Below are 1,128,648 nucleotides of genomic sequence, written 5' to 3'. Positions count from 1 at the left end.
TTAATTTTATTTTTTAAAGTGTTGCAAAGTGCAATTGTTTCTAGGTTTACATTACTTTGAATTCCAACACTGCATTTGGTCCTGTAGTGCGTAATGATAAAAGTGTTGTAAGTAATAAACCCCTTTTATTGACCAATGGAACACTTGCTTAGGTGTGTTATTTGAAAATGTATTTTTTCTTCAATATTTTCCTTCCTAATGTCTTCAGTCATGCAGGATAACTTTGGGTTTTTTTCCACACACACACATAGGTGGTCACAGCATTGCATCATCTTTTGCATCTTATTTTACAGATCTGAACAAGATTATGGTGAAACGTGCTGGGTAGTTAGTGCTGTGACAGATCAAGGCTAAAACTTACTTTCTCCCTATTGTTGAGAGTCATGGTAGTTTTAAAGTTCTATAGTTATCAAATTATGGAGTGATATAATAGAAGTTTATTTTTAACTACACAAGGATGAAACAGGTTAGATAAAAGTATCCTAGTTCCAGTAGTGGAAGGGTCAAGAATGAGGGGCCACAACTCCAATGTTAAATATAAACGATTTAGAATAGAGGGCAGGGAAAACTTCTTCACAGAGAATTGTGATACTGTGGAATTCACTTCCAGGATTAGTGATTGAGACAGAAACTGTGTCAATATTAAAAATTAAGTGGATGAAGGAAAAGAGTTTGATGGGACATGGGACCAGTGCAGGTAAAGTATAATTACAACTATGGGCTGGATTTTAAGGAGCCCTTGACGTTGGAATCTGTGTTGGGGGGACCTGAAGATGGACCTGGATGAGGCCCGCCATGGACCTCGATGCCGGCAGAGCCCGGCCCGATCCTCCTGATGGCAGCAAGGCACTGTGGTGGCCTCCCCACCACTGGGCGATGGGATCACATTTTGAATATTTAAATCAATTAAATTAGTTAAATTTACTTATGCCTCCTTTTGATGGCACGCTGCGATCTTCAGCCTGGTCACTGGTACTCTCGTGCCTTCAGATCCCCGTCCGGGGAAATGAGGCACAACGCTGGTGTGGAGGGAGGAGGAGGTAGGTTTATCAGTGCAGGTGGGGGAGGAGCGGGGTCAGATTTATGTCATGGGTGTAGGGGATGGTGGGTAGGGTTGTAGTTTAAAGTTTGTGCAGTTGGGAGGGGGAAGGTCAAATGGTAAAGGGAAGTGTTTTGGGGCGGGGGGGTAGAGCAAATAATTAATTTAATTGTTGGGGGGCTGGGAGAGGGGCAAAAGAAATGTATTTATGTAATTTTATTGAATATTTCTTTAAATATTAAAATAAGCTGGTTGGGCTGACTGCCCTTTAAAAAGGGTGTCAGCGCCTGCGCACAGATAACTGACACCATTGCTCATCCCCTCCATGTGATCGGGGGGGGGGGTGGGGGCGGGTGGGCGGCCCACTCCGGCTATATAAATGAACCGCCACATTTGAGATTGCGGCAGCTCTTTTGTGTGCGGCCCATGCAGCCAGGCCGCCATTTTTGAAGCTCGCTGCTGAGATCGGCAGCGAGCTTATAAAATCCAGCCCTACGTTCTCATGTGCAGAGTAAATGTGAACACGAATTGGTTGAGATGAAAGGTCTGTTTGTATAAATTCCTTTCAGTACACAAAAACAATTCTGCTCATTGATGGAAGAGAATTCAAATGTTGAAGCATTGAAGATAAAGAAAGACTTGAATTTATATAGTGCCTTTCTTGGCCTTAAGATGTCTCAAAATGTTTTCCAGCCAATTCAGTACTTTTTTTGAGCTGTAGTCACTGTTGTACAAAAAGCAGCAGTCAATTTGCACACAAGGGCCTGAATTTTATTCGGGTGCCATGCTCCGCGGCGGTGCCCTATGAACTCGGCAGCATGCCCACATTCAGCAGCCACTGCTGAACCCCCGTGATATTACACAGCGTCGAGCCCCTCCCCCCCCCCAATATTACGTGGGGAGAGGCGGGACATCCATCGCAGTGAGGAACCTTTTGTCAGTTGTGTAGCAGCTGATGGGGCCCTATTTAAAGCGCTCCAGCACCTGCTTCTTGACAGCTGTCAAAGAAATACTTAACTCACTGTTGTAGAGTGGGGCTGCTGTCAATCTGGCAGCAAAGCAGAAAGTGCTGGAGAGACTCAGCAGGTCAGGCTGCATCTGTGGAGAGAGAAGCAGAGTTAGCTTTCAGGTCTGTGAAAGTTAACCCTGTTTCTATCTCCACAGATGCTGCCTGACCTGCTGAGTTTCCTCAGCACTTTCCACTTTGCTGCCATATACTTACCCTGTGCCAGTGTCCTGTGAAGTTGCGATCCACTTCTTCCACTCAAGTGTTACATTGCTTCTTGTAGGCGTGTCACTCCTAGGTGAATAATGCTAATTTCACACATTCCAGGACGTGAGTCTTAAATGTACCATAAAAGGCAAATGCACAACAGAAATAAAACCATAATTGAAGAATATTTACATACTAAGGGCTTCTAATCATCTGACTGAAAAGCTACAGACTAATATGCAATTGGAATCTGTATTAATTTCTCTGCTAACTGGTATGTGAAAAGACATGTAACTGCAATTAAATGATCCTTGTTAGAAAACAGGAAAATATGTTCTTATTCTAGCTGCATTTCCAGCTAGAAATATTACACTAATAACTATGATCAACTGCTGCAGAAGCAAAGGGCTGAATTTTATGAGTGCGTCGCAGTTCGCGGCGGTGCACTCTAAAAACGGCATGCATCCCATGCGATGCGCCATCCCTGAGCCTCCCTGATAATACGCGTGGGGGCTCATTTAAATAGAGGGCGTGGAGCGGCCGCCCCCGATGATATAAAAGGGACGGCCTCTGCATCCCCCAGAAATGGCATCCGGTGCAACTGCGCAGGCACTGGCACCATTTTTAAAGGGCTTTAAGCCCTGACAAATAAGTATAATTTTTAAAGGGTAAATATAAATGATTTTTAATACATATAAAAATAAGTGATGGAACTCCTTCCCCATTAACCCCCGCCCCCCCCAATTGATCAATAATTTGTTCAAATACCCAAACTTCCCCCCCCAACCTTCAATCTTTTGCCCTTCAACCCGTTCCCACCATTCCCACATCCAATAAAAATTGATTTCCCTGCTCCTCCATCCCTCCTGCCCTGAAAATTTTATTCCTCCCCCTTCCCCATCAGGTTCTCGACTGGAACTCCATACAGAGTTCCGAAGGTGCACAAAGGCCAAACGGAGGCCGTAAAATTGGCGTGGGATGGCCGCTGCCTGCAGGTAAGTTTATTTACATATTTTAAATGTTCATTTAAATATGCTGATGAGGGGCCCGCCGCAAGGCAGTGGGGGCACTGCACCGAGGTCCAGCCACCCCGTCGGTAATATGTGGCGGGCCCTTCTCGACCTCACGGGTCGAGGCGGGCCTCTCCCCACAGGCTCCTGCACCACGACCCGCGGCGTCGAGGGGGTGGTAAAATTCAGTCCAAAGTATTTGTGAACATGTGTCGATGAGTAATAGATGAAAAACCATGACAACAGCACAGATTCTCTCACTAGTCCTGCATTGGTTTTCAAACATGTGCAAGACAAAGCTTTCAGTCAGAGGTTACAGCAGTTACATGGTGGAGTCACCTTTGCATTTAAAGGACCACACCAAAAGTCGAGAATGGCAGAGGGGTAATCTAGGGTGGCCCCACAGTTCAGCAAAGCCTCCCTGCTCACTCTCCTCCAGGCTGTGAGGGCAAGGTGGGCGGTCCTTTTCACCAGCGATGGTAAGAGGCTCTCAGCCTTATAAAGAAAGCCTGGCTGGAGATGGCAGAGGAGGTGAGTAGTCATGGGGATATCCAGCATCAAAGGGTCCAATGCCGGAAGGGGATGAACGAGCACTCCCCAGCCAACTGGCGCCCTCTAGGCCTCGTGTGCACAGGGTACAACTGCCAAAGTCATCCACAGCCAAAGGGCCATCATATCAGCAGCCTTCCTACAGTCAGGCTGCTAGCGCAGAAGTGGCACCATGTAGGAGAATCTGCAAGCATTTCCAAAAAGCATCCAGACACAAATAGGTCTGCATGGGTGACACAACAATGTAGAAAGGCCAGAAACAAATTTGTTTTCACTAACATGTGCGTTGCTTTTGCTGTGTGCATGAAGTGTGCCAGCATATACTGATTATGGCTCCTCCCATTACATCATTGGCCTTTCAGAATTGCCAATGTATGGAATCACATCACTGCCACACCAGTATCACTCATGTGCGTCTCCACGGATGAAATAACATGGACAATGGCTCAATATTCTGCTGCCAGTAATGGTGGACGCAAAGATGTTGCAGATGCGGACTGCTGCACAACAGGTGAATGAGGGTGCTGTGTGGCATGCAGAGCCCACGGTGGTTCCTATGGCATGGAGAACCTTTGAACAATGAGGTGCTGCCGTGCATCCCTAGCTCGCTGCCTGCTCTGCATGCGATGCCTGGATGCTCTCTGTCCTCCCATGTGCCTTTCCTGCTGTAAGTCCTCAGCATCCTCATCATCTGAGGATGAGAGCTGCTCATGTCTCTCCTCATCCTGCAAGGACTCCCCCCTATTGAGTGTGTAGTTGTGCGGAGCACAGCAGACAGCAAAAATGTGAGCTAGCCTTTCCGGCTCGTACTGCAGGGCACCACCCGATCTATCCAGGCAACGGAATCGCATTTTCAGCATGCTGATCGCCTGCTCAGTGATGGCTCTTGTAGCTCTGTGGCTGGCGTTGTATCACTCTTCTGCAGTAGTGCTGGGGTGTCTCACCAGTGTCAGGAGCCATGTCTGCAAGGGGTAGCCCTTGTCTCCAAGAAGCCACCCCTCCATCTGAGCCATTTCAGTGAACAGTAATGGCAACGGCGACTAGGGCAAGATGAAGTCCCCATGGCAAGTGCCTGGATTTGGCACAGATTTGCATGAATCGTTTCCGGTGATCACATACGAGCTGCACATTGATTTAGTGGAAGCCCTTACAGTTTACGCATTCGGCTGGTCGCCCGGCGGGAGCCTTGATGGCCACATGGGTGCAATCTATGACCCCTTGCACCTGTGGATATCCCACGATGGAGCTGAAATGGTGGCCCTCTGGGCTTGGCTTTCAGGGTCCGTCGCGAAGCGGATATAGTCACCAGCCCTCCAGAACAGGGCAGCAGTGACCTCCCTGATGCAGTGGTGCACTGCTGACTGTGTGATCCCACAAAGATCTCCGGTGGGTCCCTGAAATGATACAGAGGCGTAAAAATTGAGAGCTGCTGTCACTTTGAGGGCCACAGGCACAGGATGTCCCCCAAAATCCCTGGGTCATCATTCAACAGGGCACATAGATATGTCACTGCCTCTCTTGACATCCACAGTTGCCTCTGACACTGGCGTTCTGACATCTGCAGGTATGTCATGCGGATCCTGTAGATGCGCGGTGATCTATAGTGGCAAGCTCTCCTTGGGTGCTGCTGCTGACGACCGGGAGCCTCTATTTGTGCTGCAACTGCCTTTTGGTTTTGCCTGCAGCGCAAATGGATCCTCTCAAGAAGCGCACCAATGAGTATAGCGTGAACCATCCCCATCTTCAAGTTGCAATTCAACTCGGTGCCTTCAATGCTTCAAAGGTTCCTAACAGGACAGAAATTGATGCTGAGTGGTACATCAGGTGCTTTCATTCAGCAGCTATGTGGCATGGCATCGCCTGCCTTAGCTCTCACTAAGAGTGGCACCGTATGACCACATAAAGATTGTACAAGCTGCATCCATTGGCCCACAAGACATATAGGTTTCACACGCCTACCATCTCTGGTACTCTCCCCACATACAGGGTGACTCAAGTGCCCTTGCTCCTTCAATGACAGAGGCAGTCAACGGCACAGAGCTGCCAACCATTATGGAGGGTGGAATCGCAGTGGCTCCCTAACCGTCTGCAGATTGAGACCCCTGAATATCCCCCCTCCCTCCTCCCTTCCAGAATGCAGAGTAAAACCCCTGAATTTCCCCCTTCCCTCCTCCCTTCCAGAATGCATAGACCCCTGAATATCCCCCCTCCCTCCTCCATTCCAGACCAGAATACAGAGTGAGGCCCCTGAATATCTGAACTTAATTTCGGTAGAGAAAACTTCTGCCTCTGATGACCCACCAGCTTTTCAGTTCGGGAACAGGATGGCACATGACGGCCGTCCGTTCAATGTAAAATCCGGAAGTGTGCGTTCGAGAGGCAGTGGGCTGCATAATCTGCAGAGGTAAGTACCGTTTTGAATATGGTAATTGGGGTGTCACTACTGAGCGGTAGGGGGGCCGCACCGAGGTTCCCCTGCTGCCGTTAATACGTGGTGGGCCCTGTTCGACGTCGGGGGTCGAGGAAGGCCCCTCCCCGCAGAATTTTACCGGCCACCGCGCCGTCGAGGGGCTGGTAAAATTCAGCCCAAGGTCTCACAAACAGCAATGAAACAATAAACAGATAACCTGTTTTGATAATGTTGGTTGATGGATAAATATAGGCCTGAATTGCTATCGTGCGCCATGCTCCACAGCGATGCGCTTTCAATTCAGCGGCCTTCGACACGGTAGCGCCACTGAGGAGCTGCCGCGATATTACCGCAGGCCTCATTTAAATGGAGTGGGCAGAGCGGCCGTCTCCGATGACGTAGAGGGGGCGGCCGCCACATCCCCAGCAACAGCGTTCGGCTCCACTGCGCAGGCGCCAGTGCCATTTTTAAAGGGTTATAAGCCCTTAGATGAAGTTTTAATTTTTAAAGGCAAAGTAATCGGCCTTTTTATTAAACAGGTAATAAAGATATGGAGGCCCTTCGCCAACCCCCACAATGGTAACTTCAATTCCCCAAAATGACCAACAGATGCCTTTTTCCCTACCCGAACTTTACCCCCAAACTTCTAACATTTGGCTGATAACTCCATCCCACCATCCCCACATCCAATAAAAATTGATTTTCCCGATCTGCCACCCCTCCCGCCCTGAAAATTTTATTCCTCCTCCCTCCCCGCCAGGTTCTCGCCTCGGCGAGACCTCGGGGTGGCTCCCCCTGCTGCTCGGCAAAAAAAATGTATTAACATATTTAAATACATGATAATAAAGGAATAATCACCTACATTTCCAAGATGGCCATTCCACGCTGATATTCCGGCCGATGGCCGAAAGTCCTGCACCTTCGGATCTCTGTTTGGAAATCTGAGGTGGAACACTGGTGGGGAGGGAAGCAGAGTGAAATTTTCAGGGCGGTGTGGAGCGGGAAAAACTGTTTCAATTGGCTGAGGGTGTGGTGGGAAGGGACTGAAGAGCAAAGATCTGTATGCTTGGGGGTGAAAGGTCAGGACAAGCGAAACGGTGTTTTCGGGGGAGGCAGGGGAGAGGGAAATTGAAACCTTGTTATGTCATGGGGGGGTGCGGAAGAGGGGCTTCACTCATTTTTTGATTGTGAAAATTGACAACACATTTGCATCTCATTTTAAAAATTTAAATGTCTTCCTAGAACTTGAAGTCCTTTAAAAATGGCACCGGCGCCTGCATGGTGGCGCCAGATGCTGTTGCCAGGGACGGAGTGCCCACCTCCTTCAACAGCATCGTCCAAAACCGTGACCTCTACCACTTAGAAGAACAAGGACAGCAGATGCATGGGAACACCACCATCTGCAGGTTCCTGTTCAAGTCACACACTATCCTGAGTTGGAACTATATCACAGTTCATTCACTTTCACTGGGTCAGAATCCTGGAACTTCCTTTTTAACAGCACTGTGGGTGTACCTACATCGCATGGACTGCAGCGGTTCAAGGCGGCAGCTCACTTCACCACCACCTTCTCAAAGGCAATTAGGGATGGGCAACAAATGCTGGCGTTGCCAGCGGCTCTTGCAGCCCCTGAACGAATCAAAAAACTTGAGTATTGATGAAAATAGAGAGATGTTGTCGAAGCTTTTTGTGTTGCACCCATCAGGACAATCCACAAGAATACCAATGTAAGGGAAAACATGAAAAAAAGCTGACCTCAAATGTGACAAATAAATACTGTGGGTGCTGATAATCTGAAATAAAAACAGAAAATGCTGGAAATACTCAGCAGGTGTGGCAGCATCTGTGGAGAAACAGAAAATGTTTCAGGTCGATGACCTTTTATCCAATCAAATTCTGTTCACAACACGTCGACCTTAAATGTTAACTCCTTCTTTCTCCACAGATGCTGCCAGACCTGCTGAGTATTTCCAGCGTTTTCTGCTCTATTAAGCATTGATTTATAGAAATGTAAAGATATATCAGTTTCTCACCACTGTTTTTGTATGTGAAACTTTGGTCTGTAGTTAAGTTGGCAGTTATCTACTGTGAGATGTGGTACTTGTTTCTTGCAGAGTTTATGATGCACTGGAGAAGGGTCTAAGATAATTTTCAATAATCAGGATTCTGGATTGCAAATATCAAGTAGTAGATTATAGGGAGGTATTTGGTATAAATTAATTCATGTTTCTTGCTTGAGACTTTCTTCATTTGGATACCTCATCGAAAAGTTGCAAATAGGAAAAGCAATAGCTAATTTGTGTTGAAAAGCTAAAAACCAAAAATTCAGTTAGGTGGGAAAGATAGGGGGCTGAATTTTATGAGCATGTCGCAGATTGCGGCAGCACACTTTGAAGTCGGCAGCCTTCAGGCGCAGATTCGCCATCGCTGAGCCCCCGCGATAGTTCACACAAGGGCTCATTTAAATGCAGGAGGCGGAGAGGCTGCCCCCGATGACATAGAGGGGGTGGCTGTTCCGTCCCCAGCAACGGCGTCCGGTGCCACCATGTAGGCACCAGTGCCATTTCTAAAGGGCTTCAAGCCCTTAGGAACAAAACAAATTTTTAATGTTCCAGTTATGTGCATTCTCTTTATAAAAATAATTAAAAGATGGAGGCCCTTTCCCAAACCCCCAATGTTTTTTTATTGGCCTATATATCGAAATTTTATTTTATTCCCAACCTGAACAACCCCCCACAACCTCGTCACATTTGCCCTTTAACCCCTTTCCACCATTCCCACAGTCAATAAAAAGTGCTTTTCCTGCTTCCCCACCACCCATCCTGCCCTAATAATTTCAGTGCTCCCCCCTCCCCACCAGTGTTTTGCCTTGAATCTCCAAACGAGGATCGGAAGGCGCAGAACTTCTGGCCACTGGCTGGAATATTGGCGTGGGACAGCTGCCTGGTCTCCAGGTAGGTTAATTAACATTTTTCTGCATAGGTTTTAGTCGGCAAATGAAGGCCCCGCCACTTGGCAGCGGGAGGCCGCAGCAAGGTCGCGCCGCCGCCAGTAAAAGGCGGCAGGGTCTTCTCGGCATGGAGGCCATGGCGGGCCTCTCCCGCAAGTATTTTATGGGCCACCCCCGCCACGACCCCTGACATCGAGGGGCTGGTAAAATTCAGTCCAGGGAATTGCATTGATCAACCTATTCAAATAATTCTGTTTATGGTCTATCTGTCTATCAGCTGTTTAAACAAGATAATGGGCTGAATTTTACCGGCCGCTTGACACCTCGAGTCCACATCTCACAGTAGAAAACTACCAACTTTACAGCAGACCAAAGTTTCATGTACAAAAACAGTTTAAGTGGTGAGAAAGTGACATAACTTTACATTTCTATAAATCAATGCTTGACAGAGCAGAAAATGTTGGAAATCTCAGCAGGTCTGGCAGCATCTGTGGAGAAAGAAGGAGTTAACATTTAAGGTCGTTGTGTTGTGAACAGAATTTGATCGGATGAAAGGTCATCGAACTGAAACATTTTCTGTTTTTCCAGTTAAAGAGGCATATGGGATCCAAGACCGTAATAATAGAGGTATAGTGGGCAAAAGCAAAGAAGGTATAAAAAACTGGTTTGGCCACAGCTGGAGTATTGCGTACAATTCTGGTCACCACATTACAGGAAGGACATAATTGCTCTGGAGAGAGTACAGAGGAGATTTAAAAGAATGTTGCCAGGGCTTGAAAACTGTAGCTATGAGAAAAGATTGGATAGGTTAGGGTTGCTTTCCTTAAAACAGAGGAGGTTGAGGAGTGACTTAATTGAGGTGTGCAAAATTATGAGGGGTCTAGATAGAGCAGACAGAAAGGACCTGTTTCCCCTAGCGGAGAGGTCAATTACAAGGGAGCACAGATTTAAGGTGATTTGTAGAAGGATTAGAGAGGGCATGAGGAAAAACCTTTTCACCCAAAGGGTGGTGGGTGTCTGGAATTCACTGCCCAGATCGGTGGTGGAGGCAGAAGCCCTCAACTCATTTACCTGGACCTGCATCTGAAGTGCTGTAACCTGCAAAGCTATTCTGGGCACCACACTTTAGGAAGGATCTGAAGACCTTAGAGAGGATGTAGAAAAGATTTCCTAGGATGGTTCCAGGAATAAGGGACTTCAGTTATGTGGATAGATTTGAGAAGTTGGGGTTGTTCTCTTTAGAGCAGCGTAGGTTGAAAGATTTGATAGAAGCTTTCAAAATCATGAGGGGTCCAGACAGAGTAAATAAGAGAGAAAGCGTTCCCATTGGCAGAAGTGTCTAGAACCAGAGGGCACAGATTTAACTTGATTGGCAAAAGAAGCCAAGGCAACATGAGGAAAAACTGCAGCGAGTGTTTACCAACTGGAATGCACTGCTGGAAAGGGTGGAGGCAGATTCAATTTCAAAAGGGAATTTTTTTTAAATTCATTCATGGGATGTGGGCGTCGTTGGCCAGGCCAGCATTTATTGCCCATCCCTAATTGCCCTTGAGTAGGTGGTGGTGAGCTGCCTTCTTGAACCGCTGCAGTCCATGTGGGGTAGGTACACCCACAGTGCTATTAGGAAGGGAGTTCAAGGAATTTGACCCAGCGACAGTGAAGGAACGGCGATATAGTTCCAAGTCAGGATGGTGTGTGACTTGGAGGGGAACTTGCAGGTGGTGGTGTTCCCATGCATTTGCTGCCCTTGTCCTTCTAGTTGGTAGAGGTCGCGGGTTTGGAAGGTGCTGTCTAAAGAGCCTTGGTGCATTGCTGCAGTGCATCTTATAGATGGGACACACTGCTGCCACTGTGCATCGGTGGTGGAGGGAATGAATGTTTGTAGATGGGGTGCCAATCAAGCGGGCTGCTTTGTCCTGGAGGGTCGGCTTCTTGAGTGTTGTTGGAGCTGCACCCATCCAGGCAAGTGGACAGTATTCCATCACACTCCTGACTTGGACAGGCTTTGGGGAGTCAGGATGTGAGTTACTCGCCGCAGGATTCCTAACCTCTGACCTGCTCTTGTAGCCACGGTATTTATATGGCTACTCCAGTTCAGCTTTTGGTCAATGGTAGCCCATAGGATGTTGATAGTGGGGGATTCAGCGATCGTAATGTCATTGATTGGCAAGGGGAGATGGTTAGATTCTCTCTTGTTGGAGATGGTCATTGCTTGGCACTTGTGTGGCGCGAATGTTACTTGCCACTTATCAGCCCAAGCTTAGATATTGTCCAAGTCTTGCTGCATTTCTACACGGACTGCTTCAGTATCTGAGGAGTCACGAATGGTGCTGAACATTGTGCAATCATCAGCGAACATCCCCACTTCTGACCTTATGATTGAAGGAAGGTCATTGATGAAGCAGCTGAAGAAGGTTGGGCCTCGGACACTACCCTGAGGAACTCCTGCAGTGATGTCCTGGAGCTCAGATGATTGACCGCCAACAACCAAAACCATCTTCCTTTGCGTTAGGTATGACTCCAGCCAGTGGAGGGTTTTCCCCCTGATTCCCATTGACCTCAGTTTTGCTAGGGCTCCTTGATGCCATACTCAGTCAAATGCTGCCTTGATGTCAAGGGCAGTCACTCTCACCTCACCTCTTGAGTTCAGCTCTTTTGTCCATGTTTGAACCAAGGCTGTAATGAAGTCAGGAGCTGAGTGGCCCTGGCGGAACCCAAACTGAGCGTCACTGAGCAGGTTATTGCTAAGCTAGTGCCGCTTGATGGCACTGTTGATGACACCTTCCATCACTTTACTGATGACTGAGAGTAGGCTGATGGGGCGGTAATTGGCCAGGTTGGACTTGTCCTGCTTTTTGTGTACAGGACATACCTGGGCAATTTTCCACATTGCTGGGTAGATGCCAGTGTTGTAGCTGTACTGGAACAGCTTGGCTAGGGGCGCGGCAAGTTCTGGAGCACAGGTCTTCGGCACTATTGCCGGAATATTGTCAGGGCCCAAAGCCTTTGCAGTATCCAGTGCCTTCAGTCGTTTCTTGATATCACGCGGAGTGAATCGAATTGGCTGAAGTCTGGCATCTGTGATGCTGGGGACTTCAGGAGGAGGCCGAGATGGGTCATCAACTCAGCACTTCCGGCTGAAGATTGTTGCAAATGCTTCAGCCTTATCTTTCGCACTGATGTGCTGGGCTCCCCCATCATTGAGGATGGGGATATTTGTGGAGACACCTCCTCCAGTTAGTTGTTTAATTGTCCACCACCATTCACGGCTGGATGTGGCAGGACTGCAGAGCTTAGATCTGATCCGTTGGTTATGGGATCGCATGCTGCTTATGCAGTTTGGCACGCAGATAGTCCTGTGTTGTAGCTTTACCAGGTTTTTTTTAATTTATTTTTTTATTTTATTTATTTAGAGATACAGCACTGAAACAGGGCCTTCGGCCCACCGCGTCTGTGCCGACCGACAACCACCCATTTATACTAACCCTACAGTAATCCCATATGCCCTACCACCTACCTACACTCGGGGCAATTTTTATAACAGCCAATTTACCTACCACCTGCAAGTCTTTTGGTTGACACCTCAATTTGAGGTATGCCTGGTGCTGCTCCTGGCATGCCCTCCTGCACTCTTCATTGAACCAGGGTTGGTCCCCTGGCTTGATGGAAATGGTAGAGTGGGGGATGTTGGGCCATGAGGTTACAGATCATGGTTGAGTACAATTCTGCTGCTGTTGATGGCCCACAGCGCCTCATGGATGCCCAGTTTTTCATTGCTAGATCTGTTCGAAATCTAGCCCATTTAGCATGGTGGTAGTGCCACACAACACGAAGGAGGGTATCCTCAATGTGAAGGCGGGACTTCGTCTCCACAATGACTGTGCGGTGGTCACTCCTACCAATACTGTCATAGACAGATGCATCTGCGGCAGGCAGATTGGTGAGGACGAGGTCAAGTATGTTTTCCCCTCTTATTGGTTCCCTCACCACCTGCCTCATACCCAGTCTAGCAGATATATCCTTGAGGACTCGGCCAGCTCGGTCAGTTGTGGTGCTATCGAGCCATTCTTGGTGATGGGCATTGAAGTCCCCCACCCAGAGTACATTCTGTGCCCTTGCCACCCTCAGTGCTTCCTCCAAGTGCTGTTCAACATGGAGGAGTATTGACTCATCAGCTGAGGGAGGGCGGTAGGTGGTAACCAGCAGGAAGTTTCCTTGCCCATGTTTGACCTGATACTATGAGACTTCATGGGGTCCAGAGTCGATGTTGAGGACTCCCAGGGCAACTCCCTCCCTACTGTATACCACTGTGCCACCACCGCTGCTGGGTCTGTCCTGCCGGTGGGCGGCACTGTGGCGCAGTGGTTAGCACCGCAGCCTCACAGCTCCAGGGACCCGGGTTCGATTCTGGGTACTGCCTGTGTGGAGTTTGCAAGTTCTCCCTGTGTCTGCGTGGGTTTTCGCCGGGTGCTCCAGTTTCTTCCCACAGCCAAAGACTTGCAGGTTGGTCGGTAAATTGGCCATTATAAAAATTGCCCCTAGTATAGGTAGGTGGTAGGGAAATATAGGGACAGGTGGGGATGTGGTAGGAATATGGAATTAGTGTAGGATTAGTATAAATGGGTGGTTGATGGTCGGCACAGAGTCGGTGGGCCGAAGGGCCTGTTTCAGTGCTGTATCTCTAAACTAAACTAAACTAAACTAAAGGGCCTGTTTCAGTGTCGTATCTCTAAATAAAAAATAAAATGGTGATGGCAAAGTCCGGGACATTGTCTGTTAGGTATGATTCCGTGAGTATGACTATGTCAGGCTGTTGCTTGACTAGTCTGTGGGACAGCTCTCCCAACTTTGGCACAAGCCCCCAGATGTTAGTAAGGAGGACTTTGCAGGGTCGACAGGGCTGGGTTTGCCATTGTCGTTTCCAATGCCGAGTGGTCCGTCTGATTTCATTCCTTTTTATTGACTTCGTAGCGGTTAGACACACCTGAGTGGCTTGCTCGGCCATTTCAGAGGGCATGTAAGAGTTAACCACATTGCTGTGGGTCTGGAGTCACATGTAGGCCAGACCAGGTAAGGACAGCAGATTTCCATCCCTAAAGAGCATTCGTGAACCAGATGGGTTTTTACAACAATCGACAATGGTTTCATGGCCATCATTAGACTAGCTTTTTAATTCCAGATTTAATTAATTGAATTCAAATTCCACCTTCTGCTGTGGTGGGATTTGAACCCATGTCCCTAGAGCAATATCCTGGGTCTCTGGGTTACTAGTCCAGTGACAATACCACTGCGCCACTGCCCTCCCCATTCAATTGGATAAGTACTTAAAGGAAAACAAATCGCAGGACTATGGGGAAAGGATTTGGGAGTGGGACTAGTTGGATTGCTCTTGCAGAGAGCGGGCACATACTCAACGGGCTAAATGGCCACCTTCTGTGCTGTAGCCATTCTACAATTTCTATATGATTTCAGATCCACAGCAATGTGGTTGACTCTTAACCTCCCTCTGAAATGGCCTGGCATGTTACTCAGTTGTATCGCAGGGGCAATTCAGTATGGACAATAAATGCTCTCATTGCCAGCGATGCCCACATCCTGTGAATTAATTAAAAATGCTGCCCACCTGTATGTAGCTTGTGCACAGGAGCCAAGAGCAATACTGTTAAAAGATTTCCCTTGTATGCCAGTAGCTGTCCTCTGGTTTGTTATGGTGGTTCAAATGCAGATGGAACAGTGGACGTTCAGACTGGAGAAAGGCTGGACTTTCAGGGAATGAGATCCCTTTTGGTTGCAGTACAACTCAGTGATGGTATGTGGGGCCTACAAAACGGCATGTGTGCAGTAAATGGCACCTTGCACCATGGGGAAGACTGTAGTCCTCACAAAGCTGCATGTTCGCTCTGCCTGCTTCTCCCTAGCAAAGGAAAATGAATTGTGTTACGAATAGGTGGTAAGTGGTGTGGGTGGCTTCAACTTCTCACCTCCCAAATGACCACAACCGTGTTTTGTTAAAAATCCAGTGTTAGTCCCTGAATGTTTTGATGGTCAAATGAACAGACAAATGACAGTTTTCTCATAGGTTAAAAAAAAATAACTATTTAGTTTTTGAAAAAAATCCTGAAATGGTCACAACCTTCACCCACTTACTCATACATTCACACACATGCATACACAAGAATAGAAAGAAAAGGGTAGGATGCAATTTAAAGTCAAAGGTGACATACGAGTTCGTGGTTTACAGAATATTATTGAATCTTCTCAGGGGGAAGTCTGTTTAAAGGTGAAGGCCTGGATGTTTGCAGTCTTGAACTTGCTGAGGTTTTTAGAGTTCTAGTGGTTAGAACTTAGCCGGGGTTGGTGGTGTGAATTTGGTTTAACTTCACAGATGAAGAGTTTCAAAGCCGCTTTGTATGTTCTCTGCTGTAGTGATTGTTCAGTTCTTGTTCAGCAGGGTTCTTTTATTTAGTTGGATGTCTCTCACAGCCTTTGTCTCGAAACTGGTTTTCTGTGGTCTTGGCTTGATCGCCCTCGCTCTCTAGGGTTACCTTTTAAAGGTGAAGATCGATCGCATTTGAGTTTCTGTTAGGTGACACATGGCCTCTCCCCGGCGAGACCACACAATGGACCACGATATGGAAATCATGGCTATCAATTGATGGCTGAATGGGGTCCATTCTGTTATAATGGTGCTACTTCATACTATTCAATTGGTTTGGGCTGTGAGTCAGTCTGTCTCCGAAACCTTTTGTTAGTTCATACATGTAGACAGGAGTCATCAATATGCACAGAATCACAGAATTGTTACAGTGCAGAAGGAGGCTATTCGGCCCATTGTGTCCGCACCAGCTCTCCGAAAGAGCAATTTACACAGTTCCATTCCCCCGCCTTCTCCCCATAACCTTGCACATTCTTCCTTTTCCTATAACGGTGTAATTCCCTTTTGAATGCTCCAATTGAACCTACCTCCACCACACTCTCAGGCAGTGTATTCCAGACCTTAACCACTCTCGGCATGAAAAAGCTTTTCCTCGTGTCACTTTTGCTTCTCTTACCAAATACTTTAAATCTGTGCCCTCTCGTTCTTGATCCTTTCACGAGTGGGAACAGTTTCTCTCTATCTACTTTGTCTAGACCCCTCATGATTTTGAATACCTCTATCAAATCACCTCTTAGCCTTCTCTTCTCCAAGGAAAACAGCCCTAACTTCTCCAATCTATCTTCATAACTGAAGGTCCTTATCCCTGGAACCATTCTCGTGAATCTTTTCTGTACTGTCTTCAATATTCTCATGTCTTTCCTAAAGTGCGTCCCCCAGAATTGAATGCAATACTCCAGCTGAGGCCGAACTAGTGTCTTTTCAAGTTCAACACAACTTCCTTGCTCTTGTACTCTATGCCTCTATTAATAAAGCCAGGATACTGTATGCTTTATTAACCACTCTCTTAAAATGCCCTGCCACCTTCAATGACATATGCACATATACACCTAGATCCCTCTACTCCTGCACTCCCTTTAGAATTGTACCCTTTATTTTATATTGGCTTTCCACATTCTTCCTATCGAAATGAATAACTTCACATTTCTCTGCATTGAACTTCATCTGCCACCTGTCTGCCCATTCCACCAACTTGTCTATGTATCTTTGGAGTTCTACACGATCCTCCTCGCAGTTCACCATGCTTCCAAGTTTCATACCATCTGAAAACTTTGAAATTATGTCCTGTACACCAAGGTCTAGGTCATTAATATAGATCAGGAAAAGCAGGAAAAACACTGACCCCTGGGGAACTCCACTACAAACCTTCCTCCAGCCTGAAAAACATCCATTAACCACTACTCTTTGTTTCCTGTCACTCAGCCAATTACATATCCATGTTGCTACCGTCCCCTTTATTCCATGAGCTATAAGTTTGCTCACAAGTCTGCTGTGTGGCACTGTATCAAATGCCTTTTGAAAGTCCATGCACACCACATCAACAGCATCGCCATCATTAACCCTCTCTGTTACCTCCGCAAAAAACCTCCAGCAAGTTAGATAAACATAATTTTCCCTTAAGAAATCCATGATGGCTTTCCTTAATTAACCTGCATGTGGCTATTAATTTTTGTCCTGAATTATTTTTTCTAGAGGTTTCCCCACCACTGAAGTTAAACTGACTGGCCTGTAATTGCTAGGCTTATCTTTATGCCCCTTTTTGAATAAAGGTATAACGTTTGCAATTCTCCAGTCCTCTGGCACTACCCCCTCGTCTAAGGAAGACTGAAAAATTATGGCCAGTGCCTCCATGATTTCCAGCCTCACTTCCCTCAGTATCTTTGGATACATCTCATCCGGTCCTGGTGTTTTATCCATTTTAAGTACAGACAGCCTATCTAATACACCCTCTTTATCAATTTTAAACCCTTCTAGTGTCTGAATTACCTCCTCTTTCAACATTGCCTGGGTTGCATCTTCTTCCTAGGTAAAGACAGGTGCAAAGTATTCATTTAATACCTCAGCTATGCCCTCCCACTCCTGCTTTTACCACTCTTTTACTATTTATATGTCTATAAAAAACTTTGGGATTTCCTTTAATGCTAGCTGCCAGTCTCTTTTCATGCTCTCTCTTTGCTTCTCTTATTTGTTTTTTCACTTCCCTTCTGGACCTTCTATATTCAGACTGGTTCTCAATAGTATTTTCTGCCTGGCATCTATCATAAGAACACTTTTTCTTCTTTATCTTAATCTCTACTTCTTTCATCATCCAGAGGGCTCTGGATTTGTTTACTCTACCTTCCCCCTTCGAGGGAACATACCTTGACTGTGCCCGAACTATCTCTTCTTTGAAGGTAGCTCATTGTTCATCTACCGGTTTTCCTGCCAACATTTGACTCCAAATTATTTACCTCAGCTCCATTCTTACCCCATTGAGGTTGGCTTTCCCCCAGTTAATTATTCTTACTCTGGATTGTTCTTTTTCCATTTCCATAGTCAGCCTAAACCTTATGATACAATGATCACTGTCCCCTAAAAGCTCTTCTACTGATACTTGATCCACTTGGCCCACCTCATTCCCAGAAACCAGGTCTAGCAGTGCCTCCTTTCTCATTGGACTAGAAACATACCGCTGTAGAAACTTTTCCTAAACACACTCTAAGAACTCTCGCCCCTCACTGCTTTTTACACAACTATTATCCCAGTCTATGTTTGGATAATTAAAGTCCCCCATTACAACTACTCTATAATTTTTGCACCTCTCTAATTTCCTTGCAACTTTGTTGCTCCATGCCCTTCCCCTTAGTTGGTGGCCTATGGACAACACCAAGCAATGTAACTGCACCTTTTTAGTTCCTTAGCTCTAGCCAAATGGATTCTTCCCTCAAATCCCCAGGACATCTTTTTTCTCCAGCACTCCAATGGTCTCCTTAAATCATTACCACCACCCCTCCCCCTTTTTCCCCTTCCCTATCTTTCCTGAACACTTTGTATGCAGGAATATTTAACATCCAGTACTGCCCTTCTTTGAGCCAGGTCTCTGTTATAGCCTCAACATCATTTCCACATGGCAATCTGCCCCTGTACCTCACCAGTCTTACTAATCACACTCTGTGCATTCATTCAGTTCTGAAGAAGGGTCACTGACCTGAAATGTTAACTCTGCTTCTCTCTCCACAGATGCTGCCAGACCTGCTGAGTTTTTCCAGCACTTTCTGTTTTTATTTTTCATGCACATTAACCCTGATTTAGGCTTTATTACTTTCTGCTTTACTTTGACCCCACCTAATAACTTACTATTGCCTACTCTAGTGCTATCTCCCCCCAGTATTCGGTGCACCTTGGTATTCCTCTCTGACATTTGCTCCTGGTTCCCACACCCCTGACAAGTTACCAGTTTTGCTTCCCTCTGATCTGAGCTCCCTCTCAGATTTCCATCCCCCTGCCAATCTAGTTTAAACCCTCCCCAACAGCATTTGCAAATCTCCCTGCAAGGATATTAGCCCCAGCCCTGCTAAGATGCAACCCGTCCATCTTGTACAGGTCCCACCTGCCCCAGAACCATTCCTAACGCCTCAGAAATCTGATGCCCTCCCTCCTACACCAGTTCTCCAGCCATGTGTTCAATCGTTCAGTTCTCCTATTCCTATGCTCACTTGCACATGGGACTGGGAGTAATCCTGAGATTACTGCTTTTGAGGTCCTGCTTTTTAATCTGCTTCCTAGCTCCCTAAGATCTACTTTCAGGACCTCATCCCCCTTCCTACCTATGTCATTGGTTCCAACGTGGACCATGACCTCTGGTTGTTCACCCTTCCCCAGAAGAAGGTCCTGTAGCCATTCCATGACATCCTTGACCCTGGCACCAGGGAAGCAACACACCATCCTGGAGTCTTGTCTACGGCTGCAGAAATGCCTGTCTGTTCCCCTAACGAATCCCCTATCACTACTGCTCTTCCACTCTTCTTCCTCCCCTCCTGTGCAGTTCAGCCACCTGTGGTGCCACAAACTTGCCTTTGACTGCAGTCCTCTGATGAACCATCACCTTGCAGGTTGATAGGTAAATTGGCCATTGTAAATTGCCCCTAGTGTAGGTAGGTGACAGGGAATATGGGATTACTGCAGGGTTAGTATAAATGGGTGGTTGTTGGTTGGCACAGACTCGGTGGGCCGAAGGGCCTGTTTCAGTGCTGTATCTCTAAATAAAAAATAAAGTATCCAAAATGGAAAACTGCTTAGCAAGTGAGATCGTCTCAGGGGACTCCTGCACTACCTACCTCATTCTCTTAGACTGCCTGGCAGTCACCTATTTGCTATCTGTATGCATGTTTCTAACCTGTGGTGTGACCACCTCCCTCAACATGCTAGCCACGTAGCTCTCTGCCTCGTGGATGCACCACAGTGATTCCAGCCGCCGCTCCAGTTCCAAAACCCGGAGCTCAAGCTTCTGCAGCTGGTGACGCTTCCTGCAGAGGGGTTTGTCTAGGACACATGGTGCGTCCATGACTTTCCACATGCCACAGGCTGTACATTCCTCTTGGCCGAGTTGCCCTGCTATACCTTAACTTTACAGACTATTTATTATAAGTCGAATAGCTTACCAGTTATTTACCAACCAGCTCCTTCCACTGCACCGAAGCAAGAACCAAATACTGGACGGTGAAAAAAGTAGAGAGAAGGAGCACCTCCTCCCCCCCCCCCACTTCACCGAATTCGCCCCTCACCAAACTCATATCTCCACACTCAGCTTGCAATCTGCATGCCATTTGTAGGCTGTTCGCAGACCTCTGTATTTATACTATTTGAAGCTGAAACTGCAGTAACTAGATTGGACTGGTCAGCACTTGACTAATCAGCTGCTCTGCAGTAGAGCCTGTTAATCCCTGCATAAGACTGGAAGAAACTTACTTTACTTTCTTAACCTTACTTTATCTCGAGGGTAAATCCCAGTTAAATGCTAACTGCAGACCAGATTTTTAGAAAGATAACGACACTTAAAATCTGAATGCCATGGTGCTCCTTTCAATTTCAATTGGTTCTCCCCAGAGCTATTTCAGACAAGGTTAACGAATTTCATCCTCAACAGACTGAGGTATTTCCATTACAGGAGGGGTCATGTGACCACAACTCCATTTTGTCTGTGGTACAAGTGTCCATGTTCTTGTGGTTCAGTTTAACAGTTGACTTTTTATTTTCATAATTCCCATTGTTATTTCATCACGGCTCCTTCTGAGCATGATAGCTCCCCACACAAGGGAAAAAATGAAATTCCTTGGTATTTCAATTTTTGTAGTTTTTTTTAAGAAAGCAGGAAAGATATAGGATAGCAAACATTTGTGCACATCCATCCTATGCACTCCTCAGGCTTTCAGATATGATATCTTTTCAGGCTTTTTGGTTGTATGAGTGTTACATTCTAGACAAGGCATCTGCTATTATGTAGCTATAAGTATAATTTTTAGGTTGAATGGCTGGAGAAGTAAGTTCCATTGAAACAGTCCAGCATTTTTAACTTTGAATTTTTCCAGGAATGTTAAAGAGGGTTGTAGTCGGTGTAAATTTGAATTTCTCGGTGTCCGCTATTGGCATAGACTTCGAAATGTTGAAGGGCTAGTCGGAACCCTAATGCCTCCTTTTCTATTGTGGAATATTTTCTTTGATGTCAGTTTAATTTTTCTGAGAAATAGACAATTGGCCCTTCTAGACCTGAATCGTCATCTTGGAGTCAGACTGCTCCTACTCCGACATCACTGCCAACAATGGTCATCTTAAAGGGCTTGTTGAAATTTGGGGCTACCAATACTGGGTGATTTGTTAGGATTGCTTTCAACTTTTCGAAAACTAGCCGGAACCTCTCTGACCACACCACTTTTATACTTATCTTCAACAAGTCAGTTAAAGGTGCAGCTAGGGTGCTGAAATTTGGAACAAATTTTCGGTAAACCCTACACTTTCCCAGGAAATGCATTATTTCTCTCTTTGTTTTGGGAATGGGGAAAATACCAAGGCTTGCCTTTTGCTGCTCTTGACAACACCCGACCTTGGCCTACGATGTGACCGAAATAGGTTACTTTGCCTTAGCGAACTTGCTCTTTGCTGGATTGGCCACTAAGTGAGCTTTCTGTAAACCCATAAAGAGTTCATTTAATGGTTCAAGTAGTCTTCCCACTGTAAACTAACAAGTCATCCAGGTAGACAACACAGTTGTTAAAACCAGCAACCACCTGGTTCATGAGTCTTTGGAAAGTGGCTGGGGTATTCTTTAAACCAAATGGCATTACTTTACAATGGTATAAGCCATTGTGGATGACAAATGCTGAAATTTCTTTTGCTTGGTGGTCATGGGAACTTACCAACATCCTTTCAATAAGTCAATTTTACTAATGCAGGTGGAGCTTTCTACTCGGTCAATGCAGTCCTCAATATGGGGGATTAGATATAAGTCTGTTCGGGTTACTGCATTAATTTTGCAGTAATCAATGCAAAGTCTGGTTGATCCTTCAAGTTTGGGTATTAGTACGATAGGGGGAACTCCAGCTGCTTTGGATGGGTTCAATTAAATCGTTGTCCAGCAATTTGTCAAGGCACAGTCCGCATGGGTTCTGTTTTATTGGTGGAGTCTCTCCTACATTTACATTGTGTATTGCTAACGATGTATAACCCAGTTTTTCACTGCAAATTTCCTCAAACTCCCTTTGCAGTGTTGCTAGGTCCTGTCTCTGCTGGTCAGATAGCTGAATATGGTGTCTAGTCTCTTTAATATTGCTGTGTTTCCCAATGCTATGGTGTGTGTGTGTGGACAGGTGGGGGGGTTGTCAATTTGAGTTTTGTGGGTTCTCTTCCTCGCCTAGTTTATCTTTACTAGAACTGTCTTCCTCTACTGCTTTTACTGTCTGGCATACACTTACTGGTCCATCTGGTTCCCAGCTGTGATATTGTTTTAGCATATTGATGTGGCACAATCTTTGTTTTTTTGCCAGTCTGAGATATTAATTAAGTAGTTCACGTCACTGACCTTTTTCCCTATACTGTATGGGCCACTGAATCTAGCTTTTAGAGGTTTGCCTTGCAATGATAACAGTACCAGAACCTGATACCCTGGCTTAAATTCTCGGGCTGCAGCCTTTTTGTCTGCCTGCCTTTTCACGGTCTGTTGAGATGCTTTCAGGTGTTCTTTTGCTACTGTGCTGGATTTTAAAAGTCTCTCTCAAAAAATGGATACATAATTTAGTAGTGAGGTTTCCTCCCTTTGATCCAGGAATTTTTTTTAACCAGTTTCAGGGGGCCTCTCACCTCATGTCCAAATACCAATTCAAATGCACTGAAGTCTGTGGATTCATTTGGTGAATCTTTAGTAGCAAACAGCAAGAAAGCTATTCATTTATCCCAGTCATGGGGGTAATCACAGCAATATGCCCTGATCATGGTTTGCAGGGTTTTATGGTATCAGTTTAGAGCCCCTTGAAACTGTGGGTGGTATGCCGAAGATTTCAGCTGGTTAGTACCTACTTCTTGGAATGTGCAGGACATGAAATTAGTTCTTTGATTGGACTGGTGATGGTTACAAGGTCATAGAGTTATACAGCACAGAAAGGCCCTTCTGTCCATCGTGTCTGTGCCGGCCATCAAGCACCTAAATATTCTAATCCCATTTTCCAGCACTTGGCCCGTAGCCTTGTATGCTATGGCGTTTCAAGTGCTTATCTAAATACTTCTTAAATGTTGCGAGGGTTCCTGCCTCTACCACCCCTTCAGGCAGTGTGTTCCAGATTCCAACCACCCTCTGCGTGAAAAAATGTTTCCTCAAATTCCCTCTAATCCTCCTGCCCCTTACCTTAAATCTATGCCCCCTGGTTATTGACCCCTCCGCTAAGGGAAAAAGTTTCTTCCTATCTAACCAATCAATGCCCCTCATAATTTTGTATACCTCAATCATGTCCCCCCCACACCCCCCCCCCCCCCCCCCCCTCAGCCTTTTCTGCTCTAAGAAAAACAACCCTAGCATTTTCAGTCTCTCTTCATAGCTGAAATGCTCCAGCCGAGGCAACATCCTGGTGAATCTGCACTGCACCTTCTCCAGGGCAATCACATCTTTCCTATAGTGTGGTGCCCAGAACTGTACACAGTACTCCAGCTATGGCCTAAACTAGCATTTTATACAGCTCCATCATAACCTCCCTGCTTTATATTCTACGCCTCGGCTAATAAAGGCAAGTATCCCATATGCCTTCCTAACCACCTTATCTACCCCAAGATCCCTCTGACCCTCTGTACTTCCTAGGGTCCTACCATCCATTGCATATTCCTTTGCTTTATTAGTCTTCCCAAAATGCAACACTTCTCAGGATTAAATTCCATTTGCCACTGCTCTGCCTATCTTACTAGCCCATCTATATCGTCCTGTAATCTATGGCTTTCCTCCTATTTACGACACCACCAATTTTTGTGTCATCTGCAAACTTACTGATTATACCACCTACATTCACATCTAAATAATTAACCTACATGACAAACAGCAAGGGTCCTAGCACCAATCCCTGTGGTACACCACTGGTCACAGGCTTCCACTTGTGAAAACAACCCTCGACCATCACCCTCTGCCTCTTGCCCCTAAGCCAATTTTGGATCCAATTTGCCCTGGATCCCAAGGGCTCTTACCTTCTTAACCAATCTCCCATGCGGGACCTTATCAAAAGGTATTGTTATTTGTCCTAGTTCTAAGCAGTGGTCCCATGCAATCGACCAGAACTCTGGTGAATGGTTCCTTGAAAGTAGGGATAGGGATTAATGGAGCAGGTTTGATTGAGGGTTGTGGTTTCTCAACAACCCGGCAGGTCTTGCAAATGTTAACCACATCCTTGTCGATTTGAGGCCAGTAGAAGTGTCAGCTTATCTGGGCCTGGATCATTGATACGCCTGTGCCCAGCCATAGGGATTTCACGGGCAATCTTAAAAATCGCCCTATGCTATTTAGGGGGGACTACAATTTGGTGGACCACTGTCCACTCCTCCTCTGCAGGTCACTGCAGAGAACTCCATTTTCTTATTACTACTCTATTTTTGAAGTAATAACATTCAGGCATTTTCTCTGCCTCTGCCACAGAACAGGTGGTCTGCTCTATTCTTTTTAACTCAGGGTCTGCCTGCTGGGTTTCAATTAAAGATGATTTGACTGTATACTTCCTTCTCTTCCCCTAAATCTCCAAAAAATGTTTCAGCCAGCTAGACCTCGGGGTAATCTGGCTGAATTACTGGCTCAGCTGGCTCTGGTGGAGCTTACTTAGCCATGGACCTAGTTACCACACAGTCAGCGAATATTCCAGGGACGCCTCCGGTACTTGTTCTGTCTCCTTGGCCTCATTTGGCTGGTCTCAGACCACTGGGGCTGCTGCTCCGTGATTACAACAAACCACTATGGGTACAGGTATATGTTGGCAGATTTATTAAGTAGTTTATATTCAGTGCAAAGAAGTAATACTTAACAAAGACAATAGTCACAGTCTGTTTCTCAGAACCTCGGCAGTAGTCCTCCGAGTGACAGTGGCGTGGTCTCTCCTTCTCTTACTGTTTTCTGTTGACTGCAGATTCTCTTCTTTCTTCCTCTGGATTTTTCATGCTGCTTCTCATGTTTCATTGGCTGTTCTTTTATACCCTTTTTGGCCATCAGACCACCTTGCAGTTAATCCTATGGTTGGTCCAGGCCCTGTGATGTCAGATACTACCCTACTCTAATTGGGGCTTAATCAATAAAACATTGTGTCAATAATTGAGATAAAAACCTATGATGAGTTCTATTCATTACAGTTGTTATCTCCTTGGACAGTATGAATTTGTACAGGAATTGATTCCTTTTTAGCCAAGCTACTGAATGTTATCAGTACATATTCTGCTGACTTTGTGTTACAGTGACTTACAAAATCCTACTGACACCGAGCTTCCTTAAAAGTTTAAGACTTTGTTTTTAAATTTAATACTTTTAAATTAAAGCCCATTCATTTTAGCATGATTCTTAATTCATTAATTACAACTCAATCTAGGTCCATTGCTTTGTAATCATTGTTCCTCGACGGGTTACTACTTAATACATTAATCTGATTAATACTGTTGCTGATACAAGACACAAAAATGACTTCTTTGGTCATGTGCAAGTATTAAGATGGCTTACTTGACAGTGTTAGTTATTAGAGGATACAGTGTGAAAATGGTCAAGTTAAGCTAAAATCTAGCTTCCCAAACCTACTTACACTGCTACCACCCTATCTCCAGCCAAATCACTGCCTAGCAGCAAATCTATTCTGACTACAAGCAGACTATGAACAATCCCTATTGTAACTGGTCCAGATACAAGGTCACGCTGCAGGTGGACCCAATATGAGCGAGCTCTCTGGTGGAAAGGTCATACCTTACCTAGCATTAAGGGTTGAGTGGCCCCTGTATCTCAGAGCAGCACAATGGATTTGCCTGTCTCATTAGAGGGGTATGGGGACACCTTTGCCTTTAAAACAAAATCCTGATTAAGTTCAGGAATCCTTTCTACTTCTGTCACATCTGGTGGTTTTCTTTGAGGGGTCCTTACTGTGGTTAAGGTCAGCCTTGCTGCCTGCTTGGGCACTCTTTTTCAGGCTAGCTCTGTGAACTCCTACAAAATTTACTGGCTTCCCATTTAACTACCAGCAGTAAGCTTTCACATGCCCTGTTTTAATACAATGGGAATACACAGGACTGCGGAAAACATTCCTGCCCTCCACACTTTCGTTCCTTATTGGTGGAGGGCTTCTTGCATTCTCACCTTTGGTTCCCTTTTCACTAGCAACCCATATTTTATTATCCCACTTTCCATCCTTCCCAAACCTCTGAAAATTATTATGGAAGGGTTTTCCCTGAAAAAAGGATTTATGAGTGAGCACATAATCGACTGCCATTGCAGCAGCTACTCTTACCCTTGTAATTCTTTGCTCCTCAATACAAGTCCTTTTTTTAAACGATTCATGGGACGTGGGTGTCAGCGGCAAGGCCAGCATTTGTTGTCCATCCCTAATTGCCCTTGAGAATATGGTGGCGAACTGCATTCTTGAACCGCAACCACAGTGCTGTTAGGGAGGGAGTTCCAGGATTTTGATCCAGCAACAGTGAAGGAACGATAATGTATTTCCAAGTTACAATGGTGTGTGACTTGAAGGGGAATTTGCAGGTTGCGGTGGTCCAAAGCGGCTGCTGTCCTTGTTCTTCTAGTTGGTAGAGGTCGTGGGTTTGGAAGGTGCTGTCAAAGGAGCCTTGCTAAGTTGCTGCAGTGCATCCTGTAGATGGTACACAATGCTGCACTGCGCGTTGGTGGTGCAGAGTGAATATTGAAGGTGGTGGATGGGGTGCTGATCAAGCGGGCTGCTTTGTCCTGGATGGTGTCAGGCTTCTTGAGTGTTGTTGGAGCCGCACTCATCCAAGCAAGTGGAGAGTATTCCACAACACTCCTGACTTGTGCCTATAGATGGTGGACAGGTTTTGGGAAGTCAGGAGGTGGGTTATTTACCACAGAATTCCCAGTCTCTGACCTGCTTTGGTAGCCACAGTATTTATGTGCCTGCTCCAGTTCAGTTTCTGGTCAATGGTACCCCCCAGGATGTTGACAGTGGGAAATTCAACTATGGTAATGCCGTTGAATGTCAAGGGGAGATGATTAGGTTCTCTCTTATTGGAGATGATCATTGTCTGGCACTTGTGTGGCACCTATGTTACTTGCCACTTATCAGCCAAGCCTGAATATTGTCCAGGTCTTGCTGCATATGGACAGGGACTGCTTCAGTATCTGAAGAGTAGCAAAACATCATACAATCATCAGTGAACATCCCCAATTTTGACCTTATGATGGAAGGAAGGTCATTGATGAAGCAGCTGAAGATGGTTGGGCACAGGACACTACCCTGACGAACTCCTGCAGCAGTGCCCCTGGGCTGAGATGATTGGCCTCCAACAACCACAACCATCTTCCTTTGTGCTAGGTATGACTCCAACCAGTGGAGAATTTACCCCTTGATTCAGATTGACATTAATTTGGCTAGGGCTCCTTGATGCTACACTTGGTCAAATGTGTCCTTGATAACCAGGGCAATCACTCTCAAATCACTTATTGAGCTCAATTCTTTTGTCCATGAGGTCAGGAGCCAAGTGGCCGTAGCAGAACTCAAACGGAGCATTAGTGAGCAGATTATTGCTATTTAAGTGGTACTGGAAAGGACTGTGGCCGACACCTTCTATCACTTTGCTCATGATCGAAGGTTGGTTGATAGGACGGTAATTGGACGGATTGGGTTTATCCTGCTTTTTCTGGACAGAACATAACTGGGCAATTTTCCACATTGTTGAGTATATGCCAGCGTTGTAGCTGAACTGGAACAGCTTGGCTAGGGGTGCAGCTCGTCTGCAGCACTACAGCCAGGATGTTGTCAGGTCCCACAGCCTATGCCGTTGCCAGTGCCTTCAGTTGTCTCTTGATATTATGTGGAATGCATCGGATCGGCTGCCAACTGGTATCCTGTGATGCTGGGGACCTCAGGAGGAGGCTGAGATGGATCATCCACTCAGCATTTCTGGCTGAAGACGGTTGCGAATGTTTCGGCCTTTTCTTTTGCACTGATGTACTGGGCTCCTCCATCATTGAGGATAGGGATATCTGTGGAGCCTCCTCCTCCTGTCAGTTGTTTAAACGTCCACCACCATTCACGACTGGATGTGGCTGGACAGTAGAACTTTGATCTGATCCGTTGGTTGTGGAGTTGCTTAGCACTGTCTACTGCACGCTGCTTATAGAGTCATAGAGAGATACAGCACTGAAACAGGCCCTTTGGCCCACCGAGTCTGTGCCGACCATCGACCACCCATTTCTACTAATCCTACATTAATCCCATTTCCTTCTCACATCCCCACCTTCCCTCAATTCTTCTACCAGCTACCTACACTAGAGACAATTTACAATGGCCAATTTACCTATCAACCCGCAAGTCTTTGGTATGTGGGAGGAAACCAGAGCTCCTGGAGGAAACCCACGCGGTCACAGGGAGAACTTGCAAACTCCGCACAGGCAGTACCCAGAACCGAACCCGGGTCACTGGAGCCGTGAGGCTGTGGTGCTAACCACTGCGCCACTGTGCTTCTGCTGTTTGGCACACAAGTAGGCCTGCATAGTAGCTTCACTGGGTTGATAATATTATTAGGCATACCTAAAAATGAGTTAAGGGAGATTCTATTTTTATATTCTTCGCGTAAAATGACTTTTCTCAAATCTTCATATGATTGGTCTAACTTGAGAGATCAGATCCAGTGATTGAAAGCTATAAGTTTAACTCTTTCAAATTCAATAAAGATTTGAGCAGGTCTTTTCCTAGCATTTCAAAGCTGTTGCCTATAGGTTTCAGGGACCAACTCATATGCATTTAAGATAGCAGTTTTAGTCTGGTTGTAAGCAGAAGAAAGCACTTCTGCTAACGCGCAATGAGCTTCACGAGCTCTACCCACCAATTTTCCTTGTAAGAGAAGGGTCCAACATTCATTTGGCAATCTTAGTCTGGTAGCTAATTTTTCGAAGGCGATAAAATAGGACTCGACCTCATCATTAAATTTTGGCACTAATCACGAATGTCTCAAAACACCAAAGTTTTGTTCCGAATTGAGTATAAGGTTTGAGTGGCCGGTGCTATTGCTGTCTGCTCAGTTTTCCACAGTTTCGATGTCAATTTTCTTCCTGTTTCTAAATCTCTCATTCAATCTGATTGTTCAGAATCCCAGCTTTAAACCCCCAATTTGTTACGGATAGGTGGTAAGTGGTGTGGGCAGCTTCCACTTTTCACCTCCCAACTGACCACAATCGTTCCCTGAATGCTTTTAGGATCAAATAAATAGACAAATAACAGGTTTTCTTGTAGGATAAAAAAAACCTCTTTTTAAAACAACTCCTGAAATGGTCTCAAACTTTACCCACTCATACATTCACACACATACATACATACACAAGAATAGATACAGGGAAAAGATGTAATTTAAAGTACAATGTGATATAAGAGTTCGTGGTTTACAGAATATTGTTGAGTCTTCGTGGGAGGAAAGTCTGTTTAAAGGTGCAGGCCTGGTTGTTTGCAGTCTTAAACTTGGTGAGGTGTTGCAGACTTCTGGTGGTTAAAACTCAATCCAAAGTTGGTGGTGTGAATTTGGTTTACCTTCACAGATGGAGAGTCTCAAAGTCACTTCATAATTTCGCTGCTGTAGTGGTTGTTCAGTTCTTGTTCAGCAGAGTTCTTCTGTTTAGCTGGGTCTGTGGTCTTGGCTTGATCTCCCTCTCTCTCTCTCCAGAGGGTTACCTTTTAACATCAAAATCCATCACATTTGAGTTTCTGTTAGGTGACACATGGCCCTCTCCCCTGGTGTGGTCACACAATGGTCCACAATATGGAAATCATGGCTATCTATTGATGTCTGAATGGGGATCATTCTGTGATTATTGTGCGACTTCACCCCTATTCAATTTGGTTTGAGCTGCATGTCAGTCTGTCTCCAGAACCTTTTGTTAGTTCATTCATGTAGATAGGAGTCATCAATATGCAATGGTGCTCCTTTTAATGTCAATGGGTTCTCCCCAGAGCTATTTGAGACGAGGTTAAGGAGTTTCATCCTCAACAGACTGAGGTATTTCCAGTACAGAAGGGGTATGTGACCGCTACTCCATTTTGTCTGTGGTACAAGTGTCCAAGTTCCTGTTGTTCACTTTAATAGTTGATGTTGTATTTTCATAATTCCTCCAATTCATTATTTTCTCATGGCAGCTTCCAAGCATGACCAATATATTCAGCTCTCAGAATACAGAGCCTCAGTAACCACCCTTATGCAACAGTGGATGGCAAACTGGGAGATGCTGCAAATATTACTGCTCCACACGAAGCATGAAATTTCATGGCTATGGTCACCTTCACAGGCATTGGAAATGCTGTGCTTGCCTTGCTGAGGCTGCAGTAGTTGGCAGATTTCAGTGAGGATCTCCTTAGTGCAGCAGAGACATCTGACATACTAACTTGCTGAGGTTCAGATAGGAGAATTGCTTCCTAGAATTGGGCAGATATGGCCTCCTGTTGAGAGCTCTTCTCCTCCTCCCTCTTCCAGGAGCTTGTCCTGCTCTGTGCCACCTCTACTCATTCTCCCTGTCATGCTGTAGCCCAAGGGGAACGCATACTATTGCATCCATGTTCAATCCTTGAAGTCAGGACAAAGTCCTTCAGCACATGCCACGCCACTTTAACAACTTTTCTACACTTCTACAATTGCAGCAACAGCCAGTAGGCATCAATCAGCAATGAACATTAAAGTAGTTGATGATCCCTTTAAATAGGGCTGGTGGCGGGACTCTTCCTACTGCTGAACGCATGTTTACCTGTGCAAGGTTCAGAGAGGGTGTTAGCTGAAGCAGTGAGCTCCAGAATAGCAGCACTGGCATTAAACCAGTTTCCAGTTCCTTGTATATTAACGCACTCACCAAAATGGCGCTTGGTGTGGCTGGCGGCAGAAGCGTGCGTAGGTACACTACAGATACCATTTTGGAGCCAGAACGGTGCACACAGTGCCGAAAAATATGAAAGGCAATATGAAGCTAAATTTTGCGACTGCAGTTACTGTAATGAACAGATCAGACAGCCAACCTGGTGTCTGCCTACATCAAAAACAGAAAATGCTAGAAATACTCAGCAGGTCAGGCAGCATCTGTGGAGAGAAAAGTAGAGTTAACGATTAATCAGAACTGGCAACGGTTAGAAATATAATAGGTTTTCAGCCAGTGAAAGGGTGGGGCGAGAGGCAGGAAGGAGAACAAAAAGGAAGGTCTGTGAGAGGGTGGAAGTCAGGAGACATTAAATGACAAAACGTTTCATGGTACAAAGACAATTCAAGAAACAAACGATGTGTCTGGATGAGGTGTAGGTGACAGTACATCAACCATGTGGACACAAATTAAAGCGATTATGAAAGAAGGTGGGATCCGGAGTGGGGACACAAACCAGCAAAAAGTGAGAAACAGAAAAAATGGGGGCAGAGATTATGATCTAAAATTATTGAACTCAATGTTAAGTCCAGAAGGCTGTAATGTCGAAGCTGAGTATTTCCAGTATTTTCTGTTTTTGTTTCAGATTTCCAGCATCCGCAATATTTTGTTTTTGTGTTGGTGTATGCCTATGTCAATTGCTAGAAAATACTGATGGTGTCTGACTTTTTCTTATGAGCAATTGCCTTCTCACAACATACAACAGAAATCATTACCTCAGTGGAGTCAATGGAATATAAATGTTTTTCCTATTCTCTAGCTCCATCTGGTGGCATCTACCGTTGACCTGTAGTATCACGCAAGTATATTTTAGTGCATTAATAAGAGTTGGATTCAATCCAAGCACAGATGTAAGTACAGGATGCTAAGTTCTCTGTTACCTAGTTTTGAAAAATTATTCATTCCTGGGATATGAACGTCATTGGCAAGGTTAGCATTTATTGCTGGTTCCTAGTTGTCCTTCAGAAGGTGGTGGTGTGCCTTCTTCTTGGACGACTGTTGTCCATGTGAGTTCCAAAATTTTGACCCAGCAACGATGAAGAAATTATGATATACGTCCAGTTTGAATGGTGTGTGACATGGAAGGGAATTTGAAGGTGATGGTGTTCCCATGCACCTACTGCCCTTATCATTCAAGATAGTGGAGGTCACCTGTTTGGCGAGTTGCTGCAGTACATCCTTTAGATAGTACACACTCCAGCCACAATGTGCCAGTGGTGGAATGGGAAGCTTTGGCCTGCATGGTGTTGAATTTCTTGAGTGTTGAGGTGCTGCACCCACTTCAGCAAGTGGACAGTATTCCATCACACTTCTGACTTGTGCCTTGCAGGTTGTGGAGGAGCTTTGGGGGCCCACATGTGTGGCATATGTGAGTCATCCTCCATTACATTTTCATGCTAAAAACTGCCAAAGTAAAAGATTATTTACACCATTAAATAAGACATTTATTAGAATGAAACTGACAATAATCAAAATGAACTTAAACACAAACTGTTTTGCCCCATTATAATTCAGGACGAATTTATGCAAATGATCTGTAATCTGCAGAAATTTGACAAGAAAACATAAAACTATTGATAGAATGATTCCACATAAACTGATACATAAAATAATTCATATTTATTGGCATAAAAATAGCTTAAATGTTTTGCTAGGCACTTTTAAGATAATGTAGTACCAGTGATCAAAATGCTGAATTTTGTCTGGCTTCAATTTAAAAAAGCAAATGTACATTTTAGTTTTGCAATAATATGAGCTTTGTTTCAAAGTCTGCTCATCCCCCTGTCAGTTATTCAGATCTTCGCCCATCTTTTGAAAGAGTCCACAACAAACCAGGTTTAATCTATTGCAGCAGCATCCTTATAACTTAATATGAACATACAAAATTGACAGACAGGTAAAGACCAGATGGCCCATTAAGTCTGCCCCACACTCATGATGGCCAGAGTACCATGATTATAATCTGCAGTGAGGGAAGCTGAACAGCTTTATCCTCAAAAGTGACAGATAAAAAGATTTTGCGAGGTTCCACTGAACCTCTCTCACAATCAGAAGCAGGCACTGAATGAGCAGACTTGTACAATTCCCAGCCAAAGAACATGGATCCAGTTCACTCTTCAAAGCTGATGTCTTGTTAGAAATATGTACTCACTTATACTATATTTGATAATGATGTCCTGCTATGAACCTAACAGCCTACATAACATAGCATCACTGATACAAAATAACAGCGTCAAGTTAACTCTTAAACAAAGTTTCAAGCTGGGATTAAAAAAAAGAGACCAGGAGAGTTAAAAAATAACTCGCTCTGTATTTTAATTTAATATGGATGTTGCTTTCCTTACTTTTAAAGATCATGTTTAACTTTTAACCATGTCTGATAGGTCTACTGATCCTCAAGGAGTTGGAAGAGGATCTTGTCCAAAACAATAAAACTGGTTTGGTAGTTCCAGACTTTTCTCTAACTGTTATTTAGTTACTGACATGTTTTCCAGTGTGATTCAGGTTAAGTGTTTCGCATTAAACAAAAACCTGCAGTATCTCTGGAAGCAACACTAGCTCAAGGACTGCCATTGCCTGTGCTTGGATGATTATACTGAAAAAATATCCAGAATTAATCAAGCCAGGGACTCCTATAAAAGGTGCAATTAATTATTCAGAAAACTACTCATTCACCCAAGACCAGCTGTGTTTTTTGTTCTGATGCAGACATCTCCAAACAATAGACATAGTTATTTCTACAACCTACAATAAGTGTTTTTTTCCATAAGACTGGTGAAGAGAACACCTCGCCTGGAAAGGAATATGAAGTAACCAATTCTCCTGTTGCAGCAGCCAAGATCCATAAGTTTCCATCTGTGGAGATCACAGCCACTAATGTTTCATTAAGATCACAGTTAGTAAAAACAAATGGAACTGCATATACTTGTTTGCTGGTTTCAAACTTCCATACTAGATCTCCATCTTCATCCAAGCAGTACACAAAACAGTCATAAGATCCACATATTATTTTCTGATTTGTTGCAGAAAAACTGCAGATGCATGGTGAAGAAAAGATTGGGCCCCCAGTTGCGAACTGCCAAAGCTAAAAATCAACAACCATATTAAATAAAAGAACAAACTTGCATTTATATAACACATATTACATCCTCAGGACATCTCAGGTTGCTTCACAAAGTATCAACTAAATTTGGAGTGTAGTCAATATTGCTTTGTAGTCAAATGCAGCACAAGGCAAAGTTTTTCAAACACCAATGAGACAAATGTTTTAGTAAGGTTGGTTGAGGGATAAATGCTGGTCAGGACACAAGCAGACCTTTCCTGCTTCACTTTGATAACTGCCATTAGATCTTATGTCCATCTGAGAGGACAAGCGGGTGCCGCACTTCCTCAGTACTGCACTGAAGTGTCAGCTTAGATTATGGGCTCAAGTCTTTGTAGTGGAGCTTGAATTCACAGCCTTCCAACTCAGGGTTGAGAGTGCTACTACTGAGTCAAAGCTGACATCTAAGTAAGCTAATTTAGCATGCTCTACAAATTCACCCATGCATTATTTCTAATAATGTAAACTAATTTTCTTTAGAATTGTTGTACAAATTAAATACATCTAGAATAAAATAATCTGACACCTTTTAGATATTAGTTTTAAAATGTGACAAAGTTTAGACAGATACTAAGTCAAAATACTTAAGTACATAAATGTCAGTTCAAATTGTACCTGATCACCATTATGGCTAAAACATTGCAGATTCCCATCAACACAACCAATGTACACAGACTGAGAAGTACACTGTGGTGAAGAAAATAAAGGCTTGCCACAGGAACGTTTCCAAACTACACTCCCAGTGTCCTGCAATAATTAAAAAAGTCTAAATGCAGCTGTTGTTCCTTCCATGTTCATTAAACTGCTGTAAAATAATCAGTTATATCTAAATCCATTTCCATTTTTAAAAATGTGAACATCTGTAATATCTTTGATCCTTAGTATATGTTCCTTTTCCATGCTTCTTACGGATCCAAGGGTAGTTATTGAAGTTTAATGGATTTGGTTATTTCCGTTCAATCTCCTTCCTTTGCAACATTCAATGTAAACAATATAAATTCATATAGTTTATCTTGCCATACTGTGCGTGACTTGAATTCTTTACAATGTCTTTAAGATAACATAATTTGCATTTACATACTATGTATTTTATAGAATTTGTACTATTTGACAACTAATTAGGATGCTCTCCCAGAGGATGCTGTTATATAGAGCACACACTTCATTTATTACTTATTAGCCACTTACTGGATTGACAGCTACCAATGATTCTCCAAGGGTTGCTATATAGAGTATTCGTGGTGATTTGTTTAAACAAGGAGTTGAGAACACAGCACCTCCTCCACAGTGCAATCTCCAGACACACACTTTATCCTATTTGCAGAAAAATACAAGTCATTATGAAGGTAAAGAATTTTGGTTATGATAGTTAAAAATACTTGATTTTGCAACTTTTGGGTAACAATTAATAATCTGTTTATAAATTATTACATAAATCATGTAACAGTTCAGCTTGAGAATTTTGATAAGGTTATCCACTTGAATAATATCTCAGGGAGTGGATCATGCTCCAATTTAGCAGACAAAATGTCTTGGGTCTTGCTAATTGCAATCTAGTCGCAGGATTTAGATTTATGCTTTATGCAATCCTGCTCAGAGTACAGATAATAGGGAAGTTTCATTATTTAACGGAGTAATGCCTTCCATGCTGTATGTAGTTTCACCTCTGTAGTACTGCCCATCGCCACCCATGCCTCAGCCCATCTAATACTGAAACCCTCATTCATGATTTTGTTACCTTCAGACTCAACAGGCTGAATTTTGTTCTGAAGAACGGGGGTCCCGGCGGTTGGCCAGAAGGTGGGGGGGAAGACCCTGTCTTGGCCATCCGACGGACCCCTGTTGCAATTCCACAACAGGCAGACAATTAACTGCCCGCCGTCCAGAATGCTGCCCTTTTAAGGGAAGAGCTCCCACCTCCAAGATCTGCCGGCCAAGTAGAAGACCAAGTTGGTAAGGGTTGGAGGGGTGTCTTCCCAGAAGGTGGGAGGCGGCAATTGCCACCGGGGGTCCCTGGATTGCCCACAAAGGAGGAACAACTCCCCCCCCGCCCCACCCCTCCCCTCCCCTCCCCTCCCCCCCCGCCCAATGACCCTCACTAGGAGGCAGTCAGGTTTTACCTGGCAGCGGGCCTCTCTACCTTCTAGTAAATTGAGGTGGAGGTGGGAAGAGACCCATAAGTGGCCATTAATCGGCCGCTGAAGGGCCTCAATCGGCCTGGGCGGGAAGGCTGTCCTCAGCCTTCATCGCCCTGGACTAAACTGGAAGGCGCGGGCATTCTGCCTCCCCCCATTCTGTGCAATTTTATGGGCCCCCACGCCTCTGTCCCCATAAAATTCAGCCTAAAGGCTCCAATGCTCTCCTGGCTGGCCTCCCACCTTCTTGCCATGCAAAAAGATTTAAAGGGGCTGTAAATATAAACAAACTGTCCTCAAACTCCAAAAGTAGTTCGAGGGAATGTTGTCTGAACCCTCAGAGAATGCTTGAGTTTCTCCAATTTTGACCTCTATTGTCTCTCCATTTGCAGCTGTCCTTTCAGCTGTCCAGGCCGTTAGCTCTGGAATTTCCTCGCTAAACCTATCCTCCTCTCTCTAATCCTTTAAAACCTATTTCTTTGATCAAATTTTAATTACCTGTCCTAATATTTCCTTATGTGGCTTGGTGTCAAATTTTGTTTGATAATGCTCCTGCGAAGTGCTTTGGGACGCTTTACTATGTTAAAGGCACTATAAGTTGTTGCTGTGTAGGGAACATGGGAGAGTACATTACAGTTGATTTGTACTGTAATGAACTGGGGAACATTTTTGACTAAAAAAAAATGCAATTTCTAATGTATGCATGTTTCTCAAAATAAGTTGTTCAAAAAGAAAACAGATCTTTAAACAGCAAACAAAGCAGAACTGCTGAAATTCTTACAAGAATGTCCAAAGCATACACGTGATGGTCATGTGATCCAACAAAGACCAGTCCTAGGTCAGGATCCACAATAGGAGAACTTTTTACTGAATTCCCAGTGTAAAAAATCCAATATGTTTCCCCGTCACTGTCTCTTAGTACATAGATGGAACCATCATAACAACCTGGATAAATAAATCACACAGTATAATTACCACTAAGACCATAAGAAGAATTTATATAGGAAGAACTGTAAATGGAAATAAGTGTTGTGTTGTGACGAGGTTCTGAATCCCTAGATACAGTGGAGTAGAAACATAGAAAATAGGAGTAGGCCATTCTGCCCTTCGAGCCTGCTCCCCTATTCATTATGATCATGGCTGATCATCCAACTCAGTAACCTGTTCCCGCTTTCGCCCCATATCCTTTGATCCCTTTAAACCCAAGAGCTATATCTAACTCCTTCTTGAAAACATACAACGTTTTGGCCTCAACTGCTTTCTGTGGTAGCGAATTTCAAAGGTACACCACTCTTCTGGGTGAAGACATTTCTCCTGATCTCAGTCCTGAATGGTTTACTCTGTATCCTTAGACTATGACCCCTGGTTCTGGACTCCCCCACCATCAGGAACATCCTTCCTGAATCTACCCTGTCAAGTCTTGTTAGAATTTTATAGGTTTCTATGAGATCCCCCATCACTCTTCTGAACTTCAGGTAATTATAGACCGGTGAGCCTGACGTCAGTGGTAGGGAAGCTGCTGGAGAAGATACTGAGGGATAGGATCTATTCCCATCTGGAAGAAAATGGGCTTATCAGTGATAGGCAACATGGTTTTGTGCAGGGAAGGTCATGTCTTACCAACTTAATAGAATTCTTTGAGGAAGTGACAAAGTTGATTGATGAGGGAAGGGCTGTAGATGTCGTATACATGGACTTCAGTAAGGCATTTGATAAGGTTCCCCATGGTAGGCTGATGGAGAAAGTGAAGGCGCATGGGGTCCAAGGTGTACGAGCTAGATGGATAAAGAACTGGCTGGGCAACAGGAGACAGAGAGTAGCAGTGGAAGGGAGTTTCTCAAAATGGAGACGTGTGACCAGTGGTGTTCCACAGGGATCCGTGCTGGGACCACTGTTGTTTGTGATATACATAAATGATTTGGAGGAAAGTATAGGTGGTCTGATTAGCAAATTTGCAGACGACACTAAGATTGGTGGAGTAGCAGATAGTGAAGGGGACTGTCAGAGAATACAGCAGAATATAGATAGACTGGAGAGTTGGGCAGAGAAATGGCAGATGGAGTTCAATCAGGGCAAATGCGAGGTGATGCATTTTGGAAGATCCAATTCAAGAGTGAACTATACAGTAAATGGAAAAGTCCTGGGGAAAATTGATGTACAGAGAGATTTGGGTGTTCAGGTCCATTGTTCCCTGAAGGTGGCAACGCAGGTCAATAGAGTGGTCAAGAAGGCATACGGCATGCTTTCCTTCATCGGACGGGGTATTGAGTACAAGAATTGGCAGGTCATGTTACAGTTGTATAAGACTTTGGTTCGGCCACATTTGGAATACTGATTGCAGTTCTGGTCGCCACATTACCAAAAGGATGTGGATGCTTTGGAGAGGGTGCAGAGGAGGTTCACCAGGATGTTGCCTGGTATGGAGGGCACTAGCTATGAAGAGAGGTTGAGTAGATTAGGATTATTTTCATTAGAAAGACGGAGGTTGAGGGGGGACCTGATTGAGGTGTACAAAATCATGAGAGGTATAGACAGGGTGGATAGCAAGAAGCTTTTTCCCCCAGAGTGGGGGATTCAATTACAAGGGGACATGAGTTCAAAGTGAAAGGGGAAAAGGTTAGGGGGGGATATGTGTGGAAAGTTCTTTACGCAGAGGGTGGTGGGTGCATGGAACGCATTGCCAGCGGAGGTGGTAGACGCGGGCACGATAAGATGTATCTAGACAGATACATGAATGGGCAGGAAGTAAAGAGATACAGACCCTTAGAAAATAGGCGACAGGTTTAGATAGAGGATTTGGATCGGCGTAGGCTTGGAGGGCCGAAGGGCCTGTTGCTGTGCTGTAATTTTCTTTGTTCTTTGACTCCAGCGAATATAATCCTAACCGACTCAATCTCTCCTCATACGTCAGTCCCGCCATCCCAGGAATCAGTCTGGTAAACCTTCGCTGCACTCCCTCTATAGCAAGAACATCCTTCCTCAGATAAGGAAACCAAAACTGCACACAATATTCCAGGTGTGGCCTCACCAAGGCCCTGTATAACTGCAGCAAGACATCCCTGCTCCTGTACTCGAATCCTCTCACTATGAAGGCCAACATACCATTTGCCTTTTTTACCACCTGTTGAACCTGCATGCTTACCTTCAGCGATTTGTGTCTGAGAACACCCAGGTCTCGTTGCATATTCCCCTCTCTCAGTTTATAGCCAGATAATGATCTGCCTTCCTGTTTTTGCTACCAAAGTGGATAACCTCACATTTATCCACATTATATTGCATCTGCCATGCATTAGCCCACTCACTCAACTTGTCCAAATCACCCTGAAGCCTCTCTGCATCCTCCTCACAACTCACCCTCCCACCCAGTTTTGCGTCATCTGCAAATTTGGAGATTAGTTTCCTCATCTAAATCATTAATATATATTGTGAATAGCTGGGGTCCTAGCACAGATCCCTGCGGTACTCCACTAATCACTGCTTGGCATTCGGAAAAAGACCCATTTATCCCTACGCTTTGTTTCCTGTCTGCCAACCAATTTTCTATCCATCGCAACACACCACCCCCAATCCCACGCACTTTAATTTTACACGCTAATCTCTTATGTGGGACTTTGTCAAAAGCCTTCTGAAAGTCCAAATAAACCACATCCACTGGCTCCCCCTCATCAACTCTACTAGTTACATCCTCGAAGTGTTTTACATCAACTTGCATTTGCAGTTCTTTTAATGTTGTAAATCATCTGAAGGTGCTCTACAAGAGTGTTAAATAAAAATTTAACACTGGGCCATATAGGGAGATTTTAGAATGTTCTGAGGATGTGAAAGGCGATATACAAATGCAATTTTCTTTGTTATGAGATAATTTGTTGATATCCTGTGGTGTTGCACATGGGGTGTCAAGGTCACAGTTTGCAGATCAAGTAGGCTTAGTGGTTGGGAGGGAAACTGAACCAAGATGGGAAAGGTGAAAGAAGATGGAAGGGGGAGGAGAGGAGGGCAGATGAGAGAGAAGAGGAAAGGGGAGTAGAGAGCTGAGAAAGGGGAGAGACGAGAAAAGGGGAAGGGGAGAAGGTGGAGAAAAAAAGGAGAGAAGGCTCATTGGTGGTTTAATATATTTTGACACCCTAAAACCTCCCTTGTTTTCATATTTAAAACTAGCTTTAAAAACAAAAAGCTGGAGAAGTCGGTTGGGTAGCACCGGTATTTCTGGTGCTACAGGTACCTGTTTCGGGTACAAAATGATGTCCATGCCGCATGCATACTTCTGGTGTGTCTGTGCCAGGCACCGTTTTGGGTAGGTCGTTAGCGCAAGCACTAGAAGCATGCGCAGGAAATATGCAGAGTAAGCAGACTGTGACATCCGTCAGGGCATAATCTGACTTGACTCTAGTGGTGCCATTTTTGACTTCATGCCCCAGCTAACATCTTCTTTTAACCTCACATAGGCCAACATGCGTTCAGCAGTAGGAAGGAACCCCCCCACCAGTGCTATGTAAAGGGATCATCTACTACTTTTAGGTTTGTTGCTGATTGATTTCCACTGACTCTTGCTGAGTTGGCAGAAGTGTTTGGAGTTCTGTACTGCTCCTTAAAGTTGAAGAAGTGTACAGGAAGTGGCATTGCACGTGGTGAAGGTCTCGGTTCGCAATTTTAGGGTCCTGCTCAGACCATATGCTCCCAGTTAGGGGTGGTGTAGTTTTGATCCCCCTTGACATGGGGGAGAAGGATTGTCAGCTGGAGGCCATATCCACCCAGGTCTTCAGGAAGCAATTAGTCTGTCTCAACCTCAGCAAAGAGCAGTGTGCACGATGTTTATGTTTCACTGAGGAAGTGCTGATTGCAATCTGCCACCTGCTGCAGGAAGACAATCAGCCATAGAGCTGAGAGGACAGCATTGCCAGTGGCTGTTAAGGTGATAGAGCCATGAAACTCTTTGCGTCAGGCTCGTTCCTGGTTGAGGCAGGTGACATCTCCAACATCTCTCAGGTTGCCAACTACTCTTGTTTAAGGGAGGTCACAGACACTATATGTAAAGAGAGGAGAATACATTGCATCCTCCCTTTCCAGAGAAGCAAGCGGGGTGAGCACATGGCTTTACTAGGATTACAAACTTCTTCATGGTGCAGGCTACCATTGACTGCACACAGGCCACTTTGCGGGTGCTGCATGCCAACTCAGATGTAGTGCAACTGCAAAGGCTTCCACTGAGTGCATTATGCAGTAATCTGGTATTCTGGCAGAGGTCTTGATGCCTTTATTCTGCACCAGTCCACTATACCAGCAGCTTTTCAGCCACTATGAGAAACCAGACAGTGGTTACTGGGTGACAAGGACCATCCACTGACCACATAACTCATGATTCCAGTGCGCAACCTACAGACACATGGGCAGCATATGCATAACTAGAGCTATGCAGCCACACAAAATGTCATCAAGCATACCACTGATGTGCTTAAGCAACACTTCTGCTGCTTGGACCGCATTGCCGGGAGTCCTGCAGTACTTGCCACAACCTGCTGTCACAATTTGTTGTAGTCTGCCGTATCCTGCACAACCTCGCCAACATGAGGTATATGGTATATGGCAACCAGCTGAGGAGGAGGAAGAAGAAAGGAGCCAAACATGTTTGATCAGCTCAATCGGGGCAGTATCAGTGAACGCAACGATAATTCCCACACCTTGGGCTGCATTTTATAAGCATACTGGGCAAAAAAAATGGGCGGGCTGCACGCCAAAGAGCAGCCACAATTCCAAGCACAGCAGTTCATTTAAACAGCTGGGGCAGACCACCCCCCCACCCAGATCACTTGGATGGGGTGGGCTGTCTGTACCCGGCAATGGCGTCAGTTGCCTGCGTGCAGATACTGATGCCATTTTTAAAGGGCTGACAGTCCTACCGAGACATTTAAATATTTAAAGTGAAACTGAATTTAAATAAATAAATGCATTTCTTTTGCCCCTCTCCCAACCCCTAATATTAATTATTTGCCCTCCCCCCACCTCGGCAAAAACACTTACCTTCACAATCTGACCTTGATCCCCCCAAACCAAACTGCATAATCTTTAAACTATAACCCTTCCCACCATCTCCTATATCTGTGATGTTCATTTGAACCATCTCCCCCACCAAACCAAGAAACTTACCTCCTCCCCCCTCCCCACCAGTGTTTCCCCTGATGCGGATCCGAAGACGTGGCAGTGCCGGCCGCCAGAGTGAAGATTGTGGCTGGACTTCAGGAGGCGATGGGAGACTCATTAATTCAGGTCATTTATTTAAATATATAAATGGCGCTCCCTTCACCAAGCAACGTGGGGGCTGCCATGAGGCCTCGCCGGTGACGGCAATATCAGGCTGGGCCCTGCCGGCATCGAGGTTGTGGCGGGCCTCATCCCGAGCCATCTTTATGCCCCCACCTCCGCCACGGATCCCGACATCGGGGCCTCTATAGAACCCAGCCCCTTACCTTCCCTCTGTTACTGACCATAACAGTGCCCTCTTGATCACAATGCTGAAATAAAAGCCACCACAAAACAAACATTCCAAACCAACTCTATCAATCGAACCATTCAATATTCCTTTCAAAAGTCAACTAATCACCCTTGTGCATTCCTTTAGTGCTCGTCTTCTGTGTGCCTTTGCTTCTCTAGTGCTCCTATGCAATGCTACTGCTGTGGCTGCAGCATGACTGGCCTCCAAGCTCCTTGACAGTGACCGCATGCTTTCTGGCAGGCCTGCCAATGCACCAAGCAGTTCAGTGTGCATACTCATTAGATTTTTCCTGTAGACCACTCTATCTGCAGCAGAACTTGCGTGCATCCTTGTCTTCTGACAAGCTGGCACATGCTTGACCCATTCCTTCTGCTCTGGCTGCAGGTCACTCGTGCCTGGTACTGCACCACCTTACACCATCTGCTGCTTGTATATCAGGGGAAATGTTGGGTTGAGGTGGAAGTGGGATGTGAGAAGGAGGATTAGCTATGAGCATGCTGTCATATTCAAAGCTTTCAATCCTGCCACTGGCCACGTCCTCAGTCATGCTACTCAAATATGGCCAACGTCTCCTCCTCGGCAGGACATGCAGCCATGCCTATCCCCCACTGGTTAGTTGCTGCTGCCTGTGACTGTGTGCCACCTTGTCCTACAAGAGAGGTAAATGTGTAATTGAGTGTGGTACAATGTGTTTGGGTGATGTGGTTGTCACGGCTGAAGAACTAACAGTGTGTGCATGCTGTGAAGTACAGGTGTGAAACTTGCACCAATACCAAGTGTGCGAGGGAGCACACTTCTCTGCCATGTTGCACCATTTTTCAGTGCTCTCCCTGCTTGTACACTCTTCCCCAGCCACTTCCATCTCCTGCTCTGCTCAAAATGCAGCTTTCCTTCAAGAGGTGCAGGCTGATTTTAAGTTGTGCTAGCCTCCCACAATTTTGCATCACGTGCAACTACTCAACAGCGTGCTTAGTGCTGACTGCACACTACAATCATGGCAATGAGCAGACTGAGTGCATCTTGCAGGTCACTGCTACCTACATCAGAAGGAAAGGATGAAGGTTAATTACACTTTGTGATGCCCGTGCCAGTTTTCAGACCACATTGAATTTCGCAACCACTTAGTATTCGGAGTATCCTAACAGGGAAGTAGTACTTTGTTAGTCCCTCAGGTATATTAGAAACAGTTCACTGCTATTTGTTGGTTCTGCTGCTTCTCCTGTTTTCAAGCAGCAGAGTAGAGAAGCAACACAAACTGTCTGAGATGTACACTAAAGTAATATTTCCATCTGTCTGTAATGTGCCTTGCAGTCATTAACATAAATGAGTTTTCTTGCAGCTTCTTTTAGTTGGTGTAAATATCACATTTGAGATTTTGGAATTCTAGTTTGTAAGCAGAATAATTCAGCTAGATTCTAGACCCAACAGTCAAATAATTATGTTTCTTGCTCCAGTTATTTAGCCAAGTTATTACAATATAGCCTAAACAGTAAAAGTATGGTTTCATACCTACAATAATAAAGTTTCCACATCTGGACATGCATGCAGATGATTCAATTCGATCTCCAAGAATCCTCTCCCATTTTATCTTTCCAGAAAGCACATCAATTGCCTGCATCCTGTGCGAGTGAGATCCAATGTACACAGTTTCATCTGAGCCATTATTCCCTGATATTACCAGCAGAGGAGATGCATCAACACATTTTGCAGTGTCAGATTTCCACCTAATCTTCAATGATACTGTTCTGCAATTAACAAGATCATCTTCTGGAATGAACTTTTCATCGTTTCGTGGCAGCTTTACTACTTTGTTTACAAAGGATTCCCAGGAGTTATTCTTAACTGGCATTTTCTCTTCATTTAATGATATATTTGCATTCACATTTTCCGACACAATAGAAGAATCATTTTCTTTTCTTTCTTCTCTATTTAATTCAGCATCCACCAGCTCTTTTCCTTCTTGTGTATCAGGTCTATTTTCACAATTTTCATAACTTATGTAAGTGTTTAGATTTGTGATCTGACTCCCTCTACTTATAGTAGAAATGTTACCAGTCGTGGTTGTTGATTTCCACTGTTTAATATGCTTTGACTGAGACCCATCTTTCATCCTTTTTCTTTTCATTTTTCTGTCAGTTTGATCATGAAGTTCATCCTTGTTCTTAGCTTCAAAGAATATGGTATTGGTAATATGGTTGTAAATATCCAGAATAGAATTATTTAAAATAACTTCAGTAAGTCCAAATACTGTTTTTCCTAAAAGTGTCTCAATTTCTTTTGTAAGCCTCAAAGCTTTCAGGGAGTCCCCTCCACTGTATAGGAACATACAATTTTCAGAGACATCTGGTAGATCCTCTGGAAGATTGAGCACAACCTGCAAACATACAACTGCAGAAAGTAACTGTATGGGCCACCTATTAAATCTACTTATTTCTATCAGTCATACCAGAAAGCAAAAATCAGACAGTTTCATTACATATCATGACATGAATTCTGTAATGCTTCATCTAGCCTTATAGAATTCTTTGAAGAAATAATAGCGAAGATAAAGGAATATAATTTTTGAAACAATTTTTTTCTGACTTGAAATTTTTTTTTATGTACATATGTTTTGTTTTGTATGTCCCCAAATGTTCATTATGACTTCTATTAAATTAAACAGATTCTAAAAGAGGGAATAGAGTTTTTTTTAGATCATGATAGGCAACTGCGGTCTGTTGCTTGCAATTACTGCGCCATATGGGAACTCCAGAACCCTTCACGTGTCTTGGGCGACCAAATGTGTAGGAGGTTTTTCCAGCTGCTTCAGCTCGAGCTCAGGATTTCCAAGCTTGAGGGGCAGCTGGGAGCAGGAGAGTTTCTTGGATTGTACTTTCCAGGAGGTGATCACCGCACAGGCAGGAGGAGTTCAGGATACTAGGTGGGTGGCCATCCAGAAGACTAGGAAGCAGCAGGAGGTGTAGGAGTCTTCGGGGTGTGTGCCACTCTTAAATAGGAACTCAGCAATGGAGATTGCTGGGAGTGAAGATACCCTGAAGGAGAGTAGTCTAGCAACCAGTGGGCAAGGGACTGTACAGGAGGGAGCAGCAAAGTGTAGACATGCAGTTGGTTCAGGAGATTCCATAGTCAGGGGGGCAGACAGGCATTTCTGTAACCATCATCGTGAGTCCCATATGGTATGTTGCCTCCCTGGTGCCTGGGTAAAGGACATCTCAGAATATTCTGCAGGGTGAAGGAAATGAGCCAGAAGTTGGAGTACACATTGGTACCAACAACATAGCAAGGGTAGGTATTGAGGTACTACAGTCAGGTTTTCAGGAGCTAGGGAGGAAGTTATAAAGCAGGACTTCAAAGGTAGTAATCTTTCCTCCCAGTGTCATGTACTGGCTTGAAGCATGGTACAGGAGGGAGGGTTTCAGGTTCTTGGGGGATTGGGGCCAGTTCTGTGGCAGAAGGCACTTATTCAAAAGGGACGGGTTGCTCCTCAACAGGACTGGGACCAAATTCCTCGCGGGGAGGGCACCAGCATATAAAAGTAGGAAGGAGGAATAAGGTGTACAATGTGAGAGTGTTGAATAATACTAGAGAAAGAAGTAATTCCATATTAGATAGCAGCAGACTGAGAAGGGCTATGAGGAATGCAAAAACAGGATTATAATGCATGTATGTGAACGCACAAAGTGTAGCGAATAAGGTTGGTGAACTACAAGCACAAATAGCAGTATGGAATATGATATAGTGGCAATAAGGGAAACATGGCTTAAAAATGGTGAGGACTGGGTGCTTACTATAACAAGGATATAAAGTGTTCAGAAAAGATAGAGAAGGAGAACAGGCAGGTGGGGTGGCACTACTGATTAGCGAAGACACTGTAGTGTTGGAAAGAGGTGATATCCTTCGGGTTGGGGGAACGATAGAATCCGTCTGGTTAGAGTTGAGAAGCAAAAAGGTAATGATCATGCTACTAGGGGTATTCTATAGGCCTCCAAATAGTGAGAGAGATACACAGGAGCAAATCTGCAGAGAAATCACGGTGATGTGCAAGAACTATAGAGTGGTGATATTGGGGGACTTTAATTACCCAAACATCGACAGGGATAATTTTAAGAGTAAAGGGAAAGGACGAGGAGGAATTTCTGGATTGTGTTCAGAAGAACTTCCTTGATCGGTATGCTGTTGGTCCAACTAGAAAGGATGCATTGTTGGATCTGGTGCTGCGAAATGAGGTGAACCAAGTGTCTGTTGGGGCGCACTTGGGTAAGAGTGATCATTGTATCCTAAAGCTTAGACTCGTAATGCAAGAAAGGAAGGAACAATATAAGGTAGAATGGCTTGATTGGAAGAGGGCTAATTTCAATGCAACGAGAAAGGAACTAGTCAGGATAAGATGGAACCAAAGACTGACCAACAAAACTGTAACGGAACAATGGGTTGTCTTTAAGGAAGAGATGCTTCAGGTACAGGCTAGGTATATTCCAACAAGGGCGAAAGGGAGGGGAATCAGAAACAGGGCTCCCTGGATGACGAGGGAGATAGAGATTATGATGAAACAAAAAAAAAAGAGGGTGTATGATGCATGTCAGGTGAATTCTTCAAGTGACAACCAGGCTGTATACAATAAGTTGAGAGGGGAGGTGAAGAGGAAAATAAGACTGGCAAAGAGAGGATATGAGGATAGAATGGCAGTCAACATAAAAGGGAACCCAAAAGTCTTCTACCGGCATGCAAATAGTAAGCGGGTAGTAAGAAGTGGAGTGGGGCCTATTAGGGACAAAGAGGGTAATATCTGCTTAGAGGCACAGGGAAAGGTTAGAATACTAAATGAGTACTTTGTATTGGTGTTTAATAAGGAAGAGGAATCTAACAAAAGAACGGTAGAAGCGGAGAGAGTGGAGGCAATGGATAGGGTACAAATTGAGATTGAGCAGCTACTAGAAAGACTGGCTATGCTTAGGGTAAATAAGTCACCTGGTCTGGATGGCTGACATCCCAGGTTGCTAAAGGAAGTGGGGGTGCAGTTAGCGGAAGGGCTTGCCATAATCTTCCCTAGATAAGAGGGAGGTGCCAGAGAACTGGAGAATGACAAATGTGACACCCTTATTCAAGAAAAGGTGTAAGGACAGTCCTAGAAACTACAGGTCAGTTAGTTTAGCATCAGTGCTGGTTAAGGCTTTAGAAACAATAAAGATAGCCAGCACAGATTTGTAAAAGGGAGATCATGCTTGACTAATCTAATTGAGCTTTTTGATGAAGTAACAGAGAAGGTTGATGAAATTACTCTATGACTCCAAGGGAATGCAGTGGATGTTGTCTACATGGGTTTTAAGAAAGCATTTGATAAAGTACCACATAAAAGGATGGTTCACAAAATTGAGGCTCATGGAATAGGAGGGCCAGTGACCAACAGGATAAAAAAATTGGCAGAAGGACAGAAAAGAGAGAGTCAAATGGCTGTTTTTCAGACGGGAGAATGATGGATAGTGGTATTCCTCAAGGGTCAGTCCTGGGACCACTGCTTTTATTGCTATATATAAATGACTTGGATCTTGGAATACAGACTAGAATTTTAAATTTGCCTGCGATGAGGAGTTGCAAAGAGTGAGGAAGATACGAACCACCTGCAACATAACATAGATAAGGTAGCAGAATGGGCAGACAAGTGGCAGCTGGAATTTAATACTGATGAGTGTGAGGTGATGCATTTTGGCAGAAGGGATAGGGAGAGGCAATACAGACTTAATGGCACAGTTCTAAAGAGTGTGGAGGAACAGAAGGACCTGGGGTGCATGCGCATTGATCTTTGAAGGTGGCAGGACCAATCGAGAGAGTGGTTAGCAAAGCAAAGGGGATCTTGGGCTTCATAAATCGAGGTATAGAGTACAAAAGCAGGCAAGTTATGCTGAACCTTTATAAAAGCTCTGGTTAGGCCACAACTAGAGTTCCGGTCATCACGCTTTAGGAAAGATGTGAGGGTCCTTCAGAGGTGCATAGGAGATTTACGATAATGGTTCCAGGGATGGGGAATTTTAGTTACAAGGTTAGGTTGGAAAAGCTAGGGTTGTTCTCCTTGAAGCACAGGAGATTGAATATGATAGAGGTACAAAAGGGTATGACAAGCTTAGATAAGTTAGACAAGGAAAAACTGTTCCCATTAACTGACGGTACAAGGACTAGGGGACACAGATTGAAGGTTTTGGGCAAGAGATGCAGCAGGAGTGTGAGGAAGAGCATTTTTACGCAGCGAGTGATAATGACCAGGAACACGCTGCCACGAGGGTGGTGGAAACGGAAGTGATTTCAAAAGGAAATTGGATGAGCACTTGAAAGAAATAAACTTGCAGGGCTATGGGGATTGAGCGGGAGAGTAAGACTGACTGGATTGCTCTGTAGAGAGCCAGCATGAACTCGCTTGGCCAAATGGCTCTGTGACTCTAAACATGAATGGATTTGTAATATCTATCGATCACAAGATAAATATCGAACCACAGAAGTTTAGAGTGGTGACAAAGGCTAATTAGCTCATCATGTCTATGCTGGCTCTTTATAAACATAGATAAACATGGATAGTGGTAAAAAAAAAAGTGATAAAAGTATAAAGGTTTCTATAGGTATGTGAAGAGAAAAAGATTGGTGTGGACAAATGTAGGTCCCTTACAGTCAGAAACAGGGGAATTTATTATGGGGAACAAATAAATGGCTGACCAACTAAATGCATACTTTGGTTCTGTCTTCACAAAGGAGGACACAAATATCATACCAGAAATGTTGGGGAACACAGGGTTTAGTGAGAGGGAGGAACTGAACGAAATCAGTATTGGTAGAGAAATGGTGTTGGGGAAATTGATGGGATTGAAGGCCGATAAATCCCCAGGGCCTGATGGTCTGCATTCCAGAGTACTTGAGGAAGTGGCCCTAGAAATAGTGGATGCATTGGTGGTCATCTTCTAAGATTCTATAGACTCTGGAACAGTTCCTATAGATTGGAGGGCAGCTACTGTAACCCCACTATTTAAAAAGGGAGGTAGAGAAAAAACAGAAAATTATAGACCAGTCAGCCTGACGTCGGTAGTGGGGAAAATTCTACAGTCCATTATCGAAGGTTTAATAGCAGAGCACTTAGAGAACAGTGGTAGAATCGGACAGAAACAGCATGGATTTACGAAAGGGAATCATGCTGGACAAATCTACTAGAATTCTTTGAGGATGTAACTAGTGGAGTTGATGACGGGGAGCCAGTGGATGTGGTTTATTTGGACTTTCAGAAGGCTTTCGACAAAGTCCCACATAAGAGATTAGCGTGTAAAATTAAAAGCGCATGGGATTGGGGGTATTGTATTGCGATGGATAGAAAATTGGTTGGCAGACAGGAAACAAAGTGTAGGAATAAACAGGTCTTTTTCTGAATGGCAGGCAGTGACTACTGGGATACCACAGGGATCGGTGCTAGGACCCCAGCTATTCACAATATATATTAATGATTTAGATGAGGGAACTAAATGTAATATCTCCAAATTTGCAGATGACACAAAACTGGGTGGGAGGGTGAGTTGTGAGGAGGATGAAGAGAGGCTTCAGGGTGATTTGGACAAGTTGAGTGAGTGGGTTAATGCATGGCAGATGCAGTATAATGTGGATAAATGTGAGGTTATCCACTTTGGTAGCAAAAACAGGAAGGAAGATTATTATCTGAACGGCTATAAACAGAGAGGGGAATATGCATGGAGACCTGGGTGTTCTCATACACCAGTCACTGAAGGTAAGCATGCAGGTTCAACAGGTGGTAAAAAAAGGCTAATGGTATGTTGGCCTTCATAGTGAGAGGATTAGAGTACAGGAGCAGGGATGTCTTGCTGCAATTATACAGAGCCTTGGTGAGGCCATACCTGGAATATTGTGTGCAGTTTTGGTCTCCTTATCTGAGGAAGGATGTTCTTGCTATAGAGGGAGTGCAGCGAAGGTTTACCAGACTGATTCCTGGTATGGCTGGACTGACGTATGAGGAGAGATTGAGTCGGTTAGGATTATATTCGCTGGAGTTCAGAAGAGTGAGGGGGGATCTCATAGAAACCTGTAAAATTCTAAGAGGACTTGACAGGGTAGATGCAGGAAGGATGTTCCTGATGGTGGGGGAGTCCAGAACCAGGGGTCATAGTCTAAGAATACGGGGTAAATCTTTCAGGACTGAGATGAGGAGAAATTACTTCACCCAGACAGTGGTGAGCCTGTGGAATTTGCTACCACAGAAAGCAGTTGAGGCCAAAACATTGTATGTTTTCAAGGAGTTAGATATAGCTCTTGGGGCGAAAGGGATCAAAGGATATGGGGGGAAGTGTGAACAGCTTACTAAGTTGGATGATCAGTGATGATTATAATAAATGGCGGAGCAGGCTCGAAGGGCCGAATGGCCTACTCCTGCTCCTATTTTCTATGTTTCTATGATACTGAATACTATTGTTAAATGTTTCCAATAAAGATCAATTCAGTATATTTTTCATAACATACATGAACTTCAAGAGGCGGAACTAGAGAAACCTTCTAATAATTCGAATGATCAATTAGTATATACAATAGATGTGTGGGACATTCTTAGTCTGGCTACAGGTTTGTGGTTATGTCTACGTGTGTTTCTGTTTGAACAAAATGGTTCTTTTGTTTAGCAAACTTGTGACCAAGTTTGTAATTCTAATTCTCGTATCTTAATTCTAAAGATACATTATATCATAATTCCTGAACCAAATAAAAATAAGTTTTCTACTATGGAACAGTTTTCAATTGCTTATTCAAATCTCCTCAATCCCAACTGAGACACATTTTCTATACTTTCTGAAGACATATCTAAGTAAAACATTGAATTGCTTTTCAGGTGATTTTGTAATATTCTCTGGACGATCAATGAACTGTTATCAATATACTTGCATTATACTTAATGGCCGCATTTCTATTTGCATATCACTTGAATATTTTCACTAATAATTGCTGACTTTATTTTGGTTTTACATTTAATTTTAATGGGCTGAATTTTTAAAGTTCGCTGCTGATGATGTAGAGGGGGCGGCTGCTCCGTCACCAGCAACGGTGTCCGGCACCACCGCACAGGCCCCAGTTTTAAAGGGCTTCAAACCCTTTGGTTACATTTAAATTTTTAAAGGTCCCGGTCTCTGGGAAATAAAATTAAAATGTTAATGCAACTTTGAATCCCCTCCCCCCGCTACAATGAGTAATCTATATATAAATTGCCCTCTCCCTCCAAAAAGAATATTTAGTCAGATTCCGAACTTTATATAATAAAAGCAAAATACTGCGGATGCTGGAAATCTGAAACAAAAACAAGAAATGCTGGATTCACCCAGCAGGTCTGGCAGCATCTGTAGAAAGAGAAGCAGAGTTAACGTTTCGGGTCAGTGACCCTTCTTCGGTTCCGAAGAAGGGTCACTGACCCGAAACGTTAACTCTGCTTCTCTTTCTACAGATGCTGCCAGACCTGCTGGGTGAATCCAGCATTTCTTGTTTTTGTTTCCGAACTTTATATCCTTTGACCCTCAACCCCTTCCCAACATCCCCGCAACCAATACGATGGGTTTTCCCCGTCTTCACTCCCGCCCTGAATACTTCACTCCTCCCCCCTCCCCACCAGTGTTACACTTCGGATCTCCTGTATGGGAGTGTGGGAGCTCCAGCCATCGGCCGGAACATCGATGTGGGACGGCTGTTGTAACAAGATCATTGTGTATGCATTTGTTATAATTTATTTAAATATTTATGTTCCGGCCGGGCGGGGCCACCCCGAGGCTTCACCACCGCCGGTAAAATAGGGTGGGGCCTTCCCGGCATCAAGGTGCGTGGTGGGCCTCTGCCGGAAATATTTTCCAGGACACCCCCGGCACGACCCCCGACGTCAGGGGAGTGGTAAAATTCAACCCAGTGTGTCAAATACTTTTCAACATAGCAATGCTGTTGTGTAGTTGCATATGGAGAACACTAGATGTTACTGCATTGTACCAGAGAAATTAGGACAGGCAGTCATCAAATTCTTTAATCCTCTGTTATCCTTAATTCGCTGGTATATTGTTTAAGAGAAAGAGTCTGATACAGTGTAGACTGCTCTTTAATATATGACATTAATATATGGTGCACATAGACGTTTGCTGGCTAAGGCCATGAAGAGATATGGAGCCAAGGCAGCTTGATGAAGTTACGATAGAAATGAGCCATAATTTCACTGTATGGCAGAACAGGCTCAAGAGGCTGAATGGCCTATTCCTGCTCCTATGATAACAGATGATTAAAGAATCTGATGACTGTCTACCCTCTTGCTCTGGTACAGTACAGCTTTTCATCATTAATTTATATATAAAGAAATAATCTAGCCAATGATAAAACCATAAAAGCTTACCTTCCAAAGCTGATGAATGCCTTCCCAAAGTTCTTTTTTCCCTAGCATGCTGTTTGAATTCTTTGTCTTTGTCTGTTCTTGGTATGTTTGAATCAAAGCAGTTCGATCTATTTTGCCTAGTTATAACAGGTAATACAAATGTACTTTTTTAAAAATCAAATCAGTATCAACATAATGGTCCACATAAAGAAGTTCTAAAGAAAAATGCTATTGTAGTGTGATAGTTGTGCATTACTTTGAAATAATCTCATTTGGACAAATTAAGGATAAGTGGAATAAATAAAATAGATGCACTGTTATCACATTTTTATGCAAAACCAAGATAGAAAACCAGGTGACACAATCATAAAAGAAAGCCACAAACTAAATTCAGCAAAAGGAATAATCGCATGCTTGCCTTAATTAACTTGGAAGAAAATGATACAATAGTACATTAAATACTGAATTCACTGAAGCATTCAAACAGAATTACATTAGTTTCCGATTGAGCGGAGCGTAGAAAATTTGGAGAGGGCATATGCTAAATCAGGTTCCAGATAAAAAGATTGGATTTTAGAAAGGCTTCAATGAGAAATTTTTACTGGCACAAAAGTTAATAATACTTGAGGCTTTTCTGTGGCATTTCTTACAGACAGAGCAGGAAATTGAGCTGACTGGCTGGTTGGACTAGGTGACCAAGCTATCAAAATGGAGGCCAACACCAAGGATTAGGCATGGGTGGGTGCCAAATTGAGGTCTGAGGTGTATGGATAGCAAGGTTGTGTGTTGGGAGGTCATGTGACTTACGAAAGAAAGAAAATTAAACCTGGAGATGGAACATAGGTGACTCAGAAGGGGAGCAAATTAATGCCCAGCAGAAGAATACAGATGGATCGGAGTTCCTTAAATTGAGCTTGGTGCTTGTGGAAGCTCAACTGACACCATCAACATGCTGTAAATGGTAATCTGTCACCTTATTCCTAATGGTACATACATAATCCTATCACCTGAAATTTCACAATATTTAAAGCAACACTTATCAAAAGTGCTCCCATTAGTCTGAGCCGAGGTAGGAAATATCATGTGTCAAGGATGCAGCCAACTTTTTTTGCTGCAGGAATGCAAGTTGAGACAAAATTGAAATTGCAAAGCAACCTTTTTCAAGTTTTTGCAAAAGTACAAAATATTCAAGAAGGAAACAGACTTAAACACAGGGAAGAAAAGGGGTCAATGGTTTGACTATCATGAAGTAGGCAAGATGCAATAGATACAAAAAGAGACAAGAAATTTTATTGCAAGGAAGACAGAATTTTTTTTCCCCCTGTAAACATTTATAAATTTCCTTTTAACAAGGCGCCTTGGGGCTGGATTTTTAAGGAGCCCTCAACGTTAGGATCGGTGGCGGGGGGGGGGGGACCTGAAGATGGCCCCAGATGAGGCCCACTACAGACCTTGACGTCGGCAGGGCCCGGCCCGATCCTCCCAGTGGCAATGAGGCACCGTGGGGGCCTCCCCGTTGCTGGGAAACGGGACCATAATTTGAATATGCAAATAAATTAATTAATTTAAATAAACTTACCTTGCTTCGGGATGTCCTACTGCAATCTTCGGCCCAGCAGCTGGCACTCTTGCAAATTTGGATCCCTGTCTGGGGAAACAAGGTGCAACACTGGTGGGGAGTGGGGAGAAGGTAAATTTGTCAGTGCGGGGGTGGGGGCCAAATTAACATCATGGGAGTAGAGGATGGTGGGAAGGGTTATAGTTTAAAGTTTGTGCAGTTGATTTTGGGGGGAGAGGTCAAATGGTAAAGGTAAGTGTTTGGGGGGGGGGGGGGGGGAGGGCAAATAATTAATTTAATTGATATTGGGGGTGGCAGAGGGGCAAAAGAAATGCATTTATTTTATTTCAGTAAATTTATCTTTAAATATTTAAATTTCCCAGTAGGGCTGACCACCCTTTATAAATGGTGTCAGCACCTGTGCACAGCCTGCCCCTTCACGTGACCAGGGGTGGGAGAAGGGTGGCCAGCCCCGGCGATTTAAATGAGCCACTGCGCTTGGAATCGCAGTGGTTCTTTGCCCATTTTTGAAGCTCACTGCCGAGATCGGTGGTGAGCTTATAAAATCCAGCTCTTGGAATGGGAATATAATGCAATGGAAAGACACGAATGAACAGAGAAACCTAGGAGTTCAAATACATAGGAAAGATGTGAAAGCACAGGAGAGAGTGCAGAAAAGATTCACGAGAATGGTCCCAGGGATGAGGAACTTCAGTTATGAAGATAGAATGGAGAAGTTGGGACTGTTTTCCCTAGAGAAGGCTGAGAGGTGATTTGAGAGGTATTCAAAATCATTAGGGCTCTGTACAGAGTAGTAGGGAGAAACTGTTCCCACTTGTGAAAGGATCAAGAACAGGAGGGCACCAATCTTAAATAACAGGCAAAAGAAGCAAAAGCGACATGAAGAAAAACTCTCACGCAGCGAGTGGTTAAGGTCTGGAAGGCAATGCCTGAGAATGTGGTGCAGGCAGGTTCAATAAAGGCATTCAAAAAGGAGTTATACTGTTATCTGAAAAGAATGTGCAGGGTTACGGGGAGAAGGCGAGGGAATGGCACTAGACGAATTGCTTATTCGGAGAGCCGGTGCAGGCATGATGGGCAAATTGCCTCTTTCGGTGCTGTAGCAATTCTGTGGTTCTGTGACATAATTACTTGAAAAGGAAACTGCAAGCGCAGATAGATAAAGTCATGTAACAGCCCCAGCCCCATAGCATTTTGGATTTTACAGACGAAGCATAGAAGACAAAAGCAAAGAGTCTATAATAAATATGAACAAGACAATGGTAAATAAGTACAATGCCTGAATGAGAGTATAGTGCATACTTTAGGGCAAACCCATTATAGAAAGACAGGTTGTGGTTGCTTCGTGTGAGGGAAAACTGGATAAATATTTGAAGCTAAGAAAGCTCCATAGCTAAAGGGAGAGGAGAGCAGGGCAGAAGAATTAATTTTAGAAGGTTCAAGCACAGTTACGATGGACCGATTAATCTCATTTGCTGGTATAAACTTGTGTGTGTTATTCTTGAAACACTCTGCATTTTCCAGACCTGTTCTGCATGTTCCAAAGAGCTGGGCTCAATTTTCTCAGTCAGAATTATGATAGACTATAATATCAATGCAACCTAAAATGTCTGTCATATTTAAGTAAGCAAATACAGAAGTACAACATATGATTTAGAATGTTTAATTGAAATTTAGGGTTTATTTACCATGAGCTGTAAACGGTACTGAATTGATCAGGACAACATCATCTGGAATAGCATAGGAAGCGAGGTGTTTTCCAAGGTCAAGGAGGATATCTCTGCGGAAATTAGCGGTACTTCCTTTATGCAGTTCAGAAATGCCTCTGGGCACTACAAACAGAACTAGCTTATCTTGATCATATTTGGTCACTGCACAGGCTTCCACTTCCTTCAAACCTTCAGCCACCTAGAAATATTCATAATTCATTTTTCAGCATTAAGAAAATTCAACGCATCTTGTCACTATTGCCAAATCACAACAAAAGCAATGAGTTAATTAAAGGGGGATAAAATGATGATGTGATCATAGCATTATTCTTTTTCATTATGTTACGTATTAGCAATTCTGACTCCCATAATTCCATGTATTTCTCCTTTAAAACAAATCAAATCATTACTGTTTTACGGAGACATTATTTTTTATTATCTTTTATCCTAATAACAGAAACTTGATTACACCAGGACAGAGACCAGATGATTACAATAGCAGACCATTGAAGAAGACATCCTAGACATCAGCAGAAAATATTCTGTCCAGTCTGTTAATAAATGTTAGGGCTCACAATGCATCTCCTTGGTTCTTGCTCTCTTGATCCTGCAAAGTATACTCCTGGCCATCTCCCATCATCTAGCACACATACTCCCAGATGCCTCAGATAATTGCACTCCTTCGGAGCTGTTAAGTGTGAATCTGCTCCTTATCCAGTGATGCATGTGCTCAGTTGCTGGAAGCATTACATTCTATTGGGTCCCCTGTCTATTGAGAGCAATTATATAACTCCCCTTTCCTTGCTGAGACCAGCGACCAGCTGACCAGCCTCCATAACCTCTACTATTCCTCCTCCACCATACTGTCAACATTTATAACCTTTCTCCCCAACAAAGAGCATTTAGCAGCCTTCTCCCTTTCATTCCCAATGAGACAATTCATCATCCAATTTTTGCGCACAGCACTTACCAGCCTCTTCCACAACCTCTTGCACCCCAAGTAATATATATTTGGATTTTCAGAAAGCTTCTGACAAAGTTTATATTTTCCTCATGTCCACATGCAGTAAGACCTGGACAACATTCAGGCTTAGGCTGATAAGTGGCAAGTAACATACGTGCTGCACAAGTGCAAGGCGATGGCCATCTCCAACAAGAAAGAATCTAACCATCTCCTGTTGGCATTCAACAGCATTACCCTACCATTGCTGAATTCCCCATCATCAACATCCTGGGGGTGACCATTGACAAGAAACTTAACTGGGCCAGCCACATGGCTACAGGTGCAGGTCAGAGGTTGGGAATTCTGCGGCAAGTAGCACACCTCCTGATTTCCCCAAAGCCGGTCCACTGTCTACAAGGCACAAGTCAGGAGCGTGATGGAATACACCCCACTTGCCTGGATGAGTACAGCTCCAACAACACTCAAGAAGATCAACACCATCCAGAACAAAGCAGCCTGCTTGATTGTTTGGCACCCCATCCATTACCTTAAACTTTCACTCCCTCTACACTGGCGCACTGCAGCAACTCACCAAGGCTCTTTCGAGAGCACCTTCCAAACACGCAACCTCTACCACCTAGAAGAACAGGGGCAGCAGGGGCATGGGAACATCACAACCCGCAAGTTTCTCTGCAAGCTACACACAATATTGACTTGGCAATATATCTCCATTCCTTCACTGTCGCTGGGTCAAAAACCTGGAACTGCCTCCCTAACAACACTCTAGTTGTACCTGCACCACAAGTACTGCAGCAGGTCAAGGCGGCGGCTCACCACCACCTTCTCAAGGGCAATTAGGAAAAGGCAATAAATGTCGGCCTTTCCAGCAATGCCCACATCCCAAGAGAGAATAAATAAAAGAAATTGATAAGTAATGGCTAAAGTAAGCAGCCATGGAATAGGAAGTAACATGGATAAAAATTAGCATAAAAACGAGATAAAGAGTACCAATAAATGATAAATTTTCAGGGTGGAAATATGTCATAAGCAGAGCACCTCAGAACTAACTCTTGGCACCCTTTCTATTTATATAATGAAAAGCCTTGCATTTAGTACAGGTCACATATTCCGGGTGGCAGATTTTCTATCATACTGCTTTGATTGGTTTAAATAAGGAATGAGAAAGCTACATAAAATCAACCAATACAATCACTTATTTTTTTCTAAAGATAGTAGGCTGGTAGTGTGTACCATACATAAAACACACAATGCTCATTTTTTTTTTAAATTGGCATCTTTATCTTAATTTCTGACCCAGCTGAATGTATTGCCATAAGAGACATTTATAACAAATTAAATATTGTTGCGAATACGTGCTGTGCCGAATGATGATTTGTTTTAATCCATTGGCTGGAAACTGGAATTAAATTTTAAAAAAGGGAAAAGGAGCAGACAAAAGGCGACTGCTAGCAGCTAAATTGGCCATCAAAACTGGTATTAAAATCCCTTGCATTCCACTGCATTGAGTGGAAGTCGAATTGTCTGCCAGTCCCCTCCAGAACAATGACTTGAGAAATATGAACATACGAATTAGGAACAGGAGCAGGACACCCAGCCCCTCAAGCCTGTTCTGCCATTCAATAAGATCATGGCTGATCTGATTGTAACCTCAACTCCACATTCTCACCTACCCCCAATAACTTTTCATCCCCCTTGCTCATCAAGAATCTATTTACCGCTCCATTAAAATTATTCAAAGACTCTGCTTCCACCGCCTTTTGAGGAAGAAAGTTCCAAAAACTCACGACCCTCAGAGAAAAAATTTCTCATCTCTGTCTTAATGAGCGACCCCTTATTTTAAACAGTGACCCCCACCGCCCCCCCAGATCTAGATTCTCCCACAAGAGGAAACAACATTTCCACACCCATCCCTCAGAACCTTAGGTTTCAACCAACTCTTCTAAACTCCAGCGGATACAAGCCAAGCTTGTCCAACCTTTCCTCATAAGACAACCCACCCATTCCAGACATTAGTCGAGTAAACCTTCTCTGAACTGCCTCCAATGCATTTACATCCTTCCTTAAATAAGGAGACTAATACTGTACACAGTACTCCAGATGTGGTCTCACCAAGGCCCTGTATAACTGAAGTATAACCTTGCTACTTTTGTATTCAATTCCCCTCGCAATAAATGGTAACATTCTATTAGCTTTCTTAATTACTTGCTGTACCTTTTGCGATTGCACTAGGACACCCAGATCCCTCTACATCTCAAAGCTCTGCAATCTCTCACTATTTAGATAATATGCTTATTTTTATTCTTCCTGCCAAAATGGACAATTTCACATTTTCCCACATTAAACTCCATTTGCCAGACCTTTGTCCACTCACTTAACCTATCTATATCCCTTTGTAGCCTCTTTATGTCCTCTTCACAACTTACTTTCCTACCCAACTTTGTGTCATCAGCAAATTTAACAACCATACCTTCAGTCCCTTCATCCAAGTCATTTACATAAACTGTAAAAAGTTGAGGCTCCAGCACTGATCCCTGTGGCACACCACTTGTTACATCTTGCGAACCAGAAAATGACTCATTTATGTCTACTCTCTGTTTCCTGTTAGCTAGCCAATCTTCTATCCATGCCAAAATGTTACCCTACACCATGAGCTTTTATTTTCCACAATAACCTTTGATGTGGCGCCTTATCAAATGCCTTCTGAAAATCTAAGTACAGTACCTCCACCGGTTCCCCTTTATCCACAGCACATGTTACTTCTTCAAAGAATTCCAATAAATTGGTTAAACATGATTTCCCTTTCACAAAACCATGTTGACTCTGTCTGACTACCTTGATTTTTTTTCTAAGTGCCCATCTATAACGCCTTTAATAACAGCTTCTAACATTTTCCCTCAGACAGATGTTAAGCTCACTGGCTTTCGGTCTCCCTCCCTTTTTGAATAAAGGAGTTACATTGGCTATTTTCCAATCTTAATAGAACCTTCCCCGAATCTAGGGAATTTTGGAAAATCAAAACCAACATATTAACTATCTTACTAGCCACTTCTTTTAACACCCTAGGATGAAGTCCATCAGGATCCGGGGACTTGTCTGCCCGCAGCTCCAACAATTTGCTCAGTACCACTTCCCTGATGATTGTAATTTTTTGAGTTCCTCCCTCCCTTCCATTTCCTGATTTACAGCTATTTCTGGGATGTTACTTGAATCCTCCATGCAAAATACCTGTTCAATTCATCTGCCATCTCCTTATTTTCCCTTATTAATTCCCCAACTCACTTTCTATAGGACCAATGCTCACTTTGGTAACTTTTCTTTTTTTAATATCTACAGAAACTCTTACTATCTGTCTTTATATTTCTCGCCAGCTTTCTCTCATACTCTAATTTTTCCCTCCTTATTAATCTTTTAATCATTCTTTGCTGTTTATATTCTGTCCAATCTTCTGACCTGCCACCCATCTTTGCAATTATATGCTTTTCCTTTAAGTTTGATACTATCTTTAACTCTTTTAGTTAACCATGGATGATGGGTCCTCCCTTTGGAATTTTTCTTTCTCATTGGAAAGTATGTATTCTGAAATATCCCCTTGAATGTCTGCCAATGCATCTCTATTGACCTATCCCTTAACCTACTTTGGCATTTCACTTTTGCTAGTTCGGCTTTCATGCCCTCATAATTGCCCTTATTTAAGTTTAAAATACTAGTCTTATACTCACGCTTCTCTCCCTCAAACTTTGGAGTGCCTCACCTGGCCAGTCTCCATTAACAAGATATTAAAGGCAATCTTTGGACATTAAACTGGTGGAGACAGACCACTCAAAGGTAATCCCTTGAACAATGGGACCCTGATGGAGAGAAGGGATGTTCTAGACATGAACTAATTAAGTTGCAAGAGGAAATACACATTGATCCATCATGTGACAGGCCCACCATCTGTGTATTTTAAGCTGGCTTTTTTTCTCTCTACAGCAGACAAGGAACTGACATTGATCAATAGAAACCAAGTGCGGGTCCCTCTCTCTCTCTCCCCAGTCCACCTGGCAAGCTTCAAACTCTGCCTGCTGGCCATAATCACCTAAGTATCACTGCGGCAGACAGAGACCTGATGAAGGACCTCATCCGCATCGCTGTTTTCCAGGGGGACCACCGAATCTGCTGGCCACATCTACATGCCAGAAGCCTCAGAACCACTGAGTTCAGCCAGAAGACAACCAAGTCACCAAACTCCACAGACTGTATACCCCTTTTTATTTCTCCGGACTCTAATCTGACCAATCTATCCTTCCACACTCTAACTTAATTGTGTGTGCCGTTACGACCACTTACAATTGCATGTTTTCGGCTTTGGGTTATTCCAGATGAGTCCCCAATTATATGTTACAACTGAGGCAGGAGAAATGCACTGATTTTTCTAGTTCCACTTCTCCACAGGTCACAAGAGATATTTTAAATGTTTACCCAGTTACAATACCAATCATATACTCTACTCTGTATCCCAAAATAAAATGCACTAACCAGCTTTCTTTAACAAACAACAAAATTACCAGTTTATTATCAAACAAGACTTTGGGCGGCACAGTGGTTAGCACCACAGCCTCACAGCTCCAGGGACCCGGGTTCAATTCTGGGTACTGCCTGTGCGGAGTTTGCAAGTTCTCCCTGTGACCGTGTGGGTTTTCGCCGGATGCTCCGGTTTCCTCCCACAGCCAAAGACTTGCAGGTGATAGGTAAATTGGCCATTATAAATTGCCCCTAGTGTAGGTAGGTGGTAAGGAATATGGAATGACTGTAGGGTTAGTATAAATGGGTGGTTGTTGGTCGGCACAGACTCGGTGGGCCGAAGGGCCTGTTTCAGTGCTGTATCTCTAAATAAAGAAAATAAAGACTTATCCAGTCACAAAGCAAAGTTTTAACTCACAGACGGAAATATGAAAGTTCCCTTTTTACATACTCACACACACACTGGGGGAAAAAATAAAGCAATTCTCTCTGCAGAGGTCTCTTACAAAAAAATAAGATAAAGAAAGGAATACTTCGCCAAATACTTGCTAATGCTTAAAGAAAAAAAGACAAGATATGGAAGGATGTCAGTAGTCCCTTTAGATCTGGTGTCCGGGTATACAGAGATGGGTCACTGGGATCCTTTCAGAAGCAGTTCATTCTGGAGATGTCGAGCAATAGTCTGGTAGGCTTTCCAGGAGAAATGTGGCATCAGGGGTTTCAGTCATCACACTCGGAATTCGCAGGGTTTTTTCCAAAGAGGTGAGAAAGAGGAGCTGATGCACTGGATTTCTCGGGGTCTCTTAAGAGGTGCAGGAAAGATGAGCTGGGGGTTTCTTTTTCAGCAGGCTACAAAACCAACTGCATTTCAACACTGTCCACACCCCAACTGAACTAAAACAATATCTCAGAAGCCAAACCAACTCCTGACCATCATAAATCTTGACATGTCACTTCTCTGTAAACATCTCCCCAAGTCAGCAAGGTTTCTGTTGCTTATTTATCTTAAGGCATGTGATATCCAGTAAAGGTTGTTTTCAAACACAACATCTTGAGTGTCCTTTCATTGAACTTGCAACGAAAAAAAGTCCAGCATCTATGAAATCTTCAACCTTCCAAAATGAAACTATTTCCACAATTTAAATATGAATCCTCAAAAAATATTGAACAAAAAAATGGAAACACTTACATAACAGTGCGTGTGACCCTCGAGTGTGTGAAAACTGGAGCATAGTTTATCATTTTAATTGTTTTTTTTATGATCACATAAATAGCGAAACACTCACTGAATTGGCAAATACATTCACTCTCAAAGAAATAAACCCTGTTGCAGTCAAACGAGGAGGGAAAAGGGGAGCACTTCGATCCTCCCTCATCTGATCCCAACAATACATTATTAAATTATATTATTCTGCAAAAGACCCATTAAACTCACCCTTAATGTCAGCAACAATATGTTAGATATACCTCCAAGATGTTTCCCCCTCACATAGGTCTGCCTCTCTTTCTGGTGTATGGGCTTGGGTTTCATTGTATTTCCCACCTTTCTTCCCTGAATGAAGAAGCTCAACCAATTAGTGACTTCTACTGTCACTGCACAGATCACTCCATTGGACTGCAACTCTCAAAATGCATTTTAAGGTTGCTATCTTCTATTGAGTTCAATAGAGTACCAGACAGGGAGGGCAGGATTTAAAATGTTCTGTGAATGACCAGTCTTGCAATCAGTCAAGGAAAAACATTTTTCTTCGTTCATGGGATGTGGGTGTCACTGGCTAGACCAGCATTTATTGCCCATCCCTAATTGTCCTTGAGAATGCGGTGATGAGCGAAGATGGTGCTTGTGATTGAAAGATATGGCCTGATTTTCCAATCAGACAAAAAAAATCTCTCTCTCTAGATTCAGCCCTTTGATTGAAAAATCAGATCCAGGATAAAATTTGAAAAAATTTAATAGGTGCTATCACATTTTGTCACATCCCTAAAGCTGTATGATAGAATCCTCCTACTTCTCTTGTGGTCCATTGATTTTAATTTTAAAATTCCATACCCTGCTCCCAACTCAATCCCACTGCTGTGCTCAATGAAAAACAGACAGACCTGTTCGGGTCTCATGGCTTTTTCATATTCCTACAGAATTTGTACCTAATTTGTACACTCACAATTTCAGAATTATTATTGCAGTTATCTGTATCACATTTGATACAAGTGGAATTAACCACAGAATTACCTGCTGTACACTTTCAAGATTCACACGTTGCCCATGGCGCTTAATCTGGTTGTCTTGACGACCTACATAATACATATGTCCATCTTTTACGATTACCCAATCCCCAGTGGCTCTCATTGTTCCAGGACATACAGTTATTTCATCATCAAGAAAACATACACGCTCTTCACCACCTGTCAAAGAATAAAATACAATGAAAATATCTGTGTACTGTAATTGAAATGGATGCCAAGTGAATGGGTGAGTTGAATCTGCTCTACCCATTTTTGCCACTGTCCACCTGAACCAAAATTGTGGGTCTGAAACTGTATCCTGTGGTCTCCAGGGGTGTACTAGAGATTATAGGCATTGAAACACCCTATCCTTTGTGAGAAAGAAGAAAGCCTTCTGCCTGTAGTAACACCAACACAAAAGCATCAATTCAAAGAGCTTTGTGATATACTGTTGATCTTATATTCAAGAACTGAGAGTGCTATTTGCTGACATTTGTTCTAGCTTTGGTGTTTGCAAAGGTACTGCCAACCTAAGCAAAAACCAGAAAACCCTGCACATTCACACTGCAGGAGGGCATGTCCTTACAACGTGCACAGGTCTGCTGGTGCACAGAGCCATGCAATTTTATGACATTCTGCAGCCTTGTTCCAGAGTTGAAGCGAGACCCTCACAGGTTCCTTCATTTTGTTACCCAAACTCCTACAACTATAGAAAAAGTATCCATGTGAACTGACTACACTGTTCATGATCTCACTTATGGAAATTTGAAATTTAGTTCATGCCCCACAACAGGTGGCACTTGCTGCATTTCAAAATCTCAAGCTGCCGAGCACCCTTCTTGCTGCTCTGAAAAGAGATACTTACCTTTTCAGGACTATAGCTAAAATTTACGATTACATGTTGAAATATAATGGCTACAGAATTGCGCTTTCTGCAGCTGGCTTAACCTCACTAACCATTACCTATAATAGTTTGGTGGCTGTTTCTTCAGAAATATAAAACCAGCATTGTCAAAAGTTGGAATTGAATGAACTTCCAGTGCTAATTCTAAAACCAACGCAGTGAAAGACAGATCTCAGTGGAAAATATGGGATTTCTTATGGAAAATGCTAGCATTTGATAAACTTGAATAGGGATATTAATAGAGTCAATAACCTGAGGCTAAAAATCTTTTCATAGATGTTTCCTGCAAGATTTTAAAAAAAAATTTACTTCTCATTCACCTTAAAAAATCTCAGACATGATCAAACAGAACGATTACTGAGCTAATATCCTCATCAAAATGTTATTTTAAAACTCCAGCCTCCAGCAAGGAAAAAGTCAGGAACAAACAAATTAATTATTTTGTAATGCAACTACACAAGGAAAAATCCTTACCTATGAAAACTTGGCCCTTGCCTTCTTGGATTTTGTGGCCAGAGTTATCTACAACATCCAAAGTGGTTCCCAAAAGAGGGACTCCCAAAGGTACATGCTCTTCATGTCTAAAATGCAAATCATGTAACAATTAATTCTCAAAACACAGTTAAGATATCAGCTATTTACAGAACTTACTAACAGTACTGACCCTTGTTAAAAAAAAAACTAGATTCTGGGCTGACACTTTGTTTACTCCAAAGTACAACTGATGTCTGTAGTCACATGGTGACGTAACTACTGAAGCTTTACAAAGATTAAGTACTGCACCAAAGCATTAACATGGTCAGAATTACTTACTTCTTAGAGAATAACACAATTACAATCAACATTTGTATGTTCTTAAAATAATTAAGAAGTCCATCTTCTAAGAGGCACAACATCTCATTACACAGAAAAATAAAACTGACCGCCACACAGTTGAGCAATACGATCTCAATATTTTAATTCACCACCAGGGCACATTCAGGACCCCGGAACCAGTAAAGGATGGAAACGGAATGCTCTAACTCAGCAGAAAATTTGGGTTCGTAGTTTTGCCAGAAAAAATTGTCCCTGATTGTGAAGTAAAACTAATGGTTTCACACCTACCTGATTAGAGCTAGCCTCCAGCTGCAATTTTCCTTCTTCCAAAAAATTTTATCAAAATCCTCAACAGAATATTCCATAATCAAAATATTCAGTTGTTCTAACATTACATCAAACCAACAAAATAACATTCAAACATACATCATAAACTCTCTCTTATTGTCAAATCAATATTAAACACTGCCAGTCAGCAAATATTTGGCTAGACAATTCAAGGATATTACACCAATTTCTGGATTCAACAAAAATACAATGAGTTACAAAAGTACAAAAAAATTACCAGTTTAGAAAGCAAACATAACTTTGATGATAAAATGAATTGGATGGCTAAATGGCCATTTCTCTTTCTACGTTAAGCTTATGAGTCATTTTAGCTCAGTTGATAGCACACCCACCTCTAATTCAGATAGTCATGGGTTCAAGCCACAATATAGGATTTGAGCACATAATCTGAGACTTCAGTGCAGTACTGAATGAATGTTGCATTGCTGGAAATGCTGGCTTTTCAATCAGACATTAAATCAAGGGCCCACATGTCTGCTTAAGTGGCCATAAAGATCCCACGACAATTCAAAAAAGAGCAAACATTTAACTCTCAACCAACACCATTAGAACAAATCAAAAGGTTATTCTGTTCTGATAAAAGGTCACAGAACTGAAACATTAACTCTGCTTCTCTTTCCACAGATACTACCTGACCTGCTGAGTAATTCCAGCATTTTCTGTTTTTATTCAGCTCGTTGAACTTTAGTTAGGCCACACTTAGAATACTGCATGCAATTCTGGTCGCCACACTACCAGAAGGACGTGGAGGCTTTGGAGAGGGTACAGAAGAGGTTTACCAGGATGTTGCCTGGTCTGGAGGGCATTAGCTATGAGGAGAGGTTGGATAAACTCGGATTGTTTTCACTGGAACGACGGAGGTGGAGGGGCGACATGATAGAGGTTTACAAAGTTATAAGCGGCATGGACAGAGTGGATAGTCAGAAGCTTTTTCCCAGGGTGGAAGAGTCAGTTACTAGGGGACATAGGTTTAAGGCGAGAGGGGCAAAGTTTAGACGGGATGTGCGAGGCAAGTTCTTTACACAGAGGGTGCGAATGCCTGGAACTTGCTGCCGGGGGAGGTGGTGGAAGCAGGTACGATAATGACGTTTAAGAGGCATCTTGACAAATACATGAATAGGATGGGAATAGAGGGATACGGCCCCCGGAAGTGCAGAAGGTTTTAGTTTAGGCAGGCATCAAGATCGGCGCAGGCTTGGAGAGCCAAATGGCCTGTTCCTGTGCTGTACTGTTCTTTGTTCTCTTTATTGCTATTTGTGGGACCTTGCTTGCACAAATTGGTGCCAGATATAAAAGAAGTGACGACACCTCGAAATAAATTCTTTCACTGAGAAGTGCTCTTGGACATAGAGTCATTATGGCACAGAAGGCGGCTATTCCGCCCATTGAGTCCACACCAGCTCTCTGTACAGCAATCAAATCAGTCCCATTGCCCCGCTCGATCCACATAGCCCTGCAGGTGTATTTCCCTCAAGTGCCCATCGAATTTCCTTTTGAAATCACTCATCACCTCCGCTTCCACCACCCACATATGCAGCGAGTTCATTACCACTAGCTGCATAAAAAAGTTCTTCCTCACATCCTTCCCACATCTCTTGCCCAAAACCTTAAATCTGTGTCCTCTAGTCCTTACACCATCAGCTAATAGGAACATCTATTCTTTGTCTATCTTATCTAAACCTTTCATAATCTTATACAGCTCTACCAAATCTCCCCTCAATCTCCTTGGCTCCAAGGAAAACAAACCCAGCTTCTCCAACCTAACAATGTAGCTAAAATCCCTCATCCTGGAACCATTCTGGGGACATGGATTCGAATCCCACCACAGCAGATAGTGGAATTTGAATTCAATTAATAAAAATCTGGAATTAAAAACTAGTCTAGTGGTGACTCACTGTTTTCTGTCCTTAACCAATTTTTTATTCAAGCTGACACTGACTCTCATATTTTATGAGCCTCAATTTTGTTAACCAGCCTTTAATGTGGTATTTGCCAAAAGCATTTTAAAATCCATATAGACAATGTCCATTGCTTTCCCTTCATCAACCTTCTCTATTACAACATTAAAAATTATTAAATTAGTCAAGCATGATCTGCCTTTTAAAAACCCGTGCTGGCTTTCTTGAATTAAACCTCTCCAAGCACCTGTTGATTTTTTTTCCCTGATTGTTTCCAAAACCTTACTGACCACTGATGTTAAACTGGCCAGCCTGTAGCTACCAGGAATGTCTTTACACCCTTTCTGAAAAAAGGGCATCATATTTGCCTCTCCAATCTTCTGGCACCTTCCCCATATCTAGGGAAGATTATGGCTATCTCAAAGCCTACTTCCTTTAGCAAGTTGGGATGCAAGCCATCCAGACCAGCAACTTATCCACTCTATGCATAGCTAGCTTTTCCAGTACTTCCTTCCTATCAATTTTCACCCCATCTATTACCTCTACTATCTCCACTTCTGTGAAGCTCTTTTTTCATATAAGAAATTAAACAAGACTTACAACTGAGTGGCACTACTCAAGGTTTCTTCAGGAATTTTGTAGTATGTAGCCCAACTTGACACTTCTGTAATCCCATAAAGATTGAAAATTTGGGTTTTGTTTCCTTTTCCTCGCCAGCCTCTGAGGACATGCAGTGAAGGAAATGCTTCTCCCCCTAGTGCTAACACACGTAGTGAAGTATCACCTGAAAGTACAACTGATGTCAAGAGTTCTGATCCAAACCGTTTTATCAATGTTGGGGTGGCCTGGAGGAAAAGAAGGAAATTAAACTGTCATAATATTTCAAGACTGACAATAAACAGATCTTTATCTGTATATATTGCTGCCTCTTTACTGCTATTTATTCCGATTCCCAATTTGCTCCCCTCCTTTCCCCAAACTGCAGTCTCATGTTGAGCTCCAGTAACTCTCGAACATACAAGTGATCATTCCTCTTATGGGATCTTTTGCCTTACCAGCGTGCTATTTGACTGGAGTGGGCATCACAGCTAAGCCCAATCATGTCCTCACACCAACACCAGTGGCAAATATTATTTAACATGGATTAACAGAGTAATTAGATTCCAAAAAGGGATTAGTAGTGGGAATATAAGCTAAATGATTGAAGTCTACAGTATACAACACAGAAGATACGGGTCAATGGATCACTGAAACCATCTATGTGTTGTGCAAAAATAGCAATGAGGGTAAACAATATCTTGGAATATATAGTCAGAAGATAGACTATAGGTCCCAGGTAATGATTCTGAGATTGTACAAAGAAATAGTAGAGAAATCTTGGCTTTGGAGAGAGTACAGGGAAAGGCAATTAATACATTAACAAACAAGTGGCCTCTTTCTATACCATAAACTTTCTATGATTCTATGAGACTAGGCATCTGATCAACCAGGAAAGACTCTGAAAACTGGGAACTGGAAACAAGAAAAATCTCAAAGAATGGCTTCTTGAATTGTGCAAAATATCAAGATGTAGGGACAAACTGAAACGTAATGTGCTTGACAGTCAATCTCTGAAACAAAGAGTAGGGCATGCAAGGTCAAAAGAGCAAAGATAGCCAGACAATTTAGATTCAAATTACTTTACTTACAGTTTGGTGAATATGTGGGTTGTAATACTCAGAGATAATGAAAGCTGATAACATTGATAAAGTCGAGGGAACGAAATGGATATTTGGCAAAGAAAGCAATTGACAGATACGAGAAAAAAAAAGAGATATTTTCAGACTTTTGAGCCTGATGGAATGTCATGGTCTTATGACCACATATAAGCACACTGTTGTGCAGGGCTTTTGGGACAGCAATCTTGATCGATTGTTTTCCCTCTCCTTCCTTAACTTAGAAGCATGAAAGCTCTTATGTCCACCCTCAGCATTCACTGGGGATCAAACCAGAATCAAACTGAACTCTACGACTCAGTTTCACACTGGGCATGTTCATTTACCAACTGAGCTATTGGTTAACATTTTGCTGCCCTTTCTTATCTGAACAGCTATAAAGCTTCAGCTGGTTGGAAAGACACCATATAATTTTTATGAACAAATGAATTGTTAGCTAATGTTCTATGAAGTATAGAATGACAAAGTTCTAACTTCTAAGTCAACCTATATCACCATACCTGCATAACAGAAACTTTATGATGGTTAAAAAGCACCCTGGCTAGTTTTTTTGGCATCATTTTAATAACTGGTGGAACAATGAGCAGTGTAGCTCCACTGCACAATGAAACAAATATTTCAACAATCGAAGGGTCAAAAGTCAGAGCAGAAGCCATAAAAATTACATCGTCTGATGAAACCTCAAAGATAGACCTGCAGAACAAAAAAAAGCTTTAAATGGCCCAAAAAACATAAAATAACAAAAGTAAAGTATCGTTAAGTCTGACATCTCTCAAGATATTTTATAATGCACTGAAGTCAATAAGATCAGAATGAATGTTGCCAGTGAAAAGTATGATCAGAACAGTGATCGGAAAAGGATAGAATACTTTCAGTATAAATCAATAATAGAACATTGTGAATAAATCAAACTCTTGTTCCAAACTTGTCTCACTTTGTGCCCACTGGTCCATCAAACCATTAACTATTAAACCATGGCTGGCCATAAAGTAAAGGTCCAGCTAAAGGATGAAACCATTTAAAGTTAGCAGTCTTATGAATGATATAGTTACAAGGTCACAAAATATGGCACATGGAAAAGACCATTCAACTCATTGGTGTTCATTCTTCCAGATTACTAAGCCTACCATCTCCCCATTACAACATCTAGCTGTTCCTTAAATAAATCCAGTGCGTTAGAGTCAACCCACCCTTCCTAGCAATCCATTCCCCCTGCTGATCATCCTCTGTGCAAAGAATTATATCAGTCAGTCCTGATGTCAGTCCTAGCTTTTTCCTTTACAACCCTGATCCTGTACCCTTTTGCCCTACTCTCTTTACAGAACTGAAACTATTGCTTGGGGTTACTTTCTCTATCCTATTAAATATTATTATATACAGTTATAAGATATCTTCCGGTCTGGAGACTGAAAAGCCCTGCTATGCTAAATTGTTCTTCTTGGGTCTTCACTCCAACAGTGGAGGGCTGTGAGGAAAAGAACAGCCCTCTCTCCTCCACACTGACTCTAGGCCCTAACTGGTCCTCAGGTTGCACCATCCAAAACTGTATGCAGTCCTCCTGGTGTAACTAACCAGAACATTATACAGCTACCAAATGATCTCTGGAGGAAACTGTATCATCTTTTACGTCATTTTAAGACAATGTCCTTTTTTTGCCAACTCAGATTTCTTAGGCATAGTAAATGGCAAGTCAACTGACATGCCTAGGCCTCTGAACTCTCCCCTTCGCAAGTTCTAGCCTGCACTATGCTTCCCATTTTTGCTTTCAATATGCAGGTGAACTCAGCCAAAATGCAAACCCAGTCTTATCTTAAAAGAATTTGACAAATTCACAACCAACTGAACCAGATGTTCAAATGCACATTCTCCAAAGGTAATGAATTCTATCTGTATCCAACAGTAGACTGTGATCTTTCATGATGAAATGGCCACTCATATTATGCATCACATATAACGTATGTCATGTGGTAACTGTCTGACAGCACCTTTTCTTTCATTGCACCATTCTGCATAACAAAATTTAACGTGAGCGAAGTTTGTTATAACTGTAAGAAACATTAACAAGCATGATATATTGACATCAACAAACATGTAATGTTCAGGAGTTGGTAATAATCAATTGTGATTAAACTTACTTGAGATGCTTTACATTAGGAACAATACACTGATGAGGTACCCGAACAATTTTTGGAGTTCCTGTAGTACCCGATGTCTGCAAAATATATGCCATAAACCCATGCCTCTGGCCGTCTGCATATTTACACACAGGGTTTTTTTTATGCTCTTCAGCAGTTTCCAACATGCAGTCTTTTAAACCTCCTATTTTACTGCAAATTACATTTTCTTCATTTCTGGGGCCTGAAGTTAAGGAATCCACATTAGTCACCTGCCACTGAATCTTCACAAGTACTATGTTTAGCATTGGTATATCATATTCAACTTCAATGTACAACCAGGTTGACAGATGGTCCCTGAATTTCTGAAATATAAAAAATACACCATTATTTTTTAACTTGTAAAAATTAGTTTCCTTCAAAAATTAAAAGTTGATAATTTTTACACCAACGCAGGGTTGGTTACAGTAAAACAAAGACTGGAAAAAGTTAACAAAAAATAAGAAGCCACCTGATGTGTGCGTGAGAACGGCTACCAAGATCCTCTCCAGTTGGATTGATATTTAGAACTTGATTTTTAGTCAAAGCTCTTGATGGAAGACTTCCTTATGCTACATATGAAATGAAAATTATGTTTCTATTGAAATCAACTTAAACTGGTCTAATTGGGACTTGTGGGGTGGGAGATGGGTTAAAAAAATCTGCCCAACCATATAATCACTGATGTTGATTGATGAGAACATATCAATAACTCTTTTCTTATCGGGAATTGATCTTTCAGTTGATTATCAATGGACAGAAATTGAATTTATAAAGTGCCTTTAATGCAGAACAGTCCCAAGGCACACCTAGATATTTAAATTAGAGTTTGCCACTTTCATTTAGAATAGCATTTTAATATGCACTGAAGGATTTTCCATTCTATAAAGAGAAAAAGACTTGCATTTATGTAGTGTCTTTCACAACTTCAGGACGTCCCAAAGCGTTTTACAGCCAATTAAGTACTTTTGAAGTTTAGGAAATACGGCAGCCAATTTTTGCACAGCAAGCTCCCACAAACAGCAAGTGATAATAACCAGATGAACTACTTTCGTGATGTTGTTTGAGGGATAAATATTGGCCTGGACACTGGGTATAACTCCCCTGCTCTTCTCTCAAATAGTGCCATGGGATCTTTTACGTTCACCTGAGAAAGCAGACAGGTCCACAGTTTAATGTCTCATCCGAAAGATGGATCACAATATTCACTTCTACTTAAAAAAAAATTCAGATACTGGAAAATCGAGGAGGTAGATTCTCAAAAGTAGCTTTATTTGTAGGACCTTTGAGACTATAAGGGAAGTTGTAAAATTGTATGCCTAGCAGGGAACCTTACCCACAGGATCTCATATTAGGATATTACAGGTGCTCATGGAAAATTATGGGAAGTGCACCTGCAATTTCCTGACATGCACTCCTAGGGCAGCACACTTGTAAAATCAGCCCTTGTATGCAATTCTTAGATTGAGATCGTTGCACAGAATGGAGCAGAGGGGCATGGGCCAAATGGTATTGCGACAAGACAGAAACAGAAATTCTATTTGGTTTGGTTTAACGATACTTTCCGACTGATACTTCACAACAGGAGCGCACAATCCTTTGTCTCCACATAGGCTGCTGAGGTTCATTTCATGGAGCTTTGTGATTCTCATGTAAAGTTTAAATTGATGCTCCTAACAATTTGCAAGTATGCCAATCCGTGGATACTAGCAAATCTACATGTTCTAACCTAGGGTTTATTCACCAGTGAGGTAAAAGCATAGGAACAACCTTTTCCAAATCTTTGAGCTCACAAAATTTGAACAGGAAAAACCAAACAGAAGAAAAACGCAAAAACAGAACTGGATTGCCTCGGCTTCACAAAGCAAAGACTCCCCATTTGCTATTGCCGTACCTCTCATGCCTTACAGCAATTTACTTTTGATTTATGTGGAAAATCCCAAATGTAATATGCAAGAGCTCTTCAATGGCTTAGCTGGTTAAATGAGTGAGTAGCTGAACCATGCAGACAAAGGTGGCTGTTGGAAAGTTCATGTATAACACAAAATGGTTCTGTTTTAAGATAGGCTGCAAGGGAATGTGCGGTTGGACAAGGTCCAACTCTATCGATAGTTACTACTACATTGCCAAAACCACTACATTTACATGTTGGGTTGGACCATCCAAACTAGTAATTCTGAAAATACAACTTACACAGTACCTTTAATATAAAAAAAAACTTTGCAAGGTAATTTACAGCTGGGCATAAGAAAAACACATGTCTGTTTAGGAGAGATGGGCAAAGGTTTGGTTGGACATTAGAGTTGAGCCAGTGGTGGGGCAAAGGATTGAGAGCAGTAATGGCCAAAATGCTGGAGACAAAGGAACAAAATGTTTAGTGGGCGACACAGGACTGAGGAAAGTTGGAGAAATAAAAATGAAAAAAAAGTATTTAAAATAACATGAAAGCTTTCCTCTAAAAGGGCAAAACCACCCAATTCCAAAACCATTCAATTCCACCCAAACTAGTTTTCAAATTAAACAAACTAATAGTAACTAAAGTAACAAAATTATAATATTAAGAGTTCTGAACACTGGAAAGTGAAGATTCCTTTGGTGAGTGCAGCCATAGCCAAGATCACAGCACCATGGCTATCTCAGCTGTACAGGGGGGGTAGAAGATTGGTAAAGCAATAGTAATGGGGGAATTCTACAATTAGGGGAACAGACTCGGTTTCTGTGGCCAAAGATGTGAATCCAGGATTGCATGTTATCTCCCTGGTGCCAGGATCAAGGATGTCAGAGTGGCTGCAGAGCACTCTGTGGGGGAGAGTGAATCCCCAGTAGTTGTGGGCCATACTGGTACCAATGACATAGGCAGAAAGAGGGATGAGGTCCTGAAGACAGATTTTAGGAAGCTAGGAAAATTACTTGCTGTGCCATGCACTAGTGGGTACAGAAATAGGAGGATAGAGATGATGAATGCATGGCTAGACAGTGCAGGAGGGAGCGCTTTAGATTCCTGGGACGTTGGGACCGTTCTAGGAGTGACAGAACCTGTACAGGCCACATGAGTACACCAGATAGAGTAGTTATAATGGTGGACTTTAGTTATGCTACAGGAGCCGCATGGAAGATGGCAGGATCCCCAAAGACACATTGTACAGCGAGCTCGCCACTGGTATCAGACCCACCGGCCGTCCATGTCTCCGTTATAAAGACGTCTGCAAACGCGACATGAAATCGTGTGACATTGATCACAAGTCGTGGGAGTCAGTTGCCAGCATTCGCCAGAGCTGGCGGGCAGCCATAAAGACAGGGCTAAATTGTGGCGAGTCGAAGAGACTTAGTAGTTGGCAGGAAGAAAGACAGAGGCGCAAGGGGAGAGCCAACTGTGCAACAGCCCCAACAAACAAATTTCTCTGCAGCACCTGTGGAAGAGCCTGTCACTCCAGAATTGGCCTTTATAGCCACTCCAGGCGCTGCTTCACAAACCACTGACCACCTCCAGGCGCGTATCCATTGTCTCTCGAGATAAGGAGGCCCAAAAGAAATATAGACTGGGATTGTAAGAACGTAAAAAGCATGGAGGGGTAAGAGTTTCTAAAGTGTGTTCAGGAGAATTTTCTACATCGGTATGTTTCCAGTCCAATGAACAAGAAGGATTGCTGGATCTGGTTCTGGGGATGGGGTGGGACAAGTGGATCAAGTGTCAGTAGGGGAACATTTAGAGGACAGTTTGTCAGGTTGATAATACAAGAACCAGGCTGAATATACAAAGTTCAGAGGGCATGTGAACGAAGAAATAAGAGAAGCAAAGACAGAGTATGAGAAGAGAATGGCAGCCAACATAAAAGAGAATCCAAAAGGCTTCTATAGGCATATAAATAGTAAAAGAGTAGTAAAAGAGGAGTAGGGTCAATTAGAGACCAAAAAGGGGGTTTAGCATGGAAGCAGAGGATATGGCTGGGGTACTAAATGAGTATTTTACATCTGTCGTTACCAAGGACGAAGATGCTGCCAAAGCCGTAGTGAAACAGGAGGTAGTTGAGATAAAGAGATATTGGAATGGTTGGCTGTACTTAAAGTTGACAAGTCACCAGGACCGGATCAAATAAATTCAAGGATACTGAGGAAAGTAAGGTTGGAAATTGTGGAGGCATTGGCCATAATTTTCTAATCCTCCTTAGATACAGTGGCGATGCCAGAGGACTTGAGAATTGCAAATGTTACACCCTTGTTCAAAAAACTATAGGCCAGTCAGTTTAACTTCAGTGGTGGGAAATCTTTTAGAAGCGATAATCCGACACAAAATTAACAGCTACTTGGACAAATGTGGATTAAGGAAAGTCAGCACAGATTTCTTGACTGAATTTTTTGGTAAGGTAACAAGAGAGGGTTGATGAGGTATATATGAACTTCAGAAAGGCATTTGATAAAGTACCACATAACAGGCCTGTCAGCAAAGATGAAGCCCATGGAATAAAAGGGACAGTGGCAGCAAGGATATGAAGTTGGCTGAGTGGCAGGAAACAGAGAACGGTTGTTTTTCAGATTGAAGAAAGGTATATAGTGAAGCTCCCCAGGGCTCAGTATTAGGACTACTGCTTTTCTTGATTGATATTAGACTTGGGTGTGCATGGCAAAATTTCAAAATTTGCAGATGACACAAAACTTGGAAGTGTTGTGAACTGTGAGGAGGATAGTGATAGACTTCAAGAGGACACAGACTGGTTGGTGGAAAGGGTGGCCGTGTAGCAGATGAAATTTAACGAGAAGTATCAAGCGATACATTTTGATAGAAAGAATGAAGAAATGCATTATAAAATAAAGGATACCATACTAAAGGGGGTGCAAGAGCAGAGGGGTCTGCAGGTATATGTGCACAAAATGTTGAAAGTGGCTGGGTAGGTTGAGAAAGTGGATAAGAAGTCATAACGGATCCTGGGCTATATAAATAAAGGCATAGAGTACAAAAGCAAGGAAGCTATGGTGAATCTTTATAGAATACTTGTTCAGCCTCAACTGGAGTACTGTGTCCAATTCTGGGCACCACACTTAAAGAAGGATGCGAAGGCATTGGAGAGAGTGCGGAAAGGATTATGAGAATGGTTCCGGGGACGGGAGACTTCAGTTACATGAATAGGTTGCAGAAGGTGGGGCTGTTCTCTTTGGAGATGAGAAGGTTGAGAGAAGATTTGATAGAGGTGTTCAAAATCATGAGCAGTCTACAGAGTAGAAAGGGAGAAACCGTTCCCATTGGCAGAAGGGTCGAGAACCAGAGAACGCCGATTTAAGGTGATTGGCACAAGAACCAGAGGCGACATAAGGAAAAATCTTTTTATGCAGTGAGTGGTCAGGATCTGGAAGGCACTGCCTGAGTGAGAGTGTCATGGTGGTAGATTCAATTGTGGCTTTCACAAGAGAATTGGATAATTATTTGAATAGAAAAAAAAAATGCAAGGCTGGGGAAAAGGCAGGGAGTGGGACTGAGTTGCTCTTAGAGAGAGCTGGCACAGACATGACAGGCTGAATGATCTCCTTCTGTGCTGTAACAATTTTATGATTCTATAAAGAGTACTCTACTGACAGGGGGTTTAAAAGTTAAAGGTTTTGAGTGACCATTGAGCAGGGATACAGTAGACTAGTAATCCAAGGGCCTGGATGAATGATCTAGAGACAGGAGTTCAAATCCCAACGTAGCAGCTTGGGAAATTAAATTAAATTAGTTAAACAAATCTAATACTAAGTTAATATCAGTAATGGTGACCATGAAACTACTGCATTATCAGAAAGCACATCTGGCTCACTAATGCCCTTTACCTGGTCTGGCATATATGTGACTCCAAGCCCACAGCTATGTGGCTGCCCTCTGAAATGGCCTAGCAAGCCACTCAATAGTTTTCAAGGTGAGTCACCACGACCTTCTGAAAGGCAACTGGGGATGAGCAATAAATGCTGCCCTTGCCAGCAATGTGCATAGCCCGTGAATGAATTAAAAAAGTCGATCACAGCCTTCAATAAATATGGTCAGTGTGCAGTATGCATCAATAAGCCAAAATCAGTTTACAGCATAGAAGGCAGCCACTTGGTCCATCTTTGTGGGTTCCTTCCTAGATCAATCCAAGATCATCCCCCTACAGAATTGTACTTTACTCTGCTTGAAACATTTATCCCATTTTTCCTTGAAAAATGCAATGTCTCAACATATTCTGTAGCAAAATATTCCATGCTTCAACAACCCTCTGTATAAAGACATTTCTTCAAATCTCTCTCCTTACTCTCAGTGAGGATTTTAAATAAATAACCCATTGTTCGTCTCTTCAACCAGAGGAAACCTCTCAATTTTTTTTTTTAAACTTGAACTAAATCCCCTCTTGGACTTCTCCAACAGAAGATACCTGGTTCAGGGTCAACTGCCACTTTCAAAAGAAAACTGCATCAATATCTGTGGTGGTTAATTGGCGATATTATCATTGTTTGATTTTTCAGGGGTGTAAGGATCAACAGGTGGAAGGGAAGGGGAAGTCTATGATAAAATAATTATCCATAGACTCTAATGAAGGGGGTTTGATAGGCTGTAAATAAAAATCAAAGTGTCATGAACTTAATTCACTATCCAAACATAGTTGCATTTAAATAATTAAAACATTTTAATTAATACAATTTTAAACTGAAAAATGAGCATCAGTGGAATATCACCTATTAATTTATTTGTTCATATCTGTTTTTAGCACAGTAACTCACCTGTATCATATCTTTCTGAATAAGGATATACTTCAACTTACACCTTTGAATAAAATATGCTGATAAGCGAGGTGAACTTTCTGGATTAATTGGGCAAAAGGCTGCCCCAATTTGAAGAATTCTGAAAGTACACAGAAATAGTAATACTAAATATAATTTCTGAAATAGGAATCATCACTCACGTTCCTAATGTAATAAACAGAAGGCGGAAAACAGAAATTGCCTAATCTTCCCGTGATTCTTACTCATTGTTTAAATGTGGTTTTTCCTCCACATAAGATATTGAAACCCATGGGATTAATGCGACAGTGGCAGCATGGATACAAAATTGCCTAAGGGCCAGAGAGAGCAAAGATGAATGGTGAATGGCTGTTTATCAGACTGGAAGGGAGTATACAGTGTTGTCTCCCAGGCATTGGTATTGGTGCCACTGCTCTTTTTGATTTATATCAATGATATGGACTTGGGCATAAAAGGCATAATTTCAAAGTTGGCAGATGTCACAAAACTTAAAAAGGTATTATACAGTGAGGAGTATAGCAGCAGACTTCAGGAGAACACGGCCAGACAGCTGAAATGGGCAAACACATGACAAATCAATTTTAGTGCAGAGAAGTGTGGTGATGCATTTTGGAAGGAAAAATGAAGAGAGACAATATAAAATTAAATGGTGCAAATTTAAAGGGCATACAGAAATAGAAAGATCTCAGGGTTCACATATATAAATCTTGAAGATAAAAGCACAAGTTGATGAAGCTGTTGAAAAAGCATACTAAATCCTTGGCTTTATAAATAGAAACATGGGAGTACTAAAGCAAGGAAATTATAGTAAATCTTAATAAATCATTAGTTTTGCCTCAGCTAGAGTACTGCGCCCAATTCTGGACACCATACTTCAGGAAGGATATCAAGGGCTTGGAGAGAGTGCAGAGGAGATTTACCAGAACAGTACCAGGGATGAGGGACTTCAGACTAGACACTCCCCCACCAGAAGAAATGTCTCCCTCTGTATAAAGACATTTCTTCTAATCTCCTTCCTTATTCTCAGGTGAGGATTTTAAATAAATGAACCATTATTTGTCTCTCCAACCAGAGGAAAAACCTCTCAATTTAAAAAAAAACTTGAACTAAATTCCCTCTTGGACGACTTCTTTTCTGTATCTACTCTATTAAATCTTATTATTTTAAGCACTTAAATTAAATCACCCTCAATCTCCTAAACTAAAGGGAACACAACCCTAGTTTATAGAACCTGTCCTCATAATTTAATACTTTAAGCCCCAATATAATTTGGCAAATCTAAGCTGCAGACCTTCTAAGGCCAATATATCTTTCTTCACATACGGTGACGAGGACAGAACACAGTACTCCAAATGAATTCTGTCCAAAACTCTTTGCAACTAAAGCATCACTCCCTCCCCTTTGTATTGCAGCCCTTAAGATAAAGGTCAACAATGCATTAAATTTTATGACTTGTAGTATCTGTGCAGCAGCTTTTAGTAATGTGTACCTAGAAACCCAATTCTCCTCCAATTTCTAGTCTCTTGCGATTTAAAAGGGTCGATTTAAAATAACAACCCATTCTTATTGAATGCAGGGTTAAAAGTTTTTACTATTCGCACAGCCTATTAAAAATTGACACATCAGGGTAAAAATCTGTTTCTCATCTGACACAATTTGGCAGGTGTGCACCAAAAATTAAGACAGAGGTCAGATATGCTGGATTTGAGCTGATCAGAATTTCTCTGGGGTCTTGTAAGGGATGGGCACTCTTAAAAAAGGACAGAGCAAGACCGGTCATAGGTTTTACAGCAATGCACATGGTGAGTAAGGCATTCCAATGCTTGTCCATTTCAAACCCAATCCCTTTAAAGGGCTGTTGTGGGGAAATATCCCTTACCCCAGATCCATCAAGTTGCTCTGTACTTTCCAGTATGTTGGGGTACACACACACCCTAAAACAACAAAAGCAAAATACAACAGATGCTGGAATTCAGAAATAAAAACAGAAAATGCTGGAAATACTCAACAGCTCTGGGAGGATCTGTGGAAAGAGAACAGTTAACATTTCAGGTTGATACCCTTCAACAGGGTCAGGGAGTTCTGATGAAGAGTGATCGACTTGAAACGTTAACTCGATTTCTCTCCTGTTGCTTGATCTGCTGAGCAATTCCAGCATTTTCTATTTTTATCTACCCTAGAACAGAGGACTGCTTCTTTCTTCCCCCTCTCCAATCCACTTGGATTTTTACAACCAATGGAAATGTTGTGCACAGAATAGCTTCATGTCCCTGCTGTAAAAATATTATAAGTACATATGACATGCGCGATACCAGTGCACTATTAATGGTGATTACTCGGGCTACTCATTTACAACGACTACATGGATTCCAGGATTCTTCCTGGACTGCATCCACGAAAATCGCATTTTGATGATGGGTAAATGTCTGGGGTGGTAGAGGAGAGGGGCAGCGACAAAATAAAATTAAGCAGGGTTACCCTAAAATGCAGCTGGGCAAGTTTACAGTAGGCTGGCCATATAACCCAATCACATAACCGTGGCTAAAATCGCAGTGTAAATGCAGCAGCTCCTGGAGTGCATTCCCCAGGCAAGTAACTTGACTGTAGGTGTAACACAATGAGCCTCCGTCCTCCTCGCTCTCGTAACACACCGCGGTCCTGGTGCCCTGCAGCGCAGCTGCGCACAACACCAGCTCGTGCAAGCGGCGCGCACCCGCGCCCTCCTCCTCCTCCTCCTCCTCCTCCATCGCCTCCACCGGTACCACCCGAACGCAGGATCCAACTCCGGCCTCTTCTTCCGGTATATCCGCCGCTGCTTTCGACATCACTAAAGGCGCGTCTGGATCACAGCGAGTCACAAACACGCGCCTGCACTTCCGCAAACACAAACTTATTGACAACCGCTACCATTGCCCCAACTCGCCGACTGACGCTTGATGGAGGCAGCGTCATGAAGAAGGGTCACTGACCCGAAACGTTAACTCTGCTTCTCTTTCTACAGATGCTGCCAGACCTGCTGAGTGAATCCAGCATTTCTTGTTTTTGTTAGCGTCATGACGTTACTCGCTCCGTCTTGCGGGACATGCGCATTAATAGGTGCGCGTGCCCGAGTTCCATGCTGCATGGACTGGAGTGGGTGGTTGTGAATGGAAAGTGTTAATCCCGAGGGTTGCCCTTTGGGTTGATGGCAAAACGCAAAATCCACCCAATATCGAGTGTATTCAATAGGCCACCAACTAGTTTAAATAAAAACAGAAAGTGCTGGAAATATTCAGCAGGTATGGCAGCATCTGTGGAGAGTCATAGAGTCATACAGCATAGAAACAGGCCCTTGGGGTCCATCGTGTCTTTGCCAGCCATCAAGCACCTACCTATTATAATCCCATTGTCCAGCACTTGGCCCGTAGCCTTCTATGCTATGGCGTTTCAAGTGCTCATCTGAATACTCTTTGAGAGAAATATGAGAGAAGCAGAGTTAACGTTTCAAGTCTGTGACCTTTCATCAGAACTGGCAAAGGTTAGAAAAGAATTAGGTTGTAAGCAATGAAGTGGGGTAGGGGGAGTTGATGGTGAAGAGAACAAAAGGGCAGGTGAGTGATAGGGCAGAAAGCAGGAGAGATTAAATAACAAAGCTGTGATGGAACAAAGGCAAAGAGCGTGTTAATGCTTGTATTGAAAGGCAAAGTATTACTCCCGCCGGAGTGCTAATGGCCAAATAATGAGCTGCTCTGTCCACGTGAAAATCAGGCACATGGTTAAAATAAAATAATCAAAAAAAATGTAAAAAAGGAGGCATGCTCTGAAATTGTTGAACCTAAGGTTGAGTCCATAAGGCTGTAGAGTGCATAATCGAAAGATCAGGTGCTGCTCCTCGAGCTTGCGTTGATGTTCACTGGAAGACTGCAGCAGGCGAAGGACAGAAATGTGGGTATGTTAGCAGGGGGGTATGTTGAAATGGCAAGCAACCGGAAGCTTTTGGACAGAACGGAGGTGAAATATGAAAATTCCTTTTTAAATTCCACCCCCCCCCCCCACCCGCCCAACACACTAACAAATAGAGAAATGCTCTATTACAAAAAAAAGACAAAAAAGAATACTTTGGCCAAATACTTGCTAATTCTTGAAAAAAAAAGAGATTTGGAAGGAAGTCAGTTGTCCCTTTTGGTCTGGCATGAGTACACAGTGAAGGGTCACTGGGATCTTTCTAAAGCAGTTCTTTTCAAGTGGCATTGGGAATTAAAGTGGCAGGTCTTTCCAGATTCTTAGGAGAGAGGCAACACCAGGGATTTTAGCTTCCCACATTATACTCCATCTGCCAGATCCTTGCCCACTCACTTAACCTATCTATATACCTCTGTAGCCTCCTTACGTCCCTTTTACAATGATGTACAGCTACTGGGATTGGAATCCGGGAGCCGAGCCGGAGTTGTGGGGAAAGTTTGTGTGGAAACAGCGCAGAGTCGCCGAGTGAGTGGGAGCCGCTGCCGGGACCATGTGGCCGCTCTTCCTCCTGATCGCCGCTGTGGACGGGCTCCCCAAACACAGCCATGTGGCCTTCCTGTCCAGTTGGCCAAGCTTGGCAACCACTGGCAGGGTCTTCATCAGCATTCCTTTCCCGGATTGCCAGCCGTTCACCCTCTCTCTGCGGTGAATTCCTCTCCCAGTCTTACGCGTCCATCGCCCTGGACACCGCCATGGCAGTAAGAGCTGAAGAAGCTGAACAAGAAGCTGAGCACAGCATGGTGGGAGCTGATGAAATGTTTTATTACCTGCACCCCCTCTCCACCCCCCCGCTCCCAGCTCACCCCCCTCGCACCCCCTTCCCCCCAACCCCCTCACACCCCCTTCCCAGCTCCCCCCTTGCACCATCTTCCTCCCGCACCCCCTTCCCCTTCACCCTCTCCCCTACCCCCTGCAGCACCCTTCCCAGCTCCCCCTCGCACACCCTTCCATCCACCCCTTCCCCCCGCACTTCTCCTCCTCGCACCCCTCCCCCCCCGCACCCCCTTCCCCCCACCTCCTCCCACTGGCATCCCCCTACCCTTGTGTAGGGGCCCTAACAACCCCACTGCCTTGTGGGCATCTCAGGAGAGACCAAGGCTAAGGGAGTAAACTCTAACAGAAAATCCGGAGCGGAACCCCAAAGGCGGTCATGTGTCACCTTTGGCATGTTTCCGGCAGTTCCTGCAGCCATACCAGTGCCAAACGTCGTGCTCTGCACTCCTTTGGACCCCACCAGGAAGGCCGAGAGGGGGGTTTTGACGTTTGGGCAACTCACAACCTCCATACATCCGCCCAGGCATGCGCCATGGAGAGGTCACTCCACAGTCGCCTCACAGTGACCAAATCAACACGGAAGGCAGCAGTTACGAGTTATAAATCCAGCTCAATTGGTGTAGAGATTGTGCGCGACGGATTGCCTTTGTCGGTGGGAGAGGTCATCACGTCTCACTGGACAGCTACCGCCTGCCTCAAATCGGGCAGTCCCCCGTCAGTAAGGTTCTGTCCCGCCACAGTCCACCTGCTGCAATGGGTGCTTGGAGCTCAGGGTCATTGCCCGACAAGTGGACTGTAACACCACACCAAACAGCACGACCAAAAAAGGAAAGAAGGTACCAGCCCTTCGTTTTGCAAGCTGGAACATCAGAACTATGTGTCCTGGCCTGTCGGAAGACCTTACACAAATCAACGATTCTCGGAAGACCGCCATCATTAACAACGAGCTCAGCGGACTCAATGTGGACATTGCAGCACTTCAGGAGACACGCCACCCTGCAAGCGGATCTCTAAGAGAGCAAGACTACACCTTCTTCTGGCAGGTAGGGATCCTGAAGAACCAAGACAGCATAGAGTGGGCTTCGCCATCAGAAACCCTTTGCTCAGCATGATAGAGCCACCCTCAAATGGCTCGGAACGCAGACTGTCCATCCGACTGTTCATCGCCTCTGGTCTAGTACACCTACTCAGCATCTATGCTCCAACACTCTGCTCCCCACCTGAAGCTAAAGACCAGTTTTACAAGGAACTCCATAATATCATTAGTAGCATCCCCAACACCGAACACCTGTTCCTGCTGGTGGACTTTAATGCCAGGGTTGAGGCCGACCATGACACATGGCCCTCCTGCCTTGGGTGCTATGGCATTGGAAGGATGAATGAGAATAGACAGAGACTGCTTGAGTTGTGTACCTATCATAACCTCTGCATCACCAACTCATTCTTTCACACTAAACCCTGTCACCAGGTTTCTTGGAGGCACCCAAGATCACGTCGTTGGCAGCAGCTGGACCTCATCGTCACAAGGCGAGCCTCTATAAACAGCGTTCAAACCACACGCAGCTTCCACAGTGCAGACTGCGACACCAACCACTCCCTGGTGTGCAGCAAGGTTAGACTCAAACCAAAGAAGCTGCATCACTCCAAGCAGAAGGACCGCCCGCGCATCAACACAAGCAGAATTTCTCATCCACAGCTGTTACATAAGTTTCTAAATTCACTTGAAAAAGCCCTTCAAAACACTCCCACAGGAGATGCAGAGACCAAGTGGGCCCACATCAGAGACGCAATCTATGACTCAGCAATGACCACCTATGGCAAACGTGTGAAGCGGAATGCAGACTGGTTTCAATCTCACATTGAAGAGCTGGAACCTGTCATAGCTGCTAAGCGTATTGCACTGCTGAACTACAAGAAAGCCCCCAGCGAGTTAACATCCGTAGCACTTAAAGCAGCCAGAAGCACTGCACAAAGAACAGCCAGGCGCTGCGCAAATGACTACTGGCAACACCGATGCAGTCATATTCAGCTGGCCCCTGACACCGGAAATATCAGAGGAATGTATGATGGCATTAAGAGAGCTTTTGGGCCAACCATCAAATCTAAATCGGGACACAATCACTGACCAATGCAAGCAAATGGACCGCTGGGTAGAACACTACCTAGAACTGTGCTCCAGGGAAAATGTTGTCACTGAGACCGCCCTCAATGCAGCCCAGCCTCTGCCAGTCATGGATGAGCTGGACGTAGAGCCAACAAAATCGGAACTCAGTGAATCCATTGATTCTCTAGCCAGCGGAAAAGCCCCTGGGAAGGTTGGCATTACCCCTGAAATCATCAAGAGTGCCAAGCCTGCTATACTTTCAGCACTGTACGAACTGCTTTGCCTGTGCTGGGACGAGGGTGCAGTACCACAGGACATGTGCGATGCCAATATCATCACCCTCTATAAGAACAAGAGTGACCGTGTTGACTGCAACAACTACCGTGGAATCTCCCTGCTCAGCATAGTGGGGAAAGTCTTCGCTCGAGTCGCTTTAAACAGACTCCAGAAGCTGGCTGTGCATGTCTACCCTGAGGCACAGTGTGGCTTTCGAGCAGAGAGATCCACCATTGACATGCTGTTCTCCCTTCGCCGGCTACAGGAGAAATGCCGTGAACAACAGATGCCCCTCTACGTTGCTTTCATAGATCTCACCAAAGCATTTGACCTCATCCGCAGACGTGGTCTCTTCAGACTACTAGAAAAGATTGGATGCCCACCAAAGCTACTAAGGGCGGCACAATGGCGCAGTGGTTAGCACCGCAGCCTCACAGCTCCAGCGACCCGGGTTCAATTCTGGGTACTGCCTGTGTGGAGTTTGCAAGTTCTCCCTGTGTCTGCGTGGGTTTTCTCCGGGTGCTCCGGTTTCCTCCCACAAGCCAAACCACTTGCAGGTTGGTAGGTAAATTGGCCATTATAAATTGCCCCTAGTATAGGTAGGTGGTAGGGAAATATAGGGACAGGTGGGGATGTAGTAGGAATATGGGATTAGTGTAGCATTAGTATAAATGGGTGGTTGATGGTCGGCACAGACTCGGTGGGCCGAAGGGCCTGTTTCAGTGCTGTATCTCTGAACTAAGTATCATCACCTCATTCCATGACAATATGAAAGGCACAATTCAGCATAGCAGCGCCTCACCGGACCCCTTTCCAATCCTGAGTGGCGCGAAACAGGGCTGTGTTTATCGCACCTACACTGTTTGGGATCTTCTTCTCCCTGCTGCTCTCACATGCGTTCAAGTCTTCAGAAGAAGGAATTTTCCTCCACACAAGATCAGGTGGCAGGTTGTTCAACCTTGCCCGTCTAAGAGCGAAGACCAAAGTACGGAAAGTCCTCATCAGGGAACTCCTCTTTGCTGACGATGCTGCATTAACATCTCACACTGAAGAGTGTCTGCAGAGACTCATCGACAGGTTTGCGGCTGCCTGCAATGAATTTGGCCTAACCATCAGCCTCAAGAAAACGAACATCATGGGACAGGACGTCAGAAATGCTCCATCCATCAATATTAGTGACCATGCTCTGGAAGTGTTTCAAGAGGTCACCTACCTAGGCTCAACTATCACCAGTAACGTGTCTCTCGATGCAGAATTCAACAAGCGCATGGGAAAGGCTTCCTCTGCTATGTCCAGACTGGCCAAGAGAGTGTGGGAAAATGGCGCACTGACACGGAACACAAAAGTTCAAGTGTATCAAGCCTGTGTCCTCAGTACCTTGCTCTACGTCAGCGAGGCCTGGACAACGTACGTCAGCCAAGAGCGACGTCTAAATTCATTCCATCTTCACTGCCTCCGGAGAATCCTTGGCATCAGGTGGCAGGACCGTATCTCCAATGCAGAAGTCCTCGAGGCGGCCAACATCTCCAGCATATACACCCTACTAAGTCAGCGGCGCCTGAGATGGCTTGGCCATGTGAACGCATGGAAGATGGCAGGATCCCCAAGGACACATTGTACAGTGTGCTCGTCACTGGTATCAGACCCACCGGCCGTCCATGTCTCCGCTTTAAAGACGTCTGCAAACGGGACATGAAGTCCTGTGACATTGATCACAAGTCATGGGAGTCGGTTGCCAGCGATCGCCAGAGCTGGCGGGCATCCATAAAAGCGGGGCTAAAGCGTGGCGAGTCAAAGAGACTTAGCAGTTGGCAGGAAAAAAGACAGAAGTGCAAGGAGAGAGCCAACTGTGTAACAGCCCCGAAAACCAATTCTGTCTGCAGCACCTGTGGAAGAGTCTGTCACTCTAGAATTGGCCTTTATAGCCACTCCAGGCGCTGCTTCACAAACCACTGACCACCTCTAGGGGCTTACCAATTGTTTCTCGAGACAAGGAGGCCAAAGAAGAAGAAGAAGCCTCCTTACGTCCTCTTCACAACCTACTTTCCTACGTATCTTTGTGTCATCAGCAAATTTAACAACCATACCTTAAGGAAAAAAACCAGAGATTTTACCTCTCCCACACTAGCTCTTTGCAGGGTTTCTTCAAAGAGGTGGAGAGAGAGGTGAGCTGAGTGGTTTCTTTTTCCTTGGCAGGCAAAACACAAACTGTCTCCAAAACAGCTTGCACCCCAACTGAACTGAAAACAATATCCCCTAACCCCAAACAGAAAGTCAACCTCCTGACCTCCATAAACCTTGACAAGTGGCTTCGCTATAAATATCTTCTCCAGGTCACCAAGGTTTCTGTTGTTTATTGAGCTTAAAGCACATGATTTCCAGCACACATTGTCCTTTCAGTGAACTTGGTAAAAAAAAAAACACATCCATGGAATCTTTTCAGTTGAAACAAAAGTCCTCAAAAAAAACATGGAAGCACTTTTTGTAATTCATTCATGGGATGTTGGCATCGCTGACTAGGCCAGCATTTATTGCCCATCCCTAATTGCCCTTGAGAAGGCGGTGGTGAGCTGCCTTCTTGAACCGCTTCAGTCCATGTAAGGTAGGTACACCCACAGTGCAGTTAAGAAGGAAGTTCCAGGATTTTGACCCAGCGACAGTGAAGGAACAGTGATATAGTTCCAAGTCAGGATGGTGTGTGACTTGGAGGGGAACTTGCAGGTGGTGGTGTTCCCATGCATTTGCTGCCTTTGTCCTTCTAATTGGTAGAGGTTGTGGGTTGGGAAGGTGCTGTCGAAGGAACCTTGGTGCATTGCTGCAGTGCATCTTGTAGATGGTACGCACTGCTGCCACTGTGCGTCGGTGGTGAAGCGAGTGAATGTTTGTGGATGGGGTGCCAATCAAGCTGGTTGCTTTGTCCTGGATGGTGTTGAGCTTCTTGAGTGTTGTTGGAGCTGCACCCATCCAGGCAAGTGGAGAGTATTCCATCGCACTCCTGACACGTGCCTTGTAGATGGTGGACAGGTTTTGGGGAGTCAGGAGGTGAGTTACTCGCCGCAGGACTCCTAGCCTCTGACCTGCTCTTTAGCCATGGTATTTATATGTCTACTCCAGTTCAGTTTCTGGTCAATGGCAGCCCCTAGGATGTTGATAGTGAGGGATTTGGCAATGATAATGCCATTGAATGTCAAGGGGAGATGGTTAGATTCTCTCTTGTTGGAGATGGTCATTGCCTGGCACTGTGTGGCACGAATTTTACTTGCCACTTATCAGCCCAAGCCTGGATATTGTCCAGGTCTTGCTGCATTTCTACACAGACTGCTTCAGTATCTGAGGAATTGCGAATGGTGCTGAACATTGTGCAATCATCAGCGAACATCCCCACTTCCGACCCTATGATGGAGGGAAGATCATAGATGAAGCAGCTGAAGATGATTGGACCTAGGACACTACCCTGAGGAACTCCTGCAGTGATGTCCTGGGACTGAGATGATTTCCTCCCACAACCACAACCATCTTTGTTTGTGCTAGGTAGGACTCCAACCAGCAGAGTTTATCCCACTGATTCCCATTGACTCCACCTTTGCTAGGGCTCCTTGATGCCATACTCGGTCAAATGCTGCCATGATGTCAAGGGCAGTAACTCTCACCTCACCTCTGAGGTTCAGCTCTTTTGTCCATGTTTGGACCAAGGCTGTAATGAGGTCAGGATCTGAGTGGCCCTGGCAGAAATCAAACTGAGCATCAGTGAGCTGGTTATTGCTGAGCAAGTGCCACTTGCTAGCACTGTCGATGATCCTTTCCATCACTTTGCTGATGATTGAGAGCAGACTGATAGGGCAAAAATTGGCAGATTGGATTTGTCCTTTTTTGTACATTACATTCCTGGGTAATTTGCCACTTTGTCGGGCAGATGCCAGTGCTGTCGCTGTACTGGAACAGCTTGGCCAGGGGTGCAGCTAGTTCTGGAGTACAAGTCTTCAGTACTATTGCTGGAATGTTGTCAGGGCCCAGAGCCTTTGCAGTATTCAGTGACTTCAGCCATCTCTTAATATCATGTTGAGTGAATCAGATTGGCTGAAGACTGGCATCTGTGATGCTGGAGACCTCAGGAGAAGCAGAAATGGATCATCCACTCGGCACTTCTGGCTGAAGATGGATGCAAATGCTTCAGTCTTGTCTTTGGCACTGATTTGCTGGGCACCCCCATCATAGAGAATGGGGAACAAAAACAAGAAATGCTGGATTCACTCAGCAGGTCTGGCAGCATCTGTGGAAAGAGAAGCAGAGTTAACGTTTCGGGTCAGTGACCCTTCTTCGGAGAATGGGGATATTTGTTGAGCCTCCTCCTCCTGTCACTTGTTTAATTGTCCACCACCATTCACGACTGGATGTGGCAGGACTGCAGAGCTTAGATCTGATCCATTGGTTGTCGATCACTTAGCCTTGTCTATTGCATGCTGCTTTCACTGTTTGGCATACAAGTGTTTCTCTGTTGTTGCTTTACCAGGTTGACACCTCATTTTTATGTATGCCTGGTACTGCTCCTGGCATGCCCTGCTGCACTCTTTATTGAACCAGGTTGGCTCCCCAGTTTGATGGTAATGGTAGAGTGGGGGATATGCCAGGCCATGAGGTTACAGATTGTGGTTGAATACAATTCTGCTATTGCCCAATTTTGAGTTGCTAGAACTGTTTGAAACCTATCCCATTTAGCACGGTGGTTGTGCCACACAACTCGATGGTGGGTCCTCTTTCTGCCTAACTCTTTTGTCATCCAGGGAGCTCTGGCTTTGTTTGTCCTACCTTTCCTCCTTGTGGGAATGTACCTCGATCGTACCTGAGCTATCTCCTCTTTAAAAGAAGCCCATTGTTCCATTACAGTTTTGTCTGCCAATCTTGGATTCTTATTTACTTGAGCCAGTTCCGTTCTCATCCCACTGAAAGTGGCCCTCCCCCAAATTATTTTTACACTGGATTGCTCCTTGTCCTTTTCCACAGCTAACCGAAGCCTTTATCATACTATGATCCCTGTCCCCAAATGTTCCCCTACTGACACTTGATCTACTTGACCTACCTCATTCCCCAGAATCAAATCCAGCGATGCATCTTATGTCTTGTGATTCCAGAGCTCCAAAATAATCACGCTTTTTAACACATACTGAGCTTACATCTCTTATATTTTACACATCTCTGCACATGTGACGAATGATATAATGTGTGTTCGGTACACAAACTGTAGTGCAGGAATGGTTGATGTGGTATTATGATATGCATGCCTACATATGCATGAACAATATAGATCCTAAATCATTTAGGGATAATATAGTATAACATCCCTCTTTCTTTAAAAAAATTGCAATGCCTTTTACTATTAGCACAATTTTTCCAAACATTTTTTTCCTCTGGCTTTTAAAGAAAATTTACAATCTACTTTTACAATTCAACTTGTAATTCTGAACATCTTCAAACTCTTCTATGGCTCATTTTCTTTCAATGCATTATTCACAATTTCATTCTGGTAAGATGTTCTGCCTCCATCTCATGGATTTGGTTGTTGTCAACCCTCTCTGCGGTGTTTTGCGTGTTTCTCCTAGTGTTGTAGAATTTGTGCTTGATGTTGGTGATGTGTCACTCACTGGTGATGTTGCTAATGTTGCACTGCTTGTTAGTGATGTTGCTGATGACCTCTGTTTTACCAGTTCTAGTATAGGCCGAATATGGACTCTGATCCTTCTCATCTGCTTACCGGTTTCAGTCCCGATGATGTATGATCTTGGAGTCTCAATTTTACCAATATTTGCTGAGTGGCAGGTTTTCAGGATTGTGTCCTGTACATGCAGAAGTTTTCCCATCAACAGCTCAGGCAATGATTTGGCATGTTTGTTGAAGTGCTGATTTCCTTCTACCTGTGCAGCAATGATTTGTCTTCTTACTTCCTCATGGTCATTGGAGGATGTATCGTGCTTGGCAGAGTTGTCTTGTATTTTCTGCCATTCAGTAGCTCTACAGACAATTTCATGTTGGCTTTGAGCGGTTAGCTTAGAGTAACAATAAGGCAAGGTTTAAGTCTTCCTTTGTTTCTTGGCATTTTATGAAGGTCTACTTGACCGTCTGGACATGTCTTTCTACAAAACTGTGTCCCCTTGGGTAATGGTAACTCTCCAGAGGTGAATTGGGTTCCAGTATCACATATTACCCATTCTGGAACTGCATGCTCAACAAACAGGACTTGTACTGCTATGGTGATAGTTGTAGCTCTCAAATGTTTTATCTTTCTGATGAATGGGGACTTTGAGTAATAGTCTGCTATTGTAAAGGTACCATTCTTGGTTCTTGGTCAGAGAGCCAGTGCAGACATGACGGGCCGAATGGCCTCCTCCTGCACTATAACAATTCTGTGTGAATAAGTCAGTTCCCACAGTATGCCATGGACTGAGTGTCAGAGCTATGTATTTAGGGCACAGAAAGAGGCCATTTGGCCCATTGAGTCCATGCCAGCTTTCCACGGAGCTATCCAGTCAGTCCCCCTATCCCACTCGATCCCCGTAGTCCTACAACTTTATTTCTTTCAAGTGATCATCCAATTTCCTTTTGAAGTCACCGATTGTCTCTGCTTAATCACCCTTATGGGCAGTGAGTCCCAGGTCATTACCAACCACGGCGTAAAAAAACTTCTTCCTCATATTCCCCCTGCACCTCTTGCTCAAAACCTTCAATCTGTGTCCCCTAATCCTTGTACCATTTGTTAATGGAAAAAGCTTTTCCTTGTCTAACTTATCTAAATCTGATAGACTGATTTTTAATTGGTGAAAGGTTATGGAGAACGGGCAGGAAAGTGGAGTTGAGGCCGAGATGAGATCAGCCATGATCGTATTGAATGGCGGAGTAGGCTTGAGGGACTGAATTGCCTACTCCTGCTCCTAGTTCTTATGTAAGCCTGCCATAATCTTGTACACTTCTATTAAATCTCCCCTCAATTTCCTTTGTTCTAAGGAGAACAATCCCAGCTTTTCCAACCTAACCTTGTAACTAAAATCCCCCATCCTTGGGACCATTCTGGTAAATCTCCTCTGCGCCATCTCAAGGATCCTCGCATCCTTCCTAAAGTGTGGTGACCAGAATTGGATGCAATGCTCCAGTTAGGGCCTAACCAGAGCTTTATAAAGGTACAGCATAATGTCCCTGATTTTTGTACTCAATGCCTCTATTTCTGAAGCACTCACTCAATATGTCCTGCCACCTTCAAAGATTGATGCACATGCACCCCAGGTCCTTCTGTTCCTGCATATACTTCAAAGCTGTGTCATTAAGTATATATTGCTTCTCCCTATTCCTTCTGCCAAAATGCATCACCTCGCACTTGTCAGTATTAAATTCCATCTGCCATTGGTCTGCCCATTCTGCTAGCCTATCTATGTCCTGTTTCAGGCGGTTCATATGATCCTCACTGTTTGCCACTGTAATGATCAGGTGAGGAGAGGTCAAAAGGCTCCCCTCTTGTCCCTCAGAGATAGCTGTGAGTTTTTCAGGACTTGGCTTGACTCCATCAGGTGTGTACACCATTCCGACGTACTGGCATTCTGTCACTTTTACAATGCATTGTCTGTGTTGTTACATAGGGGAGGTGGTGGCGTAGTGGTATTGTCACTGGACTAGTAACCCAGAGACCTAGGGTATTGCTCTGGGGACATGGGTTCGAATCCCACCGCAGAAGGAAGGAAATCTGCTGTTTTAGGGAAGGAAATCTGCTGTCCTTACCTGGTCTGGCCAGGTCCACAACAATGTGGTTGACTCTTACATGCCTTCTGAAATGGCCTAGCAAGCCACTCAGTTGTATCTAACCGCTACGCAGTCAATAAAAAAGAATGAAACCGAACCGATCACGTGGCATCGTCCTAGGCACTGGAGCGACAACGGCAAACCCAGCCCTGTTGACCCTGCAAAGTCCTCCTTACCAACATCTGGGGGCTTGTGCCAAAGTTGGGAGAGCAAAGCTGGGAGAGCTGTCCCACAGACTAGTCAAGCAACAGCCTGACATAGTCATACTCACAGTAACATACCTGACATTGCCAAACACTGCCATCACCATCCCTGGGTATGTCCTGTCCCACTGGCAGGACAGACCCAGCAGAGGTGGCAGCACAGGGGTATACAGGCGGGAGGGAGTTGCCCTTGGAGTCCTAAACATCGACTCCAGACCCCATGAAGTCTCATGGCATCAGGTCAAACATGGGCAAGGAAATCTCCTGCTGGTTAGCATCTACTGCCCTCCCTCAGCTGATGAGACATTACTCCTCCATGTTGAGGAAGCACTGAGGGTGGCAAGGGTGCAGAATGTAGTCTGGGTGGGGGACTTCAATGTCCATCACCAAGAGTGGCTCAGTAGCACCACCACTGACCGAGCTGGCTGAGTCCTGAAGGAGATATCTGCTAGACTGGGTACGCGGCAGATGGTGAGGGAACCAACAAGAGAGAAAAACATACTTGACCTCATCCTCACCAATCTGCCTGCCGCTGATGCATCTGTCCATGACAGTATTGGTAGGAGTGACCACCGCACAGTCCTTGTGGAGATGAAGTCCTGCCTTCACATTGAGGATACCCTGCATTGTGTTGTGTGGCACTACCACTGTGCTAAATGGGATAGATTTTGAATAGATTTAGCAATGCAAAACTGGACATCCATGAGGCGCTGTGGACCAACAGCAGCAGCAGAATTGTACTCAACCACAATTTATAACCTCATGGCCCAGCATATCCCCCCACTCTACCATTAACATCAAGCTGGGGGACCAACCCTGTCTCAATGAAGAGTGCAGGAGGGCATGCCAGGAGCAGCACCAGGCATACCTCAAAATGAGGTGTCAACCTAGTGAAGCTACAACACAGGACTATCTGCGTGCCAAACTGCGTAAGCAGCATGCGATAGACAGAGCTAAGCATTCCCATAGCCAACGGATCAGATCTAAACTCTGCAGTCCTGCCACATCCAGCCTTGAATGGTGGTGGACAATTAAACAACTAACTGAAGGAGGTGGCTCCACAAATATCCCCATCCTCAATGATGGGGAAGCCCAGCACATCAGTGCGAAAGATAAGGCTGAAGCATTTGTAACAATCTTCAGCCAGAAGTGCTGAGTTGATAATGCATCTCGGCCTCCTCCTGAAATCCCCAGCATCACAGATGCCAGACCTCAGCCAATCCAATTCACTCTGCGTGATATCAAGAAACGGTTGAAGGCACTGGATACTGCAAAGGCTATGGGCCCTGAAAATATTTTGTCAATAGTACTGAGGATCTGTGCTCCAGAACTTGCCGCGCCCCTAGCCAAGCTGTTCCAGTACAGCTACAACACTGGCATCTACCCGGCAATGTGGAAAATTGCCCAGGTATGTCCTATCCACAAAAAGCAGGACAAATCCAACCTGGCCAATTACCGCCCAATCAGTCTACTCTCAATCATCAGTAAAGTGATGGAAGGTGTCATCAACAGTGCCATCAAGCGGCACTTGCTTAGCAATAACCTGCTCAGTGATGCTCCGTTTAGGTTCTGCCAGGGCCACTCAGCTCCTGACCTCATTACAGCCTTGGTTTAAACACGGACAAAAGAACTGAACTCCAGAGGTGAGGTGAGAGTGACTGCCCTTGACATCATGGCAGCATTTTTTAAAAATTCATTCATGGGATGTAGGCGTCACTGGCCAGGCCAGCATTTATTGCCCATCCCTAATTGCCCTTGAGAAGGTGGTGCTGAGCTGCCTTCTTGATCCGCTGCAGTCCATTTGGGGTAGGTATACCCACTGTTAGGAAGGGAGTTCCAGGATTTGGACCCAGCGACAGTGAAGGAACAGTGATATAGTTCCAAGTCAGGATGGTGTGTGACTTGGAGGGGAACTTGCAGGTGGTGGTGTTCCATGTATTTGCTGCCCTTGGCCTTCTAGTTGGTAGAGGCCGCGGGTTTGAAAGGTGCTCTCTAAGGAGCCTTGGTGCACTGCTGCCACTGTGTGTCGGTGGTGGAGGGAATGAATGTTTGTAGATGGGGTGCCAATCAAGCGGGCTGCTTTGTCCTGGATGGTGTCGAGCTTCTTGAGTGTTGTTGGAGCTGCAACCATCCAGGCAAGTGGAGAGTATTCCATCACACTCCTGACTTGTGCCTTGTAGTTGGTGGGCAGGCTTTGGGGAGTCAGGAGGTGAGTTACTCACCTCAGGATTCCTCGCCTTTGACCTGCTCTTGTAGCCATGGTATTTATATGGCTACTCCAGTTCAGTTTCTGGTCAATGGTAGTCCCCAGGATGTTGATAGTGGGGGATTCAGCGATGGTAATGCCGTTGAATGTCAAGGGGAGATGGTTAGATTCTCTTTTGTTGGAGATGGTCATTGCCTGGCACTTGTGTGGCGCAAATGTTACTTGCCACTTATCAGCCCAAGCCTGGATATTGTCCAAGACAGGCAGAGGAGGGTGGTGGTGGATGGGGACTGACCCGAAACGTTAACTCTGCTTCTCTTTCCACAGATGCTGCCAGACCTGCTGAGTGGTTCCAGCATTTCTTGTTTTTATTTCAGATTTCCAGCATCTGCAGTATTTTGCTTTTATTTAACTTGATTGAGTTGTTTGATAAGGTAACAGAGAGGGTTGATGAGGATAATGCAGTTGAAGTGTACATGGACTGCCAAAAGGTGTTTGATAAAGTGCCATGTAACAGGCTTGCCAGCAAAGTTAAAGCCCATGGAATAAAAGGGACAGTGGACATGAATATGAAGTTGGCTGAGTGACAGGAAGCAGAGAGTAGTGGTGAATGGTTGTTTTTCAGACTGGAGGAAGGTATACAGTGGGGTTCCCCAGGGATCAGTACTATGACCACTTCTTTTCTTGATCTATTTTAATGACCTAGACTTGAGTGTGCAAGGCACAATTTCAAAATTTGCAGATGATACAAAACTTGTAAATATTGTGAATTGTAAGGAAGGTAGACTTCAAGGGGACATACACAGGCTGGAGGAATGGGCAGACAAGTGGCAGATGAAATTTAATGCAGATTAGTGTGAAGTGATGCCTCTTCTTCCTACCAAAATGTATTACAAAATAAAGGATACAATTCTAAAAGGGGTGTAGAAGCAGAGGGATTTGGGGGTGTATGTGTGCAAATTGTTGAAGGTGGCAGGACAGTTTGAGAAAGTGATAAATAAGGCTTACAGGATCCTGCGCTTTATAAATAGAGGCATGGAGAACGAAAGCAAGGAAGTGATGGCAAATTTTTATACAACACTGGTTTGGCCACAACTGCAGTATTGTGTCCAAATCTGGACACTACACATTAGGAAGGATGTGAAGGCATCAGTGGTTGAAAAGATTATGACAGTGGTTCCAGGGATGAGGGACATCAGTTAGGTGAATAGATTGGATAAATCGGGGCTGTTATTCTTAAGAAAAATTTGATACAGGTGTTTGAAATCATGAGCGGGCTGGACAGAGTAGATAAGGAGAAATTGTTCCCACTGGCAGAAAGGTCATGCACCAGAGGACACCGATTTAAGGTAAATGTTGAAAAAACCCAAGGCAACATGAGGGAAAACATTTTTCTGCAGCGTACAGTTAGGATCTAGAATACACTTCCTGGCAGTATGGTGGAGACTAATTCAATTGTGGCCTTCAAAAGGGAATTGAATAATTATATGAAGAGGAAACATTTGCAGGGCTAGAGAAAAGACAGGGGAGTTGGACTTTTACACTATTAATCTTACTGTAAAAAAAAACTCTCCAAAAGAGCTATGATGTTATATCAGGTGTAACTCTTTTTTTAATGGAAAACTACTGAACAACCTCTCTGCCCCTAAAGAACTAATTTAATATAAAAACCTATTTATGGAATGTCAAATATCTCCATTATGTTACGACCAGGTGCAAAAGATGTCTCGGGGCCTGTTGCTATCTTCACCTGGTCTTATTGTAACAGGGTGTAATTTTAAAGAGTGTTTTGAGCTCCCCCTTTGTGAATCCTTGTACACAACTTTCCAATTATAAGGCAAAGAAATGAGCACAAACAGGCTTTCTGTGGTTTAAAGATGATGACATTTATTAAACCTTAAACTTAAACTCTAATGCGCTTAACGCCTATTGATACACGACGCGCCCACGCTAGCATGCACGTGATACACATATGCAAATAGGGACAGAAAAGATAAGTAGAACAGTTTGAGGCCATATCCTGTTACTGTTTCTCAAACTCGCTGTAGTCTTGATTGAAGATATGGTCTTGCGTTTCATTGGGACCCAGTATTCATCTTAAACCTTGTTCACGTAGGAGACTGTTCTCTCTTTGAGTTTACGTGTCTTCACAAGATTCAGTTCCGTGGGAAAGAGATGGAGGCAGGCAGACAGGAGAGGAGATATTCTCAGTCCATGAGCACACGGTGTTCCGATTTCAAAATCTGCTTTTCCAGTTTAAAACTCCCCTAGTTGGCCAGCAGGTGGTCATGTGACCAACTGCTTTGACCAAGTCTCGTCTGTGTATTGGGGGCAGGGACTGGTTCCCTTTGTTTCCACATTGTCTGGTACTATGCAAATGTCTTTCTAGTCAAGGGCTTGTAATTTTTAAGTTTTTAATGGTCATGTGGTGAAATAATGTGTGCCGCAGTCTTGGCAGGTGGTGTTGGGGGGTGGGGTTTGCCAGACACCTCCACACCCAGGGGAACGAAATGCGATTTCAAGACAAATGGCACATTTCATTACAGAGTTTGAGAGAAATATAAGATATAGAAAGAAATACCATGCATTTCTCATTCATTCACCAATCTTAAACTGATTAAAACTGGTCTGCTCTGGGTGCCAGGGCTGCTTTACCAAGACTTTTGACTTCAGGGGATGTGTGGTTCCCTGTCCTCTGACTGTGGGGGAGGAGTCTTTGTTACTCTCCCCTTTGTTCTCTGGGACACTCCTACCAGCAGGTATTTGTGCAGACTTAACTGCATTCTCCTGTGACACTTTGACTAGGAGAGGCATCACGCTCATGGTTTTGTTGCCCCCTAGAGGTCTCTTTGTCTCTACAGCTTCCTGTAAATGCTGTTAGCAACTCTGGTGGGGTGCTTCTAGAGTCTGCATTCACATAGGAGGATGTGGGGGTCTAACTTTTCACATTTTCCAGGGTTGGTTGACTAGACAGTAGGGGTTTTCATCCGAGATTTTTCCCAGACTTCCTTTAACCTGCCCTCTTGGTCACTTTTTCCCCTTCTCTTTCTAAACTTTTGCCAGCCATGTGCTACCTGTCCCCTTTTGTTCTCGGTGGAGGTCCCTTATGGTTCACCAGTCCTTTGCTGGAGGACCCTCCTAACACCAGTACAAGACTTAGGGGGGTGCAGTTGGTTGGGGTTTTCCCTCAACCTGGCACATGTGGCAATCCCTGCAGTACTCCACCACATCTTTGTGGAATTTTGGACAATCAAACTGCTGCCTTATGCAGGTTTTGGTATTTCGTATATCGGCATGTATAGCCACTGTAGACTCATGGGCCCTTTTCTCCCCAGTACCTCTGTGGTGCCACTAACTGGTGAACTACTGTCCACTCCTTGTCCTCAGGTCTGTGAGGAGAACTCCATTTCCTCATCAGTACCTCACTCTTTAAATAGCAGTAATCAGGAGCTCCCTCTGCTTCGTGGGCGGCATGGACATAATGGGCCAAAGGGCCTGTTTCTATGCTGTATAACTCTATGATTCTAGTTGCAGACATGTTCATATACAATCACACAAAGCCACAAGGAAACCTGTATTGATTTGCTCTTTTTGATTGGGAACAATTTGGCTCCCCACTTCAAATTTCACTCGTTTGTCTATGGGTAACAATCCGGATGCTAGCACCCAATTTCTGTTACGACCAGATGCGAAAGGTGTTTAGGGCTCTGTTACAATTAAACCAGGTGAAGATAGGAACAGGGTTTAATTTTAAACACACGGTATTCGTCTAAAACCTTGTTCACGTAGGAGACTGTTCTCTCTTTGAGTTTACGTGTCTTCACAAGATTCAGTTCCATGGGAAAGAGATGGAGGCAAGCAGACAGGAGAGATGTTCTCAGTCCATGAGCACACGGTGTTCCGATTTCAAAATCTGCTTTTCCAGTTTAAAACTCCCCTAGTTGGCCAGCAGGTGGTCACGTGACCGACTGCTTTGACCAAGTCTCTTCTGTGTATTGGGGGGCAGGACTGGTTCCCTTTGTTTCTACATTGACTAGAAAGACATTTGCAAAGTACCAGACAAGGACTTGCAATTTTTACCTTCTGAATGCTCATGTGGCGAAATAATGTGTGCCGCAGTCTTGGCAGGTGGGCGTTGGCCTGGCATTTGATAAAAATCTGCATTTTTTTCAAGTTTATGTTATTTCAGTTTTTACCTGAATGCCATGTATGTCCTAATCGCTATACTGAGCTTTTTGATCATTTTAGAGTGAAATAGTCAGTAAATTTTACTTTCTGTTTGCTGTCTGGGAGATTTCATCACTGTAATCTTTGCCTGCTTAATGACATCACTGTTGCAGGAAGCCAGAGATCTCCCTGAGCTGACACCTGAATCAAAGTAACATCAGGAAAGGGGAAATCTATATCAGATATTTTTGTGGGCTGCTTTCTTCAAGGTCAATGGCAAGCACTGTGGCTTCACTGCTGACTGCAAAATCCAGGCCATAACTTTAATTTCCATACAAGGCTAGTTAGAGCCAAAACCTGAAGATTGACAAAAACAAAATTATACAGTAACCTGGCCACTTACCACCCCATCAGCAGTGATGGAAGGAGTCATCAACTGTGCTAGCAAGTAGCAACAAGACAAAGACCACGCAACTTGACCAATTTTCTTTTCATCCTTCTTGTATCTGAATGCTCACCAATCACATCAGGAGTTATGATAGAATACTCTTCAGTTGCCTTGACTTATCAGTACGTAGCACTCTTGCTTCTGAGTCAGAAGGTTACTGGTTCAAGTTCCGCTCCAGGACAGGCTGACACTCCAGTGCAGTACTCACGGAGTGCTGCACTGTTGGAGGTTCTGTCTTTTGAATGAGTTATCAAAGCAAGGGCCTCTCTGCCCTTTCAGGTGGACGTAAAAGGTCCCACGACAATATTTTTTAGATTAGGGAGTTATCCCTGGTGTCCTGGCAAATATTTGTCCCTCAGTCATCACAAAGAAAAGATTATCCAATCATTATCATTACTGCAGATGCTGGAAATCTGAAATAAAAACAATGTGCTGGAAACACTCAGCAGGTCTGGCAGCATCTGTGGAGAGAGAAACAGAGTTAATGTTTCAGGTCTGTGACCTTTCCTCAGAACCTTTCATCTGATGAAAGGTCACAGACCTGAAACACTAACTCTGTTTCTTTCTCCACAGATGCTTCCAGACCTGCTATTTCCAGCACTTTCTGTTTTTATCACATGGCTGTTTGTGAGCACTTGCTGTGCACAAATGGGCTGCTGTCTTTCCTACACTACAACAATGACTACAATTCAAAAGTATTTCACTGGCTGTAAAGCACTTTTCGAAGTCCTGTGGTTGTGAAAGGTGCTATATAAATGCAAGTCTTTTTTTGTATGGGTGCAGTTCCACCAACACTAGAAATTTAAGAATACCCAGGACAAAGCAATCCACCTGATTGGCTGCACATACACCAGCTTAAACATCCACTCTCTCCAGCACTGGCAGACAGTATTTGCTGTGTACTACTATCTAAAGGTTGTACTGAATCAAGTCGCCTAGGCTTCTTTGGCAGCACCTCCCAAACCTGCAATCTCCACTCCATACAAAAACAAGGGAAGATGCATTGGAACACTATCACTTCCAAGTCACATACCATCCTGACTTGGCCATATAATCACCATTGGGTCAAAACCCTTGAATTCTCGACCCAATAGTGTTGTGGGAGCACCTTCACAATACAGATTGCAGTAGTTCAAGAGACGGCTCATCACTTCTCAAGGGTAACTAGAATTTTTTAAAAATTATTTAAATTTGCAGCTGACTATTTGGTGCTTAAGACCACAGGTGTCCCAAAGCTGCAACTTTAGAGTCTTCTCATGCAAATACCAGATGGTGAACTCTGCATTTCAACTTCAGCATACAATTCAAGGGAATGACAGGCTGTGGTTGATGGCAAAGATTAGCTGGGGACATGCCATTAAATATAGTACATAGAGTGTAAACAAGGCACGTTTTCATGATAAATGGTTGATACTGCTTAGTAGATTTAGACTTTCATTGGTGATGGGTCTAGAAACATAGTTTAATATAAAATTTCAAGATACATTGATACGCCTGAATACACATTACAGAAAAATCAATTATACTTTAACAGAACCTAGAAACCCAAGTTGTTTTGTGATTTTATATTCCCACTATACTGTAGAATATTTGCCTAGTGAAACAACATATGTTTGTATTAATTAGAGGATTGATAGAGGATCTGGATCAGCGCAGGCTTGGAGGGCCGAAGGGCCTGTTCCTGTGCTGTCATTTTCTTTAGCATGTCTTTACACAAAATTACACAAGGATGTCTTACACAGATTACCTTTAAAATAAACAGCTAAGAGAAAATATTGAAACCTGATGCATTATGCATGGTAATGAAATGTTTTATTAAATATAATGTAATAAAGGCAATATCATGAATTAGAACACCAATAGTTCTACCATAGAACCTGGCATCACACTGAATTTAAATCTCTAATGACCAAAACAGATCTCACATGGTAAAATAAAAAGAATCTTGCATTTACACAAAAACCTTTCACAATCTCAGAATATCTCAAAGCACTTCACAGCCAATGGGTTACTTTGAATTGTGGCATCATCATGTAAGCAAATGTGGCACCTAATTTAGCCACAGCAATTCCCCACAAACAGAAAGAGAGATAAATGATCAGTCAATTTTTTGTGTTATTGGTTGAGGAACAAAGCAGAAGCGCCAACCTAGACAATAAAAAAATACAAATGATTCAAATCTTAAAATGTTACACACCCCAGATGTCAATGAACTGTCTTTTTCCTTCACTGATGACTGACCTGTATATTTCAATCATATTGGCTGGGATTTTGTGCTAATAATTATCAGCATCACTGCCATTACTCCTCTGAAACTGACAACAACTTCTGGAGTCCGCACATGCACAGTTAAACAGGGAAATCCAGAAGTTGCTGTCAGTGATTCTACGCTTCTCCATAGTTGTGCAGTTGAAGTACCCACAGACTGTGTCAATTATACATCAATGAATTGACAAGGACTTCTGCTTTTATGCTAGTAGTCTTGTGGTAAAACCACTGAAAAAGTTACACCTTGTTGAATGACGTGTAACTGGGTTTTTAAATAGCTTCCTAAGTTCATAATTACTGAACACATTCTTTGGCCATGAAAAACTAATTTCATATTTTGGAATGGCAGATTTCTCCATTAAGATAATTTCACATTAACATAATAAACAATGCATATTTTTAAAGTTTGATATTTCAGCTTCCACCTTAATCCAATGTGTATGTCCTGTCATGCAGGCCCTCACCTGCCAAGAATGAGGTATATTAATGTCGCCACATGGACATTAAATTTCAAGTTGTTGCTGGGAAGAAGAGAAGGTCTGTTACAAGGACTGCCAGACCTTGGCTGGAAATTTTTTTTTTTTACATACTAACAGACAGTGAAGGCAGGGAAGCGCATTCAATTCCCTGCTAAGATGATACGATACACAAAGCCAAGACGTGGTCAGACCAGTTAGTCACATGACTAACCTGCTTGGCAACCTGGCAGTTTCTGAATTGTAGTTTGAACAGAGAGCCTGCAGAAAGCAGAATGCTCCTGGACTGAAGCAGACCTCCTCTCCTGTCAGTCTGCTCCCTCCTCTTTCTCACAGAACTCCAAAACCCACTGAAGACACATGAACCAAGACAGAAAAATCTCCTACACTGAACAAGGTTTAAGAAGAATACTGGGCCCCAACAAAAAGTAAGACCTACAATCAAGGACTCTACAGCGAGCTCGAAGCACAGTAATAAAAAACAAATCTTCAGAGATTGCCTCAAACTTTGCCACTTTATTTTTCTTTTGCTCTTTTCTGTCCCTATTTGCAAGTGTGTATTGTGTACGCATGCTAGCATAGGGGCGTCGTGTATCCGTAAACCAAATTAGAGTTTAATAAATTTCAATCTTTCTTCTTTAAACCTAAGAAAACTTGTGTGTGTGCTGGTTTCTTTGCCTTATAATTGGAAAGTGGTGAACAAGGATTCAAACAAGGGGGAGCTAAAAGCACAGTGTGTTTACAAAGAACAAAGAAAATTACAGCACAGGAACAGGCCCTTTGGCCCTCCAAGCCTGCGCCGATCCAGATCCTCTATCTAAACCTGTCACCTATTTTCCAAGGGTCTGTATCTCTTTACTTCCTGCCCATTCATGGATCTGTCTCGATACATCTTAAAAGACGCTATCGTGCCCGCGTCTACCACCTCCGCTGGCAACGTGTTCCAGGCACCCACCACCCTCTGCGTAAAGAACTTTCCACGCATATCCCCCCTAAACTTTTCCCCTCTCACTTTGAACTCGAGTCCCCTAGTAATTGAATCCCCCACTCTAGGAAAAAGCTTCTTGCTATCCACCCTGTCTATACCTCTCATGATTTTGTACACCTCAATCAGGTCCCCCTCAACCTCCGTCTTTCTAATGAAAATAATCCTAATCTACTCAACCTCTCTTCATAGCTAGCGCCCTCCATACCAGGCAACATCCTGGTGAACCTCCTTTGCACCCACATCCTTTTGGTAATGTGGCGACCAGAACTGCACGCAGTATTCCAAATGTGGCCAAACCAAAGTCTTATACAACTGTAACATGACCTGCCAACTCTTGTACTCAATACCCCGTCCGATGAAGGAAAGCATGCCGTATGCCTTCTTGACCACTCTATTGACCTGCGTTGCCACCTTCAGGGAACAATGGACCTGAACACCCAAATCTCTCTGTACATCAATTTTCCCCAGGACTTTTCCATTTATTGTATAGTTCACTCTTGAATTGGATCTTCCAAAATGCATCACCTCACATTTGCCCTGATTGAACTCCATCTGCCATTTCTCTGCCCAACTCTCCAATCTATCTATATTCTGCTGTATTCTCTGACAGTCCCCTTCACTATCTGCTACTGCACCAATCTTAGTGTCGTCTGCAAACTTGCTAATCAGACCACCTATACTTTCTTCCAAATCATTTATGTATATCACAAACAACAGTGGTCCCAGCACGGATCCCTGTGGAACACCACTGGTCACACGTCTCCATTTTGAAAAACTCCCTTCCACTGCTACTCTCGGTCTCCTGCTGCCCAGCCAGTTCTTTATCCATCTAGCTAGTACACCCTGGACCCCATGCGACTTCACTTTCTCCATCAACCTACCATGGGGAACCTTATCAAACGCCTTACTGAAGTCCATGTATATGACATCTACAGCCCTTCCCTCATCAATCAACTTTGTCACTTCCTCAAAGAATTCTATTAAGTTGGTAAGACATGACCTTCCCTGCACAAAACCATGTTGCCTATCACTGATAAGCCCACTGATAAGTTTAAAATTAAACCCTGTTACAGTAAGACCAGGTGCAGGTTGAAAGGGAACCCGAGACCTCTTTCTCACCTGGTCGAAACAGTCCCAATAAACAAAAATAGAAAATGCTGGAAATATTCAGCAGGTCAGGCAGAACCTGTGCAGAGCAAAACAGAGCTAATGTTTCAGGTCTATGTCAGCTTTCATCAGACCCAATTTATTTAGCTCTCTGTAAAATGATATTAAAAAGTGAAGGATAAACAGTGCTTTTAACTTCCTGGTTTGTTGTCTGTGACAATTCTTCACTAGCCGACTTGACATCACTGTTGCTGAATGCCTGGAGATTCACTTGACTTGGTGTCAGATTCAAAGTAATGTCAGCAAAGGTGAAATCCACACCACAGAGATCACTAGATCTTTGTAGGCAGCTTTCTTAGTGGTCAGTGGCAGGTCCCATCTGTTCACCATTTACCGGAAAATCTGGGCCTTAATGTTTTTTTATTTAAGATCCCAAGTGGAACTGAAGAGCATTATTACTCATCCCACAGGTCACAAATTTGCAAACATAAAAGTTACTCAACTTCAAACTCATTCAAAACAAAGTGAACAGAAACATCACACTGGCACAACTAACAACGGTCTTTTGTCAATTTGGGTCAGAGGTAACTATTAAAGCAATGGATATAGAGCTAAACATTTTATTTAGCCTGATATGTAGGGCAAAATTAAAACATGTTCAACTTTTCCAAGAGAACTGGTTTTATTTTCTCTAACAATATAGTCAATTTTCCAAAAGGTGGCAATCATACAAGTCAGATAAATTGTTAGGTTACAAAGTATTAAAACAAAATGATACACTAGTAGAAGTGCCAATGGTACAAATGATTTATTATGTTAATTCATCTCATGAGTTCAGTGATCAAAGGGGAAAAGTTAACTTTGTTTTTTTTTTAAACTTGATTTTGACCAGAAGGGAATTAATGGACTCAATGATTCCTTCATGTACATCTCTCAAAGTTGTTCTGGTAAGACAAAGACAGTTTTGTATTCTCAGTGTGCTGTGCATAATTTCATTAATTAGTATTCTAAAATCAGAAATACAAGAGTCTGAAAGCTCCATTTCACCTTGAAAAGAAAATTCTTGTATTGGAGAATGAAAGGCACCTTACGTAACAGAACTACAGAATATCCAGCAGGATATTAAAGTTAGAAGGACACTTCTGAACCAGAACAACTGATGGGTTTTCCCATTTAAACTTTTGCTAATTTAAGTAATGGGCTAGGACAGTCAGCCAAGAATATTTAGACACCCAAAAACTCTAAAATGTACTGTAAACACAATTATATTTAATTGTAACTCAATAGATTGAAGTAACATACCTATTAAACAAAAAATATAATTTAGCTGTAAAGTCCTGTAAACTGACTGCATTATAACCTTGATTGAGTGCCATATTACAAAGCATCATGCCCTTTGTTACTCATGTGACAGGAAGCTACACTGCAAAATTCACCAGCCTTAAAGCTGGTTAAAGACATAAAATTCAAGTGAAACTTCAAAAAGATAAAAAAAATACACAGAGTATGGTATGTTTAAGGAAACACACCCTTGTAATTTATAAATCAGATTGTTTAAAACATATCTTGCATAGTCGAGTTTCCCCACAATAAGCCACTGCATCAGGAAGTAAATCTGTTTTAATTCAATCATTTCCAACCAAAGTATTTCTGACAAGTTGAAAATATGTTTGTTCTTTGCAGTTAGAATGGTTTACAATAATTGTAATTCATTTGACAGTCCGCAAGAAAAAAAAAAGATCTGTCCAATCTTTACAATTGAGGAACACATTCTTACTTGCAATGTACCATGAAGTTCAAAGAGAATGTAATTGAAGATGTTGATTTGTGCGCGCAAAGTGCAAATAACAGTGGTATGACTTATTTAAAAAAAAAGACGTCATGGAAATACCTAGAGGAAGACTGAAAATACTCAAAAACCAACAAGAAAATACTTAATAACGGATGCTGACTAAAAAATAACAGAGCAACAACATATGGTGTATTCAAAACTGCAAAAAAAAAAAACTCACTGATCACTCAAGAACTATACAATCAAAGTAACTTCACCATTCAAGCTCCACAGGGTATTTTCCTGTGAGACAAGCTATGCAGTGACCTGTTGTTTGTCTCGAAGACTTTTTGTCATTATTAGTCTTATTTAGAATGGAACTTTCTCGCAGACTCTTAATGCCCTCTTGTACAGCAGATAACAATCCGTCAACGGAGAGATAAACCACACTATTTGCTCCTACAAAATACAGGAAAACAAGATTTTAAGTTTAGTATAGTTAGCAAATAAGTGAGTCATTCAGCCTTTGATATTATCACAACAGTCTAAATACAAGCAGCAGCTCTTTTCAGAAAATAAAAATTGTCATACACTACAATAACTAGAGAAAGGTGACAGTTTCCACTCACAGTATTATAAAGATTTCAATCAATTATTCAGACAAAATGAAACTCAGATCTAATGCCACAGATGGCAGTTATTGTACTCAGAAAAAGACAAAGTTAAAAAGACAACTACACTTAATAGAAACATTCATTATAGACATTAGCCAGTTCAATAAATACTACTCTCAAGAGACATAAATTAAATTTGAGTAACAATTATCAAATGGTCCAGTAAAGGTGCATTTTTGAGGAAACAACACTGGAAAAATTGTACGGTGACTTTAAGAGAATACAATTCCTCTATTTCCCTTATCCAGGCAGCTTTTACAAGCAATGCAACTGGTTGCTATCATGCATGTTGATACTGAGCAGTGAGCTAAACCGCATTAAAATAAAGACACAAAGATGGATTACGACAGCAGCCAACGTTACTGAACCCAAGAAATTATTCATGGTAGACGCAAATTTTAAAACCTCACAACCGCTGCAATTAGATAGATTATAAATACAAACATACATACATATATACTGGCTGAGCAAAGTACACTTATTGTTGTAAATGAGACAGTAGGAATTACATTTCCCTCAAATGCCACCATCTCATGGTATTTTTATGCACTTACAAAGATTGGAATGGGAAGCAAGCCCTAGAAGGTTCATTCAGTGCTCCCAATAAGAAGCAGCATTCACAGGGAGACTTTGGTGGAAAACAATGTAAGTGCAGTCTGTAAAGTTCCTCTGATTAATTTTAATGGATAGAAAGTCAGGGATTTCACGCTGATGATCTCCCACCATGGTTTTGCTGAAAGTGCCGCTCCCAAGTGGGAGCATGGAATTCAGTTGTGGATGTACAGGCATTAATGTGGTAAAATGGTAGAAAAAGAATTTAAAATGAACAAGGTAGTAAAGAAATAAATCAGAATATGGGAAAGCAATAAAATGAAAAATTGCCAAACTAATGAAGTTCAAACTAAAAATGTATACACATATACACAACAAAATTGGGAATTAGTGATTAAAATAGAAAATCATGACATAAAAGCAGTAACTGAAATGTGGCTGCAGCTAAACAGGGAATGGCAATTAGATATAACTAGGTATAAAACTTTCAGAAGGGACACGGAAAGAAGAACAGGAGAAAGCATAGCAATATTAGAAACATTATCACAGCGCTAGAGTGTTAAGGATTTAAATTGAGAAGTGGTCCAAATAGAATTCCTTTGGATTCAGCTGAATTGCAGCAAGAGACTTTTTCCAACCTTCTACCACACTACTGGGATTAGCAGTGGAAAAGAACTGGAGGATGAAATTTGTGCAGATTGAGAGGCTCATATTAAAAACTAACTTATAACTGAAGAACTATTTACATTATCTAAAAGTAAAGTGGGATAGGGAACATGGTGTTAGAGTGAGAAAAGGGATGATATTTTTGAAATATGTTCAAGACTCAGCCAGAAGTGTCGAGTGGATGATCCATCTCGGCCTCCTGCTGAAGTCCCCAGCATCACAGAGGCCAGTCTTCAGCTAATTCGATTCACTCCGAGTGATATCAAGAAACAACTGAAGGCACTGGATACTGCAAAGGCTATGGGCCCTGACAACATTCCGGCAATAGTACTGATGACCTGTGCTCCAAAACTCGCCACGCTCCTAGCCAAGCTGCTCCAGTACAGCTAAAACACTAGCATCTACCCTGCAATGTGGAAAATTGCCCAGGTATGTCCTGTACCTAAAATGCAGGACAAATCCAACCTGGCCAATTACTGCCCCATCAGTCTACTCTCAATATTCAGTAAAGTAATGGAAGATGTCATGGACAGTACTATCAAGCAACACTTGCTTAGCAATAACCAGCTCACTGACGCTCAGTTTGGGTTCCGCCAGGGCCACTCAGATCCTGACCTCATTACAGCCTTGGTTCAAACATGGATAAAAGAGCTGAACTCAAGAGGTGAGTTGAGAGTGACTGCCCTTGATAACAAGGCAGCATTTGACCAGGTATGGCATCAAGGAGCCCTAGCAAAACTGGAGTCATTGGGAATCAGGGGAAAACTCTCCGCTGGTTGCAGTCATACCTAGTACAAAGGAAGATGGTTGTGGTTGTTGGATGTCAAACATCTCAGCTCCAGGACATCACTGCGGGAGTTCCTCAGTATAGTGTCCTAGGCCCAACCATCTTCAACTGCTTCATCAATGACCTTCCTGCAATCATAAGGTCAGAAGTGGGGATGTTCGCTGATGATTGCACAATGTTCAGCACCATTCGTGATTCCTCAGATACTGAAGCAGTCCATGCAGAAATGCAGCAAGACCTGGACAATATCCAGGCTTGGGCTGATAAGTGGCAAGTTACATTCGTGCCATACAAGTGCCAGGCAAGGACCATCTCCAACAAGAGAGAATCTAGCCATCTCCCCTTCACATTCAATGGCATTACCATCGCTAAATCCCCCACTATCAACCTCATGGGGGATACCATTGACCAGAAACTGAACTGGAGTAGCCATATAAATACTGTGGCTACAAGAGCAGGTCAGAGGCTAGGAATCCTGCGGCGAGTAACTCACCTCCTGACTCCCCAAAGCCAGTCCACCATCTACAAGGCACAAGTCAGGCGTGTGATGGAATACTCTCCACTTGCCTGGATGGATGCAGCTCCAACAACACTGAAGAAGCTGGACACCATCCAGGAGAAAGCAGCCCGCTTGATTGGCAGCTCATCCACAAACATTGACTCCCTCCAACACCGTGCACAGTGGCAGCAGCATGTACCATCTGCAAGATATGTTGCAGCAACACACCAAGGCTCCTTAGACAGCACCTTCCAAACCCATGACCTCAACCACCTAGAAGGACAAGGACAGTAGATGCATGGGAACACCACCACCTGCAAGTTCCCCTCCAAGCTACACACCATCCTAACTTGGAACTATATCACCGTTCCTTCACTGTTACTGGGTCAAAATCCTGGAATTCCCTTCCTAACAGCACTGTGGATGCACCTACTCCATATGGACTGCAGTGGTTCAAGAAGACAGCTCACCACCACCTTCTCAAGGGCAATTAGGGATGGGCAATAAATGCTGGCCTAGCCAGCGATGCCCACATCCCATGAACGCATAAAAAAAAGTCTCAATAAATAGATTGCTGCTCTAATGGGAAAGGAGGCAGTACATGGACTGGTTCTCAGTAGTGAAATAGACCAAGAAGGCAAACTATGGCAGCATTTGGGAAATAGTGACCACTAGAGCGGCACAGTGGCAAGCACCGCAGCCTCACAGCTTCAGCGACCCGGGTTCGGTTCTGGGTACTGCCTCTGTGGAGTGTGCAAGTTCTCCCTGTGACTGCGTGGGTTTCCTCCAGGTGCTCCAGCTTTTTCCCCACACGCCAAAGACTTGCGGGTTGATAGGTAAATTGGCCATTGTAAAAATTGCCCCTAGTGTAGATAGTAAACTTAAGCATAGGAAAGCTATAAAATGAATGATAAGAACAGTTAAGGAGTCTGAGGGAAAATCAGCAAAAAAAGGATAAGACAGACTTTTTATAGGTAATTAGTAATAAAAGTATATATCAGATTTGGGTTAAAACAGATATGAAGGAAATAGACAAAGTTTAGTTATTGTTCAAAATTAGATGCTATTCTACAGTTCTTCTGGAAGAGAAATTCTTCTGGAGGACTGGAAGATTATGAATGTCATAGAAAACATGTCCAGAAGTAAATTACAAAACACTTGGAGAAATGAACTCAATCACTACCAGTCAGGGAGAATTTCCTGAAGGTTAGTGTGCTTGACCATCCTTAGCGAATTCTCTTTAGAGAAAAAGTACATAGGAAATGCAGTGGATATGGTCTATTTAGATTTTCAAAAAAAGATATACATTCATGACAAAGGAATAATAAATGTGTGCTGTAATGCCTTTGTAGAGCTGTTAAAAGTAATCAATCTAATGTCTATGGCACATGCATCAATGTAGCAAGGATGAAACTATGCATTCAGATACTTTGCTAATGAACAATGGTCCACCATGAATGAATCAAACAGAAAAAAAATTCCAATACTATTTCACTTTCCCTACCTCAGGAGCCACGCTGAAATCATAAACGATCCATTACTTTACCCTCAACAACTATCAGATTAACAATAAATTCTACTTCGCATGGCAGAACAGAAATCTCAACAAACCTAAATAGCCTGCAAGGTCTTCAAATTCTGGTTTGTTGGCAATCAACTCTTCTTTTGTTGGAATGTTAATTCCCATGTAACAAGGAAATCTTATTGGAGGTGAAGCCACACGGATGTGTACCTATAAAACCAATTTTATAAAGATAAGAAACCCAAAACATATTCTATGCTTCTCAGTTGAAGAAAAACAGCTAATTAAAACCCATATTTGGATGATCATTTAAAGATCTCCGTCATTTAAAAAACATGAAATGTCTCGAGTAAGCAAAATGCAGAAGAGCACCCTATGTACAAGAACAATTTTTTAAAAAATCAATTACTTACATTTAACTAAACACTGAATTTCATGTTAATGCACATAATATCATGGTCTTTGTAAATTGTAAGAAATGACAACTTTGGAGACCCCCTTTATTAATACCTCTTTGGCACCTGCTTCCTTCAGCACTTTAATGATTGGAGAAATAGTATTTCCACGCACAATCGAATCATCTATTAGCACAATCCGCTTTCCAGCAAAATTATCACTTAAGGCTCCAAATTTTTGTGCCACTCCAAGCTGCCGCAGTCTTGTATTTGGTTCAATGAATGTTCTGCCCACATAACGGTTTTTGCAGAGTACTTCTACATAAGGAAGTCCTGCCTGTAACAATGATACAGAAAGAGAATCATTTGTCAATTCCTAAAGAATTTAGATTAAAAGTTAACTTCTTCCACTTTTTTTTAAAAAAACTTCACCCATGGCAATCATCTGTTCTTAAAGCATCTGAATTAGCTACTTGGACAGGGCTAAGCATTCGTTCCCTCAAGATTGTCTATCGCTTGTTACTCAGAATCTTTGTCACCATTTACACTATTAATAGTGCAACATGCATAAATACTGCAGTGTTACGGAGTCAAACAAATCCAAATGAGTTAAATCACTTGATTAAGTAATGGAGAGGGTTAATGAGGGTAGTGCGGGTGATACGTAGGTAGATTGTAGGGGAGAACGGCGAGGCTGGGAGCAAGCGGTGGAGGCGGGGTACTGTTTGGGGGGGAATGGAGTCATTGAGGGGCGAGGCAAAGCTCAGACGTCATTACATGGTGATGTCGGTGCGTGCATGCTCAGATTCACACTGGCAAGCTGACAAATGTTCAGATGCACTGATGACGTCGGCGATCACTCTGCGCATGCTATGCGTTGTCAGGAGACACTCATTTCTTCTAGATTCCAGAGTGTACAGGCCCAATCTACTCAAGCTCTCATCATAGAACAACACTCTCATTCCAGCAATCAATCTCACAAGCCTTTGTAGCACTGTGTCCCCAAGGCAAGTGTATCCTTCCTTATGTAAACAACAGTGCACAGTACTCCTGCATGGTCTCATCAAAGCCTTGTACAATTGTAGCAAGGCTTGTACTACTGCCCCCTTGCAAAAAAGGGCAACAGCTATATGCCATCCTAATTGCTGGTGAGCATAGGAATAGGAGGATTAAGCTGAACACGTGGCTGGAGATTTAGTGCAGGAGGGAGGGCTTCAGATTTCTGAGGTATTGGGACCTGTTCTGGGATAGGCGGGACCTGTATAAGATCGATGGCTTGTACCTTAGCAGAACTGGGACGAACATCCTTGCAGGGAGAGTTGTTAGTGCTGTTGGGGAGGGTTTAAACTAAATTGGAATAGTGTTGGGAACCTAAGAGGGAGTACAGATTGGAGGGAAGCAAAACTGGTAACAGGAAGTAGAAAAGTAGTAAGCGAAATTAGAAGGCTGACATCAAATAGGAACGGAATGAGAAATAATGTTAAAACAAAGTTAAGGTCATTCTATCTGAATGCACATAGCATTCGTAACAAGGTGGATGATGTGAAGACACAAATAGAGGTAAATGGGTATGATTTAATTGCCATTATGGGTGACCAGGACTGGGAACTGAATGTTCAGGGATATTCGCCATTTAGGAAGGGTAGGCACAGGGGAAAAGGAGGTGGGGCAGCAGTTAATAAGAGACGGGATCAATACATTAGTGAGAGAGGATCTTAGATCGATGGAGCAAGGAGTAGAATCAGCTTGGATGGAGCTAAGAAACAGCATGGGGCAGCAAACATTGATGGGCGTTGTTTATAGCCCCCCAAACTGTAATGGTAATGGTGGGCATGGTATAAAACAGGAAATTAGAGCTGCATGTAACATGGGCAATAAAGTAATAATGGGCAAGTTAAATTTACAGATAGATTGGGTAAACCTAATTAGCACTAATTCTGTGGACAATGAATTCCTGGAGTGTGTATGAGATGGGTTTCTGGAGCAATACGTTGAAGAACTAACTAAGGATCAGGCTATTTTAGATTTAGTATTATGTAATGAGAAAGGGCTAATTAATAACCTTGCTATAAAGGAGCCATTAGGAAATAGAGACCACAATATGATAGAATCTTACATGAAGTTTGAAAGGGATATAGTTCATGCTGAAACCAGGGTCTTAAATCTGAACAAAGGAAACTATGAAGATACAAGGGGCAAGTAGAATGGTGGATTGGGAAAATACATTAAAGGATTTGATAGCAGTCAGGCAATGGCTAGTATTTAAAAAAGCACAGTGGCGCAGTGGTTAGCACCGCAGCCTCACAGTTCCAGCGACCCAGGTTCAATTCTGGGTACTGCCTGTGTGGAGTTTGCAAGTTCTCCCTGTGTCTGCGTGGGTTTCCTCTGGGTGCTCCGGTTTCCTCCCACATGCCAAAGACTTGCAGGTTGATAGGCTAATTGGCCATTATAAATTGCCCCTAGTATAGGTAGGTGGTAGGGAAATATAGGGACAGGTGAGGATGTGGTAGGAATATGGGATTAGCGTAGGATTAGTATAAATGGGTGGTTAATGGTCGGCACACACTCGGTGGACCGAAGGGCCTGTTTCAGTGCTGTATCTCTGAATCTAAATAAAAATCTAAAGTATTATACAGTTACAAAAATATATACATTCCTCTAAGACACAAAAACCCAACAGGAAAGGTGAATCAATTCTGGCTAACAAAAGAAGTTAAAGATTGCATTAGGTCAAAGGAAATAGCTTATAAGGTTGCCAGAAAAAGTGGTAAGCCCGAGGATTGGGAACAATTTAGAATTCAACACAGAAGGACCAAGAGATTGATAAAGAAAGGGAAAAGAGATTATGAATGCAAGCTAGCTAGAAACAAAGGCGGACTGTAAAAGCTTCTTTAGGAAAGGAAAGGATTAGCAACAACGAATGTGGGTCCACTGCAGGCTGAGATGGGAGAGTTTGAGGTAGAGAATAAGGAAATGGCGGAGAGACTAAACAATTACTTTGTAACTGTCTTCATGGAGGAAGACACAGAAAATCTCTCAAATACTAGGGAACCAAGGGCGGCACAGTGGCGCAGTGGTTAGCACCGCAGCCTCACAGCTCCAGGGACCCGGGTTCAATTCTGGGTACTGCCTGTGTGGAGTTTGCAAGTTCTCCCTGTGTCTGCATGGGTTTTCGCCGTGTACTCCGGTTTCCTCCCACCACCAAAAGACTTGCAGGTTGATAGGTAAATTGGCCATTATAAATTGCCCCTAGTATAGGTAGGTGGTAGGAGAATATAGGGACAGGTGGGGATGTGATAGGAATATGGGATTCGTGTCGGATTAGTATAAATGGGTGGTTGATGGTCGGCACAGATACGGTGGGCCGAAGGGCCTGTTTCAGTGCTGTATCTCTAAATATATAAATAAAGGGACTTGTAAAAATGAGGAAATGAAAGAAATTAGTATCAATAGAGGTAGTACTTGAAAAATTAATTGGATTGAAAGTTAATGAGTCCGCTGGACCAGATGAGCTAAAGGCCTGTTCGGGTTTGGAAAAAAACCTGACCCGAACCAGAGAGAATCGCATCGGACCCGAGCCCGGCCCGGCCCCAGTCCTTCCATTTTTTCCTGCGCCTGACCCGAATCAACCATAGTGCACTCACCGTACTTACCACTTTTGGATGGATGGAATGGAAGGAAGCTGCACTGCTGCAGCATGAGCGCAATGATGTCATAGAGATACTCACTCACACACTGTGCAGATTCAGAGTCTGTGGAGTAGCGTTTGTGTCCGACCTGGACCCGGCCCGAGCCCGAAAGCACGACCTCACCTGAACCAGACACGTAGCGTTGGGTCCTGTCGGGTTCGAGTCGGGTAGCAGGCCTTTAAAATGAGCTACATCCCAGAGTTTTGAAGGATGTGGCTATAGAGATAGTGGATGCATTCGTGGCTATCTTTCAAAATTCTATAGATTCTGGAAGGGTTCCTGCAGACTGGAAAGTAGCAAATGTAACTCAACTACTTAAGAAAGGAGTGAGAGAGAAAACAGAGGACTTTAGACCTGTTAATTTGACGTCAGTAGCAGGGAAAATGTTAGAATCGATTATAAGGGATAATCGACAACTGGACAGTTGGAAAATAATATGATTGGGCAGTGTCAAGATGGAATTATGAAAGGGAAATCATGTTTGACTAACCTGTTGGGAGTTTTTTTTTGATGATGTTACTTGTAGCATAGATAAAAGGATAACAAGTGGATGTGGTGTATTTGGATTTTCAGAAGGCTTTTGATAAGGTTTCACACAGGAGATTAGTAAACAACATTAGAGCACATGGGAGTGGGGATAATATACTTACGGATTGAGAACTAGTTAACAGACAGAAAGCAGAGAGTAGGATTAAATGGGTCACTCTCAGGCTGTTACTAGTTGGGTACCGCAAGGATCAGTGCTTGGTCCAACAGCTGTGCATAATTTATATAAATGATTTGGATGTGGGGACCAAATGTAATATTTCCAAATTTGCTGATGACACAAAACTAGCAGGGAATGTAAGTTATGAGGAGGATACAAGGAGGCTTCAAGGGGATTTGGACAGGCTAATTGAATGGGTAAGAACATGGCAGATGGAATATAATGTGAATAAGTGTGAAGTGATCTACTTTGGTAGAAAAAACAGAAAGGCAGAGTATGTCCTAAATGGTGAGAGGCTGGGAAGTGTTGATGTCCAAAAGGGACCTGGGTGAGGTTCATGAGTCACTAAAAACTAGTATACAGCTGATACAGCAAGCAATTGGGAAGGCAAATGGTATGTTGGCCTTCATTGCAAGCAGATAGGAGTACAGGAGTAAAGATGCCTTGCTGCAATTGTATAAGGCCTTGGTGAGACCGCACCTGGAGTATTGTGTGCAGTTTTGGTCACCTTATCTAAAGAAGGATATACTTGCCATAGAGGGAGTGCAACGGAGGTTCATCAGACTAATCCCTGGGATGACAGGATTGTCTTATGAGGAGAGATTGCAGAAACTGGGCCTGTATTCTCTAGAGTTTCGAAGAACGAGAGGCGATTGCATTGAAACTTACAAAATTCTTACAGGGCGTGACAGGGTGGATGTGGATAGGACATTTCGTCTGGCTAGAGAGTCGAGATCCAGGGGACAGTCTCAGAATAAGGGTCAGGCCATTTAAGACTGAGATGAGGAGGAATTTCTTTATTCAGAGGGTGGTGAATCCGTGGAACTCTCTACCCCAGAGGGCTATAAAAGCTCAACCATTGAGCATGTTCAAGACATAAATCGATAGATTTCTGGATACTAATGACATCAAGGGATATGGGGGTCATGGGGAAATATGGCAGAGGTAGATGATCAGCCGCAATCTGTTTGAATGGCAAAGCAGGCTCGATGAGCCAAATGGCCTTCTTCTGCTCTTATTTCGTATGATTTAATGATAATTGCTTGCTGTACCTGCACGGTAACTTTCTTGTACGAGGACACCCAAATCTCTCTGTTCATCAACATTTAAAAGTTTCTCATCATTTAAAAAACATTCTGCGATTATAACAATTTAGTAAGGATTTAATAAGTATTTATTTATTTTAAATTAATTTATTAATTAGTGCTAGAAATGTCAGTTAGAGGGGTGAAGTGCTTCACCCGTGAGATGTGGGAGGTCCGTGACGCTTGCAGTGTTCCTGACGACTACATCTGCAGGAAGCGTACGCAGTTGCAGCTCCTCACAGACCGCATGGATCGGTTGGAGCGGCAACTGGATGCACTTAGGAGCATGCAGGTGGCAGAAAGCGTCATAGACAGGAGTTTTAGAGAAGTGGTTACACCCAAGGTGCAGGCAGATAGATGGGTGACCTCTAGAAGGGGCAGGCAGTCAGTGCAAGAATCCCCTGTGGCTATCCACCTCTCTAACAAGTATACAGATTTGGATACTGTTGGGGGGGGATGGTCGATCAGGGGAAAACAGCAGCAGCCAGAGCAGTGGCACCACGGCTGGCACTGTTGTTCAGCAGGGAGGGACAAAGCACAGAACAGCAATAGTTATAGGGGACTCTACAGTCAGGGGCACAGATAGACGCTTCTCTGGACGTGAAAGAGACTCCAGGATGGTATGTTGCCTCCCTGATGCCAGGGTCAAGGATGTCTCTGAACCGACAGGGGGCATTCTGAAGGGGGAGGGTGAACAGCCAGAGGTTGTGGTACACATCGGTACCAACGACATAGGCAGGAAGAGTGACGAGGTCCTGCAGGGGGGGTTTAGGGAGTTAGGTGGAAAGTTAAAAGACAGGACCTCTAGGGTTGTAATCCCGGGATTATTCCCTGTGCCACGTGCCAGTGAGGCTAGAAATAGGAAGATAGTGCAGCTAAACACATGGCTGAACAGCTGGTGTAGAAGGGAGGGTTTCAGATATCTGGACCATTGGGATCTCTTCAGGGACAGATGGGACCTGCACAAGAAGGATGGGTTGAACTAAACTGGAGGGGCACAAATATCCTGGCTGCGAGGTTTGCTAGCGTCACTCGGGAGGGTTTAAACTAGTGTGGCAGGGGGGTGGGAACCAGAGCAGTAGGACAGCAAGTGAAATAAATGAGGGGGAACTAGTAAATAAGGCCAGTAAGACTAAGAGGAAGAGCAGGCAGGGAGATGTTGCGGAGCACAGCGGGACTGGTGGTCTGAAGTGCATTTATTTCAATGCGAGAAGTATAACAGGTAAGGCAGATGAACTGAGAGCTTGGATTAGTACTTGGAACTATGATGTTGCTATTACAGAGACTTGGTTGAGGCAAGGACAGGATTGGAAGCTAAATGTTCCAGGATTTAGAAGCTTCAGGCGGGATAGAGGGGGATGTAAAAGGGGTAGGGGAGTTGCATTACTGGTTAAGGAGAATATCACAGCTGTACTGCGGGAGGACACCTCGGAGGGGTCCTGCAGCGAGGCAATATGGGTGGAGCTCAGGAATAGGAAGGGTGCAGTCACGATGTTGGGGGTTTTCTACAGGCCTCCCAACAGCCAGCGGGAGGTAGAGGAGCAGATATGTAGACAGATTTTGGAAAGATGTAAAGGTAACAGGGTTGTAGTGGTGGGTGATTTTAACTTCCCCGATATTGACTGGGACTCACTTAGTGCTAGGGGCTTGGATGGGTCAGAATGTATAAGGAGCATCCAGGAGGGCTTCTTGAAACAATATGTAGATAGTCCAACTGGGGATGGGGCCATACTGGACCTGGTATTGGGGAATGAGCCCGGCCAGATGGTCGAAGTTTCAGTAGGGGAGCATTTCGGGAACAGTGACCATAATTCCATAAGTTTTAAGGTACTTGTGGATAAGGATAAGAGTCCTTGGGTGAAGGTGCTAAATTGGGGGAAGGCTAATTACAACAATATTAGCAAGGAACTGAAGAATTTAGATTGGGGGCGGCTGTTTGAGGGTAAATCAACATCTGACATGCGGGAGTCTTTCAAACATCAGTTGATTTAGAATTCAGGACCGACATGTTCCTGTGAGGAAGAAGGATGGGTTTGGCAAGTTTCGGGAACCTTGGATGACGCGGGACATTGTGAGCCTAGTCAAAAAGAAAAAGGAAGCATTCGTAAGGGCCTGATGGGATATACCGCAGAATACTAAGGGAGGCAAGGGAAGAAATTGCTGGGGCCTTGACAGAAATCTTCACATCCTCATTGGCTACAGGTGAGGTCCCAGAGGACTGCAGAATAGCCAATGTAGTTCCTTTGTTTAAGAAGGGAAGCAAGGATAATCCAGGAAATTATAGGCCGGTGAGCCTTACGTCAGTGGTAGGGAAATTATTGGAGAGGATTCTTCGGGACAGGATTTACTCCCATTTGGAAACAAACGATCTTATTAACGAGAGGCAGCATGGTTTTGTGAAGGGGAGGTCGTGTCTCACTAATTTGATTGAGTTTTTTGAGGAAGTGACAAAGATGATTGATGAAGGAAGGGCAGTGGATGTTATCTATATGGACTTCAGTAAAGCCGTTGACAAGGTCCCTCATGGCAGACTGGTACAAAAGGTGAAGTCACACGGGATCAGAGGTGAGCTGGCAAGATGGATACAGAACTGGCTCAGTCACAGAAGACAGAGGGTAGCAGTGGAAGGGTGCTTTTCTGAATGGAGGGATGTGACTAGTGGTGTTCCGCAGGGATCAGTGCTGGGACCTTTGCTGTTTGTAGTATATATCAATGATCTGGAGGAAAATGTAGCTGGTCTGATCAGTAAGTTTGCGGACGACACAAAGGTTGGAGGAGTTGCGGACAGTGATGAGGATTGTCAGAGGATACAGCAGGATATAGATCGGTTGGAAATTTGGGCGGAGAAATGGCAGATGGTGTTTAATCCGGACAAATGTGAGGTAATGCATTTTGGAAGGTCTAATGCAGGTGGGAAGTATACAGTAAATGGCAGAACCCTTCGGAGTATTGACAGGCAGAGAGATCTGGGCGTACAGGTCCACAGGTCACTGAAAGTGGCAACACAGGTGGATAAGGTAGTCAAGAAGGCATACGGCATGCTTGCCTTCATCGGTCGGAGCACAGAGTATAAAAATTGGCAAGTCATGCTGCTGCTGTACAGAACTTTAGATAGGCCACACTTAGAATATTGCGTGCAATTCTGGTCGCCACACTACCAGAAGGACGTGGAGGCTTTGGAGAGGGTACAGAAGAGGCTTACCAGGATGTTGCCTGGTCTGGAGGGCATTAGCTATGAGGAGATGTTGGATAAACTCGGATCGTTTTCACTGGAATGACGGAGGTGGAGGGGCGACATGATAGAGGTTTACAAAGTTATGAGCGGCATGGAGAGAGTGGATAGTCAGAAGCTTTTCCTCAGGGTGGAAGAGTCAGTTACTAGGGAACATAGGTTTAAGGTGAGGGGGGCAAAGTTTAGAGGGGATGTGCGAGGCAAGTTCTTTACACAGAGGGTGGTGAGTGCCTGGAACTTGCTGCCAGGGGATGTGGTGGAAGCAGGTACCAGAGACGTTTAAGAGACATCTTGACAAATACATGAATAGGATGGGAATAGAAGAATACGGTCCCCGGAAGTGCAGAAGGTTTTAGTTTAGGCAGGCATGGAGGGCCGCATGGCCTGTTCCTGTGCTGTACTGTTCTTTGTTTCTTTTCTTCCCAGCAGTGAATAACTTCACATTTCCCTACATTATACTCCATCTGCCACTTCATTACCTGCTCAACCTGACAATATCCCTTTGCTATCTCTTTTGTGTCCTCCTCACAGCTTACTATCCCACCTAACTTTGTATTGTCAGCAAACTTGGATACATTACTCTTGGTAGCTTCACGCAAGTCACTAATATAGATTGTAAATAGCTGAGGCCCCAGCACTGATCCTTGCGACCTCCCACTAGTTACAGCCTGCCAACTTGAAAATGCCTCATTTATCCCTAGTCTCTGTCCATTAGCCAACCTTTTATCCATGCTAATATATTATCCCCAATCCCATGAGCCCTTATCTTGTTTGCATATGACACAAAATATTAATGTGGCACATTGTCAAATGCCTTTTGGAAATTGGAAGATACTACATCCACTGACTCCCCTTTATCTACGGTAGTTACAGCCCCAAAAAACTACAATATATTGGTCAGACATGAATGCCCTTTCATAAAACCATGCTGATCATGTGATTTTTTAATAGCTCCTAAATAATAGATTCCAGCATTTTCCCAGTGACTAACTGTAATCAGACTAACTGGCCCATAGTTCCATGTTTTCCCTCTTCTTCCTTTCTTAAATAGTGATGTTACAATTGCTGCCTTCCAATCCTTTGGGACCATTCTAGAATCTTGGGAATTTTCGAACTTCACAACCAATGCATCCACTATCTCTGTAGTTATCTCTTTTAAAACCATAGGATATAGGGCATCAGGTCCAAGGGATTTGTCAGCTTTTAGTCCCATCAGTTTCTCTAGTACTTTTCCTCTGCTGATAGTAATTACTTTAAGTTCCTAATTCTCATTACTAGCCACTTGGTTCCTCATTATTTTTGATATGATTTCTGCGTCTTCTACGGAGAGGACAGATACAAATTATTTGTTTAACGTCTCTGCTATTTCCTTATTCCCCATTATAATTTTTCCTGTCTCAGCCTCTAAGGGAACAACATTGACTTTTGCTACTCTTTTCCTTTTTACATACAGGTAGAAGCTCAGGCTATCCGTTTTTATATTTCTTGCTGGTTCACTCTCAGACTATTTTTTCCCCAAATTCGTTTCACTGATCTTTTTGATGTTTATTAAAAGCCTGAATTTGGGTAATCAGGGCATAATTTCAAAGACATGACACAAAACTCAAATATAGTAAACAATGAAAAGAATAGTGACAGACTTCAGGAGATGTCAATAAATGGATAAAATTTAACACAGATGTAGAATCGGTTTGGGTGGAGTTGAGGAATAGTAGGGGAAAGTAGTCACTAGCGGGAGTGGGCTACAGGCCCCCTAACAATAACCACGATGTAGGACAAAGTATACAAGAAGAAATATTGGGTGCTTGTGATAAAGGGACAGCAATAATCATGGGTGATTTTAATCTACATATAAACTGGAAAAATCAGATTGGCAATAGTAGCCTTGATGAGGAGTTCACAGAATGCTTTCGAGATAGTTTCTTAGAGCAGCATGTTCTGGAATCAACCAGAGAGCAGGTTATATTAGACTTGGTATTGTGTAATGTGAAAGGATTAATTAATGACCTCAGAGTAAAGGCACCCCTAGGTAGCAGCGACCACAATATAATTCAATTTTACATCCAGTTTGAAAGAGAGAAGATTGGGTCTAAGACTAGTATTTTAAACTTAAATTAGGGAAACTATGTGGGCATAAAAGCTGACCTAGACGGCGTGAACTGGGTTACTAGTCTAGGAGATAGATCAATAGAGAAGCAGTGGCAGACGTTTAAGGGGATATTTCAGAATATTCAGCATAAGTATATTCCTACTATTATTATTATTAACAGATACAGCACTGAAACAGGCCCTTCGGCCCACCGAGTCTGTGCTGACCATCAACCACCCATTTATACTAATCCTACATTAATCCCATTGTCCTACCACATCCCCACTTTCCCTCAATTCCCCTACTACCTACACTAGGGGCAATTTATAATGGCCAATTTACCTATCAAACTGCAAGTCTTTGTACTATAAAGGAAAATTCTCAGGGGAGGACCCACCATCCATGGTTCACTAAAGATGTTAAGGAAAGTATCAGACTTAAGGAAAAAGCATATAATTGCGCAAAGACGAGTGGCAGGTCAGAATATAAAGAACGGCAGAGAAGGACTAAAGGTTAATCAGGTGAAAGAAATCAGAGTATGAGAGGGGCGGCACAGTGGTTAGCACCGCAGCCTCACAGCTCCAGTGACCTGGGTTTGATTCTGGGTACTGCCTGTGCGGAGTTTGCAAGTTCTCCCTGTGACTGCGTGGGTTTTCGCCGGGTGCTCTGGTTTCCTCCCACAGCCAAAGACATGCAGGTTGATAGGTAAATTGGCCATTATAAATTGCCCCCAAGTATAGGTAGGTGGTAGGAGAATTGAGAGGGTAATGGGATTAATGTAGGATTAGTATAAATGGGTGGTTGATGGTCGGCACAGACTCGGTGGGCCGAAGGGCCTGTTTCAGTGCTGTATCTCTAAATAAAATAAAATAAAGCTGGCTAGAAATGTAAAAATGGATAGTGAGTGTTTCTCCGGGTATTTAAAAAGGAAAAAAGTAAAGTGAGTGTTGGTCCTCTAGAGAGTGAGAATGGGGAGTTAATAGTAGATAAAAAAGGAAATGGCGAATGAAATGAACAAATATTTTGTTTCTGTCTTCACTATAGAGGATACAAAAAACATTCCAGTAATAGCTGTAAATCAGGAGGTGGAAGGAAGAAAGGAACTTAGTGAAATTGCAATCACCAGCAAAGCAGTACTGAGCAAACTGATGGAGCTGGGGGTTGACAAATCCCCAGGTCCTAATGGACTTCATCGTAGGGTCTTAAAAGAGGTGGCTAATGAGGTAGTAGATGCGTTGGTGTTAACTTTTCAAAATTTGCTGGATTCTGGAAAGGTTCCATCAGACTGTAAAGTAGCAAATATAACTCTATTCAAGAAGTGGGGGGCGGGGGAAGGCAGAAAACAGATAAGTATAGGTCAGTTAGCTTGTCGTCTGTCATGGGAAAGGTGTTAGAATCGCTCATTAAAGGAGGATGTAGCTGGGCTCTTGGAAAAACTCAAGGTAAATCTGGAATAGTCAGCATGGTTTTGTGAAAGGGAAATCATGTTTAACCAATTTACTGGAGTTCCTTGAAGGAATAACATGCACTGTTGATAAAGGGGAGCCTGCTGATGGACTGTACTTGGATTTCCAGAAGGCATTTGGCAAGGTGCTACATAAAAGGTAATTGTGCAAAGTAGGAGCTCACGGTTTAGGGGGTAACATATTAGCATGGATAGAAGATTGACTAGCTGGCAGAAAACAGAGTTATGCATAAATGGGTCCTTTTCTGATTGGCAGGTTGTGACAAGTGAAGTCCTGTAGGGGTCTGTGCTGGGGCCTCAACTTTTTCAATTTATATCAATGACTTAGATGAGGGGAGCGATGGCATGGTAGGTAAATTTGCAGATGACAAAGATAGGTAGGAAAGTATGTTGTGAAGAGAACATAGGGAGGTTGCAGACTGATTTAGATAGGTTGAGTGAGTTGGCAAAAATCTGGCAGATGGAGTATAATGTGGGAAAATGTGAAGTTGTTCACTTTGGCAGGAAGAATAAAAAAAGCAGAGTTATTACTTAAATGGAGAGCGACTGCAGAATTCCGAGGTGCAGAGGGATTTAGGTGCTCTAGTGCATGAGTCACAAAAGGTTAGTATGCAGGTACAGCAAGGTGGCTAATGGAATGCTATCCTTTATTACGAGAGAATTGAAAATAAAAGTAAGGATGTTATGCTTCAGTTATACAGGGCATTGGTGAGACCACATCCCGAATACGGTGTGCAGTTTTAGTCTCCTTATTTAAGGAAAGATGTAAATGCGTTGGAGGCGGTTCAGAGGAGGTTTACTAGATTGATACTTGGAATGAGCAGTTGTTTTATGAGGAAAGATTGGACAGACTGGGCTTGTTTTCACTGGAGTTTAGAAGAGTGAGGGGAGACTTGATTGAAGCATATAAGATCCTGAAAGGTCTCGACCAGGTGGATGTGGAAAGGATGTTTCCTCTTGTGGGTGAGTCCAGAACTAGGGGACACTGTTTTAAAAGTAGGGGTCACCCTTTTAGGACAGAGATGAGGAGAATTTTTTTCTCAGTGTTGTGCAACTTTGGAACTCTCAGCCTCAGAAGGCAGTGGAGGCGGAGTCATTGAATCTTTTTAAGGTGGAGGTAGATAGATCCTTGTTAGGCAAGGGAATCAAAGGTTATCGGGGGTAGATGGGAGTGTGGAATTCAAGACACAAAAAACAGATCAGCCATGATCTTATTGAATGGCAGAGCAGGCTTGAGGAGCTGAATAGCCTACTTCTGCTCTTAATTCGTATGTTTATAAAGTGATACATTTGATAGGAAGAATGAGGAGAGACAATATAAACAAAATTATACAATTTTAAAGTGAGTGCAGGGAGAGAGACACCTGGGGATGTACATACACAAATTGTTTGAAGGTGGCAAAATAAGTTGAGAAGGCTGTTAAAAAAAGCATATGGGATCCATGACTTTATTCATAGCAAGGAAGTTACAATAATCCTTTATAAAATTAGGGGTCACCCTTTTAGGACAGAGAGGAGGAGAAATCTTTTCTCAGAGGGTTGTGCGACTTTGGAACTCTCTGCTTCAGAAGGTAGTTAGGCCTCAGCTGGAGTATTGTGTTAATTCTAGGCACCACACTTTAGGAAGGATGTCAAGGCCTTGTACAGGATAGATAAAATTAACTAGAATGGTATGAGGGATGGGGGACTTCAGCTATGCAGAGACTGGAGAAGCTGGGGTTGCTCTCCTGAGAGCAGAGAAGGTTAATATTTGATTTGATAGAGGTGTTCAATATGATGAACTGGTTTAACAGTAAATAAGGAGAGGGCACATGAGGAAACTACCTTCTTTTTAAACTGAGTGGGTTGTTGAGATCTCAAATGCACTGGCTAAAAGAGTGGTGGAAGTGGACTCAGTAGTAACTTTCAAAAGAGAATTGGATAAATACCGGAAGGGAAAAAAATCTACAGGGCTGTGGGAATAGAGCAGGGGAGTGCTAATTGGATAGCTCTACCAAAAAGCCAGCACAGACATGGTGGGCTAAGTGGCCTCCTTTTATTATGTATCATTCTACGATTCCAGGTAATTGCACTTCTGTTCACCACTGGGCCCTTTACATACCTCTTGTGCATAACCAAGTGCTGCTGGAGTTGCAGATTCTGGAACTGTGCTGACCAAGTCTGCATCGACAGGTGCCTCAATGGCAAGCTGCCGCCCGCAGCGTTGCCTGACTGTATATACCATCTGTCCTTATGAATTAAAGGAAAATGATATACAAGTGAATACAGTCTAGCTACAGTGAAAAGTACAGATTCATATGACATGAAATGGAAATCTGGGATAACATTTCTTTTTTTACTTAACTACACAAGTGCAGTTTTTTTTTTGTATGAAGCCGGAGTTTTAGTAAGCTTGAGTGTATCAGCTAGGTATCATGACAAGAATGAAAGATTTTATTCACTGATATTTTTTGCCATTCTTGACAACCTAGCTCTATAGTTAGAGCGAATATAAATTCACTACAGCAGACAAATGTATTCCTGATTGCATTTTTGAATCCTTCACGAGTTTACTAGTAATGGTACAAATTGCCCTATGTTACAAAGATTTATAAACAACTTGTTTTATTATTAAATCTGCTGCTGAAAGATTTACTGTAAGAGCAAAACAAGTTATAATATATAACAGGATCCATCTGAACAAAATGATGAGAAGCATCCTGTTGAAAATTCAGAATTACCTTCAAATATGGAATCAGGTCTGGCAAAATAAACATACTCAAAAATACAGAATGCAGGTGGATCTCCTCCAGCCCTTGGTACACGGTCAAGTGTTTGGATTCCATTCTTAGAGATCTGTACGATTTCTCCTGGTAATATTTCACGATAATACCTTGGAAAACAGTAGAGTAATAATGCTTAAAAAGTTCTACCAAACAGTAACTGCCTCTCACTCAAAATTCCCTGGTTCCTTACTTGGTCAATATCTTGGAATTCCCCATCTGACACCATTATGATAGCGCCATCATCACAAGGACTGCAATTATTCAAAATGATGGCCCACCATCACCTTCTCAATAAAACAAAGGGCAGTAACTGCAGTTTTGATAGCATTAATCACTTACTGGGAATATATTAGTATAAATGCACTAAATAAGCCTGATGGGTTCAAGTCTACACCAGGATTTCAGCACATCGTGTAGGCTGACATTTCAGTATCGTACTAAGGGAGCAGTATATTGTCAGAAGCACGGTTTAAGGATGAGGCAATAAACCAAGGCCCCAATGGCTTGCTAAGGTGAATGTAAAAATCGCATGATACTATTCAAAGAGCAGGGAAATTCTGTCCAATATTCATTATACAACAAACACTACCAAAACAAGTTAACATGTCATTCATCTAATTGCCATTTGTGGAATCTTGCTGTGTGCAAAGTGACTGTTGTGTTTGCCTGCATAATAACAATTACTGCACTTCGAAAATCCTTAGTTTTGAAAAATACTTTGGGACAGCCTGAAGATGTGAAACATGCTAGATAAGTGCAAGACTGTCTTTTTTTTGTTCCAGTGACAGCATTTATCAGATTCATTTTTTATTGGGATGCATGGAAGTGGGAAAATTGATATTATAATGTGTACCATGCACTGTAACCTTGACGTTCTATATGTTAGGCTTACTGTCACCCTACATATGTCTCAACCTGAAACAAAACATTTCTTAAAATGCATACATTTATTTTAAAACGCACTTGCCACCCTTTGTAAAGTTAACCATCTGCCTGACCTGGCTCCAATAGATTGGAAACTGCATGATTCAGAAGAAACGACCCATCCTTCAGTTTCCGTTTCAGTATATGGTTCTCCTATGTTCAAAAGAAAAAGCACAAAAACATCCAAATAAAAATGCACTTCGTTTCTGTAATTAGCAGAAACTATATTTTATTTCCAACTTAGAACTTTTTGACCCAAATTAAAAGCATTGTTTCTTTAGAAGACTGTTAAGTTACGATTACATTTCGAATGGAAAATTTGTTAAAATGATTATGTCACCTCCCTGTACAAGAAGCATGTTCCCCATCCTAGACCAAAGGAGAGACAAAATAGTCCCTTTACCCTTCAAAACTGCTATTGTCACACCCTCCTTAAAAAAAAAAACCCTGACTCATCTGTCCTCCCCAAGTACTGCCTCATTTCTGACTTCCCAATCTTCTCTTAGGCTATCGAACATGTTCACTTTCCAGCTCTGTACTCATCTGTCCTGAAATTTTCCTGTTTGAATCCCTCCAGTCTGGCTTCATCCATTATCACAATGAGAAATAACGAGTGAAAATCATGAATAACATCACTTGTTACTACAAATGTGGTATCTTACCCCTCCTCATCTTTCAGCAAGGATATGTTCTAGTCCCCCCTTGGCACAGGGTCAATTTTCTATACTTGATACTGCTATCACTATCGCGATGGTTGAGAACATGGCAGGTTGGGAGAAGAAATCACCATTTCTGCCATTTTAACCCTTTCCCGACCATCAGAAGGGATCATTTAAAAGCAAGGCCCAAGTCTTTTCTTATACACACACACACACAACATATTTAAAATATATATATATATAGGCGCTGCTTCACAAAGCACTGACCACCTCCAGGCGCGTATCCATTGTCTCTCGAGATAAGGAGGCCCAAAAGAAAGAAAAAGAATATATATATATATATATATATTTATTTAAATGTTTATACCAAGTTAAAAAAACAAGAAAAAAATGTGACTGCGCTCTTGATCGTATATTTTTATAGAATGTGCCTTAGACTCTCACTTCCATTTAAGTTTTATGTTAAAAAATTGTTATTGCTTACCTGAACTGTGAAATTTGGAAACTGGTACAAGGCAGCCAAGGCATAGGGGACGATTCCCATAAGGGTCACGGACAGCATAAATTGCATCTTTGTACATAAGTAGTATTGAATAAGAGGTAGGCGTTGCAGTCATCAAATTTCTAATCCTAGAAATTAAAATCAAAACTGATGACTTAAATATCCCTTTTAGAAACCAATCATCATCATAAAGCATTATTTACCAAAAGCACCTTGCCAGAAGATTACATAACTAGCTTTATTGAACGGTTTACAAATTCTTTGTAATTTAGTGTCGTTAATAGGACACTATCTTTGTGACAAAGTGTCTATAAAGTTTTTCTCAATGTGGAAGAGGATCCATGCAAGAGTTCATCTGGATAATGTACAAATGACAATGCATTGGAACTTTTTTCATCTAGCTGTGTACTCCAATTTGGGGGATTTACAATGCCATGATACCTAGTCAATCAATGATATTGTTTCGGCGCTAACCTAACATGGGCACTAGATTTATTTTTTTTATTATTTCCTTTTGTAATCATAACATCTTGGCCAAAATTTTACCTTAGACGGACGGGAGCTGGCCACCGACTGAACAGTCGGCGGCAAACCCGCATCCGCCTCACCAGGGGATCCGACCCATATTTTGCGGGTCCCCGGGCTTCAATTGGTGTGAGGCAGGACTTCCACCCGCTTGAGGTAGGAAGTCCCGCCTAATAGAGCTGCCGGCCAACCAGCAGTGGCCACTGCTGGGACTGCAGCCCAGCATGAAGACAAGATGCCTGGGACCCGGGAAGGAAGGCAAGTTCTGGTTGCCTTGCTGGGGGTAATCGGTTGGACCCCAGCGAGGCAAGGGTGCTCAATTGGTGGGGGTGGGGGGGGGGGGCGGTAGAAAGGGGGGGGCGTCTTGGGGGTAGCGGGGGGCGGCCCTCCATCGGGCATAGGGTGCCTGACCATGCGGGCCACCCCAGGACGCTCGGAAGCCGCCTGTTTTCATTAGGCAGCTTCTCCCGGCTCCAGGATGCCAGCTTGCCATGCGTTAAATCCACGTGGAGGCGGGCAAAGGCCCTTAAGTGGCCACTGAAGGGCCTTGATTGGCCTGGACAGGTGGCCGTTTTTCACTGCCGCCGCCCTGCATAAAGTGGTGGCAGAGGCGGGAACAGGTCAGGAAGGCCTCCTGGTGCCTCCCGCTCCATTTTACGCCACCATCCTGCTCATCGGAGTGGTGTAAAATTCCAGCCCATGAAGCAAGCACATTCTAAAGGAATCCCTATCACTTATGTTACTTAGTACCGATTTACTGTTTGTCAGCTAAAATGAAACATATGTATGCACTCAAGTCAGTGCTGATTTCAGTTGGTTCATGTACCTTCCGATCAGCACCCAGAACTGGTCCAGGTGCTGATCCATAGGGATCTCCATAGAATTATTTGCTGTTGCTCCAAAGCAGAGAGAGAAGTAGTCTAAAATGATGATTCTCCACATGACTAAGCAGATGAAACTAGAGCCCACAGGTGTTCTTCTATTAATTCTGAACATTGTTTACAATTGTTGGTTAGGATAGAAGTACTTTTTTATATTGTAATTTCTGCCCCCTAATTTTTCTTGTGCCTTGAAGCCATAAATAGGAATAAAGTAGAAGGAATTCTGGCATTTAATTCATGGCATAAAACTTCCTTGGGAATATTTGATGTGACCGTAGATATTGAATTTTCTGATTAGGCATAAACGTGAACAGCTGTAGGGTAGTACAAGAGAAACATTCACATGTCCTCACTTGCTATTCATGGATGAGCATCATTTGCATAATCTCAGGGAGCCATCAGCATTAAAAAAGCTTGTGATCATGTACCACTGCAAAATTTCTACATGATTGAAATTTAAAGGACTATAGTAATTTAACGGGGCAGGGATAGTGATTTGGAGGGCAGTACCCTTGGGTTTTGAAATATGTCTACAAGCAGTTCCACAGAGCACAGAATACCCAGCTTTTTATAAATGGGACATTACAAATCCCAATGGAAGTAGTGAGTCACAGTGGAGATATCTCTTCAGGATAAGTATAGCAGGACCATTGGAAAAGCTGCCCAAGAATGGCAATGAGCATGAATGCCATGAGGCAACATAGGAAGTATTGTGACCTTATCAGTTCAGACAAACCATTGTTGCCATCAATTAATTCACTGTTCTATGTACCCGTGTCATTTATAATTACGTCTCCCCTCTTCTTCTTTGGCCTCCTTGTCTCAGGAGACAATGGGTAAGCGTCTGGAGGTGGTCAGTGGTTTGTGGAGCAGCGCCTGGAGTGGCTATAAAGGCCAATACTAGAGTGACAGGCTCTTCCACATGTGCTGCAGATAAAATTGGTCGTCAGGGCTGTTTCGCAGTTGGCTCTCCCCTTGCGCTTGTCTTTTTTCCTGCCAACTGCTAAGTCTCTTCGACTCACCACACTTTAGCCCTGCCTTTATGGCTGCCTGCCAGCTCTGGCGATCGCTGGCAACTGACTCCCACGACTTGTGATCAATGTCACAGGACTTCACGTCGCGTTTGCAGATGTCTTTAAAGCGGAGACATGGACGGCCGGTGGGTCTGATACCAGTGGCTAGCTCGCTGTACAATGTGTCTTTGGGGATCCTGCCATCTTCCATGTGGCACACATGGCCAAGCCATCTCAAGCGCCGCTGACTCAGTAAGGTGTATATGCTGGGGATGTTGGCCACCTCGAGGACTTCTGTGTTGGGGATGCGGTTCTGCCACCTGATGCCAACGATTCTCCGGAGGCAGCGAAGATGGAATGAATTGAGACGTCGCTCTTGGCTGACGTACGTTGTCCAGGCCTCGCTGCCATAGAGCAAGGGACTGAGGACACAGGCATGATACACGCGGACTTTTGTGTTCCGTGTAGTGCGCCATTTTCCCACACTCTCTTGGCCAGTCTGGACATAGCAGTGGAAGCCTTTCCCATGCGTTTGTTGATTTCTGCATCGAGAGACAGGTTACTGGTGATAGTTGAGCCTAGGTAGGTGAACTCTTGAACCACTTCCGGAGCGTGGTCGCCGATATTGATGGATGGGGCATTTCTGACGTCCTGTCCCATGATGTTCGTTTTCTTGAGGCTGATGGTTAGGCCAAATTCGTTGCAGGCAGCCGCAAACCTGTCGATGAGATTCTGCAGACACTCTTCAGTGTGAGATGTTAATGCAGCATCGTCAGCAAAGAGAAGTTCCCTGATGAGGACTTTCCGTACTTTGGTCTTCGCTCTTAGACGGGCAAGGTTGAACAACCTGCCACCTGATCTTGTGTGGAGGAAAATTCCTTCTTCTGATGACTTGAACACATGTGAGAGCAGCAGGGAGAAGAAAATCCCAAACAGTGTAGGTGCGAGAACACAGCCCTGTTTCACGCCACTCAGGATAGGAAAGGGGTCTGATGAGGCGCCGCTATGTTGAATTGTGCCTTTCATATTGTCATGGAATGAGGTGATGATACTTAGTAGCTTTGGTGGACATCCGATCTTTTCTAGTAGTCTGAAGAGACCACGTCTGCTGACGAGGTCAAAGGCTTTGGTGAGATCAATGAAAGGTTGGGGCCGACCATGACTCATGGCCCTCCTGCCTTGGGCGCTATGGCGTTGGAAGGATGAATGAGAACGGGCAGAAACTGCTTGAGTTGTGTACCTATCATAACCTCTGCATCACCAACTCGTTCTTTCACAATAAACCCTGTCACCAGATTTCTTGGAGGCACCCAAGATCACGTCGTTGGCACCAGCTGGACCTCATCGTCACAAGGCGAGCCTCTTTAAACAGCGTTCAAACCACACGCAGCTTCCACAGTGCGGACTGCGACACTGACCACTCCCTGGTGTGCAGCAAGGTTAGACTTAAACCAAAGAAGCTGCATCACTCCAAGCAGAAGGGCCACCCACGCATCAACACGAGCAGAATTTCTTATCCACAGCTGTTACAAAAATTTCTTACTTCACTTGAAAAAGCCCTTCAAAACACTCCCACAGGGGATGCAGAGACCAAGTGGGCCCACATCAGGGACGCCATCTATGAGTCAGCTAGGACCTACTATGGCAAACGCGTGAAGCGGAATGCAGACTGGTTTCAATCTCACTTTGAAGAGTTGGAACCTGTCATAGCCGCTAAGCGCATTGCACTGCTGAACTATAAGAAAGACCCCAGCGAGTTATCAGTAGCACTCAGTAGCGCTTAAAACAGCCAGAAGCTGCGCAAATGACTACTGGCATCACTTATGCAGTCATATTCAGCTGGCCTCAGACACCGGAAACATCAGAAGAATGTATGATGGCATTAAGAGAGCTTTTGAGCCAACCATCAAGAAGATTGCCCCCCTCAAATCTAAATCGGGACACAATCACTGACCAACGCAAGCAAATGGACCACTGGGTTGAGCACTACCTAGAACTGTACTCCAAGGAGAATGTTGTCACTGAGACCGCCCTCAATGCAGCCCAGCCTCTGCCAGTCATGGATGAGCTGGACATACAGCTAACAAAATCGGAACTCAGTAATGCCATTGATTCTCGAGCCAGCGGAAAAGCCCCTGGGAAGGACGGCATTACCCCTGAAATAATTAACAGTGCTAAGCCTGCTATATTCTCGGCACTCTACGAACTGCTTTGCCTGTGCTGGGATGAGGGAGCAGTACCACAGGACATGCACGATGCCAATATCATCACCCTCTATAAAAACAAAAGTGACCACGGTGACTGCAACAACTACCGTGGAATCTCCCTGCTCAGCATAGTGGGGAAAGTCTTTGCTCGAGTCGCTTTAAACAGGCTCCAGAAGCTGGTAGAGCGTGTCTACCCTGAGGCACAGTGTGGCTTTCGACCAGAGAGATCGACCATTGACATGCTGTTCTCCCTTCGTAAGCTACAGGAAAAATGCCGTGAACAACAGATGCCCCTCTATGTTGCTTTCTCCCCTCACCTTGTCTTAAATTATGTTCAATACTTTCTGTGAATTATTACTCAGTACACGATTCACTTAGCAGCACAAGCCACCTCTTGGAAGTGCTCCTTCATATATATCTTTGCACGCATTCAGGTCAAAGTTATCATTCCCATCTAATGTAGCTGCATGATGAATATACATGTCATCACATCCACTGTGTTTACATGTTGGCACCTTGGTATCATCACATATCAAGACAGGTGCTGATCCTGAAACCTCTCACTTCTACTCTACTTGCAGAAGACAGCCCATAACAGAAAACTAAGAAAGCACACACAGGAGGATAGTGCCCTAACTGTTGCAGATACTGGGACAAGAGAACATATGAGAGCTGGGAAAGAGGTTCATGGTTTCTGATAACCATTCTCTCCTGCTCTTTCCTTTCATCCTATTCTCATTCATTGGCTGCCAAAAGACATATATTGAAGCATTTTTCCATGCCACTCCTATTATGGGAAGCTACATAGGAAGGCTTCTCATAAGTACACTATTGTAATGCATCTTCCTCGTCTCTTTCTGTGTGCCAGGCAAAGTCAACCCAAGGCTTCAAGACACAGGGCCCAGTAGCACTGCAGATCATACATGTTCATTCACCATATCACTCCCAAGCAGCAGCTCAATACATCCACCCAAGGGAATTTAGATATCGAGGTAGAAAGGGTGGCAATAATTGAGACACAGAACATGAGCTGCTGGTAAAAGGAGGATGGGTGAAGCCTGCTGTTGAGGGTGCCAGCTCATCAGCTCATGTCACTCCTCAGCTGGCTCGCCTTTGCATCTGGATCGAGACTATACCAAGTAGCATGCTGGAAATGGTGGCTTGCATGGAAGAGTTCACTAGAAGCACAGCCTTCCTTGCACGATGGTTTCACAACACTGCAGTCCACCAGTGAGTGTGTGCCAACTCCTGGCATTTCTGCAGCACAAACCCCAAGAAGAGAGCCTATAAGGATAGCGACATGATTCTTCTGCAAGTGCTAATTGCTGCAATAAGAGGTCAGGGTTGCATGGCGGAACTAGCTTCCGCAGGCTTAGAGGTTGACTACAGAGAACCATTCTTGACACAGTTTAAGCATACTGTTTTTGATTATGCTCACGAAACATTGGCACAAATGATTAATTCACAATTTGTCTGTATGGCATCCTATGACATTTTTTAACCACTTTGCTTGAATCTTTCCAAATTTCACATAAAATAAATTTTATGTTTCATTCTTCACCTGTGCACGTGTGACTAGCACGATATGAAATATAAACGTAAATAAATCAAGAGGACAATATATCTCGCTCCACAATCTTAGAGATCCAAAGCAATAAATTCTATTTCAGGTTAGGGGTGTCAGAAGATAAGTGATCTTAGTTTGAAAAGGAGTTTGGCCAGATTATGTATCTAGGGTAAATGTCAAAATCATGGTACACATATATTCTGAAATCTATCAGAATCTTATATTCAAACTTTTTACTGCTACTTGCCTAATTTAATCAACAACTATTAAGGAACTTTTTACATCCATGTTAATAAATGTAGATTGAAAAATCTAAGCTTGAAAGTGAAGACGAAAGCTGTAGACTGCTGGAAGATATCAGTGGACTGATCAGATGGGCGGAACATTGGCAAATGGAATACAATCCGGAGAATTGTGAGGAATTTGAGGAAGGCTAACAAAGCATGGGAATACACACTAAACGGTAAGGTACTAAAGTGAAGAAAAGAGGGACCTTAGAGTGCATGTCTACAGATCCCCGAATGTGGCTGGACAGGTAGATAAAGTGGTCACGAAGGCGTACGGGAAACTTGCCTTTATTAGCCAAGGTATAAAGAGTGTGGAGGTTATGCTGGAACTGTATAAAACACTAGTTAGGCGACAGTTGGAGTACTGCGTGCAGTTTGGATCACTGCACTATAGGAAAGATGTGATTGCACTTGAGGGTACAGAGGAGATTTGCAAGAATGTTGCTTGGACTGGAGAATTTTAGTTATGAGGAAAGACTGGATAGGCTAAGGTTGTTTTCTTTGGTACAAAGAGGCTGAAGGAAGTCCCAATTGAAGTGTATAAAATTATGCAGGGTCTAGATAGAGTGGATAGGAAGGCGTTATTCCCCTTGGTTGAGGGGTCCATACCCAGGGGCACAGACTTAGGCTAAGAGGCAAGAGGTTTAAGAGAGGATTCGTGGGGAAATTTTTTCACCCACTGCCTGAAAGGGTGGTAGAAGCAGAAACCCTCATAACATTTTAAGAGTACTTGGATATGCACGTGAAGTGCCATAACTTACAAGGCTGTGGACCAACAGCTGGATGGCTACTAGTCACACAGTGCAGACACAATGGGCCAAATGGCCTCCTTCCATGCTGTAAATTTATGCCTATCCATTTTTTCATCTGCACTCATTAAATAACAAACATCTGCTAATGGATGTTTTATGGCAAAATAAAGCACCATTTGAAAAATAGACCAAGTTCCATGAATTCTCTGTTTGGATAATGTGAGTCATATGCATTTGGAGGGTGAACAAATGATAAGATTTAAAAAGGAGCTTACAAGTTATGTGAATATGCAAGCTAAACATTTATTTTATTGCATATGTAGAAAACAAGGAGTTAAGGCAAAGAGAACAAGTTCAATTACGAAATTGGTTTACTCTAAAAGCACATTTACACTACATTGAATGTCAATGTGAAGCAGTTTTTCCTAATTGCAGGGAGTCTCACTCAGCCTTGTGCTAGTATCAGACCAGGCCCTGAATCACACTACACTTTAACTTGTAACTGTACTTGTAACTAAGCCTGCTCTGTTCTACTTAGACCTACTGTACTCTCCCAGAATGGAACTGGTAGTTTCAGCAGTTTCCCCTACCTGGCCACCCAGTCAGGTGTATCAGCCTCCTCCTTTGGTGGAGTCAAAGCCAGAAGTTGGATGATAAGCTCACTGTCGGAGCTGGTTGATAAGCCAACACCATGTCGTAGTACCTATATAAATGGAAAAGCTATCGTTTTCAACTTGAAAAATATATAGCTGTCACATCTAACTCCTCTATACAAATTGAATTCATCATTTTGTATCAAGCGTCAAAATTATTACAGCTTATATAACAAAATGCATACAAATATTTGGCACAGCACTAAAACATATCTGCTTAAAAGGCATATTAAGGAGGAAATGGCAGCAGTCTCCAAATAGCATTTTCATCAAAAGACCAAGGTTGAAACAAAGGAAAGGGGTAGCAGGTGGGTTGGAACAGAAAGGCACCCTCTTTTTAGGATTTTCCAACCCTCAGCAAGAAGAGTTGCTAACCCTAACGTGAAGTCTTGATCAGCCAGACAGAGTATATATTCAGTTGTACAGTGGATTTATGACTAACACATCAGATTTGATTAGCACATTTACCAGAAAACTGAACCCTGGCTCTGACCTCAATTATCCATCCCTAATTGTGCTTCCCATTAGTATGTACCATTTACTGGGGATGAATTAACGTTTCAAAATACGATACTTTCCTTTACCATTAACGCATTAAATGTAACAACACTAGCGGTAATGCCATACTGCACCTTCATTTTTAATTTTTTTGCATTAACTAATTCTCCATTGTGAGCTACAGCGATCTTTCCATGAAGAGTTTCCACTACAAACGGCTGACAATTCTGTAATTCCGAAATACCCGATGTAGAATATCGCGTGTGTCCTATTCCCAGGTTTCCACTGCGAAGTTTTTGTATTTGTTCTTCACGAAAAGTACTATTTATGAGGCCCATTCCCTATAAAAATAAATAATTTTTTTTAAACCCATGATCACCATAACTTTTAAGCTAAAAATTAAGATCATAATTCTGACAGGAAACTAAAAGAACTTAATGCTTTTAGTTAAAATTAATAATTTCTTTAACTACAACTTTTGGAGAACTTATATCAAACTAAAAAGTAACTTGTTACATTTTATGCACTTTTACTACAAAGCTGCAGTTCTATTCCCAAAAGTAATACTCCAGGACTTGAAAATATCAAGTCCATAGTCAGAGACTTATTTTATTCAGGCTGTACTTAAAAAGAGAAAAGAAGTAATAAATGGTAATGTTATAATCTACTCTTCTAATGCCATGACCTGTGACCATCTCATAGGATGTTCTTTGGGGAAGCATCAAGGATTAATTTTATAACAAATGCAGAATTTAGGTCCTGCGCCTACATTACTTATGTTTTGATTTAAAGGACACGATAAGTCATTACAGTTTTAAAACCAAAGAGCCACAGCACGAAGTACATATTGGAGTATCTTTATCTTGGCTTTTGAAATTACAGCATCAGGACTTAAAATATCTACTTAGATCCAGTACCAAGCTCCAAAGAACAGTTGCACATGTTTTTGGCCTAATAAGGCCTCTGAACTGCAACATTGTCTATAATTTGTTTATTCTTTTCTTTCTTTCTTTTGGGCCTCCTTATCTCGAGAGACAATGGATACGCGCCTGGAGGTGGTCAGTGGTTTGTGAAGCAGCGCCTGGAGTGGCTATAAAGGCCAATTCTGGAGTGACAGGCTCTTCCACAGGTGCTGCAGAGAAATTTGTTTGTTGGGGCTGTTGCACAGTTGGCTCTCCCCTTGCGCCTCTGTCTTTTTTCCTGCCAACTACTAAGTCTCTTCGACTCGCCACAATTTAGCCCTGTCTTTATGGCTGCCCGCCAGCTCTGGCGAATGCTGGCAACTGACTCCCACGACTTGTGATCAATGTCACACGATTTCATGTCGCGTTTGCAGACGTCTTTATAACGGAGACATGGACGGCCGGTGGGTCTGATACCAGTGGCGAGCTGAAAATTTGTTTATTAGGATGGTATAAACATGCATGATAATCAATACTAATCAGCAAAATAAAGAGCTCCAACAAAATTATAATTTAAATCTTCTCAGAATTTGTAAGATGGAAAATAATTTGAAGTAATCACTTTTCCCACCTGTAACTGAATTATGCTTAGTTAAAAAGTAAAACAATGTTTTTATAAACAATGATGTTTTATTAACAGAATCTCTGAACAATACTATAAATAATTACAAAGCTACTTCAGCTAATTTTCAGCTTTTTATCTAGAATAGTTGAGCATAACTTTGGTTTATACCTATTTTCAACAACAACTTGCATTTATAGAGTGTCTCTATCTACAGCACTTCACGAAGTATAATCAGATTAAAACCGATACTAAACCAAAGGTGGCGATATTATACGGGGTTTCCTTCATTTATTTTTTAAAACTACTCAGTTAGCACACAACTTCCACTACTGGGTGCTGCATTCAAAAGCAACCAATGATAACTGTATATTAATTGTGTTTAATTGTATATAGGCGGTGGGCATTAATTGGGGTTTCACAAGCACATATAAAAAGACACTTATTGAAATTGTCATGAGGTTGAGTTAGGAGTTGTAGGCTTGTAATGTTTCACTCTGTAAATAAATGGAAGACCTGGTAAAGACAGTACTATCCTTCACCAACTGGTTTTTCAGATTATAACAGCTAACACCAAGGTGATTAAAGCATTTTCAGCTTCAACATGAAATTAGTTTTGACAGTCTGTACTCAATTCCCAGTTGGTCCATCTGTTCAGCATAGTTATACATTAGCGTCTACTTCTATCACTGAATGTTGGCTGTAGCTGAAAAAAAGCGAATTATCTAGTAGTTTGAATTAAGCAATTTAAACAGTCCAAAGTGTTTTACATAATTTCAATTTGAATTTGGCAATTTCTAATGAAGAATAGACGATAATGGCTTGTGTGGAAATTCATACTGGTGCACTCCTCTGACACTGGGACGGAGTAAAATTGTACTCGGCAACAGGCTGCACTAATCACAGACACCGGACACATCATCAATATTCCCTGCTTTAATGAGCACAAAATTTACTGAAACAATAAAGAACTTCATAAGTTATCTTCCAATATTGTTATGACAGTGCTTCCATATTTTGTTTTTAAGTATTTTGTTTTTGAGTACTTGTATTTTGGAATTATGAACATTGTTTTATTTGGGAAAACTGAAAAAGATTCCATGTTTTTTTTTTCACTGGGGTCACTGAAAGGACACTGAGGTCTTGATTGAAAATATTTACTGGAAGTCTTCAGATAAATATCTAGTAGCGGCTTTTTGACTTGGGAGAAATGTTTACAGAGAAGTGACAGGTCAAGATTTATAGTGGTCAGTAGGCTTGAAACTTGAAATATTGATTTTGGTTTCGCTCTGGATAGTTAGTTGGGGTGTGGAGTGTTTCGAAAGAGGTTTTAAATCAACCTGCCAAAGACAAAATCCAGCTCAGCCTTTTCCATCTCTTAGAAAAGCTGGTAGGCTTTTCAATCTCTTTGAGAAGCTCTTAGAAGCAAATGTAAGAAATAGAGAAACTGATGCTGAATTTCTCCTGAAAAACCTGCCAGAAACCCCTGCTGCTGCATTTCTCCTCAAAAGCCTGCCAAACTGATCTTCAACGTTGCCTGAAAAGAACTGTTTTAGAAAGATCCCAGTGGCGGCCGTCTACGTATATTTGGGACGCCAAACCAAAAATGGACAACTGACAACTTTTCATATCTTCTCTTTTTTCCTTCAAGAATTAGCAAGTATTTGGGCAAAGTATTATTTTTTTGTCTTTTTTTTGTAAGAGCATTAAAGAGAAAATCTCTACTTTTTCGGTTAACCGATGTGCGTGTATATGTGCTTGTGAGGGGCTAAGGTAAAAGGGAACTTTCATATTTCACTCTGTGTGTTAATGCTTTGTTTCACTACTGGCAATGTCTTGTTTTATAATAAACTGATCATTTTGTTGTTTATTGTTTTATTTTATTCTGGGATAAAGAGTAAAGTCTATGGTTCAGTAACTGGGTAAACATTTAAAGATATATTGTGACCTGTAGAGAAGTGAATCTAGAAAAGGTAGTGCACTCCTCCGACCTTGGTCGTAACAATATACTTGACAAAAGATATATTCTATCAATATACAGTCTTATTTTGGCAGAATCAATTGCCTATCATTAAATTACAGCAAAGTCCTTGATCTAGGAAATTCAAATTTTATCGAATGTTGCAGGAGTAACTAGAAGACAGTAATTCAGGTTTTCTTAAAAACAAAGATGGTGTAACACAATAAGAGGGAGAAGAGTACAAAAGAAAACTGAATCCGACTCTGTAAAGTTCAATACATGACATAACACTCCATTGTAAAATAAAAGACATACCTTGTGCATCATATATAATGGGGGGGAACTTCCATTACTTGTCACAATTCCTGCACTTTCCTGACCTCTGTAAAAACATTTTTCAGAAGTTTCAAAAATAATTACTGATAAGTACATGGTTTAGAAATAATGTCCATTGTTTTCTCAAACTTTTAAGTCCTGTATCAGAGAAGCTCGTTTTCCTGTTAGTCTGTTATGCCACTTTTGGAACTTGAATCTGATAATAAAGCAGCATGCAAATAATACATGGGATAACATTAATTCTGACAGAGGAAGATCTCATATCACAGAGATAAAAGTATTACTCATGTGGGATAAATAGTATTTTATTGATCTCATAACAGAGTACCGTGAAGGACTGCTTTCATATCTATTCACAATAGCAGAGCAAATTCCCACACTAAATACATGTTTCTGGTTTGTTTCGAAATACCTGCAAGTTTGAAATTCTACAACACAGAATAGGTACAACCAAGTGAAATGAACAAGCATATGGATCTTGTGCTCTACATTTTTTTTTAAAAACTACCATGGCAAAATAGTATGCATTTCTCTCATTGGACAATTCCATTACTTGCTGCTGGGAGATATGTTTTCAAGCATACTATAACACTAGAAACATTTTAGACCTTTCACCTTGCTGTGGACTGTAGATTTAGTCTATATGTAACATTATGAAATTTACTTCAGGTTAATTACAAACTGAAACACAAACCAATATTACTTCTTATTCGAACTGAAGCAATACAAAATATCTTTTTGAGTTGCCAATACCTCAGAGATTGGAGGATTCTAAACTTAGATTGAATTGAAGAGATATGCCCATATTTGCATATTGAGATCTGTGTCACCTTAGTTGTTGACCTATTGTGTTAATTGCACAATTTAAATATTTTTATATAAATATAAATCTTGAAATATAATGAACCTTCAGGACAGAGGCCAGTGAAACACATTATACATACACAATCTGTCAAAAGGATGAAATTTCTAAATTCCTTTCACTGTGTAACAAATAACGCTGACATAAACTAGATAACAGAGCTTTTAAAGATTTTAAACAAGAGACCCCGCTAGATCAGAGCCCAGTCAACTTCTATCTTAATAATAAGGGAAAAAAATCACTGTGAATTTACTTAAAATAAAAATGAACAGTACTTCAGTTATCAAGATGACAGTGTTTTCCATGCTTACGTAATATCTTGCATGCCCAATTTTAAATAAATTATAAACAAGCAGCGGAGTCGTTCATAAAATTTAAGTAATCTTCATCTTTTTGATATCTGAGGCAGCTAAATTAGTCTTTATATTTGGACAAACTTTTATACTGAGGCAGGGAGGGAGAAGAATTACATTTTTGTTGAAGATATCAATTTTCTTACATTAAGTCATAAACTAAATACATAAAAGTATATTACTTAGCAAAAAAGAAAGCTCCGTGCATGTAACACAATGGGCTTTGTAGCACTACCATCAGAATGCTAGATAAAAACCCATTGATCAGTAAAGAATAAACAGCATTGCTACACAACAAATGTTTCCGGATGACCATCAGACTACTGACTCTCCAGGCCAATAACCCCTTTGCCCTATAGTATATCCAATATAATTTCAAAGGTTCTAGATTGTAGCAAATTAGCAACAACAAAAAAATTGCTACTCAGCTCAACAAAAAAAAACAGATCTATCCTGGATTTTCCACACTTTCAGAAGTGTGAAAATTATGGAATTATGCTTGTAGGCTTTCAGCTAAGCACAACAGTGACTCACCTATCACTTTTATGCACCAAACTTCCTGAAACAATGCATCAGATGACTGACTAGAGACAAATATTACACTTCTGAAAGCAAAATCCAGAATAGATCTGTGGTTTTGTTGGGCTGAGTAGCATGCTTTTTTTGTTATTGTAGCTAATTTGTTACAATCTAGAATCTTTGAAATTAAATTGGATATGTTGTTCTGATGAAGGGTCACTGACCTGAAACGTCAACTCTGCTTCTCTCTCCACAGATGCTGCCGGACCTGAGTATTTCCAGCATTTCTTGTTTTTGTTTTAGATTTCCAGCATCTTCAGTATTTTGCTTTTATTATACAAATATTACATACTTTTCTGATACTAAAAGATACACATTTTGCAGATATCAGTTGTAGTAATTCGTTCATGGGATGTGGGCATCATTGAGGATGGAGATATTTGTGGACCCTCCTCCTCCATTTAATTGCCCACCACCATTCATGACTGGATGCGGCAGGACTGCAAATCTTTGATTGGGTCCGTTAGTTGTGGGATCACTTAGCACTGTCTATTGCATGCTGCTTGGCATGCAATTATTCCTGTGTTGTAACTTCACCAGGTTGGCACCTCATTTTAGGTATGCCTGGTGCTGCTCTTGGCATGCTGTCCTGCACTCTTTATTAAACCAGGGTTGATCCCTTGGCTTGTTGATAATGGTAGAGTGAGGGTTATGCCAGGTGATGAGGTTACAGATTGTTGTTGAATACAATTCTGCTACTGCTGATGGTCCACAGTGCCTCATGGATGCCCAGTTTTGAGCTGCCAGTTCTGTTCTGAATCTATCCCCTAGCACACAGCACAATGGAGGGTATCCTCAGTATGAAGACAGGATTCTACAAACATGCTCAAGATACAAATAAATTTGTTCTTTTTATCCCCAATCACATACATTTTTTGCTCTACTTCCCACTGCAGATTTGAATTGCTTATTTTCCCCCCTCCCTCCCCAACCCCTGTCACTTTTTGCTTACTTGCATGACTGAAATGTTTTCTCTCCCTGATTTCCTACAGTAGATTGGCAATTCTTGGTAAGCGGTAATTGGTATAGCACTAGCCCAGAAGACTTTCTATTGTCAAGTACCTGAATGAGTGATCATTCATCATAGTTTGATTGTTCGACTGACTCCAGATAAACATAAATAACTCCACTGGCCTTGGTGCAAAAATCAGTTTCCTTAGTGACAAGAAAACTCATCTCACGCACCATTAAGTCCAATCGTTTATTTAATGACTCTAGGTAAACATAAATAAACATTCCTCTGGCCCTGGTATAAATATCAGTTTCCTTAGTGACAAGAAATCTCATCGCACACACCATTAGCTCTACTTGTTTATTTAATGCTGAAAATAACAATATGCATATATAATATAATCCTCAGTTCGTTAACACCCTATCTGTACTAATGCTTTGTCTTTCAACACACCATGAACATATTGTTTGCCTTTGCTCCATGACCTCTTGGTCAGCTATGTGGCCTTGTCCAATCTACACCTTCTCTTTTGTTATCTCTTGCCCCAACCCCGGCTCACTTGCTTATAACCTTTAACATTTCTAATATTAGCTAGTTCTGAAGAAGGGTCACTGACCCGAAACGTTAACTCTGCTTCTCTTTCCACAGATGCTGCCAGACCTGCTGAGTGGTTCCAGCATTTCTTGCATCCACAGTATTTTGCTTTTATAATATGCATATATAGTCCCTTTGCTTGAAGATTTTTAAATGTCCTGAAAAAATGTAATCTTCATCTTTTGGCATTTCATTTCCAACTGATGTCCTATATTGTTACAAATATTCTGCAAGGTATTCACTGTGCACATGGGTAACAGACTTGTAGAACAGCAGGGTGAAAACTGCAACACCCATAATGCATCTCAAAGAAAAATTGCTCACGTGCGCACAGACCTTTTTTTTAATCTGCAACAACACACGTGCAAATACTGCAGATGCTGAAAATTGGAAATAAACAGAAAATAATGGAAATATTCAGCAGGTCCAGCAACATCTGTGGAGAGGGAAACAAAGTTAATGTTTCAGGTCGATGACGTTGCGTCAAAACTTTCTGATTGTGATGACCTGGTTTGCCATAAGGCACTCAGATTATTGTAGTTCTGACAATAAATGGCAAATTCCCATGATGGATCATATAAATAATGTGTACAAATGGGCTGGTAACCTCCAACATACAAGATCTAGGTCAGAAATAAACTCAAATTTATATTGTACCTTTAACACCCTCAGGACATCCAAAAAGCACAAATAGCAGTATGGGAATATGCTGTAAAGGCAATAACGGAAACATGGCTTAATAATGGCGAGTACTGGGCACTTAATATACAAGGATATGAAGTGTTCAGAAAAGATAGAGAAGGGAAAAAAGGAGGTGGGAGTTTTAGTCCTGATTAGGGAAGACATTGTAGTGTTGGAAAGAGAGGATGTCCTTGAAGGTGCAAGGACAGAATCCATTTGGTTAGAATTGAGAAGCAAAAAGGGTATGATCACATTACTAGGGGTATTCTATAGGCCTCCAAATAGCAAGAGAGAGATAGAGGAGCAAATCTACACAGAAATCACAGAGATGTGCAAGAACTATAGTGTAGTGATATTGGGGGAATTTGCCCAAATATCGATTGGGATAAATTTAAAATAAAGGGTCAGGAGGGGGAAGAATTTCTGAATATAGTTCTTTTTTGGGCCTCCTTATCTCGAGAGACAATGGAAACGCGCCTGGAGGTGGTCAGTGGTTTGTGAAGCAGCGCCTGGAGAGGCTATAAAGGCCAATTCTAGAGTGACAGGCTCTTCCACAGGTGCTGCAGAGGAGCCTGTCTTGGCCTGAGGACTTTGCCCAAATATCGATTGGGATAAATTTAAAATAAAGGGTCAGGAGGGGGAAGAATTTCTGAATATAGTATAGTGACCATAACTCTGTAAGGTTTAGGGTTTTATGGAAAAGGACATAGAGGGTCCAGAAACAAGAGTACTGAATTGGGGGAAGGCAAATTTCAAAATGATAAAACAGGATCTGGCCAAAGTGAACTGGGAGCAGCTTATTATAGGGAAGTCCACATCAGACCAGTGGGAATCGTTTAGAAGGGAAATTATGAGGGTTCAGGTGCAGCATGTTCCTGTAAAGGTGAAGAGTAGGACCAACAGGTCAAGGGAACCCTGGATGTCAAGGGATATAGAGGCAAAAACAAGAAATGCTGGATTCACTCAGCAGGTCTGGCAGCATCTGTGGAAAGAGAAGCAGAGTTAACGTTTCGGGTCAGTGACCCTTCTTCGGAACTGACAAATATTAGAAAAGTCACAGATTATAAACAAGTGAGGTGGGGGTTGGGCAAGAGATAACAAAGGAGAAGGTGCAGATTGGACCAGGCCACATAGCTGACCAAAAGGTCACAGAGCAAAGGCAAACAATATGTTAATGGTGTTTTGAAAGACAAAGCATTAGTACAGATTAGGTGTGAATATACTGAATATAGAACATCAGCAAGTGCAAACCTGAAGAAAAACAACCTGAAAAAAACAGTGGGTAAGCAAACTGAACAAACTAAGATGAAATGAAATAAATGCAAAAAATGTAAAAAGGAATGCAAAAAAAAGGAAGAAAAAATAACGAAAAATGACTAGAAATGAAAGTAAAGTGGGGGGCTGTCATGCTCTGAAATTATTGAACTCAATGTTCAGTCCGGCAGGCTGTAGTGTGCCTAATCGGTAGATGAGATGCTGTTCCTCGAGCTTGCGTTGATGTTCACTGGAACACTGCAGCAATCCCAGGACAGAGATGTGAGCATGAGAGCAGGGGGGAGTGTTGAAATGGCAAGCAACCGGAAGCTCAGGGTCCTGCTTGCGGACTGAGCGGAGATGTTCCGCAAAGCGGTCACCCAGTCTGCGCTTGGTCTCCCCAATGTAGAGGAGACCACACTGTGAGCAGCGAATACAGTATACTACATTGAAAGAAGTACAAGTAAATCGCTGCTTCACCTGAAAGGAGTGTTTGGGGCCTGGGATAGTGAGGAGAGAGGAGGTAAATGGGCAGGTATTACACCTCCTGCGATTGCAAGGGAAGGTGCCCTGGGACGGGGACGAGGTGGTGGGGGTAATGGAGGAGTGGACCAGGGTGTCGCGGAGGGAACGATCCCTTCGGAATGCTGACGGGAAGGGAGGGGAAGATGCGACTGGTAGTGTCAGTTCCGAAGAAGGGTCACTGACCCGAAACGTTAACTCTGCTTCTCTTTCCACAGATGCTGCCAGACCTGCTGAGTGAATCCAGCATTTCTTGTTTTTGTCACAGCCACTTACTTGTTTTTAGAGATAAATGCAACAGCCAATGTGAACAGCAAGATCCCAAAAACAAGATAAATGATCACTTAATCTGTTTTAGTAGTGTTGGTTGAGGAATGAATGTTGGCTAGAACACTGGGAAAGCTCCTTGCTTTTCTTTTGTGTATGGTGGACTATTTTGACTACTAGGACAGATGACATCTCAATTTAATGACTCACCCAAATGATAACATATCTGATAATGCAGCATTCTCTCAATACCATGCTGAAATATTAACCTACATTTTGTGCTCAAAGTCTAGAGTGGTGTTTGAACTCAACCACTGCCTCAACAGTAAGTGTACCTCCAACTCATAGTTAGGAAAGAAACTTTGCAACCACTTCGAACTTTGAAGAAAAATAGCAGCCAAAAACAGTGGGGAAGAAATTATTTGAATAACAGTTTGTAGGACTTGCTGGTTTATGAATGGCAGTTCTGAAAAAAGTTGGAGCTCCTTGGCTTTTTGATGATTACTTATTCCCCGTCAGTACAGTTTTGCTACTTTTGATTTAGTTAGCTGGATATTTGCTTGTCAACTTAACAGATAAATTGCTATTTGAGCCAATCATGATTTTTTTCTTTCTTTCGTGGGATATGGTCATCACTGGCAAGGCCAGCATTTGTTGCCCATCCCTAATTGCCCTGGAGAACTGACTGGCTTGCTAGGCCATTTCAGAAGGCAGTTAAGAGTCAACCACATTGCTGTGGGTCTGGAATTACATATAGGCCAGACCTGGTAAGGACAGCAGATTTTCTTCCCTAAAGGACATTAGTGAACCAGATGGGTTTTTATGACAATCGATGGTAGTTTCATGGCACCATTACCGAGACTAGCTTTCAATTCCAGATTTTTTTTTGTTAATTGAATTTAAATTCCATCAGCTGCCACGGGATTTGAACCAGTGTGTGCAGAGCATTAGCCTGGGTCTCTAGATTATTAGTTCAGTGACATTACCATCACTCCACAGGCTTTATTTGCCTTACAAATGTGTCATTTTGGAATTGGAGCACGTTTGAACAGTGTGATGCTATAAATGTGCGCTCGACACAACTTATTACACAAAACTTTTATCTAATTTATAGTATCTATTTTAGAGACAGATCTATACCAATTCCCCACCCTGTGGAGTCGCACCATTTCAGGGTTCCTCTTGCAGATGGGAACTACTTCAATAACAGTTACATCAGGTAGAAGCTCGGTCATGTCAAATAATTTATCTATGATAATATAGTCCATTTTTTCATATGAATTTTCTGACTTGGGTCCGAAAAAACTCCAAAATGCACCTACAACAAAGTTTTTTAAAACATTAATGGTGAATAGGAGTTTTGGATCCGGAAAAAAAAGTTACAACAGCATTTTTTTAAGATGCAAGTTGTAGAGTTAAAAAAAGGGCAGTTACATAAATCACAGCTGATAAAAGTTGCACTCAGCAACCATAACTGCTAATAAGTGTATAAAATAGTTGTTCAAAAGATGTTTATCTAAATTCTTTCCAGTGATAAAATAATCAGCCAACATTTGGACACATCGGAAGTAATTCTAACCCCCAAAACCAGACGGGTAAGTAAAAATGGTAAAATTCTAACACTCCACCCCAACCCACCCACTTCTGGACTTAACAGAGGCACAGTTGGTTGCCTGTGAGGAACCGATTGCCATAGGTGGGTCAATCGTTATCACAGGCTAATTAGGCAAATTTCAAATAATTTCAATACAGATTTTGAATTTAAACGTCGCCAGCATGGGTTTCCCGGGGCTTGGTAACTCACCAGCTCCGCTTTAAAGAAGTCTGCAAACGCGACATGAAGTCCTGTGACATTGATCACAAGTCATGGGAGTCAGTTGCCAGTGATCGCCAGAGCTGGCAGGCAGCCATAAAGGCGGGGCTAAAGCATGGCGAGTCGAAGAGACTTAGCAGTTGGCAGGAAAAAAGACAGAAGTGCAAGGAGAGAGCCAATTGTGTAACAGCCCCGACAACCAATTTTATCTGCAACACCTGTGGAAGAGTCTGTCACTCTAGAATTGGCCTTTATAGCCACTCCAGGCGCTGCTGCAAAACCACTGACCACCTCCAGGCGCTTACCCATTGTCTCTCGAGATAAGGAGGCCAAAGAAGAAGAAGGTGGTAACTCGCCAGTGAAACAGATGAGAGATTGAGAAGAACTTCATGGAGCGATTAAAGTTCTAATTGCCCAATATGAATAAAGGCTCAGTGCCAATAGCTGCTTTCCCTCTGCTATATATTTCAGTTCTTGTCATAGTCATAGAGTCAGAGAGATACAGCACTGAAACAGGCCCTTCGGCCCACCGAGTATGTGCCGACCAACAACCACCCATTTATACTAATCCTACATTAATCCCATATTCCCTACCACATCCCCACCATTCTCCTACCACCTACCTACACTAGGGGCAATTTACAATGGCCAATTTACCTATCAACCTGCAAGTCTTTGGCTGTGGGAGGAAACCGGAGCACCCGGCGGAAACCCACGCGGTCACAGGGAGAACTTACAAACTCCGCACAGGCAGTACCCAAAACCGAACCCGGGTCGCTGGAGCTGTGAGGCTGCAGTGCTAACGACTGCACCACTGTGCTGCCCACTTGTGGTCATGTTTTTCAGAAGTTTGGAGGCCTTCAAACAGACATCAGGATAGGGGAAGGGTCACCATGGATATTTTTCTTAGGATATTTGGGAATGAAAGTTTGCTGAACATAAAGTATCCTTTCTAGTATTTCATTCCCACCAAGACTCCTATGTATATGTATAACTAAAATTACTGCCCAGTTTTTCAAATTAGGTGTATAATAGAGCATGCTATACAAACGCGCTGAATTAAATATATCTAGTCAACAAAAGCCTTGAGATATATTTTCTTCTTACTGCTAATAATGCTGTTCCCACATAACATGCAGTGTAAAGTGTTCACTGGAGGAACATTTCGAAGAACCTTTTTAATGAGATCCCATATCACGTCATAAATAGGGAAACTAGCAAGTCACTGCTGTTTGTTATATCCTATAAATACGCTTTTTAAATGATTCAATTTATGCAGGATATAACAGAATACATTACTCGCGATGCAATTGGTATAATGTAGGCCATGCAGAATTACACCCAGCATACATCTCTTTAATTGTATTAATATTAGTAGCAAAGAACAAAGAACAGTACAGCACAGGAACAGGCCATTCAGCCCTCCAAGCCTGTGCTGATCTTGATGCCTGCCTAAACTAACACCTTCTGCACTTCCGTGGTCCGTATCACTCCATTCCCATCCTATTCATGTATTTGTCAAGATGCCTCTTAAAAGTCTCTATGGTACCTACTTCCACCACCTCCCCCGGCAGCAAGCTTCAGGCACTCACCACCCTCTGTGTAAAGAACTTGCCTCGCACATCCCCTCTAAACTTTGCCCCTCTCACCTTAAACCTATGTCCCCTAGTAACTGACTTTTCCACCCCGGGAAAAAGCTTCTGACTATCCACTCTCTCCATGCCGCTCATAACTTTGTAAACCTCTATCATGTCACCCCTCCACCTCTGTCGTTCCAGTGAAAACAATCCGAGTTTTTCCAACCTCTCCTCATAGCTAATGCTCTCCAGACTGGGCAACATCCTGGTAAACCTCCTCTGTACCCTCTCCAAAGCCTCCACGTCCTTCTGGTAGTGTGGCGACCAGAATTGCACGCAATATTCTAAGTGTGGCCTAACTAAAGTTCTGTACAGCTGCAACATAACTTGCCAATTTTAATACTCTATGCTCCGACCAATGAAGGCAAGCATGCCATATGCCTTCTTGACTACCTTATCCACCTGCGTTGCCACTTTCAGTGACCTGTGGACCTGTACGCCCAGATCTCTCTGCCTGTCAATACGCCTAAGGGTTCTGCCATTTACTGTATACCTCCCACCTGCATTGGACCTTGCAAAATGCATTACCTCACATTTGTCCGGATTAAACTCCATCTGCCATTTCACCACCCAAGTCTCCAACCGATCTATATCCTGCTGTATCCTCTGACAATCCTCATCACTGTCCGCAACTCCACCAACCTTTGTGTCACCCGCAAAATTACTAATCAGACCAGCTACACTTTCCTCCAAATCATTGATATATACTACAAACAGCAAAGGTCCCAGCACTGATCCCTGCAGAACACCACTAGTCACATCCCTCCATTCAGAGAAACACCCTTCCACTGCTACCCTCTGTCTTCTATGACCAAGCCAGTTCTGTATCCATCTTGCCAGCTCACCTCTGATCCCGTGTGACTTCACCTTTTGTACCAGTCTGCCATGAGGGACCTTGTCAAAGGCTTTACTGAAGTCCATATAGATAACATCCACTGCCCTTCCTTCATCAATCATCTTCGTCACTTCCTCAAAAAACTCAATCAAATTAGTGAGACATGACCTCCCCTTCACAAAACCATGCTGCCTCTCGCTAATAAGTTTGTTTGTTTCCAAATGGGAGTAAATCCTGTCCCGAAGAATCCTCTCTAATAATTTCCCTACCATTGACATAAGGCTCACCGGCCTATAATTTCCTGGATTATCCTTGCTACCCTTCTTAAACAAAGGAACAACATTGGCTATTCTCCAGTCCTCTGGGACCTCACCTGTAGCCAATGAGGATGTGAAGATTTCTGTCAAGGTCCCAGCAATTTTTTCCCTTGACTCCCTCAGTACTCCAGGGTAGAACCCATCAGGCCCTGGGGACTTATCTACCTTAATGCTTTGCAAGACACCCAACACCTCCTCCTTTTTGATAATGAGATGAAAGAGACTATCTACACTCCCTTCCCTAGGCTCATCATCCAAGTCCTTCTCCTTGGTGAATACTGATGCAACGTACTCATTTAGTACCTCGCCCATTTCCTCTGGCTCCACACATAGATTCCCTTCTCTGTCCTTGAGTGGGCCAACCCTTTCCCTGGTTACCCTCTTGCTCTTTATATACGTATAAAAAGCCTTGGGATTTTCCTTAATCCTGTTTGCCAATGACTTTTCATAACCCCTTTTAGCCCTTCTGACTCCTTGCTTAAGTTCCTTCCTACTGTCTTTATATTCCTAGCCTTCCAGTCCTTACGAATGCATTCCAACTGTCCACTGATTTTATAGAAAGCTTCACTAAAAGTGAAAAAATACTTAACTGATCAGTTTTAATTTAAATATTTTCATCATTTGTGTGTTACATTTGAGTTTTAAAAGGAAGTCACAAATGGTATATCTTGCATCACAGTCACAGTATGAAAGATTCTGCTCCTGCATCAGCTTGTTCACAGCATCAACTGTTCGATCAAATTTGTTCCTATTTGGCATATATTGTCAAATTCTATTGAGAACAGAACTATGTAAAGAATGCAGAAGAAATTCTTTACCTAGAGAGTATGAATGTGGAACTTACAAGTAATTGAGGCAAACAGTATAGATATATTTAAGGGGAAGCTAGATAAGCATAAGGGAGAAAGGAATAGAAGGATGTATTGATGGGATTAGATGAAGTGGGGTGGGAGGAGGCTCATATGGAACAAACACTGGCATGGACAAATTGCACTGTACAGTCTATAATGGTTGGGGGATTTCAACAGGTGTGGTCAGAATATTGTTCTGGAGGATAAGGATAACAAAAAATTAGTCAGTTATAAATGCACATCAAAGTACAGAATTCCAAAACCAACTTTTCATTCCTTTGTATACAACTCACTGACAGCATACTAAAATACAAAGTACTAATCAGATAAAATGCTCCCAAATGTATTTTAGCATTTAATGTTGAATATAAGCAATACACAATGGTTGATAAAGGTTACACTTTTGGGTTGATTATTTTAGTTAAGTATCTTTTATGTAAAGGGAATCACTCAATACAATGGTAGCACTAAACTGTGGGACAGCTTTTGTTTGTTTTCTGGAGGGAGAACAAGCAGAAAAACCGAGCAGCACTTTGTCTTGATAAATCTAGTACAATAAAACAAGTTTTCTGATAAATGGTCCTCAATCTGAAACGTTAACCCTACCTCCCTCTCTCCACAGAAGCTGCCTGTTCTGCTGAGTGTTTCCAGCACCTTGTTTGCAATCCCAGATTTCCAGCATCCTTTGCTTTTGTTTTACACAATTAAACAGCGAGTTTGTAATCAATCACTGCAACACCTTCCTCCCTCGCCCAACTGAGATTTATTTCTTTGTACCAAACATATCTAAACTGAAATAAAAACAAGAAATGCTGGAACCACTCAGCAGGTCTGGCAGCATCTGTGGAAAGAGCAGAGTTAACGTTTCGGGTCAGTGACCCTTCTTCGGAACTAGCTAATATTAGAAATGTAAAGGTTATAAGCAAGTGAGCCGGGGTTGGGGCATAAGATAACAAAAGTGAAGTGTAGATATCTAAACTGTCTCCCCAACTACCAAGAAAAACAAGATCAGTTTGTAGAAATGCTGCAACAAAACTTTCTTCTCCAACGATTATCACAATGCCACTGTATCTGGGAAGGGATTCTATACTGCTTATGCTGTAGGAGATCCTCCTCCTCCTTCTTTCCTATTACCTGTGCTGCAGTGCCACCAGTCCCAGCGTGATAACATGAGGCACATCCAAACGAGTCGGCCACTCGCCAGTGGCAACGCAACCGAACACGCCGCACTCCTCCCCGATCCCCGACTCTTCAAACTCCATGACTCCTCTGGAAACCTTCACCGGACCCCTCCCCCGCCGCTTTCAACCCCAGCTGCTTCAATGATAACTAATGGGGGGAATGGGAAATAAACTCTCGGCCCGCCACCTCGGTCAATATATTAAAAAGAACTCCCCCAAGCCAGCCTGTCTCTAATTCCAACACCCGGCCTCAGCATAAACCACCCAAGCACCACCGCCATGCGCACGTGCTTCCCCTCCCCCCCCCCCCCCCCCAGCATGGACCGCACCAAAACCTCAAAGGGGTGCACAAAGCGAAGCAATTCAACATCAAATTTGTTACTGAGATATCACTGCATCATTTAACTTTATTATTGATTGAAGAATATAAAATATTATTAAAATGAGAATATATGCATTTACACCTTTCCCCCTTTATGCCAAAAGGTTACTTTTTTTTATGAACCTCCCCATCCCAACTTAGTTTATCTCATTTTAAATTCTGACCGTTCTATAACTAAAAGTGCGGCGGTTGGAAGCGTGAATCCCGGGAGTAGTGGAGAAGAAGAAGGTGAAGTACAGAACCTGAGTACTGGGCCTGGCAGTGGACCCTGGGGAGGTGGGGGCCGGGTACGACGAGGAGAGGGGGGGGGAGGGGGCGTTTTTGTGCGGGGGAGGGGGCGTTTTTGTGCGGGGGAGGAGAGGGGGGGGCGTTTTTGTGCGGGGGAGGAGAGGGGTGGGCGTTTTTGTGCGGGGGAGGAGAGGGGGGGGCGTTTTTGTGCGGGGGAGGAGAGGGGGGGGCGTTTTTGTGCGGGGGAGGAGAGGGGGGGGCGTTTTTGTGCGGGGGAGGAGAGGGGGGGGCGTTTTTGTGCGGGGGAGGAGAGGGGGGGGGGCGTTTTTGTGCGGGGGAGGAGAGGGGGGGGCGTTTTTGTGCGGGGGAGGAGAGGGGGGGGCGTTTTTGTGCGGGGGAGGAGAGGGGGGGGCGTTTTTGTGCGGGGGAGGAGAGGGGGGGGCGTTTTTGTGCGGGGGAGGAGAGGGGGGGGCGTTTTTGTGCGGGGGAGGAGAGGGGGGGGCGTTTTTGTGCGGGGGAGGAGAGGGGGGGGCGTTTTTGTGCGGGGGAGGAGAGGGGGGGGCGTTTTTGTGCGGGGGAGGAGAGGGGGGGGCGTTTTTGTGCGGGGGAGGAGAGGGGGGGGCGTTTTTGTGCGGGGGAGGAGAGGGGGGGGCGTTTTTGTGCGGGGGAGGAGAGGGGGGGGGCGTTTTTGTGCGGGGGAGGAGGGGGGGGCGTTTTTGTGCGGGGGAGGAGAGGGGGGGCGTTTTTGTGCGGGGGAGGAGGGGGGGGCGTTTTTGTGCGGGGGAGGAGGGGGGGGCGTTTTTGTGCGGGGGAGGAGGGGGGGCGTTTTTGTGCGGGGGAGGAGAGGGGGGGGCGTTTTTGTGCGGGGGAGGAGGGGGGGGCGTTTTTGTGCGGGGGAGGAGGGGGGGGCGTTTTTGTGCGGGGGAGGAGAGGGGGGGGCGTTTTTGTGCGGGGGAGGAGAGGGGGGGGTGTTTTTGTGCGGGGGAGGAAGGGGAAGAGAGGGGGCGTTTTTGTGCGCGGGAGGAGAGGGGGGCGTTGGGGGCGTGTTTCTGTGCGGGGGAGGAGAGGGGGGGTGTTGGGTTGGGTGGGAAGGGGGTTGGGATGGGTGGGAGAGGGGGGGTGTTGGGTTGGGTGGGAGGGGAAGGGGGTTGGGATGGGTGGGAGAGGAGGGCTGGGTGTGTGGGGAGGGGAGGGCTGGGTGTGTGGGGCCAGGTTGGGTTGGGAGGATTGGGTGGGAGGGAGAGGGTTAGGTGGGTGGTGGGGGGTTGGGTTGGGAGGGTCGGGTGGGTGGTTGGGAGGCGGGGGGGAGTTTGGTGGGTGGGATGTCTGTGTGGGTGGGAGGGGAGGGGGGTTTGGGTTTGGAGGGGGTTGGGTTGGGTTGGGAGGGGAGGGGAGGGGAGGGCCAGGAGGGTGCGGAAGGGTTGGGTGGGTGGGAAGTGGGGTGTGGGGTGGGTTGGAGGGGAGGGGATGGTGCTGGCAGGTACCTTGGCTGTGGGGGGGGGAGCAGGAAGAGAGAAGTGGAACGGAGGGAGGTGGTGCTGCCAGGTATCCTGGGGGAGGGTTTGCTGCTCAACCAGGAGGAATGCTGGTGCAGGGCACCCTGGGGAGGTGTGGGGGGAAAGTAAGCGTTTCGGGCTGGCTATCCTGGGGAGGGGAGGTGGGGCTGGGTACTCGTGGTGGGGGAGGGTGGGGGGGAGAGGAGGTAGGTAACATAGGAGGTGAGGTGGGCAGAGCGGTGCTAGGTATCTGGGAGGGCTGGATAAGGGCCCCTGGGAACCGCATAGTGCGTCCCCTGTTTGATGCCTGTGAATTGCAGTTCTGTGACTCTGCCTGCGTTTTACTGTCCCTGAAGCCCATACATCTGCTGCTTTAATAAAACTGCTAACCTGTTCATTGTGAATAACGTTAGGTGTCACTGTTATTTCAGTACAAACCCAGTGCCAGGGCTGGAATTGGTTTTTAAAATGTATAAAGATAGTGAGTGAAGTGAAAGATGTTTTATATGGAAAGCTTGTGGCTGCATAGATTGTAAGGTGCATAGTTTTAATTTCAGTGTCTTTTTTTTAAATCTAAGACTTTTTCAAAAATGTTTCAGGTTTGCAAAAGTTTCTGCAAGATGGAGAAGGTCGGAGGTGAGTGAAATTAAAAGTTCTCTCTTTGGATTAATCGGTAGTAACTCATGTCATTCAACTGTCACCGTTTGGAAGAGTTTCCCAGATTATTTTCACTGTTAAAAATCCATAAGGAGTGTAACTACTTGCTGAACAGTTGTGTGGTGCGAGACTGCTCACTATTACATAACTGCTGATGGTATAAAATAAAATGACCAACACTCACCCTCAACTGCTGCTGTAGAATATGGCGCCGCCTGCGCATCCAGTCTCTGCTTCCCAGATGAATTCCTTGTAGTTAATTCCAATAATGTGGTATTTAGCCTGATTTTAAAAACATGATTTTTTTTTGTATCAATTCACTCTTAAGCATTCAATTTTCATCCAGTGAATGTTTTTAATACCTTTTTATTATCAAACATTTCTTCAGAACTGAAAATTGGCAAAAAACTGAATGAAGGAAAGACCAAGGAAGTGTATGAACTGCTGGATTGTCCAGGACAAGTATTGATTCAGTCCAAGGACCAGATTACAGCTGGAAATGCGGTTAGGAAAGATCAGATGGTGGGCAAGGCTGCGATATCTACCAAAACCACTGTTTCTGTCTTCAAATTGCTGCAGGATGCCGGTAAGACTTTGCCATGGAAGCTTTTTTGGAGGGGTGGAACTTCTTGGGCATTCATATGATTATTTTTTTTTTTAAAGGCATAAAAACTGCATTTGAGAAGCAGCATGGCGAAACCACATTTGTGGCGGCAAATTGTCAAATGATTCCTATTGAGTGGGTCTGTAGAAGAATTGCCACTGGCTCTTTTCTGAAGAGAAATCCTGGGGTAAAAGAAGGATACAAGTTCTGCCCTCCAAAGATGGAGATGTTCTTTAAGGTAGCTGTAACATTTAGTCTATCAATTTGATGTGATTGAGGTATTTTTATAGACTTTGTTTCTTCATGCAACTCAAAAAATTATAAAACTTTCTCTGCGTGGTATAGCATAGGATCTGATCCCATCACTTAAGCGACTCTTTAGGAACATATACATTGTTGGGGGGGGGAAACAACCTTTTTGATTTTGAATTGTAAAACCTTTTTTTTGATTTGTTGCTTTGTAATGAATGTTGAAGTTTATAATTCTACGTAGGAGTGATGTAAACAGAATTATTTTATGATTAAATGGTGTACTTTGGTATTCTTTGCACAGCTGGGCAACCAGAACATGGTCACAATGGAGTTAAAAGGCTGGCACAGACATAGCAGGCCAAATGGCTGCCTTGTGTGTTATAAGGTTCTAATGTGGTTGTGAGAAAGGTATGGGTGAAGCTAGTACAAAAAAAAACTTTTTTTTTCTCTCCCAATGACCACCTCCCCGCAATAAACTTGTATTTCTTTCAACCCACTACAGATTTACCTAGCTCCTGTGAGGAATATACCTCTAATCAAATAACACTTTCTCAGCAGATCACCTCTGATCTAGAGGCAACTGGCTGGCTGGGTGCTGATGATAACGATGAACTGGCTGTACTTGAATCCAGTTTTTCATTGTTTATTGACCAGTATCAAAGTTCTGTGATAGTTTGCCCCCTAATTCTCAATAAAGTGGATTTCTAGTTTGCTTTGGAGTTGATAGAGTAAATCCCAATTTCATAGTTTTCGTGATCTAATGAAGATAGTGAACAAAAGATGGGTTTTCAGCTACAATTGGGAAGTTGTATTATTTGATGAGACTGGAGTAAAAGTTGTAAATTGGGCATATAGCCTTGTGAAAAGTAACAACTACTGCTTTTTTCCTGCAAATGGTTGTAAAATAAATTTTAAGCTTATCAATGTTGTACATGACCAACTTAAGTCATTTGAAAGAAAGAAATATAGAGCCTTTCACAGCTTCGGGATGTCCCAAAGCACTTTACAGCCAATGAAATACTTTTGAAGTGTAGTCATTATTGTACTGTAGGAAATGCAGCAGCCAATTGCACACAACAGGTCCCACAGACAGCAATGAGATAATTACCAGGATGTTGGTTGAGGAGCAAATATTGCCCAGGGTTCTGGGGAGAACTCCCCTGCTTTTAAATACTGCCATGGAATCTTTTGCAGCCAACTGAGGGCAGACAGGGCCTCAGTTTAACATCTCATGAAAGATGGCACCTCTGCAGAACTGAGGGAATCATAGAGTGATTGCAGCACAGAAGGAGGCCATTCAGCCCATTAAGTCTATGCCAGCTCTCCATAGAGCAATATAGTCAATCCCATTCCTCCACACTATCCCTGTCGCCCTGCAAGTTGATTTCCATCAATTGCCAATCCAATTTCCTTCTTTAATCATCATTGATCCTCTATACTTTTACTACCCTTGTAGGCAGTGCATTCCAGGTCATTACCCCCTCGTTGTGTTTATAAAAAAACTTCCCCACATTCCTCCTTTCTTTTTCCTTTCCCTGCTCCCCCCCCCCGGGTTGTCTTTCCTGCCCAAAACCCTAAATCTGTGACCTCCCTCACCCCGCCAGTCCCTGTACCATCAACTAATGGGAAAACTTTTCTACGTCTACCTTATCTAAACCTATCATAATCTTGAACACCTATCAAATCTCCTTCGCTCCAAGGAGAACTACCCCAACTTCTCCAACCTAACCTTGTAGCTAAAATCCTTCATGCCTGGAACCGTTCTGATATATCTCCCCACCCCCATCACAAGGACCCTCCCATCCTTCCTAAAATGTAATCAGAACTGGATGCAATACTCTAGTTATGGCCCAACAGAGCTTTATAAAGATTCATTATAACTTCCCTGCTTTGGTACCTCAATACCTTCCATTTATGAAGCTCAAGATCCTATTTTTGCTAACTACTCTCTCAATATGTCCTGCCATCTGGAAAGATCTGTGCACAAGACCCTCCCCTGCCCCCGGTCCCTCTTTCCCTGTACCCTCATTAGAACTGTGCTATTAAGTATATATTGCCTCTTCCTATTCTTTTTGCCAAAATGTATCACCTCCCACTTTATTTATTTATTTTTTTTATTTAGAGATACAGCACTGAAACAGGCCCTTCGGCCCACCGAGTCTGTGCCGACCAACAACCACCCATTTATACTAACCCTACTGTAATCCCATATTCCCTATCACCTCCCTACACTAGGGGCAATTTACAACGGCCAATTTACCCATCACCTGCAAGTCTTTTGGATGTGGGAGGAAACCGGAGCACCCGGCGAAAACCCACGCAGACACAGGGAGAACTTGCAAACTCCACACAGGCAGTACCCAGAATCGAACCCGGGTCCTTGGAGCTGTGAGGCTGCGATGCTAACCACTTCTATTGCACTATCAGCTTAGATTTTATGCTTGAAGGCTGTGGGCTAAAACTTGAACCCGTGAGCTGAGTTGGGTGAGAGTGCTACCAACTGATTCACAGGTGACACTAAGTTTCTGAGCAACTGAGTAAGAATGATTTTGTTAAATTCTTTGTATTTATTTGCAGAATATTATCTATCAAATGACTAAATCACAAGAATTTGTCTTTTAGGATGATGCTAACAATGACCCACAGTGGTCTGAAGAACAAGTGATTCAGGCTCAGTTTAACTGTGGGGGACTGCAGATTGAACAGTGTGAAGTAGACATCATGAATCATACCACTTTGGCTGTGTTTGAGATATTAGAGAAGGCCTGGGCAACTCAAGACTGTACACTTGTGGATATGAAAGTAAGTAGTTACCTTGCTGCCTTGCAATTAAATCATATTATTGGTTTCCTGTGAACTAATATAGTGTTGATTTTTGCCAGGTGGAGTTTGGAGTTTGTGCCTGTACCAAGGAGATTTTACTTGCTGATGTCATCGACAATGACTCATGGAGACTGTGGCCTTTGGGGGATCGAAACCTGCAAAAAGACAAACAGGTTTGTGTTTAAGCACCTGATTTCACTTCAAGGTCAAGTTTTAATTCTAGGTGGGAGGGCAACCCCAAGAAAGAGTTAAGTGTGAGGCCTGGATCTCAGTACTGTATGGCAGAGCTTTCTTATCTCCAAAACCAGGGGGATTGTTAATTTGGTTAGGAGTTCAGGACATACTGCTCCCAAGGAACGAAACCCAGTATAATAAAAGCAAAATACTGCAGATGCTGGAAATCTGAAATAAAAACAAGAAACGCTGGAAATACTCAGCAGGTCTGGCAGCATCTGTGGAGAGAGAAGCAGAGTTAATGTTTCAGGTCAGTGACCCTTCTTCAGAACTGGCAGATTTAAAGGTTGCATTTGCTGACAATGCTACCACTAGGTAGCGCTGCTGTGGCACATGCGCAAATGCAGCGGGACGGGGAGGAGGGTGGCGGAGCGGACCGGGGGGGGTGGGGAAGAGGAGCGGGACGGGGAGGAGGGTGGCGGAGCGGACCGGGAAGGGGTGGGGGGGGGGGAAGTGGAACGGGCTGGGGAGGAGGAGGTGGGGGGAGTGGAGCGGGCCGGGGAGGAGTGGGGGTGGGGGGGGGAGCGGAGCGGGCCGGGGAGGAGTGGGGGTGGGGGGGGGAGTGGGGGTGGGGGGGGGAGCGGAGCGGGCCGGGGAGGAGTGGGGGTGGGGGTGGGGGGGGGAGCGGAGCGGGCCGGGGAGGAGTGGGGGGGGGAGCGGAGCGGGCCGGGAAGGAGTGGGGGTGGGGGTGGGGGGGGGAGCGGAGCGGGCAGGGGAGGAGTGGGGGTGGGGGGGGGGGGAGTGGAGCGGGCAGGGGAGGAGTGGTGGAGGGGGGGGGCGGAGCGGGCAGGGGAGGAGTGGTGGAGGGGGGGGGAGCGGAGCGGGCAGGGGAGGAGTGGTGGAGGGGGGGGGAGCGGAGAAGGCAGGGGAGGAGTGGTGGAGGGGGGGGGAGCGGAGCAGGCAGGGGAGGAGTGGTGGAGGGGGGGGGAGCGGAGCGGAGAAGGCAGGGGAGGAGTGGTGGAGGGGGGGGGAGCGGAGCGGAGCAGGCAGGGGAGGAGTGGTGGAGGGGGGGGGCGCGGAGCGGAGCAGGCAGGGGAGGAGTGGTGGAGGGGGGGGGGAGCGGAGCGGAGCAGGCAGGGGAGGAGTGGTGGAGGGGGGGGGAGCGGAGCAGGCAGGGGAGGAGTGGTGGAGGGGGGGGGAGCGGAGCAGGCAGGGGAGGAGTGGGGGGGGGAGCGGAGCGGGCAGGGGAGGAGTGGGGGTGGGGGTGAGCGGAGCGGGCAGGGGAGGAGTGGGGGTGGGGGTGAGCGGAGCGGGCAGGGGAGGAGTGGGGGTGGGGGGGAGCGGAGCGGGCAGGGGAGGAGTGGGGGTGGGGGGGAGCGGAGCGGGCAGGGGTGGGGGGGTGGGGGGGGGCAGCGGAGCGGGCAGGGGAGGAGTGGAGGGGGGCCAGCGGAGCGGAGTGGGCTGGAGGGAGCGGGGGAGGAGTGCGTTTTTCTGCGCATGCGCCATAAACCTCCAACAGCAAAAGACGTACCGGCCGGTCCCCGCACCCAGCGACACCAAGGTCCTCAGCTGCTTGCTCCCTGCGGATCTGTACGGCCACTCGCATCCGGCCCCCTCCATCCAGCTGTTCCCTCCAGCTGCAGATCCCCCATCCAGCCGCTTTCTCCCCTATGTCTCAAATGTACTTCAGGCATTGCAACTGTCTGGTCCCTGTCTTTTGCATGCCCCTCTTCAGGCACTTCTGAATTTAACTCCCTCCCACTACACCCCCACCTCCCCCTCTTTCCCCCCCCCCCCCCCCTCAGTTGAATATCTGAAGTGCAGTTGCAAAGTCGGGAAAATATCTTCAAAAACCTCAACAATTCCGGGTTTAGTTGTTGAGAAATTTTATTAAGTGCATTAAACATTCGAGGCACTGCTTTGCATGGATACATGAGTGTTGTGTCGCCAGCATTCCTGTGAGACAGACAGGCCGAGTCTCTGCTATACAGAACTAAAGAGATTGTTCCCGGAGAGCCTTGTGGTGAATGAACGCTTGGCTCTCTATTCCACTACTGTATTGCCCAGGTGAAGAAGGCAAAGTCACAAGAGTCTGAGCTCAGTCTATTCTTGGTGAACGTTCCCCAAGCGCATCCCAATGTGCGCTCCCACTTCATCCATAAATGCAAGGTTCCTTTCCACATCGTGACAAGCTCCACAGCATGATCCAGTTGCCTTCGTTGCTTGAATGCTGACCTTAAGTCTCAAGGATTGTTTTCTCGACGGCATGTTTTACATGAAAAGAAATAAAGCAAATCAGTGTCAGAGCTTGCCTCCCTCCATCCACTGAAATTACTGTTGTGCACACCTTTTTAAGTTCTGCAGTGAAGGCACCAATTGATAACATCGCCAATGAAGCACTTATTACCCACCTCAGATGCAGGAATCGACACATCCTTGCATCCTCTCCTGCACTGCCTCCGTTGCTTGAATGCCGTCCTTAAGTCTCAAGGATTGTTTTCTCAAGGGCACGTTTTACATGAAAAGAAATAAGGAAAGAACATCAGTGTCAGAGCTTCCCCCCCCCAATGAAATTACTGTTGAGCATGCTTTATGTTCTGCAGTAAAGGCATGTACTGATAACACTTAGTACCCACCTCCGTTGTAGGAGTCAGGATGATATTGCCCCTATCTCGTGATGGTTCAATGCTGCTCTCAGGGAAAACATGAATGATGCGAGGGTGCTGGAAAAAGAAGCACATTTCTTTTGGCCTATGAACATAAAGCAGGCCATTTAGCCCAGCTGTTCCCTGCTAGTGGTTATGCTGCTCCTGCGCCTTCCCATCCACTCCCATTTAATCCTGCCTACTGCTATCAGCATCACCTTCCATTTCTTTCGCTCTTATCTACCTTTGCCTTAAAGCAACACTGAGGATGGAGAACGGTGTGTATGTAGCAAGAGCATTCACATTCGTGCTACCACTGGACATGGCATGTTTGTTTCTTTTAGTGCTCAGTCTCTTCTTGCTGAATGTTCCCCAACGCTTGACCCCTTTGGACGCCCTCTCTGCTTGACAGGCAGCAGCTGGCAATTGCGGAGTCTCACAAGGCTGTTGTTTCAAGGGTGGATGGGGAAACAGGTGGCTGTGTGTCCATGTGCACTGCTCTGATGCTTGGAGGAACAGGTGGCCGAATATCAGTGTCCATCGGTACGGTGATTGGCTCTGCCAGTGTGACTGAACAGCAAGGAGAGGGTATCGCAGGTGGGGGAAGTGGAGCTGTGAACAGGCAGGCGTATGTATGGTCCATCAGCTCTTTAGGCCAGGGGGTGAAACGCCCAGGATCCATGGACTGTGGCACATGACGTGACTCCATCTCACCCCAGTAGAACGGACATGTGGCTGCCCGTAGTGTACACAGCACAGCCTCACCGAAGCATACTTAAAGCGGATGGGAATTTTAATTTGCCGTCTCTTGTTCTCCCCCTCAAGCGTATGGGTGCTCACTTTTTTAAATAGACTCCCCATTGCCTGTAAGCACAACAGCAAATCGCATTTAAACAGCATTGTGAACACAGTAAAACATAAGGCACATCACAGTACTGCCTGCACACAGCCCCAGACAATGGAAAGGATTTTAGTGCAGTGCAGTGGACTGGAGCACATGCAGTGCCCCAGACAATGGAAATGTTTTCAGAGCAACTTACCTTGGAGCAATCTCCTCTTTGTAATAAAAATGAAGCAAACTGAAATCTCCAAAAAGACTAAATAATTGCGATAAAATGCGACAAAATGCCCAACAAAACCTCTCCTTCCACTTTCCGAAACTCGCGCCGAAGCTTGACGCTTGCGTGAATATCTGAAGGTTGACGCGTGCGTGAATACCCGTTGGCGTTGCGTAAAGCGCATGCGCAGAGGCTGACCAGGCGCGTTGCCCAAAGAGGCACACGTCACACGATGACGTCATCAGCGCATGCGCTAATCAGTCCTGGCAAGCCAGAACGCAGCACGTGCGCAGAGAGCAGGAGCCCGTCTGCGCATGTGTGCACCGCGGCGCAGCCTGATGATGTCAGTGGGGGGCCAGTGTTGTCAGGAATCACTTTGTATAAGAAATGTAAAAGATTTTAAGCAAGTAAAGTGGGGGTGGGGCAAGAGATAACAAAAGAGAAGGTGTTGATAGGACAAGGTCACAGAATAGCTGACTAGAAGGTCATGGAGCAAAGGCAAACAATATGTTAACGGTGTGCTGAAAGACAAAGCATTAGTACAGATAGGGTGTTAACGGACTGAAAACGGAACAGCCACAAGCACCAACATGAAAAAAAACAGTGGGTAGGCACAGTAGAAACAAACTGAACAAACTAAAATAAAATAAACGCAAAAAAAAACTAAAAGTAAAATGGGGGGACCGTCATGATCTGAAATTATCGCTCTACACCTCCATCCCCCACCAGGATGGTTTAAGGGCTCTCCGCTTCTTCCTTGAGCAGAGGCCCAACCAGTCCCCATCCACCACCACCCTCCTCCACCTGGCTGAACTTGTTCTCACATTGAACAACTTCTCCTTCAACTCCACTCACTTCCTTCAAGTAAAAGGTGTTGCTATGGGTACCCGCATGGGTCAAAGTTATGCCTGTCTTTTTGTGGGATATGTCGAGCATTATTTGTTCCGGTCCTACTCGGGGCCCCTCCCACAACTCTTTGTCCCGTACATTGATGACTGTATCGGTGCCGTTTCCTGCTCCCCCCCCCGAACTGGAAAACTTTATCAACTTTGCTTCCAATTTCCACCCTTCTCTCACCTTTACATGGTCCATCTCTGACACTTCCCTTCCCTTCCTCGACTTCTCTGTCTCCATCTCTGGGGATAGGTTGTCTACTAAATATCCATTATAAGCCCACCGACTCCCACAGCTACCTGGACTACACTTCTTCACACCTACCTCCTGTAAGAACTCCATTCCAGTTTCCCAGTTTCTCCGTCTCCGACGCATCTGCTCTGATGATGCTACCTTCCATGACGGTGCTTCTGATATGACCTCCTTTTTCCTCAACTGAGGATTCCCCCCCACTGTTGTTGACAGGGCCCTCAACCGTGTCCGGCCCATTTCCTGCACCTCTACCCTCACCTCTTCCCCTCCCTCCCAGAACCGTGATAGAGTTCCCCTTGTCCTCACTTTCCATCCCATCAGCCTCCATATCCAAAGGATCATCCTCTGCCATTTCCGCCACCTCCAGCGTGATGCCACTACCAAATGCATCTTCCCCTCCCTTCCCCTGTCAACATTCCGAAGGGATCGTTCCCTCCGCGGCACCCTGGTCCACTCCTCCATTACCCCCACCACCTCGTCCCCGCCCCATGGCACCTTCCCCTGCAATCGCAGGAAGTGTAATACCTGCCCATTTACCTCCTCTCTCCTCACTATCCCAGGCCCCAAACACTCCTTTCAGGTGAAGCAGCGATTTACTTGTATTTCTTTCAGTGTAGTATACTGTATTCGCTGCTTACAATGTGGTCTCCTCTACATTGGGGAGACCAAACGCAGACTGGGTGACCGCTTTGCGGAACACCTCCGCTCAGTCCGCAAGCAGGACCCTGAGCTTCCGGTTGCTGGCCATTTCAACACTCCCCCTGCTCTCATGCTCACATCTCTATCCTGGGCTTGCTGCAGTGTTCCAGTGAACATCAACGCAAGCTCGAAGAACAGCATCTCATTTACCGATTAGGCACACTACAGCCTGCCAGACTGAACATTGAGTTCAATAATTTCAGAGCATGACAGGGCCCCCCATTTTACTTTTATTTTTAGTTATTTTTTCTTTTTTTCGTTTTTACATTTTTTTAAAATTTCATTTCATCTTAGTTTGTTCAGTTTGCTTACCCACTTTTTTTTTCATGTTTGTGCTTGCTGCTGTTCAATCTTCAGTCTGTTAACACCCTATCTGTACTAATGCTTTGTCTTTCAGCACACCATTAGCACGTTGTTTGCCTTTGCTCCATGACCTTCTGGTCAGCTATTCTGTGACCTTGTCCTGTCAACACCACTTTTGTTATCTCTTGTCCCACCCCCGCTTTACTTGCTTAAAATCTCTTACATTCCTTATATCTGCCAGTTCTGACGAAGGGTCACTGACCTAAAACGTTAACTCTGCTTCTCTTTCCACAGATGATGCCAGACCTGCTGAGTATTTCCAGCATTTCTTGTTTTAGACCCAGTTTAATGTTAGTGCCAGGGGAGGGTTTGAAGGGAGATCTTGAGCTGGGAGGGGAGGGTTACAGTTGGGATGGCCTGAGGCAGTTTTCTGACCTAGGAAGGAAGCCTTAAAAGCGAGATAAACATACTTACCTTGGCCTCTTCTGGCCAGTTTGCTGAATCCTGTCATGATCTGGTTGTCTTCTTTTAGCCCTAATTTCCTGAGTTAAAATTACGGTACATGTCGGTGAACTCTTCGGGCAGTGGCGTTTGATGTAAAGAAAGCTGTTGTCTTCCTAGGATGCAGTACAAATCTTTATCTGCCATTTTGACAACTCTTGCCCCATTCGTGCAAGGTGGCCCGCGTTTAAAATCTTCCCCGAGTGTTTGGGAAAACTAGGATTAGAATGTATATGCTTTTCTGATGGTCACTGTTGGATTAAGCAATTGTTGCTGTCATGTTTTCCTGTGACTAGTTGGAATGTTTTTTTTTTTGAGTGAAGAAGCCAGCTTGCTTTATGGGTCAGCTTCAGGCTTGTTATCTTGCTGAACAAGATCAGAATTTTCCTTTATTCTAGATGTGTTTAAACACTAAGACTGGCATCCAGAGCTAGGAAGGGTGCGAATACTGCCTGGAGATGGAGCCCACTACTGGTGTTTCTATTATTTTTTTTTTAAATTCAATTTAAAATATTTTTCCTGCATGGAGAGTATCTGGTAACTTGCTGTCAGACAGCTTGTGTACAGGGTTTGTCCTTTTTATATGCTTACAGGTAATAGTTCTGCCCCATAATTATTTTTGAAACTCAAATGTATTTAACTCAAGTGACACAGATTTACCTGATAAAATTGGTTTTTATTCGTTCCTGGGATGTGGGCGTCGCTGGCTAGGCCAGCATTTATTGCCCATCCTTAATTAACCTTGAGAAGGTGGTGGGGAGCCCTTCTTCAACTGCTGTGTAGGTACCCCTACAGTGCTGGTAGGAAGGGAGTTCCAGGATTTTGACCCAGCAACATTGAAGGAACAGCAATATAGTTCCAAATCAGGATGGCGTGTGGCTTGGAGGGGAACTTGCAGGTGGTGGTGTTCCCATGCATCTACTGTCCTTGTCCTAGATGGTAGCGGTCGCGGGTTTGGAAGGTGCTGTCTAAGGAGCCTTGGTGCTTTGCTGCAGTGCATCTTTTAGATGGTACACACTCCTGCCGCTGTGCGTCAGTGGTGGAGGGAGTGAATGTTCGTGGATGGGGTGCCAATCAAGCAGACTGCTTTGCCTGGATGGTGTCGTGCTTCTTGAGTGTCAGAGCTGCACCCATCCAGGTAAGTGGAGAGTATTCCATCACACTTCTGACTTGTGCCTTGTAGATGGTGCACAGGCTTTGAGGAGACAGGAGGTGAGCTACTTGCTGCAGGATTCCGAGCCTCTCACCTGCTCTTGTAGCCACATAAATACTGTGGCTACATCTAGTTCAGTTTCTGGTCAATGGTAACCCTCAGGATGTTGTTAGTGGGGGATTCAGTGGTCATAATACCTTTGAATGTCAAGGGGAGATGGTTAGATTCTCTCTTGTTGAAGATGGTCATTGCCTGGCACTTGTGTGGCGCGAATGTTACTTGCCACTTATCAGCCCAAGCCTGGATATTGTCCAGATCTTGCTGCATTTCTGCACTGACTGCTTCAGTATCTGAGGAGGTTTGAATGGTGCTGAACATTATGCAAACATCAGCGAGCATCCCCACTTCTGACCTTATGATTGAAGGAAGGTCATTGATGAAGCAACTGAAGATGGTTGGGCCTAGGATACTACCCTGAGGCACTCCTGGAGCTGAGCTAATTGACCAACAACCACAACCATCTCCCTTCGCGCTAGGTTCGATTCCAACTAGCCTAGAGTTTTCCCCCTGATTCCCATTGACTCCAGTTTTGCTAGGGCTACTTGATGCCATACTCGGTCAAATGCTGTCTTGATGTCAAGGGAAGTCACTCTCACCTGACCTTGAGTTCAGCTCTTTTGTCCATGTTTGAACCAAGGCTGTAATGAGGTCAGAAGCTGAGTGGCCGTGGCAGAACCCAAACTGAGCATCAGTGAGCAAGTTATTGTTAAGCAAGTGTCACTTGATAGCATGTCGATGACACCTTCCATCACTTTTTACTGATGATTGAGAGTAGACTGATGGGGCGGTAATTGGCCGGGTTGGACTTGTCCTGCTTTCTGTGTACAGGACATATCTGGGCAATTTTCCACATTGCAGGGTAGATGCCAGTGTTGTAGCTGTACTGGAACAGCTTGGCTGGGGGCGCGGCAAGTTCTGTAGCACAGATCTTCAGCACTATTGCCGGAATATTGTCAGGACCCATAGCTTTTGCCGGGTTGGACTTGTCCTGCTTTTTATATAGAGGACATACCTGGGCAACTTTCCACGATGCCGGTGTTGTAGCTGTATTATAACAGCTTGCTAGTGGTGCGGCACGTTCTGGAGCACAGGTCTTTAGTACTATTGCTAGCATGTTGTCAGGGCCCATAGCCTTTGCAGTATCCAGTGCCTTCAGTCATTTCTTGATATCACACGGTGAATCGAATTGGCTGAAGACTGGCATTTGTGATGCTAGGGACTACAGGAGGAGGCCGAGATGGATCATCAACTCGGCACTTCTGGCTGAAGATTGTTGCAAATGCTCTGCTGGGCTCCCCCATCATTTAGGATGGGGAAATCTGTGGATCTACCTCCTCCAGTTAGTTGTTTAATTCCATTCGCGACTGGATGTGGCAGGACTGCAGAGCATAGATCTGATCGGTTGGTGAGATCGCTTAGCTCTGTCCATCGCTTGCTGCTTGCGCTGTTTGGCACGCAAGTAGTCCTGGGTTGTAACTTTATCAGATTGACACCTCATTTTGAAGCATGCCTGGTGTTGCTCCTGGCATGCCCTCCTGTACTCTTCTTTGAAACTGGGTTGGTCCCCCGGCTTGATGGTGATGGTAGAGTGGGGAATATGCCAGGCCATGCGGTTACAGGTTGTGGTTGAGTACAATTCTGCTGCTGCTGATGGCCCACAGCGCCTCATGGATGCCCAGTTTTGCATTGCTAGATCTGTTTGAAATCTATCCCATTTAACACGGTGGTAGTGCCACACAACACGATGGAGGGTATCCTCAATGTGAAGACTGGACTTCGTCTCCACAAGAACTGTGTGGTGGTCACTCCTGCCAATACTGTCATGGACAAATGCATCTGCGGCAGGCAGATTGGTGAGGACAAGGCTAAGTATATTTTTCCCTGTTGGTTCCTTCACCACCTACCGCAGACCCAGTCTAGCAGCTATGTCCTTTAGGACTCAGCCAGCTCGGTCAGTGGTGGTGCTATCGAGCCACCTTTGGTGATGAACATTGAAGTCCCCCACCCAGAGTTAATTCATAAAACCAATGTTTGAAATATATGGCTCTCACTATTTTTGCCAACACTATGTAACGCTAGTTGTTTCCTTATTGAAGCTGTATTTTGTTTTACTACTAGGCATTACCATTTTTTTTAAAAGGCTGTTAATTTCAGCAGCACAACTGATAAACAATAGAATCTGTCCTTTTTGTGGTTTATGGAACTGCTGTCTTCAGTTTTTTTTTTCCTTCAGGTTTATCGTGATCTCAAAGAAGTGACTCCTGAAGCTATGCAAATGGTCAAGAGAAACTTTGAGTGGGTGGCAGAAAGAGTACAGGTATTATTAAAAAGTCAAACTATTACGTCACTTGGTATATCTATACTGCTGTCCTTTCGTATAGGTCTGCATGCATATTGGTATCTGTCAACCTGAGGCTTCACATTTTTTACTTTGGCAAGACTGAAGCCATCATCTTTGGAACCTGCTGCAAACTTGTAACCTCCAGCAATTCCATCCTGCTCCTATCCTCGTCACTATCACAGAGTGGACCAAACTGTTCTCCACTTCGGCTTAATACTTGACACTGAGCTTCCAATCCATCTCCAGTTCATTACAAAGATTGCCTACTACCATCTCCATAACATTGCTACTCTCTGCTCTTGCCTTAGTTCATCTGCTGCTGAAACCCCCATCGTGCATTTTTCATCTCTGGTCTCTAATCATTACTCTCCTGATCAACCTGCCATCCTTCACCTTCCATAAACTTCAGCTCCTCTAAAACTTTGTCTTTCCTTTGTTCCTTGATCTACATTGGCTCCCAGTCCAGCAACATCTCAAATTTAAAATTCTCAACCTCCTGTTTAAATCCCGTTTAAGGGATCACCCCTCCTTATCCAGCCCTACAACCTTTGGAGAACTCTGTTTTTTAACTCTGAACTCTTGTGTGTTCCCTCCCAACTACCCCCTTTTCCTCACCATTGGTGGCTGTTCACTCAGCCATCTAAGACCTACACTCTGAAATTCCCTCCCAATTCCTCCTTTTAAGATTATCTTGAAACACACCTCTTTGGCTAATCTTTTAGTCACCCTTCGTAATACCTCCTCTTGTGGATGTTTTCTCTTTGCATGACTTTCAAGAAATATGAAAATACGACAAAGTCGCACCAAGCAAAGCACATGCTGAGATGGGAGAACTCACCATTTGAGCATCTCAAAACTTTTAAAGTACAAGTGTTAGTATGTCAATTAAGTTATGTAAAATTGTGATAGTTACATTTTCCTTTTGTATTCCCACCCAGAAGCTTCCCCTTGGTTCCTATTTGGAAACAGATTTTTATTTATAATGGTGCAGATCTTCAGATATTTTAAAAATAAATTTCCATGTGTAATAAAACTGGACATTTTTGACTATTAGTTATAGTTGTATCTTGCCCTATCCATGTAGTTCAGCAAAGCACACCCTTGTGTAGAATGTATAATGAATTGGTTATGTCTGGACTGTGTCATAATATATTGTCCATATTGAAACAGTAAGATAGCTTTGGTGCATGTGCCTAAAATCATCTGTTGGTAACTTTTAAACAGAAACTTGACTTTTTTTTTTAATAGGTATGGTATTCACCTTTTTGTCAATTGTATTGACTTTGTTGTTTGTTTAAATACCTGTCCAGGATTTGCTGGTGGCAAAGAGCTCCAGAAGAGTTGTAGTGATTATGGGATCAGGCAGTGATCTTGGCCATAGCCAAAAAATAAAACAAGCATGCGCAAATTATGGTATACCATGTGAACTGCGTATTTCATCTGCTCACAAAGGTACAGATGAAACACTAAAGATTAAAGCAGAATATGAAGGTAAGCAGAGAATTATACATATCTCCAGTATTGCTGAAAATAGAGAGATCGAAGCTTTTCGGCTTGCACTCATCAGGACAATCCGCAAGAATATCAATGTAAGGGAAAACAACAACTTTATACTATATGCGAGTGCTGATTGGTTGGCACTTGAACTGTGATTATGTTATCTATATGGACTTCAGTAAAGCCTTTGACAAGGTCCCTCATGGCAGACTGGTACAAAAGGTGAAGTCACACGGGATCAGAGGTGAGCTGGCAAGATGGATACAGAACTGGCTCGGTCATAGAAGACAGAGGGTAGCAGTGGAAGGGTGTTTTTCTGAATGGAGGGATGTGACTAGTGGTGTTCCGCAGGGATCAGTGCTGGGACCTTTGCTGTTTGTAGTATATATAAATGATTTGGAGGAAAATGTTGCTGGTCTGATAAGTTTGCGGACGACACAAAGGTTGGTGGAGTTGCGAATAATGATGAGGATTGTCAGAGGATACAGCAGGATATAGATCGGTTGGAGACTTGGGCGGAGAAATGGCAGATGGAGTTTAATCCGGACAAATGTGAGGTAATGCATTTTGGACGGTCTAATGCAGGTGGGAGGTATACAGTAAATGGCAGAACCCTTAGGAGTATTGACAGGCAGAGAAATCTGGGCGTACAGGTCCACAGGTCATTGAAAATGGCAACGCAGGTGGATAAGGTAGTCAAGAAGGCATACGGCATGCTTGCCTTCATCGGTCGGGGCATAGAGTATAAAAATTGGCAAGTCATGTTGCAGCTGTACAGAACTTTAGTTAGGCCACACTTAGAATATTGCATGCAGTTTTGGTCGCCACACTACCAGAAGGACGTGGAGGCTTTGGAGAGGGTACAGAGGAGGTTTACCAGGATGTTGCCTGGTCTGGAGGGCATTAGCTTTGAGTAGAGGTTGGAAAAACTCGGATTGTTTTCACTGGAACGACTGAGGTGGAGGGGCGACATGATAGAGGTTTACAAAGTTATGAGCGGCATGGAGAGAGTGGATAGTCAGAAGCTTTTTCCTAGGGTGGAAGAGTCAGTTACTAGGGGACATAGGTTTAAGGTGCGAGGGGCAAAGTTTAGAGGGGATGTGCGAGGCAAATTTTTTTACACAGAGTGCCTGGAACTTGCTGCCAGGGGAAGTGGTGGAAGCAGATACGATAGCGACGTTTAAGAGACATCTTGACAAATACATGAATAGGAAGGGAATAGAGGGATATGGGCCCTGGAAGTGCAGAAGGTGTTAGTTTAGGCAGGCATCAAGATCGGCGCAGGCTTGGAGGGCCAAATGGCCTGTTCCTGTGCTGTACTGTTCTTTGTTCTTGTTCTTTGATTGATAGAGGCGCTGCCATGGAGAATGCACCAGTTTACTTTGACTGACAGTTAACTGCTAAGCTTTGTTTGAAATTTTAAACCAGGCGGCTTGACTCTGGTCAAGGCATTGCCCTGAGGAATGAACCAGCGAATAGCTGTCACTTATTTTGTTTAGCTGAAACAGGTGCAATGTTTGTACCTGTTCTTTCTGTCTGCAAAGATCAGTACCCTGTGTATTAATATATGTAGCTTCCAATAAACGCAAATGTGCCACACTGCAAGTCCTGCTGACAATCTTTAATTGGTTGTCAGTGTAACAGTGTAATTCTTAGCACACTGAAGATTATTTAGCAAATGATGTCCAGTCGTGGAATCACATCTAATGTTGGACACTCTGTTTTGAGTTTTGCAAGCACGGGTTTGTTGGGTACAGCCTGTACCTTGCCCATTGCAAACAGCGGAAGGGACGTGTTATTTGATATTATCCGCCAATCTTTGGGACGTACGGCCTATATACCTAGCATCGCACTAGCATTGAAATTCGTCTATCGCATTACTCTTTTGTGTGATAGTCAGGATGTCTTTTTGGCTTGACGACAGCATCCTATTAGTGATGAACACCATACATGTTGCTACTGCATTGTAGCAGCGTGAAACAGCTAGCCTCACCTGTTGCTAAAACTTTTGGGATACATTACTCTTCCAGGGTAATTTGAGGTAGACTGGGCACTTTTCAGGGCTGAAAATGACGGCCTTAGGCCCGTTGATAAAACAGAATACCAGCGAAACAAGTTTGAAAGTGTGCACTGGGCCCCAACAAGAACTGCAAGGTTTAACTGCAATCAGAGACTCTATATCCAACTCAAAACGAATAACTGAACTCCATATTACTTCAAACAGCTTCGCCTTACTTTTTCCTTTTCTGTCTCTCTTTGCACGTGTGTTTATTGCATGCTAGCGTGGTCACGTCCCATACTTCGTCGTTTTAACCGAATTAGAGTTTTAAGGTTAATAAACTTGCACCTTTCGTGGTTAAAGCTGAGAAAGCCTGTCTGATTTCTTTGCTATTACAACAAGGAGTCACTGAGGGGAAGCTTAAAACACGGTGTTTTAAAAATTAAACCCTGTTACTGTCAAACCGGGCAAAAGCTAAGAGGGAAACCCAAGACCCTTTCTCATCTGGTCGTAACATACAGTATAAAGTTGTTGTTTTCCCTTGCATTGATATTCTTGCGGATTGTTCTGATGAGTGCAAGACGATAAGCTTCAACAACATGTCTCTATTTGCAGCAATACTCAAAAGTTTTGTACTACCAAATGACTAATTATACATATACAGGCTTAATCTTTAGTGGGGAGATAAAAGAGTTCTAATTATCATGAATAATTATGTTGCTTGTAATAGTGCGGTCTCTAACAAAGTACAAAAATGACTGTCAAAACTACATTAACAATTACAAGGCCTAATGTGTTGATTCCTGTATCTTTAGGAAATGTGAATGAAACAACATTGGATGCTGTAGGAAGAAGGGGAATATTTTAAATTGCTTTCGGGATGCATGAATCCTCAGGAAAATAAACAATCTTCAGGCTAACCACCTGAACCATCACTTTGAATTAGTTGACAGACCACACAAAGGCATTTTTCTGTGAAGCTTCTTGGCTAGGCCTATTTTTTTTGAGTAAATTTGAAATTGCTCTCTGTTATGGTACTCAGATTTTGAAAAATCACAAGTTTGTTTTTCTTTTTTAGTTTCTCTTCAGTGTCCCTTAGGACAAGAAATCTGCAACCTTGACCTTAATACCATGATCTAAAAAAAGCTGTAGACTCACCAACTCTCTGCTTCTGTGCAGTGTTTTTCCCCTTCCCGTGTTTTAACTATTGTATGAAACCAGCTAAAGAAGATGGTTCTGTGTACAGTTTCATGCATTGCAGTGATGGTCACCTTGTTGAACTTCTGATACAGGGCGTTATCTCTGCTTTCCTTTAATTCATTTGTTTGCATATTTTTTCCTCATTGTTTTTGGTCTGTTCTTTCAATTGAATATCTCTCAGCCTTTTATACATGTTCCTTTAGTGATATAATCAAGTCTGTCTCCTGGTTGGCTTCTTTTAGTTCTATTTTCCCTTTTGCGTTTATTCCACCTCTTTGTTCTACCTTCACCATCCAGTCTCTCACTCTTACTCTACACCCTTCTCCCCCACAGGAGGAAGAGAAGGGGTTACCTGGTAAAGTGGGGGGATAGGGATGCAAGGGTTTGGAATCCTGGGTGAGCACACATGCTGTATGTCTCCATCAAATTTTGCTTCAGGTATTTATCCAACTTTTGAATATTCAAATCAGCCCTCATTGCCTCCCTTGTCAGTCCATTCCTTGTATTCACCATTTCAACTGTCATTTCATCCTCTTCTAACTTTTTTAAGATGTGGGCCTGGAATTTCCTTGCAATTCACCCAAAATATGCCAAACCAGTGCAAAAGATGGTGAATTTTGAGTGTAAATTATGTCCAACACAAACTGGGATTTTGTGATCTTTGGCATTTGGTTGAAAAAAAATTTGCACTGGAGGCTGGCCATGCCCCCAGATCGAATTTAGGTGCCAGCCATGCCTCAATGAGTCAGAAGGCTTCAAGTTCCACTACAAGCAGTTGAGTACAAAAATCTAGGCTGACACTCCAGTGCAGTACTGAGGAAGCGTTGCACTGTTAGAGGTGCATTCTTTTTGGATGAGATGTTAAACTGGGGCTCCATCTGCCCCCTCAGATGGATATAAATGTTCCCATGACACTATTTTGAAGGAGAACAGGGTAGCTATCCCCAGTGCCCTGGCCAATATTTGTGTCTCAATCAACATCACAAAAAACAGATTATCTGGTCGTTATCACATTATGTCTCAGAGCAAAGTAATTTTCAAGTTTAAAATTGGGTTACTCAGTAGTGGACTAGACACTCCTAATTAAAAATGCCTTTTTTGTGATAATTCCACTTCCAGCTGCATTAAAATTACACCATGTTACCACTTTTAAATATATCAAGGAAAATCTTTTAATGCTGAGAAATTGTTCTAAAACGCTGCCTGTTCTGGTTCATGGACAATTCTCAGCTTGCTGATGTGCAAATTAATTTGACTGACAACTTAAGTAAAACAATTCATTTCAGAAAACTTGCACAGGTTGTGCCTGCAGCCTAAAATCTACTTTGTGCATTCTAGCAAAATCTGACTTTGACTTCTATCTTATCATGGCTTTAGAATTGAATCTTGAATATTTTGTTAACTTCAGCCTTCTGCAGCCCTCAACTTGGGTGTGTAATTCCAGTTATCAGTTTAGTTGCCCTTCATTGCATATTTCCAGTGTCTCAATACAGTGACTGCTGATTTTGGACTATTTTTTGGTCTTAACTTTTATATGTAGTGCTTACCTTTTTTTTAGTTGCAGTTTGTTCATAAAGCAAATCAAGTATAAGTATGTATAATATGCATATAGTAAAGCATAGTTCCTGAAATATGGACAGAATGAATGTTGGATTTCTCAATCAGAGCTGAAATACTTAAAGAAAAGGCAACTTGTCTAGTTCTTTTTTTAAAAAATCACATGCAGTAAACAAGTTTTCTTCTGTTAAGACCTTGCCATCCTCGTGATTAGTTTAGTGCCCATAATTGATTAAATTAAAGTAGTATAAAGAGGAATATTATTTCCAAAATGCAACTTCCACTGAAGGCATTTTCTACTAGCAGTGATCAGCAAAGTTCATTAAGTTGATTTTTTTTTTTTAAAGCCTTGTCTGGCTTAATTTTATGATAGTAACGAGGAAACTTCTCCCCTTAAGAGCTTACTAGTTGATTTATTACTTGCATCCCTGCAAGAAGCACTTGGCCACCATTAGTACCCCACTTCCTGTCCAAGTAGCATTGCTGAGATGCAGAATAGCGAGCTGGTGCTCAAACTGCATTCCTCTACACAATGGTGCTGTTGTGACCATCTGTGCTATCTAACTTCCTTGGCTTCACAATCTATACTGTGTTTAATGCCCTTTTCTGGACTAGCATCTGTTAAGTGAAGTGTTCAAACAGGGCATACCTTTAAACACCTCATTCCATCCTTGTACTAATACAGCCATTCAACACAGTTGCTGCCCACCTGCTAGTAGTTGTCAGTTTCTATCTTCAAGACTTGATTTTGAAATCGTTTCGTGCCACAATACCAATTCATGTTGCCCTGGGAATGTGGTGGCCAGCTCTGTGTGCACATGAAATTATCTCCTATTTGTGTATTTGGATAATGCTGCATTTGAAACTGGAATCCCAAGTGGATCTTTAATGGTTGTGGATCCTTTTTGCTTGGATCACAATTAAGACTCTATGTTGCTCTTTGAACTTTAGGCGATGGTGTCCGTACTGTATTTATCGCAGTCGCTGGAAGAAGTAATGGTTTAGGACCAGTGCTGTCTGGAAACTCGACTTGTCCTGTCATAAACTGTCCTCCTATCTCTGCTGATTGGGGTGCTGAAGATGTTTGGTCATCACTGCGAATGCCTAGTGGTAAGTGTTAGAATTCCCCAACACAGCTACTGCCAATGAAGTAATGCACTAGTCTGATCTCTATCTGTGATTTTACTTTAGTATACTGAGAAAGTAATCTATTTGACCTTGTATTTCTGAACCGAAATGTCAGACTTGTCTATGATAGTCTTGGCAAGAGTGACTACCATGCAAACCTTGAAGACAAAGTTTTGTCTTCAAACTGACTGCATGCTCCATCATGTAGTGTGGCATTGCCACCATGCTAAATAGGATAGACTAAAGGCAGTTCTAGCAGTCCAACACTGGATATTTTGAGGTGTTGCAGGCTGTTCACAGCAGAATTGTATACCACTAATTTCCCTCGAATTTCCGTTTGCTGTACGCGTTCCCTGTGTGGCACATTTCCGATTGCCGCATGAATGCGCAGCTGTGTATACCACCACAATCTAGTCTCGTGGCCGGGCATGTCTGTCACTCCTTGGTCACCTATCGAGTCAGGGAGGACCAAGCCTGGTTCAAATGAGAAGTGAAGATGAATGTGCCAAGCACAGTACCAGGCGTATCTTAAATTGAGGCACCCACCTTGTGAAGCTTCAGCTCAAGGCTACCTGCTTGCTAAACATCTAAAGCAGCTGTTAGTAAAACAAGCTAAGTGGTCCCGCAACCAGTGGGTCAGAGCAAAGTCCTACTACATCCAGTTGAATTGTGACATAACTAATCAGGGAGCAGCAGATGGCTGCTTAAACATCCCCATCCTTGACTATGGTTGAGCTGAACATTTACGTGGGAGGCTACAATAACAACTTGCATTTTATAGTGCCTTGGACGTAAGAAAATATGGCAAAGTGTTCTGCTGAGGTATAATCAAACAATTAATACAAAGCTCAAAGAATGAGATTTTAGGAGGGGTGACTAAAATCTTAGTGTTGGGATTTAAGAAAGGCCTTAAGGGAGGAGAGGGATCTGCAAAGTGATTTAAGGAGTGAATTAAAGTGTGGAGCCTGGACACCTGAAGGCATAACTGACAAAAGGGGGAAAAAGTCAGGGTTGGAGGAGATTAGAATTTGGGAGGGACAGGATTTAAGTACAAGGATGAGAATTTTAAATTTCATTGCTTGATTGAGAGCTAGTGCAGGTTGATGATGACCGGCTGTTGCATGAATGCAACTTGATACAGGCAACTGAGTTTTAGATGGGCTTAAGTTCATGGTGGGTGGTTAGCTGGCAAGGAGAGCTTTGTAATAGTGTAGTCTAGCGATAACGAATGGATAAAGGTTTTAGCAGTAGATGGGCTGGGAGTAGGGATGGAGGTAGGTACTGTTGCAGAGGTGGAGGTTGGTGGGCTTTGTGATAGACGATATGAGGTTTGAGTGCAAGCATAATCAGTCAAAAATGGAACTGAGACTCCCCACATTCATAAAGGCTCATCTTGAGTGACCCAATGTGCCATTAATAAGTGGCTGGGTGTGAAAGCTTTGTCACTTGTCCAACACCCTTGTTATAATGCTGAAGACTTGTGTGTTTCACACTAGCTGCTCCCTGCCAAATTATTCCCATACAGATATGATTTCTTGCCTCTACCTGGCAAAATGGAAAATTCCCCAGATATATTATAACTGCAAAGTGGGATAAATTAAACCTGTAAATTACTGATGATTGGAGGGCTTGACAGGACTGTAAAATGGTCAAAGAAATCAGCAATAGAATCATAGAAAGTTTAAGGCCCAGAAAGACCCTACTTGGCCCATCGTGTCTGTGCCAGCCGAGAAACAAACCACCCATTCTAATCCCACCTTCCAGCATTTGGTCCGTAGCCCTGCAGATTACAGCACTTGAGGTGCATATCCAGACTCCTTTTGAATGAGTTGAGCGTTTCTGCCTCAACTACCCTTTCAGGCAGTGAGCTCCAGAACCCCACCACCCTCTAGGTGAAAACATTTTTCCTCCACTCCCCTCTAATCTTTTTACCAATCACTTTAAATCTATGCCTTCTAGTCACTGACCTCTCTGCTAAGGTAAATAGGCCCTTCACCTCCACTGTGTCCAGGCCCCTCAAAATTTTGTACATTTCAATCAGATCTCCCCTCCGCCTTCTCTGTTCCAAGGAGAACAACCCCAGCCTACCCAGTCTTTCCTCATAGCTGCATTTTTCCAGTCCTGGCAACATCCTAGTAAATCTCCTCTGCACCCTCTCTAGTGCAATTTCATCCTTTCTGTAATGAGGTGACCAGAACTGCACAGTACACCAGTTGTGGCCTAACCGATGAGTTATACAGCTCCAGCATAACCTCCCTACTCTTTTATATTCTATACCTCGGCTAATAAAGGAAAGGATTCCATATGCCGCCTTATCGACCTGTCCTGCTACCTTCAGGGATCTGTGGACATTCACTCCAAGGTCCCTCACTTCCTCTACACTTCTCAGTATTTTCCCATTAATCGTGAATTCCTTTGCCTTGTTTGACCTCCCCAATTGCATCACCTCACACTTCTCCGGGTTGAATTCCATTTGCCACTTTTTCTGCCCATCTGGCCAGACCATCAATATTTTCCTGCAGCTGACACCTATCCTCCTCTCTGTCTACCATATGGCCAATCTTTGTGTTGTCTGCAAAGTTCTTGATCATGCCCCCTACCTTTATGTCCAAATCGTTAATAAATACCACAGAAAGCAGGGGACCCAGTACTGAGCCCTGCGGAATGTCACTGGAAACCCCTCTAGTCGCAGAAACACCTGTCAACAATTACCCTTTGTTTCCTGCCACTGAACCAATTTTGTATCCACCTTGCTGCATTTCCCTGGATCCCATAATAGCATAATCAGGTGATACCTGCCCACCAACGCTCTATTTGGATTCTCCCAGAATTCTTGGCTCTGGACCTTAATGGACTTGGCATGGGCATGAGCTGAATGCCAGAGAAGTGACAGCTGCCTTTAATATCAAGGTAATATTTGACTATGATACCAAGGAGTCCTTTACAAAAAAAAAAGGTGGTGGTTGTGATGAATTGGGGTGGGATGGTGGAAACCTGCTAGTAGCTAGAGTCATGCCTAATGCAAAGGAAGCTGGTTTTGGTTGTTGGAGGCCAATGATCGCAACCTGATACATTGTTGCAGGAGCCCTTTCCAGCAGTGGAACTGTTCTTTTGCTAGTGTTCAGCTCTTCACCATTCCAATAATTGAGCCTACAGCAACCCTGGACAACATCCAGGCTTGGCTGACAAATGGCAGGTAACATCACACCATACAAGGGCCAAACTATGATCAACACAAAAGGCAACCACCTGTACCTGACCTTTAACTAGACCAGTCTATGCACTGACCAGAAGGCTTATTGGCAGGAGTGTGGTAGAATATTGACCACTCTCCTAGAGACAGGTGGAGCTGCAACAACACTCAAAATTTTGACATATCCAAGCCAGAACAGGTGTGTTATGTGAAAAGTGTTCACTAAACTTATTAGCTATCAGTTATCTGGTGATATTTCCCCACCCCCACCCCAAGTTGAATTGAGGTTCATTCTATTTTCATCATAGCCACAACATGAATCAAACATCTGTAAATCAGAGTATTTGTGTGCTTTTATTCAGCATTATTAATCCAATTATTTCAAGTAGATTGTTGCTGTATTGTCATGCTGCTCAATTATTTTGTGCCCTTCAGAATTGTGCAGAAGCTATCATTTGTTCCTGGTGTTCAAGCAGGTTGGGCTACTTGGCTTTTTCTTTCTTTTACGTGGAAAACATCCTGTGCCCCTTGTGGAAAAGGAGGAAAGTTCAAATGTTTTTTCTGATAGATACTATGTTGGTTCCTTTTTCTAGGTCTTGGCTGCTCTACTGTTCTGTTTCCTGAAGCAGCTGCCCTTTTTGCTGCTCAGATCTTTGGTCAGTCTGATCACTTAGTGTGGGCAAAGCTGCGGGCAAACATGTTGAGCACTTGGATCTCCTTGAAACAAGCTGACAAGCAGTTGAGAAACCTGTGATCAAAAAATTGTACTACCTGAGAAGATTCCGCTCTACTCTATGTACCATTTTTGGAAGAATGAAGATGGTAATTTTTGAATTAAAAATGTTTGTGTTCATTTGTCTAACTTCAATCATGTCATTCTATTATTGAATAACACGCAAAATTGTGACGTTAACCCAGAGATTAAGCTATCAGTGCTATAGAATTGGCAAATGACCTTGTTTGGCTCCTTTTTAAAAAAAAAAAATTAAGAATTTCTAAACCTTTTGAACAGAAGAATTTAAGTAGGAGGAGCTACTTTTCATGGCTGAACTTTTACACCAACTTCACTTTCCTAACCTATCCCCATATCCCTTGGAGACCGACAGATTTTTGGACTCTGTCTTGAATATACTTGACGATTCAGCATTCACAGTCATCTGGAATAGAGAATTCCAAAAGGTTCACAACACTCTTAAATGAAGAAATTTCTCCTCATCTCAATCCTCTATCTCCGACCCCTCAGCCTGAGCCTATGAATTCTAGTTCTAGAGTCTCAATCCAGGGGAAACAGCCTCTCTGCATTTAACAGGTCTAGCAGCATCTGTGGAAAGAGAAGCAGAGTTAACGTTTCGGGTCAGTGACCCTTCTTTGGAACTAGCAAATATTAGAAATGTCAAAGGTTATAAGCAAGTGAGGCGGGGGTGGGGCAAGAGATAACAAAGGAGAAGGTGTAGATTGGACAAGGCCACATAGCTGACCAAAAGGTCATGTTTGCCTTTGCTCCAATATGTTAATGGTGTGTTAAAAGACAGCAGCAAGTACAAACATGAAAAAAACAGTGGGTAAGGAAACTGAACAAACTAAGATGAAATGAAATAAACAAAACAAAAAAGAAAAAATAACTAAAAATAAAAGTAAAATGGGGGCCCCGTCATGCTCTGAAATTATTGAACTCAATGTTCAGTCCGGCAGGCTGTAGTGTGCCTAATCGGTAAATGAGATGCTGTTCCTCGAGCTTGCGTTAATGTTCACTGGAACACTGCAGCAAGCCCAGGATAGAGATGTGAGTATGAGAGCAGGGGGAGTGTTGAAATGGAAAGCAACCGGAAGCTCAGGGTCCTGCTTGCGGACTGAGCGGAGGTGTTCCGCAAAGCGGTCACCCAGTCTGCATTTGGTCTCCCCAATGTAGAGGAGACCACATTGTGAGCAGCGAATACAGTATACTACACTGAAAGAAGTACAAGTAAATCGCTGCTTCACCTGAAAGGAGTGTTTGGGGCCTGGGATAGTGAGGAGAGAGGAGGTAAATGGGCAGGTATTACACCTCCTGCAATTGCAGGGGAAGGTGCCATGGGACGGGGACGAGGTGGTGGGGGTAATGGAGGAGTGGACCAGGGTGTCGCGGAGGGAACGATCCCTTCGGAATGCTGACGGGAAGGGAGGGGAAGATGCGTTTGGTACTGGCATCACGCTGGAGGTGGCGGAGGTTGATCCTTTGGATATGGAGGCTGATGGGGTGGAAAGTGGGAACAAGTGGTTCCAGCATTTCTTGTTTTTATTTCAGATTTCCAGTATCTGCAGTATTTTGCTTTTACTCTCTGCATTTAACCTTGTCAAGCCCTCTCAGAAATTAATATTTCAATGCGATCACTTCTCATTACTTCTAAACTTCAGAGAATACAAGACCATTCTACTCAGTCATCAGGACAATTTTCCTCATCCCAGGAATCAATCTAGTGAACCTTTTATTGCACTAAAGGCAAGTATATTCTTCCTTCGGTAAGGGGACCAAAACTCTACATAATACTCCTGATGTCTTGCCAAAGCTGTCTAACAGCCTTCCTTAAACTGTAACCCCCCCTTGCAACACTGACAATTTATGGACTGCTGTTACAAAATCTGTCCTATTTCACTTGTTTATTCTAGAATCCATTGTAATTTTTGTTTAGATTATTTCAACTGCAATGAGCTTGCTTGATATTTGCATAATAAAGCACATGTTCAAAGTTCTTTCTTTTGGGCCTCCTTATCTCGAGAGACAATGGATACGCGCCTGGCGGTGGTCAGTGGTTTGTGAAGCAGCGCCTGGAGTGGCTATAAAGGCCTATTCTAGAGTGACAGGCTTTTCCACAGGTTCTGCAGAGAAATTTGTTTGTCGGGGCTGTTGCACAGTTGGCTCTCCCCTTGCGCCTCTGTCTTTTTTCCTGCCAACTACTAAGTCTCTTCGACTCGCCACATTTTAGCCCCGTCTTTATGGCTGTCCGCCAGCTCTGGCGAACGCTGGCAACTGACTCCCACGACTTGTGATCAATGTCACAGGATTTCATGTCGTGTTTGCAGATGTCTTTATAGCGAAGACATGGACGGCCGGTGGGTCTGATACCAATGGCGAGCTCGCTGTACAATGTGTCTTTGGGGATCCTGCCATCTTCCACATGGCCAAGCCATCTCAAGCGCCGCTGACTCAGCAGTGTGTACAAGCTGGGGATGTTGGTCGCCTCGAGGACTTCTGTGTTGGAGATACGGTCCTGCCACCTGATGCCAAGTATTCTCCAGAGGCAGCGAAGATGGAATGAATTGAGACGTCGCTCTTGGCTGACATACGTTGTCCAGGCCTCGCTGCCATAGAGCAAGGTACTGAGGACACAGGCCTGATACACTCGGACCTTTGTGTTCCGTGTCAGTGCGCCATTTTCCCACACTCTCTTGGCCAGTCTGGACGTGGCAGTGGAAGCCTTTCCCATGCGCTTGTTGATTTCTGCATCTAGAGACAGGTTACTGGTGATAGTTGAGCCTAGGTAGGTGAACTCTTGAACCACTTCCAGAGCGTGGTTGCCAATATTGATGGATGGAGCATTTCTGACGTCGTGCCCCATGATGTTTGTTTTCTTGAGGCTGATGGTTAGGCCAAATTCATTGCAGGCAACCGCAAACCTGTCGATGAGACTCTGCAGGCACTCTTCAGTGTGAGATGTTAAAGCAGCATCGTCAGCAAAGAGGAGTTCCCTGATGAGGACTTTCCGTACTTTGGTCTTCGCTCTTAGACGGGCAAGGTTGAACAACCTGCCCCCTGATCTTGTGTGGAGGAAAATTCCTTCTTCAGAGGACTTGAACGCATGTGAAAGCAGCAGGGAGAAGAAAATCCCAAACAGTGTGGGTACGAGAACACAGCCCTGTTTCACGCCACTCAGGATCGGAAAGGGCTCTGAGGAAGAGCCACCATGTTGAATTGTGCCTTTTATATTGTCATGGAATGAGGTGATGATACTTAGTAGCTTTGGTGGGCATCCAATCTTTTCTAGTAGTCTGAAGAGACCACGTCTGAAGATATTTGCATAATAAAGCACATGTTCAAAGTCTTAATGTTTTAATTGGGTAAGAAAATTAGTTTTTATATGCACCTACCCACATTAATATTAAAGTTGAGCATCTGAGTAGAAGGGGCTTATCTCTGCACCTGGTGTTTTGTTCTTGACCATTAGTATAAAAATACCAATTGTTCTTCATTCCCAGTTTTCAACATGCTGATGGCTGGCCCTTTTCTGCACGTTTCCTGAGAGTTGTGTTGGTCCACAAATCTCTGGCTTGTCTTTGAATATTGTTAAATGATGCATTGTGCAAAGAAAGTTCTTTCCAGATCATTCTTGTTAATTGCTGAATATATACTGAAACACTATAGGAATAAATTATACTTGCCACAATGACCCTGTGAAAATGAAACCTTTAAAAGGTCTCAAAACGCAAAAGAAAATTTGAGGGAAAAGTTTCAATTTTTGTTTTGTTTAAATTGCAAGTCGGTCTCTTTTGGGCAAGATGCAATCTCTTGCATTTAGTAACCTTAAAAACAATGAATGGTTGATTTGATCACAACTAATTGCTATTAAATGTACAGATTATAGTCACATGCTGCATTCTAATCACAACAATTACAGTTTTGAATAATAGAGCCCATTTGTACTATCCTTAATCATATTTAACTGTAAGCATCTGTTGAATAGTGTATTACCTGCTTTGTGTCAGATAATAGCAGAATGCAAACTCTTGCATAGCTGTAAGTTTGGCTGGTTTATGAACAACTCTAGGATTGGAGGGAGGGCTTTCTTGCAGTGGAAAAACTTTTGTTTTTCAGTGCAAAAGGAGTAGACTTCCGGCATAGAGATATTGCTATCTGGTGCCAGCCTCCGAAAGAAGGAAAGGACTTGCATTTATATAGCACCTTGATGATCTTGGGACAATTCAAAGTGCTTTTGACTCAATGAAGTACATTTGAAATGTAGTTACTATTTTAATGTAAGTAACGTCTCAGATAACTTGCAGACTGCAGCCTCTCTCAAATAGCAATGAGATAATAACCAGATAATCTGTGATATTGGTTGAGGGATATATATGGGCCAGGGTACTTGAGAGAAATCCCTCGTTCTTCAGAATAGTGTTATGGGATCTTTTACATCCACCGTAGAGGGCAGTCGGGGCCTTGATTTAATGTCTCATCCAAAAAATGGAGCCTCCATAAGCACTCCCTTTGTACTGCATTGGATTGTTCATCTAGATTATTCCACTAATGAACCCACCTTAAGTAAGGCAATGAGTAAGGCATTTGGCAGATGACTGATTGAGAGGAGATATGAGGCTGGGAAATAATGGTAGGTGCTGAAATTGACAGAGGCCCAGTTATCTAATGGGCATACAGACAAATTTTCAATTTTAAAAAAATATTAGCTCTAATCTTGAATTACAGTGTCATCGTTGGTGGAGAAAGATGTCAGAGGTCTCAAATGTGCCATCTACTTTCAAAACTAAGTATTGCTATTCTTAAGATAAAAACATGACAGAAAAGCATAGTCAGATATTGTGACAGCCTGATACATGTGACTGATAGAAAAACATGAAGTATTCCAAGAAGAAAGTGTTACATGAGAAAATTTGTATGGATGCAATATATTCTAGTCTAGTTCCTCTTTTGTGTAAGATGAAGGGATGACTTTTATATCACTACCTCCTCATTTACATTTCAAATCGGTGGTAGACACACTCAAATAGCTTATCTGGCTGAGTGTTGACATGCTGTTTGGTTGCTATTTGTTCAGATTTTTCAGGCAAACCTCAACTTAGACAGCAAGTTGCCATTGGAACTGGTGGAATCTCAGTTTATGCAAATTGTAGTAAAATGACTTCATTATGAACCCCACTTCCACTTTAATTTCTGTCTGCATTGTTCTGTGGCGCCAGTTCATGCTCATGGACAGGACAATTCAGGAGCCAGCATTTCCAGTGACATTTAAATGGATCCTCAGTGTTCTGTATGATGGTAGTTTGCTTTATGCTGTATGACTTTGGTCTGCAAAAAGGAAACACTTGGAGCTGCTACTGAAGGAGGACATTCAGCACAAGAGGGAGAGAGCACTGGTGACACAGGATGGCAAGGAAGTGGGAGATGTCCAACAGCCAGAGATCAACAGCAGCTCATTGAAGAGCATTTGAGCTCAGCAATGGCTGGAGTCATAGCTAGCACAAAGGAAGATGTTGGAGGCCAATCATCACAGCCCCAGGACATTGTTACAGGAGTTCCTCGGTGTCCTAGGCCCAACCATCTTCAAATGCTATATAAATGACCTTCCCTGCATCATAAGGTCAGAAGTGGGATGTTCTCTGATGGTTCCACAATGTTCAGTTCCATTCACAACTCCTCAGATAATGAAACAGGTTTTGTCATATGCAGCCAGACCTGGACAATATTGCCTGGCACTTGTGTGGCATGAATGACCATCTCTAACAAGAGAGTCTAACCATCTCCCCTTGACATTCCATGGCATTACTTTTGCTGAATCCCTCATCATCAACATCCTGGGGCCAGTATTAACCAGAAACGCAACGGGACACCCACATAAATACTAGGCTACAAGAACATGTCAGAAAGTGGGTATTCTGTAGCGAGTAACTCACCTAGTTAATCCCCAAAGCCTTTCCACTGTCGACAAGGCACAAGTCAGCAGTGTGTATAGAATACTATCCATTTGTCTGGATGAGTACAGCTCCAACAACACTCAAGAAGCTTGACATTTTGCAGGATAAAGCAGCACCACCACCTGCAAGTTATCCTCCGCAATTCACGCTTCATCCTGACTTGAAAATATATTGCTATTTCTTCATCGTCTCTGAGTCAAAATCCTGGAACTCCCTACCTAACAGCACGATGGGTGTATCTTCATCATATGGAGTGCAGCAGTTCAAGAAGCTGTCTCACCTTCTCAACGGCAATTAGGGTGAGCAATAAATTCTGGCCTTGCCGGTGACACCCATATCCCATGAACAAATAAAAAAAACCCTGCTCCTTTAACAGACATGCCCAAAATCTCTCCCAGTTTTTACACCCTCAAATAAAGTGTGTGTCAACATTGCAAGGTCACCAGAACAGAACACCCTCTACATACAAATATTTCAAAGAAGAATTGTCATTTTACTGCTGACAGATACATTAACACACTATCACCCTGGTGTGAGACTCGAGTATCTGTCTAATATATTCTCGTGCTTCTATGAGATGCTTCCCCAGTGCCTGTAGTGTGGCTGTTGGAAGGCTGTTGTGGCTCATGCGATGCTTGTGGGTGGTGCCTCAAGGAGCTGGGGCCTGACAAGAAATGATTGCAGCAAATCAGGGCACAGCAAGATTTCAGGCACCAGGGTGCTCAATGGTTCAGGGGGCCATATGTACTTTCATCATGAGAGAGCAACATATTCCATTCTCACTACATGAATACTCTTGCTACTGGGTTATTCAATACATTCAGTAATTGCAGGTGCCTAGAAATTACCTTTCCTTTATAAGTTGGGTTCATAAAATCTGCCACCAACTATCTCCAGGGGGCTTCTGTTACCTGCTACTAGAACATTGGCATTAGATCAGTGGAAACCTTGGAGAAACACCTTGCAGTGTAGCTAATATCCCAGATTGCAACAGTAACAGTGATGGGAAATATATTAATTTCCAGCAGTTTCTGCTCCAGTTTTTAATTTCAAAAGCTTCATTCGTGTCTCTAAAACAAAGTTTGTGTATGGGAGGAAAAGCTATGTATTGTAATTTCTGTGTTCTATAAATTTCAGAAAGCATATTAAATAGTCTCTTCCTGTCAATGTTTGTTCAATTTCCATAAAATGTAATTCTGAAGCCAGCTGTCCGCTTTTAGAAAAGTTGTGTTCCAGTTGCTTGTACCAGAGACAAGAGATTCTCATTATTAACAGGGCGAGTGCATGCAGGGGTGAGAAGCAGAGAAGGAGGAAGACAGAATTCCTGTAATTTGAGTGATTGTGGGAATGGCGGTGGACATTTTCTCTGCAATCCCCAGCTAAAATGCTCCTTTTCCCATTACCTGAAAGAAAGAGAAGCAGAAGACAAAAAGAAAAACACTGAGAGGTACATAAAGAGTAGCTGAAATGAGAGCCAGAAACAAAAAAGCATACCAACAGTAATGTGAAGACAACAGACAGTTGAGAGACCTGTGCTTGCTGACCTACATTATTTCCAGATCCAGCATAGCTGTAAACTTAATGTTCTCATCCTTGTGTTCAAATCCCTCCATGGCCTCGCCCTCTTTCCTATGTCTGTTATGCCCTCCAGCCTACAACCCTTTGAGAACCTTGTGCTCCTACAATTCTGGCCTCTGTGCATCCCCAACTTCTTTTACCCCACTATTGGCGGCTGTGCCTTCAGCTGTCTAGGACCTAAGCAATTCCCCCCACATAAACCTCTCCACCTCTCGGTTCTTCAGCACAATCCTGAAAACCTATCCTCTTTAGCCAATCTTTTGGTTACCTGTCCGAATAGCTCCTTATATGGCTCAGTGTCAAATTTTGTCTGATAACACTCCTGCAAAGCACCTTGGGATATTTTACTGTGGGGTTAAAGGTGCTATATAAATACAAATTGTTGTATTCTGACTTGCCATAATAAATTAACTAGTAAAATCTTAATACAAAATATAATTTCTTCATATAAAATCTAAATGAATTATACAAGTTAAAACATTTAAAGTTCAGAATGGACATGCAGAGAGCAAAGTAAAAAGGAGGAAAATGGTTTTAAATGAAGTGCTAGAAGTTTGTCACTGGAGGCCAAATTGAAAAATTACAGTTTACACATGCAATTTCAGTGACAAGAATTTGCATTTATATAGCAGCTTTAACATAGCAAAATGTCGCGAGGCACGTCACAGGAGCGTAATCAGACAAAAATTGACACGAACCAAAGGAGGAGACATTAGGATTCATGACCAAAAGATTGGTCAGAGGTGGGTTTTAAGGAGAAAACTTTTAAAGGAGGAGAGGCCAAGAGGTTTGGTGAATGAATTCCAGAGCTTAGGGCCTAGACAGCTGAAGGCATAACTGGTAATAGTAGGGCAAAGGAAGTGGGGTATGCATTAGAGGACAACTGGAGGAATGCAGAGTTTTCAGAGGGTTTTAGGGCTGGAGGAGATTATGAAGGTAGGTGGGGCTATGCAGGGAGTTGAACAGTAGGAGCAGAATTTTAAAATCACTGCTGCCCATATCCTAATTCACGCCAAGTTCAATTCACCCATCATTCCCTGTGCTTGCTAACCTTTATTGGCTCTGTTCTGCCATCCTATTAGTTCATATCTAATCTGTACCTCAGTTCCATTTATCACACCCTCTCCCCATTGCTCCATGTCCTTTGATAACTGTACCAAACAAAACTCTGTCAATTCCAGTCTCTAAAATTTCAATTCACCCAGCATCCAGTGCCTTTTGAGGCAGCAAGTTCCACATTTTCACTAGCTATTTGTTAAAAAGTGCTTCCTGATTTCACTCCCGGAAGGTCAAGCTCTAACTTTATGACTAAGCTACTTTGTTCTGGAATGTGGACATAACAAATGTAAGGAAAAAAGATGCTTTTATGTTATTCTAATACAGAACAAAAACAGAACAGTAATGTAGACAGAGTTAGTTTAAACCATGTTTTCAAAAATACTGTCTTTTTCCTTCAATGATGTTGATAATACTGGCGAAAGATGAATTTCAGGATCGAAGACATTGTACAGTAAAGGTAGGCACATATAGATCATTAAATAAGTAAGTTAGGTGGATAATATTGAGCTTAAAAAGTTGTTAAGATTAAAACACATGGTCGCAAAATTTGATAAGCTCTGAAAACGGGCTTGGGGATTGCGATGCACTATGAACTGGCGCCCATTGCTTCTGATACAAGCAGCACGCAAACTTTAAGCTACCTGATAATGTAAATGATTGCAGTATGCAGCCAGTGCCAAGCACGCTGTTGAATGTCAGTGCACCTCAGCGGGGGCCTTAAAATCGTGAGAGGCTAGTGAAAGTTCAAACTAACCTGCACTACTTAAAGCCAACCTACATCTCTTAGAGGGGTGGTGCATTTTGGTTGCAGCAGATGCTGGAAGTCATACTAAAAGTGATTTTGTCATGGGAAAGAAACAAGAATGGCAAAGAACAGACTCCCAAGATTTTCCGATGGTGCACTGGAGGCCTTAGTGCAGGAGATGGGCAGGAAGAGAGACATCTATCCACTGGGAGCCAGAAGACCCCTCCAGGCCAATTTTATGAAGGCAGATATCCATGATGGTCAATGCTGGTACTCTAGCCCCGAGGACCTGAATGCAATGCTGCTAGAAGTTTAATGATCTCACACATGCAGTCAAGGTCATTGAATGTTTCTTCAAATGCTAGATCCCATCAACTGCACCACCCGCCCCGGACACTGTTCAATGCACAGCACCCTACCAACAATCTCTATCTATCACAACTCGTACCTAAATTCACAGCTTCATCGCATCCTCACATACTTACCACTGCATCAAGCCTCACACCCACATCTCATAGCTTGCACACTGCCAGCTAATCAACCACGATAGCCATATCACCCAAACACATTGCACCACACTCACTGATACAGTTCCCTCTCTCTTGCAGGACAAGGTGGCACACAATTGGAGGTGGCAGGAGCGAACGGAAGGGGACAGGCATGGCTGGATATCCTGACCCCTATGGAGGAGCTGGTGCTCGCCATCATTGGAGCAACCATAACTGAAGTCAGGGCCAGTGGCAGGACTGAAACGATTAAAGATGATGGTATGCTCATACATAATCTTCCTACTCACATCCCACTACCCTCTCCTGATTCCCAAGCTGAACATGGTGAAAGAATGTACATCTTGCTTTCTCCCTACCACCGCTCGTCACCCTTGTGCCTTTTTTCTTCCAGATAGACAAGAACTGCAACTTGGCCAGGCAGTGGTGGAGTAGCAAGGGGTAGAAGAACAAGAAGACAGTGGCGAAAAAGAAAACTGGGCTGAATTTTGCTCTGACAACGGGAATCCCGGCAGTGGGCCAAAAGGTGGGGGAAGGTCATGCCTCAGCCGTCTGTTGGAACCCTGTTACAATTCCACAGCGGGCAGGCAATTAACTGCCTAACGTCAGGGACGCTGTCCCTTTAAGGGACGAGCTCCCGCCTCCAAGACCTGCTGGCCAATCAAAGGACCAACAGCTCTGCAGTACTGGCATTGCCCCTGGGAGCAGTGGCCACAGCTGGTATAGCAGGAGGCCCTGCAGTACCAAAGAGTCCAGAGACCCTGGGAGAGTTAAGTGAGGTTGGGGTTACTGAGGCCAGCCATTGAGGTAGGCCCCAGGGACAGAGCGAGGGGAGTGGTTAGTGAGGGTGAGGTGTCTTCCTAAGGGGGACTCCGGAGGACTCTCTGGGGGCCCTGGATTGGCCCCAAAGGAAGGAACCCCCCCCCCCCCCACCGACCCTGCTAGGAGGCTGCCAGGTTTTACCTGGCAGCATCTCCCCACTGCAGCAGGCCCCTCCACCTTTTATTAAGTTGAAGCAGAGGGGGGAAAAGACCCTTAAGTGACCTTCCCTGGGAAGGCATCGGGAAGGCAACAGGCACTCCACCCCCATTTTCCGACACGATTCTATGGGCCCCCCCCCACCTCTGTTCCCGTCATGAGGGGCCCATAAAATTCACCCCACTGCCCCTCACTCTGACACTTACTCTGACACTCACAGCCACCAGCTCAGATGCTGGCATTGTGTGTACTTTAGAGGAGAGCTCGGATGTGGGGTCTGCCATGGTGAGACACTGACCACATGCGGACTGCAGCCAGGGCTGGGGACAAGGGTAGTGCAGTTATCAACTCACCAGAGGGCAAGGTCGCACATGGGTTCTGCTGCAGAGGATTCAGATGAGGACTGATGGGTATGCACAATTAAATGCTTGTGTACTGATAGGCCTTCCAGAAAGCCTGTGGTTAATGTCAAGGCGCATGGAGGAGTCTTGGCACAGAGCTTTGTGTAGAGCTTCAAGCCCATGCTCTCCAGCATTGCAGTAGTGGCCTACTCCACAAGTACACAAGGAGTAGGAGTAGGCCGTTTGGCCCCTTGTGCCTGCTCTGCCATTCGATAAAATCATGGCTGATCTGATTGTGGCCTCAACTCCACTTTCCTGTCTGCCCCCATAGCCCTTGACTCCCTTGTTGCTCAAAAATCTATCTAACTCAGCCTTAATTATATTCAATGACCCTGCCTCCACTGTTCTCTGGAGAAGAGAATTCCAGAGACTAACAACCCTCTGAGAGAAAAAATTTCTCCTCATCTCAGTCTTAAATGGGAGAACCCTAATTTTTAAACTGTGTCCCCTAGTTCTAAACTCCCCCACAAGGGGAAACATCCTCTCAGCATCCACTCTGTCAAGTCCCCTCAGGATCTTATATGTTTCAATAAAACCAAAAGAATTGAACCCACCGACTGACCCCAATTTAGGAAACCAAAAACCAAATGGACAAGATTCCACTTTTATAAATTTTACTTTAACACGCAAAGCAAAACAATCATAAATTAAACATGAACGAACAGTTAAATCATGGTCAATATTTATATATCTTAAAGATTACACACATTAATTAGCAGATGTAACAAAGGTAGTCATTACTAATCCTCTGAACAGACTTATCAGCAAGGTGGCATCAGACATTCCCACAGTACAACAAAATAAGGATCTTCCTGAGGTAGTTTGCCAAGTTCTGTCCTCCATGATGCAGATATGGAAGTAATGAGGTCCTGTCGATAGCGAGCAATGCAATCTTCAACTCTTTCAGTCACCAAAGACGGCTGCTGTCAGGCATTCACCAATGGTCAGCCCTCAGTCCAGGCTCCTTTGCTTGCAGTCAAACTGCTTCAACCAGCTGGTTTGTAGCCTGAATCTATTCTAAGCAGTCTCTTGAGAAGCCCAAACACTTGCAGCTCTCAGCCTGTCTCTTTAAAACAACTGGCTAAGTTTTCTATCCACTGCAGAGTTCTTCACAACTTCCCAAAAGTCTTCTTTTTACAAAACACACTGAGCCTTTCAGCTAGCTTCCACCTTTTCCAAAAGCCTTCTGGTCAAACTAAAATCTAAATTCCCTGTCACATGTCCTTAGTAAAAAAAAAATGCTGCTTTGTTCTTAGCACAGGACTGTTTGTTTGTCTAACCTGAGTTTGGCTTCCCAAAAACCTGGAAGCCTCCAGTTTCAAGTTCAAATCAGGGACTGTCTCAAAAAAAAACAAACACAAGCTGGAGAACTCAGTCTACATACTTATTAGACTGCATCACACTTATCTCTTGGGAAAAAGTCCTCACCATACCATGGTAAGGTTTACTTTAAAATAATTCAAAAAATACAATACATTTTTAATATCATAAACATTTTTAACAAATAGCTTATTGCATACTGTCCAGGTAATATTTTCACATTTCAGAGCATTCCTTCACTCTTACACCTCTTAAACTGTGGACAGAGCAACAGCTGTTACATTGCTTTTCCCTGCAACATGTACAATTTTCACTGTAAGTGGCTGGAACATTAAGCTCCAGTGAAACAAGCTCAGGTTCTTTGTTCTAAACTTTTCCAGAAACACAAGTGGGTTGTAATCTATATAAACCAATATTTCTCCCTAACTATTAGTTACATACACCTCAAACTGTTGCGAAGCCAGTACAAGACTTTAAGCTTCCTTTTTGATGGTTAAGTACTTTGATGTTTATTGAGCTTTCTAGAGAAGTAACGAACAGGTCGTTTCATACCAGCATCAACATCTTGGAGCACTACTGCTCCTACCCGTACATCACTGGTGTCAATTGCCACTTTGAATGGTTTATTAAAATCTAGGGCAGCAAGAACTAGTTCTTCTTTTAAAGTGGCCTTTAACTTCTCAAATGCTGTTTGGCATGACTCTGAGCGGTCGAACTTCACATTATTCTTTAACAGATTTGTCAATGGGGTGACTACTATGCTGAAATTAGGGACATATTTCCTGTGGAATCCACACATACCCAGAAACCATAGCACTCCTTTCTTTGTCTTGTGTACAAAAAAATCTATTATTGCCTGAACCCTGGCATCTCATGATAATACTTAACCTTGACCCATGATATGTTCTAAATAAGCAACTCTGGCCTTGGCAAACACGCTCTTTGCCAGGTTTATGACAAAGTTAACCTTGGCCAGCCTGTCAAATAGAGCTCTCAAATGTCGGACATGATCACTCCACGTGTTGCATCACACTTACCCCCTGGAAAAAAGACTTTACCGTGGTACGGTTTTCTTTAAATTAGGGACAAAATAAAATAAAAAATGCGGCCGGTGCATTTTTGATGCCAAATGAATGACTTTATACTGGAGCAGACCATCTGGTGTCACAAAAGCAGATATTTCTTTAACTTAAAAGCAAAATACTGCAGATGCTGGAAATCTGAAATAAAAACAAGAAATGCTGGAAATATTCAGCAGGTTTGGCAGCATCCGTGGAGAGAGAAGCAGAGTTAATGTTTCAGGTCTCTGTCCCCCACCACCCCGCCCCCATCTCTCTCTCTCTCTCTGTTCCTCTCTGTCCTCCCTTCTCTCTCTCTGTTCCCCCTTCTCTCTCCCTCTGTTCTGCCCTCTCTCTCTCTGTTCCCCCCACCCCCTCTCTCTCTGACAGTTGCAGAGAGTGGGAACGCTCAGCAGATGCTTGCTCAGTTTTTGTTAAAGATCGCAAGTCAGTTGCACAGCTGACAGCTATTGACATCGGGAGCAGTGGTTTCCCAACTTCAGTCAAATTTGGGATTTTCCGGCAGCTTTTTAAAAAAAGTCAACCCGTCGAAAAACCCCGAATCTGTCCGAAGTTGGGAAACCGCTGTCCCTGATGTCAGCAGCTGTCAGCTGTGAAACTAACTTGCGATCTTTTTTAAAAGCCTGTCTGACAATGGGAAATTTCTCATCTGCAGTCACGGACCCTTGGCAAGAATAAGAAATGACCTGGTACAGTTTACATCCGCAAGCCGGATGGAAACCTTTGGTGGGCTGGATCCTGGCCTGCGGGCCGAATGTTGGAAAACCCAACTTTAAGCAAATCAATTTTGCTAGCAAAGGCCAAGTTCCCCACCCTATCAGTGCAATCCTCAAGCCTTGGGATCAGATTGGAGTCCGTCTTAGTTACCACATTAACCTTTCAGGAATCTATGCAGAATCCTTGATAACCATCTAGTTTTGGTATCAAAACAACAGGAGAACTCCAACTACTTTGATAGGTTGAATTATATCATTACTTAACATGTATTGAACCTCCTCTCTGATTTTAGCCTGTGAAGAAAACACAATATGCCAAATGAGGAATTTTAATTCTTCGGTTGGAAACTTACATTAAACTTTTAGTGGAAAAATCCTACAGTTAACTTTAAAAACGGGCAGCCAAGATGGGCACTGCAATTTGCATCTGAAACACCCTTCACATTCCAAGGCCTCCAATAGGAGACACCTGATGAACCTGGACCCAAAACAATGGCTTGCTCTAGTGATTGAATTATCTAAGATTGCTTTCATTCGCACAGTATTCAAGACCATCCTGGCACATTGACCTTGAAAGAGCACACCCCTCCAAGTGTAAATATTGGAATCTTGAGGCCTGAGGAGATGGAAATTCCTAACCTTGAATCTCATTAGAAGGTTCTAGAGAATACACTGAGGCAGTCATGTCTGTCCATCTCTGTGAAAGCTGAAAGTTTCCCTTGGACAAAAAGAGACAAGCAGCTATTGAAACAATGAAGAAGTAGAAGAGCTGTGTCCTCCACCCCCTCTCTCTCCAGATAACATTGCAAGTTTGAAAACCGTCTGCGATTGTGGACTTTCCAAGCCTACAGATTGCTACAGACAGAGACACCAGAGGAAACATAGAAACTAGGAGCAGGAATAGGCCATTCGGCCCTTCGGGCCTGCTCTGCCATACATTGTGATCATGGCTGATCATCCAACTCCATAGCCTGTTCCTGCTTTCGCCCCATACCCTTTGATCCCTTTAGACACAAGAGCTATATCTAACTCCTTCTTGAAAACATGCAATGTTTTGTCCTCAACTGCTTTCTGTGATAGCGAATTCCACAGGCTCACCACTCTCTGGGTGAAGAAATTTCTCATCTAAGTCCCGAAAGGTTTTCCCCATATCCTTAGACTATGACCCCTGGTTCTGGACTCCCCCACCATCCTTCCTGCATCTACCCTGTCAAGTCCTGTTAGAATTTTATAAGTTTCTATGAGATCCCCCCTCACTCTTCTGAACTCCAGCTAATATAATCCTAACCGACTCAATTTCTCCTCATACGTCAGTCCCACCATCCCAGGAATCAGTCTGGTAAACCTTCGCTGCACTCCCTCTATAGCAAGAACATCCTTCCTCAGATAAGGGGACCAAAACTGCACACAATATTCCAGGTGTGGCCTCACCAAGGCCCTGTACAATTGCAGCAAGACATCCCTGCTCCTGTACTCGAATCCTGTCGCTATGAAGGCAAACATACCATTTGCCGTTTTTACCGCCTGTTGCACATGCATGCTTACCCTCAGCGACTGGTGTATGAGAACACCCAGGTCTCGTTGCGTATTCCCCTCTCTCAGTTTATAGCCGTTCAGATAATAATCTGCCTTCCTGTTTTTGCTACCAAAGTGGATAACCTCACATTTATCGACATTATACTGCATCTGCCATGCATTAGCCCACTCACTCAACTTGTCCAAATCACCCTGAAGCTTCTCTGCATCCTCCTCACAACTCACCCTTCCACCCAGTTTTGTGTCATCTGCAAATTTGGAGATATTACATTTAGTTCCCTCATCTAAATCATTAATATATATTGTGAATAGCTGGGGTCCTAGCACCGATCCCTGCGGTACCCACAAGTCACTGCCTGCCATTCAGAAAAAGACCCATTTATCCCTACTCTTTGTTTCCTGTCTGCCAACCAATTTTCTGTCCATCACAATACACTACGCCCAATCCCATGTGCTTTAATTTTACATGCTAATCTCTTATATGGGACTTTGTCGAAAGCCTTCTGAAAGTCCAAACAAACCACATCCACTGGCTCCCCCTCATCAACTCTACTAGTTACATCCTCGAAGAATTCTAGTAGATTTGTCAAGCATGATTTCCCTTTAGTAAATCCGTGCTGACTCTGCTTGATTCTACCACTGTTCTCTAAGTGCTCTGCTATAAAATCTTTGATAATGGACTCTAGAATTTTCCCCACTACCGACGTCGGGCTGACTGTTCTATAATTCCCTGCTTTCTCTCTACCTCCCTTTTTAAATAGTGGGGTTACATTAGCTACCCTCCAATCTGTAGGAATTGTTCCAGAGTCTATAGAATCTTGGAAGATGACCTCCAATGCATCCACTATTTCTCGGGACACTTCTTTAAGTACTCTGAGATGCATATCATCAGGCCCTGGGGATTTATCGGCCTTCAATCCCATCAATTTCCCCAACACTATTTCTCTACTAATACTGATTTCTTTCAGTTCCTCTCCCTCACTAAGCCCTGTGTTCCCCAACATTTCTGGTATGATATTTGTGTCCTCCTTTGTGAAGACAGAACCAAAGTATGCATTTAGTTGGTCAGCCATTTCTTTATTCCCCATAATAAATTCCCCTGTTTCTGACTGTAAGAGACCTACATTTGTCTTCACCCATCTTTTTCTCTTCACATACCTATAGAAACTTTTACAGTCAGTTTTTATGTTGCCTGCAAGTATGCTCTCGTACTCTATTTTCCCCTTCTTAATCAATCCCTTGGTCCTCCTTTGCTGAATTCTAAACTGCTCCCAATCCTCAGGTCTGTTGTTTTTCCTGGCAAATCTATATGCCTCTTCCTTGGATCAAATGCTATCTCTAATTTCCCTTGTAAGCCATGGTTTGGCTACCTTTCCCATTTTACTTTTGCACCAGACAGGGATAAACACTTGTTGCAATTCATCCATGCGCTCTTTAAATGTTTGCCATTGCCTATCCACCGTCATCCCTTTAAGTAACGTTTCCCAACCCATCATGGCCAACTCGCACCTCATACCTTCGTAGTTTCCTTTATTAAGATTCAGGACCCTTGTCTCAGAATCAACTACATCACTCTCCATCTTGATGAAGAATTCTATCATATTGTGGTCACTCGTCCCCAAGGGGTCTTGCACCACTAGATTGTCAATTATTCCTCTCTCAGAAGAGAGCCACCTACAATCTGCCTGCAAGAAGACCCTAAAGCAAGTGGGCCAACCACAAAATGTACTTCGACAAGCCACATACTTCAAGAATACAACTTCATCTAGAAGACCATGGAATCATCCAACCTCACAGAATGTGTATTAAATTTTTTATTTATTCCGAACTCTAAACCAACCACAAATCTACTTCTCGCTCTGTAATCTATTTGTGTATGTGTGATTCTCGTGTGAGCGTGTGTGTGAATGTATAGCCTATTTTTTATTATTTTATTTAGATCGGGTTTAGATTGTTAAGTATAATAAACTCACCTCTTTCTTGTTTAAACTCAGAAAAACCTGTCCGATGGTTCTTTCATGATCACATCAAAGATAAAAGGTAAAATACTCACTGAGGTGGTAAGCACATCTACTGTTTACAAAGAACAAGAACAAAGAACAGTACAGCACAGGAACAGGCCGTTCGGCCCTCCAAGCCTGCGCCGATCTTGATGCCTGCCAAAACTTAAAACCTTCTGCACCTCCGGGGTCCGTATCCCTCTATTCCAATCCCATTCATGTATTTGTCAAGATGCCTTTTAAACGTCTCTATGGTACCTGCTTCCACCACCTCCTGCGGCAACAAGTTCCAGGCACTCACCACCCTCTGTGTAAAGAACTTGCCTCGCACATCCCCTCTAAACTCTGCCCCTCTCACCTTAAACCTATGTCCCCTAGTAACTGACTCTTCCACCCTGGGAAAAAGCTTCTGACTATCCACTCTGTCCATGCTGCTTATAACTTTGTAAACCTCTATCATGTCGCCCCTCCACCTCAGTCGTTCCAGTGAAAACAATCTGAGTTTATCCAACCTCTCCTCATAGCTAATGCCCTCCAGACCAGGCAACATCCTGGTAAACCTCTTCTGTACCCTCTCCAAAGCCTCCACATCCTTCTGGTAGTGTGGCGACCAGAATTGCACGCAATATTCTAAGTGTGGCCTATCTAAAGTTCAGTACAGCTGCAGCATGACTTGCCTATTTTTATATTCTATGCCCCAACCGATGAAGGCAAGCATGCCGTATGCCTTATTGACTACCTTATCCACCTGCGTTGCCACTTTCAGTGACCTGTGGACCTGTACGCCCAGATCTCTCTGCCTGTCAATACTCCGAAGGGTTCTGCCATTTACTGTATATTTCCCACCTGCATTAGACCTTCCAAAATGCATTACCTCACATTTGTCTGAATTAAACACCATCTGCCATTTCTCCACCCAAGTCTCCAACCGATCTATATCCTGCTGTATCCTCCGACAATCCTCAACACTATCTGCAACTCTACCAACCTTTGTGTCGTCCACAAACTTACTAATCAGACCAGCTACATTTTCCTCCAGATCATTTATATATACTACAAACAGCAAAGGTCCCAGCACTGATCCCTGCGGAACACCACTAGTCACATCCCTCCATTCAGAAAAGCACCCTTCCACTGCTACCCTCTGTCTTCTATGACCGAGCCAGTTCTGTATCCATCTTGCCAGCTCCCCTCTGATCCCGTGTGACTTCGCCTTTTGTATCAGTCTGCAATGAGGGACCTTGTCCATATAGATAACATCCACTGCCCTTCCTTCATCAATCATCTTCGTCACTTCCTCAAAAAACTCAATCAAATTAGTGAGACACGACCGCCCCTTCACAAAACCTTTCATAAAGGAATAAACACTGTTGGAGTCAAATAAGAGGAAGGACAAGAGGGGAGCCTATGACCACCCCCTCACCCCGCCCCCCCACCCCCCTCACCGAGCTGTAACAAGCCAATTTGCTAGGATTGAATCGGTAGGGGTTTCGTTTAATTGGTTTAGCTTCTCCTACATCAACCTCAGTATGACCTGGCTTATTTGCGCATACAGGTTTATACTCCCTCAATAGGTCAGCTATGTCTTTCCTCTGGTGCTCAGGTGAATGTTGTAGCACTTCATCTCGACCCTCTAACACCTCTGTGTTTGCCAGTTTCATCGCAGGAGATTCAATCTGGGAACACTCAGGCTCAGACTCATCATCTGGTTTATCACGTGCACCAGTGTCACCATCTACATTCTCTACCCACTATTTCAATTTCAAATCAGGGACTGTCTCAAAAAAAACAAACACAAGCTGTATAGAACTCAGTCTTCACACGAAGACTGCATCACACTACTATCATGCAGGGTCAGCTTGTTGCCATACAAGCTCAGTCTGCTGCCACCATGGATGTGGATAGTAATGCTCAAAGAAACTTGTAGGGTGACTCAGCAGTCCAGCAATCTGTCCTCCAACATATTACTAGGATGTTCAGGCAAGGCTACAGGGAGGTGGCAGTGGTTCCATGGAGCATGAACCTGCTGACCCCTCTCAGGATGACAACATTCATGCTCCCATCACTGCCACTCCACCAAAGTTCTTGCTGTTGCTATCAGCCAGCCAGCCCAGTTTGCTGACGCACAAGCCAAGATGGTGCAGTCTGAAGCCGGGCCTTCTAGGGCCAGAGCTGTTCAAAATCACCCTGCAAGACCATCTGCAGTCACCCCCAATGGAAGTCAGCAGCCTTCAACCAGCCATGCTGCAGCTACTGGGGTAGCTGTGTGTAGGAGTACCAGGTCAGGCAAAAGCGCATGGAAGACAGGCACAAAGGGTATGCGCAAAGGTGATTACATGTAATATGGCATGGTTTGATTTCTAAATTTAGTCTGGAATGTTTATTTCTTGAGGATTTCTTATTTTTGCATTGTGATGGTCAATTACAGAGGGAGGTAAAGTGTGGGGTTGTTGTTGAATGGGGAATTGGGGTAGCGGTTACCTTGTATTGCAGTCTGATGAGTCAAGCATGGCCAGAAAGGAGCTGTGTTGGTTGCTTCCTCCTTCTCCTTCTGCTCGCTGTATAGCTGGTGGAAAGGGCTGTGCCCTCATGATGGCAAAGTTGTAATTCATGGTACCACCATTAATCTTGATACACACTCTGCCAAGTACTACAGGGCTCCTCCAGAGCGATCAAGGCAAAGGAAGCATTGTTTAAACATGCCAATGGCCTGCTCTATCACATTTTGTGTGGCAGCATGGCTTTCGTTATATGCATGCTGCATACATCTGCATGGCACCAGAGTCATGAGACATGTCGCCATTGGATAGCCCTTGTCACCCACTAGCCACCCTCTGGACAAATGCAGATGGCACAGCAGACTGCTTCAGAATGAAGGCATCATGACTACTACCAGGATATTGACCTGCATGATACGCCTCATATGGTTGCACACCAGTTGGATGTTGAGGAAGTATAATCCCTTTCGTCCCTGTCCCATGGCACCTTCCCCTGCAATCGCAGGAGGTGTAATACCTGCCCATTCACCTCCTCTCTCCTCACTATCCCAGGCCCCAAACACTCCTTTCAGGTGAAGCAGCGATTTACTTGTACTTCTTTCAGTGTAGTATACTGTATTCGCTGCTCACAATGTGGTCTCCTCTACATTGGGGAGACGAAACGCAGACTGGGTGACCGCATTGCGGAACACCTCCGCTCAATCCGCAAGCAGGACCCTGAGCTTCCAGTTGCTTGCCATTTCAACACTCCCCCCTGCTCTCATGCTCACATCTCTATGGGCTTGCTGCAGTGTTCCAGTGAACATCAACGCAAGCTCGAGGAACAGCATCTCATTTACCAATTAGGCACACTACAGCCTGCCGGACTGAACATTGAGTTCAATAATTTCAGAGCATGACGGGCCCCCCATTTTACTTTTATTTTTGGTTATTTTTTCTTTTTTATATTTTTTACAATTCTTTTAAATGTTTATGTCATTTCATCTTAGTTTGTTCAGTTTGCTTACCCACTGTTTTTTTTTCATGTTTGTACTTGCTGCTGTTCAATCTTCAGTCCGTTAACACCCTATCTGTATGAATGCTTTGTCTTTCAACACACCATTAACATATTGTTTGCCTTTGCTCCATGACCTTTTGGTCAGCTCTGTGGCCTTATCCAATCTACATCTTCTCCTTTGTTATCTCTTGCCCCACCCCCGCCTCACTTGCTTATAACCTTTGACATTTCTAATATTTGCTAGTTCCAAAGAAAGGTCACTGACCCGAAACGTTAACTCTGCTTCTCTTTCCACAGATGCTGCCAGACCTGCTGAGTGGTTCCAGCATTTCTTGTTTTTATTATAATCCCTTTTGGTTGTGGTAAATCTTAAGGTTGACATGTGGTGCTCGCAAAACGAATTGTGTAGAGTTAATGGTACCCTGCACCACTGGGATACGTGCAATCCTCATGAAGCCTCGTGTTCTTTCCACCTGTTTCTCTCTGGCAAGAGATAATGTAATATATTGTATTCAGCTCTCTTGGAATAGAGAGCTTCAGTGACTTCCCTTATGCAACAGTGGATGGCAAACTGGGAAATGTTGCAAATATTGCCTGCTCCAACCTGGAAGGAGCCAGATGCTTACAAGTTCAACGCCACCATCACCTTCACAGCCATTGGTAATGCTGTCTTTTCAGCAGGTGGCAGATTTAGTGATGACCTCCTTAGTTTTTTTTTATTCATTCATGGGATGTGGGCGTCGCTGGCCAGGCCAGCATTTATTGCCCATCCCTAATTGCCCTTGAGAAGGTGGTGCTGAGCTGCCTTCTTGAACCGCTGCAGTCCATTTGGGGTAGGTATACCCACAGTGCTGTTAGGAAGGGAGTTCCAGGATTTTGACCCAGCGACAGTGAAGGAACGGCGATATAGTTCCAAGTCAGGATGGTATGTGACTTGGAGGGGAACTTGCAGGTGGTGATGTTCCCATGTATTTGCTGCCCTTGTCCTTCTAGTTGGTAGAGGTCACGGGTTTGGAAGGTGCTATCTAAGGAGTCTTGGTGCATTGCTGCAATGCATCTTGTAGATGGTACACACTGCTGCCACTGTGTGTTGGTGGTGGAGGGAGTGAATCTTTGTCGATGGGGTGCCAATCAAGCGGGCTGCTTTGTCCTGGATGGTGTCGAGCTTCTTGAGTGTTGTTGGAGCTGCACCCATCCAGGCAGGTGGAGAGTATTCCATCACACTCCTGACTTGTGCCTTGTAGATGGTGGACAGGCTTTGGGGAGTCAGGAGGTGAGTTACTCGCCGCAGGATTCCTAGCCTCTGACCTGCTCTTGTAGCCACGGTATTTATATGGCTACTCCAGTTCAGTTTTTGGTCAATGGTACCCCCTAGGATGTTGATAGTGGGGGATTCAGCGATGGTAATGCTGTTGAATGTCATGGGGAGATGGTTAGATTCTCTTTTGTTGGAGATGGTCATTACCTGGCACTTGTGTGGCGCGAATGTTACTTGCCACTTATCAGCCCAAGCCTGGATATTGTCCAGATCTTGCTGCATTTCTACACGGACTGCTTCAGTATCTGAGGAGTCACGAATGGTGCTGAACATTGTGCAATCATCCGCGAACATCCCCACTTCTGACCTTATGATTGAAGGAAGGTCATTGATGAAGCAGCTGAAGATGGTTGGGCCCGGGACACTACCTCGAGGAACTCCTGCAGTGATGTCCTGGAGCTCAGATGATTGACCTCCAACAACCACAACCATCTTCCTTTGCGCTAGGTATGACTCCAGCCAGCGGAGGGTTTTCCCCCTGATTCCCATTGACCTCAGTTTTGTTCGGGCTCCCTGATGCCATACTCGGTCAAATGCTGCCTTGATGTCAAGGGCAGTCACTCTCACCTCACCTCTTGAGTTCAGCCCTTTTGTCCATGTTTGAACCAAGGCTGTAATGAGGTCAGGAGCTGAGAGGCCCTGGCGGAACCCAAACTGAGTGTCACTGAGCAGGATATTGCTAAGCAAGTGCCGCTTGATGGCACTGTTGATGACACCTTCCATCACTTTACTGATGATTGAGAGTCGGCTAGACTGGCCAAGAGAGTGTGCGAAAATGGCGCACTGACACGGAACACAAAAGTCCGAGTGTATCAAGCCTGTGTCCTCAGTACCTTGCTCTATGGCAGCGAGGCCTGGACAACGTATGTCAGCCAAGAGCGACGTCTCAATTCATTCCATCTTCGCTGCCTCCGGAGAATACTTGGCATCAGGTGGCAGGACCGTATCTCCAACACAGAAGTCCTCGAGGCGGCCAACATCCCCAGCTTATACACACTGCTGAGTCAGCGGTGCTTGAGATGGCTTGGCCATGTGAGCCGCATGGAAGATGGTAGGATCCCCAAAGACACATTGTACAGCGAGCTCGCCACTGGTATCAGACCCACCGGCCGATCATGTCTCCGCTTTAAAGATGTCTGCAAACGCGACATGAAGTCCTGTGACATTGATCACAAGTCATGGGAGTCAGTTGCCAGCGTTCGCCAGAGCTGGCGGGCAGCCATAAAGGCGGGGCTAAAGTGTGGCAAGTCGAAGAGACGTAGCAGTTGGCAGGAAAAAAGACAGAGGCGCAAGGGGAGAGCCAACTGTGTAACAGCCCCGACAAACAAATTTTTCTGCAGCACCTGTGGAAGAGCCTGTCACTCTAGAATTGGCCTTTATAGCCACTCCAGGCACTGCTCCACACACCACTGACCACCTCCAGGCGCTTACCCATTGTCTCTCGAGATAAGGAGGCCAAAGAAGAAGAAGAGAGTAGGCTGATGGGGCGGTAATTGGCCGGGTTGGATTTGTCCTGCTTTTTGTGTACTGGACATACCTGGGCAATTTTCCACATTGCAGGATAAATGCCAGTGTTGTAGCTGTACTGGAACAGCTTGACTCGGGGCGCGGCAAGTTCTGGAGCACAGGTCTTCAGTACTATTGCCGGAATATTGTCAGGGCCCATAGCTTTTGCAGTATCCAGTGCCTTCAGTCGTTTCTTGATATCACGTGGAGTGAATAGAATTGGCTGAAGTCTGGCATCTGTGATGCTGGGGACTTCAGGAGGAGGCCAAGATGGGTCATCAACTCGGCACTTCTGGCTGAAGATTGTTGCAAATGCTTCAGCGTTATCTTTTGCACTGATGTGCTGGGCTCCCCCATCATTGCGGATGGGGATATTTGTGGAGCCACCTCCTCTAGTTAGTTGTTTAATTGTCCACCACCTTTCACGGCTGGATGTGGCAGGACTGCAGAGTTTAGATCTGATCCGTTGGTTATGGGATCGCTTAGCTCTGTCTATCACATGCTGCTTACGCAGTTTGGCATGTAAATAGTCCTGTGTTATAGCTTCACCAGGTTGACATCTCATTTTGAGGTATGCCTGGTGCTGCTCCTGGCATGCCCTCCTACACTCTTCATTGAACAAGGGTTGGTCTCCTGGCTTGATGGTAATGGTAGAGTGGGGGATATGTCGGGCCATGAGGTTCCAGATTGTGGTTGAGTACAATTCTGCTGCTGCTGATGGCCCACAGCGCCTCATGGATGCCCAGTTTTGCATTGCTAGATCTGTTCGAAATCTATCCCATTTAGCACGGTGATAGTGCTGCACAACACAATGGACGGTATCCTCAATGTGAAGGCGGGACTTCGTCTCCACAAGGACTGTGCGGTGGTCACTCCTACCAATATAGTCATGGACTGTAGCATCTGCAGCAGGCAGATTGGTGAGAATGAGGTCAAGTATGTTTTTCCCTCGTGTTGGTTCCCCCACCACCTGCCGCAGACCCAGTCTAGCAGCTATGTCCTTTAGGACTCAGCCAACTCGGTCAGTAGTGGTGCTACCGAGCCACTCTTGGTGATGAACATTGAAGTCCCCCACCCAGAGTACATTTTGTGCCCTTGCGACCCTCAGTGCTTCCTCCAAGTGGTGTTCAACATGGTAGAGTACTGAGTCATGAGCTGAGGGAGGGTGGTAGGTGGTAATCAGTAGGAGGTTACCTTGCCCATGTTTGACCTGATGCCATGAGACTTCATGGGGTCCGGAGTTGATGTTGAGGACTCCCAGGGCAACTCCCTCCCTACTGTATACCACTGTGCCTCCACCTCTGCTGGGTCTGTCCTGCCGGTGGGACAGGACATCCCCAGGGATAGTGATTGCAGTGTCTGGGACATTGTCTGTAAGGTATGATTCCGTGAGTATGACTATGTCAGGCTGTTGCATGACTAGTCTGTGGGACAACTTTGGCACAAGCCCCCAGATGTTAGTAAGGAAGACTTTGCAGGGTCGACAGGGCTGGGTTTGCCGTTGTCGTTTCCGGTGCCTCGGTTGATGCAGGGTGGTCCGTCCGGTTTCATTCCTCTTTATTGACTTTGTAGCGGTTAGATACAACTTAGTGGCTTGCTAGGCCATTTCAGAGGGCATGTAAGAGTTAAGCACATTGCTGTGGGTCTGGAGTCACATGTAGGCCAGACCAGGTAAGGACAGCAAATTTCCTTCCCTAAAGGACATTAGTGAACCAGATGGGTTTTTACAACAATCGACAATGGTTTGATGGCCATCATTAGACTAGCTTTTAATTCCAGATTTATTAATTCAATTCAAATTCCACCTTCTGCTGTGGTGGGATTTGAACCCATGTCCCCAGAGCAATACCCTGGGTCTCTGGGTTACTAGTCCAGTGACAATACCACTACGCCACCGCCTCCCCGTGAAGCGGAGATGTCTAAGACACTGTTTCTCACTGAGTTTGAGGTAGGAGAATTGCTCCCTGAACACCCTGGGTGTATATGGCTTCCTGCTGAGAGCCCTTCTCCTCCTCTTCCTCTTCTAGGAAACTTATCCTGCTCTGTGTCATACATGCTAATTGCCCTGTCATGCTGTAGGCCAAGGGAATGCATACTAATACACCCCATGTCTGGGAGCAAGTGGTTTCTGCAAATACCTTTAAGTCAGAACGAAGTCTTACAGCATGTACCACATCACTGTAGACCTCAGCAACTTTAAATAATTCTGGAAACCACCAAACACTTCTTTAATTGCAGCATGAGCCAATAAAAATCAATCAGAAACTAACCTGAAAGTAGTTGATGATTCCTTTAAAGAGCATCGGTGGTTGTGTGTGGCGGAGGCCCTTTCTATTGCTGAAATCATGTACAGTCGTGCGTGTTTAGGAGAGGGCATGAGCTGTCACGAGTTCCAAAAGGGCAGCGCTGACACCAATTCAGTGTGATACTCTTAACTGACATTATGATCTGCCTCATCTGCATATTCCTTCTGGACACTCCCTGTATACATGTGCTAAAGCCCATATTGAAATGGCACTAGAAGCATGTGCATGCACTGTGAATGAAATTTAAGGCAAAACAGCACTCATAGCACCAAAAAAACAGGTGCAATGGAGCAGAGTTCCACAGCCATAGGTTTTCAAATCAGGTTTTCAATATTGCAGGGTGTGATGTTCTTGGGACTCTAGTGAGGTTCAGCCAAGTTTAGTATAAGGTATGAGGGAAAGACAGACACAGCATGCTGCTGAACACATGGACTTCTTTATTCTGTTTAACGTTCACTTTCCCTTTGCTAGCATGTGTGTTCTACACTACAACACTACATCCCACTCCTTCTTAGTAAATGAGAGACATAGCATGTTTCTATGGTTTATTTCCAAAAATGTAAATAATAAACTTAAACATAATAGTTCACTTCGTAGCATCGTCACCTAAGTATGGTGGCCGTTTTCTCTCATGAGTAGGATATCGTCTGACATCGGCTGCAGATTCATTTTACTCATGTTCTTCATCTGAGGTGTTGATGTCCGAATCGGATTCAATGCTTACAAGTGGTGTTTTCAGAACTTTGAAGAATCACGCATTTCTTGTGATGATTAGTGAACCATGCTTAGCAGTGATCATTGATCCTTTTGTGTTGGTCACGACAAATGATTGGATGTCATAAGGGGTTGTTTGTTTTCCAACATGACCATCACGTTTCGCAAGTACTTTATCTCCTGGCTTATGCGGTGTAGCTCTAAATTTCATATTTCACTCTGCATTTTCTTTCATTTGATCCTTCTGTTCTCGATTGCATTCATGTACATGTTGATGATTAGCTCCGCAGGGTAGCTCAGGTAGACATTGTGCACAGGATATGCAAAGATGAGTGTTGCTGGAGGTTTTCCAATACTTGAGTGAGGAGACGCTCTGTAATTACAAAGAAAATGATATAGTTCTTGCTTCCATGACTTTTTCTCAGCTGTAGCAGTAGGTATCATCTTTTTCAAGGTTCGCATAAATCTCTCGACTTCTCCATTAGCTCTTGGCCAACGGGATGTAATATTCCTATGAGTGAACCCTAGGTAGTTTGTGAATTTACTGAACTTGTTGCTGTTGAATGGGGTCCATTGTCACTTCTTACTGTTTGAAGGATTCCAAACAAGGCAAAGATCTGGTCAGTAAAAGCAAAATACTGTAGATGTTGGAAATCTGAAATAAAAACAGATTTCAGAATCTGGAAATACTCAGCAGTATTTCTGCTGGAAATACTCAGCAGGTCTGGCAGCATCTGTGGAGAGAGAAGCAGAGTTAGTGTTTCAGGTCAGTGACCTTTCATCAGTTCTGATGAAAGATCTGGTCAAGCTTTGGGATGACTGTTTTCGTTAAAGTTGGCATAATTAATTCCACGATTGAAAACTGCTCTAGTCGTCAGTGACAATAAGTAGGTGTTCAGCTGTGGGCAAATCTGCGAAGTCTACACTAACTTCAATCCATGGTCCTGGAGGTAGTTCAGACATCTTGAGAGAATCATTAAGATTTGACATTGTGGATACTTGACATTGAAAACACTGATTGATTTTGTGCTCTACCATGTGCTCAGTTTCTGGGAATCATACCTTTTCCTTAAGGAGTTGTTTGGTTTTGACTATTCCCTGGTGTTCTTCATGTGCTATTTCGACAATACATTCCCTCAATGAGCATGGAATGACAATACGGTTGTTGAGTAATAAGAGATCTGATGTGGTTGTAACTGTGAGCTCATTTCGAACATTGTGAAGGCCTTGTAGTGTTAGAGCAATTTTGTTTGTAGACGCTTTCTCGATCATGTCTTTCCAGTTTCATGATTCTATAGCCTTCAAATATAGTCACAAAGCCTCACCTTGCTTTGTTGCTGCTTTGATGTCAGCTAGTTTTAGCGACTTTGGCACAGTATTTATGCTTATATAGTTAAGATGCTCAGCAGCCTTTTCCTCAAGGCTAGTAGGACCGACTGTCGGCAAGGATGTTGTGAAAGATAGTCCGCTGGGTTAAGCTTGCCTGGCTGTTAGTCAACATGAAATTCGTACTCTTGTAATTTAAGTATCCAACGTTCTAGTCAAGTGGGTGCTTTGCTGTGGGGGTTGTTGAACAAGCTCACTAGTGGTCTATGATTGGTTTTACTTTAAATCCGCTTCCATATAGGTAGAGATGAAAGTGTAAGATACCCCATGTGATTGAGAGCGCTTCTCTCTCTTTGCGAATAACATTGTTCTACGGGTCAATGGTCTGCTTGCCATTGCAATGATTCATGGATTACCTCTTGTCTTTCTGTATGAGAACTGCACCTAAGTCAACTGGGCAACTAGTTGGGTGGTTTTCTCAGGGTCAAAATTGACATTTGTGCAACTTGCTGACAAATGTCATTTGATTTGGTGTACCGCCTGTTTGTGTGATTTACTCTTTCCATTGGGTGGTCTCTTTTGTCAGATTGCGTAGGTGGGGCAAATAACGTAGTGAGGTCAGGAATGAAACAACTACAGTACATGATGAGTTCTAGCATACTCCGGATGTCTTCCATGTTTGTAGGATCTGCAGCATTTGTAATAGCTTCAACTTTCCATGGATTTGGTGATACTCCTTCACCACTGAACACATGACCAAAGAATTCAATTCTGCTTTCATTGAACAAGCACTTGTCTTTGTTCAAGGTGAGATTACATTCTCTGAGACGTTGTAGGCATGTATGTAAATGTGTATCAAGTTCCTTTTTGGTGCGCCCACAGATAAGAATGTCATCACTGATGTTCAGTGTGCCTTCAAGTCCTTGAACTGCAGATTGAATCAAGCATTGAAGTACCTCAGCTGCTGAATTGACTCCAAAGTTGAGCCTCTTGTATCAGAAAAGTCCGATGTGAGTAGGGAATACAGTGATATCTGGATTCTTCTGAAAAGTTGATTTGATGATAGCCTGCATTGAGCTTAAGTTTAGTGAAGTGATTAGCACCATTCACTTTCGTTATGATGTCAACGATTCAGTGTCAAGTGTCTTTCTTGTATGGCTTGGATTGGTGATAGCTTATTAATGCAGATTCTAATCTGGTTCTCGCACTTGGGTTTCTTGATGAGTTGTATGGGTGAGACCCTAGGGGTAGGCTTATCCTCAATTTTCTCAATAATATCAACGTCAAGTAGGCATTGAAGTTCCTTCTCTGACTGTTTCCTGACATGAAATGGTATTCGTTGCCATTGTTGCACAACCGGGGGTTACATTAGTAACTATATGCAGCTTGCATACAACACTTTCAGTTTTCCGATGCCAGTGAAGCGATCGGCATACAGTTCGAGAAAGTTTTTGTTATGCGAAGGAATATGTAACTGCAATCTTGTGCAGATCTGTTGCTCTGTGGAAACTGATAAGCATGTCACATCCTCCAGATATGACATAGAATAGAGCATTTGCTGTAGTGTCTTTGAATGAGACTGGTGTTTCAAAAGTTCCAAGAATTTTCAGTGGTTTGTCACTGTTGTAAGGGAAAATTTTCATATTCCCTGATTTTCAGAGAATGGGGCAAAAATGAAGTTGGTTGAATGTTTTGTCTTCCATGACATTACCAGATGCTCCTATGTCTTTGAGAGCATCTCCTTCTGAGCAGCCAATGGTCACTGTCACACGTGGCTGTTTGGTGTGTCTGCGAGAGAGCTCAAAAGTATGTTCAGGGTCATCCACCTCTACATTAGCTACAGTCTCTCCCCTTCTTGCTGTGGTATGCATAGGTGGTACCCTTTTGTTGGTATTGGACTTTAGTAGTGCATTTTGCTGATGAGTGACAAATACGAGCAAAGTGGTTGGGTTTTCCACAAGCTTTACACTGTTTACCAGTAAACACTGTCTGGTGTGGGTAAGCACCACCACAGTGGAAGCATTCTTTGGCAAAGTTGCACTCTATTTGTGAGATGGCTGTTGTTGCTTTGCAGGTGGTTTCTTGGCACGTGCTAGTTGCCTCAATCACACGCAATATTGGTTAATTGTCTTATTTGCTTCTTGCTTTGCGCATCAGAAGACAATGGTTTGTGTATGGTATTTTTCTTGGGTGCAAAGTATGTCATCAGTGCAGATTTTGCTGAGTCACAGTCATTTTGTTCTGGCATATGTGTCTCTAAGACGTCTTCTAATTCTTCACCTCCATAGTGTAGAAGTAAGGCCTTTTTCCTTGTGTTGGCTATGATCACAAAACCTGCCATTGCGCTTTCAAAATGTCACAGTCACTTTTGCCAATGTGGGGATAAGAATGATGGCTCTGAATGTACATCAAAAGGTGGTAGGTTGGGCATAAACAATGCCATGTTGATCAGCAATGTAGTGATCATGTGCTGTCAAGAAAACCCCATATGCCAAATCAGAACTATTAATTTCATCGGTTGGAAACTTACATTAGACTTTTAATAGAAAAATGTTCTACAGTAACTCTTAAAAAACTAGCAGCCAAGATGGCCACTGCAATTTGCATCTGAAATAACAAGAGATTGAACTTGACACAAAAGTCTAACAAGAAGCCCAGCCAGGACAATGGCTTGCTCTAAGTGATTGAATTACCTAAAATGACTTCAATAGCACGGCAGTCAAAGCAACCCTGACATGTGGACTTTGAAAAAGCAAACCCCCTCCAAGTGTAAATTGGCATCCTGGGGCATGTGCAGCCAATTCCTAACCTTGAATTTCATTAGAAGGTTCCAAAAAACCTGAAGCAGCCATGTGACCATCTGTCCATCTTGTGGGGAGCTGGTTTTGTTTCCTTCGGACAAAGAGACAAGCAGAAACTGAGACTTCAGCAGCAGAGAAAGCTGTGGGCTTCCCTTTTTTTCTCCCCCTCCCCAGAAAACATCAAGTTTGAAAACCATCTGCGATTGTGGACCCTCCAAGCCTACAGACAGCTACAGCCAGCGACCAGGGGAAGAGAGCCAACTATAATTCTGCCTTCAAGAAAACCCTGAGCAAAGCAGGCCAACCAAAAAGTACACTTTGACCAGCGAGGACTTCAAGAATACAGCTTCAGCCGGGGACTACCGGATCACCTACTTCACAGACTGTGTACTTAAGTTCCATTTATTCTGGACTTTAATCCAACCACCAAATCTATTTTTCCCTCTGTAATCTATTTGTGTGCGTATGATTCTCGTGTGAATGTGTGCATAAATGTGTAGCATAGTTTTTATTATTTTAAATCGGGGTTAGAATGTTAAGTATAATAAGCTTACCTCTTTCTTGTTTAAACTCAAGAAAACCTGTCCGAATGGTTCTTTCACAATCACAGTAAAGGAAAAGGGTAGAACACTCACAGAGATGATAAGCACAAAGACTGTTTAAAAGGAATAAACCCTCTTGCGGTCAAACAAGAGGAAGGGCAAGAGGGGAGCCTGAGACCCTCCCTTCCTCACCTGGCCATAACCGTGTGATCAGGGATCCGAGATCGTGTTCCTCTTCAGAGGAAACTTCTCTGTAATGATCTGAGATAATGTATTTTGTCTTTGATTGGATGGTTATTTTGGAGAGATCAGTGTGTAGGTATACACTGTGCAAGCTTCCTGTGTGCAACTTAAAATGCTGTCAGTAAAAGCAGACAAAAACCTTCCAAACATCTCATACCTGAAAGCAATGTTTCCAGTTTTTCACTATCCTTTCCATTTACCACATTGCCATTGTGATGTTCTTGGGACTGGAGTGATGTTCAGCCGTGTTCAGTATAAGGCATAAGGCAAAGACAGATACAACATTTTCACTTTCCCTTTGCTAGCATATGTGTTCTACAGCAGCTCTAAGTGTACACAATGCAATTGCAATTAAAGGCCTGCTCAGGTCGGGAAAAAGAACCCGACCCGAACCCGACCGAACCACAGCGGATCCGAGCCCAACCCAGCCTAAGTCCCTCCGACTTTGCCCCGCGCCCGACCCGACCCAGGCCCAACCCCGCCTCGACCTGACCCGACCATCCCTTTACTTAACTTGCTGACACCGAACTTGCAGGAAGCTGCAGTGCATGCATGATGATGTCATAGTGATGTCACTCGCTCACTACACAGACTCAGTTTCGTCCTGGACTCCCAGCTCAGGTAAGTTTTTTAATTTCAATACTTACCAGCAGAGCACTTACCATGTGCGTTGGCCCAACCCAGACCCGGCCCGACCCTAGCCCGAAAGCTGGACCCGGAAGAGGTGCCCGACTCGACCCGAGCCCAACACATGTCGTCGGGTCCCATCGGGTTTGGGTTGGGTAGCAGGCCTTTAATTGCAATTTCAAAGTAGTAGTTTCAAAGGAGATTGGTGCAATATAAAAGGCAATATGTTACTATAACACCTATATCAAATGCTTTTGTACAACAACTTGTATTTATGCAGCACCTTTAACATAATAAAATGTCCCAAATGAAGGTCCATCGCAGACCACTAATCCAATCAGACAAGACTTAAACAATTAAGGCAACAGCACACTTGATTAATAAGTCCAGAAAGTTTGTTGAAAGCAAATAATACCTAACAATTGGAAGCAGAATTGGACACTTAACAAACTTGGGAATGCAACTTTACAGCTCTCGCAGTTGCGCTTCCTGGTCAAGTTTGGTTGCAGAGTGCCACGGTCTTCTCTTTTCGGTCTTGATCCCTTGTCAGGCGGAGAACTTGGCTGTTGGTCTGTTCTTCTACCTCCGAGGTCTTCTGTTGTTTCTACAAAACAAAGCATTGTGGACCCTAGTTTTGATCCCTTTTTGGCCATCAGACCACCTTGTAGTTTGCCTGATGGTTGGTCCAGGGCCTGTGATGTCGGTTACTACCCTACACTAATTGGTGCTTAATCAATAAAATACTTGCCAATAATTGTGATGAAAACCTATGAAGAGTTCTTTTCATTGCAGTTATATCCTTAGACAGTATGAAATTTGTAAAGAAATTGATTCTTTGTTAGCCAAGCTATTGTTTATCAGGGTTCACAGTGCTTTTCTGCTGACTTTGTATTACAGTGAGTTAAAGAATTCAACCGATTCCGAACGTTCTTGCAAGCTTAAGACTTAATAAACTTTAATAAATTTTAAACTAAAAACCACTCTTTCTAGCATGATTATTAACACATTAATTACAATTTAATCACGGTTCATTGCTTTGCAAACATCTGTTTCATGGTGGGTACTTAAAGTGGATAAAGTACCAGGACCGGATGAGATGCATCCAAGGGTACTGAGGAAGGTGAGGGTGGAAATTGTGGAGGCACTGGCCATAATTTTTCAGTCTTCCTTAGACTCACGGGTGGTGTCAGAAGACTGGAGAACTGCAGACAGGGTTCAGTGTTGGGACCCTTGCTTTTTCTGATGTATATTAATGGCCTAGACCTTGGTGTACAGGGCACAATTTCAAAGTTTGTGGATGATACAAAATTTGGAAGCATTGTGAAATGTGAGGATTGTGTAGAACTCAAAAAGGACACAGACAAGTTGGTGGAATGGGCTGAGGGGTAGCAGATGAATAAAAGCAAAATACTGCGGATGCTGGAAATCTGAAATAACAACAGAAAGTGCAGGAAATACTCAGCAGGTCAGGCTACATCTGTGGAGAGGGGTCTGGTGAAAGGTCACCAACCTGAAACGTTAACTCTGCTTCTTTCATTATAGGTAGGAGATGAGGTTCAATGCGAAGAAATGTGAAGTGATCCATTTTAGAAGAACATGGAGAGACAATATAACATAAAGGGTACAATTCTAAAGGGAATGCAGCAGAGGGACCTGGGTATTCATAAATCATTGAAGGTGTCAGGACAGGTTGAGAGAGCAGTTACTAAAGCATACAGTATCCTGAGCTTTATTAATAGGGGCATAGATTACAAGAGCAAGGAAGTTATGTTGAACTTATATAAGACACTAGTTCAGTCTCAGCTGGAGCATTGCTAATAGTTCTGGACTCGGCACTTTAGGAAAGATGTGAGGGCATTGGAGAGAGTACAGAAAAGATTCAGCATTGCTCCAGGGATGAGGAACTTCAGTTATGAAGATACAGAAAGCTGATAGGAGTGAAGGGGTGAAATCAAAAAGGAAATTAGGAAAGCAAAGAGAGGGCATAAAGAATATTGGCAAGCAAAATCCAAGGTGAACCCAAAGATGTTTTATCAATACATTAAGAGTAAGAGGATAAATAAGGAGAGAATAGGGCCCATTAAAGGCCAAAAAGGTAAAAGGAGCAGAAAATGTTGGTATGGTTCTTAATGAATACTTTGCGTCTATCTTTACAAAAGAGGAGGATGATGCAGATATTGTAGTTAAAGAAGAGGGGTGTGAAGTATTGGATGTGATAAACAGAGGGAGAGAGGAAGTATTAATGGGATTAGCATCCTTGAAAGTTGATACATCACCAGGGCCGGATGAAATGTACCCCAAGCTGTTCAAAGAAGAAAGAGAGGAAATAGCGCAAGGTCTGACTATCATTTTCCAGTCCTCACTGGATACCGGTGTACTGCCGGCGGATTGGAGAACTGCTAACATTGTACCTCTGTTTAAAAAGGGAGCAAGGGATAGATTGAATAATTACAGGCCAGTCAGTCTAACCTCTGTAGTGGGCAAATTATTGGAATTTGTTCTGAGACACAGGATAAACTGTCACTTAGAAAGGCACAGGTTAATCAAGGATAGTCAGCATGGATTTGTTCAGGGAAGATTTTGTTTGACCAATTTTTTTAAAATTTATTTTATTTTTTTAAATTTAGAGATACAGCACTGAAACAGGCCCTTCAGCCCACTGAGTCTGTGCTGACCATCAACCACCCATTTATACTAATCCTACATTAATCCCATATTCCTACCACATCCCCACCTTCCCTCAATTCCCCTCCCACCTACCTATACTAGGGGCAATTTATAATGGCCAATTTACCTATCAACCTACAAGTCTTGCAAGAATTAAACCTGGGTCGCTGGAGCTGTGAGGCTGCGATGCTAACCACTGCGCCGCCCATTATCGATTTTTTTGAAAAAGTAACAAGGAAGAAAGATGAGGGTAGTGCAGTTGATGTGGTGTACATGGAGTTTAGCAAGACTTTTGACAAGGTACCACATGGCAGACTGGTCAAAAAAATAAAATCCCATGGGATCCAGAGAAATGCAGCAAGATGGATACAAAATTGGCTCAATGGCAGGAAACAAAGGATAATTGTTGACGGGTGTTTTTGCAACTGGAGGGCTGTTTCAAGTGGCGTTCCGCAGGGCTCAGTACTGGATCCCCTGCTTTTTGTGGTATATATTAACGATTTGGACATAAACCTAGGGGACATGATCAAGAAGTTTGCAGATGATACAAAGATTAGCCGTGTGGTAGATAGTGAGATGAATAGCTGTAGTCTGCAGGAAGATATTGATGGTCTGGTCAGATGGGCAGAAAAGTGTCAAATGGATTTCAACCCGGAGAAGTGTGAGGTGATGCATTTGGGGAGGTCAAACAAGGCAAATACACGATTAATGGGAAAATACCGAGAAGTGTAGAGGAAGCGAGGGACCTTGGAGTGAATGTCCACAGATCCCTGAAGGTAGCAGGACAGGTCGATAAGGTGGTTAAGGCGGCATATGGAATCCTTTCCTTTATTAGCCGAGGTATAGAATATAAGAACAGGGAGGTTATGCTGGAACTGTATAAGTCATTGGTCAGGTCACAACTTGAGTACTGTGTGCAGTTCTGGTCATCCTCATTACAGAAAGGATGTAATTGCATTAGAGAGGGTACAGAGATTTACTGGGATGTTGCCAGGACTGGAAAAATTGAATAGGCTGGGGTTGTTCTCCTTGGAACAGAGAAGGCCGAGAGTTGATCTGATTGAAATGTACAAAATGTTGAGGGGCCTGAATAGAGTGGAGTTGAAGGGCCTATTTACCTTAGCAAAGAGGTCAGTGACTAGGGAGCATAGATTTAAAGTGATTGGTAGAAAAAGTAGAGGAGAGATGAGGAAAAATGTTTTCACCCAGAGGGTGGTGGGGGTTTGGAACTCACTTCCTGAAAAAGTAGTTGAGGCAGAAACCCTCAACTCGTTCAAAAGGATATGCACCTTAAGTACCGTAATCTGCAGGGCTACAGACCAAATGCTGGAAGATGGGATTAGAATGGGTGGATCGTTTCTTGGCCGGCAAAGACACGATGGGAGATGTAGCCTCTTTCTGTGCCTTAAACTTTCTGTGATTCTTAGGACTGTTTTCCCTGAAGAGAAGGCTGAGAGGTGATTTGATAGAGGTTTTCAAAATCATGAGGGGTCTGGACAGAGTAGATAGAAAGAAACTGTTCCCACTCGTAGGATAGAGAACAAGGGGGCACAGATTTAAAGTATTTGGTAAGAGAAGCAAAAGTGACATGAGGAAAAACTTTTTCACACAGCGAGTGGTTAAGGTCTAGAATGCACTGCCTGAGAGTGTGGGAGAGGCAACTTCAATTGAAGCATTCAAAAGGGAATTAGATTGTTATATGAAAAGGAAGAATGTACAGGGTTACGGGGAGAAGGTGGGGCATGGAACGGAGTGAATTGCTCTTTCGGAGAGTCAGGGCAGACACGATGGGCAGAATGGCCTCCTTCTGCACTGTAACAATTCTGTGATACTATTTAGTACATTAGTTTGATTAATACAGGATACAAAATAGCTTCATTGGTCACGTTAGTATTAAAATGGTTTTATTGACCTGGTTAGTTATTATGGGAATACAGTGTTAAAATGATCAAGTTGAACCAAAATCTAACTACCCAAGCCTACTTATACAAGGCACTTCATAGCAGCATTATAAAACAAAATGACACGGAACCACATAAGGTGATGTTCGGGCAGATGACCAAAAATGTTGTCAAAGAGGTAGATTTCAGGGATTGTCTAAAATGAGAATGAGTGGAAAGCAGAGAAATTTAGGGAGTTAATTCCAGAACTTAGGGCCCAGGCAGCTGAAGACACATTCACCAAAGGTGGAAGAGTTAAAAATCGAGGCCACAATGTGAGGAGTGCAGATATCTGAAGGTTGTAGGGCAGGAAGAGATTGCAGCGATAGGGAGGAGCAAGGCCATGGAGGGATTTGTAAACAAGGATGAGAATTTTAAAATCAAGCTGTAGATTAACCAGGAGTCAATGTACATAAGCGAGTATAAGGGTAATGCGTTAATAGGACTTGGTGAGAGTTCAGACACAGACAGCAGTTTTGGATGACCTCAAGCTTACAGAGGGTCAAACTGGAAGCAGTTGAGCTGAGGCAGGGATGATGTTACAGAAGTAGGAATAGGCAGGCTTAGGTGATGGCATGGATATGTGGTTAGAAGCTCATCTTCGGGTCAAATATGACCCCAAAGTTGCAGTCAGGGTGGAATCTTCCCAGTCTTACCAAGGGAGCCTTGACTGGGAGAAAAGGAGGATGGCAGGGAGTCAGTTCAGCAGACTGACAAGTTCCATCCTCCAGCCAATCTTGCAGGAGGCAGGGTGGAAGCACCAATAGCTACCTGCCCAGTAGCAGCAGGTAGCCAATTTGAATATATATGTGCCTACTTATGGGCAGATTGTGGACACTGGTAGTATCTTCCCAGCAGGGGACTGGACCCCAGAGGCCAAAGCCTAGAGAAGGCTGGACGACGGCTGGCCTGTAAGGCCTCCTATATTCCACCAGAGCCGCAGGTATCAATGGGTCACAGCTACGATGGCAAGGCATCCTGTGGAGGGGCTTTCCTTTCACAGTGGTGGCCTGGCAGCTATGGCCAGTTTATTTTTTTTGAAAAAGGGAACAGCTTCAGAGGGCACCTCAAAATGATGATGCCCTTGCAGTCACCCTCCTACACTGCAGTAGCACTCACATTTGCAGTTTGGGCTGCCATCTTTCCAAGGCTGCAGCAGCCTCAGGAGCCAGCTCGCCATCCTTAATTGGACAACGGACGTGGAGAAGGCCAATTAGGAGGCCTCCTCCTGGAAGATTGCGCCAGTGCATGGTTGGGACCTGGAAATGATCCCAACCAGCAATTATTTTTAAAGTGGGTAAGATTCCGCCTTCTGGTTCAGCCTTAGACAATTGCCTGGGAGAGGGATGGAGTCAGTGGCATGGGGAAATCAATGATATGCCTTTTCAGAATGTTACTGCCTGGAGGCAGTCAATCCATTTCAGCAATTGGATTGTTATAAAAGATCAGATACTGTTGCAGGAAGACCATAAGGTAAACAGTAAAGAGATACAATATTTTTATTCATTTAGGAAGACCTCTTACTACCTTCAAGACTGGGCGAACAGGCTTGGAGAAGTCATTTTCATGGTTCACCAACAAATCCTACACACAAATTAGTGCAACGTGTGTTGCTCTGTACAGGATTTTAAGATTAATTTTGCAACAAGTTGTGAATTAATCAGACACATTACTATAGTTTTTTTGCATGTTAAATGGGTAAGAAAGCAATTATCCAACAAAAAGTTGGAATGGGAAAAATGAGACAAGAATTTGTATACAGTACAGTATACAGATGTATACAGTAAAGGATAGGCCCATTCAAGATCTATCCTAGACTGGGTATTAAACATGAATTGAAGTCTGTAGAAATGTATAACATTAAGCTGTCAGTGCAGTGAGTGAAATGAGACTCGATTTTATTCAAACTACATGGGACCACAAAATTTTCATTTCTGATCTTTATTTTATTCAAAAAATAAATTAAATATACAAGCCAATGCTGCAATATTGTAGAAACATTTTACAAATTTACAGATGAAGTCAATACCTGGCATATTTACACAATACCAGCACTTAATCAGGAAAAAAAATTACAAATTCATGGAGCAAAAATACAAACCATGACACTAAATGTATCGAATTTTGCTTTTTAAAACAAAAACAGAAGAGCTTACAGTTCACTTTTCAGCAATGAAATATATTAGCCAAACGTAAACTGTTCTTGAGTGGATATAGATTCAAGTCTCAAAACATCTGGTGGTTTTAAGGCTGGCCTAATTTATTGGAATTAGAAAGTGGTTATGATACACGATTACTGCACAGCGTAGTGATACCATTCTGCAGAATTGAAAAATTAGAATATAGCATTAAAAGAATCTGGAATCCTATCTTGTCTGATGGATTGGAGAGTATATTCAGCATTCGCATGGTGTGATAAGCCATATAGACTAGAAAGTCCTAGGTTTGATACCTGGTTGTGTGTTGAGTTGGCCATTTTTGACCAGGGTCACGAGTGGGATGTTAAGGAAGGAGAAAACTGCTCTTAACTACTATCCAGCTACTCTTACTAGAAAGTGAGCATGTGGTGCCAATGAGTCAGGGCAGATGATGTGCAGCTGTGATAGCTTCCATAGTCAAATAGCCTGCTGCACATCAGTCTCACATTTTGGCAAAGTACTGGAGGGTTGCCAGAACCCATACCCCAGCAAGATTCAGTCAGTTCAGCGTAGATGGTGACAAATCTGAAATATCTATGCAAATGACAGTTTTCAAATTTCAAATAATTATAGCTTTCAAAGGCCAGAGCATATCTGTAGTGCTCTGAACTCATTGCATCTGTTCAAATAATCAGTACATCAAAAATAAGTACAAAAAAAAAATCATGGAATTCCTGCTATTCAAAATTTCACAAATAACCTAGAGTGGAATAATGGTCTATCACAGCCACTCTTCACGGGACGAAATAAATAAAGGTCAGGTTTTTTTCTGTTTACAGCATATTTTGCAATTCCTTTTATGACCATACCTGCTTCTTAGATCTCTGTGAAATCAGCAGTGCATATAAAAAATAGCAATTAATCCGATCATGATTGGAAAGAGGATTGGATGGTCCTTGAAGCAAGTCCAGGCAGATTGTCACTTGGATTGATCTCTTGCACTGGAGAAGTAAGTCAAAATCTTCTGAATTTTGATTAAGCGGTTCTTCAAGGATGTCATGGACAAGACAGAGAGCTGATATTTGGGATCCACAGGAAGAACAGCAAGAAGCCACCAACACCAAGCAGGTCCATTTGGAGGGCCCTAAATACAAATATAACTTAAGGAAACGCACTTGCTTTTATATTTCTCCTTTCACCACCTCAAGACATGCCAATTAAGTACTTTTAAAGTGTAGCTACTGTTGTAATATAGGACAACACAACAACCAATTTGTACAGTGTAAGGTTCTGCAAACACCAATGATATATATGGCCAAATCATAGTTTTAGTTGTGTTGATTAGGGGATAAAACTGCATTGTATGTATGGTCATTCACACTAACTGATCGACTAAGACAGAAGCTTGCACAGGCCTCACTATTTCCAAAAATCAAGGTGACTTTGCACTTAAAACTGAACTTACACTAAAAATGTTATTATGACGACAACTAGAATGTCAAAAAAAGCATAGATCTTCCACTCTAAACTGGAATACTGTGTATCCCCCTCTCCTGCTTCACCCACCTGTGGCACAGCTTTTAGCTATCACAGCCCTGTCCTCTAGGATTTTCTTCCTAAACTCCTCCACCTTGCTTCATCTGGCCTACATCTTCCAAAAGTCTTAAGAACAAAGAAAATTACAGCACAGGAACAGGCCCTTCGGCCCTCCAAGCCTGCGCCGATCCAGATCCTCTATCTAAACATGTCACCTATTTTCTGAGGGTCTGTATCACTTTGCTTCCTGCCCATTCATGTATCTGTCTAGATACATCTTAAGACGCTATCGTGCCTGCGTCTACCACCTCCGCTGGCAACGCATTCCAGGCACCCACCACCCTCTGCGTAAAGAACTTTCCACGCATATCCCCCCCTAAACTTTTCCCCTCTCACTTTGAACTCGTGACCCCTAGTAATTGAATCCCCCACTCTGGGAAAAAGCTTGTTGCTATCCAGCCTGTCTATACCTCTCATGATTTTGTACACCTCAATCAGGTCCCCCCTCAACCTCCGTCTTTCTAATGAAAATAATCCTAATCTACTCAACCTCTCTTCATAGCTAGCGCCCTCCATACCAGGCAACATCCTGGTGAACCTCCTCTGCACCCTCTCCAAAGCATCTACATCCTTTTGGTAATGTGGCGACCAGAACTGCACGCAGTATTCCAAATGTGGCTGAACCAAAGTCCTATACAACTGTAACATGACCTGCCAACTCTTGTACTCAATACCCCGTCTGATGAAGGAAAGCATGCCGTATGCCTTCTTGACCATTCTACTGACCTGCGTTGCCACCTTCAGGGAACAATGGACCTGAACACCCAAATCTCTCTACATCAATTTTCCCCAGGACTTTTCCATTTATTGTATAGTTCACTCTTGAATTGGATCTTCCAAAATGCATCACCTCGCATTTGCCCTGATTGAACTCCATCTGCCATTTCTCTGTCCAACTCTCCAATCTATCTATATTCTGCTGTATTCTCTGACAGTCTCCTTCACTATCTGCTACTTCACCAATCTTAGTGTCGTCTGCAAACTTGCTAATCAGACCACCTATACTTTCCTCCAAATCATTTATGTATATCACAAACAACAGTGGTCCCAGCACGCATCCCTGTGGAACACCACTGGTCACACGTCTCCATTTTGAGAAATTCCCTTCCACTGCTACTCTCTGTCTCCTGTTGCCCAGCCAGTTCTTTATCCATCTAGCTAGTACACCCTGGACCCCATGCAACTTCACTTTCTCCATCAGCCTATCATGGGGAACCTTATCAAACGCCTTACTGAAGTCCATGTATATGACATCTACAGCCCTTCCCTCATCAATCAACTTTGTCACTTCGTCAAAGAATTCTATTAAGTTGGTAAGACATGACCTTCCCTGCACAAAACCATGTTGTCTATCACTGATGAGCTCATTTTCTTCCAAATGGGAATAGATCCTATCCCTCAGTATCTTCTCCAGCAGCTTCCCTACCACTGACGTCAGACTCACCGGTCTATAATTACCTGGATTTTCCCTGCTACCCTTCTTAAACAAGGGGACAACATTAGCAATTCTCCAGTCCTCCGGGACCTCACCCGTGTTTAAGGATGCTGCAAAGATATCTGTTAAGGCCCCAGCTATTTCCTCTCTCGCTTCCCTCAGTAACCTAGGATAGATCCCATCCGGACCTGGGGACTTGTCCACCTTAATGCCTTTTAGAATACCCAACACTTCCTCCCTCCTTATGCCGACTTGACCTAGAGTAATCAAACATCTGTCCCTAACCTCAACATCCGTCATGTCCCTCTCCTCGGTGAATACCGATGCAAAGTACTTGTTTAAAATCTCACCCATTTTCTCTGACTCCACGCATAACTTTCCTCCTTTGTCCTTGAGTGGGCCAATCCTTTCTCTAGTTACCCTCTTGCTCCTTATGTATGAATAAAAGGCTTTGGGATTTTCCTTAACCCTGTTTACTAAAGATATTTCATGACCCCTTTTAGCCCTCTTAATTCCGCGTTTCGGATTGGTCCTACATTCCCGATATTCTTTCAAAGCTTCGTCTTTCTTCAGTCTCCAGTCTCCTAGACCTTATGTATGCTTCCTTTTTCCTCTTAGCTAGTCTCACAATTTCACCTGTCATCCATGGTTCCCTAATCTTGCCATTTCTATCCCTCATTTTCACAGGAACATGTCTCTCCTGCACGCTAATCAACCTCTCTTTAAAAGCCTCCCACATATCAAATGTGGATTTACCTTCAAACAGCTGCTCCCAATCTACATTCCCCAGCTCCTGCCGAATTTTGGTATAGTTGGCCTTCCCTTAAGGTTACATGTTCAACTTCCCTTGTCTCACCCAAGATCTCTCCCAATTCCTGCTCAGTGTTTGAACTTCCCACCTCTTGCAAAGTGCTGTGGTGCATCACATTTGGGTACTATTTTTACTGTGACTTGTAGCAGTGTGCAAAGATAAGAATTTGAAGAGCCCACATTCATTGTGACTTACTGAATTAGAGTTGTGGACAACACTGAAGTACAATATTATTCATCTTGGCATCCACATACCTGTATATTTGTATCCCTTTCTGGCATTGGTCCAAAATGCTGAAGGATTTGACTATGGAATCTACTCTTCAAGTTTTGAAACCACTTGCAAGCTTGTGCATATACTTCGTCATGAAGATCCACAAGTTTAACCAACTCCTCCCCTGCAACCTGAAAAAATATGGATTTATATTTAAAAGCTGACCTTTAAAGTGGAAACAGTGACAAACTGCTTCTTTTGTTAAATAGTCTGTTATATCCAATATGCTACAGTGGAAAATATGAAATCTGAAAATTGCTAAGATACAGCAAGTTACATCAATAACCACTTGAGCTGAACTATATAGCGGCATTAATATAGTATATCGTAACTGTAGGTAAGATAACCAAAACCAAATTCAAACCACTACACCATCAAGTTTTTAAAAAAAATAGAAACAAAGACATGTAAAAACATGACAATTTGATATGATAGTAAAGGGGGAAATTTACACATCTGTGCTCCCAGTGTTTGCTCTCATTGGGCAAAACTTTCCATCAAAAATTTGAGTGGAGAGCTGTGGGCCTATTGGATATGCTGTCCATTGAAATTAATGGAGATCCACTACAATTTGCATTACATTTAAGTGCTGCAAATGATCTTTACCTTAACATCTTTCAAGTATTCAATATTGGCAATGTAATATCCATCCTTTTGCCCTCTTTCCAAAACCTTGAAACAATTTCCTCCAACAGTGTCCACAATAGATCGCCCATCAGGAAGGAAGTGAATGTTTCGTATATGCAGCATACAGCCAAAATCTGTAAATCTGTAAATAATGGATATCGCTTTCATGAAATCAAAGAATAGGACTTAAGAAATAGGAACAGGAGTAGGCCATTTGGCCCAAGCCTGCTCCTCCATTCAATAAGGCTGATCATCTACATCGGCTACACTTTTCTGCACTATTCCCATATCCCTCAATTCCCTTAGTATCAAAAGATCTGTCAATCTCAGACTTGAATATACTCAACCACAGCTCTCTGTGATAAGAGAATTCAGAGGATCACAACCCTTCACGTGAAGAAAATTCTCCTGATCTCAGTCCTAAATAGCTGACCCTTTGCTCTAAGATTGTAACCCCGAGTTCTAGACCCCAGCCAGGGGAAATATTCCCTGTGCATCTACCCTGTGAAGCCCTTTAAGAATTATACATGTTTCAATGAGATCTTATTTTTCTAAACTCGAGAATATAGGCTGGATCTACTCAAATCTATCCTCTAAAAAGGTAAATATAACCTTCCTTATTGGAAACCAGAACTCTATAGTACTCCAGGTGTGGTCTCACGAAGGCTGTAAACAATTGCAGTTAAGACTTTTTTTTTTACTCCAACCCCTTTGTAAAGGCAAACATACCATGTGCTTTCCTAATAGCTTGCTGTACCTGCAAGCTAACAATGTGATTTTTGTATAAATACACCCAATTCCCTCTGCATACTTACATTTCCCAGTTTCTCACCATTTAAAAAAAATTCTGTTTTTCTTTTTTTTTTCCAAAGTGGGTATCACATTTCACCACATTATATCCTATCTGTCACATTCTTGCCCACTCACAATCTGTCCAAATCCTTTTTCAGCCTCTTTGCATCCTCCTTACAATTCTCTTTCCCACCTAACTTTGTATCGTCAGCAAACTTGGATATATTACTCTCAGTCCCTTCATCCGTGTCATTGATAAAGATCGTAAATAGCCAAATCCCAAGCACTGATCCTTGAAGTACCCCACTAGTTACAACCTGAAAATGACCAGTTTACTCCTACTCCAATGTTTTCTGTCTGTTAACTATACCCCCATACCATCAGCCCCAATTCTGGGCAATAACCTTGTGTGGCACCTTATTGAATGCTTTTTGAAATTACAAATACAATACAGCCACTAGTTTCCCCTTATCCATCTTATTGGCTCGATTTCCCTTTCATAAATCCTTGTTGGCTCTGCCCAATCACAATTTATATGTTCCAATCATGTCCCTAATAGATTCCAGCATTTTCTCTCCTATGAATACCAGGCTAACTGGCCTATAGTTACTCTTTTTCTCTAGATCTCCTTTCTTGAATATGGGGTTATGCTTGTCACCTACCAAACCATGGGGACCATTCTAGAATCCAGGAAATTCGAGAAGATCAAAACCAAAACATCCACATCTCAGTAGCCACCTCTTAAACCCTAGGGTATAGGGTTCTAGTCCCATTGATTCCTCCTGTATTCTTTACTAATACCAATATCCTGAAGTCCCTCATTTTCACTAGACCCTGTGCTCATTAGTTCCAGAATGTTGTGTCTTCTATTGTGAAGACAAGTGCAAAACCATTGTTTAATGTCTATCATTTCCTTATTCCATTATAATTTCTCTTGACTCTGCTTTTAAAAGGACCCATGTTTAATCTCCCTTTACACATACCTATAGAAGCTTTTACAATCTATTTTTATGTCTCTAGCTAATTTACTTTCATATCCTATTTTTGCTTTCTTAATCAATTTCTTGGTCATCCTTTGCTGAATTTTAAAAGACTCCTAATTCACAGGCTCACTACTCTTGTTGGCAATATTATAAGTCTCTTCCTTTAATCTATTACTATCTTTAACTCCTCATTAGCCACAGTTGGACTTTTCCTGTGAGATTTTATTCCTTAGGGGAATGTATATTTGTTGCAAATTATGAAATCATATTTGCCATTGCCTATCCACCATCATATCTTTTAATCTAGTTTTCCAATCTACCTCAGCCAACTCACCCCTCATATAGACATAGTTTGCTTTGTTCAGATTTAAGACCCTTGTGTCAGACTTAACGAAATCACTCTCAAACGCAATATAAAATTCTATCATATTATGGTCCCCCTTCCCAAGAGGCCATTTATTTCAAGATTAACCCCATCTCATTGCACAAAACTAGATCTAAAATAGCCTGATCTCTAGATTGTTTCTTGATCTTCTGATGCATTCCATGAACTCGTCCATACTATTACTGAAAATTTGGTTTACCCAGTCAATATGAAGTTTAAACTCCCCCATGATTACTGTCTACTCTTGCTATATGCATCCCTAATTTCCTGATTTATACTCTGCCTGACATAACAACTACTGTCAGGGGGCCTATAAACCATTGTTTTCTATGCCTGGGCCCGGGGCAACACAGTGGCGCAGTGGTTAGCACTGCAACCTCACAGCTCCAGGGACCCGGGTTCGATTCTGGGTACTGCCTGTACGGAGTTTGCAAGTTCTCCCTATGACTGCGTGGGTTTTCGCCGGGTGCTCCGGTTTCCTCTCTCAGCCAAAGACTTGCAGGTTGATAGGTAAATTGGCCATTGTAAATTGCCCCTAGTGTAGATAGGTGATAGGGAATATGGGATTACTGCAGGGTTAGTATAATTGGGTGGTTGTTGGTCGGCACAGACTCGGTGGGCCGAAGGGCCTGTTTCAGTGCTGTATCTCTAAATAAATTTCTTAGTTCCACCCAAACTGATTCTACATCTTTATTTGCCCAGCCAAGATTGTTTCTACTATCTTTATTCCATCCTTTATAATCAGGGCAACCCGCCTCCTTTTTCATTTTGCCTCTCTCTTTTTTAGGTCAAATATCCTGAAATATTTAATTCCCAACCTTGGCCATGCCTCTACAATGGCTAGTAGATCAACCCATTAAAGTTTCTATGCGATTAATTCATCTATTTTGTCACAAATGATGGACGGACGGATATATATATATATATATATATTGCCTTTAGCTTTATTTTTCTCCTAGTGTCACCCTAGTCACTAATGCCCCATTACCTTGATTAAACTCTCCAGTCCTTCCTGACCCACTGATTTTTACCCAAATTGCTACTCTGCTCTATAGCCTTGACACTTCCCTTATTGCTTCTGAATTTATTGAAAATAGATAATCGCATGTTCCATCTTTTACTCTTTCCCCATTAACTCAGAACATACTGGAGATTGTGTTACTGAAAGCAAATGAAGTCTGCTAGTCTCGAGTATCACAGGCACAAGAAGCTATGAAGGTTTATAAACACATTACCATAGTTTATAAATATATAATTATCTGTTGCGATTTGCTGATTCTGCAATGCTGCTGAACTCTAGGTTTTAAACCTTCTGAAAATACTGTGTGGGCTAATGGATGATGAACATGTCAACTAAGCTAGAACTTGATGGTATTATGGAACTTCAGGCACATTTTGCTGTGGTACAAACAGCACATTTGGGTCTCAAGACTACCGTAAATTTGGACAAACAGCTTGGGCCTTTGTACTCACTTATTTGTCAGACTATAAGCCAATTTCAGGACTGGACTTTTCACGTACAATGGGTGGGTATTCTGTCTGCAAATTTCCATCCATTGATATTAATGGGAGGAAAATTGCAGACAACACATCCTTGATCTTCTATTAAGCCACCCTTTCTCATTGCAGAATATCAGAACCAGTAAAGGTCTTATTCTCGGGATTTCTTTTTCAATCTTGATAGCTAGAATTCTATATCTTTTCCTAAAAAAAGATATCAACCCAAGTTTCTACTTTAAATGTTCTGTGAACCTATATTCCAAAACCCTTCACTTACCCATGACATTGAGCCTACTTCTATTCAGAGTATAACTTCCATTTTTCTTCACCAAAATGTGCCACATCACACTTGCTAACATTGAATTCCATTTGCCACGTTTTAGCCCAATCCCTCAGCTGATCAAGATCCCTTTGCTCCATTTTTAGCCTTCTAAAGCATTAATACCTCATTTTGGTATCATCTGTCAAAATTTGCAGACCTGTGAGGCCTTTCCTCTAAGAAGCATTCTTCATCCAATCCTTGAATGGACTGGCTATGTTCACTGAAGGATGTTTTGTAATGTCATGATGTTACAATATTGGTGATATCCTCTGCTCAAGCACATTATTTTAGAATTGGAATGCAAATTTGTTCTTTCCAGCTCAATAATATCTATTTATGGTTATGAAAGTACTTAACTTATTTTTCAGAGCTAAAAGTTGTTGCAAATCCAGCTCCTTTAAGCCTTTATTTTATCTAGTTATTCCTATACAATTCTTCAAAATTCAAAAAATTCCAGTGCCATTCCACTTGTAAAATTGTGCATTTCTAAGCTTCAATTTCATTATTGGCTGGTATTTTTACTGTTGAAAATAACTTATTTGGTGATTATGTACCCCTCATTTTCAGCCTTGCTGGATTGGCTAATTGCAAATAACTTGAAAACACGAGCTGTAATTGGTCTACAACATACCCATTATGTGGATCACTGATGCACATTCCAAATCGCTTTGTACCCGTCTCAATACATCTTCGAATCATAAGCCTATACCGTGGCTCAAAAACATGAAGAGGACAAGGCACTGTAGGATACGCCATAGTGCACACAAAAATAGGAACATTCCTGGTTAAACTGGAAAAGAAAAAGCAATAAAATGGGATTAATATTTCATAAAATGTTATTTCAAATCCTTGGTTTAAAACCTGCTTTCCCAATGAAATAATTGGGTTTTGCCACTCCGCTGTATGGCATAAGAGGAAGTTGAAAGTACATAAATCAAAATGGAGGCAAATTCCAGGAAGAAACATTGCAGGATCATTACATGAATATCAGTACTAAGGCATTCATATTCCATCTGCCATGTTCTTGCTGCCTCATCCAACTGTCTAATTCCCTCTGCAGTCTCCTTGCATCCTCCTCACCACTTACTTTCCCACCTAACTTTGTATCATCAGCAAACTTGGATACATTGTGCTTGGTCCCCTCATCTAAATCATTATATGTGGCAAGTGTGAAGCGATCCATTTTGGCAGGAAAAATAAAAGATTTTTTTTTGAATGGGGAGACTGGAAAATGTTTGGAGGGGGATCTGGGCGTCCTTGTATATGAATCACAGAAAGCCAACATGCTGGTACAGCAAGCAATCAGGAAAGTAGATAGTATGTTAGCCTTTATTGGAAAGGGATTGGCAAATAAGAGTACAGACGTCTTACTGCAGTTGTATAGAGTCTTGGCGAGACCACACCTGGAGTACCATATAATTTTCATCTTATCCAGGGAAGAACATACTTGCCCAGGAGGGAGTGCAATGAAGGTTCACTAGATTGATTTTTGGGATGAGGGGATTGTCCTATGAGGAGAGTGAGTAGACTAGGCCCTGTAAATTTCCCTTGAGTTTAGATGAATGAGTGGTGATATAATTAAACCATATAAAATTCTTATAGGCTGGACAGAATAGATGCTGAGAAAATGTTTCTCCCGGCTGGGGAATCTGGAACATGGGGTCACAGTCTCAGAATAAGGGGTTGGCCATTTAGGACTGAGATGAGAAATTTCTTCACGCAAAGGGTTGTGAATCCTTGGAATTCTCTACTCCAGAACTGTGCAATCTCAGTTGTTGAGTATATACAAGACAGCGGTCAATATATTTTTCGATACTAAGGGAATTAAGGATTTGGGGATGGTGCAGGAAGGTGCATAGATCAGCCATGCTCTTGTTGAATGGAGGAGCAGGCCTGAAGTGCCAAATGGCCTATACCTGCTCCTATTATGTTCTTATGTCACCATTTCCCAATAGTTCCCTATCTATATTTGCTCTGCTTCATTAGCCAAAACCAGGTCAAGAGCATCTCCTTTATTGTATTAACTGAGAAAACCACCTCTCTCACCACATATTCCCTAATCCATCCTGTTTTTGAATAATTAAAATCTCCTATAATAATGACACGAATATCAATAATCCCTCTCTAATTTCTCAATAAACATTGTTCTCAATTTTTCTTAAATACAGTTTGGCAGTCCATAATACTCAGTAATATCAATCCCTTGCTATTCTTTACCTCAATTCAAAAGGGATTCTGTTTGGACCACTTATTTAAATTCTTAACTCTAGCAGTGTGAAGTATTTTGTGATTAACAGAAACTTACTTTGAAAGTTCTGCAGTTTCTTCATTGTGAACCCTTTGCCTTTCACGCAGTTCTTCAGAAAGGTACCTTGCAATCACTTCTTCCAATAAGTAGGTGACAGCATACTTCCTATTTTCGAGATACTAAACAGAAAGATACTTTTGATTGCCTGGTTTCTTATTTTATGCAATACATCCATCATTAAGGCAGAGGTAAGTAAAAGCAAAGTGCTGCAGATGCTGGAAATCAGAAATAAAAACAGAACATGCTAGAAATACTCAGCGGGTCTGGCCGCATCTGTCGAGCGAGAGAGTGTGTTAACGTTTCAGCTCGGTGACCTTTCACCAAGGCAGAGATGTCAGGACCAAGAGAATACACACAATTTAAATTCAACACTAGCTGTTAATTTCACTACAGTTACACTACGGTGTTAGGATTTTGAGCGGGGAAGGAAATGATGGGCAATAAATTTAAAAAAACTTGTTCGATTATATAAAAGGGCCAATTTAATCATTTGCCATTTTAAAAATACATTCCATATTGTAGTTAGAATAACCAATCCTCTGGTCATTTTAAAGGAGATGCCTAGCATTGTGGCCAGCCTGGGTCGTCTTCCACCGCTGTAGGAATGGAACATGACACACCAAATAGAGGGAGTCACTGAGCTGCCAAACTCTCCATAACTCTCAAGATTAGTAGTTTTGCTGACTAATCAGAATGCAAATGATATCCTGTAATATCCCCAGTGCTTAGGTAATAGGATTCCCAGTGAATCCAAATGAGAACACTGATTGCAGTGGCCATTTTAACCATGGACAGTAGTTTCCTCACAACTGGAACCAGGAGAGTACCCCAGACTGGTTCATTTTACAGTTGCAACAGACTGGAAGGAACAGTAGCACAAGTTCATTATCAAATGCCAATACAGATTTCAGGCTAATTTGCTTGAGCTTCTTAAAATGCAAACTGAAAAGGATTACTCTTATTCTTTAGAACGGCTGGAAAAAAAAAGCTATAGGCAGAAAACTGAGTGTATTGGATGACAATGGAGAACAATTGGCTTTACACCTAGGTTCAAATCCAGCCAAGACAAGACAGCATGAAGGCACTCTTACAACAGACAGAGCCTTTGTGAAATAAGTTTGAGCAGACCCAAGTCAACTTCTAGTGCATTACAAGTTTACAGCATAACACTGCCCCAGATACAATACAGCACAATAATGCCAATCTCATTGGGATGCTAGCGTGGGAAACAAAAATATACTGGCGCAACAGGGGTTGCTCTTCAATTGTTAGCCGATGAATAGTAGAGGGAGGTTTACTCTGCATCAGACAATTAGACCTGACCTAGGAGTGCTTGATGCTACAAGGATATGTTCCATCCTACATGAGGATCCGTCTGCTTGAAAAGCACAGGAAAAAAGTTAAAGGTATGGACAGCAACACTTCATGACTTTTCAAATTCAGCAGTTTGACAGCTCTGGTCCAGAGCATGAAGTTCAAAATCATCTAATGAAGAAAGCAAAGATGACTTTTGTTGACTAGGAGATAAATCTTAAAATGGCAGTCTTCTACTGTCATTAAAGGATTCATCAAACTGGTGAAAATTAATTTGGGGGGTGGGGGGCGGCCTGTAATATTTATCAAGCATTTCATGTTACACTCCAAATTAAATTTGCGTGTTGTCTAGAAATATTAAATTTTTAAAATGAAATTCTTCTGTTAATGTCAAACAATGACCATTATAAAATTAAGACATAATGCAACCTACTTCTTTCAGACTGTCTTTACATAGTGGACAGAGAGGACTGTGGTCCAAACTTCGTTCCAAACAACCTTTACAGAAGGTGTGGCCACACAGTGTAGTGATGGGCTCCAAGAACAATCTACAATAGAAAATCAGAAAATTAGATTTAGTACCTTAATATATTATATGGGGAGCTGCAATAAGTCAAAGTATTAAAAACACAACCACAAGTGCTGACTGAAATCATAATATATAAAAGGCAAATTCTTTCAAAAAAAAGCAGCTCCATATGAACGTCGTAAGTTGAAAATCAAGTGAGACATTATCAGGAGAAAAGGAAAGAAGGCACCAAGAAATAAACATCTGAGGAGAGCTACTGGAATTATGAAAAATTAAAAAGAGAGCAAAAGACAATGTTTCAAAGAAAACTGGAGTCAGGATTGAGTGGTATGCATGTGAATGCACAAGCTTTCAAAACTGGATATTTGATAACTATAGAAGAATAGAACTATGATGTGGCTCAAGTTTGGACAGGGCTGAAACGTAACATTCCTGGTTCTAACAATAGAAAAGCTACAGGAAAAAAATAGTTATGGGAGGGAAAAGTCACTGAAGGATTACATCACATCAGTAGAATGAAAGGATATTCTGGGTTGCGTTAAGACCGAATCCATATGGATAGAATTGAAAAGGGCTATGGTATAATTCTCCTCAAGCATTACAGGTCAAACAGTGAAACAGAGGTGGAGATCTACTGAGAGTTCAGAGATGTGCAGCAGGGCAACAATGTTGGGTGATTTAACTGTACTAACAGGGACACAGTGGTGCAGTGGTAATGTCACTGGACTAGTAATCTAGAGGCCCAGGCTAAAATCTCACCACGGTAGCTGGTGGAATTTAAAATTAATACATTCAATTAATTAATAATCTGGAATTGAAAGCTAGTTTCATGCACCACTATTGAGACTGTCAACTGTCATAAAAGCCCAACAGGTTCATTAATGTCCTTCAGGGAAGGAAATCTGCTGTCTTTACACAAGAACACAAGAAATAGGAGCAGCAGCAGATGATATGGCTCATCGAGCCTGCTCCACCATTCAAAACCATCATGGCTGATCTTAGGATTCAACTCCACTTTCCCGCCTGCTCGTCATATCCCTTGATCCTGAGACACCAAAAATCTGTTTATCCAGGCCTTAAATGTATTCAACAATGGAGCATCCACTACCCTCTGGGGTAGAGAATTCCAAAGATTCACAACCCTTTGAGTGACGTAATTTCTCCTCATCTCAGTCCTAAATGATTGGTCCCTTATCCTGAGACTGTGCCCCCGTGTTTTAGATTCCCAGACCAGCAGAAATAATCTCTGTGATTACCCTATCCAGCCCCTTCAGAATCTTGTATGCTTCAATGAGATCGCCTAGCATCCTTCTAAACTCCAGAGAATATAGCCCCAATTTACTTAGTCTCTCATAGGACAAGCCCCTCATTCCAGGGACCAATCTTGTGAACCTTTGCTGCACTGCTTCCAATGCAAGAACATCCTTTCTTAAATGTGGAGACTGAAACTTCCCATAGTATTCCAGATGTGGTCTCACCAAAACCCTGTACGATTGTAGCAACGCTTCCTTAGTCCTGTACTCCAATCCCCTTGCAATAAAGGCCGACATTCCATTTGACTTCCTAATTGCTTGCTGTAGCTGCATGTTAACTTTCTGCATTCCATGTACAAGCACACCCAAGTCTCTCTGAACATGGACCAGTTTCACACTTTTCAAAAAATATTCTGCTTTTCTATTCTTACGACCAAAGTGCATAACTTCACACTTCCCTACATTATACTCCATCTGCAATCTTGTTGCCCACTCTCTTAACCTGTCTTTGCAGACTGTGCCCTTCCCACAGCTTATCTTTCCACCTACCTTTGTATCATCAGCAAACTTAGATACATTACTCTGTCTCTTCATCTAAGTGATTAATATAAATTGTAAATAACTGTGGCCCCAGCACAGATCCTTATGGCACTCTACTATTTAGTGCCTGCCAACTGGCCTACATGTGACTCCAGACCCACAGCAATGAAGTTGACTCTTAACTGCCCTCTGAAATGGCCAAGCAAGCCATTCAGTTGTCAAGGGCAATTAGGGATGGGCAACAAATGCTGGCCTTGCCAGCAATGCCCACATCCCATGAAAGAATAAATAAAGGCTTGAGTGAATACATAATGTATGTGGTTAAAGACAGAATGCTTTTTAGAATGCATCCAGGGCTCCTTCTCAGATCAGCAAGTTTCCAGTCCAAAGAAACAAGAATTGTTGAAGTACTGGGAAATGAAATACAACAAATATTTGGCATGAGTGTTAGAGAATAATTGCAAAAGCACAAATAATGCAGTCAAAAATAAGGGTGCTGAATGGAAAAATGGCAAAGTTCAGAGAGATAAGAAAGAATCTGGTCCAAATAACTGAGCAAAAAGGTTAGCCAACGGGTTGACCCATCAGGAATAGGAAATCTTCAAACAGGAGATGAATTGTGCACAAAGGTATATTTTAATGCAAAAAAGCATGCAATGCATAGAGTTTCATGATAAACAGATTATTATTAATATAGAAAATATAGCAGGGATGCGAAAAAGTAAACTGGAGGGGCTGAAAGGGAATGTGAAAAGGCTAGCAGGTAATAAAAAAGGAAACAAGGGGGTTTTAAAGAAATAAAATGAAAGTGAAAACAGGGGGGGGGGGGGGGGGGGGAGAGGAAAAAAAAAAAGAGAATAGGTCAAACTTCTAAAACAATTTTCAACTAAAGCCAAGAAGTACAAGCCACCTTGTAATTGCAACCCAGAAAACCTACCTGAACAAGTTAAATTAGACCAGGTGAAAGGGATTTTTTTTAACATTAAGTTATCCAAGTATTTTAGTTTAGTGTGGTTGCTATTACTGTAATAAAGCTACCCCTTTATTTGAACCCATTTAGTATTGATGCAGGAGCTGAAAACTTAGAACAACCAGCACAGGGAGAGATATTTCTCAGGGTTAATTCTGGTGCATATTTGCATTCCAACAGAATGTTTTCTTACCTCATACAAAGAGAACACTCAAAATCTGATGCATCTACTAGATCCTTAGTTATTGTTTTCTCAGAACTTGACGAATGGAACAGTTGTTCAGTATCTGAATAAAGGTGCATTTTAAGAAAGAAACTTTATAAAATGAAAAATAAAATGCTCATTACCCACAGAGAAATATTCCCAATTTGGTCACAGGAGTAGATCACTTTTGTTACTTAAAAGGACCGTTTTGTGACAATACAGAGTGGAATTAAATAGTGCAAACCACTTTTTTTTTTAATAAAACATTTACTTAAGTCTTCATTTCAGAGAACCGTCTTTATAGCAGCACAATTCAATTATCCCAGATTAGGAGTGCTAGGCTTGACATTGAGAGCACAAACACTCAGCACTTCTCCATAATAAATCCTCATAGTAATAAAATAGAATCTATTTTTTAAAAAATATCCTGTAAATACAAAAAGGAGAACCCCCCCCCCACCTTAATGATGTTAGTCAATAGTTACCTGAAGCACAAGAAATATTAAAATCACTTCCATTAAGCAGCAATAATTCTGGTATGGGAAAAGTAGTGTATAAATTACTTTTACTCATTTTTCTTAAATAGTTGAGCTTTGGGTTTAGAGTTAACTAAAACAGTGTAACAGTTTTGCAAACTAGCATTACAAGGTTCAATTAGTAACTGACCCTGCTTTTGGTGTTTCTTCTTTCCATTACCAGTCTCTTTTATTTCTTGATCACTGAAAGACAGCTTTCTTTTCATTAGAACTGCCTTCTCTTGACGTGAAAGCAGTGGAGCCGAAGAAACCCTTTTCAAACCAACAAGGTTCTCCACCCTAGGTAGCAACTGAATCGACTGGGTCCGACTCAGGCATGCTAATTCTCCCTCTGCAGTTTTTGGCACATTTGACATCTGCTGATTCACAACAAGATTTCGTTAGTATTAAATAGCTGAGAGGAATTGAATGTATTAGCACAAAATCAATATTGGCAAAAACGTTGGAAAGATTGAATCCTGAAGATCACGTTAAACCGTGAAAACTGATCACTGAATATTGCAGCATACACAATCACAATGGAATAGAAAGCTCAGACTCACTTTTAGTTTTGCTGTTATCTCATTCACCACACAGCACAAAATGCTTAGGTATATTAATTTAGGTTTTACTTGAACTTTTTAATAGCTTGTACTTGGAATGTGGGCATTACTGGCAGCCAGTAATTATCCATAACTAGTTCCCTCAGGGCAGTAAAAGCCAACCACAACATGTAGCCCAGACTAGCTAAGGATGGCAGGTTCCCTCTCTGGAAGAACATTAGTCTTTTTTAAAAAATGACAACTCAATAGTTTTCATAGTAATTTTCTGCTGCAAGACCAAGAACTACAAATTCAATTTCACAATATGAGCTCAATTTCTGGGTTAGTCCAGAAATGGGAGTGCATTTTTAAATAAGCCTCATGCTACTCATATAAAACGTTTTCTTCCTTTTCCACGACACCAAACCCCTCCCCCCACCACCAAAACTTTTTTTTTTCATCTGTTGTCTGCCTGGTGAAACAAGAGGTAATCTATTGCCAAGCCTTTCTAAATGCCTTAGGAGGTACACAAGTGTAGGATATGAGGAATCACATATGTTCATTTTTTTTCCTTGCAGAGATGCCTGGCCTTTGGATGGTCCCTTTCCCTGACACTGCAGCGAAGGTCAGGAACTTGCAAGACTCATGCCTCTGAACCCAGATCCTATCTGCCACAGTATGCTTCCACTCCAATTCAGTCACCATGTAATATTTTTCTAATGTTTATTGGATTATTTTGCCCCTATTTGAATTTGAACAATCTACATATGGGCATAAATGTTACAGTATCAACACATGGAAAATTTGTGCCATTATAAACAGTATCTTTAAAAAGTTACATGGATATTAAAATTAATTTTTAATCTATGAAGTATTTATCTAAATCAAGTATAAATATTAGGAAGGTGGCTGGAAGGAATTTAGTGCCTAGATACCTGAAGCAACAAACTAGAAAACAAATAGTGGGGTAAATGATCAACTCAACTGCTTTACATCATGACTTCAATAAATCCTCCCAGTGCCACTCAAGTCATAAACATTCCATTTAAATTGAGACAAAAAAAAATGGAAGGAGAAACCTGTTCAGTTCTTAAAGGTTGAATGGATATTAAGATCCTTTCTTTAAACAGACAGCATATTTGTCCCCTTAATTTACCATCACATAATAATCTTTCAATACACAGCATTGAACCCCATCCACAATTTGAGTTTGAGTCATAACTGAATTACCATCACTGGTCTTGTTTTTAGCATTTGCAGACTAATTAAATCATGCATTAGCTAACTTCTTTACATGAAGAAAATGTGACCAACTGAATCATGAAACCTAATGGGGATATGAGATTTAAGGAAAAACTGTGGTTAGACTTTTAGCAACAATCCTTGGCATGGTAAAACCCAGAGAGTCATGCATTTAACTGCCCGTCACCCAAAAAGAATTAAAAAGTCAAATGTGTTAGTTTTTTAAACTCTTTCATGGATTGAGTGTGTCACTGGCAAGGCCAGCATTTGTTGCCCATCTGTAATTGCCCTCGAGGTGGTGGTGAGTGCTTTCTTGAACCGCTGCACTCCATGTGGTGTAGGGACACCCACAGTGCTGTTAGGAAGGGAGTTCCAGGATTTTGACCCAGCGACAGTGATGGAATGGCAATATAGTTCCAAGTCAGGATGGTGTGTGGCTTTGGGGGATTGGCAGTTGATATGTCTCCATACATCTACTGCCCTTGTCCTTCTAGGTGGTAAAGGTCATGGATTTGAAAGGTGCAGTTGAAGGAGGCTGGGCAAGTTTCTGCAGTGCATCTTGTAGATGATACATACTTCTGCCACTCTGCGCCAGTGTGGTGGAGGCAATGAATGTTTAGGGTGGTGAATCGGGGTGCTGATTAAACAAACCACTTTGTTCTGGATGGTGTGAACCCTCCACACAATTGGAGAGGCTTCCTAGTACTTTCCCTGCCGTCCCCGCTTCCAAACCCATCTCCAAGGGGCTGGGAAAATTCAGCCCCAGGTAATTTCAAGAGCATATCAGTGCACAAACATAGGGTGAATGGCCTGCTTCTGTGCTGTAAATTTCTATAAATTACCATCACATTCCTGACTTTTGCCTTCTAGATGGTGGACAAGCTTTGGGGAGTCAGGAAGTGAGTTACTTTTCTGATCTCTGACCTGCTCTTGCAGCCACAGTATTTATAGGGCTGGACCAGTTAGGTTTTGGTCAATGGTAACCCCCAGGATGTTGATGGTGGGAGAATTCAGCGATTATAATGCTGTTGAATTTCATGGGGAGACGGTTAGATTCTCTCTTGTTGGATATGGTCATTGCCTGGCAATTGTGTGGTGCGAATGTTATTTGCCACTTATCAGCCCAAGCCTGAATGTTGTCCAGGTCTTGCTGCATGTGGACATGGACTGTTTCAGTATCTGAGGAGTCACGAAAGGTACTGAACACTGTGCAATCATCAGCAAACACCCCCACTTCTGACTGAAGGAAGGCCATTGATGCAGCAGCTGAAGATGTTTGGGCTTAGTACACTACCCTGAGGAACTCCTACAGCGATGTCCTAGGGCTTAGATGTTTGGCCTCCAAAAACCAAAACTACCTTCCTTTGTGGATGTATGACTCCAGTCAGTGACTTCCTATGTATGACTCCAGTCAGTGGAGTTTCCCCCCTGATTTCAATTTTGCTAGGACTCCTTTTTGCCACACTCACTCAAATGCTGCCTTGATATCAAGGGCAGTAACTCTCACCTCACCGCGTTGTATCAATTATGAATGAAAACTTCCCATCATCCTAGGGGGTGAATTAACATGGACACAGTTGTTTTAAATGCAGTACAAGACACATTTACATGTGAACTTGAACAAATGATCAGCTTTATGGTAACTTTGCCCAGATTACAATTTCAACTTAACCATGCAATCCTGAAATAAAAACAGAAAATGCTGGAAATACTCAGCAGGTCTGGCAGCATCTGTGGAAAAAGAGTTAACATTTCAGGTCTGTGACCTTTCATCAGAATTGGGAAAAGTTAGAAATGTAATAGAATCAGAATGGTTACAACACAGGAGGCCATGTGGCCCAATGCGTCTGTGCCAACTCTCTACAAGAACAATTCACCTAGTCCCATTCCCATGCCTTTGTCCTGTAGCCCTGCAATTTTTTCTTCAGAAATTATACAGTTCTCTTCTGTAGGCCTCGATTGAATCTTCCTCCACCACACTTCTCAGACAGTGCAATCTAGATTCTAATCACTCACTACTGCATAAAAAAGTTTTGCCTCATATCAGTTACTTTTTTTTCCAACCACCTTAAAAATCAGTGCCCTTTGCAGTGGAAGAACCAAAAAATGTAAAGACAACCACACTTGGCGGTGGGGGGGGTGCGGGCAAACAGACTGGATGACCACTTTTCATATCAACATTCAGTGCGTAAGCTTGACCCTGAGCTTCAAGTCGCCATTCATTTTAATTCTCCAACTTGCTGCCACTGACCTTTCTGTCCTTGGACTGCTAGTGTTCCAGTGAAGCTCAACACAAGCCCCTCATCTTTGAACTGGGCACTTTACAGACTTCCAGACTCAACATTTGAGTTCAATAATTTTGTTTTGTGTTTCTTTGCTGGTTTGATTTTCCTCTCATTTCCTTTATTGTGCATTTGGACAGGAGCCATCCTGTCAGTCAGTCACACCTCCTGTGGACGCATCTTTTGCTTTTTGTCCCATTACGACCCCGCTTGGCCTAGCACCATGAAACTTGTCAATTAATCTGTCCTGCCCTTCACCCTATCACAGACCTTCCCTTTTGTTCTTTTTTCTCAACTCCCCCCCTTTAATTTGCTCAAAACCTATTTCTAACTTTTCCCCAGTTCGGATGAAAAGGTCAAAGACCTGAAACATTAACTCTGCTTTTCTCTCCACAGATGCTACCAGACCTGCTATGTAATTCCAGCATTTTCTGTTTTTATTTCAGATTTCCAGCATGCACAGTACTTTGCTTTTGTATTCGCATGCAACCCTGACGCTACCTTTTAAGGCAATCCAAATAGTTTTTTTTTTAATTACGTTATAAAAATAGTTGTTCCAGAACGGCTCTTACCCATCTGCTGTGCACAGTGAAAACACAATTCTTAAATTACTTGTGAAACAAATGCAAAGAATTTTATAGCACTAGCAAGCATATTAACATCGAATGTGATGCTTTTTTTTTGCACTTTAAAACAGGGATCAGGCTAATGCAGATTCAATGGAGTTTAAAATTGGGCTTTACTAATGCCTAAAGATTAAAGGTTTTTTTGTATTCAATGAGGACAGGGATATTAGCACTGAAAAACAAAAACCTTTCCAATTTGGACACAGTAGGTACACGAGGGAGATGGAGAAACAAAGTACTTGCATTTTACTTATGTTTCAAATGTTCCAAATGAACCACTTTGAATTGGAGTTACTTCTGTTACATGGGTAAAAGCAAACATCAATATGTGCATAGGACACTAGGAGAACAAACTTTCCACTCTTCCTTCAATATTACCATGTCCACCTAAACTACCAGAATAGGCAGAAACATAGGGACATAGGAACAGTAGGCCATTCAGCCCATCGAGCCTTCTCCGCCATTCAGTATGATCATGGCTGATCATCCAACTCAATGCCTTTTTCCCACATTATCCCCATATCCCTTCATGTCATTTGTATTTAGAATAGGTCAATCTCTACTTAAACACACTCAATGACTGAGCTTCCACAGCCCTCTGGGGTAGAATACTCAAGATTCCCAACACTCTGAGTAAAGAAATTTCTCCTCACCTCAGTCCTAAGTGGCTTGCCCTTATTTTGAAATGGTGTCCCCTGGTTCTAGACTCCTGAACCAGGGGAAACTTAGCTGCATCTACCCGGTCTATCTCAGTATTTTGTAGGTTTCAATGAGATCACCTCACAATCTTCGAAACGCTAGAGAATACAGGCCCTGTTTCCCCAGTCTCTCTTCATACGACAGTCCCACCATCCCGGGAACAAGTCTGGTGAACCTCCATTGGACTCCCTCTACAGCAATAATATCCTTCCTAAGGGGGACAAAACAGCACACAGTACTTCAGGTGCAGTCTAACCAAGGTTCTATACAACTGAAGCAAAACTTCGCTACTCCTGTACTCTCATCCTCTTGTGGTAAAGGCTAACATACCATTAGCCTTCCTAATTGCTTGCTGCACCTGCATGTTAGCTTTCAGTGACTTATTGACGAGGACACCCGGGTCCCTTTATTCATCTACATTTTCTAATCTCTTACCATTTTAGAAATATTCTGCACATCTATTCCTCCTACCAAAGTGGATAACCTCACATTTTTCCATATTATATTCCATCTGCCATGTTCTTGCCCACTCACTAAGTCTGTCTGAATCCCTTTGAAGCCACAGATGGGATTTTGTTCAATGGCTCACAAAAGAAAGGAACTGAAGAAGTACTGCATTAAGTGTCCTTGTAAAATTTCGATTTATAAGAAATGTAGATTAAGGGTCAAAGTACAGGATTCAACTATGATAAGATTGTGGATAAGGAGAGATGATGGAAAAAATTAGTTTGATCACTAAATTAATTAGGATTGGGCAAGACTGCAGTTTCCCCTTAACTATGAAATACACAATCTTGCCTACCTCTGGCCAAGCAGGCCTTCTTGAACACCCTGCTTCCATATCTTCAATAGCTTCTCTGAAGAGTTGAAGACCTGCATATGAATCAGCCCTGTAGCTCTGTAGGGCGTCACTGGGTTCTAAAAAAAAAAGGTCAGACACTCAAAATACAAATTGACTATCAGCATTCTGTACCAAGAAGTTTCAGCAGAGAACACCAGTGACAAGGCTTCTCGCACTGCTTGCGCGTTGTGTGGAACTCTCCCTTCTATGTAAAAGTTTAAATATATTAATGATCATAATTTATTGACTCAGAGGTTGGATTAAGCTATGGGAAACCTTACTTGGCCATTGAAGTCCTGGTACAACTTTTCTCATATCTATGTGCTTCTAGCAACCATATGGTAAAATTTGAGATCCATACTCTACAGTTGCACTTACTCATCACTGTTAAGCTAGTGCATTTGCAGTATAGGAAGATGCATGCATGTTCAGGACAGGTTAAAACACTACTTCAGATGGCAAGCGATCAACATAGGAATTGCTAGACTAGAAAAGACCAGAGTCCATTGACCATCCTGAAAGTTGCACAATATAACAAAATTGTGGAAATCAATCGCTATCAATTAAATCTACAATAGAACTAGACATGAGGCAAGAAAAGCCTCCAGTGGTAGAAAACTTTGGTAACTACAGGTCCAAAGTCACCTATACCTCCTAGGAATGCTACTCTTGCCACATACATGTTGTATCGCACATTGCATTAATCAACAATATCCATTTCCACCATCTTCCTATGGAGCCTGTCCAATAGAATTACCGCTTGCTTACTGAACTAATGTTTCTGCAGAATTTGAATTTACCCCCCTTCAAGTGTAGCTAGTGTCCTCAAGTTCAACTGCTCTGGACAAGATGAAACAGCTGGTCATTCTGTACATAATTTTATCCCTTTAGAATCCTAAAAACAGCAGTCCTATCACCTCAACCTTTTCTTTTCCAGTGAGTTCCTCTAACTCTGACCTCTTGAGCATCTGCAATTTTAATTGCTCCACCACTGACGGCCTTGCCTTCAGCTGCCTAGGCCACAAGTTCTGGAATACCCTCCTGACACCTCTCCATTTCTCTACCTCATTTTCCTCCTTTAAGACACTTCTTAAAACCTTACTCCTTGGGCATCTGTCCTAATATTTCCTTGTGGTTTGGTGTCTTTTCTAAAAGATAATGTTCCTAACAAATGCTTTGGGATGATTTATTACATCAAAGATGCTACATAAATACAAGCTGGTGTTGAGAACATGCCCAGTTTGCATAATCACTTTATAATTCAGCCCCTCCTTAATCCTGGTTATCCTCTTCCTTATCCTTTCAATAGCTGCAATATCCATCCTTTACTGCAGCAACCATAGCTATATACAGTATTCTAAGTACAAGCGCATGGGAAAGGCTTCCACTGCTATGTCCAGACTGGCCAAGTGTGGGAAAATGGCGCACTGACACGGAACACAAAAGTCCGAGTGTATCAAGCCTGTGTCCTCAGTACCTTGCTCTATGGCAGCAAGGCCTGGACAACGTATGTCAGCCAAGAGCGACGTCTCAATTCATTCCATCTTCGCTGCCTCCGGAGAATACTTGGCATCAGGTGGCAGGACCGTATCTCCAACACAGAAGTCCTCGAGGCGGCCAACATCCCCAGCTTATACACACTACTGAGTCAGCGGCGCTTGAGATGACTTGGCCATGTGAGCCACATGGAAGATGGTAGGATCCCCAAAGACACATTGTACAGCGAGCTCGCCACTGGTATCAGCCCCATCGGCCGTCAATGTCTCCGCTTTAAAGACGTCTGCAAACGTGACATGAAATCCTGTGACATTGATCACAAGTCGTGGGAGTCAGTTGCCAGCGTTCGCCAGAGCTGGCGGACAGCCATAAAGGCGGGGCTAAAGTGTGGCGAGTCGAAGAGACTTAGCAGTTGGCAGGAAAAAAGACAGAGGCGCAAGGGAAGAGTCAACTGTGTAACAGCCCCGACAAACAAATTTTTCTGCAGCACCTGTGCAAGAGCCTGTCACTCTAGAATTGGCCTTTATAGCCACTCCAGGCGCTGCTCCACACACCAATGACCACCTCCAGGCGCTTACACATTGTCTCTCGAGATAAGGAGGCCAAAGAAGTAGTACAGTCACAACAGTTACAAAGTGACAGAACTGACATAGGACCAACGCTCACTTCGTTAACACTTTTCTTTTTAAAATATCTATAGAAACTCATGTTTTTATATTTCTAGCTAGCTTTCTCTCATACTATAATTTTTCCCTCCATATTAATCTTTTAATCATTCTTCACTGCTTTTTTAAAAAATATTCTGTCCAATCTTCTGACCTGCCACACATCTTTGTGCAATTATTTGCTTTTTCTTTAATTTTCATGCTTCCTTTAACTTTTAGTTAAATAATTAGATCTCCCCATATACTTTTTAGGATCTGGTGATTGATCAATATGCTTGCTCCTTCAGATCAGCTCAAGCTGACATTTTGATTGTCTCCAATAAGTAGGAAAATGCCAGTATTTAGCTAGTGGGTTACAGGGATAGGGAGGGGTGAGGTCAGGGCTGATGAGTAAATGGAATTGCCAGGCCAAATCACTTCCTGTATAATGAGCAGCCAACAATAATAACTACAACAGCTAAAAGACACTTTAATTTCTTATCATTTAGAAACTTGTATTGCCCCAGTACTTGTGGCAGCATGGGATCAAGCTTGGTAATATTGACCTAAACAGCTCAAATTATTTGCAGTCTATTGAATATTTTTTAAATCTAAGTGCTATGTGAGTTTGTATGTTTAGGTGGTCTACAGTTATAACAGGTTATTACTGCAAGATGTAACAAGTGGTGTGCCACACGGATCTGTGCTGGGGCCTCAACTTTTTACAATTTATATAAATGACTTGTATGAAGGGACCGAAGGTATGGTTGCTAAATTTGCTGACGACACAAAGATAGGTAGGAAAGCAAGTTGTAAGGAGGACATAAGGAGGCTACAAAAGGGATATAGATAGGTTAAGTGAGTGGGCAAAGATCTGGCAAATGGAGTATAATGTGGGAAAATGTGAAATTGTCCATTTTGGCAGGAAGAATAAAAATAAGCATATTATTTAAATAATGAGAGATTGCAGAAGATCTGGGTGTTCTAGTGCATGAATCACAAAAGATTAGTATGCAGGTACAGCAAGAAATTAGGAAAGCTAATAGAATGTTTTCATTTATTGCGAGGGGAATTGAATACAAAAGTAGCGAGGTTATGTTTTAGTTATACAGGGCATTGGCGAGACCACATCTGAAGTACTGAGTACAATACTGGTCTCCTTATTTAAAGAAGGATGTAAATGCATTGGAAGCAGTTCAGAGAAGGTTTACTCGGCTTAATACCTGGAATGGGTGGGCTGTCTTATGAGGAAAGGTTGGACAGGCTAGGCTGGAATTTAGAAGAGTTTGTTGAAACCTATAAGATTCTGAGGGATGGGTGTGGAAAGTTTGTTTCCTCTTGTGGGAGAATCTGGAACTAGGGGGTCACTGTTTAAAATGAGGGGTCGTCCATTTACAACAGATGAGAAATTTTTTCTCTGAGGGTCGTGAGTTTTTGGAACTCTCTTCCTCAAAAGGCAGTGGAAGCAGAGTTTTTGAATAATTTTAATGCAGAGGTAATAGATTCTTGATAAGCAAAGGGGGTGAAAAGTTATTGTGGGTAGGTGGGAATGTGGAGTTGAGGTTACAATCAGATCAGCCATGATCTTAACGAACAGCGGTGCAGGTTCGAGGGACCTACTCCTGCTCCGTGTCTACTGATTTTGAAAACATACACTACATATTTAATACTTTAATTAACACAATTATATTTGATGCCTATCCGCTACAAGATCCACTCTGCCCTATTTAATCACACATCTATCTTGTAAAATGAAAGGGCTGCAAGAAACGTCGTGGCAAATAAACAGGACTCTGTAGAAGACAGAACTGCAGCGACAGCTTCTGAAAGCGACTATGAATAAAACTTCGCACAAAAAAACTAGAAGTGCTTGCATAACAAAGACAGTTGCAGTCTGGGAGGACTGTAAGCTCATGGGTAACAAAGCTGATACGGTTGCAGTATAACCATCTAAGACCTGAATAAAACCAAAATGTAAACACTTAAAAAAAACCCGTCACTAATCAATCCCCTAAAGAGGCTGAATCATTGCTCAGACACGTGCCCCTCCCAGTCTTATACAACCCTGTGTATGTAGCGCTTCGTTACACAACAGAACTCGTCAAACCCAGGGAAGGGAGTGAAATCTCTGAATCTCAAACAGAAAAGCAGCTCCCACCCCCCCCCCTCCTCCTCCTCTCCCGTCCCGACACTTACTCAATTCCAGTTGCTCGAGCAGGGTTAACGCCTCCGGGAAGCGACACTCGGCCAGAAGCTCCTCCAGTTTCACTTTGTTCCGAATACGTCGCGCCTCGGCCGGGAACCACTTGGGCAACAGGTGGCTGAGGACGACATTGGAGCGCAGAGACTGAGTGCCGGCGGCCGCCTCCCCGCAACCCGGGCATCGGGGACTCCGCCGGAGGCAGCGCCGGCACCAAGTGTGACCGCACCGCAAGGTGACGGGCTCAGACAGCAGCTCTCGGCAGCCGCCACAGTCCAGGAGGCCTCCTCCCCTGAGCGGGCTGTCGGCCTCGGGCAGCCGGGTGCCGGGGCCCTCCCCCGGCTGCCCGCCGCCTCGCCTATTGATGCGGTGCAGGAGACACTGTACTAGGCTCCCCAGCTGCTCGGGCTGCAGAGCCCCGCAGCTCCCGACCAGCCAGCACTGCTCCAGCGCCGCCGCCGGTTGTGGGGACAGGCGGTGCCGGCCCATCAGCGGCAGCCCTGGGCTGTCCCGAGGTTTGTTGCCCGCCGCTTCAGCGCCGCCGTCAGTCATTCCGTCCGGATCAGCCGACATGTTCGACTGGCAGGCGCATGCGCACTCACAGCCGCCGGCTGCAGACAAACCAGCCGCCACTCGCACGTGACCGCAGATCGCAGCGACCATTGGATGAGAGCGGGAAGGGGGGCGGGCCGAGTGCAACCGTTACAAAACAACTGCGGCAAAGTTTCATAACATCCGAGAGCCGGACAGCCTGGCTTGTGTGTGGGCTCTGTCTGTTTGTCTGTCTCCTTCCCCCTGTCTGAGCTGTCTATTGATTATTCCTTTCTAACACATTAGATTGTCCCAGTGCCACCACCTGAAAACTCACAACTAATAAAGGAAACTTACAAAACTTAAAGAATAATGGTGTTACTATTTACCATTATACACGCCAGCCCTTGCAGATATACGGTGCCTGAGAAATATACATTGGTGTTGTACATGAGGATTCAGGATCGAGCGTTCAGGTCAAGTAGGGTTAGAGGGTAGAATATAGTGCAGGGAAATTGGAATCACTTTAGAAAGAAAGAGCAGTTGGAGGGAAAGGCGAGCTGTGGGGTGGAGCAGGTGAATATGTAACTCAATAAGTGGGAGAGGAGGGAAAGGGAAATAGGAAGAAAAGGGGCGAAACAAGCTGAAAGCCTCAGCTGGAAGGGAAGAGGAATTGAGGTTAGAGAGGGAATGGGTGAAGTTTGGAGAGATTTCTCTCCCCACCTTCAGGTAGTGTAAATTGACAGAGGCAATTGCACTGAGATGAGGCAATTACACTTCTTCTTAGGCAGTCCCTCGGGATTCAGGATGACTTGCTTCCATTTTGGTTCGAAAGCTTCTGAGGTGGCTATTATGTCCAATGCGTGATCTACAGATTCTGCCATGGTGAGGGCAGGTGGTGTTTGAATGGCCAGGTAGATGAGGTTTGTGCGCTCCCTCCGATGCCTCGACTTCACCTCTGCATGTTCCCGATGAAGTCCCTCGAAGTGTACGATGCCTTCCCAAATGAGCTTTTTCCATCTAGGACAGTTACAAGCCAGGGACTCCCACGAGTTGATGGGGATGTTTGGTCTTTTCAGGGATACTTTGAGGACATCTCTAAAGTGTTTATGCTGTACTCCTGGGAGAATCTCCTGCCATGACCAAGTTCTGAGTAGAACAGCTGCTTCGGGAGTCTGGTGACAGGCATGTGGATGGTATGTCCTGACCAGTGGAGCTCGTTTTGGATGATTAGCACCCCGATGCTGGGCAGGTTGACCTGGGAAAGGACGCTGCTTGTGGACCATCTTTCTTGCCAATGGATTTGGAGGATCTTGCGGCGGCCTTTCTGGTGGTACTTCTCTAGTGCATTGAGGTGCCTGCTGTAGATTCTGCAAGTCTTCAAAGTGTACAGGAGCGCAGGGATCACTACTGCCCGGTAAACCATGATCTTGGTCTCAGGTTTGAGATTCTGATCCTCAAATACTCTTTTCCTCAGTTGGCCGAAGGCTGAGCTGACACATTTAAGGTGATGATAAACCTTGTCGTCTGTGTCTGCCTTCAATGAGAGGATATGGTTGAGGGAAGGGCAGGACTGGCAGCTCAATATTCCAGGGTATAGAATCTTCAAGCATGACAGGGGAAGGTGTAAAAGAGGATATGGCATTGCACTGTTGATCAAGGAGTCAAATACTGCAGTAAGGAGGGATGATATCTTAGAATGAGGCCATACGGGTAGAACTTAAAAACAGAAAGGGGGCAATCACTTGGCTGGGAGTGTACTACAGGCCTTCAAACAGTCAGGGAAAGATAGAGGATATGTAGGCAAATCTCAGAGAGGTGTAAAAATAATAGGGTAATAATAGTAGGGGTTTTCAACTTCCCCAATATCACCTGGGATTGTCTTAGTGCAAAAGGCTTAAAGGGGGCGGAATTCTTAAACTGCATACAGGACAGCTTTTTGAGCCAGTATGTAGAAAGTCCTACAAGAGAAGGGGCAGTACTGGACCTAATCCTAGGGAATGAAGCCGGACAAGTGGTAGAGATGTCAGTGGGGGTGCATTTCGGGGATAGTGACCATAACTCTGTAAGATTTAAGGTAGTTATGGAAAAGGACAAGATGGACCAGAAATAAAGGTACTGAATTGGGGGAAGGCTGATTTCAATATGATAAAACAGGATCTGGCCAAAGTGGACTGGGAGCAGCTACTTGTAGGAAAGTCTACATCAGACCAGTGTGAGTCATTCAAAAAGGAAATAGTGAGAGTTCAGGGCCAACATGTACCCATTAAGGTGAAGGGTAGGACCAACAAGTCCAGGGAACTCTGGATGTCAAGGGATATAGAGGATTGGATAAGGAAAAAAAAGGAGGCTTATGGCTGATTCAAAGTGCCTAAAAGTGTAGGGGGCTTTTAAGAAAGTAATTAGGAGAGCGAAGAGGGGACATGAAAAAAATACTGGCGGGCAAGATAAAGGAAAATCCCAAGACGTTTTATAAGTATATTAAGGGCAAGAGGATAACCAGGGAAAGAGTAGTGCCCATTAGGGACCAGAGTGGTAGTCTGTGTGTGGAGCTGGAGGACATAGGTGAGGTTTTAAATGATTACTTTTCATCTGTGTTCACTATGGAGAAGGACGATGTGGGTATAGAGATCAGGGAGGGGGATTGTGATATACTTGAACAAATTAGCATTGAAAGGGAGGCAGTATTAGCTGTTTTAGCGGGCTTAAAATTGGATAAATCCCCAGGCCCAGATGAGATGTATCCCAGACAGTTATGTGAGGCAAGGGAGGAGATAGCAGGGGCTCTGACACAAATTTTCAAATCCTCTCTGGCCACAGGAGAGGTACCAGAGGACTGGAGGACAGTGAATGTGGGACCATTATTCAAGAAGGGTAGCAGGAATAAACCAGGTAATTACAGGCCAGTGAATCTAACATCAGTGATAGGGAAACTATTGGAAAAAATTCTGAGTAACAGGATTAATCTCCACTTGGAGAGGTAGGGATTAATCAGGGATAGTCAGCATGGCTTTGTCAGGGAGAGATCATGTCTAACTAACTTGACTGAATTTTTCGAGGAGGTGTCTAGATGTATAGATGAGGGTAAGGCAGTTGATGTAGTCTACATGGACTTCAATAAGGCTTTTGTTAAGGTCCCGCATGGGAGATTGGTTAAGAAGGCAAAAGCCCATGGGATCCAGGGCAATTTGGCAAATTGGATCCAAAATTGGCTTAGTGGCAGGAGGCAGAGGGTGATGGTCTAGGGTTGTTTTTTGCGAGTGGAAGACTGTGACCAGTGGTGTACTGTATTGATCGGTGCTGGGACCCTTGCTGTTTATAGTGTACATTAATGATTTAGGCATGAATATAGAAGGTATGATCAATAAGTTCGCAGAAGACATGAAAATTGGTGGTGTCATAAATAGTGAGGAGGAAAGCCTTAGATTACAGGACGTTTTAGATGGGCTGGTAAGATGGGCAGAGTAGTGGCAAATGGAATTTAATCCTGAGAAGTGTGAGGTGATGCATTTTGGGAGGACTAACAAGGCAAGGGAATAAACAATGGTGGGTGGTGGGACCCAAGGAATTACAGAGGGTCAGAGGGATCTTGGTGTACTTGTCCCTAGATCACTGAAGGTAGCAGCACAGGTAGATAAAGTGGTTAGGAAGGCGTATGGGATACTTGCCTTTATTAGCCAAGGCATAGAATATAAGAGCAGGTAGGTTATGATAAAGCTGTATAACACGCTAGTTAGGCCACAGCCTAGCTGTGTACAGTTCTGGTCACCACACTATAGGAAGGATGTGATTTCACTGGAGAGGGTGCAGAGGAGATTCACCAGGATGTTACCTGGGCTGGAGCATTTCAGCTATGAAGAGAGATTGGATAGGCTAGGATTGTTTTCCTTAAAGCAGAGAAGGCTGAGGGGGGACCTGATTGAGGTATACAAAATTATGAGGGGCATTGATGGGATAGATAGGAAGAAACATTTTCCCTTAGCGGAGGGATCAATAACCAAGGGGCATAGATTTAAGGTAAGGGGCAGGAGGTTTAGAGGGGATTTGAGGAAAGATTTTTTCACCCAGAGGTTGGTTGGAATCTGGAACACACTGCCTGAACGGGTGGTAGAGGCAGGAACCCTCACAACATTTAAGAAGTATTTAGATGTGCACTTGAAATGCCATAGCATACAAGGCTATGGGCCAAGTGCTGGAAAATGGGATTAGAATAGATAGGTGCTTGATGGCTGGCACAGACACGATGTGCCAAAAGGCCTGTTTCTGTGCTGTATAATTCTATGACTCTATGAGGCTCCCAAGATATGGAAAATGGTCAACACTTTCCAGGATCTCGCCATTGATCTTGATTGACGGGGAGAGAGTGTTGTGCTGTGGGAGCTGGTTGGAAATGGTCGAGTGTTTAGTGAAAGACCCATTTTCTCATATGCTTTGGAGAAGGAGTCGACAATGATCTGGAGCTCAGTTTCAGAGTGAGTGCATATGCAAGCATCATCTGCATACTGAAGCTCGATGACTGAGGGACTGCCTAAGAAGAACAGAGTAATTGCCTTATCTCAGGGCAATTGCCTCTGTCACATTGAGACAGCAAGCCATAGATACCAAGCAACGCAGAGGATGTGTAACTTAGAGCTTTGGATTCTTCCTATTGCTCCATTTGTTATAGAGATCAGGAGTACACAATAGTACCCCATAATATTTCCACTGTGTAACTCAGTAGTGTAAAGATTTATTTCTTGTCCTTTAGCACAAATAATTGATATATGTTACAAGCAAAATGAAGTTTTAATTCATAAGTAACAGCAGCATTACCTGTGAAGGTGACATTTGCATTTAGTTCATGAGGGGATTGTTACAAAATCAGTGCATATGTTTCATAAAATCCTGGTAGAAGGGAGAGGGAGAAAAATTACCTACATTGACAAACCTAGCATCCATCCTGTTTTAATTTATAAGCATTTTTATATTATATTTTTCTTTTCCATTTGCAAAGCACTGTAGCAATTTAAAATTGCCTCTGCTTTCTAGAAGAGATTTCTGTGTGTGGGAGGTTTCAGCAACAACAACAACTTGTATTTATAATGAACCTTTGATATAATGAAAAGTTCCGAGGCACCAACATGAGGTGAGAGTGACTGCCCCATCAAGGCAGCATTTGACCGAGCATGGCATCAAGGAGCCCTCGCAAAACTGGAGTTAATGGGAATTAGGGGGAAAGCTCTCCACTGGTTGGAGTCATACCTAACACAAAGGAAGATGGTTGTGGTTGTTGGAGATCAATAATCTCAGTCCCAGGACATCACTGCAGGAGTTCCTCAGAGTAGTGTCCTAGGCCCAATCATCTTCAGCTGCTTCATTAATAACCATCCTTCAATCATCTCAGTCCGAAGTGGGGATGTTCGCTGATGATTGCACGATGTTCATTAACATTTGCAACTCCCCAGTTACTGAATCAGCCCATGTCCATATGCAGCAAGACTAGGACAACATACAGGCTTGGGTTGATAAGTGGCAAGTAACTGCCAGTCACTGTAAACTGGCGCATTCTTCATGGCAACGCCTCTACCAATCAGAGTTCACTTGCCAACCAATCAGCGCTCTCTTCTCATGCAGTATAAGTTGTTGTTTTCCCTTACATTGGTTATTCTTGCATATTGTCCTGATGAGTGCAAGATGAAAAGCTTCGACAACATGTTTCTATTTTCAGCAATTCTCAGGTTCTGTACTACCAAATGACTAAATATCATATCCTACAATTCCACTCATGCACCTCTGATGCAAATTTTCAGATTTTGAACTAGTTATCTTTCAAGCTCTGTCATCATTAACTCCCATAAATAGACTCCATTTTCAAGCAGATTCAATAGTAACTTTCAAAAGACAATTGTATATATAGTTGAAAAGGAAAGATTTGTGGGACAGTGGTGGAAGGAGCAGGGGACTAATTAGATAACTCTTACAAAAAACTGGCACATACAGGCATTAAGGGCGAATGGCCGCCTTCTGTGCTTTATGATTCTATGATTATTTTTCTCTAATTTCCCCTACAATCCAGTGTCTAGTTACATATTAGTGTAACCTAGGGATTGTAACATACAACCCTTGTGTTGATTGGTTACTGTAATCTTGCACGTGTCATAACTTACATATGCATCCTCCTGTGTTTACCAAAGGTAGACTTAAAAGTATTCTCTTGTGACAGGTCATGATTGAAAACTAACAAACTTGTTGATTTTCTGTGTAATACATGAATAAACAGTTTTCATAGTGAGATCCAACAATTTCCTACCACTCCTCATTCCAAGAAAATAATTATAAGAAAATCAATAGAACAATGATCAGGCAGGTTCCAGAATGGGTGAGAGATCCTCTCTGCCAGATTACTCGCCAGCCAGTGAAGATGGAAATTTACTCCATTATATTAATTTAAGTTTGGTGCAAGAATTTCAACTGCAGTCACTTTTAAACCATCTTAGGTACAATGGCTGGATTTAAAGAGACATCCATTGAACTAAAAATAGACAAATTTACTTCATTTTTGTTACTTTAACACTCTGAAAAAGCACAGAAATTAGTTAGGTAGGATGTTGTCATTCTGAAACCATGATTATCACCATTTACTTTCATACTGGTGATCCTCTGGTCTGTTCTTGGATGTTCAACAGAACTAATGGACAAGGGGCTTCAAAAATCCACAGCCTTTCCAATGCACCCCCAGCACAATCAGCAGGAGACCGTTGGAAGGCTGCAGATTAAGCGGGACCCTTTGGGCCCTGACTTTGAACTGGAATTTCCCTGATGATCAATTGGTGATGGAGCGTCCCCCATCCTAAACAAAGTCATCAACATCAAAGGGGCTGGGATCAGGGCAGGGCCAAGGATGGGACTCACTATGTTGGGAGTTTCTGCTTTTTCAGCCTCATAGGGACCAAGTATACAGCCCACTGCAGATCCAGGCCAAGATCCTGCCAATTTAAAGAAAAACACATTTGGAAGCAACCTCATAAAGGAAGCAGAGGTGATGCTTGTTTCATCTTTCCAGAAAGGGGAGGGAGATTTGTAGCCCCTAGACATGACTTTCTGGCCTTACTAACATAACGGATGACAGAGATGCGCACAGGCACCTGTTTTGCCATGAACCCCGCACATTTTGGCAGCATCAACATTTGAGGTCCCAAGTGGGCACACTTCAACACTTCTGATGGGATGCACACAGATGTTTGAGATACCAAATTCAGGATTAGACCTTTTACCACTTTTATCTCATTCTTTGCTATAACTCAATGTTCACTGTGAACTGTGGGCTAGAAATTTGTAGCATCTGTCCAAGTAAAGTTACAGTCATCTGGAGGGCTGGGGAGGAATTTAACATGAGTCTTGGTTACATTGGTTCTTCCCTTGTTTTTGCCTCAGTGCACATTTTGATAGGAGGGGGTGGGAATTTCTTGTGTCCACTTTGTTTCATGCTGAAATCACTGAAATAAATTAGATCGGTAGGATGACATCAGTCACTCTAATTTCTCCAGTTCTACCTCAGTCAGCCCCAGCACACTGTATGCCTGAATGAAGCAGACACAGGGCTGAATTTTACTGGCCCCTGGAGACAGGCTAGGAGGCTGGTGTGGGGGAGCCCACAGAATTGCGAGGTGGGGCAGAGGGCCGGTCGCCTTCCCATCTGACCGCAATTTTGTCGAGGGCAGGACAGGCTGAAGAGGGTCTTCCGGTCCAGAGGCCACTGAAGTCCTTAAGAGGCCTATTAATAGTCAATTAAGGGCCTTGCCCCCTCCCTCCCCACTGGCTTTAAGCCAGCAGCAGGGGGTGGGGGGGGGGGGGGGGGTCGTCCACCATGCGGGGAGGTCTCCCAGTAAAACAAGGCAACATTCCTGCTGGCTTGAGGGGTGGGGAGTGCCCTCCCACATGGGGAATTTGTGCCCCACAGAGGGCGTCTGCCTGCAATTAAGTCAACACCTCCTTGGACCTGCCCCTCCCCTGTACTCAATGCCCATCCTCCCTTACCCATCGCCGGGCCCTGCCGGACTGGGCCCAGCAACCCCGCCTCACTTACCTGAGGTCTCGGTCTCCATCGCTGGGCCTTGGTCCAAGGCCTCTGCAGTATAAGCAGTGGCCACCGCTCCCAGTGGTCTGCCAATACTATTGAGCTGCCGATCCTCTGATTGGTTGGCAGTTCTTGGAGGTGGGATCCCCGTCTTTAGAGTGACGAGGATCCTGGCACTGAGTTGCTAATTGCCCAAATGCCATACAATCATGCCGGGGAGGGGACTCCAAATGGCTGAGGCAGGGCTCCCCCTGTCTTTTTGGCCCATTGCTAGGAGCCCCTCTGGCGACACACAATTCAGCCCATAGAGTGTGTGCCAGGACTAAATCCAGGGGCCCAGCAACTTTTAAAATTGTTGTTTTCTTTGTGCCATCTTTGAATTTTGGGCCTTTCAACCCTTCTTCCTTTTGCTTTGCCTGACTTGGCCTGCTTGAGCCTGCTGAGGCAAGATGCCAAAGTGAAATTCCTGTCCTCTGCTCCACTGTTGGGAAAAATGCCCCAGTTGCACTGAAATGGCATGGGTACTTACCCAAAATATGTAGATTTGCCTAATCTCAGTATTTCACTTCAGCCCCCTAATACTAATTCCCCACGAGGGGTAACATCCTTTCAGCATCTACCCTGTAAAGCCCCCTGAGAATCTTATGTTGCAATAAGGTCACCTCTCATTCTTCTAAACTCCAATGAATATATGCCCAACCTTCTCAACCTTTCCTCATAAGGAACCCCTTCTACCTTGCAATCTAACTAGTGATCAACTAGTATGCATGGCAGCAGTTTCAGCATTCACAAGGGATTTTTTTTAATTTTATTTTTATTATTTTTTATTTAGAGATACAGCACTGAAACAGGCCCTTCGGCCCACCGAGTCTGTGCCGACCATCAACCACCCATTTATACTTTTCTTTTGGGCCTCCTTATCTCGAGAGACAATGCGTAAGCGCCTGGAGGTGGTGAGTGGTGTGTGGAGCAGCGCCTGGAGTGGCTATAAAGGCCAATTCTAGAGTGACAGGCTCTTCCACAGGTGCTGCAGAAAAATTTGATTGTCGGGGCTGTTACACAGTTGGCTCTTCCCTTGCGCCTCTGTCTTTTTTCCTGCCAACTGCTAAGTCTCTTCGACTCGCCACACTTTAGCCCCGCCTTTATGGCTGTCCGCCAGCTCTGGCGAACGCTGGCAACTGACTCCCACGACTTGTGATCAATGTCTCAGGATTTCATGTCGCGTTTGCAGACGTCTTTAAAGTGGAGACATGGACGGCCGATGGGTCTGATACCAGTGGCGAGCTCGCTGTACAATGTGTCTTTGGGGATCCTGCCATCTTCCATGCGGCTCACATGGCCAAGCCATCTCAAGCGCCGCTGACTCAGTAGTGTGTATAAGCTGGGGATGTTGGCCGCCTCAAATACCATTTATACTAACCCTACACTAATCCCATATTCCTACCACATCCCCACTTTCCCCTACCACCTACCTATACTAGGGGCAATTTATAATAGCCAATTTACCTATCAACCTATCAAGGATGGTAAAATTGGCTTTAGGGCCTCCAGATGGCGGACTCCACTGTAGATGTCCATGCTATGTGTTGCACAATATAATTTCTATTTTCCACATCAGCACATCATATATGCAGGCTGTGCACTCCTCCACACTATCTGCTGCGCACAGGCAGTTGCTCCAATGACTGCAGTAATCTTTGATGCTAAGAAAGTATAACTCTTTTAAAAATAGGGACCCTGAGGTCTAGATCTTCAACACCTCAGAATGGATAAACTGACTTTTGGGCCAGATGTTTACAGCTTCTCCTGTGCTAGCTCCATTTGCTTCTGATCACCCAATGCATTCTGCTCAATCTGTGTAAACATCCGACTGCTGACTTTTGCTGGGGCATGCAGTGGAGCAAACTCATCTCCCAATAGTTAAATTACATTAACCTCACTGGCTCCTAAGCATAGAAGGACTATGAGACAATGATCCCTGGGGTGTCCCCATTTCCATTCAAACCACTGGTTTTACTGTGCATTGTTCTGAGTTAAAGAGCAGCAAATTATTTTTCTTTTCAGTTGCTAAACATGTTGGCACTGGGTGGATATCAGCTTTATAAAGCACTAAAACTGCAAACAACTTTCTTCTGTTTGATTTGGAACAAACCTGTTCATTAAAAAAAGATGTTCAATGTGGAGTTTATAAGTGACAATTGAAGTAATTTGAATAAGGATTCATTAAAGATTGTGATTGTGGTCCACAGTGGTGATTTAACCATGTGTTATTAACCAGAACAGTAATTTAATTTCCAGCAGAGCCCAGGCCAATGCTCTGGGGACATGGGTTCAAATCCCACAGGGCAGATGGTGAAATTTGAATTCAATTAATAAATCTGGAATTAGAAACGCTAGTCTAATAACGACCATGAAACCATTGCCGATTGTTGAACCAATCTGGTTCACTAATTTCCTTTAGAGAAGGAAATCTGCTGTTCTTACCTGGTCTGGCCTATGTGTGACTCCAGACCCATAGCAATGTGGTTGGCTCTTAAAATGCCCTCTGAAATGGCCTAGCAAGCCACTCAGTTCAAGGTCAATTAGGGATGGGCACTAAATGCTGGCCTAGCCAGCGACACCCACATCCCACAAACGAATAATAAATAAAAGTATTTTTCTCATTTAAACCATCATTTGTACTATATTGTAAGAGAAAGTAAAATAATTACAGCCAGGAGGGATGTAGAGAGAAAATGTACAAGACTGCATTAGTAGTCACAACATGGATCAACTGCTTGAATGTATTTCAAAAACACTTAAAATCCTCAGAGGAGTTGCATAATCTAGCTGTAAGCTAAACAGTACTATTTATAGCTTCTTGCCTGACCTCATTTAAAGGACTAATTTAACGAGGAAGAAGGATTACATAAAATATTTGGAACAAAACTTGCTACCTTGGGGAAAATTAGTGTGCAGGACTAATTTTAGTCCAGTCTATAAGCAGACACAGTTGGACCATTTCTCCTTGCTGTACAGTTCATGTAACATAAAATTTATTTATGCCTATAAAGATCTTAAAGATTTGAGGTCACAGGCCTAAATGCTGGATTAACACTTTTAACTGCCTGGATTTTGCAATGAGTTTTGGATAGACATGAGAAACGTATATAAGTGGCTCTTTGACAGTCCTAACTCCAAGTTGAATGGTTCAGTTGAAGTCCCATCCAGAGCACAAAATCCAGTCTGACATCAGTGCAGTACTGAGGAAGTACTGCATTATTGGAGACGCTGTCTTTCAAATAAAATGTTAAACTGCCTGATTGGGTGGTCAAGACAGTACTTCAATATGAGCAGGAGAGTACTTTGGAATACAGTACAATTTATCTTGTATTCACTTGCAAAACTGGAATATTACAAAAAAAATTATGAATGATTCTGCTTTTGCCATTTACAGCTATTCTAGACCCATTTTTTGTTGCTTTACTTGTCTCATTACCACCCCCTTATGCCTTACACTATCATCCCCTTTGCCATTTAAGTCATTACAGCTTTCCACCATATCACAGACATTTTCTTTTATTTTCTCCTTCCTGCCCCCGCACCCCCCCTCACCCCATTTCCTTGCCCCTGTGCTTGCTTAAAATCTGTTACATCTCTAACTTTTTCCAGTTCTGACTGTAGGTCACAGACATGAAACATGAAGGACTAAAAATTCATTAAGGCCCATTTTCAGATATGGGGGGTCATGGTTGCAACGTGTCTATGCCCTGTTCCCATTGAGGGAACATTTACCTGATTGTAGCATTAATCAAGTAGGGCCAGTGCTGCTGGCTGCCTGGGTACTCAGCAAGCAGCTGAGCTGCGTGTGCTGATAGCACAAACTGACCCTCTTAAAGGGGAGCTGCACTCATGGAAGGGAGCTGCTGCTGACTGCCTGTATTAACACTGACTGCAAGTAGGAGCTGCAGAAATGGAGCACCAGGGAAGAGACCGGGCTCCAAAGATCACAAATGCAGTGCTGGAGGCCTCAGTGATGGAGATTGACAGGAGGAGAGAGGTCATGTTCCTGCAGGGGACCAGGAGGCCCTCAAGGCAAGCCTTCGAAGGGAATGGGAACAGGTGGCCAGGGAAGTCAATGCCTGGAACACAAACAAAAAATGCTGGAAATATTCAGCAGGTCTGGCGGCATCTGTGGAGAGAGAAGCAGTGTTAACGTTTCAGGTCAGTGACCTTTCATCAGAACTGACCTGAAACGTTAACTCTGCTTCTCTCTCCACAGATGCTGCCAGACCTGCTGAGTATTTCCGGCATTTCTTGTTGGTGTTTCAGATTTCCAGCATCTGCAGTATTTTGCTTTTAAGTCAATGCCTGGAGTCTGGGCTTGAGGACCTGGCAGTGATACCACAAGAAGTTCAGTGAATTCATGCAATAATTAAGGTCAGTGAATGCATCTTCAAAACACAACTCCTACCCACTCCAACATCAACCTCTCACACTGCTCAATGCATCACACCCTCATCACTCAGCCATCAACAGTCCCTGACACTTAGGCCTAACATCTAGATACTCCACCTCAGTCTCACACACATTCCAATGATGCCAGACTCACACACGCCTCTTGCTGCCTCCACATCCCTCCAGCTATTCATCCATGGAAGGCACATTACCAAACCCAGTGCAACACAATCACTGACATTCCTCCCTTTCTCTTGCAGTATAAGGTGGCTTACAACAGGAGGGAGTAGAGCAGAACCGGTGAGGGACAAAGATAGCCACATCTCCTGAGCCCTACAGAGGAAATTATTCTCCTTATCATGGGACTAGCTGAGACTGAACCCATGGCATCTGGTATCACTGAGAACCATATGATGATATGTTCGGCATGATATGCTCCTGCCTTATACACTTTCGCAACTCCCACCACACCCTCATCCTGCTATCTGACATGTTGTGCAAACAGCTGATGGTGCGACCATGGACCTCTTGCTTTCCATTCCCACCCCCCCTCCCCTTCCCTCACAAGAACTTTTCCTTTCTCTTTTACTTTTCCCCATCCAAGAGCTACCAGCTCTCCAGCTACAGTAGCCCTAGGGAGCTGCATCAGATCGCTGATGAAGATGCCCTGTCACATGATCTGACATACAGAGCCGCCAGCTCAGACACTGGCACTGCACCTACCTTAGAAGCTAGTATCGAGTCGAGATCAACACCTGGTGAGTCACTGGACAGGGGTGGGCTGCGGCCAGGCCAGGGGGAATGATAGTTTGTGTCAGCTCATGAAAGGGTGAGGTTGCAAATGAGCTCTGCTATAGATGAGGACTTCAATGGAGTGGCATATGGAAGAATGCTGATGAGGATGCACACCGAGATGCTGGGTGCATTGACTGGCCTGCCAGATAGCTTCCTGTCTCTGTCAAGGAGCATGGAGGAGTCTGATCCAAGTCGGCAGAGGGCATCACCTAGAGCTTTCCCTCTCTGCAGCCTGTACTCCATCTTCTTGTCATGCTGCAGACCCTGAGGCACTGCAGCTGCAGCTCCTATACCTGATGTAGCCTTTGTGTGGACTGGTCACCAAATCCTTTGCCCTCCCTGAATGGATGTTACAACACTCCCTGCCAAATCCAGCAACTCACCACAGCAACTCCAAAAACACTCCACAGTACTCCAGAAACGTCGTAATTTTCCAGTAGCAGAAGTTAGTCTAAATCACCTACCTGCAAGTTAGGTGCCTGAGTATTTAAATAAAGAAAGTGTTGGGACACTCTTGTAGCTGTAAGCCTGCTCTTTTGTGAGTGACACACAAATGCATGGAGTGGAGCCACAAGCTCCAAGTTTGTAATTTGTAAACCAACGGTTTGATGTCACAATCTGGCCAGTTGGGAAGCTTCCGGTGCATATATGGCCTGTCCGTGTGAATGCCCTTCCCAGCATGGGGCACCCTGCGGCTGCACTAGAAGTGGCTGGAAGCGCTGCATGTCCCAGACAAAGGGCATCCGGTGTCTGCAGTACCATTGACACTGGTGCTATGTGGCCGAATTTCTATCTCTAACTGTGTCCCTCTGCACAGATGCTGCCTGCCCGGCTGTGTATTACTAGCATTTTCAGTTTATGTTACAGTATTTGCCTGAATATTTGATCAGTCTGCTCTAATGTTCAACTGGCACACATTGCCAGCTAACACATGATAGTGTGACATCATAGTTCACTAATCAGCTGGGGCTGCAGTGCTGAAAATTGCCGTAGTGGTGTAAAACCTCAAAGGTAACAGAAGCAATGGGAAAATTCTTCAGGACAATAGTCTGAATAAGTGAATAGGTTTTGATGGCAATGACCTTCCGCAAGGTTGATTTTATGAAATTGTAGTTGAGATACTGGATGGACAGAAAATTGATAAAGTGGAGGTATTAGAAAAGGTGGCTGTACTTTAAGTAGATAATGCACCAGGACTGGATGGGATGCATCTGAGGATGCTGATGGAAGTAAGGATGGAAATTGCTGGCCACAACCTTTCAATCCTCCTTAGATACAGGGTTGGTGCTAAAAACCTGGAAAATTGCAAATCTTGGCCCTTGGTCAAAAAAGTGTGTAAAGATAAATCCAGCAACTACAGGTGAGTCAGTTCAACTTCAGTGGTGGGAAAACTTTTAGAAACGATAATTTGGGATGACATTAACAGTCACTTGGAAAATTGTGGATTAATTAAGGAAACCAGCACTGAGTTATTAAGGGAAAATTGTGTTTAATCAACTTGCCTGAATTTTTTGATGAGCTAACAGAGAGGGTTGATGAGGGCAATGCAGTTGATGTCCTGAACATGGACTTCCAAAAGGCATTTGATAAAAGTGGCACAAAAGAGGCTTATCAGCAAAGTTGAAGCCCCTGGATTAAAAGGGACAGTGGCAGCATGGATACGAAGTTGGCTGAGTGACAGGAAGTGGTGAAGGACTGGATGAAGGTATACTGTGGGGTTCCCCAGGGGCTGGTAATATGACCACTGCTTTTCTTGATGTATATTGATGACTTAGACTCGGGTGTACAGGGCACAATATCAAAATTTGTGGATGACACAAAACTTGGAGGTATTGTGACCTGTGAGGAAGATAGTGATTGACTTCAAGAGGACATATTCAGACTGGTGGAATGGGTGCACACATGGAAGATGAAATTTAATGCAGAAAAGTGTGATGTGATTCATTTTGGTAGCAAGAATGAGAGAGGCAATTTAAAATAAAGATTGCAATTTTAAAGGGATGGCAGAAGCAGAGGGTATATATGTACGAATTATTAAAGGTGGCAGGGCAGGTTGCGAAAGTGGTTAAAAGGGCATACTGGATCCTGGGCTTTATAAATAGAGGCTTAGAACATAAAAACAAAGAAGCTCTGGTGAACCTTTATAAAATACTGGTTTGGCCTCAACTGGAGTATTGTGTTGAATTCTTTGCACCGCACTTTAGGAAGGATGTGAAGGCATTGGAGAGGGTGCAGAGAAGATTTCCGAGAATGGTTCTGGGGATAAGAGACTTCAGTTACATGGATAGATTGGAAAATCTGGGGTTGTTCTCTTTAGAGAAGAGAAGGTTGAGAGAAGATTTGATAGAGATGTTCAAAATCATGAGGGGTTGGACAGGGTAGATAGGGAGAAACTGTCCCATTGCCAGAAGAATCAAGAACGGGAGGATGCCAATTTAAGGTGATTGGCAAAAGAACCAATGGCGACATGAGAAAAATCTTCTTTTATGCAACGGGTGGTTAGAATTGGGAATGCACAACATGAGAGTGTGGAGGAGGCAGATTCAATCGCAGGGCTATGGGGAAGGGTAGGATAGTAGGTCTAGGTGAGTTGCTCTTGTAGAGAGCAGGCAAAGACAAGAAGGACTGAATGGCCTCCTTCTGCACTGTGATTCTATGATTCCATGGATGGGACATGCTCTCACAACTTTCTGCCACCGGTATGATTTAAATTTAAGGTATTTTTAATGAACTGTTACCTTCACAATGGTTTCGCTGGTTAGAAAACTTCATAACCCTTATGAACCAAAAGCTAAAGCCTCTTGATTTTCTACCTATTTAGACAACTAATGCTCTTTAGGACTCCTTTAATTCTACATCGCTAGTGCCCACTACACTTTGTTTCTATCCAAGACATTCCAGAAGATGATGCAGTACTATCAATGTATTAATATATCGGACAAGAAGGATACATACAGAATAGCACAAGCTTAAGTTCAATGACAGCACAATTCAATTAAATCCAGGTTGGCCAGTAGATTAGTCATGCTCCTCGTTTAGAGCAGCCTCACCTGCAAGATTTGTGGATTCCTTCAAGCTCACCTGACACTCACAGTGGAGCGGTGGGATGCTGAATCAATGACTCTCAATCTCTCTTCATCATCATTATGGAAAATCCATCTGGCTAATTGAATCAGGGAGGCACTCCCATTTTCTTCTTCATGCAACTGTCTTTTAGAATGCAAATGTGCAGCCATGTTTTCAGCCACTTTTGTGGTCTTTTTAAACAAGTTATTTCAAGTCCAGTAACAGTTCAAAAATAATGTTCTTATGATGAAATTAATATGCCTCATTTTGGAAGGTGTGGTTTCTGTCACACCTCCACATCCAGCAGAATGAAATGCACTATTAGGAGAGCATTTCATGATAAAAATAGAAAGAAGAGAAGGTACAGGAAAACAGACATGTATTTCTCTCATTCACTCTCATTCATTCAGAAATCCTAAAAATTGTTACAGCCTGTATTTCCTTTGTAGCAGTGCTGTTTTAAACTGCCCCTTTTCCCTTGAGGTGGGTCTGAGATAGTTATGTGTTGCCTAAAGGGGTTTGAAATTTCTTCACTACCAGCCTGCAATATGTTGGGAATGGGCATCTAAGTAAACATGTGATTTTTGGGGAGGTTTGCAGTTTGCGCATTTCCATGACTGCCTAGCGCGCCTTTGTTCCTGTTGAGATCTGCGGGAGGTGGGAAGGGGGGGTGGTGGGTAAGGGTGAGATTTAATAACCCTGGTTTGGAGTTCTGTTTATGGGAGTCAGCATGGGTGGATCCACTCTGATCTCTCTTTCAGTGCCCTGATGAGTCAGGCAAGTGGTTTTCACTTTAGAGCATGGTTGGTTCCTTTTTTTCCAGACTGTGGGGGTGGATTCTTTGCTAATCTACGCTTTGTCCTCTGGAACATTCCTGCATGCAGGTATTTGTCCAGATTCTACTGCACTCCCCTGAAGCACTTCGACTAGATGAGGCATCACCCTCACAGTTTCTCTGCCTTCCTGAGGACTCTCTTTGCCCCTGCAGGTTTCTGTAAATGCTGTTAGCAACTCCGGTGGGGTGCTTCTAGTGTCAGCATTTACATAGAGGATGTGTGTCTAATTTTCCCAACATTTTGGGGTTGGCTGACCAGACAGTAGGGGTTTCCATTTGGGAAACCTCCCGGATCTCCTTTAACCTGTCCTTTTTGTCCCTTTTTCCCCTTTCCTCTTTAACCTCTTGCCAGCCTTGTGCCTGTCTGTCACCTTTTGTTCTCATCAGGGGTCCCTTACAGTCGACAGTCCTCTGCTAGAGGGTCCTCCAAACGCTGGTACAGGACTTAGGGGTGCAGATTTCACTGTAGGTTGGGGTTTCCCCTTAACTGGGCACATGTGGCAACTCCTACGGTACTCCACCATATCTTTGTGGAGTTTTGGCCCGTCAAACTGCTGTCTTATGCGGACTTTGGCTTTTTGTATACCAACATGTACAGCCACTGTAATCTTAACATTCTTAATATTTCTCTCCAGTACCTCTGCGGCAACATTAACTGGTGAACTACTGTCCACTCCTTGCTCTCAGGTCTGTGAGGAGAACTCCATTTCCTCATCAGTGCCTCATTCTTTAAATAGTAGCAATCAGGGACTCCCTCTGCTTCAATTTCAGACTGGGCAGCCTGTGCTAACTCTCTCAGTACTGGGTCAGTTCACTGAGCCTTAGCTGGGGAAGATTTATTTAATTCATTCCCTGGGTCCTTTAACTTTCCAGAGAAAGTCTCAGACAGACAGACCTCATTGTCATCTGTCTGCAGTGCCAATTCAGTCTCCTCTGGGGGCAGCTGGTTTGATCATGGCCCGATTCACTAGACATGTAGGGAAACAGGAGGGGACCATTTCCTGCCACGACACTGTCTCTTACCTCCTGCGGTCTCTCTATCACTACTGGGGAGGCTACCACCTTCGCGCCCGCCAGATCATTACCTAGGAGCAGGTCAACGCTGTCCACAGGTAAACTAGGAACAATCCCTACGGTCACCGGTCCCGAAACTAGGTCACCACTCCAAGTGCACCCGATGTAAAGGTACAGGTGTACACTGCCCTCCAATACCATTTACCACCATTCTGTTATTTACTACACTCTCTGGGGGAAATATCAGGCCTTTTCCCAGTAAAAGGGATCTGGTGGCCTCTGTGTCCCTGAGGATTACTGTGGGCTTGCTTGCCCCACTCGAGGGGTATAGGGTTACACTCCCTTCAGACACAAAATCCTGATAACCTTCAGGAACCCTATTAAATGTACCTGCACCTATAGCAGTATGTTTTCTGGCCTTACAACTGCTGCAGTTAAAGCCACAGCTTGTTCAGCTGTGCTTTCCATCAGGGTCCTTTCTCCTGCACTAGGCGGATGTGCCCTGATTAATTCTACAGGTTTTCCCCATAGTTTCCAGCAGTCAGCTCTTAGATGACCTGACTTATTATAACGGAAGCACACAGGTCTCCAGGTCTCACTCATACTTACAGCACCTTCCTTTTGGGCTGGAGGAGGGCCCCCAGTGTCTCCGGCTTTTCTTTCTCTCCCAGGAATGCTTGGGCTTCTATCACCTTCCCACCCTTTGTCCTTTTCAGATTTGTGGAGATGACTAGGAAAGTTTTTCCCCTGGGAAACCGACTTGTATATTAGAGCAAACTCATCAGCCAGAACTGTGGCTTGCTTCACTCGATGAACTTTTTGTTCCTCCACATGTGTCTTGATGGAGAGTGGGAGAGAGTTTTTAAATTCCTCTAGCAAAATTACCTTTCTGAGGTTTTCATAACTGGGCTGCACTTTAAGACCCCTCAACCACTGGTCAAAAGCCAGCTGCTTACTCCCCTCAAACTCCAAGTAAGTTTGATCAGCTTGCTTTTTGAGGTTTCTAAACTTCTGGCGGTAGGCTTCTGGTACTAACTCATATATACCGAGGATAGCATTTTTTGTCAGTTCATAATTGCATGAACTCTCATCTGGCAACATGGAATAAACCTCATGGGCTTTTCCCGTTAGTTTACTTTGCAACAGACGAGTCCAAATCTCAGTTGGCCACTTTTTCAAACTTGTTTCGCTGGTCTTCTGTATTGAGGCTTGAGTTACTTCTGTGGGTCCCTGGAACTTTACGTGTGAGAGAGAAAGATGCTCGCTTCTTCAAGTTCAGTTGCAGTCTCTTTTTTTTTAATTCATTCATGGGATGTGGGCGTCACCAGCTATGCCAGCATTTATTGCCCATCCCTAATTGCCCTTGAGAAGGTGGTGGTGAGCTGCCTTCATGAACCGCTGCAGTCCATTTGGGGTAGGTAGACCCACAGTGCTGTTAGGAAGGGAGTTCCAGGATTTTGACCCAGCGACAGTGAAGGAACGACGATATAGTTCCAAGCCAGGATCGTGTGTGACTTGGAGGGGAACTTGTAGGTGGTGGTATTCCCATGTATTTGCTGCCCTTGTCCTTCTAGTTGGTAGAGGTCGCAGGTTTGGAAGGTGCTGTCTAAGGAGCCTTGTTGCATTGCTGCAGTGCATCTTGTAGATGGTACACACTGCTGCTACTGTGCGTCGGTGGTGGAGGGAGTGAATGTTAGTAGATGGTGTGCCAATCAAGCGGGCTGCTTTGTCCTGGATGGTGTCGAGCTTCTTGAGTGTTGTTGGAGCTGCACCCATCCAGGCAAGTGGAGAGTATTCCTGACTTGTGCCTTGTAGATGGTGGACAGGCTTTGGGGAGCCAGGAGGTGAGTTACTCGCCTCAGGATTCCTAGCCTCTGACCTGCTCTTGTAGCCACAGTATTTATATGGCTACTCCAGTTCAGTTTCTGGTCAATGGTAGCCCCTAGGATGTTGATAGTGGGGGATTCAGCAATGGTAATGCCGTTGAATGTCAAGGGGTGATGGTTAGATTCTCTTTTGTTGGAGATGGTCATTGCCTGGCACTTGTGTGGTGCGAATGTTACTTGCCACTTATCAGCCCAAGCCTGGATATCGTCCAGGTCTTGCTGCATTTCTACACGGACTGCTTCAGTATCTGAGGAGTCACCAATGGTGCTGAACATTGTGCAATCATCAGCGAACATCCCCACTTCTGACCTTATGATTGAAGGATGGTTATTGATGAAGCAGCTGAAGATGGTTGGGCCCGGGACACTACCCCAAGGAACTCCTGCAGTGATGTCCTGGAGCTGAGATGATTGACCTCCAACAATCACAACCATCTTCCTTTGCGCTAGGTACGACTCCAGCCAGTGGAGGGTTTTCCCCCTGATTCCCATTGACCTCGGTTTTGCTTGGGCTCCTTGATGCCATACTCGGTCAAATGCTGCCTTTATGTCAAGGGCAGTCACTCTCACCTCAGCTCTTGAGTTCAGCTCTTTTGTCCATGTTTGAACCAAGGCTGTAATGAGGTCAGAGGCTGAGTGGCCCTGGCGGAACCCAAACTGAGCGTCACTGAGCAGGTTATTGCTAGGCAAATACTGCTTGATGGCACTGTTGATGACACCTTCCATCACTTTACTGATGATTGAGAGTAGGCTGATGGGGCGGTAATTGGCCGGGTTGGACTTGTCCTGCTTTTTGTGTACAGGACATACCTGGGCAATTTTCCACATTGCCGGGTAGATGCCAGTGTTGTAGCTGTACTGGAACAGCTTGGCTGGGGGCGCGGCAAGTTCTGGAACACAGGTCTTCAGTACTATTGCCGGAATATTGTCAGGGCCCATAGCTTTTGCAGTATCCAGTGCCTTCAGTCGTTTCTTGATATCACGTGGAGTGAATCGAATTGGTTGACGTCTGGCATCTGTGATGCTGGGGATTTCAGGAGGAGGCAGAGATGGATCATCAACTCGGCACTTCTGGCTGAAGATTGTTGCAAATGCTTCAGCCTTATCTTTTGCACTGATGTGCTGGGCTCCCCCATCATTGAGGATGGGGATATTTGTGGAGCCACCTCCTCCAGTTAGTTGTTTAATTGTCCACCACCATTTACGGCTGGATGTGGCAGGACTGCAGAGTTTAGATCTGTTCCGTTGGTTATGGGATCACTTAGCTCTGTCTATCGCATGCTGCTTACACAGTTTGGCATGCAAGTAGTCCTGGGTTGTAGCTTCACCAGGTTGACACCTCATTTTGAGGTATGCCTGGTGCTGCTCCTGGCATACCCTCCTGCACTCTTCATTGAACCAGGGTTGGTCTCCTGGCTTGATGGTAATGGTAGAGTGGGGGATATGCGGACCATGAGGTTACAGATTGTGGATGAGTACAATTCTGCTGCTGCTGATGGCCCACAGCACCTCATGGATGCCCAGTTTTGCATTGCTAGATCTGTTCGAAATCTATTCCATTTAGCACGGTGATAGTGCCACACAACACGATGGACGGTATCCTCAATGTGAAGGTGGGACTTCGTCTCCACAAGTACTGTGCGGCGGTCATTCCTACCAATACTGTCATGGACAGAAGCATCTGCGGCAGGCAGATTGGTGAGGATGAGGTCAAGTATGTTTTTCCCTCGTGTTAGTTCCCCCACCACCTGCCGCAGACCCAGTCTAGCAGCTATGTCCTTTAGGACTCGGCCAGCTCGGTCAGTAGTGGTGCTACTGAGCCACTCTTGGTGATGGACATTGAAGTCCCCCACCCAGAGCGCATTTTGTGCCCTTGCCACCCTCAGTGCTTCCTCCAAGTGGTGTTCAACATGGAGGAGTATTGAGTCATCAGCTGAGGGAGGGCAGTAGGTGGTAATCAGTAGGAGGTTACCTTGCCTATGTTTGACCTGATGCCATGAGACTTCATGGGGTCCGGAGTTGATGCTGAGGACTCCCAGGGGAACTCCCTCCCTACTGTATAGCACTGTGCCACCACCTTTGGTGGGTCTGTCCTGCCGGTGGGAGAGGACATACCCAGGGATGGTGATGGTAGTGTCTGGGACATTATCTGCAAGGTATGATTCTTGAGTATGACTACGTCAGGCTGTTGCTTGACTAGTCTGTGGGACAGCTCTCCCAACTTTGGCACAAGCCCCCAGATGTTAGTAAGGAGGACTTTGCAGGGTCGACAGGGCTGGGTTTGCCGTTGTCGTTTCCGGTGCCTCGGTCGATGCCGGATGGTCCATCCAATTTCATTGCTTTTTATAGACTTGCTAGTGGTTAGATACAACTGAGTGGCTTGATAGGCCATTTCAGAGGGCATGTAAGAGTTAACCACATTGCTGTGGGTCTGGAGTCACATGTAGGCCAGACCAGGTAAGGACAGCAGATTTCCTTCCTTCAAGGACATTAGTGAACCAGATGGGTTTTTACAACAATCGACAATGGTTTCATGGCCATCATTAGACTCGCTTTTTTTAATTCCAGATTTATTAATTAAATATCAAATTCCACCTTCTGCTGTGGTGGGATTTGAACCCATGTCCCCAGAGAAATACCCTGGGTCTCTGGGTTACTAGTCCAGTGATAATACCACTACACCACCGCCTACCCAAACTGTTCTGTGAGCTCAATTCAATTAACTCCAGGTTGGCCAGTAGTCACATGACCAACGCCTTGTTTACAGCAGCCTTGCCTGTGAGATTTGTGGATTACTTCAAGCTCACCAGACACTCACAGGGGGCTTTGGGATGCTGACTCAATTACTCTCAATGTCTCTTGATCATCACTGTGGATAAAATCCATCTGGCTAATTGAATCAGGGAATACTCCCATTGTCTTCTTCATGCAACTGTCTTTTAGAATGTAAATGTGCAGCCATGTTTTCAGCCACAGTTGTGGTCTTTTTAAACAAGTTATTTTAAGTCCAGTAACAGTTCAAAAATAATGTTCCATATGACGAAATTAATATGTCTCATTTTGGAAGGTGTGATTTCCGTCACAAATGTGAAGTGATTCAGTTTGGTAGGAATAACAGTATAAAATAAAGGGTACAACACCCAGGAGCAGAGTGACCTGGGTGTATGTTCATAAGTTAGTGAAGGTGGCAAAACAGGTTGAGAGAGCAGTTAATAAAGCATACAGTATGCTGGGTTTTATTAATAGGGGCAGAGAGTACAATAGAAAAGAGGTTATGTTAAACTTGTATAAGACACTAATTCGGCCTCAGCTGGAGTGTTGCGTCCAGTTCTGGGAGCTGGAGTGTTGCGTCCAGTTCTGGGCACTGCAGTTTAGGAAAGATGTCAAAGCATTGGAGAGGGTACAAAAAAGATTCACAAGTATGGTTCCAGGGAGGAGGAATTTCAGTTATGAGATAGATTGGAGAAGTTGGGACTGTTTTCCTTGGAGAACAGAAGGCTGAGAGGTGATTTGATAGGGGTATTCAAGATCGTGAGGGGTCTGAACAGAGTAGATAGAGAGAAACTGCTCCAATTCATGAAAGGATTGAGTATGAGAGGGCACAGATTTAAAGAAATTGGCTAATAAAGCAAAAGTGACATGAGGAAAAGCTTCACGCAGAGACTGGTTAAGCTCTGGAATGCACTCCTTGAAAGTGTGGTGCAGGCAAGTTCAATTGAGGCATTCAAAAGGGAATTAGGCTGTTATCTGAAAAGGAAGAATGTGCAGGGTTGTGGAGAGAAGACTGGAAGAATGGAACTGAGTGAATTGCTCATTCGGAGAGCTGGTGCAGCCACGATGGGCTGAATGGCCTCTTTCTGCGCTGTGACAGTTATGATTCTGTGATAAGATTCTTTTTTTTTTCTTTTGGGCCTCCTTATCTCGAGAGACAATGGATACGCTCCTGGAGGTGGTCAGTGGTTTGTGAAGCAGCGCCTGGAGTGGCTATAAAGGCCAATTCTGGAGTGACAGGCTCTTCCACAGGTGCTGCAGAGAAATTTGTTTGTCCGGGCTGTTGCACAGTTGGCTCTCCCCTTGCGCCTCTGTCTTTTTTCCTGCCAACTACTAAGTCTCTTCGACTCGCCACAATTTAGCCCTGTCTTTATGGCTGCCCGCCAGCTCTGGCGAATGCTGGCAACTGACTCCCACGACTTGTGATCAATGTCACACGATTTCATGTCGCGTTTGCAGACGTCTTTATAGCGGAGACATGGACGGCCGGTGGGTCTGATACCAGTGGCGAGCTCGCTGTACAATGTGTCTTTGGGGATCCTGCCATCTTCCATGCGGCTCACATGGCCAAGCCGTCTCAAGCGCCGCTGACTCAGTAGTGTGTATAAGCTGGGGGTGTTGGCCGCTTCAAGGACTTCTGTGTTGGAGATATAGTCCTGCCACCTGATGCCAAGTATTCTCCGAAGGCAGCGAAGATGGAATGAATTGAGACGTCGCTCTTGGCTGGCATACGTTGTCCAGGCCTCGCTGCCGTAGAGCAAGGTACTGAGGACACAGGCCTGATACACTCGGACTTTTGTGTTCCGTGTCAGTGCGCCATTTTCCCACACTCTCTTGGCCAGTCTGGACATAGCAGTGGAAGCCTTTCCCATGCGCTTGTTGATTTCTGCATCTAGAGACAGGTTACTGGTGATAGTTGAGCCTAGGTAGGTGAACTCTTGAACCACTTCCAGAGCGTGGTCGCCAATATTGATGGATGGAGCATTTCTGACGTCCTGCCCCATGATGTTCGTTTTCTTGAGGCTGATGGTTAGGCCAAATTCATTGCAGGCAGCCGCAAACCTGTCGATGAGACTCTGCAGGCACTCTTCAGTGTGAGATGTTAAAGCAGCATCGTCAGCAAAGAGGAGTTCTCTGATGAGGACTTTCCGTACTTTGGACTTCGCTCTTAGACGGGCAAGGTTGAACAACCTGCCCCCTGATCTTGTGTGGAGGAAAATTCCTTCTTCAGAGGATTTGAACGCATGTGAAAGCAGCAGGGAGAAGAAAATCCCAAAAAGTGTGGGTGCGAGAACACAGCCCTGTTTCACACCACTCAGGATAGGAAAGGGCTCTGATGAGGAGCCACCATGTTGAATTGTGCCTTTCATATTGTCATGGAATGAGGTGATGATACTTAGTAGCTTTGGTGGACATCCGATCGTTTCTAGTAGTCTGAAGAGACCACGTCTGCTGACGAGGTCAAAAGCTTTGGTGAGATCAATGAAAGCAATGTAGAGGGGCATCTGTTGTTCACGGCATTTCTCCTGTATCTGACGAAGGGAGAACAGCATGTCAATGGTCGATCTCTCTGCACGAAAACCACACTGTGCCTCAGGGTAGACGCGCTCGGCCAGCTTCTGGAGCCTGTTCAGAGCGACTCGAGCAAAGACTTTCCCCACTATGCTGAGCAGGGAGATTCCACGGTAGTTGTTGCAGTCACCGCGGTCACCTTTGTTTTTATAGAGGGTGATGATATTGGCATTGCGCATGTCCTGGGGTACTGCTCCCTCGTCCCAGCCCAGGCATAGCAGTTCATGTAGTGCTGAGAGTATAGCAGGCTTGGCACTCTTGATTATTTCAGGGGTAATTTCAGGGGCTTTTCCGCTGGCTAGAGAATCAATGGCATCACTGAGTTCCGATTTGGTTGGCTGTATGTCCAGCTCATCCATGACTGGTAGAGGCTGGGCTGCATTGAGGGCAGTCTCAGTGACAGCATTCTCCCTGTGATAAGATAGTCACTGATAAATCCAATGAGGATTTCAGGCAAGAGAGAGTGGTTAAATTTGGAACTTACTACCACATGGAACAGTTGAAACAAGTAGCATAGATACACTTAAGGGGAAGCTAAATGAATACCTGAAGACAGGAGCGGCGGCAGCTGGCAGACCTGGGCGGAAGCTGATCCGGAGAGGGAGCTGTAAAAGAGAGCACGGGGCTCAAGGCCTTCACTTACCTGAAGACGAACGGCGGTGGCTGGCGGACCTGCTCCCTCTCTCGACGTGCGCTGAGACTCGAAAAAAAAAACTTACAGTGACATCATGGGAAATCTGCAAGATGATTGGTTGGGTGAGTACCAGCTGTTAATGCAATTAAATAGCTTAAAAAAAAGGGGAAAGATTTTTTGTTGAAAGAAAGCCTCTGGTGATAAGGTGAGTACTACTAAAGTGTTTTTTTTTAATTCAGTGTAACTTATTAAGGACTTTAGATTGTAGTGGGTAGAACAAGGCCCCTAGTGTAATTAGTATTTTTTAATTAAGGGAGTAACTAATTAATCTAAGGGTAAGTCATGGCAGGAGACAGCCCTGTGATATGCTCCTCCTGCGCTATGTGGAAAATCAGGAATGCTTCCAGCGTCCCTGACGACCATGTGTGCAGGAAATGTATCCATTTGCAGCTACTGACTACCAGCAATATGGAGCTGGAGCTGCGGGTGGATTCACTGTGGAGTGTCCGCGATGCTGAGGACGTCGTGGATAGCACGCTTAGTGAGGTGGTCACACCACAGGTAATGGCAGCACAGACAGAAAAGGGATGGGTGTAAACCAGACGGAGTAGTAGGCGCAGGCAGGTACTGCAGGAGTCCCCTGTGGCCATTCCGCTTTCAAACAGATATACCGCTTTGGATACTGTTGGGGGAGCTGACCTCCCAGGGGAAAGCAGCAACAGCCAGGTCCGTGGCACCATGGAGGGTTCTGCTGCACAGCAGGAGAGGAAAAGGGGTGGAAGAGCTATAGTGATAGGGGATTCTATCATAAGGGGTGCAGATAGGCGTTTCTGTAGCCGCGAACGAGGCTCCAGGATGGTATGTTGCCTCCCTGGTGCTTAGGTCAAGAATGTTACAGAGTGGCTGCAGGACATTCTGAAGGGGGAGGGTGAACAGTCAGAGGTCGTGATACACATTGGTACCAATGACATAGGTAGAAAGAGGGATGAGGTCCTGCAACAAGAATTTAAGGAGCTAGGTAGCAGATTAAAAAGCAGGACCTCTAAGGTTGTACTATCTGGATTACTCCCTGTGCCACGTGCTAGTGAGTATAGGAATAGGAGGATAGAGCAGATGAATGCGTGGCTGAGGAGATGACGCAGGAGGGAGAGCTTTAGGTTCCTGGATCACTGGGTCTGTTTCTGGCAAAGGTGGGACCTGTACAAGTTGGACGGGTTGCACCTGAATCAGAACAGGACCAACATCCTTGCTGGGAGGTTTGCTAGTGCTGTTGTGGGGGGGGGGGCGGGGTTTAAACTAATTTGGCAGGGGGGTGGGATACAGAGTGGAGGTATAGTAGGGGGTGAGGCACAGTCAAATATAGAAGAGAAACTGAGTTTGGCTGGAAGGCAGAGCAAATATAGACCTGTTAAAGCACAAGTGAAAAATGCAAGGTTGGATTGCATATACTTTAATGCAAGGAGTCTTACTAATAAGGCAGATGAATTGAGGGCATTGATTAGCACATGGGATTATGATATTATTGCTATCACAGAGACAGGTCTGAGGGAGGGGCAGGACTGGCAACTCAATATTCCAGGGTATAGAATCTCCAGGCGTGATAGGGGAGGGGATAAAAGAGGAGGTGGTATTGCACTGTTGATCAAGGAGTCAATTATTGTAGTAAGGAGGGATGATATCTTAGAAGGTTCCTCAAATGAGGCCATATGGGTAGAACTCAAGAACAAAAGGGGGCAATCACTTGGCTGGGCGTGTACTACAGGCCTCCAAACAGTCAGGAAGAGATAGAGGAACAGATATGTAGGCAAATCTCAGATAGGTGTAAAGATAATAGGGTAATAATAGTAGGGGATTTCAACATCTAATATCTTGGTGCAAAAGGCTTAAAAGGGGAGGAATTCTTAAAATGCATACAGGAGAGCTTTTTGAGCCAGTACGTAGAAAGTCCTACAAGGGGCAGTACTGGACCTAATCCTAGGGAATGAAGCTGGACAAGTGGTAGAAGTATCAGTGGGAGAGCATTTCGGGGATAGTGACCATAACTCCGTAAGATTTAAGGTAGTTATGGAAAAGGACAAAGAAGGGCCAGAAATAAAGGTACTGAATTGGGGGAAAGCAGATTTCAATTTGATAAAACAGGATCTGGCCAAAGTGGACTGGGAGCAGCTACTTGTAGAAAAGTCTACATCAGGCCAGTGGGAGGCATTCGAGGAGGAAATAGTGAGAGTTCAGAGTCAACATGTACCCATTAAGGTGAAGGGTAGGACCAACAAGTCCAGGGAATCCTGGATGTCAAGGGATATAGAGTATTGCATCAGGAAAAAAAAGGAGGATTATGGCAGATTCAGAGCGCTGAAAACAATGGAGGCATTAGAGGAGTATAGAAAGTGTAGGGGGTACTTAAAAAAATAATTAGGAGAGGGAAGAGGGGACATGAAAAAACATTGGCGGTCAATATAAAGGAAAATCCTAAGGCGTTTTATAAGTATATTAAGGGCAAGAGGATAACCAGGGAAAGAGTAGGGCCCATTAGGGACCAAAGTGACAATCTGTGTGTGGAGCCGGAGAACATAGGTGGCAATATACTTGAACATATTAACATTGAAAGGGAGGAAGTATTAGATGTTTTAGCGGGCTTAAAAGTGGATAAATCCCCAGACCCAGATGAGATGTATCCCAGGCTGTTGTGTGAGGCAAGGGAAGTGATAGTAGGGGCACTGATACAAATTTTCAGATCCTCTCTGGCCACGGGAGAGGTGCCAGAGGACTGGAGGACAATGCATGTGGTACCATTATTCAAGAAGGGTAGCAGGGATAAACCAGGTAATTACAGGCAAGTGAGTCTAACATCAGTGGTAGGGAAACTATTGGAAAAAGTTCTGAGCGACAGGATTAATCTCCATTTGGAGAGGCAGGGAATAATCAGGGATAGTCAGCATGGCTTTGTCAGGGAGAGATCGTGTCTAACTAACTTGATTGAATTTTTCGAGCAGGTGACTCAATGTGTAGATAAGGGTACAGCAGGTGATGTAGTCTTCAGTAAGGCTTTTGATAAGGTCCCGCATGCGAGATTGTTAAGAAGGTAAGAGCCCATGGGATCCAGGGAAATATGGCAAATTGGATCCAAAATTGCCTTAGTGGCAGAAGGCAGAGGGTGATGGTCAAGGGTTGTTTTTGCGAGTGGAAGCCTGTGACCAGTGATGTACCGCAGGGATCGGTGCTGGGACCCTTGCTGTTTGTAGTGTACATTAATGATTTAGACATGAATATAGGAGGCATGATAAGTAAGTTTGCAGATGATGCGAAAATTGGTAGTGTTGTAAATAGTGAGGAGGAAAGCCTTAGATTACAGGATGATATAGATGGGCTGGTAAGACGGGCAGAGCAGTGGCAAATGGAATTTAATCCTGAGAAGTGTGAGATGATGCATTTTGGGAGGACTAACAAGGCAAGGGAATATACAATGGATGGTATGGCCCTAGGAAGTACAGAGGACCAGAGGGACCTTGGAGTACTTGTCCATAGATCACTGAAGGCAGCAGCACAGGTAGATAAGGTGGTTAGGAAGGCATATGGGATACTTGCCTTTATTAGCCGAGGCATAGAATATAAGAGCAGGGAGGTTATGATGGAGCTGTATAAAATGCTTGTTAGGCAACAGCTGGAGTATTGTGTACAGTTCTGGGCACCACACTATAGAAGGATGTGATTTCACTGGAGAGGGTGCACAGGAGATTCACCAGGATGTTGCCTGGGCTGGAGCATTTCAGCTATGAAGAGAGACCGAAAAGGCTAGGGTTGTTTTCCTTAGAACAGAGAAGGCTGAGGGGGGACATGACTGAGGTATACAAAATTATCAGGGGCTTTGATAGGTTAGATAGGAAGAGACTTTAGCGGAGGGGGTCAATAACCAGGGGGCATAGATTTAAGGTAAGGGGCAGAAGGTTTAGAGGGGGTTTGAGGAAAAATCTTTTCACTCAGAGGGTGGTTGGAATCTGGATTACACTGTCTGAAGAAGTGGTAGAGGCAGGAACCCTCATAACATTTAAGACGTATTAAGATGAGCACTTGAAATGCCATAGCATACAAAGCTACGGGCCAAATGATGGAAAATGGGACTAGAATATTTAGGCACTTGATGGCCGGCACAGGCACGATGGGCCGAAGGGCCTGTTTCTGTGCTGTATGACTCAATCACTCGATGATATATTGGGGTGAGATGAAGCAGGGTGGGAGGAGGTCCTATGCAGCACATAAACACCAGTATAGACCTGTTGGGTCAAATGGCCTGTTTCCGTGCTGTCAAATCTACACAATTCTATGTAATGTGGGTTGTCATATATGCAAGTGTGTAAGGTATATTTTCAAAACTTATATTTCAAAATTTTAATAGCCTCTTGACATGAGCGTGGCTCCCAATACAGTAAAACAATTACTCTTATCATTAGAATTATAAATCCATAATTCTGGGCTAGTCTGAGAAAATAAAATCCCCAAATGTATTATCAAAGATATTTTAGATATCTACGCATTGTACTTAATCTTCAAAAAGTTTTTCAGCTATTGCTGGAATTCCATAAACTACAAAATACTCCTGTTTCATTTAAATTGCTTAGTATTCATTATATTGCATTGAATAATTCAGGTTTTAGAAATCAAATGCAATGCGACAAGCATTACTAAGTAACCAGCAATATTCAGAAATCAACTTGAGATTCGCCATGTTTCATTTTTTAATACCTACTGCCACCTACTGTTGAAGTAACGACACCGACCAAGCAGTTTTTATCCACAGGATAAATTAAAGCGTGGCAACCCGACCAGACCCGACGACAAGTGTCGGGTTCGGGTTGGGTCGGTTCTCTCTTCCGGGTCCAGCATTTGGGCTGATGTTGCGTCGGGCTGGACGTGGACAGTGCTGCCTTGCTCCGGGAAGTAATCTTCAAATGAACATTCAGGACGTCAAGGTGGGAAACGTGCAGTCCGGACTCTGCACTCTGCAGTCAAGCCTGGCAACCCGATCAAACCCAACTACATGTGTCGTGTTCAGGTCGGGTCGGGCATTTAAAAAAATTAAAGGATTCGGGCCCGGGTCGGGTTGGCAGTTGTCAGGTTGGGCCCGGGTCGGGTTTTAATTTTATACCTGAGCCAGGCTTTAGGAACTCTTCCAACGTTTGGAAACTTTTAAGCTTTTACTGGAAAATCTACACCTCTGTGAGGTGAAACAAGGGTTTAAGTAATAATGCGCAAAAAATGTTGCTCAACATGATTCATTTGTTTTGACAAAATCTGTCCCCTCAGTTGTAGTGTTGTAAGGTCCCTTGGCTCATACGAAGCAAGCAATTTAGGTCTTCTGTTTGCACCTGAAATTAACTGGAAGTAAATAGAGGTGTGAATTAATGCTAGGACAGCCGCCTTCAATCACAAATGTACTTTTATTCGTTCGGGGGATGTGGGCATCGCTGGCTATGCCAGCATTTATTACCAATCCCTAATTGCCCTTGAGAAGGTGGTAGTGAGTTGCCTTCTTGAACCGCTGCATCCTTGGGGTGTAGGTGCACCAACAGTGCTGTTAGGAAGGGAGTTCCAGGATTTTGACCAGCAACAGTGAAGGAATGGTGATAAAGTTCCAAGTCAGGATGGTGTGTGACTTAGAGGGGAACTTGCAGGTGGTGGTGTTCCCATGCATCTTCTGCCCTTGTCCTTCTAGGTGGTAGAGGTTGTGGGTTTGGAAGGTGCTGTCAAAGGAGCCTTGGTGCGTTGCTGCAGTGTATCTTGTAGATGGTACACACTGCTGCCACTGTGCATCGGTGGTGGAGGGATTGAATGTTGAAGATGATGAATGGGGTGCCAATCAAGTGGACTGCTTTGTCCTGGATGGTGTTGTTGGAGCTGTACCCATCCAGACAAGTGGAGAGTATTCTATCACACTCCTGACTTGTGCCTTGTAGATGGTGGACAGGCATTGGAGAGTCAGGAGGTGAGTTACACGCTGCAGAATTCCCAACCTCTGACCTGCTCTTGAAGGCACAGTATTTATGTAGCTAGTCCAGTTCAGTTTCTGGTCAATGGTAACCCCCAGGATGTTGGTAGTGGGGGATTCATCGATGGTATTGCCATTGAATGTCAAGGGGAGATGGTTAGATTCTCTCTTGTTGGAGATGGTCATTGCCGAGCACTTGTGTGGCGTATATGTTACTTGCCACCTAACAACCAGAGCCTGGATGTTGTCCAAGTCTTTCTGCATATGGACATGGGCTGCTTCAGTATCTGAGGAGCCGCTAATGGTGCTGAACATTGTGCAATCATCAGCGAACATCCCCACTTTTGACCTTATGATTGAAGGATGGTTATTAATGAAGCAGCTGAAAATGGTTGGGCCTAGGACACTACCCTGAGGAACTCCTGCAATGATGTCCTGGGACTGAGATGATTGACCTCCAACAACCACAACCATTTGCCTTTGTGCTAGGTAGAGTTTTCCCCCTGATTCCCATTGACACCAGTTTTGCAAGGGTTCCTTGATGCCATACTTAGTCAAATGCTACCTTGATGTCAAGGGCAGTCACTCTCACTTCACCTCTGGAGTTCAGCTCTTTTATCTGTGTTTGGACCAAGGCTGTAATGAGGTCAGGAGCTGAGTGGCCCTGGTGGAACCCAAACTGAGTGTCAGTGAGCAGGTTATTGTTCAGCAAGTGCTGCTTGATAGCACTATCATTGACCCTTTCCATCACTTTACTGATAGGGCGGTAATTGGCCGGGTCGGATTTGTCCTGGACAATTTACCACATAGCCTTTGCAGTATCCAGTGCCTTCAGCCTTTTCTTGATACTATGTGGAGTGAATCGGATTGGCTGAAGACTGGCATCTGTGTTGCTGGGGACCTCAGGAGGAGGTTGAGATGGATCATCAACTCGGCACTTCTGGCTGAAAATGGTTGCAAATGCTTTGGCCTTGTCTTTTGCATTGATGTGCTGGGCTCCCCCATCATTGAGGATGGCGATGTTTGTGGAGCTTCCTCCTCCTGTCAGTTTTTTAATTGTCCACCACCATTCACAGCTGGATGTGGCAGGACTGCAGAGCTTAGATCTGATTTGTTGGTTGTGGGATTGTTAGCCCCGTCCACTGTTTGGCATGCAAGTTGTCCTGTGTTGTAGCTTCACCAGGCTGACACCTCATTTTTAGTATGCTTGGTGCTGCACCTGGCATGTCCTCCTGCACTCTTTATTGAACCAGGGTTGGTCTCCTGGCTTGATGGTAATGGTAGGTTGGGGAATCTGCCGGGCCATGAGGTTACAGATTGTGGTTGAATATAATTCTGCTGCTGCTGATTGCCCACACCACCTCATGGATGCCCAGTTTTGAGATGCTAGATCTGTTCGAAACCTTTCCCATTTAGCACGGTCTCGCACAACACAATGGTGGGTACCCTCACTGTGAAGACAAGACTTCGTCTCCACAAAGACTGTGCAACGGTCACTCCTGCCAATACTGTCATGGACAGATGCATTTGCGACAGGTAGATTGGTGAGGAGAAGGTCAAGTAGGTTTTTCCCTCTTGTTGGTTCCCTCACCACCTGCTGCAGACCCAGTCTAGAAGCTATGTCCTTTAAGACTCGGCCTGCTCAGTCAGTAGTAGTGCTATCGAGCTACTCTTGATGATGGACATTGAAGTCCCCCACCCAGAGTACATTGTCACGAAAACTACAACTGCCAAAGTGACACATGTTGATTTTGTCAAATGGAATATTTAATTTTAAACTGTTACTGGACTGAACAAAATAGCTTGGTTTAAAATCACAGTGGCTGGAAACATGACTGCTTGTTTTGCATTCTAAAAGACAGTTGATAAAAAAGAGAGTCAATGGGAACTGCTCACTGATTCAATTAGCAGAGATTGGTCTGGGCAACCGTGATCCACATCTTGTCTGTGTAAGAGACGGAACTGCACCCTACCCCCGCCCCTACCGAGAGCTTTGAAATTCACAAACTGCTGGAAAGGTTGTCCAGATAGGGAGTTGGTTTTATGATTAACCTGCTGGCCAACTTGGAGTGTTGAATTGTGCTCGCAGAACAGTTTGAAAACAGACTGCAACTGAACTTGAAAAGAGAGCATCTCTCCCTGTCTCTCTCTCACATGAATTTCCAGGGACCCCAGCACGGAAGTAACTCAAGCGTCAAGAGAGAAGACTCCTACAGCAAAACACGTTTGAAAGTGTGCACTGGGCCCCAACGAGAACTGCAAGATTGAATTGCAATCAAAGACTCTACATCCAACTCGAAACAAGTAATTGAACTCCAGCTATTACTTTAAACCTTTCCCCTTCTTTCTCCTCCTCTATCTCTGCTTGCGTGTGTGTTTATCACGTATGCATGCTTGCGTAGTTGCATTGCATGTTTTTAGTAGTTTTAACCGAGTTAGAGTTTTAAGGTTAATAAACATATACCTTTCTTGTTTAGATTTAAGAAAACCTGTCTGATTGATTTCTTTGCCATTATAATTGGAGAGCAGTGAACAAGGATTCACTGAGGGGAAGCTAAATACAGGGTGTTTTCAAAATTAAACCCTGTTATGGCTTAACTAGGAAAAGGCCGAGAGGGAAGTCCTAAACCCATGCCTCACCTGGTCATAGCAGAAATGTAGGGGTTACTGTCCCGGATCGAACTCACAGACAAACGAGAAATTGGAAGTGGGAAGTCAAATTGATCCCAGTTAAAATGAGAAAAGATTTCAATACAGGTTTTCTTGTGGTTGTGTGTGCTAGAATACAAACATGTCTGCAACTGAAGCCAGTAACTCCCCAAGCCAGGGTGAAGTAACTTGGGATAAGTTAAAAGCACTGTCTATTGAGGAGTTGAGAAATATGGCTGAGCAGTGTGGGATCATTGTCCGTGCTAAGGTTAGAAAGTCCAAACTCCTAGGACTAGTGGCCAACCATTTGTCCCTTGAATCTGAAGAAGCAGAGACAGAGTTAGAAATAGACTCCGACGAGGTATTGCCAGCAAAGATACAATTGGAACAGAGGAAACTTGAATTAGAAGACAGGGAAAGAGAGACAGAAAGAGAGAGACAGAAGAAAGAAAAAGAGAGAAAGGCGAGAGAGAAAGAAAGACAGGAGAGAGAGAAAGAAAGACACGAGAGAGAGAAAGAAAGAAGGAACGTGAGGAAACAGAGCTGAGGCGGCTTGAGTTAACTAGGGGGCAACAGAGTAACCCCAGTGAAAACATGGCCAATATGGAGAATAAAGATTCAGGGCTGTGTACTGAATTGTTTAAATTCTCCCAACTGATCCCAAAAATCAGTGAGGGAGACGTGGAAGGATTTTTTGTATCTTTTGAAAAACTTGCAAGGCAGATAAAGTGGCCAGCTGAGACTTGGTCTCTTCTGTTACAAAGTAAGCTAACAGGAAAAACCCATGAGGTTTACTCGCTGTTGCCAGATAAGAGTTCATGCAATTATGAACTGACAAAAAATGCTATCCTTGGGACATATGATTTAGTACCGGAAGCCTACAACCAAAAGTTTTGAAACCTCAAGAAGCAAGCTGATCAAACTTATTTGGAGTTTGAGAGAAGTAAGCAGCTGGCTTTTGACCAGTGGTTGAGGGTGCTTAAAGAGCAGCCCAGCTCTGAAAACCTCAGAGAGGTAATTTTGCTCGAGGAATTTAAAAACTCTCTCCCATTCTCCCTAAAGACACAGGTAGAGGATCAAAATGTTCATAGAGCCAGGTAAACTGCAGTTCTGGCTGATGAGTTTGCTCTCACATATAAGTTGGTTCTCCAGGGGAAAACCTTTCCTAGTCACCTCCAGAAATCTGAAAAGGACAAGGGTGGGAAGGTGATAGAAACCCAAGCGGTCCTGGAAGAGAAAGAGAGGCAGGAGACACCGGGGCCTTCCTCCAGCCAAAAAGGAAGCTGCTGTAAGTAGGAGTGAGACCCGGAGACTTGTGTGCTTCCATTGTAACAAAGCAGGTCATCTAAGAGCTGACTGCTGGAAACTACAGGGTTAATCAGGGCACATCCGCTCAGTGAAGGAGAAAGGACCCCGATGGAAAGCACAGCTGAACAAGCTGTGGCTGTAACTGCAGCTGCAGGAAGGCCCAGGAAACATACTGCTATAGGTGCAGGAAAGTTTAATAGGATTTCTGAAGGTTATCAGGATTTTGTGTCTGAAGGGAGAGTGACCCCATTCCCCTCGAGTGGGACAAGCATGCACACAGTAATCCTCAGGGGCCTCCACATCCCTTTTACTGGGAAAAGGCCTGACATTTCCCCCAGAGAGTGCAGTTAATACCAGAATGGTGGTAAATGGTCTTGGAGGGCAGTGTACACCTGTACCTTTACACCGGGTGCACTTGGAGTGCGACCTAGTTTAGGGACTGGTGACCGTAGGGATTGTCCCTAGTTTGCCTGTGGATGGGGTTGACCTGCTCCTAGGTTATGATCTGGCTGGGGCGAAGGTGGTAGCTTCCCCAGTAGTGAAAGAAAGACCGCAGGAGGTCAGAGAAGGGCAGTGGCAGGAGAAGGTCCCCTGCTGTTCCCCTGCATGTCTAGTGAATTGGGCCATGATCAAACCAGCTGCCCCCAGAGGAGACTGAATTGGCACTGCAGGCAGATGACCATTAGGTCTGTCTGTCTGAGACTTTCTTTGGAAAGTGAGAAGACTCAGGGAATGAATGAAATGAATCTTCCCCAGCTAAGGTTCAGTGAGCTGACCCAGTACTGAGAGAGTTAGCACAGGCTGCCCAGTCTGAAATTGAAGCAGAGAGAGTCCCTGATTGCTGCTATTAAAGAATGAGGTACTGATGAGGAAGTGGAGTTCTCCTCACAGACCTGAGAACAAGGAGTGGACAGTGGTTCACCAGTTAGTGGTGCCGCAGAGGTACTGGAGAAAAACATTAAGAATGGCCCGTGAGATTACAGTGGCTGTACATGTTAGTATACGAAAAACCAAAGTCCGCATAAGACAGCAGTTTGACGGGCCAAAACTCCACAAAGATGTGGTGGAGTACTGTAGGAGTTGCCACATGTGCCAGATTGCGTGGAAACCCCAACCTACAGTGAAATCTGCACCCCTAAGTCCTGTATCGGCATTTGGAGGACCCTCCAGCAGAGGACTGGTGAACTGTAAGGGGCACCTGTTGAGAACAAAAGGGGACAGACAGGCAGAAGGCTGGCAAAAGGTCAAAGAGGAAAGGAAAAAAGGGACAAAGAGGACAGGTTACAGAGGATCCGAGAGGATTCCCAGATGAAAACCCCTACTGTCTGGTCAGCCAACCCCGAAATGTTGGAAAACCTAGACCCACATCCTCCTATGTAAATGCAGACACCAGAAGCACCCCACCAGATTTGCTAACAGCATTTACAGAAACCTGCAGAGACAAAGAAAGTCCTCAAGAGGGCAGAGAAACTGTAAGGGTGATGCCTCATCTAGTCGAAGTGCCACAGGGGAGTGCAGTAGAATCTGGACAAATACCTACAAGCAGGAGTGTCCCACAGGACAGAGGGTAGATTAGCAAAGCATCTGCCCCCACAGTCAGGAGAAAAGGGAAACAACCATCCCCTTAGGTGAAAAGCCCTTGCATGACTCACCAAAGCACCGAGAGAGAGTTCAGAGTGGATCCACCCACTGCCGACTCCAATGAGCAGAACTCCACACCAGGGCTAATTAAATCTAACTCTCCCCCTGCAGACCTCAACAGGAACAAAGACACCCTAGGCGGTCATGAAAATGTGCAAACTGAAAAGCTTCTCCAAAAATCACATGTTTATTGGGATGCCAAAAAGGCCATTTTAAAGCAGCACTGCTACCAAGAAAAGACAGGATGTAACAATCTTCAAGATTTCTGAATGAATGACAATGAATGTTTTCCTGTACTTTCCTTCCTTTCTATTTTTTTAATGAAATGTTCTTCTAAAATCACATTTCATTCTGCTGGATGTGGAGGTGTGACGAAAACCACACCTGCCAAAGTGTGACATGTTGATTTCGTCATATGGAACATTGTTTTTAAACTGTTACTGGACTGAAAAAAATAGCTTGGTTTAAAATCACAGTGGCTGGAAACATGACTGCTCATTTTGCATTCTAAAAGTAGTGAATATCAGCAATTCCGGCACTGATAACAGCATATTCCACAGGGTTTTCCATAAAGCGTGGATAGGGGTGATTTGATCACGGTTTATAACATAATGAAGGAACTAGTTTGTGTTGATGTAGACCAAATATTTCAACTAAATAGGCTAGGGAGGAACAGGAGCCACAATTTCAAGTTATGTAAGGCTGAAACTTAGTTCATGAAAATCATCAAAATCATTTGGGTCTGCACAGAGTAGATAGAAAGAAACTGTTCTCTTTGGTGGAAGGGTCAAAATCCAGAGGACATCAATTTAAGGTGATTGGTAAAAGAACCAACATGAGGAAAAACGTTTTTAATGCAATGAGTGATTATAATCTGGAATGCACTGTCTGAGAGTGTGCTGGAGGCAGGTACAATCGGGCTTTCAAAAAGGAATTGAATAAGTATCTGAAGAGAAAAAATTTGCATGGCTGTGGGGAAAGGACAGTGGAGTGGAACTAGCTGAGTTGCTCTTGTAGAGAGCCAGCAGGGACACGAGGCCGAACGGCCTCCTTCTGTGCTATAACCGTTTTAAGATTCTATGATAGGTAGCTCCTCTTTCCACAGAGAGTAGGGAACCTATGGAACAGGTTCAAAAACAAGAAATGCTGGAATCACTCAGCAGGTCTGGCAGCATCTGTGGAAAGAGAAGCAGAGTTAACGTTTCGGGTCAGTGACCCTTCTTCGGAACTGACAAATATTAGAAAAGTCACAGATTATAAACAAGTGAGGTGGGGGTGGGGCAAGAGATAACAAAGGAGAAGGTGCAGATTGGACAAGGCCACATAGCTGACCAAAAGGTCACGGAGCAAAGGCAAACAATATGTTAATGGTGTGTTGAAAGACAAAGCATTAGTACAGATTAGGTGTGAATACACTGAATATTGAACAGCAGCCAGTGCAAACCTGAAGAAAAACAACCTGAAAAAAACAGTTGGTATGCAAACTGAACAAACTGAGATGAAATGAAATAAATGCAAAAAAAGATTGTAAAAAATGTAAAAAGGAATGTAAAAAAAAAGGAAGAAAAAATAACTAAAAATGAAAGTAAAATGGGGGGCTGTCATGCTCTGAAATTATTGAACTCAATGTTCAGTCCGGCAGGCTGTAGTGTGCCTAATCGGTAGATGAGATGCTGTTCCTCGAGCTTGCGTTGATGTTCACTGGAACACTGCAGCAATCCCAGGACAGAGATGTGAGCATGAGAGCAGTCGCATCTTCCCCTCCCTTCCCCTGTCAGCATTCCGAAGGGATCGTTCCCTCCGCGACACCCTGGTCCACTCCTCCATTACCCCCACCACCTCGTCCCCGTCCCAGGGCACCTTCCCCTGCAATCGCAGGAGGTGTAATACCTGCCCATTTACCTCCTCTCTCCTCACTATCCCAGGCCCCAAACACTCCTTTCAGGTGAAGCAGCGATTTACTTGTACTTCTTTCAATGTAGTATACTGTATTCGCTGCTCACAGTGTGGTCTCCTCTACATTGGGGAGACCAAGCGCAGACTGGGTGACCGCTTTGTTGAACATCTCCGCTCAGTCCGCAAGCAGGACCCTGAGCTTCCGGTTGCTTGCCATTTCAACACTCCCCCCTGCTCTCATGCTCACATCTCTGTCCTGGGATTGCTGCAGTGTTCCAGTGAACATCAACGCAAGCTCGAGGAACAGCATCTCATCTACCGATTAGGCACACTACAGCCTGCCGGACTGAACTTTGAGTTCAATAATTTCAGAGCATGACAGCCCCCCATTTTACTTTCATTTCTAGTTATTTTTTCTTCCTTTTTTTTTACATTCCTTTTTACATTTTTTACAATCTTTTTTTGCATTTATTTCATTTCATCTCAGTTTGTTCAGTTTGCTTACCCACTGTTTTTTTCAGGTTGTTTTTCTTCAGGTTTGCACTTGCTGCTGTTCAATATTCAGTGTATTCACACCTAATCTGTACTAATGCTTTGTCTTTCAACACACCATTAACATATTGTTTGCCTTTGCTCCGTGACCTTTTGGTCAGCTATGTGGCCTGGTCCAATCTGCACCTTCTCCTTTGTTATCTCTTGCCCCACCCCCACCTCACTTGTTTATAATCTGTGACTTTTCTAATATTTGTCAATTCCGAAGAAGGGTCACTGACCCGAAACGTTAACTCTGCTTCTCTTTCCACAGATGCTGCCAGACCTGCTGAGTGATTCCAGCATTTCTTGTTTTTGTTTCAGATTTCCAGCATCCGCAGTATTTTGCTTTTACTATGGAACAGGTTTCTGGCTTGTGTGGTGAGTACTGATTGACTGTACTCCTTCAAGTGAGAATCATTTTTCTGGCAGGGGTGGTGATCACCTTGTACCTTGTAGGTTACCTGTACTAAATTTCCTGGACTAGGTTTGATTGTCTAAGGGGATCAGAGAGAAATTCTCCAGATTTTTTCCCCCCTAATTGGCCTGGGATTTTTTTGGTTTTCTGCCTCTCCCAGGAGATCACATGGCTCTGGGTGGATGGGGAGTATATGTATTCTGATGTGGGATAGGCTGAATAGACTAATGGGTCTTTTCTCTGTCTGTCATTTTCATATGCTCATACATGAACTCCAGTTCTATAATTCCCCTCCCTAACTCCATCATCTATTAAAAAATTAAAACATTGGGCCTTTGCTCCACTCAGAGCCTTGAACACTGTTCTCCTCCATTCTGTTGGCCATAGATTTAGGCCATTGCCTGCTCCAGACTAGCCTCAAAAATATTTCCAGGCTTTGGGCTCAAAGTCTCACTGTCCATCCACACCCTAGTTCATACTGTCTCGTGCTCACAAAAAATTGTGTTTAGCACGTTTGACCTTTAGCCCTGTTTGGCTTTGCTGTCCCCTCCCAAAGGTCTCTGCTCAAAATTATTTTTAAAAAGGTGGGTTTGCAGCTCCACTCACCAGCCCTAGTTCCTGTTCCCTGACCCTAGCTGCTTCGGGAGGCTGCCTCTCTGAGGAAGGAGAGATGCTGGTGATAAGGGGCATAGTCGGGCACACGATACAAGTGGATAGTATCAGAAACCCCCTTACCATCTTACTTTCAGGGTGTGGTGTCGTCAGTTCACTCACAGTTACGGTTATACAGCCTTATTTGGGAAATAGAATGTGACAAACCTACTTGCAAGAGAGGTAACAACGCCATATGTAAAAAAAATAGTTATGCAGCTTAGAAACAGTATAAATATTGGAACCACACAGTGGATCTTTAGAATCGTTGGTTGCACTCCAGCGTTTCTCACGGTAAAGGTACGAGCTACTGTGGTGTGGCGATGATAGTTCTCCCCATAATTGGGATAGAGGTATCTTGCTAAACTCTGTAGCTTTCTGCTTGGGATTTAAGGTAAATGCTATTGGATACCTTAAATATTTTACTGCAACTATATTTAGACTTAAAAAACTTGGATTCTCTGCTAGAAACGAGGTATACTATCGTTCTTTTCATGGAACTATTAACATTGCAATTGACTTCCCATCAAATGTGAATTGCATGTTTGGTTTTAGTTTAGTTTAGAGATACAGCACTGAAACAGGCCCTTCAGCCCACCGAGTCTGTGCCGACCATCAACCACCCATTTATACTAATCCTACACTAATCCCATATTCCTACCACATCCCCACCTGTCCCTATGTTTCCCTACCACCTACCTATACTAGGGGCAATTTATAATGGCCAATTTACCTACCAACCTGCAAGTCTTTTGGCTTGTGGGAGGAAACCGGAGCACCCGGAGGAAACCCACGCAGACACAGGGAGAACTTGCAAACTCCGCACAGGCAGTACCCAGAATTGAACCCAGGTCCTTAGAACTGTGAGGCTGCAGTGCTAACCACTGCGCCACTGTTCTTTAATAAACTTTTATATAATTTAGAAAATATATTGTTTCATATAGTCTTCTGTATTTCAAACTCGAGAACCCATCTCCGTACACTCTTCAGTGGGGATGTACATTATTGAGGAGAGATGCCCAGACTCTTATATCAGGGTTGTTATTATCTAGCTAAACCTTGTTAAAAAGTCTATCTGGAGGACAGTAATATTCTCAGCTGGCTTCTTTTCATTAGGGAGAGTTAGATCAGTTCTTCAGACCCATTGAAGTGTCTGTGAGATCTGTCTTTCTCAACCTTAAGTGAAAGTGATCATCTGGGGAGTACGCCTGATCTGGGATGGTCCCAAAAAGGGGTTGAGATTACAATCCACTTCAAGCAAACCTCACTTTAGCAGATGTTACTGGTGGAGGCTTCTCTCCCGAATGATGCTGCACAAGTAGATTTCCCAGCGGCAACAATATAGTGCACTATATGCACCTATATAGTGCCTTTAACGTAGTAAAATGTACAAAGCTTCTTCACAGGTATGCAGTAAACAGAATTTTACACTAAGCCACCTAAGGAGATATTAGGACAGATGACAAAACATTTGGTGAAAGAATTAAGTTTTAGAGAGTGGCTTAAAGGAGGAGAGAGAGGTAAAGAGGTGGAGAAGTTTATGGAGGGAATTCCAGAGCTTAGACTCTAGGCAGCTGAAGGCATGGCTGTCAAAAATCAGGGCTGTGAAAGGGACCAGAATTGGAGGAGCACAGAGATCTCAGAGGATTGTCAGGCTGAAGGAAGTTACAGAGATAGGGAGGAGTGAGACCCTGAAAACAAGGGTGAGAATTTTAAAATTGAGGCGTTGCTGGAATGAGGGGCAATGTAGGTCAACAAGCACAGATGGAATGAGTGAAAGGGATTTTGTGTGAGTTAGGTCATGAGTAGCAGCGGTTTGGATGAGCTTAAGTTTATGGAAAATGCAAGGTGGGAAGTCGGCAATGAGAGCATTGGAGGTAGCAAAGACTTGGAGAAGGTGGCAGCAGGTGAGCTGAGGCAGGGCATAGACAGAGAAGTCGTGGAGGTAGAGGCAGTCATCTTGGTGATGGAGTGGATATGTATTCGGAAGCTCAGCTCAGTGTCAAGTAGGATGCCAAGGTTGCGAACAGCCTGGTTCAGCCCCGGACAATGACCAAGGGGAGGAATGAAGTCGGTGGCTAGGGAATTGGGATTACGTGGAGACATCACAATGAGATGTGAAGGCCTGTCTATCCGCAAGCTGGAAGCTTCTTCCGAAGCCTCCAAATAACAGAATATCATGCTTTACATGGCATTGTATGAAAGAAGGCATGGCGGGTTGATTAGGAGCCAGCACCTGCCAATACACCATCACCCATTCCTGCAGACCCTGGAAATATCTAGCAGAGATTGACTGTGCCAACCTCTCCTCAGTGTCTGTATGAAAAGTGGCACAGGATAGAACTTGTTCATGTGCAGGGTCAGCAACATATAGTCTGAAACTTGAGCATACTGTGCAAAGTTATGAAATGTCCACAGACAACGACAAATTTAGAGACTCGATCCGGGCTGTTCTGCAGAACTCTTCTGGAATGTTTGAGGCAGCAGATGGTCTGTTAACTAAGAGCTCTGGTGTACTTACAGCTCTGATTATAGCCTTGCTCAGGTGCTATCTCAGTCCCTGACAGGAGACATGAGCACTACACTTAGGGCATACTTGCATCACCTAGCAACCAGCCTGATACCTAATGGTCTGGGTGGAAAAGAGGAGGTATTGAGAACTGGCATAGAATGAAGGTGTCATGAGTACTGCCAGGAAACTGGGCACAGACCTGTGTGATGCACAGCCTGTCCATGCACACCACCTGCGCATTGAGGGAGGAATTGATTTCTGTTGACATTCTTGCTTGGACCTTGATGCAGAAAATGCAAGGCAATGTGGGTTCAGTCAATTAATGCTTGCACCCGTGGGAAGCCTGCAATCCTGGCAAAGCCCCTAGATGTCTTGTGCTCCTTCACTGACTCCATAGTGAAGCAAATGAAATTGCTCCTCCTGGAGTAGTGAGTCTCGATAGGAGATCCTGATGGAGTGATGTCACCTGTTGCAGCCTAGAATGACCCTGTGGCATTGAAATTGGGCAGTTCTGTCTGAATGTTGGTTTGGGACTCGGGTTAGTGCTACAGCTGGTGACATAGTTCTGTGATTGCTTCCCTTCTCTTTGACAGAGTGCTGTTCAGTGATGTTGATGTATAAAACTTGGTTTCACATGTGGTGTAGGGCCTCCTCTGCATCCCACCCCCTTTTCTTGCAGCAGCTGCTGCAGCTCTGTGGACTCTCCCTCGTTGGTGCCACTCCTTGTCTGCAAGTCCCATTGGGAGACCCAGCAGAACACTCGTGACAGTAGCAACTATGCAGAATTGTAAAGATAATATAGCTGCTCTGAATCCAAAAAGTAGATTAAAGACATTTTAAAGCATTGTAATTGTAGCCAACTTGCATCCTAGCAACCTGAATTGACTAATCAGGGACCCACCAAATGGAGGTAAGGATTCCTTTAATCAGCAGTTCTTGATTCTTCCTGCCATTATTTACTGAGCAGACTTAAGAAGTCAAGTATCAGGTGTTGGCACAAACCAGTTTCCCAAATGCATCCTAAATCAATGTAAGGAACCTCATTATTATGTTTTAATTGACTGAGGCAGACACCTGAGACCCCCAAGGGACTCCCACACCAATATAGCGACTGACGCACTTCTTGTGTGATCTACGTGACAAATTGGAATTTTGTGGATCCATTTTGTGTCCAAAAAAACAAGCAAAGTAAGTTTCAGCTTTGCCCCTTTGAGATCGTTTTACCTTTTGGACATCAACTGGCAGAACATGCTGCTCAGCCACTCATTCCAAGGGCGATGAGGCCCTGCAATTCTGGGTTCCTGACCGTATTTAAATTTTACAGGCAAGCGGCAGGGCACCAAAAGGACGACTTGATGCAGCTCCCTGGATTGAGGCCTCAAAATGGGGTCAGGACAGCTACCAACAAGGCAGGTCAGGAGTCGTGATCACAGGGATGGGCAACAAATGCGGGCCTTGCCAGCGATGCCCACATCCCATGAAGGAATAAAAAAAAGTAGCGGTCCTGGAGCGGCAGCAGCCCACAATATGATTTTGGGCCTCCTGCTCCTCCGGGGCTCACAAAGTTAATTCAGTAATTACCATTGGTGGCCCGTTTGGTTCCATCAGCTGTGGAACTGCTTGGAGTGTGCATTGCACAGGTTCTGAACAGTTCTGACCTAAAATGGCAATTGGATTCCTACTTACGGCACAGGACCCCAATTTCTATATTAAGAAGGGTATATTGCCTGAAACAGATTGGAAGTTTGGACACCCAGCAGTAGGCCTCTTTCAAAATGGAACAAGCCGCATGACTGTTGTTAACAGTGTGGTAAGGCTACCGATCTCACGTGGAAGCCATTGCTGCCTCGCTAATGCCAACTGAAGGTACTTGAAATCGACTCCTTTTAAGTTTACCCTGGGTTAAGTTCCACCTTAAGAGGTCACCATACCACTGAACTGTAGAAAATAAATGTCATGAAGCAAACAAGTAATTGGAAAGAACCCAGAAACATGCCATCATTTATGAGCATCAGCGCCATCTGCCAGGTGCTGAGAATGCCCTGCAGCGTGCTAGTGTTTGGATGCTGCTTGATGTTATTACTAGAAACAGCCTGAATGTTCCAGATTTTGTACATTTGCCCCAAGTCTCGATGGAATGACATTCTAATATCTTAAAGTAATCGATAGCAGCTGCCAGGACAATATCTGTCGCTAGCAGAACAAACAAAGCAGACAAAAAGTACTAGTCTGTTTCTTAATGGATTCAAATTTATTGGTGTTGGACTATTTAAATAGGTTTTATATTTTACATTTACTTTTAAACTTCATTTCAATTTTAATAAAGGCTCTACCATAGGTTTATTGGACCATATTCCATAGTGCCATCTAGTACCAATAGTTTTCCATTACAACAGGAAGCAGAGACAGAAGACTGGTCATCGCTGACTTTGAAATGTTAACCTTCCTCTCTCCACAGATGCTGCCTGATCTACTGAGAGCTTCCAATATTTTCTGTTTCTATTACCGATGCTAGTTATGCTGTTTCATATTCACCTTTGCAATGTAACAGGAGCTTGGGAGTGGATGAGTGCCCAGATTTTGGACATTGAAATAAACACATTTTTCAGTGTTTGGCTGAAACTTAGGACACAAATCAACCTAATCTCCAGTCAGCTAACAACTTGAGCAGTACATCAACAACATTAATGCATTTTTGAAAACTTGAGTTGTTTGCAATAGTTTTTAATTTCATTGCAAGAAAATGAATCTTCTTGAAAGGGTCAAGGGAGCAATATGGCCTGATCATTACAGACAAATGCTAAATATAACATTTTGGCTTAGTTGGTAATGCACTAGACTCTGAGGCAGAAAGTAATAGGTTCAAGCCCTACTCAGGACATGAGGGCATAATCTAGGCTGACACTCGAGACCAGCAAAAACGGAACTGCTGCCGTGAGGAGAAGATGTTAAACAGAAGCCCGATTTGCTGGTTCAGGGCAGTAAAGATCCCATGATGCTTGATGACGAAGAGTAGTGAGTTCTCCTGCTTGTCATGGCCAGTGTTCCTCCTTTAAGTAACACCACCAGAAAAAGATCAATGAGTCATTCATAACAAAGAACAAAGAACAAAGAACAGTACAGCACAGGAACAGGCCATTCGGCCCTCCAAGCCTGCGCCGATCTTGATGCCTGCCTAAACGAACACCTTCTGCACTTCCAGGGACCGTATCCCTCTATTCCCATCCTATTCATGTATTTGTCAAGATGCCTCTTAAACGTCGCTATCGTACCTGCTTCCACCACCTCCCCCGGCAGCAAGTTCCAGCACTCACCACCCTCTGTGTAAAGAACTTGCCTCGCACATCCCTTCTAAACTTTGCCCCTCGCACCTTAAACCTATGTCCCCTAGTAACTGACTCTTCCACCCTGGGAAAAAGCTTCTGACTATCCACTCTGTCCATGCCGCTCATAACTTTGTAAACCTCTATCATGTCGCCCCTCCACCTCCGTCGTTCCAGTGAAAACAATCCGAGTTTATCCAACCTCTCCTCAAAGCTAATGCCCTCCAGACCAGGCAACATCCTGGTAAACCGCTTCTGTACCCTCTCCAAAGCCTCCACGTCCTTCTGGTAGTGTGGCGACCAGAATTGCACGCAATATTCTAAGTGTGGCCTAACTAAAGTTCTGTACAGCTGCAGCATGATTTGCCAATTTTTATACTCTATGCCCCAACCGATGAAGGCAAGCATGCCGTATGCCTTCTTGACTACCTTATCCACCTGCGTTGCCACTTTCAGTGACCTGTGGACCTGGACGCCCAGCTCTCTCTGCCTGTCAATACTCCGAAGGGTTCTGCCATTTACTGTATACTTCCCACCTGCATTAGACCTTCCAAAATTCATTACCTCACATTTGTCCGGATTAAACTCCATCTGCCATTTCTCCGCCCAAGTCTCCAACCGATCTATATCCTGCTGTATCCTCTGACAATCCTCATCACTATCCGCAACTCCACCAACCTTTGTGTTGTCTGCAAACTTACTAATCAGACCAGCTACATTTTCCTCAAATCATTTATACATACTACAAAGAGCAAAGGTCCCAGCACTGATCCCTGCGGAACACCACTAGTCACATCCCTCCATTCAGAAAAGCACCCTTCCACTGCTACCCTCTGTCTTCTATGACCGAGCCAGTTCTGTATCCATCTTGCCAGCTCACCTCTGATCCCGTGTGGCTTCACCTTTTGTACCAGTCTGCCATTTTGGGACCTTGTCAAAGGCTTTACTGAAGTCCAAATAGATAACATCCACTGCCCTTCCTTCATCAATCATCTTTGTCACTTCCTCAAAAAACTCAATCAAATTAGTGAGACACGACCTCCCCTTCACAAAACCATGCTGCCTCTCGCTAATAAGTTTGTTTGTTTCCAAATGGGAGTAAATCCTGTCCCGAAGAATCCTCTCCAATAATTTCCCTGCCACTGACATAAGGCTCACCGGCCTATAATTTCCTGGATTATCCTTGCTACCCTTCTTAAACAAAGGAATAACATTGGCTATTCTCCAGTCCTCTGGGACCTCACCTGTAGCCAATGAGGATGCAAAGATTTCTGTCAAGGCCCCAGCAATTTCTTCCCTTGCCTCCCTTAGTATTCTGGGGTAGATCCCATCAGGCCCTGGGGACTTATCTACCTTAATGCTTTGCAAGACACCCAACACCTCCTCCTTTTTGATAATGAGATGACTGAGACTATCTACACTTCCTTCCCTGGGCTCATCATCCACCAAGTCCTTCTCTCTGGTGAATACTGATGCAAAGTACTCATTTAGTAGCTCGCCCATTTCCTCTGGCTCCACACATAGATTCCCTTCTCTGTCCTTGAGTGGGCCAACCCTTTCCCTAGTTACCCTCTTGCTCTTTATATACGTAGAAAAAGCCTTGGGATTATCCTTAATCCTGTTTGCCAATGACTTTTCATGACCCCTTTTAGCCCTCCTGACTCCTTGCTTAAGTTCCTTCCTACTGTCTTTATATTCCTCAAGGGATTCGTCTGTTCCTAGCCTTCCAGCCCTTATGAATGCTTCCTTTTTCTTTTTGACTAGGCTCACAATATCCCGCGTTATCCAAGGTTCCCGAAACTTGCCAAACTTATCCTTCTTCCTCACAGGAACATGCTGGTCCTGGATTCTAATCAACTGACATTTGAAAGACTCCCACATGTCAGATTTTGATTTACCCTCAAACAGCCGCCCCCAATCTAAATTCTTCAGTTCCTGCCTAATATTGTTATAATTAGCTGTCCCCTAATTTAGCACCTTCACCCGAGGACTACTCTTATCCTTATCCACAAGCACCTTAAAACTTATGGAATTATGGTCACTGTTCCCGAAATGCGCCCCTACTGAAACTTCGACCACCTGGCCGGGCTCATTCCCCAATACCAGGTCCAGTATGGCCCCATCCCTAGTTGGACTATCTACATATTGTTTCAAGAAGCCCTCCTGGATGCTCCTTACAAATTCTGCCCCATCCAAGCCCCTAGCACGAAGTGAGTCCCAGTCAATATCGGGGAAGTTAAAATCACCCACCACTACAACCCTGTTACCTTTACATCTTTCCAAAATCTGTCCACATATCTGCTCCTCTACCTCCCGCTGGCTGTTGGGAGGCCTGTAGAAAACCCCCAACATCGTGACTGCACCCTTTCTATTCCTGAGCTCCACCCATATTGCCTCGCTGCACGACCCCTCCGAGGTGTCCTCCCGCAGTACAGCTGTGATATTCTCCTTAACAGGGAATGCAACTCCCCCAGCCCTTTTACATCCCGCTCTATCCCGCCTGAAGCTTCTAAATCCTGGAATATTTAGCTGCCAATCCTGTCCTTCCCTCAACCAAGTCTCTGTAATAGCAACAACATCATAGTTCCAAGTACTAATCCAAGCTCTAAGTTCATCTGCCTTACCTGTTCTACTTCTCGCATTGAAACAAATGCACTTCAGACCACCAGTCCCGCTGTGCTCCGCAACATCTCCCTGCCTGCTCTTCCTCTTAGTCTTACTGGCCTTATTTACTAGTTCCCCCTCATTATTTCACTTGCTGTCCTACTGCTCTGGTTCCCACCCCCCTGCCACACTAGTTTAAACCCTGCCGAGTGACGCCAGCAAACCTCACAGCCAGGATATTTGTGCCCCTCCAGTTTAGTTCAACCCATCCTTCTTGTACAGGTCCCATCTGTCCCTGAAGAGATCCCAATGGTCCAGATATCTGAAACCCTCCCTTCTACACCAGCTGTTCGGCCACGTGTTTAGCTGCACTATCTTCCTATTTCTAGCCTCACTGGCACGTGGCACAGGGAGTAATCCAGAGATTACAATCCTGGAGGTCCTGTCTTTTAACTTTCTACCTAACTCCCTAAACTCCCCCTGCAGGACCTCGTCACTCTTCCTGCCTATGTCGTTGGTACCGATGTGTACCACAACCTCTGGCTGTTCACCCTCCCCCTTCAGAATGCCCCCTGTCAGTTCAGAGACATCCTTGACCCTGGCACCAGGGAGGCAACATACCATCCTGGAGTCTCTTTCACGTCCACAGAAGCGCCTATCTGTGCCCCTGACTATAGAGTCCCCGATAACTATTGCTCTTCTGCGCTTTGTCCCTCCCTGCTGAACAACAGTGCCAGCCGTGGTGCCACTGCTCTGGCTGCTGCTGTTTTCCCCTGATAGGCCATCCCCCCCAACAGTATCCAAAACGGTATACTTGTTCGAGAGGGGGATAGCCACAGGGGATTCCTGCACTGACTGCCTGCCCCTTCTAGTGGTCACCCGTCTATCTGCCTGCACCTTGGGTGTAACCACTTCTCTAAAACTCCTGTCTATGACGCTTTATGCCACCTGCATGCTCCTAAGTGCATCCAGTTGCCGCTCCAACCGATCCATGCTGTCTGTGAGGAGCTGCAACTGGGTACACTTCCTGCAGATGTAGTCATCCAGAACGCTGGAAGTGTCACAGACCTCCCACATCTCACAGGTGAAGCACTTCACCCCTCAAACTGACATTTCTCGCACTAATTAATAAATTAATTTAAGATAAATAAATACTTATTAAATCCTTACTAAATTGTTATAATAACTATATGGTCAACAACAATACAAGAAACACCTTGCACGACCTAATGGCATTCCAAAGCACTTTGCAGCCGATAAATTATTTATGACTTTTTTTATGCGTTCATGGGATGTGGGCGTCGCTGGATAGGCCAGCATTTATTGCCCATCCCTAATAGCCCTTGAGAAGGTGGTGGTGAGCTGCCTTCTTGAACTGCTGCAGTCCTTGGGGTGTAGGTACACCCACAGTGCTGTTAGGGAGGGAGTTCCAGATTTTGACCCAACGACAGTGAAGGAAGGTGATGTAGTTCCAAATCAGGATAGTGTGTGGCTTGGAAGGGAACATGCAGGTGGTGGTGTTCCCATGCAGAATTCCCAGCCTCTGACCTGCTCTTGTAGCCACATTGGCTGGTCCAGTTCAGTTTCTGATCAATGGTCACCCCCAAGATGTTGATAGTGGGGGATTCAGCAATGGTAATGCCATTGAATGTCAAGGGGTATATGGTTAGATACTCACTTGTTTGAGATGGTCATTGCCTGGCACTTGTGTGGCGTGAATGTTACTTGCCACTTATCAGCCCAAGCCTGGATGTTGTCCAGGTCTTGCTGCATATGGACACGGACTGCTTCAGTATCTGAGGAGTCATGAACGGTAATAAACATTGTGCAATCATCAGCGAACATCCCCACTTCTGACCCTATGATGGAGGGAAGGTCATTGATGAAGCAGCTGAAGATGGTTGGGCCTAGGACACTACACTGAGGAACTCCTGCAGTGGTTTCCTGGGACTGAAATGATTGACCTCCAACAACCACAACCATCTTCCTTTGTGCTGGCTATGATTCCAACCAGCAGAGAGTTTTCCCTGATTCCCATTGACTTCAGTTTTGCTCGAGCTCCTTGATGCCATACTCAGTCAAATACTGCCTTGATGTCAAGGGCAGTCACTCTCACATCATCTCACCTCTGGAGTTCAGCTCTTTTGTCCATGTTTGGACCAAGGCTGTAATGAGACCAGGAGCTGAGTGGTCCTGGTGGAACCCAAACTGAGTGTCAGTGAACAGGTTACTGCTGAGCAAGTGCAGCTTGATAGCACTGTCGGCGACCCTTTCCATCACTTTGCTGATGATCGAGAGTAGACTGTTAGGTTGGTTCGGTTGGATTTGTCCTGCTTTCTATGAAGTGCAGGAATGAGAACAATTTGGGTGAGAAATTGGGATCATTATCCCATTCCTTGGTTGCTACGTTTGTTCTTCGAGCTCCAAAATGGTGCCTGTTGTGTGCGCGCACGCACACACATTTGGGGCGAATTATGCCGGTCGCTGTATTGGTGACGGTGTTAGCACGCACGCAGTGAATGTCTGGCAGAAGTATGCAGAACAGGTAGATCATGACATCAACCAACAAGCAATGAATGCTCTTCTTCCAATAGTGTCATGGGATCTTTAATGTCCACCTTGACAGTCAGATGGGGTATAATGTCTTATTTTAAATAAGGAAGACGAGGGGTTTAAGGCAGGAATTCTAAAATGTGGGGCCAAGTTTGCTGGGATGGTTTGTGCAGAAGGTCGTTAATAGAAGGACTGAGGGCTGAGGGAAGGGACATAAGAGTGATAGAGGTTGTAAAGGTATTGGGGCAGGACCTTGGAGGGATTTGAAGATTTTAAATTCATCTGTGGGACAAGGTGCCAGAATAGGGCAGGGGACAAGGACACTGGTCAAATGCAAAGTCATGTGGGGCAGGGCGTAGGCAGCTGAGTTTTGTGCAAGTTGGGGTTTGTGAAGGAATGAGAGAGGTAGACCTTCAAGATTTTCATTGGTAGTTGTAGTGAGTTGGGACATAGGCAGACAATCCTGCAGAGATAAAAGTATGTAGTTTTGAGGAGACATAAGAATTGAAGCTCAACTCTGTGCCTCACTGAAGTTTTTGCAAGACTTAGTCACCATAAACAAGTGGTCAGAAACAGGAATAGAATCAAGGACAAGGTAATGGAGTTTATGGCGGGGCTCATAAACAATGTCTTCTGTTTTCCCATCACTCAGTTGGAAGAAATTTTCAGTCAATCAGGACTTATTTACAGTTAGACAGCCTGACAGCACGTAATTGGTCCTGGGTTGAAGGAATCACTGGAGAGGTAGAGGTGACGAATGAAAATCTTGAAGGTCTACCACTCTCCTTCCTTCACAATGTCCCTGTGGGGAGATTCACTAGTGTAGTTGGTAGGGTTTAAACTAAATTGACAGAGGGATGGGCACCTATATATAGAAGTAGAAAAGAGAAATAAGGTGCATAATGTGAGAGTGTTGGTACTAGAGAATGGCATAGTTCTGTAGTAGACCACCTCTAGGCGCTTACCCATTGTCTCTCGAGACAAGGAGGCCAAAGAAGAAGAAGAAGAAGATGGGTGCAGACTACGAGGAATGCAAAGACAGGATTACAATGTATATGTGTAAATGCACAAAGTGTGGTGAATAAGGTTGGTGAGTTACAAGCACAAATAGCAGTATGGGAATATGCTGTAAAGGCAATAACGGAAACATGGCTTAATAATGGCGAGTACTGGGCACTTAATATACAAGGATATGAAGTGTTCAGAAAAGATAGAGAAGGGAAAAAAGGAGGTGGGAGTTTTAGTCCTGATTAGGGAAGACATTGTAGTGTTGGAAAGAGAGGATGTCCTTGAAGGTGCAAGGACAGAATCCATTTGGTTAGAATTGAGAAGCAAAAAGGGTATGATCACATTACTAGGGGTATTCTATAGGCCTCCAAATAGCAAGAGAGAGATAGAGGAGCAAATCTACACAGAAATCACAGAGATGCGCAAGAACTATAGTGTAGTGATATTGGGGGAATTTGCCCAAATATCGATTGGGATAAATTTAAAATAAAGGGTCAGGAGGGGGAAGAATTTCTGAATATAGTTCTTTTTTGGGCCTCCTTATCTCGAGAGACAATGGATACGCGCCTGGAGGTGGTCAGTGGTTTGTGAAGCAGCGCCTGGAGAGGCTATAAAGGCCAATTCTAGAGTGACAGGCTCTTCCACAGGTGCTGCAGAGGAGCCTGTCTTGGCCTGAGGACTTTGCCCAAATATCGATTGGGATAAATTTAAAATAAAGGGTCAGGAGGGGGAAGAATTTCTGAATATAGTATAGTGACCATAACTCTGTAAGGTTTAGGGTTTTATGGAAAAGGACATAGAGGGTCCAGAAACAAGAGTACTGAATTGGGGGAAGGCAAATTTCAAAATGATAAAACAGGATCTGGCCAAAGTGAACTGGGAGCAGCTTATTATAGGGAAGTCCACATCAGACCAGTGGGAATCGTTTAGAAGGGAAATTATGAGGGTTCAGGTGCAGCATGTTCCTGTAAAGGTGAAGAGTAGGACCAACAGGTCAAGGGAACCCTGGATGTCAAGGGATATAGAGGCAAAAACAAGAAATGCTGGATTCACTCAGCAGGTCTGGCAGCATCTGTGGAAAGAGAAGCAGAGTTAACGTTTCGGGTCAGTGACCCTTCTTCGGAACTGACAAATATTAGAAAAGTCACAGATTATAAACAAGTGAGGTGGGGGTTGGGCAAGAGATAACAAAGGAGAAGGTGCAGATTGGACCAGGCCACATAGCTGACCAAAAGGTCACAGAGCAAAGGCAAACAATATGTTAATGGTGTTTTGAAAGACAAAGCATTAGTACAGATTAGGTGTGAATATACTGAATATAGAACATCAGCAAGTGCAAACCTGAAGAAAAACAACCTGAAAAAAACAGTGGGTAAGCAAACTGAACAAACTAAGATGAAATGAAATAAATGCAAAAAATGTAAAAAGGAATGCAAAAAAAAGGAAGAAAAAATAACTAAAAATGACTAAAAATGAAAGTAAAGTGGGGGGCTGTCATGCTCTGAAATTATTGAACTCAATGTTCAGTCCGGCAGGCTGTAGTGTGCCTAATCGGTAGATGAGATGCTGTTCCTCGAGCTTGCGTTGATGTTCACTGGAACACTGCAGCAATCCCAGGACAGAGATGTGAGCATGAGAGCAGGGGGGAGTGTTGAAATGGCAAGCAACCGGAAGCTCAGGGTCCTGCTTGCGGACTGAGCGGAGATGTTCCGCAAAGCGGTCACCCAGTCTGCGCTTGGTCTCCCCAATGTAGAGGAGACCACACTGTGAGCAGCGAATACAGTATACTACATTGAAAGAAGTACAAGTAAATCGCTGCTTCACCTGAAAGGAGTGTTTGGGGCCTGGGATAGTGAGGAGAGAGGAGGTAAATGGGCAGGTATTACACCTCCTGCGATTGCAAGGGAAGGTGCCCTGGGACGGGGACGAGGTGGTGGGGGTAATGGAGGAGTGGACCAGGGTGTCGCGGAGGGAACGATCCCTTCGGAATGCTGACAGGGGAAGGGAGGGGAAGATGCGACTGGTAGTGTCAGTTCCGAAGAAGGGTCACTGACCCGAAACGTTAACTCTGCTTCTCTTTCCACAGATGCTGCCAGACCTGCTGAGTGAATCCAGCATTTCTTGTTTTTGTTTCAGATTTCCAGCATCCGCAGTATTTTGCTTTTATTTAAGGGATATAGAGGATTGGATAAGGAAAAAAAAGGAGGCGATGGCAGATTCAGAGTGCTGAAAACAGCGGAGGCCCTAGAGGAGTATAGAAAGTGTAGGGGAGTACTTAAAAAAGTAATTAGGAGAGCGAAGAGGGGGCATGAAAGATCACTGGTACTCAAGATAAAGGAAAATCCTAAGGTGTTTTATAAGTATGTTTGGGGCAAGAGGATAATCAGAGAAAAAGTGGGGCCCATAAGGGATCAAAGAGGCAATCTGTGTGTGTAACTGGAGGACATAGGTGAGGTTTTGAACGATTACTTTTCATCTGTGTTCACTATGGAGAGGGACGATGTTGGTGTCGTGATCAGGGAGGGGGATTGTGATATACTTGATCAAATTAGCATTGAAAAGGAGGAAGTATTAGCTGTATTAGCAGGCTTAAAAGTAGGTAAATCCCCAGGCCCAGATGTGATGTATCCCAGGCTGTTATGTGAGGCAAGAGGAGAGATAGCAGGGGCACTGACACAAATTTTCAGATCCTCTCTGGCCACAGGAGAGGTACCAGAGGACTGGAGGACAGTGAATGTGGGACCATTATTCAAGAAGGGTAGCAGGGATAAACCAGGTAATTATAGGCCAGTGAGTCTAACATCAGTGGAAGGGAAATTATTGGAAACAATTCAGAGAGATAGGATTAATCTTCACTTGGAGAGGCAGGGATTAATCAGGGATAGTCAGCATGGCTTTGTCAGGGGGAGATCGTGTCTAACTATCTTGATTGAATTTTCCGAGGAGGTGACTAGAGGTGTAGATGAGGGTAAAGCAGTTGATGTCGTCTACATGGACTTCAGTAAGGCTTTTGATAAGATCCCGCATGGGAGATTGGTTAAGAAAGTAAAGGCCTATGGGATCCAGGGTAATTTGGCAAATTGGATTCAAATTAAATCTGGACAATTAAACAACTAACTGGAGGAGGTGGCTCCACAAATATCCCCATCCTCAATGATGGGGGAGCCCAGCACATCAGTGTAAAAGATAAGGCTGAAGCATTTGCAACAATCTTCAGCCAGAAGTGCCGAGTTGATGATCCATCTCGGCCTCCTCCTGAAATCCCCAGCATCACAGATGCCAGACTTCAGCCAATTCGATTCACTCCGCGTGATACCAAGAAACGACTGAAGGCACTGGATACTGCAAAAGCTATGGGCCCTGATAATATTCCGGCAATAGTACTGAAGACCTGTGCTCCAGAACTTGCCGCGCCCCTAGCCAAGCTGTTCCAGTACAGCTACAACACTGGCATCGACCCTGCAATGTGGAAAATTGCCCAGGTATGTCCTGTACACAAAAAGCAGGACAAGTCCAACCCGGCCAATTACCGCCCCATCAGTCTACTCTCAATCATCAGTAAAGTGATGGAAGGTGTCATCAACAGTGCCATCATGCGGCACTTGCTGAGCAATAACCTGCTCAGTGACGCTCAGTTTGGGTTCCGCCAAGGCCACTCACCTCCTGACCTCATTACAGCCTTGGTTCAAACATGGACAAAAGAGCTGAACTCAAGAGGTGAGGTGAGAGTGACTGCCCTTGACATCAAGGCAGCATTTGACTGAGTATGGCATCAAGGAACTCGAGCAAAACTGAAGTCAATGGGAATCAGGGGAAAAACCCTCCGCTGGCTGGAGTCATACCTAACGCAAAGGAAGATGGTTGTGGTTGTTGGAGGTCAATCATCTCAGCTCCAGGACATCACTGCAGGAGTTCCTCAGGGTAGTGTCCTAGGCCCAACCATCTTCAGCTGCTTCATCAATGACCTTCCTTCGATCATAAGGTCAGAAGTGGGGATGTTCGCTGATGATTGCACAATGTTCAGCACCATTCATGACTCCTCAGATACTGAAGCAGTCCGTGTAGAAATGCAGCAAGACCTGGACAATATCCAGGCTTGGGCTAAGAAGTGGCAAGTAACATTTGCACCACAGAAGTGCCAGGCAATGACCATCTCCAACAAGAGAGAATCTAACCATCTCCCCTTGACATTCAACGGCATTACCATTGCTGAATCCCCCACTATCAACATCCTAGGGGCTACCATTGAGCAGAAACTGAACTGGAGTAGCCATATAAATACCGTGGCTACAAGAGCAGGTCAGAGGCTAGGAATCCTGGGGCGAGAAACTCACCTCCTGACTCCCCAAAGCCTGTCCACCATCTACAAGGCACAAGTCAGGAGTGTGATGGAATACTCTCCACTTGCCTGGCTGGGTGCAGCTCCAACAACACTCAAGAAGCTCGACATCATCCAGGACAAAGCAGCCCGCTTGATTGGCACCCCATCTACAAACATTCACTCCCTCCACCACCGACGCACAGTAGCAGCAGTGTGTACCATCTACAAGATGCACTGCAGCAATGTGCCAAGGCTCCTTAGACAGCACCTTCCAAAGCCGTGACCTCTACCAACTAGAAGGACAAGGGCAGCAAATACATGGGAACATCACCACATGCAAGTTCCCGTCCAAGTCACACACCATCCTGGCTTGGAACTATATCGCCGTTCCTTCACTGTCGCTGGGTCAAGATCCTGGAACTCCCTTCTTAACAGCACTGTGGGTATACGAAACCCAAATGGACTGCAGCGTTCAAGAAGGCAGCTCACCACCACCTCCTCAAGGGCAATTAGGGATTGGCAATAAATGCTGGCCTAGCCAGTGACGCCTACATCCCATGAATGAATAAAAGAAAAAAATTGGCTTAGTGGCAGGAGGCAGAAGGTGAGGGTAGACGGTTGTTTCTGCGAGTGGAAGCCTGTGACCACTGGTTTACCGCAGGGATCGGTGCTGGGACCCTTACTGTTTGTCATATACATTAATGATTTAGACGTGAATATAGGAGGTATCATCAGTAAGTTCGCAGACAACACAAAAATTGGTGGTGTCGTAAATAGTGAGGAGGAAAGCCTTAGATTACAGGATGATGTAGATGAGCTGGTAAGATGGGCGGAGTAGTGGCAAATGGAGTTTAATCCTGAGAAGTGTGAGGTGATGCACTTTGGGAGGTCGAACAAGGCAATGGAATATACAATGGATGGTAGGACCCTAGGGAGTACAGAGGGTCAGAGGGACCTTGGGGTGCTTGTCCATAGATCACTGAAGGCAGCAGCACAGGTAGATAAGGTGGTTAGGAAGGCATGCGGGATACTTGCCTTTATTAGCATTGAATATAAGAGCAGGGAGGTTATGATGGAGCTTTATAAAACGCTGGTTAGGCCACAGCTGGAGTACTGTGTACAGTTCTGGTCGCCACATATTAGGAAGGATGTGATTGCAATGGAGAGGGTGCAGAGGAGATTCACCAGGATGTTACCTGGGCTGGAGCATTTCAGTTATGAAGAGATACTGGATAGGCTGGGGTTGTTTTCCTTGGAGCGGAGAAGGCTGAGGGAGACCTGATTGAGGTATACAAAATTATGAGGGGCATTGATAGGAGAGATAGGGAGAAACTTTTTCCCTTAGCGGAGAAGTCAATAACTAGGGGGCATAGATTAAAGGTAAGGGGCAGGAGGTTTAGAGGGGAGTTGAGGAGGAATGTTTTCACCCAGAGGGTGGTTGGAATCTGGAACACACTGCTTGAAGGGGTGGTAGAGGCAGGAACACTCACGACATTCAAGAAATATTTTGATGAGCACTTGAAACGCCATAGCATACAAGGCTACGGGCCAAGTGCGGAGAAATGGGATTAGTTGGGATGGGTGCTTGATGGTCGGCGCAGGCGCGTTGGGCTGAAGGGCCTGTTTCTGTGCCGTAAAACTCTATGATTCTATGACTCTATGAAATGTGTTCAGGAGAACTTCCTTAATTAGTATGCTCTCAGCCTAACTATAAAGGAAGCATTGCTGGATTTGGTGCTGGGAATGAGGTGGGCCAAGTGGACCAAGTGTTTGTGGAGGAACACTTGGGTAAGAGTGATCATTGTATCATAAGGTTTGGACTAGTAATGCAGGAAAGGAACAAAATAAGGTAGAACATCTAGATTGTAAGAGGGCTCATTTCAACGTAATTAGAAGGGATCTAGCCAGGATAAAATGGAACCAAAGACTGTCAGGAAGAGCTGTATCGGAACAATGGGTTATCTTTAAGGAAGAGATGTTTCAGGTACAGGATAGGAACATTCCAACAAGGGTCAAAGGTAAAGAACTGAAAACAGGGCTCCTTGGCTGACAAGTGAGATAGAGATTATGATGAAACAAAAAAGGAGGGTGTATGATGCATGTCAAATGAATTCTTCAAGTGAGAAACCAGCCATACACACTAAGTTGAGAGGGAAGGTGAAGAGCTAAATAAGATTGGCAAAGAGAGAACATGAGAATAGAATGGCAGCCTACATAAAAGGGAACTCAAAAGTCTACCGGCATGTAAATAGTAGGCGGGTAGTAAGAGGTAGAGTGCGGCCTATTTGGGACAAAGAGGGTAATATCTGCTTAGAGGCACAGGGCAAGGCTAATATTCTTAATGAGTACTTAGTATCAGTGTTCATTAAGAAAGTAGAATCTGACAAAATATTGGTATAAGTGGAGAGGTAGAGGAAATGCATGGAGTAAAAATTGAGAGGGGGAGGTACCAAAAAGACTGGCTACACTTAGGGTAGATAGGTCACCTGGTCTGGATGTCTTGCATCTCAGGTTGATAAAGGATGTGGGGGTGGAAATAGCTGAAGAGTGTACCTTTATCTTCCAATCCTCCCCGGATACAGGGCAGGTGCCAGAGGATTGGAGAGTAGCAAATGTGACACCCTTATTCAAGAAAGGGTGTAAGGAAAGTCCTAGCAACTACAGGCCAGTTAGTTTAACATCAGTGGTGGGTAGGGTTTTAGAAACAATAATCAGAGAAAAAATCAACAGACACTTGGAGAGGTTCAAGTCAATTAAGGAGAGCCAGCATGGATTTGTAAAAGGGAGATCATACTTGACTAATTTAATTGATCTTTTATGATGAAGTAACAGAGAAGGTTGATGAAGTGAATGTAATGGATGTTGTTTATATGGATTTTAAGAAAGCATTTGATAAAGTACACACAAAATGCTGGTTAACAAAATTGAGGCTCTTGGAATTGGGGGGGTCAGTGTCCAATTGGAAAATTGACATAAGGACAGAAAACAGCAATTCGTAGTAAATGGTTGTTTTTTTAGAGTGGAGGATGGTAAACAGTGGTGTTCCCCAAGGGTCAATGCTAGGATCATTGCTTTTTTGCTATATATAAATGATGTGGATCTTGGCATACTGAACATAGAATGTCAAAATTTGCCAATGACAACAAACTTGGAGGTGTGACAAACAGTGAGGATGATTTGACTTACCTGCAACAGGACATAGATAGGCTAGCAAAATGGGCAGACAGGTGTCAGATGGAATTTAAGACTGACAAGTGTGAAGTGATACATTTTTGCAGAAGGAATAGGGAGAGGCAATATATACTTAATGACACAGTTGTAAAGATTGTGCAGGAACAGAGGGACCTGGGGGTGCATGTGCATTGATCTTTGAAGGTGGCAGGACATATTGAGATAGCAGTTTAAAGTCTGGTATCTGTGATCATAGAGAGATACAGCACTGAAACAGGCCCTTCAGCCCACCAAGTCTGTGCTGACCATCAACCACCCATTTATACTAATCCTACATTAATCCCATATTCCCTACCACATCCCCACAATTCTCTTTCCACCTATCTACACTAGGGGCAATTTACAATGGCCAATTTACCTATCAACCTGCAAGTCTTTGGTTGTGGGAGGAAACCAGAGCATCTGGCAGAAACCCACACAGTCACAGGGAGAACTTGCAAATTCCACACAGACAGTACCCAGAACTGAATCCAGGTCGTTGGAGTTGTGAGGCTGCAGTGCTAACCACTGTGCCACTGTGCCGTTACTAAAGTTTATGGGATCTTGGGCTTCATAAATAGAGGCAATGTGTACAAAAGCAGTGAAATTATACTGAATCTTTATAAAGCTCTGGTTAGGCCCCAACTGGAGTATTGCATCCATTTCTGGTCACCACACTTTAGGAAGGATGTGAGGGTACAGAAGAGATTTACCAGAATGGTTCCAGGGATGAGGGATTTTAATTACAAGATTAGGTTGGAAAAGCAAGGGTTGTTCTCCTTAGAGCAAAGGAGATTGAGGGGAGCATTAAAAGAAGTATACAAGATTATGACAAGCTTAGCTAAGTTAGACAAGATGGCATAATGGTAATGTAACTGGACAAGTAATCCAGAGGCCCAGGTTAATTTGAACATGGGTTCAAACCCCACCACAGTAGCTGGTGAAATTTCAATTCAATTAATTAATAAAATATCTGGAGTTGAAAGCTAGCCTCAGTAATGGTGCCATGAAACTATCATTGATTGTCGTGAAAATCTATCTGGTTTACTAATATCTTTTAATATCTGCCGTCCTTACCTGGTCTGGCCTATGTGTGACTTCAGAACCACAGCAATGTGGTTGATGCTTAACTGCCCTCGGAAATGGCCTAACAAGCCATTCAGTTGCCAAGAGCAATTAGGGATGGGCAACAAATGCTGGCCTTCCCAGTGACACCCACATCCCATGAAAGAATGAAAAAAAGGAAAAGCTTCCCATTAACTAATGGTACAAGGAGTAGGGGGCACAGGTTGAAGGTTTTGGACAAGAAATGCAGGGGGACTAAAACCTGGAATTCGCCAACCACAAGGGTGGTGGAAGCGGACACAATGATTTCAAAAGGAAACTGGATGGCCACTAGAAGGAAGTAAACTTGCAGGGCTATGGGGATCGAGCGGGGAGTGGGACTGACTGGATAGCTCTGTGGAGAGCCAGCATGGACTTGATGGGCTGAATTGCCTCCTTTCATGCCGCAAATGAGTCTATGGCCTAATGGAATCTCTGTCACTAAAAGGGAGGTTGGCACTGCATGCGAGAAACAGGTCACCACTGTTAAAGGGGTAGAGCTTTTTTCACTTTGACACAGCTCTCCATGAGAAGAATGACCTATAAAACAATTTGTATTTATATAATGTCTTTAACATAATAAAACTGCCCAGGGCACTTTAAATAGGGAAAAAAGGGATTTAAGACAACTACGTTTGTCTGAGCAGGATTACTGCCGTTGTTCCTCTCCAGCTGTTCCCTCGCATTGATGCTGGCAGCGGTGGTAGGGAGAGAGATTGGATGGATAGCCAGGTCCCACCTCCCAATCGTTACTTATGTGCAGTGGTGTGGTCTGGGTTTGGGCAGCCTACTTCCTTGTGGTGGGGGAGGGACGGAAATACAGATCACTGGTGAGAAGAGTGGGGATGCATTGCCAGGCCTGCCTTCCTGATTTTCTATGCACAAGCAGAAAAGACTAAAACCTAGAAATTCTTGGATCCTCACTCTGCTGCTGAAAGTGCAGGGCATTGGGACTTCTGCCCGACTCACTGCACTGTTTGCACTATTTTTCCAAGATTTCCTCAGGCATTTCCAACAAAGTTATAGTGTCTGAGCATATTGTGGAAATAAAGTCACATGAAGACCTGACTGGGTGGAGCTATTAGGTTCCCTTCCCTAAACGGCATAAGTTGAGTTTTAATGACAAGGCAGAATCTTTACTAGTCATTATTCCTGGTGCTAATCCTTAAATTGCCAGATTTATTAAATTCAATTTTATAACCTGCCATGGCCTACTTACTGTTGTCTGTACGCTTGGCAAAACTGGTGGAATTTCTGGGGGATCCTGGCATCCCACCAGTCTCACCTCCAATTTCTATGTCACAATAGGGGTGGGGAGGAGCCTGAGATGGAAGAAATGTTAGTTTTCCCTTCATTGGCATTCTTTAAGAAGTTGAAAGGGGGAGAAAATTGATGAGAACAGTCTCCTTCCAAATTCCTCCTCCCCCACCAAGATTTTACAGATTCTGAGCCAAGAATTGGCCAGAAATCTTAAACCTAAGTTTCAGGTTTCTGAATCAGGATCCATTTGGCCAACAAAAGAGTGGACACAAATGACAATGACCCAGAAATTGCTAGGAAAATAACTGTGAGTTTTCAGCACCCGCCAGTATTAGTGCATAAAGAAACCCATCAATTTGTGATGAAGCAGAAATGGACCACCAGTTCTGATCTCCTACAATTTTGACCACTCTGCCATGACCCTCACCAAAATCGAAAGAAGTACGATCTCACCATGAGTCTCCATACGTTTGGTGTGAAATTGCCAGATTTGTGGAAACTAATCTTGCTGCATCCATTTAGGGCTGGTAATTCATGTCATAAGAACCCAGTTAATTATAGTCTTGATATGCCATTCAATCTTGAATGCCCAGAAAGGGAACAATGAAAGTAAGTACTCGCACTCCTGCAGGTAGTAAATTGCTCCTAGGGGATTAAAATTTTTTTTTTAATGTTTTAATTTTTTTCTTACTTTTCCGTTCTGTTTCTTTTTTCTCTCTCTTGATCAACTGTCCTTCTTTCCCTCTCTTTATTTTTCTTTCTGTAGCTAGTTTGACTCTAATTCACCCTATTTTCTTCTCCATAGTTTGCTCTGCTGCTTTCTCTATACTTAAACTCCATTGGTTAAGGAGATAAACCATTGGACCCGATGTTCATGAGATTCCCAATGCACTATTGATGCTAACATGACATTATCAATTTGCATTTCCAGCAATTTGCAGCACAAAAATTGTAATGTCTGAAGAGTGAGGTAAAAAAAAATCAATTTATGGCAGTGTCTATGAGATGCCACATTCCAGCAATTTCTGTGTCCATGTAAATATGGGAAAAAAGGTGCAGGAAAGCTGTTTTAGTGATACTCTCTTGGAGCTTGATATATACGAGCTATAGAGCTTCCTGTTGCTGAATCATTTTAAATTGTTCTTTTGTAAATTTCCTGTAATGCATTAACATCCCTTTGAAGGCAGCACACCTAAAATTGGACACAATGGGGTAAATTTTATGAGTTTGCATTCTCAACTCAGAGCAACATTGGACATTTGGACATGGAGGCCAGTGGCTTTTCTGGATTTTTCTGCCTCTACCTCACCCCTACTGCCAGTGAAAACCCTTACTCATTTTTTTCTCAGCTCTAGATTTGAGTTCTTAAATGCCCTCCTTGCTGGCCTCGCAGACTACATAAACTCGAAGTTGTTCAAAATTCAGTTGCCTGCTCGCTCATCATTCCTGTTCTCCCTAATACAGTGTGGCTTCCTGTCTCCTGGTGCAATTAATGTAAACTTCTCATCTTCAAATTCTTCATGACCTCTGTAACCTCTCCACCTCTCTATTTCTCACTCCACTTTTAAACATTTTTTGAAACCCATCTTGTTCACCAGGCTTTTGATTATCTCTCCTACCTTTCTGTTCATTCTCTTGGAACATTTTGTATATAATGCATAATCAAGTAGAATTTCTTTTCTTTAAGAGGTCTGCTGAACTTCTACCAAAGTTATAGCAGAGGATCAGGAGGACCCCTGTGGAAATTTTACCCCAATATATAAATATTATGTGCTGTTGATCTCCGCACCTGAATTCCCAACATGTCCTTCTTGCAGGCAAAGCTTCACATCAGGTTTGCAAAATTGTAAAAAGGTGAATTGATGAATGCACTATACATGTTTAAAATAAACCGAAGTAAGCTCCCCTGAGGCGATTGCCATTGCTGACATATGCTATAGCATAACAGCTGCACACTGATGGGATACTTTCAGAACAAAAACCACACCCAAATGTTTATATTGCTCCACCTTACCCTCAACCTGTATTCCAATGTCAAGACTTTTTCAAGAAGTTAGATTATGCGGCAGAGTTCCTGTTTAAAATATTTTTCATCCAATTTTAATTGATTTGCAAGAGTGCTTTATATACCCTGTAGTATCAGTAACATTTTTACAACCTTAATATATTTAATTACGTTTAACTAGATCAGGAATATTTTCACACATACAGTATTTTTATGGAATTACACAGCCAAGGCTGGCCAGTAGCATATTAATAAGCACATTTATTATCAAAATATTAATCTCTAATTAATCATTAATTTACTGCAGATGTATGTTCACTGTTGAATGATCATAATGATTTCAGTCACCATACAAATGTATCAATCATTGCACTCCCACTGAGTGTTTTTTTAAAAATGTTATTTACACTACATTCATTTCTTATTTAATATACAAGCATGTTTCAAAAATTTTATTATTTTTTGTGTCAGCTTGAATGTATTATAAACAAGCAAAACCTGCCTGTAGTAACACTATTGTCATTCATTTCAGCTCTAGATAATCTTCCTACAAATCTTCACTATACAGTGACTATAATTATTATTCACTGTAAAGGAAAGTAATGCTTCAGGCTATTGAAGTGATATTGATTTCAGGCTATTTAGAAAGAAAGAGAAAAATCCGCATTGTTTGGGTGCCGCTGTGAAAATGCAAGGAACACTTTAAATTGCAGTAAAGGTGGCTTTTTGATTGCTTCAAATTCAGTATCCATCTTGCTGTCTAACAATACTCACCAGACAGCGTACAATACTGTTTTACAATTCAGTGCTCCAGCCTGCTTTTTCATACGTGAATCACTAGGCACTGCTTATGCATGGGTGACTTGTGAATTGTTCCCTAGAGGTTGAATGAGCTTTTGTTTTGTGAGACAAAAGATCATTGCAATCCTTTCTAATTTTGAAGAGGATGGTAAACTGCACAGCACTGGAAGGAAAGCATGAGGTAAACGATTTTGTTTTATATACAGATATAGAGATGCTGTATTATGTAGATATAAGATTATATTTCGGTTTATTCCTTTTCTCATCTCTTGTCATGACTGTCACTGCCCTCTATCACTCATTTATTCCTTCAATTGCTATCTTTACTAGTCTTCTGTCTTTCTGCTTATCCATGTGTCTTTGATCTTTTTTTATTTCTTCTTCCTTTTCATGCTTGAGTGTCAAGCTCTCAAGTATTTGCATAAGTCATACTATTTTGGTGTACATTTGCAGCAAATTTAATATAATTTTTGATGACTCCCCAGTACAATGTTGAAGTAGTTGATATTTGAACTATGACTGGGAAATAATTACTGCGGTAAGTATGTTGTCACGAATTAAGAAAGGAATTAGGACAGAATATATATATAATCAAAGTTGGAGACTTACAGGGATACTACAGCACAAGCCAAAGGTGACAGAATGCAAAAATCACAGTGCTAGGTGATGCTAGGTCAATTATCATATGGAGCTGCAGGTACTGAAAAATATAGGGAGCTAAATTTGATAGCCCCTAAAAGTGGGTGTAGGGATTATGATGTGCAATTAACTCACGCCTGTTGATTACAATCCAGGCAATCCAAAAACTTTATTCTGTGTACTAATTTCAATGATTTCCAGTCAGTCCTAACTGTGCAGTTGAGTGGCAGGACATTATTATCATTTAAAGCTAGCGTGTGTCCTAACTTGTCAATGTGCTATTAGTATCAAATGAGGAAAGCAGACTCTGGGTCAAAGTAACAGGAGTTTATTTATAGGAGTCTTCTCACTAGGGTATCTACATGAACACTCAGTAGCATGAGGTACAGACTCATGACATCACATCCTGTACATCTATGTAAGATTTATGTACCTAATCTACCCAGCAACTGCTTATGTACATTATATTACAGCCTGCACCTCTTAAAGGGGGAGGTGCATTGTGTCTGAAGCTGGTGCTGACTGAGTGACTCTGACCTGAGATACATTGAAGAATACAGAATTCAACCACAATATGTAGCCTCATGGCCTGGCATATCCCCCACTATACCATTAACACCAAGCCGGGGCGCCAACCCCTGGTTCAATGAAGAGTGCAGGAGGGCATGCCAGGAGCAGCACCAGGCATAGCCAAAAATAAGGTGCCAGCCTGGTGAAGCTACAACCCAGGGCTACTTGCAAGCCAAACAGTGGAAGCAGCATGCGATAGGGATAAGCGATCCCACAATGGACATATCAGATCGAAGCTCTGCAGTCCTGCCATATCCAGTCATGAAAGTTGGTGGACAATTAAACAATTAACAGGAGGAGGAGGCTCCACAAATATTCTCAATGATGGGGGAGCCCAGCACATCAGTGCAAACGACAAGGCCAAAGCATTTGCATTCATCTTCAGCCATAAGTGCCTAGTGGATGATCCATCCGAGATCCCCAGCATCACATATGCCAGTCTTCAGATAATTCGATTCACTCCACATGATATCAAGAAATGGCTGAAGGCACTGGATATTGCAAAGGCTACGGGCCCTGACAACATTCTGGCAATAGTACTGAAGACCTGTGCTCCAGAACTGGCCACGCCCCTAGTCAAACTGTTCCAGTACAGCTGCAACACTGGCATCTACCCAACAATGTGATAAATTGCCCAGGTATGTCCTGTACACAAAAAACAGGACAAATCCAACCCGGCCAATTCCCATCCCATCAGCCTACTCTCCATCATGAGCAAAGTGATGGAAGGTGTCACCGCCAGTGCTATCAAGTGGCACTTACTCAGCAATAATCTGCTCACTGATGCAAATCCCTACTTGTCGATGTTTGAAATTCAGTTGTGAAATCTAGTTCAGTATCTGAATGATCAAGCAGAGAAATCTAATCGCAGCTAGTTAAGGAAATGAGTAGGTTACTGAATATTAGTGGGAACAATGTATTCACCGCCTCTGCCAACTCAGGCTTAGTGACAATCTCACACAGCTCGCAGATGGCAGCCAGTGATACAGCCGTCGAATACTGTTTTCTGGTCCCACTAATGCGGCAGGTTCTTTTCCCAAGTGTTTACACCAGCTCCTTCATAGTGCTGACTGCACATTTTGTGTCTTTAGCCACTGATCTCCACACATCTCTGACATATTTCTCCAAAGGGGTGGGGTATGTGAGGAGACAGGACACAATTGCTGCTGTATTGAGCGAGGCCAAAATGGTGATATTATGTGGAACCAAATGTTTTACGTCTTAGAGAGATACAGCACTGAAACAGGCCCTTCAGCCCACCGAGTCTGTGCCGACCAACAACCACGCATTTATACTAATCCTACATTAATCCCATATTCCTTACCACATCCCCACCATTCTCCTACTACCTACCTACCTACACTAGGGGCAATTTACAATGGCCAATTTACCTATCAACCTGCAAGTCTTTGGCTGTGGGAGGAAGCCAGAGCACCCGGTGGAAACCCACACGGTCACAGGGAGAACTTGCAAACTCCGCACAGGCAATACCCAGAACCAAACCCGGGTCGCTGGAGCTGTAGTGCTAACCACTGCGCCACTGTGCCACCCACTCTCAGTCTTCATAACGAACTGACTCCAATTGAACAAGTATCTCTGTTATGAAAGTGCTTCCATTTTTTGTTAAATACTTTTTGAGTACAGATATTTAGAGTGTGGAAATGGGTTCATTTTGGAAGACTGAAGATTTCATAGATGCTGGACTTTGTTTTTTTGTTGAAAGTTCACTGAAAGGACACTGAGAAGTCTTGTTTGAAAACAACCTTTAGTGGATATCACATGCCTTAAGCTTAATAAACAACAGAAACCTTGGTGACTTGGGGCAGAAGTGACAAGTCAAGATTTATGAGGGTCTGGAGTTGGTTTCGCTTCTGAGATATTGTTTTGGTTCAGTTGGGGTGTGGACAGTGTTGAAAAGCAGTTGGTTTTGTAGCCTGCTGAAAATAAACCCCCAGCTTATCTTTCCTGCATCTCTCTAAGAGCCTCTGAGAAATCCAGTGTGTCAGCTCCTGTTACAACCAGGTGAGGAAGGGGTCTCAGGCTTCCCTCTTGCTCCTTCTCTGATATGTCAGTAACAGGGTTTATCTTTTAAAACATAGTGATTTTTAGCGTACCACCTCAGTGAGCCTTGCTCACTGCACTCTCATTACAATTGAAACTGAACCAATCAGCCAGGTTTTCTTAGGTTTAAACAAGAAAGATGTAGGTTTATTAGCCTTGTCACTCTAACCCGGTTAAAATTACTGAAATACGCGACGTAACCACGCTCACATGCATACGTGAGGTACACACACACAAACAGATATAGAGGGGGAGAAAGAATTGTGGGGGGAGTTGAAGTAGAGTTGGCAATAAATGGAATACAGGTACAGCCCTTTATCATTGATGTAATGTCATTGATTGAAGTTAAGGCCTGGGAGCCCTTGCTGGGGTCACATGCACAATTCTAAACTTGTTTCCCTGGTATCAGAAGGCCGAAGAAGTGCTTTGTCTATAGTCTTGATGTCTAAGATGCCACCGTGGGTTCCTTGGGACTTTGCTGGAGAGAGAGACAGAGAGAGAGATCTTCTCCCTGGTGTTCAAATTGCAGTTTTTTTCCTTTCTGTGAGGCACAATTCAAAAAACCCCAGTCTGACCAGCAGGTAGGTCACGTGACCATCTCTTTGCACAGCAGCTTCTTGCAGGGATTATTGGATTTCAAAGCTTGCCAGACACTCAGTGGGGGGTGGAGTTCTGACTCTTACAACGTCAAAGGTTGTTGATCATTGCTATTGCCCAGACCAATCTTGCTAATTGAATCACAGAGCACCCCCATTGTCCCTCCATTCATGTCTCTCAGCCAGTTCCTTTCCTCTCAGAATGCAAATGTGCAAACATGTTTTCAGCTGCTCAGCTCTGCTTTTTTAAACAGATTATTTCCAATGTGCAATAAAAAGGTTTCAAGCAGTGTCCCATATGACGAAATTAATATGTTTCCATTTGGCAGGTGTGATTTCCATCACACCTCTTCTTTCTCTACTGCTTTGAAAAATCCCTGCGAATCCAGAGTGTGATAACTGAAACCCTTGATGCCACTTTTCTCCTGGGAAGCCTACCGGACTATTTCTTGACATCTCCAGAACAAACTGCTTCTGAAAAGATCCCTTTGACCCGTCTCCGTCTACCCAGACCCCAGTCCAAAAGGGACAACTGACTACTTTCCATATCTTCTGTTTCTTTCTTCAGGGATTAGCAAATATTTGGCCAAAGTATTCCTTATTTTGTCTTTCATTTTGTAAAAGACCTCTGTAGAGAAAATTTCTTTCCCGTGTGTTTGTGGGTGTGTGGGGAGGGGGGGGGGGGGTGGTATTCAAAAAGGCAACTTTCATATTTCAATCTGTGTGTTAATGCTTTCCTTCATTACTGGATAAGTCTTGTTTTATAATAAATTGATAATATTGTTGTTTATTAAAGAAACCCGGTTGGTGTATTTTACTCTGGGATAAAGAGTAGAGTATATGATTGACCATATCAATAGCTGGGTAAACATTTAAAATATATGTTGTGACCTGTGCAGAAGTGGAAATAGAAAAGACAGTGCACTCCTCCTACCTCAGTCATAACATCTCTAAGACCTGGTCCTGAAGTTCACTGCCTCGCCTTGTAATGATGATTTTTAGGAGCATAGCGGCTGCAAAGGTACAGCTGGGGTGTTGGTTGGACAGTCCTTTGAAGACCATAAGGTGCAGGTTGCGCAGCTGGTCATGGGGCAAATACTTAGAAATGACCTCTGCAATCAGACGGCATTTTTGCAACAGGACTGAAACATCAACGTTACCTAAGTGTATTCAGAACCTCTAGCTGCTCCTGTTGCTGATCCAGATTGGCGCCTTCACATGATAGCTTAATGGACAGGAAGTGAATTGTCTGTGCAGCGTGGCATCAGTAATCTCTACAATATTTCCAGACACACCCTTACTGACAGTGAGCTTCTGCAAGTAAACTTTCAGAAGCTCTAAGGTGGTCTGCAAGGTTCTCTATCGTTGACGGTCTTCACTTTAAATAATCCCCTCTTCTACATGATGGATTGTATTTGATATTTTCTGCAGAGAATTTTCATCTATCTCAGCAATCTCTTCAAGGACAGCTGCGAACCCCTGTGAGGAAATGGGTGATGCGTTAAAAACTTTAAAAAATGGGAACCCTGACCCCAATCCACCTCCAACATGCCCACTTCTAGTTTTAACAGAAGCAGGTTGGTGGGTGAGGGGTGTGGGTGACTAACCCATGCTCCAGAAGTAGTCCAGTCAATATGTTGCATGCTTAAGATTTTATCTTTGTTCCAGATTTAACATGGGTCAGCCGGGCTTCCCAGGTCTCAGGAAACCTGGCAGCTGCAGGGAGGTCAGAACAACTGGATGGGACAAGGATGTGCCTTTCCACTATGACTACTTGTGACCAAGAGGAGCAGGAATGCTTCACTGTGGACCACCAAGTTTACCGGTTTCCAGCCCTGTAATCGGACACCTCAACAGGACCCAGGGATCGGTGCCCACATGTTGCACCATGGACATTGAACAATATTATTGGACTCAGCCACAGACACGGGGGCAATTAATCTGTAAATAAAGTGTAATTTCCACACTGGAAAAAGCGATTAGCTAGCTGTCCTAGTTAGCTAGCAAGCTAACAGTAATGATAAATTCAACTCACTTTAATGTTTTTGAACATACCTTGCCGCCGCAACTTCATCAAAGTCTTTTGTGCTTGTTGTTGCAGTTGTAATACATAGACAAGCATCAAACCAACAGCTCTCAAGATAATTCCTTGTGGATGCTTTGATTGTGTTCAAGTAGCTGAACGCTTGTTCGCAGCAACGTGTCAGGGTTCAGTGTCAGTAAAAGAAGTGATAATCTTGCCAGTTCACTGTATTCATCCTCTCTTGACTTAAACAAAAGACACTACAATTTGGTAACATCACTGCCACAGTGGTCTGAGTTGAAAAGTGTCTTGATAGCCTCATCTTCGCAGTGCAATGAATATTGCATTTCAGCTTTGCTGGAGTCAATGTGCTTTGCAAATCTTGCAGCAAGTTTTTGAATTTCTGAGTCTGGTGGCTTTTAGTTGCAGGGGTCCAGGTAAAGCATACATTTCACCAACTCTTCCTGAGGAAACCAGGCCTTGAATGCCTGGTTCAGGTTTCCTTGCATATTCAGTGAATGTTGCTTTTACCTGGGCAGTTTCTGGCAAGTAGTGCTGTTCTTTACACTCCCTCAGCATCTCTGTGACCTTGGCACTGGGGATAAATGGTAGCTTGGAGATACGAAAGATTCCAGCATAGAATCTTCATTTGAAGGTTATATAAATGGCTTGAAAATGACCTTAAAGTACTTCTCCAGAGAATAGTATGCGTTGTACAGATCAGAATTCGCTTTCTGCAGTGCCAAATTCACTGGCCGGAAATTTACCTGGCAGGGGAAGAAATCAGTGGTCTTTGATCCTGTTCCAGGTAGGTTTTGAGTAAAATGGCTGTAACCAATTCTAGAGCTTCAGGCCAGGGAGTGCGTAACACCGTTCGGGTGGTGGTGAAGGATAAGGAAGGAGATGCACCTGTTGACCGTACCTTCTTCATTAATAAAATCCTTACTGATTGCTGTGCATTCCAAGCTGCAGACATCTTCGGCCTGCAGGACTTCCCCAGCAGTGGATATTTCAACGTGATGTTCAAGAATGTGGTGGGATGCATCAAGTTCCTGACGGTGTTCAAGGAGAAGGGAAATCAGGCGCCGCTGTCCATCCTCACTGTGGAGCCACTCTTCATGCTGCCGTTGCAACGTAACTGAGTGGTGACAATTCGCTTCTATAACCCCCATATTCCTGTCCTGGATGTACTCATCTTCCTAGCCAGGTATGTCGAGGTGGCCGGCAGCAGCACTGATGTCAAGGGCCTATTTGGGATTTGGACCAGCAAGCAGGTCAAGGTCAAGGTGACCTTGAAGGTTGACACCAATGGAGCCATCATCCATCCTCCCTCCAGCTTCGCTTTCAGGGGAAGTTGAGGCTTCTTGGTCTTTGCGGGGCAGCCCAGAGTTTGTTGCACCTGTGACAAATCTGGTCACGCGGCAGCCAACTGCAGCACAGTCGTCTGCAAGAACTGCAAGAAGGAAGGCCATCAGACCAAGGACTGTAAGCAGAGTAAGTGCTGCAACCTGTGGGGTGAGGCAGGCCACCTCTACAAAACCTGCCCCAAACGCTGCCTCAGTTATGCTTAGGTGGCAAGGTCCAAGGAAAGGCCGGGAGAAGGAACGGTGAATGCGTCTGGTGCTGGGAAGGAGACAAGCAACCCTCTCAGCAGTGAGGAAAGTCTACCTGAGAAGGAGAAGAAAGGGGGGGCAGCTGCAACCAGCGACCCAACACCTACCCCGTGCCCGGAAACCCCTCCTCTATATAGGGCGGCACAGTGGCGAAGTGGTTAGCACCGCATCCTCACAGCTCCAGCGACCCGGGTTCAATTCTGGGTACTGCCAGTGTGGAGTTTGCAAGTTCTCCCTGTGTCTGCGTGGGTTTCCTCCGGGTGCTCCGGTTTCCTCCCACATGCCAAAGACTTGCAGGTTGATAGGTAAATTGGCCATTATAAATTGCCCCGAGTATAGGTAGGTGGTAGGGAAATATAGGGACAGGTGGGAATGTGGTAGGAATATGGAATTAGTGCAGGATTAGTATAAATGGGTGGTTGATGGTCGGCACAGACTCGGTGGGCCTAAGGGCCTGTTTCAGTGCTGTATCTCGAAACTAAACTAAACTACAGACAGAATCAATGGAGGAGGAGGCTGCAGATGGACAAACTGGTCAGTGGCAAGTGGTACAAAGGAAAATCACAAAGAAAAAACCTCCAAAAAAGGAACAGGCCACCACCCAAACCAGTGGCAAAAGGAGGCTACCGTCTGAGACAGGCTATGGCACCTCCTCCTCATTGGACGAGGAAGGGCCGGAACAACAGCACCTGCAAAAGAAGCGGCAGAATTTAAAGCAGCTGGAAGATAAAGCCCCCAGCTCTGGGGCACTGGAAGTTGTGATGGGCCCAGCACACCCCAAAGCCAAAGCATCGAACCCAGCGACATGCCCAGCACACCCCAGTTCCAGGACACCGAGAGCAAAGAAGCGTCTGGCGCACTCCAGCTTCGGGAAGCCGGCAGCAGTGACATCTTTGAGGAGGAATAGAGGGGAAAGACACCAACAACAGAGGACAGTCCAAGCCTTGCTGCCTACAAGACCGCACCCTCCCCCACCGATGTCATCCCAGCGAACAAACCCCCCATGAGAAACGAGGAGGGGTTTGTGAGTCCAACGAATGTGAAACAGCTTGCGTACACTATGGGTATGCAGGAACATACTCAAGGACTGGGACTAGCAAGGACAAGTGGTGTGGGAAGCAACACCTAACTTTAAAATAGGTATAAAGAGTGCTTCGATTAACGTGCGTGGCATTAAATCCACTACGCGCCAAGGTCAAAGCCGACCTGCTGTTTCTGCAGGAGTGTGGAATACCATACCTCAGCACCTCTAGGCAATGGTCACGATGGTGGTCCCACCGGCCATCGATCTGGTCAGGGGGTAATGATTCCCATTCCTCCGGCCTGGATATTCTGCTGCGGGGAGGCAACCTCATCATCTCCAAAGTTAAGGAGGTGGTAGGTGGCTGCATCCTCGTAGCAGATGTAATGTACAACAATGCTCCGCTCCGGTTGATCAACGTGTACGCCCTGGTTCAATGCAGTAATCAGCTGACGGTCCTCCAGCAGCTCCCACTGCTGCGGGCAACATCCAGACCGGTCATTCTAGGCGGTGACTTCAACTGCATCATTAACGTAGCTGGACGATCCGGCAGGGATGACAGCAGACTGGACACTACGCCCAGATTCCTAATTGAAACAGTAAAAGATGCCAAACTGCACGACGTCTTCAGCAAACCTGCAGACGGAGCGCAGCTTGGATACACCTGGTCAAGACCAGACAGTTCTGCCCGTTCCAGGATTGACTTCCTGTTTGTGTCCTGTGCTTTCACAGTCAGATCCACTGATGTCACTGATGTCTGACCACTGCCTCTTACTGGCCAATGTCACTTACAGGATGACCAGCGGGTTGGCAGGGGGACAGGGTAGCTCAATGCTACACTGATAATCCCAGAGAACGTTGAGGAATTCAAAAGGGATTAAAAAGGTTGGAGAACCATGAAACCCCTCTTTGAGTCTCCAGTTCACTGGTGGGAAACGATCAAGGAGAACATTAAGAGGTTCTTCATCTTCAAAGGTGTTCAGAGGGTGAGAGAGAGACAGAGGGAAATGTCCCGTCTCCAGAAAAGTATGCAAAATCTGCTCTGGCTGCAGTCGATCGGGGTCGAGGTCAAGGTGGATCTCCAAGAGGTGAAGAGCCAGCAGGCCTTGCTCTTTGCCACGGAAGCTTCCAAGATCATCTTCTGGTCCAGAGTCCGCTCCGTTGAGCAGGATGAGATGAGCTTGCATTACTTCGTCGAAAAGGTACACAGTGAGAGGTACACAGCCTGAAGGAAGAGGATGGCTTCGTAACGTCTTCACGGGTTGCATCGAAACTGGAGGGGCACAAATATCCTGGCTGCGAGGTTTGCTAGCGTCACGCGGGAGGGTTTAAACTAGTGTGGCAGGGGGGTGGGAACCAGAGCAGTAGGACAGCAAGTGAAATAAATGAGGGAGAACTAATAAATAAGGGCAGTAAGACTGAGAGGAAGAGCAGGCAGGGAGATGTTGCGGAGCACAGCAGGACTGGTGGTCTGAAGTGCATTTGTTTCAATGCGAGAAGTATAACAGGTAAGGCAGATGAACTTAGAGCTTGGATTAGTACTTGGAACTATGATGTTGTTGCTATTACAGAGACTTGGTTGAGGGAAGGACAGGATTGGCAGCTAAATGTTCCAGGATTTAGAAGCTTCAGGCGGGATAGAGGGGGATGTAAAAGGGGTGGGGGAGTTGCATTACCTGTTAAGGAGAATATCACAGCTGTACTGCGGGAGGACACCTCGGAGGGGTTGTGTAGCGAGGCAATTTGGGAGCTCAGGAATAGGAAGTGTGCAGTCACAATGTTGGGGGTTTTCTACAGGCCTCCCAACAGCCAGCAGGAGGTAGAGGAGCAGATATGTGGACAGATTTTGGAAAGATGTAAAGGTAACAGGGTTGTAGTGGTGGGTGATTTTAACTTCCCCTATAGTGACTGGGACTCACTTAGTGCTAGGGGCTTGGATGGGGCAGAATTTGTAAGGAGCATCCAGGAGGGCTTCTTGAAACAATATGTAGATAGTCCAACTAGGGATGGGGCTGTACTGGACCTGGTATTGGGGAATGAGCCCGGCCAGGTGGTCGAAGTTTCAGTAGGGGCGCATTTCGGGAACAGTGACCATAATTCCATAAGTTTTAAGGTACTTGTGGGTAAGGATAAGAGTAGTCCCCGGGTGAAGGTGCTAAATTGGGGGAAGGCTAATTATAACAATATTAGGCAGGAATTAAAGAATTTAGATTGGGGGCGGCTGTTTGAGGGTAAATCAACATCTGACATGTGGGAGTCTTTCAAACGTCAGTTGATTAGAATCCAGGACCAGCATGTTCCTGTGAGGAAGAAGGATAAGTTTGGCAAGTTTCGGGAACCTTGGATAACGCGGGATATTGTGAGCCTAGTCAAAAAGAAAAAGGAAGCATTTGTAAGGGCTGGAAGGCTAGGAACAGACGAATCCCTTGAGGAATATAAAGACAGTAGGAAGGAGTCAGGAAGGCTAAGAGGGGTCATGAAAAGTCATTGGCAAACAGGATTAAGGATAATCCCAAGGCTTTTTATACGTATATAAAGAGCAAGAGGGTAACTAGGGAAAGGGTTGGCCCACTCAAGGACAGAGAAGGGAATCTACGTCTGGAGCCAGAGGAAATGGGTGAGGTACTAAATGAGTACTTTGCATCAGTATTTACCAAAGAGAAGGACTTGGTGGATGATGAGCTGAGGGAAGGGAGTGTAGATAGTCTCAGTCATCTCATTATCAAAAAAGAGGAGGTGTTGGGTGTCTTGCAAAGCATTAAGGTAGATAAGTCCCCAGGGCCTGATGGGATCTACCCCAGAATACTAAGGGAGGCAAGGGAAGAAATTGCTGGGGCCTTGACAGAAATCTTTGCATCCTCATTGGCTACAGGTGAGGTCCCAGAGGACTGGAGAATAGCCAATGTTGTTCCTTTGTTTAAGAAGGGTAGCAAGGATAATCCAGGAAATTATAGGCCGTTGAGCCTTACGTCAGTGGTAGGGAAATTATTGGAGAGGATTCTTCGGGACAGGATTTACTCCCATTTGGAAACAAACAAACTTATTCGTGAGAGGCAGCATGGTTTTGTGAAGGGAAGGTCATGTCTCACTAATTTGATCGAGTTTTTTGAGGAAGTGACAAAGATGATTGATGAAGGAAGGGCAATGGATGTTATCTATACGGACTTCAGTAAAGCCTTTGACAAGGTCCCTCATGGCAGACTGGTACAAAAGGTGAAGTCACATGGGATCGAAGGTGAGCTGGCAAGATGGATACAGAACTGGCTCAGTCATAGAAGACAGAGGGTAGCAGTGGAAGGGTGCTTTTCTGAATGGAGGGATGTGACTAGTGGTGTTCCGCAGGGATCAGTGCTGGGACCTTTGCTGTTTGTAGTATATATAAATGATTTGGAGCAAAATGTAGCTGATCTGATTAGTAAGTTTGCGGATGACACAAAGGTTGGTGGAGTTGCGGATAGTGTTGAGGATTGTCAGAGGATACAGCAGGATATAGATCGGTTGGAGACTTGGGCGGAGAAATGGCAGATGGAGTTTAATCCAGACAAATGTGAGGTAATGAATTTTGGAAGGTCTAATGCAGGTGGGAAGTATACAGTAAATGGCAGAACCCTTAGGAGTATTGACAGGCAGAGAGATCTGGGCGTACAGGTCCACAGGTCACTGAAAGTAGCAATGCAGGTGGATATGGTAGTCAAGAAGGCATACGGCATGCTTGCCTTCATCGGTTGGGGCATAGAGTATAAAAATTGGCAAGTCATGCTGCAGCTGTACAGAACTTTAGATAGGCCACACTTAGAATATTGCGTGCAATTCTGGTCGCAACACTACCAGAAGGATGTGGAGGTTTTGGAGAGGGCACAGAACAGGCTTACCAGGATGTTGCCTGGTCTGGAGGGCATTAGCTATGAGGAGAGTTTGGAAAAACTCGGATTGTTTTCACTGGAACGACGGAGGTGGAGGGGCGACATGATAGAGGTTTACAAAGTTATGAGCAGCATGGACAGAGTGGATAGTCAGAAGCTTTTTCCCAGGGTGGAAGAGTCAGTTACTAGGGGACATAGGTTTAAGGTGAGAGGGGCAAAGTTTAGAGGGGATGCGCGAGGCAAGTTCTTTACACAGAGGGTGGTGAGTGCCTGGAACCTGCTGCTGGGGGAGGTGGTGAAAGCAGGTGCAATAGCGACGTTTAAAAGGCATCTTGACAAATACATGAATAGGATGGGAATAGAGGAATACGGTCCCCGGAAGTGCAGAACGTTTTAGTTTCGGCAGGCATCAAGATCAGCGCAGGCTAGGAGGGCCGAATGGCCTGTATCTGTGCTGTACTGTTCTTTGTTCTTTGTTCAGTCCGACATACTAAGGATCAGCAAATCCTTTTATGCTGGGCAGTAAGACGTGAAGCCCAGGGACAGCACGGCTTCCCAGTCTTTCCTATCATCTATCATGGAGGTCTTAGATGACAGCACGAGGGAGAGACTGGATGAACTGCTAACTCTGGATGAGCTGACAAAAGCCGTCAGGTCCTTCAAGGCGAGTAAAACTCCCAGAAGTGACGGCTTATCGGTTGAGCTGTACTCGGCTCTGTGGGACTGGATCATCCCAGAGCTGCTGGAAGTATATGAGAGTATGCTTCTGGCCAGCAGCATGTCAGAATCCATGAGGAAAGGCATCATCACCCTCATCTACAAGCGGAAGTGGGAGTGGGCAGAAATCAGATATTGGCAGCCCATCTCACTGCTTAATATTGACGACAAGATTCTGTCCAAAGTCATCTCCAGTTGGGTCAAGTCTGCTCTGGAGTTGGTGATTCACCCTGACCAGACATGCACTGTACTGGCAGGACGATCTCAGATAGACGCGTGCTACTCAGGGATATGATCGCCTCTGTACAGGACAGGAGGGTGGACACCTGCCTCATCAGCTTGGACCAGGAGAAGGCTTTTGACAGGATATCGCATACCTACATGATGGACATGCTCTCCAAAATGGGGTTTGCAATCAGCAATTGGATCAAACTGCTCTACACAATCAGTTGCGCAGTCTCAATCAATGGGTGGGAATCAGAAAGTTTCCTGATCCAATCTGGAGTCAGACAGGGCTGTCCTCTCTCCCCTGTCTTGTTTGTTGGCTGTATCGAACCTTTTGCTGAGTTCATTAGGAAGGATGTGGGCATAAGAGGGGTGACAATCCCAGGCAGCGGAGGCACTCAGGTTAAAACCTCCCTGTACATGGATGACGTCGCCGTCTTCTGCTCGGATCCGCTGTCCGTGCGCAGACTGATGAGCATCTGCGACCAGTTCGAACTGGCCTCGGGAGCCAAAGTTAACCACGGCAAGAGTGAGGCCATGTTCTTTGGGAACTGGGCCGACTGATCCTTTGTCCCCTTCACCGTCAGGTCAGACTATGAAGGTGCTGGGGATATGGTTCGGAAGGGCCGGGGCGTGCGCCAAAACCTGGAAGTAGCGAGTAGCCAGGGTACACCATAAACGAAGCATGTGGGAGCAGTGATCTCTCTCCATTATAGGTAAGAACCTGGTCATCAGGTGCGAGGCGCTCACGTTGTTGCTGCATGTGGCGCAGGTCTGGCCCATACCCCACTCCTGCGCCATGGCGGTCACCCAAGCCATTTTCACCTTTATCTGGAGATCCAAAATGGATCAGGTCCAGAGGGATACGATGTTCAAACCTCTGGATAAGGGCAGGAAAAATGTACCCAACTTCACCCTCATCCTGATGACCACCTTCGAGTGCGGCTGTATCAAGCTGTGCGTAGAGCCCCAGTATGCAAACACCAAGTGTCACTATGTGCTGAGGTTCTATTTGCCCCCAGTGTTGTGAAGGATGGGCCTGGTCACATTGCCGCAGAACGCTCCATCCAGTTGGACCGTGCTGTACCACCTATCCTTCGTGGGAAAGTTTCTGCGGGAAAACACCTTTGACCACCAATCCATCAGGCAGTGATTTCCACGGAATGTCCTCAAGGCCCTACGGGAAAAGGAGATGGTGGATCCTGTTGGATGATTCCCCGAGCAGACTGCCAAAGTCATTTGGCAGGATGCCTCATCACCAGAACTTTCAAACAAGCACCAGGACGTAGCTTGGCTGGTGGTGAGAACAGCCCTCCCCGTTAGATCCTTCCAGCACGCCTGGAGTCTCGCCCCCTCTGCACGCTGCCCTTGAGGTGGCTGTGATGGGGAAGAGACGGTTGTCCACCTCCTTCTGGAATGTGTCTTTGCAAAGCAGGTGTGGAAAGAGATGTAGTGGTTTTCGTCGAGGTTCATCCCAAGCTGCTCTGTAACACAGGAGTCTGTGCTCTACGGAGTGCTCCCAGGCATGCACACCGAGATAAACATCAACTGCTGCTGGAGGACCAGCAATTCAGTGAAAGACGCTCTTTGGTCTGCCCGAAACTTGCTGGTCTTCCAGTGAAAAGAGTTGTCCATGACTGAGTGTTGCAGACTGGCACATTCCAAGGTCCAGGACTACGTGCTGAGGGACGCGCTACAGCTTGGGACAGTTGCTGCAAAGGCTAAATGTGGAAAGACCAGTGTATAAGGTTCCCCCACCAAAGTGAACTGAGGGGCTGGACCCATGGTAAACCCCTCAGGCTGTATACACCAAATATGGTTTTGCTGTAATATGTACATGACATTGAAAATGGAATGGAAGGGTTGTGAGGCAACTCACTCCTGTATTGAAGAAAACTGATGTCCTTTGCACTTTTTGGAATGTCAACGTGGTGCTGTTTTGAACTGTGTTGTAATGTATTTTTCACAGATCTTTATGAATAAAGTATATTTTTGGAAAGAAAAGTCAGGGCAGAAGTCCCGCCCACTGGCTTAAAAGTTGTGGGCAAGCCGGCCTCCGTCGGGCCTGGGAGCCACGCAGAGCTTTTACGTGGCCCAGGCCTGAAATTGGCCTGGGGCAGGACTTCTGCCCCTCTGAGGTAGCAGGTCCCGCCTTCAGCTGCTATTGGCCAATCAGTAGGTTGGCAGCTCCTCAGCACCAGCAGCGCCACCAGGAGCAGTGGCCACTGCTGGGGCTGCACCCAACTTCAGGAGGATTGTGGATGCTGGCGCCGAAAATGGTAAGTGGGGTTTCAGGCCTTGCCAGGGCAAAAATCGGCTGGGCCCTGGTGAGGGTAGTGGGGGTCGAACATGAGGGCAGGAGGAGATGCACCAGTGGGGATGGCAGGAGATGCTAGAGGGTCCTTCTGTCGGCACAGGGTGCCCGATCAGGCAGGCCTCCCCCTCAGGCCTGTAAGGAGGCTGCCAGGTATTATTGGGCTGCCTCCACAGCTGACCAAGTGCCTGTCTACTGCAATTAATTGGCCACTTAAAGGCCTCAACTGGCCTGGGGCAGACGGGACATTTGTCACCTCTCCTGCCACTCGTAAAATTGTAGCCTGGGCGGGAAGGTGAAGGGAACGGCACCCCCCACCTCCCACACAATTTAACGCCACCACCCCCCCCACCACCCCCACCTCCAGCCCGTTACTGCGTGGGGGGTAAAATTCTGGCCATTGATGCGAGAAGTGGCAAAACCCAGTTCAAGAAACTAAGATGCCGAAAGAATTCTGGCAATTATTTTTGTAATTTGGCTACCCATTCTCAAATGCTTCTCTCTCAAAGACTCCCACAGTAGCTCGGGCCTCTCAACACAGGCAGCCAAACGTAACCAGAGAATTTTTTTTTGTAGCCAACCAGGTTTGATTATTCCTCATTCAGCTCACAGCTGAATTCCTTTTTAAATTCCTTTTTTTTCTCACATCTCCACTGAAATGTCTAAGTGTTGCTTTGATTGTGTCTCCCACAAAATGAGGTATGACTGATTCAGCGTCTTGAGTCATTAAGGCTTGGTGAGGCTCTTACAGCGCTGAACGAATAAATCTCCATAACGAATTTTCAGTTACTTTGCAATACTTTCACGTTGGACAAACATTACAGATGATCTGTCCAATGTAAATCCCCTAATTTTCTCTACAGATTACTTGCTTTGGTCATTTCCCAAACAACCAATGATGGCGGCACTCAGATTTTCTGCATTCTAGCACAGCTATTTAAGCTGAAACACCCAAAGAGAATTTCCCCTTTGTCAACATTCACAAAACAAAGGTAAATAATAAGCTGAATCTTGTCACGAGGGTCATTGCTCTTGTCGCACATTAAGTTTAAAAATGGCTCATCTACTGATGCTTGAACAGTTTCACTGTAAAGGTAGTCAACTAAATCCTTGGTGTTTCTTGCCACAATTCTTGCACTGCAATGCAGTCTTTGAAAAGGAGCAGAGTTTGGGTCAATTTCTCGGCCTTTCGAGGTCAAGGAGGACCTCCAAGAGGTGAAGAGCCAGCAGGCCTCGCTCTTTGCCAAGGAGGCCTCCAAGATCATCTACTGGTCCAGAGTCTGCTCCATCGAGCAGGATGAGACGTGCTCGAGTTACTTCTTCCAAAAGGTACACAGAGAGAGCTCTGTTATCAGCAGCCTGAAGGAAGAAGATGGCTCGGTAACATCTTCGCAGTCCGACATACTAAGGATCAGCAAATCCTTTTATGCTGGGCTGTATGACGCGAAGCCCACAGACAGCAGAGCCTCCCAGTCCTTCCTGTCATCTATCACAGAGGTCTTAGATGACAGCAGGAGGGAGAGACTGGACAAGCCGCTAACTCTGGATGAGCTGACAAAGGCCGTCGAGTCCTTCGAGACGAGTAGAACACCCGGAAGCGACGGCTTACCGGTCGAGTTGGACTCGGCCCTGTGGGACTGGGTCGGCCCGGACCTGCTGGAAGTATATGAGAGTATGCTCCTGGCCGGCAGCATGTCAGAATCCATGAGGAAAGGCATCATCACCCTCATTTACAAGCGGAAGGAGGAGAGGGCAGAAATCAGAAATTGGCGGCCCATCTCACTGCTTAATGTTGACTACAAGATTCTGTCCAAAGTCATAGCCAGTCGAGTCAAGTCTGCTCTGGAGTTGGTGATTCACCCCGATCAGACCTGTACTGTACCCAGCAGGAAGATCTCTGATAGTCTCGCGCTACTCAGGGATACGATCGCCTACGTACGGGACAGGAGGGTGGACACCTGCCTCATCAGCCTGGACCAGGAGAAGGCTTTTGACAGGATATCGCACACCTACATGATGGACGTGCTTTCCAAAATGGGGTTTGGGGAGGGAATCTGCAATTGGATCCAACTGCTCTACGCAAACATCAGTAGCGCAGTCTCAATCAATGGGTGGGAATTGGAAAGTTTCCCGAACAAATCTGGAGTCAGACAGGGCTGTCCTCTCTCCCCGGTCTTGTTTGTTTGCTGTATTGAACCCTTTGCTGAGTCTATTAGGAAGGATGCGAGCATAAGAGGGGTGACAATCCCAGGCAGCGGAGGCACTGAAGTTAAAACCTCCCTGTACATGGATGACGTCGCCGTCTTCTGCTCGGATCCGCTGTCCGTGCGCAGACTGATGAGCATCTGCGACCAGTTCGAACTGGCCTCGGGAGCCAAAGTTAACCACGGCAAGAGCGAGGCCATGTTCTTTGGGAACTGGGCTGACCGATCCTTTGTCCCCTTCACCGTCAGGTCAGACTACCTGAAGGTGCTGGGGATATGGTTCGGAAGGGCCGGGGCGTGCACCAAAACCTGGGAGGAGCGAGTAGCCACGGTACAACAAAAGTGGAGCATGTGGGGGCAGCGATCTCTCTCCATTGTGGGTAAGAACCTGGTCATCAGGTGCGAGGCGCTCACGTTGTTGCTGTACGTGGCGCAGGTCTGGCCCATACCCCACTCCTGCGCTGTGGCAGTCACCCGAGCCATTTTCCGCTTCATCTGGGGATCTAAAATGGACCGGGTCCGGAGGGACACGATGTTCAAATATCTGGATAAGGGCGGGTAAAATGTACCCAACGTGGCCCTCATCCTGATGACCACCTTCGTGTGCGGCTGCATCAAGCTGTGTGTAGACCTCCAGTACGCAAACTCCAAGTGTCAGTACGTGCTGATGTAGCTTGGCTGGTGGTGAGAAGGGCCCTCCCTGTCAGATCCTTCATGCACGCCCGAAGTCTCGCCCGCTCTGCACAATGCCCCCGCGGTGGCTGTGGTGGGGAAGAGACGGTTTCCCACCTCCTCCTGGAATGTGTCTTTGCAAAGCAGGTGTGGAAAGAGATGCAGTGGTTTTTGTCGAGGTTCATCCCAAGCAGCTCTGTAACACAGGACTCTGTGCTCTACGGGCTGTTCCCAGGGACGCACACCGAGACAAACATCAACTGCTGCTGGAGGACTATCAATTCGGTGAAAGACGCCCTTTGGTCTGCCCGAAACTTGCTGGTCTTCCAGCGCAAAGAGTTGTCCACCACCGAATGTTGCAGACTGGCACATTCCAAGGTCCAGGACTACGTGCTGAGGGACGCACTAAAGCTTGGGGCAGCCGCAGCAAAGGCTCAATGGGGAAAGACCACAGTGTAAGGTCCCCCCACCAAGCCGAACCGAGGGGCTGGATCCATGGGAAACCCCTCGAACTGTATCGGGAAAATTTTGTGTGCTGTAAATGTAAGAATGTATATGGCATGACAATGAAATGGAAGGGTTGTGAGGCAACTCATGATTGTATAGAAGGAAACTGATCATCTTTGTACTGTTTGTATTTTTTGACTTGATGCTGTTTTAAACTGTTTGAGAATGTATTTTTCACAGATTTTTATGAATAAAGTATATTTTGGAAATTTAAAAAAAAAATTATTTAGCAATTTCTTTGAAGATGACGCTTGCTGAAAATGGCAGTTTGACTTTTGCTAAACTATAGGCAAGGCAAAGATCATTCTGTGCATCTTTGAGATCCTGGTTAAGAAAGCCAGCCATTAACTTTACCTGGCCTTCGCTTTTGGCTTTGGCCTCCTTGATGAATCTATCCTTCTCTATACTCGGCATGTTTGAAGTCTTAGACATTTCTTGGCACCATTTCTCAGCACGGTCACGAGTTATGGTTGACTAGAGCTGTTTTATTACTTGGCTTCATCTTGCGCATTCCATAAAACAATCTGTAGGTCTTTCGAAAATGAAATATTCTCATTCCCAAGCTGGGTAGCTGGGTTGATTGATCTTTTTTTCTGAATTCCACGCCATGCTTTTTTTCCACCGGTAAGAAAAAAAACCGTTTTGTCTGATTGAACCAATGAAGCTTTGTCATCTGGTATCAAGATTCTAGAGTAGCTACCATTTTCTCAAGGGCAATTGGGGATGGGCAATAAATGCTGGCCTAGCCAGTGACGCCCACATCCCATGAATGAATTAAAAAAAAGGAGGACCATCAACTCTGTGAAAGATGCTCTTTTGTCTGCCCCAAAATTTTGATTTTCCAGTACAAAGAGCTCTCCACGACCGAGTATTGCAGACTGGCACATTCCAAAGTCCAGGACGATGTGCTGAGGGACGCACTAAAGCTTGGGGCAGCTGCTGCAAAGGCTCAATGCGGAAAGGCTACTGTGTAAGGCCCTCCTGCCATTGTGCATTGATGGGCTAGAATCTGTGTAAAATCCCTCAGGCTGTAAGCGCCAGAGAAGGTTTGATATGAAATGTAAATACACATTGTAAATATACATATAACCTGTAATGGCAAGTGTAGTGAGGAACCTCATTAACTGTATTGAAAGAAACTCATCTGTATCACACTTTATATAATGTCAAATTTGAACTATTATGTAATACATTTTAACAAATTTTATGAATAAAGTATGTTTTTGGAATAAAAGTGACATCAGATAATCATCAATTAAATAATGCATTACTGTTCCAAATGAAAAATAGATTGGACTTAATGAAGTTAGTTGTTTTTCTACTGCCTTTTTCATTATGGCAGTGAAAGTTGGATCAGGATGGAAAAATCTACGCCCTCGGCAGAAAGCAGCTGAGTTAAGGATTTTTGAAAAGATTTATGGTCAGTATATGTAGGAACAGTAGTAAAATAGTATGTGTTAGCAGTAAAAACATCAGAAAACCATTATTGCATCCATCTTCAGCCAGAAGTGCAGGGTGGTGATCCATCTCAGCCTCCTCCTGAGGTCCGCAGCATCACAGATGCCAGTCGATTCACAGCACATGATACCAAGAAATGGCTGAAGGCACTGAATACTGCAAAGGCATTGGCCCCTGACAACATTCCTGCAACAGTACTGAATACTTGTACTCCAGATCTAGCTGTGCCCCTAGCCAAGCTGTTCCAGTACAGCTACAACACTGGCATCTACCTGTCAATGTAGAAAATTGCCCAAGTATGGCTTGTACACAAAAAGCAGGACAAATCCTACGTGGCCAATTACCGCCCTATCAGTCTACTCCTGATCATCAGCAAAGTGATGGAACGGGTCGTTGACAGTGCTATCAAGCCGCACTTACTCAGCAATAACCTGCTCACTGACGCTCAGTTTAGGTTCTGCCAGGGTCTCTCAGGTCCTGACCTCATTACAGCCTTGGTCCAAACATGGACAAAAGAGCTAAACTTCAGCAGTGAGGTGAGAGTGACTGCCCTTGACATCAAGGCACCATTTGATCGAGTATGGGATCAAGGAGCCCTAGCAAACTGGAGTCAATGGGAATCAGGGGGAAAACTCTCTACTGGTTGAAGTCATACCTAGTACAAAGGAAGATGGTTGTGGTTGTTGGAGGTCAATCATCTCAGTCCCAGGACATCACTGCAGGAGTTCCTCAGGGTAGTGTCCACGCCCAACCATCTTCAGCTGCTTCATCAATGACCTTCCCTCCATCAGAAGGTCAGAAATGGGAATGTTTGCTGATGACAGCATAATGTTCAGCGCCATTCGTGACTCCTCAGATACTGAAACAGTCCGTGACTGCGTGCAGCAAGACCTGGGCAACGTCCAGGCTTGGGCTGATAAGTTGCAAGTTACATTCGTGCCATACAAGTGCCAGGCAATGACCATCGCAGACAAGAATCGAACCATTTCGCCTTCATGTTCAATGGCATTACCATCACTGAATCCCCCACTATCAACATCCTGATGGTTACCATTGACCAGAAACTGAACTGCACCAGCCACATAAATACTATGGCCAGAGGAGCAGGTCAGAGGCTGGGAATTCTGCAGCGAGTAACTCATCTCCTGTCTCCCCAATGTCTGTCCACCATCTACAAGGCACAAGTCAGGAGTGTGATGGACTACTCCCCACTTGCCTAGATGAGTACAGCTGCAACAAAGCTCAAGAAATTCAACCTCATCCAGGGCAAAGCAGCCTGCTTTATTGGCAGCACCTTCAATATTCACTCCATCCACCACAGACGCACAGTGGCAGCAGTGTGTACCATCTACAAGATGCACTGCAGCAACTCACCAAGGCTCCTTCGACAGCACCTTCCAAACCCCGCTACCTGTTCCACCTAGAAGGAAAAAGGCAGCAGATGCACGGGAACACCACCACCTACAAGTTTCCCTCCAAGTTACACACCATCCTGACTTGGAACAATATTGCCGTTCCTTCACTGTTGTTGGGTAAAAATCCAGGAACACCCTTCCTAATAGCACTGCTAATGTACCTACACCCCAAGGACTGCAGCGGTTCAAGAAGGCAGTTCATCACCATCTTTTCAAGGGCAATTAGGAATGGGCAATAAATGCTGTCCTAGCCAGCAACGCCCACATCCCATGAATGAATAAAACAAAATGGGAGAAAGGGGGCTTCAAAGTTTTTGGGCACTGCACTGGAGACCTTGGTGAAGGAGTTGGAAAGGAGAAGATTTGTATTTTATCCGCAGGGTCCCAGGAGGCCCTCCAGACACAGTGGGAGCAGATAGCCGTGGAGGTCAATGCCAAGAATGTAGCCTATAGGACCTGGATGGAGTGTCACAAGAAGAGCAATGAGCTCACATGAGTGGTTAAAGCCAATGAATGCATCTTTAAATGCCATATCCTACCACTTGAAGCACTTTATACTGTTCAATGCACCTATCACTCACCTACCAACAATCAGGAATCATAACCTGACATTCATATGCTTCATTGCATCCTCACACATATAACACTGTTACAGCCTCACACCCACATCTCTCATCTTGTAAACCCTACCAGCTATTCAACCATAACGGGCACATCACTCAATCAGATTACATCACAGTCACTGACACACTTTCCTCTCTTTTGCAGGACAAAGTGGTGTACAACCAGAGGCAGCAGGAGCTAACTGATGGGGGACAAGTGCACTTGCATGTCCTAACCCCAAAGGAGGATACGGTGCTGACCATTATTGGAATGGCCATTGCTGTGGCTGCGGGGAGCAGTGCGGCTGAAAGCACTGAAAATGATGGTATCATCATACCTAATCCTCCTTCTCACATCCCACCTCCCCCTCATCCCACACTCTCTTTTGCTTTACAAGCTGCAGATGGTCGAAGCATACACCTCTTATTTCCCCTACCTCTGTGCACTACTACCTTATCCTTGTGCCTTTCTCCTTTTAATGCAACCTGGCCAGTAAGTGGAGGAACACCAAGAAGAGAATGATAATGAAGATGCATTGTCATTTGATTTCACACTTGCAGTCATCAGCTCTTATACTAACACTGCATGTGATTTACAGGATAGCATAGAGGCAGGATCTGCATATGGTGAGACACTGGGCATGAGTGTCCTGCAGCCGGGATAGGGGTTGAGGATAACACAGGTATCAGTTTGCCAGAGATCTGCTGCAGAGGACTCAGATGAGACAGCATACAAAATATCTGCACAGCAAAATGCATGGTGCATTGTTACCCTACCAGAAAGTCTGAGATCAATGTCAAGGAGCATGGAGAAGTCTAGCACCAATTTAGCACAGGGCTTTGTGCAGAGTTTGAGGTAATCTTTTCCAGCATGGAAGTGGTGGTTAACTCTGTTCGTTCACCTGTGGACCCAACTACAATGCAGCGTCTGCTGGCCGATGTCTTAGCTTTCATTCCAGCTCAAGCAGCAGCCACCCAATGTCTGAGTGGTCTAGTGGAAGCTCAGTCTGCTGTCAGGCAAGGTCAGCTTGCTACCATGCAAACTCAGACTGCTGCCATCATGGCTGTGAATTACAGTGTGCAAAGGGGCTTGAAGGGTCTTACAGCAGTACAGCACTTTATCCTTCAACAGATTACTAGGATCGCTGAGGCCCCGCCCCAGACAAGTAGCAGTGGCTCCAAGGAGCATGAACCTGCTGTCCTCTTCGGAAGACAGTATTTGTCCTCCTACCCCTGCCATTCTGCCAGAGCCCTTGCTTTTGCTTGTTGGCCAGTTCAGACTGCCATGCTGCGATGCAGCAACCTGAAGCTGGGCCTTCTAGGCCCAGAGCTGTTCGGGGTTTCCTGCTGCTGAATGTGTGGTCAGCTGTGCGAGGTTGAGAAAGGGCATTAGATGGAGCATTGAGCTCCAAAATTACACCGCTGGCATCAAATCAGTGCTGCATGCTGACTGACATCATGATCTTCCTGCTCTGCATATTTATGGTGCCAGTTCACTGTGAATGCACTAACGTCCTCAACAATATGGCATTCAGCACGATTCATCCCAAAAGTGCACACAGGGACTTCAAACATTATTTTGATGCTCTAAGGGCACTCGTGGCACCCGACGATGGGCTCAAGTGGTCCCAAATTTTCTCACCCCTAAGTTTAGGTAAAATAAATGTTTATTTTAATAATTTAGTGTCTGGTCTCAGGACATTTGATACATATATTTCTTCTTTTTGCCTCCCATGCCCTGAGCTTTAATTGATTATAAAGGCATTTTAAGTATAACTCAATGTTATTCTTCTATCCTGTTCAGGTGTGTAAAAATAACTTGCTCTGCTGTTCTCTAAAAGAAAAGCCTTCCATTCATCTAGAAGAGATATTCCAAGTGCTTGGCACTAGGTCTATTCCTGCAGAGTTTGGGCAGCAGGGAGTCCAAATCTTAGCAGGATTTAAAAAAATAAGTACATACATAATATTGATCTCCCATGATGTCAGGACCAAGGGCAATTTTCAGGTCAAGCAGGGTTGGAGGGTGGGGGTATAATTGCATCAAGGAGGCTGAAGGCAAATGGCATGCAGAGGGAGAGGACAGGAAAGGGGGACTTGGGATGGGGAGGATAGAGAAATGAGGAGGACAAATGGAGCGGAGGGGAGGGACAACACAGAGGGAGATGAGGGGAAGAGGGAAGAGGAATAGTGGAGAGAAAGGGAGGTGGTGGGGCAAATAGAGATGGAGAGGGTAGAAGAGGAGAAAGGAGAGGAGGAGAGAAGATGAGGAGGGGTAATTGAAGTAGGAAGATGACAGAGAAGCAGAAGGAGGAGGAGGGGGGGCTTAAATATTGGGAAGACTGAAGCCATTGTTTTCAATCCCCGCTCCAAACTTTGTTCCCTAGCTACTGACTCCATCCCGCTCCCTGGAAACAGTCTGAGATTAAGCCAGTCTGTTCGCAACCTTGGTGTCACATTTGACCCTGAGATGAGCTTCTGATCTCATATTTATGCAATCACTAATACGCCCTATTTCCACCTCTAACATCGCCCGACCTTGCCCCTGTCTCAGCTCATCTGCTGCTGAATCCCTCATTCATGCCTTCATTACCTCTAGACTTGACTATTCCAATGCACTCCTGGCTGGTCTCTCACATTCTACTCTCTGTAAACTTGCGCTCATTCAAAACTCTGCTGCCCATGTCTTAATTGATACCAAGTCCAGTTCCACTATCATCCTGTGCTCACTAACCTATAGTGGCTCCCGGTCAAGCAACATATTGATTTTAAAATTCTTATTCTTGTTTTCAAATCCCTCCATGGCTTTGCCCTTCCCTATCTCTCTAATCTCCTCCAGCCCCACAACCCTCCGAGATATCTGCAGTCCTCTAATTCTGGCCTCTCGTGCATCCCTGATTTTGATCGCTCCACCATTGGTGGCAGTGCCTTCAGTTGCCTCGGCCCCAAACTCTGGAATTCCTTCCCTACAACTCTCTGCCTCACTTTCCTCCTTTAAGGCACTCCTTAAAACCTACCTCTTGGCCAAGTTTTTACTCATCTGACCTAATATTTCCTTTTGTGGCTCGGTGTCGTACCTTGTTTTATAATGCTCCTGTGAAACATCTTGGGACGTTTTATAACATTAAAGGTGCTACACAAATGCATGTAGTTGTTGTTGTTGGGGGAGCAGGACAAAGAAGTTGAGGAGATGATGTGCAGAGAGTGAGGTGAGGAGAAAGGAGAGAGCTGGGTAGACTAGGAGAATGGGGAATGAGAGAAGTGGTGAAAAGCATTGCAGTCAACAGAAGAATTCTTGAATAATTTTGCGATTAGCGGAGAAGATTCCGGGGTTAATTTTTCTCCTCATCTGGGGAGGGGGTGGGCTAGATGCTAGCAGGCCATTTTCTCCTCCATTAAGGTGGTGGGGCTCGGATATTTGCTCCTGAGGTTTATCATTATTTTGAAGGGATACTGTTTCTGAAAAAAACAGACATCAGTTGGGATTTTATCCTGGTGATGGAGGGGAGGGCCTTGACGCCGGAAAAAGTGACATTGAAAACTCCGCGTCACCTCTTCTGTGGGAGGCCCACCAAATCTAGTGTCAATTAGGCACTTAGGTGGACAGCAGCTAGCCTTCCACGGATCAAGGACCCCAGCGACGGAAGTCCCGCCCTCTGTGAACTGCCAGCAAATCAGAGGCTAGCAGCTCTTTAACTGAGCAGTGCCACCGCAGAGGCAGTGACTCTGCCGGTGGACCACCCACCCGAGGCCCAGGCGTGGCGCTGGACCCAGTCCACATGTAGGCCAGGGTGGGAGGGGTCTTGCAGGGTGGGGGTTGCGGGGGACGGGTGTCAGCAGCAATTGCAGGGGAGTGGCTTTCAGCAGGACCTTCCCTTCCCGATGCCAGGTCCCTCGTACAGGCGAAGCCGGAGCCGGAAAGCAGCCTGCACAGTTTTTCGTGCCATGCTTCCGGTGTGACGACGGTGGGATGAAGCCCTCAATTGTGCATAAATTGGTCAGTTAAGAGCCTCAATTGGCAGCAGGGTGGGAAGGCCGTTCGCAGGCCTTAATCTTGGTGGAAGTGGGAAGCCATCTCACCCGATTTTATGCTCTCCCTACTTCCAAACCCGCATTGGGGGACAGCATAAAATTCCCTCCATCGTGTACCTACTGTGTGGCCTAGGTCACCATTCCCTGCTAGGACAGCTCTTTGCATTGCTCAATGCTGTTGAGAGATTTTTAATTTTTCATAGCCCTGCTGTCTTATTTCCCTCATTTCCTTCTCCTTTAGCATCTTTTAAGGTCCCTTCTTATCGTGCATTCATTGTCATTTTTTTTTCTGAGCAACTTCTGCAGCAATGCAATTTATATTAAATTGAGGGTCTTCTCAACATTCTGAGGTCCTTGCACCAGCAGATGGGGCTGTCAACATAATGCTGCTTGATAGCTTGGCAATTTCTCGATAAGTAAGATTATGGCCCTGATATTAATGCAAAGGCAGGCTCTGAGCAGATGTTAATGGAGAGTGGAAGGGTGCGCAAAATCTAGAAGCAAATATATCGAGTTGGATTCTCTGATTGACCCATTAAAATTTTCCTTCCGGGTTGCGCCTCTCCTAACTGCTCAACTTCCCACCCACAAACACAAGCAAATGCTCACTTGCATGGCCTTGTCTGTGTAGTCGGCTCCGATTCACATGCGAGACAATGGCAGTTAATTTCTTCTGTGAGTAAAAGCATCAGAGCTCATGCATATTAATGAAACATGGGTCCCACGTTGCCTGGCAAGAGCATAACATTGCAGAAGCTAACTTTCAATGGCATGTTCCCTTCTTTGGAAGCCAGGGTACCTGTATCATTGCATTCCTGCAATGCCGCTTCTATATTGCAGTTTGGATGGGATTCAGGAGACATAGCTTTGCATTGTCTTACAGGTGAATTGGAACCGACTCACATAACAACTTAAAGTAAGTGAGCATCTGCCTCTGTTAGTGGGTGGGAAGGTGACAGCAGGTGGGCACAGTCCCTGTTTGCTGAACTGTCAGCAGTCTGTCATCACTCCACCACTTCACTTTTTCTTACTCCTGAAAGGATCAAAATTGCAGGATTTCTATAGGGTGTTGTTCACACATCCAAAACTAATGTAAAATATGGCAGTGGATGAATCAGCAACTAAGTGATTACAAAAACAAAAACAGAACAAAAGTGCAGAAGTACTAATGATTGCTTCTAAACTTCCACTTTGCAGTTCTTTGGTTCCTTAAGTTTTAAAATCTTTCTTCAGATGCTGTCTAGCACTTTTTGTGCTCGGGTGCAATTACGAATGCATTTGAAATCAACACAAGTGGCCTAAAATTATGGTGAAATCAACATTATGCTATTTATCCCCCATTAACGCCTAATAATGAAGCTCCCACGTGGTTCCAGAAGAAGCTTCATACATATGTTGAATGCAAAGTAGGTGAAATCTAGGTGCATCGGAACATCTGGGGGCAGGGAATATTGGACAACTGGGAGAGTCAGAGCACACATCTATAAAGGAACATGCCCAAATTTCCTTCCATTTAAATTAATGGAAAGCATCTTAGCCAAAAGGTGCAGAACAACTTGCTGGATGGTTACTGCTAGATGGAGTTTGTGTTCAAGCACAGCTAAGTGACCACATAACAACAATAATGACTTGTAATGCTTTCAACGTAGTAAAATGTCCCAAGGAGACTGAAAGGAGCATTATCAAATGAAATTTGATAAACTCCACAGTGGAATGCATAATTCATGTGAACTACAACATCGCAATGCAGAGAATACATAAGATTTCTATGGTCTCCTAAAATACCTAACTGAAATTGGTAGATTGTCCACTTCAAATTAATTTATTCCAAATGCTTCAAAATCCATTATTATACGGGAAACCAAGTAACTTTAATAATCACTTTGTAAAACCAAGTTGATACTTAGTTGACAAGTTGCTACTATGTAATTTATATGTTGATTATTTTGCCAATGTGTGACAGTGACTGTATTTGTATGTCTTATACCTCAGAGTAGATTAAAATTCTGCATTAAAAATCTTTACCCTGTTAATTGCACATTTTTAGAGTTGCAATAGGAGTCCAAAGTTTAAATCCTTCTAATTTTTCTTCTGTGAGTAAAAGCATCAGAGCTCATGCATATTAATGAAACATGGGTCCCACGTAGCCTGGCAAGAGCATAACATTGCAGAAGCTAACTTTCAATGGCATGTTCCCATCTTTGGAATCCAGGGTACATGTATCATTGCATTCCTGCAATGCCGCTTCTATATTGCAGTTTGGATGGGATTCAGGAGACGTAGCTTTGCATTGTCTTAAAGGTGAAATTTTCAGCCTGAATTCATGGAAACTTGTGCCCTCAATCACTGGATTTACCATTGTTAAGTCTCAATCAAAGGTATCCTAAACAGGTCTGTACAGGCTGTTTGGGTCCTCTTGGTTGTGCATCATATTAAAACATGATTGCTCATTGTAATTTTGCAATGATGAAGGTTAGGTTTAATATAGATTTATATATTATTATGGAGCAAAAATGTACGCAATTGAGTCATGGACTGTTGTGCAAGAAATCTCGGGGAGTTAAATTGGATAACCCCCCAGAACAGGCAAAGGAATCATGATGTATAACTAACCTGTGACTGTTGATTGCACTGCAGGCAGGATGCCAACTTCGTGCTGCTTGCTCATTTCCATGACTGCTGCATGGAGCCAGTGTTCCCTGTGTGGTTGATTTGTTGCATGCATTAGCATGGGACCCAATACAGTGAGTGCCTAACACCACTTAAAGCTAGGCTGTACCTCTTAAAGGGAAGGTGCATTGTGGCAGCTGGTGGTGCTGAGATCATTTTGAATATTGTGCTATGGAAGATTCAACAATGGCTGACTATAAGATAGAGTGTGCACCAAAGTTTTTGGATGCTCCACTGGAAATTTTGGTGGAAGAGGTGGAAATAAGAATAGATGTCCTGCATCCTCATGGGACACACGCTCAGAAGGCAGTGGCAAGAGTTAGTGATGAAAGTTAATGACAGGACTGTAGCCCCAAGGACATGGATACAGTGCAGGAGGAAGTTTAATGATCTCACATGAGGTGTCAAAGTCAAGAGTGTAATTTCAAATGTCATATCCGACCGACTGCACCACTAACCTCATCCACTGCTCAATTCACTGCACCCGCATCACTCACCTACCAGAAATCTCTGTCAATCAGGATCCATAGCTAATATTTATAATCTTCACTTCACCCTTATACACTCAGCACTGATGCAAACTTTGCAAACACAACTCACAGCTTCCAGACACTGCCAGCTATTCAAACATGACAGCCACAGCAACCAAATATTGCATGACATTCAGCAACACACTTCCCTCTTTCTTGGAGGAAAAAACGATGCACAACAGGAGGTAGCAGGAATAAATTTGTTGGATTTTAGTCCCTTAAGTTTCTCCAATATTTTTTCTCTGCTGATTTTAATTACCTTAATTTCCTCAATCTTATTAGCCCCTTGGCTACTATCTAGAAGGACACAAAATGTGCTCTATGTGGGAGACTTCAATGTATATCACCAAGAGGGACTCAGTAACACCACTACTGGCCATGCTGGCTGAGTCCTGAAGGACAAATCTGCCAGATTGGGCTTGTGGCAGGTTGTAAGAGAACCAACAAGAGGGAAAATCCTACTTGAACTTGTCCCCATCAATATACTTTTGCAGATGCATCTGTCCATGACAGTATAGGTAGGAGTGACCGATCCTTGTGGCGACAAAGTCCTGTCTTCATACTGAGGATACCACCCATCGTGTTGTGTAGTACTACCACTGTGCTAAATGGATAGATTCAGAACAAATCTAGCAACTCAAAACTGGGCATCCATGAGGCGCTGTGGGTCATCAGAAGCAGCAGAATTGTATTTAACCAATCTGTAACCTCATGGCCTGGCATATCCCTCTCTCTACCATTACCATCAAGCCAGGGGATCAACCCTGATTCAATGAGGAATGTAGAAGAGCATGCCAGAAGCAGTACCAGGCGTACCTGAAGATGAAGTGCCAACCTGATGAAGCTTCAACATGGGACTACATGCATGCCAAACAGCAGAAGCAGCATGCTATAGACAGAACTAAGTGATCCCACAACCAATGAATGGAGAAACAAGAGGTGAGTTAATCACCACAGAATTCTTAGCCTCTGACCTGCTCTTGTAGCCACAGTGTTTATGTGGCTGGTCCAGTTCAGTTTCTGGTCAATGGTGACCCCCAGGATGTTGATAGTGGGGGATTCAGTGATGGTAATGCCATTGAACATCAAGGGGAAATGGTTATTTTCCCTCTTGTTTGTGATGATCATTGCCTGGCACCTGTGTGGCACGAATGTAACTTGCCACTTAACAGCCCAAGTCTGGATGTTGTCCAGGTCTTGCTGCAGATGGACATGGGCTGTTTCAGTATTTGAGGAGTCATAAATGGTGCTGAACATTGTGCAAAAAATCATTAGTGAACATCCCCACTTCTGACCTTATGATGGAGGGAAGGTCACTGATGAAGCAGCTGAAGATGGTTGGGCCTAGGACAGTATTCTGAGGAACTCCTATAGTGATGTCCTGGGACTGAGATGATTGACCTCCAACAACCACAACCATCTTCCTTTGTGCTAGGTATGACTCCATCCAGTGGAGTATTTTCCCCCTGATTCCCATTGACTCCAATTTTGCGAGGGCTCCTTGATGCCATACACAGTCAAATGCTGTCTTGATGTCAAAGGCAGTCACTATCACCTCACTTCTGAAGTTCAGATGTTTTGTCAATGTTTAGAGCAAGGCTGTAATGAGGTCAGGAGCTGAGTGGCCCTGGTGGAACCCAAACTGTGCATCAGTGAGCAAATTATTGCTGAGCAAGTGCTGCTTGATAGCATTGTCGATGACCCTTTCCATCACTTTGCTGAGGATCGAGAGTAGACTGATAGGGCGGTAATTGCCAGGTTGGATTTGTCCTGCTTTTTGTGTTCAGAACATTCCTGGGCAATTTTCCACATTGCCGGGTAGATGCCAGTGTTGTAACTGTACTGGAACAGCTTGGCTAGGGGTGCAGCTAGTTCTGGAGCACAGGTCTTCAGTTCTGTTGCCAGAATGTTGTTAGGGCCTTTGCTGTATCCAGTGCCTTCTCTTTATATCACGTGGAGTGAATCGGATTGGCTGAAGACTGGCATCTGTGATGCTGGGGACCTCAGGAGGAGGCAGAGATGGCTCATCCACTCGACACTTCTGGCTGAAGATTGATGCAAATGTTTCAGCCTTGTCTTTTGCACTGATCTGCTGGGGTCCCCCATCATTGAGGATGGGGATATTTGAGAAGCTTCCGCCTCCTGTCAGTTGTTTAATTGTCCACCACCATTCACGACTGGATGTGGCAGGACTGCAGAGCTTAGATCTGATCCGTTGGTTGTGGGATCACTTAGCCCTGTCTATCGCATGCTGCTTCTGCTGTTTAGCATGCAAGTAGTCCTGTGTTGTAGCTTCACCAGGCTGACACCTCATTTTTAGGTATGCCTGGTGCTGCTTCTGGCATGCCCACATGCATTCTTCATTGAACCAGGGTTGATCGCCCACTTGATGTTAATGATAAAGTGGGGGATATGCCGGGCCATGAAGTTACTGATTGTGGTTGAATACAATTCTGCTGCTGCTGATGGTCCACAGCACCTCATGGATGCCTAGTTTTGAGTTGCTAGATCTGTTAGAAATTCAATCCATTTAGCAAGGTGGTAGTGCCACACAACAAGATGGAAGGTATCCTCAATGTGAGGATAGGATTTTGTCTCCACAAGGACTGTGCGGTGGTCACTCCTACCAATACTGTCATCGACAGATGCATTTACGACAGGTAGATTGGTGAGGATGAGGTCAAGTAAGTTTTTCCCTCTTGTTGGCTCCTTCACCACCTGCTGCAGACCCAGTCTAGCAGCTATGTCCTTTAGGAATTGGCCAGCTCGGTCAGTAGTCGTGCTACTGAGCCACTCTTGGTGATGGATATTGAAGTTCCCCACCCAGAGTACATTCTGTGCCTTTGCCACCCTCAGTGCTACTTCCAGTTGCTGTTCAACATGGAGGAGTACTGATTCATCAGCTGAGGGAGGGCAGTAGGTGGTAATCAGCAGGAGGTTTTCTTGCCCATGTTTGACCTGATGCCATGAGACTACATGGGGTCTGGAGTCAATGTTGAGGACTCCCAGGGCAACTCTCTCCCGACTATATACCACTGTGTCACCACCTCTGCTGGGTCTTCTGCTGGTGGGACAGGAGATACAAAGGGATGATGATGGTAGTGTCTGGGACATTATAAGGTATGATTCTGTGAGTATGACTATATCAGGCTGTTGTGTACTAGTCTGTGGGACAGCTCTCCCAGCTTTGGCACAAGCCCCAGATGTTTGTAAGGAGGACTTTGCAAGTCGCGCCGGGTGGTCTGTCTGGTTTTATTCCTTTTCTTAAACTTCATAGTGGTTTCATATAACTGAGATGTTTACTAGGTGATTTCAGAGGAGATCTAAAAGTCATCCACAATGCTGTGGCTCTGGAGTCACATGTAGGCCAGACCAGGTAATGACAGTAGTTTTCCTTCTCTAAAGGAGATTCTTGAACCAGATGGGTTTTTATGACAATCGCCGATAGTTTCATGGTCACCATTAGACTAGATTTTTATTCCTGATTTTTTTTTATTAATTGAATTCAAATTTCACCATCTGCTGTGGTGGGATTTAAACCCATGTCCCCATGGCATTAGCCTGAGTCTCTGGATTACTAATCCACTGATATTCCCACTAAGCCACTGCCTCCCCCTAACAAAACAAGTCTGCCCACACACTTGATGTCACAATGCAGAGTATTCCAGATAGATACCCATATGTCAGGAGTGATCATGATTGCTCTCTCTCTCTCCCCTTCTGTGTCTGTCTGTCTCTCTCTCTCTCTCCCTCTCTGTGTCTCCTTCTCTCTCTCTCCCCCTCTCTGTGTCTGTCTCCTTCTCTCTCTGTGTGTCTGCCTCCCTCGCCCTCTCTGTCTGTCACCTTCTCTCCCTCTCTCTGTGTCTGTCTGTCTCTCTCTCCTCTTTCTCTGTGTTTCTCTCTGTGTGTCTCTCCCTCTCTCTGTGTTTGTCTGTCTCTCTCTCTCCCTCTTTGTGTCTGGCTCTCTCCCCCTTTCCCTGGCCAGGATTTTGTGAGGCCCCATGAGGCGGGGTCGGAGGCTGGGGGGGTGCACAAAGTATCGCAATGGGCGGCAGGGCGGAGGGTCTGTCACACAGTGATCTTCCCGGGGGTAGGATAGGCCGATGATGGCTTTCCCACCCAGAGGCGAATTGAGGCCCTTAAGTGGCCTATAAACAGCCAATTAAGGGCATCTTCCAACCGCCGCTGAGATCTTACCAGCGACCGGCGGCACCTCCGCCACGCGGGGAGGATGCCTTGTAAAACGAGGCACCCTCCCTGTGGGCTTGAGGGGGTGGGCCCCTCCTTCATGGGCAATTTGTGGCCCAGGAAGGACCCCCACTGGGAACAACATTATCGCACGCACCCCCCCTGCCTCCTCCACTGGGACTGCGTGACCACCACCCCACCTCCCTCTCGCTGGCATTTTCCGGACTGGCCCGGCGACCCTGCTTCATCTACCTCTGTTCTGGGCTTCCACCACTGGGCCTGGGTTCAAGGCTTCTGTAATACTGGGAGTGGTCATTGCTCCCGGTGGTGCTGCCGATACTACTGAGCTGCCAGCCCTGTGATTGGCCGGCAGCTCTTGGAGGCAGGTTCACCTTCCCTTTAAAGTCTTTAGAGGGACACAGGTCCCGACTCCTAAAACTTTGATTAGAAAGACCAGAGGATCGCTCCGGGGAGGGCACGAAAAGGCAGAGGTGGGGAAGCCCCCGCCTTTTTGGCCTGGTGCCGGAAGCCCCGTCTCCAGGTCAAAATCTAGCCCTCTGTATCTGGCTCTCTCTCTCTCTCTCCCTCCCTTTCTGTGTGCCTGTCTCTCTTCCTCCTGCCGGGCCTAGGCTGCAAGCCTCAGGCTCACGTTCACTTTAATCAGCATGCTATCGGTTCCCCAGGCTGAACGCAAATACTGTCGCCGTCGTGACCCGCTCTGCTCATTAACCTCCGGGGTCACACCACCAGGCTACCGCCAATTGCCATGCAGCCATGTGATGCTCTCTGGGAGTTGCTATCCCAAATTATGGTTCTATCCATAGGGAGTAGGCAGACTACATTTCCCAACAGGCGCTTGTTGTATGTTTGCCTTTAAGAGTGATGTCTCTTTAAGATCTCAGTATGCTAATAAGTTAAGTACCAGGACACCGTCATGTGACTTGGAGCCAGAGTCACTCTGCAACTGTAAGACCTAGAGGCAAGTTCTGTAAAGAGTTAGCTCTGTACTATATAGTAGTAAGCTGTAATAAACCTGTTTTGAGATCTTCAACCAACTGGACTTCACACATCTCTTTTATGTTGCATCAGACAACATAAAATAACTCATTACATGTTCAACAAGCAGTTCACAGTGGAAATTGACCACAGACCACTGGAGATGATCTGGCGCAAACCATTGACAAGTGCACCACCTTGACTACAGTGGCCTTTAGTGAAGATACAGGGATACGACTTCACTGTCTGACACAAGCCAGGTACCAAAATGGTCACCTCAGATACGCTGAACAGGTAGCCAAACCCGAGCAAGAATGAAGAAGTTCCACTGGATCTACAAGTAGATAGCATAGACTTCGAGATTGAAGCTGTGCTCAAAATTGACTTATTGCATTTTGGTCAGCACAAATGTGACCAACTACAATCAGAAACAGCAAATGACCTGCAACTGAAGGCATGGTGGAGAGTCATCATAGAAGACTGGCCTGACATGATAAAAGAGGTTCCAGAAATCCTCAGATGCTTTTGGCCATGATAGAGATGAACTTGGTATCTCGAGAGGCGTCACGTTCAAGGGAAAACAAGTGATTGTGTCCAAAGCTCTCCGACAGGACATCTTGTCCCAACTTCACCAAGGCCATATGGGCATAGAGCAAACAAGACGACTGGCATGGTCAGGGATCAATAATGACATCGAAAGGTTAGTGAGGATGTGCGAGGCATGCCAGAGCCACCAATCACAGCAACGTAAAGAACTTCTACACCCTCACGAGATTCCGTTAATTCCTTGGTCCAAAATCGCCACTGATCTATTTACCGTGGATGGAGAAGACTTTATCTCAGTCATTGATTATTTCTCCAAATTTCCAGTTGTCAGATAGGTAAAAGACACTTCAAGTGCGGTTGTCACAGACACAGTGAGTACTATATTCAGGTGCACCTGAAGATATCATTTCAGACAATGGGCCACATTGGACAAATCTTTCAGTGATATGTGCGTCAAATGGGGCATAAACCATGTGACGTCCTCGCCACATTACCCGAGATCTAATGGTCTTGCCGAGCGAATGGTCTGCACAGTCAAATCACTTATCCTGAAGTGTAGGACAGTGAAACAAGATTTTCATGTTGCCATGCTCTACCTCAAAGCTACACCTATGGATATGGGCTTACCGTCACCAGCACAGATCATATTTGGCAGCAAGTGCAGACAACTCTGTCAAGCCATCATCTGTCCAAATTCTCCGTGATGCTGGAGACACTGCTTGAAAAACAAGGGAAAATGAAGATGATGCATGACCGACATGCAGGGGCAGAACTACCTCAGCTACATGTAGGACAAAAGGTCAGAGTCATACACCCCACAATGAGAACATGGCTACCCACAGAGGTATCCAAAATTTGCAGTGACCTTGGTCCTACGAGATTACAACACCTAATGGAGCACTCCGATGATGAGGGTGTGACGGAACAACAGGACAACAACCAACACAGTGACAACATACATGCAAACCAGAAACAGCCAAGGATGACATCCCCAGAAGGTTATGCCATAACCAGATCTGGAGTTGTCAAACCACTGAAACAATATGTGGACTATTAAGCTTCTGCATATGTAAGTTCATAATCTCTATACCTGTGTAAATAATTTTGATGTTATCTCGTTATGTGTTTTTACTTTTAGCATATGAGACTTATTTTTGGAAAGAAGGAGGATGTTGTATGATTGCCTTTAAGAGTGATGTCCCTTTAAGATCTTAGTATGCTAGTTAGCTAAGTACCAGGACACAGCCATGTGAGCCAGAGTCACTCTGCAACTGTAGCAACTAGAGGCAGGTTCTGTAAATAGCTAGCTCTGTACTATATAATAGTTTAGCTGTAATAAACCTGTTTTGAGATCTTCAACCAACTGTACTCCACGCATCTCATTTATGCTGCATCAGACAACATAAAAGAACTCATTACAGCGCTCACTTACTGAAAACAGCAGGGGCGGCTGATTGTAATTGAAACCTTTGGCGGGCTGGAAGAAATTTCACATCCCTGAAGCTGAAAGCAAATGGCCGAGGGCAAAAACAGAGCAGCAAAGAAGAGGAACGGTCAAGTACAGTTTTTATCTGCGGTCCGGATGGAAAACTTTGTCAGGACAGACTCGGGCCAACGGGTGTAATTTTGACAGCCCTGATCTATACCGATCTGCTTGTAAAATTTGAATAACAAATCTAAATCCTGCTCTGTAGAATTAGTAGCAGATTTTAAATTAACGTGTAAATTGTACGGCACTTCTGAGGTTAGATTGGCCCCCAGATTGGATGTCTGCATTCAAATGGGTCAGTTTATGTATTCTGAATTGTTGTGAAGAAGACACACTTTAGGGATTAGATTTACACAGTTATTAGTTCAGGCTCATACCAGTGTAATTTGGTAGCAGGCTTGAAGCTTTATGCTTTCCTACTGCAACTCCATATTTGTCCACCATCTCTGGTGTTGCATATCAAATATGCACCTACTTCTTTCTTTGTGATTTATACATAAAGGGAAAAAATGTCTGCGTTATGTGGGTAAACAAAGCATATGCATTAAATCTGTATTGTGAAACAGCCCTGTTGAGACCATGCAGTAACTGCACCAGTTCAATCTGATTAGATTCTAACATACGGAGCCTGAATAGTGCCTCTGGATCTAGGTATAACTATGAAAGTAGTCACAATTTTCAGATTTTTCCATGTTGAATTTTAAATTGGCTACAGAAATTGTGCATGTATGTGAAAAAACACAGCAATATGAGATATAGGAATGGTAATGAACAGTATGAACATAGGAAATAGGAGCAAGAGTAGGCCATTCGGCCCCTTGAGCTGCTCCCCCATTCAACTAGATCATGGCTGATCTTCTACCTCAATGCCATTTTCCCACACTATCCCCTTGATATCTTTGTTATCTAGAAATCTATCGATCGCTATCTTGAACATACTCAATGACTGAGCCTCCACAGCCCTCTGGGGTAGAGAATTCCACAGATTCACCAACCTCTAAGAGAAGAAATTCCTCCTCATCTCAGTCATAAATGGCTTACCCCTTATTCTGAGACTGTGTCCCCTGGTTCTAGACTCACCAGCTGGAGGAACATCCTATCTATATCCACCCTGTTACACCCTGTAAGAATTTCCTAAGTTTCAATGAGATGAACATGCTCAGCTTCCATAGCCCTCTGTGGTAGAGAATTCCAAAAATTCACCACCCTCAGTCATAAATGGCCTACCCCTTATTCCGAGATTATGCCTCAGTTCTAGATTCGCCAGCCTGGAGAAACATCCTATCTACATCCACTCTGTCATGCTTTGTAAGAATTTTGTAAGTTTCAATAAGATCACCTCTCATTCTTCGAAACATTAGAGCAGGGTTGTCCAACATACGGCCCGTGGGCCAGAAACCGGCCTGCCAAACGTTCCCATCTGGCCCATGGATGTAAAGTGTTCCCGGAGCCGTTCCTCATCCTCACCACGACTGGAGATGAGAAATTTCCCTTTGTCAGTCCGGCTTTTAAACTATTGAGCTTTTTTTAAAAAGCCAGCTGGAAAGCGCCAAGTCTGCTGGGAAACGACTGTTCCCGATGTCAGCAGCTGTCACCTGTGAAACTGACAGCGAGCTTTTTTAAAAGAACTAACCAACCATCTGTTGAGCGTTCCACTCTCTGCAACTGTGTGAGAGAGAATGGGAGAGAGAGAGGGTGCAGAGACAGAGAGAGAGAAAGGGGGAAAGACATAGAGAGATAGGGGAACAGAGAAAGAGAGGGGGAACAGAGAGAGAGAGAAAGAAAGAGAGATGAAAATGGGAACACAGAGAGAGGGGGTAGAGAAGGGGGGACAGCGAGTGAGTGGGGAGAGAGAGGGGGACTGAGAGAGAGAGGTTGACAGAAAGAGAGAGAGAGGTGCGGACAGAGAGAGCGGGAGAGAGAGAGAGGGAACAGAGAGAGAGACAGGTGGGGACAGAGACAGAGAGGGCAGAGAGACAGAGAGGGGGGAACAGAGAGAGAGAGAAAGGGGGAGAGGGGGGAGAGATGGGGACAGAGAGATGGGGGGACAGAGAGAGCGGGGAGCACTGAGCAGGGAGCAGTGAACACTGGAGACACAGGGGGTGGAGAGAGAGGGGGGAGAGATACGGGGGCATGGTGAGGGACAGAGAGAGGGGGGAGAAGGAGACAGAAAGAGGGGGAGAGGGAGAGAGACAGACAGACAGCAAGAGATAGAGCAAGAGAGAGACACACAGACGGGGGGGAAGAGAAAGTCAAAGAGTCATTTACTTACAGCACAGAAGGAGGCCATTCTGTCCATCAAGCCCATGTGGGCTATCCACAGAGCTATGCAGTCAGTCCCACTCCCTGGCTTGATCCCCGTAGCCCTGCAAGTCTATTTCTCTCAGGTGGCCATCCAACTTCCTTTTGAAGTCATTGATCGTCTCCACTTCCACTACCCTTGTGGGCAGCCAGTTCCAGGTCATTACCACCCGCTGCATAAATAAGTGCTTCCTCATATTGCCCTTGCATCTTTTGCACAAAACTTTCAATCTGTGTCCCCTAGTCCTAAAAGGGAGTGGGAAGGGAAGAGAGAACCATACACACACACACACATAGAGTGGGGAGAGAAGGGAGAGAGATCAAGGTCTCTCCTGAAAGGTTGACATCTATCCAGAATACTCTGCGTCGCTACATCAAGTGTGTGGGTAAAGATTGAATACTTATGCAAGCAAAAATAATGCCAGGTCTGTCACTAAATCAGTTTTCAATATATTGACGAGAAAGTAAGTCAATAAATTAGTCTTCTCATTTAAAGCTTCTTCAAAAAATGCACATTGTTGTTGCTTTTATTAGTAAGATTAATTTATAATGCTGTTATCTTTCGAAATTTGCTCACCGGCCCCCCAGGCTGAGCAAAAATCACAATGTGACCCTCCGCCTGAACAGGTTGGACAACCTGCTCTGGAGAATACAGACCAGTTTCCTCAATCTCTCTTCTGAGACAATCCTGCCAACCCAGAGATTAGTTTGGTGAACCTCCAGTGCACTCCCTCTATGGCAAATATATCCTTCTTTAGGTAAGGAGACCAAAACTGTACACAATACTCCAAGTGTAGTCTCACCAAGGCTATACATTTGCAGCAGGACATCTTTACTTCTGTATTCAAATCCCCTTGCGATGAAGGCCAACATACCATTTGCCTTCCTGATTGCTTGGTGCACCTGCATACTAGTTTTTAGTGATTCATGAACAAGGACACCCAGGTCCCTTTGGATACCAACACTTCCAATCTCTCACCATTTAAGAAATATTCTGTCTTTCTGTTTGTTCTACCAAAGCGGATAACTTCACACTTATTCACATTATATTCCATCTGCCATGTTCTTGCCCATTCACTTAGCCTATCCAAGTCCACTTGAAACCTCCTTGCATCTTCCTCACGACTTACATTCCCAATTAGTTTTGTGTCATCAGCAAATTTGGGAATATTACAATCGGTCCCCACATCCAAATCATTTATATAGATTGTGAACAGCTGTGGCCCAGCACTGATCCTTGTGGTACCCCACTAGTAACAGCCTGCCATCCTGAGAATGATCCGTTTATTCCTACTCTCTGCTTCTTGTCTGTTAACCAATTTTCAATCCATAGCAGTATATTACCCCTAATCCCATATGCTCTAATTTTGTTTACTAACCTCCTGTGTGGGACCTTATCAATAGCCTTCTGAAAATCCAAATAAACCACATCCACTGGTTCTCCTTTATCTATGTTACAAGCAACATTCTCAAAAATTTCCAACAGTTTGTCAAACATGATTTCCCTTTCATAAATCCATGTTGACTCTGCCCAATTTTACCATTATTTTCTAGGTGTCTAGTTATCATATCCTTTTCCTGATATATATTAGTTACCTAGTCCTTGGTGTACAGGGCACAATTTCAAAGTTTGCAGATGATACAAAACTTGGAAACATTGTGAACTGTGAGGAGGATAGTGTAGAACTTCAAAAGGACATAGACAAGTTGGTGGAATGGGCAGACAGGTGACAGATGAAGTTCAATGCAGAGAAATGTGAAGTGATTCATTTTGCTAGGAAGAACAATATAAAATAAAGAGTACGATTCTAAAGAAGTTGCAGGAGCAGAGGGACCTGGTTGTATATGTGCATAAGTCATTGAAGGTGACAGGAAAGGTTGAGAGAGCGGTTAATAAAGTATAGAGTATCCTGGGATTTATTAATAAGGGCATAGAGTACAAGAGGAGGGAAGTTATGCTGAACTTGTATGAGACACTAGTTTGGCCTCAGCTGGAGTATTGCGTCCAGTACTGGGCACCGCGCTTTAGGAAGGATGTGAAGGCGTTAGAGAGGGTGCAGACAAAATTCACGAGAATGGTTCCAGGGACGAGGAACTTCAGTTATGAAGATAGATTGGAGAAGTTAAGACTGTTCGCCTTGGAGAAGAAAAGGATGAGAGGTGATTTGATAGAAGTATTCAAAATCATGAGGGGTCTGTCAGAGTAGATAGAGAGAAACTGTTCCTACTCATGAAAGGATCGAGAATGAGAGGGCACAGATTTAAAGTATTTGGTAAGCGAAGCAAAACTGACAATGAGGAAAATCTTTTTCAGGCAGAGAGTGGTTAAGGTCTAGAATGCACTGCCTGAGAGTGTGGTGGTGGCAGGTTTAATTGAAGCATTCAAAAGGAAATTAGACCGTTATATGAAAAGGGTTACGGGGAGAAGGCAGGGGAATGGAATTGAGTAAATTGCTCTTTTGGAGAGCTGTGCAGACATGATGGGCCGAATGGACTCCTTCTGCACTGTAACAATTCTGTGATTCTGTGATTTATAATAGATTCTAACATTTTTGCTTCTACTGAGGTCAAAGTAACAGGTCTGCAGTTCTCCATTCTCCCTCTCCCTCCCTTCTTAAATAGTGGGATAACATTAGCATGCTGGAGTGTTGAACTGCAAAACAATTCAGTCCACTGTATAGATCGAATGATATTCATCTCTGCAGTTATTGACCTCAAAAAGTAGTAATTGAATATATTTTATAGTAAATTGATCTCATAGATAAATGTATCAGTACCAATGATCTAAGTACTTATTCAATAGACAATTCAAAGCCTCTCATACTGGATTCGAAACCACCTATTGCCTTGGCTCTTAGCTGATGAATAATGCATGTTTTTGTGCAACTCTGTAAGTAAATGCTTATAATAGTGTGTCTAGATTGTTTCCAGTTCTATTCTTCACCAATTGCCTTCCTGGAGTATAACACTTAGCTTCCTGATTCACTATCCAATGGAAATAATTTTTTTCTGATTTATTTTCAAAGCATCTCATTATGGTTACATTCAATCAGATTTTCTCTGTATCTTCTTTCTTCTAATGAAGAGTCCCTCAGTTTCTCCAGTCTCTCCTCATAATGAAAGCCTCATAATAAACCTTGTTTGCATTCTCTCCATGGCCTTGACATCTTGCTCAAATAAAGGGCCAGTTTCTGTGCTGTATAACTCTATGACTCCAATACTCTTCTCTACTCCCTTTTTAAAAGTTGACATTTAGTGTATATGTCTTCTTCTTATTCGCCCTCCCAAGATGTATATCATATTTCTCTGCTTTAAATTTCATCTTACATCTATCGGCCAAATCTACTAACTTGTCTATGTCTTTTTGAAATTGTTTACAGATATTTTCACAGTAAACATTATTCCAGATTTTTGTGCAAATATGTCTATAAAGTTTGATATTTTGCTCCCTATACCTAAGTCCAGATCCTGCATGCTCCCATGTGTTTATATCCCTCCAGTCCAAAATAAAATTAATGACTACTCTTTTTGTGTCTGGTAACCAACTTCCCATCCGTATTGTCACATTCCTTTTAATATCATTTACCTGAGTTTTATCAACAAGCTTCATATGCAGAACCTAAGCAAACATCCTTTGAAAATCCAGAAACAAATAACTCACTGCTTCTTCTTTATCAATACAATACAATATTTCCTCTGAGAATTCCATTAAATTTGTCAGTCATGATTTACTAGTTAAAATGCAATCAGGATCCTTTTGATGTAATAGGATTCGAATTTGCATAAAGTCATAAAACTCCTGCCTGCCTCTTTTGGGCACCTCAGCCACTTAAATGCAATGAGCAGCTAAAACGTCTATTAGCAGGAACTGAGCAGTAAGCAAAAACATGATTTTAAAGGAATGACATTCCTTCCTGTCAAGCACAATGGGTTAAAAGTGACGCCTTGCTATTTTTCTTTCACTGTTTTCTCTCTTCAATTTTATATCAAAGCAAATTATGTTATGGCTGTTGTTTCCTAGATGTTTCCCTACCCTTAAATTATCTATTTTTCAATTTTCATTTTCCAGAATTTGATGTAGCACTGCCTCTTTTCTTATTGGATTAAAAAGATACTGATCCAGAAAGCAATCTTAGACACTGTGGAGTGATTCCCTTCCTACTCCCCTATTCTTTCTGAATATTTTGTAACCAGGATTGTTCAGCTCTCAGTTCTGCACATCTGTAAGCTTTGTCTCTGTTAGTGCTATTATATTATATTTTATTCATAATGCTTTGTGTATTTACATATATACCTACCCCGCACGGACTGCAACAGTTCAACAAGGCAGGTCACCACCTTCTCATGGGCAATTAGGGATGGGCAATAAATGCTGGTCCGGCCAGCGACGCCCACATCCCATGAAACTAATAAATTAAAATAAATGCAACTCAAAGCTTGCTCTGATGAAAGGTCACAGACCTGAAACGTTAACTTTGCTTCTCTCTCCACAGATTGATTTGATTTGATTTAGAGATGCAGCACTGAAACAAGCCCTTCGGCCCACCGAGTCTGTGCCGACCTTTAACCACCCATTTATACTAATCCTACACTAATCCCATATTCCTACCACATCTCCACCTGTCCCTATACTCCCCTATCACCTACCTATACTAGGGGCAATTTTTATAATGGCCAATTTACCTATCAACCTGCAAGTCTTTTGGCTGTGGGAGGAAACCGGAGCACCCGGAGGAAACCCATGCAGACACAGGGAGAACTTGCAAACTCCACACAGGCAGTACCCAGAATTGAACCCGGGTCGCTGGAGCTGTGAGGCTGCGGTGCTAACCACTGCGCCACTGTGCCGCAGATTCTGCCAGACTTGCTGAGCATTTCCAGCACTTTTTGTTTTTGTTTCAAAGCTCCTTCTGTCTATTTGGCAATCATGATCCTCTTTTTGAATTGTTTTGCTGTTTTATCTTTCCCTTTACTGCAGTCATATGAATTTAAACCCCTTTCACAACACTAGTTACTTTCTTAGCAAGGACATTCATCTCATCTCATTCAGGTGAAGTTCATCTATACTGTACAGGCCACTCTTGTCTTAGAACTGGTCCAAATATTCCAGGAATCTAAACATTTTCATCTTTTACCATCTCTACACCATGTATTTAAATCTTATTTTATTCCTCTGCTTACTAGCAGGTGGCAGATCCTAGAATGGAATCATAGAATTATTACAGCACAAAGGGAAGCCATTCGGCGGCTCAAGTCTGTGCCAGCTCTCGCCAAGAGCATTTTAGTAATTCCCATTCCCAGGTCCTTTCTCCATAGCCCTGCAAATTCCTTTCCCTTCAGGTGTTTATCTAATTCTCTATTGAAAGCCATAATTCAATCTGCTTCCACCGCCTGTCCAGGCAGTGCATATAGATCGTAACCAGTTGCTTCGTAAAAAAAGATTTTCCTCATATCTTCTTTGGTTCTTTTGCCAATCACTTTAAATCTGTGACCTCTGGCCCGTGACCCTTTTGCCAATGGGAATAGTTTCTCTCTGTCTACTCTGTCTAGATGCCTCATGATTTTGAACGTCTATAGCAAATCTCAACCTTCTCTTAAAGGAGAACAACCCCAGCTTCTCGAGTCTATCCAGGTAACTCAAGTCTCTCATCTCCAGAACCATTCTCGTAACTCTTTTCTGCACCCTCTCCAATGCCTTTATATCCTTCCTGAAGTGTGGTGCCCAGAATTTGACAAAATACTCCGGTTGAGGCCAACCAGTGTTTTATAAAAGGTTCATCATAACATCCTTGCTTTTGCTCTCTATGCCTCTATTTATAAAGCTCCTGATCCTGCATGCCTTTTAACCACTTTCTCATACTGCCCTGCCACCTTCAATGATTTGTGCACATATGCCCCCAGGTAAAGGTCTGCTACCCGACCCGAACTTGACAGGACCTGACGACATGTGTCAGGCTCGGGTTGGGTCCGGTCACTCTTCCGGGTCCGGCTTTCGGGCTTGGGGTTGGGTCAGGCTGGGTCTGGGTTAGGCCAAGTCCGGGTCAGACACACACAGTATTAATTGGACTTGAAAGGTTGTTTAAAAAGATGAAGATTGGAGCCACAAAGTCAGTGTTTGTTTGGTCACAAGTTAAACAGAAACCCATGGAGTTGTGCCCAGACAGGTTGTGCCACACTGTATCGGTAGCTGTATTGCTTTAAATAAACACAGCAATTGCCCAAGGGTTCAGAAAATATCATTATACATTACCTAGACTCCTGCTTTACAGGTTGAAATACTTGCTGCAAGTTTATCCAGTGAGCAGCTGAGATGCAGAGACCAGGAAGGTCCTCACCACCTCCTGCAGACCCAGTCTAGCAGCCATGTCCTTTAGGACTCAGCCAGTAGTCGCGCTACCGAGCCATTCTTGGTGATGGACATTTAAATTCCCCACCCAGAGTATATTCTGCACCCTTGAAACTCTCAGTGATTCCTGCAAGTGGTGTTCAACATGGAGGAGGACTGATTCATCAGCTGAGGGAAGGGCAGTAGCTGGTAACCAGCAGGAGGCTTCCTTGCCCATGTTTGACCTGATGCTACGAGACTTCATGGAGGCCGGAGTCAATGTTGAAGACTCTCAGGGCGACTCCCTCCCAACTGTATACCACAGTGACGCCACCTCTGCCCTGTCGGTGGGACAGGACATACCTGGGGATGGTGATGGCAGTGTCTGGGACATTGTCTGTCAGGTATGATTCTGTGAGTATGACTGTTGCTTGACAGCTCTCCCAACTTTGGCACAAGCCTCCAGATGTTAGTAAGGAGGACCTTGCAGGGTCAACAGGGCTGGGTTTGCCATTCTCATTTCCGGTTTTATTCCTTTTTATTGACTTTGTAGTAGTTAGATACAACTGAGTGGCTTGCTAGGCCATTTCAGAGGGCATGTAAGAGTTAACCACATTGCTGTGGGTCTGGAGTCACATGTAGGCCAGACCAGGCAAGGACAGCAGATTTCCTTCCCTAAAGGACATTAGTGAACCAGATGGGTTTTTACAACAATCAACAATGGTTTAATGGCCATCATTAGACTAGCTTTTAATTCCAGATTTATTAATTAAATTCAAATTCCACTGTGGTGGGATTCGAACCCATGTCCCCAGTGCAATACCCTGGGTCTCTAGTCCAGTGATAATACCACTATGCCACCGCCTCCCTTCTTCTTTTAAGTGGTGTTCAACATGAAAGAGTACTGATTCACCAGCTTGGGGTTTGGGGGGGTGTGTTTGGTGGTTTTCGTGCCCATGTTTGACCCGATGCCATGAGACTTCATGGGGTCTGGAGTCAATGTTGAGGATTCCCAGGGCAACTCCCTCGCAACTGTATATCACTGTGCTGCCACCTCTGGTGGGTCTGTCCTGCTGGTGGGACAGGACATACAAAGGGATGGTGATAGTGGTGTCTGGGACATTGTCTGTAAGGTATGATTCCGTGAGTATGATTATGTCAGGCTGTTGCTTGACTAGTCTGTGGGACAGCTCTCCGAATTTTGGCACAACCTGCCAGATGTTAGTAAGGAGAACTTTGCAGGGTTGACAGGGCTTGGTGTGCCATTGCCATTTTCGGTGCCTGGGTCGATGCTGGGTGGTCCATCTGGTTTCATTCCTTTTAGACTATTCTGGCTTGCTAGGTCATTTCAGAGGGCATTTAAGAGTCAACCACATTGCTGTGGGTCTGGAGTCGCATGTAGGCCAGACCAGGTAAGGATGGCAGATTTCCTTCCCGAAAGGGAAAGCATCTAAGTTATTTGCCTCAACCATTTCCTGTGGTAGTGAGTTTCACATTGTGAAGAAATTTCTCCTTATTTCCTGTTGGATTTATTAGTAACTGTCTTGTATTTATGGCCCCTGGTCTTGGAATCTCCCACAAGTGGAACCATTCTCTCCACAACTCCCATGCCCAATCCATTCATAATTTTAAAGACCTATATCAGGCCACCCCTAAGTCTTTTTTCAAAAGACAAAAGCCCAACCTGTTCAGTTTTTCCTAATAGCTATAATTCCAGTTCTGGTACCATCCTTGTAAATCTTTTAGTACTTTCTCCAATGTTTCCACGTACTTTTTATTGTATGGGGACCAGAACTATGCACAATTGCTGATACTTCTTTTGCAAGACCCCAATTCTACTTCTTCCTATGTCATTTGCTCAACTTGAACTACAATTTCTGGCTATTCATTTTCCATTTTCAAAATATTTGTGCCTATTCCATAATATCCTTTACCAAGGCACAGTGTTTGGGCTCTTACGTTATACTGCAAAATCATTTGTTTATTTCCCTGACTACGGAGCCTCCGATTGCTACTGTGTTTTTCCTTTCTCCTTTTTTGGCAACTGCTTGCTCCATGGTGTTGCAGTTTTGCTTGTGATTTACTGCCCTTGAGTTGCAGTTATTGTCACAGATATTCAGTGCTCATTACCTGTTTGTCAGTTCTCTTGAGATTCCTGCACTGCCTCCTGTCTATATTTAAACTTACAGCCACTTAGCAACCTCAGAAAGACAAGTGGTACTGTGAAATAGGTTTGAAAAATATTTTTGGTCTGGAATTACTTATATCCTTTGTAAATCCTTTCACAGAGCTCTGTGTAAAGGAGTACTTGTTACTCTTTGTTTGTTGAGTTCACTGGGAGACTGAATTAATATTCCCCTTGATAAATTGTTATTTGCTGGCAAATGAGTGAACAGCTGTCTGCATTAGAGTCATAGAGTCATTTATGGCACAGAAAGAGGCTATTCGGTCCATCGATTCCATGCCAGCTCTCCACAGAGCTATTCTGTCTGTCCCACTCCCCCGCTTCATTCCCATAGCCCTGCAAGTTTATTTCCTTCAAGCACCCATCCAATTTCCTTTTGATGTCATTGATTGCCTCCATTTCCACCACCCTCACAGGCAGCGAGTTCCAGGTCATTACCACCCACTGCGTAAAAAAGTCCTTCCTCATATTCCCCCTGCATCTCTTGCCCAAAATCTTCAATCTGTGTCCCTTAGGCCTTGTATCATTAGTTAATGGGAAAAGCTTTCCTTGCCTAACTTGTCACAATCCTGTACACCTCTACTAAATTTCCCCTCAATCTCCTTTGTTCTAAGGAGAACAACCCCAGCCTTTCCAACCTAACTTTGTAATTAAAATCCCCCATCCCTGGAACCATTCTGGTAATCTGCTCTGCACCCTTTCAAGGACCCTCACATCCTTCCTGAAACGTGGTGACCAGAACTGGATGTAATACTCCAGTTGGGGCCGAACCACAGCTTTATAAAGGTTCAGCATAACCTCCCTGCTTTTGTACTCTATGCCTCTATTTATGAAGCCAAAGATCACATATGCTTTACTAACCACTCTCCGAATATGTCCTGTCACCTTTAAAGATCGATGGAAATGCACCCCCAGGTCCTTCTGTTACTGCACAATCTTTAGAACTGTGCCATTAAGCATATATTGCCTCTCCCTATTCCTTCTGTCAAAATGCATCACCTCACATTTTTCTGTATTCAATTCCATCTCCCACCTCTCTGCCCTTTCTGCTGGTCTATGTATGTCCTGTTATAGATGGTTCATATCATCCTCATTGTTTGCCACACCTCCAAGCTTGGTGTCATCAGCAAATTTTGAAATCCTACACTGTATTCCAAGATCCAAATCATTTATATATAGCAAAAAAAAACAGTGGTCCTAGCACTGACCTTTGGGGAACACCACTGTCTACCATCCTCCAGTCTGGAAAACAACCATTTACCATGACTCACTGTTTTCTGTCCTTAAGCTAAATTTTTTATCCAATTGGCACTGACCCTCCTATTCTATGAGCCTCAGTTTTGTTAACCAGCCTTTTATGTGGTACCTTATCAAACGCTTTCTGAAAATCTATATAAAGAACCTCCATCGCATTCACTTCATCAACCTTCTCTGTTACTTCATCAAAAAATTCAATTAGATCAGTCGAGCATGATCTATCTTCAACAAATCCACGCTGGCTATCCTTAACTAACACGAACCTCTCCCAGTGTCTGTTGATTTTTTTCCCTGATTATTGTTTCTAAAACCTTACCCACCACTTGTATTAAACTAACTGGCCTATAGTTGCTAGGACTGTCCTTACACCCTTCTTTGAATAAGGGTGTCACATTTGCCTGTCTCCAAACCTCTGGCACCTCCCCCGTATCCAGGTGCAATTGGAAGATTATGGCAAGCCCTTCCACTATCTCCATCCCCAGTTCCTTTAACAACTTGGAATGCAAGACATCCAGACCAGGTGATTTATCTACCCTATGCATAGCCAGCCTTTTTAGTACCTCCCTGCTCTCAATTTTTACCCTATCCATTGCCTCTACTCTCTCCGTTTCTACCAATATTTTGTCAGATTCCACTTCCTTAGTGAACAGCGATGTGGTGTTCTCGGGACTGGAATGAGGTTTGGCCGAGTTTAGTAAGACATATGACACAGAGACAGCATGCTGTTGAAACACAATAGGTTCTTCTTCATTCTCTTTTTTTACTTTCACTTTCCCTTGGCTCTCAAGAGTGTGTGTGTGTGTGTGTGTTAGCCTCAAGTGAAGAAAATACTTAATACAATTTTCAAAACACTACATCCTTTCCCTTCTTAGTAAATGAGAGTCATAACATGTTTCAATGGTTTGTTTCCTAAAGTGTAAACAATAAACTTCACATAATAGTTCACTTTGTAATGTGGCTGGACAGGTTGAGAGAGGAGTTAATAAAGCATACAGTATCCTGGGCTTTATTAATAGGGGCATAGAGTGCAAGAGCAAGGAGGTTATGTTGAACTTGTATAAGACCCTAGTTCGGCCTCAGCTGGAGTATTGCGTCCAGTACTGGGAGCCGCACTTTAGGAAAGATGTGAGGGCATTGGAGAGAGCACAGAAAAGATTCACAAGAATCATTCCAGGGATGAAAAACTTCAGTTATGAAGATAGATTGGAGAAGTTAGGACTGTTTTCCTTGGAGATCAGAAAGCTGAGAGGTGATTTGATAGAGGTATTCAAAATCATGAGGGGTCTGGACAGAGTAGACAGAGAGAAACTGTTCTCACTCATGAAAGGATCGAGAACGAGAGGGCACAGATTTAAAGTATTTGGTAAGAGAAGCAAAAGTGACATGAGGAAAAACTTTTTCACACAGTGAGTGGCTAAAGTCTGGAATGCTCTGCCTGAGAATGTGGTAGAGGTTGGTTCAATTGAAGCATTCAAAAAGGAATTAGACTGTTATATGAAAAGGAAGAATGTGCAGGGTTACGGGGAGAAGGCGGGGGAATGGAACTGAGGGAATTGCTCTTTCGGAGAGCTGGTGCGGACACGATGGTCCAAATGGCCTCCTTCTGCGCTGTAACAATTCTGTGATTCTGTGATTCTGAGTCACTTAACTACAGTGGGCGTTTTCTTTCACAAGTAGAATATTGTTTGATATCAGGTGTAGTCTAATTTGATTCATGTTCTTCATCTGAGGTGTCGATGTCCGAATCAGATTCAATGCTTGCAAATGGTGTTTTCAGTGCTTTGACGAATGACACGTTTCTTGCGATGTGAACCATGCTTAGCAGTGATCATTGATCCGTTTATGTTGGTCACAACAAATGATTGGATGTCAAAAGGGGTTTTTGTTTTCCAACATGACCACCATGTTTCACAAGTACTTTATCTCCTGGCTTAAGCGATTTAGGTCTAAATTTCATGTGTCACTCTGCATTTACCTTCATTCCATCCTGCTGTTGTCAATCAGGTTCAGTACATGTTGATGATTAGCTCTGCAGGGTAGTTCAGCTGGACGTGTGTGCATAGGATATGCAAGACGAGTGTAACTGGAGGTTTCTAGTCTTCAAGTGAGGAGTCGCTCTGTAATTGCAAAGAAAGTGATATAGCTCTTGCTTCCATGACTTGCTCTCAGCTGGACAAACAGACGAACATACGAATTGGGAGCAGGAGTAGGCCATTTGGCCTCTCGAGCCTGCTCCACCATTTGATAAGATCATGGCTGATCTGATTGCAGCCTCAACTCCACTTTCCTGTCTACCTGCTATAATCTTTACTCCCTTGTCAATCAACAATCTATTCAACTCAGCCTTCAAAAAAAGGCCAAAAAAGGATACTTTGGCCAAATACTTGCTAATTCTTGAAGAAAAAAAAGATATGGAAAGATGTCACTTATCCCTTTTTGGTTTGGCATCCCAAATAGGCGTAGATGGCTGTCACTGGGATCTTTCTAGAACTGTTCTTTACAGGATACATTGAAGATCAGTTTGGCAGGCTTTCCAGGAGAAATGTGGCAATAGGGGTTTCTGGCAGACCTTTCAGGAGAAATGCAGCATCAATTTCTCTATTTCTTACACCCGATTCTCAAAGAGATGGAAGTGGGTGCTGATGGTGACTGCTCTCTTGGCTGTTTTTCTCCAAGGCTGCGTTTGCTGACAACGCAACCACTAGGTGGCGCTGTAGTGGCACATGCGCAAATGCAGCATGTGCCACTAAGATCATAAGAACTAGGAGTAGGAGTAGGCCGTCCGGCCCCTCGAGCCTGCTCCGCCATTCAATAAGATCATGGCTGATCTTGTCGTGGACTCAGATCCACTTACCCGCGCTCCCACCGTATCCCTTAATTCCTTTATTGTTCAAAAAGATATCTACCTTAGCTTTAAAGACGTTTACTGAAGAAGCGTCAACTACTTCACTGGGCAAGGAATTCCATAGATTAACAACCCTCTGGGTGAAGAAGTTCCTTCTTAATTCAGTCCTAAATCTGCTCCCTCTAATCTTGAGGCTATGCCCTCTTGTCCTAGCTTCACCTGCCAGTGGAAACATCCTCTCTACTTGTATCTTATCTATTCCCTTCATGATTTTATATGTTTCCATAAGATCCCCCCTCATTCTTCTGAACTCCAATGAATATAATCCCAATCTACTCAGTCTCTCCACATAAGCCAACCCCCTCAACTCCGGAATCAACCTAGTGAACCTTCTCTGCACCCTCTCCAGTGCCAGTATATCCTTTCTCAAGTGAGGAGACCAAAACTGCACACAGTACTCCAGGTGCGGCCTCACCAGTACCTTATACAGCTGCAACATAACCTCTCTGCTTTTAAACTCAATCCCTTTAGCAATGAAGGACAAAATTCCATTTGCCTTCCTAATTACTTGCTGTACCTGCAGACCAACCTTCTGCGATTCATGCACAAGGACACCTAGGTCCCTCTGCATAGCAGCATGCTGCAACTTTTTACCATTCAAGTAATAATCCTTTTTACTGTTACTCCTACCGAAATGAATGACTTCACATTTATTAACATTGTATTCCATCTGCCAGACCTTTGCCCACTCACTCAATGTATCTATGTTCCTCTGCAAAGTTTCACAGTCACCTGCACACTTTGCTCTGCCACTCATCTTAGTGTCATCTGCAAACTTTGACACCCTACACGTGGTTCCCAACTCCAAATCATCTATATAAATTGTAAATAATTGCGGTCCCAACACCGATCCCTGAGGCACACCACTAGTGACTGATTGCCAACCAGAATAGCACTCATTTATCCCCACTCTGTGCTTCCTGTTCGTCAACCAATCCTCTATCCATGCTAATACTTTACCCCTAACGCCATGCATCCTTATCTTATGCAGCAGCCTCTTGTGCGGCACCTTGTCGAAGGCCTTTTGGAAATCTAGGTACACCACATCCACTGGGTCCCCATTGTCCACCTTGCTTGTAATGTCATCATAGAATTCCAAAAGATTTGTCAAGCATGACCTGCCCTTCATGAACCCATGCTGCGTCTGCCCAACGGGACAATTTCTATCGAGATGCACTGCTATTTCTTCCTTGATGATAGACTCAAGCATCTTCCCCACTACAGAGGTTAAGCTAATTGGTCTATAATTCCCCATCTTTTGTCTACCTCCCTTTTTAAACAGTGGCGTCACATCTGCTGTTTTCCAATCTGCTGGGACTACCCCAGAGTCCAGTGAATTTTGGAAAATTACCGTCAGTGCACCTGCTATTTCTCCCGCCATCTCTTTTAGAACCCTGGGATGCATTCCATCAGGGCCAGGAGACTTATCAATCCTTAGCTCCATTAGCTTGCCCAACACTACCTCTTCCGTAATAATGATTGTTCCCAGGTCCTCACCTACGTTCGTCTCTTTGTCAATTACTGGCATGTTATTAATGTCCTCCACTGAGAAGACCGATACAAAATACCTGTTCAATGCCTCGGCCATTTCATCATATCCCATAACTAAATTCCCCTTCTCATCCTCTAAAGGACCAATGTTTACTTTAGCCACTCTTTTTCGTTTTATATATTTATAGAAACTTTTGCTATCTGTCTTTATATTCTGTGCTAGCTTTTTCTCATGTTCCATCTTACTTTTCTTTATAGCTCTTTTTGTAGCTTTCTGCTGACCTTTAAAGTTTTCCCAATCTTCTAGTTTCATGCTGCTTTTGGTCACTTTGTATGCCTTCTTTTTCAATTTGATAGCCTTCCTTATTTCCTTTGACACCCATGGCAGATTACCCCTTTTCTTCCAGTCCTTCCTTTTCACTGGAATATACTTTTGCTGAGCACTTTGAAAAATTGCTTTGAAAGTTCTCCACTGCTCGTCAACTGTCTTACCGTAAAATCTTTGTTTCCAGTCCACTTTAGCCAAGCCCTCCCTCATTCTATTGTAGTCCCCCTTGTTCAAGCACAGGACCCTGGTATTGGATTTTATCTTCACACTCTCCATCTGTATTCTAAATTCAACCATACTGTGATCACTCCTTCCAAGAGGATCCCTAACCATGAGGTCATTAATTATTCCTGTCTCATTACACAGGACTAGATCTAGGATAGCTTGCTCCCTCGTCAGTTCCATTACATACTGTTCAAGAAAACTATCACGGATACACTCAACGAATTCCTCCTCAAGGCTACCCTGACTGAGCTGGTTCGACCAATCTACATGTAGATTAAAATCCCCCATGATAATTGCCTAAAACATCACAGTCTGCGACTTCAGGCAGCTGCCAGGACTAAAGATGGCGCTGCTCAAATAATCACACAAAGGCAACCTAACCTAAACACATGGCAGCACACAATGGCGGGAGGGAGGGAGCGAGTGAGCGGGCTGGGGACGGGGGAGAGCGGGCCGGGGATGGAGGGGAGCAGAGCAGGCTGCGGACAGGGGGGAGCGGAGCGGGCCGGGGACGGGGGTGGGGGGGGAGCGGAGCGGGCCGCGGACGGGAGGGAGTGGAGTGGCCGAAAGAGTGGAGCGGCCGGAGAGAGCAGCGAGGGTGGGGGAGCAGAGCAGCTGAGAGAGCAGCGAGGGGGGGTGAGCGGAGCGGCTGAGAAAGCAGCGAGGTGGGGGAGCGGAGCAGCCGAGAGAACAGCGAGGGTGGGGGAGTGGAGCGGCCGAAAGAGTGGAGCGGTCAGAGAGAGCAGCGAGGGGGGGAGCGGAGCGGCCGGAGAGAGCAGCGAGGTGGGGCGGGGAGGGAGTGGAGCTTGATGCATGCGTGAATACCCGTTGGTGTTGCATTGCTGTACATGTAAAGCGCATGCGCAGAGGTCGACCAGGCGCGTCGCCCAAAGATGCACACGTCACGCGATGACGTCATTGGCGCATGCGCTAACCAGTGCTGGCAAGTCGGAACGCAGTGCATGCGCAGAGAGCTGGAGCCCGTCTGCGCATGTGCACACCTTGGCACAGCCTGATGACGTCAGTGGCTGCCTGCGTTGTCAGGAATCACTTTGTTGTTTATAAACCAAGTCCAAAACTCCTTCCAATTACCTCTTTTAATGACGCCAGTGAAAAAGAAAAATTCATTGGATCCTTTTCAGTTTTCCAAAATAAAACAGTGTCCATAATTCTAAAATACATGAGTCCTCAAAAACAAACTTAACAAAAAATATAGAAACGCCATCATAACATTGCAAATAACATTGCTCGACGGGCGTTAATGATCTGCTTGCCATTGCAACGACTGATGGGTTACCTGTCTTGTCTGTCTGTATGAGAACTGCAGCTAAGCCAACCAGGCTTATATTCACACCTAGCTGGGTGGTTTTTTCTGGATCGAAATAGGCATGATCTGGTCTACCGCCTGTTTGTGTGATTTAGTCCATTCCCACTTGGTGGTCTCTTTTAGCAGATTCCATAGCGGGACAGATAGCGTAGCGAGGTCAGGAATGAAATGACTGCAGTACAAGATGAGACCTAGCAGACTCCAGACTTCTTACACGTTTGTAGGACCTGCAGCATTTGCAATGGCTTCAACTTTCCCTGGAAATGGTGATACACCTTCACTGCTGAATGCATGACCAAAGAATTCAATTCTGCTTTCATTGAACAAGCACTTGTCTTTGTTCAAGGTGAGGTAACATTCTCTGAGACATTGTAGGCATGCATGTAAGCGTGTCTCAAGCTCACTTTCACTGCGGCCATAGATGAAAATGTCATCACTGATGTTTAGCGTGCCTTCAAATCCTTGAAGTTGTCAAGAAAATACAATATGTCAAATGAGGGATTATTAATTCATCGGTTGGAAACTTACATTAAACTTTTAATGGAAATAAATCCTGCACTTAACTTTTAAAAAAACTAGCAGCCAAGATGGCCACTGCAATTTGCATCTGAAACACCTCTTCATATTTCAAAGACCCACCTGGAGACAGAGGTCTGGGCAGTAAGGACACAGAACAATGGCTTGCTCTAAGCTATTGAATTACCTAAGATTGCTTCATTAGCACGGCATTCAAGGCAATCCTAACACTTTGACTTTGAAAGAGAAAGTCCCACTCCAAGTGTAAATATTGGCATCCTGGGGACTGGGGAAACAATTCTGAACCTTGAATATCATTAGAAGGTTCCAGTGAATATACAGAGGCTGTCATGTGACCTTCTGTCCATCTCTGTGAAATCCAAAAGTTTCCTTGAACAAAGACAGACATGCAATAACTCAGACTATGCAGCAGGAGAAAGCCTGTGCACCTCCCTCCCTCTCCCTCTCTCTCCAGATTACACAAGTTTGAACCCCAATTGTGACTGTGGACCCTCCAAACCTACAGATTGTTACAGACAGAGAATAGGAGAAGAGAGCCACCTACAAGTCTGCCTCCAAGAAAGCCTTGAGTTAAGTGGGCCAGCCACAATGTGCACTTTGACCAGCCAAGGACTTCAACAATACAACTTCAGCTGGAAGACCACTGAATCATCCAACTTCATGGACTGTGTATTTAATTTCCATTTATTCTGAACTCTAATCCAGCCACAAAATCTACTTTTCCCTCTGTAATCCGTGTGTGGATGAGTCTTGTGTGAATGTGTTCATGAATGTGTAGCATAAATTTATTATTTTTTCTAGATCGGTTTTAGATTGTTAAAGTCCAATAAACTCACCTCCTTCTTGTTTAAACTCAAGAAAACCTGCCCGATTTGTTCTTTCACAATCACATTAAAGGAAAATGGTAAAACACTCACTGAATTGGACAAGAGGGAAATCTGGGACCCCCTCCTCACCTGGCCGTAACAGTAATTTGGGGGCTTGAATCTCTGATCATAACCCAATGATAAATGAGAAATTGACCACATTGATCCCTATCAAAATTTTAAAAAACTTTTTCATGGTCCTGTAGCTTTTTTTGGGGGAATATGCGGTTTTCCTTTAAGGCTTGCAAAGGATCAGTATTACTTTAAGAACCAGCAAGCCTCAGGAGTTATAGGCAGGTGCATTTTCGTTGCCTTAGAAACAGCCATTTGGAGACTGCGATTCAAAGGGTGCATTCTTGTTACCATAGATACAGCCACTGGGAGCGAGTATTAAGTGATACATTTGTTACAATTCAGTTTTGAACTGGCTTTTTAGTTGACGACAATTTGTTCCAACAGAACACAGACACAGAGGACATACAGACAGATAGCTGTGGTAACAGCACCTGGAAAAAGAGCTCTCAACCATTTAAACTGAAGGAAGAGGATTTTAGTCTGTTTAAGTATCATTTTCAAAATTCTAAAAAAGTCAAGCCAAATACAGAGATCTCTGGTCATTTGAACTGAAGGAAGGGAAGTGAGACTGTGGCAATCTTTTATCCCTCAAAAACTCTAAAGTCAGATTGATTCTATTGAAAATGTTTGCAAGTCGCTAATTGTTGAAATTTGCTGGAGAAGGAAAGCATCATCTGCTGCTGGAGTTAGACTGCGGACTGTTCTACTGTGGAAAAACCTTTTTTCGCATTGGACAACTGTGAGGTCTTCAAGCAACATTCTGTGTGCACTTCAAGCAACATTGGACTGTAAATTTGCAAGGACTCTAATTTTTTCTATTTTAAATGTTGTTTATATCTTCATAGTGCTTAAGAATTTAGTTCTTCTAATTAAAGAGTTAATTTGTTGATTTAAAGACACCTGGTTTGGTTAGCCTCATTCAGGGGTTAATAGATGGTACAATTTGGCTGGGTTTTCCTTTAATTTGAAAAGTTTAAAATGATATGTTAGGCAATCTGTAGAGTGACGGGATTGAATTAATAGTGCGTTTCTCCCACCACAATCAGAATCGTATATTTTGATTGGGGGCTTTGACTGGAGCGGTCGGTCGTATCAACTTCAATACAGGTTTTCTTGTGGTTTTCACTGCTAGACTACTAATATGTCTACATTCGAGGCCAGTACCTTCCTAAGCCAGAGTGAAGTAACTTGGGACAGGTTAGAGGCCCTATCTATTCAAGAGTTGAGGAATGTAGCTGGGCATTTAGGGATTAGTCTCCATTCAAGCTAGGAAATCCAAAATCCTAAGGCTTGTGGCCAACCATTTTTCACGTGAATCTGAAGATTCAGAAACAGGATTAGAGTCAGAAACTGATAGAGTAAGGTTAGCAAAAATACAATTAGAACAGAGGAGACTAGAATTAGAATTCCAGAGAAATAGTGGAGAGAGTATCAAGAAAGGAAAAATGAAAGGGAAGAAAGGGAAGAAGAGAGAGCTTTCCAGAAGGAGGAGGATGAAAGAGAGTTAAGGCGGCTTGAATTAACTAGGGGAAGACCCAGTACACCCACTGAAGGCACGGCTAGTGAGGAAGCTACCCCTAGCTCAGGATCATGTGCTGAGTTCTTAAATTTCTCCCAGTTGATTCCAAAGTTCATTGAGGGGGATGTGAAAACATTTCTCGTTATTTTTGAAAAGCTTGCAAAACAGCTGAAATGGCCGGCCGAGCGCTGGATGCTGTTGTTACAAAGCAAGCTAACAGGAAAAGCCCATGAGGTTGCCAGATGAAAGTCCATCAGATTATGAGATGACTAAAAATGCTATCCTGGGGGCATATGAGCTAGTACTGGAAGCGTATTGCCAGAAACTCCGACCCCTCCAGAGGCAGCCAGATCAAACTTAACTCGAGTTTGAAAGGATTAAGCAGCTTGCTTTTGACCAGTGGATATGGCACTTAAGATACAGCCCACATATGAAAACTTCAGAGAGGTGACCCTTCTCAAGGAGTTTAAAAACTCACTTCCCCTTTTTATTAAAACCCACAGAGAGGAACAAAAGGTTCAAAGAGCCAGGCAGGCCGCAATCTGGCTCATGAATTCAGGCTTGTACACAAGCCTTGACCCAAGGGTAACCCTTCGCTAGTCACCCCCACAAACCCAAAAAGGATAAAAGCTGGGAAGGTGATAGGAGCCTGAACAGCTATGGGCGAGAAGGGAAAGCTGGACACACAGGAGGCCCTCCTCAGGCCAAGAAGGATGGTGCTGAGAGCAGGAGTGACGCCCATGACCCTGTGTGTTTCTATTATAACAAGGCAGTTCACCTTCGAGCTGAGTGCTGGAAATTATGGTGAATACCTGTGGGATTAATCGGGGCACACCAGACTAGTGTCGGAGAAGGGGCCCTGATGGAAAACACAGCAGAGCAGGCTGTGGCTTTAACTGTGGCAGTAAGACCCAGTAAACCTAATGCTGTGAATGCGAGAAAATTTGGCAAGATCCATAAGGGTTACCAGGATTTTCTATTGCAAGGAAAAGTGACCCCATACACCTCAAGTGAGGCAAGCAAGCCCACAGTCATACTCAGGGATACAAGGGCCACCAAATCCCTTCTGCTGGGAAAAGGCATGACCTTTTCCCCGGAGAGTGCAGTGAATGCAAGTGCTAGTGAATGGTATCGGATGACGGTGTATGCCCATACCTTTATATCGGGTTCACCTGGAGTGTGACCTGGTTTCGGGACTGGTGACCGTGGGGATTACCACTAGTCTACCAGTGGATGAGGTTGACCTGCTCCTGGGAATGATCTGGCTGGGGCAAAGGTGGTAGCTTCCCCAGTGGTTTTAGAGAGACCGAAAGAAGTCAGGGAGACAGAGCTGTTGCAGGAGAAGGTCCCAACATTTTCCCTGACTGTGTGGTGACTTGGTCCATGGCCAAACAAGCTCCATCAGAGGAGGCTGAACTGGCACTTCAGACAGATAACTCTACTGTCAGGTTATCTGAAACATCCTTCGGGAAGTTGGCGGACCCAAAGGATGGGTTAAACAGAACTTCCTTGGTTGAATCTCAGCAAGCCGACCCAGTATTAAAAAAGTTAGCACAGACTCCCCAAACTGCAGCTGAAGCAGACGGAGTCCCACAGTGCTACTATTTAAAGAAAGAGGTGTTGATGAGGACGAAGAGTGGTTCACCAGATAGTGGTGCCACCAAGGTACTGTAAGGAAATACTAAGAATAGCCCACGAACTTCCAATGGCTGGACATGTTGGTGCACGAAAAACACAAGCCTGCAAAAGACAGCATTTTGTCTGGCCAAAACCACAAAGATGTGGTGAAATTTTGTAAAATTTTTCACATGTGCCAGGTTTTGGGAAAGCCCCAACCTGCAATAAAACCTGCATCCCTAATACCCATACCGGCTTTTGGGGAACCCTTCAGCAGAGTCGTGGTGGATTGTGTGGGACCCCTGTCGAAAACGAAATGGGGCTACCAGATTCTTCTCACCATTATGGATGTGGCTACTCGATTCCCAGTGGCCATTCCTCTAAGAACTATTTCTGCCAAGGTAGTGGTGGAGGGACTAACCCAATTCTTCACCCGATATGGGCTGCCTGCCGAGATCTAGTCAGGGCAGGGCATGAATTTCATGTCTGGGATCTTTGAAAAGGCCATGGGTAATCTGGGCAAAACCCAGCTAAAGTCTTCAACCCACCACCCACAGTATAAGGGGCTTTGGAACTGTACCACCAGACCCTAAAGACAATGATCAGGGCATACTGCAATGAGTACCCCCATGACTGGGACATAGTGCTGGGATTTCTCCTGTTTGCCACTAGAGACTTGCCCAATGAGTCCAACAGCTTAAGTCCCTTTACATTAGTTTATGGGCATGAGGTGAGAGGTCCTCTTAAACCGATCAAGGAGAGGTTTTTGGGACACAGGGATGAGTCTTCCACTTTAGACTACATTTCCATGTTCAGGGAGCAGCTCATGAGAGTCTGTGCAGTGCTCAGGATCATCTAAAGACCTCCTAGGCAAGCTATGAAAAGACAAGCAGACAAACATGCCAAGGCCAGAACATTCCAGCCTGGAGACCCTGTATTACTATTACTCCCATATCAAGGTGAACCCCTGAAAGCCCGGTTCAGTGGCTCATACTGAGTGGCAGAAAGGATTAGCCAGGTAAATTATTTGATTAACATCCCAGACCAAGGGAAAACACAAAAGCTGTGCTACATTAACATGTTAAAATAATATCACAGCTGGTAAGGGGACAGACAAGCACAGGTGTGTCAGACGGTCTGGCAGGAAAGGGACGAAAAGGACAGTGAGGACAGGTTAGAGGAGGGCCGGAGGATTGCTAGATGTAACCCCCCTACTTCCCGATTAGCCAATACTAAAATGTTAGAAAAATTAGTCCCCACACTCTCCTACATAAATGTAGGACAAAGAGGCACCCGATCAAGGCTGCTAACAGCATTTACAGAAACCTGCAGGGATAAGGAAAGTTCCCAATAAGGCAAGCCAACAGTGAAGGAGATGCTCACTTAGTTGAATTGATGCAGGGAGTGCAGTGAGAGCTGGAAAGACACTTGTGAGTGGTAATGTCCCAGAGGACATGGGGCAGATTAGCAAAGAGACCATCCCCACAGTAAAGGGAAAAGGGAAGGTAAAATGCCCTAAATTAAACAGCACATTTATGACTCACCAGAAAACTAAAAGTGTGGATCTAGCCACTGAAGAACCCATGATCAGGTCCCAAACCCAAAACGAATCAAACTCAACAATTTAAATGCAGAATTCAGCAGGAACAAGGGCCCAGAGGAAATCTCAGATACCTCACAGGGGCTAAAAAAACAATTTATTACCCACTGCCACTATATGCATTGTCCAGGGTCTCACCCAACACATAACCATCCCAGACAACTCCAAAAAAAAGAAAATTAAATCAGTGTCGCTGTTGCAGACACAGCCAGCTGCAGAAATTCTACGATTAATGAATGAATTTTGAGGAGTGAGTGTTGAAAATGAATGTGTGTTTTCCTCTTTTTCTTTTCCACACCTTTAATGAAATGTTCCTATCATCACATGCCATTCCTTTTTGTGCAGAGGTGTCAAGAAAAGACAATTTACCAAATGATGCATTGTTACTTCATTGGTTGGAAACTTACATTAAAGGTGTAATGGAAAAAATACTACAGCTATCTTTTAAAAAGCTAGCAGCCAAGATAGCCACCACAATTTGAATCTGAAACACCTCTTCACATTCCAAAGACCCGCCCGGAGACAGAGATCTGGGCAGTAAGGACCCAGAAAGAACAATGGGTTTCTCTAAGTGATTGAATTACCTAAGATTGCTTCATTAGCATGGCATTCAAGCAATCCTAACACCTTGACTTTGAAGGAGAAACCCCCCTCCAAGAGTAAATAATGGCATCCTGGGGACTGGGGAGCCAATTCCAAACCTTGAATGTCATTACAAGGTTCCAGTGAATACACAGAGGCTGTCATGTGACCATCTGTCCATCACTGTGAAATCCAAACGTTTCCTTGAACAAAGACAGATGGGCAATAACTTAGACTGTGCAGCAGGAGAAAGGCTGTGCTCTTCCTCCCCCCCTCTCTCTTTTCAAGTTTGAAGCCTGTCTGCAACTGTGGACCCTCCAGACCTACAGTTTGCTACAGACAGAGACTAGGAGAAGAGAGCCATCTACAAGTCTGCCTCCAGAGAAAGCCTTAAGCCAAGCGGGCCAGCCACAAGGTGCACTTTGACCAGCTAAGGACTTCAACAATACAACTTCAGCTGGAAGACCACTGAATCATCCAAGTTCACAGACTGTGTATTTAATTGCCATTTATTCTGGACCCTAATCCAACCTCAAAATCTACTTTTCCCTCTGTAATCTATTTGTGTGGTTGTGAGTCTCATGTGAATGTGTGCATGAATGTATAGCGTAAATTTATTATTTTTTCTAGATTGGTTTTAGATTGCTAAGTGTAACATCTTTCTTGTTTAAACTCAAGAAAACCCGTCCGATTGGTTCTTTCATGATCACATTAAAGGAAAATGGTAAAACACTCACTGAGGTGGTAAGCACAACCACTGTTTAAAAAAAGGAATAAACACTGTTGCGGTCAAATAAGAGGAAGGACAAGAGGGGAGCCTAGGATCCCCTCCTCACCTGGCCATAACAAAGTGCAGACTGAATCAAGTGTTGAAATACCTCAGCTGCTGAGCTGACTCCAAAATTGTGCCTCTTGTATCGGAAAAGACTGATATGAGTGGAGAATACAGTAAGATATCTCAATTCTTTTGCAAGTTCGATTTGATGGTAGCCTGCATTGAGGTCAAGTTTAGTGAAGCATTTAGCACCACTCATTTTCTCTATGATGTCATTGATTGTCAGTGTCAAGTGTCTTTCTTGTTGTATGGCTTGGTTTGGTGATTGCATATTAATACAGATGCTAATCTGGTTCTCGCTCTGGGTTTCTTGATAACTTGTATAGGTGAGATCCAAGGGGTAGGCTCATCCCCAATTTTCTCAGTAAGGTCAAGGTCAAGTAGGCATTGAAGTTCCTTCTCTGTCTGTTTCCTGACATGAAATAGTGTTCGTCGCCATTGATGCGCAACTGGGGGCACATTAGGGTCTACATGCAGCTTGTATGTAACACCTGTCAGCTTTCCAATACCAGTGAAGCGATCAGCATACAGTTCGAGAATGTTTTTGTTATGCGAAGGAATTGCATATGTGACTGCGATCATGTGCAGATCTGTTGCTGTGTGGAAACTGATAAGCATGTCACATTCTCTCAATATGACATAGAATACAGCTTTCGTTCTCGTGTCTTTGAATAAGACTGGCATTTCAAAAGTCCCGAGTATTTTCAGTGGTTTGTCACTGTTGTAAGGAAAACTTTTTGTATTTCCTGGTTTGCAGAGAATGAGGCAGTCCTGAGGTTTGTTGAATGGTTTGTCTCTCATGACATTGACAGATGCTCCTGTGTTTATGAGAGCATCTACATCCGAGCAGCCAATTGTCAATGTCACATGTGGTTGTTTGCTGTGTCTGAGAGAGAGCGCAAAAGTATGTTCAGCGTCATCTGCCTCTACATTGGCTACATTTTCGTGCCTTTTTGCTGTAGTACACATACGTTGCACCCTTCTGTTGGTATTGGTCTTAATAGTTGATTTTGCTGATGAGCAACAAACACAAGCAAAGTGGTTGGGTTTTCTACAAGCTTTGCACTGTTTACCAGTAGCAGGACTCTGTCTGGTATGGGTAAGTACCGCCACAGTGGAAACATTCTTTGGACAAGTCGCAACTCTGTTTGTGAGATGGCCGTTATTGCTTTGCAAGTGGTTTCCTGGCATGTGAGCAATAAATAGTGTTCACAGGAGTGTGGTAGTTACTGTTAGCAGCCTTAACTTCAGTAGCTCTGGACTCTGAGAGCGATAATGATCTTGCTAACTTCAACAGCTCTGACAGTTCTCTGTCTTTCTTGAGTGCTTTTTGGCATAGTTGACTAGAGAGAGAGCCTTCGAATATTTGTGTTTTGATTTCCTGTTTGACATGTTCAACATCACCGAAGTCACACTGCGTTGCTGGTTGCCTCAATCACATGCATTATTAGTCAAGTGTCCTATTTGCTTCTTGCTGAGTGCGTTGTTACGATCAGGTGAGGAGGGGTCGAAAGGCTGCCCTCTTAAAATAAATAAATAAATAAACAGGGTTTATTTCTTTTAAACAGTGGATAAGCTTACCAATTCAGTGAGTGTTTAACCCTTTACGTGCTATCATAAAAAAACCAATCAGACAGGTTTTCTTGAGTTTAAACAAGAGGTTAGTTTATTGTACTTAAAACCAAAACCCGATCTAAGTAAAATAATAAGCTATGCTCCAACTTTCACACACACGCACTCACATGAGAATTACAGACACACACAAATAGGTTACAGAGTTGAGAAGACTTGATTGGTTGGGTTAGAGTCTAGAACAATAAAAAAGAGTACACAGTCTGTGGAGTCTGGTAAGCCAGTTGTCTTCTGGCTGAACTCAGTAGTTCTGAAGTTTCTGGCTGGTAAGAGTGGCCAACTTGTTCAGAGTTTTCTTGGAGTCAGTAATGCAAATGGTTTTATTCCTGAGGTCTCTGCCTGCAACAATAATAGGCTTGGATGTTTGCAGTCAGCAGGCAGGGTTCAAACTTGCAAAATCGCCTGAAGAGAGAGAGAGAGAGAGAGAGAGAGAATTTATTCATTCATGGGATGTGGGCGTCACTGCAGTATATAGAAACAATCTGTAGATTGGTGAAGGAGGTAGAGCTAGTCATCATACTTGTAGAAGCTGATTCTTTTTTATTCATTCATGGGATGTGGGCGTCACTGGCTAGGCCAGCATTTATTGCCCATCCCTAAATACCCTTGAGAAGGTGGCGGTGAGCTTCCTTCTTGAACATCTCCACCTCAATACATTGGTATGTAGGGTATTTAGATGCAAATTGCTCTGGCCATTTTAGCTGCTAGTAGTGGTCTTTTATCAGGTTTCTTGTCTTCTGTTTCTTTTTGAAGTTTAATTCAGGTTTCCAACCGATGGATTACAAATAAATCATCATTCAGTATAGCATGTGTTATGCAGGCAATAGTTTCACATATGGTATTTTTAATGGGTGTAAAGAACATAAGAATATAAGAACTAGGAGCAGGAGTAGGCCATTCAGCCCCGCAAGCCAGCCCCGCCATTCAATAAGATCATGGCTGATCTGCCCCTCAACTCCTCTTTCGTGTCATCTCCTCATAGCCTCCAACTCCCCAATATTTCAAAAACTACATACCTCCTCTTTAAATACTTTCAGTGATCTAGCCTCCACAACTCTCTGGGTTAGAGAATTCCAGACATTCACTACCCTCTGAGAGAAGAAATTCCTTCGCATCTCAGTTTTAAATGAATGTCCCCTTATTCTGTAACTATGTCCCCTAGTTCGAGATCCACCCTCCCCCACCCCCCCCCCCCACCCCCAGTGGAAACATCTTCTCAACATCTACCCTGTCAAGCCCTCTTAGAATCTTGTACGTTTCAATGAGATCACCCCTCATACTTCTAAACTCTAATGAATAAAGGCCTAACCTGTTTAGCCATTCTTGATAAGACAACCCCTTCATCCCAGGAATCAGCCTAGTGAATCGCTTTTGAACTGCCTCCAATGCCAGTATATCCTTCCTTAAATATGGAGACCAAAACTGTACGCAGTACTCCAGGTGTGGCCTCACCAACACACTGCACAGTTGTAACAAGACTTCCCTATTCTTAAATTCTAACCGCCCCCCCACCAATAAAGGCCAAAATTCCAATTGCCTTCCTAATTACTTGCTGCACCTGCATGCTAACTTTTTGTGTTTCATGTACAATAACACCCAGATCCCTCTGTACTGCAGTATTTTGTAGTCTTTCTCCATCTAAATAATAATATGCCTTTTTATTCTTCCTACCAAAGTGAATGACCTCACACTTTCCCACAGTGAACTCCATCTGCCAGGTTTTTGCCCACTCACTTAGCCTATTGGGTGGCACAGTGGTGCAGTGGTTAGCACCGCAGCCTCATTGCTCCAGTGACCCAGGTTCAGTTCTGGGTACTGCCTGTGTGGAGTTTGCAAGTTCTCCCTGTGACTGTGTGGGGTTTCTGCCGGGTGCTCTGGTTTCCTCCCACAGCTAAAGACTTGCAGGTTGATAGGTAAATTGCCCCTAGTGTAGGTAGTTGGTAGGAGAATTGAGGGGATGTGGTAGGGAATATGGGATTAATGTAGGATTAGTATGAATGGGTGGTTGATGGTCAGCACAGACTCAAAGGGCCTGTTTCAGTGCTGTATCTATCTGTATCCCTTTGTAGATTCTTTGTGTCCTCATCACAACATGCCTTCTCACCTATTTTTGTATTGTCAGCAAATTTGGATACACTACGCTCTGTCCCTTCCTCCAAGTCATTAATATAGATAGGAAATAGTTCAGGCCCTAGGACCGATCCTTGTGGCACCCCACTAGTTTCGGCTTTCCAACCTGAAAAAGGCCCTTTAATCCCGACTCTCCGTCTTCTGTGAGTTAACCAATCCTCAATCCATGCTAATACATTACCCCTAATACCATGAGCTCCTATCTTGTGCAATAATCATTTATGTAGCACCTTATCGAATGCCTTCTGGAAATCTAAATACACTACATCTACCAGTTCCCCTTTATCAACTCTGCTTGTTATATCCTCAAAGAACACTAGCAAATTTGTCAAACATGATTTCCCTTTCACAAAACCATGTTGACTTTGTTTGATTGCATTAAACTTTTCTAAATGTCCTGCTATTTCTTCCTTAATAATGGACTCTGGCATTTTCCCAACGGCTGATGTTAGTCCGACTGGCCTATAATTTCCTGCTTTTTGTCTCCCTTGCTTCTTGAACTGGGGCATCACATTTGTGGTTTTCCAATCTGCTGGGGCGTTCCCAGAATCCAGTGAGTTCTAGAATATTTCGACCAATGCCTCTACTATCTCTGCAGCCACTTCCTTTAAAACCCTTGAATGTAGGCCATCAGGTCCTGGCAACCTGTCTGCCTTTAGTCCCATTAGTTTGTCAAATACTTTGTCCCTCGCGATAGCGACTGTTACAAGATCTTTCCTCTCATTAGCTCCTTGGTTATCTGATATCTGTGGGATGTTTATAGTGTCCTCCACCATGAAGACCGATGCAAAATATTGGCTTAAATTATCTGCCATTTCCCTGTTTCCTGTTATTAATTTTCCAGTTGCATCCTCCAAGGGTCCCACACTCACGTTAGCTACTCTCTTTCTTTTTGTATACCCTTAGAAGCTCTTGCTGTTTGTTTTTATATTTCTTGCCAATTTACTTTCGGAATCAATTTTCTCCCTCTTTATTAGTTTTTTATTCATCCGCTGCTGGTTCCTAAAAAATTCTCAATCCTCTGGCCTACCACTAGTTTATGCTGCTTTGTATGCCTTAGTTTTTGATTGGATACTCTCCTTCACTACCTTTGTCAATCACGGGTGGTTCATCCTTCTCATCGAGTAGGTTGTCAGCACATTTTTTGCTGAGTTGTAGTCATTTTGCTCAGGCGTAAATGTCTCGAAGATATCTTCTAATTTTTCACTTCCATAGTGGAGAAGTAGGGCCTTTTTCCTTGGTTATGTGTGATTTCAAAACCTGCCATTGTGCCTTCGAACTGTCGCAGCCACTTTTACCAATGTGGGGATCAAGATGATGGCTCTGAATGTACATAAAAAGGTGGTAGGTTGGGCAAAGACAACACCATATTGATCAGCAATGCAGTGATAATATGTGATCAAGGATCCGGGATCGTGTTCCTTTTCAGAGGAAACTTTGCTGCAATGATCCGAGATTATATAATTTTTTTTTGATTGGATGTTTATTTTGGAGAGATCACTGTGTGTGTGTGTATACACTGTACAAGTTTGCTGTGTGTCACTGACACAGTCTGCAACTTAAAATGCTGTCTATAAAAGTAGACAAGAACCTTCCAAAAAGTTTCATACCTGAAAGCAATGTTCTTTCTTTGTCACCATCCCTTTTCTATTTACCTCGTCGTCATTATGGTGCTCTTGGGATTGGTGTGAGCTTTGGCCGAGTTTAATAAGAGGTGTGAGACAGAGACAGTCATGTTGAAACACCATGGATTCTTCTTTATTCTCTTCTTTACTTTCCCTTTCCCTGTGCTGGTTCTCATGTGTGTATGGTAGCCTCAAGTGACCAAAATATACAATGCAATTTTCAAAACGCTACGACTGATACAAAGTACTCATGAAGTATATTAGTCTTGCCCTGCTCTCTAAACATATATTCCCCTCTTTGTCCTTAACAGACTCCACTCCTCCTCTAACTACCCACTTACTATTTACATGGCAGTAGAAGATTTTTGGGTTCCCTTTTATGCTAAACTGCCATTCTTTTCCCATATGCCAGTCTTATTTTCCTCTTCACCTCCCCTCTCAACTTATTGTATATGGCTTGGTTCTCACTTGAAGAATTCACCTGACATGCATCATAGACCCTCTTTTTTTGTTTCATCATAATCTTTATCTCGCTCATCATCCGGGGAGCCCTGTTTTTGGTTCCCCTACCTTTTGCCCTTGTTGGAATGTACCTAGCCTGTACCTTTTTTTTTAGATTAGATTCGAGATACAACACTGAAACAGGCCCTTCGGCCCACCGAGTCTGTGCCGAACATCAACCACCCATTTATACTAATCCTACACTAATCCCATATTCCTACCAAACATCCCCACCTGTCCCTATATTTCCCTACCACCTACCTATACTAGTGACAATTTATAATGGCCAATTTACCTATCAACCTGCAAGTCTTTTGGCTTGTGGGAGGAAACCGGAGCACCCTGAGAAAACCCACGCAGACACAGGGAGAACCCGGAATCGAACCCGGGTCCCTGGAGCTGTGAGGCTGCTAACCACTGCGCCACTGTGCCGCCCCAATACCTGAAGCATCTCTTCCTTAAAGATAACCCACTGTTCCAATACAGCTCTTCCTGTCAGTCTTTAGTTCCATTTTACCCTGGATAGATTCTTTCTCTTCGCATTGAAATTAGCCCTCTTCCAATCTAAGCATTTGACCTTATTTTGTTCCTTGCATTAACGCTAAGATAAATGTTATGATTGGTTGTGAGCGTAACAGATCATACAATTTGGTGATGATTAAAAGCATGGTATATTTCCCCCTTTTCTATCCCATACAATATTGATTTGAACTTTGATGACTCTGGGAAGTAGCTATTCATTTGTGGCCGATGTATGTAAATTGATGTATCATGATGTAATTCATGTGATTTTCCATAAGTTTTGCCTATCAACACTTTATTTTACTTGCCCACATAAATTGTACATTCAAGGTTGTAGATGCTGAGCTCCACATGGAAATCTGTTAAAGGAGATGAGTCATTAGATTACAACATTGCCAGGCCAATTCTGAAGTTTTGTTTCCCTCCTGTTGTTACTGAGGTCATTGATGAACCTTTTGTGGCAATTGCTGTGGGGATATCTTTTTTTTAACTCCTTGTACTAACATTTGCAAACTAATGATTGCAACTCTTTTGCTCCAAGGATTGAAACCCCAGGATATTGACCCAGATGGCTTTTTCATTCCATGATATATTTTGTTCTCTTGTTAAAAATCAAGGCTTTGAATTTCTGTGGCGGTTGTCCTGACCTCTTGCCATAAATTTGGCAGGAGATTTATAGAGATTTATTTAAAATAAATAAAAAATAAAATAATAAATAAATAAAGAGCATGCAGAGAAATGTGTAAATGGCTGAAAACGATACCACCAAAACAGGTAAACCAGTCATTTGTCTTATTGTTACATACAAACACATGAATTAGGAGCAAGAGTAGGCCACTTGGCCCCTCGCACCTGCTCCGCCATTCAATAAGATCATGCCTGAACTGATTGTAACCTCGACTCCACATTCCCGCCTACCCCTGATAACCTTTCACCCCCTTGCTTGTCAGGAATCTATCTACCACTGCCTTAAAAATATTTAAAGACTCTGCTTCCACTGCCTTTTGAGGAAGAGAGTTCCAAAGACTCATAACCCTCTGAGAGAAAAAATTTCTCCTCATGTCTGTCTTAAATGGGTGACCCCTTACTTTTAAATAGTGAACGCTAGTTCTAGATTCTCTCACAAGGAGAAACACCCTTTCCACATTCAACCTGCCAAGACCTGTCAGGATCTTACATGTTTCAATCAAGTCGGCTCTGACTCTCCTAAACTCCAATGGATACAAGCCTAGTCTGCCCAACCTTTCCTCATAAGACAAGCTGCCATTCCAGGTATTAGTCTAGTAAACCGTCTTTAAACTGCTTACAACGCATTTACATCCTTCCTTAAATAAAGCGACAAATACCGTACACAGTACTCCAGATGTGGTCTCACCAATGCCCTGTATAACTGAAGCATAACCTCCCTGCTTTTGTATTCAATTCCCCTTGCAGTAAACAATAACTTTCTATTAGCTTTCCTAATTACTTGCTGAACCTTGTTACAAATGCTTCCATTTTTTTTTGTTATATTTTGAAGATTTCTGTTTTAAAACTGAAAAGGAGTCCATGGATATTTTATTTCAAGGATCACTGAGAGGTCAGGATTGTAAACAGTTACTGCAAGGCACCTGTCTTCAAATAATTACCCAGCAGGCGTTGTTTTTGACTTGAAGAAAGATGTTTTCAAACAAGTGACAGGTCAAGATTTATAGGGGTCAGGAGGCTTGACTCTTGTGACATTTATTTTGGTTTCACTTTAGACAGTGGTTTAGGATATGGACAATGGTTTGAAAAGACAGCTGGAGAAAACTTACCAAGGGAGCAACACCCAACGCAGTCTGTTCCAGCTCTTTGAAAAAGCCTGCCATTTTTCCATCTCTTCAGAAGCTGAGAAGCAAGTGTAAGAAACTTCCTGAAACCCCTGCTACTGCATTTTCCCATGTAGACAGCCGTCTATATGTATTTGGGACGCCAAACCAGAAAAGGTCTTCTGACATCTTTTCATATCTTCTCTTTTTTTCTTCAAGACTTAGCAAGAATTTTTATCCAACATATTCTTTTTTGTTTTTTTTGGACTAGAGCTTTAAAGAGTAAGTCTCTACTTTTTCAGTTAACCAGTGTATTTGTGTGTGAGGGGCGAAGTAAAAAGGGAACTTTTATATTTTGAGCTGTATGTTTATGCTTTGCTTCATTACTGGTTAAGATTTGGTTTTATAATGTGGGGAGGTGGTGGCGTAGTGGTATTGTCAATGGACAAGTAACCTAGAGACCCAGGGTATTGCTTTGGGGACATGGGTTCAAATCCCACCACAGCAGAAGGTGGAATTTGAATTCAATTAATAAATCTGGAATTAAAAAGCTAGTCTAATGATGGCTATGCAACCATCTGGTTCACTAATGTCCTTTACAGACTAATTTTCCTTCCTTTAGGGAAGGAAATCTGCTGTCCTTACCTGGTCTGGCCTACATGTGACTCTAGACTCTTACATGCCCTCTGAAATGACCTAGCAAGTCACACAGTTGTATCTAACCACTACGAAGTCAATAAAAAGGAACTCCCTTCCTAACAGCACTGTGGGTGTACCTACCCCACATGGACTGCAGTGGTTCAAGAAGGCAGCTCACCACCACCTTCTCAAGGGCAATTAGGGATGGGCAATAAATACTAGCCTGGCCAGCGACGCCCACATCCCATGAATGAATAAAAAAAAATAAACTGATCATTTTGTTGTTTATTAAAGAAACCTGGTTGGTGTGTTTTATTCTGGGATAAAAATAGAGTCTATGATTGACCGTATTGGTATGTGGGACAAAATTTAAATATCTGTTGTGACCTGTGGAGAAGTAGAATAAACAGTGCATTCCTCCCGCCTCGGTCATAACAATCTGCATGCTAACCCTTTGCGATTCATGCACTAGAACACCCAGATCCCTCTGCATCTCAGAGCTCTGCAATCTCTCACAATTTAGATAATATTCTTCTTTTTTTATTCTTCCTGGCAAAATGGACAATTTCACATTTTCTCACATTGTACTCCATTTGCCAGATCTTTGCCCACTCACTTAACCTATCTAATATCCCTTTGCAGCCCCCTTATGTCCTCTTCACAACTTACTTTCCTACCTATCTTTGTGTCATCAGCAAATTTCACAACCATACCTTCAGTCCCTTCATCCAAGTCATTTATATAAATAGTAAAAAGTTGATCCCTGTGTCACACCACTCGTTACATCTTGCCAACCAGAAAATGACCCACCGATGCCTACTCTCTGTTTCCTGTTAGCTGACTAATCTTCTATCCATGCCAGTGTTGTTGTGGGACCTTACTGTGTGCAAATTGGCCATCATGTTTGCCTATGTGATTGCACTTACAAAGTAATTAGTTGACTGTGAAGCACATTGGGATGTCCTGAGTATGTGAAAGGCCTGTACAAAGTTGTTTTTCTGTTTTTGCCAGAAACATTCATCCTATAAATGCCAAGCAATTCTGTTATATAGATTGTGCTAAAGAATTCTAGAAATTATGACAATTCCTTGCCTCCTATGGGATGCTTTTGAACATCATTTTCTGTTTTCTGTTCTCAAACATAAATGACTTGTGACTTTCTTTGATTCAATTTATTTATTTTCATCAAGACAACATCACAGCTTTATCATTAAATACTGAACTGCAGCCAACAATGATAATATTTTAACCCGTTTACAGTTCCATGTAAAACACAGCTTTAAAGATGATAGTGTTTGACATTTGCAATGCAGTCATTCTATTTTTTAAAAACTTTGAAAATTATGGCATAAACTGTGGAGAAAATATTGCAATTCTGTTAATCCTGATCCAATGATACAATGCAGTATCATAAGGAATAAGCCTTATCAAAGCATAGGCACAAATTTCTTTCAGGGGAAATTACAAATCCATCACATGAAAGTGGTAAGTGTTCTACTTCCCATGACGTTTTAAAAGTTTGTGAATGAGAATCCATACAGCTTTTTGTATTCAAGCATAAATGATTTGCTGACAGCTAGATCCAAAATCGGTCCCCTATAATAAATCCTGTTAATTCTCTGATGAGAAAAGAACATCAGAGAAAACTGAACTATTGAATGGAAAAAAAGTACACTTGGCAAAGTTCGTCACTTGTTCTATGGCAACAGGCTGTAGATACGCTTAAAGGACTTTGGCGGGGTTAGGGTGGGGTGGTTACTGTGATTTTAGTACTTTCAAGGTCTCCAGTTGTAGAGGAATTGCACTGAATGAAATGATGCATGATCTAACACACTTTGAAATTCTTACACAAAATGAAGTTAATCTTTACTACAGATGCTGATTTTTCAGATGTAAAAAATCATTGAGCCACACCAAGATATATCAGCTGGGATAGAAATCATTTCCAGTTTTTCAGCACCCTTAAATACACTGTACAGACCTTAACAACTCGCTTGAGTTTTGCTATGATAAAAATGAAAGACATTGACATGGATTTTTATTTATTTATATGAGCGGCATGTGAGTAGTTAATATTTCAAAGTTATCTAGTACTTTGCAGTTTGAACACTTTACAGAATTGCCATCCATCCTGGAGAAATGGCACTTCCAGTGTCCTCTTAACACAGGATTCTCTTGAGAATGCCATATTTGACACTGTGGGCTAAAAATTAATTTGCCCCATATTTATTGTGTAGGGGTTGCGATTCACAACCTGTTCATGTTGGTTGTGTTGGAGGTGGACAGTAGACAAACTTGGTGCTCCCATCTTATTTACCTAACTGTAGTGTAGAATCAAGTGGGTTCCTCACTGCTGTCATCCTCTTTACGCTGCCAGCTGCCCCTGCGCTCAGCGTTGTGCTGAGAGCACACGGTACAGTCAGTACTCTCTTCTTAAAGGCATTCTATCTCTCCTAAAAAGAAGCTGCACTGAATAATGTTATTGGAATTTAAAACATGGAAAATGGAACACCAGTGCAGAGAGAGGATTCCAGGGTGACGGAGGTGGTACTGGAGACATTAGTGGTGGAGATGGGCAGAAGGAAAGATGCACTGAGGACCTGGCAGCAGTGCCACAAGAAGTCTACTACCTCACGTGGGTGGTCAAGGTCAGTGAATGTATCCTCACATGACACCTTCTACTCATCACACCAGCAAACTCTCACTCTTCTCAATGCACCACACCCCCATCATTCACCCTGGCATGCAGCACTCATGCTTAACATCCAGATATTCCAACTCACCCTCACACACCTACCAATGCTGCCAGCCTTGCACCCATCTTTTGCTGCCTCTATATACCTCCACCTATTCAGCTGTGGTAGGCACATCACCCAAACACAGCATCACCAGTCACTGACATTCTGCCCTCTCTCTTTCAGGACAAGGTGAGACACAATAGAAGGGAGCAGGGCAGAACCAGTGGCGACAGGAAGCCTGCATCTCCTGAGCCCTATGGAGGAGATGGCTCTCAGTATCAAGCCCTTGGCATCTGGGGCATCCCTGAGAACATTGAGGATGATGGCATGTTCCTGTCTTATGCCCCTTCTCAACTCCCAGCTCACCCTCATCCTGCTATCTAGCATGATTAGCAGGCAGCTGATGGTGTGACCATGGACCTTTTGCTTCCTATACCACCCCACCTCCCCTTCTGATTTCCTGCTTTCAGAAAAGAACTGCTGTCTGCCCAGTGACAGCAGCCCAATGGGGAAGAGAGAGAATAACAACACAGCATTAATGAAGAGGCCCCATCACTTGATCTGACACTTGTAGTCACTAGCTCAGATACTGGAACTGCACTTACTTTGGAGGCAAGTATAGAGTTGGGATTAGCATGTGGTGAGACATGTAGGCTGCAGCCAGGCCAGGTGGAAAGGATGGGTGAGGTTACAGATGAGTACTGTTGCAGAGGACTCAGATGAGGACTTCAATGGGACAGCATACATGAGAAAGTTGATGGGCATGCAGATTGAGATGCTGGGTGCATTGGCTGGCCTGCCAGACAGTCTCCTGTCACTGACAAAGAGCATAGAAGCACTAGGACAGGCAGGGGCACTAAGATGATTCCTCAATCTACCATCAACCCTGGTGTAATGAGGAGCGTAGGAGAGCATGCCAGGAGCAGCACCAGGCGCACCTGAAAATGGTTGCCAACCTGGTGAAGCTGCAACACAGGACTACTTGCATACTAAATAACAGAAGCAGCATGCAATAGGTAGAGCTAAGCAATTCCATAACTAATGGATTAGATCAAAGCTCTGCAGTCCTGCCCCATCCAGTCATAAATGGTTGTGAACAATTAAACAACTAACAGGAGGGCGAAGCTCCACAAATATTCCCATCCTCAATGATGGGGGAACCTAGCACATTATTGCAAAAGACAAGGATGAAGCATTTGCAACCATCTTCAGCCTCCATCTTGGCCTCCTCTTGAGCTCCCCACCTAAATAGATGCCAGCCTTCAGACAATTTGATTCCAGACACTGGATATAGCAAAGGCTATGGGTCCTGACAACATCCTGTCTGTAATACTGAAGACTTGTGCTCCAGAACTAGATGCACCCTTAGCCAAGCTGTTCCAGTACATCTACAACACTGGCATCTACCTAATAATATGGAAAATTACCCAGGTATGTGCAGACCACAAAAAGCAGGACAAATAGAATACGGCCAATTATTGCCCCATCAGTCTACTGTCAACCATCAGCAAAGTGATGTAAGTGGTCATTGACAATGCTATTAAGCGACGCTTACACAGCAATAACCTACTCACCGATGCTCAGTTTGGGTTATGCCAGGGGCACTCAGCTCCAGACCTCATTACAGACCTGGGCCAAACATGAACAAAACAGCAGAATTCCAGGGATGAGGTGAAAGTGATTGCCCTTGAGATCAAGGCAGCATTTGACCGAGTGTAACATCAAGAAGTCCTAGGAAAACTTAAGTCAATCGGCATCAGAGAGAAAACTCTCCATTGGTTGGAGTCATACCTAGTACAAAGGAAGATGGTTGTGGTTGTTGGAGGCCAATCATCTCAGCCTCAGGACATTGTTGCAGGAGTTCCTCTGGGTAGTGTCCTAGATACAACCATTTTCAGCTGCTTCATCAATGACCTTCCCTCCAACATAAGGTAGAAGTGGGAATTTTGCTGCCAGTGTTCAGTACCATTCGCGACTCCTCAAATACTGAAGCAATCAATGCCCACATGCAGCAAGGCCTGGACAACATTTGCATCATACAAGTGCGAGGCAATGACCATCTCCAGCAAGAGAGAAGCTAACCATCTCCCCTTGACATTGAAGAGCATTACCATTGCTAAATCCCACACCATTAACATCCTGGGGATTACCATTGACCAGAAACTGAATTGGATTAGCCATATAAATACTGTGGTTGCAAGAACAGGTCAGAGCCTAGGAATTCTGCGGTGAGTAACTTACCTACTGACTCCCGAAAGCCTGTCCACCGTCTACAAGGCACAAATTAGGAGTGTGATGAACTTGAATATGAACACTTGCTTGAATGAGTGCAGTTCCAACAACACTCAAGAAACTCACACCATCGAGGACAAAGCAGCTCGCTTGATTGACACACCTCATCCACCACCTTCAACATTCACTCCCTCTACCACTGGTGCACAATGGCATGGCAGTAGTGTGCACCACTCACCAAGTCTCCTTCAACAGCATCTTCCAAACCCACGACCTCTACCAACTGAATGAACAAGGGTAGCAGATGCATGGAAACACAACCATCTTCAAGTTCCCTTCTAAATCACACACCATCCTGACTTGGTCACATATCACCATTCCTTCATAGTCGTTGGGTCAAAATCCTGGAAGTCCCTTCCTAACAGCACTGTGGGTGTACCTACACCACATGGACTACAGCAGTTCAAGAAGGCAGCTCACTACCACCTTCTTAAGGGCAATTCGGAATGGGCAATTAATGATGGCTTTGCCAGAAACGCTCACATCCCACAAAAGAATGAAACAAACTAGGGTGATTTGTATTATTGATGCGTTGCTGGTTAAAGTTGTTGAGTGAAAGCTTTTGCTATTGACCTTTATTGAATGATATTGGCCAAGGGGACTTTTTGATGGAGAATCTGAAATGGATGTTCTGTTTGGGTGTTGTGGGTCCATGTTAGGGGTAGTGGAATTCATTTGAACTGAAGTGAAGCCTCACAATGTGGTCCCTCTTGCTCCATCCAGTTGTATGTGCCGGATGTGTTCTCCTCCTTACCTCCTCCTCCTCCTCTTCCTCCTCCTTCTGAGATGGCCTCTGGATCCCAGGAGGTAGTGGCTGAGCCCTCAGAATGGCTAAGTTGTTGAGGATGCAGCATACCACCGCAAATATGAACACCCTCTTGGGCATGTACTGCAAAGATCCACCCATGCAATTTAAGCAACAAAACCTTTGCTTTAGGAGGCTGATTGTTTGCTCCACGGTACTGGGGTGGTTCCATGGTTTTCATTGAAAGCCCTCTGACCTCGATTGTGATAGTGGAAGGGGGTTATGAGCCATGTGTGGAGATGGTAGCCTTTGTCAATGAGTAGCTATCCTTTGCTTGGATGCTTGAAGACAGTCGGATTGTTGCAGGATAAAAGTATCGTGGTTGTTGCCAGGATAGCAGGCATTCACTGAGATGAACACACACCAACTGCACATTGAAAGAATGGTAGCCCTTGCGGTTGCAGTATTGCTGCCTGTTGTGTTGAGGGGGGGGGGGGTGCACAGAGCCAAATTGGTCTAGCAACTCATCACAGTGCTTCCACAAACTGTGCTGCAGCACAAGTAAGTCAATAGCACCTCAGCTGCAACTGAGGTGGCCCTTTAAATAATCCCAGAACAGGGCCCATCTTGCTTCATAGCACCCTGCACTATCGGGAAGCCCACTATCCTGGCAAATCCTTGTGCTCTTTCAACCTGGTGCTCCCTCCTCAGGGAAAAGAGGATGAAGTCTCCTCTCCATCTTTGGAACACCTTTGTGGCATCCCTGATGGTTCTATGCACAGCAAACTGAGGCACATTTCTGATGTCCCACCTGGAAGGAATCTGTGGTGTAGAAAGAAAGGGGGTGGTAATCTTCACAGCCACTGTAAGGGCAGTTCTCGTCCTGGTTTGAGGCTCCAGGTCATCACGAAGGAGGTAGCACAACATTGTCACTACTTCCTTTGTGAAGGGTAGCTTCCTCAGGCCTGGCTCCTGGCTTATTGCTATTTAGAAGTCATGATTCCTTTGTGGGTAGGGCCTTCTCTGCAGAGCCCTCCTTCTTCTTGCAGAGGTTCCCCTCTCTGTCACCTCCCTACATTCCTGGCTCACATTGCTGAGCAAGCGGCACTGTAACTACTGCCCACATGCCTATGCAAGACAATGATATTTTCTGCTTTCCTGTGGTCAGCAAAGTACTTCAAATTAGTCTAGCAACTCACCATAGTGCTTCCACATTTTAAAAAAGAATTCTTTCATGGGATGTGGCCGTCACTGGCAAGGTCAACATTTGTTACCCATTCCTAATTGCCCTTGGCAATTGAGTGGTTTGCTAGGCAATTTCAGAGGGCGGTTACGAGTCAACCACATTGCTATGGGTCTGGAGTCACGTGTAGACCAGGCCAGGTAGGGACAGCAGATTTCCTTACCTAAAGGACATTAGTGAACCAGATGGGTTTTATGACAATTTATGATAGTTTCATGGCACCATTACTGAGACTAGCTTTCAATTCCTGATTTTTGTTAATTAATTGAATTTAAATTCCACCAGCTGCTATGGTGTGATTTCAACCCATGTCCCCTGGGCATCAGCCGGGGCCTGTGGATTACTAGTTCAGTGACGGTATGACTACGCCACCATCTCAGCGCAAGTAAGTCAAAGACACCTCAGCTGCAACTGAGGTGGCCCTTTAAAGTAGCCCACCTTGCTTCATTTTTTTTTTATTCATTCATGGGATGTGGGCATCACTGGCCAGACCAGCATTTATTGCCCATCCCTAATTGCCCTTGAGAAGGTGGTGGTGAGCTGCCTTCTTGAACCGCTGCAGTCCATTTGGGATAGGTATACCCACAGTGCTGTTAGGAAGGGAGTTCCTTTTTATTGACTTCATAGCGGTTAACTACAACTGAGTGGCTTGCTAGGCCATTTCAGAGGGCATGTAAGAGTTAACCACATTGCTGTGGGTCAGGAGTCACATGTAGGCCAGACCAGGTAAGGACAGCAGATTTCCTTCCCTAAAGGGCATTAGTGAACCAGATGGGTTTTTACAACAATCGACAATGGTTTCATGGCCATCATTAGACTAGCTTTTAATTCCAGATTTATTAATTAAATTCAAATTCCACCTTCTGCTGTGGTGGGATTTGAACCCATGTCCCCAGAGAAATACCCTGGGTCTTTCGATTACTAGTCCAGTGATGATACCACTATGCCACCGCCTTCCCTATATAAATAATGCTTGTTGTTTCAGGAGTGAATAAGGAAGATGTTGCCTGCACATGCATTGACCAATTTTGGTCATCTTGCATTGCATCATGTCAATTCGTGTCAATGACATCATGATCTCACTCTTTCAATGTCGTTGGTCACAGGCAAGGGATGCACTTGTGTGTGCTACTCCAATTCACGAACACCATGTGGGCCACGCAGGAAGTGGCCAGCAGCGCCTCGTGGGCAAGAAAACATCAGGCAGGCCTTCGCAGCACTGCTATTAGTGGTGTTACACAAATGAATTTTATGCTTCCTATGTTTCAGCTTTCCCTTCCAACTTTGGCCTTTTGTGTGTTTGCACACCCTCCTCCCCAACTCCACTCATTGGTGACAGAGCCTTTAGTCATCATGTCCCAGCACCCACATCTAGTACTCCCTTCCCACTTCTCCCCACTTTTAAAAGCTTCCTCAAAACCTACCTCTTCAAACATGCTTTCAACATCCTTCCCTAAACCTCATTCCAAACTCAAACTCAAAGTTAGTATGCAGGTACAGCAAGTGATTAGGAAGGCAAATGGAATGTTGTGTTTATTGCAAGGGGAATTGAGTATAAAAGTAAGGAAGTGTTGCTACAGCTGTACAGGGCCTTAGTTAGACTGCAGCTGGAGTACTGTATACAGTTTTGGTCTCTTTACTTAAGAAAGGATATAATTGCATTAGAAGCAGTTCAGAGAAGGTTCACTCAACTGATTCCTGGGATGAAGGGGTTATCTTATGAAGAAAGGTTGGGCCGAGACCCATTGGCGTTTATAAGAATGAGAGATAATCCTATAAAATCCTGAGGGGGCTTGACAGGGTGGATTCTGAAAGGATATTTCCCCTTGTGGGGTAGTCGAGAACTAGGGGACACAGTTTAAAAATTAGGAGTCTTCCATTTAAGATGGAGATGAGGGGAATTTCTTTTTCTCTCAGAGAGTCGTGAGTCTGTGGAATTCTCTTCCCCAGAAAGCAGTGGAGGTAGGGTCATTGAATATATTCAAGGCTGAGTTAGATAGATTTTTGATAGACAAAGGTTATGGGGGAGCAGACAGGAAAGTGGAGTTGAGGCCACAATCGGATCAGCCATGATCTTATCGAACGGCGAAGGGGCCGAATGGCCTACTCCTACTCCTAATTCTTGTTGTCTTGTACTTGGTATTTAGTCTTCAGATACTTTGCGACATTAAAGATGATGGGTAAAGTTTCTGCTTTGTGTGCTGTCAACAATCCAGGCACAAACTGCGCTCAAAATTGCGCTAGTTTCCTGTTGAATTTTTTGCTCAAGTTTCCGCTCAAACTTATTTGTATATCACCGACCGTAAAGTCATCCATGAACCTGTCCACTATGGCAGTGCTTCAGAACATAATTTTGTTTTCCTTGCATTAAAAAGTATTTCTTGATATATTTAAGAGTGGTAACCTGGAGTAGTTTTATTAATACCGTTTATCACAGAAAAAAAATATTTTCAGTAAGAATGTCTAAACCAAGACTTGTGAGTGATACAAAACGAGACAGAACCAATTACAAATTTCATTGGTGTATGGCAGTCAGTTTCATCGTAAATTAAATATTTTTAAATATTTAAAACCTTTTTAAAGGTGCCTATTAGAGTCCTTGCACCCACTAAAAGCTTAATTTTAAAAACCTCCTCAAAGCGATGTAACCGAGCGCAATTAGTGAAAACTTGACAGGGTGATTTATTTGATCTGGGGGCGTGGCCAGTTTTTTTGGCTTCCAGTGCAATGATTGTTTTAAGCCAATGTAAAAAGATTGCTGAAACTTGATTTACACTGGATATAATCTGTGCTTGAAATTCCTCGACCTTTTGGGCTGGTTTGGCTGATTTTGGGTCTTCTTTTTTTTCTTTGGCCTCCTTGTCTCGAGAGACAATGGGTAAGCGCCTGGAGGTGGTCAGTGGTTTGTGGAGCAGCGCCTGGAGTGGCTATAAAGGCAAATTTTAGAGTGACAGACTCTTCCACAGGTGCAGCAGATAAAATTGGTTGTCGGGGCTGTTACACAGTTGGCTCTCCCCTTGCACTTCTGTCTTTTTTCCTGCCAACTGCTAAGTCTCTTTGACTCGCCACACTTTAGCCCCGCCTTTATGGTTGCCCGCCAGCTCTGGCGATCACTGGCAACTGACTCCCACGACTTGTGATCAATGTCACAGGATTTCATGTCACGTTTGCAGAAGTCTTTAAAGCGGAGACGGCCGGTGGGTCTGATACCAGTGACGAGCTCGCTGTACAATGTGTCCTTGGGGATCCTGCCATCTTCCATGTGGCTCACATGGCCAAGCCATCTCAAGCGCTGCTGGTTCAGTAGGGTGTATATGCTGGGGCTGTTGGCTGCCTTGAGGACTTCTGCGTTGGAGATACGGTCCTGTCACCTGATGCCAAGGATTCTCCGGAAGCAGCGAAGTTGGAATGAATTGAGACGTCGCTCTTGGCTGACATACGTTGTTCAGGCCTCGCTGCGGTAGAGCAAGGTACTGAGGACACAGGCTTGATACACTCGGACTTTTGTGTTCTGTGGCAGTGTGCCATTTTCCCACACTCTCTTGGCCCGTCTGGACATAGCAGTGGAAGCCTTTCCCATGTGCTTGTTGATTTCTGCATCGAGAGACAGGTTACAGGTGATAGTTGAGCCTAGGTAGATGAACTCTTGAACCACTTCCAGAGCGTGGTCGCCGATATTGATGGATGGAGCATTTCTGATGTCCTGTCCCATGATGTTCGTTTCCCTGAGGCTGATAGCTAGGCCAAATTCGCTGCAGGCAGCCGCAATCCTGTCGATGAGTATCTGCGGACACGCTTCAGTGTGAGATGTTAATGCAGCATCGTCCGCAAAGAGGAGTTCCCTGATGAAGACTTTCCGTACTTTGGTCTTCGCTCTTAGACGGGCAAGGTTGAACAACCTGCCACCTGATCTTGTGTGGAGGAAATTCCTTCTTTTGAAGACTTGAACGCATGTGAGAGCAGCAGTGAGAAGAAGATCCCAAACATTGGAGGTGTGAGAACACAGCCCTGTTTCACGCCACTCAGGATTGGAAAGGGGTCTGATGAGGCGCCGCTATGCTGAATTGTGCCTTTCATATTGTCATGGAATGAGGTGATGATACTTAGTAGCTTTGGTGGACATCCGATCTTTGCTAGTAGTCTGAAGAGACCACGTCTGCTGACGAGGTCAAAGGCTTTGGTGAGATCAATGAAAGCAATGTAGAGGGGCATCTGTTGTTCACGGCATTTCTCCTGTAGCTGGCGAAGGGAGAACAGCATGTCAATGGTGGATCTCTCTGCTCGAAAGCCACACTGTGCCTCAGGGTAGACACGCTCAGCCAGCTTCTGGAGCCTGTTTAAAGCGACTCGAGCGAAGACTTTCCCCACTATGCTGAGCAGGGAGTTTCCACAGTAGTTGTTGCAGTCACCGCGGTCACCCTTGTTCTTATCGAGGGTGATGATATTGGCATCGCGCATGTCCTGTGGTACTGCTCCCTCGTCCCAGCATAGGCAAAGTAGTTCGTAGAGTGCTGAAAGTATAGCAGGCTTGGCACTCATGATTATTTCAGGGGTAATGCTGTCCTTCCCAGGGGCTTTTCCGCTGGCTAGAGAATCAATGGCATCACTGAGTTCCGATTTTGTTGCTGTACGTCCAGCTCATCTATGACTGGCAGAGACTGGGCTGCATTGAGGGCGGTCTCAGTGACAACATTTTCCATGGAGTACAGTTCTAGGTAGTGCTCCACCCAGTGATCCATTTGCTTGCGTTGGTCAGTGATTGTGTCCCCTGATTTAAATTTGAGGGGGGGCGATCTTCTTGATGGTTGGCTCAAAAGCTCTCTTAATGCCATCGTACATTCCTCTGATGTTTCCGGTGTCGGAGGCCAGCTGAATATGACTGCCTAGGTGTTTCCAGTAGTCATTTGCGCAGCGCCTGGCTGTTCTTTGTGCAGCACTTCTGGCTGCTTTAAGTGCTACGGATGTTAACTCGCTGGGGGCTTTCTTGTAGTTCAACAGTGCAATGCACTTAGAGGCTATGACAGGTTCCAGCTCTTCAAAGTGAGATTGAAACCAATCTGCATTCTGCTTCACACGTTTACCATAGGTGGTCATTGCTGAGTCATAGATGGCGTCTCTGATGTGGGCCCATTTGGGTGATTTTGGGTGAGTTGCACTGATAAAACCAAGGTAGGAACTCAAGGCTGATATGTCAAGCATAAGTTGTTGCTATTGGTTTGTGTTAAATTAGCCAAATTATGCCAGGAAAAATGCATGTCTCGGGGATGCAGGTAATAGAACTGACCTTATCAGTCCCAGGCTAGGCATGGGAAAAATTGGGCCGGTTTCCACTGCTCATCATTACCCAGTAATCCCTATTGGATAGTACATTATTCAGACCTCAGTGGAAACTGTTAACTTTAAAACAAGAGATATGAACTCCCCAGACCGAATAAAGAATTACACAAGATTTCATATTTTAAGACTTTTACGATAACAACTAAACTAAAAATCAACATTAACTAAACAGTACTTAGTAGGTAACTAAATTACAGAGAAAGGTGTTTCCCATTAACTCATGAAAACACGTGAAACTCTCACACCACATTTATAGACAGCACCTTCCAAACCCGCGACCTCTACCAACTAGAAGGACAAGGGCAGCAAATGCATGGGAACACCACCACCTGCAATTTCCCCTCCAGGTCACACACCATCCTGACTTGGAACTATATTGCCGTCCCTTCACTGTTGCTGGGTCAAAATCCTGGAACTTCCTTCCTAGTAGAGACAGCCCTGGTAATTATAGACCTGTGAGCCTTACTTCGGTTGTGGGTAAAATGTTGGAAAAGGCTATAAGAGATAGGATTTATAATCATCTTGAAAAGAATAAGTTCGTTAGAGATAGTCAGCACGGTTTTGTGAAGGGTAGGTCGTGCCTCACAAACCTTATTGAGTTTTTTGACAAGGTGACCAAACAGGTGGATGAGGGTAAAGCCGTGGATGTGGTGTATATGGATTTCAGTAAGGCGTTTGATAAAGTTCCCCACGGTAGGCTATTGCAGAAAATACAGAAGTATGGGATTGAAGGTGAATTAGTGCTTTGGATCAGAAATTGGCTAGCTGAAAGAAGACAGAGGGTGGTGGTTGATGGTAAATGTTCATCCTGGAGTATAGTTTCTAGTGGTGTACCGCAAGGATCTGTTTTGGGGCCACTGCTGTTTGTCATTTTTATAAATGACCTGGATGAGGGTGTAGAAGGGTGGGTTAGTAAATTTGCGGATGACACGAAGGTCGGTGGAGTTGTGGATAGTGCCGAAGGATGTTGTAGGTTACAGAGGGACATAGATAGGCTGCAGAGCTGGGCTGAGAGATGGCAAATGGAGTTTAATGCGGAAAAGTGTGAGGTGATTCACTTCGGAAGGAGTAACAGGATTGCAGAATACTGGGCTAATGGGAAGATTCTTGGTAGTATAGATGAGCCGAGAGATCTTGGTGTCCAGGTACATAAATCCCTGAAAGTTGCCACCCAGGTTAATAGAGCTGTTAAGAAGGCATATGGTGTGTTAGCTTTTATTAGTAGGGGGATCGAGTTTAGGAGCCACGAGGTCATGCTGCAGCTGTACAGAACTCTGGTGCGGCCGCACCTGGAGTATTGCGTGCAGTTCTGGTCACCGCATTATAGGAAGGATGTGGAAGCTTTGGAAAAGGTGCAGAGGAGATTTACTAGGATGTTGCCTGGTATGGAGGGAAGGTCTTACGAGGAAAGGCTGTGGGACTTGAGGTTGTTTTCGTTAGAGAGAAGGATGAGAAGAGGTGACTTAATAGAGACATATAAGATAATCAGAGGGTTGGACAGGGTGGATAGTGAGAGCCTTTTTCCTCGGATGGTGATGGCAAACACGAGGGGACATAGCTTTAAGTTGAGGGGTGATAGATATAGGACAGATGTCAGAGGTAGTTTCTTTACACAGAGAGTAGTAGGGGCGTGGAACGCCCTGCCTGCAACAGTAGTAGACTCGCCAACTTTAAGGGCATTTAAGTGGTCATTGGATAGACATATGGATGAAAATGGAATAGTGTAGGTCAGATGGTTTCACAGGTCGGCGCAACATCGAGGGCTGAAGGGCCTGTACTGTGCTGTAATGTTCTATGTTCTATGTTCTATGTTCTAACAGCACTGTGGGTGTACCTACCCCAAATGGACTGCTGCGGTTCAAGAAGGCAGCTCACCACTACCTTCTCAAGGGCAATTAGGGATGGGCAATAATGCTGGCCTAGCCAGCGACGCCCACATCCCTGAATGAATAAAATAAAATACATTGCACAGTGTTCTCATCGAAAAGGTAACCTTGCAGCTAAAAGTCCCAAACTCCTCCCAGTTGCAATGGGTTGGATCTCCCAGCATCCTTCTCAAAAGCCAATGACACCTTTGTTCACTTCTTCCAAGCACATTCAACTGATCTTTCATTAATATGATTCCTGATGACCCCATTGATCTTTTCTCCTCCACAAGCCCCAACTTTCAAATTGAGTTCATTTCTTAGCACCCTTCTGTTGTATCTGTGCTGTGCGAGCAGTTGTTTTCTCTCTCTCGCTCTTCTGAGGCTTTCGCTACTGGTCTTTGTTTCTTCCTTTCAGCCTGCCAGACTCAGGAAAGCCTGTTGAATTTATCCAGAACAAAACGTCGCTAGTTGTTTGCCTAACCATAAGTCTAACCATAGCAAAACCACCTGGGCCCTTCCTTTGTTTCCAGGTGTTAAAGATTGCAACTTGACTTTGCATTATTAGAACACACTTTTGGTGTGGCTTGTGCTGAATGCCATCTTGGTGAGGGTGTTAGCACAGTCTCTTGGAGTATGCACTGGAAGTATGCAGAGAAAGCAGATTTTGACATCAGTCAGTGTCAATATTCCCACTAAGCTGTGCCGGTGCATAGCCATGCAATAATTGGGAATGTGCCAGGCAGGGAACAAATCGACCACGTACAAGCGATGGTCCCTTTAAGATTGACGCGCAGCCACACATACGCACATCACAGTGCAACATGCCGGCCGTGCAAAGCAAAGAGTAGTTAAAGGGAACATTGGTCAGCAGCTAAAGCTGAATTGATGCCAGAGCTGCCATTTTTGACTTTGCTGGCCTAACTGAAGCCCCCTCTTAAACAGGCACAGCTGAAGATGCAGTCAATAGCAGAAGGACCTCTCCCTACCAGTGTTATTTAAAGGGATCATCGAAAACTTTTAGGCCAACCCATCAAAGTCCTAATCTGAGTCCTCTGCAGCCGAACTCATCTGCGAACTTGCCCTGCAGGGAGCTGACACTCCTGCTATCCTTTCCCTCTGGCCTGGCTGTGGGCCACTCATGCCCAGTAACTTACCAAGTGCTGATCCTGACACTATACTATCTTCTAAAGGGCATACAGTGCCAGTATCTAAATTGGCAGTTGCGAGTGTGAGATCAAGTGATGGTCTTTCTTCATTGTAAGTGTCCTGCTCCCCTTGGCCTTCATGCTTCTGCACCACTGCCTGTCCAGTTGTCAGTTCTTGGATAACTGAAAGGAGAAAGTCGCAGAGGTAGGGTTGTGGTGAGGTAAGGGGTGAGGAAGTAAGAGGTGCATGTAGACACCATCTGCAGTTTACATACCAGAGGAGATTGTGGGATGAGGGGGAAGTGGGATGTGAGAAGTCGAATTAGGTAGGAACGTATCATCTCCTATGGTCTCTGCCCCGCCGCTGGCCACATCCTCAGCAATGGCTGCTCCAATTGTAGTGACCACTGTCTCCTCTTTTGGGGTGAGGATGCACAACTGTGCCTGTCCCTTGCCGGTTAACTCCTGCTGTCTCCGATTGTGCTCCACCTTGTCCTGCAAGAGAGATTGAAGTGCGTCAGTGAATGTGGTGCAATGTGTTTGTGTGATGTGGCTCTCATGGTTGAATAGTTGTCAGTGTGTTCAAGTTGTGAGATTTGGGTGTGAGGCTTGCAGCAATGCTAAGTGTATGAGGGTGAGGTGAAGCTATGAAGGTTGATAAAGAATGTTGGTTGGTGAGTGATGAGGATGGGGTGCATTGAGCAGTGTGTGAGGCTAGTGGTGCAGTTGAAAGGATATGCCGCTTAAAGATGAGTTCACTGACATTGAGCACTTGGGTAAGGTCATTAAAATCCTTGTGACACTGCATCCAAGACCTCAGGGTGACACTGACCTCCGTGGCAATCTACCCCCACTCCCTTCTAAGCACTTGTCTGGAGGGTCTCCTGGTCGCTTGTGGGAAGAGGACCTTTCTTATCCTGTGCACCACCTGCACCAGGGTCTCCAGTGCTGCATCAGAAAATCTGGGAGGGCAACCTCTGTCACATTGCACCATCTTCACTCTTCCTGTAGGTCAGACACTCTTCTACATTGACTTGCAACCCCATGCTACAGTAGAATGCACCTCCCCTTTAAGCAATGCAGGCTGGCTTTAAATGGTGCTAACCTCAAACAAACGTGGACCACCTGCTGAGGCATGCAGTTACTCAGCAGCACATTTAGTGTTGGGCTGCATGCCACTATTATTTAAATTAGCTGGCAGCACAAGTTTGCTTGCTGCCTGCATTACTTTGAACAGGCGTGGGTTCATCGTACATTACAATCCCTGTGCCCGTTTTCGAATTTGTGTTTTGGCTGACCTGTGCAGGTCCATTGAACACATATGGTAATTACACTCTCTCTTGGATAGAGCCAGTCCTCTATCCAAGCTAATAAGTTCAGCTGCATGAGGAACCATGCTGCCCCACACCAATGTTATTTAAAGGGCCAGCTACCAACTTGCAGGTGAGGTACTTTTGACTTACTGCTGCTTAGGCAAAGTAGTGTCGATTGTGTTTGGAGGTGTTTTGGACAGCAGCTGCATACATTCAGGATTTGGTGACCCAACTCTGCACAAGGTATGGCGGCTGTGATCACTATGCCTCTGGGTCTGCAACATGATCAGCATGGAGCAAAGGCTGCAGAGAGGGGAAGCTCTCAAAGAGGGAGGAGGGGGAGGAGGGCTTTCCAGAGAAATCCCTATCCACCACAAGTTTCGTGAGAGTACTTCTCCTCCCTTCAGCTCACCCAGGAGGAATGCCTGAGATGACTCAGGGTCAACAAGAAGGTGATCACAGAACTGTGCCACCTCCTTCAATATGATCTGGAGCCTCACATCAGGGTGAGGATAGCACTGCCAGAGGTTGCAATGGGCATAGTGGCATTGAAACCCTATGCAACTGGATCTTTCCTAAAGGGTGCCAGTGACATATCCAATATCTCACAGTCCACCAATGCATCTAGGCAGTAATGGCGGCTGTATTTGCCAAGAGTGGCGATTACATCCTATTTCTTCTCAGGAGGGAGAAGCAGGATGAGCAGGCATGTGGATTTTGCCAGGCTAGTGGGATTCTTGTTGGTGCAGGAAGCTACCAAGCTGTACACATGTGGCTCTGCGGGCCCTATCTGTCAAGAACATAAGAACTAGGAGCAGGAGCAGGAGCAGGCAATTCAATCCCTCGAGCCTGCTCTGCCATTCAATACGATCATGGCTGATCTCATCTCGGCCTCAACTCCACTTTCCTGCCCGTTCTCCGTAACGTTTCAACCCATTACTAGTTAAAAATCTGTCTATCTCCTCCTTACATTTACTCAATGTCCCGGCATCCACCGCACTCTGGGGTAGTGAATTCCACTGACTCATGACACTTTGAGAGAAGTAATTTCTCCTCATCTCTGTTTTAAATCTGCTACTGCTTATCCTAAAAATATGACCTCTCGTTCTAGATAGCCCCACCAGAGGAAACATCCTCTCTACGTCTACTTAGTCAATCCCCTTAATCATCTTATATACCTCAATTAGATCTCCTCTCATTCTTCAAAACTCTAGAGAGTAAAGGCCTAAACTGCTCAATCTCTCTTCATAAGATAAACCCCTGATCTCTGGAATCAATCTAGTGAACCTCCTCTGAACTGCCTCCAATGCAACTACATCGCTCCTAAAGTAAGGGGACCAAAACTGTATGCAATACTCCAGGTGCTGTCTCACTAATGCCTTGTACTGTTGCAGCAATACTTCCCTACTTTTATACTCTATTCCTTTAGCAATAAATGCCAAAATTCCATTTGCCTCCTTATTACCTGCTGCACCTGCATTCTAGTTTTCTGAGATTCATGCACGAGGTCACCCAGATTCCTCTGCACCGAAGCACTCTGAAGTTTCTCTCCATTTAGATAATAATTTGCCTTTCTATTCTTCTGACCAAAATGGATAACTTCACACTTATCCACGTTAAACTCTATCTGCCAAATTTTGGTCCATTCACCTAACCTATCCATATCCATTTGTAAATTTCTTATTTCTTTATTGCAACTTACTATCCCACCTAGTTTAGTGTCATCTGCAAATTTGGCTATAGTACCTTCTATCCCTGCATCCAAGTCATTAATATAGATTATAAATAGTTGGGGCCCGAGGACCGAACCCTGTGGCACCCCACTAGTTACATCTTGCCAACCAGAAAAGGACCCATTTATCCTGACTCTCTGTTTTCTGTTGGTTAGCCAATCCTCTATCCAAGCTAATAAATTGCCCCTAACCCCATGTGATCTTACCTTCTGTATTAACCTTTTGTGTCGCACCTTATCAAATGCCTTCTGGAAGTCCAGATATACTACATCTACAGGATCCCCATTATCCACTTTACTTATTACATCTTCGAAGAACTCTGGCAAATTAGTCAAACATGATTTACCCTTCATAACACCATGCTGACTCTGATGGATAGTGTTTTGACTTTCTAAATGTCCTGTTATTATTTCCTTAATAATGGATTCTAACAATTTCCCAATGACAGATGTTAAACTAACTGGTCTATAGTTTCCTACTTTCTGCCTCCCTCCCTTTTTGAATAAGGGCGTTATATTAGCATTTTTCCAATTCACTGGAACCTTTCCCGCATCCAGGGAATTTTGGAATATTATAACCAATAGATCCACTATCTCCGCTGCTGCTTCCTTTAAGACCCTAGGCTGTAGGCCATCAGGCCCTTGGGACTTGTCTGCCTTCAATCCCAATAGTCTGCTCAGTACTTTTTTCCTAGTGATGATGATTGTTCTCAGTTCCTCCCTTTCTATAACCTCTGCATTACCTGTTACTATTGGAATGATACTGGTGTCCTCCACCGTGAAAACTGAGGCAAAATATTGATTTAGTGTCTCCGCCATTTCTGTGTTGCCCACTATTAACTCCCCAGGCACATCCTCCAAGGGACCAGCATTCACTTTAGCTACTCTCTTCCCTTTTATATATTTATAGAAGCTTTTGCTATCTGTTTTTATATAGCAAAGAAGAGGAGGTACAGGAACCCCAAGGGCTACCATTCCATCAATATACCTTGGTGTGAGATCAAACACAAACCGTCATGTTAGTGAATGTCCACTATCCTGCCTTCATTCTGAGGTTAAATGTCATTCCTGCCATCTTTGCACCTCCTAGAGCAACCTATGGGTGGCTGCTCGGGGACAAAGGTTACCCCCCTGTGCACATGGCTGCTGACCCCCTCTGCCTCTGACAATGTGACAACAGCAGTTGTATAACAAGAACTATCAAGATATTGCTATGCTGAAGTAACACGTCTGAGGCCTGGACTGCTTGGGGGTGGGGGCGAGGTGGTGGTGGGGGGTGGGGGGAGGTATGTACTGACAGTACACACTGTCTCCAAGTTTGTGGTGTCTGCTACATCTTCCACAATATCGCCATCATGAAGGCACAGCCAGTGCATGGGGTATCCGGAGGTCCCATTAGAAGAGCAGGAGGAGGAAAAAGAAGAGGAGGGTCCGGACCAGCTGTCTGAGAATGCCTGCTGAGACTTTGCTTCTCAAAGGACATCTTCCCTTTACCACAATGGCTCCACCATTCCCCACCTGACCATCCATCTGCGAGGCCCCATCACAGCATCCATTTGGTCAAGATCCTACAATAAAGGCCACCAAGAATAACCTTTCTGTAAATGCAGGAAAAAGCACACTGAACACGTGAAGATTCCATGTCAGTGTCTCTTTCTTCCATTGGTGCCAAACATGAAAGTACACTCATGAAGAAGAAAACTTACTTTTAAGAAACAAATTCATTACAGTGGGCAACCATTGCTCATCACCCCGAAGCAGGATAATCATTGAGAGTTTAACTCTTTTCACACACACTGGAAGTGCAATGATACAACAATCGTGGACTAACTCTGAAGAGTTATGAAAAACTGACTTTGTTTTTAAAAAATGAACCTTTATTTAAAAAGTGAACAATGTCCAAAATGGCCACTGAAGAAAAGGGATTGGCCTTTTGTGCATTCAAATTGTCTGACGAAGACAAAGGACAAATCTTTAAAGCTAAGAGGTGTCAATTGAACCCATCCAACACCTATCCTAAAACATTTCAGAATTTCTTCTGAAACAAAGAAGGTGTGAAGTAGCCACATCCTGGGCCATTGTGCAATCGCCATGGGGAAGAGACCAGAGCAGCTCCAAACAGGAGGTGAGAGATAACAGTTTTACATTAAAAAAGACAGCCAGAGTTGAGAGAGAAAGAGAGAGAGAAGCAACATCCCAACAGCTTGTGTTCTGGCCAAGCCAGAAGGCATGTGCCCTGCTGCAGAATCTTACATCTACATTATACAGCAGTGAGAGCTAGAAGTGACATACCATCTTAAACTGAACCTTCAAGAGAGAAATCTACAATCATCTCAGGCCTGCATCCATCGCGAAATTGATTTCCAAGAGAATTCAACAGGTTTATTGTAACCTTCCTCCCCCTCCCTCCACTAAAAGTCACCTTCCTTTTTCCCTTCTCTATCTTATTCTTCTTGTTTGTGTGTGGCGCGAATGCAAGAGTGGATGCGGTTACGACAATTTTGGGATACGGCATATTAATCAATAAACAATTTGATTTTATGTTTTTTAAAATGTACAGGAAAACCTGTCGCTGTCAGTTTGAAAAATAAAACACCAAGGGGCTAAATTTGAATACAAATACACTTGTTGCAGTCAGGTGGGGAGTTGAACAGTGGAAACCACCCACGTTACACCACGTGGTCGTAACACTCTTTGTTTTGAATCAGCAGTGTTGCAGACCTGTTTGTTAAACAATGGGACACAGGATTGCCTCACTTCAGCAGGAGTGCATGCTTGATCCTGAACCTCTCTCTCTCAATCTCTTATTCCCACTCTTTGCAAGAGAGTTTTAGACTTAAATACGGCACTTGATGCACTGCAAGAACAAAGTTGAGAACAGGCACACTCATGGTCCTCCTGTTGCTAGTTCCATTTGAACCCACGAGCTACAGATTACACTGATATCCAGATCACGAGAGAGCTCTTCAGCATCTCAGGACTTCTTGATCTCTGGGGCTTCTGTGCTCCCTAGCTAGTCCTCAATGGCCCTTGGTAGCAGGATTCAGACCCCAATTCCCCCTTGCCGGCACCATTTCCCAATGGCCAATACAGACCTTAAGCTGCTCCCTTCGGCTCTTTCTTCTCCTGCCCATGCTTCTGCCTGCTGCCCATGGCTCTCTGGCTCCACCAAGCCCATCAAAGACACTGTTCCAGTCACTGAAGGGACTTCCAGGTGCCGAAAACTGCCTCAACTCAGCACTCTCCACTACCTACTGGCTTGGAGGTGCATACCCTAAGGAGAATGTTCAATGAAGCAGAATCTGCTCCAAACTCGGTGGAAATGCTTGTTCATTGGTTCACAGCAGCTGATGAGGAGACAGGTTGATCCTCCCGCTACATTTCCATCCCATCTTTATCCAAAAACACATTCACTTATACACACAGAAATGAACTATTCATTCTTCAAGCAAGGCAGGTGGAAGGCTAATGATATTCGGTGGGGGACACTACAGATGGCCGTGGAGGATGAGCAACTCTGGACCTTGAGGGCCTGGCTTTGGACTGCACCACCTTAGTGTGGGTGGCAGCAGTCTGGGCTGGCTGGCTGAGAGGCAAAAGCAAGGGCACTGGCAGAGCGGCAGCAGTCGAAACACGATCACAATCATCCTGAGAGAGGACAGCAGGTTCATCCTTCACAATGCAATTGTCAACTCCCACAGGGCGAGACTTCAGCAATCCTAGTAATCTGTTGGAGCACAGATTGCTGGGCTGCTATGAAAGCCTGCATGCCCCTTTGAACACCAAGAGCAGTCTGAATCTGCATGGCAACAAGCATGGATCTCATAACCTCTGTCTGAGCTTCCACTGTAGCACTGAGACGTTGGGAGGATCCTATCAGTGCTGCAGTGGAATCCGAGATTGTGGCCACCAGCCACTGCATCATGACTAGGTCTGCAAGTGCTGCCATGGAGTTGGCCATCACTTACACGCTGGAAAGCTCTGTGTGATGCCCTATGCCGCATTGGAGCTGGACTCCTCCATGCTTCTTATCAGTGACAGCTGCACCAAGCATCTCTGTGTGCATGTTCCTCAGTGTTCTCCTGTATGACGCCTCATTGAAGTCCTCATCTGAATCCGCTGTAACAGAACTCATCTATGACTTTGCCCTCTGGTGAGCTGACAGACAAGCTACCCTTTCCCCCTGGTCTGGCTGCAGCCCACTCATGCCCAGTGACTCACCACATGCAGATCCTGATTCTAAACTAGCCTCTAAAGTTTGTGCATTGCCAATATCTGAGCTGGTGGCTGCATGTGTCAGATCAAAGGATGGTGCTTCTTGGTCAGTGGTGTGCTATTGCCTTCTCTCTTCCTCCTGAGGCTGCTGTGGCTGTGGTATCTGAAAGCATAAAGTCAGAAGGGGAGGGTTGGAGTGGGTGGGTGAGTGGGCTGTAAAGCAAGAGGTCCATGGTCACACCATCAGCAGCTTGTACTTCATGCCAGTTAGAAGGTTGAGGGCGAGTTGGGAGTTGAGAAGACACATAAGGCAGCAATATACTGTCATCATGAAAGCTCTTGGCTACACCAGATGTTACAGCCTCTATCGAGCCAGCCTCATGATGTGCAGCTCCATCTCGATCAGGGGATGAAGGTGTGCCTGTCCCCTGCTGGCTTTGCTCTGCTCTCTTCTATTGTGGGCAACCTTTTCCTGCAAAATCGAGGGCCGAATGTCGGTGAGTGTGTTGCAATGTGCCTGCCATAGCTGAAGGTTTGTGGAGGCAAAGAAAGGTGTGTGTGAGGCTGACAGCATTGGTAGGTGTGCGAGGGTGAGGGGGAGTATCTGGATGTTAGGCATGAGTGTCAGGGAGTGCTAATGGGTGACTGAGGGGGATGTGGTGCATTGAACAGTGTGAGAGGTTTTTTTTATTCTTTCATGGCAGCACTTGCAAGGCCAGCATTTGTTGCCTATCCTCTAATTGTCCTTGAACTGAGTGACTTGCTAGGCCATTTCAGAGGGCAGTCAGAGTCAACCACTTTGCTGTGGGTCTGGAATCACATGGAGGCCAGACCAGCAGATTTCCTTCCTTAAAGGAATTTAACAAACTAGCCGGTTTCTATGACAATTGATGATAGTTTCATGGCACCATTACTGAGACTAACTTTCCAGATTTCTATTAATTAAATTTTAATGAATTAATTGAATTTAAATTCCACCAGCTGCCGTGGTGGGATTTGAACCCTTGTCGCCAAGACATTTACGCAGGTCTCTGGATTACTAGTCCAGTGACATTAACACAACACCATCATCTACCCAGACAGGTACATTGGGTAGGAGATGTCCTTTGAGGATGCATTCACTGACCTTGACCACCCATGTAAAGTTACTACACTTCTTGCAGTACTGTTGCCAGGTCCTTGGGGATAGACTCCTGGTGTTCACTTCCTTGGCCATCTGCTCCCATTTCCTTCAGAGCGATCCTTGAGGGTCTCTTGGAAACATAGCGGGCTGAATTTTTTGATGATGTCCAAGATCCTGGCGCCAGGATCGGAAGTGGGAGCAGCTGCCGCTTGGGCGGAGGAAGGGCTTGGAAGTGGTATTCATTGGCAGCTGGCTAATGAACTGCCAGCAGGCAGAGGTGGCATCCTGTAAGGCAGCAGTGGCGGTGTGAGGTTACATTGCTGGAAGTGCCAGCGCCATACTTAAAGGTCTGCCAGCACTCTTTTATATCGATCTAGCCCTAAAGAAGCCTGAGTGGAACAGCTGCTACAGAGGGCCTATCAAAGAATGGCAGAGGGAAGATCCCAGGTGGCCCCATGGTTTAGCGATGCCTCCCTGCATGTTCTCCCCCAGGCTGCTTGGGCAAGGCGACAGGTCCTCTTCGCTGGGTAGGGAGGAGGAGATGCTGCCCACCAGACCAAGCAAGCCTGGAGGAGATCTCAGAGGAGGTCAATAGCCTTAGCTCGTCCCCAGAACCTGGCTGCATTGTCTCAAGCAGGTAAATGACCTCATGTGATCAGCTATGGTGAGTGCACCACACATTGCTTTTCTCAAGAGCTGACACATGACTATGTGTGAGGGTGAGCTTGCTAGGAAACGATTGCCAACCCAGTCCCTGGCAATGGTGTGAGGCAGCAGCATTGCCTGCTACAGGCAGGGCAGCATCTTGGCAAATGGCCCCAGTCTGTCAGAGCTGGCTCCTGCACTACTGCTTCTGAGTGACCACATGCAGGGGGCATTCCTGTGCACTATCATGGTCGGTAAGGTGACCGCCAGCATAGGCATTGGGGATGTCTTTGTCGGGCAACTAAAAATAGCCAATTATGTGCTTGCTGGAGATGACAGTTCACAATGCAAAAAAAAGGGTGAAGACCGGTGGTGGCGTCCCATTCTTTACAATTGTTATGGCCAGGTGAGGAGGGGGTCGCAGTCGCCCTTTCCTCTATTTGACCGCAACATGGTTTATTCCTTTTTAAACAGTGGTTGTGCTTACTACCTCAATGAGTGTTTTACCTATTACCTTTAATGTGATCATGAAAGAACAAATCAGACAGGTTTTCTTGAGTTTAAACAAGAGGTGAGTTTATTATACTCGCAAGCTAAACCCTATCTAAAAAAAAATGTAAAAAATATGCTACACATTTCCACACACGAGAATCACACACACACAAATAGATTACAGAGTAAAAAGTGGATTTTGTGGTTGGATTATAGTCCAGAATAAATGGAAATTAAATACACAGTCTGTGAGGTTTGATGATTCAGTAGTCTTCAGGATGAAGTTGTACTGTTGAAGTCTTTGGTTGGTCAAAGTGCAGTTTATGGCTGATCTGCTGGATTCAGGGCTTTCTTGGAGGCAGACTTGTAGGTGGCTCTCTTCCCCTGGTCTCTGTCTGTAGCAATCTGTAGGCTTGGAGGGTCCACAGTCGCAGACGGTTTTCAAACTTATGGTGTTATCTGGGGGAACAGAGAGAGAGAGACACACAGCTTTTCTGCTGCTGCACAGTCTGAGTTACTGGCTTGACTCTCTTTTTTCCATTAAAGGTTTACGTAAGTTTCCAACCGATTAATTAATATTCCTTACTTGGCATGTCGTCTCTCTTGACATCTCCGTATAACACGGAATGAAATGTGTCCTTCGCACAGGATGTTGGTTGCATGCCTCTCTGTGTCCTTCTCCTCTGTCCCCCCCCCCCTCCCCCCGGAACTGAGACTGGCACTCCTGTTGCCCCTCTGATTGCTGCTGCCCCGCTGCCTGTGGCTGCAGCTCTTTCCCTCTCTGAAGCTCCTCCTCACTGGAGGAACCGAAAGCCTGAGTGAATGAGGCCTATGGCATGAATATTTACTCAGTCTCCAGGGCCTTTTACCTCCCCTGCTTTACCCTACACAGGTGCCAGCTTCAATATGCCACTCTGGTGTTCTTCCCCAACAGTTATGACAACTTTTCCGCTTCTGACTGACATTACCAATGCCCGCGCTGTTCCACCTTCCCTGCCAAGGCACACGAGGATTCACAATGGCTGCCATCTGAAGCCAGTACTGACCTCCCACTAGCACACCACCTCCTTATACCTAGTGAGGCTCTGAAGTCCCATGTTTGCCATACACTCTTGGAAAAATCTGAAAACTCTCTAAAACTAAAGTTAATTTCCTGTTTAGCAGTCTTAATTACCTTCTCCGCCGCACGTAAGCGCAAGGTCCTCCAGCCATGTCCGCTGCCCTTGGGAATATCTGCTTGCGACGTGAAGATGTCGAGATTGCATCCTGGCGTCTTTTTTCCTGATATTCCAAACCTGCCTGCCTCCCAGCCTGACCCCAATGGGCCGGAAAAATTCAGCCCAGCATCTCTCCTCCTGTCGACCTCCATGACTAAGGGCTCCAGCACCTCATCTATGAAACACAGAGCTCTCATTCTGCCCTGGTACTCCATTTCCATTCTCTTCTTTTGTAGTAGTGCCAGTCAGCAGCAGCCTGCTTTCATTCAGTACAGCTTCTCTTTAAGAGGGGCAGACTGCCTTTAAGACCTGGAGGCTAGCTGGAGCATATGCTAGTCTCGCACTCTGTTTTGCACCTTGTTAAGCATGCAACCAGTCAGCAGTGTGGCTCCTGCTGGGCTGTAAACCACCATCAGGCAAATGAGTCGGCAGCATGAAGTTTGTATGCTGCCTACCTCAATGGGAATGGGCATGGCAGATCGCAAATCCCATTGCCTGCACCCATAAATGGGCCTTAAACAAATTTTTAGCCCAAGATGTCTTTACAACAATGGGTCGCACCTATATATGACTCTGATGATGAAAGGGATGCATTGGGCTGGATTTTCTTTTGACCCTGCTGTAGCTCTCCCTTATTTTCTTGGGCCAGGGCTTAAAGGCAAAGAAGGTTGTGTGCTCCAGGTGGATTCCTGTCGCTCAGAGGGAGCCTACCAGGAAAGTGGAAACTGAAACAAGCTGCAGTGGGAATGCCACTGCGGTGCCACAAAAAGTGGGTAGGGTTCATAAGGGCAGTGATAACTGAGCCCTATGAGGATTGTCACATGAGGGAATGTTTGGATACAGCGAATATCTTTCCTAAGCCCTCGCCCTCCGTTTCTGTACATCAGAGTCATTACTGGCACTGCCTTAAACTCACTGCCACCTTCCGACAAGACTGGTGGTAACAGGAGAAGCTGGGAAAAAATAGGATGGGAGTATTAACCTTTCCCCCATCAGCATTTCTGTGTGATGGGTAAGACAAGGGACAGCCAGTGGTGGCCCCAATGGGTACAGGTGGAGGGAAATCAAGGTTGGGGTGACAAAGTGGTGGTAGGTTTCACCATTCCATTTTCCAGCTGTTACTGCTGCAATCCCACCGGATTTTCAGAAAGCTTAACCAGTGTGTGGAACACTACTTCATTGTGGGGTAGAAATTCTGCTTTGGGTGCAATCGGAAAATTGCGGCCAAAACTCCCTCAAAATTGTGCTGATTCAGTTAAGCTTCAAGTTTCTGCTAAAATTCATTTGCTTAATCCCAAATGTAAAATCTCTCCTGAACCAGCACGATTGGGCTGCATAAAAGAATGTAATTATTTCTTCTTTCTTGCATATTCATTTAAGTATTCCTTGATGTATTTAGCAATGGTAACTTGGTGCAGTTCTATAAATACATCTGGAAATGGGTTTATCAGCAAAAATAAACATTTCTAATAAGGGTGTACTGCCCTGCATCTGTGAGTAACCTGATTGAAAAATCACTGAAAATGACTTAAAAAATCTATCCTGAATCATTTAATAGTTTCATCCAGGTACATTAATCTGGTTCTTAGCTAATTCAATATTTTTTGACATGAAAACTTTGAAAATATGTCTAAGTGTGCCTGTGCACCTAAGAAAATGAACACAATTTGAAGTGCCTTCCTGCACTAGTGCTACTTTGACCTGGGGGTGTGGGCAGTTTTGTGGGCAGTTCTTGATTCAGGCAAATTGAATCCTGAACCAGCGTAAAAGCTCACAGTAAACATGAGTGTTTTTTGGGCATAACTCACGTACATTCGGCCGATTCTGCCTGGATTGTGCTAGCAGAAACTCAACCCCTGGGTCGTTAAAGTATAGTGTCTAACTGTGAATTGTTTCATTTGTAACATAGGTTTCAAACTTTGGACCTTGGACCCTAGGGAATCACGAAAGTCATTTGATTCCTCTTCATTGTAATCTGATTTCTTTAATTTCCTGCACTGTTCAATCACTGGCACATTCTTTCTGCAATTGTCTAAAATGCAAATAAAATTGACTTTTGCACCATTTTGGCCTGGGAGTGCACAGAAAGGCAGATATTCTGCAGAAGGATACACATTTAGAGTTTTAGAAGTGCCAAACCCTTTGGGCCCTGAAACAAGGTTATATTTATCTAATTAGCATCAATGCTAACTTACATCTAAAAACAGTTCAAGCATCAGAGTCCAATAAAAATGTACCTTACTCACTGAAACAGAGTAGAGTTCTAAACTGTGTATGCTATCTGTGTACGGCTAAATTTTATTAGCAATTTCATTCGCATCACAAGTTGTGGCACCCACGCAATTTAGTAGTAGCATATCTGTGCTAAAATGCTGCTATTAGTCATTATAGAATGAAGGAAATCTTCTCCAATTTTTCCCTGTCACTTCTGATTGTGCTGACTCACATTGGGTAGAGTGCCAAGCATGCTAGCCACTCTCCATCAAATCAGGCACATTTCCATTCTTTATGTGTGGACCTATACAGTGAGTGTCGACGGAAGGCACCATAGGTAAGCCCGGTTTTGTCATCACCTGACGTCCACACATCCCCTTTCTAGGCAGGAGTCACTGTTTGATATCAGGGCAAAAATCTGGCTAACTCTTGAATGCTGTTGCTAATAGTAGCACCTGTTACTGCTACCATGGCTGAGATCATGGCTGAAGATGTTTTAATATTTTAATACCCAATTGTAATTCACTCCACCATTGGTGTCTTCAGCTGTCTAGGCCCTAAAGTCAGGAGTTCCCTCCCTAAACATCTCCACCTCTCTATCTCTCTTTCCCCCTTTAAGACATTCCTTAAAACCTACCTCTTTGACCAAGCTTTTGATCATCTGTCCTAATATCTCCTTATGTGGCCCGATGTCAAATTTTGTTTGGTAATCACTTTGCGAAGCTCCTTGTAAGTTTCGCTATGTTAAAGGTGTTATATAAATACAAGTTGTTATTGTTGTTTTCCTGTTTAAACTGTACAGTTCCGTTCTCCATTTATATGAGCATCAAAGGTGAATATTTTACTGAAAAATTACATAGTACTGTGATTTCTCATAATTCATATTACAGACAAAGATAAAAGGTTACAGAGTGAAAGTTACATAACATACAAACAGCATTATATAGTCTGAATGTTATTAGCAATCTGTAGCCAATGTCTTTTCTATATATTGTTATTCTGGAATTGTGAAACCTCACTGCCACTTTAAGAGATACATAGCAAGCACATTGTTTCCCTGATTTAGCTCCAACGACACCGTTTAACTGGATACATGAGAAAAATAAAACTGTGCCAAATTTAGATACCATAGTGCCATTCATTTAAATAATAATTCTTAAATCAAGAAATGATTCTGAGCTGAGGGACTTTCATGGTCACTGAGATCAAGTTGGATTACCTTGAAAGTCAGTGGAGAATTTGCTTTCCATCGACTGTGAGCCTCCTAGCAATGCCATACACGCAAAAGCCAGGCTGCTCTGAATGGAAAATGTTTTCCCAGAAGACACTGAGAGCCTGTCAGCACAGGGTTTTACTACATCACCTGAATTACAAAGCTTCAATTGATATGTGGGATCTATCTCCTTGCTGTATGTTTCCAGCACTGTGACTTGCTTGGAATATGGCTGGAAGAGTCTGCTCTGCACTTCATGGCCTACTCAATACAAGCTAATGCAATAGACAGACACTATCAAACTAGGTTATGCAGGCTCTCTGGAGCCTTTACTGAAGCTGCTGTGAAAAAAATGGAGAGCTTAGCTGATTCAATTTATGCTCATTTCGGTACAGGTCTCAATCGTCATGGCTTTACCAAGAACTGAAGAGACATCAGGGACATCTTTACTAACAGGTAAAGAGGCTTTGTAATTGATTCAATCAGATTATTTTGTCAGAACTCATCTTGTAATTTACATTATTTTAATTGTGCTGCACCTTTCAAGCAGAACAGTTTTTTGTAACAGATTTTCACTTCATTTGAAGTGATGACACCATTTCCTTTTACAAATAATAAACTTCCGATTCTCGTTGATTTTACATTGACAGAGATCATGCAAGTTAAATATTCTTTTCTACTATGTGGCCATGTTCCTAGCTGCTAGTGAAATCCTTGGTACAAATATTGTCTAATTTGCACTGTTCCGATGCTGGGGACAACATACATTCTTTCTTCACACGAGTCAATTTTAATCATGATATTTAAAAGGGCACTGTTTTTACAATGAAGTGTTTTGTAATCCTTTTTGTGGTTGCTTGTCAATGTGCAAAATAGCAACACAGTGTGTAAAAATGCTTCATTGTATGAATTGTGTGTGCTGTCATTGTGGCATAGATGATGTACAGCTGAATTTGTTCATCTCCCTTTGGAAACAACAAAAGGTTTGCTTTCTAATTTTCATGAAGATGCCCCTGTAAATTTGGTATTCGTAGGTGCACAGGCAGTAAGCTGTGATCTGGTGACCATTTCATTGAAAAAGAAACGGGGTGGGGGGGAATTGCAAAATACGCTCAATTTTGATTTCAGTAAAAGATATAGGCTGAACTTTCTGCCCATCTGGCCAAAAGGTCAGGGGCAAGCCTGCTTCTGCTGGGCCTGGGGAGCCAGACCAGGATTTTATGCCCCCACAGGCCCTTAATTGGCCTGGGGCGGGAGTTCCGCTCCTCTGAGGCAGGATGTCCCGCCTCCAAGAGCTGGCGGCCAATCAGCAGGCTGGCAGCTCTTAGTCCCAGCAGCACTACTGGGAGCAGTGGCCACTGCTGGGACTGCACCCAGCTTCAGCAGCAAGAGGGACGCCGGCCCCAGAAAAAAGGTAAGTTTGGAGGGACAATTGACCGGGTCCCGGCGAGGCAAGGGGGATCGGTTGGGGGGCAGGGGGTGGGGAGAGTTGTGTAGTCGCAGTGATGGGCTGTGGGGGGTGGGGCCTCTCCATGGGGCATGGGGTGCCCGATCAGGAGGCCTCCCCCCCAGCCTGCACGGCGGCCTCCTGGAAGACCTTAGCCACCAGTCCGCTGCTGGTAAAATACTAGTGGCAGCGGGAGGAGGCCCTTAAGTGGCAGTAAATTGGCCCCTTAAGGGCCTTGATTGGCCTGGGGTGGACGAGCCATTTCTCGCCACGGCCCCTCAAAATTTGCAGTGGGGGCGGGAAGACGCCAGGAATGGCACCCCCTGCCTCCCACTCAATTTTACAACCAATGCCTTACGGGGGGAGGGGCTTAAAATTCCGGCCATATTTGCAAACTAGGTAGTAAAGGAAGATTGTTGGAGTATCTTTTTGATGACAACATTTATACTATTGAAAGATGTTAAGTTCGAACAATTTGAGGTGATTGTGTTAGACGTTAGGGACAGTGGCAGCATGGATATGAAGGGAGCTGAGTGACTGGAAACAGAGAATAGAGGTGGGCGGTTGTTTTTCAGACTGGAGGAAGGTATACAGTGGGGTTCCCTATCGCACAGTAATAGGACCACTGCTTTTCCTGATGTATATTAATAATCTAGACTTGGGTGTGCAGGGCACAATTTAAAAATTTGCAAATGATACAAAACATGGAAGTATTGTGAACTGTGAGGAGGATAGTGATAGACTTGAAGAGGACCTAATAGCGGAATGGGTGGACACAATGAAATTTAACACAGAAAAGTGTGAAGTGGTACAATTTGGTAGGAAGAACAAGGAGAGGCAATATAAAATAAAGGGCACAATTCTAAAGGGGGTGCAGGAATAGGGAAACCTGGGATTATATGTGCACAAATGGTTGAAGGTGGCAGAGCTGGTTGAGAAAGTGGTTAATAAGGCACACAGAATCATGGGCTTTGTAAAAAGAAACATAGAGTACATAAGCATGGAAGTTATGATAAACATTTATAAAACCCTGGTTTGGCCTCAGCTGGAGTATTCTATCCGATTCTGGGCACTGCACTTCAGGAAGGATGTGAAGGCTTTAGAGAGGGTGCAGAAAAGATTTACGAGAATGGTTCCAGGGATGAGGGACTTCAGTTACATGGATAGATTGGAGAAGCTGGGGTTGTTCTCCTTGGCGAGAGAAGGTTGAGAGGAGATTTGCTAGAGACTTGCAAAATCATGAGGGTTCTAGACAGAGTAGATAGAGAGAAACTGTTCCCATTGGTGGAGGTGCCGAGAACCAGAGGACACCGATTTAAGGTAATTGGCAGAAGAACCAGAGGCGACATGAGGAAAAACGTTTTTGTGCAGTGAATGGTTAGGATCTGGAATGCACTGCCTGATATTGTGGTGGAGGCAGATTCAATTGTGACTTTCAAAAGGGATTTGGATAAGCACCTGAAGAGAGAAAAAATTTGCAGGGCTCTGGGGAAAGGGCTGAGGAGTGGGACTAGCTGAGTTCTTCTTGCAGAGAGTTGGCATGGACACAACAGGTTGAATAGCCTCCTTCTTCACTGTAACCATTCTGTGATTTGATGATTCTATGTCAGCATTGGCTCAGTGGTAGCACCCTTGCCTTTGTGTCAGAAGCTTATGGGTTCAAAATTTGTCTCTATTGACATAAGCACGTAATCTAAGTTAACATTTCAGCTCCACTCAGTCCGAAAGCATGAACCCGAGCTTCCGGTTGCTTGCCATTTCAACACACAACCCTGCTCTCATGCCCACATCTCTGTCCTGGGCTTGCTGCAGTGTTCCAGTGAACATCAACGCAAGCTCGAGGAACAGCATCTCATTTACCGATTAGACACTCTACAGCCTTCTGGACTGAACATTGAGTTCAATAATTTCAGAGTATGACGGTAAAGGCCTGGTACCCGACCAGAACCTGACAGGACCCGATGTCATGTGTTGGGTTCGAGTCGGGCTGGGTTGCACTTCTGGGTCTGGCATTCGGGCTCAGGTTGGGCCGGGTTGGACACGCTCTACCTCAGGTAAGTGGCTCGAATGTTAATTTAATTTTTTGACTAGAAAGGTGGCTTTGATACAGTTATTTTAAGCTTGTGCAGATCAGCAATGAAGTGAAAAACAGAAGGTAGGTTAACTGATGTTGGGTCGGGTCGGGTAGGGCGCGGGAAAAAATGGAAGAACTCGGGCTGGGTTGGGGTCGGGTTGGATGTGGTTCTGTCGGGCTCGGGTCAGATTTTTTTTCGCAGACCCGAGCAGGCCTTTACATGATGGGCCCCCCTTTTTATGTTTAGTTCTTTTTTCTTTTTTCTTTGTTTATTTTATTTGTTTGTTCATCGTTCATTTTTTTTACCATGTGCCTACCCACTGTTTTTTTCATGTTTGTGCTTTGGGCCAGGGTTAGAAACATAGAAACATAAAAAATAGGAGTAGGAGTAGGCCATTCGGCCCTTTGGGCCTGCTCCGCCATTCAAAAAAGATCATGGCTGATCGTCTAATTCAGTACCCTGTTCCTGCTTTCTCCCCATATCCCTTGATCCCTTTGGCATTAAGAAATATATCTATCTCCTTCGTGAATATATTTAATGACTTGGCCTCCACTGCCTTCTGCGGTAGAGAATTCCACAGGTTCACCACCCTCTGAGTGAAGAAATTTCTCCTCATCTCGGTTCTAAATGGCATACCCTGTACCCTGAGACTGTGACCCCTGGTTCTTGACTCCCCAGCCATCGGGAACAGCCTCCCTGCATTTAGCCCTTCTAGTCCTATTAGAATTTTATAGGTTTCTATGGGATCCTCTCTCATTCTTCTAAACTCTAGTGAATATAGGCCTAGTTGACCCAATCTCTCCTCATACGTCAATGCTGCCATCCCAGGAATCAGCCTCATAAATCTTCTTTACACTCCCTCCATGGGAAGAACATCCTTCCTATTCATTTTTCTGTCAATTAACAACCTCTCTGCACTAACGCTTTGTCTTTCAGCACATCATTAACATTAACATACCGTTTGCCTTTGCTCCATGACCTTCTGGTTTGTTAATCTCTGAGACCCTCTGTCCTATCAACACCTTGCCTTTTGTTGTCTCTTGCTCCACCTCTGCTTTATTTGCTTAAGACCTATTACATCATTTCTAACATTTGCCAGTTCTGATGAAGGGTCACTGACCTGAAACATTAACTCTGCTTCTCTCTCCACAGATGTTGCCAGACCTGTTGAGTATTTCCAGCGTTTCTTGTTTTTATTTGGATTTCCAGCATCTGCAGTATTTTGCTTTTATACTATTGACATTTCAGTGTGGTATTGAGGGAGTGCTGCATTGTCAGAGGTGCCATCTTTCAGATGAGATGTTAAGCTGAGAACCTGTATCTCCTCTTAGGTGGATAGAAAAGACCCAGTGGCAATATTGATCGAAGAGCAGGGATTTCCCCCCGTCTCAGTGCCAATATTTACCTTCAGACATCATCACTAAAGTCTAATCAATTATTTCATTGCTGCTTGTGGGACCTTGCTACATGGAAATTGGCTCCTGTGTTTCCTTACATCACAACAGTGATTATAATTCAAAAGTATTTCATTGGCTGTTTGGGTGTTATGAAAGGTGTGTTACGACCAGGTGAGAAAGGTGTCTACGGTTCCCTTTCAGCCTTCACCTGGTCTTACTGTAACCGGGTTTTATTTTTTAACACATTGTGCTTTTAGCTCCTGCTTGGTGAATCCTTGATCACGGCTTGCTAATTATAAGGCAAAGAAACTAGCACAAACACACAGGTTTTCTCAGGTTTAAAGAAGAAGGATTGAAATTTATTAAACTTAAATTTAAACTCTAATTCAGTTGACGCCTACGGATATACGACACGCCCACGCTAGCATGCATATGCAATGCACACATGCAAATAGAGACAAAAAAGAGCAGAAGAAATAAAGTGGAAAAGTTTGAGGCAATATCTGAAGAGTTTTTGTTACGGGTCTTCGAGCTCACTGTAGTGTCCTTGATTGTAGGTAGATTCTTGCTTTTCTTTGGGGCCCAGTATTCTTCTTAAACCTTGTTCACAGTAGGAGATGTTTCTCTCTTGGGATTCATGTGTCTTCAGTTGGTTTTTGGAGTTCCGTGAGAAAGAGATGGGAGCAGGCAGGAGAGGCTGTGGAGAGCCAGCCAGGAGAGGTCTTTTCAATCAGGAGCAAAGAGCTTTCTTACAGGCTCTCAGTTCAAAACAGTATAATTCAGAAAAAAAAAACACAGACAGCCAAGCAGGTTAGTCATGTGACTAACTGGTTTGACCTGGTCTGTATGTGGATTGTATTGGAGCAAGGTTAGAGGAAAATCAGATGACAGGACATAAAAATGGTTGCTCTTCCTCTTTCTGTGTAGCTGAAAGGTTGACATCTATCCCAGTGACGTGAGGATACAAGAGGTTTTGAGGTTAGGAAATTCTTTGAATAGTACATCAAAATCTGATAGTACTGGCTGAAGCAGCATTTCCATGTGCTTTATTGTAGCTGTGAATGTATTTTCTATGCTTCATTTCAGATATCCTTCCACTTTTGAATGCATATTTTGATACCGTAGCTCAAATCCTAGATATTGCTGCCTTTCTCCTCTCCTTTCCTCTCCTCTCTTGAAGATGATGACTCATAAAGCTATGCCCTCTTGGTTACTGTCCACCCTCTAGTACCTTGGCTAAGTTACTCTTCTTCATGTGAAGGCTTGTTAGTGAATATCAGTAGGCTATTTCAAAGTGGAGAGACTGTTCCTGTGCTTAACCAACATCTTCCTATGTTCACTTTCCAGCAGGCATCACTGGATAGAGATCAGCAACTAGCTCAGAAGCTCTTTGACTGATCATAGCATCACTATTGTCACTTGGCTAAAATCAATGGCCCAGACCTTGTGGAGCATTTTAAAAAATTTTAACCAGTAGTTATCACTTAGGCTGGTCGATACCGATACAGAACAAGCTTCCATTGAGGCTATCGGTTGGTTGTCTGTTTTTCTTTGCTTGTTGTTTCACAGATAACTCTTTCATTAAGTGTTTAAGATTCCACTGCATTGCATTTCCTGACTGCCAGACAGATGTCAAATTGCATGGACTGCACAAGGAGGCAGCTGGCAATGAAAACAGACATCCAGGTTAATTCCACTGCAGGAAACGTTTCATTCAGACCAAAGAGGAGATTTGTACTCATGAAGAGATTACCCTTAAATAGCAGCTGAACAATTTATTGTTACATTTTTAGTTCACTTTCCATTTAATTAGGTAATTACACAGTTCACTAGGTTGTGCTCCTTCTCAGAAGCAGTGACATTGTTAAATTAATAGAGCAAACCAGCACAGGGCAACTTAATAAATTGTTTTGTACAAAATATTTTTGTAAAAATGCTCCATATTACATGATTTTATCTGGCTTATTTTAAAGTTTGACAAAGAAAATCATAAACAATTAGAAATATCCTTAAGCGCTTCAGAGGTTTATTTTGGATTTGATGTGTTTAAGATTTGGACATCAAAAACTAGTCTCGAGAGCTCACCAGCATTTTAATGAGGTAAATGTACCACATGATTATGCAAACTGGGAGCATCAAAGATTTCATACCTTGTCTGTGCTGAGGTAACCGATCACAGCCACAGCAGGATGATAAATCTCCATGTCCTAAGATCGAGAGGAAAAATCAGCTAAAGTTCCGACTTCTGATCATTAACCAGTATTCCAAGCCTGAAAGTGGATTTGAAGTGAGACTTGTCAGTGATTTCCACCCTCCCAATAGCCTGATGATACTCTCAGCCACAGTTAATGAATGGTTACTTTGATGATATTGACATCTGTGCACCTATAACAAAATCACTGTCTGGGCACTGCATGTTGGACAAAATTGTTGTCAGTGGATTTGTAACAAGGCAACGTCATGTGCAAAATTATGCCCTTCAAACGTTCTGGGAGATAATCAGGGAGGCAGATAACTGGAACATGGCTAATGTAAGATCTATTACTTAAATAGGCAATCACATTATCAGAACCTCTTTCTGAATTTAAATGGCTTCAAGTAACAGTGGCGCAGTGGTTAGCACCGCAACCTCACAGCTCCAGCGACCCGGGTTCAATTCTGGGTACTGCCTGTGTGGAGTTTGCAAGTTCTCCCTGTGTCTGCGTGGGTTTTCTCCGGGTGCTCCGGTTTCCTCCCACAAGCCAAAAGAATTGCAGGTTGGTAGGTAAATTGGCCATTATAAATTGCCCCTAATATAGGTAGGTGGTAGGGAAATATAGAGACAGGTGGGGATGTGGTAGGAATATGGGATTAGTGTAGGATTAGTATAAATGGTTGATGGTCGGCACAGACTTGGTGGGCCGAAGGGCCTGTTTCAGTGCTGTATCTCTAAACTAAACAATGGTTCACACTCATACGTTTCTTTTAATTAATTTTGTTGACTTTTTAAAAGTTTTTTTTGTTTAAACTGTACGTACCAAGTTTATCACGATGAACTGTATAACAGTAGGTAGTAAGCCTGAGACATTGGACCTCTGATGTTAATTTTAACTTTTGGGCAATGGCATAAAATAGGATGATATCAGATTGGCTGTCCATTATTCAGCCCACCCGATTTTCCTTCCTCTTGACCTTAATGGAAATGAGAATAGGATAGGGTGTACAATGCAGCTGCTCCAATATCACCATTTTATGCTATCTCTGAAAGTTAAAATTATCCGCCTGGAATTTAACACCTATAGAGATACAATTCCATTGTTGCAGGGATTTTGATAATTGTGTTTAGTAACAGCAACACATTAATTCAGATTTTTACACTGTCAAGCACAATAACTCCTCCCAGCCATATGCTATTGATGCTCTTTTTTAATCAAAATTTCACAAATCGAAGAGAAATAGTAAAACAAAATATTGGGAGTGATCATAAAATGCTAATGGAAAAATTATCTCTCTAAAATGAACTAATAATGGGGAAAAAACTTAAGTTCATTTTATCCCTGTTTCCTTATACAACATAAATATTTTATTTCAGATTTCCAGTACTCATGGGTTTTCCGATTACTAGATTTACACATTTTTCCACACAACAAACATTATTTTAAAACAAGAAACATACATTATATAACAACCATTTCAAATTAATGAGCTGTGTGTGAAGCGTTTCATTTTTACCCTCTCGCTGTTCTTTGTTGCAACTCTATATTTTAATTCTATGTTTCATGCTCCTCTGAAATTTCTTATTCAAAGTGACTCCTGACAGTGCAATGGCATGCTGACGCCATCAGAATGCTCCAAACAGCGCACATGTGCAAACGGTCCCCTGCGCTCAGTGAGATGCTGCGCATACGCAGCCTATGTCTTGCCAGGACTAATTGGCACATGCACGGGAAAACGTCATCAGGTACTTGCTTCACCACCTCCCCCCGCACTCAGCTACTGTCTCCTGCCTCACTGGTCACTCTCCCCCCCCACTTGGCCACTCGCTCCAGGCCTTGACGCTTTCTCCACCTCCCCTCTCCTCCCCACCGGCTGCTTTGCTCCGCTCTCCGGCCGCTTGCTCCCCCCTTCCCCCCCCCCCACCCCGTTTTCCAGCTGCTCACACCCCGCACCTCGCTTCCCCCCAACCCCGTTCGTCAGCTGCTAACTCGAGGCTGCGCCACGTTTCCTCCTCTCCACCACTTGTTCTTACATTGCCCTGTCAGCCCTCATGGCCTGCCTTGCTTCTTCGGGGGGCGTGGTGGGGACAATCGAACATGTGAGCGAGTGGCCATGAGGAGGGAAGTGGCATGGCCTGGAGCTGGCGTCTGGAGGGGGCGGGGAAGCGGGGAGCGAGTGGCTGGAGAGCAGCGTGGCGGAGGGGGAAGCGGGGAGCGAGTGGCCGGAGAGTGGGGTGACGGAGGGGGAAGCGGCGAGTGAGTGGCTGGAGAGTGGGGTGGCGGAGGGGGAAGTGGGGAGCGAGTGGCTGGAGAGTGGGGTGGCAGAGGGGGAAGTGGCGAGCGAGTGGCCTGAGAGCGGGGTGGCAGAGGGGGAAGCGGGGAGCTAGCGGCCTGAGAGCGGGGTGGCAGAGGGGGAAGTGGCGAGCGAGTGGCCGGAGAGTGGGGTGGCGGAGGGGGAAGTGGGGAGCGAGTGGCTGGAGAGTGGGGCGGCAGAGGGGGAAGCGGGGAGCTAGCGGCCGGAAGTGGGGTGGCAGAGGGGGAAGTGGGGAGCGAGTGGCTGGAGAGTGGGGCGGTGGAGGGGGAAGCGGGGAGTGAGTGGCCGTAGAATGGGGTGAATGAGGGGGAAGCGGGGAGCGAGTGGCCGGAGAGCGGGGTGGCAGAGGGGTAAGCGGGGAGCGAGTGGCCGGAGAGCGGGGCGGTGGAGGGGGAAGCAGGGAGTGAGTGGCCGTAGAATGGGATGGATGAGGGGGAAGCGGGGCCTGGAGCTGGCGTCTGGAGGGGGCGGGGAAGCGGGGAGTGAGTGGCTGGAGAGTGGGGTGGCGGAGGGGGAAACGGGGAGCGAGTGGCCGGAGAGCGGGGTGGCAGAGGGGGAAGCAGGGAGCGAGTGGCCGGAGAGTGGGGTGGCAGAGGGGGAAGCGGGGAGCGAGTGGCCGGAAGTGGGGTGGCGGACGGGGAAGCGGGGGGCGAGTAGCCGGAGAGCGGGGTGGCAGAGGGGGAAGCGGGGCCTGGAGCTGGCGTCTGGAGGGGGCGGGGAAGCGGGGAGTGAGTGGCTGGAGAGCGGGGTGGCGGAGGGGGAAGCGGGGAGCGAGTGGCCGGAGTGTGGGGTGGCAGAGGGGGAAGCAGGGAGTGAGTGGCCGGAGAGTGGGCTGGCAGAGGGGGAAGCGGGGAGCTTGCGGCCGGAGAGTGGGGTGGTGGAGGGGGAAGCGGGGAGCGAGTGGCCGGAGAGCTGGGTGGCAGAGGGGGAAGCGGGGAGCGAGTGGCCGGAGAGCTGGGTGGCAGAGGGGGAAGCGGGGAGCCAGCAGCCTGAGAGCAGGGTGGCAGAGGGGGAAGCGGGAATGAGTGGCCGGAGAGCTGGGTGGCAGAGGGGGAAGCGGGGAGCCAGCAGCCTGAGAGCGGGGTGGCAGAGGGGGAAGAAGGGAGCGAGTGGCCGGAGAGCGGGGTGGCAGAGGGGGAAGCAGGGAGCGAGTGGCCGGAGAGTGGGGTGGCAGAGGGGGAAGCGGGGATTGAGTGGCTGGAGAGTGGGGCAGCGGAGGGGGAAGCAGGGAGTGAGTGGCCGTAGAATGGGATGGATGAGGGGGAAGCGGGGCCTGGAGCTGGCGTCTGGAGGGGGCAGGGAAGCGGGGAGTGAGTGGCTGGAGAGTGGGGTGGCGGAGGGGGAAGCGGGGAGCGAGTGGCCGGAAGTGGGGTGGCGGAGGGGCAAGCAGGGAGTGAGTGGCCGTAGAGTGGGGTGGCAGAGGGGGAAGCGGGGCCTGGAGCTGGCGTCTGGAGGGGGCGGGGAAGCGGGGAGTGAGTGGCTGGAGAGCGGGGTGGCGGAGGGGGAAGCGGGGAGTGAGTGGCCGGAGAGTGGGGTGGCAGAGGGGGAAGCGGGGAGCCAGCAGCCTGAGAGCAGGGTGGCAGAGGGGGAAGCGGGAATGAGTGGCCGGAGAGCTGGGTGGCAGAGGGGGAAGCGGGGAGCCAGCAGCCTGAGAGCGGGGTGGCAGAGGGGGAAGAAGGGAGCGAGTGGCCGGAGAGTGGGGTGGTGGAGGGGGAAGCGGGGAGCGAGTGGCTGGAGAGCGGGGTGGCAGAGGGGGAAGCAGGGAGCGAGTGGCCGGAGAGCGGGGTGGCAGAGGGGGAAGCAGGGAGCGAGTGGCCGGAGAGCGGGGTGGCAGACGGGGAAGCGGGGTGCGAGTGGCCGGAGAGCTGGGTGGCAGAGGGGGTAGCGGGGAGCGAGTGGCCGGAGAGCTGGGTGGCAGAGGGGGAAGCGGGGAGCCAGCAGCCTGAGAGCGGGGTGGCAGAGGGGGAAGCGGGAATGAGTGGCCGGAGAGCTGGGTGGCAGAGGGGGAAGCGGGGAGCGAGTGGCCGGAGAGTGGGGTGGCGGAGGGGGAAGAAGGGAGCGAGTGGCCGGAGAGTGGGGTGGCAGAGGGGGAAACGGGGAGCGAATGGTCGGAGAGTGGGGTGGTGGAGGGGGAAGCGGGGAGCGAGTGGCTGGAGAGCGGGGTGGCAGAGGGGGAAGCAGGGAGCGAGTGGCCGGAGAGCGGGGTGGCAGAGGGGGAAGCAGGGAGCGAGTGGCTGGAGAGTGGGGCGGTGGAGGGGGAAGCGGGGAGTGAGTGGCCGTAGAATGGGGTGGATGAGGGGGAAGCGGGGAGCGAGTGGCCGGAGAGTGGGTTGGCGGAGGGGCAAGCAGGGAGTGAGTGGCCTTAGAATGGGATGGATGAGGGGGAAGCGGGGCCTGGAGCTGGCGTCTGGAGGGGGCGGGGAAGCGGGGAGTGAGTGGCTGGAGAGTGGGGTGGCGGAGGGGGAAGCGGGGTGCTTGCGGCCGAAGAGTGGGGTGGCAGAGGGGGAAGCGGGGAGCGAGTGGCCGGAAGTGGAGTGGCGGAGGGGGAAGCGGGGGGCGAGTGGCCGGAGAGCGGGGTGGCGGAGGGGCAAGCAGGGAGTGAGTGGCCGTAGAGTGGGGTGGCAGAGGGGGAAGCGGGGCCTGGAGCTGGCGTCTGGAGGGGGCGGGGAAGCGGGGAGCGAGTGGCCGGAAGTGGGGTGGCGGAGGGGGAAGCGGGGAGCTAGCGGCCGGAGAGTGGGGTGGCGGAGGGGGAAGCGGGGAGCGAGTGGCCGGAGAGCGGGGTGGCAGACGGGGAAACGGGGAGCGAGTGGCCGGAGAGCTGGGTGGCAGAGGGGGAAACGGGGAGCGAGTGGCCGGAGAGCTGGGTGGCAGAGGGGGAAACGGGGAGCGAGTGGCCGGAGAGCTGGGTGGCAGAGGGGGAAGCGGGGAGCCAGCAGCCTGAGAGCGGGGTGGCAGAGGCGGAAGCGGGGAGCGAGTGGCCGAAGAGTGGGGTGGCGGAGGGGGAATCGGGGTGCTTGCGGCCGGAGAGTGGGATGGCAGAGGGGGAAGCGGGGAGCGAGTGGCCAGAGAGCGGGATGGCAGAGGGGGAAGAAGGGAGCGAGTGGCCGGAGAGTGGGGTGGCAGAGGGGGAAACGGGGAGCTAATGGTCGGAGAGTGGGGTGGTGGAGGGGGAAGCGGGGAGCGAGTGGCTGGAGAGCGGGGTGGCGGAGGGGGAAGCAGGGAGTGAGTGGCCGGAGAATGGGATGGATGAGGGGGAAGCGGGGCCTGGAGCTGGCGTCTGGAGGGGGCGGGGAAGCGGGGAGTGAGTGGCTGGAGAGTGGGGTGGCGGAGGGGGAAGCGGGGAGCGAGTGGCCGGAAGTGGGGTGGCGGAGGGGGAAGCGGGGGGCGAGTGGCCGGAGAGCGGGGTGGCAGAGGGGGAAGCGGGGAGCGAGTGGCCGGAAGTGGGGTGGCGGAGGGGGAAGCGGGGGGCGAGTGGCCGGAGAGCGGGGTGGCAGAGGGGGAAGCGGGGCCTGGAGCTGGCGTCTGGAGGGGGCGGGGAAGCGGGGAGCGAGTGGCCGGAGAGTGGGCTGGCAGAGGGGGAAGCGGGGAGCTAGCGGCCGGAGAGTGGGGTGGCGGAGGGGGAAGCGGGGAGTGAGTGGCCGGAGAGTGGGCTGGCAGAGGGGGAAGCGGGGAGCTAGCGGCCGGAGAGTGGGGTGGCGGAGGGGGAAGTGGGGAGCGAGTGGCCGGAGAGCTGGGTGGCAGAGGGGGAAGCGGGGAGCCAGCAGCCTGAGAGCGGGGTGGCAGAGGGGGAAGCGGGAATGAGTGGCCGGAGAGCTGGGTGGCAGAGGGGGAAGCGGGGAGCCAGCAGCCTGAGAGCGGGGTGGCAGAGGCGGAAGCGGGGAGCGAGTGGCCGGAGAGTGGGGTGGCGGAGGGGGAATCGGGGTGCTTGCGGCCGGAGAGTGGGGTGGCGGAGGGGGAAGCGGGGAGCGAGTGGCCTGAGAGCGGGATGGCAGAGGGGGAAGCGGGGAGCGAGTGGCCGGAGAGTGGGCTGGCAGAGGGGGAAGCGGGGTGCTTGCGGCCGGAGAGTGGGGTGGCGGAGGGGGAAGCGGGGAGCGAGTGGCCTGAGAGCGGGATGGCAGAGGGGGAAGCGGGGAGCGAGTGGCCGGAGAGTGGGCTGGCAGAGGGGGAAGCGGGGAGCGAGTGGCCGGAGAGTGGGGTGGCAGAGGGGGAAACGGGGAGCGAATGGTCGGAGAGTGGGGTGGTGGAGGGAGAAGCGGGGAGCGAGTGGCTGGAGAGCGGGGTGGCAGAGGGGGAAGCAGGGAGCGAGTGGCCGGAGAGTGGGGTGGCAGAGGGGGAAGCAGGGAGCGAGTGGCCGGAGAGTGGGGTGGCAGAGGGGGAAGCAGGGAGCGAGTGGCCGGAAGTGGGGTGGCGGAGGGGGAAGCGGGGGGCGAGTGGCCGGAGAGCGGGGTGGCAGAGGGGGAAGCGGGGAGCGAGTGGCTGGAGAGCGGGGTGGTGGAGGGGGAAGCGGGGAGCGAGTGGCCGGAAGTGGGGTGGCGGAGGGGCAAGCCGGGAGTGAGTGGCCGTAGAGTGGGGTGGCAGAGGGGGAAGCGGGGCCTGGAGCTGGCGTCTGGAGGGGGCGGGGAAGCGGGGAGTGAGTGGCTGGAGAGCGGGGTGGTGGAGGGGGAAGCGGGGAGCGAGTGGCCGGAGTGTGGGGTGGCAGAGGGGGAAGCGGGGAGTGAGTGGCCGGAGAGTGGGCTGACAGAGGGGGAAGCGGGGAGCTAGCCGCCGGAGAGTGGGGTGGCGGAGGGGGAAGTGGGGAGCCAGCAGCCTGAGAGCTGGGTGGCAGAGGGGGAAGCGGGAATGAGTGGCCGGAGAGCTGGGTGGCAGAGGGGGAAGCGGGAATGAGTGGCCGGAGAGCTGGGTGGCAGAGGGGGAAGCGGGAATGAGTGGCCGGAGAGCTGGGTGGCAGAGGGGGAAGCGGGGAGCCAGCAGCCTGAGAGCGGGGTGGCAGAGGGGGAAGCGGGGAGCGAGTGGCCGGAGAGTGGGGTGGCGGAGGGGGAATCGGGGTGCTTGCGGCCGGAGAGTGGGCTGGCAGAGGGGGAAGCGGGGAGCGAGTGGCCAGAGAGCGGGATGGCAGAGGGGGAAGCAGGGAGCGAGTGGCCGGAGAGTGGGGTGGCGGAGGGGGAAGCGGGGAGCTAGCGGCCTGAGAGCGGGATGGCAGAGGGGGAAGCAGGGAGCGAGTGGCCGGAGAGCGGGGTGGCAGAGGGGGAAGCAGGGAGCGAGTGGCCGGAGAGTGGGGTGGCAGAGGGGGAAGCGGGGAGCGAGTGGCCGGAGAGTGGGGTGGCAGAGGGGGAAGCAGGGAGCGAGTGGCCGGAGAGTGGGGTGGCAGAGGGGGAAATGGGGAGCGAATGGTTGGAGAGTGGGGTGGCGGAGGGGGAAGCGGGGAGCGAGTGGCTGGAGAGCGGGGTGGCAGAGGGGTAAGCAGGGAGCGAGTGGCCGGAGAGCGGGGTGGCAGAGGGGGAAGCAGGGAGCGAGTGGCCGGAGAGTGGGGTGGCAGAGGGGGAAGCGGGGATTGAGTGGCTGGAGAGTGGGGCGGCGGAGGGGGAAGCGGCGAGCTTGCGGCCGGAGAGTGGGGTGGCGGAGGGGAAAGCAGGGAGCGAGTGGCCGGAGACAGTGACATTTCAGTGGAAGAGGTTGCATTTGCACATGTGCTAATACTGCGCCACCTAGTGGTTGCATTGTCAGCAAACACAGTCTTTCTTATTTTGCTCCTACTCATCTTCAAAAATGTCTTCCTTTTCCTTTCTACATCATCTTTCTATCGAAGTTCTAATCTGAGCCCCCTGTTGCTGAATCCGTCTGCAACTCGTCCTTTTCTGCTGGCATAGCTGCAGCTCACATTTGCCCGGTGACTCACTGCATTCAGATGTCGACTTCTACTGCAGCACAGGCAGAAATCATCCAACATCTCAGTGCTGCAGTGGAAACTCAGACTGAGGTCATGAGATCGAGGCTTGTTGCCATGTAGGCTCAGACTGCTGCCATCATGACTGTGGATCTTAGTACTCAAAAGGGCATGCAGGCTCTCACAGCAGGCCAGCAATCTGTCCTCCAACAGATTACTCGGATTGCTGAGGTTCTGCCACATGAGATGGCAGTGGCACCATGAAGCACAAACCTGCTGCCCTCTCTCAGGATGACAGCATTCATCTTCCCATCAATGCCACTCTGCCACTGCCGTTGCTGTTGCCTCTCAGCCAGCTAGCCCAGACTGCTGCCACCCATCCTGCGGTGGTTCAGTTCAAAGCCAGGCCCTCAAAGCCCAGAGCTCCTCAAGGTCATCTTGCAAGGCCATCTGCAGTCTCCCCTAGTGAAAGTCAGCAGTGTTCCACCAAAAACACTGCAGCCACTGTGGTAGCACTGTGTAGGAATACTAGGACAGGCAAAAGCACCCACTAGACATGCACTAAGATGAAAAGCTCATTTTTGTTTTTTGGTCTGATGTGTTGTTGGATAAAGATGTTATGTGAAGTTTTAGTTGGTGCCTTTTATTGTTGGATGGTGGCCAAAGGGACACTATGTTGAGGCATCTGAGATTGATGTAACTTAAGTGAATGCTGGGCCCTTGGTGGTAAAGGGAAATAGTTTCATAGAAACCAGAGTCTGAGCAGGTGTTCTTGGACAGTACATCCAGAGCAAAGGGGTCCAGGATGCATCCTGTCTGCCTCCTCCTCTTCTTCTTCCTTCTTTTCCTCCTCCTCCTGCTCTTCCCAAGATGGATTCTGGATTTCTGGTGGTACTGGCTGTGCCACCAAGTCACCCTCTGGTTGTTCCAGGTGGCTCGAAGATGGTGGGAATGGCAGACTGCCTCAGAATGAAGGCATCGTGACAGCTGCGAGGATAGCGGGCTTTCACCGACGTGATGTTTGGGTCATGGCAACTGCACATTGATGGAATGATAGCTCTTACGCTTCCAGTACCTCTCCCCATTGACATGTGGGGCCTGCAGACACACATGTGTGCAGTCGATGGCCCCCTGCACTGTCAGGTATCCTGCTATCCTGGCAAAGCCACATGCCCTCTCATCCTGCTTCTCCCTGCTGAAGGAGAAAATGATGTATTTAGCTTTCCTGGCATAAATGGTCTCCTTTACCTCTCAGGTGCGTTTTTTTTATTCACTCATGGGATGTGGGCATCACTGGCCAGGCCAGCATTTATTGCCCATCCCTAATTGCCCTTGAGAAGGTGCTAGTGAGCTGCCTTCTTGGACCACTGCAGTCCATATGAGGTAGGTACACCCACAGTGCTGTTAGGAAGGGAGTTCCAGGAACTTGATCCAGCGACAGTGACGGAATGGTGATATAGCTCCAAGTCAGGATGGTGTGTGACTTGGAGAGGAACTTGCAGGTGGTGGTGTTCCCGTGCATTTGCTGCCCTTGTCCTTCTAGTTGGTACAGGTTGCGGGTTTGGAAGGAGCCTTGGTGCGTTGCTGATAGTGTTTGTGCATTGATGAAGGACATACTTGATAAGATGGAAATGCCGCCTACTCCTGCTTAGAAAGTTCCGTATCCACAAAAGTTCAATGCCATTGTGACCTTTATGGCCACTCCAGTGCTGTTCGTGCCCTGGTGTGAGTTGACCACCTCCTTGCTGAACCTGAGTCACCTCAGGCATTGCTCCTGGGTGAAGTGGATGTAGCTCTCGAGAAACCTGTGGTGGGTATGGCTTCTGTGGAGAGTCCTCATTCTCCTCCCTCTTCAACAGAGATTCCCCTCTCTAAAGCCTTTGCTCCATTTGTTGGGCTGTTGCAGACCTAAAAGGCACTGCAACAATAGCCCCCACAACTCAGAGTTGGGTCACCAAATCCTGTTGCCTCTCTCAATTTAGTAGGCAGATCTCCAAAACATTTCCAAAAATACAGCACAGCGCTTCCACCAACTTTGCCGAAGCAGAATAAGTCAAAACAACCTCACCTGCAAGTTGGTGACTGGCCTTTTAAATGACACTCATGTGGGGGTCCCTCATGCTGCTGAACTCATGTTCAGTTGTGAGTGATTAGCACAGATATTCAGCTTGGGGCTTTGGATGAGTCGCGCCACTTTAGGTCCCTCGGGGCTTCTGTAGCACTGGCACCGATGGCGCCATGGAGGCCAATTTCATGACCATTATCTCACACTTCAATTGTCCTCAAATCCCAGACTCCTTGTCTCCTGTTTTTCTTTGTTCTTATAACCTTCAGGCCATTAAAGCCCCTGCATGACATCATCTAATCACTTCTTCCTAATTTATTTCATCCCTTTATACTCTTCTTAACCTTGATGGTGTCCTGCACTAAGGGCTTTGAACCTTTAGACAGGCTGGTGTCGGAAATGTGAAAAGGCCAGGATAGTGCAGGAGGGGATGTTCTTCTAGGTGGGTAGGCATAGTGCTCGTGCAATGTCAAAGGAGCTTCACTCTGCATCTAATCATACTGCATCAGGCGTGGTAGTATTGGATACCTGGAATATTCCATTCCCCAGAATTAACATCCCTCACCTTGATAAGAATGAAAAAGTCATAATAAAAATTAAATTATTGAATCATAGTAATAAATCATTTATTAATTATGCATCGTGTCTGTTCATAAAGAAGCAGCACCTCAAATACAGCTCCAACTAATCTTTTCTCACATCCACATTTCAAATCAAGCTGATTTCTTGAATACATGTTTTTCTGACACTCAAAAATTCTGACCTTTTAATTTCAATTTTGTTTAATATCTTCTTTCAACTGGAGACAAGGAGTTACAATTCTTAATATGTAAATCCTAATGAAACAAAATAAGCTGAAAACTAAGACCTAGAAATGGTGTCTCACTTATGCCCTTTCTAACTAAACTTATTTACGAATTTCTTAAGTCCTGTCTGGGAATTTAGGAAAATTCATCTTCACTAAATATTTGGTTTAGTTGTTAGCAGTTTTGCTGATTTTAGACTACAGTCAATAATAACCAACTCAGATACTATTTCAGTTCCCTTTTGCTTGCAAAATATGAACCATTCCAGTTTTCAATGTAAATGTAATCAATATTTTGAAAGCATAATGCTCTCAGATCCATCAAATAATTTGCCATTTACTCCCTAGATATTGAAAAATAATACTTTGGCATAGAATTCCCATTACAAGATCCTATAAAATTTCATAACAAAATATAAACCATTGGTCTCATCTGAATTCATCCATCTAGAAAAAACAGTTAGTAATTCCATGATTAAACAATCCAGTGGGAAGCGGCACTTGCAGGAAATGCATCTCAGGAAACCATGGGCCTGCAGCCTGCAATTTTCCACTCGTTAAATAGTGGACAGTTGCTTACCCACAATTTCCTATGATGCAATTCCTGTGAGTGATGATTCCCACTGGGAGCTCTGGATCACAGACTCATCCTAAGATTACAAAATAAATGAATGAGACCATGTTGGATACAGCCCATATGTACATGTGCACATGCATCCCTCGTTTTTTGATCCTGCTTTAAGTTTTCCTTTGGTCATTGCACATGGTCGGCAAAGTGATTACCCTTTCTAGCTGGCACCAACGACACGAGTTTATTAAATTTAAGCAGTAGACTTTTCATGATGGTTGGCCAATCTCCTGCTGTCACCTCAGCAGAAACTCCAGAGAAATTACATAAGCTGGAGTTTCTGCTGATCATCCGCCAAAACTACCATGGGAGATCTAGCGAAGCCCTGTGGCAATTACTGGCGTAGGTGTTTAAAATCTAGGGGAAGGCGGCTTCAAATCCCCACATCATTTTGAAAACCTTGGCTTCTCTACTCCCTCCTCTTACCAAAATGGTTTAGTTGTGAGGAGATACTAAATGGTATAGGCCAGCTTTCATTAGAACAAAGACAATTAAGAGATTTAATAGAGATGTTCAAAATTATGAGAGGCTTCATCAAAGTAAATCGAGAAAACTATTTTCATTGGTCAGTGAGTCAGTAACTATTGGACATTAATTTAAGATCATTTATTAAGAAGCAGAATCTGTAATAGCTTTCAAAAGAAGTAGATAAGAATTTAAAAGAGCATGGAAAAGGTCAAGGAAATGGGACCAAGTGGACAGCTCTTTCAGGGAGACATCACAGATCTGATGGACTGCATGGCCTCCTTCTGTGCTATAAACATCTATGATTCTTTTCTATGGTTTGTGATACGATTGCTAATTTATATAAATTGATGTCTTTTGTTTAGGAATAGGGAGAGTGAGGAGTTGAACACGTGGCTGCAGGGATGGTGCAGGAGGGAGGGTTTTGGTTTCCTGGACAATTGGGGCTCTTTCTGGGGTAGGTGGGACCTCTACAAACAGGATGGTCTTCACCTGAACCAGAGGGGTACCAATATCCTGGGGGGGAGATTTGCTAGTGCTCTTCGGGGGGGTTTAAACTAATTCAGCAGGGGAATGGGAACCTAAATTGTAGTTCCAGTGAACAGGATGTTGAGAGTAGCGAGGTCAGGGATAAGGTTACAAGGACGCAAGAGGGCACTGGCAAGCAAGAACTTGGTTTAAAGTGTGTCTACTTCAATGCCAGGAGCATCCGGAATAAGGTGGGTGAGCTTGCAGCATGGGTTGGTACCTGGGATCTCGATGTAGTGGCCATTTCGGAGACATGGGTAGAGCAGGGGCAGGAATGGATGTTGCAGGTTCCGGGATTTAGATGTTTCAGTAAGAACAGAGAAGATGGTAAAAGAGAGGGGGGGTGTGGCATTGTTAATCAAGGAGAGTATTACAGCGACAGAAAGGACGTTTGAGGACTCGTCTACTGAGGTAGTATGGGCCGAGGTTAGAAACAGGAGAGGAGAGGTCACCCTGTTGGGAGTCTTCTATAGACCTCCGAATAGTTCCAGAGATGTAGAGGAAAGGATAGCGAAGATGATTCTCGACAGGGGCGAGAGTAACAGGGTAGTTGTTATGGGGGACTTTAACTTTCCAAATATCAACTGGAAATACTATAGTTCGAGTACTTTAGATGGGTCAGTTTTTGTCCAGTGTGTGCAGGAGGGTTTTCTGACACAGTATGTAGACAGGCCAACCAGGGGCGATGCCACATTGGATTTGGTACTGGGTAATGAACCCGGCCAGGTGTTAGATTTAGATGTAGGTGAGCACTTTGGTGATAGTGATCACAATTCGGTTAGGTTTACCTTAGCGATGGGCAGGGACAGGTATATACCGCAGGGCAAAAATTATAGCTGGGGGAAAGGAAATTATGATGCGATTAGGCAAGATTTAGGATGCGTAGGATGGGGAAGGAAACTGCAGGGGATGGGAACAATCGAAATGTGGAGCTTATTCAAGGAGCAGCTACTGCGTGTCCTTGATAAGTATGTACCTGTGAGGCAGGGAGGAAGTTGTCGAGCAAGGGAGCCGTGGTTTACTAAAGAAGTTGAAGCGCTTGTCAAGAGGAAGAAGAAGGCTTATGTTCGGATGAGACGTGAAAGCTCAGTTTAGGGCGCTTGAGAGTTACAAGCTAGCCAGGAAGGATCTAAAGGGAGAGCTAAGAAGAGCAAGGAGAGGACACGAGAAGTCATTGGCGGATAGGATCAGGGAAAACCCGAAGGCTTTCTATAGGTATATCAGGAATAAAAGAATGACTAGAGTTAGATTAGGGCCAATCAAGGATAGTAGTGGGAAGTTGTGTGTGGAATCAGAGGAGATAGGGGAAGCGTTAAATGAATATTTTTCGTCAGTATTTACAGTAGAGAAAGAAAATGTTGTCGAGGAGAATACTGAGATTCAGGCTACTAGGCTAGATGGGATTGAGGTTCACAAGGAGGAGGTGTTATCAATTTTGGAAAGTGTGAAAATAGATAAGTCCCCTGGGCCAGATGGGATTTATCCTAGGATTCTCTGGGAAGCTAGGGAGGAGATTGCAGAGCCTTTGTCCTTGATCTTTATGTCGTCATTGTCGACAGGAATAGTGCCGGAAGACTGGAGGATAGCAAATGTTGTCCCCTTGTTCAAGAAGGGGAGTAGAGACAGCCCTGGTAATTATAGACCTGTGAGCCTTACTTCGGTTGTGGGTAAAATGTTGGAAAAGGTTATAAGAGACAGGATTTGTAATCATCTTGAAAAGAATAAGTTCATTAGCGATAGTCAGCACGGTTTTGTGAAAGGTAGGTCGTGCCTCACAAACCTTATTGAGTTTTTCGAGAAGGTGACAAACAGGTGGATGAGGGTAAAGCAGTGGATGTGGTGTATATGGATTTCAGTAAGGCATTTGATAAGGTTCCCCACGGTAGGCTATTGCAGAAAATACGGAAGTATGGGGTTGAAGGTGATTTAGAGCTTTGGATCAGAAATTGGCTAGCTGAAAGAAGACAGAGGGTGGTGGTTGATGGCAAATGTTCATCCTGGAGTTTAGTTACTAGTGGTTACCGCAAGGATCTGTTTTGGGGCCACTGCTGTTTGTCATTTTTATAAATGACCTGGATGAGGGTGTAGAAGGGTGGGTTAGTAAATCTGTGGATGACACTAAGGTTGGTGGAGTTGTGGATAGTGCCGAAGGATGTTGTAGGGTACAGAGGGACATAGATAGGCTGCAGAGCTGGGCTGAGAGATGGCAAATGGAGTTTAATGCGGAAAAGTGTGAGGTGATTCACTTTGGAAGGAGTAACAGGAATGCAGAGTACTGGGCTAATGGGAAGATTCTTGGTAGTGTAGATGAACAGAGAGATCTTGGTGTCCAGGTACATAAATCCCTGAAAGTTGCTACCCAGGTTAATAGGGCTGTTAAGAAGGCATATGGTGTGTTAGCTTTTATTAGTAGGGGGATCGAGTTTCGGAGCCACGAGGTCATGCTGCAGCTGTACAAAACTCTGGTGAGACCGCACCTGGAGTATTGCGTGCAGTTCTGGTCACCGCATTATAGGAAGGATGTGGAAGCTTTGGAAAGGGTGCAGAGGAGATTTACTAGGATGTTGCCTGGTCTGGAGGGAAGGTCTTACGAGGAAAGGCTGAGGGACTTGAGGTTGTTTTCGTTGGAGAGAAGGAGGAGGAGAGGTGACTTAATAGAGACATATAAGATAATCAGAGGGTTAGATAGGGTGGATAGTGAGAGTCTTTTTCCTCGGATGGTGATGGCAAACACGAGGGGACATAGCTTTAAGTTGAGGGGTGATAGATATAGGACAGATGTTAGAGGTAGTTTCTTTACTCAGAGAGTAGTAGGGGCGTGGAACGCCCTGCCTGCAACAGTAGTAGACTCGCCAACTTTAAGGGCATTTAAGTGGTCATTGGATAGACATATGGATGAAAATGGAATAGTGTAGGTCAGATGGTTTCACAGGTCGGCGCAACATCGAGGGCCGAAGGGCCTGTACTGCGCTGTAATGTTCTAATAAAAAATAGACATCGGGCTGAGTTTTCTCGGCCCATGGAGATGGGTTTGGAGGTGGGCTGGAGCCGGAAAAGTAGTGGGAAACCACTTTTAAACAGCTCCCTGCCAAGTGAATTGGCAGCTCGCTCCACAGACATGGCCAGGACATGAAGACAATTAAGGTCCCAATCAAGTGTCATTTTCCCCCAGCACTGCAACATTCTTGGTGTCGCGTGGGTCCCTCACTATTTTGGGATCCCGGCACAAATGCAGAGGCCTCTTGCCAGGAGGTCGTCTGAATTAATTGACAGCCTCAGGGCACCACAATGCTCATATTGGTCCAGGAGCAGCCACAGATACTCTTCTGGAGGGGTCGACCCACCAGCCTGAGGTCCCTCACAGTACTTGGTCATCTTTTTCACACTGAAGAGGGAGGCCTTCGTAAGTGCCTCTATTTTGAGGCGCCCCTTAGACCTCCCTCTTCCCCAGCAGCACTCACCTCTCCCAGTGGGGCTACCTTCACGACTTCACTGTGGGTCTTTCTATTGCGTCTCCCATTTCCCTGGTCTCCCCACTGTCCTTAATGGGACAGCAAACATGGAGACAACCAATTAGGAGACTGCCTCTATTGTGATAGTACATTGGTTAATATGTTACAATAATATGTTTGATAGAATAAGTATAAGCATTTGAATATGTGTTTATGCAAATATACATCATCACAGGAAGTGATGTAATATCACGTGTTGCAGCCATATTGCTCAGTCATTAGCACGTGTAAACAGAAGCAAGAAGAAGCTTCCCAGTAAAGCTCTGTGTTCAATCTGCATGCCAGCCTTTCGACTGTGTTTGTGTTTGTCTAAAGCCCCAGATAATACAACAGCCTCATGTAAAGTTGCTTCAGCAGGGCAACTAATCAGCATCACCTATGAGCATGCGTGTTCATTTTTCAGAGGAAGAGGCAACAAGCAATGCACCCAGCACACCGACAACTGAGGACAGTAAATCCGAACACAATCTTCAGGATGAAAGAACAGACAACTCGAAACCATATCCTCATGTAGTTGTTACAAGGTCTGGTCAAGTCAGCTGACGACTAATATGTTGCCAAACGTAGACAATACCTTGAGGAGTAGCATTCCAAGTGTTCATGTTACAGTTGAATGTTCCATGTAAATAGTGATTATTGTTGTCATTTTTTCTATTCCACAAGGGATACCTATCCATGTAAATATTAGCGTTGAACTATAGGGATTTCTTTTATTTATGAGAAGGGGGTGTTGTGATAGCACATTGGTTAGTATGTTAAGATAATATGTTTGACAGAATATTTATGATCATTTGAATATGTACATGTGCAAATATATACGTCATCACAGGAAGTGATGTAATATCACCTGTTGCAGCTATATTGCTCAGTCAGTAGCACGTGCAAACAGAAGCAAGAAGAAGCTTCCCAGTAAAGCTCTGTGTTCAATCTGCATGCCAGCCTTTCAACTGTGTTTGTATTAGTCTAAAGCCCCAAATAATACAACAGCCTCATGTAAATTTGCCCTGGTGTGTGCGCTGCCATGCACGGCTCAGGACCCACAAGTGGTCCCGACACTGGGGTCCTGATGCCTGTGGGAAAATTCAGACCATCATCTTTAATCTCCATTTTTCAAGGAGGGGGAGAGGAAGGGAGTATATGATGAGGTATGATGCCTTTATTCAAGAGATTGTATACAAATCAAAAATGGCAGGGTTTATGACCATGATTCTTTGTGAAACTACTTACAGAGTAGTGGTGCCACTTGCTGTGTAAGAGCAATATAAGAAACAATAGAATTTTGTGACTTGTGCACTGTAGAATTAAAATGCAGACTTTGGGTCTGATATGAAGTTAGGAAATTAAAATCGGAATCAGTATCTTGTCTAGACATGAGCTTAGAGGAAATAGATCCTGTTATTTCTGCCAACAGCAATTTCCACCTTCATGTATTTTAAGATTGTAAAAACAGGAAATAGTTGAAATGCCCAGAATGTTGATCAACAGGTAAATGAAAACTAAACAACTTCTATATTAGCAGTTGATCTGCTCCACCAGATTACTGCCTAGGTGGTAAAGACAAAAATTTGCCGCTGCATGTGTGTGAACACTGCACAGGGTATGATAGGGCTTGGCTATAACTGCCTCCTGACTAATATTCACTGGTCAGTCTCACACATCGGCGTCATTTTAACCTCCCAAAATGGGTGGGTTTGGGTTGAGTGAGATGGTAAAATTTAAAAAATCTCAAACCTGAACGTAATTCGCCTCAAACCCACCCAACTCTCATTTTAATGGAGGCAGGACAGGGGTGGGTGACCAATAGAGTCTCAGGAGGGGTGTTGCTTATTTAAATATTTTAATGAAGCTGTGTGCCTCAGATTTTCTCTCTCTTTTATCTTTAACACTAGCCGAATAAGTTTCCTGGGCAGTGAGGACTGTTGCATGGAACAGACGAGGGCTTTTCTAGCACTGCTTGAGGACCAAATGGAGCAGGAGTGCTTCCTTCCCCCACCAGCCTACCAACCTAACCTGCTTCCCTTCTCTCTACCTCAGCATGAGCCACCAGTCAGGAGAGAGGCAGGGGAGAAATTGTGTTGGAAGAAGGCAGGGAGTAGGGAGTAGATTTTCAGCTTATCCCTGGGTGTAAAACAATTATTCTGGATTGGTCACCTGTTAGAGAAATTCAATTCCACTGCCTACTGTAAGGAATGACTAATCTGCAACATCTGTTTTATGCACAGGCGGCAAGTTGAAAATTTACTTCTACATCCCAGTATTCCTTGTACCTGGTGGTGGCTTACCCCTGATGGACAAATCAATGCCAGAAGTGCCTTTTAAATTCTTGCTTAGCTTAGTTTAGTATGTTTGTGTTGATACATTGTGTAGTGATATACCAGGGCTTAGAGATGAGACAGGTTGCATAAACTTGGCTTGTATTTGCTTGAGTATGGAAGATTGACGGGTGACCTGATTGAGGTGTTTAAAAAGTTTAAAAGATTTGATAATTTCTCTGTGTATAGTTTATTTCTTCTGATGGAGGAACTAAGAATCGGGGAACATAATCTTACAATTAGTTTAGTTTAGTTTAGTTTAGAGATACAACACTGAAACAGGCCCTTCGGCCCACCGAGTCTGTGCCGACCATTAACCACCCATTTATACTAATCCTACACTAATCCCATATTCCTACCACATCCCCACATGTCCCTATATTTCTCTACCACCTACCTATACTAGGGGCAATTTATAATGGCCAATTTACCTACCAACCTGCAAGTCTTTTGGCTTGTGGGAGGAAACCGGAGCACCCGGAGAAAACCCACGCAGACACGGGGAGAACTTGCAAACTCCACACAGGCAGTACCCAGAATTGAACCCGGGTCACTGGAGCTGTGAGGCTGCGGTGCTAACCACTGCGCCACTGTGCCGCCCCACGGCAGGCCATTTAGGAGTGAATACAGGAAACACTTATTCACATAAAAGATTGTAGAAATTTGGAACTCTGCGCTTAAAGATCGTGATTGTTGAGACAATTGGAGCTTTCAAGATGGAGCTTGATAGATTTTTTTGTTAGGTAAGTGTATCAACACATGTGGAGCTAAGGCAGGTAAGTGGAGTTGAGGTACAGAACAGCCATGATCTAATAGAATGGCAGAGCAGGATCGAAGGGCAGAATGTCCCACTCCTGTTTCTAACATAACCCTCATATTTACTCACCAAAACTTGATTTCATCACTCAGTGACTGTTCAAGCATTTCAACACATATTTCCTTCTTGTTTAGTTAAGTTGGCCTGCTGTGTCACAATCCTGATACTTGGGAGAAAATAGCTCCTTCTACTCATTTACCTCATAATTTCAAGGCTCAAATGTACCTTCTGTCTCATGTTGTTTTGCTGAAGAGAGTTATCTGAGTTCTTGGAGGCCTTGAAATTATACTGGGTGAATATTAGCACATAAACTCACTCAATCTAACCCTGGTCCCGATGGGGCTGCAAATGTTTGTGCTGTTCACTCACATTCCTTGTCGGCTCCAACTGTGGGTCCTGAAGTTTTGTGTGCAAGCAATGGAGATCCAATTCATATTGACACATGTATGAGACGATGGAGCTGTGCATGCAAGCTGTACCGAATGCTTTGAGCCAATCTTACAGTGACTGCTTTTATACCGCAGCTCATATGATACCATGAGACCGTGGCGCAATATTAATGGGGAGAAGTGGGGGGGGTGCAAAAACTGAAGAACCCAGCAGGGTTGGGAATGTGGAGGCCCTTAACAGCGTGGCCTCATTAACGCATTGTAGGGCCGCCTCCCACCCAGCAGCTTGCCAAATGGACAGCCAGGCTGGCAGGTTGAAGAGACAACAAACAGCCAAGGATGCTTGTGAACGGTCCTTGGCACTGGCAAGAAAGCTCTGATCAGCAATCGGGGGTGGAGCAGGAATGGGGTTGAGGAGATTGCTGAAAAGATCAGCGACAGGGAGGGGAAATCAGGAAGGGAGGTGTAAATGAGTTATGTTGTCTGATACTACATAAATAAGATATGCGGAGTCCAGTTATGTTGAAGATCTTAAACTGGTTTATTACAGCTAACTGTTATATACAGTACAGAGCAAACTATTTACAGAACCTTACTCTGGGTGTAACATTTGCAGAGTGACTCTGGCTCTGAGTCACATGAATGCGTCCTGGTACTTGGCTCATTAGCATACTAAGATCTTAAAGGCAACCATACAACATCCCCGTTTTTTCCAAAGCTAAGTCTCGTATGCTAAAAGTAAAAATACATTAAAATCACATAACATCAAAATTAGTTATGCGGGATATCGCTCATAAAATTTACAATTATGGGGATAAGGATTGTGAAATTTACAAGCTCAATGGCTTAAAAGTCGTTTCAGTGGTTTGACAACTCTTGCTCAGAGTATTTGTATCTCATCTGTTGCTGTTTTTTTCTGAAGTTTCTCCCTTTCTGCGTTCAGTTTCTGTTGCTCTGCCTCCAGTCTGCTAATATACTCTGTTGCTTTTCTCAAGATGACCGCTTTTGTGGCCTTGTCATTCTTGGGAAGTTCTGGCACCTCATCTTGAAGATGCAACAGATTGCTTCAAATCATTCCTCCTCTGCCTCTTCTGTGTGTCCTTCGCCTCTCCTCATCCTCCTCATCTGAAGGCCTGGGACTCAAGGTTGAGGACTTGTTGGAGGAGGAGTACTTGGCCTCATGGAGGTATTTGTCCGTTCTGGCTCACTGTGGTGCTGGTGCTTCTCTAACGAGCAGAAGTGAAGGTGCGGCATAGTTGTGTTGTTGCTGGGTTTCCAAACTGCACCGTTTGATGCTGGCCAGAGTCTGCGAGCGGGTTCCAGTCCTTGGATATTTCCCCTTGGTAATGCTGTTGTGGATAGTTGTGATGTTGAGGTCTTTACACGCTGGTAGTGCTGCCACTGCTGGTCCGCTCGTGTTTACCAGGTAGAATACTTGTGTTTTCCATGCCGACTTGCCATAGCTGCATTGCATTGTTAATGTGCCACTGCAAGGAAAGGGTGACCCGTTGATGCAGATGACTTGGCAGTTGTCACTGGTATCATTGATTTCCAATGGCTCCAGTACATATCCTTCAGGATTCAGATATTTGCACTAGTCCTGGTGTCAATCTTAACCCTGAACATATATTTGCCAGCTTTCTTTGGGCACATGATGTCTAAAGTAGCGAAAGCTTCCAGTTGTTTGACTTAATCAACATGATGGGCTGAATTTTACCGGGTTCCCCCGACGTCAGGGGTCATGGTGGTGGGCCCGGAAAATGCCTCTGGGAGAGGCCCACCATGGGCCTTGATGCTGGGTAGGCCCCACCCCATATTACCGGTGGCAGTGACGTCTTGTGGCGGCGCCCCCCCCTCCCCGGCTCGGCAACAGGAGCAGGATTTAAATATGTAAATGAATGTAAATTAATTAATTACTGACCTACCTGCTCCTGTCGGCCGTCCTACTGTGATATTCCGGTTGGTTACTGGAACTCCTGAGCCTTCGGATCTTCATCCAGAGATCCGAGGAGGGACACTGGTGGGGAGGGGGGAGGAGGTATGTTTTCAGGGCGAAGGGTGGTGGGAGCAGGGTGAAACTTTTTTGATTGGTCTATGGGTGGTGGGAAGGGGTAAAGTTCATGTTTCATAAACTTTGGGGGGGAAAGATTGGGATCGCAAGGTCATTTTTTTGTGGGGGGACAGGGCAAGTAATAAATTGTTTAGTCATGAGGGGGTGGGAAAGAGGCTTGCAACCTTTATTGAAGTTTCTATGTTAAATTTATAATGCCATTCACTTTAAAAATTCAAATTCAATGGAAGGGCTTGAAGCCCTTTAAAAATAGCGCCGGCACCTGTGCATAGGCGCCGGGGCCGGGGACGGAGTACCTGCCCCCTCTCACATCATCGGCTGGGTTGGTGGGGGGGTGGGGGGGTGCGGTCCGCCCCAGCCATGTAAATGAGCTGCTGCGTATAATATCACGGCGGCTGCACAGAGTAAAAGCTGTGTATGCGGGCTGCCATCTTTGAAGCGCACCACTGAGATCGGCGGCGAGCTAGTAAAATTCAGCCCGATGTGTCAGGTTCACAATGTGAAATGCCTGTTTATCTTCTGACTGAGAATTACTCTTCTCAGAGTCTTGTCTCAGGTTTGTTTTTCTGATGACTTTGTGTATCAGCTTGTGTTTATGCAGGTCTCTGGTGCTTTCCTTGCTGCAATTGCCCTGTTGCTGTGCCTGTCATCTGTTTGTCTGTGTCCTGCTGCGGCTTCTGGCCATGTCTTTGGAGCCAGATTTCTTGCATAGATAGGCCCAGTGTCCTTTTGTACTGCACACCTTGCTCAAGTCTTGAAATGCAGGGCATTTGAGCAGTGGGACAGACCGTACATGGATCACACAGCTTACTTGCTCTTTTCAACCTGGTTATGGTACTGATACTGTTGGTTGCACCTAGTGCTTGCAGGTGCTGTTGTCCAGCTACAATGGCTTCATATTTCCTGCCATTTTCCAGCAGTGCATCAATGCTGTGACCTTTCTTTTTCCCCAAGAGGTCTTTCTGGAATGTTTCAATGGGTGTCGATACAATCACTAGTTCAATTATTTGGAATGACAGCTCAGCTTCTGAGAAGTCGCATTCATTGCCCTTACTATGGCATCTACTGATGAACTGGTCTATTGATTCCTGTGGCTGTTGCCTGTAGGGCATCAATTCCAGGTGGTGAATTTGTAAATTCACTTGTAATCGGAGTTGATCTTCCAGCACTTTCCATATCTTTGTGGGATATTTCTAGTCCTTGTCAGATAATCCAGAGGTGTTGATTCTGTGTAATCCCTCATTTCCAATTGCTATTAGTATTTTTACAGCCTGTTTTTCTGGTTCGACAATTATTTGGTTTGTGAAGAATAACTGCATTATTTGTTTGAGCAGTTGGAACTCGGATAGGAGACCCAAGGCCTTCCAGTTCATGCTGGAAAATTTGGTATCCATATTTATGCTGTTCTTCAGCTTTAAAACTTGCTTTAAGACGTGTTTCTCCTTTAAGAGACTCTCTGTTATTTATACTAGCTGCTTTGATTGATGGGAGCAGGTGTTTGCTAGTGCTGTATGTTTTTCTTGCTTCCAGCACTTAAGCCTGTTCTGTTTACACAGCTGTTCAATAGGCAGTTCAGTGTTTTTTTTTAGAGTTTTTTATGTTCTTCATACTCGAGTAGTTTGAATTTTTTTACTGTGGCTTTGTGAATGGAAGCTCTTATTCACGCTCGAGTAGTTTAATGTGATTTTTAAACTTTAGCTGCATGGGTGAAAGCTCTGCAGTGATCTGGGTTTTCCCGCATTTTTTCTAATGGACACTCCTGTAATGGTGCTGACCTCGATCAGCTCGGAAAAGGAGTTGGGTCTTTCTCTTTTTTTTCTACACAGAGCTGTTGAAAAAAAACGATCTTATGAAGAACTTCAAAGCTTTTTTTTAAAGCAGTATCCCTCGCCCATCAGCACAATGACTCATCGATTTACTTGCAGCCTGTCGTTCTGTGCTCTGTCTTCTATAGTTTGAGGTAAGTTCTTTTTTCTCTTTTGAGCCAGTATTTTTCTTGAACTTTCTCTCTACTGACTGTAGGAAAGGTCCTTCTCAGAGCTGTTTTAAACATGGTCTTCAACCTCAGACTTCGTCTTCTCACCACTGCTGCCACCATATAATGAGTCCTTTTATGTTGTCTGATGCAACATAAATGAGATGCGTGGATTCCAGTTATGTTGAAGATCTCAAACAGGTTTATTACAGATAACTATGACATACAGTACAGAGCAAACTAATTACAGACTAAAATAAAAGCAAAATACTGCGGATGCTGGAACAAGAAATGCTGGAACCACTCAGCAGGTCTGGCAGCATCTGTGGAAAGAGAAGCAGAGTTAAGGTTTCGGGTCAGTGACCCTTCTTCGGAACTGACAAATATTAAAAATGTCACAGGTTATAAGCAAGTGAGCCAGGGGTGGGGCAAGGGATAACAAAGGAGAAGGTGTAGATTGGACAAGGTCACATAGCTGACCAAAAGGTCATGGAGCAAAGGCAAACACTATGTTAATGGTATGTTGAAAGACAAAGAATTAGTACAGAAAAGGTGTGAACGGACTGAATATTGAACAGCAGCAAGTGCCTGACTTGTGCCTTGTAGATGGTGGACAGGCTTTGGGGAGTCAGGAGGTGAGTTACTCGCCTCAGGATTCCCAGCCTCTGATCTGCTCTTGTGGCCACGGTATTTATATGGCTATTCCAGTTCAGTTTCTGGTCAATGGTAGCCCCTAGGATGTTGATAGTGCGGGATTCAGCGTTGGTAATGCCGTTGAATGTCAAGGGGAGATGGTTAGATTCACTCTTGTTGGAGATGGTCATTGCCTGGCACTTATGTGGCGCGAATGTTCCTTGCCACTTATCAGCCCAAGCTTGGATATTGTCCAGGTCTTGCTGCATTTCTACACGGACTGCTTCAGTATCTGAGGAGTCACGAATGGTGCTGAACATTGTGCAATCATCAGCAAACATCCCCACTTCTGACCTTATGATTGAAGGAAGGTCATTGATGAAGCAGCTGAAGATGGTTGGGCCTAGGACACTACCCTGAGGAACTCCTGCAGTGATGTCCTGGAGCTCAGATGATTGACCTCCAACAACCACAACCATCTTCCTTTGTGCTAGGTATGACTCCAACCAGCGGACGGTTTTCCCCTTGATTCCCATTGACCTCAGTTTTGCTAGGACTCCTTGATGCCATACTCGGTCAAATGCTGCCTTGATGTCAACGGCAGTCACTCTCACCTCACCTCTTGAGTTCAGCTCTTTTGTCCATGTTTGAACCAAGGCTGTAATGAGGTCAGGAGCTGAGTGGCCCTGGCAGAACCAAAACTGAGCGTCACTGAGCAGGTTATTGCAAAGCAAGTGCCGCTTGATGGGACTGTTGATGACACCTTCCATCACTTTACTGATGATTGAGAGTAGGCTGATGGGGCGGTAGTTGGCCGGGTTGGACCTGTCCTGATTTTTGTGTACAGGACATACCTGGGCAATTTTCCACATTGCAGGGTAGATGCCAGTGTTGTAGCTGTACTGAAACAGCTTGGCTAGGGGCGCGGCAATTTCTGGAGCACAGGTCTTCAGTATTATTGCCGGAATATTGTCAGGGCCCATAGCTTTTGCAGTATCCAGTACCTTCAGTCGTTTCTTGATATCACGCGGAGTGAATCGAATTGGCCAAAGTCTGGCATCTGTGATGCTGGGGACTTCAGGAGGAGGCCGAGATGGATCATCAACTCGGCACTTCTGGCTGAAGATTGTTGCAAATGCTTCAGCCTTATCTTTCGCACTGATGTGCTGGGCTCCCCCATCATTGAGGATGGGGATATTTGCGGAGCCACCTCCTCCAGTTAGTTGTTTAATTGTCCACCACCATTCTCGGCTGGATGTGGCAGGATTGCAGAGCTTAGATCTGATCCTTTGGTTATGGGATCGCCTAGCTCTGTCTATCGCATGCTGCTTACGAAGTTTGGCATGCAAATAGTCCTGGGTTGTAGCTTCACCAGGTTGATGCCTGGTGCTGCTCCTGGCATGCCCTCCTGCACTCTTCATTGAACCAGGGTTGGTCTCCTGGCTTGATGGTAATTGATGGTTGTTGGAGGTCAATCATCTCAGTCCCGTGATATCACTACAGGAGTTCCTCAGGGTAGTGTCCTCGGCCCAACCATCTTAGCTGCTTCATTAATGACCTCCCCTCAATCATCAGGTCAGAAGTGGCGATGTCCGCTGATGATTGCGCAATGTTCAGCACTATTAGTGACTCCTCAGATACTGAAGCAGTCCATGTAGCAATGCAGCTGGACCTGGACAATATCCAGTCTTGGGCTGATAAGTGGCAAGTAACATTTGCGCCACACAAGTGCCAGGCAATGACTATCCCAAACAGGAGAGAATCTAACCATCTCCCCTTGACTTTCAATGGCATTACATCCACTGAATTCCCCACTTTTAAACTTGCTGGGGGTTACCATTGACCAGAAACTGAACTGGAGTAGCCATATCAATACCTTGGCTCTAAGAGCAGGTCAGAGGCTAGGAATCCTGCAGCAAGTAACTCACCTCCTGACTCCCCAAAGCCTGTCCACCATCTACAAGGCACAAGTCAGGAACGTGATGGAACACTCTCCACTTGCTTGGATATCTGCAGCTCCAGCAACACTCAAGATGCTCGACACCATCCAGGACAAAGCAGCCTGCTTGATTGACACCCCATCCACCACCTTCAACACTCACACCCTCCAGTGGCAGCAGTGTGTACCATCTACAAGATCCACTGCATCAACGCACCAAGGCTCCTTAGTCAGTACCTTCCAAACCCGTCACCTCTACCACCTAGAAGGACAAGGGCAGCAGTTGCATGGGAACACCACCACCTGCGTTCCCCTCCAAACCACACACCATCCTGACTTGGAACTATATCGCCGTTCCTTCACTGTTGCTGGGTCAAAATCCTGGAATACCCTTCCTAACAGCACTTTGGATGGACCTACCCCACACAGACTGCAGTGGTTCAAGAAGGCAGCTCACCACCACCTTCTCAAGGACAATTAGGGATGGGCAACAAATGTCTGAGCCAGCGATGCCCACATCCCATGAACAAATTTTAAAATAATCAGGCCGTGACTTTGGTATATTAATTAGGTTTCTGGTTGTCTTTTGCGTCACCCTTATCCTTGGCCTGATTCCTTCACTTTAAAATTTAAAAGAGCAGGAATGGCGTCGGAGTGCCAGATCCTAATATTTTATCCCTGCCACCGACCCTCTCTCACCTGTCTGGGTGGTGGGGTTGGTGGGGGGGGGGGGGGGCGGGGGGTGGGGTGGTTTAAAGCAAGGACCATATTTTTCAATTTACTGGACTTTTACCATGTTTATACATATCTTGCTATCAATTTTGTGCCCATGAGAACAAGTCATCAATGCAAACTGTACATTAAATCTATCAAGTTTTCAAGCATGCTCACAAAATATCACATTGTGTGATACCAGCTCTGATCAACCTACCTAATCATTCAATTTTCTGTTCCTAATCCTGCCATTATGAGAACCAGTAGTACAGAATTCCACCATCTGTTGAAGTATACAGTTGGGAGCAGGATTTCCAATCATGTGATGCTCCTATTAACTGTATGCTGCTTCCCTCCCGGGTCTATTCCACACTCCCCTGAAATTGTAAATGAAAACAATAGTCCATTCAATGGTACGGTTACAAGTTGTAACCTATTATGACGTTACAGGCTAACAGGGAAGGAGTAAAAAGTATGGGAATGCAATAATTATAGGGGATTCAATTGTAAGGGGAATAGATAGGCGCTTCTGTGGTCGCAAAAGAGACTCAAGGATCCTCCGCCATTTCCGCCACATCCAGCGTGATGCCACTACCAGTCGCATCTTCCCCTCCCTTCCCCTGTCAGCATTCCGAAGGGATCGTTCCCTCCGCGACACCCTGGTCCACTACTCCATTACCCCCACCACCTCGTCCCCGTCCCATGGCACCTTCCCCTGCAATCGCAGGAGGTGCAATACCTGCCCATTTACCTCCTCTCTCCTTACTATCCCAGGCCCCAAACACTCCTTTCAGGTGAAGCAGCGATTGTACTTCTTTCAATGTAATATACTGTATTCGCTGCTCACAGTATGGTCTCCTCTACACTGGGGAGACCAAGCGCAGACTGGGTGACCGCTTTGCGGAACATCTCCACTCAGTCCGCAAGCAGGACCATGAGCTTGCCAATTCAACACTCCCCCCTGCTCTCATGCTCACATCTCTGTCCTGGGATTGCTGCAGTGTTCCAGTGAACATCAACCCAAGCTCGCGGAACAGCATCTCATCTACGGATTAGGCACACTACAGCCTGCCGGACTGAACATTGAGTTCAATAATTTCAGAGCATGACAGCCCCCCATTTTACTTTCATTTTTAGTTATTTCTTCTTCCTTGTTTTTACATTCTTTTTTACATTTTTTACAATCTTTTTTTGCATTTATTTCATTTCATCTTAGGTTGTTCAGTTTGCTTACCCACTGTTTTTTTTCAGGTTTGCACTTGCTGTTGTTCAATATTCAGTGTATTAACACCTAATCTGTACTAGTGCTTTGTCTTTCAACACTCCATTAACATATTGTTTGCCTTTGCTCCGTGACCTTTTGGTCAGCTATGTGGCCTGGTCCAATCTAGACCTCCTTTGTTATCTCTTGCCCCAACCCCACCTCACTTGCTTATAACCTGTGACTTTTCTAATATTTGTCAGTTCCAAAGAAGGGTCACTGACCCGAAACGTTAACTCTGCTTCTTTTTTCATAGATGCTGCCAGACCTGCTGAGTGGTTCCAGCATTTCTTGTTTTATTTCAAGGATGGTATGTTGCCTCCCTGTGCGAGGGTCAAGGATGTCTCAGAGCGGTTACAAGACATTCTGAAGGGGGAGGGTGAACAGCCAGTGGTCGTGGTACACATTGGTACAAACAACATAGGTAAAAAAAAGGATGAGGTCCTAAAAGCAGAATATGGGGAGTTAGGAAGTAAGTTGAAAAGTAGGACCTCAAAGGTAGTGATCTCAGGATTACTACCAGTGCCATGTGCTAGTCAGAGTAGAAATAGCAGGATATATCGGATGAATACGTAGCTGAAGAGATGGTGTGAAGGGGAGGGTTTTAGATTCCTGGGACAATGGAACTTGTTCTGGGGGAGGTGGGACCGGTACAAACTGGACGGGTTACACCTGGACAGGACCGGGACTGATGTCCTAGGGGGAGTATTTGCTAGAGTGGTTGGGGAGGGTTTAAACTAAAATGACAGGGGGATGGGAACCTTTGCAAGGAGTCAGAGGAGGGGGGATCAAAGACAAGAACAAAAGAATGTAAGGGGAATAAGAAAAGTGATAGGCAGAGAAATCAAGGGCCAGAATCAAACAGGGCCACAGTGAAAAATAGTGGGAAGAGGGCAAGTAATGTCTACTTTGGTTCTGTCTTTACAAAGGAGGACACAAATATCATACCAGAAATGTTGGGGAACACATGGCTTAGTGAGAGAGAGGAACTGAAGGAAATCAGTATTAGTAGAGAAATGATGTTGGGGAAATTGATGGGATTGAAGGCCGATAAATCCCTAGGGTCTGATGGTATGCATCCCAGAGTACTTAAGGAAGTGGCCCTAGAAAAAGTGGATGCATTGGTGGTCATCTTCCAAGATTCTATAGACTCTGGAACAGTTCCTACAGATTGGAGGGTAGCTAATGTAACCCCACTATTTAAAAAGGGAGGTAGAGAGAAAGCAGGGAATTATAGACCAGTCAGCCTGACGTCGGTAGTGGGGAAAATTCTAGAGTCCATTATCAAAGATTTCATAGCAAAGCACTTAGAGAACAGTGATAGAATCGGGCAGAGTCAGCATGGATTTACGAAAGGGAAATCATGCTTGACAAATCTACTAGAATTCTTCGAGGATGTAACTAGTAGAGTTGATGAGGGGGAAACAGTGGATGTGGTTTATTTGGACTTTCAGAAGGCTTTTGACAAAGTCCCACATAAGAGATTAGTGTGTAAAATGAAATCGCATGGGATTGGGGTAGTGTATTGCGATGGATAGAAAATTGGTTGGCAGACAGGAAACAAAGGGTCGGGATAAATGTGTCTTTTTCCGAATTGCAGGCAGTTGCTAGTGGGGTACCGCAGGGATCGGTGCTAGGACCCCAGCTATTCACAATATATATTAATGATTTAGATGAGGGAACCAAATGTAATAATTCCAAATTTGCAGATGACACAATACTGGGTGGGAGGGTGAGTTGTGAGGAGGATGCAGAGAGGCTTCAGGGTGATTTGGACAAATTGAGTGAGTGGGCTAATGCATGGCAGATACAGTATAGTGTGGATAAATGTGAGGTTATACACTTTGGTAGCAAAAACAGGAAGACAGTCTATTATCTGAACGGCTATAAACTGAGAGAGCGGAATATGCAACGAGACCTGGGTGTTCTCGTACACCAGTCGCTGAAGGTAAGCATGCATGTGCAACAGGCGGTAAAAAAAGACAAATGGTATGTTGGCCTTCATAGCGAGAGGATTCAAGTACAGGAGCAGGGATGTCTTGCTGCAATTGTACAGGGCCTTGGGTGAGGCCACACCTGGAATATTGTGTGCAGTTTTGGTCTCCTTACCTGAGGAAGGATGTTCTTGCTATAGAGGGAGTGCAGCGAAGGTTTACCAGACTGATCTCTTGGGATGGCAGGTCTGACGTATGAGGAGAGATTGAGTCGGTTGGGCATACATTCATTAGAGTTCAGAAGAGTGAGGGTGGATCTCATAGAAACCTATAAAATTCTAATAGGACTTGACAGGGTAGATGCAGGAAGGATGTTCCCGATGGTGGGGGAGTGCAGAACGAGGGGTCATAGTCCAAGGATATGGGGTAAACCTTTCAGGACTGAAATGAGGAGAAATTTCTTCACCCAGAGAGTGGTGAGCCTGTGGAATTCGCTACCACAGAAAGCAGTTGAGGCCAAAACATTGTCTGTTTTCAAGAAGAAATTCGATATAGCTCTTGGATCTAAAGGGATCAAAGGTTGTGGGGTGAAAGTGGGAACATGTTACTGAGTTGGATGATCAGCCATGATCATAATGAATGGTGGAGCAGGCTCGAAGGGCTGAATGGCCTACTCCTGCTCCTATTTCCTATGTTTCTATGTTTCTATTTCTTTCTGTGGAACATTAACTTTTTTATCCATCACTATTACTGGCAATGTATAATTTTCAGTTTAATCTAGCAGTAATCCTCTGTATTAAACACTCCTCTGTGGTGTTGTGCATTTCTCCAATTCTGCTTTATGAAAGCTAGCAATGCATCTTGCCTTATATCAAAAGTGTGACAGAAATTGTAAATATTTCAAAAGCTGTCAATCTACATTTGGCTCTCAAAGGGATAAAACATGTTCTGGAAAAGCAGACACGAAGTATGGAATATAAATGTTAAAAGGCAGCTCTATCCGATGTAAAACTGACGTAGAACTGTGGGTAAGCTGTAGGATCAGTTGCTATTTTAGGTCTGTTTACATAGAAGTAAACAAAGCTGCTGATGTCAGAAGATGCATTTAGCTCAATAGGGCTACACTGAGGCCCAAAGCTCCCTGTAATTGGAAGAGTCTTTCATCTCCAATCTATAATTAGGATTGAATATTTCATTTCACTGCTTGAGTGAATTAACAGTTGGTAAAGCACATTTTTCAAACAGCTTTTTCTAATTTTAATTAGGAAGATAGGAAATAGGAGCAGGAGTAGGTCATTCGACCCCTCGAGCCTACTCTGCCATTCAACTAGATCATGGCTGATCTTCTGCCTCAGTGTCATTTTCCCACACTATCCCCATATCCCTTGATATCTTTAATATCTAGAAATCTATTGATCTCAGTTTTGAACAAACTCAATAACTGAGCCTCCACAGCCCTCTTGGATAGAGAATTCCAAAGATTCACCAGCTCTGAGTAAAGAAATTCCTTCTCACCTCAGTCCGAAATGGCCTACCACTTATTCTGAGACAGTGTCCCCTGTTTCTAGAGACCTAGCCAGGGGAAACATCCTTCCTGCATCTACCCTGTCGAGCCCTGTAAAAATGTTGTATGCTTCAATGAGATCACCTCTCATTCTTCTAAACTCTAGAGAATACAGGCCCAGCCTCCTCAGTCTCTCCTCATATGACAATCCCGCCATCCCAGAAATCAGTCTGGTGAACCTTCGCTGCACTCCCTCTATGGCAAGTATATCCTTCCTTAAATAAGGAGACAATACTCCAGGTGTGGTCTCACCAAGGATTTATACAATTGCAGCAGACTTCTTTACTCCTGTACACAAATCCTCTTGTAATAAAGGCCAACGTATTGTTACGGTCAAGGGAGGAGGGGGTCTAAGGGCTTCCCTCTTTTCCCTCCCCTGTTAGACCACAACAGGTTTAATTCTTTTTTAAAGTGGATGCACTGGCCAATTCAGTGGGTGTTTCAGTAAGTGATCCATCACCAAGAGTGGCTCGGTAGCACCACTACTAAACCGAGCTGGCTGAATCTTAAAGGACGTAGCTGCTAGACTGGGTCTGCGACAGGTGGTGAGGGAACCAACAAGAGGGAGAAACATACTTGACCTCATCCTCACCAATCTGCCTACCACAGATGCATCTGTCCATGACAGTATCGGTCGGGGTGACCACCGCACAGTCCTTGTGGAGACGAAGTCTGCACTGAGGATACCCTCCATCGCGTTGTGTGGCACTACCACTGTGCTAAATAGGATAGATTTTGAACAGATCTAGCAATGCAAAACTAGGCATCCATGAGGCGCTGTGGACCATCAGCAGCAGCAGAATTGTACTCAACCACAATCTGTAACCTCATGGCCCGACATATCCCCCACTCTACCATTACCATCAAGCCGGGGGATCAACCTTGGTTCAAGAAGAGTGCAAGAGGGCATGCCAGGAGCAGCACCAGGTATACCTCAAAATGAGGTGTCAACCTGGTGAAGTTACAACCCAGGAGTACTTGCGTGCCAAACGGCATAAGCAGCAAGCGATCGACAGAGCTAAGTGATCCCATAACCAATGGATCAGATCTAAGCTCTACAGTCCTGCCACATCCTGTCGTGAATGGCGCTGGACAATTAAACAACTAACAGGAGGAGGTGGCTCCACAAATATCCCCATCCTCAAAGATGGGATGGGGATATTTGTGGAGCCACCTCCTCCTGTTAGTTGTTTAAGTGTCCACCATCATTCACGACTGGATGTGACAGGACTGTGGAGCTTAGGTCTGATCCATTGGTTATGGGATCACTTAGCTCTGTCAATCACTCAAACCTTCAGGAGTGGAGAGCAGTCGGATCGCTTCTAGCAAGCCGGAGTTTTGAAAAAAAAGAGAAAAAAAAGTCAACAATGACGTCACAGGAAAGCTGCAAGGGGAATAGCTCTAAATAGCTGGGTAAGTATCTAAAGTAAGAAAGCTTTACAGTTTATTTTCACATATAGTAAGTAGTGTTTTTTAGGGAGTTCTGTAGTAACGAGGACCAGGGAAGAAGGGCCCTAGTGTAATTGATATTATTTGATATTAAGATCTTCCAAAAGGTTTAATTTAAAGGGTTAAGTCATGGCAGAAGAGCTCAAAGCCGTGATGTGCTCCTCGTGCTCTATGTGGGAAGCTGGGAATAATTCCAGTCCCCAGGACCAGCATGTGTGCAGGAAGTTCTCCAGCTGCAGCTCCTGGAAGCCCGGGTTTCGGAGCTGGAGCGGCAGCTGGGGACACTGTGGAGTATCCACGAGGCAGAGAGTATCGTGGATAGCATGTATAGAGAGGTGGTCACACTGCAGGCTCAGACCCCACAGGCAGGAGGGGAATGGGTGACCACCAGGCAGAGCAAGAGGACTAGGTAGGCAGTCCAGGAATATCCTGTGGCTATAAACCTGCAAAACAGATATACTGCTTTGGATACTGTTGGGGGGAATGGCCTCTCAGGGGAAGGCAGCAACAGCCCAATTCATTGCACCACGGTCGGCTCTGTTGCACAGGGGAGGAGTAAAAATTGTGGGAATGCAATAGTTATAGGGGATTCAATTGTAAGGGGACTAGATAGGCGTTTCTGTGGTCGCAAAAGAGATTCCAGGATGGTATATTGCCTCCCTGGTGCTAGGGTCAAGAGCGGTTACAGGACATTCTGAAGGGGGAGGGTGAACAGACAATGGTCGTGGTACACATTGGTACAAACGATGTAGGTAAAAAAAAAGGGTGAGGTCCTAAAAGCAGAATATAGGGAGTTAGGAAGTAAGTTGAAAAGTAGGACCTCAAAGGTAGTGATCTCAGGATTACTACCAGTGCCATGTGCTAGTCAGAGTAGAAATAGCAGGATATATCGGATGAATACGTACGTGGCTGAAGAGATGGTGTGAGGGGGAGAGTTTTAGATTCCTGGGACATTGGAACCGGTTCTGGGGGAGGTGGGACCAGTACAAACTGGACGGGTTACACCTGGGCAGGACCGGGACTGATGGCCTAGGGGGAGTATTTGCTAGAGTGGTTGGGAAGGGTTTAAACTAAAATGACAGGGGATGGGAACCTTTGCAAGGAGTCAGAGGAGGGGGGATCAAAGACAAGAACAAAAGACAGTAAGGGGAATAAGAAAAGTGATAGGCAGAGAAATCAAGGGCCAGAATCAAACAGGGCCACAGTGAAAAATAGTGGGAAGGGGACAAGTAATGTCAAAAAGACAAGCCTTAAGTCTTTGTGCATTAATGCGCGGAGCGTTCGCAATAAAGTGGATGAATTAATTGCGCAAATAGATGTAAACGAGTATGATATAGTTGGGATTATAGAGGCATGGCTGCAAGGTGACCAGGACTGGGAAATGAACATCCAGGGGTATTCAGTATTTAGGAAAGACAGACAAAAAGCAAAAGGCGGTGGAGTTGCAATGCTGGTTAAAGAGGAAATTAACGCAATAGAGAGGAAAGATATTAGCTCTGACGATGTGGAAGCTGTATGGGTAGAGCTCAGAAACACTAAGGGGCAAAAAATGTTAGTGGAGGTTGTACATACACCCCCAAACTGTAGTGGTGATGTTGGGAATGGCAGTAAACAGGAAATTAGAGCTGCATGAGATAAAGGAACATCTGTAATTATAGGTGACTTTAATCTGCATATAGATTGGGCAAATAAGTCACAATACTGTAGAGGAGGAATTTTTGGAGTGTATACGGGATGGTTTTCTGGACCAATAAGTTGAGGAACCAACTAGAGAACAGGCCATCCGAGACTGGGTATTGTGTAATGAGAGAGGAATAATTGACAATCTAGTTGTGTGAGACCCTTTGGGGATGAGCGACCATAATATGATAGAATTCTCCATCAAGATGGAGAGTGATGTAGTTGATTCTGAGACTAGGGTCCTGAATCTTAGTAAAGGAAGCTATGAAGGTATGAGGCGCGAGTTGGCTATGATGGATTGGGAAACGTTACTTAAAGGGATGACGGTGGAAAGGCAATGGCAAACATTCAAAGAGCGCATGGATGAACTGCAACAATTCTTTTTCCTGTCTGACGCAAAAGTAAAACGGGAAAGGCAGACAAACCATGGCTTACAAGGGAAATTAGAGATAACATTAGATCCAAGGAAGAGACCTATAAATTTGCCAGAAGAAACAACAGACCTGAGGATTGGGAGCAGTTTCGAATTCAGCAAAGGAGGACCAAGGGATTGATTAAGACGGGGAAAATAGAGTACGAGAGCAAGCTTGCGGGGAATATAAAAACTGACTGTAAATGTTTCTATAGGTATGTGAAGAGAAAAATATTGGTGAAGACAAATGTAGGTCCCTTACAGTCAGAAACTGGGGAATTTATTATGGGGAACAAAAAAATGATCAACTAAATGCATACTTTGGTTCTGTCTTCACAAAGGAGGACACAAATATCATACCAGAAATGTTGGGGAACACATGGCTTAGTGAGAGAGAGGAACTGAAGGAAATCAGTATTAGTAGAGAAATGGTATTGGGGAAATTGATGGGATTGAAGGCCGATAAATTCCCAGGGCCTGATGGTATGCATCCCAGAGTACTTAAGGAAGTGGCCCGAGAAATAGTGGATGCATTGGTGGTCATCTTCCAAGATTCTATAGAGTCTGGAATAGTTCCTACAGATTGGAGGGTAGCTAATGTAACCCCACTATTTAAAAAGGGAGGTAGAGAGAAAGCAGGGAATTATAGACCAGTCAGCCTGACGTCGGTAGTGGGGAAAATTCTAGAGTCCATTATCAAAGATTTTATCGCAGAGCACTTGGAGAACAGTGGTAGAATCAGAGAGAGTCAGCAGGGATTTACGAAAGGGAAATCATTCTTGACAAATCTACTAGAATTCTTCGGGGATTAAGTGGCAGAGTTGACAAGTGGGAGCCAGTGGTTGTGGTTTATTTGGACTTTCAGAAGGCTTTCGACAAAGTCCCACATAAGAGATTAGCATGTAAAATTAAAGCGCATGGGATTGGGGGTAGTGTATTGCGATGGATAGAAAATTGGTTGGCAGACAGGAAACAAAGAGTAGGGATAAATGGGTCTTTTTCCAAAAGGCAGGCAGTGACTAGTGGGGTACCGCAGGGATCGGTGCTAGGAACCCAGCTATTCACAATATATATTAATGATTTAGATGGGGGAACTAAATGTAATATCTCCAAATTTGCAGATGACACAAAACTGGGTGGAAGGGTGAGTTGTGAGGAGGATGCAGAGAGGCTTCAGGCTGATTTGGACAAGTTGAGTGAGTGGGCTAATGCATGGCAGATGCAGTATAATGTGGATAAATGCAAGGTTATCCACTTTGGTAACAAAAACAGGAAGGCAGATTATTATCTGCATGGTTATAAACTGAGAGAGGGAAATATGCAACGAGACCTGGGTGTTCTTGTACACCAGTCGCTGAAGGTAAGCATGCAGGTGCAACAGGCAAATGGTATGTTGGCCGTCATAGTGAAAGGATTCGAGTACAGGAACAGGGATGTCTTGGTGAGGCCACACCTGGAATATTGTGTACAGTTTTGGTCTCCTTATCCGAGGAAAGATGTTTTTGCTATAGAGGGGGTGCAGTGAAGGTTTACCAGACTGATTCCTGGGATGGCATAACTGCGTATGAAGAGAGATTGAGTCGGTTAGGATTATACTAGCTGGAGTTCAGAAGAGTGAAGGGGGAATCTAATAGAAACCTATAAAATTCTAACAGGACTTGACAGGGTAGATGCAGGAAGGATGTTCCCGATGGTAGGGGCGTCCAGAACCAGGGGTCATAGTCTAAGGATACGGGGTAAACATTCAGGACTGAAATGAGGAGAAACAGAGAGTGGTGAACCTGTCGAATTCGCAGAATGCAGAACCACAGAATGCAGTTGAGGCCAAAACATTGTCTGTTTTCAAGAAGGAGTTAGATATAGCTCTTGGGTTTAAAGGGATCAAAGGATATGGGGGGAAAGCGGGAACAGGTTACTGATTTGGATGATCAGCCGTGATCATAATGAATGGCGAAGCAGCCTCAAGGGGCCGAATGGCCTACTCCTGCTCCTATTTTCTATGTTTCCATGGGGGAGCCCCGCACACCAGTGCGAAAGATAAGGCTGAAGGATTTGCAACAATCTTCAGCCAGAAGTGTCGAGTGGATGATCCATCTCGGCCTCCTCCTGATGTCCCCAGCATCACTGATGCCAGACTTCAGCCAATTCAATTCACTCCGCAAGATATCAAGAAACAACTGAAGGCACTGAATACTGCAAAGACTATGGGCTCTGACAACATTCCGGCAATAGTACTGAAGACATGTGCTCCAGAACTTGCCGCGCGCCTAGCCAAGCTGTTCCAGTCCTGCTACAACACTGGCGTCTACCTGGCAATGTGGAAAATTGCCCAAGTATGTCCTGTACACAAAAAGCAGGACAAATCCAACCCGACCAGTTACCACCCTATCAGTTTACTCTCAATCATCAGTAAAGTAATGGAGGGTGTAATTAACAGTGCTATCAAGCGGCACTTGCTTAGCAGTAACCTGTTCAGTGATGCTCAGTTTGGGTTCCGCCAGGGCCATTCAGCTCCTGACCCCATAACAGCCTTGGTTCAAACATGGACAAAAGGGCTGAACTCAATAGGTGAGGTGAGAGTGACTGTCCTTGACATCAAGGCAGCATTTGACCAAGTATGGCATCAAGGAGCCCTAGCAAAATTGGAGTTAATGGGAATCGGGGGGGGCGGGGGGTGCGGGGGGGGAACTCTCCGCTAGTTGGACATACCTAGCACAAAGGAAGATGGTTGTGGTTGTTGGAGATCAATCCTCTCAGTGCCAGGATATCACTGCAGGAGGTCCTCAGGGTAGTGTCCGAGGCCCAACTATCTTCAGCTGCTCCTTTAATGACCTTCCTTCAATCATAAGGTCAGAAGTGGGGATGCTGACTGATGATTGCACAATGTTCAGCACCATTCGTGACTCCTCAGATACTGAAGCAGTCCGTGTAGAAATTCAGCAAGACCTGGACAAGTGGCAAGTAACATTCATGCCACACACGTGCCAGGCAATGACCATCTCCAGCAAGAGAGGATCTAACCATCTCCCCTTGACATTCAACAGCATTACGATTGCTGAATCCCCCACTATCAACATCCTGGGGGTTACCATTGACCAGAAACTGAACTGGAGTAGCCATATAAACACCCTGGCTACAAGAGCAGGTCAGAGGCTAGGTATCCTGCATTGAATAACTCACCTCCTGACTCCCCAAAGCCTGTCCACCATCTAGAAAGCACAAGTCAGGAGTGTGATGGAATACTCTCCACTCGCTGTGGTAGCGAATTCCACAGGCTCACCACTCTCTAGGTGAAGAAATTTCTCCTCATCTCAGTCCTGAAAGGTTTACCCCGTATCCTTAGACTATGACTCCTGGTTCTGGACTCCCCCACCATTGGGAACATCCTTTCTGCATCTACCCTGTCAAGTCCTGTTAGAATTTTATAGGTTTCTATGAGAGCCCCCCTCACTCTTCTGAACTCCAGGGAACCGTCCACAAACATTCACTCCCTCCACCACCGATGCACAGTGGCAGCAATGTGTACCATCTACAAGATGCACTGCAGCAACGCACTAAGGCTACTCAGGCAGCACCTTCCAAAACCACGACCTCTACCAACTAGGAGGACAAGGGAAGCAGTTGTGTGGGAACACCACCACCTGCAAGTTCCCTTCCAAGCCACACACTATCCTGACTTGGAACTATATCACTGTTCCTTCACTGTTGCTGGGTCAAAATCCTGGAACTCCCTTCCCAATAGGACTGTGGGTGTATCTACCCCACAAGGACTGCAGCGGTTCAAGAACGCAACTCACCACTATCTTCTCAAGGGCGATTAGGGATGATCAATAAATGCTGGCCTGGCCAGCAACGCCCACATCCCATGAAACGAATAAAAAAAAACACTTACTTGCTATGATCATAACAAGAACCAATCGGACAGGTTTTCTTGAGTTAACAAAGAAAGAGGTTAACTTTGTTGTACTTAAACTGAGCTAATAAAATAATAAACAACGTGGCAGCTTTCACGCACACACACACACACTAGAGGTTTACACACATCCAAATAGGTTACAAAGTGGGGAAAGGTAGATTGGTTGAGTTAGGGTCCATAAAAAAGGTATACAGTCTGTGGATTTTCATGATTTGGCTGGCTTCTAGCTGACTTCAGTGGTCCTGAGGCTTTTAGTTTGAAGAGGTAGATGACTGGTTCGGTGAGTCTGTTGGAGATAGCGATGCGGATGATTTCTTCCAACAGGGCTTTTGATTGTAGCTGGAGTATGCAAAGGTGGCCAGTCAGCAAGCAGGATTTGAAAGCTTTCATGCTGGAATGGAGAGAGTGACGGAGGAACCCCCCCCTTAGGGTCTGCTTATGTCAGAGTCCAGTTGCTTCTCCTCTGCTGCAGAGAAAAATACCAGCTTATAACCACAGATCGGAAGCGGCTTGTCACATGAAAGTCACTCAGTCTTTCAAACATAGCAGTTCGCATTATTTCTCTGCTTGCTGAGAGAACAGGTAGTTCCTTTAAACTTCCTGGGTCTTCATTCTTCCTGGGAAATTAGCAGACATTTTGTCTCTTTGCTCATAAGCATTGCAGTGTCAGATGCAGTGTTGCAAATCAGGTGATCATCTTAACCTGAAAGGATGACTTTGCTGACAGCTTGTCTTTTAAAAAAACATAAATTCAGATCTCCAGTCAGTGAATTAAAGAAAATTATTATTCAACAAAACACATTGGTGTAACAATATCATTTTCTTCCTATGGCTGAATTTTATAAGCCTGCTGCAGAAAGCAGCGGCGGGCGAAAAAAATGGTGGCCTGCACGCCAAAGAGCTGCCATGATTACAAACGCGGCAGCTCATTTAAATAGCTGGGGAAGGTTGCCCCCCGCCACCCCACCCCCGATTGTTTGGAGGGGGCGGGCTGTCCATCCCCGGTAATGGTGTCAGCTGCCTGTGCGAAGGCGCTGACACTATTTTTAAAGGGCTGTCAGTCCTAGCGGCATATTTAAATATTTAACGAAACATTTAATTTAATTAAATAACCACATCTTTTTTGCCCCTCTCCCACCCGCCCATAGCAATCAAATTAATTATTTGTCTTTCTGCCAAAAAAACACTTACCTTTCCCATTTGACCCACAACTGCACAAACTTTAAACCACAATCCTTCCCACCATCCTCTACACCCATGAGGTTAATTTGATCCAGCTCCCGCACTGAAAGATCTGCCTCCTCCCCCATTCCCCACCAGCCTTGCACTTCGTTTCCCCGGACAGGGATCCGAAGGCACAGGAGTGCCGGCCGCCGGGTCGAAAATCGCAGCGGGACATTGGGAGGCGAGGTAAGTTTATTTAAACTAGTTATTTTGATTGATTTAAATATTCAAATTATGGTCCTGTTGCCAAGCGGTGGTGGGGGCTGCCATGAGGATCGCCACCGCCGGTAATATCGGGCCGGGCCCTGCCGGCATCAAGGTCCATGGCGGGCCTCATCCGGGGCCACCTTCAGGCCCCACCTGCCACAGACCCTGACATCGAGGCCTCGAAAGAATCCAGCCCCTAATTGCTTGCTGCACCTGTATGTTAGCTTTCGGTGACTTATGAACAAGAACACCCAGGTCCCTTTGGACAGCAACACTTCCCAATCTTTCACATTTAAGAAATACTCTGCATTTCTGTTTGTCCTACCAAAATGGATAACTTCACATTTTTTCACATTATATTCCATTATATTACTTGATTTCTTGAACATTTGCTTGGTTGTATTGTCAGCCAGAAGTCGACAACAATGACAACAACAACTTATACAGTGTCCTTAATGTAATAATACATTCCAAGGTGCTTCACAGGAGCATTATAAAACAAAATATGACACTGAGCCACAGAGGAGTTATTAGTTCAGATGACCAAAAAGGAGGTAGGTTTAAGAAGTGTCTTAAAGGAGGAAAGCAAGGTGGAGAGCTGGAGAGGTGTAGGAGGGGAATTCCAGAGTTTAGCACCCAGGCAACTCTTATGCCCGCATCCATCCTAATGGACTCAGCAAAGGGTTCAATACAGCAAACAAACAAGACAGGGGAGAGAGGGCAGCCTTGTCTGACTCCAGATTGGATCGGGATACTTTCTGATTCCCACCCATTGATTGAGACTGTGCCAATGATGTTTGTGTAGAGCAGTTTGATCCAATTGCAGATTCCCTCCCCAAACCCATTTTGGAAAGCATCTCCATCATGTAGGTGTGCGATATCCTGTCAAAAGCCTTCTCCTGGTCCAAGTTAATGAGGCAGATGTTCACCCTCCTGTCCTGTACATAGGCGATCGTATCCCTGAGTAGCGCGAAGCTATCAGAGATCTTCCTGCCGGGTACAGTACACGTCTGATTGGGATGAATCACCAACTCCAGAGCAGACTTGACCCGACTGGTGATGACTTTGGACACAATCTTGTAGTCCACATTAAGCAATGAGATGGGCCGCCAATTTCTGATTTCTGCCCTCTCCCCCTTCGGCTTGTAGATGAGAGTGACGATGGCTTTCCTCATGGATTCTGACATGCTGCTGGCCAGAAGCATACTCTTGTACACTTCCAGCAGGTCAGGGCCGATCCAGTCCCACAGAGCTGAATACAACTCAACTGGTAAGCCGTCGCTTCCGGGAGTTTTACTCGTCTAGAAGGATCTGACGGCCTTTGTCAGCTCGTCCAGAGTTAGCAGTTTGCCCAGACTCTCCCACATACTGTCATCTAAGACCTCAATTATAGATGACAGGAAGGGAAGCTGTGCTGTCTATGGGCTTCATGTCCTATAGCCCAGCACAAAAGGATTTACTGATCCTTAGTATGTCAGATTGCAATAATGTTGCTGATCTGTACTCTTCCTTCAGACTGCTGATCACAGAGCTCTCTCTGTGTACCTTTTGGAAGAAGAAACGCGACCACGTCCTATCCTGCTCAATGGAGCGGACTCTGGATCGGAAGATGATCTTGGAGGCCTCCATGGCAAAGAGCGAGGCCTCTGGCTCTTCACCTCTTGGAGATCCTCCATGACATCAACCCCCATTGGCTGCAGCCAGAGCAGATTCTGCATTCTTTTCTGGAGTCAGGACATTTACCTCTATCTCACTCCTGCCCTCTGAACACCTTTGAGGATGAAGAACCTCTTGATGTTTGCCTTGATCACTTCCCACCAGTGCACTGGAGACGCAAAGAGGGGTTTCACGGTTCTCCAACCTTTGTAATCCCTTTTCAGTTCCTCAATGTTCTCTGGGGTCAGCGGTTTTACGTTCAGCTTCCATGTCCCCCCGCCAACCTGCTGGTCATCCTGTAAGTGACAGTGGGCCAGTAGGAGGCAGTTGGCACAGAAGAACACCGGCTTGACATTGGTAGATCTGACCGTGAATGCATGGGACATTAACAGGAAGTCAATCCTGGAACAGGCAGACCTGTTCAGTCTTGACCAGGTGTATCTACGCTGCGCTCCATCTGCAGGGTTGCTGAAGACATCATGCAGTTTGGCATCTTTTACTGTTTTCAAAGAACAACAAAGAACAGTACAGCACAGGAACAGGCCATTCGGCCCTCCAAGCCAGCGCCGATCTTGATGCCTGTCTAAACTAGGAATTTTCATTAGGAATCTGGACGTAGCGTCCAGTTTGCTGTCATCACTGCCAAATCGTCCAGCTGCATCAATGATGCAGTTGAAGTCACCACCGAGAATGACCAGCCTGGACGTCGCCAGCAGCATTGGGAACTGCTGAAGGACGGTCAGCTGTTCGCTGTATTGGACCAGGGCATACACGTTGATTAACCGGAGCAGAGCATTTTTGTACATTATGTCTGCCACGAGGAGGCGATCGTCCACCACCTCCTTCACTTCGAAGATGGTGAAGTTGCCTCCCCATAGCAGAATACCCAGGCCAGAGGAACGGCAATCATTTCCCCCTGACCAGATTGGTGGCCCATGGGACTGCCACCTTGACCATTGATTGTAAATGCTAAGGTGCGGTATTGCACACCCCTACAGAAACAGCAAGTCAGCCTTGACATTGGTAACGTAAGGTTGAAACACATCGCATAATGGACTTAACGCTACGCACGTTAATAGAGGCAATTTTTAAACCCATTTTTAAGATATTAAATTATACATCCAAAAGTCTATACAAGTTTCAGCTCCTGGGTGTGCTCCTGCATACCTGAAGACACGGTCACCAATGATGGAGCGGTTAAAATCGGGGATGCTCAAGAGATCAGAATTAGAGAAGCGCGGATATCCTGGAGGGTTGTGGGGCTGGAGGAGATTACAAAGCTAGGGAGGGGTGAGGCCATGGAGGGATTCGAAAACAGGAGTGAAAATTTTAAAATCAAGATGTTGCTGTAAATAAAATTAACTAAGCTTTTAGAATTATGACATTGTACTGTATTTAGGTCAAATCATTTTTTCCAAGAATTTAATGATGTATTATCAATACATTACAGAAAATTACAATGGACACAACCACAGTTCTCAGTGACTACGGAGTAATTGGCAGCCTTGGAATATCTCAGATTTAAAACAAGATTTGCTTCTACATAATTGTTTTTATTTTCCATGGTGTGGGTGATATTTTATTCTTTGATTTTCGCAATATATGTAAACTGTAGTGCAATGTGAGTAGAACATTCGAAGAGTTATTATCTGTGGTTGGCACTCCTGAAGATTGCTCCTACTTAGACATAGGTTCAGAAACATTAGCAGGAAATCAATAGCAGAGTTGAGGAAAAATTATTTTATGCAGTAAGTTGTTATGATCTGGAAAGCACTGCAGGAGAGGGTGGGGAAAGCAGATTCAATGGTAACTTTTAGAAGAGAATTAGATAAATTTGCATGGCTTTGAGGAATGAGTAGGGGAGTGGGACTAATAAATAGTTCTTTCAAAGAGTCGACATAGGCTAGATGGCTGAATGGTTTCCTGCGTGCTGTATGATTCTATGACACTATAATATGCTTAGGTGAAAAGAGAGTTTCCAGATTGTGATCCTTCCGACTCCACATTCAAGTAAGTATGTTTTAAACACTTAACCTTGTTAGTTGCAGCTCACAGGAGTCCCTTTAAGGACCACTTGTCAGGCTGCACGTAGGCTTCAGTTTTCAGGCAACCCAATATTGGAGGAGGCATCAAGTAAGCCTCTGATTAGAATATAAAGGAGCGTAACACCTGTTTCAGGTGTGGGCTCTGAACACAGTTATTTGGGCTTGGAAGAAGTGGTACGTGGAGTTGATGAGTTGTAGGAAGTGGCGTAAAGGCCTATTACCTAGGATGCAGTTATGGGAGCTGGGTCATGGAATACTCATGGGCAAAGGACTCCTGGAGATAGGGGACTTGAGAGTGCTTAGTGAGACTGGATGATGGAAGAGAAAAATCGAAAGACTTGCATTGATATAGCACCTTTCATGATCCCAGGGTGCCGCAAAGCACTTCACAGCCAATTAATAACTTTTGAAGTGTAGTCACTGTTATAATGTAGGCAATGTGGCAGCCTATTTTGGACACAGCAAGGAACTACAAACAGCAATAACCGGATAATCTGCCTCAGTAATGTTGTTGGAGGCTTAACTATCAGCCAGGACACCTCGAGAACTCTGCTCTTCTTCGAAATAGTGCCATGGGATTTTTTTAGGTTCACCTGAGAGAGCAGATGGGGCCTCAGTTTAATGTCTCATCTGAAAGATAAGGGGAGACATGGGTTCGGAAATTCTTGTCAGGGGAGGGTTAAGAGCACTCAAGAGGTCTTGCAGCAAGAATGGGTGAGCTGGGATCCTTAGTGTTGGTGAGGATCGGTAAATGTTCACAAGTTTGTTGGTTTGGGTGTACCTCTTTTTAAAAAACTTTGACCTGAAAAGTCTGTGCTGTTGGTAGTTTGCTTCATGGGTCCTTCAGATCTTACAGTGTTAAAATTAATGTGATCTCCACGGGTTACCTCCGTTTCACATCAGTTGGTGTTAAGTTGGAGGCGACTGTTCTGTGAATGCTGCCTTTGACCCTCATGAGGACAATATTTTCTGTTTAGCTGCATTATCCATACGACTTTCATCTTTGAATGGAGACAAAAATTTTGGTTACCCACTTTTACTAAATGTGGCATTGAATTTCCATGGGTATTCTTCCCAATCTCTTGCTGTAACTTCAGCAGCAGATCAGCATAAGCCCCCAAAGTATAGTGTAAATAATTGTTTAGACTGTTTCTCCAGGAGGTCCATAATCCCCTGCCAAAATTACAGCAGAATTAAGGATCACCCCTTCAGAAATTTAGGACCCATATCTTTATTTTCTATGAAAATTCAGGCTACAGCTACTTCAACCATTAAATGCAACAGTTTTGTGCAGAAATAGCAGTGGAAATAAAAATCTAATTTCCGCTAGGATGTTAGCACAAAAGCATTTATTTTTCCCTCTTTTCTTCCCTTCTTTCCTGAAGGCACTGGCCCGTACTAACCCATAAGTACTGGAGTCCTCTGGTGTTTTTCCCAAGTGGCCATTTTTCATGTGGGAATTCAGACAGGAATATTAGCAGCCTGTTGAGCTATAAAAGCCAATACAGCTGGGTCCGATTTTTTTTCCTCAACCTACTCATGCACATCATTCCAGCAAGGGCCCTGGAATATAATCTGCAACTGGGCAACTTTTCTCTTTCATAGCTTGACTTTGTTAGTAGCACTTTCATCACTGGTTCACAAGGTTGTGTGTTTGGGGCCCATACCAGTAGCCTAACCTGAGACTCCAGTGCAATACTAAACGGGAGCTACATTTTCAGAGGTTCGGTTCTACAGAAGAAACATGAAGATGAGACCTCACCTGTCTTGGTTCAATATTTACTTCGCTGAAAACACACTCATATTCTCTTCTCTCTTTGGCCTCCTTGTCTTGAGAGACAATGGGTAAGTACCTAGAGGTGATCAGTGGTTTGTGGAGCAGCGCCTGGAGTGGCTATAAAGGCCAATTCTAGAGTGACAGACTCTTCCACAGGCGCTGCAGATAAAATTGGATTTCGGGGCTGTTACACAGTTGGTTCTCTCCTTGCACTTCTGTCTTTTTTCCTGCCAACTGCTAAGTCTCTTCGACTCGCCACACTTTAGCCCTGCCTTTAAGGCTGTCCGCCAGCCCTGGCGATCACTGGCAACTGACTCCCACGACTTGTGATCAATGCCACAGGACTTCATGTCGTGTTTGCAGACGTCTTTAAAGCGGAGACATGGACGACCAGTGGGTCTGATACCAGTGACGAGCTCGCTGTACAATGCGTCCTTGGGGATCTTCCATACGACTCACATGGCCAAGCCATCTCAAGCGCCACTGGCTCAGTAGGGTGTATATGCTGGGGATGTTGGCCGCCCTGAGGACTTACTATGGCTGTTATAATTAGAGTTAGCTATGTGAAGCAGGGGTGTGATAAACATCTCTAAACTGATGCTGATCATAGCCCACTTATGACTTGGAGAATTATTCAGACTGTCTCCTGAGATAAGGCCTGTTATCACATTGCTGCAAATAACATACTTTTTAACCTAGATTTTGCAATATTGGGATAATTTAGACTGGAATGGTTAGTGGTGGAAACACTGCAATAGGACGAACCAGGCAGAGTTCTGGCAGGACAGAACTGCTGCTCTGTTTACACTGCTGCTATGGCCACTCAACCAGACTTTACGTCTATTACCATCCTCTCCACAAAATCTGGGAAAAATTGACAATCCCAATGCCAGCCCAAACTTGTATGTTGATGTCCTTGGTATATAAAGATAAACTGGGGACTATTAATTACTAGCTCTTAATTAACTTTTGGAATATAAAAAAATGTTCTACCAATTTGGATCTTTGTTTTACTCTAAACATGCAGCAGTATGAGAAGTATTTTAAAGTGCAGCAAATTATGACGAATTGTTGAGATAAAGCTTCAGGTATTTAATTTGAATAAACATTCTTGAGCGAATATGCCTTTGAAGTAATTGGATTACAAATGGAGACAATTGAGCACTGATTACCATCAAGGTACAGGAGGCACTACTCATATAGTTAGAAGAGTGGAATCTGATTGAAAGAGTAACAGGAAGTGCACTTATATATAGTATTATTCAGAACTCCCGTCTTTTTGCCACAGGATGGAATTAGAAGCCATTCAGTTGGAAGAAGCACATGTTCATAATGTATATGAGCAAACAGCCCCATACTTCATCGAGCTCCCTAGCAAGGCCTGGCCTAGTGTCCGACAGTTCCTTCTGGACCAAGAACCAGGCAGCCTCATTGCTGATGTTGGTAAGAGATTACAATAATCTTAATGTTCACCAATGTATTAGTAAGTCGGAATTTTGCGAAGCACTGTTTAATTCTCTTGCTTTATATATATTGCTCTTGTGAAGCATCTTGGAGCATATCAATGCAAGTTATTGTTTATATCATGTCTTCTGTTCAAGAACCAGAAATTGTTAGCAAAATTAATAACTATAAGGCCTTCTATGAGTTTCATGGATGTCATATAGGTTGGATAATCTCTATGATTCCTATATTTGTCATAATCAATTACAATTACACAACTACAATTGTTATTGTTATAAGTCACTGGGGAATCCATTCAGGCAAGTCTTGAACAAAAGAAACAGATCTCCAAAAACACCAAAAAGGCCTGCTCATACTATGGAATTGACTTACCAAAGGGGATTCCCTTTGAAAATGATCCCACTCTACAACAATTGACAGAAGTAGATGTTTGCAGAACTCAAGAATGAGTCCAGTAAATGAACATCATTCAGAAAGAAAACATATCATAGACCTTGTAGGAACTTAGCAAAGCTGTTTTTCATTTAAGTATTTTCCGCTTTTGAAAACTATTTTTGTTTTCCAAGGTCGCAATATGCTTTTATTAGTATTACTATGGAAATACATTGTCCTCCAGCATTTACTTTCAAATTAAATGATTTTATGAGCCCCTAAAATGGGCTGCAAATAGTGACACCATTATTCTCAGCCAGAATGGAGATGATTGGTCAATACCCCCTCTCAATCACACTTGGAGACTGCACTGCTGTAATTGACTGTGATAGATTTTATGCACATAATTTGTATGTAACTATCCTCCAGTAACTGCATTTTGGTGAAGAAATAATCAATTTATATTCTGTAATAATCCTCCACTCACTGCATTTTCCTTGAGAACTCACCCTGCTATTATCAGAGACATTGTTGCAGTTTCGATCATGAGCTCTGCTGTAGTTCACAGAAACTTTTTTTTAAATAGACTGTGTATACTATTTGCTGTTGTGAGTTGTTGAAACAGACCCTGTTTGGTGAGTAAATAGACTTTGTTCGCTATGAGTTCTGCCCTAAGTCCCGCTCTGTCTCCAACTCATTGGCTGACACAGTGGTCTCAGCCTAAAATGGATTTCACACAGTAACTATTTAAATTTGTCGCAAATGTGTGAACCCTTCCCTCCTGCATCAGTCCTGCAGCCATGCATTGCCCTTCATAAACATCCTGTCTTCATTTTGTCCAGTGTGGGACACATAGAAACAATCTGGAATTTGCAACCCTTGAGGTCTTGTTTTTTGTAAATCTGGTTGCTAACTTGTTAACCTTCCTCGGGAAGACCTGAAATATACTTCTTTACATGCAATTGCAGTTCCAACATGGACCATGACATTTGGTTGCTCTTTTTCACATTCTCACAATTCTCACTGATTCTGTATGCTCTTCTCTCTGACACTAGGGAGGCAGCGCACTATGCGGAACTCCTGGTCATGACTGCAACAACTGTCCATACCTCTGACTATAGAATCCTTCATGACCATCACCACTATTCTTGTGGTCTACCTGCCTGTCATTCTCTACTGGAGATTCCCTTACTCCATAGTCCCACACTATTGCTCAGCATCAGTCCCCTCTGAGTCACTGCCATTGTCCACTTTTCGTTGAAGCACCGGCAGCTGTTTGTGAGCTGTTCCCCAAACTCACCACTCTTGCAACATTTTATGAGCAATGCACTAGCAGTAACATTCAATATTCTAATGAGGTGACCTTTCAATATCATGTAAGGGCAGCTCATTTGTGGTCAAATGCACAGACAGAAAATAATGGGTTGCTTGTTTAAAATTTTCCAAAATACAATCCCTGCCACCACGCTCCCTGCTGGGTGCACTGGATTGTGGAATTCCCCCTTTATATCATATTTAGAATTAATTCTTCTAAGTGTCGTTGTAAGAAGCAATGAGCTGGCATTAACTGCGGTCTTTCTCTACTGCAGGTTGTGGAATTGGAAAATATCTTAGTGTAAACAGTCAGGCCTATAAACTGGGCAGTGATTACTGCAGCCCCTTGGTGGAGATTGCCAAAAGGCATGGACATGAAGTCATGGTGTGTGACAACCTAGTTCTTCCCTACAAGGATCAGTGTTTTAATGCTGTCATCTCTATTGGAGGTAAGAGAAGAGATCACATGCTAGAAGATAGGACAGATTATTACAAGCCTGCATTCTGTACAATGGCATGTGTTCTGATTATTTCTGCCAGTATAATAAACCCCATACTTACTTTGGATATTACTTGTAGTCCTGTGAGTCTTACAATAGACCACACACCAAAGGAACAAGTAATAATATATGGTGGCAGCAGTGGGATATATTTTTCCTGAAGGCCACCAAATATTACATGGTGGCAATGCTTGGTATTTTTTTTCCAAAGTAATTATGGATTTTATTATAATGTAACTGAAACATATATATGCAAACAGTTACTGCACAAGCTACATCAAAACCTGGCTTGGTCTGTCGGGCTCCACCCATGACTACCTGGTCATGTGTAACATGACATCACTTCCTCCGGTGATCTTCACTGACAGTTCCTTAAGGTGGTCCGCTCTTAAGGTCGTCCCACAACAACAGGTACTCCACCCTGTCTTCCAATGAAATTTTATGGGCCCCGCTGCCTCCGTTCCCATCCTGAGGGGGCCCATAAAATTCAGCCCATCGTGTCTCTGATGGCTCTTTGAAAAACTATCCAATTAGTCCCATTCCCCTGCTCCTTTCCCATAGTGCTGAAAGTGTTTTCCTATAGTGATAATCATTATAAATGAACCCTATCATTTCTTATTGTAGTGATTCACCATTTTTCGACAAAAGGCAGACGTATCCAAGCAATAAGAGAAATGACAAGGACTTTGCACCGTGGTGGACAAATGATGATTTACGTATGGGCGATGGAACAAAAATACCGTCGCTTTGAGAAACAGGACATCTTTGTCCCTTGGAACCGATCCTTATGTTCTCGACCATCATCAGAGTCTGGTCAAAGAAACAACAAATCCATAGTTGGGAGCACAGACAAAGCACAAGATAAAGACCTAATGAAAACAGCTCCAAGCGAGGCCAGTACAATGTTGTCACTCAGGCAGGATCAACGCACAATACATTCATACAGAGCCGAGAATTGCTCCTTGTTAGAAAACTGCTGCTCCAGGATATCTGAAGATCAAGAGTACCGCTTTTACAAGAATCTGGGCAAATCGCTTCGTTCGTGGTTCTTCTCCAAATCACTCGACGATGCTGCAATGCAGACACACATTGACCACCTTAAGTCAATGAGGAATTCACCAGAGCTAATGCACACATGGAAAAACAACACAGTTTCCACGCCAGCAGTGGGGAAGTTGAGGATATCTTCTCGGCACTGCAGTTTGGATGCGGACTGTCCACCGTTAATTAAGGGAGACAGTTTTGAAGATGATGAAGTATTTGCTGAAAATCCAAAGCACAGAGAAGAGCTGTGGTTAGAGGCCAGAAGTACATTAAAAGAAAAACAAGGAAGAGATCAAAGTGAAACCTACGGACATGGGGGCCTAAATCCTTATCAGGCTAACTCCATGGAAGACAGCCAGATTTTTCAGAAAATTGAAGAAGCACAGAAGTCCGAGGGAAGTGTGGATAGGACTTTTAAAAGGACATCCACAACAGAGTCAACAGACTCTGTGGTTGACAGTGCCAGATCTGTGGCTTTGGATGATAAGCAGGAGGAAATTGCAGATGCTACAGAATTCATGAGATATTATCATGTCTTCAGGGAAGGAGAATTGGCTCAGCTAATTGAAGAGAATGTACAAGAACTTCACATCCTCAGCTCCTGTTATGATCATGGCAATTGGTGTATTATAGCAGAAAAAGAATGATATGCAGAGATTATTAACTGATGTATACATTTTAATATAATTTTAATAAGCAAAGGTAACAACTCTTTAAGCCACTAGTCACGCCTTGCAGCAAAACTGTTTGCAACAGCAATTGTGCCAGTGGTAAGCACAATATTGAATACTGTAACGCTAAAATTCTACTACATCACCCATATGTTTGTGCAGTTGAATATTACAGATATAATTGGACAGCATTTCCAGCATATTTTTTCATTGGTGGTCCCACACATTGCTGTAGCAGTGTGTTGCACTATCATATTGTATTTTTTGTGTCATTTCCAGAAAGTGAGTGGCAGCTTGGTGTTTTTGGGGCCAAAAACCTTTTTAAATGCCAATATGTACCCATTGGTGACCTCTGACTCTGAATCCACTGAGGTTTGCAGGAGTAGTGGGAGGTTAGCTTCGTGGATCAAGTGACACTGGGGAGGCATTGTGGACTCTCTCACTTGCCTCAAGCTGCCAGGAAATCTGGCAACCTCTGCCAGATCCAGTAAGGGTGCCAGATGCTCTCCTAAAAAGAGTATTGACCTCTTTTCAGTAGCTCCCTTTATCAAGCTATAAAGGTAGTTGCTTTCTGTGAGGCCAAACCTTGATTGTGGCCTGAATCACCAAGTGGGTTCCAGTACCAGCAAAGTTCATCTTAAGGAACCAAGTTCATTAGGATACCAAAATTAGGGGCCATAAGTAAGAGATAGTCACCAATAAATCCCATAGAAAATTCAATTGAAATTTCTTTCATTAAGAGTGTTTAGGCTGTGGAATTCATGAGATAGGTAAGGCAAATAGCACGCATGCATTTAAGGCGAAGCTGGATAAGTACGAGGGATAAAAAAGGTTATGCTGACAGGGTTAGAGTATAAACACTAGTATGGACAAATTGAGCCAAATGGCCTCTTTCTGTGCTGTGCATATGTAAGATCTTCGGCATTTCCCGCCATTTTGTTACTTTGTAGCCTTCCACAGTCGTCTTTTTGGGTAAGAGATTTTCAGAGGCAAAGACTTTCTGGACTACAGCCTCTTGGATAGTGATTTATATCTATGAAGTGGGCGTCCAGGATTATGCACCTGTTTTTGTCTCTCCTTTTGACTGAAGGTCTCCACCTCACCTTTGGTGGTGCAAACCCCCTGAGCCAGTATAGCAGCAATGTGGGAGTCAGTTTCAAAGCCCTGGTGATGATCCTACTGGTTTTATTGAGTTCAGTATCAAATTTGTGTGCAGGGCTCGAGCATGACCCTGCTGGAGCATAGTACTCTGGAATTGAGTAACACAGGGTGAGACTGATCGTTAGGAGTGTTTTGGGGCCAGCTCCATATTTTGAGTTGGCCCGTTTTGGGAGCACACAGTTTCTGAATTTTGCTTTTGTTTTCAGCTTCTTGATGTGCCCTTTGAATATCAGCTTTTGGTCTAATGTAATATCAAGGTAGATCGAATACATATAGTTCTTGAGGACTGTACCATCAATGTTGCATCGAGAGGCTTTTTTCTTGCCCCCCCCCCCCGCCCCCCACCTCCACAAACAACATTGGGCTGGATCTTGTTCTCCCCCAGGTGTTGGATTTCTGGGGGTGGGGCCTCGATGCTGTGAGAGTCCAGCCCGATCCTGCCAGCGGCGGTGGAGATGCTCCGTGGCGGCCCCCCTGCTGCTGGGCGATGGGACCACAATTAAAATATTCAAATCAATAAAATGAACACATTTAAATAGACTTACCTGCAATCTTGAGGGCCCGCTGCAATCCCGGGCGTGGCGGCCGGCGCTCCCACGCCTTCAAATCCTCATCCGGGGAAATGCAGTGCCACACTAGTAGGGAGGGGGAAGGAGGTAAGATTTTCAGTGTGGCGGGGGTGGGGGTGTGGCGATGAGGCTAAATGCACGTGTGGGTGTAGGAGTTGGTCGGAAGGGTTGAACTTTAAACTTTGTGCAGTTTGGGGGGAGAAGGGCAAATAGTTAATGTAATTTTTATTGGGGGGTGGGAAAGGGCCGTTAGAAATTTATCCAATTAATTTTGGGGAGGGTCTGTCTTTAAAAACTTAAATTAGATGGCAGGGCTGGCTGCCCTTTAAAAATTGCCATTGCTGGGGACGGACAGCCTGCGCTCTCCACGAGATTGGGGGGTGGGGCCAGCCGCCCCGGCTATTTAAATGAGTCATTGCGCTTAAGCTTGCAGCGGCTATTTGGTGGGCGGGCTGCCATTTTTCGAGCTCGCCGCCGAGATCATAGGAACATAAGAACATAGGAGCAGGAGTAGACCAATTCAGCCCATCAAGCCTGCTCTGCCATTCAATACAATCATGGCTGATCATCCACTTTAATGCTTTTTAAAATTCATTCATGGGATGTGGGCATCGTTGGCAAGGCCTGCATTTTATTGCCCATCCCTAATTGTCCTTGAGAAGATAGTGGTGAGCTGCCTTCTTGAACCGCTGCAGTCCATGTGGGGTAGGTACACCCACAGTGCTGTTAGAAAGGGAGTTCCAGGATTTTGACCCAGTGACAGTGAAGGAACGGCGATATAGTTCCAAGTCAGGATGGTGTGTGACTTGGAGGGGAACTTGGTGGTGGTCCCATGCATTTGCTGCCCTTGTCCTTCTAGGTGCTAAAGGTTGCGGGTTTGGAAGGTGCTGTCTAAGGAGCCTTGGTGCGTTGCTGCAGTGCATCTTGTAGATGGTACACACTGCTGCCACTGTGCGTTGGTGGTGGAGTGAGTGAATGTTTGTAGATGGGGTGCCAATCAAGCAGGCTGCTTTGTCCTGGATGGTGTCGAGCATCTTGAGTGTTGTTGGAACTGCACCCATCCAGGCAAGTGGAGAGTATTCCATCACACTCCTGACTTGTGCTTTGTAGATTGTGGACAGGCTTTGGGGAATCAGGAGGTGCATTACTCGCCGCAGGATTCCTAGCCTCTGACCGGCTCTTGTAGCCATGGTATTTATATGGCTACTCCAGTTCAGTTTCTGGTGAATGGTAAATGTTGATAATGGGTGATTCAGCGATCGTAATATCATTGAATGTTAAGGGGAGATGGTTAGATTCTCTCTTGTTGGAGATGGTCATTGCCTGGCACTTGTGTGGTGTGAATGTTACTTGACACTTATCAGCCCAAGCCTGGATATTGTCCAGGATATTCCCACACTATCCCCATATCCCTTTATGTCATTAATATTTAGAAATCTGTCAATCTTTGCTTTAAACATACTCAATGACTGAGCTTCCACAGCCCTCTGCGGTAGAGAATTCCAGAGATTCACAACCCTCTGAGTAAAGAAGTTTCTCCTCATCTCTGTCCTAAGTGGCTACCCCCTTATTTTGAAAATGTGACCCCTGGTTCGAGACTCGCCAACCAGGGGAAACATCTTAGCTGCATCTACCCTGTCTAACCCTTGAAGTATTTTGTAGGATTTAATGAGATCACCTCTCATTCTTCGAAACTCTAGAGAATACAGGCCCAGTTTCCCCAATCTCTCTTCATATGACATTCCCGCCATCCCGGGAACAAGTCTGGTGAACCTTTGTGGCACTCCCTCTATGGCAATAATATCCTTCCTAAAGTAAGGGGACCAAAACTCCACGTACAGTCTAACCAAGGTTCTATACAATTAAAGCAAAACTTCACTACTCCTGTACGCAAATCCTCTTGCGATAAAGGCTAACATACCATTAGCCTTCCTAATTGCTTGTTGCACCTGCATGTTAGCTTTCAGTGACTTATTGACGAGGACACCCTGCACTTTCTAATCTCTTACCATTTAAGAAATACTCTGCAGATCTTTTCCTCCGAGCAAAGTGGAAAACCTCACATTTTTCCACATTTATTCCATCTGCCATATTCTTGCCCACTCACTAAGTCTGTCCAAATCCCTTCGAAGCTGCTTTGCACATTCCTCACAGCACACATTCCCACCTAGTTTTGAGTCATCCGTGAACTTGGATCGGCAGCAGGCTCTTAACATCCAGCCCATTGTGTGGAATTCTTGTACCACCACTGATGAGGAAGGATTAAGATGCCATATGATTTTTATTTTTGGACTTAGAAATCATGGCCGCACCATCATTGTGATACCAATACAATTTAGCAGCTGCACTACTTTAATAAAATCCATGTCGATGTTTCCACATGTGGGGCAATGCAAAACTAGGGGCCAGAAATAGGAGATAGTCACCCATAAATTTAATAGGGAATTCAGGACGAATGTCTTTACCCAGAGAGTGGTTAGAATGTGGAATAGACTACCACAAGTAGCAGTTGAGACGAATAGCATAGATGTATCCAAGGGAAAACTGGATAACTATATGAGGGAGAACAGAATAGAAGGTTATGCCAATCGAGTTAGGTGAAGAGGGATGGGAAGAGGTTTGTGTGGAGTACACCAGCATGGACCAGTTGGACTGTATGGCCTGTTTTTGTGCTGTAAATTCTACATGATTAATCTTGTAACAAATGTACAAACAGAAGCCTGGAAATCACTGAAAACAATCCTACTATACAAATATATTTAGTGGGTTAACACCTACATTAAAAACAATGATACAAAAAGTTTCAAAGTATTCCTACAATGACATCTCTTTCAGCCATTTCCAAGGAACAATTTTGAATATAAAATTTTAACAGGCAACATACTGGTTTACTTAATGATTAAAATTAATGATAAAGATGCACTGTATGGAGCCAACAGCAGGATACATTCTGCTTTGAAATATTCCTACTGGTCCTTTTATTTAAGCAATATAACATTTCTTTACAGAAGTGGTGTTTCCTTATAAATTTTGTAAGAGTGATTAATAAAGATTGATCAATGTTGTTTCCCTGTAACCTGCTTACGAAAGGTTAATGTTTCCAGGAACCACATGATCGCGTTCCAATAATTTATGCTGTTTTAGTAAATAAGTAACAAGTATTTTATCATTGATGTAGTATTAATTTAGTTTGTAGTTAGCCCACACAGGGATAATATTTTAAGTAACAGTATACAACAAGTGTTTTATAAACCTTTTTCAGTTCAGTACAGTTTAAAGATAGAAGATCTAACTTTAATGTTTTTCCTAATATATCATTCTTACTTGAGTTTAAAGAAAACATCCTTACATTAGTTATTACAAAATAATTAATGGCATATAAGTTATTATAAAACTGCTGGAACTACATATTGATTTTGGAGGGGATACAATGCAGGTTCACCAGAATGATATAAGGGCTTCCAGGTTAAATTAAGGGGCCATGTTACGTGAACCTGTTTTGTATTGCCCTGAGTTCAGAAGGTTGAGGGGTGATCTAATTGTGGTGTTCAAAATGTAAAGGAATTTGATAGGCTAAGGCAAGTAAATGGAGTTGAGGCAAAGATTTGTCATGATCTAATTGGCTGAATGCCCTAATCCTGTTCCTATGTTCTTAAACACGGTGCATTGTTAAATCTTATCAGAGAGACATGATACAATTGATGTGATTGAAATGCCTCATTTACCTTCCAGTGATCAACAGCCCTCACTTGGGCACCAGTGCTCCAAAAGGAATGAAGTTGCACTGCTGCTGATGGAGGGATGAGATTCATTTAAAGAGCAGACATTTGTTGGTGCCCTCATGAGCATATTTGTTTCTTATTAGGAATATAATCACTTCCACAATAAGTAAAGGTCCAAATATGTTCTGGTCACTGGCAAGCTGAGAAGCCTCAGCTGACTGTACAGGCCAGAACAGCAGTTTTGCGCTCGCTGGTCTGTTTGGTTTTTTTACCAGCTATTATTGTAGCAGCCAAAATACAAAGTGGCAACAGTTTTCAGGTTTTTCCAATGCTGTGGAACTGCCCTTTTAAAGTATTTGGGACAGATTTCACAATACTAATGCCAATAATTTCTGCAGACATTTTCCTGATCTCCTGCTGTAACTTCAATGGAAGATTGATGGAAATTCCTTGGAAGTTCTTCCCAGCAAGAGTTTATGGTACTACTGTTTCTAGAAACTGCTTTTCAACACAAATAGGCCTTGAAGGTAATTTGACATCTGCCGCCTGTACTATTTCATCTGGTTGTACAATTTTTCAAAATGACCTCTCATAGGTAATCAATGCTCTGGACAATTTTCTCTGCCCTTTAATTCTACATCTTTATCACATTATGATATATTTTTATGCTTTCTGTTTGTTTCTTAAGTATATAAATAACACAATCGTAACATCTAATATTTTGGTTGCCTCAGTATTTAATATAAAAGCACAATCTAAATATTCCAGCACTTCAATTGCACAAACCTGAACTTGCAAACAGGGGACTGTGTAATAAATTTGTTAACCTACAGACCACCTTCTTTCTTAGGATTCATTATCTACAATGAAAATGTAAAATCTTCAGCAATTTTCAAAATCTCATTCTAGTGAATTTCAAATCTTTAGCAGTTTCAAAATCGTATTCTGATGCATCCTCCTCCAACATATCTCCATTGTCCTGGTGGGTGCGACTGAACACACCTGGTTCCATTCTTATCTATCCAATTGTAGCTGGAGAATTACTTGCAATGGCTTTGCTTCCCGCTTATGTACCATTGCCTCTGATATCCGGAAGGCTCTATGCTATGTCTCATACATGCTGCCATCGGTGACATCATTCAAAAGCACTGCGTTAGTTTCCATGTGCATGCTGACGACACCCAACTCTACCTCACCACCACCTCTCTTGACCCCTCCACTGTCTGTAAATTCAGACTGCTTGTCTGAGATCCAGAATTGGATGAGCAGAAATTTCCTCCAACTGAATATTGGGAAGACTGAAGCCATTGTTTTTGGTCCCCATCACAAACTCTGTTCCCCAGTCACTAAGTCCATCTCTCTCTCCCTGACAACTGTCTGAGGCTGAACAAGACTGTTTGCAACCTTGGCATCATATTTGGCCCTGAGATGAGCTTCTGACCACAAATCCATGTCATCACTAAGCCCACCTATTTCCAACTCCATAACATCACCCAACTCAACCCTTACCTCAGCTCATCTGCTGCTGAAACATCACCCATGCCTTTGTTACCTCCAGACTTAACTATTCCAACTCACTCCTGGCTGACCTACAATGTTCTACCCTCTGTAAACTTGAGGCTATCCAAAACTCTACTACCCATGTCCTAACTCGTACCCAGTCTTGTTCATCCATCACCCCTGTGTTCACTGACCTTCATCGGCTCCCGGTCCAACAGTGCCTCAATTTTAAAATTCTCATCGTTGTTTTCAAAATCCTCCATGGTCTTGTCCCTCTCTATCCCTGTAATCTCCTCCAGCCCCACAATCCTTCAAGATATCTGCACTCCTCCAATTCCGGTCTCTTTAGCATCCCCGATTTTAATCTCTCCACCATTGGCAGCCAGGTTGTCAGCTGCCAAGACCCTAAGCTCTGGAATTTCCTTCCAGCCCAAACCTCTCCCCTCTCTTCCTCTTTCTTCCTTTAAATGCTCCTTAAAACCTACCTTTTTCAAAAACATTTTGTTCTACTATCTCCTTGTGTGGTTTGATGTCAAATTTTGTTTGATTATGCTCCTGTGAAGCACCTTGGGATATTTTACTACTTTAAAGACGTTATTTAAGTACAGTTTGTAGTTGTTGTTGAAGTATATAATTTCTGATATCTTTTTTCTGCTGTCCTGTCTAAAAGTCAAGATTCTCTGATTAAACACTGCAATAATACAAATTTCCCTGCGTTTTTGATGTAATATCTTGTTCGACCTCTGGTTTCACGATATCTTTCTCTTGATTTATAAACTTGTAGCTGATGCATTATCATCTCATTGCATATTTAAGTAACATTAAACATAAGAGAGTTAACAATATTTTGTTCTTTATCTTTCTGATTCAATTCTTGATTTGTTTATACTGTGATATTTACTGATTTCTTCCCTTCCCTTTTAGTCACCATGTACTGAACTACTACCCAAGAAGGTAGGCATGTGACCAAGCCTCAGGTATCTGCCTGTGGCATTTTTTAATCAGCTGTTTGTGGGATTGATTGCCATTACCTGTTTAACTTTGAGGTCTTCACTAGGCCCATAACAGAACATATGTCTGTTCTCAGCAGATCTGGGCTCTCCAAGTCCATTCTGGTGGGATTCTTGGGATAGACCAGGACATACTGTGCCCTTGGATTGGGACTTTCAGCTCAGTGTAAGTGGAATGGAAATCAGTAGTTAGGTTGCACCATAAATCTCAACTCTATCAGAATTCTTCACACTCCTCACTCACACTTGGGGGCAGATTTTTAAACTCATCTCTACTCAAAAACCTCTCATCTCTACTCAATAACCTATATTTTCTCACTCTCCCTAGCTTGTGTTTCCCACCCCCCCCCCAGACTATTTGATATTTCTCTCTATCTCTTCCCTCAGTTTGCGTTTCTCTCGCCCTCCCTAGTTTGATGTTTCTTTTCTCTCTTGCTCCCTCATTTGCTTTTCTCTCTCTCTTTCCTCCAGTGTGCTTCTCTCTCTCTCTTTTTCCCCCAGTTTGTGCTTCTGTTTCTTTCCCTCCCCAGTTCGATGTTTCTCTCTGTCCCTCTCCAGGTTTTGTTTCTCTCTCTCACTCTCTCAGTTTGTGTTTTTCTCTTTTCTTCCATTTCTTCCGAGTCTCAAGCAACAGCCCTCAGGAGAGAAACCACTCAATTCACTGGACAGGTGGGAACTCTAATGCTGCATAAGATGGGTATGTAGTGGGTTGCTCTGTTTCATACTTCAGTCACCCACCCTAGAGCAGGGGTCTCACCCAGGGGTCTGTGACCCCCTAAGGGGTCTGTGAGAAAGTCTCAAGGGGTCTGCCAAAAATAATATATTCCTTTGGCTGCTTTAGGAACATAAGTGAAAGACATCTGGGTCTGCTGCGGAAATCGCTGCTTGGCCCCAGAGGCTCAAGGTCATTGGTCCACCGTGTTGTCAAGGAGATGGTGTCCAGTCTCAGTCGGTGTGCTCTACTTGGCTTATTAGTAACAGACAAGAGGAGAAATGAGAACTGGTACGGCTGTTAACACCATCAGTCTCATCAGCTCCAGTGACAATTTACCAAACTTAATGACAATCTATTAACTTCAGTATAACTCTACCAACCTCAGTAAAAGTTTACTACCCTCAGTATAACTCCACCAACCTCAGTAAAAGTTTACTACCCTCAGTATAACTCTACCAACCTCAGTAAAAGTTTACTACCCTCAGTATAACTCTACCAACCTCAGTAAAAGTTTACTATCCTCAGTATAACTCTACCAACCTCAGTAAAAGGTTACTACCCTCAGTATAACTCTACCAACCTCAGTAAAAGTTTACTACCCTCAGTATAACTCTATCAACCTCAGTAAAAGGTTACTACCCTCAGTATAACTCTACTAACCTCAGCACAGTCTACTAACTTAAGTAGAATGCTATTAACCTTGGAGACAGTCTGAATTTCATAACTCTAGCAACCTCAGAGCCAACCTACCAACTTCAGTAACATGCTATTATCTTCAGCAGAACTCTACCAAACTCAGCCACAGTTTACTAACTACAGTGACAGTCTACAAACTTCAATAACATTCTACTAACCTCACCAAAAAAACTCAAGGTAACAAGGTAAATTACAAAGAACAGGAAAATTGTGGTAAACACACACAATAAATACCAGATATGGAAGCATTTTTAATTCATTAACTTCATGTCTTGGATAAAGTGGTTGCACAGCACCAGCAACAAGTTTCACGTTAAGTAAATAGAACAAAAATAATAAATATGTGTGTTTAATTGTATAACTAATTTTTATACAGAAAAACTGTTGTGTTGTGTTACAGGGGGTCCATGCAATTTTAATAACATGAGAAGGGGGTTTCAGAAGCAAAAAGGCTGAGAATCTCTGCCCTGGATGTTAGCAGGCTCAATCCTATGTACATTGCCTGCAGGATGGAAACTGATTCTGAAGAAGATGGCGCATTTTAAGAAATGTGAGAGCAACTTCCTGCTGGGAACATGGGATGACAGAGTTAATTAACTCCAATGAGTTTCCTTAAAGGTGAGTTCACTTGTTTTGGGAATGACATTTTTTTTTTGTCCTTTGCATTATTTTGCATTTTTAGTTTTTCCCCTACTACCATTGTGTGCACTTTGATACTCTATTTCAGCACCCTGAACGAGGGGGGATTCCTCTGGGGATTCCTCTTTACCTCAGGCAGCTGAAAGGTGAGGTGCTCAGCAGAAGCAGATTTTCCTCCATCTGAGGTGGGGCTGCCTGAGCTGCCATTACCTAAGTTATGTAGCTTCAGCAACCCTACCAGAGGGTATGCCAAAGAATATCCGATCTTACCACCTACACTTCACAAGGATGGCCTTTCTCCAGATCATGATTGTGCCATCTTGTTGTACAAGCAGAAAAGATATGTACACAACCTCCATGCAAACCTGGTGTCAGTCAGTGACTCCACATAATGCAGCTAGGTTGTATTACAGTAACTTCAGGTGTTAGAACCATAGAAAAGTTATGGCACAGAAAGAAGCCATTCAGCCTATCTTGTCTGCACCGGCTGAAAAATCTAGCTGCCCAATCTAATCCCACCTTCCAGCACCTGGTCTGTAGCCTTGCAGGTTACAGCACTTCAGGTGCAGGTGCAGGTACCTTTTAAATGAGTTGAAGGTTTCTGCCTCCACCACCAATCCAGGCAGTGAATTCCAGACACCCAACACCCTCTGGGTGAAAAAGTTTTTTGGAGGATATGAGGGTGGCAAGACTTTTAATTAAGGATGTGCCCAATGAGGTATGAGTCTACAGGAGAGAGGTGTTAGTTTGAGTAAAGGCTTAGAGCTGGAATTGATACATGGCGTTGTTGAATAGACTCCTCTTGCCAGATTCCTTAACATGTGCCATCTTCTTTTGCATCTGTTCCTGGGTTCAGCTGATAGTGTACACTGTGCTGAGGCTTACTATTGCCTGCTGCCGGGGGGATATACTGATGTCCTCTGGGGAAGGTGTCCTGAAGTATCAAACAGGACAACTCTCCTTACAGCCATCTCATTCAGCAGCACATCCATTCTCCTACCATTCTGGTAAGGTTGATCCTTGTTTGTTGACCATCTGGGAACCTGGGACTTCAAGGTCCTGAAACAAGTTGAGAAGGACATTCTATATTAATGAGACTACAAGGCTAACACCCAGTGGCAAACATGTGACAGTTTTACCACTTTCCAGGGAACTTCTGTGTACTGAGTGAAGCAGTAGAATCTAAATCAAAAGATTTGAATGCCTTGGGCATTATTTTGTCTGGACTTTAAGTTGTTTCTCTATTCTGATGTTACTGAGTTGTGCCACAGTAATGTGACACAAAAAAACTACAGCTGCTCTTGTTTGGTTGATCAGATGTTTTATAATTCATTAAGTACAAACAGGTTTAGTTACACAAAGAACAAGGAAAACAATAGCGCAGAACACTTAACTGTGAGTGGAGCTAGATAAAGTCATAAAAAGACCATTGGAATTTTGTATTTGAGAAATAGGACTATAGAATGGAAATAAAAATTGGGTGAAATATAAAACATGCTACCTATTTGCAATCACCTCCTTTTACACTGTCACACTAAGTCAAGCTGTATCTCAATTTCAAGTTTTTGCTCGAGTCACTCTGAACAGGCTCCAGACGCTGGCCGAGCGCGTCTACCCTGAGGCACAGTGTGGCTTTCGTGCAGAGAGATCGACCATTGACATGCTGTTCTCCCTTCGTCAGATACAGGAGAAATGCTGTGAACAACAGATGCCCCTCTACATTGCTTTCATTGATCTCACCAAAGCCTTTGACCTCGTCAGCAGACATGGTCTCTTCAGACTACTAGAAAAGATTGGATGTCCACCAAAGCTACTAAGTATCATCACCTCATTCCATGACAATATGAAAGGCACAATTCAACATGGTGGCTCCTCATCAGAGCCCTTTCCTATCCTGAGTGGTGTGAAACAGGGCTGTGTTCTCGCACCCACACTTTTTGGGATTTTCTTCTCCCTGCTGCTTTCACATGCGTTCAAATCCTCTGAAGAAGGAATTTTCTTCCACACAAGATCAGGGGGCAGGTTGTTCAACCTTGCCCGTCTAAGAGCGAAGTCCAAAGTACGGAAAGTCCTCATCAGAGAACTCCTCTTTGCTGACGATGCTGCTTTAACATCTCACACTGAAGAGTGCCTGCAGAGTCTCATCGACAGGTTTGCGGCTGCCTGCAATGAATTTGGCCTAACCATCAGCCTCAAGAAAACGAACATCATGGGGCAGGACGTCAGAAATGCTCCATCCATCAATATTGGCGACCACGCTCTGGAAGTGGTTCAAGAGTTCACCTACCTAGGCTCAACTATCACCAGTAACCTGTCTCTAGATGCAGAAATCAACAAGTGCATGGGTAAGGCTTCCACTGCTATGTTCAGACTGGCCAAGAGAGTGTGGGAAAATGGCGCACTGATACGGAACACAAAAGTCCGAGTGTATCAAGCCTGTGTCCTCAGTACCTTGCTCTATGGCAGCAACACCTGGACGACGTATGCCAGCCAAGAGCGATGTCTCAATTCATTCCATCTTCGCTGCTTCCGGAGAATACTTGGCATCAGGTGGCAGGACTATATCTCCAACACAGAAGTCCTTGAAGCGGCCAACACCCCCAGCTTATACACACTACTCAAGCGGTGCTTGAGATGGCTTGGCCATGTGAGCCGCATGAAGATGGCAGGATCCCCAAAGACACATTGTACAGCGAGCTCGCTACTGGTATCAGACCCACTGGCCGTCCATGTCTCCGCTATAAAGATGTCTGCAAACGCGACATGAAATCGTGTGACATTGATCACAAGTCGTGGGAGTCAGTTGCCAGCATTCGCCAGAGCTGGCGGGCAGCCATAAAGACAGGGCTAAAATGTGGCGAGTCGAAGAGACTTAGTAGTTGGCAGGAAAAAAGACAGAGGCGCAAGGGGAGAGCCAACTATGCAACAGCCCCGACAAACAAATTTCTCTGCTGCACCTGTGGAAGAGCCTGTCACTCCAGAATTGGCCTTTATAGCCACTCCAGGCGCTGCTTCACAAACCACTGACCACCTCCAGGCGCGTATCCATTGTCTCTCGAGATAAGGAGGCCCAAAAGATCTCAATTTACTTCGTGGAAATATTCATTGGTGGCTGTGTAGAGCAAGAGTTTGTGTAGAATTTGATTCCTTGTGTTAATGCTGTCATCTGGTGGTCATTCTGGGACTTACAGACTAACTCTAATTGCAGTGAATCTGTGACTACAAATGTTGAGATTGTTACAGAGAGGCCAAGGAACACAAAAAGGGTATTATTTATCACACAAAATATTTCTTTGGATTTAGTGTCATTGGCCACTCTTTGTAGTGTATCTTGCATTCTCTATAAGCCAGAATGTACCCTTACTGCCAAGAATCAAGATACATGTAGTGAGACTCAGGATGAACAGAGAACCCTTGTTAATGTACGGCACCTTACTGGAGGATACCCTGTGCCACCACTTGTTTGGTAGGCAGACGAATATATGCTCTTTCAGACCATGGTTCAGGCTATAAACAGTAGTCGGTACACGCAGTAGAGCAGAAATTCAACTTATGCTGAAAATGGGCACAAAATGAGCATAGCAACTGCCAAATGACTTCAGTGAAAGGTGACTCAAATTGGTGCTCATGCCTTATTTATGATTGGCGAGCTGTCAGCACTATATAAGCTGTTTATTGGCAAATGACCAATGATGGGGGAGGGAGCTTGGTGAATTGGGTAGCAATGACACCATTTCAAAACAGCCTACATTTCTTAAAGGGGAGGTCCCCTTTAAAGTGAAGGTGATGGTTAGAACAAGTTCTACATGGTGCTCTGATTCTCAGACACCACTCTGGAGGTTCTCATGGAGGAGTTGAGCAGGGGGAGGGAGTTGATCTTTCCAGAGTGGTCCGAGGTGGGAGAGCAGGATATTGCAAACAGTATTACACCCAGTACCAAGGTGCAGATAAGAAAGAGACCTACCATCTCTATATTAGCAGGGGCTGCTCTGGAATGAGATCAGCAGAGGCTACAGCTAGAACATTGCAACTGGCAAGGCTGGAGAATATACTCTGCAGGGTTGTTGACCACCTTTCCCTTCTTTCCTCTTCTCACTGAACTCTCTCTCTCTCTCTCGCACACGCATATTTCATGACAAAGTGATGCTGCTATAAGATTTTTCTCATCTGTCTCTGCTAAACCTATACATCTCTTTTCTCTCTGGACCCATCAGAAGTATAGGCCCAGTTACTGGTGAACAGGAGGAGACCATTCAGCCCCTCAACCAGTTCAATCATTCGATTGGATCATGGCTGATCTGTACCTCTACTCCATTTGGATGTCTTTGTTCTATATCCCTGGATAACCATACCTAACAAAAATCTATTGATCATAGTCCTAAAAATGTTAGCTGATTCAGCATTCATAGTCTTTACCACCCCTAGATGAAAGAGTGCTTCCTCATTTCACTCCTGAATAGCCTGATCTAATTTTCGATAAAAAAGTGCTGAAAATACTCACCAAGTCTGGCAGTATCTGTGAAGAGTGAAACAGATTTAACGGGCTGGATTTTGTTCTCCCCCAGGTGTCGGGTTTCTTGGCAGGAGCAGCCTGAAGATGCCTCCCAGGAGAGTGGCGCCGTGTACCCCGACACCAGGAGGGCCCGGCCCGATATTACCGGCAGCGGCGAGTCTCACGGCGGACTCCCCCGCTTGATGACGGGACCCCAATTTGAATATTTAAATAAATTAAGATGAATGAATTAATGAACCTCACATCACCTCCTGATGCCCCTCTGCGATCTTCGGCCCGGTGACTGGCACTCCTGCACCTTCGGATTCCGGTCTGGGGAAACGAGGTGCCACACTGGTGGGGAGGGGGGAGGAGGTAAGTTTCTCAGTACGGGGAGAGGAATGGGGCCAAATTAATCTCATGGGTGCAGGGGATGGTGGAAAGGGTTGTAGTTGAAAGTTTGTGCAATTTGGGGGCAAGGTCAGATGGCAAATGTAAGTGTTTTGGGGGGGTTGCGCACATAATTAATTTAATTGTTATGGGGGGGTGGGGTAGGAGAGGGGCAAAAGAAATGTATTTATTTTGTTTTTAATTCACTTTTCCCTTAAATATTTTAAGTAGCCGGTAGAGCTAGCAGCCCTTTAAAAATGGTGTCAGCGCCTGCGCACAGGTAGCTGACACCATTGCCAGGGACGGACAGCCCGCCCCCTCCATGTGATCGGGGGCGAGGGGGTGGGCGGGGCAGCCTGCCCCGGCTATTTAACTGAGCCGCCGCACAGAAGATTGTGGCGGCACCACGTGGGCCGCCGTCTTTTTCGTCTGCCATCAATGACTTGACTCGAACAGGAAGGTCATCAACCTGAAACATTAAGTCTGTGTTTCTCTCCACAGATACTGCCAAACCTGCTGAGTATTTCCAGTATCTTCTGCTCAGTATTTTCTGATTTTATTAAGATTTCCAACATCTGCAGTATTTTGCTTTTCTTATTTTATTATGCCCCATTGTTCTGGATTCCCTCATCAGTGAAAATACTCTTTCTGCATCTCTGCTATCAAATCCGTTTATCATTTTAAGTACCGCAATTTAGATTGCTGCTCAACCTTCTGAACTCAAAGGAATGCAAATCAAGTTTATGCAATATGTCCTCAAAATTTAGCTCTTTAAGGCCTGGTATAATTCTGATAAATCTGTGCTGTACCCCTTCCAAGGCAAAATATATTTTTCCAGAGCTTCATGCTGAGTACTCCAGATGTGGTCTGACCAAGTCTCTGTACAACTGAATCATCACTTCCTGTATTCCAACACCCTTCAGATAAAGGCCAACATTCCTGTAAACTTTTTGATTTTTTTTGCACCTGCACACGAGCTTTTAGTGAACCCCTTTGCTCTTTCATAGCTTTCATCATTTCATCAATAAAAAAATTTAATTTGTCTTTCTTAGATTCAAAGTGGATGATCTTGTACTTCCCCACATTGAACTCCATCTGCCATAGTTTTGTTCACTCACTTAATCTGTCGATGTCCCTTTGTAACTTTCTGCTCCTGTCTACATAACTTTATGTGCCTCCTAACTAAATGGCATCAACAAACTTGGATATATAACTATCTATTTCTTCGTCTAAGTCATTAATATACATGGTGAAAACTCAGATCCTTGGGGAACCACTTGTCACATCCCATCAATAAGAACATTCCCTTTATCTTTATTCTATCTCCTAACTCTCAACCAATGACCAAACCATGTCACAAGGTAACTTTCAATTCATTGCACTTTCTTTTTTACTAATAATCTCTTGGGCTGGATTTTATGGGCCGCACTGAGGCGGGGCCGGAGGTGGGGAGGAGGGAGGTGGGGCATGGAGAATCGCGATAGGTGGTAGGGTGGGAGGGGCGCGGAGGGCCCGTCGCCAAGCAATCTTACAAGGGGCGGGATAGGCCAAAGATGGCCTTCTCACCCAGAGGCCAATTGAAACCTTTAAGTAGCCTATTAACAGCCACGGAAGGGCCTCTTCCCGCCACTGTTGGGATCTTACCAGCAGCGAGGGGGGCAGGTTGGTGGGGGTGCCTCCGCCATGTGAGGAGGGCATCTTGTAAAATGAGGTGCTCTCCCTGCAGGTTTGTGAGGGGGGTGCGGGGGCGGGTGGTCCCTCCTCCATGGGCAATCTGTGACCCATGGAGGGTCCCCACCGGGAACCACTTCACTGACCCCGATCAGCCCCACCCCTCCCTGGGGCCTCCTCTCCCTGGACCCTGGTCTGCATGATCACTCCCTCGCCCCCCTCCCTCTCCTGGGCCAGTCCACCTACCTCTGGTCCAGGGTTCCAGTACTGGGCTTGGGTCCAAGAACTCTGCAACAGCGGAAGTGGCCACTGCTCCAGATGGCGCTGCTGATATTACTAAGCTGCCAGCCCTGTGATTGGCCAGCAGCTCATGGAGGCAGGATCCCCATCTTTAAAGGGACAGGATCCCAGCTCGTGATCACTCCAGGGGGCAGGAAAAGGCTGAGGCAGTGTCTCCCCACCCCCGCTTTTTCGGCCCGGTGTGGAGAGCCCCATCTTCTACACAAAATCCAGCCCCTTGAGTGGGACCTTATCAATTTATTTTTGTAAGTCCACATGAACATCACCCAATGACTCCCCTATCCACCATGCTAGCGACCACCTCAAAACCTTCAACTGGATTCGTCAGATATGACTTACCCTTCACAAATCTATGCTGATTCACTGATCAGCCCATACTTGTCCAAGTGCTCAGTCACTCTGTCCTTGATGATAGATTCCAGTAACTTCTCCATATTTGATAAACTGACAGATCTGTGCATACCTGGTTTCTATCTCCCTCTCTTAAATATTGGAATGATATTTACAATTTACCAGCCTAAAAGCACGATTCCTGAATCTAGAGCTTTGGAAAATTATGACTAACACATCTGCAATTTCCTTACTTACCTCATTTAATACTCAGGGATGGAAATCATCATATCTTCTAGATTTGTCTGTCTTACATCCCATTATTTTCTCCACAACAATTTGTTTACTTATATTAAATCTACTACATTTCTCCCATTGACTTATTTTTAGGTCCTCTTCCTCCACTGTAAAAATGGATAGTGCATTGTCATGCAGGCACCCACCTGCCAAGAATGAGGCATATTAATTTCACCACATTGACATTAAATTTCAAATTGTTGCTGGGAAGAAGAGAAGGCCTGATACAAGGAGTTGCCACGCCCCTGGCTGGAAAGACATTTTTGCATATTAACAGGCAGTGTTTGTAGACATAGGACCATTCCCTGACCCACCCAATACACAAAGCCAGAAGTGGTTATACCAGTCACGTGACTACCCTGCTGGCCAACCTGGGGAGTTTTAAATTGTATAGACAGTGTTTGAACTGGCAGAAAACTCTTGGCTCCTGGATTGAATAGACCCTCTTCTGTCTGTTCCCATCTCTTTCTCACGGAACTCCAAGACCCATTGAAGATACATGCACCCCAAGAGAGAAAAGTCTCCTACAGTGAACAAGGTTTAAGAAGTTTACTGGGCCCCAGTGAAAAGCAAGACCACACCTTCAATCAAGGACTCTACAGCGAGCTGGAAGTGCAGTAACAAAAATCCCCCTCACAGATTGCTTCAAACTTTTCCACTTTATCTTTTCTTCTGCTCTTTTCTGTCCCTATCTGCATGTGTGTATCGCGTATGCATGCTAGCGTGGACGCGTCATGTATCTGTAGCCTTAACCGAATTAGAGTTTAAGTTTAATAAATTTCACTTTTCTTTTTTAAACCAAAGAAAGCCTGTTTGAGCTGCTTTCTTTGCCTTTTATTTGGAAAGTGATGAACAAGGATTCACCAAGGGGGAGCTAATACACAGTGTGTTTAAAAATAAAACCCTGTTACAATAAGACCAGGTGAAGACTGAAAGGGAACCCTAGACCTCTTTCTGACCTGGTTGTAACAGCACTGATTTAATAAGAGGAGGACCAGGTGCTTGAGACATGTGGTAAGTCAATTTTAATCTTGCAGACACCAGCTCTGATATTGGCACACCAGATAGTTTTGACGGTCAGTTAGAGGGACCTGCATTGGGAAATTCACTCAAGAAGTGCAGGAGCAAGAGCAGGGAGAAATGAAGGGTGCGGAAGTAGGTCGCCAGAAGGAAAGTTCACATCCTAGCCCTGCTGCAGATGGCACAGATATTGATTTCACTTCAAGGGGATTGAGACTAGCATTGGCTCTATGGGTGAGCACTGCTGTCTTCTCTCGGGATGCCAGCATTCCTTCTCCCATGCCTTCCCTGTGTTGGTGCCAGCCAGTCCACACTGTCCTGGCTGTCACTGAGATGCAGCAGTCTGCATCTGGGCCTTCTGTGGTCAGAATATCGAGAGGTCGTCAAACCAGGGTTATGCGAAGTGCCCTCAGTGAATGATCAGCAACCTTACAGATGGCCATGGTGGGCCCACTGCCTGATACAGGTGGGCAGCCCCTTTGAAAATGTCATTGACCTCTTCATTGGTGTTAATGAGGCTTCCATCCCTATTTTGAGGCTGTCACTTCCCATTAATACTGGACAATAGAAATTAAAATTAATCCCACTGTCTTCAAACTTTGGCCACTCCAGAGCTACTTTATGACATTTTCGGCCATATTTTTCAATGCCTGGCCTCCAATTCCCCCTTCCCAAACTCCACATATAACCCCCCACCACACCATTGCTCTCTCCAATTACTGCTCAGTCTTTGTTTGTCTTCGCTGGCTGGCTGTTCGTGCCATGCTGGTTTGATGTTAATGAGGCCTGAGCTCCAATATAGAGATGCCTAAAGCATACCATTTAGGTACAGGAACTCTTACCCTTTGCTCCCATCTGCCCCGCCCCACCTGAATTTCTACCCTGTAATTTTTAATTCTTTTTTAAAGCTGGCAAGAAATTGAGTGGCCAAATGCCCCTGCTTTCTTTATTTACATTAAAAATTTACTGATATCTTAATGCCATTGGGTAGGTAGTTAGTAGGATCTCCTGTGCCTTGTGGCACACGTACATGAGGCAATCCATTTCTTCCACTGCTGTCTGTCCAGAGCAAGGCATTTGCAGTTAGAGTATCATGTCTTACATTCAGCAGATCATAATTCTCCACAGTTAATGTTTATATTTGCAAGCCTGAAACTGATTTATCACTGGGTTGTTTCTGTAACCAAAAGACATTTCATGTAGGCAGGTTGTTAGCCTGAGTCACAATTCCTACCAGGACCACTTTAGTCTGGCTCCTACCTTTCAACTTGCCAAGATTGCATGGCCATTCCAGAAGTTATACCTCTGCCAGCATTGCTCTCAGGTGATAGGAGCATCAAGCACATCAAGATCCAGTGCCTAGGGAAGACAGAGCTGTTCCTCCTGGCCAGAGAACAATAAGGAATTGTCTCTGCATCACTCTAACTAGGTACTGAGAACAAATCCATATCTGGAGTACAATGGTGGCTGCACTTGCAGATCTGTAAATGAGTGGAAATAACAATGGGCATTTTGGAGAATAGCAGTTTCTTCTAACAGCACTGGTCTCATCCTGAAGCATGGAAGTGTCCAAGCTTTTTGTTTTTGTAGGTGGAGGGTTGCAAGACACATTCAAAATTGAAATCAAATCTCCCATTGACTTGCAATAATCTTAAACTATTGACACAATCAGATCTTGTTTTTCTGATTTAGGATTTATCCATTAAAGTGGCAGTAAGTCCTTTCCAAATCTCCAGCCCAACAAAGTTCAAACAGGACGGACCAACAACTACCAAGATGTAATTGAACAGAGTTGCCTAAATTGCCAGGATGTGGCCATGGTTTGTGGTTTGGATACTCCTGTTGTAGCATGCAAAGAACAATGTCCAGAAGCACAGAATGATTATTCTCTTTTAACACATTTAATAGTGCACTTGTCGGTTATAACTGTACAGACATACAAAGATATAAACACTTTCTTGGTTCTTTACGTCTTAGCATTTAGAGAGTAAAATATTTACAATTTAAAAAAAGGTACAAAAAAGTATAATTGAGGTATAAATATGTGAATATTTAAATAATTAATAACATGCGTTATCCCTATTTGGCAGACATGTATACGCGTTTACAATACAATGGTATATACAGTGACCTCAAATTCTACAAATACCAATTAAATTCTTGTAATGAACTCACAGAAAGATAAGCTAGCATTTTAAAGTGAAGGGATAACACTGAAATAATTACTGATAAAATTGATCTCATTGCCACAAATTTCACTAAAAGCTCTTCACATAACACTGAATGGTAAATATTTTAAACAATATTAGATAAATCCTTCTTTTAATTTCTGCTCATTAAGGGCTCCAGCACCCACATATTAAAAAGGGTAATTGAATTCTCAATCGCAGTTTTGTATCAACTACATTCCATTTAAAGCCTCAAACAAACAGTAATGTTACAGTAAAACCTGTATGTAAGACCACCTTCTGTGAGAGGACCACTCGGCAACTAGCATCCTGGTGATTGTTAACAAAATCCCATGATAGTCAAATGAAGATGAAAAACAAAACAGAAGCAAAAAAAAAAGACCTTAAAGTGATTTTTAACATGTCAGAATTATTTCAAACAGAGTTCGGGATCTTAGGTTGCATACTCCTACAAATATTATCTTATACCATGAACAGTAAATACTAGATGGGAATTGAGGAATGTTTTATTCTACCAAGAGAAGTTCTTTAGATCCAATAAACCACATGTTAAAAATCTTGAGTGTGTTATTTAGAGGTCTGTCACACATGTGCGATATAGCCGTAACTCAGCCCCTACTGTCGTGTCATTTACACCGTAGCTACATGCTCAGGAACAGTTTTGAAGTGGACAAGATGTATGTGTAATGCCATCATTTTGAAAGTACAAAAAAGACAGCATCCATACCATACCTCACTGATCTTACATCCACAAGTGTGATGAATATAGAAAAATATTAATATGCCTAATTAATACAGGAGCCCTGAAAATCAGAGCCATTCTGGCAGACTTCCCACTGTAACGTTAGCAAGAATGTGAGGTTCCTCCAAAAGCCTAAATTTCTGAGAGGACATTGTGGGAGTGGAGCCTCTTCTTTCCCCTTACCTGATCATCATTGTAAATGGGGATTCTGAACAATGGAGCTCCTGTGCCCCTAGCCTTCTTTGGGATCTGCTATGTAGTTAATAGGCATACTGGCTTAAGTAGTGGTGGTTGTGGGGCCCATCTGGGAATCCAGACCAGACTCTTAGCCTGGACTGCAAAAGATTTGGCAGACAGTTTTCAGTAATTGTTAAATCTATTTCCTCTCAGGACATGGGAAATGATGGCAAGGTTATTGCCAATCCCAATTGTGTTGAGATGGTGGTGATTGAATTCTTGAATAGGGATTGTTTGTTGGCCATTTGAGTGAAACATGCAGGGCAGGATTTCAGGATTTGAAATCAGCAACGGGGTTCCAGAAGGCGGGGGTGGGGGTTGGGGAGGGGCGATCCCGTCTCGGCCCTCTATCGGACCCCCAGCTGAATTCAACAGTGGGCAGGCAATTAACTGCCTGCCATTGTGGACACTGTCCCTTTAAGGGACAAAATCCCACCTCTAAGAACTGCCAGCCAATCAGAGGGTCGGCAGCTCAGCAGTGCACCAGGAGCGGTGAACACAGCCAGTACTGCAGGAGGCCTGGAGTAGCACCACTGGAGGAGGCTTCAGGATATAGGAGAGTGGGGTCGGGGACGCTGGGGCCAGTCAGGCGGGTGGTGGGTTGGTTGGTGAAGTCGGGTTGTGGGTGAGGGGGGGGGCGGGGTCTTGCCAGGGGGGCCTCAGATTGCTCTTAGTGGAGGGACCCCATCCCCGAGCTCACTAGGAGGTCACCAGGTATCTTCATGTGGTGGCGGCCCCCTCCGATTTTGGCTAAATACCAGCAGAGTGTTGTGGCAGCCCTTAATTTTAATGGGCCACTTAAGTGGCTTTATTGGCCTCCCAGTGGACTTCCCATCTGCCAAGGTGCCCACTGTGATCAAAATGGCATGGGGGCAGGGTAACATCAGGCATGCCGCCTGAGGCCACCGCACACCTCCCCTGCCTCCCAACCCGTCTCCAAGGGTTGGATAAAATCCAGCCTGTAATGTCAGACTGGAGGCGCATGTAGGCCAGACTGGGTACAGGTGGCAAGTTCACTTCCCTAAAGGCCATTTAGTGGACCAAGTGGGTTTTTAGACAATCGGTAGCTTTCATGGTCATTTTGCTCCTTGTGCTAGCCTGAGTATTACTAGATTTATTAAATTAAATTTCCACAACTTGCCTTGGTGGGATCTGAACTCTCAGGATTGCTGGTTCAGTACAATAACCACTATGTTACCTCACCCTTTTATAAAATGGTTCCCTCCCAATGAGGGCCACCAATAACATATTTCCAGGGAGAATCTGGCACTCCCCACCTATGGCCTGATGCCAATTGCAGGTGCCCTAGATATGCCACTAAAGGCACGGATGTCCACTATGAGGATCTCAAGAATCTCCCCTGAACCCATGAACTTTAATGGGGTCAGCTCTAGATGGGGACAGATGCATTTCAGGACTTTAGCTATGAATTCTTGTGATTTTCAGAGTCAAGCAGTTTTTCAGCAAAAGCTGATCTATTGGAACATAGATGGTAAAACACCCAACTTGACACAATTTTCTGCTTCAGAGGGAGATACAGAATAAAGAAGGGCTGCATCTGACTTTAAAACTATTGTAGTATGACACGTGCAAGCAGCATGCCAACACAAAAAAAAGGCTGACATTGCCAGAATATATAACAAGTATGATTTATTAAAAATCAGCAGCACCAGGTCCCCTATAACTTTCTTCACATAGGCCCAGAAATTTCTGTTTTGCAACAGTTTCTGTTATTGCTTTTAAAGATTTTTTGCAATGTTGTGCCCTGCCTTGGATAGAACAAACTCCATACTGATTGTTAAAATTGTAGCACAGTATGGTTGTATATATTAATGTTCTGTAGCATTAAATACCATTAAATGTATTTTTGCCCTATAAGCTTTCAGGACCACATAAGGCCCTCACCTAGTGGGAAATACAAAGGATATGGGTATTGTTCATCCAAGAAAAAGCCCTTCTACTTTTAAGATATAGCTAAAATCCAGCTGTGTTTTCAAGCAACATTTTGAGGGATCATCAAAGTTGTTACATTGTTCCAGCCAAACCCTCTCCTTATCCCTGGCGGTAGAAAATGGACTGTGTTGTTGGTAGACAGAACTGACATCGGCAGTAATCTGTTAGAATCCGCCATGAGGAAAAAAACAAGTTCTGGTAGGTAAAAAGTGGCCCTAAAGTGATCTCCATTGCCTTTCACTTAAATACTAGAGCAACAGGTTTACTGTACTGGACACTTATTGATTGACGGACATCATTCTGCCATGCCAGTGCCTTCTGAGCAAGCAGTGTACCAGACACCGTCCCTTACCCAATCTCTCACATTTCAGTTCCTCAGAAACATACTCTCAGCCACACACTCCTCCAGATGCACCATGTAAATGGCTAATTGAACCAAGCAAGCACAATAGAAATGCACAACTCTGGAAAATATAACAACGGTTCATAAACTATGAAGATATAGAATGAAATATAAAAAATAGCAAATCACATGAACACACCAGGATATTCTTTTACATAGACATGAATTATATTACAAAAAATGCTTGATGCTTCATAGAAGCAAATGTGGCCCCGAAACAAGCAAGTGCAATACACTTTTGCACTTCACGTTTTCAAAGGACCAATCGTCCCATCCAACTATTCCAGTAAAGGCCTATATAACAGCCCTCATGTATGAATTAAGCAGCTTTTTAAAAGTATATCGCTACAATCATAATTAAGAATTCTATTAAAAATAAAATAATTCATTCAAAAGGTCTGAATGTGCAGGACTCCATTATAAATGTGTTAATTTGGGTCCACCACAGTTTCCTTACAAGTATACATGGTTGTTCTTTGAAGCCCTGTGCTTCAGAGTTAACATACTAGCTCATTGGATGTAGTCTCCTAATGCTTGGTTTCTTGGCTGTCAGAGCCGGGAATATTAAAAGATTCTCGTATTCTACCAAGTTCTGCTGCACACAAGTGTCCAAACACTTTATTGTACCATTCTGGCATCCGTCCCCTGAAAAAAAGGATAGGAAATGTTACGTAGAATTTGCTACACTGATTTAAAAATCTAACTGTCATGTTTGATTTAAAAAATTACATTGTGCTGGCAAAACTCTACAGTAGAAGTCAGAAAACTGTTCCAGGGCCTTATCTTTGTAACTTAAGGCAGTCCAGACTCTGATGGCAGAGTCATTATGTAAATGAGGTTGCACTAATGCCTTAATGGACGTCCAGCTCAATAGCGATTCCCCCTTTCCCTGTTGCAGACGCACCACTACTGCTGACAAATATAAGCACACAGCTGAATGCTACGAGGTGCAGATTTGTGCTGGCTCTGGGTGAGTTGAGTTTGCCGGGATAGGCCAGCAATGCAGCTTTGCAACAGGGTTTACTTGGTTGAGTTAATACATTATTATTACTGTCAGTCACCCTTGGAATTTTTTGCTTCTCTTGATGTCACCATAAGCAATATGCATAGTCCTCTGGGTCCTTTGAATAGATTCTTCTTCTACTTAAATCATATTGGGCTTATTGAAAATTGTTCTTGTAAAAATGCTTAATGCGCTTAGATCTGTACGATCAAATAAATTTGGGACATTTAAGCATGTAAATCATTTAAATTTTGCACAGTGTGCCATAACATTTTTGAATTCATATAGGGGCATCTTTTCCAACCAGTGTGGCACCTGTATGAATGTTTAGCTAGCTAACATTAAATTCCTAGTTGCTTTTTAATGTCGGAGGAAATCTGTTTCAAAAACTGTGTTAAAGAAAGTGCACAGAGAGATTTAGTATGATCGCCTAAAGAGTTCATACAGCAATGGTCGAAAATATACCTCCATATTACTAATTAATACAGAAAAAGACCCCTGTCAATACCTTGTGTCTACCCTGCACAAGTACGTGAGCTTGGATTTTCCCGACCCGCAGGGTTCTATTAGATATCGTGAGGTAAGAGCATTAGCTCGGACTCCTCCAACCACAGGCGTCCCATTATGCTCCACTGAGGTGGCCACCAACGCACAGCTCCCCTTGGGCAAGTTTGTCCTCCAAGTCCTGAAAAAAACATAAAACATGTTTAAAATGTAGATCATAACCAAAAAATCAAATATTCAAGAAAACTGCATTTCTATACACTATAGATATATTATTTTGACAAATGATTTTCCAATTTTCTCTTCTCTCCTGAAAGAACAGACTTATACTGCAGCACAGCAGCTCACCAGTAATCCACACAAATACCCATTCCTTGGGGGGAGTTTTATGTTCTCCCCCGCATTGGCTTTGGAGGCAGGCAGAGCATATAATGGGGTGGCATGGTGGCATAGTGGGGGAGGGGGGGGGGGTCCCGCCACCTTCCTGCCTCCGCCCAAATTATGTCCGTGAAGGGGCTTGTGAACAGCCTTCCTGCCCCACTGTCAATTGAGGCCCTTCATAGAATCACTGAATTATTACAGCACAGAAGGAGGCCATTCAGCCCATTGTGTCTACACCTACTCTCTGAATGAGCAATTTCCCTAGTGCCATTCCCCCACCTTCTCCCCGTAACCCTGCACATTCAATTAATCCCCAATTAAGGGCCTCATCCCACTGCCACTAGAATTAGCCCAGCAGCGGGTGGGCCTGTCGCTGCATGGGCAGCATGTCAAGCAAACCTGCGTGGGTTGCTTGCTGGCTCTGGGAGTGGGGAGGTTCCTTGTTAAAAGGCACTTGGTGCCTGACCGAGGGTCCCGGCATCGGGAAGTGAGGGGGTGGGTCTGCCTGAGAGCCACACACCCGGCCTTGCAGCCAGCCCCCCTACACCTTCCTCCTCCGTGACACCCATCCCACAAAACCCTTCCCACCCTGACTTACCTGTGGCCTTGTCCCGTGGCGATTCACGGCTACTGGTGGGCCCACTGCCGGCAGCAGCCACCGCCTCCATGGTGGAATTGCTCAGTTAAAGAGCTGCCGGCCTCTGATTGGCCGGCAGCTCTCAGCAGTCTGGACATCTGCCGCCGGCTCCCTGATCCCAGGAAGGCCCTCCGCTGTCCACTTTAGTGCCTAATTGGCACTTGATCTGGCAGGCCTTCTCGAGAGGAGATGACATAGGGCTCTCACTGGCGCTTTTGCTGGTGATCGAGACCCCCTTTGCCCAGAATAAATCCCAGCCTTCATGTGTGGATGTCGTAGCTGATTCTAATATTCTCCTTCGCCTAATGGCCGATTGTCTTCCTATTCCCTAGCCCAGAGAAAGAAGAGTTCAATTGTCATACACCTCCTGCCACTGAGCTGGGACCAGTGAACTCTTACATATCAGGCTTCAAATGTGGCATCTTCCTGCTATGTATGGGCTTTTGCAATCGGTCAGTGCAAGGCATTGCTGGCTAAACTAAATCTTTTTTTTTACCCACAGATGATACTTAAAGTTTAAAAATGTTTACCTTATGAGCACATAATCTCTGGTTGGGTGTGGGGCCATGCTGCTTTGCACATAATGATAGATATCCGTTTGGCTATTCAAACTTTCAATGACCTTTGAACTAAGAAGGTCATCATCCCAGAGATGACGGTCCCGTAGTATCCGCCAGAGAACATCCTCCGGTGCAACAGGAACCTCAATGCAAGCCTTCCATAGTTTCAGAGGTGGTCCATCACAAACCTGGTCAAAAGAAACTGCACTTTAAAATTCAGTAGAAGACTAAATCTCTGCTGGCATGTGTCAAACACGCCTGTTCTATGCAAATAAGGTGTCCTCTTATTGGGTCTGATTTTAATTCTGTGCAAGTGGATGGATTTTATGGATTAAAATTGGACCCATTGACTCCGCAAACTCCAGGGAGGGTCAGTATTGAAAGGCTACAAGTGCAATCCTGGCATAACCATCAGGACAGTTCCCTGTGGAAAGCCATCTTCCATTCCAAGATGAAAATGACTAATGCTCCTCAAGGGGGGAATTTTATGGAGGTGATAGGGGTCTTGGTATCAGCTGGAGAGCCAGTGAGAGACCTGCATTGTCTCCTTTGGGGAAGGCCCACCGAATGATGAGCGAATTAGGGACTTGAGATGCCACCAGCAGGCCTTTCCCAGGATCAGGACACAGAGGCATGAGGTCCGCCTGCTGAGAGCTGTTGGCCAATCAGAGGCTGTCAGCTCTTTTGCTTGGCAGCATCCCAGAGAGGAGATGGCTGCTACTGGAATGCTACAGGCCCAGGATGGCGGAGCGATCCAGGCCAGAGGTAAGTAATGGCTGGAGGGGTTTTGCGGGGTGGGGGTCACGGAGAAGTGGGTGTAAGGGGGTCGGACTTAACCTTCTGGAGTTGGGAAGGTGGCGGGGTCCTCACCTGCCACCATCCCGCCCAATTAAATGTCCTCTCCACCTCCAAACTCGCCATGGTGGAGAGCATAAAATACTGCCCTATATGTGCATTTATATTGCCAGCACTCTCCATCTTTGAAATGATTTTCACTATCCATCCACCTTTTCTTTGTAAACAAAGCTCTGACACACACACCGTACTTGCACACATAGTTCATGCTTCAAAGGTCTATTGCTATTGCAGCCTATTGCTGCATTTCCCTTTAAACAGCAGTAAGTACCTTTTTGTAGGCCAGCTCTGCTGACTCTGATGTTGAACAATTGACCCAGCCTTTAAACTTGTCTTTGGCCTCCTTCAGCAGAGTATCGATGTAGTTTTGCAGATGAGCCCAGAAGTCAGAGGATTCACCCTTGCTGGTTTTGCCCAGCTCCTCCAAACTGACTGGCTGCAAATCCTGTTCCATGTAGGAGTTACGGCAATGGCTCATCATTTCCTCTGGAATCTAAGGAATAAAAATATGGCAACACTTATTATACTGTCAACAAATATAGCTGCTTTGTTATCACTGTTTAGTTTGGTTCTGGACTATCAGTATTTATGAGTTGGCTCCCAGTGTTCACACTGATTAATCTGGCTCCCTTCTCCTGGTAGCAGACTCAAATTAGAAGACATCAAAAACTGGGTCCCCAAATCTGCTGTTAGGAAAAGGGGGGTGGATTCAACAGCGAGTCAGCTCCTGAAATCCAATTTAAGGATCACCAAATAAAAGCAGCTTTCCTATGTACAACAGGCATATTACTCCTATTTCCTTCCAGTGTGCATTTACACTATTAACTTAGTGTTAGCCTTGACCCAGCGGTAGCACCCTAGCCTTGAGTCAGAAGGTTGAAAGTTTAAGCCACAATTCAGGGCCTTGAGCACATAATCCAGGTTGTGACTTTAGTGCAGTACTGAACATATGAACATAAGAAATTAGGAGCAGGAATAGGCCATTCAGCCCCTTGAGCCTGCTCTGCCATTTTGATCTGGTTTGTGGCCTCAACTCTACTTTCCTGTTTACTCACTATAACATTTGACTCCCTGGTGAATCAAGAATCTATCTAACTCAGCCTTAAAAATATTCAATGACCCTGCGTCCACTGCTTTCTGGGGAAGAGAATTCCACAGACTAACAACCCTCTAAGAGAAAAAAAAAATTCTCCTAATCTCCATCTTAAATGGGGGACTCTTATTTTTAAACTGTGTCCCCTAGTTCTAGTCTCTTCCACAAGTCGAAACATACTTCCATTATCTACCCTGTAAAGTTCCCTCAGGATCCTTTTTGTTTCAATAGATCATCTCTCATTCTTCTGAACTCCAATGGATACAGGCCCAACCTGTTCAACCTTTCCTCATAAAATAATTCCTTCATCCCAGGAATCAGTCAAGTGAACCTTCTCTGAACTGCTTCTAATGCAATTATATCCTTTCTTAAGTAAGGAGACCAAAACTGTACAAAGGAGTGCTGCACTGTCAGAGGTGTTGTTTGTCAGGTGAGATGTTAAACTGAGGTCCTGTCTGCCCTCAGGTGGATGTAAAAGATCATTCACCACTATTTAAAGAGAAGGGTAGTTAGGGGAGTTTTCTGGTGCCCTGGCCAACATTTATCTCATAACCAACACCAAAACAGATTATTTGGTCATTCATCTCATTCTTATTTGTGGAACCTTGCTGTGAACAAATTGGTGACTGGATTGTGTAAATTACAGCAGCGACAAATTCATTATCTGTGAAGAGCTTTGGGACATCCTGTACACTATACTGGATACAATATAAATGCAAGCTTTTTTTTCTTCTTAATAAATTCAAAATAATACATTTAGGTAGATTTGGAGATGTATATTGAACAATTCTAGATGAAATATTTACTCAGGAATCTCTGTACAATTTTTGTTAATTCCTGTATACGCTCTTACCTTAAAAATATTTATCGCAGTCTAAAGTAAGTTTCGGAGAGATTAGTGTGGCCTTGTACGGCATCAGGGAACAAGGAGGCCTGTATCTGTGTTCCTGGCCACTGGCATGGGACTTTAAGACTGCTGTTGGAGTACCATGGGAGCTGGGCACGGTTAAAATATTTAAAAGTCCTATTATTTCTGGAAATCTTTGGGATGTTCCTGGATCCCTGCAACTCCATGCCAGCTTTTGGGAGTACCTCTCAGTTTGGGAAAGCCATGGTGATATGAGGTAGCAGCATCCTGTCACATAATGCATGGTTACACTGAGAATGCACCTACTGCTCCCCACCGCCACCCCCCCACCCGCCCCGCCCCCTCCAGTCCATTGCATTATGGAAAACCCCCAGGCAGCATAGATAGGAGAGGCCAGACTCAACGGTCATTGCCTGCATCTCCTCTTTGCTGTGCCTAGAGATTCAGGCACAGTGAAGAGCAAAATTTAACATGCTGTGTTTGCAAACACTTGCCTAAGTTTTGCTGGATATGAAATAAAAACGAACAATCACAAACAAAGCACACCTTGAAAAGCTTCTTGCACTCGGCGATCATGTGGGCCAGACCTTGGGTAGCAGCTAAGTTTTCATTCAGATCCTTCTGGTCGGGTTTGCCCAAACTTTGTTTCCTCTGTATCACTCTAGATTAAAAAGGGACAAGGACCTCATTAATATGTAATGACCAATAAACAACAGTACAGACATCTAGGTGCCAGCATAGATATTTGTTGAGCTGGACAAGAGGATCATTAAACAACAGCAAACCCTGTAAACTTGCACAAGGATCAATGGTAAGGGCACACGATTTATGGCACACGTTATTTGCACAGGAGTAAACATTCTTTCACTCTAATAACCTGACAGCAATTTGTCTCTGCATTAGGAGCCGTCCTGCATTGGGAATTGTCTTTAATTTAAATTTGTTAGTGGACTGCACAGCAAGGTCAAGTTTTATTTTAATGAAGGTCTTTGAGGCAGTGGTGCAGCGTGGCAACAGTGCTTAAACTGTTATATCGGAACAGGCCCTTATCAGATTTACCCATTGATAGATGATAATTTTACACAATAGATCAACAAAACAAATAATTATGAAGGGCAGCATAAAAAAGGCACTTTCATACTGGCGCTCTTTTAGTTTAGGAGTCTGACAGCTGCTTCGTGGTGTTTACATAATGGAATTTTCTCCCTTATCTTGATGGTAGAATTGAAAAACTAAGCAGTGAATTTCTCACATTTATGCTGCTTTCTGAGTTCTCGACAACTCTTCTGCTGAAGTTATGGTGTCAAGTGGGAGAACTCCTGCAATTCTCCTGCAATCATTACTGATCTGCCCCTGTATATGTGGATGCGTTTCACTGGTCCCCCTGTGCATCTGTTTGTGTATTACCATTCTCCCTATGTAAATGTGTGGGTGTGTTTATTACTGGTCTTGCCAGCCAGTTTTATCTCTCATGATTTTCATTTTCATTGAAGTCACCCATTTTACACCATTGCACAAAGTCAAGATCTATCCCGATGTGTGTAACTGGTATCCTTGTGTATGTATCTTTATGCAACAGATCTCCATGTATAATTATGTGGACGTGTGTTATTGTTTTCCTATCCTTGTGTCCAGAAAACCTGCTAATCTATAAACAGAAATAAAATCCCCAGAAAACAATCAGTACCTGGGAGAAGAGTTTTCTCTCTTGAGAGTATTGAGGTGGAACAGCGAAGGGGCCAGGCACACTGCGAGGTTTGTAGGTGTCATCTGGTTTTCTTCTACGACAGCTGCAACATCACTAAGGAAATAGAGGAGAGTCTGCAGAGCCTCGCGATTCTCATCAGGCAGTAGCATGATGCCAGCTTGGATTGCTTGGAGACGTTGATCCTTTGGGACATCTGCAACACAGCATTTTTTTGTGTAAAACAACATTTACTTTTCAAACTTGAAAGAAAAAAATTGAAGATGCCTGAATGTTTAAAGGAAGAAAAACTTGCATTTTATAAAGCACCTTATTGGAATATCTCAAAGGGCTTCACGTACAATGAATTATTTTGAGATACAATGAGAGCTTTCAGTGCACATTTACTAGTCGGCACGAGCACAAAGGTGTCCGAAGCTACTAACTGAGAAGTGTCACTCACAGACTCCAAAAGGAGGGCTGGTGAGAGAAATGAAAACAAAAATGGAAACTGATGCATTCTTCTCAAGCTGCAACCAAACCACTTTCAGTTTAAGATGGTAAATGCCTGGTTGGGAACTGAATCATAGAGAGTAGGAAGCTTCGGCTTTAGCAATAACAACTTGAATATAGATAGTACCTTTAACAGGTTGCCCACCTCCTTCTAGAATGTGTCTTTGCAAAGCAGGTGTGGAAAGAGATGCAGTGGTTTTCGTCAAGGTTCATCCCAAGCAGCTCTGTAACACAGGAGTCTGAGCTCTACGGGCTGTTCCCAGGGATGCACATCGAGACAAACATCAACTGCTGCTGGAGGGCCATCAATTCGGTAAAAGACACTCTTTGGTTGGCCCGAAACCTGCTGGTCTTCCAGCGCAAAGAGTTGTCCATGACCAAGTGTTGCAGACTGGCACATTCCAAAGCCCAGGACTATGTGCTGTGGGACGCACTAAAGCTTGGGGCAGCCGCTGAAAAGTCTCAATGGAGAAAGACCACTGTGTAAGGTCCTCCCGCCATAGTGAACTGAGGGGCTGGACCCATGGGAAACCCCTTGGGCTGTATACACCAAATATGGGTTTGATGTAAAATGTACACAGCATGTAAAATGGAATGGAAGGGTCATGTGGCAACTCACTCCTGTATTGAAGAAAACTGATTTCCTTTGCACTTTTTGGAATGTCAACCTGGTGCTGTTTTGAACTGTTTTGCAATGTATTTGTTTTACAGATTTTTATGAATAAATAGGCTTTTAAGGTAGAAAAACATTCAATTTCTGGGCCATTCTAAATTAGCTGATCTCAGCCAGGCCAACAGTCCACTATGGGTGATACAACTGGCATTCAATCTTTCAGAACAGAGATTGGAGGAAAAAAGTCAACTACTTTACTGCTGTTGATTTCAGGAAAGGAGAGAACATTAGAGAAGAAAATAAGAAGTATTTCTACAATTTGAGTCCATTTTCAAGAGTTATCACATTCCTTGGGCCTTTTTTCACCCTGTGTTTTTAATGTGATGCTTTTATTTTGTGCAGAATGGGAAGCCACAGTACGCTGCTACCACAGAGCACAGAATAATCTTGACAGAAATTCAACTCACATTAATTTATCCCAAACAGAATGAAGCAAGTTCCTCTTTGGTTCTTAAATGCATGGTTAGTTTATGTTTTAATTAGGAGACCAAGGGTGCTGAAACACATAATGATTGATGCGCCCATGTAGGGTTACTTTGTTTTCCTTGCGCGGTGAGCTGAGCTGAAAATACATGCAAACTGTTGCAGGCAAATCCTGATACTGAGGGCAAATACATTTTCAAAATATACATTATTGCAAAATATAAAAAATCTTCAAAATGTTCAAATTAGAACACCCTCAGAATATTTACACAGGAATTTCAAGAAATGAGTTTGTGGAGACATTTGGAGTGACCTCTAAAACCTTTACGCTCATAAATTGTTTACAAAATCACAGTGCCCTCAACACTGAGAAACCAGTCTCATGGTCATAGACCTGTGAGACAGAACTTGCCAAATGATGATGTGGCATTATTAAACCTTTGCCACTTCTATGAATTTCAGAAACACCAAAATAAATTTTATTTGGTAGTTTACAATTGCAAAACATGATTAAAAAAAAAATTATGTTCAAATGTATCATTTCATCACTTGCTCAGGAAATGACTGTTGGAAATGAAACATGGCCTTCCACTTCCCCAAAGAAAACACCTATTCCCAAAGACAGTGGCCCCAGACTTCCGCTGGAGCTGGGCAACGTTTGCATAGTCAGTTGGAGGGCCCATGATTTAAATGCCTTTGGCAGGCTGGAGTTGCATCTGGGACGCCTTCTACCAAAGAATCCTAGACCATGGAGGGTAGGGGATTTGTGTCCTCAACATGGAAACATCTTCCAGTTTCTCCCGTGACCCTCTTGCTAAAAGGGAAAATGACATAAAAGCATAATATACAAAAACAAATTACTTTTCAGAGGTCCAGGCTCTCAGATAGAGGTGGGGGAAACTATACAACATGCTGTTGAACTATGACCCGGCCCCCAGGCCCTTTGTATCGAAGGCCTTGTAAAGGTCAGGCAGCAGTCCACAAGAATAGCCATTGGTTTACAGAGCCAGTGTCCCTCTAATGTTAATATCTCCTGGTTTAAAATGTGCTTTGAGCCACTAATCAAAGACAATCCAGCATATTTAGAACTGGAAACTTCTGCCTGGCTGCAAAATTTTCTCTTCAGTAATTACTTACACTGGTAGATCTGAAGAAATGTTTCTGAGAGTTTGCTGGTCATTAGCGGCTCTGGCAGATCTCTGAAATACTGTTTCAGCATGTCTGCTACATCAAATGCAGACTGGCCTTCATAGTTTACGTTGTCCATACAAGTTTCATTCATCTGCCGCAAGGCTTGGATTCGGGACTTGACTCCAGACTTCCGGAATAATCCAACCTGTTCATTAAAAACGTTAAAAGTATTCTTAAAAGTTTTTTGTGAAGACGGTCAACAGCGACGCCAAAAAAAGAGATGTGCAATCTATCGGTAAGGCCTTTTGGTCAGACTTAAGTGTAGCTTGCAGATCGCAACAAAAAAATTCCCTCTGATTAAATGAAACGATAACTACCACATGTTAATCTTTTACTATATATAGTTGTAAAAATACATAAAGTAATCCACTTTTATCAACATTAAGAACAATGTTTCAAAAGATTAGTGAGCACACAAGAATTCTGATTAAATGTCATTGTGTCCGCTTTTCACAATCTGTGCAGTAAGACTCTGACCTGGTCAAGACACTGGTTACGAAGGTAACGCATGGCCTGCTGAATGCTCTGAGGGAGAGGGTGCCCTGAGCGCTGGACATTCACCAGCAAAGGGACACCAAAAACGTTCCGGTCCTTGTAGTCTGGAACCTTGAGCCTCTTCATAAACTTGGGCACGGCCCTGGAAAACAGTAAACATGGACCAGTATGAATATCAGTGCATCTCGCATACACTTGGAATGGAGCTTGACTGATGGGGAATAGAGTTTTATTTATTCAAGCAATAGCCTGCTGATGTCTAGGCTCAAATGGTCACCTAGGGAAGTATAAGATGACCCTAAGAGGAGGAAGGCAGAAAGTGTGCAGAAAAGGATTTTTGACCATTAGATGTTGACCTTGGCAGTCTAATGAAAAATGCATGCTTGGCCTACGATTCCACGAGTTCTGATTTGTAGCTGTGCTGCCAGCTGGAGGAGGTTCAGTGAAGACAAGGTACATCACCACAGTGAAGTGGACACCTGAAGAGCAGTGTCAACACATATTTTTGGCCTTGCCTGTTTTCTCCCTTCCTCACTTTAAAAAGCAGACTCTTTACTAGGTTATGGTTTCATAAGTACTAGATACACCCTGAAATCTCACATTAGTGAATATTATTCATCGGAGAGCCTTGACACAGGGGGCTGAATTTAACAGCCCTTCCCAATGTCGGGAGTTGTCCAGGTGGAATATGCCTCCGGGAGAGGCCCGCCATGGGCCTCGTTGCTGGCAAGGCCCGGCCCGATATTGCTGGCAGCGGCAAGGCCTCGTGGCGGCACCACCACCGCATTAATTAATTAAATTGTCCGCTCCAGTGCGATATTGCTGCCGGTGGCCGGCACTCCTGCGCCTTTGGATACCCATTCAGGGATCCGATGTGGGACACTGATGGGGAGGGGGGAGCAGGTATGTATTTCAGTGCAGGAGGGGGGGATTGGGGTCATACTCATCCGATTGGTGTAGGGGATGGTGGGAGGGGGTAAACTGCATGGTTTATGAACTTTGTTGAGGGGGGGGGGGGAAGGTCAGGTGCACAAAGTCGGTATTTTAGAGGCGGGGAGAGGGAAAGGAATTAATTATTTGGCTATTAGTGAGGGGATGGGAGAGGGGCTAGAAACATTTATTTAATTTTTAAAAATATATTTTAAAGCACTATTCCTTTAAATAAGTAAATTGAGATGTAGGGCTTGAAGCCCTTTAAAAATGGCGTCGGCACCTGCGCAATGGCACATGACGTCATTGCCGGGGATGGACAGCCCACCCCCTCCACGTCATCGGGGAGGGCGGTCCGCCCAGTCTTTTAAATGAGACGCTGTGCTGAATATCACGGCAGCCCCACGACGTGCGCCATTTTTGAAGCTTGGCATCGAGCTTATAAAATCCAGCCTAGAATGTTGACAGGTCATTTAATTATGTGAGCAATCACAACTGAGACTGGTGCTGTCCAGGTTCAGTTCTGGGTACTGCCTGTGCGGAGTTTGCAAGTTCTCCCTGTGACTACGTGGGTTTTCACTGGGTGCTCCGTTTTCCTCCCACAGCCAAAGACTTGCAGGTGGATAGGTAAATTGGCCATTGTAAATTGTCCCTAGTATAGGTAGGTGGTAGGGGAATTGTGGGGATGTGGTAGGAATACGGGATTAATGTAGGATTAGTATAAATGGGTGGTTGATGGTCGGCACAGACTCGGTGGGCCGAAGGGCCTGTTTTAGTGCTGTATCTCTAAATAAAATAGATAAATTACTTAAATGTTCTTATTTTGATGCAAAGTTTAGGCAGCGTTTAGCTTTTAGTGGGGGCTGAGAACGGGCAGTAGCACTGAAGTCAGTGAAATGGAAAACTGCAGGGTGTATAATTCACAACTGCCTGTCTGCATGCCCTGCCAGTACTTAAAATCTATCCCATTGTGTAGTTTAGGGTTAATATAGTAGATTAATAAAACTGTCCCTGATGTTTGAGTAGCTTTATTACTATAATATCAAGGTTTATTTCATCATCATAGTGCATAAACTGCAAATAAACATGAGTTGATCCAGGGAGACAGGAATTTCCCCTAATTTATCAGCAGACCAAGAGTTAATTGTAATTTTTCATTTACTATTTGAAATGGCCTGGCATGCCTTCCTTTCATTATACCATTGCCAGGATCATATTCTTTTTGGCATCCTCTATGAAGTGCCAATATCCGCTTTGATTCTCTAATTGTCTGTAATCCAATCTGATACTGATTTTCAAAAAATCTGAAACATCAAACAAGGACTAGGGCCTGTTGGCCACACTACTGACATGTTCTTCTATCAATGATAACATTGAGCTCTGGGCAAAAAGCAAAAGTGAGCTCTGGTTGATTTTTATCCAAGGCAAAATGAAACCTAATATTCCACTGCACTCAATGATGGCACTTCTTGTAACCCTAGATTGAACAGCTAAGCTGACAATGTGGGTTTTGTCTAACCAGAGCTCAGTTCCATTAAACGTTAAGGCAGCTAGAGTGTCCACTGTCATTTACCACAGTGTGAGACAGATGTGAAAGTTCAGAAATTGCCAGTGGGATACACCGTTTGACAAGTAACACTGCTGAAAAGAAGCAAACATCCACAGCTTGTGCAGTTCACTTATTTCTTTAAATGGCAAATATACAAAAATACCCCATGAACTGAGGACACATTGCTGTGTTTAACTTGCAGCATTGAATCACATGTAGGCTAAAAAAGAAACACACTGGGCATCTTTCTGTTAGATATACAAAGTCCTACTGTTAGAGGAAGAAGGATGGCACCATACTTGGAAGTCATAAATATTTCTTAGAATAGGCTAGACAACGAGAGTATTGTTGAATGTTGTGAAAAAATACACCATTATTTCTAAAGAAATTGGAAACAAGGTGACCATTTGTTATTATGGTTCATGGAGAACTGGCCAAGTAATTCACTGCAATCAAATTGCTGAAACCACCTATTTTTAAAGGGGTAGTGCACAATACTGAAGCGGGTGGGGAGGACAGCAAACAAGTGGAATTGAGGGCAGCCAGGTCCCCAATTTTTTTTAGTATGGCTATTTCCCTGTTCTGAACCCTAGTTTTGCCTGCAATATTCTGCCCCCTCCCTCCACTTTTTATTCACAGATGTGCCTATGGAATGAATAGATGAAGCATTGACATTGCAGCCTGGAAGACTATTAATCAGCCTATGAATACATCCACTAATTCACACTATTCTCCAAGGGAAGAGACTGAACAATAATCCCCAGTATTAATCTGGGTTTTCACATGTAAACAATCTAAGTACAAAAGATATTGGGACTAAATTTATGCAGAAGTACTCCCACTATTTTACTGCAACTTCAGTGGAAGAGCTGCTGAAAGATCAGAAAAATAACCTGTTGTTTATGCAATTTTCCCAGGATTTCTGTGGCTCTTCTGCTGAAGTTTTAGCAACAGAGCAGGAGAACCACTGCAAAAACTTACCCTGAGGTCTTAACAGTGAGTATGATAACCAAGCAGACATCCGTCAAGTCTCAACAGATATTGAGGATAGCGAGAACATGACAACATGATCCTGCAACCTCTTTTGATCCTGATCACTAAACATAATGATTCCATAAAATTAGGCTTGACCTCAGAGTGCAGCAGATACAACTGGTTTACTGTGGGAAGGAATTTGATATTTTAACATTGGTCTGTTACATATTAGACCAGTGTTTGCAAACAATAAAGTGCTATATATTTACCTTTTTTTTAACAAATAGGATCAGGAAATATTTGTGGGAGATATTTGCTACAGGCCCAAGGCCCTTCCATCTGCCCCTATGTTTCTTTCACATGTAAGACAAGATGCCACCGATTGATGATGCATACATTCCAAAGATACTGTACAGTTCACAATTTGGATAACATTATATGACAATGGATTATCACCTAGGGTCCACATACATTACTAATTTCTTTTCTTTTTGCTATACTCTGGCACCTACCAGTTAAATCCATGCTTGTTAGAGGGTGAATATTTCTCCATCAGGGCAGTAAGCTTTAGCAGTGAGAATTTCTGCAGTAGATTCATCTGTGCTACAGATTGGCTGTTGATTTGCAGAGAGGCTGAATTTAAACTTGGCCTATGAGAGATCTGGAAACTGCCCCATCGTAATCTCTGTCGCCTGTTTAATTAAATAACAATAATAATTAAATCAATAGTCTGGTTACTTTTGGCTTGTATTCTAGCAGGTAGGTCCCATTTATGTAATTACTCAAAGAGGATTAGGAGGATTACTGACACAATACATGAAACTTTAAGCCAAATATTCTTGTTGTATTATAACAGCTACAAAATCTGTTCATTGTTCTAGACATTGTGAAAAGCAGAGTCGATTACTTCAGATTTCTTAGAAGTGGTAGTGCTCTGAGACTAAACCCATAAAATGTAATTTGGCTATATTTTTAATATGGCCTTAAAATTCTCTGCTACTACTTAATCATTTTAGCCATAGTGAATTCTGGACCCAGAATTAAAATTCCTTTTTCAGTTTATGCGGTAATATATGGTCGGTACACTGAGCTATACAATGAGGAGATAAAGGAATGGATAGCACCAGAAAAGATAATTTGGTCAGTTCCAAAGTTAAAAATACCAACAATACACAAAAGTCTTATAATCCTCAATTGCTGTTTTCCAAAAAAAACTATCCAGCACCCTTTTGAATGTATCTGCCTCCATTGTTTGTTCCAAATATTCACCAGCGTCTGTGAAGTTAAAACTAAACTGTTCCTCTTCTGATCTTGTTTTATTTCTTTACTGCTATGGAGATTCCATGCTGAAGGTTTCAATTATCTATGCATCAGCACCTCAAGCTCCTCCTGTCATGTTGTGTCCTTGTAGTCCAGTACTGTCCATCATATATATTCACTCTTCTCAAGTCTCATCACCTTGCCTTTGTCAACATTCCCACTGCTAATATCTGCCATATGTCTGCCCAGTCCTAACCATTACAGAACATTATTCTTGTTGCTGCTAAGCAAGGAGATAAAACTGCAAGTATATAAGGCTGAAGTCCAACCTAGCATGCAACATAGAGAAATGAGTGAATGAGTGCATTAGTGTAGTGATTATGTTACTAGACTAGTAACCCAGAGAAAATGACTTCATATCTCACAATGGCAGTTTGAGAATTTGAATTTGGTTAAAATTAGAACATTACAGCGCAGTACTGGCCCTTCGGCCCTCGATGTTGCGCCGACCTGTGAAACCATCTGACCTACACTATTCCATTTTCATCCATAATTAGAACATTAGAACATTAGAAAATAGTCTGGAAATATCAGTAAAAATGTTATCATGAAGCTACTGTAAAAAAAAACTGGCTCACTAGTGTCCTTTTGGGTAAGAAACCTTCAGTCCTTAATTTGGTTTATCTGTCCCACAAGAACTTGGTTGATTCTTAACTGCCCTCTGAAGTGTCCAAGCAAGTCTCTCAGTTGCATCAAACTGCTACAAAGTTTTCATGGAAACTCAGGATGGGCAATAAATGCCAGCTTTGCCAGTGATGTCAAGAATGAATTAAAAAAAAGGTCAGCAGTGCAAGATTCCAGGGGTCAGGGAATTCCAAGCCAGCAAAAGAGGGATACACAGAAGTGAAGGCTGGAAATGGTAGCGATATGAATGAAAGTTCATTTATAAGCAGTAGGGACTGACTGGCAGAAGTATCTGAGATGATGATAGGGCTGGGAGGAATATGATACTTAAGGGTGAATGGGTGGAATGATCTTTGGTTTAATGTGCTTCAGCATCATTGGTGGGAAAGGCTGGAAGCAAGAGTTCCCTCTACTTATAGAAAACTGGGTTTTACTGATTGGGTTTAACAGATGTGGCAGATTACCACTAAAATTATAAATTAAAAAAAAAATAATAATTTTCAGCTTTTCTATTAAAGATACAAATATTTACTGTGAAAGGACTATTCAATATTTGGCTAACTAAAGGATTTAGCAATTGTGAAAAGGTGTAAGGCTTGTTCCTTAGTGTTGAGGTACCTGGACATATTCTAAGAAATAGCACAAAAGAAGCAGGTTTACTTTGTTTTATTTCTTTGCCAAAAGGAAAGCTGTTATTTGTCCATGCATGCTCCAAAGCTAAGTGAGTTTATATCGTACAATGTAACTTACTACCTGTGAAACTGCAAGTACAAGTGATTTTACTGACCTGTTAGTTCTTGTTAGTGATGCACCAACACCCGAGTCCCTCCTTTCTCGGATTACTGATTGATCCTCTGTCTCATTGATGGAGTTCCCAGTGCTGTCAGCATCACTAGGTGAGGCCCTGCCATTTTCAATATCCAGGTGTATTTGTTTGGGGGAAGATGGGCAGGGAGAAACAGAATCCATTGCTGAATCTGAGTCTCCCTCATCAGACAGCTTTTCTGACCACTGGTTTACAATTCTTTGCAGTCCATTGACATGATGCAGAATGTCATCCAGTTCTGGGAAAATGTCCTCCTCATTCCCGAGATCTGCCAGATCACCAGTGCTGGAGTAAAGGTGGGATCCTGGAACATTGTCATAGATACTAAGGCGGCTGCCTGAAGAGCTGCACGAGTTTCGTCTCCGTCCAAAACTAGACTCCTTTGAGCTGTCTGCACTACTCTCCCTGGTCAAGCTACGGTGTCTGTGTCCATGAAAACTTCCATTTCGCCAGTTTACAGAAGTGCTGTCTGAGGGGGAAGAGTTGCCATTAGAAAGTGCTTTAGGAAAGGTGCCTGGCTTGTGATCTTCTGGTATATAGAAGAAGATGTCCTCTTCCATACCCTTCACATTCTTTAAATTCTGCTCCCTGGTGTCATTCAGCATTGACTGACTGAAAGGGTCAAAGCCTTCTAAATACATTCCACTTCGCTTATTGCAAGTGCTATGGCTGCGAGTTCTGGTGATAGGGCTGGGTGTGCTGACTGCGCTACTCGTCTCTGACTGACTGCTGCTGCTACTTGTTTGCGTAGAATAAGAAACACTTTGGTTTCGTAACGTGGATGCATTAATATGGTTGCCATTGAGTGCAGTTATCTCAATGCAGTTCAGGCGTTTCAATTTTTCTTCATCAATGCCTTCCTGGAGTACGGGTCCACTGATGACGAGGTTATTTTTTGAAGGGAGTTTCTTTTTGCTGTGAGAACTTTTGATGCGCAGGCTTTCCATCCTCTTCAAGAAGCTCTTGGCCTTGGATTTTGTGTTCCTTTCAGTTTTCACACTGAAGGTAAAACTGGAGAGGTCCTTTGGTGAAGGGAGGCTACTGAATGATTCAATGTTTGTAACAGAGTTCCCCGAGGAAATCATGCTGATCTCAGAATTTGTCCTTTTGGTTTCTATGTCCTTTTGCAAGTTTGCCCCATTACTCTCTGTGCTGCTAGCACTGTGAATTGACACAACTTCTTGCCGTTCACTTAGATCAGTCAGCACACTCTCATGACTCACTGCGTTCTTTAGCAAAGCTTCATCAGCAGAGATGGCATTTGTAACCTCTGCTGGCAAAAAAACATCAAATTCCTCTAACCGTGACCATCGTTTGCTGTCCCGCTGGAAGGTCCATCTCCCACTGATAGCACAAGGCTCATCTTCATCTGAATCTTCACTCTGAAAGGAAACGTAAGCTATTAGGGAGAGTTTGCAGCAGATACCTAATGCACACAAGTGCTGAGATAAACTTCAAATCATGCCTTTAATATTCAGCCTTATTGTTAGGCAAACAAATTAAAGCCAATTTAGTGAATAGTGACAAATACTTCCTCTTGCTGAAGAAACAAAATAGAGTGAATCGCTTATACTTCTTACCACTACACCTTATTTTAAGTATTATTTTCGGACACCTAAACTGGGAATATCCTTGGTTTGTCACTGTAACTTCAGTGGAAACCTGGTTTACTTCACGAAGAAGTTACAGCTGTCCGAGAAAATTCCTGTCCCTAGAGAACTGTGGAGATAAATTCAACATCTAGGTCTGAATTTTATCTGCCCCTTGGAGACGGTCTGGGAAGTGAGGGGCAGGGGTTGGCGCACACAAAATGGCGTGAGGTGGTCAGGTGGCATGCCTGACGTTGCCCTGTCCCCATGCCATTCTGTCCGCGGTGGACGCTGGGGCGGATGGGAAGTCTGCTGGGAGGCCAATTAAGCCACATAAGTGGACCATTAAGGGCCACTTAAGAGCTGCCTCCTGCCTCTGCTGGCATTTAGTCAATGTTAGAGGGGCCTGCTGCCATGTGGAGACAATGCCAGATGAGACCTGGTGGTCTCCTAGTGAGATTGAGGGTGTGAGCACCTCCTCTGGGGGCAATCCATGGCCCATGGAAGGCGCCCTCAGCGGTGATGGCTGCCCAGCACAAGAACCCCCTCCCGCCCTCAGCAACACTAACCCCCACTCCCTCAATGGGGCCTTCCTGACTGACCCCCCCCCCCCCCCCCAACCCCCAACCTTGGTCCCAGGATCTCTTCCATCTTCGTTGTGCCGGGCCTCTGATTGACCGGCTGCTTTTGGGGATGGGATCTTGTTTCTTAAATGACAGCCTCCCTAATGGTGGGCAGTTAATTGCCTGCCTGCTGTTGAATTTCCCCGGGGATCCAATCGAGGGCCAAGGTGGGGTCGCCCCCTGCCTTCCGGCCCGTCACCGGGACCCCTGTCGCTAAAGAAAAATTCAGCCCCTAGTAACTGGTTTTGATGAAAAGTTCCTATATAAAATTGCTAACTTATTTTTGAGATTCTAACCAGCAATGCATTTGCAGAATTCTCTTTTTATTTCAGATTTCCACTGAATTTCAGTTTGTACCTGTGCCTGGTACTGGGGTTGTGTTTCTCAGAGTTGATGCTGTTTGTGCCATAGATAGCCAACATTTTAACAGTGTATTTGTCATGAGCCACACTCCCCAGCTCAGAGAGAAAGTATTTTTCATTCCCTAGCACTAATAAATGCCAGTAAGAGAACAAAGTATGGGATGAAGTTTCACAAAATACCCAAACTCGTTCTAACAGCTAGCTTGTTTTGTATAATATATTTTAGCTTGTTTTATAATGCCCTTAATGGTAATTACATACGTACCTCAAAGCCTGATCTAATTTTGACTATTACAGTGCTTGTCTCCGGACTTCTGTATCTCCCAACTGTGACTAATGAGATGGCGACACATGGCCATTAAATCTCCACAGTTAGTGCCCCAGGGTCCTTCCCTGTCGCCTGTTACAGATGACACTGTAAAGCCAACCTGGGGAGTTTCAGATCTGTCTCAGTGCTCTGTAATTTAACACCATGCCTAATTACCATGCTCAGACATCAAGCACCAATGATTATGAAGCCAGGCTTCTATAAATTGTATTGCTACTTACTGGCATTAAGTGTCTTCTAATTAAATATATATTTTGCTTGAGGTGTTAAAGTAGTTTAATATCAACTGTCTTTCTAACTTCTAGTGATTACAAGTTTCTTGTCAAGAGACTGAGGCTGATGCTTCAGACTAAATTGGGGAGCCCCAGTTTTCTACAACTTTATGTTCGTGTCACTCACAGCCAAAGCTCAGACGTGAATAATGGCCACTTCAGCAAGGGAGTGGAGGGCAATCTGTGCCTTTGGAACCAAACCCCAAAAAAATCAATGCCTTCAGGAATGGAGAAGTGAGAAGAAAGTTGATGAGAAAAGAGGAAAAAAAAAACTCTTTCCAAATATTGTTTAGGGCTAAAAGATAAATGCTTAATTCATTTGTAGGACATTCCTCTTAAAATGAGTGAATGAATTCTTCTGTTACAATAGTGGACAGAAAACAAATATGAATTTGTCAAGCATCCATGTACTATTATCACCAGAATAATGTCTAAATTACAGTTTCTGAGTAAAAATGGATGCATTTTACCCCAAGAACCAAAATACTTATTAATCTGCAGATATATAAATCATTATGTTTTGTAACATTGATTTAATTGTCTTTTTTAAATTGCCATTGTTTATATAATTATAGACTATGTTTGACAATCTTATCTATTTCTTGATTTATTTATTCTGCTAAAAAAAGTTATGGTTTGATATTAAATTCAGGAATATTTCAAAGCTGCTAATTGCAAGACACTTAGAAGCACAACAATGTGCACGCATTTCTCCAGTAAAGTTTTAAATGCACACTGAAGGTTTTTTTTAAAAGACACATGCTACAAGGTATTTGAATAATGTCACGTCCAGCAAACAGAACCGCAATAAGCTACACATTCTTTTTTTCAAAACCATCCTTTATTGATGTTTACATTGCGTAACAAGTAATGAGGACCTTAAACTGAGATAGAGCTTTGATCTCAGAATCCGTATGTACTAAAGCAAGATGGTATTTGAGATTACACTATGTAGTACACTTGTTTTACAAAACTATATTTACAAAAGCAAATACCTATGTGATCTTTTATCTACCCCAATCTTAAATCACAGTAGCTTGCAACTGACTAAATACCATAATCTGACAAGAGAAAGACAGAAGGGTAAGAACTTTCAAGCATGGTCCTAACAGGCTGACATACATTCCTATTTGAGGCAGGGCGGCACCAAAAGGAATGAGCAAGTAATCACTTGCATTCACCCCTTTTCAGGTCAACAAGGATCTTTGGCCCACTGAGCACCAGCTTCATTAGTATGTAGTCAAAGTCATAGATTGACAAAAGCAGCAACTCAAATTAAATGTTCAAAATGGTAGACTTTATCCCAGATTCCGATCTTCCACTCTCCATAAATTTGAGGTCATCCAAAACTCTGCTGCTCATATCCTAACTTGCACCAAGTCCCATTCAATCATCTTCCCTGTGTTCACTGAGCTACCGGATAAGCAACACCTCAATTTTAAAATTCTCATCCTTGTTTTTAAATCCCTCCATGACCTTGCCCCTTCCTACCTCTATCAACCTCCACCTCGACAACCCTCTGAGGTGCTCCTCCAATTCAGGCCTCTTGTGCATCCTCAATTTTAATTGTTCCACCATTGCCGGACGTGCCTTTAGCTGCTTCACCTTAGGCTCTGGAATTCTCTCCCTAAATCTCTCCACCTCTTCTTCCTCCTTTAAGAAGCTCCTTAAAACCTACCTCTTTGATCAGGTTTTTGGTTATGTGCCCAAATAACTCCTTATGTGAAATTTTCCAATGCCAAATTTTGTTTATAATACTTCGGTGAAGTGCCTGGGATGTTTTACTATGTTAAAGGTGCTATATAAATGCAAGTTGCTGCTGTTGCAAAGCATTACAAGACAATTTGCAGAGGCACTCACTGCTTTTGAAGAGCTGATCAGAGGGCAGTCATTTCCAACAATGCAATCTTGGTACATGTTTTTGGGAAATGCCACTTTGGTCCATGAAACCTGACATGAAATTTGGGAGCTACAACTGTGGTCTACAGCCCGAATGATAAGAACTACAAAGGGGAATGTAGTATTCCCTAAAACACTAGCTAAATCCTAATAAATACACTTTTCCAAAAATAAATGACAGTATTTAGATTGGGATTATTTTTACAGTAGTCTTTCTAACATTGGTGATTACGTTCACTGGAACTCTGCTCTGGAATCAGTAATACACTTATTCAGACTCTGCTATGTACTCGCAACTTCTCTAATTTTATTGTGCTTTTATTAATTATATTGTTCCCTTTCTTTAGGCTCCCCAATTCATGCCCGAGGTGAGTGGGCTAGTGACTACTTCCAACCCAGTACCCTACCAATGCTGTGGCGAGGTGTTTGATATTTGTCCACAGGGCCATGCCCTTTGACTTACTGACCTGTGGGGAAAAGCCTGAACAATGCCACACCCAAACAATACAGCCACATTTGAAAATTAATGAACTCTTGTCAGGGCACCAAACCATTAATAGATTATGTCACTGTGCCTTCTATTGGCACCTTAAATAATTTCTTGATAAACAGGAACTCTGTTAGCTTTACATAGTGACTGCTGTGACTCACGTCTTAAGGGGTCATAATGGAAATCTAAACATACTTGGACGATCTAATGTGTCATCAACAGTTCTTCAGAAAGAGCTCCATATAAGGTTGAACTTACTCTTTTTCTCTGTGGGCTGATTTCTAGTTTCATCACAGCACACTTATTAAGGGTGTTCAATCGTCTAAAAAGAAAAATAGAATAATATTGATGAACTGCACCAAGTAACACATCCGTCCCACCCCCACATCCATTCCCTGCTTCGTGAATATGCACTACACAGTTCCTTGTGGAGCTCATCTACATAAAAATATGAATGTGAAAGGCTCCAATTAGTATCCATTATACTCAATGGATAATCACTGTGCTGTAGGGAAACTGCAGAACAAAAGGACAAATGCACAACCCGGATTACAGCACAGCCTTCACACGTTCCCCTGGTAACTTTGTGATATGTGTACATACATCCCTTTTGTTTTGAAAGGAGTGAAAAAACTCAATTTCATCCAGAATCAACGTATTGTTAAAATACAATAGAATCCAGTTAACTTATTCCACGATTGCAGTGATGGTATCACCAATGCAACTTGCTTACAAAATATTAATAAAAATTATAATCTTTATAAATTATGAAGCACATATCCATGTATCTTCACTTTTCTACACGTGTTGAAATTGAGACTCGCAGCACAATTTTTCACTCTAGCTCATTCCTTCCCACCAACTCTCAAAACTGGAATGCCTTTCTCTCCCTCAGTTTTCCTCCCACAATTTTCAGATATTTTAAAACCAAGCTCAATGACATCCTATGGATACTTCCTGATTTGCTTTATCTTGTGTCTTACTCTTTTCAGCCTTGGTGATGTCCTGCACTGAGTCTGTGGCCCTTTGCCCAGGTTTCTCAATAACCATCTCCATTGTATAAGTCAACAGATCCAACTGTTGTATCAATCTAGCTCTTTGTACTGTCCTTGTGCATGGTTTTCTTTCCATTGTACCACTGCTCTATGTCATCTCATGTCAGAGTGAACGAATTACATATTAACTGCTTCCAGATGTACAAACTTGTTGTGGGTCACCTCACTTTCACGTGAGTGTACCCCTTCAGTTTTCACATATGATTTTTGGCTGCATGTACTTCTTAGACTTGCTCTTATTTCAGGTGAGGAGCAGGATATTAAACATTCACCACTACTGGGAATTTTTAAGCAAGAACTAAGATCAATTTTTACGTAATAAGAACAAGAAGCTGCTCCTTTTTCCTGACTTGCATTGTGCAATCACGTCCCTTTGGAACCCCAGTTACTTTGATGTGGGAAACAAAAAATGAACAGCCTGCCTGATAAGAATGCCTTTGATAATTCAAACATTTTGTTGTGCATTGACATTTGCACAAACCTCCTGTCAGCTGCAACAGATAAGCCAAGTGTCTATAGCGATGGAGGTAGGCAGCTGGAAGGTAAACAAAACAAAAGGCACAGTGCAGATGAGGCACATTCCTCTAATATCCAGGTGAGCAACACACATAAAAATTTATTCCCTTATCACTGCATCACTTTTTCTTATAAAATGTTACAATGTATCTAAGTGCTTTATCATTGGATCTGCTTGACCAATCTTTTAACAGAACCATTAATGCAAAAGCATTTCAGTTAATTTCTAACATTTGTCAGCAAGACAAATTTTATCATTATCTGATATTCTGAAAATAACCCAGACTGTTAATAAAGAAGGTGTGTGTCTGTGTGTGTTGGGGTGGGGAGGTTTTCAATGTAAATTATTCCTCCATCTTGCTTAGAATCTCGTATTTGGTACATTAAATATTATTTTAATCTCTTGCCACAACTCAAGAGATCCACCACGTTTTGTTCCTGAAATTCAAGGGTTGGATTTGATAGGCCAATAGGTCTTTGCATATGCCTGAAATTTGTGTTCTCACCAGACAGCCATTCTACTAACATCAGCTATCAGTTCTGTTGGATAGTGGCTCCATATAATCACCAGAGATGAACAATCTTTTTGGTCCTGGCTGCAGATCAAGAAACATCAATAGTTTAACTATCAGAATTGGCTGAGTACACAACAGTCGCTTGGAGGAGGGGGCAAGATTTAATGTTAGATTTCACATATCAGGTGGAAATCTAACTAGGTGGGTGGTGGTAATGGAGATGCGGGGGAGGGGCAGGTATCTTCCATTCAAAATGCTTCTCCAAACCGACCTTCTCCATTTAAACCTTAATGTGTAATTATATTGGTAAATTAGCTTTACTTTATTACAGAAACTCCTATTGATGACATGGAAAAGATGCTTAAAATAAACATTTTCATAATTATAAATCTTAAACCATATATTGTTTATAGGCTGGGACATGTAACATGTAGAATCCAGGCCTGATTGTGAATACAGAGTCAGATATACACTTTTATGGTTAATGCACCACGAAGGCACACAGCACATAGTTACAGCACCTACTTCACAAAGCACTTAGAAACCTTTCACCCTACCAATTTTCCCAGAATACAGACATTTGAATATACTGATTGTTCCATTCAGCAGCTTTGATTAGTGCAGTTATATATTAGAACATTTCTGAAGATCAAAATATGTTTACAGAGATTTTGGAAGTCTTCATTAATGAACTGCCACAGCTAAATAATCTGATGGCCTGGTATGGGGTGGAGAGGCATGAGGGTGGGGGGTGTGGAGATGGTGCCTACCTGCAAAGTGATTCAATTGCATCTCGATCCAAAAAGTCATGGTCCCTCTTCACTGAAGAAATGTCAATGGGGAACAGCAAATCTGTGTGCAATCAAGACAGATCAATGTATATTAAAAAAAAGTTCCTAATAATGAGATAGCTTTCTATAATAATACTAGTTGTCCCTTGGTGTGCATTCTACAAAATAGGAAAAAGAGCTTCCCAGATGAGTAGAATACCTTGTAGTAAAACATCTGCAGAATACGTCTTATAAGAAAGCATTTGAGTGAACATATGACAACGTTTGCATTTTAAATGTGAGGAATGCAACAGGAAAAAGGGTAAAATGCTGAGATAAACAAATACAATTATCATAAGAAATTTTTTCCCCCAAAAATATACTTTATTCATAAAAATCTGTAAAAAAAAATACATTACAAACAGTTCAAAACAGTTCCAAGTTGACATTTCAGAAAGTGCAAAAGAAATCAGTTTTCTTCAATACAGAATGTGAGTTGCCTCACAAACCCCATTTTACATGCAATGTACATTTACATTACACAGCAAAATCATATTTTGGTGTATGCAACCCGAGGGGTTTTACAAAGGTTCCAGCCCCTCAGTTCACTATGGCAGGAGGACCTTACACAGTGCTCTTTCTCCATTGAGCCTTTTCGGCGTCTGCCCCAAGCTTTAGTGCGTCCCTCAGCACGTTGTCCTGGACCTTGGAATGTGCCAGTCTGCAACACTCGGTCGTGGACAACTCTTTGCACTGGAAGACCAGCAGGTTTCGGGCCGACCAAAGATGGTCCTCCAGCAGCAGTTGATTGTTATTGCGGTGTGCGTCCCTCTGTGCATCCCGTAGCACACTGACTCCTGTATTACAGAGCTGCTTGGGATGAACCTCGACAAAAACCACTGAATCTCTTTCCACACCTGCTTTGCAAAGGCACATTCCAGAAGGAGGTGGGCAACTGTCTCTTCCCCACCACAGCCACCTCAAGGGCAGCGTGCAGAGGCGGTGAGACTCTGGGCAGGCAGGAAGGATCTGACGGGGAGGGGGAGGGCCCTTCTCACCGCCAGCCAAGCTACATCTTGGTGCTAGTTTGAAAGTTCTGGTGATGAGGCATTCTGCCAAATGACTTTGGCAGTTTGCTCGGTGAACCATCCAACAGGATCCACCATTTCCTTTTCCCGTAGGGCCTTCAGGACATTCCGTGCAGACCACTGAATGACGGATTGGTGGTCAAAGCTGTTTTTCTGCACGGCATGGTCCAACTGGATGGAACGTTCTGTGGCAATGAGGCCAGACCCATCCTTCGCAACACTGGGGACAGATAGAACCTCAGCATGCAGTGACACTTGGAGTTTGTGTACTGGGGTTCTATGCACAGCTTGATGCAGCCACACACAAAGGTGGCCATCAGGATGAGGGTGACGGCGGGTAAGTTTTTCCCCCTTTATCTAGCGGTTTGTACATTGTGACCCTCCAGACACGGTCCATTTTGGATCTCCAGATAAAGTGGAAATAGCTCAGGTGACCGCCACGGTGCAGGAGTAGGGTATGGGCCAGACCTGCACCACATACAGCAACAACGTGAGCGCTTTGCACCTGATGACCAGGTTCTTACTCGCAATGGAGAGAGAGCGCTGCTCCCACATGCTCAGTTTATGGTATACCCTGCCACTCGCTCCTTCCAGGTTTTGGCGCACGCCCAAGCCCCTCCGAACCATATCCCCAGCACCCTCAGGTAATCTAACCTGACGGTGAAGGGGACAAAGGATCGGTTGGCCCAGTTCCCAAAGAACATGGCCTCACTCTTGCCACAATTTACTTTGGCTCCCAAGGCCAGTTCGAACTAGTCGCAGATGCTCATCAATCTGCGAACGGACGGTGGATCCGAGGAGAAGACGGCGACGTTGTCCATGTACAGGGAGCTTTGATCTGAGTGCCTCCACTGCCTGGGATTGTCACCCCTCTTATGCCCACATCCTTCCTAATAGACTCAGCAAAAGGTCTGATACAGCAAACAAACAAGACCGGGGAGAGAGGACAGCCCTGTCTGACTCCAGATTGGATCGGGAAACTTTCTGATTCCCACTCATTGATTGAGACTGCGCTACTGATGTTTGTGTAGAGCAGTTTGATCCAATTGCAGATTCCCTCCCAAACCCCATTTTGGAGAGCATGTCCATCATGCATGCGTGCGATATCCTGTCAAAACCCTTCTCCTGGTCCAAGCTGATGAGGCAGGTGTCCACCCTCTTGTCCCATACAGAGACGATCGTATCCCTGAGTAACACGAGGCGATCAGAGATCTTCCTGCCGGGTACAGTACAGGTTTGATCAGGGTGAATCACCAACTTCAGAGCAGACTTGACCTGACTGGCGATGACTTTGGACAGAATCTTGCAGTCTACATTAAGCAGTGAGATGGGCTGTCAATTTCTGATTTCCGCCCTCTCTTCCTTCCGCTTTTAGATGAGGGTGATGATGCCTTTCCTCATGAATTTTGACATGCTGCTGGCCAGTAGCATACTCTCGTATACTTCCAGCAGGTCTGGGTCAATCCAGTCCCACAGAGTCGAATACAACTCAACCGGTAAGCCGTTGCTTTTGGGAGTTTTACTCGTCTCCAAGGACCTGACAGCCTTTGTCAGCTCGTCCAGAGTTAACGGTTTGTCCAGACTCTCCCATTACTGTCATCTAAGGCCTCAATGATAGATGACAGGAAAGACTGGGAGGCCATGCTGTCCGTGGGTTTCATGTCGTACAGCCCAGCATAAAAGGATTTGCTGATCCTTAGTGTGTCGGACTGCGATGACGTTACCGAGCCGCCCTCTTCCTTCAGGCTGCTGATCACACAGCTCTCTCTCTGTATCTTTTGGAAGAAGAAATGCGAGCACATCACATCCTGCTCATGGAGCGGACTCTGGACCAGAAGATGATCTTGGAGGCCTCCGTGGCAAAGAACGAGGCCTGCTGACTCTTCACCTCTTGGAGATCCTCCTTGACCTCGGGCCCCGTCAACTGCAGCCAGAGCAAAATTTGCATTCTTTTCTGGAGTTGGGACATTTCCTTCTGTCTCTCTCTCACCTTCTGAACACCCTTGAGGATAAAGCACCTCTTGATGTTTGCCTTGATCGCTTCCCACCAGTGCACCGGAGACTCACAGAGAGGTTTCACGGTTCTCCAACCTTTGTAATCCCTTTTCAGTTCCTCAATGTTCTCTGGGGTCAGCAGTGTTATGTTCAGCTTCCATGTCCCCCTGCCAACCTGCTGGTCATCCTGTAAGTAACAGTCGATCAGTAAGAGGCAGTGGTCAGAGAAGAACACCGGTTTGGCGTCGATGGATCTGACTGTGAAAGCACAGGACACAAACAGGAAGTCAATCCTGGAATGTAGCGTCCAGTTTGCTGTCGTCACTACCGGATCGTCCAGCTGCATTAATGATGCAGTTGAAGTCAACGCCTAGAATGACTGGCCTGAACGTCGCCAGCAGCAGTGGGAGCTGCTGGAGGATGGTCAGCCGCTCGCTGTATTGAACCGGGGTGTACATGTTGATCAACCGGAGTGGAGCATTGTTGTACAGTACGTCTGCTACGAGGAGCCAACCGCCCACCACCTCCTTACCTTCAGAGATGGTGAAGTTGCCTCCTCGCAGCAGATACCCAGGCTAGAGGAACAGGAATCATTTCCCCCTGACCAGATCGATGGCTCGTGGGACCACCATCGCGACCATTGCCTGTAAGTGCTGAGGTGCAGTATCCCACACTCTTGCAGAAACAGTAGGTTGGCTTTGATCTTGGTGAAGTAACCCAAGGTCGAAACACATCATGTAGTGGATTTAATGCTACGCATGTTAATAGAAGCAATCTTTATACCAATTTAAAACTGGATGTTGCTTACCACACCAGGTGTCCTTACTAGTCCCAGTCCTTGGGTATTTTCCTGCATACCCATAGTGTGTACAAGCTGTTGCACATGTGTTGGGTTCAGAAACCCCCTCTGGTCACTCACGGGGGATTTGCTCCGCTGAGATGACATCGGAGGGGAGTTGTAGGCAGCAAAGTTTGGACTGTCCTCTGCTGGTGGTGTCCTTCCCCTCTGATCATCCTCGAGGACGTTTCTGCTTCCGGCTTCCTGGAGCTGGAGTGCGCAGGGTGCTTCGCTGCTCTCGGTCTTCCAGAGCTGGGGTGTGCTGGGCATCTCGTTGGGTTCAGCGCTTTGGGGTTGGAGTGCACTGGGCCCATTGCTGCTACCAGTGCCACGGAGCTGGGGGGTTTCTCTTCCAGCTCCTTTGCGTTCTGCCACTTCTTTTGCATGTGCCGTCTTTCCGGCTCTTCCTCGTCTAATGAGAAGCAGCTGCAGTAGTCCGTCTCAGATGATAGCCTCCTCTTGCCACTGGTTTGGGTGGTGACCTGTTCCTTTTTTTTGGGGCTTCTTCTTTGTGGTTTTCCTTTTGAGCACTTGCCACTCATCCGATTGTCCCACTGCTGCCTCCTCCTCCATGGATTCTGTGTGTTGAGGAGGAGTTTCCAGGCATGGAGTAAGTGTTGGGTCGCTGGTTGCAGCTGCCTCCCCTTCCCGCTCCTTCTCAGATGGATTTTCCTCGCTGCGGGGAAGGTTGCTGGTCTCCTTCACAGCATGAGGCACATTCACCGTTCCTTCATCCAGCCTTTCCTTGGACCTTGCCACCTGTGCGTAACTGAGGCAGCGCTTGGGGCAGGTCTTGTAGAGGTGGCCTGCCCCACCACACAAGTTGCAGCACTTAACTCTGCTTACAGTCCTTGGTCTGATGGCCTTCCTGCTTGCAGTTCTTGCAGATGACTATGCTGCAGTTAGCCGCCACATGACCAGATTGGCCACAGATCTGACAAAGTCTGGGCTGCCCCGCATAGACCAAGAAGCCTCGACTTCCCCCGATAGCAAAGCTGGAGGGAGGATGGATGGTGGCTCCATTGGCGTCGACCTTCAAGGTGACCTTGACCTGCCGCTTGCTGTTCCAAATCCCAAAGGGGTCCTTGACCATGGTGCTGCTGCCGGCCATCCCGACGTACGTAGCGAGGAAAGTGAGCACAGGAACATGGGGGTTGTAGAGGTGGATTGTCACCATCCAGTTGCATTGCGATGGCAGCGTGAAGAGTGGCTCCACCGTGAGGATGGACAGCAGCGCCTGGTTTCCCTTCTCCTTGAACACTTCCAGCAACTTGATGCATCCCACCACATTCTTGAACGTTACGTCAAAATATCCACTGCTGGGGAAGTCCTGCAGGCAGAAGATGTCTGCAGCTTGGAATCCACAGCATTCAATCAGGATTTTCTTAATGAAGAAGGCGCGGGTGATGGGCGCACCTCTTTCGCTATCTTTCACTGCCACCCTAACGGTGTTACGCACGCCCTGGCCTGGAGCTCTGGTGTTGGTTGCAGCCATTTTTTGCTTTAAGTTTTCCTGGGACAGGTACTAAAACTCCAACCAACAGGAAAACAACAACCATGGTAGATCTCCAATCCCAAAGGGCGAAATGCTGTAAAAACGGTGCTGAAACCCCCCAGGAAACCCCCCCAAAAAACACAAAAACAGCACTTGCAGGATCAATTCATTGATCATGGTCTCTCCCCTGCCAGGTAAGTACAATTAGAATAAGCAATCTTAAAGTCATCAGTGGGGCAAACCTGATTCAGGTGTAAGCAAAGGGGCTGAAAATCCTCAGTCTTTCTGGTTCTCCCACTTCATGGTCATTCCACGGTGATACCAGCCCACAATTACCAGACTTATTCGATTTAATTTCACAGATTATCATGGCAAGATTTGAACTCAAAGCCTTGCGTTACTCGTCCAGTGCCATAAATGAGATACCACCTTACACCATTGATCAAGCATCAGTGCGATGCTGTATGTGCTTACCTCAGAGTGGTGTGAGGAAAGAGTTATCATTAAGTGAAAAACTATTCCCAGTGGTGTTTATTTGCCTGTTGTTTTCATAATTGCACAGGATAAATTTACACTTATTCTGGGATCACTTTCCATACAGTAAGGTTCTTTTAGGCTCAGTTAGAAAAACTGAAGAGTACAACAGACACAAGGAACAAATCATACAAAAAAAAACAGAAATTAGGGTTTTCTGTCAAGAGGAATATTCTGATGCAGCAAAACTAATTATTGTTTTCATAACAACCACATTACCTTTCAGAATGATTCAATTCTGTGCTTTTCATAGATACAGAAATGGCTTCTGAGGCTACTGCACAAGTGACAGTGACTACCTCAAAAACTGACTGGCATTTGTTGAATTCTGCTGAGCTTTCTTATTTCTTCAGCCAGTTACATAAACACACATTATAAACCTATACAAATAGGTTTTCTGTCAAACTATTTCCCCTCAAGCGCGTTTTTCCCATAATCAGTCAACAAATCTCTTAATTCCTGAGGAAAATGTGTATGAAAAATGTTTTTGCCAATTTTCCGTCTTGTCCTCTCCTGGGGTATGGTTTCTCTGGCACATTCTTAATATGTAATTTGAGATGAGAGTTGTGAGGCTATTTAGCTGTGGGGGTCATCATAAGTGAGCCTGATCTGTCTCACCCCTTTTTTAAAATTCTTTCATGGGATGTGGGCATCACTGGCAAGGCCAACATTTGTTGCCCATCCCTAATTGCCCTTGAACTGAATGGCTTGTTAGACCAATTCAGAGGGCAGTTAAGAGTCAACCACATTGCTGAGGATCTGGAGTCACATGTAGGCCAGGCCAGGTAAAGACAGCAGATTTCATTCCCTAAAGGACATTAGTGAACCAGATGTGTTTTTACAACATTCGATGATGGTTTCATGGCACCATTACTGAGATTAGCTTTCAATTCCAGATTTTTATGAATTAATTGAATGTATTAATTTATTATCTGGATTACTAGTCCAGTGACATTACCACTATGTCACCATCTCCCCTCTTCAACTCCTTCCTTCCCATAACTGGTCAAGAGTATACTTTACAGGTGCAAAGCTCAATTTAAACCATAACATTTTTAACATTTATACTTCTATCATTTTGTAAAGCTTTAAACATCTGGAATACCACAATTTAAAGTACAATCTTTTGATGGGCTAGTCTGTTAAAAAACATACTCAAAAGCAAACTTCAGAAATTTCCTTCAGGCAATTGCTTTCAATGTGTAGTAATAGTTGTGGTTTTGAGTGAATTAAAATAGAAGAGCCGTGTTTGGTGCAAAATGTGAAACTTCAGTTACCTTTAAGGCATAAATGCCAAAAGTTACCACAATTTCTTTCATGCAAGTTTTCATCTGATGATGCACATCAGTTTCAATAACAACTATGGTATATGTTGCCTCACCTTCATACAGCTGGGCGTATTGAGGGAACCCTGCTGCTCGCAACCAATCACATGCCTCCTTGGCCTCAATCTCTAAAAGGAAAGAAACAATATTCCATAATTAGCTAGTTAGCTGTACAACAACACTTGCATTTATATAGCGTCTTTAAAATAGTAAAATGTCCCAAAGCACTTCACAGAAGTGCTATCAGATAAAAAAACTGACAGCGAGCTACTTTAGACGATATGAGGTCAGATGATCAAAAGGCTTTAAGGAGGAGGTGTCGCAATTGCGTGAGACAGACTGGATAGACTAGAAGGTCTTCACCTGCCTGTTATTATTCATATGTTTGCATTAACTTAACTGTCACTATGATATTTTGAATAACTCTAATTTGGAGGTGATAATAGCTACTCCACTGTAAATAAATGTATTTTAATGTGTTAATGCATTAACCTGGGACATGTGGGTTAGGTTTCATCTGATAAGGAGGCAGCTGTTCCAGCCAATAGTAACTGTGGTGGGAGGGTGTATCCTCCTTTAACACATGTGCAGGTAACAGGAGGATTTTTAAAAAGTTTTTTTGTAAAGCATTTTCAGCTGCAGTAATTTAGTTTTTATAAAGAGCTCTAATGAGATTTATGAACCAACTGACAATCTATATTGGTGTATGTTTGAAAAAACAGAGCAAATCATGATTTTTAGACCAAATCTCTTGATTTTTAAAGAGTTTGCCTCTTGATTTATCAGATGGTCAGGTTGGCATGTCTAGGTGCCTGAAATAGAGCAATCACCAACACCCATCATCTTGCTAAGTACAAAAAGCTCAAACAGAAAAAGGTGTATCCGACTGTTTTAAGTGCTCAGAGGGTTACAATATTGTGCTGATGTCCAATACTGCTATTGCGTATCAACACAATATCATGATTGGAGATTTGTAATCTTTTAATACATTACTATTGTGAAACCCCAATAGTCCTTTCACAGATTAGAGAAACTTCCTTCTTGAGGCAGTAACCAGCACTGACAGTCAGCATGCAGGGACTTAAATCATTAAATCTTACAATCCCTTGGCAGTGCTAGTCTCCTCAAATGGAATGTCTAGTAAGCGTAATACTCTTGCAGTATAAGGCCACCAAGAGCCAGGACATTGAGATACCATCAAATCTCTGCACTGGGGATTATTCCAATATATCTTTCACTCAAGTATGTCACCAATGCCAAGTTAAGTTACATTTATGATTTAATATAGTCAACATTCCTATATTGAGGAATAATGTGATAATAATACAATTGTATAACTGTTCAAACTATTTCAAATTTTTTCCGAAATAATGAAAGCTGTAAGTCTTCAATTTTATTCCCTCATTTCTGTAACGAGTTCCCCATCTCAAATTGTTGGTACAATCCTTACAGTATGAAAGGAAAAAATAAGAACACTGGAATTTATTTTGTAAAATAGTGTTGCACTAATGTGTTACAGTCTGAGTATTCTCCCGACCTCCTCCTGACCATTTCAGTAGTGTGACATTTTGGCTTCATTCTGCTTTGACTTAAGCTGTTTAAACAACAATTAGAGGCTACAACATCAATTCAACACTTTTAAGTAAAATTTCCAGCAGTTAATAGTTCACTGGTGAATGTAGCGATTTCACAGAATAAACTGAGCTCAAGGAATGAGTTCGCAATGGATTACCTCAAACAGATTTGCAGTGTGCTGCTAAATGATTGTAGCTCACTCTTTCACACATTGTCAAATCAAGATTACAGGTGGCAAGCAACTATGAATTCCCAGTATTTAACCAGCCTTAACCACATTTAGTCCTCCCAGTGGAGCAAAACACACAGCTTCATTAGACACAAGCAAGTGAAGCATTTTGCCACCTACTTCAACCATATCTCCTGCTTCACAGCCCCTGCGTTCTTCAAAGCACTGCTCTGGAGATAATACTACTTGTCAACCAGTTGACCAACTGCAACATTTTTAGCATTCATTTTCTGCCTTATTGATACTGTCAAATCTGAAGAACCATTCAGTGCTTTGCGTAAAGGGGCCGCTATACCCCATTGGCAAGTTTTCAGGCATTGAGTTCCAAGAAAAACCATGACAGCTTACTCTGGAAAGCTTGCCAAGTTAGCAGGTACTATTTTTGCTGTAGTTTAAACTCTGACAATGTGGTTTTCCTTCCTAATTATGATTCTAGTTTTTATTTTCTCTCACCTAGCCTGGTATTTCTTCTCCTCTCCTGAAGATGGTTTCTCATGCTGGGGTACTACTCCATTACCATGAGCAGCCCTCTGGTTCCTTGCTCAAGTGCTGATTCAGCTGGTGAGTGCCAGCAAGTTTTTTGATTATGAGGAGGGAGGAATCAGAGTTGTCCTCAATCTTGTCCTCAACTGATATGTGTCCATGTCCATTTCCTGACAGGACTCACTAGATAGCTATCAGCAGCTGGAATCTGGGCTGATTTTACCCCTCCCAAGCCCAGGGGTGCTGAGGCCAATTGCAAAAGTCACTAGCTAGTGATAATCAGATGGATTGGCAGCCGATTTTCCCTTCCCAAGCCCAGGGGCATGCAAGCTAATCGTATCCACAGCTGACTCAGCACACACTAGAGATTGTACCCAAGATTTCTTTCTGGACAGAGTTGTATACATGGGTATCTGGTGGGGACAGATTTGAGTTTGGCTGTGATTTCCCAAGTTAAATAGCCCACCAACTCTCACTGGCCAAACTTAGATTTGATGAACAGCCATTTGGGCAAGATACCAGGGGTTAAACAGCACCTCTGGAACAATGGGCTGGATTTTTTGACCCTGATGAGGGTGAGCACAGAAGCAGGCAGGCGGAGGCAGAATTTCATGCTGCCAGCTGGTGTGCCAGTTTCCTGGCACCATCCCACCCCTGGGCCATTTTCCCAGTGTCAGGATTGGGGGGCAGCAGGGCTACCCGCCTGTAAGCAGCGGGTAACCAATTAAAGCTGTTGAAAGGCCTATTGTCAGAAGCCGACTGGAGTTGTGATGGAAATGCCCCAGAAAGGCCCTGAGTTTCCACTTCAACAAACATACCATCAAAAAGAAAAGGGGGAAATTTACTTTCAAAAGGAAGCAAATCTCACCAAGTTAATTCCTATATTATTATATGGTGCATGGAGTTTTTTTAAACAGTGAAAAGTAAAATAATTTTTATCAAGAAAATAAGCAAGATTTCAGCAAGTGCACATTAAGAAATGACTTTTCGGTCAACTGTTCTCCTTCACCCTCTTCAAAACTGAAACCGCTTATGTCCGCTGAAAGCAAGTTTAATTTTTTTCCTTTCAGTTGTATGTTTGCAGAGGGGAGCCACCCACTTCTTACTCATGTGCTACAGGTATAAATACAGGACTAAGGTTCTGCTGAAACATCTTAGCAACTGCACCCAAATATTCAATTGTCACAAATGACAAGGTCTGCTTTTGTTTGGCCACAAGTCAAAAGTTGCAATGGCTCCGTTAACAAAAGTACTGAACTGCATTATAACAACATGCTAAACAAATGGTTTACAACGTAGCCAAAGTCAGCTGTTCTCACAGGGTCTCCCTGGCTGTTCAGAACAACAGAGAATATCTACTTCTCACAATGCAGAGCGCTACTGAGGTGACAGTAATTACGGCAGCTGTTGAGAGTCAACAGAATCAATGAGTGCTGTTTAGCATCAGAAGACATTATCATCTAGCCTCTACATGATTTAAACTACAGTAGATTATACTGGAGTCCCACTAACAGAGCAATGCAAGACCTTTTCCCAGCAAAAGAATACATCACAAAGTAGATACTTATGCACATATCATAATGGCCTGCAATGTCTTCAGTTTAGCCACAGTTCTCCGGATTGATTTTACTGGGACTTGTGCACTGTAGATAAATGTCAAAATGCCTACCATTGACTCACATTCAGCTTTCCAGAATCTATTTATCCACAATGTTTCCATCTGGATTTTATCAACCCTCTGGGGACAGGCTGGGAGACCAGGGTGGGGAGGGCGGGGTGTAGAGAGGCCAAAAATGGCGAGGGGAGGCAGGGGGTGAAATGCCCTCCCGTCGCCATGATGCTTTATCAGCAGTGGGGAAAGTGGAAGACAGCCCTCCCGCCTAGAGTCCAATTGAGCCAAAAAAGTGGCTAATTAATGGCCTCTTCCCACCACCACTGGAGGGCTTTCCACTGTATGGGATGACACCTGGTGAACCCTGCAGCCTTCCTGCAGGCTCGGAGATGGGGGGAGTCCTATTTGGACACTCTGTGGCGCGTGGAGGACCCTCCCCCACCCCCAGTAGCAATGGCCGTCCCCGCAGCAATTGGCCTGGCAGCTCCTGGGGGTGCGCGCCCATCCATTGAAGGGGTGGGAGCCCCAATGGCAACTAATGAACTGCCGGACAGCCACAAGGTGCAGCTGCGGGTCCCACAAACAGCCGAGGTAGTGTTGCCCCTGGCTTTAGGGTCTATCATCGGACCCCTGCCACGCTGAAAAAATTTCAGCCTGAATCTCACAGTAACCTCAACTTTTTTGTTTGTGAATCCTTCAAAAACCATAGTGTCATCCAGTTTACGTCCATTAACCCATGTATTCAGCAAGTGCAGGCACATCTTGCAGGGCTATGGGAATCGAGCGGGGGAGTGGGACTGACTGGATTGTTCTATGGAGAGCCGGCATGGACTCGATGGGTTGAATGGCCTCCTTCCATGCCATAAGTGACTCTGACAAGATCGTTATTACCTGCAGTGGAAACATTCCTAAAATCGAACCAACCACGTTACTTTCATAAATTGCTAGCAGTTGAAAGACAGCCTATTGCATTCTTTTGATTTTCACTGTTTTGCAATATTGTGGATGATTTTGTTAGCAAACAACCATTCTTTAAAGACCAGAAGTTTCAGAAACACTTTGAGGTTGGCACAAACAGAGGAATCCAGGGGAAACATTCATTTTGAGTGGACATGCATGAGTTATATGACTCAAAGCCTGTACCAGCCCTTGTTAAATTAATGCTGACCTTATCTACTGCTATTCTATTTTAGTTTCTGAAACTAGGATGCTCACTGGAAACATTTTGATTCCTTTGGGCACCTTTAACCCAAGGATCACTGACCCGAAACGTTAACTCTGCTTCTCTTTTCACAGATGCTGCCAGACCTGCTGAGTGGTTCCAGCATTTCTTGTTTTTATTTCAGATTTCCAGCATCCACAGTATTTTGCTTTTATTTAACCCAAGTGTGGTCATTTGTGTGTTCAAGAACTTTATTTTTAAAATTGTGGAGCACATGACTGGGTCTTTTGGCAGATTCACTGTACAATGCATTAATGTGTGATTTCCTTATTATAGTTGAAGTAAATATATGCCTTTATCTAAATAGATGTTTATTACAAGTAGGCTTTTTTTAACAAGTAGTCTCACTGCAACAGCCCCAACAAACAAATTTCTCTGCAGCACCTGTGGAAGAGCCTGTCACTCCAGAATTGGCCTTTATAGCCACTCCAGGCGCTGCTTCACAAACCACTGACCACCTCCAGGCGCGTATCCATTGTCTCTCGAGATAAGGAGGCCCAAAAGAAGAGTCTCAGTGTATATGATGACTATCTGATATTGGCAGAGAGTAACACATCAATGTGCAAAGTTGACCTTAAATCATATAATCATAATTGTTTTACCATAAATACTGCACTTAACAATAGGTAGTTCCAAAAACTCATTGTGTCCTTGTACAGTGCCAGACAAAAGGCATCAGGTCATTACAAATTAACAGACGTTTCAGGCTAAAATGTGGTTTGTCAAGAATGTCTGCTATTGTTTAAACCACAACATCCTCAAGTTAAGCTGCTATGTATCTATGGGAAAAGAGTAACATTTCTGAGATTTAGCACTATCCTGTCAACTCTACAATAATAGAGTATAAGGCATTTGGAAAAATTGCGCTAATGCAATTTAATGAATCCCAAAAAACCTGCAGCCTTTACACTCCTACATGTGAAAAGACTAACTTTAGGCAAACATAATAAATACATGCCAATTTGGATGTTTAACACTACAAAGTGTAATACTCAACAGTTAGGATACAGAACTGGTTTGAGGTGTAACAAGTCAGGAACCATTAAATATGACTGAAAATTATCACTCACTTCAAGTTCCTCTTTCAACAACTGATTTTTTTTTAAAAGTGTTATTTTGAATAACTAAACATATCTTAAAGCAATAGAGTCAAGAGGAAAATAAAATTAAGTACAAAGCAAACTGAGGTACATAGGCCAATTATCAAAAAGTTCTTTTAAGTAATTTGATATGACAGGCAAACAAAATACAAACAATTAAATTTTTTGCTTAATACTTTACAATTATTATGCTTTACATTTTTGTCCATGTGCAGAAGATCAACTTGAACGTAATTTGAAAAATGTTCTTCAATGTCACTGGTACTATGGTTTAAAAAATGTTATTGTTTGTGATGACAAGCAGCACCTGACAATGTAGCAATATAACAAACTAGCATTAAGGTTAATGGCAGCTCTGAAATGTGACAACTGTCATCTGCAACGTTATCAGCAGCACAACACGATTTGGGGAGCTGGTGTGTGTACTCCCTCTATATTAGGTGTGGTGCAACCTACTCCAATTCAATACAAGCTGGGTCCCTGCCACAGTCCAGTAAACCATCTAGGTCTAATGTGAGTCTAATTACATGTATTAACACAGAAGAAAAACAATGAGACATTTGACAGTTACAGTCCTTATTTTGCTCCATGTTATTTATAGACATGATGAGTCTGGCATATTGTATAGTGAGTTTAATATTGTCTGGAGCCATTCAGGATCTTTGCTCTACCTCCTTTCCTGTGCTCTCTTCCTGTTGCTAAGGGGCAAAATAAAGCATGAGACTCCTGTTTACAATGCTGGACCATCCTGTAGAAAAAAACCCTCTATTGCAAGCAGATGCATCCTGAACAAACACAAGTGATAGGCACTGACATTGAACCACATCTGCTGGGCTATCTTGCGCGTGCGCAGGACGTTAATCTGTCTCAAAATTCTTTTTATCATGGACGCAGGTCAGGAGACTACAGGAGGCCACGGCCATCTGCTACATCCTGAAAGAAGACACTGAAAACACAAACTTAAGAGAAATAATGTAGATAGCTTTTGCCAATTATCCATACTATGGAATAACGATGGCTGCAGGCAATGGAGCTTTTCTGTGCTAGTGACAGATTTATACACACCAGCTTCTGACTAATCTGCTTGCCTGTTATCTTTACTCTAATTTTTACCTGAAGGTACTTACTGCCACTAAATAAAAAAGAGCCAAGCATCCAACCACATTGACAGAAAGCATGTTCACAGACTGTTTTAGGATTGTCCTATTAGCAGATACATAATGTCCACCACTATTCTGTAAAGCAATATCATACTGTGCATTTATACTCAGAACGTCAAAACAGTCTATAAATTATAAAAGCATAATTATATATTATTAAAACCCCCTGCTATCCTGTAGACATAGCCAATGTAGTAGAATCATCATTATCTGCCATAATGGCCAGGCCAGCACATAATGGCAATTGGCAGATAATCAAAATTCTCCAAATTTTGGTCTTACACATATGATACAGCAATTCCCAAAGCACAGGGATTGAGACAAATAACAAAATAAACATTGTACATCAGTTTTGCCAAAAAAGATTAAATACAAATTCCAAAAAAAGCTATGCGATGAGGTGAAATCTCACGCAAGGCTTTGCCCTGTGAAAACACCAACAGTGATGTGGACAATGCAGGTGATATTTTCAGTGATATTTTCAACTAATGTATTAATATTAGTCATGAACCAATTCACAAATGGCAATTTCAACAAAAATCGTTATTGAGATGGAACAAAATCAAATATGTATGCCTTTTGGTACCTGTTGGCTCCCATTGCACTGTATAGAATTGGCACATGAGACCAATTATCAGTAGCCACAGCCTGAATTTGATGAATATTCCATGGCAGAACTATTGGGATATGCTAGGTTTCCCTCCCTCCTGGATAAGATTTCCATATTTCCCAATACATGTCCCAGCAAATCAGGTACTTAACTGAGAGTTGCAACAATATTTAACACCAAAAATACAATTTTTTAGTTTATTATATTACCAATTAAGAAATGCTATTTGGTACGGAAGTTAACTGGTACAGTGTATCGTCATGTCTTTCACAAGAATACCCACATATTATTATCAAGGTTCCCAAAGGTTTCTCTAAATATGCAAAAGAACTACCTATTACCAATCAGATTAGTGAACTCTGAAAATGTTTCTTGTCTAGCAACTCATTTTCTTCCCCACATAGTTTGAGTATAGCAAAAGTAATGAAATCCCTACTAAAGGAGAGAATAGAAGAACATCTAGAAAAGAAAAGTATTAGAATGAATAGTCAGCATGGATTTCAATACGGAAAATATTCCTTGACCAATCTGATTTTATTTTTTGAGGAGATAACAGATAAAGTAGACAATGGCAATGCAGTAGATATAGAGGCACTGAAGAGGGTGCAGAAAAGATGATACCAGAAATGTGTGGATATACACATCAGGAAAGGATGAGCATGCTGGGTCTCTTTTCTCTTGAAAAAAGGCTGAGGGGTGACCTAATAGAGGTCTTTAAGATTATGAAAGGTTTTGATAGAGTGGATACAGAGAGAATGTTTCCACTTGTGAGGAACAGCATAAGTTGAGACCATCAATATAAGATAGTCACCAAGAAATCCAATAGGAAATTCAGAAGAAACATCTGTACCCAAAGAGTGGTGAGAATGTGGCACCTGTTACCACAGGGAGTGTTTGAAGTGAATAGTATAGATACATTTAAGGGGAAGCTAGACAAATATATGAGGGAGAAGGGAATAGAGGGTTATGCTGATCGAGTTAGATATGGAAAGATGGGAGGAGGCTCAAGTGGAGCATTTACGCTGGCATGGACTGGTGGGGCAGAATGGCCTATTCCACTGTGTATATCCTATGTAATCCTATGTTATTGATGTTAATGGTTTGATTAGTGCAGATTTATTTGGAGAGCAAAAACTGTTCCATATCAAAGCATGCATATGGATGTTCTGTTTGATAGGTGACTCAGATAAGGGTACATACAGTTTGATCTGATTGGCTGATGCTTCTTACTTCTATAATAAATCATTGAAATTTTACAGAAATGAACTTGTGCAGTTAGCCAAAGATGTGAGTAATTTTAAAAAGGTACAGCTTTTGGGGACATAAAAGCTTATAGGAGTTGACTGATTTTATCACAATAGCTTCATGTACAAGCAATGTGATGTTGAACACTGATGCCAATTTTAATGACAGGTGAATGATGTAGTTTTGCCACCTAAGTACAAATATTGAGGAAATGCTTGACTGACATTTTTACAGGGTAAGAATCCCACTTTAATAGCTAAGTTATGTTGCACCAATGGATATGGTGTCAGGTATGTGTTTCATAACAATGCATGTCTCCTACAAAGGTAAATGGATGTTGTTGTTAGAGGCCAACGATCTCAGTCCCAGGACGTTGCTGCAGGAGTTCCTCAGGGTAGTGTCCCAGGCCCAACCATTATCAGCTGCTTCATCAATGACCTTCCCTCCAACAAAAGGTTAGAAGTGGGATGTTCGCTGATGATTGCACAAATGTTCAGCACCATTTATGACTCCTCAGATATTGAAGCTGTCTATACATGCAGCAAGACCAGGACAACATTCAGGCTTGAGCTGAGAAGTGGCAAGTAATATTCATGCCACACAACGGCCAGGCAATGACCATCTGCAACAAGAGAGTTTCTAATCATCTTGCCTTGACATTTAACAGTATTACCATTGCTAAATCCCCCACTGTTAACATTCTAGGGGATATCATTGACCAGAAACTGAGCTTGAGCAGCCATATAAACACTGTGGCTACAAAAGCAGGTCAAAGGCTGGGAATTCAGTGGCAAGTAACTCACCTCCTGACTCCCCAAAGTCTGTTCACCATCTACAAGGCACAAGTGAGGAGTGTGATGGAATAGTCCGCACTTGCCTGGATGAGTGCAGCTCTAACATCTTCCAAACACATGACCTTTACCAACTAGAAGGACAAGGGCAACAGATGCATGGGAACACCACCACCTGCAAGTTCCCCTCCAAGTCACACACCATCCTGACTTGGAACTATATCGCCGTTCCTTCATTGTCACTGGGTCCAAATTCTGTAACTTCCTCCCTAACATCATTGTGGGTGTACCTACCTCACATGGGCTGCAGCTGTGTTTCTGATTGTCAGTGGAATTTCTGATGGGAAAAAAGAACTAATGGGAGTCAGCTCTTTCCGAACACATTTGAAAGTTGACACATTGCACCAGCTTTTTAAAATATACAACTGATGTTGCAAGAGCACCTTTATCAATTGGACGAATTACCATCACTAAACTGTAATTTCCTAGACTTTCTTTTTTTTTGTTGTTTTTCGGCCAATTTTCTCCCCTCCTCTCCTGAAAGCCTCACCTCCTTGCTCTGCACAGTTCCACAGGCACCTGGACCAAATGTGCACCATTCTAGGAACAGAATGGTGCAGGCTATTCAACCACAGGAGAGAAGCAGTCAAATGCCATCTTGTCCTGACACAAATTGGGTTCATCTGTACTTTCCAGCTAATAAGACAACCCCGAACAATTTTCCTCTCTTGAAATCAGGGTGCAAGGACTAACGGTTGTGGTTCTACCATCATTCCAGATGAGATGGTTCGAGCCTGGAGTTTTGCTAGTGCAGAGAGTGGCAAGCTGCCAATTTCTATAAAATCAACAGCAGTACGTTTGGACTCAGTATGGTATTGAATATTATCCTGTGCCAATCCCAAAGGTGCAGTATGAATTGGGGCAATTAAGCTAAAAATGTCTTTATTAGTCATAAGTGCAAATGACGAGAACTGTCAAATTTGCAATATTAGTATAGAGACATATTTTTCGGAAAGGTGAAAAGAGGCCACGAGTTTGCGCTCAGATATTGATTAAACCTCCCCCGCCCCCCCCCCCCCCCAGGTTGTGGTTCAGATCCTGAGCACCCCCCCCCCCCCCCCCCGCCACCCCCCTCACGGTACCTGTGTGAATGGGGGCAGGAAGGCTGGCTGGAGCCTACGGGACAATGCTGGAAGCGGCCAGCTTGTTTGTTTTTTTGGCCTCTTTCTCTCCCTCTGCCAGTGATGCCGCAGCTGCCGGTAGGAGACAGGCGGGGGAGTGACGGCGGTCGGACGCCCTGGGATCAAAGGGGCCGCCACTGACCTCAGCGCTGCTGCTGCCCATCAAGAGGATTCCGCGAGGTCCTAACCCCGCCTCTCACTCTACCCCTGTGCAACATCCTGCTCCTACTGGCAACTGCACCGAAATATAATGCAAGATCGATTGACAGAGATCCCAGGTTCGGAAATTTTTAAAAATGCAAAAGAACTTTACTCCCTTATTTTGCAAGTAGAGAAGAACTAAGATTCCCGTTTGCAAGCAGTCTATTCGCATGTTAAACTACACATTTATCATCTTCGCTGTTTCAATAAAACATTCAATGGTTGGTTTTTCCAGAGTGAGTGACAACCCAGAGGAGAGAAACCAGACACGGATGGACCAGAAAGAAGCTGCCTCTGAGGCCGGGACCCTGATGGGAGACCTGGGGTCATTGAGACGAGGGATACATGCAGCCCAGCTCCTTCTTATCTGACATCTTTCACCGCAGGTAGAGTTTACTGAGGATTCACCCACACCCCAAACAGAGCTGTCTGCTCGCATTCAACTCCACCAGCCCCATAACCAAATCAAGCAAGAAAATAAACTTCGAATCTCAAACAAATGTCTCAAATAGGAAACACTAACTCCTGTCTGCCTAGTTTCTCCATTTCACTGGGATGCTAAGTATATACTGCAAGCAGGAATGCGTTTGAAGTGATTATCTTGGTTAAAAAAAAAGTAACGCTGGAGCTCGGAGCAATTCTTTTAAGAAATCGAAAGAAAATCGAGATTAAGAGGCCTGTTTTCGATTATGTTTCCCCATTCGCAATGACCCTAACTGCATTTTCTAAGCATCACAGTAAAGATCAAACCCCCTCTGTCGCACAGCCCAAGCCAATCATAAAGATTTAGCTCACTGCACAATCTCTGTTTGTCAATTCACCATCTACAATTCATGAAACAGTTACGTGGGGAAATCCCCAAGGAAATCATTTCATGCTTACGTGTTAAAATCATCGTTTCCAGCATTCACATCAATGCACAGTTAGAGCGGCTTCAACCCTGGACAAGGACAAGCTTGTTCTTCCCTAATAACCGACCAAAACAACTGCTCGGCCAAATGGGGGGAAAAGTCCTTGAAACTTTCAATGTTCTTGACTTTTCAGAGTTGGTTAAACATTCCCAGTTATCACGACATGATGCAAATCCATTTTCTCAGTCTCAGGATGCGGTACTGTGTGCACCGAGAAAGGCTTGAGTTCGCCCCCGTTCCAGCACTGGTTAAATAAAGCTCCGTGTAAATCTCGCTTTTGCACAGCGCCTTCGAAGCGCTCACATCGTCTCTGATCCGCAATGAGCACAGTGCTGGATCCCAGCAGAATAGCCACTCCTTCCCTGCGCTCCAACCACCTCCCACACATATCCAACCACTGGACGGCCTTCCAAACCACAGGCAGCACCACTCAGTTTAACCACTGTTCTGTATTAATGTTATGGCAAAAACAACGGCAAATATAATCCTCGACATTAAATGTCCGCATCCCACATAGCTTACCATCTGCTTTCTCAGGGCTCTGAGAACTGCCGGTTTTTCTCTTTCTGAGTTCAGAAAAGAGCACAAAATGATGTTTGCTTTACTTGACGATAGGTTCCATTATTACTGTTTACGACTGAACTGAGGGAGTGCCACACTGTCGGGGGGTACCGTCTTTCGGATGAGATGTTAAAAGGAAACCCGGACTGCTTGCTCAGATGGATGGAAAAGATCCCATGGAAGTATTCGAGGAGGAACAGGGGTCATCTTCCCAGGCTCGTCGGCAATATTTGTCCCTTAATTAACATCGCTTAAACAGACTATCTTACATTAATCTGATTATTGTTTGTGGGACCTTGTGCACAAGTTGGCTATTTCCTTTGACAACAGTGACCACACTTCAAAAGTATCCTATTGGCTGTAAAGGTGGCAAAAACACTAAAAGGGGGAAAGGCATTGGAAGGAGAACCCAGAGTTCTGATGAAGGGTCACTGACCTGAAACTTAACTCTGCTTCTCTCTCCACTCATGCTGCCAGACCTGCTGGGTATTTCCAGAATTTCTTGTTTTTATTTCAGAGTTTAATGAGGTTGACTGACAGACACTCCTGGATGAAACACAGTAAATGAGAGGGAGACTGCTGGGTGCCTATGGGAGGAAACCTGAAATTGGTGTCTCGCCATGTGGTGTGAGATGGCACCTAAAGGCGACCACTTTCAACCCAGAACTGCAAGAAGAATGGCAGGGAGAGTTCAATGGCCTGATGAGGGCAGGCAAAATAAAATAATGGCCACCGTCCCTTTTCTTTTGTGGGCACCATGAACACCATCCATAATGTGTCAAAGTACTTCACAACCAAGGAAGCACAGGGAGAAATCTTCCCATTCTACGGAGGTGGGTTTGAAGGCGGGACCAGGAGCAAATTTGCAGATTAGAGCATCGAGTCGGTGGCCCGATGCATTCCCGCCTCCTGGAGATTTTGCTGGAGGCGGGTGAACAATGGAAGTGGCTACCTACCCGACAGCAGCGGTAGCCAATAATTAGCAATGAGGCCTCTATTGAGGGGGATGGGGAGGATTCTGCCGGGGATCTTCCTGGTGTCAGAGAGGCCTCCTGATGAGTGCCAAGTCAAGCAGCTCCGTGGAGGCAGCCTCCATGTCCTAATGACAGGGCTGTGGGCAGAAAAGGCTGCACCCACAGCCCAAACAAACACACCGAGGGGATTCCTCTCTGCTCCAAGGAGGCTACTGGCTTTGGTCCCTATCATTTTTGAATTTGCTGCATGCCTGTAAGGGCGCATTCATTTTGAGGGGCCCTCGCACACTCCTGTCAGCCTGAGCAGCCCCCACCTCTCTCGGTGAAGCTGCTGGCCTTCCTCTGATTGGGCCTGCAGCCTCAGCAATCTGCCTGCCATTCTTAATTGGAAGAGGCTCCTGGCGGCAGCCTCGTAATGAGTCGCCTCTGGAAAGATTGCGCAGGTGGGTGGGACTCACAGACCATCAGCTTCGGGACGTGCATTTGTCCCCAATGCAAGAATATTTTCAAAGGTGCTATGATTCCACCCACAGTCTATTCTTATATGGGCAAATACAGCAGCCAATTTGTGCATGGCAAATTTCAGTAAATTTTATGTGCCACAGTAATGGCGAACTGATGTTGCATACAAGCTGCAACTGGACGATTGTAAACATCAGATGCTGCACTCAAGATCCCCATATCCATCAGCATTATAACAAGAGATCTACATATGTTATATATGTCTTTTATAAGAAGAGGGGTCAAGAGCATTGGGTATGGATAGAAATTTTAATCCATCAGCCTCTGTAAAGAGAAGACAGGATCATGTTTTGGGTGAAAACCTTCATCATATCTAGCACAACACAATTAGATTAGTAGGCATGGGTATGGGATGGAACATTAATCCTCTGTTTCCGTTACTCTTGCCAAAAATGATCACACAAAAGTCTTCTGTATTTTATGCTTTAGCAATGTTCCTTGAGGCTGATAGTGCAGTGTCAATCTCAGACATGTAAATATATCACAAGTCTGAGGTCCAGCTAACAAATCTGGATCTAATGGAAAAACATGTAAACATTTGTTGGACCATACAGTCCCATCCCCCCTTTCCTTCATAATTTAATGTTAAACCAAAACGGATTGTCTATTTTTTTTTCACAAGGATAGCAGAAATCTGTTCCAGAAAGTAATCACAGAAGCCATCTGAAAAGTGCTACAATACTAGCCATAGCTACACAATCCAATTATTAAAACCTGCAACAGGAGATATCCAATAGTCCATCATAGTCCTGACCCTCCAATATCCAGTGGCCCTCTTTTGAAAGTCCCTGTGTATGGCCATCATGTGAAAAAAGATTTGGCTCAGCTGAATGTAATTCATTCCATGGTCAAACAAACTCGCAATAGTCACTGTTCAAAGATGTCAATCAAAACATACCCGATCTTATGTCAACACCTCCTGGAAAAGTAATATCAATTCTCTCAAATTATTCATCTACATAAGAACAGTGACTGCACTTTAAAGTAATTTATTGTCAGCAGTATAAAGCACTTTGGGATATTTATGATACTTAAAGAATTATATAAGTACAATGATCACATGATCACATCACTCCCAAGCACAACCTTTGGTCTCCAGCACTAAATGAGAAATTATATGTCATGGTTCTCACCACCTCCTTTGGAACATCTCAATGTAAAGGTCTAATAAATTCTCTAACTATATTTAATTAAAAATGTCATTTTTTCATAAATTACAATCATATTTCACTATTTACCTTGCGGCATAATTCTAACACATGACTTTTAATCTGAATCATGCTCTCCTGCACCCTAAAGTCTAAAAAAAAGTCTTGATTTGTTAATTAAATGATTATCATCTGATAGTTTATATTCAGCTGATAACACATTTTTAACCTAACTACTTTTGAGGCCGACAGAGATTATATTCAATTTGAATGTGGATGTCTGGAACTGAATCTGATATGGACACATTCAGAGCTGCCCATATTCAGTTCAGTCACTATAGCCTGATGTAAAGCTCTCCTTTCATTTCTCACAGGAGAGACAGGAGATTTGTATCAGCTGTTTGTACCAGCATTATGCCAATCTTCTGCTCCTCAACCCAAGCCATCTCCAAGGTCAAGATGTGGGAGCCTTTACTCTTTGTTGCAAGTAGAGTAGATAACTGCATTAGTTCAGACTTGACCATTTATTGAAATTCCCCATTATGGTAAGTTTGCTGCTGTAGTATAAAGCAGACTTCATGGTACTAATAAATACACTGCATTGGTATTCCATTACTGTACCTGTTCTGTTCGTTCAAAATGCTGCTGGCTGGAGATTCCTAATGTACTAATGGTAAAGTTGTTTTTTTATCAGCCTACAGGCCTTGCAAGATCCAAAATTGTTTAATGACATCGGAATACTCAGGACCCACTTTACTTCCTCACTTCATTGGTTCCATTGGTGGAACATGAGGTTTGCTTAGATTGGATATGTAGATGCGTGAAAAAGCTCAGAGCTAAATAATCAACACGTAACAAAACCTTGCATTTTTGTAGCTCCTTGTGTATATCTGATTATTGATTGACACCCCTGAAGCCAGAAACTGCCTCAATCTGGGAATAAATAAATAAACAGTTTACATGCTGTTATTATGTAGTTAATGAATTGAGGCAGGTCTCAGTGCAGAAAGAGGCATGCCTTTTTTACTTTTTAACTTACCTTAATGTAGAGCCAGGAAGAGCATTACTGTGGATAACTCCTGGCCCATGCTTGTCCCCTTCGTTCGTCTGTTGTATGCCCAGGACCTACACAAACATTGCAGACTTGAGTGCCATCTTTTGGATGAGATCTTAAACCAAGGTCTCATCTTTCTCAGGTGGACGCAAAAGATCCAATGGCTCTATTTTTAATAAGAGCAAGGGAGTTCTCCCCAGTCTCCAGGCCAATGTTTACCCCTCAACCAACAGCACTAAAAAACAGATGATCTGTTCAATATCACATTGCTGTTTTTGGGACCTTGCTGTGCACAAATTGGCTGCTGCACTTCCGACATTACAACAGAGATTATACTTCAAAAAGTACTTCATAAAGCACTGTGGGATAGAACCATAGAAAAATTACAGCACAGAAGGAGGCCATTCAGCCCGTCGTGTCCATGCTGGCTGAGAAAACTAGCCGCCCAATCTAATCCCACCTTCCAGAACCTGGTCCATAGCCGTGCCGATTACAGCACTTCAGGTGCATGTCCAGCTACCTTTTAAAAGAATTGAGGGTTTCTGCCTCCACCACCATTCCTGGCAGCGAATTCCAGTCACCCACCATTCTCTGGGTGAAAAAATGTTTCCTCATGTCCCCTCTAATCCTTCTACCAATCACCTTAAATCTGTGTCCCCTGGTAACTGACCTCTCCGCTGGGGGAAACAGGTCCTTCCTGTCTACTCTATCTAGGCCCCTCATAATTTTGTACACCTCAATTAAGTCACCCCTCAGCCTCCTGCTCTAAGGAAAATAACCCTAGTTTATCTAATCTTTCTTCATAGCTGCAACTTTCAAGCCCTGGCAACATTCTTGTAAATCTCCTCTTTACTCTTTCCAGAGCAATTATGTCCTTTTTGTAATGTGGTGACCAGAACTGTATGCAATACTCCAACTGTGGCCTAACCAGCGTTTTATACAGTTCCAGCACTACATCCCTGCTTTTGAATTCTATACCTTGGCCAGTAAAGCAAAGCATTCCATATGCCTTCTTCACCACTCTATCCACCTGTCCAGCCACCTTCAGGGACCTGTAGACATGCAATCCAAGGTCTCTCACTTCTTCTACCCCTCTCAACATCCTCCCGTTTATTGTGTATTCCCTCACTTTCTTTGCCTTCCCCAAATGCATTACCTTACACTTATCTGGACTGAATTCCATTTGCCACTTTTCCACCCACTCAACCAAACCATTGATAGCTTTCTGGAGTCTACGGCTATCCTCTTCACTATCAACTACATGGCCAATTTTTATGTTATCAGCAAATTTCCCAATCATGTCTCCCACATTTAAGTCCAAATCATTAATATATACCACAAACAGCAAGGGTCCCAACACTGAGCCCTTGGAACGCCACGGAAACAGCTTTCCATTCACAAAAACATCCGTCAGCTACTACCCTTTGTTTCCTGGCTGTGAGCCAATTCTGGATCCAACCTGCCACATTCCCCTGTATCCAATGGGCTTTCATTTTACTGACTGGTCTGCCATGTGGGACCTTGTTAAATGCCTTACTAAAATCCATGTAGACCACATCCATTGCACTACCCTTGTCAATTCTTCTTGTTACTTGCTCAAAAAATTCAATTAAGTTAGTAAGACACGACCTTCCCTTAACAAATCCATGCTGACTATCCCTGATTAATCTGTGCCTTTCTAAATGGCAGTTTATCCTGTCCCTCAGAGTAGATTCTAACAATTTACTCACTACCGAGGTCAGACTGACCAGTCTATAATTATTTGGCCTATTCCTTGCACCCGTTCGCAGACTTCCAATCGTCTGGTACCTCTCCTGTATCTAGTGAGGATTTGAAGATGATCGTCAGCGCATCCGCTATTTCCTCCCTGGCTTCCTTTAACAACTTAGGATGCAATCCATCTAGCCCTGGCGATTTATCCACTTTCAAGGATGTCAAACCCTGTAGTACTTCCTCTCTCATTATTCTTATCGTATCTAATATTTCACACTCCTCCTCTTTAACTACAATGTCTGCATTAACCCTCTCCTTTGTGAAGATAGAGACAAAAAACTCATTAAGAACCCTGCCCACATCTTCTGCATCCACGTATAAGTTCCGTTGTACATCTCTGATAGGCCCTACCCTTTCCTTAATTATCCTCTTGCTCTTAATGTACTGATAAAATATCTATGGGTTTTCCTTGATTTTACCTGCCATTAATTTTTTATGTCCTCTCTTTGCTTTTCTAATTTTCTTTTTTACTTCACCACTGCACTTTCTATACTCCTCTAGGTTTTCTAAAGTATTAAGATTTTTGTGATCGTCATAAGCTTTCTTTTTCTGCTTTATCTTACCCTGTAAGCTTCTAGATAACCGGGGGCTCTAGATTTGTCAGTACCACCCTTTATCTTTGTGGGAACATACCTACACTGTGCCTGTAGTATCTCGTTTTTGAATGCCTTCCACTGGTTTGCCACTGATTTTCCTTCAAGTAGCTGTATCCAGTCCACTTTCGTCAAGTCACCTCTCAGTTTCTTAAAAAAATACCTCCCCCCAATTTAGAACTTTATTCCTGTTTTATCTTTGTCCTTTTCCATGATTATGCTAAAACTTACTGCATTCTGGTCACTATCTCCAAAATGGTCACCCACTGTTACTTCCTCCACTTGCCCAGCTTCATTAATGAAGACTAAATGTAGAATTGTGCCCTCTCAATGGGCTTGTTACGTGCTGGTTAAAAAAGTTCTCTTGAACGCAGTTCAAGAATTTTGTCCCCTCTGTGCCCTTCACACTGTTTGTATCCCAGTTGATATTCAAGTAGTTGAAATCCCCAACTATTATTGTCCTATAGTATTTGCACTCAGAAATTTGCCTACATATTTGTTCTTCTACCTCCCTCTCACTATTTGGGGGTCTATAGTAAACTCCTAGTAGTGTGGCTGCCCCTTTTTTATTTCTGAGCTCCACCCATATGACCTCATTGGATGATTCATTTAGCATAACATCCCTCCTCAAAGCTGTTATTGATTCCTTAACTAATAATGCTACACCCCCTCCTTTTTTATCTCCCTCTCTATCCCACCTGAAATCTCTATATCCACCCCTTCTTAAGCCAAGTTTCCGTTATAGCTACGATATCATGTTGCCATGTGTCTATCTGTGCCCTCAGCTCATTGGCTTTATTTACTATACTCCTTGCATTTAAATAAATACCCTTTAACACTGCCAAATTCCTGTGCTGCACACTTTTTAACCTTTTCTTCTTCTGTCTTTCAGAGTCACTCGCTAATTTTCTGTCTCCTGTTCCCTGTCCTGAAATTGCCCTATCTAAGACTGCGCTCAAGTTCCCATCCCCCTGCCAAGCTAGTTTAAACCATCCCCAACAGCAGTAGCAAATCTTCCTGCAAGGATATTTGTCCCAGTCCTGTTCAGGTGCAGATTGTCCGGCTTGTACAGGTCCCACCTTCCCCAGAATCGGTCCCAATGCCCCAGAAATCTGAAGCCCTCCCTCCTGCACCATCTCTCCAGCCACACATTCATCTGATGCATTTTCCTATTTCTATACTCACTAGCACGTGGCCTTGGGAGTAATCTGGAGATTACTACCTTTGAGGTCCTGCTTGCTAATCTCGTTCCTAACTCCCTAAACTCAGCCTACAGGACCTCATCCCTCTTCCTATATTGTTGGTACCAATGTGGACCATGACCTCTGGCTGCGCACCCTCACCCTCCAGAATGCCCTGTCGCCATGGTGATATCCATGACCCTTGCACCAGGGAGGCAATATACCATCCTGGAATCACGTCTGCGGCCTCAGAAACACCTATCTGTTCCCCTAACTATAGAATCCTCTATCACTATTGCTCTCTTGTCCTTTCTCCTCCTTCCTGAGGAGGATGTCCTGAGGTTGTGAAAGGTGCTATATCAATGAAGTCTGTTTTCTGCCAATGTTGCAGCTGGCCCAAGTTGGTTCAGAGGCCTGACAGGCACAGTTTACTGAAATTATTCAGATGAGACCCGAGGCCGATATTTGGAGAAGCTCGGGCTTCGGGCTTCTGGCATACACTCTGAGCGTGCTGAACATTTCAGGCCCCAAAACAAGCTTAAACAAATCTATTCCCCAATGAGTACATTCAATGGAACTACCATGACAACTTGCATCAGTGTAACTGCTTTTTTGTCATTCATTTCCCATTGACTCGATATCCTGGATCTGATGCAATTAGTGGGCAAATGAAGCTAAAACTGGCAGATTTTGGTAGACAAATGGCTAAAAACATTTAGTAGTTGCTACTAGTCCAATTGTACCTAGTAAAAGCACAGCACTGTGTCATTCTGATCTAGGCACCCCCTCCCCATCCCTCTTGCTGACATCATCATGTATATTCTCCTGTCTTATATTAGTTTTGTGTATTGTAATGGTCATGACAATATATATTGCATGTACACAGTGGCTTGTTTATCACAACTGCTGTAAAATGTGCTTCTCCTTTGCCATCGGTTCACAGAGTGACAATTCAAAAGTAAATAAGGGACAGCGGCAGTCTCAGGCTGCAAGACTTGGGCTGTAATGTAAAATACTCTTTCAAAACTGCAGAGAGGCTTCTGGAAGGCAGTGGACAAAAAACAGACACTGAACAAGAAGAGGAAAGAGAGAATTAGAATTAGAATTAGAACATTACAGCGCAGTACAGGCCCTTCGGCCCTCGATGTTGCGCCGATCATCTGACCTACACTATTCCATTTTCATCCATATGTCTATCCAATGACCACTTAAATGCCCTTAAAGTTGGCGAGTCTACTACTGTTGCAGGCAGGGCGTTCCACGCCCCTACTACTCTCTGCGTAAAGAAACTACCTCTGACATCTGTCCTATATCTTTCACCCCTCAACTTAAAGCTATGTCCCCTCGTGTTTGCCATCATCGTCCGAGGAAAAAGACTCTCACTATCCACCCTATCTAACCCTCTGATTATCTTGTATGTCTCTATTAAGTCACCTCTCCTCCTCCTTCTCTCTAACGAAAACAACCCCAAGTCCCTCAGCCTTTCCTCGTAAGACCTTCCTTCCATACCAGGCAACATCCTAGTAAATCTCCTGTGCACCCTTTCCAAAGCTTCCACATCCTTCCTATAATGCAGTGACCAGAACTGCACGCAATACTCCAGGTGCGGCCTCACCAGAGTTTTGTACAGCTGCATCATGACCTCGTGGCTCCGAAACTCGATCCCCCTACTAATAAAAGCTAACACACCATATGCCTTCTTAACAGCCCTATTAACCTGGGTAGCAACTTTCAGGGATTTATGTACCTGGACACCAAGATCTCTCTGCTCATCTACACTACCAAGAATCTTCCCATTAGCCCAGTACTCTGCATTGCTGTTACTCCTTCCAAAGTGAATCACCTCACACTTCTCCGCATTAAACTCCATTTGCCATCTCTCAGCCCAGCTCTGCAGCCTATCTATGTCCCTCTGTACCCTACAACACCCTTCGACACTATCCACAACTCCACCGACCTTCGTGTCATCCGCAAATTTACTAACCCACCCTTCTACACCCTCATCCAGGTCATTTATAAAAATGACAAACAGCAGTGGCCCCAAAACAGATCCTTGCGGTACACCACTAGTAACTAAACTCCAGGATGAACATTTGCCATCAACCACCACCCTCTGTCTTCTTTCAGCTAGCCAATTTCTGATCCAAAGCTCTAAATCACCTTCAACCCCATACTTCCGTATTTTCTGCAATAGCCTACCGTGGGGAACCTTATCAAACGCCTTACTGAAATCCATATACACCACATCCACGGCTTTACCCTCATCCACCTGTTTGGTCACCTTCTCGAAAAACTCAATAAGGTTTGTGAGGCACGACCTACCTTTCACAAAACCGTGCTGACTATCGCAAATGAACTTATTCTTTTCAAGATGATTATAAATCCTATCTCCTATAACCCTTTCCAACATTTTACCCACAACTGAAGTAAGGCTCACAGGTCTATAATTACCAGGGCTGTCTCTACTCCCCTTCTTGAACAAGGGGACAACATTTGCTATCCTCCAGTCCTCCGGCACTACTCCTGTCGACAATGACGACATAAAGATCAACAACAACGGCTCTGCAATCTCCTCCCTGGCTTCCCAGAGAATCCTAGGATAAATCCCATCTGGCCCAGGGGACTTATCTATTTTCACACTTTCCAAAATTGATAACACCTCCTCCTTGTGAACCTCAATCCCATCTAGCCTAGTAGGCTGTATCTCAGTAATCTCCTCGGCAACATTTTCTTTCTCTACTGTAAATACTGACGAAAAATATTCATTTAACGCTTCCCCTATCTCCTCTGATTCCGCACACAACTTCCCACTACTATCCTTGATTGGCCCTGTTCTAACTCTTATCATTCTTTTATTCCTGATATACCTATAGAAAGCCTTAGGGTTTTCTTTGATCCTATCTGCCAATGACTTCTCGTGTCCTCTCCTTGCTCTTCTTAGCCCTCCCTTTAGATCCTTCCTGGCTAGCTTGTAACTCTCAAGCGCCCTAACTGAGCCTTCACGTCTCATCCTAACATAAGCCGCCCTCTTCCTCTTGACAAGCGCTTCAACTTCTTGAGTAAACCACGGCTCCCTCGCTCGACAACTTCCTCTCTGCCTGACAGGTACATACTTATCAAGGACACGCATTAGCTGCTCCTTGAATAAGCTCCACATTTCGTTTGTGCCATCCCCTGCAGTTTCCTTCCCCATCCTACACATCCTAAATCTTGCCTAATCGCGTCATAATTTCCTTTCCCCCAGCTATAATTCTTGCCCTGCGGTATATACCTGTCCCTGCCCATCGCTAAGGTAAACCTAACCGAATTGTGATCACTATCGCCAAAGTGCTCACCTACATCTAAATCGAGCACCTGGCCGGGTTCATTACCCAGTACCAAATCCAATGTGGCATCGCCCCTGGTTGGCCTGTCCACATACTGTGTCAGAAAACCCTCCTGCACACACTGGACAAAAACAGACCCATCTAAAGTACTCGAACTATAGTATTTCCAGTCAATATTTGGAAAGTTAAAGTCCCCCATAACCACTACCCTGTTACTCTCGCTCCTGTCGAGAATCATCTTCGCTATCCTTTCCTCTACAGCTCTGGAACTATTCGGAGGTCTATAGAAAACTCCCAACAGGGTGACCTCTCCTCTCCTGTTTCTAACCTCGGCCCATACTACCTCAGTAGACGAGTCCTCAAACGTCCTTTCTGTCGCTGTAATACTCTCCTTGATTAACAATGCCACACCGCCCCCCTCTTTTACCCTCTTCTCTGTTCTTACTGAAACATCTAAATCCCGGAACCTGCAACATCCATTCCTGCCCCTGCTCTACCCATGTCTCTGAAATGGCCACAACATCAGGATCCCAGGTACCAAACCATGCTGCAAGCTCACCCACCTTATTCCGGATGCTCCTGGCGTTGAAGTAGACACACTTTAAACCAAGTTCTTGCTTGCCAGTGCCCTCTTGCGTCCCTGTAACCTTATCCCCTACCTCACTACTCTCAACAGCCTGTACACTGGAACTACAATTTAGGTTCCCATTCCCCTGCTGATTTAGTTTAAACCCCCCCGAAGAGCACTAACAAATCTACCCCCCAGGATATTGGTACCCCTCTGGTTCAGGTGAAGACCATCCTGTTTGTAGAGGTCCCACCTACCCCAGAAAGAGCCCCAATTATCCAGGAAATGGGAGGCCTGAAAGCGCAATCAAAGAAAAGAATTTGAAGGATGCTTTTGAAGACCGGGATGGAGATAACAAGATGGAGGAGCTGGGGGCAAGAGTTCCAGAAGGTGGAGGCTGCACTGGCTGAGGGAATAGCCACTGATGGGAGAATATGAGTGACTGAGAAACAAGAAATAGGCTGGTGTCAGAGCAGCTGAGTTTGCATACAAGAATATATATCTGTAGGAGCTGACTGAGGTAGGGCAGTGCAAGGTCATGAAGGGATTTGACTCCAAATTGTTAATGAGAAGTAAAGTTCCGTAATTAGTACCTACAGTTCAAGCATAGAGACTAAAACAATGTAAAAAATTAAAAATGTATAATCATTCATAAATCTAATACAGAATCAAATGCATAGCCATCCTTAAATTTCTAATAAATCAACAGGATATCTATCTGTTAACTGCTGGGGAGTTGGACGTCCCTCCCCTTGGATCCCCTCTGATATCAGGGGCTAAATTTACAGTGGACAGATATTCTTCCCACCCAGGCCTTAACTGCATTTGCAGCCAGTGGAAATCTGACCAGAGACCCAACATTTACAGGTCCATCCAGATTTTCCACCACTGCTTGGTCTTCTGCCATTGGGTGAGAGATTTTTTGGCCTGAATTGCTTCGGGCATTGACACTGACCTAACCCCGTGCAGCAGTATCACTGGGTAATAAATCACACCATGAAACATCAGCATATTCTGGACAGATGGGAATCTTAGTTAACTGGAATAAGAGTAGTGGCATGAAAACTATTTCAGACAGTGGATTTACTTTTCATTTTACTGCTGATTGATAGAGTTTGGTAGACAAGGATATATTATGTGGTAAAGGCTGGCTACCCGACCCGAACCAGACGGGACCCGATGACATGTGTCAGGTTTGGGTTGGGTTGGGTTGCACTTCCGTTTCCGGCATTCGGGCTCGGGTTGGGCCGGGTCGGACACGCTCTATCACAGGTAAGTGGCTCCAATGCTAATTTAATTTTTGGATTGGAAAGGTAGTTTTGTTACAGTTATTTTAAGCTTGTGCAGATCAGCAACAAAGTGAAAAACGGAAGGTAAGTTAACCGACGGTCGGGCTGGGTCGGGTCAGGATGTGTCGGGCACGGGAGAAAATGGAAGGACTCGGGCCGGGTCGGATGTGGTTCTGTCGGGCTTGGGTCAGTTTTTTTTTTGCATACCCGAGCAGGCCTTTATTATGAGGTACAGTGATAGGACTCCAATTCACTGAGATGAGTTGCAGAGTGTCATGCACTGGAAGTAGGTGTATACAACTTTAAAGTAGATAGACTTGTATTTTACATTTAACTGATTTTGAAATAAATACTTCCAGCAGGATTAACAAACAGGTAGCAATTGCGTGAAACCTATAAATTTGTGGGGATGGAAAAGCAAATTACCAGGAATAATAACAGGTTCTACTCCCAAACCCATGCTACAATCTGAATTAACATGTTCCAATCAAATGTGAAAAATGGAAACATTATTCCTGTAAACAGTCATGTTACAAATCTCTGAATGAGTGCAGAACCACTCTAAAGCTTCTGGAATGAAAACTTGTTTCAACTTTATTTTCCTTCCCACAAATAAGTGCTTTGTTATTTGTCATGTAATACCAATTTTTGCTGTCAAGTGCATACATGATGCACACTTGATCCAGATATATGATCCCTAGAACATCACTTCATGCCTGCCATGATAGTTTTATAATAGTAGGTTTCACTATTTAAAGTGAAGTGGTACTATCCTGGGGAAGCTAATCTCACACACCTGAGAAAAGTGATGGCCAAAGGCTGAACAATCAATTTCCACAGACTGTCAGCTCTCTTCACACCATCAATTATATACAGTCTATATGACTCCTATCTGAATTGAATCCCCTGAGTATTTACACAGTAACTGCTCTGCAAGTGCTCTTGCATTGATGCTATTCCATGTGTATTGCAGGAGAGCAGCATTGCACATTTTCTCTCTATGTTATTGCTGCTAAATTCATCTCCTTCATCCTGGTGGCAGAATTCTGCGGCTGGATTTTCAAAGTGGAGTCGGGAATCCAACACCCTGAGGAATTCTGAGTCCTGACCCTGTGCTTCAACTGCGTCACTCACACCCAATGCCCTAATTGGGCAGGAGGCGAGCTTGGCGCCCAATTGGAGGCACCGAGCACTTCCAGGAGGCATGAGCTGCCTGCCTGGTGCCAGCAACAAAGGCAGTCAACAGCCATGTTAGGGGCTGCCGCTCCCTTGTCGAGGAGAGCAGGCAGCTCAGGAAAAGGCCAGGTCAGTAATGACAGCAGAAAGTGGTCATGGGTGTCATGGAGGTACAGCGTTTGATATGGCGCTAGTTGGCCCCTCAAATTTAATCTCACCACAATTAGAAACAAACTTGCTTTTTCTCTGCGACGACCTTGACTAACGTGCAGCAGACTGGTTGGGATCGCTGAAATCTAATTTAAAAATTGCCTTCCTGAGTGCCCTGACCCCTTAACAAGCCCCTAAAGGGGCTTAAAGGGCTGTTAATTGGCAGCGTTCATGTTCCCTATTCCCTTCCCACCGCCAGCACTTTAAAATTCAAAACTGTCTGTAGGTGTCGGGCTCCTGACACCACCTCCGAGACTGCGATTTTCAAATGGCGCCTGCACCGGGTCCTGTCCCCGCAGCCCTTTGAAAATCCAGCCCCTGGACTCAGTTTTTTATGGCCTAAGATTTTGCAGTTGTGATAAGGCAGCTGACTTTAAGAGTGCAAATATGGGGAGCCATGGCAGAAACACTGCTCCCTCCTAATCCAAACTAAACAAGTGCCTTACACTTGAGTCCAGCTATTAACTTGCTTTAAAGTTCTGTCCAAGGTCTCAGGCCAGATCCTGGTCTGTTCTGATCTTATTCGAGTCAGTGGTCAGTGATAGGATTGCTATAGTTGGTCTCAGCATGTTTGGCCTAGGGAGAGAACAAAAATGAGCCAGAATTCCACTCCTTGAAAGTTTACATGTGTGGTAATTAGGGGTAATTTTTACGACTTTGCATTCCCAGTGGGCAGCCTCACCTGTAGAGAGCAAATATTCAAAATTGCAGTGTGCACCATGTGATTTTCCAACTATTTAAAGTAATGGTGGAAAATCATGTGCAGTTGGTGTTGAAATTTCTGACGTGATCTTGGGGACGAAGGGCTGGAGGCTGCCACTAGAAGTGCAAAGTCGGAAGATTACTCTTGTTTGAGGATTGGATCAGCCTTAATAGTGATGCCCCTCACTGTCAAATAGCCTCACTAACTAGGCTGATGCATTCTGATTGACCGATTAGGTGAGATACAAGATATGTGTTCCTTCAGGAGAAAGAAATCTGCACATAAAAAACAAAAGTCTGGTACTCGAGCATTGCAATTCAGAACTGATAATTGATTCAGCTGCTCTATCCTGATTCAAATACATTTCCTGGTTTGAAACCAGTATGACAACCTCAAAATTTTTACACTGAAGTAACAGCAGAGTCAATTAGTTCATGGTATTTTAATTTGAATCTAGAGTTACGTTTGGATCTGCCCTGAGTCGAGATCTCGTACATGGCACATCAGGACTATCGAAGATACTACACAGATGCCACGGCTGCCCTCTCTGTGCATTGCGTTAATGTTCTCCAAGCAGCAACAGGATGACATGGGATTCTCAACAGACTCGGTTTAAAGAGGCTTCTGTGGGACAGATTCCTTCAGGAACTCTGTGTTCGAGATCCATCTAAAGAACTGATAAAGAAAGCCCAACTTGTCAGCTGCACATAGCAGGGTCACAGCTGGTTTATGGTTGCTGTGGCCTGCAGGGGTCACAGCAAGGGCCTGCTTTAATCAGCCATTCAATCTGCTGCCTTCAACTTTGTTCCACGAAAAATAAACACTCACCAAGCTCATGCACCATTAGTATATCGTGACATTTTAATCAATATTTGTAGTGTACCTTTACATGTGTAGTAATGCCTAATAATTTGGCTTCATAAGGGCATTATTTCCATTTCAACTTGGTTAGAGATATATTCACTGTTGGTCAGTTTTTAAAAAAAATACTTTGTGACATGAAATTTGAATGTGTAAAATAAAAGGACACTGGTACACTTTTGGTGGTCCTTCACTTTATTTATAAAGCTTTGAAGAAGCTCTAAATATGGGTTGCGTCAATTTACTACAGAATTCAGTAAGGTTTCTCCAAATATATACCAGTGAAAAAACTTTTGCAGATCCACAAGAGCTTTATCAGTAGGAGTTTCATGTTTTCAATACTGTATGCGCATCTGATTAAAACAATCTTTGCCTTTGCTGACCTCGTGACCAAGAAAACCTAAAATAGTTGTCATCCTTCAAACAGCTGCTTCTTCGAAATAAGAGACTGCGAAAATTAAAAGAAAAGTCAAATTGTTTTCATACATACGTATTTGTGAAATTGGTTGCAGACAGACCATGAATGGTCTCTTCTGTTCATACTTACAAATGTGGAGAAATTGTTCTTAAAAGGCCCGTACTACCTGAAGAATGATGAACTACTTCTGGGGAGTCGCCCTGTACCTAATCTCAGTCGATGAAAAGTTAATGAAAGAGCATCAGGGACTGTGCGGCTCTGAGCTCCCTCTATCACTGTGAAAAATCAGATAACAAGCATGCAGCAGCCGTCCTCGTTCTCAATGAAGAAGGAACTATAGCCTAAGGCGGTGACCTTCATAGAGCTAAACATGTGTTCATTATCGCAACCGTGCCATTTTAGAAAGTATTAGGTGCTGAATAATGTTCTGGAACTAAAAATAATGAATGTTTTCAGAACTGGACCTGGACCCCTTGAAATCAAGGGCCATCCTAAGCATCGATTTCTGGTATATATCCCAAATGACGCTGTTCCTGAAAAAATCCAAACCTGCTCGCTACTAGGTTAATTCCCGTTTTTAAAAAATGCACACCGGGTTTCAGTATAGGAGCAGTACCAGTTGGAAAGTAGAACAAGCAAAGCGTTAATCATTTTACTTTCTTCTGTCCTTCCTCCTGTTTGAAGGAATGAAACTCATCCTTTAAATTAGCTCCAGAATCAGCTAGCAAAATTAGTTCCACATTCATTTAAAGCTGCTTCCTGTGGCTAGAACTGGTCAGCTCCAGTCACCTGAGCGAACTGACCAAAAGTCATCAGGCTACTCCCATTATTATACCTCAGAGGACACTAGTGTTGACAGGAAATTATCTTGCACCAAGTCAGTTGAGAAAGCATGCAAATAATATAAGCTGCAGGATGGCTCTCAGTGGATTATACCACGTCAGCACAATAAAACTTGTGACTTGGAGGCAATTTGTTTGGGTGGGGGAGGGGGAATTTGTTCTCGACAAACAAGTCAACATTTGTGTTCAACAATAAGGGACAAGTATTCATCTCAATTTACAGCGGAACCTGACCTTTAGCGCCACATCTATACCAGCTCCAAGAAAAAGGTTTTGACAAACCCATGTCAGTTTGTTTCCAAACATGCAAATTACTGACGTAGATCATGTGAAACATACCACTGAATTACTTGTAAGTGAATATCATCAGGATGAAAAATCATACACAGTTCTTCTGATTGCCAACAAAAAAAATGCCAATATCTTTTTTAATGAAGATGGTGGCCCTTTAATGCAGAGCTGTACCACTTCACAGTATTTTGTGAACAACAACGTAAAAGAAAAATTCTTGCATTTAAAAGCATATCTCAGCCCTAGACAAGCCAGTATTCAGTGGTGAACCCTAGACAGGCCTGTTGTTGGCGGTGAGCTCTGGACAGGCCTGTTGTTGGCGGTGAGCCCTAGACAGGCCTGTTGTCGCTGATGAGCCCTAGACAGGCCTGTTGTCACTGATGAGCCCGAGACACGCTTGTTGTTGCCGGTGAGCCCTAGACAGGCCTGTTGTCGGCAGTGAGCCCTAGACAGGACTATTGTCGGCAGTGAGCCCTAGACAGGCCTATTGTCGGCAGTGAGCCCTCGATAGGCCTGTTGTCACTGATGGGCCCTAGACAGGCCTGTTGTCACTGATGCGCCCTAGACAGACCTATTGTCACTGATGAGCCCTAGACAGGCCTATTGTTACTGATAAGTCCGAGACAGGCCTGTGTCGGCGGTGAGTCCGAGACAGGCCTGTTGTCACTGATGTGCCCCAGAAAGGCCTGTTGTCACTGATGTGCCCCAGACAGACCTATTGTCACTGATGAGCCCTAGACAGACCTATTGTCACTGATGAGCCCTAGACAGGCCTGTTGTCACTGATGTGCCCCAGACAGGCCTGTTGTCACTGATGTGCCCTAGACAGGCCTGTTGTCGGCGGTGAGCCCTGGACAGGCTTGTTGCCACTGATGAGCCCTAGACAGACCTATTGTCACTGATGAGCCCTAGACAGGCCTATTGTCACTGATGAGCCCCAGACAGACCTGTTGTCACTGACGTGCCCTAGACAGACCTACTGTCACTGATGAGCCCTAGACAGGCCTGTTGTCACTGATGGGCCCTAGACAGACCTATTGTCACTGATGAGCCCTAGACAGACCTGTTGTCACTGATGTGCCCTAGACAGGCCTGTTGTCACTGATGGGCCCTAGACAGACCTGTTGTCACTGATGAGCCCTAGACAGGCCTGTTGTCACTGATGTGCCCTAGACAGGCCTGTTGTCACTGATGAGCCCTAGACAGGTCAGTTGTCAGTGATGTGCCCTAGACAGGCCTGTTGTCACCGATGGGCCCTAGACAGGCCTATTGTCACTGATGAGCCCGAGACAGACTAGTTGTCACTGATGTGCCCTAGACAGACCTGTTGTCACTGATGAGCCCTAGACAGGCCTGTGTCAGCGGTGAGCCCTAGACAGGCCTATTGTCACTGATGAGCCCTAGACAGACCTGTTGTCACTGATGAGCCCTAGACAGGCCTATTGTCACTGATGAGCCCGAGACAGGCCTGTGTCAGCGGTGAGCCCTAGACAGGCCTGTTGTTGCTGATGAGCCCTAGACAGGCCTGTTGTCACTGATGAGCCCTAGACAGACCTGTTGACACTGATGAGCCCTAGACAGGCCTATTGTCACTGATGAGCCCGAGACAGGCCTGTGTCAGCGGTGAGCCCTAGACAGGCCTGTTGTCACTGATGAGCCCTAGACAGGCCTATTGTCAATGATGAGCCCGAGACAGGCCTGTGTCAGCAGTGAGCCCTAGACAGGGCTGTTGTCACTGATGAGCCCGAGACAGGCCTGTTGTCACTGATGAGCCCTAGACAGGCCTGTTGTCGCTGATGAGCCCTAGACAGGCCTGTTGTCACTGATGAGCCCTAGATAGGCCTGTTGTTGGCGGTGAGCCCTAGACAGGCCTGTTGTCACTGATGAGCCCGAGACAGGCCTGTGTTGGCGGTGAGCCTGAACAGGCTTGTTGTCGCTGATGAGCCCGAGACAGGCCTGTTGTCGGCAGTGAGCCCTAGACAGGCCTGTTGTCACTGATGTGCCCTAGTCAGACCTGTTGTCACTGATGAGCCCGAGACAGGCCTGTTGTCACTGATGAGCCCTAGACAGGCCTGTTGTCACTGATGAGCCCCAGACAGGCCTGTTGTCGGCGGTGAGCCCTCCACAGGCCTGTTGTCGCTGATGAGCCCCAGACAGGCCTGTTGTCGGCGGTGAGCCCTCGACAGGCCTGTTGTTGGCGGTGAGCTCCAGGCAGGCTTGATATCGATGGTGATCACTCGGCAGCCTGTAGTTGACAGTGAATCCTAGACAGGCCTGTTATTGGCAGGGAGCCCTAGGCCGGCCTGTTGATGGCGATAAGCCCTAGACAGGCCTGTTGTCGACAGTGAGCCCATGCCAGGCCTGTTGTCGGCAGTGAGCCCTCGGCAGGCTTGTTATTGGCAGTGAGCCTAGACAGACCCAATTTTGCCGTTGACTCTAGGGTGGGCTTGATAATAGCAGTGATCCCTAAACTGGCCTGATGCCAACCATAAGGCTAAGATAGACCCAATTATGCTGGTGAGCCCAAGGTGGTCTTGATATCAGCGATGAGCCCAAGGCCAGCCTGAAATCGGCAGTGAGCCCAAGGTGGGAGGAGTGAGGTGAGGTAACTGGGAGGGGCATGTGGTTTACAAGGGCTTTCAGCATTAGTTTTCAAATGTACACTGACAACGCCCTGACAACAACCTCACCACCATCGCTCTTGACTCCTTCACAGTTGCTAAATTATCAGACTGCTTACCTAAAATACAGCGCTGGATGAGCAGAAATTTCCTCCAATTAAATATTGGGAAGACTGAAGTCATTGTCTTTGGTCCCTGCTCCAAACTCTGTTCCCTCGCCACTGACTCCATCTCTCTGCCTGGTAACAGTCTGAGACTAAACCAGGCTTTTCACAACCTTGGTGTCATAGTTGACCCCACATGTCTGTGCCAAAACTAAGACCGCCCATTTCTACCTCTGCAACATGCCCAGCTTCACCCTCGTCTCAGCAAATCTGCTGCTGAAACCCTTGTTCATGCATTTGTTATCTCTACACTTGACTATTCTAATGCACTTTTGGCTGGTCTCCCACATTCTACTCTCTGTAAACTTAAGGTCACCCAAAGCCCGTGTCCTTCCTCCCAACAAAACCCTTTCCCCCATCACCCCTGTGCTTGCCGACCTATATTGGCTTCCAGTCAAGCAGCGCCTCAATTTTAAAATTCTCATCCTTGTTTTCAAATCCCTCCATGACCTTGACCTTCCTTATCTCTGTAATCTCCTCCAGTCCCACAACCCTCCAGGATATCTGTGCTCCTCTAATTCTGGCCTCTTGAGCATCCCTGATTTTAATCGCTCCACCATTGGTGTTTGTGCCTTCAATTGCCTAGGCCTTAAGTTCTAGAATTCCTTCTGTACACCTCTCCCTATCGACCTCACTTTCCTCCTTTAAGGTGATCCTTAAAACCTATCTCCTTGACCAAGATTTTGGTCATCTGACCTAATGGCCGGCATTTTACTAGCCCTTTGGAGACGGTCTGGGATGCGGGAAACGTAGTAAAATGGCGGTGGAAGGTGTTGGGAGGGAAGCTCGACGTGTTCCCGCTGCCGGAGATATTACCAAAGGCGGGAATGGTAGTGGCTCGGGGTGGCTTTACCAGGCCACCTATCTGGCCCTGGCACATCCATGACTCACATAGTGATCCTTCAAGAGCGTTTCAACATGGAGCTGCCCTCCCTTTCTCCTTGCAGCCTCAGCACCGGCCTTCTCTATCAGTGGCACTGCCGAGGCTGCAGAGCTGCTGGTCCTCTGATTCAGCTTGCATCTCAGAGAGGGCAGGCACGGTGGTCCCAGCGGCTGCCTTTTAACTGGCTGCTGCTGGTAAAATTGACCCTACTGTCTGCGTTTGCCTGTGCGTGATTGAGAGCTGCATTTGGTCCTGACATCGGGACCCAGGGCATGCTGGTAAGATTTTGATCAATATCTCCAAATGTGGCTCTGTGTCATTTTTTTATAATGCTCCTGTGAAGCACCGTGGGAAATTTTATTATGTTAAAGGCGCTATATAAATATAAAATCTTGTTTTTGGGTGATAGGAGGTGCAGAAATACACCAGAAAATGTTTTGGGGGCCAAAAGGAGCCTGAATGCCTGCCTCACAGAAATAGAAAAACTTACTTTAAGGACCACTATATAGCCCACTCAATACTCCCCACTTTCCTCTATAAAATTTGCACATGGAGTTCTAGACCTGCTATAGGAATCCAATTGGCATACTTGAACAACCTCCCGCATGCTTTGGCTGCGAGCACTGGGCACCCATTTAAAGGCTTGCTGGAGGATTGTATCAGGCAGGCAAATAGGCACACAAGGTCCCCACCTGATTTTCCTTGGTCAGTCAAGTGAATAATAGATAACTGGCAGTTAAAGAACTCTCCACCACCCCATGGTCTCCATTAGATGGAAATCATTTCCATGCAAAATATATTATGTTATTTGTAAACAAGATTTGTTTATCAGTTGTTTTAACTATGTGTAAATGGGTTGATATTCAGTGCTTTTTTCACTGTTTACTGCATTCATTGATTAAAGTGATGACTAATTATTTATTAGAGTTCCTAAATTCTTGGGCTACCTATGGTATTTCATTCCTCTATCACCATCCTATATCACTGTTCTGTATGTAATCTCCAGGCAATAGTTTTTTGCTGCATAACTCTTTCAACACACATATACAAGAGGAGAATTGCATCATGTTTGGCTTGTCCCATAAGCTTGTTTGAACTTGAAATGCATTTTGGAATGCTTCCTGTCATTTTCAGTGCTAATTGAAACATGGATTGATCTCTAGTATTTAAGAGCTTTGAACAAACCTTAGTGTTTGAGCAACTATTAGGGTGAAAAATCATACATAGGTCTTCTGCTTTCTGGGCACGAATGGACTCCTTCTGTGCTGGAAGATACTATGATGCTAACTATCCATTTGAATCATTCAACTGGGGCTATTCATGGTGCCCAGTGTGTTAGTCCCTAGTGGAGTTACTTTAAAACTTAACACATTTGCCATGAATGAATTTAGACATTTATGTGCCCCATGGCTACCTATTAAATTCCTTCCTTTCTCTTTATCAGATTTCACTCTTGTCAATCCAGAAACAGACAGTGTGGGCCACATGCTTCTCTAAGTTTGCTACCAACACTGTGTCTTGCAAATGTGGCAGGAAGTGTGCTAAAGTAGGATCAGCCCTATCCCTTTCTCAGCTCCTCACTAGGTAAATTGATCTGTTCATGGCTAGGCAGACCTTGTCAAACTTGCCCAATGAGAGTAATGGAACGTTTGAATATCCTTAAAGGCTGAGCTTTCAGTTCATGCCCTCTGAGTGCAAAATGCTAGAGCTACTGTACTGATGGAGCACATGCTGCATGTATTAGAAGACTCAACAGTGTTTCTGCTATTAAACTTTTGAATTTGGCTCTCAGTATTTTCAAGCTACATTTGACACTACATTATTTTGCTGCAGTTTACATGGTATAAAATTCACTCTAATCTGTGCAAAATGTTTGGTTCCTGAGCTACGTGGTTTTCTCTCTCAACTTTTTCTCCTTATCTCCTGAAAGCACTGACTAATGTAGGGGTACAGGCAGTGGCTGTCTACTGGTTACTCCCCAAAATGATCATTCTTCTTCAGCGAATCTGAACAGTGAGTACTAAGCTATTCAATTGCTGGGAGCATTAGAGCTGAACCTGATTCTTTGCCCATCCAATACCTACACACATGCATTTTCTAAAGAATAGTGATTAAAAGCACTGTCTCAGAAATGTTTCCCTTCCTTAAACCATGTACAAGGAGACCAATTATTACATTCCCTGAAGTCATCCTGGCAGAGATCAGCTAACTCAATACTGTCTGGAGTCGGAAGCTGGGATTTTCCTGAAATGTAGGGCTGTAGGGCTCAGCAGCATACCACATATTGCACAAACTCACTGAGCCATCAAAGGAGTAAAGTTGGTATTATAGTAACAGTAAGAGTGAACGCAAGCAACAAGTTAAGCCACTTGACATCGGACAGAAAAAGGCAATCAGTGGGGCAGCTGGTTCACTGATACCTGACCTTTCTAACATGATGCACACAGAAGCCAGTTCAGCAACATTTTGTTGTAAGCAATCAGAAGTACAGAAAATATTACTGCCATTGAGATCGAAGCATGTTGGTGAATATTTCAGGAATGAATTACATTTCAAATGAAAGGTTCTGGTGATTTACTTTTAAACAGTAAAATCATGATACCATTGCAAGAATGTAAGGAAGGGGAGGGGAGGGGAAAAGAGCAAACAGCTGAAGCTCAAGGGAAAAGACAGGACACAGCGCCTCTTGTTTTCTGTTCCTGGATGAAAATAACTGTCTCCAGACTGATGACCATTTCTTTTTATCTTTGTTTTCCTGAGTGAGGTTGAGACCCATTTACAGCAGTGCCTTCAATACACATTAAAGATAAATTAATTTGACTTGAAATCAGTGGAGATTCCTCAGTTAATCTCATTTGAAAGAGACGTGAATGTGAAGAATTTAAAGAAATTACAGTCATGCTATTGTTAAAGTACTTGTAGATTTATTCTCTCAATTTTCCTGTGAAATTGTCTTCAATCAAATCCACAATAAAGCGTAAACGGAAGTTGTGCATTATTCACACTTATCTTCTGTAATATTCTAGGAAGCCACACAATTCACAATTTGATCTCAACGAGAAAGATTCTAGTGTAAAAAAAGTTATACTATTTGGGGCTCAGTGCAAAATATGTAAAAAAAAACAGCTTGGGGAATTTACCACTCCAATAAACATTTAGAAAATTACTTGTTTTGTTCACACCTGCTGTCTAGATACGAATTACAGTTTGCAAAATAAAATTAATATGTTGCAATCTTACAATACTAATACTTGAAATATTTCACAAACACTAAAAATGTAAAAAAAACTTAGGAAAAATCTTTCTATAAATGGCCTTGGGAAGTTGCATGCACTTCAAACTCTTTGAACTTCAAACTCTTTCAAATGCAGACTTACTGGTGACCCAACACTGACTAAATTGCTCCAACTCTGTACATAGTTCATTCTGTGTCGATGTGGAGCTATAACTCTATTGCAATATAATCTCCTGGTTTCAGTGCACATTCTCCTTAACTCCCAATATTCTGTGAAATATGATCTCCAGGATACCTTACAAATCATCCAGTAGGATCCAGAATCATTTGTATGGGACTCACTGCCAGCTCTCAATGAGAACAACACCGATAATGGGCTGATATAATAGAAGTTTTGAAAATTATGAAAGGCACAGGGTAGAATGAAACAGACTGTTTCCAGCAGCTGAGGGGTCTAGACTGGGGGTCCATAAATATAAGAATAAATGTAAGAGATTTAGAACAGAGAGCAAGAGAAATTTTGTTATACAGAGCATTGTGAGCCTGATAGTGGTTGAGGCTGAAACTGTCAATATTCAAGATTAGACTGGATAGGTGGGTGTAGAAAAAGGGGATAAAGGAATATAGGTAAATGTGATTAGAACTATTTGCTTGTTTGGTGGGGAAATGCTGATACAGACTGGTGGGGACAAGTGACCTGTTTCTGTGTTACATCTTCAATGCATTTCTATTTTTAAAAATTTCTGACTGGACAGTGCAGTTGGAAGGTGTGAAAAATTGAGAAACTCTGTGCCAGAAGTGCTAAAGATGAAAATTTAACTCATGGGGGGAACAGGAAAAATTTTGAGTTCGGGGAACAGTGTAAAGCAGACAATTTCCGCAATCAATGGAAATTAAAATTGAGAGAGAAGTATCAAGGGAAACTGATCTGTTATCGTCCATTTTGCACGAATCACCCAAAGCCAAAATTAGCCCATGGAGTTGTGTATTCTAAATCATAAAACCCATTTCAGGAATTGTTCTGATCTGCACACACACCAATATACCCGAGCATGTAAGTATATAAGGAAACATGGAATGAGAAAATGTTATTCAGTGTATCAGTGTGACTCCCTTCACAGACTATGTACACCTGCTTAAATGGTGGGCAGGTCCAACTAACCACTACTGTATTGAACATAATGCAAGCACATGCAAAGCCATCTTGTAACCTAATAAAGGAGATAGACTTGCATCCCCAGAAGCATACACTGATATCCAATAGCTAGCCACTTGATTTATTGCTCCAACTGAAAATGTGAAATTGTCCATTTTGGCAGGAAGAAGAAAATAGAAGCATATTATCTAAATGGTGAGAGGTTACGGAGCTCTGAGATGCAGAGGGATCTGGCTGTCCTAGTGCATGAACCACAAAAGGTTAATATGCAGGTGCAGCATGTAATTAGGAAAGCTACTAGAATGTTATCATTTATTGCGAGGGGAATTGAATTCAAAAGTAGAGAGGTTATGCTTCAGTTATACAAGGCATTGGTGAGACCACATCTGGAGTACTATGTACAGTAGAGGCCTGCTATAAGTCTGGAAAAAGAACCCGACCCGCACCCGGCTGAACTACGGCGGGCCCAAGCCTGACCCGGCCAGAGTCCTACCGATTTTGCCCTGAGCCCGACCCAACCCGAACCTGCCACTATTCGGCCCGACCTGAGCCACCCGACCATCCGTTTACTTACCTTGCTGACATCGAACCTACAAGAAGCTGCAGCGCATGCGCGAGATGTCATAGTGACATCACTCACTGCGCTGACTCAGTTTCGTCCCAGACTCCCAGATCGGGTGAGTTTTTAAAATTTTAATATTACCAGCAGAGCAGTTACAGTGTGTGTCCGGCCCGACCCGACCTGACCCGACTTGACCTGGACTCAGCCCGACCCAACCCAAGCTCGAAAGCCGGCCCCAGAAGATGGGCACGACCTGACCTGGACCCGACACATGTTGTCGGGTCCTGTTGGGTTTGGGTCAGGTAGCAGGCCTCTAGTGTACAGTATTGGTCTCCTTATTTAAGGAAGGATGTGAATGCGTTGGAAGCAGTTCAGAGAAGGTTTACTAGACTAACATTTCAGCTATGAAGAGAGACTGAAAAGGCTAGGGCTGTTTTCCTTAGAGCAGAGAAGGCTGAGGGTAGACCTGATTGAGCTATACAAAATTATGACGGGCATTGATAGGTTAGATAGGAATAAACTTTTTCCCTTAGCGGGGATGTCAATAACCAAGGGGTATTGATTTAAGTTAAGGGGCAGGAGGTTTAGAGGAGATTTGAGGAAAAGGTTTTTCACTCAGCGGGTAGTTGGAATCTGGAACGCACTGCCTGAAGCGGTGGTAGAGGCAGGAACCCTCACAACATTTAAGAAGTATTTAGATGAGCACTTGAAACGTCAAAGCATACAAGGCTATGGGCCAAGTGCTGGAAAATGAGATTAGAATAGTTAGGTGTTTTATGGCCGGCACAGACACGTTGGGCCGAAGGGCCTGTTTCTGTGCTGTATAACTCTATGACTCTATGACTAGTACCTGGAATGGGTGGGTTGTCTTATGAGGAAAGGTTGGACAGGTTAGGCTTGTATCTACTGGGGTTTAGAAAAGTAAGGTGACTTGATTGAAACATGTAAGATCCTGAGGGGTCTTGAGTGTGTGGATGTAGAAAGGATTTTTTCTGTTGTGGGAGAATCTAGAACAAGAGATCTTCTTCTTCTTTGGCCTCCTTGTCTCGAGAGACAATGGGTAAGCATCTGGAGGTGGTCAGTGATGTGTGGAGCTGCGCCTGGAGTGGCTATAAAGGCCAATTCTAGAGTGACAGACTCTTCCACAGGTGCTGCAGATAAAATTGGTTGTCGGGGCTGTTACACAGTTGGCTCTCTCCTTGCGCTTCTGTCTTTTTTCCTGCCAACTGCTAAGTCTCTTCGACTCGCCACGCTTTAGCCCCGCCTTTATGGTTGCCCGCCAGCTCTGGCGATCGCTGGCAACTGATTCCCATGACTTGTGATCAATGTCACAGGACTTCATGTCGCGTTTGCAGACGTCTTTAAAGCGGAGCCATGGACGGCCGGTGAGTCTGGTACCAGTGATGTGCTCGCTGTACAATGTGTTCTTGGAGATCCTGCCATCTTCCATTCGGCTCACATGGCCAAGCCATCTCAGGCGCCGCTGGCTTAGTAGGGTGTATATGCTGGGGATGTTGGCCGCCTCGAGGACTTCTGTGTTGGAGATACGGTCCTGCCACCTGATGCCAAGGATTCTCCGGAGGCAGCGAAGATGGAATGAATTGAGACGTGGCTCTTGGCTGATGTACGTTGTCCAGGCCTCGCTGCCGTAGAGCAAGGTACTGAGGAAACAGGCTTGATACACTTGGACTTTTGTGTTCTGTGTCAGTGCGCCATTTTCCCATACTCTCTTGGCCAGTCTGGACATAGCAGAGGAAGCCTTTCCCATGCGCTTGTTTAATTCTGCATCGAGAGACAGGTTACTGGTGATAGTTGAGCCTAGGTAGGTGAACTCTTGAACCACTTCCAGAGTGTGATCGCCGATATTGATAGATTGGGCATTCCTGACGTTCTGCCCCATGATGTTCATTTTCTTGAGGCTGATGGTTAAGCCAAATTCATTGCAGGCAGCCGCAAACCTGTCGATGAGTCTCTGCAGACACTCTTCAGTGTGAGATGTTAATGCAGCATCGTCAGCAAAGAGGAGTTCCCTGATCAGGACTTTTCGTACTTTGGTCTTCGCTTTTAGACGGGCAAGGTTGAACAACCTGCCACCTGATCTTGAGTGGAGGAAAATTCCTTCTTCTGAGGACTTGAATGCATGTGAGAGCAGCAGGGAGAAGAAGATCCCAACAACAAGAACAAGAGATCACTATTTAAAAATAAGGGGTCGCCCATTTAAGACAGAGATGAGGAGAAAGTTTTCCCTCAGAGAGTCATGAGTCTTTGGAACTCTCTTTCTCAAAAAGCAGTGGAAACAGTGTCTTTGAATATGTTTAAGGCAGAGATAGATAGATTCTTGATAAGCAAGGGGGTGAAAGATTATTGGGGGTAGGCAGGAATGTGGAGTAGAGGTTACAATAAGAACAGGCATGATCTTGTTGAATAGCAGAGCAGCTCGAGGGGCTGAGTGGCCTACTCCAGCTCCTAATTCGTATGGTCGTATGTTCTTATGTTCATATGTCCAACTGGAACATCATGTCAAAGGAGGAGCATTAGGCTAGGATCTAGAAGACACACACAAAAACTGTGACCAAGGGAAAACACTAGGGAGAAACATCAACGGAAATAAATTGGTTATACTTAATGTCAACATTGTCCACTTTAGTTGGGCTGGAAGAAAGTATCAGCAGATTAAAGAATGAGTGCTGATGATAATTAACTAGTGCAGAGGACAATGGTAATAGTGTACTAGACCAATTCATTATATACACCGATAGGACAATTTGTGCACAGGGCAAATCAGCCACTTAGCTGAATGCACTGAGTATTCGAGCGATATTGGAGTCAAACTCTTCCTGGTAATAAATGCAGGTTATTTTCTAGCTCATTCTCAGTGTCATTGCTCTGCCACTGGTTGTTAATGGGCTGCTTTATTCACCTTCTCCATGTTAATGCCTCTTGCTATAGTAAAGTTGGGCAATGTGCAGCATACCACGATCATCTTTGAGACCTCAGCAGGCTATAATGCAAAACCCCAATCTATCCACTCATCAAAGGGTAGATTTTATGAATTAGCACCCCTGGCATACAGCTTCATACTACAGGAGTGCACACTGTGAGTTTAAATGTAGAGGTCGGCGTGAACTTTCAGAAACCTGGATTATATGCAGGAATTCATGGATCGAGAATGAACTAATAGCATGATGTGCTCCATGATTAAAGATCAACCTTCAACAAATTGAACACTTGCTCTTCTCATTCAGTCACTTCATCTTTGTACCTCATATACAATTCAGCTTTCTTGCATTTGGCTAGGACAGCAGTAACATAAATTTTGAATCAATTGGCTACCAGTTAAAATGAAAGCCAATATTTTGCAGAACTGGCTGTTTAAATGATTAATAATAAAATTAGCTGTGTGATAAATATGACGCTGAGGATGTATCAGAGTGTGTCAGGGAGTTTCAGGATGTATCAGAGAGCGTAAGGCACAGACAAATTTATCATAGATAGGACCATTATTTATATATTATTTCATATGTTATGCCACGATTCTGCAAATGGTTTTACAGTGGGATGATGCTGGGAGATATAATTCAGGCAGTACAATGGCAGATGATGTGACATATAAGTCTGTTGTGGTTAGCCAAATCTGTCTTACACCTGTAGATTTAGCAAACACTGAAGTTAGCATATTAATAACATGTTATTTAGTTTTACTGCACTTTTTGTTTTTGCCAAGTATCAGTAGCACTGCATAAAGATTATTATTACTACACAAATTAAGAACAGCATGTTTTGATCAACAATATCCCACATTTGCAGATTCACTTCTCTGCTATGGTTAATGGGACTACAGTTGTGATATGTAACAAATACTCCATAGGTCTTGGTATCTGAAATGTTTGGTTACAATATTTTAGACATAAAATGCTTGATTAAGAAAATCTATGCATAAATATTGCCTGATGGCAGTTGGTTTTAGAACAACTGAGCTATGACAAAGTGTTTTCTCCATAAAACGCTCCTCATTTTTATTTGCTTTTTGCATGACTCCCTTTCTAAGGATCTACATTACACTCAGCAAGCTGATGCCAACATTAATTTCATTCAAGCAAGACTACTTATTTGCTTCAGTTAATATTACAGTTATGCACCATATAACACTTTTTACACCTTCACATAAAGCATGCAGTCTACACTGTGAAGTCCTCTATCAGGATTAGTCATGGCATATTTCAGAGGTGGGCATGCCAAGGTGCATCACCAGCATCACTAAATAATGTCTAATCCTGCACACCGTGTTACTAACACTGCTGGAATGCTCAGTTGGAACACCAGATTTTCATATAATGTTCATAAGAGACCTGTGAACTACACCACATTTCAATGGATTCACTGATCTAATCATGTTCGTCTCATCTCAGACTTACACTTGGATCATATCCAACATTTTTGCACGTGGTGCTGAGAGTGTGTCTCAACACACCACTTCACAGTGCACCTGAAGTGCTCAGAGGGTTGACATCAAATGTTGGCAAGCCAAAAGAAAAATCAATTTGTAAGAAAGCCAGCAAAAGGCTTCATTCCAGCAGCATGCTGGAAAAACACTCTGACAGCCCCTTTCATGAACACATCTGGAAAACACTGAAGAAAGCTGTACGCTTTATTTAACTTCAGAAAACAACTTGTATACATGCTTTTCTTATTAGTCTATCACAAAACAGTTTAAAATTATGACAATAGAGCAAAACTACTACTCGGATAATTAAAGACTATAATCATTTTTCAGGAGTAATGACCAAATTCTGATGAAAACTTAATATATGGCCTGACAATTTAACTAAATAAAGTTTAATATACAATAGCTTTGGATAAGGATTACTCAGAATTTGAGCTCCAACACAGGTTTGATATGCCCATTTTGCACATCAACTAACCTACTCATTCTTGCCATTCTCCCCACATCCTCAAAATGGTCTTATTGGCTATGAGTTAACAATCAGTACCTCATGAAAGTGGCCATTATTTGTTAGTTTTGATAGTAAAGAGCACCCCAGCTAAATCCAGTTCTGTCTTCACCTGATGTCCACGCACACACTCAAATTTACATTCAATTGGAACCCTGACTGATTTACCCAACAGTGCTGGGCACAATTGCAATATCTTTGCTGCTACCCCCAGCTGAGATCAGTCAACTCAGCACAGGCCAAGACCAAAACTGCTGCCTTTCTGGTCTGTATGGCTCAGTTGCTCGGCAAACCTTTCAGAGCAAAATAAAAAAAATAATTTAGTGGGGGGGGGGGGGGGGGGGGGTGGGTGGTGGGTGGTGGGTGGAGTTCAGGAAATATAGAAAGACAAAATAAAAAATATTTAAAGCCTTTCTATGTTCTTAGTGAATATTTATAGGGAATGAATAATTTTTGGTTTAATCATGCTAATTTTGAACAAGACTCACTGAAAAGTCATTTCTTATTGCAAATCTTTATTTGATATCATCTTTATTTTAGGAGAAGAAATGCTGTAAAAGAAAGCTGATAAATCAAGACAAGTATAAATGTTTTGTTTGCACCAGTTTGTTATGAGGTCTTGTCTTCCTCCTCCTCAGAATTACATATGTCTTACTTTATATGGAAAAAGAACACTGTTCTAACTTCCAAACAGGAATGCTGCTTCATTTCATACAGGTCATTTAGTCTGCTTACACAAAGTAGATGCATTGGCTGACTTCCCACACTGACATCTTACTGCAATAAAAATCAAGTAAATACTCTTTTTGGCTTGGTACAATTTCAATGCATTTGGTCGACGTGGAGTAAATCCTATGCTGCTAAGTGAATTAAGTAATATTCTACCTTATTAGAGATAAAAGGAGGAATTTTAACCTGCACAGGGGATGGTGGAATATCATGGGATGGGGGTGGGGGGGGGGGGGGGTGGGGGGGGTGTCAGGTGTTACTGCGCATGGGGATTAAAGAAGCAAAGAAATAGCAGTATGTTGGAAACCTAGCAGGAACCCACCAACTACCGCATTTCACTGGGGTGCACTTCTAAGCACATGCGAACCCCCTCATGGAACTGGCAGGTCTCAGATTAAACATTTAAAAAGCCAGTTGATGGCAGCTTTAACTCTGGATTCTTGCTTTAACTGCCAGCGCACGGGTTTCCCGGGCTGTCTGAAACTCGCCAGGTTCAAAAAGGTAAGGGTGGGGATTGATGGGTTTGAGTAATTGACAGGTTGGAGAGCCTTTACATACCAAGCTGCTTCTTTGCTTAAGTGAAAGGTTTTTGTTCACAGGACTTGTTGAATGAGTTTTCACTGCTTTATTGGCTATCCTAGGCAGAGTCTGTGGGAAGGATCCCAGCATTTTGAGACCTAACAATGACAAAATGAAGAGGAAAAGCAAGAGCGGCGAAATGAACAAGCCATGACCCGAACTCATAATACACACCTAGGCATCCCACTTGGCAACAAATGCCCTAGGTATCATAAAGTCTGCAAATCCCTAATCGGCCTCATGAGCCATCTTCAGACTCACGGACGGCAATCATTCTCGCCTGTGAGGGATAGCCAATAAAGCAGTGAAAGCTCATTCTCAGAACAAGTCCTATGAACAAAAGCCTTTCACTTAAGCAAAGAAGCAGTTGTCATAGGTCTGTACGTAAAGGCAGAGGATCAGCTTTCTGACCGTGACTGAGCAACAGACTGTCAGGGAGGCTCGTACTTCCAAGGCAGGTCCTTGCTGACGTCTGCAGCCTCCTGGAACAAGATCTCCTTCCCAGGTGGACACGCAATGCCAATATTCATCAGGGTCACCACAGCTCTGAATTTATTCACTTCTGGCTCCTTCTAGGGATCAGATAATGACATCTCCAGGATATCACAGTCACTGCTCTCAAATGCATCTCCCAGGTGATGAATGCCATGTTTGCTAAGGCTGCCAATTATGTCCACTTTGTTACTAATGAGACCAGTCAGAATCAAAAGGGAATCCATTCCTTCAATGTTCAGCTGGTACGTAACCACCAGAAGATTATCATGCATGTCTCGGCAAAATATCATGGAAGCTGCCGCAATGCCTTGCTTCTGCACCAGTCAAATCTACCATAGATCTTTACACCTCCAAGCACAGTCAATGGGTGGCTCCTTGGAAATGAGGGTTACCCTCTAATGATGTGGCTAATGACACCAGTGAGGAACCCTACCCCTGATGCATAGCAAAGGTATAACCACTGAAGTTGTGATTCAGGTGCCTGGACAGATCTGGACCGCCCTTCAATATACAAAAGTAAGGGTTTCCAGAATGATAATGGTCTCTGCTATGCCTCATACAACATAGTGCTGTAGAGAGGACTGGAGCTGCAGGAGGAGGAAGGTAAGGACCACTCTGCATCTTCAAGAAGGAGGAGGAAGAGGAGAAGCAACAGGGGGAAGAGGAGGATGTGGTCAGGGTCCCTGCAGCCGCTCACCTAGCTGTAGAGATGCCTGAGACGGACTCATGCACGCATGATTCAGTTAAGCTGAGGCTGTGCAGCCACGTGGCTTACCAATGCTGAACACACTGTGCCACAACCCTCCCACAAACACAAAGCATTCCAATGATCTCAATAATCAATAATTGTTCCATCTCACTGAGACCCACTGTTCAACCTCTACTCTTGTCGTATCATTTCCCACAAGGCTGAAGACCATTTGGCAGGCGAGAGGCTAGAATCGAGATGGAGATTTGAAATAAAGTTTATGGTGCATAAACATTGATAATAAAAGTAACAATTTAACAAACTTACAAACACCCAAATGATTTCCCTTTTGAAAATACACCAAGTCTTTCTTATCCTTTTCCTAATACGTCTTCATAATACAACCCTTGTGGCTTCAGCAGAGCTAGAGGCAGGCTGCTCAATCCCCTGCTCCGACTGCTCAGATGCTCATAGCTGGGTTTTCGAGCCTGTGAAGTTCCTGCCAAAGACTGTCCCACCTGCACCTGTACAGGGGCAGACTTGGAGATCAGGAAAGCATGTGGGGCTCTGACTTAGGCGGGGTAAGGGAGGGGGGTGGGGTGGGGGTTGGCGGTGGTGGCAGGAGGGGAAGTGCTTTGAGCAGAGTCACCACTTCCAGGTGCCCCTTCTCCATTTCCCTTTCATGGCCCACCCATGCTTTGCTGCTATTCAGGAGCTGGGCAGCACATTGCTGCATATCATTGAAGCGTTGACTTGCCAGGGTGAGGTTTTCCTCCATCCTATTGAAAGTGGCAACTGAACGTGCAGGTCACTGGTCTGGGCCAACATGCATACATTTGTCTGCCACGTCTGATGCTCCATGCAATGACCACTCTTTCCATGGTGGTGGCCATCAGTGCAAAGGCCTGAGACATTATGGCACTCGTGCTAGAGACAGACTCCTCCAATCTGTCTCCAGCGGAGTGCAGTGTTTCTGGAAATGCTGACAGAGCCTCACACATTTTTTGTTGCTGCTCCAGGACTCTCTTCCTTGCTGATGACCCCCGAGCTCAGTATCTGCATCTGGCTGAGCAGAGCTTGGAGAGTCCTGTGCCCTTCAAAGGGGACTCTCCACTACTGTCACTGTCTCCAACACCTCCTGCTCACTTGTGATGTCTGGCTCAGCGTGTGACAACCCAACTACCTGTATTAGAGGCTCCACCGAGGTGTGAGTATCTGAGTTGGTGAAGGGTGCACATGAGTCATGCGATGGTACTTCCTCAGAGTGTGTGACCTCCTCTGAGAAGGTTTTCTCCTCCTCATGCACCAGCTCCTGTGTGATGCTTGAAGGATCTGTGGGAGATGAAACATGAATTAGAACTGACAAGGTGAAATGCTTTAAAGTCATCAATGTGCAGATGGTCATATTTCAATGGCTGCTGACATCAAGCCAATGAGTCTGTTGCTGCCATGTGATCATGCGATATTTAATTCTGTCACCACATATCTAGAAGACCCCAATCTCTCCATCACTAATGGCCATGTATTCCGAGACTCGACTTCTGTCCAGTGTGCTGTCTGTCACATTGGCCAGGGTGATGATGATTAGAGGGCCAACCACGGTTCTCTGCCTTTCTCTGGCATTCTTCACTCTCTTCTGCAAGGAGAGAGAGAGAAGAGAGTTCTGAGTGTGAGAAATGGAAGGACAACATCTGTGGAGAGTGACTGTGAGGGATAGTGTGAGATGTCAATAAGATGAGGGTGAGTGTCAGTGGTGGTTGGTCAGATAGGGATATGAGGAGGTGCCTCAAGAGAGAGGAATAGATGGACCTGCAAGGTGTGTTGATCTGGGGAGTGTTGTGCAGGAGAAGGCTGAGGAAGGCAGAATGAGGGGGCTGGCACTTGAATGTGGCATGCCACTCACCTTTCCTGCTCTGATGAAGTCATTGAATATTGTGCGGCACTGAATCCATGAGCAAGGCACCACGCTCCTGCTGCTCACTGCCTTGGTGACTTCCAACCACACCTGCTTGGTTTCAGAGGCTGACCTCTTCCTCTCGTTGGCAGGGAACAGTATTTCTCTGCTGGCCCTTATAGTCCACAGCATGATCTCGAGGGATGCCTCCGAGGAGAACCACGGTGAGATTCCATTCGTACAGTTGCTGTCTCGCTCATGACAATTGTGGAAGGATCCAATTAGATGTGGGTTGACAGCCAGCACCCTGCACCCCCCCCCCCCCCCCCCCACCCCAACCTCTGATTGGTTGGGAAAGCCAGAAACAGGATGCAAAGACCATGGCTAAGTTAAAGAGCCAAGGCAAAACCTGCTCCATGATCTTTCATGTTCGCAAACTGCTGCTAGCCTCCCCTGTTGTGAGCAGGTCCAAAAGTTAAAATTTAGCCCAAAAGCATTTTGTTTTAGCGGCCTAAATCTCTTAGCTGGTTTAAGAGGGCTACGTATGAAATGTGGTGGTTGATTTTATCTCCTGGGTAGAAACACCGCCTAGTTAATGCCCAGGGAACCTTAGCCAAGTTTAACATGTGCCTGCTGACTTCTAATCACCAGCCATTAGTAAAAGTAGGCATCAAAAGCCAGTTTTACCCTACTAATGTGCCAATGGCAGGTGCTTGGTATTTCTGCTGCCAATGGCACATGAAATATAAAGGAAAAATCTTTATGTTTTAGGCAATTGGAAGGAGCCAGATTTTCATGAGTGTTGCAAACTGCTGCCTGAGATAACACAAATATGTTGTCACAAACACTGGTGCTTTGAGCATGTGGGGTTTAAAGAATTTCTGAGCAATGACTAGTAGGTTTCATTGAATTAAAGTAGAAGCCTCATTCCCTTTATATATTGAGGATGTGAACTTTTTAACTTTCTCCAGAAGACCTCAAAACAAACTGGAGATTGATTTTTCAAAACTTTATTTTGGGCAGGTTTTACATTTAAAATATTAACAGCCACACCATTATTCTTTTGGACAATTTCATTTTTACCTTAATGACTGATGGACAACGGCAATGATTAACTGGATATGTGGTTGCTTTTGTTGACATTTGAACTCTGATTTTGGGTTGCGTTGGGTTTGCGCAGGATTCCCATTTTACATCTCTCCCAATTTTACACTCAGTTGGTATCATTGAACTGTTCTCAGCAGGCAGATTAAAAACCAGGCTCCCAAAAGCAAAGTATAAAAAGAATGTATTTCCTATTATCAATGAAAAAGTCAAATAGTATTTCAGGTTCTTTTTTCTAAGTGATTTAAACCTAGCTGGAAAATAGATTGGATTTATTGGGCTCCTCCTGATTGGCTTACTTATGTCAATAACAGCAAGCCCCTTCACTCTTTATTTTGACTTCACACTCATGTTACACTCGTAAGAAATGCAGCAATGGAAATACAGAAACAAACTGAAAAGTTATAAAAATTAGAACAATTTTAAAAGATTGGTACATTGACTATCAACAAAATGAAGGACAAGTCACATGACTCATACCTTCCCCTGCACTGTAATTCATATCCATTGTCTACTAAGACTGAAAATGAATCAACCCCGTCTGCATGGAAATAAGGCAGATAATCAAACATGGATGTGAGCTATATTCAAACAAACTAATACAAAGTCCTTCCTCAGACTTTTCGTCTCTAACTAGCCTTCACTACAATGGAGTATTCTTCTTCTTTCTTTCTTTTGGGCCTCCTTGTATGAACAGCCCTTATATCCTCAAAATGTGGCCATCAAAAGGCCATACTGCAGCCCAGCAAGAACTGAAACCCAAAGACACATGGGCAAAGCTAACACTTGTAAGTTCACCTTAAAAGGTAATCGTTTGAGGAACAAAGGCGGACTTGCCAGTACAGAACTTCAGATTTCAAGATCAGTCGGGTCTCTCCTCATCCACATGAAAAGCATCTAAATACATTTTGAATTCCAGCAAGGCTGAGAGAGAGGCAGAGAGAGATCAGTTCCAGCCAAGACAGTTGAACCCTGCTGAAGCAAATTGGAAGCCAGCTACAACAGAGACAAGAGAGTGCCTTTGTAAAAACTACTACCAGTGAGATTTGAACTAAGCCATTAGTACTATCTTTAACCCAAAGTGGGCTGTCAGAAGACTACAGCAGCCCAACAATTACAAGATAACCAGAAATTAGAAGACAACCAGCAACCAGGCCTGCAACTGTAAAATTTGCATTCCAAGAGGATCCCATAAGATTTCCCTGAAACAGACTTTTATACCTTGACCTCTTACCCTTTACCTTCTATCTGTCTTCACTTGAGAGTGTATGCGAGAGTGGATGTGTGCGTGAGTGGTGTTGTGAACATTTTGGGGACGGAATATTGTTAAATAGATAGTTAATCTTTTTTTACATTCATTCAAGGATGTGGATGTGAGCAGATATTGCTCATCCCTAATTGCCCTTGAGAAGGTGGTGGTGAGCTGCCTTCTTGAAATGCTGCAGACCTTGGGGTGTAGGTACACCCACAGTGCTGTTTGGAAGGGAGTTCCAGGATTTTGATCCAGCAACAGTGAAGGAACGGCGATATAGTTCCAAGTCAGAATGGTGTGTGGCTTGGAGGGGAATTTGCAGCTGGTGGTGTTCTCATGCATCTGCTGTCCTTGTCCTTCTAGGTGGCAGAGGTCGCGGGTTTGGAAGGTGCTGTTGAAGGAGCCTTGGTGAGTTGCTGCAGTGCATCTTGTAGATGGTACACACTGCTGCCACTGTGCATCAGTGGTGGAGGGAGTGAATGTTGAAGGTGGTGGATGGTTGCCAATCAAGTGGGCAACTTTGTTCTGGATGATGTCGAGCTTCTTGAGTGTTGTTGGAGCTGCACCCATCCAGGCAATTGGAAACTATTCTATCACTCCTGACTTGTGCCTTGTAGATGATGGACAGGCATTGGGGAGACAGGAGGTGAGTTATTCGCCACAGAATTCTCAGTCTCTGACCTGCTCTTGCAGCCACAGCACTTATGTGGCTGGTCCAGTTCAGTTTCTGGTCATCGGTGACCCCCAGGATGTTGATAGTGGAGGATTCAGCGATGGTAATGCCATTGAATGTCAAGGGCAGACAGTTAAATTCTCTCTTGTTGGAGATGGTCATTGCCTGGCACGTGTGTGGAGAAAATGTTACTTGCCACATCAGCCCAAGCCTGGATATTGTCCAAGTCTGGCTGCATTTCTACACAGACTGCTTCAGTATCTGAGGAGTTGTGCAATCATCAGCGAACATCCCCACTTCTGACCTTATGATTGAAGGAAGATCATTGATGAAGCAGCTGAAGATGGTTGAGCCTAGGCCTGAGGAACTCCTGCAGTGATGTCCTGGAGCTGAGTTGATTAACCTCCAACAACCACAACATCTTCCTTTGCACTAGATATGACTCCAACCAGTGGAGACTTTTACCCCCATTCCCGTTGACTCCAGTTTTGCTCGGGCTCCTTGACGCCATACTCAGGCAACTGCTGCCTTGATGTCAAGGGCAGTCACTCTTACCTCACCTCTTCAGTTCAGCCCTTTTGTCCATGTTTGAACCAAGGCTGTAATGAGGTCAGGAGCTGAGTGGCCCTGGCGGAACCCAAACTGAGCGTCACTGAGCAGGTTATTGCTAAGCAAGTGTCGCTTGATGGCACTGTTGATGACACATTCCATCACTTTACTGATGATTGAGAGCAGACTGATGGGGTGGTAGTTGGCTGGGTTGGACTTGTCCTGCTTTTCGTGTACAAGACATGCCTGCACAATTTTCCACATTGCCAGGTAGATGCCAGTGTTGTAGCTATACTGGAATGGCTTGGCTAGGGGCGTAGCAAGTTCTGGAGCACAGGTCTTCAGTACTATTGCTGGAATGTTGTCAGGGCCCATAGCCTTTGCAGTATCCAGTGCCTTCAGTCGTTTCTTGATATCATGTGGAGTGAATCGAACTGGCTGAAGACTGGCATCTGTGATGCTGGGGACTTCAGGAGGAGGCCGAGATGGATCATCCACTCAGCACTTCTGGCTGAAGATTGTTGCAAATGCTTCAGCCTTATCTTTCGCACTGATGTGCTGGGCTCCCCCATCACTGAGGATGAGGATGTTTGTGGAGCCACCTCCTCCAGTTAGTTGTTTCATTGTCCACCTCCATTCACGATTGGATGTGGGAGGACTGCAGAGCTTAGCTCTGATCCGTTGGTTATGTTATTGCTTAGCTCTATCGCTACACTAGTTAACATTAAAATTATTAGCATCTCTCAAAGACTACTGATACTTTTATCCCAAAGCAAGAATTACCTTTAAGTAACTCTATTCCTTTAAATGTATGATCTCCTCTTATAAGCAGCAGAAAGGGCTGCTTGCATGTGATTTCTGGTGTGCTTCCAAGGCCAGACCCAATATGGGCTGGGAGCTGACTACACCTCGTAAATGATTCTGACCCCACAAAGGGCCAGTAGTCTGGTGGGGTGAGTGCCAATAATACACTACCCAATTAATATCTGATGGAATGCCTATCCTGAAGGTCATGTATAATGGATGCAAGTGGCCTTGAATGTGAGTGATGTCCATGGATCCCCACCGGCAAAAAGTCAATGCCTTCAGGGAAGAAGGAAGAGGGGGAGAAAACTAACGAGGAAAAAAAATTAGATGTTATGGCCTAGCTTTTTTAGTTTTGGTCATGATTTCTTCTGTCAAAGCATATTGCATGACGTATTAGTAGAAAAACTTTGAAATATGAAAGGTTGAAGTTAAATGTGTTTCAGTTAAAATGGGGTTGTTTCCCTTCCAACACCATTGGAAAAAATCTGCTTCTGTTGGGTTTATAGAACTTGACATCTATAATAATACAGTTTTTGTCTGTCTGGACTTTTCTGATTGGTCGGTGCATTGATTGGGTGGGGTGGGGGGGGGGGGGTCCCTACCTGTGGGATGACAGTTGATTAATTAGATATTTTAAAACTTGATTCGGATACTGAGTGTACTGAGACAGTTATGAAGGTCAGGTTTTTTTTCAAAAAGCTGGGGTGGAAATCAGTGGGAAGCGTCAGGATATGTCCTTTCCTTTCACCTCCCTCCGGTGGTGTTAAGGGGGAATGAGAGGGATGGCATTGGAAGGATGGAATGGCATGGGATAGGGATGGCACGGGAGGGATGGATAAAATAATGGAATTGGCTAAAGTATACGAATTTGATTACAAATGTTTTGCGGGTCTCTGCCAGTTTGCAACCAATTCCTGGCTATTTGAGCATCGGCTGGAATTTAACAATAAAGTTTGTCAGAATCAGGCTCTTAATTGGCCACTTAAGGGTCTCAATTAGCCTAAGGGCGGGCGGGCCACCTGGTGAAATAGCAGTGGGGGCAGGTAACCGATGTTTATGGTACACCCACCATCCCACCGGAGTTTACGTCCCCCGCCTCCTTGCCTGCTCCCAGGAGGGTGTAAAATTCCAGCCATGGTTACGCGGGCTGGATTTTCGTTATGGAGGTGCGAAACAGGAACAGGGACTGGTTTTGGGTCAGAAACCTGCCTCTGGTGCGAAACTGATTCAGATTGAGATTTTCAAATGGGTGAGCCCTTAATTGATATGCAGACAGGTTTCATGTCCACTTAGAGCCAGTAGGGCCGGGAATGGAGGTGAGCCAGATCAAGTGTGGGGCTCATGTAGACTCCTGTGGCAGCCATCATTCAGGCTGCTTGTTGTCCTGAGGGAGAGATCTGCTTTCCACAGCACCAGCGGGAAGCGAAAGGTCACAGAGGAGCTGGAGGCCTGGCACTAGGGAAGGGATGCTGACCTAGATCTAATGCTGGAGGCTGTGAGGGATAAGAGGGAGGTCCTCTTCCCAGAGGGTGGCAGGAGGAGGCCACCTCATTGTGCAGCAGGGTCACCTCTCTGTTCAGTGTTACCCCTCTCCACCTCCACTTCTACCTGCTTTCTTCCCTCCCCTTCTCCATCGATGAGCTGTCTCCATCTATGGCCCCACTGTCCTTTAGGTCCACACCCCTCTCGCAGGGCATATTATGGAGAGTGCAGCAGTTCACCACAATTCATTATAAAGGATACAAGTAACATCCCAGAAATAGCTGTAAATCAGGAAATGGAAGGGAGGGATGGGCGACACAGTGGCGCAGTTGTTAGCAGCGCAGCCTCACAGCTCCAGTGACCTGGGTTCGACTCTGGGTACTGCCTGCACGGAGTTTGCAAGTTCTCCCTGTGACCGCGTGGGTTTTTGCCGGGTGCTCCGGTTTCCTCCCACAGCCAAAGACTTACAGGTTGATAGGTAAATTGGCCATTATAAATTGCCCCTAGTATAGGTAGGTGGTAGGGGAATTGAGGGAAGGTGGGGATGTGAGAGGGTAATGGGATTAATGTAGGATTAGTACAAATGGGTGGTTGATGGTCAGCACAGACTCGGTGGGCCAAAGGGCCTGTTTCAGTGCTGTATCTCTAAATAAAAATAAATTTAAAAAAAAGATGAACTCAAGAAAATTATAATCACCAGGGAAGTGGTACTGAGCACGTTGTTGGAGCTGCAGGATGACAAGTCCCTGGTTGCTGATGAATTTCACCGTATGGTCTTAAAAAAAGTGGCTAGTGAGATAGTTGATGCATTGGTTTTTGTTTGTCAAAATTCCTTAGATTCGGGGAAGGTTCCATTAGATTAGAAAATAGCGAATGTAACTCCTGGTGCATGAATCGCAAAAGGTTAGTATGCAGGTACAGCAAGTAATTAGGAAAGCTAATAGAATGTTATTGTTTATTACGAGGGGAATTGAATGCAAAAGTAGGGAGGTCATGCTTCAGTTATATAGGGCATTGGTGGGACCACATCTGGAGTACTGTGTACAGTATTGGTCTCCTTATTTAAGGAAGGATGTAAATGCATTGGACGTAGTTCAGAGAAGGTTTACTAGACTACTAACTGGAATGGGCGGTTGTCTTATGAAGAAAGATTTGACAGGCTAGGCTTGTATCTGCTGGAGTTTAGAAGAGTAATAAATGACTTGATTGAAGCATGTAAGATCCTGAAGGGTTTTGACAGGGTGGATGTGGAAAGGATGTTTCCTCTTGTGGGACAATCTAGATCTAGGGGTCACTGATTAAAAATAAGTGGTCACCCATTTAAGACGGAGATGAGGAGAATTTTTTTCTCTCAGAGGGTCGTGAGTCTTTGGAACTCTCTTCCTCAAAAGGCGGTGGAAGCAGAGTCTTTGAATATTTTTAAGGCTGAGGTAGATAGATTCTTCATAAGCAAGGGGGTGAAAGGTTACCGAGGGTAGGCAGGAATGTGGAGTTGAGGTTACAATCAGATCAGCCATGATCTTGTTGAACGACGGAGCAGGCTCGAGTAACTGAGTGGCCTACTCCTGCTCCTAATTCAAATGTTCGTATGTTTGTAAGAGCAGATCAGAGGCTGGGAATTCTGTGGCGAGTAACTCACCTCCTGACTCCCCAAAGCTTGCCCGCCATTTACAAGGCACAATTCAGGAGTGTAATGGAATACTCTCCACTTGCCCTGGTTGTGTGCGGCTCCAACAACACTCAAGAAACTTGACACCATCCAGGACAAAGTAGTCCATTTGATAGGCACGCCATCCACCACCTTCAACATTCACTGTCTCCACCAATGATGCACAGTTTCAGCACTGTGTACCATCTACAGAATGCACTGCACCAACTTATCACGCTGCCTTCGACAGCACCTTCCAAACCCGTGACCTCTACCACCTGGAAGGACAAGGGCAGCAAATGCATGGGAACACCACCACCTGCAAGCTCCCCTCCAAGTCACACACCATCCTGACTTGGAAATATATTGTCATTCCTTCACTGTCGCTGGATCAAAATCCTGGAACTCCCTCCTTAACCGCACTGTGGGTGTAGCTGCACCGGATGGACTGCAGAGCTTCAAGATGGCAGCTCACCACCAACTTCTCAAGGGCAATTAGGGATGGGCAACAAATGCTGGCCTAGCCAGCGACATCCACATCCCATGAAATGAATTTTTAAAAACTCAGCAATGTATAGGAGGGTACAATATGTTAGGAGTGTACAATAATGCATTAAATAACTATCAGTGTACTGGAGAATACAGTAACATATGGAGTAAACATTACATAGCACTATATTGTACCAAGTGAAGTTTTTCCACAAATTTTGAAACAATGCTGTTTCTTTTTATGTTACTGAAAATGGCTAAAACATATCTAAAAATCATGACACAAATGTAAATAAATATTCATTGGATTCAGTTTTAGAAAGAGAAGTGTGGATTTTGATTGCAAATTTACTGTGGAGTTCAATACAACCCCGACTTTGATATTATATAAACGGATCTGGAATATTCCCTCAGAAGCTTTTTAATTAGTCCACTCTGGTTATACTTCCTAATTAAGAATCAGTCCCAGTAAGAGCTAGAACAGTGCAGATATTAAACTGAATTTACAGAGGACTGGAATGGTCATGCCATCAATGTTTGTTAAGTAAAAGTGATAAGTAAAGTGATAAAGAAATGTAGTATATTTTCTAGATTTTGTTCAAAGTCTTTCTGCCACAAACTTCCTAAACAGTACAAGTTTAAACAGTCTGTAAGGTTAAGCTTATCTGCATTTGACCTTTAGAAACTGCATTAAAGTCACATTTGCTGATTTGCATTGAGAGGGTCACTCAAAAGTCATTGAATATCTAAGATCCTTCATGTTTTTCTGTAATAAATCAAGTGTTTGTAATTTATGAAGCTAAAAGGGAGGATGAATTTAAACGTTTTGTTCAAAGACCGATTATTACCTTGTCAGTCATGTCAGAATTTCACAATGGTGATCTATGATCAGTTTGAGATATGTGGATTGATGCCCTCTCTCCTAAGCTAATTTGATCATTGCTCAATTGTTTAGTCATTTATCTTTGAGCACTCTGAATACAAGGAAGGACTAATAATGTTGCTCAACACTCAGGAGATTGGGTAAATGGTCTATTTGGAATTGTTCCAGCATAGAGGTAAAAAAATGTGCAACTTGTAGAAATTCTCATTTAGAAGATCAAAGTTATTATTTTTTAATCAAATAAAGATGTTTATCCACTTCTGGTGTGCAGCTGTCTTTGCCATTTCTGACGTAATTTAAATGAGGGATCTGTTACGCTATTGTGTTTTGTTGAATGATAATTTTCTTTGGTCCACTGACGGGAGATCTGAATTTATATTTTTTTTAAAAAGACATTTTAAGAAGATGAACTGCTAGCAAGGTAATCCTTTCAGCTTAAGATGATCACCTAGTTCGCTACACTGTATCCTATACTGCAATGCTTGTGAGGAGAGAGAGGAAATGTCTGCTAATATCCCAGCAGGAACTAAGACCCAGGAAGTTAAAAGGAACTACCTGTTCTCTCAGCAAGCAAAGAAATACTGCAAACTGCTATGTTTGAAAGACTGAGTGACTGTCATGTGACAAGCCCCTCCCCAGCTGTGGTTTTAAGCTGGTGTTTTTCTCTGCAGCAGAGGAGAAGCAACTGGACTCTGACATGAGAAGACCGTAAGTGGGGGTCCCGCTCTCGCTCCATTCCAGCTTGAAAGCTTTCAAATCCTGCTTGTTGACTGACCATCTTTGCATTCTCCAGCTACAATCAGAAATCCCGTTGGAGGAAATCATCCACATCGCAGTCTCCAAGAGACACACCGAACCAATCATCTACCTCTTCAAACTAAAAGACCACCAAATTCAGCTAGAAGCCAGCCGAATCACCAGACCCCACAGACTGCATACTTTTTTTATGGACTCTAACTCAACCAATCTATCATTCCCCACTCTGTAGCCTATGTGTGTGCATGAGTGAAAGTTGGCGCATTGTTTATTATTTTATTAGCTCGGTTTAGGTACAATAAAGTTCTCCTCTTTCTTTGTTAACTTAAGAAAACCTGTCCAATTGGTTCTCGTTATGGTCATAGCAAATAAGTAATCAAACACCTGCTGAACTGGCCAGTACATCCACTTTGAGAAAGAATTAAAACTGTTGTGGTCTAACAAGGAGAGGGAAAAGAAGGAAGCCCTTCAAACCCTCCTCACTTGACTGTAACAGATCTCTATCCAGATTTGCATGTGTTATAAGTCTCCTGATCAACCTGGGAGAATATAGTCACTGGGCTGGATTTTACCAAGCCCCTGATGTTGGGCTCTGTGCCGGGGCAGGGGGCCGGAACATCGTTCTGGCAGAATCCCGCCACGGCGCTCGATGCTGGGAGGGCCTTGCCCGATCCTCCCAGTGGTGGCGAGGCTCCGTGCTGGCCCTCGCCCACCACTGGGCAATAGGGCCTGGATCTGCATTTTTAAATCAATAAAATGAATACATTAACATAAACTAGTGTTCCATCTTCCGGGCCTGCCGCGATCTTCAGTGCGGTAGCCAGCACTCCCATGCCTTCACTTCCCCGTCTGGGAAAAGCAGACATGACATTTGTGTGGTGGGTGGGGGGAGGCAGCGGAAACGGGGTCAAATAAACGTAATGAATGTAGGGGATGGTGATAAGGGGTGAACTTTAAACTTTTTACAGTCTGGAGGGGGGGAAGGTCAGATTTCAAAGGTGTGTTTTGGTGGGGTAGGGCAAATACTTAATGTAATTGTTATTGGGGATTGGAAAAGGGTGTTGTAATTTTATTTGGTACATTTTGGCAGGGGTGTGTCTTTAAAAATTTGAATTTGCCCTTTCAAAATGGCACCAGTGCCTGCGCACAGGCAGCTGATGCCATTGCCGACATTGGACAGCCGCCCCCTCCACTTGATTGTGGAAAATGGGCCACCTCAGTTATTTAAATGAGCTGCCCCACAGGAGATCAAGGCGGCTCTACGGTGTGTGGCCCGCCATTTTTTTGTCCAATGCTGCTCTCGGCTACAGGCTCATAAAATCCAGCCCCCTGTGTGGCTTTTGCCATCTCTCAGTTCTTGGCATTGCAGCATAGCCTCCTGACTACATTGCTTTATTATCCCTGCAGAAGGCTTGGAGTCAAGAGGTTTGCTTGCACCATTGGGAACTGGGAACCAGTGTCGGCCATTTGAGTTCCTCCTGGATGACATGCAAGATATATTGTTGGAATGTGTGCAATAACATGCAGCTGATTAGAATGTGCAGGTAGCTGGCAACCTTGGGGGCAATCAAAGCTGTTGAAAACTAGTAATCAGTAGATACAGTGCAAAATTACCAATATTATTCATCTTATTTGTTTTCTGTACAAAATAAATATAAAATAAAGCACAGTGGGTAAAGGCAATTTGGTCTACTGAGCCTGCTCCTTCCTACCAACTATAGAGAATTTACCCTCTTGTGGACTCCAGACCATTTATTTAACAGGCAAGACAAGAGTACACAGGTAAATGTTCCAAGAAGACAAAACTGAAATTTTATATTGACCTCAGGGTATCAGTCTAACATTACAACCTACATTCTTCAACCCTGACTGATTGCATTCCATAAATGTCATTCCCATAGCCCCAACAGAACTAGAACTCACAGTATTCACTTATATCTGTCCTTATCCTTATAACCTTCAATCCCTTTCTTAACCAGATATTCATTCAGCTCCTTATTAAAGGAGTAAACCCATATGATAGTAATTGCTTTTGATGGAAAGATGATACCTTAAACTTACAACCATACATTGTGATATTTAAACAGGAATGCAATTGCTGCCTCTTTAGTTGTTACTTCCATTTCAATTGACCTTTTCCCTTTAGTTCATATTTCTTAAATGATTGTTAATTTTAACAGTCAATTCCTATCTGTTGTAACTTGACATACTTTTCACATTAGATATGTACTTAACAGTGAATTTGTAACGTTCATATTGCATCTAGGCGTTCAAAGTCTTGTGTGTATAGAAGGACAAAAAAAATCAATGTTATGCAACAATACAATGAGGCTCCTTCTCTGCTTGCATAGAAGCTGAGTTCCAAATTCAAATCCACATTCAGTGGAATAAACGTCTTTCAATTTTAAGGAGCAGTTTTCCGAAACAGGTCAAATGCTATGAAATGCAGTCATTAAGCAGTTCTAATTCCTGGAATAGTGACTTCTCTATATTGCAGAACCACTTTTATTTAAAAAGGTTCTGAGAAGTGCTGGGGATTCGAGTGTTGTTGAATCCATCCTATTTCTATTGAGGGGTGGATTCCAGAGTACTAGCAGCAACTAAGAAACAATTGCTTCTGTTTGTTTCCAGTTCTTTAAAAGTCATGAGGGAGATTTCCATTTTCTAGCTGCCTGTCTTCCCCAATGTAAAATAAAAGAAGCATTTAATAGGCACTATGAGGTATGTCAAGACCATTACTGGGTAAATATACCATTCTTCTTCTTCTTTGGCCTCCTTGTCTCGAGAGACAATGGGTAAGCGCCTAGAGGTGGTCAGTGGTTTGTGGAGCAGCGCCTGGAGTGGCTATAAAGGCCAATTCTACAGTGACAGACTCTTCCACAGGTGCCGCAGATAAAATTGGTTGTTGGGGCTGTTACACAGTTGGCTCTCTCCTTGCTCTTCTGTCTTTTTTCCTGCTAAGTCACTTCAACTCGACACTCTTTAACCCCGCCTTCATGGCTGTCTGCCAGCTCTGGCGATCACTGGCAACTGACTCCCACGACGTGTGGTCAATGTCACAGGACTTCATGTCGCATTTGCAGAAGTCTTTAAAGCAGAGACATGGACGGCTGGTGGGTCTGATACCAGTGACGAGCTCGCTGTACAATGCGTCCTTGGGATCCTGCCATCTTCCATGCGGCTCACATGGCCAAACCATCTCAAGCGCTGCTGGCTCAGTAGGGTGTATATGCTGGGGATGTTGGCCGCCTCGAGGACTTCTGCGTTGGAGATATGGTCCTGCCACCTGATGCCAAGGATTCTTCAGAGGCAGTGAAGATGGAATGAATTGAGACGTCACTCTTGGCTGACAAAAGTTGTCCAGGCCTCGCTGCCGTAGAGCAAGGTACTGAGGACACAGGCTTGATACACTCGGACATTTGTGTTCCATGTCAATGCGCCATTTTCCCACACCCTCTTGGCCAGTCTGGACATAGCAGCAGACGCCTTTCCCATGCGCTTGTTGGTTTCTGCATTGAGAGACAGGTTACTGGTGATAGTTGAGCCTTGGTAGGTGAACACTTGAACCACTTCCCGAGCGTGGTCGCCCATATTGATGGATGGAGCATTTCTGACATCCTGTCCCATTATGTTCATTTTCTTGAGGCTGATGGTTAGGCCAAATTAGGCCATTACTAGGTATCAAAAGCATCAAGTCTGGTAAACTAGTCTCGTTAGACAAATTTTTCCAATTTGCCTTCTGACGGGGAGCTTCACATTGCTAGGAGTGCTTCTTGGGTATTTGAAAATGGGAGTCTGCAGGCCGCATAGGATTTTCAGTCCATTAAAATTAAGGGATGGAAGATTCAACAGGGCTTTGCTGATAGCTGCGCCTACATTACAGATACCTGCTTTTCACATGCAGAGCTCCACAGTGGACATATGAATTCATAAAATCTACCCAGTTACATGCAAATCTGTCTACATATATGTTTGTTTATGGGCTAACTCTGACCTGTACCGTGAAATGGAGGGAAGCCTGATGCAAATACCACTATTTCTACGACTACTATTGCTTCACCTTCCGAAGGACGTGGATGAGCTTTCCGGACGTCGATGGTGGGCACTGAGGAAATGGCTTATTATCTGCACCTGCTTTTCCCCCCCTTTCCCCTCCACTTTCCCCCCCTTCCCCTCCCCTTCCCCCCCTTCCACCCCCCCGTCCCCTTCCCTGCTCCACCCTCTCAGCTCACCCCCTCACAACCCCGTCCCAGCACCCCCCTCGCACCATCTTCCCCCCGCACCCCCTTCCCCTGCACCCCCCCCACCCCCTTGCAGCCCCCTTCCCCGCTCCCCCTCGCATCCCCTCCTCCCACCGGCATCATCCTACACCTGTGTAGGGGCCCTACCAACCCCACTGCCTTGTAGGCGTCTCGGGAGAGACCAAGGCTAAGGGAGTAAACCCTAACAGATAATCCGGAGCGGAACCCCTCGGGCGGTCATGTGTCACCTTTGGCATGTTTCCAAAAGTTCCTGCAGCCATACTGGTGCCAAACGTCGTGCTCTGCACTCCTTTGGACCCCACCAGAAAGGCCGAGAGGGGGGTTTTGACGACTGGGCAACTCTCAACCTCCATAAATTCGCCCATACATGCGCCATGGAGAGGTCACTCCATAGTTGCCTCACAGCGACTGAAACAACACAGAAGGCAGCAGTTACGAGTTATAAGTCCAGATAAATTGGCGTAGAAACTGGGTGCCACGGGTTGCCTTTGTCGGTGGGAGAGGTCATTGCACCTCACTGGACAGCTACCGCCCACCTCAAACCGGGCAGCCCCCAGTCAATAAGGTTCTGTCCCGCCACAGTCTACCTGCTTCAATGGGTGCTTGGAGCTCAGGGTCATTGCCCGAAAGGTGGACTGATACACTGCACCAAACAACACGAAAAAAGGAAAGAAGATACCAGCCCTTCGCTTTGCAAGCTGGAACGTCAGAACTATGTGTCCTGGCCTGTCGGAAGACCTTACACAAATCAACGATTCTCGGAAGACCGCCATCATTAACAATGAGCTCAGTAGACTCAATGTAGACATTGCAGCACTTCAGGAGACTCGCCTCCCCGCGAGTGGATCTCTAGCAGAGCAAGACTACACCTCCTTCTGGCAGGGCAGGGATCCTGAAGAACCAAGACAGCATGGAGTGGGCTTCGCCATCAGAAACTCCTTGCTTAGCATGATAGAGCCTCCCTCAAATGGCTCGGAACGCATACTGTCCATCCGACTGCTCACCACCTCTGGTCCAGTACACCTACTCAGCATCTATGCTCCAACACTCTGCTCCCCACCTGATGCTAAAGATCAGTTCTACGAGGAACTCCATAACATCATTAGCAGCATCCCCAACACCGAACACCTGTTCCTGCTGGGGGACTTTAATGCCAGGGTTGGGGCCGACCATGACTCATGGCCCTCCTGCCTTGGGCGCTATGGCGTTGGAAGGATGAATGAGAACGGGCAGAGACTGCTTGAGTTGTGTACCTATCATAACCTCTGCATCACCAACTCATTCTTTCACACTAAACCCTGTCATCAGGTTTCATGGAGGCACCCAAGATCGCGTCATTGGCACCAGCTAGACCTCATTGTCACAAGGCAAGCTGCCTTAAACAGTGTTCAAATCACACGCAGCTTCCACAGTGCGGACTGCGACACCGACCACTCCCTGGTGTGCAGCAAGGTTAGACTCAGACCAAAGAAGTTGCATCATTCCAAGCAGAAGGGCCACCCGCGCATCAACACGAGCAGAATTTCTCACCCACAGCTGTTACAAAAATTTCTAAATTCACTTGTAACAGCCCTTCAAAACACTCCCACAGGGGATGCTGAGACCAAGTGGGCCCACATCAGAGATGCCACCTATGAGTCAGCTTTGACCACCGACGGCAAAAGTGCGAAGAGAAATGCAGACTGGTTTCAATCTCATAATGAAGAGCTGGAACCTGTCATAGCCGCTAAGCACATTGCACTGTTGAACTGCAAGAAAGCCCCCAGCGATTTAACATCCGCAGCACTTAAAGCAGCCAGAAGCACTGCACAAAGAACAGCCAGGCGCTGCGCAAACGACTACTGGCAACACCTATGCAGTCATATTCAGCTGGCCTCAGACACCGGAAACATCAGAGGAATGTATGATGGCATTAAGAGAGCTCTTGGGCCAACCATCAAGAAGATCGCCCCCTTCAAATCTAAATCAGGGGACAGAATCACTGACCAACGCAAACAAATAGACCGCTGGGTTGAGCACTACCTAGAACTGTACTCCAGGGAGAATGTTGTCACTGAGACTGCCCTCAATGCAGCCCAGCCTCTACCAGTCATGGATGAGCTGGACATACAGCCAACCAAATCGGAACTCAGTGATGCCATTGATTCTCTAGCCAGCGGAAAAGCCCCTGGGAAGGACAGCATTACCCCTGAAATAATCAAGAGTGCCAAGCCTGCTATACTCTCAGCACTACATGAACTGCTATGCCTGTGCTGGGACGAGGGAGCAGTACCCCAGGATATGCGCGATGCCAATATCATCACCTTCTATAGAAACAAAGGTGACCGCGGTGACTGCAACAACTACCGTGGAATCTCCCTGCTCAGCATTGTGGGGAAAGTCTTTGCTCGAGTCGCTCTAAATAGGCTCCAGAAGCAGGCCGAGCGCGTCTACCCTGAGGCACAGTGTGGCTTTCGTGCAGAGAGATCGACCGTTGACATGCTGTTCTCCCTTCGTCAGATACAGGAGAAATGCCGTGAACAACAGATGCCCCTCTACATTGCTTTCATTGATCTCACCAAAGCCTTTGACCTCGTCAGCAGACGTGGTCTCGTCAGACTACTAGAAAAGATTGGATGCCCACCAAAGCTACTAAGTATCATCACCTCATTCCATGACAATATGAAAGGCACAATTCAACATGGTGGCTCCTCATCAGAGCCCTTTCCTATCCTGAGTGGCGTGAAATAGGGCTGTGTTCTTGTACCCACACTTTTTGGGATTTTCTTCTCCCTGCTGCTTTCACATGCGTTCAAGTCCTCTGAAGAAGGAATTTTCCTCCACACAAGATCATGGGGCAGGTTGTTCAACCTTGCCCGTCTAAGAGCGAAGTCCAAAGTACGGAAAGTCCTCATCACGGAACTCCTCTTTGCTGACGATGCTGCTTTAACATCTCACACTGAAGAGTGCCTGCAGAGTCTCATCGACAGGTTTGCGGTTGCCTGCAATGAATTTGGCCTAACCATCAGCCTCAAGAAAACGGAGGACATCATGGGGCAGGACGTCAGAAATGCTCCATCCATCAATATTGGCGACCACGCTCTGGAAGTGGTTCAAGAGTTCACCTACCTAGGCTCAACTATCACCAGTAACCTGTCTCTAGATGAAGAAATCAACAAGCGCATGGGAAAGGCGTCCACTGCTATGTCCAGACTGGCCAAGAGAGTGTGGGAAAATGGTGCACTGACACGGAACACAATAGTCCGAGTGTATCAGGCCTGTGTCCTCAGTACCTTGCTCTATGGCAGCGAGGCCTGGACAACGGATGTCAGCCAAGAGCGACGTCTCAATTCATTCCATCTTCGCTGCCTCCGGAGAATACTTGGCATCAGGTGGCAGGACCGTATCTCCAACACAGAAGTCCTCGAGGCGGCCAACATCCCCAGCTTATACACACTACTGAGTCAGCGGCGCTTGAGATGGCTTGGCCATGTGAGCCGCATGGAAGAAGGCAGGATCCCCAAAGACACATTGTACAGCGAGCTCGTCACTGGTATCAGACCCACCTGCCGTCCATGTCTCCGCTTTAAAGACGTCTGCAAACGCGACATGAAATCGTGTGACATTGATCACAAGTCGTGTGAGTCAGTTGCCAGCGTTCGCCAGAGCTGGCGGGCAGCCATAAAGATGGGGCTAAAGTGTGGCGAGTCGAAGAGACTTCGTAGTTGGCAGGAAAAAAGACAGAGGCGCAAGGGGAGAGGCAACTGTGTAACAGCCCCGACAAACAAATTTCTCTGCAGCACCTGTGGAAGAGCCTGTTGCTCTTGAATTGGCCTTTATAGCCACTCCAGGCGCTGCTTCACAAACCACTGACCACCTCCAGGCGCTTATCCATTGTCTCTCGAGATAAAGAGGCCAAAGAAGAAGAAGAAGAAGAAGACTACTATGGCAACTACATCTATATCTGTATTTATATACTGTCTATAATATAGAAAAACATCCTAAAGGGTGTCACAGAGGCTTAATTAAAAATGAATGCTGAGGTAAAGGAGATATTGAGAGAGGTGATTAAAAGCTTGGTCAAAGAAGTGGACCTTAGGGAGAATCTTTCAAGTAGGATTGCAAGATGGAGGGGTTTAGGGATGGAATTCCGGATCTTAGGGCTAGCCAACTGAAGACATGACCATCAAAGATGGGACAAGAAAGGGGAAATGCACAAGAGGCCAGAGTTAGAGAAGTGCAGTGTTTGGGTATGGGGTTGATGGAGATTATCGAAATAGAGAGGGCCAAGGACCTGAAATATACAATACGTAGGTTTAATTTTGATTAAATTTTACAATTCTTAGTGTAACATGACTTCATTTAGCATAGACTACTTCGGAATGTTGGAATGTCAGCGTGACATTGGATTTACAAAAGAAGTATATTTTCTTTATTATTTTGGGCTCATCATATGACAAGCTGGATGATGGATGCTTGAGTAAGATGTGAAGACATTGCTTATTTCTTCAAGAAAGCATTGTTATTTAATTAAAGGAGCTTTGTCATACACAGAAATATTTTGGAATATATTTTCACATGTCTGTAAGCCACAGTGTGAGCAACAACTGTACTTCTACTGGACCACTCATATAACAAAAGTCTCAGAACATTTTACAGGGGTAAAGGAGGAGATGGAGATGGAAAATTATAGCAGAAGCAAACTGAAAGCCAAGTTTAAAAGTGTTTTAGAAATTTTTTAACAAGGCTTTTAATGGAAGGGAGAGAGGTTGCAAGTAAGACGATATGGAAAGCATAGTGACTGAAAGGTTTACTTCGTGACCTGATGTCATTTTTATACCAATTGTGATTAGGAAAATGTAATGCTGAACTGAAAGCTAATAAAGGATGTCTTGAAAAAAAATGATGCTTTGTATAATAACAGAGGTGGTGTCTGCCACAACTCTACTCAAGAGGCCAATGTGATGAGCATTTATTGTGGGGTTGCAAATATTTCAGTCCAAAGCTAACCTTGGACAGGAAATGTAAGTCAGGTTATTGAAGCAAGTTATATTTATTTTCTCAGAATTTGGACTAATTTGGTGATAATATTCCTTTAAGTTGTATGCCAAGCAGTGGCAAAGGGCTTTTCTTCGGAAGGGACAATGCAGAGACAAACATGCCATTCATTCTAAGCACAACTGAACAAAAGTTCTGGCTTTTCAGAAATGGTTGAATTTTAGTTCAGATTACTGCTTCCTGGAATTATGGTTGAACCACTTAAGGGAGCAATTCTGCAAAGCTGACTGCAGGCACAGGTACATTCAGTTTCTATCGTGGGATGCAGCCTAAGATCTACATTTATTTAAATAACAGTCCATTGATTTTTCACAAGATCATTATGGATGAGGATGTAATTTAGCCCATCTTATTTCGTTCATTCTGAACAACAACAGCTTGTAGTTAGAGATCCACAAGTCTCACCATTTCAATATCCAATTGTTTTTGAAAAGATACCTTGGATTTGCCCCCAGTACTTTTCCTGGAAGTCTATACCACATGTTAAACACTCTTTGGGCAAGATTTTAACTCATTCAAATCCCTTCCACATGCACAGAGTTAACAATGGCCCCTTTGTGTGAGAAGAATTCCCTGATATCTGTCATAATTTTCAATTTTACTAATTTGAACATCTGTCCCTTGTCCTATTTTCACAATTTCATTTAAAGTTATTGTTTTCTACTGTTAGTGACTCATTGCTGGGAATTGCCACCTTCCTCAATGGCTGGGGATGGTCCATACAGACTAGTGTAAGCCAAACTGCTTCTCTTGGCTGAATGGCCGAAAATTATGGCTACTCTGCATCCAATGGCAAGTGCTTACGTGATTGTTGGGGTCATTGGTGTGGGCCAACACAACCTCTTTCAGTGATGTGCATTGCCTCAGACAGCACTAATATTGCTTTATTTATTTTTGGTGAAGTGAACTAAGGTGCTGTTGATGCCCAAGAAGCAAAATAATTGGGCGATTATCAACATGTCTGCAGGCTTGAAGACAACTGAACTACAACCTAGTTCTTTATCAACCTAATCGTGAACATTAGTTCTATCTACATTAAATTTTTGAGTATCGTTGCCAACTAGTTTCAAGTTAGTCAGCAAAATAAGATAAAGTTCTCTCCTCATTACATGCAGCAGATGTTTTGTTTGCTATTTTTGTGTTGATTGTGGTTGTATTGACCTTCTGTGGTTTTATCCAACAGTCTTGACCATTTCCTGACAACAGATGTGCACATGAAGCCAGAAAATAAAATGTTTAATGCTTTCTGCAAATACAAACAAATGCTGACAATTAATTTAACAGCAGCTCTCATGACTTGTTGGCACTGTAAACAATAGAAGTCATTTTCTGTGGGCAAGCCTGAATATCTAGTTTAATAATTAGTTTCCTCTCTGATAAATAGGGACAAGATACTAATTGTGTCAGCTCGGCTAAGTCAGTAGCTCCCTTGCCCATGCCAAAAATTGATTTCCTGTACAAGAACTGTCCTTGCATATTGGGCTGGATTTTGTGGAAGAGGTGAGACTACTGGTAGAGGGCAGAAAAGGCAGGGAGATCCCTGCCTTGGCCTTTTCGTGCCCCCCCTCCCCCAACCCAGAGCAATCCTCCATTGTTTGGCTACCTAAGTGTTCCGTGCTGGGATCACCGTACCTTTAAAGACGGGATCCCGCCTCCAAGAGCTACCGGCCAATCACAGGGCCAGCAGCTCAGCACTAACGGCAGCGTCACTGCTAGCAGTGGCCACTGCCGGTACTGCAGAGGCCTTGGAACCAAGCCCAGCGCTGGAACTTCGGGCCTCAGGTAACTGAGGTGGAGTCGCCGAGGCCAATATGGAAGGCCACTGGGAGGGAGGGGTGTGGGTGATGTCCGGAGGGCAGGGGGATGCCATAGAGGGGGAGATTTTGCCGGTGGGGGTCCTCCATGGGCCACAGATTTCCAACGGAGGAGGGATCACTCCCCCAAACCTACAGCAAGTGCACCTCATTTTACAAGGCCCTCCCCACATGGCAGAGGCACCCCCACTGCTGGTTAGATCCCAGTGGAGGTGGAAAGAGGATCCTGAAGTGGCCATTAATAGGCCAATTAAGGGCCTCAATTGGTCTCTGGGCAGGAAGGCCGTTGTCGGCCTATCCCGCCCCCGGCAAAATCGCTTGGCGATGAGGCGGTGACTGGCCCTCTGACTTCCCCCTGGCCCCACCGTCACGATTCTATGGGCTTCCCCATCTCCGATCTCGCCTCGGGGAGCTCATAAAATCCAGCCCAACAAATTTATTGTATGAATTGCTTTGAGACATTTCAATAAGATGCTGTATAAATGCAAGTACGTTTTCCTATCCGATAGGGGAAATATTTTCCGAATAGCAGCAAATGCGAGTAAAGTAATAAGATTTGTGATTTAATAGTTACATTTATATATAACTTTATCACATTTAAATTGCTAAAGCACATCAAGCAATTAATTATTTTTGAAGTCCAGTGACTGTTACATGGGCAAAATCGGATTCCTGGGTGCTGTTGGAGCAAAGTGAACTTAGACTATTCAGTATAAAAGAAACCCATCAGAAAGTTTTGTTTACACTGAATTTTCGGAAGTCTTATGAGTGGTGATTCCAAATACTGGCGGGATCAGACTATTTTTGCCGTCACTGCCGTCTTTTTCTCCCTCTTGTTATAATAGTATTAAGGGACAATGAAGGAGAAGCTCCAGAAATTCAGGCCAGAATTTAATGTTGGGCGGGAGGCCCCGCCCACTGGCCAAAAAGTTGGGGGTGCGTCTGTCTCCGCCAGGCCTGGGCAGCCACGCCGGGATTTCTCACTCCACGGGCCCTTAATTAGTCTTGGGCGGGACTGCCACCTCCTTTGAGGCAGGAAGTTCTGCCTAATGGAGATGCTGGCCAATCAGCAGGCCGGCAGCTCTTAGTCCCAGTAGTGCCACCAGGAGCGGGACTACACCCAGCCATCGCAAGCAAGGGGTACAGAGTGCCCGATCTGAACGGCCCCCTCAACCTGCAAGTAGGCTGCCTGGTTTCACCTGGCTGTGTTCTTGGGGCCCTTGCCATCCGGTTTCCGAGCGTAAAGTACCTGCAGAGGCAGAAGGAGGCCCTTAAGTGGCAGTTAATTGGCTATTTAAGGGCCTTGATTGGCCTGGGGCGGGCAGGCCGTTTGTCACTGCCGCCGCCCTGCGTAAAATTGCAGCAGGGGCAGGAGGTGGTTGGGAGCTGCCCACCTCTGCATCCCACTCAATTTTACGCCCCTCACCCCACCCTCCACCCCGCCACCAGCCCGCTCCGGCCTCAGAGTCACTGACTAATTCAGCTCTGCAGCATGAACCTAGCATCACAAACGTTACCATATTCACTTGATCCTTACTTTCATGGGAAATATTTCCAACTGTACTTCTCTAAGATTCTGAAAATCATTCTCATATCAAACTGCCTTTTTCTTTTGTGCATCTGGTACATATTCTACACAGCAAAGTTTCCCAGAGTTGTTGGCCCTGTGATATACAGCCTGCCATGGACAAGTTCAGTATTTTGGCTATAAGAGTTCAACAATGCAGAGTAGCTCTGTGGGAGGGTATGGTCGCTCCCGATGCAGAGTACATATCAGCATTCCATTGTAACATCTTGACTGAAATCAACTACTGTACATATAACACTGCATGGTTGCAGTGGCGTGTGCTGTCAACATGACCTATGGGTCAAGTAAGAGGGTAACAGCAATGGGTAAAGAAATACAAGGGTGTCAAACAAATAGGAACTACTTGTCTGTTACTGGAAGAAAGTAATATAAAGCCAGTGGGATCGAAATGATAAGAATTGTATAATCTAAAGTATCTTGTTGATTACTTGTGGGTACTTTTATTTTTTGCAGGTTCCTGTTGCTCACTAAAGGAATATTCCTGAATAATGTTCTATGTTGGATTTCTCCAAAACTTAATATTGTTCAATGCCATTTTAAATTTTATGTCATTTATTAAAATCAACATTTTAAATGTGCAATGAACCATCCAATCAGTTCAAGTCCCCTGACACCTGACACTCCATGGGTGGGTGAGATGCCCTGGAGTGAGATCTCTCTGCTTCGCAGAGGGCCCTTCCTGCTGCTGCTCTTGTCCACTTTCTGCATAGAGCTTTCAAACTCAGTGAGAACACAATGGCCCAGATTTTGTAGTGCTAATAATTGCGAAACTGTCAGTGTTCACTGTCATTTCTACACAGACCTTGAAAACAACCTCTGGAGTTTGCAAATGCACAGACTAATGTGGAAATCCAGAAGTTGTTGTCAGTGATTCTACGATTCTTCAGAGGGTGTGCTGTTGAAGAACTACCCCCCCACCCCACAAGACTGCAATCAATGGAAATCAATGGAATTGATGAGAACTTTCACTCTTACACTGTTAGTTTTGCTGTAAAAACCCTTGAAAATGTTACACATTGTTGAATGAGATTTAACTGAGTTAATGCTAAATACCCTCACTGGTGGATTGTAGGAAATAGGAGCAGGAGTAGGCTACCAATAGGCCTCTACACCATTTTCCCCCACTCTCCCCATATCCCTTGATGTCATTCGTATTCAGAAATCTATTGATTTCTGTCTTGAACATGCTCAAAGATTGAGCTTCCACAGCCTCTGGGGCAGAGAATTCCACAGATTCACCATCCTCTGAGTAAAGAAATTCTTCCTCATCTCAGTCTTACATGGCCTGACCCTTATTCTGAGACTGTTGTTCCCCTGGTTCTAGACTCACCAGCCAGAGGAAACATCCTATCCACATCCACCCTGTCACGTCCTGCAAGAATTTTGTAAGTTTCAACGAGATCACCTCTCATTCTTTGAAACTCTAGAGAATACAGGCCCAGTTTCTGCAAAATCTCCTCATAAGACAATCCTGCCATCCCAGGGATTAGTCTGGTGGACCTCCATTGCACTCCCTCCATGACAAGTATATCCTTCCTTAAATAAGGAGACCAAAACTGTACACAATACTCCAGGCGCGGTCTCACCAAGGCTTTATACAATTGAAGCAAGACATCTTTACTCCTGTACTCAAATCCCCTTGCACTGAAGGCCAACATACTGTTGACTTTCTCAGTTGCTTGCTGCATGTGCATACCACAGAATGTCAAATTTCACCATAATGATGAGAAAAGTCCGCATATTTTAAAAAAAAAATTTATTTAGAAGTTTGTTTTTCTTTATTTTAGCTTCTATCTATCATTTATTTCGCTATCTGAAAATTTAGAGATTAAATAACAAACATAGAAACATAGAAAATAGGAGCAGGAGTAGGTCATTCGGCCCTTCGAGCTTGCTCCACCATTCATTATGATCATGGCTGATCATCCAACTCGGTAGCCTGTTCCGGCTTTCGCCCCATACCCTTTGATCCCTTTAGACCCAAGAGCTATATCTAACTCCTTTTTGAAAATATACAATGTTTTGGCCTCACTGCTTTCTGTGGTAGCGAATTCTACAGGCTCACTCTCTGGGTGAAGAAATTTCTCCTCACCTCAGTCCTGAAAGGTTTACCCCGTATCTTTAGAGTTGTCATGGGACAAGTTGTCATGGGACAAAAGCAAAGAGCACGTTAATGCTTGTGGTGAAAGACAAAGCATTAGTGCAGAGAAAGTGTTAATGGCAGAGTAATGAGCAACTCTGTCCACATGAAAAAACAGGCACATGGTTAAAAAAAAAATCTCTCCTGCCCTATCGCACACTTTCCCTTTTGTTCTCTTCCCCACCTCTTTCACTTGCTTAAAACGTAATTCTTTTCTAACCTTTGCCAGTTCTGATGAAAGGTCACAGACCTGAAACATTAACTCTGCTTCTCTCTCCACAGATGCTGCCAGACCTGCTGAGTATTTCCAGCACTTTCTGTTTTTATTTCAGATTTCCAGCATCTGCAGTATTTTGCTTTTATTTGTGTGTTTTTGTATCTGTATAGATATGCAGATGTCTGCGGGTGCATATAGGAGTTTGTAAAGCAAAGATCCAAGGATAATTTTTTTTTTGTCTTCACTGCCTGGGCAGTAATCTGTTGGAACAGATCCCCTGCCCATTGGTTTCAATTTTTTTTTTAGATTAGAGATATAGCACTGAAACAGGCCCTTCGGCCCACCGAGTCTGTGCCGAACATCAACCACCCATTTATACTAATCCTACACTAATCCCATATTCCTACCAAACATCCCCACCTGTCCCTATATTTCCCTACCACCTACCTATACTAGTGACAATTTATAATGGCCAATTTACCTATCAACCTGCAAGTCTTTTGGCTTGTGGGAGGAAACCGGAGCACCCTGAGAAAACCCACGCAGACACAGGGAGAACTTGCAAACTCCACACAGGCAGTACCCGGAATCGAACCCGGGTCCCTGGAGCTGTGAGGCTGCGGTGCTAACCACTGCGCCACTGTGCTGCCCCAATGGATTAGAAATTATGTGGGCTTTATATTGCTGATTCATTCTGTCACATCACTGCCGAGGTGGTGAAGACAAAAATTTACTCCATTCTAGCTCAGATGGCATTCAAATAATTTCATCTGAAGCCCACACATATCTCTAAGCATCTGTAAACGTTGCCACATAGATGCCAACTTAGAAAAAACAAAAAAGCTGATGAAGGCCTCCAAAAAAGAAGACAATTCACATACGACCATTCATTTAACAACAGCCTTGAATATAGGCCTTTGACCAATCTTCTTCTTCTTTGGCCTCTTTGTCTCGAGAGACAATGGGTAAGTGCCTGGAGGTGGGGGGTCAGTGGTTTGTGAAGCAGCGCCTGGAGTGGCTATAAAGGCCAATTCTAGAGTGACAGACTCTTCCACAGGCACTGCAGATAAAATTGGTTGTCGGGGCTGTTACACAGTTGGTTCTCTCCTTGTGCTTCTGTCTTTTTTCCTGCCAACTGCTAAGTCTTTTCGACTTGCCACTCTTTAGCCCCGCCTTTATGGCTGTCTGCCAGCTCTGGCGATTACTGGCAACTGACTCCCACGACTTGTGGTCAATGTCACAGGACTGCATGTCGCGTTTGCAAATGTCTTTAAAGTGGAGACATGGACGGCTGGTAGGTCTGATACCAGTGACGAGCTCATTGTACAATGTATCCTTGGGGATCCTGCCATCTTCCATGCGGCTCACATGGCCAAGCCATCTCAAGTGCTGCTGGCTCAGTAGGGTGTATATGCTGGGGATGTTGGTGGCCTCAAGGACTTCTGCATTGGAGAAATGGTCCTGCCACCTGATGCCAAGGATTCTCTGGAGGCAGCGAAGATGGAATGAATTGAGATGTCGCTCCTGGCTGACATACATTGTCTAGGCCTCGCTGCCGTAGAGCAAGGTACTGAGGACACAGGCTTGATACACTCGGACTTTTGTGTTGCCTGTCAGTGCGGCCATTTTCCCACACCCTCTTGGCCAGTCTGGACATAGCAGCAGATGCCTTTCCCATGCCCTTGTTGATTTCTGCATCAAGAGACAGGTTACTGGTGATAGTTGAGCCTAGGTAGGTGAACTCTTGAACCACTTCCAGAGCGTGGTCGCCGATATTGATGGATGGAGCATTTCTCACGTCCTGTCCCATGATGTTTGTTTTCTTGAGGCTGATGATTAGGTCAAATGCCAGTACTTTATTGCGACAGAATTAGTTAGATTCAGTATGATTATCTTCAGTGCTTTTAGCCCAAGCTGGCTGCAAAATGGGGCTTACTGCTCTGGGGGCTGCTAAGAGCTCCCCCTCACCCCGAAGGAGGTTAAGAAAATTTTACAAATCTTCAGGCCTCAGGTGGGGTCCACTTGTGCCACTGCAGTGACTGGTACACTAATTTTCACTTGGTATATTGGTTGCTGCTGATTCATCAGGCTCGGGCTAAGGAAACCCTAGGCCTGAGTGACCATTCATCCCAGCCACACCTCTTGGGGTGGAGAAGGCTGGGGCCTGGTGTATCTGTGTCCCAGCCTAATTCCTGGGTCTTTCCCTGCAGAAAAATGGTGGGAGTTCATCAGAAAGCTTGTGGAAATTCAGAACGTCTTATATTAAGGCAGCTGTGTGAAGACACAAAAACCTATTAATGTCATTGAGCTGGAAAAACAGCAAAGTTATAATCATATAAAATGATCATTGAAATAAGGTTGCAGAGCTATCAGTTATGACAACTATTCTCCCATGGCACATAGTTAAAATGTTGGTATCCACTGGCAGTTATCTTTAACCATTACTCTTTTTGTAAATCTCTGTTCATGTTCACTGATCCACTGTATAGACAATATTTGGAAGCTTTATCCTTAACTAAAACAGTTAGACTTGTTTATTTACACAAGCAGTAATAAATGAGTGACACTGGATGTAATGCAGTAAACTGACATTGTTTATGTGAAGTGTGGCTTAAGCCAAGCCTGCTGTATTACCTGGATTTGCCAGCTGCGGTCCTTATATAGCAAGTGTGCCAGGCACATACTGTTCAAACTATGCTTTCTTTACCAGGTCTAAATATGCTTTCTTCACAAAAGTATAACAAAATCAGTATGCAGAAAGGGGGAACAGGTTACGGGGGGAAAGCGGGAACAGGTTATTGAGTTGGATTATCAGCCATGGTCATAATGAATGGCGGAGCAGGCTCAAAGGGCCGAATGGCCTACTCCTGCTCCTATTTTCTATGTTTCAATATTTGTATGAAATATTAATTAGAAAATGTTCTTTTCACTCAATAATAACTCTGCCTTTTCTAGATCCAAAGTTTAAAATGTTCAATGAGATTCAGGGCCATATGCAACAATGAGTAAATGTGCATATAGGAGGAATGTAAATTTAATGCCAAACCAAAAATAACCAGGCTTAAATATAGTCTGTTGTAATACTTGGTCTCTGCTGAATTAACTGATCTTAGCCAGGGCAATAATTGAGATGTCACAATTTGGCCAGTGCTTCCGCGCAAGCAATAGAAAAATACCACCCCAGCAATGTTTGGTGCAGGGAAGACAGTTTTTCTAAGAGTATAAATGGAGGAATTAATGTTGGCTGATGGAATTCCTGCATTTGCATCTGGCCGCCCATTTGCACGTGGGAGTATTATATGCTCACTCAAAAATTGGCTAGAAATTCCAAGGGTTGAAAAAAGGAATGAGGACACACATCATTGGAGTTCCATTCCAACTGTGGCCCTGCTGCCTTGAGTACAATATCAAAGAACACAAGAAGGTTTGTGATCAAGAGCTCTTTCTTGTACCCTGGGCTGGGGCAGAGGTTCAGACTGCTCCATGCACTTCAGGTCAAACAGAGGAAGTTTGCATCCAGACATTCTAGATTAAATTTGAACACAGGGATCCTGGGTAAAAGAATAATATTGTTTGGAACCTCCTTAGTGCAAATAGTTTGGATGGAGCAGTTTTTGTCAGGTGTGTCCAGGAAGGTTTCCTGACTCAATATGTAGATAGGCCGACTAGAGGGGAGGCTATGTTGGACTTGGTGCTTGGCAACGAACCAGGCCAGGTGGCAGATCTCTCGGTGGGAGAGCATTTCGGTGATAGTGATCACAACTCCCTGACCTTTACTATAGTCATGGAGATGGACAGAAGCAGACGGGATGGGAAAATATTTAATTGGGGGAGGGGGAATTACAATGCTATTAGGCAGGAACTGGGGAGCATAAATTGGGAACAGATGTTCTCAGGGAAATGCACGACAGAAATGTGGAGGTTGTTGAGGGAGCACTTGCTGCGACTGCTGGATAGGTTTGTCCCGATGAGGCAGGGAAGGGATGGTAGGGTGAAGGAACCTTGGATGACAAGAGATGTGGAACAGCTTGTCAAGAGGAAGAAGGAAGCTGACTTAAGGTTGAGGAAGCAAGGATCAGACAGGGCTCTAGAGGATTACAAGGTAGCCAGGAAGGAACTGAAGAATGGACTTCGGAGAGCTAGAAGGGGACATGAAAAAGTCTTGGCGGGTAGAATTAAGGAAAATCCCAAGGCGTTCTACACTTATGTGAGGAACAAGAGGATGGCCAGAGTGAGGTTAGGGCCGATCAGGGATAGTGGAGGGAACTTGTGCCTGGAGTCGGAGGAGGTAGAGGAGGTCCTAAATGAATACTTTGCTTCAGTATTCACTAGTGAGAGGGACCTCGTCGTTTGTGAGGACAGCGTGGAACAGGCTGATATGCTCGAACAGGTTGAGGTTAAGAGGGAGGATGTGCTGGAAATTTTGAATGATATGAGGACAGATAAGTCCCCGGGGCCAGACGGGATATACCCAAGGATATTACGGGAAGCGAGGGAAGAGACTGCTGCGCCTTTGGCGATGATCTTTGCATCTTCACTGTCCACTGGAGTAGTGCCGGATGATTGGAGGGTGGCAAATGTTGTTCCCTTGTTCAAGAAAGGGAATAGGGATAACCCTGGGAATTATAGACCAGTCAGTCTTACGTCGGTAGTGGGCAAATTATTGGAGAGGATTCTGAGAGACAGGATTTATGATTATTTGGAAAAGCATGGTTTGATTAGAGACAGTCAGCATGGCTTTGTAAGGGGCAGGTCATGCCTCACAAGCCTTATTGAATTTTTTGAAGATGTGACAAAACACATTGATGAAGGAAGAGCAGTGGATGTGGTGTATATGGATTTTAGCAAGGCGTTTGATAAGGTTCCCCATGGTAGGCTCATTCAGAAAGTAAGGAGGCATGGGATTCAGGGAAAGTTGGCTGTCTGGATACAAAATTGGCTGGCCCATAGAAGACAGAGGGTGGTAGTAGATGGAAAGATTTTAGCCTGGAGCTCGGTGACCAGTGGTGTTCCACAAGGATCTGTTCTGGGACCTCCGCTCTTTGTGATTTTTATAAATGACTTGGATGAGGAAGTGGAAGGCTGGGTTAGCAAGTTTGCCGATGACACGAAGGTTGCTGGAATTGTGGATAGTGTGTAGGTTGCAACGGGACATGGACAGGATGCAGAGCTGGGCTGAGAAGTGGCAGATGGAGTTCAACCTGGAAAAGTGTGAAGTGATTCCTTTTGGAAGGTCGAATTTGAATGTGGCATACAGGCTTAAAGACAGGATTTTTGGTAGTGTGGAGGAACAGAGGGATCTTGGGGTCCATGTCCATAGATCGCTCAAAGTTGCCACCCAAGTTGATCGGGTTGTTAAGAAGGCGTATGGTGTGTTGGCTTTCATTAACAGGGGGATTGAGTTTAAGAGCCGTGAGGTTATGCTGCAGCTCTATAAGGCCCTGGTTCGGCCACACTTGGAATATTGTGTTCAGTTCTGGTCGCCTCATTATAGGAAGGATGTGGAAGCTTTAGAGAGGGTGCAGAGGAGATTTACCAGGATGCTGCCTGGACTGGAGGGCATGTCTTACGAAGAAAGGTTGAGGGAGCTAGGGCTTTTCTCATTGGAGCGAAGAAGGATGAGAGGTGACTTGATAGAGGGGTACAAGATGATGAGAGGCATAGATAGAGTGGATAGCCAGAGACTTTCTCCCAGGGTGGAAAGGGCTATCACCAGGGGGCATAATTTTAAGGTGATTGGAGGAAGGTTTCGGGGAGATGTCAGAGGTAAGTTCTTTACACAGAGAGTGGTGGGTGCGTGGAATGCACTGCCAGCGGTGGTAGTAGAAGCAGATACATTAGGGACATTTAAGCGACTCTTGGATAGGTACATGGATGATAGTGGTATGAAGGGTATGTAGGTAGTTTGATCCTAGAGTAGGTTAAAGGTTCGGCACAACATCGTGGGCCGAAGGGCTTGTACTGTGCTGTACTGTTCTATGTTCTATGTTCTGTGTTCTATGATAGTGGCAGGAGGATTATATGCTTCAATAATAGTGCTTTATAGCTAAGGTACATTGTGGTAGGGTGGGGAAAAGCTCTTTGATTTTTCAAATTGAAGAAAGGCAAATTTGTTCTGATTACCAGTGTGCAATATCCTGATGATGTAATTCCTTTTGCTTTTAGCTTCTCAGTTGCACAATCACTTGCCTTTGCCTCTGCATCACTGTAATAAGCATAGCGCAGTGTCAGTCAACAATGCATCAGTTCTGCTATAATATTTATATAAATATGACTAGTGATTGAGTTATTAGTCACTGTGCAATCAATGGTTGTGAATGAAACATTCCGTTAGCAGCTGTAAGCTGCAATCATCCTGAAAATGTTCTGTTAGGACAGAAAAACTGAGTCCACCCTGGTATTACAGATTAGTCACACACTGAAATTCTACATGCAAGACTACATTTTTCCATTTGTCACAGGTGGATCAAATACCGAGGCAACCCAGGTGCAAATGATAATGCTACATAGTTCTGTGCATTTTTATAACTTTCTCTCTTATGTACTGTGCTCTGATATGCAAGACTCTGCATGGTAATTTAACAGGTCTGTGTGGAGATGAAAACAAAGCAACACAATTAATCATTTCTTCGGATCATTGTATAATACCACACAGAAGGTGGCCACTTGGCCCCTCATGCCTGGGCTGGTTCTTTCCCCAAAGCCCTGCAATTTTTTTCCCTTTTCAAGTATTTATCCAATTCCAATTTGAAAGTTACTATTGAATCTTCAGGCGTTGTATTCCAGATCGTAACAATTTGATGCCATTATTGCATCATGGACTGCCTCCACTGCTAAAATGATAGCCAAGGATTGAATGTGACCAAAAAGTCACATTGCAACAGTTTGCACTGAAGAGTTTGTGACATCTCCAGTGGAATCTTTTCTTACCACTAGTATGGTGAATAGTGGAATGCCTGCTTTGCAGGTAAGGATGCAAATAGGTTACTGCAAGATAAAGTGCCATTCTGTCTACTTCACTTTTCTTTTTGGTTTTTAAAACAGAAAAGGCTTTGTTGCACATAGATGTACTTATTTCATACAAGTTGTACCAAGGAGCCTGCTTCTGGTCATCAAACAGGCCAAAATGCCCTGCTATTAACTTTCAGTCCTGTGAAGTATCACTATTTAGGCACCTTTATCTCAATGTTATGCCCTGACAGCAGACACATCCACTTCTCCCACTGTTGCTGAGATTCCCAAATATAAATAATGACATTTGGAGAAGAGAAAACATCACAGACCCACATTTTCCTCCTCCCGGGGCCTGCTAAATTCATTTTGTGTATCTGCATCACAGTGCAAAACTAACCATGCTTCAATTCCCAGGCTTGCTGCCTGCATTATAATATACAATTGCCTTATGATGTGATGATCTCAAGCCTCCCTTGCTCTGCACTTGATTGATGTGGGCCAGCATGACAGCAGGATGTTCTGCACATGCATTGAAGAACAGGTCTATGTTTTTCAAAGCAGCATCTAATAAGCCTGTAATACAGTCACTCGGATTAACTCTGCTGTCTGTATTCTAACTTGCACCAAGCCCTGTTCATCCATAAGCTTTGTGCTTACTGACGTATCCTGGCTCCCGGTTTGGCAACGCGTCAATTTTAAAATTAGCATTCTAGTTTTCAGATCCCTCCATGGCCCACCCCCTCCCCATCTCTGTAACCTCCTCCAGCTCGACAACCCTCTGAGATCTCTGCACTCCTCCATTTCTGGACTCTTGTGCATTGTTGCAAGGCAGACTTGCCTTCAGCTTTAATCTTTGGATTTTCCTCCCTAAACCTCCCCACCTCTCTAACTTCCTCCTTTAAGATGTTCTTTAAAACATACCTTCTTGACTAAACTTTTGGTTACCTGTCCTAATATCTTCTTATGAGGGTTGGTGTCAGGTTTTGTTTGATAACGTTGCTGCGAAGCTCCTTTAACATACATGTTATTATGTTAAAGGCGCTGTTTAAATGCAAGTTGTTGTTACTCTCCAGGACCTGATGATAATAGAAGGAGGCCTCTTCAATTGAAACAGTCACCCATTTTGGTTTAAAATTTAACCCAACAATGTACACCACTCCTAAAATTAAACACAGCTCCCTGGAATTAAATGGGTTTGTAATTTGTGCCATCTTGCAAGTCAAAGCTGAAATACAGCACTTGTTTATTGCCAAACAAGTAGTGAGCTATATCTCAAGATACGGTAATATTAAACCTAATGTCAATTGTGCGCTTTACTTATTAACTTTAATTAATATGTTTTCCTTTTGTAGGAAAAGGAGAGGTCTAGAGCTTTCCAAGGTTTTGACAGACTACACGAACAGCTTAGTTTCAGGTCGATGATGCTGGGAAACTAATCTCCTTACATCCATGGAAAGGAAGCCTTTTTCATAAAAAGGATTACAGTATAATTCTGCTAATCTGTTATGGAGCTATCGGGCGTGAGACTCACAAATGTATTCAGATCCACCACATTTGAAAATACTCTTGATGTGTTCTTCTCCAGGCAGGGTACTGAGTGTGTGGCACTAAGTGGAGCTGTGCTGCGGTTCAGAAAAATGCTCTGTTCGGCTCACCACAAGATGCTTGCTGAGAACTTTTATTTGTTCTTTGTACGTGATGACACTGGCAAGGCAATATTTATTGCACATCTCCAGTTGAACTGAATGTATTATGAGCCAACCACTTATTGTGAGACTGGAGTCACATATAAGTCAAACCAGATCGAGGTGGCAGGTCCTCTGTCCTGAAGGACATTTTTACAACAATCCAGCAGCTTTCATGTGGATTTCACATGTGCTAGTCCACAGATTTCCAGATGTATTGAATTCTTTGAAGATGTGACAAAACACGTTGATGAAGGAAGAGCAGTGGATGTGGTGTATATGGATTTTAGCAAGGCGTTTGATAAGGTTCCCCATGGTAGGCTCATTCAGAAAGTAAGGAGGCATGGGATACAGGGAAAGTTGGCTGTCTGGATACAGAATTGGCTGGCCCATAGAAGACAGAGGGTGGTAGTAGATGGAAAGTATTCAGCCTGGAGCTCGGTGACCAGTGGTGTTCTGCAGGGATCTGTTCTGGGACCTCTGCTCTTTGTGATTTTTATAAATGACTTGGATGAGGAAGTGGAAGGCTGGGTTAGCAAGTTTGCCGATGACACGAAGGTTGCTGGAGTTGTGGATAGTGTGGAAGGCTGTTGTAGGTTGCAACGGGACATTGACAGGATGCAGAGCTGGGCTGAGAAGTGGCAGATGGAGTTCAACCTGGAAAAGTGTGAAGTGATTCATTTTGGAAGGTCGAATTTGAATGCAGAATACAGGCTTAAAGACAGGATTCTTGGTAGTGTGGAGGAACAGAGGGATCTTGGGGTCCATGTCCATAGATCGCTCAAAGTTGCCACCCAAGTTGATAGGGTTGTTAAGAAAGCGTATGGTGTGTTGGCTTTCATTAACAGGGGGATTGAGTTTAAGTGCCGCGAGGTTATGCTGCAGCTCTATAAAGCCCTGGTTAGACCACACTTGGAATATTGTGTTCAGTTCTGGTCGCCTCATTATAGGAAGGATGTGGAAGCTTTAGAGAGGGTGCAGAGGAGATTTACCAGGATGCTGCCTGGACTGGAGGGCATGTCTTACGAAGAAAGGTTGAGGGAGCTAGGGCTTTTCTCATTGGAGCGAAGAAGGATGAGAGGTGACTTGATAGAGGGGTACAAGATGATGAGAGGCATAGATAGAGTGGATAGCCAGAGACTTTCTCCCAGGGTGGAAAGGGCTATCACCAGGGGGCATAATTTTAAGGTGATTGGAGGAAGGTTTCGGGGAGATGTCAGAGGTAAGTTCTTTACACAGAGAGTGGTGGGTGCGTGGAATGCACTGCCAGCGGTGGTAGTAGAAGCAGATACATTAGGGACATTTAAGCGACTCTTGGATAGGTACATGGATGATAGTGGTATGAAGGGTATGTAGGTAGTTTGATCCTAGAGTAGGTTAAAGGTTCGGCACAACATCGTGGGCCGAAGGGCCTGTACTGTGCTGTACTGTTCTATGTTCAATCTCATAACCTGCCATGATGGGATTTGCACTCGCAACATTTGAGTTGCAAATTCCAGTATCATAAATACAAGACTACTGTATTAATGGTTAACTTGAATTGTGTTTTTACAGTGCCTTTGTATGTCAAGAAGCAGTTCTCCAATACCATCTCAGTGCTGTAGAGATTGCTGCAGTAGTATTGTAGACCATTTTTCATAGCAGTCATAGTAAAATCAACTACCTTCCTCAATCACCAGGGAAAGGCCGTACAGATGTATGAATGAAGGGAAAAATAAACCCCTGAATGATTGAAACTTTTAGCACCATCACTGGCCGGAACACATGGCTGCTTCCATGTTGAACAGTGTCATTAGCATTAATATTGGTGCTGCCTCAACAAAAGCCACAAAAACCACTTCTTTTGTGAATTTTGGATTTTCTAGAGGCTGTCTTGTTTCTTTAACCAGTTTCAGAAGGGTAGCAGGGTCATTTGAGACCTCTGGGGGTGGTGGACCCTGCACTTTTGTGAGTGGCCCCAGGTAAGGGTCCCATGCTCAGGACTACGAGCCGTGGCCAATGGGCAAGTCAGTGAATTTTTGGTGGTGATGGCAGAAGGGCTGGAACAGGGTTGTGCAACATATGGCCCATGCACCAGGATCCGGCCTGCTTAAGGTTTCCATCTGGCCTGTGGAGGTATTTCAGAAATGAGAAATTTTCCAATGTTTTCTTCTTTCAGACTGTTTTTAAAAAAAAAAATCGCAAGTCAGTTTCACAGCTGACCGGTGCTGACGTCGGGAATAGCAATTTCCCAACTTCGGACAGATTTCGGCGTTTTCTCGTTCCAACTTTATTTTGAACACCCGCCGGAAAACCCCAAATCTGTCAAAAGTTGGGAAATCATTGTTCCCAATGTCAGCACCTGTCAGCTTGAAACTGGCAGTGCGATTGCTTTAAAAACTGACTAACCACAAAGCTGCTCTGCTGAGCAATTCCACTCCCTGCAACTGTCAGAGAGAGAGAGAGAGAAATAGAAAGAAAGAGAGAGAGGGGCAGAGAGGGGGGGAATAGAGAGAGAGAGAGGAGGACAGAGAGGGGGGAACAGAGAGAGAGGGGAACAGAGAGAGAGAGGGGAACAGAGGGGGGGGAACAGACAGAGAGAGAGAGGGGCAGACATTGAGAGAGAGAGGGGACAGAGAGAGAGAGGGGGGGCAGAGAGGGACAGAGAGAGAGGGGGAACAGAGAGGGGGGAACAGAGAGAGAGAGGGGCAGACATAGAGAGAGGGTAACAGAGAGAGAGGGTAACAGAGAGAGAGCAGAACAGAGATGGGGGAACAGAGAGAGAGTGAGAGGGGCAGACATAGAGAGAGTAACGGAGAGAGAGGGTAACAGAGAGAGGAGGGAACGGGGGGGGGGGGGAACAGAGAATGAGAGGGGAGAACAGAGAGAGAGGGGGGAAGAGAGAGAGGGGGAACAGAGAGAGGGGGGAGCAGAGAGAGAGGGGGGTGCAGACAGAGAGAGAAAGAGAGAGAGATCAAGATCATTCCCGACAGATGGACATCTATCTGGAATACTCAGTATCGCTACAAGTGTATGGGCAAACATTGACTACTTGTGCAAGCAAAGAAATTCCAGATATCTGACAAATCAGTGTCAAAGATAGTGATGAGAAAGTAAGTCAATAAATTAATCTTCTCATTGAAAGCTTCTTCACAAAAATGCACATTTGCTGTTTTGATTAATAGTAAGATAAATTTTTAATGCCTTTATCTTTCCGAAATTGTCTCCCTATCTAAGACAAAAATTGTAATGTGGCTCCCCCACGCGAAAAGGTTGGACAACCCTGGGCTAGAACTTTGAGGGTTAATGGCTGCTTACAGGCAGAGGATCCTTCGGGAAGAGGACTTGTGTTTCCTTTAAAGCATACACAAGACAGGCAATGGGAACATACTTCATGTACTTTTTCCCTAGTCATATTGCCCATTTCTCAGGCAAGTTGAAGAGAAAAGCACAGGACTGTGAGGCATGGAGAAATGAGAAGAGAACCTGCCCTTGGGCAGATCACCACAACGACTTCAGAAATACTGCTGACACCACTATATGCAACATCAGAGTTGCAAGTTCCTGAAGTGAATTTAAGTAGATTTGTGAGGTGAACTTGACAATCTCCTCATCCTTCTCACATCAGTACACTATGTAAGGGATTAGTTTCCAACATCAACTGGTTTGAACCCCTTTCTTGGCCCGAGATAGTCAAAACACTTGAAGTGTATGCCAGACACTGCAGGCCCAAAGCTAATCTCAAATTGGGCCTTGAGCATCAGAATAATTTTGGTGAACTGTGAGCACTAATTGAGTATCCAGTGGTAGCTTGCTGATTTGCAGGGTACCAATTTGGGCCAGCTGTGGACCCTCGGGTAGATCCTAGTAGGGCAGCAAGAGGGGAATGCAGGGAGGAGACGGGATGAACAGGGTGAGCACCCACAGGTAGCGGCTTGCTGTATTGCTGTGGAGCCTCTGGCACCTCCTGGCTCCACTTCCAGATAAATAAAAACTGAAAACTCACCCTGTGGTTGGCAGTCTCCCATTCAGGATCCGTTGGTTAGGCGCAGGCCAACTTGGAAAAAGGAACGGAGCATGTCCGGCACCCTCCATTCCGCCAAAGGTCAGAGCACGTGCACCCTCCAGAGACACATAAATCTTGCCTAACTAAACATAATGCTGGACCGAGCCCTTATGTTGTTTGGGCGCAGGACATAGTCCCATGAAATGGTGCTTTTTATTTCTATTCTCTGCCCAAGAAACAGTTGCCACAGAGTCCAATTTTACCCACAATGTTTGCATACTTGGGGATGATATAGCAAGGAATGTGTTGAATTGTACAAGCTTTTGCTTGTGACAACGTACAGAAAATTGTACATTCTAACATTAGGCTATGCTTTCAAATCAAAAAATAATGCATAGCTAATAGTTCTAATGCATAGCTAATGGTTTTAATCCATAGCTAATGCACCCCTGGCCAGCCTCCCACGTTTTACCCTGCATAAACTTGAGATCATCCAAAATTCTGCTGCCTGTGTCCTAACTCCCACCAAATGCTATTCACCCATCACCCCTGTGCTCGCTGACCTACACTGGCTCCCAGTTAAGCAATGGATTGATTTTAAAATTCTTATCCTTGTTTTCAAATCCTTCCAAGATCTCACCATTCCACCATTTCTGTAACCTTCTCCAGCCTCACAACACTCTGAGATACCTTTAATAATTCTGGCCTCTTGAGCATCCCTGATTTTAATCGCTGAACCATAGATGGCCATGCTTCAACTGCCTAGGCTCTAAACTCTGGAATTCCCTCCCTAAACCTCTCCTCCTCTCTATCTTGCTTTCCTCCTTTCAGACAGTCTTTTTTTAAAACGGAACTTTTGATCATCTGCCCTAACATTACCTTATGAGGCTTGGCTTCATATTTTGTTTTATAATGCCCCTGTGAAGAACCTTGGGACGTTCTATTACATTAAAGATGCTATATAAATACAAGTTGTTGTTGTTGATTTCTTTGTGGCTGTTATATTTTCTGTTAGAATCCGAGACTCAGCAGAAATTAGTAAGACTAGACACGTTGAATATCTTCAGCACTTTGGGGCCAGGTATCAGGGTTAGCCAGCCCACACTATTGATGAAAAAGGTCCTCCAGACAAAGAAACAGAGGAATATATTTGGAGTGATAGATCTCTTCTGTTTGCAATTAATTACAATAGCTAGCTAATGTTACTGGTCCATCAGGGGAAGAAGAAAGGTAAGGGTGGCCTGACACTGCTGAGCACTTAATTGACTTTAAAATGGTACATCACATTCGGTTTTAATGTGTTATTCCAGTTTAATGGAGCTGCTTACTGGTTACAAATTGACCCTGCTAAATACTCAAAGCACAGTTTGCAAAAGTGCCCATACAATTGCTATTCAGTGGGAGCATCACAAGAGAACAGGAAGCTCAGGAAGGCTGACTTCCTTTCAACTCATCATTCAAATGTGATGCTGTTTCTGCCCTGAGATTCACTTGATGCAACTTTAGGTTATGACTTGAACTGACTTGCCTCCATTTTCTCTTGCACTGAATGAAGAGAGAATAGTATTGCTCACTTCATTCTTTATGTTGTTCTGTACAATGTTCCAGTTCCAAATTGGCGACACAAATTCAAACTATAATTGTCAATGGAGCAGGACTCCTGGAATTTCAGCTCCACTCTTGTCCAGATGAAAATTTAAAAAAAATTATAAACATATTTAGGGAATTCATTGTATTTATGCATAATCTGTGGAATCAATATACAATTTGCATGTTGCCAGTGGAAAAATACATTGGGACCTACCTGTGCATATGCTGGGTGTGGTGCATGACTGAGGGCCAGGGGAGTTTGGTTGTGTCTCCTGTGGTCTAGTTAGGCAATGAGAGTTTGGGGAGTCCTACTATATATGTTGGTTGCCTCACCTGGATAAGGCACTGTTCTGGTTGGCTTTTCTGTAAATCCTTGGGGGAACTTCTATGCTCTTACTCTGGTCCATATAGAAACATAAAGATTTGCTGCACAGAAGGAGGCCATTCGGCCCATGGTGCCCATGCCAGCTATCTTTTGCCTGGCATCCCTCAACTGCAGGTAGGGATCACATATCATGTGTCTTGATGACGTGGCTCTTATAGCTACTTCACTTCCATACTGGCTGTGGGAGAGATTATATTCCGTCAGAACCTAGCACTGAGAGTGTGCTAACTTGTGTAGTGCTGGGGAGAGGTCCGATCTGCTGTAAATATCAAGCACAGTGCTGGGTCTGAAAAGATTTCAGTGACTTTCAAAGTCTTTATAGTCTACAGGATAGTGGTCTAGAATAGCTGAATGTGGAGGGACAATGAAAATATGTGCAGCAACAACAACTTGCTTTTATATAGCAGTTTTAATGAAGTAAAACATCCTAAGGTGCTTCACAGGACCAATTATTAAACAAAATTTGACATTGAGCCACATAAGGAGATATTACCATGATAGGGACCACAAACATGGCCAAAGAGATAGGTCTCAAGGAGCATCCTAAAGGAGGAGAAAAAGGTAGAGAGGCACAGACGTTTAGAGAGGGAATTCTAAAGCTTAGGGCCTAGGCAACTGAAGGGATGGCCACCAATGGTGGAGCGATGAAAATTGGGGAATTGTTCAAGGGGCCGGAATTGAAGTAGAGCAGAGATCTTGCAGGGTTGTAGGGCTGGAGCAGCTTAGATAGATAGGGAAGGGCGAGTCCATGGAAAGATTTGAAAACAAGCAAATTGCTAGCGTGGCCACAATCCCTCCTGCAGACATCTGATAGTGAGGGTTGAAACTTAAGGAGTTTGTCTTGTATATGGGATATACAGTGAAAATTTTTCAGTTAACTTGTTCCACCTCTGTGCCCACCTCTCTCTCCACGAGCTGAAATGACACTTCTCAGGGAGTTATCAAACCCTTAACAAATAATCCTTTGCTTTGCTCACTAGGTCTGGTAGCATTTTGCTTTCCAGCTATAGCTTTTAGAGAGAGTAATATGCTTTCATTTGAACCGCCATTGTTAGGCAGCTGCCAAATAGAATACAAAAACATCCTTTTGCATCCTACGAATCCTAACCTGTTGTCATGTAGGCCCCCAACGGCCAAGAATGCGGCACATTAATTTCACCACATGGCCATTAAATTTCAAACAGTTGCTGGGAAGAAGAGAAGGCCTGTTACAAGGGGTTACCAGGCCCCTGGCTGGAAAGACATTTTTGCATATTAACAGACAGTGCTTGAAAGGACAAGACAATCCACAAAGCCAGAAGTGGTTATATCAGTCGGTCACGTGACCACCCTGCTGGCCAACTTGGGGAGTTTTAAATTGTAGAGACAGTGTTTGAACTGGCAGAAAGCTCTTTGCTCCGGGATTGAAAAGACATCTCCTGGCTGGCTCGCCACAGCCGCTCCTGTCTGCTCCCATCTCTTTCTCAGGGAACTCCAAAAACCCGACTGAAGACACATGAACCCCGAGAGAAAAGAGTCTCCTACAGTGAACAAGGTTTACGAAGAAGAAGACTGGGCCCCAACAAAAAGCAAGATCTACCTACAAACAAGGACTCTACAGTGCGCTCGAAAACCTGTAACAAAAACTCTTCAGATATTTCCTGAAACCTTTCCACTTTATTTTTCTTCTGTTCTTTTCTGTCTCTATTTGCATGTGTGTATTGCATATGCATGCTAGTGTGGGCGGGTTGTGTATCCATAAGCATCAACCGCATTAGAGTTTAAGTTTAATAAAATTTCACCTTTCTTCTTTAAACCTAAGAAAGCCTGTTTGTGCTGGTTTCTTTGCCTTATAATTGGAAAGCAGTGAACAAGGATTCAGCAAGTAGGAGCTAAAAACAGTGTGTTTAAAAAATAAAACCCTGTTACAGTAAGACCAGGTGAAGGCTGAAAGGGAACCCTAGACCTCTTTCTCACCTGGTCGTAATGCTGTAATTAGGTAAAACGTCACATTAATTTACATATTCTCACTTTTAAGGAAAAGTTGTTTTCTAATAATTCTGGGAGTCTTAAGTGAATATAGTTATTACACAGAAAAAAAAATGATGGCTCGGAGCATGTTGCAATTATATATGTCATGAGACAGACTGGATTGCAACAAAGTGGGAAGGCTACAAGCACTGAACACTACAGATTCAGAGATGTGAGACACATAGGTTAAAACAGAGTCAGCCAAGGGGAGATTTAGAGATTGTAATATTCTCTGGGTTATATTCTATTGATAGATGATTAATGGGACAAGTTATATCACAGAACAGTTCAGTGCTTTTATAGATGAAAGACAACTATGCTGGAAATACAGAAAAAAGCTTATTTCAAAACAGCTTGTTGTTAAGGAATTAGATGCCATAGAAACAAATAAGAATTAGTAATTATGTGGAGGAAACATATTGTTAGCCTGAGCTGTCCGTATTAAATATCACATTAGAAACCTAGGTAGGTGTGTCATACCTTTAGCTGTGACTGTTGCATTTATATCTAACAATGTTTTGTTTATAATAAGGAAATGTCTGGACAGGACCAAGGGAAAAATGCCAGGCCCTTTCAGTTATAGTGATTCAGGGCTAAGGCCAGCAAAATGCATAAGGGAAAAATGCACTAATGTGCACATATTTTTTTTTAAAGCGAGTCGAACTAACATATCAAACGGATGAATACTATTCCTTATCTCAACTTTAGCCAAATGCTGAAGAATCCACTATTGAGAAATCCACCACCTCCCTCCACATTTTTTACTGTTTGGACAATTGTCCAGTTATTTCAGGATTGCAGATTTTTTGCTTCTGTTAAAAACAAGTACTTTAGAATGCACAGAAAGGGCAATTCTCTTTAGGAGAATTTATTTCAAAGTCCAGAACAAATGTTTTGTCATCAAACAGTAAAATAAAAGAATAGGCCAACAGTAAATTAGACAATTTTAATTAATCTGCAGAGCTTGAAATCAGGTGACATCAACTCTTGCAGCAAAACAAATAGTGGGTTTGAGAAAATCCATGTGTTCGTTTGTGAAAGCTTTGTTAGCATAAATTCTTGGAAACGAGACGTACTTTTTGAATTGATCAAAATTTTCTCAGACCCGCTCCTGCTCCATCACCATAACTTTGCCTGAGGTTTCTGCCGCACTCATGCAAAGCTTTGCTGGTAGATTTGAAGCAATGGTGAGGAAAACCCTGACCATTAAGGGTGAAGGCAACTGAAGAGCTAAGGATTGGGAGGAGGAGGTACGAGCAGTTGGATACATAAAAAAGCATGGAATGAGAAAACACTACTTAACAAATTAAGCCTGCTCCTTCCTTGGATCATGCAGCTGCTCATGAACACTACCACATTCATTTAATCTACTGAGTCCCAGGTAGATTGATTTTAAAAAAAAACCACAATGGTCCTTTTCATGGGATAATCTTGAATGAACATTCACTATAATATTTGGTCTTTTTTCAGATGTATTGTATAATATTTGTGTTTGCTGTCTCCTGGCTGAATTTCAACTGAAATTATAAGAAGTTGGATCCTACTAACACTAGTGTTAAGGCTGGATACATACTGTTGGAGCTCGCTTGTCTGGTGTAACTCCATTGTGTCCAATTCCTCATTTATCTGATTAAATTGAGACTATTGGTTCCACAGATGAGCTGGAATTGGGATTACTTCAAAACTAACTGCTGGAGCAAGATATTTGTCTCCGATCACAGTGTCAGGTCCTACATCCAGCAGAACATGGCTTTTCACAGTTGATGTTTATGTTTGCAAGTCTGTAGCAGACTCAACTTGTCTCTGGGTTGTTTCCAGAATGAAAGGCATTTTACGTGGACAGGCCATTAGCCTGACCCACAACCCCATCTCCTACCTTTTGACCTGCCTGACTTGGGTGGCCCTACCAGAAGTTATACTCCCAGCAGCATTGCTCTCAGGTCATAGGAGCATGTAAGCCTTCCTACCATGCCAAGGTGCAGTTCCTAGAGAAACCAAGCTACGTAAACATTAATTTGACATATTAATTCCCCGTTTTACTGTAGGTGTAATAGTAAAAGTATGTGGCTTTTCAGATCACTATGACAATATATATTAATACCTTGGACTTGGGTGCACAAAACACAATTTCAAAATTTGCATATGACACAAAACTTGAAAGTATTGTGAACTGTGAAAGGATAGTAATAGATTTCAAGAGGATATAGACAGGCTGGTGGAATGGATGGATACGTGACAGATGAAATTTAATGCAGAGAAGTGTGAAATTATACATTTTAGTAGAAAGAACGAGGAGAGGCAATATAAAATAAAGGATACAATTCTAAAGGAGCTGCAAGAGCAGAGGGACCTGGGGGTATACCTGCACAAATCATTGAAGGTGGCAGGGCAAGTTGAGAAAGCAGTTAATAAGGCAGATAGGATTCTGGGCTTTACAAATAGAGGCATAGGGTACAAAAGCAAGGAAGTTATGATGAACCTTTATAAAACACTGCTTCGGCCTCAACTGGAGCATTGTGTCTAATTGTGGGCACTGCACACTAGGAAGGATGTGAAGGTTTTAGAGAGGGTGCAGAAAAGATTTCTGAGAATGTTTCAGGGATGAGGAACTTCAGTTATGTGGATAGATTAGAGAAACTGGGGTTGTTCTCCTTAGAGAAAAGAAGGTTGAGAAGAGATTTGATAGAGATGTTCAAAATCATGAACTAGACAGAGAAGATAGAAAAAAACTGTTCCCATTAGCAGACAGGCCGAGAGCCAAAGAACACAGAATTAAGGTGATTAGCAAAAGAACCAAAAGTGACATGAGGAAAATCTTCTTTACATAGTGAGTGGTTATGATCTGGAATGCACTGCCTGAGAGTATGGTGGAGACAGATTCAATTTTGGCTTTCAGAAAGGAATTGGATAAGCACCTGAAGGGAAAGAACTTGCAGGGCTATGGGGAAAGGACAGGGGAGTGGGACTAGCTAAATTGCTCTTGCAGAGAGCCAGCACAGACTCAATGGGAATGCCCTCCTTTTGTGTTGTAACCATTCTATAAATATCTGTTACATAACTCTGCAAATGTAGAGCTACTGCAATGGCTGCACAGTAACAGACTACACTGTAGCCTGAATTTTATCCAGGTGATGGGGGTCTCAACATCCGGCAAAAGTGACACCGAGAACCCCATGTTGCCCATTCTGTGTGAGGTCCACCGAATCAAGTGCCAATTGGACACCTAACTGGACAACGGCGGACCTTCCACGGGATCAAGGACCCTGGCAATGGAAGTCCAGCCCTCTGAGAGCTGCCGGCCAATTAGAGGACAGCAGTTCTTTAACTGAGCAGCGTCACCGCAGAGGCGGTGGCTGCTGTTTGTGGAGCACCCACCCGAGGCCCAGGTGTGGCATTGGACCCAGGCCACAGGTAGGTCAGGGCAGGAGGGGTCTTGCAGGTTGGGGGTCTTCAGGGGATAGGAGTGTAGGGGGGTCGGCAGCAAGGGCAGGGGTGGCTATCAGCGAGATCCCCCCACCCCCTCCACCCCGCTTTCCGATGCCAAGATTCTTGTTCAGGCACTGTGTCTTTTTACAAGGGAACCCAACCCCTCGCCCCTCCAACCCGCACAGCCCCCCACCCCCCGCACAGATCCCCGGAGCCAGCAAGCAACCTGTACATTTTTTCCTGCCATGCTTACCATGTGGCGACAGGGCCGCCCGCCACTTGGGTAATTGCAGCGGTGGGATGAGGCCCTTAATTAGACATTAATTACCCGCGTAAGGACATCAATTTGTGGTGGGGCAGGAAGGCTGTTCACAGGTCTTTCCTCTCTGGATTTAATTTTGGCAGAGGCAGGAAGGTGGCGGGGCCCCTGCCCACCCCCAAACCTGCCATGGGGGAGCGTATAAAATTCCCCTCTGATGGTACACATTGTGTTTTGAGCATTACATTTTAAAGTGCCTGGAAACTGGGCCAGATAATGCACATTTTCTGAGTTTCCAAAATGGCAGCCGTCTGAATGTCCATCACTTGCCTTCGTGGCCTCCTCCTGCAGTACTGTTATTATGGCAATGATGTCCAAGGCCCATTATACAGGGTTCCTCAGACGTACCATTCACGCACAGGGTAAGTATCCTGTGCGGGGGCTGGGTGGAGGAGGGAGAATTTCTAGGCCATTGTCTTTCATTTTGCTTCTTTTCCAGAATTGTTCTGTCAGCCTTTTTGCAGCCATGAGAAATCTTACTGTGGCAGGAGTCTGTGTTTTCTGTTAATTTTACATGCATGGACTGTTCTTTCTCTCAATCAATGGAAACCAATAGGTTTGGTTTTTGGCTTGCAGTGTGACTGGAGCTTTTCAGGCAACAGAGAGCTTTGAAAGTGACTATCTGCAGCATATGCTATCAAGCTATGTGGTTGTTTTATTGAGTTACAAGTGTAGGACAGGATGGTTACCCTCTATTCATTAACCGCTGGTACTGAAAAATGTGCAGTTGTAAAGACTATTACCTTACTAGCTACTGTCAGTAGATCTATAAAGGAAATGAATGGTTATTAACACCTTGGGCTTCCCTGACATCAACACTCACATTCCACACAAAGGATGTTCTGAAGTTGTCAGTGGATTCTGCCATTGTAATGAATTGGTTGACTGTGTTAATAACGACCATTTATTGTCCAGCCATTTTGACATACAAAGACTGGTTGCTTCCAATGAACAGCATCAACTGTGAATGCTGAGCAGCTATAATGATGCAGTGGACAATACAGTGGCATTATCACGTCACAGATTCCACTCAAAAATACAGATTTATCATTTTTATTTTAAGCTTAATCAAACATAATGTCAGAAGTATATAGGTAGATTTTACATTAGGTAGAATCCATCTTTGAAAAGGAAAACAAAGACTAGCATTTATGTAGCACCTGTCACAACCAGCAGACGTCTCACCGCACATAAAAACCAATGAAGTACTGTTGTTATGTAGGAAATGTGCACAGCAAGCTCCCACAAACAGCAATGTGATAATGACCAGATGATTTTTGTGATGGTGATTGCGGGATAAATATTGGCCAGAACACCAGTGATAACTCCCCTGTTCTTCTTCAAAATAATGCCACGGGATCTTTTACATCCACCTGACAGGGCAGACTGGCCCTTGGTTTACCATCTCATCCAAAAGACATCTAATATAATGGCCCTTCCAATTCCCACATGCTATACTAGCTCTTTAACTGCTGTTTTTTAATGTTAGGTCAAGAGCTGTGCTATTGGCCACTGGCTTCCAGCACACAGGCCTTGTGTAGATAACTGCCATCCCAAGGTAAATTTACTGGATTGGCAACGGCCACCTCCTGGAAAAACCAAGAAAAAAGAAGTCGCCCTGGTTTCTGGCCTTGGCAAATCTGGCAAATTTACTCATGAGACTTTTGGGTTGAGAGCCAGCAGCACCAGCTTGGATCTTGTACAGTATAAAAGTAGCTTAGTGAACATAGATTTTGATAGAAAAATGTGCCTGGAAAGTATTCTAAAAATAATACATTTGTCTGGGGAAGGAGACAGGGAGCTGATATGATAACAGTATCAACATCACTGAGTGGCTTGAAGTTTGGTATAAATTATGGCTCACGCACAATGGTATTCAGCATAATATCCTCTCCAATCTTCTGTGAGGTGAACTACAAAGTCATCTGTTTCACTTCAAATTAATTAATAATAATAATTCCATTCATTAAGTACTTTATCACATCGAACCATGTCAGAAGTGCTTCAGACAGTCAGGGCTGGTATTAGCGTCCCAGTTTATTCTCAACAGATTCATTTTACTTCAGAATTCTACTGTTTCGAGCCTGGGCTACAAAAGCCAGGGGTGACAACCACATCTGAGAAACTTTAGCGGAAGTGAAAGTATCATTAACACTTGTGGAATTAGCATTTATGTAATATTTCTATTTTTTTTCTGGAAGACACTGGCACATACTGGAACTATTCTGTCAACACCAGCAATCCCCAGGTGCCTTGATCAATGCATGAGCACAGACTTCGATGCCATGACTTTCTGACCCCAGTCTGCCAGTTTTCAGGTGGACTTGGGGTGGACCTGGCTGAACTTAATGTTCACAGGCATGTGCTGTTGTGTCCCCACCTCCACTCCTTATGCAGAGGCAGTCCTGGTGGAACAAAATTACATTGCCACTAACATGAAATTGAAGAAAACAGGCCCCTACCATGTTTCCTGTCATTTGCTAAGTTCAAAGGCTAGGTGCAGGGCTGCTTGTTAGGCTCTGGTGTCCTGTGTTCAGAAGGCCCCATCCCCCAAAACACAAAAGACCTAAGCCCCTCCACTCCCATAAAAACTGAAGCCCACCATCCACAAGACTGTCCGAGCCCACAGACAAAAAATGGTTGAGCCCCACTAGACAAAAAATACAAGCAACCATAAACTTTCAGAACATTCAGAAATGAATTTAAAAGCAAAATGGTCATGATAACTCAGTATAAAACATAGAAGGCCACATCTTGAATGCTGTACGAACATACGAACATACGAATTAGGAGCAGGAATAGGCCACTCGGCCCTTCAAGTTTGCTCCGCCATTCAATAAGTTCATGGCTGAACTGATTACTCCACCTTTCCACCTACCCCCGATAATCTTTCACCCCCTTGCTTATCAAGAATCTATCCACCTCTGCCTTAAAAATATTCAAAGACTTTGCTTCCACCGCCTTTTGAGGAAGGGAATTCCAAAGACTCACGACCCTCTGTGAGAAAAAACTTCGCCTCATCTCTGTCTTAAATGGGCGACCCTTTATTTTTAAACAGTGACCCCTAGTTCTAGATTCTCCCACAAGGGGAAACGTCCTTTCCACAGCCACCTTGTCAAGACCCCTCAGGTTCTTATATGTTTCAATCAAGTCGCCTCTTACTCTTCTAAATTCCAGCAGATACAAGCCTAGCCAGTCCAATCTTTTCTTGTAAGACAGCCTGCCCATTCCAGGTATTAGTCTAGTAAGCCTTCTCTGTACTACCTCCAACGCATTTACACTCTTCCTTAAATAAGGAGACCAGCACTGTGTGCAGTTTTGGGCTCCTTAACATGGAAGGGAATAGGATGGATAGATTTATTTACATGATATCAAGCATGAATCTAAGTTAAATGAAAAAGGGAAGGAACTGGAAAGAGCTTCACATCTGATTAAATATTTTTGAAGTGCAAGCTATGAAGAATGGCTAGAGCAACTTGAGCTGCATTCCCTCGAACTGAAAAGATTGAAGGGGTACTACACTGATGAAAGGTACAGACAAGGAAATCACAGATGTAAGATTGGAATTGGCAGGTAAACCAAAAACAGAAAACCCTGATCTCAAAATAAGCACTAGATACACAAAAGGAGATTAGAAAAAACTTTCTCATGCAAAGAGTTTTTGGAACGTGGAATGCTTTGCTGCAAATGTGATCACTAGTACAACACAAAAACAAGAACAAAAGACGGTAGATGCTGGAAATCTGAAATAAAGACAGAATATGCTCTAAATACTCAGCAGGTCTGGCAGCATCTATGGAGACAGAAACAGAGTTAACATTTGAGGTCTGTGACCTTTCATCAGAATTGGGAAAAGTTAGAAATGTAGTATGTTTTGAGCAAGTGAAAGGGAGGAGGGTGGGAAGGAGAACATAAGAGAGGGCCAAAGATACAGTTGGGGGCAGGAGAGATTAAATGACAAAAGCCCCATTTTGTTTAGTTTTTCTTTGTTGGTTTGGTTTCTCTCTTATTTCCTTTGCTTTCAGATGGCAGCTTTTCAGGATCCTGTCATTCACACTTCCTCTAGACATATCTTTTGTTTCTTTATTGTCCCGCGATCACTGCTAAAGTGATTACAGTATTCAAAAAGATTCTGATAATTTCTTTAAAAAATATAAAAGGAAAAATGGAACTGTGTAGATTAAAAGACCTGGATAGGGGGCAAGATATTAATACAAGGGTGGCACAGTGGCGCAGTGGTGAACACTGCAGCCTCACAGCTCCAGCGACCCGGGTTCAATTCTGGATACTGCCTGTGTGGAGTTTGCAAGTTCTCCCTGTGACCGTGTGGGTTTTCACCGGGTGCTCCGGTTTCCTCCCACAGCCAAAGGCTTGAAGGTTGATAGGTAAATTGGCCATTATAAATTGCCCCTAGTATTGGTAGGGGGAAGGTGGGGATGTGGTAGGAATGTAGGATTAGTATAAATGGGTGGTTGATGGTTGGCACAGACTTGGTGGGCCGAAGGGCCTGTTTCAGTGCTGCATCAATAAAAAAAACAAGCATGAAGGCTGAATGGCCTCATGCTGTGATAGAAATGTTCTGTTTCTACAGTGGCACTGTTGCTCCATCTCAGTATTTGAAACAGTGCAGATGAAAGCACCATTGCAATGGTACTGTGTCAGTACCTGCCTAAACTTTTATAATTAATTTCTCCCTTATTTTTATCTTAGTTTTATTAACCAACCCCCGAGGACTTTGACTAGGAAGGTGCCAGCTTCGATCATTTAGTCTGTGCTGAGTTATCTGATCTCAGTCAGGACAGCACCGAGTGTGTTACATCTACTGTCAGCATCTTGGGCAAGGGATGAGACAAATCAGCCAGGAATCCCACTTGTGAGGCTAGGATAGGGTTCATCTATGATGTCTCAGTGTTCTTGCACAACTGGTAACAACAACTTGCATTTATATAACCTCTTTAACCAAGGTGCTTCATAGGAGAATTATCGAACAATATTTAACACTGAGACACATAGGAGATCTTAGGACAGGGGACAAAAAGCTTGGTCAAAGAGGTAGGTTTTATGGAGCATCTTAAAGGAACAAAGAGAGGTAGAGAGATTTCAAGAGGGAATTCCAGAGCTTGGGGCCTAGACAGCTGTAGGCATGGCTGCCAATGGTGGAGCAATGAAAATCAGGGATGCACAACAGGCTGGTAACACTTACTGCCTAGTTTTACACATGAAGGATGGTGACTTGGTAAATGAATTGGAGGTCTGCATTTAAGGAAAAGAAAAAAATTGAAGGGAGGAGAGAAATAATCTGCTTGCTTAATAATAACACTTTGGTTTCTGCGAATACCCAAATATGCAAATTCCAAATCTGATGGATTTTTTGTAATGATTAACAGACAAGCAGGTGACTGTGCTGGACCTTCACGTTGTGTTTAAATAAATCACAGCTGTAAAATCTTTGAAGTCACTAAACAACAAGAAAATAACATGTTGGTTTGAGAAACAGATGGACAGACAATACTGACACAGCAAGAACTCCTTTGATCCCATCTGTTGTTGCTGCTCAGACTTTTCACGAGCAGCAGCTAATTTGACTACTACTACCAGCGTCTCCCGTAATAATTTTGAGATTCAGCGGCAACCTGCACAATGCAGAAAACACTACATTACTTTAACTCTTCTTTGATCAGTTTTCTTCTTGTTGAGCTCACACATTTGTTTCTATACAAACATCTTCCTTAATATTTCACTCCTTGTAACGAGCAGTTTATAGCCTACCTACCTGCAGCATTGCCAGATGTGGGTTAATGAGCTTGGCTGCATTGGCTGGGTACAAAAATATTTTTTCCCCTTTTCAATGTGGAAATGCTGGCTGCTATTTATGAGCAGTAACTGTTAATCTCAATGACACCGATAAAGCATGCATAATTATAAATGCACCCACTATTAATCTACTGTTGGAGACAGTTTACTCTATGGAAGGCAGTTGACTCTATAGACCTATGATCCACAAGGATTTGCTTAAAGGAAATTCAGGCTAGTATGCTTTAATTATTTGGCTTATCTGATGTTAATTTGCATTGTTTTATGAAAGAAAAATCAGCTATTTCTTTGAGGTAGAAATAAATTATATGCTTGTATGTGACCTGACATCAATAATGTACAAGGCATGGGACACGGGCTGAACCTGGCCCGCAAGTGCCTTCAACCAGGTCCACAGTTTCTTTTCCCGTTTGTGCCAGACCAAGCCCTTCAAACTCCCTGGGCTTCAGGTTTTAGAATAGTGTTTCCTGAATGGTGCATTAAGACCAACGAAGGAGCTGCATTTTTTGCACCAATGAGGAAGCTGCTCCTAGGCCCAAATAAGGCTGAATCAGCCTTGAAGAAGTTCCACCACCAGGATTGAAAGCAGAAGCTGATTCTGCACCGACGGACAGCAGGACCCGTGGGCAGCATTTTACCGGCAGCAGCCAATTAACAGGCCGCCACTGGGGCAACTATCCAATTGAGAATGGACATCCACCACCCACACACCTCCCCTCCCAGAGCTGCCGGCTCAATCAGAGGGCTGGCAGCTCAGCAGCCTTGGCAGCGCCACCGCTAGCGCCAGGCAGGCAGGCCCTGGCGATTGGTGGGGGAGTCTCCTTCAAGCTGCAGCACTGTAGCCACAGGGGCAGTCATTATCGCCAGGGGTCCCCTCTGGGGGCCTCTCTGTGGCCATGGGGCAGCCTTTAAAGAGGTATTAGAGAGCGTGCAGAAAAGATTTATGAGAACGGTTTGAGGGATGAGAAACTTTAGTTATGTGGATAGTTTGGAGAAACTGGAGCTGCTGTCCATGGAAAAGAGGAGATTTGATAGAGGTTTTAAAAATCATGAGGGGTTTGGGTAGAGCAGATAGGGAGAAACTGTTCCCATTGGCAGAAGAGTCAAGGACACCGATTTAAGGTGATTAGCAAAGGAAGCAACAACATTATGTAGAACAACCTTTTCACACAGCGACTGGTTAGGATCTGGAATGCTCTACCTGAGAGTGTGGTGGAGGCAGATTCAATCGAGGCCTTCAAAAGAGAATTGGATAATTATCTGAAGGGAAAACATTTGCCGGGCTACAGGGAAAAGGCGGGGGAGTGAGATTGGAAGAGTTGTTCTTGAAGAGAACACAATGGGCTGAATGATATCCTTCTGTGCTGTAACCAATCCATGATTATATAATTCTATAAAAGGAGATCAAGGGGAGATTTGATAGAGGTGTACAAGATTATGACAGGTTTAGATAGTGTGGACAAAGAAAAGCTGTTCCCATTAGCAGATGGTACAAGGACAAGGGGACACAGATTTAAGCAGAGATGCAGGGGGGATTGCAAGGAAGAATTTTTTTTTTACTCAGCAAGTGGTAATGGCCAGGAACTCGCTGCTTATGAGGGTCATGGATGAATGATTTCAAAAGGAAATTGAATGGGCCATAAATATAAGATAGTCACTCATAAATCTAATAAGGAATTCAGTAGAAACTCCTTTACCCTAAGAGTGGTGAGAACACAGAACTCAGTACCACATGAAGTGGTTGAGGCAATGAGTATAAATGCATTTAAGGGAAGGCTGGGATAAACACATGATTGGGAAAGGATAGAAGAACATGTTGATTGGATGAGATGAAGTAAGGTGGGAGAAGACTGGTGTGGAGCATTGACTTGTTGGGCTGAATAGTCTATTTCTGCGTTGTAAATTCTGTGTAATATTAAGTTCTTCATAAAAACTGATAAATACATGGACTGGGCTTCCAAATAGGGCAGTGGTAACAAAAGAGCCTGGAATAATTTAGCTATCAGTGCATGCTACAGTGATAGAACCTTTGGGTCTTTCTACGTGGATAAATTAAAATGGGCCAAATGACCTTCCCCATCCATAACCTTGTAATCCTAGCTCGATCTTGGTCTCACCTAATGTATTTTCTAGGAAAAACATGGGCTGATTTTTGCCCGCCTTAATCTAGAGACAGTGAAATAAATTGTAGCATCCCTGCTATTAAAGCCTGGTTCGGGTATAAAATTAAAACCCGACCCAGGCCCAACCCGAGCTCGACCCGGGCCCGAATCCTTCAATTTCTTTTCATGCCCGACCTAACCCAAAAATATGAAACACCGACCTGAAAATATCAAACATGTTATTAGCACAGAAATAAAATCGCGTCAAAATGTAGATTAAAAAGAAAACAATACAAAACAAAACACGATCACAGCCGATCCCGACTTGACCCGAGCCCGAATGCTGGACACAGAATTTAGACCGACCCGACCCGAACCCGACACGTAGTCGGGTTTGGTCGGAATCGGGTCAGATAGACAGACTTGACCTGCTATTACCCAGGCTAAGATCAACTAACTCAATAGATAACAGGAATCAAACATAGGACTGCCCTGGTCTGTGTAGACAGTATCTCATCCAGCTCTCCATGCCTTTGTGAGTACCTTTACGGATCTGGTTATGTAGATAAAGTTTTATTAATGTGCTCATGATGGCAGAACAATCTTCTCAATAATTATTTTAGGTGATATTTATGAGTGATACCAATTGAGCTAAGCAGCAGCTTGGTTCAGTTGATGGCATTCTCACCTCTGAGCCAGATGGTATGGGTTCAATCCCACTATGTACACAATATGTAGGCTGAAACTTTAGTGTAGTGCTGAAGGATTGCTACAATCTGGAGGTGATTTTCAACTGCTGCCTGCCCTGTTTAGGAGGCTTCCGGAGGTTGAAAATGGCAGGGAAACAGCAGCTGTTCCTTGGATGTCCAAGGCCCGCCTAATGCAATCATGCAATCTTTGAAACAGGCAGGAGGCTTCTTGCATGTGCAAATTGGGGTCCTCTGCTAATTGTAGTATCCTGTTTGAAATTTTCAAGTTAAAAGTTGAGGGTGGTGAGTTTGTACCATGCAGTCTCTGCTCATTTGTACCAGGCTGTGTGTGGTACACTACAGAGCAGTGTGTGGAGAATCAGGAGCAGCAGGAATTCTCCTCCTATCCCCACAAAAATACTGCAGTCTTCTGCCAGCTGTTAGGTAGCCATCCCCTGGCACCCCCCCGGACTGCCCCGCTCGACTTGGGTACACCACTTGCTGTGCAACTTACCCATGGGGCAGGAGGCCATTCAGGCCCTAGAGCCTGCTCTGTCATTCAATAAGATCATAACTGATCCGATTGTGGCCTTAACTCCACTTTCCCTCTTGCCCCCCCCATAACTCTTGACTCCCTTGTTAATCAAAAATCTGTCAAACCTGCTATATTTTCTAAAATAAAAGCAAAATACTGTGGATGCTGGAAATCTGAAATAAAAACAAGAAATGCTGGAACCACTCAGCAGGTCTGGCAGCATCTGTGGAAAGAGAAGCAGAGTTAACATTTTGGGTCCGTGACCCTTCTTCGGAACTAACAAATATTAGAAATGTCAAAGGTTATAAGCAAGTGAGCCGGGGGTGGGGCAAGAGATAACAAAGGAGAAGGTGTAGATTGGACAAGGCCACATAGCTGACCAAGAGGTCATGGAGCAAAGGCAAACAATATGTTAATGGTGTGTTGAAAGACAAAGTATTAGTACAGATAGGGTGTTAACGAACTGAAGATTGAGCAGCAGCAAGTACAAACATGAAAAAAAACAGTGGTAAGCAAACTGAACAAACTACAATGAAATGAAATAAACAAAAGAAAAAAGATTGTAAAGAATGTAAAAAAGAAAAAAGAAAAAAGAACTAAAAATAAAAGTAAAATGGGGGGCCCGTCATGCTCACCACCACCTGTCAAGGTTAATTAGGGATGGGTAATAAATGCTGGCCTTGCCAGCAATGCTCACATCCTATGAACGAATTAAAAAAAAATTTAAATCCATGTACACACACTTTCTAGCAGAACAGGGTCACTTTACTAGGGGTCTAGAATAGAAATCTGCCATATTTATTTTCTCCTCCTTAGCCCGTGCTGAAACCGACTGGTCCTCTGCTAGCTACACATAGACCAAGCATCAAAGATGCAGTCTTCTGATCTGTATGTTCGACTCCCAAACTGGTTAATACTTTTTTCACCCAAACCATTGAGGGTATATTTAGTGCAATGCTAACTAATCCTTTCACCAAAAAAAAATCTGGAAACAGGATTGAAGATTTGCAGATGAGTGCTGACATAAGTGATCAAATATTCCATCGAGTTCTTTGGTTCCAGTCTGGCTTGAATGTTATCTGTGGAGAGCAGCTGACCAGAACTCTGAATGATCTGATGATAGGTTATCAACCTGAAACATTAACTCTGGTTCTCTCTTCACAGATGCTACCTGACCTCTGAGTATTTCCAGTATTTTCTGTTTTTTTTAAAAAAGCAACACACACACACACATACACACACCCCTCTGTTCTCCCCATTCAGTGAAATTAACTACTCAGTTTTCTCTCAATTTACTTGTAGATTCTTTTTAAACCTGACATCTTTTTCCCCGAGCGACTCAAAATTCTGGAAGAAGTTTGAAAGGCTTTTCAGAAGTTTTCACGAACGGGTTCTTTTCTCTCTCTCTGTTGAACTGCTGGGGCCAGTGTGTGCAATCGTCGAGCCAGAGGGTTTTTTTTAAGTAAAGAGGCTGAAATCTTTTAGAAAATGAGAAGATTGTGGCTTCTATCATTTTGTTTGTGGCTTGAGACCTTGTCCCAGTTCCCAGGGCCTAGAGGTCCAGCATGTGGGAGTCCAGTATCTTCCCTCTCTGGCACTAGCTGAGAGAGACAGTCAGTGGCTGGTGCTTGGGCTTGTGACCACTCATGGTACTGCTGGTCACATTAAAACTCTGTCAGGAAGTAACAGAGCCAGCACTAAACACACTGACACTAAAAAAAATGAAAGAGGCTCGGACCAACACACACAGTCTGTATTTGCAATCTTTACTTGAACACTGACCTAATTTCACCAACATATCTTGGACTCCATCATTGCGATTCATCCGGGGTAGGAGTAGGACATAGTAGCATCCAACACTGCATCTGTCAGTCTGGATCTCTCTGTCTGTCCTGCTGTTCAGTTTGCAAGAATTTCCATTGCAGCAATCTTTTTGTATGGCTTCCCTTTTAGAGGCAGCCTGCTTTTACCACGTGGTCTGCAGCAACACTGCTCAGGTCTCCTACTGTGTACAGAGTTCGCTAGCAGCATTCAAAGGGAGAGAGCGGTGTGGGGAGGCATAAGAATATGTGCCAAAATCATTCAGATAAGGTAGCTAGATGAATTCTGTCCAGAATTTTACGGCCCCTCAACAGGTGGGCTGGTGGTGGGGGGTGTAAAATTGAGTGGGAGATGGGATGGGGTAGGGTGGGGGCTGTTCCTGACCTCCTCCTGCCCCTGCTGCAATTTTACATGGGGCGGTGGCGAGAAATGGCCCGGCCTCCCCAGGTCAAGCAAGGCCCTTAAGTGACCAAATAACTGCCACTTAAGGGCCTCCTCTTGCTGTCGTGGGTATTTTACCCTTAGTGTCCGGATGGCAAAGCCCCCAAAAATCCCGCCTGCTAAAACCAAGCAGCCTTCTTGTGGGCAGGGGTATCCCTCCTCATTGGGCACCCTGTGCCCCATGGAGTGCCACCCCCAAAGTCCCAACCACATCCAATGCACAACAAACCCCACCCCCCCCACTCCCCCACCCCTACAACTGACTCCAATTGCCTTCCCAGAGCCTGGCCGATTGTCCCTGGCGAGGCCCTAAAAAAACTTACCTGAGTTCCAGGCCATCCTTCCTGTTGCCTCCGATGACTGGGTGTAGTCCCAGCAGTGGCCACCGCTCCCGGTGGCGCTGCTGGGACTAAGAGCTGCCAGCCCGCTGATTGGTCGGCTGCTCCATTACACGGGATTTCCTGCCTCAAGGAGGTGGAAGTCCCGTCCAATACCAATTAAGGACCTGGGGAGTGAAAAATCCCAGCCTGGCTCCCCTGACCCGGCGGAGATGGGCTCACCCCCAACTTTTCGGCTGATGGGTGGGACCTCCCGCCCAACATAAAATTCTGGCCTTTATGTCTTACGCACCTCGATTTGAAGGGTAGCCTTCATGTGGGGTGGGGCACCAAAGGCCAGAGTCTGAGGAAAGAAGGGAAACAAGCCTGCCACTTCTTAAATGTCAGGTGATGTTTTCGGTGTTATAGTCAATGGAAATAACAATTGGAAGAGAATTTTTCTATCGCTATCTCCATTTTACACTATTGCACAAAGTCAAGATTCACCCCGTGTCTTTATTTTCCTAGCCTCCTATTTGTTCTCCCGCTTTCAAAACTATTTGAAGGAAAACAAATCAAACAAGTATTGTTAGATTCAGGAAATGCATTGTATCAGTTGAGTTGACTCATCAACACTAATGTATCCTGGAAGAGCACAATTGCAACAGGATCTGCGTTCAGCTGGAAGAGTCATAAACTTGAGAAAAAATATAGGCTTCGCAGTTAGATGGTGCTGTGCCCGTTCTCTGCTGTTAATCGGGCACCTAAGCCTCTAATATGGCAGGTAGGAAGCGCATGGTTATTACAGGCCGAAGCACAATCTCACACGTATTTGTGTAGGCAAAAAGGTGGCATCCAGGGCCCATGCCTGAAACAGGTGTTATCCCCTTTCCATATTCAAATAAGGGGTTTAACACATATTTAAAGCCCCTTTCTGCAATATTGGGTGTTCTGAAAACTAGATTGACACGTGACCTAACAGACGGTACTTATTGGAGAAGTTCCATATCAATGAAACAGTACATTGTAATATGTTCAAATTTATTAAGCAGCACAAGCAGAATGAGTCAATTACTCCTTTTCAAATATGTTCAATTCAGAAGTTAGTTTTTTTTTTCCCAGACAGTATTTCAGATTGTTATTGCTGCCTTTTTTATAGTACAAATTGGATAAAAAAAAACTAGTTTCTGCCTTTGTTCATTACAATGAACAGTCTTCCCCCTGCCCCCCATCCCCAGTCCAGTTAATGAGAGGAAACAGAAGTTTGGCATGTGCAGACAGCTTCACAGGCCTGTGTGACCACATCTGTGAACTACCTAGGGTTTATGTTGCCATGCCGGCACCACACTGGCACCACAGCACTGTTTTGGAGACGGTCTATGTTCCTTCTGTTGGAAACAAACTCTGTTCTGCTTCAATCCCTTGCCAATTCAAACATTTTCTAAAGTGCTTACTTTGTTTATCGAGTGTTTAACACGGTCAGTCAAGTGAACACCGTCTTTAGTTAGTCTGGTAGTGAAAGGGTAAATAGAGAGATCTGTCCATGTCAATGTGCATACACTCTCCAGGCCTCTTTTGAGCAATCTAAGTAAATGGCACTATTCAGTAACACAGCTCAGTACAAGAGAATGGGGGAAATGAGACTAACTCAACTTTACAAAAATGGGGAAAAAAACACTAACACTTTGGCTGGACCAGCTGTAATAATAGTTTAATTCAAGTCTTAAAACATTTCCTAGCTTCAGAGTAACTTGATCTTTCCTTTGTCCTTAACTATATTTTGACAGCTTTCGGACGACTAAAATAAACGTGTGATTCCAATTACAGTAATTCAAAAATCAGCTAAAAGTAAAATAAATGTGGCGTTGCACTTATTATGTTTTAATGCATTTCGAAACATTTAGAACAATCAGCCCAGTGACTAACACAGCACCAATAACTTCCTTCACTAAATAAAGAAGATTTACAACCTTTAATTTCAGGTCCATTTTCAGATTTCTGGGCACACAGTCATTTTGTTTGGCATATGTGCCAACATGAAAAACAGCTGAAGCTGACCAGCAGTTTGAAAAAGTTTTTACAGTCCCATAAAAGCTGACAACCCAAAGATGGCCAGGAATACAAGAATATTACTTGCGAAATCATATAATTATATTCAAGGAACTTGATTTAAATTAGTTATACCTAACTATCCTTCACTCATATTGGGAGGCAAAAAAACTATGGGTTGAAATTTCCCAGCCCTGGATGGCAGCCTGGGAGGCGGGGGCTGGTAATATAGCAGGGAGCCATGTTGGGACACCTCCCCAAGGCATTGCCGCTGGCGGGCAAGTTTCTCAGCAGCAGGCTGGGAGCCGGATTGGACGGCCGCCACATGGAGGTGGGCAGCCAATATGGATAATGAATTTTACTGCGGCCGTCCGAAGGCCAATGGTCAGGAACCGGACTCTGCATGCCCCAAAAAGCATGCCACAGGGAGGAAAGTCATTCCCCTGCTGTCCCGGTGCTCCATCTGCAGGGGCTTCTCCTCCTTCCCGCGAGGCATTTCCCCTCAGTCATCCGAAATATCAAATTAAAATTTCCCCTCCAAGGCCATCTCCATGTTCAGGCACCCTCACATTTTCTGAGCTGCCTGAGCAATGCTCACCTCTCCCGATGGGGCTACTGAGGCTTCAGAGCTGCCTACCCTCTGATCTACATCCTACATGCCGTCCTTAATTAGACAGAGGCCTGCAGTTAGGGGGCTGCATCAGGGAATATTGCTGAACCGGTTTCACTCCTGGCATGTGCAGGCTTGGGAACCCCATTTGTTCCCAACATCGAGGTTCCAAAGCCCGTGGTAAAATCAAGCTTGCATTACAATTCAACCCATAGGTACAAAAAAGCCAGAATGGGCAAGATATGGGAAATCCTACCAGTGGGAAATACACAAACACACACACACTCACATTATATAATATATTATCTCCACTTTATCTGGTCAGTTTCCAATATTTTGGAGTTTATCAAAGGTCAGTTGATCCATTACATTTACATCTTCCTCCTTCATAATAGAGTTTCACAATTCTCCAAGGTAGGCATATCACCTGGAGGCTCAAAGTCTCAAATACCCTCCTTCCCAGTTCCTGGTTACATCCTACATGTCACCGGGAATTTGTTTTTAAAAAAAAGCTCCAATTGCCCACATTCTATCCCATCCTATGTCCCAAGCCCCTGTCCTTAACCACCTCAACTCAGACAGCACTTTGAGGGTGATTTTTAATCCCACCTATCCAGTGGGAACTGAGAGGGTGGGCAGTTAAAATCTCCCAAGTCGGTTACCCACCCTGGTTTCACCAGGGGCTGAGATTTTCACTGCAGGTGGCAAAGGCACACACACGCCTGAAGCCAGTGAAGTCCTTTTTAACGTATGTATGTCAGAGTTTGATTACTAGAATTTTACTATTGGCCTGAGTGGGAAACAGCAGAGAGGTTCAGACCAGGTAAGACTGAGGGGCATGGCAGCGTAAGTGAGGAACCAGATTGAAGTCAGAAGAGGTCCTGAAAGGTAAGTTTAAATTGCCTCGTAAGGAAATATTAGATCTTCACTGTTGCAATCACACTCCCCTCTTAATCTGGGACCCCCGCGGGATGTCTTGGCAGTTGATCCTGTGGACTTATCTGCTCTTGTCAAGTAGCCTCTGGGCTGCATGAATTTGCATCTCCTTCCGCTCTGAATAGGTGGGAAGTTGTTGGCGGCATTTAAATAAGGTCTGGGAGTTAAAATATCCTGAGTCTCTCTTTTGCTGCAATGGTTGAGTTTTGAACTAATATCAAAATTCAACCATCGAAAAATGGGCCCCAGTTGAAATCAGGGCCTTTGTCTTCTATTGTTCGTATCGTGTAAATAATTTACACAGCTAAATATTTACTTCAAATAAGAAGAAATTGCCATCTGTTGCAACTGGACTGTCCTTCACTGTGACTGGACAACTAGTCTCGATACCCAGTCTCGAAGCCAGTTGCTGTAGGGGGTGGGTGTCAGGTCATGGTGGGGGAACCCATTACAGTGAGGAGTCCACTCACGTAGGGGCAGGAATGGTGGAGAATGGATTATTGAAAATGGTTCATCCAGCCATCAACTAAGTAAACCTGTAAATATTTTAAATAAATACTCAGCTGCTGTGGAAATCCTTTTAAGAGATACCCATGACTATCCGTACCGAACCAACCTGTTTTAGCTGTCCATTACACATCAAGCACTTGTGGCGCTGGATTTTCGAAATGGAGGCTGGAAACAGGAACTGGGTCTGGTTTTGCGTCAGAAATCCGCCTCCGGTGGGAACCTGATGCAGGTTCAGATTTTTAAATAGCTGAGCCCTTAATTGATACAGAGATGGATTTCCTGTCCACTTAGTGGTGCTTGGAATGGCGGTAGGTCAGATCAAGTATGCGGCTCATGTAGACACCACATGGCAGCCATCACTGAAGCTGCTGATTATCCTGAGGGAGAGATCTGCAGTTTGTGCCAAAGCCTTCCACTACATCAGATGGAAGTGAGATGTCACAGGGTGCCGGAGGTCTGGCACTCGGCGCAGGGAAAACCCTTGCCTCATCGATGCCAACCTGGATCTAATGCTGGAGGCCATGAGGGAGAGGAGGGAGGTCCTCTTCCTGGAGAGTGGTAGGAGGAGGCTTCCTCATTGTGCAGCAGGTGCATCTCTCTGTTAATAGTCTCTCAATCTGCCTCCTCTCCCAATGAGCTGTCTCCTTCTAGGGCCTCACTGTCCTTAAGATCCACACCTCTCTGACGGGCCATGTTATTGAGAGTGCAGCAGACCACCACAATGACCAAGACCCTTGCAGGAGGGTATTGGAGCCAGTCCGGGCACTGGAATCGCTTCTTCAGAAGCCCGATGGCCTGCTCAATGGTTGGCCTAGTAAGCAGGTGGCATTATTGCATCGACTCTGTGCCTTTGTCTGGGGCTTCTGTAGAGGGGTCAGTAGCCATCTCTTCAAGGGATTTCCCTTGTCCCCTTGGGTCCATCCAGGCACTTTGGGAGATGGAGTGAAGTACCGAGACAGATTGGACTGCTGGAGGATGAAGGAGTGATGGCAGCTGCCAGTAAATCGATTGCACACATGGAGGAAGCTCTTGCTGTGGTCACAGACCAGTTGGATGTTGAGGGTGTGGATGTCCTTCCTGTTGATGGATTTCACTGGGTGGTTGCTGGGTGTCCTGATGGCTACATGGGTGCAAGTGATTATGGCCTGCACCTGGGGGAATCCAGCGATAGAGGCTGAACCCAATGCCCTCTGTGCCTGTGCAAGCCCATCTATGTCAAAGTGGATGTAATCCCCCACCCTCCTGGATATGACATCCCTGACCTGCCTTGTTGCCTGCCGACTGACAGATGCCACCTAGGTCCAGAGCTGATCCCTGGAATGACCCGGTTGCATAGAAATTCACGGTGACAGTGACCTTGATGGCTGCAGGTAAGGGACAGCCATGGGTGAGGCCTCATGACCTTGTGGATCAGCGCACACAGGTCAGAGACCATCTGCCTGGATAGGTGCAGCCTCCCATGGCACTGGCACTCTCATTTGCAGGCAGTTGACTCTTGGGTGGCAGACCTTTGCAGCGTCCCCGTGTGCTCCTCTGACCTCCTGCTTTCCAGGAGGTTGCATCTGCTGAAGCTCATCCTGGCTGCTGCAGTGTCCAATATCAGAGTAGCCTGTTCCCATCCAACCTCCCTTAGCTGGGCATTGTGCCTTCACCAGGCAATCCCAGCTGTCCCAGTGTTGCCGGTCCGCCTCATGTCCCTCTTCAGATTGCTACCAAATACTACTGAGAAAAGCAAATCTTACAGCTCCAGTGGCCAACTGTGGCACTTTTGAAGAAGCTGAGCTTTATTTTGGGCCTCTGCATCATATTAATGAGCCCTTCCCATTGTCCTTCTGGCCCCCCTCATTATTTGTTTTTTTTATTCTTTCATGGGATGTGGGCATCGCTGGCAAGGCCAGCATTTGTTGCCCATCCCTAATTGCCCTTGAACTGAGTGGCTTACTAGGCAATTTCAGAGGGCATTTAAGAGTCAACCACATTGTTGTGGGTCTGGAGTCACATATAGGCCAGACCAAGTAAGGATGGCAGATTTCTTTCCCTCAGGGACTTTAGTGTGATGGGTTTTTACAACAATTGACAATAGTTCCATGACACCATTACTAAGATGTGCTTTCAATTCCAGATTTTTATTAATTAATTGAATTTAAATTCCACCAGCTGCCATGGTGGGATTTGAACCCGTGTGCCCAGAGTATTAGCCTGGGATTCTGGATTACTAGCACAGTGACATTACCACTACATCATCATCTTCCCATATTGCTTACATCTTCTAAACCCTGTCATGTTGAGACATGGTGTTCTTCCCATGCCTTTCTTTTGAATATCTAAAACTGCTGCTATCAAGCCTGTTAATGAGCTCAACAGGCACTTAATTCGAGGTATGCAAGGTTGCCGTTTCCTCCCTCCCAGCGTTCCTTTAAAAATGGCTTTACGTTCCAGATGCGGTGGGACCCGGTGCCGACCTCCAAGGACATGATTTTCAACCTGCACAAAATATCAAGCGCACCTGCTCCTGTCCCCAGCGGGCTTTAAAAATCCGGCCCATGGTTTCGCCACTGCTGACCCATCACCAAGAAAATCCCTACAACCACAATTGTCAGCAGCACCATTCAATCCCTCCCTCTGTCCTCTCTCACTAAAATGCAATCGCCTAAAACCACTCTCCTACTCCTATCAGGCCCTGTACTCATTGCTTCCAAACATTGCAATGGTGTCCAGTGCTCCCAAGACTTGCAGGTTGATAGGTAAATTGGTTATTGTAAATTGCCCCTAGTGTAGGTAGGTGGTAGGAGAATGGTGGGGATGTGGTAGAGAATATGGGGTTAATGTAGGATTAGTATAAATGGGTGGTTGTTGGTCATCACAGACTTGGTGGTGGGCCGAAGGGCCTGTTTCAGTGCTGTATCTCTAAATAAAAAAAAGAAAAAGATGTGCAACTCTCTCTGTTCTCCTAGACCCTTGTATCTCAACCAATGTTGCCACACCTCATGACTTTGGTGCCAAACTCCATGATCTCTCAACTCTACCAGCACACAAATAACCCACCAGCCCGGATTGCCTCCTATTAGTTTATATAGGGATATATTTTTGTCTGCTGAGACTGGGTTGCAACTGGAGGAGCAGATTGCTCGACAATTATGGAAATCGCTTGGTTTTCATTCTGTTGAAAGAGAGAGTGACCAACCCACTCAGACAGATTACTGCCCAAGTGGTGAAGACACAAATCCACCCCATAGTTCCTACAGTTTACCTCCTACCTAACTGCTATTTAGAACATCTTCCCACAATTGTCCTCTCTATCTAGGCTTTAAAAACCAAAAAGTTAAATGTTTAAATTAAATATTAATGATCAAAGCCATTGGATTGCTTTTCCACATGAGAGTGCATTTAATCATAGAAACAAAATCTAAAAATATCATCACTAACACTCCTACAACGTTTTGTAATAAAAACAATTGGACTTAACCTGCACAAAATATCACAGCACACCTGATAATATATCAGGTATGTTACACTGCGTAAAATAACTTGTGAATTCAATACTTATAGTTCACATTTGTAAGTGTAACACTTACTTCTTGCCACTTGTTTTCTGTCATACTTGGTTGTTAAATGAAATAGCAGGAATTTAGAACTGAAGAGATAAGGATCACACGAAACAAAAGCAAGAATAATGCCTAGAAAACTATGAGAAACTACTACAACTTTTGAAAACAACCAAGCCTGAATAACCAAGTCAGGAGAACCCACCAATAGAAGATAAAAGTTGAATGAAGTAAATTGTTCAAAAATCTCAAGTTTTACTGTCTGCCATTTTTTTCTTGGTAACGGAAGTTTATAACGTATAAAACAAAGATTTTAACAGTAAAAAATGTACACATTTTCCAATATATCTAAATTTACATATATGTGTCTTTTTAACACTAGCATGAAAAGTTTCACTACTTCCAAGGCTTCAGCCGTTTGAGAAGGATGAATTCCCATTGGAAACATTTTCCCAACAACAATAACTTGCTTTTATAAACCACCTTTAAAGTAGTAAAATTAGTAAAATGTCCCAAGGCACTTCGCAGGAGCATGATCAACCAAAATTGAATACTGAACCACATAAAGAGATATTAGGACAGATGACCAAAAGTTTGGTCAAAGAGGCAGGATTTAAAGAGCATCATAAAGGAAAAGAGAGAGAGAGAGAGTTAGGGAGTGGAGAAGTTTAGGGAGAGAATTCCAGAGCTTAGGGCCAATGCAGCTGAAGGCACAGCCACTAATCTTGGGGCAATTAAAATTGAAGATGCACAAGAGGTCAGAATTGGAGGAATCTGAGAGGATTGTCACAATGAAGGATATTGAAGAGACAGGGAGGGCAAATTCAAGGGGGGATTTGGAAATACCTTATGAGAATTTTAGAATAGAAGCATTGCTGGAGCAGGAGCCAATGCAGGCCAGCAAGTACACGGGTGATGAGACTTGATGTGAGTTAAGTGGGTGAATGGGAACAGTTGAGAAGTAAGTTATAAACTACACCATTGCAATCTAAGCATGTGCCAATGGCGGAATTTCCCAGCATGTACCTGTAAGTATTGATCTGAATTTTCTAAGCTTCATCTCCTTGCTGTGTGACACAATATCTATGTTCTTTTCATTAGAAATGATTTGGAAATCACCTGGTGATATTTAAAACACTAAACATGGCAATCCTTGACATTTAAATGCATAACAAATGCATATTATTATTATCTTACAACATTTAAGTTTTTTCCTTAAAAGACAAATAAACTGAGTTTTGAAAATGTCTCAGTTAACCAGGAAAGGCTACTTATTTCATTAAAATTTTATCTTTCATTTTTGAGAAGCTAACTATTTCACTGGTATTATCGAATATTAGGCATTGTGCGCTATTCTCCAGCTAACCCAGTTGTAATGGATTATAGTCAACAAGGGATTAAAGCACACTTAAATAGGGCCCACTGCAGCACAACTCTGAACCAAAGCAATGCGATGCCCAATGGCTTGAAGCAGTCAGGACATGCATCAGCCAAGGTTCTCCTGTGCCTTCTGTCCTCTCAATGTTGCCAGATTCTAGTACCACTTCAATGTTCCTAGACTCCAGAGGCTGGATTTCCTGGTCCAGTAGAGTTGGGGTTGGAGTCGTTGGGAGTTTCTGGGAAAATAGTGGTGAGCCAAATCAGGACAGCTCCCCGATGCACTCCCGCCTTCGGGGCCATTCCCATGATGTGCTGGGAACTGGGTTGGCTGCCGGCTGCACAGAGGTGGGCAGCCAATTAGTTCAATTAAGGCTCCACTTAGGGGCCATTTTGTGCTGGTAACAGTACTTTACTGATGTTGGAGTGGGCCCCCTCCACGGCCTACACCGCCAGTTGAATCAAGGCAGCTCCTGATGGCAGTCCAGGGGGGTCTTCGGAGCCAGAGGTTCCATGCCCCAATGAAAGGGCTGCAGGGATGAAAGGCCACAGCCCTGTCCATGAATAGCCCTGTATAGGGGTTTCCCCTCCAACCTGATAGCAGTACCAGTTTTGGGCCTTTTACTTTCTAACATAAATGCAGGCAGCCGAGGGTGCATCCATGTTGAGGTGCCCTCACGCTCGTCTGCCTGCCTTGGCATCTCTTGATGGGGATGCCAACCTGACATCGCTGCGGACCTACTGATTGTGCTTGCAGCATCGGGAGCCCATCTGCCATCCTTAATAGGACAGTGAGCACGGGGGCAGCCCATTAGGAGGCGGCCTCCCGGAAAGTTGCACTGGACGGCACACTGATGACATGGGTGGGCTTGGGACCCCCATATGGGCCCGACTTTGGTGTCCCGACATCTGTTGAAAATCCAGCCCCAGCTTTCTACTCACTAATACCCAAATCCTGGGATTCCCCTCAAAGCTGCCAGATTTCAGTCCCATTCAATGTTATCAGATCATTATTCCCTCTAAATCCTGCTGGACCCTGGAATCCTACTCTCATGTTCTCCTGGACTCTGGCATCTTATTCCCCAGTGCTTAACGCAATCATAATGTGATAGAACTTCATGTTCAGTTTGAGAGTGAGAAGTGTGCGTCTAAGACTAGTGTCTGAAACTTAAAATAAGGCAATTACAAGGCTATGAGGGCAGAGTTAGCCAAAGTGATTTGGGAAAATAGATTAAAAGGTAAGACGGTAGAAGCATTGGTTGACATTTAAGGAAATATTTCATAACTCTCAGCAAAATATGTTCCTCTGAGAAAGAAAGACCCTGAGAAGGATACACTATCCGTGGCTAACTAAGGAAGTTAAGGATAGTATTAAATTGAGAAAAGAGTGTACAATACTGCAAAGATTAGTGGTAGATCAGAAGATTGGACAGATTTTAGAAACCAGTAAAGAATGACTAAAAAGAGGGAGAAATTAGAGTATGAGACTAAGCTAGCGAGAAATATAGAAACAGATAGTAACAGTTTCTATAAGCATTTAAAAAGGAAAAGAGCAACTAAAGTGAGTGTTGGTCCCTTAGAGGGTGAAACTGGGGAATTAATAAAGGGAAACAAGGAAATGGCAGAGAATTTGAACAAATGTTGTGTGTCTGTCTTCACAGTAGAAGACACAAAAAACAACCCAAGAATACTTGAAAATCAAGAGGTAAAAAGGAGGGAGGAACTTAAAACAATCACAATTACTTGGGAAAAGGTATTGGGAAAACTATTAGAACTAAAGGTTGACAAGTTCCCCGGACCTGATGACTTGCATCCTAGAGTCTTAAAAGAAGTGGCTGCAGAGATAGTAGATGCATTGGTTGTGCTCTTCCAAAATTCCATAGATTCTGGAAAGGTCCCAATGGATTGGAAAATCACAAATGTAACACCTCTATTCAAGAAGGGCGGCACAGTGGCGCAGTGGTTAGCACCGCAGCCTCACAGCTCCAGTGACCCGGGTTCAATTCTGGGTACTGCCTGTGTGGAGTTTACAAGTTCTCCCTGTGTCTGCGTGGGTTTTCTCCGGGTGCTCCGGTTTCCTCCCACAAGCCAAAAGACTTGCAGGTTGATAGGTAAATTGGCCATTATAAATTGCCCCTAGTATAGGTAGGTGGTAGGGAAATATAGGGACAGGTGGAGATGTGGTAGGAATATGGGATTAGTGTAGGATTAGTATAAATGGGTGGTTGATGGTTGGCACAGACTCGGTGGGCCGAAGGGCCTGTTTCAGTGCTGTATCTCTAAACTAAAAACTAAATGAGGAAGACAGAAAGCAGGAAAGAAAGAGTAGGCCAGTTAGCCTAACATCTATCATAGGGAAAATGCTAGAATCCATTATGAGGAGGTAATAGTAAGACATTTAGAAAATCGTAATACAATCAGGCAGAGCCAACATGGTTTTGTGAAAGGGAAATCATGTTTGACTAATTTATTAGAGTTCTTTGAGGAAGTAACAAGCATGGTGGATAAAGGGGAGCCTGTAGATATGGTGTACTTGAATTTCCAAAAGGCATTTGATAAGGTGCCACATCAAAGGTTACTACACAAAATAAGAGTTCATGGTGTAAGGGGTAACATATTAGTGTGGAATGGAGGATTGGTTAGTTAACAGGAAGCAGAGAGTAGGGATAAATGGGTCATTTTTGGGTTGGCAAGCCATTATTTATGGAGTGTCACAGAGATCAGTGCTGGGACTTCAACTATTTATAATCTATATCAATGACTTGGATGATGGGACCGAACGTATGCTTGCTAAATTTGCTGATGACACAAAGGTGGGTAGGAAAGTAAGCTCTCAAGAGGACATAAAGAGTTTACAAAGGGATTTAGATAGTTTAAGTGAGTGGGCAAAAATTTGGCAGATGGAGTATAATGTGGGAAAATATGAACTTGTCCACTTTGGCAGCAAGAATAGAAAAGCAGTGTACTATTTGAATGGCGAAAGACTGCAGAACTCTATGGTACAGAGGGATCTGGGTGCCCTGGGACATGAATCACACAATGTTGGTATGCAGGTAAAGCAAGTGATGAGAAAGGCAAATAGAATGTTGGTGTTTATTGCTAGGGGAATTGAATATAAAAGTAGGGAAGTGTTGCTACAGTCGTACAGTGTCTTAGTTAACCGCATCTGGAGTACTATGTACAGTTTTGGTCTCCTTACTTAAGAAATGATATAATTGCATTGGAAGCAGTTCAAAGAAGATTCACTCGACTGATTCCTGGGATGAAGGGGTTATCTTATGAGGAAAGGTTGGGCCATTACCCATTGGAGGTTAGAAGAATGAGTGGTGATCTTATTAAAACATATAAGATCCAAAGGGGACATGACAGGATGGATGTTGAGGGGATGTTTCCCCTTGTTGGGGAGTCAGAAACTCGGGGACACTGTTTAAAAATTAGGGATCTCCTATTTAAGACTAAGGTGAGGAGAATTTCTTTCTCTCAGAGAGTCATTAGTCTGTGGAATTCTATTCCCTGGAGATCAGTGGAGGCAAAGACATTGAATATATTCAAGGCTGAATTAGATAGATTTTTGATCGACAAGGGAGTCAAGGGTTATGGGAGGGCAGACAGGAAAGTGGAGTTGAGGCCACAATCAGATCAGCCATGATCTTATCAAATGGCGGAGCAGGCTCGGGGGCCAAATGGCCTGCTCCTGCTCCTAACTCTTGCGTTCTTGTGTTCTTGTAATGACCACAGGAATCCCTTCAAATACTTACAACCTCGGGATCCTAGAAGAACTCTGAAACTCCAAAACCCAACATCCAGTGCTCCTAAACCTCAGGGACTCCTTCCCTGTGCTTGCAATCATTAGGACGCCCTTCTTCATGCCCTCAGATTATGGCTGCAAGACCCTCTCCCTTCCCAATGCTTCCAGTCCCTAGGACCTCTGCCCCTGTGCTCCAGATACAAGAAGTTTCTCCTTGCCAATATTACCAGACTTTGATTTCCTCTAGAAAATTTCCTCCACACAAGATCGAATGGCAGGTTGTTCAACCTTGCCCATCTTAGAGCGAAGACCAAAGTACGGAACGTCCTCATCAGGGAACTCCTCTTTGTTGATGATGCTGCATTAACATCACACACAGAAGTGTGTCTGCAGAGACTCATCGACAGGATTGCGGCTGCCTACAACAAATTTGGCCTAACCATCAGCCTCAAGAAAACAAACATCATGGGACAGGACATCAGAAATGCTCCATCCATCATTATCGGCGACCACGCTCTGGAAGTGGTTCAAGAGTTCACCTACCTAAGCTCAACTATCACCAGTAACCTGTCTCTCGATGCAGAAATCAACAAGCATATGGGAAAGATGTCCGCTGCTATGTCCAGACTGGCCAAGAGGGTGTGGGAAAATGCTGCACAGATACGGAACACAAAAATCCGAGTATTTCAAGCCTGTGTCTTCAGTACCTTGCTCTATGGCAGCGAGGCCTGGACAACGTATGTCAGCCAAGAGTGACGTCTCAACTCATTCCATCTTCGCTGCCTCCGGAGAATCCTTGGCATCAGGTGGCAGGACCGTATCTCCATTGCAGAAGTCCTCGAGGTGGCCAACACCCCCAGCATATACACCTTATTGAGCCAGCGGCACTTGAGATAGCTTGGCCATGTGAGCCGCATGGAAGATGGCAGGAACCCCTAGGACACATTGTACAGTGAGCTCGTCGCTGGTATCAGACCCACTGGGCGTCCATGTCTCCGCTTTAAAGACATCTGCAATTGCGACATGAAGCCCTGTGACATTGACCACAAGTCGTGGGAGTCAGTTGCCAGTGATCGCCAGAGAACAAAGAACAAAGAAAATTACAGCACAGGAACAGGCCCTTCGGCCCTCCAAGCCTACGCCGATCCAAATCCTCTATCTAAACCTGTCGCCTATTTTCTAATGGTCTGTATCTCTTTACTTCCTGCCCATTCATGTATCTGTCTAGATACATCTTAAAAGATGCTATTGTGCCCGCGTCTACCACCTCCACTGGCAATGCGTTCCAGGCACCCACCACCCTCTGCGTAAAGAACTTTCCACGCATATCCCCCCTAAACTTTTCCCCTCTCACTTTGAACTCGTGTTCCCTTGTAATTGAATCCCCCACTCTGGGAAAAAGCTTCTTGCTATCCACCCTGTCTATACCTCTCATGATTTTGTACACCTCAATCAGGTCCCCCCTCAACCTCCGTCTTTCTAATGAAAATAATCCTAATCTACTCAACCTCTCTTCATAGCTAGCGCCCTCCATACCAGGCAACATCCTGGTGAAACTCCTCTGCACCCTCTCCAAAGCATCCACATCCTTTTGGTAATGTGGCGACCAGAACTGCACGCAGTATTCCAAATGTGACCGAACCAAAGTCCTATACAACTGTAACTACCAACTCTTGTACTCAATACCCCGTCCGATGAAGGAAAGCATGCCGTATGCCTTCTTGACCACTCTATTGACCTGTGTTGCCACCTTCAGGGAACAATGGACCTGAACACCCAAATCTCTCTGTACATCAATTTTCCCCAGGACTTTTCCATTTACTGTATAGTTCACTCTTGAATTGGATCTTCCAAAATGCATCACCTCGCATTTGCCCTGATTGAACTCCATCTGCCATTTCTCTGCCCAACTCTCCAGTCTATCTATATTCTGCTGTATTCTCTGACAGTCCCCTTCAGTATCTGCTACTCCACCAATCTTAGTGTCGTCTGCAAACTTGCTAATCAGACCACCTATACTTTCCTCCAAATCATTTATGTATATCACAAACAACAGTGGTCCCAGCACGGATCCCTGTGGAACACCACTGGTCACACGTCTCCAGTTTGAGAAACTCCCTTCCACTGCTACTCTCTGTCTCCTGTTGCCCAGCCAGTTCTTTATCCATCTAGCTAGTACAGCTTGGACCCCATGCGCCTTCACTTTCTCCATCAGCCTACCATGGGGAACCTTATCAAACGCAAGCTGGTGGACAGCCATAAATGTGGGGCTAAAGAGTGGCGAGTCGAAGATACGTAGTAGTTGGCAGGAAAAAAGACAGAAGTGCAAGGAGAGAGCCAACTGTGTAACAGCCCTGACAACCAATTTTATCTGCAGTACCTGTGGAAGAGTCAGTCACTCTAGAATTGACCTTCATAGCCATTCCAGGCGCTGCTTCACAAACCACTGACCAACTCTAGGCACTTACCCATTGTCTCTTGAGACAAGGAGGCCAAAGAAGAAGAAGATACTTCAATAGCTGGAACTCCCTCCCTTGTGCTGTCAGTGTTTGGGACACTGCTGCTCCCCATACCTGAACACTCCAGGAAGCTCTTCCTGTAACTCTGACACACCCTAGCCTTTCTCAGTGGTCCAGCACTGCCACCAGACTTTTCCACTTCTGCCATTCAGGAACCTGCTCCTCCAAAGTGATAAATCTCAGTACCTGGCTCAGTGGTTCAAGACCATGGGACCTCCCCTCCTTCAGCAATGCCATACCCCAAGATCCTGTTACTGTCGCTGACTGTGCACCCCCCCACCCCCGCCCCCCAGCCCCCGCCGTACCCCCGGTGCTCCCAGATTGGAGGACACCTTTCCAACACTGCTAGACCTCAAAATGTTTCTCTCACGTTGTCAGACCTCCTGCAATGTACTTACATAGCTATACTCCCCAGTATTACTTGATCCCATGCTCCCTCACTGTTCCAACAAACCGAAGATTCTCCCCGTGTTTCCCACCACAATATCCTTCCCAGTGCTGCCACCTTGTCTGACTTCCTGTCACCAGGTCTGACAGAATTAACTTAGAAATCTTTCAAGGCCTAAAAAACCCCCAATAAGTTAACTATTTATAAACCAAAGCAAAGATAACAACTCCAATATTAGGTTTAGCTGCTGAAACGGAGTTTGGTTACCAGGGGGATGTTTGCCTGTGGATCAGGATGGAGAATGACCACAACAGCCTCAGAGGCCTGTCATTATTCAGCTAGTTGTATCAGCCAAAGAGAAGGGGAGGTTTTTTGAAGATCGTTTTGAAAATGATAGGATAGGTGAATTGAATCAATTCATTTCCGTTCGGGGGAATTAATATTTACATTCACCCTGGTTGCACCAGGGATAAATAGGCACTCCTTGCACTGAGTGTTGTTAAGGCATAAATGACAGGAGATATGTTGAATGATATATCCCTATCATCTGTTTCTCACTATAATGTGTGAGTGGACATATTATATGCCTGATGTCATTTTCAGTGGAAAATGCCAAAAGTAGTGGTGAGCAGGGAGCAGGTGAAGTGCCTCCAAAAGAATTTTCTGCCACATTCCAGTTAAATTGCTCAAGTTGCTCAAAGTTTTCTGGGCCAGCGCCTAAACTTGAGCAGGAAATTCTGCCCAATGTTTGCTGCTGCCTGCTTTTGTTTGAAATAAATAATGTAATTAATACAAACATACGAACTTGGAGCAGAAATAGGCCATTCGGCCCCTCTAGCATTGCTCCATCATTCAATAAGATCTTTGGCTGATTTGTTTGTGTCTCGAATTCCACACTCCCATCTACTCCCAATATTCTTTGATTCCCTTGCCTAACAAGAATCTATCTAATATAAAAGCAAAATACTGCGGATGCTGGAAATCTGAAACAAAAACAAGAAATGCTGGATTCACTCAGCAGGTCTGGCAGCATCTGTGGAAAGAGAAGCAGAGTTAACGTTTCGGGTCAGTGACCCTTCTTCGGAACTGACAGATATTAGAAAAGTCACAGATTATAAACAAGTGAGGTGGGGGTTGGGCAAGAGATAACAAAGGAGAAGGTGCAGATTGGACCAGGCCACATAGCTGACCAAAAGGTCACGGAGCAAAGGCAAACAATATGTTAATGGTGTGTTGAAAGACAAAGCATTAGTACAGATTAGGTGTGAATATACTGAATATTGAACATCAGCAAGTGCAAACCTGAAGAAAAACAACCTGAAAAAAACAGTGGGTAAGCAAACTGAACAAACTAAGATGAAATGAAATAAATGCAAAAAAAGATTGTAAAAAATGTAAAAAGGAATGCAAAAAAAAAAGGAAGAAAAAATAACTAAAAATGAAAGTAAAGTGGGGGGCTGTCATGCTCTGAAATTATTGAACTCAATGTTCAGTCCGGCAGGCTGTAGTGTGCCTAATCGGTAGATGAGATGCTGTTCCTCGAGCATGCGTTGATGTTCACTGGAACACTGCAGCAATCCCAGGACAGAGATGTGAGCATGAGAGCAGGGGGGAGTGTTGAAATGGCAAGCAACCGGAAGCTCAGGGTCCTGCTTGCGGACTGAGCGGAGATGTTCCGCAAAGCGGTCACCCAGTCTGCGCTTGGTCTCCCCAATGTAGAGGAGACCACACTGTGAGCAGCGAATACAGTATACTACATTGAAAGAAGTACAAGTAAATCGCTGCTTCACCTGAAAGGAGTGTTTGGGGCCTGGGATAGTGAGGAGAGAGGAGGTAAATGGGCAGGTATTACACCTCCTGCGATTGGCCAGATTGGTTTGTCCTGTTTTTTGTGCACAGGAAAAATCTTGGCAACTTTCCACATTGGTAGATGTCAGTGTTGAAACAGCTTGGCTAGATGCCTGGCTAGTTCTGGGACACAAGTCTTCAGTGCTACATCTAGGATGTTGTCAAGGCCCATAGTCTTTGGAGTATCCAGTGCCTTCAATCTATCTAACTCCACTTTAAAAATATTCAATGACCCTGCCTCCACCACTTTCTGATGCAGAGAGTTCCAAAGTCACACAACCCTCAGAGAAAAAAATTCTCCTCATCTCTGTCCTAAAAGGGTATCCTCTAATTTTAAAACGGTGCCTCCTAGTTCTGGACTCACCCACAAGAGGAAACATCCTTTCCACAGCCACCTTGTCAAGATCATTCAGGATCTTATAAACTTCAATCAAGTCTCCCCTCACGCTTCTAAACTCCAGCAAAAACAAGCCCAGTCTGTCCAACCTTTCCTCATAAGACAACCTGCTCATTCCAGGTATCAATCTAGTAAACCGCCTCTGAACCGCCTCCAATGTATTTACATCCTTCCTTAACTAAGGAGACCAAAACTGCACACAGTATTCAAGATGTGGTTTCACCAATGCCCTGTATAACTGAAGCATAATATCCTTACTTTTATTTTAAACTACTCTTGTAATAATGTCCATGAAATCTTCTCTGATATGTACGCTACAGTGCTTTTAGTAAAGAAAGCGCTTACATTTATACAACACTTTTCATGACCACAGGACATATCAAAGCATTTCACAGTCAAAGTAGTTTTGAAGTATAGTCACTCTTGTAACGTGTAGAAACAATTATGCATGTCAAGGTTTCACAAACGGTAATGATCTAACAGATCAAAACTGGGCAGCCATGAGGCACTGTGGGCCATCAGCAGCAGCAGAATTGTATTCCACCACAATCTGTAACCTCATGGCCCGGCATATCGCCCACTCGACCATTACCATCAAGCCGGGGGACCAACCCTGGACTGTAGGAGAGTATGTCAGGAGCAGGACCAGGCATACCTAAAAATGAGATGCCAACCTGGTGAAGCTACAAAACATACTAAACAACGGAAGCAGCATATTATAGACAGAGCTAATCAATCCCACAACCAACAGATCAGATAAAAAACTCTGCAGTCCTGCCACATCCAGTCATGAATGGTAGTGGACAATTAAACAAATAACTGGAGGAGGAGGCTCCAAAAACATCCCCATTCTCAATGATGAGGGAGCCCAGCACATCCGTGCAAAAGATTAGTCTGTATCTTTTGCAACCATCGTCAGCCAGAAGTGCCAAGTGTATGATCCAAACAGGCCTCCTGAGGTCCCCACCATCACAGATGCCAGTCTCCAGCCAATTCAATTCACTCCACAGGATATCAAGAAACGATTGAAGGCACTGGATACTCCAAAGACTATGGGCCTTGACAACATCCTAGATGTAGCACTGAAGACTTGTGTCCCAGAACTAGCCAGGCATCTAGCCAAGCTGTTTCAACACTGACATCTACCAATGTGGAAAGTTGCCAAGATTTTTCCTGTGCACAAAAAACAGGACAAACCAATCTGGCCAATTACCATCCCATCAGTGAGCGAAGGTGTCATTGACAGTGCTATTAAGTGGAATTTAGTCAGCAATAGCCTGCTCACTCACTGGTGTTCAATTTGGGTTCCGCCACTAGGGCAACTCAGCTCCAGATCTCATTATAGCTTTGGTCTGAATTCCAGAGGTGAGATGATGGTGACTACCCTTGAATTCAGGGCAGCATTTGGCTGAGTGTGCAATAAAGGAGCCGAGCAAAATTGAAGCCAATTGAAATCAGGCAGAAAACTCTCCACTGGTTGGAGTCATACCTAGCACAATGGAATATAGTTGTGGTTGTTGGAGGTCAAACATCTCAGTCCCAGGACATCACTGCAGGAGTCCCTCAAGGTAGTGTCCTAGGCCCAACCATCTTCAGCTGCTTCATCAATGACCTTCCCTCCAACATAAGGTCAAAAGTGGGGTGTTGGTGAGGCCACACCTGGAGTATTGTGTACAGTTTTGATTCCTGTATTTAAGAAGAAGGGACACTGACCTGAAACGTTAACTCTGCTTCTCTCTCCACAAATGCTGTCAGACCTGCTGAGTATTTCCAGCATTTCTTGTTTTTATTTCAGATTTCCAGCATCCGCAGTATTTTGCTTTTATTTAAAAAAGGATATACTGGCATTGGAGACAGTTCAAAAGAGATTCACTAGGCTGATTCCTGGGATGAAGGGGTTGACATATCAAGAACAGCTAATCAGGTTAGGCCTTTATTCGTTAGAGTTTAGAAGAATGAGGGGTGAAACATACAAGATTCTGAGGGGGCTTGACAGGGTAGATGTCGAAAAGATGTTTCCACTACTGGGGGAATCTCGAACTGGGGGACATAGTTACAGAATAAGGGGACATTTAAAACTGAGATGAAAAGGAATTTCTTCTCTCAGAGGGTAGTGAATGTCTGGAATTCTCTACCCCAGAGAGTTGCGGAGGCTAGATCACTGAAAGCATTTAAAGAAGAGGTAAATAGATTTTTGAAATATTGGGGTGTTGAGGGCTATGGAGAGCCAGAATGAAAGAGGAGTTGAGGTCTGGGGCAGATCAGCCATGATCTTATTAATCTACTACCTAGAAGGACAAGGGCATCAGATGCATGGGAACACCACCACCTGCAAGTTCCCCTCCAAGTCACACACCATCCTGACTTGAAACTATATCACCATTCCTTCACTGTCACTGGATCAAAATCTTGGAACTCTCTTCCGAACAGCACTGTAGTTGTACCTACCCCAAATGGACTGCAGCGGTTCAGGAAGGCGGTTCACCACCAGCTTCTCAAGGGCATTTGGGGATGGTCAATAAATGCTGGCCTAGCCAGTGGCGCCCACGTCCCATGAACAAATAAAAAAAAAGACGAACTGTGGCGGTTCAAGAAAGCGCTCACCATCATCTTCTCGAGGGCAATTCGGAATGAACAACAGATGCTGGCCTTGCCAGTGACACTTGCATTACATGAAACAAATAAAACAAATGGCAAGATAATCTATTTTTGCTGGTGTTGGCTGACAGGCAAATGTCAGCCAGGACACCAGGCAAACACCCTGCTCTTCTTCGAGTTCTTGTATGTCATTCTGCCCCTCAAACCTGTTCTGCCATTCAATTAAATCCAAATTGATCTGTACATCAATAACATCGACCTATCTTTGCTCTCCTTTCTTGATCCCCTTGCCTAATAAAAGTCTAGCAACCACAGTCTTGAAAATGTTAGCTGACCCAGCATCCACAGCCATCTGGGGGAAGAGTTTCACATTTTCACTATGCTCTATCTCAGAAACATGGCATGGACCATTTTGAGTAGCATTATGTCATGAAAAAAGTTCTGCCTAGCCAAATAAGAATTAAGAACTTCAAAGAATACAGCACAGAACAAAGAGATGTATAAATCTTTTGAAGTCAAATTTATGACTATCAAATCAGTAGCTGGTTTAACACGTTCCATCAATATTAAGTTAATTTATATAGATAACAAGGTCTCTTTTGTGGTAACTAAACACACCTCCTAGTTTGTTGCCTATTTAAACAGTAATCTTGGGTGTGCCATTTGCGGATTTAGGCATTGGCCCAGAAAATTTAGGTGAAAGGTTAGTCCTTAGCAAATTCAGTGCTCTTTGGGCCCATGAAGAGTGTTCCTTTTGATACTGTGTGAGCTTTATTCAAGTGTTATGCAGTCCATAAAAAGTCAAAACACATCATGAATTTTTCATTCAAAAGGAGACATCTACATTGTGGTCTCAAAAAGTGCAATGACAATTTATAATTGTGAATTCCCAAGAGTTTGCCAGCATGATGTAAGAAAATGATTTGCTCAGAAATGCTTTGACCTACCATAAGAATATGGAAGTTCACAAAACATATGAAATAGATTTAAATGTATTCCTGTACTGTTTGGTCTGTTCTACTGCTCTTACTCTTGAACTTTGAAACTTTTGTATTCTCAAGGAAGTGCCCTACTGACTACTTGGCACAAATACAACCTCGGTTAGATCTTAACAGTAACATTCACTAATTGGAAGGCCCCTTCCCAGCCAGACTTTGTTTCCCAATGCTAGTCAGGACTGGGATTTAATCTTTGATCTCAAAAATGTTGGATTTGAAAAAGTGTCTTCAACAGTCTTTTGTCAAATGTTCCAAATTTTATGTCTGGAGGTATTAACCTTAGCTCTATTCCAAAGTTCTGACATAACAGCAGACACAAATATAAGTTTAAGTGAATTAAAATTCTGAACCAGGAGATTAAGGGCAAAAAAATTCATTTGCATAATGCTGTTCCTTGCAGCGCAGATTTATGTCGATGCCCAAGGTCAGGTAGTGCTGTGGGCAGCTACCTGTGCAATCCTTGCAGTAATCCTCGTTGATAACATTGAAGGCTGCAGAGGTAGTAGCATATGGTGCTGCCTGTCCACGTGGAGTCTGTGCAGTGTTGCGCGTAGCATTTGCTAACATATTTCTCTCCCTAGATTATGAAAACTAGTGGATATCAATAATATAAAAAAAATCATGGTTTGTTAATGTTAATCTGATTAACAATTATTCGTTGGTTACTGATTATTGAGCATTTATTGTATCAATAATGGCTGTAATTACTTTGGTACACTGCATTCAAAAATAATACAACATAGAGCATTCCACTCCAAAAAAAGACTTGCAATGATAAAGCACTTTTCTTGGCCACCTGAAATCTCAAAGTGCTTTACAGCTAATGACTGACTTTTTTGAAATGTAGCCCCTGTTATAATTTAGGAAGCACAGCAGTCAATTTGTGCACAGAAAACTCCCACAAACAGCAATGTGGTAATGACCAGATAATCTGTTTTTGCGGTGATGATCGAGGAACAAATATTGGCTGGGACACCAGGGAGAACTCGCTGCTCATCTTTAAAATAGTGCCCTGGTATCTTTTACGTTCACCTGCATGGGCAGATGGGCCTCAGTTTACCATCTCATCTGAAAGACAGGACCTCCAACAGTGTATCACTCCCTTGGCACTGCACTGGATTGTCAGTTTAGATTTTCGTGTTCAAATCCTGGAGTGGGACTTGAACCTGAAACCTTCAGATTCAGGTGGAAGAATGCACCCAAATGAGCCACAGCAAATGTTAAATTAACAGAGGACAAGTTTAAAGTATCTTCTGCATTATTACCTGACATTTGTTAAACACGATTCGCATTGAAACTACTTTTTGGTAAATTGACCCAACAACTACAAAGTCAAGTGAAAAGCATTTAGCTAAACAAGTCCAATGTAATTTTAATAACGTAGGTACATACAGCATATTCCAGTCTTTAAATTATTATATTATTCTGATTCTTCTTCTTCTTGGCCTCCTTGTCTCGAGAGACAATGGGTAAGCACCTGGAGGTGGTCAGTGGTTTGTGAAGCAGCGCCTGGAGTGGCTATAAAGGCCAATTCTAGAGTGACGGACTCTTCCACAGGTGCTGCAGATAAAATTGGTTGTCAGGTCTGTTTCACAGTTGGCTCTCCCCTTGCACTTCTGTCATTTTTCCTGCCAACAGCTAAGTCTCTTCGACTCACCACACTTTAGCCCATCTTTATGGCTGTCCGCCAGCTCTGGCGATCACTGGCAACTGCTTCCCACGACTTGTGATCAATGTCACAGGACTTCATATCGCGTTTGTAGACGTCTTTAAAGCGGAGACATGGACGGCCGCTGGGCCTGATACCAGTGACGAGCTCTCTGTACAATGTGTCCTTGGGGATCCTGCCATCTTCCATGTGGCTCACATGGCCAAGCCAGCTCAAGCGCCGTTGGCTCAGTAGGGTGTATATGCTGGGGATGTTGGCCGCCTCAAGGACTTCTGCGTTGGAGATACGGTCCTGCCACCTGATGCCAAGGATTCTCCGGAGGCAGCGAAGATGGAATGAATTGAGACGTCGCTCTTGGCTGACATACATTGTTTAGGCATCACTGCCGTACAGCAAGGTACTGAGGACACAGGCTTGAAACACTTGGACTTTTGTGTTCCGGATTCTGATTACAGGTAAATCAAATCATCCAATATATAATTGAAAGATAACTTCCAAGGAGTGTCTGTCTCTTTTAAGAATTATTCTGTATCACATATCTTCCCCTTCCCACTTTTTAGAGCACTAGATAATAAAAAGGGCAGGTTAGAAAATAGATGCAAGTACTATTCTCAATTTTTATTACAACTTGAAGTAAGCAACAGATTACAATGATAGTAACACACTGGGTTAGATTTCCACCTTCGCTGCCTGGGCAGTAAGTTGACCGAGTGGATTGCCTGCCCATGGGCGGATAGGGGGTGGTCAAGAGAGCAGGTGGTGGCTTTATGGATAACAAAAGTTTGTAGATGGAGCTTTGGAATAAGTGTGGGGTGGAGCACATGGTAGAAGAGGGAAGGAACAAAAGTCAAGGCACTGGCACTGCACCCTCAATTTTGAACATGAAGAAGTCCATTTAGAATACAAATGAAGGTGATGGCTGATCATAGAAATAGAAGTTAAAGTTGACCCAAAGTAACTTTATAGCAGACAAATTTAGCTGGGGAGAGAAAACAATGTCAAACTTGAGATGTTCAAGCCACAGCCAGGGCAGCTGCATGACAGGTATCACTGAGCTCACAGTTGGTATATTTGAGATCACAAATGTGGCTATTTTAGCAGGAAGAGCAAAGAAAGATAATGCACATGTGACTTAGATGGACAATAGCCGAACAGAATTCTGAAGAAGTGGACCGGGTGGTAAAAAGGTACAATGTTCAGAAAGGAGGAAGCGCCATCAGTAGATCTTGCAGTTACTGACTGTTAAGCCATGATATTTCTCCCATTCTTCTCCATATTTCTTGGCCCTTAATCCATGACGTTATGTGTGGAAACAAAGCAATTCTTTTACAAGAATGAAAAATAATACGCTAGAAAATGGGTTGTGCATATATTCGTATGTTTATGATATACTTTTCCAGAATCTTTCTGATCACCATTATGTGGGCTGTGGCAGAGTAAGTTGTTAACGAGACTAGTGAAACCAATACCATTTCATTCACTAATAATGTTACCATTTACATAGCACCTTATCATGTTGAAACAACTCCAAGCACTTCACATAATGAATTACATCTAAAGTGGAGTGACTGTTGCTATTTAGGCAACCCCTTACTAAAATGTGTAAAGTGGACCGTAAGCTGTTCTAAACAGTTAGTGATTGAATACTAATCAGTGTTTGCTAAACTCAGGAGTCAGAGCTCTGCATTTACTCCATGGTATGTTCACTCTGAATGTTTGTAGGCTTCTCCCACAACTGACAAAAGAAAACATTGACAATATTGTTTCTGGCATTTCAGAAACCATTACTACAACTTTATCTGTAGAAATATTTGAGTGGGTAAGAAAGCTGAGGCCAACCAGCAGCAACCCTCTTTGAAGTACATACTGTATTAACACTCAAAAATGAATGTAGTTTTTAATCATTGACAAGAACATTTTAATCTCATTAAAATGACCAATTTTGTCACCAAACAGACAAAAGAGTAATTGCCCTTAAACATTAATCTCTCTTATCCTAATATAAATATTAGCTCAGGAGGATAGCTTTGATCCTTCAAATGGTAACTTATTTTGCCATTTTCTTTTACTTCAGATGGGATGGCGTTGAAGAATTCTACTACTTTTCCCTTATTCAAATGCTACTAGCAGCCATGTCATCTTTGAGGGGCTTATTGGTGCATAGTTTTGTGTATTGTGTGCTTTAATAGAGGCACAAATCGAACATTATTTGACTCAATTTAGGCTGATAAATTTTAAATCAGATTTCTAATAGCTACAATAGATTACTGTTATATATCTCTGTACACAACCTCTTTGTATTTATAGCTTTGCAGCCATACTCAAAAGAAACATTTTTTTGCCTCCACATTTCCTCTGTTCTTGTCTCTATCCTTCCTCTCGGCAAGAGGGCAGCATGGTGGAGACTAAATAAAGAAACACAGCTGGCTTGCAGCTAGTTCTTAAGGAGACCAATGCTTTGGAGAGGATAAAGCCCAAAAAGAGACCTCAATGTTCTAGATCAATCTACTGCACACTCTGGTGCAATAAATTCATAGGATTGCATGGAGGTGCCTTGCAATTGGAAATTTCAAAGCTAAGGCCCCAAAAATCAAAATCTTTTTGTTGAATGAGGGAAGCATTTTTGCAGGATGGGGTGTCTACCAGGGTAGGGCCCAGTTATGACAGTTCTCCAGTATCTTTGTGCAGAAAAGATGTTTCTTGGTAGGTGGAAGAGGGGCAGAAGAAAAGCTGTTGCAGTGTCTAACCATTTTGAACATCATAGGAGGAGGTGGGACTGACAGACTGACATCACCTGCCAGAATTCCTATGTCTAGCCCCATGAAGTAAGCTGTGCAGTACTTTCAAGATGGTAGAAGTATTTTTATATTCATTTCATGGGATGTGGACATCACTGGCAAGGCCAACATTTGTTGTCCATCCCTAATTGCCCTTGAGAAGGTGGTGGTGAGCTGCCTTCTTAAACTACTGCTGTCCATCTGGTGCGGGTACTCCCAAGGTGCTGTTCGGGAGGGAGTTCCAGGATTTTAATCCAGTGACAGTGAAGGATCGGTGATATATTTCCAAGTCAGGATGGTGTGTGGCTTGGGAGGGAGCTTGCAGATGGTGGTGTTCATACGTGTCTGCTGTCCTTGTTCTTCTGGGTGGTAGATGTGGCAGGTTTGGAAAAAGCTGTCAAAGGAAGCTGTAGTGCATCTTTTATATGGCACACACTGCTGCCACTGTGAGTCAGTGGTGGAGGGAATGGATGTTTAGGGTGGTGGATAGGTTGCTGATCAAGTGGGGGACTTGCTTTCTCCTGGATGGTGTCGAGTTTCTTATGTGTTGGAGCTGCACCCATCCAGGCAAGTGGAGAGTATTCCATCACACTCCTGACTTGTGCCTTTTAGATGGTGGACAGGCTTTGGGGAGTCAGGAGATGAGTTACTCACCGCAGGATTCCTAGCCTCTGACCTGCTGTTGTAGCCACAGTATTTATATAGTTGATCCAGTTCAGTTTCTGGCCAATGGTAACCCCCAGGATGTTGGTAGTGGGGGAAGCAGTGATGATAATGCCATTGAGTGTCAAGGCAAGATGGTTAGATTCTCCTTTGTAGGAGATGGCCATTGCCTGGCACTTGTGTGGCGCTAATGTCACTTGCCACTTATCAGCCCAAGCCTGAATGTTGTCTGGGTCTTGCTGCATATGGACACAGACCACTTCAGTATCTGAGGAATTGCGAATGGTACTGAACATCATACAATCATCAGCGAACACCCCACTTCTGACCTAATGATGGAGGGAAGGCCATTGATGAAACAACTGAAGATGGTTGGGCTTAGGGCACTACCCTGAGGAACTCCTGCAGTGATGTCCTGGGACTGAGACGATTGGCCTCCAACTACCACAACAAACTTCCTTTGTTCTAGGTATGACTCCAACCAGTGGAGAGTTTTCCCCCTGATTTCTGCTGACTTCAATTTGGTAGGGCTCCTTGATGCCACACTCGGTTAAATGCTGCCTTGATATCAAGGGCAATCACTTTCACCTCACCTCTTGAATTCAGCTTTTTTTTTCATGTTTGGACCAAGGCTGTAAAGAGGTCAGGAGCCGAGGGGCCCTGGTGGAACCCAAACTGAGCAGTAGTGAGCAGGTTGTTTCTGTTTTAGTGGTGCCCGATCGCACTGTCAATGATACCTTCAATCACTTTGCTAATGATTGAGAGGAGGTGATGGGATGGCAATTGAATGGATTGGATTTGTCCTACTTTTTGTAGATAGGATATACCTGGGCAATTTTCCACTTTGTTGGGTAGATGCCAGTGTTGTAGCTGTACTGGAACAGCCTGGTTGGGGGTGAAGATCTATCAAATTTAGAAAGTGATCAACTGCTGCAAGGAAATCAACTTTACTGGAAAACTGCCATCTTTGAAAGTTACTTCATTATTTGGTGGGACCTGCCTGCAATTTCTACTTCAGTGGTTGGCCATTGAACATTTTCCACCCACCATCACCTGTGCTGCCTTTGAAACAGATGCTTGCCCACTTTATTTTAAATTACCTGATTCTGAGAATTTTAATGAGCTCAGTTTTGCAAACAGCCATTGGAGGGGGGATTTTATGCTCTTCCCCTGTGGTGAGTTTGGAGGTGGGGAGAGAGCATTTAATCAAGAGGGATGGTGGCGGAGGGTCCCCGCCACCTTCTCGCCTCCACTCCAGTTAAGTCTGTGACGGGGAGGCCCATGGACGGTCTTCCTGCCCAGTTACCAAATGAGGCCCTTAAGTGGGCAATTAATACCCAAATAAGGGCCTCATTCTGCCAGCGCGGGTATTAGCCCAGCGGTGGGTGGGCCTATCGCTACGCAGGGAACACACCAAGCAAACTTGTGTGGGTTGCTTGCTGGCTCCAGGGAGGGGGGCCCTTGTTAAAGGGCACAGTGCCTGGTTGAGGGACCCTGCATCGGGAACGGGCCACCCCCATCTTTGCTGCCAACCCCCTTACACCCACCCATGACACCCACCCCACGAAACCGCTCCCTCCATGACTCACCTGTGGCCTGGGTCCCTTGACGATCCCAAGTCTCCTGTGGGAGCATTACCAGCACCAGCCACCACCTCCGCAGTGGCGCCATTCAGTAAAAAGATCTGCCAGCCTCTGATTGGCTGGCAGCTCTCAGCAAACAAGACCTCCGTCGCTGGGGTCTGAAATCCGGAGCAAGTCCCGCCGCTGTCCACTTAAGTGTCTAATTGGCACGTAATGTGATAGGCGTTCCCCAGAGGAGGCTACGCAGGGCTCTTGCTGGCTCTTCAGCCGGTGGCTGAGACCCCTGCCGCCTACATAAAATTCCCCCACCGGGAGTATGAGTTTTGGGGCCATATTTTAAGAATAAAAAAAACTGGGGCCATTGAGTTGTGGTTTCCTTCAGAGATATTCCCACAATACTTCTATAACATTGAATAGAGTCTCACCCTCTCACGGGTACTCAATGAGTAACTGTGCATCACAGAGTATGGCTAAATTTCGACATTATTCCAATGCCTTCCTACTGAACAGGTATTGCTCAAGAACATAAGGAAAATGATCTGAATTGACGAACTGAGAGGAACTAAGGAGACTTCAGGAGAAAATATTCTAGATTTAAGTAGATCGTTGCCTGTGAATCAAGGGTAGATTTTCCAAGTCATCACCTTTTGTGAGACTGTTCGTTGCAAGAATGAACTGGCTAAATCTACGTAGAAACAGATTTTTGTCTTGATCAAAAGCTGTCAATTCCCTGTGTCACCTGAGACCATGCAAGATTGTTGAGATTAAGAGGAGACATGACTGAGAGTTTATCTGGGTGACGGGGGTCTCGACCATTAGCAAACGTACCGGCGAGAGCCCCACGTTACCTCCTCTGGGGAAGTCCCGCCAGATCCTATAGCCTGGCCACAGGTAGGTCAGGGCGGGAGGGGTTTCGCGGTGTGGGAGTCGTGGGGATGGGAGTGTCGGGGGATTGGCAGCTAGGGCAGGGAGGTGGCTCTCAACAGGCACCCCCCTTCCTGAATGCTGGGGGTCCCTTGTTCAGACACTAAGTGCCTTTTAATGAGGGAGCACCCTCTAAGCAGGCAAGCAACCTGCATCGGTTTTCTTGATATGCTCCCCGTGTTGCGACAGGCCTGCCTGCTGCTGGGTTAATCCTGGCGGCGGCAGGATGAGGCCCTTAATTGAGCATTATATGCCCACTTAAGGGCCACAATTGGCAGGCGGTGGGAAGGCCATTCATAGGCCTCCCTGCCCCAGATTTGGATTGAGGTGAGAAGGTGGTGGTGGTCACCCCCACCACCATCCTGCCTAAAGATATGCTCTCCCCACCTCCAGACGTGACGTGGGAAGAGCGTAAGATATCCCCCCACCCCATCAGTTACGATTGTGTCTATTTCACATTTCAGGGTTAGCTTTCACACCAGTTAAGTAAAAATTTCATGATCATTTCCTGCTTAGATGGCAGGATGGCCATTAAAAAAAAAATCAGCTCGGGCTCCCTTTACTTAATGTTATTTAATCAGCCAGCTGGAAACACGCATCAATGGCTGTCAGATACATAGGGACATAGGACAAAGGAACAGGAGTAGGCCATTCAGCCCCTTGAGCCTGTTTCACCATTCAATGAAATCATGGCTGATCTGTGACCTAACTCCAGGATGAGGACAAAATCAGGCTTGGTTACAATGCCTTTCCCTTCATTGTCCAATGTTTTCTGTTGCCACGCACTGTTTAGGTTCAAGGAAGAAGAAACAGATTCTGCCAGAGATGCAAGCGAGTGATTGGAGCCCATGGAACTGTACTTCTGCATGTGTTGGCACCTTCAGGTTAGAAGAAATGGTGTTTGTCTGAACGCACGTGTCCAATTTCTATAGGAGATGTCATCACTTAGTTTTTGGACAGGCGTAAGTCATTATCCAGGTATGACTCACAAAGCCTGTTCTTAATTAATGTGGAAAAGTACACCGATCCCTCATTTTTCCATCTCTAAATCCGTTAGCGATGCTATAAGGTTCTGCAACATGATGAAACACAGAAATTAACTTCAGCTGTAAGACTTTCCCATTACATTAATGATTTTCTCACAGCTCTGCTTTCTGTATGACTGTTTTCATTCACATCATTCTTGGCATTTGTTATCAATAACCTTTCCCCTTCACAGCTGCATTGGTTTTCCTATACAACCCCACAGTCCTTTACTGCATTTAACACCTCTGCTAAACATTGGCAAAATATTATGGGAAAAAGTTAAGTTCTAATTGATTTCAGTTCTTTTTTTGTTGCAGCAACTCTTCAGCAGCCCAACTGCCAAATGTGATGTGTAAAATTGAGCTGGGCCTGTATATTTATGACTTTTAAATCCTCAGATTAGATGTTAAATGTTTGGAGATTTTAAGTACTACCTGCTATTGGGGGCTCAGAGGATAATGTTTCAGCATGTGGGTCACAGGCATATAATTGTTCTTCAGAAACAGTTAAAGCTTAAACTGTTTCCATTTTTTTTTACCTGAGCTGGGCTATTGGATCTCATTGCTCAGAATGAACCACATTTTGGACATGGAATGAAAGTCTTCAGTTGGAAAAGCACTAGCTTCTGCCAACATCACTATGACTTATTTTCCAAGAGTTTTATAGATGCATAAAGAAGCCAATAAAATACCATAAATCTCATAAGGCTTACAGGGAATTGTAACATTTTGTCACAAAACATGTAACCAAGTGTTTTTAAAAAATGATCTTTATTGGTTAAAAGTGTTAAAAGTCAAGCTATTCATCACAAGTGCTTCACCTTCCAAATTCTGATTGTTACTCTTCTTCATAGTATCTTTTTATTTCAACATTTGATTATCAAAGTTAAAAAAATGTCAGAACAGCCTTCAAAATACTTGCTCTGAAAACTGTTCAAAGATTACTCTGTTGATGGCTTCAGGTAAGTTATGCCACCATTATGAACTCAGTCACAAAGGTAGGCTCCATTGCCAAGGAAGAGGACTCACCCTGGTAAGCCACCTTTTTCCCCCAAAAAATATCCTTTATTCATAAAAATCTGTAAAAAAATACATTACAAAACAGTTCAAAACAGCACCAAGTTGATATTTCACCTTACCAGGATAAATGTTGCTCTCAGTGTAATTCACTAGGGTAAGTTCTGCTACCAGGATAAGCCTCATCATCATGATAAGCATTATCTTCACAGTAAACCTTACCACCAGGTTGAGCTGTGTTTCTATATCTTGTTCCTGGGGTAAGCTCTGTTATTAAAGTAAACATCAGTAATCAGGTTGGCCTGGATATAGGTGGCCATATGATATTTCGCGTGGTCTCAGCATGCTATCATGGGGAATGCATGCATCTGCATCTGGTATGGGTTGGGTTCAGGTAAGTGGGTTTCTTGGAGGGCATGACATTTGATAATGTAGAACACAAATGCCAAGTTCCCTTGACAAGATCTCTCACTTTGCTCTAGATAGACCTTCAATGTTGAGTTGATAAATAATGAGTGCTGGACCAATTATCTTGGTTGGTTGGTTGGTCCTGAAAGAGACCTTTGATTGACATGTTTAAAGCTTTCATGCTTTTTATACTGGGAGTCCACTTTCAGGCGTTACGTTGTCTTCTTGATGACGTTAACTGGCAAGTACTTGATGAACTGGCACACATGGAGACCAAATATAGGTTGTCATCAACTTGTCATCGGTATATGACACTGTCTGTCATGAGGGCCTGCTACTGAAGATTTCAACAATCATTCTATGTCGCAAAACTCTTATGCTCATCAACAACTTAATAAGCTCTGCATTTGTCTTGGTGACAAGACCAGCCAAACATGGATGTTCAACAATGACCTGCCACAGGGGTTGGAGCTTGCACCAGCCTTTTTCAATATCTATACAGCGGACATGTCCTGCCCTCAATCCCGGATGTTCCTCTATGTCGATGACATAGGACTGCTGATGCAGGAATCAACGCTAGAGAAAGCAAGTAGGACACTCACTAGCAACCTGGAACTACTGGAATGCTGCTTCTGGACCTGACGCCTCTGCCCCAATCCAGAGAAGACAGCTGTGTCAGTGTTCCATCAAGAAAAAATTCAACATTTCCTTCTGCGGAAGGTGACTTACTAATAACCCTAATCCAAAATACCTAGATGTCACCCAGGACTGGACTCTCACCCATCAGCCTCACTTCATCAACACAAGACAAAAAGTAAAAAAAACCAGGGTGAACCTAGTCTGGAAACTCACTGGATCGTCATGGGGGAGCACAGCCAGCACATGTTGCACATGTCATTGTGCTCCATGAGATGGAAAAATGAGGAGCACTGAACTTCCCAGTCATGAAGACTGGAAAAATCTACCAAGAAAGTGCTTAAAAACTCATACCACTGTTCTGGGAAACATCAGCTAATATTCATGAAGCTGATATCAACCCACCATCCAGATGAATGGAATCATGGGAAGCATAAAGAACCAACACCTCATCGCTGAGCCAACAGCAGAGTTCCTTACTTCAACCCCGCTCCAAGACAGTGCTCAACCGAATCCACACAGGGCACGGATAAGGGACGGCCTGAAGTTCAATTGTGGCCATGAGTCCCAGACCATGAAATAGATCACATCAACCTGCTCACTAAGATCTGTTGTGGGAGGCACCTCATTTTTCCACTTGGCATCTCAGAAAGTCTCAAATGGATTGCCAGACTAGACATCCCATTTTAAACTTTTTCTGTCAAACGAAAGTAGTAGTAGTACTAAAGTAAATGTTGACATCGAGGTAAGCCTTGTCAATAGGTATGCCTTGCTGTCAGTGCAAGTTATCTGTCCAAGGTATTCCCCACCATCAACATAAGCCTTGGTTCTTGGGGAAACGCCATGCTGACAATTATACTGCAGATATTATTTTGCAATGATTTTTGGGGTGGTTTAATTTTCATGTTCAACTAAAGATACATCATTTTAAAGGAGCTGGCATGATAATTGATGCAATGACATCACCATGGCACCAATCTTCTCACTCCATACACCTGTAAGGGATAGCAATGATCAACTAACAATTCAGCTTGAATTTCATGGGATTCAATATGCACTTATTTCACTAAAAAGTGAGATGTAGAATCCCGAGGTAGTCTCAAGTTTACTTTGGCTTGGGATATGCGTTGACGTTAAACGTCATTTGATTACAGAGCCAAACGTTTGGGCAATATACCTCTATGTATTTGCATACCCTTCATGAGAAATAAAAACAGGAATCAAGGCTGACCTCCCCCATATAGACTGCACATTCTGTACGATCACACCATTTTCACTGCTGATGATAAATATTAGAGATCAGTTACACTGGCATCAGGCCAGGAAGAAATTTCTCCTTAGCTGTTTTAATAACACTCATTTATTAAGAACGTCCAGTTCACAAACAAAGAGGAATGACAACAGCACTGAGAACTCAACTAAAACAGAGATCCAGCAACATCTGGAAATCATCATTCCTGTGAAATGCCTTCCACTGACGCAATGAAGTTCTCCAGATGTTAACAAAACCATAGCTGTTTTAATTACTGGAAAATAGCCGAAAACACAGCAATGAAGGGTGAACTGCCTTTTATAATGTGGTTCCATGAGAAAGCAATTCTTTTGCTTTTAAAATTTAGGCCTTTTTAACACAGACAGAAATGAAATGTTTCATTGTTTTCTTGTAAGATCTCGATAAAAGAAAAAACTTTTTATGGCGTCATTCATGTCTTTCAGAAGCATCCCAAAGTGTTTCACTTCAATGTGGCTGTTGTTATGTGGGGAAACAGCAGCCATTTGCACATATCAAATTCCCATGAACAGCAATGGGATAAATGACTACCTACCTAATCTATTTTTGGTGATGGTGGTTGAGGGAGGAGTGTTAGCTGGGACACCATGTGAACTCTGCTCATCTTTAAATAGTGCGTGGGTAAACCCATTAGACCTCACCTCATCCAAAGGACAGCAATTCCAACATTGCAGCCCTCCCTCAGTGCTGCGCTAGAATATCAGTGTAGAATATGTACTTAAGACATGGAATGGATTTCAACCCTCATTCTTCTCACCCACAGATAAGAGTGTTATCAACTGAGCCAGGCAAACAGTGAAACTATGATAGACACCTATGTCTACGTAATGACTATAACTACATGTTTGGGACACTTCTGGAATATGATAAATGCAATTTTTTTTTTTTGCCTTTCCCAGGAGATTACATGGTTGCAGGGGAATCACCAGAGTGTGGAGGGAAGAAGTGTTTAGTTATGATGTTCCAGCTATCATGGGAGATCGTGGTGCAAACTGGACAGACCAGTTTATCTTTTCCTAACCATCATTATCTATAACCAAAGGAAATGATTAATTCAAGAATGACCATGTCTGCCACTCAGGAATTTTGTGGAGGATGATCGTGTTGAACTCCAGATGCCCCAATTGTTGCACAGTGTTTGGTACCGAACAGATTAATTACTGTGCCAACACTCTACCTGGCCCATACAATTGTGAAGGTCAGGGTTGGGGGAGACGCGTGATGCCAAAATCATCACACTGGATGAACTGACCACAGCTGTCCTAAAGTCACAGTATCCCATAATCAAACAATATGTTAAAAAAAGAAAGAATGCAAATGCTGGAAATACACAGTAGGCCAGACAGCATCTGTTGAGAAGAGATAGGTTATAATGTTTTAGACGTGCACCCTTTATAAAATAGAGCCAATAGACCTCAAACATTACGGGGTCCTGAATATCTGTCAGGTTGTTCTGATCTCCACCCACCTCAATTTTGGTTGGAGATAAGCAGAACTTTGAAAATATGCCATAAATTACTGAAAAAGGATGTTCATGTTAGTTTTCTGGGAGTTCCACCAATCTGTTGCTGAAGCTGTGGCAGAATTTTGGGCCAACCCCCAAGTAAATTCAGAACAAACCTGCCTTTCTTCTTCACAGATGCTGGTTGACTTGATGTGGATTTTCAGCATTTGCAGTTTTCCTTTTTTTTTATAAAAAGCTGAAGATTGATAAATATTTTGCTTCTCACAATCTCTATCAATTTTGAAGATTAGCAGTAACTGCCCATCATAGCTTATATGCTAAAAGGGTTAGAAGTAGGCCAGTCAGCAATTGCACCGCTGCCATAAAGATTAATATAATAACTTCTAAAAGAAAGCAATTGAATTGAAATACTGTCAGGAATTCAAATACAAACATACTCTCCTCTATTGGTATCTACTTAGGAATGCCTACAAAAACTGAGTCTGCAGAGCAAAGTCACCTCCAGACCAATTGAGACCATTTGAAACAAAACTATATTTCATAAGTTGGCTGGTGACCCCACTTCATTTTATCACATTTCTCAGAGCTGCAGGATTAGGTTTTTATATCTTAAATTCCACTAAAGTGCTTGGTTGTCACATACCATGTGTAATCTATGCCCTGCCACTCCTGGTGTGCTGGTTACATAGTTCTCGAATTTCATCTATTTGTCAAAATCTCTACACCGTCCAAAAGAAACTCTAGTTTTGTGAAAATGTCACGTACGACCACACACTCCATGGGACATCTGTCTTTATATATCAGGTGATTTCAGTCTCATGCTGGTTTTGCAAATAAGTTGTGCCACATGTTTCTGAATGAAATTTTGCAAGTGCTTTACAGGAACATTTGGTCAGCCAGTAATAGTAAAGAGCAATTCTTTTGTTAGTCGTTGTGCTGAATTAGCCAAAGCATCATTGTTTACCTAGAATTCCCTCAGTCTGAGCTGCTGCAATAATACAAAGCATTTTGGGACTGTCAAAATGGTCAGCACCAGCAACTAATTTCATAGTGATATTTGTGTGACATTTTGCACAATCAGTATAAACAGCACATTGTATGGTGCCAACAGATGTGGATTTTAATTTATAATTATCACTGTTATTTGTTCACAATCTTGGTGTCCTGTTTGAATCTGAGCTGCGCTTTAAATTCCACATTCTATCATATCCAGTTCCAAGTCTGCTTACTTCCACCTCCACAAAGATGGCAATTTGAGGTACGCCGCATGCCATCTATTACAGAGTTACAGTGAATGTTGTCTATTCCTGATGTTGGATTTTCCTTCCATCTGCTGTTTGATTCGACAGTTGAATGTTGAATGGGCTATACTCAAATGTCTAATTTGTAAATCTGATCTCAAGTCTGGCTTTTAAAATGAGAACAAAACAGAGATCATTTCTTCTATTTAAATTTGTGTCTTCTGGTGTGGATATAATACTTTAATGTTCATGTAATATGAAAGCAACCCAAATGCTATGCTTTCAAAAATTAAATTGGAAAAATCCAGTAACTTGTGTACTGTCACTAGAAAAAATGACCATGAAAACTGTTGGATTGTTGTAAAAATCCAACTTGTTTATGAGCATCCTTGAGGGAAGGTGATCTGTCACCTCTGCCTTGTCTGGACCTACATGTGACACCAGTCCCACATTCTTAATGCCCTCTGTCATGGGCAATAAATGGCCACATTTCATGAACAAAAATGTATGAATTGTTGAGGCTTCCGGTGAGTTTTCATCATCAATAAAGCAGATCTCAGAACTTGAGTCTCACGCCAGGCTGCTTACCCCCAGCTTATTCAGAAAGATGACGACCCTAAATGAACATAACTGCTCACAGTATCTAGAAGTGATAAAAATAAAATTCTAATTATGATAAATAGATGCAGACCAGTCTGCTGAAGAGATCCAGCATACCATTAAATAATATTATGCAAAACACTTTCTACCAGACATGACTGCTTTAGATTGGGTATATTTACAATGTGCATTGTAATCAGAAAGTTACACTTCTAAATGAAGAACCATCACTGGAGCTCGAGAAGGCCATTGACCGCCTAATAAACCAAAGGGCACCCAGCAAGGATGGAATCCCAGCCGAAATGCTCAAGCACAGAAAGTGCCGTCTATTGCCACACCTTTATGACCTTTTCCTTCTCTGCTGGAAAGTAGGCTCTGCTCCACAGGAGACGCGTGATGCCAAAATCATCACACTATACAAAAACAAAGGTGACAGAGGAGACTGCAACAACTACAGGGGCATCTCACTCCTTAGCGTCTCAGGGAAGGCCTTTGCTAGGGTCATACATAAAAGACTCCATTTACTTGCAAACTAAGTGTACCCAGAAACACAGTTTCCGTGAGGGCAGACTTACTGTGGACATGATCTTCTCCATACTCCAGCTACAAGAGAACGGAGGGGAACAGAGTATACTCCTTTACCTTACTTTCATAGATCTCACTAAGGCATTCGACACCGTCAGCAGAGTAGGGCTCTACAAGATTTTTGGGAAAAATTGGCTGTCCACTGGCGCTCCTCAGTCTCATCTGCTCCTTCCATGACAACATTCACTGCACTGTACAGTTTGATGGCACCACTTCAGACAGTTTCAGAGTGAAGAATGGAGTGAAACAGAGTTGTGCCCTAGCCCCCCAGTCAGTTTGGCATCTTCTTCTCCATGCTCCTGACCCTCACCTTCCCTGCAGTTTTGGAAAGAGGATATTTGCATACTAGATCAGACGGCAAGCTCTATAATCAAGCAAGCTGAAAGAGAAGACAAAAACACATCGCGTCCTGATTAGAGAACTCCTCCACACTGATGATGCTATGCTAGTAGCTCACATGGAAACTCAACTACAAAGACTCATGGACTGTGTCCCCCATGCCTGTAACTTGTTCTCCTTGACTATAAGCATCAAGAAAACTGCAGTCATGGGCATCTCCACCCCTGATCACACTAAATAACACCCCACTGGAAGTGGTTAGCAAATTCTGCCACCTTGGGTCCACAGTGACAGACAATCTGTCCCATGATGCAGAACTCAATACATGCATATAGAAAGCAGCTACCACCTTTAGCCAACTTGCCAACCGTGCATGACATAACACCAAGCTGACCCTTAGGACCAAGCTGGTGGTTTATAAGTCCTGCGTTCTCGCCACCTTGCTGTATGGCTCTGAAACATGGGCGACTTACAGCTACCAGGAAAAGAAGTTTAGTAATTTCCATCTTCGCTGTCTGCGGTACATTTTGGGTATATCCTGGCAGGACAAAATCACAAATGTGGCAGTCCTCCCTAAGGCAAAGCTCCCAAGTGTATTGACACAAATCAAACAGAGGTGGCTTCGGTGGATCGGACATGTCCGCAGGATGGAAGATCGTTGCACACACAAGGACCTTCTGTATGGTGAGGTAGCCGGGCCAGAAGACCAATGGGGCGCCCAAAGCTCAGCTTCAATAATGCTTGCAAGTGTGACATGAAGGCCCTAGATGTCGACTTTCGGACCTGGGAGTCACTAGCTGGTGAAAAAGGGAAATGGTGACACATCCTGTGGACTGGTGTGCACTACCATGATGACCCGTTGCTACAGCAGCCTGGCAACAGGTGCCAACACCAAAAACAACAACTGACAGTGTCACTTTGCAGCTTCACATGCAGCACTTGTGGCAGAACCTGCCTATCAAGGATTGGCCTTCACAGCCATCAACAAAGGTGCACCAAGAGAACTCCCCCCCCCCCCCCCCCACCCACCTAAATGGATTGTTTGCCGCGTGTACATCATCTTTCATAGGTGGAAGGATGCCAACCAACCAACCATACTTGGTAGCTGTGTGTTGATTGTAACTGAGCCTCAGGCACCTTGGGTAAATCACTGGTGTGACCAAAATATAGATGTCAAATCTCATTACAATTGTGCAGTGTAAATCTGTTGTATTTGGTTACTGATTCGGATCAAGACAAGCAAATGGTCACTGTAGCAAGATCTAACCTGGCGGAGGTGTCAGATTTGTCAGGCAACTGGCCTTAGTACTTAGTCTTTGGCTATTTTTCCTTATTTTTTCGCGAATGTTCTCCTTTCCTCTCCTTCCCACCTGGTTTCATTCTTCCCACTCACAAACCTCTGGCTGGCAAGAAGGGTTGCAATCAGCAACTTGCAGCACAGTCTTTAAAAACATGTTTTTCCCTTTTAACCCCAGTTTTTTTAAACAGTCAATCAATATCCATAATATTATCCTCTAAGGATATTATATTAACTGGAAATTTTCTATTCAAAGCTTGCCATTCAATTTCTTTTGAAATAGTAAAGCCATGTGTTCGCAAACTTTATTAGGTAAGTATCCTTGACCTGTCAGTGAAGACTTGAAAGCACTAGCAATGCAAATTTTAAAAGGAGCCTGGGTATAGGGAGCACGAGGAGAGTGAGGAGAGAGGTTGGGAAAAACTTCTTTACACAGGGAGCTGTTGGAGCATGAAATGCTTGGCCACAAGGGATTGTTGCTGCAGACACTATTGCTACTTTTAAGGAAAAAGTGAATAAATATTTGAAGCAGAGGAAGATGCAAAGCAATGGAAAAGCAGGGTAATGCTCTTTGAATGCTTTTTTATGGCATCAGTATAAGTACATTATAATTGAAGTTTCCATGATTTCATATTCTTAATCATACTGTGCCTAATATGCATGAATGATAGTTAGACGGCTTGAATTTTCATAATTAAAGAAGGAATATGTGGCTTGGCCATGTGAGCCGCATGGAAGATGGCAGGATCCCCAAGGACAAATTGTACAGCGAGCTTGTCACTGGTATCAGACCCACCGGCCGTCCATGTCTCTGCTTTAAAGATGTCTGCAAACGCGATATGAAGTCCTGTGACATTGATCACAAGTCGTGGGAAGCAGTTGCCAGTGATCGCCAGAGCTGGCGGACAGCCATAAAGGCGGGGCTAAAGTGTGGCGAGTCGAAGAGACTTAGCAGTTGGCAGGAAAAAAGACAGAAGTGCAAGGGGAGAGCCAACTGTGAAACAGCCCTGACAACCAATTTTATCTGCAGCACCTGTGGAACAGTCTGTCACTCTAGTATTGGCCTTTATAGCCACTCCAGGCGCTGCTCCACAAACCACTGACCACCTCCAGGTGCTTACCCATTGTCTCTCGAGACAAGGAGGCCAAAGAAGAAGAAGAAGAAGATGTGGTCTGAGTTCTACGCTTTCCTTGGGCCCTGATTGTTTATGCTATTTTTAAAATTCTGGTTCATACTAAAGAGATTGGCAGGAAATTTAGGCGTAAATGGAAATTGGTAAAATGGGTGCATGAATGAATGTAATTACATAAGAACATAGGGTATAGGAGCAGGAGTAGACTACATGGCCCGTCAAGCTTGCTCCACCATCCAATATGATAATGGCTGTTCTTGGGCTTCAACTTCGCTTTCCCGCTGCTCACCAAGTCCCTTAATTCCCTGAGAGACCAAAAATCTTTCTATCTCAGCCTTAAATATATTCAACGATGGAGTATCCACAACCCTCTGGAGTAGAGAATTCCAAAGATTCACAACCCTTAGAGTGAAGAAACTTCTCATCTCAGTCCTAAATAATGATTGTCACCTTATCCTGAGACTGTGCCCCCGTGTTTTAGATTCCCCAGCCAATGGAAACAACCTCTCAGTGTCTACCCTGTCAAGCCCCTTCAGAATTTTGTAAGTTTCGATAAGATCACCTTTCATGCTTCTAAACTGCAGAGAATATAGAGCCAATTTACTCAGCCTCTCATCATAGGGCGGCACAGTGGCGCAGTGGTTAGCACTACCGCCTCACAGCTCCAGGGACCTGGGTTCGATTCTGGGTACTGCCTGTGTGGAGTTTGCAAGTTCTCCCTGTGTCTGCGTGGGTTTTCTCCGGGTGCTCCGGTTTCCTCCCACAAGCCAAAAGACTTGCAGGTTGGTAGGTAAATTGGCCATTATAAATTGTCACTAGAAGAGGTAGGTGGTAGGGAAATATAGGGACAGGTGGGGATGTTTGGTAGGAATATGGGATTAGTGTAGGATTAGTATAAATGGGTGGTTGATGGTCGGCACAGACTCGGTGGGCTGAAGGGCCTGTTTCAGTGCTGTATCTCTAATCTAAATAGGACAACTCTCGTCCCAGGGACCAATCTAGTGAACCTTCACTGCACTGCCACCAATGCAACTATATCCTTCCTTAAATATAGAGACCAAAATTGCACACAGTATTCCAAATTTCAAATGTAACTTCCTGAGTATACCCCTGCAGGGGTATATTCATTCAGGGGAAGTGAGCATCGTTGGCAAGACTAGTATTGCCCTTGAGAAGGTGGTGGTGAGCCACCTTCTTGAACTGGGGCAGTCCATGTGGTGTAGGGTTACCCACATTGCTGTTTGGAAGGAAGTTCCAGGATTTTGACCCAGTGACAGGAAGGAACAGTGATATAGTTCCAAGTCAGGATGGTGTGTGTTTTGGGGGCGGGAGGACGTGCAGGTGATGATGATCCCATGCATCTGCTGCCCTTGTCCTTCAACATGGTAGAGGTCACAGATTTGGAAGGTGCTGTTGAAGGAAGCTTTGTGAATTGCAGCAGTGCATCTTGTAGATGATACACACTGTTGCCACTGTGTGCTGGTGATGGAAGGAGTGAATATTTAAGGTGGCTGCTTTGTCCTGGATAGTGTTGAGCTTATTGAGTGTAGCTGGAGCTGCGCCCATCCAGGCAAATGGAAAGTATTCCATCACACTCCTGACCTGTGCCTTGTAGATGGTGGACTGGCTTTGGGGAGTCAGGAGATGAGTTCCTTGCTGCAGAATTCTCAGCCTTTGACCTGCTTTTGTAGCCGCAGTATTTATATGGCTGGTCCAGTTCAGTTTTTGGTCAATGGTAGTCCCTAGGAAGTTGATGGTTGGGGATTCAGCGATGGTAACGCTGTTGAACATCAAGCAGAGATGGTTAGATTCTCTCTTGTTGGAGATGGTCATTGCCTGACACTTGTGTGGTGCGAATGGTAAATGTGTCAACTGGCCTCCCTCTGGGCTGTAAACTACTGTGCTTCTCTAGCAAAAATGTACACAGAAGTTACAGTTACAAATTTTTTGTTTACAGAAAATTAGGTCATATTTGTGTCTACTTTTTTATTTCATAACAAGTTCCTGCTAGCTGTGAAGATACTATTAGCAGCATTGCCTTCCTGGATCATGTCACACTGAATTTAACAGCTGTGATGAGGATAACATGGGAGCACCGAATTATTGGTGTGTTAAATGTCAAAATGAATTAAGAGGGAAGAAAATAGTCAGCAACATTTTGGAGGTGAGGAAGAAAGAAATCAAAGGAAGGTGTGCCAGCTACTGTTAAAATATTGATCATTTTCTGTGCAAATTGCTCAATGCGTTTATCCAGTGATTTTTGAACTACACAGACCAGGAAAATCCCTGGTTCAATCTTTGGATCTGTGCTGAGTTAGCTGGTCTGGCCAGCATGGTGGTAGAACTGCTACGATGAGCCTGAATGTCCTTGGGTTAAAGAGAGAAAACTCAGGTTGGGTACTTGTTCCGGTCATTATCTAGTAATCCCTGCTGGAAGTGCACATGTGTGAACAAATTCTGGCTCAACTGTGATACTGTCCACTGTCAAATTGCCTGCAAACACTCACAATCAAGACATGCACGTAAATAAAGGGCAAAGTAACAGAGGTCTTTTGTACCTGTGGAATTGCACCCCAGTAAAGATAAATGATATCAAATAAACCCTAATGCTTGTTCTGGAGAAAAGGAAAGCATGTCAAAATGAAAAGGAAAACAAATGATCAAATCGGTCTTTGTAAATTAAGAACTGCAACAGGACAGACAATGAAGCGTTGAAGTACAACGGGGCACTCAGTTACATCCATTGCATAACTGTAAAAAGACAAAACTATAAAGTGGAACAGTAAACAGAAGTACTATTTCATAAAATAAAAGTTGAGCATTACATAGTAAGTTCCACACAAGAAAAGCTAAAAAAAAAATACAAATAATGCAAACAACAGAAAGCAAATAATTAAAAGCAAAAAGCTGACTGCAAGGAAGTGGAAACAAGCAAATATAAGCAGGTATTGGCATTTTCCAAAAAAAAAACTCTGATAAAGACCTGACTATAAGGAGGATCAGGGAATCCCAACATCAGAAGTTTCCATGTTCTTGCCCCTCAAAGGAACCCAGCATAGACTATGGAATTGGAGCCACTGGGAGCCCAAGACAGGATTGTGGCCTGGATCTCAGAAGACACGATTGAAATGTATTTCAGTAAAAGTTCCCAATGTGGCCACTTACAATGGGGCCAACTTAAAGGTGATTCTGGGTGAGGACCCAACATCTCACCCCATCCTGGACTGCCTTTCCTCCATCAGGCTCTTTGATGAGTGAGCATTCTGAATGTGCCCTAATAAGCACTGCCTGCCATTGCCATAGTAATGAAGGGGTCAGCTTCTGACTCTGTGGACTTTGATAGAGTCAGTGGCAGAGGTCCTGGACTCGGGCACCTTGGCACTTACATTAGGGTGCAGGCCGCCATCCATGGAATTTGAAAGTCAATAATGTGAAACCATAAAAACAGATGAAAATCCTAAACTTTGTTAGAGCCACACTGAATGTTAACAATGTTGTGTCATATTATGAATTTTGGAATGTAATTAATAATGCAATATATTATATTGGTAGTTTTTCTTCTTAGCTATTAGTAGCCAATCAAGCTTTGTAGTCATCAAAACCTAGAAATTTCTGTCAGTTTACAGCATTAGGTTGGCAGCAATTGTGGGTGAGGATGTGTGGAAAATGGCTGCCAAAGATGTCAGATGAAAACAGAGGCCCTCAGTCCACAGTCAATGGGAACTCTCCTTCCAATGTCATCTTTGTCTGCCCTCTCAGGTGGACATAAAAGATCCCTTGGAAATATTTTGAAAAGAAGGGGAGTTCTCCCAGTGTCCTGGTCAATATTTATCCCTCAACCAATATAAATGAAACAGATGATCTGGTCATTATCTCATTGCTGTTTGTGGGACCTTGCTGTGCTCAATTGGCTGCTGTGTTTCATGCGTCATAACTTCAAATGGATTTCATTAGCTGTAAAGTGCTTGGAGGCATCCTGAGATCATGAAAAGCATTATATAAGTGGTATAGACCTTACTATTAGTTGGCCACACCTGTTAGTGTACTGGCTAACTAGTGTTACCAGCTGTAAGTTAATTCCTGCTGCGACTGTTCTAGCAATGTGCTGTCGAGAAAGTGGAAAGGTGGCCATTACGCACTTTACGGGGGTGCCTTCTTTCTCACAGCCCTTGGCAAAGAGTTTATAGCTCTCGGATGATCAAACTGTCTTTTTTAAAACTCAATAACATCAAATCTGGTGTAATTTAATGAATGTTCCGCTCATGTTGCCATCCCAGAAGCCTAAATGACTCTAACTTGCATCTCAGCTGATTAAAAGGATTAGTTCTGTTCCCTTCCCACTGTCTGGTCCACTGTGTGGGACCAAATTCCCACATTTTACCTCAAGATTGAAAACAGAAAATAATTATGTGCAAACCACCAGATGTGAGTTTTCCCGAAAATATTTAGTAATCCACAGTTAGCCCACAAACAGTGATTTCCTGGATTTTATATTGAATGCATGAAAATTGTTTATCCCCAACTTTTGAAATATGGGTTATTGTGTTCCTGGAATTTTCCAAAACAAAGCCACTGCATTTCCTGACAATTTTCACTTGTTCCAGGTAGGAAGTACAGGAGAAGGACAGATTACATGTGCCGCGATTTTGTTGACTCTGACATGTTGGTTCTGAAAAGATTCCAGAAACCCAGACATGGAGGTCAAGAGTACAGCCTGCAGGGTTTTCACAGCACAAGGGCAGGACTAGATCCAGAATTTTCCCAACAAATAACCTTTCAGGGCAAGGAGTAATAAATGACAATTATAGGTTGTTACTTGGGATGCACCAGTAGGTTACTATTGGTCCTATAGTTCGGAAATTACTGTTAATGCCTCTGCTAAACTAGCAAACCAAGGAATATCACTAAACCTGTATGTGTTAATCTACTAATATTGTCAACCATAATTTTTGGATTTACATTCTATGTTTTCCTTAAAATGTCCTTCAAATGAGCAGGTTTTGTGTTTATTCCTGACTGAAATTTGTTACATATTTAATGGAAAATGACTTTATGCTGCATCTAGGCAAACTGTTGGAACACTGTTGTTCTGGATCTGGCTAGAGTTCACATGGCCAAAGAGGAAAGGTAGGTTGTGATTGCAACGTACCTTCCGGGAAGCCATACACTTTATAGATATGATAATTAAACAAAACTAACTAGTCAGATAGTTAAACTTTAATGTAAAATATTGGTGCATTTTCATTTGACAATCAGGGTAATGGAAGATAAATTCTACTTGAAGTAATTTGAAATAAATAAATCTTTTTACTTCTAGTTGAAGCAGTTCTGCAATGTGCTGCAGCTTCTGGTACTGTAAATTCTGCTGCATTTAAGGCATAGACATTACAATATGGAAACAGGTTGTTTGGCCTAAACAGTCCATGTTGATACTTTCTCTCTACATGAGTAGTAGCTCCAATCCCATATGCATGCCCAGTTCCTTTCATCTCCTTTTCCTTCAACCTGCAAATAATATAAATATTCATAATTCAGGGTACATTGCACAGCATAAGCAGCAATGGAGAAACAACAGTGTGGAAAATACACAGTTGTACAGTAAGTATGGCTTTCATTTTCTAGGCATGGACCTTCCCTGATGTCAAGGTATGGTCAGTGTACGCCAATAGTGTGAAACCCCATTGCTGCCTTGCACAGGTAGGTTGAGCATGTCCAGAAGAAAAGGTGACTATAACACCTGCCGCAGCAATTTACATGTGGTGTCAGTGGTGCTACCGCCTCTGGAGGACCCTCAGAAAACCAACTCCTCATGTTGTTCTTGGGTTCCCTGATGCCACTTGCAACATCATAGAAATTTATATCATCGAAATTTACAGCACTGAAGGAGGCCATTCGGTTTTCTTGCAGTGTCCCTTTAAGAGCAAACATCTGCTGTGGTTATACAAAACCCAAAGCCAGTACCTGAAAAGTGCTGCATTTCATTATGTTGGCCTCTGTTCTAACTATTGTCTGTTGCAGTTGGGAATCAATGCACTTGTAAAGAATGGTGCAGAAAGGAGAATTGAACCATGGCTCAACATACTGCATGTGCCATAGAAATAACATCTGGTTTACTCATTATTTAAACAAATGAAATATGTATAAATATCTTACAGAATAATGTCACACATAACTCAGTACTTTGCAGCAACATTACTGCACCCAAAGGGAGCCTGTTGGCCACAGATTACAATCTGAATTCCTGGTATCTCCAGGAGTATCCGTACGTTCTTTAAAAAAAAATCACATTTTCCTGGGTTGAGGAAAGGGGGAGAAAAAACAAACAAAAAGTTCCTGCTCCTGATCATTATCTTGCTACAGAGTACATATAGAAATACATACAAGTTACAACACAGAAATAGGACATTTGGCCCAACCAGTCTGTCAGCATGTAACTTCCAAGCAAACAAATAGTCTTAATCACATTTACCCACCCTGTTCCTATATCCCTTCACCCACTTATCCAATCTAATCTTAAATGTTGACATAGTTTCTGTCTCAACCACTAACCCTGGAAGTGAGTTCCATGTATGGATGTTGGAATCGGACAGGATTGGGCTTGCTTGCAATGACTCTTCACGCTCAATGTGTAGGTTCATAGAGTAGTGACTTGGGTAAGATATCAACAAACTGCCAGGGGCCTTGGAACTGCACATGGGTACAAGTCATCACCTGCAGAGAAAATTGCCGGTGGGGGTGGACGGGTGTGGAATTGTGCAGGGGATGTGGAATAAAGTCACCATGTTGCTAATTTACCTTTTTCTGTTTACTATCTTGAAGTGTCTTGGAAACAGAGAGGGCTGGTTTTTGAGCCCCTGCCAGGGCTGGGAACAGAGATGGGCGCAAAAAATAGTACTGCCTACCTGTGTGCTGGTTCCCCGGTTCCATCCCGCCCCCGAGCCATTTTCTTGGTGGGGGGGGGGGGGGGGGGTAACTGATTAAGCTTGTTAATCGTCACTGAAGGCCAACTGAAGAAGGCCAACTGGGATTTGCCAGTGGGCCTCCAGGTTTCCGGAGGTGGTGGGGGATAGTTTAACTGCCTGGAGGCAGCCTCCTGGCAGCAGATTGGGGGCCTAGTGCTCCAGACAGACTAAGAGGCCCTCCCTGCCTGCCCGGCTGGCTGCTGCAGCAGGCTGGGTTGTAGAGGGGCTCTCCCGCCAAAGTGGTGGCCCAGTTGCAAAGGTCATTTTTAATTTAAATTTTGAAAAGGTTGGAAAGAGAAAGTGCCCTCTCTGAGCTTCAGTGGCTGGGTTGCCAAATCTTAGTGGCTGCATCAGGCCTTAAAGCCGCAAGTTGAACATCCCTTTACTGCAACCACCCTGGCCGTCTAACAAACACATTACAACAACAGTAATAAATTGCAGTTATGTAGTGCCTCTACCATAGGAGCACATTCCAAAGGTCTTCATAGAGGAGGGAAATAGACACTGAGCATAAGTAGAGGAAATAAGAGGTGATGCAAGGCACAATCGAATAGGGAGGTTTTGAGAAGGCATTTAATGGTGGGGGTGCAGAGAAAGGTTTAGGGAGGCAATCCTAGAGAGTAAAGGCAGTTTTGTGGTTGATGTAATTTGTCATGTCAAGCAGCTGCTCAATAATGTTGTTAAAAAAAATCCACCTGGAAAATCACAAAATCACTTGCGACTCAGTTCTTATTTGGGACTGTGTTGAATGCTGCTGATAGCCAGCTATTGATTTCAACACTTTCATTTCTTGCTTGAGCCATAAAGCGAAGGGCCCATTACAAATGTTTACAGTCTCACCAGAATGGAAAATATGAAAACAAATACTATCAGCAACAATTCTGCTTCAATGCATCCCTACAAATCAGTGTTTTACCATTGCCCCGATCTTCCTCAGTGGGACATATCAGTAACATTGTGGATCATTTGGGACTTCTGTTCACTATACTTAAAACAATTAGCGAACACAAACTCACTCCGACTATCAATGACTGCATCAGCAGAATTTTCCAATTATGAGGAAATGAGGTGTAATTATGGAGGTCTGGTGGCACAGGGGAAAGTTGAGTCAAAAGAAGGAAGGAAGTCATTAAACTTTTCATTCGATTCCATTAGGCCAGCTGATGTGCCAAGCTGTAGCAGTGCATAAAGCATATAAAATTACCTGTTAAAATGTAATAAACCTTGCGAGAAACAGGATTATCAGCAGATTGAGGCAAGTACCTTTATCTGTGATGATGCTGAGCCATCTGTTATTGGACCTAAATATAGACACTTGAGCAAGTGCAGTGGAGAGGATAGGGAGGTCTGCAAGAGACATCTGCCATGGTTATACATAACCCGAGGGCAGGAGCTGTAAAACGGCTGCAAGTCATTCCGTTGGCTTGTGTATTCTGATTCCAGATCCATTGGGAAATATATGTTGTGAAAACTGCGCTGAGTGAAAGTCAGATTCACTGCCTGCGCTTTGGAGATCACACCTCTTCTGGTGATGTTTTGACTTCATCAGCATGATCAGGAACAGAAATAATTAGAAAAGAAAAACTATCCCATTTGGTGAAAACTTTTTAATACCTTCACAACACCTTCTGAATATGAGCAGTGGAAACGTGGTGAGGGGGTTGGGGTGGAGTGGTGTTTGGTGGGCAAGAACATCCAACGTTCAGATATTATCAAAAACAAAGTATTGAAAATAGCTGCATTTACAAATAATTCAGAAGTTTTAGAACATTATGAAATGTATGCTTGCCGCCGTCTATTGAAATTAGCTGAAAATGCAATTCTATTTTTATACTCTTCAATTTTTCTTGTTTGCACACATGGCAAAGTGCTTCAGAAAGTAGCAAAGCATTCAGCTGCCATCTGCCAGAATATAGTGAAAAATGCTCTTCATTACTGAGTGTCATTTCTTTCACTGAATACCGCCTTAAACATTCACTCCCACCACCACTGGTGCACAGTGGCAGCTACAGAATGCACTGCAGCAATTTGCTAAGGCTTCTTCTACAGCGCCTTTCCATGACCTCTACTGGCTAAACATTAAAGGCAGCAAGCGCATGGGAATACTACCACCTGCACATTCCCCTCCAAATCACACCCCATCCTGACTTGGAGATAGACCAGAGTTCCTGCAATGTCGCTGCGTCAAAATCCTGGAACTCCCTCCCTAACAGCACTGTGGGCGTACCTACCCTATATGGACTGCAATGGTTTAAGGCGGCAGCTCACTACCACCTTCTCAAGGGAAATTAGGGATGGACAACAAATGCTGTCATTGCCAGTGGTGGCCACATCTCATGAATGAATAAAAACATTTAGTGCAGCTTCTATTTTCATAACTTTTTTTTTTAAACTACAGTTGGAATCCCCCAGAAGGATCAGAAATTAGGCCAGAAACTTGTTATACTGAGTTCTGACGTTTTCTTGAACCTTCTAAGACGGTATGTCAGGGGACACACCCTCTAAACGTGACCACTGGCATTGAAAGAGATAGGACGAGGGCCGGGGACTCCCTGCAACAGGCATCCCCGTGCCCAGGCCCTCAGTTGGATCTGTCATAGTATCTATCAGTAGAGGTACATTTGGTCAAATCAAGCATACCTCCCCAACAACCACAATGGAAAGGAAAATTGGCTAAGGCATAAAAGGGGCTGCCAATTTGCTGTCATTTGTATTGCGCTATAGCTGTCCAATTGCACCCTCATTATCTTTCTGTCGGTATGGCACAACATTCTATTGACTTACCATGAGCAATGCCATGGAAGATCTGCTAATATTTATAATAACTGTTGCCCAGAACCCCTCTATCAAATATCAGCTGGTTTGACCATAAAAGTCTAGCTTTGCTTCATGCTTGTAATGTCTACTTAAAGTGCTGTTGAACTTGAAAGGGAGATAACAATTGAAAGCTAACTACAAATCAAGAAAACATTAAAGAACTTCAGTATAAAACATCATCTTAATGGCTCTGGTTGCAGAAGTTTGGATCAAAAAGGTCACTGCTGTCTTCTATAAATATAACTGAACTTTAGACAGCGGTTTGTTGTGTTTTTCTAGCTAGTCCAAACCTTCTCAATTTATACAGTTCCTCTTCATATGCAACCCAGACAGTGAGTGTTGTAGAAAGGTTTGACTGTTGCTCTGATGATTGATCTCATGCTTTTTGTAACAGGGAAAATAACATGACGGTCTTAATTGAATATACAAAACCTGATAACGGATTTGGAAGTCTCAACTGCATTCATGATACAGTGTGAGGGAAGCCCCAGTGCTGCAGTAGAAGTGTCAGTGCTTCTGGGGGAAAGTAAAACCATTGAAAAGTATTTTTTCACTGTGTTATCTCACAGATATAATGCTTTTCTCTCACTAGCCATTCTGTGGCCTCTCTGAGTAAGATTGGAGTTTATTTCCAAATTAAGGTAAGTATATATGCTTTGAATTGAAGCTGCCCAAACCTATCCCATGTAGAGTCATAGAGCACTGAAACAGGCCCTTCAGCCCATGAGTTTGTGCCAACCAGCAACCACCCATTTATACTAACCCTGCATTAATCTCATTTTCCCTCTCACATCCCCACCTTCCCTCAATTCTCCTACCACCTACCTATACTAGGGGCAATTTTTACAATGGCCAATTTACCTATCAACCCACAAGTCTTCAGCATGTGGGAGGAAACCAGAGCACCCAGAGCAAACCCACACAGTCACAGGGAGAACTTACAAACTCAACACAGGCGCTACGCAGAATCGAACCTGGGTCACTGGAGCTGTGAGACTGCCGCTGCGTCACTGTGCCACCCAGGTAGAGCCTTTATAACCAGCTGATGAGCAGACTTTCATCTCATCAGTCTGGAGAATATTTGAACCTGTTTCCATGGTGACTGAATGCCTTTTTTTTTTAGGGATACAGCACTGAAACAGGCCCTTTGGCCCACCGAGTCTGTGCCGACCATTAACCACCCATTTATACTAATCCTACACTAGTCCCATATTCCTACCACATCCCCACCTGTCCCTATATTTCCCTACCACCTACCTATACTAGGGGCAATTTATAATGGCCAATTTACCTACCAACCTGCAAGTCTTTTGGCTTGTGGGAGGAAACCGGAGCACCCGGAGAAAACCCACGCAGACACAGGGAGAACTTGCAAACTCCACACAGGCAGTACCCAGAATTGAACCCGGGTCGCTGGAGCTGTGAGGCTGCGGTGCTAACCACTGCGCCACTGTGCCGCCACTGTTAGCTCAACCACATGATCCGTTTTATGTGTGAGCCTAGAAAACCAAACCATGCCCAATCCTGTCCTCATCCAATGTTGATAAAGGTGCACTTTCTAGTAAAGGTCATGGGATGGAAATTACAAAGGAAAAATTTAAAAAATAAAAAAATCGACATGCTGGAATTCTGAAATAAATACAGGAAAATGTAACAGGTCAGACAGCATTTGTAAAACCTAACAGTTTAGGGATGTATCCTTCACCAGACTGATGCTGATCGACTCACTGTGTGCTTCTCACATTTTCAGTTTTTATTAGGTGTGGGAACTCGGGTGATTTTTTTTCACTTCCTTAGCCCAAGAGACACTTCTGCCAATTGTAGCACTTCTAGAGCCACTACAGGAGAGAGCTGCTAATTCAACAAAGACTTTGGAGTCTGTAGGTCTCAGTTTGCACAAATTGGCTGCTGCGCTTCCTACAACAGTGACTACACTTCAAAGTACTCCATTGACTGTAAAGTATTTTAGAACATCCTGAGGTCATGAAAGATGCTCTATAAATGTAAGTTCTTCCTTTCTGTATGTATTACCTTTAACAAGTCGGCCAAAGAAACTCTGATGTATCACTTTTTATATCCAGTCATAATACCCCACTGCCTCTGGAGGTAGCTTTCCTTTTGAGATAATCCTTGTAAAATAAATAATTCATAGTACGTGCCTACAGGAAACATCCCGCTGAAGTGGTTTCATTGCCTGTCTTCAGGGCTAAGTACTTAAGACAGAAAAGGTAAATGACCATCACTGATGTTGCTTGACATTGGAGCCACCATTTTGTTCCGGCTGCAGGCAGCCTGAGCTCTCAGCTCACTTTTGATACTCTTGACTGAAGCAAACTTTCTCCTCAAATCAGGGAGGATTCCCTGCCCAGACTTGTGAACTTGCATCAGTAACCTCCAGGCAACTGCATATGCACAGTTTTTCTGGTGTACCCTGCAGTATATAAAATGAGTGAAGCTCAGAACACAAACAACCGGATCATATTGCAGAATTGGTGGATGCTTTCCCAGAATATAAATGGGGCATTAGTAAAACTCTCTCCCTTTCAGTCATTGATACTTGAAGGAAGATTTTCTGCTTCAGTGCTCCTAGCACACACCAGGAGTCCATATCAGGAAATTGCATACCCTCAGCCCATGATTTTCCACTCATTAATTTTCCGGGCAGAGAATCATGGGCTTGGTGTACAAAATTTCCTAAATATGAATTCCTGGTGTGTGCCAGGACCACTGAAGCAGTAAATCTTCCTTTTACTATCCTGCTGTAACCTTGTAATCTTGTAAAATTAATTTTAACTGTTGCATTTAGTTTGTATCACAACGCTTGCCACTGTCATTTCTGTCATGTAAGATCAGCATAAGTTTGATTTAAATTTAAATTCTTAAAGAACAAAATAGCATACATCATAGAATGGCCTCAGATTGCATTATAGCTAGTTCTAAGAGTTTGCATTTAGACCAATGTCAGATGTCCCTTCCCTCCCCCACTACTATTACTTATATCCCCGATATATTACGCAAATAGTGTTGGGAAGCAGACCTTGTATGGATTCTTATGATTGCTATGTGCCACTCAGTTGTAATTACTTTCCCTTTCTCCTAGTCAATCCTAGATATACACAACTCCCATTGTTAACAAGGTTGGGAATCCAGCGCCATGCTTCCAGCTGCTGAGAAACCACAACGCCATATATATTAAAGAGTGCAGGCTGCATGCAGTCAGTCAGTGAGATCCCATTAAGATAAAACACATTATTTTCTGTTTTTTGCACATCAGTGATAGAAATGGAGCATGCTCTGCACTAATAAGTGAGGTGCTAGGTTTACTTAAAATGTGTGAATAAAATCACAATCGATTGATAAAGTAAGTAATCAAGTTATGCTTGCCAGCTATAAACTGTACCCTACTCATCAGTGTGTACGGTTCTGTTTAGATATCAAGAGTCAGCCTCCTTTGACCGCACCTTCCAAACCTGCGAGCTGTGCCACCTAGAAGGACAAAGGCAGCAGATGCATTGGAACAATACCACATGTAATTTCCCCTCCAAGCCACATATCATCCTGACTTAAAAATATTTCGCCATTCCTTCATTGTCCTTGGGTCAAAATCCTGGAACTCCCTCCGTGACAGCATCGTGGGTGTAGCTGCACCACATGGACTGCAACAGTTCAAGAAGGTGGCTCACCACCACCTTCTCAAGGGCAATTGAGGATGGGGAACAAATGTTGGTCTTGCCAGTGACACTCACATCCCATGAACGAATATAAAAAAACTTAATAAAATCTGCACTTCATTATGTAATAAATATGGATTTTTAAATAAATCTAGAACATTCTGAGAAATGATTACTGTCTTACAGACACGTGAATCGTTGAGGTAAGAAAGCACTGCATATGATACTAGTTTCTGGATAGACAGATCTCTCTGATTCTGGATTTGGAACAAGCCTCCTCTACATCTTCAAAATCCAAGGAGTTCTCAACAAATCAGGGAGATTGAAAAAATAAGTAACATTTAATTGGGCTTGAATGAACTAGACTTTCACTTTATCGCCTAATTGAAGTCATTAGTCCACTTTATTCGAGCTATAATTTTAATAATAAATATTTGTCACCGTGCATTCTGTGAAAGTTTAAAATACTGTTAATACCAATACAAGTAAAGAATGTTTGAATACCATCACTGCAGAATATTGACACAATTGACAGGGGGTTAATAAGAGAATTAGTTGACATTGCTGGTTGGCATTGATCTACAGAATTGTAAGGGAATAATATGTAGTTGGTATAACTTATAAACTGATGATTAAAGAACACATTTTCCAGTGCGTGGTATTGTATAATGAAGGTTTATAAGTTGGCTTTTATTCCAACAGAAACACTGTGAATGAACAAATTAGATTTCATTATTGTACTTAAAAAGGGATAATGGAACACCATTTCCTGACATAAATTTGGCTGAGAGTGATATTTCCAGGAGTGTGCCAAATGTCTACCATGCTCACTCCCAGGGAGATTGTTTTAAATTTTCCAGGCAGTTCTTTACGTTCCATCAGAGACACATTATCACACATTTACTAAGCTGATTGTTGTGCTGATCTACAAGTTTGTATTTGTTTACAAATGTGTAATAAAACATAGCGAAGGCGACCTGAACAAGACAGGTTAAAGAAGTATCTTTATACAGTTCTGCTGGAAATCGATATTTATCAAAAGTGAAAATAACGGACCAGTGTCAAAATCCACTTGCTGAGATGACATACACGCAGATTTTCCAATTGGTGTTATTTGAAGTGGGTTATTGCCAACATCAAAGTAACACTAGTTGTGAAAATCCAGGCTTGTGTGTCCAGTGGGACTCAGACAAGTTTTATGATTATACCAAGGCTCAGTTTTTCCCCTGTGTTCTCTATGATGTACTGGTCTGGATTGAGCCTTAGCATGTCTTTATTTCATTCATTCATGGGATGTGGGCATCATTGGTAAGGCCAGTATTTATTGTCCATCCCTAATTCCCCTTGAGAAGATGGTGGTGAGCCACCTTCTTGAACCATTGCAGGCTGTGTGGTGTAGGTACACCTACAGTGCTGTTAGGTAGGATTTTGATCCAACACTAATAAAGGAAGGGCAATATATTGCCAAGTCAGGATGGTGTACAACTTAGAGGGGAACTTGCAGAAGTTGGTGTTGACATGCGCCTACTGCCCTTGTCATTCTAGGTGGAAGAGGTCACAGGATTGGAAGGTGCTGATGAAGAGACCTTGACGAGTTGCTGCAGTACATCCTGTAGATCTTGTGGAGGGGGCGCCAGTATAAGGTGGTGGATGGGGTGTCGATCAAGCAGGCTACTTTGTCCTGGTTGGTGTTGATCTTCTTGAGTGTTCTTGGAGCTGCACCCCTCAAGGCAATTGGAGAGTATTCCACCACACTCCTGGCTTGTGCCTTGTAGATGATGGACAGACTTTGGGGAGTCAGGAGGTGAGTTACTCACTGCAGAATTCCCAACCTTTGACCAGCCCTTGTAGCCACAGTATTCATGCGATTGATCCAGTTAATTTTCTGGTCAATGGTGACTCCCAGGATGTTGATGGTGAGGGATTCGACAATGGTAACTCATTTGAATGTCAAGGGTAGACTTTCTCTTGTTGGAGATGTTCATTGCCTGGCACTTGTGTGGCGTGAATGTTACTAGCCACTTATCAACCCAAGCCTCAATGTTGTCCAGATCTCACTGCATGTGGGCTCAGACAGCTTAATTATCTGAGGAGTTGTAACTGGAACTAAATATTGTGCATTCATCAGCGAATATCCCTACTTCTGACCTTATGTTGAAGTGAAGGTCATTGGTGAAGCAGCTGAAGATGGTTGGGCGTAGGACACTGTCCTGAGAAACTCTCTGAACCCCGAGGGAAGCAATGTCCTGAGACTGATATGATTGGCCTCCAACAAACACAACCATCTTTCTTTGTACTAGACATGGGGCGGCACAGTGGCGCAGTGGTTAGCACCGCAGCCTCACAGCTCCAGCGACCCGGGTTCAATTCTGGGTACTGCCTGTGTGGAGTTTGAAAGTTCTCCCTGTGTCTGCGTGGGTTTCCTCCGGGTGCTCCGGTTTCCTCCCACAGACCTGCAAGTTAATAGGCAAATTGGCCATTATAAATTGCCCCTAGTATAGGTAGGTGGTAGGGGAATATAGGGACAGGTGAGGATGTGGTAGGAATATGGGATTAGTGTAGGATTAGTATAAATGGGTGGTTAATGGTCGGCACAGACTCGGTGGGCCGAAGGGCCTGTTTCAGTGCTGTATCTCTCAATCTAAAAAAAAAATCTAAATGACTCCAACCAGTAGAGAGGTTACCCTCTAATTCCCATTGACTTCAATTTTGCTCGGGCTCCTTGATGCCACACTCAGTCAAATGCTAGCTTGACGTCAAGGGCAGTCACTCTCACTTCACCTCTGGAATTCAGCTCTTTTGTCTATGTTTGAAAAAAAGTGCAGAACCCAAACTCATCTTTGGTGAGCAGGTTATTTGTGAGTAAATGAGCTGGATGAACTGCCAACAAAATTGGAACTCAGGGATGCCATTGATTTGGTAGCCAGTGGAAAAGCCCCTGGAAAGGACAGCATTACCCCCGAAATTATCAAGAGTGCCAAGCCTGCTAGACTCTCAGCACTCCATGAACTGCTTTGCCTGTGCTGGGACAAGGGAGCAGTACCACAGGACATGCGCGATGCCAATATCATCACCATCTATAAGAACAAGGGTGACCGCGGTGACTGCAACAACTACCGTGGAATGTCCCTGCTCAGCATAGTGGGGAAAGTCTTTGCTCGTGTCGTTTTAAACAGAATCCAGAAGCTGGCTGAGCATGTCTACCCTGAGGCACAGTGCGGGTTTCGAGCAGAGAGGTCCACCATAGACATGCTGTTCTCCCTTCGCCAGCTACAGGAGAAATGCCGCAAACAACAGATGCCCCTCTACGTTGCTTTCATAGATCTCACCAAAGCCTTTGACCTCGTCAGCAGACGTGGTCACTTCAGACTACTAGCAAAGATCGGATGTCCACCAAAGCTACAAAGTATCATCACCTCATTCCATGACAATATGAAAGGCACAATTCAGTATAGCGGTGCATCATCAGACACCTGTCCTATCCTGAGTGGCATGAAACAGGGCTGTGTTCTCGCACCTACATTGTTTGGGATCTTCTTCTCACTGCTGCTGTCACATGCGTTCAAGTCTTCAGAAGAAGGAACTTTCCTCCACACAAAATCAGATGGCAGGTTGTTCAACCTTGCCCGTCTAAGAGCGAAGACCAAAGTACGGAACATCCTCATCAGGGAACTCCTCTTTGCTGACGATGCTGCATTAACATCCCACACTGAAGAGTGTCTGCAGAGACTCATTGACAGGATTGTAGCTGCCTGCAACGAATTTGGCCTAATCATCAGCCTCAAGAAAATGAACATCATGGGACAGGACATCAGAAATGCTCCATCCATCAATATCGGTGACCATGCTCTGGAAGTGGTTCAAGAGTTCACCTACCTAGGCTCAACTATTACCATTAACCTGTCTCTTGATGCAGAAATCAACAAGCTCATGGGAAGCTCATGCCATGTCCAGACTGGCCAAGAGAGTGTGGGGAAATGGCGCACTGACACGGAACACAAAAGTCCGAGTGTTTCAAGCCTGTGTCCTCAGTACCTTGCTCTATGGCAGCGATGCCTGGACAACATATGTCAGCCAAGAGCGACATCTCAACTCATTCCATCGTTGCTGCCTCCGGAGAATCCTTGGCATCAGGTGGCAGGACCGTATTTCCAATGCAGAAGTCCTCGAGGTGGCCAACATCCCCAGCATATACACCCTACTGAGCCAACACCACTTGAGATGGCTTGGCCATGTGTGCCGCATGGAAGATGGCAGGATCCCCAAGGATGCATTGTACAGCGAGCTTATCACTGGTATCAGACCCACCGGCCGTCCATGCCTCCACATTAAAGGCGTCTGCAAATGCGACATGAAGTCTTGTGACATTGACCACAATTCGTGAGAGTCAGTTGCCAGTGATCGCCAGAGCTGGCGGACGGCCATAAAGGCGGGGCTAAAGAGTGGCAAGTCGAAGAGACTTAGCAGTTGGCAGGAGAAAAGACAGAAGTGCAAGGAGAGAGCCAACTGTGTAACAGCCCCCACAACCAATTTTATCTACAGCACTGTCACTCTAGAATTGGCCTTTATAGCCATTCCAGGTGCTGCTCCACAAACCACTGACCACCTCTTGGCGCTTACCCATTGTCTCTCGAGACAAGGAGGCCAAAAGAGAAATGCCACTTGATAGCATTGTTGATGACACCTATTACTTTGCTGATAATTGAGAGCAGACTGATGACGTGCTAATTAGCAGGATTGGATTTATCCTGCTTTTTGTGGACAGCCTATATCTGGGTAATTTTGCTCTTTGTCAGGGAGATTTCAGTATTGTAGCAGTACTGGAACAGCTTGCACAGCTAGTTCTGGGGCACAAGTCGTTAGCACTGTAACTGGGATGTTGTCAGGGCAAATAGCCTTTGCTGTATCCAGTGCACTCAGCTGTTTCTTGATATCATGTGGAATGCATCAAATTGCGTGAAGACTGGCATCTGTGATTCTGGGGACCTTAGGAGGAGGCCGAAGTAAATCATCCACTTGGGACTTCTGACTGAAGATGGTGGCAAATGCTACCTACAGTGACCTTCTGTGCCTTGTTGTTTACGCTCATGCGCTGAACTTCACCATCATTGAGGATGGGGATGTTCCAGGAGACTCCTCTCTCATTAGTTGCTTAATTGTTCACCGCCATTCATGATTGGATGTGACAGGACTGCAGAGCTTTGATCTGATTTGTTAGTTGTGGCATGACTTAGCTCTGTCTAAAACATTCTGCTTCTGCTGTTTCGCATGTATTTAGTCCTATGTAGCTTCACCAGGTTGGTATCGCATTTGTAGGTGTGCCAGGTGTTCCTCTTGACATGCTGTTCTGTACTCCTTGTTGAACCAGCATTGATCCTCTATCCCAATGCTAATGGTAGAGTGAGGGATATGCCGGCTCATGAGGTTACAGATTATGGTGGAATACAGTTCTGCTGCTGCTGATGGCCTACAGTGTCTCATGGATGCCTCATTTTGAGCTGCTAGATCTTCTTTTTCTTCTTTGGCCTCCTTATCTCGAGAGACAATGGGTAAGCACCTGGAGGTGGTCAGTGGTTTGTGCAGCAGCGCTGGAGTGACTATAAAGGCCAATTCTAGAGTGACAGGCTCTTCCACAGGTGCTGCAGAAAAATTTGTTTGTCGGGGCTATTACACAGTTGGCTCTCCCCTTGTGCTTTTGTCTTTTTTCCTGCCAACTGCTAAGTCTCTTCGACTCGCCACACTTTAGCCACGCCTTTATGGCTGCCCGCCAGCTCTGGCGAACGCTGGCAACTGACTCACACGACTTGTGATCAATGTCACAGGACTTCATGTCACGTTTGTAGATGTCTTTAAAGCGGAGACATGGACGGCCGGTGGGTCTGATACCAGCGGCGAGCTCACTGTACAATGCGTCTTTGGGGATCCTGCCATCTTCCATGCGGCTCACATGGCCAAGCCATCTCAAGCGCCGCTGACTCAGTAGTGTGTATAAGCTGGGGATGTTGGCCGCCTCGAGGACTTCTGTAGTGGAGATACGGTCCTGCCACCTGATGCCAAGTATTCTCCGGAGGCAGCGAAGATGGAATGAATTGAGACGTCGCTCTTGGCTGGCATACGTTGTCCAGGCCTCGCTGCCATAGAGCAAGGTACTGAGGACACAGGTTTGATACACTCGGACTTTTGTGTTCCGTGTAAGTGCGCCATTTTCCCACACTCTCTTGGCCAGTCTGGACATAGCAGTGGAAGCCTTTCCCAAGCGCTTGTTGATTTCTGCATCTAGAGACAGGTTACTGGTGATAGTTGAGCCTTGGTAGGTGAACTCTTGAACCACTTCCAGAGCGTGGTCGCCAATATTGATGGATGGAGCATTTCTGATGTCCTGCCCCATGATGTTCGTTTTCTTGAGGCTGATGGTTAGGCCAAATTCATTGCAGGCAGCCGCAAACCTGTCGATGAGACTCTGCAGGCACTCTTCAGTGTGAGATGTTAATGCAGCATCGTCAGCAAAGAGGAGTTCCCTGATGAGGACTTTCCGTACTTTGGACTTCGCTCTTAGACGGGCAAGGTTGAACAACCTGCCCCCTGATCTTGTGTGGAGGAAAATTCTTTCTTCAGAAGACTTGAACGCATGTGAAAGCAGCAGGGAGAAGAAAATCCCAAAAAGTGTGGGTGCAAGAACACAGCCCTGTTTCACGCCACTCAGGATAGGACTATTCTGAATCGATCCCATTTAGCACAGTGGAGGATGTCCTCAGTTTGAAATGGGACTTTCCCTCCAAAGGACTGTGTGTCACTCCTATCAATGCTGTCATGGACAGATGCATCTGCAACTGGTGGATTGGTGAGAATGAGGTCAAGTAGATTTTTCCATCATGTTTGTTCTCTCACCACCTGTTGCAGGCCCAGTCCTTCAGGACCAGTTGGTCAGTAGTGGTGCAACTGAGCCACTCTTGGTGATGGACATTCAACTCCCCCATCCAGAGGACATTCTGTGCCCTTGCTACCCTCAGTCCTTCTTCCAAGCAATATTCAACAGGAAGGAGCACTGATTCACCAAGCTGGGTGGTATGTGATAGTCAGCAGGACGCTTTCTTGCCTATGTGTTCTGATGAAAGGTTACAGACCTGAAATGTCAACTCTGTTTCTCTCTCCATAAGTGCTGCCAGACCTGCTGAGTATTTCCAGCACTTTCTGTTTTTATTTCAGATTTCCAGCATCCATAGTATTTAGCTTTTATTTTAGCGCTTTCTTGCCTATATTTGATCTGATGCCATAAAACTGTCAGTTAGTCAATTGAAAAGAACAATGGGCTGGATTTTTCAGCCCCCCCGAGGTCGGGGGTCATGGTGGGGTCGGGGGGGGGGGGCCTGATAATGCCTCCGGGAGAGGCCCACCACAGGCCTTGATGCCAGGAACGACCGGTCCGATACTGCCAGCGGCGGTGAGGCCTCATGGCGGACCACCCCCCCACCCCAGCCGCTTGGTGACGGCACCAGAATTTACATAAGCAAATTTACTTAAATATCTGTATTCATGAGTATCTCGCTCCCGACGTCCGTGCCATACCTATATTAGTGCCGGTGGCCAGCACTCCTGCGCCTTTGGTCCTCCATTTGGAGATCTGAGGTATAACACTGGTGGGGAGGGGGGAGCAGGTAAGTTTCCGTGGGGGGGGCAGGAGCGGGGTAAACCTACTCTGATTGGTCTGGGGATAGTGGGAAGGGGTTGAAGGTAAAAATTTTTGAAGGTAAAAGTTTATAAACTTTGTGGGGTGGGGGAAGGTCAGGTACACGAGGTAAGTATTTTGGGGGGGGGGAAGAGGAATGAATTGTATTGGTATTGGGCGGGTGGGAGAGGGGCTCGGAACATTAATTTAATTTTTCTAATTAAATGTAACATTGCTATATCTTTAAATATTTAAATTAAGCTGAAGAGCTTGGAGCCCTTTAAAAATGGCGTCAGCGCCTGCACAGTGGCGTCAGATGCCATTGCTGGGGACGAACCGCTCACCCCCTCCACATCATCAGGGTGGGTGGTCCGCCCCGGTCATTCAAATGAGCCGTCGCGTTTACTATCGTGACAGTTACGCAACGAGCAGTCCGCGCGTGCGGACCACCATAATTTACGGCCGTCACCAAAATAGGTGGCAGCAGTGTAAAATCCAGGCCCATATCTTCATGTAAAGTGTTTTAGAAACTTTTAATCCTTCTGGGGAGTGAAAGGTGACAGAAGAATTATGTAGCTTTGACAACTTGCACATGTGAAGCAACTTGCGACTTTTATGCCTTCATATTTGTTTGTACATCATCAACACCCAGCTCTATTTCTTTGCCACTACAATTGACTAGTGTGGCAATGTACGATCTGAATGTCTAACTTCAAGTTCTGGTGGATGACATGACTGGCATCTTGTCAGTATCTATTTGCCTGTCTAGCAGAAGGTCATCTGTTTCTCTCTCCACAGATGTAGCCAGACCTGTTTTTATTTCAGATTTTCAGCATCTGCAGTATTTTGCTTTTATTTATGTACCTCTGGCTCTGTCAGCAGTTTTGCCTGATCTCAATGGTGCATGATCTTAGTCTTCCGTTTGGTAGCTGGGCATCAATCTGCACATCACCAAGACTGCCTTCTTCCACCTCCAGAATATTGCCAATTTACTTCAGCTCCTTCTGACTCCACATTAAGGCAACTTAAAATTGGAGCACTAACCTTTTTGTTTGGAGCTCCCAGCCATCCCTTTAAGGACAGTTCAATCGCAGCAAGAATCTGAAATAATGTCCAGAAACAGGCATTGGGCCCCTGATTAGCACACGCACGCACCCTAACGGATTTTCAGGCGGTTGCCAGGGGGTGCCAGAATATCACTTGAGCGGATACAATATTGGATGTATTGTAGGCACCCTTTGGCACAGCAATTGGTTGTTTTTGCCCCTATTATGCACCTAAAAAACGGTGAAGCGGGACACAATTTATCGGTTAAGTTTTTTTTGTTCTCGTTCTATTTATATGGATTTCCCAGTATGTTGGTATGAAGACTCTTGAGGAACAGAGATGGATTTTTGTGCATGTCAGGTATTCGGCTACTCAAAAAGGATAAAGGGAAGAGTGGAGCTTAAACTAAGCAACCTGCTGATAATAGCTTCAACATCAGACGGCATAAAGGTAACCAAATAATTAACAGCAAATTCATATAGGCTAATGTGATCCAATTAGAACTGCAGATTGTGTTGTGGGTGAATGAGTACGTGCCATTCATTGCAGCTGCAGTGGGGTTAATAGTGAATGGAACATGGGCTACAGATCATTAACATGAAATTAGTGAGGAAGTGCTGAAAGGCCAAAGTGTGAAGCAGGGAGGAAGAAGGCAATTATTTTCTGTATGCTAATTATTACTCTGATTGGCTTGGAGCAACCATGAATAGGCCAGCTGCAGTAGTCAATAAGAAGTATTTAGGGAGCAAACTGGTAGGTGGAGGGAGAAAGAAAATAGGTTTACAAGAAAATAATGAGTGTTTTCCATTTCGGAGGAAATAAGAGCAGAAAGAAAGAGATGTAAAGACTCAGTCAAGAGCAGCTTTGACTTCAACAAGTATTATTTCTCCCCCAAAAATATAGATACAGATAACCCACAGATCAGGATTTGTGGTGTGTTTTTATGTTCTAATTGTCTTCCTTATGCTCCCATCCTAAAAACATTGATCCTAGCCGGATGTGCTTCCATGGTAATCCTCCATTACCTCACCTATGCGATGCTTCTTGACATATCAGCTAACATAACAAGCATTGGCAGAAGCTGGTTTTACCAACTGAATGGGCGGGGTGGGGAATGGGCAGCAGGGGGAGGGGGTGTTCCCATAACTCAGCAGCAATTTCCAACTGTTATGAAAAGCTGTTTTATGTTGTCTGATGCAACATAAATGAAATGTGTGGGGTTCAGTTGATTGACGATCTCAAACAGGTTTATTAACAACTGACAAGTATATACAGTGCAGAGCTATCTAATTTACAGGACTTGCCTCTTGGTGTTACAATTACAGAGTGAGTCTGGCAAGTAGTCACATGACAGCATCCTGACACATAGCTCATTAGCATACTAAGATCTGAAAGGAACATCACGCTTAAAGGCAATCAGACAACACCAATTGGCTCATCAGAAATTCACAAACAGATTTTGCAGTGGGTCGCGCTGGACAAAAAAAACTAAGGATGGTGAATAAATGATAGTCCAGCCAACAATACCCAGATCCTGAGAATGAATATCAGAAAAAAAATAATGAAAAGCAGTAGAAACCTTCTCTAATTTTCATTCCATCAGGATGGTACTACAACCAATTATGTGGTCCCTCACTGAGTTGCTATTTAAAGGGGTGCTGTAATTGTATGATGGATGACGTCACCATTGCGGAGGTCAATCTGCAACTCTTGTGATTCCTTTCTGCCTCTGGACTATGGTCCCACTATCAAATGTCAAGCCATTATTTCCATAACTGTGACCAATCTCATCTCTTCTGGAGATCTTCCCCCTACAACCACCAACCTCATAGTTCCCCTCCGGGACACATAAGGAGACATTAGGCCAGGTGATCAAAAACTTGGTCAAAAAGGTAGGTTTTAAGGAGGGTCTTCAAGGAGGACTGAGAGGTAGAGAGGCAGAGAGGTTTGGGGAGGGAATTTCAGAGACTGGGGCATGGCTGCCAATGGTGGAGCAATTAAAATCGGGAATGCACAAGAGGCCAGAATTGGAGGATTGGAGCGATCTCAGAGTTGTAGGGGCTGGAGGAGGTTACAGTGATAGGGAGGTCTGAGGCTATGGAGGGATTTGAAAATAAAGGATGAGAATTTTTAAATCAAGGCGTTGCCTGATTGGGAGCCACTCACTGTAGGTCAGTGAGCTCAGGGGTGATGGGTGAACGGGTCGTGGTGCAATTTAGGATGTGGATTGCAGAGTTTTGGATGGGATCAAGTTTACAGAGGGTGCAAGGTGGGAGGCCGGCCAGGAGAAAATGGAAATAACCTTTTAAACCCCAGTATTACCCTTGTGAATCTGTAACCCCTTTAAGGCCAATATATCCTTCCTGAGCCGTGGTACGCAAAATAGAACACAATGCTCCAGGCAGAGTCTGACCAAGGCTCTGTATAACTGAAGCATCACTTCCTCACTTTTGTATTCCCAACCATCTTGGAGATAAAGGCTAATGTTTCATGTGCTTTTTTGATTATTTGTTGTACCTGTGCGCTAGCTTTTCGTGATCTATACACAGGAACAACCAAATCCCTTTGTTCATCCACAGGCCCATATCTCTCATCATTAAGAAAATATTCCATTTCTCTTTCCCAGATCCATTGTGGATGATCTTACACTTCCCACATTGAACTCTGTCTGCCATTGTTTTGCCCATTCACTTAATCTGTCTATATTCATTTGTAATTTCCTGTTCCCATCTACCTACTGGGCAGTATTTAATGGAGGTGACGGCTGTCTTGCTGCAGGCTCAAGAGCTGGCGAGAGCCCAGCATCACCTCTTTTCAGGAAGGCCTGCCGCACAGTGGCGCAGTGGTTAGCACCGCAGCCTCACAGCTCCAGCGACCCGGGTTCAATTCTGGGTACTGTCTGTGCAAAGTTTGCAAGTTCTCCTGTGACCGCGTGGGTTTTCGCTGGGTGCTCCGGTTTCCTCCCACAGCCAAAGACTTGAAGGTTGATAGGTAAATTGGCCAATGTAAATTGCCCCTAGTGTAGGTAGGTGTTAGGAGAATGGTGGGGATGTGGTAGGGAATATGGGATTAATGTAGGATTAGTATAAATGGGTGGTTGATGGTCGGCACAGACTCGGTGGGCCGAAGGGCCTGTTTCAGTGCTGTATCTCTAAATAAAAATAAATAAATATTGCTTGTATTCGCTAGATTTAGAAGAATGAGAGGGGATCTCATAGAAACCTTCAAAATTCTGCCAGGACTGGACAGACTAGACACAGGAAGGATGTTCCTGATGGCGGTGGAGTCCAGGACCAGGGGTCACAGTCTAATGATAAGGGGTAAGCCATTTAAGACTGAGATGAGGAGGGATTTCTTCACCCAGAGAGTGGGGAACCTGTGGAATTCTCTACCACAGAAAGCAGCTGAGGCCAAATCATTAAATATATTCAAGAAAGAGTTAGATATAGTTAGATTAGATTAGATTAGAGATACAGCACTGAAACAGGCCCTTCGGCCCACCGAGTCCACGCCGAACATCAACTTCCCATTTATACTAATCCTACACTAATCCCATATTCCTACCAAACATCCCCACCTGTCCCTACACTTCCCTACCACCTACCTATACTAGTGACAATTTATAATGGCCAATTTACCTATCAACCTGCAAGTCTTTTGGCTTGTGGGAGGAAACCGGAGCACCCGGAGAAAACCCACGCAGACACAGGGAGAACTTGCAAACTCCACACAGGCAGTACCCGGAATCGAACCCGGGTCCCTGGAGCTGTGAGGTTGCAGTGCTAACCACTGCGCCACTGTGCCGCCCTCCTAAGTTCTTAGGGCTAAAGGGATCACGGGATATGGGGAGAAAGCGGGAACAGGTTACTGAGTTTGGATGATAAGCCATGATCATATTGAATGGCAGTGCAGGCTCGAAGGGCCGAATGGCCTACTCTTGCTCCTATTTTTCTATGTTTCTATTATGTGCCAATCAGGCACTTAACTGGACAGCAGCAGATCTTTCCCAGGATTAAGGACCCCGGGGATCGAAGACATGACTGCTGAGAGCAGCCAGCCAATCAGAGGTCAGCAGCATTTTTACTCACAGCACCAATGGGGAGGCAGTGGCTTCTGACGGTATTGCACCCAACTGAGGCCCAGGATCATCGATGGACCCAGGCCACAGGTGAGTGATGACAGGAGGGGTTTCAGGGGGTGGGGATGGTGGGGGAAGGGGGTGTAGGGAGGGGAATTGGCAGCAAGGGCAGTAGGGTGGCTCTCAGTGGGCCCCTACCCTCTTCCTGATGCCGGGTCCCTCGTTCAGGCACTGAGTGTCTTTGAACAAGGGACCCCACCCCCACCCCAGGAGCCAGCAAGCAACCTGCTCAGGTTTGTTAGTCATGCTCCCCACATGGCAATAGGCCTGCCCGCCACTGGGCTAATACTGGCGGCAGTGGGAAGAGGCCCTTAATTGGGCAGTAACTGCCCACTTAAGGGCCTCAATTGCTGGCAGGGTGGGAAATCCCCACCTACCACCATCCCACCCGATTAAATGTTCTCCCCCTCTCCATTCTCACCAGAGCATAAAATCCAGCCCACTCTGTCTCTCAGCTTAGCATTGTCTGCAAACTTGAACATATAACTTTCTATTCCTTCATGGAGGTTATAATTATATGCATACATGTGTGTACATACACATATTTTATATAACATCTACATAACATCTTCCATGTGAGCCGCATGGAAGATGGCAGGATCCCCAAGGACACATTGTACAGTGAGCTCGCCACTGGTTTCAGCCACCGGCCGTCCACGTCTCCGCTTTAAAGACGTCTGCAAACGCGACATGACATCCTGTGACATTGATCACATGTCGTGGGAGTCAGTTGCCAGCGTTCACCAGAGCTGGCGGGCAGCCATAAAGACAGGGCTAAAATGTGGCGAGTCGAAGAGACTTAGTAGTTGGCAGGAAAAAAGACAGAGGCGCAAGGGGAGAGCCAACTGTGCAACAGCCCCGACAAACAAATTTCTCTCCAGCACCTGTGGAAGAGCCTGTCACTGTAGAATTGGCCTTTATAGCCACTCCAGGCGCTGCTTCACAAACCACTGACCACCTCCAGGCGCGTATCCATTGTCTCTCGAGATAAGGAGGCCCAAAATAAAAAGAAAGAAACATATAATAACAAAAATAGGAAAGATGAGATCCCAGTACAGATTCATTTGTCACATTGTGACAATCAGAAAGGACTCCGTTTATCCCTACTCTCTGTCTGCTATCACCCAAACAATTACCGACCTATGTCACAAGATTATTTTCAATTCAGCACACATTCATCTTTACTAATAATCTCTTGTATGGAATCTTATCAAATGCCTTCTGGAAGTCTGTATATACAACATCCAAAGACACTGCCCTATTCACTATGTGAGAGATCTTAAAAAATTCAACTAGATTAGGCAGATGTGACCTACTCGTCACAAATCTATGCTTACTTTCTTTGATCAGCTCAAACTTCTCTAAGTGGTCTGTCTCTGATAATAGATTCCAATTACTTCCCCAGAACTGTTAAACTGACAGGTCTTTAGTTATTTCCCTCATGACTGTGTTACGATCAGGTGAGGAGGGGTCGAAAGGCTCCCCTCTTTTCACTCTCCTTGTTTGACCACAACAGGTTTATTTCTTTTTGAAGTGGGATATACTTGCCAATTCAGTGAGTGTTTAACTGTTTACATGCCATGATCATAAAAAGACCCAATTGGACAGGTTCTCTTGGGTTTAACAAAGGAAGAGATTAGCTTTATCGTACTTAAACCGATCTAACTAAAATAAGCTTCAACTTTCACACACACTCACACGCACACATGAGGAAGGAGAAATTGGTTGAATTAGAGTCCAGAGAAACAAAAGGGGTATACAGTCTGTGGAGGTTGGTGACTCGGCTGGCTTCAGGCTGAATTTGGTGGTCATGTGACTTTCCTTTGGTGGTCTTGAGGCTTCTGATTTGAAGATGTGGGTGGCTGATTCGATAGTTTTCCTGGAAGTAGCAATGTGGCTGATTTCCTTCAAGGAGTCTCTGTCTGCAGCAGGGATAGGCCTAGGTGATCACAGTCAGCAGGCAGAGTTTGAAGCTTCCAAGGTGCATGGGAGAGAGAAAAAGGAAGGAAGGACCCCACTTAGGTCCTCTCTTGTCAGTGTCTAGCTGCTTGTCTTGGTTGTTGCAGAGAAAACACCAGCTGAAGCACACAGATGGTGGGCCTGTCACATGACTGTCACCCAGTGATTCAAGCATGGTGGTTACCGATGTGTATTCCCTCTTGCAACTTAATCAGTCCATGTCGAGGAATTTCCTTCTCACAACCAGGGTCCCATTGTTCAAGTGATTAGGTTTGAGTGGTTTGTCTCCACCAGTTTAATATTCAGGTGATGGCCTTGATACCTTGCGAATGGGAACAGTATAGATAGTTCAGTCAGATTCCCCAGTCATTGTTCTTGATGGGTTTCTGCAGACAATGTGTCTCCACCTCAATGCATTGGAATGTGGATTACAATGCAAATTGGGGTGGCCATCTTTAGCTGCCAACACAGAGTCACCTTTTATCTGTTTCATTTGAAAAAAAATTCAGGTTTCCAGCTGGTGGATTTAAAATGCGCATCAACATAGCACATTTTTGTGACAACTGCATGGGTGCTGCTTCTTGTTCTTATCTTGAGAATTTTTAAAAACTATGCCTGTATCCTCCATTCCTCCATTACTTTCACACAGTTCATCTCCACTCTGGCAATGGATTTGCCACTATTAGAAGCCCACTGACTTCCACAACTGGCCACAGTATGCTTCTTCTGATCCCACTTCTGAAACAACTCCATTTCAATCTCTCAGTTTCTCCCTCTCTGTCATATCTGGCCTGACAACTCTACCATCCCCATGCGAGCTTTTGAAATGTCCACCTTTTCCCCCCTCAGCTGGGGATTCCCCAGGTTAACAGGCCACTGAACTGGATCAGTCGCATTTTCTGTGCTCTGGTCTTCTCACAACCATAACAAAGGCAACCTCATCCCCAACTACCAACCCACCAATCTCCACATTTGCTAAATAATCTTCCACATTTCTGTCACCTATAACAAGCTTCCATCACCAAAAGCATCTTCCCTCTTCACTTTCCAGAGATACAGTTCTCAATGACACCTGGGTTCACTCTTCCACTACACCTATTTTCAAATGACCTTCCATTTACTTATGTTTCCAACCGCCACATTGGTTGAGCTCAGCTGAGTCAGCAGGGACTGAACTCAGGACTTTCTAGTTCGGGGTGTCCAACTTTTTCGCGTGAGTTTTTGTCCTGCATAGGGGGCCGGTGAGTACATTTTGGAAGGATAAAGACATTAAAAGTCTATTTTAATATTAATCAAAACAACAAAAAATGATCATTTTTGCGAACAAGCTTTCAAGGAAAAGATTAATTTATTCATTTACCATGCTGAGCACTGATTTAGTGAGATAGGTGGGATTGTTTTTGCTTGCACAAGTATACAATGTCTGCTCACACACTTGATGTAGTGTCATAAAAGTTTTGTTTTTTTTTTAAAACTGGGAGGTCTGTGTGCCTTTAAGACCTGTTGTTATTTTCTGTGAACAGTGACTGAATGTTGACATTTGGTGTTTGGAGTGCAGGCTGCAAGGCAATTTGTATCCCAACAACAAGAAGATTTTACAACAGTCTTATGACTTCTGTGGAAAGAATTTAGTTTCAGTTCTGCAGAGGGAAACAGAACAGCTAGCAATGGCTGGAGCTGTGATTTGCTGATAGACCAGAGAAAATAAGCTCTACATTTTAAGGGAAAAAGTGCTACATTTAAGATGAGGTTTTGACCTACCTGAAGAGAGAGGAAGAGACCCAGAGAAAAGAGGAATTGCTGCACTCTGTGGAGAAAAACTGCCTTGGAGAAAGGAAGGTGTGGCAGGTTGCTGTTGCCTCCAGTCAAGGATCCCTCCCTCAAGAGTGAGTTCTGTAGTTGCTGTGCTCTGCAGAGAAGGCTCCTTTGCTGTGAGTAAGTCCTGTCAACTTTTGTGTTTTGGAAGTTCTTGAACCCTCAAGAACATTTCTACTGTTAGACTGCTACTTTAAAATTTAAATAGACCAGTTGCTACAAGCTGTTGCTGAAAGATCTGTGTGACGCCTGCTGCAGACAAACTACCTTGAATGCCTACCCACCACAGACTGTTCATTAATTTCGCCTGGAGACTTTGACTGGCATCTGACTATTCAACTCTGGGACACCTCACCGATCTGGAAACAACCTACCAGGAGTTACAACCCAGTTATTTTATTATCCCTAAGAAATAGTTATAAAATCAATATCACCATTTTCCCTGGTTAACTGTTGGTAATTGAATGTATATGTGTGCAAGAGGGTTAGGAAGAATAAGGAGTTATAAAATCTTTTCATACATATAGATTCATCTCATTATCATTTAAAACTTGGTTTATTAATAGTTAATTTTGTTATTGTTTAAAGAAACCTGGTTTGGCGTGCTTTATTCTGGGGATAAATAAGGTGAGTAATTTGACTATTTTTCCGGTAGGTGGGAAACTTTACTAATATGCTGTGACCTGTGGAATAGTGAGACTGAATTAACAGTGCAATACTCCCACCTTGGTCATAACAGTAGTGATGCAGAGTATTCCAGATAGATGCCCATCTGTCAGGACTGATCGTGATCAATCTCTCTCCCACTCTGTGTCTGTCTCTGTCTCTGTCTCTCTCTCCTCCCTCCCCCTCTGTGCCTACCTCTTTCTCTCTCTCCCCCTCTGTGCCTGTCTCCCTGTCTCTCCCTCTTTCTTTGTCTGTCTCCCTCTTTCTCTGTGTGTCTGTCTATCTCTCTCCCTTTCTCTGTGATTGTCTGTCTGTCTGTCTCTCCCTCTGTGTGTGTGTGTGTCTCTCTGTCTGTGTCTCTCTCCCTCTCCCTCTCTCTCTGTCCCTCTCTGTGTCTGACTCTCTCTCTCTCTCTCTATGTCTCTCTCCCTCTCTCTTTCTCTTCCTCCCTCCCTTTCTCCGTGCCTATGTTATGAACACATGCTATGCTGAATGATGATTTTTTAAATCCTCCACCTGGAAACCTGAATTAAATTTTTAATAAAGGAAAAAAAAAGGAACAGATAAAAGGTGACTGCTAACTGTTAAGATGGCCACCGCAATGTGCAAAACTATATCCTACATTCCAATGCACCGAGGTGGAGATGTATTGTCTGGCCAGTGTCCTCCAGAATAATGACTTGGGGGATTTTGAGTGAATTATCTGTCCTGCTCCTATTAACAAGACATGAAGGCATCACTTGGGACATTAAACTGGTGGAGACAAACCACTCAAACCTAATCACTTGAACAATGAGACCCTGATTGAGAGAAGGGAATTCCTAGCCATGAATTGATTAAGTTGCAAGAGAGAATACACACTGATAGCCATCATATTGAATTACTGGGTGATATATGACAGGCCCACCATTTGTGTGTTTATACTAGTGTTTTCTTTGCAGCAACTGAGACTAGCAACTAGACACGGACAAGAAAAGACCCAAATGGGGCCCCTCCTCCCTCTCTCTCTCTCTCCCAGTCCATCTCACAAGCTTTGAACCCTGCCTGCTGGCTGTAACCACCTAGGCCTATTGCTGCTGTAGACAAAGACCCCATGAAGGAAATCCTCCACAATGCTATGTCCAGGAAAACCCCAAATCAGCTGGCCACATCTGCAAGCCAGAAGCCTCAGGACTACCGAGTTCAGCTGTAAGACAGCTGAGTCACCCAACTCCACAGACTGTACACCCCTTTTTTATTGCCCTGCACTCTAATCTGACAAATTTATCCTTCCCCACTCTGTAACCTATTTGTGTGTGTATGTGTGTGAGCCTAGAGTGTGTGTTTGTGTATGTCTGAAAGTTGGATCATAGTTTATTATTTCATTTAGATCTGTTTAAGTACAATAAAGCTAATCTGTTTCTTTGCTAAATTCAAGAAAACCTGTCCAATTGTTTTTTTTTATGATCATAGCTCATAAAGATTTAAACACTCACTGAAATGGCAAGTACATCCACTTTGAAAAAGAAATAAACCTGTTGTGGTCAAACAAGGAAAGGGACAAGAGGGGAGCCCTTCAACCCCTCCTCACCTGATCTTAACAGCCTGACTCTCTCTCTCCCTCCTGCCGGACCTGGGCTGCAAGCCTCAGGCTCAACTTCACTTTAATCAGCATGCTGTCAGTTCCCCAGGCTGACCACAACTACTGTCTCCGTTGTGACCCACTCCGCTCATTAACCTCCGGGGTTGCGCCACCGGGCTACAGCCAATTGCCACGCCGGCATATGGTGCTCTCTGGGAGTTGCTGTCCCGGATTACATAGGGGCCAGGGAGCAGGGGGATTACTTTTCCTAGCAGGCACTCACTTACTGAAAACAGTAGGGGTGGCTGATTGTAATTGAAACCTTTGGCGGGCCGGAAGAAATTTCACATCCCTGAAGCTGAAAACAAATGGCCGAGGGCAAAAACAGTGCAGCAAGGAGGAGGAACAGCCGAGTGCTGTTTTCATCCATGGGGCAAGTGGAAAACTTTGATGGACTGGACTCTGGCCCGCAGGCTGTATATTGGACAACCTTGTTCTAGTCAGTACAGCTCAGTTACTGACAGTTAGTAAAGTAACGTGTGTATGTTTTTTTTCTCAATTACTTGTAATCAACCAAGATATTTGTTACAATTTGTTTGATGTGAAGTTCATATCAATCAATCAGTATTGTTGCTTCTCAGTGATGTTACAATTTAGTGGCAATGACTGTTGAATTATGGCAAATTGTTTTTTGTACTTGTGTTTACTATGTACTGACTGTGGCAGTATCCTAATTTCTAGAACCTACAGGAACAAAACATTGCTGCCAGGCTGGGTAAATGTCTCCTATTGGAGCTCCTTGCTGTAAGATTAACAACTGGTAATGAACCAGAGGAAAGATTAGGTGATTTGTCTTTAAAATGCAGTGAGCTGTTACGATCACGACCTGTGAGGGTGGTGAAAGCATGCTCAATAGTATTTGGATATATACTTGATAGCCACTTTATAGTTTATACTTTATAATTTATACTTTATAGCCACTCCAGGCGCTGCTCCACAAACCACTGACCACCTGCAGGCGCTTACCCATTGTCTCCCGAGACAAGGAGGCCAAAGAAGAAGAAGAAGATATACTTGACGAGGAAAACTTTGCAGGTCTCTGGGAAAAAATCGGCAGAGTGGGACTGATTGGATAGCTCTTTCAATCAGCTAGCACAGGCACATTTGGCCAAATGGACTCTTTCTGTTCCACCTCTGTAATATTGGTTGTCTCTGTCCCTGCCTCAGCTCATTTGCTGCTGAAACCCTCATCCATGCCTTTGTCTCCTAACTTGCACTAGGTCCCGTTCACCCATTGCCCCTGTCCTCACTAACTTACATTGGCTCCTGGTTGAGCAATACCTCTTTTAAAATTCTTAACCTTGTTCACATATCTCTCCAAGGCCTTGTCCCTCCCTATCTCCAAAATTTCCTCCAGCCCCACAACCCTCTGAGATATCTGCGCTCCTCTAATTCTGGCTCTTGAGCATCCCTGATTTTAAAATTGCTCTGCCATTGGTGACTGTGCCTTCAGCTAACTAGGATTTAAGCTATGAAATCTCTACCTCTTTCTTTCTATCTCTCTCTCCTCTTTTATGATGCTCCTTAAAATCTACCTTTTTGACAAAGCTTTTGGTCTTCTGCCCCAATATCTCCATAAGTGGCTTGTTTTCAAATTTTGCTTAATGGCATTCATGTGAAGCACCTGAGGACATTTTATTAAAAGTGCTATATAAAAATACAAGTTGTTGTTGTCAGATTTGATGATTCTATGATTCTCATACTCTTTAAACTGTGAAGTATGTACAGGCCAACAATGGTATGTTTCTGCTGCCTGCATATATACCTTCCCTTGCCATCAATGTCTGAATCTGCCTTGCAGTGTAACAGAGTGAATTTAGATCATGGGAGCGGGGTTATATTGTAGAGCCGCTTCCATTGGAAATAATTCCAGAATATAAATTACAGCTATGCTGTGTGAGATGCAGATTCCTACAAAGCAATAAGTAATTTGGTAAGATGTCTCCAATTAATGTTAAGCATTAACTGCTTCCACTCTATCCTCAGTGAAGCAGTGTATCACTCCACAAAACTGAGATAATTTAAAATACTTTATGTAGTAATTATGTTCATGGCATTTTAAAAAACTGTTAATATTCATACATATTCTGCAGGAATAAATCAGTAAGCAAAGATGGCATAAAGCCAATTACTATGAACAACTTGCAAATCCAAACAGGAAAACAGTCACACCTTTAACAATTGACCCTAGGAGAATGAAGAACACTGGAGCACAGCAGGAATAGGAAAGGATCTGAAAGAGAAAGCAGAAACAGAGCAGCCAAAATAAGGAGAATAATCCTATCATCACAAGGAAAGCATAGACAACTGCAACCAAAATAATCCGAGTATGAGGTCATAGAGTGGGAAGCCCTCCCGAAAAAAATGTTTAGAAAACCCATAAGTTTGGTTCAGAAGTGAGATGAGCAAATTAATCAAAGTTATATCACATGCAAATCATATTATGACAAGCTTTGAAGCAATTTACATTGTCACATTGTGCATTTGTTCACACATGTGTATTAATGACTGCTAAAGTCGCTGTCATTGAATCCACAAGCACATATCAGGTAAGTTCCTCTCTTTAATGAGATGACTTAATGATGTGCAATCTTAACAGGAAGATCAATGGAAGAAAAGCAACACTGAATTTATTTTCACATGTTTTGCTTTAGACTAAAAATGGCCAGCTCTCTAAAACCAACAACAGACAATTGACTGGAGCCAGTGAGGCTGAAGATTTCTTTAGAGCCTTGATATACTTCTAATAATAGGCTGACCCTCAATGATCTTCTTGAAAATTGTTGTAGTCATGTGAAAGTGAGGACAGAGGTAAGAAAGAGGCCTGGGAATGAATGCTGAATTAATCATGGCGTGTAAAAGTTACAGCTGTAATAAAGATGTTCCAGATGTGAAAACCTTTTGAGAAATCAGCAGAGTCAACCAGCTCCATTGATGTTGACAATGTTATTGCAGCTTATACTCCAAGTGGAAATAAAAGACTCTTTTTTTCCCAACATATTAAATCTCCCAAAATGTCCTAAGGATGCGAGGAAATATTTGTGTTCTTCTGGTCTCAAGCACAAAAGCGGAGTCTCCTAGTGTGTTTATTTCCAATTTTGAAGTTTTGCTGTGGAAGGGTACGGAGGCAGTGGGCGTGAATATTAGCACCACTGGCCGCTATGCTGATTTTACATTGCTATTCCTGCTGCCGGCGATTCTCCTCAGGAAGGGGGAAGGCGGGACCCAGAAACCCCCCTAATTTGGAAATGAGCCCAATGAAGCTTGTTAATGAGCTCATTGTCAGCTGGTGACGGGCCAGTTTGGAATTTTGGTGGGATACACTAGTTGCATGCTGGATCAGGGACAGCCCAGGTGCATGGAGGTGGCAACACAGCAGGGAGCCAGTCGTGGCTCCCCCATCAAATTGAGTGGGCCCATAAAAGGAAGCATGGCTGAGAGGGGGACTCAGCCATTGGCACACAGGTGCCATTAGATCTGCATAGGTTGTGGGGAGAATGGTCCGTAAGCAGTCAGGTGGTGGAAGGGGTTGTCACCCTCATGGTCTCGCAGAGAAGTAAGAGAAGGAGTTCAGGGTTCCAGATATTATTGCATGTCCAGCTAAGCGCAAGTAAGCCAAAAGCTGGTATGGGATTCTCAGATATTGGGTCCTGTGGTGATGAGGATTAGAAACCCCAGGCATGAGGGGGGTGGAGGAGAGGGATGAGGGGCAGGAAGGCAAAGGAGGCCATACCCTCAGCATAGGGTGTACCACCAAAGATGGAGCTACCTGGACATGCTGGAGAAGTAGTGCTGCAGGAGCCTGCACCTATCCAGGCAGATGGTCACGAGATTTGTCCCCTCATGGTGGGAGACCTTGCACCTCACAGCACTGTTCACCATGTCCTGGCAGCAGCCATCAAAATCACTATGGCCTTGAACTGCTTCGCCTCTGGCTTCTTCCAAGGATCAGCTGCAGACCTTGGTGATGTCTCCAAGTGGCAACACACCACTGCATCTCACCGGCCACAGATTTGCGAGAGCTGGGCAGTACAATTACAACAAATTGGGCCTCACAGGCATAAAGGGCAGTGGGATTCGCCTCCTGCATTGAATTCCTGCAGCTGCAGGACATTGATTGCACCTACGTAGCCATCAAGGCACTGAGTGACTGACCAGTGAGGTTCATCAACAGGAAGGGTTTGCACTCCTGCAACAGTTAGCTGGTCGGTGACCACAACAATTTCATACATTTGTGCACTCGCTTTCCTGGGAGCTGCCATGACCCCTTCATCCTCTGGCAGTCCTGGCTATCACAGCTCTTCATTCCATCCCCCAAACTACATAGACGGATTCCAGGGGTCAAGGGTTATTCCTTGAAGAGATGGCTATTCAACCTTTTATGTGACCTCAAGACAGAACCTCAGAGGCGCTACAACCGAAGCCATTTATTCATAAGGACCACCATTGAGCAGGCCTTCTGAAGATGTGGTTCCAGTGCCTGGACCAGTCGGGTGGTGCTGCAGTATGCTGCTGCCTGGGTCTTGCTCAGTGTGGTGGTCTGCTGCGCTCTCCACAACATGGCCCTCCAGAGAGGTGTATAGACCTTGGAGAGAGTGAAGCCCTGGAATGATACAGCTTATTGGAGGAAGAGGAGAAGGAAGATGCAGAACAGAGAGGTGCCTCGTCTGTGCAGGGAGACTATTGGTGGCTGCACCTTCAGCAGCCTTGGCCCTATGCTCTGGAATACCTTCCCTTCACCTCTCCATCTCGCTTTCCTCCTTTAAGAGATTCCTAAAACCTACCTCTTTGACCAAGCTTTAGGTCATCTGACCTAATACTTCCTTATGTGGCTTGGTGTCATATTTTGTATTATAATGCTCCCGTGAAGAACCTTGGGACATTTTATTACATTAAAGGTGCTATTTAAATAAGTTGTTGTTTATTTTTCCAGACAGCAAATCAATTATCAGTTGTAAACAAAACTTATTTATTCCCCTTTGCTTCCTGTACATAAAGAAAATAATTAACTCAGTTTTCACACTTTCACTCATATTTTCATAACCAGTTTACTTTCTGCACAACTACTCCAATAAAAACTGAATCCCTGCATTTTGTGGCGAGGCTGGAACCTCCTCTCACTAGTTTTCTCTACAGCTCACCTGACTCCAGCGTCAGCTTTTAGTCAAGCTGACTCTCATTACTCAGAGCAATCCACCAGTCTAATTTAACAATGACCCTGACTGTGCTCAAGTGGATAAAGTTGACACAACAGCAATGAGAGTGAACAATTAGCAGAATACTAAAGTATCTTTCATTGTTTTCAGCACACTGTTTCAGGAACCCTGACGGAATGCTAATCGACACCTCCCAGCCCTGCTATCCTGTAAGTTGAAGTGCCCTGTTTAACTCAGCATTTATAACATCTATTTATTACACCTATGTTGATGTAGTTAGGAATCCTGAAATATGACAGTAACATTCTCAATCCCTCTTTCAATCCTCTTAATACCTTTTTCTGCAATGTTATCTTTCTATCTCATAAGTTTTCAGCCTTTCTGACTCATATTTGCTCCAACTGCATCAAATGTGTGGGAGCAAGTTGAAGACCACGGTTGTAGCCATCCCTTAACCTACCATTCCATTTTCTTTGCAAATGCTCTTTAATTCCTATTGCAGTCTTGTCAGATCTTTCACTAAAGGAACAAGCAATCAACCCTCTTTTTCTAGCGTCCGGACTTTCATGTCCAGTTCCATTATGCTACTGCCCTAAACTAGTTTCTACATTAAATCGAACAGTTTTTAGTGTTTTGAGATAGACAGTTACACTAGGCCCTGAATATCCTAACCATGTGGTTATATTTTTTTCAGTTCTTCTGGGAAAATCTCACATACCTTGAAAACTGTAAATAATCTGGTGCACAATTGACTAAAATCACAGCTGGGAATGTCATGTTTGAAATGGAATGAGATACAAGGGGAATGTAACCGTCACTGGTATCTGCTTGTTCTTCTACCTTACTATTTGCGTGCTAGTTAATGTCCCGATAGATTGATTTTGATAAATTTCTCCATTTGATTTTGTTATACTTTTCTTAAAGTGTTTTGCATGTGAATCACTGTATCTTTTAGTTTCCGTCCCGAAGATCTCCCCATCTTATCTGAAGATGGTGTTAGGTTACACAGTACCAAAAGATCTCTTGTACCTCATGCACATAGCCATTCTATGGGCTGAATTTTACTAGCTCACCGCCAATCTCGGCGGCAAGCTTCTAAGATGGTGGCTCGCACATGCGGCATTTACTCCATGGAGCCGCCACGATATTAGATGCGGCGGCTCAGTTATGTGGCCGGGGCAGACCGCTCACCCCTCCCCCGAAGAAGTGGAGGGAGCGGGTGCTCCGTCCCCGGCATTGGCGTCTGGCGCCACTGTGCAGGTGCCGACACCATTTTTAAAGGGCTTCAAGCACTCCGATTCAATTTTAATTTTTAAAGTTACAGGTGGTATAAATTTAATTTTAAAAAGTAATAAAAAATTCAAGCCTCTCTCCCACCCCCAATGACTAAACATTTTATTACCTGCCTTCTCCTCCCAAAACAAACTTACTTTGTGATCCCGACCTTCCCCCCCGCAAAATTCATAAACTATGAACTTTATCCCTTCCCACCACCCCTTAGACCAATCGAAAATGTTTAATCCCACCTCCCCACTTTCTGCCCTGGAAACTTACCTGCTCCCCCCTTCCAACCAGTGTTCTGCCTCAGATCTCCGAATGGAGATCCGAAGGCGTGGGAGTCCCAGCAACCTACCTGAATATCGCAGCTGAACGGCCGATGGGGGCAGGTAGGTGATTAATTTACATTCATTTAAATATTTAAATTCTGCTCCCATTGCCGAGTGGCGTGGGAGTGGGGGGAGCCGCCACGAGGCCTTGCTGCCGCCGGTAATATGGGGCGGGGCCTTCCTGGCGACGAGGCCCATGGCGAGTCTCTCCCAGAGACAATTTCCAGGACCCCCCCCACCCCTTGCCATGACCCCTCACATCGGGGGCCTGTAAAATCTAGTCCTATATGTGAGCCTCGACTGATGGATAAATATTCAGAATTTGCATTTATATAGCACCTTTCATTACCTCAGGACCTCCCAAATCGCTTTACAGACAATGAAATACTTTTGAAGTGTAGCCACTGTTGTAATGTAGGAGATAATGGAGACAAAATATATTAGTAGACTATTTGAACGGGGGTGAGTGGGGGGGGGGGGGTGGCATCACAGCCGTGCCAATTCCTGTTCTTATCTAATGAACATGTTCCAGCATGGTTACAGTGAACAGGAGAGGGATTACCATCTGATATTTCATTTTATAATTCTACCTTCTTCCCCTAGACATATTGAAAGCAACTCTAGTATCTTGCTTGCCATTCTGACTGAGATCACTTGGCACAGTCAGGGATCGAACCTGGTATGTGACTCAGCTAACTACATACTAAATACTGAACGTGCAAAGTTCAGGAAATTTTACATTTAAAAACATTGGGCTTTTTTTTATAAGCTCGCTGCTGATCTTGGCGGCGAGTTTCAAAAATGGCGGCCCGCCCATGTCGGCCGCACGCCTAAGAGCCGCCGCAATTTCAAACGCGGTGGCTCATTTAAATAGCTGGGGCGGGCCACCCCCGAACACGTGGAGGGGGTGTGCTGTCCGTCCCCGGCAACGGCGTCAGCTGCCTGTGTACAGGCGTTGACGCCATTTTTAAAGGACTATCAGCCCTACCACGAAATTTAAATATTTAAAGTGGAATTGAATTTTTAAAAATACATCTCTTTTGCCCCTCTCCTACTCCCCCCAATAGCAATTAAATTATTTTTCCTTTCCCCCCAAAACATTTACTTTTACTATCTGACCTTGCCCTCTCCAACTGCACAAACCTTAAACTATAACCCTTCCCACCATCTCCTACACCCATGACACTAATTTGACCCCATTCCCCCCACCCCCACACACAGAGAAACATACCTTCTCCCCCCTCCCCACCAGTGTTGTGCCTCGTTTCCCCGGACAGGGATCCGAAGGCAAGGCAGTGCCGACCGCCGGGGTGAAGTTCGGAGCAGGACCTCAGAAGGCGATGGGAGAGTAATTAATTCAGGTATTTTAATTTATTTAAATCCCATCGCCGAGTGGTGGGTTGCTGCCATGAGGCCTTGCCGCTGCCGGTAATAACCAGCCGGGCCCTGTCGGCGTTGAGGTCCGTGGTGGGCTTCATCTGGGGCCATCTTCAGGCACCCCAGTCATGGATCCCGATGTCGAGGGTTCTATAGAATCCAGCCCATTACTTTTTTAAACTTTTCGAAGCATATTAGTGTCTTAAGAACTAAGAAAATATTTGTTGCAGCAAATTCTATGCTTTCTCCTGAGTGAAATAAAAAAACTATATCAATCATTTATTATAATTAGGCATTTGGCTGCAAATCACCAGTGGTCCTTGTCCATGATGCTTAATGCCAGGTTAACCAGGCAACGTTTACATCACCATTTGGATTCCAGCAGATTGACTACCTATGAATGCCACCCAGCTCTTTTTACTGCACTTTTATGCTGTCAGCTCCTATTTAAGCAGCAAAAGAAAGAGGAAGTTATTTTCCATATCTCTGTTCTCTACTCTTGAAGCTCACAAAAATTCAGGTCCCGTGGGGCCATTTAAGATGAAGTTTTCCCATTGTTTATACTTTGGGGTACCACACTCCTGTCACTGAAGATACTTCTGCCAATATCTTGACAGACAACCAAACAGCAAGTACATTTCCAGCAGTAAGCGAGAGGGCACTTTGCTGGAGAGGTTGTCAGCAAGGCCCATATTGAATCAAAAGGTATGTGAACAAGTGTGTACAGGCATTACTAATCAAATATCAAATGAAATCCTCTATTTAAAAAGATCCACAAAATGAGGAAGAGTGTACTCCAACCACAGGAGCCTTTCAGAGCAACATCGGTATGTTTATAAGCATAACACAAGGAGCCAACAATTAGGCTTCTGCCTTTTGTCAACCCCTCAGCAACAATCAACGACATTATTTATGCCAAAATGCTTTTGATGTCATCACTATTGAGGTGGATTAGAAAGTGAAAATAGTTCCATTGCTCAAACTCAGTGAGATGCTACATATCTAGCCAGCACCATATATTTCTGGGATTGGATGAAATCATGGTTCCCAATCCAATCTATAGAGCAGTTTTGGGTGACATAAGGATTCTTTCCCATTATCAGTGTCAGGGAGAAGTCTAGCCTAAGTAGACCTGACATGGCAGTACACTTTTAGGGTAAAATAGGTTCAATTAAAAAAATGCTATGATTAAAAAGTATTTCATATTTTTTACAGTAGACAATGGCACAGAATGCTAAATAAAAGTACTTTCCTAGATTTTCCTTCCCTTTTAATAGATATGTTATGCCATGATTCTTTTGTCACCAAGTCTGCACCCAGTGACAATGGACATGGCACAGATGAGTGCTGGAAATAGGGAAACCATTCATCACAAAGTAAAAATTCTAATGAGAATTAAAATATACAAGACACTCTATTTTTTATATAAGGATTGATAAAGTTATTGCAGGGTCATATTTCTGGATAGCTCTTTAACTTAGATCATTTTGTTTCCGTAGTGTGAATTAATTCTGCTCTGTCACATAAGGCTTATTCCATGATTATTTTTAAATGAACACTAATGACCTAATCAAAAACAAAATGGACAACTGATCAAGCAACTTTCTAAATGCCAAAAGCTAATAACAAAATAGATTATTTTAAAATGTTCAAAACATTGTTATTTTGAAAGTGAAAAATGAGCATATTGGCTGCTCCCATTTCCATTGCTTTCAAACTAGCCACTTATATATAAATGATGTTTTAGCTTAACAATCACATATTTCTGGCAACAATGTCCTTGAATTTATTATGTCAAGAAATCCAAACTGCATGTGACAAAGGAAATCTACGAGCAATGTAGGAAGGAATCAAGAGGGCGCTTGGTTCTGCTATCACCAAAGTTGCTCCCCTGAAGTTGGCAGATGTGAAGTAATTACTGACAGAAGTAAATCGATGTCCCACTGGGCTGAACACTACTGTAAGCTGTACTCCTGAGAGTCGGACATCTCCCAGTCTGCGCTTGGTGCTCTACCGCAACTTCCTGTCATCAGATAAAGAACCCTCATCACTGGAGCTTGAGAAGGCCATCGAGTGCCGAACAAACAGAAGGGCACCAGGCAAGGACAGAATCCCAGCTGAACTGCTCAAGCACGCAAAGTCCCATCTATTGCCACACCTTTATGACCTTTTCATTCTCTGCTAGAAAGTAGGCTCTGTTCCATAAGAGATGTGTGACGATAAAATCATCACACTATACAAAAACAAGGGTGACAGAGGAGACTGCAACAACTACAGGGGCATCTCACCCCTTAGCATCACAGGGAAGGCCTTTGCTAGGGTCACACTTAAAAGATTCCATTTACTTGTAGACTGAGTGTACCTGGAAGCACGGCGTAGCTTCCGTGCCGGCAGATCTACTGTAGACATGATCTTCTCCATATGCCAGATACTAGATAAGTGTAAGAACAGAGTATATCCCTTTACCTTACTTTCATAGATCATCAACACTGTCAGCAGAGCAAGGCTCTACAAGATTTTGGGAAAAATTGGCTGTTCACGAAGCTCCTCAGTCTCACCCACTCCTTCCATGACAACATGCACTGCACTGTACAGTCTGATGGCTCCATTTCTGACAGTTTCAGAGTGAAGACTGAAATAAAATAGGGTTGTGTCCTAGCCCTCACTCTGTTTGGCATCTTCGTCTCCATGCTTCTGACCTTCGCCTTTCCTACAGATATGGAAGGAGTCTACTTGCACACTGGGTAAAACTATCATGTCAGCTGTGCGAGAGCCACATGTCAGGAACCAGCAACCAATAAACTTAGTACAGCACCAAATCCAATATAGGGGAGCTTGCACAAGTAGAAGGAGCTCATACAGGAATGATGGTCTGTACCAAACTACGTACAGAATCAAGTTGTTGACATAAATTGTGCAAATAATAACTGGAGCCCATTTAAAGCAGACTTAACAGAAGAGAACATGATCTGATGCTTTTAAAAACATCAATGAACAAATAACTAGTGCTCAGCACAAGGTCCAAAGAAGTAATACAGTTCTGGATAAGGAAAGAAATGTAAATATAATTAAAGATTCTAATAAAATAAGGCATCAATGAATAAACTTAGTGCTTTTACTCTAATGCAAGGAGCTTTAGATACAAGCTATTGGAATTAGAGTTATTTGCGCAGCTTGTGAAAATATTGACATTATTTGCATTACAATAAACATGGATGTGAGCAGCAAGTGGACAAAATTTGGGGCTGAGATGGTGGTGCAAACATAAATCAGTAGTGGAGCAGTGAGAGGTGATATAACAGTTATCAATAGGGTATAAATATCAGGACAAGGTAAAACAGAAAAAAATGTGTAAAAATTAATAATGAAATCAGCAACCATCCCCCCACCCCCCCCCCAAAAATTGGAAAATGTTATGGTCACCTGTTAATAGTAAACCTCAAGTTAATGTAGATGGTGAACTGTTCATAGAAATAAAGAATGCTGAAATTAATTAATCTCATCATTTTTGGAAATTTCAACACTCCAAAGGTAAAGTATACAGATTAGGGACAAGTGGAAAATAGTGGGTGAAAGCACAAACAATTGTGAAGTGGTCATCAACGACTGTTTCTGAACACAACATGTGAAGCAGAGTACTAAGTGATGTACTTGATTTAGGCCCTGAATTTCTGGAGGACTTCTCCTGATCTACCACAGTGACTTTGGTGAAAGATTGGTGGAAGCCCCGGAGAATTGTGTAAACAGTTGAATAACAGCCATTTCTGTAGGCATTCTGCCGATCTCCTGCTAAAGTTAGAATGGGAGAGCTCCCATGGAAATTCTGGGCCTTGGTATTTAGCAGTTAACCAGATTTGATTAATAACTTGTTTAATAAGTGGGTGAACACTTATTCTTGTGATTAATCTATAGTTTGATTTAATATTGTGTTTGAGGGTAGGGTCATAACCAATAATTCAGATTTACAAGACTTTTTTTTAAAAATGAGGGTTCCAAACATTTTTTTTAAAGATACATGAAATAAAAAGTAGCAAAGACTGGGAGTCATAGTAATGGAAATAAATCAAACAAGAATTTAGTTACCTCCAGGTGGAATCTAAAGAAAGGTTTTGCTATATGCAAAGTAGGTGAGCAGTTCTCAGGTAACTAACTGGCTTTTAAAGCATAAACTAAACATAAATACAATGAAGAATAGGAAATGCTACGTGAGACACATCTTCACATTAATCTTCATAAAGGAAAAAAGGAAATCCAAGGAAGTCAGTAAGGCCAGAAAATCCAGGAAGTCCACTTGGCTGACAGAAGTTTAATGGAGATGAAGACCCAGATTTAAGATACTTCATCCTAATATTCAGAGGCAGGGGTGAGATTTTAACTCACTTAAAACCCATCCACTTGCATAGAGTTAAAATTGGGCCCAGGATCATTTGTATAGTTGGGGTGGGCTGCAGAGCCTGCAAAAAGCACTAAGCAGCACCCACTATGATGAGCCCTTGTATGGCAGAACAGCTCACAGCTTTTCCACCTGAACTCCTCCCCAGGTCAAAGATAAATCCACTTTTTTCATCTCCAAAGGGAACATTTGCCTGCAGGGCAAAGGTAATCAATTGCAGCCATCTGGGATTGATTACCTTAGCTTGAGCAATGAATTTGGGCCTTTCAAAAAGTCTCAATGGTAATTATGCCAGCATTCAGCTAACATGGGGGATGGGCAGGTGGAGGAATAAAAGAAATGGGGAAAAGTCCTAACAAAACCAAGTTCTGTCCGTGGGAAATTCACATGCTCTCCATCTTTTGTCCCTGCATGGAATTTTGGGTCCACCACATCAAAGGACATTCAGACCAGATGGAATAGAAGGTGGAATCCTTGAGGAAATGATTGAGGAGAAAGGTGACGTTCTGGTTAATAGTTTTAAGAACTCTGGAAATGTAGGAGCTGTGACTGATGACTGAGGGATTGCAAACAAAACCCTTATAGCCAAAAAGGACAGATACATGAATGAGGGAATTAATTAGAGGTTAGTTACCATTGGTAATAGGGAACGTGTTTGACAGCATTCTGCAAAACATTGGGAATTTCTTGCTTTTTAGATGAAAATTAATAACATGGTTTCTTTGTATTATGTCAAGCTTCATGATTCTTCTGGAATTCTTTGAGAGGGTATCTAAATTAGTTATTACTTTGATCTGGAGGAATGTTTGATATCAGAGGTTTTTAAGAAAGATAATGTTCCATGGATTGATGGAAGATTAAGCAATGAGATTGAATATTGGCTTTGCATTAGGAAGCAGAAAATGGGGAAGCTTCATTGAGGGTCTGTTCCAAGTCCCCTCCTGTTATTTGATTGCTGCTACGGAGGATGGCATTTCTAGTTCTACTAGAAACCTTGCTGATGACACCAGCCTCTACGGCCAGGTGAAGGGGAGATTGATAATACATAAAGGGAATGAAATTTAATATTGGTAAATATAAGTTAATGAACATTGGTAAAGGACATGCAAACTATGTATACACAATGGATTAGTGAAGATAGGGAAGGAGAACATTTGGGAGTCATCCATCAGCACACTGAAAGTATGAATTCACTGTGAAGTGGTTTCAACTGGACAAATCAAGAAATGGGATTCATGTTGAGGTATTTATTATATTGAAACAAATTATTTAACCCTATATAATACAATGTTAAGTCTAAGTATACAATATTGTGTAAAAGTTTGGGCACTCTACATTCACAAAGATTTTGATGCACTCGAGAGGGTTCAGTGAACAGTGAAACAAGTAAATCTGAAATAAAATTATATGGCAAGAAATGAAAGTTGAGGAAAATATGGCTTTAAATTGTAAAGAACTTTGATGCCTGGTTAGTGTTGAGTTAGTTGATCTCAAATGAGGAGGCTGTAAAGGTTCCATAATTGGCCTCAGCATCTGTAGGCTACAAAGTGGAAAAATGTTTTTAGCAAGTGTCCCTGCTCCCGATTGTTATGCAGCAACCTTTGCTGGAAAGTGCCATGTGTATGGACATCACATGTGGATAGGATCAGTTACAATGTAACTCCCAATGTTGCGTCTCTCAGCACCTATATGAGGAATGGTCACTTAATTGCAGTACTAGAGGAGAGCCAATGCCTGTGGAATTGTACTCCAGCATGAGTAAGCACCTTCAGGAGTGAAGCCACAAATTTATCAAATGTTAATCTGCTGTGCCCAAATCAAGTGAAGTATTTTACAAAGGACTATGGGGTAAAATTGGTTTAGGCCCATTTCTGGATGCAAGATGGATGATGCGATTGATACACGGGTCAGAAGCTTATCCAAAATTGGGCCTTGGGCTTCATCATCATAATGCCAGCAAATTGTAAATGCCAGTTGTGCTACCAGAGGTAGCTCGCTACTGTGCTCTAAACCAATTTGGGTCAACTTTGACACAGGTAGCAGGCCTTAGGTAAGTCCATGGGGATGCTGGGGGATAAAAACAGAGTCTGGCAGTTTGCTGTTCTTAGCTCCATATTAAGTCTTTTTTAAAATCTGTTCTTGGGATGTGGGCATCGCTGGCTAGGCCAGCATTTATTGCCCATCCCTAATTGCCTTTGGGAAGGTGGTGGTGAGCCACCTGAGGACCGGAGGGGCGGCAGGCTCTCTCTCTCTCTCTCAAGCTGTGCCGGTGCAGGCTGAGGATCAGAAGAGGAAAAAAAGACTTACAGTGACATCACGGGAAATCTGTAGGCTGATTGGTTGGGTAAGTAACAGCTGTCAGCGCCTGTAAATAGTTTAACAAAATCAGGGGAAAGTTCTTATTTTTTGAAAAAAATCTCAAAACCTACGGTATGTGATAAGGTTAGTACTACTAAAGTGTGTTTTTTTTAAATTAGTGTAATTTATTAAGGACTTTAGATTGTAGTGGGTAGTGTTTGAGGTAGAACAAGGCCCCTAGCGTAGTTAGTATTTTTTAATTAGAGGGAGTAACTAAGTAATCTAAAAGTAAGTCATGGCAGGAGATCCCGCACCCGTGATAAGCTCCTCCTGCGCTATGTGGGAAATCAGGGACGCTTTCAGTGTCCTTGACGACCATGTATGCAGGAAGTATATCCATCTGCAGCTACTGGCTACCTGCATTACGGATCTGGAGCTGCGGGTGGATTCACTGTGGAGCATCCGCGATGCTGAGATCATTGTGGATAGCACGTTTAATGAGGTGGTCACACCACAGGCAAATGCAGCAAAGGAAGAAAGGGAATGGGTGACCACCAGGCAGAGTAGAGGAAGGCAGGTAGTGCAGGAGTCCCCTATGGCCATCCCCCTCTCTAACAGATATACTGCTTTGGATATTGTTGGGGGAGATGGCTCAGGGGAAAGCAGCAACAGCCAAGTTCATGGCACCATGGTTGGCTTTGCGGCAGAGAAGGGAAGGAAGAAGAGTGGCAGGGCTATAGTGATAGTGGATTCGATCTTAAGGGGAACAGACAGGCATTTCTGCAACCACAAAAGAGACTCCAGGATGGTATGTTGCCTCCCTGATGCTAGGGTCAGGGATGTATCTGAGCAGCTGCAGGGCATTCTGAGGGGGGAGGGCAAGCAGCCAGTTGTCATGGTACATATCGGTACCAACGACATAGGCAAAAAAAAGGGATGAGGTCCTACAAGCTGAATATAGGGAGTTAGGATGAAAATTAAAAAGTAGGACCTCAAAGGTTGTAATCTCAAGATTACTACCAGTGCCATGTGCTAGCGAGAGCAGAAATAGCAGGATATATCAGATGAATACGTGGCTGGAGAAATGGTGTAGTGGGGAGGGATTCAGATTCCTGGGACATTGGGACCGGTTCTGGGGAAGGTGGGACCAGTACAAGCTGAATGGGCTGCATCTGGGCAGGACTGGGACCAATTTCTTTGGAGGGGTGTTTTCCAGTGCTTTTGGGAAGGGTTTAAACTAGAATGGCAGAGGGATGGGAATCTGAGCAGGGAGACAGAGGAGAGGGAAACAAGGATAGAAATGAAACAAAGAAAGGTAAGAACCAAAAGTCGAAGGCAGAGAAAACAAGGGCGAGAAACAAATGGGGCCGTAGTGCAAAATAAAGCTGAGATGATTAACAATGTTAAAAAGACAAGTGTAAAGGCATTGTGTCAACGCGCGGAGCATTCGCAGTAAGGTAGATGAATTAACAGCGCAAATAGATATAAACGGTTATGATATAGTTGCGATTACGGAGACATGGCTGCAGGATGACCAAGGATGGAAACTGAACATCCAGGGGTATTCAATATTTAGGAAGGACAGGCAAAAAGGGAAAGGAAGTGGGGTAGCGTTGTTAGTAAAGGAGGAAATCAATGCAATAGTGAGGAAGGATACTGGCTCAGAAAATCATGATGTGGAATCTGTAAGGGTGGAGCTAAGAAATACCAAAGGGCAGAAAACGTTGGTGGGGGTTGTCTATAGGCCCCCAAACAGTAGTGGAGATGCAAGGGATGGCAGTAAACAGGAAATTAGATATGCATGCAATAAGGGTACAACTGTAATCATGGGTGAATTTAATCTACATATAGATTGGTCAAACCAAAGTAGCAATAATACTGTGGAGAAGGATTTCCTGGAGTGTGTATGTGACAGTTTTTTTAGACCAATATGTTGAGAAACCAACTGGAGAACAGGCTATCCGAGACTGGGTATTGTGCAATGAGAAAGGATTAATTAACAATCTTGTTGTGCAGGGTCCCTTGGTGAGGAGCAACCATAACATGATAGAATTCTTCATTAAGATGGAGAGTGAAGTAGTTGAATCCGAAACTAGGGTCCTGAATCTAAATAAACTACGAAGGTATGAGGCATGAGTTGGCTATGGTAGATTGGGGAACTTTACTTAAAAGGCTGAAGGTGGATAGGCAATGGATAATATTTAAAGAACGTGTGCATGAATTACAACAATTATTCATTCTTGTCTGGCGCAAAAATAAAACCAGAAAGGTGGCTCAACCGTGGCTTACAAAAGAAATTAGGGATAATGTTAGATCCAAAGAGGAGGCATATAAAATTACCAGAAAAAGCAGCAAGTCTGAGAATTGGGAGCAGTTTAGAATTCAGCAAAGGAGGACAAAGAGGTTGATTAAGCGGGGGAAAATAGAGTATGAGAGTAAACTTGTGAGGAACATAAAAACTGACCATAAAAGCTTCTATAAATATGTGAAGAGAAAAAGATTAGTGAAGACAAATGTAGTCAGAAACGGGAAATTATAATGGGGAACAACAAAATGACAGAACAATTAAACAAATACTTTGGTTCTGTCTTCACAAAGGAGGACAAATAACCTCACAGAAATGTTAGGGAACCAAAGGTCTCATGAAAGGGAGGAGCTGAAGGAAATTAGTATTAGTAAAAAAAATAGTGTTAGGAAAATTAATGGGGTTAAAGGGTGACAATCCCCAGGGCCTGATAATCTACATCCCAGAGTACTAAAGGAAGTGACCCTGGAAATAATGGATGCATTGGTGGTTATCTTCCAAAATTCTATAGACTCTGGAGCAGTTCCTACAGATTGGAGGGTGGCAAATGTGACCCCACTAATTAAAAAAGGAGGGAGAGAAAAAACAGGGAACTACAGACCAGTTAGCCTTACATCAGTAGTGGGGAAAATGCTAGAGTCTATTATAAAGGATGTGATAGCAGAACACCTGGAACGCTTAAACAGGATTGGGCAACGTCAGCATGGATTTATGAAAGGGAAGTCATGCTTAACAAATTTACTGGAGTTTTTTGAGGATGTAACTAGTAGAATAGATAAGGGAGAACCAGTGGATGTGGTGTATTTGGATTTTCAGAAGGTTTTTGATAAGGTCCCACATACGAGGTTAGTGTGCAAAATTAAAGCACATGGGATTGGGGGTAATATACTGGCATGGATTGGGAATTGGTTGACAAGCAGGAAACAGAGAGTAGGAATAAACGGGTCTTTTTCCAGGTGGCAGGCAGTGACTAGTGGGGTACCGCAGGGATCAGTGCTTGGGCCCCAGCTATTCACAATATATATTAATGAGTTGGGTGAGGGAACTAAATGTAACATTTCCAAGCTTGCAGATGACACAAAGCTGGGGGGGAATGTGAGCTGTGAGGAGGATGCAAAGAGGCTCCAATGTGATTTGGACAAGTTGGGTGAGTGGGCAAATGCATGGCAGATACAGTATAACATGGATAAATGTGAGGTTATCCACTTTGGTGGCAAAAACAGAAAGGCAGATTATTATCTGACTAGTGATAGATTGGGAAAGGGGGAGGTGCAACGAGACCTGGGTGTCCTTGTACATTAGCCGCTGAAAGCAAACATTCAGGTGCAGCAAGCAATTAGGAAGGTGAATGGTATGTTGGCCTTCATTGAAGGACGATTTGAGTACAGAAGCAAGGATGTCCTACTACAGTTATACAGGGCCTTGGTGAGACCACATCTGGAATATTGTGTGCAGTTTTGGTCTCCTTATCTGAGGAAAGATGTTCTTGCCTTGGAGGGAGTGCAAAGAAGATTTACTAGGCTTATTCCTGGGATGGCAGGATTGACGTATGAGGACAGATTGGGTTGACTAGGCCTATATTCACTAGAGTTTAAAAGAATGAGAGGGGATCTCATAGAACCCTATAAAATTCTAACAGGACTAGACAGGCTAGATGCAGGGAGGATGTTCCTGATGGCTGGGGAGTCCTGAACCAGGGGTCACAGTCTCAGGATATGGGATATGCCATTTAGAACTGAGATGAGGAGAAATTTCTTCACTCAGAGGCTGGTGAACCTGTGGAATTCTCTACCGCAGAAGGCAGTGGAGGCCAAGTCATTAAATATATTCAAGAAGGAGATAGATATATTTCTTAATGCCAAGGGGATCAACGGATATGGGGGGAAAGCAGGAACAGGGTACTGAATTAGACAATCAGCCATGATCTTTTATGAATGGCGGAGCAGGCCCGAAGGGCCAAATGGTCTACTCTTGCTCCTATTTTCTATGTTTTGAACTGCTGCAGTCTGCATGGTGTAGGTACATTCACAATGCTGTTAGGGAGGGAGTTCCAGGATTTTGACCCAGCGACAATGAAGCAGCAGTGATACAGTTCCAACTCAGATGATTTGAGACTTGCAGGAGAACTTATAGGTGATGATGTTCCCATGCTCCTGCTGCCCTTGTCCTTCTAGGTGGTAGAGGTTGCAGGTTTGGAAGTTGCTGTTGAAGCAGCCTTGACGAGTTGTTGCAGTGCATCTTGTAGATGGTACACACTGCTGCCATTGTGCGCTGGTGGTCAAGGCAGACTCCAGTGGTTTCTTTGAGGGCCACTGGTTGGGCTGCAGAATAACCTGAAAAACTGAGCAAAGCATGCCCAGTGCTGCCAAATTTCAGTGTAGGATAGTCAAACAAGCATTAGACCCCTCATTAGCAGATACAAGGAGCCCTCCATCTGTTTGAGGTGATCAAACTTAAATATTAATCGGCCCAATATAGCATAATCTGTATATCTAGCACTATTTGGGAGCAGGACATAGGTAACATAATTGTTGCTTTTTGCCCATTTTTGTTCCTAAAGAAAGGGCAAAATGGGTCCAATTTCACTTCTTTTACTTTGAAAATCAAATTGGTTAAAAATATTCTGCCCAGCTCCCCCAATAAATTAGTTGGCACGACAATTTTTAACTAAGCTGTACAGAGCAGAAGCTCCCCACATTTTGATTCTTGGACTGTATTCAGTTAGTTAAAATCAGCCAAGCTGGTAACAGGGATGCTAAACTTAGGCTAGAGAGCACACAAAATAAGACAGAGTTCCTCTTTCTGATTGCTATCTCGGGATTCCTGCTGAATATTTGTTGAAATTGACTGTGATAGCCCCAGAGTTGAATAGATTAGCAATACTCAAAATTTAGACACACATGAAGAATGTTACCACCAGGTAACTTGTCCCCAACATGAATAAGCACCTTCTGAAGAGGAATAGGGAGAAACATTAATGGGGGAGGGATGATATTATGGTGGGTTTTTCCCCAGAGCCATATCCAGGTGGCTGGCCAGTGGAATGTACTGTAGTCCTGCTGGGAGGCCTGGTCCATTTTGAGGACTGGGCCTCATTTGTAACAGGTTGCTGCATTGTGGTCAGAAAGCAAGCATTCCCAGTAGCCAGTTGGCTTTGGGCCATCACAGTATCAGGATGCCAGTCCGGCCTCCATAAAAATGAAGCAGCTCTCATTTATCGAATGCTCTAGGGCTCAGCCACCGATTGATAATGGCTGAAATGTGTGCAGTACTCAACCAAGTTAAGACCAAAAACAGCACGGGATGCCGACTTAAAATCTTTAAATCAGTAGGGTGTTCTCTTCAAGTGGGTGCTCAGTTCAGCAAAATGGTGGGTACCACCACAATTGCAGCAGCAGGGCTAAGTTTGAACGCTCCATTTTCCAGTTGCTGCAGCTCCGTTTTCGTCGGGCTGGAGTCTTGAAAGTTCATCCCATTGCATCCAATCTGATTGTTACAGCGTAGACAGCATTTTATCAGTTACATTTTGTTACAGAAATTTCCAAACTTCAGCTCATTCTTTATGTCTTCCTTCCTCCCAAACAGATCCACCCATCCAAACACAGATCTTGACATTTCTTTCAGAGTTAGACCGTTACTAATTAACAGTGCAATATAAAACAATCTTTCCAAAATAAATCATTAGCATATTATAAAAATAGAACTTCAAACTCTTTGCCATCTCTTTGTTGTTAGAGCCTGTATTACAACACAGATTAAACACATTCTATTGAATATAGTGACCAGCTGGGCTTTGATGTCTCAGAGCCACTGATGCATCAACCTGCTGCTAAAGGTCATTGTGTTGTGATCTCTGTCCTATAGGAGTGTACAATGCTGTACCTTCCCCATCCTGTGCTCTGGCCCTTAGATCTTCCCACCGTGTCGTAAAGAAATGAAAACCCTTTACTGTAGAATATGGTGTGAAATGGAAATGTCCTGTCATTTAGATTTCTTATTTTTGGTGTTGTAGTCATTAAAATCTATAAAGGGACAGTTTACCCCCACAGCAAAATACTCCAAATGCTTTTTTGAAGTAATAATGTTGCTTTGGTTCTTTACTTCCAGCCTGACTGTAAATACTGTTGGCATGTTGAGGCATTGGTTCTTTAAATCAATTGTTTTGTGCATTGAATGATCAAATATACACAAATGTTCTATTTTTCACAAAATAAAAATGAAGCCCATAGGTTGGATTTTCGTTATGGAGGTGGGAAACAGGAACCGGGTCGAGCTTTGGGCAGAAACCCACCTCTTGTGGAAAACTGATTCAGGTTGCAATTTTCAAATGGGTGAGCCCTTTTAATTAGAGCCTGTGGGATTGAAAATGGTGGTGGGTCAGATCAAGTGTGGGGCTCATGTAAACTCTTACAGCTGCCATCATGGAGGCCACTGGTTGTCCTGAGGAAGAGACCTGCCTTCCACAGCACCTGAGGGAAGTGAGATGTAATAGGGGAGCAGGAAGCCTGGCACTAAGGGCAGGGCAGACCCTCACTTCATTGATGCTGATTTGGATCTAATGTTGGAGGCTATGAGGGAGAGGAATGAGGTCCTCTTCCCAGAGAATGGCAGGAGACAGATACCTCGTCATGCACCAGGGGAACTGCTTTGTGTTATCTCCCTCTTCTCCCTCCTCTGTTACCTCTTGCTCCTCCCCTGGTGAACTGTCTCCTTCCAGGGCCTCAATGTCCTTAAGATCCACACCTCTCGGGACAGCCATGTTATGGAAAGTGCAGCAGACCACCATAATGTCCAAGATCCTTGCAGAAAGGTATGGGCTGAAAGGTCCCCTTCTGTGCTGTAACTTTTCTATGGTTCGAACTAACCTTTCTATGGAGGGCACCACTTGACCGATCCAGGCATCGGAATTGCTTCTTCTGAAGCCCAATAGCTTGCTCAATGGTTGGCCTGCTTAGCAGATGGCATTGGTTGTTCCATCTCTGTGCCTCTGTCTGAGGCTCCCACAGAGGGGTCAGTAGCCATCTCTTCCCCTTGGAGCCAGCCATGCACTTCAGGGGATGAAGTGAAGTACTGAGACAGATTGGACTGCTGGAGGATGAAGGAGTCATGGCAGCTGCCAGAAAAACAAGCGCACACAACGCAGAAGGTCTTGCTTTGCTTGGACACCAGTTCGATATTGAGGGAATGGAAGCCCTTCCTGTTGATAGATCTCACTGGCTGGTCATTGAGAGCCTTGATGGCCACATGGGTGCAATTGATGATACCCTGTGCTGAGGAATCCAGTAATGGAGGCTGAACCCAATGCCCTCGGAAACTGTGCAGGCCCATCTGTGTCAAAATGGATGTATTACCCCACCTTCCTGAATATGGCATCCGACTGCAGGATGCTACCTGGGTCCACAGCTGATCCCTGGAATTTATTTATTTAGAGATACAGCACTAAAACAGGCCCTTTGGCTCACCGAGTCTGTGCCGACCAACAACCACCCATTTATACTAATCCTACATTAATCCCATATTCCCTACTACATCCCCACAATTCTCCTACCACCTACCTACACTAGGGGTAATTTACAATGGCCAATTTACATATCAACCCACAAGTCTTTGGCTGTGGGAGGAAACCGGAGCACCTGGCGGAAACCCACGCGGTTACAGGAAGAACTTGCAAACTCCGCACAGGCAGTACCCAGAACTGAACGCAGGTCACTGGAGCTGTGAGGCTGCGGTGCTAACCACTGCGCCACTGTGCCGCCTTACTGAATGACCAGGTTGCATAGAAATTCAAGGTGATGGTGACCTTGATGGCTGAAGGTCGAGGACTGCCAAGGGGGACGTGAGGCCTCAGGGCATTGTGGATCAGAGCACACAGGTCCGAGATCATCTACCTGGATCAGCACAGACTCCTACGGCACTGACGCCCTGTCATTTGCAGGTAGCTGATTCTTGGGCGGTAGACCCAATGTCTTTGGTAGTGCCTTCTTCCCCTTGATACCCACCGGTGTGCTCAGCTGGCCTCCTGCTATCCAGAAAGTTGCATGTGCTGAAGTTCATCCTGGCTACTCTGTCCAATGTCAGAATAGCCTCTTTCTATCTGAACTCCCTCAGCTGGGCTTCTGGTGAAACATGGACAAATAAATCTCCTGTTGATTACCACCTTCTGATGAATTAGTACTCCTCCATGTTGAACACTATTTGGAGAAACCACCGAGGGTAAGGTTCAGTAGGTTGGTTCCTGGGATGAGAGGGCTGTCCTATGATGAGAGACTAAGTAAATTGGGTCAATATTCTCTGGAGTTTAGAAGAATGAGAGGTGATCTCATTGAAACATACAAAGATTCTGAAGGGGCTGGATAGGGTAGACACTGAGGTTATTTCCCCTGGCTGGGGAATCTAGAACAGGGGGCCACAGTCTCAGGATGAGAGGTTGATTGTTTAGGACTGAGATGAAGAGAAACTTCTTCACTGGGAGGGTTGTGAATCTTTGGAATTCTCTACCCCAGAGGGTATGGGATGCTCAGTCATTAAATATATTTAAGTCCGGGATAGACAGATTTTTGGTCTCTCAGGGAATGAAGGGATAAGGGGAATGAGTGGGAAAGTGGAGTTGAGGCAGAAGATCAGTGGGGCAAGCTAGAGTGGCTGTATGGTCTACTCCTATTTCTTATATTCTGTGCTAGCACAGAATGTGCTTTGAGTGGGGAACTTCAATGTCTATCTCCAAGAGTAGCTCAGTAACACCACGACTGACTGTGTCCCCAAGGACAGGTGTGAAAAACAGCATGAGGAAATAATCTACTTGGGCCTGTCCCCACCAATCTGTCACAGATGCATCTGTCCACGACAACACTGATAGGCAAGATCACCACGCAATCCTCATGGATGCCAAGCCCTGGCTTCACACTGAGGACACCCCACCACTGTGCTAAGTGGGATAGATTAACAGATATAGCAACTCAAAACTAGACATCCATTAGGAATTGTGGGCTAATCAGGAGCAGCAGGTTTGCATACCACTATAGTTTGTAACCATCATCTCCAAGTCACACACCAACGTGATGTGGACATATTAAGTTTTTCCTATATAGTTGCTGGCTCAATCCTGGAACCTACCTATTGACTCCCTATCCAACAGCATTGTGGGAGTATACTGACACTTCTCAATGGCACCTTGGGATGGGTATTGAATGCTGGGCATGCCAGCAACACTCACATCCCAAGAACTGAATATTACTTTTTAAAAGAAAAACTTTGGCAGTGCAGCAGTTCCTCACGACTGCACTGAAGTATTAGCCTGGATTACTTGCTAAAGTCTCTGGAGTGGGACTTGAACATGACCTACTGACCTTCTGAGGCGAGTGCTGCCAATCAGACAGGTTTGATACCAAATGCTAGTGATGGGCAATGGAACTCATTCAATTTAAGTATTATACATATAGCTGCTAAATTGTTGTTCATAAATTGTCCACTGTTTTCTGCAATTTCCCTCAGTCCTATATGCCTTCCCAAATACTCTGTTGTCTGTCTTAAGTCCACTGTGCACACTTTCTCCTTTGCCCCACTATTGGAGACTTTAGTCACCTCAGTATTACTCTTTGAAACCCCCTCTGTAAATCTCCATGTCTGCACCTTTTAAAACTCCTACTTAGGCCAAGATTTTCATTAACCTTCCTAATTTCATCCTTCAAGGATCACTGTCCATTTGCATTGCACCTATTGGTGAAGCACCTTAGGAGCTTTTTTTTGATGCTTCAATTTCTCTCAGTGATTTATGAAATATAGAACTTTATTTGTCCATGTTGCTACAGCTGTGCTAGTGGTTAATTCATCTACTGTACATTTAAAAAAAAAAGATGTTCAAAGAGGTGCAGAATTTTATTAAACATTATGTGGCATGATTGTTTTACATTGTAAAAGATTGCATGTGTTAAAATAAATGCGATGTTGCTTCATGCCTGCCGTAGCAGTGCAGCTAAAGGTAAAATGTCTCCAAAGGGTGTGTTAGCTGTGCTCAGTTGGTAGCACTCTTGTCTCTGAATTACAAGATTCTAGGTACAGAGAAACATAGAAACATAGAAAATAGGAGCAGGAGTAGGCCATTCGGCCCTTCGAGCCTGCTCCGTCATTCACCATGATCACGGCTGATTATCCAACTCAGTAACCTGTTCCCACTTTCGCCCCTTATCCTTTGATCCCTTTCGCCCCAAGAGCTATATCTAACTCTTTCTTGAAAACATGCAATATTTTGGCCTCAACTGCTTTCTGTGGTAGCGAATTCCACAGGCTCACCACTCTCTGGGTGAAGAAATTTCTCCTCAACTCAGTCCTGAATGGTTTACCCAGTATCCTTAGACTATGACCCCTGGTTCTGGACTCCCCCACCATCGGGAACATCCTTCCTGCATCTACCCTGTCAAGTCCTGCTAGAATTTTATAGGTTTCTATGAGATCCCCCCCACACTCTTCTGAGCTCCAGCGAATATAATCCTAACCGACTCAATCTCTCCTCATACGTCAGTCCTGCCATCCCAGGAATCAGTCTGGTAAACCTTCGCTGCACTCCCTCTATAGCAAGAACATCCTTCCTCAGATAAGGAGACCAAAACTGCACACAATATTCCAGGTGTGGCCTCACCAAGGCCCTATATAATTGCAGCAAGACATCCCTGCTCCTGTACTCGAACCCTCTTGTTATGAAGGCCAACATACCATTTGCCTTTTTTACTGCCTGTTGGACCTGCATGCTTACCGTCAGCGACTGGTGTACGAGAACACCCAGGTCTCGTTGCATATTCCCCTCTCTCAGTTTATAGCTGTTCAGATAATAGACTGTCTTCCTGTTTTTGCGACCAAAGTGTATAACCTCACATTTATCCACACTATACTGTATCTGCCATGCATTAGCCCACTCACTCAATTTGTCCAAATCACCCTGAAGGCTCTCTGCATCCTCCTCACAACTCACCCTCCCATCCAGTTTTGTGTCATCTGCAAATTTGGAAATATTACATTTAGTTCCCTCATCTAAATCATTAATATATATTGTGAATAGCTGGGGTCCTAGCACCGATCCCTGCGGTACCCCACTAGTCACTGCCTGCCATTCGGAAAAAGACCCATTTATCCCTACTCTTTGTTTCCTGTCTGCCAACCAATTTTCTATCCATCGCAATACACTACCCCAGTCCCATGTGCGTTAACTTTACATGCTAATCTCTTATGTGGGACTTTGTCGAAAGCCTTCTGAAAGTCTAAATAAACCACATCCACTGGTTTCCCCTCATCAACTCTACTAGTTACATCCTCAAAGAATTCTAGTAGATTTGCCAAGCATGATTTCCCTTTCGTAAATCCATGCTGACTCTGTCCGTTCTACTACTGTTCTCCAAGTGCTCCGATATAAAATCTTTGATAATGGACTCCAGAGTTTTCCCTGACATCAGGCTGACTGTTCTATAATTCCCTGTTTTCTCTCTACCTTCCTTTTTAAATAGTGGGGTTACAGTAGCTACCCTCCAATCTGTAGGAACTGTTCAAGTTCCAGTGCAGGACTTGAGCACAAAAAACAAGGCTGACACCCCAGTGCTTTATGAGTGAGGTTGTGAAACAATTGGTGGTTGTCAAAAGTGCTATATAAATGCAGGTTTTTCATCTTTTTTACAACCTTTGACTTTTTTAAAATCCTATTTCTATAACAGGATTTATGTCATCATATAATGAAATGGCATGAGGGTTTAATCTGAATCAGGCATGTGATTCTCTTGTAATAACTAATTTTAAGCTATAATTTTACTGTTGAAGTACTGCCTCTGAGTATTGATGTGATTCAATGATGTTTTGTGTTAAAACACTGCCTTTTCACCTCCAAGACAGAGATCAAACCCATCTCAGCAGTGGAAGGTAGGATCTTCAATTTTTTATGTCACTTACATGAAAAATACAGATCAAATGACTTATTTAATTTTAATTGTTGCTACTCAAGATGGGAAGTGCCAGCTTTGGAGAATGGGACACTTTTGTATTTTCTCTACCACTTTCAAGAATGCCTTGCATTTATGTAGCACCTTTCACAACATCAGGATGCCCAAAAGTACTTTACAGCTGATGAAGTATTTTTGAAATATAGTCACTGTAGTAATGTAGCAGCTATTTCATGCACAGCAAGCTCCCACAAACAGCAATGAATTAATAACCAGATAATTTCTTTTCGTGATGCTGGTCGAGGGATAAATATTGGGCAGGACAGCAGGGAGAACTCTGCTGCTCTTCTTCAAAAATTGCCTTGGAATCTTTTACGTCCAGTTGAGAGGGCAGACAGGATTGCGCTTTAATGAAAGACCGCATCTCCAACAGTGCAGCACTCCTTCAGTCCTAGACTGAAGTGTCAGTAAAGATTTTGTACTGAAGTCTCTGGAGTGGGACTTGAATCCAGAACCTTCTGACACAAAGGCACAAGTGCTAACACTGAACAGAGGCTGACACCTTGCATCAAACACTCTCAAATTAGATACAGCACAAGTTAAACTAGTTGCTTTCCAAAATTTTAGGAATTAACCTCAACAATGTGGTGTGACCACATCCTCAGAGGAGCACTCCTCAATCTGCACCAGTGTGACAATTCAATTTTCCACAGCAGTCGTCCTTATAACCTTTGAGTGACACTCTCAAGTTAGTGCAGAGCTATGGGAAAATTAGCCAGGGCTCAATTCACACAATAATCGTATAATTATAATCAGCTGCTCTCTTCCCATGATCTCTAGATCTCTACATCGTTACAGTGGTACATCCAAGATCAGGAATTGGAATGTGAATGTGCACTATTAAAGAACTAATTCATTATCCTGAATAGAGAATTCAATAAAGTGATTTCTATACAAGTAAACATGAAGTAGAATGCATAGGAAGATAAAACTCAACAAGAAATGAAAATCCAAAATATTACCACAGACACACATTCATTCAGTCAGTTGCCAATGGGAGTCTTTCAGTTCTTAATCAGTTTTGAGCTAATTAAGGAACCAGGAGATGTTTTGCTATTCTTGTTTATTCAACTGAAAGCAAAAGGATAAAGTTATTTTTGTCATCGCTTTGTGTCCTGAACTTCCCACCAACTGATTAAATGGAAAGAAATGGCAGGGGAGGGAATGATCCTAAACAGATTATTAACTGATGAAACACAGTCTGTACAGAATGTCTTTTGCAATTTGCACTGAAATATTTTTCCCTTAGTGAGATGAATGCTTTTTTGACGAGTGCATACTGTTCCATATAATAAAACTGAAGACAAAACTATTACAGAGCACCTTGAAATTGCTGTTTCTAAACTCTCCAGAACATTTTGTCCAAAAAATGTTCATAATTCCTAATATTTTGGGCAGGCTAGTTTATAATTGGGCTCAATAAAAGCAAGTGTCCAACTTAAAAAAGTGAAAAGATATATGAAGCATTTTCCCTAACTATTAGACACAGGATTTCCACTGTTTGTGCTTTCTTACAAAGCTACCTGTTGGTCAATATTTCTGTCTGAATTAGTTCATAATTCTGCAGAAAATTTTTAATAGTTGCTCTATGATTCTAATTAAAAATGTAGCACTAATTTGAGATTCTAGGAAAGGGAACACTTCCCATTGCTGACATTCAGTACTAGCTTTAAGCAGTACAATGTCAACACAACATGGTTAGATGCCCAGCAATACTCCCTCTACTATGCCCCAACAATGTGCCGCAGTCCCAAGCATTGAAGAGCACCGAGTGCTTTTTCTTTGGTTCACCAAATTTTTTTACATCAGTGTGGCACTTTTTTTTATTTCTTGCAACTGAGTGAGATAGCATGCTGAATTAGAAGCAGTTTTTTACTTTGGGCCCCACTAGGAACTGACTTGAGCACGCTCAAAATCATTACAATTCCGATCTGAGAGCCAGAAGTCAGAAGAGACTAGGTTTGATCTGAGTGCAGGTCCTAGGGATAGGATTAGGGAGTTTGTAATGGATACTACTATAATAGGTTCTCTACAGAAACTCCAGAGTGAGTTAAAATGAATGGAACTGCACAGAGGGAGGAAAAATTCACGTTTTGTTGCTTTGTTTATGTTCTTGTTTTCTCTGGTTCCACACATGGCCAAATCTCATACCTTTATTCCTTTAAAGTTTGAAGAAGCACTATCACACTTTTGATAAATTCTCTGCTTAAGCTGGGTGCAAATCTAGAATGGTTTAGTACCAAATGGGCAAAGAGTTTAAATCACTATGTTACCTGGAGAACTGCTGCTGAAGGTTTCAAAACAGGTTGTCCTGTTTTTACAGGAAATATTCCAATATATCGGGAATCTGAAATATTCCCAATTCCAGCATCTGCAGTATTTCACTTCTGTATTGGGAATCTTACTTTTTTAAGACTAATGAAACTTGAGTGTGTACTTTTCCCATCAAATAACCAAAGCCCAGCAACAAGAAAAACTCTTCATGCATGTAAACTACAATCATTAGGAAATAAAGTCAAGGAGGCAGTTTGTGATGAGAACAGTCAGTGTGCATGGAAATTTTCAATGAAAAGAAAGCAGAAGAACAGCAGCATAAAAAATGCAAAAATATACAGATTTTGGTATTTATACGCTGACATCCGAGCAATGAGGCATTTGTTCCTCCAAAACAAAACAACATCCTTTCCCACACAGCAATCTGGCACGGTGACTGATGAATTAAGAAAGCTCTATCAGAATGTAAATCTTCACTAAACTCTGCACCCAAGAACATGTCTTTGAGCATCAAAGATTTGCATGTGGAGAATAAAGGACCTAAAATACATTCTTTGAAGTCCAGGCTTGGAATCCTTGACCAAGTAAAAACACCCCACACATGTTAATTTGAAAGGTTAGCCACTTCTACAGAATGGATGAAAAATGTGCCTGCATAGTGAAGTGAGCCAACTCTATTCACACAGAGACACAACCATTTATAGCCAACAGATATAAACTTCCCACACCCACAGATGTGATAGTGTGCATACATTCTGGAGTTTCCCTGAGAGGTTATGAAATAAACTGAAACGTCTGACAAAAATCCAGTTAAATGTCATACATCCCACAAAAAACACACAAGGTTTCAAATTTGCTATTTACCAACTGAAGACTGAACAGTGAAAGATTTGACGGAATATCACAGGTTCGATAGTAATATACAAGTCTACTCACCAGCCTTCCCCTTTTCTGATATCATCGGCATTGCCTACAAAAATATATTAAAATAAAGCAATAAATAACATTATAAACTACTACAGTTGATTTTTTACGACATGGTAAGCTAATCTTCAGACTCCGCGTAAAACACTATACATTATTGGGGTGGAATTTGCACTCTGGAGGCTGGAGAGTGGAACAATGCATAGTTTGCACCCAACCAAATTAGGCATACTATTTAGCCACAACTTTCGATTTTAAGGTTCATTAAGTATGCAAAGTGAACTCCAAGTATCACTTGACCTTACCATTGGGAGGAAAGTGGGATTTCAGTACAGGTGAAGAAATTTAAAGGAAATTTCACTTGCTGCAACATTTAAAGGGAAGCAGTGATGCAACAACAACTTGTTGCGCCTTTAACGTAATAAAACTTCTCAAGGTGCTTCACAGAGTCATAATAAAATAAAATTTGATACCAAGCCACATATGATGGCATTAGGGCAGATAATCAAAAGCATGGTCAAGGAGTGTCTTAAAGGAGGAAAGTGAGGTGGAGAGGCAGAGAGGTGCAAAGAGAGTATTCCAGAACTTAGGGGCTAGGCAACTGAAGGCATGGCCACCAATGGCAGAGCGACTAAAATTGGCGAAGCTCAAGAGGCCGGAATTAGAGGATCGTAGATGTCTGGGAGAGTTGTGGGGCTGGAGGAGATTACAGAGATAGGGAAGGGCGAGGCTATGGAGAGATTTGAAAACCAGGATGATAATTTTAAAATTGAGGCATTGTTTAACCGGGACCCAGTGTAGATCAGCGAGCACAAGGGTGATGGGTGAGCAGCATTTGTACAAGTTAGGACATAGGTAGCAGAGTTTTGGATGACCTAAAATTTACGGAGGTAGAATGTGTGAGGCCAGTCGGCATTGTGCTAGATTAGTCAATTCTGGAGGTAACAAAGGCATGGATGAGCTGAGACAGGGGAGGAGACTGGGGATGTTATGGAGATAGGCTTAGCGATGAGGTGGATATTTGGTTGAAAGCTCATCGCGGGGTGAAATATGACACAGAGGTTGTGAACAGCCTGGCTCAGCCTTAGTTTCTAGGGAGAGGGAGGGAATCGGTGCCGAGGGAGCAGAGTTTGTGGTGGGGACCAAAGACAATGAACATAGGAACATAGGAGCAGGAGGAGGCCATTCAGCCCATCGAGCCTGCTCTGCCATTCAATATGATCATGGCTGATCATCCACTTCAATGCCTTTTTCCCACATTATCCCCATATCCCTTTATGTCATTGGTCTTTAGAAATCTGTTAATCTCTGCTTTAAACATACTCAATGACTGAGCTTCCACAGCCCTTTGGAGTAGAGAATTCCAAAGATTCACAACCCTCTGAGCAAAGAATTTCTCCTCATCTCTGTCCTAAGTGGCTTCTCCCTTATTTTGAAATTGTGTCCCATGGTTCTAGACCCCCCAACCAGGGGAAACATCTTAGCTGCATCTACCCTGCCTATCCCTTTAAGTATTTTGTAGGTTGGTAGACAATGGCTTCAGTCTTCCCAATATTTAATTGGAGGAAATTTCTACTCATCCAGTATTGGATGTCAGATAAGCAATCTGGCAATCTAGAGAAAGTAGAGGGGTTGAAAGAGGTGGTGGCGAGGTAGCGCTGTGAGCCATCAGCATACTCGTGGAAACTGACGTGTTTTCAAATGATGTTGCTGAGGGGCAGCATGTAGATGAGAAATAGGAGGGGCCAAGGATAGATCCTTGTGGGGATACCAGAGCCATTGATGGTCATTGTCTGGCTATGATTTGATAGATAAGAATGGAACCAGGCCTGTGCAGTCCCATCCACTTGGACGACGCTGGAGAGGTGTCGGAGGAGGATGGTGCAGTCAACGGTGTTGAATGGTTGCAAACAAGTTGAGAAGGATGAGGTGGGATAGTTTGCCTTTGTACCAGTCACATAGGATGTCATTTGTGACTTTGTTAAGAGCTGTTTTGGTACTATGGCAGGAGTGGTAACCTGAGTGGAGTGATTCAAACGTGGAGTTGTGGGAAAGATAGGCATGAATTTTGGAGGCAACAACATTTTCAAGGACTTTGAAGAGGAAAGGGAAGTTGGAGAGGGGTGGTAGTTTGCAAGGACAGCGGAGTCAATGGTTAGCTTTTTTGAGGAGAGAGATGATGACAGTAGATTTGAAGGAGAGAGGGACAGAACTTGAAGAGAGGGAACCGTTAATAATGTCGGCTAACATAAGAACCAAGAAGGGAAATAAAAATAGAAAATGTTGGAAATACTCATCAGGTCTGGTAGCATCTGCGGAGAGAGAAACTGAGTTAATGTTTCAGGTTGATAACCTTTCATCAGAACTGGGAAAAGTTAGAAATGTAATAGGTTTTAAGTAGGTCAAATGGGGAGGGTGGAAAAAGAATAAAAGGGAAGGTCTGTGATAGCCAGAAGACGAGAGATACTAAATGACAAAAGAGTTGGTGGGGAAGAGCCAAAGAGAGTAATAATGGGACAAGAGGCAAAAGATGTGTCCAGAGGAGGTGTGAATGGCAGAATAACGAACAGCTGCAGTCAGAAAGCAAAACAAGATTAAGGCCGAAACGTGCAAAGAAAAGGAAACAAAATGAGGGCAGAGATTACTGTCTAAAATTGTAGAACTCAATGTTGAGTCCAGAAGGCTGTAAAGTGGCTAATTGAAAGATAAAGTGCTGTTCGTCAAGCTTATATTCAGCTTCATTGAAACACTGCAGAAGGCCAGGTAGAGAGATGTCAGCGTGAAAGCAAGGTGGAGAATTAAAATGGATGGCCAATGGAAGCTCGAAGGCATGCTTGCAAACTGAACAGAGGTATTGTGCAAAGCAGTCACTAATCTGCGTTTGGTCTCCACAATGTGGAGCAGACGGCACTGTGAGCAACGAATTCAGTATACTAATTTGAAAGAGGTACATGTAAATCGCTGTTTCACCTGGAAGGAGTGTTTGGGCTCTTGGACAGTGAGGAGAAAGGACGTAAAAGGGCAGGTGTTGCATCTCATGCTCTTGCATGGAAAGGTGCCATGGGAGGGGGTTGGGGTGCTTGGGCTGATTAAGGAGTGGACCAGGGTGTCGTGGAGCGAACGGTCCCTTTGGAATGTTGAAAGAGGAGGGAAGGGAAAGGTGTGTTTGATGGTGGCATCACGCTGGAGGTGATGGAGTTGGCCGAGGATGATCTGTTGAATACGGTGGCTGGGGGGGGGGGGGGTGGTGGATAGTGAGGACAAGGAGAACCCTATTGCGGTTCTGGGAGGGAGGGGAGTTGTGAGAACAGAAGTGTGGGAATTGGCTTAGACATGGTTGTGGGTCCTGTTAACAACACTGTGGGTTGAGGGAGGGGGGAATCCTCGGTTGAGGAAAAAGTAAGACATATTAGGGGCATTGGTATGGAAAGTACAGATCAGAACAGATGCGGTGGAGACAGAGAAACTGGGAGAATGGAATCGAGAATCGAGTCCTTATAGGAAGCAGGGTGTGAGGAATTGTAGTTGAGGTAGCTGTGGGAGTCAGTGAGTCAACAATGTATATTAGTTGATGTCCAATCCACAGAAATGCATACAGGGAAATCGAGGAAGGGAAGGGAAGAGCCAGAGATGGACCATGTAAAGGTGAGAGAAGGGTAGAAATTGGAAGCAAAGTTGATGAAAGTTTCCAGTTCAGGGCGAGAGCCAGAAATGGCATAGATGCAGTCATCAATGTACAAGAAAAAGAGTTGGGGGAGGGGGCCTGAGTAAGACTGGAACAAGAAATTTCCACATACCCCACAAAAAGGCAGGCATAACTAGAATCCATGGACAAGATGAGCTTGGAGAGGGCACGAGGCATAGGAGATAAATTCATTGTCATTGTCTGGCACGTATGGCGCGAATACCAGTTTGGAAGAAGTTGTCTGATAAGTGGTCTTATAGAAGTATATGTTAATCTGGAATATTATTTGGAATTAATCTATGGAAGTAGGTGCAGCAGAAACAAGTGCAAACTAGTAAAAGGTGATGTCATGACAGGTATCAGGCAAGAGTGATTACTGTGTGCAATAGATTTCCAGAAACAGTATTGAAGGCAAAAACAATGGAATCATTTAAGAAACAATTAGATACTGTCAAGAAAACCTGCTATGCCAAAGGAGGATTTTTTAATTCATGGATTGGAAACCTATATTAAACTTAAAAAAGGAAAGCTGGAATATTACATTTAACCTTTACGAAGACTTTGCCACAGCTAGAAATGGCCAACACCATTTGCATTTGAGCACCTTTCATATTCTAAGGCATCAAAGGGAGATGTATGTCTGATTAGCCTTTACCCAACACAATGGCTTGCCCTATTGATTGAACTATCTGAGATTGTTTTCATTAGCAAGACATTCAAAGTCATCTTGAGGTATTCAGGAGTGGAAATGTCCCTCCAGGTGATAAACAATGACAATACTCCCTGAATGTGGTTTTGGGTTTTAGACTTTGGACTCATTAAAAACAAAGGGGATTGAGAGAACCATGTGACCCCCTCTCCAGACTGTGTAAAACTGGGGTTTTGTTACACACATCAGATAAGCCAGAGACTTAATCTGGGCAGAAGCCAGAAGGGGTGTGTCTTTCTCACGTTCTCCAGAAGACCTCACATGGGGCATGTGAACAAAGAACAAAGAAAATTACAGCACAGGAACAGGCCCTTCGGCCCTCCAAGCCTGCGCCAATCCAGATCCTCTATCTAAACATGTCGCCTATTTTCCAAGGGTCTGTATCTCTTTGCTTCCTGCCCATTCATGTATCTGTCTAGATACATCTTAAAAGACGCTATCATGCCCGCGTCTACCACCTCCGCTGGCAACGCGTTCCAGGCACCCACCACCCTCTGCGTAAAGAACTTTCCACGCATATCCCCCCTAAACTTTTCCCCTCTCACTTTGAACTCGTGACCCCTAGTAATTGAATCCCCCACTCTGGGAAAAAGCTTCTTGCTATCCACCCTGTCTATACCTCTCATGATTTTGTACACATCAATCAGGTCCCCCCTCAACCTCCGTCTTTCTAATGAAAATAATCCTAATCTACTCAACCTCTCTTCATAGCTAGCACCCTCCATACCAGGCAACATCCTGGTGAACCTCCTCTGCACCCTCTCCAAAGCATCTACATCCTTTTGGTAATGTGGCGACCAGAACTGCACGCAGTATTCCAAATGTGGCCGAACCAAAGTCTTATACAACTGTAACATGACATGCCAACTCTTGTACTCAATACCCCGTCCGATGAAGGAAAGCATGCCGTATGCCTTCTTGACCACTCTATTGACCTGCGTTGCCACCTTCAGGGAACAATGGACCTGAACACCCAAATCTCTCTGTACATCAATTTTCCCCAGGACTTTTCCATTTATTGTATAGTTCACTCTTGAATTGGATCTTCCAAAATGCATCACCTCGCATTTGCCCTGATTGAACTCCATCTGCCATTTCTCTGCCCAACTCTCCAATCTATCTATATTCTGCTGTATTCTCTGACAGTCCCCTTCACTATCTGCTACTCTACCAATCTTAGTGTCATCTGCAAACTTGCTAATCAGACCACCTATACTTTCCTCCAAATCATTTATGTAAACCTAGTTGCTGGCTGCAAGATCCAAGACAAAGACCCCGGGAAGGACACCCTCTGCTCAACTGTCTCCAAGAACAACTATCAACCCAGAACTTCAGGATCACAACTTCAGCTGGAAGACAATGGAATCACCCAATCCCACAGACTGTGTATTAATTTTTACTTGCTCTGGATTGTAATCCAAACCAAACTATTTCTTATCACTCTGTACTCTATTTGTTTGTATGATTCTCATGTGCACATGTGAGTGAAAGTGTAGTGTAATTTTATTATTTTATATAGATCGGGTTTAGTTTTCTTAAGTACAATAAATTCACCTCTTGTTTAAATGCAAGAAAAGCTGTCTTTACAATCACAACAAAGGTAAAAGGTAAAACACTCACTGAAGTGGTAAGCACAACCATTGTTTAAAAAGGAATAAAACCTGTTGTGGTCAAACAAGAGGAAGGGTAAGAGGGGAGCCTTGTGACCCCTCTGCACCCGATCGTAACAATACTGTAATGGAATCATTTACGGCACAGGAGACCATTCAGCCTATTGATTCCATGCTGGCTCTCCAGAGAGCTCGTCAGTCAGTCCCACTCCCCCAATCAATCCCTGAAGCCCTGCAAGACTATTTCCTTCAAGTGGCCATCCAATTTGGGGGAGGAGAATATAGGATCTCTTGGTATGGATGAATTAAAATGAGCTGAGTGGCCTTCCTCGTCTATAAGTATCTTGTGATCTTGTAGTCATTAGTTTCTGCAGCCAAGCTGCAGCTGGATCAATAAGATAGACAATACTTTTACATTGCCCTCAGGTTCCCAGCATGGAAGTCTAATACCAGTAAACAAGCTAACCCTCTGGTATCAAAGGAAATGCCTGGTCACATGCTGCAATGTGCTTTTGATCTCTCTGCATTTCTCCAGGCTAAAAATCCAACATGAAGGCTAAATGACCCATCTGGTGTCCATGCTCCACATGTGTTTAATTTGGATTTTACAGGTCTAAGATTTGCAGCATCACAAATAGTATGAGCTCAGACAGTTAATGGAGTAATCTGGTTCCATTTTAGATGTAATACATAATATATATAAATATATATATATTATATATATATATAAAATATAACCAGGGGTGGGGAACATTTCTTGTGTCATTTGTCGTTGAGAATGTCTTCCTGAAGTGGTTCTCTAGTCCTGATTCTCTTCTATATTGTTTAAATGGTTTCTACAGAAACAGTACCTTCATAAAGGCTGGGCAGGTCCTTGTAAACCAGCTTTGTAACATAGGAACAGGAGTAGGCCATTCTGTCCCATGAGCATTCTCCATAATTTCATAGATCATGGCTGCTCTTTACTTTAATTCTATTTACCTGTCTTTTCTCCATAGCCCTGACAACAAAAGTCTATCGATCATAGTCATAAAAATTGCAATTGACCCAGTATCCAGAGCCTTTTAGGGAGTGAATTCCAGATTTCTACTACCCTTGGTGTGAAAGAATACTTCCTGATTTCACTCTTAACTGTCCGAGCTCTAATTTTAAGATTTTGGGGGTGAAATTGGTCTTGGGCAATAGGACAAAATAGCCAGTGGTGAATCAGCAGCCCATTTACATCCCACCTAATATTCTTTTCCATTTAAGACCAGTTTCACCACCTGTGCTTCCTTTGTACTGGATTCTCCATGCAAGAGAAAATAGGTTCTCTGCATCTAACCTATTGAATCACTTTACAGGTTAAAGACATCAACTTTCTAAGCTCAAGGGAATAGAAATGAAGTTTATGCAACTTGTTCTCATAATTTTACCCTTTAAGGAGGTATTGGGCAATATATGCCTTTGAGGTGTGGAACCCAAAACTAAACAATATACTCCAGATGGGGTTTGCCCAAGACTCTGTACAACTGAAGCATAACTTGCTTGTCTTTCTATACCAACCCTGTTGAGACCAACTTTCCATAAGGCTTGTTGTCTGTTTGTAGGTGGCTGGAAGAGCTTTAGCTGTTTTCAGCCGAGTGAAAGTCATGTTTTTGGCGTGAAGCAGGGATGTATGCTGGCCCCGACCCCATTCACCATCTTTTTCAGCATGATGCTGCAGCAGGCAACAGAAGCCCTTAAGGAGGGAGTTTACATACGCTTCCGGACTGAGGGAGGCCTTTTCAACCTCAGGCGTCTTCAGGCTCACACAAAGACACAAGAAAAGCTCATCTGTGAACTTCTTTTCGCCAATGACTGTGCTCTCCTGACCCACAGTCAGTCAGACCTGCAACGTATGATGCATTTTTCCGAGGTGGCACGACTCTGTTTAAAGAAAACGGAAGTCCTGCATCAGCCTGCATCCCAAGAAGAATATAGACCACCAAGCATTGTCTTAGAGGGAACTGAGCTCAATGCTGTCAAGCAATTTACTTATTTGGGGAGCGTCATCTCGTTTGATTCCACCATTGACAAGGAAGTGGACAATAGACTTTCAAAAGCAAACAGAACATTCAACAGACTCTACAAACGTGTGTGGAGCAACCACAGCCGCAGAGCACAGACCAAAGTCAAAGTGTACAAAGCCATAGTCCTCACCACCCTTCTGTATGGGTCCTATACTGCTGTCATGTACGCCTTCTGGAGCGCTTCCATCAGCGCTGCCTCTGCAGCATCCTCAAGATCCACTGGCAGGACCGCATCACAAGCATTGAAGTCTTGGAAACAGCCAACATCACCAGCATCGCGGCTATCCTCCTGCAAAGTCAACTGCATTGGGCGGGTCACGTTGCCCGGATGAACGATAGTCGCCCGCCCAAGATCGTCTTGTATGGAGAGCTGACCATGGGTAAAAGGGACAGAGGGGCTCCATGCAAATGTTTCAAGGACTCCCTGAAGAAGTCCCTCTCTGTGTGCCACATAGACCATCACCAGTGGGAAGCGCAGGCCATGATGCCTGGAGATGCTACATCAGGAGGGCTACAGACACCTTTGAGACTGAGTGAAGAACCAGCATGAAAGAGAAAAGGAGAAGGATGGATCCAATTGCCCCCAGCAACGATTAAACTTTCACTTGTACCCGATGTGGGAGAATCTGCTGGTCACGGATAGGCCTGACTAGCTACCAGCCGGCCTGCAACTGATGACTACAACCTTCCCAAAATCTTCATCTGTGAAGAAATGCCGAGAGAGGTAGGACTGAAAATACCTACTTTTATAGAGTTCCATACACCAATGGGGAGGCGGTGGCATTGTGGTAATGTCAGTGGACTAGTAATCCAAAGGCCCAGGCTAAAGCCCTGGGGACATGGGTTCAAATCCCACTATGGCAGATGGTGAAATTTGAGCTCAATTAATAAAAATCTGGAATTTAAAAAAAACCTAGTCTAATGGTGACCATGAAATGATTGTTGTAAAAAACCTATCTAGTTCACTAACAGCCTTTAGGGAAGGAAGTCTGTCATACTTACCTGGCCTGGCCTACATGTGACTCCAGACCCACAGCAATGTGGTTGACTCTTTAATGGCCTAGCAAGCCACTCAACTTCTCAAGGGCAATTAGGGATGGGCAATAAATGTAGCCTTGCCAGAGACGCCCACATTCCTCGAACAAATAAAAAAATGCTTACATTATACTTCTCCACATATTTTCTGTTGGCAATAAATTCACAATAATCAATTGGCCATCAGTTAAGACTGGTTAGGTGCTTTTACATTTCAAAGAACAAAGAACAAAGAACAGTAAGCACAGGAACAGGCCATTCGGCCCTCCAAGCCGGCACCAATCTTGATGCCTGCCTAAACTAAAACCTTCTGCACTTCCGGGGTCCGTATCCCTCTATTCCCATCCTATTCATGTATTTGTCAAGATGCCTCTTAAACGTTGCTATCGTACCTGCTTCCACCACCTCCACCGGCAGCAGGTTCCAGGCACTCACCACCCTCTGTGTAAAGAACTTGCCTCGCACATCCCCTCTAAACTTTGCCCCTCTCACCTTAAACCTATGTCCCCTAGTAACTGACTCTTCCACCCTGGGAAACAGTTTCTGACTATCCACTCTGTCCATGCCGCTCATAACTTTGTAAACCTCTATCATGTCGCCCCTCCACCTCCGTCGTTCCAGTGAAAACAATCCGAGTTTATCCAACTTCTCCTCATAGCTAATGCCCTCCAGACCAGGCAACATCCTGGTAAACCTCTTCTGTACCCTCTCCAAAGCCTCCACGTCCTTCTGGTAGTGTGGCGACGAGAATGGCACGCATATTCTAAGTGTGGCCTAACTAAAGTTTTTTTTTATTTTTTTTTATTTTTTTTTTTATTTTAGAGATACAGCACTGAAACAGGCCCTTCGGCCCACCAAGTCTGTGCCGACCATCAACCACCCATTTATACTAATCCTACACTAATCCCATATTCATGCCACATCCCCACCTGTCCCTATATTTCCCTACCACCTACCTATACTAGGGGAAATTTCTAATGGCCAATTTACCTATCAACCTGCAAGTCTTTGGCATGTGGGAGGAAACCGGAGCACCCGGAGGAAACCCACGCAGACACAGGGAGAACTTGCAAACTCCGCACAGGCAGTACCTGGAATTGAACCCGGGTCGCTGGAGCTGTGAGGCTGCGGTGCTAACCACTGCGCCACTGTGCCGCCCTGTACAGCTGCAGCATGACTTGCCAATTTTTATACTCTATGCCCCGACTGATGAAGGCAACCATGCCGTATGCCTTCTTGACTACCTTATCCACCTGCGTTGCCACTTTCAGTAGCATTTCAATGCTGGATTTGTGAGCGCGAGTGATCTTCTGGTGCCAATTGCCCCTATTTACATTTCTACCAGTGCTATTTTCCTTCAGCTGCGCGCTAGAAGTGGAGCCTGCAGCTATCAGGACCCTCAAAACTCTGAGTCTGTGAGTCTGCCACCAGGAAAGAAGGAACCATATTTAATAGCATGGGAGGGAACTGATGCCCTCCCTACCTCTGTAACCTCAACCCCACAAACCGCCTAGATATCTGTGCTCCTCCAATTCTGGTCTCTTGCACATCCCTGATTTTAATCACTCCACCATTGGCAGTTGTGCCTTCCTAAGCTCTGGAATTCCTTCCCTAAACCTCTCTGTCATTCTACCTCTCTTTACTCCTTTAAGACACTATTTAAAACCTCTTTGACCAAGCTTTTGGTCATTGGCCTTAATATCTCCTAACATGGTTTTGTACAAAATTTTGTTTGCCAATGCTCCTGTGACATGTCTTGGGATGCTTTATTATGTTAAAGGTGCTATATAAATGCAAGTTGTTGTTTTTGCTCAGATGCTAATCTCCCGTGATCCAAACCAAAGAAACACCAAATATAAAAGCACTTATAAATGGAATATAAAAGAAGTGCTACAACTGGATGACTTGTCACCTGGCCATCAGTACCAAAAAACAATAATTCTTTGTCACTGAGATTTGACACACAATGGCTGTGTCTAACCAGTCTGCTTGAGTTGTCCAAATGAACACAAATAGGATGCATTCAGAACAGAGTCAATTAAGTGAGATTAACACAGCATGGAACATATCAACTGCATTATATAAAAGTGACTTACTTTGGAGATTTTACATCCCAAAACATTTTTTTTTAAATCAGGGTAAAGAGAAGGTGACTGCAGCTGAGACAAAGGCCTGTCTTTTCATATCAATGAAGTTGTCTATCTGATTTGATGCTAACACTCTCTGGCTCCAAGTCATAGGGACAGACTTAGTTATCTCTGCAATCTATGATGAACACAACTTTAGCTGTTTACCAGATAAAAGAAGAGCATGAATTTAAAAAAAGGCCATAGAAAAGAAATACCACTTAACAACTGTTAATCATCTGTCAAGGTACCTAATTAGGCTCCTTCTAAATTAGGGATACTCTCTGTGCTCCAAGATAAATGGCACAAAAGGAATGACTAACAGGAGCTACATTCTGAGTAACAACAGGGAGAGAAAGAATTAATCTCTCTCTGTCTTGTGTGATCACATCACTGATAAGAGCAGCGTCTCACTCTTAATCTGTCTGGCTATAGCCCACCCTCTGAATTTCATTATGAATATAACTTGATGTTTATCAATGGCCATTCCAAAACTTGCATTAAATCTAAACAGGTCTGTAAATTGCATGTTGGTGCAATTTAAATCCATAATGCCACAAAGTTTTTGAGATGGGAAAGGTTTGCAACATGATACATTAATTTGAGGTACGGCAAGTATTGATTATATCTTTAATTCATAGACAATCACTTTCACTTCTAATGATAGCCATTAATGCTAACCCACTATTTTGCTTTAGGAATGTTGATAGACCTGATGTGTATTTTCAGCATTTTCTGTGCTGTTTTAGAAAATAATTTTCAGTAGATTTATAGGTTTCAGCGTCCCTGCTAATGTTCGTTTAGAGTAAAGCTCATAAGGATTCCAATAACTCAGGCCTGAAATTTACATTGTAAACTGCACATTGGTGTAGAAATAGGTTTGCCATATGCCATTTTTCTCCATGCGAAAATCATGCTTAAAGGATAACAATTTAACAGGCTTTGGTTCCATTCAGGTGCCCTAGATGGCTGCCTAAAACAGGCCTTAGGCCCAATGAATATATACATTACAGGCCTAAGGCCATTTGAGAATAGTTTTCGCAATTTATCTTCAAGGATCAGGACCTGTCCCACTCAGGATGCTTCAGCAGCCCTCATGGCTACCAACGACAGGTGGATGGAAACAAACAAAAAGTTTCAGTGGTGCAATTACCTCCCCACCGCATCCCCCAACCATCAATAGCCAGCTCTAATCCCCTCCCTCCCTGAGGGCGACTGCCAGCAAGGCAGGTGGCCCAACATTAATGTCTTCACTGTGGAATCATAGAATTATCGAAAAGTTACAGCAGAAAAGAAGGCCATTCAGCCCATCGTGTTCATGCCAGCTCTCTGAAAGACCAACTCAGTCCCACTCCTCCATAGCCTTGAAATTTTTTCTCCAGCTGCTTATCCAATTCCCTTCTGAAAGCCAACATTGAATATGCCTCCACCACACTCTCAGGCAGTGCATTCCAGATCATAACTATTCGCTGAATAAAAAAGTTTTCCTCATGTTGCCTTTGATTCTTTGCCCATAACTTTAAATCTGTGTCGTCTTGTTCCTGACCCTTCCACCAATAGGAACAGATTCTGTCTACCACTTCTGTCTAGACCCCTTATGATTTTGAACATCTCTATCTCCTCTCAACCTCCTCTTCTCTAAGTAGAACAACCCTAGCTTCGCCAATCTATCCATGTAACTGTAGTCCTTCATCTCTGAAATCATTCTTGTAAATCTCTCTAAAGCCTTCACATCCGTCCTAAAGTGCAATGCCCAGTATTGGACACAATATTCCAGATGAGGCTGAACCAGTATTTTATAAAGGTTCATCATAATTTCCTTGGTTTTGTAAACTATGCCTCTATTTCTAAAGCCCAAGATCCCATAGCCTTTTTAACCTCTTTGTCAACCTGCCCTGCCGCCTTCAACTGTTTGTGCGAATATACACCCAGGTCTCTCTGTTCCTGAACCCCCTTGCATATTATGTGGCACTTTATCAAATGCCTTTTGGAAGTCCACATATAATATATCAACAAGATCAACCCTCTCGGTTACCTTATCAAAAAACACAGTGGTTAGCACCGCAGCCTTACAGCTCCAGTGACCCGGGTTTGGTTCCGGGTACTGTCTGTGTGGAGTTTGCAAGTTCTCCCTGTGACCATGTGGGTTTCCACTGGGTGCTCTGGTTTCCTCCCAATGCCAAAGACTTGTAGGTTGCATGGTAAATTGTCCATTGTAAATTGCCCATAGTGTAGGTAGGAGAATTGTAGGGAGTATGGGATTAATGTAGGAGGGGATGTGGTAGGGAATAATGTAGGATTAGTATAAATGGGTGGTTGATGGTCAGCACAGACTCGGTGGGCAGAAGGGCCTGTTTCAGTGCTGTATCTCTCTATGACTAAGTCAGGTAAACACAGTTTGCCTTTAGCAAATCAGTGCTGGCTTTCCTTTATGTGTGTAAGTGTGAGCAACGCACGCAGCTTGTGCCGAGTATGCGGATATGGCCTGAGAACCAATTTCCACTGATCCTCAGGCTTCTTGCTTCTGGTGCACACTTGATGTGCAACACAGAGTCTAGGCATGAAAATGATTTTTGTTGACATGAATTCTGGCAAAAGTGAGCTGAGACAGAAACAAAACTGAGGTCTGCTTCTCTGAAGATGTTTTTGTGTTTTGAAAAATAGTCATTATTTAAAGCAAATAAAGCTTGATTGAGGCAAACAGAAAATTTACTGATTACTTTTAAAATAAGAACAATCTTTCCAACCTCTTGACTGACAATGCACAGACTCCATACAGGTACTTATATCTGAGGCCAGGAAAGTGTGTCACATGCATATTTAAATTTGTATTATGAACTAAATCCCAACAGAGCCAACAGAGGAAATTGCAATTCTGTGCTCTAGCAGACAGAACAGCAGAATTAGCTGCAAAAATCCATACATTATATTGATCAGGAGCTGCAGTCTATGGGTCCATATAAATAATTTTATGTTCACTGCCAAAATTAGTGAGGATTTATTAAGCACTCCACATTAGGAAATGCGAGCCTTGTTTTCCCAGATGCGTTGAGTGAAGACTGTGCTCAGCCAAAATACTTTAAATGTTATATAAACATATGGCAGGGAAAATTCTTCCTGAATATGATCATTTTATATCGAGCAGCTTAAATGGTATGATGGGAGATATAATAATACTGTTTCAACAATCCCCACCAAAACAAAAAGAGACGAAAAGACACAAATGTAATTCCGGGAACTCCCTAAGTATTACAATAGGAGGAAATATGCTCATTCTCGAGGATATAAACATTCAGACATGGTACTTCCGAAAGCTACGCTTCTGATCATATTCAAAATCTAATAGTTATCAAATGGTGAAAACATTTTGTGATTCTCTCCAAAAGAGATGCAGCATTTGTGTCACAGTTGAAACAATCTTCACTATTTTTAATTGTGATGTGTGATTTTTAAAACTGTGATCCATACCATGAAGGCAGTGCAATTGCATAGTAGGCAATATGATGATTCAAAGACTAAGGGGTGATTTCCTTGTCACCACTGCCCTGTTTCTGCTTAAAACTGGGACGGTAGCAAAGCCCAACTCCAATGGGAGCTAGTTGTGTTGGCTTCCAGCCCAATTTTCTGGCACGCCTCTATCATGGCAGCTGCAGTTCTCATTGAAAACAGCTGGGAACCTCGGAGGCGGACAAATCAAGATCAGACGGTGTAGTTAAGACTCAGCCGCCATTTTCTTTTTGTCAGCCTGAGTGCCACAAGTTCCTGCATCCACCCACCCACCCAATGTGGGTGTTCCCTATCACCAGGCAGCATTTGGAGCTGTACTTGTTTGAAGGAATCTTCAGCTGGTCACCAACAAAAGCTGGATGGAGTCATCAGGGACATTTCTGTGGCAGTCACTGGTAGGTTTTACACCTTAATAGCGTTCAAAAATGTAATGCATTTACTGCTGTGGGTTCTGCACATATGTTGATGACTTCTTTTTATTTCCCACATTAATACCTTATCTTTAAGTTGCTGCTAAAGATGCTTCATTTTCCACCACATGCCTGTTTTCCTGGCTACAAATTGGCAAACTGCTTATTAAGAAGGGCATCTTTAGCAGCTTGTCCACTGCAGGGCCAAGGAGAAGAACCAATTGTGTCCCATGCTGACTGCTCCGGGTAGCTATTGTGTGTACCCAGCCCGAATAACGCTTGCTCAAATACTGCTCAGAACTAAAATCACATGTGATGACATTATTACACTGGTCTGTTTCTAAACTACATGCTAAGTCGAACAAAACTAAAAAATGAATGAACCCCAATTGTCCCAGGCTCCACTTTTGGAACAGAACCTTGGTGGCAGGTGTGTGTTAGAAAACCCAGTGCAGACTTTGCACTCCTGATTCACTACTTGATTTTGGAGCGCTAGAATTTGGTTCCATGCTGAATATTCTTTGGGTCTTCAGATAAAACTCTGCCTGCAGTGTGCACTTTGCCTATAATAAGGTGGCCCAATGGAGTCCTGGGACGTGACCTGCTTAAGTTGGCTTCTTAAAAACTGATTGTTATTTGAGATGCGATTAAAAGTGTTTATTTTTCATTTTTAAAAACATATTTTGCTGTATTTTATTCCAAGCTTTTTGTTGGCTGATGGTTTTGCTGGGTAGATGACTTGGAAACAACATCTGGAATACAAGCTGTTCATTCCATAGAAGCAAAACTTACCAAAGCATAAAGTTTCTATGATACCAGAACTTTCCAAGCCACTGCAAAGAGACCAAAGCAAATGACACATGTGTGGTTTGCAGGGGGAAACACCATCATCACTTCATTTGTGAAAGAGGCATCAGTTCTACAGGATACAGAGTTTTCTCTGGGTGGCAACGTTCCCTTAAATGCAAAGCAGCAAAGATGGCAATCATGTGGGCATCTAGGCTTTACAGAGCAAACACATAACCTACATGAAAAAAAAGTCCACACTCCAAGTCATTTCAGATGGGAAAAGCAAAATACTGCAGATGCTGGAAATCTGAAATAAAAACAAGAAATGTTGGAAATACTCAGCAGGTTTGGCAGCATCTGTGGAGAGAGAAGCAGAGTTAACGTTTCAGGTCAGTGACTCTCCACAGATGCTGCCAGACCTGCTGAGTATTTCCAGCAATTCTTGTCTTTATTTCTGTGTTGAACTGTCCATGATTCTGTGATAATAAAGTTGATTATGGACAACTTTGTTTACGCCTTTTAACCTGATAGTCTTGAAATGCTGAAACATAATCAAGTGGTATTGGACCATGCAAATATAACACTTTGAAACACAGCCTTGAGCCAATGAAAGCTATTGGACCAGTAGTAGACAGGAAGTGAGATCATGACCCACACAGTGATAGTCTTACCAGTAATTACTAGCTGACAATTGGAGACGAGAATATTAATCTGCAACAGAATCAGACAAGACAGGAATCAATACGTTATTGTTATAGCGATCCTATTTATTGTCACCCACCACCAGCAATTTTCATACTTCCTCTCCTGAAGGTACAAACTCAAACTGGGGTATGGTTCTCCAGGTACCAAACTGCACGACGTCTTCAGCAAACCTGCAGACGGAGCGCAGCGCAGATACACATGGTCAAGATCGGACGGGTCTGCCCGTTCCAGGATCGACTTCCTGTTTGTGTCCCATGCTGCCACGGTCGGATCCACCGATGTCAAGCTGGTGGTCTTCTCCGACCACTGCCTCTTACTGGCCGACTGTCACTTACAGGACGACCAGCGGGTTGGCAGAGGGACGTGGAAGCTCAATGCTACACTGCTGACCCCAGAGAACGTTGAGGAACTCAAAAGGGATTACAAAGGTTGGAGGACTGTGAAAACCCTCTTTGAGTCTCCAGTTCACTGGTGGGAAGCGATTAAGGAGAACATCAAGAGGTTCTTCATCCACAAAGGTGTTCAGAGGGCGAGAGAGAGACAGAGGGAAATGTCCCGACTCCAGAAAATTATGCAAAATCTACTCCGGTTGCAGTCAATGGGGGTTGAGGTCAAAGAGGACCTCCAAGAGGTGAAGAGCCAGCAGGCCTCGCTCTTTGCCAAGGAGGCCTCCAAGATCATCTTCTGGTCCAGAGTCCGCTCCATCGAGCAGGATGAGACGTGCTCGCGTTACTTCTTCCAAAAGGTACACAGAGAGAGCTCTGTTATCAGCAGCCTGAAGGAAGAGGATGGCTCGGTAACGTCTTCGCAGTCCGACATACAAAGGATCAGCAAATCCTTTTATGCTGGGCTGTTTGACGCGAAGCCCACAGACAGCAGAGCCTCTCAGTCTTTCCTGTCATCTATCACAGAGGTCTTAGATGACAGGAGGAGGGAGAGACTGGACAAGCCGCTAACTCTGGACGAGCTGACAAAGGCCGTCGAGTCCTTCGAGACAAGTAAAACTTCCGGAAGCGACGGCTTACCGGTCGAGTTGTACTCGGCCCTGTGGGACTGGGTCGGCCCGGACCTGCTGGAAGTATACGAGAGTATGCTCCTGGCCGGCAGCATGTCAGAATCCGTGAGGAAAGGCATCATCACCCTCATTTACAAGCGGAAGGAGGAGAGGGCAGAAATCAGAAATTGGCGGCCCATCTCACTGCTTAATGTTGACGACAAGATTCTGTCCAAAGTCATAGCCAGTCGAGTCAAGTCTGCTCTGGAGTTGGTGATCCACTCCGATCAGACCTGCACTGTACCCGGCAGGAAAATCTCTGATAGTCTCGCGCTACTCAGGGATACGATCATCTTCGTGCGGGACAGGAGGGTGGACACCTGCCTCATCAGCCTGGACCAGGAGAAGGCTTTTGACAGGATATCGCACACCGACATGATGGACGTGCTTTCCAAAATGGTTTTTTTTTTTAGAACATTACAGCGCAGTACAGGCCCTTCGGCCCTCGATGTTGCGCCGACCTGTGAAACCATCTGACCTACACTATTCCATTTTCATCCATATGTCTATCCAATGACCACTTAAATGCCCTTAAAGTTGGCGAGTCTACTACTGTTGCAGGCAGGGCGTTCCACGCCCCTACTACTCTCTGAGTAAAGAAACTACCTGTGACATCTGTCCTATATCTATCACCCCTCAACTTAAAGCTATGTCCCCTCGTGTTTGCCATCACCATCCGAGGAAAAAGACTCTCACTCTCCACCCTATCTAACCCTCTGATTATCTTATATGTCTCTATTAAGTCACCTCTCCTCCTCCTTCTCTCCAACGCAAACAACCTCAAGTCCCTTAGCCTTTCCTCGTAAGACCTTCCCTCCATACCAGGCAACATCCTAGTAAATCTCCTCTGCACCCTTTCCAAAGCTTCCACATCCTTCCTATAATGCGGTGACCAGAACTGCACGCAATACTCCAGGTGCGGTCTCACCAGAGTTTTGTACAGCTGCAGCATGACCTCGTGGCTCCGAAACTCGATCCCCCTACTAATAAAAACTAACACACCATATGCCTTCTTAACAGCCCTATTAACCTGGGTAGCAACCTTCAGGGATTTATGTACCTGGACACCAAGATCTCTCTGTTCATCTACACTACCAAGAATCTTCCCATTAGCCCAGTACTCTGCATTCCTGTTACTCCTTCCAAAGTGAATCACCTCACACTTTTCCGCATTAAACTCCATTTGCCATCTCTCAGCCCAGCTCTGCAGCCTATCTATGTCCCTCTGTACCCTACAACATCCTTCGGCACTATCCACAACTCCACCGACCTTAGTGTCATCCGCAAATTTACTAACCCACCCTTCTACACCCTCTTCCAGGTCATTTATAAAAATGACAAACAGCAGTGGCCCCAAAACAGATCCTTGCGGTACACCACTAGTAACTAAACTCCAGGATGAACATTTGCCATCAACCACCACCCTCTGTCTTCTTTCAGCTAGCCAATTTCTGATCCAAAGCTCTAAATCACCTTCAACCCCATACTTCCGTATTTTCTGCAATAGCCTGGGGAGGGAATCTGCAATTGGATCAAACTGCTCTACGCAAACATCTGTAGCGCAGTCTCAATCAATGGGTGGGAATCGGAAAGTTTCCCAATCCAATCTGGAGTCAGACAGGGCTGTCCTCTCTCCCCGGTCTTGTTTATTTGCTGTATTGAACCCTTTGCTGAGTCTATTAGGAAGGATGCGAGCATAAGAGGGGTGACAATCCCAGGCAGCGGAGGCACTCAGGTTAAAACCTCCCTGTACATGGATGACGTCGCCGTCTTCTGTTCGGATCCGCTGTCTGTGCGCAGACTGATGAACATCTGCGACCAGTTCGAACTGGCCTCGGGAGCCAAAGTTAACCACGGCAAGAGTGAGGCCATGTTCTTTGGGAACTGGGCTGACCGATCCTTTGTCCCCTTCACCGTTAGGTCAGACTACCTGAAGGTGCTGGGGATATGGTTCAGAAGGGCCGGGGCATGCACCAAAACCTGGGAGGAGCGAGTAGCCAAGGTACAACAAAGGTTGAGCATGTGGGGGCAGCGATCTCTCTCCATTGTGGGTAAGAACCTGGACATCAGGTGTGAGGCGCTCACGTTGTTGCTGTACGTGGGCAGGTCTGGCCCATACCCCACTCCTGCGCTGTGGCGGTCACCCGAGCCATTTTCCGCTTCATCTGGGGATCTAAAATGGACCGGGTCTGGAGGGACACGATGTTCAAATCTCTGGATAAGGGCAGGAAAAATATACCCAACGTGGCCCTCATCCTGATGACCACCTTCGCGTGCGGCTGCATCAAGCTGTGTGTAGACATCCAGTACACAAACTCCAAGTGTCACTACGTGCTGAGGTTCTATCTGTCCCCGGTGTTGCGAAGGATGGGCCTGGTCACATTGCCGCGGAACGCTCCATGCAGTTGGACCGTGCCGTACCACCTATCCTTCGTGGAGCAGTTTCTGCGGGAAAACACCTTTGACGATCGGTCCATCAGGCCGTGGTCTGCACGGAATGTCCTCAAAGCCCTACGGGAAAAGGAAACGGGGGATCCTGTCGGATAGATCCCCGAGCAGACCGCCAAAGTCATTTGGCGGAATGCCTCATCACCAGAACTTTCAAACAAGCACCAAGATGTAGCTTGGCTGGTGGTGAGAAGGGCCCTCCCCGTCAGATCCTTCCTGCACGCCCGAAGTCTCGCCCCCTCCGCGCAATGCCCCCGCGGTGGCTGTGGTGGGGAAGAGACGGTTTCCCACCTCCTCCTGGAATGTGTCTTTGCAAAGCGGGTGTGGAAAGAGATGTAGTGGTTTTTGTCGAGGTTCATCCCAAGCAGCTCTGTAACACAGGAGTCTGTGCTCTACGGGCTGTTCCCAGGGACGCACACCGAGACAAACATCAACTGCTGCTGGAGGACTATCAATTCGGTGAAAGACGCCCTTTGGTCTGCCCGAAACTTGCTGGTCTTCCAGCGCAAAGAGTTGTCCACCACCGAATGTTACAGACTGGCACATTCCAAGGTCCAGGACTACGTGCTGAGGGACGCAATAAAGCTTGGGGCAGCCGCAGCAAAGGCTCAATGGGGAAAGCCCACAGTGTAAGGTCCCCCCACCAAGCTGAACTGAGGGGCTGGATCCATGGGAAACCCCTCGAACTGTATCGGGAAAATTTTGTGTGCTGTAAATGTAAAAATGTATATGGCATGACAATGAAATGGAAGAGTTGTGAGGCAACTCATGATTGTTTAGAAGGAAACTGATCATCTTTGCACTGTTTGTATTTTTTGACTTGATGCTGTTTTAAACTGTTTGGGAATGTAATTTTTACAGATTTTTGTGAATAAAGTATATTTTGAAAAAAATAAATTAAAAAATGGTTCTCCAGGTACCAGCTGGCTTCCTATATCTTGGCAAGTGACCACTCTTCATGTGTGCACGAAATCATATAGGCAGAGTATTCAACTATTGGGTACATCTCAGTCAAGCCTAATCTATTACATGCTTGCCAATTAGGGTTAATGGACAACAATTAGGTGCATCAACTCTCAGCATGGATGTGAATTGAACTTCGATGCTTCCTGGTTTGAACAGCACCTTGACCACCTGAGCCATTCAAGTTGTGGAGGTCACCTTTAACTGTTCCTGCCAGGAGGGTAATGAGTGACAGTGGGTCAGCTGTTTGTTTTACAAGCCATCTGATTTGGGATTGGAAAATTGGCCAGAGTTTAAAATGGGTGACTGACCTGCTCCCACCTGTTTCCTGCTTGGTAGGAACAGTTAAAATCAAAGAATAATATCGAATTTACCACACAGAAAGAGGCCATTATGCCCAACTCGCAAGTGTTTATGCTCCTCATGAGCCTCCTCCTACCTTACTTCATCTCACCCTGTCGGCATAACATTCCTTTCTCCCTGATGTACTTATGCAGCTGCTCTCGGGTTTGTTTTTTTTGATGGAGTATGATGTAGACAAAAAATATTCCATTCAAATCAGATAAAGTGACAAGATGCATTATAGTAATACATGTATAATACTTTTGGCAGATTGGACAACATCTTTGTTGCATTTAGTCATCTTTACAATCCACTCTTAGTCACAAAACATCCCACATATTTATTAGTAGTGGAAGAATTCATTTTTATAATATACCGATCCATTTTATGAGGTAGTTATATTAAATAAGGGCTTAGAAATTGGATTTGCAGGCAATAGAAAAATGTCAAGAATTTAAATATTCATCAGGTAAGGTAAGAATTTAAGCAGTGATAAGATGAGCAGCTTTCTAAAGGTATGTCAATTGAATTCATTCTGTCATTTTCTTGAGTTAGCCAACATTATTTGCATTAATTGAAATAGTTACCTTTGAAATAGTGTATAGATTATCACACAATATTAAGAATTCCCCAGCTTCACCCAGCATTACAAGATATTCTTCCATGTGCAGGGGAGTTGGATAAAGTACATTACTGTAAAACACTTTGACAAGGGCAGGTGACATTTTTCTTCAACTGATCACTTCTGGTATGTATAATTAATTAGTAAATTGATACACTGTATGAGTCTGTACATAGTGTATACATATTTGCCAGCCAACCAATTAAGCATGCCTTTAATCAGCTCATCCAGTTATCATACCTGTAATTGGTACAACATTCACTGACACTAAAGGCTAGAAAACTGACAAATAATTGGCACAATTAGCTGAAAAGATTATCTCTAGTGCCTCACAAAATAAGTTGTAATTTTGCCTGACCTGACAGTGACTGATAAAGTGAATTCTTCGCAAGCATAATAACAAATTTATACACATTAAATTCCATGTATGTTCTCATAGGGAGTTCACTAAAAACAAGCCAACTGAAATTTCTGTTTGTCATATAAGTTTTTTCAAGAAATCCAATTCTGGACCAACGATCCTGTCAGTTTTTAATGTGGTAAAAAAAATAAAGGTTTATTAAAGTTACAACTTTCTTCACAATGATTTCATTTCTGGACCAACAGACTATTCAAACCCGACCAGAGGAACCTGAGCTCATCTTGAACGCTGCCTCTCCACCTCAACAAAATGTTCAGAGGTAATTGCAGTGTTGGAGCCCAACATTATCCTTTCAATGAGATACTTCGGAGAATGATAACCAAAATTGCTTGCACCTTCCGTTGGTGTCATTGGGTGGTCAGAGCAGAGGCCTGCAGAGAGAATCTGCTAAAATTGACCCTTATAGCACTAATTGTGAAGGGTGGGGGAAGCCCAAGGTTTGGACAGTATTTCCCAATTTATACCTGCTCTAATAAAAACCCATTTCCCTGTTCCTCCCATGCACCCCGTGTACAATCTCGTCCTAGGATCCTGGTTAAATCATTTGAGATAACATAATAACATTGATTAATTAAATGAAAGTCATACAAGACCCTCCATTACAGATTCCCTATAAAAGTAGAGCAAGTATTCTGTAACCAGCCAGAGCTCTGTTATGGGCTGCACTAGGCTGGGTTTTTCCACCATTTTTGTAAATCTGCTTAATTGTATGAAGTAATCAGAAAACCATTCTTGCAACTTCTACAGTGATGGTGACACAGATATAGGTAGAAATTTAATTAAAGGAGGTCATTTAGATCATTGTGCCTTGCCACATCAGAGCTATCCACTGTAATTCCATTTCCCTGCTCCTTACCCATAACCTTTAATACGTTTCTTCTTCAAATGTTTGTCTGAATCCTTCTTAAATGCTGTGATTGTCTTAGCCGCAATAGCTATTTGCAGTAACTAATTGTATATTTTAACAATCATTTGCATAAAAATATTTCTTCTAACTTCCTCGTCTAGTTCTCATCCTAGATTTATGCCCCCTTTTACCAAGGCACTGATCAGTGGAAACATCCCGCAGAAGTTCATCATCACCTTGCTTGTTTATCCCGAAGTCAGGAACGGAGGCAGGCGGAAAGCAGGGGGCCCCCGAAAATACTGGCCTCGGGCAGCATGTCAACTTCAAGATGCTGTTGCCGGTGCTGACAATAATCACCAGGGTGGGTGGGGAGGGGTGGAGGGGGGGCGGTGGGTTGGGGGGTGCAAAGGGTAGGACAGGAATACCACTCTCCTTCCAATTGAGACCAACTAAACTGTTTAAAAGCACCTTAAGAGCTTTGAAGATTTGGGTTCAAAGCCCACTGTCAAGGTGTGAACACATAATCTACACATCAATGTACTATTAAGGGAAGGTGTCATTGTTGGAAGTGCCATCTTTTTGATGAGATATTGATCTGAAACCCTATCTGCCCTTTCAGGTTGATATAAAAGATCCAATGCCACTCTTCAAAGAAGAGCAGGGAAGTTCTCCCAGTGCCATGGCCAACTTTAATACTTCAACTAACACCAACAACAGATGATCTGGTGAATTATTTGTTGTATGGTTGCCTTTGAGAGTGATATCCCTTTAAGATCTTAGTATGCTAGTGAGCCAAGTACCAGGACGCACTCATGTGACTCAGAGCCAGAGTCACTCTGCTACTGTAACACCCAGAGTAAGGTTCTGTAAATAGTTAGCTCTGTACTGTATATATTTCTTAGCTGTAATAAACCTGTTTGAGATCTTCAACCAACTGGACTTCACGCATCTCATTTATGTTGTATCAGACAACATACAGAACTCACTATATGGTGTCAGAAGTGGGATCAATAAAAGAACTCATTACATTATTTATCTGCTGTTTGAGGGAGCTTGCCATGCACAAATTGGCTGCCTGGAGTTCTCAGCTATTCATTCACATGGCCATTTTTCACATGTGGGCTTCGCAGTGCACACTGGCAGGCTGTTTTACTTTGGAGGCAATCACAATTCATGCCAATCCCCTCCTCCACCATGCACTTTCCAGCAGGAGTGAGAACCCAGTCTTCATAGGAAGGTAATGTGGCTCAGCACCACACCACATAGTGCAGTTACCCAATGAACCACTGAAGCAAGGAACAGCAACAACAACAATTTGCATTTATATAGCACCTTTAATGTAGTAAAACATTTCAAAGTACTTGGAAGCCAATATTTAGTTCTTAGGCGCAGGCTTGGAGGGCTGAATGGCCTGTTCCTGTGCTGTACTGTTCTTTCTTAAATTATTTTGCTCCTGCAATTGGTATTATAAAATTAAAACGATACACCATTAAACCCTAACGTATGATATTTATAAGTCAGCAAAACTTTGCCACAGAACCCCAGCTGTGAATTAATTACTGAGCCTGTTTAATCCTTTCCATATGGTGTGCATGAATTGTGTTCTCAGAAAGCTATTTAACACTTTTTAGTGCTGAAGCAATAAGATGGGATATCCCTCCTGTACTGGGTAGCTTCACTTTTTTTTTCACTGCTGCTCAAAGACTTATGGCGCAAAATTGGGATCAGTAGTGCCCATTGTTTGGGTGCTACAGGTGCTGTTTGGAAACCAAATTGGCATCCATGACGCGCGCAGACACTTTTGAGGCAAGTTGCCCCAGATGCCATATTGGTGAAGGCATTTACGCACGCGCAGGGAATAGCTGCTGGATGTATGCAGAGCAGGCAAATTACACTGTCAGTCAGCATGCAATGCTGATTTGACACCAGTGGTGCAATTTTGGACCTCAACTCTCCAGCTAATGCCCTCTCTAAGCTTGTCTGCTAATTACAGCAGGAAGGAGCCCCCTACCAGCACTATTTAAAGGGGTCATCAACATCAACAGGTTAGTTGCTGGTTGATTTCTTCTGGCTGATGCTACAATTTTACATGTATTTGATATTTTTTATAGTTGTTTAAAGTTGCTGAAGTCTACAGGGAGTGGTGTGGTAGGTGCTGATGGACTATTAGCTGACTTCAAGGCACAAAACAGTTCCTCCCAGACATGGGTGCACTCAGAAGCATTACCCTTGGAATACAGCCTGACTTGGAGAATGAACAGAGGTCATGCAGAGCAGGACATGCTGCTGGAAGAGGGAGAAGGAGGAGGAGGAAGGGGAGAAAGGCTGTCAGGAGGAGGCCAGGATGTCCAGGGTGCAATTCTACCTGAACCTCAGTGGGGAACAATGGCTTGGATTTAATCCGGTGATGGGGTCTTAACCTCTGGCAAAAAATGGCCCCAAGACCCCCGCATCAACCCTTCTGTGGGAGGCCTGCCAAATCAAGTGCCAATTAAGCACTTATGTGGACAGTGGCAGGCCTTCCACGGGATCAAGGACCCCGGCGACGGAAGTACCGACCTCTAAGAGCTGCTGGCCGGATTGAACTGCCGCGGAGGTGGGAAGGTGGTGGGATCCCCTCCTGCTCCATCCCATCTGATTACATGCTCTCCCCACCTCCAATCTTGCTGTAGGTAGAGCATATAATTCCCCCAACATCTGTACTTCAGGAAGAAAATCCTCACTGAAATCTGCCACCCGCTGAGGCAGAACTGCAACCTCAGATTAGGACAAGAGTGACATTGTCATTGGCTGCGAAGGTGACTAGGGCAATGAACACCAGGTTTGTGACTCCTTCCAGACTAGAGTTGGAGATATTTGCAACATCATGCAGTTTGCTGTCCACTGTTGAGTCAAGTCACTGAGGCTCTCTATTCTGGCTTCAATGCCAGAAAGAAGCAGTTGGAACAGTAGGATTGCAGGCTTCCCCATGTTGCAGGGTGCCAGTGACTGCACACACATCGTTTGTGGGCACCACATGTCAACACTTCCCTATACCAGAGCTGAAAAGGATTCCACTCCCTCAACCTCCAACTGGTGTGCGACCATAGGTAGAGAATCATGCAGGGCAATGCCAGCTATCCTGGCAGCAGGCATTATGCCTTCATTCTGTGGTAGTCCCATGTGCCAGCTGCATTTGAGCCACCATGGCAAACCAAAGGGTGGCTACTGTGCAGTAAGGGCTAACTGCTAATGACATGGCCGCAAACGAGACTCCAGGATGGTATGTTGCCTCCCTCGTGCTAGTTCAAGTATGTCTCAGAACGGTTACAGGACATTCTGAAGGGGAGGGTGAACAGCCAGTGGTCGTGGTACACATTGGTACAAACAATGTAGGTGAAAAAAGGGATGAGGTCCTAAAAGCAGAATATAGGGAGTTAGGAAGTAAGTTGAAAAGTAGGACCTCAAAGGTAGTGATCTCAGGATTACTGCCAGTGCTACGTGCTGGTCAGAGTAGAAATAGCAGGATATATCAGATGAATCAGGCTGAATAGATGGTGGGAGGGGGAGGGTTTTAGATTCCTGGGGCATTGGGCCCAGTTCTGGGGGAGGTGGAACCAGTACAAACTGGATGGGTTACATCTGGGCAGGACCAGGACTGATGTCCCAGGGGGAGTATTTGCTAGAGTGGTTGGGGAGGGTTTAAACTAAAATGGCAGGGGGATGGGAAACTTTGCAAGGAGTCAGAGGAGGGGGGATCAAAGACAAGAACAAAAGACAGGAAGGAGGATAAGAAAAGTGATAGGCAGAGAAATCAAGGGCCAGAATCAAACAGGGCCACAGTGAAAAATAGTGGCAAGGGGACAAGTAATTTCAAAAAGACATGCCTTAAGGCTTTGTGCCTTAATGCGCAGAGCATTCACAATAAAGTGGATGAATTAATCGCGCAAATAGATGTAAACTGGTATGATATAGTCGGGATTACGGAGACATGACTGCAAGGTGACCAGGGATGGGAAATGAACATCTAGGGGTATTCAGTATTTAGGAAGGACAGACAAAAAGTAAAAGTCAGTGGAGTTGCATTTAGTTTAGTTTAGTTTAGAGATACAGCACTGAAACAGGCCCTTCGGCCCACCAAGTTTGTGCCGACCATCAACCACCCATTTATACTAATCCTACACTAATCCCATATTCCTACCACATCCCCACCTGTCCCTATATTTCCCTACCACCTACCTATACTAGGGGCAATTTATAATGGCCAATTTACCTACCAACCTGCAAGTCTTTTGGCTTGTGGGAGGAAACCGGAGCACCCGGAGAAAACCCACGCAGACACAGGGAGAACTTGCAAACTCCACACAGGCAGTACCCAGAATTGAACCCGGGTCGCTGGAGCTGTGAGGCTGCGGTGCTAACCACTGCGCCACTGTGCCGGTTAACCAGCATTGCTGGTTAAAGAGGAAATTAACGCAATAATGAGGAAGGATATTGGTTCTGACGATGTGGAATCTGTATGCGTCGAGCTGAGAAACATTAAGGGGCAAAAAACATGAGTGGGGGCTGTATATAGACCCCAAAACTGTAGTGGTGATGTTGGGAATGGCATTAAACAGGAAATTAAAGCCGCATGCGATAAAGGAACATCTGTAATTATGGGTGAATTTAATATGCATATAGATTGGGCAAATCAAGTTAGTCACAATACCGTAGAGGATGAATTCATGGAGTGTCATGGATGGTTTTCTGGACCAATACATTGAGGAATCAACTAGAGAACAGGCCATTCTAGACTGGGTATTGTGTAATGAGAGAGGAATAATTGACAATCTAGTTGTGCAAGACCCCTTGGAGATGAACAACCAAAATATGATAGAATTCTTCATCAAGATGGAGAGTGACGTAGTTGATTCTGAGACTAGGGTGCTGAATCTTAATAAAGAAAACTATGAAGGTATGAGGCGCGAGTTGGCTATGATGGATTGGGAAACATTACTTAAAGGGATGACGGTGGATAGGCAATGGCAAACATTCAAAGAGTGCATGGATGAACTGCAACAATTGTTTATTCCTGTCTGGTGCAAAAGTAAAATGGGAAAGGCAGCCAAACCATGGCTTACAAGGGAAATTAGAGATAGCATTAGATCTAAGGAAGAGGCATACAAATTCACCAGACAAAACAACAGACCTGAGGATTGGGAGCAGTTTAGAATTCAGCAAAGGAGGACCAAGGGATTGATTAAGAAGGGGAAAATAGAGTACGAGAGCAAGCTTGCGGGGAACATAAAAACTGACTGTAAAAGTTTCTATAGGTATGTGAAGAGAAAACGAATGGTGAAGACAAATGTAGGTCCCTTACAGTCAGAAACAGGGAAATTTATTATGGGGAACAAATAAATGGCTGACCAACTAGATGCATACTTTGGTTCTGTCTTCACAAAGGAGGACACAAATAACATACCAGAAATGTTGGGGGGAGGGAGGAACTGAAGGAAATCAGTATTAGTAGAGAAATGGTGTTGGGGAAATTGATGGGATTGAAGGCCGATAAATCCGCAGGGCCTGATAATCTACGTCCCAGAGTACTTGAGGAAGTGGCCCGAGAAATAGTGGATGCATTGGTGGTCATCTTTCAAGACTCTATAGACTCTGGAACAGTTCCTACAGATTGGAGGGTAGCTAATGTAACCCCACTATTTAAAAAAGGAGGTAGAGAGAAAGCAGGGAATTATAGACCAGTCAGCCTGATGTCGGTAGTGGGGAAAATTCTAGAGTCCATTATCAAAGATTTTATAGCAGAGCATTTGGAGAATAGTGGTAGAATCGGACAGAGTCAGCATGGATTTATGAAAGGGAAATCATGCTTGACAAATCTACTAGAATTCTTCGAGGATGTAACTGGTAGAGTTGATGATGGGGAGCCAGTGGATGTGGTTTATTTGGACTTTCAGAAGACTTTTGACAAAGTCCCACATAAGAGATTAGTGTAGAAAATTAAAGCGCATGGGATTGTGGGTAGTGTATTGGGATGGATAGAAAATTGGTTGGCAGACAGGAAACAAAGAGTAGGAATAAACGGGTCTTTTTCCAAATGGCAGGCAGTGACTAGTGGGGTACCGCAGGGATCAGTGCTAGGACCCCAGCTAGTCACAGTATATTTAATGATTTAGATGAGGGAACTAAATGTAATATCTCCAAATTAGCAGATGACACAAAACTGGATGGGAGGGTGAGTTGTGAGGAGGATGCAGAGAGGCTCAGGATGATTTGGACAAGTTGGGTGAGTGGGCAAATGCATGGCAGATGCAGTATAATGTGGATAAATGTGAGGTTATCCACTTTGGTAGCAAAAACAGGAAGGCAGATTATTATCTGAACGGCTATAAACTGAAAGAGGGGAATATGCAACGAGACCTGGGTGTTCTCGTTCACCAGTCGCTGAAGGTAAGCATGCAGCTGCAACAGGTGGTAAAAACGGCAAATGATATGTTCGACTTCATAGAGACAGGATTCGAGTACAGGAGCAGGGATATCTTGCTGCAATTATACAGGGCCTTGGTGAGGCCACACCTGGAATATTGTGTGCAGATTTGGTCTCCTTAACTGAGGAAGGATGTTCTTGCTATCAAGGGAGTGCAGCGAAGGTTCACCAGACTGATTCCTGGGATGGCAGGACTGACGTATGAGGAGAGATTGAGTCGGTTAGGACTATATTTGCTGGAGTTCAGAAGAGTGAGGGGGAATCTCATAGAAACCTATAAAATTCTAACAGGACTTGACAGGGTAGATGCAGGAAGGATGTTCCCAATGGTGGGGGAGTCCAGAACCAGGGATCATAGTCTAAGGATATGGGGTAAACCTTTCAGGACTGAGATGAGGAGAAATTTCTTCACCCAGAGAGTGGTGAGCCTGTGGAATTGGCTACCACAGAAAGCAGTTGAGGTCAAAACATCGTATGTTTTCAAGAAGGAGTTAGATATAGCTGTTAGGGTGAAAGGGATCAAAGGATATGGGGCGAAAGTGGGAACAGGTTACTGAGTTGGAGGATCATCCATGATCATAATGAATGGCAGAGCAGTCTCAAAGGGCCGAATAGCCTACTCCTGCTCCTATTTTCTAAGTTTCTATGTTTCTATGACTCCAGTGCACAACCCATACACACATGGGCAAAAAGAATACAATGACAGCAATGCTGTCATACAAAATGTGATAGAGCAGAGTGTTGGTGTGCTGAAAAAATGCTTCTGCTGCCTTGACTGGTTTTGGAGGAGCCCTGAATTACTGGCATCATGATTCATGGTGGTCTGCTGCATGCCGTAAAACTGCAGTGTCATGACGGTCAGTCCTTGCACCAGCTATACAGCAAGCAATTCAGATGAAGGAACATGAGGAGGAAAAGGAAGAGAGGATGCAACCTTGACAGCCACTTTCTGCCTGTTCTTCCGTGAAGAACTCATCTGTGTGATACCAGTAACCATGACTCCAGTTCTCCATTTATCAACAGTCCCAGACCTTACCTTCCCTCTGTCTCTATCACAATGTCTGCTTGGCTACAATGCAAAAAAGCCAACGCAAAATAAACATTCCAAACCAAAATTATAAAATAAATCATTTTGCATTGCATACAAAAGTCAACTAATCACCTTTGCACATTCCCTTAGTCCTCGTCTTCTGTGCTTCCGTGAGCCTTATTACAGTTTGTAAATGTCACGTTTCGTGGAGTTAACAGCAAAGTATATATTTGCTTTCCTACTTAGAATTTAATTTTACAAAGCATTGCTGAAAAACCATTACAATACTTATGAATTACTGTCGAGCAGAAGTGTCAATAGTGGGAATTTTACAAAACAGAATGCTGACATACAAAAAGTTGGAATGAAAAATGTTTTGACATATTTGGTTTCCATCATCAGTACAAAGCCCATATGTGTCTCATTCCTGCTCTGCAGCTGCATGTTCAGCATCTGTACCTAACCAGATGGATGTATCAAATGTACAGTTTCCAGAAAATTCCTCTTAAAATATCCATTGTTGTTACTATTACCATCACAGGAGGCATGTTTATGGAAATGGCTCTTGACCAGCTGAAGTTTCCCAACTTTCCAGCTTTGCAGTGTGGGAAAGTGTTTCCATATTTATGATTATAATTTCGACATATTGGAGATACATTTGGCTTCACACGATAGAGTGGTTAATCGGCAGCCCGTCTTACACCTCTCCTGATTTTACAAATTTTCCTGCTTTCATTGGGGCATTTTGTAAATCTTCCCCTCTAACTGGTGCAAACATCTGAGTGTTGTTTTAGAATCCCAACAATCTGTTCAGTGAGGATCATAAGTTTGCATTTACTTTTATCATTCATTATTGGGATGTGGATGCCACTGGCAAGACTGGCATTTATTATCCATCCCTAATTAATGGCATTAATAAACTGGTTGGATATTTATGACAATCCAATAGCTTCATGCTCACTTTTACTGTACATTATTGTGCCAATTTCAGCTAAGATTACAAAAGTTTGTATGGTTCTATCAGCCGTGAATTAACTGTAGCTTCTATTGTAAAGGAACTATCTCCGTTACCCCCATCTTTCCTTCTCCTTTAAAGAGCTGTGTCATGTTTGATTGCTTCAAAATGAAAGGATTATGTGTACTATCCTGTAGCATAAATTTAATGGAAGTGGTGATCTTTGCTGCTCATGGTAAAGATTATCTTCAGCCCCTTATATAACTGCACTTCTTCGTGTCCAGTCGTGGCTGCATTTTGTTGTGGTAGATCCACTCATGCAAATATTTTAATTTCTTCTGTTTACTGAACATAAATGTTTATTTAGAGATACAGCACTGAAACAGGCCCTTCGGCCCACCGAGTCTGTGCGGACCAACAACCACCCATTTATACTAACCCTACAGTAATCCCATATTCCCTATCTACACTAGGGGCAATTTTATAATGACCAATTTACCTATCAACCTGCAAGTCTTCAGCTGTGGGAGGAAACTGGAGCACCTGACGAAAACCCACGCGGTCACAGGGAGAACTTGCAAACTCCGCACAGGCAGTACCCAGAACCGAACCCGGGTCCCTGGAGCTGTGAGGCTGCAGTGCTAACCACTGCGCCGTGTTGTAGTTCTGTACTTCCAGGCACCTTTTCCTTGAGCTCCTACTGTATTAAATATTAACTGGCAATGATCATTGCTCTGTTGCTATGGGGATGAAAACACTGAAAAATATTCATTTTTCTCAGTGCTCTGAAATGTTGCCCTTGTCTCATGCAGGGATGATAGAATTAATTATTCAATCTTTATATAAGTTTCTCTTGATTGATTTTTTAAAGAAGGACTTAAGAAGCATTTTTCTCATTGTAATAGCCGATCTTCCACAAACATTTTTAAAATAGAAATAAAAAACAGTCTGTTAATGCTTTCTACTACACTTGCTTATCTGTTTACACACATCTGTTTTTTCATTAATCTTTATACTTCAAGGAAGGTACAAAGGGAACTGTCAACTCACACCCAAAATGAGCGTGAAGTGGCTGCGGTGATCGCCTTGTGTGCCCAATGTTGTCAGCATGAGGCATGAACCCTTTTCAGGATTGTGCCTCATTTCAATTTGATAGGGGAGCTGTCAGTAAATATCGTGCTGCTACTGGGCAACTCACCTATCAAGGAGAGGGATTTTGGGTGATCTCAGATCCTTCTGGCTTGCTCCTTTTAAAGGGACAGTGCAGTGCTCATTGTGCAGGTTTCTGTGCCAGATTTTCAGACAATGCACTGGAGGCTTTCGTGATATAAGTAAGGAGATTTGGAAAAATATCTTATTTCCAGCAGACTGGGGAAGGGTGCCCCACCACACTGCCAGGGAAGCATGGTTCAAGGTATCTGAATGTGTCAATGCTTGCAATTTAGCCCCTTGGACCTAGAAGCAGTACAGGAAGAAGATTACTAAGTTCTGGACCTGCATATTTGGGTTCAATTTTCAGGTCCCCAGATGAGGCCTGAAAATACCAGTGCTAGCTGGCCGGTGTGCTGATTCCCATACGCCATTCCCAGCACCGGCCATGTTCACCAGGGTGGGGGTGGGGAGGGGGGGGCAGCATCGGGATCCTCAATTAAGGCCAATTAAGATGTTTGAGGAGCTCATTAAGAGCTCTTTAATGGGGAGTGTTGAGTTTTTCACGGGGGTGTACAGGTTGCACAAGCTATCTGGTGCAGACAAAAAGTGAAGGATAGCAGGTACACAGAGGAGAGTCAGTCATGGCTACCCCAGGGAATTACCTTGGACCCATAAAAAGTCAAATGGCGCAGAGGGAGACTCGGCCATTGGGAAGCAGGTGCCCTTGATACAACGCAGGTGGTGGGGAGAGTGGGCATTAAGCACGGGCATTATATCGGATCATCATCTCCTGGCATTGTGGGGGCAGAAGAGCAAGGGGCAAAGCTGTCACGGACAACTGGGGGCTACCTGAGCACAAGGAAGGCTGCAGCTGGCAATGGGGGCATTGGGCCCAGTGGTGATGAGCAGCAACATCCTCTGCAGGAAGGGTGGAGGCCCAAACATAAGGGGGGCAGGGGAGAGGATCGAGGGGCAGGAAGGACACAGAGGCCACACCCTCAGCATAGGATCTACTGGTGAAGATGGAGCTACCTTGAAATGACCAAGAAACAGTGCCACAGTAGACTGTGACTGTCCAGGCAGATGGTCACAGGCATCTGTACCCTCATGGCCAAAGACCCTGCATCTCGCAGCACTGGTCACCATGCCCTGCCAGTGGCTGTCAAAGTCACTGTGGTCTTGAACTTTGTTTCTGGCTCCTTCCAATGATCAGCTGTGGACCTCCGCAGTATCTAACAAATGGCTGGACACCACTGCATCTCACAGGTCACTGATGCCCTCTTTGCCAGAGTTGGATAGTATATTCAGTTCATGACAGATGGGTCTGTGCAGGCACAGAGGGCAGTGGGTTTTGCCACCATCGCTGGATTCCCTCAGGTGCAGGGCATCATCAATTGCACCTATGGGGCCATCAAGGCACTGACTAACCACCCAGTCAGGTGCATCAACAAGAAGGGCTTCCATTCCCTCAACATTCAGCTAGTCTGCGACCACAACAAGAACTTCCTCCATGTGTTAGCTCACTTTCCTGGCAGCTGCCATGACTCGTTCATCCTCCCCCAGTCCAGGCTGTGCTGTTTTCTCTATTACATGGCCCTGCAGAGAGGTGTGGACCGTGAGGATGGTGAGGCCCTGAAAGGAGGCAGCTCATTGAAGGAGGAGGAGAGGGCAGGAGATGGGAGAGGAGGAGGGAATAGGAGGGAAGAGGAGGTAGAGGGAAAGGATGCAGATCACCCAGGTCCTCCAGCTGCAGGGAGGTGGCCAGGCCTGGCGTGGGGCTCGAGGGTCTCATTAGAATTCCATAAATGTCTTGGATCATATTCAGGAACATTTCAACTGAGCCCCTCTGAGCCAGGATGAAGGGTATGGTATGGAACTCACTCTGAGGTGCCAGTGCTAACATAGAAAAAACATAGACAATAGGAGCAGAATTAGGCCATTGAAGACACTGCCTGGAACATCTAAACTCTTAACTCCAATGAAGGAACCACATCAACCCAGAGGCTTCACCATCACTGTTTCTCTTTCACCAGCTTAAACCACATTCCTTATCCCGCCATCACTAAAAGGAGTCTCAGACATGTGACTTAAAGTATCATTATTTACACGGTGCTCAAAAGAAAAACAATGCACATGTGCAGTAAGATGACACTCCAGTGACCCACTCAGTGCTCTGCGTGAAGTGGTTGTCTCAGCGCTCGGCCACTTCTGCGCGATGCTCCTCTTGGAGCCTTGGAGGAGGTGGGGGCAGTCTGCTCACTTGTCTCTGCTGGCAGCTGAGATGCACGTGGCAGTTGTCCTCGTCACTGAAGTGCCTGTGGAGGCATCTCCAGAGGCTGCCGCACCTGTATCATTTCTGGGGCAGCCTCCATCACCTAGCCCTGCTGCACAGCTGCTCTCTCTGTCAGAGGGGCCAAGGAGGCCGAGGATGATGATGGCGCCCTGTGAGGGGGTGACACCCTCATCATCCTCAGTGACAATCTCTGCCCATGGCAGGTGCTCCGGAGGGCAGGAGGAGAGCACCAGCTGGGGCATCTCCTCTAAACATCTCTGCGCCATCAGCACCACTGATAGATCCAGGCTAGGTGGTGTTGCATACATCCTGTGATCCTGTGGACGTCAGTGTGCAATGTGCAGTTCAGACATGGCTCACCATGAAGTTGGCCACTTTCTCAATGGAGGAACTCATGTGCTCAAAGCCCTGAGACATGGTGGTGCACATGAGCTGGATGGACTCCTCCATTTTCGGCCCACGACCCCACACTGCCTGAGGGAATACTGGCATGTGGTCCCACATCTCCTGCTGCTGCTCTAGGTAGAATCTCCTTTACTGTGATTCCTGAGGCCCTGCATCTGTGCCCAGCTGAGCAGGGCTGTGTCTGTCCTTCCTCATCTGAGGGGAACTGACCACAGCTGCCCAGCTTCTAGCACCTCTTCCTGCACACTAGTGCCGTGCTCCTCACCCAGTGCCATCCTATCTAACCGTGCAAGGGAACCCACCAAGGTGAGAGTATCTGCACTGGTGGATGATGTAAGGTTTAAGGTGTAAATCGTTCTTCTGCTTCTTGGTTGTCATCTGGGACTGTGCAGGGGGAGGAAGAAGGTCTCAAGCATTGGACATTTGCACCTGCTTGAGTCACAAGAGATCATGAGAGCTAGCCTTGGATAGTTAAAGCCTCTGCAGTGCTGAAGCTTCCCAATGCAACTCAGTATTCGATGTGCTGTCGGACAGGGTGGTGTACAATGCACTCCTTTGATGAGCATTTGCCCACCTTCTCCATCAGGAATCCCCATTTTTCCACGGTCGACTTCCTCCTGATCCACGATCCTGGCTATCTACATGACATGATCCTCCATTGGCGTTATGACATGGAAACATGGTAGCCCTTTGACTGCTTGGGTCCTTTCATGGGCATTTGGGCTTGTTTCTCCTGCAAGGACAAAAGAGAGTGTGATAAGGCATCGCTGTCCTCTATGGCCAATGCCGGCTGCTCCTATTCATTAGGAGCTGCATGTTTCAGTGCCGGCAGGTCCTCTGAGCCATTCTGAGGGCTAAGTAAGTGCCCTGGGCACACACTCCTCCCATGTTCAGGAGAAGCATGTGTCCTGAAGCTCCTCAGTTGGTGTGTCTGCTGGAGAGTGATTTCCCTAGGTTTGTCCTGAGGGTTGGGGGGTAGCACTCACTTTGCCAGAGCATATGAGGTCATTGAATCTCTTGTGATCCATGTTCGCCTTAGAAGTCTTCTACTGCTGACTGTGTCTGCGTTCTCAACTCAGGCCTGCTTAGTGTGAATAGCTTGCCTCCTACTGCCCTCCAGAAAGAGTACCTCCCTCCTCTCCCTCATGGCCTTCAGTATGACCTCTAGGGCGTTGTTTGAAAAATGAGGGGCTGCCCTGCCCCAGGTGTCAGGCCTGCGGCTTTCCTGTGAAATCACGGGAGACACCAATCCAGGCCAAGACTCAACGGGACTCCTCTGTGTGCTTTTTCACCACTCACATGGCAGCCACAATAATGGCTGCTGTGGGGAATTTAAATTGGGCCCGCACTTCATCTGGTCCATCTCCGTTCCCGCCCCTGCAGTCGCTAATTGGCCCGCAAACCTGTCTCCGCATCAATTAAGGGGTTGCCCCAGTGAAAGTCACGATATAATTCTGTTTCCCCCTGGAGTCAGGTTCAGCACCTGGAAACAGTCCTAACTTCTATTGCCTGTCCCCGCTGCGAAAATTTGGCCCCTTGTGTGGGGTCGAGCCTCCTGTAACCCCTCCTCCTTCTGTTTCTTCTCTCTGCAACTGAAAATCCCTGGACTCTAGCCTGATTCTCCTCCTTCTCCTCCTTTTCCAGCCACAATGACAGTGTAACCAGCAAACCCACTGAAGTACTGAAGCTGGAGAGAAACCATATAGGTCAAAATGTCCCTCTGTTGTCTCATACAATTACAGTCAGTTCCAGCAGCCAAAAGTCCCAAAAACCTCAAGAGAGCAGAGCAGGGGCCGAATCTTCTCCTTTAAAAATTTTCAGGCATCAGGACCATTTCCAGGTCCCGACCCTGCACAGGTCAGAGGTGCGCCGACAGGAGGAATCTTCCAGGAGGCGACCAATTACGAGGCGGCCTCCGCATTAGCTGTCCAATTAAAGATGGTGGGCAAGTTCCTGAGGTAGGAGCGCAGGACTTCGAGGTCCATTGTAATGGAGGCCGGCAGCCCCACTGTGAAACCAGTGGGAACGCTGCTGAGGGCCAGACTGATAGAGTGGCGGAGAGGCACTGCAGTCACCATTAGTGTCCCTGGAGCGGATGCATGGCTCACTGTATATGTCCGTTGGTGACATACGTCTTCATAACTTCTTCACTCAATGGTAAGGCTGCGACATGGGCAGGCAACAGTCTTCCCATTTGCTGCTACCTCCTCTCACCTGCCAAGGTGTCAACACAGCAGGGGGATCCATGTGTCACTTGCAAAATTCCAGTTGCATTCAACAATAGGGGCTAATCGCCCTTTTAAATGCCTTGATTGGAGACCTGCTGCTAGAGGGAGGGCAGCCACTGTTGCAGGGAGCCCTCCTCCGGGAAGATCTCCTGGAGGTGGGAATACGTCGGAGAGCTGACCCAACGCATGGCATTCCAAATTTTCACCACCCCGCCTCCCCCCCTCCCACCCCCCAACCCCTATCTCCAAAGCTGCCACCGTGAGGCTGATAAGAATCTGCCCCAGAATTCCAGATAAACTTGGCACTGAAGTATGAAGAGGAAGTGCAACAGGAAGCCAATCAAATCTAGCCTGCTTACACGCCTGACAAAGTTGAAACTTCTGTCCAACATATATTGGCTTGCAATCAAATGCATCCCAGTTTATTTCTACATGTCATAAGGAAACAGTTGTAGTTTCTAAATTTAACCCACTGAGCTTAACTCCCTCACAGACATTTCTACCACCAGCAGGAAAACAAAATTCAAACTCTGAAAGGAAATTACCACTGTGAACAGTTTATCCAGCAGGCCCTTGTTGCAGTGGCCCTGCATCTTCGTAGCCCAAATGTTGACTTCTGTGAATGATGAAAATGAAAGGAATGTGAATGCAAATGGCCTGTTCTTACCTCGATGATAAATTGGCAAAACAAGCAGCAACAAATTCATTTCCGTGGTTCCAGGCTCATAGCAGTCATATTATTGATGTTTATATTTTCAGTAAAACATTTGCAATGAAATTTGTTAACTGGTGTTTTGATATTGCTTCTGTAAATTCAAAGTGTTAATCAGATAAAGTATTACCAATGGCATTCAATAACCTGGCAGACTTATCCTTTTCAATGGGTTCTGATGAAAGATCATTGACCTGAAACATTGGGCTGCATTTTGCCAGCACTTTGGGGACAGGCTGGGAGGCAGGAGCACCAGTGAAATGGTGCGAGAAGGCAAGGGGTGGCATGCATGTCGTCTTTCTGCTGCCATGCCATCTTGCCAGCAGCAGGGAAGGTGGCAGATGGCCCTCTCACCCAGAGCCCAAATGAACCACTTAAATGGCCAATTAAGGGCCTCTTCCCAGCTCTGCTGGCATTTTGCTTAGTGTTTTATGGTGTTTTTTTTGGTTTTTTAAAATTTCTCCGAATGGATACCTGCACCGTACTTCCTATATCTTTGAATACATTTTCACATTATCGGAAAATAATATTAAAAAGTTGATAAGCTTCCACAATTGCATTTTCACCCAATTTCTCGACTTTAATTTTCATTAATGAGAGGAACTGAAAGAAGGAATATGAAGGGCCACGATTGGTGACACTGATTTTTGCTTCTTTCAAAGTTGATAACGCATCGAATGAAATGCATCCAAGTATACTGAGGGATGTGAGAATGGAAATTGCAGAGGCACTGGCCATAATTTTACAGTCTTCCTTAGACTTAGAGGTGGTGCCAGAGGAAATGTTACGCAGTGCAGCGGGCGCTAAAAATGGCCCGCCCCAGTCCAACCAAGGCCCTTAAGTGGCTGGTCGGGTGGCCGAGGACAGAGAGAGGACCTGATAAAAGCGGGCAGCTTTCGAGCGTCCCAGAATGGCCCTCATGATAGGGCACCTGTTCCCAATGGAGGGCCGCCTCCGTTAGGCCAACTACCCCTAAAACCCAACACGCCCCAAAGAACAAAGAACAGTACAGCACAGGAACAGGCCATTCGGCCCTCCAAGCCGGCGCCGATCTTGATGCCTGTCTAAACTAAAACCTTCTGCACTTCCGGGTCCCATATCCCTCTATTCCCTTCCTATTCATGTATTTGTCAAGATGTCTCTTAAACGTCGCTATCGTACCTGCTTCCACCACCTCCACCGGCAGCAGGTTCCAGGCACTCACCACCCTCTGTGTAAGAACTTGCCTCGCACATCCCCTCTAAACTTTGCCCCTCTCACCTTAAACCTATGTCCCCTAGTAACTGACTCTTCCACCCTGGGAAACAGTTTCTGACTATCCACTCTGTCCATGCCGCTCATAACTTTGTAAACCTCTATCATGTCGCCCCTCCACCTCTGTCGTTCCAGTGAAAACAATCCGAGTTTTTCCAACCTCTCCTCATAGCTAATGCCCTCCAGACCAGGCAACATCCTGGTAAACCTCTTCTGTACCCTCTCCAAAGCCTCCACGTCCTTCTGGTAGTGTGGCGACCAGAATTGCACGCAATATTCTAAGTGTGGCCTAACTAAGGTTCTGTACAGCTGCAACATGACTTGCAAATTTTTATACTCTATGCCCCGACCGATGAAGGCAAGCATGCCGTATGCCTTCTTGACTACCTAATCCACCTGCGTTGCCACTTTCAGTGACCTGTGGACCTGTACGCCCAGATCTCTCTGCCTGTCAATACTCCTGAGGGTTCTACCATTTACTGTATACTTCCCACCTCTATTAGACCTTCCAAAATGCATTACCTCACATTTGTCCGGATTAAACTCCATCTGCCATTTCTCCGCCCAAGTCTCCAACCAATCTATATCCTGCTGTATCCTCTGACAATCCTCATCACTATCCGCAACCCCACCAACCTTTGTGTCGTCCGCAAACTTACTAATCAGACCAGCTACATTTTGCTCCAAATCATTTATATATACTACAAACAGTAAAGGTCCCAGCACTGATCCCTGCGGAACACCACAAGTCACATCCCTCCATTCAGAAAAGCACCCTTCCACTGCTACCCTCTGTCTTCTATGACCGAGCCAGTTCTGTATCCATCTTGCCAGCTCACCTCTGATCCCGTGTGACCTCACCTTTTGTACCAGTCTGCCATGAGGGACCTTGTCAAAGGCTTTACTGAAGTCCATATAGATAACATCCACTGCCCTTCCTTCATCAATCATCTTCGTCACTTCCTCAAAAAACTCAGTCGAATTAGTAAGCCCCTTCCCCCCAATCGACCACCCTTGCCTCGCCGGGGCCCCACCAATTACCCCTGGCGAGGCAACCAAAACTTACCTGCTTTCCTGGCTCCCAGGCATTGGCTCTTCATGCTGGGCTGCAGTCCCAGCAGTGGCCACGCTCCCAGTGGCACTGCTGAGACTAAGAGCTGCTGGCCTGCTGATTGGCTGGCCACTCTATTAGGTGGGACTTCCCACCTCAAGTGGGTGGAAGTCCCGCCTCACAACAATTGAAGCCCGGGGACCCGCAAGATACGTGTCGGATCCCCAGATGAGGCGGAAGCAGGATCGCCACCGACTTTTCAGTGGGTGGCTGGCTCCTGTCCGCCTAGGGTAAAATCCCAGCCATACTTTCTTTCTTTACTTGGCTTTGTATCATGAAACCATTTGTCATTTAATCTCTCCTGCCCTCCAGCCTATTCTCTTTTGTTCTTCCCTGTACCCCCTTTCACTTTCTGAAAACCTAATACATGTCTAACATTTGCCAGTTCTGATGAAAGGTCATGACCTGAAACGTTAACTCTGTTTCTCTCTCCACAGATGTTGCCTGACTTGCTGAGTATTTCCAGCATTTTCTGTTTTTGTGTCTTTAAGCAGGGAGTTAATTTGAGCCTTGCTCATATATCATAGATTCATAGAAGGAGGCCATTCGGCCCATTATGCCAGTGCCAGTCCTTTGGAAGTGATATCCAATTAGTTCCACCCCCCTCACTATGATCTGATGGGCTTCAAAAATACTGACAGTGGAAGCTTGGGAGCAGGTCACCTGCTAGTTCTCTTGGTGATTGAATTGATCTTGTCATGGGTTTTGAAAGCAGAAGAAAATTGTAAAAAAGCAAGGGAGAACAATAAATGAAAACAGGGAGGAAATAGAGAAAAAAAAAGGTTTGGAATAACTCAGAGAATGCAAACAGTTTCAGCTTAGCCAGCAAAATACACTCCAAAAATCTTCAGCTCTGCAAACCTCTGAGAACGTTTCAAGTAGTCAGTTTCTCCATATGTTTCTAATTGTATTAAGCCCGTCGATTGATTACAGGCAGATTTAGATGAAGTATCTTCACACAATGAATACAAAATGTTAACAGCTGTGTGAAATGTTGGTTACATCATATACATGACCCAGATTCCAGCCTGATTTGTTATATCAAATGCTCTAAGTCAGAAGTGAGGCAAAACTGTTATAGAAGCCAAGAAAATAGAATGCATAGATTACAAGAAAGTTGAATCAGTGTCCTTCTAGTTTGTCATGCCTTATCTACAGACCAGCATTTATTAATTGATTAAACAAGCATGGCTTACACCACACACAGAGATGTTGGACTGGACATAAACAATGGCGGTCCGCCTGCGTGGACCGCACGTCGTGAAGTTGCCACGATATTAAACGCGGTGGCTCATTTAAATGGCCGGGGCAGACTGTCACCCCATCCGATGACGTGGAGGGAGCGGGCAGTCCATCCCCGACAATGGCGTCAGCAGACTTTGCGCAGGCGCTGACGCAATTTTTAAAGGGCTTCGAGCCCCACATTTCAATTTAAAGAAGTACTGCTTTTAAAAAATTAAATAAATGTATCCTGACCCTCTCCCACCCCCCTAATAACCACAGAATTAATTACCTCCCCGGTCGGAGATCCGAAGGCACGGGAATGCCGGCCACTGGCACTAATATGGCTCCGACACGGACGGCGGGAGTGCGACACTCATTAATTCAGGTAATTCAGGCCAGGCATTCCTAGCGCCGAGGCCCGCGGCGGGCCTCTGCCGGGTGCATTTTCCGGCCCCACCCCCACAGCAATCAATCCCCGGTGTTGGGGGTGGCGGGGGGCTGTAAAATTCAGCCCATTATTTTTGTAAAATAATTTTCATATTTGATGGAAATAGATCAAAATTGAGAATAGCTGGCAATGGGAGAAAAGCTGTCTCACAGTGACATCAAGAAAATCAATTCAATATCCATATTTCAGAGAATTTACATTTAAAGTTAACATTTTCATCTCACTTCTATCATATCCATTTTAATTACTTTTGTAACATGTGCTATAGATAGAATAGATGGTGGGATGGGATTTTATATTGCTTGATCCCACTTCGTCACCCATGGAGTATCAGATCATGCCAATTACGGGATATAATCATATCACGTGGTTTCTCATCACATTCTCTCTATATATTGTTTGTTGATGCTTTGTACAATCAGGCATATTGAACTTTGTGCCTAGTTTTCCAATTTGCAGTCCTGTCCAGTGAAGTGCTGTTATGTGGTCTGCCTAAGTTCACTCTTATATTTTCTGGCATTCAACTGGTGAAATAAACTGATAACATTACACTGTAATGAAGGAGCTGAAGATTTATTGTATCGTGCATGTCATCATTTTTTTTTAACCCCTCAACTATGCTCACAGAGCTCCTCCTTACTTTTGATGAAAGTTCTGATGAAAGGTCACAGACCTGAAATGTTAATTCTGCTTCGCTCTCCACAGACCTGCGGAGTATTTCCAGCACTTTCTGTTTTTACTCCTCCTTACTTAATGGTTTAAATACATGAAACACAAGTATTAGGATTTAAAATACATACAGAGTATACAATAGAAAGTACAATAATTACTTGGAGATGGTTTCCTAAGGTCACTGGCTGCAGTCTCCTGCTACTGGTTTTGCCCCTCACTCGCTAGCCAGTCTATCCATTTGGCCGGCTGCCAGGAGCGAGATGGAGCGACAGATGTTAAAAACGTCCTGTCATTAAGTTTGGGACTATGAGCTCTGATTCAGAGGTCCTGAAGCCCATTTTAACACCTCAATTGCCACCCCAACTGAGACTAGTTTGCCAGCACAGCTTGCGGATTGAATCTCCAGCCTTCCTGATGAGTCTCAATATGGTTCACATTATTGCACCGTACATTTGCAAACAAAACATTTTATCATGAAGTGAGCGTTCCTTTAAATGTACGTTCAGTGTCACTTTTCTGTGGATTCACAGAAAAACTATGGTATCATGAGAGATAATTCCAAAACACTGGTGAAAAGGCGATAATTCTCTGTAATAAAAATGGAATTTAACTTATTCAGTTGCTGTGAACCAGTGACCTGCACAGTATCAGAGAACATTTGGCTTAGCACTGAGATGGAGATAATGTCGCATGTTTTCATGTTCTCAGGACATTTCAAAGTGCTTCACATTTATTCAATTCCTGCTGAAACTTAACCACTACTGTTATTTTGCAGGAAAATGCAAAAACCAAGTTGTGTACCTTAAGATGCCACAAACAGCAAATGGGATGAATGACCAGTCAGTCTGCATTGGTCAAGGGATGAATATTGGCCAGGACACCAAGCGAATTCCCTGTTCATCTTCAAACAGTCGCAAGAGGTATATTTACATCCAGCTGAAAAGGCAGATGTATAACGTCTCATCCTAAAGGTGGCACCTCTGACAGTGGAACACTGTCTCAGTACTGCAGCAAAGTGTCAGCCTAAAATCTAGGAGTGGATATTTTAAATTTAAAACCTCTGGTCAGATGTGTCAAGGCTGACACTATTAATAATGATGCAATACTGTCCAATTGTTATAATTGTGATATTACTGTGAAATATCCATCTCATGAACTATATATGATAATAAAAATCCATTGATTTGTATATTCAATGATTTGTGTGATCAACTCATAACCCCAAAATAGACCTTACCAAAGTGCCTTTGCTCCATATGCCACAAATTCAGTTTGACAGACAAATGATTGATTATATCTATACATTGTAACCTAATAATTAACAGGTGTGGATTTCGAAGCTGGTCCAGCAGTCAGGAGAGTAGAGTGAGAAAGAAAGCTTGCATTTATATAGCATCTGTGGAGAGAGAAACAGAGTTAACGGGCTGAATTTTACCAGCGACCTGGAGACAGCCTGGTAAAATGGTGGCAGTAGGTGGTGGGAGAGAAGCCTGATGTCTTCTCGCTGCCACAGGACATTCCCAGAAGTGGTAATGGCAGCCAGAGGCAGGCAACCAATTAATTCTGTTCTGATGAAGGGTCACAGACCTGAAACGTTAACTCTGTTTCTCTCGTCACAGATGCTGCCTGACCTGCTCTGTATTTCCAGCACTTTCTGTTCTCATTTGAGAGTTCCAGCATCTGCAGTATTTTGCTCTTATTTTAGCCAATTAATGGCCATTTTACGCCCCCGCTGGCATTTTACCAGCATCAAGGTGGGCTTCCACCATGTGGGGAGACTACCAGGTATATCATGGCAGCCTTCCAGTGGCTTCCCAGGGGTGAGGAGTGAGGGGGCTTTCCTTTTTAGCTGCTCTATGGCCCACGGAAGCCCCCCCTCCAGTGGCAATGACTATCCCTGTGGCTCTGGCACCACCGATGACCCCGACAAATTATTAAAAAATCCTTAGTTTGAGGGCGACTGGAGGCACATCGTCCTTCTCCATGGAGCCTCAGAAGTGGCCACCTGTATTGATGGCGCTGTCAAAGCAGCCAAGTTGCCGATCATGATTGGGCTGGCAGCTGAGAGGCAGGCTGCCGTCCTTAATTGGATGATGGTTCTGGTGGTGGCCTCTTAATTGGGCCTCACCCCTGTGGTCCCCGATCTGCCCGCACGGGCTCGTGACACACTTTCAGTCCTGATGGCGGAACTTCTTGGATCCATGTAAAATTCACCTTAACATTCATCAGACCCTCTGACGAAGGGTTAGCAAACTGAAATTTTGGCCTGAATTTTACAGCAGTCTTTGGGACCCTGACATCGGGCTGAAAAGCCGGTCCCAAGGCTGCGCTTGACGGCAGTGGGACTGGCCCGGTGATTTTATTGCAGGCGGCCCACCGTCCAATTAAGGATGGTGGGTGGGCTCCTGATGCTGCCGCCCCAATCAGAGGGCCGGAAGCTCTGAAGCCTCAACAGTGACACTGGGAGAGATGGGTGCTGCTGAGACAGGGGTTGAGGCCTAAGGGTACCTCAAAATGGAGGTGCTCAGACAGGTAAGTACAAATTAAAATTCAGGATGGCTGAAGATGATATGCCAGGCCACTCGGAGGTGAAACCCCTCTGGGGGGATCATTGGATCTGCTGGAGCTGCCTTTAATGTCCATGACCCCATCTCTTGGGCATGGAGCCTCAGGCTGAGGGGCTGAGTGGCTGTTTCCTGCTCCTAATTCACATGTTCGTATATTGGCTCCGAAGACTCCCAGGACTGCTGCAGGGAGGCCGCCCGCATGAAGTTGGCAGCCTTCCCACGTGGCGGGTGAGTTGGGGAAGGCCGCTCCATTGTCGGCAGAATGCCGGCAGCCCGGTAAAATGGTCCTCAATAGAGCCTTTAATTATGCAAATCAGCTGCCTGCTTCTGTGGAGTAGGCAGCCCCTCGCAACCTGCCACTGGGAAACTTCTCTGGAAGCGTCACAGCGACAGGGAACTGTCCCGTGCAGCTCCCCACTATTTTACCGGTTTCCCCCACCTCCGTTCCCGCCATGTGGGGGCCAGTAAAATTCAGCCCATTAACTCCGTTTCTCTCTCCACAGATGCTACCAGACCTACTGAGTATTTGCAGCATTTTCTGTTTTTATTTGAGAGTTTCTGCATCTGGAGTACTTTGCTCTTACATTTATATAGTGCTTTTTGTGACCTTAGGATGTCCCAAAGTGCTTCACAGCCAATTAAGTATTTTAATGAATAGTCACTATTTTAATTTGCAGTGCCAAACACTGCAAACAGCTGTAATGCTCTCCCTTTCTGGAGAGAATACTATTGGATGTAACAACATAAAAACAAGAAATGCTGGAAATACTCAGCAGGTCTGGCAGCATCTGTGGAGAGAGAAGCAGAGTTAACGTTTCAGGTCAGTGACCCTTCATCAGAACTAGGATGTAATGACATCCTGATGTGGCATCAAATAATGTAAACAATGGTATTTTCTTAAAAAATGTTTTCACAGCAACTGAAAGAACTACAAAATTAACTGAATACAGTTCACAAATTAGACATCCATTATCAACAAATTGGACGAGAATTTAACTCAGTGTTTTTAACCAATGTCCCTGATCATATGTCAAAACACACTGGAGGCGAATTTTTGCTGATGTTTTCCCACTTGTGCCCCGTAACTTCAGTTAAAGAGCTGCTGAAACCACAGAAAAATGTGTAAGTGCTGCTAATGCCATTTCTCTGGGGCTTCCGTGACTCTTCCACCACAGCTACTTCAGACAATTGGAGGAGCCTCGGTGAAGATTCACACTCCATGGGCTGAATTGTGTTGAGCTCCCAATGTCGGGTCCGTGGCGAGGGGGCCAGAAGATCGCAGTGGCCCCGCCATAGAGCCCGACGCCTGGATTGCCAGGCCTGATCTTCCCAGCGACAGCGAGGTTCCATGGTGACCCCTCCCACACAGCTCGGCGATGGCACTAGACTTTAAATATTTAAATAAACCTCATGAATACATTTACCTACAAGTCCCCGCAATCTTACCAGCTATCTGGGATCTTCCATGCAACGGGTTGTACTCACGTGCCTTCACTTTCCCCTCCAGGGAAAACTGGAGCCACCGAGGGGGGAAGGGGGGAACTTAGGATTCTTAGTGATTCTTGGGGGGAGGGGAAACAGGGTCTACTCTGCATTTCTAGTGTGAGGGGGGAAGGGGTGACCTCTGCACTTTGTGCAGTTGGTGGGGTGAGAGGTCAAAAGTTCAATGTAAGTTTTTTGGGGGAGGAACGATGTGGACATTTATTTTCATTGTATTGGGGGGGGGTTATGTGTCAGAAATTTATTAACAATGTAGTGTGGGTGGGGGGGGGTGGGGTGGGTTACAGGTTTCAACTGTGCAGGTCTGGCAGTCCTTTAAAAATGGCACCAGTGCCTGCGCAGAGGCAGCTGACATCATTTACGTGTCGCAGAGCCGGCCCCCACCATGTGATTGGGTGGGGTGGCCTGCCCTGCACATTTAAATGAGCCGCTGTGGGCTAGATTGCGGCGGCGTGGCGGCACGCGGCCCGTGCATGTGGGCTGCCATTTTGTTCATTCGCGGGAAAAGAAAATTCAGCCCGTGTGTTGTTTGCTTCTTATCGTGCAGCATGTGATGCAGTGGTTGCTTGGTTCTACTCTGTTTAGATTTTGTTGTTGTGGGTTGAATCAGTTTTTATCGTGGGTCAGCTATGCATCAGTGTGAATTATTCTTTGTACTGCCAATAGTCCTGAATGTTTAGGGGTAGTTATGTTGAGTGAGTTTCTGTGGTTACAGTTGGCTTTAAGCGATAGTGAAAATGGACACAATCTGTTTCATTTATTTTGAAATACTGGTGGGCTCATTGATAATGGGTTTTAATTGGGTTGTTATGGAACATGGAATTCATTCTTTCACATGCTGGACATCATGTGCTACTTTAACTTTTCCAGGAATGAGTGCAACCCATTCAAAAACTGAACTGACAAACATCAGGATAGTCTATTTGCAGATTTTACAAGTGACATAACAACAAGATGAAGCTGGAGGCGAATGTAATAAAGACTAACACCTCATGAAATGAACTCTGGTGGTGACTGAGAACGTTCCATCACGAATGAATTCACCCTAAGATTCTGACAAAAACTGGACAAGGGACATTATGTACAGGTTTGGTGCAACACATTTAAGCTGTATTTTAGTAAAGGACATGCTCACTATTTTTATTTTAATTGTTGGGTCAGAATGTACTTTTAGCATCAGACAAGAGGATTGAAATAAAATGATATAATAAGTTTGAAAAGGAACGTCAGTTAATTACGCAGCTCTGAGAACAACCAAACCAGTTTCAGTGTCAGTGTCACCACTTGTTAATGGACTGAGATAACGAAACACATCCAGATATAAAGATACATCTAAGTCTCAATTATCTGATTAGACATAATTGCTGTCGTACAGTAGCTGACGCTTGCACTTCTATTTTTGCTTGTTTGCCGTCATGGGAACTGGAATGTAAGCTGCAGTAAATATGGACAATCATTCCTTAAGTGGCATAATATGTTAGAATTATCACCGTACAGATAAAACTGAACAGAATCCTTTGAAGGTTTTAAATAACTTCCATGTGTTGATTTTAATGACGTGCATTACCTTGACATGATTAGCAGGGGGCACTAATGCATGAAAGAACTGCAAATTTGCCAGTTGCATTTGCAACTTCTAAATTATAAGTAGATGTCTCTGACTAAGGAACTGTGACTAACATTTTCATTTGGGGACTTGCAGGGCAAGTCTGAATTCTGGATGTTTCTCATTGTTAAATACTTCTCGTGTTATTTTCAATTATTTCCCTTTTTGCAGATCAAAAACTAGTAGAGAAGACACTGTTTAAAAGGTGAGCTTCCTTCATGGAAGAGCATTTGGCAATGTTTCTTTTCTCTGGGGAAAGGAGAACACTCAGAAGAGCAGCACACCATTTTGTCATGATGACATGCAGAAGAATGAGATGATGGCTTTTGGTGCTGTCTATGTTATTGCTACAAAATGGATACATAGAGAAAATGAAAATAAAGTCAATTTATATGAAACATAAAGGAGGAGCATAGATAATATTAAAACTAGAGAATAAAGGGATAAAACTTAACAATAAAAAGAGTGTTCAGGGAGGAAGTTGGGATTTCCAAGGATAAAAATGGTGGAGTAACTGAAGTGAAAATAGAATTATTGAACAATTGATTCTGCAAATATTCATTAGTTAGCAGTCTGACTACTGTAATTCAATGGATATCCTATAGAATTTTGAAATCAGTGTGACAGTGGTACCTGGTCAGTGAGTTGAAGGCTAACAATTCCCCTGGACTAGATGACATACACTCTTGGGTAATGAAGGAGGCTAGGAAGGAAATTTGTAGGTCACAGGCTATAATCATGAAATACTGCATTTAAATAGTAGCTGCTGGTCACAAACGAGTAAACAGATTTGATTCTAGCCTAACAGATCCTTGTTTATATTGCCTGTCTCCAAATTAAATTCTCAGGCCAGAAGAGAGATCTGTATATGAGAGAGTATATTCATCCATAAGGCCCTGTTCTGGATGGTAAATTTTAAATGTTTTGTGAGCTTGACAAGAACAGCAACACTCTCAAAACATTAAAAACAAGACTGGGGCTCAAATTCAAGCACGGTGAGAGAGCTTCCTACAGGGAATCTCATATTTTCCACTTTGCATTCATGTCACACCCACTTTGGATTTATAGGCCTTGACTTTAACATCCCCCCTGTTGTGTGATTGCCAGTAAGAGTGAAGTCCTTTTAGGATCTTAGTATACTAATGAGCTACGTGCCAGATGCAGTCACGTGACTACTTGCCAGTTTCACTCTGCTACTGTAATACCAAGAGGCAAGTCCTGTAAATAGTTAGCTCTGCACTGGATATACTTGTTAGCTGTTAATAAACTTGTCTGAGATCTTCAATCAACTAAACTCCACGCATCTCATTTATGTTGCATCAGACAACCTATAAAACCTTCTCATTGCATTCCCCTCCCCTTACAAATGGACAGGAAAGGGTTGCTGAGGGGTTACATTCTTGAAATTCAAAATCCCGCCTCCTTCGAGTCAGGGTAATATTAAGAGCGGTAATTCAGGCCCACGTGGAGGCTCCCTCTAAAAGATACAAAAGTCACAGTCCGATGACTTCATCAGTTCCACAATGTAATATTAACATCAAGCCAGGGGAGTCCTGCACTGTGTGTCACCCAGCAGCAGAAACATGGCATGAGGAGCCAATTGGCCAGAAAAGGCCATGGTAAGTTTTACTTAATTTCCCTCTCTTTGAACTCCTTGTGGGCGGGAGGAAAAGGAGTTCTCCCCCAGGTCCCTTAAGAAGTCATTGGGCCTCTCCACCCTGATCACTTGGGCCTCCCTAACTCTCCCCCTTATTATGCAACATGATGGAATCCTCAGGCCCTTTCTGATTGTGCAACATGAGGAAATCCCCAGCGTCCCTGTTCCCAACAGGAGGGAATCCCCGGCCTCCCCAATCCCAACATGACTGTCCCAGATCCCCTCCTTTCTCTGGCTGCTGGGAAATGTTCCCATGGCTATGGCCTCCTGAGACAAATTCCTGCTCCTGCTTACTGGCCAGATAGTAAATCTGGATGGGTGTCGAGCGGGAGTCCGTGAAGTTTAATTTAATTAAGGCTCTATCATTAAGATTGGCAGGGGTTCCACGGCCCTGACCTATTTGGGTGTGCTGCCCTCTACCTTGCACACATGCTTCACATCGCTCCGTAAAAGTCAAGGCCATACTGTTACTTGTGCATTGCTGTCAAGTAGCAACCACTTTGCAGAGACACAAAAGTGGCAATATTCCTGCACCTAAAGATTTATTGGGTACTGGAAATGTACTACACAGCTGGAAACAAAAATAAAGGGGAACAAATCTCATCCAGGCAACTACAGACCCATTAGTCTTTCAATAGTTCATAAAATAATGGAAAGCATACTAAGAAATGAGCTGAAGTAGTACCCATATAGCAATAGCATAATAAGAAACAGGCAGCATTGATTTGGAAGCCCTGCTTGACCAACCTCTCATGTTTTTTGAGGTTTTTGTAAGTAAAATAGATAATGAAGGGTTCCCTATGATCTGGTTTATTTAGACAGGGACAGACTAAGAATTTTTGATAAAAATGGGAAACAAGAGGTATCGGTGTGAAATTCAAATCCAGCAGGGGCGTAAGGAGGCCAGTCTTAGGCTGGCCACTCATTAAACTCTCGTTTTCCTTACTATTGACTTAAGTGTGTAATGGGAAGATGATCTGCTCCCATTTTTTGCACTCCTGCTGAAGTAACGCTTCACCCCAAGAGTGCCAAAGTGGGAAGATACTGAATGGAGTAGCACGAGGGTAAATGTACAGACCCCTATTATTTCTTACATATAAATCACCTGGAGAAAGCAATCGATTGTTAGCTTGTTAAGTTTGCAGACTACCACCAAAAATGGAACTGGGAATGCCGTTAACATTTTAGAGGAGGATTTACATCTGTGGTGCAAATAAACAAATAAATTGTAAATTAAATTTAGCATTAACTAATGGAAATTATTGAGTACAATAATGAGCAGCATAGGAATTGAGGCAAATTAGCATGGAGAGGTTTTGACAGCAAACTTGTCAATTTCAATCTCCAAACAACATGAGGAGCGAATATAAAAAGCAAACAGAAATTTGAGATGCATAGCCAGAAGATGGAGTAGAAGCGATTATAGAAGGCACTGGCTGAACAGTAGGGCAACTTTTCTGAACTCATGCTATTGGGCACTTGCTCATTGACCATAACTATCGGGAAATTGGGAATGTGTTGTCCATAAGATTTTATTTATAACGCTTGATTAACAGAAAATTATGGGCAACATACCAATTCCTGATGCATGCAACTATGAGAGTGATTCCACCATGGTAGCACGCATTCAAAAATGTGTCCATTGTGTCACCAAAGGAACAGATGCATGTTGCTAAGGGTGCAGCAAAGAATAACAAAAATGATCCTAAGAATAACATATAAGGAAATATAAGGAAAGATTAAAATACATTAAACTGCATGGTCTACAGGGAAGATTAAGAAGGGAACTTATGGAGGTATGTAAGCAATATATTAACATCAATGGAAGCAAAACTCAGGAGAGGTGTAAAAAGGGCTACTGATTCGTTATTACCCATTTTACACTACTGAACAAAGTCAAGATTTACCCCTGTGTATCCATGTCACATTACCACCAAAGTTACAGATGAAATACACTTAAAAGCTCAAAAATTTTCCAGCCTGGATTCTATGAACTTGAAAAGCTAGAAATGTTCCTTTTCTGCAAAAGTTATCTGAAACTGCACAGGAAGTGTAGAATTTATTTCTTCTTGGTGCCTTTATTGCCAAACACAAGTCAGATTTTCTGATAAATCTGAAGATTTAGTGAACAAAGGGCTGAGTTAAGGTGAGGCTACAGGATGTTTGCTGTTATTATGAAACTGCTGTCGCCACACAGGAATGAGGAAGGGAAGGACCATAGTCTGTACTGAGCTCCTCACGCAAACACCTACCCATGCATTCCTTTGGGACTTTGTGTAAATTGATGTCAAAAAAGTTCAAGGCGACGCTGTCGTGTGTCCTACAAACAGATTTGTAAATGGCTCTATGATGTGCAGTGTATGAAACAAACTCCAGATTTATTCATGAACTTTGAAATGTGGACACAGACCAAAGTCTATCAAGCAGGTGCCTTGTTCTGATTTCTTTATTGGAATTTAAAAGAGGATCAGTGGAAGACTGTGATCCTCTCTTATTCTGCTATGGCAACATCAATTTTTTAATGCAGTTCACATTTAGAAAATAAAATCCACATACTTTCTTGAAAAATTTATTCCCCAAATTAAAATGTCAATTTATGGCATCATAAAATATTTAGATGCTCTTTGCAGCATTAGCTGCTGTCACGTTTGACTGATTTCTTTCTTTTGCTGTGCATTTTTACTCACTTCTCCCCTTTGTGTTAGTTGTGGCTCAGTTTTTTTTATTTGTTCTTGGGATGTGGGCGTTGCTGGCTCTGGCACCATTTATTGCCCATCCCTTGAGAAGGTGGTGGTGAGCTTCCTTCTTGAACTGCTGCAGTCCATCTGGTGTAGGTAAACCCACAGTACTGTTAAGGAGACAGTTTCAGGATTTCGACCCAGTGACAGAGAAGGAACGGCATTATAGTTCCAAGTCAGGATGGTGTGTCACTTGGAGGGGAGCTTGCAAGTGTCTTCTTGTTGATAGAAATCACAGGTTTGGAAGGTGCTGTTGAAGGGCCCTTTGTGCGTTGCTGCAATGCATTTTATAGATGGTACACACTGCTGCCACTGTGCACTGGTGGTGGAGGGAGTGAATGCTTAAGGTGTTGGTGGGGTGATGATCAAGCAGGCTGCTTTGTCTTGGATCGTGTCAAGCTTCTTGAATGTTGTTGGAGCTGCACTCATCCAGGCAAGTGGAGAGTATTCCATGACACTCCTGACTTGTGCCTTGTAGATAGTGGACAGCCTTTGGGGAGACAGGAGGTGAGTTACTTGCCACAGAATTCCCAGCTTCTGACCAGCTCTTGTAGCCACAGTATTTATATGGCTGGTCCAGTTAGTTTTCTGGTCAATGGTAAGCCCCCAGGATGTTGATAGTGGGGGATTTAGCTTTGTTAAATATCAAACGGAGATGGTTAGATTTTCTCTTGTTGGAGATGGTCATTGCCTGGCACTTGTATGGCATGAATATTACTTGCCACATATCAGCCCAAGCTGAATCTTATCCAGATCTTGCTGCATGCGGGCATAGACTGTTTCAGTATCTGAGGAGTCACGAAATGTACTGAACACTGTGTAAACCTCAGCAAACATCCCCATTTTTGACCTAATTTTTGATGGAAGGTCACTGATGAAGCAGCTGAAGAAGATTGGTCCTAGGACATTATCCTGAGGAACTCCTGCAGTGACATCCTGGAGCTAAGACGATTGGCCTCCAACAACCACAACCATTTTATTTTTGTGCTAGTGCTGACTCCAACCAGTGAAATTTTCCTCCTGATTCCCAATGACTTCAAATTTGCTAGGGCTCCTTGGTACCACACTTGGCCAATTGCTGCCTTGATGTCAAGGGCAGTTACTCTCACCTCACCTCTGGAATTCAGCTCTTTTGGCCATGTTTGTACCAAGGCTGTAATGAGGTCAGGAGCTGAGTGGTCCTGGCGGATCCCAAATTGAGCATCGGTGAGCAGTTTATTGCTGAGCAAGTGCTGCTTGCTCGCACTGTTGACAACCCTTTCCATCACTTTGCTGATGATCGGGAGTAGACAGATGGGGAGATAATTGGCTAGATTGGATTTGTCCTGCTTTTTGTGACAGGTCATACCCGGGCAATTCTCCACATTGTCGGATAGTGTTGTAGCTGGACTGAAACAGCTTGGCTAGGAGCATGGCTAGCTCTGTAACACAAGTCTTCAGTACTACAGCCTGATATTTCCAGGGTCCATAGCCTTTGCTTTATCCAGTGCCTTCAGCTGTTTCTTGATATCACATGGAGTGAATTGAATTGCCTGAAGACTGGCATCTATGATGCTGAGGACCTCACGGGGATGCCGAGATGAATCATCCACTCGGCACTTTCAGCTGAAGATGGCTACAAATGCTTCAGCATTGTCTTTTGCACTGACATGCTGGGCTCCCCCATCATTCAGAATGGGATGTTTGTGGAGCCTCCTCCTCCTGTTAGTTGTTTAATTATCCACTACCATTCATGACCTGAAGGAACAGGGCTGCAGAGCTTTGATCTGGTCCTTTGGTTGTGGGCTCGCTTAGCTCTGTCTCTAGCATGCTGGTTCCATTGTTTAGCATGCATATAGTCCTGTGTTGTAGCTTCACCAGGTTGGCACCTCATTTCTTGGTATGCCTGATGCTACTCCTGGAATACTCTGCTACACTCCTCATTGAAGCAGGGTTGGTCTCCTGGCTTGATGGTAATGGTAGAGTGGGGGATATGCCAGGCCATGAGGCTACAGATTGTGATTGAATATAGTTCTGCTGCTGCTGATGGCCCATAACACTTCTTGATGCCCAGTTTTGAGATCTGTTCTGAGTCGATCTCATTTAACACGGTGGTGGTGCCACAGAACACGATGGAGGGTGTCCTCAGTGTGAAGATAGGATTTCGTCTCCACAAGGACTGTATAGTGGTCATTCCTACCAATACTGTCATGGACAGATGCATCTCTGACAGGTAGATTGGTGAGGACGAGGTCAAGTAGGTTTTTCCCTCTTGATGGTTTTCCCAGCACCTGCTGCAGACCCAGTCTAGCAGCTATGTCCTTGAGGACTCGGCCAGCTTGGTCAGTAGTGTGCTCCTGAGCCACTCTTGGTGACGGGCATTGAAATTGCCCATCCAGAGTATATTCAGTGCCCTTGCCACCCTCAGTGCTTCTTCCAAGTGGTGTTCAACATGGAGGAGCACTGATTCACCAATTGGGAGAGGGTGGTAGGTGATAATCAGCAGGAGGTTTCCTTGCCTATGTTTGACCTGATGCCATGAGACTTCATCAGGTCTGGAGTCAATGTTGAGGACATCCAAGGCATCTCCCTCCTGACTGTATACCACAGTGCCACCAACTCTGGTGGGTCTGTTCTGCCAATGGGACAGGACATACCCGGGGATGGTGATGGAGGAGTCTTGGACAGTGGCTGTAAGATATGATTCCATGAGTATGACAATGTTAGGCTGTTGCTTGACGGGTCTGTGGGACAGCTCTCCCAATTTTTGCACAAGCCCCCTGATGTTAGTAAGGAGGAATTTGCAGGTTCAACTGGGTAGGGTGTGCCTTTGTCGTTTCCGGTACCTCGGTTGATGTTAGCACTCTTGCCTCTGAGTCAGAAGGTTGTGGGTTCAAGTCCCACTCCAGAACTCCAGCACAAAAATCAAGGCTGGCACTCCAGTGGAGTGCTGCCCTGTCAGAGGTGCCGCCTTACAGATGAGTCGTTAAGCCAAGGCCCCGTCTGCCCTCTCAGGTGCACTTAAAAGATCTCATGCCACAATTTCAAAGAAGAGTAGGGAAGTGATCTCTGGTGTCTTGGTCAATATGTATCCCTCAATCAACATCATCTGGTCATTATCATATTGCTATTTGTGGGCTTGCTATGCTGGCGGGCAGCCATAAAGGCAGGGCTAAAGTGTGGCAAGTCGAAGAGACTTAGTAGTTGGCAGGAAAAAAGACAGAGGCTCAAGGGGAGAGCCAACTGTGTAACAGCCCCGACAAACAAATTTCTCTGCAACACCTGTGGAAGAGCCTGTCACTCTAGAATTGGCCTTTATAGCCACTCCAGGCGCTCCTTCACAAACCACTGACCACCTCCAGGCGCTTACCCATTGTCTCTCAAGATAAGGAGGCCAAAGAAGATTTGTGGGCTTGCTATGTGCAAATCAACTGCTGTGTTTCCTACATTACAACAGTAACTACACTTCAAAAGTGCTTCATTGGCTGCAAAGCGCTTTGGGATATCTTGTAGTTGTGAAAGGCACTATATAAAGGCAAGTCTTTCCTTTCTTTCCCTCCTTGAGACATTAGCTGATACTGTTGTATACCTCTCCCTTCACAATCCTGTTCATGTGGCCATTCTTCACAGGGGTGCTGAGTCAATTGCTGAGAAATTCAACATTTGTCCAAAATGGTCCCATAATCATGATTGCATTATCTTCATGAACTGATTCACAGAAGCCAGGGGCCTCAGCTAAATTTGACTTTGGGGCATATGTATTGTCATAGCACCTGGAACAACAAAATGACCCAAGATGCTTCATAGAAGCATTTTCAAATAAAATTTGACACCGAGCCACACAGGGAAATACTAGGGCAGATGATCAAAAAAAAGAGACAGGTTTCAAAAGGCACCCAAAAGAAGGAGAGAGAGGTTTAGGGAGGGAATTCCAGAGTTTAAGGCCAAGGCAGCTGAAGGCATGGCTGCCAATGGTGGAGCGATTAAAATCAGGGATGTATGAGAAACTAGAATTAGAGGAGCGCAGAGATCTTGGAGGGTTGTGGGGCTGGAGGCGATTACAGAGATAAGGAGTGGCAAGGCCATGGAGCAATTTGAAAATAAGGATGAGAATTTTAAAATCAAGCCGTTGTTGGACTGACAGCCAATATAAGTCAACAAGAACAGGAGTGATGGGTGAATCAGATTTGGTGCAAGTTAGGATACAGGCAGAAGAGTTTTGGATGAGCTCATGTTTATGTTGAGTAGAAGATGAGAGACTGGCCAAGAGAGTATTGAAATAGTTAAGTCAAGAGATAACTAAGGCATGGATGAGGGTTTCAGCCGCAGATGGGTAGAGGTGGGGCAGAGTCGGGCAATGCTATGAAAGTGAAAATAAGCAGTCTTAGTGATGGCACAGATATGTGGTTGGAAGCTCATCTTGGGGTCAAATATGGCGCCAAGGTTGCGAATGGTTTGGTTCAGCCTCAGACAGTTGTCAGGGAGAAGAGTGGCGTTGGTGCCTAAGGGACAGAATTTGTGACAGCAGTGCAGCTCGCCAGTTGGGATGGCAGGAAATCACAAGGCTCCTACCTTGACGAAGCTGGCAGGCAAGGTTTGGGAAGATGACGATCCCAGAGGGGAGCCTCGAATGCCCCAGCAACAGGCCGGAGTTTCTCTTGATAATAACAGAAAATTTCCGTGTCTGTTTCTTGAGTGCCATTGATGGTTCCTTTAAGGATCACTGGTTAGGCAGCTAAATGCCTCGCACAAGTAAGAGGAACATGCGTGGCACACGCTTTGACTTTCCATATCTGATTTTGACATTTGGGGTCCTACAATGGCATAGGCCCCAATTTGCATATTTATGAAGCCTAATGCCTGTTTCAGGTCATGCTTTAACAAGTAAAGTGGATAATGGGGATCCTGTAGATGTAGTATATCTGGACTTCCAGAAGGCATTTGATAAGGTGCTGCACAAAAGGTTAATACACAAGGTAAGATCACATGGGGTTTAGGGCAATTTATTACCTTGGATAGAGGATTGGCTAACCAACAGAAAACAGAGAGTCGGGATAAATGGGTCCTTTTCTGGTTGGCAAGATGTAACTAGTGGGGTGCCACAGGGTTCGGTCCTCAGGCCCCAACTATTTACAATCTATATCAATGACTTGGATGCAGGGATAGAAGCCAAATTTGCAGATGGCACTAAAATAGGTGGGATAATAAGTTGTAATAAAGAAATAAGAAATTTACAAATGGATATGGATAGGTTAGGTGATTGGGCCAAAATTTGGCAGATGGAGTTTAACGTGGATAAGTGTGAGGTTACCCATTTTAGTCGGAAGAATAGAAAGGCAAATTATTATCTAAATGGAGAGAAACGATAGAGTGCTTCGGTGCAGAGGGATCTGGGTGTCCTCGTGCATGAATCTCAGAAAACTAGTATGCAGGTGCAGCAGATAATAAGGAAGACAAATGTAATTTTGGCATTTATTGCTAAAGGAATAGAGTATAAAAGTAGGGAAGTGTTGCTGCAACTGTGCAAGGCATTAGTGAGACCGCACCTGGAGTATTGTGTACAGTTTTGGTCCCCTTACTTGAGGAGGGATGTAGTTGCATTGGAGGCAGTTTCGAGGAGGTTCATTAGATTGATTCCAGAGATGAGGGGCTTGTCTTAAGAAGAGAGATTGAGCAGTTTAGGGTTCCGAAGAAGGCTCACTGACCCGAAACGTTAATTCTGCTTCTCTTTCCACAGATGCTGCCAGACCTGCTGAGTATTTCCAGCATTTCTTGTTTTTATTATATGAGCAGTTTACGCCTTTACTCTCTAGAGTTTAGAAGAATGAGAGGAGATCTAATTGAGGTATATAAGATGATTAAGGGTATATACAAAGTAGGCGTAGAGAGGGTGTTTCCTCTTGTGGGGCAATCTAGAATGAGAGGTCATAGTTTTAGGATAAGGGGTAGCAGATTTAAAACAGAGACGAGGAGAAATTACATCTTTCAAAGGGTCGTGAGTCTGTGGAATTCACTACCCCAGAGTGCGGTGGATGCCAGGACATTGAGTAAATTTAAGGAGGAGATAGACAGATTTTTAATTAGTAAAGGGTTGAAGGGTTATGGAGAACGGGCAGGAAAGTGGAGTTGTGGCCGAGATGAGATCAGCCGTGATCGTGTTGAATGGCGGAGCAGGCTCGAGGGACTGAATTGCCTACTCCTGCTCCTAGTTCTTATGTTCTTTAGACAACTAAAATTCATGAGTCAATACGGCATCCGTTGCACTTTTGGTGGAATGAATAAATTTCGAGCTCTAACGTTAAATTTACACTGGGAAAGTGGGGTGGGGTCGGGTGCGGGAGTTAACTTTCTCCCATGGTAAGTTCAGGCAGTCTATTTAATACTATAATCAAGCTATTTTTGTTATCACCTAACATCGAGCAGTTAGTCACTGGAATGGTGATTCGCAATAGAAACGCTATATTTTTTCCTTGTTCCTAGACAGAGATGCCAATTGTAGCACCACGACCACTGTGCTCAGATCAGCAGTGAAAAGAACGCAGACTCGATTTCTTCATAGAATCATACTGGGCAGAAGGAGCCCATTTGGCTCATTGGCTGGAATCTTACGCCACCCCAGCGGGTTGAATGGTGGCGTGGGGGCAGCATAAAATTGAGCGGGAGGCCTCATTGCCCCGATTCCGCCTCCGACCAACTTTATGTTGGTCTGGCGGTGGTGGGGGCGGAGAGGGGGGAGGTTGGTGAGAGATGGCCCACCCGCCCGATGCCAATCAAGACCCTTAAGTGGCCACTTAACGCCACTTAAGGGCCCTCACCCGCCTCCACGGGTATTTTACCCGTGGCAAGCGGGTGTGCTGAGGACGTGAAAGGCCGCCCAGCTACAGCTGCCGGCCTTTCCGCACCCCGGGGAGGGGCGAGGTGTGCTGGCAATTGGGCACAGAGTGCCCGATTGAGGGCCGCCCCCACCTCCCACCCCAACCCCGGGAACCAGGACGCCCCCCTCCCCCCAAACGACCACCCGAGCCTCACCAGGGCACGACTGATTCCCCTCGTGAAGCTGCCCGAACTTACCTTCTGTCCCAGTTCCATTGCGTCCTCCTCAGTCGGCTGGGCTGCAGTCTCAGCAGTGGCCACCGCTCCCGGTGGTGCTGTTGAGACTAAGAGCTGCCAGCCCACTGATTGGCCAGCAACTCACTGAGGCGGGACCTCCTCCCTCATGTGGGTGGAAGTCCCGCCTCGGGCCAATTAAAGCCTGGGGATCCGTAAAATACGAGACGGATCCCCAGGCTGGGCGGGAGCGAGATCAGCACCGACATTTACGCAGAGTCCGGCTCCCGTCCGCCCAGCATAAAATTCCGTCCATTATGTCTGTGCTGGTTCTTTGAAATAGCTATTCAATTAATCACACTCCATTCAATTCATTCTCCAGAGCCCTGCAAATTTTTCCTTTACGTGTATTTATCTAATTTTCTTTTGAAAGTTACGATTGAATCTTCTTCCACAGCCCTTTAGGGCTTTTTTCCCTGGGCTTAAATGGCTCAGAAAGAGCATGACAAACACTTTGAGCAGGAAGTGTGGTGGTGGGTGTAGGAGTGGGTGTGGATGGTTGATGTCTGAATGGGCAGCCTGACATTATCAGTAGTGCTGGGAAAACAGGGCGATCAACAGCTGTCTGTAGAGGTGAGGGCTCACGGTTTCCAATGCCAGCCTAGGAACAGTATTGTTACGACCAGGTGAGAAAGGTGTCTAGGGTTCCCTTTCAGCCTTCACCTGGTCTTATTGTAACAGGATTTAATTTTAAACACACCGTGTTTTGAGCTCCCCCTTGGTGAATCTTTGTTCACCGCTTTCCAATTATAAGGCAAAGAAATGAGCACAAACAGGCTTTCTTCGGTTTAAAGAAAAGTGAAATTTATTAAAACTTAAACTTAAACTCTAATTCGGTTAATGCCTATGGATATACGCCACGCCCCACACTAGCATGCATACACAATATGCACATGCAAAGAGAGACAGAAAAGAGCAGAAGAAAAAATAAAGTGGAGAGGTTTGAGGCAATATCTGAAGAGTTTGTTACGGTTCTTCGAGCTCACTGTAGAGTCCATGCTTGTAAGTAATTCTTGCTTTTTGTTGGGGCCCAGTATTCTTCTTAAACCTTGTTCACTGTAGGAGACTTTTCCCTCTTGTGGTTCATGTGTCTTCAATGGATTCCAAAGCTGGTGAGAAAGAGATGGGAGCAGACAGGAGAGAAATGTTCTCAATCCAGGAGTCTTCAAACACTGTTTCTCCAATTTAAAACTCTCAGCTCAAAACTCTGCAACAGCCAGTTAGTCATCTGACCACATCTCTTCTGTGTATTGTATGGGAGCAGGGACTGGTCCCTTTGTTTCAACACTGTCTGCTTAGTATGCAAAAATATTTTTCCGGCTAGGGGCCAGGCAATTCCTTGTAATAGGCCCTCTTTTCTTCGCAGTAACAATTTAAAATTTAATGTCCGTGTGGCGAAATTAATGTGCCTCATTCTTGGCAGGTGCGGGCCTGCATGACAGTATCTGAGAGAACATCAGGTTTTAATCCTACAGCGGGTTGGGACTTTCAGTCAGACTGGAAGGTAGACCTCAGAGGAGAGATGACATTATCTTTCAGTACCAAATGTGATGAGAGTAAAGATTTGGATTCCAAGGAAGCAACGACATTTAGTTATATATTATGTACCTGAGATTAATCAATGCCTTGAGGAGTAGGTGGAAAAGAAATGGAAAAGATTTATTGATGAAGATGTGTTTTCCAGCTGTAGGATCTTTTCTGAAATACACAAATTAGAGAAATGGACACTTGTTTTCTTCGGCATTCCCCATTCCCCACTATTACTTCTGGAGTCAATCGTCAAGACTGTTAATGCACACTCGACGCACAGTTATCCATCATTTTCATTTTATCTTTAACTTTCAGTTCGCTGGCAAGCTAGGAAAAGAAAAAGAAAAATTTCCACTGCTGCCTGATTTCTCCCTGATTACATCAGACAAGTACACAAATACAAATAACGCAGTTCAGGGACTTCTAACTGACATTTCCAAACACACTTTCCACAAAAGAATCTCATGGCAAGATGGCAACTCACTGCAATTCCTGTCATTTTTAGTGTAAATGGACACAGCACAGCAATGAAAATCAATAGGCGGTTCCTACTTTGGCAAAAGCGATGTTGGAGCTCCCTCTAGTTAACAGCACTTTCTGCATGCTAGATTGGGTTGAACAGCACGTTTAATGAAAATAATTTCCATGAAATGAAAAAGTTGGTTGTAAAATCACGGCACTAAAAGAAAATTTGGGTTTCCAGTTACATCAGTGCCTCCCCATTCCTCTTCTCCCACTATCACTGCATATAATCATTACTGCTACATGGGAGATAGATGCATGCCGATCCAGCCTCCATCGAACCATAGAAAAGTTATGGCACAGAAAGAGGCCACCCAATCTAATCCCACCTTCCAGCACCTGGCCCATAGTCTTGCAGGTTACCGCACTTCAGGTGCAGGTCCAGGTACATTTTAAATGAATTGAAGGTTTCTGCCTCCACCACTGATCTGGGTAATGAATTCCAGACACCCACCACCCTCTGGGTGAAAAAACTTTTCCTCATGTCCTCTCTGATCCTTCTACCAATCACCTTAAATCTGTGTCTCTTGCTAATCTCTGCTGGGGGAAACAGGTCCTTCCTGTCTACTCTATCTAGGCCCATCATAATTTTGTACATCTCAAATAAGTCACCCCCTCAGCCTCCTCTGTTCTAAGGAAAACAGCCCTAACCTATCCAATTTTTCCTCAGCTGCAATTTTCAAGCCATGGCATCATTCTTGTAAATCTCCTCTGTTCTCTCTCCAGAGCAATTATGTCCTTCCTGTAATGTAGTGACCAGAACTGTATGCAATACTCCAGCTGTGGCCTAAGCAGCATTTTATACAGTTCCAGTATTACTTCCCTGCTTTTGTATTCTATACCTTGACCAATAAAGGAAAGCATTCCACATGCCTTCTTGAACACTTTACCTACCTGTCCTGCCACCTTCAGGGACCTGTGGACATGCACTCCAAGGCCTCTCACTCTGTCTACCTCTCTCAATATCCTCCCGTTTATTATGTATTCCCTTGCTTTGTTTGCCCTCCCCAAATGCACTACCTCACACTTCTCTGGATTGAATTCCATTTGCCACTTTTCCGCCCACTCAACCAAACCATATGTACCATTCTGGAGTCTGCAGCTATCGTCTTCACTATCAACTACACGGCCAATTTTTGTGTCATCTGCAAATTTCCCAATCATGCCTCCCACATTTAAGTCATGAATATATTTCACAAACAGCAAGGGGCCCAACACGGAATCCTGTGGAATGCCTGTGGAACGCCACTAGAAACCGCTTTCCATTCGCAAAAACATCCATCGACCACTACCCTTTGTTTCCTGTCACTGTCACAATTTTGGATCCAACTCGCCACATTCCCCTGTATCCCATGGGCTTTTACTTTTCTGACCAGTCTGCACGTGGGACCTTGTCAAAAGCCTTACTAAAATCCATGTAGACAACATCCACTGCACTACCCTCATCAATCCTCCTTGTTACTTCCTCAAAATATTCAATTAAGTTAGTAAGACACGACCTTCCCTTAACAAATCCATTCTGACTATCCTTGATTAACCCATGCCTTTCTAAGTGACAGTTTATCCTATCTCTCAGAATTGATTCTAATAATTTGCCCACCACTGAGGTCAGACTGACTGGTCTATAATTATTTGCCCTATCCCTCGCACCCTTTTTAAACAATGGTACAACATTTGCGGACCTCCCTGTATCAAGTGAGGATTTGAAAATTATCCTCCGAGCATCTGTTATTTCCTCCCTGGCTTTGACAGCCTGGGATACAATCCATCCGGCCCTGGTGATTTATCCGAATAGCTTGCTTTAGGAAGAATGTCAAGGGCATGGAGGGCCTGCAGATGGGATTCAGTAGAATAATAGCAAGGATGAAAGACTTCAGTTATTAGGAGAGTAGAGACACTGGGGCATTTTTAATTACAATAAAAATGATTTAGCGGGGGAGCTCTGATAGAAATGTTAAACTATGGAAGATTTTGATCAGGCAAATAGGAAAAAAAAGATTTTTACTGGTCAATGAGATGGTCAGTAGAGGGCATAAAATTAAAATCATCACCAAAAGAAAGAAGGGAGAGTTTAGGAGGATTTTTTTTAATGCAGGCAGTTGTTAAGATATGAAATGACTTGCAAGAAACAGTGCTGGGAGCAGAATTCATTATGGGCTTAAATGGATAAATAATTGAAAACCAAAAAAAAAATTAAAAGGGTATGGAGAAAGGGCAGGGCAATGAAACCAAAAGGGTCGTCCTTCCAGAGAGACACCACAATTGTGATGGGCTGAATGGCCACCATTGTGCGATAAAATTCAATGATTATATACAGTGGGTTGGCAGTTCAAACACCTCCTTGGCTACTTTAACCAGTTTAAAAAGAATTATTAATGACAAGAATGACAAACAAAAACTTGTTTTATTTTGGCACATTAAGTGAAGTAAGTACTGAATATATGCAAATATTGTAGCCTGCAAATTCTATTCAGTGGGAGTGAAACAGAATCCCCAGAGAAATGCAGAGAAATGTTGTACATGGCTAACAGTGGCTGTATACATCAATTTTCTGCTGCACAACTGATCTTCCACTGGCAGGATGGGAGAAACCCTACAGAATTTCAGGGTCTTTCTTGATAAAAACTAGACTTTAATGTAAGAATCTTACACTCTCTAATTAAAACTTTCACATTAATTCCAAACTGAAACAGAATCAAAGCATTCCACGCACATGGAGAAAATTGCTCTTTTCTGTTTTGATGCTTCGTGTGCAAAAGATAAAAAGATAGCAAGTAGCAAGAGTGTTATCTCTTGCCCCACCCCTGCTTTACTTGCTTATAACCTTTCACATTTCTAATATTTGCCAGTTTTGAAGAAGGGTCACTGACCTGAAACGTTAACTCTGCTTCTCTCTCCACAGATGCTGCCAGACCTGCTGAGTATCTCCAGCATTTCTTGTTTTTAATTCATAGATTCACCTCCCCCTCACACATAGAGCATTGCTGCAAGCCTCACACGCACATCTCACAGTATACACAAGCTGCAAGCTATTCAATCATGACAACCTCATTATCCAAACACATTGCACCTCACTTGCTGACACACATCATTCTCTCTTGCAGGACAAGGTTGCGCACAACCAGAGGCAACAGGAGCTAATTGGAGAGGGACAGGCATGGCTGCATTTCCTTACCCGCATAGAGGAGACAGTGGATGGCATAATTGGAGTTGCTACTCAGGCCGTGGCCAGCAGTAGGGCTGAAACAATTGAAGATGATGGTATTCTCATACCTATTCCTCCTTCTCACATCCCACTTCCCTCTCATTACACAACCTCCTCTGGTTTACAAGCTGCAGTTGGTGTAAGCATGTACCTTCTTGCTTTACACCACACCCCCAACAACGCCCCCCCACCCCAGCCACAACTCTCTTTCCTAATATCCAAGAATGCATCCTGGCCAAGCAGTGGTGGAGAAGTAGGAACTGCAAGAGCAGGAAGACAATGAAGAAAAAGAAACACCATCACTTGCTCTCACACTCACAGACATCAGCTCAAATACTGATGTTGTGCATACAATAGAGGATAGCTTAGAGCCAGGATCTGCACAGAGTGAGACACTGGGCACGAGTGGCTTGCAGCCAAGGCATTGGTCAAGGATAATGCAGGTGCCAGCTTGTTGGAAGGTGAGGTTGCACGAGTTCTGCTGCAGAGGAGATGGATGGAAGTATGGTGGTGTAGTGTTAATGTCACTGGACTAGTAATTAGCCCAGGCTAATGCTTGAGGGACATGGGTTCGAATCCCACCACGGCAGATAGTGAAATTTGAATTCAACTAATAAATCTGGAATTAAAAGCTAGTCTAATGGTGACCATGAAACCATTGTCGATTGTTGTAAAAACCCATCTGGTTCACAAATGTCCTTTGGGGAAGGAACTCTGCCATCCTTAGCTCGTCTGGCCTACATGTGATGCCAGACCCACTCTTAAATGCCCTCTGAAATGGCCTAGCAAGCCACTCAATTGTATCAAATCGCTATGAAGTCTAAGAAAAGGAATTAAACTGGATGGACTACCTGGTATTTACCTAGGCACTAGAAACGACAACAGCAAACCCAGTTCTGTCAAACCTGCAAATTCCTCCTTATTAACATCTGCGGGCTTGTGCAAAAACTGGGCGAGCTGTCCCTTGGACTAGTCAAGCAACAGCCTGCCATAGTCATACCCATGGAAGCATACCTACAATGTCCCAGACACCACCATCACAATCCCTGGGTATGTCCTGTCCCACCATCAGGACAGACCCAGCAGAGGTGACGGCACAGTGATGTACAGTTGGGAGGGAGTTGCTCTGGGAGTCTTCAACATTGATTCCGGACCCCATGAAATCTCATGGCATCAGGTCAAACACGGGCAAGGAAACCTCCTGTTGATTACACCTACCGCCCCTCCTCCCCCCTCCCCTGACTTGGCTGATGAATCAGTGCTCCTACATGTTGAACACTAATTGGAATAAGCACTTAGTGTAGCAAGAGCTCAGAATGTACTCTGCGAGGAGGACATCAACGTCCAAGAATGGCTCAGTAGCACCACTACTGACCGAGCTGGCTGAGTCCTTAAGGACATAGCTGCTAGACTGGGTCTGTGGCAGGTGGTGAGGGAACCAACAAGAGGGAAAAACCTACCTGACCTCATCCTCACTAATCTACCTGTTGCAGATGCATCTGTCGATAACAGTATTGGTAGGAGTGACCACCGCACAGTCCTTGTGGAGATGAAGTCACATCTTCACATTGAGGATACCCACCATTGTGTTAAATGGGATAGATTTCGAGCAGATCTATCAACTTAAAACTGGGCATCCATGAGGTGCTATGGGCCATCAGCAGTGGCAGAATTGTATTCAACCACAATCTGTAACCTCATGGTCCAGTATATCCCCCACTCTACCATTACCATCAAGCTGGGGGACCAACCGCGGTTCAATAAAGAGTGCAGCTGGGCATGCCAGGAGCAGCACCAGGCATACCTCAAAATGAGGTGTCAATCTGGTGAAGCTACAACAGAGCACTACTTGCATGGCAACAGTGAAAGCAACTTGCAATAGACAAGGCTAAGCAATCTCACAAACAACGGATCAGATCTAAGCTCTGCAATCCTGCCACATCCAGTCATGAATGGTGGTGGACAACTAAACAAGTAACAGAAGGAGGAGGCTCTCCAAATATCCCCATCCTTAACAATAGCGGAGCCCAGCACATCAGTGTAAAAGACAAGGCTGAAGCCACAAGTGCCGAGTGGATGATCCATCTTGCTCTCCTCCTGAGGTCTCAGCATCACAGATGCCAGTATTCAGCCAATCCGATTCACTCCATGTGATATCAAGAAATGGCTGAAGGCATTGGATACTGCAAAGACACTGGGCCCTGACAACATTCTGGCAATAGTACTGAAGACCTGTGCTCCAGAACTCACTGTGCCCTTAGCCAAGCTGTTCCAGTACAGCTACAACACTAGCATCTACTTGGCCGTGTGCAAAATTGCCCAGCTATGTCCTGTCCACAAAAAACAGGACAAATCCAACCTGGCCAATTATCGCCCTATCAGTCTATTCTTGATCATCATCAAAGTGATGGAAGGGGTTGTCAACAGTGCTATCAAGCGGCACTTGCTCAGCAATAACCTGCTCATTGATGCTCAATTTGGTTTCCGCCAAGGCCACTCAGCTCCTGACCTCATTACAGCCTTGGTCCAAACATGGACAGAAGAGCTGAACTCCAGAGGTGAGGTGAGAGTGACTGCCCTTGACATCAAGGCAGCAATTGACTGAGTATGGCATTAAGGAGCCCAAGCAAAACTGGAGTCAATGGGAATCAGGGGGAAAACTCTCTGCTGGTTAGAGTCATACCTAGCACAAAGGAAGATGGTTGTGGTTATTGGAGGTCAATCATCTCAGTCCCAGGACATCACTGCAGGAGTTCCTCAGGGTAGTGTCCTAGGCTCAACCATCTTCAGCTGCTTCATCAATGACCTCCCATCCATCATATGGTCAGAAATGGGGAAGTTCACTGATGATTGCACAATGTTCAGCACCATTCGAACTCCCCAGATACTGAAGCAGCCCGTGTCCAGGTGCAGCAAGACCTGCGCAACATCTAAGCTTGGGCTGATAAGCGGCAAGTAACATTCGTGCCACACAAGTGCCAGGCAATGACTATCTCAAACAAGAGGGAATCTAACTAACTCCCCTTGATGTTCAATTCCATTACCATCACTGAATCCCCCACTATCAACATCCTGGGGGTTAACATTGACCAGAAACTGAACTGGACCAGTCACATAAATGCTGTAGCTACAAAAGCAGGTAAGCAGCTAGGAATTCTGTGGTGAGTAACTCACCTCCTGTCTCCCCAGTACCTGTCCACCACCTACAAGGTACAAGTCAGGAGTGTGATGGAATGTTCTCCACTTGCCTGGATGGGTGCAGCTCCAACAAAGCTCAAGACTCTCGACACCATTCAGGACAAAACAGCCCGCTTGATTGAAACCCCACCCATCACCTTCAACATTCATTCTCTTCACCACTAACTCACACTGGCAGCAGTGTGTACTCTGTACAAGATCCACTGCAGCAACTCACCAAGAGTCCTTAGACAGCACCTTCCAAACACGCAATCACTACCACCTAGAAGGACAAGGGCAGCAGATGCATTGGGAAAACCACCACTTGCAGGTTCCCTCCAAGTCACACACCATCCTGACTTGGAACTATATCACTGTTCCTTCACTGTTGCTGGGTCAAAATCTTGGAAATCCCTACCTAACAGCACTGTTGGTGTACCTACCCAACATGGACTGCAGTGGTTCAAGAAGGCAGCTCACCACCATCTTCTTAAGGGCAATTAGGGATGGGCAACAAATGCTGGTCTAGCCAGCGACGCCCACATCCCACGAATGAATAAAAAAAACTTTGATGCGGAGGCCTACAGAAGAAGACGGATTGGTACTCAGAATTGAATGCTTGGTGTAAGTTGCAGGCCTGCCAGAAACCCTGGGTCAATGACAAGGAGCACGGAGGTGTCTGGCAATAATTTGGAACAAGACTGTGCACAGAGTTAGGAGTCTGTCCTCTCCAATGTTGAATTGGTGGCCTTTCCATGATATAGTGTCTGATGGATGATGTTTCAGCTGCTATTGCAGCACAAGCAGAAGTCACCAGTGTCAGGGTACCACAGTGGAAGCTCAGACTGAAGTCATGCATGATCTGCTTGCTGCCATGGAAGCTCTGACTGCTGCCGTGCAATCTCAGCTTGTTGCTACACAAGCTCAGACTGCTACCAACATGGCTGCAAATACCAGTATTCAAAGGCATGAAGGATGTCACAGCAGTTCAGCAATCTGTCCTCCAAAACATTACTAGGATTGCTGATGCACCGCCCCAGGGGAGTGGTGGTAACTCTGGGGAGCATGGACCTGCTGTCCTCTCTCAGGATAACAACATTTGTCCTCCCACCACTGTCACTCAGTCATGCCCTTGCTGTTGTCTGAGGGCCAGCCAGCCCAGACTGCTATCACCCATGCTGAGATGGTACAGCCTGACACTGGGCCTTATAGGCACAAAGCTGCAGAAAGGTTATGCTGCAAGGCCATCTGCAGTCTCCCCCAGTGAAATTCAGCAGCCTTCCACCAGCCATACCGCAGCCACTGGGGTAGCACTGTGTAAGGAAATGCACAAAGGTGATTAGTTGATGTTTGTATGCAATGTTGCATTGATTTCATTTATAAATTTGGTTCAAATGTTTATTTTGTGGTGGTTTTTATTTTTGCATTATGGCCACGAGGATACTGTGATGGTCAGTGACAGATGGAAGGTAAGGTATGGAACTGTTGATGAATAGGGAATTGGGATTGCGTTTACTGATATCACAGTCAGTTGAGTCGATAATGGATAGTATCACAGAAAAGGGCTGTGTTGGTTACTTCCTCCTTTCTTCCGCCTCCTCCTCTTCCTTCGCTTTTTTCTCCTCCTCAGCTGCTCACGTAAACCTGGTGATAGGGGCTGTGCCCTCATGATGGCAAGGTTATGCAGCATGTAGCAGACTTCCATAAATCTTGACACCTGCTCTGCGAAGTACTCCAGGGCTCTTCGAGAGCAATACAGGCAACAGAAGCATTATTTAAGCACCACAATGATCTGCTTCATCACATTCCCCGTTTGGCAGCATGGCTTTCATTATATGCGTGCTGCCCCCATCTGTGTGTGCTGCGTACCGGAGTCATCAGCCACATCATCAGTGGATAACTGTGGTCATCCAGTAGCTACCCTCTGGTTTGTTGTGGTGGCTCAAATGTAGATGGTACAGTGGACTGCTGCAGAACGAAGGCATTATGACTGCTGCCAGGATATTGGGCATTGACTTGATATGTTGCAAATGGTCATACACCAGCTGGATGTTGAGACAGTGGAATCCCTTTCAGGTGTGGTACCGCTCAGAGTTGACATGCAGTGCTAGCAAGTGCAGTGCATGCAGTCAATAGTACCCTGCATCATTGGGAAGCCTGCAGTACTCACGAAGCTGCAGACTCACTCTGCCTGCTCTTCTCTTGCAAGAGAGAATGAAATGTATTCAGCTCTCTTGAAATAAAGAGCCTCAGTGACCTCCCTTGTACAATATTGAATGGTAAACTGGAAGACGCTGCAAATATCTCCAGCAGCAACCAGGAATGAGTCAGACACATGAAAGTTCTTCGCCACAGTCACCTTCATAGCCAGTGGCAATGCCACTCTTGCCCTGTTCTGAAGCTGCAGTTGTGGCTGTAGTAGAGTGGAGATGTCTGACACTCTGTACCTCGGTGAAGTTCTAGGAGGAGAATTGGTCCCCGAACACCTGGGTGGATGTGGCCTCCTGCTGAGATCCTTTCTCCCTCTCCTCCTCCCTCTTCCAGCAGTTTATCTTTCTGTGTTGCTTCTGCTCAGTCTCCCTGTTGTGCTGTAAGCCAAGGGGAGGGGGGATATATACTACTGCACCCATGCCTGGGAGCAAGTGGCTTTTCAGGAAAAGCCCTTCAGCATGTGCCACATCACTGTCTTTAGACTCTACAACTTTAAAAATTCTAGAAACCACCAAACACTTTGACAATTGCAGCAACAATCAGTAAAAATTACCGAGCATCTAACTGAAAGTAGTTGATGCTCCCTTTAACTAGCATTGCTGGGGTGTCCTTCCTGCTGCTCGATGCTTGTTCAGCTGTGTGAAGTTAAGAGAGCATGTTAGCTGGAGCATTAAGATCCAAAACGGCACTGCTGACATCAAATCAATGTTACACGCTAATTGATGTCATGATCTACCTAATGCTACCAGAAGAGTGTGTGCGTGCCACAGACACAGTTTTCGAGGCAAAATGGGACTTGTAGCCCCAAAAACCGGGCGCTACAGAATGGTATTTCACAGTCATTGAGTTTGATTTCTCCCCTCTTAGTGAAAATATACACACATTTTATTTTATGTAGTGTAGGAAATTAAAGAATAAGAGAACGGAGATCTTCCTCTTACTATCTATGCCTAGTTACTCCTAACAGCTGTTGCAGTTGTGCATTCTCCAGATGTTTACCCACAACTTGATTTTATCACCAGTTATGGAAACAGTGATCAGATAAAATTTAACCTTCAAGATATTAAACCAAAACCTTGTTTTTTTTTTAGTACTGTTGATGTTATTTAATGTGGTATGGTGGAATTTTTGTCTGTCTTCTGCATTGAATTTTGCTCTTTTTAAAATGATCTTAATTTTGTTAGTTTTGTTTTGCTATTTTTTTGCTCCTTTCCCATGAAGTATTGTGTCCTGTTCTGGGCGCTGCATTTAAGGAAAGACTGAAAGTGTTGGAGAGACTACAGAAAAGATTCATGAGAATGGTTCCAGGGATGAGGAACTTCAGTTATGAAGATAGATTGGAGAAGTTAGGACTGTTTTCCTTGGAGAAGAGATGGCTGAGAGGAGATTTGAGGTATTCAAAATCATGAGGGGTCTGCTCAGAGTAGATGGAGAGAAACTTTTCCCACTCGTAAAAGGATCGAGAATGAGAGGGCACAGATTTAAAGTATTTGGTAAGAGAAGCAAAAGTGACAATGAGGAAAAACTTTTTCATGCAGTGAGTGGTTAAGGTCTGGAATGCGTTGCCTGAGAACATGATGAAGGCAGGTTGAATTGAAGCATTCAAAAGGGAATTAGACAGTTATATGAAAAGGAAGAATGTGTAAGGTTATGGGGAGAAGGCAGGGGAATGGAACTGAGGGAGTTGCTCTTTCAGAGAACTGGTGCGGACACAATAGGCGGAATGGCCTCCTTCTGCGCTGTAACAATTCTGTGATTCTGAGATCCCTGCTATTTTCCTTAGGTTGAAGGCTACGATTATCCATCCACATAAATACAATGAAAGCCCTTAATGATCAGCACTAATATCCTTGGCCAGTTCTTCAGAAGAAGTGGATGAATATGACCACTCCCAATTCATTTTCCTTCCCAATCTCATACAACTGCCCTGAGTATGGTTTCACCTTTCCCAAGCTGAAGGGTCAAATTCAATGCTAACTGATTTGGATCACAAAATTTCCCATTTCCCACATTACAACAATGACTACACTTCAAAAGAAAATACATTTTGGGTTGTTCCGAGGTTGTGAAAGATGTGATATAAATGCAATTCTTTATTTTATATAGTGCCTTTAATGTGGCAAAATGTCCCACGGTTCTTCATGGGGAGGAACAGAGTCAAACACGGATCTCACGTTTACACGTCCCAATGAACAGGAATGCTCATGGAGGAAAGCAAATTATAAATCTAGTTGGATCAGCAGAAGACCATACAAGGGCTGCACAATGCCACCGATGACTTCTTGAACAGCGTGCATAGAGTTACAGTGGTCTGAAGATTATTCATGGCATTTGCTGTTTGCACAGACTGTGAGGTTAAGCGCTGCTCACAGCAGGGTGACAGAATTCAATCAAAGCATTTACAGTTTTATTTTTACATTACTGAGGTTAGAGTGGTTTGAAATTCAATGCAAGGTTCATTGAGTTTTCTGACACCTTATCCATTTCATTCATATAGGTGAGATGTTATGGTTGTTTTCAGTCTCCACACTAACACACAGCTGGACATAGCCACTGCATTATTGATTGTCACAACTTGCCGCTGTGAATGTGCAAATGGAAAATTTGAATCGTGAGTTTTTTTGTATATATTCTTAGCTGCTATTAAACTTGTGACTGCAGTTCAACATAAACAACTGATAATGTTGCATGCAAATGGTACCTGGAGTTTCTCTGGCAAGATTTAGGAGTTCATAATTGTTTCACAGTGAATGCCTTTCAATGTTTAATACATAAAATCATGATCAATAATTTAAAATGCATTTTAACCAGAGATCTTCATTACGTAGAATATGTTTAGCACAAGAAATTCCAGTAATTTAGTCAACAATGTTTTATAGAGTGGTATTGAATCAATACAAGATTTACAGTGTTGCGTTTTTCAGTATCTCACTTAGCTTTCCACCCATAGAATTTATTCCCATATGTGGTATCACTCTTGCATCTTCCAAGTTCTCCCACAGATTACATTTGACACAGAGAAGTGTGAGATAATACAGTTTGGTGGAAAGAATGAAGAGAGACAAAAGAACTAAATGGTACAATTTTAAAGGGAGTGCGCAAACAGAGAGACCTGGGGCTGTATGCACATTAATCTTTGATGGTGGCAGGACTTGAAAAGGCTGTTAAAAAGGCATACAAGATCCTTGGCTTTATAAATAGAGGCATAGAATACAAAAGCAATAACATTATGTTAAACCTTTATAAAACATTGGTTAGGCCTCAACAGGAGTATTGAGTCCAATTCTGGGTATTATACATTAGGAAGGATACTAAGGTCTTCAAGAGGGTGCAGAAGAGATTTATCAGGGCTGCAGGACTTCTGTTACGTGGCGAGACTAGAGATGCTGGGGTTGTTCTCCTTAGAGCTGGGAAGGTTAAAGGGAGATTTAATAGAGGTGTTCAAAACCATGAGGGGTTTGGATAGAGTAAATAGGGAGAAACTGTTTCCATTGGCAAAAGGGTCAGTAAGCAAAATATAAAGATTTAAAGCAATCGGCAAAAGAACCAGAGGCGAGATGAGGAGAAATATTATTTGCAGCTAGTTGTTATGATCTGAAATGCACTGTCTGCAAGGGTGGTGGAAGCAGATTCAAAAATAACTTTCAAAATGGATTTGCTTTTGTACTTTCATGAGGAAATTGGATAAATAAATTGAAGGGAAAACATTTGTATAACTATGGGGAAAGGGCAAAAGAGAGGGTCTAATGGAATTTCTCTTTCAAAGAGCAGGCACAGGCATAATAAGTCAAATAGCCTCCTTTTGTGCTGTTTGATTCTCTGATAAGATTTAGACTAGGATTTCCATTGGTCTCAGATAGACAAAATTCAATTCAGCAACTTTATTTGACAAATGAGGGATAATGAGAGGTCAGAAAATTGGGAATGAAGTTATAAAGTTGATCGAGCAGATTCAATGAGCTGAATGGTCTACTCATGTTCCTATATTCACAAATATTGATCGAACAGCTTGACCTTCCAAAATTTGGTCTTGCTCAGGATCAAATCTGTCAGCCATTATTTTCTTGGCCACTTATCGCAGAATCACAGAATTGTTACAGCACAGAAGGAGCCCATTCAGCCCATTGTGTTTGCACCGGTTGTCCGAATGTGCAATTCACTTAGTGCCACACCCCCGTCTTCTTCCCATAAACCTGCATATTCTTCCTTTTCATATAACAGCCTAATTCCCTTTTGAATGCTTCAATTGAACCTACCTCCACCACAATCTCAGGCAGTGCATTCCAGACCTTAACCACTCGCTGTGTGAAAAAGCTTTTCCTCATGTCACTTCTGCTTCTTTTAACAATTTCTTTAAATCTGTATCCTCTCGTTCTTGATCCTTTCATGAGTGGGAACACTTATCTACTGGGAAGGCGGTGGTGTAGTGGTATTGTCACTGGACTAGTAACCCAGAGACCCAGGGTATTGCTCTGGGGACATGGGTTCAAATCCCACCACAGCAGAAGGTGGAATTTGAATTCAATTAATAAATCTGGAATTAAAAAAGCTAGTCTAATGATGGCCATGAAACCATTGTCGATTGTTGTAAAAACCCATCTGGTTCACTAATATCCTTTAGGGAAGGAAGTCTGCTGTCCTTACCTGGTCTGGCCTACATGTGACTCCAGACCCACAGCAATGTGGTTGACTCTTAAATGCCCTCTGAAATGGCCTAGCAAGCCACTCAGTTGTATCTAACTGCTACGAAGTCCAAATGGACTGCAGCGGTTCAAGGGCAATTAGGGATGGGCAATAAATGCTGGCCGAGCCAGCGATGCCCAAATCCCATGAATGAATAAAAAAAAACTATGTCCAGACCCCTCATGATTTTGAATACCTCTATCAAATCTCCTCTCGGCTTTCTCTTCTCCAAGGAAAACAGTCCCAACTTCTCCAATCTATCTTCATAACTGAAATTCCTATTCCCTGGAACCATTCTCATGAATCTTTTCTGCACCCTCTCTAATGCGTTCACATTCTTGTTAAAGTGCGACGCCCGGAACTGGACGTAATATTCCAGCTGAGGCTGAACTAGTGTCTTACACAGGTTCAACATAACCTCCTTTCCTTTGTACTCTATGCCCCTATTAATAAAGCCTAAGCTACTCTATGCTTTATTAACCGCGCTCTCAACCAGTCTTGCCACCTTCAATGACTTATGCTCATATACACCCAGGTCTCTCTGATCCTGCACCCCCTTTAGAATTGTACCCTTTATTTTATATTGCCTCTCCATGTTCTTCTTACCAAAATGAATCATTTTTCTGCACATTGAACTTCATCTGCCACCTGTCTGCCCATTCCACCAAGTTGTCTATATCCTTTTGAAGCTGTACACTATCCTCCTCACAGTTCACAATGCTTCCAAGTTTTGTATTATCTGCAAACTTTGAAATTGTGCCCTGTACACCAAGGTATAGGTCATTGATATATATTAGGAAAAGCAAGGGTCCCAGCACTGACCCCTGGAGAATTCCAGTACAAACACTCCTCCAGTCTGAAAAACATCCATCAACCACTACTCTTTGTTTTCTGTCACTCAGCCAATTCTGTATCCATGTTGCTACTGTCCCATTTATTCCATGAGCTATAAGTTTTCTCACAAGTCTGTTGTGTGGCACTGTATCAAATGCCTTTTGGAAGTCCATGTACACCACATCAACTGCATTGCCCTCATCAACCCTCTCTGTTACATCTTCAAAAAACTCCAGCAAGTTAGTTAAACATGATTTTCCCTTAAGAAATCCATGCTGGCTTTCTTCAACTAACCCGCATTTGTCCATGTGACAATTAATTTTGTCCCGAATTAATCGTTCTTGAAGTTTCCCCACCACCAAAGTTAAACTTACTGGCCTGTAGTTGCAGGGTTTATCTTTACATCCTTTTTTATCAAGGGTTTAACGTTGGTAATTCTCCAGTCCTCTGGCACCACCCCCTAGTCTAAGGAAGACTGAAAAATTATGGCCGGTGCCTCCACAATTTCCATTCTCACTTCTCTCAGAATCCTTGGATGCATCTCATCCGGTCCTGGTGCCTTATTCACTTTAAGTACAGACAGCCTATCCAACAACTCATCCTCATCAATTTTAAACCCTTCTAGTGTCTGAATTAACTCCTCCACAATTGCCTGAGTTGCATCTTATTCTTTGGTAAAGGCCAATGCAAAGTATTCATTTAATACCTCAGCCATCCCCTCTGCCTCCATGTGTAAATCCCCTTGTTGGTACCCAATCGCCCCACTCCTCCTTTTACCACCCTTTTACTATATATATGTTTATAGAAAACTTTGAGATTCCCTTTTATGTTAGCTGCCAGTCTGTTCATACTCTCTCTTTGCTTCTCTTATTTGCTTTTTCACTTCCCTCTCAACCTTCTATATTCAGCCTGGTTCTCAGTAGTATTTTCTATCTGGCATCTGTCATAAGCACACTTTTCTGCTTTATTTTAATTTCTACCTCTTTTGTCATCCAGGCAGCTCTGGATTTGTTTACCCTACCTTTCCCGTTCGAGGGGAAACCAAATGAGGAGGTCAGTTGACAGTAAGGAGGTAGTAACTAAAGCCTGTAAGGAACTAGATAATGAAGTCAGAGTGACTAAGGGAAAGAGTAGGCAGAGAGCAGATGATGAATGCAAAGGGACTGGTGGTCTGAGGTGCATTTGTTTTAATGCAAGAAGTGTAGTAGGTAAGGCAGATGAACTTAGGGCGTGGATTAGTACCTGGGAGTATGATGTTATTGCTATTACTGAGACTTGGTTGAGGGAAGGGCATGATTGGCAACTAAATATCCCAGGATATCGATGCTTCAGGCGGGATAGAGAGTGAGATAAAAGGGGTGGAGGAGTTACATTACTGGTCAAAGAGGATATCACAGCTGTGCTGAAGGAGGGCACTATGGAGGACTCGAGCAGTGAGGCAATATGGGCAGAACTCAGAAATAGGAAGGGTGCGGTAACAATGTTGGGGCTGTACTACAGGCCTCCCAACAGCGAGCGTGAGATAGAGGTACAAATATGTAAACAGATTATGGAAAGATGTAGGAGCAACAGGGTGGTGGTGATAGGAGATTTAAATTTTCTCAACATTGACTGGGATTCACTTAGTGTTAGAGATCTAGATGGAGCAGAATTTGTAAGGAGCATCCAGGAGGGTTTTCTAGAGCAGTATGTAAATAGTCCAACTCGGGAAGGGGCCATACTGGACCTGGTGTTGGGGAATGAGCCCGGCAGGTGGTTGAAGTTTCAGTAGGGGACTACTTTGGGAATAGTGATCACAATTCCGTAAGTTTTAGAATACTCATGGACAAAGACGAGAGTGGTCCTAAAGGAAGAGTGCTAAATTGGGGGAAGGCCAACTATACTAAAATTCGGCAGGAGCTGGGGAATGTAGATTGGGAGCAGCTGTTTGAAGGTAAATCCACTTTTGATATGTGGGAGGCTTTTAAAGAGAGGTTGATTAGTGTGCAGGAGAGACATGTTCCTGTGAAAATGAGGGATAGAAATGGCAAGATTAGGGAACCATGGATGACAGGTGAAATTGTGAGACTAGCTAAGAGGAAAAAGGAAGCATACATAAGGTCTAGGAGGCTGAAGAAAGACGAAGCTTTGAAAGAATATCGGGAATGTAGGACCAATCTGAAACGAGGAATTAAGAGGGCTAAGAGGGGTCATGAAATATCTTCAGCAAACAGGGTTAAGGAAAATCCCAAAGCCTTTTATTCATATATAAGGAGCAAGAGGGTAACTAGAGAAAGGATTGGCCCACTCAAGGACAAAGGAGGAAAGTTATGCGTGGAGTCAGAGAAAATGGATGAGATTCTAAATGAGTACTTTGCATCGGTATTCACTGAGGAGAGGGCCATGACGGATGTTGAGGTTAGGGACAGATGTTTGATTACTCTAGGTCAAGTCGGCATAAGGAGGGAGGAAGTTTTGGGTATTCTAAAAGGCATTAAGGTGGACAAGTCCCCAGGTCCGGATGGGATCTATCCCAGGTTACTGAGGGAAGCGAGAGAGGAAATAGCTGGGGCCTTAACAGATATCTTTGCAGCATCCTTAAACACGGGTGAGGTCCCGGAGGACTGGAGAATTGCTAATGTTGTCCCCTTGTTTAAGAAGGGTAGCAGGGAAAATCCAGGTAATTATAGACCGGTGAGCCTGACGTCAGTGGTAGGGAAGCTGCTAGAGAAGATACTGAGGGATAGGATCTGTTCCCATTTGGAAGAAAATGGGCTTATCAGTGATAGGCAACATGGTTTTGTGCAGGGAAGGTCATGTCTTACCAACTTAATATAATTCTTTGAGGAAGTGACAAAGTTGATTGATGAGGGAAGGGCTGTAGATGTCATATACATGGACTTCAGTAAGGCGTTTGATAAGGTTCCCCATGGTAGGCTGATGGAGAAAGTGAAGTCGCATGGGGTCCAGGGTGTACTAGCTAGATGGATAAAGAACTGGCTGGGCAACAGGAGACAGAGAGTAGCAGTGGAAGGGAGTTTCTCAAAATGGAGACGTGTGACCAGTGGTGTTCCACAGGGATCCGTGCTGGGACCACTGTTGTTTGTGATATACATAAATGATTTGGAGGAAAGTATAGGTGGTCTGATTAGCAAGTTTGCAGACGACACTAAGATTGGTGGAGTAGCAGATAGTGAAGGGGACTGTCAGAGAATACAGCAGAATATAGATAGATTGGAGAGTTGGGCAGAGAAATGGCAGATAGAGTTCAATCAGGGCAAATGCGAGGTGATGCATTTTGGAAGATCCAATTCAAGAGTGAACGATACAGTAAATAGAAAAGTCCTGGGGAAAATTGATGTACAGAGAGATTTGGGTGTTCAGGTCCATTGTTCCCTGAAGGTGGCAACGCAGGTCAATAGAGTGGTCAAGAAGGCATACGGCATGCTTTCCTTCATCGAACGGGGTATTGAGTACAAGAGTTGGCAGGTCATGTTACAGTTGTATAGGACTTTGGTTCGGCCACATTTGGAATACTGCGTGCAGTTCTGGTCGCCATATTACCAAAAGGATGTAGATGCTTTGGAGAGGGTGCAGAGGAGGTTCACCAGGATGTTGCCTGGTATGGAGGGTGCTAGCTATGAAGAGAGGTTGAGTAGATTAGAATTATTTTCATTAGAAAGACGGAGGTTGAGGGGGGATCTGATTGCGGTGTACAAAATCATGAGAGGTATAGACAGGGTGGATAGCAAGAAGCTTTTTCCCAGAGTGGGGGATTCAATTACTAGGAGTCACAAGTTCAAAGTGAGAGGGGAAAAGTTTAGGGGGGATATGCGTGGAAAGTTCTTTACGCAGAGGGTGGTGGGTGCCTGGAACGCGTTGCCAGCGGAGGTGGTAGACGCGGGCATGATAGCGTCTTTTAAGATGTATCTAGACAGATACATGAATGGGCAGGAAGCAAAGAGATACAGACCCTTAGAAAATAGGCGACATGTTTAGATAGAGGATCTGGATCGGCGCAGGCTTGGAGGGCCGAAGGGCCTGTTCCTGTGCTGTAATTTTCTTTGTTCTTTGTTCTGTGAGGGAACATCTCTCAACTGTGCCCGAATGATCTCTTCTTTGAAGGCAGCCCATTGTTCAGCTACCATTTTTCCTGCCAACCTTTGACTCCATTTTATTCGTCCCAAATCCGTTCTTACCCCATTGAAAGGGTAAGGGGAGGTGGTGGCGTACTGGTATGTTACTGGACTAGTAACCCAGAGGCCCAGGTATTGCTCTGGGGACATGGGTCGAATCCCACCACAGCAGAAGGTGGAATTTGAATTCAATTAATAAAAAATCTGGAATTTAAAGCTAGTTTAATGATGGCCATGAAACCATTGTCGATTGTTGTAAAAACCCATCTGGTTCACTAATGTCCTTTTGGGAAGGAAATCTGCTGTCCTTACCTGATCTGGCCTACATGTGACTCCAGATCCACAGCAATGTGGTTGACTCTTACATGCCCTCGAAATGGCCTAGTAAGCCACTCAGTTCAAGGGCAATTAGGGATGAGCAATAAATGCTGGCCTGGCCTGCGACGCCCACATCCCTTGAATGAATAAATAAAAAAAAATTGAAGTTGGCTTTTCCCCAGTTAATTATTCTTCCTCTGGATTGTTCTTTGTCCTTTTCCATAGGCAGCCGAAACCTTATAATACAATGATCACTGTTCCCTAAATGATCTCCTACTGACATTTGATCCACTGAGCCCACCTCATTCCCAAGAAGCAGGTCTAGCAGTGCCTCCTTTCTCAGGTGGGCTGAATAGCCTCCTCTTGTGCTCTATGAGTCTATGTATCTATGAATTTAGGATGGGTGACATTATTCTGTTTTAACTCTGTTATTTCCATGTGGCTGCGACTGTGATGATGGGCACTTCTTCAGCCTGCCCTGAAACCACACAGAACTTCTGCCAGCATGCTTCTCCATAAGCTCCATCAGAAATTCCTGGCCCCGCAAAATCTTGATTGGCGCCCTCTCCCAACACAGTAATTTCAGGACCGCTATGTTTATTCCTCATTAACATAGTCGCCAAAAGTAAAAAGTGAATATCCGTGAATACCCTCCACTGCAGCCCTGCACAAGAGAAGCAGTCAGGAACTAAACAGTGAGGGGAAGCAAGAGGCTAAAAAAAGGAAGCTGACCGATCCTTTTGTCCCCTTCACCGTCAGGTCAGACTACCTGAAGGTACTGGGGATATGGTTCGGAAGGACCAAAACTTGGAGGGAGCGAGTAGCCAGGGTACACCATAAACTAAGCATGTGGGAGCAGCGATCTATCTCCATTATGGGTAAGAACATGGCCATCAGGTGCGAGGCACTCACGTTGTTGCTGCAGGTGGCGCAGGTCTGGCCCATACCCCACTCCTGCACTGTGGCGGTCACCCGAGCCATTTTCCGCTTCATCTGGGGACCCAAAATGGACTGGGTCCGGAGGGACACGATGTTCAAACCTCTGGATAAGGGCGGGAAAAATGTACCCAACATCGCCCTCATCCTGATGACCACCTTCATGTGCGGCTGCATCAAGCTGTGTGTACAGCCCCAGTACACAGACACCAAGTGTCACTACATGCTGAGGTTCTATCTGCCCCCGGTGTTGCGAGGGATGGGCCTGGTCACATTGCCGCAGAATGCTCCATCCAGTTGGACCGTGCCGTACCACCTATCCGTCATGGAAAAGTTTCTGCGGAAAAACACCTTTGACCACCAATCCATCAGGCAGTGGTCTGCACGGAATGTCCTTAAGGCCCTATAGGAAAAGGAGATGGTGGATCCTGTTGGATGGTTCCCCGAGCAGACTGCCAAAGTCATTTGGCAGAATGCCTCATCACCAGGACTTTCAAACAAGCACCAAGACGTTACTTGGCTGGTGGTGAGAAGAGCCCTCCCTGTCAGATCCTTCCTGCACTCCCGGAGTCTCACTCCCTCCGCACACAGCCCTCGAGTTGGCTGTGGTGGGAAACAGACAGTTGCCCACCTCCTTCTGGAATGTGTCTTTGCAACGCATGTGTGGAAAGAGATGCAGTGGTTTTTGTCGAGGTTCATCCCAAGCAGCTCTGTAACACAGGAGTCTGTGCTCTACGGGCTATTCCCAGGGGCGCACACCGAGATAAACATCAACTGCTGTTGGAGGACCATCAATTCGGTGAAAGACGCTCTTTGGTTTGCCCGAAACTTGCTGGTCTTCCAGCGCAAAGAGTTGTCCACGACCGAGTGTTGCAGACTGGCACAGTCCAAGGTCCAGGACTATGTGCTGAGGGACGCACTAAAGCTTGGGGCAGCCATGGCCAAGGCTCAATGGGGAAAGACCACTGTGTTAGGTCCCCCACCAAAGTGAACTGAGGGGCTGGACCCATGGAAAACCCATCGGGCTGTATCCAGAAAATATGGGTTTGCTGCAAAATGTACATGGCATGTAAAATGAAATGGAAGGGTTGTGAGGCAACTCACTTCTGTATTGAAGGAAACTGATCTCCTTTGCATTTTTTGTATTGTCAACATGGTGCTGTTTTGAGCTGTTTTGTAATGTATTTTTTTTACAGATTTTTATGAATAAAGTATATTTTGGAAAAAAAAACTAAAAAAAGGAAGCAAGGTGGGAGCAGATAGCAGGAGGGAAATCATTGATTAAGAAAAGGTTATTTCAGTCACTGAACTCACTGTTTTGAACAGAGCATTTTGTGTCTTGCGATATGTGAATTGCCCCCTGCATTTAAACTCTCCAAGGAAAGCATATGAAATTTCTCTCTGACCACTGAATACAATTAAGTGAGGGAACTCCAGAACATTGATTTAATATTATGAGCGGAATAATTCAACCTTGACGAGTTGCATTCCACAGAGTTCCATAGTCCCAGCAAACTTGAAACTGCAGTCCTGTAAACAGTGTTTGTTCACTTATATCAACACTTATCCTATTTCTATCAAGAAATTTACACAGTTCAATTGAAGAGTTTAGCTAACATGGCACTGTCTACTTTTAATGATCACTTGTACCACTCTATAGTAAAACAAAATGTACTGTTTCTTTTCTTTACTTTGGTCTCAATTTTGTCCTCGACCAATGTTCATACACAGGGGACACTGTGACACAGGGGTCTGAACAGTGCTCAAGAGTTGAAACCCATTCCAATTTTTCTTGAATCATTAGCCCAGGAACAGTGGATTTTACCAAGCCCTCAACATCGGGCTCCATGGCGGGGGTGGGGTGGGGGGTACTGAAGATGGGTCCAGAAGAGGCCCACCATGGACCTCAACACCGAGAGGGCCCGGCCCGATGCTCCTGGCAGAGGTGAAAATCTGTGGCCACCCCACCACCACCGCCCCCCACCCCCAGCCGCTGGCCGATAGGAGCTCAATTATAACATTCAAATGAATAAAATGAATACATGTCCGTAGAATTACCTGCAATTGTGAGGGCCCGCTACGAGACATGTGCAGTGGCTCATTAACATGGAGGGGGCGGAGCGATCGCCCTCAATGACGTAGAGGGGGCAGGCACTTCGTCCCTAGCAACGGTGTCCAGCACCACCGCACAGGCACCGGCAACATTTTTAAAGGGCTTCAAGCCTTTCAGTTTAATTTAAATTTTTAAAGCTACCGTTGTTCTAAAAATTGAAATAAAATGTTATCGTCATTTTGAATCCCCCCTCCCACCACCCCCCCCCACTGAGTACTCACCATATAAATTGCTCTAGCCCCCCAAAAAACACTTTTTGCGATCCTGTACTTCCCCCCGAACTTCATTACCTTTGACCTTCAACCCCTTCCCACCATTGCTGCAATCAACAGGAACAGTTTTCCTCGCTTCCCCCTCAACCCCCTCCCCAGCAACGCCCTGAAAAATTCAATACTCCCCCTCCCCACCAGTGTCACACCTCAGATGTCCAAATGGAGATCCAAAGTCGCGGGACGTCCGGCCACTGGACGGAATATCAGCATGGGAGGGCCATTGTGGAAAGCTAAGTAATTATTCCTTTATCGTCATGTACTTAAATATGTTCATGAATTTGTTTTCGCCGAGTGGTGGGAGGCCTCACCGCCGTCGGTAAAGTGGGGCGGGACCTTCCCAGCGTCCGGACCTGTGACAGGCTTCTTCCGGTAGTATTTTCCAGGCGCCCCCCCCGTCCCGCCATGACCCCCGACATCAGGGGGCTTATAAAATTCAGCCAAATGGGTGTAGGGGACGGTGGGAAGGAGTGAACTCTAAACTTTGTGCAGTCTAGGGGGGCAAGGTCACATTGAAAAGCTAAATGTTTGGGGGGTGGTGGTGGGGTGGAATGAAAATAGTTATGATAATCGTTATTGGGGGAGGTAGGAAAGGGGCATTAGCGGTTTATTTATTTAATTTTGGGGGTTATGCCTTGAAAAATTTAAATTAGGTGGCAGGGGTGGTTGCCATTTAAAAATGGCACCAGCACCTGCACACAGGCAGCTGACAACATTGCCATGGATAGACAGCCCACCCCTCCATGAGTTTGGGGGGGGGGGGTGTGGGCTGCCCCAGCTATTTAAATGAGCCACCGCGCTTGAGATTGCCGTGGCTCTTTGGCATGCAGTGTGCGGGCCGCCATTTTTCGAGCTCGCCACCGAGATCGGCAGCGGACTCTTAAAATGCAGTCCAGTGAGGCCAACTGTAGCTCGCTATCCCAACCACTAAGGCTAGGTAGCCCGGCCCAGACTGGAGGTCACACCTGGAATCTTCCTCATCTTAATGACTCAATGGGACACCAGTTAATTATCCTACCATTGAGCTATTGGTAAAGGTCTTTGGGGTAAATTTTGACTCTGTGCAATAGGGTAATACGGGTGATAGTGAGTAAGCAGTTCAGTTTACATCCACATGATTTTTCCATTGACTTCAATGAAAATCACTTCTGAGTCAAAAGGTTTTGAGTTCAAGTCCCACTCCAGAAACTTGAGCACAAAATCTAAACTTACACCTCAGTGAAGTATTGCCTGTCAGAGGTGCTGCCTTTTGGATGAGAGGTTAACCTGAGACCCCATCTGCTCTCACAGCCAGGGGTCAGCAATGTGTCAATAGTAAAAGATTTTGAGGACTGTGACTGGTATTTTCAGGGATGAGAAATTTCCCATCAGCTTCTTTTATCTGATCAGACTGGCATGAAAAAAAAAATCGCAAGTGTCAGTTTCACAGCTGAATTGGAATTTCTAAGCTCAGATCTTTATCTAATGCTCATTAATATTCCTTTCCATATTCACAGCTGACAGGTCCTGAGAGCAGGAATGGCAGTTTCCGAACTTCGGACAGATTTGAAGTTTTCCGGCGAACTTTTTAACAAATATTGCCAGTTCTGAGGAATGGTCACAGACCTGAAATGTTAACTCTGCTTCGCTCTCCACAGATGCTGCCAGACCTGCCGAGTATTTCCAGCGATTTCTGTTTTCATTCCTTCGGGACAGGTTTGGGGTTTTCCGATGGGTTCCTATTCTTTTTAAAAGCCTGCCGGAAAACCATGAATCTGTCTGAAGTTCAGAAATCGCTGTTCCTACTCTCAGTAATGGTCAGAGACAGAGAGAGAGAGAGAGAGGGGTCAGTGGGGGGGGGGGGGGGGGGGGGGAATGCAGAGAGAGAGAGAAAGGGGGGACAGAGAGAGAGAGGGCAGAGAGAGAGAGAGGAGGCATAGAGAGAGAGGGGCAGACAGCCAGAGGGAGAGAGAGAGAGGACAGAGAAGAGGGCAGAGAGAGAGAGAGGGCAGAGAGAGAGACGAGAGAGGGTAGTAAGAGAAAAGAGAGGTAGAGAGAGTGGGGGAAGAGAGAGAGGGGGAGAAAGGTGGGGACAGAGAGAGTGAGAGAGAGGGGAGAGAGAGAGAGGTCAGAGAGGGGGCAGAGAGAGAGGGCTGAGTGAGAGAGGAGAGAGAGGGGCAGAGAAAGAAGAGAAAGGGCAGAGAGAGGGGAGAGAGAGAAGGGGGCAGAGAGAGAGGGGGGGACAGAGAGAAAGAAGAGGGAGACAGAGAGAGGGGGGGGAGACAGAGAGAGGGGAAGAGAGAGAGAGAAAGGGGGACAGAGAGAGGGGGGACTGAGAAAGGGGGGAACGACACATTGTGGGGGGGGGGGAATGACACAGAGAGAACAAGGAACAAAGAACAAAGAACAGTATAGCACAGGAACAGGCCATTCGGCCATCCGAGCCCGCGCCGATCTTGATGCCTGCCTAAACTAAAACCTTCTGCACTTCCGGGGACCGTATCCGTCTATTCCGATCCTATTCATGTATTTGTCAAGATGCCTCTTAAACGTCGCTATCTTACCTGCTTCCACCACCTCCCCCGGCAGCAAGTTCCAGGCACTCACCACCCTCTGTGTAAAGAACTTGCCTCGCACATTCCCTCTAAACTTTGCCCCTCTCACCTTAAACCTATGTCCACTAGTAACTGACTCTTCCACCCTGGGAAAAAGCTTCTGACTATCCACTCTGTCCATGCCGCTCATAACTTTGTAAACCTCTATCATGTCACCCCTCCACCTCCGTCGTTCCAGTGAAAACAATCCGAGTTTATCCAACCTCTCCTCATAGCTAATGCCCTCCAGACCAGGCAACATCCTGGTAAACCTCTTCTGTACCCTCTCCAAAGCCTCCACGTCCTTCTGGGAGTGTGGCGACCAGAATTGCACGCAATATTCTAAGTGTGGCCTAACTAAAGTTCTGTACAGCTGCAGCATGACTTGCCAATTTTTATACTCTATGCCCCGACCGATGAAGGCAAGCATGCCGTATGCCTTCTTGACTACCTTATTCACCTGCGTTGCCACTTTCAGTGACCTGTGGACCTGTACGCCCAGATCTCTCTGCCTGTCAATGCTCCTCAGGGTTCTGCCATTTACTGTATACTTCCCACCTGCATTAGATCTTCCAAAATGCATTACCTCACATTTGTCCGGATTACACTCCATCTGCCATTTCTCCGCCCAAGTCTCCAACCGATCTATATCCTGCTGCATCCTCTGACAATCCTCATCATTATCCGTAACTCCACCAACCTTTGTGTCATCCGCAAACTTACTAATTAGACCAGCTACATTTTCCTCCAAATCATTTATATATACTACAAACAGCAAAGGTCCCAGCACTGATCCCTGCGGAACACCACTAGTCACATCCCTCCATTCAGAAAAGCACCCTTCCACTGCTACCCTCTGTCTTCTATGACTGAGCCAGTTCTGTATCCATCTTGCCAGCTCACCTCTGATCCTGTGTGACTTCACCTTTTGTACCAGTCTGCCATGAGGGACCTTGTCAAAGGCTTTACTGAAGTCCATATAGATAACATCCACTGCCCTTCCTTCATCAATCATCTTTGTCACTTCCTCAAAAAACTCAATCAAATTAGTGAGACACGACCTCCCCTTCACAAAACCATGCTGCCTGTCGCTAATAAGTTTGTTTGTTTCCAAATGGGAGTAAATCCTGTCCCGAAGAATCCTCTCTAATGATTTCCCCACCACTGATGTAAGGCTCACCGGCCTATATTTTCCTGGATTATCGTTGCTACCCTTCTTAAACAAAGGAACAATACTGGCTATTCTCCAGTCCTCTGGGACCTCACCTGTAGCCAATGAGGATGCAAAGATTTCTGTCAAGGCCCCAGCAATTTCTTCCCTTGCCTCCCTTAGTATTTTGGGGGAGATCCCATCAGGCCCTGGGGACTTATCTACCTTAATGCTTTGCAAGACACCCAACACCTCCTCCTTTTTGATAATGAGATGACTGAGACTATCTACAATCCCTTCCCTAGGCTCATCATCCACCAAGTCCTTCTCTTTGGTGAATACTGATGCAAAGTACTCATTTAGTACCTCGCCATTTCCTCTGGCTCCACACATAGATTCCCTTCTCTGTCCTTGAGCGGGCCAACCCTTTCCCTAGTTACCCTCTTGCTCTTTATATATGTATAAAAAGCCTTAGGATTATCCTTATTCCTGTTTGCCAATGACTTTTCATGACCCCTTTTAGCCTTCCTGACTCCTTGCTTAAGTTCTTTTCTCCTGTCTTTAGAGGGGAGGGAACAATACAGAGAGGGGGACATTTATCCAGAATACCCTGCATCGCGACAAGAAGTGTGTGGGCAGACATTGACTGCTTGTGCAAGCAAAAAAAAATGCCAGGTTTCTCAGTAAATCACTGTCCAACATAGTGAAGAGAAAGTAAGTCAATAAATTAATCTTCTGATTTAAAGCTTCTTCACAAAAATGCACATTTGTTGTTTTGATTAATAGTAAGCTAAATTTTTAATGACTTTATCTTTCTGAAATTGTCTCATTGTACCCCTAAGAAAGACAAAAATTGTAACATAAGCCCCCCATGCGAAAAGGTTGGACTCCCCTGCTTCAAGTCCTTCGCCTTGTGTTTTAAAATAGCAACTAGCTTGTTTTAAAACACAAGTTTAAAGAGGCATGTGATGTAAACTCATTTTAAAATGGCAAAAGTCACTTCGGGAATGTCTCGATTTCTACACTCTGGCACACATCACTTTCACTTGGGACACAAGCTCAGTGACATGCTGAAAGTTGCTGGACCTCTACTTTTATGTAAATGTCCACTGCTAACCATTTGGAATCACATTGTTCCAATAATGGTATTGAGGGGCAAAACAGGTAAGAAAATCCAAGGGATCTCTAGAGGTCAGCACTGTAAGTTCCTCATGAATACAAGAGTATGGTATAATGGGGCTGAGTGATATTGGTAAAAACAGGATGCTGCTGACCCACATACAATCGTAAATAAATACAATGTAATGGATAGTTTAATAAACCTTAATCTATGATGAACTGTCTCTGATTCCTTAACAAAATCCATATTGTTTTTGCAGTTTTAAGAACTGTCGGGGAAGACATAGTAAAAAATTATTATGTTTCAATGGCCATGTTAGAAACAGTCATTGCTGTGAATTGGATTAAAGGACAAGTTTTACAATTATGTGAAAGATAATGCACATCATTTACTATCCAGTTTGAGAGCAGATAACCTGAGTGGCGAATGTCATTTGAAAGTTGTCTCTATCATATAATTACATTCCGTTAAAAGTACACCTTTGCTAACAGGTAAGAGATTTGGCTTGGACATAAATTGTTTAGTCTGGAGTACAATCTTGCAGATAGTGACTAAACATTTTATAACTGAATAATACATGCAGTAACAGCTGCTCAACGTTTTGCAGAAAAGATTTTTGTTCATAATTATCTTGTCAGAGCTGATTCAGAATCAACAGTGAAAGACTGAGATATAAAAAGTGAGCTTAAGAGAATTGCTCTGTTGGAGGAACTGAAGGGCACTCTTTATTTGCAATTGTGTATATCTAATTTTGTCACCCGCTTTGGTGATTAAATAACATTTTGTCCATGGGAGATGCAGTTGTTTCCGTATTTTCGAATCCAGGACCTAGTTTAACAGCCTGTCAAGATGAATAAACTAGTCTTGGCTATCTACCATTCATCTCTCTGTCCCTTCTTGTCCTATTCTGTTTTTCTATTTTACATGACTCTTCTGAAATACCATCTGCTCCATCCCATAAAATTCTCCTGACTTGGAGATCACTGCCCTTTTGTTAGCTGCCCTGTCTTCAGGCACATATTACAAGCAAGTGGAGAAGTTGCACGAACACTGACCATGGGATAAACTGTCTTGTGACGACAGCAGTGTGAAAAATTGTCCGTATTCCTGTTGCTGCTATTTTTTACTGTTCCACCTCAATAACTGGAATAACAATCCTCTCCTTAAGCTTTACAGTTTATTGGATGAATTTGCACTCCTGACACAATGTGAATCCACAAAGGTCCATCTACCACCCCATGACATGGTGTAGGCTAGCTCTATTCTGTCAACAAAAGTAATTCGTATTGGCATAGCATATTATTTTGCTTGCTAGCTGGCTAATACAGTTGTGTTGCTCTCCGTTGATATTTGTATGCTTAGCTACTTTATTTAGACGGAGAAATGTGTTTTAAATTGGACTGTGTTTTGAAGGCATTATTGGCTATACACTTTATATACAGATTAATTGCCCCCATATCCGTGGCTGTCAATAATTTTGTCAAATGTCCACAGTGCAACATGTCAGTCCCTATCAGGTTGTAAGCCATCCCATGACACTATTTGACAGGGTGAATATTTATCTCTGAATCAACACCATTAAAAACAGATTATGTGGTCATTAATCACATTGCTGTGTGTAGGTCTTTGCTGTGTGTAAATTATCTGTCACATTTCCTACGTTACAGCAGTGGAATCACTTCAAAAAGCACTAGCTGTTAAAATGCTTTGGGATGTCCTGAAGTTGTGAAGGTGTGATATATTTATATGCAAGTTCTTTCTTTCTTACCTAAGTTTGGATTTTACAATGTAATAGTCTTTACAGTAAGCTCCACTATTTCACCTAAAGACATTTTCTACTAAAGGGCTGTAAAACAATTCCCAATTCTGCAGGCAAGTGGAACTTAGCAAATCAAAACGATTCGTTTGGTGGAAAAACAAACTGTAAGCATACGTGCAGAATGTGCAGTTCTCTGAAACATGATTCCTTTCCTGCAGTCTGTAACATATTGCAACATGGTAGGTCAAAGCAATAAAAATGCTGGAGCATTTACACTGGCTGTGAAATTATAGTGCTGAGTACCTTAAATTATCTTAAGCAGGAAAATGCTCAATTATAGGTCTAACAGAAAGTCATGATGCTACAGCTGAGATTCTATTCTGTTTCAGTTTTTCATATAATGCTGATGAACTTGTGTTACCTTTTCAAGTGCTGGCACCCATTAACTGTTATCTGATGACTTGTAAATAATTTCCTTGGCAGCAAGTTCACAATTCCAACACATTTCACTGAAACTTATTCAGGAATGCAAAGCATATCATTCTGATTCGGTCCACTGAAGTTACCTAGAAGAGGTTCTTTGTTGCCAAAGAATGCTATGAACTGCAATACTTGAATAATCAATATGGAACTAGTCTCTGCACTCTGGCCCCAATGGGACAATCAAAAGCATGTATTTAAAAATCTATCTTTCTTATTCTATGTATGATGCTTAATTATACTATATATGCATTATAACAAAGCAATCACTGGACAACAGTCATCGACTGATGTATATTGCCAAATATAGATTGTGGAACAGCATTTCCAATTAAACCATAAGAACTATGACACCCCTATTGGTTCAGTTGGTAAAGCCACTATTAATTGCGGAACTGAGCAATACAGGCCTAGGAGAGTCACAGGTTTGATGCCTGGCCCATGCGACATGAGCTAATCTCAGCCAACGATGCAGTGAAGCTCTTAAAATCGGTTTCAGTGCCCTTGGGCTGTGGAGGAGAAAAATAAATCAGCCAGGGTTTCTGAGCCATGTTGGAAAGTGCAAAAATAAAATGCCAACTGAAGTGTTTGTGATGGCCTCATGATGGATTAACTGACCAGCTCTTTCTGCCTAGGCTCATACAGAAGAATAAGGAACTGGAGGATGATTGCCACTCATGAAATTGTATCCTAACATCAGTCAGGGTCTTTTGGAGAAGAGTGGAGAAAATCAAAAGGAAAAAAGCTGTGTCCCGGATTTTACTATAGTCATAATAACAAAACTGTCAGGGTTCGCTGTCATTATTCCTCTGAAACTGACAGCACCTTCTGGCATTTGCATATACGAGGTCAAACATGGAAATCCAAAAGTTGCTGTCAGCGATTCTATTCTTTTCCAGAGGGTATGCTGTTTAAGTCCCCCTAGTCTGCGTTCAATTAAAAATCACTGAATTGATGAGAACTTACCCTTTTACACTATTAGTCTCACTATAAAAACCCTTGAAAAAGCTACACCTCATTGAGTGAAGTGTAAATGCGTTTTTATCAGTGTACTAAGTTAAGAATTATTGCTAAACAGCCTCACTGGCCCTGAAAAACTAATTTTATATTTATGGAATATCACATTTCTCCATTATGATAAAAAATTCCACATATTTTGAAAATGATATTTTTAAAGTTTGATTATGATATAACAGCTTAATCCCATGGTTATGCCCCAATCATTGTAAAATTTAATTCAAAGTGAAGGAGAATCAATGTATTTTACTTCCTGGTTTGCTGTCTGTGATTGGCTGCTTACCCTGCCTGATGACATCACTGTTGCTTAGCGCCTGAAGATCCCCTTGACTTGGCGTCAGAATCAAACTAACATTGGGAGAGGGGAAATCCATGCCACATAGATCATGAGATCTTTTTGGGCAGCTTTCTTTGAAGTTAACAGCAAGTGCTGTTGCTTTACCACTGACTGTGAAATCAGGGCCTATATCAGTAACAGTGGTAATAGGAAAGCATAATCACAGCTCACATTTAAAGAATATCACATAATTTTCTCCCTGATAAATACCAAACTACTGACAGTGACCTGGGGCAGGCCTGGCCCAGAAAAAAATTGGTCATGAGGTGGGGCGCAGATGAGGGAGTGTCAGCTCATGTGTAGAGGGAACCTGGTTTGGTAGCGGCCCACATTTTTCTATTGAGCCCAGAGGAGTACTGCTACTCCTCCTGGCCCTACAGAATTAAATAAAAAATTACCTTCAGGTTTCTCTTCCATCGATGATTTTTTAAATATATGATACCAGATATAATTAAAGTAAATAACTATGCTACAGTAAAGAATAAGTTTTGGGATTATTTTATATTAATGAAAATGAAACCTTTACATGTAAATAAGCCCTAGGTTGATTGAACCACTAAAAACCTCAACAAATGTCAGATACAAGAATAAAATCATCAATTATCCCGAGCTCCACCTCCTCCTTTCTTGAGTGATGGGCATTGAGGAACCTAATCTTGCATAACCTAGAAAAACTGGTCAAATGTAGGTTGAATGTTAGAGATATTCTTGAACATGGAACAACAGTTTCATAACAGCAACAGCATGGTGGCAAACAACCTTTGCCACAATAAAAAGATGCACAGTAACTAAAGTAGCATCTCCAGGGAATAAATAGCAATTTTAGAAACAATTACTCCTCAGAAAAGGAGGATAAGCATTCTGCTTTGGCAAACATTAGTATGTCAATTATGTAACGAAGAAAGCTATTTCACAGGATGTTGTTTTAAACTACTAGGTGGCACCACAAGATGGGCCACAGCCAAGACTCAAAGGGATGACAAAACAAGCACCAAGAATGAATATAGCTAGAAGACATTACTATTCAGTCAAGCCATGAAGATTATCATTCTTCCAGCACAGATGCATAGATGGTGAGAAAGTTATAAGCAGTGATCATTGAAATCATCAATCTAATCGCTTCTATGAAAGTACTAATAAAGTGCAAGACAAATACAAAGCAGCAGTTACACTACAACTTCAATGCTACTGTGAAGTGGTTTCCATTTCATAGTAACATTAAATTTGTAGCATAAATGTGAAATCTGTGTGGAATCTAATATCAGCGCACCGTCAATTTGTTTCCTTGGCACTGTCCGAACATTGAAAATTTGACTGGTGGGGGGAGCAACTTTGCACATTTGTGTAACTCTGCATGGTCAGAGTTATTGCCTATGCATGAGAAGTGGTATTCCAGCCAGTCTAAAGAGTGCCTTGCTGGAACTCAGGCTGCAGCTACCAATTGGAGATCAGGAGTTGCAGTAGGAATGATGCTCAGTGAGACATCCACTCAGCAATAGGTTCAAACACAGTGCAGGTGGAAAATAGGGCTTAGGATGATTGATGCCTAAGGCCTTCTCTTGTAATTTTCTGACACTCCTACACCCATTGTGTACCTATGTAACTGCACGTACTTCAGAAAATATAGCTTGAGTTAACTGGTATTAGTAAAGTCTCTGTCATTTGGATCACTGTTAGTTTGGAGTTGAAAAAAAAATTATCCTTCAATTTAGTTCCAAAAGTGATATTGGCTTGGGACTGTACTTCCTGTTACCTTCATTTCACGTTCCTGAAAATGAGGGGGAAAAATAATCACATCATATCGATACAAAGCTACAACTGCATTAGCGCATTATGTAACTAGTTGGAAAAGTTATTTCTACTGCCACTATCCAAGAGAAGTTCCAGACTGTAAGTTTTACAAAGTGTGGAGAAACTGCTGAGCAACACCTCATTTAAACCACAGGTAGATTTCCACTCGAACCACAGATTTCTCATCTGAAAAAGGAGCAGCCAGCAGCTGAAGGTTGAGGGTGGAGCACCTCGACTGTCTAATTGAGGACCAACGACCATCTAATGCAATTTTCATATGGGCCTGTAATCAGACGAGTGGCATGGCTGCCTGTTTCAGCTGTAAGCATGTTTCAATGTGCAAACTGGAATCCAACCTAGTTCAGAAGCTCAATAATAATTTTTAGGTACAAATGGGCAGTGTGCTGTGCATGCTCCATTTGTACCAGGTAATGAGTGACCTAACCAGCTGCCCTTAAAGGAACAACTGGAGGGCGCTCAAGAAACAGCTCAGAAAAAATATTTGGAAGAATTTTTTGTGGGACCAGGGTTTGCTTCCTGCCATCAGCATATCTGTGCACAAAGTATTGTAGCACAGTGAAAAAAATTAGCCCTGAACACCTGGCTTAGTTGCCAAACCTTCCCCAGCAATTGAACAGCATTGGGCATCCTGGCTGTGGCAGGGCTCATTCTCTACCTCCAGCTGTTCACTGAATGCACTCACTTCAGTTTCTTCCTGACTCTCACTGTGAATAGCAGCAGCATCAACAATATCCACATCAGTCAATGATCTGAATGGCAGGACTTCCTTTATCAACAGCAATGGATGCAAAACTTCTGGCAGATGTAATAGAGAATTTGTGTGAACAAAGGGACTCATTGCATCAGAGACAGCTATCAGTGCCTGTGTCGGATCCTCAACCACACCTTATGCAACTGTTTCCTCAAACTTACAGTTTCAAAAATAAATGGCAGTGGATTCTGCTTTTAGATGCAAATACTTCGGGGTAGATTTTGACTTTATGCAATCGTGCAAAACGGGTGATGGCAAGCCAACAACCCGTTTTACATCTCTCCTGAATTTTATTCCCATTGAAAACAAGATTCACTCTTTGTGGGAGTTCCACAGTTGTCAGTAATCAAGTGGAATTTACTGTCTTATGACACTTACGTAAGTCTAAGTGATGCAGCCATTTCTCAAAAAAGCACCATCCGTCCAGATCTTTTAGTTGTCTCTGTGAATTACAGGCAGAGTAACACCACCATAAAACACTGGGGGATTTGAATATCCCAATCACCAGAAGCTTCCACTTCCCCACCCCGTTATGTTAGTGCAAACCATGATTCCATGATCATAATTCACTATGCACTATTTTTCACTATTCTCAGCATTTTCCATTGATGAAAGCTTGTGCTCTGCTTGGATGCAGCTTGTGAAAAAGGTTGGTTTCATTACATTAAAGATGTTTCCAGGCTTGCAACAAGAGGAGATTTCAGGAATGTCATTACACACTCAGTTGTCAGCACTTCTTGTCGAATTTTTGCTCGCCTCCCTGTATGTGAACCTGAATTGAATTGTGTGGTGGTTTTCAAACAGTTGATCCATGAGGCAGGAACATGGCAGGTTCCAAATTCTTCAGCAAATTCATTGTCTTTCCCAACCAGATGAGATTAGGCAGCCTAGGAAGGGTGGCTGCTCTGCTTTGCTATTGAACCAGTTTGAATTAGAATTAAGCATCAAATTTCACTGGTTGTGACCCACTTGGCGTGGGAAATCAAATTCGAATCAACCAATAATTTGAATTTAGTGGTGCAAATTAAGCAACAGATTTTCTATGCATTTTCAACAGGAGATAATTTTTCCAGAATTCCAAATCAGGTAAAGCAATTTGAATTAAGAGAGTACTTCTCTTAATTCAAATTGCTTTATCTGATTTGGAATTCTGGAAAAATTATCTCCTGTTGAAAATACAAGGTAAAAAATGCACTGAAATTGAATGGATAGAATTGTCAATCTTCAGCTGTCAAAATAAACAAGAAGTTATAAAGGTGCTGCTTGAGATAAATATTTCAAAATTCACAAAGAAAAGTTTTCATGCTCATCATTCTCTCATGAATCACACAACCATGGACAGTGGAAAGTTAACTGGTTCCTTCAAAATGTATCATTGCTGACCAAGATTATTTTTCCCTTCATTATTTTCGTGGTTTCAGCTTGTCGACAAATTTTTTCTCTCACTGTGCTTGTTGCAGGATGACTCACTCCATGCCAATGTTTTCCATTCAGAAGGCTTTTCCACTCTGTTGTTTAGACTACAGTATCCAAGTTTTCCACAGCACAGACTTCATTCCCCAATCCCAGGGACTCATCTAATGTTTCTTCAAATTACTTGAGCTAATGACCAGAAGTGCTCAGTCACACAGAGTGACAAATAACAGTCCAACCTGATGTAACAGCTGCACGATGTCAAATATTTTATAATGCCCATTAGATGTAAAAGCTGGTTTCAGTTGATCCAGGAATATTCTGCTAAACTGCTGCAACATAACTTCCCCATGTACAGCTTGGGGGTCATTTTCCGAGTTGTGCTGGCAATGGGATCCCCAACTGTCTGGCAGCACATATTTAAAAAAATCAGGGCCATGCTGCCCACATTTTCAGATATACACTTTTAGTAGGTGTGATTCTCTGCTGCCAGCACATACTTGGAGAATTACCACCTTTGTCTCTTCATAAAGCTACCTGTCTGATAATGAATTGATTGGATTCTTAAATTTTGGAAATATTGCTCGCCAAGAGAGCAGTTTTGCAAGTTAGAGAAGGGAAAAATTATTTAGGGGCCCCAGTTCCTAAGCGTCCACAATGACTCTTGCAAATAATTCCCATGTGTGGCTGTCGAGTGAAAACAGGATTGGGCTCAGCTGTGATGTCCCCAACTGCGAGTTAGCCTACTGAAAGGATAACACATTGTCATCAGAAGCATCATTGTTAGCAGTATCTGAGGGATTAAATCACAATTTAAAATGATTGATTTATAAGACTTTGTCTGAACACCATTCAACCAGCACTCCACAGAATATTCCAGCTATTTCCTAAAATGATTGAATTGACTGTGGGAGCTGAAGATATGAAAGGGCTGAAGTTCACTCCTAATATTGCAGTTAGTTACACAGCAATAATTTTCTATCACAAAGCATGAATTAAAACAAATATCCTCTCTGATCATCTGATGAATAGGAATTGATCTAAGAAAGTGTAAAGTCAACAGGCTGGATTTTACCAGCCCTCTGGGGACGAGCTGGGAGGTGGTGGGGAGCCCTGGAAAATGGCACAAGAAGGAGGGGGGTGCTGGCATCCCTGTCATCTTTGCACCGCCATGCCACCCTGCCAGCAGCAGGGAAGGTGGCGGTCAGCCCTCCCACCCAGAGGCCAATTGCCAATTGAGCCACTTAAGTGGACGATTAAAGGCATCTTCCCGGGGTGGGGTGGGGGGTGGGGATCATCACATGGGGAGACTATCAGGTAAAGCCTGACACCCTCGGCGCAGACTCTGGGCATCCCCCTTTTTGGGTACTCTTTGTCCCATAGAGGGGCCCTCCCAATGGCAATAGTCACGCTTATGGCAATGGTGCCGCCTGCCCTCACCAACACTTATCCTGGTTGTGAGGGCAACGTCCATCACTGTGTCCTCTTCCTCCAGGTGCAGCCCCAGCAGCGGCCACTGCTCCTCATGGTGACGATGCTGAGCTGCTGACCTTCTGATCGGCTGGCAGCTCTTGGCGGGAGTAGGGGGGTGCAGGTCGCCATCCTTAATTGGCTGCCACCGGCAAGATGCGGCCTTGGATCCCACTGGCTGCCGAAGCAGGGTCACCCCTCCTCTCCTTTAGGACCTGTTGGCGTGACCCCCGCTACCAGCTCTAAATTCAGCCCAATATATCTTTAACAACCTGCTCTTCTGCAGCAGAAGAAAAATGATAGCGTAAAATGAGTGATAATGAGTTGACAGCACTTTTTACCTCTCCCGACTTTTATTTCCGTTGGCTAGTTTATTTCCAATTAAAATCATCTGAACCTAAATATTCACAAATATGTTAAATCTACAGATTTTTCTTGATATTACGTGAAATATGATGAATGTTAATGTTCCTTTTGTTATACTTGTACATTTTTTCACCAGATTCCACTGAGCTATCAATGCAGTTTATTGAAATCCCATGGTTCTAGACATCCTCCAATACTTCTCCCAAGTGGTCATTCTTCATTTTTCCACCTTGAACTTGAGTGTTGAAAGGATATTCAGGAATGGAGGGGAATTACAGCTAAGTCTGAACCTGTCCTCAGCTTACTTAAAATGATGCACATGTAACAATGAGGAGCAGGAAACCATCCATAACCTAGGGCTGCTGAGAGAGCGCTTCTCTTACCACCACGCCAGCTGAGATCAACTAACTCAACACTGACCAGAAGATCAACCTGGGATCTTCCAGGTGTGAATACTGCTCACTACTTTAGGCAGAGGTACTATGGGGCTGTTCAACTTCACTAATTTACGAATCAAAGGAGGGAGAATTTCCCTTTGCTATTTCCACCAAAACCATTGAACATAGTGAAAATAATGCATATATAGATTTACTATGACAGCAAGTAGAGGAAATCGTATCCTTCCCCACACTCCACCCAACCTGATTTCTATGGAGGAGCCTTTAAAGGTCACTATCTTCAGGAAAAAAGTGTTCGTCACTCTTCTATTTAGTGAGGAAGTAAAGCCAAACAAGTCATTAAACATTTTCATTCTGCTGCTGTCATGTATGAGTTTTGCAATTTAAAAAAAATAAGATTTATGCTGTTACACTAAGAGTTTACTCTTCAAAGGCTTTAAATGTGTTGTTGCTTCCCAGGTCACTATCCATCTCTCCTAGAATTCTCTGTTTGAATCTCTCCAAACAGGTTTCTTCCCCTCCCACAACATCAAAATGGCCCTAAGCAAAGTTGCAAACAACATTTTCCGTGACAAAAACAAGAAATGCTGGAGTCACTCAGCAGGTCTGGCAGCATCTGTGGAAAGAGAAGCAGAGTTAACGTTTCGGGTCAGTGACCGTTCCGAAGAAGGGTCACTGACCCGAAACGTTAACTCTGCTTCTCTTTCCACAGATGCTGCCAGACCTGCTGAGTGACTCCAGCATTTCTTGTTTTTGTTTCAGATTTCCAGCATCCGCAGTATTTTGCTTTTATTTTAACATTTTCCGTGACTCTGACTCTGGCACATTTTGACATAGTCAGCCATACCATTCTCCAATCATTTTACAGCTCAGTGAGACCATTCTTGTTTGGTTCCACTGTTACCTATTCAATCATAGATAGAGCATCTCCTGCAATGACATTTCTTCCCATTCCCATACTTTCACTCAGTAGTCCTCCATGGATCTGTCCCCCTCCTCGTCCTCATCTACGTGCTCTTTCTTGGTGACATCCATCCACAGTCAGGGGATCAGCTTCCACATGTAAACTGATTACCTCTCAGCTCGACCTCTCCATCATCACTTGACCCTTCCACTTCCTCTGTGCTGTCAGACTGCTTATCCAACATCCAGTCTTGGATTAGCTGCAATTTTGTCCAACTAAACATTGGCAAGACCAGAGTCATCCTCCTCAGTCCTCACTACAAAACCTTGCCAGTGAATCGTTACATCGCTGACTATTATCTCCAACTGAACCAGAAAGTTTTCAACCTCAGTGCCCAATTCAACCCTGAGCTGAGTTTCTAACTCCAGATCATCTCTATCTAAAAGACTGCTTATATCCTTGACCAAAACATTGCCTGCACCTCCACATCAGTGATCTGCCATTGAAACTTTCATTCACTCCTTTGTTACTTCCATGTTTGACTCTTCTACTGCCTTCCCATCCACCACCTCTGAAAACCTCAGCTCATGAAACCTCAGCTGCTTGTATCCTATCCCACAATGTCCAACTCGCCCATTGCCCCTCTCCTCGCTCATTTACATTTATATTTCGGTCACACAGTTCCTCATGTATGAAATTTTCATCCTTGTGTTTAAATTTCTTCATGGACATGCCCCTCTAGAAGTCATTAAACTCCTCCAACCCTACAATTGCCTCCACCAAACTCTCCATTCCTCTGACTTTGCTCTTTTGTGCTTCTCAGATTCCTTTTGCCCCACCACTGGTGGCCATGTTGTTCAGTCACATAGATCCCCTGACCTGGAATTCCCCCATTAAACCCCTCTACCCTCCCAATCTCCCTTTCCACATTTAGGACCAAAAAATAATTTTGATGCATTTTTTGAAAGAAAACATGACAATCAGAATACTTATCTAAGATATCTGGTGAAATCCACCCAACTCCTGGGTGATAAAAAGATAGTAATAAAAGAAAAAGAATGGAGTAGAGTCACCCTCTGCCAAAACTCTACCCCCAAAATGGCATTCAAAAGTTTTCTCCAATCACCTTGATTGAGGCTGCAGCTGCAGTTCCTAGTGATAATACTTTCAGGTACAGGCAATGCAGCAATCGGTTCACTTTTCACTCAAACACTACCAACCTCTCAGAAGGGTAAGGGGTGGGGAAAGAGTTGGCGAGGTATCTTATACATATTAATTGTCTCAATCATCTCTCCATTTACATGATCAGCGGCTTTTGATCCTGTTCCAGGTAGGTTTTGAGTAAAATGGCTGTAACCACTTCAAGAGCTTCAGGCCAGGGAGTGCGTAACACCGTTCGGGTGGTGGTGAAGGATAAGGAAGGAGATGCACCTGTTGACCGTACCTTCTTCATTAATAAAATCCTTATTGATTGCTGTGGATTCCAAGCTGCAGACATCTTCGGCCTGCAGGACTACCCCAGCAGTGGATATTTCAACGTGATGTTCAAGAATGTGGTGGGATGCATCAAGTTCCTGATGGTGTTCAAGGAGAAGGGAAACCAGGCGCCGCTGTCCATCCTCACTGTGGAGCCACTCTTCATGCTGCTGTCGCAACGTAACTGAGTGGTGACAATTCGCTTCTATAACTCCCATATTCCTGTCCTGGATGGACTCACCTTCCTCGCCAGGTACGTCAAGGTGGCCGGCAGCAGCACTGATGTCAAGGACCCATTTCGGATTTGGACCAGCAAGCGGCAGGTCACAGTGACCTTGAAGGTCAATGTCCATGGAGCCAGCCTCCCTCCAGCTTCGCTAATGGGGGAAGTCGAGGCTTCTTGGTCTTTGCAGGGCAGCCCAGAGTTTGTCACACCTGTGGCAAATCTGGTTACGTGGCAGCTAACTGCAGCACAGCCGTTTGCAAGAAATGCAAGGAAGGCCATCAGACCAAGGACTGTAAGCAGAGTAAGTGCTGCAACCTGTGGGGTGAGGCAGGCCACCTCGACAAAATCTGCCCCAAACGCTGCCTCAGTTATGCTCAGGCGACAAGGTCCAAGGAAAGGCTGGGAGAAGGAACCGTGAATGTGTTTGGTGCTGGGAAGGAGACAAGCAACCCTCTCCACAGCACGGAAAGTCTACCTGGGAAGGAGAAGAAAGGGGAGGCAGCTGCAACCAGCGACCCAACACCTACCCCGTGCTCGGAAACCCCTCCTCTACAGACAGAATCAATGGTGGAGGAGGCCACAGATAGACAAACTGGTCAGTGGCAAGTGGTACAAAGGAAAATCACAAAGAAAAAACCTCCAAAAAAGGAACAGGCCACCACCCAAACTAGTGGCAAGAGGAGGCTACCGTCTGAGACAGACTACGGCAGCTCCTCCTCATTGGACGAGGAAGGGCCGGAACGACAGCACCTGCAAAAGAAGTGGCAGAACTTAAAGGAGCTCTGGGACACTGGAAGCTGTGATGCGCACAGCATGCCCCAAACCCAAAGCACCGAACCCAGCGACATTCCCAGCACACCCCAGCTCTGGGACACCGATAGCAAAGAAGCGTCTGGTGCACTCCAGCTTCGGGAAGCCGGCAGCAGTGACGTCTTCAAGGAGGAATAGAGGGGAAAGACACCAACAACAGAGGACAGTCCAAGCCTTGCTGCCTACAAGAACCCCCCCCACCCCCGATGTCATCCCAGCGGAACGAACCCCCCCATGAGAAACCAGGAGCGGTTTCTGAGCCCAACGAATGTGAAACAGCTTGCGTATACTATGGTTATGCAGGAACATACTCAAGGACTGGGACTAGCAAGGACAACTGGTGCGGGAAGCAACACCTAACTTTAAAATGGGTATAAAGAGTGCTTCGATTAATGTGCATGGCGTTAAATCCACGACGCAATGTGTTTCAACCTTGGACTACCTCGCCAAGGTCAAAGCCGACCTGCTGTTTCTGCAGGAGTGTGGAATACCACACCTCAGCACCTATAGGCAATGGTCGCGATGGTGGTCCCACGGGCCATCGATCTGGTCAGGGGGTAATAATTCCCATTCCTCCAGCCTGGATATTCTGCTGCGGGGAGGCAACCTCATCATCTCCAAAGTTAAGGAGGTAGTAGGCAGCCGCATCCGCATAGCAGATGTAATGTACAACAATGCTCCACTCCGGTTGATCAACGTGTACGCCCCGGCTCAATGCAACGAGTGACTGACGGTCCTCCAGCAGCTCCCACTGCTGCTGGCAACATCCAGACCGGTCATTCGAGACAGTGACTTCAACTGCATCATGAACGCAGCTGGACGATCCGGCAGGGACGACAGAAAACTAGACACTACGCCCAGATTCCTGATGGAATCAGTAAAAGATGCCAAGCTGCACGACGTCTTCAGCAAAACTGCGGACCGAGTGAAGCGTGGATACACCTGGTCAAGACTGGACGGGCCTGCCCATTCCAGGATTGACTTCCTGTTTGTGTCCTGTGCTTTCACGGTCAGATCCACCGACGCCAAGCCAGTGTTCTTCTCTGACCACTGCCTCTTTCTGGCTGACTGTCACTTACAGGATGACCAGCAGTTTGGCAGGGGGACATGGAAGCTCAATATTACACTACTAACCCCAGAGAACGTTGAGGAACTCAAAAGGATTCCAAAGATTGGAGAACCGTGAAACCCCTCTTTGAGTCTCCGGTACACTGGTGGGAGGCGACTAAGGAGAACATCAAGAGGTTCTTTATCTTCAAAGGTATTCAGAGGGCAAGAGAGAAACAGAGGGAACTGTCCCTACTCCAGAAAAGAATGCAAAATCTGCTCCGGCTGCAGTCAATGGGGGTCGAGGTCAAGGAGGATCTCCAAGAGGTGAAGAGCCAGCAGGCCTCGCTCTTTGCCATGGAGGCCTCCAAGATCATCTTCCGATCCAGAGTCCGCTCCATTGAGCAGGATGAGATGTGCTCGCGTTACTTCTTCCAAAAGGTACACAGAGAGAGCTCTGTGATCAGCAGCCTGAAGGAAGAGGATGGCTCAGTAACGTCTTCGCAGTCCGACATACTAAGGATCAGGAAATCCTTTTATGCTGGGCTGTATGACGTGAAGCCCACAGACAGCAGAGCCTCCCAGTCCTTCCTGTCATCTATCAGGGAGGTCTTAGATGATAGCATGAGGGAGAGACTGGACAAACTGCTAACTCTGGATGAGCGAGAAAGGCCGTCAGGTCCTTCGAGACGAGTAAAACTCCCGCAAGCGACGGCTTACCGGTTGAGTTGTATTCGCCTCTGTGGGACTGGATGACCTAGACCTGCAAGAAGTATACGAGAGTATGCTTCTGGCCGGCAGCATGTCAGAATCCATGAGGAAAGGCAACATCACCCTCATCTACAAGGGGAAGGGGGAGAGGGCGGAAATCAGATATTGGCAGCCCATCTCATTGCTTAATGTTGACGACAAGATTCTGGCCAAAGTCATCGCCAGTCGGATCAAATCTGCTCTGGAGTTGGTAATTCACCCTGACCAGACCTGCACTGTACCCGGCGGAAGATCTCTGATAGTCTTGCACTACTCAGGGATACAACGCCTATGTACGGGACAGGAGGGTGGACACCTGCCTCATCGGCTTGGACCAGGAGAAGGCTTTTGACAGGATATCGCACACCTACATGATGGATGTGCTCTCTAAAATGGGGTTTGGGAGGGAATCTGTAATTGGATCAAACTGCTCTACACAAACATGAGTAGCGCAGTCTCAATCAATGGGTGGGAATCAGAAAGTTTTCCGATCCAATCTGGAGTCAGACAGGGCTGTCCTCTCTCCCCTGTCTTGTTTGTTTGCTGTATCGAACCTTTTGCTGAGTCCATTAGGAAGGATGTGGGCATAAGAGGGGTGACAATGCCAGCAGCAGAGGCACTCAGGTAACAACCTCCCTGTACATGGACGACGTCGCCGTCTTCAGCTCAGATCTGCCGTCCATTCGCAGACTGATGAGCATCTGCGACCAGTTCGAACTGGCCTTGGGAGCCAAAGTTAACCACGGCAAGAGCGAGACCATGTTCTTTGGGAACTGGGCCGACCGATCCTTTGTCCCTTCACTGTCAGGTCAGACTACCTGAAGGTGCTGGAGATATGGTTCGGAAGGGCCGGGGCGTGCACCAAAACCTGGAAGGAGCGAGTAGCCAGGGTACACCATAAAGTGAGCATGTGGGAGCAGCGATATCTCTCCATTGTGGGTAAGAACATGGTCATCAAATGCTAGGCGCTCACATTGTTGCTGTATGTATTGCATACCCCACTCCTGCGCCGTGGCGGTCACCCGAGCCATTTTCCGCTTTATCTGGAGATACAAAATGGACCTGGTCCAGAGGGACACTATGTTCAAACCTCTGGGTAAGGCCGGAGAAATGTACCCAACATCGCCCTCATCTTGATGACCACCTTCATGTGCGGCTGCATCAAGCTGTGCATAGATCCCCAGTATGCAAACACCAAGTGTCACTACGTGCTGAGGTTCTATCTGTCCCCGGTGTTGCGAAGGATGGGCCTGGTCACATTGCCATTGCTCCATCCAGTTGGACCGTGCTGTACCACCTATCCTTCATGGGAAAGTTTCTGCGGGAGAACACCTTTGACCACCAATCCATCAGGCAGTGCTCTGCACGGAATGTCCTTAAGGCCCTACAGGAAAAGGAGATGGTGGATCTAGTCAGATGGTTCCCCGAGCAGACCGCCAAAGTCATTTGGCAGAATGCCTCATCACCAGAACTTTCAAACAAGCACCAAGATGTAGCTTGGCTGGTGGTGAGAAGGGCCCTCCCCGTCAGATTCTTCCTGCACTCCCGGAGTCCCGCCCCCTCCACACGCTGCCCTCGAGGTGGCTGCGGTGGGGAAGAGACAGTTGCCCACCTCCTTCTGGAATGTGTCTTTGCAAAGCAGGTGTGGAAAGAGATGTAGTGGTTTTTGGCGAGATTCATCCCAAGCAGCTCTGTAACATAGGAGTCTGTGCTCTACGGACTGTTCCCAGGGATGCACACCGAGACGAACATCAACTGCTGCTGCAGGACCATCAATTCGGTGAAAGACGCTCTTTGGTCTGCCCGAAACGTGCTGGTTTTCCAGCGCAAAGAGTTGTCCACGACCGAGTGTTGCAGACTGGCACATTCCAAGGTCCAGGACTATGTGCTGAGGGACGCACTAAAGCTTGGGGTAGCCGCTGCAAAGGCTCAATGGGGAAAGACCACTGTGTAAGGTCCTCCCACCAAAGTGAACTGAGGGGCTGGATCCATGGAAAACCCCTCGGGGCTGCATACACCAAATATGTGTTTGCTTTAAAATGTACATGGCATGTAAAACGGAATGGAAGGGTTTTGAAGCAACTCACTCCTGTATTGAAGAAAACTGATTTCCTTTGCACTTTTTGGAATGTCAACTTGGTGCTGTTTTGAACTGTTTTGTTATGCATGTTTTACAGATTTTTATGAATAAAGTATATTTTTGGGGAAAAAAATCTCTCCATTTACAACACATGGACATGAATAGTGGGAAGATGAGTCATGGTTCCAGTATCTTATTTTAGGATCTGTTCGGGTACTCATGCTCACTTAGTTTGGCTAAACTTACTAAAATATTTCCCATGCTATGATTTCATTCTTGGGGTGGTTGAGGTGGCACTGACTGTCTGAATGATCTCCCTCTATGGGGTTTCTTGCCTTAGGTGTCAAAGAGTCTGTCTTTCATCACCCTTATCTCTGCCAACATCACCTCTACAGAAGCTTCTGAAAATCATGGGGCTTTGGTCATAGCAGATACCTCAGATCCTACTTCTCCTGCTGTCATTTGAAGCCTCTTCTTGTGTTGTCACACATTCTTTCTTTCACAAAAAACCTTTGTGCTTCTGGATGTGTAAGCTACAGTTAAACCCCATTCCCCTTCCTCCCAAGGTGGAGTAGCAGATAGCAGTGGAAATCCTACTTTTAACTCACTCTGCATAAAATGTTTAATTGGATCTTCATTTTTATTTCAGCCTTAGCCTTTGAGTAGCTACAGCAGATTCAGCAGAATGATACCAGGACTACAATGGTTAAATTATGAGGACAGGTTGCATAGACTAGGCATGTACTCCCTTGAGTATAGAGGATTAAGGGATGATCTAATTGAGGTGTTTAAAATGATTAAAGGATTTCATAGATAAGATGGAAATGGACTATTTCCTCTGGTGTGTGAATCCAAAACAATAATCTTAAAATTAGAGGTCGGCAAACACTTCTACACACAAAGGGTACTGGAAATCACAAATTCTCTCCACAAAAATAGGTCAATTGTAAATTCAAAACTGAGATTGATGGTTTTTTTGTTAGCTAAGGGTATTAAGTACTGTGGAACCAAGGCGGTAGATGGAGTGAAAATACAGATCAGCCATAGTCTAAATGAATGGTGGAACAGGCTTGAAGAACTGATGGCCTACTCTGGTTCCTAAGTTTCTTGCTGGGCCATTAAAACACAGATAATGACCAAACCTTTTTTTAATGTGTAAAAATATTATAGTCCTCAATGGATCAGTGAAATGTATACGTTGACATTCCAACTTCCTTGCCCTGGTGGTTCCAATGACATAGCCAGGTCAAAGTTTATTGCTCAGTCTCCCACTTGGCTGGAAAACTGCTTTTGTAACTCATCTTCAGCTCATCGAGGACTATATTTTAGAAATGTGACTCCCAATTTCAGAATAGAGCACAGATTGATGGAAGCTGAGAAAAAAACATGCAGGGCTAAATTCTCAAAACAAAAATTCAAATAAATAAAGCAAAAGGAAAGTAAAATTTAAATGAAGGGAATGCAGAAAGAATATTGAGTTATATAAAGTTTATTTAGAATTTTGTTAATATATAGGTTTCATAAGTGACAACAAAAATGCAAATGGATTAGCAGTGTTCAACACAACCAGTAACATCCTATCACAATCATACACAAGTCATAGGATGTCACTTCTATGAAAGTTAAAGCATTGCAGAATAAAGGTCTTCACCTCCCATATATTATTTATGTTGCAGGCCTCTTCTTGCACCACTCACACAGTTATAGATTAGCATAAATCAACTTTGTATCTTCATCAACAACACTTGCAGTGAATATGTCTACTTCACAGAAACTGAAATCTTGTGCAATTGCAGTTCTCAATTAACGCTTCAAGAACAATGTAAACCTCTAAATTCAGTGCTAATGGAATTAAAATAGTATAACGGCAAGTCAAACACCAGCAGCAGGTAGATTCTTAATTTCTAAACTCTGTGCAGGACACAAACTCAGCTTTCTGAATGAATACATTAAGGCCCTTACAGCAGCTAATCATAGTGCTGTAATTTTACTAATTGTACAGCAGAGTTAGCGAGTGTTGGTTATGAGCAGAGTAATTAACGTTTCATCATAGTTTTGGACAAAAAGATTTATGTTCTTCAAATTTTTAATACCGTTATAATGTCCCTGTAAATGTCACCACATGCACTTAACACTTGCATCAGTTCACACATTTTGATCTTGGCAGAATCCAGGACCTTGTCTGCTTTTCTTGTACAAGGTTAAGAACAACCTTTGTGCTAAGGCAGAGAGTTTGGAAACAACCAGCCGTTTCAGACCATTGACGTCATTATTTTTGTAAAGACGGCATATTTTTCTTCACTTTTTAATAAATATCTATACATCAAATAGGAGAGTCATACCTATTTTTTGGATTTTACGTGAAGAGAATGAAATAGGCAAATAGGAAAATAACAAACTGCAGTTCACTATTCTAATGATGGCTGCTGTATTTTTAAGCAGTACAGTAAGGCCTAACCATCAGCCTCAAGAAAACGAACATCATGGGGCAGGATGTCAGAAATGCTCCATCCATCAATATTGGCGACCACGCTCTGGAAGTGGTTCAAGAGTTCACCTACCTAGGCTCAACTATCACCAGTAACCTGTCTCTAGATGCAGAAATCAACAAGCGCATGGGTAAGGCTTCCACTGCTATGTCCAGACTGGCCAAGAGAGTGTGGGAAAATGGCGCACTGACACGGAACACAAAAGTCCGAGTGTATCAGGCCTGTGTCCTCAGTACCTTGCTCTACGGCAGCGAGGCCTGGACAACGTATGCCAGCCAAGAGCGACGTCTCAATTCATTCCATCTTCGCTGCCTTCGGAGAATACTTGGCATCAGGTGGCAGGACTATATCTCCAACACAGAAGTCCTTGAAGCGGCCAACACCCCCAGCTTATACACACTACTGAGTCAGCGGCGCTTGAGATGGCTTGGCCATGTGAGCCGCATGGAAGATGGCAGGATCCCCAAAGACACATTGTACAGCGAGCTCGCCACTGGTATCAGACCCACCGGCCGTCCATGTCTCCGTTATAAAGACGTCTGCAAACGCGACATGAAATCGTGTGACATTGATCACAAGTCGTGGGAGTCAGTTGCCAGCATTCGCCAGAGCTGGCGGGCAGCCATAAAGACAGGGCTAAATTGTGGCGAGTCGAAGAGACTTAGTAGTTGGCAGGAAAAAAGACAGAGGCGCAAGGGGAGAGCCAACTGTGCAACAGCCCCAACAAACAAATTTCTCTGCAGCACCTGTGGAAGAGCCTGTCACTCCAGAATTGGCCTTTATAGCCACTCCAGGCGCTGCTTCACAAACCACTGACCACCTCCAGGCGCGTATCCATTGTCTCTCGAGATAAGGAGGCCCAAAAGAACAGTAAACATTATAAGGACCATTAATAATTCAGTTTTTCCCTCTTCCTGTTTGAAGGTATTGTCTGTACAGGACTTAAAAAGACTAATTTAGTTAATCTGGATAACCCCAGTGTTTAAAAACAGAACACACAAGATCAGCATTTGCCTTGCAGAGGGCCCCTCCAAAGGGTTGCATTGGGGTGCCTATACATTTTGCTAGACATACTGATGAGTTGCACTAGCACACCAATGTTAGGGCTCGACTTTGCATGACTGTCAATGGGAAAGTCACTGCGGGGCTGCATAACATGTAAGGCAGAGTGATGTGTGTGAGCCCAGGGTTGGGGACTCTCCCATAGGCTGCATCGTTTGCAAGGTCTGGGGTCACACTTATTGGGATTTCGAGCCAAGTGCTGAGGACTGTTACTCCGGATCGGATCGGGACCTCGGACTGGTTTGGGACTCCATACAATTACTTATAGTTGCTGGATCCACCCCATAGTGTAAACAAGACAGACTCAGATACCATATTTCCTACATTACAAGAGTGAGCACACTTCAAAAGTAGTTTATTGGCTGCAAAGAGCTTTGGGATATTCAGAGGTCATGAGAGGCCCTCTATATATAAATATATGCAAGTTCTTCCTTTTCTTTATCACAAAACTGCTCTCAATTGAAAATCTAGTTAAAGTCCATCCATGGGAAAATGGTGCCGATTGGGCTGGTTGAGAGGTTGTCATATTGTGGTTCTGCATTGTTGTACTCTGACGAAGAAGATCTAAATACAGAGTCAACTGTTGGCTTTTCAGTAGCAGCCTGTGCCCCATTACGAGCCATTTGTTTCCCAGCTCACCACTGTGGTTGTCCTATTTGAATTTTGCAAACCGTATATTGTTGAGGAAGATCTAAGCTGCTCCTTTTCTTTTTGTTGCTAGTCAAAACCTCCAGTTGCCCAGCTGCTTCACAAACCACTGACCACTTCTAGGCGCTTACCCATTGTCTCTGGAGACAAGGAGGCCAAACAAGATCCTGATTAGGAGTATTCAATTATCCAACAGTCAGTAAAAGTTGCACGCTTCGCCAACTGCTACACTTAAGAAATATTTAATTATATCTATCAACATACCTGACACAAATCCCATAAATGCATTTAAAGGGAAGCAAGATAAGCACATGATGAAAGAAATAGAAGCAAATGCTGATGTGTGGCTCATATGGAGAATAAATGCCAGCAGAGACTAGCTGTCCTGTTTCTGTGATGTAAATTCTATGACTAAGGTCAGAACATGTGGAGTCAGGTGACAAGTAGCAGAATGGATAGCAAGCTGACTGCAAAACAATAAGCAGAGAGTAGGGTTTAAAAGTATTTAATCAGATTGGCAAATGATAGGAAGTGGTGTTCCACAAGGATCAGTGCTGGGACCACTCTTGTTCATCATTTATATAAATGATTTAGATCGAGAATCAGAAGCACAATTTCAAAATTTACGGATGATGGCAAATTGGGGGATGTGGTTAATACAGAGCAGGACTGTGACAATATACAGGAAGACATTAATAAACTTGCAGAATGGGGGCTGGATTTTGTCGAGCACCTGATGTTGGGCTTTGTGGTGGGGGCACCGGAAGACTGCTCTGGCAGCAGCCTGCCACTCGGCAACACGACCCAACTTTAAATATTTAAATAAAGGATAGGCTTACATTTACACACCTTTCACAGCGATCTTGCTGGCTGTCCACGATCTTCTGTGCGGCAGCCTGCTCTCACACACCTTCACTTTCCCATCCAGGGAAAGCTGGCGCCACCAAGGTGGGGAAGGGGGGAGCTTAGGCTTTTTAGTGAAGTTGGCGGGTGGGGGAAAAGGGGTGAACTCTGCATTTCTAGCGTGTGTGGGGGGAAGGGGTGACCTCTGCACTTTGTGCAGTTGTGGGGGCAAGGTCAGATATTAAATGTAAATGTTTGGGGCAGGTGGGGTGGGGGGGGGGGCAGAGGAACGGGGCAGCCATTTATTTTCTTTGTATGGGCTTGGGGAATGGGCCCGAATTCAATTTACAGTGTATTGTGGTTGGGGGGGGTGGGTGGTATGGGCTTCAACAGTGCAGGTCTGGCAGCCCTTTAAAAATGGTGCCAGCACCTGTGTAGTGGCAGCTGACACTGTTGCTGGTATCGCAAAGCCCACCCCTGCCATGTGATTGGGAGTGGACCAGGTTTCTTTAATAGACAACAGAATTATCAGTTTATTATAAAACAAGACTTAACCAGTAACGAAGCAAAGCATTAACACACAGATTGAAATATAAAAGTTCGCTTTTACCTTCGCCCCTCACTCTTGCACAGACGCACTCCCAGCGGCAGGAGAATAACACTTAGTCCTAGGGCTGTAATTAGCAAATAAACTTCAACATAGATAATTGCGAAGTCACACATTTTGGTAGGAAGAATAACGAGGCCACGTATTCCGCGAAGTGTCTAAATGGGGTAGAGGAATGGAAGGATCTGAGGGTATGCATACACAGATCAATAAAAGTAGTGACACAGATTAGTATGTTTGATAGGGTAGATGTAGAGATGTTTCCACTTGCTGACACGATCAGAACTAAGGATCATAAATATAAGATAGTCACCATAAATTTAATAGGGAATTCAACAGAAACTCCTTTACTCAAAAATCGGTTAGATTGTGGAACTCACTACCACAAGGAGTATCTGAGGTGATTAGCATAGATGCATTTAAGGGGAAGCTAGATAAACACATGAGTGAGAAAGGAATAGAAGAATATGTTGACCTGATTAGACGAAGAAGGGCAGGAGGAGACTCATGTGGAGCATAAAACTGGCATAGACCTTTTGGGCAAATTGTTATGACTGAGGCAGGAGGAGTGCATTGTTTTTATAGATCCAAAACACACACACAAACCGTTTAACCGAAAAATAATGATTTTCTCTTTACAGCTTTTTTGTTACAAAAAAACTCAAAAAAGAATATTTTGGCCAAATACTTGCTAATTCTTCAAGAAAAAAATGATATGGAAAGATGTCAGTTATCCCTTTTTGGTTAGGCGCCCCAAATATGCGTAGGTGGTTATCACTGGGATCTTTCTAGAACAGTTCTTTTCAGGAGATATTGAAGATCAGTTTGGCAGGCTTTTCAGGAGGAATGCAACATCAATTTCTCTATTTCTTACACTCGCTTCTAAGAGCTTCTCAAAGAGATGGAAAAGCTGGCAGGCTTTTCAAAGAGATGGAAGAGGGTGAGCTGATGGTGACTGCTCTCTTGGCTGGTTTTCTACAGCTGCCTTCAAAATAGTTCACACCCCAACACACTGTCCAAAGCAAAACCAAAAACAATATCTCAAGAGTCAAGCCTCCTAACCCCTATAAATCTTGACCCGTCACTTCTCTGCAAACATCCTCTCCAAGTCAAAAAGCCCCTGCTGGGTATTTATCTGAAGACAGGGGACTTCCATTAAGGGTTGTTTACAAACCAAGTCCAAAAGACCTTCCAATGACCTCTTTTCAATGACTTCAGTGAAAAAAACATCCGTGGAATCCTTTTCAGTTTTCCCAAATAAAACAATGTCCATAATTCTAAAATACGAGTCCTCAATAAAAGATACTTGACAAAATATGTAAATATGATGTAATTCTACATAATACTTAATAAAATCAATGAAGGATACAATCACCACACTCGATAATCCAGTTCGGTCATTGATACAAATTGGTTGAAATATGGCATGGCCAGTGATATCTCCACAATGCACTGCAAATTCATTACAAGATATATAAACACATTCTCACAGGCACACTGGCCTCAATTTTAGCCTGGAGGCGAGTCCTATGTTGGTGTGAAGAGGGGGCACGTTGCGGAGGTTGGAGGGGGGCGGTGGGGTTTGTGCTGTTGTGAGGTCAGGAAATCCAGAAGAATGGATTTCCTGACCTCACAACAGCACAAACCCCACCTCCAGAAGAATGGATTTCCTGATTGCCCTTCAGAATTTAACTGCAGGGCTCCTTTAATTTTTTCTCTCGCATACAGATATAATGATTAACAGGCTAGAGACCTTTTGGACAGGAAGCCTGCTTCACAGGGCTGAAGCCTAAGACAGCAAGTAGTTGTATTGGGGGAGTGAGAGAGATCACTGGGGGGGCGGGGTCCTGATCACAAGGGTGGGGATGGGGCTGGTGGAGAGACCCGATTGGAGGGGTGGGGTGTCCTGATTGCAGGAGGAGGGTCCAGATTGCAGGGCTGGGATCCCGAGGGATGGTCTGGGGCTGTTGCAGAGCACCGGGACAATGGGTTGGATTGTGTTTGGGGGTGGGGCCTGATCGTGGGGATGAGGGGCCTGGGGTGGTCTGGGGGAGGGTTGAATGCCAGTCTTGGGGGTGGGGGGGCTGTGGTCAGGTGGTCTGGTCTAATGGTGGTCAGGGGAAGGGGTGGGGCAGGAAGACAAATCTTGGTGGTGGAGGTTTGCAGGGTAGCTTGTTGGGCCTGGAGTCTCTTGCCCTTCCTGGCCCATAAGCTGTGCTGAAAAGGTGCTTAGCCTGTGGATTCAGCCCTTCTCACCTCCTTTCACTTGCTGGGTTTCTCAAGGCTTGGGAAACCTTGCTGCTGGTGCTTAAAAATAGAACAACTGATAAAATAATGGCAGGCAGCCTCATTATAATATTTAAGTGAGCAATCTGCTTCCCATGAGCAGGTTTATTGCCCACCCCTTGTTCTATCTCTGTTAAAACCAGAGGTGGGCAGGTACAAGGCAGATTTGGTCCCTGTGCCAGATTTTTTGCATTTTAACCTCTGACATGATGCCAAACCACCTGTTTTGGGGAGTTAAGATTCAACCTATTCTCTTGCATCTAGATTTCATTCTTGTGCCAAAACTGCACCGAGAAGGAAATCCCTCAGACAGTATCCGATGATTTCGGAACTCTGCTTTATTTCAGCTTAATGAAGTATGCTGCAGATTCATGTTTGGAGATTGATTCCTTACTTATGATGTGGGGGTGGAAAACTGGACGAAAATTATCATTGGGACACTCTCGCCCCCTTCCCAATGGCTGGTTAAGGCTGGTATGTTGGCAAACAGTTGACAGGACATTGCCTACCTGTTTCTTAGTCACACTTGATATGCTGCCATCTGACACCACAGTAAGTGAGAAATTGGGAGGAAATTAAGTTTAACAACAAGAACGTGTATTTATATAGCATGTCCCAAAGTGCTTCACAGAGTTATAATTAAAAAAGGTTGAAGAAAAACAGGTATTACATTACCATGGGAAAAATAAAGTTTCCTTCAAAACATATGTAAAAGAAGATGCTCGTCACACAAGACATTTGGAATTGATTTCCTCAAGAGTTTCCACAGCAGAGGCAAGGCTGACACTGACAAAGTTGCCTTACAGTTACCCTGCTAGAGAACCCTTAACTGAACAGTGATCTTTTCTGTTTCACATACCAACCATCCTTGCAAAGTCTGTGACTGGGGTTATTGTTAAAGATTAATATTTTTTTTTTAGAGTTAGAGATACAGCGCTGAAACAGGCCCTTCGGCCCACCGAGTCTGTGCCGACCATTAACCACCCATTTATACTAATCCTATATTCCTACCACATCCTTACCTGCCCCTCAAGAAAACGAACATCATAGGGCAGGACGTCAGTAATGCTCCATCCATCAATATTGGCAACCACGCTCTGGAAGTGGTTCAAGAGTTCACCTACCTAGGCTCAACTATCACCAGTAACCTGTCTCTAGATGCAGAAAACAATAAGCGCATGGGTAAGGCTTCCACTGCTATGTCCAGACTGGCCAAGAGAGTGTGGGAAAATGGCGCACTGACACAGAACACAAAAGTCCGAGGGTATCAGGCCTGTGTCCTCAGTACCTTGCTCTATGGCAGCGAGGCCTGGACAACGTATGCCAGCCAAGAGCGATGTCTCAATTCATTCCATCTTCGCTGCCTCCGGAGAATCCTTGGCATCAGGTGGCAGGACCGTATCTCCAACACAGAAGTCCTCGAGGCGGCCAACATCCCCAGCTTATACACACTACTGAGTCAGCGGCGCTTGAGATGGCTTGGCCCTGTGAGCCACATGGAAGATGGCAGGATCCCCAAAGACACATTGTACAGCGAGCTCGCCACTGGTATCAGACCCACCGGCCGTCCACGTCTCCGCTTTAAAGACGTCTGCAAACGCGACATAAAATCCTGTGACATTGATCACAAGTCGTGGGAGTCAGTTGCCAGCGTTCGCCAGAGCTGGCGGGCAGCCATAAATACAGGGCTAAAATATGGCGAGTCGAAGAGACTTAGTAGTTGGCAGGAAAAAAGACAGAGGCGCAAGGGAAGAGCCAACTGTGCAACAGCCCCGACAAACAAATTTCTCTGCAGCACCTGTGGAAGAGCCTGTCTCTCTAGAATTGGCCTTTATAGCCACTCCAGGCGCTGCTTCACAAACCACTGACCACCTCCAGGCGTGTGTCCATTGCCTCTCGAGATCAGGAGGCCCAAAAGAAAGAATATTCCTACCACATCCTCACCTGTCCCTATATTCCCCTACCACCTACCTATACTAGGGGCAATTTATAATGGCCAATTTACCTATCAACCTGCAAGTCTTTTGGCTGTGGGAAGAAACCGGAGCACCCAGAAGAAACCCACACAGACACAGGGAGAACTTACAAACTCCACACAGGCAGTACCCAGAATTGAACCCGGGTCGCTGTTGCTGTGAGGCTGCGGTGCTAACCACTGCGCCGCCCTATGTGCTACTGTTGACTAATATTGTTGACCATATTGACTAATGATGCCAATAAAGCCAACCAATACAATTGAAAAAATCAGACTGTCTTAAATAAACACAATTTTAATAGACAAAAATCAAATATTTAATTAAGTTCATACTTCAAACTCATGGATTCATTCCTCCAATGTACTTTGTGTGTTCAGTGCATTCTTCTAGGTTTACTTACATGAGTTGAAAACTGATGTTTTCTCTCCTAGTAGTATAAAATTACTCTGTTGATTTTCTTTGTTTCCTTTAGTTTATAATCATGTTAATGAGGGTGTGGCTGTTTAAATTATATAATATTAAAATTAAAATAAAATATTTCAAAAGATGGTTTTTCTCTCAGGTTGGGGGATCAATGATGGGATGATTTTATCATACAATAGCTTTTCAGTGAGGTATGAGCTTGGTATCAATAGATTTCACAGGTCTTGAACAGCTTAGCATCATTTCAGGCAAAAGGTTTTTTTATTAGATACCAGCTGGTAAGTGATTGTTGACATTAATCTCAGTTTACATTGTTTGAGGAGTCCGATAATGCTGACCACCCAAGGCTTCAGTAAAAGTTTGTCTTTAGCATGTAATCTCTGCTAAAGTGGACTCAAGTTTTTAATCTGCTGCTTATCGCAATTGCTTGTTCTACTAATGCTGACAACAAATTAAAATGTCCATTTTGTGACACAGGCATTGTCTGCCGTGTTTGGTAATGCCGTGTTGAATAGTTACTTATGAGACACAGAGATACAATCTGAAGCTTACCTTTTCCATGAGGCTTACAAATGGCTTTGTCTTGTAAAATAAAATTTTGGAGCATATTATAGCCTTTTTATGCTGCAGAACTGCTCTATGTAGTGATTTTATAACAGTGTATGCTCAGTTGTTCCTGGCCAATACAACCTTCTGGATCACTGGAAAAGTTCTGTGCAGAACAGAAAGCGATTTGCCTTATCACTGCCTTGTACAAGTGGCTAAAATGCTGTGTTCACTGGGGACTAGAAAAAGTGCTAGCCTTTGTTGTGTTGACTATATATTGTGGGAGGTACTGTATTCTCCAGAGAAATATACCTCTGCTTGTGGGTCTCAGAGATTCAGGAGGACACTTCCACCAATGTGGAGCAATATCAGTAGTAAATCAGAAAGTAATGGGAGCATTAGAGCAATCCACAATAAAGGGAGCAAAGCAAGATTGTGTTTGTAAATAACGAAGCAAACAGCGACATGAATATTATGCCATCAGTGGTGTCTGGAGTTATACTTTTTTATTTCAGATAAATATTTTACAACTGGATTGAGAAAGTTGCAGCAGCTGCAGCAGCAAACATAATAGAACAGCAGAAAAATGGACAGATTAATACTTATTCCTCTAGGAGCTGAACCTGCCTGAATGTTCCGCAATGTACCAATGCTCTAAGCTAGTACAGCATTCACTAATATTTCACAGCTGTGAAACGTCATTATAGTTTGGCATTGCATTAAGTGAACAGTACCCTCAGTATACATCAGGCAGTACAAATTGGTATGCATTGTACCCATTTTTCAGGCTTAAAACAGTGCAATAATGACAAATTTAATAGTGTAACGGCTCATTTGTGATTTGCGTGTGCATTCGCTTCACTGCTAAATTAATCAAGGCCTTTTATGAGACCAATATTGAAATGAGGGTCTGCACCCATTTCAGAACCCATCTGCTAAATTCCTTAAGATATACAGTGGCCCAACCAATGGTCCTATTGGTAATTGCATAAGGCCATTGAAGAAACCATCAGGAAAGTTCTTTATGCTTTCCTCAATGTACAGTCAGAATGAACCTCCCCATTAATAGTGTAAACCTCTACTGACCTACGGTCACCACCCTCCTGTTCTCCTCACTCACCTGTCCTAGGAATTATCTGATGGCCATTGCTGGCAAGGCAGGTGGCAAATTGGTCCTCTTCGGCACTGCGAGCTGCCTCTGGAGGCACCACAGGGCTTGGACACTTGCCCCGATTATTAAGATGAGGGTTGCAGATCAATTTGAGGTGATCCTTGGACTGACCTTATCAGGCAGGTGCCTCAGTCACCTTAATAAGAGCAAAATACTGTGGATGCTGGAACTCTGAAATGAGAACAGAAAGTGCCAGAAACACTCAGCAGGTCTGGTAGCATCTGTGCAGAGAGAAACAGAGCTAATGATTCAGGTCTGTGACCCTTCATCAGAATTCTGCCTCAGTCACCTTCCCTGTTTCATGCCCATAGTCGGGCTCTGATTAATTTCTACCCCCGGGTTTTGCATCATTTTTCTACAACAATTTACATGTCTATAGCTCTCCTCACATAGGGAGAAAAAAAGTCTTAAAGCACTTTTCATATTGGTGGATTAAAGTGGATGCCAATCAAGAGGGAAAGAAGGACAATACAAGATATGAGTTGGAGGAGGATTGGAAGGCATGGGCAAAGATTAGACTTTGGAAAACAGAGAGGGAGGTGGCAAGGCAGCTGAATTTAGAGAGGTAATGTCAGAGGGCAGAAACATAATAGCTGAAAAAGTGATCACTGAAGTTGGAGCAAAAGAGGAATCGCTTGATGTCAGAGGAGCAGAGGACGGGTGCCAAAAATAGGCTAGAGGAAATCACTGAGGGTGAGACGATAAAGAGATTTTAAAGTAATACGAGGAGCTTAAAATCAATTAAGTGAGACACAGTTTGACATTGACAGAGGTGTTGGGAGTACCTGAGGATCTAGGTTGCAGCATTCTGTGCACTCAGTTCACAGCTCTTCTCAATTTCCAGCTTTTTAAAAAAATAATTTAGTGCTTTAATCAAAATTTTTTTCTGTCCTACTTTCTGGACTAGAAACAAAAGGAGCCTCACAGAACGGCTCATTCTTTTCAGTGTGATGTGCTCTGAAACTTGAAATGTCTGGGCCACAGGACATAGAGCAACTGTCTTAATGAAGATAAATTGGTTCCACATGACCAATGCATACTAAACAAGCCAAATAGTTAAACAAATCAAATTTGAGCAAAATCCTCTGATAGAATTAAAGTGAGTTTCAGGTGTGGGGGATGGATATTGGGAATTAAGCCTATTTTGGAACAATTTTAGAAAGCCAGTATTACAACATTAAAACAGACCGATCTAAAGCCTCAATTGCCATGCAGACTCCTTGGTCATTGTGCTAAGTTTGTGGTGCAGTGGATGTTGTATCTGTTGCAATACAATGACCATGCTCCCCAATGCCTACTCTGCTGAAAGTAGTCATGTTGGAGCATGCTTTCACAGGTACTGCTACTCTTCCAAAAACTCATCCAAATATCTGTTATTCATGTGTGATTCTGGACAGTCAGTGTTGGCGTGAGCCACCGTGGGCATCAAAGTATTGCTCAATCCCTCCTCACATCACCACGATAACACAAGCCACTGAATAGCCATCAAGAGTGGGAATTGTGGCTGATTTTCCCTTTCCCTAGCCCAGGGGAACTTAAGTCAATTTTTAACTTTATCAGTCCTGCTGCATCTGCGATCAGCTAAAATAGCACCGAGCAGGAACTGAACCAAGGACATTCCTGATCTGTTCAGTTTTAAAAGTACTGTATACTGCTGAAGTTTTCCAGTATCAACTCCCATTGTGCAGATTTTACCAGGTTGAAAACAAACATGGAACAAATTAGTCAAATATTACATTTAAAGACTCATTTAACGATAAACTTAAAAGTTTGGCTCACTCTGAGTTCTAATTCAGTCGCTTAGATATAGGGTTCAAATCTTTGAGTTTCACAAAGTAAAATCTGAACCCAGTTCCTGGAAACTGTCAGACTGGTAAACTGTCACGAATTGGATACACCCATTTCCACACTGTCATGGATTGGATACACACTGCCCTCTGAAATGGCCTGACAAGCCACTCAGTTGTCAATGGCAATTTGCGATGGGCAACAAATGCTGGCCTTGCCTGCAATGTCCACATCCCCTGAAAGGATAAAAATACCAAATAAACGTAAAAACACAAAAATACTGTCTACTGTTTTGGTGATGGGCACAGCTAGCAGTGACGCTGCTGTGGCAATACTCTGCTCTTTTTAATTGTTTTACTTCAATAGCACATTGCATGACCGATCAAAGAATGGATTTATCAGGCAAATAAATGCAATCATTTTACGGAGAAGTTATATTTTTGTCATGATGAGAAGTGTCCAAGTAAATGAACAACATTTAGTGCTCTTACTTCTCATTGACAAAATGCCACTGTAAACTGGGCAGACATTCCATGCTGCCACCTCTGTGTGGTCTGACCTAAGTTCACTGATGCAGAGCAGAGAGCAAATCATTCAAGACATTAGGAACAATATGGAAGGTTAAATTAAATTACACAGCTGGTTACATCTGAATGCCTTTAATTCTTCCCCTTGTCAATGCAATGCTGGTAATGTAGTAATTAAAGTGTAATGGGGTCATTACTCATCTCCAGAAACCCCACTCCTCGCAAACCAACTCCTGCCTTTTCACTAGCCCTTTCAGAATCATCCATGCCGCACACTCCCTATAAGTCTCAGTTGCTATAAATTTCAAAACTATAAATTCTAGTTGAGTACTCAGGCAGAAACGTGATAATTCATCACGGTCTATTTTCTAGGCCAGGCATGCTTAGTCAATCTCTACTCTGTTATACAGCTCTGTTTACTGCCTTTACCAGGCTTGTTTACTTTAGCCCCAATTACACTTCCAGCATCTTTTTATGCCACAGGTTTGTGCCTGGTCAAATCCATGCCCTGCATTGAAATACTGTGCTGGATTGTAAACCATTGTGTCTGTGCAAAAATTAACAATTTAGCATTGTGCTTCATGGTGGTATCATACTGCAGTTTCAGTGCTATGTTAACAGCTATCCTGTGTGACACCTCTTCTGCCTCTGCTTGATGTTGAAACATTGGCATCTAGCATTCCTGATTCACTTGTAGATTAATGAATAGCATGGCTTAGCATTAAGTAAAATGGCTCCAGTTTGGTCCCTGGTTCTGTGCTGGATTTACAGCAATGGTTAGAATATAATTCAGATGCTAAAATTGGCCTCAGAGTCCTTCAGATTAGGAAAGAAGAGAATCCGCAAGGGTTCAAATATTTGCCTACTATCTTGTGACTCCTTCTAGATAGTGAATGAATGTGCACATCAGATAAGGACAGGATTGGCTATGTTATCTTCCGCTGTGTAAAGGCTCACACAAAAATATTGCAACTTGATTGAGATACTGTCGGGCTGCTGGTGAGCTTGAAGTCAAACGCCAGCAGATGCAGCACTTTCAGGACAGTAGAGGAGGGGAGAACAATTGGGCGGAAAATAATTACTGGTCCCCTCATGCCACATGTTTATGTTATTGACAAGAGTACGCACACTGCAAGTACTTCTACTGCAAGCTTCACTCGTCACTTATTATAACTCTTATTCACAAGTATCACCTGTACAGGTTTAAACAACTGAGTAAAACCTACAATGTGAAAAACGTGAAAGCTGAGAGAGTGAATTTTTATAAAGATTTCGCATGAGTTCAGCCTACTCCTAATGATGAAATGAATACTTAGAAAATCAAGAGTGGGATGAATTGGACAAATAGACCTTAGCATCCAATAAATGCTGGCCTGGCCAGTGACGCCTACATCCCATGAATGAATAAAAAAAAAAAATTTGAACTGCGTACATGTCTGCAAGACCCTGCACCATCTTGCACCAGTGATTGAATCTCACAATTTGGATGCTCACATGCTGTGAAATAACAGTACATTGCATTGAAAGTAATATAGGTGGCTCACCAGTCTTCAAACCAGGAAACATGATATGGTACATATACATATATGTATTGGAAAAACTTTGGAAGAAAGTGAGGTATTCGATTTTATGTTATTATAAAAGGATATTGACACACACTTTCAAAGTTCTGCCATGTGAAAGAGGTATAATTCATATCAGTGGGAAATAATATCTCATTTCAACATTGGACTTCCAATGAAAAAGTTGTATTTTAATGTAGAAACAACATTTTGTGGAAAAGTGATGCATATTTCCTTTTAGTTTGGTTCCTAATTATTAATTCTTGGATGATTGTTGTACAGATTGATAAATGGCTAAGGGTGTTCTGGGTGAAGCACTGATAATCAGAATCTCTTGGCTCTTTTTACTAAACTGCGTTTTTTTTTTATTCTTTCATGGGATGTGGGCATCATTGGCTAGGCCAGCATTTATTGTCCATCCTTAATTGCACTTGAGAAGGTGGTGATGAGCTGCCTTCTTGAACCACTGCAGTCCATCTAGTGTAGGTACACCCACAGTGCTGTTAGAAAGGAAGTTCCATGATTTTGACCCAGTGACGGTGAAGGAATGGCGATATGTTTCCAAGTCAGGATGGTGTGTAGCTTGGAGGGGAACTTGCAGGTGGCAGTGTTCCCATGCATCTGCTGCCCTTGTCCTTCTAGGTGGTAGAGATCATGGGTTTGGATGGTGCTGTCGAAGGAGGTGTGGTTGCTGCAGTGCATCTTGTAGATGGTACACAATGCTGCCACTGTGCGTCTGTGGTTGAGGGAATGAATGTTGAAGGTGGAGGATGGGTGCCAATCACGCAGGCTGCTTTCTCCTGGATGGTGTCGAGTTGTTGGAGCTGCACGTAATTAAGTTATTCAAATGCAGCATTTTACTTCATTTAAGGATAAAGCCGTATGATAGAAATTAGATTGTGAAGAATTGCTTTGGTTAATATGTGCACTGAAATTGTAAACACATACATTTTGAATGAATTGGCAACATTGCTGAACGTAGCAAACAGAGAAATTCTTCCCTCAATTTCACTAAATCAAAAAATAAATTGTTACTTTGCCTTGTAGATTGGAAAAATCTGCTTACCGTTGATGCAAAAGTGCCACTACCTCAAATGGTAGATTTGAATGTCCATAAACCAATGACTGCACTACTATGGTGTCCTTTCTGAGTTCCTGAAAGGTCACTGGCATCAAAGTTGAGAGCAGTAGTGATAGTGTATCGTGAATGGTTGACTCTTCTTGCAGGTCTCTGTGGCCCAAATGGTCTATCATTATTAAATCCTCACTGTAAGCCTGTGTCTTTTCATGCCCGGTTAACTGATTCAACTTGGAATAGTGTCTGCTGGGAGTTATGCAGCAACTATTCCTCTGCTCTTCTGGTCGGTCAATGCAATGCACTAACTTATGACCACAACCAAATGCTCTTGGGTGGAAAGCTGTCCTCGACTACTAACTTTATTTACCATCATAGTTATACTTTTGAAATCTTTCCCTTCACTAAACACATCCATGCCGGATCTGACTTGGAAAAGCAACAAAGAACAACAAAGAACAAAAAACAGTACAGCACAGGAACAGGCCATTCGGCCCTTCAAGCCTGCGCCGATCTTGATGCCTGCCTGAACTAAAACCTTCTGCACTTCCGGGGACCGTATCCCTCTATTCCCTCATTTTTGACTTGATTGTGTAGCTGTTGATGGCTGCTTGAGCTCGCCATTAATGATCCTAATAAGACCTCAAGAAGTAAAATTCAGACTTTTATTTTCATCATGTTTCACAAAGATTCATTCATCCCTTTTTTGTAGGGAAAAGGACCATCAGAGAAGCACTAAACATGGTCAAATAATCTGTAAGTGATTTCTACCAATATTACACAATTTTTTACTCATTTTCTCACTAAAATCAGCAGAGGGAAGAAAATATGGCCCTTTCCAAAAATTAACACTGATAAAGTTACAATCTTGGCAATCATTGCTATAATTTATAATCATCTGCCTGTTCTAAAGAATTTTTTGGTTTGTTTAAATTTTCCAAACCTACCCCAGCCTTTGGTTTTGCCCCCGGACCTGCCATGGGGTGTGTGGATCCAAATGTTGAGTGGACAAGATGAACCTTCTGGTTTTGACTGATTGCAATCACATCTGCTCCATTCTCTGAATCAGACTCCAACTCCTGCCAATAGACCGTGGGAAACATCATAATGTTAACCCATACAAAGCAGTAATAAAATAAAGCAAGAAAGACTTGCATTTATATAGCACCCTTCATGACCTCAGAATGTCCCAAAGCACTTTACAGTAAATTTCTTTTGAAATATAGTCACTGTTGTATTGTAGAAAACATGGCAACTGATTTGTGTCCAACAAGCTCCCACAAACAGGCAATGTGATAACAGTCAGATAATCTGTTTTAGTGATATCAATTGAGGGATAAATATTGGCCAGAACACTAGGGATAACTCCCCTACTCTTTTTTGAATTCGTGCCATCGGATCTTTTATAGCTACCTGAGAGCACAGGTAATAAACCCATACAAAACAATAATGAAAGAAAGTAATCATTATCATCATAGATTTTTCCAAACGTTAGAGGTCCAGAACTGAAGGTGGCCTTGATATCAAGCCATGCTCCTTTGATTAGCCATCCAGTTTCTAAATTCAATATGTTCACAAATCTGTGATTAAAACAGATTCTACTGATAAAACTATTTTTTGAAACTATCCATGATGGATTTCTGCTAAGTTCTGCACATTCTAGCCTTAATAAACAGCACTTGATACTGAAGCAAAATCTGAAAATTCCCCTTTTGTTCCATCTGTGTTTTGTTTCAAAAATGACCTTATAAGCTACACTGTATGCAAATTATATGCACAGTCATTACTACAATGAAGTTTGTCTCGCACAAAGCATTTCCAATACAATGGCAGTCGATGATATGTAATTTTTCAAAATCAATTAGAAACATGGGATGTCTGCCCGAAACTTGCTGGTCTTCCAGCGCAAAGAGTTGTCCATGACCGAATGTTGCAGACTGGCACATTCCAAGGTTCAGGACTACGTGCTGAGGGACGCACTAAAGCTAGGGGCAGCTGCGGCAAAGGCTCAATGGGGAAAGACCACTGTGTAAGGTCCCCCCCACCAAGGTGAACTGAGGGGCTGGATCCATGGAAAACCCCTCGAACTGTAGCCAGAAAATACTTGTTTGCCGTAAAATGTACATGGCATGTAAAATGAAATGGAAGGGTTGTGAGGCAACTCACTCCTGTATTGAAGGAAACTGATCTCCTTTGCAGTCTTTGTATTTGATTTGGTGCTTTTTGGAACTGTTTTGTAATGTACTTTTTACAAATTTTTATGAATAAAGTATATTTTGGAAATAAAAAAAAAGTGATTGCAAATCACTGATATACTCATTTTTAGGGAGTTAATTTAGGTGATGCTGGATTCACCAGGGGAAATCTGCACGTTGGTGGGGGCTGGAGTGTAGGGGGAGGAAGTGGAAACAATTTCTGTGATAAGATAGACCAAAATAAAAGGGGTTTTTGCAGAATGTATTGCTCACTTGCAAGTTCAATTTATTGAAATTCCAAAGTGCAGAATGGAAAATATCTTCAACATATCATGTCCTGCTAACAGCACGTTCCACTTATGAGGTACATAATTCTTTGAAATTTGCAGCATAGGTAGAACAGCACCTAACTTATCATGTTAACTGATAAATGATCTTATTTTCCACCTTTTCAATTTGCTTCTTAATTTTTGTCGGGGTACATTTTCATAGCTGACAGCTGACATCTAGTACCACACTCAACCAACCATTCTTCAGGTGTGACTCTGGACAGGGAATGTTGGCAAACTGTTTAATTGTGACAAGTATTAAATCTGAACACAGTGTTGTTCTCCAGGGACACAAACAGGTACATGCAATGTATGTAACTACAACACTTCTTATTTTGTAGGGGCATATTAGTAAATAGTGAGGTTTTTACTTGTTATTTGGTCTTGGTGGACCCAGTAAAATCTGACTGTAATTGGAGACTATAATGTGAACTGAGCATACACAACATTGGTGACCAATGTTTGCTGAGCTGCATGAGGCTCTTTTATAGCTGAAATGTAATATATTATAGCTGGCTAAACATTCAAAAAAATGCAATGATGAATAAAACAAACAATGCAATCAGTAAAACAGTCAATGTCCCTTTCGTGAAGGAATTGCAGAGAGAGGCAGGGGATGAGTGAGAAAAAGGGGGAGATGGGTAGGGAATGAGAGAGAGACCAGAGAGTGAGAGGTAGGAGAGAGAAATTATTAGTTTGTTTTTCTCTTTTAGTTTATGGTAAAGTAATTGCAAAGTTCAGTTTCTTCATAATTATTGTATTGTTAGAAATGAATATGAACTCATTCTTTGATTTCATATTTGTCTCTATAATTGGAAGGAATGTGTACAATGTCATAGTTGTTGACTATATCCTGTAGCCTTCGTCCTTTGCAGCAGGGATAGCCACTAAAAGCGGGAACTGCAGATCCCTTTCCCCCTCCCTAGTCCGACTACACTGAAGCCAATCGTAGCACCACCACAGCTGCCTGCCTGAGATCAGCTAACTCAGCACAGGCCCATCAAAGGTGGCAGTAATTTAAACTTCCTGGTGGAGCGCTGTTTAACCCAGCGCATTTATCTAGTAAACTATCAGGGCAGCAACATAATAATAAAAATCCATTTTTGTTGGTCACATGGGGCGGGCTTTCAATTCTGGGGTTGGAACCCCGACTTTGTGATTACTTCTGGGTCCCGACCCCACAACACTGTGGCAATGCGCATGCGTTGAAAGTTTAATTTTCAAATTACTTAATTGGCCCAGAGTTGCATTCGCCACCCAATTAGTGGCGGCGGAAGCAGGAAGGAGGCAGGAATCAGGCAGCAGTGGGCCCGATTTAAAGGGCAGGCGGCAGCCATTGCTAAGGTTGCCATTTGTCCAAAAAATGGAAGGAGGAACAGAGCAGAGAGCAGTGTGCAGGGAGGGCCCCTATGCCAGGGTAGCCCTCCGTTATTCTGATGTCTCACTGGAGGTGCTGCTGGAGGCGGTACTGACGCAGAAACATCCTGTTCCTTGCCAGTGGCAACAGAAAGCCTACAAGCCCAGCAAGAGGGCATGGCTGGAGATGGCTCATGACGTCAGCAGCAGAGGAGCTTTGAATGGGAAGTGGGCACACTGTAGGAAACATTTCAATGACCTTCTCAGATCTGGAAAGCTGAGTCCAAAGAAAGATCCAGATGGCATGCATCCCGGTCACCAGTCACCAAAATGCAAAAGAGAGGGGCATCCTGAGGGCAAATAGAGTTCTCCTGACCATGGGAGAGATGTGTGCTCAGCAGCCTTGATGCCCCTTAAGCATAGCTCAGAACCTTAGTGCTGTTGGACAGGAGGCTGGAGTGCAGACTGCAGCAGCATATGCAAATGGAAAGTGGTAAGGGAGAGAGGTATTGTTTTAATGGAATTTTTCTTCATCTTGCAAGCCAAATGGGAGTTGAATGCCAGGGGGAATGAGAGGGCACGCCTGGATGATGGGATGCCACATCTCACATCGCTGACTCACTTTGAGGAGCTGGCCCTTGATGTAGCTAGAGTGCCAAGCCACAGGCATGCTGGGGACAGATAAATGGGAATCTGCTGTAGACAGGGTGAAAACATCTCACTATTTGCAAGTTCAGGGGATGCAAGGCAATGCTCCCTGTGCAACTAGCTGTCCATGCATAAGCGGTCAGCTCATTATTTTGATTCCCGATCTCTCTTCATCACTTTGGAATCATAGTGTTGGTGTGCTTGTGAAAATCATTCTGATAAGCCACTGCTTTCCTACATTGCCAATGAGTGTTAGTGTGAGAATGCTGTAGAATGTGTTAAAAGTAAAATTTTATCACTTAAGGTAAGCTTGCAATTTATTTTCTAAAATCAGATTGGCTGTGGCATAGGAATAGTTTGAACAGTATATTGACAACTGTGAACATTGCTTTCATTTACTAAAAATTTCTATGTCCAGTATTAAATTTCTTACGTTCCTTGAACATTAAAATGTTAACAATAATTACTTTAGAAATGCCCGATTTTGTAGGAAAATAACAAACCCTTTTATAGCCCAACCTAGTTCAGGAAAAGTGTTAAAGTATGTCATCAATAATTTAATTATTTTCACTTCCATGCCTACAAGAGCACACTTCAGATAACTGTTACTAAGAACAGAGAGGGGGTTGTCTGTTAAAAGAATTCCCCTTTATTCTTCTTCTATACATAATTGTGAACTCTGTGCAACATATGCTTTACATTTGGCATTCTCCTTCCTTGCAGAATTTGCTCTTGATTTCAGCTTCAGTAGTGACTGATGGATTCTGGACTTTAACCAAGTACTATGTGTTCTGCCAGCTCCTGTACTAATTCCTTTCCTTTCATCTGCACTCAGGACTAGTAGTGATGTCCAGCTCAGGCCCTGAGTGAGATTTATTGAACTATCCAGTTTGCAATGACTTAACTTACATTTGAATATGTTACAAGGTGAATACCAAGATGGCCTGATCAGAGATGCACCTGCAAGGAACACCAATGTTTGATGTAGTGTAAAATTGCAGCAAATATTAAAAAATTTAGGAACATAGCTAGAATAAAAGGCCTCAAAACTTGTTCCTTTAGACAGATTTATTCCATGGACACAAACATGCATTAAACACACTTGCTCCAGGTTAAAGTGAGGAAAAGGTTATATGAATTCTACAGAAAAAATTCTTACTTTAAACTACATGACATTTCAATATGAGAAAGGGCCATTGTGATCAAAGAGGGATTATATTGTTTGTCCAGATGAGTTGAATGCTGTTGTAGTTTGAAACAACTTTTCACAAAGGTTCATGTGAGTATCATGCAAACTAATGCTTTAAAGTCTCCGTTATTTTCCATGAACAAAATATTACTCAGCTTTTAAACCCAAATTGAGAAGAAATAATTTTTTTTAATGTTCTTCCATTCTCCCCCCCAACTTCCTTGAACCATTGTTTTCTTGTTAGGGCTTAATTTCATGTGGCTCAAGTGTGAACCTAAAGAGCGAGTCCCCAGAAGCTATTTAACTGTAATGGGAATCACAGCTGTGACTGATCTTGTCCTCCATTGACATCCTCACATATGATGGAGGCCACTGAATAACAATTAGGAGCAGTCATCCCAGGTTGAATTTCCTTTCCCAAAAACAAAGGATGACAGTCTAATTATACCACAATTCTTTTATTTTTCCCCCCCAAAAATATACTTTATTCATAAAATTCTGTAAAAAATGCATTACAAAACAGTTCAAAACAGCACCAAGTTTACATTTCAAAAAGTGCAAAGGAAATCAGTTTTCTTCAATACAGGAGTGAGTTGCCTCACAACCCTTCCATTCCATTTTACAAGCCATGTACATTTTACAGCAAACCCATATTTGGTGTATACAGCCCGAGGGGTTTTCCATGGGTCCAGCCCCTCAGTTCACTTTGGTGGGAGGTCCTTACACACTGGTCTTTCCCCATTGAGCCTTCGCAGCGGCTGCCCCAAGCTTTAGTGCGTCCCTCAGCACGTAGTCCTGGACCTTGGAATGTGCTAGTCTGCAACACTTGGTCGTGGACAACTCTTTTTGCTGAAAGACCAGTAAGTTTCGGGCAGACCAGAGCGTCTTTCACCGAATGGTCCTCCAGCTGCACTTGATGTTTATCTCTGTGTGCGTCCCTGGGAACAAAACACAGTGCTAGAGATAAGGGGGTTAAATTGAAGAGCCCCGAAAACAGGTGCGAGGAATGCAAAGTGCAATTAACCCATGCACATTCAATATAATGCAGGCAGCACACCAACCTCGTGCTGCCTGCTCATTTGAGTGATTGCTGGGTGCAGCCAGTGCTAACCACAATGTTCATTGGCTGCACGCATCTGCAGGGAGCCCAAAATCTTTTACATGCTAGCACCAGTTAAAGCAATCCTGCATTGTTTAAAGCTAACATGCACCTCTTAAAGCGGTGCTGTATTGTGGTTCCAGCTGTGTAGGAAGTGTCTGCTGTCATGCAAGGGCAGTTTGCTGCTATGCAAACTCAGGAAGTTGCCATTATGGCTACGGATTGTGATGTGCATAGGGGCTTGCAGAATGTCATAGGAGTTCAGCATTCTGTCTTCCAACTTTCAGGATTGCTGAGGCTCCACCCTGGGCAAGTGGCAGTTGCTCCAAGGAGCATGAGGCTGCTGTCCTCTTTAAGGATGACAGCATTTGTCGCCCTGCTCCTGCCACTCCACCAGGCCCTTGTTGTTTCTGGTCGACTAGCCAGTCTAGATTCCTGTTGCCCATGCTGAGATAGTGCAGTCCACAGCTGTGCTTTTTAGGTGCAGAGCTGCTTGAGGTTATCCTGCAAGGCCATCTGCAGTCTCTTCCTTTGAAAGTCAGCAGCCTTCCACCAGCCATGCTGCAGCCACTGGGGTAGCACTTTGTAGGAGCACTAGGATAGGCAAAGGCTTAAGGAAGACAGGCATAGACCACCATGAACCTTGACAACCGCCCTGCTGCATACCGCAGACCTCCTCCAGAGTGTTCGAGGCAGTAGAAAGCGTTGTTTCAGCACTCAAATTGTCTGTTCTATTTTGTGTGGCAGCATGGCTTTCATTGTATGCATGCTGTGCATATGTGTGTGGGTTGTGCACCAGTTTGTCCAAGCATATTGTCAGCGGATAGCCCTTGTCGTCCAGTAGCCAGCCTTTGGTTTGTCATGGTGACTTAAATGCAGCTGGCACAGTGGACTGCTGCAGAATGAAGGCATCATGACTGCTGCCAGGATACCGGGCATTGGTCTGCATGATTCACTTCCTACACCAGCTGGACGGTGAGGGACTGGAATCCTTTTGCAGTCAATGGCATCCTGCACCATACGGAATCCTGCAATCCTACCATAGTCACGTGCTCACTCCCCTCCTTCTGTCTGGCAAGAGAGAATGAATATAGTTAGCTGTCATTGAACAGAGAGCCTCAGTGACTTCCTTTACACAACAGTGGGCAACAAACTACGAGATGTTGCAAATATCTTCAGCTCTAACTTGGAAGGATCCAGGTGCACAAATGCTCATTGCCATGGTCACTTTATTGAGCAGTCCTTGTCCTACTCTGAGATTGTAGGTGTATCTGAAGCAGGTGGCAGATATTAGTGAGGACGTCCTTACTGAAGTCTAGCACATTGTTCCTTGCTGAGGTTCAGGTCGGAGAATTGCTCCCTGAACACCCTGGGCGATATGGCCTCCTGTTAAGTGAACTTTTCCCACTTCCCCTTCAAGCAGTTTGTCCTGCTCTGCAAGGCATCTGTTGATTCTTCAAGTCATGCTGTATTCCAAGGAGAATGGCTACCAGTGCATCCATGTCTGGGAGCAACTGGTTTGTGCAGAAGCCTTGAAATGAGCAAAATCTCCTTTAGCACCTGCTACAACACTCACCGTGGACTGTTACAATGTAAAACAACAGTAGGAAGCAACAAACGCTGGTAGAACCACAGCAACAGACAAAAAAAAATCAATCAGCATCCAACCTGTAAGCAGTTGATCATCCCTTAGTAGTGGTCGGAGGTGGAAGGGAAGGGGGTCCTTCCTGCTGCTCAACAAGTGTTTGGCTGTGTGAGGTTGAAAGGGGTGTTAGCTACAGTGTTGAGCTCCAAATGGCATTGCCAGTGTCAAATCAGCATAGCATGTTGATTGACATTATGCTCTGCATAGTTCTGGCAGAAGTTCATTGCATGCGCTAAGGCCTTCACCAATACAGGGTCTGATGCAATACACCCCACAAATGTATGGGCTCTAAGGGCATTGGGCGCTGATGAGCCCAATTTCCCGCCGTAGCTTTGGACATTTGACAACACTACAGATATTGTGATAACATTAAAATGTTAGGTTTAAAGCAGTGTACATGTGACTAGATGTAAATGCGTATCAATATTACTTGTGTTTTTATAAATCTTGTTTGTAGAAAGTTCACTTTTGGCAGTGGCGGGGGCTGGGGAGAATATATACTTATAATGAAGGGAACTTTTGTCTGATTTTGGCGACTACTCAATGGAATAGTTTTCTATAAATCTAAAAGTCCCACAAATGATTCTGTGCAGCAGTGCTTTTTTCCTTAGCCTATCGTAATCATATGAAAACCTATAACAACATCAACTTACTTTTATATATAGTATCTTTAACGTGAAACTATCCCAGCATACTGTAAAAATTTTAAGACAGGGAAATGGGTGCCAATCATGGAAGGAGAGATTAGGGGAAGGGACCAAAAACATGGTTGAAAAGGTGGGTTCTGAGAAGGCGCTTAAAGGAGGAGAAAGAGGCAGAGTGATGAAGAAGTTAAGAGAAAGAGTTCCAGCTAGTGGAGCCAAGATGATGAAGCCACCAATGGTGACTTGAAGGAAGGGAGGATATACTAAAAGCTTGAGACAAAGGACCAAGAGGGCAAGAGGGGATTTAAGGCTGAAGGAGAGAGAGGAGCTTTCATGCAACAGGTGGAAAATTCATTAAAGCCTGAGTCTGAAATTGGAGGTCATATATTCCTATGACTTAGTCACCAACACTGCTGGCTGCCGTTCCTTCTACCCCATGCTCTTGCCTTCAACTGTCATAGCGCTGAAATCTGGCATGCTACTCAATTAGACAGATTGCCTCCTGCACCATCTCTGCTGTTGGAATCCACTACCATAAAGCTACTTTGGGGATATAGCTACAAGCTGGATACTCGATTCCCTTCACTGGAACTTTTCTACATGCTGGAATCCCACAATTTATTGAGCCTCATTGCTGGCCTGACCTCCCCAACTCAGCCCCTTTAATGTCTGCACCTGTCCTTGATGTAGTTTAATTTTAGTGGCTATGCCAGAAGCACAATGTTGGAGGCTACTCTGGAGCCATTGCATGACCTCTTCTTGTCAACCCTCCTACTTGTTGGGTGTTATTGCTCGGACAAACATCCAACCCTCCAATCATTGGCTGAGAGTCTGTTCCTATCTTGCTGAGATAGTTTGTCAGCGCCCATCTCCTGTCTCACTTCTCCCAGTGTCCCCTTATACCCGTCTTATTTTTCCTTTTTCTCCCCAGCACATTTGGGCTTTTCTTGGTTGGGTCACGATCCCGACATTGGCCTCAATTCTGGGTTGGTAACTTGGAGGTGGCTGTGGTGGGACATCGGGCATGATCTTCCTGGAAGCAGCCAATTAAGAAACTGTCTCCAGGTGCCCCATCCAATTACTGTGGCTACAAGAGCAGGTCAAAGGCTGGGAATTCTGTGGCGAGTAACTCATCTCCTGACTCTCCAAAGCTTGTGCGTCATCTACAAGGCACAAGTCAGGAGTGTGATGGAATACTCTCCATTTGCCTGGATGAATGCAGCTCCAACAAAACTCAGGAAGCTCAACACCATCCAGTACAAAGCAGTCGACTTGATTGGAACCCCATCCACAAACTTAAGCATTCACTCACTCACTCCACCACCAGTGCACAGTGGCAGCAATGTGTACCATCTACAACATGCACTGCAGCAACTTGCCAAGGCTCCTTCGACAGCAAGTTCCAAACCTGAGGCCTCTACCATCTAGGAAAGCAGGCACAAGCTAACACCGCTACCTACAAATTCCCCTCTAAGTCACATACAATCCATTCCTTCATCATTGCTCGATCAAAGTCCTGGAACTTCCTACTTCACAGCATTGTGGGTGTACCTACACCATATGGAGTGCAGCAGTTCAAAAGCGCAGCTCACCAACTCCTTCTCAAGGGTAATTAGGGATGGGCAATAAATGTTGGCCTTGCCGGTGATGCCCATGTCCCATGAACAAATAAAAAAATGGTTGTCTGAGAACTATTGAGACCTGAAGTGAACTTGTATTGAAAATGGTAATGTTTTTTATAGCAGTATCGACAAGCCAATAGAAAAGGAATGATATAGCTGCAGCCTAGGAATATGACTCAACTTAAGGGAAACTTTCAATCATATCCTTGGTGAGGTAATAAATATTATACATGGCAGGGCTTTTTACCTGGAGTTTCTGCTGCCACCCAGATTTTTTCAATTCTTCAGACATTTTATTTTCCTATTCTACACTAAAACAGAATGGTTAAGCTGTGTCTCCTGAACTGCTGTCTTTGGGATTGAAAACCTATTTAATATGCAAAGCATTGTGATGAATTGTGTCTTGTAAAATGAGAAAAATTACAAGTGAAAACTGCTTGAAACTGGCAACAGTAAACATACTTCCATTAAGGAGCAGTAATGCAATACAGTCATGAAATAATATCATTGCGCTCATTGCTCTGTGTAGCAAAGATTCTTAACGGATTAAACATTTAAAGGGAATATACATATGTAAACTGTGGGACTGCATAAAACCTGATCATGGGTCAAATGTTCCAGCATATTTTCATAATGACGGCACCTGTGTTTTAAATGCTACAGCATTTCACTCCCATTTCCTTTCCCAGGAGACTTTGCAAGGTTTACGTCAACATCTGTAAACAATAATCTATCTGCGGTGACATCATCCCTCACCAGCAACCAAGTTCAAGAGTGAAATTATGTTACAGTTCTACCTTTCAGAACATAGCTGAACTGGTACCTTAAAAAACTGACACACAGCCTGTTTATTTACTGCTTATAAAATGAGACCAATCTCTTTTGAAGAAAATGTCTTTGTGCTATTTTACTTCAAAGTAACATTGTTATAGTAATTTAGAACAAATAATCTCCACAAAATACCCTTTGTCAGAAATCTTTTTAATATACAGGAATAGTATTAAGATTTTTATCAGAACACATGCTTACAACTCAAAACGTAATGCCATGGAAATTATACTGTGATATTATCGTAAGAAGGTTTAATGCACTTATATCTAATTTCTTTCTCCATTACTTTAATATGGTTTTAACCTTTTATTTTACATAGATTAATATTTCCATAAAACAACAGCCAAAAGAATTTGATAAAAGGTATTAAAGAGCAGATTTACTAAGTCTGTGCTCCTTGAGGCAGAACGTCACCAAACTTGAAGATAGGATTATAATATTGTAGCCCTGATTCGCTGATATGTGTTCCCATCTGGTGAGATTCTGATCTAGAACTGCAATCTTGCTGAATTTGCCTCTAAGAATTTATGCGATAATACTGCACAGTGTAATTTCAAGGCCATTAAGGATGAAATGTTACTTTGAAGAATGGCAACATTATAACATAGTTTGTTGTCCTTCCAAAAATAAAATCAATGATTTACCTTAACAACACTCTTAAAGTTCTCCCCCCCCTCTTTTTGTTCTCTGCCATGCACCAGTTCTTATGTTTTTGGGGTGTGGGGAGAGGGGCAGCACGAGACCTGCTGACATATCCATAGGTATCTGCTTATGCTGCAGTTCAGGTGTTGCAGTTTTACTTTCCTCATCTCGGTGAGATACCTCGCCTCTCTGATGAATTTTACATGAGGATCTTAATTTGATGCTGTTTTGAAGATGAACAGCGATAATCGTCAATTGAGGTTAGATATCTAAACGGGTCCCTTACGTTTAATTACAATGTCTTAACATGGCTGATGCTATTCTGAGCTTACCTTTGTCAATCTGTTTTAATAAAATTATAAATATGTGTTTAAAAACTCTCTCATTAACTGTTAGCCTGAAATTAGACCATTCCCAAAATCTGACTTTTATATATTACTCTTAATGAAGATGTAGACAATATTTGGTATTGGTAAACAAAGCATACATATAAGAATAGAATGTGATTGTAAGTAAATGTGCTCACAGGAACGTGTCTTCTCTTAACAGTTGGAGTACTGGATGGAGACGAGTTTGTGCTGAGGGCATTTTCAATGTCTTGGTCAAGCTGGTCCAGTTTCATAATGAGCAGCACCATGGAATCTAGCCGTGCTCGATCTTGATCTTCCCTCATTTCCTGAGGAAACAGACCGTACAATTACAACTTGCAGACCTAGAATCATAGAATTATACAGCACAGAAGGTGGCCATTTGCCCCGTTTTGTCTGTTTCAGCTCTTTTGAAAGAGTTATCCAATTAGATAGTAAAAAAGAGCTCTTTCTTTTTGAGAAAGAATAGAATTTTCTTGTTTTACAAACAGATTCTAAATGACTGAGAACTGCCACATGTTGGAATGTTAGAGAAAAATAGAAATCTAAATCATTCCCATTTTAGAAACTTCTGCTTTAGTTTGGGAGAGTTTGAATTAGTCAAGATGTGGAAGAGCATCATATGTTGTTAATTCTATGCTGAATGTGGTAAGGATGCCATAGTAACTCATGATTTTTTGTTTTAAGTTTTGTTACATATATAGCTTTAACTGATGTAGCCAAGATAAATCTTTCAATGAATGCTGAGGGCTAGAATTGGAGAATTTTTCATTTCTGTTCCAACTGCATGAGTCAGTCTATTTAAATTAGAAGGTGTTCATTTATTTTGTAGGCGAGACTGGCGATTCCACTTGTCTCAGCATTGATGGTTCGCGCATGTGAAGATCCCAAGGGCAAAAAGCAATTACAAGTTGGCAACAGCACCATGCATTCCAGAATTAACAACGATGAGTTTATAGTTCTACCAGAGGAAGTACAGACATATACATATATACACAGATCAAAATTATTTTTTTAAATGGGTAACTTGCCAATGATGGTGAATTCCAGGCATTATTTCAAGTGTGTGAAAGAGCATAACTCATTTGTGTCTGTGGTTCTCATGAATTACAGTTCTTTCAGGCTCGTAAAAGAGCTATCATAACTCCTTGTTCCTGTTGTGATATCTTGTGTTACCATCATCTGTTTCAGTTTGTCTGAGTAGACGGCACAGACTCTTTTCTGGGGACTTTTGAAAGATACTCAACTGAGTGTACACATATGTGCTGTAAAAATGGAAAGTATGGTGTTGCAGCATGCTTAAAGGGGTTGCAATTTTAATGCTTTCCACTTATATTTAGGAGAGCAACCTAATGTTACCTAATATGGCACAAATATAAGATTGAAGATGTTCTTAGTATGTAAGAGGATAAATCATGGGATCAGAAAAGGCTAATCAAGCCTGCACCTTCCATAGACCATATACAATCAGGCATTCTACCCTCTTATTTAATCTCCTAATGGAAACCTCTGCATAAATACTCCCTGACCTCCAAATGCAATTAAGCCAAACTCCAGTATATTCTTTCTTCCTCATAGTTCCACTTTTAAATTGCACCTGCTGCTCTGCGTAGCAGACGCCAAAACACATGTTCAGTTGATGATCAACATTTATAATAAGAACAGAAAATTCTGGAAATACCCAGCAGGTCCAGCTACATCTGTGGAGAGAGAGAAACAGAGTAAACATTTCAGGTCTGAAACCTTTCAGCAAAACTTGGAAAAGTTAGAAATGTAATAAGTTTTGAACAAGTATAAGGAGGGAGGGTAGGAAAAAGTGTAAAAGGAAGGTCTGTGATAGGGTGGAGGGCAGGAAAGATTAAATGACAGAAGTTTTCATGGTGCAAGGTCAAAGGGAGTCGTAATGGAACAAGTAAAGAAACAAAACAAAAACAAGAAATGCTGGATTCACTCAGCAGGTCTGGCAGCATCTGTGGAAAGAGAAGCAGAGTTAACGTTTCGGGTCAGTGACCCTTCTTCGGAACTGACAAATATTAGAAAAGTCACAGATTATAAACAAGTGAGGTGGGGGTTGGGCGAGAGATAACAAAGGAGAAGGTGCAGATTGGACCAGGCCACATAGCTGACCAAAAGGTCACGGAGCAAAGGCAAACAATATGTTAATGGTGTGTTGAAAGACAAAGCATTAGTACAGATTAGGTGTGAATATACTGAATATTGAACAGCAGCAAGTGCAAACCTGAAGAAAAACAACCTGAAAAAAACAGTGGGTGAGACTAAGATGAAATGAAATAAATGCAAAAAAAGATTGTAAAAAATGTTAAAAGGAAGGTAAAAAAAAAAGGAAGAAAAAATAACTAAAAATGACTAAAAATGAAAGTAAAGTGGGGGCTGTCATGGCAGGCTGTAGTGTGCCTAATCGGTAGATGAGATGCTGTTCCTCGAGCTTGCGTTGATGTTCACTGGAACACTGCAGCAATCCCAGGACAGAGATGTGAGCATGAGAGCAGGGGGGAGTGTTGAAATGGCAAGCAACCGGAAGCTCAGGGTCCTGCTTGCGGACTGAGCGGAGATGTTCCGCAAAGCGGTCACCCAGTCTGCGCTTGGTCTCCCCAATGTAGAGGAGACCACACTGTGAGCAGCGAATACAGTATACTACATTGAAAGAAGTACAAGTAAATCGCTGCTTCACCTGAAAGGAGTGTTTGGGGCCTGGGATAGTGAGGAGAGAGGAGGTAAATGGGCAGGTATTACACCTCCTGCGATTGCAAGGGAAGGTGCCCTGGGACGGGGACGAGGTGGTGGGGGTAATGGAGGAGTGGACCAGGGTGTCGCGGAGGGAACGATCCCTTCGGAATGCTGACAGGGGAAGGGAGGGGAAGATGCGACTGGTAGTGGCATCACGCTGGAGGTGGCGAAAATGGCGGAGGATGATCCTTTGGATATGGAGGCTGGTGGGATAAAAAGTGAGGACAAGGGGAACCCTGTCACGGTTCTGGGAGGGAGGGGAAGGGATGAGGGTAGAGGTGCGGGGAATGGGTCGGACACAGTTGAGGGCCCTGTCAACCACAGTGGGGGGAAATCCTCGGTTGAGGAAAAAGGAGGTCATATCAGAGGCACCGTCATGGAAGGTAGCATCATCAGAGCAGATGCGTCGGAGACGGAGAAACTGGGAGAATGGAATGGAGTCCTTACAGGAGGCAGGGTGTGAAGAAGTGTAGTCGAGGTAGCTGTGGGAGTCAGTGGGCTTATAATGGATATTGGTAGACAACCTATCCCCAGAGATGGAGACAGAGAAGTCGAGGAAGGGAAGGGAAGTGTCAGAGATGGACCATGTAAAGGTGAGAGAAGGGTGGAAATTGGAAGCAAAGTTGATAAAGTTTTCTAGTTCGGGGCGGGAGCAGGAAACGGCACCGATACAGTCATCAATGTACCGGAAAAAGAGTTGGGGGAGGGGGCCTGAGTAGGACTGGAACAAAGAATACTCGACATATCCCACAAAAAGACAGGCATAACTAGGACCCATGCGGGTACCCATAGCGACACCTTTTACTTGAAGGAAATGCATGGAGTTGAAGGAGAAGTTGTTCAATGTGAGAACAAGTTCAGCCAGGCGGAGGAGGGTGTTGGTGGATGGGGACTGGTTGGGCCTCTGTTCAAGGAAGAAGCGGAGAGCCCTCAAACCATCCTGGTGGGGGATGGAGGTGTCGAGCGATTGGACGTCCATAGTGAAGAGGAGGCGGTTGGGACCAGGAAACTGGAAATTGTCAAAATGACGTAGGGCGTCAGAAGAGTCACGGATGTAGGTGGGAAGAGACTGGACCAGCGGAGAAAAGATAGAGTCTAGATAGGAAGAAATAAGTTCAGTGGGGCAGGAGCAGGCTGACACAATGGGTCTGCCGGGACAGTCCCGTTTGTGGATTTTGGGAAGGAGGTAGAAGCGTGCTGTCCGGGGTTGCGGGACTATGAGGTTGGAGGCTGTAGAGGGAAGATCTCCAGAGGAGATGAGGTCAGTGACAGTCCTTTGGACGGTGGCTTGATGTTCGGTGGTGGGGTCATGGTCCAGAGGGAGGTAGGAAGAGGTGTCTGTGAGTTGGCGTTGAGCTTCTGCAAGGTCGAGGTCGGTACGCCATACAACAACAGCACCACCCTTGTCTGCAGGTTTGATGACCATGTCGGGGTTAGACCTGAGAGAACGGATGAGAAACAAAAGATGTGTCTACAGAGGTGTGAATGGCAGGATCTTGAATAGCTGCTATCCGAAAGCAAAGTAAAGGAAATAGGAAAGAAACAAGAGAGAGATAAGACAAACCAGCAAACAAAACGGAAACAAAATTGGAGCAGAGGTTATGATCCAAAATTGTTGAACTCAATGTCCAGAAGGCTGTAAAGTGACCAGTCGAAAAATGAGGTGCTGTTTCTCGAGCTTGAGGCCAGAAAGGTCAGAGTGGGAGCAAAGCGGAAAATTAAAATGACAGGTGACTGGAAACTTGGGGTCACATTTGCAAATGGAACAGAGGTCACCCAGTATGTGTTTGGTCTCCCCAGTGGAGAGGAGACCATTTTGTGAGCAGTGAATATCCTATTATAAATTGAAAGAAATACAAGTAAATTGCTGCTTCACCTGGAAGGAGTGTTTGGACCCTTGGACGGTGAGAAGAAGGAAAGTAAAAGGGTAGATGTTGCACCTCTTACTCTTGCATGGAAATGTGCGTAGGAAGAGGAAGGGGTGTTGGAGGTGTCTGAGGAGTGCACCGGGTGTCTGAGGAGTGCACCGGGTGTCGAGAAGGCAGCGGTCCCTTCAGAATGTTGAAAGTAGAGGAGAGAAACATAGAAAATAGGAGCAGGAGTAGGCCATTCGGCCCTTCGAGCCTGCTCTGCCATTATTTATGATCATGGCTGATCATCCAACTCAGTAACCTGTTCCCGCTTTCACCCCATACCCTTTGATCCCTTTCGCCCCAAGAGCTATATCTAACTCCTTCTTGAAAACATACAATGTTATGGCCTCAACAGCTTTCTGTGGTAGCGAATTCCACAGGCTTACCACTCTCTGGGTGAAGAAATTTCTCCTCATCTCAGTCCTGAAGGAATTACTCCATATCCTTAGGCTTTGACCCCTGGTTCTGGACTCCCCCACCATTGGGAACATCCTTCCTGCATCTACCCAGTCAAGTCCTGTTAGAATTTTATATGTTTCTATGAGATCCCCCCTCACTTTTCTGAACTCCAGCGAATATAATCCTAACTGACTCAATCTCTCCTCATACGTCAGTCCCGCCATCCCAGGTAAACCTTCGCTGCACTCCCTCTATAGAAAGAACATCCTTCCTCAGATAAGGAGACCAAAACTGCACACAATATTTCAGGTGTGGCCTCACCAAGGCCCTGTATAATTGCAGCAAGACATCCCTGCTCCTGTACTCGAATCCTCTCGCTATGAAGGCCAACATACCATTAGCCTTTTTTACCGCCTGTTGGACCTGCATGCTTACCTTCAGTGACTGGTGTACGAGAACATCCAGGTCTCGGTGCATATTCCCCTCTCTCAGTTTAAAGCCATTCAGATAATAATCTGCCTTCCTGTTTTTGCTACCAAAGTGGATAACCTCACATTTATCCACATTATACCGTATCTGCCATGCATTTGCCCACTGACTCAACTTGTCCAAATCACCCTGAAGCCTCTCTGCATCCTCTTCACAACTCACCCTCCCACCCAGTTTTGTGTCATCTACAAATTTGGAGATATTACATTTAGTTCCCTCATCTAAATCATTAATGTATATTGTGAATAGCTGGGGTCCTAGCACCGATCCCTGCTGTACCCCACTAGTCACTGCCTGCCATTCGGAAAAAGACCCATTTATCCCTACTCTTTGTTTCCTGTGTGCCAACCAATTTTCTATCCATCGCAATACACTACCACCAATCCCATGCGCTTTAATTTTACACGTTAATCTCTTACGTGGGACTTTTTCGAAAGCCTTCTGAAAGTCCAAATATACCACATCCCCCTCATCAACTCCATGAGTTACATCCTTGAAGAATTCTAGTAGATTTGTCAAGCATGATTTCCCTTTCGTAAATCCATGCTGACTCTGTCCGATTCTACCACTGTTCACTGCCGGCTCCTTGAGCTGCTGCAGTTCATGCGGCGTAGGTACACCCACAGTGCTGTTCGGGAGTTACAGGATTTTGATCCAGCAACAGTGAAGGAACAACAATATAGTTCCAAGTCAGGATGGTGAGTAACTTGAAGGGGGACTAATAGGTGATGGTGTTCCCATACCTTTGTTCTTTCAGGTGGTGGAAGTCATGGCTTTGGAAGGGCTGTCGAAGGAGGTGTGGTGAGTTGCTGCAGTGCATCTTGAATATGGTACACACTGCTGCCACTATGCACCACTGATGGAGGAAGCGAATGTTTAAGTTGGTGGATAGGATGCCGATCAAGCAGGCTGCTTTGTCCTGGATGATGTCAAGCTCCTTGAGTATTGTTGGAGCTGCACTCATCCAGGCATGTGGAGAGTATTCCATCACTTGTCAGGAGTCACATTTTTGCTAATGGGCATTCCTTTATTGTGCCCCATGTCTCTTATTTCCTATTAAGTTAAAGCAGGCAAATAAATCAGCGTGATTTCATCAAGCCACATTGTTTTCCAAAATAAACAAAATCGTGCCAAATCATACTTCGGAATGGAAGGAGCTGTTGGAAGTGTGTATAAACAACATTTAACTTTCTAAAAGAAAGACTTGCATTTATGTAGTGCCTTTCACAACCACAGGATGTCCCAAAGCACTTTATAGACAATCAAGTACTTTTTGAAGTGTCATCATTGAAAGGTAGGAAATGTGGCAGCCAATTTGCGCACTCACAAACAATAATGTTATAATGACCAGATAATCTAATTGTTGTTATGTTGATTGAGGGATAAATATTTGCCAGGACACCAGGAATAACTTTGCTGCTCTTCTTCGAAATAGTGCCACACGATCTTTTACATCCAGCTAAGAGTGTAGATGAGGCCTCAGTTTATCTGAAAGACAGCACCTCTAAAATTGCAGCATTCCCACAGTACTGCACTAGCACATCAGCATAGATTTTCATGCTCAAGTCCTGGAGTGGAACTTGAACCTTATGGCTCACAGATGACAGTGTTACCAACTGAGCTACAGTTGTCACAAAAAAAAAAGAACAGCCAGATTAAAACGACAGAAACTCCAACATAATATGCTGCTTGCAAATATATTGAAATACACTTTTTTTTTTACAGTAGTATAACATTCTGCAGTTTTACGCTTTGCCTTTTTGCCTGTTTCCTTCTTCTATATTCAAGAGGTTTTATTCAAATTTGTATCAATTCCTGCCTTGTCTTGCCATTATGTTCCCCTCACAGCAGGACAGTGTAATACTTTAGGGAATTCTTAAATAACTAAAGTAGTTACAGCAGAAGTGTCAAATAATAAATATGTTATGTTAAATGTTATAGTGCCGTGGGATCTTTTACATCCGGCTGAGAAGAACAGCTTCAGGGCAGAAGGACAGGTTAGGGTCTTTTGTCCAAATAAGAGTTTTATATACTGAGGCAAGGAGTATAAGAAATAAATTGAGTGAATTAGAGGTTCAAGTACAGATTAGAGGGTATAGTATGGTGGAAATAATATGATCATATTCAATGGAAGGTTTGAAAAGGAGATCTGAGGAAATCTAAAATTTTAGATTTTAGGTAAGGCTATCTTTAATGGGATGAGACAGAGGTTGATGATAGCACACTGGGCAAAACTGTTACTGGGGGTAAAACTACAGTTGAACAGTGAACGTCTTTGAAAAATAACTTAGTTTAGTACAATACCAATATATACCCATAAGTGGCAAGGGATCAACTTACCAAATAAAACAGCCTTCGTTAACAAAATAGATGAGAGATAACATGCAACTAAAGGAATGAACATACAAAAGTGCAAAGAGTAGTGTGGATCCAGGGAACGATAAGTGATACAAAGAACAGCAAAGAAAGACAAAAAAAGGTAGGCGCTTCAAAAAGGAATATGAAAGGAAACATGCAAGTAATCAGATTTACACAAAAGGAAACGGGATAGTAACGAGTAATGTGGGCCCTTTAAACACAGATGTGGGTCATATTGCAAATGAAAATAAAGAAACGGCAGAATAAAAGCAAAATACTGCAGATGCCGGAAATCTGAAATAAAAACACAAAGTGCTGGAAATATTCAGGTCCGGCAGCATCTGTAGAGAGAGAAGCAGAGTTAACATTTCAGGTTTATGACCTTTCATCAGAACTGGCAAAGGTAAGAAAATTGCTTTTAAACAAGTGAAAAGTGGGGTGGGGTGGGTGGGTGGTTGGTAGTGGTGAGGAAGAGAACAAAAGGGAAAGTGTGTGACAGGGCAGAGGGCAGGAGAGATTAAGTAACAAAGATGTCATGGGACAAAGGTAAAGAGCATGTTAATGGTTGTGGTGAAAGCCAAAGCATTGGTCCAGAGAGAGTGTTAATGGCAGAATAACAAGCAGCTCTGTCCAAAAACGCAACATTAAAATCAGGCACACAGTTAAAAAATAAAATAAAATAATTTAAATATAATAAATTTTTTAAAAGGCCAGTCGTGCTCTAAAATTGTTGAACTCAATGTTGAGACCACAAGGCTGTAGAGTACCTAATCAAAAGATCAGGTGCTGCTCCTCAAGCTTGCATTGATCGTCACTGGAACATCGCAGTAGGGCAAGGACAGAAATGTGGGCATGAGAGCCAGGGGGGTGAGGGGTGTTGAAATGGCAGGGAACTGGAAGCTCGGGGCCATGCTTTCAGACTGAGTGGAGGTGTTCCGCAAAGCAGTCACCCAATCTGCGTTTGGTCTCCCCAGTGTAGAGGCGACCACATTATGAGCAGTGAACACAGTATATTAAATTGAAAGAGGTACAAGTAAATCGCTGCTTCACCTGGAAGCAGCGTTTGGGACCGTGGATGGTGAGGAGGAGGAAAAAGGGCAGGTATTACACCTCCTGCGATTGCATCGGAAGGTGCCCTGGGAAGGGTGCGAGGTGTCGGGGGTAATAGAGGAGTGAACCAGGGTACCGTGGAGGGAATGATGCCTTCAGAGTGCTGACACAAGAGGGGAAGGGAAGATGTGTATCGTAGTAGCATACGAACATACGTATGGATATATGAATTAGGAGCAGGAGTAGGCCATTCGGCCCTTGGAGCCGGCTCTGCCATTTAAAAAGTTCATGGCTGAACTGATTACTCCACATTTCCACCTACCCACGATAACCTTCCACCCCCTGGCTTATCAAGAATCTATCGACCTCTGCCTTAAAAATATTCAAACTCTGCTTCCACCTCCTTTTGAGGAAGACAATTCCAAAGATTCACGACCCTCTGAGAGAAACAATTTCTCCTCATCTCTGTCATAAATGGGTGGCCCCTTATTTTTAAACAGTGACCCCTAGTTCTAGATTCTCCCACAAGGGGAAACATCCTTTCCACATCCACCCTATCGAGACCCCCTCAGGATTCTTATATGTTTCAATCAAGTCGCCTCTTACTCTTCTAAATTCCAGTAGATACAGGCCTAGTCTGTCCAATCTTTCCTCATAAGACAGCCCACCCATTCCATCATGCTGGAAGTGGCAGAAATGGCAGAGGATGATCCTTTGGATGTGGAGGCTGGTGACATGGAAAGTGGGGACATGGGGAACCCTGTCGCTGTTCTGGGAGGGAGGGGAAGGGGCTAGAGCAGACATGCAGGAAATAGGTCAGATACGGTTGAGGGCCCTGTCAACCACAGAGTGGGGGGTGGGGGGGGAACTCCTCGGTTGAGGAAAAAGGAAGACATGTCAGAAGTGCTGTTGTTGACACATTTCTGTCCTTGGCCTGCTGCAGTGTTCCAGTGAACATCAACACAAGCTCAAGGAACAGCACCTCATCTTTCGATTAGGTACTCTACAGTCTTGCAGACTCAACATTGAGTTCAACAATTTCAGATCATGACTGGCCTTTTAAAAATGTTTTCTTTTTAAAATTTTTCTTTTAACTGTCTGCTTGTTTTTCATGTACTTTTGGAGAGCTGCTCATTACTCTGCCATTAACACTCTCTGGACTAATGCTCTGTCTTCACCACAACCATCAACACGCTCTTTGCCTTTGTCCCATGACATCTTTGTTATTAAATCTCTCCTGCCCTCTGCCCTGTCACACACCTTCCCTTTTGTTCTCTTACCCTTACTACCACCCTCCACTTCACTTGCTTAGAACCTAATATTTTTCTTACCTTTGCCAGTTCTGCTTCTCTCTCCACAGCTGCTGCCTGACCTGCTGAGTATTTCCAGCACTTTCTGTTTTTATTAAAGAAATGGCAGACTTGTTGAATAATTACTTTGTCAGTCCTCACAGTAGATGAATAGGATAATACACCTGAAGTTCTAGGGAAACTAATAATGATTCAAATACTGGAACTCACGTAAGTTAAAGTAAGCAAGAAAGCAGCATGAGGGAAAATATTGGCACTGATGACTGACAAATCTCCAGGACCTGATGGTTCCCACCCTATTGTTTTAAGGAAGTAGATGAGGAAATTACAGATGCTTTAGCCATAGGGCTGAATTTTATGAGCACTGTAGGGACAGGCATGGTGGCGGAAGGCCTGCAAAATTGTGAGGGAAGGTTGGGGGGTGGGGGTTGGGGGGAGGGTGGAGTGCCCATCATCTTCCCGCCCAGAGGTAAATTGAGGCCATTAAGTAGCCAGTTAATGGTAACACCCAGTAACTCCAGGTGGCCTCCATGTGGCAATCTGTGGCCCATGGAAGGCTCTGGGTGGCAAAGGATGCCCCTGCGCCACCACTACCCATCCCTGAGCCCTCAACTATCCACTCTCCCCATCCCTCCCCGGGGCTGCATGACTGGCCCTGGATAGCCCACCACCCTTACCTGCAGTCCGGAGCTACACGGCTGCTCCTGTTCCGGTGACTGTTGTAGTTTCAGCAGTGGCCACTGCTCCTGGTGGCGCTGATGGGATTACTGAGCTGCTGGCCAATCAGAGGGCCAGCAACTATTGAGGGCAGGATCCCCATCCTTACAAGGATGGGAACTCTGGAGCAGGGTTTCCCTCCCTCATCTTTTTAGCCCGGCATTGAGACCCCCACCAGCTGCAGAAAATCCAGCCCATAACCTTCGAAAGCTCTCTTGATTCAGGAATAGTCGTTTTAGATTGAAAAATTGCATATGTATCTCCATTATTTAAGAAATGTGAGAGAGAGAAACTAGGAAATTATAGACCTGTTAATCTAACATATGTTGTCGGGCAATTATTGGAATCTATAATTAAGGACAGAATGACTGAACACTTAGAGAAATTTGAGCTGATTAGATAAAACCAGCATGGATTTGTAAACATGGATCTTGTCTAACAAACTTAATTGAATTTTTTGATGAAGTAACTAAAGTAGTAGACAGGGGACTGTCTATAGATGTAATTTATATGGACATCCAGAAGGCATTCAATAAGGTACAATATGAGAGACTAAATTAAAGCTCATGAAATTGGAGGCAAAGTAATGACGACTTGGCTAGGAGATTGGTTAGGCAATAGAAGAGAAAGAATAAGATGTAGTAGTCAGGAACACAAAATAGTTAAAAAGGCTAATGGAATGTTACCCTTTATAACTTGAGAGCTAGATTATAAAGGGGAGTAATTTTTTTCTACAGCTATATAAAGCCCTGGTTGGATCACATCTAGACTACTGTGCACAGTTCTGGGTAACACACCTTACAAAGGGATATATTGGCATTGGAAGGAGCGCAGCAAAGATTCATCAGAACGTTACCAGGGTTCCAAGGGTCAGATTAAGAGAAGAGATTACATAAACCAGACTTTCATTCCCTGAAATATTGAAAATTATGGGATGATTTAATTGCGATTTTCAGGATTTTGAAAAGAATTGATAGGATGGTGAGAGAGAAACTTTTTCCTGGCGGAGGAAGGTGAGACAACTTCAAAATCAGAGCCAGGCCATTTAGGAGAAGTTAAAAAACAATTCTTCACATAAAGGGTGGAGGAAGTATGGAACTCTCTCCCATAAAAAGCCTTGGATTAGCTCTACTAATAATTTAAAGTCTGAGATTGATAGATTCTTGCTATCCGAAGGTATTAAGGAATATGGGGACAAGGCGAATGGATGCAGTTAGGATACAGATCAGCAGTGATCTGAATGAATGGGGCTGAATGACCTACTCCCATTACTATATTCCCACAATTTGGGATGTGGTCTGGGTCTTGAAGTTACAGGTCCATTTCACCAGGAATTCTAGGACTTCTCTCTCTGTCTCATGTACATGTGTGTAAGTGTATCTAGGTGATGGTGCCAGAATGCAGCCCAGATGGGGTTTGTAAAATTGATGGAGAGTTTTTTACATTACAGTTTTATATCTTAAACTCACCAAATTAATCAGAAAATGCAACAGAAAATAATTATTTAGTCTAAAATAAAGTATTTTGTATGAAGTGTGCTGGTGGTCCTTATCTGAATGAGATAAAGTCATACAGCAATTATATAAACTAAATCATGTTTATGAAACAATATTTAAATATTCTTTGTAAGGCACCTCAGCAGACTGATTGTTTATGTAATTGCAAAGCAACTGTAAACAGTCTAATATCTAAATTCAGCAGCTCATTACCTGCATAATTATAACCGTCTTAGAAATTGTGGACATTTTGGCAAAGGCGCAGTGTACTGACTAATAAGATCTATATTGTCTTTTGTAACTCCAATACTCAAGGTTATTTTCTTTAATCATAATTACAGCTTTCATTTATATGCCTCTGGAGAAAAAACACATTACTCCTTTTTATTATCAAATATTTAATATTTTTCTCCTGCCTTCCTTCAAATCTCCCTGGACCTCATATCACACTCACCTAACAGTCAGAAAAGTGACCTACTCCCAAGTGTTTGTCACAGTCACTGGCCATTTGGAGGTCCATCAGCATGGCTTTGGGTTCCTTCTGTTCTGATTTTCCCACCTTCCCTAAAGGAAGCACTTAATCTTCATTTGCCACAACCTCATGATAGTATGACTTATGCTGGGGCTAAATACAGCTTGAATCACCTTGCCATTCGAACTTGATCCACTTTTAAACCACTCATTAATGATTTATTTAAATAACAGTTACTGTCTAAATCTACTTATTTGCACTTTGTCCTTTTCTTTTCAGCATTCCCTTTGTTATTTTTTCATGATTTCTGTTATGACCAGGTGAAAAAGAGGTCTAGGTTTCCCTTTCAGCCTTCACCTGGTCTTACTGTAACAGGGTTGAATTTTAAACACACCGTGTTTTTAGCTCCCCCTTGGTGAATCCTGGTTCACCGTTTTCCAATTACAAAGTAAAGAAACCAGCACAAACAGGTTTTTTTAGGTTTAAAGGAGAAAAGTTGAAATTTATTAAACTTAAACTCTAAATCGGCTAACGTCTACGGATACACGACGCACCCATACTAGCGTGCATATGCAATACACACATGCAAATAGAGACAGAAAAGAGCAGAAGAAAAATAAAGTAGAAAAGTTTGAGGCAATATCTGAAGAGTTGTTGTTATGGTTCTTCGAGCTCACTGCAGAGTCCTTGATTGTTGGTAGATCTTGCTTTTCGTTGGGGCCCAGTATTTTTCTTAAACCTTATTTGCTGTTGGAGACTTTTCTCTCTTGGGATTCATGTGTCTTTCGTGGATTCAGAGGCTTGCGAGAAAGAGATGGAAGCAGACAGGAGAGATCTTCTCAGTCCTGGAGCAAACAGTCTTTCTGAGTTCAAACTCTCTGTGGCCAGTTCAAAAGAAAACCCTGGAACAGCCAGTTAGTCATGTGACCAGCTGGTCTAAGTAGTCCTGGCCCTTGTGGATTGTATCCTTCTTAGCAGGCCCTGGGATGCACTTCCTCACCTTCGATGTCTGTGAGTATGTAAATGTTTTTTTTCCCGCCACGGCTGATCTGTTTAACAAGCCATTTCCTTGTTGCAACAACAGTTAAAAATCAATGTTCATGACAAAATTAATATGCCTTATTCTTGGCAGGTGGGGGCCTAGCATGACACCTCTACACCCAACGGAATGAAATGTGATTTGAGAAAAGCGCATTTCATTAAAAGGGTCGAGAGAAAATATAAGATACAAACATGCATTTGTCTCATTCATTCACAAATCCTAAAACTAATTAAAATCGCCCCTTTTTGGCATCCCAATAAATATGTGTTTCTTTTTTGGGGAAGTTTCCCTTCCAGTTGCTCATTTCCATGGTCTTTGTTCCTGCTGAAGTAATTTTTCTTTCAGGAGAGTCAGTAGTGGGTGGGTCTATCCTGAACTCTACTTCAGTGCTTCGCTGAGTTATGCAAAGGCTTTTGACTTTGGGGGATGGGTGGTACTTTTTGGTTCTGATTGTGGGAGAGGATTCTTTGTTAATCTCTACTTTGTCCCGAAGGACACTCCTGCCTGCAGGTATTTGTGCAGGTTCTACTGCACACTCCTGTGGCACTTCGATTAAGTGAGGCATCACTCTCACGATTTCACTGCCCCCTAGAGGTCTTTCTTTGTCTCTGCAAGTTCCTGTAAATGCTGTGGCAACTCTGGTGGGGTGCTTCTAGTGTCTACATTTACGTAGGAGAATGTGGGGTCTAACTTTTCACATTTTTCGGGGTTAGCTGACCAGACAGGAGGGGTTTTCATCCGAATTCCTTGTGGACCTCCTTTAACCTGCCCTCTTGGTCACTTTTTCCCCTTCTCTTTCTATACATTTGCCAGCCTTGTGCCAGCCTTATGCCTGCCTGTCCCCTTTTGTTCAGCGGGATCCCTTACAGTTCACCAGCCCTCTGCTGGAGGGTCCTGCTAACACTGGTACAGGTCTTAGGGGTGCAGTTTCACTGTCGGTTGGTGTTTCCCCTCAACCTGGCACATGTGGCAACTCCTGCAGTACTCCACCACATCTTTGTGGAGTTTTGGTCAGTCAAACCGCTGTCTAATGCGGGCTTTGGTCTTTCGTATACCGGTATGTACAGCCACTATAGTCTTGTGGGCACTTCTTAATATTTCTCTCCGGTAAATCTGTGGCACCACTAACTGGTGAACTACTGGCCACTCCTTGCTCTCAGGTCTGTGAGGACAACTCCATTTCCTCATTCTTTAAATAGTAGTAATCAGGGATTCCCTCTGCTTCACTTTCAGATTGGGCAGCCTATTGCTAACTCTCGCAATACTGGGTTGGCTTGCTGAGCCTCAGCTAGGGAAAATCCATTTAATTCATTCCCTGGGTCTCCTAACCTTCCAAAGAAAGTCGCGGACAGGCAAACCTCATGGTCATTTGCCTTCAGTGCCAATGCAGTCTCCTCTGGGGGAGCTGGTTTGATCATGGCCTGATTCATTACACATTCAGAGAAACTGTAGGGGCCCGTCTCTTTGACAGACCTCCTGCGGTCTTTCTTTCACTACTGGGGGGGCCTACCACCTTCACCCCCACCAGATCATTACCTAGGAGCAGGTCAACCCCGTACACAGGCAAACTAGGGACAATACCTACGGTCACTGGTCCCGAAACTAGGTCACACTCCAAGGTGTACAGGTACAGGCATACACTGCCCTTCAATACCATTCACCACCATTCTGGTGTTCACTGCACTCTCTGAGGAAATTTCAGGCCTTTTCCCAGTAAAAGTGGGCCCCTGTGTCCCTGAGAATTACTATGCGTTTGCTTGCCCCATTCGAGGGATATTGAATAACTTACCCTTCAGACACAAAACCCCGATAACCTTCAGGAATCCTACTAACTTTTCCTGTACTGGCCATAGTAAACTTCCTGGGTCTCACTCTTCCTGCAGTTAAAACCACAGCTTGTTCTGCTATGCCTACCATCAGGCTCTCATCTTCACTGAGCGGGTGTGCCCTGATTAACCGTACCGGTTTTCCCTTTAGTTTCCAGCAGTCAGCTTTTAAACTGTGCTGCTTTATTACAATGGAAACACGCAGATCTCTGGGTCTCACTCTTGCTCACAGCACCTTCCTTTTTGGCTAGAGGAAGGCCCCCTGTCTCTCTTGCTTTCCTTTCTCTCCCAGGACTGCTTGGGCTCCTATCACCTTCCCATCCTTCGTCCTTTTCGGATTTGTGGGGGTGACGAGGAAAGGTTCTCCCCTGGGAAACCGACTTATAAATTAAAGCAAACTCATAGTTAGAATGGGCTTTCTGAACCTGCTGCTCCTCTACAAGGGTCTTTGTGGAAAGTGGGAGAGAGTGTTTAAATTCCTCTAACAGAATTACTTCTCTGAGATTCTCATTGCTGAGCTGTACTTTAAGAGCCCTCAACTACTGGTCAAAAGCCAGCTGTTTACTTCTTTCAAACTCCAGATAAGTTTGATTAGCTTGCTTCTTGAGGGTTCTAAACTTTTGGCAATAGGCTTCGGGTACTAATTGATATGCCCTGAGGATAACATTTTCGGCAAGTTCATAATTTGATGAACTCTCATCTGGCAACAGGAAGTAAACTTCATGGGCTTTCCAGCCAGCTTGCTTTGTAGTAAAAGAGGCCAGGTCTCAGCTGGCCATCTTAGCTGCCTTGCCAGTTTCTCAAAGGACACAAAACATTTTTCTACATCCTCCTCATTGAATTTTGGAATTAGTTGAGCTAGTTTTAACAATTTTGTACCCAGCCCTGAATTACGCTCCTCCATATTGGCCATGCTTTCACTGGGGTTACTCTGTCATCCCCTATTTAACTCAAGCCGCTTCAGCTCTCTTTTTTCGCATTCCTTCTGGAGCATTCTTTTTCTCTCTCTCTCTCTCTCTCTCTTGTTTCTTCTCCTGTCTTTCTCTCTCTCCTCTCTTTCTTTCTCTTCACGTTCCTTCTGGAAGGCTCTCTCTTTCTCCCTCTCCTGTCTCTCGCTTCCAATTCAGGCTTCCTTTGTTCCAATTGTATCTTTGCTATTAGTACGCTATCTGGGTCTGCTTCTAACCCTTTTTCTGCTTCTTCAGATTCAAGGGAAAAATGGTTGGCCACTTGCCTTAGGAGATCAGACTTCCTAGCCTTGCCACATACAGTGATCCCACACTGTTCAGCCATTTTTCTCAATTCCTCCATAGACAGTGCTTTTAACTTATCCCAAGTTACTTCACCTTGGCTTGGGGAGCTACTAACTTCAGTTACAGACTTGTTAGTATTCTAGCACACACTACCACAAGAAAACCTGGATTGAAATCTTGCTCTTTTTTTGATTGGAAACAATTTGGCTTCCCACTTCCAATTTCTCTTGTTTGTCTGTGGGTCAATCCCGGATCAGCCCTCAAATTTCTGTTGTAACTCGGTGAGAAAAGGTCTAGGGTTCCCTTTCAGCCTTCACCTGGCCTTACTGTAATAGGGTTGAATTTTAAACACACTGTGTTTTTAGCTCCCCCTTGGTGAATACATTTTCACCACTTTCCAATTATAAGGTAAAGAAACCAGCAAAAACAGGTTTTCTTAGGTTTAAAGAAGAACATTTGAAACTTATTAAACAAACTCTAATTTGGTTAACGCCTACGGATACAAGATGCACCCACATTAGCATGCATATGTGATACACACATGCAAATAGAGACAGAAAAGAGCAGAAGAAAAATAAAGTAGAAAAGATTGAGGCAATATCTGAAGAGTTGTTGCTACGGTTCTTCGAGCTCACTGTAGAGTCCTTGATTGTAGGTAGATCTTGCTTTTCATCGGGGCCCAGTATTTTCTTAAACCTTGTTCACTGTTGGAGACTTTTCTCTCTTGGGGTTCATGTGTCTTCAGTTGGTTCAGAGGCGTGTGAGAAAGAGATGGGAGCAGACGGGAGAGATCTTCTCAGTCCGGGAGCAAACAGTCTTTCTGAGTTCAAACTCTCAGTGGCCAGTTCAAAAGAAAACCCTGGAACAGCCAGTTAGTCATGTGACCAGCTGGTCTAACCAGTCCTGGCCCTTGTGGATTGTATTCTCCTTAGCAGGCCCTGGAATGTGCTTCCTCACCTTCGATGTCTGTTGGTATGTTTTCATTCAGGCCCCCATTTGCCAAGAATGAGGCACATTAATTTTGCCACATGGACATTAAATTTCAAATTCTTGCTGGGAAGAAGAAAAGGCCTGTTACAAGGAATTGACAGGCCCTTGGACAGAAAGACATTTTTGCATATCAGCAGACATTGTTGGAACAAAGAGCTATCTGTTGCTCCCATACAATACACAGAACAGACTTGGTCAAACCAGTCAGTCACGTGACCACCCTGCTGGCCAACTTGGGGAGTTGTAAGTTGCAGAGATAGTGTTTGAACTGGCAGAAAGCTCTTTGCTCCTGGTCTGAAGAAGACCTCCTCTCTTCCTGTCTGCTTCCATCTCTTTCTCACGGAACTGAAACCCACTAAAGACACATGAACCCCAAGAAAGAAAAATCTCCTGCAGTGAACAAGGTTTAAGAAGAATACTGGGCCCCAACAAAAAGCAAGATCAACCTACAAAAGGACTCTACAATGAGCTTGAAGGACCTTAACAAACTCATCAGATATTGCCTCATACCTTTCCACTTTATTTTTTCTTCTGTTCTTTTCTGTCCCTATTTGTATGTGTATATTGCAAATGCATGCAAACGTGGGTGCGTTGTGAATCCACAGGCATTAACCAAATTAGAGCTTAAGTATTAATGAAATTTCACCTTTCTTCTTTAAACCTAAGAAAGTCTGTTTGTGCTGGTTTCTTTACCTTATAATTGGAAAGCAGTGAACAAGGATTCACCAATGGGGAGCTAAAAGCAGTGTTTTAAAATAATAAAACCCTGTTACAGTAAGACCAGGTGAAGGCTGAAAGGGAACCCTAGACCTCTTTCTCACCTAGGTTGTAATAATATAAATGCTTTTTTCCAGACATGGCTGATGTGTTTAACAACTCATTTCCTCGCTCCAACAACAGTTAATTATCAATGTTCATGACAAAATTGATGTGCCTCATTCTTGGCAGGTGGGGGCCTAGCATGACAATATCAAATAAGAATATTGTTAAAAAAGCCTATGGGCTCCTTGGCTTTATAAATAAAGACATAGACTGGGATTTTACCAACCACCTGGAGACAGGCTGGGAGGTGAGTGAGCTGGTAAAGTGGCGATGGAAGACATTGGGAGGGAAGCCCAATGTCTTCCCGCTGCCACACGATATTTCCAAAGGTGGTACCGGAGGCGGGCAGTCAAATAATTCAATTAACAGGCCAATTGACTGCCTTTTATGGCCCCTCTTGCACTTTACTAGTGTAGGGACAGCCCCCAACCACATGGGGAGAATGCCAGGTAGATTGAGGCAGCCTCCCATCGGCTCCCAGTGTGCATGGGGGGCCTTTCTTTCTGGCTGCTCCATTGCCCACGTAGAGGGCCCATTGGCGACAATGGCTGCCCCACTTCCCTGACACCACTGTTAGAGCGGCTGCCCCTCTGATCGCCAGGGCCTGGCACAGAAATAAAAGTTCCAACTTACCTGCAAGGGCACCTTAAGATGGAGCTTCTGGCCCTGCTGGTGAGTTAGGTTGCCGTCTGTAAGCGGATGGTAGTACCAGTGGCGGTCTCTTAATTAGCCACCTCTGGTAAAATAGTCTCTGTGATCCAGCTGCCCATTGGCGTAGGCTTGGGGCACACATTTGGTTCTGGCATAGGCGCCCATGGCAAGCTGGTAAAATTCTGGCCTTGGAGTAAGGAGGTTATGCTAAACCTTTATAAATCACTGGTTAGACCTCAGCTGGAGTACTGTGTCCATTTTTGGACACCACACTATTGCAAAATGTTAAGGCTTTGGCAAGAGTGCAGAGAAGATTAGCATAGAATGGTACCCGGGATGAGGGACTTCAATTATGTAGAGAGCTTAGAGAAGCTGAGATTGTTCTCTTTAGAACGGGGAAGGTTAAGTGGAGATCTAATTGGGGTGTTCAAATTTATATGTGGTTCTGATAAGAGCACATAGGAGAAACTGTTTCCATTGGCAGGAGGGTTGGTAACCAAATGTTACAGATTTAAGATAATTGGCAAAAATGGAGAGGAGATGAGACAAAATTATTTTATGCAGCAAGCTATTATGATCTGGAATGCACTGTCTGAAAGCATTGGTGAAAGCAGATTTAATAGTAATTTTCAAAAGGGAATTGGATAAATGGTTGCAAGGAGAGATTTTCAGAGCTCTGGGAAAGAACAGGGGAGTGGGACAAATTAGATAGTCTTTCAAAGAATCAGAATAGGCCAAATGACCTTCTTCTGTGTTGTATCATTCTATGGTAGGATGGCGCAGGCCTTGATATCTCCTCACATGATAACAATGATAGACTGCATCAAAGAAACTCTTTAGTTTGCCCACCAGATGGTCGCCTAGAGCCATACCAAAAAGTGCCCTCACTAGCGCAGTTTCACCTCCTTCAAACAGCCCAGCTCACCCTACCAAAGGTTCCACTCCAAAGCATTCCCCAAAACAAATAATTATGTCTGGACTTACATTTTGAATTTAGTGCTTTAACTTCAACTCCCACTCTACACCTGCATTCATTGACATACCTTTCTCACACACCCTCCATCAATGTTTTAGCAAATTCAGGCAAACAGAGGTGGAAATTGTTTGAGACTTCACTCGCTGAATTTCTCCCTAGCTTTTCATGCCTCTAATACTTTAGGTAAATGTAAGTAAGGGAAATATATCATCTTATCTGTTGTCTCTCATTTATGCATTAGCAGCACGGGGTGCAAGAGATTCCTGCTAGTCCCTGGCATCCAGCTCTGCTCTATTCGCAGAGAGCGATTTTTAAATTTGATTTTATTTAGACATTTAAGGACTTTGGAGAGGTATAGGAAGTTGGAGGTGCCACATAACAATAACTTGTATTGATATCATGCATTAATAACATGTGAAGGAAAACTTCCTGCTATCAGTCTTAAATATGTTGTTTACTAGTTGGAACCTGCACTTCCTTGTCCTACACTTGCAATTCAGATTGAAGTAATTTTCTTAATTTGCCTTTTCCATGCTGTTTACTAAATGATACACCTCTGTAAAGTCTCCTGTTAGTTGCCTCCACTCAAGGCTTGAAAGTCCAAGTTTCTCTAACTTTTTTCACAACTCAGATGATTAGCATTAGGTTATTCTGAGACCGTGCCATGTTCTAGATTCCCCAGCCAGGGGAAACAACCTCTCAGTGTCTTCCCTGTCATGCCCCTTCAGAATCTTCAGATCACTTCTTATTCTTCTTCAAAGAGTATAGGCCTAATTTACTCAGCCTCTCATCATTGGGCAATCCTCTCAACCCAGGAACCAATCTAAAGAACCTTCGCTGTACTGCCTCCAATGTCAGTATGTCCTTCTTAAATATGGAGACCAAAATTGAGCACCCTACTCCAGGTGTGGTCTCACCAAAGCCCTGTACAATTGTAGCAAGACTTCCTCATTCTTGTACTCCAATCCCCTTGCAATACAGACCAACATGCCATCTACCATCCTAATTGCTTGGTGTACATGCATGCTAACTTTCTGTGTTCCTTGCATAAGTATACCCAAGTCCCTCTGAATATCAACATTTAGAAGTTTCATGCCTTCAAAAAAAAAATTCTGCTTTTCTGTTCTTACTATTATAGTGAATAACCTCACATTTCCCCACATTATACTCCAACTGCCACTTTGTTGCCCACTCACTTAGCCTGTCTATATCCCTTTGCTGCCTCTTTGTGACCTCCTCACAGCTTGCATTCCCACCTAGCTTTGTATCATCAGCAAACTCAGATACATTACTTTTGGTGGGTTCATCTAGGTCATTAAGAAAGATTGTAAATAGCTGAGGCCCCAGGACTGACCTTTGCAGTACTCCATTAGTTACAGCCTGCCAACTTGAGAATGCTCCATTTATCCCTACTCTCTGCTTCCTCTCCATTAACCAACCTCTAACCATGCTAATATTTTACCCCCAATATCATCTTGTGTATTAATCTGTTGTGTGGCACCTTATTGAATGCCTTTTGGAAATCCAAGTATACTACATCTACTTTATCTACCCCACTAGTTACATCCTTAAAAAATTTTAATAAATTTGTCAAACATGATTTCCCTTTCATAAAATGATGTTGACTTAGTCTGATCATACTATGATTTTCTAAGTGCATTGTTAAGACTTCCTTCATAATAGATTCCAGCATTTTTCCGACCACTGATGTCAAGTTAATTGGCCTGTAGTTCACTTTTTTCTTTCTCTTTCCTTGCATGAATAGCGGTGTTACATTTGCTAATTTCTAATCTCCTGGGATTGTTCTGCAATCTAGGGAATTTTGGAAAATCATAATCAGTACTCAAGATGTGATCTGACCACAGCACTATAATTTTTGAGCAATGACCTCCTCTGACTTGTAATCTATTGTTTTGACTCTGTAGTTCAGCATTCTAATTGCTTTGTTTTTGTTGTGTAGTGGTTGGAAATGTTCAGCATTGAGTCTTTTAGGATTCCTAGATTTCTTTCAATTTCACCCATAGCTATTCAAAACCTGAAGGAATGAGACTTCACATTTGTAACAATGAATTAGCAGAATCAGAGGTTGATTTGCAATAATTAACAATCACCACATCGTTAAAAGTGTACTTACGCAACTAATTATTAGCCCTAAATATCTGCGGTGGATTTAGCTTATATCTACCATGCAACTTCATAGCATTCAACAGGGTTGAGTGTCTTTGGAAGTCTCTTCCTCAAAAAACAGTGGAAGCAGAGTCTTTGAATATTTTTAAGGCAGAAGTAGATAGATTCTTGATAAGCAAGGGGGTGAAAGGTTATTGGGGGTAGGCAGGAATGTGGAGTTGAGGTTACAATCAGATCAGCCATGATGTTATTGAATGGTGGAACAGGCTCGAGGGGCCGAGTGGCCTACTCCTGATCCTAATTCCTGAGGGTAGACGATGATGTAGTGGTAACGTCACTGAACTAGTAATCCAGAGGCCCAGGCTAATGTCCTGAGGACACGGGTTCAAATCCCACCATGGCAGCTGGTGTATCTTAATTCAATTAATTAATAAGTTCAATTAATTAATAAAAATTCTGGAATTAAAAGTTCGTAATAGTGCCATGAAACTATCATTGATTGTTATAAAAACCCATCTGGTTCACTAATGTCCTTTAGGGAAGGAAATCTGCTGTTCTTATCTGTCTGGCCTACATGTGACTCCAGACCCACAGCAATGTGGTTGACCTCTGAAATGGTGCAACACACCACTCAGTTTTCAAGGGCAATTAGGGATGGGCAACAAATGCTGACCTTGCCGGTGCTGCTCACATGCCATGAAAGAATTAAAAGAAATTTGTATGTTCGTATACCAACCTTTGTATATTCCTATTTAATTGTGCATCTGCTCCTCAACTGAAGTTGCTGTACCATTTACATATAAATCATGACAATCACTGTTATTTTAACAGCAAATTCTTACCCATTAGTGGTCCCAACACTGATTCCTGGAGGACCACCTAGCATTGCACCCTCTTCCAGACATAACTCCTGTAATGAGTACTCAATGTTTTCTAACTTTCAGCGAATGGAGGTAAAGACATAAACAGAGGTTTGTTCAGTAAAGCTTTGCTAATAATGGGTGAGTTAAGGTACCAGATGGGATGAACTTTAATGGGTCAAATGGCCATTCTCATTCCTTGGTTTCTTCTTAAATTCTTAAAATGACCACAAAATTTTACAGTGGCTATTTGTTACTTTGACTGCAATCTGATCTTGAAGCTCACACCAGGCGATTTTACATCACTCATTTTTTTAAAATTATGCTGTGGAAACTATTGAGGTATTTCCCTCTTGTCCATAACAGGGAAAATCTGACACACATTCTCCTGAATTGCCTACTTCCTGTGGCTGAGGTAATTCTCAAAGAGACACAATGTAGATTTAGACCTTCCAGAGGAGCCTCCAACATGGTCTTTTTTGCCCGACAAATCCAAAAAAAATGTCGAGAACACCACCAGGAACTCTTCATTGCATTCATCGACCTGCCCAAAGCATTTGACTCAGTAATTATCACGAGACTCGTTGGATTGTGCTCCAAAGGTTTGGATGTCCAAGAAACTTCATCACAATCCTGCAATTGCTCCATGATGATATGACTGCAACAGTTTTGAGTGGGAGATCTGAAACTGATGCCTTCAAAATCCAGACTGGGGTCAAGCAAGGCTGTGTGATAGCCCCCAGACTATTTACAATCTACCTGACAGTGGCTATTCACCTCGTGAAAGATTAGCTGCTCTCTGGTGTGAGTATTAAATACCGCCTATTTGGAAAACCCTTTAACCTCAGTTGCCTCCGTGCCAAAACTAAACTGACCACCATAGACATACATGATTTAAAGTTTGCGGATGACTACAGTGTTGTTGCCCACTCTGCACCAGAATTGCAAGCCACTCTCAATTTCCTCAAATCTGCATACAAGAGACTCGGCCTGTTCTTGAATGCTGTCAAAACTAAACTCATATACCAACCCACACCTGGTCAGCCAAGTACCCCACCTCCCATATATGTTGAAGGAGAGACTTTGGAATATGTTGAGCACGATTATCACTGGACTAGTCATCCAGAGACCCAGGGTATTTCTCTGGGGACATGGGTTCGAATCTCACCGCAGCAGAAGGTGGAATTTGAATTTAATTAATAAACCTGGAATTAAAAAAGCTAGTCTAATGATGGCCATGAAACCATTGTCGATTGTTGTAAAAACCCATCTGGTTCACGAATGTCCTTCAGGGAAGGAAATCTGCTGTCCCTACCTGGTCTGGCCTACAGGTGACTCCAGACCCACAGCAATGTGGTTAACTCTTACACGCCCTCTGAAATGGCCTAGCAAGCCACTCAGTTGTACCTAACCGCTACGAAGTCAATAAAAAGGAACGAAACCGGACGGACCACCCGGCATCGACCTAGGCACCGGAAACGACAACGGCAAACCCAGCCCTGTCGACCCTGCAAAGTCCTCCTTACTAACATCTGGGGACTTGTGCCAAAGTTGGGAGAGCTGTCCCACAGACTAGTCAAGCAACAGCCTGACATAATCATACTCACGGAATCATACCTTACAGACAATGTCCCAGACACTGCCATCACCATCCCTGGGTATGTCCTGTCCCACCGGCAGGACAGACTAGCAGAGGTAGTGGCACAGTAGTATACTGTAGGGAGGGAGTTGCCCCGGGAGTCCTCAACATCGACTCTGGACCCCATGAAGTCTCATGGCATCAGATCAAACATGGGCAAGGTAACCTCCCACTGATTACCACCTACCGTCCTCCCTCAGCTGATGACTCAGTACTCCTCCATGTTAAACACCACTTGGAGGAAGCACTGAGGGTGGCAAGGGGACAAAATGTACTCTGGGTGGGGGACTTCAATGTCCGGTAGCTGGCCGAGTCCTAAAGGACATAGCTGCTAGACTGGGGCTGCGGCAGGTGGTGGGGGAACCAACACGAGGGAAAAACATACTTGACCTCGTCCTCACCAATCTGCCTGCCGCAGATGCATCTGTCCATGACAGCATTGGGAAGAGTGACCACCGCACAGTCGTTGTGGAGACGAAGTCCCGCCTTCACATTGAGGATACCGTCCATCGTGTTGTGTGGCACTATCACCGTGCTAAATGGGATAGATTTCGAACAGATCGAGCAATGCAAAACTGGGCATCCATGAGGTGCCATGGGTCATCAACAGCAGTAGAATTGTACTCAACCACATGTAACCTCATGGCCCGGCATATCCCCCACTTTACCATTACCATCAAGCCAGGAGACCAACCCTGGTTCAATGAAGAGTGCAGGAGGGCATGCCAGGAGCAGCACCAGGCATACCTCAAAACGAGGTATCAGCCTGGTGAAGCTACAACACAGGACTATCTGCGTGCCAAACTGCATAAGCAGCATGCGATAGACAGAGCTAAGCGATCCCATAACCAACGGATCAGATCTAAGCTCTGCAGTCCTGCCACATCCAGCCGTGAATGGTGGTGGACAATTAAACAACTAACTGGAGGAGGTGGCTCCACAAATATCCCCATCCTCAATGATGGGGGAGCCCAGCACATCAGTGCGAAAGATAAGACTGAAGCATTTGCAACAATCTTCAGCCAGAAGTGCCGAGTTGATGATCCATCTCGGCCTCCTCCCGAAGTCCCCAGCATCACAGATGCCAGAACTCAGCCAATTCGATTCACTCCGCGTGATATCAAGAAACGACTGAAGGCATTGGATACTGCAAGAGCTATGGGTCCTGACAATGTTCCGGCAATAGTACTGAAGACCTGTGCTCCGGAACTTGCTGCGCCCCTAGCCAAGCTGTTCCAGTACAGCTACAACACTGGCATCTCCCCGACAATGTGGAAAATTGCTCAGGTATGTCCTGTACACAAAAATCAGGACAAGTCTAACCCTGCCATTTACCGCCCCATCAGTCTACTCTCAATCATCAGTAAAGTGATGGAAGGTGTCATCAACAGTGCCATCAAGCGGCACTTGCTTAGCAATAACCTGCTCAGTGACGCTCAGTTTGGGTTCTGCCAGGGCCACTCAGCTCCTGACCTCATTACAGCCTTGGTTCAAACATGGACAAAAGAGCTGAACTCATGAGATGAGGTGAGAGTGACTGCCCTTGACATCAAGGCAGCATTTGACTGAGTATGGCATCAAGGAGCCCTAGCAAAACTGAAGTCAATGGGAATCAGGGGGAAAACCCTCCGCTGGCTGGAGACATACCTAGCGCAAAGGAAGATGGTTGTGGTTGTTGGAGGTCAATCTTCTGAGCTCCAGGACATCACTGCAGGATTTCCTCAGGGTAGTGTCCTAGGCCCAACCATCTTCAGCTGCTTCATCAATGACCTTCCTTCAATCATAAGGTCAGAAGTGGGGATGTTCGCTGATGATTGCACAATGTTCAGCACCATTCGTGACTCCTCAGATACTGAAGCAGTCCGTGTAGAAATGCAGCAAGTCTTGGACAATATCCAGGCTTCGGCTGATAAGTGGCAAGTAACATTCACGCCACACAAGTGCCAGGCAATGACCATCCCTAACAAGAGAGAATCTAACCATCTCTCCTTGACATTCAAAGGCATTACCATCGCTGAATCCCCCTCTATCAACATCCTAGGGGCTACCATTGACCAGAAACTGAACTGGAGTAGCCATATAAATACCGTGGCTACAAGAGCAGGTCAGAGGCTAGGAATCCTGTGGCGATTAACTCACCTCCTGACTCCCCAAAGCCAGTCCACCATCTACAAGGCACAGTTCAGGAGTGTGATGGAATGCTCTCCACTTGCCTGGGTGGGTGCAGCTCCAACAACATTTAAGAAGCTTGACACCATCCAGGACAAAACAGCCTGATGATTGGCACCCCATTCACGAACATTCACTCCCTCCACCACCGAAACACAGCGGCAGCAGTGTGTACCATCTACAAGATGTACTGCAGCAATGCACCGAGGCTCCTTAGTCAGCACCTTCCAAACCCGCGGCATCTACCAACTAGAAGGACAAGGGCAGCAAATGCATGGGAACACCACCACCTGCAAGTTCCCCTCCAAGTCACACACCATCCTGACTTGGAAATATATTGCCGTTCCTTCACTGTCGCTGGGTCAAAATCCTGGAACTCCCTTCCTAACAGCACTATACCTACCCCAAATGGGCTGCTGCGGTTCAAGAAGGCAGCTCAGCACCACCTTCTCAAGGGCAATTAGGGATGGGCAATAAATGCTGGCCTGGCCAGCGACGCCCACATCCCATGAATAAATAAAAAAAAACTTCCCATTCCTTGGCAGCCACCTCTCTCAAAAGGCCACCAATGATGAGGAGATCCAACACTGGATCAGCTGTGCCAGCTCAGCCATCTACAAACTACAGCAGCGAGTGTTTGACAACAAAGCCCTCTGCAGGTCAACAAAAGTCCTAGTGTACTGAGCAATTGTTGTCACCACACTTATATACGGCAGTAAGACCTGGATTGTGTATCAGAGACACATAACAGTGCTCGTGAAATTCCATCAGCAATTCTTCCGTCGCATCCTTTGGATTCAATGGGAAGACCATCGAACAAACATTAGTGTCCTTCTTGAAGCCAGATCCACAAACATTCAGGAAAACCTCCTGCAAAACCAACTTTGATGGAATGGTCACCATGTCCGGATGGCTGAAAACTGCCTCCCCAGCCAGCTTCTGTTTTCTTAACTCTCAAATGGTCAGCGTTCCAGGGGAGAACAAAGAAAATGCTTCAAAGACACTCTGAAGCTCTCTTTGAAGCATGGTAGCATTGACATTGATGACTGGGAGGAGCTTGCTACCAATCGTTCAAAATTGCAACAACTTGTCCATCAAGCTGCATCATGCTGAGAGTCCAAATGCCTTAATGATGAGGCAGAGCGGCAGCAGAGAAGGTAAGAAAAGGAAGCAAATCTTGTCCTGCGGATCCCACTAGCTTATGGGACCTCCTGCCCCATGTGCCCAAAGATCTGTGGGTCAAGAATCGACTTTTTTACTCACCTGAAGACCCATGGCAGAAAGTGGTGACTTTGAGTAGATGTCAGCTTCGAATCGAGGGACAGCCGATGACAACAACATCATTCAAGCTTTTTTCACAGTTTATGGATTATTTGAGCCTGTCAATCAGATTATCAGTAGTATCTGTTTAGTATCCTCTATACAGTTACTCTTGGAGTAAAAATCTTATCACGTCTCAATTGCATATGGTTGGAAAAGACTCCTGGATCCTTTTACAAATGCTTAACTCTTCTTTTTGCTGAATTTTAGAAGGAATCTCAATGTCAGCCATTTCCTTCTTGCCTTTATCATGTTTACAACTGCATAAATGTTCACACCAAAACTGCAACTGTACCGTTCCACTATTCTTTTCAGAAGTTAATTCTTCTAAACATTCTCATGACATCGGTGGAATTCTTGTTATTTGTAGGGCACAAGTGTAAAAATACCATCACACAGACTACAGCGGCTCGATTATAGTCACTTCCAAATGAGCACTATTTAAAGACCTCAATGAGAGGTTTGTTCAAGAAACATTGATGGCCCCCGTCCCCAACCCCCTACCTCCCTCTGCTTATCCATGGACTGAAGCCCCTGACTTATAGGCTAGAATTTGAAATAAAGTAAAAAACATCCAGCAGCTGAAAGAGCCTTTTGTGCTCTGATACCTAGAGGAATGCTATCCATCTTGACATAGTCCTGTGAACCATTATTGAAATACATTTCTAATATGACCGCAGGGTCATATAACTACCACCAGGGTTTCCAACGATATACCACGTGTTTTATTAAGAGTTTCCAGAGCATTTTGTATCCAAATAATGACTTCATTTCTCTCAAGTTCAAATGAAAATGCTGAAATGTAATCAGAATTAAACTTGCAAATTCCAATTGGCTTAATCATCTCATCATGGGCATTGTGAATGATGCATATTGCTCTGTTTCTCTGTAAATCTCTATTTGATACTGAATAAAATACGACAAGAATGTAGTTACAGTAGTTACAAGCTAACCCCTGACTTTCGTATGCATAATTGCCCATTTAACTTCTTGCCTGCAGTGTTATATGTGCTCAGATTTGATGTTATTTATGTGTATCACATCTATTGTTATATGGGTGTATCAGATTTGCAGTGGCGGCAAAATAAAAAAAATTGAAACCATTTTGCTCATAGCCTAAGAAACATACAGATATTTTGTTATGCGCTTAATTTTACGTTGGAATTTTGATGAAGGCTATTCTCTCTATAATTAGCATCTTCCCTCTTTGGATTCCCATGAGCATAAATAGTCATGACATACCTGCCTCAAGCCAGGACAGCTGGGTACTGTTATCCTTTAGGATTCTACTCAGGCTTGTGTTTATAATTTTCGAGACTACACTACTGTATTCAGGGGATCAAAATGGTGGAACAAAATAAAATGATTGTTGGATTTCTGCCTCAGAATACCTTCCCCGTCTCTGAAGATGCTGACCCTTGCTGGGGGTCTTCCTGCAACACTCTAGTACCGCGTCCAACTACCCATTCATTACTCTTCAATCCAGATGTTGCACATCAGCAGGCTATTCCATCAATGGGACCATAACAACCAAACTGCATCCTGATGTTTACATGCACATTTTCCAGTTGGAGTCATAGTCCACAAAATTCAGCTCCTTTAGTGAGTGCCATTTTGGCTCCATGCCAGCTGCCATTTTGGTGAGGGCATTAGCATGGGTGCAGGGAGAGCTTGCCAGAAGTATGTAGAGTAAGCAGATTGTAATGTCAGTAAGTGTGTAACGCAGATTTGGTGCCAGCACTGCCACTATGGAGCTCAACATTCCAGTTAACACCACCTCTTAAATACACACAGCTGAACACGCGTTCAGCAGCAGGAAAGGCACCCCCCCCACCCCCAACCCCCTCCAGTGCAAATTAAACATACAGGTTAGATGCTGATTGATTTCTACTTGCTGCTGTGGGGCTTGTAGAAGTATTTCGTGATTTTTGGAGTTCTTTAAAGTTGCTAAGGTTTGCAGGAAGTGGCGTGGCACATGCTGAATGGTTTTGTCCTGACTTCAGGGATTTTGTACAAACCACTTTTAAAAGGTGACCAGGGCTATCCTTTGATGACTTGACTCATAACTCCAATGCACAATCCACGGACATGTGGACAGCATCATACAACAAAAGTCATGCTTGCACAAGAAATGTGATAGAGCAGGCAAAAGGCATGCTGAAACAATGCTTCTGCTGTTTGGACCACCCTGGAGGAGCCAGGCAGTACTCAGCAAAGCAGGTGTCAAGATTCGTGGTGGTCTGCAGGCTGCAGGACATCACCAACACGAGGGCACAGCCCTTGCTACCAGCTATACAGCGGGCAGCTGAGGAGGATAAGGAGGCAATCTAGCCAACCCCTTTCTAGTTGCGCTGTCCGTAAGCAATTCAACTGACTAGAGTGCCACTAAACGCAATCCCAATTCCCCATTCACCAACAGTCCCATTCCTTACCTCTCTCTATTACTGACCATCACACCATCCACTTGGCCACAATGCAAAATTAAAGGCCACCACAAAATAAACATTCCAAACCAAATTTATAAATCAAACCATGCCTTATTGCATACAAATATAAACTAATCATCTTGTGCATTCCCTTAATGCCTCCCTTCCATTTATCTTTGCCTGTCCTCGTGCTCCTGTGCAGTGCAACCCGAGTGGCTGCAGCATGGCTGATAGAAGGCTGCTGACTGTCAGTGGAGGCAACTGCAAATGGTCTTGGTAGATGACCTTGACCAGCTCTGGCCCGAGAAGACTGGCTGTGGACTGCACTATCTTGGCATGGGTTACAGCAGTCTGGGCTGGCTGGCTGATAGGCAGAGTGGCAGTGGTGGGAGGATGAATGTTGTCATCCTGAGAGACCAGCCGGTCCATGCTCCATGGAGCTGCAGACACCCTCCCAGGACAGTGCATCAGTAATCCTAGTAATCTGTTGGAGGACAGAATGCTGGACTGCTGTGAGACCCAACAAGCCCCTTTGAACACTGGTATCTGCAGCCAGGATGGTAGCCGGAGCTTGAATGGCAGCAAGCTGACCTTGTATGACTTCAGCCTGAGCTTCCACTGCAGCATCAAGATGTTGGGTGGCTCCTGCTTGTGCTGTAATGGAAGCTCAGACATTGGCCATCAGACCTTGCATCATGGTCAGGTCTGCAGGTATGCTAATGATGTTGACCACCACTTCCACAAAGGGTTCCAAGCTTTGCGCAAAGCCCTGTGCCAAATTTGTCCCAGACTTCACCGTGCTCCTTGACAGTGACAGCTGGCTTTCTGGCAAGCCTGCCAACATGCCAAGCTTTCCATCAGCCTGGTTTGTACGCTGCTCAAAGTGCTCATCAGAATTCGTATGCAGTCACATCCTTGGCTGAGCTGGTACTGTTGCTACCCTGGTCCCTTGCCCTGAATGCAGGCCACTCATGCCCAGTGCAGATTCTGCCTCTAAGTTATGCACAGTGTCAGCTGGTGGCCTGGAGTGTGAGAGACATGTTTCTTCTCAATCACTGTCTTCTTGCCCTTCCACCTGTTTCTCTTCCACCATTGGCTGGCCAGGTGGCAGTTCTTGGGTATCTGAAAGGAGAACCCAACAAGGATGGGTTGCGGCGAGGGAAGTAGGGGGTGGGGGAAAGCAGGAAGTGCATGCTTTCACCATCTGTAGCTTGTAAATCAGGTAAAAGTGTGGGATGAGGGTAAAGTGAGAAGTGAGGAGGAGGATTAGGTCTGAGCATACCGTCATCTTCGATGGGTTCAGCCCCACCCCCGGCTAAGGCCTCAATCATGGCTGCTCCAGTGATGGCGAACACCATCTCCTCCATCAGGCTGAGGACATGCAAGCATGTCTGTTCCCCACTGGTTAGCTCCTGCTGCCTCCAATTATGTGCTAACTTGTCCTACAAGAGAGAAGGAAGTGTGTCGGTGAGTGTGGTGCAATGTGTTTGGGTGATGTGGCTGTCATGCTTGTGAGACATGGGTGTGAGGCTTGCAGCAGTACTAAGTGTACAAAGGTGTGTGAATGTGAAGTATGAGTTGTGATTGATAGAGATTGTTTGTGTCTAAGGCTAGTGCTGCAGTAGGTGCAACGTGGCCTTTGAAGATGAATACACTGACCTTGACAACTCGTGTGAGGACATTGAACTTCTTGTGGCACTGCATACAGCTCCTCGGGACTTCACTGCAGGCACTGACCATGGTAATGATCTGCTCAGAATGCCTCTGCACAGTTTGGCTAGAGGGCCTCCTGATGGCCTGTGGCTAGAGGATCTCTCTCCTCTTCTCCATCAAGCCATCCAGTGCAGCCTCAGAAAACTTTGGAGCATGCTCTCTCCCCTGTTGCACCATAATTCACTGTCCTTCCTGCTCAGACTCTCTTCCACAGCAGTTCCAGCACCTGCTCCAGCCAGAATGTACTTCCCATTTAAGAGCTGCAGGCTGGTTTGCAGTAATGCAGGCTATCTTTAGGTGCTAGTCTCACACAATGTTGAGCTCCTTGCGAGGGTGTGCAGCCACTCAACAACACATTTAGTACTGGCTGCAAGCAGTAATTATGCAAACTAGCAGGCAGCATGAAGTTGGTGTTCTGCCTGCATTGGCAGTAACTTGTGAGAGTTAATATTGCATTGGGATCCCTGCACCTGTTTTTAGCACCTATAGAATCTTATAGTGCAGAAGGAGGCCATTCAGTCCATCATTTTTGTACTGGTTCTTTGAAAGAACTATCTAATTAGTCACACTCTCCTTGCTCTTTTGCCATAGACCTGCACGTTTTTTCCTTTTCAAGTAATACATCAAATTCCCATCTGAAAGTATTTATTGCATTTGATTCCACCACTCTTTCAGGCAGTGCATTTCAGAGTGTTACAACCTGCTACACAAAAAAAAACTCCATCTCCCTTTAGGGTTCTTTTCCCAATTATCTTAAATATGTGTCCTTTGGTTACTGACCCTCCTGCCAGTAGAAACAGTTAACAAATATAGATTAGGAATGAGACCCAACTGAGAACCTCTCCCCCAGCCCATAGTAACTAAGAGCCTTGAAGCATTCCTATGGCCAACCAAGCTAAGATCAACACATTGAGGATCAGATCCCAGGACTTCCTTGATTTGTATGGCTCATTTTCATGTTGGACAGTGCAATTACCAATTTAACCACCAATGGAGCCCTTGCCACAAGATATAACATTGTATTAATCAAAACATAACATTGTATTTACTAAATATTTTCATGAAATCTGGTGCTAGAACATCAATAGTGCACATAAGGGTGATTCTGCATCCTGCTATCCCAGTTGGCCAGGGAATTGAGCTACAATATTACAGCCCCAAGTCCGTGAGTGCAGCTGCCCTGCGAGATCACAGATTCACTCTATTATATATTGGGAGCATGCGATTGTTGATTCACCCCACTATGTTTTGACAGGAACCAATGTAAATAACACTGAACATTTAGATACTGAACATTTAGATACTTGACAAGATCTAATAATGCTGTCCTCAACCATCTGACATGAAGGCCTCGACCACAGGCTTCAACCTTATTTGAGAAACTATGCAGTTTATTGGACAGCAGAGCAGTCTCAATGAACAGTTGTTAAAAACGTAGATCAAAAGACTGGTAGTAAACATCTCAAAACCTATTTTACAGGATTTTTTAATCTTAAAAAAGAGATTAAAACAAACCACAGGCAATAAATTATTAGCTTAACTCTATCTTCCACTTTATGAAAACTGTATGGTGGGAAAGCAATTTGAGACACAGCTGAAGGTCATTAAATATGTCAGTCCATACTTTGCTTCCAGCTAGAACTCAACATAGGCTGAGTGTTATTACACGTATTATAAACAAACTGCTTTCTGTAAATTGCTAAGGCAGAGGAGAAGCAATGGAAAAGACTGGAACACACTGCCTGAAGAGGTGGTGGAGGCAGGAACCCTCACAACATTTAAGAAGCATTTAGATGAGCACTTGAAATGCCATAGCATACAAAGCTACGGGCCAAGTGCAGGAATATGGGATTAGAATAGTTGGGTGCTGGATGGCCGGCACAGACACAATGGGCTGAAGGGCCTGTTTCTGTGCTGTAAAACTCTATGACTGTATGACTGTGGTGGCACAATTGACATTCAGTAAATAAATAATCTAGATCATACTCTCCCAAGCTGATAATAGTATGGGATCCATACCTCGTATGCAAAAGAAACATTATTTTTCAATTAATGTACATCAGAAGAATGCACAAGATCTCAAGCAATGGTCATAATCCTATTTTGTTCTTATCCTGCCTCTGCTTCAACTTGAATTTGTCAAAATGGGTCAAGTGTAGCTGGTATTGCAGCAGAGAATTAAAGAGAAGCAGGTGAGATCAAGATATGTTTTATGTCTTTGGGGTAGTCACAAATGGCTGTCTAAGCCTAAGGAGTGAGATACTCACATTTCAGAGCATCTCTTCATTGTACCTTAAGTCAGGGAGTAATTATTTGAATTTCCTCTCCTAGCTGGGAACCTCACATGATGGCAGTCCACCCAAGAAATCTGAATTACACAATCATGCGCAGTGCGGCCAGGTGAAGTTCCCCATCAAGATTGCAAAGTTTCCCCTTATGTCTGTGACATCTGTTGGGAGGTGGGGGCTTTCCACGGCTTGTGAACAAAGCCACTGAGTGTTGTGGTACTGAGCCATACAGGTAGTAAGGTTCTCAGTCTTGAGATTGTACTGAATACCGAGTTATCTCACCTTAACTGAGGTAGCCTTGGGCTTTACAATTGTCTCCAGTATTGCCAATTTGGGGGACAAGGCAAAACTATGGGTTCCACACCCAATGGTTCTTCAGAAAACCCATTGAAAGGTCAACATGTGCATGCATTGGGTGAGGTTAAGATTGGGTTTGGCTCTATTATCCCCTTAAGGTTAACCAGACTGTGATAATCATTTTTTACACTCACGAATGAATATTGCTGCGGTCCAGTCAGTGCCTTTAGGAGTGTAAGGGAAGTGGAGAAAGCTAGTGAAAATATACATATGTGTAGAAAAAGGGGGAAAAAAATTACTAAAACTACAAACTATTCAATGGTTCTCTATCATTCTGTGTTAATTACATAAACTCAGAGAAAATACATTTTAAAGATGTTACGTGAAAGAAAAGGTGCCTCCATTTCAAAAGACAAAAATGTCTTTCATATCACAAAAACAAAATATAAAATGAAGCCTTAACTTTGCCAAACCAACGGTTCTGAGTTTGAATTACCACATTGATTTATTGCCAGAAAACATTTAACCTACATTTTCAGGCCAGCAACTGTTTGGCCAAACTGTTTCCAACTAATAAAAATTTACAACACATTTTTTGACTGCTTTCATCGAGAATGTAAATGACAGTATATGTACTCTGATCTGGAAGCTTTTACAATACTGCTGGACCACAATTAAAGTAAATATTATACAGTGCGTGAGTACTACTTCCCAGTAACATTAAAGCCGAGAATTTCCTTGGGACGTAGACAGGGTTCCTGTTAAACTTCCTTAAAGCAGGGCAGCCCCGAGGAAATTCCCGGCCTAAATCTCCAATATAACCTTGGATCCTGCTCCTGACCTGACTCGGAGAGAAGTGCTGTGTGACCTTCTGTTGGGGATCCTCCCACATGGCTGGAACCTGACACCATAAGGAGTATAAATCTTGTGTTAAATTTGGTTAAACAAGTGTTCAGGGGTCCTTTAAAACTTATGTGCAATTTTATATGCAGAATGACATAGACAGCGGTGGTGGGGGTGGTCAGGGTTGAATTTCCTCAAAGCTTTTCCTGCTCTGCCAATGTAACATGGTGGAAAGCCTGTTTACAAAAACATACCATCATTATATATTGAAATAAGTGGCTAAATATAGCTTTGTAGGTGCAATGATTAGATTTCACAAAATTTGATTCCATTTACTATTGAATTAGTGGAGCAGCCTATGAAATACACTACTTGTTTGATTTTAGGTGTAATTGACTTATTGACTTCAGTAAGGTTGTGCTACATGAATAGTGGAACTGGCTAAGAGGTGAGCTGGTACAATTTTATTGTGGATGGTCATGCATGGCACATGGCCTACTGTGCTTATACCAGTCTGGTTGTGTGTCTCAACAAATTTCCCTTATTTTTACTGAACCATGTCCAATACTTGACAATGAAGGGGAAGAGGGACCAGGCTATGTTTCGATTAGCAGTGTTTTCTTTCAAAAGCTTCAGGATGGAGAATGATTCAGTGCCAGAGAAAAGTGTGAGGTGATGGAAGGACTTTTATATTTACAAACACAACGTTTGGTTTGACTTTTGAGGGGTTGGGGGGGGATATGAATGGTGGCGTAGTGGTAATGTCACTGAACTGGTAGTCCAGAGGCCCAAGCTAATGCACTGGGGACACAGGTTCAAATCTCACCACAGTAGCTGGTGGAATTTAAAGTCAATTAATTAATAAAAAGTCTGGAATTGAAAGCTAGTCTCAGTAATGGTGCCATGAAACTACCATCGCTTGTTGTAAAAGCCCATCTGATTCACTAATGTCCTTTCGGGAAGTAAATCTGCTGTCCTTACCTGGTCTGGCCTACATGTGACTCCAAACCCACAGCAACGTGGTTGACACTTAACAGTCCTCTGAAATGGCCCAGCAAGCCACTCAGTTGTCAAGAGAAATTTAGGATGGGCAACAAATGCTGGTCTAGCCAGCAATGCCCACATCCCATGAAAGAATAAAAAAAACGTTCATTGAGGCAAGGCAAAAGCCCCTTTAAGGCGAATTCAAGAATAGTTTAAAAACATTTCTTTGACGTGATCCCTGCAAAGCTTACTGCCAGACTAATGCCTATTAAAACACAGTTATGAGAGTAGCTGAGTTTAAAGAAAACAAATTCCCTGTAAGTGGTCACATGGATAGATCACAAGATAAGTTTGAATAAAAAAGGTCATTCAGCCCATTAAAGCTCAAGCTCCCAGATTATATGTACCAACATGTAATAATAAGATAGATTCTCAATTAGCTATGGAAATTCATGTATGTCCAGAATTATTAGTTCAGTCATAGCAATCATTGCTTAAAATTTGACCAATTATCATACAGATGACATCTTTAATATGAAGCAGAAACTTGTAAACTATGTATTTACTATTTGTCAATAGACCGTAGAAGTGTCACAGAAATATAGTTACAGTTCTTCTTTCACTTTGTAAAGTTTTAAACCCACCAAGGTCAGATATGTTCATGCTGGATAAGGTGACACTTAAGCCATTTTGCACATGCGATACCAGCATCAAACACTCCAGGGTCAAGTTTCAAATGGCCCGATGCAGAATCTACCATATCCCAAAAGTATGTCTCTTCTACCACACTGACTCAGTGGGTAAAATCACTGTGTGGTGAGGACTATTAGGATTTGATTCCTGTACATTACCAAGTCAGCTTATCTGAACCACAGCAACAGTGAGGTATTGCAATCAACTACATAGAACTACATTGAATTTCCAGTGCAGAAACAGGCCATTTGACCCAACTGTTCTATGCTGATATTTATGCTCCATTGAAGCTCCTTCCACCTTTCATCATCTCACCATACCAACATAATCTTCTATTCCTTTCTACCTCATGTGCTGGAATTTAATGATGAGGCGGCTGGAAAGCCAGGGGCGAGCCTGCCTCCCCCAGTCCTCCAAGCTGCGCTGCTATTTTGCATGGCTCAGGCCCTTAATTGACTGCAGTTGGGGATTCTGCCCCTCTGAGGTAGGGAGTCCCACCTACAGGAACTGCCAGCTAATCAGAGGGCCAGCAGCTGCAGTCCCAGCAACACCACCTGGAGCGGTGGCCACAGCTGCGACTGCACATAGCCAGAAGTGGAACATGGATGCTGGCCTCTGAAAAGGTAAATGGGGGTTGGGCCTCGCTGCGACAATCAGCTAGGTCCTTGCATGGGGTGGGGGGGGGGTGGCGGGGGGGGGGGTGGGTAGCAGTTTTTGGATTGTAGGGCAGGGAGGGTTCTTTCAGCAGTGATGGTCCTCGCTGCTGGGGGGACCATCCGTGGGGCACAGGGTGTCCATTCAGGAGGGATACACCCCCCCCCCCCCAAGCGTGCAAGGAGGCTGCCAAATATTACCAGGAGGCCTCCTCAGGTACAGAGCTATCCATCCGCTGACAGTAAAATACCACTTCAGGGCCTCAATTGATCCAAGGGAGGGCGGGCCACCTGCCACCTCCCCTGCCTCTGGTGAAATAGCATTGAGGGCAGATAGGCGATGGGCACAGCGCCCCCGTCATCCCATTGGATTTTACGCTCCCTTCACCCCCTCCTGGGGGTGGGTGGGTGTAACATTCTGACCCTAGCTTCCCCTTAAATGCATCTGTGCTATTCACCTCAACTATTCTGTACAGTAGCAAGTTCCACATTCTAACCACTCTCTGGGTAGAGTTTTCTCCTGAATTCCTTCTTAGTTGTTAATATTCCAGAAAGCCAGATGGTGAAGAATAGAACTGAAGCCAGTCTTTACACACTTTTATATTTATTTACAGAGTTACACATTACAAGCATATACCTCCTAACCCAAGCATAACCACAGTTTCAGTCTGTGTCTATAGAAATTCAAGTGGATCATTAGTTCATGTCTGCCAGCTGCATACAATTAAACATAATTAATTTACAATTAATATTAATCTTATATTACAGCACCTAGTTTTGGACACCCCCACAAGTGGACATGCATCTATCCTATCGAACCCCTTCATAATTTTAAAGACCTCTATTCGCTTATCATTCAGCCTTCTCTATTTCTAGAGAAAAGTGCCCAAACCTGTTAAGTCTTTCCTGATAGTTATAACTCCTCAGTTCTGGAATCACGCTTGTAAATTTAATTTGCATCTTCTCTAATGCCTTTTTATAATGTGGAGAGCAGGATAATTAGAGGTTGTGCTCTTGATTGTAGACAGTTGCTTGAGGATAAGGTACTATTTTGGATGTAATGCTCCCTCCTACACGTCTCATGTATGCACACATGCACATAGCATGAACAAAAACACAAACACACACACACACACATACATCTCTTCCTGAAAAATTGGTGGAAGCAGAGTCTTCAAATATTTTTAAGGCAGAGGCAGATAGATTCTCCATCAGCAAGAGGGTGAAAGGTTATTGAGGGGTAGGCGGGAATGTGGAGTTGAGGTTACAATCAGATCAGCCATGAACTTATTGAATGGCGGAGCAGGCTTGAGGGGCCGAGTGACCTACTCCTGCTCCTAATTCATATGTTCACATGTTCACACACACAGAGTGATGTATCCTTAATAATGACTTATCCCCAAAAGGACATTTGAGGTTGATTAGTTTCTATTTGCTGGAATATGTAATAATTCAGTGCACTGACTTACATCCCCACTGCTGTCATGTTTATGGTCGAGCGATTTGAAGATGCACTCCCCTCAGCATCAGCACTTGACTTTTGTCATATTGCAGAGAGCCAGTGGAAGTAATAACAAACAGCAGTGAGGTGACCTGAAGTTACTGTCTTGTTACCTTGCCAGTGTATGTAAATTAACCTAAAATATCAAACCTTGGAATATTATAAATGCAGCTGACCTTAGGCTTGTTCAAATAGTATGCTTGTTGGAGACATGGCAGGAACCAATGTAAACCCAGTCCCAGATTCAATGAGGGGCGTGGAATTAAGTGGACGGCGGGCGGTCCTTATGTGCCTGCAGATTCCCGACCATTAAAAACTGGTGGCACTGAGGTGAGACTTCAGTGCCGTGATGGGTAGGCAGCCATGTCCAGCACTGTATAGGGGAAGAGGAGGGTGCAGAGGCCATTGTCGGCCTGCAGTACTGTGTGTTCTGCAAGGGAGGTCGGGGTCTTGGGTACTCTGCAAGGAGGGGGTGGTGGTCAAGGTCTTGGGTTCTCTGCAAGGGGAGGCGGGGTGGAGGTTGGTGACTTGGGTGCTCTGCAAGGGAGGGGGTCAGGTTCTCGAGTGCTCTGCCGGGGGGATTAGGTGTCTTGGAGCTCTGCGGGTGGGGGGAGGCGGGGGGAGGTGTCTCAGAGTTCTGCAAGGGTGGAGCTTGGATTTGGGTGGCTGTATCAAGTGACATCTTTGATTGCCCATACTGCTGGATGAGAGAGTCGGCTATCAGCAAGGGTGGGCACTGAGGACCATCAGGACGTCTGCTGGGAGAAGTAGCAGAATCTCAGTTGCCAAGGCAGGGTTGTCCCTGCATCCACAGCGCTCTGGAGGCCCACTGGTCACCTGGCATGGGTTTCGTACACCCTGCCTTTTTGGACCCCTGTGGCGTGATGCAGCACCTCCGACAGAGGGAGGGCTAACAGGCAGCTGTGCCTGCTCGTGACAAGAACAGCAGCAGCTGGTCATGCCAAGAAGGCCCACCTGCGCCAGAGAGTATATTGGACTTAAATCAACTACCTCCAAATGTCCAAGCGACTTTGTTAGCAAAGACTACGCCTCTCCAGGTAGGCTATCACTGACTTATGCACCCTGCTGTAGGATGAGTTGTGACCTATGAGATTTGGCAGTCACTCTATGCCAATTGCCCTGAAGATCACAGTGGCACTAAACGTCTACGCATCCGGATCTTTCCAGGGATCCACTGGGCACATGTGTGGGATCTCCCAGGCAGCAGCCCACCAAGGCGTTAATCAATGCCCTGTTCAAGAGGGCCGGCGACTATGTGTGCTATCGGAATGACCCTGACAGTCAGGCCAAGAAGGCCATCAGATTTGGGGCCATCGCTGGATTTCCCCCAGGTGCAAGATGTGATAGATTGCACACGTGTGGCCATCAAGGCTCCAACAGACCAGCTTGCCATCTTCATCAACAGGAAGGGCTTTCATTCCATCAACGTTCAATTGGTCTGTGACCACTGAAAGTGTTTCCTGCAGGTGTGTGCCAGCTTCCCGGGAAACAGCCACGATGCCTACATACTTCGACAGTCCCAGGTGCCACAGGTTTTCAGGCCCCCCCACTGGCCTTCAGGGATGGATTCTCGGGGACAAGGGCTCCCGACTGAGGACATGGATACTGATACCTGTGAGGAACCCTCACACTGCAGCAGAGAAGAGGTACAACACTTGCCACGGCTCCACCCAAGCAAACATGGAGCAGGCCATTGAGCTACTGAAGATGTGATTCCATTGCCTAGATCGAGCCAGTGGAGCTCTGCAGTGTGTCCTAGTGAGGGGTTTGCATATCGAGTGGTCTGCTGTGCTCTGCACAATCTAGCACTGCAGAGGAGGGAGGCCTTGCATGACGATAACATGAGTGAATGACACTCCTCCATGAGGAGGACGTGGAGGAGGGAGATGAGCAGGCAACACTTGCTGCTGAACCCCTTGCACTGGAGGCCAGGCATATTTAGCGACAGGCGCAGGAAGCAAGAGACAATCTCATACTTACCCACTTTCAGTTACCCTGATGGCCTTCAGAGAAAAAACAATAAAGACTCACGTCAATGCATGCATTCTGTCACCTCCTTTCTATTTGTGTTCCATGCCTAGCACCCAGTTGATTCACATGATATGGCCCATGGGCGACCCCATTCAAATGAGGGCTGTGCCTACATTGGCATCCACTAAGGGGGCAGGGTGAAGTCTGCAGCTCACAATTAAGGCATGATAGAATAATCACATTTACACAATGAAGGTTAATTGCAAGAACACAAGAACTTTATATGATGCAGCACATGTCAAATTACGAACACCTGTGAACCCCCAAGTGTCTCTAGGTGCTTTTCTTTATACATTTACCAGAGCTTCTATGAGGTATGAATCCATTGCTAGCAGCTGAGCTGGAGGCAGGCTGCTGATCAGGCTGCCCTTTGGCCTGAGATGACTTTGGCAGTCGTCCTCTGACTGCTTGAAACCTGGAAGGCCCGGCTGCCTGAAGGTTTCCTGCACTGATGCAGGACTCTTCTCAGGCATCTTGGTCACTGGAGCTGGGGTCATTGGCGGAGGGGCTGAGAAGCCGCTGTCCACACTCAGAGCATCCTGAGGGGAAGCCCCCAGCTGTGGAAGTCAGCCGCTCCTTCTGTCTTTCACGGCTTACTTGAACCTCCCCTGCTCACCAGAGAAGTTGGAGGACCTAGAGAAGACTCCAGGCACCTCGTCCTTCTCTTGCCTTGCCCCTGCTATGTAGAGCTCATGGCCAAGGCGATGGTGTGCTGGTCTGCATGAATTTGTGGGATCTGGCTCTATGAGGGTTGCCAACCTTTCAATGGAGGAAGACATGCACTCACATGCCTGAGATGTGGCAGCACTCATGGCATGGATGGACTCCTCCATCATCTGGCAGGGCTGCACATGGCCTCTGGCAACTCACCAGATTTTGCCTGATCTCTCTGCAATTCCAGCATGCCTTTTGCTGTTCATATCAGAGGCTCGTCATGAGCCTGGGACTCAGCATGGGCCTGGCCACCCACAATCCTCCGACAATCAGAGGCCTCGGCTGTCACAGCTTCAGCCAGCCGCTCGAGCGCATGTGCAATACTTTCACCATCTTGTGACCTTGATTCTACAGCCCAGCGTAAACCCACCGAGGTGAAAGTATCTGCACTTGTGGAAGGTGCAGGAGAGTCATGGGATGGTGCATCCTCTGACTGCGGTTCCTCCTCAGAGGTGAACAGCTGTCCCGCTTCTGGTTGTGTCTCCTGCAGATGCTGACCTGCATGAGAGAACACAAACATGTGTGGGCTTGGCTGTGCCGATCTTATTATGCCAACCATGTCGGTCTCCAGAACTGAACTGTATATCAATACAAGCCCGTCGTCACTCTCTTGCACGGAAGCTCCAGTTTTTCCATCTGATATGAAGCGGCCACTCTGGGTCCCAGCAATTCTAACGCCTCCTCCTCTGCTATGGAGAGGGACCAAAGAATCTGGGATACCTCTGCCAGTCCGGGATGTCTCCCTCCTGTTATGGGCCCTCTTGTCCTGCAAGTGGAAAGAGGGAGATACTTCACAGAGAGATCAACACAACAATTCTGCTAGTAGCAGCCCCTCGTTCCCTACTGGGGTTTCCTATATAGCACATGCTCCCTTCCACTGTCAGGGAATTTTAATGAGGTTGATCTGTGATAGAAGGTGGTCGGTGGCTGAGATGCAGCCATGCATCTGTCAGGATGAATTGATGCCTAACTCTCTGTGCCATTGCCATTGTGGTGCCTCCCTCCCCATGTCCCACTTACTCTTGCGGAGCCACTTGCAGTCACTCAAAAGGAGAGGTATGAAGCACTCACCTTGGCAGAAGGCAGGAGGTCATTGACCCTCTTGTGGCACTGTACCCATGTCCGGGGCTGGGAGGTGGAGTGACCTCATCGTTGCTAACCTCCTCTGCGATCTCCATCCAGGTTTGCTTGGTCAGGTGGGAGGATCTCTTCTTGCCATCACTGGGGAAGACGACCTCCAGCCTTTCCCTTGCAGCCTGGAGGAGAATCTCGAGGGAGCCATTGCTAAACTGTTAGTCCACTCTGTGTCTTGCCGCTGCCATCCTGAGGGGTCTGACTCGGGGTTGGTGGGGATCCAGGGTCACTGCAACACGGATCTCAATTTTGATGAGCTAGCAGCAAATGAGTGTAAAGAAGCAATGCAAGCAGGGCTGGAAGGCCTTTAAATATGATGCCAAAACCTGCTCCGCAATCATCTGATGCCGTATTTACATCTTGCACACCGCCCCCGCTGTCTGATTGTATAATGGAGGTGCGGGGCGCGTCCAAAGTGGCCACCCGCTGTGTGATTGCGGTGGGCTGGTCGCCTACGTGACTAGTGGGAATGGTGCCCCCTTCTGGGTCTGCCGCCAGAACCCGCAATTGGTCACTAAATTCAGTCTTTTGTGTGGAACACGGAACAACGTTCACTGAAATGGTTCATGTGTCAGTCAGCATAGTATAGGTAGGTTATTAAACTTACCAGTTACTGTGTCCATCAAATATTTTAATTGATCTGACAGTAAACATTTATGCCATTCTGATTTCAATGATTAATAATTATTTCATCCCAATCAATGCATTACTGGTCAAAGAGGATATCACAGCTGTGCTGAAGGAAGGCACTATGGAGGACTCGAGCTGTGAGGCAATATGGGCAGAACTCAGATATAGGAAGGGTGCGGTAACAATGTTGGGGCTGTACTACAGGCCTCCCAACAGCGAGCGTGAGATAGAGGTACAAATATGTAAACAGATTATGGAAAGCTGTAGGAGCAACAGGGTGGTGGTGATAGGAGATTTTAATTTTCCCAACATTGACTGGGATTCACTTAATGTTAGAGGTCTAGATGGAGCAGAATTTGTAAGGAGCATCCAGGAGGGTTTTCTAGAGCAGTATGTAAATAGTCCAACTCGGGAAGGGGCCATACTGGACCTGGTGTTGGGAAATGAGCCGGGCCAGGTGGTTGACGTTTCAGTAGGGGACTACTTTGGGAATAGTGATCACAATTCCGTAAGTTTTAGAATACTCATGGACAAAGACGAGAGTGGTCCTAAAGGAAGAGTGCTAAATTGGGGGAAGGCCAACTATACTAAAATTCGGCAGGAGCTGGGGAATGTAGATTGGGAGCAGCTGTTTGAAGGTAAATCCACTTTTGATATGTGGGAGGCTTTTAAAGAGAGGTTGATTAGCGTGCAGGAGAGACATGTTCCTGTGAAAATGAGGGGTAGAAATGGCAAGATGAGGGAACCATGGATGACAGGTGAAATTGTGAGACTAGCTAAGAGGAAAAAGGAAGCACACATAAGGTCTAGGCGGCTGAAGAAAGACGAAGCTTTGAAAGAATATCGGGATTGTAGGCGCAATCTGAAACGAGGAATTAAGAGGGCTAAAAGGGGTCATGAAATATCTTTAGCAAACAGGGTTAAGGAAAATCCCAAAGCCTTTTATTCATATATAAGGAGCAAGAGGGTAACTAGAGAAAGGATTGGCCCACTCAAGGACAAAGGAGGAAAGTTATGCGTGGAGTCAGAGAAAATGGGTGAGATTCTAAACGAGTACTTTGCATCGGTATTCACCGAGGAGAGGGACATGACGGATGTTGAGGTTAGGGACAGATGTTTGATTACTCTAGGTCAAGTCGGCATAAGGAGGGAGGAAGTGTTGGGTATTCTAAAAGGCATTAAGATGGACAAGTCCCCAGGTCCGGATGGGATCTATCCCAGGTTACTGTGGGAAGCGAGAGAGGAAATAGTTGGGGCCTTAACAGATATCTTTGCAACATCCTTAAACACGGGTGAGGTCCCGGAGGACTGGAGAATTGCTAATGTTGTCCCCTTGCTTAAGAAGGGTAGCAGGGAAAATCCAGGTAATTATAGACCGGTGAGCCTGACGTCAGTGGGAGGGAAGCTGCTGGAGAAGATACTGAGGGATAGGATCTATTCCCATCTGGAAGAAAATGGGCTTATCAGTGATAGGCAACATGGTTTTGTGCAGGGAAGGTCATGTCTTACCAACTTAATAGAATTCTTTGAGGAAGTGACAAAGTTGATTGATGAGGGAAGGGCTGTCGATGTCATATACATGGACTTCAGTAAGGTGTTTGATAAGGTTCCCCATGGTAGGCTGATGGAGAAAGTGAAGGCGCATGGGGTCCAAGGTGTACTAGCTAGATGGATAAAGAACTGGCTGGGCAACAGGAGACAGAGAGTAGCAGTGGAAGGGAGTTTCTCAAAATGGAGACGTGTGACCAGTGGCGTTCCACAGTGATCCGTGCTGGGACCACTGTTGTTTGTGATATACATAAATGATTTGGAGGAAAGTATAGGTGGTCTGATTAGCAAGTTTGCAGACGACACTAAGATTGGTGGAGTAGCAGATACTGAAGGGGACTGTCAGAGAATACAGCAGAATATAGATCGACTGGAGAGTTGGGCAGAGAAATGGCAGATGGAGTTCAATCAGGGCAAATGCGAGGTGATGCATTTTGGAAGATCCAATTCAAGAGTGAACTATACAGTAAATGGAAAAGTCCTGGGGAAAATTGATGTACAGAGAGATTTGGGTGTTCAGGTCCATTGTTCCCTGAAGGTGACAACGCAGGTCAATAGAGTGGTCAAGAAGGCATACGGCATGCTTTCCTTCATCGGACGGGATATTGAGTACAAGAGTTGGCAGGTCATGTTACAGTTGTATAAGACTTTGGTTCGGCCACACTTGGAATACTGCGTGCAGTTCTGGTCGCCACATTACCAAAAGGATGTGGATGCTTTGGAGAGGGTGCAGAGGAGGTTCACCAGGATGTTGCCTGGTATGGAGGGAGCTAGCTATGAAGAGAGGTTGAGTAGATTAGGATTATTTTCATTAGAAAGACGGAGGTTGAGGGGGGACCTGATTGAGGTGTACAAAATCATGAGAGGTATAGACAGGGTGGATAGCAAGAAGCTTTTTCCCAGAGTGGGGGATTCAATTACAAGGGGACACGAGTTCAAAGTGAAAGGGGAAAAGTTTAGGGGGGATATGCGTGGAAAATTCTTTACACAGAGGGTGGTGGGTGCATGGAACGCATTACCAGCGGAGGTGGTAGACGCAGGCACGATAGCGTCTTTTAAGATGTATCTAGACAGATACATGAATGGGCAGGAAGTAAAGAGATACAGACCCTTAGAAAATAGGCGACAGGTTTAGATAGAGGATTTGGATCGGCGTAGGCTTGGAGGGCCGAAGGGCCTGTTCCTGTCTAATAACACAAAAGCAATATTCGGTCGAAATATGTTCATCTGATATCTGTTAGTAAATACCCGAGGATGTATTTTCGCTCCGGGGGAGGGAATGGAAGTCGGGTATGTTTCCACAACGCAAACCTGCTTCTTGGGGGGGGGGAGGGGGCGGTGGCGGGGAAAGCAGCAATTGGCTCCCTTAAATTGGCATGGGGATGGGTTGGGCAGCCAATTACCGACCACAGGGGTGAGAATGGAGGTGGGACTGCTCAAGTGTGGGACTGATTTAAACAGACCACAGCAGCCATTACTGTGGCAGGGCAGCCCCTCGATTCTGACATGGACCTAGAGATGCTGCTGGAGACTGTGAAGGAGAGGAGGGAGGGCCTCTTCCCAGAGGGTGGCAGGAGGAGGCCACCCACCCAGACAAAGAGTGGCACAGTGGCGCAGTGGTTAACACCGCAGCCTCACAGCTCCAGTGACCCAGGTTCAATTCTGGGCACTACCTGTGCGGAGTTTGCAAGTTCTCCCTGTGACCGTGCGGGTTTTCGCTGGGTGCTCCAGTTTCCTCCCACAGCCAAAGACTTGCAGGTTGATAGGTAAATTGGCCATTGTAAATTGCCCCTAGTATGGGAAGGTGGGGATGTGGTAGGAGTGTGGGATGAGTATAATTGGGTGGTTGATGGTCAGCACAGACTTGGTGGGCCGAAGGGCCTGTTTCAGTGCTGTATCTCTAAATAAAAAAAAATAAAAGCAGGCATGGATGGACATTGCTGACAGTCAGCAGAAGTATGGTCTGCAGAGGTTGAATCCAGTGCTGCAAGAGGTTCAATGACTGGATACACTCTGGTAAGGTGATTGGTGAAGACAAATGTAGGGCCCTTACAGTCAAAAACAGGGGAATTTATTATGGGGAACAAAGAAATGGCTGACTAACTAAATGCATACTTTGGTTCTGTCTTCACAAAGGAGGACACAAATATCATACCAGAAATGTTGGGGAACACAGGGCTAAGTGAGAGAGAGGAACTGAAGGAAAACGGTATTAGTAGAAAAATAGTGTTGGGGAAACTAATGGGATTGAAGGCCATTAATCCCCAGGGCCTGATGGTATGCATCCCAGAGTACTTAAGGAAGTGGCCCTAGAAATAGTGGATGCATTGGTGGTCATCTTCCAAGACTCTGGAACAGTTCCTACAGATTGGAGGGTAGCTAATGTAACCCCACTATTTACAAAGGGAGGTAGAGAGAAAGCAGGGAATTATAGACCATTCAACCTGACGTCGGTAGTGGGGAAAATTCTACAGTCCATTATCAAAGATTTTATAGCAGAGCACTTAGAGAACAGTGGTAGAATCGGATAGAGTCAGCATGGATTTACGAAAGGGAAATCATGCTTGACAAACCTACTAGAATTCTTCGAGGATGTAACTAGTAGAGTTGATGAGGGGGAGCCAGTGGATGTGGTTTATTTGGAGTTTCAGAAGGCTTTCGACAAAGTCCCACATAAGAGATTAGCATGTAAAGTTAAAGCACATGGGACTGGGGGTAGTGTATTGCAATGGATAGAAAATTGGTTGGCAGACAGGAAACAAAGAGTAGGGATAAATGGGTCTTTTTCCAAATGGCAGGCAGTGACTAGTGGGGTACTGCAGGGATCGGTGCTAGGACCCCAGCTATTCACAATATAAATGATTTAGATGAGGGAACTAAATGTAATATCTGCAAATTTGCAGATGACACAAAACTGGGTGGGAGGGTGAATTGTGAAGAGGATGCAGTGTGGCTTCAGGGTGATTTGGGAAAGTTGAGTGAGTGGGCTAATGCATGGCAGATGCAGTATAATGTGGATAAATGTGAGGTTATCCACTTTGGTAGCAAAAACAGGAAGGCAGATTATTATCTGAATAGCTATAAACTGAGAGAAGGGAGCGAGACCTGAGTGTTCTCGTACACCAGTCGCTGAAGGTAAGCACGCAGGTTCAACAGGCGGTAAAAAAGGCAAATGGTATGTTGGCCTTCATAGTGAAAGGATTCGAGAATAGGAGCAGGGATGTTTTGCTGCAATTATACAGGGCCTTGGTGAGGCCACACCTGAAATATTGTGTGCAGTTTTGGTCTCCTTATCTGAGGAAGGATGTTCTTGCTATAGAGGGAGTGCAGCGAAGGTTTACTCGACTGATTCCTGGGATGGCAGGACTGACGTATGAGGAGAGATTGAGTTGGTTAGGATTATATTCGCTGGAGTTCAGAAGAGTGAGGGGGGATTTCATAGAAACCTATAAAATTCTAACAGGACTTGACAGGGTAGATGCAGGAAGGATGTTCCCGATGGTGAGGGAGTCCAGAACCAGGGGTCATAGTCTAAGAATACGGGGTAAACCATTCAGGACTGAGATGAGGCGAAATTACTTCACCCAGAGAGTGGTGAGCCTGTGGAATTCGCTACCACAGAAAGCAGTTGAGGCCAAAACATTGTATGTTTTCAAGAAGGAGTTAGATATCGCTCTTGGGTCTAAAGGGATCAAAGGGTATGGGGAGAAAGCGGGAACAGGTTACTGAGTTGGATGATCAGCCATGATCATAATGAACGGCGGAACAGGCTCGAAGGGTGGAATGGCCTACTCCTGCTCCTATTTTCTATGTTTCTATATTTCTATGCAGCCTGCAACCTTCAGAGCAGGCCTCTGGATATTCACCTTCTAAGCAGACACACCAACTGAGGAGCCTGAGGGTGCATGCTGTTCTTGAACATTGGAGGAGTGTGTGCCCAGGGCACTTTCTCACCTCTCAGAATGGCTCAGAACCATAGTGCTGCTGAGGACCTGCCAGCATTGAAACATGCAACTCCTAATGAATCGGAGCAACTGGCATTGGGCAGAAAGGACAGCACTGCCTTATCTCGCTCTCTTTAATCCTTGCAAAAGAAATGGGCCTGGGAGAGGGCCCAGGTTGGCAGAGAGGTCCCTTACATTCAAGTCAGGTGCAGCAGCCTCTGGAAATGCCTCCACGGGCACCTCCATGACAAGAACAACCGCCAGGTGCATGTTAGTCGCAAGCAGAGACAAGTGAGCAGGCTGCCTACACCTCCTCCAAGGCCACAATGGGAGCATTATGTAGATGAATACCATATAAATATTGACTCATTAAGCCAGACATGTGAGTCTCCTTTTATTAATAGTGGGACAAGAAAAGAGGTATGAGGTGGTGAAGGAGAGCAAGGATTCCACAACAGTAATGGTGAAGCCTTTGGGCTGATGTGGTTCCTTCATTGGCATTAAAAGTTTCGATGTTCAAGGCTGCATCATCAATGGAAGTGTTAGCTCTGGCATCTCAGAGAGAGTTCCATACCATACCTTTAATCCTGGCTCAGAGGGGCTTAGTAGAAATAAGCCTGAAGCAGATAATCCCTGACATTGATAGCATTCAGACAAGACCCTCAATCCCCTCGCCGGGCCTGGCCACCTCACTGTGCATCTTCCCTCTCTGCCTCCTCTTCCTCCTCCTCTTCCACATCTTGCTCCAGCTCGTCCCCCAATGAACTGTCTCCTTCCAGGGCCTCACCGTCCTTGAGGTCCACACCTCTCTGGAGGGCCTTGTAATGGAGAGCGCAGGAGACCATCACAAAGAGTGAGACCCTTGCAGGTGTGTATTGCTGGATGCCACCCAACCCATCCAGGCACCGGAACCACATCTTCAGAAACCTGATAGCCTGCTCAATGGTGGTCCTAGTTGGCAGATGGCTTTGGACCACATGGGTGGCAATCGATGATGCCATGCACCTGGGGGAAATCCAGCAATGGATGCAAAATCCAATGCCCCTCTGTCCCTGCTAGGCCGTATCAGTCTGGAATTGTATGTACTGTTCTGTGCTGTCAAATTGGGCATAAGTGACCAATGAGATGCAGTGCTGTGCAGCTGTTTGAGAGATGCCACCAAGGTCCACAGCTGATCCTTGGAAGGAGCCAGTAGTGAAGAAGGTCAAGGCCACAGTGACATTGATGGCCACTGGCAGGGCATGGCAACCAGTGCTGCAAGGCGTGAGGTGTTCAGCGATATGGACCCAGATGTCTGTCGCAGTCTCCTGCAGCGCTGGGTCTTGGTCATCTCCAGGTATTTCCATTTTCATTTGTAGATCCTATGTGGAGGCATGGCCTCCATGTTTGTCCTGCCCTGCATCCCTTTCTCCTGCCCTCCTGATGCCCAGGGCTCCACCCATCCTGTGGAGGATGTTGCTCATCACCACTGGATCCAAAATCTGGAGTTGTGTCCCCATTGCCAGCTGCAAACTACCTTGTCAGAGGTGGTCCCCCAATTGTGCTTGGCAGCCTTGCCCCCTCCTATGTTGCCACAATGCCAGGAGGGTGATGACCCCCTGAACTGCCCGAGAACCTACTGCCCAATGGCACCTGTCTTCCAGTGGCTGAGTCCTTCTCTGCACCATTCACCCTTTTATGAGGCCCAGCTAATTTCCTGGGGCAGCCATGACTGGCTCCCCGCTGTGCATCCACCTCCATTCAAGCTGGGTTCTTCCAAACAGCGCGCGCAGCCCATGAGCACCTGTCAACATCAGAACGTGGCCCCAACAAGCTCTCAATGAGCTCTTTATCTATCTTAATTGGCCATCATTATGGATCATGGGGCCGCCTTCCCACCACCTAGGTGAAACTGGCTGGCACTGGAAGCGGCATTGGGAAAACAGCACGCCAGCTGGTGCCATTATTTTCGAACCTAGCTCGCCTCCGTTCCTGCCACCAGCAGGACCTAAAAATGCAGCCTGTTTAAAAAAAAAAGTATTACTAAAATACTCTTTAAATGCAGCATTTACAAATTCTGGATATTGTTTAGTCTATAATTTAGACGGGGGTGGGGGGCAGTCTGTGATTACTGATCCTTTTGAAAAGGGGTCCTTCACCAAAAAGTGTTTCAGAACCACTGATTTAACAAATCCATTATGATATTTGTTCCTGCACTTCATTGGCTATAAATGCTTTGAGGTCATGAAAGGCACAATACAAATTGTTCCTTATTAATATCACAGTGCAAAATTCATCCCAAGCATTAAAGGCCACTCACTTCCTTCTTTTATCATAGGGACCAGAAATGGCAGGGCCCAATTATCTTTTCTCACTTCGTAAATGGGATCACAAAATAAAGATGGATGATGAAGACTATTTGGTCTATCTTAGTTCATTCATTCAGAAAGACTCAAGTTCTATCACACCATTCTACAGTTCTTAAATGATCCCAGCACTTTTGCCCCCACTGTCTCATCCATACGTTGATAACTGTGTGAGGAAGACCTTCCTGACCAGTTCAAGATGAGTTTTTAGTAGTTTGTGCTCCTTGTCCTGCTGTCACAGTTTATTTGAAGATGTTTTCTAGATTTACCTTTTCTTTACGGTTTACTATCTTGTACACTCCAAAACACCACTCCTCAAGGATGAAAAGTCAATTTTTTTTCTCAGTCTTTTCTCCTCATATCTCAATCTTCTGATGTTATGGATCAATCTCATGGCATTTTCCATCTCCAGGGCTTGTAGCATCTCGATCACCAGAACTATGCATTCAAGGTGCAGTCTGACCAGAACTCCAGACAGCTTGAACATTTGTGTCCTCTGACCTGTCCTCTAACATCTCATATACAATATTCAGCGTTGCTCTGTATTTCGTTTGTTGGCGTTGCTCTGTGGTGATTGGACAGTTGAGTTTTGACAATACATTTACCACTGGAACTGGCAAATATATTTTATTTTAAAACTAACAAGCCGCAGGGTGACATGAATCTGTTCTTAAGTACATTGGGTTTTGAACATCCTATGTCAATTGTTACTAACGATGTACAAAAAATTTTTTATATTCATATGCTCCACCTACGAGTCCCCATAGCAATTTCTGAATTCAAGAGAAGAGCAGGTTTCTGGTGACCCCAGCTGGTACTATTTTACAACTACAATCTATCCATCATGCTTTTTGAACAACAATCCTGCCAAATTAATATTGGGGATGGGCAATAAATGCTGGCCTAGCCAGCAATGCCCACATCCCATGAATGAATAGAAAAAAAGATTTAGGGAATATTTTTCAAATTTGGTCGGGTGAAACCTGACAGTAGCGGATCGACTGCACATTATACACCCCCTGAATTTCTTCCGTGCTCTGGAAAGAAAAGTCAGGTATGGTATAGGATGGATGATCTCTCTGCCACTCCTACACTTCAACCCTCATCAAAGTCAAAAATTACCTCCATAGTTTTAGCACGTTAACAATACGTAATGATGCTGTGGGAACTGTGTGATGCTAAATTATAACATAAATGCTTGGCACAAATTGCAAAGTCCAAAGTGATGATGAACAATACAGTTCATTTTAATGAGACTACTGAAATGAATTAATCAAGAATGAAATTTTTCTTTTGGTGAAAAATGGCAGACATCATTTGCCCAAAATGAATGATATGCTAGCAAAATAATTCAGATAACTAAACACTTTTCAAAGTAAGGCAAACCTACGCTTTCATTGTCAGATCATTATTTTTAGTGAAAAACAGGCCTTCGACTGTTTTTCATTAAGAAGAATTTTATGTTTGGCATTTGTTTATTCTGATCGGAATGCTTTCCTCATCATGACTCTTCCCATATTATAACAGTCTTGCTATTTCATGTTTTATACAATTTCATCAGACCATGTGATGATCGTGATTATGAAAAGTCCAACAAGTCCAACAATAATATCCGTTTCATTAACTCAAGCCAAAGCATTCTAATGTGCTTCACTGTAATAAAAAGTCACCCTGGAAAACTTTATGTTTCCTCTGTGAGTCGGTGTACTTTACCACATATTTGTGAGAACAACATTTTAGGGTTTATTTTATAGAAACTGAGGAGCAGGGAACATCAAGATCGATGACATAAAGGCAGCACTGATGTGTAAAAGTCATGATTGCAAATTTAAGTTTCTAGCCACAGGCCTCATCTGTTGGTTGGCAAAAGTCTGTACGGACACACAGAGAACATGTTGCATTGCTAGCTTGTACGGAGTGGGCTGAGAGTTCGGATAAAATGACACTCCTAACTTGCACCAAGTCCTTTTCACCCATTACCCTTGTGCTCACTGACCTATATTGGCTCACGGTCTGGCAATACCACAATTTTAAGATTCTCATTCTTGCATTCAAATCCCTTCGTGGTCTCATTCATCCTTATCTCAATAACCTCCACCATCCTTACAACCCTTAAAAATCTCTGAGACCCCCAATTCTGGCCTCTTGCATAGTGCCGATTTTTATCACTCCACCATTGGCAGCCATGTCTTCAGCTGACTAGGTCCTAAGTTCAGAATTCCCTCCCTAAACTTCACCACCTCCCTCCCTCTCTCTTCTCTATTAAGTTCCTTGGGACATTTTACTACATTAAAGGCACAATATAAATGCTATAATTGTTGTTTTTGCGGTTGTTACACCCCTGTTCAAAAACTGAAGATAGAAGTAAACCAGGTAACTGCAGGTCATTTAGCTTAAAGGTGGGAAAACCATACTTCGAATAAAATTAGTTACCTCTTCGAAGACTGTCAGTTAATAACTGACAGCCAACATGGATTTGCTAAAGGTAAATCGTGTCTGACAGACTTGCTTGAGCTTTTCAAGTAAATAACAGAGAAGGTTGATGAGGGTAGTGCAGTTGATAGTTCATTTTGTGTATATGGACTTTCAGAAGGCGTTTGACAAAGTGACACATAATAGACTTGTTAGCAAAAATTGAAACCCGTGGGATTATGGGGACTGTGACTGCATGGATACAAACTGGCTAAGGGCCAGAAAATGGAGAGTAGTGGTAAACATCCATTTCTGATGAAAGGTCATCAACCTGAAGTGTTAACTCTGTTTCTCTCCCCCACAGATGCTGCCTGACCTACTGAGTATTTCTAGCATTTTCTGTTTTTATTACAGATTTCCTGTATCCACAACATTTTGCTTGTTCAGAACTGGAGGGTAGTATGCAGAGATGTTCCCCAGGTGTCAGTATTCGGACCATTGCACTTTATGACTTAAATCAACAACCTGGACTTGGATATAAAAGGCATAATTTCAAAGTTGGCAGGTGACAAAGCTTGGAAATATAGTAAACAGTGAGGAGTATGGTAGCAGACTTCAGGTGGACATAAACAGACTGGTGAAATGGGCAGACACATGACAGATGAAATTTAATGCAGACAAGTGGTGCAAGTTAGAAGGAAAAATTAAGAGAGGCAATATAAATTGAATGGTTCCATTTTAAATGGGGTGCAAGAACAGGGAGACCTGGGGGTTCACATACACAAATATTTGAAGGTGGCAGTACAAGTTGATAAGGCTGGTGAAAACATATGGGATCCTTGGCTCTATTAATAGAGGAACATAGTACAAAAAAGCAATGAAGATACGATAAACCTGGATGGATAAAGCCTCTTGTTAAGAGACCTTTTCCCTTTTGTCCTCCTCCCTCTGTGAGAAGCTTGTCCTCTTCTGTGCTGCCTCTGCTCAAACTCCCTGTCATGCTGGGAAAGTACAGAACCCATGACTGGGAGCAAGTGGTCTAATCAGAGCCCTTGAAGTCAGAACCAAAGCCTTCTACATGTGCAGCTCCAGTCCCTGGCAACTTCACCAACTCTAAACAACTCTGCTAACAGCCAAGCACTCCAACAAACTCAAACAGAGTCAGTAGAAATTAATCAGCAACTAACCTGAGAGTAGTTGATGATCCCTTTAAATGGCGCTGGTGGTTGGTCCTTCCTGCTGCTGAATGCATGTTCAGCTATGCCTGTTTAAGACAGGGCATTAGCTGGAGTGGCAAAATTGAAAATGGCAGCACAGGCATGATTAAACACCAACTGACATCACAATCTGCCTGCTCTGTATATTTTCAATGCCTGCTCCTAACGCCTGTACTCGTGATCTCCCCAAAATTGCATCTGGTGCAGTGGAAGTGTGTGCGCATGGCACGGTTGCCAATTTGGAACCAAATCCACAACTATGAGTGCTACAGAGCTGATTTTGGCAACCAAAGAATCTATAATATCTATAACTGTGTTAATGGACAATCCATGTATGAGTTCAACAGGTAAGATATTAGTTCATTTAACACTGTGAAATGGCATTTGGTGGTAAAACTTCATTTAGTTTGTGCCCACTTTGCATAAGAGTATTAAGGAATAGCATCTTTTGTAGAAAATATTCAGAAAACCCAGTTTCATTTGTTAATAAACATGCAATGCAATTATGTAAATCCATGAAATGTTGCCTGCAACTGAAGGAGGCAGATGCAAACAAAATCAGATTTACTAACCATATTTTTTTCATGAAGACAGTACTCAGGTTAATTTACCTCATAAGGGACTGGGGAGACAGCAGAATGTTTGCAACTGGTCAGATGAAGTGTAGGTTTTACCACTATAATGGTGGCTGTGCACGACATCATCTTAAGTGTTCCCATATGCTAAGCCAAATATTGTCCACTCTGTGACCACTCCTGCACAGTATGCACTTGGCAATGCTATGAATCATAGCTTCTAATGCCATAATGCCCATTAACTACAGTCACAGAACAGTCTTACGTGCCTGCTGTGTTGGCTGCATGAATTTAATTTGTGATCTTTCACCTTTGGCAGAAAATGATACAAACTTTCAGATTGTGATTTCATTTTATCTTTGTTGCTTGGAATTACACAGAATTTACACTGCTGAAACAAGCCATTTGGCGTAACGTTTCTCTGCTGGTGTTTATACTCCACACAAGTAATCATGGGTGATTTTAATCCACATATAGATTGGACAAATCAGATTGACAAAGATATCCTGGAAGATGAGTTCAGAGAGTGTATTTGAGACATTGTATGCATTGGAAACATGGACACCATACAGCAGACATCTCATAGCACCAGCACTGCCTCAGCAAGATCCTGCAAATTCAGTAGCAGGACAAGCACTCCAATAATCAGTGCATTCTCTCAGAACAACACCCCCAATATCGAGACACTGGTCATGGCTATTCAGTTATGTTGGACGGGTCACATCGTCCACATGCCCGACAAAACTCCCGAAACAGGCTTTCTACTCCAAGCTCCGTCATGGCAAGAGGTTACCAGGTGGGCAGAGGAAATGTTACAAGGATGTCCTTAAAGCCTCCCTGAAAAATGTGACATCTCCACTCATTCATGGGAATCTCTTGCTCGAGACCGCCCAAAATGAAGAAGCATTCGCAAAGGTGCCAGCCAGTTCGAACAATGTTGACATGCCTAGGCAGCGACCAAATGCAAACAGCAGAAGGAGCATTTGGAAATTCGAGCATCTCATTCACTCGCCTCATCAAACACCACCTGCCCCACATATGGTAGAGTGCGCAGATTCAGAATTGGACTATTCAGTCACCTAAGGACCCACAACTCTGGAATGGAAGAATGTCATCCTCGTTCCCAAAGGACTACCTAAGAAGAAGAAGCAGCCATTCTAGACATGGTAATGGGCAAGGAGACAAGACTAATTAATGACATCATAGTAATGGAGCATCTAGACAACAGTGATCATAACATGACAGAATTTCACATTCAGTTTGAGGGTGAGAAGTGTGGGTCTAAGACAAGTGCTTTGAACTTAAATAAAGGCAATTACAAGGATATGAAGACAGAGTTGGCCAAAGCAAACTGGGAAATTAGGTTAAAAGATAGGACAGTAGAGAAGCAGTGGCAGACATTTAAGGAGATATTTCACATCTGTCAGCAAAGATATATTCCAGTGAGAAAAGAAAGGCTTTAGGAAAAGGATGCACCATCCGTGGTTAACTAAAGAAGTTAAAGATAGCATCAAATTGAAAGAAAAAGTGTACAATTCTGCGAAGATTAGTGGTAAATCAGAAGATTGGGCCTATTTTAAAAACCAGCAAAGAATGACTATAAAATAAGGGAGAAATTAGAGTATGAGAGAAAGTAGCTAGAAATATAAAAACAGATAATTAGAGTTTCTGTATTCAAAAAGGAAAAGAGTAACTCAAGTGAGCGTTGGTCCTCTAGAGAATGAGTCTGGAGAATTAATAATGGGTAACAAGGAAATGGTATTTTGTGCCTGTCTTCACTGTTGAAGACACAAAAACATCCCAAAGATACTTGAAAAACAAGAGGTAAAAGGGAGGGAAGAACTTAAAACAATCACCAGGGAAAAGGCATTGGGAAAACTATTAGAGCTAAAAGCTGACAAGACCCCAGGAACTGATGCCTGCATCCTAAGGTCTTAAAAGAAGTAGCTGCAGAGATAGCAGATGCATTGGTTGTGATCTTCCAAAATTCCCTAGATTCTGGAAAGGGTCCAGCGGATTGAAAATAGCTAATGTTAACACCTCTATTCAAGAAAGGAGGGAGACAGAAAACAGGAAACTAGGCCAGTTAGCCTAACATCTGTCGTAGAGAAAATGCTAGAATCCATTATTAAGGAGGTTACAGCAGGACATTCAGAAAATCATAATGTGATCAGGCAGAGTCAACATGGTTTTGTGAATGGGAAATCGTCTTTGACTAATGTATTAGAGTTTTTTGATGAAGTAACCAGTAACGTGGATAAAGAGGACCCTGTAGATGTGGTGCACTTGGAATTCCAAAAGGCATTTGATAAGGTGCCACATCAAAGGTTACTACACCGATAAGAGCTAATATGTTACCCCCAACACCATGAACTAACAGAAGCAAAGAATAGGGAGAAATGGGTCATTTTCAGGTTGGCAGGATGTGACTAGTGGAGTGCCACCGTGCTGGGGCCTCAACTATTTACAATCTACATCAATGACTTGGATGAAGGGACTGAATGTATGGTAGGCTAAATTTGTAGATGGCAGTAAGATAGATAGGATGGTAAATTGTTAAGAGAACATAAACAGTCTGCAAAGGGATATAGATAGGTTAAGTGAGTGGGCAAAAAATTGGCAGATGGAGTTTAATGTGGGAAAATGTGAACACGTCCACTTTGGCAGGAAGAATGGAAAAGCAGAATATTACTTAAATGGAGAGAGATTGCAGAACTCTGGTACAGAGGGATCTGGATGTCCTGGTACATGAATCATTGCAGGTACAGCAAGTGACTAGGAAGGCAAATGGAATGTTGTCGTTTATTGCAAGGAGAATAGAATATAAAAGTAGGGAAGTTTTGCTACAGCTGTATAGGGCCTTAGTGAGACCACATAAGATCATAAGATCATAAGAACTAGGAGCAGGAGTAGGCCGTCCGGCCCCTCGAGCCTGCTCCGCCATTCAATAAGATCATGGCTGATCTTTTCGTGGACTCAGATCCACTTACCCGCACTCCCACCCTATCCCTTAATTCCTTTATTGTTCAAAAAGATATCTACCTTAGCTTTAAAGACGTTTACTGAAGAAGCGTCAACTACTTCACTGGGCAAGGAATTCCATAGATTAACAACCCTCTGGGTGAAGAAGTTCCTTTTTAATTCAGTCCTAAATCTGCTCCCTCTAATCTTGAGGCTATGCCCTCTGGTCCTAGCTTCACCTGCCAGTAGAAACATCCTCTCTACTTGTATCTTATCTATTCCCTTCATGATTTTATAAGTTTCTATAAGATCCCCCCTCATTCTTCTGAACTCCAATGAATATAATCCCAATCTACCCAGTCTCTCCTCATAAGCCAACCCCCTCAACTCCGGAATCAACCTAGTGAACCTCCTCTGCACCCTCTCCAGTGCCAGTATATCCTTTCTCAAGTAAGGAGACCAAAACTGCACACAGTACTCCAGGTGCGGCCTCACCAGTACCTTATACAGCTGCAACATAACCTCTCTGCTTTTAAACTCAATCCCTTTAGCAATGAAGGACAAAATTCCATTTGCCTTCCTAATTACTTGCTGTACCTGCAGACCAACCTTCTGCGATTCATGCACATCTGGAGGACTGGTCAGTTTTGGTCTCCTTACTTGACTGATTCCAAGGATGAAGGGCTTATCTTTGAGGAAGGTTTCAAAGGTTGGGCCTGCACCCATTGGAGTTTAGAAGAATGAGAAGTGATCTTATTGAAACATACAATATCCTGAGGGGACTTAGGCTGGATGTTTCCACTTAATGGCAAAACTAGAACTAGGGGACACAGTTTAAAAATAATGGGTCTCCCATTGAAGATGGAGATGAGGAGAATTTTTTTTCTCTCAGTGGTTCGTTAGTCTGTGGAATTCTCTTCCTCACAGAGCAGTAGAGGCTGGGTCATTGAATATATTCAAGGCTGTGTTAGATATATTTTTGATAGACAAGGGAGTCAAGTGTTACGGGGGCAGACAGGAAAAGGGAGTTGAGACCACATTCAGATCAGCCATGATCTTATCAAATGGTAGAGCACTTGCTCCACAAACGCGGCTCACCCGATGACAACTGCTTGTCAATGGATGAACACCTCTCTCAGCTGCACACCCTTTTATGAACCCGCTTAATTGAATGGTGCGGCTATGTCTTCTCCCTGCTGCATTGCCACCTCCTTCTACTTGACTTGTTCTAGTTCCAGTGTGGATCCCGTGCCTTCCCTCAAAAATTGCAGGCTAGCCCTCAACAAGCATGTTATCTGGCTTAAATGCTGCTAAGAATTGGGAGGGTTGTCAGGTCCCATCTTGGCCCTAGTCACAAAAATAATTGCTAACTGTTGGGAAACCAACACAATGGCCAGCATCGGGAAATTCTGTGCCTGCCTGCCTCAGTTACCACCCCCCCCCCCACCCCCATTTAACCACTTAAAAACCTGCCATTAGTTTCCCTCATGATCCCCTTACAAAAAGAGCTGTTTTAAAAAGGAAAACAGAAATCAATCTTTTGGGGTTGAGGTGACAACTCCAGCCTGGACCTCCCTGTAGGTCAGTTGGTGTGTCTGGTCTGACCTAGGTTACCTCATGAAGTGCACCTACAACAAGTCTAATGGCTGTAAACTAACTTGAGTACCTGTAAAGGGTCTTGCTAAGGCCCTAATCCTATCGGCGGACAAAGGTAATTAATAACTGAAGTGATCAATTACCTTGCTGAAGGTACACTTTTGCTCCCTTCGGAGCATTTCACCAAGTAATCAACAGTACCAATTGTGCCCTTCCTGGGTCTCTGTTCAGCCGATGGAGCAAATGGTGTTGCTCCGATTTTCCCACGTGCTGTAAGTGCCTCTGAAGTGTTCTTAGGCTGCCTGCTCCAACAATGTTAATGACCCTGTCCATGCAATTTGGAATGTGTGTCTTGATCCACATCAGTGAACTGCTGGGAGTTCTGTTCCGCCACATTCTGGAGTGGAACTCCAGAAATCTCAGGGGCAATGGTTTTGCGAAATAGTTAAGATAATACAATAAATTCAAACCTGCTTTTTGGGCACATTATTAGAAGGATATCCAAAGGCATGTGTCATCACTGTACAAAGTTAATTGAGTTTCTAAAGTGCTAGAAAATGCACAGGCGACAACAAATGTATGAATGAGTTTTTATTGAGTGAATCTTGTGCTGATCAAGGTGAGGAATGTTTGTACTGGGAAATTTCAGGCAGCCAGTGTCGCCACTCCCAGGTCATATATAGCAAGGGCTTAATGCCAAGTACTGCTTTGCTCCAACAACATGCTTCAGCCTTCACCACAGAAAAGCCTCCTTGTTAGACTAGTGTGACATTTCTATATTCCACATCACCATTCTGTCTCTCTGAATGAGATCACCAGCTTTGTGCCAAATTAAGAACAGCTTTGTATTATTGATCTAAATGTAAAAAGCTCACAATGAAAAATATTCTGCAAGTCATGAAGGATAATGAACTCATAATGTAATGAGATTTGTTCCATTAAAATCATATTAATCTAGCAATTGAAAAGCCTGTTCCGAGTGTAACTTATACTCTGCTTATACAAGCAATGAGGGCAGCACTGATAAAACTGTATTTATTGTCCATCCCAAGTTGTCCTGAAAAGGTGGTGGTGAGAATTTTCCTTGAACAATTACAGTCCTTGTGTGGATGGTGCTTCCAGAATGGTGTTAGATGGAAATTACAGGATATTACTGCAGTGAGGATGAAGGAACAGTGAACAAGTCAAAATGGTGCCGGAATTGGAGGTCAACTTTGAGGCAATATTGTTCCATTTGTCCTTCTCAGAGGTGGAGGTCACAGGGGAGCGAGCTGTAGTGGAAGGAGCAGCTTTGTCCAAGATGGGGTCAAGCTTCTTGAGTGTTGTTATGGCTGAGTGGCGAGTATTCCATCTCACCTGTGGCTTAATCCTTGTAGGGAAGGATTGAGAGGTCAAAAGATTTGTCACTCATCACAGAGGAGTGAGGTGAGCCACTCTCTGCAGAATACTCAACCTCTGACCTGCTCTAGTCTTCTTATCTTTGGCCTCCTTGTCTCGAGAGACAATGGGTAAGGGCCTAGAGGTGATCAGTGGTTTGTGAAGCAGTGCCTGTAGTGGCTATAAAGGCCAATTCTAGAGTGACAGATTCCTCCACAGCGCTGCAGATAAATTTGGTTGTTGGGGCTGTTACACAGTTAGCTCTCTCCTTGCGCTTCTGTCTTTTTTCCTGCCAACTGCTAAGTCTCTTCAACTCGCCACTCTTTAGCCCCGCTTTTATGGCTGTCTGCCAGCTCTGGCGATCACTGGCAACTGACTCCCACGACTTGTGGTCAATGTCACAGGACTTCATGTCGCGTTTGCAGACGTCTTTAAAGCGGAGACATGGATGGCCGGTGGGTCTGATACCAGTGACGAGCTCGCTGTACAATGTGTCCTTGGGGATCCTGCCATCTTCCATTCATCTCACATGGCCAAGACATCTCATGTGCCACTGGCTCAGTAGGGTGTATATGCTGGGGATGTTGGCCGCCTCAGGGACTTCTGTGTTGAAGATACGGTCCTGCCACCTGATGCCAAGGATTCTCCGGAGGCAGCGAAGATGGAATGAGTCGACACGTCGCTCTTGGATGACATATGTTGTCCGGGCCTCGCTGCCGTAGAGCAAGGTACTGAGGACACAGGCTTGAAACACTCGGACTTTTGTGTTCCGTGTCAGTGCACCATTTTCCCACACCCTCTTGGCCAGTCTGGACATTGCAGCGGACGCCTTTTCCATGCGCTTGTTGATTTCTGCATCGAGAGACAGGTTACTGGTGATAGTTGAGCCTAGGTAGGTGAACTCTTGAACCACTTCCAGAGCGTGGTCGCTGATAATGATGGATGGAGCATTTCTGATGTCCTTTTCTTGAGGCTGATGGTTAGGCCAAATTCATTGCAGGCAGCCGCAATCCTGTCGATGAGTCTCTGCAGACACTCTTCAGTGTGGGATGTTAATGCAGCCTCGTCAGCAAAGAGGAGTTCCCTGATGAGGACTTTCCGTACTTTGGTCTTCGCTCTAAGACGGGCAAGGTTGAACAACCTGCCACCCGATCTTGTGTGAAGGAAAATTCCTTCTTCTGAAGACTTGAACGCATGTGAGAGCAGCAGGAAGATGATGATCTCAAACAGTGTAGGTGCGAGAACACAGCCCTGTTTCACGCCACTCAGGATAGGAAAGGGGTCTGATGAGGCACCGCTATGCTGAATTGTGCCTTTCATATTGTCATGGAATGAGGTGATGATACTTCATAGCTTTAGTGGACATCTGATCTTTGCTAGTAGTCTGAAGAGACCATGTCTGCTGACGAAGTCAAAGGCTTTGGTGATATCTATGAAAGCAATGTAGAGAGGCATCTGTTGTTCTCGGCATTTCTCCTGTAGCAGGCGAAGGGAGAACAGCATGTCAATGGCAGATCTCTCTGCTCGAAAGCCACACTGTGCCTCAGGGTAGACATGCTCAGCCAGCTTCTGGAGTCTGTTTAAAACGACTTGAGCGAAGACGTTCCCCACTATGCTGAGCAGGGTGATTCCACGGTAGTTGTTACCGTCACCGTGGTCCAGTAGAACGGCATTTATGTGGTAACTATGTTGGTTCCTTTGGTGTTCAATCTGATCCTTTAAGCTGCAGGAAAATCAGTTCCTTGCACATTTGTGACTTTGCTTTTCTAGTTGGAACCTTTCCTATAATGGGGAAAGTTTGCATCAGCTGGCAATGCTGCAAGCTCCCGAGGCCGACAATTTCTCAAGTTATGCTTGCTGCCAGGAGTGCCAAGCCATAGAATCACCCCTTTCTTTTGGGGTGAAATTGTGTGCATTGGTAGTGTGGTTCTGCATGTTAATCTGTTTGTATGAAAGTGTTCTTTCCATTACTTCAGTGAGGGTGTAAGCTGATTTAGACATGTTAACAGCTTAGTTAAAAACAAAGAAACCTCATATAAATGCATCAACATGTCCATTTGGTAACATCACAATGGTGCAGTGCAATGTCACCTTATTTATCTGCCTGCCATATAAAATGTACAAGAAAAATAAAACAAATTTCACATCAAATTTATCACATGGGCAATTTGTCTTTATGCGTCTGTAAATAAAGTTCAGCAAGTTTCAAATAATAAGTAAAGTATCAGGAAAAGCATGCTGGCTGACTCCTATTCACCTGGTTTATTCAAAGGACTCTGATTTAAATTCCATCGACAGCATGTTCCAATGTCTAATAATTAATCTCATTAATATTCATTAAACATGTACAAGGTTTACATTAACATCTATTATTAATTGTTAGGAAATGCTATTGCCTATTTTTGCAAATCAGCCTGGTCTTTGCCCTTGTTTTATTCTGTACTGTATGCTGTTGATCAACATAAAAAAATGAACATTTTAAGAAAAGCTGTATATTTATATAATTCATATAAAATGAGAGATAATTTAATAGGGGCGATTTCCCTGGACCCACACCCAGGTGCACTGGGTTGCCTGGGCACAATAGGCATCAGAAAATCACCTATACGGAAACAAATACTGCGGATGATGGAAATCTAGAAATAAGAACAGAAAATGCTATAATTATTCAGCAAGGCAGGCAGCATCTGTGGAGAGAGAAACAGTGTTAACGTTTCAGCTTGATGACCTTTCAGCAAAACAGGAAAAACTTAGAAATGTAATTGGCTTTACACAGGTGAAAGGAGGGAGGGTGGGAAACAGAATAAAAGGGAAGATCTGTGATAGGGTGGAAGGCAGGAGAGATTAAATGACAAGTGTTGGTGGTGCAAAGCCCAAGCTTATCAATGCTATCCCCTAAATTCTTAAATTAAGGACATTTATTTATGTAACAAATAAATGCAAAGTCTAAGTAACTGCTGAAGTTCTATTTCTCCTTGAATGGTAATCTCCATTAAATATTCTGCACTCATCTATAGTGTTTCGACAATCCCAATATGCACCTTCTCTGTGAATAGTAAAGCAATGTAATTGCTGAGTTAAAACAAAGTGCTGGAAATACTCAGCAGGTCTGGCAGCATCTGTGGAGCGAGAAACAGAGCTAATGTTTCAGGTCTGTTACCTTTCATCAGGACAATGACTATTCCATTTAACCTGGGCAATGAAGCCAATGGAAATAAAAATGGGGAGAGATGTAAGACAGGCTGCCGATTCAACATCGCTCATTTTACACTCACACAAGCTTACAATTATCCCCTCAGATTGTGATCTAGCTTCTAGTTCACCAACTATCATGCCAAGCTGAATTCCAATGCATGAAAGTTTGGGGGTTGTGTGAGAACTCCAGTTATTAGACTTGAGTAGACACAATGTATTCCACAGCTAGACCGTCACTTTGAGGTGGGTTTAAGAGGAGGCTGTCCACACTAAATGGCAGCCAGATTCAATGGCTCCATGCCATAATTTATTTTACCAAATTTGCGCTGACTGTACATTATCAGAGTATTAAATTTGGCAGGACATTCAAGGGTATTCGATGTTCTGCTTACATTTATTACTTTTTCCAGTTTTGTGCTATGAAACAGATCATGTAGTTTTATCACATATTTGAATTATCGCTAAACATGTACAGTAACAAAAGCAGTAGCTCTTCATCAAGCGCTCTTGGCTTCAACAACATTTTCCACTAACATTTCAGAAAGTATTTGATACAAAATGTAGATCTACATCATGTCCAAAGTGATTGCCAAGATCTGTTTTTGTATTTTGGTTACCGTATCCAAGATCACTCCTGCAAATATGTGCTCCCTGTAACAGTGGCAAGGCCTAGAGTGCAAGGATTTCATTTGGAAAAGCTACATTTCAGTGCTGCGCCACATACGTGGGAAAGCAAATGTTCACCAGAAAAACAGCTTTTGTTTATCTAAAAGTTAGTTACTGTTTAAGTTTTGTTTTCTCAACTAAATCATGATGTGGCAAGCAGGCAGGCATAAAAGGAATTTGCTGCTATTTTAGATAATAGTTTTGCAGAGTGATCTCACGGGCCTGCTCAAAAACAAGCAGCAATTTTCCTGAATGTGAAGATCAATGGTGTGTACTTGAAAATCTAAAAGGAGCAATGGATGTATGGGTTGAAATCGCTTGCCTGAGGAGAATCCAAATATTGGCAAGCAGAGTTAGTGAACACAGTTTAAGTTTCATTCTGGCTGCAGTATGTCTCTAACATTTTCATTAAAAAAAATTCGCCCTGAAATTCCACACAATTTCACCTGATCTCCTGCCATAACTCTGGTGGTACACCAGCAGAAGGCCCAGAGAAATGAAGCAAATGGCTATTGATCAGCTGTGTATGCCATTTCTCTGGGGCTCAGCTGGTTTCCTGCCAGTAATACAGCAGGACACCTGGGAGAACCACCGTGTAATTTCAAGGGCTTAATGTTTACAATTTTAAAGGAAAAACTCAGCGTTTTGAGTTAACAACTTCAGGTTATAAAACTATTCTACCTTTTAGCTGTGCCAGCACAGCTCTAATAAAAGTGAATGTATACAAAATCCTTTAGCTGTACTTTTTGTGACGTATACAGAGTTTGTGATCTGAAGAGGTAAACGTTACTGTAACTTTCATTAGGCAGTTGATTAATTGTAATCTTGTGCTACATGATCACATGCATCTGAAGCGGTGGATACTAAACTTAGAGGCAAAAATAATTACTATATTTAATAATAATTGGGAAATCTGAAGAACCAAACATTTAGTAAAATGCTTAGACACAAATACAGTAGGAAAATTCCATAATGGGTGGATTTTGCTTTTGAAGAACTAAAATGATAGTTTCAATTCATTCGGCCTGTTGTACCTTTGCTGACTCTTTGAAAGAGCAATTGTGCTTAGTCCTACATCCCCGCTTTTTGTCCATCATCCTGTAGGTTCTTTATCCTCAACTACCTGACCAAGTCCCTTTTAAAATTATTTAGTGGATCAGATTCTATCACTTTTTTGGGGTAGAGTGCACCTTAGCAGGACCGGGACTAACATCCTTGCAGGGAGATATGCTAGTGATGTTGGGGAGGGTTGAAACTAAATTGGCAGGGGGTTGGGAACCTGAGAGGGAGCTCAGATTGGAGGGAAGCAAAACTGGTAACAGGAAGTAGAAAAGTAGTAAATGAAATTAGAAGGCAGACGAGACGGAGGCAAATATCAAACAGGATCGGAATGAGGAATAATGAACAAAGTAAAGGGCCCTCTTATCTGAGTGCACGCAGCGTTCGCAACAAGATAGGTGGTTTTAAGGCACAGAGAGAGGAAAATGGGTATGATTTAATTGCCATTACGGAGATCTGGTTACAGGGTGACCAGGACTGGGAACTGAATATTCAGGGATATTCGTCATTTAGGAAGGCTAGGCGGAGGGGAAAAGGCATTGGGGTAGCACTGTTAATAAGGGACGAGATCAGTACATTAGTGAGATAGGGTCTTAGATCAAAGGAGCAAGATGTAGAATCAGTTTGGGTGGAGCTAAGAAACAGCAAAGGGCAGTAAACATGGTGGGAGTCGTTTATAGGCCACCAAACTGTACTGGTAATGTTGGGCACGGTATAAATCAGGAAATTGGAGCTCATGTAGCATGGACAATACAGTAATAATGGGTAACTTCAATTTACGTATAGGCTGGGTAAAGCTAATTAGCACTAATGCTGTGGAGGATAAATTCCTGGAGTGTATACGAGATGGGTTTCTGGAGCAGTATGTTGAAGAACCAACAAGGGATCAGGCTATTTTAAATTTATCATGTAATAAGAAAGAGCTAATTAATAACCTTGCTGTAAAGGAGCCATTAGGAAATAGTGACCACAATGATAGAATTTTACATTAAGTTTGAAAGAGATATAGTTCATTCTGAAACTAGGGTCTTAAATCGTAACAAAGGAAACTACGAAGGTATGAGGGGCAAGTTGGCTATGGTGGACTGGGAAAATACATTAAAAGATTTGATGGTGGACAGGCAATGGCTAGTATTTAAAGAAGTATTAAATGGTTTACAACATATATACATTTCTCTAAGACACAAAAACCCAACAGGAAAGATGAATCAATCGTGGCTAACAAAAGAAGTTAAAGATTGCATTAGATCAAAGTAACTGGCTTATAAGGTCGCCAGAAAAGGTGGTAAGCCCAAGGATTGGGAGCAATTTAGAATCCAACAAAAGAGGACCAAGAAACTGATAAAGAAAGGGAAAAGAGATTATGAATGCAAGCTAGCTAGAAACATAAAGGCAGACTATAAAAGCTTCTTTAGGTATGTGAAAAGGAAAAGATTAGCAAGGATGAATGTGGGTCTATGGCAGAGAGAGACAGGAGAGTTTGTGGTGGAGAATGAGGAAATGGCAGAGAGACTAAACAATTACTTTACGTCTGTCTTCATGGAGGAAGACAAAGAAAATCTCCCAGAAATACTCGGGAACCAAAGGACTTGTAAAAATGAGGAACTGAAAGAAATTACTATCAATTTTTTGAGTACTACCTCTTTATTAATTGGATTGAAAGTTGATAAATTCCCTGGACCAGATGAGCTACATCTCAGAGTATTGAAGGAGGTGGCTATAGAAATAATGGATGCATTGGTGGCTATCTTTCAAAATTCTATAGATTCTGGAAGGGTTCCTGCAGACTGGAAAGTAGCAAATGTAACTACACTATTTAAGAAGAGAGTGAGAAAGCAAATGGAGAACTACAGACCTGTTAGTTGGACATCAGTAGTCGGGAAAATGTTAGAATCTATTATAAAGGATGAGATAACTGGACACTTGGAAAATAATATGATTGGGCAGAGTCAACATGGATTTATGAAAGGGAAATCATGGGCTGAATTTTACTGACCACCCGATGTCGGGGGTTGTGATGGGGTGTCCCGGAAAATGCATCCGGGATAGGCCTGCCACGAACATCAATGCCGGGAAGGCCCGGCCCCATATTGCCGGTGGTAGCGAGGCCTCATGGCAGACCCCTGCTGCTCGGCGACAGGAGCATTAAATATGATAATGAATGTAAATTAATGAATTAATGACTTACCTGCTCCTGCCGGCCGTCCAACTCAGATATTGTGGTCAGTTGCCAGGACTCCTGCACCTTCGGCTCTCTGTCCATTTTTGATAGGTCTGGGGGTGGTGGGAAAGGATGAAGTTCCTAGTTTATGAACTTTCGGGGTTGGGTAGCGGGGGCAAGGTCGGGACCACAAGATAAGTTTTTTTGGGGGTGGGTGAGAGAGCAAGTAATAAATTTGATAGTCATTGAGAGGACAGTTAGAGGGTTGGGACAACTTTAGTTAAGTTTTTGCACTAACATTTCTTTAAAAATTTACGTTAAATAGAAGGGTTGGAAGCCCTTTTAAAATGGCGTTGACACCTGTGCAATGGTGCCAGACGCTGTTGCCGGGGACGGACTGCATGCCCCTCCATGTCATTGGGGGTGGTGGTCTGCCCAGGCCATGTAAATGAGCTGCCGCGTTTAATATCGCGGTGGCTCTGCAGAGTAAAGCCCGTGCGACGGGCCGCCATATTTTACGGCCGTGGCAACAAAAAGTTCAGCTGCATGTTTGACAAACCTGTTGGAGTTGTTGAGGATGTTACTTGTAGCATCAATAAAAGATAAAGGAAAACCAGTGGATGTGATGTATTTGGATTTTAAGAAGGTTTTTGATAAGGTCCCACACAGGAGCTTAGCAAACAAAATTAGAGCACATGGGATTAGGGGTAATATACTGGTATGGACTGAGAATTGGTTAACAGACAGAAAGCAGAGAGTAGGAATAAATGGGTCATTCTCAGGATAGCAGGCTGTTACTAGCGGGTACTGTGAGGATCAGTGCTTGGGCCACAGCTGCTCAATCTATATAAATTATTTGGATGTGGGGACCAAATATAATATTTCCAAATTATGACACAAAACTAGCTGGGAGTGTAAGTTGTGAAGAGAATGCAAGGAGGCTTCAAGGGGACTTGAACAGGCTTAGTGAATGAGCAAGAATATGGCAGATGGAATATAATGTGAATAAATGTGAAATGATCCACTTTGGTAGAAAAAACACAAAGGCAGAGTATTTCTTAAATGGTGAGAGATTGGGAAATGTTGATGTCCAGAGAATTCTGGGTGTCCTTGTTCATGAGTCACTAAAAGCTAGTATGCAGGTGCAGCAAACAATTAGGAAAGCAAATGGTATGTTGGCCTTCATTGTAAGGGGATTTGAGTACAGGAGTAAAGATGTCTTGCTGCAATTGTACAAAGCCTTGGTGAGACAACACCTGCAGTATTGTGCAGTTTTGGTCTCCTTAGCTAAGGAAGGATATACTTGCCATAGAGGGAGTGCAACAGAGGTTCACCAGACTAATCCCTGGGATGGCAGGATTGTCTTATGAGGAGAGATTGCAGAAACTGGGCCTGTATTCTCTAGAGTTTCGAAGAACGAGAGGTGATCTCATTGAAACTTACAAAATTCTTACAGGGCGTGACAGGGTGGATGTGGATAGGATGTTTTCTCTGGCTAGCGAGTCTGGAACCAGGAGACACAGTCTCAGAATAAGGGTCAGGCCATTTGAGACTGAGATGAGGAGGAATTTCTTTACTCAGAGGGTGGTGAATCTTTGGAATTCTCTATTCCAGAGGGCTGTGGAAGCTCAATCATTGAGCATGTTCAAGACAGAAATCAAAAGATTTCTGGATACTAATGACATCAAGCGATATGGGGATAGTGGGAAAAAAATGGCATAGTGGCAGATGATCAGTCATGATCTGTTTGAATGATGGAGCAGGCTTGATGGGCCAAATAGCCTACTCCTGCTCCTATTTCCTATGATGCTATGATCCTAAGTCATTTATATTATTCAAAAAAACAAAGCAGTGGTCCGAACACTGAACCTTGGGGAATACGACTGTTCTATCATCATCCAGTCTGAAAAACAGCCAGTTAATATGACTCACTGTTTTCTGTCCTTAAGCTAATTTGTTTTAATCCAATTGGACACTGACCCTACTATTCCATGAGCCTCAATTTTGTTAACAAACCATTTAAGTGGTACTTTATCAAACACTTTCTTAAAATCCATATAAACAACATACACCACACTCCCTTTATCAACCTTCTCCGTTACTTCATCAAAAAATTCAATTAGTTTAGTCAAGCATGGTCTGCCTTTTACAAATCTGTGCTGGCTCTCCTTAATTAATTCAAATCTCTGAGTGCCTATTGATTATTTTTCCCTGATTATTGTTTATAAAACCTTACCCAACAGGTTGCTAAAGGAAGTGGGGTTGGAGATAGCAGAAGGGCTTGCCATAATCTTCCAATGTTCTTTGAATATGTGGGAGGTGCTGGAAATTTGGAGATGGGCAAATGTGACACCTGTATTCTAAAAGGGTGTAAGGACAGCCCTCACAGCCGCAGGCCACTTAGTTTAACATGAGTGGTGGGTAAGGTTTAATCAGGGAAAAAAATCAACAGACACTTGGAGAGGTTTGAGTTAATTAAGGAAATTGGATGGGCATTTGAGGGAAATAAACTAGCAGGGCTGTGGGGATCGAGCAGGGGTGTGGGACTGACTGGATTGCTCCACAGAGAGCTGGCATGTAATCGATGGGCTGAATGGTCTCCTTCTTTGTCATATATGACTCTATGACACTAATGTTAAACTGACCGGCCTGTGGTTGCTCGGACTGTCCTTACATCGTTTCTTGAATAAGGGTGTCACATTTTCCACCATCCAATCCTCTGGAACCTCCCCTGTATCCAGGGAAGATTGGAAGATTATGCCAAACCCTTCCACTATCTCCACTGCCCCTCCCTTTAGCGACCTAGGATGCAATTCATCTGAGCCTGGCGACTTAGCCAGTCTAAGCATAGCCAACCTTTCCAGTACATTCTGCCTATCGATTTTCACCCCATCCATTACCTCTACCATCTCCACTTCTACTGATATTTTGTCAGCATCTTCTTCCTAAGTAAACACTGACACAAAGTACTCATTAAGTATTCCAGCCTTTCCCTGTGCCTCTCAGCATATCCCACTCTCTTTGTCCTTAATAGGCCACTCCCCACCTCTTATTACCCACCTACTATTTACATACTTGTAGAAGATTTTTGTTTTCCCTTTTATGTTAACGGACATTCTATTCTCATATTCTCTGGTCTTATTTTCCTCTTCACTTCCCCTCTCAACTTCTTGTATTTGGCCTGGTTCTCGCTTGAAGAATTCACTTGACATGCATCCTGCACCCTATTTTTTGTTTCATCATATTCTCTATCTCCCTTGTCATCTAAGGAGCCTTGGCTTTGGTTTCCCTACCTTTTGCGCTTGTTGGAATGTATCTAGCCTGTACCTGAAGCATCTCCTCAAAGATCACCTATTGTTCTGATACAATTTTTCCTCTCAATCTCTGGTGCCATTTTACTGTGGCTAAATTCTCTCTTATCCCATTGAAATCAGCCACCTTCCAATTTAGAAGTGCTACTTCTGATTCTTCCTTGTTCTTCTCCATTACTTTGAGATACGATGATACTCACTCTTAACCAAGTGTTCCCCACAGACGCCCGCCCCAGGCCAATCAAGGCCCTTAAGTGGCCATTAAGTGGCCACTTAAGGGCCTTCGTCTGCCTCCACGGGGATTTCACCCGTGGCAAGCGGGCGTCCGGGAGATGTGAAAGGCTGCCCAGTGAAACCTAGCAGCACCTCAGTGCACCGGGGTGGGGGCCCAGACAAATGGGCACAAGGTGCCCGATTGAGGGCTGCCCCTTCTTCCCCAATCACCCCCAGGATCTGAGCCGTCCCCCTTCCCCCCAAACGACCATCATTGCCTTGCTGGGGCATGACCGATTAGTCCAGTGAGGCAACTATGACTCTATGGCTTGGACTCCTGGCTCCATGTCCTCGGCTGGGCTGCAGTCCCAGCAGTGGCCACTGCTCCCGATGGCGCCGTCCCAATGATTGGCCAGCAGCTCAATGAGGCGGGACTTCCACCCGCTTGAGGGTGGAAGTCCCGCCTTGGAACATTTAAAGCCCTGGGACCCGTAAAATGTGGGTCAAATCCACATTTGGATTTTGGGCCGGGCAGAAGCAGGTTTGCCACCGACTTTTAAGACAGTGGCCAGCTCCCGTCCACCCGACGTAAAATCCAGCCCTTGGTCTACTTGGCCCAATTCATTCCCCAGCACCAGATCCAGCAATATCTCCTCCCTACTTGGACCGAGAACATACTGGTCAAGGAAATTCTGCTCATCACATTTCAGAAATCCCTCCCCCTCTTTACCCTTTAACTCTAACATTATCCCAATCAATGGAGGTAATTAAAGTCCTCCAATATCACTCTCTGATTTCCTTGCAGATTTGCTCTTTCTCTCTCTCTCACTCTATTTGGAGGCCTATAAAATACCCCCAGTAGCATGATCATATCCTTTTTCCTTCTCAACTCTAACCAAATAAATTCAGTCCTTGCCCCCTCAAGGACATCCTTTTTCCCCAACACTACAATATCTTCCCTTATCAGTAGTGCCACCCCACCTTCTTCTTCTCCTTCCCTATCTTTTCTGAACACTTTGTATTCTTGAATATTAAGCACCCAGTCTTCACCATTTTAAGCCACGTTTCCATAATTGCCACTACCTCATATTTCCACATCACACTTTGTGCATTTACATACATGCATTCAAAACCTGTCTTTGTATTCTTCATAGTCCTTGATCAACTTTCTCTGTTACCTCATCAAATAATTCAATCAAGTTAGCCAGACACATTTTGCTTTTAATGAAACTGTGTTGGCTCTCCTTGATTAACCCATGACCTTCCAAACAAAAGTTTATTTTATTCCTGATAATAGCTTACAATAACTTTCCCACCACTGATGTTTGGCTGACTGGTCTGTGGTTTTCTGGTTTATTATTCTCCCCTTTCTTGAATAGTGGTATAGCATTAGCAACTCTCCAGTTCTCCAGCACTACTCCTGTACCCAATGAGGAGTGAAAGATTGAAACCAAAAAAGATGTTTTGGTTTTAAAAGCAACATCATAGTTAGTGACAATGCTAATTCAGTAGATTTTTATTTCCTATCAACTTCAGTGTCAGTGAAACATAAGTTGAATTGCCTCCCCGAAGCAGGGAATGAAAAGTGAGCCCTATATCTGCCTAAACAGTGGAACTCATTAGAATGCTGGATTTGTGGTTTCCACAAGGCATTAAAAGTAGCACCTCAATTGGACAAGGCCATAAAAAAGTTAATGGAATCCTTGGATTTTTGGCAAGTGTAAAGAACATAAAAGCTGAGATATAATGGTAAATGTATATAAAAAATTACTAAGATGATAAACTGTGCAGTTTTGGACTCCACCCTCTCGGAAGGATTTTTAAAAATTATTTCATGGGATATGAGTGTGGCTGGCAAGGTAGCATTTGTTGCCCATCCCTAATTGCCCTCTGAGTGGCTTGCTAGGCCATTTCAGAGCACAGTTAAGAGTTAACCATATAACTGTGGGTCTGGAGTCACTTGTAGGCCAGACCAGGTAAGGATGGCAGATTTCCTTCCCTAAAGGGCATTAGGGAATGAAATGGGTTTTTATGACAATCAATGGCAGTTTCATGGCACCATTACTGAGACAAGCTTTCAATTCCAATAGTCTTCTTTATTAATTGAATTTAAATTCCACCAGCTGCCATGCTGGAATTTGAACTGGTATCTCCAGGACATTAGCCTGGGCTTCTGGATGACTAGTTCAGTGATGTAACCACAATGCCACCTGAGGATGTTGAAGTAATAGAGATGGTACATTGCAGATTTACACAGATGCAGCCTGGTGTGAGGAAACACAAATACAAAGGCAGGCTTGAAATACAGGAGCTGTTTTCATTCGAATAGAAAAAATTAAGTGGTGATTTGATAGAGGTGGACAAAATTATGAAGGGATAAGATAGTTTAGACAAAAACAGACACCTTCCCATGATTTCTTTCTTTTGGGCCTCCTTATCTCGAGAGACAATGGATACGCGCCTGGAGGTGGTCAGTGGTTTGATTAAGGGGTCTATAACAAGGGCACATAGATATAAAGAATTAAGGTAAGAGATTTAGGACAGGGTGCAGGAGAAATATTTTTACACAGTGGGATGTAAGACAGTAGAATGCATTACAAGAGTTCGTGATTGAAGTAAAAACTATGACCAGAAATTTTCTTGCAGCTGCTTCAATTCCACTGTCATAACTTTTCTGGAAGTGTGATGTAAATCCCTTAGCTGCATGGGGTTTCTGCTGTACTTCCGGCAAAGTTACAGTGGTGGCGAGGGAACAAATCTGAGGAAATTTCAGAATGGGTTTGATAGGTAGTTGGAACAAAGGGAATAAAAGTATGAGAAATGTGTGGGAACTTGACATTCAACCTACTGCTCATCTGCAGATAGCAATACAGAAAGAGTATAATTGATCTGACAAGGACAGCCAAAGTTTAGTTTAGTGATACAGCACTGAAACAGGCCCTTCGGCCCACCGAGTCTGTGCTGACCATCAACCACCCATTTATACTAATCCTACACTAAGCCCATATTCCTACCACATCCCCACCTGTCCCTATATATTTCCCTACCACCTACCTATACTAGGGGCAATTTATAATGGCCAATTAACCTATCAACCTGCAAGTCTTTGGCATGTGGGAGGAAACCGAAGCACCTGGAGGAAACCCACGCAGACACAGGGAGAACTTGCAAACTCCGCACAGGCAGTACCCAGAATCGAACCCGCGTCCCCGGAGCTGTGAGGCTGCGGTGCTGCGGTGCTAACCACTGCGCCACTGTGCCGCCCAAAGCTGGTGTTTTGGCTTCAACACTAACTAGTTAACTCTGCTTCTCTTTCCACAGATGCTGCCAGACCTGCTGAGTGGTTCCAGCATTTCTTGTTTTTATTTCAAGATTTCCCTGCTGTTTTATTAGTTTTTTTTTTAAGGGTTTTCCCCTTTCCTTAATTTTTTTGTTTTCTCAGTCTTGGTTGCCTTAATGAATGTGTCCCAGCTATTTTTGTTCAATGCTGTTTTAATAGGCTTTTTAAAAATAAAGAGTTTTCCCTTTTGTTTGAGAAATTCTCTTTTTTTCCCCAGACTTGCTTGCCTTACTGGAGGTGTCCCTGCTGTTTTCAGAGGTTTCCTGCACTTTTCATGAGTTTCCTGCTCTTCGCCCTCGCCTGAGTGAAAGATTGGATTTTTCTGTTTTTTTTCCCCGAGCACAATGTCTTAAGAAAATTACTGCAAGCTTTTAACACAAACCCCGACCATCGATATCATAACTTACTCGATCGCTGGATTCTACTTGCAGGCCACCATGCTTCTGTTCTGTGGTACAGCCTATATTTCTGTGCTCTGACTCACCACTGCTGCAGAGCTCTTCACAGCCTCTTCTGCAGGTAAATAGTTTTCTTACTGTACCGGGCCAGTATTTATCTTTAAACTTCACTGTTGTTCACTTGATGTTTCTTCCAAAGGTAAGAAGATCCTCAAATTCGCCTGGTTGTTTTCACTGCTGCCACCATATTGGGTTTAGTTGTATTTATATTAGTAGCATTCTAGAGAAAGTCTTAGGCTCTGGTAAAGGTTAACTAACAACTCATTATTTGCAGTTACTGTATACAGTCTCCACAAGTACCTAAGCGAGCATCCTCCCTGCTGCTATACCTTCTCCTCAAGCGTATCTCATGTGATTGTTACATCATCTTTCGTACAGTGGGAGGGGTCTCTCACTCTCTTCAGTATTAATCCTTTACAAACTTATACAACCACCACCTTCTTAAGGGCAATTAGGGATGGGCAATAAATGCTGCCTAGCCACCAATGCCCATATCCCTTGAAATAATAAAGAAAAGAACTATTCTGATGGATTAAGTCTTGTTATTATTTCTATATTTCAGGAATACAATATGAATTCGAAGTGATGGTGGTTTGTCAATGTAAGTGAAGGGACTGACCATGGATGGCAACAATAGGAGAATGGTGAACTTTGGGGTTTCAGATGCAATGAGCAGAGATGGATCACTCATGGGGCTGAATTTTACCAGCCCCCCAACATCGGGAATTGTGGCCGGGGGGGGGTGGCCGATAAAATACTTCCGGAGAGGCCCGTTATGGGCCTCGACGCCGGGAAGGCCCTACCCCCGTTTACCGGCGGCGGCGAGGCCTTCAAATATTTAAATAAATTTTAATCAATGCATAAGCACTTATCTTATCTCGACGGCTGTCCTACGCCAATATTCCAGCTGATGGCCAGAACTCCCGTGCCTTTGGATCTCCATTCACAGATCCGAGGTGTGACACTGGTGGGGAGGCAGGAGGAGTGAATTTTTCAGGGCACGGGGGAGCGGGGTGGGGGGGGGAAGATGGGGGAAGCAGCAAAAACAAACATGATTGGTTGAGGGGATAGTGGGAAGGGGTTTGTGGTTAAAAGGAAAGAAAGTTTGGGGGGAAAGGTCATGATCGAAAATCTACCTTTTTTGGGAGGAGAGGACAAATTATAAACTGATTATTCATGGGGGCGGGGGAGGTGGGAGAGGGGATTGGAAGCGTGAAGAAAAATGTTATTTTAATTTTTGACAAACCTGTCTCTTTAAACATTTAAATGGCCCGAAAGGGCTTGAAGGCCTTTAAAAATGGCACTGGTAACTGCGCGGTTGTGCCAGACACTGTTGTCTCTACGTCATTGGGGGCAGGTGGTCCGCCTCCTCCAAGTTAATGAGCCACTGTGCGAAATATTGCGGTGGCTCCGCGGCACACGTCTCGTGAATGCGCCAGGCACTTTTTGAAGCTCGCCACCCCCATGATTGGAGATTCTCTGAATAAGTCAGTTTGGCAGTACTTGTCACTAAGTAGCCACCTGGGATTTTGTCCTTGATTGTTAAAAGTTGGGGGAGGGACACTGGACTGCCACAGGATAAATAAGTCATGGCAGTTCATTACGAACTTTGCAATAACCTGAAAGAAGCTGTGATCACATACTAGTTGGAAATTCAAGCAAGGAAATAGCTTACAGCTCATGGACTGGTGAGGGTTGATACTGAGGGCACAAATGGACAGTTCTGGGGAAACATACAGTTCAATAATAATTGATAGCAGATACAGCAAGTGATTAGGAAGGCAAATGGAATGTTGGCATTTATTGCAAGGGGAATGGAATATAAAAGTAGGGAAGTTTTACTGCAGCTGTACAGGGCCTTGGTGAGACCACATCTGGAGTATTGTGTACAGTTTTGGTCTCCTTATTTGAAAAAGGATATAAGTGCGTTGAAAGCAGTTCAGAGAAGGTTCACTCAATTCATTCCAGGGATGAAGGTCTTATCTTATGAAGAAAGGTTAAATAGGTTGGGCCTATATCTGTTGGAGTTTATAAGAATGAGAGGTCATCTTATTGAAACGTACAAGATCCTGAGGGGACTGATAAAGTGGATACCGGGAGGATGTTTCCCCTCATGGGGAAGACTGGAATTAATAGACACAGTTTAAGAATAAGAGGTATCCCTTTTAAGACAGAGATGAGGAGAATTTTTGTTCTCTCAGAGGGTTGTTATTCTGTGAAATTCCCTTCCCCAGAAAGCAGTGGAGCCTGGGTCATTGAAGTTATTCAAGGCTGAGTTAGATAGATTTTTGATAGACAAGGGAGTCAAAGATTATAGGGGCAGACAGGAATGTGGAGCTGAGACCACAACCAGATCAACCATGATCCTATCGAATGGTGGAGCAGATTCGAATGGCCTACTCCTGCTCCTATCTTTCTATGTCCCTATGATAGCAGTCTTACCCACCTGCTGGGCTTAATGCTAAAAGACATGAATGGAGGTGCCCTAGCACACAAAGCATTTGCGACCTGTCTTATGCAACGTCGTACTGCAATTTAACTTTCTTGCTGTTATTTGCATTAGCTCCCTGGAACAATGCTTTAACTATTTTGTGTTTTGTGAGCAACATCCATATTCTTGATATGGTTCGCAAATCATTCTGAAGAATGGAGCAAAGTTCTAACAAGGCTACAGCAGTGAGACAAAACCTCATGAGGTATAACTTTATGGGCTGCAGTGCATGAAAGAGTTAAATTTGATCATGGACAAGTTAATCAATTGAGTCTATTGACACATCATGAATGCCTTTCCAGGGCACCAAGCAATCTTTCTTTTCAATCCTACAGTTAATTAACAGGGTATCTCTGAAAGGGTCTAGTTCTAACCTGATGCTGCATAATTCACCTTCTGTCTATGGTTACCTTTCACTCAACCTTCTCCTCTACCTTTGCTTGTGGATTATAAACAGTGGATGCCCATTGGGAATCTTATTTGGAAGACTTTGAGTACTTGTTTAAAAATGGGCAGGTGCATTTATTTCCACCAGCAGAGATGTGTGCAACATGGATGGATTCCTAGTGGATCAAGAAAATGTTCTTCAAACATAGGTTTAATAACCTATCCATAAGCAGGAATTTTAGTAGAAAGTGCCTTACACACAATATAGATGAATGCAATTCCCGTGTATATTTACTTAACAAACATCCATCATCATTCAGTGCAGAACTTTACAGTCTTTCTCTTTCACCAAAGTTTGGAATTCTCACATGAATTTGTTCAGCATAGCACCTCATCACCATACGTATTCTGTGCTGTGAGTTTGGAGAACTCTAGGAAATCCTATGGCTCACATTTCCTCTCCACTACTCCTGGGAACTGAGTATTCTTCAGGTGCAGGAAAAGAAAAAATAATCCCTAAATTATTTTGTGTGGAACCACTTTGAAACTGGGATCATCCCAGACATATCTGCAACTCGATTAAACAGGATAAGATTGGATATATTCTAAAGAATGCTGGGTAAGATTTTCTCTGTGAATTTCACTGCAAAAGTGAAATGTTTAAGGTGTCTTTTATAAATGGGTGTTCGATTTTGTTATAGCAAGTGCCCAGAGGAAACCTAACCACCTCCCCACTACCCATTCTGACTAAAGCACATTTATTTTATTATACTCTAAGTATATATTTTGTGAACCTAAAATGTAAGTTTCCTATCTAAATTAATTTTTTTTTACTATGTAAAAAATAACAGAAACACTGACCCCTCTTTGCATTTGAAAAGGATGTTTCTGATAAAGGGGACTAATATCAACACTCTGGAATACTCTGTTTCTAAAAGATGAACAAAAGACAACAGTTTAAGTAAAAATATTTGAATCATAAGTAAAATAAAAGAATCATGAAAGTGATTGGCTTGACATACATCAGCTTACATTTGGTGACAGACAAAAAAAAATGTCTAAACAGAAGCAGTTAGGGTGTTTCAACCCTACACCAGTTGGAACATTTTACTCCTCATCTCTTCTTTCTAATGAATTTTCTGAGTTCTAATATAATAGTTTTAAAATGCTTGCAACTAGTGTTACATAAATAAGCATGAAAACATGAGTGCATAATTAAGTTAAAAAGGGTCAATGGTGCAAAAATACCAGAAAGTATTCCCATGAGATTTTCAAAGAGTTTCCAACATTCATGTTTATCAGGAATGTCTCTGGGACAGGAAATAGAGGGTGCTGGGTGACCTCATCTGGATTCCTCCCAGTGTCAGAGGTGGTCTATTCAGAAAGTCTGAGAATCCCTGTCCTCTGATAGCCTGGTCAGTAAATAAGCTCAGTTCTACTTTTCACAGCTTGAAAAATTAACAGCAGACTCCTTAGAGAGTAAATTAGAGACAGTCTGCTTTCTCCTTGAAAGAATAAAGGATCTATATCTCAACGTCTGCCTGGATTTAACAACTCATTTTATCAGTGGAAATTTACTACTCATTTGATGAAGGCTTTTGCAGTTGAAAGCACAATATCTTGCTTTTTTGAAAACCAACTTTATTATTGTACAGTGCACTGCAAAATAATCATGGATGTTATTACAAAGCAAGTATTGACTCATGAACTCTAACGAGTAAGGATAGCAGGCATTGTTGTTTGAGATATAGATAAGGTGAATACACAAAATACTCCATTGTCACTTACTTACATATAGAAAATGAGGTCAAACACAAAAGCCTGAAGTATTTGTGGAGTGTTCTCTGTGCCAGCAAAACTTCAAATAAGAATATTACGATATTTTAATGAGGCATTATGGATCTATAGCAGGACAGAAATGATACATTTTTCAAACCTTTCGGCAGTAGGAAATCCTTATTAGCCTGCAATTTTTATAATCAAACATTAGTTATATCTGTTTGAAGTTCTTATCCAGCAAACGGTATGAGAAATAAGGATTATTCTGCAATTCAAATTAGTGAATCTTGCTGATCTGTTGGACTAAGGTATAGATTTAGTAATTTAATACAGATGCTTTTCTTATAACTTGCAACCAGATGCGGATTCCAAAAATTCAAAGATAGCAGAATATGCACATTCTCAACCCATTAAACATCATAATCAAGCAACAATCTATAAAACATCGGTTCATGTACTTAGACAAAAGGATGAGATTCAAGAGTTACCACAGAACCCATCAGATTTTAGCTGGAACAATCAATAACTAATCCCCCTGATCTACTCTCTCCCTTTAACCCTTCATCTAGCAATAATTTTTCTCTAAGCCCTTTCCTATGGCAAAGCAGCCATGGGCCAATAACCCTCTAACCCTCTAGAAAGAAATTTCTTCTAATCTCTTTGCTTACCAGTAATTTAAAATAATTTAAAGTTGTCAATCCTTTGTCACTGACTCTCAACCAAAAGAAATAGATTTTCCTCGATTCACATTATCAAAACCATTCATAATTCTAAAAAAAAGTAAATCTCCTCTTGGCCATCTCTGCTTCAGTGGAAATAATTCAAGTCCCTCCCCATTCCTTGTGACCCTCCACTGCACATACTGTATGGCTTTCATGTCTTTTCTACATTGGGATACCCAAAATTTCAGCGTTGGATAATAGTGTACGAAGGATTAAAGTATTGTCGGAAATTCCTTTCTCCTCTATTTTAGTGTAGGCATTAATCCATCAATTAAGACTTTGACTAACATAAGCCACTACCACCAAGAATTTCCTTGGATAGATGCGTGAACAGGGTTTCTGCTGATCTACTGCAGACGTTTCGGCACCAGATTGAAAGAACCCACAATGAAATTTTCTATTTATATGTACTATAGGAGAGTTAAGAGTATTTGAGTGATCATCTTTGACGGGCTGAATGGGTTTCTCTCATCCTTGACTTTTCTTATGTTCTTAGGTGTTTTGCATCATCAAGTATACAAGTACAAGTACACTATGCATACAAGTACACTATGTGCAAACAGCTGGAGGTTGGAGTTGGATTTTTACTTCTCCCAGTAGATTATGTGGCTTCCGGGTGGGATGGGGTTGGGAGTGTCGGTATTGTGATGCACAAGACATCACAATTGTGTAGGACAGGCTGGAAGGACCAGTAGGTGTTTCCTGGCCATCATTTTTCATATGCACTATGTGTATAAGTTATGTGCATATGCACTAGACTTGAGTAATAAAGCATACAGATAATACTTTTTTTGTTCAACTCACCTCCACCTAGTGCCCAAGACAGGTAGGAGGGAGCTGCAGCATTAACTGTTAACCAACAATGAGATAGCTGAACATAAAAAGGAAAAACAGAAAATGTAGAAAGACTGGATATGATGTTCCATGCCTTCAGAAATCATAATGATATACATCTGAAATACTATAATTTGTTTTTCTCTTTCTGGTTTGATGACAGCTTTTTTCTTTAGGTATGTGGAATTTAGGAGTAGAATTTGTTTACCTGTTCAGTTTGATCCATAATGCAAAAGAGGGTCTATGTTTGGGAGTTTGCCATCTTTTATCATTCCAAAGTGCCAATGGATTGGACAGAATTAATTAGAATGTGAATCCTGAATTTGCTTGAAAGAGTATTGAAAATTGGGTTGAAACTCTACTAATTGAATAAACAGGCCTGTTAAAAAAATCAGATAAAGATGAAACAAGGCAGTATTGACAGGCAAGGAAGACATTAACTTAAAGCTCCTTCCATTTAATTTAACTTATTTGTATAATTAAGATTTTCTAGAATGCTGTCTGATATTCTATGATTTTACAATTACTTTAAAATGCTAATTATTTTGTCAATATAACAATATGGAGAGATTTTCCAGACATCTGACATTAAAGTCCTTTGTGAAGTTATATTTTGCATCAGCTGCTAGACTACTACTCAGACAGCAACACAGCATTTTCTGATCAAGAGCAGCATGGGGGGAAGCTGAGCTATCCAATCAGAGTTTAGCCCCAATAATCACAGTTCATTACCTTAACAAGCAGGAAATGAGCCTCTTAACCCCTGCAATAGGGCAGCAAACCAGATGTGCTTTATCACATATTCACAACATAACATAACAGAATATTAGTTTTAAACAGAAAAAGGAATGGCTCTCATCCTGAAATAGGTACTGTCAAGGAGGATGGTGATCTTTGGCAAGGGAGTAGAGGCTGGCTTCAGCGAAAGAATAAGGCATTTAAATACCACCACCACTAATTCAATGACTTTGTACGAAAGCTGAAGCAATGTTTAACAATTAAAGAATAGTAAGAAAAAAAAATGTTGCTTTCAACCACCAGGACATCAGAATCACTGGGGAAGACCGAAAGCAATTTGAAGCAGAAACGAAAGCAAATGAAAGAACTGTGGGAATGGGCAGTAAAGGCTGGCGTGGTGTTCTCCATTACTGAATCTGGCACATGTCTTTTCTTCTCTGTAATACTGTTTATTACACCTTAACTGCTATTAACCAGAGCCTCGAATAATAGTTGGAAAATGACTGGCTATCTTTGCTTGAACTGTGTACAACACAGTATGCTTTTCAATGGCTATGCATGTGAAATATTTCTGAATGTGAAATGAAACCTCTGTAGTGCCCTACTGGGATATAACATTTTTGCTTAGAGCGACCAAAGGTTATCGCATCACATAAAAGATACGATAGCGATATCAGCCTCCAGCACACTGCAACAAATGGTGGGATATATACATCCAGATTCTGACAGTAGTTTAAAAATATGCTTTTGATACCTGACAGATTTGTGGTAGGCATGATTCTAAAGATGCATTTACAGTACATGAGGCTGAAACTTTTGAGGTTGATTAACATTATGAGTCGGAGACATTGTTGTTCAGTGAAAAGACAAGGCTGAAACTTTGGAGATATATTGAAGGCATTAGCCCATGGCACTGTAAAGAATGCTGTTTTCCTAATGTGCACTGTCTTTTTAGGTTTGGAACTCTAAAGCCAAATATAATTCAATGCTCACCCCTATGTCTAATATTAAACGGATGTTATATTAGTAGGTTCGCCATGTATAACCAGTCTGACAGCAACTGCTTTCAAATCTAAAGTTGGCAAGAGTAATCTTACAATTTATTGTAATCCTAGAGTCAAAAAAGTAGTAATTTTACAAGTTTGAGCTACATAGTCTGTGTACTTGAAGATGATGACTCCGATTAGAGAGAGATTCAGTCTCAATGGGGAATGTAGATATAATACAGCTTAGGGCCAATTTTCCAATGCTTTGTGCTTGGAATCACTTATTCCCATATGTAAAGCAGGTGGAAAAAAGGGTAGAGACAAGAGGTGTGGAGGCAAGCAAGACAGCAATAAGATAGGAGTGATGCATCATTACTTCCCAGTTCATTATCCCTTGTTTGTGTGGAGTGGTGCCCATTTGGTGGGCACCCAGACAAAATTGACATTAGTCCTAGTTTTCAAGAAGGAGTTAGATATAGCCCTTGGGTCTAAAGGGATCAAAGGATATGGGGCGAAAGCAGGGACAGGTTACTGAGTTGGATGATCAGCCATGATCATAATGAATGGCGGAACAGGCTCGAAGGGCCAAATGGCCTACTCCTGCTCCTATTTTCCATGTTTCTATGTTTCTAACCCTGCTCAGATTGGAGGATGTCCGGCAGTAAAGACATGGAGGGCACATGGAGAAAAATGCTCTTTTTCATTTCACAGGAGCAGCAAGGTGATCTGTGCTTTTGGGCATCACCACTAGCTCCATTACCAACAGTCTTTACTATCATAGTAAGCTTCTCAGGCCTGGTGCAACAGCTGGATGTCTGCCTGCCATTTTGGATACAGACCCCCTGCCAAGGTTTCTTTGGGGCCAAAGCAGGCTGTGAAGGCAAAACAAATCAACCATTGTATTTATAAGTTTGATTGTAAGGGTAGGTGTTCAGAAATTACAGTGTCAGCTGAGAGTTTCTCACTCCCTCTCAACTTGTTCTCTTTCTCTGCAGCAGGCGATCTGGGGCAATGATAAACACATAGATCTTACTCTCCTGAGTCAGATAAAAATTAGAGAATAGTACAGCATGAAGGAGGCTATTCAGCCCATTAAGCCTGTACCAGTTCTTTCCAACAGCAATCCAGTTAGTCCCACTCCCTCACTCTTGGCCCATATGCTTATGGGTTTTTCTCTTTCGAGTAGTTATCCAATTCCCTTTTGAAAGCTATTATTGAATCTATTACCACCATCCTTTCAGGCAAGGCATTCCAAATCCCAACTACTCATTGCATAAAAAAGTTTTTCCTCATCTCGCCTCTGTTCTTTTACCAATCACCTTAAATCTGTCCTTTGGTTATCAACCCTTCAACTATTGAAATCAATTCCTCTTTATTTACTCTATCTAAACCCTTCATGATGTTAAACATCTCTATCAAATCTCCTCTTAGCCTGCCTTCCTCAAAGGACAACAACCTCAGCTTCTCTAGTCTATCCACATAACAGTAATCGCTCACCCTGGAACTATTTTCCTAAATCTCTTCTGTACCATCTCCAAAGCCTTCACATCCATCCCAAGGTATGATGCCCATTGGTTGGCATTCTTCCATCTATGAAAGATGATGGACAAGCAGCAAACAATCCATTTAAGAACATAAGAAAATAAGAACTAGGAGCAGGAGCAGGCAATTCAGCCCCTCGAGCCTGCTCAGCCATTCAATAAGATCATGGCTGATCTCATCTCAGCCTCAACTCCACTTTCCTGCCCGTTCTCCATAACCCTTCAACCCATTAATTAAAAATCTGTCTGTCTCCTCCTTAAATTTACTCAATGTCCCGGCATCCACCGCACTCTGGGGTAGTGAATTCCACAGATTCACAACCCTTTGAGAGTAGTAATTTCTCCTCATCTCTGTTTTAAATCTGCTACCCCTTATCCTAAAAATATGACCTCTCATTCTAGATTGCCCCACAAGAGGAAACATCCTCTCTATGTCTACTTTGTTAATCCTCTTAATCATCTTATATACCTCAATTAGATCTCCTCTCATTCTTCTAAACTCCAGAGAGTAAAGGCCTAAACTGCTCAATCTCTCTTCATAAGATAAGCCCCTCATCTCTGGAATCAATCTAGTGAGCCTCCTCTGAACTGCCTCCAATGCAACTACATCCCTCCTCAAATGAGGGGACCAAAACTGTACGCAATACTCCAGGTGTGGTCTCACCAATGCCTTGCACAGTTGCAGCAACATTTCCCTACTTTTATACTCTAATCCTTTAGCAATAAATGCCAAAATTCAATTTGCCTTCCTTATCAGCTGCTGTACCTGCAAACTAGTTTTCTGCGATTCATGCACAAGGACACCCAGATCCCTCTGCACCGAAGCACTCTGAAGTTTCTCTCCATTTAGATAATAATTTGCCTTTCTATTCTTCCGACCAAAATGGATAACCTCACACTTATCCACGTTAAAATCCATCTGCCAAACTTTGATCCAGTTATCTAATCTATCCATATCCATTTGTAGATTTCTTATTTCTTTATTGCAACTTACTGTCCCAACTATTTTAGTGTCATCTGCAAATTTGGCTATAGTACCTTCTATCCCTGCATCCAAGTCATTGATATAGATTGTAAATAGTTGGGGCCCGAGGACCGAACCCTGTGACACCCCACTAGTTACATCTTGCCAACCAGAAAAAGACCCATTTATCCCGACTCTCTGTTTTCTGTTGGTTCGCCACTCCTCTATCCAAGCCAATAAATTGTCCCTAACCCCATGTGAACTTACCTTGTGTATTAACCTTTTGTGTCGCACCTTATCAAATATCTTCTGGAAGTCCAGATAAACTACATCTACAGGATCCCCATTATCCACTTTGCTTGTTAGAGCTTCGAAGAACTCTAGCAAATTAGTCAAACACGATTTACCCTTCATAAAACCATGCTCACTCTGATGGATTGCGTTTTGACTTTCTAAATGTCCTGTTATTACTTCCTTAATAATGGATTCTAACATTTCCCAACGACAGATGTTAAACTAACTGGTCTATAGTTTCCTACTTTCTGCCTCCCTCCCTTTTTGAATAAGGGCGTTACATTAGTTTTTTCCAAACCACTGCAACCTTTCCTGTATCCAGGGAATTTTGGAATATTATAACCAATGGATCCATTATCTCCACTGCCACTTCCTTTAAGACCCTAGGATGTAGGCCATCAGGCCCTGGGGACTTGTCTGCCTTCAATCCCAATAGTTTGCTCAGTACTTTTTCCCTCGTGATGATGATTGTTTTAAGTTCCTCCCTTTCTATAACCTCTGCATTACCTGGTACTATTGGGATGGTACTAGTGTCCTCCACCGTGAAAACTGAAACAAAATACTGATTTAGCATCTCTGCCATTTCTGTGTTCCCTTCTATTAACTCCCCAGTCTCATCCTCCAATGGACCAACATTCACTTTAGCTACTTTCTTCCCTTTTATATACTTATAGAAGCTTTTGTTATCTGTTTTTATATTTTACGCTAGTTTTCTTTCATAATTTACTTTTGCTCTTTTTATTACTTTTTTAGTAACCCTTTGTTGATCTTTAAAAGTTTCCCAATCTTCCAGCCTGCCACTGCCCTTTGCAATATGGTATGCCTTAGTTTGTGTCTTTATGTTATCCTTAACTTCTTTGCTTAGCCATGGACGTTGTTTCCCGCTCCTAGAATCTTTCTTCCTCTCTGTAGTATATTTTAGTTGGGAGAAATTGGATATCTTCTTAAACATGTGCCACTGCTTGTCAACTGTCCTACCTTGTAGTCTTCCTGTCCAGTCCACTAGGGCCAAATCTGTCCTCATGCCTATATAATTACCTTTGTTTAACTCCAGAACGCTCATGTGGGACTCCAGCTTCTAACCCTCAAACTGAATTTTAAATTCTAGTATGCTGCGATCACTTTTCCCTAAAGGATCCTTAACAATGAGATCATTTATTAATCTCACCTCATTACACAACACCAAATCTAGAATAGCCTGCTCCCTGGTTTGTTCCACAACATATTGTTCCAAAAAACAATCTCTAATACATTCAATTAACTCTCCCTCGAGGCTATCCTTGCCAATTTGATTAATCCAGTCTATATGCATATTAAAATCACCCATGATTATTGCCGTACCTTTCTTACAAGTCCCCAGTATTTCCTGGTTTATACTGTGCCCCACTATGGAACTACTGTTTGAGGACCTATAGATTACTCCCACCAGTGACTTCTTTCCCTTGCTATTTCTTATTTCTACCCAGACTGATACTACGCCTTGACCTCCAGTGCCTATATCATTTCTCACTACAGCACTGATCTCTTTCTTCACTAGCAAAGCTATACCACCTCCTTTTCCTTCCTGTCTATCCTTCCGAAATACTGAGTACCCTTGGATATTCAATTCCCAAACCTGGTTTCCCTGCAACCACGTCTCAGTAATCGTCACTAAATCATACCCATTCGTCTCTATTTGCGCTGTTAACTCATTTATTTTATTCTGAATGCTTCGTGCATTCAGATACAAAGCCTTTAAGTTTGTTCTGTTATGAAATTTCCCTACTCTTGTATGATACCTTGGTGCAATATGATGTTCACACGTTCTGTCCCTTCCTTTTATTTTCTGGTAACAATGGGCCTCACCACTAACCTGCACTCCTACCTTCTCCTTTAACTTCCTGTTTTTCCATGCAACTGAACCCTGCCCCCCACTATTTAGTTTAAAGCCCTATCTACAGCCCTAGTTATGCGATTTGCCAGGACTCTGGTCCCAGCATGATTCAAGTGGAGCCTGTTCCATCGGAACAGCTCCCTCCTTCCCCAGTACTGGTGCCAATGTCCCACAAATTCGAACCCATTTCTCCCACACCAATCTTTTTTAAGTGGTGTGTCTTCTTGGTGCACCTTTGTTGATGGCTGTGAAGGCCAATCTTTGAGAGAAAGGTTCTGCCACAAGTGCTGCACGCAAAGCTGCCCAGTGATGCTGTGAGATGTAGTTTTTGAGGTTGGCGCCTGTTGCCAAGCTGCTGTAGCAGCTGGTCATCGTGCTGGTGCACACCAGTCCACAGGATGTTGGAACATAGGAGCAAGAGTAGGCCATTCAGCCCATCAAGCCTGCTCTGCCATTCAATACTATCATGGCTGATCACCACTTCAATGCCTTTTTCCCCACACTATCCCCATATCCCTTTGTGTCATTGGTTTTTAGAAATCTGTCAATCTCTACTTTAAAAACATACTCAATGACTGAGCTTCCACAGCCCTCTGGGGTAGAGAATTCTTAAGATTCACAAACCTCTGAGTAAACAAATGTCTCCTCATCTTGGTCCTAAGTGGCTTCCCCCTTAATTTGTAATTGTGTCCCCTGGTTCTAGACTGCTCAACCAGGGGAAACATCTTACCTGCATCAACCCTGTCTATCCCTTTCAGTATTTTGTAGCTTTCAATGAGATCACCTCTTATTCTTCAAAACCCTAGAGAATACAAGCCCAGTTTCACCAGTCTCTCTTCATAGGACAGTCCCGTCATCCCGGGAACACGTCTGGCGAGCCTTCGTTGCACTCCCTCTATGGCAGTAATATCCTTTCTAAAATAAGGGGACCAAAACTGTACACAGTACTCCAGGTGCAGTCTAACAAAGGTTCTATACAATTGAAGCAAGACTTTACTACTCCTGTATGCAAATCCTCTTGCGATAAAGGCTAACATACCATTAGCCTCCTTAATTGCTTGTTGCATCTGCATGTTAGCTTTCAGTGACTTATTGACAAGAACACCCAGGTCCCTTTGTACATCTACACTTTCTAATCTCGTGCCATTTAAGAAATACTCTGCACGTCTATTCCTCCTACAAAAGTGGATGACCTCACATTTTTCCACATTATATTCCATCTGCCATGTTCTTGCGCATTCACTTACTCTGTCCAAAGCCCCTTGAAGCCACTTTCCATTTTCCTCACAACACACATTCCCACCTAGTTTTGCGTCATCCGCGAACTTGGAAATATTTGATTTCGTGCCCACATCCAAATCATTGATATATATTGTGAACAGCTGTGCCCCAAGTACTGATCCTTGCGGTAGCCCACTAGTCACATCCTGCCAACGTGAGAATGACCCATTTAATCCTACCCTGTTTTCTGCCTGTTAACCAATCCTTAATCCATGCTAGTATATTACCTCCTATCCCATGTGCTTTAATTTTGCTAATCAACCTCCTGTGGGGACTTTATCAAAAGCCTTCTGAAAATCCAAGTATACTATGTCCACCAACTCCCCTTTATCAATTCTATTAGTAATATCCTCAAAAAAACTCCAACAGGTTCGTCAAACATGATTTCCTATTCATAAATCCATGTTGACTATGCCCAGATTATTGTCCAAGTGTCCATTTATCACAGCCTTTAGAATAGATTCTAGCATTTTCCCTACTACTGCTGTAAGGCTAACAGGTCTGTAGTTCCCTGTTTTCTCTCTCCCTCCCTTCTTAAATAGTGGAGTGATATTTGCTACCTTCCATTCTGCAGAAACTGTTCCAGAATCTATAGAATTTTGGAAGATGATCACCAGTGCATTCACTATCTCCATAGCTACCTCTTTCAACACTCTAGGATGTAAAATATCAGGTCCTGGGGACTTATCAACCTTCAGCCCCAGTAATATCTCCAATACATCCTTCTTACTAATAATAATTTCCTTCAATTCCTCATTCCCCCTCGTCCCTTGGATCTCTAATTCTGGGAGATTTCTTGTTTCTTCCAGAGTGAAGACAGACACAAAGTAATCATTTAGCTTCTCAGTCATTTCTCTATTCCCCATCATAAATTCTCCTGACTCTACCTGTAATGGAACCACATTTGTCTTAGCCAAACATTTCCTTTTTACGTACCTATAGAAGCTTTTACAGTCCATTTTTTAATGTTTTTTGATTGTTTGCATTCATATTCTATTCTCCCTTTCTTTATCAGTTTCTTGGACCCCCTTTGCTGTATTCTAAAATTCTCCCAATCCTCAGGTTTACTAGTATTTCTGGCAACTTTATAAGCCTTTTCTTTTAAACCTTATACAATCCTGAACTTCCTTTGTTAGCCATGGTCGACTGCCTTTACTTTTGTGTTTTTTGTGCCTTGAAGGAATGTATAGTTGCTGTAAACTATGTAACATTTCTTTAAAGACTATTCATTGCCAATGTACTGTCATACCTTTTAAATTTTCCAATCCACCTCAGCCAATTTGCCCTTCATACCTTCATAATGTCCTTTGTTCAAATTTAACACCCTGGCTTCAGATTGAACTACCTCACTTTCAAACATAATGTAAAATTCTTTCATATTATGATCACTCATCCCTAAAGGTTCTTTTATAACAAAATTATTAATTAGCCCTTTCTCATTACATAATAATAGATCTAAAATAGCCTGTTCTCTTGTCAGTTCCTCAACATATTGCTCTAAAAAACCATCCCTAACACACTTCAGAAATTTGTCCTCTGCAGCATTCGTGCTCATTAGGTTTATCCAGTCTATGTGCAGATTGAAGTAACCCATGATTACTGTATTACCCATGCTACATGCTTCTCTAATCTCCTGCCACTACTGTTTGGTGGCCATCCTGATTGCTTGCTGCACTTGCATGTTAGCTTGCAGTGACTTATTGATGAGGACACCCAGGTCCCTTTGTACATCTACACTTTCTAATCTCTTACCATTTAAGAAATACCCTGCACATCTATTCCTCCTACCAAAATGGATAACCTCACAATTTTCCCTGTAGTTATATTCCATCTGCCATGTTCTTTCCCACTCACTAGGTCATTCCAAATCCCTTAGAAGTTGCCTTGCGTCTTCCTCACAACTTGCATTCCCACCTAGTTTGTCATCCGCGAACTTGGAAATATTACATTTGGTCCCCACATCCAAATCATGTATTTATATTGTGAACAGCTGTGGCCCAAGTACTGATCTTTGCGGTATCCCACTAGTCACAGCCTGCCAACATGAGAATGACCCGTTTGTGTATGCCATTTGCCTCTTTCACTAGCTAGTGACTCCCAAGTGCGATAGTTGACATTTAGGGCCTTCATGTCACGCTTGCAAGCATCCTTGAAGCAGAGCTTTGGGCACCCCACTGGTCGTCTGGCTCCAGCTACATCACCATATAGAAGGTCCTTGGGTATGCGACCATCTTCTATCCTGCGGACGTGTCTGATCCACCAAAGCCGCCTCTGTCTGATTAGTGCCAATACACTTGGGAGCTCTGCCTTTGAGAAGACTGCCACATTTGTGAATTTGTCCTGCCAGGATGTACCCATGACGTGCCGCAGACAATGAAGATGGAAATTATTGAGCTTCTTTTCCTGGTAGCTGTAAGTCACCCATGTTTCACAGTCATACAGCAAGGTGCTGAGAACACAAGCCTTAGAAACAATGAGCTTGGTCCTAAGGGTCAGCTTGGTGTTATTCTATGCTCATTTTGCAAGTCAGAAAAAGGTGGTAGCTGCTTTCTCTATACATGTATCGAGCTCTGCATCAAGGAGACATTGTCTGTCATCATGGACCCAAGGTAGTAGCTGTGGTTGAACTAGCATTTTATATAGGCTTAGCATAACTTTTTGGCTCTCGTACTATGCCTCTATTTACAAACCCAGCATCCCGTATGCTTTATTTACTGCTTTGTTAACCTGTCCTGCCACCTTCAAAGATTTGTATACAAATTCCCCTGGGTCTCTCTGTTTTGCACCCCCTTAAAATTATACCATTTAGCTTGTATTGTATTGTCTCTCCTTGTTGTTCCGACCAGAATGTACTGCCTCACACTTTTCTGCATCAAATTTCTGCCACGTGTCTGCCCTATCTATGCCCTCTTGGAAGTCTAGTCAACAGTGAGGAAGATAGTAATAGACTTCAAATTTTGTGCCATCTGCAGATTTTGAAATTGTGCCCTGTTGTCCCAAGTCCAAATCATTAGTGCATATCAAAAATACCAGTGGTCCCAGCACTGATTCCTGGGGAACACCACTGCATACCTCCCTCCAGTTTGTAAAACAGTCAGTCATTCACCACAACTCCCTGCTTCTATCCCTAAGTAATTTTGTATCCATGCTGCTACTGCCTCTTTCATCCTTCAATTTTGCTAACAAACCTGTTATGTGGTACTTTATCAAAAACCTTTTGAAAGTCCATGTATACCTAATCAACTGCACCCTCTCTTCTACCTCATTAAAAAAAAACAAATCCATCGAACACAATTTGCCATTAACAAATTTGTGCTGGCTCTCCTTTGTTAGTCCATAATTGTCCAACAGCTGTTAATTTTCTCCCAGATTATTGTTTCTAAAAGCTTTCCCATCACTGCGGATAAACTGACTGGCTTGTAATTGCTAGATTTATGCTTCCCTTTTTTGAAAAAGGGTATAACGTTTACAATTCTTCAGTCCTCTGGCACCACTGCTGTATCTAAGGAAAATTGGAAGATTGTCGCCAGCACCTCTGCAGTTTCTACCCTTACTTCCCTCAGCATTCTAGGATGCATCCGATCCAGACCGGATGACCTATCTGTTGTATGTTTGGTTAGTCTAGCTAGAAGAGATCGCTTGTCTTCGGTAAGCTTTAACAATAATTAGTTTATTACATATTAGAGAACTATATACAACAACTTTACGTAAGCATGTCTAACTCCACTGATGCCATGCTGCTTCTCCCTCAAGTTTCTTTCTCATGTGATCTCTTACATCATTATAGTGGGAGGTATTACTCAATGTCCCAGACATTAACCCTTTCAAACCCTTATACTACACTATCCACTTTAAGTACTGTCATCCTTTCTAGTACCTCCTCTTTATCTATTTTCATCTCATTCCAAAAGCCGCAATCTCCCAGTATCTGTAACAGCCTGTAGCAAACGAAGTTAGGTGCTAGATAGTTCATGACAATTGACTTGTGAGAAAAGTCTATAACAGTGGAAGAGTTGAATGGGTTATATTATAGATTGAGGAGCATGAATGTATTGATTGATTTTCACTGTGAAACTGTATTCCGTTTATTCGTGTATTTCCTGTAAAATAGACCAGTTTGTTGGTTTACAATTGGCCCCATCTCACTGGAATGCTTTTCAGCCTGCCTTCAGAAAAGACAGCAGAATACACATGGTGGAATAGGCAAGATCACAGCATCCAGCACACACAAGAAGGTTCTATTGTCATGAACACTGGGTCATGTCATCATTTATCTAGATGATGGACAGTACAGGCCCTCTCCAGATCACAAGAAGCATAGGTTCACATATGGGAGTGACCGGTGATGCTGAAACTGAGAAAATATTTATTGCAGATCCATGGCATTTATAACAGATTTAGAAAGGAACTGCTAGTAACGTATAAACTAAACCAAGCACACTGCGGTGGTTAGGTTGGAATTATTCTTCTTCTCAATGGGTAACTGATGAAACTTGCAATATTACCGATAATTTTTACCTTTACACTTGGGCGGTAATCTGGCAGAGTGGAACACCTGCCCATTGGAGAACTTGCCCAATTTTCATCTGATTGAATCAATGTTCTACAATGTGCCAGATTTCCATCCTGGGGTGAAGGTGAGCATTGCCCTCATTGTATCAAAATGAATTTGGTTCAACAATCTGAATTTCAGCCATTGTATTTAACCAATTTATGTACAGTGACTGGACTTTTAGGGACAGCTACGAAATCAAAACGAGACAGAATTATTTCACTTCTATATGTCAACCATCATGGCTTAAAATTAAACAAAACAAAATATATTTTATGCATTAATATTCTTTCCCAATATGTATTTACCTTATATTAATCATGTAAAAAGTAATTATTTAAAAAATTGAAACTTAAAGACACACATTACTAAGATAGGATTTTCTTACAAGGAAAGTCAGATGGATTCAATCAGGAATGACTAGAATTGTAGACAAGGATCAACTAAATCTCTAAATACCTGTTTTATGAGGAATAAGTGATTTACTTTGATTTGTATGAAATGGCTTCCCTTTGGTAGCATATTTTTTTCTGACTGAAATGGTTATAATGATGACTGCTAAATTTAAACTGGTTAAAGTGAGCCTATTTGGATTAATTTGGAAGAGTTTACATATGGATCAATTTTGTTCAGTTTGGATCTTTATGTATTTTAACATGAACCTGTTCCTTTAAGCAAATTTTTTTTTATTACTCTGGGCATGTAGTTATTCTATTAAATACTTCCCCTTCATTGTGCCAACTGTGGCTTGAGTTGCATGAATACACACAATTTGTTTTATTTTATTCCTTTTTTTAATTGAAATAGAACCCTGCGAGTAGTTAAAATTTACCCCTAATGATCTGCAGTTGCCTTTATCTTTCCTTTATGAGTATGGACACTCAAAGCTAGAAAACAAGCATTCAAGCTGGAATTCTCTGTGTCTTTCATACCAATGCTCAGAGCTAGAATTCACTATATCCTTCATGCTAATGTTCAAAGTTAAAGCACTTCCTATTGTGGCTATGTGGACGGCGACGACAACAACAGCAACTTGTACTTATATAGTGCCTTTAACATAATAAAATGTCCCGTGGTGCTTTAATCTTAAGAAAAAAGACCTGGTGATTTTCTTGCAAATTAATGTTGGGTACAAGTTCCATTCTAAAATGACTACATTCGGTAATCCTAGGAAATTATGAATACAATTAACTTCTGGTGTTTATCACAAACAGTTTCAAAGGTACCTTGTGCATTGCAGGGCAGTTTGGTCATTACATTTCAACACTAAATCCACATGATCACTATAACCAGGTCCCACTGTAGTGGTAAATAGCCTCTATTGTATAAGTTATTCACTGTAACAAATGCATGTCTAGAAGTCACGATGTGTGATATTAGCATATAAGTGCTTGATACATTCATACATCACCACGTCTGCTATTTTCAATGGGTTAATGCATCTATTAAAATTGTGCACAGTTATGTTCTACAAGTGCGTTAAATATTCCTCCGAGAATATCACAGACAATAACTTCCAAGCTACAGATTTTTTTTGATTATTAAAAGTAGGACTTTAGCTAGGATCTAAAACATGACATCCACTGTAATAGGTTACTTCCACATATAGTGAAACTAGCCAGAATCAGAACCTTAGTGTTAGAGCGAGAGCAGTATGTAGGCTAAACCTCAAACTGGAGGCATTTCTGAGACTAATCAAATTTCAGAGAGCACTAAGGAAAAACTACAGCTGCTTATACAATTTCTTCAAGCTCAAATGTGGAAAATGTTCATTTACTTCAGTTTTCAGTGAAGTCAAATGGAAAATCTTAAATTTTTTGCAGCTGGAAGATTTTTTACGAGTGGGAGTGGTTTTCAAATAGCTGCAAGTTCTAAATATCATGGGGAAATTACTGATTAATATAGCAACTGACCACTAAAATTCATTTAAACCTTAAACATTCATATGCATGGGTATCACTGCAACAACTGCCAATCGCATTCAAGCCATCTGCAGCAGCTTAACTTCAACAAAAGGCCACAATATTTGTGTGCAAAAATAGTGCAATGCAACTCATTTCATCTTTCAACATGTTTAAATAAGAGATGATCTAACAATACTGATAAATACAATAATTTTCCTAGGGGCAATATAAAGTCTTCCTTCATAGGATAAGGTTCACTACTGTATGTGAGTGTCTAAAAGTAGTCTTGTCCTCCAGCAACTTAGCTTATCACTGAGACTGCCAAACTAATACAAATTTGAATAGGCTGTTATGCTATATGCTGATGTCTGCTGGATCAAATTGCCTGAGGTCAAATACTTTATCAGTCTCTGAGGGAAGAGCAAATGGTTATTTCCCATAATTGATCAAATACAGAGCAGTAGTTTCTTATACACTAATACTATAACAAGTTTCTGCTGTATGGATTGCTCCACCACAATTTGCTGGGAGGAGGTCAGACACTTTCCTTCAAAGTATTAAAACCATCAGGACATACTGTAAATGTGGAAATAGACCAATAAAGCAGAGCCATCCATGGAAATGGAGTAATATCTGTTGTGACTATCATGAATATTTCATCCTCCTTGCGTGGGACCCTAAAAAAAAAAGCTCTGAAATTGCTTGTGAATGTGATCTCAGCAGTTACATCAGGATTGCTAGCATCCTCCAGTGCTGACCCTACCAGGGTTTGCAGGATCAAAAGGAAGGCACCTAATTGGCCACTAGGGGTGCATCTCAGGTGCTTGCGAATCCACAAAGGCCAGATGCTCTGGCCCATGCTACTATCTGGGACTGTTGTGAGGTGGTTAGAGGGAAGGGTGGCCAGACCCACCAGAAAGATGATTTGTGTCAGTAATTACAAAAAAAAACACTGACCTCTTCAGTCAGAGTATTTAGGTTGCTTCCTTGGTCTGGATCCCCTGGTGAGGTCCACTTTCTGGAGGCCGGAATGCCTCAGCTCTATAAGAACATAAGAAACAGGAACAGGAGTAGGCCCTTCGGCGCTTTGAGCCTGCACCGCCATTCAATATGACCAAATCTGATCTTCTACCTTGACTCCACTTCCCGCACTATGCCCATGTCCCTTAATTTCCTTAGTGTTTAAAAATCTTTTGATCTCGGTCTTGAATATGCCTAATGATTGAACTTTCACAGTTTTCTGAAGTAGAAATTTCCAAGAATAAAGCTTACTGCCATTCCAGTTCCAGACTTACACCAGGTCTCTTTGAAGCATTGAGAAAGCAGAAGTTCCCAGGGCAGTGAGCCCCTTGGTCCAGCCTCATCCCCTTCTTTGTCAGTGGCCTTTAGTAGTTTGCTGGAGGTTTTGCCTCCATACAAGGCAACTTTGACACCAGTCCAGGACCTGCTGTCTCATTTTCTTGGCAGAGATTGCAGCCATTCCTTTGGACTCCTGCAGAGTTCATGGGAATGGTTGAGCAATATCCAGGCTTGGGCTGATAAGTGGCAAGTAACATTTGCGCCACACAAATGCCAGACAATGACCATCTCCAACAAGAGGGAATCTAACCATTTCCCTTGACATCCAATGGCATTATGATCACTGAAACCCCCAGTATCAACATCCTGGGGGTTACCATTGACCAGAAACTGAACTGGAGTAGCCATAAAAATACCACGGCTACAAGAGCAGGTCAGAGGCTAGGAATCCTGTGGCAAGTAACTCACCTCCTGACTCCCCAAAGCCTGCCCACCATCTACAAGGCACAAGTCAGAAGTGTGATGGAAATCTCTCCACTTGCCTGGATGGGTGCAGCTCCAACAACATTCAAGAAGCTCGACACCATCCAGGACAAAGCAGCTCGCTTGATTGACACCCCGTCCACAAACATTCATTTCCTCCACCACCGGTGCACAGTGGCAGCAGTGTGTACCATCTACAAGATGCACTGCAGCAATGCACCAAGGCTACTCAGGCAGCATCTTCCAAACCTGCAACCTCTACCACTTAGAAGGACAAGGGCAGCAGATGCATGGGAACACCACAACCTGCAATTTCCCCTCCAAGCCACACATTATCCTGACTTGGAACTATATCACCTTTCTTTCAGTGTCGCTGGATCAAAATCCTGGAACTCCCTTCCTAATAGCACTGTGGGTGCAGCAGGGACTGCAGCAGTTCAAGAAGGCAGCTCACCACCACCTTCTCATGGGCATTTATGGAGGGGCAATAAATGCTGTCCTGGCCAGCGACGCCCACATCCCCATGAATGAATAAAAAAATTTCAGGCAGGTTGTACTAATTCATTTTCTCCACCCTCTCCTGCTGGTGTTGACCCATACCGAGGTGCAGTTCCATAGATTCACACAGCCTATGATACATCATCTATATGGCCATTTTTCTCATGCATACCTAGACTATGAAGATCAGACAACTATTTCATCGTGGGGGGCATCACAGTTGGGACTGATCCTGCCCTCATTCAGTGTTGACAGGCTACACAGCAGCTGCCGTTGTTTTTCCTCTACTGGGCCCTTTCCATGGCTATGGGGAATGCCAGGCACAGGCCCACCCACTGAATGGGTCGGCACCTAAAAATCAGATGGGAAGTAGGAATACAATTACAGGATTGCAGCTATGTATGGGGCCACTGAAATTGAAGGCTTTTGGCTGATGCTGCTTCATCATTTTATCTTTAGTGGTCCAGGCCAAAACCCAGGCCTGGACACCTGGGTGAGCCCCATTCTCATCAGCTGGGAGGTTTGCCTTTGCACCGGGTCTCTTAGCTCCTTGATAGATCCCAAGTCAGGGTCAAAGAAACTCCTAATCAGGGTGTTCCCTTAGCTTGGCCACACCGCCTCTGTTGTGTGAAACAGATGGCATTTCCATCCCAAATAAATGTCCCAGAAACTGGCAACTCAAGTTTCGACCCAGTGTCACCTGGTTCCGGCCTAGTTTGTGAGCCCTGCCTAATTGATGGTGAGAGTGTGTCAGAACAGCCAAGGATTTTCAGAGCTTATATAACAGAGAAAAAAAGAGACCAATTTCAAGGATGGCGATTCTGTTGGATTGAATAGAATCAGCTGTTCACTAGTTTATTTACTTCATAAAAAATAGTGGTAACCCATTGGTTTTGCATCTTGCCAAAATAAGCGCTGACCTGATAAGACCTTGTTGTTTGTGTTTATTCTTTGGGTTTATTGCTGCTATTAGGTCACAAGGCTCCTTCATCAGATTCTAGTATATGGCTTTTTTTTTTATAAAGTAAGTCAGGCAATGAAAGCAAACTTAACCAGAAATTGTAAACATAACAAAGAGCAGTGATAAGGCCAAACCAGGTTAAAGAGAGCTTTCAGTTTTAAGGTTCAACTGGCCCTCTTGCAAAAGGAGATTGTGATTTTTATGAAGGTTTCTAGAAAAGCTGTAAGAGCTTGTAAAATTGCAGTCTCTCAAGATTTGTCACATCATGATCCCAGAGAAGTTGAACAATATCCAGGAATAATGAGCATGGTTAGTTTTATGTTTTGTGATCATAGTGTGGTCAAGGACAGCATAGTTAGGATTCTCATGCGTTCATTTGGGATGGCAGTGAAACAAACTGTGGACCAGAGGGAATTTTACAAGGCTGCTCTCCTGTTGAGCATAGATCCATGTTGGAAGTGCAGCTTTGCAAAAAAATTACCCTTATATTCCTCAGCATCTCTTTTTCTGCCTTCCAGTCTGAAATATTTCTAACTACATCATGGAGATAATGCTGCCATTCATTTGATGAGCTGATCAGCAAGTTAGAACATGGACAAATGAATGAATAAAACACCAAAAGTCTGTAGCCTTTGTCAAACTCCAGGGGTAGGTTTGTCAAGAGTCTGCTGGAAGGACTGGGTGCCTCGATCCTGACCTTTTGTTCAGTTTTCTAGATGGCCTTGTAGTTGCTGCGTACAATTCCATTAGAGGAGGAGGAGTGGGGGCCAGGGTAGGGACTCATTACATTGAGAGACTTTCCACTTCCTCAAACCTCAGTGGGACCAGGTACATGGTTAGTGGAGGGAGGAAGAGTCAACTCAGGCATACCATATCTACCAGAGGCAAATACCATAGAATCTTACAGCACAGAAGGCAGCCATTTGGCCCATCGTACATGGACCAGCTCTCGGAAAGAGTTATCTAATTAGCCTGGTCTGTCTTTCCTGCTAGGTATAACCTCTCAGTTCAGGAATCATTCTAGTAAAGCATTTATACACCTTCTCCAGTGCCTCTATAATCTTTTTATAATATGGAGACCAGAACTGTGCACAGTACTCTAAGTATGGTCTAACTGAGATTCTATACAAATTTAACATAATTTCTCTGCTTTTCAATTTTATCCCTCTGGAAATGAACTCCAGTACTTGGGTTTTTGTAGCCTTATTAAACTGCATCACTACTTTTAGTGATTTGTTATCTGTATTGTCTGCTAGGTCCACCTGGCAAGAATGAGGCATATTAATTTTGTCATGAACATTGATTTTAAACTGTTATAGCAGTGAAGAAAGAACTTGTTAAACAGATCAGCCGTGGCTGGAAAAGTCATTTTCATGTTATCAGATGGTGATTGGAAGGACAATGCAGCCATTCCCTAATACATTCAACCCACAATGGACTTTTGATCACCAGACTTTGAAGTTGGGGGAGCTCACATTCCAGGTTGACCGCTAAGATGGCCGAATACACAAACGGACATAGCTAGTCACATGACTAACCTATTGGGCAACCTGAGTTTTTTGAATTTGGACAAACAGTTTGGGCAGAAAGATGAATGCTCATGGACTGAGAAGATCTCTCCTGGCTGGCTCACCACAGCCTCTCCTGTCTGCCAGCTCCCATCTCTTTCTCATGGAATTCCAAATCCACTGAAGACACGTGAACCCCAAGAGAGAAAAGTCTCCTACAGCGAACAAGGTTTAAGAAGAATACTGGGCCCCAAAGAAAAGCAAGATCTACCTGCAATAAAGAACACTACAGTGAGCACGAAGAAGCATAACACAAAAAACCTCCTCTCAGATATTGCCTCAATCTTTTCCACCTTATTTCTTCTGTGTTCTTTCTGTCTCTATCTGCATGTGTGTATTGCATGTGCATGCTAGCATGGGCGCGTCGTGTATCTCTAGATGTTAACCGAATTAGAGTTTAAGTTTAATAAATTTCAATTTTTCTTCTTTAAACCTAAGAAAACCTGTTTGTGCTGGTTTCTTAGCCTTATAATTGGAAAGTGGTGAACAAGGATTCACCAAGGGGGAGCCAAAAACATGGTGTGTTTAAAATTAAACCCTATTATGGTAAGACCAGGTGAAGGCTGAGAGGGACCCCTAGACACCTTTCTCACCTGATTGTAACATATCTACAGATCCCTCTACTCCTCTACCCCATTTAGACACTTATTTCCCAAGAAGCATGTGGTTTCCTAATTCTTTCTAGTAAAATGTACTACCGTGCACTTATCTATATTGAAATTAATTTGCCAGTTACACACCCATTTTGCAAACTTACTCATGTTTTCCTGTACTTTCTCAGTTCTCCTCTGTATGACCCACATCCCCAACTTGGTGTCATCCATAAATTTTGAGAATGTACTACTGATTCCCGAGTCCAAATCCTTTATGTAAATGGTGAACAGTGGTCCCAGCACCAATCCTTGTGGGGCATCACTTCCCACTATTTCACAGTTTGATTAACTACCTTTAACCCCTACTCTATTTCGCAGGCAGCTTGCTATCCATTCTGCTACTTGTCCCCTGACTCCACATGCTCTGACCTTAGTCATGAGTATATTTTGTGGTACTTCATGAAAGCTTTTTGAAAATCCAAATATTTTGTGTCTACTACATTACTCTTATCTGTGCTTTTTGTTACTACTTCAAAAATTCACTAGGATTGGTCAAGCATGACCTTCCCTTTTGGAATCCGTGCTGGCTACTGTATTATATTTCTGTTTCTAGATGCTTCTCTATTACATCACTGATGGGAAAAATAATGGAATTCTTATCATCAATACTACGCTAATTGGTCTACAATTCCCTGCACTTCTTCTATCTCCCTTTTTAAATATAGGAATCATATTAGCTGTCTGACAGTCCTCTGGCACTAACCAAAGAATTTTAATATATATGTAACAGTGTCTCTGCTATCTCTTCGCTAACCAGCTGTCTAATCTGTCTCCAAGCTTGATTAGTTTATCAATTATTTCCCCCATTTTATCATAAATGTCTTCATATCCTTTTATCTGTCTTCTTCTGTCATGCCCACCATATCAGTTTCCCTGGTAAATACCGAGGCAAACTTTCTGCCAATTCACTGTCATTGCCTGTGATTATATTGTACGTATTCCTTAGTGACCCTATCCCTATCCTGATTGTTCTTTATTTTTTTAAATGTCGGTAGAATACCTTACTATTTCTTGTTATATCTCTTGATAATTAATTTCATAATCTCTTTTTGCCTTCTGTTTTTTGTTTGGGCATCTTTCTTAACCTTTGTATTCTCTTTAGTTCCCTCCCACCCTTTCTTTTCTTGTCTATGAGCTTAACATGTGACTTTTCCTTTAGTTTCAATACTGCCCTCATTTCTTTATACATCCATGATGCATCATTGCTGGGTAGTTTTTTTCCTGCTTTTTAGTGGGATATCTTTTTCTTGGACTCTATTGAGTGCCATTTTAAATGTTCCCCACTGCTGGATAATTTCTTTGTTTCAGTAATTTTTTCTAGTTTATTTTCTCTAGTTCTATTATTATCCACTTAAAATCAGTTATTTTCCAATTTATTACTTAGACCGTTGTCTTATTCACGCTCTTTCCATCTTGATCTTAATCTTTATTATGTTGTGTTTGCTATTGCCTAGATATTCCCCTACACTTTCTTCTTTTATCTGATCTTGTTCATTTTCCATGTCTAGATCCAACAGTGCTTCCTGTCGAGTTAGACTTTTTTTTGTATTCCATACTAGGTAAGAAAAGAGTCCTGCACACACGGTAAAAACTCCATTCCCTGCATCCTTTTCATGGCCTCCTCTTCTCAGTTTATTTAGAGGTAGTTAAAATCTCTTGATTATCATATGTCCTTTACTGATTTCACATTCCTTCCTCCACCTCTGTTCCACTATGGAGGTGGTCCATAGTATAACCCTATTAGTGAGATCAATCCTTCTCTTTTTTTAAATCCATATGGACTTTTAGAACATAGAACATAGAACAGTACAGCACAGTACAGGCCCTTCGGCCCATGATGTTGTGCCGAACCTTTAACCTACTCTAAGATCAAACTAACTACCGACCCTTCATTCTACTATCATCCATGTACCTATCCAAGAGTCGCTTAAATGCCCCTAATGTATCTGCTTCTACTACCACCGCTGGCAGCGCATTCCACGCACCCACCACTCTCTGTGTAAAGAACCTACCCCTGACATCTCCCCGAAACCTTCCTCCAATCACCTTAAAATTATGCCCCCTGGTGATAGCCCTTTCCACCCTGGGAAAAAGTTTCTGACTATCCACTCTATCTATGCCTCTCATCATCTTGTACCCCTCTATCAAGTCACCTCTCATCCTTCTTCGCTCCAATGAGAAAAGCCCTAGCTCCCTCAATCTTTCTTCGTAGGACATGCCCTCCAGTCCAGGCAGCATCCTGGTAAATCTCCTCTGCACCCTCTCTAAAGCTTCCACATCCTTCCTATAATGAGGCGACCAGAACTGAACACAATATTCCAAGTGTGGTCGAACCAGGGCCTTACAGAGCTGCAGCATAACCTCGCGGCTCTTAAACTCAATCCCCCTGTTAATGAAAGCCAACACCCCATACGCCTTCTTAACAACCCTATCAACTTGGGTGGCAACTTTGAGCGATCTATGGACATGAACCCCAAGATCCCTCTGTTCCTCCACACTACCAAGAATCCTGTGTTTAAGCCTGTATTCCACATTCAAATTCAACCTTCCAAAATGAATCACTTCACACTTTTCCAGGTTGAACTCCATCTGCCACTTCTCAGCCCAGCTCTGCATCCTGTCAATGTCCCGTTGCAACCTACAACAGCCTTCCACACTATCCACAACTCCACCAACCTTCGTGTCATCGGCAAACTTGCTAACCCAGCCTTCCACTTCCTCATCCAAGTCATTTATAAAAATCACAAAGAGCAGAGGTCCCAGAACAGATCCTTGTGGAACACCACTGGTCACCGAGCTCCATGCTGAATACTTTCCATCTACTACCACACTCTGACTTCTATGGGCCAGCCAATTTTGCATCTAGACAGCCAACTTTCCCTGAATCCCATGCCTCCCTACTTTCTGAATGAGCCTACCATGGGGAACCTTATCAAACGCCTTGCTAAAATCCATATACACCACATCCACTGCTCTTCCTTCATCAATGTGTTTTGTCACATCTTCAAAGAATTCAATAAGGCTTGTGAGGCATGATCTGCCCCTCACAAAGCCATGCTGACTGTCTCTAATCAAACCATGCTTTTCCAAATAATCATAAATCCTGTCTCTCAGAATCCTCTCCAATAATTTGCCCACTACCGACGTAAGACTGACTGGTCTATAATTCCCAGGGTTATCCCTATTCCCTTTCTTGAACAAGGGAACAACATTTGCCACCCTCCAATCATCCGGTACTACTCCAGTGGACAGTGAAGACGCAAAGATCATCGCCAAAGGCGCAGCAATCTCTTCCCTCGCTTCCCGTAATATCCTTGGGTATATCCCGTCTGGCCCCGGGGACTTATCTGTCATCATGTCATTCAAAATTTCCAGCACATCCTCCCTCTTAACCTCAACCCGTTCGAGCATATCAGCCTGTTCCACGCTGTCCTCACAAACGACCAGGTCCCTCTCACTAGAGAATACTGAAGCAAAGTATTCATTTAGGACCTCCCCTACCTCCTCCGACTCCAGGCACAAGTTCCCTCCACTATCCCTGATTGGCCCTACCCTCATAAGATTCTTTTTTTCTACTACCATTATGTTATCTTTAATTAGTACAGCTACCCCCACTCCCTTTCATCCCTATGCTTTTTGATTATGTTATATTTAATATTTAATTGCCAGTCCTGTTCTTTATGTAGCCATGTTTCAGCTATTTTTTACATCTGGTTCTGTGTTATGGATTAATGCTACTAGTCACCCATTTTGTTTTGGACACTGTGCACATTGTTATAGAGGCAGTTTAGTTTGTCTTTAGGGCTCATTCCTTTACATTATTTTTAACAATCCTTTTACACTTCTGTTTCATAACTGTAATAGTTCTTTGACCATGTGTCATCCCTGTTCCTTTATTCTCATCTTCTATTTCTTTTATCTTCAGACTTTGAAGTCACCAAATTTCCCAACAATTGTATTGTTAAAAAAAACTGAAATCTCTTTTCTTAACCTGTAGTCAATTTTAAAATAGTGTTTACTCGGTTCCCTGATGTGCATCACAATGGTGTTATACTCCAGAAAGCTTGTTGAAGGATTATGCTGGAGCCAATTGTTATGACCAGGTGAGCAATGTGTCGAGGGGTCTTTGGCTATCCTTATCTGGTCTTATTGTAACAGGGTTTAATTTTAAAACACACTGCGTTTTGAGCTCCCCTTTTTGTGAATCCGTGTTCACAGATTCTAATTATAAGGCAAAGAACTGAGCACACATAGGCTTTCTTTGGTTTAAAACAGAAAGAGGAAATTTATTAAAACCTTAAACTTAAACTCTAATACGGTTCATGCCTATGGATATATGATGCACTCACGCTAGCATGCACATGTGATATAAACATGCAGATAGGAATAGAAAAGAGTAGAAGAAAAGATAAGTAGAACAGTTTGAGGCAATATCTTGTTACTTTTTCTCGAGGTCACTGTAGTCCTTGATTGAAGCTATGGTCTTGCGATTTGTTGGGGCCCAGTAATCTTCTTAAAACTTTGTTCACGTGACAAATCCCTCTCTCTTTGAGTTTCATGTGTTTTGACGAGATTCGGTTCCATGGGACGAGATGAAGGCAGACAGACAGACAGGCAGGCAGAGGAGATCTTCTCAGTCCATAAGCACATGGTGTTCTGCCTGGCAATTCCTTTGTTTGGGAGTTCAAAAACTCTGCAACAGTCATGTGACCAAAACTGGTCTGATCACTTCTGTGTATTGGAGGAACAGGGATTGGCTCCCTTTGTTTCCACATTGTCTGGTACTATGCAAATATCCTTCCAGTCAGAGATTGCAATTTTTTAAAGTTTTAATGTTCATGTGACAAAATAATGTGTGCCTCAGTCTTGGCAGGTGGGGTTTGCTTGACACAATCTTTACTCAGTCTTGCATATATTTTACAAAGTAAAAATATTACAAACATGCAGCTCTTCACATAAACCTTCACCCAGTTTCTAGTAAGTGTCTTCTTATATATACTCAAGTGAGACCCTAATTAACACCCTCCACCTGCATATGATTAAACACAATTAACAGATTTCCTTCTTTACCTTCAAATAAAGCTTTGAGTTTAACATGCACAAATATTTCAAAACAAACAAATAAATTCTATATTCTGTACAAAGCATTACATGGAGAGACACCCCTTCTTTAAGATCTCTAACAATTTCTTTGTATAAGCATTCTTTTCATAAAACAGATAATTGACCACTTTCATGTACCCATTTCATTTGAGATTTCCTTTCTCTCCAGCATTTGTTTCAATCCAGCAAGGTCAATCTGTAACTTTTTTCTTTATGTTCACTTTTTGCAGAGTGTACATTATCCCATATTGAGTATGCCCCTTGTACAGAATCTCACCTAAAATATTTGACAAATAGAACCCCATATCCACTGCCTCCACAAGAGCCAGTGTTTCCACAGCTAAAGTACTTTTAACAACTTTCTATTTTCTTAGCTTCTCAAGCTATAGGACAATATTTCCCATCTTCATCCATCAAAAATATTACAAAACCAGCTACATTTGAATACCCAACAGCAAGATTAGCATGTGAAGCATCACTCAAAATGACTAGATTCATATTCTTTGGGTCACCTAAGGATTGGAATTAAAGTATGCATTTCTCCAGATAAATTTTTTGTTAAAATTTGCCCTTTTCCATTCTCAGCTTTTGGGTATTTCATTGTTGTACTTAATTCCAGCACATCAAAACTAGCATCAGGTCTAGCTTGAGTGCGTAACCAGTTTAATTGACCAATCAAGCTTCACAATTGCTCTTTTTTTTTTACATATCATCATCATCTTTCTATGATGACCTTGCACAATTAATTGGGATGTGAGTAACTCTCTAAATAGGATTGTTGATTTAGTTATTCTCGATCTACTCTGCTCAATATCTAAAGTGATAGATTTAAATGCCCCACAAGCCTGACTCCCAATCTTAAATTCTACTTTATAATCTTATTAATAACACATTTTTCAAATTCTACAGTACCACCCCATAAGAAATCATCAAAGTACATCATGAAGATGCCTGAAAGTTTCCCTTTGATAGCAATAAAACATAACAGGATCTGATTTTAGTTTAACCCAATCAACCAATTTTCAGTGAAACAGATCTTACCAAGAAATACCACACCTGGAAGCATCATTAAGGCCATGATGCATTTGTTTAGTTTCCATAGTTTTCCTTCTGCATCTTTAGGTGATTTCAGAAACACTTCTCTGAAAAGTATCACCCTGCAGAAATGCAGCTTTTATGTCAATTGATCTACACTTCCACAAATATGTAGCCAAAAGGGCTAAAAGGATTTTCAAGATTACTTTTCCACTCTAACATCGGTATCACACAGTTGCTCTTCAAAACCCCTCGCAACTAGCCTCGCTTTAACATTATAAGTTCCATCTGCAAGGACTTTTTCAAATTAAATCCATCAATGTGACAAGGCTGGCTATCCCCTATCTAGTACCTCATGAATAAACACCAAACTCTCTCCAACTTCAACTCTTTGTTTTGCTTTTCATTAGTTTATCCTCAAGTGTATTGGCAGCCACAAAACGTCATGGTCATGAGGACTACTGCTTCTAGTTCTAATGGGAGACAGTTCTTCAGCCTTCATTTCTTTGTGTAATCGGTTCAAACGATGGCCTCTACTAGTACTTTGATGTCTTTTGGCACTACTTCTGTAAGAGAGAGGGAGATCTATCAGAAGCTCTTTTACCATTATGTGATCATTTCCTGACACAAGAGTCACTTCCAGAGTCACCAATAAAACTTGCACTGTCTTCATCTTCAATCTTTCACTCCATTCTGCCAGTCCATGAACTTCGCTTCTCAGCATCAGTCATAGAGTCATTTATGGCACAGAAGGGGGCCATTTGGCCCAGCGAGTCCATGCTGTCTCTCTGCGGAGTAATCCAGTCAGTCCCACTTCCCTGCTTGATCCCCGTAGCCCTGCAAGTTTATTTCCTTCAAGTGGCTATCCAATTTCCTTTTGAAATCATTTTCTGCACTTCCACTACCCTCGTGGATAGCGAGTTCCAGGTCATTACCATTAACTGCGTTAAAAAGTCCTTCCTCATATTCCTCCTGCATCTCTTGCCCAAAAGCTTTAATCTGTGTCCCCTAATCCTTGTACCATCAGTTAATGGAAACAGTTTTTCCTTGTCTAACTTACCTATGCCTGTCACAATCTTGTAGACCCTCTGTCAAATCTCCTCTCAATCTCCTTTGCTCCATGGAGAACAACCCCAGCTTTTCCAACCTAACCTTGTAACTAAAATCCCCCATCCCTGGACCCATTCCGGTAAATCTCCTCTGCACCCTCTCAAGGACCCTCACATCCTTCCTAAAGTGTGGTGACCAAAACTGGACACAATACACAAGTTGGGGCCTAAACAGAGCTTTATAAAAGGTTCAGCACAACTTCCCTGTACTCAATGCCTCTTTTTATGAAGCCCAAAATCCCATATGCTTTGCTAACCACTCTCTCACTATGTCTTGCCATCTTCAAAGATCAATGCAAATGCGCTCCCAGGCCCCTCTGTTCCTGCCTGCTGTTTAGCATCATTCTTGGCCATCATTCTGAACATTTAACCAATATTTAAACTTGCCAGTAGATTTTCCTGCACATCCCACAATTGTTGCATCCCTCCACTCACTAGACCTCTCTGGAATATATGTCACCTGAATACCTATTCGGGGCAACCAGCCTTTAGATGCGACAGCTGTCCCGCGTGTTGTGATTGCTCATATTACCACTATTCAACCCTTGACCAACTATATTCTGTTCCTCAGGACCTTCATCACAAAACATATGAGCATTTGAGGTACAAAGTGCCTTGTTTCCTTCCATCAGCTGCTCAGATTCTGAGATTTTGGAATCAATCCTGATTAATAGTGAGGAATGAACCTTAACAGTTTGATTTCCATGCTTGATAGGTACTGTCTTACCATCACAACCTATTATCTTACCAGGACCTTTCCATTCCCTATGACCCTCTCTTTTAGAATACACCAAATTTCCTGAATTTAATTCTGTCTCAGTTGGCCTTATACGATACCTCAGAGCTCTCCGAATTTTCACCGAGACCTGATGAAAGCCTGTCTCCCTGTACGTAAAGCATTCAAATGTTCAGAAAAAAACAGACTAATTGTAGTATCTTTTAGAGCAGGAGGACTGTCACACAGCACAGGAGGCAATATGGGATTTCGCCCATAGACCACTTGTCCTCAACCATCTGAAGCAAATCCTTTGAATGAACTACCCATGCCGGGGCAGTAGTCAACTTGCAGTTTGGTTGGTCAGCTCAGATTTTATGCAGCATTTCATCGATAACTGTGTGATTTCCTTCACAGAATCCATTGCTAAAAGGACATGCAGCTGCGGCATTCATCAAAATAATGTTCATGTTTTCACACATGTCTCTGAACTAGTCATTGGCAAATTCCCCTCCATTATCAGTCAGAAACTTAGCTGGTGCACCAAGACTAGACCCTATCCATTTTGCCATGATTTTAATCGATAATCACCCTTTTGTCCTTGCTATGTATTATTGTAGAAAGACTAAATCTGGTTGCCAGATCTAAGAAATGTAGAATGGAAATATTTCTGTCTTTGTCCCATACCTTTAAATCCATGGCAACTACCTCATTAAAGTCACTTGCCAAAGGAAGGCTTCCAATAGGATGTGATGACATCCTCCGATACTTTTTATAGGTTTTCAGACTTTTCATTAATCTCTTCTATTATCCTTGTATACTCTTCAATCACACTTGGATTTTTAATCTTTGACAAGGGCAAGCAAATTATCTGTGTAACTTCAAGACAATTTGTTTTTTTCTGATTCTTTTCACCTGATGCCAGTAATACGTCCCATCCACTTATTAGAAACATTAGGTTGTTAAGGGGATGCAATAATGCCCTGAATGGGTAAACTGCAAATCCATTGACTTTTCAAAAACAATTGCAGAATCATGCTCCATATCAAATTTTATTTGTGCCTTTTTCCATAGAAGGTTTACTCAACAGTAAAGTTGTCTCACTAGAGACTTAATCGGTACTGATAAAGTGGCTTACTCTAGCTATTTTACATGGAATTACAACTCTCTTTAGTGACTTCAATGAGTTGTCATCATCAAACCTAAAACAAGTAGTACTTTTATACTCCTTAACCTTGTGTTGATCCTCATGACTGAGTGAATTCAGATAACATTTTAACCAACCAGTCTGCTCAACATACAGTCGACGTGCAAGCACTATCTAACACAACACTGCTGAATGTGTTAGTTTCAGATTCATTCATCACAAGACTAAAACGCCTTGTGACTAGTACAATTTGTTCAGATTCATCATTAGCTTCTTATTTTGCCTTAATTCCCTGTCATGTGTCATTGAGAGGATCCTGTCTCTTTGAACAGTTCATTGCATAATGATACTTCAAGTTACACCTGCAGCACCTATTAACTGTTCCTTGGCATTCCTGGGATTCATTCACCTATCATTGCTGTGCCAATTCAGTCTTCTTCTGTAATAGTTAGACTTACTAATGGCATTTTTAACCTCATACCTCCTGGTCTTTAACTTTCCATTGTACTGGTGCCTGCATCCAGTATCTGAACCTTTTTGAATTCTGGCAATCATTGAGTCCTCCATTCTTTCTCACTGCAGAATGTCCTATTTGTTCTACCAAGGGTACAGAAAATGACAGTTTCCTTAATTTATTTTAATGCAGCATACATCTGATCCAACAGGGAGTCTTTTTACAAGAAATGAACCCCAGTTAGAACCAGGAGCCTGCCCATATGTGACACCTTAATACAATCTAACAATTTAAATGCTAGCACTGAACCAGTGATCTCCAAATTGAATTTCCTCAATCTTCTATACAGTCTGTTCAAGTCCATGATATAGTTCCCCATCTGTTTCCAAAATCTCTCAAAGTCTGACCATGCCTCATAGACATTTAATAGATCATCTTTTTTTGTAAATCTCATCTAAGAATTCTAACAAAAGATCAAATTTTCATCAGTATCCTGCTGACAAGCATCCAGTTAACAAAATACTTCACTTCTGATAGGAATTGACTACACCAAGGCCATACTTTGTTTCCTTTGGTCGGGACGTAACCAGTGTCCACATATGCACTTCATTCCTCCATTGGTCATATGGTTCAGACTCAAAACTTTGGAGGGTCATCATATCTTGCCAATTTACACTTCCTTTCCTCCATTTCCCACAATAGCCACTGGGATTCTAGTTTTCTGTGTGATTTTGTTTTACTTTCCAACCTTCACCTTTAGGCAGCCATCCTCTGCTACAAGCTATATTCCAGAAAGCTTGTTGTTGAAGGAATATGCTGGAGCCAATCTTTACTCAGTTTTGCATTTATTTTACATCTTAAAAAAATTACAAGCATGCGGCTCCACACGCAAACCTTCACCCAGTTTCAATAATTGTCTCCTTATATATACTCAAGTAAGACCTTAATTAACACCCTCCACCTGTATATGATTAAACACAATTAATAAATGGCATCATAATTGATAGACTACACGGCTTTAATTTAATTTAGAAATCATTCTATTTCTAATGTCTCAAAAATGTAGGGTATGATTTTAACTCTGTAACTGTGTTTCAGTGCGTTAAAATCTCACCCCTAAGGACTGATATTACAATTTGTACAGGTGGTACTTATTTAAGATAATGCTGTTAATTTTAAAGGGTGAGGTTCTGCAAATTTTTAAAGTCTATCCATCATTGCAATATAGATCATATTTGTTGGCTCTTCATAGAATCACAAGATAATTACAGATGTGATAGGCTACTCGGCCCATCTTAATTCATCCATTCAGAAAGGCCGTACAGTTCCTCCTGGCCATATTTAATTGGTCCAGAAATTCCCCAGAAACTTCACACCCACTTGTGGCCTGCATAGAGAGTTGCATGTGGATTTCCTGGGTCTATTCACTTGCATTCCCACTGCAGTAGCCATCAACGTAAAACTATGCATATATATTATAAGTAGCTGGAAACTCTGTGCAATCTTTATAAACACACAGTTCAGACTGCAATCTTCAGCAATATGTATTGGACAAACAAGTAAAAGGATAACAGTGTTAACGTTTCGGGTCAGTGACCCTTCTTCGGAACCAGTTCCGAAGAAGGGTCACTGACCCGAAACGTTAACTCTGCTTCTCTTTCCACAGATGCTGCCAGACCTGCTGAGTGAATCCAGCATTTCTTGTTTTTGTTTCAGATTTCCAGCATCCGCAGTATTTTGCTTTTATAAAAGGATAACAGTATTTGGCTGTCCCACCTCACTCTCAAATTACTTCACTGCATATTATAACAATATTTTTTTATTATACTTGTAGAGAATTATGAATATATAGATATCATCTGGTCTCAGGCAGCATCAGGACAGGTCATTAAGCCATAGAAGAATGACATAAGACCACAGAATTCACCTATTTGGTTCTCCCAAGCTCTCTACAAGGCAATAGAAGACAGCAGGCACAGACTCCTCAGTGTGGGAGTCATCAGGCCACCTGGAAATGTCACTTGTCCTGCTTGGAGGGAGGTGGAACTGGGACCTGGTGTCAACTCTCTCACTACCAGGATTAGGGAACAGTAATCCTAATCAACAACATCCCCCTCAATCCCCTTCCTTCCTGTTTTCCCTTCTCCAGATTGCCATTCTTCCCAGTCGCCTTCCATCCCATTCGCAATTACCTTCTCTTCCTTTTTTAAGTACGTAGAAAATATATATGTGAATTTTCTTTTGTAAGAATCCAATAATAAAGGTAAATAGATATTTACTTGGGAAGCTAATGTATAAATATTCAGGGATATGGAAAAAAAGACAGTATTAGAATTAAAAAGTTAGAATTGGCATGGCTAACAAAAATGGTAGGGCAAGCTTGATGGGCTGAAGAGTCTAGTACTTATGCCATATTCAGTAACTATTGCATGCAGTGTTGGTCAAATCTGTGCATGCAGACTTAATGCTTGAGATACAAGCTCCAAGCACTACTGCCCCGAAATACCTGCCAGTTCCTAAACCTACATCGTGCTTCATCTCAAACACATGCACATACACATCCAAGCACTTTCCCTTTTGTTTCCCAGAAATGGCTGAACAGTAATTGGGAAGGAAAAGTTGTGTAGTTGCTGAATGTTTCATATTGCATTGCAATAAAATCTGTGTGAAATGGAAGCTGTCATAATTCTTTTACTTTAGTTTAACAAGGTAATATCATGAATCATTTGTTCACCTTTCTACTTTTGGCACTCAATCTTAGCAACTTGTGCCCTGAAGCCAGGTGTAGCATAAACCAGATGCAGAATAAAGCTCCCTCTACTGTGCCCCAAGCACCCATTGAAGCAGGCAGACTGTGGCGGGACAGAACCTTATTGACCGGGGGCTGCCCGGTTTGAGGCGGGCGGTAGCTGTCCAGTGAGGTGCAATGACCTCTCCCACCGACAAAGGCAACCCGTGGCGCCCAGTTTCTACGCCAATTTATCTGGACTTATAACCCGTAACTGCTGCCTTCCGTGTTGTTTTAGTCGCTGTGAGGCAACTATGGAGTGACCTCTCCATGGCGCATGCCTGGGCAAATTTATGGAGGTTGAGAGTTGCCCAGTCGTCAAAACGTCGTGTCCTGCACTCCTTTGGACCCCACCAGAAAGGCCGAGAGGGGGGTTTTGACGACTGGGCAACTCTCAACCTCCATAAATTTGCCCAGGCATGCGCCATGGAGAGGTCACTCCATAGTTGCCTCACAGCGACTAAAACAACACGGAAGGCAGCAGTTACGGGTTATAAGTCCAGATAAATTGGCGTAGAAACTGGGCGCCACGGGTTGCCTTTGTCGGTGGGAGAGGTCATTGCACCTCACTGGACAGCTACCGCCCGCCTCAAACCGGGCAGCCCCCGGTCAATAAGGTTCTGTCCCGCCACAGTCTGCCTGCTTCAATGGGTGCTTGGAGCTCAGGGTCATTGCCCGAAAGGTGGACTGATACACCGCACCAAACAACATGAAAAAAGGAAAGAAGGTACCAGCCCTTCGCTTTGCAAGCTGGAACGTCAGAACTATGTGTCCTGGCCTGTCGGAAGACCTTACACAAATCAACGATTCTCGGAAGACCGCCATCATTAACAACGAGCTCAGTAGATTCAATGTGGACATTGCAGCACTTCAGGAGACTCGCCTCCCCGCGAGTGGCTCTCTAGCAGAGCAAGACTACACCTTCTTCTGGCAGGGCAGGGATCCTGAAGAACCAAGACAGCATGGAGTGGGCTTCGCCATCAGAAACTCCTTGCTCAGCATGATAGAGCCTCCCTCAAATGGCTCGGAACGCATACTGTCCATCCGACTGCTCACCAACTCTGGTCCAGTACACCTACTCAGCATCTATGCTCCAACACTCTGCTCCGCACCTGAAGCTAAAGACCAGTTCTATGAACAACTCCATAACATCATTAGCAGCATCCCCAACACCGAACACCTATTCCTGCTGGGGGACTTTAATGCCAGGGTTGGGGCCGACCATGACTCATGGCCCTCCTGCCTTGGGCGCTATGGCGTTGGAAGGATGAATGAGAACGGGCAGAGACTGCTTGAGTTGTGTACCTATCATAACCTCTGCATCACCAACTCGTTCTTTCACACTAAACCCTGTCACCAGGTTTCATGGAGGCACCCAAGATCACGTCGTTGGCACCAGCTAGACCTCATTGTCACAAGGCGAGCCGCCTTAAACAGTGTTCAAATCACACGCAGCTTCCACAGTGCGGACTGCGACACCGACCACTCCCTGGTGTGCAGCAAGGTTAGACTCAGACCAAAGAAGTTGCATCATTCCAAGCAGAAGGGCCACCCGCGCATCAACACGAGCAGAATTTCTCACCCACAGCTGTTACAAAAATTTCTAAATTCACTTGTAACAGCCCTTCAAAACACTCCCACAGGGGATGCTGAGACCAAGTGGGCCCACATCAGAGACGCCATCTATGAGTCAGCTTTGACCACCTACGGCAAAAGTGCGAAGAGAAATGCAGACTGGTTTCAATCTCATAATGAAGAGCTGGAACCTGTCATAGCCGCTAAGCGCATTGCACTTTTGAACTACAAGAAAGCCCCCAGCGATTTAACATCCGCAGCACTTAAAGCAGCCAGAAGTACTGCACAAAGAACAGCTAGGCGTTGCGCAAACGACTACTGGCAACACCTATGCAGTCATATTCAGCTGGCCTCAGACACCGGAAACATCAGAGGAATGTATGATGGCATGAAGAGAGCTCTTGGGCCAACCATCAAGAAGATCACCCCCCTCAAATCTAAATCGGGGGACATAATCACTGACCAACGCAAACAGATGGACCGCTGGGTTGAGCACTACCTAGAACTGTACTCCAGGGAGAATGCTGTCACTGAGACTGCCCTCAATGCAGCCCAGCCTCTACCAGTCATGGATGAGCTGGACATACAGCCAACCAAATCGGAACTCAGTGATGCCATTGATTCCCTAGCCAGCGGAAAAGCCCCTGGGAAGGACAGCATTACCCCTGAAATAATCAAGAGTGCCAAGCCTGCTATACTCTCAGCACTACATGAACTGCTATGCCTGTGCTGGGACGAGGGAGCAGTACCCCAGGACATGCGCGATGCCAACATCATCACCCTCTATAAAAACAAAGGTGACCGCGGTGACTGCAACAACTACCGTGGAATCTCCCTGCTCAGCATAGTGGGGAAAGTCTTTGCTCGAGTCGCTCTGAACAGGCTCCAGAAGCTGGCCGAGCGCGTCTACCCTGAGGCACAGTGTGGCTTTCGTGCAGAGAGATCGACTATTGACATGCTGTTCTCCCTTCGTCAGATACAGGAGAAATGCCGTGAACAACAGATGCCCCTCTACATTGCTTTCATTGATCTCACCAAAGCCTTTGACCTCGTCAGCAGACGTGGTCTCTTCAGACTACTAGAAAAGATCGGATGTCCACCAAAGCTACTAAGTATCATCACCTCATTCCATGACAATATGAAAGGCACAATTCAACATGGTGGCTCCTCATCAGAGCCCTTTCCTATCCTGAGTGGTGTGAAACAGGGCTGTGTTCTCGCACCCACACTTTTTGGGATTTTCTTCTCCCTGCTGCTTTCACATGCGTTCAAATCCTCTGAAGAAGGAAATTTCCTCCACACAAGATCAGGGGGCAGGTTGTTCAACCTTGCCCGTCTAAGAGCGAAGTCCAAAGTACGGAAAGTCCTCATCAGAGAACTCCTCTTTGCTGACGATGCTGCTTTAACATCTCACACTGAAGAATGCCTGCAGAGTCTCATCGACAGGTTTGCGTCTGCCTGCAATGAATTTGGCCTAACCATCAGCCTCAAGAAAACAAACATCATGGGGCAGGATGTCAGAAATGCTCCATCCATCAATATTAGCGACCACGCTCTGGAAGTGGTTCAAGAGTTCACCTACCTAGGCTCAACTATCACCAGTAACCTGTCTCTAGATGCAGAAATCAACAAGCGCATGGGTAAGGCTTCCACTGCTATGTTCAGACTGGCCAAGAGAGTGTGGGAAAATGGCGCACTGACACGGAACACAAAAGTCCGAGTGTATCAGGCCTGTGTCCTCAGTACCTTGCTCTACGGCAGCGAGGCCTGGACAACGTATGCCAGCCAAGAGCGACGTCTCAATTCATTCCATCTTCGCTGCCTTCGGAGAATACTTGGCATCAGGTGGCAGGACTATATCTCCAACACAGAAGTCCTTGAAGCGGCCAACACCCCCAGCTTATACACACTACTGAGTCAGCGGCGCTTGAGATGGCTTGGCCATGTGAGCCGCATGGAAGATGGCAGGATCCCCAAAGACACATTGTACAGCGAGCTCGCCACTGGTATCAGACCCACCGGCCGTCCATGTCTCCGTTATAAAGACGTCTGCAAACGCGACATGAAATCGTGTGACATTGATCACAAGTCGTGGGAGTCAGTTGCCAGCATTCGCCAGAGCTGGCGGGCAGCCATAAAGACAGGGCTAAATTGTGGCGAGTCGAAGAGACTTAGTAGTTGGCAGGAAAAAAGACAGAGGCGCAAGGGGAGAGCCAACTGTGCAACAGCCCCAACAAACAAATTTCTCTGCAGCACCTGTGGAAGAGCCTGTCACTCCAGAATTGGCCTTTATAGCCACTCCAGGCGCTGCTTCACAAACCACTGACCACCTCCAGGCGCGTATCCATTGTCTCTCGAGATAAGGAGGCCCAAAAGAAAGAACTGTGCCCCAGCAACATGTCTCAGCTTCATAAAGCAATACTTGGAATTTTTAAATGATCAACCCCAAGCAGTGTTTATGACCTTTCTGATGCATATTGCCAATTTGTGCCAAAATATGGGTAGCTTTGTGCATTGCGGGAATGAGCGTGAAAATATTGTCGATTGTTGTAAAAGCCCATCTGGTTCACTAATGTCCTTTAGGAAAGGAAATCTGCCATCCTTACCTGGTCTGGCCTACGTGTGACTCCAGACACACAGCAATGTGGTTGACTCTTAAAATGCCTTCTGAAATTAGCTAGAGCAAGCCACTCAAGGGCAATTAGGGATGGGCAATAAATAAATGCTGGCCTAGCCAGCGACACCCATATCCCACTAAACAAACCGAATAGCTAATATAGCATAGGTTGAGATTGACAAACTTTGTGTACATCATGCCCATAAACCTGGCACAGAGTGGAGATTATCACCCAATAATCAGACCTGGAGTAAAATATATATACTAAAGTTGCAAAGTTAGCAAGCTAACTTATTGTGCCACCAGGTCCGTATTACAATCTGATAAGAAAATAATTGGTTGCAGTACATTCTTCAGGTTTTCATTTGAATATATGTTTTTTTGTCATTTTCCATGAACATAGATCAAGTTACAGTGGATGGTTGTCTAATAGTTATTTAACTGTAACATTATACCACAATTACAATGATACTTGGGCTAAACTAGTGCAAGATGCTTGTTTTCAATTGTACTGCCATTGGCACAATACAGGACCACCAGTAATTCATCTCTTTCTGGGGGTCTCACTTCTGCTAGTACTAACAAGATCGAAACAGCACCAGGGGCTTTATAATATACTTTGGATACCGGAATTTGGCAGATCTTCATTTGACGATGGTACTGAAAGTGCACTCAGACAAGCATTAATTTTCCCTGACTTTGCTTCCCCTGTTGTATATACTCAATATGTGGGCTGCTGTTCCGCTCTTTGATAATTATAAAGCAAAAGCTGGCTCAAGTACACAGTGGTGTAATGCTGGAAGAAAGCATCAATGACCAATTTGTCTATCTTTAGTGCTGAAGTTTATCTTTGTAGCCCTCCAAAATAAAATTGAAGAAGTTAACAAAACGAATGAAATAGTTTTGATTTTTGCTCTAAAATTTTTATTAAATGTCATTAATTCTGAACTTGTGTAGTATTCCACAACTGCATAGACACTTTTTGAGATGTGGCACCTGCTTCCCTCCTTCCCTCCCCCACATACTCGATAATATTATTTCACACGGAAGTTATTAGTGCATTTAGTGGCCTTGTCTCAAATCAGCGTTTTCTCACTTAAAGTTCAGCAGTTTTTAATCAAAGATTACATATTTCACTATTGGATTTTTTGGCATTTATTAGCTACATGTGAAGTGTGAAAGGATTATGATTGCAGGTGTGTTGTGATGGGCTGCTAGTTTTTCATTGCTGTTCAAACATTTTTCTCATCTCAGGCCCTCTATTATTAGTTTCCTTGTATCATTTCTACTGTTGCCTTGTTAATCTACAATTTCAGTTCCAGTTATTTTAGATCACTCTTTTCTCTAGTTGCCTTTATTTCAGTTTTGAAATTAGTGTTTTTTCACTTCTTGGTTCTGACCTTTCCAGCAGTTCATTTGTATCCCTAAACTTATGAAGACAATAACTGTTAGGAACAGAAAAGGCATTGTACACTTGTTCCTGGTTGATTGATCTCAACTTCATCGATCAACTTTCTCATTGTCTCCCTCAATTTTTTCTCTCTCCTGAATTACATCTTGAACTCATTTATATTGTGTACATTAATGGTCTTCCCTGATAACTTATTCCACTTTGCCTGGAATCTTGCTTCTGCTTTCGGTTCATCCCGATTCTGATCTTTAGTCTTTCTCTTTCCGCCTCAGATGAAAGGTAGAGATGAGGTAGATGGAATGGGAGGAGTCTCATGTGGAATATAAACTCCAGCATAGACTAATTGTGCCAAATGGTCTGTTTCTGTTCTGGATATTCTATGTAATTTATAATCTCTCTAATTTTTTACCTGTTTGCAATATTAGTCTCTCTAATGTCCTACCTGTTTGCAATATTAGTCTCTGAAAGTTTCTCAGCCATATTCGCTAAAAGTGTATCTAAGTATTTGTGTAGGCTACCTTTAGTATTCTGAAACTCCCAAAAGCATTCTTGTTACATGTTGAATTATTTGTACACAATTATTTTTCTGTGTTTATTGTGGTATATATATCAAGGGGAAATATATTAATATAACAGTCTAGTAGCTAAAGCCCCAGTTTCAAGTTCCATCTCTAATGAGTTAACTAATCTCAGCCAGGACAGTGTTGGGACACAGCAAAAAAATTAGCCAGAGTTGCTTTTCCTGAATGCTGACGAATGACTTCTGCTGGGGAATGATTCAGCTCAGCTGTAATGTTCTCCATAGTCAAATGGCCTCTTGACATTGTCAGGAAGGCACCACAAGCTTGTCTTCCTAATGACTTAGTTGGAAAAGGCAGCATGTATCAGACTGGCACAGAATAGGTTTAATTCCTGGTTTGTGTTCAGTTAACTAACATTAATTGGCCAGCTGGGTGGGAGGGGCAGTAGGGGGTGGCTGTAATTAGGTAGAGTGACTTCTGGGCTTGTCTGTGATCCTGTTTGCCATCTTGGCTTACACATGTGAAACAGCCCCTTGTACAATGTATCAGGGCAACTAACAGACCTCGAGCTTTACACCAGCAGATAAGCAAGATCTTTAAATGAGAAGGAAAGGGGCAAAAAGTATAAGCGGTAAGAAAAGAAAATTGGCAGAAAAATAACGTGCTGTTCTTTATTTGAAAAAATAAATCAGTTTAAATGAACTTGTTTATAGGTAGCTGAATGAACAAATGATTAAGCACCTGTTCACTACTATAAACATTGTGAGAGGAAAAAAAATGGCTCAACTGAAATTGTTTTGGTGGGTTTCCAAATGCTGAAGGCACCAAGTCCAAATGTAAACTACAGTGGAAAAGAATGTTAAATCAGCAATGACTAAAAGAGAAAATGACTGTGGTTCATCTGCCCCAAGCCTTCCCACTCCTCCCTTTATTGCTCACAGTTGTTGTGGCTCTTTTAAAGAACTTTTCACAACCAGTGGAAAAAATACCAGAATACTTTTTTAAATATAAGGACTAATTTTCCTCTGCTGTGGTGGGATTGCTCAGCTCTTAGGGATAGGGATGGAGACCAATTACAGCAGGTCACCAGCTCTGTGTTGCTTGGAGAGCTACTGGGGATCTCTATTGGAGACATACAGAAGACAAGTACCTTCTTTTTCATGAGTAGGAAGAAGAAAATTGTAGCTGCAGGCTTTTTGGCTGGTGTTTGTGAACAATAGCCTGAAAGAAAGACCTGCAGCTAACAGTCAATATTGCTACTGCACAGCTCTCAGGCATGCTGCAATGGCTGACGTTTCTCTTCGGCTTCCACGTAATTAGTTGTACCGGTGGATGGGCTTGAACTGAAGGAAAATTTGGCCAAAGTAAATGATCTGAACCTAGAATACAGGTGGGTTTAAGATCTGTCAGAGAATGTTGCTGTGGTCTCTCTGGCTGTCCTAGTATAGGTAGGTGATTGGGAAATATAGGGATAGGTGGTAGGGAAATATAGGGATAGGTGGAGATGTGGTAGGAATATGGGATTAGTGTAGGATTAGTATAAATGGGTGGTTGATGGTCGGCACAGACTCGGTGGGCCGAAGGGCCTGTTTCAGTGCTGTATCTCTAAACTAAACTAAACTAATACAGGCCCAGTTTCCCCAATCTCTCTTCATAGGACAGTCCCGTCATCCCGGGAACAAGTCTGGTGAACCTTAGTTGCACTCCCTCTATGGCAATAATATTCTTCCTAAGGTAAAGGGACCAAAACTACACACAGTACTCCAGATGCGATCTAACCAAGGTTCCATACAATTGAAACAAGACTTCGCTACTCCTGTACTCAAATCCTCTTGCGATAAAGGCTAACATACCATTCGCCTTCCTAATTGCTTGCTGCACCTAGATCTTAGCTTTCAATGACTCATTGACAAGGACACCCAGGTCCCTTTGTACAATTACACCATCTAATCTTTTACCATTTAAAAAATACTCTGCACATCTATTCCTCCTACCAAAGTGGATAACCGCACATTTTAAGCTATTTTCGATCTAGTATTGTGCAATGAGGCAAGTTTGATTAGTAATCTCATAATATAAGATCCTCTGGGAAGAAGTGATCATAACACTATGGAATTCCATCGGGAGTAGAGAATATTCAGTCATTGCGTATATTCAAGGCTGAGATTGATAGCTTTACAGACCCTAAGGGAATCCAGGAATATGTGGATTGGGCAGGAAAGTGGAGTTGAGGTCAAAGATCAGCCATGATTTAATTGAATGGAAAAGCAGGCTCACAGGGATGTATTTCCTACTCCTGCCCTATTTCATATGTTCCTATCTTTCACAAGGTTCGGGGAGAGTCTAAATGAGGGTCTGATTGAAGACTTTGACTATTTAGGATTATAACAGTTTTTTGTTCACATCTGTTATCAAGCTGCTCAAATGTAATCTAAAGTTCAGTACAGTCATGGAAGAATATTTTTAGTAACAGCTTTATAAACTTTCCTTATGCTTGGAGTAGTGTAAACAGATGTTTTTTCTTATGGCAAGGCCAGTATGTGTTGCCCATCCCTAACTGCCCTCAAGAAGGTGGTGGTGAGCCGCCTTCTTGAACTGCTGCAGTCCATCTGGTGCGGGTACACCCACAGTGCTGTTAAGCAGGGAGTTCCAGGTTTTTGACCCAGTGACTGTGAAGGAATGGCAATATAGTTCCAAGTCAGGATGGTGTGTGACTTAAAGGGAACTTGCAGGTGGTGGTGTTACTGGGTGACATTCTTTCTTCTCTACCCCATAGTTTCATATCTGTTATGTTAGTATTAGTAATTACTCACTAAATTCCTCTGTTTTACATTGTTCATCTGTGGAATTTTGTTAGAGGTAAGCTCCACGAAACAAACCAAAGAACTCATTACAAGCCTTACCTACAATCTGCTACAATAAAAATTCATCAATACTTAAAATGGAAATTAATCTTTTTTCCTCTGTCAATGCTGGAAATGACTGTTTTTGATTGTTTTTCTTATCATTCTTCAGGATTTAAGCATCACTGAGAAGGCCAGCATTTATTGCCTATCCCTAGTTTCCATTGAGAGTTGGTGGGTCTTGTGTGTTGAAGGTACTCTCACAATGCTATTAGTTAAGGAGTGCCAGAATTTTGATCTGGTGATAATAAAGGAATGACAATATATGTCCAAGTTAGGATGGTGCAGGACTTGAAGCAGAACTTGCAGGTGGTGGTGTTCCCATGCACCTGCTGCCTTTGTCCTTCTAGGTGGTAGAGGTCACAGATTTGGGAGGTACAGCCAAAGAAGCCTTGATGCTATAGATGAAGAATGCTGCTGCCATGGTACACTGGTGGTAGAGTGAGTAGATGTTTAAGTTAGTGGATGAGGTGTCAATCAAGCAGACTGCTTTATCCTGCATGGTGTCGATCTTCTTGAGTTTTGTTGCAGCTGTACCAAGGCTACATCAGGCTGTATCACTGAGCTCTTTCCGATATCTCTATCCTTTCCCTTATATCTCTATCCTTATCCAAAGCTGTTGCTCTCACACAAAGACAAAAATCATAAACCATGTCATGCTAAGCATGCTGGGAATTAAAATGTCATTAAAAAGCTGAGCCAACATGTTGTTAATATATAAAAGAAAAATATCACTTCAAGCCCAATATGACATGTGGGCCTAGAGTTTCCGCTAGGTTGTGCTGCTATTTTAAGCACAATTCATCAAAAATCAGCCAAACCAGTGCAGAAAATTGAGGAATTTCAAGCACAAACTATGCCCAGTGCAAATCGAGTTTCCGCAATCTTTTGCATGAGTTAAAAAAAAAAAATTGTGCTGGAAGCTGACCCTGCCATAAAACTGCTACGCTCCAAAATTGAATTGTCACCATGGCAAATTTTCACTAATTGCACAAATTTGCAGGCCTATGAGGAGGCTCCAAAAATTAAGCTTTTTTTTAAGGCGCCAGGACACTGCTTTCAAATGTTATTTTTCTAACTTACTAAGAAACTGACTGCTATACATCAATGCAACTAATAAATAACTTTGTATAGTGTTTTTAAATTCATTTTCAGTTACTTAAAATTGGATTACTCACAGGTGTTGGACCAGACATTCTGATTAAAAATGCTTATTTTTTGTGATAAACTTATTTTCAATTGTATTAATAAAACTGCACCAGGTTACTGCTCTTAAATATATCGAATAATTTTTTTTAAATGCACAACTTTTTAAGCAAAATTATGTTCTAAAATGCTACCTGATTGCACTGGGTCGTAGCAGATTTTATGTTTGCCAATATGCAAATGAGTTTGAACAGAAACTTAAGCAAAAAATACACTTTTTATAATTAGGACAATTTTGAGCATAATTTGCACCCAGATCACCAATTGTGCTCAAAGCAGAATCTCTTGGCCATGGGTCTGTTACTGGTTAGACAGCAACGTTCATTCGGATAACATACATCGATAAAATTACTGGAGTTTTCATTTTGTGTTGTGTTTCTGTTTGCCATATTGCCAATGATATCAAAATACCTTCTTTGAATAGATTTATTTTCCATTGCCAATTGTCAAAATGAACGATGATACCAATTTTGAGAGTGTTGAAAATAGCCTACAGTGAAAAGAGTTGTCTCTTTGAATTTGCTCGTTGAATTTCCTGGCCATTTTACAGCCAATGTTTACGCAAATCTACAGCACATTTTTTTTGTTATATTAGGCACTAAAGTTATGATGTTGCCAGCACTGTCTAGACTGTAAACCAAAATTAATAACAGTAAAGGGCATGTGATGTATTCTTTTCTAATATTGTTACTGTTATGGTCCTGCCAAAATGGAATTTGTGGTATTTGATATCTTAATATGTGGCTTTTATAAACTATGTATTTTATTGTGGCGTATTTATAATCAAAAAAAACTTTCACTAAATAATTATACTGATCATTATCACAATTGTGACATATTTTAGTGTATTGTTTATCATATCTTAATTTCTATAATTAAGCAATATTAATAATGATGTCTGCATTAATCAGTGAATAAGGTGAGGTGAGAGTGACTGCCCTTGACATCAAGGCAGCATTTGACCGAGTATGGCATCAAGGAGTCCTAGCAAAACTGGAGTCAATGGGAATCAGGGAGAAAAATCTCCGCTGTTTAGAAACGTACCTAGCACAAAGGAAGACAGCTGTGGTTGTTGGAGGTCAATCATCTTAGCTCCAGGACATCACTGCAGGAGTTCCTCAGGGTAGTGTCTGAGGCCCAACCATCTTCAGCAGCTTCCTTAATGACCTTCCTTCAATCATAAGGTCAGAAGTGGGGATGTTCGCTGATGATTGCACAATGTTCAGCACCATTTGCGACTCCTCAGACACTGAAGCAGTCCTTGTAGAAATGCAGCAAGACCTGGACAATATCCAGGCTTGGGGTCATAAGTGGCAAGTAACATTCGCGCCACACAAGTGCCAGGCAATGACCATCTCCAACAAGAGAGAATCTAACCATTTCCCCTTGACATTCAATGGCATTATGATCGCTGAATCCCCCACTATCAACATCCTGGGGGTTACCATTGACCAGAAACTGAACTGGAGTAGCCATATAAATACCATGGCTACAAGAGCAGGTCAGAAGCTAGGAATCCTGTGGCGAGTAACTCACCTCCTAACTCCCCAAAGCCTGTCCACCATCTACAAGGCACAAGTCAGGAGTGTGATGGAATACTCTCCATTTGCCTGGATGGGTGCAGCTCCAACAACATTCAAAAAGCTCGACACCATCCAGGACAAAGCAACCCACTTGATTGGCACCCGTCCACAAATATTCACTCCCTCTACCACCGAAGCACAGTGGCAGGAGTGTGTACCATCTACAAGATGCACTGTAGCAGCGCTCCAAGGTTACTCAGGCAGCACCTTCCAACCCCGCGACCTCTACCAACTAGAAGGACAAGGGGCGGCACAATGGTGCAGTGGTTAGCACCGCAGCCTCACAGCTCCAGCGACCCGCGTTCAATTCTGGGTACTGCCTGTGCGGAGTTTGCAAGTTCTCCCTGTGTCTGCGTGGGGTTTCGCCGGGTGCTCCGGTTTCCTCCCACAGCCAAAGACTTGCAGGTTGATAGGTAAATTGGCCATTATAAATTGCCCCTAGTGTAGGTAGGTGGTAGGGGAATGTAAGGACAGGTGGGGATGTGGTAGGGATATGGGATTAGTGTCGATTAGTATAAATGGGTGGTTGATGGTCGGCACAGACTCAGTGGGCCGAAGGGCTTGTTTCAGTGCTGTATTGCTAAATAAATAAATAAAATAAATAAAAGGGCAGCAGATGTGTGGGAACACCCCACCTGCAAGTTCCCCTTGAAGCCCACACCATCCTGACTTGGAACTATATCACCGTTCCTTCACTGTTGCTGGGTCAAAATCCTGGAACTCCTTTCCTAATAGCACTGTGGGTGTACTTACCTCACATGGACTGCAGCAGTTCAAGAGGCAGCTCACCACCACCTTCTCAAGGGCAATTAGGGGTGGACAGTAAATGCTGGTCTGGCCAGTGATGCCTACATCCCATGAAACAAATAAAAAAAATACAGGTCACAATTAATTCAATTCTTGCTGTATTCATCTATTTGATTTGAATTGTATGCAGTCGTTGACACCTTTGAGTGTAAGTTAATAATTACAACTGATGTAGATTGTTATTAGATTGACACAAACAAAATATTAGGGGCAGAAATTAAAAAAACTCTGTTAAAAAAAAGGGCAGGAAGATTTTTTTTAACACGGAAGGTACAGGCTTTTTCAGTAAGTTACCAGAAAAGAACATTGAAGTAAGCAGCAGAAAGCAGTTCAAGGGCAAACGTGTTTTGTTTGTGGTGAGAGCAGGGATTTATTGGCAAGGAAGCGTAGAGGTAAAATTGAAATCAGTTGAAAAGAGGATAGGCTTGTTGGCAGAAATGTTTTTATTTTCTGACAGCAGATATTCTTATTATTAGGCTATTTAAATGGGTCAGGGAGAAACTTCACATCACATTATCTGCTTAGAGGTTTTACCTGTGATTGTTCACCACTATCCCTCAAATAAGGTGAGTCAAGTCAATTGTAAGAAAATTGCCTAAGGTTTGTGCAAGGAACCATTTTGCATGGTCTGAATGCTCTTATACAGCTCTGTTCTTTCTTGTGTTCTTATAATAGCCTGGTGCATGTTTATACTTGCGTGAATTCATGTGATTGATATCAAATAGTGATATCATTATAAAACTTGCACGCATTTCAGACTTCCAACTTTCTAAATTTATTTCACCAGTAAATCCTTGTAGGCAGGACTATCATTTATGATCTAACACATACTGCATTTATCAATTATGCAAAGGAAGTATAGTGTTACTGATTATCTGGAAATTTTTTGCATGTAGTGCTTGAGCTGTGAGTAGGAATTCATTTCCTGTTGAAACGAAGTTGGTCTTAAATTAAGTTATATATTCTATTCTTACTGATTAGTTGTAAAGATAGAGTTTAATTTTTTTAAATCAGACCAGTAATAATGCAATTATTAAAAATGGTTCCTTTCTCAAATTGAATAGAATGTTCAGATTAAGACTCTATGAATAAAGCAACTAGATGCATTCCACCTTTGCTGCTTAACATCTATCTGCAACATCAAGTGGCAGGACAAAATCCCTAAGACCAAAGCTCACGCAAAGTGCCGCACACCTGATACGGAGAGCATGCCCATTAGAGCTCAGCTTCACTGGTTCGGCTATACGGTTCACATGGAGGATTCCTGCATACCAAAGGCGGTATTCTACAGCCAGCTGAGCATGGGAACCTTCACCACAGGACGTCCCAAACTTAGATATAAAGACATTCTGGAAGCCAATCGCAGAGCTTGTAAGTTGGACCCCACAGCATAGGAAAAAACAATCATGGGCAGATCCAAATTTGAGGAGTCTCTGTCATCAAGAATCTCAACAGTTGAGGAGAACAGAGTCAGGTCCCTACAGGACAAGCGAGCACGCCGCAAAGCCAGTGCCTGCACCCAACCCTCCAACAGCGATTTCATATGTAATATTTACAATCAGTTCTGCAAATCAAGATTTGGATTAACATCGCATATGAGATGACACCAACTTAAATGGTGCATAATCAGTCTCCTTGCTGAACACTCATCCATCGAAGTGACGGGAAAATCCATCAAATACCAAGACCTAGCACTGATTCTTGTGGAACCTCACTAGTAACAGCCTGCCAATCTGAAAATGACCCATTTACGTATTCTCTGTCTTCTGTCTTTTAAACAATCCTCTATTCATGCTAATGGTAATGGTCAAGTGAGGGATATACTGGGCCATGAGATTACAGATTGTGGCTGAACATAATTCTGCTGCTCATGGATACCCAGATATGTGGTTGGAAGCTCATCTCAGGGTCAAATATAAAATCAAAGTTGCAAACAGTCTGGTGAAGACGGATACAAAGTACCATTTAATGTCTCTGCCATTTCCTTATTTCCCTTTATAATTAGAAATGTAAATTGTAAAGCCATTGATAAATCCGTTTGAGTTGGTGTGGGCTTGGAGTCACTTATCGGCTGGGAGAGGGTGAGAAGGGCAGGTTTCCTTCCCTAAGCGACAACAGTGAACCAGTGGGGATTTTATGACAGTCCAATAGACTCATGGGCCTGGATTTTACGGACCCCCCACACCAAAGAGCAGGATGGTGGCAGGGTGAGGGCATAAAATAGAGTGGGAGGCTGGGGTGCCGTTCCCGACCTGCTCCTGCCTCCGCTGCCATTTTACGTGGGGCGGCGGCAGGAAACAGCCTGCCCGCCCCAGATAATCAAGGCCCTTAAGTGGCCAATTGATGTCCACGCCTTCGCCCGCAGCCACGGGGATTTTACCCATGGCTGGTCGGGTGGCCCAGGCCCGAGAAAAGCCGCCTGACAAAAGCAGGCGGCTCTCTGACGGTGGGGGGGGGGGGGGGCGGTGGGCGGCCCTCCTGGTCAGGCACTCTGTGCCAGACGGAGGGCCTCCCCTGATGCCCCAACCACATCCAATGTTCAGCACGCCTCTCACCCCCCAATTGATCACCCTTGCCTTGCCGGGGCCTGACCGATCTCCCCTGGTGAGGCCCCTAAAACTTACCTTCTCCCAGGGCCATCCTTCCTCTTCTTCCCGAAGCTGGGCTGCAATCCTAGCAATGGCAACCGCTCCCAGTGCTGTTGCTGGGACTAAGAGCCTCCAGCCCACTGATTGGCCAGCAGCTCCATTAGGCAGGACTTCCTGCCTCAATGAGGTGGAAGTCTCGCCTCAGATCTATTAAAGGCCTGGGAACCATAAAATCTGAACTGGATCCCCAGGCCAGGCGGAGGCCGGATCGCCATCGACTTTTCGGTCGGTGGACAGCTCCCGTCCGACGAGGGTAAAATTCAGCCCATGGTCAATTTTATTGATCAGCTTTTTAGTTCCAGATTCTCTTTTTTAAACGGAATTCAATTTTTTTAAACCGCCATGTTGAGAGTTGTACTCATGTGCCTGCATTAATTAGTCATTGCCTCCATTGCTAGTTCAGTGACATATCCACTACAATACCATACGCTTGTTTTGTGGAGTTCACCTAGGTTTTGTATAAGGTATCTAGGACCATGCTTATGACAGAATGATTTGCTGTTACAATAAATAATCGCTGCACTGAATAAGTGATAAAAGCTCAAAGCAAAATACTGCAGATGCTGGAAATCTGAAATAAAAACAAGAAATGCTGGAAATACTCAACAGGTCTGGCAGCATCTGTGGAGAGAGGAACAGAGTTAACGTTTCAGGTCAATGACCCTTCTTCAGAACAGAAGTGATAAAAGCTTCTGAGTTCTAAATTTGCTCATCAGTATTACTAAAAAGCAACTAACTTTGTTAATAATTGTAACTCTTCCTTTGCTAATTCATTCTTTCCCAGAATCTTAAAACTGTAGACTTCTTTACCACCTATGTCTTCCCTGCTATCTATCACCTGATGACTTTTAAAACCTAAGCTTGATGTCAACTAATCACTACCTCATTTCCTCTACTGCATTTTTCAATGTTGGTGCTATTATGTTTACGGGTCTTGGCCCTTTATCAATTTGTTTTTAAAAAAGCTGTTGGGATGAATCAGAAGTAGCTGTAATATTCTCTGATGAGCTGCTATTAATTAATATTGCCTGCTGCTAAGGGAATTTGTAAGGTGGTCTTGTGGGTGGCCTATTAATCATTACTAATGACTTCCTGACAGGTTAGATATTGATTGATTATTACATGCCTATAACTATGCTTTAATGTAATCAGGAGAATTGAAAGTCAAAAGTATCCATTATGAGAGTGTGTCTGAGAGTGTGGTGGGGGAAGTGATGAGTTGCTCTTGCAGAGAGCTGGCACAGACACGGCGGGCTGAATGGCCTCCTTCTATGTTGTAACCATTCGTGATGGTCAATATTGAGAAAATACATTGGGAGAAGATACATATTGACTGAATGTATTTTGTTTTCATTTCTTTGGATGTCAGAGTCATTCGATGAATCTGGCATCTGTTTTCCTGCCAGCTTGCAAAACCATCATGTTTATACTGCAGTAGTTTGACAAGCTGAAAGTTGGGGGAAAATAGCCGCTACTGCACCAACAGTTCTCATTCTCAGCTTGTCTTACCACACAACTAGTTTTCTGTCATTTACATTGGGGACAGCATAGGGATTGGACTCAAAAAACTTGAAACTTTTTAAAGTTTAAAAGCAGTGCTATGTATCTGTCAGCATGAAGTGTGAGTGTGACTGAGAGAGACAGGAGCAACAACGGAAAAGTGAAAACAACGGGGCTGTGGCAGTACATTTGTTAACTTTAGGTTTTTTGGTGGATGCTAGATTCACATTGGTACCAGAAGTCCACAAGATGTGTGTTTAAACAGGATGTTAGATCTGACCATATTCGGATCTAAAACCAATCGTCACTTGAACTTTCATTGCGGATGGATTTTCCAGTCATTGGCAGGCAGTGCCTGTTCTTCCTAATACACTGTTATTACAGATTGTGAAAGAGCACCAGACAGAAAATCACAATAATCATAACATCCCCACATTTAAAGAAGACAATCCATTGGGTAAATGGAACAAGTGATTTTAATGAAGTATTGAATTAACAGGGGTGAAATTCAAACCCCCCCCAAAAATGGGCATAGGGATTATGATGTGGAATGAACCTCCATCGTTGCTTCTGATGCAGGTAGCATGGCAAGTTCGTACTGCCGCCGAACTAACATGATCACAGCATGCAGTAACCGGTAACTGTGCTGTTGAGAAGCTAGCTCCAGTTAAAACTAGCCTGCACTATTTAAAGGGTTATGATTGGACCAAGTGCTGGACTGTAATGAAATATAGGTATAATTGGCTTAATTAGGTAGAATTTAGATATAATTCATACATTATACCTTTTAGAATTAAAGAGTGACTAAATGGTCAGTTTTGAAGACTCACTGAAATTCCCTTTAAGGGCAAAGTTAAAAATCCATGAACATCCCTGTTACAATGGAATGTGTACCAGAAACACCTTTGAAGTTAAATGAGAGATGCTATACATGTCCCCTACTGATAATTATAATCCGAATTAGTTGATAATATTAATGATATAGACAGACTGACTTAAAGGTACCTGACAAGGTACCATCAAAGAACCATCTTAGATGAAATGCTACCTACAAAACAAAGATGCCACGTAAACCTAATTTAACCCAAAAAGGAAAAAAAAACAGTTACTGCACAAATTTAATTAAAAATCTTTTAAGTATAAAACACATTTATAAAGTTAAGTCTTAGTAGGACTATAAAACACTACAAACATTTTGACCAGATAAAAGCTCACAACTTAATGAGAAGGGAATTCACAGCAGATAATTAATTGGAATAAGTAGCTAATGATATTACCATAATTGGGAATAAGTAATGATATTACCATATATGGATACCGAAAGCAGGAAAAACACACACAGAAAGGTAACACCTACATTCCAAAAGATGATTTAATAGATTAGAAACAGTATAAACGTGAGAGTTTTGAATCAGAATATCAGTGGTATTGAAATTCCTCATCTATGCTACTCAACCTATGGTAAGAATGGCGGACTACATGACAAGAGAATTCTGCTCTTAACTGAGAGTGTTTTGTCTTGTTAAGCAGGAAGCTTACTCGGGGAATTTAAGGTAACAATTTATTTTGAATTTTGATGGATATTCTAAGATATTTTGCTGTAACATTGTCAAGGTTGAACTTTTGGATTCTATTTTAGAAATAAGATTATGTTTTACATCTCTCAGTAATCTTTTATATTGTACTATACTTTGCACTTAAAAGTGTATTGCATGTTAAATTCTTTAATAAATATATAAAAGCTAATAAATCATCTCATGTAGCATTCTGTATACAACTACAAGAACCCCCTCTCTGTGTCTCTTTAAGTGGAGAGATACGTATTGAAGAGAGTTTCCCAGACCCTTATAATATTAGGGATATTTATGACTTAGCCATAATTATTAAAAATAGGCTATCCGAAAGATGGTAATATTCTCTGTTAGTTTTCTTTCTTTGAGGGAAAACTAGTTCAATTCTTCGAACCCAAAGTAAGTGTCTATAAGAGTTTATCTGGTTTGAACTTAATTAAAGGAGATTCATAGAGATGTACTCCTGATTTGGTTTAGTCCGATAAGAGGTTAAAGTCATAAATCACTTCAGATGTCACTGTGGAACTCATTTTGACATGGAAAACAATGTAATTAGGGCACATATGGGAGACAATGGGCTCCAAGGTTTTTCAAAGCTGCACTGGAGACCTTGATCGAAGAAATGCGGAGGAGAAGAGACATGTTCTATCCACATTTTTATTTGCATCGCCAAATACTAAATGAATGATATACATCACATCAAACTACATCAAGATGTCATCATGGCTACTGGCTGCTGGAAATGTCATTCTTTGATTGTCCAATTGAGCACACTATAACAGAATAGGGGTTTGTCATGCTAAGAAAGAATAGACTTGCATTTATGAAACAACCTTATCATGTGTTGCAGAACGTCCCAAACCACTTCACAGACAATTAATTATTTATAAATTGCAATCATTTTTGTTCTATGAGTAAACACTATAAGTTGATTTGCACCGTGCAAGGTTTTACAAACAGCAATGTATGACTGACTAGTTCAGCTGTTTAGATGCTCTTTTCCCCTTTCCCTCCTGGGGCCTTTTACTTTTGTAGAATAAAACTCTGCTGACTGACCCAACCATGAGGGCATGGAACTCTGATACTGATACCAGGTAAGCTAAACTACCACACAGGGTTGGTTCTTAAAATTAATAACTATAGTTGGAAACCCAGCAGTCCACTACTGGTCCATCTTTTATGTGGTATATTCTGCGTCATATAATACCAGAGTCTCAACATTTCCATCAATAGAATAGAGACCGGCTGCACAGAGATGGAGCATTGGAATTTGCATAGAATGGGGTAATTTTAACATTGGGTGGTGGTGTAAAATGGCCGATATTGAATGAGCTGCCCACGATACACTAGGTTCAATTTCCTTTCCATTAAAGTCAATGGTATATAAAATTGGGCGAGTCAAGCAATTCAATAGTACCATTTTACATAATCATCCAAAGTTAAAATTAGCCCCAATATGCTTAAATGTGCAATTTCTCAGTGTCAAATAGACATCACAAATGGAAAAATTCCTTCCTTGTTTAACCTCAAATCTTACTTCAATCTATGTGGACTGACTATAGTACAGAGATGGCAGCAAAGGTAATTATAATGAGGATATAAATGTAAAAACTGATTTAATATCATTAATCAATCATAAATCAAGGAGTAAATTAAAAGATTATTTTCTTACCTTTCTCTTTCGGAGTTTTATGGTGCAATCTGCAGTATTATAATTATTTGTATTTTCCTGTAAATGTAATATTGGAGTGCTCTGCTTTGAAACATTTGTAGTATTATTTCTGGTATCAGAATCATTTTCAGCTTGTCCTACATCTAGACTGATTTCCTCCAGAAAATGTTGATCCAAACTCTCCTTTGAGCATATCTGAGATACAATTATGCAATTCACAGGGGTAACCTCTGATGTCATTTGTACATCACCATTAGTGACAAGACATGAATGAAGAGATAATTCAGCCATATCATTCATAACCTCCCCATCACATTCATCCCTTGGCACATCATGTTTTCGACGCTGCTGTGCAACAACTGCAGTGTGGAGAAGCTCCTCTGTTGGAATAATTACATCCAAACCCTTATCCAGGTCTTTCTTTGGTAAATCCCTCAGATTTAATTCCTCAGAAGACTTTAGGTGTTCAGACTCACTTGTTTTCTCGTCACCTTTTGTCTCTTCTTCAGGAACTGAATCATAATCAGGGTCATTATCTATTTTAAAGTTCTCAGATATATTCTTGGTCACTTGCTCAATCTCTTCTAATGGTGATATCTCAATAGCTGCTCGTTCATTCCCTGAGGTCTGCAGTTCTCCAGCAACATAATCTTCCTCACAACTGAGATCTGAATTTTCATCAGAGACATGGACTAGAGTCTCTGTGCTTGCTTCTAATGGCAGAATGTACTCCTCACTTCCATGATTATCATTTTCATCCACTTCTCTTCTAGGGTCACACCGTAGCTTTGCTTGAAGATCAGAGTTATGGCAAAATTCTGGTAAAGAAATACTGGAAAACCTTTCCTTCTTGTCTGATTTTGATATTTCATTGCTTTCCATACTTGGTTTTAGATTATCAGTCACAAGTCCATGACAACAGACTGCACCAGAATCAACAGAATCAAATGAAAAGCCAGGCCAATTGGTCACATGATCTTCCCAGCTTCTTTTCTTATTCGCTAAAGACATGTCATCACAATCCAGTTACAGAATTTTCCAGGCGTACATCAGAGAGAGAAAAAAAATCAGGGAGACCCATTGACTTTCTCCATGATAAAGGACCCTTGGCAGTTACTGTTTCTCAAAGCCATGTTAACAGAATCTGTGTTGCAAAGAAAAGAACAGTTTCAGAGGTTTGACAAAAATGCATCTGCACAGATAAAGTCACTATATTCTGCGCCAAGATCTTTTTCATCACAGAAATGTGATAAATATTGCCTTTTTCAAAACTTACATATGAATGTCAAGACCTTCAGTTCACTAGAACATGTGCTGACATTTAAGTATTAAAATGTATGAAACAAAAGTTATTTGAAAGTGATTACTGAAAGAGCTTCATGTGCTTATATGAACGCAATAATAATGAACATGACTGAAGAAATAAACTTTACATTTTGTATCTGTATTTTATTAATATCGACTTAATCATTTCTTTTCATTGAGAAACATAAATGATAATATGTGAGGTCATAATAGTTTAGATGGTGTCATTGCTAGTTAGGTACTATTGTTGCCAATATTAATTCTTCATGGTAAATTCCCAGTACAGTTTCATAACTGTTTCTTAAAGTCATAGTAGACGGATAATTTTTCTTATTTAATGGGATATGGATGTCGTTGTCAAAGTTAGCATTTATTGCCCTTCGCTAATTGTCCTTGGGAAGGTGCTGAGCTGCATTCTTGAAGTGTTGCAGTCTGTGTGGATTAGTTCCTTAGCAGTTTTGGTAAAGCTGAGCATTTTAGAGGGCAGTTTTGAGTGAACCTCACTGCTGTGGGGCTGGATTCACATAGAGGCCAGACCTGGTAAGGATAGCAGATCTCATTCTCTAAAGGACATTTGTGAATGAGATAGGTTTTTACAGCAATCCAGTAGTTTCATTGTCACCATTATTGATACTAGCTTTTTATTCCAGATTTATTTAGTCTCCAGTTGCCATGGTGGGATGTGAACTCGCATCTCTGGATTATTAGTCCAAGCTTCAGGATTACTAGTTCAGTAACATAACCACTATATTACTGTACCTGTATATTCCACAATAATCCATATTCCATTTCTGCCATTTCCCATGAAAGATAATATGATTTTGATGAATGACGACTGCAAACATGTTTCTTGAATTATTCTGTTCTTAATGTTGGAGTGAAGGTGCAATTAAATAATGATAATAGATCATTGCCCAAAATATAATTTAAGTGCTACACATCTGAAGGAATGTTTTAAGGAAAGATCACAAAAAGGCATATATTTAAACCTTTCTTAGATCTAGAAGTAAGCTTTTACAAAAAGGGTGCCATGTTTCAGATGATTAGTTTTAGAGAGTGACAACACCCAAGTGGCATCAAATACCAACAATAACTATTCAACTGACTTCAGACTGAAAAACAAAGTCTTACAAAGGTACAAGGAGGCAGCACTTTGACACATATAATCTGGTGGTTAACAACAATATATTTTTTATCATACAGCTGCACAATTTGAATATCTCGAAGACTTTTTTCATAATAATGTGACCAGTATTTTCTTTGTCAAATTTTGTGTGATAACTCTCCTCTGAATCACCTTGGGATGTTTACTGTGTTAAAAGTGCTATATAATTGCAAGTTGTTATTGTACCTTAACAACACACAGAAGGGAGGGAGGGGGAAGAGATCCTGCCTGAAAAACCTCCTCAATTCTTTTGAGGAAACAACAACCCAGAGCGTTGTGAATCTTTGGAATTCTCTACCCCAGAGGGCTGTGGAAGCTCAGTCATTGAGTATGTTTAAAGCAGAGATTGACAGATTTCTAAATACCAATGACATAAAGGGATATGGGAATAGTGTGGGAAAAAGGCATTGAAGTGGATGATCAGCCATGATTGCATTGAATGGCGGAGCAGGCTTGATGGGCTGAATGGCTTAATCCTGCTCCTATCTTCCTATTTTTCCTAACCCAACTGACCTGTGGAAAGCCCTTTAACATGGTGTACCTTGACTTTTAAAAGACATTTGATGAAATTCCACCATAAAAACATAGGCTCAGGGTTACCATTGACCAGCAACTGGACCAGCCATGTAAAGACATAAGATTACAAGAGCAGAACAGAGTTGGGTATTTTGTAGTGAGTAACTCACCTCCTGTTTCCCCAAAGTCTGTCCACCATCTATATTACACAAGTCAGGTGTGTGATGGAATACTCTCCACTTGCCTGAATGAGTGCAGCTCCAATGATACTCAAGAAGCTTGACTGGCACCTCCGCCACCATTTGAAATATTCACTCCCTCCACCACTGGTGCACTGTGGCTGCAGTGTGTACTATCTACAAGATGCACTGCAGTAACTCACCAAAGCTCTTTCAACAGCATCCTCCAAATGCACAACCTCTAACATCTAGAAGGACAAGGGCAGCAGGCACATGAAAACATCACCAGCTGTAAGTTGCCCTCCAAGTCATACACCATCCTGACTTGGAAATATATTCGCTGTTCTTTCACTGTCGCTGGGCCAAGATCCTGGAACTCCCTACTTCAGAGCATTATGGGTCTACCTACACCACATGCACTGCAGTGGTACATGAAGGCAGCTCACCACAACCTTCTCAAAGGCAATTAGGGATGGGCAATAAATTCTGGCCTTGCCAGTGACACCCATATTCCATGAACAAATAAAAAATAATACTAGGAATTTAGAGAAACCATGGGACTGTTAAGAAATTGGCTGAAGAGTAAAAAACAAATATTTGTTAGAGGAATTATGTCAATGTGGGGGAGGTGCTGAGTGGGTAGACTCAATGCTCAATGTAGGGAACATCACTATTTCTAATTTATATCAATGACTTGAACTTTGAGTGCACATTAGTCAAATTTGCAGATGACACCAAACTGGGAGAAAGCAGTGGATTCAGAAAAGGCAGCTTGGAAATTATAGAATGAGTTGGACAAAATATGTGAAGGGATCGAGCAATGACAGGTGGAATTTAATGCAGACAAGCACAAAGCATGGTACATAGGAAGAAACAGTATGTGACATACTTGCTCTACAAATGGTGTTCTGAATTAAATTGTAAGAGGACTCAATACTAAATATGTTGAACTGATACAGAACAGCAGTCAACAAAGCCAATAGAATATTGAACTACATCATAAGAGTAAAATACAAGTCAGATATAGTCATGCTCATACTGTACAGTGCTTTGGCCAGATCACACTGTACATACCAGTCCTGGTCTCTAAGAAACAAGGGAGAAATACAAGCACTGAAGGCAGTGCAGAGAAGAGTTACGAAGTTGCTCCCTAGTGCTGGGATCTAAGTTATGAAAACAGAATGGAGAGACTTGGCCGGGAAAGGAGGCCTCTGAGAGGTGATTTTATGGAAATATGTAAGTTAATTATGGGAATTAAAAAGGCAAATCCAGAATAATATTTTATAGGTCCTTAAAATTAAATTCTATAAGAACATCTGGAGACATCTGGAGACATCTGGGTAGTGGGTTTAGAACATAATTTCAAAGTAAGTGCGGTAAGCAGATGCAAGAACATTTTGAGAGATTGTCCATTGAGTGCAGGAATAGGTTCATGCAGAAGCATATCTAATATAAGCAAAGACATTTAACATGAATAAACATTCTCGTGAGAGTTCCGTACATGCCAGCACTTCCTTACAAGTTAGTTCCCTGGTTGGTATGCGTGGTTACAGGCTGTGCATACCAGAATGTTGTTAAAAGTTTATCATCTGAACAGAGAATGGAAAAAGTATAAAATATTAATCTAAACAGACATTCTTAATGGAAGAAAACTCAACCCAACTTGACCAGCATTATATTGACTCTTCCTCTGTTTCCTGCTTTCTATTCATGGGACTGTAATTTCAAAATGATGGGATGTATAAGAAATGCAACCAATCCTTTGGGACTTGAAACACTGGAAAGAAAATGCCAAAGCCATACAGATCACAGATCACAAATGTATGAATTCCATAAGGATTATGCAGGCTTTTGTTCATCCAGCCAACACAATTTGCATTATGACCTTTTTCACAAAAAGGAGTGCTATGTTGATTGCAATGATTTATGAGGGCTTTTATTAATTTGGCATCTTATTCACTAAAGAATTGATTTCACTTGGTCCACGGTCGTTCGAATGTTTGTCTCATAAAACTTTTCAAAAATTCTATTTTTGGAGATCAACTTTCACGTTTAAGCATTTCTTCTTTGCTGAGGCGATTTTCTAAGATACATCTTTTCATAATTGATTCTATAAATTAAATGCTTGTCTTACCTCACGAGTTTGTAACCTCCCAAAACACAAAATATACATTAGATAGGGTACAAATGATGTGTGGAAATATTAAGTGGCTGAAGTTGGTTCCAATAAAAGCAACTGCATAAATGTAAAAGACAGATATTCAATCAGCTGAGTAAATATATATACAGCAACATACTGGGTAATGTGTTTTGTTATTATTAAAGAAGCTGACTTACCTTAAATTGAGCTTATCATCAATGACCCTGTTAAATGAAGAAACCACTAGAATGTTTACCCTTGACATCTTCCAGTAAGAAACAGTTTTAAAATGGATGAATTAAGTTTTTTAATAAAACGTAATCTTATCCAATAAGTGTGATAGTGTTGTGTTCGAAGACCTAATTTCAAAACAGTAGGCATCAGCTGATACAATGGAGTTTAAAAAAAAACTATGCATAGGTGGCACCAGGAAGCAGAGGTTTAACCCTCCATTTTGTTGTGTTCCCATTCCCAGTGGAGCAACTGAGGAGTAATGCCAAGGAGAGATCAGCCATCTCCCCACAGGACAGAGGGAAAATCAAATGGAGAGTCTCCATTGGCTACTCCCATGTTCCTCTTGGCAACCAGAAAGAAAAAGCATTGATTTGGGCCTGGGAGAAAGAATGACTGAGACCACGTTCTTGCTTGGGCACATAATAAATGAGGCCAAAAGGGAGGAGGGAGATGGAAGAGAACCAGCAAGTTGGAATAAAGGGAAAAACAAGGGTACATATCTTCAGAAGACAATATACACTCTCAAAAATGCTTTTACAAGTTTAACAAAATGATTTACCATAATTTTTTAAAAGAATGATCTGGACAGTAAAGTGCTTAAGCGCTTGTTACTTTAATTAGAGGATGCAGACCTGATGGACCGAATAGCCTCCTTCTGCACGGTTACAAATCTGTGATTCTGATTCTGATTCTACTCTTTTTCAAGATTCTGTCATGCAGCTTTGACTGAAGCAAGGTGACTTATGATTCAAATTGTAATTTTTCTTCTGGTCAACAACAATTGCTCAAACCCTAAATGTGTTTAGCAAAAGCTCCTGTGTAAATTATAAATCAGCATTTGGAAATGGATAGGAGGAAGGAATTTATGGGAGTATTTTTTTGACAGGGGAGAGACATGTATGCATTAAGCATTTGTCTGCTCATGTCCAAATGTGGAATTTATGGACCATTGTCTCTGAACAAAAACAACACAAACCAGAAGCCACTTTGTAGCAAGAGAAGTATCCTTTAAAAAGGTCAATGTTTTTCTTCTTTTATTGAAAAATACACTAGAAGTAGGTGGGGGAAGTAATGGCTCCTCACTTTTCTGTGCTGTGCTCAGCCACTCCACCCAATATAGTGCTAACTGTGGTGACCTTGGTATCTGAGAATGAAGCTGCATTGTCATAACATTTACAAATATTGCAATTGGATCTCAGGAAAGGTCCAATGCAGGTATACATTTGAAGGATCATTACATTCATGAAAATTATTTAGCAAAAGGGTGGCACAGTGGCGCAATGGTTAGCACCGCAGCCTCACAGCTCCAGCGACCTGGGTTCAATTCTGGGTACTGCCTGTGTGGAGTTTGTAAGTTCTCCCTGTGTCTGCATGGGTTTCCTCTGGGTGCTCCGGTTTCCTCCCACAGCCAAAAGACTTGCAGGTTGATAGGTAAATTGGCCATTATAAATTGCCCCTAGTATAGGTAGGTGGTAGGGGAATATAGGGACAGGTGAGGATGTGGTAGGAATATGGGATTAGTGTAGTATTAGTATAAATGTGTGGTTAATGGTCGGCACAGACTCGGTGGGCTGAAGGGCCTGTTTCAGTGCTGTATATCTAAATAAATCAAAAATCAAATTGTTTTCTCATATCTTGAAGAATTAAAGACCTTAGGTTTGTGCTGAGGTAGCTAATCCCAGCCAGGGGAGCAGTGAAAATACCAAAATTGACTTCAGGATCGCCACAGAAAGAAAGCAAAAAACAAAACCATGGGTTGCATTTCCGCTCCTAATCACTATCCACTGACCTTTGCCAAGGGCACAGAAGAGGTCAGCAGTGAGTCCTCCACAGCCACCTTAATCTGTTGACACTTAGTCACAGGGTTCACACATATAAAGAATGGCTACTTGGGTAGGGTATTAGAGAGCCACTGGCACTTGTGTGCAATTATATCCCAGCAAGAGTCAGTGCCTGCAAGACAGGAGGGACAAGGAAAGAAAAGAGAACAAACTCGCTCGAATAAGCAGTCAAGGTTGTGGAGATCAGTTACTTCTTCTACACACTAACTTCTACATAAGGACTGTCACCATTTATTCTTCATAAGACTATTAGTCCACATTCAGATATGCTTTTTTAGAGCACAGGCATAAGCTATAATTGACCACTGGGCTGCAGGCTTCATACAACAGGGTACAGACAGGAGGTCTGACAGCCAGCAGCTTGAAAGGAAGACAGAGGTGTAGCCATGCACCATTATCTGCTGTAAAACAGAAGCTGTAATGCATTCACAGATGTGGGATTCTAATACATCAAAATTACTTAACATTTACTCGACATGGTTTTTTGCTGATGTACTTGCACATATGCTAGCACTTTGCCTTTAACAGACATCAAACGTTTGATCAGTGAATGTATGAGCAAAGTTCCAGGCCTGGTAGGATTGTCTGGTACTTAACTCTCCCAGCTCTGAAAATGCTTTGCAGCTTTTGAAATGCATGTATTTCCTTTGCTATAGCAGCATAAATGATCATGTAAAATTTGGAAATTTCAAATTTTTAGGAGAAAATTTAGAGAAAGATCTGGAGTCGTTCTCCAGCACTCAGAGTTATGTGTGACACTAAATAATCAAACATCAACAGCAAGGATTCCAAAAATATGCATGAGGGCCATGGCTTCAAGTGCCATACCAGCATTTCAGTTCACAATGCAGGCTGACACTCCAATGCAGTACTAAGGGAATGTTGCATTATGGAAGATGCTACATTTGGATGAGACATCCAGCCAAGGTTCGATGGTTCAGGTAGATGTTAAAGATCCCATGGCACTATTTAAAGAAAAGCTGCTCTTCTGAGTTCTTCCAGTGTCCTGGCCAACATTCCTCCTCCAACTGGTCGTACCAAATGAAAAAACAGATGAACTTATGATTCATGTCACTGCTGTGAAAAATTTTACTGGTGAAGAGTGGTGGCAACATTTAGCTAAATAATAAGTCACAGCACTCGAGGAGTAATTCATGTGTGACAAGTTTCAATGTAATAAGGTTCTGTATAAATGTAGGTCTTACCATATCAAAAGCTGATTTCTTACTGTAGTCTACCCATAAATCAAATCCTCAACTCATAGCATCTTATAAAAATTCTAACAGCTAATAGGTCACTGAATAAAGTAATGTTTAAAAGTTCAACATCTCTAATTTATGCCTTAAATTGTTCTATTCTTATTTTGTGAACTGGATAATGTCATGACTTTTAACAGTTAATAGAAGTTTCAAACCATGATATCATCAGAGGAAAGAACATAGAGAATAATCCAGAAAAGACAATAAAATTGATCAGGATTTCAAATATTTGGTATTAGAAATTAAATTAGTGTTCCAGTGCATGTCGGAAATTAATAACATTTGACATTAACAGTTTAAGGTATGATTACGTTAATATGTTCTTTTGGTAACAAGGTACAAATTAATTAATCCTTCCAAAGCATATGTTAATTGTGCCATACTTTCATTGTTACGAAATGTGCTTTCATTTTTATTTCAGGAGTTCAAATCAGGACAACATCAACTTATATGGGCGGCACAGTGGCGCAGTGGTTAGCACCGCAGCCTCACAGCTCCAGGGACCTGGGTTCGATTCTGGGTACTGCCTGTGTGGAGTTTGCAAGTTCTCCCTGTGACCGTGTGGGTTTTCGCCGGGTGTTCCGGTTTCCTCCCACAGCCAAAAACTTGCAGGTTGATAGATAAATTAGCCATTGTAAATTGCCCCTAGTGTAGGTAGGTGGTAGGGAATATGGGTTATTATAAATGGGTGGTTGTTGGTCGGCACAGACTTGGTGGGCCGAAGGGCCTGTTTCAGTGCTGTATCTCTAAATAAATAAATATTTATATAGCACCATTAATGTAATAAAATGTCCCAAGGTGCTTCACAGAGGTTCACATGACACCGAGGTTGCAAACGGTCTGGTTCAGCCACAGACAGTCACCAGGGAGAGGGATGGAGTCAGTAGCTGGGAACAGAGTTTGTGGTGGGGACCAAAGACATTGGCTTCAGTCTTCCCAATATTTGTTTGGAGGAAATCTCTGCTCATCTAGTTCTGGATGTTGCACTATCTGTCTGATAATTTAGATAGTGGAGGGGTCAAGAGAGATGGTGAACATGGCAGGTTGAATATTAAACAAGGCATGTAGATGAGAATTTAGAAATTTGGAGCCTTGGAAGGTTTTCTAACTTTTATGCTATCTCTGAAGCCAAATCCTAATCTGCAATTTGTATTTTGAAATCAGGGTAGTCAGTCCAAAATGGTGACAAATATTACCCATGCTTCTTATTGTATTCTTATTGTAACTGCTCTGTAAAATTATTTTATGATGCAAATAATCATGGGTAATGACCAGCAGTCTATATCAGACAGTATCATTACCAGCCTAAAGGCTACTTCCTCGTATTCCCACTAGATGATCAGGAATGAATGGCTGCATCGTCAATGCAAGGCAGTCTATATTTATCCTGAGACATGAACAGGGAGTAGATATAAAAAAGATTGGTTTTTATTGAAGTTCCAGCTACAGACAGGAACTTCTCAGCAGGATGCTTGAAATATTGCCACGCAGACATTTGTCCTCTTGTACATGGACACCACAATTTTTTTTAAAGATGCAGGTTCAAAGTGGTTCAAATGGAGTCAGGGGACCTGAACTGACACAGTTTGGGTTATTTCAATTTCTCTTTCCAAGAATTGAATGACTTTTTGCTTTTTCTTTAGTGCTAATTAATTTTCTCTCTTGAAGCCACTGATTCCTGCTGAAGTATTATACCATGATGCTGGCTATCTTCCAGCAACTTTTCCTATGTCAGCTTACACAATGAGTGTTGCAGATTATTTGGCAATTGAGGGCACCTTGCAATTACTGTTGTATGGTCAAATATATACATAAAATGAAGCCATAATCCACTTCCTGGTAGATGTGTGACCACATTCCAAAACTGATTAAAAGCAAAATATTGCAGATGCTGGAAATCTGAAATAAAAAACAAGAAATGCTGGAAATACTCAGCAGGTCTGGCAGCATCTGTGGAGAGAGAAGCAGAGTTAACGTTTCAGGTCAGTGACCCTTCTTCAGGAAGGGTTCTGAAGAAGGGTCACTGACCTGAAACATTAACTCTGCTTCTCTCTCCACAGATGCTGCCTGAGTTGCTGAGTATTTCCAGCATTTCTTGTTTTAATTCCAAAACTGATTGTCCCCTTGCTTGATGTCTACACACATGCACATTCCAGCAGGATTTAATGGATAGCAATCTGGAATGGGAATCCCAGCAAAATTGTCCACTTCCTGGCCCAAGGGCACTGGAGCACTTGTAGTCTCCAATGCTACCCCAGCTGAGATGAGTAAAGAGCAGGGACTGAACAGGGAACGCAGATTTGATTCCACTTTGGGCAACAAATCTACCCGTTGAGTTATTGGTGGAGCCAATGCATTTGTTTTAATCAAAATTGACAACATAACTTGCCCCCTGAGAATCTGGTTTAGGAACACAAACATATGAACATATGCCAAGGAGAAGAATAACAATAAACAATAAAGTTACAAAACACTTCACCTCCCAAAGGTCAAGCTTCTTTATCTTAATATCTCAGAAATGCTAACCACAGACTTCAATATCAGTAGACTATCAATCTTAAGATAACCAGTGTTATCAAGGCTAAATTGCATTCTTCTTACTTTCTAAATGACCTGGTTGATATGGTGGAGAGATGGACCACTCATTCTCAGATAATCCATTAGATTCAGTAAGATACATAGACACAGATACAAAACAGCTGAACAGTAGTAAAAAAACTGATATCACATGCTCAAAGCACCCATTGTGAAATAATGTACTTTACCAAATGTCAGCGGCTTGTAAAATAGGATAACCATGGAACAACTATAGCTTCAAACATACATCAAAAGTACGTAGCAGAGTAAGTGCGGCATTGTACGCAAGTATCAACATCTTTTGAGCTGTGGGCACTTTATTGTACATAAGACACCAGTAACAGAGACCATGCGATATCTTTATTCATCTGTAACTTGAAAATATGTCTTTTTTTACAGAGAAACATGACACGAGTCTGCATATTTTTATGTGGTAGCTTGATGGCATTTAGAATTGTAAACAGAATTTTCTTACAGATTTTGAATGGGTTGTGATACAATCTGAACATCTCAAACTGTGCTTATTAATGTTTTTCTGATTAGTTTAAGTAACTGATTATTCCAGTATAATTTCCTCCACTAAACAGTGCTTCATACTGCCGCGCATTCAGTAAAATATATTTCACCATCGACCTCTTTAACATCCTGGGCTTTAACAGGCTTGTACTACGAGAACTACTGTAAAACAGAAATTCAAGTAAAATCTTACCTACATTACACACATCCAGAGAAATGACTGACAGCATTATATTCCAAAATCTGATCGCAATCCTAGTACAGAAGTTTTAAAGGTTTTCTCTTGTTTGCTTTACTGAGATCAATGACCTACTCCAAGCAGTTTCGTTCAGCGTGTGATACTGAAAGCACACATACTGCAGCAGGAATGAGACTAAACTGAACCGAATCCTATCAAGTTATTCCCAGCGTCTCCTGTCTCCAAAATTCAGACGAAACTAATGTTTTGTGAAGGGGCCCAATGACCAGGCCCAGACGGGCTGGAAACTATTTCCTGCCTCCAAGAAGTATATACATGTGTGAGTGAGTGAGTGAGTGCATGAGAAAAAAGACGCAAGAAAGTAAAAGAATGCAAAAGGGGAAGATACCGTAATGGCAGGATGCATAGTGATTCAAGTCATTGTGTATAACTATTAGATTCAGTATTTTCTTATTCGAACATGTTATAAACATAAGGAGTGGATAAAGTGCAAAATCCACTTCAGTCTCAAAAGGTTTCCTTAAAATAGGAACTGACATTATCTTACTATAGTAGTAGTGGTATTCATTTATTTATTTAAATGTCACGGATTCTAAAGTGGATAACATGCATTATTACCTTTCCTGAGAATCCTCCAGAGCAACAGATAACCACCAACAATGTAAATTCACAAGGGCAAACTCCATCTTGAGCATATTAGAATTGTGCTGACATAAAACACACAGCAACAGAGCTTTCCAGTTTGACAGAGTGCCTGAATTGGATCACTAGGACTGCCCACAGCTTATGTATCCACATTTATGAAAAGACTTTCTGAAACCATCATCTGTTTATCTTTTTTCCCCATATTTTTCTTCCTTGAACAACTTCCTCTCTGTTTCTCCGAGCGACTTTCAGGCTGGGAACTATGTTCACCATTTGGTCTTGATTAAAAGCAGACAAGCACCTTTGTAAAAGCCAGAACTAAGCTATTGCGGATCACATTTTTTTAAAACTCTAATTAGCATGCGGTTCAGTAACTGTGTGCGACTAAATAAATGCACCAGCATTACATATTGTATAAAAGGCAACAACATACACTTCTTAACATGAACCATTAGGATTACTTGTGCACTGTTCATTTTTTTTTCTTGCTGTGATCATGGCTTTAATTTCCTTTACATACCATAGAATGACATTTTGGAATTAAACACAGCATCACGTCATCCACGGTGCTGTTTTAAATTCATAAATGTTATTATCACTCACATGGAAACTGCATAGTTCAGAAATTAACGGGATTGTCAAAGGTGTTGTAAAAATGCTTGATGCTCAAAACAGTAACTTGTTCTGGCTACTATTCTATAGGCTACAAGATTTAGCTGAACTTGTGAGGAGAGAGAGAAAGTTTGTATGAGAAGAAAGATGACTGAACAGAACATTAATATTGCAATGAAATTTGGATTCAATTTAACCTTGTTTAATTTCCTCAATGATTTAGAAAATGTTAATTTGTTTTGGTGCTATAAATCAGAATATAGTTAATAAATAAGTGGGACATTATATAAAATGCGATATTCAAAATGTAGATTATGAATTTCACTGTTGATAATGATGATGACAAGGTGCATTTAAAGATATTGTTCTTTCCTTTTAATGTAAACAATGTATTGGGCCATTTTACCATCAGAATCAATTTTTGAGTTTTTTTCCAAACACCAATTGAACTTAGCAACTGCAAAGAATCTCATAGTGGGTGGGAGGAAGGCCAAACATAACATAGCACAGATGGCCCAGCATTTACAGAAGATGTAAGTGACTTCTGGATATAAGAAAAAGCAAAGCTATCTCTCAGCTAAAGCCAGATCCACTGTAAAATTGGCTCAATAATGAGGACATTTGAAAAAGTACACAAATAAATTGCATAAATACATTTTGAAATGTTAGTTTTTTCCTTCAAAGGATATATATGTGTGTATATATATGTATATATATGTGCATTATATATATGTATGTGTATAGATATAACAAAATACCCATTACACAGACATTTTCACTCAGCTGTTTAAAAATCAAATGTTGAACACAGTACCACGAGTTCCACAAAAATACACTCAATCAATAGTCACCCATTCAAGATTTTCACCACCTTGAAAAGATCCTTAAAAGAGTAATTTCTGATTGCAACCAGCCTCCCTACACCCACCCCACCCCCACCCCTCTCCAAACAATGTCTTTTTTTCCATTCCTACAATGCTTGAATTCCTGGTGTAGCATATTTTGGTTCTATGGTCTGCAATAACCTTGCATCAGGACAGATTTCTTCTACCCCAATCTAGAACAGTGCAGAAATGTCACAGCTTCCTAATGAATAAAGTGTTTACGCACTCCATGATCCCATTAGAATATCACACTTTATGCAATGTATCTCTACTAAACACCTGAACTTTCTCAAATAATCGAATAATTTTCTACAGTATCTGAAGTAGACAAGGGGCTTGATTCTGAAAGATGTCTGCAAACACTGAGACAGATCCTGGTGAATATCACTGTACTCCCCCCAAGACCAATACATCCTTCCTGAGGTTCAGTGCCCAAAAGCTGAATTCAGTCCTCCAGATGGGGTCTGACCAAGACTTTGTACAACTGAAGTATAACTTCCTCTCCTCTGTATTCCAGGCCCCTTGAGATGGAGGCCAACATTCTATTAGCCTTATGATTCCATTTTTTTATATTTAAAAATGTGCACATGGGAATTTCTATTTGTTAATCATGGTGTAAACAGTCACAGAAGGACAGTGGAACCCTGCTGTTGGTAGTAGAACAAATTAAAGAAAACAAAGTCAAAGATAAAGAATAGAACCAAGCTTAAAAGAACTGACTATGCTCTTGTTATTTACGTGAGGAAAAAAAAATCTAAGCAATAGTGCAGCAGGCCTCCAAAACCATTCGTTTGTGTCCTCTTCAGGTGGACTTTCTGGCAGAGGTCGGGAGGTCTGCATGATCAGACTAATGACCCTGAGCTAAATAATTATCCAGGGTATTAGTGTCGATTTGTTGCGGGTGCAATTCCCACCTTAGCAAACAAGCTCCCCAGTTCCCCAAAAGCAGAATATTTCGGCCAGCATTTTGTAGCCCACTGAATTTGTTGTTCAACAGCTTCAGGACTGGGGTAGTTGGGAGGAGAAGCTAAGCTCCAGTGCAATTGAAGGATTAAGTTAACAAAAGTCTTCCACACACAGCTAGCAAACTACAGTTTCAGCCTTGATTTAGATTTTGACAAAGCTGATCCATGCCTTCTTTGCGGAATGGATCACAATCTTTTTATACCACAATCTCATTTAGGGTTGGCAGAAAAAGAGATGCTTGTGCTCAGCACTTGATTCACATAGGAAGCATTCATTATCTTCACGCAGAGGGTTGATAGAACAGAAACATTGGTGGAAGCAGCATTCAGAATAGCTTTTAAAAAGGAAGTCGATAAAGATAGAAAAAAGAAAATGAAAAGGGCAAGGCAATGAGACTAAATGGATAGTTCTTTCACAGAGCTAGTACAGCTTGATGGGTCTTCTGTGTTGTAACATTTTATGATATTAATAGATATGTCTCAGATAAGAGGAAGAGGTAACTAAGCAATGGGCTTTCCAGAGGGGTTCTCTCAATTTCCTACTTCAGTGGGAGACCAGAGGAACCCCCAGATAAAATCAGAAAATCATAGAATGGTTACAGCATGGAAGAAAGCCATTTGGTCCATTGAGTCCATGCCAGCACTCTGCAAGAGCAATTTAGCTAATCCCACACCCCCACCCTTTCCCCGTAGCCCTGAATTTTTTCACCTTAAATTGATGCCCTCTAGTTCTTGATCCTTCTGCCATTGAGAACAGTTTCTCTCAATCTACTCTGTCCAGACCCCTCATGATTTGAACACCTGAATCAAATCTCCTCTCAACCTTCTCTTCTCTAAGGAGAACAATCCCATCTTCTCCAACTATCCAAGTTACTGAAGCCTCTCATCTCTGAAACCATTCACATCAATCTTGTCTGCACTCTCTCTAATGCCTTCACATCTTTCCTGATGTGCAGTGTCCAGGATTGGACACACCACTCCAGTTGAGGCTGAACCAGTGTTTTATACAGGTTCATCATAACTTCTTTGCCTTTGTACTCTATGCTTCTATTTAAAGCCCAGGATCCCGTATACCTTTTTAACCATTTTCTCAACCGTGTCAATGCTCATTTTATCTATTTCTGTCATTTCTCTGAGGTTTCTGATCACCCCCCACTAAAGTTATGGCAGTAAATTAGGAGAATTCCCACAGAATTTCTGGGCCCACATGTTTAGAAGCTATTTTCTAAGTTACTGATTTAGGGACTGATGGAAGATGAAAACATGTGAAACTAATGGAAAAACAGCTAATTAAATTGTAAATTGGCTTAGCAATCAAAACAGAACAAAGAACTGAGAGTCAGTGATCTGTACAGTCCCATGGGCATTATTTCTGATTCATTGTTGTTTAGATTATTCACAAGTAACGTGGAACAAGCTAATTCGAATACACTGTTAGCATGTGCTGATTGCAATAAGCTGTGTGACCAAGTTAATAGTATGCACAATATTAAAGCATTGTAAAGATCTGCAAGCAGCTAGAGACTGACAACAGAATGGGGTTCCTCCTCCCTCTCTCTCTCTTCAGTCCACCTTACAAGCTTTGAACCCTGTCTGCTGGCCATAACCACCAAGCCCTATCACTGCTTCAGACAGAAACCCAGTGAAGGAAATCATCTGCATCACTGTTTCCAGGAGGACCATCTGTAAACCGGAAGCCTCAGGACCACCGAATTCAGCCTGAAGTCAGCCGAGTCACCAACCTCCACAGACGGCATACCCCTTTTTATTGCACTGTACACTAATCTGACCAATCTATCCTTCCCCTATTTGGGCGTGTATGTGAACCTCGAGGGTGTGTTTGTGTGTGGGTGTGTGTATGTGTTTGCATTTGTGTGTGTGAAGGTTGGAGGGTAGTTTATTATTTTACTTCAATTGTTTTAAGTACAATAAAGCTAACCTCTTTCTTTGTTAAACACAAGAAACCCTGTCTGATTGTTTCTTTTTATGATCATAGCATGAAAATAGTTAAACACTCACTGAATTGGCAAAGATGTCCACTTTAAAAAAGAAATAAATCTGTTGCGGTTAAACATGGAGAGGAAATAGAGGGGAGCCCTTTGATCCCTCCTCACCTGATCATAATAATAAACATAAATAATGTACATTGAACCATTGGACATAAGGAAAATGGAGAAGTTGTACTGAAGAAGGTGAGAAAAGAAAAAAAAACATTTTGATGTAATTATTAACAGTTCACCATGGATCCAAAATGAAGCTGTTGTAGTACTAGGAATGATAAAAGAGTTGCAATTATATATGATTTTGTCACATCTCCCAGGAAGGTCTCAAACTCATGCAAAGTTACTTTGAAGTTCAGTGACTGTTGTTATGTAGGCAAACATAGCAGCTATTTTTACACAGATCAAGGTCACACAACCAGCAGTAATATGAGTGACCAGTAAGTTGCTTTTTGCAATGTTAGCTGAGAGACAGTGCTATTCGCGACACTAAGATATCACAATGTCCTTCTTCAAATAGTACCGTAGAATTGTAAACATCTACCTCTATCATTGTAACAAGCAGACAGGACCTTGGTTTAATGTCTCATCTGAAGGACGGCACCTCCAACTATGCAGCATTCCCTCAGTGCAGCACTGAAGTGCTAGGCTAAATTACCAGGGAATGCTCACAACTGAGTCAATGCAGTAAACCAGATCCCTTGTACTTTTCTCCAAATAAGGAAAACATTTGCTAATATCAGGAGAAAGGTAAAGATAAGGCCTCAATTTTCTAATTGTGTGTGACCCATTGATCATAACACAACCCTAATTTGGAAAGTATTACACCTCCTAGGTGTTACCATTTGAAGTATTGTGCACAATTATTATCTTTTTGCGTGCATTTCTTCATTATACCAAAACTGTATAGTGCACTTTTCTTATAGGTGGAGGTGGCAACCTAGGAACAGATATTGAGGCGTCCAAACCAAGAAGCTCTGCTGCTGTCAATGAATTTCACAGTGGGGTCATCAGCCATGAATGCAGAGGATTGATCTGTTCTCCTAAGACCTATCCACCCAATGTTTTTTCCCCTTCAAATAATGTTTGCAGTGTGGAACGTTGCATAACAAAGGTATTGTGGTTACTTTCTGGATAGAGGCCATTTATAATGTATAATGCAAGTAATGCAAGTCTTTTCTGTTGATGTAAGCTATGAGGTTGATAGAAAAAACCCTGATGCCCAAATGGGTGCCATCTACAATGTCCTGTAATTAACGTACTACCTTTTGCAAACATAGCATTCATCAGTTGTTTGGCACTGGCATGCAGCGTAGACTGCTTGATGTGGTAGGTATTCTTTGTTGCCGAAGGGAAGGATGCAATGGGGGAACAATTGCATGCTGCGGTAACCTCCCGTTCTGTGGACAAAGTTGTTCCTTTGCCAGATGCTGTCTGCAGGTTCATCACACTATACAAAAACAAAGGCAACAGAGGAGACTGCAACAACTACAGGGGCATCTCACTCCTTAGCATCATAGGGAAGACCTTTGCGAGGGTCATACTTAAAACACTCCTTCTATTTGCAGACTGAGTGCACCCGGAAGCATAGTGCGGTTTCCGTGCCAGCAGATCTACACTGGAAATGATCTTCAAACACCAGCTACAAGAGAAATGAGTATAACCCTTTACCTTACTTTCACAGATCACACTAAAACATTCGACACCGTCAGCAGAGCTGGGCTCTACAAGACTTTGGGAAAAGCTAGCTATCCACCAAAGCTCCTCAGTCTCATCCATTCCTTCCATGACAACATGCACTTCACTGTACAGTTTGATGGCTCCATTTCAGACAGTTTTGGAGTGAAAAATGGAGTGAAACAGGATTGTGCCTAGTTTTCACTCTGTTTGAAATCTTAATCTCCATGTTCCTGACTCTTACCTTCCCTGAAGATATATTAGGAGTCTACTTGCACACAATTTATCAAGACTGAAAGCGAAGACAAAAACACATCGCGTCCTGATCAGAGAGCTCCTCTATGCTAATGGTGCTGTGCTGATACGGAACCTCAGCTACAAAGACTCATGGATTGTTTCTCCCATGCTTTATTCTCCCTGACTATAAGCATCAAGAAAACCATGGCCATGGGACAAGGTGTTGCATCTCCGCCCCTGATCACACTAAATAACACCCCACTGGAAGTGGTTAGCAAATTCTGCCAACTTGGGTTCACAGTGACAGACAATCTGTCCCTTGATGCAGAGCTCAATACACGCATAGGGAAAGCAGCTACAACCTTTGGTCGACTTGCAAAACACGCGTCGAATCACACCAAGCTGATCTTTAGGACCAAGCTGATGGTCTGTAAGGCCGTGTTCTCAGTATCTTGCTGTATGGTTGTGAAACATGGGTGTCTTACAGTTACCAGGAAAAGAAGCTCAATAATTCCTATCTTTCCTGTCTGTAGCACATTGTGGATATATCCAAGCAGGACAAAATCACAAATGTGGCAGTCCTCTCAAAGGCAGAGCTCCCAAGCGTGTTGGCACTAATCAAACAGAGGCAGCTTTAGCGGATCGGACACGTCCGCAGGATGGAAGACAGTCGCATACCCAAGGAACTTCTTTATGTTGAGGTAGCTGGGGCCAGACAACCAGTGGCGCACCCAAAGTTCCACTTCAAGGATGCTTGCAAGCATGTCATGAAGGCCCTAAACTGTGGAGTCAATAGCTGGCGAAAGAGGGAAATGGCGACACATCCGATGGACTGGCTGGCACTACCATGACAACCAGTAGTTACGGCAGCTTGTCAACAGACGCTAAAGCTGAAACAATTCCTCCCAGCGTCACTTGGCAGCTTTGCGTGTGGCACTTGTGGAAGAACCTACCTCTCAAGGATTGGCCTTCACAGTCATTAGCAAAGGGTCACCAAGAGAAGACGCCCCACCTAAATGGATTGTTTGCTGTGTGCCCATCATCTTTCATAGATGGAAGGATGCCAACATAGGTCTGTAGGTTAACCAATGACATGTGGTGAAGGTTAGACCTTGAAATCAGTGGCAAAGAAAATCAGGTGCAGCGTATAACATGGCAGCCAATTCACTAATGCTAGTTTTCTACCAAGTGCTAAAATTTAAAACCTATCCCTTAACTTTTTAAAGTTATGTACCCGATTCTTCTTAGATATATGGCTCTCAAATCATGTAAAACTTTAACATTCTGAGGCTGTAGTGTCCCAGATGTACTACAACTTCCGTTTCGTGTACATTTTATGGGTCTTTTATGAATACCAGATCAGGATAAGCATTTCTCCCAGGGATTTCCTTGACACACCGGATAAAGAATCATAGAACCATAGAATGATACAGCTCTTTGGTAGAGCTATCCAGTTAATCCCACTCCCCTGCTTTTTCCCTGCAAATATTTCCCCTTCATCAGATTTCCTTTTGAAGTTCTATTGAATCTGCTGGATTCATCAGCCCCCTGGAGCTGGGATGGGAGGTGGGGGGGGAAACATTGTAAAATGGTGGAAGAAGGCTTTGGGAGGGGAGCCTATTGTCTTCCTGCCGCCATGGCATATTACCAGCAGCAGGAAGCTCAGCGGGGTGGTAAACCCTGCTGACCTCCCAGTGGTTTTCAGTGGCAGCGTCCCTCTCATATGGCCAGTCCATGGCCCATGGAGGGCCCTCCAGCGGCAATGACTGCCCTTGTGGCTACAGCGCCACGAATGGAAGGTGCACCTCCCTGATCACCAGGGCCTGCTTGCTTGGCCCTGGCATATTACAGAAAATACTTACCTTCTCTTCGTGGGTGCCTCTCCTTCATCCTGCAGCCTCAGCAATGGCCACCTTGAACAATAGTGCTGCTGGGGCTGTCGAGGTGCCAGACCTCTGATTGGGCCATCAGCTCTGGGAGGCCGGCCACCATCATCAACTGGATGGCGGTCCTGGCGATGGCCTCTTAATTGGTCACTGCTGGCAAAATGCCACCCAGGGTTCTGTGCCTGCTGATGCAGGGTTGGGTCCTACATTTGGTCCCCATGGCGGGACCACTTACCTTTTCAAAAAATTCAGCCCCACCACCCTTTCAGGCAATGCATTAAAAATCATAACTATAGGAAAATGTTTTCCTTGCATCATCTCTGGTTCTTTTGCCAATCACCTTAAATCTGTGTCCTTTGGTTACTGATCCTTCTGCCACTGGTAGCAGCCTTGAGTTACATTTGCTAAATCTGACTATAACCCACTTAGATTTTCCCAGTTTGGTTAGATTGAAGTGTCCCATTAAAATAATTTACCACTTTCAGGTACCTAATCTATCTCTTCAAAGAGCAAACATTCTTATGCTGACCTGGTGTTTTTGATCATAACAAATCCACGGGTGCTAACTTTTTTTTTGCAGCTTTCTACCTACTAAAGGATCATTTTAAAAAAAATCTCCCAGGTGTTCCTGACATATATGGCACCAAAAGGAAGAATACCAGAAGTACTCAGCCATGGTTCAGTTGGTCTTCAGAAGGTTGTAGGTTCAAGATCCACTCAAGAGACTTGAGCACAAAAAATCTAGGCTGACACTTCATTGACTAAGGGAGTGCTACACTGTCAGAGGTGCTGTCTTTCAGATGAAATGTTGAACCAAATCTCTGGTTGTTAAAGATCCATTGGGCACTATTTCAAAGCACAGCAGGAGAGTTATCCTTGGTGTCATGGCCATATTTATCCCTCAATTGACATCTCAAAAACAGATTATCTGGTCATAGTCACATTGCTGTGTTTGTTGTGCACAGATTGACTGCTGTGTTTCTTACATTACAACAGTGATTACACTTCAAAAGTACTTTATTGGTGATAAAGATGCTTTGGGACATCATGAGGTTGTGAAAGGCACTGTATGAATGCAATTTTTAAAAATCTGATACAGAAAAAGGGAATAGGTCAGGACCTCAGTGACACAAAGCATCATAAGGATAAGAAATCATTCCATTTTTTGCCTTGCTGCGTGGTGGCATCTGAGTGGTCTCTGACATTGGACATGGGCTCAAGTGCATGCACATTTTGCTGGGTTAGATCAAGACATGCATCAAACCTCTGAATGTGGAGGAGCCTCTTGGTCAGGTAGGAATTGTAAAGTACTTTAGGGGAGGGTGCACTGTACTGATTGTGGAGAGGGAGGGGGAGTTGTTGGAACCAAGCTTATGAATACTTCTTATGAATTTTCCACACATGTTATGAAAATGTTTATTACTAGGGACACATAGTGAGGAATGTGAGGAATTGTCATGATGGTTGTATCTTGGAATGTTTCCTTTGCTGAAATGTGGTACTATAGAATATTTTTGATGGAATGCGATTGAGGAGAAAATTGAAATTGAGGAGAAAGATTTTAAGTATTATGACTGGTGAATAACAAAAGGAGAAAATAGCCAGTTGAGAAACAGAAGAGAAACCGAAACATTTCACCAATGAGGAAGAAAATAGATTTGTTTATGATGTAGGCAAAGCTTAATGCACAAAACAGACTTATGTGAAATCATAAAAGATATATCAATAATATATTGAGTTTCCAGATGTTCCTGAGCAGTGTGCTATATTGTATTTCAATTATCATCTTTTTCTCCTGTTTCCCCATGGTTATAGTGAACAGCATTTAAAACATTGGGAAGCTAAAGGTGATGGCCCCCAAATGTATGATTCCAGTATGCAAAGGGGCTTGCTGGGTGTTACAGCAATCCAGCAATCTGTCCTCAAATGGATTACAAGGATTGCTGAGATGCTGTCCGTGGTAAGTGGCAGTGGGTCTGTGAAACACAAGCCTATTCTCCTCTCTCAGGAAGACAGCATTTGTCCTCCCATCCCTAGCATTCCACTAGTGCCCTTGCTGTTGCCTGTCAACCAGCCAGCCCATACTGCTGCCATCCATACTGAGATTCTACAGTCTGAAGCCAGGACTTCTAGGCCCAGAGCTGCTCGAGTCATACACCAAGACCATCTGCAGTGTCCTGCACTGATTGTCAGCAGCCTTCCACTAGCCATGCTGCAGTCACTGGGGTAGCACAGATGCACTAGGGCAGCCAAAGGTAGATGGAGGACAGGAACTAAGGAAATGCACAAAAGTTGATAATTGACTTGTGTGTGCAAAAGGCATGATTCCATTCATAAATTTGGTTTGGAATGTTTGCTTTGTGTTGGCTTTTATTTTTGCATTGTGGCCAACCAGACACTGTGATAGTGACAGAGGGAACGTAATGTGTGGGACTATTGGTGAACGGGAATTGGGGTTGTGGTTACTGGTCTCAACCTCGGATGAGTTCTTCATGGACAGCCTGGGCAGAAAGGGACTGTCCAGGTTGCCTCCTCCTCCTCCTTCTGCCTCCTCATACTCCTGCTCTTCAGCTGCATGCTGTCCACTGATGGTATGGGCCATGCCCACATGATGAAGTAATGAAGCATGCAGCAGAATACCACAAATCTTGACACCCACTCTTCCGGGTACTGGAGGGATACACGAGAGGGGTCAGGTAGTGGAAGTTTTGTTTCACCTCGCCAATGATCTGCTATACCACATTTCTTGTGGCAGCATGCCTTTCATTGTCTGCATACTGCGCACATGTGCACGGGTTGAGCAACAGAGTCATCGGCCTTGTCATCAATGGATAGACCTTGTCGCCCAGTAGCCACACTTTGGTTTGCTCCGGTGGCTCAAATGCAACTGACATGGCGGACTGCCACAGAATGAAGGCATCGTGGTTGCTGCCAGGATACCAGGTAATTACCTACATGATTTGTTACCTATAGTCATACACCAGCTGGATGTTGAGGAAGTGGAATCCCTCTGGATTACTAGTCCAGTGACATTACCACTACGCCACCACCTCCCCAATCTACAAATGGTCTAGAAACAAAATTGTATCGTTTATTTTGACTAAAGATTTTTAAATTTCTCTCCAGTGGTTAATTGTTCATTGCTGTGATTATGTTGAGAAATAGTGCTTTATATTCTTACATTACCTATTACATTTATATTTTTATCTACTACATATTCATTACTGGATTAAAATTGATGAATTCCTATTACTTGACTAGATTTTAAAATTATAGGAATACTATAGACTACATTTTCAAATATTAATAAATTGTACTTATTTGTTCAGCTAAGAAGTTGGTCAGATCCCCATATGATTAGTTCTATGTTTAACTCCAAAAACAGTTATCATATAAAATATATTACATGCAGAATGTATCCAAGTATGTATCACTATTCTGTCCACCTAGCTTGAATTATCTGTCTGACATTAGCCACCCAGAGGAAAAGTTCCTCAGCCCACTCTTACAAATCCATGGGGATGCACTTTCTTCCAGCTAGTAGCAAGAATTATGCAAGAGTTCATTTTGGCGGCCTTTCCTCTCCAGTGAGTGGGCCCACTAAAACATTTTCTCAGACAAAAATATAATTGATGCCAAGACACTTTATTACAAAGAATGTACTGGAAAGTGATGGTAGATCTGTGGTTTTCAATTTAGCATGCAAATATAGAAACAAATTGCACAGAATGTTAATTACAGCCAATTAAGCGCTGTTAGCATATATGGTTAATGCATTTAGGAAATGTTATCAATGCTTGAGACCTCAGTAAGCAATTTTGTGTAATCTGATGTGACACTGCTAAAATCCATCTTCAGCCAGTGAAATGCGTGAATTTGGTTGTAATAAGTCAGATTCATAGAAATGGATTTACTTCTCACATTTAAAGATTTCTATTTGATGATTATTGGTGCTTGGGTCCCATTTTAAAAAAAACCTTACATTTCATGTCCTCATTAATACATCATTTTATAATACACAAAAGGACTATGTTATAATGATGGTGTTGGGTGATGTAGAAGTGTATTTCTTTATTTTGGCAGGGCTATATTATTTAAGGTAATGTTTGAGGATTTTGAAGGATGCTTCCTGGATATGTTAAAAGGTGTCTTGAGACACTGTTGCAGTGGATAACCTTGGTCCCCAGCAGTCATCCTTGATGAAAGTAAGGAAATCACTGCACCAGCCAGAAAATGTGTTAACTGCATGATGCATCTGTGCTCTGCGGCTTTGGAGACTTGTCACAAATCTTGTGCTGCTGCTTTGAATGGCACAATGGCATAAGTAGTAACAGTAGTAATCCCCTTAACAATTATTGACAAAAAGTGCTGGAAATGCTCAGCAGGTCTGGCAGCATCTGTGGAGAGAGAAGCAGAGTTAACGTTTCAGGTCAGTCACCTTTCATCAAAAAACTGGCAAAGGTTAAAAATGTAATAGGTTTTAAGCAAATAAAGCAGGGGTTCCAATTACATTTGTAACCTTAACGCTAACTCTGCTTCTCACTCCACAGATGCTGCCAGACCTACTGAGTATTTCCAGCATTTTTTGTTATTATTTCAGAGTTCCAGCATCTGCAGTATTTTGCTTTTATTAACAATTATTGACTCTGATGTCTCTATCCTTGAAGTTGTTTCAAAGTTTGGCTGCAAGAGATTGCAAAGTCCTACCACAGCTTCCTTGGTAATTTCTGGTTTCCACATGCCAATCTTCTTGGACATTAAATATGAAAACATTAGTCTATCAACAGCGTATGGTTGGCTCCTTCTTGGGCACAAAAGATACAAAGGCAGGAAGACCCAAAAATGGCTTACTTCAAGGTCTACTTCTAAGTCCAGGCTTCTTTGTAAGGATCTCTCAGAAGCAGGTCTAAGGAGCTGAAACTCAAGAGCAAAGATTTATCTGTCCATTACCTGTAATTAAATCATAAATGAGAATCTGAAGAGCTCATTTACAACTTCACTAAGACTATCTTCCCCCAGGAGTCCATTCAGACATCGATATATAATTTTCAGGAGTAGAATACTGGATTCAAGGAGTCAAAGTGAGAAAAAACATAATGCAATTAATGGCATTTAATCAAAGACATCTTTGGAATAATTTGCAACTCAGCTCCTAACCGCATTACAGCCTTGGTCTAAACATGGACAAAAAGAGCTGAACTCAAGCGGAGAGGTGATTGCCCTTGACATTAAGGCAGCATTTGACAGAGTATGGCATCAAGGAGCCCTGGCCAAATTGAAGTCAATAGGAATCAGGGGGAAAACTCTCCACTGGTTGGAGTCATATCTAGTGCAAAAGGAAAATGGTTGTGGCTGTTGGAAGCCAATCATCTCAGCTTCAGAACATCACTGCAGGAGTTCCACAGGGTAGTGTCCTTAGCCCAACCATCTTCAGTTGCTTCATCAATGATCTTCCAACCATCATAAGGTCAGAAGTGGGGATGTTCAGTGATGATGTATAATGTTCAGTACCATTCGCAACTCCTCAGATACTGAAGCAGTCCATGTCCGTATGCAACGAGATCTGGACAACATTTAGCCTTGGGCTGATAAGTGGTAAGTAACATTTGTGCTACACAAGTGCCAGGCAATGACCATCTCAAACAGGAGAGAATCTAACTATCTCCCTGTGACATTCAATGACATTACGATCATTGAATCCCCCACTATCAACATCCTGGGGGTTATCATTGACCAGAAACTGAACAGAACCTGCCACATAAATGCTATGGTACAAGAGCAGGTCAGACGCTGGGAATTCTGCAGTGAGTAACTCACCTCCTGACTCCCAAAAGCCTGTCCACCACCTACAAGGCACAAGCCAGGTGTGTGATGGAATATTCTCCACCTGCGTGGATGAGTGGAGCGCCAACAACACTCAAGAAGCTCAACACCATCCAGGATAAAGCAGCCCGCTTGATTGGCACCCCATCCACCACCTTCAACACTCACTCCCTCCACCACCGACACCAAATGGCAGCAGTGTGCACCATATACAAGATGTACTGCAGTAATTCACCATGCTTTCTTTGACAGTACCCTTGACCTCTACCACTTAGATGGACAAGGGCAGCAGACATGTGGGAATACCACCAACTCCAAGTTCCCCTCAAAGCCGTACACAATTGTCATGCCAAGAATGAGGCATATTAATTGTCATATGAACATTTTAAACTGTTGTTGGAGTGAAGAAATGACTTGTTTAAAAATAGATCACCAGACATTTGGCTGGAGCACATTTGCATACTATGAGACAGTGCATGGAGAGACAAAAGAATTTTTCACTGATTCAATTAACATAGATCGGTCTGGGCAATGGTGATCCACATCTTGTTGGGGTAAGAGACAGGACTACACCCGCCCCCACCGAGAGCTTTGGAATCCAAAAGATGCAGGAGTTTGTTGAAAATGACTAACCTGCTGGCCAACTTGGAGGTTTGAATTGTGCTCACAGGATAGCTTGAATTCAGACTGCAGATTGCAACTGAACCTGGAACAAGAGAACTTCTCTCCTGGCTGTCTCCCTCACTTTATCACAAGCCTCTGGACCCACTGAAGACACGTAAACCTCAAGAAAGAAAGACTCCTACATCGAAACAAGTTAAAGCATGCACTGAGTCCCAACGAACAGCAAGATTTACTGGTAACCAAAGACTCCACATTGAACTCAATGGACCGTAAATAACTACGAGGTATTGCCTCAAACTTTTCCCCTTTATTCCTTCTACTTTCTCTGTCTCTATCTGCGTGCATGTTTATTGCATATGCATGCTAGCATGGTCGCATTGCGTACTCGTAGTCGTTAACCAAATTAGAGTTTAAGATTAATAAACCATAGAAAAAACCATAGAAAAATTATGGCACAGAAGGAGGCCATTCAGCCCGTCATGTCCATGCTGCCCAATCTAATCCCACCTTCCAGAAGCTGGACCATATGGTTACAGCACTTCAGGTGCATGTCCAGGTACCTTTTCAAAGAATTGAGGATTTCTACCTCCACCCTCATTCCTGGCAGTGAATTCCAGACAACTACCACCCTCTGGGTGAAAAAGCTTTTCCTCATGTCCCCTCTAATCCTTCTACCAATCACCTTAAATCTGTGTCCCCTAGTAATGGACTTCTCTGCTAGGGGAAAACTGGTCATTCTTGTCTACTCTATCTAGACCCCTCGTAATTTTGTACACCTCTATTAAGTCACCCTTCAGCTTCCTCTAAAGAAAGCAACCCTAGCTGATCCAATCTTTCCTCATTGCTGCAACTTGTGAGCCCTGGCAACGTTCTTGTAAATCTCCTCTGTACTCTCTCCAGAGCAATTATGTAATTTCTGTAATGTGGTGACCAAAACTATATGCAATATTCCAACTGTGGCCTAACCAGCGTTTTATACAGTTCCAGCATTACATCCCTGCTTTTGAATTCTATACCTCAGCCAATAAAGGAAAGCATTCCATCTGCCTTCTTCACCACTCTATCTACCTGTCTTGCCACCTTCAGGGACCTGTGGTCTCTCATTTCTTCTACCCCTCAGTATATTCCCGTTTATTGTGTATTCCCTCACTTTATTTGCCCTCCCCAAATGCATGACTTCACACTTTTCTGGATTGAATTCCATTTGCTACTTTAAACCCACTCAACTAAAGCATTGGTATCTTTCTGGAGTCTACGGCTATCCTCTTCACTATCAACTACACAGCCAATTTTTGTGCCATCAGCAAATTTCCCAATCATGCCACCCACATTTAAGTCCAAATCATTAATATATACCACAAACAGCAAGGGCCCCAACACTGAGCCTGTGGAATGCCACTGGCAACAGCTTGCCTTTCACAAAAACATTCATCGATTACTACCCTTAGTTCCCTGGCTCTGAGCCAATTCTGGATCCAATCTGCTGCATTCCCCTGTATCTCACGGGCTTTCATTTTACTGACCAGTCTGCCATATGGGTCCTTGTCAAATGCCTTACTAAAATCCATTTAGACCACATACACTGCACTACCCTCATCAATCCTTCTTGTTACTTGCTCAAAAAACTCAATTAAGCTGTAAGACATGACCTTCCCTTAACAAATCCATGCTGACTATCCCCAATTAAACCATGTTTTTCTAAGTGGCAGTTTATCCTGTCCCTCAGAATTGATTCTAACAATTTACCCACTACGGTGGTCAGACTGACCAGCCTACAATTATTTGGCCTATCCCTTGCACCCTTTTTAAACAATGGGACAATGTTCGCAGCCCTCCAGTCGTCTGGTACCTCTCCTGTATCTAGTGAGGATTTGAAGATGGTCCTCAGCACATCCACTATTTCCTCCCTGGCTTTCTTTAACAACCTGGGATGCCAATCCATCCGGCTCTGGTAATTTATCCACCTTCAAGGATGTCAGACCCTCTAGTACTTCCTGTCAGACCCTCAAGTACTTCCTCTCATTATGCTTATTGTATCTAATATTTCACACTCATCCTCTTTCACTACAATGTCTACATCAACTCTCTCCTTTGTGAAGATAGAAAAAAAACTCATTAAGAACCCTGCCCACATCTTCTACATCCACACATAAGTTCCCTTGTACATCTCTGATAGGCCCTACCCTTTCCTTAATTATCCTCTTGCTCTTAATGTACTGATAAAATATCTGTGGGTTTTCCTTGATTTTACCTGCCATTAATTTTTCATGTCCTCTCTTTGCTTTTCAAATTTCCTTTTTTACTTCACCCCTGCACTTTCTATACTCCTCTCGGCTTTCGAAAGTATTAAGATTTTTGTGATCATCATAAGCTTTCTTTTTCTGCTTTAACTTACCCTGTAAACTTCTGGATAACCAGGGGGCTCTAGATTTGGCAGTACCACCCTTTATCATTGTGGGGACATGTCTACACGGTGTCTATAGTATCTTGCTTTGAATGCCTCCCACTGGTTTGCCACTGATTTTCCTTCAAGCAGCTGTATCCAGTCCACTTTTTCCAGGTCACCTCTCAGTTTCTTAAACTTTGCCTCCTCCCTATTTACAATTTTTTTTCCTGTTTTATCTTTGTCCTTTTTCACGATTATGCTAAAACTTACATATAATGGTCACTATCTCCCAAATAGTCACCCACTGTTATTTCCTCCACTTGCCCAGCTTCATTGCTGAAGACTAAATCTAGAATTGCGCCCCCTCTCGTTGAGCTTGTTACGTGCTGGCTAAAAAAGTTCTCGCACGTAGTTCAAGAATTTTGCCGCCTCTGTGCCCTTCACACTGTTTGTATCCCAGTTGATATTGGGGTAGTTGAAATCCCCAACTATTATTGCCCTATAGTTTTTGCACTCAGAAATTTGCCTACATATTTGTTCTTCTACCTCCCTCTCACTATTTGGGGGTCTATAGTACAATCCTAGTGGTGTGGCTGCCCCTTTATTTCTGAGCTCCACCCATATGGCGTCATTTGATGATTCATTTAGCACATCATCCTTCCTCAAAGCTGTTATTGATTCCTTAACTAAATGCTACACCCCCTCCTTTTTTATCCCCCTCTCTATCCCGCCTGAAAACTCTATATCCAGGGATGTTGAGTTGCCATTATTGCCCCTCCTTAAGCCAAGATTCCGTTATAGCAATGATATCATGTTGCCATGTGTCTATCTGCGCCCTCAGCTCATCAGCTTTATTTACTATACTCTTTGCATTTAAATAAATGCCCTTTAAGACTGCCAAATTCCTGTGCTGCACACTTTTTAACCTTTGCTTCTTATGTCTTTCAGAGTAAACTTCCACCATTCTTGTTTAAATCTAAAAAAACCTGTCTGATTTGATTTCTTTGGCTTGTAATTGGAAAGTAGTGAACAAGGATTCACTGAGGGAGAGCTAAAAACAGTGTTTTAAAAAAATGAAACCTTGTTATGGTTAAACAAGGCAAAAGCTAACAGGGATCCCCTAGACCTCTTCACAGCTGGTTGTAATATTATCCTGACTTGGAAATATATCGCACAGTGGCAGCAGTGTGTACCATCTACAAGATGCACAGCAGCAACTCACCAAGGCTTCTTCCACACACCTTCCAAACTCATGACCTCTACGACCTAGAAGAACAAGAGCAGCAGATGCATGGGAGCACCACCACCTGCAATTTCCCCTCCAGGCCATTCTGACTTGCAACTATATCACTGTTCCTTCACTGTTGCTGGATCAAAATCCTGGAACTCCCACCCTAACAGCACTTTGGGTGTGCCCACACCAGACAGACTGCAGCAGTTCAAAAAGGCAGCTCACAACCACCTTCCCAAGGGCAATTCGGGATGGGCAACAAATGCTGACTTTGCCAGCGACAGCCACATCCAATGAAGGAGTAAAAAAAAAAGTTACTGAAGTGCTAGTGACATCTAATGGCAGAAAATCAATAGTACATCAACCTCCTTTTTCATCATTATTTTGACACGCTATTCAATTTTGACATCTTAGATCCTTTTTAATGGTATTAATTTGGAACATCAATTGCCCACTTGATGCTAGGATATATGGAATGATATTACCCAGGTGAGATGGATGAACATGTCACTCCCTCAATATCTTCTTTAAACAGTTGATAAAAGAAGTCCAATGCATACCAACGATGCACAATTGCATATTGTTCCATTATACGCATATAAAAACACACAGAAATGTCAGACAGGAAGAGACTAACTCGTCCATCTAACTAGTTACATACAATTGTGATCCCATATGCATTATGATACAAACACTCCCTACCCACCTGGAGCTATGCAATTTCCTGGGAGAAGTAAAAAAAGTAGGTAAAAATCGAAGCCAATTAGGAAAAAAAATCTGGAAACAGTTCTCTGACCCTTTAGGTGATCAAAACTAGTCCACGTTCCTGACTTACATTACAGGGTACACAAATCTTGTATGACATGATCTCCTCCCCAGCTGGAAACTGGTCCAGCTGTCAAACAGAATAGAGCGAATCAGCGTTGACCATATAAGCCGGGAGATCTGCTATTCTCTCGGAAAAGAAGATCAATCCTAAAATCTGATCCTGTTCTCAATTTATGTCACTTGTAACTGGCCCTCCCTAACCTCGCAAGTTGAAATAATTTGTCCATATAAACAAAATCCAGTTCCTTTATTATTTTATAAACCTTGATCAAACTGCTTGAGTCTATACTTCTCTAATATACACAGTGCCAGCTGTTTTACCCCATCAAGGTAACTAAAGTTTTTAAAACTGGAGTCAATCTTGTGGCCCTCCTCTTCACACTGTCCAAATCCTCAATATCTTCCAACATGAGAAGGGACCAAACTGTACTATAAATGAGGCCTAATCTTGGGTCTTTTATCAGGACAATGTTTTATTTTATTTTGTAGTGACTTTTTAAAAATTCGTTCATAGGATGTGGGTGTCACTGGCTAGGCCAGCATTTATTGCCCATCCCTAATTGCCCTTGAGAAATTGGTGGTGAGCTGCCTTCTTGAACCGCTGCAGTCCTTGGGGTGCAGGTACACTCAGTGCTGTTAGGAAGGGAGTTCCAGGATTTTGACCCAGTGACAGTGAAGGAATGGCAATACAATTCCAAGTCTTGTTCTGTGAATATAGCAATTTTTTTTTTGTATTTTTATAGTGCCTTTAACATAGTAAAAGCTACCAAGGTACTTCACAGGAGCATTATCAAACAAAATTTGACACCGAGCCACATAATGAAGTATATGGGCAGATGACCAAAAACTTGGTCAAAGATGCAGGTTTTATGGAGTGTCTTAAAAGAGCTAAGGAGAAAATAGGAGAGGCAATGAGATTTAAGGAAGGGAATTCCAGAACTTAGGACCTCAGCAGCTGAAATACAACCTACTAAGTACCCTGTTTGCTGCTATTGGCAAGAATAATGTTTCTGGTACAGGCTGCTTTGATTCAACAGCTCCTGTTGGATAAATTAAGTCAAAAATACTTGATATTTATATTTCCTCAGGATTTAGCTTTCAGAGGGCTCTTTTTGTAAACTCCATAGCAAGAGATTACACTACAAGCATCTAGTACTGGACAATGTCTTACAAGGAAAGAAAATATCAGCATATGCATTGGACTCCCTTTATTTAAGTGATTTAAATAGCACAACAGACTTTGGAAAATTATAGATAAGGTGAGTCATACACGTATTGTGAATCAACAGTAAGTGCAAATCAGCAAACATTAGTGAAGAAATAATATTCTGTCATTTATTTGACATTAATAGAATTTAACTCACATGGTCTGAAGGAGCCTGAAAGCTTCTTTTTTTACATCTATTAGGCTGATCCGGTAAAAAGCACCACGCTTTATAATGACAGTCATTTTACGAGTCCAGTGTGCCACTGGAAGCCTCACCCACCAGTAGCACACATCGGAATCTCGAATCACTTGGCCCATATGGTTGAAATATTGTAGACCGTGTTCATCAAAAAATTTCAGCTACAGACTGCTGGTTCGCAAAACTCCATCTCATCAACCTCTGGCTATAGTGTTTGCTAATGATGTGGTTTTTATGATAAACTTGATGTGGTATTCATTGTAATACAAGAATACAAGAAATAGGAGCAGGAGTTGACTCTATGTCCCATTGAGCCTACTACAAAGAACAAAGAACAAAGAAAATTACAGCACAGGAACAGGCCCTTCGGCCCTCCAAGCCTGCGCCGATCCAGATCCTCTATCTAAACATGCCGCCTATTTTCTAAGGGTCTGTATCTCTTTACTTCCTGCCCATTCATGTATCTGTCTAGATACATCTTAAAAGACGCTATCGTGCCCGCGTCTACCACCTCCGCTGGCAACGCGTTCCAGGCACCCACCACCCTCTGCGTAAAGAACCTTCCACGCATATCCCCCCTAAACTTTTCCCCTCTCACTTTGAACTCGTGACCCCTAGTAATTGAATCCCCCACTCTGGGAAAAAGCTTCTTGCTATCCACCCTGTTTATACCTCTCATGATTTTGTACACCTCAATCAGGTCCCCCCTCAACCTCCGTCTTTCTAATGAAAATAATCCTAATCTACTCAACCTCTCTTCATAGCTAGCACCCTCCATACCAGGCAACATCCTGGTGAACCTCCTCTGCACCCTCTCCAAAGCATCTACATCCTTTTGGTAATGTGGCGACCAGAACTGCATGCAGTATTCCAAATGTGGCCGAACCAAAGTCCTATACAACTGTAACATGACCTGCCAACTCTTGTACTCAATACCCCGTCCGATGAAGGAAAGCATGCCGTATGCCTTCTTGACCACTCTATTGACCTGCGTTGCCACCTTCAGGGAACAATGGACCTGAACACCCAAATCTCTCTGTACATCAATTTTCCCCAGGACTTTGCCATTTACTGTATAGTTCACTCTTGAATTGGATCTTCCAAAATGCATCACCTCGCATTTGCCCTGATTGAACTCCATCTGCCATTTCTCTGCCCAACTCTCCAATCTATCTATATTCTGCTGTATTCTCTGACAATCCCCTTCACTATCTGCTACTCCACCAATCTTAGTGTCGTCTGCAAACTTGCTAATCAGACCACCTATACTTTCCTCCAAATCATTTATGTATATCACAAACAACAGTGGTCCCAGCACGGATCCCTGTGGAACACCATTGGTCACACGTCTCCATTTTGAGAAACTTCCTTCCACTGCTACTCTCTGTCTCCTGTTGCCCAGCCAGTTCTTTATCTATCTAGCTAGTACACCTTGGACCCCATGCGACTTCACTTTCTCCATCAGCCTACCATGGGGAACCTTATCAAACGCCTTACTGAAGTCCATGTATATGACATCTACAGCCCTTCCCTCGTCAATCAACTTTGTCACTTCCTCAAAGAATTCTATTAAGTTGGTAAGACATAACCTTCCCTGCACAAAACCATGTTGCCTATCACTGATAAGCCCATTTTCTTCCAAATGGGAATAGATCCTATCCCTCAGTATCTTCTCCAGCAGCTTCCCTACCACTGACGTCAGCTCACCGGTCTATAATTACGTGGATTATCCCTGCTACCCTTCTTAAACAAGGGGACAACATTAGCAATTCTCCAGTCCTCCGGGACCTCACCCATGTTTAAGGATGCTGCAAAGATATCTGTTAAGGCCCCAGCTATTTCCTCTCTCACTTCCCTCAGTAACCTGGGATAGATCCCATCCGGACCTGGGGACTTGTCCACCTTAATGCCTTTTAGAATACCCAACACTTCCTCCCTCCTTATGCCGACTTGACCTAGAGTAATCAAACATCTGTCCCTAACCTCAACATTCGTCATGTCCCTCTCCTCGGTGAATACCGATGCAAAGTACTCGTTTAGAATCTCACCCATTTTCTCTGACTCCACGCATAACTTTCCTCCTTTGTCCTTGAGTGGGCCAATCCTTTCTCTAGTTACCCTCTTGCTCCTTATATATGAATAAAAGGCTTTGGGATTTTCCTTAACCCTGTTTGCTCAAGATATTTCATGACCCCTTTTAGCCCTCTTAATTCCTCGTTTCAGATTGGTCCTATATTCCCAATATTCTTTCAAAGCTTCGTCTTTCTTCAGCCATCTAGACCTTATGTATGCTTCCTTTTTCCTCTTAGCTAGTCTCACAATTTCACCTGTCATCCATGGTTCCCTAATCTTGCCATTTCTATCCCTCATTTTCACAGGAACATGTCTCTCCTGCACGCTAATCAACCTCTCTTTAAAAGCCTCCCACATATCAAATGTGGATTTACCTTCAAACAGCTGCTCCCAATCTACATTCCCCAGCTCCTGCCGAATTTTGGTACAGTTGACCTTCCCCCAATTTAGCACTCTTCCTTTAGGACCACTCTCGTCTTTGTCCATGAGTATTCTAAAACTTACGGAATTGTGATCACTATTCCCAAAGTAGTCCCCTACTGAAACTTCAACCACCTGGCCGGGCTCATTCCCCAACACCAGGTCCAGTATGGCCCCTTCCCGAGTTGGACTATTTACATACTGCTCTAGAAAACCCTCCTGGATGCTCCTTACAAATTCTGCTCCATCTAGACCTCTAACACTAAGTGAATCCCAGTCAATGTTGGAAAAATTAAAATCTCCTATCACCACCACCCTGTTGCTCCTACATCTTTCCATAATCTGTTTACATATTTGTACCTCTATCTCACGCTCGCTGTTGGGAGGCCTGTAGTACAGCCCCAATATTGTTACCGCACCCTTCCTATTTCTGAGTTCTGCCCATATTGCCTCACTGCTCGAGTCCTCCATAGTGCCCTCCTTCAGCACAGCTGTGATATCCTCTTTGACCAGTAATGCAACTCCTCCACCCCTTTTACCTCCCTCTCTATCCCACCTGAAGCATCGATATCCGGGATATTTAGTTGCCAATCATGCCCTTCCCTCAACCAAGTCTCAGTAATAGCAATAACATCATACTTCCAGGTACTAATCCAAGCCCTAAGTTCATCTGCCTTACCTACTACACTTCTTGCTTTAAAACAAATGCACCTCAGACCACCAGTCCCTTTGCGTTCATCATCTGCTCCCTGCCTACTCTTCCCCTTAGTCACGCTGACTTCATTATCTAGTTCCTTTCAGGCTTTAGTTACTACCTCCTTACTGTCCACTGACCTCCTCATTTGGTTCCCACCCCCCTGCCACATTAGTTTAAACCCTCCCCATCAGCGTTAGCAAAAGCACCCCCAAGGGATTCAATATGCCATTCAATATAATCATGGCTGATCTTAGGCTTCAACTCCACTTTCCTGCCCACTCACCATATCCCTTGATTCCAAGAGACCAAAAATCTATCTATACCTGTCTTAAATGTATTCAACGATGGAGCATCCACAACCCTCTGGGGTAGAGAATTCCAAAGATTCACAACCCTCTGAGTAAAGATATCTCTCCTCATCTCAGTCCTCAATGATCGGTCCCTTATCCTGAAACTGTGCCCTCGTGTTTTAGATTCCCTGATCAGCGAAAGCAATCTCTCAATCCCTATCCAGCCCCTTCAGAATCTTATATGTTTCAATGAGATCGCCTATCATTCTTCGAAACACCAGAGCATATGGGCCCAATTTACTCAGCCTCTCATCATAGAATAACCCCCTCATCCTAGGGACCAATTTAGTGAACCTTTGCTGTACCGCCTCCGATGCGAGTATATCCTTTCTTAAATGTGGAGACAAAAACTGCACACAGTACTTACCCTGTCATCACTGGAATGGCCATCACTGAGGCCATGGCCAGTAGCAAGGCTGAAAGCATTGAAGGTGATGGTATCCTCACACCTAATCCTCTTTCTCACATTCCACTTCCCCCTCATCCCACAATCTCTTCTGATTTACAAGCTGCAGATGGTGTAACGATACACCTCTTGGTTACCTCTCAAGCTCTCAGTGTAACCCCACCCTTTTGCTTTCTCCTTTGAGATACCCCAGAACTGCAACCTGGCCAGGCAGTGGTGCAGGAGCAAGAAGTGGAAAAGAAGGAACAGATTGATGAAGAAATACCATTACTCGCAGACATCAGCTCAGCTTCGACGCGAGGTCTGCACACATGGAGGGACATTGGGAGCAAGTGACCTTCAGCCATGGCAGGGGAAAAGGATAGTGTAGGCATCAGCTAGCCAGAGGAGGAGGTCACACACAGGATCTGCTGCAGAGAACTCAGATGAGGACTTTGGTGGTGTGGTGGACAGAAAAAGGCTGATGAGTATGCACAAAGAAATGCTTATTTCATCGGCAGGCCTGCAGAAAGCCTTTTGTCACTGTCAAGGGGTCTGGCACCAACCTTGCACATGGTTTTGTACAGAACTTGGAGCTCATCCTTTCCAGCGTTCAAGTGGTGGCCAACTCCATCACTACACTAGTGGGCCCAACTATAATGCAGCATTTGATGGCTGATATCTCAACTTCCATTGCAGCATAAGCAGAAGCCTCCCAATGCCAGTGCTGCAGTGGAAGCTCAGACTGAAGTATTACAAGCTCAGCTTGTTGCCATGCAAGAATAGCTGTGCATATGGCTGTGGACTTGCAGGCCTTCAGTAGTCTAGCCATCTGTCCTCCTACACATTGCTAGGATTGCAGAGGTGTCACCCTATGGGAGTGGCAGTGGCTCCTTGGAGCACAAACCTGCTGTCCTCTTAGGAGGACAGCATTCATACTCAACTGCCAGTTGAGAGTGCTCTTGCTGGTGCCCATCTGCCAGCCAGACCAGCTGCCAGATTGAGGTCATGCAGAACTTCTGCTGTGTCACTCCTTGCAGCATCTTACAATCCCAGACCACAATTTTCTTTCCATCAGCCTTATTAGATGGAAAGTGCACGGTTTTATAATTTGCATTTGAACATGCTAAGAAGCAACACATCAGAAGCTTTATCCCCATGCTGTTTATTTCCACTGGCATTAGAAGAATTATAAATTGATATACTTGTCCCAGGTTAATAAATACTAATGACAAAAATATTTAAAATATTTTAAAAACTATTTTAATGCTAATTTGGCAAATTCAGAAATTTACAGTAATGTAGTAAAGCTGATTTTACCTTCACAAGTTAGTGGTTTGCTAAAATCTGCTATATGTTTAAACTATACTCAGTATGCATAAGGTATGTAACTATAATATTATGCTATTTTATGAATAGCATATCTGGATCTTTATAAAATAGAACTACAGTATTTTCACCATCTGTAGAACAGAAGATAGAGAAATGAGATTTGCACATTGGGGCCAATGTCAGCATTGCTTAGAAATGTTCAGGATGTGATATATACAAATATGTGCAGGAATACAACCGACCATTCACACCTGTTAAGATAAATAGAATAGAATATGCGAATAGACACACATGCAATCATGCATTTTTTCCTGTCATATACCAAATGTCACAATCCTGGACCTGACCCTTCTGTCCTCCTTTGATTGGGGTGCCTTTTCCAGAAGGCAAAGTGCTTCAACCCACCGTGCAGATACACCCCTGGCCCTGGCTGACCTTTTGGAGGCAAGCTCCTCAGTTTTTTCCATTAGTCAGACCAGATCATGGCTATAGTTGAGCTGATCTTAAACTAGGCCGAACAAGATTCCCTTGCATTCGTCATTCCATCAGGCAAATCATAGGAGAGACATTGGGGAATGTCTTTCCTTAGTTTGCATTTTATTGTAATTAGCCTGCCCATGGGACCAAGGAATGGGGGTGTGTAGGAAGAGGGGGGAAACACAGTGAAGTGCAATTTTCTGGCCCTGTCCACCTAAATCCATTGATAAATTGGAAAGAAAGAAAATATGGACCCATGAGTCACACTTTGTTACAGACAAAACAACTTCTGGATGAAATTCTGCTGGATGAAATTAAAAACAACAATGGGTGAGAAAGTGGGATTGTTCGTGCCCATTTTTTGGCAATATGAGTGCTGTGAGGACTCCAAAATGGTGTCCGTGGTACGTGGGCATACTTATGGGGTGGATTGCACCATGTGCTACATTGGTTAGCAGATTCACAGTGAACTGCAACTGGAAATATGCAGAGCAGGCATATTGTGATATCAATCAGTGTGCAATGAGATTTGATGCCAGCAGTGTTATTTTGTGCACAACACTCCAACTAATGTCTCCTTAACCTTGCACAGCTGAACATGCATCCAGCAGCAGGAAGGACCCCCACCAGCACTATTTAAAGGTGATCATCACCTACTTACAGGTTAGTTCATGAATAATTTCCTCTGGCTGTTGCTTCAGTTCTACAATGGTGTGTGCTTTCTATAGTTGTATAAAATTGCAAAAGTCTACAGGCAGTGGTGTGCCAGGTACTGAAGGATTTTCTGATGACTTCAAGGCTCCCAGACATGGTGGCACTGGTAGGCATCTCCTTGGAACACAGCGTGACTTAGAGAATGAGAGGCAAAACACAGAGCAGGACGAACTGTTAGGAGAAGGAGGAGGAGTGGGCCGCATGCACCCAGGATGTTCAGGGAGCAATTCTCCTGCCTGAACCTTAGTGTGGAACAATGCACTTCAGTAAGGATGTCCTCACTGAACTCTGCCACCAGCTGCAGCCACAACTGCAACCTAAAGCAGGGCAATGACAGTTGCTAATGGCATTTACAGAAACTGGCAGAGACAAAGAAAGCCCTCAAGAGGGTTGAGAAACTGTGAGGGTGATGCCTCACCTAGCCAAAATGCCGCAGGGGAGTGCAGTAGAATCTGGACAAATACTTGCAAGCAGGAGTTTCCCAGGGGACAAAGGGAAGATTAGCAACTGGATTTCAAGATGACAGAAAGCCATTGAAACAAGTTTGAATGAGTGCATTGGGCCCCAACAAGACAGCAAGATGTAACTACAACCCAAAGACTTTACATCAAACTCAAAAGACAGTAAATGAACTCCAGCTATTGCTTCAAACCTTTCCCCTTGATTTTTTCTCCTTCTGTCTGTGTGTGTTTATTGCGTTTGCATGCAAGCGTGGTCGAGTCGCATTTTTTAGTAGTTTAAACTGAATTAGAGTTTTTAGGTTAATAGATTTAAACAAGAAAGGTGTAAGTTTAAGAAAACCTGTCTGGTTGATTTCTTTGCCATTTCAATTGGAGAGCGGTGAACAAGGATTCACTGAGGGGAAGCTAAAAACAGTGTATTAGAAATGAAACCCTGTTACGGTCAAACCAGGAAAAGGCTGAGAGGGAACCCCTAGTCTCTGGTCAAAACAGAAATTTGGGGACTAGCATCCAGATTCGACTCAGACAAACAAGAAATTGGAAGTGGGAAGTCAAATTGATCCCAATCAAACGGAGAAAAGATTTCAAATAGGTTTTCTTGTGGTTGTGTGTGCTAGAATGCTAACATGTCTGCGACTGAAGCCAGTAACTCCCCAAGCCAGGGTGAAGTAGCTCTCATGCCAACATTTCTGTCTTTGGCCTGCTCCAGTGTTCCAGTGAACATCAATGCAACCTCGAGGAGCAGCATCTGATCTTTTGATTAGGCACTCTCCAACCTTGCGAACTGAACATTGAGTTCAATAACTTCAGAGCATGACTGGCCTTTTTAAAAAAAATATTTTATTTTTTAACCATGTGCCTGCTTTTCATGTAGTCAGAGCTGCTCAATATTCCACTATTAACACTCTCTTTGGACTAATGCTTTGTCTTTCACCACAAGCATTAACATACGCTTTGCCTTTATCCCAGGGCATTTTTGTTATTTAATCTCCCTCTGGCCGATCAAACACCTTCCTCTTTGTTCTTTCCTCCTCTCCCCTCTCCTTCACTTCACTTGCTTAAAACCTAATTCTTTTCTAACCTTTGCCAATTCTGATGAAAGGTCACAAACCTGAAAAGTTAACTTTGCTTCTCTCTCCACAGATGCTGCCAGACCTGCTGAGTATTTCCAGCACTTTTTTGTTTCGTTTGAAGTAACTTGGGATAAGTTAAAGGCACTGTCTATGGAAGTGTTGAGGAATATGACTGAGCAGTGTGGGATCACTGTCCATGCCAAGGCTAGAAAATCTGAACTCTCAAGACCTCTGGCCAACCATTTTTCCCTCTAAGCTGAAGAAGCAAAAACATAGTTAGAAATAGACTCCGACAGGGTATTGCTAGCAAAGATACAATTGGAACAGAGGAAACTTGAATTAGAAGACAGGGAAAGAGAAAGAGACAAGAGGAAGAAAAAGGGAGAGAGAGAGAGAAAAAAAGAAACTTCCAGAAGAAACACGAGGAAAGAGAGCTGAGGTGACTTGAGTTAACTAGGGGGTGACAGAGTAACCCCAGTGACAGCACGGCCAATATGGAGGATAGTAATTTGGGGCTGTGTACTCAATTGTTTAAATTCTCCCACTGATCCCAAAATTCAGTGAGGGAGACGTGGAAGCATTTTTTGTATCGTATGAAAAACTTGCAAGGCAGTTAAAGTGGCCAGCTTAGACTTGGACTTTTCTGTTACAAAGCAAGTTAACAGGAAAAGCCCATGAGATTTATTCCTTGTTGCCAGATGAGAGTTCATCCAATTATGAACTGACAAAAAAAATGCTATCCTCGGGGCATAGGAACTAGTACCGGAACCTATCGCCAAAAGTTTAGAACCCTCAGAAGCAAGCTGATCAAACTTATTTGGAGCTTGAGAGAAGTAAGCAGCTGGCTTTTGACCAGTGGCTGAGGGTGCTTAAAGTGCAGCCTAGCTATGAAAATCTCAGAGAGGTAATTTTGCTGAAGGAATTTAAAAACTTTCCCACTCTCCATAAAGACACATTTAGAGGAACAAAACGTTCATAGAGCCCAGCAAGCCACAGTTCTGGCTGATGGGTTTTCTCTCATTTAGAAGTCAGTTCCCCAGGGGAAAACCTTTCCTAGTCACCCCCACAAATCCGAAGAGGACAAAGGGTGGCAAGGTAATAAAAGCTCAAGCAGTCCTGGGAGAGAAGGAAAATCAGGAGACAGAGGGGGCCCTCCTCCAGCCAAAAAGGAAGGTGCTGTAAGTAGGAGTGAGACCCAGACTCCTGTGTGCTTCCATTGTAATAAAGCAGGGCATCTAAGAGCTGACTGCTAGAAACTATGGGGAAAGCCTGTAGGATTAATCAGGGCACACCCGCTCAGTGAAGGAGAATGGACTCTGATGGAAAGCACAGCTGAACAAGCTGTGGCTTTAACTGCAGCAATAGTAAGACCCAGGAAGCATACTGCTGCTGGTGCAGGAAAATTTAATAGGATTCCTGAAGGTTATCAGGATTTTGTGTCTGAAGGGAGAGTAACCCCATACCCTCGAGTGGGGCAAGCAAGCCCATATTAATCCTCAGGGACACAGGGGCCACAAGACCCCTTTTACTGGGAAAAGGCCTGACCTTTCCTCCAGAGAGTGCAGTAAATACCAGAATGGTGGTAAATGATATTGGAGGACAGTGTATGCCTGTAGCTTTACGTTGGGTGCACCTGGAGTGCGACCTAGTTTCAGGACCGGTGACCGTAGGGATTGTCCCCAGTTTGCCTGTGGATAGGGGTTGTCCTACTCCCAGGTAATGATCTAGTGGGGGTGAAGGTGGCAACTTCCCCAGTAGTGAAAGAGACTGCTGGAGGTCAGAGAGGCAGGGCAGTGGCAGGAGATGGTCCTCTGCACTTCCCCTGCATGTGTAGTGAATAGGATCATGACCAAACCAGTTTCCCCAGAGGAGACCGAATTGGCACTGCAGGCAGATGACCATGAGGTCTGTCTGAGACTTTCTTTGGAACGTTAGAGGACCCAGAGAATTAATTAAATGAATCTTCCCTAGCTGAGGCTCAGCGAGCTGACCCCATATTGAGAGAGTTTGCACAGGTTACCCAGTCTGAAATTGAAGCAGAGGGAGTCCCTGATTGCAACTATTTAAAGAATGAACTACTGATGAGGAAGTGGAGTTCTCCTTGCAGACCGGAGAGCAAAGAGTGGACAGTGGTTCACTTAGTGGTGCCGCAGAGGTACCGGAGAGAAATATTAAGAATGTCCCATGTTACAGTGGCTGTACATGTCGGTAAATGACAAACCAAAGCCCACCTAAGGCAGCAGTTTGACTGGCCAAAACTCCACAAAGATGTGGTGGAGTACTGCAGGAATTGCCACATGTGCCAGGTTGAGGGGAAACACCAACCTGCAATGAGATCTGCATCCCTAAGTCCTGTATCAGTGTTTGGAGGACCATCCAGCAGAGGGCTGGTGAACTGTAAGGGACCCCTGTCGAGAACAAATGGGAACAGACAGGCACAAGGCTGGAAAAAAAGTTAGAGAGGAAAGGGGAAAAAGGGATAAAGAGGATAGGTTAAAGGAGTTCAGAGAGGAATCCCAAATGGAAACCCCTACTGTCCGGTCAGCCAACCCCAATATATTTGAAATATTAGACCCCACATCCTCCAATGTAAATGCAGACACCAGAAGCACCTCACCAGAGTTGCTAACAGCATTTACAGAAACTGGCAGAGACAAAGAAAGTTCTCAAGATCGGGTAGAGAAACAATAAGGGTGATGCAGTAGAATCTGGACAAATACCTGCAAGCAGGAGTGTCCCAGGGGACAAAGGGAAGATTAGCAAGGAATCTGCCCCCACAGTCAGGAGAAAAGGGAACCAACTATGCCTGAAAGCGAATAACCCTTGCATCACACAGCAAAGCACTGAAAGAGTTCAGAATGGAACCACCCACAACTGACTCATGAGCAGAACGCCAACCTAGGGCTAATTAAATCTAACCCTCCCCTTCAGACCTCAACAGGAACAAAGGCACCCTCCACAGTCACGGAAATGTGCAAACCTCCCCAGAAATCACAGGTTTACTGAGATGCCCATTCCTAAACCATTGCAGGCTGATAGTGAAGAAACTTCAAACCCCTTTGGGGCAACACATAGCTAGACCCACCTCAAGGGAAAAGGGGCAGGTTAAAGCAGCACTGCTACAAAGGAAAGACAAGTGGTAACAATTTTTAGGATTTCTGCCATCATAGCTGTGGAGACCAGTGTGGAAAGGGATTTGCAGGCTCTCTCACAGCAGTTCAGCAATCTGTCCTCCAACAGAATACTAGGAAAAAAAGAAAAAGACTTGCATTTATACAGAGCCTTTCACGACTATCAGACATCTCAAAACACTTTACAGACAATGAAATACTTTCTGAAATGCAATCACTGTTGTAATGTAGGAAATACAGCAACCAGTATGCACAGAGCAAGCTCCCACAAACAGCAAGGTAATAACAACCAGATAATCTGTTTTTGTAATGTTGATTGAGGGATAAATGTTGGCCAGTTGCATTACTGGTTAAGGAGAATATCACAGCTGTACTGCGGGAGGACACCTCAGAGCGGTCAGGCAGCGAGGCAATATGGGTGGAGCTCAGGAATAGGAAGGGTGCAGTCACGATGTTGGGGGTTTACTATAGGCCTCCCAACAGCCAGCGGGAGGTAGAGGAGCAGATATGTAGACAGAGTTTGGAAAGATGTAAAGGTAACAGGGTTGTAGTGGTGGGTGATTTTAACTTCCCCAATATTGACTAGGACTCATTTAGTGCTCGGGGCTTGGATGGGGCAGTATTTGTGAGGAGCATCCAGGAGGGCTTCTTGAAACAGTATGTAGATAGTCCAACTAGGGATGGGGCCATTCTGGACCTGGTATTGGGGAACGAGCCTGGCCAGGTGGTCGAAGTTTCAGTGGGGATGCATTTTGGGAGCAGTGATCATAATTCCATAAGTTTTAAGGTACTTGTGGATAAGGATAAGAGTAGTCCTCGGGTGAAGGTGCTAAATTGGGGGAAGGCTAATTATAACAATATTAGGCAGGAACTGAAGAATTTAGATTGGGGGCGGCTGTTTGAGGGTAAATCAACATCTGACATGTGGGAGTCTTTCAAACGTCAGCTGATTAGAATCCAGGACCAGCATGTTCCTGTGAGGAAGAAAGACAAGTTTGGCAAGTTTCGGGAAGCTTGGATAACACGGGATATTGTGAGCCGAGTCAAAAAGAAAAAGGAAGCATTTGTAAGGGCTGGAAGGCTAGGAACAGATGAAGCACTTGAGGAATATAAAGACAGTAGGAAGGAACTTAAGCAAGGAGTTAGGAGGGCTAAAAGTGGTCATGAAAAGTCATTGGCAAACAGGATTAAGGAAAATCCCAAGGCTTTTTATACATATATAAAGAGCAAGAGGGTAACCAGGGAAAGGGTTGGCCCACTCAAGGACAGAGATGGGAATCTATGCGTGGAGCCAGAGGAAATGGGCGAGGTGCTAAATGAGTACTTTGCATCAGTATTCACCAAGGAGAAGGACTTGGTGGATGATGAGCCTAGGGAAGGGAGTGCAGATAGTCTCAGTCATCTCATTATCAAAAAGGAGGAGGTGTTGGGTGTCTTGCAAAGCATTAAGGTAGATAAGTTCCCAGGGCCTGATGGGATCTACCCCAGAATACTGAGGGAGGCAAGGGAAGAAATTGCTGGGGCCTTGACAGAAATCTTTGCATCCTCATTGGCTGCAGGTGAGGTCCCAGAGGACTGGAGAATAGCCAATGTTGTTCCTTTGTTTAAGAAGGGTGGCAAGGATAATCCAGGAAATTATAGGCCGGTGAGCCTTACGTCAGTGGTAGGGAAACTATTAGAGAGGATTCTTCGGGACAGGATTTACTCCCATTTGGAAACAAATGAACTTATTAGCGAGAGACAGCATGGTTTTGTGAAGGGAGGTCGTGTCTTACATATAAATGATTTGGAGGAAAATGTAGCTGGTCTGATTAGTAAGTTTGCGGATGACACAAAGGTTGGTGGAGTTGCGGATAATGATGAGGATTGTCAGAGGATACAGCAGGATATAGATCGGTTGGAGACTTGGGCGGAGAAATGGCAGATGGAGTTTAATCCGGACAAATGTGAGGTAATGCATTTTGGAAGTTCTAATGCAGGTGGGAGGTATACAGTAAATGGCAGAACCCTTAGGCGTATTGACAGGCAGAGAGATCTGGGCGTACAGGTCCACAGGTCACTGAAAGTGGCAACGCAGGTGGATTAGGTAGTCAAGAAGGCATACGGCATGCTTGCCTTCATCGGTCGGGGCATAGAGTATAAAAATTGGCAAGTCATGCTGCAGCTGTACAGAACCTTAGTGAGGCCACACTGAGAATATTGCGTGCATTTCTGGTCGCCACACTACCAGAAGGACATGGAAGCTTTGGAGAGGCTACAGAGGAGGTTTACCAGGATGTTGCCTGGTCTGGAGGGCATTAGCTCTGAGGAGAGGTTGGAAAAACTCGGATTGTTTTCACTGGAACGACGGAGGTGGAGGGGCGACATGATAGAGATTGACAAAGTTATGAGCGGCATGGACAGAGTGGAAAGTTAGAAGCTTTTTCCCAGAGTGGAAGAGTCAGTTACTAGGGGACATAGGTTTAAGGTGTGAGAGGCAAAGTTTAGAGGGGATGTGCGAGGCAAGTTTTTTACACAGAGGGTGGTGAGTGCCTGGAACTTGCTGCCAGGGGAGGTGGTGGAAGCAGATACGATAGCGACGTTTAAGATGCATCTTGACAAATATATGAATAGGAAGGGAATAGAGGGATATGGGCCCCGGAAGTGCAGAAGGTGTTAGTTTCAGCAGGCATCAAGATCGGCGCAGGCTTGGAGGGCCGAATGGCCTGTTCCTGTGCTGTACTGTTCTTTGTTCTTTGTTCAGGACACTGGGAATAACTCTCCTGCTCATTATCAAAACAGCACCTTCAGATATTTTACGTCCACTTGAGCAAGCAGATGGGGTGTTGCTTTAATATCTCATCCAAAAGGCAGCAAACCCTCAATGCTACACAGGAGTATCAGCGTTGATTTTGATACTCAAGCCCTGGAGCAGGTATCGAACCTAAAATCTTATAATTCAGGGGTAACAGTACTGCCAAATGAGCTATAGCTGACAGCAGCACTGCACAGCAATGGCAGTCAATAGCACCTTGTGATGTGGGGAAGCCTGCAATGCTGGAGAAGTTGCATACTCACTCCACCTGCTTCTTTCTGTCAAGAGAGAAGGATTTGTATTTAGCTTTCTTTGCATAGAGAGCCTCGGTGAGCTCCCTTATGCGATGGCGAATGGTGAAATGTTGCAAATATAACCTGCTCCAGCCTGGAAGGAACCAGATAGTTAAAAGTTCAGTGCCACGGTCACCTTCACAGCCATTGGCAGTGCTATTCTTGCCCTGCTCTGGGGCTGTGAGGTTAAGAGAGGGTGTGAGTTGGAGTGTTGAGCTCCAAAATGGCATAGTTGGCATGATGTCACAATCTGCCTGCTCTGCATACTTCTGATGCATGCTCCCTATGTTAGCGCGAGTGCCCTACACAAGATACGTCTGACACAGTGCACATCTGGTATGCGTAAGTAGCATGGGCACCATTTTGGAACAACAACGGCATCTGAAGCACAGACAAAATGGGCATTATGCAATAGAATTTTGAGGCTATAGAATTATAGAATGAAGAGCACAGAACGAGGACATGCAGCCCACCATGCATGTGTCAGCTGCTGTTGAATTCTACATTATCTGGCACACAAGCTCCACCAGCAGGAATCAGGATTGGCGGAACTCTGGACGTTTACCTTATACTCTTTTTTTTATTCATTCATGGGATGTGGGCGTCGCTGGCTAGGCCAGTATTTATTGCCCATCCCTAATTGCCCTTGAGAAGGTGGTGGTGAGATGCCTTCTTGAACCGCTGCAGTCCTTGTAGGGTAGGTATACCCACAGTGCTGTGAGGAAGGGAGTTCCAGGATTTTGATCCAGTGACAGTGAAGTAACGGCGATATAGTTCCAAGTCAGGATGGTGTGTGACTTGGAGGGGAACTTGCAGGTGGTGGTGTTCCCATGCATTTGCTGCCCTTGTCCTTCTAGTTGGTAGAGGTCGTGGGTTTGGAAGGTGCTGTCAAAGGAGCCTTGATGCATTGCTGCAGTGCATCTTGTAGATGGTACACACTGCTGTCACTGTGCGTCGGTGGTAAAGGGAGTGAATGTTTGTAGATGGGCTGCCAATCAAGCAGGCTGCTTTGTCCTGGATGGTGCCGAGCTTCTTGAGTGTTGTTGGAGCTGCACCCATCCAGGCAAGTGGAGAATATTCCATCACACTTCTGACTTGTGCCTTGTAGTTGGTGGACAGGCTTTGGGGAGTCAGGAGGTGAGTTACTCGCCTCAGGATTCCAAGCCTCTGACCTGCTCTTGTAGCCACGGTATTTATGTGGCTACTCCAGTTCAGTTTCTGGTCAATGGTAGCCCCGAGGATGTTGATAGTGGGGGATTCAGCGATGGTAATGCTGCTGAATGTCAAGGGGAGATGATTAGATTCTCTCTTGTTGGAGATGGTCATTGCCTGGCACTTGTGTGGCGCGAATGTTACTTGCCACTTATCAGCCCAAGCCTGGATATTGTCCAGGTCTTGCTGCATTTCTACACGGACTGCTTCAGTATCTGAGGAATCATGAATGGTGCTGAACATTGTGCAATCATCAGCGAACATCCCCTCTTCTGACCTTATGATTGAAGGAAGGTCATTGATGAAGCAGCTGAAGATGGTTGGGCCTAGGACACTACCCTGAGGAACTCCTGCAGTGATGTCCTGGAGCTCAGATGATTGACATCCAACAACCACAACCATCTTCCTTTGTACTAGGTATGACTGCAACCAGCAGAGAGTTTTCCCCTGATTCCCAATGACTCCAGTTTTGCTAGGGCTCCTTGATGCCATACCTGGTCAAATGCTGCCTTGTTATCAAGGGCAGTCACTCTCAACTCACCTCTTGAGTTCAGCTCTTTTATCCATGTTTGAACCAAGGCTGTAATGAGGTCAGGAGCTGAGTGGCCCTGGCGGAACCCAAACTGAGCATCACTGAGCAGGTTATTGCTAAGCAAGTGCCGCTTGATGGCACTGTTGATGACACCTTCCATCACTTTACTGATGATTGAGAGTCGGCTGATGGGGCGGTAATTGGCCGGGTTGGACTTGTCCTGATTTTTGTGTACAGGATATACCTGGGCAATTTTCCACATTGCAGCTTACATGCCAGTGTTGTAGCTGTACTGGAACAGCTTGGCTAGGGGCGCAGCAAGTTCTGGAGCACAGGTCTTCAGTACTATTGCCGGAATATTGTTCAGGGCCCATAGCTTTTGCAGTATCCAGTGCCTTCAGTCGTTTCTTGATATCACACGGAGTGAATCGAATTGGCTGAAGTCTGGCATCTGTGATGCTGGGGACTCCAGGAGGAGACCGAGATGGATCATCAACTCGGCACTTCTGGCTGAAGATTGTTGCAAATGCTTCAGCCTTATCTTTTGCACTGATGTGCTGGGCTCCTCCATCATTGAGGATGGGGATATTTGTGGAGCCACCTCCTCCAGTTAGTTGTTTAATTGTCCACCACCATTCATGGCTGTATGTGGCAGGACTGCAGAGCTTAGATCTGATCCATTGGTTATGGGAACGCTTAGCTCTGTCTATTGCATGCTGCTTACGCAGTTTGGCACACAGATAGTCCTGTGTTGTAGCTTCACCAGGTTAACACCTCATTTTGAGTTATGCCTGGTGCTGCTCCTGGCATGCCCTCCTGCACTCTTCATTGAACGAGGGTTGGTCTCCTGGCTTGATGGTAATGGTGGAGTGGGGGATATGCTGGGTTGCGTACAATTCTGCTGCTGTCCCACAGCGCCTCATGGATGCCCAATTTTGCATTGCTAGATCTGTTTGAAATCTATCCCATTTAACACGGTGATAGTGCCACACAACACGATGGAGGGTATCCTCAATGTGAAGACGGGACTCCGTCTCCACAAGGACTGTGCGGTGGTCACTCCTACCAATACTGTCATGGACAGATGCATCTGCAGCAGGCAGATTGGTGAGGACGAGGTCAAGTATGTTTTCCCCTCTTGTTGGTTCCCTCACCACCTGCCGCATATCCAGTCTGGCAGATATGTCCTTTAGGACTCGGCCAGCTCGGTCAGTAGTGGTGCTACCGAACAACTCTTGGTGATGGAAATTGAAGTCCACCACCCAGAGTACATTTTGTGCCCTTGCCACCGTCAGTGCTTCCTCCAAGTGCTGTTCAACATGGAGGAGTACTGACTCATCAGCTGAGGGAGGGCGGTAGGTGGTAATCAGCAGGAGGTTTCCTTGTCCATGTTTGATCTGATGCCATGAGACTTCATGGGGTCCAGAGTTGATGTTGAGGACTCCCAGGGCAACTCCCTCCCTACTGTATACCACTGTGCCACCACCTCTGCTGGGTCTGTCCTGCCGGTGGGACAGGACGTACCCGGGGATGGTGATGGCAGTGTCTGGGACATTGTCTGTAAGGTATGATTCCGTGGGTATGACTGTCAGGCTGTTGTTTGACCAGTCTGTGGGACAGCTCTCCAAACTTTGGCAGAAGCCCCCAGATGTTAGTAAGGAGGACTTTGCAGGGTCAACAGGGCTGGGTTTGCCGTTGTCGTTTCCAGTGCCCAGGTCGATGCCGGGTGGTCTGTCCGGTTTCATTCCTTTTTATTGACTTCGTAGCGGTTAGGTACAACTGAGTGGCTTGCTAGGCCATTTCAGAGGACAGCTAAGAGTCAACCACATTGCTGTGGGTCTGGAGTCACATGTAGGCCAGACCTGGTAAGGACAGCAGATTCCCTTCCCTGAAGGACATTAGTGAACCAGATGGGTTTTTACAACAATCGACAATGGTTTCATGGCCATCATTAGACTAGCTTTTACTTTCAGATTTATTAATTGAATTCAAATTCCACCTTCTGCTGTGGTGGGGTTTGAACCCATGTCCCCAGAGCAATACCCTGGGTCTCTGGGTTACTAGTCCAGTGATAATATCACTACGCCACCACCTCCCCTTTTTTGCTTTTGGAGGAATTTAGGTGACTGCAGTTTGGAGAAGGTTTGGAAGTGCTCAAAGCCCTAGCTTCAGAGAGCCACTGCACTCATTGTATTATGGGGTTCAAGACTGAGCATTGATGAGGAACATAAAACTTGGAAAAAAACATGAAAGTACAGATCTCAGTCTGTTCCTTTAGCTCTCTTATAAGACACAGATTGTTTTTCATTTCTTTTTCAGTTCTTCCTGGCGTGTTTTCTGTGCTAGAGAACCTGTGGATCGGGCAGATGCAAAGTGCAAGAAGTCCACCACCACTCTCATCCTATTCTTTCAATAATGACCTACTTAACACTTTATTATAAATTATGCTGTATAAGGAGTCATCTATCTTGTTTCACACTCCACTTTAAAATAAAAGATGCTTGACTTTCTGGAGAAAATTGCTGAGGAAGCTTGCTGCATAAGGGAATGTAATACTTTCCCACTTTTGGCATCAAGTGTCAGCCTCGAACACTGCCAAGCCAGCGCAGTTTAAACTCAACCTCAGAAATGCATCCTCTGCTACAGATTTGTTCTGCTTCCCACACCAGCCATCTCTGTGGCCCCTCTGACAATTTGGTGGGCAGTTTTTACTGTTAGAGTTGGTCAAGCTAAATTCATAAATGACCTTTATAACCAAAAGAAAATTAATAAACTGTCATCCCATCAGTGCATGCTTGATTTGAACTCAGAACTCAGAATACTTGATGCTGCAGTATGAGAAAGTTTCTCAAATTGGTTCATACACAGATAAACTAACTTACTACTTGAAAGAAAATAATTTCAGCAACAAGTGATTTGTGCAAACTAAACACCAAGATATTGATGCATCAATAGTTCAAACTTTGTTTTTTAATGATCTGTATATTTCACATTTAGGGCTGTAAGTTGCAGACATTTTATTAAAATGTTTCCATTAAAAGAACTTCCAGATGGTCGATGGTTGGACTCTCTCAATGGGAAAAGGTTAAGCACTCATTCTTACTGCCAAGTGGTTATATGTGTACTGTTCTTGCCAGTGGTACAGTCACAAAAAATTGGACTCTAAGGCTTACTAAGGAAATAGTCCATCACTAAAAGTCTCACAGGAAGTTTTAATGAACAATCTATTTTACAGTATCTTTCCCTAATGAAAACCAGAATTTAATTGTAAACCATATTTACAACTGCCTCAATGCACTAATATGCGAACAGTTTATTTTAATCATATTTTTGAGCAACATATCCCTGACATCTGCCTCTACAGTTGTCAGACTTCTTAATTTTCTAATTAATCAGCATTTCAGTCACAACTTGGCTTGAGTTTCAATTATACTGCATGTCACAGAAACATCTACATTTCCGGTCATGAGTTCCACAGCATTATTATTCAAGGTGGCCTTGAAAGAATAATTCTGTACAAATCACCAAGGAATGTTATGAAAAAACATGTGTACACCCACACAAAATACTGATCAGCTATAATCATGTAATGTATAGAACAGTCTCAAATATGGTAACCAAGTGGCAGAATATGGCATATAATGAGAAGAATAAACACTTCAAATTTTTAGCCAGGAAATATATTCACTCCCACTCATCCTGCTCCCATTATGATTCTTGGCCTTGTATTGTAATCTTGGTTTCAATACAATATTTGCATACGGGATCTACAAGTGCTGACAATTATGTTATGCACATTTTACTATTAGCAATGGCATATATATTTGCTACATCCGTACTTTCTTAAAATAGTGTCTCAATGTGGTGATGTATGCCATGGCTGTATCGATACTAATGGGCTTGTTATGATATACTGATCTGTCTGCTCCAAAACATAGCTTTACAACAGGGCCGACTGTACCTTCTCTGATCCAGGTGCATGAAAAAGATTCACTTGTTTTAATAGATTCCCTCAGGAGATGTTTATTGTACTAAAGTTAGCAGTGTGCTGTTGAACTTTGGTAGCTTGACAATGGCAAGGCTGCTGGCCTGGCATCACCCTAAGGAGTGCCATGAACATCTGCCATCATAAGGAATTACTGGGGAAAAGTTTATTAAGGCCTGTTTTCAGGCATTGGGGTGGAGATTCGCACCCGCTTGCATTGAGGCAGACAGTGCATGTGCTCCCTCCTCATTTCCATGATCTCTGAGTGCAGCCTAGTGCGACCCTCAATGCTGGCCGGCTGCACTTACATCAGGGGGGCCTAACAGCGTGCGATACTAGCAGCTGTTAGCTAGCCTCCAGCTCATAAAGGCAGTCTGTCCTTCTTAAAGGGAAGCTGCGCTGAATTATAGGAGGGTGCTGCTGAATGTCAGTGCTGCAATTGGAGAGAAGGAGAATGGAACACCAGGGCAGAAAGAGGGCTCTGCAGTTCATAGATTCAACACTGGAGGCCTTAGTCAAGTAGGCAAACAGGAGGAGAGGTGCCATGTTTCAGCAGGGTGCCAGGAACAGCCTCCAGATGGAGTGTGAGCAGGTGGCCATGGAGGTCAACTCCCACAGCCTGGCTCCAAGGCCATGTCAGCAGTGCTGGAAGAAGTTTAATGACCTCATGCAGGTGATCAAGGCCGGACAATCCATCTTCACATCACATCTCATTCACCAAACCAACAACCTCTCATGCTGTTCAATGCACCATACCCACATCATTCACCACACCCATCAGCAGTTTCTAGCACTGAAGACTCATGCCTAACATTCACATACTCCATCTTACCCTCACACACCTTGCAATTATGCGAGACTCACACTCACCTCTTTCTGCCTTCAAATACCTTCAGCAATTTGGCTATGGTAGGCACATTGCCTGTTTCATCTTTATGTTGTTTCTGGTTCCCAGATGTTGGAAAGAATCACACTTTAGTCTTGGAAAAGGCTGGAGTTAGTCTGGTTTATTACAGCACCATGCTTTGTACTGTCGAACCTGATTCCACTGGTTCTTGTGTTACACATAACATGACCCTTCAGTGCAGCTGTGAATGTGGTCCCCTACTGGAACACTTACACAAAACAGCTAGTTCTTAGCTAATTAGTTCCTAACACTTTACAGTTAGTATAATAATATATACATATATAACACCGCCCAAACTCCGTGCATCACAATCACTGACATTCCACCCTCTCTCTTGCAGGACAAGGTGGCATGAAATACAAGGGAGCAGCAGAGGATCGGTCGGAGATGGTACACCTTTATCCCCTGAACATGATGGAGGAGGTGGTGCTCCGCATCTTGGGGCCTGCTGAGACAGAGCCTGTAGTATCCAGCAATGCCGACGGCATTCAGAATGACAGTATTTTTCTGACATGAAGTGCAAACTGCAAATGGTGTAACAATGGACCTCTTGTTTTACACCCCACCCCACTCTCCAACCCTCCCCTTCTGATTTTATGTTTTCAGATACAAAGTAATTCATGACAACGCTACTTCATCGCACACGTCATCAGGATGCGCCGCGGTGCGCACATGCGCAGACGGTCTCATGCCCCCTGCGCATGCGCTGCGGTCCGGCTGACCAGGACCGCATTGCGCATGCGCAGATGACACGGTACACGCATGCGCACACAGTCTCCTCATCTCTGCGCATGCGCTGTGGTCCGACCTGCCAGGACCGTTGTGCGCATGCGCAGATGACGTCATCGCGTTATTTCGTCTTCCTCGCCGACGCGCCAGTTTGGCCTCTGCGCATGCGTCAAAGCTTCGGCGCGACTTTTTGAAAGTGGAAGGAGGGGAGGTTTCGTCGGGCATTTTCTCGCATTTTATCTGAATTATTTATTCGTTTTGGAGACTTGCTTCATTTTTATTTGACACAGGAGATTGTTCCAAGGTAAGTTGCTCTGCCTTTGTAAGTTGCTCTGAAAACATTTCCATTGTCTGGGCCACCGCATGTTCTCCAGTCCCTGTTGTGAGTTGCTCTGAAAACATTTCCATTGTCTGGGCCACCGCATGTTCTACAGTCCCTGTTGTGAGTTGCTCTGAAAACATTTCCATTGTCTGGGCCACCGCATGTAGCAGGATGAAGGCACAGTGACCGTGATTTCTGGCGCCAAACAGTACACACTGCAGATACATGATGGCCAGGCTACCTGCAGCTGCATCTTCTCCATTCAGACTTTGTTGCCCTGCAAACATGCTGTTGTTGTGCAGAGGCATCTGGGTCTGCCTTTGGACAGGCTCGCCCCCAATTGTCGCTGGCGTGCATCTCAGACACCAACGACGACAGGCATGGCTGCTGCCATTGTGATTACAGAGGAACAGCCAAGGCCCCTCAGCCGCAATGAAAAATACCGCTTGCTTTCAGATCAATTGTACCAGCTACAACAGGCCGTTCTGCAGAGTGGAACGGCAGCATTCATGAGGAGATTGGACTGGCTGCGGCAACAGACTCTCCGCTGGCAGCAAGGATTGGCTGATGAGATGGAGCCATTTACTATGCCCAACAATCGCCCGGAAGCACCTTCGGATGGAGGTGGCCGTGCACTGGACATCAGTCACGTGTCACAAACCCTGGATCCTGAGCGTCTCACCCCCTGGCCTGATGATCTGATGGACCATACATATGCCTGCCTATTCAAATCTCCACTTCCCCTACCTGCGGTACCCTCTCCTTGCTGCTCAGTTACACAGTCACCTGCTCCTACACCCATCAGGGCAGTGCACATGGACACACAGTTACCTGCTCCTACACCCATCAGGGCAGTGCTCATGGGCACACAGTTACCTGCTCCTACACGCATCAGGGCAGTGCTCATGGACACACAGCCACCTGTTTCCCCATCCAACGTTGAAACAACCATGCAGAGCCTTGTGAGACTCCGCAATTGCCAGTTGCTGCCTGTCAAGCAGAGAGGGCGTCCAAAGGGGTCAAGCACTTGGGGAACATTCAGCAAGAAGAGACTGAGCACTAAAAGAAACAAGCATGCCGTGTCCAGTGGTAGCAGAAATGGGAATGCTCTTGCTGTGAACACAACTGGTGATAGTAGTAGGCAGGATTAAATGGGAATGGATGGAAAGACGCACGAGTAACATAACCACTGGCAGGGAACTGCTGGGCTAAATGGCCAGCTTTATGTTCATAGCCCAAAAGAAATGTGCTTCTTTTCCAGCACCCTCACATCATTCATGTTTTCCCTGAGAGCAGCATTGAACCATCACGAGATAGGGGCAGTAACATCATCCTGCCTCCTACAGCTGAGGTGGGTACTAAGTGATTCATTGGCGGTGTTATCAGTACATGCCTTTACCGCAGAACACAAAGCATGCTCAACAGTAATTTCATTGGAGGGAGGGAAGCTCTGACACTGATGTTCTTTCCTTATTTTCTTTCATGTAAAACGTGCCCTTGAGAAAACAATCCTTGACACTTAAGGACGGCATTCAAGCAAAGGAGGCAGTGCGGGAGAGGACGCAAGGATGTGCTGATTCCTGCATCTGAGGTGGGTAATAAGTGCTTCATTGGCGACGTTATCAATTGGTGCCTTCACTGCAGAACTTAAAAAGGTGTGCACAACAGTAATTTCAGTGGATGGAGGGAGGCAAGCTCTGACTCTGATTTGCTTTATTTCTTTTCATGTAAAACATGCCGTCGAGAAAACAATCCTTGAGACTTAAGGTCAGCATTCAAGCAACGAAGGCAACTAGATCATGCTGCGGAGCTCATCACGATGTGGAAAGGAACATTGCATTTATGGATGAATTGGGAATGCACATTGGGATGCGCTTGGGGAACATTCACCAAGAATAGACTGAGCTCAGACTCTTGTGACTTTGCCTTCTTCACATGGACAATACAGTAGTGGAATAGAGAGCCAAGCGTTTATTCACCACAAGGCTCTCCAGGAACAATCTCTTTAGCTGTGCATAGCAGAGACTCGGCCTGTCTGTCTAACGGGAATGCTGGACTCAACACTCATGTATCCACGCACAGCAGTTCCTCGGATACTTAATGAACTTAATAAAACTTTTCAATAATTAAACCCAGAATTGTTGAGGTTTTGTTTTGCATGCTATTTCCCCGACTTTGCAACTGCACTTCAGATATTCAACTATGGTGGGGGGGGTAGAGGGGGGGTGGGTGAAGAGGGGGATGGAGGGGTGGGTGAAGAGGGGGAGGGGTGGGGAGAGCGGGGAGGGGTGGGGAGCGCGGGGAGGGGTGGGGAGAGGGAGCATACAAAATGCAGGGACCAAAATGTTGCAATGCCTGAAGTACTGTGGAGAAGTAAAGAAAGCAACTGGGTAGTGGAGAAAGCAACTGGATTGGGCATCCGCAGCTGGAGGGAACGGCTGAATGGAGAGGGCCGGAAGCGAGAGACCGTAGAGAGCCGCGGGGAGCGAGCGTGCGAAGACCTTGGTGTCACCGGGTCCAGGGACTGGCCAGTAAGTCTTTTGCTGTTGTGTTTATGGCGCATGCACAGAAAAAGGCGCTCCTCTTCCGTTCCGCTGCTCCCCCTCCCCCCACTCTCTCCCCTAGCTCTCTCCCTCCCCCCTTCCTTACCCCTCCCTCTCCCTCTTTCTCTCCCCCTCTCCCTCTTTCTCTCCCCCTCCCCCTCTCCCTCTTTCTCTCCCTCTTTCTCCCCCTCTCCCTCTTTCTCCCCCTCTCCCTCTTTCTCCCCCTCTCCCCCCTCCCTCTTTCTCCCCCTCCCTCTTTCTCCCCTCCCCCTTCCTTACCCCTCCCTCTCCCTCTTTCTCCCCGTCTCCCTCTTTCTCCCCCCCTCCCTCTTTCTCCTCCCTCTCCCTTCCCCCCCCTCGCCCCCCGGCACCACTACCGCTGGTCTCCCCGCGCTGCTCTCCCCGGCCCCCGCGCTGCTGTCCCCGGCCCCCGCGCTGCTCTCCCCGGCCCCCGCGCTGCTGTCCCCGGCCCCCGCGCTGATCTCTCCGGCCCCCGCGCTGCTGTCCCCGGCCCCCGCGCTGATCTCCCCGGCCCCCGCGCTGCTCTCCCCGGTCCCCGCGCTGATCTCTCCGGCCCCCGCGCTGATCTCCCCGGCCCCCGTGCTGATCTCCCCGGCCCCCGCGCTGCTGTCCCCGGCCCCCGCGCTGATCTCCCCGGCCCCCGCGCTGCTCTCCCCGGCCCGCTCCACTCTCTCACTCCGGCCATTGTATTCTGCCACGTGTTTGTCAGGTTTCATCTCTGTGATTCTTTGAGCAGCGCCATCTTTAGTCCTGGCAGCTGCTACAGTCGCAAGCTGTGACGTTTTCTTGGCACATGCTGTATTTGCGCATGTGCCAAAACAGCGCCACCTACCGATCGCGTTGTCAACAATTGCGGTCTTTCAGATATCCAAGAATTTCCACATGGCCAGCCACAGCAGCCTCAGGAAGAGGAGAGACAGCTGCATCATTCCTCTGAGGAAGAATCACCATCCCTTGATCTGAAACACACAGCCGCCAGCTCAGATATCGGCATTGCATGAACTTCAGAGGCCAGCACAGTCAGGATCATCACACGATGTGCCACTGGGAATAAATGGGCCACAGCCAGGCTGGGGAAAGGATAGCTTGTCTGCCAGTTCCCCTGAGGGGACTCAGATGAGGACTTCGATGGGGTGGCATACAGAAAACACTGATGGTCATGCACAGCAAAATGCTTGGTAAATTAGCAGGCCTACCAGACAGCCTGTTGTCACTGTCTAGGAGCCAGGAGGGGTCTGACTCCAATGTGGCACAGGAAGTAGCTTCAAACTGGGAGACCATCATTTCCAGCATGGAACTGGTGGCCAACTCCATGGAAGCACTAGCAAACCTACCCATGAAGCAGCGTCTGCTGGCTGCAGGCTCAGTTTCCACTGCAGCACAGGCAGAGGCCACCCAATGTCTCAGTGTTGCACTGGAAACTCAGATGGAAGTCATAAGATCCATGCTTGTTCCAATGCAGGCTCAGTCTGCTGCCATCATTGCTGTGGATCTCAGTGCTCAAAGGGACATGTAGGCTCTCATAGCAGTCCAGCAATCTGTCCTCCAACAGATTACTAGGATTACTGGGGTCCTGTCCCATGGGAGTGGCAGTGGCATTGTGCAATCACAGAATCACAGAATTATTACAGGACAGAAGGAAGCCATTCAGCCCATTGTCTCTGCACCAGCTCTCCGAGTGAACAATTCACTTAGTGTCAGTTCCCCTGCCTGCTGAACAAATCTGCTGTCCTCTCTCAGGATGTCAGCATTTATCCTCCCACCGCTACCACTCCATCAGTGACCTTGCTGGTGCCTTTCAGCCAGCCAGCCCAGAATGCTGCCACCCATGCTGAGGTGGCGCAGTCTGAAGCTGGGACCTCATGAGCCAGAGCTACCAGAAGTCATCCTGCAAGGCCATCTGTAGTCTCTCCCAATTAAAGCCAGCAGCCTTCCACCATCAAGCTGCAGCCACTGGAATAGAACTGCGTAAGAGTACTAGAACAGGTCAAGGCACCTTCATAGGGCACTAAGAGAATTACCAAGGGTGAGTAGTTCATTTCTGTTTGTATAATTGTGTTGTTAGATAAAGATTTTAATCAGAAGGTTTTTGTGGGGGGTGACCTTTATTGTAGGATGGTGACTAAGGGGACACTCTGATGGGAAATGGTGGGTCCATGGTGCTAAAGGGAAATAGTTTCTCGGAAATCATAGTCTGAGTAGGTGCTCTCAGACAGCTCAAAGTGAAGAGGTCCAAGATACATCTTCCCTGTCTCCACTTCTTCTTCCATCTTCTCTTCCTCCTCCTCCCTCTTCCTCTTCCTGAGGTGGCCTCCAGATTTCTGAAGACAATGGCTGCGCAGTGCTGTGGAGGATTCAGCAGATCATCCTGATCTTGGACACTTGCTGCAGCATGTATTGGAGGGCTCACACCTACCAAGCCATCCAGCCATCAGGAGTATTCCTTGAACACACCAATGGTCCGCTACATGATGTTCCATGGCTCTCTTTAAATGCCTGCTATCCTTGCATGGTCAGGTGGTGGAGGAGGGGGAGTGGTTCATGAGCCACATATACATGCCTTTGTCCCCAAGAAGCCATCCTCTAGTTGCTCATGGAGGGCTTACGAATTTGGGAATGGCAAACTGTCTCAGAATGAAATCATCATGGCTGCCACTAGGATAGAAAACAGTCAGCTACATAGTTGCACATCAACTGCACATTGATAGCATGGAAGCCATTGTGTTTCCTGTACCTCTCCCCATTGACATGGGGAGCCCACAGAGCTACATGCAATCAATGGCTCCCTGCATTTTGGGAATCCTGCTATCCTGGCAAAGCCTCTCATCCTGTTTCTCCCTGCTGAAGAAGAAAACAATGTATTCGGCTCTCCTGACATGGATGGCCTCCATCACCTCTTGGATGCATCAATGGATGGTGTACCGGGATATGTTGGAAATTTGACCGCTCCAACCTAGAAAGTTCCAGAAGTATGAAAGTTCAATTTCAGTGTGAGCTTGACGACCACTGGCAGTGCCATCCTCACCCTGGTGTGAGGTTCCAGGTTGGTTTGAAGGAGTTGACACTGTTCTGCTTCTCCTTGTCGAACTTGAGTCACCTCAAGCATTGCTGCTGGATGAGGTGGAGGTAGGAAAAGGACTGAGAAGATCTCTCCTGTCTACTCCCACCTCTTTCTCACAACCTCTGAACCTACTGAAGACACGTGAGAAACCCATCGTGGCTAGGGCTTTCTGTGGCGAGCCCCCCCTCTCCTCCTCCTCCCTCTTCAAGAGCTTCCACTCTCTACAGCCTTTGCTCCATTTGCTGGTCATGTTGCAGACCCCGAGCCATTGCGATCACATTCCCCATACCTCGTGCAGAGTTGGGTCGCCAAATCCTGTTGCCTCCTTGAATGTATGCAGCAGCTCTCCAAAACACCTCCAAGCACAATCCATAGTTCTTTCACTAACTTTTCCTAAGCAGAAATAAGTTAAAAACACCTCATCTGCAATTTGGTGGCTGGCCTTTTAAATAACGCTCGTGTGGGGGTCCATCGTGCTGCTAAACACATGTTCAATTGCGAATGTTCAGCACAGACATTCAGCAGACACGCACAGACTGAATGAGTGAAGAGTGTCAAATCAGTAAGAATGGCTGTTTGACGTCATGATAGGACCTCTTGTGAAGTTTCCGGTGCACGAGCGGCACACCTGCGCTAGCAACCTTCGCAGCATGGGATGCTACATGGTCTGTGCCATAAGTGGCTAGAAGTGCGGCCAACACCACTTTAGGCCTTCAAGCCTAATTTTGTGGTCGAAGTGTTAATGGTGGGAAAAAAATTGTATTTCTACCCCTGCTGGCTGCTGCAGACAGTGCAAAGCCTAGAGATGAATTCTGGGAAGACTCTCCATAAATTCTGCAACACAGGTGCCAAAGAAACTACATCATAGGTGTGTTGCAAAGCTTAACTATTCTAGCCTGTCAGCTGAAATGATGAAAGGTTTTTGCAAAAGAAGGAAGACAAAAATAATTGCATGGGAGTTCAGAAAGCTAGTACACTCCAGGATTCTTAGCAAAGCATCTGCTTTAAATAACCTTGGGACTGTAAAACTGAATGATTAAGTCACTTGTAAGTTAAAGAAAGATTCTGAATAAGAACCTTCCTGATTTTTCAACTTTAAGCCAGCCATATTGTCATGCTAGGTCCCACCTGCCAAGAATGAGGCACATTAATTTTGTCACGAACATTGATTTTAAACTGTTGCTGGAGCGAGGAAATGACTTGTTAAACAGATCAGCCATGGCTGGAAAATACATTTGCATATTAACAGACAGTGCTTGGAAGTACAAAGGGCCATTCCCTGACACATTCAACCCACAATGGACATTGATCACCAGGTATTGTGTGTAAGAGGAGTACTGCAGAGACTACTAAGGTGATGCAATCCAGGACTGGTTAGACCAGCTGGTCACATGACTAACTGGCTGTTCCAAGGTCTTTTGAAATAGCCACAGAGAGTTTGAACTGAGAAAGACTGTTTGCTCCTGGACTGAGAAGATCTCTCCTGTCTACTCCCATCTCTTTCTCACAACCTCTGAACCCACTGAAGACACATGAACCCCAAAAGAGAAAATTCTCCTACAGTGAAAAAGGCTTAAGAAGAATACTGGGCCCCAATGAAAAACAAGATCTACCTACAATCAAGGACTCTACAGTGAGCTCAAAGAACCATAACAAGGCCTCTTCAGATATTGCCTCAAACCTTTCCACTTTATTCTTTTCTTCTGCTCTTTTCTGTCTATATTTACATGTGTGTATCATGTATGCATGCTAGCATGGGTGCATCGTGTATCCGTAGGCGTTAACCAAATTAGAGTTTAAGTTTAATAAATTTCAACTTTTCGTCTTTAAACCTAAGAAAACCTGTTTGTGCTGGTTTCCTTACCTGATAATTGGAAAGTGGTAAATAAGGATTCACCAAGGGGAGCTAAAACACGGTGTGTTTGAAATTAAATCCTGTTACAATAAGACCAGGTGAAGGCTGAGAGGGACCCCTAGACACTTTCTCACTTGGTCGTAACAATGTCAACATCTCTCCCAATTATTATTTCTTTCCCTGATTATTATTCCTTTTGATTTCAATGGGCAAGATATAAACCACCTGCCAACTCTGTCTTACACAATCGCTCAAAGTCAAGATCTATACCATTGAATATTAAGTGCAAATTTGGTGGCAGCGAATCAACAGCCAGTTTTACCTGCCACCCAATTCACTTTTCAATTGAACTTAATTGAATTTCAGCCCCATTGTTAGGGAACATAGAGATAAAGTTACTTCGATTACCTGGGAGGGTCAACATTTCATTCCTCAGCACTGACATCTTTCATACTGACTACAGATGTTCACCAAAAATAATCACTAAAATAATAAAACAGCCAAATGTATATAAATAAAAATATAAAATGCTGGAAACACCCAGCAGCTTGGGCCCAATCAGGTAAATAAGGTGGGAGCGCCAAGTTTGCGTGCTGCCCGCCTCCAATGGAACCAGCATGGGCAGGTTGCTAATCATGACCCCCCCGTGCCCAGAAAATGGGGCAAACAAATTTTTAGTCCTTTTTGTGGTAAACTCCTTTAAATAAACTGGAAGAATTGCAGGTTTAGTGTTTCTGAAGTACATGAAATTTCAAGTCATCCATTTTTCATTGTCCATTGAATTGTTTAACAAGGTGGTTTTTTGCTCCACACATACTTGAGGCAGTTTATATCATCGTTTTCACACCAACAAGAAATTTTCTTCAACGTCTGTCTTCTTTCTCTTCCTCTTTGTTCTGGCTGCCCTGAGTTTATTATAAGTTGATGATTGCTATATGCAGCCAAGTACTGTAAGAGGCAATTCTTCCTCATTCTAGGCAGCCTGGGGTATAGATGATTTCTCCCTAATGTGCTGACTGTTGAAGAAGTTTGCGTGCTTTCCAGAGATTTTCCAGGGAAACACTTCTTCCCCCTTTTCTATAATTGAAACAATGTAAAATGTTTAGCAATATGCCATTGGAGCACATAAAACTCTACTGTCTTATTTTTTGTGAAGAAAATTATCTCATTTTCGAGACTAATAACTGACATTTTATAGATGAAGAATTGCATACATTTTATGTGAATAAGAGGGTTTTACAAAATGAAGGATATTTTTGAACCTGTTTCGTTGAGCTGCACAGAATGTAGTGATGGGAAAATAAGGGTTTAAAAAAAGAAATAGCCTCATCATGACATGGGTACACTTTTCCTTTGAAAATCCCAAGAGTTTAATTCTTAAAAACCATCAATCTCAAAAAGCAGGATTATTGCCGAAAGTCTGTCTTCTGGGATTAGCTTCCCCACAGTGGGTGGCCCTTCTCCATTTTTAACTTTTACGGTTTCTGTGTTGTTTATCTCTGTCACAAATTTGCATATGTTCTGAGTGATGCTTTTGAGAGTTGGTTATTCTTTCCTGAAAAAGATTTCTGTTGTCCCAGCTTAAAGATCTTTGGCTAATGGAATGTTGGCCTTTATCTCAAGGGCTCTGAAATTCAAAATTGAGGAAGTGATACTTCAGTTGTATAGAACCAGAATAACCCTTTCAGGCCTTATACTACAAGAACCTTGGTCAGATTCCATCTGGAGTTAAGGTTTAGGCTCGGAACCTCAAGAAAGATATATTTGTCTTGAAGGGATATAGTGCAGATTCATGAGATGCCAGAATTTAAAGGGTTAAATTATGAAGCTAAGTTGCATAAACTTGGCTTGTATTCTCCTGCATTTAGAGGTTGTGCAGCTCAATGAAACAGGTTCAAAAATATCCTTCATTTTGTAAAACCCTCTTATTCACATAAAATGTACGCAATTCTTCATCTTTCAAATATGTCAGAGATCTAACAAGGTACTTAAAATGATTAAGGGATTCGATAGGGTAGATACAGAGAAATTATTTTCTCTGGTGGGGGAATCCAGAACAAGAGGACATAATCTTAAAAATTAAAGCTAGCCCATGCAGGAGTAAAATCAGGAAGCACTTTGTCCTCAGAAAGTGTAGAGGAGATCGGGAACTTCTCCTTCAAAAGACTGTGGATGCTGGGCCAATTGAAGCTTTCAATACCAAGATGGACATATTTTTATTTGTTAGGGATGTCTAGGGATATAGAACAAAGGCAATAAATGTTGTTGAGGTACAGATCAGTCATAGTCTAATCGAATAGTGGAACAGGCTTGAAGGGCTGAATGGCCTACACCTATTCCTATGTTCTGATGTGCAAAGAGAAAATTCTCACGTGCCTGCTCCCCTCTATAGTTTGGCTACCAGTGCATTCCATATTTTGAGTGATCTGATCGATAAAGGGAAAGGCAAGGTCATATCCCTTAAATTCCTTCTGCAGTAGTTGCCCACAACCTACATCCTGCCTCAGTGGTGCCACATTTCAATCTTGTGATTTTCCTCCCACAAAATAGTTTATTCTACCTGCTACACGAGAGGAAAATCAGATTTTAGCAAAATGTGACATTCATTTTTTTTCTCTGTCAGCTTCATCTGCTTCATTCCTTACTTTTTTTTGGTCCCTACACATGTTCTGATATTTTTTTGCTTATAATTCTCTCCTCCACTTTGTCCTTTGCTCATTTCCCCTTTCACCCTATTCCTCCATTCATCAGAATCTACTGCAAGAGAAATGAAGTTATCCTTTTGTAGTTTTGATCAATTATTCTGCCTGAATACATCTACATAGGGGATTTTAACTTTCTGACCCACCGAGAGCAGACTGAGGAGTGGGAGAGGGATTTGCAGAGTTGTGGTGCATGAACACAGCCTGCATGTGACATCACTGACAGGCTTCTTACCTGGAAGTCAGCCTGATTGTCAGGTTGGGCTTCCAGTCAGGCAGGGAACGCTGAAGAAGAGGCCACAGAACCAGGGAAGTCCAAGCCCTGACCCAAATGGGGGCTTTGTGCAATCCCGAGTCTCAGGAAACCTGACCGGCCACAGTCAAACCTGAAAAGCAGGTTAAATCAAAGACTTCCAGTATTAACATATTTAAAATACCAATCCACATCTTGGGAACGGTTTGGCTGCCTGCCCCCCTGACAACCTGAGTAAAAGCCAGAATTCACTGGCTTGGAGCCGTGTTCCCAACAGGCTTCCATTTTTGGGGAATTTAAACCACCACCCATGCCCAATCCTACCCATTCCCGCACATTCAAGTTCTCCTCTGCATTTCACATGCAATCCCAATAAGGTATTACTGGTCTGTTTCAGCTGATGCAACAGTGTGCATGTGCTTCCCACAATTTATATGACTTTAATCTTATTTTCTAAATGCTCTGATGACAAATTTGATTTAAGGATGGGATTGAGCTTTAAACTAATAGCAGCCCTGACTATACAACAATGACTTGCATTTATATATTGCCTTTAACATAGTAAAACATCTCAAAGTGCTTCAGAGGAGAGATTATCAAACAAAATTAGACACCGAGCCACCTCAGGAGATATTAGGCCAGGTGAGCAAAAGTTTGGTCAAATACATAGGCTCAACGAATTGTCTTACAGGAGGAAAGAGAGAGAGAGAGAGGTTTAGGAAGGGAATTTCAGAGTTTGGGCCATAGGCAGCTAAGGCGTGGCCACCAATAGTGCAGCAATGCAAATCAGACATACAAATCTTTGCTGCTTCTTAACTGCTAATTGCCTCAAATGGATGAACATGTCAGGAGGTAAGTAGACCTGCCGCCTGGACTGAACGCAGGGCCCGACTCTGTGCCGGTGGACAGTGTGCCCCATTTTACTGGTGGCGGCCAACTAAGATGTTACCACCAAGACTGCCATCTAATTGAGGATAGTGGCTTGCCTCCCAGAGCTGTCGGTCCAATCAAAGGGCCAGCAGCTCCGCAGTCTAGGCAGTGCCACAGTTAGAGGTGGCCAACGTTGAGGCTGCATGATAAAGGAGAGGGTGCCCCTTGCTGAGGCGCCCTTGAAGACATGGTAAGCTGTTTAAGTACCGTGTTGGAGCCAGGAACCCAGGCCTTGGCGATTTGGAGGGTCAATTGGTGGTGTTGTAGCTGCGGACTGGTCATTGTCTCGGGGCACCCCTCTGTGGGCCATGGGGCGACCATAAAGGAGGGCCCCCTGGGAACCCGTCACGTTTACCTGGCAGTCTGCCCACGTGGTGGCAGCCCCTCTTGATGCCAGTAATATGCCAGTGGGAGGTGGCCCTTAATTCAGTACTTAATTGGCTGGGCGGCCATGCTGCTGAGGTTCCTGCAGTTGGTAATATACCATGGTGGTGGGAAGACATCGGCTTCCCTCCCGACACCTTCCGCTACCATTTTACCATCCCTCCCACCTCTCAGCCCATCTCCAAAGAGCCGGCGTTACGACCAGATGAGAAAGAGGTCTGGGGGTCCCTTTCAGCCTTCACCTGGTCTTACTGTAACAGGATTTAATTTTAAACTCACTGTGTTTTTAATTCCCCCTTGGTGAATCCTTGTTCATCGCTTTCCAATTATAATGCAAAGAAATCAGCACAAACAGATTTTCTTAGGTTTAAAGAAGAAAAGTAAAATATTATTAAACTTAAACTCTAATTTGGTTAACGCCTACGGATACACGACGCGCCCATGCTAGCATATATACGCGATACACACATGCAGATAGGGACAGAAAAGAGCAGAAGAAATAAAGTGGAAAAGTCTGAGGCAATATCTGAAGAGTTTATGTTACGGGTCTTCGAGCTCACTGTAGAGTCCTTGCTTGTAGGTAGATTTTGCTTTTTGTTGGGGCCCAGTATTCTTCTTAAACCTTGTTGACTGTAGAGACTTTTCTCTCTTGGGATTCATGTGTCTTCAGTGGGTTTTTGGAGTTCTGTGAGAAAGAGATGGGAGCAGACAGATGGGCAGGGGTCTTCTTCAGTCCAGGAGCTTACAGCTTTCTGCCATTTCAAACACTGTCTCTCCAATTTAAAACTCTCAGTTCAAAGTCTGTAACAGCCAATTGGTCATGTGACTAACTGGCCTGACCATGTCTGTTTGTGGATTGTATTGGAGTAAGGGATAGCTCCTTTGTTCCAAGCAGTCTGTTAATATGCAGAAATGTCTTTCCAGCCAGGGGCTTGGCAACCCCTTGTCACAGGCCTTCTCTTCTTCCCAGCAACAATTTGAAATTTAATGTCCATGTGGTGAAATTTATGTGCCTCATTCTTGGCAGGTGGGAGCCTGCATGATAGCCAGTAAAATCCAGCTTAATGTTTTTTTGGGAGTTGCTCTTCTGACGAATACAAGACAACACTTTCTCATACCACCTGCAACAGTCTGTAGGGTCTCATTAATAAAACAGTCCTTTTCCTGCTTCTGTCAGCATTCTAATTTCTGCACTTCATAGCTGAATTGACTCACTGAGCATTATTCTATTAAGAGGTTTAACTTGTTATTTAACATCACTGCTGCAGGTTTTTCCTGATTGGCCATAAGATAGCCATTAATTCTAATATGTTGGAGCTTCATTAATGCAATGTTATTAGTTGTGTTCCTGTGAGTGCGTTACAAAAAGGGAGAAACAAATTAAGTCATTTTATACACAAGCAGTGTCCTGCTGGGGGTATATTAAATCCTTCAGGCAGCTTAGTTGTCAAATATGGTTCAAAAGAAAAGTATGTATTGAAGATGAGAAGCAGCATTGCTTTAGAGTAAATTAACAAAAAATGTATTTCATACAAATTTAGTTCCTGTTATTTTAATGAGGATGGATATCAAAATTCATCACTGCAAAATAATTTTCTTGAGCAGGAATGAATATTTTTGCTGTATCCAATAAGCTGTGAAGGATATTCAGTAATGAAGCAGTTAAGCATCAAGAAGTAAAGATGCCAGGCATTCATTCTTGCTCGACTGAAGTACCAGAGATGTGTGGTATTTGCAAACGAACTTGTGCATTGTGAACAAGAAACGTGTGGCCTGCAACATGCAGACAAAAGCTGCCATTGTCAGAGTCTTCTGGCACGATGCTCAGGTTTTCAGTTCAAGTGAGTTCTGGTCGCTACAATATAAAGGATGTGTTTCATCATTTTCTATGATGCATGCTGCTCAGTCCTTGACCACATGGCTGTGCATGGCAGCACCCACATGGTTGGGAAGAATGAGCCTTTCACTCCTTGCACATAATCCCGTTCTGTTTCAGCCCCCTGGGTTGACAACACTTAGTGGTGAGCTGAGAGCGCTGAGGAAACTTTACTACATTCCTCAGTGTAATAGTTTATTATTGAAAAGTTCCAGTCTAAAGTCATGAATGCAGCAGATTTGTAAAAGTGATCAAATTCTAAGCAGCTCACATATCTGTGATCTTAGAGTCCTCAAGAAAAGAACTTTTAAACGTTCCTAAGGTACATATTTGGAACATTGTACTGCTTTAAAAATAGTGCAACTTCATATGCGTAATCTGTATACCATAATGTATGTATGTATGCAGTTCCTTAATCACTTTCTCTGTGAAGTTCAGTAACTTCCTCACTTTTCAGTTTTGACGTTTAGATTACAAATCCAACATTGTGTTGAATTTTCTCAGCCCATTGGAGATGAGCTGGGAGGCAGGGGAACTGGCAATATAGTGGGGTAAGGTGTCAGGAGTGGAGCCCGACGTCTTCTCGCCACCATTGCATATTGCTAGTGGCGGGAACCCAAATGGCACAGCCGTCCACTCGGTGGCCAATTGAGCCACTTAAGGGCCACCTTCTGCCTCCACCAGTATTTTGCCCATGTCAATAGGGCCTGCTGCTGCGCGAGGAGACCTCCAGGCAAACCTTGGCTGGCTCCGAGTGGATTCTGGGAGGGTTGCGGGGGGGGCACCCTCCTTTACCGCCAGTCCTTGGCCCACGGACTGTTCCCTAATTGGCAATAGCCGCCCCGCACCATGTCGCCCCCGCCCCTATTGATTGCCAGGGCCTACCTGCTTTTCACAAAAACTTATGTGCTCTTCAAGGGTGCCTCAGCGCAGCTGAGGTTGCTGAGCTGCCGGCTCTCTGATTAGGCTGGCAGCTCTGGGGAGGTGGGCCACCATTATCAATTGGACGGTGTCCCTGGCGGCGGCCTGTTAATTGGCCTCTGGCGGCAGAATGCTGCCCAGGGTCCAGCCACCCGCCGGAGCGGAGTCAGCTCCTGAATTCATCCCTGGTGGCGGGATTTGACCCCCAATGGCAAAATTTAGCCCATTGTTCCCTCCACAGAAAGTAATGGAATCTCAAGGGCCATTATACTCTTTAACCTATTAGCCAAGGTATTCAGTGATGCTGCATTGATTGAAAATTTAAAGGCAAAATACAGGCAGAGATGCACTGAAACTGATGACTGCACTTTGATGTTATTTGGCTTTTGCCATCAAACAACAAATACATATGAACATATTAAACAAGAGAGAAAAATGTCTCAGGCCCATTAATGCTTATCCAACTACTAGACAGTGTAACCATATTTACTACCTTCTTCAACCACTTGGAATCCTGGGAGAGGCTGAAATAAGTGAATATACAACTGACCAATTTTAGGAATAACTCTAGGAAATTCCTCTCTAACTCTGTAGAACAAACTATTGAGCTCAAATAGACCATGGTTGCTCATCACACATCAGTTAAACTGCCTTGTACCCCTCGTGTACTTCCAAATGTGAATCCATGGGGGATAAATTTGGCAGTAGGAAATGGTCAATAGCAAACCAGTAGTCTATTTTACATCCCACTCGATTCACTGTCAACCTTTGTGCACTACCACCAAAATCCTATATCATCCCCATGTCTCCTTGTGCTTGAACTTGTGTTAGTATTGAATATCATTTTGAAAGCCAGCTGTACGCAATCTGATTCATCTATTTAGTTGCCCTTCTTTATACTCCCTCCAAGATATTCCTTGTAGCACATTTCCCAGAACACAATACTCATGATGGAACTACACATAACGACAAGCAAGTGAGATATATTTCATACTTGTTAAATAGAAATATTTTCAACTTGACATATAAAAAAGTTGATGTTCTTTCCTTTGAAGAGCCTCTGACATCAGTTAATAAGCGTTCCTGCTGAACTGTCTATAATTTTCATGCAATTGAACAATCTACATCTTTACATCTTTATAAAGAAACCCATCATGAAGAAACTTGAAAAGATACAATGTAAAAATATTTCAGTAATTAACAGCAATTCCTTAAAATGGAATATTAAATTGTTCTTTGTGTTAGAAAACAAACTCGCTCTCTTTTCTTACCTTATTTAACCACTGATGGATTTCATACAATATTTTGCCGAATCATGTTTATCAAAATTTTGAAAATATTGAACATCCTATTCACTTCAATTTATTTCTTAACTTCCCCAACCCCTATGCATGGTTGTCTGTCAAAAAAACTATCCATTACCCTCTTAAAATTTATAACATTCTCTGCTTCCACAGCTTCCCATGTAAGTGATTCCCATGTTTATCACCCTATCTGTGTAGAACTTCCTTTAAATTATGGATCTTTATTTCCTGTTTGATAGATTTATTTTCCCGTAATCTTTGGCTTGAAATTTTGTTGTGCCGCAACTTGCTGTAAGTGCGAGCCTGATGACGATGTGGCAAGGGCAATGGAGCAACTAGGACCTGAGTGAATTGTGGGTCAACCAGTGTATATCCTTAACCCATGAGATTAAAGGATTGGGGTACGGTTCTGGGTACTGCCTGTGCGGAGTTTGCAAGTTCTCCCTGTGACGGCGTGTGTTTCCACGGGTGCTCCGGTTTCCTCCCACAGCCAAAGACTTGCAGGTTGATAGGTAAATTGGCCATTGTAAATTGCCCCTAGCATAGGTAGGTGTTAGGAGAATGGTGGGGATGTGGTAGGGAATATGGGATTAATGTAGGATTAGTATAAATGGGTGGTTGATGGTCAGCACAGACTCCGTGGGCCGAAGAGCCTGTTTCAGTGCTGTATCTCTCTATGACTCTATGACTGAGAAAGTGGGTGAATTGGAGTGGGTAAATTAGAGTCAAATCAGGTAACACAAGAAAAATAGAGGGAAGGAAAGATTGGATTAAGAGTCAGAGAAAGGAAAAGTAAGAATTTAAATAAATAATATTTCTAAGATCTCTAAGAACAATTTACCATCTGAAGGAATAAGACTCCATAGATTAACTTGTTAAATTTCTGCATCAGTGAGGTTGATTGATGTTATTTGTATATTAATTGTGTTTAATTGTATGCAGGTGGTGGAAATTAACTGGGGATTCACTTAAGCCAACCTATAAACAGATACGGATTTAAACTGTGGTTGTTGAGTTAGGATATGTGGGCATGTAATGAGTATGTTAAAGTGTGAAAAGACAGCTCCAGTTCTAACCTTCACCATCTGGCTTTCTGGATTATGAACAATTGGCATTACTTCAACAATTATCATGTTGATAAAAAGGTACTTAGAGTCATAGAGTCATAGAGCATAGAAACAGGCCCTTCGGCCCACCACGTCCATGCCGACCATAATGCCTATCTATACTAATCCCACCTGCCTGCATTAATTCCATATCCCTCTATGCCTTGCTCATTCAAGTACCTGTCCAGCTGCCTCTTAAATGTTGCTACTGTCCCCTCTCAGCCTCCTTCGCTCCAGGGAAAACAGTCCCAGCCTATCCAATCTCTCTTTATAACTCAAGCCCTCCAACCCAGGCAACATCCTTGTGAATCTTTTCTGCACCCTCTCTAGCTTAATCACATCTTTCCTGTACTGCGGCGACCAGAACTGCACACAGTACTCCAAATGCGGCCTAACCAATGTTATGTACAACTGTAACATGACATCCCAACTCTTGTACTCAATGCCTCGGCCGATGAAGGCAAGCATGCCATACGCCTTCTTCACCATCCTGTCCACCTGTGTTGCCACTTTCAGGGAACTATGTATTTGCAGCCCAAGGTCTCTCTGCTCAACAACACTCCCCAGGGCCCTACCATTCACTGTTTCTGTCCTGCCCTGGCTTAACTTCCCAAAATGCATCACTTCGCACTTGTCTGTGTTAAATTCCATTTGCCAATGCCTTGCCCACTTTCCCAGTTGATCGATATCCTGTTGTAACCTTAGACAACCTTCTTCACTGTCCACTGTACCAAACAACAGAGGGCCCAGCACCGATCCCTGTGGCACACCACTGGTCACCGGCCTCCAGTCTGAAAAACAACCCTCCACTATCACCTTCTGCCTCCTATCACCAAGCCAATTTTGTATCCAATTGGCTGGCTCACCCTGGATCATATGTGTTCGAACCTTCCGGACCGGCCTACCATGCGAGACCTTGTCAAAGGCCTTGCTAAAGTCCATCTAGACAACGTCCACCGCCCTGCCCTCGTCAATCCTCTTGGTCACCTCCTCAAGAAACTCAATCATATCCGTGAGACATGATTTCCAACGCACAAAGCCATGCTGACTATCCCTAATCAGACCTTGCCTTTCCAAATGCATATAAATCCTGTCTCTCAGAATCCCTTCCAATAACTTTCCCACCACTGATGTAAGGCTCACCGGCCTGTAGTTCCCTGGCTTATCCCTGCTGCCCTTCTTAAATAAAGGCTCAACATTAGCTATCCTCCAGTCTTCTGGTACCTCACCCGTGGCCAACGATTATACAAAAATCTCTGCCAGGGCCCCAGCAATCTCCTCCCTTGCTTCCCATAGCATCCTAGGATACACCTGGTCAGGCCCTGGGGATTTATCCACCTTAATGCGCTTCAAAACCTCCAACACCTCCTCCTTTGTAATGTTGATATGCTCCAGGATATCGCTATTCCCTCCCTTGAACTCACTAGCTTCCATGACCTTCTCCACAGTAAATACAGACGAGAAGTATTCATTTAAGACCTCGCCCATTTCCCGTGGCTCCACACATAGATTGCCACACTGATCCTTAAGGGGATCTACTCTCGCCCTAGCTACCCTTTTACTCTTAATATACTTATAGAATCTTTTAGGATTCTCCTTTATCTTATCTGCCATGGAAATCTCATGGCCCCTTTTCGCCCTCCTCATTTCCTTCTTAAGTGTACTCCTACATCCCTTATACTCCTTGAGGGACTCGCTTGATCCCAGCTGCCTATACCTGACATATGCCTCCTTCTTTACCCTGAACAAACCCTCAATATCCCTTGTCAACCAAGGTTTCCTAAACTTGCCAGCCTTGCCCTTCAATCTAACAGGAACATACCGGCCTTGAACTCTTCTTATCTCACTTTTAAAAGCCTCCCCCTTGCCAGACGTCCCTTTACCTGTAAACAGCCTCTCCCATTCAACTTTTGAGAGTTCCTGTCTAATGCCATCAAAATTAGCCTTTCCCCAATTTAGGACTTCAACCTGAGGACCAGTCCTATCCTTTTCCATAACTATCTTGAAGCTAATAGAGTTATGGTCACTGGTCCCAAAGTGCTCGCCCACTGACACATCAACCACCTGCCCAGCCACATTTCCTAAGAGGAGGTCGAGTGTAGTCCCATCTCTAGTAGGGCCATCCACATACTGCTTCAGAAAACTATCCTGGACACACTTAACAAATTCTTCCCCATCTGATCCCTTAGCACTAAGGCAGTCCCAGTCAATATTAGGGAAGTTAAAATCACCTACTATTACAACCCTATAATTCCTATACCTATCTGTGATTTCCCTACATATATGCTCCTCCAATTCCCTCTGACTATTGGGGGGCCTATAGTATAATCCCATCAAAGTGATCACCCCTTTCTTATTTCTAAGTTCTACCCATATGGCCTTTCTGGACGTTTTCCGCGGGATATCCTCTCTAAGTACTGCCGTGATGTCCTCCCTAATCAATATTGGAACTGCCCCTCCTCTCTTACCTCCACCTCTGTCACGCTGGAAGCATCGGTACCCCGGAACATTGAGCTGCCAGTCCTGTCCATCCCTCAACCACGTTTCTGTAATAGCTAGACTATCACAATCCCATGTACCAATCCATGCTCTGAGTTCATCTGCCTTACCTGTAAGGATTTTTGCATTAAAGTAAATGCAGTTTAGCCTACCAGACCTTCCACGCTCCCTGTCCTGCCCCTGCCTGGCCTGCCTACTGGACTTGCTTGCTTTAACCTCTACATTTGCCTCAACTATCTCATTGGAGAGACTACTACTTTGGGTCCCACCCTCCCTGCCAGACTAGTTTAAACCCTCCCGAGTAGTACCAGCAAACCTCCCTGCAAGGATATTGGTCCCTTTCCAGTTCAGATGCAACCTGTCCCTCTTGTACAGGTCACTTCTGCACCAGAAGAGATCCCAATGATCCAAGTAGCTGAAACCCACCCGCCTACACCAGCTCTTCAGCCACGCATTCATTTGTCTTATCCTCCTATTCCTACCCTCACTAGCACATGGCACAGGGAGTAATCCTGTGATTACAACCCTAGAGATCCTGCTTTTTAACCTTCTGCCTAACTCCCTATATTCACTTTGCTGGACCTCATCTCTCTTCCTGCCTATGTCATTAGTACCAACATGGACCATGACCTCTGGCTGCTCACCATCCCCTTTCAGAATGTCCTACAGCCGCTCCGAGACATCCTTGACCCTAGCACCAGGGAGGTAACATACCATCCTGGAACCTCATTTGCGGCCAGAGAAATGCCTATCTGCACCCCTTATGATGGAATCCCCTATCACTATAGCTCTTCCAACCCTTTCCCTCCCCTGCTGTGCAGCAGAGCCCTCCGTGGTGCCACGAACTTGGCTGTTGCTGCTTTCTTCTGCTGTTAATATTAGACTTAACTGTTTGTGACCTGTTTGATGGCTAATTAACGTGGAAATCCAACAATTTCTTAAAAATGAGGAGTCACAGGCTGAAATGCCACTTGTGCAAAGCAAATGGCGGAGCGGCGTAAACTGACCTGGAGATTAGCAACTCAGAGCCTATCTCTTAATCCCCTGATGGTGGATTTGTACATTAATAATGGCCTGCCCTTGTTAACACATCATTATTTTTCCAGCAAGATCCAGCTTCATAACTTTAAATAAGACTAAGTTATTAAGTAGGAAAACTATGTGACATATCACATAGGAGCAAGAAAGACCAGTTAGGAATTAAAAGCATCCTTTTCACCATGGAATGACTGGAGGAAGGGAACAATGAATAAAGCTAAAGTTGTGAGCCAATGAAAGGTCAAGGTCGTATTTACAAACAGAACAGTTTTTAGTTTTCCTATCATGAAAGAAACCACACTATGAACAGTGAATGCAGCACATTAAACTGGATATAGGTAAATCTTTATTGTATGTGGAAATAGTGTTTGAGGCCTCCAATAACTATATGCGAAGAAGCAAATGGACAGGTGTTGCACAAGCAATAGGTCTTTCGCTAAGACAAGATAAAGAAAATGCTTGGATCACATTGTAGGTGGCCGAACTGATAAAAGAGAACTTTACGGGTTCACAGTGAGAACACAGTTGACCACACTAACCTCCTGCAACACCTCTCCACCAATGTTCCTGCTAAGTTGCGTGGCTGCCTGGAAGGTACTGCATAGGCCTTGTTACATGATAAATAACACAAGTGCGTGACAGATCAAAAATATTTAAAGGGACCATGTACAGAAAAAGCTGGCTACACAACAACCAAATTTTAAAGGGACCATTGATCAACATTGCCATCTAGCTAGATGGGCCTGCACTTGCCAAGTTCCATTCTTATCTATCCAGTCATAGCCAGAATATCATCAGTAATGGCCTCTCCTCCCACTCCAACAACATTACGACCCTCAAGGATCTATCCTTGGCCCCCTCCTATTTCTCATCTACATGCCATTCCTCGACAACATCATCCATCATGTTCCACATTTGTGCTAATGGCACCCAGTTCTATCACATCAACACCTTTTTCTGATTTGTCACACTGTTTGTCTGACACCCAGTACCTGATGACTCCACCATTATCTTCCTATGGCAGGCATTGTGGATATCTTGAAAGAAGCTTACCTGGAATGTTATTCAGAAACACCCAATCACAGTGCAACATGTTTTATCTAGTACTGCATGAAAGATGACCTGCCAGGGTGAGCAGAAGCCAGCCTTCCTGGTTGACCTGCCAAGATGCCAGAAACATTCCCGAAGGCCCTGGCAAGTCTACCTAGGAATGAACCTGGGGACCTATTTTCTCAGTATCTGGGTGAGCGGAGGGGCAGATGCCAAGCTGTGCCAAGCATTCTCAGGACACGACTGCACAGGAAAGCTTGCACAGGTAGGGACAGAACCAGATAGCTGTGGCCTAAAATTTGGCAGGCATGCTGCAGTGCTGACCTATGGGATGGTGTGTGGAGTGGGACACAGGCAACTCACCTCACAAGCAGCTCCTGCATCACCACCTTAACATTGGCAGCCATCAAAGAGGAGGCCAGTGTTGAGCTGTGCCATTAATTACTTGTTTTGTATTTAGCCTTGCACCTCGGGCTCTATTTCCCTTCAAATTGGCCTGATACTTCTTAATCCTTGCTCCTTCAACCTTGGAAAAGGCTGCTGTTGGGTAAAGGTACATTTCTGAATTTTTGTTGCTTGATTGTGCCAACCCTTTAAATTGCACTTACGTACAATTTTCCTCTCCTACCACTAGTGTCATCTCTAGATGCATCTGAATTTGTATCTGGACTTGTAAATAATTGAACTTAGACTGGAGGATTAAGTGCCATTTTCACTTGAGATTCAGGCAGGTTTGAAACAATGATAATCAAATTAGAACTGAGGATCACAATTGGTCCCTACATATGTAAATGATGTGCCTACTGTTATGGTATGTGAGGAGAACATGACTTGCTTGCTGTGCTATTACAATAACCAGAGCAGGCTTCCTGTAAGACCCTGTGTGTGACTTGATGTGAGTCTATTTAGATTGTCTCCCTCTAGTGGCTTGGGTCACACCCTCACAGACACAGGAGAATAAAAATGTCTGCTTACAGAGTGGAGCACATGTTAGAATGCTGAAACTTGTGCTGCATTTTGTGTCAACCAAACCAAACCAAACACCTACTTGCTTGAGGCAGTGGCTTCTCTTAGTGCTGGTGACATTCCAGTACCCATTTTCCACCTGCTGGCTGCCAGGTTTATGTCAGTACAATAGGCAGTCAGAAAGGGCAAATCTAAATGAATGACTTCAGTGTCACAAGTGATTCATAAAAATCAAAGAATCATGCAATGATGCAACCCATCGTGCCTGTGCTAGATCTTTGGTGGAGCTATCCAACTAGTCCCATTCCCTGGTGCTTTCCCACAGCTCTGCAATTTCCCTTCAAGTATTTATCTAATTCCCTTTTGAAAGTTACTCTTGAATCTCCTTCCACCACCCTCTCAGGCAGTGTATTCCAGATCACAACAACTCACTGTGTAAAATAATTTTTCCTCATGTCACCCCTGGTTATTTTGCCAATCACCCAAAATCAGTGTCCTCTGATTAGAATTAGAATTAGAATTAGAACATTACAGCGCAGTACAGGCCCTTCGGCCCTCGATGTTGCGCCGACCTGTGAAACCATCTGACCTACACTATTCCATTTTCATCCATATGTCTATCCAATGACCACTTAAATGCCCTTAAAGTTGGCGACTCTTTACTGACTCTTCTGCCAGTGGAAACATTTTCTCATTATTAACTCTATCAAAACTGTTGATGATTTTGAACACCTCTAACAAATCCATCCTTAACCTTCTCTGCCCTAAGGAGAACAACTCCTATCCTGTCTCTCCACATAACTGAAGTATTTCATCCTTGTTACCATTCTAATGGATCTCCTCTGCACCCTGCAAATACAAATGGCTTCAAGCCATGGCAAGGAACACACACTTCGGGAGCAGGACTCAGAGAAAAATAGGTGTCTATATCTCAAATTTGCAACTGTGCTGCTTTTAAAACACTTTTAGCAAATTCCAAGAAATCTAACATCATTGTTTATACAGAAAAGCAATGTTTATTATGGAAGTACTAGAGTACTGCTTCATTAATTTGCTTGGCTATTTTAAGAGCCTGCTGCTGATCTCGGCAGTGAGCTCAAAAAGTGGCGGCCCGTACGTGCGGTCCACACGCCAAAAAGCTGCCGCGATCTCACGTGCAGTGACTCATTTAAATAGCTGAGGCATCCCACCCTCCCCAGTCAAGTGGAGGAGGCAGGCTGTCCATCCCTGGCAATGACATCAGCTGCCTTTGGGCAGGCGCTGGCGCCATTTTTAGACGGCAGCCAGCCCTGCCAGTGAGTTTAAATTTTTAAAGATGCAACCCCCCAAAATTTATTAAATAAATTTCTAACATCACTTTCCCACCCCCAGTAACAATTACATTAACTTTTTGCCCTTTCTCCACAAAAACACTTAGCTTTTCCATCTGACCATCCCTCCCAGACGGCACAAAGTTGAAAGTTCACCCCTTCCCATCATCCCCGAAACCCATTACGTTCATTTGACCCCATTCACCCCTGCACTGAAAACCTTAACTCCTCCCCCTTCCCCACCAGTGTCATGCCAGCTTGCCCCAGATGGGAAATTGAAGGTACGGGGCAATAAATGCTGGCATAGCCAACGATGCCCACATCCTCCGAATGTATAAAAAAAGATTGCAGCAGGTCTGGAAGATTGAAAGTAAGATCATTTAAATTTATGCATGCCATTAACTTAAATATTGAAATCCAGGTCCCATCGCCCAGCGGCGGTGGGGTGGGCAGCAGGGATGTGTGGGAGTGGGGGGGGGGGGCGGTGCGCGCCATCACAGAGCCTCACCACTGCCAGGAGGATTGCGCCAGGCCCTCCCAGTTTTGGCCTCTGTGGCGGACCACTGCCAGCCCCATCTTTCGGCACCTCCCACCACGGCGCCCGATGTCGAGGACTTGGTAAAATCCAGCTCTTGATTTCTGTTAGGAGATCCAAGTTTCTCTCCCATTGTGTTTTCATAACTGGTGTTTGATGGTGTGGCCATTGTTAGACAATGCATTTGGATGTTGCTCAACTCTATGCCATCTTAGTTTAGTTTAGAGATACAGCACTGAAACAGGCCCTTCGGCCCACCGAGTCTGTGCCGAACATCAACCACCCATTTATACTAATCCTACACTAATCCCATATTGCTACCAAACATCCCCACCTGTCCCTATATTTCCCTACCACCTACCTACACTACTGACAATTTATAATGGCCAATTTACCTATCAACCTGCAAGTCTTTTGGATTGTGGGAGGAAACCGGAGCACCCGGAGAAAACCCACGCAGACACAGGGAGAACTTGCAAACTCCACACAGGCAGTATCTGGAATCGAACCGGGGTCACTGGAGCTGTGAGGCTGCGGTGCTAACCACTGCGCCACTGTGCCGCCATTATTCTGAGTCTTTATGCCTGCAAAGTCATTGTTAGCCCAACTTGTTGAAAAGAGGTAGTCATCAACATTGAATTTCTTCAACACTTGACCAGACATGACGATTGGTTCAGTGTTCCAGCAGTTATCATGCGTATTTGCAATACAGGAGAAGTCACCTGTCCTCTTGCTCCATCTTGTCTTGCAGCAAATGATGTCCGTTTTGAGTTCCATTCATCAGTTCATTTTATAGTTCATAATTTCTCCTTTTGTAAGTGTGACACTTTCGTGTTCTCAAACTCATTGTCATCTTCCAGGGTATAGATATTCTGGTTTCTTTTCCTACTCATTTGTCCTGTTGCTTTTTCTCTGGTGACTCATCTACCACCTTCTTCCCTTGTTCCGCACATCTTTTCCCAGTGAAAGCTTTGTGAAAGCTCTGCAGGTTGATCCATATGCAGGAATTCATGTGGTCATCCATAGTTCCTGCACATCTTTTCCTCTGTCTGTTGTGCATTCTTTTGTTGCTGTTTCACTGCAGCAACCCTGTTGCGTTTCTTTTGATTTAAATGAAGGCTAGCTGTTTGGGCAGTCAATGTCTTCATCTGTCTGCTCGTGGCTTCATGTGCTCTGGCAGTGTCTACAGTCTGCGACATTGTCAGCTTGCCCTTTCCAATTAGAACATTTTGTACTTCAGGATGTGCAGAACCCTAAATTACCTGATCTATCAGCCTTTCATTTGAGTTCTTAAATTGACACTTTCTGGCTGCATTTTTCAATCTTGTTACGAAATTTTCAATGTGCTCACCTAATTCCTGTCTGAGGCCCTGAAATTCAATTCGGTAGATCCAATAATTTGTTTTTGGCTGGAGATGGGTGTGAATTTTTCAAATATTTTGTTTGGGTTTCTGCTATCCTCTTCACTCAGCTCCCATTGATTAAACAATTTTAATCCTTTATCACCTTCCCACAGAAGGATATAGCTGACCCTCTCTTCATCGCGAGTGCCTTTTAGAAAACTATTGAATGTCAATGTGCACTTTTGTTTAAACTTCTAAAATGCCTCTATGACATCATCAGCTTCCCAATTCATTATGGACTGTAGCTGTGCATTCATTGCTGTGCCAGCCAACAGTTCGTATTGTGATTTCACAAGATTCACTCAGGTTTTTTCTCTCCCTCTCTCTGGCACTAATTTTGGTCATTTTTTTTCAGTCTAATTCAACATTAAATTTGTTTAAAATGTTTTAGGTTTAATGACAGACACCTGCTGCCACCATATTATGTCTCCTTGTTGCCTTCTGCTTCCCATAAGTTAGAAATAATCACACTTTAGACTTGGAGAGGCTGGGTCACTTTCTTTATTTCATTCAGCTTCCACGCTGCCTGGTCCGAATTGCCCTGTGGGGGGCAATGTTATATATCACAGGACTGCAGTGCAGCAAGTGAATGTGGCCCTCTGGAATGCACCTAACCATGGCAATTAGTTCCTAGCTAATTATTTCTTAGCTCCATTCAAATAATCTATCTATATATAATACTCAGTATAATGTCTCATCCAAAGGACAGCACCTCTGATAGTACAGAATTCCCTCAGTACTGCTGTATCAGCCCAGGTTATGTGCTCCAATTTTGGAGTGGAGTTTAAACCCATGATCTTCTGGCTCAGAGTCAAGAGTGCTACTAATTGAGCCGAGTCTGACACCTTCTCAGGAATGCTCTCCCAAAGTAATGTTGCACATAGCAAAATGCAGCCTGTGGATAATAGAATGCCATCTTACTCCTAAGAGAAAAAGCAAATTGCATGAGGAGTTCAAAGTTAACCTCGCATCCTGTCACTGGGAGAAAAATGTGTGGACTGCAAAGCAAATCCCCTCTCCCACCATTGAAAAAAACAAGCTTGGCATGAAAGGGAAGGTCACCTCAACTCACTTCATACAATAAGGCCAGGAGGAAGGCAAAAGCTACTCTGGCCACCCCTTATTACTGAAGTAGTTTCTCTACCTTTACTACCTCCAATCCCATCTCTCTCCTAACATTTTCCTCACCCACCAACCCTCTCACTTTCCTCTTCCTCCATCCACATTGTTCTTTCTGTCTCCTTCGCTGTCCTCCTGGATGGCAAGGAAGCTTTTGTTCAGCAGGACATTGTACTAAAAAGAACTTTGGGCCCAAGTCCCCCTTGCTGTTTCTCTCCCTTTACTCCTGTAATCACCTTTCTCTCCCTCTCCTATCGCACTGCTCTCTTCTCCTTCCTTTCTCCCTCTCTCCTCAAAGACTCTTCTTGCCCATTCCCAGCATGTCTCCTTTCCTGTCCTCCTTCTTATTTCTCCTCTCCCTTTCCACCCTTCCATTTCCTGCCTTTCTACTCACTCTAGCTCTCCTTCTGCCTCCTGTCATCTCCATCCTCCTCTTCCCACCTTCCCTGCCTAGGTCCAGTTATTTTGCCTGCTCTCTAATCCTGCTTAGCCTTAATACTACACTTGTTCTTGTGTACAATGCCAAAGGAGAGGGACTAGTGCATATGTGTTGTGCATATATATATGTGTATGTTTATATATATGTTATATATATAGTATATATACATATAAATATGTTTATGCTGAGGAGTAAAAGAAAGATTTGCTTTTATATAGCACCTTTACAACCACCAGACATCTCAAAGTACTTTACAGCCAATGAAATATTTTTGAAGTGCAGTCATTGTTGTAATGTAGGAATTACGACAGCCAATTTACACACAGCAAGCTCCCACAAACAGCAATATGATTATGACCAGATAATCTGATTTTTGTGATGTCAATTGAGGAATAAATATTGGCCAGGACACTGTAGATAACTCCCCTGCTCTTCTTCAAAATTGTGCCATGGGATCTTTTACATCCACCTAAGAGGACGGATGGGGCCTCAGTTTAATTTCAAAAGACAGCACCCCCTCAGTATTGCACTGGAATGTCAGCCTTGATTTTTATGCCTAAGTCCTGGGGCTGAAATTTATTTGGGCACTGCGCTGCTCAGCGGCACCCTTTCAACTCAGCGCAGCTCCTGCATTTAGCGGCCACTGCGGAGCCCCTGTGATATTACGCGCGGGGGCTCATTAGAATTACGGCGCCGAGCCGCCCTCTCCTTATTACGTGGGGAGAAGCGGGACATTCGGCGGAGTGAGAGAGTTTTTGACAGTTGTGCAGCAGATTCTTGGCCCTATTTTAAGTGCTCCAACACCTACTTCCTGACAGCTGTCAAAGAATACTTACCTGACTGCTGAAGAGTGGGGCTGCTGTCAATCTGGCAGCAAAGTAGAAAGTGCTGGGGTAACTCAGCAGGTCAGGCAGCATCTGTGGAGAGAGAAGCAGAGTTAACTTGTCCAAGTTCACAGACCTGAAAGTTAACTCTGCTTCTCTCTCCATCAAATTCTGCCTGATCTGCTGAGTGACCCCAGTACTTTCCGCTTTGCTGACACATACTTACCCTGCTGTGATCCAGTGTCTTCTGAAGTTGCGATCCTCTTCTCCCACGCAAGTGTAACATTCCTTCTTGTAGGCATGCCGCACCTGGCTGAATAATCTTAATTTTGCACATTCCAGGACGTGAGACTTAAATAGACCATAAAAGGTATCACAGAGGTTTACAGAGAACACACTGTCACAAATAGGAATGCACGGGTATCACAGCAATGTAAACATGTCTTTCACTAAATGTTCCTCACCAACATGTGTGTCCTTTTCTCTGTGTGAATGATGTGTGCCAGCATGTAGTGCCAATGTCACATCCCATTGCACCGTTGGCCCTTCAGGACAGCCAACGTATGCAATAACATCATTGCCACGCCACCATTACTGATGAGTGTCTCCACGGACTCAGTGACATGAACATTGACTCAGTCAGCTGCTGCCTCTAATGCTTTACACAGGGATGCTGCAGATGTGGACTGGTGCAGAGCAGGTGAGCCAGGGTGATGTGTGGCTTACAGAACTCATGTCGGTTCCTATGGAGCCGACAGCCTTTGTCTGATAAGCCACGTCCATACATCCCTAGCTCACTGCTCGCCCTGCTTGCAGAGCCTGGGTGCCATCTGCCCTCCCATGCATCTTTCATGTTGTAGATCCTCAGTGTCCTCATAGTCCGAGGAGGAATCCTGTTGACGTCTCTCCTCATCATGCCAGGCCTGGCCCCTATTGGGTGTGTAGTTGTGCAGAGCAGCAAAGAAAGGAGCTGGCCTTTTCGGCCTGTAGTACAGGGCATCACCCTGTCCATCCAGGTATTGGAGGTGCTCTTTCAGCATGCCGATCTCCTGTTCAATGGTGGCTCATGTAGCTCAGTGGCTGGCGTTGTATCTCTCCTCTGCAGCAGGGGTGGGGTCTCTCACTGGTGTCGGAAGCCATGTCTGCAAAGGATAGCCCTTATCTCCAAGAAGCCACCCCTCCATCTGAGCCAGTTCAGTGAACAGCTGTGGCAGCCGGGACTAGCGCAAGACCTGGGTGTCATGGCAGCTGCCTGAGAAGCAGTCACACATTCACTGCAAGCATCTGCGGTGATCACATGCCAGCTTCACCTAGATTGAGAGGACTCCTTTAATGGTGATGTCTGCAGATGGTAACCTGGCGGGAGGCCTGATGGTCACATGAGTGCAGTCTATGAACATTACAACCTATGGTTCTCTGGCAATGGTGCTAGAACCAATGGCCCTCTGGGCCTGGCTGTGAGAGTCTGTCCTGAAGCGAGCATACTCAATGAGCCTCTAGTGCAGGGCATTGGTGACCTCCCTGATGCAGCGGTGCACTGCTGACTTTGTGACCCCACAAAGGTCTCTGGTGGGCCCCTAAAAAGCTGCAGAGGTGGCAGGCTTGAGAACCGCTGCCACTATGAGGAACAAAGGCATGGGATGTCCACTGGAGCACATGGACTGCAGGTCAAGCTTGAGCAGGGCACAGAGACGTGTCACCACCCACTCCACATGAGCAATCACCTCTGACACTGGTGTTCTGACATCCGATGTGGGGCCTGTAGATGCATGGCAAATGGAATGGCGAGCTCCCCTTGGGGGCTGCTGCTCACGACTGGGGGCCTCTACATGGATCGCACCTGCCTGTTGGTATTGCCTCTGGTGCATACACATCCTCATGTCCAGAGGATCACACAATGTAGGATGAGCTGTACCTATTTCCATGTGATAAATAAAGTTGAATCCTTCATGTATTCGAAGGTTCCTAACAGGGCATGGATTGGTGTTGACGGGTACATCAGCTGCTTTCCTGGATCAACTATGTGGCGTGCCATGGCATTGCCCATCTTGGACAACATTCAGAATGGCACAGCATGAACACATCAAGATCCTACCAGCTGAATCGATTGCCCCCACCATCCATATAACCTTAATGCTCCTGCCCTTTCTGGCATCCTCCCCACACACAGGGTGCCTAGTGTGCCATTGCCCCCCACACAAACACAGAGTGTACACTGTTAACGGAGTGATGGGACATGGTACCTCCCTTCAAGCCAGCACAGCTTTCCCTCCAGTAATCGCAGACTCCCTCCCTTTCAGTATGCAGAGTGAGACCCCTGTGTAACCCCCCTCCCTCCTCCCTTTAAGAATGCAGAGTTAGACCCCTGCATATCCTGCCTCTCTCCTCCCTTCCAGAATACAGAGTTAGACCCTTGCATATCCCCCCTCCCTCTTCCCTTCCAGAATGCAGAGTGAGACCCTGGATAACAGAACTTACCTTCGCTGGCGACAACTTCTGCCTCTGAGGACCCGCTGGCTTTCCAAATCGTGAACAGGATGGCACGTGACGGCCGCCCGTTCAGCAAAAAATCCGGATGAGTCAGTGTCGAGGCAGCGGGCTGCATAATCAGCAAAGTTAAGTACTCTTTACCATATGCTAATTGTGGTGCCGCTGCCATACGGCGGGGGGCCGTATTGAGGTCCCGCCACCGCTGGTAATATGTGGCATGCCCTTCTCGACGTCACGCATTGTGGCGGGCCTCTCCTCGCAGCATTTTGCCTGCCCAAGCACCGCGACCCGTGGCGTCGAGGGGTCGGAAAAATTCAGCCCCTGGTGTGGGACTTAAACCCACAATCCTCTTATTTTGAGGGAAGTGTGCTACCAACTGAGCCACAGACGGCACTTTAATAGATAGTCTGTAACCTCTTCTCTAGCTGTAAAATAAAGTAGGATGGTGAGTGGTAACAATGGGATCATTAAATAAAAGGGACAATGTACTTTCACTACCTTGGACTAGTTACTATATTCAAGTAATATTGTAAATGTCTCGAACTGCCAATGGACCAAAACTGAGCATTTAACACATGACTTATATAGCTATAGATATAGAGAGCTGGCACAGACATGATGGCCTGAATGGCCTCCTTCTGTGCTGTAACCATTCTATGATGTGTAAAATAAATGCAGCAGTGTCACTGAACACATGTATTTTACTTTTGAAAGTGCACTCCAATCTAAATAATTCTTAATTTGTCAAGAGTTGAGAAGCAAAAACGCTACAAGGGATATTTTATAGGCTTCCAAACAGTGAGAGATAGAGGTGCAAATCTGCAGGGAAATCACAGAGATGTGCAAGAGTGGTGATATTGGGGAACTTTACCCAAATATCGATTGGGATAATTTTAAAATAAAGGGTAAGGAGGGGGAGGATTTTTTGAAATGTGTTCAGGAGAACTTCCTTGATCAGAATGTTCTCGGCGCAACTAGAAAGGAGTCATTGCTGGATCTGGTGTTGGGAAATGAGCTGAGCCAAGTGGGCCAAATGTCTGTCGGAAGCATTTGTTAACAGTGATCTTTGTATCATAAGGCTTAGACTAGTAATGCAGAAAAGCAAGGAACGAAATAAGGTAGACTGTCTAGATTGGAAGATGGCGAATTTCAGCTCAATGAGAAGGGATCTAGCTGGGGTAAAATGGAACCAAAGACTGACAGGAAAAGCAGTAATGGAACAATGGGTTCTTTTTTATTTATTTTATTTTTATTTAGAGATACAGCACTGAAACAGGCCCTTTGGCCCACCGAGTCTGTGCCAACCAACAACCACCCATTTATACTAATCCTACATTAATCCCATATTCTCTACCACATCCCCACCATTCTCCTACCACTTACCGACACGAGGGGCAATTTATAATGGCCAATTTACCTATCAACCTGCAAGTTTTTTGGAGGTGGGAGAAAACCGGAGCACCCGGCAGAAACCCACGCAGACACAGGGAGAACTTGCAAACTCTGCACAGGCAGTACCCAGAACTGAACCTGGGTCGCTGGAGCTGTGAGGCTGTGGTGCTAACCACTGTGCCACCCACAGGAAGAGATGCTGCAGGTACAGGCTGCAACCTTCCAACAAGGGTAAAAGGTAGAGGAACCAAAAACAAGTCTCCTTGGATGACGAGGGAGATAGGGATTATGATGAAACAAAAAAAGAGGGTGTATGATGCACTTCAGGTGAATTCTTCAAGTGAGAACCAGGCCATATACAATAAGTTGAGAGGGGAGGCAAAGAGGAAAATAAGATTGGCAAGGAGAGAATATGAAAATAGGATGGCAGTGAACATAAAAGGGAACCCAAAAATATTCTACTGGCGTGTAAATAGTAAGTGGGTAGTAAGAGGTGAGTGGGGCCTATTAGGAACAAAGGGGTAATCTATGCTTAGAGGCCCAGGGCAAGGCTAATGTACCTAATGAGTAATTTTTATCAATGTTCACTAAGGAAGTGGAATCTGACAAAATATCAGTAGAAGTGGACAGAATAGAGGCAATGGATGGAGTAAAAATTGAAAGTGGGGTGATACTGGAAAGGCTGGCTATGCTTAGGGTAGATAAGTCATCTGGTCCAGATGGCTTGCATCCTAGGCTGCTAAAGGAAGTGGGGATGGAGATAGCAAAAGGGCTTGCCATGATCTTCCAATCTTTCCTGGGTTTGGGGAAGTTGCCACAGGATTGGAGGGTGGCAAATGTGACACCCTTATTTAAGACTGGGTATAAGGACATTCCTAGCAACTGCAGGCCAGTTCGTTTAACATCAGTGGTGGGTTAGGTTTTAGAAACAAGAATCTGGAGAAAAAAAACAACCCACACTTGGAGAGGTTTGAGTCAATTAAGGATAGCCAGCATGGATTTGTAAAAGGGAGATCATGCTCGACTAATCTAATTGAATTTTTTGATGAAGTAATAGAGAAAGTTGATGAAGGGAATGCAGTGGATGTCGTTTATATGGATTTTCAGAAAGCGTTTGATAAGGTACCACATAAAAGGCTGGTTAACAAAATTGAGGCTCGTAGAATAGGAGGGTCAATGCCAATTGGATAAAAAATTTGGCTTAAGGACAGAAAACAGCGGGTCATGGTAAATGGTTGTTTTTCAGACTGGAGGATGGTAGACAGTGGTGTTACCCAAAGGTCAGTGCTAGGACGACTGCTTTTTTGCTATATATAAATGACTTGGATCTTGGAATACAGAGCAGAACTTCAAAATTTGCTGATGACACCAAAGTTGGAGGTGTGGCAAACAGTGAGGATGATATGAACTGCCTGCAAGAGGGCATAGATAGGCTAGCAGAATGGGCAGAGAGTTGGCATATGGAATATACTGCTGTCAAGTGTGAGGTGATGCATTTTGGCAGAAGGGACAGGATGAGGCAATTAATGGCATAGTTCTAAAGAGTGTGCAGGAACAGAGGGGCCTGGGGGTGCATGTGCATTGATCTTTGAAGGGGGCAGGACATATTGAAAGAGTAGTAAGTAAAGCATATGGGATCTTGGGCTTCATAAATGAAGGCATCAAGTACAAAAGCAGGGAAGTTATGCTGAACTGTTGTAAAGCTCTGGTTAGGCCCCAACTGGAGTATTGCATGAAGTTTTGGTCACCATGCTTCAGAAAGGATGTTAGGGTCCTTGAGAGGATGCAGACGAGATTTATCAGAATGATTCCAGGGATGGGGAACTTTAGTTACAAGGTTAGTTTGGAAAAACTGGGGTTGTTCTCCTTAGAGCAAAGGAGACTGAGGGGAGATTTAAAAGAAGTGTACAAGATTATGACAAGCTTAGCTAAGTTAGACAAGGAAAAATTGTTCCGATTAATTAATACAAGGACTAGGGGACACAGATTGGAAGTTTTGAGCAAGAGATGCAGGGGGAATGAGGAAGAACTTTTTATGCAGCTTGTGATAATGACCTGGAACTCGCTGTCCACAAGGATGGTGGAAGCGGAGACAATCAATGACTTCAAGAGGAAATTGCATGGCCACTTGAAGGAAATAAAGTAGGGGATCGAGTGGGAGAGTGGGACTGACTGGATTGCTCTATGGAGAGTCAGCATGGACTAGATGTGCCATAAATAAATCTATGACTCTATAACTACTTATTTAATCCTTTATACTGCAAATTAAATTTAATATTCTATAGACAATAAGGAACTCATTGGTATGAAAAGTTAAAATAAAAGCAAAATACTGTGGATGCTGGAAATCGGAAATAAAAACAGAAAATGCTGAAAATACTCAGTAGGTCTGACAGCATCTGTGGAGAGAGAAACAGAGTTAATGTGACCTTTCATCAGAACTGTTCTGGTCCACCACACTTTAGGACGCTGAACAATCTGTACTTAACAAAGGACACAGTTTTATCCCCTTACGCCCCCACCTCAATGAATTTCATGCTCGGCAAGACGTTGAACTCTTCTTCCGTCGTTTTTACCTCCGGGCCCAACTTCTTTGGCCAGGAGTCCTCCGCCCGACCAGTGGACCCATTCACCCGCCTCCGGTATTCTCCAACCACCTGGACCCCACCCTCTGGCCTCTTACCGCTCTTGATCTTTTCATTGAGAGCTGTCAGCGTGACATTGGCCATTTTAATTTCTCTGCTCGCCTCACTCATTCTAACCTGTCTCCCTCTAAACTTGCTGCACACCATTCTCTCAGGTCTAACCCTGACATTGTGAACAACTTGTTGACAAGGGTGGCGCTGTTCTTGTCTGGCGTACCAACCTTTATCGTGCAGAGGCTCAGTGCCAACTCTCAGACACTGCTTCCTACCTCCCCAAGACCATGAACCCACCACCGAACATCAAGCCACTGTCTCCAGGACTGTCACTGATCTCATCTCCTTGGAGATCTTCGCTCTACAGCTTCCAACCTCATAGTCCCGCAACCCCGGACAGCCCGCTTCTACCTCCTTCCCAAAATCCACAAACAGGACTGTCCCAGTAGATCCATTGTTTCAGCCTGTTCCTGCCCCATGGAATTTATTTCTTCCTATTTTGACTCTATTTTTTTCTCACCTGGACTAGTCTTTTCCCACTTACACCTGTGACTCTTCTATTGCCCTATGCCATTTCAATAATTTCCAGTTTCCTGGCCCTAACCCCCTCCTCTTCACTATATATGTCCAATCTCTCTGTACCTCTAACCCCCACCAGGATGGTCTGAGGGCTCTCTGCTTCTTCCTTGAACAGGGGCCCAAACAGTCCCCGTCTACCTCCACCCTCCTCTGCCTGGCTGAACTTGTTCTCACATTGAACAACTTCTCCTTCAACTCCACTCACTTCCTTTAAATAAAAGGTGTTGCTATGGATACCTGCATGAGTCCTAGTTAAGCCTGTCTTTTTGTGGGGTATGTCGGACATTCCTTGTTCCAGTCCTACTCAGGCCCCCTCCCTCACCTCTCTTTCTGGAGCTTTGATGACTGTATCGGTGCCATTTCGTGCTCCCGTCCCGAACTGGAAAACATCATCAACTTTGCTTCCAATTTCCACCCTTCTCTTACCTTCTCACGGCCCATCTCCAACATTTCCCTTCCTCGACTTCTCTGTCTCCATCTCTGGGGATAGGCTGTCCACTAATATTCATTATAAGCCCACTGACTCCCATAGCTACCTCAGCTACACATCCTCACACTCTGCCTCCTGTAAGAACTCCATTCCATTCTCCCAGTTTCTCCTCCTCCGATGCCTCTGTTCTGATGATACTACCTTTGACAACAGTGCTTCTGATATGTCTTCCTTTTCCTCAACCAAGAAGTCCCCCCTACTGTGGTTGACAAGGACCTCAACTGTGTCCAACCCATTTCCCACACTTCTGCCCTGACCCCTTCCCCTCCCTCCCGGAACTGCGACAGGGTTCCCCTTGTCCTCGCTTTCCACCCCACCAGCCTTCACATCCAAAGGGTCATCCTCTGGCATTTCCACCAGCTCCAGTGTGATGCCACTATCAAACACATCTTCCCACTCCTTTCTCCTGTCAACATTATGAAGGAATTGTTCCCTCCGCGACACGTCGGTCCACTCCTCCATCACTTCAAGAACTCGTCCCCTTCCCACAGCACCTTCCCATGCAATCGCAGGAGGTGTAATATCTGCCCTTTTACCTCCTCTATCCTCACCATCCAAGGCCCCCAAACACTCCTTCCAGGTGAAGCAGCGATTTACTTCTACTTCTTTCAATTTAGTATACTGTATTTGCTGCTTACAATGCGGTCGTCTCTACATTGGGGAGACCAAACATAGATTGGGTGACCGCTTTGCGGAATACCTCCGCTCAGTCCGCAAGCATGACCTTGAGCTTCCGGTTGTCTGCCATTTTACTTCACCACCCTGTTCCCATGCCAACATTTCTGTCCTTGGCTTGCTGCAGTGATTCAGTGGGCCTCAATGCAAGCTCAAGGAACAGCACCTCATCTTTCGATTAGGCATTCTACAACCTTCTGGACTCAACATTGAGTTCAACAATTTCAGAGCATGACTGTCTTTTTAAAAGTTTTATTTTATTTTATTTTATAACCATGTGCCTGTTTTTCATGTTTTTGCTTTTGGACAGAGTTTTTCATTATTCTGCCATTAATACTCTCTCTGGACTAATTTAGTGTCTTTTAATACAATTATTAGCACTCCCTTTGCCTTTGTTCTGTGACATCTTTGTCATTTAATCTCTCCTGCCCTATCATGCACCTTTCTTTTTGTTCTTCTTTCCCCCTCCCCCTTTTCACTCGCTCAAAGCCTATTACATTTCTAAACTTTGCCAGTTCTGATGAAAGGTCACAGACCTGAAACGTTAACTCTGTTTCTCTCTCCACAGATGCTGCCAGACCTGCCTAGTATTTTCTGTTTTTATTCAATATTAAAAGCATTATTCAGAAAGTTAGCTTGTGGAATGTGTAGGAATGTGGACATTTTTACACAAGCATTTCTCATACCTCTTATATGCTGCTTGATGTGACTAAGGCTGCTTTGGGAGGGAGACTATCTGAGAAGGAGTGGAGTGAACTTAAAGCTGTTGCAGGCCATGTGGCAAATCAAACCTCAATACTTGCCTCTAGCTGCAATAGGACAATTAATGTAGAGTCATAGATTTATTGAATAGTCCTGCACACAAGGACCCCATCAAGTCTGCACGAAATTTTCTAAAAGCACATTCCAGGAAGCTTACAGGAGTATTTAAACAGTGAACATTCTATGCTCAAGTGGGGCTTGAAACCATACCCTTCTGACTTACAGGTGAGAGTATGCACCATTGTGCCAAGCCTGGCACCAAAGAGTTTCCGTTCTCTTGTCCGCCTTTGAATATCTTTGGTCAGTGTATAATTTCAGTATCCATCTAATTTTTTCCCTTACCAAAGCCTAGAAATTACTATAAGCAAAGCTAACATATGTTCAAATTTCTTTGCCCACTACTTTAATGAAGATGTTAACCCATTGACAATAATATCATATATTACAATTTTCAACGTTACAACAGTGACTACACTTACAAAATACTTCATTAGCTGCAAAGCGGTTTGAGATGGCCTGAGCTTGTGAAAGGCGCTCTATAAATGCATGTCTTTCAAGTCTTTCGAATGGATTGGTGCTTCTGTTAAAGTAGTCGAGAAAGGAATAAGATAGGAACACATTAGACCGTTTGTGCAATAACACCTCTCGCGGTAATGTCCAAGCCAACATTTTTCATTATTTTGTAATGTCTAACGCTGCTTTCAAAAAAGTACAAGACTACAAGAACACAAGAAATAGGAGCAGGACCATATGGCCCATCGAGCCTGCTCTGCCATTCAAAACGATCATGGCTGATCTTAGGATTCAACTCCACTTTCCCACCCACTTGCCATATCCCTTGATTCTCTGAGAGACCAAAAATACAAGAACACCAAGACCTGAATCCATATCCACAAATTCCATATTAATCGACATGGATTCACCAGTAACTTGTGCATTGTGGGTTTTAAATCTGTGCATGAAGATTTAAAAACTATCTTCACAATGCACTCTCGGATGTAATCTACATTAACTTTCAAAGCTCCTGCCCACTGTTTCTGTGGGCAAACAGAACTTCAGCTGAAGCCAAGTGGGGATGAGGTACCAACTTTGGATCCAAAACTAACTTTCCAGCTGCCTTGAAGCCAAAGATTTTTCTTTTTGGCTTAAAGTCATTTCCCCTAGGTGGCCCTCCTTCCACTCTCATGATTGGAGCTCAGAAATGAGTTGTGTAGCAGTAATGATGACTGGCTAGTAATGCAAAAAAAGCGATTAAGCTTTCACATCAGTTAAGTCTGGTTAAGAAAAATTACAAAAGCCCACTGTCTGGCATCAACTCTGAACATGAGCTTGGTTTCATGGAAAAAATTTACAATACAAGGCAAGTTCAAAACAATCATGACATTTAAATTCACCTATCTCTTGGCTTTTTAATCCCTGCCACTGTTTCCCTCGTCTGGCTAAAATTAATGTATGATAGACTAACTCCTTGCAACATGCTGTATTATTTCATCACAATATGCCTTAATGACTTCTAAATTTTGCTTTGCTTGTGTAACAGGATGACTATTGGCGAGCTGGAAGTGGTACATTAGTTACATTTTATTAATCACACAAAATTTCATGAAGAAAAAAAAAGACACACTGCAGTTAGAATTACCCTGCATGCTATAATTGATTATCAAAGCATTTCCTTTGGATCACTTTAGAACTCCAAAATATGCTGTCATGGTTACAATTAATTTCATATTAAACCTGAAGGTTAGCTCTTCTGTCAAGATGTACAAATGCTGGAAGCTCAATAAGAAATAATATGACACACCACAGAATGGTAGCTAAGGAGTTCATACTAGCAACTTTTTACACACAACCATGCTGTTGGAAAGAGGCAGTGAGCAAAGAACAAACATTTCCTCATCGTGGGGTTGAATCAGAGGCTGGGCACTTTGGGCTGTCATTATACATGTTTTGATGGGCGTTAAACAGATGAATTAGTGGAGAATGGAAGAAGGTCTTCAATTTCAGCTGGGGAAAGTGCACAATGTGAAAAGATTATAAGAAGAAAAATATGAAACAAAATCAAATAAATTAAGAAAAACAACCTTTTCAAACTTATGAAGTGGAAGTATGCCAAAATGATTTGCTGAATTCCCTGAATTACTCTTGTTCACTTGCATGGGATACCAAACAAACATGAATGGTTGGCACAGAAGAAATAAGTTCCAGAGACATTCTGTCTCTTGACATATGAATAATTTGCAATATGTATATTGCTGTCTTGGAGCTGTGCCTTAAGTGGATTTTTATTCTGATGTGAACTCTGTGCGCTCCTCCCTAGACCCAATCTCCTTTAAATTGAATTATGGTGAAATTTGCTTACTTTGCTTTTTCCAACATTGTACTTATTATCAGGGTTACTATTTGTATCTCGAATTCTTTATGGTATGTACACTTATGTTAAGATAGGCTACATACCTTCCTTTGTTATGCATAGTTGCATTTGGGATTGGTTTGGGTATTTATCTATTTTTTCAATGCATGATTTTTTCTGAATTTAAGACAGTCCTGCAGTTACTATTCTCATAGAATCATACATCACAGAAGGAGGCCATTTAGCCCATCATACCAGCACTTTGAAAGAGCTATCCAATTAGTGCACTTCCCTGGCTCTTTGCCCTGCAAATTTTTACTTTTCAAGTATTTATACAAGTCACATTTAAAAGTTACTATTGAGTCTGCCTCAACTACCCTTTCTATAAACTGATCTAAACTAGACGAACTACAGATAAGTAGTCAATGCATTCAGATTTCAAGCCTAAAATTGTAGCCCTCTAAGTTTTAAAACTTCTTGCACATTTGTCAATTCTTTTCTTTTTTCTTTTGGGCCTCCTTATCTCGAGAGACAATGGATACGCGCCTGGAGGTGGTCAGTGGTTTGTGAAGCAGCGCCTGGAGTGGCTATAAAGGCCAATTCTGGAGTGACAGGCTCTTCCACAGGTGCTGCAGAGAAATTTGTTTGTTGGGGCTGTTGCACAGTTGGCTCTCCCCTTGCGCCTTGTCAATGATGGCAGTTTTAACCTGTGCTCTTCTGGTGTATTTTTAAAACAAAATAAGACAGTGTCATCTAGCCAAAGGAAACAGCACTATCACTATACAGCAGCAGTAAATAATGTGCTAGTATGTTGCCAAATACAAAAATATACAGAAATCTGATAAGCTTGGATCACTCCTGGGGTCTCATTGTATACCTCCTAGTATCCAGGAATCTCAATTTGAAAACTATAGCCTCAACCAAGCAGGTTAGATTAGAACTATGGTGATTTTGACTTTTGCACAGTGCGCTTCTTAGTCTAGGTACATGAGCAGCATTCAGAAAAATGCATCTCTAACTCAAAACTGCCTTCCTCCTCCCAACTAGACTTGCAAGAACTGGATAAACACAAGATAATATGAGATGGCCATGCATATATTAGGATTTCAGAAGGAGCACATCTCTACTACAAGGCTGCACACCACCCTTCCCTATCAGAAATAGTTAAATCTTCTGGGATGCTTTCAATCAATGTGCTTTCATTCGGTGGTAACATCAATGCATATCAGCATATATTTATTACTCTAAAATTCACAAGCAAAGGTTCAACTAAATTTGATGCCAAAAATTCAAAATCCACCTACCTTTGTTGCTGTGGTTACATTGAGTAATAACTGCTCATCCAACAATTTTTTTTAAAGCAATAAGCCTAGACAAGCACAAGGAGGCTCTTATGTGCTATCTTGAAAGTAACCCATTAATGCTAAATTTCTGCATGTGAGTTAAATAAAAGCATTAGCGCATTTAAAATAAAGAGAATTATGGCTTTGTTGAAATAATGCACACAGAAATGTAATGCAAGCACAAAATGCACGATAAATTTTGCCCTCTGTGTTCAGCTCCACCATATCCACACTGGATAAAACTAGGCTTCTTGGTGAATTGCTGCAAACTGGCCTAGGTTAGACAGCCTGAGGCCTGGAAAATGGGTTGGTGCTGATTCATAATGTGGACTTTGTTTCGGGGCAAATGCAGATTTTCAAAGTCAACATTAAACATTTAAAATGTTTCATTTTAAGCCAATGTAGAGTCCACTGACAGGAGTAGATATCTAGCTGCTGTGTCAAAGTATTTACATGTTCACCACATGCAAAATATGGATGTACAGCTATAGAATATTTATATCGTGTTAACCAGACACAGAAAAAAATAATTGCAAGTGCAATAAAAATGTATTTGCAAAGCCAGAACAAAAATATTCAAGAGGATTTAACAAATTCTAATCTGTGATTTTATTGGGAGGTACGTAGATTCACCAGCTGAACATTGAGAAGTCCAAAGCAAATCATCTTTTGTCCACAATATAAACTTTTCAACCTAGCCACTGACTCCATTTCCCTCCCGCAGCTGACAGGGGAAGGGTAGCCAGATCACTGTCTCAGGCCATTTGGAACCTAATTTTTTCACCCTGAGTTGAGTTTCCAACCCCATATCCACCCTTTCACAAAGACTTCCTTCTCCATAAGTCCCTCTGCCACTGAAACCCTCACTTAAGCCTTTGTACACTTCTAGACTCAATTACCCCAATATTGTCTGGCCGGCCTTCCTTCTTTGACCTTCTGTTAACTTCAGCTCATTAAGTCTGGAGGTGACAAAAGCCGTTAATAAGGGTTTTAGCAGTGAATGGGCTAAGTTAGGACTGGCGCTGGCCAATATGTGAGTGGAAGAGAGATCTGGTTCTTTTGATGGAGAGGATAAAAGGCCTGAAGATCAGCTGAGGTGTTGAAGAAGACTCTGAGGTTCTAAACAGCCAGTGAGTAAGCTGTGGCAGGATGCTTGTCTGTCACCCTCGGCTCACTGGCAGCATTGGAATGAATTCTAAATGAATTCATTGTAATGAAATCTAAATAATGAATTTGGTTTGTGCCTCACACCAGCCTAGATGGGCTACACCACCAACCTGCTGCCTGTGGAAGGCAGAAGTCAAGTGTCTCCTTCCTAGGAAACAATAAAAGATTGAGTTTGTGTCCAAGTTGATTATTTTTTTCAATATAACATTTTAAGAAAAATCCCTGGTGCAGTAAATGAGATTGTAGTGCACAGGCAAAGTATTCATGGAATGCCAGAGGGTCTAGCCTGGGAAGAATGCATTGATATTGCTTAGATGCCAAAGCAGATGTTTTCTAGGAGTTTTGGGCTTTGGATTACAGGAATATTTGAATATTAGCATTTTCAATGCTAATGGTAAAACCTGAAAATTCTGACATTTCTAACTCTTAAAATCGTATTTGATGAAAACAGAAGTAAAACAATTATCCAAGGTCATTAATGATGACTTACGTCAAAATCATACAGGATTGAGTGATAAAGGTTTTTTTTAATTGGCTAAGCTTGATAAGCAGAATCACAGAATTTGTACAGTACAGAAGAAGCCCATTCAGCCCATCATGTCTGCACTGGCTTTTCAAGTGAACAGTTCACTTAGTGTCATTGCCCCCACCTTCTCCCCATAACCCTGCACATTCTTCCTTTTCAGATATCAGTCTAATTCCCTTTTGAATGCCTCAATTGAACCTGCCTGCACCACAGTCTCAGGCAGCACATTCCAGACCTTAACCACTCTCTGTGTGAAAAAGTTTTTCCTCATGTCGCTTTTGCTTCTTTTGCCAATTACTTTAAATCTGTGCCCTCTCATTCTTGATCCTTTCACAAGTGGGAGCAGTTTCTCCCTACCACTCTGTACAGATCCTTCATGATTTTGAATACCTCTATCAAATCTCCTCTCAGCTTTCTCAGCTCCAAGGAAAACAGTCCCAACTTCTCCAATCTATCTTCATAACTGAAGTTCCTCATCCCTGGAACCATTCTCGTGAATCTTTTCTGCACTCTCTCCAATGCCCTCACAAGCTAATTCGTAAAGGGGCCTGCTCACCTCCTCTCAGCTGCCAGGCTTCCCATGGCCTGGGAAACACGGCTTATATGAGTTAAAAATAGAATGTCTGTTTAAATGAAGGCAGATAGCCGCATTATAATATTTAAAAGACCATCGCTTAGGATGAATGGATTAGTCATCTGCCCCTCGCCCCGCCTCCATTAAAACTGAAAGTGGTCAGGGTTGAGGCAGGTTGAATTCCTATTTCAGAGTTGTTTTGCATTTTCACCTCTGACACGACCCCAGCTCACCCTTTTTGGGAGTTAAGGTTCCAACCTTGTTGTGTGCCTTGAAATAATACAGCCCTGTAGGCGCAACACTACCTTGATAAGCAAAGTGATGAGAAACCTTGGAAACATAAGACAACAAAGACCAGCAGACAACATCAAATTCAAAATGGCAGTTTAGATAAAGCAGTAGAGAAACCTGCCTCCCAAAAATTCTCATACTTGCTGGTGCACTGGGGGAAGAAAGCTAGCGTTAGAGCCCAGATGGGTATAGAAATTTGGGCAGGACCCAGAAACACTGGGTTTCTGCCCAGAAGACTGGTGGCTGCTAATTTGCACTGGGGCCTAGGGTAAGTGGAGGATCTGCCTGCCTCAAATATGTCCTCTGATGCCAATGAAAGTGGGATTCAGGGGAGGGCTTTTCTATGCTATAAATGCTCTTTCCTCCTACCTCCCTTCCATCAAATGACTGGGATGCAAGATACAAGATGCTTTCAAATATACAGATCAGCTTAAGGGTATAAATTAAGCCAACCGGTAGGTGCATGTGCCATTCCTTGCCTGGACACTCCAGAAAACTAATTAAGGAGGACAATTGGCCATATGTACAATAGCTTCAGAGCTGGTGGCACTGGCTGACCTCCAAGTTGTTGGAAAGTGCCATGCTTACCAACTCCTCCGTCCAGGCAATGCTCAAAATGGCATGAACGCCCGCCAAAGGTATATTAATTACATGACCTTGCCCTGACTCCAGATACCTTGGCAGGGACAGGAGTGGAGGTCAGTGGTCCCCATTCTGCCAGGCTTATAACAGTGGAGTCAGCCCAAGGACTTTTGACTCCCTGATATGGGAGAAGGTGCTAAATTGGGGGAGGCTAATGATAACAATATTAGGCAGGAACTGAAGAATTTAGATTGGGGGCGGCTGTTTGAGGGTAAATCAACATCTGACATGTGGGAATCTTTCAAATGTCAGTTGATTAGAATCCAGGACCAGCATGTTCCTGTGAGGAAGAAGGATAAGTCTGGCAAGTTTCGGGAACCTTGGATAATGAGGGATATTGTGAGCATAGTCAAAAAGAAAAAGGAAGCATGCATAAGGGCTGGAAGGCTAGGAACAGACGAAGCCCTTGAGGAATATAAAGACAGTAGAACGGAACTTAAGCAAGGAGTCGGGAGGGCTAAAAGGGGTCATGAAAAGTCATTGGCAAACAGGATTAAGGAGAATCCCAAGGCTTTTTATACGTATATAAGGAGCAAGAGGGTAACCAGGGAAAGGGTTGGCCCACTCAAGGACAGAGGAGGGAATCTATGTGTGAAGCCAGAGGAAATGGGCGAGGTACTAAGTGAGTACTTTGCATCAGTATTCACCAAAGAGAAGGACTTGGTGGATGATGAGTCTAGGAAATGGAGTGTAGATAGTCTCAGTCATCTCATTATCAAAAAGGAGGAGGTGTTGGACGTCTTGCAAAGCATTAAGGTAGATAAGCTCCCAGGGCCTGATGGGATCTACCCCAGAATACTGAGGGAGGCAAGGGAAGAAATTGCTGGGGCCTTGACAAAAATCTTTGTATCCTCATTGGCTACAGGTGAGGTCCCAGAGGACTGGAGAAGAGCCAATGTTGTTCCTTTGTTTAAGAAGGGTAGCAAGGATAATACAGGAAATTACAGGCCGGTGTGCCTTACGTCAGTGGTAGGGAAATTATTAAAGAGGATTCTTCGGGACAGGATTTACTCCCATCTGGAAACAAATGAACTTATTAGCGAGAGGCAGCATGGTTTTGTGAAGGTGAGGTCGTGTCTCACTAATTTGATTGAGTTTTTTGAGGAAGTGACGAAGATGATTGATGAAGGAAGGGTAGTGGATGTTGTCTATATGGACTTCAGTAAAGCCTTTGACAAGGTCCCTCATGGCAGACTGGTGCAAAAGGTGAAGTCACACGGGATCAGAGGTGAGCTGGCAAGATGGATACAGAACTGGCTCTGTCATAGAAGACGGAGGGTAGCAGTGGAAGGGTGCTTTTCTGAATGGAGGGCTGTGACTAGTGGTGTCCCGCAGGGATCAGTGCTGGGACCTTTGCTCTTTGTAGTATATATAAATGATTTGGAGGAAAATGTAGCTGGTCTGATTAATAAGTTTGTGGACGACACAAAGGTTGGTGGAGTTGCGGATAGTGATGAGGATTGTCAGAGGATACAGCAGGATATAGATCGGTTGGAGACTTGGGCGGAGAAATGGCAGATGGAGTTTAATCCGGACAAATGTGAGGTAATGCATTTTGGAAGATCTAATGCAGGTGGGAGGTATACAGTAAATGGCAGAACTCTTAGGAGTATTGACAGGCAGAGAGATCTGGGCGTACAGGTCCACAGGTCACTGAAAGTGGCAACGCAGGTGGATAAGGTAGTCAAGAAGGCATACGGCATGCTTGCCTTCATCGGTCGGGGCATAGAGTATAAAAATTGGCAAGTCATGCTGCAGCTGTACAGAACTTTAGTTAGGCCACACTTAGAATATTGCGTGCAATTCTGGTCGCCACAATACCAGAAGGACGTGGAGGCTTTGGAGAGGGTACAGAAGAGGTTTGCCAGGATGTTGCCTGGTCTGGAGGGCATTAGCTATGAGGAGAGGTTGCATAAACTTGGATTGTTTTCACTGGAATGACAGAGGTGGAGGGGCAACATGATAGAGGTTTACAAAGTTATGAGTGGCATGGACAGAGTGGATAGTCAGAAGCTTTTTCCCAGGGTGGAAGAGTCAGTTACTAGGGGACATAGGTTTAAGGTGAGAGGGGATAAGTTTAGAGGGGATGTGCGAGGCAAGTTCCTTACACAGAGGGTGGTGAGTGCCTGGAACTTGCTGCCGGGGGAGGTGGTGGAAGCAGGTACGATAGCGACGTTTAAGAGGCATGTTGACAAATACATGAATAGGAAGGGAATAGAGGGATACGGTCCCCGGAAGTGCAGAAGGTTTTAGTTTAGACAGGCATCAAGATCGGCGCAGGCTTGGAGGGCCGAATGGCCTGTTCCTGTGCTGTACTGTTCTTTGTTCTTTGTTCTTTGATATCATAAAATGTTTCCAGCACAGAAGATGGCCATTCGGCCTGTGGTGTCCAGCCCAGAAATTAAACTAAAGGTTCCGCTGGGAACTGAACCCAGATTCTCCAGGTTGCTATCTGGGCACTTTAGAGTCATAGAGTGATACAGCACTGAAACAGGCCCTTCGGCCCACCGAGTCTGTGCCGACCACCAACCACCCATTTATACTAATCCAACATTAATCCCATGTCCCCGACCACATCCCCACCTTCCCTCAATTCTCCTACTACCTACCTACACTAGGGGCAATTTACAACAGCCAATTTACCTATCAACCTGCAAGTCTTTGGCTGTGGGAGGAAACCAGAGCACCTGGAGGAAACCCACGCAGTCAGAGGGAGAACTTGCAAACTCCGCACAGGCATTACCCACAACCGAACCCGGGTTGCTTGAGCTGTGAGGCTGCGGTGCTAACCACAGCGCCACTGTGCCGCCCTAAACCAATTAAGTCTCAGAGACAAAGTAAGTATTTTAAAATAATTTGAAGGACTATAAATTTTAAGAAGTAGAAACTGACTCAATTGTTTTCTTAATTTGCTTACACATTTCATAAATGAAAAAAATGTAAATACTCCATTCAACTTAAAGAAAAAGCCTGGAAATTCCAGGACTGGGGCAGATTGGAAATTCCACCCAGCTCATTGATGTGCCCCTCACCCTCTGAAATTCTGGGAAAGCATCCATATAATTTTTGACAGTGCTGTGGGGTAGAGAGGCATATCATTGCAACACTTTGCTGCAGCATAACTGGGCCCACTGTACCGGCTGAAGAGGTTTCAAAAAATCTTACTGATCATCTACACACAGCTGACTTTTAAATTAGCCATTTCCACAATGGAAGTTAATATTCCACATAATGGTGGAGCCCACTTCCTGCAGGATCTGATCCTAACATGATATCCACATGGACCCTACAGAGTTGGAACAGGCAGGGAATCCAGAAGACGATGTCATCACACAAGTCCCACCTCTCCCCGTGATGTTTGGACAGGCGAGGCACAGACACAAGAAGCGTCGGCCTGAACGTCCAGGGGAATTTTGGAGTGAATACTAAAAAGTCTCCATTCCTTTTGGAGACCTAACATTCCTAAGCCCACCTCAAATTCCTCCCCTCAGTGCTAGGATTGTCATGTCCTTGAACCAACTTCCAGGACAGACATTTTTTTATTTCCTCCAAAATTGTGACCCACAAGAAAGAAATCGACAAAGATTTGACTGCAGTCAATCATAGCAAAGAAGAACACAGATAGCATAATAGAAATTGTAATAACTATAATTTCTATCACTGTAAAATCAACAATAATTATTGTAACTAAATAGTACCATCACTATTAATTTCATGTGAATGTGTTGACATCCTTTACTTACAGAAGAACAAAATTGACAAGCATTCATTCCGTTCTTTTTGAAATGAAGCTACTTTATATATAATAGGTTTTACTAATTGGAACTCCCTGTGAAGGGTTTTGTGCACCCAAAGCGCACATCAAATTTTGGGCAGGAAGGTCAACACGCCCTGGGGATTTTCTATCCATTAATTTTAACGGAGGGACAATCCTGCTGAGCTCGCTGACCTCTGCACCTGAATTCCCAAAATGTGCCCCCAGAGTGCAAAGCTCCACACTAGGAGCTTGAATTAATAAAACGTGCCCTTATAAAGTGGTTCAGTTTTAAGAGTTGCAAATTGAATATCTGTTGGCAGTTGCATTAAAACAGGATCCTGAATCCTGAATGCACCACAAAACTGCTGTAAAGCTTTCATTCTCAAGTCTGAGTGGACTGGCTTGAATTAACATTGCCTTGTACAGCAGAGATTGCTCTTCTAGGGTTCATTTTAATACTTTAGTGATGAAGCAATGGCAGGAATCAATCACTGCCAGTGATTTGTGCTGTGTTTAACATAGGAGGGCTTAAAGTTGAACCATTATGACCACTTATGTCCATATGGTCAATGTTAGATATAGGGATCAAAATCAAAGCACCAGGGCAACATTTAACCACAGTTGCCATCACTCATCTACTTGTCTCCATCCATTATACTAGATCAGTGTTGTTGGGCTAGGCACCAATTTGATCTTCATAGAATCACAGAAAACACACAGATTTGCCCTTCATTTTTAAAACAAACCTTCATCCTGAAGCTGAACACTGTTTCAAAGAAAAATGAACAGACAGGAGAAGTCTGGGTGTCGATGGTTCTGTTGTTGAAGCAGGTGGGATGTGCACTGAAGTCTGTTTAACTGCTCACGCTGCAGTTGGACTCAAATTTGAAACTAAGAGCAGAGGTGAGTTGGAGTTTGGGACTTGGCTCAGCAAAACAAAACAGATGTCAGATTCAGACATATATTCATACAAACATCAATCTAATTTTCACTAAACAAAATTTAGCAGGTACTATGGTTTGGCAGCTAGAATGAATGAGTGTCAAAGAGTCATAGAATCGTACAGCATAGAAACAGGCCCTTCGGCCCACCTCGTCCATGCCGACCATAATGCCTATTTATACTAATTCCACCTGCCTGCATTAATTCCATATCCCTCTATGCCTTGCTCATTCAAGTACCTGTCCAGATGCCTCTTAAATGTTGCTACTGTTCCTGCCTTCACCACCTCCTCTGGCAGTTCAGATACCCACTATTCTTTGTCTGAAACATTTACCCCTTTGATCCCCTTTAAACCTCCTCCCTCTCACCTTAAATCTATGCCCTCTAGTTTTAGTCACCCCTACCATGGGAAACAGACTCTGGCTATCTAACCTAGCTATGCCTCTCATAATTTTATATACCTCTATCATGTCCCCTCTCAGCCTCCTTCGCTCCAGGGAAAATAGACTCAGCCTATCTAATCTCTCTTTATAACTCAAGCCCTCCAAACCAGGCAACATCCTTGTGAATCTGCTGACTTCAAAGTACTAATCTGAATTATTCTAAATTAGGCTAGTTTTGATTACTTCACAAGTATTCCAGTTTGTGCTGATTCAAACTCATTCAGATGCAGATATGCTTTGGCTGCCTGTTCTTTTAGTTAAATATGTGACCATTCATCATGGCATAAAAAAATCAAAGGACAGGAAATTTGGCTCCGTAGCACTACTGGTGCCAGTACTACAAAAACCCAAGACTCAAAAGATGTTGGCTGGAATGCTTCCAGCCACCTCTGGCAAGGTTTGCATGGCACGTGCTGACTGTAAGGGTGCGAGTGTGCCGTGCATGCGCCGGAAGCTGTGGAGTGGGTAGATCATGATGTCAAAGAGCCTCTAACATTGATTTGGTGCACGATCTGCCATTTTGAATCTCGCAGTTCCAGTGAGCGTGCTCTCTGTCTCACTCCCAGCTGAACATGTGGGACTCCCCCCACACCCCCCACCCCCAGTTGCCTTATTTAAAAGGCTAACCATGAAACTTTAAGGTGAGGGGCTTTTGACTTTCTTCTTCTAGTGCAGATTGAGTGAAAGTATTGTGTTGAGTGTTATTGGAGGAGTTTTGCAAACTTTTTGGGTTTTCAAGAAAGTGGTGCTGGATCTTTGTCAAGGAGGTCAGAGTAGTTGAAGGCCTGTCATGACAAAGTCTGTTTTTAGTACTGGGGTCTACAGTTTCAGTCCCTCTTGGGCTGTAACATGAATTGGACATCTCCATCTACAGCATCTACAGACAGCAGAAACGGGGAGCAGTGTGTGTGGCGGGGGGGGGGGGGGGCAGGGGGGAGGAGGAGGGTTCTCACTAGAAGGCTGTACCTAACGAGGGTCTTTAGGGAACACTTCTCCTGCCTCCACCTCAGCCAGAAGCAGTGTCTGAGGTGCCTACATTCCACCAAGGAGGTGATCACAAAACTGCACCATTTCCTACAATCCGAGCTGCAGCCTTACAGCAGGATCGGGATGGCACTGCCAGTGGCCGTCAAGATTACCATAGCCCTAAATTTCTATGTCAGTGGATCCTTCCAGGTGGGAGCAGACAACACTAAGAAAATTTCACATTTTGCTGTCCATTGCTGCATCAGGGAGGCCACTGAGACCCAATATAGAAGGAGAGGCGACTTCATCGTCTAAATTCCCAGAAAGAAGGCTTTACCAGGCTAGTGGGATTCCCAGTGGTGCAGGGGGCCACTGACTGCACACACGTGGCTCTGCGGGCCCCACATGTTAATGGGGAGATGTACCGCAATGCAAGGGCTACCATTCCATTAATGTGCAGTTGGTGTGTGACCATGCACAGAAGATCTCCAGGCAGGAGCTACAATGCATTCATCTTGCCCAGTCAGCCGTCCCTGTCATCTTTGGCCCACCTTGAAGAATCAAAGGCTGGCTGCTTGGTGACAAGAGATACCTGATCGACACTGGGCCCATGACTCTGCTTCATCACTCAGCCATGCATGGACAGCGCACCTACAATGAAAGACATGCAGCCACTAGGAATGTCATGGAGCAAGCCATCAGCATCTTGAAGCAATACCACACTGGCTGGACCACTCGGGAAGAGTCCTCCATTACTCGACAGAGTGTATCTCCAAGTTTGTGGTGGTCTGTTGCATCCTCCACAAGCTTGCTATCATGAGGGCATAGCCCTTGCCCCAAGGCCTTTTGAGGCTACATCAGGAGGAGGAGCAGGAAGAGGAGGAGGAGGGGGAAAAGAAAGAGGAACAAGGGAAGAGGCATCCAGAATCCCTGCACTTTGGACAGGCTGTCTGCGAATAGATACTTAGGCTCTGTTTCCCCTGAGATCTCATCCCCCATAGCAGCGTTGGTCCACAATTCCACACCTTTCAACCCATCTGCTGCACAGCATCACAGCTTCTTTTGGGTCAAAACCCTGAAAACATAACCCCCAACAAAAAACCATTCCATAACAACTTTATCCAACACTTCCAATAATACATACAAAACCAAACTATTCACCCTTGTGCATTCCCTTAGTGCCTGTCATCTGTGAGCCTTTGCCTGTTCCAGTGCTGCTATGCAGCTCCAACCCAGTTGCTGCAGCATTGCTGGTGGAAGGCTTCTGACTTTCAATGGGGGAGACTGCAAATGGCCTGACAGGATGACCTCAAGCACCTGGCTTCGGACTGCTCCAACTTGGTATGGGTGGCAGCAGTCTGGGCTGGCTGGCTGACAGGCAACAGCAAGGACACTGGCAGAGTGTTAGGTGTGAAAGCGTGAGTGCTTTCATCCTGAGAGAGAACAGCAGGTTTGTGCTCCACAGAGCCACTGTCATTCCCCGGGTTGTGGCCCTAGCAATCTCAATAATATGTTGGAGGGCAGATTGTTGGACAACTGTCAGGACCTCATGCCCCTTTGTGCATGGGCATCTGCAGCCATGATGGCAGCAGTCTGAGCCTGCATGGCAACAACCATGGTTCTCAGGACCTCGGTCTGAGATTCCACTGCAGCACTGAGAAGTTGGGTGGCTTCTGCTTGTGCTTCAATGGAAGCTGAGACATCGGCATCAGATGCTGCATCATGGCTGGGCCCGCAAGTGTTCTCATGGAATTGGCCATCACTGTCACCCGGGGAAGGATGGGCTCCAAGCTCTGTGAGAACCCAGTGCCAAGTTGGAGCCAGACTTCTCCATGTTTCTTGACAGTATCAAAAGGCTCTGTGGCAGGCTTGCCAGTGCACCAAGCATCTCTGTGTGCTTGGCCATCACTGTTCTCCTGTACATTGCCCCATCGAAGTCCTCATCTTAGTCCTCTGCAACAGAACTTGTCTGCGACCTTGCATGCTGGTGAGATGCCACACAAATTATCTTTTCTCCTGGCCTGGCTACAGTCCACAGTGAGCCCGCTGACTCACCATGAAAGCCATGATCTTGATGTTATACTACCCTGAGGCACAGCGTGGCTTTCGAGCAGAGAGATCCACCATTGACATGCTGTTCTCCCTTCATCAGAAATGCCACGAACAACAGATGCCCCTCTACATTGCTTTCATTGATCTCAGCAAAGCCTTTGACCTCGTCAGCAGACGTGGTCTCTTCAAGACTATTAGAAAAGAACGGATGACCACCAAAGCTACTAGGTATCATCACCTCATTCCATGATAATTTGAAAGGCACAATTCAGCATAACGGTGCCTCATCAGACCCCTTTCCTATCCTGAGTGGCGTGAAACAGGACTGTGTTCTCACACCTACACTGTTTGGGATTTTCTTCTCCCTGCTGCTCTCACATGCGTTCAAGTCTTCAGAAGAAGGAATTTTCCTCCACGCAAGATCAGGTGGCAGGTTGTTCAACCTTGCCCGTCTAAGAGCGAAGACCAAAGTACGGAAAGTCCTCATCAGGGAACTTCTCTTTGCTGACGATGCTGCTTTAACATCTCACACTGAAGAGTGACTGCAGAATCTCATCGACAGGTTTGCGGCTGCCTGCAACGAATTTGGCCTAACCATCAGCCTCAAGAAAACGAATATCATGGGACAGGACATCAGAAATGCTCCATCCATCAATATCGGCGACCACGCTCTGGAAGTGGTTCAAGAGTTCACCTACCTAGGCTCAACTATTACCATTAACCTGTTTCTCGATGCAGAAATCAATAAGCACACGGGAAAGACTTCCACTGCTATGTCCAGACTGGCCAAGAGAGTGTGGGAAAATGGTACACTGACACGGAACATAAAAGTCCGCATGTATCAAGCCTGTGTCCTTGGTACCTTGCTCTACGGCAGCGAGGCCTGGACAACGTATGTCAGCCAAGAGCGACGTCTCAATTCATTCCATCTTCGCTGCCTCCGGAGAATCCTTGGCATCCGGTGGCAGGACCGTATCTCCAACACAGAAGTCCTCGAGGCGGCCAACATCCCCAGCTTATACACCCTACTAAGTCAGCGGCGCTTGAGATGGCTTGGCCATGTGAGCAGCATGGAAGATGGCAGGATCCCGAAGGACACATTGTACAGCGAGCTCGTCACTGGTATCAAACCCACCGGCCGTCCATGTCTCCGCTTTAAAGACGTCTGCAAACGCGACATGAAGTCCTGTGACATTGATCACAAGTCGTGGGAGTCAGTTGCCAGTGATCGGCAGAGCTGGCAGGCAGCCATAAAGGCGGGGCCAAAGTGTGGCGAGTCGAAGAGACTTTGCAGTTGGCAGGAAAAAAGACAGAAGCGCAAGGAGAGAGCCAACTGTGTAACAGCCCCGACAACCAATTTTATCTGCAGCACCTGTAGAAGAGTCTGTCACTCTAGTATTGGCCTTTATAGCCACTCCAGGCGCTGCTCCACAAACCACTGACCACCTGCAGGCGCTTACCCGTTGTCTCCCGAGACAAGGAGGCCAAAGAAGAGGAAGAAGAAGACTACCCTCTAAGTTATGAGCAGCACCAGTATCTGAGCCAGTGGCTGTGATTCTCAGATAACGTGATGGTGCTTCTTCATCAGAGGTCAGGTGTAGATATCACCATTCCTCTTGAGGCTGCATTGGCTGGCCAGGTGTCAGTTCTTGGGTATCTGAAAGTAGAAAAGCAAAAGCAGGGGGCATGTGTGTCAGAAGGAGGGTGGGATGGAAAGCATGAAGCCCATGGAGATGCCATCTGCAACTTGCACTTCATGCCAGATAGCAGGATGAAGATGAAGTCAGATTTAAGGAGGGGCATAAGGCAATAATATACTGTCATCCTGAATGTTCTCGGTGACACTGGATGCAATGGCCTCAATCACAGCCAATCTTTTGATGTGGATAACTGTCTCCTCCAGATGGCTCAGGAGATTCTGGTTTGCCTGTCCTGTGCCGGTTCTCTGTTGCTTCCTGTGATTGTGTGCCACCTTGCTCTGCAAGAGTGAGGGGAGAATGTCATTGAGTATGTTGCAATGTATTTGGGTGATGTGCCTGCCATAGCTGAATAGCTGGAGATATGCAGAAGCAGCGAGAGATGGCTGTGAGGCTGGCAGCATTAGTGTGAGGGTGAAGTGGTGTCTCAGAATGTTCGACCTGAGTCTTGATTGCTGATGGTGAGTGATGGCACTGTGGTACATTGAGCAGCTTGAAAGGTTGGTGTTGTGGTGGGTAGGAGATGCCATTGGAAGATGCATTCCCTGACCTTGACCTCTCATGTGAGGTCATTGAACTTTTTCCGACACTGCAGCCAGGTCCAAGGGGTCAGAATCCGGGCATGATCTCTGTGGCCACCTGCTCCAATTCCCTTCTCAGGGTGTACCTTGAGGGCCTCCTGGCGCCTTGTGGAAACTTGGCATCTCTCCTTCTTTCCACCTGGATCACTAAGGCCTCCAGTGTTACATCCAAAAGCCAAGAAGCCCTCCCTCTGGCCTGATGCTCCATTTCCTGTCCTGTACTTTCCACCCAAACCTTTTTAAGACTGTTTAAACAGCTCCTGCATCATGAGTGCAGCTCCTTTGTTTGTTTATTTTTTGTTTAGAGATACAGCACTGAAAACAGGCCCTTCGGCCCACCGAGTCTGTGCCGACCATCAACCACCCATTTATACTAATCCTACATTCCTACCACATCCCCACCTGTCCCTATATTTCCCTACCACCTACCTATACTAGGGGCAATTTATAATGGCCAATTTACCTACCAACCTGCAAGTCTTTTGGCTTGTGGGAGGAAACCCTAGCACCCGGAGAAAACCCACGCAGACACAGGGAGAACTTGCAAACTCCACACAGGCAGTACCCAGAATTGAACCCGGGTCGCTGGAGCTGTGAGGCTGCGGTGCTAACCACTGCGCCTCTGTGCCGCTGTGCCGCCCGCTCTTTAAGAGATGCAGGCGAGCTGTGTGTCGTGCTAACCAGACATGCATCTGGGTCCCCTGCTGAGTGTGCAACCAGTCAGCAGCACATTGTACACTGCAAACATGTAGATGAGCAGGCAACATGACAGTTACATGCTGCCTGCCTCAATGGGAACAGGTGTAGGGTAATCGTGCATCACGATCAATTTAGCATCTCAGCCAAATGACAAACCTCACAAAACTCCTATTACATCTGTGCTGGTGAATCAGCCGAGATTATGTACTCAGCTCCTGGGGTGCAGTTCAGAACCATAGGGCAGAATTTTATGCCCTCTTGGGAGTGGGCTGGGAGGTGGGCAGGGGCAAAAAATCGAGTGGGAGCTGGGGATGAGGTTTGGATGCCCTTCCCATTGCCTACCCGCTCCTGTTGCTATTTCACCAGTGGCGGGGGAGGTGGCAGATGGCCCGCCCGCACCAGGGCAATTGAGGCCCTTAAGCGGCCAATTAACTGCCACTTAAAGGCCTCCTCCTGCCGCTGCTGGTGATCTGACCAGGACTGGCACTTCAACACCTGAGGAGGCCATCCAGTAATACCTGGCGGCCTCCTTGCAGGCAGGGGAAGGCACTCCTGATCGGGCACTCTGGGCCCCATGGAGAGCACCCCCAGCAGCATGGGCTAAAACTACTCTTTTTTAAAATTCATTCATGGATGTAGGCAACACTGACAAGACTAGCATTTATTGCCCATCCCTAATTGCTCTTGAGAAAGTGATGGTGAGCTGCTTTAGATAACACAAAGAAACTCAGGAGAGCATTTGCATGAAACTTTGGGGGCCTAAATTGGATACAGGAGTGGGGATCACGATGAGCAATTACCCTATGCCCATTTGATATAATTCAAGCAACATGGCATCTTCAATTTGTTGCTCATTAGCATGATTTCTCTGCACAGTCATGAGTGGTGCAGTAGTTAGCACCGCAGCCTCATAACTCCAGCAACCTGGGTTCAGTTCTGGGTACTGCCTGTGCGGAGTTTGCAAGTTCTCCCTGTGACTGTGTGGGTTTCTGCTGGGTGCCCTGGTTTCCTCCCACAACCAAAGACTTGCAGGTTGATTGGTAAATTGCCCCTAGTGTAGGTAGGTGGAAGGTGGGGATGTGGTAGGGAATATGGGATTAATGTAGGATAGGTATAAATGGGTGGTGGTCGGCACAGACTCAGTGGGCCGAAGGGCCTGTTTCAGTGCTGTATCACTCTATAACTGCACTATTGATTGGCTGCATGGATGAGCAGGGACCTAAGAAGTACTCCAGCCTCATGGTGAAAAGGCAGTGTGAGAAGATAACCGCAGAGGTCAGTGCAAGGAGTTCAGTCCCAAGGACCTGGATGCAGTGCTGCAAGAAGTTCAATTATCTTACACGAGTGGTCAAGGTCAATGAATGCATCTTCAAATGCCATATCCTACTAACTGCACCACTATCCTCAGGTACTACTCAAATCGGCACAACCCCATCACTCACCTACCAACAATCTCTATCAATCAAGACTCGTAGCCAACATGCATATGTTTCACCTCACCCTCAGTAGTACTGTGAGCTCCACAGCTACATGTCCAGCTATTCAACCATGACAGCCACATCACCCAAACCTATTGCATGATACACACTGATACATTTTCTTCTCTCTTATGGGTGAAGGTAGTGCATAACCGAAAGCAGCAGGAACTAACTGGAGTGGGAGAGGCTCACCTGCTTGTCCTAACCCCATGAAGGCTGGCATTTATTAGACCACCCATTGCAAGAATGAAGCTGAATTGAAGATAATGTTATCCTTATACCTAACCATCCACACATCCCACTTCCCCCCTCATCTCACAATCTCTTCTGACTCACAAGCTACCGATGTGCAAACACATACCTCTTACTCTTCCCCTCTCCCTGCACCAGATGTTTACCCTTTTGCCTTTTTATTTTCAGATACCCAAAAACTGCCACCTAGTCAGGCAATAGAGAAAGACTATCATCAGTTGATTTCATACTAGCAGTCACCAGCTCAGATACTGACACTGCGCATGTCTTGGAGGACAGATTAGAGGTGGGATCAGCACCAGGCATGAGTGCGCGGCAGCCAGGGCAGAGGGCAAAGGTATCACAAGTTTCCACATAAGTTCTGTTGCCGAGGACCTGGGCTTCGATGGACCAGGCTACATAAGAAGGTTGATGAGTACATAACCAAATGTTTGGACATCGGGAAGCCTGCCACAAAGCCTGCGGTCAATGTTAAGGAGCATGAAATAGTCTGGCACCAACTTGGCACATGGCTTTATGCAGAGCTTGGAGCCCATCCTTTCCAATATGAAGGTGGCGTCTGATGCCAATGTCTCAGCTTCCATTATAGCACAAACAGTTTCTACCAAGAGTCTGAGTGCTGCAGTGGAAGCTCAGACTGAAGTCATGCAAAGTCAGCTTGTTACCACGCAAGTTCAGAGATTGCTATCATGGCTGTTGAATACAGTGTGCAGGGTGTCACAGCAGTCCAACAATCTGTCCTCTAACAGATTACTAGGATCACTGAGCTGCCACCCTGGGGGAACTGCAGTCGCTCTGTGGAGCACAAGCCTGCTTTTTTTTCTCAGGATGATAGCAGTTGTATTCCCACACATGCCACTCTGCCAGTACCCTTGCTGTTGCGTGTCAGCCAGCTAGTTCAGATTGCTGCTGCCCATGCTGAGATGATGTAGTCCAAAGCCTGGCCTTATAGGCCCAAAGCTGTTCGAGTTCATCCTCCAAGGCCGTCTGCAGTCTGAGCCACTGAAAGTCAGCAGCCTTCCACCAGCCATACTGCAGCCACTGGGATAGCACAGTGTTGGAGCAGTAGAAGAGGCAAAGGCACATGGACACAAGCACTAAGAGGATGAATAAAGGTGTTCAAGTTTAAATTTGTATGCAATATGGAATGATTTCAATTATAAATTTGGTTTGGACTGTTTATCTTGTGGTAGTTTTTATTTTTGCATGGTTGCCAGGAGGAATATGTAATGATCAGGTGACGGACGGAAGGTAAAGAGTGTGGGATTGTTGGTGAATGGGAAATTGGGGTAGAGATTACTGGTATCGCACTTGAATTAAAACCAGAATATGCTGGAAATACTCAGCAGGTCTGACAGCATCTTTGGGGAGAGAAGCAGAGGGACTGTTCCAGGTTGATGACTTTTTATCAGAATTGATGAAAGGTCGTTGACCTGAAACATTGGACTAAAATTTCCCAGCTTAGTAGAGATGGGTTTAAAGGCGAAGATGGCAGGGAAATAGGGGGAGCCATGTTGGGACAGCTCCCCAACACATTCCTACCTCTAGGTGAATTTACCAATTGTGGGCAGGGAAGAAAGCCAGCAGCCCACTTCAACAAGGAGGGCAGACAATTACGCCACTTAAGGGCCCAATTATGGATCTTCCGGCTGTTGGAGCAGCCCCCCCGACTGATTGCGGAGCCCGCCAGCTCGCTAGAGGTGACCTACTGGTGGCAGGCTGGGGGGGGGGGGGCAGCAATGCCTCCTTTACCCCCTTCCTCCTGGAGCTGTGGGCATCAGCGGGCTACAGCCATGACCGCAGGTTATCCTATGGAGGGGTTCCCCCTCCACAATGATAGCCTGGGAGCTGTGGCCACACCAACTTTTAACAATTTTAGAAGTCTTCAAAGGACAACTCACGGTCTCCAAACTTCATCGGCAGCACCCAACTCTCCTGGCGGAGCTGCTGGCCACCTACAGCCTTGGGCTTTCCCATTGGTCCTCCTGCCTGTACAGCACCCCCGCCCTCGGGAAGATTGCACAGGTGGGTGGGACCCGGACATCATCTGGGTCTGGAACCACGTATGGTCCCAGGGTCAGTGTCCTGACGTCCCTGAAAAATTCAGCTCATTAACTCTGTTTCTCTCTCCACAGGTGCTGTCAGACCTGGTGAATATTTCCAACATTTTCTGTTTTTATTTCAGATTTCCAGAATCCATCGTATTTTGGGTACAAAAAATAGGTGCTACCAAGCCCAGTATCTCTCCCCCTGTGTTTAAGTTGGACTTGGTATGCATTCATATGCTGACAGTTACAGTCAATAATTTATCACAGTAAGTACAGGGTGGATGAGAGAATTGTGTGCCCTAAAGACAGGTCTAACTAGGGCAGAGTGACAACTCAGCTCTCTCTCTCCTTCACTATATTCAGGTCATATGCAACTATCTTATTCAATTCATCAGAGTAAGCAAGCATATCAACTCCACTAGATTGAACAAAATAATTTTTTTCTAACTTGTCCTCCCAATTGCAGACTGAAGTACTAACTTCCACAGCTCATTCTCATCCAACACCATTTTTGCAAAGTCACACTTGTGACAGTAGATTGCATAAATCTTGAGATGTTGTATGGGATGTCAAGGCTTGTCAAATAAATAAAATTTCTGATCATCTGGTAGGGGCTGCCTGGGAAGGCGATCTATGGCTCATGCTTCATGTAGTTATCCAAGTTCCTAATGATCTCATGCCAATAAATTGTAATATATTTGAGCCACAGGGTCCTTAGAAAGCTCATCTGATTTTTCATGTAGCACCCTTCTTAATTGAACACTATCGATTCAGTGAATTAAAATGTTTGAATATTTATGTACATCCGAATTTCATCTGGATCCAACATGTATGCTGTGTGTGGACATCGCAGCCATTAAAAGAGTACGATTTCATCTTAGATCAGTGCTTCATACTTACGTGTTGTATCTACTTTCCCATACATCTGCTATAAAATTTTAATATAAAAAGAGCTGAATTTTCACCAAGTTGCTTGATTGTTCTCCCACTTCCTTTGCTCTGTTTCTAGGCCACGATTCAATAATTTTTTTGTAATATCTGTAAAAATGTTCCTTTTTTTCATGAAAATATCCACTTTATGAAACGACTTTAAATTAGAAAAGTTGAAAAAAATACAAAAATAATATTGATTTTAGAAAGGGGTTGTATTACAGATCATGACAATTACTTCTGAACAGTTACGTTTCTAAAAAAAACTGGACCATGATAAAAGGACCCCAAAATTTTCCAATGTCTTAATATCAAAAATCGGTGTCAAATGTTAACACTAAGCATGCGACTTGTACGTGCTACACAAAGGAATGAATGAGCTATTCATTCTGTACTGACACATTTCTAGCCTTACCTTCCTGTTATTTTTCTTGGCGGCTCACTGTTCATACCAGATATTTTTAAATCTGTATTTGTTTCTATAGTTTTTGCTTACTAAAACGTTTCTGATGCTCAAATTTCATACTTCTTCCTATCATGACTGGAATGTTTCACTAACTGCTGTGTCGGCTAGAACAAGAGCGATAATAATGTGATGCATTTTATAATCATTGCAACATGAACATAAATGTTCATATTTACATCTTGAGAGTCAAACAAAAATATCTTATAATTCGCATTCCCACCCACGTAAAGATTTTAAGGATAATCTTAAGGCAAGATTTATGTTACAAAATCAGAATACTAGGCAGGGACACCAGTCAGTGTTTGTCCCTGTAAAACCTTTCAGTTACTATGTATATACTGAGGTATATTGAATTGCATTTTACCTTTGAGCTTCTACCCTGTCTTTTGCATTAGTAAATTCTGTGCTACTCAAAGCAAGAGATGAATGGGACTTCTATCTTTTCACACCCACAAACAGGATCAAGAATTCTCTGGCATGGGCAAAGTGCCATTCACTCCATCTACAATGCAATAGTATATTTTAATCCTAACCTCAAGGGAGCATCCCATGCTCCCCAGAAATGACATTTCGCTTTCCCACACAAGCAATTTTACAATGAGGGATCCCACTTATTTAAGATTTTTTCCATAGAACACAAGAATAATCATATATGATATATTTATAATCCAAATAGATCTGACGGTCTGACTAAATTCTTGTCAGTTTGCAGCTTGACACTTTGAACTATTACTTATTAAAAAAACATATAGAGGGCAGTCCATTAAGCATATTTCTTTTTAGGAAGATAATGTTAACTTTTGCCAAATCAAACCAGTTTTGTGTTGTGAACCCTTGTTTATAGAGAACTGGATTGAGAATATGCAAATTGATGTCACAATAGTGAAGAATATTGATGCCCAATGGCAGTATTCTCTATGTAACAAACTCCTGAATGCAGCAATGCTATCACAATAAGGCAGTGAGCAACTGAGAGGGAGTGAAACTTGGTGCATCATTCACTCCAGGTCACTTTTTCAAATCTACTGGAGGCCCATCACAAAAGTCAAAGTTTCGAAACAGCTCCCATGTTTTCCATGTTCTCTGTGCAATAGTGAGTGGAACAGAGGCATGTTAAGAGAAATGCAAATTAATTTCACAAAGCACTTGAAGATAACCATTAAAAAGGGGAATCCTGCTTCCATGAATATTGTTTCAATGTGAGCTGAAGCCACATAAGTAAGATTAATATCCCAACACACTGTGCCAAAATATAAAAATATAAAAAAAGCTCTTGCAGTTTTTTCTCTGAAGCCAATGATAGTGCTCCTGGCTAAGATTAGCTAACTCAATGCAGACTGGACATTGGATCTGAGATTGTCCTGCTCTGTCTTGTATGTCATCAAAAGGGCAATCCTTTTACCAACAGAACCATCAGAAGAAATCTACTATTCTCTGACTATTTAATACATTTATTCCCTAAATTGCAATAATGGCTACACTTCAAAAATACTTCATTGACTTTGGGGAACTCTGAAGCCATGAAGGGTGCTATATAAATGCAAGTCTTTCTTAATATAGTCATATTAAAATCTTGTGTGTATTTTAGGAACATAGGAACATAGGAGCAGGAGTAGGCGATTCAGCCCATCAAGCCTGCCCCGCCATTCAATATGATCATGGCACACTCAATGACTGAGCTTCTGCAGCCCTTCGGGGTAGAGAATTCCAACGATTCACAACCTTCCCAGTAAAAAAATTCTCTTTATCTCTGTCCTACGTGGCTTCCCCCTTATTTTGAAATTGTGTCCCCTGGTTCTAGACTCCCCAACCAGGGGAAACATCTTACTTGCATCTGCCCTGTCTATCCCTTTCAGTATTTTGTAGCTTTCAATGAAATCACCTCTCAGTCTTCAAAACTTTAGAGAATACAGGCCCAGTTTCCCCAGTCTCTCTTCATAGGATAGTCCCATCATCCCGGGAAGAAGTCTGGTGAACCTTCGTTGCACTCCCTCTTTGGCAATAATATCCTTCTTAAGGTAAGGGGACTAAAACTGCACACAGTACTCCAGGTCCAGTCTAACTAAGGTTCTATACAATTGAAACAATACTTCACTACTCCTGTACTCAAATCCTCTTGCGATAAATGCTAACATATCATTAACCTTCTTAATTGCTTGCTGCACCTGCATGTTAGCTTTCAGTGACTTATTGACAATGACATCCAGGTCCCTTTGTACATCTACACTTTCTAATCTCTTACCATTTAAGAAATACTCTGCACATCTATTCCTCCTACCAAAATGGATAACCTCACATTTTTCCATATTTTCTTTTCATACACCTTAATAGAGTTAGAAAATAAGTATCTTTTTAATATTTCCTATATTACAACAGACACTGCACTTCAAAAAGTATTTCATTGGCTGTGAAACACTTTGGGATGTTCTGAAGTCATGAAGGCACTACATAAATGCAAGTCTTTCCTTTTTTTACAATTTTCTTTTCAGATGAGACAGGAAGATTTGCCTTGTGTTTTGAGTATAAGAAATCAAAATCCCACTGTATTATACAAATCACAAAGAGGAAATTATCCACTCTGTTTTAAAAAGAAAGCATGGCTCTGAGTCTCCGGGCGCAACACATACAATTTTACTGGCTTCAGCCACCAGGCGTGCATATTGGTATTTGAGTTGCTTGCTGTCCACGATTATTTACTCAGAAGATTGACAGAATGAAAATCATGGGGTGTACATCTGAATTCCTAAAATGTGCTTCCTATGGATGAGACTGTGTACTGGCAGCATGATTTTGTAAAATTAGGGGCCTGAATCATTGATACAAATAAATAATCACGAAACATGATTTACCCTTTTGTATCACACAGAGCATGCATGTCTGAAAATAATTTGTGTAGTTCAGCTAAACCTGAATGCATTTCTGTGCCAAGCAACAA

General features: G+C 44.0%; 6 protein-coding genes and 1 long non-coding RNA gene across 17 annotated transcripts; 3 read left to right on the top strand and 4 right to left on the bottom strand.

Moving 5' to 3' along the window:
• Positions 1 to 32,673: 32,673 nt before the first annotated feature.
• On the bottom strand, positions 32,674 to 81,925 carry aasdh (aminoadipate-semialdehyde dehydrogenase). Of its 6 annotated transcripts, none has more exons than XM_068034947.1 (14): positions 81,358 to 81,925; positions 78,859 to 78,979; positions 72,115 to 72,458; positions 70,480 to 70,672; positions 68,865 to 69,109; positions 65,677 to 65,783; positions 64,306 to 64,478; positions 56,588 to 56,807; positions 53,342 to 53,457; positions 44,458 to 45,322; positions 37,240 to 37,403; positions 35,512 to 35,637; positions 34,939 to 35,070; positions 32,675 to 34,305 (listed from the first exon to the last, which is right to left on the bottom strand). In XM_068034947.1, exons 1-14 carry the CDS (start codon positions 81,702 to 81,704, stop codon positions 33,889 to 33,891), a joined length of 3,570 nt encoding a protein of 1,189 aa, XP_067891048.1. In that variant the 5' UTR covers positions 81,705 to 81,925; the 3' UTR covers positions 32,675 to 33,888. The 6 variants fall into 6 exon arrangements, with proteins under 6 accessions (XP_067891057.1, XP_067891048.1, XP_067891067.1 ...); XM_068034966.1 differs by having other exon boundaries at positions 32,676 to 34,305; positions 81,531 to 81,612; XM_068034979.1 differs by having other exon boundaries at positions 32,677 to 34,305; positions 72,115 to 72,337; positions 81,531 to 81,618.
• A 20,226-nt stretch (positions 81,926 to 102,151) lies between these two features.
• ppat (phosphoribosyl pyrophosphate amidotransferase) lies at positions 102,152 to 154,853 on the bottom strand. The gene is made up of 11 exons (XM_068034931.1): positions 154,517 to 154,853; positions 141,845 to 141,911; positions 138,180 to 138,386; positions 137,485 to 137,597; positions 129,645 to 129,790; positions 128,576 to 128,654; positions 127,533 to 127,684; positions 126,914 to 127,041; positions 112,662 to 112,883; positions 112,241 to 112,361; positions 102,152 to 107,910 (listed from the first exon to the last, which is right to left on the bottom strand). The coding sequence occupies exons 1-11, from the start codon at positions 154,642 to 154,644 to the stop codon at positions 107,726 to 107,728; spliced, it is 1,548 nt and encodes a 515-aa protein (XP_067891032.1). The 5' UTR covers positions 154,645 to 154,853; the 3' UTR covers positions 102,152 to 107,725.
• A 248-nt stretch (positions 154,854 to 155,101) lies between these two features.
• On the top strand, positions 155,102 to 182,527 carry paics (phosphoribosylaminoimidazole carboxylase, phosphoribosylaminoimidazole succinocarboxamide synthetase). The gene is made up of 10 exons (XM_068034917.1): positions 155,102 to 155,173; positions 157,269 to 157,305; positions 157,715 to 157,912; positions 157,990 to 158,168; positions 160,805 to 160,984; positions 161,065 to 161,178; positions 170,978 to 171,061; positions 172,396 to 172,576; positions 178,290 to 178,448; positions 182,253 to 182,527. The coding sequence occupies exons 2-10, from the start codon at positions 157,290 to 157,292 to the stop codon at positions 182,411 to 182,413; spliced, it is 1,272 nt and encodes a 423-aa protein (XP_067891018.1). The 5' UTR covers positions 155,102 to 155,173; positions 157,269 to 157,289; the 3' UTR covers positions 182,414 to 182,527.
• Positions 182,528 to 221,288: 38,761 nt separating this feature from the next.
• Positions 221,289 to 249,405, bottom strand: LOC137371894 (LON peptidase N-terminal domain and RING finger protein 1-like). Of its 2 annotated transcripts, none has more exons than XM_068034895.1 (10): positions 248,812 to 249,405; positions 244,436 to 244,551; positions 238,394 to 238,622; positions 237,716 to 237,809; positions 234,664 to 234,778; positions 232,914 to 233,035; positions 231,240 to 231,398; positions 226,606 to 226,768; positions 225,981 to 226,130; positions 221,289 to 223,028 (listed from the first exon to the last, which is right to left on the bottom strand). In XM_068034895.1, the coding sequence occupies exons 1-10, from the start codon at positions 249,386 to 249,388 to the stop codon at positions 222,864 to 222,866; spliced, it is 1,890 nt and encodes a 629-aa protein (XP_067890996.1). In that variant the 5' UTR covers positions 249,389 to 249,405; the 3' UTR covers positions 221,289 to 222,863. The 2 variants fall into 2 exon arrangements, with proteins under 2 accessions (XP_067890996.1, XP_067891005.1); XM_068034904.1 differs by having other exon boundaries at positions 221,290 to 223,028; positions 238,394 to 238,619.
• A 221,658-nt stretch (positions 249,406 to 471,063) lies between these two features.
• Positions 471,064 to 475,115, top strand: LOC137383723 (probable tRNA methyltransferase 9B). The gene is made up of 3 exons (XM_068056920.1): positions 471,064 to 471,217; positions 473,200 to 473,373; positions 474,049 to 475,115. The coding sequence occupies exons 1-3, from the start codon at positions 471,064 to 471,066 to the stop codon at positions 475,113 to 475,115; spliced, it is 1,395 nt and encodes a 464-aa protein (XP_067913021.1).
• Positions 475,116 to 495,533: 20,418 nt separating this feature from the next.
• Positions 495,534 to 1,022,887, bottom strand: dlc1 (DLC1 Rho GTPase activating protein). 5 transcript variants are annotated; one of them, XM_068034855.1, is made up of 18 exons: positions 1,022,871 to 1,022,887; positions 1,010,322 to 1,011,465; positions 875,374 to 875,523; positions 863,595 to 863,726; positions 739,380 to 739,413; positions 532,030 to 532,101; positions 524,699 to 524,780; positions 522,101 to 522,164; positions 516,241 to 517,661; positions 514,022 to 514,201; positions 510,038 to 510,197; positions 509,507 to 509,705; positions 506,764 to 506,977; positions 505,623 to 505,737; positions 503,387 to 503,608; positions 502,231 to 502,448; positions 500,687 to 500,863; positions 495,534 to 499,820 (listed from the first exon to the last, which is right to left on the bottom strand). In XM_068034855.1, the coding sequence occupies exons 2-18, from the start codon at positions 1,011,330 to 1,011,332 to the stop codon at positions 499,703 to 499,705; spliced, it is 4,569 nt and encodes a 1,522-aa protein (XP_067890956.1). In that variant the 5' UTR covers positions 1,011,333 to 1,011,465; positions 1,022,871 to 1,022,887; the 3' UTR covers positions 495,534 to 499,702. The 5 variants fall into 5 exon arrangements, with proteins under 5 accessions (XP_067890956.1, XP_067890946.1, XP_067890938.1 ...); XM_068034845.1 differs by lacking the exon at positions 1,022,871 to 1,022,887 and adding an exon at positions 1,022,247 to 1,022,511; XM_068034837.1 differs by lacking the exon at positions 1,022,871 to 1,022,887 and adding an exon at positions 1,022,251 to 1,022,511.
• LOC137371890 (uncharacterized) lies at positions 754,290 to 783,464 on the top strand. Its single transcript, XR_010975298.1, has 3 exons — positions 754,290 to 754,485; positions 762,030 to 762,103; positions 783,414 to 783,464. It is a non-coding gene; the product is annotated as an uncharacterized lncRNA (long non-coding RNA).
• Positions 1,022,888 to 1,128,648: the final 105,761 nt, after the last annotated feature.

The sequence above is a fragment of the Heterodontus francisci genome, chromosome 1, assembly GCF_036365525.1.
Source record: "Heterodontus francisci isolate sHetFra1 chromosome 1, sHetFra1.hap1, whole genome shotgun sequence".
Lineage (NCBI taxonomy): Eukaryota > Metazoa > Chordata > Chondrichthyes > Heterodontiformes > Heterodontidae > Heterodontus > Heterodontus francisci.
This window is presented reverse-complemented; position numbering and strand designations above follow the sequence as displayed.

Coding starts and splice junctions, on each gene's coding strand:
- LOC137383723 (XM_068056920.1), top strand. CDS start 471,064: ATGGAATTAGAAGCCATTCAGTTGGAAGAAGCACATGTTCATAATGTA. Junction 471,218..473,199: donor CAGCCTCATTGCTGATGTTG/GTAAGAGATTAC, acceptor TCTCTACTGCAG/GTTGTGGAATTGGAAAATAT. Junction 473,374..474,048: donor TGCTGTCATCTCTATTGGAG/GTAAGAGAAGAG, acceptor TTCTTATTGTAG/TGATTCACCATTTTTCGACA.
- aasdh (XM_068034947.1), bottom strand. CDS start 81,704: ATGTCGAAAGCAGCGGCGGATATACCGGAAGAAGAGGCCGGAGTTGGA. Junction 65,784..68,864: donor TTGAGTAGTGCCACTCAGTT/GTAAGTCTTGTT, acceptor TTTGCATTTTAG/ACATGAAGAGCATGTACCTT. Junction 53,458..56,587: donor AGTACCGTTTACAGCTCATG/GTAAATAAACCC, acceptor TGTTATAACTAG/GCAAAATAGATCGAACTGCT.
- paics (XM_068034917.1), top strand. Junction 172,577..178,289: donor GATTAAAGCAGAATATGAAG/GTAAGCAGAGAA, acceptor TTTGAACTTTAG/GCGATGGTGTCCGTACTGTA. Junction 178,449..182,252: donor ATCACTGCGAATGCCTAGTG/GTAAGTGTTAGA, acceptor TCCTTTTTCTAG/GTCTTGGCTGCTCTACTGTT.
- ppat (XM_068034931.1), bottom strand. CDS start 154,644: ATGGAGTTTGAAGAGTCGGGGATCGGGGAGGAGTGCGGCGTGTTCGGT. Junction 137,598..138,179: donor CAAAAAAATTAAAAATGAAG/GTGCAGTATGGC, acceptor CCATTTATATAG/GTACTACGACATGGTGTTGG. Junction 128,655..129,644: donor TTCCAAATTTCACAGTTCAG/GTAAGCAATAAC, acceptor TTTTGAACATAG/GAGAACCATATACTGAAACG.
- LOC137371894 (XM_068034895.1), bottom strand. CDS start 249,388: ATGTCGGCTGATCCGGACGGAATGACTGACGGCGGCGCTGAAGCGGCG. Junction 238,623..244,435: donor GAAGGCCTGCTTGGCCAGAG/GTAGGCAAGATT, acceptor GTTGTGAATCAG/CAGATGTCAAATGTGCCAAA. Junction 226,769..231,239: donor ATCAGTGATCCACATAATGG/GTATGTTGTAGA, acceptor CATTATTTACAG/ATTTACAGATTTTGGCTGTA.
- dlc1 (XM_068034855.1), bottom strand. CDS start 1,011,332: ATGTCTTTAGCGAATAAGAAAAGAAGCTGGGAAGATCATGTGACCAAT. Junction 514,202..516,240: donor TCACTAACAAGAACTAACAG/GTCAGTAAAATC, acceptor TTAATTAAACAG/GCGACAGAGATTACGATGGG. Junction 500,864..502,230: donor AGAGATTATGTGCTCATAAG/GTAAACATTTTT, acceptor TGTTTTTTTCAG/GACTTGGAGGACAAACTTGC.